Source organism: Stegostoma tigrinum, chromosome 3, assembly GCF_030684315.1.
Source record: "Stegostoma tigrinum isolate sSteTig4 chromosome 3, sSteTig4.hap1, whole genome shotgun sequence".
NCBI lineage: Eukaryota > Metazoa > Chordata > Chondrichthyes > Orectolobiformes > Stegostomatidae > Stegostoma > Stegostoma tigrinum.
This window is the reverse complement of record NC_081356.1, coordinates 111,826,424-112,779,082: the sequence shown is the minus strand read 5'-3', so window position 1 is coordinate 112,779,082 and position 952,659 is coordinate 111,826,424. Positions and strand designations below refer to the sequence as shown.

Sequence of the window (952,659 nt, the reverse complement as noted above, 5' to 3'; positions counted from 1 at the left end):
ATTGATGAATTAGATGAAGAAATTGAAAGTAATGAACTAGATTCATTGCTAATAGAGCGGTAGGAGGTCATAAAGATGCTGCAAAAAGAAAAAGATTAAGTGAATGAACAAAAGTCAGCAAATTGAAGACCTGTGGCAAAGTGACAATTTATTCACTTTGTTGGAGATAAAGAAAAATGGATTAAATTTTAAAAAGCATGAACCCAGTAATACTGCCACTGGACCAGTATTCCAGAGACCTGGGCGAATGCGCTTGCTTCATGGGTCGGCAGCTGGTGGTACTTAAATTCAATTAATACATCTGGAATTAAAAGCTAGTCCAATAGTTGCCATGAAATCTTTGGTCACTTTTGTAAAGACCCATGTGGTTCATTAATGTACTTCACCAGCACTATTTCTGGGTACGTCCTGTCCCACTGGTAGGTACGGACATACCAGAGGTACAGCAAGTGGTATGCAGTCAACGTTGCCTCCAGACCCGATGATGTCATATAGCACCAGGTAAAACACGAACATGAAAACGTCCTGCTGACTGGCACCCACAAGCTCGTGAATCACTACTCCTCCATGTTAAACTCTGATTGGAAGAAGCACCAAGGATAGAAAGGGCCCAGAATGTGCTCTGATGGGGGACTTCAATATCCAATACCAAGAGTGCCCCATTTGATCCATATTTAACTGACCTGGATGATTCCTAAAGAAAATAGCCTCGATTAGGTCTGTGGCAGGTGGTGAGGGAAACAAGAGAGAAAAACTTACTTGACTTCGTCCTCACCAATCCACCATGACAGTGTTAGTAGGAATGACCATTGCAAAGTCCTTGTGGAGATAAAGTCCCCATCATTCTGTGTGACACTGACGACATTCCAAAAATAATATTATGGCTTTATGCTCCACAGTTAGTTATACCCTAATTACTCCAGTAAATTTACAATGCTGATAGTTATCTGGCAATCTGGAACATTGCTGGGGTATGTTCTGTGCATAAAACACAAGGCAAATACAAAAGTGCAATTATTGCCACAGAGGTCTGTCAGTCTACTCTCAGTCAGCACATAGGAAGATGGCTAGAGGTCAATTATTTCAGTCCCAGCATTTCACTGCAAGGGTTCCTCAAACCTGGCCCCAAACATCTGCAGTTGCATCTTCAATGACTTTCCCTCCATCCTGTGGTCAGTAGGCAGGATGTTTACTGATGGCTGCACAATGTTCAATACCATTCACAACTGTTCAGACACAGAAGCAGCTCTTGTTTGTTCGCAGCAACATCTGAACAACGCTTGGGCTGAGAGGTGACATGCCAGGCATTCACTATCTAAAATAAGACAGCATCTTACCATCACTGCAATAATATTCAGTAGCATTACCATTAACATTAAATAGCGTTACCATTGATAAATTCCTCACTGTCAACATTATGGGGGTTAACTCTGACAACAAACTGAACGAGACAGTCATATAAGTGCAATGGATGCAAAAACAGGTAAAAGGCTAGAAATTTATGATGAGTAATGCATCTCCTAGTTCTCCATTGTCTGCAGTATGATGAATACTGTCTACTTATCTGGATGAGTGTAGGTCTATTTACACTCAGGAAGCTTGACACCACCCAGACCAATGTATCCCACTTGTATGAAACCCTATCCACCAAATTTCATATTAAATCTTTTCCCTACAGAGGTATAGTGGCAATAGTTTATACCATAATTATACCAGATAAAATTCACTATAGTAATACACCAAGCTCCTCAAACAGCAACTTGCAAACCCCCAATCTCTAACGACTAGAAGGACGAGAGTAGTGAACGCACATGAGGACTACCTACTGCAAGTTCCTCATCGAGAAGCATGGCATCCTGACTTGAAAATATATCGTATCAGAGATAATGGGAACTGCAGATGTTGGAGAATCCGAGATCACAAAGTGTGGAGCTGGATGAACACAGCAGGCCAAGCAGCATCTTAGGAGCACACACTTTGTTATCTTGGAAATACATTGCCTTTCTTTCATTATTACTGTGTCAATGTCCTGAAACTCACTTCCTAACATTGCTGCGGGTGTACAAATAGCTGATCAGTCTATACAATGATAACCAGTTGTCAATGACAAAGGCCTTGTGCCTGGTGGCAACTATATGATTGGTTCCTAGATAGCTGAGCAGCTTGTGATGTGAACAATATAATCAGAAGCCTCCAGGCCTCTGGAAGAGAAGGTAGTGTCACGGTATAAAAACTAAACAATGAATCTATTAGAGATAGTAGGAACTGCTGATGCTGGAGAATCTGAGATAACACAGTGTTTAGTTGGATGAACACAGCATGCCAAGCAGCATTGGAGGAGCAGGAAAGTTTGATGTTTCAGGTTGAGACCCTTCTTCAGAAATGGGGGAGGGGAAGGGGATTCTGAAATAAATAGGGAGAGAGGGGAAAGCGGATAGAAGGTGGATAAAGGAGAAGATAGGTGGAGAGGAGACATACAGGCCAAAGAGGCGGGAATGGAGCCACTGAAGGTGAATGTAGATGGGGAGTTAGGAATGGGATAGGACAGTTCAGGGAAGACAGTCAGGTCAAGGAGGCAGGATGAGTTTAGTGGGTAGGAGATGGGGCTGGGGCTTCATGTGAGAGGAATGTTTAAGGATGTGGGACGAGCTGGGGTCTCTTCCTTATATGTGAAATTCTCTCCTACAATTTCTAAGATTGCAGATGACACAAAAATCGGTGGGAAGGCAAGTAATAGGATGACACAAAGATCTTCCTAGGGATGTAGACAGGGTAAGTGTGTGGATGAAAAATGGATGGAATATGTAGTGGGAACTAAAGAAGATTTTTAAAAAGGGGTTCCAACAGGAATAAGATGACAGAGGTAAGATAGATTTTGCTGGCATGAACCTTGAATATCCTTGGGGAACGCATCAGCAGAAATAACTGGAGAGAAACCTTGTATACCCCAAGACCTGTATCAGTCTTGAGAAAAGACTGGGGAGTATAAATAGATTACTTTAGAGAGAATACAAGAAAGACTTAGGTTAGAAATTTTTTGTTTATTGTACAAGAATGAAATCAAATGAAATCCATGCCCCTATCAATGCTATCATGGGGATATAATGGTCAATGTTTTTCTTTATGTATTGATAGACTTGGGACAGAGATCAGAGAGAGGTCAAATAGCTGTGGGACAGAGCTGAGACAGAATATCAGAAGAATCATGTTTAGCAACCTAAGAGTGAATTAGGTCCTCTTGTGGTCTGTGTCCGGAGAATTCAGGACAACAGAATATAATGTGGGGAAATATGAGTTTATACACTTTGGCAAGAAGATTAGCAGAACTAAATATTATTTAAATAGATAAAGATTACAGAAAGCTTCTGCTTAGAGGGAATTAAGGGTCCTAGTGTCTGTATCACAAAAAGCCACTATCCAAGTTCAGCAGTAAAAAGAGAAGGCTAATGGAATGTTTAACTTCATCTCAACAAAAATGGGGTATAAAAACAAGTTGGCTTTTTAAAACTATACAAGGCACTAGTCAACCAGAAGACTGTGAACAGTTTTGGCACCTTTATTTAAAGAAAGAGATATTGGCATTGGAGGCAATCCAGAGAAGGTTCGGTGAGTCATTTCTGATTATGGAGAATTTTCTTGTGAGGAGAGGTTGAGTCTGTTGAGATTAAATTACTTAGAGTGTGGAGGAGTGAGACCTCATTGGAACTGATACAATTCCGACTGTACTTGGGTAGATGCAGAGATAGCTAAATTTTTATAGTCAGTAAGTGGATCATGATGTTAGGGATGTGGCAGGAATGTGAAATTAAGGATTATCAATCACGTTAGTCATGATCTCATTGAAGGGTGGAGTAGACTTAATGGGCTGAATGGCCTACCTCTGTGCCAATGACTTAAGGTTTTATGGAACCTTTGTTGTATATCCTCTAAGGCAAGTATGTCATTAGGTAAGGAGACCAAAACAACACTCAATTCGCCAAGTGTGGTCTCTATACAAATAAAGCAAGACAGTTTCTTTTCCTCTTGCAGTAAAGGTTGACGTACAATTTGCTTCCTAATTACATGTTGCACCTCCATGTCAGCGTTTGCTTATAATATTTCACAATCTATCTCACTGTTTGAAAAATACTCTACACCTCTGTTTCTCCTACCAAAGTGGAAAATCTGACTCCCTCTTCTCACGGCCTGACTTACTACCAGCCCTTCAGTCACAATCCCCAAGGGCTTAAACCCTCCATCATGTGTCCCAACATCAGCTTCTGGACTCTCCTTAGATGCCAGTGACCTCTGAGTACAATCCCTGATTTCGCCTCCACTGAGTTTTTTTCAGAAGCTCTCCTAATTTGGGGCTGGCAGCCCAACCCTTCAACCTCTCCATAATCTGCACCTCCACTAGTTGACCACTCAAAAATTGAACGTCTACCTTATCCATTCTATAATTGGCTCATTACTTTCTCCTATGCAGCTATTCTGCAGTTCTCATAAATTAGCTCTCCATTTGATTGATAGTTCGGCCTGACTCTGCTAGATGACATGACTGGTGAGAGCAGTTTGCCAAGGAACTCTGAATACTGTGCAAAAACTCAGAAGTAAAATAATAGGATACTATTTATACATTTGTAAAAGTTTGTACAATTGGACTTAATCTGCTGGAGGTTCTAAATGCTTAAATCAGAAAGTAACAGCATTAGGCGAGGTGATGACATCGAGGTAATATCACTGGCCAAGTAATCTGCAGTCCCTGGGGAACTGTGGTTTGAATTGCACCTTTGTGGAAATCTGAATTCAACAAAAAAATGCAACAAAAAGCTTGCCTCTTGATGAAAATTTAAGAATTAGGAGCAGAAGTAGGCCACTTAGCCCATCAAGTCTGCTCTGCCATTCAATAAGGTCATGATTAACCATTGTTGTTGGTGTAAAGCCTCATCTGATTCACGAACTTCATTCCTTTAAGTAAGGAAATCAGCCAGCCTACCAGACCCATGCAATATGATTGACACATATCTGGCCTCTGAGAAATTAAGGGTGGGCAATAAATACTGGCTCAGTCAGCATTGTCCCTATCCAGTGAACCAAAAGAAAACTAATTCCTTCCTCCATCTCTAAAGTTGGCAAGATTTCTTACTTTTCAGTAGTGTTTTCGGCTCCATAGATTTTAAATAACTAACAAATTAGATAGATTAATAAACACTTCTCAGTACTTACTGAAAACAAAGAGAGAAAGTCACTCAAGTTCTTTGCAATGACTACCTGTGACGTTTTCAGATCAACTATTATATGCATGAAGTGACAAAATAGTGAAGATTTATATTTAGCTGCTGTTTTATTGTGTTACCATGTGAGGCACATGTACTCAATACTCAAGTTCTTGTTTGATTTGAAGTACACAAAGATTATTAGAGTTCTGTGGATCTGAAAAGTCTATTCCATTCCTGACATGGGTTAATGAACTCAAGTAATGCCAGCTTTAAATACCCCTCGGTCGCAGAGGCAAAATTAAAGCAAAAATCTCCATCTCGTTCCAGAATTCTTTTCCTTTCCACTCCACAGCCTGAAATATAGAAGATAAAAGGCCACTTAGAATAAGTTTGAATTCCCATGGAGGAATCAGGCTATTTATACAAAGCTTTTAACCAAGAGCAGAGCTAGCAGAAAACATGCACAGAGTGAGAGGGGGTTGTAGGATAAGAAGATTCCGCTCATTGAATGGTTGGAAAAGGCTGCTGCAATGTTGTCAACGCAGTCGGACTGGAGGAACACAGCAGGTCAGGCAGCATCAAGGGAACAGGAAAGTTGACTTTTGGGGATGGAGCCCAATGTTGTTTTAAGACCATAAGACCATAAGACATAGGAGCAGAAATTAAACCATTTGGCCAATTGAGCCTGCTCTGCCATTCAATCATGGCTGATAAGTTCCTCAACCCCATTCTCCTGCTTTCTCCTACTCTGTGCAGGCAAAAAGAGTTTATGCATTGATCGTAACTTCTTCAATGAAAAAGATTTCTAGAGACTGCTGATTCCTTATGCACTTCCTATAGCAACACCCTGATCTATTAGAGTACAGATGCCTGGTCTGAGGTTAAGTAGCTGGCTACGGTTGATAGTTAATAGATTCTGTTGCATCTACAAACATGGTCCAATCAATCAGCACACTCTTCTCATGCTATATAAATTGGTGTTCCCTTACTTGTGTCCCAATTCTGATGAATGCAAGATGAAAATCTTCAATTCACCTCCCTCTTTAGTAGTGTTTAAGTTTTAAGTTGCCAAGCAATTATTTACCATAAACCGTCTTTGTTTTTGTTGGATATATTTGCAACATAGAGCATTCACTCCCTGCTCTAATTCCCATTGACCAGTTTTACAAGATTCCTTGATCACTCCGTTAAATGCTACCTTTCTATTGTGGACAGTCTCTTTCACCTGGAGTCGCCTGGAGTTCGGCCCTTTTGACAATATTTGGACCAAGGTTTTAATTGTATTAAGAGTTCAGTGGCCCTGGTAGAAGTCAAACTGAGCATTAATGAACAGATTATTAGATTAGATTAGATTCCCTACAGTGTGGAAACAGGCCTGTCAGCCCAACAAGTCCACACCGCCCCTTGGAGCAGCCCACCTAGACCCAACCCCATCCCCCTATAACCCACACAGCCCTGAACACTATGGGCAATTTAGCATGGCCAATCCACCTTGCCTGCACATCTTTGGACTGTGGGAGGAAACTGGAGCACCTGGCGGAAACCCACGCAGATACGGGGAGAATGTGCAAACTCCACACAGACAGTCACCCGAGGCTGGAATTGAACCCGGGTCCCTGGCACAGTGCGACTGCAGTGCTAATCACTGAGCCACCGTGCCGCCCTATTGTGGAGTAGTCATTCTGTTAGCAGTTGATGACTTCTCCCATCGCTTTGCTAATGGCGCAGTAATTGGCTGGGTTGAACTTATCCTTTTGTAGACAGGACATACTTGTGCAATGTTCTACACTGCCTGGAAGGTGCCAGTGCTGTTGTGCTGGAACAGCTTGGCTAAGGCATGACTAATTCTGGAGCACAGCATTATTGCTGGATTGTTTCAGAGATAATGGGAACTGCAGATGCTGGAGAATTCCAAGATAATAAAATGTGAGGCTGGATGAACACAGCAGGCCAAGCAGCATCTCAGGAGCACAAAAGCTGACGTTTCGGGCCTAGACCCTTCATCAGAGAGGGGGATGGGGGGAGGGAACTGGAATAAATAGGGAGAGAGGGGGAGGCGGACCGAAGATGGAGAGTAAAGAAGATAGGTGGAGAGAGTGTAGGTGGGGAGGTAGGGAGGGGATAGGTCAGTCCAGAGAAGACGGACAGGTCAAGGAGGTGGGATGAGGTTAGTAGGTAGCTGGGGGTGCGGCTTGGGGTGGGAGGAAGGGATGGGTGAGAGGAAGAACCGGTTAGGGAGGCAGAGACAGGTTGGACTGGTTTTGGGATGCAGTGGGTGGGGGGGAAGAGCTGGGCTGGTTGTGTGGTGCAGTGGGGGGAGGGGATGAACTGGGCTGGTTTAGGGATGCAGTGGGGGAAGGGGAGATTTTGAAACTGGTGAAGTCCACATTGATACCGTATGGCTGCAGGGTTCCCAGGCGGAATATGAGTTGCTGTTCCTGCAACCTTCGGGTGGCATCATTGTGGCAGTGCAGGAGGCCCATGATGGACATGTCATCAAGAGAATGGGCAGAACACCTCCGCTCAGTTCGCAACAAACAACTGCACCTCCCAGTTGCAAACCATTTCCACTCCCCCTCCCATTCTCTTGATGACATGTCCATCATGGGCCTCCTGCACTGCCACAATGATGCCACCCGAAGGTTGCAGGAACAGCAACTCATATTCCGCCTGGGAGCCCTGCAGCCATATGGTATCAATGTGGACTTCACCAGTTTCAAAATCTCCCCTTCCCCTACTGCATCCCTAAACCAGCCCAGTTCATCCCCTCCCCCCACTGCACCACACAACCAGCCCAGCTCTTCCCCCCCACCCACTGCATCCCAAAACCAGTCCAACCTGTCTCTGCCTCCCTAACCGGTTCTTCCTCTCACCCATCCCTTCCTCCCACCCCAAGCCGCACCCCCAGCTACCTACTAACCTCATCCCACCTCCTTGACCTGTCCGTCTTCCCTGGACTGACCTATCCCCTCCCTACCTCCCCACCTACACTCTCTCCACCTATCTTCTTTACTCTCCATCTTCGGTCCGCCTCCCCCTCTCTCCCTATTTATTCCAGTTCCCTCCCCCCATCCCCCTCTCTGATGAAGGGTCTAGGCCCGAAACGTCAGCTTTTGTGCTCCTGAGATGCTGCTGGGCCTGCTGTGTTCATCCAGCCTCACATTTTATTATATTGCTGGATTGTTGTCAGGATCCATTAGTACCAGTTTTAACTGTTTGTCGATGTGAGGTGAGGTGAAGTGAATAGAATTGTTTGAAGACTGGCATCTATGATGCTTGGGACTTCAGATGAAGGGTGAGATTGTTCATTCACTCGGCACTTCGGCTGAAGATTACTGCAGATGCTTGAACCTTGCCTTTTGCACTAATGTTCTGGGAATCCCATTTTGAGGATGGGGATATTTGTAGAGCTTCCACCTTCTGTTAGTTGTTTAATTGCTCATCAGGACTTGCTGTAGCAGGCCTTAGATCTAATCTATTAGTCATGGGATCACTTAGCTCAGTGTATCGCATGTTGCTTCTTATGTTGGTAAGCAAGCATTTAAATCTTGTAGCCTCACCAGGGTGACACCTCATTTTTATATAAACCTGATCTTGCACTCCTCATTCAACCACTGTTGATCACCTGGCTTGATGTAAATGGTAAAATGCAGGCCTTGAAATGACTGAACTTGGTTGAATACTTGCTTATGCAGCTTGTGTGGATGTCCACATGCAAAATTGGTCATCGACTGCTAGATTTGTTGTCTATCCGATTTAGTAAAGTGATAGTATCAGAAAATACAAAGGAGGGTAGCCTCAATATAAAGACAAGACTTTGTCGCTACAAGGTCTTTGCATGTTACTCCTACCATTACTGATATGTAGGTGGCTCAGTATTTAGCACTGCTGCCTCACAGTGCAAGCGACCATGGTTCACTTCCTGTATAGGATCTGGGATGTCTTGTTGCTGCTGTACAGGGCATTGACGAGGTTACTTTTAGAATACAGTGTACAATTCTGGTCTCCCTTCCATAGGAGGATGTTGTTAAACTTGAAAGGGTACAGAAGAGATTTGCAAGTCTGTTGTCAGATTTGGTGGGTTTGAGCTAAAGGAACATCCCGAATAGGCTGAAGTGCTGAAGCATCAGAGCTGGGGGTGACCTTAAAGAGGTTTATAAAATCATGAGGGGTTGAATAACCAAGGTCTTTGTCCCAGGGTAGGAGAGTCTAAAATTAGAGGGTACAGGTAAAAGTGACAGGGGAAATATTTAAAAGAGATCTGAGGGGCAACTTTTTCACACAGCTGGTGGTGTGTGTATGGAACATGCTGCCAGACAAAGTGATGGGGCCTGGTACAATTACAACATTTAAAAGGCACCTGAATGAATACATGAATAGGAAGGGTTTAGAGGGATATGGGCCAAATGCTGGCAAATGGGACTAGATCATAACAGGATATCTATCTGTTCTGTATGGATCAGTTGGGCCAAAGGGTCTGTTTCCATACTGTAGAACTCTATGACTTTCTGTGTGGCGTTTGCACATTTTCCTCATCTGCGTGGGTTTCATCCAGGTGCCCTTGTTTCCTTCCACAGCCCAAAGATGAGCAATTTAGGATGAGCTGAAATTGTCTATAGTGTTCAGGGATGTGTAAGCTATGTGAATTAGCCATGGAAATACGGGGTTACAGTGATAGGAAACGGGTTTGGTCTAGATGGGATGCTCTTTGGAGGTTCAGTGTGGATCAGATGGAGTAAATGGCCTCCTTCCGTAGTGCAGGGTTGGATGGTTCTATGATATAAGATGTGGACAGGTGCATTAGGTCGGTAGATTGGTGAGGACTAGGTCAAGTAGATTTTTCCTTCTTCTTGGCTGTTATCTACCATTGACCCAATTTAGCAGATCAGTCCTTAAGGACTCAACTAGCCTGATCAATAGTAGTGCTACCAAGCAACTCTAGAAACAACACTGAACTCCCAACTCAAAGTACATGATGTGCCCTTACAGTGCTTCATCTAATTGTGTGTACCTTCATTTTAAATGTTTAAATAATTTTTAAAGAAATTAAAGAGTAAAGAATGCGGATGTGATTGATAAGGCAAGGATTTATTGCCCATGAATAATTTCCCCTGACAAGGTGATAGCTTATACTTACTGTTTTGAATACAATTTTGAGACTTGCTAAGCCAGTTTAGAAGGCAGTCAAGCATTAACAAAATTGCTGTTAGTCTGGAGTCACATATCAGCAAACAAAAACAAGGCACATCTTCTTCCTGAAAATTTATTAATGAGTCAAATGGGTTTTTGCAACAAGTGTATGTGTTTTTATTCCAGGTATTCCTTAATTGAATTTAAGATCTCCAAATGCCACTGTGTTTCATAGAGTAATAGAGTGACAAAGCATGGAAACAGACATGGTCCAACCAGTCCATATCAACCATTATCCCAAGCTAAACTAGTCTCACCTGCCTGCACTTGGCCCATATTCCTCCAAAACTTTCCTATTCATGTACTTATCCAAATGTCTTTTAAAAGTTGTAACTGCACCTGCATCCACCATATGGGATTTAAAATCATGTGTTCAGATCATTTCTCCAACTACTAACATGACTACTATGTTAATGGACATCCTCCAAATGTAATAGAGTGCGAAGTTCAGAAAAAAAAAGTCTTAGAATCAAATTTTCTGGTCAGACAGAATATAAGAACATGTAACTTGCATCAGCACCGTAATAAGGAAATGGATTCTGGCAGTAGAGTCATAGAGTTAGACAGATATATAACACGAAAATAGACCCTTTGGTCCGACTCATCCATGCTGACCAGACATCTGACATAAATCTAGGCCCAATTGCCAGCATTTGGCCTATATCCCTCCAAACCCTTCTCATTCATATACGCACCCTGGTGCCTTTTGAATGTTGTAATCATACAAGGCTCCATCACTTCCTCTGGCAGCTCATTCTATACACCCCTTGTGTAAAATAGTTGCCCCTTCAGTCCCTTTAATATCCTTCCCTCCTCACTTTAAATATATGCCCTCTATTTTCAGACTTGCCCACCCCAGGGAAAATACCTTGCTTATTTACCCTATCATGCTCCTATTGATTTTAAAAACTTCAATAAGGTCACCCCTCAGACTCTGATGCTCCAGGGAATATTGCTGCACAGCAGAGCAAAACTACAATGGATCTCATAAATGAATTGTAAATGGTGTTTGATTCTTAGATGTGGCCTCATTTAACACAGGCAAAACATATATTGACAAACTAATTTACAATTACAAATGATTACAACATAGTGCTAATGTTACTGGACTAATAACCCAAAGGCCTAGACTAATGATCCAGAGATACAATTTCAAATCCTTCCACAGCAATGGGACAAATTGAAGTGCAATTATTTAATAAATCAAATAAAAAGCTCATCTCAGGATTAATGATGATGTAACTATCTGTTGTAAACACCCTTCTCGCTCACTCATAACTTTCAATGAAAGAAATCCGATGTCCTGGACTAGCCTGGCCTACATGTAACTTCAGACACAACAATGTAGTTGATTCATAGCTGCCCTCAAAAATGGCCTGGGAAACCATTCTGTCGTATCAAATTCTCCCAGAAAAGTTGCAATTCAAGAAGGTGGCTCAACACCAAATTTTTAAAGAACAGTTAGGGATAGGCCATTCCAATGATATTGACATCCAATGAAAGAATAAAACAAACAATTCATTTGCATGGGAAAGCCCCCTCTGCAAATTTATGTAAATAGAAAATTAACTTGTGTGCTCCTTTATCTACACATACCTTATCAATTATCCAGTTAAAGTCATCCAGTCTTGTGTACATTGTGTCTAAGACCAGGACTTTGCTAAGATTTGTTTCCTCATTCAATGCCATCCCCAGCAAAACAAATGCTTTATGTCCAGAAACTGCTCATATAGTAACAGGAAAAAGGAGAACATGAAAATTTTAAAAAATCAATAAATGCAATCACTTCTTTATAAGATTTAGCATGCAGTTGCAGTTCGGCAATGGATTTATTATTTAAAGCAAATTTTTAAAATTCCTTCAACTGTTAATGTTTTTTATATCGAGTTTAATATGGATAAGTGTGAGGTTATCCATTTTGGTTGGAGGAATAGAAAGCAACTTGTTATCTAGTGGATAGAAACTTCAGAGTGCTTCAGTGCAGAGGGATCTGGGTGGCCTTGTTTTTGAATCACTGTAAACTAGTATGTAAGTGCAGCAGGTAATAAGGAAGGCAAATTGAATTTTGGCATTTATTGTTGAAGGAATAGAATCTAAACATAATGAAGTGCTGTGGCAATAAGGCATTTATGAAACCGCACCTGGAGAATTGAGAATAACTTTGATCCCCCTAGTTGAGAAAGGATGCAGTTGTACTGCAGACAGGTTGGATGAAGTTCACCAGCTTGATTCCAAACATGAGAGCTTGTCTTATGAAGATAGATTTAACACTTCAGGCCTATAAGCTCTAGATTTTAGAAAGAGAGATCTAATTGAAGTATATAAGATGCTAAAGGCGATTGACTTTCTAGAACTAGATGTCATAGTTCTCGGTTAATGGGTAGCAGATTTAAAACAGATGAGGAGAAAGTACTTCTCTCAGAGGATTGTGAATCTGTGGGAATTCATTAACCGAGAATGTGATGGATGCTGGGCATTGAGTGAATTGAGACTTTTAATGAGTAATGGATAGAACGGTTATAAAAAAAGGGCAGAAATGTGGCATTCAGACTGAGATGAGGTCAGCCAAGATTGTATCAAGTGATGGAGCAGGCCTGAGGGGCTGAATTGCCTACCCCTACTACTAGTTCTTAAATTTGTTTGCAGCATAAAATATTCCTTCTTATTTTTGAGGTATGCCTGAACATCACTGTATAAAATTGCTGTAAATTCATTGCTTCTTGAAAGAGACATTTTTATATCGAGTCATTTTAAACATATTTACTTTGCATAGTTAAAAGATCTCAAATTAGACAATTAATCAACTACATTTTCATGCAGAGCTTAAAAAAATGTTGTGAAATTCAGCAAGCGAAATCTTGAAATTGCAAACTTACAAACTGCACTTTTCCAAATTACAACCGGTGTTCCTTCTTCGTTGAAATGAGGAGTAAGATCTATTACTTTCTCAGCACTTACCCTGTAAAAATTAAAGCATTTACTTCCCTTTGTTGATTTTGGGCAAGACAATAGAAATTAGGAGAGACAAAGTGACAGATCTGGACCCAACAGCATAGAGATTAGAGATAAGATCATCAGGAAGAATAGCGGGAGGTATCAGGATTTGGGAGTTAATGTTATTAATTGCATCAGGGAAGACATAAAGGCACTGACCAACAAAGAAGAGGCTGAAAGCACTTCTGTTCCTACTGGCCCAATGTTCCTACCATCTTGAGCCAGCAGTTCCAATCTCCCTTTTACTGCTGGCATTCCTGTGTTCTGGAAAAACACATCTGGCTATTTCTGATTAAATTAAATGTTATTAAAAAATTGTTCACTCGCAGGAAGTGGATGTGACAGGCTGGGCAGGCATTTATTGCCTGTTCCTAGTTGACAGTGAGAAGGTGATAGTGAGCTGCCTTCTTGAACAGCTACAGTCCATTTGATGTAGTCACATAATGCCGTGAGAGGAGGAGTTCCAGGATTTTGACTGGGTGGTACTGAAGGAACAGCAGTATATGTTGAAGTTAGGATAACAAGTGGATTCAGTGGGAACTTGTATACTATGGTGTTCCCAAGTATCTGCCATCCGTGTCCTTCAAGATGGTAGCGGTCGTGGGTTTAGAAGGTGCTATTGTTCACCCTAGGTGAATTTCTGCAGTGGGCTTGTAGAAAATGCACACCATTGCTTTTTGCCATTGGTGGTGAAGGGGCTAGATATTTGAGGTCATGGTGCCCACAAGTGAGCTTCTTTGTCTCGAATGGTGTCAAGTTTCCCGCATGTTGCTGGAGCTGCACTGATCCAGGAAAGTGGGAAGTATTCTACCATACTCCTGACTTGTGCCTAGAAGGCTGACAGTCTATACGAGCCAGGGGGTGAGTTATGGACTGTAGGGTTCCTACATTGAGACCTACTCTTATAATCACTGCACTTATGTGACGAGTCCAGTTTAGTTTCAGGTCAATGTCAGCCCCCTGTATGTTGGTAATGGGGGATTCAGTGATGGTGATACCATTGAATGTCAAGAGATGATGGTTAAATTGCCTCTTATCGGAGATGATCATGGCCTGACACTGTTCCAAGACCAAGCACAATGTAACAAGTATAACACTTCAATCAGTATTTTTCATCGTAGTATTGAACTATCTAACTTCTGCATGCCAAAGATAAGAGCCTCATAATAACAGAATTACACATCCAACACACCAATATGCTATACCTCTACAATCATTCTAAGTTTTTAATGAAACTTAGAATCAAAAAAGAAATTTAGCAAGCTGTTGAAAAAGATGAATAAAATGCTAGGAATGTCTCAGGCGTATTTAAATTGATGTAGGTTTGAATTTGGTTCAGACTCTAAATCATTTAAAGCTGGCCTGTACTTTCAGTTGATAGAGCGCATTAAAACAGCTCACTTAAATAATATCAACATTCACCACAAGGTGGTGTTCATCATCTCCCTTTTCCAATAACACTTCCAAAACTTTGTTGTTTATCATCAAATTATATTTCTTTCCATTGCAACAAAAATAGACAAATTGGTAAATTAAGTCTCCGTCCATAGTGGAAAAACTTAACCAGTGAGGAAAATACAACCAAGACTTCTCCTTTATTCCTGTTGCTTAGCTGTTCACTGGTCACAGCAATGGCAGTGTGAAAATGTTATTGATTATTCAATGTATAAATGCATAGCAGTTCAACAAATCATTTTAGGAAATGAACACAACAAATGGAAGTATACACCTATTAGTAAAATTCTTAGAGTAAATGACACAGATCCTGTGATAAAAGAGATTAGAAAACTGAAATGGTTACGTTAACGATTAGCCTCCAGCAATGATAACTCTGAATATTTGAGGCTTTCTCAGCAGAACACAGAATGATAAACTGTAGAATCAAAAAGAGATTTTGAGAAGATAAGAGACCCACGGTGCTGGAGGTCTTTCAGAATGCTTGGAAGATTGGCTAACTCATCAGAGACAGAGATTTGGGATAAGGAAGTGTGGAGGTTCGGTGTGTGTGCATTTTCAGGATGTCAACCTGCAACTAGTAGAGAGCCATTAGGGGTCAGTACTGGGTCACAATTATTTACAGACGTTTTAATGAATTGGATAAGGAAAGTGAATCAATTATAACTAAGTTTGTTGATGAAACAAAAATGGGTGAGAAGGCAAATGGTGAGGATGAAACAATGAGTCTGCAAAGGGATACAAACAGGTTAAGTCAGTGGGCAAAACTTGGCAGACGGAATACAATGTAGGGAAATGTCAACTTAAGTAGTTTGAGTAAAAGAATATGGAACCTGGTCAACCATGAATCACAAAAAAAATGCAAGTTCAGCAGGTAACAGGGAAAACGTAAGTGTTGTTAGCCTTTAATTCAAATGGAATGGAATATAAAAGTAGAGAAGTCTTGTGAAATTTTTACAAGGCACTGGTCAGACCACAGACCACAGCTGGAATACAGTGAAATGTATTGGGCTCCTCATCTAGGAAAGATAAACTGGCATTGGAAGTCTAGGGAAGGATCACTTGGTCAATACCAGGTAAGAAGGGACTGTCTTATGAGGATAGGTTGAATAGATTGGACCTGTACTCTTTGGAATATAGAAGGATGTGAGACAGCCTCACTGAAATATGCAAGTTTCATTGGGTAGATGTGGAATGGTGGGTCTTTTTGTGGAAGAGTCTAGGACCAGAGGATAATCTCAGAAGACGGGGTTTAAGATAGAGTTGAGGTGGAATATCTTTCCATCACATGAATCTGTGGAAGTCTTTACTGCAGAGAGCTGACTCTGATGAGTTAGCCAATCTTCCAAGCATTCTGAAAGACCTCCAGCACCGTGGGTCTCTTATCTTCTCAAAATCTCTTTTTGATTCTACAGTTTATCATTCTGTGTTCTGCTGAGAAAGCCTCAAATATTCAGAGTTATCATTGCTGGAGGCTAATCGTTAACGTAACCATTTTCAGTTTTCTACCTAAGCTAGGTATTGAGTATATTCAAGGATAAGATAAATACTTTTTATATCATTGAAGAAATCAAGAGTTAAGTGGAAAAGGCAGGGAAGTGGAGTTGTGTTATCAGATTAGCCATGATCTCATTGAACATTGTCTAGACTCAGGCTGAACGGCCTGTTGCTGCTCCTACATCTTCTCGCCATGCAAGTAGATAGAATCGTAAAGAAAGCATATTGCATGGAGACAGTAAGGACTGCAGATGCTGAAACCTAGAGTCAATCAAAGTGGAGCATAACGGGTCAGACAGCATCCAAGGAGCAGGAGAGTCAACGTTTTGGGTCAAAGCCTTTCATCAGCACTGGTGAGGGGAGCCCACACATAATTAGAGGGAGGTGGATGGGGCTGGGGTGAGGGTAGGTGGGATGGTGATTGGTGGATGCAGATAGGGGGTTAAAATTGTATCAGAGATAATGGGAACTGCAGATGCTGGAGAATCCAAGATAAGAAAATGTGAAGCTGGATGAACACAGCAGGCCAAGCAGCATCTCAGTCTCTGATGAAGGGTCTAGGCCCGAAACGTCAGCTTTTATGCTCCTGAGATGCTGCTTGGCCTGCTGTCTTCATCCAGCTTCACACTTTATTATCGCAGATAGGGGGTTATTGTGTTTGGTCAGTGGGAAGGGTGAAGCGGATAGGTGAGTCAAAAGATGAACAAGCCGGGGGTGGAGAGATTTTGACGTTGGTGAAGTCAATATTCACGCCATCGGGATGTAAACTGCCAAGGCAAAATATCAGGTGTTGTTCGTCCAGTTGACGTTTGCCCCGACTCTGACAGTGAAGGAGGCCAAGGATGGACATGTCACCAGGAGAGAAGGGGGGGGTAGTTAAAGTGGATGGCAGCTGGAAGGTCAGGTTGGTTGGTACATGCAGAGTGCAAGTGCTCTATAAACCAGTCCCTGAATCAGCGTTTGATATCTCGGATATAGAGGACATCACATCGGGAGCAACAGATACAATAGATGAGTTTAGATGAAATGTATGTGATTCTGTCAGAATCGGAAGGATTATTTGGGGCCTTGGATGGAGGTGAGAGGAGAGGTGTAGGGGTGATTGCAGCTGTGGTGGAGAGGTTGGTGGGGAGTGTGGAGCTGATGAGGGAGTCACAGAACGAGTGGTCCCTGCGGAAAGCAGACAGGGGTGGGGGTCTAGGCCCGAAACGTCAGCTTTTGTGAACCTGAGATGTTGCTTGGCCTGCTGTGTTCATCCAGCTCCACACTTTGTTATCTGGGGAGGGAGATATCTTTTTGGTGGTGGGGTCTGATTGCAGATGGCGAAAATGTCAGAGGATGATGCGTTGTATTCGAAGGTTGTTGGGGTGGTATGTGAGGACTAAGGAAACTCTATTCTTGTTGTTGTTGGGGGGTAGGGTTTGAGGACAAAAGTGTGGGTAATGGGAGAGATATGGTTAAGGGCATCCTTAATAAAAGAGGAGGGAGAACTATGGTCCCTGAAGTGGGAGGATTTCTGGGAAGTCCTTGAGTAGAACAGCTCATTTTAGGAAGGTATATGGCATGCTTGCCTGTTTTGGTTGGGGAAATGAGTACAAGAATCAGGACATCATGTTGTAGCTTTATAAGATTTTGGTTGGGCCACCCTTAGAGTACTGCATTCAGTTTGGTTACCACTTCACAGGAAGATTGTGAAGGCTTTGGAGAGGGTACTGAAGAGGTTTACCTGCATGCTGCTTGGATTAGAGGGTATTAGCTACAACAAGAGGCTAGAAAAACTCAGGTTGTTTTCTGGAGCAGCAGATGCTGAAGGGAGATTTGATAGAAGTGTATAAAATTGTGAAATTTAAAGATAGGTATGCTGGTCTGAATGTTTTTCCCAGAGTTAAAATGTCTAAAACTAGGAGACATGTATTTAAGGTGAGGGGGGAAAGTTCAAAGGCGATGAGAGGGGAAAATGTTTTATGCAAAGAGTGGCAGGAGTCTGGGACACATTGCCGACGGTGATGGTGAAGGTAGATACAACAGGGGCATCTAAGAGACTTTTAGATAAGCATATAAATTTGCAAGGAATGGAGAGATCTGGGCCAAGGGCTGACAGGAGGGATCAGTTTAATTTGGCATCATGTTTGACATAACATGTTGGTACAAAGGGTCCATTCCTGTACTGTAGAGTTCTATTTTCTATGTAACAGCAAAAAACATAGAAATTGACAGGGCTGATTTGCCCTTTGAGCCGTCTCTGCCATTCAACAAGATCTTCTACCTCAGATCAACCTTGTCACATTATCCCAGATTCTTGAATCCTTTAGTACCCAAACCTCTTTCTTGAGCACTCATAGCTGTCTTGATAGAGAAGTCGAATATTTCATTTGGTGAAGAACTCATCTCAGACCAAAATGATTGCCCTTATCCTAGCACCCAAACTCCATGCTCTAGATTTCCCAGCCAGTGGAAACATTTTCTCTGCAATATTCTGTGTGATCCTTTTAGAATTTCCATGTTTTAATTAGATCACCTAATGGGTCTTTTTTTTATTGGATTTTTATTGATTACGCCTGCACTTTACTGACTGCACTTTCACACCTAATAAATTCGTCCATTGTTAAACACTATTGGGAGGAAGTATTAAAGATAGCAAGGACACATAATGGACTCTCAGCGGGAAACTTTGATGTAATATCACTGATTGAGCTTGAACCTTGAAGGGCATAGCTAGCTTTCATACTGGGCTTGTAGTAGATGGTATGAGAACCAGCACAAATATCAACCTTTGGCCAATTTGATTTGTTCCAAATGCACTAGACACAGCAAAACTATAGGCATCCTGTAGCATCCTGGTTGTGGTGTGGAAGATCTGTGCTTCAGACTAGCCAGTACTCATAGCTTAGCTGTTCCTGAATAGTTACACTGGCCATCTATTCGATGATACCAAAAACCAAGCAAGCATGCTCTACCCATGAAATGCAGGACAAAACCATTCTGGAGGGCTTTGAAGGTGTAATGGCGATTACATGATCTTTGTGCAGGAAGGTGTCGGTTCAAGTCCCAACTTGTTCCAGAGGTGTGTAAGAACATCTTTGAGCAGAGTGATTTCAAATACTTAAAACGAACCAACTTTGAATTTGATCATGTTATGATCACTATTTGATAAATGTTAGGTTACTGATTAAATTCGGCTCATTACTCATCACTAAAACCAATATTGCATGTCCCCTCATTGCATCCTGGACTTCTGATGCAGGAAACTAATGTGGGCACACTCCAACAAAATCAATACCTTGCTGACAGAGAATTGTCTGCCTCTCCCAATCTACGTTAAAATTAAAAGCCCTCCTTAATATGGCTGCATTTGTTACACACTTGCTTTTTTTTCTGCACTGATACAATCTAGGCCTTCAGAGCTGCTATCAAAGAGTATAAACACAACACCTATTACAGTTTTAGATCATATTTTTCTTACCGGATGTCTGTGGTGGTACATGAAATGTTAAAATAATTTAATAGTGCTATCATCTCCTCAGATTTAAGCCATGCATTTTCTGTTACAATTTTGACGTAATCTTCATCAATTTTTATTAAGATCTGAAAATGCAAATGGAAGCAGCTTTAAAAGTAGCAATCCTTGGTAGTTATGTCATAAAAATTTGCAGAAAACACACATCATGTATCCTTGGTTCGAACTTTACTAATTCATCAGGAAAGTACTTAGAACTAGACTTAAAGATACAAGTGAAAACATTAATCTGGTTTTTTCAATTCATAGGTTGTGAGTCAATTTTAATTGACCTGGTGGCCCTGAAATATTATCCTGGCACATAACATGGGAACATGGGTGACATTGAAGAAATCAGTGGACATTCTGGATTTTCCTTACTTCACATAAAAGTTGGTGCAGTTTTTGACAATTGCATATTATGGGGTTCTACACCTAATCTACACAGAGCTGCTGCCATCATTGTGCTCCTCAGTGCCTCTGGACATTCCTATTTACCATCTTAAATCAGCAATGCTTCAAATTCAATATGCAAATTAAATTGGTCATAAACTGTTTTAAGAACCTTTTGTAAAATTCATGAGAAACCAGTTAAGGGGTGTATATGCATGTTTCTCTTGATTTGAAGTGGCTCTATTGGAAGCCACTACAGAAATGATAGGAAATAAAGATTAACACTTAAGCCATCGCTCCTGCAACCCCCCCCCCCAAATCTTCTCACTGTCTTTATCCCATTTATACCAAGCCATGCCATCCTATGCCTTTGTACACACCCCAATAGCGAACTGTATCCTCCATTTCAACCTGATACCTGGTGCTCAATCCCATAATTCTCATGTGCTCCCAGCCACTTAATATCCCAAACCTAAACCCAATGTCCCCACACAAACCTCCACCCCAGACTATGTGTACATATCAACAGTTGACTTTTTATTGTTAATAAGCCAACTTCATTGTAACTCATCCCAACCCATCTGCCATGCTTTGCCCTCGCAAGCATCCCAACAACTCACCTAATATTCATGATGGGCAGACCTCAAGACCCATGCACCGATGAGAAAAAAAATGTTTCTATTAAATAAGCAACTTGCAGCATTCAATATACTGAGAAATAAAGCACATTTACTACCTTTAAATTCCCTCACCTCAATAAAATATTATCAAATTAGTTATTTCATTCAAGTGCAACAAACATGAAAATTCACAGTTTTGCATTAAAGTGTCCAAACCATCTGAAATTGTCAACTGTGAAGTGGGACCCCACGGCGATAATTGACACTTGCCACAATAATGGAATTTTGAGTATATTAAGACGAATGTCAACACACAGATTGAAATAGAAACTGACCATTTTGTTAAATTCATTTCTTCTTTTATTAAAATAACTGAAATTCTAAATGCCTTCATACTCTCAAAAAACTCTTTGATAGACTGTTCATTGCCAGCTTGGACAAGTTGATTGTCCCAATATGTTTATTCGCTTGTTGTTCACAAGCATTTCAACAATTCCAAACAGCTCCTGACTTCTCCCAAAGGGGTACTTGACCTTTATAAAGCCTGGGTATTCTGAAGGGTGCCTTATCTCTACCTTACTACCCCCAAAAATGAGCCCCAGGACTAGTTCCAAATATATTGCCAAGAGTATCCTGACAATCCAACTGAAAACATGAGCTTCAGGCCTGTGCATAAAATGGCATAATCTACACACTTCTGGTTTCAGACATTCATCTCTAATTAAAATGATAACCAGCTAATGATTTAAATGGCCAGCTGTCTCAATAAGCTATACAAGTGTGCATTCTGAGCTAGTCCCACATTTTCACCCACAAAAATGGTAAATTCCATATTCAGGGGCATGACCTGGATTTCTAAGGACTTGTTCCTGTTTTGCCATGTTAAGTACCTATCTGACAAAATGAAAATCTGGGCCAATCTTTCATTTTTTACTCATTTGAAAAGCTTTTGGAACCAATGGCTTAGGAGCATGTGTAAGCCATTCTGCCTATCTGTTACTCAATAAGATAATGGCTGATCTAATTGTGGCCTCAACAGCCCATTATGCGTATCTTCCTTGTTTAATAAGAATCTATTGAGTTCAGTCTAGAATGAATCAATTGGTTCAGCCATGACTGCATTTAGTGAAGAGAATAGAACAGGTTAGAGACTCTCTGAGTGAAAACTTAACCCATAAAGGGCACCACATCCCAAAAGGATATTTAATCTCTCCAAACATACATTGTGGCTATCCATATGAATCTACAAAGTTCAGACCTACTCATAGCAGTTCCAGTGTGCTCAGTTTATATTCAATTTCTAAGCAATTCCAAAATCATGCCACCAAGATGTGGAGAAGTTGTGGAGGACAAGATGTGCCAACAATCCCAGAATCATTAGCAACTCCCAAAGCTACTAAATAGCCTCCACTCAAAGAAAGACAGCAGATGGGTGCTTCAGAATGTGTAGGATGTACAGGAGGCCCGGAGTCAGTGCCATTCCTTGAGATGAGAACAGTGCTGTTCTCATACATCCTGTGCAATACAACCTGTACTTCTCTCTAAGTCATTTTGATCCGAACGTCCCTGCTTACTATGATCTGCCTATACTGATTGTAAATAAAGCTTTTCACTGTACTACGGCTCACATGACAATCAATCAATCAATACCCTTTGCAACCATGACTGAGACAGAGTGTTGTTATAATTCAACCATTCTCATATCAGCGGATGATAGGCCTGCTGTGGACGAAGTTTCGATACTCGGATCTGTCAATGGATGATTTGCAGTCAATGTCAGACAGAGTGTAATGCATAATCCTAGCAAGCACTGCTCTGCTAAACTGAAAGAGGCAAAGTGATGGACTCTGAGAACTGGGAGAGTAGCAGCCGGCTCCAGTAGATGTGGGCTGGATGCAAAGATTGAGTGAAAATTTGATCGTGCTCGAAAGATAAGCAGTCACTGTCTGTTCCCATAACTAAATATGGTGTTTGTTTGTTTTTATTTGCATTTATGTCACTGAATGAAAGCAAACATTTTAACTATTGAAAGTAATTCTGGTGAAGTTCCGATATTAATCAATGAGAAAATGTTAGGCTACGCTGCATATTGGGGAACGAGTGGTACTCTTTTCAACAGGGTTCTTAGATATGATAATGCTAAAGAGAGGTAATCTGTGTAGCTTGGTTCATAAGTAACAATATACGTATGATCATGCACTTGCATTTGCAACAAATATTAACATGTTCCAGTGTACTTCGAGAAGCTTTGCTTTTTGGTTCCTCTCCCAATATAGACAATTTGAAGGACAACTGCAGGTGGTAATGCTTGATTGGTGCACAGCTGAGTTTTAAAAATGGCTCTGAAAATCTGAAAATCCCAACAGTGGTGAGAGGAGAGATAGTATGAATGAAGCACCATAGAGGCTTGGTGCATAGGCCATTGGAGAATGGCATGGAGGTTAATGCATACAGCAGTCCCAAGAAATAGGTGGTTATAATGGTTTATCGACACCCAAGGTGCCTGTATCTGATATAACCTTGAGGGATTTGAGTCAACACACACATGATTTGCGCAGTGATACAGCACCTTTTCAGTAACCTGAATGACTGCGTCTAAATCTTTGGCTGAATTTCAGCTCCAAGCTTTGATCTTTGCTCACCCAGTGCAGAGGAGCACAGGTAAACCAGAGGAACTCCTCATTGGTCTGCTTTTGGACCTGGTCAAGAAGGCCACCAATAGATTAATACAGCAGGCCATGAAGGAAGTTATTACAGCAGACAGTGGTTGTATCCACATCCAGGTGACTCTGGAGAGGGAGCATGCAATGTCCAATGACACACTTGAGGCCATCCATGACCGATGACCATTGCAGAGGCTGCAGTATGTCATCTCCCCTCAAAGCAAAGTGTTCACTTCACTGTCGTAAGTTTTCTGTGACAATTTGATGTTACAGTACCCCTTTGAGAGACTTTATTTTAGTCATTTCATTAATTTGATTTAGTGTTTACTCTGATGACGACATTTAGTGTTTTGTGGTGCAGAGGTAATGTCCCTACTTCACGGCCAGCAGGTCTGAGTTAAAATAAACATCTATAAAGGGATGGCTGAGACACTGGACATAGCAGTCAGGAGGGAGGGAGCTATAAAACTGTATCCTATGAGTAAATCTATTATCAATGATAAGACCATAAGTCAAAGGAGCAGATCTAGGTCTTTCAGCCCATCAAGTCTGCTCTTCCTTCACCGAGATCATGGTTAATCTGATAATTCTCAGTTCCTCTTTGCTGCCTTTTCCTTTGATTCCTTGATTCACCTACTGGTTTAAAATCTATCTCAGCCTTGAATATACCTAATTCCTTGCCTCAACAGCCTTCTGCAGTAAAAAAAACTCCACAGATTCACAGCCCTCGGTGAAAGGAAATTCTCGCTCACTTCTGCCATCTTGACCTGGTCTGGTCTACATGTGACTGTAGACCCACAGCAATGGGGTTGACTCTTAACTGCCCTATAAAATAGCCCAGAAACTCAATTAGTTCAATGGCAATAATAATGACCTGAGGAAAGGTACCCGTGTCCCAGGCAAGAATAAAGACAAATAGATAACAATTTACAGGGCTGACATACTTCTTTCATCTCTGAAATCAGCGGCACTGGTGTGTCAATGTAACCCTGTAAGTAGAACCAGGAGATGATGACTTGCAAACAACGGTATGGAGCACCCCAATCTCTATCCTTTTCACCATCTTGCAAGCAGTGATGAAAGGTGTAGGATCCATGTATAAATGAAACCTGTTCCAAATTAAATGAAACATAACATTTGTCAGGGCAGTGCATATAATTGAGTTAAAATATAATTTTCCTGACTGTGGTCTACTCATGCATTACACAAATGTTTTAATGACAAATAATTTTGACTGTTGTTACTTTGTTTCCCGTGAATAGTGCACAGTATTGTAAAATTAGACGTGTACCTTGAACTCATTGGGATCGGGAGCAGGAATATACTTATGTATATCTTTGTAGTACTTAGATTCCACCTCATCAGCTGGAAAGCTAAAAGCCATTTGACGGCGGAAGAAGGGTTTATTTTCTAGGCCAAATTTAGCGTGTAATTCCTGTATAAACCAAAAACGTAAAACTCAATAGCAAGATGCTGATATCATCATTCAAAGAATATTATGTTATAAATTATACATGAAGTTGTAGACTCAAGCCACAACCAAAAGTCCAAATATCTAATTTCTGAAATTTCTAGGGTGTTCTCACTGTATCCAATCTATATGAAAGCAGAGGCAATAGCTGCTAGGTAGGACTGCAGCTTTATTGATCATGACTAATGTGTACAACTAGTGCTTCATTATTCACTCTGGAATGGTTTATCTCTAATTTTATGATTATGAAGAATATAGCATAAGAACATAAACAGGAGCAGCAGAAAGCCAATTGACCCTGCAAGCCTTCCCTACTATTTCATACAATCATAGTTGAACATCCACCTCAATTTTTTAAATATTTTTTCACAGATGTGATATCATTTCAGCATTTATTATCCATTCCTAATGGAGTCAACCACACTGGTGTACCTCTGGATTTATATGTAAGCCAGATCAGGTAAGATTAGCATATTTGATTCCTGAAAGTGCATTAGTTATCTAGATGTTTTAAATGACAATCTCCAGAGTTTACATGGTATGCATTAGGCCAGCTTTTTTTTATAGAACTCAATTATTCCAGATTTTGCCTCAGTGGGATTCAAATCCTGTTCCATAGAACACCAGCCCCAAAGTCTGGATGACTTGTGATTTCACTGCTATGCCACCACCTCCCTTACAGATACATGTGATTCTATGCTACCACATTATCCCATTATTTCTTAATTCCTCAAGGATGCAAAAGCATAGTCTTTATCTTGAATAAGTTCAATGACTGAGCATTCACAGACCTTGTTCACAGTATGGCTGATCTGATTGTGACTTCAGATCATAATCCTGCCTACGCCAAAAACCTTTGACTCCTTGTTAATCAAGAACCCGTCTACCTCTGCCTTAAGGCGCTGCAATGACTTGTCTCCACCTGGGGAAGAGAGTTTAAAGGACTCTTGACTCCTCAGGGGTAAGAAAATAGTCCTCATCTGTGTCTTAAATGGAAGACTTGTTATTTTTAAAACTGAGTCTCTAAATCTAGTCTCTCCACCAATGGGAAGCATATTTTCTGCATTCACCCTCAATTCTTTCAGGATCTTAAATGCTTCAACTAAGGCTGTTTCTCATCATCTAAACTGCAATGGATGCAGGCACAGTCTGTCCAAACTTCCCTCATCAGCTAAAATTTTGCTCACTCGCTTAATCTATCAGTAACCCTTTGCAGACAATTTGTGTCTGTCTCACAACATGCTTTCCTGCCTATCTTTGTATCATGAGCAAAATTATCAATCCTGCAATGTGTTTGCTCTCAGGGCTCTTGTGGCATGGTGGCAGTGCCCCTATCTCTGAGCTAGGAGACCCAGGTTCAAGTCACACCTACTCCAGATGTGTGATATAATATACCTGAATAGGTTGATTAGAAATTCTATATTTGATACCTTTATCTAAGTCAGACTCAAAATATCTGATGCCCTTTTAGCACATTATCACATCTTGCCAGCCTGAAAACATCTCATTCCTATTAATCAGTCCTCCATATTGTTACCAATGACACAGGTCAGAAAAGACACAAAGTCCTAAAGTAAGAACGTAGGGAGCTAGGAAGCATGTTAAAAAAGATAGGACCCCAAAGCATTGATCTTGAGATTGCTACCAGTGCCACATCAGTCAGAGTCAGACTGCAGGATGGTATGTTGCCTCCCTGGTGCCAGCGTCAGGGATGTCATAAAACGGCTGCAGGGCATCCTGAATAGGAAAGGCGATGAGTTAGAGGTTATGGTACATGTTGGTACCAACCATATGGGCAAAGTGAGGAATGAGGTCTTGCATCAAAAATTCAGGAAACTAGGCAGTAGATTAATAAATGGGGACCACAATGAATAGAGCACTATTACTAAAGGAGTCAATTACTGCAATAAGGAGATAAGTACTTTGGAGTACTTATCAGTGCCATGTGCTAGTGAGTTTAGACATAGGAAAATGGAACACACAAATGCATGGCTCAAGGGGGAGGGTTTTAGATTTTTAGATCACTGGGACCTTTCTTAGGGGAAGGTGGAACATGTACAAATGGGACGGTCTGCACCTGAACCACACTGTGACCAACATCCTTGCAGGTAGGTTAAAATTGTATCAGTGATAATGGGAATTGCAGATGCTGGAGAATGCAAGATAATGAAATGTGAGGCTGGATGAACACAGCAGGCCCAGCAGCATCTCAGGAGGTGTTTGCTAGTGCTATTGGGAGGAGATTAAACAAGTTTGGTGGGAGGAGGGGTCATGGAATATTGGTGAAATAGAGATACATTAGGCTACTGCAAAGAAAGCAAGTCGAATTGAGTTCACCTATGTTGAGTGTCAAGAGAGTAAGGCATGGCTAGGTGGTTTTTAATGCTCGTGAGTGTCAAGAGAGTAAGGCATGGCTAGGTGGTCTTTAATGCTCGTGAGTGCCAAGAGAGTAAGGCACGGCTAGGTGGTCTTTAATGCTCGTGAGTGTCAAAAGAGTAAGGCATGGCTAGGTGGTCTTTAATGCTTGGAGTGTAATAGGTAAAACTGATGAGTTAAAAGCATGGACTTACACATGCAAGTGTCATATGGGTGCCATTGCAGAAATATAGTTGAAGGAAGGGCAGGACTCAACATTCCAGGTTATAGGATCTTTAGGCGACTCAGAGGAGAGTGTTAAAAAGGTGGTCGTAGAGCATTATTACTAAAGGAGTCAATTACTGCAATAAGGAGATAAGTACTTTGGAAAAGCCCTCAAATGAGGCTTTGTCATTAGAATGTCGGAATGTTAAGGGGGCAGCCACTTTATTGGGAGTGCATCATAGGCCCCCTAAGGTTCAATGGGAAATAGAGGAGCAAATATGTAGACAGTTCAAGAGAGGTGTGTAAGAGTCATAGTGGTGTAATGAAACAAGGATATTTTAGCTTTACCAATGTAAATTGAGTTAGTCAAAATGTTAAGGGTTTAGAAGAGGTGGATTTCTTGAAATGTATCCAGGAGAGTTTTTTTTTGTATCTATACGCAGAAGGGCCAACAAGGGACACTGCAGTGCTGGACCTGGTTCTGGGGAAAGAAGCCAGAAAATTGTTTGAGGTAGCAGTGGGGGAACAGTTTAGTGTTAGCGACCACAACACAGTACAGTTCAAATTTCTTATGGACAAGGGAAATGATAGCCTGCAAAAAATGGCTTTGGATTGGGGGAAAGGCACATTTTATTAAAATAAAGAAGGATCTGGCCATTATTGACTGGGAACATCTTGCGGGTAAGTCTACAGCTGAGCAGTGAGGGGCATTCAAAAAGAAACTTGGAAGAATGTATATCCATTAAAGGGAAATGTAGCAGCAGTAAGTTCAGACAACCCTGGATGCCTAGGACAATTCAGGACTGGATGAGGAAGAATAGAAAGGCTTTTAGGAAGTCCAAAGGGAATGATGCAGCTGCTGCCCCGGAGGAATATAGCAAGTGCAAGAGGGAACTTAAGACAGCAATTAGAAAAGTAAAAAGAGGATATGAGAAAGGACTTGCAAACAGGGTTAGGGAGAGTCCTAAGATATTTTATAAATACTTTAAATGGAAGAGCTAACCAGAGAAAGAGAAGGGCCAATTAGGAACAAAGGGGTCAACCTGTGTATGAAGCCACAGGATATTGGATAGGTGTTGAATTAATACTTCTCTTCAGTCTTCATTCTGGAAAAGGAAAATGTGGGAAGGGAATTCAGGAAAGGGACCATGAGGAACTTGCACAGTTTGATATAGGAAATAGGGAGGTTCTAGATGCTCTAGACTTAAAATGGACAAATCCCTTGGCTTGGATAAATTGCATCCCAGGCTGCCGTGGGAGGTCAGACAGAAAATTGCAGGGGCTCTGACACAAATTTTTAATTCCTCTCTGGGCATTGGGGAAGTGCCAGAGAATTGGAAGATGGCTAACGTGGTTCCACTTTTCAAGAATGGTGGTAGAGATGAATCGGGAAATTACAGACCAGTGAGTCTCACATCAGTGGTAGGAAAACTATTGAAGAAAATTCTGACAGAGAGAATGAATATTCATTTGGATAGGCATGGGTTAAATCAGGATAGTCAGAAGGAGGTCATGCCTAACAAATTTCTTAAAGTTTTTTTGCAAAGGTGATCAAGGACGCGGATGAGGGAAGTTCATTTGTTGTAGTTTTTATGGATTTTAGGACAACTTTTGACAAAATTACATATGAAAGACTGTTTGAAAAGTTAAATGACATAGAATTGAGAATGGTTAATAGTATTGTAGAATGGCTAATAGTGAAGAAGATGGTTGTATTTTTCAGGAAGATATAGATGGTTTGGTAAAATGGGCAGAGTGGTGGCAGATGATTTTTAACCCTGATAAGTGCAAGGTGATGCACTTTGGAAGAAGAAACAAATGAGGGCGTATTTAGTGAATGACAGGACACTGGGTAGTTTAGAGGAATAGACAGATCTTGCAGATTTATTATTCCCAGATCCCCGAAGCTCGCAGAACACTTTAATAGGATTGTTCAGAAGGCTTATGGGATACTTGCTTTTGTTAATCATGGCACAGAGAAAAAGAACAAGGATGTAATGTTGAGATTGTACAGAACATTGATTAGGCTATGCCTGGAGTACCCTGTGCAGTATGGTTGTCTCACTGCAGGAAGGATATGATAGCAGTAGACAGGGTACAGGGACGTTCACCAGGATGTTGCCTGGGATGGAGAAATTGAGCTCTCAGGAGAGACTAGATAGGCTTGCATTGTTTTCCTTCGGTTGAAGATGGAATATGATTGAGACATATAAGACTTTGAGGGGTATGGATAGGGTGAATGGAGATCAGATATAACATAGTGTGGAGCTGGAGGAACATGGCAGGCCAGGCAGCATTAGAGAAACTGGAAAGCTAACATTTCTGGTCAGGATCCTTCTTCAGAAATTTTCCTCCAGCTCCACATGTGTTATCTCTGACTCCAGCATCTGCTGTTCTTACTGTCTCTGAGTGAATAGAGACCAGTTGTTCCCCTCAGTTGAGGGGGGGGGTCAACCATGAGGGGGCAGAGTTTTAGAGTAAGGTGCAGGAGGTACAGAGGGGATTTGAGAAAAAATGTTTTACTCAGAAGGTGGTGGGGATCTGAAGTGCACTGCTGGAAGGTAATGGAGGCCAGAAACCTTACAACCTTTAAAAAACAATTTGGGTGAGCTCTCAAAATATAATGTTCAAGGACAAGTGCAGTAATTTTGGATTACCGTGCCTTTAGTGGTGGTTACGTCAGTGTGGACACAATGGGCTGAAAGGCCTTTACTGCTCTGTATGATTCTATGAGTTAAAATGGCATGGTATATCAGATGAATACATGGCTAGAGAAATGATGAAAGGGGGAGGGTTCAGAGTTCTTGGGTATTGGGACCACTTCTAGGGGATATATCACTGGTACATGCTTGGTTGCACCTGGATGGGACCAGACTGACATCCTCGGGGATATATTTGTGGCTGTCATCTAGGAATGTTTAAATGAGAGTGGCAGGAGGATGGGACCTTATACTGGGAGATGAATGTCAGGAAAACAAGGACTGAACAAAAGACAGAATGGGAAACAAGATAGGTGGCAGGCTGAGAATCCAAGGCTAGATTCATGCAATCTGTTAGGGATTATTTCCCCAATCTCATTCTTTTAATGGCCTATGTTCACTTTGACTCCTCTCTTCCTCTTTTATATATTTTATTAAGATATTATTTCCAAGTTTACTCTCAAACTTTATCTTTTTTTTGGTCGTCTTTTATTGGTTTTTAAAACTGTTACCACCTTACCATCAACTTTTGATACATTGCATGTTTTTTTTCTTTCAATTGATCTGATGCAATCCTTAACTTTGCTAAATGACCATGGTTGGCTTATCCCCTTGCTAGAATACTTCTTTTGCATTGGAATATGTCCTTGCTGTCAGCTATGAACTATTTTCTTAAACATCTGCCATTGATCTTCAGCATAAACAGCTATGATCAACCCTCAACTCAATTATGCTTATTTAAGTTTAGCGCAGTTGTTTCTGACCCAGGTTCATCTTCCCGAACTGAATGCTAAATTCTACCACGTTCTGGTCACTGTTCCTGAGTGGATCTTTTACTCTGACATTCTTTATTAAGCTTGCCTTATTACACAACACCAGATCAAAAATAGCCTGATCTCTGGCTGGATCCACAACATATCATTCTAGGAAACTGTCCAAAATGCACCTTATGCATTCTTCCACATGGCTTGAATTTGTAACATGGCCAAACAGATTGTCATTCAACCCAGAAACATTGACATGCCAATGGTTGGGGAGGGGAAGAGCAGGTGAATCTCCTACTAAGCATGGTCGATGCCTGTCAGGTCATTGCCTGTAGTGAGAAGTTAACAACATGTTTCAAGAAAATGTTTCTTTGAAAACAGATGTAAGCATGCTTCTGCTTTCTTAAAATACCAATAGAAATACAAAAGAAAGAGTAGGCAAACTCATGGACAGACTAGATAAGTAGAAAAATTGTCCTCAATTCCAACCATACTTTCCGTTGCAGTTCCAGAGTTTCATCACTGACTCCAGCAGGGAATATTACTGTAGTAAGGGCTGTTTGCTTCGGCAAATCAAAGTGGAATGCTTGGGGCTGTGGAACAGTCTTTCCTTTTGTGTATCGTTGAATGCATTCATCCATTGCAGACAACTGTGTGGTGACTGCTTCTATAAGCTGATCCTGTAGCCTGTTAAACACATTATTTATCATAATGGCATAACCTAACTTTATAACTGGAATACATATAAAATGTTACTCAACAAGAAGCCTCTTATCTCAAACACAAAATTGTTTACAAAAGCATTTAGTTCCCCTAAAAGCTGCCACTTTCTCTCCAAATAACATCAGAAAAATTTAAATACCTTTAGACTCAATAAAAAGGGATATCATGGTATATTTTCCATCATTTTTCTATCAAATTCGTCGACTTCAAATTTCATAATTCAGAGCCATTGTTAACTGTCAGGTACAGAAACATTGAAACTGGAACACCTCTGTTAAACACTTTGATGGTAGTGCTTAGTACTTATAATATTTGCAGCTTTTATTTTAGATCTTAAGCATTTCCATATTTTCTGATATCCATCTGTACTTATCTAAAAAGGACAGATTTTGATACCTGGAATTTCATCATGGATGTTGAACTATTTCCCAATGTCATGATCCTAACTCCTACTCCTAGCTCTCACTGTCATTTTCCTGGTGGAATGGGCTGGAATAAGGCTGAAGCTTCCCACAGTAGGCTCAAGGTGAAGATGAATGGATGCTGAGGTAGGTAGGCTAAAAGATCTGTTTCCATTCACTTGAACTGCAGGCTAGTTCTACAAGTGAGTATGAGGCCCCCCTTACCCTCATCGCTATCCCCTTACACAAGTGTCATGCCTCATGACTCCCATGCTCCCATATCCTTCTAAACCTTGTCTCCCTACACTCACCTTCCATTCTATTCATTTGGAGGAGAAAATATGAAGAGTAGGCTATTCAGTTCCTCGAGCCTGCTCAACCAAGCAATTAAATCATGACTGATATTCTACCTCCACGTCATTTTCCTGCACCAATCACATATCCTTTGACATATCTAGAAATCTATTAACTCTGTACTGAATATTCACAATGATAGCTTCCACAACTTACTTGGGTCAATAATACCAAGGATCCACTACCCTCCAAGTGAAGAAGTTACTCATCTTGCACCGAAATAGCCTTTCTTATTTTGAGGCATTTATCCTGATTCCAGGTCTTCTAGGAGAAAAATCCTTCTTGAATCAGTCTACCATGTAAACCCCCGTCAGAATTCAGTATACCTCAATTAGATCATCTCTTATTCTTCTAAACTTGATAGCATATAGGACAGTCCCCTCAATCTCTCCTCATTGGTCAATTCTGCTGTCCCAAAACTCCACCTTCCCAGGGATCAGTCTTTGTTGCTCTCTATCTATGCCAAGTGCATCCTTCCATAGGTAAGGGGACAAAACACTGTTTATAAAACACCAGATGCAGATTTATCAAGGCTTTGTCTAATGCAGTAGGATTTCTTTACTGCTGTATTCATGCCCTCTTGCAAAAAAGGATAACATGTTCTTTGCTCACCTAACACATACTTCACCTTTATGCTAGCATTCAGTGACTTACAAACAATCAGATCACTTCCAATTTCTCATCAGACTCAGTATCCACTCTGTATAGTAGTATTGAACCCTAAAATAACACTGAGTCATCTTATAGATCATGAACAGGCTTTGAGGAGTAAGGAGGCGAGTTAGTCACTGCAAAATTCCAAGCCTCTAACTTGCTTTTGTAGCCACAGTATGCATATGCCTAATTCAGTTCAATTTCAGGTCAACGTTTTTCTTAATCTATCCAACATTTATTACTCATCTGCAGTTTTCCCAGATGACAGTTAAGAGTCCAAACACATTTCTCTGGGTTGGGAATCACATGGGCCAGACCAGGTAAGGATGTCAAATTTCCTTCCCTACAGAATGTTAGTGAACCAGAAGATTTTTATGACAATGACTCATGGTCACCATTGGTTTAGTTTTTCTTAAATTCAGATTTTCGTTGAATTCAAATTTCACTATCTGCCACTGTGGGATTTGAACACACATCACCAAAATGTTGACCTGGTGTGCTTCATTACTAGCCCAGTGACATTACCAGGATTCCAGAATAATAATGTTCAGGGATTCAGCAATGGCAACCCATTAAATGTCAAGGGGAGATAATTAGATTTCCATTTCTCCAACAACATTCAAGAAGCTTGACACTACTCAGGGCAAAACAGCCCACTTGATTGGCATCATATCCACAAGCATCTGCTCCTTCCTCTATCAATGTACAGCAGCAGCAGTGTGTACTATCTACAAGATGCACTGTACAACTTCACCAAAGATCCTTAGACAGCACCTTCCAAACCCACGACCATTTCTATCTTGAAGGACAGGGGAAGCAGGCATATGTGAAGATCACCACTAGCAACTACCCCTCCAAGCTACTCACTATTCTGACTTGGAAATCTGTCACTATTCCTTCGCTGTTGCTTTGTTGAAATCCTAGAAATCCCTCCCTAATGGCATTGTGGGTCTACCTGCAGCACATTGACTGCAGTGGTTCAAGAAGGCAGCTCAATACCACCTTCTCAAGGACAATTAGGGACGACCAGTGATGGGCACATCCCACTAATGTAAAAAAGGATGATTAGTCTGAGATTTGTACGATGTGAATGTTACTTGCCATTATCAGCTCAAGCCTTGATCTTGTCCAGGTCTACCTGAATAGTGCCACAGGTTGCTTCAGCATCTAAAAAGTCATGCATTTGGGCTGAGCCTTTGTAATCATCAACAAATGTTTCCACCTCTGGGGCCTTGGGTGCTACCCTGAGGAACCTTGCACTGGTGACCTTGAAATTAGATGATTGACTTGCAATCATCATAACCATCTTTCTTTGCGCTTGGTATTAATCCAACAAGTGAAGAGCTTTCCCCCTCATTCCTATTTGTTTCAGTTTTGCCAGAGCTCCTTGATGCCATATTCAATCAAGTGCAGACTTGATGTTGAAAACAACCACAGTGTTTTCACCATTTGAGTTCAGCTGTTTTGGCGATGTTTCAACAAGACTGTTATGAGTGAGAAGCTGAGGGACTCTGGCAGAAACTGAACTAAATGCCAATGAACAGGTTATTGCTGAATATTTGTTGCTATTGGAACTGTCACTGAACCCTTCCATCACTTTGCTGGTGGAGGAGTAATTGGTTGGGTTGGACATGTCCTGGTTGAAGTGAATGGGTGAGCAAATTTCCACATTCCCAGTTAGATGCCATTGTTGTAAATGTACTGGAACAGTGTTACCTTTGGAACAATTACTTCTGGAACACAAGTCTTCAGTATTATTGTCAGAATCATGTCAGGGCCCATAATCTTTGTAGAATTCAATGCATTTGGCCATTTCTTAATATCCTGTGAAGTGAATCGAATTGGCTCCATTTGTGACGCCGGGGTCCTCAGAATGAGGGTGAAATGAATCATCTACTTGTCACTTCTGGCTGAATACGGCTGTGAGTGTTTCACCTTTTCTTTAGTACTCATTTGATTATACCATAAGACCATAAAAAGTAACAGCAGAAGCAGGTCATTCAGTCCAATCTGCTCCACCATTCAATAAGTTCATGCCTGATCTGATAATCCTTAATTCCAGTTTCTTGTCTTTCCCCATTACTCATCATTCCTTTACTGATTAACAAAATGTCTATCTCAACCTTGTGTAACCTTGATGGCCTGACATTAATAGCTATCTGTGGTAAAGAATTCCACAGATTCACAACTCTCTGAGAGAAGAAATTCCTCCTCATCTCAGCCTTAAATTTGTGACCTCTTATTCTAAGATTATGCCCTCTGGTTCTAGACATTCCTACAATGAAAAACAACCTTTCCACATCTACCCTGTAAAGTTCACTGACAATCTTGTGTGTTTCATCAAATCCATTCCTGAGGATGGGATCACTGTGTGACTTCCCCCTACAGCTTTTTGTTCAATTATCCACCAAAACTCTCGACTGGATGTGACAAGACTGTAACTTAGATCTGTTGTTTACAAGATCTCTTAGCTCCGTGCATTGCATGTTGTTTCCATTGTTTGTTATTGAATTAGTGCAGTGTTGTAATTTAACCTGGTTGATATCTGAATTTTAGAAATGCTTAGTACTGCTTCGGACATGCCCTTTGCACTTTCCTAGCTTGACAGTAATGTCAACAATTCAAGAGATGTTCTCCATGATATTACATATTGTAGTTGGATATGCTACTGCTGTCATTGGTGGCCCACTGTGCCTGATGGATCTGCAGTTAGAGGTTGCAAGATCTGTTAGAAGTCTGTCCCATTTGGTGTTGCGGTAGTGCCAGATAAAATGATGAAGGGTCTCCTCAATGTGAAAACAGTATTTATTTCCAAACCACTATGCAGTGGTCTATCCTGCAAATATTTTAATGGAAGATGACATGGTGAATCCTTACTGAGCTGAATCCATTTATAACTTTGAAATTCAGCCAAGTGCTCATGATGAGATTCCATTTCACATCCACACAGACAAAACCTCCACAGTTGAATACTTTAAGTATCTGAAGTTTTCCTCAGAGCTCAACCATGCCTTTCAGCTCTGTAATAGGAAACTAGATGATTGAAATGAATTTCAAAGAGCTCAGCCATCTGTTCAAGCTTTGTAGTGGGATTGGGGAGAGGTTTCATAATTTCACTGGTATTAGTGTTTCTGAACACATCCTCACTGGTGCCAGCTGCCACTTAGTCATTTAACACCCTACTGGCCATTAACTGGTTGTAGGCAAGATTCCTGCCTTTCACTCAAGAAGAGGTCCCATCTCAGAGTGCTGTGAGCTTGTATTTACAGCTGGAATTAAACCGAGTACTCAAGAAAAGAGGGACCTTGGGGGAGTCCCAATGAGATAAGAGGGCATATGAGCTATGTACTGATCTTTTTTCCTCTTGAGGCCTAAACAACATAACTTACCACACATCGTACCATTGCTGAACTTGAGACAACCTCAAAATTGAAGTCATGTGAGATGCAACCTTTAACTGGGCATTAATTAAACACTCATGGGTCTCAATTAAGATGAGAGTGGGTCATTTGGCTTCCATGATTGTCAACAGGTCGAAGATGATTGATAGGCCAGGAGAAAAGCCATCATAAGATAATAAAATGTGAGGCTGGATGAACACAGCAGGCCAAGCAGCATCTCAGGAGCACAAAAGCTGACGTTTCGGGCCTAGACCCTTCATCAGAGAGGGGGATGGGGAGAGGGAACTGGAATAAATAGGGAGAGAGGGGGAGGTGGACCGAAGATGGAGAATAAAGAAGATAGGTGGAGAGAGTATAGGTGGGGAGGTAGGGAGGGGATAGGTCAGTCCAGGGAAGATGGACAGGTCAAGGAGGTGGGATGAGGTTAGTAGGTGGCTGGGGGTGCGGCTTGGGGTGGGAGGAAGGGATGGGTGAGAGGAAGAGCCGGTTAGGGAGGCAGAGACAGGTTGGACTGATTTTGGGATGCAGTGGGTGGGGGGGAAGAGCTGGGCTGGTTGTGTGGTGCAGTGGGGGGAGGGGACGAACTAGGCTGGTTTAGGGATGCAGTAGGGGAAGGGGAGATTTTGAAACTGGTGAAGTCCACATTGATACCATATGGTTGCAGGGTTCCCAGGTGGAATATGAGTTGCTGTTCCTGCAACCTTCGGGTGGCATCATTGTGGCAGTGCAGGAGGCCCATGATGGACATATCATCTAGAGAATGGGAGGGGGAGTGGAAATGGTTTGCAACTGGGAGGTGCAGTTGTTTGTTGCGAACTGAGCGGAGGTGTTCTGCAAAGCGGTCCCCAAGCCTCCGCTTGGTTTCCCCCATGTAGAGGAAGCCGCACCGGGTACAGTGGATGCAGTATACCACATTGGCAGATGTGCAGGTGAACCTCTGCTTAATGTGGAATGTCATCTTGGGGCCTGGGGTAGGGGTGAGGGAGGATTGCCATCTGCAAGCCCATGGGCAGTTCCCATTAAATTCTGCCCAGGTGAGAAAAAGGCCAGAGCTGAAATTGAATAAATAGGTCAAAACAAAATGGTCAATTGATACAATTGGATCTGAATTTCAATATTGTTCAATGCAGAAGAGAACATACCTAATGGCTATTCTAATGCACCTAGAAATAGAAAAGCAAGGAAATGGCTCTGCATGAGCTGAAGAGAGAGATAGGGTCTTCAAGGGATCAAGGTCTAAATCTAGATGAGCAGGACACTCATCCTATGAGATGAGAAAAATGCAAACTGCTCTGCCGGAATTAATGTGTGTTTTCAGAAGAGGTCCCTCATTTTTAGGTAGTTATCACCCAACTAAGGGCATTAGCGAGCGTGGTTCCAGCTGGTAGTCTTCTCTTGTTTCAAACATCCCTGTCCTATCCTTCCACATGATCTACATCCCTTGTAATCTAACTCCCACCTGATGCCTGGATCCTTCAGCAATTTGTGCCTTGGGTTAAAAGAACCAAAAGAAGTGCAGGATGCTGGAAAGCAGAAACAAAAACAGAAATTGTTGGAAAAAAACTCAGCATGTCTGGCAGCATCTGTGGAGAGAAATCAGAGTTAATGTTTCGGGTCCAGTGACACTTCTTCAGAACTAATGGCAGTTTGAAAAATGTTGGCTTTTATGCAGAAGATCAGTTGAGGGCAGGGAGTAAATGATAGGTGGAGATAGAGCCCAAGAAGAAAGGAACATGGTTTTAGAGACAAAGCAGTGGGTACCTGTCAGCCTAGGAAACTGAATATTTGCTAATGCATCCTATTAGTGGCTAAAAATGGGTGGTGTGTAATAGCAGACCATGTGATAACAGGGCCTGGTGTGTGGAATTGGAGATAAGCTTGGGGAAAGGTGCTCAACCGCTAAAATTGTTGAACTCAATATTGAGTCCAGAAGGCTGCAGAGTTCACAAGTGAAAAATGAGGCGCTGTTTACTCAGCTTGCACTGATCTTTGCTGGAGCACTGCAGCAAGCTTGAGACAGAAATGTTGGCCAGGGAAGAGGGTGATGTGTTGAAGTTGCAGGCAACTGGCAGCTCGGGGTCTTTTTTGCTGGCAGAATGTAGATCACTCGGGCTATTTCTCCAGTGTAGAGGGGACCACATTGTGAGCAGTGAATGCAGTAGACTGGATTGAGCAAAGTGCAGGGAAAGCTTGACTTCACTTGCAAGGTATATCTGGGCCCTTGGGTGGTGAGGAGGAAGGAGGTAAATGGGCAGGTGATACATCATCTGGAGTTGCAGGGAAGGTGCTGTGGTGGGTGTTGGGAATGAAGGAAGAGTGGATTAGGGTGGTCAAGAAGGAATGGTGCCTGCGGAAGGCTGAAAAGGGAGGGGAAATGAATATGTGTCATCATGCTGGAGGTGGTGGAAATGGCAGTTAATAATCCTCTGGATGTGGATGCTGGTGGGATGGTAGGTAAGGTCAAGGGGTACCCTATTTCTGTTATGGGAAGGAGTGAGGGGGCGAGGACAGAACAGGTGCAGTGGAGACAGAGGAACTGGGAGAATGGAATAGAGTCTTTCGAGGAAGCAAGATGTGAGGATGTACAATCAAGGTAACTGTAGGAGTCTCTACACATGTATCCCCCATGAGGAAGCCTAAAAACCCTCTATTTCTTCCTCTCTTGTCGGCCCAACCAGTCCTCCTTCACTGACACTCTCATCAGCTTGACAGAACTCTTCTCAACAACTTTTCCTTTAACTCCTCCAACTTCTTACAAACTGCGCATCAGCATGAGTCTGAGCTATGCCTGCTTCTTTGTAGGTTACATGGAACAGTCCCTCTTCTGTACTTATACTGGCACCATTCCTCACCTCTTCCTTTACTACATTGATGACTTATTAATACTGAGTCATGTTCCAATGAGGAGCTCGAACAGGTCATCCATTTCACCAACATCTTTCACCCTGACCTCAAATTCACCTGGACCATCTCCGACACTTCTCTCCCCTTCCTGGACCTCTCTGCCTCGATATCCAGCAACTGACCACCCACAGACGTCCATTTCATACCCACCGACTCCCATAGCTACCTTGATTACACCTCCTCTCACCTACCCTCCTACAAAAATGTGATCCCCGCATTCCCAGTTCCTTCACTTCAGCCGCATCTGCTTCTGGGATAAAGTATTCCATTCCCAGACATCCCAGACGTCCTCCTTCTTCAAGGACCATAACCTCCCCTCTCCCATGATTCATAATGCTTTTAGCCACATTTCCTGCATTTCCTGCACTACTGCCCTCAAATCCCCTCCCCCCCAATAGCAATAAGGATAGAATCGTCCCCAGTCCTCATATACCACTCTACCAACTTCCAAATCCACTGCATCATCCTCCACCCTTTTTGCCAGCTGCAATCAGACCTCACTACCAAAGAGATATTTCCTTCCCTGCCCCTATCTGCTTTCTGCAGGGACAACTCACTCCTCGGCTCCCTCATCTGGTCCACACTTCCCAACAACCCCGCCATATGCTCCTGAGATGCTGCTTGGCCTGCTGTGTTCAGCCAGCTTCACGCTTTGCTATCTTGGATTCTCCAGCATCTGCAGTTCCCATTATCACTCAACCCCACCACACTTGGCACTTTTCCCTGCAAACACATGAGGCGCTACACCTGCCCCTACACCTCCCTTTCGCCTCTGTCCAAGGCTCCAAACAAGCATTTCAGATCTGACAAGAATTCACCTGTATGTCTTCTAACTTGGTCTATTGCATCTGTTGCCCCTGATGTGGTCTCCCCTTCATCGGAAAGATCAAGCGCAGAGCCAGTGACCGATTCACGGAGCATCTGAGCTCTGCAGGCTACAATCAACACACCTTCCTGTTGCCAGCCAAAGCAACTCCACCTCCCACTCTCTTGGTGATAGGTCCATCCTGGGCCTCCTCTATTGTTACAATGATGCCACATGTAAACTGGAGGAAGAGCACCTTATGTTCCACCTCAGGAGCTTACAGCCCAATGGCCTCAACATAGAATTCACCAGTTTCAAAATCTCCGCACCCCCAGCCTCATCCCACATCCAGCCCTCATTCTCATCCACACCTCATTGACCTGACATAACCTGCCTTTCTTCTTTCCCATCTGTCCGCTCCACCCTTCCCACTGACCAATCCCCACTACCTGCTACATGCATCCGCCAATCATCATCCCATCTACTTTCATCCAGCCCTAACCCCTCCCTCTATTTATTTGAGTTCCCTTCCCCATCCTGAGTTGGATGAAGGGTCATCAACATCAACTTGCCTGAGCTGCTGTGCTCCTCCAGCCCCACATTTTATCGATATTAACTGTGGGAATCGGTTGGTTTGCAGTGCTTATTGGTAGCCAGCCTATCCCCCGAAATGGGAACAGAGATGTTGAAGAAAGGAAGGGAGGAGTCAGAAATGGACTAGGTGAAGGTGACAGTCGGGTGGAAATTGGAAGCGAAATTGATAAATGTGTCCAATTCCGGATGAGAGAGCGCGATATCTGGTAGATTGATGTTATCATCGGTGCTGCTAGCAATCAATTGAGTGACTGGCAGTTCTCCAGTCACCCCAGTGCCACTGGGAGGTTTGAAGAAGGCAAGGTTTAAAGGAGATTTGATGAGTTGGTTACAATCATCAGGGCTGTGGACTTGGTAGACAGGGAGAATGAAAAACATTCATATGCTATACTTGACAAACACGTTGTACTTTTGTTCAGCATTTGCATGTTTCTTGAAGAAAGAAATTGGTTCCCTGAAATTATTTTGAAAAAATAATAGACATAAGTGCAATGTCATCTTGACTTAGGAACCATTTTAAAAATAAAAAAAAGAACCAAAAGGGAACCCTGAGAGAGCCATGAAGTCACTGGATTTCTTTTCGGCTGAGGCTGGGTGTTAAAAATTACCAGAAGAATTCTGTCTTTTTGAGCTGCTTGCATATTATTAATAACAATAATAATATGCCATGTTTCAAGAAAAAAATAAGATTATCTAGGTATAATATGTGCACTGTGTTTCTTTGGACTACTGACCACAATTTTGAAAGTTGAAGGGGGATGTTTGTAGACATGTCAGACTTTGCTGGGGGTTTTCAAATAGATCTTACAGTTCATCTTCAATGTTGGAAAGATAGATAAATATGGCTTCCAAGGAGTCAGTCAACAGCAGTTAGAGCAAATTTAATTTCTCCATAAAAGCACTTCAATCAATACCAACACTAGGCAACGGCTTTGCAGAACGTCTACGTTCTGCTCACAAAAAAGTCCCTGAACTACCTTTTGCCTGCCACTTCAATGCACCACCCTGCTCCCTGGCTAACATCTGTGTCTGTGGCTTGCTGCAGTGTTCCACTGAAGCTCAACACAAGTTGGAGGACCAACACCTTATTTTCTGGTTGGGGACCCTCCATCCCTCTGAATTCAATACCGAGTTCAATAATTTTAGGGCCTAAACTCCCCCGTGTCCCAGCCCCCACCCCACATGCCAGGCCTTGTTACCAGAGATAATGGGAACTGCAGATGCTGGAGAATCCGAAGTAACAAAGTGTGAAGCTGGATGAACACAGCAGGCCAAGCAGCATCTCAGGAGCACAAAAGCTGACATTTCGGACCCAGACCCTTCATCAGAAAAGGGGGATGGGGAGAGGATGCTGAAATAAATAGGGAGAGGGGGGAAGCGGACCAAAGATGGATAGAGGAGAAGGTAGGTGGATAGGACAGTATGGGGGGGAGGTAGGAAGGGGATAGGTCAGGCCAGGGAGGACGGACAGGTCAAGGGGGTGGGATGAGGTTAGTAGGTACGAAATGGAGGTGTGGCTTGAGGTGGGAGGAGGGGGTAGATGAGAGGAAGAACAGTTTAGGGAGGCGGGGACAAGCTGGGCTGGTTTTGGGATGCAGTGGGGGGAGGGGAGATTTTGAAGCTGGTGAAATCCACATTGATACCATTGGGCTGCAGGGTCCCCAAGCGGAATATGAGTTGCTGTTCCTGCAACCTACAGGTGACAACATTATGGCACTGCAGGAGGCCCAGGATGGACATGTCATCTAAGGAATGGGAGGGAGAGTTAAAATGGTTCATGACTGGGAGGTGCAGTTGTTTATTGCAAACCGAGCGGAGGTGTTCTGCAAAACGGTCCCCAAGCCTCCGTTTGGTTTCCTCAATGTAGAGGAAGCCACACCGAGTACAATGGATATAGTATACCACATTGGCGGATGTGCAGGTGAACATCTGCTTGATGTGGAAAGTCATCTTGGGGCCTGGGATGGGGGTAAGGGAGGAGGTGTGGGGGCAAGTGTAGCACTTCCTGCAGTTGCAGGGGAAAGTGCCGGGTGTGGTGGGGTTGGAGGGGAGTGTGGAGTAGACAAGGGAGTCGCGGAGAGAGTGGTCTCTCCGGAAGGCAGACGAGGGTAGGGATGGAAAAATGTCTTTAGTGGTGGGGTCGGATTGTAGATGGCGGAAGTGTCAGAGGATGATGCGTTGTATCCAGAGATTGGTGGAGTGGTATGAGAGGACTGGGGGGATTCTTTTTTGGCGGTTATTGTGGGGCCGGGGTGTGAAGGATGAGTTGCGCGAAATGCGGGAGTCACAGTCGAGGGCGTTCTCGACCACTGCGGGGTGGGGGTATGTTGTGGTCCTTGAAGAACGAGGCCTTGTTACCACATAGCCTGCCACTACACACCCCCTGTTGTTAGTCACTAACAGTCCCCATTAACAACCATTCACCGTCCCAGCCTGATCATTAGCAACTCCTTTGTCTGTCCAACTGTCTTTCTCTCTCTTTGGGCTCTATCCTATCGCTTACTCCCTACCCCACCCACCTCCCTATTTTCTGCATATAAACAGACGTTTTCCCAGCCACCATCAGTTCTGAGGAAGGGTCACTGGACCCAAAACGTTAACTCTGTTTTCTCCTACACAGATGCTGTCAGACCTGCTCAGCTTTTCCAGCAACGTTGTTTTTGTTCAATCAATATCAAAGTGTTTTAGAAACAGAGATGTGTGCTAGCAGAGAAGGCAGCCCATTGGCATAAAGTATCCAACATAAGCCACAGAATAAAACCAAACAAGACCATCATTAAAATATGTACCTTCATTGAGCATGGAGGCACCGTGTTAAGAAATATCTTGTTAGCAAGCATTGTTGACTACATTATTGCATCGCTAACATACAAAATTAATTCAGAAATCATTCAGTATTTTGGACAATACATACTTTCCCAATGGTTCCTCCGGATTTGCAAATACTAGAACATCGATGGGGAGAGTCAGCTTGAAGTGCCCACGTGACATCTTATTGTGCTGGACAACCATTTTTCCAAAGGGACCAACCTTTTCCACATCAAATTGAACGTCCATGTTAATTACTTTCTGCAAGTTAAAAAGTTATACAAGATTTATTACAATCATTATAAGTTAAGAGGTTGCCAACATCTTAAATAGTCAATGAATTTAAGGTCAGCAGGTAGCGAACAAAGCACTCAGACTATCAAACTGGAAGCCCAGACCCTTAATCTACAAAAAGATTTGGAATTTAGAGCATGGAGCCATACTTGTGGTTGCCATCCAGATTTCCTAAACAAAATCAGTCCCATTTGGCCTATATCCCTCTCAGAACCTCTGATGAAGGCTGTAGGCCTGAAACTTCAGCTTTTGTGCTCCTAAGATGCTGCTTGGTCTGCTGTGTTCATCCAGCTCCACATTTTGTTATCTTGGATTCTCCAGCATCTGCAGTTCCCATCATCTACCTTGCAGAACCTGTCTAAATATCTTTTAAATGTTATAAATATACCCACCTCTACCACTCCCTCTGGGCAGCTTGTCACCCTCTGTGTGAAAAAGTTGCCCCTGAGGTCCCTTTTAAATCTTTCCTCTCTCACCTTAAACCTTTGCCCTTTAGTTTTGGACTCCTCTACCCAGGGGAAAAGACCGTTGTTATTCATCTTATCTATGCTCTTCTCGATTTTATAAACATCCAGGGGGATAAAAGCCACAGCCTATCCAGCCTTTTCTTATAACTCAAACCTTCCAAGTCTCAGTAGCAAGTTTGTAAATCTTTTTTGCACCCTTTCCAATTTAATAACATCCTTCCAGCAGCAAGCAGTTACTGGTGTGCTCCCCCACTACCAGACTCATGCCATCTAACAATATGGCAGCGCATATCTTTTCCCATTAGGCAAGAGAAAATATACAATTAGTATTCTACTCTTGTGTCCCAATAAAACAGCATAAACTGTGATTTGAGCAGATGTCAAAAAGATGACATTTCTTTGCTATTCCTTCCCGAATGAATCTGCGTTATTCTGTTCACTGACTGAGGCACAAGTCAGCCTCTCTTGTGTTAACAGCACTGTGTGCTGTTGCTAGCTGCCCCTATACAACTCTATTATTAATAAAGGCAGCTGACAAGCAAAATAGGGAAAATTTAATGGGAAGACCAAAGGCAAGCAATCAACCTTTATTTACAATAGATAAAAGATAATAGGTGCAGGAGTAGGCCATTCGGCCCTTCGAGCCAGCACGCCATTCATTATGATCATGGCTGATCATCCTCAATCAGTATCCTGTTCATGCTTTATCCCCATAACCCTTGATTCTACTTTTTTTCCCAGGACAATCTGTAAAATTCTTCAAAGAGCGCACATAAAATACAATCCTTTTCTGAAGTCTCCTAGCTTGGGGTCAAATTTTAGTCTGCAAATTGTTTTCAATGGGGAATATTGTACAATTTGGGAACTCTCATCTGCGACATGTGGCAACACCTCTTGGTAGCATCAGGAGCAAATCACTCTGACACTCTCTGTGAACTGGCAGAATGAAGAATATGGAAGAAGGAGGAATTACCAAAGTGGAAATAGGATGAAGAAGCAAAATAGACCCATCAGAAAGTGCAGCCAGTTAGGGAAGACTGAATCCATGAATTATGAAAGAAGGAAACAGAAAATAATAAAGCACAACTTTTGAATTATCATTATGAATATGCGGTTCAAAATATCCATTCCATTTATCATCAGAAATTAAGGAAAGTCCCAACAACTTTTGACAGACCTTTACAGGCATCATAATAAAGATCTGCACTTCATTTAATCTGTAATTGTTCAAAATGCATTCTCAAGCCCCACCCTCATCTCCCATCTACCAGCCTTATCCTGCCCCCTTGACCTGTCCATCCTCCCTGGACTTACCTATCCCCTCCCTGACTCCCCCCTTACACTCACCTTTACTGGCCCCATCCCCACCTCTTTGACCCTGTGTGTCTCCTCTCCACTCATCTTCTCCCTTATCCATCTTCTATGTGCCTGCCCCTCTCTCCCTATTTATTTCAGAATCCCCTTCTCCTCCCCCATTTAAGAAGGGTCTAGACCCGAAACATCAGCTTTCCTGCTCCTCTGATGCTGCTTGGCCTGCTGTGTTCATCCAGCTCTGCACCTTGTTATCTCATGAATTGGAGTTTGTTTTCACAGCTCAAATGAAAACCAACTTATGTAGGGAAGATACTGAAATGATAAGCTAAAGAGCATTTGAATTAAGATTAGTATTAAACTAAAGAAAACATAGAATCCCCACAGTGTGGAAACAGACCATTCGTCCCAACAAGTCCACACCAACTCTCCAAAGAGGATCCCACTCAGACCTATCCCTCTATTTGGAATCCTGCATTTCCCATGGCTAACACACCTAACCTACCCAGCACTGAATGCCATGGGCAATTTAACATAATCTGCACATCTTTGAACTGTGGGAGGAAACTGGAGCACCCGACAGAAACCCCTTAGGCATGGAGAGAATGTGCAAACTCCACACAGCCAGTTGTCCAAGGCTGGAATTGAATCCGGGTCCCTGAATCTGTGAGGCAGCAGTGCTAACCATTGAGCCACTAACCAGTGAACTGCGAGACTTATGTGCGCTCAATGTGAAACAAATACTGAAGCTTGCAAAGCCCCCAGTTGGCCTATTAAATGAAAGTAACAATGAATTGGATACACTGATCTGTACAGTTAGTGTTGCAGCCTAAGCTTATGATGCTGTTCCTTTACATCATTAAATATAGTGCCTCATCACAAATACTTGTCAAAGCCAAAAATCCTTAAATTCAATAGTTATAAAATCTACATGCCTACCAGAGGGGTAACCTGTAACAATTTCTTTTGGGAAGCCTTTTGAAGTAAGTCACTGACCTCAGGTCTGAAACAAAAATTATAAACTGATAAGATAGGGCAGAAATAGAGTCTAACACTTCATGTTCTGGTATCTAGTGCCAATGTTGACATCAATGAATTAAACAAGATAGACACAGAATTAATTGAACTACTTCATTTTTATCCATACAAAAGATATGAGAAAGATATGAAACTCCAGATTTCTTTCTTGTTCACTCCGTCAGAATGAACCTATCCCACATGTTGGACTTGTGCACCACCTGGGTGCAGGTTGCATGGGCATAGATCGAATTTTCTCAACATCAAAGAGTTCCTTTGATGACCTAATACTGTATGGAGAGACTGAATTTGCCAAATATATATAGCATGTTCTACAAAATTCTTGTAACAGAGTTATATGAGTTTGAAGCAAGAGCAATGCTTTATCAGAACTTTAATGCTCAGCATGGTATTGAACATAACGAATGCTGCTTGGCCTGCTGTGTTCATCCAGCCTCACATTTTATTATCTTGGAATCTCCAGCATCTGCAGTTCCCATTATCTCCAAGAACAAATGAAATTGGGTTTGTATTTACCTTCATTCCTACTTTACAATAGTGATGACCTGACTGCATTTTAAATAGCTTTCAATGGCTATAAAATGGGATATCTAAGGTTGTGAAAGTAATTATATAGATTCATGGAGTCATAGAGTTGTACAGCACAGAAACAGACCCTTCAATCCAACTTATCCATGTTGACCAGGTATCCTAAATTGATCTAGTCCCATTTGCCAGCATCTGGCCTGTATCCCTTTGAAACCTTTCTATGCGTATACCCATCCAGATGCCTTTTAAATGTTGTAATTGGACCCACCTCTACCACTTCCTTTGGCAGATCATTCCATTCACACACCACCCTCTGCATGAAAATGTTGCCCCTTTCATATCTCACCTCTCTCAGCTTAAACCTATCACTCTAGTTTCTGACTCCTCTAGTCTGAGAAGAAGAACTTAGCTATTTACCCTGAGCCCGCCATGATTTTATAGACCTCTATAAGTTCACGCCTCAACCTCTGATACTTGAGGGAAAATAAAACCCAGCCTATTCAACCTCTCCCTCTAGCTCAATTCCTTTAAGCCTGGCAACAACTTTATAATCTCTTCTGTAGCAGTTTGAATATAACGCCATCTTTCCTCTAGCAGTGAGACTAGAATTGAACACAGTATTCCAAAAGTGGTCTAACCAATGTCCTGTATAGCTGCAACATGACATTCTAACTCCTATACTGAATGCACTGACCAATAAAAGCAAGTTTTCTTCTCTACCCTGCCTACCTGTGACATAAATGGAAGTCTTTGAATAAAAATGATTGACAAATGCCAGCAACTTTCATAAAGAGCAAGAAGTTGGAGGCAATAATTATTAAACAAACAGTTAAATACTGTGATGATGTGGTGTGAAGCTGGATGAACACAGCAGGCCAAGCAGCATCAAAGGAGCAGGAAAGCAGATGTTTTGGGTCGAGACCTTTCTTCAGAAACTGAAATGTCAGCTTTCCTGCTCCTCTGATGCTGCTTGGCCTGCTGTGTTCATTCAACTTCACACTGTGTTATCTCAGATTCTCCAGCATCAGCAGTTCCTACTATCTCAGTTAAATACTGCAAGGCTCATAGCTTTTTTAGCAAATTATTTCTTGTGTTGTGGGCAACGCTGGTGAGGACAGCAGTTATTGTCCTCAATTGTCCAGAGGGTAATCAACCATATTGCACTGACTCAGGAGCTACATGCAGACCAGGTAAGGTGGCAGATTTCCTTCCCTAAAGGACATTAATGAATGAGATGGATGTTTTTTTGACTATCAACCATGGATTCATATTGACATTAGGACAGATTTTTAGTCTAGACCTCTTTCGAATTCAAATTTTGCCCATCTGCTGTAACAGGATGTGAACCCCTGCCCCCAGAACATTAGCTTGGGATTCTGGATTACTTGAACAGTTGACATTACTGCTGCACCAATACCTCCCAACCTATGCCTTCAGCTATAATGATAACATGGACTTTTAAAAACATATTTTTTGCACCACTCAGGAAATGAAGAAGGAAATAAAGAGTTCAAATAGGATGTACCACCAACAAATATTTTACTTAGTTACATCAGTTGTAAAGCAATTCAATGATATAGAATATCAGATCCCCTTCATGAAGAAGAAATAATCTTAGAAGGCTATGGGTCATTACGGAATTGCTTCGATCAGTGGACAATAGACAGTGGGTTTATTGAAAAACATCTTTCAAATTTTCTGTGCTGCACCATCCTGCCTCTTCATTTTCACTGCTGCTGTAAGGTATGAACTGACTGATTTCAAAAGCTTTGGTTACTTTTGTCCTTATGTGGCATGTTATCAAATGTTCCTATGAAATACATTGGGGTGTTTTACTTCATTGAAGGCATTATATAAATACAGGTTTTATTTGTTTATACACAGTAGCTACCCTACCTAGACCTAACCATATTTTTGATGTTGCTGCCAACTGAGGGCCGTAGCGTAGTGGTTTTTTGCTGAATATTACAAACAAAATCTCCCTAGTGTTTATTATAACCCTTGATAACAATTTTCAAAACCTGCATTGTCTGATAAAACAAAAGTAAACAGTTTTAACTTGATTGAAAGCCTTTTCATCAGACATAATGAGGACATATAAATTGTTGAATTTTGGTGTCACCAGTGTTCAGAGACGGCCACCTCAATTGTACATAGTGTCCTAACACTTGAAATGAATGAAGATGAAATTAACAAAAATATTTGCCTTTAAGAAAGCATCAAAGTGGCAATTAGTGACTGGATTTCATACGAGCAACACTTTTCAAAAGTGACTTACCTGGGACTTGGAGACAGTGTTAGTCCTGCGTTGGAGGAGCATGGAGCCGGAAAGAGCAAGGCGGGGCTGAGGCTTGAGGCCTACACTTACCTGAGACTCTGAGACCGTACACCCATCATTCAGATGCCTGCAACTAGCCCACACTGAGCTGAAAAGAAATTGAAGTTATCTCACAAGAAATCAGTGAGTTCTGTAAGGAACTACCATTAGGGATTGTCCCTAAATAGCTGTAAATTAGAAAAGTGGTTAACTGAGAAATGCCATGGATAAGTGAAAATCAGGGCCAATACAATAAAATAGTATAAATAAGTCAAAGTAGGATAAGGGAGGGAGACTAACATGAATGTAGGGGGGGGGGTAACTTTAAGGCTAAGTATTTAATAAAGTAAGTAACTGAGTAAATAAGACTAAGTAAGGTTAACACATGGTAGCTCAGCTCAGTCGAACGGAATTTGTGACACTGCGACACATTTGTGAGGCTGAGCGTTATGCGGCACAGCTTGAGGGATTGGAGGAAGGATGGGAATGAGTGACTGCCAGGCAGTTTGAGCCCAGTTTGAGTCTGGGGCCCAACTCACAAACAGTTTCCAATCTGGAAGCTGATGAGGGAGCTGGGTCCTAGTTGAGTGTAGTCACAATCAAGCTTCTGACCCCATCAGTGGCCCAACTATACAGGAAGGGAGAGAGAAGAAAGAAAGTGGTTCTGCGGGTCCAGGATAGTATTTTGTCTCCCTGGTGCCAGGGTCAAGAATGTCACAGAGCAGTTAGGAAGCATTCTTCTGGGGAGGCTAAACAGCATGAAGCTCTGGTCTACATTGGTGCCAATGACTCGAGTAGTAAGGATGATGTTGTCTTGGAATCAGAATTTTGTGAGCTAAATAGGAAGTTAGCAAGGAGGACTTCAAATGTAGCAAACTGTGGATTACTCCCAGTGTCATGTGCAAGTGAGTACATAAATAGGAGGATAGGGCAGGTGAAAACATGACTGGAAAGATGGTGGAGGAGAGGAGTTTAAGTTGCTTTAGCTTGTCAGGTCATTGGAACTGGCTCTGGGAAAAAGCACCAGTTGAAGTGGATGGGTTGCATCTGAGGTAACAAGAATTGCAGATGCTGGAGTCAGAGTTAATACAGTGTGGAGGTGGAGGAGAGCAGCAGGTCGGGTAGCATCAGAGGAGCAGGAAAGTCAATGCCTGCTCCTCTGATGCTGCCTGACCTGCTGTATTGCTCTAGCTCCACACTGTGTTGCATCTGAACAGAGTTGGCTCTTAGTCTTATTTACTCATTTCCTTGTGGACCATTTTGCTAGTGCTGCTGGGAGGGTTTTAAACTAATTTGGCCTCTAGAGGTGTGGGAACCAAAGGAAACCAACCAAGAAGAGATCCAGGGTTTGCAAAGTACTTGGGGAAACAGCTGGCAATAGCATAGAGAATAGCAAGTGAATAGGCAAAGTTACAACAAGGGAGAAAGAAATGAAATTCAAAACAGGGTTAACATGTATGTATGTAAATACATGGAGCATACTAAATAAGGTTGAATAGTGATAATGGGAACTGCAGATGCTGGAGAATCCAAGATAATAAAATGTGAGGCTGGATGAACAGAGCAGGCCCAGCAGCCTCTCAGGAGCACAAAAGCTGACATTCCGGGCCTAGACCATTCATCAGAGAGGGGGATGGGGTGAGGTTTGTGGAATAAATAGGGAGAGAGGGGGAGGTGGACTGAAGATGGAGAGAAAAGAAGATAGGTGGAGAGGAGAGTATAGGTGGGGAGTTAGGGAGGGGTGCAGATTGCCATGTGGAAATATAACATTACGATGGTTACAGAGACCTGATTAAAGGAAGAGCAAGACTAGGTATTAAATTTTCCTGGGTATATTGCTCAGGAAAGATAGAAAAGGAACAAAAGGAGGGCAAGTAGCAGTGTTGGTGTAGTGGCTAGTGAAAGATAATGTCTCAGAGATTTAGATAGAGGGTAGAATAACGTTAACATGATATGACTACTAATTAGTGAAAAGGATGTAGAGGAACAAATCTGCAGGGAAGTTGCCAACATTAGAGAGTAGTTATAATGGAGGATTTCAATTACCCAATTATTGACTGGGGAAGTGGTGATGTCAGGTGCAGTAATAGGCAATTGTTTCTAGATTGTGAGCAGGAGAGTTTTGTACAGTCGTATACATCCAATCCAATAAGACAGGATGTGAAGGGTCTAGGCCTGAAACGTCAGCTTTTGTGCTCCTGAGATGCTGCTGGGCCTGCTGTGTTCATCCAGCCTCACATTTCATTATCTAAGACAGGATGTATTGTTGGACATGATGTTGGGAAACGAGGAAATGTGGATCAAGCAGCAGCAACAGGTTAACATGTTGACAGGAGGGTTTAACTACATTGAAGACTATGAAAGAAGTTAAGAGGAAGGAAAACTCAGGAGATATGATTAATGCAGATGTTAGGATTCAAACAGAAGGAATAAAATCTAACATAAAGGCACTTTACCTGAATGCTGGTAGCATTTGAAACAAGGTAGATGAGTTAGTGGGACAAATCATCATGAATGAGTATGATTTAGTAGCCAGTACAGATACGTGGTCACAAGATGGTCATTATGAGAATTAAATATCCAGAGGTATCAAACTATTCAGAAGGACAGGCAGGAGGGTAAAGGAGATGGTGTAGTGCTAACATTTAAGGATGACATCAGGGCAGTAGTGAGGGATGATACAGGTTCTGTGGAGAATAAGGTTAATTCTATTTGGGTGGAAATGAGAAATTCTAAGAAGAAAAAGTCACTGATAAGAGTAGCCTATAGGCCGTCAAATAATGACATCACATTGGGGCGGGTAATAAACAAAAGATAACTAATTCCTGTAAAAGTAGTACAGCAATTATCATGGGGGATTTTAATCTCCATGTCAATTGGTCAAACCAATCAACCATCAGTCAAGGCAGCATTGAGGAGGAGTTCATTGAATGTATTCGTTTTCTTGAACAGTATCTAATGGAACTAATGAGGGAGCAAGCAATCCTCAATCTGGTCCTGTGTAATGAAACAGGAATAATTAATGATCTCATAGTTAGGAATCCTCTTGGAAGAAGCCATCGCAGGATGATTAAATTTAGAACACAGATGGAAAGTGAGAAGATAAAATCCAACGTCAGGGTCCTGTGCGGCACAGTGGCTCGGTGATTAGGGCGGCACGGTGGCTCAGTGATTAGCATTGCAGCCTCACAGCGCCAGGGACCCGGGTTCGATTCCAGTCTCGGGTAACAGTCTGTGCAGAGTTTGAACATTCTCCCCGTGTCTGCGTGGGTTTCCTTCGGGTGCTCCGGTTTCCTCCCACAGTCCAAAGATGTGCAGGCTAGGTGGATCGGCCGTGCTAAATTGCCTGTAGTGTTCAGGGGTGTGTGGGTTATAGGGGGATGGGTCTGGGTGGGATGCTTCAAGAGGTGGTGTGGGCTTGTTGGGCCGAAGGGCCTGTTTCCACACTGTAGGGAATCTAATATAATCTAATCTAATCAAAGGAGATGACAGCAGGATGAGGAAGGAGTTGGCTAAAGTAGACTGGAAGCATAGACTTTATGATGGGACAGTTGAGGAGCAATGGATGACTTTCAAAGCAATTTTTAAGTATGCTCAGCAAAAGTATATAGCAGTGAAAAGGAAGGTCTGCAGGAAGAGGGGTAATCAGCCACAGATGTCTAAGGAAATAAGGGAGGCTATCAAATTGAAAGGTAAGGCATACAAAGTGGCAAAGACCTGTGGGGAACTAGAAGATTGGGAAAACTTTAAATGTCAATAGCAAGCCATTAAAACAAAACTGTAAAGAAAAGCAAGATAGATTATGAGATTAAACTAGCCTAGAATATAAAGACAGATAGCAAAGGTTTCCATAAGTACATTAAATGAAAAAGAGTGGCTAAAGTGAACATTGGTCCTTTAGAGAATGAGAAGTGGGATTTAATAATGGGAAATGAGGAAATAGCCGAAGCATTGAACAGGTATTTTATGTTGGTCCTCCAGTGGAGGACATGAATAACATGCCCATAATTGTTGATAAGGAGACGAAGGTAGGTGAGGTCCTGGAAATGACCATTGTCACAAAAGAGGTAGTGTTGGGCAAGCTAATGGAACTAAAAAATAGACAAGTCTCCTGGCCCTGGTGGAATGCATCCCAGGGCACTAAAAGAGATGGTGGGAGAAATAGCAAATGCACTTGTGGTAATTTTCCAAAATTCTCTGGACTCTGGAGCAGTTCCAGCAGATTGGAAAACAGCAAATGGGATGCCACTGTTTAAGAAAGGAGGTCGACAAAGGATGGGGAATTATCGGTCAGTTAGCTTAACGTCTGTATGGGGAAAATGCTTGAGTCCGTCGTCAAGGAAAAAATAGCAAGACATCTAGAAATCGTCCCATTGGGCAGATGTAGCATGGGTTCATGAAAGGCATGTCATGCTTAACTAATTTGCTGGAATTCTATGAAGGCATTCCGAGCACGGTGGATAACAGGGACCCCGTAGATGTGGTGTTTCTGGATTTCCAAAAGGCATTTGACAAGGTATTGCACAAAAGGCTGCTGCATAAGATAAAGGTGCATGGTATTACTGGCAATGTATTATCATGAATAGAGGTTTGGTTAACTCACAGGAATCAAAGAGTGGGGATAAATGAGTGCTTTTCTGTTTGGTCATGTGCTCAGGGATCAGTGCCTGGACCGCAATTGTTTACAAGTTATATGGATGATTTTGAGTTGAGAGCCACGTGGAAGTGTGTCAAAGTTTGAGGATGACACAATGATGAGTGGTCAAGCAAAGTGTGCAGCAGACTCTGAAAGTTTGCAGAGGGATACGGATAGTTTAAGTGAGTGGGCAAAGGTCTGGCAAATGGAGTACAATGATGATGAATGTGAAGTCATCCATTTTGATAGGAATAACAGTGAAAAGTTCTATTATTTGAATGGTAAAACATTGCAGCATGTTGCTGTGCAGAGGGACCAGGGTGTCCTTGTGCATAAATTGCAGAAAGTTGGTTTGCAGGTACAACGGGTAAGTAAGAAGGCAAATGGAATTTTGCCCTTCATTGCTACAAGGATTGAGTATAAGAACAAGGAGATTATGTTACAGCTGTATGGGATGCTGGTGAGGCCACTCCTGGAGTACTGTGTACAGTTTTGGTCTCCTTACTTTAGAAAAGATGTCCTGGCGCTGGAGGGGGTGCAGAGGAGGTTCACAAAGTTGATTTTGGAGTTGAGGGTTGGCTTATGAGGACAGAAGGAGTAAACTGGGATTATATTCATTGGAATTTAGAAGAATGAACGAGATCTTATAGAAACATATAAAATTATGAAGGAAAGAGATAAGATAGAAGCAGGGAGGATGTTTCCACTGGCAGCTGGAATAAGAACAAAAAGACATAGCCTGAAAATTAGGGGGAGCAGATTTAGGGCTGAATTGAGCAGGAAATTCTTCACCAAAGTTTAGTGAATCTATGAAAGTCCCTGCCCAGTTGAGGCTTCCTCATTGAATATTTTTAAAGCAGAGATAGTTTTTTTTGAACAGTAAATAAATTAAGGGTTATGGTGAGGGGGAGTGGGGAGTTGGGTAAGTGGAGCTGAAGCCACAGGAAGATCAGCCATGATGTTATTGAATGGCGGAACAGGCTCGAAGGGCCAGATGACCCGCTCCTGCTCCTTCTCATCCTTGAAAAGATCAATACCGAGCCACTCTTTTTAATTTAATGTACTTATGGGAACTTTTGCCATCTGTCTTTATATTCTGGGCTAGTTCAGTTTCATAATCTATCCTGCTTTTCTTTACAGCTTTGTTTTAATGGCTTGCTATTGACATTTAAAGTTTTCCTCTTATGTTCTTATGTGCTAAGTGTCAATGGGGGAGCACTTCTGAGATAGTGGTCATTGTATCATGAAGTTGTATTACGAAGTATCTTGAACCAGAGGGGCACTAATATCCTGGGTGGGAAATTTGCTAGTGCTATTCAGGTGGATTTAAACTAGCTCAGAAGGAGGATGGGAAACTGAGGTGTAGTTCTAGTACACAGGAAAATGAGTGTAGGGAGGACATGGACAGGACCTCATTGTCACAGGAGTGTGCTGGCAGACAGTAAGCTGGGTGGAAGTGTGTCTACTTCAATGCCAGGGGTATCCGGAATAAGGTAGGTGAGCTTGCAGCATGTATAGGTACCTGGGACTTTGATGTTGTTGCCATTTTGGACACATGGTAGAGCAGGGTCAGGAATGGATGTTGCAGGTTCCAGGGTTTAGCTCTTTCATTACGGTCAGGGAATGTGGTAAAAGAGGGGGAGATGTGGCTTTGTTAGCCAAGGACAGTATAACGGTGGCCGAAATAACTTTTGATGAGGACTCATCTACTGAGGTGGTATGGGCTGAGGCCAGAAACAGGAAAGGAGAGGTAACACTGCTGGGAGTTTTTTTATAGGCCTCCACAAAGTTCCAGAGATGTGGAGGAGAGGATCAGCAAAACTATTCTGGGTAGGAGTGAAAGGAACAGGGTGATCATTATGGGAGACTTTAACTTCCCTAACATTGACTGGAATTGCTATAATTCTAGGACGTCGGATTGATCAGTTTTGGTCCAATGTGTGCAGGACGGTTTCCTGACTCAGTATGTCGAAGGGCCGACAAGAGGGGAGGCCACACTGGATCTGGTACTTGGTAATGAACCAGGCCAGGTGTTTGATTTAGTGGTAGGTGAGCACTTTGGAGAGAGTGACCATAATTCGGTTATGTTTACTTTAGTGATGGAAAGGGATAGGAACATGCCACAGGGCAAGAGTTACAGATGGGGGAAGGGCAATTATAATGTGATTAGGCAAGACTTAGGAGGCATAGAATGGGTTAGCAAAATACAGGGGATGGGGACGATCGAAATGTGGAGCTGGTTTAAGGAACAGATATTGCGTGTCCTTGATAGGTATGTCCCTGTCAGGCAGGGAGGAAGCGATAAGGTAAGGGAACCGTGGTTTACTAAAGAAATTGTATCTCTTGTTAAGCGGAAGAGGGAGGCTTATGTGACGATGAGATGAGATGGCTCAGATGAGGCGATGGAGAGTTACAGATTAGCTAGGAAGGATTTAATGAGAGAGTTAAGAAGAGCAAGGAGGGGACATGAGCAGACATTAGCAGGTAGAATAAAGGGGAACCCTAAAGCTTTCTATAGGTATGTGAGGAATAAGAGGATGACTAGGGTAGGAATAGGGCCAGTCAAAGATAGAAGTGAGAAGTTGTGTGTGGACCCTGTGGAGATTGGAGAGGTGCTAAATGATTATTTCTCCTCTGTTTTCACTGAGGAACAGGAGGATATTGTAGAGGAGATGACTGAGTTATGGGCTACTAGAATTGAAAGGATTAGGTTAGTAAGGAGGAGCTGTTACCAATTCTAGAAGGTGTGAAGGTAGATAAATTCCCTGGGCCGGATGGGATTTTTCCGAGGATTGTCTGGGAAGCTAGGGAGGAGGTGGCGGAGCCTTTGACCTAGATCTTTGAGTCCTCATTGTCTACAGGTTTAGTACCAGAGGACTGGAGGATTGCAAATGTTGTGCCCTTGTTCAAGAAGGGCAGTAGGGATGACCCAGGTAATTATAGACCTGTAAGCCTTACGTCTGTTGTAGGAAAAGTTTTTTGGAAAGGATTATAAGAGATAGGAATTATAATCATCCAGCAAGCAACAATCTTATTGGAGATAGTCAGCACGGATTCATCAAGGGCAGATCATGTCTCACAAACCTCATTGAGTTATTTGAGAAGGTGACCAAACATGTGGATGAGGGTAGGGCAGTTGACATGGTATACATGGACTTCAGTACAGCCTTTGATAAGGTTCCACATGGTAGGCTATTGGAGAAAATACAGAGGCACGGGATTGAGGGACATTAGCAGTTTGGAATAGAAACTGGCTTTCTGTAAGAAGGCAACGAGGGCGGTTGATGGAAAATATTCAGCCTGGAGTCCGGTTACTAGTGGTGTGCCTCATGGATCTGTTTTGGGACCACTGCTGTTTGTCATTTTTATAAATGACTTGGACGCAGGCATAGGTGGATGGTTTAATGAGTTTTCAGATGACACTAAAGTCGGTGGAGTGGTGGACGGTGAAGAATGTTGCAGGTTGCAGGGAGACTTGGATAAACTGCAGAATTGGGCTGAAAGGTGGCAAATGGAGATTAATACGGATAAATGTGAGGTAATTCATGTTGGGAGGAATAACAGGAAGGCAGAATACCGGGTCAATGGAAAGATTCTTGGTAGCGTGGATTTGCAGAAGGATCTTGGTGTCCAGTAAATAGGTCCCTGAAAGTTGCCACCGAGGTTGATCGTGCTGTTAAAAAGGCTTACGGTGTGTTAGGTTTTATTGGTAGAGGGGTTGAGTTCCGCAGCTGTGATGTCATGCTGCAACTGTACAAAACGCTAGTGCAGCCTCCCTTGGAATATTGTGTACAGTTCTGGTCGCCCCATTACAGGAAGGATGTGGAAACATTGGAAAAGGTGCCGAGGAGATTTACCAGGATGTTGCCTGGTCCGGAATGAAGGCCCTATGAAGAAAGGCTGAGGGACTTGGGTCTGTTCTCATTGGAGAGAAGGAGGCTAAGAGGGGATTTAATGGAGACATACAAGATGATCAGAGGATTAGATAGGGTGGACAGTGAGAGTCTTTTTCCGAGGATGATGAGTTCAGCTTATACAAGGGGGCATAGCTACAAATTGAGGGGTGATAGATTTAAGACAGATGTCAGAGGCAGGTACTTTACTCAGAGAGTGGTAAGCGTGTGGAATGCCCTGCCTGCCAATGTAGTTAACTCAGCCACATTAGGGGCATTTAAACAACCCTTGGATAAGCATATGGATAATGATGGGATAGTGTAGGGGGAGGGGCTTCGATTAGTTCACAGGCCGGCGCAACATCGTGGGCCAAAGGACCTGTTCTGCGCTGTATTGTTCTATGCTCTATGTCCTATGTTCTAAGTTCAAGATAGTGGTGGAATAGCAATGAATAGGAAAAATCAATTGGTGGAGAGCTGGCATCAACGGTGCAAGGCCAGAACTAAGCAGGATAGATCGAATAAGAGATAGTGGGAACTGCAGATGCTGGAGAATCCGAGATAACAAAGTGTGGAACTGGATGCACACAGCAGGCTAAGCAGCATCTTAGGAGCCCAAAAGCTGATGTTTCGTGCCTAGAACCTTCATCAGAAACATTAGCTTTTGTGCTCCTAAGATGCTGCTTGGCTTGCTGTGTTCATCCAGCTCCGCACATTGTTAGGTCGGAATAAGATGTTGGTGGGAGAAACAATGACTGAGTATTGGCTACATTCAAAGGGAAGGTAGATCAGGTACAATCGAGGTATATTCCCTCAAATGGGAAAGGCAGGTCAAACAAATTCAGAGCCCCATGGATGACGAAGGAGGTGGAAATTATCATTAAAAAGAAAAGATGCAAGGCAGAATATATAATTGAGACCAAGAGGAGTACTGGAGATACGGAGGACAAGTCACAGAATCATAAAATCTGAGGTGATGTGCTAGGTGCTGGAGAATTACAAACATTGAGGCTTTGTTCAAAAAAGGTTGTTAGAGTAATCCCAGAAATTACATTCAATTTAACCTTGGAGGTGGGGAAGCTTCCAGAGGCAATTATTTGGGATAGAATTAGTAGTTATGTTGAATAAAGATGGATTGATCAGGAAGAGTCAACATGGATTTCTAAAGGTGAAATCGTGTTTAATTAACTTGCTGGATTTTTTAGAAGAGATAATGTCCAGAAAGCGTTCAGAAGAGTGCTTCACATCATGGCTAGTTATAGTCCACATCAACCCCAGGCTCCCAGACTGCCTTGGCTCTTTGTAATCCACCTACTATCGCAATAGGTCCATGATAGATGCCATTTCCCTGGCCCTACACTCATCCCTGGAATACCTAGATAACAAAAATATGTATGTCAGACCCCTACTTATTGACTACAACTCTGCCCTCAATACCACAATTCCAAACAAACTCATGTCCAAACTCTAAGACCTAGGCCTCTGCTCCCTTGTCTGTATCTCTGGAGGCAATAACACCTCCTTCACCATAATTCTTAAAACCGATGTCCCACAAGGGTACAAACTCAACTCCTCACATTACTCCATATACAGTCATGACTGTGTGGCCAAATTCAACCCTAACTCCATTTACAAGTTTGCTGATGACGCCATCATTGTATTTTGGATTTCAAACGACGATGAGACAGAACACAGGAATATGATCGAGTGCTTAGCAGCATGGTGTAGAGACAACAATCTCTCTATCAATGGCAGCAAAATGAAAGATCCGGTCATTGACTTCAGGAAACAGAGTGGAGTGCATGCCCCTGTCTGCATCAATGCAGCTGAAGTAGAGATCATCGAAAGTGTCAAGTTTCTAGGTGTGATGATCACCAGCAATCTGACCTGGTCCATCCATGCTGCAGCTATGTTCAAGAAAGCGCAACCATACTTCTACTTTCTCAGGAGGCTAGGGAAATTCGACATGTCCATAAAGATCCTTACCAATTTTTACAATGCACCATAGAAAACATCCTACCTGAATGCATCACAGCTTCGTACAACAACTGCTCTGTCCAAGACCGCAAGAAACTACAGAGACATGAACACAACCCAGTCCACCATGTATCAGAGATAATGGGAACTGCAGATGCTGGAGATTCCAAGATAATAAAATGTGAGGCTGGATGAACACAGCAGGCCCAGCAGCATCTCAGGAGCACAAAAGCTGACGTTTCGGGCCTAGACCCTTCATCAGAGAGGGGGATGGGGTGAGGGTTCTGGAATAAATAGGGAGAGAGGGGGAGGCGGACCGAAGATGGAGAGAAAAGAAGATAAGTGGAGAGGAGAGTATAGGTGGGGAGGTAGGGAGGGGATAGGTCAGTCCAGGGAAGACGGACAGGTCAAGGAGGTGGGATGAGGTTAGTAGGTAGCGGGGGGTGCGGCTTGGGGTGGGAGGAAGGGATGGGTGAGAGGAAGAACAGGTTAGGGAGGCAGAGACAGGTTGGACTGGTTTTGGATTCCTCCGCCTCCGCCGCATCTGCTCCCACGATAAGACATTCCACTCCCGCACATCCCAGATGTCCAAGTTCTTTAAGGACCGCAACTTTCCCCCCACGGTGATCGAGAACGCCCTTGACCGCGTCTCCCGCATTTCCCGTGACACATCCCTCACACCCCGCCCCCGCCACAACCACCCAAAGAGGATCCCCCTCGTTCTCACACACCACCCTACCAACCTCCGGATACAACGCATTATCCTCCGACACTTCCGCCATTTACAATCCGACCCCACCACCCAAGACAATTTTCCATCCCCTCCCCTGTCTGCTTTCCGGAGAGACCACTCTCTCCGAGACTCCCTTGTTCGCTCCACACTGCCCTCCAACCCCACCACACCCGGCACCTTCCCCTGCAACCGCAGGAAATGCTACACTTGTCCCCACACCTCCTCCCTCACCCCCATCCCAGGCCCCAAGATGACATTCCACATCAAGCAGAGGTTCACCTGCACATCTGCCAATGTGGTATACTGCATCCACTGTACCCGGTGCGGCTTCCTCTACATTGGGGAAACCAAGCGGAGGCTTGGAGACCGCTTTGCAGAACACCTCCGCTCAGTTCGCAACAAACAACTGCACCTCCCAGTCGCAAACCATTTCCACTCCCCCTCCCATTCTCTTGATGACATGTCCATCATGGGCCTCCTGCAGTGCCACAATGATGCCACCCGAAGGTTGCAGGAACAGCAACTCATATTCCGCCTGGGAACCCTGCAGCCTAATGGTATCAATGTGGACTTCACCAGCTTCAAAATCTCCCCTTCCCCCACTGCATCCCTAAACCAGCCCAGTTCGTCCCCTCCCCCCACTGCACCACACAACCAGCCCAGCTCTTCCCCCCCCACCCACTGCATCCCAAAACCAGTCCAACCTGTCTCTGCCTCCCTAACCGGTTCTTCCTCTCACCCATCCCTTCCTCCCACCCCAAGCCGCACCCCCCGCTACCTACTAACCTCATCCCACCTCCTTGACCTGTCCGTCTTCCCTGGACTGACCTATCCCCTCCCTACCTCCCCACCTACACTCTCTCCACCTATCTTCTTTACTCTCCATCTTCGGTCCGCCTCCCCCTCTCTCCCTATTTATTCCAGTTCCCTCCCCCCATCCCCCTCTCTGATGAAGGGTCTAGGCCCGAAACGTCAGCTTTTGTGCTCCTGAGATGCTGCTTGGCCTGCTGTGTTCATCCAGCCTCACATTTTATTATCCAGTCCACCATGAAAACCAGCCTTCCATTCATTGACTTCATCCAGGCTCCTCACTGCCTCTGGAAAGCAGCCAACATAATCAAAGACCCCTCCCACCTCTTCTATACCCTCTTCCACCCTCTTCTGTAGGGTGAAAATGCAGAAGTTTGAATACATCAGCCAACAGATTCCAGCTTCTTCCCCACTGTTACCAAATTTTTAGTCACAGAGATATACAGCATGGAAACAGATCCTTCCACCCAACAATCCATGCCAACCGGATATCCTCAATTAATTTAGTGCCATTTGCCAGCATTTGGCCCATTTCCCTCTAATCCCTTCCTATTCATATACCCATCCAGATATTTTTAAATATTGTAATTGTCCCAGATTTCACCACTTCTCTCAGTTCATTCCATACACCACCACCTTTTGCATGAAAAAGTTGCCCTTTGGGACTCTTTTAACTCTTTCTCTTCTTGTCTTAAACCTATGCCTTCTAGTTTTGGAATCCCCTATCCTGGGCAAAAGACCTTGGCTATTCATCCTATACATGGCCCTCGTGATTTTTTTGAACTTCTATAAGGTCACCCTTTAACCTCTTGAATGGACCTCTCAAAATTTAAAGATGACCTTTCACTCTCTGCACATTCTCTGTGGCAGTAATGCTGTATTCTGCTCTCTTTACTACTGTTCTAATGCATTTTGTATGGTATGATCTGCTTGCATAGAACGCAAAGCAATACCTTTCACTGTATCTTGGTACATGTGACAACAATAACTCAAATTAAATCAAATCAAATCACAATGGACCTTTGAGGAAAGTTGTTAGTCCTGGTATAAAGGGATAGTAGAAATGTGGATACAAAAATTGCCTGAATGATAGGAAACAGAGAATGATTGATATTTTCCAGCTGGAGAAAGGTTTGTTGTAGAGGCCCCCAGGGCATTAAGACTGGTTTTGGGATTGGGATTGGCATTGACATTGGGATCCTGGTTTTTCCTGATCGATGTTGATTACCTGGATCTTGGCGTGCAGGGGACCATTTCAACAGTTACAGATGGCACAAAACTTGGAAGAATGGTAAACTGAGGAAGATATTGTAGAACTCCAAAAGGACATTGACAATTTGGTAGTGTAAGTGGACAGGTGGAAGAAGAGGTTCAATGGAAAGAAGGGCAAGGTGATACACTTTGGTAGGAAGAATATTGAAAGACAACACGGGTACTATTCTAAAGGAGGTGCATGAGCTGGGGTACCTGGGTGAACATGTGCACAGATCATTGAAGGTGGCAGGACAGATGGAGAAAGTAGTTAAAACATGATACTATGTCCCTGCAATTATTAATAGGGGCATAGGGAACAAGAGCATGGAGGGGATGTTGAACTTTTGCAAAATACTTGTTAGACCTCAACTGGAGTATTGTGTACAGGTGCAGGTGTCATATCATGGGAGAGATGTGAATACATTGGAGAAAGTGCAGATGAGATTTATAGGAATGATTCCAGGAATGAGAAATGTCAGTTATGAGGATAGATTGTAGAAGTTGGTGCTGTTCTCCCTGGAGATAAGAAAGCTCAAAGGGAATTTGATAGAGGTTTTCAAAATCATGAGCAGGCTGAACAGAGTAGTTGGGGAGAAGCTGTTCCTGCCTTTTTGAAGGAGCAAGAATGAGAGGGTGCAGATTTAAAGTGATTTGCAAAATAAGCAAGGGTGATGTGAAAGAAAAAAATTTTGCACAATGAATGGTTAGGGTATGAAATGCATTGTCTGTAAATTTGGTGAAGTCAGTTTCAATTGAGACATTAAGAGGGCGTTGGAAAATTATTTGGATAGAAATGTTGTGCAGGGCTATGGGGAGAAAGCAATAAATTGGCATTAGATAATGATGCTTTTTGAAGAGTCAGTGCAGGCATGATGAGTCAAATGCTTCTTCTGAGCCATAACAATTTTGTGATCCTACATCAAGACAAACAGATTTCTGTTCATGATTTGTTCTCTTTTAAAGGGGAAAAATGTAATGAAACCTTACTCACAAGGCATAGATTATTTTGAAAGCTGACGAACAATCTAAAGCCGAGATAAAAGCTTTTGTTTTTCCAAGAAGGATCTCAATGGCCAAGATGAGGCAACATTGAAAACATCTACCTAAACTGTTTGTTTTATTTTCTTCATGATTAGTGATCAGCAGATTAGAAGGTTTGTTTAGTATCAATATTTGAAAAGAAACATTAGAAGTCAAGCGATGATCTTCTCTTGTATGCTACAGAAAATATCAAGCTCAAGTTGCTATTATTTCTCATAGCTTCTGAATTATATTTGTAACCACGTGCCAATTATTTTCCTATTATATCACTTAGAATAAGATTTAACTTCAGACGCAATTCAAATTTGAAAGGACAGAATTAAGGGCGAGATGTCCCAGCAAAATTCCCATCATTAAAGTTTGATAAATGCACCATTCACTTTAGTGAAGTCCTTGTAGCAACTGTACTGGAATCAAGGCCATTCAGTAATGGAGTTTAAAGGTAGTTAACAGATTCATGGAAATATGAGAAATATCGTCAGGAGAAAGCTATTCAGTTCCATCAATTTGCCCTGCCATTCAATGAGGTCATGGCTGATCTAGCTCAATACCATTTTCCTGCACTGTCTCCATATCACATGATGTCATTACTGACTTGAGTATACCCAATGATTGATTCTCCATGGCCTCCCGTGGTAGAGAACTCCAAAGGTTTTCCTCTCTCTGGGTGAAGGATGTGGTTGAATGCAACTACCCTCTGAAATGGCCTGGTGAGCCTTCAATTCAAGAGTAACTAGGGATGGACAATAAATGCTGGCCTTACCAGAGTAACCCAGATCCCATGAAAGAACACATTTTAAAAAAAGAAATTTCTTCTTGTCAATGGTCCTATCCATTTATCCATCTATTTATTTATTTATTCCATTCAGCTACTTACGTAACATATTTTAAGATGGCTTTGCACTGGGTATCTTCTTGTAGTTCTGATGGATGTGTGCTGGCATGGGTTTTAGGCCACATATATACTGGGCCACCAAGACAACTTAGGACAAAAGCCTTCGATTCTATCCTAGATGTCAGTCCTTTAATGGCTTCCTGAATGCCTGCTTTAATTCCTTCTTCTGAATTAATTCAATGAAGATAAAGAAAAGAAAATAAGTTATAAATGCAGCTATACCCAGAAAAAATCTTCAATAATCTCTATAACTAATGAACTGTCATTCTGTGTGTGTGGCAAATTGGTCTTTTTGAAAAATTAACTATACACCAAACTAAATGCTGTGACCCTGCAACAGAATTGAACAAGCAAGCATTGCACAAAAGATCGCTAACTACATTCAACTGCTTACTTTGTTATTGTCAACCTCAACAAAGAATAAGTATCTTGTAGAGTTAAATGGCATCCAGAAAGCGAGCATTCACACTGATATAATTCCAAATAAAGGAAACTGTGAGGGTATGATTCATGAATTTGGCAAGAATGGAGGGCAACTTTATTAAGGGGGTTGACGGAGGATCAATGGTGAAGACGTATAAAATTGCCAGAAAAAGCACCGAGCCTGAGCATTGGGAACATTTCGGAATACAGCAAAAGAAAAAGCGAGATGTTTGATCAAGAAGGGTAAAATTGAGTGTGAGAGTAAAATTACAAGGAACATAAAACTGATCATAAAAACTTCTATGAATATGCAAATGATTGGTAAAGACAAATGTGGGTCCAATACAGCCAGAAGGCAGGGAAATCATAATAGAGAGCTAAAAAAAGTGGAGAAATTTAATACAGAAACAAAAACAAAATTTGCTGGAAAAACTCTATAGGTCTGGCAGCATCCATAGAGTTACTAGACTCCAAATGTCAACTCTATTTCCACAGAAGTTGCCCGACCTGCTGAGTTTTACCAGCAATTTCTGTTTTTGTTGCTGATTTTCAGCATCTGTAGTTCTTTGATTTTTTAGTTTGCTTAGAATTTAACACAGACTTTGTTCTGCTTCCTTAAAAGAGGGCACAGTCTTCAAAAAATGTTGAGGAACCAAGGATGTAGGGGTCAACACAGAATTGAAGGAAGTCAGTATTACTCAAAAAATGGTATTAGGGGAATTAATGGAGTTGAAGCCTGGGAAATCACTGGGGCATGATAATTTACATCTCAAAGAATGGAAGGAAGTGACCCTGGAAATATTGGACGCATTGTTGGTTACCTACCAAAATTCCATGTACTCTGTAGCAGTTCTTACAGATTGGAATGTGGCAGATGTAACCCCTTTATTTAAAAGCAGACAGAGAGGATAAGTAGTGAATTATGATCAGTTGGGCTAACCTTGATAGTGGGTAAAATGCTAGAATGTATTATAAAAGATTTGATAACGACATTAAGAAAGCATGAATGAATTAGACAAAGCCAGCATTGGTTTATGTAAGGCAACTCATGCTTGACAGATCTACTGATGTTTTTGAGGTTGTAACTAGTAGAATAGATGAGGGCCAACCAGTGGATATAATGTATTTGGGTTTTCAGAGATTTTTGCTAAGTTCATTCATAAGAGGTTAGTGGCAATAGCTGAGGTCCAAGCACTGAATCTTGCAGACAGGGTTAAAACACATGGGATGAAGTTGCTATATCAGTATGGATTGAGAACTAAAACAGAGAGTGGGAATAAATGGGTCTTTTTCCAACTGCTGGGGAGAAACTAATGGGGTACCCCATGGCTCAGTGCTTAGGCTCCAGCTATTCATGATATGCTCACATGACCTGGATAAAGAAACAAAATGCATCATTTCTTAGTTTGCTGATGACACAAATTTGGTGCAATATTGTGATGTGAGGAGGATGTAAGGAGGCTTCAAGGTGACAGATAAGTATTTAAATTCTGCGCAAAGTGGCTAAATATGAAGTTTTAGATTTTGGTGCAGGAAATATTTGGAAAAGTATTATTTAAAAGGTGATATATCAAGAAGTATGGTTGTACAAAGGAATCTGGATATCCTTGTATATCAATCAATGAAAGTAGCCAGGCAGGTGGAGCAAGCAAACAGGAAGGTAAATGGTATATTGGTATGTGCATATAGAAAGAATTTGAGTGCAGAAGTAGGGATGCTTCACTGCAGTTATACAGGGCTCTGGTGGACCTCACCTGGAGTAATGTGTGCAGTTTGGGCCTCCCTGTCTAAGAAAGCAGACATTGTCACAGAAGGAGTGCAGAGGATGTTCTCTAGGCTGAGATTAGAGAGGGCTAGGTTGTCCTATGAGGAGAGATTGGTTTGACTGGAGTTTGGAAGAATGTATTTGCTAGAGTTTGGAAGAATGAAAGAGTATCTGATTGAAGCGTGTAAAATTATAACAAGGCTGGGCAGACTAAAAATTTTTTCTCTGATTGGGGATTCTGGAATCAGAGAACACAGTCTCAGGAGACAGGATGGACCATTTAGGACTGAAGTGAGGAAAAATTTCATTACTCAAAGCGTTGTGAACCTGAGTAAATCACTAAACTGAAGGCTGTAGACGCTAAGCCATTGAATATAGTCAAGAAAGAGACCAATAAATTTCTGATTTTTACAACATCACGGCGTATAAAGAGAAAGCAAGAATGTGGCATTGAGGTTAATAAAATGTGAGGCTGGATGAACACAGCAGGCCCAGCAGCATCTCAGGAGCACAAAAGCTGATGCTTCGGGCCTGGACCCTTCATCAGAGAGGGGGATGGGGTGAGGGTTCTGGAATAAATAGGGAGAGAGGGGGAGATGGACCGAAGATGGAGAGTGCAGTGGGAGAGAGATTCCCTGAGGTTGGTCCGGAGGGAGGAGGGTAACTTCTTCAGGTTAGGCATCCCTGGAAGAGGCTTTGCAGTGAGGTTAAAATTGTATCAGTGATAATGGGAACTGCAGATGCCCTCTCTGATGAAGGGTCCAGGCCCAAAACGTCAGCTTTTGTGCCCCTGAGCCGCTGCTGGGCCTGCTGTGTTCATCCAGCCTCACATTTTATTATCTTGGATTCTCCAGCATCTGCAGTTCCCTTTATCTCTGATACAATTTTAACCTCACTCCAAAGCCTCTTCCTGGGATGCCTAACCTGAAGAAGTTACTCTCTTCCCTCTAAACCAACCTCAGGGAATCTCTCTCCCACTGCACTCTCCATCTTCGGTCCGCCTCCCCCTCTCTCCCTATTTATTCCAGTTCCCTCTCCCCATCCCCCTCTCTGATGAAGGGTCTAGGCCCGAAACGTCAGCTTTTGTGCTCCTGAGATGCTGCTTGGCCTGCTGTGTTCATCCAGCCTCACATTTTATTATCTTGGATTCTCCAGCATCTGCAGTTCCCATTATCATTGATACAATGTGGCATTGAGAGCAGGGTTTAGCCTTGAACTTGTGAAATTGGGGAGTGGGCTTGAAAGTCCTGTGACTAATTACAACATACTAGGGTTCTTTAGCCAAAAAGAGACATTCCTGTGCATACTTTGTAGCTAAATCAGATATTGAGAGATCGAATATGCACCGATAAGTCACAAAATTAAAACATTATAATTCAACTTCAAATTCTCTGACACAATCACCTGTTTTTATTTGTCTCTACCAATCAACTATCTTTATCCCACTGATCTTTTCCAAATGATTCCCATATTCTACTGTTGCGCCTCTCTCCAAGTTTAACCATGTACTTTCCCCACATTGCTCTGGTTGTGGTGGTGGTGGTGGTGTTGTGTGTGTGTGTGTGTGTGTGTGTGTGTGAGTGTGTGTGTGTGTGTGTTTGTGTGTGTGTGTGTGAGTGTGTGTGTGTGTGTGTGAGTGTGTGTGAGTGTGTGTGTGTGTGTGTGTGTGTGTGTGTGAGTGTGTGTGTGTGTGTGTGTGTGTGTGTGTGTGAGTGTGTGTGTGTGTGTGAGTGTGTGTGTGTGTGAGTGTGTGTGTGTGTGTGTGTGAGTGTGTGTGTGTGTGTGTGTGTGTGTGTGTGTGTGTGTGTGTGAGTGTGTGTGTGTGTGTGTGTGTGTGTGTGTGGTCGAGGTGCTGCAGCTTAGATCCAAAAGTGGGTTACCTGAATACCAGGCTTTTTGGATGGCAGCAAGGAGTAACAAGGGTAGGGTAAGACCTGTTTGTTCCCCTACATCTGCCAGTTAAAGGGGCAGAGATGGTGACAGTAGAGTGGAATGAACATAGAACATTACAGCACAGTACAGGCCCTTCGGCCCTCGAGGTTGTGCCAACTTGTCATATCGATCTCAAGCCCATCTAACCTACACTATTCCATGTACGTCCATATGTTTATCCAATGATGACTTAAATGTACCTAAAGTTGGCGAATCTACTACTGTTGCAGGCAAAGCGTTCCATTCCCTTACTACTCTCTGAGTAAAGAAACTTCCTCTGACATCTGTCCTATATCTTTCACCCCTCAATTTAAAGCTATGCCCCTTTGTGCTTGCCGTCACCATCCTAGGGTAAAGGCTTTCCCTATCCACCCTTTCTAACCCTCTGATTATTTTATATGTCTCAATTAAGTCACCTCTCAACCTTCTTCTCTCTAATGAAAACAGCCTCAAGTCCCTCAGCCTTTCCTCGTAAGACCTTCCCTCCATACCAGGCAACATCCTAGTAAATCTCCTCTGCACCCTTTCCAAAACTTGCACATCCTTCCTATAATACGGTAACCAGAACTGTACACAATACTCCAAGTGCGGCCACACCAGAGTTTTGTACAGCTTCACCATAACCTCTTGGTTCCGGAACTCGATCCCTCTATTAATAAAAGCTAAAACACTGTATGCCTTCTTAACAGCCCTGTCAACCTGGGTGGCAACTTTCAAGGATCTGTGTACATGGACACCGAGGTCTCTCTGCTCAATTACACTACCAAGAATCTTACCATTAGCCCAGTACTTTGCCTTCCGGTTACTCCTACCAAAGTGCATCACCTCATACTTGTCTGCATTAAACTCCATTTGCTACCTCTCAGCCCAGCTCTGCAGCTTATCTATGTCTCTCTGCAACCTACAGCATCCTTCGTCACTATCCACAACTCCAACGACCTTAATGTCGTCTGCAAATTTTCTAACCCATGCTGCTCCTGTTAAATGTGGAAGATCAGGCGGCAGTTGACTGTCCCTGGCAGTTATGTCTGTGAGAGGTATGTCTGGCTGCAGCTTCTCTCAGTCCTCATAGATCAGTTGGACCAATAGTTGAAAGCACTGAGGGACATACAGAGGGAGAGAGGGTGATAGGTAGTAGCTTCAGGAAGATGGTCACACTGCAGGTGCAGTCAAATTGACGGGTGCCCACCAGGAAAGGCAAGCAAGTAGTGCTGGTGTCTCCTGTGGCCATTCCCTTCTCAAACAGGTGTACTGTTTTGGATACTGTTGGGGGGAATAGCCTCTCAAGGGAAAGTAGAAGAGAAGCCAGGTCTGTGGCACTATGACTGACTGCTGTAAGGTCCAAGTGAGCAATTGTGATAGGGGACTCTCTAGTCCGGGACACAGACAGGCATTTCCGAGGCCCCTGGCGAGATTCCAGGATGACATGTTGCCTCCCTGGTGCCAGGCTCAAGTACACCTTGGCGTGGTTGCAGCAAGTTCTCAAGCAGGGACTCAATTACCATTGGTCATGAGTTCAAAGTGAGAGGAGGAAAGTTTATGGGAGATATGCGTGGAAAGTTCTTTACGCTGAGGGTAGTGGGTGCCTTGAACACGTTGCCAGCGGAGGTGGTAGACGCAGGCACTTTAGCATCTTTTAAGATGTACCTGGACAGGTGCACGGATGGGCAGGGAGCGAAGGGATATAGACCCTTAGAAAATCAATGACAGGTTTAGACAGAGGATCTCGATCGGCGCAGGCTTGGAGGGCCGAAGGGCCTGTTCCTGTGCTGTAATTTTCTTCGTTCTTTGTTCTTTGGGTGTGTGAGCAGCTGGAGTTTGTTATATACATTGGTACAAATGACATAAAAAAGGGAAAAGGTCTCTGGATTACTCCTGGTGTGCCATTCTAGTGGGAGTAGAAGTTGGAGGATAGGACAAACGAATGCGCCGCTGAAGAGCAGGTGCAAGCGGCAGGGATTCAGATTTTTAGATTATTGGGATCTTTTCTGGGACAGAAATAACTTGTACAAGAGGGATGGGTTTCACTTGAATTGGTGGGGGGGGAAGAAACAAATATCTTGGCAGGGAGATTTGCTAGAGCTACTCAGCAGGTTGGGGCCCCTAAGTACTACTGAGGTAAGACAGAAGGTTGAAGCTGGTGCAGAAGTTAAAGAGAGCAAGTTAAATAGAGAAGACAGGTAAGAGCACAGCAGAGAATGAAGGAAGACTGATTAATTAAAATCATTTATTTCAATGCAAGAGGCCTTACAGGTAAGACAGATGAGCTCAGGTTAGGCAGATGAACTTGGCTTGGGTGGGAACATGAGACTGACATTTTATAGCTATTGCGGAAGCGTGGTTGAGGAAGGGACAGAATTGGCAGCTCAATGTCCTGGTCACAGATGCTACAGGAAAGATAGAAGAGGAGGCAAGAGATGAGGGGGAGTGGTATTTTTGATTGAGGAAAACATCATAACTCTAATTAGAGAATATTCCTGGGGGATTGTCCAGTAAAGTTTTATGGGTGACACTGAGGAATGAGAAGGGGTTGACCATTTTAATGTGATTGTACTACAGATTTCTCCAATAGGAAATTGAAGAGCTAATATGTAAGGAAATCACATATAGCTGTAAGAAGAACAGGGTTGTAACTTAACTTTCCAAACACATGTTTGGGCTGCCATAGTGTTTAGCGCTTAGTTGGGGAGTAACTTGTTAAATGTGTTCAAGAAAACTTCCTCAATCAATGGACAGATGGCCCTACTGGAGAAGGGGCAAAATCAACATCTTCTGGGGAAATAGGCAGGGCAAGTGACTAAGGTAATAGTGTGGGAGCACTTTGGGACTAGTGACCATAATTCTATTGGTTTTAAAATAGGTATGGAAAAGGATAGGCCTGGTCCATAAATTAAAGCTCTAAATTGGGGCAAAGCCAATTTTAATGGTTTGATTGAAGGGAGGTAGTTTGTAGGTAAAGGGATGTCTAGCAAGTAGAAGGCTCTCAAAAATGAGATAATGAGAGTTTAGGAACATCATGTTCATGTTAGTTTGAAGGACTGACAGGAGTAGAGAAGACTTGATGACTAGAGATATTGAGGCTCTGGTTTAAAAAAAAAGGAAGCATAAACTAGGTACAGTTGGGATCAAGTGAATCCCTTGGACAATATGGAGGGTATAGGAGTACACTTAAGAGGTAAATCAGGAAGGCAAAAACGGGATACAACTTAGCTTTGGCTGATTGAGTCAGGGAGCATCCAAAGAGTTTCAACAAGGGTGAGAGAGTAACTAGGGAGAAAATAGATTCCCTTAAAAATCAATTAGGCCATGTATGTGTGGAATCACAGGAAATGAGTGAGATTGTAAATTAATATTTTGCGTCAGTGTTTACTGTGGAGAAAGGCATGGAAGTTAGGAAACTCGGGCAAATAAATAGTAATGTCTTGAAAAGAGTCAACATTACAGAAGCACTGGTGTGGAAGGTCTTAAAACACATAAAAGTAGGTAAATCCCCAAGGTGGATTAACCCACGTCAGATGGGGGTAAGTTGTTGGGTGGATTGTGAGAGACAGGATCTACACGTAAGTCAAGGACTGATTAGGGATGGTTTTGTGCTTGGGAAATTGTGTCTTACTAATTTGATTGGGTTTTTTGAAGAGGCGACCAAGGAGATAGATGAAAGTAGAGTGATAGACATTGTCAACATGGACTTTAGTGAGGCCTTTGACAAGGTTTTGCATTGTAGACTGATTATTGAGGATAGATCATAGAGGATCAGGGAGAGGTATCCAACTGAATACAAAATGTCTAGATGTTAGGAGACAGAGGATGTTGGTGGAGGGTTGTTGTTCAGGCTGGAGGCCTATGACCAGCGGTGTTCCACAAGGATTGGTGCTGGGTCCACTGTTGTTTGTCATTTATAAAAATGATTTGGATAGGAATGCAGGAGGCATGGTTAATAAGTTTGTGTATGAAACCAAAATTGGAATATAGTGGATAGTGAAGAAGGTTATCTAAGAGTAAAACGTGATCTTGATCAACTGGGCCAGTGAGTCGAGGAATGGCAGATGTAGTCTCAATTAGATAAATGTGAGATGTTGTATTTTGGCAGGTGACACCAGGGCAGGACTTGTACTTTTAATTATAGGACCCTGGGGAGTATTGTCAAACACAGAGACATAGGGGTGCAGGTGCATTTTTCCTTGAGGGTGGGTCGCAGGTTGACAGGGTGGTGAAAAAGGCATTTGCCATGCTTGCCTTTATTGGTCAGTGCATTGAGCACAGGAGTTTAAATCTATTCCTCATTAAAATCCCTCAGTAAAGGGAGATTCACTCTAAACAATGCTGGTGTCTTTTGGTATTTCTTGTAAATTTCACTTCCATCACATCTCTTCTATAAGCTAATTGTACTTTTCATCCATTATTTCTGCATCCTTCATTGAGACACTTGATGTTTTGGAAGGTGGTTGGGTAAATCACCAACACTGTTTTGACTTAACTTTCTGTCTTCGAAATTTCTGCTACCTGATTTCAATACCTTTATTTAGTTTCTTTAAGTGAATGGGTAATGTTCAATTCAAGGAATACAATTGTGTCCAGACTGTGTAAATTGCAAATTTACGGATTTTCCAAATGCAGTAGCTTTGTTTTCTTTTCATTCACAGTTTCATCTGCACTTTTTAAAATCAATGGCCTATTTATTCGCAATAACGATATTTCAATGTGATATGAGTAATGATTAGTGCTAAGGATTGATTCCAGCGAAAAACTGAAAGAACTGTGGATGCTGTAAATCAGGAACAAAAAGAAGTTACTGGCATAGCAGTTCTGAGGAAGGGTCACCAGACCTGAAATATTAACTCTGATTTTTTTTCTTCATAGGTGATGCCAGACCTGCTGAGCTTTTCCAGCAACTTCTGTTTTTGTAATTGATTCAAGCTATTTTACAAAGAATGGCCAATCTTTTTAATTATTTCAGAGTGTGTCGTCCTTTCCTGGTCTGTCTTAGATGTGACTCCAGACCCACAGCCATGTGGTTGATTCTTAATTACCCTCTGGCCAATTAGGGATGGGCAATGAATGCTGGCCTGGGTAAAGACACCTACACTTTGTGAATTAATAAAATAAAATTGAAACTAGGGAAATGAAAGCAACCTTTAATTTTGTTAATCTTTTCTTTGAGAAGGTGACCAAACAGGTAGATGAGAGTAAACCGGTTGATGTGGTGTATGTGGATTTCAGCAAGGCGTTCGATAAGGTTCCCCACAGTAGGCTATTGTACAAAATGCGGAGGAATGGAATTGTGGGAGATATAGCAGTTTGGATCAGAAATTGGCTTGCTGAAAGAAGACAGAGGGTGGTAATTGATGGGAAATGTTCATCCTGGAGATCAGTTACTAGTGGTGTACCGCAAGGGTCGGTGTTGGGTCCACTGCTGTTTGTCATTTTTATAAATGACCTGGATGAGGGTGTAGAAGGATGGGTTAGTTAATTTGCAGATGACACTAAGGTCGGTGGAGTTGTGGATAGTGACGAAGGATGCTGTAGGTTACAGAGAGACATAGATAAGCTGCAGAGCTGGGCTGAGAGGTAGCAAATGGAGTTTAATGCAGAAAAGTGTGAGGTGATGCACTTTGGTAGGAGTAACCGGAAGGCAAAGTACTGGGCTAATGGTAAGATTCTTAGCAGTATAGATGAGCAGAGAGATCTCGGTGTCCATGTACACAGATCCTTGAAAGTTGCCACCCAGGTTGACAGGGCTGTTAAGAAGGAATACAGTGTTTTAGCTTTTATTAGTAGAGGGATCGAGTTCTGGAACCAAGAGGTTATGGTGAAGCTGTACAAAACTCTGGTGTGGCCGCACTTGGAGTATTGTGTACAGTTCTGGTCACCGCATTACAAGAAGGATGTGGAAGCTTTGGAATGGGTGCAGAGGAGATTTACGAGGATGTTGCCTGGTATGGAGGGAAGGTCTTACGAGGAAAGGCTGAGGGACTTGAGGCTGTTTTCATTAGAGAGAAGAAGGTTGAGAGGTGACTTAATTGAAACATATAAAATAATCAGAGGGTTAGATAGGGTGGACAGGGAGACCCTTTTTCCTAGGATGGTGACGGTGAGCATGAGGGGGCATAGCTTTAAATTGAGGGGTGAAAGATATAGGACAGATGTCAGAGGTAGTTTCTTTACTCAGAGAGTAGTAAGGGAATGGATTCGTCAACTTTAGGCACATTTAAGTCATCATTGGACAAGCATATGGACGTACATGGAATAGTGTAGGTTAGATGGGCTTGAGTTCGGTATGACAGGTCGGCACAACCTCGAGGGCCGAAGGGCCTGTACTGTGCTGTAATGTCCTATGTACTCAGCCCAGGCATTATTTTAGCCAACTTATTGCACACCCTGTAGATGTGCACGGACTGTCTAATGCTGTACAATTGAAACATTCTGCCACAATCACAGTCATCATCCAGCTAACATCTACTGTGATCAGTACTACAACCTTTCTTTGATCCATATCTTCATTTTATTTCTCTGAATCTTCTGTTGACTATTTAGTTTCAAATACTCTGTTATATTTTTTGGAAGGTTCATGGCATTTGGCACTTTAATTTGAAACAGTAAGGACAATTCTGTTATTCATTCTGTCATTGTCAGACCAAAATTTTCTTTGCTTCTCAAAATTGTTAAAATTATTTCTATCTTGGCTAGAATTCTGTTTTCATAATGTTGCCTTCAAACTGTTTCTAAATGGTCTGACGAGACTGTATTTTATCCTTAATTTTGTGTTGTTTGGCTGATTGCCACACTTAAGCAATGAACACTGCTGTAAAGGAATATTTTCCAAGGTTTTTTGTGGGCTTTCAACATTTGCTCCAGCAGTGTGTTTATCTGTAAATTTAACTTCCATCCAAACTAGGTTTCACTAAACTTGACACATTGGCAGCCTAATAATTTAAATTCCAGCACAAACTGGGGACAAAATTAGAAAAAGAAGTTCTGCATTCTTGTATATAATCTTATGAATTCTGTATTGTACCAAGATTGTGGAATCATACATTAGCTAATAGCACTGAAAGGTACCAGTGACTGCACTTTGTTCGTGCAGCTGAAAAAAGTAGCCGACCATTCTAATCTAACTTCATAACATCAGTAACCTTTCAGGTTATACCTCTAGATTGAGGTTTTGTTTTAAATGAATTGAGTTTTTCAACTTCACCCACCAAACTGGTCAATGAATTCCAGACATTCACCACCACCTGGATGAAAATGTTTTTCTTCATATACCTTCCAATCACCTTGAGTCTATGTTGCCTGATAACTGACCCCCCTGCTAGACAAAACAGATCTTCTCTGTCCACTTTATCAAGCCCCTCATTATTGTGCATATTTTAACTAAGTCATGCCTCAGCTCTTCTATGGAACTATCTTCACTCTTTCTGAATTTGTTAAAATATGACCACACCTCACAAGCAGTTAGTAAATCATATCTTGGTAAATTTTATCCATGAAAGTTGATCAATTGCCCAGCCATTCATCTGTGTCCAAGGCATCAGTCTCCAATTCTGCAAAAAAAGTTGCTCTTTATGCTGCTTTTGTATAGTAGTGAAGCAGCCAAGACCATATCCTATTTCCTCTTTGATAAAGGAGCATGTGGGTTCTTTTGGTTACTTCATAATTCCATTGGCCAGAAGCTTTACATTCAGAAAATAGTGATGTGTGACATAACCCAACATTTTATATTTTTATTCAACCATCTTGCTGATGTTTTCTCCAAATTACTCTTTGGTTAGAATAATGCATAGTCTTTAACTTGCAATCCATTACAGGGTTGTGTCTTTTCAAATCTCTCCTTCAGAAGGTGGTGGAAACAGAGTCCTTTAATATTTTAAGACAACAGTGGATGGGTGCTTGTTGAACAACGGGTTGAGTGGTAATCTGGGTAGGTAGGAATGTGGATTTGCCGTCACAATAGATAAGCCATAATCTTATTGAATGGTGGAGAAGAATGGAGAATGGCTGACTCCTGTTCCTGATTCATATGTTTGTATATCTGTAACCTTCCTTCACTGTCACCGTCAAACATCAGAAATTGAAGACTGGTTAGCTAGTGTCCAAGCATATAACTTTTCGACACAGAGTTTTACTCCAAATCATATGTCAATAAACTCCAAAAGACTGATTACTTGTTCCCCATACATATACCTGCTTATTTATTTGAATTAATGCCCTAAATAAAAAGAGTCAACTAATTTGATGATTAATTCAGCTACCAATGTAATATTTTAAAGATTTTATGCTTATTGTACCATTTTCAGTCCAGGAGTCCTCAATAGCCAAAGTCAAAAGTGCTAAAAGGGTTCTAAGATGGGTTCTCAACTGCATTGAGAACCACTGTCTCCAGAGATGCTATTTCGTGTGTTGCGTATTTTTTACGTTTTCTGCTAAAGCAGTTTAATATGCCGTTGGTGGGAAGTCTGGGTGAATTTACTGGACAATATTAATATTTATGTCTTTGAACTATTGTTTTTCTCTTCTGAATCGGTAATTGGCCAGTCTCTGCCGGCATTGATCTACAGTATTGTTAATGACGTGAGTAAGACAAGCGCGTGATTAGAAGCAACCAAGAAACAGAAGCAGAAACTTCATATTATCATTGTTGGGCAGTAAGATTTCGGGGAAGTCACTCAACTGGTAAAGAAATATGTTATAGTCATAGAGTCATATAGTCATGCAGCATAGAAGCAGACCACTCGGTCCAACCAGTCCATACTGGTCATGTTCCCAAACTAAACTAGCCCCACCAGATTGCGCCTGGCTCATATCCCTCCAAATCTTTAGTTTTTATGAACTTATCCAAATGTCTGCCCAAGATTGTAGCTCTATCTACATCCATCATTTTCTTTGGCAGTTCATTTCCAACATGAACCACTCCCTGTGTATAAAAGTTGTCCCTCGTGTCCTTTTTAAATCTTTCTCCTCTCACTTTAAAATAAGCCGCCTAGTTTTGAACTTCACCGCCCTGGGAAAATGGCCCCTGTCACTCACCTTATCTACATCCGTCATGATTTTAGAAAATTTCTATAAGGTCACCTCTCAACCCCCTATGGTCCAGTTAAAAATCTCTCAGTCTTTCCAGTCTGTTTTTGTGTATCAAACTCTCCATTCCTAGCAACACCCTGGTAAGCCTTTTCTGAACCCTCTCCAGTTTAATAATATCCTCTCTAGAACAGGGTGACCAGAACTGCACACAGTGCTCCAGCAGAGGCCTTACCAACATCCTATACAACCTTAACAGTGTCCCAACTCCTATACTCAAAGGTCTGAGTAATGAAGGCAAGTGTACTAAACCATTTCCTAACCAGCCTGTCCAACTGTGGTGCAAAAGTTGCAAATGACATTTCACAAAGAACTTTTCTTAAATCACAATATGTGAACTAAATGCATTGAAAAATAACTATTCCCTAGGGAATGAGTTTCAACAGAAGTGTGGGAATTTCAACAGGACAAAATCAGGATGACAGTAAAAAGTGATGAGCTTCACTTAAAAGATTTTAGCACTGAAAATCTTGTTGCTCAAGACATACTAATATATTCAATGATTAAAAAATCTTTACTGACAATGTAAAATAGATTAACATAAATATTAAGGCTTAAAGCAATTTACTCACCATCTGCTTTGTTGATGACTCCTTCCAACTGAATTCCTCCCTTTATTCGAAACAGTAAATCTTCAGTATTAAACGGCAGCTGAAATACATTGTTTGAAATAAAATAACCCATATATCTGAATAATGAATCAAATTTCCTTTTCATGTTGCACACTTCTTTGTTTTACTTGTTAATGAGTGTGAGCATCCATTGTCACTCACTAATTTGTTTTTATACTTTGAGGGGATCTGGGTGTCAATGGCAAAGTCTGCAATTGTGTCCATCCCTAATTGTCCTCAAGAAGAGAGTGGTGGGTTGCATTTTCAAACGGCGACAGTCCATCCATTATTGGTAAATTCACAGTGCTGATGGGAGGAGTTCCAGGAATTTAATCCGGCAACGCTGAATAAGTTATGATACGTTTCCAAGAAAGCAGGGTGTATGGCTTGGAGGAGAACTTGCACATGGTAATGTTATTGTGCATTTGCAACCTTTGACCTTTAAGATGGTAGTGATCATGGATTTGACGGGTACGTTATAGCAGTGTATCTTGTAGATGTGTTTGTGTAGCGAAGGGAGTGGGCGGCACGGTGGCTCAGTGGTTAGCACTGCAGCCTCTCAGCACCAGGGATCTGGGTTCGATTCCAGCCTCAGGCAACTGTCTGTGAGGAGTTTGCACGTTCTCCCCGTGTCTGCGTGGGTTTCCTCCAGGTGCTCCGGTTTCCTCCCACAGTCCAAAGATGTGCAGGCTAGGTGGATTGGCCATGCTAAATTGCCCATAGTGTACAGGGGTGTGTGGGTTACAGGGGGATGGATCTGGGTGGGATGCTTCAGGGGCAGTGTGGACTTGTTGGGCCGAAGGGCCTGTTTCCACACTGTAGAGAATCTAATCTTAAAAAAAACACAGAAGGTAATGGATACGGCACTGATTACACAGGTTACTTTGTCCTGGATGGTGTCGAGCTCCTTGATTGTATTTGAAACTGCACTCATTTATGAAAATGGAGAATGCTGAAACACACTCTTGACTTGGTGGGAAGAGAGTCCCAGAGTGAGAGCAGACCAAGCCCAAGCTGACCTTCGAGGTGTGTCCCAGCTGGAGCCCAGAGTGGGAGCAGAGCAAGTGTGGGCTGAGTCCGGGGACCAAGTCATGGCTGGAGCCTGGAGTGGGAGCAGAACAAGTCCAGGCTGGCAGGGGAATGAGCCCTGGAGTGGAGTCTGGGGCAGAGACAAGCGCATGAAGGCAGCAAGGCCTCGTGTTCTGAAGCCTGGAGGGCGCAGACTCGATGAAAAAGGACTATAACCTGAATACTTTAAAAATGTTTTTTTTATTATTACTATGGAGTCTTAAACTCCGTATTTCCATCCTAGTTTTCTTTTTGCTATTTCAATTCTGTAACAACACTAAAAAGTATCTGTACCTAAGATGGTGCCAAAATGTGACATTTCAAACTTTTCACTGCACTCATTTGTATGCATGTGACAGTAAAGGCCATTCTATTCTATTTGTGCTCTGTAGATGTTGGGCAGGCAGCAGAGAGTTAGGAGGTGTGTTACTGCAAAAGCCATTGTCTTTGACCTGCTCTTGTACCCGTGGTATTTGCAATGCTTGATAAGTTCAGTATCTGGTTAATGGTAACTCCTGGATGATGATATTGGGAATTGAATGAAGGTAGTTTTGCTGATCATCAGGGAGTGATGGTTAGATTCCCTCTTGCTTGAGATGATCATTGCCTGGCATTTGTGGAATGTGGCTGTTCCTTGCTCATGATTAGCCCAGGCCAGAATATTTCAATATCTTACTGCACGTGAACACAGACTCTGTCAGTATCTGAGGAGTCACAAATGGTGCTGAATATTGTGCAATCATCAGCGAACTTTCTCACTCTTGACCTCATGAAGGGAAGATCATTGATGAAGTCACCAAAAATTGTTGGGTATAGGACAATACCCTGAGGAATTCTTTGATCCCATTGAATCTAATTTTGTTCGGACTTCTTAATCTCATTCTCCAATGCCACTTTTGATGTCAACAGCAGTCACTATCACCTCCCTTCAGAATTCCTTCTGACCTGCTCTTGTTGCCACAGCATTAATATGACTAATCCAGTTCAGTTACTGGTAAATGGTAACCAGAGAATGTTGATAATGGGCATTCTTTGAATTAAACACCAGTGAATGTCAAGGGGGTTGGTTACATTCTCCTTGTTGGAGATGTTAGTTTTTACATGAGGACTTTAGGATACCTGAGCAACCTTATGATGAGATCAAAGAGTTTCTCGTCACAGGTCTGAGTAGCCAAGTGCAGGCGGATGAGTCAGGTAAATTGAAGATGGAAGATCATTACAATGTAGATAACTGTTTCTTAACGATGCAACAATAAGCCCTGAAATTGGGATCTATCGGATTAGCATGTATTGTTGTATCCGGTGTTAACATATAGTCGAATTCTACAGATACCTGAGCTTTAAGATAGTTCTTGACTTTGCCTTTCCCTTGACCAATATGTTTTGAAACCAAATTCTCAGATGAGGTCCTAAAGTATTGTGACAAATGAGACATTTCCTGACATGTTTTGCATGAGTCCTACCAACTAAAGACTGAATGTTGTCCATGTTTCACTGTATATTGGCGCAGACATCTGCAATATCTCAGTAATTATGAATTTAATGAAATCTAAACGTTCTTCCAGTGAACACCTTGTTTAAGTCTGAGTTAGGAATTTTCAATTTTAATGTGTAGATTTCAGTTAAATGGTATCTAATGCTTACTACAAGCAACATTAGATTTGCACAAAAAAGTCAAAACATTCTTGCTCACCAATTGTCAGCTTTCAGTCATATGAGGAATTATGAATGACTTAGTACAGAGGAGTAGCCCAGGAGTCTTCATAGACATGAAGGAAGATATTAATGTGGTCATTTAGGCATTGACTAGGTGAAATGACTCTTTGTGTTGAAGGTGTCCATACTCTAGGTTAGGACCTTTACAGCAACAACCCTTCATCTGCGGGGAGCATGGCCAATGGGCAGATCCCATAGTGCTCTATGTTTGAGCTGCAAAATCCAAAGGGAAGCTAATATCCACCACAACATTAGCAAGCAAGGCATTAATCACATCCTTTATGCAATTTTGTAGTACTGACTGGGAAATCTTGTGCTCAAGAAAGAGTCTGAGGCATAGAAGTTGAATGAGCTTAAGGGTCAAATGACTGATTCCTATTCCTGTGCCATGTGAAAGATATCTGTGACAATCTCAAAGCTCAACCCAAGTGTCATCCAAAACTAATTTTCTGAAAGGTTATGAGTGATAACTTGTGCCTGTAGAGTCCCCTACATATTAGAACCAGTTTCTCTTCCCTCTCCTCCAACCGTCTGGGGCTCATACTTTACTATGTCCTTTCTGATCATGAGGCCTCTCTTCAGTTACTCACATCAATTGGTTTTTGTGACTTCTCTGTAAGAAGGTGTCATGTCCATCTCTCAGACTAGAAGCAATGCACACTTAAAGATACTATGGTCTTCTTTGCAACTTAGTGCAACTATCTGTGAGTAGAAGGGCAACAAAAACATTACAACCCCAACCTCTTACTTTCTTGAGTAACAATTGTGAAACTTGAAAGAATTCAGAAAAGATTCGCATGATTGTTGCCAGGTTCGGAGGGCTTGAGCTACAGGGAGAGGCTGAATAGGCTGGGACAATTTTCCCTAGAGCATTGGAAGCTGAGGGATGGTGTTATAGAAGTTTACAAAATCATGACGGGCATGGATAGGGTAAGTAGCCAAGGTGTTTGCCCAAGGGTAGACGAGCCCAAAACTAGAGGACATAGGTTTAAGGTGAGACGGTTTAAAAGAGAAGATGTAAAAGAGACCGAAGGGGCAACTTTTTCACACAAAGGATGGTGCTAGTATGGAATGAGCTGCCAGAAGAAGTGGTGGAGGCTGGTACAATTGCATCATTTAAATGGCATTTAGTTGGGTATGTGAATAAGAAGGCTTTAAAGGGATATGGACCAAATGCTGGCAAATAGGACTAGATTAATTTAGGATAACTGGTTGGCATGGAAGAGTTGGACCAATGAGTCTGCTTCTGTGCTGTACAATTCTATGACTCTATGACTCTAACAAGGAGACAGTGATGGGTAATTTCTTGACACTTTTGGGCAAATCAATTCAAATGTAATTCTAACTGTAGAAGGGATCCTCAGCATTCTAAAGACATACTCTGTTGATGCAAAACAAATGCACTAAGAATACAACAATGCTGATTTAGCCTAATCTCCACACTCTGGGTTTCGGTCACCAGGGACTCCAAAACATGCACAGCCAGCTGGATTAGTAATCCAGAGATCTGTAGAATATTCTTGAAATGAGGATTCAAATTCCACCAGAGCTGATGGTGGAATTTGAAATTTTAAAACATCCGGAATTAAAAATCTAATGATGACTGTGAAGCCACGTGATTGTCTTTGAAAGGCATCTGAGACATAGAGACATAAGGCATGGAAACAGGCTCTTTGGGTCAACTTGCCCAGGCCTACCAGGTTTCCTAAACTGAAGTAGTCCCATTCGCCTGCAATTGGCTAACATCCCTCTCTGGGATCTACAGTAGTCGATATGTTCCCAGGTGGGGAGACAGGAGAAAAAGTGGCACCATGAATTAGCTCAATTTAACCTGACTTTGATGCTTATCCAGCTTTCTCTTCCAGGATATGTGTGAGAGAATGCCAGGCAAGGATAAGACTCATCTTCAAAATTATGCACTAACATCGAGACAGTCAACACTAACTTCCTAAGTCTCAGGCTCAAGCACAAAGTAATGTAAAGTTTAATATCTAGTTAGTGTGGTAGGGGAGAGGATAATTCAATCATGGGTCTTTATCCAGTGATCCCACAACTACTGGAAGGGCATATGTTGATACAGAAATTTCATTTTTTTTCAGTTGCTGGCACAATGATCAGTCAATGGGGTGAGGTGCTACTTGGCTGGCTGCAATGTGGCAAGAGTCAGTAATGGAAGAATGGAGACAAACTTTGATAGTGAACGTAGTAGGGGAGGCCAGTGATGGGAAATTACGAACCCTAGTTGGCCTGACACATGAATTCAAATTTATAGAATTGATTTGGATGAGAACATAGATGGCATGGTTAATAAGTTTGCAGACGGCACCAAAATTGGTGGCATAGTAGACAAGTGAAGAAGGTTTTATAAAATTTGAAAGGGATTTGATCAAATGGACCAATGGGCTGCAAAATGACAGATGGAGTTCAATCTGAATTCATGCAAGGCATTGCATTTTGCAAGCAAGTGCAGGGCTTATATAATTAATGGTAGGGCCTTGGGTAGAGTTGTAGGACAGAGGGACCTGGGGGGCAGGTATATAATTCTTTGACTTTTGCGTCATGTATAGACAGGGTGGTTAATGCTCAATCCCTTAAATATGGGAGTTCTTGAGTCTAGGAGTTTTTGAGTATAGGAGTTGGGAAATCCTGTTGAGGTTGTAGATGATATTTGTGAAGTCTGTTCTGGAACACTGTGTCCAGTTCTGGTCACCCAATTACAGGAAGGATATTATCAAGCTGGAGAAGGTTCAGAAGAGGTTTACCAGGATGTTGCTGGGAATGGAAAGTTTGAGTTGTAAAGAAAGGCTGGAACTTTTTTTAACTGGAGTGTAGCAGGTTGAGAGTGACGCAGTAGAAGGATGCTGTACTGGAATCAATTCCCAGGGTGTCACAATAGTTAAAGGTTTTAGAAAATGATGCAAAATTCCCTAATTTACCTGTCAGCTTGGATCTAGGTTGACAGAAAACATGAATCAGGTTTCTGTACTTAATGAGGATTATAATTTATTACAAATAGAAACATCAAAACTCAGAATCTAGCAGCAGGAGCACAGAATTCAGCCCTTTGAGTCTGCTCTCCATTTACTAAGGTCATGGTTGGACCTCTGTGTTAATGTCCTATTCCCACTTTATTGCCAAACCTCTTTAATATTCGGAGGCGATGGCCTAGTGGTATTATGGCTGGACTGTTAATCCAGAGACCCAGATAATATTCTGGGGACCTGGGTTTAAATCCTGCCATGGCAGATGGTGGAATTTGAATTCAATAATGAGCCAGAATTGAGGGTCTAATGATGACTGTGAATCCATTGCTGATTGTTGGAAAAACCCATCTGGTTCATTAATGTCCTTTAGGGAAGGAAACTGCCATCTTTAACTGGTCTGGCCTACATGTGACTCCAGACCCACAGCAATGTGGTTGACTCTTAACTGCTCTCTGGGCATTTAGGGATGGGCAATAAATGCTGCCTAACCAGTGATGCCCTCATCTTGTGAATGAATAAGAAGAGGATATTTCTTTCTTGAATATATTCAGAGATTTCACTTCCTCAGCCTTCAGTGATATAAAATTCCACAGGGTCACTGCCTTTTGAGTGATTTTTTTTTTAATCTCAGTCCTAAATGGTCTACCCTGCATTCTGAACTATGATCCTTAGTTCCAGATTCCTCAAACTGGGGAAATATCCTCCCTACATCGAGTCTGTCCTGGCTTATTAGAATTTTATAGATTTCAATCTTTCATTCTTCTAAATTCTAGTGAATACAAACACAGCCGAAACACTCTGTTTTCATAGCAGAGGCCTGTCATCCCCTGTATCAGCCTGGTGAAGTTCCACTGCATCCCATCTATGGCACGTGTACCCTTTCATAGGTGGGGAGAACAAAACTGTGTGCAAACCTCCACCTGTGGTCTCATCAAAGCCCTGTATAACTGCAGTTATTTTGTTTTTCTAAACCGTATTTCTAAACTCAAATCATCTTGCAATGAAAACCAAAATGACATTTGCATTCCTAATTGCTTGCTACATCTGCCTGTCTGCTTTCATTGACCTGATGAAAGAGCAGCACTCTGAAAGCTGGTGATTCCAAATAAACCTGTTGGAATATAACCTGGTGTCGTATGACTCCTGACTTCATTGATTAATGTTTAAGGACGCCCAGATTCACACTTCCTATGCACCACCATATAAATAATGCTCTTCATTTCTGTTTTTCACACCAAAATGTCTAACTCCACATTTAGCCATGTCGTACTCCATTTGTCACATATTTGTTCACACACATCAAAATCACCTCAAAGCCTCCTTGCATTTTCCTCACAGCTCTAAATTCTGTTTAGTTGAATATCAATCAGTACGCTGAAAGATCTTAAATAATTTCACAGAGCAATAAAAATGTACTTGCTTTCAGTAAATACTCATAACATTGCTATTCTAAGACAAATTTGTACTTTTCATGTTTCTATACAGCAAAATTATCAAATGTTGGAGAAGACAAATGGGCTAAATAGCTTAATTCTGCTCCAATATCTTATGGTCCAATAGACAAAAATATGGCTCTCGTATTGACAGCTTCCATTCCCCATTACTTATAACCTCCATGCCTAAAAGATTAACTATAAGTACACATTGCCTAGTCTGAGTACTTCTACTGTTACTGTTCTTCATCTGAGGCTTCTGATCTGCACATCAGCTGCACTCTACTGCTCTGCCAGTGATGAGACTTACCATTTTTTTTACCATTCAGGATTCAGAGGCTGCCCTCTGTGCAGAAACCTCAATGCTCCAATTGGCAGGAACATGAATCAATTCCTTGGTTACCATGGCAATCATTCAGTTACCAAGGTGGACATCTTTGTGAGGGTTGATAATAATGGGGTTAGTTCTGACCAATCAGAAGCCTGACCAAATCCAATTATGGATCAATAATGGGGCCAGGATTTTGATACTGGAATATCAGCCATGGAGAAGTTAGTTATACAGGAATGGAATGAGGGACGATATGTTAACATGACAGAGAATTGGATAATGGACAGGAAGCAGAAAGCAGGGATGTATTGAACTATTTCAAACTGGGGCACTGTGACCAGTGAAGTACTGGAATGATAATTGCTGAGGACGCAGTTATTTACAATCTATATTTATGATGTAGATGAAGAGACAGAGAGTAATGTATCCAGGATCTCTGATGATATGAAACTCGGAGGGCAAAGAGGATGCAAATAGATATAGAAGCTTAAGTGAATGGGCAACAAGTTGTCAGGAGTATAGATGAGAAGTTATTCACTTTGGTCATAGCAGAAAAGCTTTTTTTTAAAAAAAATGTGTAAAATTTGTAAATGTTGATGTTCAAAGAGACTTTTTTTCCTAGCAATTGTTATCAACTGCGACCTCTTCCGGGTCTGACCCATCTCTTGCACTTTCGCCCTCACCCTTTCTCTTCCCTCCTGCAGCAGCGATAGGGTTCCCCTTGTCATTAACTACCATCGCACCAGCATCCACATCCAGCAGATCATCAGCTGCCATTTATATCACCTCCAACAAGACGCCACCACCAGGCACTTATTTCCCTTGTCCACCTTCTACGGGGACTGTTCCAACCAGGACACACTGATCCACGCTTCCTTCACTGCCAACACACCCTGACAGCCCCACAACACCTCCTCCTGCCACCACAGAAGGCGTAACACCTGCCCATTTACTTCCTCTCTCCCCAGTATCCAAGGGTCCAAACATACCTTCCAGGTGAGGTAGCACTTTACCTGAACATCACATAATCTAGTTTACTGAATTCACTGCTCACAACATGGCCTCCTCTACATTGGGGAAATAAACTATAGTTTGGGTGACTGCTTGTCAGAACATCGATGTTCTCCTGGTATAAAAGACCCTGAACTTCCAGTTGTCTGTCACTTTAACACACCACCCTGTTCTATGGCCAACATCTCTCTCTCAGGTTTGCTGCAGTGTCCCAGTTAAGCTCAGTGCAAGATGGAAGAACAACACCTCATTTTCCACTTGGGGACCGTATACCCCTCTGGGTTCAATAATGAGTTCAATAATTTTAGGGCCTGAACTGTCCCATGTCCTAGCCCCCTACCTCACACCCAGGCCTTGTTATCGCAAAACCTGTCATTACACACTATCTATTGTTAGCTACTAGCAGTCTCCGTTAACAGTTATTCACCCTCCTCGCCAGATCCTAGCCACACAACTCCTTTGTCTGTCCAACTGTTCTTCTCTCAGTTTGGGACCTATCCCCACCTATCATTTACTCCTCACCCCTCCCCCACCGTACCTTCTGCATATAAACCAACACTTTCCTAGCCGCCATCAGTTCTGAGGAAGGGTCACCAGGCACGAAACGTTTATTCCGATTTTCTTCACAGATGCTGCCAGACTTGCTGAGTTTTTCCAGCAACTTCTGTTTTCTTTCAGTTTCTATCATTAATTGTTACATTCTTCATGGCAATGCCCTCTACTAATGTACAGTATGATTGTTAGTTTTCCTCTTGAATTGGAAGTTTTTCAACTGCCCTGATGAGTGCAAGACAGAAAGGTATGACAAAATGCATCTTTTTCAGCAATGCACTACCATTGTTGAATACCATTTTATCAACTTGCTAAGAGTTAACTTTGACCAGAAACCTAACAGTACCAATATGTAAAAACTGTGGATGCTAGGCCAGGTCTGACCAAGAATTGGAATTAAATAGCGAGAAAGGTACCTCCTACTTCTCCAACACCTGTCCACCATCTGTAACATTCAAATCAGGAATGTGATACCATACTCTCAACTCACCCAGGCAACTGCAGCTGGAACTGCACTCAAGAAGATGAACAACAAAAATCATCCACACTCTCTATCCTGACGAAATTATACATTGGACCTTTACGATCACTGCTTCCAAAGCCTGTGACGCTGTACAAAATTGTTCCTATTTATGCCAGTAATTCAAGAAGGAGACTCACTACCAATCTCTGAAAAGCAATTTCATCCTTTCATATCCCTTTGTCTCTCAATATCTCCATCTCGCTTATCTGTTCCCCTCTGCCACCTCCCCCATCACCCGCATTGACACTCCCCAATCTCACGTGCAGTATAAATACCACATTTCCTAGCTGCTATCAGTTATGCTGAAGAAGCACCAGACTTGAAACTTTAACTCTGCTTTCTCCCCACAGGTGCTGCCAGTCCTGCTGGGTTTTGCCAGTAATTTCTGTGTTTGTTAGTAATGTGTTGGTTTACCATGCAATGATTTTTTTCCTCATCAGTTTGGTTTGAAGCACGGGGGGAGATTTCAGCAAAGAAAATAGAGGGGTTTGGTCTGATGGAAATGAAAGTGAAAAATCTGATTTCCAACCCAGTCCCACTTCCAAATCACCCACTACGTGAGGACAAAATATGGACAGCTGTCAACTTGGCTGGTGTGGCAGATTAAAATTGGAGTTCCGAGCCTCATTGCCATTCTGCTTTTTAACTTTAGCTCTAGTCAGCCCGATTTCTTTAGTATTAATAAACCAGTTGCTACATCCCTGAAATACATGACAAATCAAGAATTATCCTGGATACAGCATGTCTGCCTGAAGAAACTCCACCTCTGATCTTACCACTGACCCCACAGCCATCTGATCCAGGCAGGTCCCTGAACCCCTCTTCTCACAGCTCACCCTTGCCACGCCTTTAGTCACCATTCCCAGTCCCTCAATTCTCTGTCTCTTTCCAGCTATCAGATCTCTGTTTGTCATCATCAGGTCCCAATTTCTCCTTCGAAGTCAATTACTTTCACCCTCTAACTCTGATTTCTCTTAACTCTTAACTCTTACTTCAGCAGCATGGATATTCGCTCACTCTGTGATCAGAATTCTATCTGTTTGGCCCCTGACTGACTCCACCAGCCAATAGCTCACAATTGAAATCCTCTCCCTATCTATTTCATATACGTATGCACCTACGCATTCTGCTGCTTTTACGTCAAACTTGTTAGTGCCAGATAGAGAATAGATTGGTGGTTTCAGTGTCTAGACTATAGGGTTTATTCTGCCTGACACCTAGATAATAGAACATAGAACATAGAAAAGTACAGCACAGTACAGGTCCTTCAGCCCACGATGTTGTGCCGTGGAATATTCCTAATCCAAAAATAAAATAACCTAACCTACATTCCCCTCAATTCACTGCTGTCCATGTGCATGTCCAGCAGTCGCTTAAATGTCACTAATGACTCCGCTTCCACGACTACCACTGGTAAACTATTCCATGCGCTCACAGCTCTCTGGGTGAAGAACCTCCCTCTGACGTCTCGTCTATACCTTCTTCCTAACACCTTAAAACTATGACCCCTCGTGGCAGTCAATCCTGCCCTGGGGAAAAGTCTCTGGCTATTGACTCTATCCATGCCTCTCATTACCTTGTACACCTCAATCAGGTCACCTCTCTTCGTCCTTCTCTCTAAAGAGAAAAATCCGAGCTCAGTCAACCTCTCCTCATAAGACAAGCCCTCCAGTCCAGGCAGCATCCTGGTAAACCTCCTTTGCACCCTCTCCAAAGCCTCCACATCTTTCCTATAATAGGGTGACCAGAACTAGACACAATATTCCAAGTGTGGTCTCACCAGGGTTTTGCAGAGCTGCAGCATAACCTCACTGCTCTTAAACTCGATCCCCCTGTTAATGAAAGCCAAAACACCATGTGCTTTCTTAACAACCTTATCCACCTGGGTGGCAACTTATTTGTATACTTTGTATGCTTGTTATGTTAGACTGAGTTTTCTATTAATTCCTGTAGTCTTCTCTAAATTTGTTGAAGTTTCTAAAATTCCAGTAGTTTATTTGATTCCATCAAGTTTATGTGAAAAAGATCAGAAGTTTGATAAATGCAAATACTAAATAAACAAGAGTGAAAGTCACTCAAGTGCTTCCCGATAAGCATTTGTGACCTTTGCAGTTTGACAATCCAATAAAGAACATAAGAACTAGGAGCAGGAGTAGGAAATTCAGTCACTTGACCCTGCTCCACCATTTAATATGATCATGGGTCAACTCATCTCAGCCTCAACTTCATTTTACTGCCATTCTGCATAATTCTTCAATCCATTACTAATTAAAAATTTGTCACCATACACCTTTGAGAGAAGTAATTCTTCCTCATTTCTGTTTTAGCTCTGCCACCCCTTAGCCTAAAACCTCTAGCTTGAGATTGCCCCACAGAGGGAGACATTTGCTGTATGTGTACTTTGTCAATCCCCTTTAGCATCTTGTATATGTCAGTTAGATCTCCTCTCATTCTTCTAAACTTGAGCGAGTATAGACCTAACCTTTTCTTATAATATAAGCCTTTCATCTGGAATTAATCCAGTGAATTTTCTCTGAACCAACTTCAAATAGATCCTTTCTCAAGCAAGGTCACCAAAATTCAATAATAGTTGCAACAACAGTCGCCTACTTTAGCTATAAATGCCAAAACTCCATTTGCCCTCCTTATTATTTGCTGTACCTGCATACCATTTTTTGTTACTCACACATGAGTACACACAGATCCTTCCGAACAAAAGCATTTTGAACCTTATCTCCAATTGGATAATAAGATGCCTTTTTATTTTTCCATCCAAAATGGATAATCTCACATTTATCCACGTTAAACTCCAACTGCCAAATTTTGGCTCATTTACCCAATCCATCCATATCCATTTGTACATTTTGTATTTCTTCATTGATGGCATGGTGTCTCAATGGTTAGCATGACTGTCTCACAGCACCAGTGACCCAGATTCAATTTTGGCCTTGGTGACGGTCTGTGTGGAATTTGCATGTTTTCCCCGTGTCTGTGTGGATTTCCTCCGGGTGCTCCAGTTTCCTCTCACAGTCCAAAGATGAGCAGGTTTTGGTGGACTTGCTATGTTAAATTGCCCTGTAGTGTTCAGAGATGTGCAGGCTGGGTAGAGTAGCCATGGTAAATGTGGGGTTACAGGGATACGGTAGGGGGCTGGGACCAGATGGGATGCTCTTTGGAGGGCTGACAGGCCTCTTTCACACTGTAGGATTCAATGATAACCACATATTTTAGTGTTATCTGCAGATTTGTCTATGATATTTTCTATCCCTGCATCTAAGTCACTGATATAAATTGTAAAATGTTGGAGCCCAAGGATCAAAACCTATAACAACCCATGAGCTACAGCTCGCTGACCTGAAAAACACCTATTTACCTGACTGTCTGCTTTCTAATGCTTAGCTAATCTTCTATCCAAGCTAATATATTACTCCAAAATCTGTGTGACCTTACTTTTGTATTGAACTACTGTGTGGCACCTATTCAAATGCCGCTGGAGCTCCAGATACAGTATATTTACATGACGCCCTTATCTACTTTGCTCATTACATCTTTGAAGAACTCTAACAAATTTGGCAAACACAATTTATCCTTCACCAAACCAGGCTGACTCATACGAATTGCATTTTGAGTTTCCAAATGTCCAGTTGCTGTTTTCTTAATAGTTGATTTCATCAATTTCCCAGTGACAAATGTTTAACTAACTGGCCTATAGTTCACCATTTTCTGCCTCTCTCCTTTTGAGAATGTTTTTGAAGGGTGTTGTAGTAACAAATTTTTAATACACTGTATCCTCTCCAGAATCCAGGGAATTTTGGAATGTAATCAATGTATTCAGTATCTCTGCTTTCACTTGCTTCAAGAGTCTAGGATGTACATCAGGCCCTGGGGACCGATATGCCTTTAATCCCAGTACTTTTCTCAGTCCAAAAATGTGCAGCTTCGGTGGATTGGCCATTCAAAATCATCTGCAGTGTTCAGGGATATGCAGACTATGTGAATTAGGTAAATGTAGGGTTATGGGGATTGGATAAGGGATTGTGTTGGGTGGAACTAGTTAGAGGGTTGGTGCAGACTTGATGGGCTGAAGGCCTCTTTTTGCACTGTAAGAATTCTATGATTCTATTCTAGGATTTTACTTTTCCCCTTGTAATAATGACTATTTTCAGCACATCCTTTTTTATAACTTTTGCAGTACATGTTACTACTGGGATGGTTTCAGTGTCCTTCACGTGAAAACTGAGGCAAAATATTGATTTAGTGTCTCTGCTATTTCTACGTTCTGTATTATTGATGCCCCAGCCTTATCCTCTAAGGGACCAGATTCACTTTCACTACTGTCTTCATTTTTACATACTTACAGAAACATTTGCTATCCACTTTTATATTTTGTGCTAGTTTGTAAATATTGAAAATATACTTTGTTGCTGTTTTTATTGAAGTACGATGTTTAGTACTTATTCCCAATTTTCAAATTTGCCTCAAAGTGTACAAAGGCTGTAAGAGTTCTATGCATCAGAAAATTCAATTCATTTGGAGCCACAGTTCTTTTAGTACACGAAGTCAGGTTTAAACACCTTCTGGTCTCTGAGGCAGCCACAAGCCATAATCTTCCAAATCTTTCCAGAATTCTTCTCCTTTCCACCCAATAGCCTGAAACACAAAAGATAAAATGGTTGCTCTAAATATATGATGAATTTCTGTATTGGATTAATCTTTTTATAATAGGGTGAAGGGCTTCTAAAGAAATGTAGAGTACGCAAGGGTTTGGGAAAGTGTTGTATAAGGTAATGGTTCCCCAGGCATTAATTTTCATGTTACCTTGGTCAATCCATTTCAATGATGTCACTCATAGTTTGTGGGTAGAGACAAAGATTCTACTGGAGCTTTTGGGGTGAATAGATATATCTGTGGTAGTTTCCGAAGGTCCTAATAATTAGGTGTGATCAAAATTTAATTATATTTACTGTCATGCAATAAACCTTCTTGAATTCAAGGAACAGTGTCTCTTCTGTAGATATCCTTTCGTACTGTATTCTCTACCACAAATAGGACCAAAGCGAAGGAGGGTTGGTGGTAATGAACTACATCAAACAACACTTTTCCAAGGCCACTAAGTCTGGTAGAGGTGGAATGTGCCAGAGATGGTGGCCTGGGAAAATATCACAGTTGGGGAAGTGGCAGTATATAAGTTGCAGGAGAAGAGGAAGCTAATCCTTGACTGACTGACAAAGACTGCTGGATAATTAGTTTTTGTCCACTTCTGTTAAAAAAAATCCCCAAGCAGGAAGTCTTTAAGATATTGCAACTAAAGAAATATAAATAAAGTGTTAGGTAATGATCTAATCAAGAGCTACAAGGGCTGGTTCTGCCCTCTTCTTAAATAACCCTTACTTAGCATCTCTGCTGGATAATGTAAGTGTTAGTTGGGAAGCAGATCCTGAGAATATTGGGAAAGACTTCCCTGACCAATATGCAGGATGACAGTAATGCTGTTACCATAGGGAATTTTTAGGCAAATGGGTCTGTGTCATAAGAGCATGGAGAATACTAAGACTCAACACTGAATATGTTCTCAGAAGTTTGGGAAGTTGGCTCACCACAGAGTTCTCAGGGCAGCTAGAGTTTGGTAATAATTTCTGATTTTGTGACACTCTCATTTCATACACATTTTTAAAAAAAATTAGATTTCATCCACAAGTTTCTTAACATATTCAGGTGCTGTTAGAAAAATTACTTGCCCTCCTCATTTTCCCCGACATACCTTTTCCACTATCCAGTTAAAGTCATCAATTCCAGTGTACATTATGTCTAAGATGAGGCCTTTTCTGGCTTTTGGGTCTTCATTCACAGCAAACCCAAGCAAAATGTATGCCTCAGGTTCAGAAACTGTTTAATTCAGTAACAGGAATAAAAAAAAACAGCAGAATTAAGGAATCAGCACATAAATTTAATCACATCAGCATGAGGTTCAAGATGCTTACTGCAGTTTCCCAATAAATTTAACTTTTAAAACAGATAGTAAAATTTGTCATAAGACTCAAACTTCGTTTCTTTAAAATGCCTTCTTTTTTAGTATCAGGAACTGCTAAATAAACGTTATTTTCCTATTTTTCAAGTAATACCTGAACACAACTGTTTAACAAAAATAGACTTATTGCAGTGCTGTAATGTCACTTTTTATAGTAAGGAACCATTTGAAACATATTTAATTTGAGTAGCACATAGTAAGTGAATTCTGTCAAAGTTCATAACTTTGAAAACAGATTTTTAAGAGTTTTAAAGAATGTTCACAAGTTAAGGAAGAAGAATGAATTAAATCATCAACTTACAGATCACAAACTTTGAAATCACAACTGGGGTTCCTTGTTCTTCAAAATGAGTACTAAGATCCACTGGTTTATTAGCCCTGTGAAAGTAAAACATTTTATTTGCTTTTTACAAACTGCTATGTTTTTGGGAAAGAGAAAATCAGTCAGGAGGAAGGAAATGACAGATCCAAACCTGAGGATGGGGAGGGTGAACATAGGCTTTTGGGAGGCTTTGGGGAATCAACAGGAGGGAAAGACCAGCTATAATCAGTAGAGGAGTAGACCAAGTTCCTCTTGGGCTAGCAGCTCCAAACCCCCTTTATTTGCTGGATGACATAATAATTCAAACATTTCATCCTAGGACCTTTAAAGAAGCGCTAGTGAGATTGTTAATATGTTAGTTTTAATTTTCCAAAGCTTTAAGATCAGGGATAGTTTCTTTTAGATTGGAAAATATCAAATGACTCTTCTACTGTAAAAGGAGGGCAGGTGGTGGGGGGGTGGAGAGGAGCATCCAGAGAGCAAGAAGCTACAGACCAGCCAAATTAACGTCTGTCCAAGGGAACATGTTAGATGCTGTTATTAAAGGCACGAGAGTAGGGCACTTGGATAAGTGCATGGTAATCAGGCAGAGCCATCATGGTGTCATCAAAGGGAAATCATGTTAATTAATTTACTGGAGTTCTTTGAAGAAATAACTTGTGTTGTGGATAAAGGGGAACCTGTGGATTTATTATGTTTAAATTTCCAGAAGGCATTTGATAACGTGCCACTTCAAAGATTGGTTTTCATAAAGGGAGAAGATACTCAGCAATAGGAAAACAATGAATAGAAATGGAATTTAAAAAAACATCTTTCAGTGAAGAGTTGGCAACAGGAACAAATTCTCAAATAGTTGCCTTTAAGTTGTAGTTTGTTAGAATTTGTAAAAAAAAATCTACTTATGCATTTATGAGCAGGAATAAGCCATTCAGCCACTTGACCCTGCTCTGACATTCAATTGTATTAGAGCTGATTTGGCAGCGACATCAAATCCCCATTCTCGCCTGCTCCTGAGGATCTTTCATCACGGTGCTTATTAAGGATCTATCCAGCTCTGCCTTAAAAATGCTCAAGGTTTCTAGTTCTACCTGCTTTTCTAGAAAAAATCTTCATACCCTGTGAGAGAGAAAAGATTACCTCTCTTCTGTTTTAAAAGGGTGATCAGCGACTGAGACACCGAGTTATAGATTCGCTGATAGGAGCAAATATCCTCTCCACGTCAAGACCCCTGTTAAGACTCCTGTCAAGTTTTTTGTGTCAATCAAGTCACTTCTTAATTTTCTAAACTCTAGCAGTGACTAGCTTGGTCTTTCCTCGTAAGACAACCTGCCATTTTCCAGATATCAGTTTGGTAAACCCTCTCTGAATTGCCTGCGATATATTTATATCCTTCCTTAAATGAGGTGACCAACTCTATGCAAAGTACTCCATATGTGATCTTCCTAGTGCCCTCAATAACTGAAGAATAACTTCCCTATTTTTACATTCAAGTCCACTTGTGATATTATTCCATTAACTTTCCTAATTACTTGTTGTACCTATATACTAATCTTTTGTGATTCATGCATCTCAGAACTCTGCAATCTCTTACTGAACAGATAACTGCTCCTTCTTCATGGCAAAATAGACAGTTTCATAATTTCCCAGAGATAGTAGGAACTACAGATGCTGGAGAATCTGAGATAACAAAGTGTAGAGCTAGAGGAACACAGCAGGTCAAGCTGCATCAGAGGAGCAGGAAGGCTGACGTTTCGTGGTCTCGGCCTGAAACATCAGCCTTCCTGCTCCTTTGATGCTGCTTGGTCTGCTGTGTTCATCCAGCTCTACACCTTCATATTTTCCCACATTGGTCTCCATTTGCCACATCTTTACTCATTTACCTATCAACATATTTTCTTGACATCATCATGTCCTCTTCACAAATTGCTTTCCTATATCTTTCTGTTGTCAGTAGGTTTGATAAATATATCTCCAGTCTCATCGTCTAAGTCATTTATATAGATTGTAAACATTTGAGGTCCCAGCATCAAACGTTGTGAAATGTCACTCATTACATTTTGCCAACCTGAAAAATACCCATTTACCTCTGCCTCATGTAAGCCTACCAATCTTCTATCTGTGTCAATATACTGTCCTTACACGGTAAGACCATAAGACATAGAGCAGTATTAGGACATTCGGCCCATCAAGTTTGCTCCATTGTCTGATCATAGCTGATGTGTTTTTCAATTCCATTCTTCTGTGTCTCCCATGTTCCTTTACTAATCAAGAGCTTATCTATCTCTGTCTTAAAGACACTCAGTGATTTGGCCTCTACAGCCCTCTGTGGCAATGAGCTCCTCAGATTCACTACTCTCTAGGGAGTCATGGTGGCTCAATGGTTAGCACTGCTGCCTCACAGCACCAGAGATCTGGGTTTGATTCCACCATCAGGCAAATGTCTGTGTGGACGTTGCACATTCTCCCCATGCCTGCGTTGGTTCCCTCCGGGCGCTTTGGTTTCCTCCCATAGACTACAGGTGAGCAGTTTAGTTGGATTGTAGTATCCAGAGACATGCAGGCTAGATCAATTAGCCATGAAAAATGCAGGGTTACAGGGATTGTGGAGGTGTGTGGGATACTTTCCAGAGGGTCAGTTTGGGATCAATGGGCTGAGTAGCCTACTTAAATACTGAATATATTGATATTAAAGAGAGTTCATTCTGCCGTTTTGCTGTTTGTTGGTAATCATAATATCTTTAATATCGGTACACTCAGACAATGAAGGCCATCAGGTTAACTAACGTTCAGCACCATTCACAACTCCTCAGGTAATGAAGCAGTCTCTGTCCAAATGCAGCACAATTGGGCAATATCCAGGCGTAGGCTGACAAATGGCAAGTAACATTCACACCACAAATGCCAGACAATGACCATCTCCAATAAGGACAATTTAATCACTGTCCAACCACACTCATGAAGCTGAAACCATCCAGAATAAAATAGCCCACTTGATTGACACTGTGTTCACAAACATGCAGTCACTCCACAACCAACCGTCCCCCCCCTCCACCCCCAACCCACCACCCCGGATACTCTGTTGTAGCAGTGTGCACTATCTAGAAGAAATACTGAAGAAATTCACTAAAGATCTTCAGCCTGCATCTTCCAAGCCCAAGACATTGCCATCTAATAGGACAATGGCAGAAGATACCTGGGAATACCATCATCTGCAATTTTTCATCCAAGTCACTCATCATCCTGGCTTGGAAATATATTGCTGTTCCTTTACTTAGTTGGGACAAAATCCTGAAATTCCCTCCCTAAGGGCATTGTGGGTCAGCCTATAGCACATCTACTGCAGTGGTGCAAGAAGGCAGTTCAGCACTACCTTCTCAAGGGCAAGTAATGAGCAATAAATTCTGGTCCGGCAAGCATACTCACAACTCCTGTGTGAATTCAAAAAAACATTAAAACTTCAGAATGCTACAGAGGGGGAGACTTGCGTGACATCGTCCATGATTCACAAAATGCTGTCATTCAGGTTCAGTGAATAACAGGGAAAGCAAATGAAATTGTGGCTTTTATTTCAAAGGAAAAATAAATATGAACATAGGAAGTTTCTGCTAAAGCTATACAATGTACTCATCAGACCACAACTGGAATAATGTGAACAGTTTGGCCCCTTTAGTTAATGCAAGCTATACTGACATTGGAGATAATGGGAACTGCAGATGCTGGAGAATTCCAAGATAACAAAATGTGAGGCTGGATGAACACAGCAGGCCAAGCAGCATCTCAGGAGCACAAAAGCTGACGTTACGGGCCTAGACCCTTCATCAGAGGGCCGAAACGTCAGCTTTTGTGCTCCTGAGATGCTGCTTGGGCTGCTGTGTTCATCCAGCCTCACATTTTGTTATACTGACATTGGACACAGTCCTGAGAAGGTTCACTGCACTGACTCCCAGCTATGGAGGGATATCTGATGTGGAAAGGTTAAGTAGATTGCACCTGTACTCACTGGAATATAAAAGAATGAGAGACATCCTTAGTGAAACATGCAAGATTCTTAGGTGACTTGGCAGGGTAGGAGGAGAAAGGTTGTTTCCCCTGGTAGGACAGTCTCTGGCTAGAGAGGATAATCTCAGAAAAAGGTTGAGGCTGAGAACAGGAGAAATTTCCTTTCTAGGAAGGTTAAGAATCTGTGAAATTCGTTACCACAGAATGCTTTTGAGGATGGGTTGTGAAGAACATTCATGGGCAGATTTTTAATCAGTAAGGGAATCAAGGGTATTGGGGAAAAGTTGGGAAAATGGAATTGATGATTATCAGATAAGCCATGATTTCACTGAATGGTGGAATGGACTATTCATCTATTAATCAGCTTCTCCATAGCTGAGTAAAAACGAACCACTGGAGACTGAAAATGTTTCAGTTAATGCAAAGCCATCACAGCAGCTCATTCTCTTCCTCCACTTAATTTCCTTACATAGATAAGCTGCAGAGCTGGGCTGAGAGGTGGCAAATGGAGTTTAATGCAGACAAGTGTGAGGTGGTGCACTTTGGTAGGAGTAACCGGAAGGCAAAGTACAGGGCTAATGGTAAGATTCTTAGTAGTGTAGATGAGCAGAGAGATCTCGGTGTCCATGTACACAGATCCTTGAAAGTTGCCACCCAGGTTGACAGGGCTGTTAAGAAGGCATACAGTGTTTTAGCTTTTATTAGTAGAGGGATCGAGTTCTGGAACCTAGAGGTTATGGTGAAGCTGTACAAAACTCTGGTGCGGCCGCACTTGGAGTATTGTGTACAGTTCTGGTTACCGTATTATAGGAAGGATGTGCAAGCTTTGGAAAGGGTGTAGAGGAGATTTACTAGGATGTTGCCTGGTATGGAGGGAAGATCTTACGAGGAAAGGCTGAAGGACTTGAGGCTGTTTTCATTAGAGAGAAGAAGGTTGAGAGGTGACTTAATTGAAACATATAAAATAATCAGTGGGTTAGATAGGGTGGAATAGGGAGAGCCTTTTTCCTAGGATGGTGATGGCGAGCACGAGGGAGCATAGTTTTAAATTGAGGGGTGAAAGATATAGGACAGATGTCAGAGGTAGTTTCTTTACTCAGAGAGTAGTAAGGGAATGGGACGCTTTGCCTGCAACGGTAGTAGATTCGCCAACTTTAGGTACATTTAAGTCATCATTGGACAAGCATATGGATGTACATGGAATAGTGTAGGTTAGATGGGCTTGAGATCGGTATGACAGGTCGGCACAACATCGAGGGCCGAAGGGCCTGTACTGTGCTGCAATGTTCTATGTTCTATGTTCCTCAATCACCTAATTCTGGCACTCACAAAAGTGCTAAAATATCTCGGCTCTTAAAGTGGAGCACAAACCTTTTCTCACAATTTACCATAAATTTGTCAAATCGCATTCAAAATGTGCACTAGTTATAGATATACATATGTACATATATCATTATGCATGAGTCTTAACTCATTCTAGCCATTTACATTCTTACATACAGTGAAATCAGGCCAAAACACAATTCATAATGATCATATTACTTGTATGTTTTGCTTACTGAACTTCCATCGTGGTACATGGAATATTAAACATTTTTAGTAGTTCGTCCACCCCTTCAGGCTCAAGCCATCCTTTCGTTAACACGCTGTCGAGGAATTTATCACCAGCCATCAACATCTGAAAATACAGATTGAACACAGCTTTGAAATGAGCAATTCCTGGAAGATAGATAATCATAATTAGCAGAAACCGTGGATCACACTTTAATGCTTCGAATTATATTCATTTCATAGGAAATTATTTAAAATCTAGACTATTAAATGTGCAACTCAAGCGACTGATCTGATTTTTCCAGTTTGTAGATTGGTGAATAAATTTTAATTGATCTGATATCTCATCTTGGCCCTGGGTATGGGCCACATTGAGGAAAACAGTGGGCCCACTGGATTTTCCTTACTTCATGCAAAAGTTGGTGTCATTTTTACCAATTTCTCGGAGTGAGTATCACTGCTACTATAGTGCTTGTTACGTTCCAGGAATCCAATGAACCTCCTGAATTAATTACTATACTAGTTTCAATATGCAAAAGAGAATTAGACAATTGTTTAAGACCCTCAAGCAAAAATGCATGATAGGCCATCTGGGTGGTGTCCTTTGCAGATTTGCTTGTTCTACAGTGGTTCCACTGGAGGCGACTGAAGAATGAATAGGAAATGTTCCTATTAATTCACCTTCTGTGGAAAGTGGGTGGGGTGCTCCTCTTGACTCCAGTACCACTGGGTGTACTCTACTCTCTTGTAACTTTTCCATGGAATGGAGTTCAGGAACATATTGAGATTCTCAGTCTCCATGACCTTATTCCCCGTTTGTCTATGAATGACTGTGATATTTCACTGTGTACTGAGAGTTAGGTCTCAGATTTCGGTCTCCAATGCCTCCTGCCCTCCAGCTCCAATCCTGAACCCACTAAATTTCCAGACATAGAACAGAGTAGAATCCCTACAGTGCAGAAAGAGGCCATTCAACCCATCAGGTCTGCACTGACCATCTGAAGAGCATCCCACCCAATTCCTATAACCCTACACTTCCCATGGCTAACCCACCTAGCCTGCACATCTTAGGTCTTGGAAATCCACACAGACACAGGGAAAACACACAAACTCCACATAGTCACCCAAGACTGAAGTCGAACCCTGACTTCTGGCACTGCGAGACAGTTATATTAACCACTGTACCACCATGCCACACTATGGCTGGAAGAGTTGGTGACCCCACACTCACACCACCTTACCCAATTCCATGTATTCAACCATCCAAGGTCCAATCTTCTGATTGCCTCTTTTCAACGTGTATGCCAACCACCAGGAAATCCATTCAGCAGATCTGCAATTCCCTAGATTCTGGCTGTACTCTGCACCAATTTAACATTGAGGTTGCATTTGTTCAAGGAGCTGTGGCAGAACTTGAGTTAATGAGAATCAGGGGTGGGGGTTAACTTGCCACTGGTTGGAGTCATACCTGGCATCAAAGGAAAATAGCTATGCTAGTTCGAGGTCAGACTTTTCAGGACATTACGGCAGGAGTTCTTCAGGGTAGTCAGGAAAAATTGGGGAATTTACATGCAGCTCTGCAAGTGAGTGCAGCTGTACATCAAGTGCAAGTGTGACAAAATGTGTCTTTAAGAGGGATTTGTTCTGTTTTATTTCTCCTGAAAGCAAACTTTGTAAGACTGGTATCAAACTGTCTGCTCTATACACTGCAGTGTAGCTAGCTTTGTTTGTTTTATAACTAAACAAAAGACAAATGAGTGGGTGAAGTCAGGCTCACACAGACCCAGGGTTTCCAGGTTCTGCTCTCAGTTGGTGCAGCTGGGATTTTGGAAGAAGTCACAGTTCTCTCTGCTGCTGCAAAAGCTTGTGTTCTCTCCTCATTGGTGGGTTTGTGTTTTTTGGGTTATCCTTTTGATTTGCCTTTACCAAAAGTATTTATAGGATGTTGCTATTTTGGAACAGTTATGGGGATGATAAATAAATGGGTTTGGTTAAATAACATATTATTTTGTTAAGTGTTTCAAAAGTGTTACTGTTAAGCAAATTTTTAAGAACTTTTATGTTGTCTCTATTTTAATTGTCGTGGCAGAATAAAGTGGGTTTTGCTTAAAGCCCAGTAGTTTGACCAATTGAAACACATTGAGAAAACAATGCCTTACACTTACGTTTAAATAAGAAAACACCTTGAACTGTTCTGAAGGAATTTGATCTGGTCCATAACACACATCTCTGGAATTTGGTCAGTGGGGAGACAAAGTGTGCATTTTGTACTTAATTCTACACCCTCCGCTATATAAACTTAACAGTTAACAAGCTGATTGACCTAAACCAGTTTTGTAGAAACAAACCCATTGTATAAATTGAAGGAACTTTAGTGCATCTATCCTGTATTTATTAACTGTGAATCTTTGGAGTTTGGTCAGTGGGGAGTTAGATGAGTGAGGAGAGGGTGTGCTTGTCTGCTTGTTTGCATTTACTGTCGCTCTTTCTCCCACCTTTCTGTGTAGGTGTTGGATCTTGCTCCACTACAGAGAAAGGAGCTGGGAAATAAGCCATAACAGTTCTGTAACATTGAGTGAACACAACATCAAGGCATCTCAGAACACAGATTTGTAAGTGTGAATTACTCTTTTCTACTTTTGCCTAAGAGTGTGGCTCTTTCTTTCCAGTTGTCTGAAAAGTAAAGCTCTTTAAATCTAATAATATATGTCAGGGGAGCCCAAGCTGGTGTTTTGTATCATCATGTGGGAACTCTGAGATGCTTGTGGCTGCCTGGATGTTGTTGCCAGTTTGAACAGCTTGAGTGCCCACTCTTGGAACTTGAGCTTTGGCTAGAGATGTAAGGCTATATGGTTAGCATGTTTATGAGGTGGTCGGCCTGCAGACTATGGAGCTGTTGGCAGAGAGAGAATGGATGACATCACCGAGATATGGTTGAGGGAGGGCTAGGCCTGACAACCGAACATTCTGGAGTGTTAGATCTTCAGGAACGGTTTAATAGAGGAGTTGGTGTTGCATTATTAGTTAAGATGTAGTAAGGAGAGACAATACCTTGGAATGAGAACTTGTGGATGTAGTTTAGAGTGAAAAAAAGGGTCAGTCACACTACAGGAAGTGTATTAGAGGCAAACAAACAGTCAATGGGCAATAGAAGAGTATATATGTATTCAATTCATAGACATGTATCAACAAATCATAGGTAATTATATGAAGGGATTTCAACTTTCTGGATGTTAATTAGGAAATTTATTGTATAAATAATTTAGAGAGGATGGATTTCTTGCAATGCATCCAGGAGAACGTTTACATCAACATGCCAAAGGTCTAACAATGAACAGTGCAGGGTTGCATAGAATTCTGGGGGATGAAGACATTTAGGTAGTTGAGGTGGCAATGGGGTCGATTTTAGCAATAGCAACCTCAACGCGGTATATTTTAAGTTTCTTGTGGAAAAAGAAAAAGACAGTCTGCAAAAAGAGTTTTAGTAGGGGAAAGGCATTTTATTAAAATGAAGCAGAGTCAGGCCAGAGTAGTACAGGAACAGCTACTTGTGTGAAATCTATAGCAGAACAGTGGTGGGGGTGGCAAAATATTAAAATGGAAATTGAGAGAGTACAGGCCCAACACTGTTGGGGTAAAATGTTGCAGCAACAAACTCAGAGAACCCTAAATGTCTAAGAATACTCAGGACTGGATAAGAAGGGAAAGAAAGGCATAAAATGAGCAAATCAGAAGAGGTTCTTTGGAATGCAGAAAGCATAGGTATAAAGTATTGATTGTTAAGAAAGCAACTGGAAGACTAAAGAGGGGCATGAAAAAACACAGGTAGGTAAAATTAGGGAGCATTCCAAGATATTCTGTAAGTACATTAAGGAGAAGAGGATAACCAGAGGAACAGGAAGATCCATTAGACAATCTGTATGTGGAGCTGAAGGATGTTACTTCTGTTATTCACTTGGGAGAAGGAAGATATAGGTACAGAATTTTGGGAGATGGCAGAAAAGTCCTTGAGCAGAATAACACAGGAAATGCGGAAGTTTTGGAAGTTTTGGCAGGCTTAGAAGTGGACAAAAGCCCTGGCCTGGATGAGTTCCATCCCAGCTTCCTAAGGGAGATGAGGAAGGAAATTGCAGGGGCTCTGATCCAATTTTAATTCCTCTCTGGCTACAGTGGAGCGATGAGAGAACTGAATGACAGCTAATGTGGCTTCACTTTGCAAGAAGGGTGATAGAGTTAAACCAGGGACTTACAGACCATTGAGTCTCACAACAGTGGCCATGGTTCTGAAGGAGATAATGACTCTTTGGTTAGAAGGCAAGCTTTGATCAGGGGTAGTCAGCATGACTTTGTCAGAGGGAGGTAATGCCTAAACAGTTTGATTTAGTTTTTCAAAGACGTGTATATATGAAGGTAGTGCAGTTGATGGGGTTCGTAGGGATTTCCACAAAGCCTTTAACAAAAACGTACGTGGGAGATTGATAAAGAAGGTAAAAATACATGGGATCTGGGGTAACTCGAACAGATGAATCTAAAATTGGCTCAGTGGTAGAAGATAGAATGTGGTGGTAAAAGAAAATGTGACGAGCCCAATGTCTGGTGGCATACCATAGGGTTCATGCTGAGTCCGTAATTGCTTGTGATATATATGAATTATATAAATGAGAATGCCATAGAGTCACAGAGTCCTACAGCACGGAGACAGGCCCTTTGGCCCAGACTGGTCCATGCAAAGAGTCCATCTGCGCTGACCCTGTTTCCCTGCACTTGGTCCATATCTTTCTAAACCTTTCCAAGTATTCATCCGAACGTGTTGTTAGTGTCCCCACCTCAACCACTTCCACTGGCTGCACGTTCTGTATTCCTACCACCCTATGTGTAAAAAAAGCTGTCCCTCAGGCTCCCATGTTTTCTTTCCCCTCTTATCTTAAACTGATGCCCTCTAGTCCTTGATTCCCTAACCATGAGAAGAAGGCTGAGTTCATTCACCCTATCCATGCCTTTCATGAACGTATACACTTCTATAAGACTCCCCCCCTCAGTCTCCAATGCTCTAAAGAAAAAAAATCCTAGCTTGTCTAATCTCTCCCTATAACTCAGTCACTTGAGTCCTAACAACACCCTTGTAATTTCGTCTGCACTCTTTCCAGTTTATTAACATCCTACCTATAGCAAAGCGATCAAAACTGAAACACAATAATCCAAGTGCAACCTCACCAATGTCCTGTATGACTGCAACGTAGCTTCCCAAATTCTATACTCAGTGCCCTGACTGATGAAGGCCAGTGTGCCAAAAGCCTTCTTCACTGCCCTCTCTACCTGTGACTCCACTTTCAGAGAATCTTGCACCTGAACTCCGAGGTCCCTCTGTTCCACTACTTTCCTTCAGGCTCTACCGCTTACTATGAAGCTCATACCTTGATTTGACTTTACAAAATGCAACACCTCACACTTAACTATATTAAACACCATTTGCCATTTCTCGGCCCACTTTCCCTGCTGATCAAGATCCTGTTGCAATTTCTGATAACCTTCCTCACAGTCCACGATACCGCCTATTTTAGTATAGTCTGCAAACTTACTAATCATGCCTGGTATATTTGCATCCAAGTCATTGATATAGATAACGTACAGCAACGTGCCCAGCACTGACCCCTGAGGCACACCATTAGGCACAAGGCTCCAGCCCCACAAGCATCCTTCCATTATTACTCTGTTTCCTACCATCAAACCAATTGTGTATCCAATTTACCAGTTCTCCCTAGATTCCATGTGATCTAACCTTCCATCGCAGCCTACCATATAGAATCTAATCAGTGTGGAGGAAATAAGTAAGTTTCTGGGTGACATGTAGATTAGCCAGCTGGCTAAGTTTAGGAAGAAGATCCTGGATTACAGGAAATGTAGACAGGTTGGTCGTGTGGGCAAATCAGTGGCAGATGGAATTTAACTCTGAAAATCTATTATCAAACATGTTATAACAGGGAACTTGGATAAGTTTGAGATAATCAGGCAGAACCAACATGGTCTTGTCAAAGGAAAGTCATTTTTGACTAATTTATTTGAGTTTTTTGAAGAAATAACTTGTGCTAAGAATAAAGAGGAACCAGTGGAAGGATTGTACTTAGATTTCCAGAAGGTATTTGATAAGGTGCCACATAAAAGATGATTCCAGAAAATAAAATAAAAGTAAGGAGTAACACATTGGCTAACAGAAAACAGAATATGAATAAATATGTATTTTTCAGGCTGGCAGAATGTCTTAGGCCGTGTTTCATAGGAGTCAGTGTTAGGGCCTCAACTCTTTCCAGTTTCTATAAATGATTTGGATGAGATAACTGAATACAATGTAGCTAAATTTGCTGAGATACAAAAATAGGAATGAAAATGAATTGTGAAGGGGGCATAGGAGCCTACAAGGAGTTACAGATAGGTTAAGTCAGTTGGCAAAGATCTTGCAAATTGAGTACAATCTGAAAAAGTGTGAAATTGACCATGTTGGTAGGAAGATAAAAAAAGGAATCATTTTGGAGAGATCTGGGTGTCTTAGTCCGTAAATACAGAAGGTTAGTATGCAGGTCTAGAAGGTAGTCAAAAAAGCTAATCTGTCTTATCATGAGGGGAATTGAATGCAATTGAAAGGAGGTTCATGGTTTTTATGCCTAGCCAGGGCATTGGTGAGGCCACATCCTGAAGCACTATGTATGGTAATGATCACTGTACAGGGGGATGTTAATTTGTTGGAAGCAGTTCAGAAAAGGTTTATGAGACTCATACCTGGAATGGGCGATTGCCTTATGAGGAAAGACTGGACAGGCTAGCCCTGTGCCCTCTGGGGTTTAGATGAGTCAGAAGTGACTTAGTTGAAACATGTAAGACTCTGAGAGGACTTGACTTGTGGAGGCTGGAAGGATGTTTCCTCTTATGGGAGAATGTGTAACTAGTGATCAGAGTTTAAAACTAAAGGCTTGCTGATTAAGAGAGAGCAATGGGAATTTTTTTTTCTTTCAGAGGGTTGCGAGTCTTAGGAATTCCTTTCCTAAAAAAGGCAGTATATTTTAAATATTTTATGGCAGAGGTACATAGATTCTTGATTATCAAGAGAATGAAAAATTATTGAGGTATTGCAGGAATGCAGAGTTGAAAGTAAATTGAGATCAGCCAAGATCTTGTTTAATGGGTTCAAAGGGTCTGAACAGCCTACTCTTCTCCCTTGTTTGTATGTTCATAGTTTCTTTTTTCAGAAATGCAAATTGTGCTTTTCAAAGATTACCCTAGGCAAATATGAACAACAGTTATATTAATTTAAAAGAATTATCCTACAATTTGCAACTCTGTAACTATAGGCACAGGCTTGTCGATGTACCCCTGAATGTTAAACCAGGAGATGATGACTTGCAAACAACGATACAGTCCACCCCAATCACTGTCATGTTCATGGTCTTGTAGGCAATGATGAAAGGTATAGAATCCGTGCACGAGGGAAACCTGTTCCAAAGTAATAAAACATAAAACATTGAAGCTGAAAGTGCATGTAACTGAATCGCAATTTTTTTTCCTTAACTTGCAGCCTACTGATACAATATAAATGCTTTAAAAGGCAAATTCTTCTTTTTAATGTCTATTTTGCTTTACTTAAACAATATACAGTATTGCAGATGTAGATGTATACCTTGAACTCATCAGGGTTGGGAGCAGGAATGTATTTATGTATATTTCTCAGATACAAAGATTTCACTTCGTCGCTTGGAAAAAGATAAGCCATAGGACGGCGGAGGAAGGGTTTATTCTCTAGGCCAAGTTCAGCATGCAACTCCTGTACACATCGAAAAATGTACTATTTTTAATTGTAAGATCCTTAGGTCATCAATTAATGATTATTATTTTACAAACTATAAAAACAGTTTTAACCTAGAATTACAACCAAAAATCCATAAGGTTCTAAATTCTGCAATAACATGGTTATTCTTACCCAGGGATGCCTAACCTGAAGAAGTTACCCTCCTCCCTCCGGACCAACCTCAGGGAATCTCTCTCCCATTGCAACTGTCTTGTACTCTCTCCACCTATCTTCTTTACTCTCCATCTTCGGTCCACTTCCCCCTCTCTCCCTATTTATTCCAGTTCCCTCTCCCCATCCCCCTCTCTGATGAAGGGTCTAGGCCCGAAACGTCAGCTTTTGTGCTCCTGAGATGCTGCTTGGCCTGCTGTGTTCATCCAGCCTCACATTTTATTATCTTGGAATTCTCCGGCATCTGCAGTTCCCATTATCTCTGATACTATTTTAACCTCACTGCGAAGCCTCTTCCAGGGATGCCTAACCTAAAGAAGTTACCCTCCTCCCTCCGGACCAACCTCAGGGAATCTCTCTCCCATTGCAACTGTCTTGTACTCTCTCCACCTATCTTCTTTACTCTCCATCTTCGGTCCACTTCCCCCTCTCTCCCTATTTATTCCAGTTCCCTCTCCCCATCCCCCTCTCTGATGAAGGGTCTAGGCCCGAAACGTCAGCTTTTGTGCTCCTGAGATGCTGCTTGGCCTGCTGTGTTCATCCAGCCTCACATTTTATTCTCTTGTTCTTACGATAGTCTAGTTAAAAACAGCCAGATATCTTGTGCTACTAAAACTGCTGCGCTACAAATGGTAAGAACTTTCAACTTCTGGAGTGGCATGAACATAACAAATTCCTGTAGAAAATACAATGACTGAAGCTCTGTGCTATCCTGTTTCTTGGCTAAGATGTCCTGTCACACCCAAATATCCACACGTGACAGAAATCAGTAAAGTATAAAGCATAGGATACATTTAAAATGGTGGACAGGCATGGCCTTTTGCAATGAGCTGCAGTCTCTGTGAAACTGATAAATTAAAAAGTGAATTGGTAGATTGGCAGGTAGATGGGCAATGAGTTCAGTACAGTGAAGTATAGATTACACATTTTGGTAGGAATAATACTTAAATAAGAGGTACAATTCTAAAAGGGGTGCAGGAACAGAAGGACTTGGGTGTATGTGTGCACAGATCATTGGAAGTTGCAGTACAGGTAGAGAAAGCAGTAAGTAAAGCATACAGGATGCTCAGATTTATTAATAGGGGAATAGCATAGAAAAGCAAGTAGGTGATGTTGAACTTGTACAAGACACTTGTTAGACCTCAGCTGGAGTATTGTGTACAGTTGTGGGTGCCACGTTATACGAGGGATATGAATGCATTGGAGAGAGTGTGGAAGTGATTTACAACAATGGTTCCAGGGATGAGGAACTCCATGGAGGGATTGAAGAAATTGGACCATTCTCCTTGGAGATAAGAGTAAGGGGAGATTTGATAGAGGTTTTCAAAATTTTGAGCAGGCTTGATGGATTAGAAAGCGAGAAACTTTTTTTAATCACCCGTGTTACACTGGCTGGGCCAGCATTTATTGCCCATTTCCAGGTGCCCTTGAAATGTTGGTGGTCAGCTGCCTTCTTAAACAGCTGCAGTCCATGTGCTGTAATACTGTGTGGGATGGGATTCCAGAATTTTCACCCAACGATGGTGAAGGTACGGTAATGTATTTCCAAGTCAGGATGGTGACGGACCTGGAGGGGAACCTGCAGATTGTGATGTTCCTATGCATCTGCTGCACTTGTCCTTCTAGATAGAAGTGGTTGTGTGTTTGGAATGTGCTGTCTAACAACCAAGCCATGCCGAACATAATCCCAAACTACATTAGCCCCAGTTGCCTGTTCCTGGCCCATGTCCCTCCAAACCTTTTCTATTCATATATCTGTCCAAATGACTTTTAAACATTGTAATTTTACCTACAACAGCCACTTTGTGGGAAGCTCATTCCACATCTTCTGTGTAAAACATTTGTTTCTCGTGTCTTTTTTAATTTTCCTCTCACCTTGAGTGTTGTTGGAACTGCACCCATTCAGCCAACTGGGGAATATTCCATCACACTTTTGACTTACGTTATAACAATAGTGGACAGGCTCTGGGGAGTCAGGATGTGAGTTACTCGCTACAGTCTTCCTAGCCTCAGACCTGCTTCCATAGTTCAGTCCAGGTGAGTTATGGTCATTGGAGACAGGATTCAGCAATGGTAATACCATTGAATGTCAACATTTGGTGATTAATTTCTCATTGAGATGGTCTTTGCCTGGAATTTGTGTGGCATGACTCTAACTTGTCAGCTATCAGCCCAGGCCTGGGTATTGTCTAGATCTTGTTACATTTGAACATGGTCTGCTCCAGTGTCTGAGAAGTCATAGATGGCATTTAACATCGTGCAATCATCAGCGAACATCCACATTTCTGACCTCATGATGGAGGGAACGTCATTGATGAAGCAGCTGAAGATGGTTGGGCCTAAGCCGCTATCCTGAGGAACTCCTGCAGAAATGTCCCGGAGCTGAGATGACTGATCTCCAACAACCATGACTGTGTTCCTGTGTGTCAGGTGTAACTCCAGCCTGTAGAAATATTTCCTCTGATTCCCTTGGTTCCAGTTACGTTAGGGCTCCTTGATGCAGCACTCAGTTGAAAACAGCCTAGATATCAAGGGCTTTCCTTCTCACCTCACCTCAGCAATCTTTCTTTTGATGTTTGAAATGTGCCTGTAATGAGGTCTGGTGCTGAGTGGCCCTGAAGGAATGAAAAATGGGCATCACTGAGCAGGTGCTGCTTGATGGAAGTATTGATAACACCTTCCATTACTGTACTGATGATCAAGAGTAAACTGATTGGGCGGTAAATGACTGGATTAGATTTATCCTGCTTTTTGAGAACAGGACATGCCTAGGCAAATTTTCACCTTGTCAGGTAGGTGCCAGTTTTGTAGCTATACTAGAACAGCATGGCTAGGAGAGTGGCAAGCTCTGAAGCACAATCCTTCAGTATAGAATGCTAGATAACAAAGTGTGGAGCTGGATGAACACAGCAGGCCAAGCAGCATCTTAGGAGCACAAAAGCTGACGTTTCGGGCCTAGACTCTTCATCAGAAAAGGGGGAGAGGGAGAGGGTTCTGAAATAAATAGGGAGAGAGGGGGAGGCAGATCAATAATGGAAGGAGGAGAAGATAGGTGGAGAGACAGACGTGTTAAAGAGGTGGGGATGGAGCCAGTGGAGGTGAGTGTAGATGGGGAGGTAGGGAGGGGATAGGTCAGTCCGGGGAGGATGGACAGGTCAAGTGGGTGGGATGAGGTTAGTAGGTAGGAAATGGAGGTGCGGCTTGAGGTGGGAGGAGGGGATAGGTGAGAGAAAGAACAAGTTAGGGAGGCAGGAATGAGCTGGGCTGGTTTTGGGATGCAGTGGGGGGAGGGGAGACTTTGAAGCTTGTGAGATCCACATTGATACCATTGGGCTGCAGGGTTCCCAAGCGGAATATAAGTTGCTGTTCCTGCGACTTTTGGGTGGCATCCTTGTGGCACTGCAGGAGGCCCAGGATGGACATGTCATCTGAGGAACGGGAGGGGGAGTTGAAATGGTTCGCGACTGGGAGGTGCAGTTGTTTATTGCGAACCGAGCATAGGTGTTCTGCAAAGCGGTCCCCAAGCCTCCACTGGGGTTGGGAGGGAGGCGGGGGAGTTGCGCTTCTTGAAGAACGAAGACATCTGGGATGTACGGGAGTGGAGTCCCTCATCCTGGGAGTAGATACGGCGGAGGCGGAGGATTTGGGGATAGGGAATGGAATTTTTGCAGGAAGATGGGTGGGAGGAGGTGTATTCTAGGTAGCTGTGGGAGATGGTGGGCTTGAAATGGAGGTAACAAAGTGTGGAGCTGGATGAACACAGCAGGCCAAGCAACATCTTATGAGTGCAAAGGCTGACATTTCGGGCCTAGACCTTGCTTTCTAGGTGGTTGCCTGCAATGGAGACAGATAGGCCCAGGAAGGTGAGGAATGTGTTGGAAATGGTCCAGTTAAACTAGAGATTGGGGTGGATGCTGTCAGGTTCCATAACCTTTGCAGGAACAAGTCTTCTAATTCATTTCTTGATATCATGTGGAGTGAATCGAGTTGGTTGAAATCTGGCATCTGCAATGCTGGAAACCATTGGTGGAGGCAGAGATGGATTATTCACTAGACACCTCTGTCTGAAGATTGCTGTAAATGCTTCAGTCTCATCTTTTACACTGATGTTCTAGGCTCTTCCATCATTGATGATTGGGTATTTGTGGAACCTTCTCCTCCAGTGGATCGTCAAATTTCTCCACCATTCACAACTGAATGTGGCAGGACTGCAGAGCCCCTCATTTTTAGGTATGCCTGGTGCGGATCCTGGCATGCCCTGCATTTTACATGGATCAGGGTTGATCCCCTGACTTGATGATAATGTGAAGGTGGGACTTTGTCTCTTCAAGGGCTGTGCATTGTCACTCTACCAATACTGTCATGGAGAAATGCATCTGCAGCTGGCACATTGGTAAGGATGAGGTCAATATGTATTCCCTCTTGTTGGTTGCCTGTCCTCAGGGCCTGGCCAGCTTAATCAGTAGTGCTGTTGCTGAGCCACTCTAGATATTGAAATTTCGCAACCAGAGAACATTCTGCTACCCTCAGTTCTTCCTCCAAGTGTTGTTTAAAATGGAGTAGTGCTGACTTATCAGCCGGGTGAGGCTGGTATATGGTAATAAACAGAAGATGTCCTTGTTATGTTTAACCTCATACCATGGGGCTTCATGGGGGTCTGGGTCAATGTTGAGGACTCTCAGGGCAAATCCCTCTTCCCATATACCACTGCGCCACCACCTCTGCTGGGTCAATCCTGCTAGTGGGACAGGAATTATCCAGGGCTGGTGATGATGATGTCTGGGACATTGTCTGTAAGGTATGATTCTTTGAGTATGACTATTTCAGTCTAGACTCTGAGACAGCGCTCCCAATTTTGGCACGAGCCGCTCAATGTTAATAAGGAAAACTTTGCAGGTTCGACAGTTCTGCTTTTGTCATTATCATTTCCGGTGCCTAAGTTGATGACAGGTAGTCCATCTGGTCTCATTTCATTATCGAAACGTCATAGCGATTATACAGTTGGATGGCTTCCTAGGCCATTTCAGAGGGCAATTAAGTGACAACCACATTGCTGTGGATCTGGAGTCACATGTCAGTCAGATCAGGTAACAAAGGTCGATTTCCTTCCCTGAACCAGATGGGTTTTCCTGATGATGGCAATGAAGCATTAGATTCTTAGCTCCAGATTTTATTGAATTCAGATTCTGCCATGGCAGGATTTGAACCTGAGTCCCCAAAACATGGGTGTCCCCTCCCCTAGGATTTCTGATCATAAAAGGAACACGAGGCCATAGATCTAAAGTGATGTGCATAAGAAGCAATGGTGAACCGAGACAAACTCTTCCACAACATTAGTGAAGCAGATGGGTTTTTCCCTGACAATCGATTCACGGTCGTCATCAGACTATTAATTCCAGAATTGTTTTTAAATTGAATTCAGATTGAAATTCGAACCAAGGTCCCCAGAGCATTACCTGTGTCTCTGGATTGACAATCCAGTGATAATACCACTCGGTCTAATCTCCCCTGAGAGCATGGTTTTGATTTCTGAGGCATTATCATGCTAAATCACATTTCCTATTATTAAACAATATAAGCACATTTTGGAAAGTGTAAAATGATGGGATGAGACCTTGTGTGACACCGTGGTATTGTTCTTACCGCTGGACCAGGAGATTTAATTCCCACCTGAACAGATTGATTAGAGAATAACTAAAATGATAGGATGTGCTGATTAGAAAAAGACAGAGCATCAAATAAATTGCTACGTTCAACATAGAGTAAATAATGGACAGACTGTATAAATAAAAAAAGTGACATGGACTGCATTCATACTTTCCGTTGTGGTTCCAAAATAGCATCACTGATTCCTGCAGGGTATATTACTGTTGTAAGCGTAGCTTTGTCTGGCAATTCAAAGTGGAATGGTTGTGGCATTGGGACAGTCTTTCCATTTGTATAATGCTGAATACATTTGTCCATCGCAGTTAGCTGCGCAATAATTGCTTCCACAAATTGATCCTGTACACTGTCAAAACCGTAATTTGCAGTTACTGTTAATGGTATATTGTAAACAATATGTTGTGAAACTATAGTTATTGTAAAATTACTTTATGAATTTGCTGGCTGGAAACAACTGAGTCTTTTTTTAAACAAAGTGGCTGAAGCCAAATTGCAAGATTTCCAAAATCATCTAAATATTTCCATCTCTGAAGGTTCGATATTCCAATATTCTCAAGTTCAAGCAACCCATCAGCAAAGCCTCACCAGAAACCCTTGCCTTTAAGTAGTATAAATGGGGGCTATCTCCTACTCATTAGCTAAGTATCCAGTCATTCACCTGAGCACTCAAATTGTGTGGAGACAAGCCATTAGATATAATCACTTTGACAATGGGACACAGATCAATACTAAAAACCTATTGATAATTGATAGAACTAGTATATGTTTAAGACAAGCAGTTTTTAACTCAAATTTACAGGATTCCTGTGTTTTCTTGTAAGAAATTCTGTCAGAAATCCATCTTCTAAATGAACACCCAGTAAAGGGCAGGTTGGGTAGTAAATAGACCTGGTTACAAGGGGCAAAGATTTTCATCGTAGAGATGAGAAACATGAATTGGGTCATTTCCCAATGTTACAATGCCACCTCTGTTGGCAGCCTCAACCCTGCAGCTTCAGGTAGAAAACAGGAGTGGACTGGATTCAGTACTGTCACTTCCTAAGGCAGGCTCAAGGTTTAGGTGGGTTAATGCTAAGGCCAGTAGGTTAAAAGAACCTCTTCCATTTGTTAGGATGTCAGCCCAGGTCTATAAATAAATTAAGGTGCCCTAACATTTACCATCTACTCCCTCATCTATTCTTCACCCCTCATCTCCTTCTCTCCTTAGTTAGCACCATAGCTCAATGCTTGTATCGCCCAGTCAACACATACACCCTCCACTTGCGTGCCCCCCCAACACATACACCCTCCACTTGCGTGCCCCCCCTTATCAAGGTTTCAAAATAACCATTGAAAAGGCATTTCAAAAAGTCTTTATCCTGTTAAACACTTATAATAATGTTAGTATGACCAAGTACACATTCCCCTTGACAGCTGTATCAAAAACCATTATTTGAATTAATGTATTGCATTTGAGACTCAGTCTCATTCCATTACACTGCTGTGTAAACAAACCATCACAGATGAATACATTAAAACTATCGAGACAGATCAAATAACTCAGCCATCCATTCAAGTGATGTAACAGGGAAATAGATACTTGAGCTATATTGAAAGATGCTCAACCTTTTCTTCAAGTTTTATCGTAGGTTTAGAATTTAATGAGTGTTAGGTTTTTGAATGGGATCATTCCTGATAATTGATGTGCCAAAACTGTTTAACACTTAGGAAAGCAGGAAATGGTCATAGATGAGAATTCCATTCCTCACTCTGGATGAAGACTCATCTTAGATAGTGGCAGGTTATTAATCCCATTATCACCATATTTGAGATAAACTGTTCAGTTGACATTCTGCAGCTAGCATGGAGGTAAGCACAGTGGGTTGTCACAGAAGGGTTGAAGGAGGGGAAACCCAGAGAAGTGGTGATCTTAACTTGGAGGTCAGGGTACCAGGCATTGAGGAATTAGGAACGTAGAAAATAGAACATAGAACAGTACAGCTCAGGAAAAGGCCTTCAGCCACAATGTTGTGCTGACCATGAAACTAACCCCTTCTGCTTACTCTTGGTCCATATCAATCCATTCCTTGTATATTCTGTGCTTATCTAAAAGTTCCTTAAATGCCCTTATCGCATCTACCTCCACCACTACACCTGGCAGTACATTCCAGATTCCGAACACTCTGTTTAAAAAACCGGCCCTCACATCTCCTTTGAACTTTCCCCCTCTCACCTTACATACATGTTGCCTCGTATTAGACATTTCAACTCTGGGAAGAAAAATTCTGACCATCAACCCTATCTATGCATCTCATAATTTTATCGGCTTCTATCAAGTCTGCCCTCAGCTTCTGCCACTCAAGAGAAAACAACCTGAGTTCTTCTAGCCACTTCTTATAGCTCATACCCTCTAATCCTGGCAGCATTCTGGCAAACCTCTTCCACACCCTCGCCAATCCTGCACATCCTTCCTGTAATGTCGTGACCAGAATTGAATGCAATACTCTAAGTGTGTCCTAAACAAAGTTTTATAAAGTTGCAACAAGACATCCTGACCTATAAATGCAACCATGCCATATGCCTTCTTTACCACCCTATTTACTTGCATGACCATTATTAGGGAACTATGGACTTGAACTCCAAGATCTTTCTATTCATCAATGCTGCTCAGAGTCCTGCCATTAAGTGTTTACTTTTCCTTAACATTTGATCTCCCAAAGTGCAAGACCTCACACTTACCCAGATTAAACTCCATCTGCTTATTTCTGCAACTGATCTATATCCTGCTGTATCCTTTGACAACTTTCTATGCAATACATGACTCCAACGATCTTTGTATCATCTGCAAACTTACTAACTCACCCATCTACATTTTTGTCCAAGTAATTTATATATGTATCATAAACAACAGATGTCCCAGTACAGAACCCTGTAGAACACCACTAGTCACGGACCTTTAGCCTGAAAAACCCTTTGACCACTACCCTTTGTTGTCTATAAACAAGTCGATTCTGAATCTGCGTGGCTAGTCACTGTGGATCTCAAGCATCTTAATCTTCTGGGTGAACCTACTATGAGGGACCTCATCAAAGCGTCATTAAAATCCATGTAAACGACATACACTGCTCTACCTAGATAATAAAGTATGAAGCTGGATGAACACAGCAGGCCAAGCAGCATATCAGGAGCACAAAAGCTGACATTTCAGGTCTAGACCCTTCTTGAAACGTCAGCTTTTGTGCTCCTGAGATGCTGCTGGGCCTGCTGTGTTCATCCAGCTTCACACTTTATTATCTTGGATTCTCCAGCATCTGCAGTTCCCATTATCTCTGAGACACTGCTCTACCTCCCTTGATCGCCTTCATTACCTCCTCAAGAAATTAAATCAAGCAAGTAAGACATGACCTACCCTGCATAAAGCCATGTTGACTGTCCCTAAATAAGCCATTCTTTTCCAAATGTATGTAAATCCTATGCCCATGAATTCTCTGCAATAGCTTCCCAAACCCTGATGTGAGACTCCCAGGTCTTAATTTTCTGGATTGCTCTTTGGACTGGAGGCCTGTGACCAGTGGTGTGCCACAAGGATCGGTGCTGGGTCCGCTGGTTTTTGTCATTTATCTTAATGATTTGGATGTGAATGTAGGAGGTATGGTTAGTATGTTTACAGAAGACACCAAAATTTGTGGTCTAGTGGACAGCTAAGAAGATTTTCTCAGAGTTTAATGGGACTTTGATCAGGTGGGCCAATGGGTCGAGGAGTGACAGATGGAGTTTAATCTAGAGAATGGGAATGGTTGTGGGGTTGGAAGGTGCTATATGAAGATCTTTGGTGAATTTCTGCAGTGCATCTTTAGATAGTACGCAATGCTGCTACTGAGCGTTGATGGTGGTGGGAGTAGATGTTTGTGGATGTCATGCCAATCAAGTGACCTGCTTTGTCTTGGATTGTGTCAAACTTCCTGAGTGTTGTTGGGGCTGTACTCATCCACTCACGTGGGGAGTACTCATCAGATTCCTGACTTGTGCCTTGTAGATGGTGAACAGGCATTGAGGAGTCAGCAGGTGAGTTACTAGCTCCAGTATTCCTAGCTTCTGACCTGCTTCTGTAGCCACTGTGTTTATGTGGTAAGTATAGTTGGGTTTTTGGTCAATGATAAGTCCCAGGATGTTGATAGTGTGGGGTTCAGTGATGGTAACACCATTGAATGCCAAGGGTTGGTAGTTAGATTGTCTCTTATTGGTGATGGTCATAGCCTGGCATTTGTGTGGCGTGAATGTTATTTGCCACTTGTCAGCCCAAGCCTGGATATTGTCCAGATCTTGTTGCATTTGAACATGGACTGCTTCAGTATCTGAGGAGTCGTGAATGGGGCTGAACATTGTGCAATCATTAGTGAACATCCCCATGTCTGACCTTATGATGGAGAGAAGGTCATTGATGAAGCAGCTGAAGATGGTTGGGCTGAGGACACTACACTGAGGAACTCCTGCAGCGGTGTCCTGGGGTTGAGATGACTGACCTTCAACAATCATGACCAGCTTCCTATGCATTAGGTATGACTCCAAACACCAGAGAGTTTGCCGTTGATACCCAATGATTCCAGTTTTGCCAGGGCTCCTTGATGCCACACTTGGGCAAATGTTGCCAGGGTTGGAGGGTATGAACTATAGGGAGAGGCTAAATAGACTTGGGGCTATTTTCCCTGGAGTGTCAGAGGCTGAGGGGTGACCTTATAGAGGTTTATAAAATCATGCAGGGCATGGATAGGGTGAACAGCCAAGGTCTTTTCCCCAGGGTAGGGGGTCCAAAACTAGATGGCATAAGTATAAGATAAGAGGGGAAAGATATGAAAGGGACCTGATGGGGCAACCTTTTCAAGAAAAGGGTGGTGCATCTATGGAATGAGCTGCCAGAAGAAGTGGTGGAGGCTGGTACAATTACAACATTTAAAAGGCATTTGGATGGGTATTTGGATGAATAGGAAGGGTTTGGAGGGATATGGAAGGATAAATGCTGGCAAATGGAGCTAGATTAATTTAGGACACCTGATCAGCATGTTTCCATGCTGTACATCTCCGTGACTCTATGACTCTAAGTACCTCAGAACACAACCAAACAAGTAACGTCAGCAAATAGATCGTTTATAATACAGAGGCAGAAAGCTAAGAAATGCTTGACGAACAAAGTACAGTTGCTCACAGATTCTGTTATTGGTTCGTTAACACAGTAAATGACATAAGAAATCATTCAGTACTTAGGGGAATACATACTTTCCCCATGGTTCCTCTGGATTTGCAAATACTACCACGTCAATCGGAAGTGTCAGCTTGAAGTGGATACCTGGCATCTTATTGTGCTGGACAACAAACTTTTGGACGTGTTCAGGCCTAGTCATCTCAAACCGAATCTGTAGGTTTATGACTTTCTGAAAAGTTAAAAACAGTTATGTTGTAATTACTGCTATTGTTGAGGGTTGTAAGGTTTGGAAGATTTGATGAGTGATGGATTGCAAGGCCATCAGGTAATGTGTGAAACAGTGGATTCCCAGGCTCAGAATGTTGTTGGTGTGTTCTCCCACCACTAGAGTATTCTCGTAACGTAGAAAATAGGAGCAGGAGTGGGCTTTCAACCCCTCAAGCCTGCTCCACCATTCAACATGACCATGGATCATCATCAAGCTCAATACCAAAATCCTGCCATCCCCTCATATCCCTTGACCCTGTTAATCATAAGAGCTATATCTACCTCCTTTTTGTAAGTATACAATGTTTTGGCCTCAACCACTTCCTGCGTTAATGAATTCCACAGGCTTAGCCCTCTCTGGGGAGAAATTTCTCCTCACCTCAATCCTACATAGTTTACCCCTTACCCTTAAATTATGATTCCTGGCACTGGAATCCCCCACCATCAGCAACATTATTACTGTGTGTAACCTGTGTGGTTATATTAGAACGTTCTAGGGTTCAATGAGATTCCCCCTCATTCTTCTAAATTCCAGTAAACACAATCTTAACCAATGCAATCTCTCCTTGTGTGTCATTCCTGCCATCACGGGAATCAATTTGGTAAACCTACACTCCTCTATGGCAAGAACATCCTCCCTCAGGTAAGGAGACCTAAACTGCGCACAGTATTCTAAATGTGGCCTCACCAATGCCCTGTATAATTGCAGTAAGTCATCCTCATTACTATACTCGAATCCTTTTATTATACAGACCAACATACAGTTTGCCTTCTTCACTCCATGCTGCATCTGCGCACGTATTTTCAGCAACTGGTGCACGACAATACGCAAGAGTTATTGAATATTCTGCCTTCTCAATTTATAGCTGTTCAAATAATAAGCTGCTTTCCTATATTTGCTACCAAAGTGGATAACCTCGCATTCATCCACATTACACTGCATCCATCATGCATTTGCCCATTAACTTAGCCTGTCTAAATCACACCGTAGGATCCTCTTCACAGCTCACCCTTCTACCCCGTTTTGTGTCATCTGCAAATTTAGTTCCCTCGTCTAAATCATTAACATACGTTGTGAATAGCTGGAGTCCTAATACCAATCACTGTCGTGCCTCACTGGTCACTGCCTGCAATTCAGAAAAAAAACAATTTTTTCTGACTCTTTGATTCCTGTCTGCTAACCAGTTTTCTAACCATTGCAATACTCTATCCCCAATTCCATGCACTTTAATTTTACGCATTAATCTCTTATGTGGACTTTGTCAAAAGCCTTCTGAAAGTCAAATAAAGCACATCTACTGGCTCCTCTGATCAACTCTATTAGTTACATCCTCAAAGAATTCATTAGATTTGTCTAGTGAGATTTCACGTTTGTAAATCAATGATGACAATGTTTCCGAATATGAAACCCTAACCCTCCACCATCTCTTTTGCAATGCGCTAATCTGTTATATCCTGCTGTTTCTACTCTCCCTAATGTGAGATACTGGAAGTAATCTTGAGAGCACTGTCTTTGAGATCCTACTTTTCGGCTTGCTTCCTAATTCCCTGTATTCTGTTTTTAAGGACCTCTTCCTTTTTAAATCTCTAGCACTGATACCACTGTATATCACAACTTTTGGCTGTTCATCCTTTCCTCTTGAAAACGTCATGTAGAGACGCTGAGACACACTTGATCCTAGCACCAGGGGGACAACATACCATCCTGGAGTCTCGTTTGTGGCCTATTTATTCCCCTTGCAATTGAATCTCCTATGGCTATTGCATTTCCATACATTTTGCTCCTCCACTGTGCAGGCAATTGTGGGGCCATGAATTTGACCATTGCTGTTTTCCCCTGACAGGCCATTCCACTCAATTATATCCAGAGTGCTTTATCTGTTTTTCAGAGAAATGGCCACAGGGAATTCCCCCATTGTCTTTCTAGTCTTCTTTCTCTGCCTTGTGGTCACTTATAATCTACGATGTAATGATATCTCTATGTGCGCTCTTCCTGATTATCTCAGGTTCGCAGATGTCCTACAATGTTCCCAGCTGCTGGTCCAGCTCCAACATCCAGGTTTCCAGAAACTGCAGCTGGAGACACTTCCCATACACATGCTGGTCCAGGAATTGGAAATGTACCGGGCTTCCCACAGAGAGTAGGAGAAGGACACAATGACTTTGAGCTCTCCTGTCAGGACTTACCCCTTTAAATTAAACTTTTTAGAAGATATTTAATATCAAATAATACCAAGCTCTCTCAGGCTCTTCATTCCTGTTATTTGTTACTGCAGAACACAGCCCTTAGAAACGATAAACTACAAAATGACCTTACGAACTATGAATATGACAAACTGCAAGCTGGATGTTGAGGTCTCCAACTTAATACATCAAGCAAAAGAACATATATCAATAGATTTCTACTCTTGAGTCCTTAGAAATTAATAGTTGTAGTAATCTCAATAGATGCTGAGAAGGATTACTGAAACTGTTTGCTGAAATGTTCATGCCCTCACAAAGGTAGAGGTGACCACAAGTGATTGTTTGTGGTCAGACATTCAGGAGCTGTTACATTTCTGTCCTCGCATTAAATAACTGTTCTTGGCATTGAAGCTCAACAAAGTAATTCCCACCCTGGCTTTTTTTTTATTGCTACAAACAAAATGTTTGATATTGCATTACAAAGTAGGCCTTGCAGAAGGAAGAATAAAATTGAGACAGTGACAAAAATGAAAGAAAGAACAAAAGTACATAAGACAGAATCTGATTTGCAGAAAAGAAGTTCAATCAGCCTAAAAGTTATCAGAGATAATGGGAACTGCAGATGCTGGAGAATTCCAAGATAATAAAATGTGAGGCCTAAAAGTTATAATGTTTTTATCACTTTTAAAAAGCCCTCTCCTACAGGACGCCAAAACACAGCTTAGCCCATCCAAGAGAAAAATGTGAGACCAATTTGAAACGAGTAATGAAGCTTGTGAAACCTCTAGTCAACCCAGCTTTTCTCTTTACAAAATGAAACTGACAATGAATCAGTGAAGTTGTGTGGCACCACTTGGCTGCAAGGATTTTTCAATGGCAGTAGCACATCGCTCCTAGGATATGCTAGCCGATGTTACATCAAGTCATTATAGATGTTCCTCATCAGAAGTATTTGCCAGAGCAAAAAATCCTGAACATCAGAAATAATGAAATCTTCCTTAAAATCAGGAATAATAAAATGTATATGCCTACCAGAGGCACAACCTTTAAGAATTTCTTTTTCGCAGCCTTCTTTAGTATCTCACTGACTTCAGCCCTGGAATAGAACAATGTAAACTGTGATAAGGCAGCACACAAATAAACTTGATTCATCATGTTCTAGTGTCTGACACCAATATTGATTAGGATGAATTAAACAAAATGGATTTCTTCATTTCTATCTGTGTAAAAATTACTGGAAATGTTTTTAAAGATCCAGGTTTCTTTTACTCTCATCCATTCACACAGAACGAACATTCTTCCTGTGTCTACATGGATTTCCTCCAGGGCTCCGGTTTCCTCCCAGAGTCCAAGGATCTGCAGATTAGGTGTATTGGCCATACTAAATTGCTCATAGCGTCGAGGGATGTGCAGGCTAGGTGGATTAGCCATAGGAAATGCAGCATTAAAGGGATAGGGTAGGGGAGTGGATCTGGGTGGGATGTTTTTTGGAGGGTCAGTGTGGATTTGATGGGCTGACTGGCCTGCTTCTGCCCTGTAGGCATTCTATGATTGTTAGGCACAGTATGGTAGAGCACCACACACCACAATGGTAATGAGATGGGATGTAGGTTGTTTGGGCAGTTTTCTCCATAAAGGGTCACACAGAACCTGACTGGTACTGTAGGCGACCATTCGGCCCATCATGTCTGCACAGGCTTTCTGGGCATTCTTTCAACATAATTCCACTGACTTGTCTTTATGATCTAACAATGTATGCAGAAACCAAATTCACAAGATTTTTAGCAAGTTCTACAACCGCCTCTCCCTAATTATTTCAGAACCCTCCCTCCCTCCCCCTTTTCTGATGAAGGGTCAAGACCCGAAACGTCAGCTTTTGTACTCCTAAGATGCTGATTGGCCTGATGTGTTCGTTCAGCTTCACATTTTGTTATCTCAGATTCTCCAGAATCTGCAGTTCCCATTATCACTGATACAATTTTAACTTCACTGCGAAGCCTCTTCCAGGGATGCTTAGCCTGAAGCAGTTACCCTCCTCCCTCCAGACAAACCTCAGGGGATCTCCCTCCCACTGCAACTCTCTTGTCCATCCCACCCCTTTAACTTGTCTGTCCCCTCTCCACCTATCTTCTCCTCTACACATCTTTGGTCCGCCTCCCCCTCTCTCCCTATTTATTTCAGAACCCTCTCCCCCTCCCCCTTTTCTGTTGAAGGGTCTAGGCCTGAAACATCAACTTTTGTGCTCCTAAGATGCTGCTTGCTGGTTGTCCTGCTGTGTTCATCCAGCTGCACACTTTGTTATCTGTCTCCCCACTCAGGTTTTGCTGCCCCACAGAAAACAACCCCACTTTATGTGAAGAAGGGTAATTGGACTCAAAACATTAATTCTACTTTCTCTCCACAGATGCTGCCAGACCTGTTGAGTTTCTCCAGCAAGTATTTGTCTCAATCTATCTAGTCTATCTTCAAAGTTGAAATGCTCCAGCCTGGGCAACATCCTGGTGAATGCCCTCTACACCCTCTTCAGTGCAATCCTATCCTTTCAATAGTGTGACAGGCATCTAGTTAACTCTGCAAAAAATAGCCAGGCTGTTCCACAACAGTTACCACATTAGCATCTTCCCAAAAATGTGGAAAATTGCCCAGTTATGACCTGTAACCAAAAAGCAGAGCAAATCCAACCTGGCCATCTGGATTCATTCCGTGAGATATCAAGCAATGGTTGACGGTGCTGGATACTGAAATAGTAATGCACCCTGACAACATACTGGCAATAGAACTGAAAGCCTTCAAAACCTGCCGCTCTACCAGCCAAGTTCATCCAGTACAGTTACAACACTAGCTTTTACCCAACAATGTGAAAAATTGCCTAGGCATGTCCTGTTCTTGGGAAAGCAACCAACATAATCAAAGACCCCTACCACCCTTGTTATCCTCTCTTCTGCCCTCTTCCATCAGGCAGGCAATATAAAAGTTTGAATACATGTACAAACAAATTCAAGAAAAGCTTCTTCCCTGCTGTTATTAGACTTTTGGATGGGCCTCTCAAGTGTTAATTCTGATTCTCTCTCTCTCTCTCTCTCTTTCGCTCTCTCTCTGCACCTTCTCTGTGGATATAACACTGTATTCTGCACTCTGTGCTGCTACCCTGAATGACTTTGCATTGTACAATCTGCCTGTACAGCATGCAAAATGATACTTTTTCATTTAATCATGGTACATGTGACAACAACAAATCAAACTCAAACTCATAGATTAGGATTATTCCATGGCACAACATCGTGGGCTGAAGGGCCTGTACTATGCTGTACTTTTCTATGTTCTATGTTCTATGTTCTATGTTCTATCCCTGCTCAGTGATGCCCAGTTTGGGTTCCACCAGGGCCACTGAGCTCCTGACCTCATTAAAGCCTTATTTCAAACATGGACAAAAAAGCTGAGTTCCCAAGCTGAGGTAAGAGTGGCTGCATTTGACATGAAAGCCACATTTGACTGAGTGTGGCATTAAGGAGCCCTGGAAAAACTGGGGCAGCACAGTGGCTCAGTGGTTAGCACTGCAGCCTCACAGCACCAGGGACCCAGGTTCAATTCCAGCCTCGGGTGACTGTCTGTGTGGAGTTTGCACATTCTCGCTGCGTCTGCGTGGGTTTCCTCCGGGTGCTCCGGTTTCCTCCCACAGTCTAAAGATGTGCAGGCTAGGTGGATCGGCCATGCTAAATTGTCCATAGTGTTCAGGGGTGTGTGGGTTATAGGGGGATGGGTCTGGGTGGGATGCTTCAAGGGGCAGTGTGGACTTGCTGGGCCGAAGGGCCTGTTTCCACACTGCAGGGAATCTAATCTAATCTAATGAGAATTGGGGCGCAAACTTTCTGCTTGTCGGAGTTATAAATGGCACATAGGAAGATGGTTGTGGTTGTTGGAGGTCAGTCATCTCAGCTCCAAGGCATCTCTGCAGGAGTTCCTCAGGGAAGTGTCCCAGGCCCAACCATCTTCAGCTGCTTCATTAATGACCTTCCCTCCATCATAAGGTCAGAAGTGAGGATGTTTGCTGATCATTACACAATGATCAGCACCATCTTTGACTCTTCAAATAATGTAGCAGCTCATGTTCAAGTGCAATGAGATCTGGCCAACATCCAAGCTTGGGCTGATAAGTGGACAGTAATATCCACAGCACACAAATGCCAGGCAATGACCGTCTCCGATAAGAGATAATTTAACAACCACCCTTTGACATTCAATAGTGTACCCATCACTGAATACTCCGCTGTTAACATCCTGGTGGTTATCATTGACCAGGCCTCAACTGGTATCGCCCTATAACTCCAGTGGCTACAACAGCAGGTCAGATGCTGCGGGTATTGTGGTGACTAGCTTACCTCCTGTCACCCCAAAACCTACAAGGCATAAGTCAGGCGTGTGATGGAATACTGCCCACTTGCCTGGATGAGTGCAGCTCCAACAACAGTTAAGAAGTTTGACACCATTCAGGACAAAGCCCATTTGATTGGAACTACATCCACAACCCCCCACCACCAATGCTCAGCAGCAGCAGTGTGTGCTGCCAGAAATTTACTAAAGATCCTCATGCAGCACCTTCCAAACCCACAACCACCTCCTTCTGGAAGGACAAGGGCAACAGATACAAAACTTTAGCACCATGTAAGGTAGGTGCACTGTCTCTCTGCTGCCCTTTCCTTGATGGTAGTGGAGGGCAGGTTATGCTAATGTTGGTGCATCTGAAAATATAACTCACACATTAACACAAGTAATATAGTATTTATTTTTCAAGACAAGAAGTGACAAATTGCAAGCCAATATGTTATTTATATCATTTACACTAGTTGGGGGCTGCCTGCCAGGAGAGCAACGTGGATACAAAAACACTCAAACAATGTCTGAACTCACCTCAGTCATCCTGGAAGAGGCTGGCAATAAGATTTCCTCCTGCCACTCGGCCTGTCTGAAATATTGCTCAGTCTTACCCTTCTGGGTGATCCTCTTGGTTAATAACCTGACTCTCAGCCTCATCTTCATCCTCAGAAAGTGTACCTGTTCCCCATTTCATCAATGTCCATCCCCTTTCTTGGATCAAATTGTGAAGAGCACAGCGTTCGACAATAATGTGGGACAACATGAGTGGGATACACTGGAGAGGTTTAGGGATTGAAACTTTATCTTCAGAAGGCCTATTGTGTGCTCAAATATGGTCCTGGTGGCAATGTGAGCAGCATTGGACCATGGCTCCATGTCCATCGATATATTGTCTAAAGATATCATGAGATGGGTTTCAAATGGGTACATTTTGTCACCCAGCAGTTGTGTCCTTACATGCTGAGGAACTTGGAAGGAAACAGGGGCATCTGAATGCTAAAATACCATATAGGTCATGGAATCTACCAAAATATTTTGGAAATCTACAAAACGTGGCTCCCAAGCTCACAAATTTGTTTGACATGAAGGGGGTGGAATCTCATCCTGTTCCCAAATCCTGTTGATTAATAATAGAGCACTGTCAAAGCAGTGTGGCTATCTAGCTGTTCTCGGCACAAATTCACCTGCCATGAATGTGCATGTCTTAGCTGCCCCTCAACTCCAAATTACATGGCTGTGTTGGGACAAAACTAAACATGATGATGTTCTGAGGCTTATGCTTTGCTGATGCCAAATTGTGTGAATGAAGGATTGAGGGAGTGCGTGATCATTGACAGTGGAAGCACCTTATACATCAAAAACTACAAAGAGAAGCCAGATGGCTGGCTAAACAGTTCCAAAAGCTGCAAAGGGCGCTGGCAAGACAACTAGTCAGGTTGTTGAGTGTTTGTGCTGTCATGTTTCTTGATTGTGGAGGAGAAAATTGGATGTGTAATGTTAATATGGCAGGTTGGAATAGCAGTGAGCTGCAAATGCATGGAAATAAGCTGCTTGCCACACAATGGACAGGTTCATAACTCACTCCCCAGGAGAGATTTTCTTGACGAAGAGAATTTGAATTTTTAGACTCTTGCCCAATTAAGTCAATTTACTTGCCATCTTTTTCTCCACCTCTGAGAGGAGAAAATACTACCGTCCTTTCACAATCCAAATTTAAAATCCAAATCAAAACTTGATAGACAAAATATTCAAGAGAAGTGACACAATGAAAATTTAACACATGTATCAAGGGCACCGAAGACATATACCAATCTAATACTGGGGTATACAATAGATTCCTTTCTGCTACTTACATAACATATTTCAAGATGGCTTTGCATTGTGTATCCTCTTGCAGTCTTGAAGAACGAGTGCTGGTATGTGTTTTGGGCCACATATACAGTGAGCTACCGAGACCACTCAGACCAAAAGCTCGTGAATTTACTTTAGAAATCAACTTGTTAATAGCTTCTGTAAACCCTGCTTTAATTCCTTCTTCTGCATGCAATGAAGAGAAAGGACACAGTATAAGTACAATCAATGCCAACACTGGAGCTAACAGCCTAAATCCTCCGTTACATTTCTATCTATAAGAAAGAATCATCCCTTCATAGTTAAAGTCAAATTTAATTTTTTGAGAAATATATACACATGCCAAACTATGCTGTTGTAGCAAAACTTATCAAGCAAGCATCACACAAATGATCTGTATTCAAATATTCATTCTATAGATGTCAACTTATGAAAAACATTCAAAGTTTAGAGTTAAAAGATATTGCAGCAAGTGTGCATTCGTTCTGAAGTCTCAGGGAAAATCAGGGACAAACGTTTCAATGCACCAATGTTCTTTATCTTCAAGAAGAGATACTTCTGCAGATATCCTGTACACAATAACAAAGAAAACAAGAGTTGGACAGGACCATATGGTCCTTTGAGCCTGCTTCGCCATTCAATAAGATCAGGCTGACCATGGGCTTCCAATCCACTTTCCAGCTTACTCCCCGTATCTCTTCAATCCCTGAGAAACTGATAATTTGTCTATCCAGGTCTTAATTCAACAATGGAGAGTCCACAATCCTCTGGGGAACAGAATTCCAAACATTCACTTACCCTTTCTGAGAGGTAATTTGTTGCTATCTCATTCTAAATCCAAGGACTGTATCTTAGTATTTTAGTTTCCTGACCAGCAGAAATAATCTTTCAATAATATTACCCCATTAAGCAGCTTCAGAATTTTGAATGTTTTAATGACATTACCTCTCATTCTACTGAACTCCAGAGAATATAAAACAAAGAACTGCAGACGCTGGAGATCTGAAACAGAAAGAGAAATTGCTGGAGAATCTCAACAGGTCTGGCTGCGTCTGTGGGAAGAAAACAGAGTTAATGTTTTGAATCTTGAAACTCTGCTTGCTTCTTATTGACTCTGTCAGACCTGTTCAGTTTCTGCAGTAATTTCTATTTTTGTTCTGAGAATATTACCCAGTTTGCTCAACCTCTCATCATAGGATAGTCCATTGGACTAATTTAGTGAATATTTACTGAAGTATCTCCAATGCAGGTATATATTTTCTACACTGTCCTTCAGATCAGGTCTCACCAAAAACCTTGTTCAATATGAACAAGACATCTTTATTTTCTGCACAGTAAGTCCAAAAAAAATACAGCAGCACAGAGGGATCTGGATATTTTCGTGAATGAAACTCAAAAAGTTAGCATTAAGTTGCAGCAAATAATTAAGCAATGAAATAGAATCTTTGGCCTTTATTACTAGGGGTTCAGAGTTTACAAAAAGTGAAATCTTGTAATAATTGTATATGGTGTTGGTGCGACTGTGCCTGGAGTACTGTGTACAGCTCTGATTCCCAAATTTGTAAAAGGATATACTAGCATGGGAGGTTGTTCAAAACAGAGTCACTAGGCTGATACTAGGATAAAGAGGCTGATCTATCAAGAATGGGTAAACTAGTTAGGCCTTTACTCAGAGTTGAGAAGAATGAAGGATGATTTTATTAAAACATACAAAATTCTGAGGGGGTTTGACAAAGTAGACGTTGAGAAGATTTTTCTGCTTGTGGGAGAGACTCAAACTAGAGGACATAGTTACAGAATAAGGGGACACTCATTTAAAAATGAGAGAAGAAACTTCTTCATCCAGAGGGTAGTGAATGCCTGGAATGCTCTACCCCAAGACTTGTGAAGGCTAGATCACTGCAAGTATTTAAAGAATCATAATGTCACACAGCACGGAAACAGACCCTTCGGTCCAATTTGTCCATGCTGACGAAGTTTCCCAAATTAAACCAGTCCACTTGCTTGCATATGGCCCATATCCCTCCAAATCTTTCATAATCATGTACTTATCAAAATGTCTTTGAAATGTTGTTACTGTATCTGCATCTATCATTTCCTCTGGCAGTTCATTCCCATCTGTACCTATGCCCCCTGCACCTAAGATAGCGCTGAGAGGCGACACTGCAAACTTTTCACTATACTCATTCAAGTGCACGTGTCAATAAAGGCTATTCTATTCTGTTCTATGTGAAAAAAGTTGCTCCTAAGACACCTTTCAAATCTTTCTCTTCTCAACTTAAAATGTTAGCACCTAGTTTTGACCTACCTCACCCCGGGGTTAAGACCTTTGCTATTCACATTATTTAAGGCCCTAGTGATTTTATAAACCCCTATAAGGTCACCTCCAACCTTCTCCAGACCGTTGAAAAGTGTCCCTGCCTGTTATTACTCACACCGTTCGCTCCCTGCACCATCCTGGTAAATCTTTCCTGAACCCTCTCCAGTTTGATAATATTCTTCCTAAAGCAGGGTGACCAAACTATGCTTGCTTGGTACTTCAAAAGTGGCCTCACCAATGCTCTGCACAACCTCAACATGCTGTTTGAACTTCTAAGCTCAAAGATCGAAGCAATGAAAACAAGTGTGTTAAATACCTTCTTAACCACCCTGTCTACCTGTGATGCAACCTTCAAAGAACTATGCATTTGAAACTCGAAGTCTCTCTGTTTGTCAACATTACCCAGGGCCCTATTGTCAACTGTACAAGTCCTATCCTTATTTGAAGTACCAAAATGCGTCACCTCATTTTTATCCAAATTAAACTCTATCTGGCACTCCTTAGCCCTTTGGCCTAATTGTCCAAGTTTCCTTTGTAATCTTAGATAACCTTCTTCACTGTCGACTGTATCACCAATTTTGGTGTCATCCATAAATTTATTAACCACGCCTCCTAACTTCTCATCCAAATCGTTGACATAAATTACAAATAAAAGAGGAAGCATCAATCCCTATGGAACAGCTGGTCACAGGCCTCCAGTCCAAAAAAAACCCTTCACCACAATCCTCTGATTCTTCTATTAAGCCAATTTTACATTGAATTGGCAAGGTCTCCCTGAATCCCGGATGATCTAACTTTACTCATCAGTCTACCATGTGGAACCTTGTCAAAGGCTTTATATAGATAACATCTACCAATCTTCCGTATATCAATCTTTTTAGTTACGTCCTTAAAAACTCAGTCAAGCTTTTGAGACATGATTTTCCATGCACAAAGCTGACAATCCCTAAATCCTGAGATAATAAAATGTGAGGCTGGATGAACACAGCAGGCCAAGCAGCATATCAGGAGCACAAAAGCTGACGTTTCGGGCCTGGACCCTTCATCAGAGAGGGGGATGGGGAGAGGGAACTGGAATAAATAGGGAGAGAGGGGGAGGCGGACCGAAGATGGAGAGTAAAGAAGATAGGTAGAGAGAGTATATGTGGGGAGGTAGGGAGGGGATAGGTCAGTCCAGGGAAGACGGACAGGACAAGGAGGTGGGATGATGTTAGTAGGTGGATGGGGCTGCGGCTTGGGGTGGGAGGAAGGGATGGGTGAGAGGAAGAACAGGTTAGGGAGGCAGAGACAGGTTGCACTGGTTTTGGGATGCAGTGCGTGGGGGGGGAGAGCTGGGCTGGTTGTGTGGTGCAGTGGGGGGAGGGGACGAACTGGGCTGGTTTAGGGAGGCAGTAGGGGAAGGGGAGATTTTGAAACTGGTGAAGTCCACATTGATACCATATGGCTGCAGGGTTCCCAGGCGGAATATGAGTTGCTGTTCCTGCAACCTTCGGGTGGCATCATTGTGGCAGTGCAGGAGGCCCATGATGGACATGTCACTTAGAGAATGGGAGGGGGAGTGGAAATGGTTTGCGACTGGGAGGTGCAGATGTTTGTTGCGAACCGAGCGGAGGTGTTCTGCAAAGCGGTCCCCAAGCCTCCGCTTGGTTTCCCCAATGTAGAGGAAGCCGCACCGGGTACAGTGGATGCAGTATACCACATTGGCAGATGTGCAGGTGAACCTCTGCTTAATGTGGAATGTCGTCTTGGGGACTGGGATAGGGGTGAGGGAGGAGGTGTGGGGGCAAGTGTAGCATTTCCTGCGGTTGCAGGGGAAGGTGCCGGGTGTGGTGGGGTTGGACGGCAGTGTGGAGCGAACAAGGGAGTCACGGAGAGAGTGGTCTCTCCGGAAAGCAGACAGGGGTGGGGATGGAAAAATGTCTTGGGTGGTGGGGTCGGATTGTAAATGGCGAAAGTGTCGGAGGATGATGCGTTGTATCCAGAGGTTGGTAGGGTGGTGTGTGAGAACGAGGGGGATCCTCTTAGGGCAGTTGTGGCGGGGGCGGGGTGTGAGGGATGTGTTGCGGGAAATACGGGAGACGCGGTCAAGGGCGTTCTCGATCACTGTGGGTGGAAAGTTGCGGTCCTTAAAGAACTTGGACATCTGGGATGTGCGGGAGTGGAATGTCTTATCGTGGGAGCAGATGCGGCGGAGGCGGAGGAATTGGGAATAGGGGATGGAATTTTTGCAGGAGGGTGGGTGGGAGGAGGTGTATTCTAGGTAGCTGTGGGAGTTGGTGGGCTTGAAATGGACATCAGTTACAAGCTGGTTGCCTGAGATGGAGACTGAGAGGTCCAGGAAGGTGAGGGATGTGCTGGAGATGGCCCAGGTGAACTGAAGGTTGGGGTGGAAGGTGTTGGTGAAGTGGATGAACTGTTCGAGCTCCTCTGGGGAGCAAGAGGCGGCGCCGGTACAGTCATCAATGTACCGGAGGATGAGGTGGGGTTTGGGGTCTGTGTAGGTGCGGAAGAGGGACTGTTCCACGTAACCTACAAAGAGGCAGGCATAGCTGGGGCCCATGCGGGTGCCCATGGCCACCCCCTTAGTCTGTAGGAAGTGGGAAGAGTCAAAAGAGAAGTTGTTGAGGGTGAGGACGAGTTCAGCTAGGCGGATGAGAGTGTCGGTGGAGGGGGACTGGTCGGGCCTGCCGGACAGGAAGAAGCGGAGGGCCTTGAGGCCATCTGCATGCGGAATGCAGGTGTATAGGGACTGGACGTCCATGGCGAATATGAGGTGTTGGGGGCCAGGGAATTGGAAGTCCTGGAGGAGGTGGAGGGCGTGGGTGGTGTCACGGACGTAGGTGGGGAGTTCCTGGACCAAAGGGGAGAAAATGGAGTCCAGATAGGTGGAGATGAGTTCGGTGGGGCAGGAGCAGGCTGAGACGATGGGTCGACTAGGGCAGGCAGGTTTGTGGATTTTGGGAAGGAGATAGAATCGGACCGTGCGGGGTTGGGGAACAATGAGGATGGAGGCTGTGGGTGGGAGGTCCCCTGAGGTGATGAGGTCGTGAATGGTGTTGGAGATGATCCTGTCTCTCAGAATTCCCTCCAACATACTTAGCCACCAGTGATGTCACAGGTTTATAGCTCCCAGGCTTCTCCTTATAGCCTTTCTTCAATAAAGGGACAACACTAGCTTCTTGCAGTCCTCCAGCACCTCATCTGTGGCTATAGATGATACAAATATCTCTGTTTGGGACCCTGCAATCTCTCCCTAACTTCTCACAATGTCGTCAGATACATTTGCTCAGGTCCCAGAGATTTATCCACCTTTATGTTTTTTAAGACCTTTAGCACTTCCTCTTCTGTAATGTGGACTGTTTTCAAGACACCAACATTTATTTTCCCGAGTTCATTAGCCTCCATTGCTTTCTCCACCGTAAAAACTGACATTTTAGGGCCTGCCCCATCTCTTGTGGTTCCACACGTAGATAATCACAGAGGAGGTTGTTAGTTTTGTGAAATATCGGGGAGTTGAAGGCTATGCTGAGCTGGCTTCAAAGACGAGTTGAGGACTGGAGTAGATCAGCCATGATCTTGTTGATTAAGGCTTAAGGGGCTGAATGGCCTCGTCTTGCTCCTATTTCTTATGTCCTTATGGACTCCAATCATCTTACAAAGAGCACATGCTGCGTGCCTTCCAAATTGGTTGATTTACTTTCATACTAACTTTCTGTGTTGATCACACAAACACACTTAAGTCTCTTCGAACATTGACATACACATGTTTCACGTCTTTTAAAAATATTCAGTCTTTCTATTCCTTTAATCACAGTGAATAACTTTGTACTTACCTTTACTATGTACCAGCTGCCATCTTGTTGCCCACAAACACTCAACCTGCTATATCTTTTTGTGTCTTTCCCCACAGCTTGCCTTTTGACCGAACTTTGTGATCTCAAAAAAGTCAGATACATTACTCTCTGTTTCTTCATCTAAGTCATTTCTAAAAAAAAATTGTTCAGGGCTTTGCTAGCTTGGTCAGTACACATTTTTCATCTGTACTTGCCCTTGAACTTCGTGGCTTGCTTTAGAAGGAACTTAAAAGTCAACCACATTGCTATGGGTCTTTGATCACATTTAGGGCATGTCAGGTAAGGAGAACAGATTCCATTCCCTAAAAGGACATCTGTGAACCATATGAATTCTTATGACAACTGACAATCATTCGACCAGCTTTCAATTGCAATTTTTAAAATATACATGTAGGAATCTCCATGTGGGAATCTATTGGTACATTGTTTGGCTTTGAACATCTATTTGCTACCTAGCAATGCAGATCTGGTTGGATTTTCACATGGAGGGTGTGGAGCCAGGTATAGGCTGGGGTCATCTTTTGCCAGAGGCAGGCTGGTTCTGGGACTGCCCAGTGAAAAGGCCTACCTCCTCCTGTAGGAATATTGGCCCAATTCTAGACACCAGTGTCAGTCATGCCCCACCCTCATGATTTGCACCCTGTTTCCCCCATCTCAAACATCCTTACACTTACTCCTTATACTACCACAAACGTACTCACTCAGTATCCATTATAGTTAGAAGTTATAGAAATAAAGTTCAAAAATAGCATTTGGAAGTCTTTGAAACATTTGTTAAATCTGTCAGAGCAAGCAAACATTGCTTGAACAGTTGTTAAAAAAACACTATACTCCAAAATATCAATCAGTCACACATGACAATATACATTTCTTTTATATCTGATTGAACATTAGAAGCCAGCAAAAAACAGTGTAAATTGTAATATTCTGGGAAATTGGTGGTTGTTATTGGTGCATATGTCAGTTATTTCCTCATAAAAAGAGCTGGCCTTGTGAGGTTTTCTGTAGAACTGACACGGAGAACAGTTGAAGGGTTACTGAAAACAGTCAGTTATCAGAGACGGACAGAAACGGGAACAGCAGAAAGGGCTCTGTGCAGGAAAAATGCTGCTTTTAGCTGTGCTGTTGAGAAAGCAGATGAAGATCACTGGTGCTGTGTAGTTGGGGCTCAAGAAGAAACTCCAGAAGCTGCTTGGTAACTTCATGCATTTAGGGCTCAGTCTCGAAATTGGTTCAGAGATAGGGACATTACCACTACAACAGCAAAGTCCTCATGTCCATTGCTACTGCAGCAAGCTTCATGTACTTCAGGTATTCTGTCATAGTGAGGCAGGTCTATTCATTATCATATTTTGAATAAAACTCCTATAATGCAAATTGGAGCCTGGTATCAATTTAACTGTTGAAGGCTTGCCTTCCCAGAGCTCAGTAGCAAAGTGGAGGTGGGAGCTTTAAGAGTTTTTTTTTAAATAGAATTTCTTGTGGATCAGGATGAACAGTTCAACATTTGCCTGCTAACCTCTCCAGACAGTTTTCAGCAACCCTTTGATTATTAAACCACCTGCCTACTTCTTGTTGATGGTACATGTGAGTGTTTCTTAGTGTTTGCATTGCCAGTTGGTTTCCCCCAGGTTCCCCTGTGTGGCCCCTGTAAATGTTCGGGACATTATTTCTATCTGTTTGTTTAGTTAAGCACCATTAACCAACCACTAACTAAGCACTGTTTCTACCAGTGTTCTTGCATAAATGGGTTTGATGATCATTGCTCCTGCTCAATTTCTGAACTGTTCTGATTTTGCTGGAAGAATATTCCTGATTTTTTTGGGCTTTCTTAAGTAGATCTTGAATTGTCATTTATAATGATGCACTGGCCTGCATATTGGCCCAAATCAGGCAAAAATGATGAAATCAGAAGTCAGAGATAGTAAGAACTGCAGATGCTGGAGTCAGCGATAACAGTGTGGGGCTGGAGGCACACAGCAGGTCAGGCAGCATCAGAGGAGCGAAGGAAAGTTGAAGTTTCAGGTTGGGACCCTTCTACAACTTTCCTGCTCCTCTGATGCTTCCTGGTCTGCTGTGATCCTTCAGCTTCACACTGAGTTGTCTATGAAATGAGAAGTGACCAGTTTATGTGAGAATATATAAGGATGAGAATTGGTCATGAAATGGAGCAAATTGAAGTACCTGCCTCGGGCTGGTGGACTAAGTTGAGCTGTTTTCTTTGCGAACACAGATGTATGTGCTGTCTTCCTGCTTATTGTAACTAATATCTAAAATGAAAGAGACTTAACCATTGATAGTAGAGTTGAAATCCAATGATATTTTCAGATCAAGGGGACATCTTACAGATCTTATGTGTACTGCTACACCCTCAATAGCAGAGCCACCAATAGACAAACTGAAAAGTGTTAAAAGACCTCTGAAGAAGGGTCCTAACCTATATTATGATCTCAACTCTCGAGAGCAAACTGCTGATTGACACGATGTATGTATTCAGTATTTTCTGTTGAAGAGTTCATTGTGTTGTTTGCAGCAAATCTAGGTGAGTTGAAATACTTTAGGGATGACCTTGATGGATCAAATAGGTATTTCTTGTCTTTGCAGCTTTCTTATTCTTTTGTGAACTAGGAGGCTGATGAATTCCCAAGCTGCCCTGACCTGTCTCCAATGGCACTGATCCAGAGCTTTGTCAATAAAAATTCAGGACAATAAGGCAATTAGGTGCAACTAAAACTATTTGAGGGGTCTTGTGACTCGGTGATAGTCAGGAAAGGTCTGTGTTCATCATCATTAACAGAGCTTGCTGGAGAAACTCAGCAGGCCTTGCAGCATCTGTGGAGAGAAAACAGATTAACGTTTTGGATCCAGCGACACTTCTTCAGAATTGATTGCAACCAGGCAAAGCTTGATACATATGATGAAGGTTGGATAGAGGGAAGGGGGAGGGGTAAACAATGGATGGAGATAGAGCCCAGAGAGCGACAGAACAGTGGGTTGTGCAGGGTTAGGGTCTATGAGTTTGGAGGCAGTGGAGGATGGGGACATCAACACACAAAATGAGATTAGTGACCCTTGTGAATACAATAGCCTGGTGTTCAATGGTTGGGTCATGGTCTGGGGAAGATAGGAGGATATATCCGAGAGCTAGCGCTCAGCCTCTGCAATGAAGAGGCTGGTATGCTAAATAGCAATAGCACCACCTTTGTCAGCAAGATAACGAAATGCAAGGCTGGATGAACACAGCAGGCCCAGCAGCATCTCAGGAGCACAAAAGCTGACGTTTTGGGCCTAGACCCTTCATCAGATGAAGGGTCTAGGCCCAAAACGTCAGCTTTTGTGCTCCTGAGATGCTGCTGGGCCTGCTGTGTTCATCCAGCCTCGCATTTCGTTATCTTGGATTCTCCAGCATCTGCAGTTCCCATTATCACATTTGTCAGCAAGCTTGATTACAAAGTCAGGATTGGATCAGAGAGCATAGAGTGCAGTCAGTTCAGAGGGAGATAGGTTGGAATGGACAAGGCGGAGCAGAAATGAGGTGAACAATGTCACATTGGGGCAGTTCTTGATAAACAAGTTGAGTGCAGGTAAAAGGGCAGAGGAAGGGGTCCAGGTGGAGGGAGTGTTGGAGGCGGGTGAAGGGATCTGTGGGATGGGTAGAGGATTCTTGTCCAAAGATATGGGCACGGAGTTGAGGGAAGTAGAGTTCAATATCATGTCATGCCTGAAATTCAGTAAGGTGGGAACACAGAGGGATAAAACTGAGACCCTTGCTGAGGACAGAACCTTTAGCATCAGAGAAAGGGAGGTCAGGAGGGATGGTAAATACACAATAGGAGGTTGGGTTAGGAGAAGGAATGAGCGAAGGGGAGGAGAGGAAAGTTCCATGGGGGTGCGTGTTCAAGTTTCATCTAAATGTGTCATAATTTGTCCATTCAGGTTAATTAAAAATGAATGGAAACTATTTGCAAATAATAGCAGTAGAATTTTCATATGATTATCATTGAACAAAGAGATTGCTGATATGTCTCTCAGTTAGAAAGGACTCATGTTACAAATGACATTTCACAAAGGGCAACTATTTTTTAACACACAACATGTAAGCTAAATGCATTGAAACATAGCTAACCTGAAGACACAGGATTTCCCCAGAACATCAAAAAGGCTAAGGTAAAATAGTAAACTTCTCTTATAGGGCTTTAACACACAAGTCATTATTACTGAAGCAGTAATATTGATTCTAATTATAAATTGATAGATAAAATGTTGGTAATGTACCTGGTCAACATAAATATCAAAAATGTACCCCGGAAATAATTTACTCACCATCTGTTTTATTAATGACTCCTTCCAACTGAACTCCCCCTTTTATTCGAAACAACAAATCCTCAGTGTCAAGTGGTAACTGAAACAAATTGATTGAAATAAAGTAAGCTGTCTTTCTGAGTAATCTATTTTAACTGCTGTGCATCTTGCTCTGTTTTTTCCCCACTCATTCTTGAGATGTGACATCTATTGTTTGCCCCTTTTTTTCATTCTTTGATGGGAACTGAGTATCAATCATAGAATCAACATTTGTACCCATTCCTAATTTCCTCGAGAAGGTGGTGTTGAATGGCTGTCTTAAACAGTTGCTGTTCATCTGGTGCAGGTACACCCACAGGACTACAAAGGAGGATGTTCTGTGATGTTGATGTCATAACACTGAAGTATTGACGATGTTGTTCCAAATCAGGATGGTGTGTGGCTTGCAGGGGAACTGGCATTTGCTGGTGTTGTCCCATAAACCCACTGCCCCGATCCTTCTAGGTGGTACAGGTCACAGAATTGGAATGCGCTTTTGTCCGAGTGTTGGTGGATCACTGCAATGCATCTTATATTTACAAACCTGACTGCCCTGGTTGACCCATTGTCTCCGGCTGCTCCAGCCCAACTGAATGTATCTCCACTTATCTCGACACCATTTTCTCCCCCTTTGTCCAGGAACTCCCTACCTAAGTCCGTGGCACCATCCACACCATCCACTTCCTCCAGAACTTCCAATTCCCCGGTCTCCAACACCTCATCTTTACCATAGACGTCCAGTCCCTATACACCTGCATTCCCCATGCAGATGACCTAAACGCCCTCCACTTCTTCCTGTCCTGCAGGCCCAACAAGCCCCCCTCTACTGACACCCTCATCTGCCTAGCCAAACTCCTCCCAACTCAATTCCTCCCACTTCCTACACACAAAGGGGGTGGCCATGGGTGCCCACACTGGCCCAAGTTATGCCTGCCTCTTTGCAGGTTGCGTGGAACAATCCCTCTTCCGAAGCTACACTGGCCCTATACCCCACCTCTTTCTCTGTTATATTGATGACTGTATTGGTGCCACCTCGTGCTCCCATGAAGAGCTCGAACAGTTCATCCACTTCACTAACACCTTCCACTTCAACCTTACGTTCACCTGCACCATCTCCGATGCCTCTCTCTCCTGCCTGAGCCTCTTTGTTTCCATCTCTGGCAACCACCTGGAAACCGATATCCATGTCAAACCTACTGACTCCCACAGCTACCTAGCATACATCTATTCTCACTCACATTACTGCAAAAATGCCATCCCCTATTCCCAAATCCTTCGCCTCCGCTGCATCTATTCCCAAGATGAAGCATTCCAGTCCCGGACGATATCCTCGTTTTTCAAGGACCGCAACTTGCCCTCCACAGTGGTTGTAAACGTCCTCAACCGTGTCTCCCACATTTCCTGCAACTCATCCCTCACACCCCGTCCCCGTAATAACAACCAAAACAGAATTCCCTCGTCCTCACGTACCACCTCACCAACCTCTGGATCCAATGCATCATCCTCAAGCACTTCTGCCATCCGCAATCTACCCCAACTGCCAAAGATATTTTTCCCTCCCCACCCTAATCTGCTTTCCAGAGGGAATACTCTCTCTCCGTGACTCCCTTGTCCACTCCACACAGCCCTCCAGCCCCGCCTCACCCGGCACTTTTCCCTGCACCTGCAGGAAGTGCCACACCTGCCCCTACACGTCCTCCCTCAACCCCATCCCAGGCCCCAAGATGATCTTCCACATCAAACAGGTCTTCACCTGCATATCTGTTAATGTGGTGTACTGTATTCACTGTTCCTGATGTGGTCTCCTCCACATTGGGAAACCAAGCAGAGGCTTGGGGGCTGCTTTGTGGAACACCTATGTTCAGTTCATGACAAATGACTACACCTTCCAGTCGCAAACCATTTCCACTCCCCCTCCCACTCCTTATTCGACATGTCCATCCTGGGCCTCCCGCAGCGCCACAACGAAGCCAACCGAAGGTTGCAGGAACAGCAACTCATATTCCGCTTGGGAGCCCTGCAGTCCAATGGTATCAATGTGGACTTCACAAGCTTCAAAATCTTCCCTCCCCCTACCGCATCCCAAAACCAACCCAGCTCGTCCCCGCTTCCCTAACCTGTCCTTCCTCTCACCCATCCCCTCCTCCTACCTTAAGCTGTACTGCCATCTTCTACCTACCAGCCTCATCCCGTTCTCTTGACCTGTCCGTCCCCCCCGGACCGACCTGTGCCGTCCCTAATTGCTCACTTTTACTCTCCTTTACTGGCTCCATCTCCGCCTCTTTAACCTGTCTGTCTCCTCTCCACCTCTCTGCTCCCTTATCCATCTTCCATCCACCTCCCCCTTTCTACCTATTTATTTCAAAATCCCCTTCCCTTCCCCCATTTCTGAAGAAGGGTCTAGACCCGAAATATCAACTTTCCTGCTCCTCTGATCCTGCTTGTCCTGCCATGTTCATCCAGCTGGACAACTTGCTATCTCGTATTTCGAATTCACTGCTTCCATTGTGCGTTGAAGGAGGCGGAATGTTTAACTTGGTGCATGGATACTGGTTGAGCAGTTTTCTTGGTCTTGGATAGTGTTGATCTTCTTGAGTGTTGCTCAATTCATGTTCACACAGGTAAGTGGCCAGTATTGCATCACACTCCTGACTTGTACCTTGTAGATGGTAGATAGGCCCTGCGGAGTTAGGAGGTGAGTTATTTACTACAGAAATCCCAGCCTGTGAACCTGAAGCCACTGCATGGCTGCTTTAGATCAGTTTCTGTTTTTCAATGATAACTCTTAGGATATTGATAATAAACATTTAATAATGATAATTCCGTTGACTGCGGAGGGAGGTAGACCATCTTTTGTAGGAGATGATAATTGTCTGAAACTTTTGTGGTGCAGATGTTATTTCCACTTTCCAGACCATGTCTGAATGTTGTCCAGGTTTTTCAGCATATTGATACAAACTGCTTCAGTTTCTGAGCAAAGATAACAAAGTGTGGAGCTGGATGAACACAGCAGGCCAAGCAGCATCTCAGGAGCACAAAAGCTGACGTTTCGGACCTAGACCCTTCATCAGAAAAGCTTTTCTGATGAAGGGTCTAGGCCCGAAACGTCAGCTTTTGTGCTCCTGAGATGCTGTTTGGCCTGCTGTGTTCATCCAGCTCCACACTTTGTTATCTTGGATTCTCCAACATCTGTAGTTCCCATTATCTCAGTTTCTGAGCAGTTGTGAATGATGCTGAGCAATGTGCAATCTTGAGGGAACATTCTCACTTAGCTTCTTAATGCCACCTTTGTCAAATGCTGCCTTAATATCAAGGGCAGTCATTTCAGCTCACCTATGGAATTCCACTCCCTTGTACAAGTTTGGATCAAGGCTGTAATGAGATCAGAAACCAAGTGCAACAAAAGCAGAAGTTGCTGGAAATGCTCAGCAGGTCTCGCAGCGACTGTGAGAAAAATATCAGAGTTAACATTTCGAGTCCGGAAATTTTAACTCTGATTTTTTTCTTCACTGACGCTGCCTGACCTGCTGAACCTTTCCAACTTCAGTTTTTGTTCCCGATTTACAGCATCTGCGGTTCTTATGGGTTTCATTCAGCCAAGTGGCCCTGGTGAAAACAGAACTGAATATTGGTCCTTCCTGGACATCTCAGTCTCCATCTCAGGCAACCAGCTTGTAACTGATGTCCATTTCAAGCCCACCGGCTCCCACAGCTACCTAGAATACACCTCCTCCCACCCACCCTCCTGCAAAAATTCCATACCCTATTCCCAATTCCTCCGCCTCCGCCGCATCTGCTCCCACGATGAGGCATTCCACTCCCGCATATCCCAGATGTCCAAGTTCTTCAAGGACCGCAACTTTCCCCCCGCAGTGGTTGAGAACACCTTTGACCGCGTCTCCCGCATTTCCCGCAACACATCCCTCACACCCCACCTCCACCACAACCACCCAAAAAGTATCCCCCTCGTTCTCACACACCACCCCACCAACCTCCGGATACAACGCATCATCCTCAGACACTTCCGCCATCTACAATCCGACCCCACCACCCAAGACATTTTTCCATCCCCACCCCTGTCTGCTTTCCGGAGAGACCACTCTCTCCGTGACTCCCTTGTTCGCTCCACACTGCCCTCCAACCCCACCACACCCGGCACCTTCCCCTGCAACCGCAGGAAGTGCTACACTTGCCCCCACACCTCCTCCCTCACCCCCATCCCAGGCCCCAAGATGACTTTCCATATTAAGCAGAGGTTCACCTGCACATCTGCCAATGTGGTATACTGCATCCATTGCACCCGGTGTGGCTTCCTCTACATTGGGGAAACCAAGCGGAGGCTTGGGGACCGCTTTGCAGAACACCTCCGCTCGGTTCGCAATAAACAACTGCACCTCCCAGTCATGAACCATTTCAACTCCCCCTCCCATTCTTTAGATGACATGTCCATCATGGGCCTCCTGCAGTGCCACAATGATGCCACCCACAGGTTGCAGGAACAGCAACTCATATTCCGCTTGGGAACCCTGCAGCCCAATGGTATCAATGTGGACTTCACCAGTTTCAAAATCTCCCCTTCCCCCACTGCATCCCAAAACCAGCCCAGTTTGTCTCCTCCCCCCACTGCATCACACAACCAGCCCAGCTCTTCCCCTCCCCCCACTGCATCCCAAAACCAGCCCAGCCTGTCTCTGCCTCCCTAAACCGTTCTTCCTCTCACCCATCCCTTCCTCCCACCCCAAGCCGCACCTCCATTTCCTACCTACTAACCTCATCCCACCTCCTTGACCTGTCCGTCTTCCCTGGACTGACCTATCCCCTCCCTACCTCCCCACCTATACTCTTCTCTCCACCTATCTTCTTTTCTCTCCATCTTCGGTCCGCCTCCCCCTCTCTCCCTATTTAGTCCAGAACCCTCACCCCACCCTCCTCTCTGATGAAGGGTCTAGGCCCAAAACGTCAGCTTTTGTGCTCCTGAGATGCTGCTTGGCCTGCTGTGTTTATGCAACTTCACACTTTATTATACTGAATATTGGTAGCAGGTTATTGTTGTGTAAGTGCCATGTGATAGCACTGTCAATGACATCTTCCAACATTTTCATCACTTCCCTGATGATTGAGGTTGGGGGGTGGGAAGTGGTGGCATGATGGGACAGTAATTGGCTGGGTTGCATTTGTCCTGCTTTTTGAAGACAGGACCTGCCTGGGCAATGTTCCACATTATTTGGTTGATGCCAGAATTGCAACTGTACTGGACCATCATGGCACGGGTAACAATTAGTTTTCGAACTCAGGTCTTCAATACCAGTGCTAGAAGGTTGACAGTGTCCAAAGTCTTTGCAGCTTCCAATATGTTTAGCAGTTTCTTGATATCATGGCAGTGAACTGAACTGAAGACTGGCATCCACGATGCCAGTGACCTCTGAGAATGCCAAGATAGATCATCCACTCAGAACGTCTGGTTAATACTGAATGCATGTAGCCTTCTGTCTTTTGCTCAGATATGCTCAGTTCCTGATCGGTGAGGTTCAGCATCCCAACATTAAAAGACTGCATGCACAGTTCTTTGAAATGGGCTACACCCCATAATGAAAGTCTTGTGAAGAACTCTTGCTGCAATATCAACATGTTCTGCTTTATGCAAGGCCCTAGGTCAGTTCAAACCCAATGTGAATAACACCTGGTGGCCAAACAGTTCCTGCCATAGAAGTCTATGTAAAGACGACCTTTTCAAAACTTGTGACTTGATTTGGCCCATGGGCAGAGGAGGTACAAAATAGAAATATTGCAACTACATCTGATGAAAATGCACAGTCCCTTTTAAAATATTTTCCTCTCACCTTAAAATTATGCCTGTTAGTTATAACTGCCCCTCTGTAAGGAGATGCCCTTGTTATTCGCCTTATCTATGCTACTCATGATTTTATAAAACTCTATAAATTCACCACTCAACCTCCTACGCTCCAGTGAAGAAAATCCCAGCCTGCCCAGGTCCTCCTTATATCTCAAACCCTCCGGTCCAGGCAGTAATCTGGTAAATCTAAAGCAAAAATAGAAGTTGCTGGAAAAGCTCAGCAGGTCTCGCAACATCTGCAGAGAGAAATCAGAGTTAATGTTTTGGGTCCAGTTACCCTTCCTCAGAACTGATAGTAACCAGGAAAATGTTGGTTTACATGCAGAAGACCAGGTGAGAGTAGGGGTAAGACTAAACGATAGGTGGGGGTGGAGCCCCAACAGACAGAAGAACAGTTGGACTGACAAAGGAGTGGATATCAATCTGGGTAGTAGAGTGAACAGCTGTTAAAGGAGGCTGTTAGTGGCTATCAATAGGTAGTGTATAATGTCAGATTATATGATAACAAGACTTAGTGTGTTGGATTGGGAGCTAGGACATGGGAGAATTCAGGCCCTAAAATTTATAGGACTTGATATTGAGTCCGAACGGATGTAGAGCTCCCAAGTGAAAAATGAGATGTTGTTCTTCCAGCTTTCACTGTGTTTCACTGGAACACTGCAACAAACCTGAGGCAAGGAACAGGGTGGTATGTTAAAGTGGCAGGGAACTAGAAGATCAGGGTCTTTTTTGCGAGCAGAAGGTAGATGTTCTGTGAAGTGGTCACCCAGTAAACACTTTGTTTTTCCAAATTAGAGGAAACCACATTGTGAGCAGCGAATGCAGTTGACTGGATTGTGTGAAGTGCAGGTAAAGTGCTAAGGGAGGCAGTAGATGGGGAGGTGTTACACCTTCTGTGGTTGCAGGGGAAAGTGCCGGGGGCTGGGGGGAGGGGGGTGGTGCTGCTGGGAGCCAACAAAGAGTGGACCAGGATGTCTCAGATGGAATGGTCCCTGCGGAAGGTGGACAAAGGAAGGGAGGCGAATATGTGTCTGGTGGTGGCATCTTGCTGGAGCTGGCGGAAATGGGAGCTAAGGATCTTCTGGGTGTAAATGCTGGTGGGATAATAGGTAAGGACAAGGGGCACCCTTTCACTGTTGTGGGATGGAAGAGAGGGGGTGGGGACAGAAGTGCTGAAGACGATCAGACCCTGTTGAGGGTCCAGCCAACACTAGTGCTGGAGAATCCCTGGTTGAGAAAGTTGAACATTTTAGAGGCTCCATTGTCAAAATTGGCCTCATTAGAACATATGCGATGGAGATGGAGGAACTGGGAGAATGGGATGGAGTTTTTACAGGAAGCAGGGTGCGAGAATGTGTGTCCAGGTAGCTGTGGGAGTCAGTGGGTTTAAAGTGGATATTAGTAGCCAGTCTATACCCAGAAATGGCAACAAAGATTCCAAGGAAGGGAAGGGAAGAGTCAGAGATAGACCAGGTGAACGTGAGAATGGGGAAGAAACTGGAAACTAAATTAATAAAGATTTCCAATTCCAGATGGTAAGGAAGCAACACCAGTGATATCATCAATATACCAGAGAAAAAACTGTGGATGGGGGCCAGAATAAGACTGGAACAAGGAATATTCCATGTACCCCACGAAGAGACAGGCATAACTGGGGCCCATGCTGGTACCCATGGCAACCCCTCTGACCTGAAGAAAATGAGACAAGTTAAAACAAAAGTTGTTGAGGGGGAGGATGAGTTTGGCCAGGCAGAGGAGGGTGATGGGGTGGGGACGGTTCAGGCCCCTTTTGCTCCACCAAGAAGTGGAGAGCCCTGAGGCCATCCTGGTGGGGAATGGACATGTGAAGGGATTGCACATTCACCATAAAGAGGAGGTGGCTGGGCCCTGCAAACTGGTGATTCCGAAACTGATGCAAAGCATCAGAGGAATCATGGATGTAAATGGGCAGGGACTGGACTAGGGGTGCAAAGACCGAGTCAGGGTAGGAAGGGATGAGTTCTGTGTGGCAGGAGCAGGCAGAAACAATGGGTCTGCTTGTGGATTTTGGGAAGGAGGTAGAGGTGAGGTGTGCAGGGCTAGGTGCTCTATCAGCTTGGAGGCAGTGGCAGGGGGCAGATCACAAGACGAAATGGTGTCAGTGACCGTGGTTGATACAGTGGCCTGATGCCCCATGGTGGGATCATGGTCCGGGGAAGATACGAGGAGGTATCTGAAAGCTGGCCGCTCTGCCTCTGCAATGTAGTGGCCATTATGCCAGACTACAACAGCACCATCCTTATCGGCAAGCTCAATAACAAAGTCAGGGTTGGATCTAAGCACACTATGTGCAGTCAGTTAGGAGGGAGATAGATTGGATTGGGTGAGGCAGACAGAAAAGGTGAGGTGACCAAGATCATGTCAGCAGTCCTCAATGAACAGCATCTGTAGTTCTTTTGGGTTTTAATCTGGAAAATCTTTTCTGAATCCTCTCCAATTTAATTATATCTTTCCTATAGCAGGCTGACAAGAACTGTACATGACACTCCAAAAGTGGCCTCAGCAACGTGCTGTACTACTGCAGTATGACAGCCCAACTCCTATACTCAAAGGCCTGAGCAACAAAAGCAAACATGCCAAATGCCTTCTCTACCATTCTGTATATCTGTGACACAACTTGCCATGAACTATGTACCTGAACCCCTAGTTCTCTATTTTCTTCACAGAGGGTGTTATGTATGTCGAATGAACTGCCAGAGGAAGTGGTAAATGCAGGTACAGTTACAATTTAAAATATATATGGACATGAATAGGAAGGGTTTAGAGGGATATGGGCCAAAGGCAGACAAACGGGAGTAGTTTAGTTTCAGAAATTTATTTCGGAAAGTTGGACAAAAGGTCTGTTTTCAGGCTGCATGACTCTAAGATTTGAAGCATTGACTGTTTTTCTCTGCAAAAATGTTACCAGGCTTGCTGAGTTCTTCTATCATTTCCTGTTTTATTTCAGGTTTACAGCAGCTCCAGGAGTTTGCTGTCATGACAGAGTAAGCTTTCTCTGTTATAATTCATTGACATCATCATTTAATTAAAGTTTGCTAAAAGAAAATGCATCCTGAATTGTAATGAATGTGAAATTCACTTCTGAGAGCAACAGTAGTGTAGCCTAGCGATGAGTAAAGTAACCCAAAACCTCAACATCTATTTCAGGATTGGTGTCAGATTTTCTGTTTGGGATGAGTGATTATGGGTTTGTAAACCTAAACCCTCCCAAGCCCTTACTCTGCCATATCAGCCATCAAGTGGGCTATGTGAAAGGAATGGCTTCAGGATTTGACTTCACAATGCTGAATAGGTGAGCTGTATCTTTTCCCAAATGAATAAGAAAACAGGAAGAGGTCTTCCTTGGTTGTACTTACCATTGTTGTCATTAATCATTTTTGTATCATCTTGAGGGTTAAAATATGAGACTATATTATATAAACTAGGTTTTTATTCCATTGATTAATGTGTTTAATATGATTAGAGGACTTTTCTTCTCACTGCATCTAATACAGATAAAGTACATGTACCTACTTCCTTAGGAGAGCAAGCTTGAAAGACTGAATGATTTGCTCCTGTTCATATTCCAATGACTACATGACTCCAACTGTACTTAGCTGCATACATGTGATTAAACAATGTCTCGATGCTCAAGTCAGCAACATCACATCAACTGTTGTTATATTTTCTCTGTCTCAGTGATATTACCATTTTCAGCCATATTTGGCCTGTCCCTTTATAGGCAGATTTGAGCAATCGCTGTACAGATCAAAGCCTTAAATATTTTCTGAGGACACCCCTGCACAATATTTTGTGACTTTACCACTCCAAGACAAATTAACAAATAATTATGCACTTTGGAAACTTCTATACTGCAAAATTTGACTCCAGTTTTGACAATTTTCATTGCCCATTTTTGTACCATCTCCAAGGGTAAATTATAAAGGCTCATTAATTAGTCTAGGCTATGTAAAGTCAGGGTTCTCCTGCTGGGCCTTTCTGATCTGTACACTAGCTCTGCTGTGTAGTTCTACAAGTGCTAACACTCACCATTTCTATTACCGTTCACAATCTGGAAGCCACCCTCACACAAAATCCTTTCAATTCTCTCTGCTCCAGTTGGCCAGGAGCATGAGCCACTTCCTTGGTAACCATGGCAGCCACTGGGTTACCAAAGTGGGCATCTTTGTGAGAGGTGACAACAATGGGGTCAGTTCTGACCAATCAGAAACCTGACCCAATTTTGGATCACAGGCAACAATGTAGTCAGGGTTTGATGGCACAAAATCAGTTATAGAGAGGTTAATACACAAGATGACGGCTCAAAAATTGGGGTGATATATTATCATGGATAGAGAATTTATGGAGAGTGGGAATAAAAGGGGTGTTTTCAAGTTGGAAGGCAATAACTAATGGACTGTCATGAGTTACTCAGCAGCTATTCACAATCTGTACTGATGCCTTAGGCTTGGATAATGCAGATGCTGGAAATTTGAAATGAAATCCTGGAGAAACTTATCAGGTCTGACAGCCCCTGTGGAGAGGGATACAAAGTTAATGTTTTGAATCTGATATGACTCTTCTTCATAACCTCAGCTAACTGCACAGAGGTTGGGTCTTGTCACCTTTTATTTACTAGTGCACGGTCCTCCATTAAGGAGATTTTAAATCCTTGGTATATTAGTCTGCCTAGGCCTTCCTGATTGCCCCAGGGTAACAACGCTAATCAAAGGCCTCATAGTCAACGAGGTCCACCCAGTCCAAATCACTACATATCCAAAAGGAAAATGGTGGATGATGTGCTATAGATGAAGGAGAAGGAGCAAGGTGAATAGACAGTGAGAGTGCCCAGAGCAAAAAACAAAGGCAGTGCTAATGGGACTTATTATCCACTCCCTCTCCACAGCTTAAATAGCCGCTATTTATTTACCAGACCATTTTAGTTTTAAAGGAGAGCCACACTGGATTTGAAAAGTAACTCAATTTCTGTTTCCACAGAAGCTGCCAGACATGTTGAGTAATGTAACTAAGTTTGCTCATGATAGAATGCGGGGAGGACACAAAACAGCTTTAGAGAAATTCACTTAGAGATAGTAGGAACTGCCTATGCTGGACTCTGAGATAACAAGGTGTGGAGCTGGAGGAACAAAGCAGGCTAGGCAGCATCAGAGGAGCAGGAAAGCTGACGCTTCGGTTGGAAATTTCTGAAGAAGGGTCCCGACCTGAAACATCTGCTTTCCTGCTCCTCTGATGCAGCCTGACCTGCTGCGTTCCTCCAGTTCCACACCTTGTTATTTTAGTGAAATTCAGTCAGGATAAGTGAACAAGTAACAGATTGACAAATGGAGTGTAATACAGGAAAGTGTGAAGTGTGACGTTACTCAGTTTGGTTGTAAGAGCTTGAAAGAATGAAAAAAGATGTCAGTGAAACATTCAAGATTATGACGGGACTTGATAGGGCCTTGGTATTGAAACAATGAGGAACACCTTCTCTTTCTTTAAAGTGTGTGGAGCGAAGCATGTCAGGTGGCAGCTAAGATGCCATCACTAGTGAGATAACTCACCAGCTCATTAAGAGCTGACAGGTGAACAATGGTGGGTACGTTACCCTGTCAGACTCCTCAACACTCTGAGCCAGGTTGCTAGAGGCTGCAGCATCTCACGGATGCCCAGTCTTGAATTGCTGGATCTGTGTGGAGTCTGTCCCATTTAGCACGGTGATAGTGCCACACAACACGATAGAGGTTATTCTAAATGTGAAGGCGGGACTTCATCTCTTAATGATACCATCTTGGACAGATGCATCTGCAGCTGGCAGATTGTGAAAGTTGATGCCAAGTATGTTTTCCCCTCTTGTTGGTTCACTCACCACCTGCCGCAGACCCCGTCCAGCAGTTATGTCCTTTAGTACCCGACCAGCTCAATCTGTAGTACTACTTTCAAGCCACACTTGGTGGTGGACATTGAAATCCCCCACCAGAGAATGTTTTGTGCCTTTGCCATCCTCAGCGCTCCCTCTAAGTGTTGTTCAAATTGGAGGAGAACTGATTCATGAGCTGCTGGAGGACAGTACATGGTAATCAGCAGGAGGTTTCCTCACCCATGTTTAACCTGAAGCTAAGAGACTTCATGGGGCTCAGAGTCAATGTTGAGGACTCCCAGAGCAACACCCTCCCAACTGTATACCATTGTGTCACCTCCTCTGCTGGGTCTATCCTGCTGGTGGGACAGGACATATCCAGGGATGGTGATGCTGGTGTCTGGGACGTTATCCGGAAAATATGATTTTGTGAGTATGACTATGTCAGGCTGTTGCTTGACTAGTCTGTGAGATAGCTCTCCCAATTTTGTCACTAGTTCCCAGATGTTAGTGAGGAGGATGTTATAGGGTCGAGTGGGCTGCTTCTGTCCTCGCCTTTTCCAGTACCTAAGTCAATGCCAGGAGATTTCTGGAACCTACACAGAGATCTTTATATCCTCTTTAGATGAGGTCCCAGAAGACTCGAGAATAGCTAATGTTGATCCGTTATTTAAGAAGGGTTACAGGGATAATCTAGAAAATTATAAACTAGTGAGCCTGGCCTCAGTGATAGAGATATTATTGGAGAAGATTCTTAGGCACAGGGCTTACTTATATTTTGAAAATAATGGACTTATTAAGGATGGTCAGCGCGGCTTTATGCACAGGAGGTTTTGTCTCACAAATTTCCATGAGTTTTTGAGGAAGCGATGAAGATGATTAATGAGGGTAGGATGCGGCCTTTGAAAGTATTTAACAAAGTCCCTCATAGTTGCCAAGTAAAGGGGGCTTATTGTATGTTAAATGCCTTGATACTGCTTCAACTTTTCTCATTAATATTTCTGATTTCCTATCTTATCAAACGTGCCAATGTTAAGAAACAAAAACAGAAATTGCTGAAGAAACTCAGCTCTGAACAGGTGTCACTGGACTCAAAATGTTATCTCTGTTTTTTCTCCACAGATGTTGCCAGACCTGGTGGGTTTCTTCAGCAATTTCTGTTTCTGTTTCAGATTTTCAGCATCTGCAATTATTTTACTCTAGACATTGAGAAAACCCGACATGGGGATCCAAGCAGGTATCTAGTGAATTCAGCTTGCTGACCGCTCTGATAGACATCCATGTTGGACACTAGTCGCCAAAATATCACGGCACACTCCAAGGGTTCGAGTCGCACACATCCCATTTAGACCCACACAGGCGCCTATTATGTGAAAACCTTTAAGAACCATCATGGTACATCTCAGATCCACTTGCAGGATTCTTCTGCACTTCAATTCTTCACCTCACGTTGAACTAACCAGTATCATTATAATGCTGCAATAAGGGTCTATGCACTTTGTGACACATATCCAGTTCATGGATTGGACCAGGTTGTATAAGTGGGCTCTATTCACTGTCACAGTGCTCAGTGAGATTACCTGGAGGCTCACAGCATCTCTGCTTTGTCTTTTTGCACTTTGACCCTCAGCCAGAGATACCAGGTTCATATTACTTCTGTCTTGGCTTGCCTTCCAGCTCAGACGCAAAGCCAGGAAGCTTGTCATGGCTGTCAGAGATGAGAGGACTGTGTTTTTCATTTTGAGTGCTTTAGCTGATGCCAAGTGGGTTCATCTATTTTCATTTCTTTTTTACTTGCCACACACTGTCAATAGCTGAGCATTCAATCATTAAGATCAAATTTGTAAAAAGGACTCAGAGATGTGTCCTAGATAACAAAGTGTGGAGCTGGATGAAGGGTCTAGGCCCGAAACGTCAGCTTTTGTGCTCCTAAGATGCTGCTTGGCCTGCTGTGTTCATCCAGCTTCACACTTTGTTATCTTGGATTCTCCAGCATCTGCAGTTCCCATTATCTCTGAGATGTGTCCTCCCCAGTTGTGATCTACTCTCTTCAGAGTTTCTGACGGAAGCGTTTCATGTTTCCCATAGTTGCTGCTAAAACAATTTAGTAGGCTATTGGTGACAAGTCTGGCCACATTGAAATATGAAAGAGACAAATTTATGGATCAAATGAATGCTTCTCATCCTTGGTTTTTGATTGCAATCATAAATCAGCATGTATTAATAATGAATTGAGACCTCAACTGACATGTGCCTAATAGAAACAAAAACAGAAATTGCTGGAAAAGCTTAGCAGGTCTGGCAACATCTAGGAGAGAAATCAGAGTTAACATTTTGGGTGGTGGCCCTTCCTCACAACTAGGTTTAATAGCCCTGATCCAGAGCCTTGTCAAACAATCAAGATTGTTGCATAATTAGAGGCTCCTGTGGTGCAGTGACAGTGTCCCTACCCCTCTGAGGCAGGAAGTTTGGATCAAGTCCCACCTACACCAGAGGTGTGTAATAACATCATTGCTTAAAAGGTATGAAAGATTCCAACTATTCATATAAAAAACTCATTTGAAAGTGTAAAACAGATCAACTTAAATGTTAAGAATAGGTTGAACATGTAATTTACTCATGCAATTTGATAATTCCTTCCAGTGAAACTGCTACGTTCAATCGAAACAAGGAGTCTTCAGTTTCAGTGGCAGGTGAAATGAATAGATCGACATAAATTAATTCAGCTTCTGAGGACTTTTATGGGACATTGGTCATGTCTATATCTCTGAAACAGCAGGTCTTGTTTCAAGAGGTGTGTTTATATCAATGAGAAAGCTGGTCAGAAATTGTCTAATTAATCTGTCTAAATAATGCATTGAATCTGACTGTGCACCTTACACACATTTCTTTCTTACTAATTCATGGGATGTCAGCATCACAAATTTATTTTGTCAATTCGTCCATGGAATGTCAGAACCACTGGCAAGACCAGCATTTATTGCCCATCCCTAATTATTCTTGAGAAACTATTGGTGAGGTGCTTTCTTGAACCACTGCAGTTTGCCTAATGTTGGAAAAGGATTTCAACGATTTTGGTACGATAATATAGCAGGGACAGCAATATAGTTCCAAATCAGGGTAGGTGTGTGTGGCTTGGAAGGAAATTTTCAGATGGTGGTATTCCCACATGTCTGCAATAATGTTCTTTTAAGCAACTAGGAGATTAAAACACAATGTAAAGCAGAGAAGATCAGCTCAGTTTTGATAAGTTGTCTTGGAAAGAGCTCCTTCTGGAACCAATTTACTACAAAGCCATTGATTGGTTCAAATCTATTGTGAATTCCACAACTCATAAATCTCTACATAAATGAGAAATGAAAACAAAACTCTCGAGAAACACAGCATCTCATGGAGATCAAAGTAGAATTAATATCTCAACTTTGGTATCACTCTTTACACTTGATTGGCACCTTTACCATAACCTTCAACATTCACTTCATTCGCCACCGACACACAATGGCAACCATCTTCAAGAGGTACTGCAGGAACTCTACCACCTTCCAAAATTGCAATTTCTACTGCCTAGGAAGGCAAGGGCAGCTGATGTATGAGATCAGAGATAATGGGAACTGCAGATGCTGGAGAATCTGATATAACAAAGTGTGGAGCTGGATGAACACAGCAGGACAAGCAGCATCTTAGGAGCACAAAAGCTGACGTTTTGGGTCTAGACCCTTCATCAGAAAAGCCTGATGAAGGGTCTAGGCCTGAAACATCAGCATTTGTGCTCCTGAGATGCTGCTTGATCAGCTGATGCATGGTTTGGCACCAGAAGGAAATTCCACTCCCGAGTCACACGCCCTCCCAAACTGGAACAGTTTTAATTTTCCTTCACTGTCACTGCTTCAATATTCTGAAACTTTCTTCCTAACAGCACTGTGGCTTCTCAATACCCCAATTACTGCAGTGATTCAAGAAAACAGCTCACCCTTGCCTTCTCTGGGGCAATTAGGAATGGGCACTAAATGCTGACCCAGCCAGTGATACCCACATTCCATGAAAATTTAAAAAGGAAAGAAAAAACCATGATATTGAGGACTACTGTCAAATTTTCTGTTCAGAAAGTATGATTTGAATTTGGAATGAGTACCAGGCTTGTAAATCTGAATCCTTTACATCAAATAAAAGTTTACTTCCAGCATGCCAGCCAATCAGGTATTGGGGCAGATTTCTGGGCATCCACAAAGCACTGTAGGTCGTCAGCAGCAACAGAATTGTATTCAATCACAGTCCACAACTTCATAGCCTGGCATATCCCTCACTCTACCATCATCATCCACCAGGGACATTGTCCCTAGTTCACTGAAATAGTGCAAAAGGGTATGCCAGGAGCATTACCAAGCAAAGTGAAAAAAAATGTGAGTTGTCAACCTGGTGATGTTGCAGCATGGGACCATTTGTACACCAAACAGCATAAGCAGCAAACAATTCCACAACCAAGAGATCCGCTCTACACTCTGCAGTACTGTCAGTCGTGAATGGTTGTGGACAATTAAACAGCCCCTTGGAAGAAAAGACTCCACAAGTATCCTCTTCCTCAATGACTGGGGAACCCAGCATGTCACTGCAAAGACAGTAATAACAGCAATCTTCAATCAAAAATGCCAAGTGAATGATCCATTTTAGTCTCGTCCAGAGGCTCCCAGCATCATGGGTGCAAGTCTTTAGCCAATTTGATTAGTTTGACATGATAGCAAAAAACGCCTGACGGTCCTATTTACTATAAAGTCTACAGGCACTGACAATATTCTAGCATTAGTAATGAGGATTTGTGCTCCAGAATCTGTTGCACTCCTAGCTAACCCATTCCAGTACAGTCACAACTCTGTCATTTACCCGAAAATGTTGAAAATTGCCTAGGTATGTACTCTATACAAAAAGCAAGGCAAATCTGACCTGGCCAATTATTGTCCTGCCTGTCTACTCTCAATCATCAGCAAAGTGACGGAAGGAGTCATTGGTGTCAAGCAGCACTTGCTTAGCAATAGCCATGCTTGGTGATGCTCAGTTTGCAATCACCCAGGGCCACTCATCTCCTGACCTCATAACAACCTTGATTCAAACATTTTGAATAACTGCAACACCAAGGAGCTCTAACAAAGCTAGAATCAATGGGAATCAGGAGGAATAATCTTCGCTGGCTACATTCATACCTGGGGACAAAGGAAAATGGAAGTGATTGTTGAGATCAGTCATCTCAGCTCTAGGATGTCAATGCAGGAATTTGTCAGGCCTGGTCCCAACCTTCTTCAGCTGCTTCAACAGTAGACTTCTCTCCATTATCATGTCAGAAGTGGTGATGTTTGCTGATGATTGCACAGTCAGATGGTGAAGCAGTCCATGTCCAAACACAGCAGGGTCTAGGCAATATCTGGACTTGCACTAAATCCACAAACACACTCTCCCCCATGACCAACACTCAGTAGCATCAGTGTGTTATATCTACAAGGTGCACTGCAAGAATTGATCAAGGTTTCTTTGACAACACCTTCCAAACCCATGACTGCTGCCATCCGTAAGGACAAGGACAACAAGATACATGGGAGCATCACCACCTGCAAGTTGCTGTCTGAGCTGTTCACCATCCTGACTTGGAAATATATCTCTGTTCCTTCACTATTGCTGGGTCAAAAACCTGGAATCCTCTTCCTAACAGCATTGTGGATCTGTCTACAACAAACGGACTGCAGCAAGGCAGCTCATCAACACCTTCTCAAGGGCAAAACCTCCTCAATTAGCAATAAATGCAGGCCATCTAGCGATGCCCACATCCCGTGCGTGAGCAGTTTTAAAAATATCTTGATGTTGAGGAGTATCTCTTCATGATACTTTAATAGATACGTTGTATATTTTTCCCAAATAAACAAAGGAAGATGAATTCAACCTTCTTTCTTGCTCATGTTTCTCAGAGTTTTAATTGTCTACACTTGTAACAGCTCTAGCACTAGAACCGTTAAATGATAAGGACATATTGCATGGAATAGAATAGTTTTATTTTGTGCATAAATGATTAAGATGTGAGCTAACTGATGTGTTTAAAATGATTAAAAGATGACATGGTTGGTTCTGTGGTGGTACCCTGGTGATATGGGGCATAGTTCCCTACTTGAAGCATTAATTAGTTAGTTGGAGTCAGAAGTAGTTGGGATTGTTGGGGACAGTTGGAAGGCAGGTATATGTAGTTGGGTGGTTGAGGCTTGTCAGGGGATAGTGGGTAGTTGGGTTAGTCTGTCCGATTACTGAATTGGTCAGGTGATCAGCTGTTCAGAGTTGTTGACAGGTATTGGGGTAATCAGGTGAGTTGTTTGTGTGATTACGGAGGTAATCAGGGATCCTGTTGGGGTGCTCAGTTGAATTAAGCTGAAAAACTGCTGAGGTTAGACCAGGTATCAATCCACAATATTTTCTGGGTAATTATGCTGTTAATTCCCATGTTTCTGGCCCAAGTTTCCCTCCTGAGCTCAGGGTTGGAAACATTTATCGAAGATCAAGGCAACAGTGATTCAACACATCGGAACTACCCTCCCAGGGTAATTGCTGCGTTCATCTCTCAGTCAGGGCTTATGCAGGATTTGATGCCTATCTTTCAACATAAGTCCTATCTCTGACGTTCCAGAGATCAGAAAGTCTAGTCGATCATCGTATAGACTATGAGTGACTAGATAGTATCTTGTGGCATTGCTCATAAGTAGTCTGGGATTCAAAAACAATTGTACAATCTTGGTTTAACACACTTGGCTTGTACCTTTAAAACAAAAATTGAGCCTTCTGGAGGGTCATGAAAACTTTATTGCTGTGTGCAGCATGCCTATTCACTATTCCAGGGCAAAATGATAAATGTGCACATCTAATACTTCTAGACAGAAAAGTGTGCTTCTAGTCTTGACACTATTCATTGCCTATATTTCTTTCATCATCAAGACTAAAGGAGTTCAATCATAAGGATACATTAATTAGAATTGGCAGTTCCAAGATCAGCATTATTGTTCTGGGACTGTGATCTCCACAGCATCCCTACTGTTTTCTAAGAACTCTGAGACTCACCTTTCTTTTTCTCCCATACAAAATTGAGGAGTTGCCTTCTGTGCAAAAGGCCTTTTGATTCTCTCTGTTGCAGTTGGTTAGGAATAAGTTATTTCCTGGTTACCACGGCAATAATTCAGTTACAGGGTGTAAATGACTACTTCTGACTCCAACTAACAATTTTCTGATGAAGGGCCTAGGCCCGAAACATCAGCTTTCCTGCCCCTCTGATGCTGCTTGGCCTGCTGTGTTCATCCAGCTCTGCAACTTGTTATCTCAGAGTCTCCAGCATCTGCAGTTCCAACTATCTCTGAAATAATTCAGTTACCATATGTTTGCGAGGGGTGATATTAATAGGGGGAGTCCTGACCAATCAGAAATCTAACCCAACGCTATTGAGCAAATGAATACAGGTAATAATCGCGTATATCAGTCATGGGGAGATTAATACACAAGGTAAGGTCCAATGGATTTGGGCCACATATGAACATGGACGGAGAATTGACCAATAGACAAGAAGCAAAGGGCAAAGATAAATTAGTGCACTTCCAATTTGGCAGGCTGTGACTAGTAGAGTGCTACAATGGTCAGTACTGGGCCGCAATAATACATTAAATGAAGAAACAGAGAGTAATGTATCCAAATTTTATGATGAATTTTTACTTTTTCATAAGATGTGGACGTCACTTCTTGCCCATGCCTCATTGCCTTGAATTGAGCAGCATGCAGAGTGGCTATTTCAGAGGGCAATTGAGTTACTTAGGGGGAGGTGATGACAAAATGGTCATGTCTCTGAACTAGTAATCCAGAGATCAATGGTTAAGGATCTAGGGACGCCATAGCAGAGAGTGAAATTTGAATTCAATAAAAATCTGAAATTAAAAGCTAGTCTGATGATGGTCATTGTTGCTGACATGAATAATATCTGGTTCACTAATGATCTTTAGGAAATGGGTGCTGATGTTCTCAGCTATTACATTTTACCTGTGACTCCGGATTCACAACAATGTGGCTAACGTTTAATTGCCATCTGAAGTTGTCTAGAGAGCCAATTAATTCAAAGAAAACTAGAGATGAAATAAACACTGGATTATCATGTAACTGAACTGGATGACTCACAAATTTTTGATCACAAAAGGCAGGGCATCCCATGAGGTACTAGTGTCAGAGTGCTGAATTTATTTCCTTTTCTTTCTCTGCCGCCAATCTACCTTGTAATAAAGGCAAATGGAGTTAATGCAAAATACTTGATGTGCATTTGTGTCATTTTGAGCTATGGCAGGCCATGAATATCAATGCTGCTGTGTTTCAAGGAAAGATTCACAACACAGTGTATTGTTTTCTTCCCCCTGTCCTACAACGTTGGCCATTGAAGAATGGAGAAAGCAGGACTGAGCAAAGGAGATGTTTTTCAGCCATTCAGGCAGGGTCCCATCCATTGTAAAAACCAAAAGAACTGTGGATGCTTTAAATCAGGAACAAAAACAAAGTTGCTGGAAAAGCTCAGCAGGTCTGGCAGCATCTTTGAAGGAGAAAGCAGGGTTAACGTTTCGGGTCTGGTCTGTTGAATGCTGTTGAGGCATATTCAAGGTTATGAAAGGCCTTAACAAGTCATTTACTAAAACAATGGTTCCCTACGCTGTGGAATCTAGGAAAACGGGGCACAGTTTCAGGATAAGGGGCCAATCATTTATGGCTGAGGTGAGGAGAAATTTCTTCACTCAAGAGATTGGGAATTTTTGGGCTTCTCTATCCTCAAGGGCAGTGGATGTGCCCTCATGAATACATGAAAGGCTGAGATACAGACCATTAATGTCTCAATGAATCAAGGCATATGCGGTGCAGACCAGGAAAAGCGAGTTGAAGCCTAATATTGACTAAAATTATGTTGAATGATAGAACAGCCTTGACAAACTGTATGATCGTCTCCTGCTTCTACTTCCTATGTTGTCACCAGTTTAAATAGTTTAGATTCAGAACAAATCTAGCACTTCAAAACTGGGCATCCATGAGTTTCTAAAAGCCATTAGCATCAGCAGAATCACAATCTGTAATCTTTTAGACTGCCATAGCCTTCATTACAACATTGTCATTATTCCAGGCATTCAGCCCTGATTCAATGCAGAGTACAGGAGAGCATGCCTAGAGCAGTATCAGATGTCAAAACAAGTTGCCAATACAATGAAGTTATAATGCAGGACCACATATATTCTAGGTGGTGGAAGCAACATGTGATAGGCTACTGGATCATGTCAAAGCTCCAATCCTTCCATAGTCAATCATAACTTAATAGATTGAGGATCAGGCTTCCCATCCTCAAAGTTGGGGGAGCCTGGGACATCAGTAAAAATGACAACTTCAAAAACATTTGCAGCCATCAACAGACATAAGTACGTTGTGGATGATCCATCTCTGTCTTGTCCTGTGTTCTTCAGCTTTCAGATGTCAGTCTTTGGCTAATATGACTCAGTGCAATTAATTCATATCAGAATTAAAACTTGAAAGCATTCAAAAAGATTTATAAGGATGTTGTCAGGGCTGGAGGGTTTGAGCTATAGGGAGACGCTGAATAGGCTGGGGCTATTTTCCCTGAAGCTTTGGAGGCTGAAGAGCAATCTTATAGAAGTTTGTAAAACCATTACGGGAATGGATGGGGTAAAATGCCAAGGTCTTTTCCCCAGGGGCGGGGAGTCTAAAACGACAGGGCATAGAATTAAGTTGAAAGAGGAAAGATTTAAAAGGGGCCCAAAGAGCAACTTTTTCATGCAGACGGAGGTGCATATATAGAATAAGCTGCCAGAGGAGGTGGTGGAGGCAGGTACATTTACAACTTTGAAAAGGCATCTGGATGGGTATATGAATAGGAAAGGTTTAGAGGGATATGGGCCAAATGCTGGAAAATGGGACGAGATTAATTTAGTATATCTGTCAGCATGGATGAGTTGGTCTGTTTCCGTGTTGTATATGTCTGTGACTCTATGAATAGCGGAGGGACTTATAGGAAGGTACTTGTAGTAGGAGGCATTACAATTAGGTACAGGCCCAGCTCTCGATAGTCGGAAGAGTCTAGCAGGTAATGTTTTTGTCTAGCTTCAGGATATCTGCTGTTGGCTGGAAGGAGCTTGCCCTGTGAGGCAGAGTTTCAGTTGTTGTGGTCCATATAGATACCAATCACAAAGACAGAGTTATGAAGATGTTTGACTTAGGAAGTATGAGTAGCCTGGGTCTAATTTAAAATATAGAACCACAAAGATAATAATCTCTCTCCTACCTTCTTCCTTATGAAGTTGTTTGTCTTTCCCTACTTTATTTTCCTTTTTATAATTGCTTATTAATGATTTAATAAAATTAATGTTTTAACATAATATTTGGTATTGTATCACTCATTTCTGTTACATCCACAGGTCTACTCTGAGTGAAAGTGAGACTCTTCATTGGATTCCCACCCCACTTATGAAACTGATTGATTATCTTAACTTGGTTGTTATTGTAGCCATTGGGACACACAAGTGCTTAGAGTGCTGCTAATGGCTCAGTACCATTCAGAACTCCTCCAATTTTACAGCAGTATGTCCCTGCATTGCAGCAAGACCTGGGGAATATTCAGTTTTGCCCTCATAGTTGGCAAATAACATTCATGCCCCATAAATATCAGAAAATGTTCATCTCCAACAAAAGCAAATCCAAATGTCTCTAATTTGTAGCCATTGTATCACTGCTAACTCCCAAACTATTACCTTCCTTTGACCAGAAATGTAACTGGATTACTCATAAATACAAAAGCAGTTCCAAGATTCTGAAATTTAATGTAAGTAACTCACCTCTCAACTCTTCAACATTTGTACACCATCTACAAGTCAGGAGTGTGATTGAATGATTTCCACTAACCTGGTGGTATGCAGATCCAATAACGGACAAAGAGCTCAAAGTCACCCAGTTCAAAGCATCTCATCCACATCGTGTCCTTACATGGAATTATCACATTATTCCTTTACTTTTGATAGGTTGCAGCAGTTCAAGAGGCAGGGCTTAACAGCACCTTCTCAAAAGCAATTGCGATGGACAACAAATGGTCACTTTGCCCACATTTTTGAATTTTATCAAGGGATGTGAGCAGGTTATGAGAGAATGTCATTATCAGATCTCTCTTTGTGCTACTGCAAAAGACACAGCATGTCTGCCAGTGCGTTGCTAAGCAGAGGATGTCATTCTCGGATGCAAAGAGATGGTGATGTAGTGCTAATGTAATACAAAGACTAAGGTATGTGGTCTGGAACCATGAGTCCAAATCCTAACATGGCAGCTTGTGGAATTTGAATTCAATCAATAAATCTAGATATGAAAGCTAATATCAGCAATGATAATGATGAAATATAATTGTTTATTGTTACATACACAACTGATTTACTAACGTCTGGTAGGGAAGGAATATCTTCTACCCTTATCTGATATAGGCTACTTGTGATCCCAGACCCATAGTAAAGTGGTTGAGTCTTCCTTCTGAAAGGGGCTAGCAAGTCACTCAGTTCAAGGGCAATTAAGGATGGGCACCAAGTGCTGGCCTTATCACTGACACCTACATTCCATGATACAATAAAAAGATGCTGGAAGTAATTGCCTGTGTGACCTACCGCATTTTATAGCTTTGCTGAGGCTGGCACTATGGAGAAATATATTTGGGTGCAGTTTTAATGTTTGAGAGTTGTACTAATCAGGATTTGTTAAACCCAAGTTGCCAACTATCACAAAAATATCATCTGGGATGTAGAGAGGGGAACTTTAACCCAAACAATGGACAGGTTTGGCCTAGCATGGGTTAAAGAAAAATCAGAGTTCCAACTCAAACTTGGTTTCAGCCCACTCACTTTTGACTTTAACTCTTTGAAAGGTAGACAGGTGGTCATCCCATCCCAAAGAGGCACGTTAAATATAGAGGTATGAGCTTTTGTGCTCCATTCAACTTTTGAATTTCAGCTCAAGGCAGTCTAGTCTCCCAAGCACTGGGGGAACCCAGGAGCCACATCCAATAGAGGCTGGCTAAAGATCTAGGGGCTGAGTGCCTTTAAATCTACATCCATGAAACAGACAGAGGAAATCCAGTGCATGGGCATCTGTGTTTACCACTGATCTTACCACTCGGTCCACCAAGCAATCCGACCAGATTTTTGAACATTTTCTCCTCATTCCCACCTCAGTTTGCCTTCAGTCACTATCCCAAAGCCTCTAAACGTCTTCCCTCTCACCTTTGATCCCCGTTCCCCCCAGCACCAGGCACTAATCTCTCCTCTGAGGCCACTGTCCTCCTTCTGTCACTCTGATTTCTTCCCTGAGGTTTTCCCAATAAGGCCTCATATGTTCTATGCTATGGCTGGCAGCCTACCTGATCAGCCATACCCTAGTTCCTAACTCTACCGATTGATAGTAATTATTAAAGGAAGCAGAATGAAAGCCAATCAAGTTCTTTCCAATGAGCACCTCTAACCTTTACAGTTTAACTATCTTGTACATGAGGCAATAAAATAGTAAAGATATATTCAGCTGCTGTTTTTATTGCAGTAATTGTGAAGCACATGTACTCGACCCTCAAGTTCTTATTGTGGTTCGAAGTTCCAAAAGATTGTAAGAGTCCTGCACATCTGAAAATTAAGTTCCATTCCAGCCACAGTTTCCCCATGCATGAACTCGGGTAGTGGTGACTTTAAACACCCTCTGGTCTCTGAGGAAGGGATAAGCCATAAACCTCCAATCCCGACAAGAATTCTTCATCTTTCCAATCGACAGCCTGAAATATAAAAGATAAAATGGCCCTTAGAATAAGTGCTTATGCCAGTACTAGATTATTCCTATTTATGCTGAAGATGAACTACGTGTTAAAGATGAGCTATGTTTAACCTAGTGTGGAGCCAGGACAGTGACTGATTGATTGATTGATTTATTGTCACATCTACCAAATTACAGTGAAAAGCTTTGTTTATGAGCGGTGCTAAGCAAAGGATGTGCAGATCAAAAATAATTAGACAGAGGCATACAGGTTACATTACACAGGGTGTGCACTAGGCAAGATCAGCATTAGCAAGATCAGCATTATTTGAGGCTAGGGAGTTCATTCATCAGCCTAATAACGGCCAGGAAGAAGCTGCTCCTGAACCTGCTGGTGTGTATGTTCAGGCTTCTATGTCTTCTGCCTGATGGAAGAAGTTGTAGGAGGTCATTACCAGCATGCAATGGGTCTTTGATTCTGTTGGCAGCCTTTCTGCGGCAGCAGGCCATGTAAATAGAGTCCATGGATGGACGGTTGGCTTCCATGATGGTATGGGCTATACCTTCTGTAGTTTCTTACAGTCCTGGGCAGAGCAGTTGCTGTACCAGGCCACTGTGCTCTGGAACAATATGCTTTCATTGGTGCATCTGTAGAAGTTGGTGAGGGACGTTATGGACATCCCAAATTTCCTGGAAGAAGAGCCATTGTTATGCCTTCTTCACTGTCGCATCTATGTGGGAAGTCCAGGACAGGTTGTCGGTTATCTCACTCATCTCACTCCAAGGAACGTGATATTCTCAACCACAGTTCCATTGATGTAGGGGCCACACTCTCCTCATTTTTTTCTGAAGTCGATGATCAGTTCTTTAGTTTCTCTGCACCACGTCACCAAGACCTCTATCTCCCTTAATAAAAACCGAAAGAACGGTGGGTGCTGTAAATCAGCAACAAAAACAAAGTTGCTGGAAAAGCTCAGCAGGTTTGGCAGCATTTGGCCATTCTGAGGAAGGGTCATCAGATATGAATCGTTAACTCTGTTTTTTCCTTCACAGATGGTTCCAGGCCATCTCTGCTTTCCCAGCAATTTTGTTTTTGTTCCTCTATCTCCCTTCTGTAGTTTGACTTGCTAAACTTCCATCCCATTATTGTGGTATTGTCAGTCGACTTGTAGATGGTGTTTGTTTGGAATTTGGCAATGCAGTCTAATGTGTACAGGGAGTACAGTAGGGGGCTGAGATTACATTCTTGGGGGTCTCCAGTGTTAAGTATTATTGTGGAGGAGGTACAGTTACCCATCTTCACTGATTGCGGCTTATGGGTCAGAAAGCTGAGGATCCAGTTGCAGAGGGCGGAGCTGAGATCAAGAGCACGCAGTTTTGAGATCAGTCTGGAGGGGATAATGGTGTTGAACATGGAGATGTAGTCAATGAGCAGGAGTCTGATGTAGATGTCTTTGATGTCCAGATATTCCAGGGATGAGGGCAGGGCTAGGGTTACGGCATCCTTTGTTGACGTGTTATGTCAGTAAACAAACTGTAGGGGATCAAGGTGGCTGGGAGACTGGAGTTGATGTGGGCCATGATCAGCCTCTTGAAGCACTTCATGATTATGGAGGTCAAAGCCACTGGGTGGTAGTCAATAAGATATATTGCATATGTTTTCTTAGGAATGGGGATGATGGTGATCTTCTTGAAGCAGGTAGGGCTACAGCTTGTAGGAGGGAAGGGTTGAAGATGCCAGTGAACACCTCCGCCACTTGGTCCGCACAGGATTGAGGCATGAACCAGGGTTTGAAGTGGGATGGGGAAACTGCTATAACAGTGAGGTTGCTTCTTGATTGTCTTCTGTATGATTATTTAATGTCTACCTTTTTTTTCTAATTCCCCAAAGGTCCACCATACTTGAAATGTTGCAATCAAAGAAACATTTTGCTCTCAAAAGGATGAATAAAAACTTGGCTAAGGTCTACAATGGCCAAATCTGGCCATTTTTGAACAACCTTAGCAATTCTGCAAGAATATACATGAGTTGGTTACGAATGTAGGATGCATGAGCAGGAGTAGGTCATTTCAGATCACTCAATAAGATCTTTGCTGAGATGGGTGTGGTCTCAATTCCTCTTACCTGTATGCTCCTCATAATGCTTAATTCTCTTTTCTAACAAAAATCTCTACCTCAGTCTTGAATAAATTGATTGACACAGCTTCCACTACTTTCTGGGGGTGAGAATTCTGCTTATTAATAATTCTGTGAGAACAAAAAAAAATTCACTTCATCTTAAGGAGAGTTTTAAACTGTTTCCCTAGTTCTAGGTCCCCCCTGCCCCACAAGTGAAAGTATCCCCAAAGTATCCAACCTAATAAGTCCCCTCAGGATCTTATATGTTTCAATAAAATCACAAATCATCCATCGAAACTCCAATGAATTATTAAATTTAAATTCAACCACCTGCTATGTTGGGATTTGAAACCATAAGCCCCAAGAGAACTTCAACCTATTCAACCTTTCTTCCTAAGATAAGCCCTTCATCTCAGGATTATATGGAATGAAGTCATAAATTACAATCAGACCTGAGAACGATGATAAAGGCTTTCATTACCATATACAAGATGACAATACTGCAGAGGAATGTTAAGCAAATGGATCCAGTATCATGCAATCATAAAAACACCTAAGTTCTGAAAATCTCCATAAGAACGGGCATGTGATAAGTAAAACACATTAGAATCACAGAACTATTACTGTGGAGAAGGATGCTATTGGTCCCATCATGTCTGCACTGGTTCTCAAAGCACTGACCAAATCTACTTGACTTCAAGGAAAAAGGTTTCCAGGACAAGTAATTCACTGTGCTGTAGAGGTTTTACAATGTTCAGCTGGTTCAGCCTACTACAAGACCAAAGTCAAGTCTCAGGCTGAAGACACAACACTCAAAGTCACAGATTTAGCTGCAGATCTTGCACCATTTAATCAACAATGATGGCTGACTTCTGAGCATGTGCTTTCCAACTTTTCAGCTCCAGGTCAGGTGTTCCCATGTTCAACATGAGCAAGGCAGTGACATAGTGTTGATGCCACCTTTGGACAAATAATTTGTTGGAACATGCTAATATTCTGGGGGTTATGGTTTCAAATCCCAAAATAGCAGGTGGTGGAATTTAAATTTAATAAATAGTTCTAAAATTATAAAATTAAGCTCAGTAATGGTGGCCATCTGGTTCACTGATGTCCTTCAGGGAAGGAAATCTGCCACCTTCATCTGGTTTGGTCTACATGTGACTCCAGACCAACAGCAATGTGGTTGACAATAAAATGTGAGGCTGGATGAACACAGCAGGCCCAGCAGCATCTCAGGAGCACAAAAGCTGACATTTCAGGCCCAGACTCTTCATCAGAGAGGGGGATGGGGTGAGGGTTCTGGAATAAATAGGGAGAGAGGGGGAGGCGGACTGAAGATGGAGAGAAAAGAAAATAGGTGGAGAGAAGAGTATAGGTGGGGAGGTAGGGAGGGGATAGGTCAGTCCAGGGAAGATGGACAGGTCAAGGAGGTGGGATGAGGTTAGTAGGTAGGAGATGGAGGTGCGGCTTGGGGTGGGAGGAAGGGATGGGTGAGAGGAAGAACAGGTTAGGGAGGCAGAGACAGGTTGGACTGGTTTTGGGATGCAGTGGGTGGAGGGGCAGGGCTGGGCTGGTTGTGTGGTGTAGTGGGGGGAGAGGACGAACTGTGCTGGTTTTGGGATGCGGTGGGGGAAGGGGAGATTTTGAAGCTGGTGATGTCCACATTGATACCATTGGGCTGCAGGTTCCCAAGTGGAATATGAGTTGCTGTTCCTGCACCCTTCGGGTGGCATCATTGTGGCACTGCAGGAGGCCCATGATGGACATGTCATCTAAAGAATGGGAGGGGGAGTGGAAATGGTTTGCGACTGGGAAGTGCAGTTGTTTATTGCGAACCGAGCGGAGGTGTTCTGCAAAGCGGTCCCCAAGCCTCCGCTTGGTTTCCCCAATGTAGAGGAAGCCGCACCGGATACAGTGGATGCAGTATACCACATTGGCAGATGTGCAGGTGAACCTCTGCTTAATATGGAAAGTCATCTTGGGGCCTGGGATAGGGGTGAGGGAGGACGTGTGGGGGCAAGTGTAGCATTTCCTGCGGTTGCAGGGGAAGGTGCCGGGTGTGGTGGGGTTGGAGGGCAGTGTGGAGTGAACAAGGGAGTCACGGAGAGAGTGGTCTCTCCGGAAAGCAGACAAGGGTGGGGATGGAAAAATGTCTTGGGTGATGGGTGGTTGACTCTTAATTGCCTTCTGTAATGGCTTAGAAAGGCACTCTGTCCAACAGCAATTAGGGATGGATGACAAAGACTGCCCTTACCTGTGCCATTGACAACCAATGAAAGAATTAAGAGAAACAATGCACTCAACAGTATCTTATTTAAGTAGTGTAGTTTTTGGCCATGTTCATCCAGGCAAGTGGAGAGTTTTCCATCACATTCCTGATTTTATCATTGAAAATCACCATTGTCTATGTCCAATTCGGTGTTACTCTGTGATGGTTTATTTTACAGTACCGGAGGAGGCCATTCAACCCATCATGTCTGTGCCAGCTCCTGAAAAAGCTATTCAGCTGGCCCCATTGTCTAGCCCTAACTCTGTAGCCCTCTTGTGTGTAATCTGCATTGGTCTGTGAAATGAATTGTGGCTCATAGTTTGAATACAGAGGGATTGGCTGATTTTGAATCAGTAGAGATATCCTTATCTGTGCCGTTGTAGATTTCATCACAACATTCTTATAGCATTAGCTATAATTGTCAATCACCACTATTATGGACTTTCCTGGTGAAAATTGGCTGAAGAAGTCGACTACTACATCCTTCTGTGGTCCAACTGGTAACAGTGTGCTGGTTCTGCTAGATTGGGACTGCTGACTACTAACATTCACGATGTGCTTCAACAAATCTGGTCCACTTCTTTCTCCATCCCTGGCCACAATACTTTAATCTGTATGTTCTGTTTAGTACCAACCATTCTCAATGACCCCCACTAGTTAGCGTCACTGGTCTGGCTGCTGCAGAACACACTTTCTAACTGCATTGTCAATATCATAGGGCAATCTACACCTTCAATGGTTACTTGTCCCAATTTCCAGCTTGGATTCTCTGTTATGACATCCAGTTCTGGATCTTTGTCTGATTCTCTTTTAATTGCCCTGGCTGTCATTGCCCTGAGTGTACCATGAGTTGTTACAAACCACAGAACAATTCATCACCCTGGACTGAGTTTTTTCAGAGAGTTACTCATTGAGAGGCCAAATGAGTTCTCTCACTATATTTTACCAATTAATTAGTTAACTATTAATTAATCATTAACTCACTAATTATCTATCTTCCTCCTACAGCATCTCTCACATCCAAATTTCTCCCCATCTTATTACACGCTGTTCCTGGAGCATCTCACCATTCAGGAAATATCCTGTAATTCACCAGCATTCCTTGCGCCTGTGCCATCTTTCAAGGAAACTTGACGAGCACTGTTTGTCTGGAACTGCCTTTTGCCCCAGTGACAGCAAGCAGGGGGAAACTGGTACTCTGTCCTGACTATGCCAGTCCACTCCGAGATTGCCACTTGGGCTAACTCACTTGCAGCTGTCTGCAGGAATCCCTAGCCATTTCGGGAGAAGGTCAATGCCCTTCGCCACTCCACCAAGGTAAGTGCCACTACCTTCTCTTTGCTCACACTCACCTTGCCACTGTGCCTAACTCCCACCAGGGCTTATGCTCTATCACTCTCATTATTGCTTACAACATCCTCCCATTTACTCTCTCCTACCACTATCCCTGACACCAGTAACCTAACACACCCCCTGCACTGCCTACCTTCTGCACTATCTGGCATACCAAGTCAGCAGTAATATAAGCTTGGTATCTTTGGCTGAGGGGTCAAAGCATATAAGGCATGAAGAAAATGCTTTGAGCATCCAGGTAGGCTCAAACTGACTGTGTATTTTGAGAGCAAGTAAAAAGGCTGGAGATGCAGCTTGTTCCGTCCATGAGGTGGGTGTGTGATGAGTGCCGTATTCTTACAGAGGCATAACAATGGTATTTACCAGTGCAGCCAGGGTGCAGTGTTGAAGGACAGAAGTGCCTGGTAAATGGATTGGAGATTTTCCATTAAGATAGGAAGGGGCTGGATTATGTGGGATGCCCAATGTCCATGAACATCGGATATTTATGACTACTGACCACAGTGCTCACCCTGAGGTGACTGGTCTCCACCACGCAGCAAATGGTGAGCTGAGTCCAAGTGGCGTTTGCTCTAGTTTCCTTGTAGAGTTTTCCAAAGTTGAGCGTGTTTGTCGAGTTTGGTAACATGGGAGTCTGAATATTATTGAGTTGATTTGGGCTGCTCACAGTGTGGTCCCCTCTACACTGGGGAGTCTAAATGCAGAATAGGCGATCGCTTTGCACAACACCTATGTTCTGTCTGCAAAAATGACCCTAAGTTTCCAGTTGTCTGTCACCTCAACACATCACTGCATCCCCTAGCCTACATTTCTCTGGCCTGATGCAGTGCTGCAGTGAAGCTAAGCGCAAGCTGGAAGAGCAGCATCTCATTTTCCACTTGGGGATGCTGTAGCCTTCAAGACTCAACATCGAGTTCAATAATTTTAACGTCACAACACCCTCTTCCAATGTCCTTAGCCACCCTACACCCCTGGTCTGTCTTCACATGGGCTGCTTTCATCACAGTCAACTCATGTTCACGTACTGGGGATAATGGGAACTGCAGATGCTGGAGAATTCCAAGATAATAAAATGTGAGGCTGGATGAACACAGCAGGCCAAGCAGCATCTCAGGAGCACAAAAGCTGACGTTTCAGGCCTAGACCCTTCATCAGAGAGGGGGATGGGGAGAGGGAACTGGAATAAATAGGGAGAGAGGGGGAGGCGGACCGAAGATGGAGAAAAGAAAATAGGTGGAGAGGAGAGTATAGGTGGGGAGGTAGGGAGGGGATAGGTCAGTCCAGGGAAGACGGACAGGTCAAGGAGGTGGGATGAGGTTAGTAGGTAGATGGGGGTGGGAGGAAGGGATGGGTGAGAGGAAGAACAGGTTAGGGAGGCAGAGACAGGTTGGACTGGTTTTGGGATGCAGTGGGTGGGGGGGGGAAGAGCTGGGCTGGTTGTGTGGTGCAGTGGGGGGAGGGGACGAACTGGGCTGGTTTTGGGATGCGGTGGGGGAAGGGGAGATTTTGAAGCTGGTGAAGTCCACATTGATACCATTAGGCTGCAGGGTTCCCAAGCGGAATATGAGTTGCTGTTCCTGCAACCTTCGGGTGGCATCATTGTGGCACTGCAGGAGGCCCATGATGGACATGTCATCTAAAGAATGGGAGGGGGAGTGGAAATGGTTTGCGACTGGGAGGTGCAGATGTTTGTTGCGAACTGAGCGGAGGTGTTCTGCAAAGCGGTCCCCAAGCCTCCGCTTGGTTTCCCCAATGTAAAGGAAGCCACACTGGGTACAGTGGATGCAGTATACCACATTGGCAGATGTGCAGGTGAACCTCTGCTTAATGTGGAAGGTCATCTTGGGACCTGGGATGGGGGTGAGGGAGGAGGTGTGGGGGCAAGTGTAGCACTTCCTGCGGTTGCAGGGGAAGGTGCCGGGTGTGGTGGGGTTGGAGGGTAGTGTTCACGTACTGATGGTTTCTATTATCAACTTATCTTTCTCCCTGGCTCAGCATTATCAATCCCTTTGTCAAGGCAGGTTCTGTTTTGTCTCTGCGGGCTCCATCTTCACCTGTCATTTACTGCTTTGCCACACCTCCTTCCCAATCCCCATCTTCAATATTTAACCACCTTTTCACAGTATAATCAGTTTTGAAGAAGGGTCACTGAACACAAAACACAGACTCTGCTTTTCCTCCACAGATGCTTCTAAATGTGATGAGTTTCTCCAGCAAAGTCTGTTCTTGTTCTTTTGTGTTTTGGGCTGTCTGCCAGTTGTTTAACAAATAAATAATCAACTTCAATTGGCAACTCACTGTTGCCTAGTGAGAATCTCACCAAGCACAGAAGATGATCCTACAGAGTGAGCCAGGTGGCCCAGGATCAAGTCCCACCTTCTCCAGAAATGTGTACTAACATGTCTGAAAGCGTTGAATAGAAAATATCTAAAAAATACCATGAGTTGGTCTAAAAGATAGCAAGTGCTTGTGGGTTACATGGTGCCACAGTGGTTAGCACTGCTGCCTCAAATCACCAGGGACCCTAGTTCAATTCCAGCCTTGGGTGACTGCCTGAGTGGAGTTTATGCATTCTCCCTGTGATGGCTTGTGTTTCCTCCCAGAGTACAAAGATGAGCAGATTAAGTGTATTAGCCAAACTTGCGGTGTCCAGGGATATGCAAGCTAAGTGGAGTTTTCCCCCAACATCAAGATGCTGTACTTCCTGATTGTTCCACACATCACTCTCAGCCACATTCTCTGACTTAAGAGTGTTCTGAAGCATCCTATTTCTCCTGTGCTGCAACCTTCTCCTTAATCAATACTGCTTTCCCTCCATTTTATCATTTCACATCAGCAATGATGATGGGGTTAACAGCGTGCATATATGTTAACACTGCCTCTAATCTTACTGTATTAATACCTGTTATGACATTTGTTGGTGCATGTGAATCATAGTATCCCAGGGATTCGCCACTTGTCCGATAAAACTCTGAACGCTTTGTTTCTCACCGTCTGAACCATTCATGTTTTCTGGTTAACTTGTGCAATGGATTAGGTTTGCAATATTTTGGGATGTATCTTTGCATAATAACTCATAAATCTCTCAAAATTTGCATAATAACTCATAAATCCCTCAGAATTTGCATAATAACTCATAAATCCCTCAAAATTTGCATAATAACTCATAAATCCCTCAGAATTTGTGATTCCTGTTTCCCTTGTTTCTATCTTTGGTTGGATTGACAATATGCTCATGGGTTTATACTCATTAGCTCTGTTGCATCCAGCAAATACTTGGTCGCATTTATAATAAATCTTACCAACTGCATTCTGGCCAATACGAGTCCCAGCTACTCACCATGTTCCTCTATGTTGTTTCCATGAATAAAGTTATAAATGCTGTTCATATTTAATATTGCTCAGATGACATACATTTTGAAAAATTATGGAAAAAAATTCTTTTTAAATTTTCTGGATATACCTGGAAAAGGTTCTTTGACAAAATGTCATTAAAAGTTCACTGTAAATATCGTTTTATTTAACAAATCGCGTGACAATTGGTGAGAACTGCTTGCTTTGTTGTAGATTCTGCTGGAGCTGCTTTCAAACAGTGACTATCTTGGAGAGGTCCTTGTTTTATCTAGTTCAGTTGCAGGGAAGCTTGCTAAGAACAAGCCTGACTTGGAGTAAAGCAGCTAGCCTGGCTAATGTCTTTCATTACTGTGAAGAAAATCTTCTTATTGATTTCAGGGAAACCTATTTATTCTTTTCAAGCAGTGATTGAAGGAGCATCTCAGGATTGTACTTCCTGTGCAAGATGTGTTGCAGATCTTCAGAAACAACTGTGTATGATTATGACAAACACACACACCAGAACATCACAGCAACAGTCCCTAGAACATCTTATCTTTTATCCGTTTGTGTAAGAGAAAAACCCATTGGCTACAGGTCCTATCTTGAAGAGTGTCTGTATGTGTGTTTGTGTCTGTCTTTTGGGGATATTTATAGAAATAGGAATTTATACTTATATGTTATTAACTGTGTATGTTAACCAGCTATTGCATCTATATTGCTTAAGTCCTGTCAATAAACCCATCACTGAGTTTATTAAGAAACTTGGTGGATCTTTTCATGTTAAAGCTGATAAAGATGAGGTATTTGGTGACTTGAAAAGCATTTTGAATTTAAGTTGTGGCCTAGGGAGTAGTGGGACTAGACAGACAGTGCACTCCTCCAACCTCAGTCATACAATAATGATATCCTCTGAGATCTCTGCTATTCTTAGCATCTCTCGTATAACCTTATAGGTTTTGAGTTGGTAAACATCTGATGCAGCACTGATGCCAAATAACAATTTCTTGTCTTGGTAAAATCCAAATGAATGACAAAAGACTTCTTCTTCCCTGAATCAGGATGAAACTCCAGTTGGTGGCATCCCCACTTAAATCTCATATGGAAAATATCATTCTTTTTGAAAAAAAGGCTTTCTGCACAGTGGGAATTTGGTGACATGCTCTCATCAGCACATCATTCACATGTCTCACATCAACACAGATACTGATGTTACCATGGGTTTTCATGCGGAATGAACTGCCAGAGGAAGTGGTAGATGCAGGTATAGTTACAACATTTTAAAGACGTTTGGACAGGAATGTGAATAAGAAAGATTTTGAGGGATATGGGCAAAATGTAGGCAAGTGGCACTAGTTTGGTTTGAGAACATGGTCAGTCTGGGCTAGCTAGATTGAAGGGTCTGTTTCCATGCTGTATAACTGTATGACTCCGGCTCTGAATGGTGGCAGGAAGGTTGTTGATGGAGCAGCTGAAAATGATTGGGCCAAAGACACTACCCTGAGAATCTCCAGCCTTGATGTGCTGGAGCTGTGATAATTGACCTCCGACAACCTCTACCATTGTCCTTTGTGCCAGGTATGTTGGCAAGCAGTGACGCATTTTCTCCCTACTAGTATTGACTCCAGTTCTGCCAGGGCTCATTGATGTCATATTCAATGAAATGCAGCCTTGATGTCAAGGGCTGTCATTCTCACCTTACCTCTAGAATTAAGCTCTTTTGTCTATGTTCGAACCAAGGCTGTAATGAGGTCAGGAGCTGAATGGCCCTGATGAAGCCTACTGCGAGTCACGGAGCAGGTTATTGCTAAGTACATGCTCCTTGAAAGCACTGTTGATTACACCTTCCATCACCTTTCTGTGAATTGAGTGTACACTGATGGCCAGGTTGGATGTATCCTTCTTTTTTGTGAAGAGGACAAGCAGGGCAATTTTTCACATTGTTGGGTAGATGCCGGTGCTGTAACTGTACTTGAACTGCTTGGCTAGGGGTACAAGCCTCCAACACAGAATGTTATCAGGGTTCACAGCCTTTCCAGGTACCAGTGCTTCTGATCTGTTTCTTGATATCACATGGGATGAATCAAATTAACTGTAAGACAGGCATCTGTAATGCTGGTGAAGAATGAAGGGGCCTGAGATGGATCATCAACTCGGCATTTCTGGCTGAAGGCTGGGGAAAATGCTTCACACTTACCTTTTAAGATGTCCTGGAGCTAAGCCCATCTCTCACAGACAAATAAAAAAAACTAATTTAATTTCATCGGAAAACTCTATAAATTCATATATGATTTGCAAAACTACTTTGGTGATTACCTTTTCAATTACAGTAGCCAAGTCATCACTTCCTGTGTACATTGTGTCTAGGACAAGGATTTTTTTGATGTTCATCTCTTCATTTACTGCCATCCCCAGCAAAACACACGCAAAAAGTTCAGCGGCTGTTTTATTTGGTAACAACATCAAAATTAGTAAGAAGTCAGGATTTAATAAATAGCAATAAATGTAATCATAGCAAAGAACTAAACAGCACAGGAAAAGGCCCTTCGGTTCACCAAGCCTGTGCCAATTTCTGTTTCTTATTTAGACCTGCTACTAATGGGTCCATGTGAGGTTTCTATCCCTCTCTTCATATGTCTATCAAGATACATCTTAAAAGTTGCTTCCATGCCTGCTTCTATCACCTTCATAGGCTGTGTGTTCCAGGCACCCACCACCTTCTGGGTGAAAAGATTTCCCTGCACTTCTCTCCTAAACTTTCCCACTCTCACCTTGATCCTTTGTCCTTTTGTAGTTGATGTTTCTACCCTGGGAAAACCAAAACCCTCTGATTATCCACTCTATCTATACCTCTCATAATTTTGTAGATCTCAATGAGGTCACACCTCAGTCTCCAGTAAAAACAATCTGAGTTTATCAAACTTCTCCTCATACCTAAAACCCTTCAGACAAGGCAATATCCTGGTAAACATTCTTTGTACCCTCTCCAAAGCATCCACGTCCTTCTGGTAATGGGGTGACCAGAACTGTATGCAATTATTCCGATTATGATGTGACTAAAGTTTTGTTCAACTGTAATATTCCAACTTTTATATTTGATCCCCCAGCCAATGAAGGGAAGTGTGCTGTATGCCCCTTGACCACCTTATCCCCCGTGTTACCATTTTCAGGGATCTGTGGACCTGTACATCCAGATCCCTCTGTATGTTAATGCTCTTAAGGGTTCTACCATTTATTGCATGACTTGCGCCTGAATTTGATGTTCCAAAATGCATCACCTTGCATTTGTCTGGATTAAACTCCATCTTCCATTGCCCAAATCTGCAATCTATCTATTTCCTGCTGTATCCTTTGACAATCCTCCTCACAATCTGCAAGCCTGCCAACTTTGGTGTCATCTGCAAACTCATTAATCAGACGACCTACATGTTCCTCCAAACAGTCTGAAATATTACAAACAAAGGTCCCAGCACTGATCCCTATAGAACACTACTAGTTACTGATCTCCATTTCGAAAAGCATCCTTCCACCACTACCGTCTATCTTCAATAACCAGGCCAGTTCTGTATCCATCTAGCCAGCAGACCCTGGATCCAATGAGATTCTACCTTTTATACCAGTCTGCCATGAGGTACTTTATCAAATGCCTTACTAAAGTCCACATCTGCTGCCATTCCCTCATAATCATTCTTGTCAGCTCCTCAAAAAAACGCAATCAAGTTGATGAAACATGATCTTCCCCACACAAACTCATGCTGCCTATCACTAACAGATCCATTCACTTCTAAATCAGAATAATTCCTGTCTCCCAGTATCTTCTCCAACAGACTTTCCACCATTGATGTCAGGCTCACTGGCCTATAATTACCTGGATCACCTCTGTTTCCCGTCTTAAACAAAGAAACAATGTTAGTTATTCTCCAGTTCTTGCTTGAGGGCAAACATGGTTCAAAGACATCTGTTAAGGCCTAACTATTTTCTCATAGTATCCTTGGATAGACCCTGGGGACTTGTCTACCTTAATGTACTTCAAGACACTCAACACTTCCTCCTTCATTATGATGACCTACCCAAGAGTATTCACATACCTTTCCCAAACCTCAACATCCTTCATCTCCCTCTGTTTGTAAAATAGCATCTCACCCATTTCCTCTGGCTCCACACATAATCTCCATCCTTTATTCTTGAGTGTGCCTACTCTTGCCTAGCTACCCTCTTGTTCCTAATATATGTGTAAAATGTAGTGGGATCCGCCTTAACCTTGCTAGCCAAGGATATTTCATGGTCTCTTTTAGCCCTCCTAGCTCCCTGATTGAGTACCTTCCCATTTTATCCATTTTTTTTCAGGATTTCATCTGTTTTTAATGGCCAAGATCTTAAGTATGCCTTTTTTGTGACTAAGCTGATAATTTCCCCTGTCATCCAAAGTTCCTGAATCCTGCCTTTCCTGTTGTTCATTTTCACAGGAATATGCCTATCCTGAATTCTAATCAAATGGTCAACAAAAGATTCCCACATATCATATCTGGATTTATCTTAAAATAACCACTCTCAATCTACATTCTCCAATTCTTGCTTATTTCCGTTATAATTGGCCTTTCTCCATTTTAACGCCTTCATGTGAGGTCAACTCTTATCCTTACCCATAACTGTCTGAAAACTGATGTAATTATGGTCACTATTCCCAAAATGCTCCCCCTCTAAAACTTTGATCATTGGCTGGGCTCATTTCCCAATACCAGGTCCAATATGACTCTTTCCCTCATTGGACTATTAGCGTACAGTTTCAAAGAACCCTCCTGGGCACACCTAACAAACTGGTCCCCATCCAAGCCCCCAGAACTAAGGGATCCCAGTCAATATGGGCGAACTTAAAATCACCCACCACAACAACCCTGTTATTTTCACATCTTTCCAGAAGCTACTATGTATCTCTTCCTCTATCTCTCACTGGCAGCTGGGAGGTCAGTAGTACAATCGCAGCATTGTGATTGCACCCTTCCTATTCCTGAGCTCTACCCATAATGCCTCGCTACAAGATCCGTCCAGGGTGTCATCTGTCAACACACTGTGATATGCTTACGAACCAGTAATGCAACTACTCCATCTCTTTTACTTCCTCCTCTGTGTTGTCTAAAACATCGATATCCTGAAACATTAAGCTGCTAATCCTGTTCCTCTTTCAACCATGTCTCTGCGATAGCAACAATATCATAACTGCAAGCATTAATCCAGGCTCTTAAGTTCAACTGTTGTACCTGTTATACTTCTTGCATTGAAGCAAATACAGTTCAAGCCTCCAGTTCCACTGAGCTCAGCAACCTCTCCCTGCGTGCTCTTCCTCTTGGCTATACTTACCTTAATCTCAAGCTCTTCCCTCCATCTTTATACTTACTGACCTGCTGCTCCAGTTCCCAACACCCCTGCCACACTGGTTTAAATCCTTCTGAGTGGCACTATCAAACCTTGCTGTAAGGATATTGGTACCCCTCCAGTTTAAGAGCAACGTATATTCATCATGAGATCAACACAGATCCTGTGTTTGGCAACAAATAAAATTTGAATGCAAGTACCAAAATTAGTTGTAAGATTGTTCCTTTAAATTTTATTCAAAACACTGGTCTTTTAAGTTCTTGATAGGAAAACTGCTAAATAGATCTTTTTCTCCTAGTTTTGAGGCAGTCAAGATCACTGTATACATTGCTTCTCCACAGTAACTGCTACTTATACTTCTACAGCCATTTCAAATACGTTTAATTTTGTAGAACACGATAAAACAGTTATCTCAAAATTTCAGGATTAATTAACCACTTTTTATGCAGAATTTAATGTTATTTCAAAAGTTAAGAAAGAGAAAGTAACAAAATCATAAACTTACAAAGCACCACAGGAGTTCCTTGTTCTTTGAAATGAAGACTAAGATCGATTGGTTCATCAACATCTTGTCTGTAAAAATGAAAACATTTAGTAAAGTTTATCAAAAGGAAATTATTTTTAGGAAAGAGAGGAGAAATTGGGAAGGAGAAAGTCACAGATCTGTTTCTGGGAACAAGTACAGAACACCTATTGTGGAATAGAATGATCAAAGGTTTCTAGCACAGAAAAGGTCACGTGGCCGAAAGTGTCTGCACTGGCTGAGAAACGACACACTCATCCTAACCCCACTCGCCAGCATTTGTTCCATATCCCTGCAGGTTACAAAACTCCAGTGCAGATCGAAACATCTTTCAAATAAGTAGAGGGTTTCTGCCCCTGCTACACTATCAGCCATCTACACCAGGCAAAAGAGAAATGTTTGCCTTTTCTACCAAATGTTTAACATCTATTCCCCTGGCCCCTAACCTCTCCACTGAGCTAAATAGGCCCTTCTTACCTACTGCATCCAGGCCCCTCACAATTTCGTACACCTCAATCAAATCTACCCTAAGGCTCCTCTATTCCAAGGATAACAACACTAGTCTATCCAATATTTCCTCATATCTGCACTTTACCAATCCTGACAACATCCTCAAAAATTCACCTGTACCTTCTCTTCAGCAAATGTAATGCTTTTTTTCCTCAAATCCCCTCCAAGCCTCCTGTCTTTCACCCTAAAACTGTACCCATGCGTTACTAACACTTCAACTAAGGGGAACGGCTGCATCCTATCCACCCCTTTATTCTAAGACTTGACTTTCTGGTTCTAGATTCTCCCATGAGGGCAAACAGCATCCTGGCATTTACCCTTCTAAGCCCCTTAAGAATCCTACATGCTTCAATAATACTATCTCTCATTCTTCTAAACTCCAGTGGATAGAGTCCCAAACTATTCAGCCTTCAGTCATAAGACATTGCCTCCATTTCAGATATCATCATATGTTTCCTTAAATAAGGGGACCAGAACTGCTCACAGTATGATCTCATCAGCACTTTGTCCAGTTGCAGTAAGACCTCCCTACTCTTACACTCCACCCCCGCTTGAAATAAGGACCAACATTCCATGAGCCTTCTTTTTACCTCCTACACCTGTCTGCTGGATTTCTGTGTTTTCCTGTACAAAAATCCTCCAAGTGTCTTTGTGTTGGAGCTTTCTACAATTGGGCTTTGAGCCGATTTAAATATTTCAAATGACAGCGGGACACTTGCACAGCACGTTACACTAACTTCTAACAGGCAGATGTGGAGCAGTTAAGGACTGGTATCCAATTTAAATATTTTTATATCCTTAATCCACTCTCTTTTTTAATGGAGAGGTTAATATTTACATTATGCATTTTCATGACAAATAGTTTGGTATTGTTGAATTGAATTCCTCTACTTATTAGTTTTAATTATAGAAATAACAGTCTCTCCTCCTTATGAAGAAAACTCCCTAAACCGTCAAACAGAAGGCAGCGTAGGCCTGTAATTTGTGCCATGGACATATCTTTAGCTCTGGTTCTGAAACAGAACATTTGTAAGTCTCATAAAGAGGGAGCCTCCTGACCCATACATGTGGAATACTCTACGTAAAAATTAAACAAGATGTTCAAGCAAGTGATAATCTATAAATTTGTCTTTTGGTTAGATTCCCTGCAGTGTGGAAACAGACCCTTTGGCCCAACAAGTCCACACTGCTCCTTGAAGCATCCCACCCAGACCAATCCCCCTATAACCCACACACCCCTGAACACTATGGGCAATTTAGCATGGCCAATCCACCTAGTCTGCACATCTTTAGACTGTGGGAGGAAATGGGAGCACCCAGAGGGAACCCACGCAGACACGGGTAGAATGTGCAAACTCCACATAGACAGTCACCCGAGGCTGGAGTCGAACCCGGGTCCCTGGCGCTGTGAGGCTGCAGTGCTAACCACTGAGACGCCTTGCTGTCCTTTTGTGTTGGAATTTGAGACAAACTTCTAATTAAGTACCAGTTGGACACCTAACTGGGCAATGGCAGGCCTTGTCTTCGATCAAGGGTGAACAACTCTGGCTAAAAAGCTAAGAAAGACTTCATTATGGAAGCTTCTGGTGAGACCGTTTGGTGGGAGTGAGGCGGGCGAGGGGGTGTGGGGATTACCACGTTCTAGAGTGGAGTGGGTGAGGGGGATTATTAGCCTGCAGCCATTCTGATGCTTCCAGCTCGGGTCACAGCCCCCCTGCAAACCACCAAAACTGGACATCCCCCATACATACTATCAACCTGCCACAGCCAACGCACACACAAGTTTAAAACTTTGGGTGACAGATGAGATCTGCGGCAAAATGAGTTTCTAGAATGCCTAACTCGGGATGTGGGGCAAAATGCCAAATTAGGGATGTTGCCAAAAAATCCAGAATTGTTGTTCATCCTACCAGGATCATGGAAACATTTTGAGAGAGTAAATAATAAATGATCATTCCTAAAAACAATACTTTACAAGAGATGACAGGGGTGGAGGATTATCTCTGTAAGATTAAAAGAAAAGCTTGAATAAAATTTAATGTAGAATATTTATTACAACATGGAATACTTAACTGCAAGGGCAGTTATAATCAAAGGCTGTAAACAGACAAGTATTCATAAAAGGAGAATAAAGTCATCAATATGAAACAATCAGAGAAATTGGATTGAAGAAGGCAATTCTAGTTAAAGGGTGAGCACAGACGCAAATTCTCAACTTGTCATCTTTGGTGCTGAAATATTAATTATTTTGTAATAACCCAAGCTAAAATGAAATGGTACATAAAGTGGAGTGCAAAGCTTTTCTCTGTAGTTTTCAACAACTTTGTTCATATCTCCTCATATAACTATACACATATAACAAGCTTCGGCTGTGCCTAACCATTTATAGCCTGGTTTACACCAAAAGGTAGACCAAAATATAACTTTAATTAGCATTTTGCTTGCACGCTTTTCATACCGGATATCCTTGGTGATAGCTGATATACTAAAAACATTTAATATTGCCACCAGCTGTTCAAGTGGAATCCAGTCTTTTCCTTCCACAAGATTAACAAATCCTTCATCAACTTTTGTCAATACCTGAAAATGCAAAATAAAAATAACTTATAAAGTAGCAATTCCTTATTTTATGTAAAAACTGAAGCAATTTCTGCAAAATATCTGGAGTGAGGCCCTTTACCTAGACTGCTTTACCAGTGTTATGCACTACTCTTTCTGCTTCCAGGCATCCTTCATAATCACATTAAATAAGTATTTGTTCAATTATATAATGAGAGATCATGCAACTAAGACTACAGCACAAAGTTCGTGTAAAGCAAGATGGAGCATGCCCTTGCAATTCTTGCCTGTTCTACAGTGGTTCTACTGGAGGTTAGTGAAGAATTGATAGGATTAGGTTTTGATCACTTTTCTTTTCTCTTGATAGCTCCTTCCAACTATACTCAACTCTCTTGCAAGTCTTCCATGTATTGGAAGTAGTGATGTTAGGGTTAGGGTTAGGGTTAGGGCTGCGATAGGGTTAGGGTTAGTAGGGTTCCTGAGCATATTGAGAACTTTCAATGTTCAAAATGCTCCCCATTTGTACATCAGTGAATACAACTGTTTACTCACAGCAACATCCCATGCTTTGTTCCATGTTGATCTGCCTTCTGACCTCTCAGTTCCACTGTTAAGCTCAGAATATTGCTGCTGGTACTTCTGGCTCTGTCAAAGATGGTGATCCCACTGTCAACCCATTCTACTCTATGCCTCTCCACAACACCCTAAGCCTGATCTTCTCATCCCAGGATCTTTCTTTGCTTTTCATTCTGCTCAAAAAACCCATTCACCTCATTTGTTTATCTATGGATTCTTATCCTTGAATAAACTGCCCAAAGTCTCTAACTCTCCTAATCAATATTAACCAGGTCCTCTTGCTCACCTGAGGTCCCAACTGCGGACACTGGTTCACTATCACCTTCTTTCTGATTACTAGTTTTATTACCTTCATCTTCTCTCTCTGTCTCCCTCTGACCTGAGCCCCAGGTTTTTTGACTCTTCCCACAGCCCGAAACTCCCAATGGCATAATTACGCCTCACGTGAAACCTGCCTTCCAATCCCTATCACCAATTGAATATTTTTCCCTTTTTTAAAAAAAAATTGGATATGTGAAATGCTAGCAAGGCCAGAACTATTTACCCATCTCTAATTTCTCTGGAATGGAGTGGCTTGCTATGCCATATTTAAGTGGTTAAGTATCAATTGCATCCCTGTGGGTTTGGAATCATACTGTCATGATATTTCAAAATATGGAAAATTAAACTTCAATTCTACAAACCAATTTATTATCCAGGACTTTAATTGGAAAGAAGACACATTTAAATGTGCAGGATGCTGTGTTTTAAAGTGGCCGTAGACACCACCTGACTTGCCAAGGTCAAAGCACATACTTCTAAAATTCAAATTCTCTTGTAAAAATAAAAGATAGGAATATTCACCCCTTCAGAATTGAAAGTAACAAAATATGGACCAGACTAGGCAAGAATGGCAGATTTCTATCCTTAAATCACATTAGTGAACCAGTTTTCGTTTTACAACATTGTTGATGTCCTTCATGATCACCATTACAGAAACTAATTTTATATTCCAAATTTATTAATTTAAATTAAACAACAACAGTGGACATGATGGGATTTGAGCCTATGTTCCCAGAGCATTATCCTAGGCTGTGTGATCTCTAGTCCAGAAATATTATTGTTAATTAAACATCTCTTAAAATCGCAGCTCATATTCTCATCCTAAAATAATTCTGCCTGTATTTATAATAAGTTGGAGTTGGTTTGGTAGCCTTTGCTGTGTTCAGATACTTAAAGTGACTGAAGGGGTCAAGATCTAAATTCTTCCTGACTGTACGTGACAGTACATCTGGCATTCACTTTACTCACTGAAAGCTCTCTTATCAAATGTAATTAAAATATCCAGCAAATCTGGTTACGAAATTGATTTAGTCCGATACTCTAGGGATTAAATTTTCTCAAAATGAACTTCTCAAATTTGTGACCACTATATTGCAATACAACTGAACTAAACTTTTGTTAGAACCGAAAATTGCATTTTTAAAAATTTGCATAAATGAGACCACACAAGCATAAACAGTATTAATATTAGTTTAAAACAATTTTCATACATCATGTATTTCTGCAACTGTGGGTACAGGATTGTGGAAGTAACCCTGACAGTTAAACCAGGAGATGATAACTTGCAAACAACGGTACGATGCACCCCAGTCAGCGTCATTTTCATTGTCCTGCAAGCAGTGGTAATAGAAATAGGAACCGTGCACTACAGAAATCTGTTCCGAAGTGAATAAAACATAATGTTTATATGTTAAAAACAGTACGTAAGTGAGGCAAAATATATATTCCCCCCCCCCCCTTACAATAATACATGTATTCTAAAATAATAAAATATTTGAAATGACAAGATTTATTTTTGTGATAATGGGAACTGCAGATGCTGGAGAATCCAGGATAATAAAATATGAGGCTGGATGAATACAGCAGGCCCAACAGCATCTCAGGAGCACAAAAGCTGACGTTTCGGGCCTAGACCCTTCATCAGAGAGGGGGATGGGGTGAGTGGTCTGGAATAAATAGGGAGAGAGGGGGAGACGGACTGAAGATGGAGAGAAAAGAAGATAGGTGGAGAGGAGAGTATAGGTGGGGAGGTAGGGAGGGGATAGGTCAGTCCAGGGAAGATGGACAGGTCAAGGAGGTGGAATGAGGTTAGTAGGTAGGAGATGGAGGTGCGGCTTGGGGTGGAGGAAGGGATGGGTGAGAGGAAGAACAGGTTAGGGAAGCAGAGACAGGTTGGACTGGTTTTGGGATGCAGTACGTGGAGGGGAAGAGCTGGGCTGGTTGTGTGGTGCAGTGGGTGGAGGGGACGAACTGGGCTGGTTTTCGGATGCGGTGGGGGAAGGGGAGATTTTGAAGCTGGTGAAGTCCACATTGATACCATTGGGCTGCAGGGTTCCCAAGTGGAATATGAGTTGCTGTTCCTGCAACCTTCGGGTGGCATCATTGTGGCACTGCAGGAGGCCCATGATGGACATGTCATCTAAAGAATGGGAGGGGGAGTTGAAATGGTTTGCGACTGGGAGGTGCAGTTGTTTATTGCGAACCGAGCGGAGGTGTTCTGCAAAGCGGTCCTCAAGCCTCCGCTTGGTTTCCCCAATGTAGAGGAAGCCACACTGGGTACAATGGATAGAGTATGCCACATTGGCAGATGTGCAGGTGAACCTCTGCTTGATATGGAAAGTCATCTTGAGGCCTGGGATAGGGGTGAGGGAGGAGGTGCGGGGGAAAGTGTAGCATTTCCTGCGGTTGCAGGGGAAGGTGCCGGGTGTGGAAATGGTTTGTTTTCATTTTTGTGGCTATTTTGCTTTACTTAAACAATCTGTAGTACTGTATACTTAGATGTGTACCTTGAACTCATTAGGGTCAGGAGATGGAAGGTACTTATGCACATTTCTCAAGTACTTCATTTTCATCTCATCATACGGAAAACAAAAAGCCATAGGGCGGCGGAAGAAGGGTTTATTCTCTAGGCCAAGTTCAGCATGCAGCTCCTGCACACATCAAAAAATGCACAATGTTTGAATTGCTGATTTCATAAGATCCTTAGGTAAGTTATTTTTACAAACTACAGAAACAGCGCTAACTTAAAACTACAAAGAAAAATCCACAAGATTCTAATTTCTGCAATAACTTGGTTGTCCTTATGTAACCTAACTAATAATAATCATATATCTGGCAACTATTACAACTGGTGCTATACTGGTTAAGAATGTCACCAGAGATGGGACCGCATAATAAATTCCTGTAGGAAACGTACAGGCTGCAGTTCCACACTATTCTGTTGCTTTATGAGAATGTCCCATCACATCCAAATATCCACAATGGACTGCAATCAATAATGCATATAGCAAGGGATACCATGAATGGCAGACAGGTCTGGTGCTTTGCAATGCACTGAAGTTTGAACCAAATAACTGTAAATTAAAGTATGGAGAGGAGGAAGACTTCCATTGTAATGTTCCAACTTTGGAGGCTTTCACATTGCTTATTCTGAGTTAGGATAAAGAAATTTGCGTAACATTTTACAGAAGAAGTTTCCATAGAAGTAAAAGGACACATCATATTTACCAATGTCCCATGGCAGGATAGGCAGTGCCAAGACTTTAGAGGCCATCAAACCATTGAATAATCATAACTGGAGTTTAATCCATACAATGGCAAAATAGAAGATTTACTGCCAGTATTGCCTTAAATGCAGGGTTATCTGGAGCCAAGACAGACCACACCCTCTCCTTTAGGAACAGGAGTAGGTCATTTAGCCCCCTACACCATTCAATTTGATTAAGACTGATCTGTGTCCCAGATCAATTTACATGCATTTTCTTATATGCCTTAATACATTCAACTAAAAGTAATTGATCTTTTTCAAAAATTCTATTGTCCCAACATCCACAGTCATTTGGAGAAACAATTCCAGGTTTTGAAACCCTTTGTGTTAAAATAAAAATTGTTTTCTAATTTCATTCCTGAATAGTTTACTCTAATATTAAGTTTACCGCAATATAAGAAAATAAATAAGGGCAGGAATCTGGTCTCTTCTCAGTTTTTGAAAACATGTCATATGATCATGACTGATCTTCTACTTCTGTTTCAACTTCCTACATTATTTGCATATCCTAAAATCTTTCAACTCTTATCTTGAAAATGTTGAACATTTATGCATCCATAGACTTGTGTGGTAAGGAACTATGAAGTTTGACAGATTTCTGACAGAAGGACTTTCACAGCACCTCAGTCTTAGCCTGCCTCTGAGACTATGATCCTAAGTTCTAGACTACATCCTAGCATGAGGATATATCTCTCCAGCATCTACCCTGTTAATGTCCTTAAGAATTTGAGATGTGCTTCAATTATAAGCTTTCAATTTCTCTAAATTCAAGAGAATATATTACCCAATCTATCCTAAAAGGATAGCGCCATTGTCCCATGGATTGGTCTGGTGATCCTTTGGAACTCATCTCAAGACAAATATGGCCTTATTAAGATAGGGAGTCCAAAACATTCCAGATGTGGTTTCACAGGATCGATACAATTACAGGAAGACTACTTTTCTCTTACACTAGTTCCTTTAAAACAAAGATTTTCAAATCAAGTGCGTTTTGAATTTACTTGCTGCCCTTCCAGGTTACAGAATTATCCAAGTTCCTGAAAATTCCTTGCTCTTGATTCGGACAAATTTCCCTGCATCAATCTTAACAAATATTTTTAACAACTTAAGCACTTCAATCAGGTTGCCCCTCAATCCTTTAAATCAAGTTTATGGAACATGCCCTTAAAATTTAACTTTTGTAAAACATGGAATATTCAACATATAATACTGGTCAGTTATCAAAAGTATTGTGGACCTGCCTGGCTTGGCAAAGATATAAAAATGCTGCCAAAGTGAAGGGTGGCTTTATTCCAAACCTCAATCAATAGGCAACATACTATGCTTTTTCCTTGAAGTAGGATAATACTCTCAGTTGATGCCAGGCTAATAAGCTGATGACCGTTGCTAACGAACTGATATCTCCCTGAAAGTAGCCACGCAAGTGATAGGGTGGTAAAGGAAGGTACATGGCATGCTTGCCTTTATTGGTCGGAGAACTGAGTTTGAAAGTCAAGATGTCACATCGCAGCTTTATAAGACTTTGGTTAGGGCACATTCAGAGTATTGTGTTCAATTCTGGTCGCTGCATTACAGCAAGGATGTGGAGGCTTTGAAGAGGGTGCAGAAGAGGTTTACCAGGATGCTGCTTGGATTAGAGGGCATGGACTATAAGGAGATGCTAGAAAAACTCATGTTGTTTTCTCCGGAGCAGCAGAGGCTGAGGGGAGACTTGATAGAAATCTATTAAATTATGAAATGTACAGATAGGGTTGATAGTCAGAACCTTTCTCCCCAGAGATGAAATACCTAATACTAGGCAGCATACATTTAAGGTTCGAGGGGGAAAAGGTCAAAGGATTCATAAGGGGCAAGTTGTTTTACACAAAGTGATAAGAGTCTGTTACACACTGTCAGGGGTGATGGTGGAGCTGATACAATAGGGGCATTTAAGGGGCTTTTAGATAAACATATGAATATACAAGGAATGGAGGTATATGGACCAATGACAGGCAGAAGGGGTTGGTTTCATTCGGCATCATGTTCAGCACAACATTGTGGTCTGAAGAGCCTATTTGTGTGCTGTACAGTTCTATGTTTTATGTGTGTTAATGTAAGTACAGTAAGTACAGTGGTTTTTCCTCTAAATGTATTGTGGATAATGTGGGTCATTAGGCTATAATAAAGTGTAAGAGAGGCAAGATGAGAAGGAAACAATTTGGAAAGTAATTTATGGTTGCTCAAGAAAGAAGCATCTCATTGCATTCAAGAATTTTATTTAATATTGAGTGTATATTGTGTTTAGGGTACCATGGAATTTATTTTCTGAGGAAATGTTATGTCAAAAAACCATTTTCTGTTGAGAACCAATAGAAGCACATTTTGGAAAATTTTAAAATAAGAACTGGTTGTGCCATTTAGCAAATCTGAGCATCAATCGAAAATTGTCAAAAGAAATTACTCCTTTAACCATTTAGCAATTCATAGACAGGCTGTAAAAATGTAAAAAGTGACCTGGATTCCAACCATACTTTTCGTTGTGTTTCCAGAATGTCATCACTGACTCCAGCAGGGTATATTACTGTCGTCAGAGTAGTTTTCTCCGGCAATTCAAAGTGGAATGGTTGTGGCATTGGGACTGTCTTTCCATTTGTATATCGCTGAATACATTTGTCCATCGCAGTTAGCTGTGCAGTAACGGCATCCACAAACTGGTCCTGTATCCTGTCAAAACCATCATGTATAGTCACCATTAAAGACATATCCTAAAGAACATAATTTGATATAGAGCATAGTACAGCAAGAAACCTAATTTCACTCAGAAAAAAAATTATGTTCTGAAGTAATGTAGCCTCTCTGCAAGCTGCAGCTTTCTCTCCGAATAATGACTGAATCATTCAAGTTAAATATCTTGTGTACACTGTGTAAACATGGAAATGATGGTATATTTTCCCTCCTGTTTCTGTCAAATTTCTCCAATTCAAATTTCACAATTCAAGCCTGCTGCTAAATATTGGGTGCAGAAACATAATTAAATCTGGAAATCTGATCCAAGTTTTAACTGAAAAATTGAGAGAGAACTAGTTTTTATTTGAGATTTCTGGCATTTCTTTGTTTTCTGGATTTTTATGCCTTTTTTAAAAAAAATTAGGAGACGTGGAACTCATCTCCAAAATGTGCATCTAAATAGGGTAGGGCAAGGTACCAATGATTCCTGGACTTTCATCTTGGAGATGCAAATCACAAATCAGCCCATTTCCCAATGTCACAACTGATTGATTGGAATAAGAGATTGGTGGGAAGATCAGTAACTAAACAATGGGCGACCTTCAAGATTATGTTTAGGGTACAGTTGAGGTATATTCCTTCTAATGCAAAAGGTACGAAATTTTTAAAAATGTAGCGTTCCCCAGAATACCAAAGAGGTGGAAATTAACATTAGAACAAAAAGGTGTGCCTCTGACAGGTGTGTAGCTGAAGATGCAAATGAGAGTCAAAGGAAATACCAAACGTTCAGAGGGACATGAAAAAGCAAATAAGAAATGCAGAGAAACCATGAGAAAAATTAGCACCTAACGTAAAGGGAAATCCCAAAGACTTTAACGCTGATAGTTGGAAACTTTGGAAACAATTATGAAGGATACAGTCAGTAATAACATGGTAAAAGGTGTTTGATTAAGAAGAGTTACTAAGGATTTCTAACTGGGAAATCATTTTTAACTAACTTGTTGGAAGTTTTATGAAGAGGTAACGGAAAAGTTTAATGAGAGTAATGTTTACGAGGTGGTATAAATGGATTGTGATCAGATGCAGTGCCTCACACCAGACTTGAGAGGAAAGTTGTAGGTCATGGTATAAAAGAGACAGTGGCAAAATGGATACAAAGTTGGTTGAGTGGCAGAAAACAGGGTGATGGTCAATGGATATTCAATTTAGAGGAAATGTTTGTTGTGGTGTTCCCAGGGGTCGCAATTGGGGCCCTTGCTCTTCCTATTATATATTGTTGATCTAGATCTTAAGGTAACTGGGGCAATTTCCAAGTTTCTAGATGATACTAAAGTTGAAAGAATTGTAAAGTGGAAGAAGAGCAGTGTGGAACTCCAAAGGGAGTTGTGGAGTGGGCAGATAGGTAGCAGATGATGTTCAACACAGAGAAATGTTAGGTGATGCACTTTGGTTAGAAGAATACTGAAAGACAACATAAAATAGCGGCTATAAAAAAGCAAGGATGAGGTGAGAAAAATCTTTTTCACACAATAAGTTGCTAAGGTATGGAATGAACTGCCCAGAAATCTGCAGGATGCAGGTTCAGTTGAGGCATTCAAGAGGGATGGTAATGGTGCACAGGGAAATGGGGACAAGGCTGGAGATTTGCAGTAGATAATAGAGCTGACTAGCTAGTACAGCTGGTGCAATCATGATGGGCCAAATGGTCTCCTTCTATACCATAATTCTGTGATTCACTCAAAGAGAAAACAAAACTGAAATCTTGCCATCTTCATACCTAACTCAGCTGTGCAATATGGCACTGCATGAAGTGTTGGTGCAGTCAGTTACTGATTTTTATATTTGGGGCAGAGCGCAATGGTTTATGTGTGAGGCTCTGATGGATCTTAATCAAGCATCCACTGAATGTAGACTGCCACCCAAAAGCCATCTAATTGGTTTATTTTGAAAGGTGGTTCTTGTGGCTATCATGAACATATCAAATGATAGCCTCATACATCATAACTGCTTGGTACTTTGTTTCAATTGGCCACCTGGCATGACAGATGTGCAAAGCTTTTTCTGTATCACTTTTCATACCTGACACGGACGACAATACTTCAGACCTGTAAGCACATAAAACTGTAAGTAGCCAACTGTATGCTCTATAGGGGTTTAAGGCTGGCTAGGTTTGGGAGGAAATGCTATCGCATTGGATGAGTGCCTGCATTTAACATAACCAATATAGTATCGGCTACATTTGACTGAACTCATTTAGACTGAATTTATTTGGTTGGAATAAAGAAATAATACAGGAACCATCACATTACAGGGTGCAATCTAGAAGCCACCAGCTGCGATTCACACACCATGTGGGAATTTCAGAACACTCATGTGACTTGGGAACAACATATGCAGAAAATGTTTCCATGTACTTGACCTTAAGCTGAGGATTTCCAGCTGTCGTCAATGCAGAGCATCAAAGAGGACGGGAGTTTCTTTTTATATTTGCTCATGGGACTTGGATGTTGCTGCCTGGCCGGAATTTATCGCCCAACCCTAGCCACCCTTGAACTGAATGGATTGCTGGACTATTTCAGAAGGCAGTTGTGAGTCAACCATGTTGCAGTCACATACGCCGGGCCAGGTGTGGATGGCAGATTTCCTTCCCCTAAAGATATTAGTGAGCTGGTGAATTTCTTGGATTGTATGTTCCACAAGTGATGAGTCCACAAACAGTGAGAGGTCAGGATGGTACATGGGTAGCCCTCCAGAATAGCAGGAAATGATAATAAATGTGTGTATTTGGAGTGTGTACCACTCTTGAGTTGGTACACAGTCTGGGAGTGACATTTTGGCGTACAGTCTCTACCAATTGGCATCCGTTGGCCAGTGACAGCCCAAAAACACAGGAAATAGGAGCAGGAATGGGCCATCTGGCCCCTCAGAGATGCTCCACCATTCAAAAAGATCATGGCTGATCTGCTCCAAGCCTCAAAACCCCCTTTTGTGCCAACATCATTACAGACATCTGCTTGTAAATACTTCAATAATCTATCCACATCCTCTTTAATTACTTCTGGTGATCTGGCCTTCACAACTCTCTAGGGTAGATAATTCCAGATACTCACTAGCCCCTGAGAAGAAATTCCTTCACATCTCAGTTTGAAATGAGTGCCCCCTTATTCTGTAACAATGTCCCCTAGTTCAAGTTTCCCACACCAGTGGCGAATATCTTCCCAACACCTACTCTGTCAAGTCCCTTCAGGATCTTGTACGCTTCAATAAGATCACCCTTCTTCTTCTAAACTCTTACAAATAAAGATCAGGCCTGTTTAACTATTCTTGATAAGTCAACCCTTCAATCCTAGGAATCAACCTAGTTAATTCCTTTGCTGGGCAGCCCTTGATAGGAGGTAGCGCAATATGGCTGCCCCTTGGCATAAATATGGTAGAGATTTTTAGCTGCAATAGCAGAATAGTTTGGCTGGTTTAGTATGAGAGTGAGATCACAAGTTAGCACAATAGTGGCTTTGCGTAGGAGGTAAATCCAAAGAAACGGGGTCTATTTTGAACAAAGAATCTTGCAAATTAATACTCATTACAAACCATGGCTGCAGGTGTTTGTAAGAGACAGTCTGATAAGAGGTGCTTGGGAACAGATAGGCTGAAATTTGCAGTTTAGCAAAAATTAAAAGAAAGAATATGATCCCACAATAACAGAGAAAACTGGTAAATTAAAAGGGGGACAAAATTATGTCTTGTAAAACCCTAGAAGTTCAGGCAAGTTCAGGTAACTGTGACAGTGATTTAGTTTCAGTCTTAATGATGGAATAGATGTTGTCTTATTCGGTAAGACAGTGAGCGTAGAAATATTTAGAGGAGGTCAGTAAATTTCACCTTAAAAGAAGCATGTCAGAGAATGAGTTATAGTGCAACTGGAAGATAGAGGGGTAGTGTTTAGCATCTTTGTGAGTATCCTGTGATTAGGACAGTAGAAAATATGAGTGGTAGAATTTGATAAGGATAGACAGGAATAATAGAGTTTGAATGTTCCTTAGAGATAAGCAGTCTGGGAAATATCTGAAAAAGAATATAACTGTTAACATTGGAATATAAATTAATGGGCTACATTGTAAGATCCCAAGACCAGATGGTAACAATGTCTAGTAAACATCATGAGATCATGGGGAGTTCTTGGCTCTCAATAGAGGTGTCCATCTTTGATCAGGGGTCTCACAGTATTGGATGTACAGATTAGGGGAGAAGGAAAATGACATCAATGTTGCATGTAATTATTCTACAGTGAAATGTATAAACATGCTGTATTCAGCTTGGGAAATCAATATGTCATCGACATTTCTGCTCTGAGTCGTGATAGGAGAGCAACTGGTCCCCAGAGAAAGCCAGATTCAGAGTGGCATCTGTTCTTTCCTGCATGTGGGTTAAAGAGCTCTGGATAAAGATCAATTATGCTGCTGAACACAAAACTTAAGACTCCTCTTTGTCATCCCTCTCCAATACCCTTCCTAACAGAGTTATTTAAGGAATATTACACCCCAAACTTCCTCTAATCTTGAGATGCTATCAGTTTTATTCAGCTGTTAGAGAATCGGAGACTTACTCATTTTTTTCTTACTCAAGTCAGGCCTTTAGGACTCCTTGGCTGTTTCAAGCTCATTTACCAGCAGCAACTACAATGGCTTGTTGATCCAGAACTGTTTAGTCACTTGGGTGGGGCTGGGATTCCTTGTGGAGTTCTGCTCTGGACTGTCCTAGGGTCCCTCTGCTCAGGACATGCCCTGTGAGTGGCTCTGTGATTGCCTACACTCACATGGTATTCCCCAATCTCAGTTGGACAGGTGAGGGAGCCAACTTCCATTGGGATTTGTTTAATAAAGCACAAACATAAGAATGACAAGTGTTGACAAATTTCTCATTCCCAAAATAATAGTAATATATCATACCCAAAGAATGTTTACTAGCCCCAGTAATTCCCATGTTATTTGTTGAAGATCCTTCAAGGTATACAAGTCAAGGCTGATTCCGGTCAAGAAAATGATTACATTCCCTGGCATAAAATACTTCTTCACGTGATAAGTTAAAAGTGAGAGATGCTAAACCTATAAAGTTTTAAAAAGTACACCCAGCTAGAGAAGGAAGGTTCAGTGTCCATCTCTGATGTGAAGAGGTTCCACCAGTACCTTCACTGACGGGAATTTGTCACAGAAACAGGTGACAAGCCCCTGCTGGGGTTACTGAAGGAAGGCAAGGCAGTGCCGAGCCACCCATAGCTTCCAGCAGAACTCACCATTGGGCCCTTATTCTCAGTGCGTACAATTACTAGTTAGAACATTGTCCAGGAAGCCAGGTGGCTAATGTAGAGGCCCTGAGCTGCCTCGCACTGGCAGATACTCCACTGGTGGTGCCTCCCCTGGAAGAGTCCATTTTGTTTTTAAACTTTCTCGACACTCTTCCAGTCACCGTGGACAATATCTGACTGTGGACACAAAAACATCCTGTCCTAGTGAAAATGAAACAGCTGGTAATGGGGGGAACAGAAGGGCCATCACAACAGGATTAAAACTTTTTTGAACCTGGCAAGACCAGATCACTGTAGAGGGTGGGATATTACTGTGGGGACCAAAGGTAATTGTCCCCAGTAAAGGTCACCGCCAGATACTGGCCAAACTCCACCAGGGGCATCTGGGGTTTCCAAGATGAAGATGTTGGCAATAGGCTGTGTCTGGTGACCAGGGTTAGATGCCAACATCGCTGCATTGTTGAAGCAGTGCCCAGAGTGCCACCAAGGACAAAAACTGCCACTAGCAGCACCCTGACATTTGTGGGAATGGCTGGATAAACACTGGACTCAGTTACACGTCGACTATGCCAGTCCTTTCATGGGCTCAGTGTTCCTGGTCATTGTGGACACTTGCTCAAAGTGGTTGGATGTTCATAAAGTTAACACGGCAAACTCAGGGATGACAACTAAGAAGCTGCGAGCATCATTCGTGATACATGGACTTCTGGAAGTGTGGTCACGGACAATGGGATGTTATTTGCCAGTAGGGAATTCAATATTTCCTAAAACCCAGTGGCATTCAGACATAAGGACAGCTCCATACTGCCCACTGCCCAATGCCCTTGCGGAAAGCAGTCCAAACACTGAAGGCAGGCTTAAAGAAGCAGCCTACAGCATCACTCGAGACCAAACTGTCCCAGTTCCTGTCCGTTTATACGACCATCCCACACACAACAACAGGGATAGCTCCAGCAGAGATGCTGATGGGGAGAAGGCTATGCACCAGGTTAAACCTGATATTCCCATATCTTGGGGATGGTGAAACAGCAGCAGGAACTCCTATGCTGACTAGGTATTTCCTCTAAACAATAGAGACAATTTAATTCAGGGGATGAAGTCTGGCGCCAGAACTATGGAAATGGACCTGTTTACAAGGCAAAAATGACGTGAGGTCAGGTCCTGTGACTTGTTATGTTTGGGTAGATGAGACAGTCCTGAAAAAACATGTGATCACCTGAAAGTTGTTACCTTGCAAACAGCGCAGGAGCAAAACATACCTGGCCCCTCGAAACAGCCAGGAGGCCTGTCAGAAACCACAGGTCATTCCCCCACAGATTCTGAAACAGATGAAGCCTTAATAATGTTACTGCTGGAAGAAGAGGAGGAAACTCTCCTGAGATGGTCCAGATGCAAGAGATGGGCCATGTTTTGGTACATGCCGCCCATGTCTGCGTCCAAGTCAAAGGAAGTGAACCTGGGACGAAAATGTTGCAAGCGAAGCTACAAGTGCAAGACCTGGCCTGTATCCTTGGGGAAGTGGGGAGTGGAGGGATGTAGTGATTGGGATCATGTGAACCCTGTTCACTACAAAATCCTTGATTGGCCCAGGTTAACAAGCCCAATCAGGAAAGCCCTGACTGAGCAATATAAATCAGGAGATTAGCATCCCTTCAGTTGAGGATAGATATTGAGTTGGTTGGTTATAAGCCTGTGTACTTTGAAGTAGCAAATGAAGGGTGGCTTGGTGATGAGTTTTTTGGGCCTCTGTGCAGTTACTTTGTTATTTCATTTTTGCCTCAAATATTCTTCAGGCAGAAGTGGGCTGTGGTACACATTAGTAGCAATAACATAGCAAGGGCAGGAACTGGGGTGTAATGGTCATATTTAGAGAAGTTGTGGAAGAAACAAAAAAAATCAAACCTCAAAAGATAGTAAACTCTGAATGTTGCCCAGAGATATGGGCTGGTGAGCCAGGCAGCATAAATGCATGACTGAAGGCCTGGGATGATTTCTCATTCTTGGGCTGTTGGGATGAGTTTTGGTGTAAGAGGCATCTATTCCAAATGAATGCATTGTACCTCAGGAGACATAGGAGGAGATGGTGGTGGGTGATATTGTGTATGGTATTGATTTCATCATTTATGAAAAATGAAGAAAATGTTGCATTATAGGCCAGAGTGTTTGCTAGACTAACACCAGGAATAGGTATATTGTCTTATGAGGAAAGGGTGGATAGACTGGACTGGTATCTACTGGTGTTTAGAGCAAGAGATGACTTGATTTGAATCATATAAGATCACAGGATCTTGATTAGCTGATATGGAGAGGAAAATTCATATTGGAGTATCTAAAACTAGGGGTCACTTTTTAAAGATAAAAGATTGCCCATTGAAAGCAGAGTTGAGGTGATATTGTTTCTCCCATAGGGACATTGGTTTTTGGAACTTTCTTCCTGAAAAGATGGTGAAGCAGAGTCCTTGAATATTTTTAAGATACAAGTGAATAGATCCTTAAGTAAGGGTATGAAAGGTTAGTGGAGTTAAGTGGAAATGCAGATTTGTGGTTAAAATTAAACCAGTCATAATCTTAATGGTGGAGCAGCTTATGGGTTTGAATGGTTTCCTCCATGTTGTTTTGTGCTGGTGATGGTCTGTGTCAAGTTGGAAGTGCTTGGACCCAGGCCCATGGCTGAGTACTTGAGAAGGACTGTAATTTTCAACTTTTAACTTTATTTTTTTATTTTCTCCTCTTATACCTAACATTTTGTACCTCTACTCAAGATGTGCCATAGAATGGCAATGGTGTATGTTTTTTGCTGTACTTGAGTATAGTTACAATAAAATATGATTCTAATTCATTCTTTTAATTTGTGACACTGACAATGCTATCAAGCAGTACTTATTCAAAATTACCCTGCTCACTTTAGCTCAGTTTGGTTCTATTTGGCTCTAATAATATGAGGATGTTCAACATCATTTGTGATTCCTCAGATATAGGGCTGAAATAGTCTGTGTTTAAATATAGTAGGACTTGGACAAAGTCAGACTTCAGCTGATGAGTGGCAACTCATCTGGTAAATGGTCATCTCCAACAAAAGGGATTCTAACCATAGCTCCTTGACACTTAATGGCATTACCATGTCTGAATTCCCCATGTTAGTATCCTGGGGGGGCTTACAATTGATGAGAAACTGAACTCAACCAGTCACATTATTGCCATGGCTATAACAGCAGGTCAAAGGTAGGGAGTTCTGTAGTGCATAACTCACTTAATAACTCCTCAAGACCTTGTCCATCACTTAGAAGGAATGTGATGGAATACTCTTCACTTTCCTGGACGAGTGCAGCTCCAATGACAATCAAGAAGCTCAGCGTTATACAGAGCAAAGCAGCCTGCTTGATTGGCACACTAATTAACAATTTCCAAAAATGTTGACAAGATAACTAAAGTTAACAAGACATTGCAATTGGATAAGATGCACCCAAAGATTTTGAAGAAAGTGAGAGTAGAAATTGCAAGGGCATTGTCTAAATCTTTCTAATCTAGTTTCAGCGGTTGCCCCTGTGGATCAGTGTATGTGTTCAGAGGTCATGTTGTGGCAGTATGGAACATTGATTAGGCTATTTTTGGAATACTACATGCAATTCTGGTCTCCCTGCTGTAGGGAAGATATTGTGTAACTTGAACGGGTTCAGAAAAGATTTACAAGGATGTTGGAAAGTTTGAGCTGTAGGGAAAGGCTGAATAGGCTGAGGCTATTTTTCCTAGAGCAGCGGAAGCTGGGGGATGACCTTATAGAAGTGTATAAAATCATGAGGGGCATAGATAGGTGAATAGTCAAAGCCTTTTTCCTAGCATGGGTGAATCCAAAACTAGAAGGTGTACATTTAGGGTGAGAGGGGCAAGATTTCAAAGGGACCTAAGGAGCAACTGTTTCACAGAGGGTGGTGTGTGTATGGAATGAGCTGCTAGAAGAAGAGCTGGAGGCTGGTACAATTACAACATTTAAAAGGCATCTGGATGGGTGTATGAATGAGAAGGATTTAGAGGGATACGAACCAAAGGCTGAAAAATGGTACGAGATTAATTCAGGATTCTGGTCGTCATTGACCAAGTTGGACTGAAGGGTTTTGTTTCAGTACTGTACACATCTATGGCTCAATAAAAGTTTTAAGGATAAGCCCAGTGATTACATACCAAATGGTTTAACTTCAGTTCAGCAAAGTTTCACCAAATTGATGAAGGAATACATACAAACATAGGAATTAGGAGCACAGCAGGTCTTTCAGCCCCTTGAGTATGCGTTGCCACTAATTGAGATCATGGATTTGATTGTGGCATCACCTCCAGTTTCCTGTCTCAAAGTCACAGAGTTATACAGAACGGAAACAGGCTGTTTGGTCCAACTCATCCATTCTGATCAGGTATCCTAAACTGATCTAATAATTTCCTCAGTATTTTAATTGTTTAAAGCTCTTCCCTTCCTTTCTTGACAGGATGACTTCTCTTCCTATGTTCTCATGTTTCTTTCAACTTCCAATTTACAATTATTTCTGGGATCTTATTTGCATATTCTGCAATATATCTGTTCAAATCATCAGCCATTTTCCATTATTAATTTCCCACACTTACTCTGCGAAAGCCCAATTTTCACTTCAGTCATTGTTTTCCTTCCTAAACATCTATAAATTTCAAATAATTTTGAACCTATCCACATCAGTTTCTCTCAGAATTTCTCTCCTTAGTCTTTTCAATTCATTGAAGGTTAGTCTCATGTTTGATGGAAAGAATGTAAAAACCAGGAAAGAATTCTATGTAATTAAGCAAAAAACTGCAAATGGTGAATCTCTGAAATAAAAACAGAAGTTGTTGGAGAAATTCAACAGGTCTGGCAGCATTCATGGAGAGAAAACAGTTATGTTTTGAGTCCAGTTTTAAAGAAGGGTCACTGGACTTGAAACATTGGCTCTGTTTGTCCAGCTCCCTCTATGTTTCCTCTTCTCCAAAGAAACCCGTTTCACATTCTCCAATCTTTTCTAATAACTCATGTATATCGTATCTGGTGCCATCCATATAACCTTAGTCTCTCCAATACTGTCACATCCTTCCCTTAGTGTGGCACCTGGAATTTATACAATACTCCAGCTGAGGTCTGACCAGTGTCCTGGATAAGATCATTGTCGCCTCCCATGCCTTATTAATGAATCCTTGAATAGTGTACACTTAATTAACAGCTCGTTCTACTTATCCTGCGACTTTTAATTATGTGTGTGCGCATACTCTCAAATTCATTTGCTTCTGTGAGTCCTTTAAAATAGTAACCTTTATTTTATACCGTCTCTTCATCTTCTTCGTGCCAAAGTGTATCACCTCACATTGAACTTTATCTGCTACCTATCAACCTGCTCCACCAACTTTCAGTGCCCTTTTGAAGTTCTACACCTTCCTCACAAATTACAATGTTGGGTTATTGACAAACATTGACATTGCAATCTGCACACCAAGACCTAGATCAATCATATATATCAGGAAATCATTTTATTACTGTTGGATTATCTTACGAGGGACATTTGGACAAGTTGAGACTGTGCAGAAACATGGAAACTAGAAGGAGGAGTCTGTCACTTGGCTGTATGTTCACCATTCAACATGATCATGGCTGATCCTCAATCTCAATGCCATATTCTCACTTTCTCCCCATATCCTTTGATGCCCTTAAAATTTAAAAATGCACCGATCTTCTCCTTGAACGAATTCAATGACTTGGCCTCACAGCCTTTTCTCGTAGAGAATTCCATGTTTTAGGTACAGCCCCTCTCATCCTTTAAACTCTGGTGAATAAAGGCACAGTTAAAACAATCTGTTCTCATGGAACACTCCTGCCATTCCCAGTATCAACCTAGTGAACCTTCACTGCACTCCTATGGCAGATGAACTCTTTCTTATGAAGGGAGACCAAAACTGCATGCAACACTCCAGGTGTGGTCTCAGCTAACTGCAGTAAGATGTCCCTACTTCTGAAGTCAAATCCTCTTGTAATGAAGGCCAATATACCATTTACCTTCCTAATTGTTTGCTGCATATGCCTGCCCATGTTCATTGAATACTGTGTAAGGACACCCAGATCTCTTTTTACATCTACATTTCTCATCATAACAACTATTTAAAGAATAGTTTTTGCTTTTCACACCAAAATGCATAACTTCACATTTAGCCACATCGCACACGTCATGTCGTGGAGATCTACAGAACCTCCGATCTTCAACTCATCATATCCACACTGGTCAAAAACAATCACTTAACTATTCTAATCCCATTTTCCAATACTTGGCCTATTGCCTTGATGCCTTGGCACTGCAAATGCACATGTAAATACTTCCGAAATATTATGACGGTTTCTCACTGTCCGTTGTCTGTCATTTGAAAAATGTCCAAGTAATTTCCACTCTCAGTTTTCTGTCCGCTAATTCTTGATCCATGCCAATATATTGCCAACTATCCCATGTGCTTTATTTTTGTGCACTAACTTCTAAATAGGGACCTTCTCAAAAGGCTTCTGAAAATCCAAATGCATTGCATCCACTGGTTCTTCTTTATCTATTCCAAAACATACACCTCGAAAAAAACTCCCATAGAATTAGTAATCATAATGTGCCTGACATGAACACAAGGTGGCTTTGTCTAATCCTGTTAATGCTTATCAAATGATCCGTTTCTGCATTGTCTATGACAATAGACTCCAGCATTTACCACACTGCTGATGTTAGGCTACCCGGTCTATAACTCTGTTTTCTTCTCTCCCTCCTTTTTTTAAATAGCGGGGTTACATTTGCCCCCCTCCAACATATCAGAACTGCTCCAGAACTTATTGAATTTTGCAGGATGGCCACAATATTTCAGGGCTACTTTTTTCTTCAGTATATTGATGATATCATCAGCGCTGTTTACATCTCTCATCCAGAATTGGAAATGTTTATTGATTTTGCTTCCAACTTCCACACCGTCCTCACTTTCACCTGTTCCATCTCTGCATCTCTTTCCTTCCTCAACGTCTCTCTTTCCATTTCTGGGGATAGGCAGGCCACCAACATCCACTATAAACCCACCAACTCCCACAGTTACCTTGACTATACATATTCACATTTTGCTTCCTGTAAAGATTTTATTGTATTCTCCCAGTTCCTCTGTCTCTGTCGCATCTGTTCCGATGATAAAAATTTCAACAAGAGAGTCTCCAAAATCTCCAAAACTTCTACCTCAACTGAGGATTCCCAGCACTGCTGTCGGCAGGGCTCTCAGCCAGGTCAGACCCATCTCCCGTGCTTCGGTCCTCACCCACTCTCTCCCCTCCCCCAACAACAATAGGATTCCCATTGTCCTGACCTACCACCTATCAGCATCCGTATCAGAGAATCATTAGCTGCCACTTCCACCATGTCCAGCGAGATGCCAACACTAGACACGCACTCCCCTCCCCTACCTTGTCAGCCTTCTGCAGGGACTGTTCCTCTCAGACACACTGGTCCACTTTTCAAGATAATAAAATGTGAGGCTGGATGAACACAGCAGGCCAAGCAGCATCTCAGGAGCACAAAAGCTGACGTTTCGGGCCTAGACCCTTCATCAGCATTCTGATGAAGGGTCTAGGCCCGAAACGTCAGCTTTTGTGCTCCTGAGATGCTGCTTGGCCTGCTGTGTTCATCCAGCCTCACATTTTATTATCTTGGAATCTCCAGCATCTGCAGTTCCCATTATCTCTGGTCCACTTTTCCTTCACTCTCAAAAATCTCCCACAGCCCCACCGCACCTTCCACTGCAACTGCAGAATGTGCAACACCTGCCCATTTATTTCCTTCCTCCTCAGTACCCAAGGGGCCCAAACACACCTTCCAGGTGAAGCAGCACTTTACCTGCACTTCACACAATGTAGTTTACTGCATTCACTGTTCACAATGTGGTTTACTCTACACTGGGGAAACAAAGCATACACTGGGTGACCGCTTCGCAGAACACCTACATTCTGCCTGCAAAAAAGACAATGAACTTCTAGTTAACAAGATGTAGAACTGGATGAACACAGTAGGCCAAGCAGCATCAGAGGAGCAGGAAAGCTGACATTTTGGGCCGAGACCCTTCTTCAGAAAACCCTTTTTCTAAAAAAGGGTCTAGGCCCAAAGCGTCAGCTTTCCTGCTCCTCTGATGCTGCTTGGCCTGCTGTGTTCATCCAGCTCTACATCTTGTTATGTCAGATTCTCCAGCATCTGCAGTTCCTACTATCTCTGGAACTTCTCCAGCAATTTGTTTTTGTTCCTTATTTACAGCATCATAGTTGCTTCGGTTTTTATTTAATCCCATAAACTTTCCCATTTTCTTACTAATATTGATTTCTTTACTTATGACTTCTCACTAGACCTTTTGTTGCCAAACTTTTCTGGAAGATTATCTGTGCTCTCTTTTATGAAGTCAGAGCCAAAGTATGTGTTCTTCAGCCAATTCATTGTTCTCCATTATAATTTTCCTGTCTTCTGACTATAAGGGATCCACATTTGCCTTTACTAATCTTTTTCTTTAAAATTTGTACGTAATCTTTTATATAATTTTCGACTATTTTTACGATCACAGAAATTTTACTGTCATACTTTATTTTCTCCCTCTTGATTAAACTTTTTGTTCTCTCCTGCTGAATTCTAAAATACTTCCAATCTTCAGGCTTACTCTTTATCTGAAAATTTGTATGTCCCCTCTTTGCATCAATACAATCCTTATTTTCTTTTGTAAGCCACAGTTAAGCCACTTTCCTCTTCTATTTTTGCACCAGTGAAATTTAGGTCATTTTATTGAAACACATGAGAACTCCAGGAGACTTGACACAGTGGGTACAGAAGGGATATTTTCCCTTGTGGCATGACTCAAACTGGGATCATAGTTTAAAAGTAAGGTACTAAGGTATCGCCCATTTAAGATGGTGCTGAAGAGAATTTGAGGGTCTGAGGGTCATAAGTCTGTGGAATTCCCTATCGCAAAGAGAGGTGGAGGCAGGATAATTGAATTCAGAGATGGGCAGAATAAGGGAGTCAAAATTTTTTGGGTAAGCAGTGAAATGCAGCTGAGGCCACAGTCAGACCAGCTATGGTCTTATCAAATTGCAGAGTATGCCTGAGGTGTTGGATGGGCTACTCCAGATCATAATTCACATGTTTATCTCTATAATGGTTCAGGGAAGAAATGTCTACATGTACGCAAATATTGGCTGGGGGTGTTCAAAAGAGTGTCACTATTCACCCTTAATGTTGAAAAGCTGGATAAACATTGCTTTAAAAGGAGTTAGTTGATATCAATAAGAGCAGATGAAAATTTGTTTATAAAAGTAGTTCTTTGCTAGGGAGGATAAGTAAATGTAGATCTTGATCCTTCAGAGGAGACAATACATCTGCACAAAGCACTCACTGAATGCCTCAGACTAAAATCAATGTTCTGAGGAAGGGTCACCGGACCTGAAACATTATCTCTGTTTTTTCCTTCACAGATGCTGCCAGACCTGCTGAGCTTTTCCACCGACTTCTGTTTTTGTTCCTGATTTACATCATCCACAGTTCTTTTGGTTTTTAAAATCAATGAGATTTGGTCAGCAATTTTATAGATTAAGATATCATAGAAGGCTAACATTTGGAATTGTTTTACCAAAGTATTGTTGAACATGGAATACATTGTTAACATAATAAATGAATTCATAAATCATTCAATACTTAAGGTAATCCGTACTTTCCCCATGGGTCTGCAGGACTCGCAAATACTGCAACATCAATAGGGAGAGTCAGCTTGAAGTAGATACGTGACATCTTATTGTGCTGGATAATGACATTTTCAACATGATCAGGAGTTGCCAACTCGAAGTGAACATTCAGGTTTATTACTTTCTGAAAATTAAAAACATTAGGTTAGAAGCATTACAATGTTGTAAGATTGTAAAGTCAGGGAAAATTTACTGTCATTGGGCACAAGGTCAGCAGGCACTGACTGAATTACTCAGCTGATCAAAAATGGAACTACTTTACTTTAATTTACATCACCATTTGGAATTTAGAATGTTGTTGGTGTGTATGCCCACTTCCATAATGATCTCCTCCACCAATACGGTGGAGCGCACACTTCTGGCCAGAAAATCCTACCCTTGTGCACTGAGAAAGCAATATTTCTGTTCATCCATGCAGATGCTGAAAATGCCCTTTCTCTTTTATGGATTTTGTAGACAAGACATGGTCTACCTCATCTATTCATGAAAAAGCCACAAGCTCAGGTTGTGACAATTTTAAGCAAGGAATAAGGGTTGCATAACCTTCTGCCAGTCCAATTTTTTTCACAAAATGAAACTGACAATGTACTGTGTGCACTAATCTGTGCAGTTAATGTTGCAACCCACGGTTATGGCTTTGAAGGTTCTCCGTTGCCATATAAGCTGTGACAGATCATCCCTTTGTATACTATAAAAATAATCTAGCTGGCTACCGTAAAATCATTACAGATGCAGCTTCATCAAAAATTCTTGCAAAAGCAAGAAATCTTTAAAATCAAAAATTATGAAATCTACATGCCTACCAGAGGTATGATCTTTAATGATTTCTTTTTGGAAGCCTTTTTAAGCATCTCACTGACCTCAACCCTGAAATAAAAATTGGAAACTGTGATAAGACAGGGCACAAATAGAACCTGATGGTTCATATTTTGTTATCTGCAACAATATTGGCATGGATTAGTTACTGAACATGGTGACCAGAATTAATTGAGCTTCATTTCTACCTGAGTAAATGGGACTAGAAACATATGAAGATCTAGATTTCTTTCATTCTTGTCCACTCCACCAGAAAGAACAATTAGACACAGTTAAATGGAGCAACACACTCTATCACAACAGGAAGAAGACTGCATGGGCAGATTCAATTTTCCTACACTAGTGAATTTTCTTTATGATTAAACTTTGTACAAAGAGACTGAATTCATAAAAAATATAGGAAATTCTACTTAATTCTTGGCATATAGTTAAACAAGTTCAAAGAAAATAGGACGCCTTATCTGAACTTTAAAGTGCAGCATCGAACAAATATCAGTCAAAATCAGATTTGTATGTGGCTCCATTTCTACATTACAACAGTAACTACATGACTGTATTTCAAAAGGTCTTCATTGTCTGTCAATTTCAATGCATTAAATACCCACTCTTTTCACTACCAACACAGAGTGACAGCAGTGTGTACCATTTACAAAATGCATTGTAACAGCTCACCCAGGCTCCTTTGACTTCAAGACCCTTGACATCTCCAACCTAGAAAGACAGGAGCATCAAATGCATGACAACATTCCCACCTGCAGGCTCCCCCTCAAGCTGCACCTAACCCTAACCATCCTGATTTGGAACTACATCAGTGTTCCTTTATTGTCACCTAGTCAAAACGCTGGCACTCCTTTGCTCACAGCAACTCCACCAAATGGACTCCAGGGTCAAGAAGGCAGCTCACTGCCACGGTGTATATTTGGTTAGTCTAGCTCAAGGAAATTAATCATGCCTCCACTAAGTTTAAACAAATAATTGATTACATATTAAGGAGTCCCATGCAGCTTTCTAGATGTTTGACTAACTCTGGTGAAACATGGTGCTTCTCTCTCTCTCATAGTACCTTTTACATTATCACAGTGGGAAGTGCTACTCACGTTGATCCACATAGTAATCCTTTCAAACTTGTATACTACATATCACGTTCTCAAAGGCAATTAGGGACAAGGAATGCGAGCTAGCTAATGGTCCCCATACCCTATTAATATGTAAAAAGGGGTATTCTGATCATATTAAAAAGCACTACGTAAACAGATTCCTTTTTATTCAAATGGATTGACATAAGCTATTCACCAACACTGCTGGGATTAGCTACTTCAGTGTCTCACTTGGTGGTTGGATGGAAAATCTGTCGACAGGTTTAAAGTGGTTGAGGCTGGGAAAGATGTTCCCACTGATCTGTCTGGCCTGCCACCATCAAACTTGCATCGGTGTGGGGGACCGGGGAATTGGAAGTTCTGGCGGAGGTGGAGGGCATGGGTGATGTCACGGACATAGGTAGGGAGTTCCTGGACTAGGAGGAGAAGGCCCGACCAGTCCCTTTCCACCGACACCCTTATCCGCCTAGCTGAACTCATCCTCACCCTCAACAACTTCTCTTTGGATTGCTCCCACTTCCTACAGACAAAGGTGGTGGCAATGAGTACCTGCATGGGCCCACGCTATGCCTGACTCTTCGTAGGTTATGTGGAACAATCCCTCTTCTGTACCTGCACTGGCCCTAAACCCCATTTCTTCCTCCGTTACATTGATGACTGTATCAGCACCGCCTCGTGCTCCCACGAGGAGCTCGAACAGTTCATCCACTTCACCAACATCTTCCATCCCAACCTCAAGTTCACCTGGACCATCTCCAATACATCCCTCACCTTCCTGGACCTCTCTGTCTCCGTCTCAGGCAACCACCTAGAAACCGACATCCATTTCAAGCCCACCAACTCCCACAGCTAACTAGAATACACCTCCTCCCACCCACCTTCCTGCAAAAATTCCATCCCCAATTCCCAATTCCTTTGCCTCCGCCGCATCTGCTCCCAGGATGAGGCATTCCACTTCCATATATCTTAGATGTCCACGTTCTTCAAGGACCGCAACTTGCCCCCTGCAGTGTTTGAGAACGCCATCAACCGTGTCGCCCACATTTCCCACACCTCATCCCTCACCCCACCCTCGCAATAGCCGCCAAAAGAGAATCCCCCTCGTCTTCACATACCATCCCACCAACCTCCGGATCCAACGCATCATCCTCTGACACTTCTGCCATCTGCAATCCGACCCCACCACCAAAGGCATTTTTCCCTCCCCACCCTTGCCTGCTTTCCAGAGGGACCACTCTCTCCGCGACTCCCTTGTCCGCTCCACACTCCCCTCCAACCCCACCACACCCGGCACTTTCCCCTGCAACTGCAGGAAGTGCTACACTTGCCCCATACCTCCCCCCTCACCCCCATCCCAGACCCCAAGACGACTTTCCACATCATGCAGATGTTCACCTGCACATCTTCCAACATGGCATACTACATCCGCTGCTCCCGTTGTGGCCTCCTCCACATCGGGAAACCAAGCGGAGGCTTGGGGACCGTTTTGCAGAACACCTACACTCGGTTCACAATAAACAACTGCACTTCCCAGTCGCGAACCATTTCAACTCCCCCTCCCATTCCTTAGACGACATGTCCATCCTGGGCCTCCTGCAGTGCCACAATGACGCCAACCGAAGGTTGCAGGAACAGCACCTCATATTCCACTTGGGAACCCTGCAACCCAATGGTATCAATGTGGATTTCACCAGCTTCAAAATCTTCCCTCCCCCAACTGCATCCCAAAATCAGCCAGGCTCTTCCCCGCCTCCCTAACCTGTTCTTGCTCTCACCTATCCCTTCCTCCCACCTCAAGCCGCACCCCCATTTCCTACCTACTAACCTCATCCTGCCCCCTTGACCTGTCAGTCCTCCCCAGACTGACCTATCACCTTCCCACCTCCCCACCTACACTCACCTCTACTGGCTCCATCCCTGCCTCTTTAACTTGTCTGTCCCCTCTCCACCTATCTTCTCCTCTATCCATCTTCCATCCGCCTCCTCCCTCTCCCTATTTATTTCAGAACCCTCTCCCCCTCCCCATTTTCTGATGAAGGGTCTAGGCCCGAATCGTCAGCTTTTGTGCTCCTGAGATGCTGCTTTGCCTGCTGTGTTCATCCAGCTCCACACTTTGTTATCCTGGTACAAGGAAGTATATGGGTTTGAAAGGGTTAATTACTGAAATCTGGAATAAAAACCCATCCCAATGGTGACCATGTAGCTACTGTCGATTGTCATAAAAACCTATTTTATATTCACTAATGTCCTTCGGGGAAGGAAATACGTCATGTTTACTTGGTCTGGACAACATGTCACTCTCAACTCATACAATGTGGTTGACTCTTAACTGCACACTGGGCAATAAATACTGGCCTCTCCACAATGTTTACATCCCTTCCATGATGGTATTAATCTCAGCTGACTAACTTCACCTACCAGCCATCCGTTTTGTCATGGTGGAATTTTATCAGACATTATAGCATTTGTTTGTTTCAATGAGACAAATAAGACATGCTGGTTATCTCACCAATTATTGGCCTGCCCAGACACAGATTTCTGACATTACTGCCCATTTCAGTGCAGAGGCTGTTTGCTACAATATTACAGACAAAGTTGCTCTGTTTTATATATAACGATCTTCAAAGCTGCTTTGATTTCTGAAAATGCAATAAAAACTGTTGGCTATTCTGCTGTAAGTGATAGGCCTTTTGTTTACCTGACTACTAGTCAGATGTAATTACATCATGTTAACTATTTGTTGAATTTTGGCAATATAAATGCGCGGTGTTGTAGTGGCACTAACTATTTGAAATGGATAAAGATGAGCAAAAAGATGTCTCAAGCAACCATGGAAACAGTAACCACTGTAGATAAAATGTGATGAAAAGGGCACTTTTTAAAATATTCATGATGTTAATACAAACAAATTTCTACTTTTCATTTGTTCTCGTTTCCGGCAGAAACATTTGGTGAAAATTGCACTCATAGTTTGCTTTGGATATCAATGAAAACTTAAATGTCAAAAAATAATAATGCTTTGAAAAGGCCATGCAAGGCCATGATGATGAAGCAGCAAAAAAAAGAAGCCCAGCACACTGCTTTGCCACATTCGGTGGCTCGTGATTTAATGAGTTACCAGTCATATCTACCATATTGATGCTAATATTCCAGAAGCAAATCACAATAAAAAATATTTTGTGTGATTACAAAGACAGAAAGTGCCTGGAAAAACTCAGCTAGTCTGGTAGCACCTGTGGAGAGAGAAATAATGTTAACGTTTTGAGTCCTATATGACTGCTTCAGAACTGAAGAAGTTATATATACATTAGAAACATTAACTCTGTTTCTCTCTCCAATAATGGGGCCAGACCTGCTGAGTTTCTCCAGTATTTCCTGCTTTTACTTCAGATCTCCAGCATCGATAGTATTTTGCTTTTATTTGATGCTGCATGGTATCTCGAGTTCATCAGATTAAATTGTTCCTGTTTCTAGCTTATAGTATATCCGTAAATACCTGCACGTCATTTTGCTGATATATCACTTTGGATCTTGAACGCAAAGTTTCTCCAGACACAATACAAATTAGTAAGGAGGAAATCAATATTTGAAAGGTTAGACGTTCACATTGAGTTCCCATATGAATATTGAATTTCCTCACCTTAAACTTTATTGATTTTCTAGTAACAGCTGTTCTGGCACCAGTAAAATGCCCCGATCTAGTATGAAGGAACTTAACAGATTTCATTCTGCTACTTACGCAATATGTTTTAAGATGACTTTGCTTGGCGTGTCATCTTGTAGTTCTGATTGTGGTGTGCTGGCATGGGTTTTGGGCCACGTATATACTGGGCCACCGCTTAGGATGAAAGCCTTTGAATTTACCTTAGAAATCAGCTCATTCATGGCTTCCTTAAAGCCTGCTTTAATTCCTTCTTCTGAATTCAATGAAGAGAAAGTAAAGAATGTTATAAATACTATTGACACCAAGTTTAACGTTTACATGCTTAGAGCTATGTTTCCAATTATACTTCTGTGAATCATAAACTTTCATTCTTAAATGTAAAGCTAAGTGGCAAGTTCACCTTTTTGAAAAATTATCTACGCATCAGAGTAAGTGCTCTCCTGCTGTGGTACAATGTAACAAGCAAACATTACACAAAAGATTTCTAATTACATTCAAAATCTACCATGTAGATGTTAACCTGAAAGGAAAGGTTTAGAAGTTTAGAATTAAAGGATATCCAGAAAGTAAGTATTCATACTGGGTGCTTAGGGAATCTCACCATAACACTAGTACAGTAGTGTGAGAAGTACGCTAATGTATTTTTTAGCTTCAAGAAGAGGGATTTCTGTGGATGCCTTGTAGAGAAAAAAAACACTGAGCACAATATGAAAAATGGAAAGATGTTTTTGTGTACTCAGCATTAACAAAAGTAATAACAATAAATTAAGCAGAAACAGCTGTAAGAGTTTCTTGACATAGCCTGTTGTATTAGATTTCTATCATTAAAAATTTTCTGGTTTAAGAAATAGCAAAGAACAGATAGTTTAGAAGGATATAAAGGAACAAACAGCGAATGAAAAGATATGTATTTTGTCCTATTTTTTCAAAAATGCTCGCAGTTCGATTTAAAATGTAGGCTAGTCATTTCACCAGGAGCTCTTATTACATAGTGAATAGAAACCAGAAGCAAAATGTTCCCATGCACTGAACAACATGGGCCAGACCAAGGAAGTCAGGAAAATTGTACGAGATAGTAAGTACAGAGTTTCTCAAGGTCAAGTGCAAAAAATTCAATTTTCAAAATGAATGCAGAATAGTGAGAGGCTTTGCACAAGCAATTCGCTATTGTCTACTCGCGTCTCTTATTTCAGTTTCCGATTATCCAACCTGGCAGATAGAAACTACAGGGTGACAATTCCCAACATGAAAGTCCGAGCAGTGCCTGACATCTCCAACTCACTGATTGCTCCTCTGCGCCTCCATTTTAAACTTGCAGAAACAACATCTCAGGGAATGCTCAACGGGCTGTGACAACATGCACCTCCACTCCAAGGACCATGGCATCCGACATGTACCAGCCTCATTACACCCTCGTGGCACATCTCTGACCAACCTACGAGACAGTTCTGCACTTTCATGTAGACCTCTGTAGTGCACTGGCATCCTTAATAACAATGCTGCAGCCAGGACACACTGTGCAGGAAAAGGCATGCATTTCATGGATTCAACCAGCATGCACCAGAGGGGTAACACCAAAACATCGACTTCTCCTTTCCTCCTGACTTACTGTGTACTTCCAGTCTCCTGTTTGTCTCCATGAGATTCCAGCATCTGCAGTTTATTTTGTCTCTGCACCTGAGGGCTCCTCATTTGATCACTTACAGTGCAGTGCACTTACTTTGCACCTTGCTGTAGGCTCAGAGCATTCATGCTTTGCCTTACCTTGCTTTGCCCCATCTTGCTTTGCCCCCTCAGTCAGAGCTTAAATGCTTAGAACTCGGTATTTACTTGCTTTTTAGTGCAAATACAAAGTCAGGCAGCCTGTCGTCCCTGCCAGCAATGATAAGCTAAGGTTTCTTGTCGAATGACCACTATGTGGTATTTCACACCTGAGCTACGGGCCATTCGCTTATCATGAGACACAAAGACCATAAGAAATCGGAACAGGAATAGGCTGTTTGGCGCCTCAAACCAGCTCCACCACTCAACGGGATCACAGTTGATCCAGCATTCCTCATGTCCCCTTTCCCATGTTTCCCCAGTAATCCTTGATTCCCCTACTGATCAAGAATCTAACTCAGCCTTAAATATAGACAGGGAATTTTTCCCCAACAACTCTGTGACAAGGAGTAACAAAGCCTCACAACCTTCTGAGCGAAGAAATTCCCCCCTCATCTCAGTCTTAAATTGGTGCCCCTTAGACTCCCTTGAGGGGAAACATCCTTGCAGCATTTACCCTTTCAAGCCTCTTTGGAAGTTATATGCTTCAATAAGATCACCTCTCATTCTTCTAAACTCCAGTGAGTAGCGTCCCAATCTGTTTAGTCTTTGTGCTTAAGACAATCCCTCTACACCAGGGATCTTCCTAAAGAGCATTCACTGAACTGCTTCCAGTGAAATGATACTTTTCCTTAGATAAGGGAACCAAAACTGCTCACAGTGCTCTAGATGTGGTCTCACCAGCACCTTTTACAGTTGCAGTAAGACTTCCCTACTCTTATGCTCCAACCCCTTTAAAAGCAAGGTCAATATTCCATCAGGTTTCCTGATTATCTGCTATATCCTTGTGCTAGCTTTCTGTGTTTTGTGTGTTTTTTGATGGGGCTTCTTGACCTCACGGTCTGATCCCATAAGAAGCACACCGGTGACCTCTCACTGCCCAATTGGAGGTGACTGTCCAGCCAGTGAGAGGGATACTATGACCTCCATAAAACTCCCCACACCCAGTGTTACACTGTCAGGGTTGAGAAATCCACCACGAGCCAATCAAGAAACTTGGAAACATCAGAATTAAGAGCAGAAGTAGGCAATGTAGATATTTTTCTTTTTAAATAATACTCTATTCTTTTGTTCTCCCTTCTAAAACAAACAACTTCACCTCAATACATCCCCTATTTGTCTACATCTTGACAACTTACGTAACCTATCGATATCTCTCCGTAAACTGTTTGTATCCCTCTCAACAAGCTGCTTTTCCACTTATTTTAGTCTCACATGCAAATTTCAGTTTGATTTGTTGTTGCCACATGTACTGAGGTACAGTGAAAAGTGTTAAAAAATGAATGAACTGCAGCTGCTGTAAATCAGGAACAAAAACAGAAGTTGCTGGAAAAGTTCAGCAGGTTTGGCAGCATCTATGAAGAAAAATATCAGAGTTAACATTTTGGGTCCAGTGACCCTTCCTGAGGAAGACCTGCTGAACATTTCCAACAACTTCTGTTTTTGTTTGTGACAGTGAAGAGTGTTGTTTTGCATGCTCTAAAGGCAGATTGTACCATACAAACCTTCCAAATGACACCTTTCACCTTCCAAAATTACTCCCATCTGGAAGGGCAAAGGCAGCAGATGCATGGGAACACCACCACCTCCAAGTTCCCCTCCATGCCAATGTAATACCATTACTTCAGTGTCGCTGAATCAATATCCTGGAATTCCCTCCCTAATAGCACTGTGGGTCAACCCACAGCAGGTGAACTGAAGTTATTCAAGACTGCAGTTCACCACCACTTTTGCAAGAGCAACTAGGGATGGGTAAGAAATGCTGACCAGCCAGTGACACCCACATCCCACAGATGAATTAAATAAAGGCCAAAACGCATCAGGATAGTAGAACAGAGCACAGCACGCAGCATGACAAAGTGAGGAGCTGGATGAACACAGCAGGCCAAGCAGCATCTTAGGAGCACAAAAGCTGACGTTTCAGGCCTAGACTCTTCATCAGAAAAGGGTCTAGGCCCGAAACGTCAACTTTTGTGCTCCTAAGATGCTGCTTGGCCTGCTGTGTTCATCCAGCTCCACACTTTGTTATCTCGAATCCTCCAGCATCTGCAGTTCCCGCTATCTCTCACAGCACACAGCATTACGGCTGCAGAGAATATGCAAAAAGACAGATCAACGTTCACATTTGAGAGGTCTGTTCAAAAGTCTCATAACAGTGGGGAAGAAGCTGTTCTTGGATCTGTTGGATACAGTGCTTTCACTTTCTTCCTCCAAGTCATTAATATATATTGTAACAGCTACAGTCTCAGCGCTGATCCCTGTGAAACCCCACCGGTTACAGATTGACAACCTGAAAAAGAACTCCTATTCCCTCTTACTGTTTCCTGCCCATTGGCCAATTCACTATCCACATTAATATATTGTGGACTGTTATTCTTATGGTACACCAAACATGTTGCAATTGCGTCAACTAGGTGATAAATCAAAGTAGTCCTCAGTCAAGACAAGGGTGCCTGTCATCATTCAAGGCATCAAGTTAGAGTCAGTTAAGGGTATTGTGTACAGTCCGTGTGCTTCAGCACTGTCACTCATCTGCTTAGGACAGTCAGGTCCAGATCTGTCTCACTATGGTCCAGGGAGTGAACCACTGTCAGTCCTGCAGGTGTGGTGCGATCTGTCAGAGGTTTCATGCTATATCAGTCAGAGAGCTTCATGGAGATCAGTAAGGGGTCTGATCAGTCATCAGCTGAGGTATCCAACCAGGAAGGCCTTTGGGTAGGCAATAGTTAGACCTTCAGATAAACAGAATGAATTCTAAGGCGAACTGTCCTCAGTCAAATCAAGGCTCACACCGTTCAGCTTGGGTTCTTGGCACAGTAAAGGTAGTCTCCCATACCAGGTCAGCAGCTTGGGTACAGTCAGACTGGCACTTAGGGCTATCAGGGTCACGGGTCCATACCTCTCTTATATGGGAACAGGGCTATGGTCAGCCCTGTTTGTCCAGTGCAGGCAGTCGTGGGAAGTCAGACTGGGAACTGCACAGAGATCAATCAGGGGTCTGGTCAGTCATTAGTTGGGGCTGTCTGTCCAAGTCAGTCAAGGATGTGGGACATGGTCAGTCCTAGAGATCCATCCACTAAATGTCAAGGTGATATTATGCTGCAGTACACAAACTGGAGAACTCAAATGTGGGGATTAAACTAAATTAAATGTTGAGATGCAGAGGGAATAAATAAAGGGTGGGAGGGGGAAAAAATAAGGTGGTGGCAGAGAGAGAGAGAGCGATAATAGAGCAAGGAAGTGAAAAAAGTAATGCAGGAGGAAAAGTAATTGACAGTTGACACTGGCTTTGATGAAGGCACAGGACTGTATCTGGCATGTTGACCCAAAGTGCCTCAGGCTGAGGGAGTAAAATGGTGAGATGAACAGTTAGACGACATGGGAAAATTCAAAGCCAATGGAGTTAATGTGGAGAGCTCCCAAGAAGGGAATGTGTACACCGACAGTAAGAGGCTAAACCTGAGGCTCGCTATGTGAAGAGCCCTGCTGTTTCATTTCATCGTGATATAAATAGCAAGTGTGCAATAGAAATAAAATGGCTGCAACCACACTTGGAGAGGTTGGAGAAAGTGTTTTGTCCTCTGAATGATAAGATTGCTGAATTGGAAATAGCCCATGTTGCAAATGTCATTTCAAAGGGAAACTTATTTTTATATACAGTATGTGAGCTAAATATGTTGGAAAAATAGATAGGTCCAAGACAGTCAATTTCTTTCAAACATTGAATAGTCTAAGTTAAAGGTAAGAAACATCTTATAGAATTTTAGTGCAAAAAAAGTCATTACACAACAGCCAATAACAATTCCATTTTTTCACAATAGAAAATATTTACACAATATGTAAAATAGATTAATTTAACTGAAAATAAAGTATTTAACAAAATTTTCTCACCATCACTTTTGTTGACAACTCCTTCCAGTTGAACTCCTCCCTTTATTCGATACAACAAATCTTCACTATCAATTGGCACCTGAAACAATTGATTGAAATGAAATAATCCTTTGTCTAAATAATGTATTAAATTTGCTGAGCATGCTACACATCATTTTTTCTCCTCATTCGTGAGATGTGAGCATCTATTGCCAACCCCCTGGATTACTCCCTCTCGTCTTTTACCTGTATTTACCTTTTCATTGAAAACTGCTGATGTGAAATTGGCCGCATTAATTTCTCTGCTTCCCTCACCCACTCTGACCTACCTTCTCTTGAACTTGCTGCAGTCCATTCCATCAGGTCTAACACCAACCCAGTTGTCAAACCTGCCGATATGGGTGATGCAACTGACAACTTGATATCAATTTTCTAGTTCTAACTGCCTCCTATTCACCAAACCTATTTCCCATCAGGATGGTCTGAAGGCTTTCTGCTTTGTTCTTAAAAAGAGGCCTGCACAGTGTCCATCTGCCATCACCCTCCTTTGCCTGGCTGAGCTCGTTCTCACTTTGAACAACTTATCCTTTACCTCATCCTACTTTCACCAAGTCAAAAGTGTGGCTATGGGTAGACACAAGGATCCCAGCTATGCATACCCCTTTGTCGGGTAAGTGGAACATTCCTCGTTCCAGTCTTATTCAGGCTCCCATCCACAGCCCTTTCTTCAATATACTGATGTTGTCAGTGCCGCTTTCTGGTTTCATCCAGAATTGGAAACATTCATTTGGAACCCATGCTGATATGGGGAGAATTTAAGCGTGCAACTGTACATTCTCCCAAGCCTGGAATCAGACCTGGATTCCTGGCACTGTGAGGCAGCAGTGCTAACCAGTCAGCCACTATGCTGCCCACTGAGGGGAACCAAACGGCAACATTTTCACACAGAGCTTGGTTCATATGGAATGAACTGCCAGAGAAAATGGTAATTGCAGATACAGTTACACCATTTTAAATACATTTGGTCAGGTACATGAAAAGGAAAGGTTTAGAGGGATATAGAACAAAGAACAAAGAACAATGGGCTAGGTTCAGGCAAAACAGGACTAGTTTAGTTTGGAAACTTGGTCAGCATGAAGAAGTTGGGCTGAAGAGTTGGTTTCTGTGCTATATGACTTTACAACTCTGACTGTAAATGTCCCACAGTTGTGGACACCTGAATGAACACAGTTGTCACTTGTATCTTAAGCCACCTTGGGGCAAAATTCTCCTTGTTCAAATTTTCTTTATCTTTGAAGTAAATTGGAATCAGGAGAAAAACTTCCCATTGATTGGAGTTATCAATAAACCCTAGCAAAATTGGAGTAAATGGGAATTAGAGAAAAAACTCCTCTCTGGTTAGAGTTATAGTTAAGTCAAAGGAAACTGTTATGATCATGGGTAGGGATAAGTTGGCCCAGTCAGTGGAATCTACACCCCATAAATGATGAATAAAAATCATTGATGGTTTGAAAGGTTACTCAACCAAGGGAGTATGACTGCAATTACAACTGTCCTTTTTTTCCCACTCTTGCAAGGTCATTGATTGTCTGAAATTCCATGTGAATAATAGCTGGTGGTCAGAGAGTTCCTCGTATGTAGCATCTTCATGAGGATTTTTAAAAAAAATTAAAAGACATAAATGCATAGAACAGGCTTGTATCCCCTTAAGAATCAGTTAGAACATTTGTGTTAAGAGCACATAAATCCAGCTAGTAAACTCAGTTTAACATTGGACTGAGTGCATGTACTGTCGGGCAAGAAAGTCTTTTTTTTTGTCTGGTATATACCTAATTTAGTTTGTAGTTTGCAATTACATTAAACTGAAAGTCACAGTTTAAATTTTGTAGGAAGAGACAGAGTGTACAAGTATTTAAAAAAAACAGCAAATAGGGTCAATACACAGAGTAGTGATGGATTGCAATCTAAAGATGCAAAATGATTAAGAGGCAAAAATGATTGAGGAAAAATACAATAATTAACAATTATTGTAGATAAAAGTACCAACGAAATTAGTTGGGCTGAAGGCGGTCAGATTCCCTGGACCTGATGGAATGCATCCTAGTATATTAAAGGAAACAGCTGTGGAGATACTGGCTATGTTTGTAGTAAGATTGAAAAACTGCCAATAATATCCTTAGGGCGGGAGACAAAAACAGGTAATTAAAGGCCAGTTCATTTGACATCTGTCATCAGGAAAATGTTAGTGTCAATTAAAACAGACGCAATAGTGGTGCATTTCAAAATATGTACTATAATCAAGCAGAGTCAACATGGCATCATGAAGGGAATATCATGTGTGGCAAATATATTAGAATTCTTTGAAGAGGTAACTGGCAGGATAGATAGAGGGGGAAATGATCAATGCAGTATATTTGGATTTCCAAAAGGTGTTTGATAGCATACTGCATATCAGGTTACTTTGCAAATTAACAGCCAATGGGCATTTTCAGCTGGCAACAATTTAGTGCAGGGCTACGCGATTTACAATATATATTCATGTCTTAAATGACAAAAGTGAATATATTGTCGCTAATTTTGAGGACCACACAAAAATAGGTGGGAAGACGAGTGGTGATGATGATACAGTGAGTTTATAAAGGCATACAGACAGGTCAAGAGACTGGGAAGAAAAACTTTGCAAATGGTATATAATGTGGAAAAATGTGAGCTGAATATTATATAAATAAAGTATGATCACAGAAAGTTGTAGCAGAGGAATTTGGGGATCCTATGCATCCCTGGGACAGCATGGTGGCTCAGTGGTTAGCACTGCGGCCTCACAGTGCCAGGGACCAGGGTTTAATTTCAGACTTGGGTGGCTGCCTGTGTGGGTTTATGCCAGGCGTTCCAGTTTCCTCCCACAGTCTAAAAATGTGCAAGTTAGGTAGGCTAGTCATGGGAAATTGCCCATAGTGTTCAGGGATGTGTAGGTTCCGTGCATTAACTATGGGAAATGCAGTGTTACGGGGTAGAGTAGGGAAATGGCTCTGGATGGTATGCTCTTCAGAGGGTTTGTGTGGATTTGTTGGGTCGAATGGCCTGTTTCCACTCTGTGGGGATTCTATAAAAAATGTGCAGCAGATAAAGGGTATAAGGGAAATGGAATATTGGTCTGTTTCAAAGGGAATAGAGTAGAGAAATAGGGAAGTCTTGGTTAAACTGTACAAGGTTCTAGCTAGGTCATAACTAAAATACTGTGAACAGTTTTGGTCCTTACCTAAGCTGGAACTGGAGCTTGTCTAGACATAATTCACTATGTTGATTCTGGTATGGAGGGATTGTTTTATGAAGTGAGGTAGAGTAGGTTGGGTTTGTACTCATTGGAGTGTAGAAAAACGAAAGGCAACCTTACTGAAATATTTAGGATTCTTGAGTTTCTTGGCAGAGTTAGTGCAGAGAGGTTGTTTCCCATTATGGAAGAGTCCAGGACCAGGGCCTTGATCTCAGATTGAGGGGCTGTCCATTTCAGATAGAGACGAGAAGGAATTTCTTCTTTCAGAAGGTGGTGAGTATGTCAATTTCTTCACTGCTGAGGTCCATATTCAAGAAGTCAGCAGCTAACCTAACTGAGCATTCCACTGTCACCACAGATGTCGTCACTAAGTGTGTAGAGGAATGTGTGCCAAAGGAGTTAATCGGAATATTCCCCAACAGGAAACCATAAGTGAACCAGAATATCCACTCTCTACTGAAATCCAGGTCTAAGGCATTCAAGTTGGGTGAACCTGAACTATATAGATGCTCACAAAACCATCAGGGACACCAAGAACCGATACCAGACTAACCATAATTTGACTGCGGCCAGGTTTACACAACAAAACAGGCTACAAAACGAAGTCAAGTAGAATTGCTGACAACAGTGCATCCCTCCCCAATGAGCTATGTGCATTCTATGCTTGTTTTGAACAGATGATCAGTGAAATGAAGTTACCAGCCTCAGGCACACCTGTACCTACAGTCACTGTCACATACATCAGACAGGCCTTCTTGAGAGTAAACCCAAGGGAAGTGACTGACCCAAATGGAGTCTCTGGGTGTGCATTCAGAATGTACAGGCCAGCTAGTAGGAATATTTGAAACATCTTTAATCTCTCTTTACTATGATGTGAGATTCCAATCTGTTTCAAGACTGGGATTATCCCAGTGCCAAAGAAAAGTTAAGCAATGTGTCTTAATGATTACCACCCAGTGACTCTGACATCTATCATTAAGAAGTGTTTTGTAATGGCACACATTAACTCCAGTCTCCCAGTTTGCCCTGATCTGCTACAATTCACGTACCATCACAATAGTTCCACAGCAAGCACTATCTCCCTGGCTCTGCACTCATCCTGGAACATCTAGACAACAAGGACACCCACATCAGATTCCTGTATATTAACTTTAGCTCTGCCTTCAACATTATAATTCATGAAAACAAACTCATCTCCAAACTCTGAGATCTAGGACTCTGCTCCCTCTTCTGCAACTAGATTCTCAACTTCCTGACCCACAGATTGAAATCAGTAAGGATAGGTGACAATATCTCCTCCACAATAATCCTCAACACAGATGCCCTGCAAGGCTGTATGCACAGCCTCTTACTATATTCCTCATATACTCACGGCTAGTTGGCCAAATTCAGCTCTAATTCCATTTACAAATTTGCTGATGACACCATCATAGTGGGTCAGATCTCAAACAACAATGAGAGAGCACAGGAAGGATATAGACAGCTTAGTGCTCCCTCAACGTCAGCAAAACGAAGGAGCTGGTCATTGGCTTCAGGAACTGGCATGGAGGACACACCCACACCTGTATCAATGGTGCTGAGGTGGAAATTGTCAAGAGCATCAAGTTCCTCAGAGAGAATTTCGTCAACGATCTGTCCTGGTCCATCCACATCTATGCTACAGTCAAGAAAGCACACCAATGCCTCTACTTCCTCAGAAGGCTAAGGAAATTCTGCATGTCCAAAATGACTCTTACCAATTTTTACAGATTCACCACAGAAAGCATCCTGTTTGGATGCTTCACAGCTTGATATAGCAACTGCTCTGCCAAAGATCACAAGAAATTACAGAAATTGCAGCCTGCAGCCCAGACCATTACGAGAAATAGCCTTCCTTCCATTGACACTGCCTACACTTCCTGCTGCCTCAGGAAGGCAGCTGGTGTAATCAAAGACCCCTTCCACCCCATTTATACTCTCTTCAACCTCTTCCTTCGGGCAGATGATATAAAAGTTTGAAAACACAAACTAACAGGTGTGAGAATAGCTTCTTCCCTGCTTGTATAGAATTGATCTCTCTCTGCACCTTCTCTGTAGCTGTAACACTATACTCTCCAGTCTGGTGTATTACCCTGATGTATTTATGATTTGTCTGGTTAGCACGCAAAACAATACTTTTCATTGTATCTCGGTATATGTGACAATAATAGATCAAATCAAATCACATCACATGGAATTAGCACAGAGATCAGGCATGATTTAATTAAATGATTGAGAAGACTTGAAGAGCTGAATGGCTTACTCCAATCTGTATGTTTTTCATGTGCTTGATGTGATCACATGACTTCACATGTGCTAAGCTGTACAGACAGCGCTAAACTATGCGTTCAATGTTCTTTCTCTCAATGTATCATTGCATGTTTGGCATTGGGCTTTGCTTACAGCATTCTGGGATAGAACATGAGTAGTTCTGGGACCGAAGTAAGCCTGTCCCATTAAAGCCAGACTTGAGTCATCCTTGAAAAAAAAACTAAAGAACCGCGGATGCTGTAAATCAGGAACAAAAACAGAAGTTCCTGGAAAAGCTCAGCAGGTCTGGCAGCATCTGTGAAGCAAAAAGCAAGAGTTGACGTTTTTGGTCCAGTTCTGAGGAAGGATCACCAGATCTGAAACATTGTTCTCCAGTCATCCTTGTGCAGACAGTCCTTAAATAACGCCAGATTGCAACAAGAAAGTAAATGCTCTCTGCTGCATGTTGCCACTTGCCATTCTAATTGTACAGAGTGTAGACTCCAGTTGTGACAACTTTCACTGCCCAACTTCGAGTTCCCTACAGGCCAAGAGCTAAATGATTAAGGCACATGAATTGGTCTGGGCATTTCCACAGTCAGGGTTGTTCTGCTGCGCCTTTCTGACCTGCACACTAGCTGTGATGGGTTGATGGACGAGCACTGAGACTCACCATTGTTGTTTTTTGTTACCGTTCACGATCCAGAGGCCGCCCCCAGCACAAAAAAAGCCTCCCGATTCTCTGTGCTCCAACTGGCCGAGTACAGAGGACGCAACCTCAGTCACCACGGCAACCATTCACAGTTACCAAGGCAAACATCTTTATGAGGGGCAACAATAAGGAGGGTGAGTCCTAACCAATGAGAAACCTGACCCCAATCTAATTCTGGAGCAATAAGCGCAGACCCAGGATGGGGTCGGTCGTGGAGATCAGAGAGAGCTTTCAACAACTGGTCCAACAAATGATTTTGATTCTTTTTTTTCAAATGCGGGCTGGGTAGCAAGAATTAGTGTTAAACGTTTTGTTTTACGCCGTAGTGCAGTTTATTTCTCGCCTCCCTTGCCGATGTTTTCTCCAACACAATCAGCGGCAGACTCTCGTGCGTTGTTTGATTAGCCCCTTCCCGTAGCTGAGAATATCGCCTGTTTCTTGAGGAGCAACACACAAGTCGGCTTCGAAATGCTCTGCTTATGGAAATGTAGAAATTATGCAGTGGCAGTTTCTCAATGGATTAGGCTCAAATCCAAAATTTGGAGTGATGTTAACACCAGTGGAGTTTCAGAAAATGTTGGATGCAAAAGTCCTAGTGTGCTGGAATCATTCAAGAAATAGTATTACTTTGCTGCAAAGAGGAAATGGTCAAGCCTCTGGACGACTGAGAACAAACGTCACCGGAATGAACAGTTCACAGATATTAGGAACTGCAGATGCTGAAGACCTGGTTATCTTAGAACAGTTCACAGACCAGTCGCCAGACTCATCCTTCAGTATCTGGATCAGAGAACCTCTGCACATATAGCCAGTGAACATCAACCATCTGATTCATACTTTTATGTGAGAGTGCTGGTCCTATGACCATTTTAGTTAGAGTGGATTAATATTTGAACTCCTATTGGCAGAAAGTTGTTGCCAAGGCTGCAGACTTCAAAGGTGTCCTACAGGATTAGTTTTAAGTTTTGATGTTTACTATGAATGAAAGTGAAGATCCAGAGGATTAATCTGCCGTTTTATATAATGCCGTAGAAATTAAGAGCAGGAATAGGTCACTTGGTCCATTGAGCTTGCTCCGTCTGCCATTCAATAAGATCATGATCATCACCTAATTACTCCACAATTCCAGATACCTCCCATAACCTTTCACTTCCTTGCTTATCAAGAACGCAGTATCTCTGCTGTAAAAATATTTAATGTTCCTGATTCCACAGACTTTTGAGAAAGAGAGTTTTAAAGACACAACTGTCTGTGAGAAAAATGTTCTCCTTATCCCTGCCTTAAATGTGCAGCACCTCATGTTTAAATAGTGACCCCTTAGTTCTAGGTTCTCCCACAAGAGGAAGCATTCTTTCCACATCCACATTGTTGAGATTCCTCAAGATATTTTATGTTCCAATCAACTCATCTCTTATTCTTCTAAACCTCCAGAATTGCACGTCAAGCCTGTCTAACCTTACCTCATAAGATAGCCACCCATTCCAGGTATTAGTCTAGTAAACCTATCCTGAACTGCACGTAACACATTTACATCTTTCCATAAATAAGCAGACCCATTACTGTAAACTGTCAGGTGACTCACCAAAATCCTCTATTACTGAAACGTAACCTCCTTTTGTGTTCAATCACCATAACAATAAATGATAGCATTTTTTGCTTTCCTAATTAGCTGCTGTATGTGTATGTTAACCTTTGTAATTAATACACTGGGGCATCCAGATCTGGCTGTATCTCTAGATAATGTGTTTATCTTCATTTTTCTTACCAAAGTGAAGAATTACACATTTCTCATGTCATACTTAATCTGCCAAAAAAATTGCACACTCACTTGGCCTATTTATATTCATTTGTAATCTCCTTATGTCCCCTTCACCACATAGTTTCCTACCTATCTTAGTGGAAGATGTGAGGGCTTGTGCAAGTGTCAGTACTGTGGCTGAGACTTCTTGAATTCTGTGCCTGAAGAAAGGTCCAACCCCCAGTATCACAGGTTGGTCAAGGATGCAGGTCTTGCAGGAGATCAAATATCATGCTATTGCCACCAATCTGAGCCATATAAGCTTTCCAAAATGATCTCCTTCTGTTCACTGAAGAAGTCCAAGTTGATGTGGCAAAAGTAAGTTTCACATGAACTATTGGAAGTGATCACATCCAGAGTGTGGCACAGAGATAACAGGAACTGCAGATGCTGGAGAATCCGAGATAACTAGGTGTAGAACTGGATGAACACAGCAGGCCAAGCAGCATCACAGGAGCAGGAAGTCATGTTTTGGGCCTAGACCCTTCATCAAAAATTGGGGAGGGGGAGGCGGATCGAAGATGGACAGAGGAGAAGATAGGTGGAGAGGAGACAGATAGGTCAACGAGGTGGGGATGGAGCCAGTAAAGGTGAGTATAGGTGGGGAGGCAGGGAGGAGATAGGTCAGTCCAGGGAGCACTGACAGGTCAAGGGAGCGGGATGAGGTTAGTAGGTAGGAAATGGAGGTGTGGTTTGAGCTGGGAGGAGGGGATAGGTGAGAGGAAGAACAGGTTAGGGAGGCGGGGACGAGCTGGGCTGGTTTTGGGATGCAGTGGGGGGGGGGGGGGAAGATTTTGAAGCTTGTGAAATCCACATTGATACCATTAGGCTGCAGGATTCCCAAGCGGAATATGAGTTGCTGTTGCTGCAACCTTCAGGTGGCATCATTGTGGCACTGCAGGAGGCCCAGGATGGACATGTCGTCTAAGGAATGGGAGCGGGAGTTGAAATGGTTCGTGACTGGGAGGTGCAGTTGTTTACTGCGAACTGAATGTAGGTGTTCTGCAAAGCGGTCCCCAAGCCTCCACTTGGTTTCCCCTATGTAGAGGAGGCCACAACGGGTACAGCGGATGCAGCATACCACATCAAGCAGATGTGCAGGTGAACACCTGCTTGATGTGGAAAGTATTCTTGGGGCCTGGGATGGGGGTGAGGGAGGAGGTGTGGGGGCAAGTGTAGCACTTCCTGAGGTTGCAGGGGAAAGTGCCAGGTGTGGTGGGGTTGGAGGGGAGTGTGGACCGAACAAGGGAGTCGTGGAGAGAGTGGTCTCTCCGGGAGGCAGACAAGGGTGGGGAGGGAAAAATGTCTTTGGTGGTGGGGTCGGATTGCAGATGGCGGAAGTGTCGGAGGATGATGCATTGTATCCGGAGGTTGGTGGGGTGGTATGTGAGGATGAGGGGGATTCTCTTTTGGCGGTTATTGCATGGACAGAGTGTGAGGGCTGAGTTGCGGGAGACATGTTCGAGAACCTTCTCAACCACTGCGGGGGGAAAGTTGCGGTCCTTGAAAAACGAGGACATCTGAGATGAATGGGAGTGGAATGCCTCATCCTGGGCGCAGATGCAGCGGAGGCGAAGAAATTGGGAATAGGGGATGGAATTTTTGCAGGAAGGTGGGTGGGAGGAGGTGTATTCTAGGCAGCTGTGGGAGTTGGTGGGCTTGAAATGGATATCGGTTTCTAGGTGGTTGCCTGAGATGGAGACAGAGAGGTCCAGAAAGGTGACAGAGGTGTTAGAGATGGTCCAGGTGAACTTACTGTTGGGGTGGAAAACGTTGGTGAAGTGGATGAACTGTTTGAGCTCCTCTTGGGAGCAAGAGGCAGCGCCGATACAGTCATCAATGTAACGGAGAAAGAGGTGGGGTTTGGGGCCTGTGTAGGTGCGGAAGAGGGACTGTTCCACATAACCTACAAAGAGGCAGGGATAGCTGGGGCCCATGCGGGTGCCCATGGCCACCCCCATTGTCAATAGGAAGTGGGAGGAATCAAAAGAGAAGTTGTTGAGGGTGAGGATGAATTCGGCTAGGCGGATGAGGGTGTCAGTGGAGGGGGACTGGTAGGGCCTGCGGGACAGGCAGAAGCGGAGGGCCTTGAGGCCATCTGCATGCAGAATGCAGGTGTATAGGGGCTGGACGTCCATGGTGAAGATGAGGTGGTGGGGCCCAGGGAATTGGAAGTTCTGGAGGAGGTGGAAGGCGTAGGTGGTGTCATGAAAGTAGGTAGGGAGTTCCTGGACTAAGAGGGAGAAAATGGAGTTGATACAGGTGGAGGTAAGTTCAGTGGGGCAGGAGCAGGCGGAGACAATGGGTCGACCAGGGCAGGCAGGTTTGTGGATTTTGGGAAGGAGATAGAAGCGGGCGGTGTGGGGTTGGGGAACAATGAGGTTGGAGGCTGTGGGTGGGAGATCACCTGAGGTGATGAGGTTGTGGATGGTTTGGGAGATGATGGTTTGGTGCTCAGGGGTGGTGTCATGATCCAGGGGGAGTGAGGAGGTGGTGTTGGAGAGTTGGCGCCTGGCCTCAGCGATTTAGAGGTCAGTGCGCCATACTACTACTGTGCCTCCCTTGTCTGTGGGTTCCATGGTGAGGTTAGGATTGGAGTGGAGAGAGCAGAGGGCTGCACGGTCTCTGGGGGAGAGACTGGATTGAGTGAGAGGGGTGGAGAAGTTGAGGCAATTGATGTCTCGACAGCAGTTGGAGATGAAGAGGTCGAGGGAGGGTAGGAGGCCTTGGGGTCGTGTCCAGGAGAAGGGCTTGTGTTGGTGGCGGGAGAAGGGGTCAGTAGAGGGGGGGTTATGCTCACAGTTGAAAAAGTAAGCGTGGTGGCGGAGGCAGTGGAAAAACTGCTCAATGTCCAAACGTGACCAGTATTTGTTGATGTGTGGGTAGAGGAGGACAAAGATGAGCTCTTTACTGAGGACTGACCTTTCGTCCTCAGTAAATGGGAGGTCTGGGGGGATGGTGAAGACTCAGCAGGGCTCAGTGTTGCTGTCTCCTCCGCAGCTGCTGCTGTGGAGGCTGTCCCGCCCCCTTGACCTGTCCGTCCTCCCTGGATAGACCTATCTCCTCCCTACCTCCCCACCTACATGCCCGAAACGTCAGCTTTTGTGCTCCTGCGATGCTGCTTGGCCTGCTGTGTTCATCCAGCTTCACACTTTGTTATCTTGGATTCTCCAGCATCTGCAGTTCCCATTATCTCTGATACATTCACCTTTACTGGCTCCACCCCCTACCTCTTTGACTTGTCTGTCTCCTCTCCACCTATCTTCCCCTCTATTCATCTTCAATCCGCTTTCCCCTCTCTCCCTGTTTATTTCAGAGCCTCCTTCCCCTCCCCCATTCTGATTAAGGGCCTGGGTCTGAAACGTCAGCCTTCCTGCTCCTCTGCCGCTTGGCCTGCTGTGTTCATCCAGCTCCACACCTTGTTATCTCAGAATGTGCCACAGCCTGATTGTGTATTTCTGGGAATTCCAAGCAGAGTAGGAATTTGGTGCAGAGGGAAAGAGGTGACTTTTGATTTGTTTTTGTTCATAGTTGCTAAGGTCTTTTTAAACAAATAAATTGAGGCCCATGTTCAGGAGCCCAGCATAAACTAAAGTGTGACATCACAGGAAGACTGTACATTAATTAGTTAGTAATAGGTGTTAATTCAAATATGTATTATAGGTCACTTTCAGATTAAAGGTAAATTGGAGAAATAAAAAGATATAGAGTGATTTCACAGGAAAGCAGCAAGCTGACTGACTAGTAAGGTACTGTCTACTTTAGGGATTAACACTAAATAACATTATATGAAAAGTGTAAAAAGATAAACTGAAAATTAACTGAAAATAAACAGCATTAGAGACAAGAACAATAAAAAGATACAAAAGGTAAGGAGACTATTTTTTAGACTAAATAATTAGAAAAAAAATTGCTGGTAAAACTAAATAAGTTTGAGTTTAAATTGGGGCAGTTGAAGTTAAATGAATGGAATATGGGACCTATCATATGTGGGAAGTCATGGACCCTACTGCCATCCAAGATAACCACATGTGCAGTAAGTGCTCCCAACAGCAGAGACTTGAGCTCTGTATTTTGTCTGGAGACACTTTGGTACATCTATGAGGCTAAGCATTACATCGGTGACACATTTAGAAAGGTGGTCACACCATAGCTGAAAGGATTGGAGGAAAGAAAAGAATGGGTGACCACCAGGCAGCCAAAGGGGAACAGACAAGTTGTGCAGAAGCCCAGTCACAATTTGGTTTTCCACTTTAGAAGGTGGAGGGTGCTGGTTCCTCGTGTGAGTGCAGATGGAGCCACCACAAGTGCCCTTTTGGTACAGGAAGGGAGGAAGAAGAAAGCAGGAGTGTTGGCAAAAAGGGATTCATTAGTTAGAGCACATGCAAGCATTTCTGCGGCCACAGATGTGATTCCAAGATGGTGTGTTGACTCCCTGGCACAAGGGACAGGATGTCACTGAGTGGCTGCAGGGCACCCTGAAGTGTGAGGATGATAAGACAGAGTTCATAGTACACATTAGCACTAATGATATATGTATAATTAAGTGTGAAGAATTACATCAAGAGTTCAGTGTGCTAGACAATAGATTAAAAAGCAGGACCTCAATTCCATTCTCAGGATTTTTGTCAGTGCAGCGAGAACAGAAATCAGAGAATAGAGCAGATGAATGTGAGGCTCAAGAGATGGTGCAGGAAGAAGAGTTTTAGATTCCTGGATCACAAGGAAGGTGGGACCTCTGTGAGAGACATGATATCCATCTGAACCAGAATGGGACGAATATCCTTATGGAAGATTTTGCTCCCAGATTCATAGCCAATGCTCCCAAATTAAGCAGCCGTTCCCGTTCTGCCTACACTTTAGACTGAATGGCACACAGTACCAGATGTGCCTTCAGATTCCTAAGGCGAGCCTCTGACTTCAGCATTATTTTAATTTCAACTTCTTTCATTTCCCCTTGGATACCTTTGAAGACATCTTTGTACCTGCCCAAGATTTGTTTGAATCTACCAGCCTGTTAACACAGTCCCTAACTCAACTTTAAGTTTTGTAATGAGGAGCATCTGAATAACACGGGCCATTTGTCGTTTACCATGTATAGACCACACTGGTCCCTTCACCAGTCCATAGCCCTTCACGGGCACCACTTGCTCCATGTAGGCCCGTAGAGTAACTCTGAGAGGCAGCAATGGTAGTGCCCTTAACCTCTCTTCATAGACTGATTTGGGAATCAAAGACATTGCTGCACTTCTATCTACTTTCATTTTAACTGTCTTCCTCCCTAATTTGGGAGGAACTTAGAGGTGATCAGCTTTACCATGTGCTGACAGGATGTTTAACTGAAGCTCTGCTGACTGTGGCTGGTGACATGTCCCTCATGCCTTGTCCTCAGGGTTGTTTCTTTTCAACTCTCCTCTTATTTGGGATGTAAACAGCAATCTTGGGCAACATAGCCCATTTCCTTACGTTTTTAGCACTTGGCTTCTCGACTCCTTACGGTCAAACTTGCCACTTCAGTGGCATTCTGCGATTGGTATCGCGGTCTGCTGAACTTCCACTACTTTGGACATGCTTCACTGACTGCCTTCTCCATCAAGGTACTGATTCCAAAAGCTGCCTTGAAAGCGAGGTCTCTCTTTGTTAGTAGCTTCTGTTCAATGGCTTCATGCCAGAGACCACAAGCCAAACGATCCCTGGATGCATCCTGGAGGAACCATCCGAATTCACAATGTCCCGCTAACCTCTTTAAGGAAACTGGGTAATGGGCTCTCCTTCCTGTTGTACTTATTCATTAAAATGGAAATGTACCGCATTCATCAGTGAGTTTGATGTGAAGTGACATATAGTTCTTGTTCTGTTTTCCCCCTTGGTTTCTCTGTTTGCACCACATTCCCTAGAATCATGAAGATCTTACTCCCAATTGTGCTCAAGGAGACCTTATGTACACTTATGTCTTCAGTCACTATGTTTGCCTTGAAGTAAGTATTAGAATGTTTGCTGCACAGAATCTAACTTTCTGTCTCTCTGTCAAATGATCCCATTGTTCCAAATGGGGCTGCCATTTTGTTTTCCCACCAGCATGAATTTTTCCCGGCACTTGAGTCTAGGTAGCCAGTAACCTGAGGACCCTCAGTGAATGCTCTCCATGATGATTTCAGTAAGCTCCTGTGTGAGTACTCCCCTTTTCAGCTATTTGCTATAGTGCGTGTCCCCTGTCGACCAGTTCCCTTGACATTTTGGTCTGTTTCCAAGTAAGTCTCTCGTGCTACTTCCACAATCTCATGCCGTTTCCAAGGCCTGGGGACGTGTGATCTCCTCCCTTCCTTCTGCAAAGGATGGTAGCACAGTTCTTAGGCCTTGACTCAGACTTGTCGCCAGTTATTATGTGTAAGTCATTTTATAAATAATAAAAAAAACCCGCTGTAGCTCAGGAACAATTTATCACATGCCCTTACAGCTGAACAGTCAGACGAGACTGACCCAAAGCTTCCCCTCTGAGTCACCTGACCTGCTCTCAAAGGGGCAGAATGCGCCCCGAACTACGTACATATCACTATGGGTGTCCTATTGGAAAGTGGGACATGTAGATTTACTGTATTTTTGACAATTCAGACTATGTTCTGAAGGGCCTTTTCTGTACGGTAGGATTCTAAACACTTTCACTTTCGACAAATAGGAGTGGGTTTCTTTCACTCACGTTGTTGATCAGGAATTTCTTTTCCTCTTACCACCTGCTATTGTCATATTTTGGATAGGTTTACAATTTGATATTCAGCCTGAATGGCCACATTATGAATGCACTTTCTTTGGCTATTAAGTCCTGAGGTGGGACCTGGACTTAAAGCTTCTCACTCAGAGGCAGGGGTGCTACCACTTCACCACAAGACTTCCTGGTTGAAACTAAACAAGGTAAATTTGATTTTTCCCAGTGTACTGGTCAATGCTTGTCACTCAATCAGAATGATTAATAACATCATCTGCTCCTTATTTAATTGCCATTTATATGATTTTACTGTTTTGTCATTTGACTGCTGTTCACTACAACAGTGACTACACTCTGGAATCTTAGGCTTCATGAAAAGGACATTGAGTACAGAAGCAGGGAATTTAAAAAGAACTTTTATAAAGTTGTGGTTAGCCCCCAACAAAAGTACTGCATCCAATTCCGATCGCCACATTTTAGTCCTTGATAGCTTATAGAGGAGATTTATTGGAATGGTGCTGGGGTGGGAGGTTTAAATTACAGGCTAGGTTGCAAAATTTGGGATTCATCTGTTTCAAGCAAGGAAGATTGAGGAGACATATAATTAGATGTTCAATATTGTGACAAGTTTATGTAAAGTGGATAAGGAAAAACTGTTCCCATTAGGTGGTGCTACAAGAATTAGGGGACATAGATTGGGTGAAAAAAAAACAAAGAGAACATAAGGTAGAACTTTTTTTTCCCCCACACAGAGTGTCCTAGAACATGTTGGTCATAGGGTGCTAGAAGCCAAGACAATAAATTCATTAGTTCACTCCAAGCACCAAAGTGCTAGTCTCCTGATCCCCTCTAATAGTTTCTCTCTGTCTGCCCAAAAATGTTCCAAGCTTGCCCCAATGCCCTGCTTCCCCAATAGGCATTAATCCCAATTCCCATTTCCCAGTCTCTCACCCTGTACCATCCTCCTTTTGATCACAATTAGCCTGCCACTCTTTCGCTTCAACTCTTGATCCCATTTTCCATCGCCCTGACTCAATCTTCTCAGAGTCCCAATTTAACATCACTCTCTCACCCCTACCTTCCAGATTCTGCTCACTCAATCTCCAGTCCTCTCCTCCATTTCTCCCTGTTATCTACCATCACCCCTCCTCCCACCACCACCACCTCCTCAACTGACCTCAAGCCAATTCCCATCTCTCTCAGTCTACCAGTCAGCCCTGTTTCTGGGCACTCCCTTTTCTGGGGCTGGCTCTCTGCAGTACCTGATGGTTATACCAACCAATTGGAGACTACACTGGCAGGGAGAGGTAAAATACTAGAATCACTTGTGCTGTAGGCCTACTCCCCTTTCTGGGGGACTCATGGACAATTCAAGCAGGTTGCCCTTGAATTGATCTCGGGTCTCGTGCAAATCTGCTGCGGATCCTACATCATCATTGCCTGCTGTTCTCTGGACTCGAAACATTAACTCCCCTTTCCGCAGATACTGCCACACCTGCTGAGATTCTCCAGCAATTTCTGGTTTTGTTTCAGAAACTGCATCCGCAGTTCCTGTCATACCAAAACTCCTTTTCTACCTGTCTCCCTCGTAACTGACTTGGGAATGATTTGGGTACAACATCCACACAAGATGAAAGGGGTAACCTACTCCCTTATTTGGTGTTGCGATTGTAACGGGAGCCCTCTGGATGCAACCAAAAGGTTAGGGGAGGGGGAGGGAAGATATGTTACCATGTATTAATGTGGGATAGATGCATCTCTCTTAATAGTAATATTACAGTTAACTTACATATAGTCAGGCACTTCATTTTAAATAACTACACCGTGTAAAAACCGGAACATTATGTGAGAATATCGTGTCTAGTTTTGTATACAACCCCCCTGAGACGCGGCTGTTATGAAATTGGTTATACATCTCCAAGGTGACAAGGTTCTATAAACAGTAGCCAAGTGCGGGGGAGGTGAGGCGCGTGAAGCTAGTTTTCATTTCAAGGCACTTAGAAAGTTATAAAGCCTTTTGAAAGGCCAAGAGAAAAGAAAATAACCAATACATTTCTGAAGCGTAGAACAGACATTAATAAAGACCACCAACAATTTTTGGGCGTCTTAATTAATCCTGCTTTAGGATTTGCCGCTTTGAGTGACTCCTAGACTTTTCCCCAGTGACTTGCAGTAACTATCGGTGACCGTCTCGATTTTTACACCCAAACGAAATCATGCCTGGGGACTCGGGAAAAACAGACATGGAAAGGATCGGCCTGTTTCAGGAGATGAGCTATATCTCGGTTCAAGATCCGTATGTCGATGGAATGCCAAGTAAGCTTGTATTTCTAACTAAGAGTGATAAGGTGTCACGATTCAGAAGTGAGAAGTCAAATTTTATTGGAACTAGGATAACAAAGTGTGGGGCTGGATGAACACAGCAGGCCAAGCAGCATCTTAGGAGGGTCTAGGCCCAAAACGTCAGCTTTTCTGCTCCTGAGATGCTGCTTGGCTTGCTGTGTTCATCCAGCTTCACACTTTGTTCTTTCGGATTCTCCAGCATCTGCAGTTCCCATTATCTCTGATCACTCTTTTATTGGAATTAGGTGTTTTGTTCATACCCTTTTAACAACAGCCTGAACACAGTTTTAGTAACGCGGACGGCACTCGCAGATGAACTTTTAAGAAAAATGTGACACAATTTATCACAGCAACCTTTCACTTAATAATGCCGAATTTCTGTGTGTTTTCTGCATATTTTGGGCAAATGATGAGCAAAAACAGTGGAGGTTTAGCACTGACTCTGACTGTGCTGAGTTGGTGCCAGCTTTGGTCCCATTCCTTCAGTCATTGGGCCTATTATGCATGTGTCTTGAATGTGAGAGATTCAAACCGAGGGACATGGTTGAAAAACAAGAGGTCTTTCATTTGAGACAAAGATGAAGATAATATTTTTCTCACTGTTCATTGTTGGTCTGTGGAATTTCTGTTTCCCTCAAAGTGATAATTCAATATTTTTACGTCTGTGCTGGACAGACTGTTAATTGACAAGGGACCCAAAGGTTTTAGGGTTGACAGGAATGTAGATTTGCAGCTGCAATCAGATGAGCTATGATTTATCAAATGCAGATTAGACTTGAGTGGGCTGAATGGCCTCTTTTAATTTGTGATATGTTTTTAAGTTTGCTAGTATTGTTAACCTGGGAGTCGGTGATAGCCAAGTGGTATTATTGCTAGATTTGTAATCTGGAGACTCATAGCATGTTTTGGAGACCTGGGTTTGAATCCCAACACAGCAGATGGTGGAATTTGAATTAGATAAAAGTCGAATGCTGACCATGAAACTTGTTGTCAATCGTTAGTGGGGAAAACCTGTCTGATTCACTAATGTCGTTTAGGGAAGGAAACATCATTGCCCACGCCCAGTTGACTCATTTGGCCATGTCCCTGTCAGCTTATTGCATGTATACAAATGAGTAAAATGTCAAATCCTTGTGTGCAGGAATTTCTGAAGGTCACTGGGGCTCCCAAGGCTCCACAACCAGGCATCCTATTTAGAACTTAGCGGGACAGCACATCACTGCCTGCGACCAAAGAGCATAGGATCTAGGCCCGAAACGTCAGCTTTTGTGCTCCTAAAATGCTGCTTGGCCTGCTGTGTTCATCCAGCTCCACACTTTGTTATCTTAACATCAACTCTGTTGCTTGCTCCCATCCACCCTGAAGTGAAGGGAAGATTGGATAGGTACATCTAGCTGGTGAGAACGCTCCACTCTGCAGCTCCCAGTTGCACACACTAAACAGCAACGTGTTTAAAGCATCTTGAGGAAGGGTGGCAACTTGCCACATTAATAAATTTTATTCTTTTCTATGCAACCTTCAGATCCCAGTCCCAAAACAGGAGAAAAAATGTTCCAGGCTAATTTCCAGCAAGGATGTCTGAGGAGGAAACATCAGCACCCTTAAAGGATGCACCTTCCAGTAGTGCAGAGCTGTTTACTTCAGTGGATCATCCGTCAGAAGTAGGTGCAGGGACATTTACATTCTGGTGAACACAGTGCTTATATGGACCGGCAGGAGGTTAAGTTAGGTCGCTGACTCTTGGAGGTCTGCTGGAGAACAGGCCCCTGCTGAGCCCAGTGCACACGCTGAGCCTCGAGACTAGTCAGCAATGAACTGATGAAAATGCAGAGTCAAGCAGAGGATATGTTGGGAGATGTACTTGAGATCATCCACAGACTGGAGGGAAGAGCTGAGGAATCTATCCAAGTTCTGTCTGATTTCATGACTCCAGCATATGGATGCGTGGTGGCCGTCATGGATGACCTGGTGAAGCAGTTCAGTCAGTACTCGCAGGGATCTTCAGTCCATCACTCGAGCCAAAAATGGTGAACAGAGAGGGAGCCAAGGTGCCCTGACCGAATTCCAAGTGCGCCATCTCCTCAAAGGAATAAGGAAGGGGCAATTATACTTTGTTACCAGGAGGAAGATCAACAGCCAGGGATTGCCATCTCAGGACACTCCGTAACTTGCCTCCCTCCTCTCTGCGAGGGGTCATCATTTCAAGCCAAGGGAGGTTAAAGTTTCATCTGTCAGTGGTCCCCAGTGAGTTTCACTCATCTGAGGGCAACTACAACAACTTTGGTGCACCCTTTTGCAGTGCACTGCTTGATGGTGTGGAAGACCCTGGTTCCCCTCTTCAAGCACTCTACAGCTAAAACCTTGGACCCCTGATCCATGAGTTTCTGATGATGAGCATTCTTTCACATTCACCTCTTCCTGTGATAGTGAATAGAACACCCATCACCACCACCACTAATGTTGATTGGTGTGAATTGTCCTTTAATTTAGACTTCAGTACATTATGGCATCTGATTGGGAGTTCAGTGTTATGAGTGTCAAGAGCTGATTAAGCTTTATGCTGCAGTAGTGTTTAGACCTGAACTGTTTTTTGTTTGGTTTCTGTCGTCAGACGTATGTTTGGGTGTTTAAGCTGAGCAGGTGCTTGTGTAAGCAACACTCAGACCCCTTCGTTTCTACTGTGTATGTTAACGAGGGACTCTCTATCAGCCAAGTTTAAAAAAAAGGTGCAAGTAAATTTTTATTTTGATTCCTTCTTGCTGAATTCTTCCCCTGTAACCTACACACTACTCCAACCCCCATTGCTGTAGGTGGTGTTCTTTCCTCTGCAATTACTCCCCTGTCATGCTTCTATTTTCCATATTAATTATATCCAAGGGCCTTCCTGAGCTTCACCCAGAACCCATACCCATCCAGCTCCCCATACCCAAACTTAGCGTGGAATCGCTCCTTATTCAACCATCCTGATCCTTCTAGCTCACCAGCACTTCCTATTGTGTTCCCCACTCTCAGCATGGAACTCCACACTTCATGGTCCCTTGACTCTCCCTGCTGACTCCCAGTTATCTACATCATTTTTCCAAGATACTTCTGGCATTGCTAACAATAAAACACTTAAGGGCTTATTCTTGCTGTATCTCCCACATTAAGTTGGGACCAGAGATAATGGGAACTGCAGATGCTGGAGAATCCGAGATAACGAAGTGTGGAGCTGGATGAACACAGCAGGCCAAGCAGCATCTTAGGAGCACAAAAGCTGACGTTTCGGATAGAGGAGAAGATAGGTGGAGAGGAGAGTATGGGTGGGGAGTTAGGGAGGGGATAGGTCAGTCGGGGGATAACGGAGAGGTCAAGGGGGCAGGATGAGGTTAGTAGGTACCTGTCTGTTGAACTGTTTTTCTCTTGAGCTCCCTTTTGTGTCACACCCTTTATGTTTTGTGTGTCTCATGCCTGCCTCATTCGGGTTTGCTGGGTGTCAGCCGTTATGGCAGACTCACTTGGGTAACTACTGAGGAAGCTACTCACCAAAGTTTCCAGGAAGAAGTCTCCCTTGGCACATGTGTCATGTATATCCGGATGGGAAGAAACCTTTGCCTCACAAGATTGTGCTGGTGAATATAGTACCAGTGGCCGTGCTGTTAAACGAATATTCGTGGGTGCCAACAAATACAAAAGAGATTCCCAACAGGTTAACCTGCCTGAAAGGTTCCAAGGATTTAATACCAAGGATTTCAACCCAACCCTGGGAATCAGCCTTTTGGTCTCCCTCCCAATTAAATACCCTTTTCCACTATTCTAAATGCTGTGTGCAGGTGGGGAAACTCTGTTTCCTTCTCTGCAGGGGATGCCTGAGTTGCATGGTATTTGCTATTTTTGCAATTTGAATTTCCAGCATTTGCTCTGATTTTCTGTTGTACAGTACTTTAGAGTGGCACACTGGATAATCGCTCCTCAACCACACCTCATGTAGATTCTCTTTGAATGATACATCCATGAACAAAGAGGATAAGCATTGGGCTGTACTGTGATCTGTCTGCAAATTTATGCCTACACTGCTGGACCCATTTCCTTCCTTCCTATCCTGCTTCCTCTTGATTCTCATCTTCTCCAGACTAGGACTGATTGGTTGAAATCCTGCTCCGCAGAAACTTTCTAAATTTTAGCTCCTTAATCTGGAACACATCACTTTAAGTTTGATTTACTTGGAGTTTTCCTCTCCCGTTGATGACATTATCCAGCCATGTTTGTCGCTGGAGTAGTGAATATTTGTGTGAATAAGGCCTTTGACAGAATACACTGGGTGTCAGAAAGCATAGAAATCCTATAGCAACAGCATGTTCAGAATACCCTTTGCACCATTGTGCTCTGTTTAAGATTGTGCACCGTTCTGACGTTGCAGGACACGGAGAGAAATAAAAACACGGCATAAATCATCAGCGAGAAGAATCCAGGTGTGTTTTTAAGCAGTGCAAACCTAATCACTCTTCTGACTGGCAGGCGACAAATGGCATCTGTTCATTTTCTTCAGTGATGGACCTGGATGGTGTTTCCAGCTAAGCACTCAGATCCTGTGTGGACCAACTGGCGGAGGTACCCATTGACATCTTCAACCTCTCCCTCCCACAGGCCAAAGACCCCACCTGCTTCAGGAAGACCACCATGACCCCTGTACGCAAGAAAACACATGCAGTGTGCCTTAATGACTACTGCCCAATAGCTCTGACTTCGATAATCAGAGGCTAGTCACCTCCAGTATCCTAACCTGCCTCGATTCCCGACAATTTGCCTTCTGACATAACAGGTCCGCAGAGGATGTCATATCGCTATCGCTGTACTCATCCCTGGAACATCTGGACAACAAAGACAGATTGCTGCTTGTCAACTGCAGCTCCGCCTTCAACACCATTATCCCCTCCAGACTGATCTCAAAACTCCATGACCTTGATCTCGTCTCCACCCCCTGCAACTGGATCCTCGGCTTCCTGACCCACAGGCCTCAATCTGTGAAGATAAGTAACTGCACCTCCTCCGCATTAACACACAATACTGGAGATCCCCCAGGGATGTGTCCTCAGCCCCCTACTGTACTCCCTGTACACCTAAGGCTATGTTAAATTCTGAATGAATACCATCGACAAGTTCTCTGACGACACCTCAATAGTGGGACTGATATCTAACACCAACGAGACAGAATACAAAAGGGAGATAGAAGGCTTGGTGATGTGGTGCAATGAAAACTGTCTGCATCTCAACATCAGCAGAACGAAAAACTGATCATCAACTTCGGAAAGAAAGGAGGAGGATATGCCCCCACCTATATCAACAGAACTTAGGTTGAGAGGCTGGAGTGTCATTTTCCTTGGAGTGACGATAGCCAAAAACCTGTCCTAGACTTCCCACATAAATGAGACAGCCAAGAAGGCACAACAACGCCTCTTCTTCCTCAGGTGGCTCAAGAAATTTGGCATGTCCATAAGGTCCTTCACCAACCATTTACAGATGCACCATTGAAGGTGTACTGTCCGGGTGCATAATGGCCTGGTATGGCAACTGCTTTGCCTAGGACTGGAAGAAAGTACAGAAGGTGGTGTGCACAGTCCAGACCATCATGAAAGCCAACCTTCCATCCATGGACTCTATTTATGTAGCTCGCTGCTGTGGAAAGGCGGCCAACATCATCAAAGACCCATCATACCCTGGTAATGATCTCCTACTGCTTCTGTCAGGCAGAAGCTACAGAAACCTGAATACACGCATGAGCAGTTAAAGGAACAGCTTATTTCCTGCCATTATCAGATGTTTAAATGTACTGTAGCCTCAAATAATGTAACCTGCAATACAACCTGTATGCCTCTAAGTCTTTTTGACCTGAACATCCTTAGCTTGCTATGATCTGCCTGTACTGCTTGCAAACAAAGCTTTTCACTGTATTTGGGTACAAGTGACAATTAATCAATCAACATATTCAAGATGTGCATTACTGTTTTTAAGATGCTGTTCTATCTTTTTCTACGTAACACCATTTGTTGCATCAAGTGCTTTTAAGGTGTTGCAAGGACATGCTAATTTCACTTGATATTATTTTTTCCTTAATGGTAAATAGAATGAATGTGCTGCTTTCTTTTGTCTGCTTTAAGAACCTTTCAATGAGGAGGCTTACAAAGGCAAACAATTGTTGGTGGAAGGCTCAAAAAAGAAGGCAGCCAATCAAGCAGGATACTTTGATCGTGAATTTATGCGCATTTTCGAAAAGGAAGCCTATTCTGATAGGGTTAAATTAAGAAGACAAGCGAAATTGAAGGCAGCTCGAAAGAACCTCGATGGAGTTTTCTTTCCGAGTCAGACTCCGAAGAAGTGGTAAGTTCCCAGTGATCAAAATGTTACTTTTCGTATCATTACAAACTGACCATAAAATTCATCTGGTCCATGTCAATGTTTAGCTTCACACGCACCTCATCTCAACTTCCCTTTTCTAATGTTGTCAGCAAACCCACCTACTATTCCTTGCTCCATTGTGTGGTTATCTTGTGTTTCATTAGCTGGTGAGTCACAGTAAAGAGTTGCTTGTCAATGTTGTTGGAAACAGGTTCAAATTAGCTAACTCAGCAAGAAACACTGTACACAGGGGTGTCCAAAGGAAAGGGACGTTTATTTCGAGTTTTTCTGAAGTTTCGACTGTGGCCTAATTTCTTGTTGGCCACAGTGAAGGATATTTAATTCTTAACTAGCTACACAGGGTGTGACATGAGAAGATGCTTGTTGCTGACACCATTGGGATGATTTTCATTGCTCTGTAGATGCTTAAAGTCTGGGCATTAGTCTGTGAAAAGGATGTTTGCTCAAAATCTGACTGCATGTTGCATGTCCAAGGCCTACCTAATTTCATTTCCAAGTGGACTTCAATAACACAGAAGGTACTTCTGCTCAAAGCCTTATTTCAGCTTTGAAACCAGCGTTCTATGCTGTTGGCAGGATGCCAGAGTTGTTTTGGTCAGCCACGCTCAGGGTTAGTGTTGTGCACACTCTGCAGTGTTGTACTTGGCGTCAAGTATGATATAGTGGGCAATGTAGTGGCTTAGTGGTTAGCACTACTGCCTCACAGCACCAGGAACCTGAATTTGATTCCAGCCTTGGGTGACTGTCTGTGTGGAGTTTGTATGTTCTCCCCATGTCTGCATGGGTTTCCACCAGGTGATCTGGTTTCCTCCCACAGTTCAAACATGTGCAGGTTTTGTGATTGTCCATGCGATATTGCCCTATAGTGGCCAGGGATGTGTAGGCAAATGGACTAGCTGTAGCAAACACGAGATTGTAGGGATACAGGGGATGGGGAGCAGGGCCTGGATGGGATGCTCTTCAAAGGGTCAGTGTGGACTTGATGGGTTGAGTAGCCTTTTTCTACACTTTAGGGATCCTATGATTCTGTGATGCTGTGAGTAGTCTGTTCAATGATCCTGAAAAGGGTTGCAGTGGTTGATCAAAGGCAGACAAGTTTCAGGACATATCCGCTTCTCCAGAAGCCCCAAAGTGTTCATCTGGCATTGTCCATCCCACTTAACCCATTAGGCTGGGAGTGCGAGGTAATCGAATTTCTCCACAAATATATTCTGCAGAGAAAAAAAGTGACATTAGTTTACTGGTCATTTCTAGAAACCTTGATGGAATTAAAATGCAATCCAGCAGTTTAGGGATTCTTGGACCTTTCAAAAGAAGATTTTATCCCATTAGAAGCCAGCCAAGCAGAGGGCTGAAAGCTCATCAATTCCAGAAGGCCAGATGGCTGTTGCTGGGATTACAGGAGGCTGCCCTGGAGCCTCAGCTAGTGATGGAGACCCCTGCAGAAGGTGTGAGGCCAGCTTTTCAGGATGGCAAGTATTACTGGTCAATGTGAAGGATAAAAGCGGCAACTCTTACCATAGACTCTGCCCAATGTACTCAGCCTTTCATTCCAGGGGCCAATTTAGCAAACACTCTCAGTACCACCTCCAAAGCAAATACATCTTTGCTTGAATATAAAGTCTACACAGAGTACTCCAGCGCTGATCTCACCAAAGACCTAATTAGTTGTAGTAAGATTTTCTTAATTTTTCCCCCGTGTCCCCTTGCGGTAAAGGTCAGTATGGCGTTTGACTTTCTAATTACTTGCTCTATCTGCATGCTAACATACAGTTTTCTTGTATGAGTCTCTGGAAAATATTTTTTTCCTCTGTTCTAATGACTGTAATAAGCTCACAAACTGTCCACTATACTTCACCTGCCACCTGTTGTGCAAGTTGTCAAATGTGTGTACGTTACTTTCTGACTTAATGTAAAGCCATTATTATAGATTTTAACCCTGAGGCCTGAACACTGCCCATTACTATTCTCCACTGAACAGCTGGCAACTTGAAAATGGCCCATTTATCCCTACTTTATTGTAATTCAATAGATAATGCCATGCCTTGAAGCAGCAGCTACAAGTTCAGGTCCTACTTCATGACTGGTTGGGCATGGAAGGAGATTTGATGACACAGCTCAAAGAAATTGGTAATTATCCTTCTAATAACTTTCTGCTGTTTCCCTTAATGAAAATAAACCTCTGTGAAGATACACAACAAATCTTCCTATTCTCTCATTCCTGTCCAGTATCGAGTTCTTCACTCTTCTCATATTTTCCCCCAACTGTTACCCAACTCTCTGACCCCTTATCTTTTGTATGGAATCTTATTGAATTTTTTTTGGAAATCCAAACATTTCATATTTGATTATGTCCTCAAAAAAACATATTTGTCAAGCACCATTTCCCTTTTGTAAGACCCTGTTAAGTTTATCTGATAACACGATATATTTCTAAATGTATCATTAGTTTTTGTGTAATAATAAATTCCAGCAGTTTCCCAGTGGCTGATAGAATTGCCCCCTGTTAAAATTGTGTTTTTTCATTCCCTCCTCTATTTTCATTCTTCTGGTTAGTGTACACCCTTTCTGTTATTTCCTTTATTTTTTGCCAATGCTTTGTTGGTTTCTGAAACAGTCCCAGTCCTCAGGATCACCGATACTTTTGGCCACATTGCAAGCTGTTTTTTTTAACCCAGTATTGCCTTCTATATTTATAGGTCTGGTTTGGGAAGTTACTATGGAACGATCGGTGGTTCTTTCAAAGCCTTCAGTGGAGTAGCGAAGCCAAAGCCACCATTCGTTCCGGAAAATAAAAATTTTTACACCAATCCTGGAAAAAAAGGAACTGGCTATGGGTAAGTTAATAAAAACTGAAAGAACTGCGGAAGCTGTAAATCAGGAACAAAAGCAGAAGTTGCTGGAACAGAGATAATGGGAACTGCAGAGGTTGGAGAATCCGAGATAACAAAGTGTGAAGCTGGATGAACACAGCAGGCCAAGCAGCATTCTAGGAGCAGGAAAACTGATGTTTCGGGCCTAGACCCTTCATCAGAGTGGCTGTCTGATGAAGGGTCTAGGCCTGAAACGTCAGCTTTTGTGCTCCTAGGATGCTGCTTGGTCTGCTGTGTTCGTCCAGCGTCACACTTTGTTATCTCAGTTGCTGGAACAGCCCAGCAGGTCTGGGAGCATCTGTGAAGAACAATCAGAGTTGAACATTAACTCTAATTTTTCTTCACAGATGCTGCTGAGCTATTTCAGCGACTTCTGTTTTTGTTTATGGGTAAGTTAATGCCTCATGGTGATTGAGATGTGACACATGGATCCCTTTTATAAAAATTCCAAAGCTAATTATTATGCCACAAATCAAAAGCGTTTAGCAAATTCTTTATTTACAAAATTGGTCTTCCTTCTTCCCCACCTCGCTTGTCTCCTCTCCACCAAAAACTGATCCATGTTGTGATACAGTACCGGGGGAGGCTATTTGGCTGTGGAAAGCGAAGGGGAGTGGTTAGGTTATCCTGTGCAGTGCCAACCCAGCTGCAGTACACAGTAGAAGTCATGAAATAGTAATCAGGAATTGTAACCCTGTTACCCTCATTCTGTCAGGGAGACAAGGGTCAAATGTACTGCTACGATATTTTGAGGGCAAGCTGTCTGACATCCCGAAGACTGCCTATTTTCTCCACTGTAACATCATCCTATTTTAATCCTGCCTCACATCCTACATCTGCCTTCAATCTGCTGCTGAAAGTCTGCGTCATGCTTTTGTTGCTGTTCGACTCCCCACTGGTTTCTCACATTCTACCCTCTGTAAGCTGGAAGCCATCCACGACTTTGCTGCCCTACTTTGGTTTTCAGCCCAGAGTTGTCTTGGTTTTCATAACTCTCACCCTTTGTTTTCATAGAAACATAGAAAGTAGGAGCAGGAGCACCCTGGCCCACCATTTAATATGGTTGTAACTTATCCTCTAGCACAATGCTAAATTCCTACTTTCTCTTCTTACCTCTTGGTGCATTTAATGTCTAAAAATGTATTTACCTCATTTTTTGAATATATTTAGTACCCTGGCCTCTATAGCCTTCTGTAGTGGAGAATTCTCCAGGCTAAAATGATCCGTGTTCTCGCCTCTGCCTAGCTTTGCAATTTCCTCCAACGCACAATTATCTGTGATGTCTGCATTCCTCTATTTCTGATTTTTGAGCATCTCAATTATACCTCTGGTGACCATGACTTAAGTTGGCTAGGTCTCTTGCTCTCAAATGACCTCCCTACAACACTTTACTTCCTTAAACCACTTATCTCCTTTAAGGCACTCTGTGAAACATGTCTCTTTGACCGAACCTTTGGGTGTGTGACTTAATACCTCCTTATGTTTAGTGTCATATTTTGCTTCAAATCATCCAGTGAAGGGTTGATTCAGTTTGTTAAAGGCACTATATAAACTATATTTGTTGTTAAAAAGATACAGACATGAACTTTGTAGTGCTTACTTTACCATAAGGAGACCATGGACTTAATGATGCTACTACCATTTTCAACAGGAGTTCAAAACCCAGCTACATGTAAGCAACAGTCTTCCATCTGTAATTCTCAACAAACTGGTCAGAGGACAACACATTGGGCTGGCTCAAAGCTAGAGGATCTATTGGAGGCTACCAAATCAAAAGCAATGCCTGACTGCTCGTGCAGATTAAATGAGACACAGGGTGTCCCGAGATAGTTATACCTATCTCTCCAACCTTATGAAATTTGAAAGAGGAAATAAAATTATCAGTCTGGTCTCAAGGCAGGCTTCCACAGAGAGACCTCGGGCTGCAGTTGAACACAAGCAGGCAGGGAAAACCTCCAAAGGCTCCAAGTCAATTACCTTCAGGGAGCTCTCCAGCTCTCCTCCTCCTCTGGGAACCCGCAACTCATTTGGAAGATTGTAGTTGGCCTTCAACAGTACAGCTTAACAGACCTTAATTAGTGGAATTGTCTGTCCTTCACTTGCAGATTGAAAGTGTTGCTATACCCCTATCTCAACCGGAAAATGGAATGGCAGTGGTGATGGAAGGAAGCTGGGGCTATAGGTGTGAAATTCCATGCCTTCTTGCCTCTGTGCCCACCTCTATCGTAGCCTAAATGTTTGGCCCATGAAAACAGGTTTTAGAATGTCATGAAATAACTGAACATAGGTATAGTTAACTGGAACAGGCTGTAATGTTTTGAAATATTTTCACAGGTATAATAACGTTACCATAGGCACACCATATGAACACTCTCCAGATGCTTATGTAGTGAAAGACACAAAGGTAGGGCCAAGTGCAACAGTAATGAAAATACTGCATTTCAAAGAAGCATGTTGACATACAATTTCATTTTGAAGCCATAGATTAATTCTTGTGTAAAAACTGAAAGACCTGCAGATGCTGAAAATCAGAAACAAAGACAGAAATTGCTGGAAAAGCACAGCAGATCTGGCAGCATCTGTGGAGAGAAATCAGAATCAACATTTCAGATTGAGTGATCCTTTCTCAGAAGGATCTGAGGATCCGAAATGTTAACTCTAATTCTTGCATGTTGTTTTTATACAATATACCAATTAAGTGTATTATATACAAAAAAATTAGTTTAGTGACTTTCTCCGTCAAATCTATTTCACCTAAATGACTGAAAATTGAATAGCCAGGGACATTTGAAGAACATCCACCCCATCAAAGCTTGAGATTTAAGTGCCCTAGCCTTCACAAGTGCCAAATCCTTGGAACTCAAGTTCTGGCAGTGCTGTCTTTCCATCAGAGCTCCGCAGACTGGGGCTTTTTTCCACATTTAGATTTTGGCATTGACTCTGCACAAAGAACATGTGGCTAAGCACCACAGTCACCATGGATGTCCATTTTGGTGGGCTCGAGACCCATGGTAAGGTCACAAAATAAAACCCATAAGACAATAAGATGTAGGAGCAGAATTAGGCCATTCAGCCCATCAGGTCTGCTGTTCGATCAAGACTGATACGTTTCTGAGCCCCAGCCACCTGCCTTCTTCCCCAGTACCCATGATCCCCTTACCAATCAAGAACCTATACATCTCTGTCTTAAATACACTCAATGACTTGTTGTCCACAGCCTTCTGCAGCAATGAGTCCCAGAGATTTGTCACCCTCTGGCTGAAGAAATTGCTCCTCATCTCAGTTCTAAGTGGCCATTTCTTCCCTCTGAGGCTGTATCCTTGGGTCCTTGTCTGTCCTTCTAGTGGAAGTATCATCGCCATGTCCACTCTATCCAGGCTTCTCAGTATTCTGCAAGTTTCAGCGAGACCGCCCCCTCATCCTGTTAAACTTCATCGATTACAGACCCAGAGTCCTCAACCCCTCCTCGTATGACAAACCCTTTGCTCCCAGGATCATTCTTGTGAACCTCCTCTGGACCATCTGTAAGGCCAGCACATCCTTCCTTCCTTGGGTACAGGCCCCAAACTGCTCATGATATTCCAAATGTGGTCTGACCAGAACCTTACACAGCCTCAGCAGTGCATCCCTGCTCTTGTATTCTAGCCCTCTCAAATATTAATGCATTTGCCTTCTTGAGTGCCAATTAAACCCATTTAAAAAATATTCTGGAATAGTTTAAAAAAATAAAAAATGGTCCAAGAAAACTGAGATGAAGAGGGAAGAGTCACAGTAATGGATCAAGGGACACAAATAAGAGTGGGACTTGCATATCAAATGTGGGGAACACAATGGGGTCATCAGGTATGTTGGGGAGGGAGAGTGAGTGGGTGGAACAATGGCTCACACAGTGAAGGACTCTGCATATGTCTAGCAGATACTGACTGTTCTGCTGGACCTGGCTTTCTGTGGCAATGGCCACCCACTCCATGGAGACCATTTGCGTGCGTGGTGACAACATGAAACAGATATTGAACAGACTCCTCTGTCCTTCACTCCAGGCTCCACATCATCTCCAGCACCTCTGTCTGATGTTCCCCTGTTTACCTCTCACTTACTTCTGCTTCTCTGTCAGCTCCTTAATGGCCTGACCCAGAAGCTTATCGTTTATACTGACCTCAGCAGGGACCTGTTCTCTAGTAGACCTTTAAGTGTCAGATCCCAAGCCTACTCTAGATACAGAACTCACTGAGGAGAACATCTTTGCTCTGATGAGAGTCCCAGAGCTGGGGGCTCTTTTTGACCAGGCCTTGGATTGTGAGTGGATTGTGGAGGTAACGGGGATATGTATAAAAATCTGTTAGCGTTGTGAGACGCCATCTCAATCCAAAGTTTCATTCAGACTTTAGTCCTCAGTGGGTATCTGGAAGTAACTTCTTGGATGGAGTTAGATACCCAGCCTCCCCTTCCACACATGAGCAGTCCCCTGACATTCCTGCCAGTTCAACAGCCTGCTTTTGAAGTGCTGTGGACACATCCGCCTCCCATGTGCACATGCACGCATGCTGGTTATGCAAATTCTCTTCCGCAGGAGAGTAGAGGCATTAAGAGCAATTTGTCAGCAGATAGAGATGTGATTCCCAAGAGCTGTGTCCGTGTGCAACACCAGCAGGAAGAACATGGGATGGAGGAAGTAACGTGTGAGAAAATTCTGAATGAAAGATAACTAGGTGTGGTGAAAGGGCTGGCAATGATGGACATGAATAAAGCTTTATGTATGTTTTGGATTTTCATGTGAGGCAGCTCTTCCTGACACCAGCATTTGTAGTGCTGTTCTTGTCCCTGGCAGGCCTCTGGTGTATGTAAGCCTATGTAACGTGTAAGTTCACTGAGTTTTGATAAAAGACCTGAGAGTGATGGGTGTGTGAGTTGCCAAGTGCTGTGACTTATTTTCTGTTTGAAGTGTGACCCCTGGCATAGAACTTAGAACATTGAGGTTCACAAGGAAGAGGTATTAGAAATCCTACAGAGTGTGAAGATAGATAAGTCCCCTGGGTCGGATGGAATTTATCCTAGGATCCTCTGGGAAGCCAGGGAAGAGATTGCCGAGCCTTTGGCATTGAACTTTAACTCATCATTGTCTACAGGAATAGTGCCAGACGACTGGAGGATAGCAAATGTGGTTCCCCTGTTCAAGAAGGGGTGTAGAGACAACCCTGGTAATTATTGACCAGTGAGCCTTACCTCAGTTGTTGGTAAAGTGTTGGAAAAGGTGATAAGGGATAGGATTTATAATCATCTAGAAAAGAATAAATTGATTAGGGATAGTCAGCACGGTTTTGTGAAGGGTCGGTCATGGCTCACAAATCTTATTGTGTTCTTTGAGAAGGTGACCAAACAGGTAGATGAGAGTAAACCAGTTGATGTGGTGTATATGGATTTCAGCAAGGCGTTCGATAAGGTTCCCCACAATAGGCTATTGTACAAAATGCGGAGGAATGGGATTGTGGGAGATATAGCAGTTTGGATCAGAAATTGGTTTGCTGAAAGAAGACAGAGGGTGGTAGTTGATGGGAAATGCTCATCCTGGAGACCAGTTACTAGTGGTGTACCGCAAGGGTTGGTGTTGGGTCCACTGCTGTTTGTCATTTTTATAAATGACCTGGATGAGGGCGTAGAAGGATGGGTTAGTAAATTTGCAGATGACATTAAGGTCGGTGGAATTGTGGACTGTGACGAAGGATGCTGTAGGTTGCAGAGAGACATAGATAAGTTGCAGAGCTGGGCTGAGAGGTGGCAAATGGAGTTCAATGCAGACAAGTGTGAGGTGATGCACTTTGGTAGAAGTAACCGGAAGGCAAAGTACTGGGCTAATGGTAAGATTCTTGATAGTGTAGATGAGCAGAGAGATCTCGGTGTCCATGTACACAGATCCTTGAAAGTTGCCACCCAGGTTGACAGGGCTGTTAAGAAGGCATACAGTGTTTTAGCTTTTATTAATAGAGGGATCGAGTTCCAGAACCATAAGTTATGCTGCAGCTGTACAAAACTCTAGTGCGGCCGCACTTGGAGAATTGTGTACAGTTCTGGTCACCGCATTATAAGAAGAATGTGGAAGCTTTGGAAAGGGTGCAGAGGAGATTTACTAGGATGTTGCCTGGTATGGAGGGAAGGTCTTACGAGGAAAGGCTGAGGGACTTGAGGCTGTTTTCATTAGAGAGAAGAAGGTTGAGTGGTAACTTAATTGAAACATATAAAATAATCAGAGGGTTAGATAGGGTGGATAGGGAGAGCCTTTTTCCTAGGATGGTGACGGCGAGCACGAGGGGGCATAGCTTTAAATTGAGAGGTGAAAGATATAGGACAGATGTCAGTTTCTTTACTCAGAGTAATAAGGGAATGGAACGCTTTGCCTGCAATGGTAGTAGATTCGGCAACTTTGAGTACAGTTAATTCATCATTGGACAAGCATATGGACGTACATGGAATAGTGAAGATTAGATCGGTATGACAGGTCGGCACAACATTGAGGACCGAAGGTCCTGTACTGTGCTGTAATGTTCTATTCCATTATCATCCACATGTTTATCTAATGACCATTTAAATGCCCTTAAAGTTGGCGAGTCCACTACCGTGGCAGCTGAGAGAGAGGCAAGAGCACAATAATGGGAATAGTACAACATGGATAAGTGCAATAAAATGACAGTGATTGCAGTTGGAGAATGTTATGGATGTGTCTGGTAGCCATTCTTACACGTGACATTCTTGTGCAGTGGCAATGCCTTACAATGCTAACCCGCACTCAAAAGGGCATGAAGCACTAAGCAGGCCATGGCACCCAAGCTGGCAGTGCACAAGGGATTCATTCCCTTGTGTCATTGTATCCTCTGGGTGCCATGAAAACTGACAGCCGTGGCAACCTATATCCTGACTGCCTTGGACCATCAGGGTGGGCTGCTATTCCCATCCTTTGGAAAGAGAATCTCCCTTATCTTGCGAACTGTTTAACAGCTGGGGGACTGAACATTCTGCCCACCTGCCACTGAAATGTGTTGTTTCAGCCATGTGTGTATGAAAGAAGCTTAAAGGAGCATAATCATTCAAAACATACCTTCCCAGACTGCTGTGGAGGTCCTTCTCACCTCTGGAACCATTCACCCAGCTTCAGAAATGAACATTCCACTGCCACAAATGCAGAATCAGGGCATTTGACCCATTGAGTCTGCTCTGACATTCACAGAAATTGTGACTGATCTGATAATCTCCAATTCCACTTTCCTGACTAAAGTCCAAACCTGTTTGTTCCCTTACTCATTAAAAATCCATCTAGCTCAGTAGTGAGCATACTTAATAACTCAGCCTTTACATTCCCCTGTGGCAAAAAAATCCGCAGATTCTCTACCCTTTGAGACATGAAAATCTTCCTCATCTTTGTGTTAGATGAGCAACCCCTCACACTATGATTAAGCTGTCTGGTGTGAGACTCTTGCACATTGGGGAAAAAAACTTCTCTGCATCTATTTTTTCAAACCCATAAGAATCTTCTAAGTTTTGACAAGATTCCAGCTCATTCTTTTATGGATGGTGTCTAACATTGCGCCTTTATTTAAGAAAGACTGCAAGGAAAAGCCAGTGAACAGTGGATGGGTGTGTCTGACATCAGTGGTGGGTAGGCTGTTGGTGGGGATTCTGAGAGATTCGATTTACATGCATTTAGAAAGGCAAGGACTGAGTAAGGATAGGCAGTATGACTTTGTGCATGGGAAATCATGTGTCATCAATTTGATTGAGTTTTTTGAGATAGATAAGGGCAGGGTGGTAGATATTGTCTACATGGATGTCAAGGGCTTCAATAAAGTTCTGAATGGTAGACTGCTTAGTAAAGTTAGATCACATCGGATCCAGGAAGAGCTAGCCAAATGGATACAAAATTGGCCTAATGGTAGAAGATGGAGGGTGGTGTTAGAGGCTTGTTATTCAGGTCAGAGGCCTGTGACTAGTAGTGTTCCACAAGGAATGGCGCTGAGTCCAATGTTGTTTGTCATTTATACGAACAATTTGGATGAACATATAGAAAGCATGGCTAGTAAGTTTGTAGATGACAATGAAATTGATGGTATAGTGGACAGTGGAGAAGGTTATCTAAGCGTACAACAGGTCTTGATCAGTTGGACCAATGGGCTAAGGAGTGGCAGATGAAATTTAATTTAGACAAATGCAAGATGTTGCATTTTGGTAAGACAAAGCAGAGTTACACAGTTAATGGTAGGGCCCTGAGACCATTGTCAGAGAGACCTGGAGGTCTAGGTATGTAGTTTCTTGAAAGTGGTATCATAGGTAGACAGGGTGGTGAAGGCGTTTGGCATTCTTGCCTTCATTGGCCAGAGCATTGAGTAGGGGTGGGACGTCAGGTAACGGTTGTAGAGGATGTTGGTGAGATCACATTTGGAGTACTACATACAATTCTGGTCACTGTGCTATAGGAAGGATATTGTTAAATTGGAAAGGGTGCAGAAAAGATTTACCAGGATGTTAGCAGAACTGGAGAGTTTGAGCTATGAGAAGAGGTTGGATATGCTGGGACTTTTTTTACTGGAATATAAGAGGTTGCAAGGTGACCTTGTAGAGGTTTATAAAATCATAAGAGGCATAGGTAAGGTGAATAGCAAAGGCAGGGTAGGGAGTTCAAAACTGGAGGGCATATGTTTAAAGTGAGAGGGAGAAGATTTTTAAAAGGACCTGAAAGGCAACTTTTTCACACAGATGCATCACCAGAAAAAGTGGTAGAGGCAGGTATAGTTACATTTAAAGTTCATTTGGACAGGAATGAGAATGGTTTAGAGGGATGTGGGCCAACACAAGCAAATTGGACTAGTTTAGTTTGAGAAACATGGTCGGCATGGATGAGTTTGACTGAAGGTCTGTTTCCATGCTCTACGACTCCATGACTCTATACATCAATAAGTATGAACACAATCTACTCAGCTCCTCCGTGTAAGAAAATCTCTCCATATTCCTAATCACCTGGCAGCCTTCTGTGGACTGCCTCCAATGCCAGCAATTTTTCCTTACATTAGGGGGCCAACCTATTCACAGTATTCCAGTTGTTGTCTGACTAGTGTGATGTATAGTTTTAGCAAGAAATCTCTAGTTTTAACTCCATTCTCTTTTAAATAAAGACCTACAGTCGATTTGCATTCCCTGTTACTTGTACGTTTGGTTTTTATGATTCATACACGGGGACTTTCAGATCCGTCTGTGCAGCTTTTTGCAGTCTCTTCTTATTTAAATGTAATTCAGCACCTTTATTCTTCCTGCCAAAGCATGCAACCTCACATTTTCCCACTTTATATTCCATCTGCCAACTTTTTTTGCTCACATACTTAACCTGTCTATATCCCTCTGGATTGTTTATGTCATCTTTATTGCTCATCTTCTCACTTATTTTTATATCATCCACAAATATGGTGGTAATACATTCATTTCCCTTATCTAATTCAGTAATCTATATTACAACTAATTGTGGTCCAGCGCTGATGCCTATAGCAATCCATTTGTTACAGGTTGTCATACTGAAAAAAAGGCCCCTTTATCCCAACTGTTTGTATATTATTAGCTGTCCAATCTTCTGTCTATGCTAACGTACCGCCTCCCCAACACTCTAGTCTCTTATTACCCAACTTTATGTGGACTACTTTATCAGCGCTTCTCAAAATCCAATATATATTCCAGCTACTGGTTCCTGTTTATTTATGCTACATGTTACTTCCTCAAAGAACTCTAACAAATTTATCAGGCTCAAGACATTGTGTTCACTCTGCTTGATTATATTCTGTACTTTTAAATGCTGTCTAACATTAACTGAGCTTTAGTTAACCAATTTTCTTTGTATCCCTCCTTTTCTAAATAAAAGTGTTGTGTTGGCAGTTTCCAAACCCTCTGGGACTTTTCCAGAATCAAAGAGGTTCCAGAAGATTGCTATCAATGCATCTAGTACTTCTGGAGCTGCTTCCTTTCAATTCCAAAAATGAAACTCATCAGAATTAGGGGGCACAATGGCCTTTGGCCCCATTAGTTTTCCTTTGTCTAGTGATGATCATTCATTGGTTTCCCACCTACTTTAGTGCCTTGATTATTTAGTATTTTTGGAATGCTATCAGTATGAGTGCTATGAAGTAAAATAATCATTCAACTCGTCTGCCATTTGCTGTTTCCTCATTATTCTCCCTCCAGCCCCATTCTGTAAAGGGCCTATGTACACTTTGTCCTCTCCATTTTTATACATATTTTAAAAAAATCTCTTACTGTTTATTCTTGAACTTTATATATTTTAAACACTCCTACTGTCTACTTTTGAATTATTTGCTAATTTATCTTCATAAATTATTTTCTGCCTTGTTATTTTCTATTGTTGCTTTCAAAAATTTCTCAATCCTCTGATTTATCATGGATTTTTGTCATGATGAATATTTTTTCTTTCAATTTGATACTATGCTTAACTTCTTTGGTTAAACGTAGATGGTTTATCTCCTTCCCTTCTTCCTCATTGTGATACATCTTTGCTGTGAGTCACAAATTATAAACACTTGATTAGGCCAAAATCTATAACACACCTGTTATTGGTGTTATTACGAAGCAAAACTTCAATAAGTTATACAAAACCTACATAGCGATTTGATTTAGTGCTTAATTTTGGTGTACAATACAGTATTTAATGCTTGGCTTTGCACAGAATTGTGTGAGATTTAGAAAACGTCACATTGAATACCTCAAAACTATAACATGCCTTTTGTGATTAGTTTTAAGATAGAATAGAATGGGTGATATTATGCATTCGAAGGTAGCTGTCCCTTCAGAGGCTATACAAAGATAAAAATGAAATTCCATACTTTGGCTTTATTTCCAGCCTAGAAGCTATGCGCCTACACTAAACATGTTCTCCGCCAGGGATTCTTGCTATACAACAGAAAGTTAATTGAGTTTTTAAACCTGTTTGTGCAAGTTGGACAATATGATTATCACAGCAGTGCTATTTATGAATTTTCTGTGTCTTTAGGGGTGTCCCAAAGATAAACTGATGTATTTGAACTTTCAGATATCTGTCCCAAGTTAATAGAACATAGAACATATAACAATACAGTGCAGAACAGGCCCTTTGGCCCTCGATGTTGTGCCGACCTGTGAACTAATCTAAGCCCATCCCTCTATGCTATCTCATCATCCATAAGCTTATCCAAGGATTGTTTAAATGCCCCTAATGTGGCTGAGTTAACTACATTGGCAGGCAGGGCATTCCTCGCCCTTACCACTTAACAAAAACAAAATGTGCCAGAAAAATAGTTAGTGACAATGGAGATACTACCAATTAACACAAAACCCCATCTGGCTCACTGATGTTGTTTAAGGAAGGAAATCCCCTTATTTTATATAGTCTGGCCTATGTGTGACAGTTCTGCAGCAATGTGGTCAACTTTTAATTGCCCTCTTAAATAACTGAGCAAGCCATGGAGGTCAGTTAGGAATGGGCAACAAATGTTGGCCTTGCCAATGGTTCCCATGACCCACAAAAGTAAAATAGAAAGATACTTTAAGCAGGTTTTGATCTCTGTGTGGTAGAGGAACAGAGTAAAGTTGCAAAATCAATATGACTCTTCAGATAAGGCCATAGTAAGCTTTTTTTTTGTGTGATATGTGGAAACATTACTCATTCCAATCCTACTCACACCCCCTACCTCTTTCTCCAGTACATTAATAACTATTAATTTAGTCTCCTGCCATCATCCAGACCTGGAACACATCATCAAATTTGTTCCCAATATCTGCCCTTCACCTTCACATGGCCTGTCATCAACATTTCCCTTCCTTGACTCCTTTGTTTCTACTTCTGAAGGTAGGCATTTCACTGATTTTTATGATATGTCCACTAACTCCCACAGGTACATCAACTACCCTACCTCACAACCTAGAAGACTCTATTCCATTTTCCTAGTTTCTCTAACTCTGCAGCCTGCTGCACAAACGAGAAAGCCATACTCAGCTAAAAATATTAACTTTTTTTTGTTTCCATGAATGCTACCAGAGTGCTGTGTACTTCCAGCATGTTCTTATTGTCAGACTTCAAATATCTGTAGTAACTTCATTACAAAGTAAATTGGTTCATTTCATTTTTGCCAATGTCCTTATGATGACTAACTTAGTGGTTATTCTGACTTGATATAAAGTTCTCATGCTGGGTTCTTGTGACGTGGTGGTAATTCTCTACCTCTGGGTCAGCAGGCTAGGTTCAAGGCCCACCTGCTCCAGAGGGGTGTCACTACTTGTCTGATCAGGTTGATTAAAAGACCTCTTTGAACCGTGACTGTGTTGACCTGAAATTACAAACCCGACTTGATAACACACCGTCTTTCCTCAGCGAGGCTTGTTGAACTGTCCCTGGTGAATTCACTGCATCCAGTAGCTTCTCCAGCATTCCAGTGCTGGCTTGGGACTGGCTGTAGGCACAGCAGTGGCCACTGTTCCCAGTGGTGCTGCCGGACCTGAAGTGTTACAGACTGTCCAATTTGACAGCAGCCCCTGGAGACAGGGTGCAGGGGACGTGGCACCAAAAATAGTAACGCTTGCTGACAGAGTCAGGCTGACCCAGACTTCTCAAACTGTGTGAGGACACTGTGTCATTGCAGCAAATTGCGGCCAGGTTATCACAGAAAAACTAATGGAACACTTGTTTAACTCAAAAAAAGCTTTAGGAATAATGTTTTTTGTCTGCTGTTATTTAAAATATTTTTAAAACTTTAACATCAAAAATGACATTTTATACAGCAAAATATTTTTTGTTGGTGCCAAAAATCCGCTGATAATTCTCAACTGTGCGTTACTACCTCTGATCCTTTTGATTTTGCCACATGCATGCCAATAAAAAAGCCAATTAAAAATTTAGCTTTTTTAAGTTCTGCTTTGCTGACACATTTCTACATTTACCAGTACATTCTTCCATTCAACTCTATTCATTATCATGTGTGCCCTAACTTTTTATTGCTTTTTTTTGTATAGAATCTCAACAGTGTGGAAACAGGCCATTCAGCCCAACAGTTCCACACCAACTCTCCAAAGAGCATCCCACCGAGCCCTACCCTCCCTACCTTTTCCCTATAGCCCTACATTTCCCATGGTTAACGCACCTCACCTACATATCCCTTGTCACTGTGGGCAATTTGGCATGGCCGATCCACCTAACCTGCACATCTTTGGGCTGTGGGAGGAAACCAGAGCACCTGGAAGAAATCCACACATGTCTAGGGAAAACATGTAAATTCCACACTGACTGTTGCCTGAGGGTGAAATCAAACCCGGGTCCCTGGCACAGTGAGGCAGCAGTGCTAACCACTGAGCCACCGTGCTGCCCTGTTCTTGGGTGTCAGCAGAGGAGGAAGTTTCACAGGCCTTATATTTCATAATAACTTGATAACATTTGTAAATTCATTGACATCAATTAATGCCTTTAGTTGATAGTCTTAATTACTTCGTACTGGTCTTTTCATGGTCTTATAAACTACACTCTGCAGCTTCCCTTTTTGGGCATTAACTGGTCTATAAAACCCTGATAAGAGAGGCAGGGAAAACATGAACATTCCTGGCTAAAAATTAGCCAACTATTCGATTTGGAAAAGTGAATAAGAGGCATTTTTTTTCAACACCTGAGGCAGGTGTTTATTACTTTGTATATTTGACTAGAGCTGAATGTCTCATTTGAGAGTTTGCCCTGAGTCATGTCACAAGGAAAACCAGAATTTTGGATCACCTGCAAGGTTAAGTTTCTTTTGTATTTATTTACTTGAACATGATTCTGAAGGAGAGTAGCGTGTTTCTCTCAATCCCATATTTAACCCACTTCCTTCTCCTGCCACTACTCCTGATCCCCAGCACTAGCCTTATGTACCTAATCACAAACTTCCACCACAGTTCCTGAATCCCTAAATAGTTCAGAGCCTGACTGGGAACACCAAACCTCCCCTCCCCTCTATTCTTGCCCTGGTGCTACGATGATAATCAAATCTGACCCTGGACCCCTTTACCAGAGCATCACTGACCCATGAGCAGGAGGCTTGATAGTGCACACAGCACAGTTTGCTACTACATTGCCTCCATTATAGCCAATCCTGTGGCTCAGTAGCTGTATTCTGTTCCATAATTTAATTATGAAAACGTGGTTGACAAAACTGTTTTCTTCAAAATGTTATTTTGAGTTTTTCAGCTTTTAATAAAGCTTATTCTCTTGAAAAAGTTTACAATTCTTTTGTTCAAAATTGTTACAGCTCCAGGGAAGAACATAGCCTTAACACTGTAATTGAAGGTAGATTTTTTCTTATCACTTCAGTAACTTAAGGAACTATCTCCTTGTCTGGTTTGAAATGTTATGGTGTGAGAGTTTCCTCAGCCTTGAAACCTACCACCTTCCTTCTGCATATGCATTGTAGCACTTGTACAAGTTGGCACTCACCTTTGGAGATCCTGACACCTGCCTTGAGTCCCAATCTTTCACTGAAACTTCAGTCAGCCTCTGCCTGTTACTAACTCCCTCCTCCCTTTCCTAAACTCTGTCACTGCCTCATTGTTGCTGATTCCTGCTCTGGGAATGATCTTTAGTCATGAAATTATCTTCAATCCTGCCTCATTCGAAGCTCATTGATTTCTAGATTCAAAGTTATGTTCCAACAATGTACGGTAAAATCTACATTTTATCTTTAAGTTCTTCATCTGCTTTTATTGTATTTTACTTACCCCAACATACTCATGCTCATGCTCATGTTTGAGCTGAATATTAAGTCTTTAGTTCTTTGGTTCCATTTCTATAAACTAACGTCACTGTGGTACCTTTACAGAAAGAACAACTCCTTGGAGGACCATTTCGATTGAACCTTTACCCTAAGGAATACTTTGATGGTAACCCCTACAGGAGTGAAAAAATTTTGCCTCCAATAAAGGAGGCGCCCCCAGTGAAAAAGATAGAAATACCTTTTAAACCTTCCTCTCCCGGAAAATCGGTATGTATTTGTTTTCCCTACTTTGGTTAGTGTCATTGAGCTGTCATAGGCACAGAAATATACTTGGAGGAGCACTGTGTGAAGAGGCAGCAATGCAGATGCTCAAGAACTTTGGAGAGAGAAAAAAGAATGTTAGAGATTAGAGATGAGATGTTGTCTGCAGGAACTCAAGCTGGGCTTTTTGAAGTGGAGGGAATGACAAAGATGAGGACAAATCCTAATGAGAGAGAACCAGCCAGCATGGGGATCAGGAAGGGTGTTTGGTTAGTTTGGTTCTTGAGTGGGAATGGCATGAAAGGGCAGGAGGTGGGTCTTAATGGTAAAATGATCTTGGAAATGGTATGAGAAGGGATAACGGGGAAATTAGGGAAACCTATGGGTTCAGGTCTTTGGTGGACAACATTGAGGGGCAGTTTATTGGGTGGGAGAGAAAAGGGGAAAACATGGCAGAGATAGTTGAATGACTGGTTTTGATCTCACGGACAAAGCAATAAATGGACCCTTCACATCTGTTCAAGATGGAGCTTTTAGAAGGCAGGCGAGATGGGTTTAAAGAGACAGAGAAAAGAACCTGTGGGTTAGTGCAGGAAGGAAGCCAGGGTTGGGGGTATTATCTTCATATTCCAGGTGAACCAGAATTAATTCAGGCTGATACAAATTTGTTTAAGGCTCAGGCTTGAAGGATGCCTAAGTTAGCTGATGACTACAGTTAATTGCTAGGCTTTGTTTAAATTTTAAACTGAACAGTTCGATCCTCAATCGGTCAAGGCATGACTAAATTCAAACAGAATTTAACAAGAAAATCAGTTTATAAATTAAAACAGCAGGTTTTGAGAATTCAAGTAATTCTACATTAAGTCAGCATGTGATGCAGCAGGATATGACTTTAGTAGTTACACAAGAGATCAATATTGAACATGTTAAAACAAACAATCAACCTGAAAACTCAATTGAATGGTATGTCAATTGGAAATAAACATAGTGCAAAGTTGATAATGTGACGATAGAGATAACAAGGTGTCGAGCTGGATGAACACAGTAGGCCAAGCAGCATCAGGGGAGCGGGAAGGCTGACATTTCGGGCCTAGACCCTTCTTCAGAAGTATTCTGAAGAAGGGTCTAGGCCCGAAATGTCAGCCTTCCTGGTCCTCGGATGCTGTTTGTCCTGCTGTGTTCATCCAGCTCGACACCTTGTTATCTCAGCTTCTCCAGCATCTGCTATCACTGAAACAATGTGACTATAGAAACAACTTAACATTGCCAACTAGTGGCCAATTTATGCAACTGTATCATGACAATTAGGATTAAAAATGAATTGAACAGATGCATGACCTTAATTCCAGATATTTATTGAATTCAAAATTCCACAATCTGCTGTGGTTTGAACCCTGGTCCCCAGGGTGTTTCTGGGTAACAGTCCAGCAAGCATACCACGAGGCCATCACCTCCCCATCTGTGAGAGTGGTGGCAAAATAATATCAGAAATCCAGCAAGGCTTACCTTGCTGTTGGGAGTAATTTGCTGCAACCTTTATTTAATTTGAAGCATGAAGGCGAGATTCTACCTTGGTGGTGGAGAGTTGCCCATAAAGAGGGATTTTTGCTTATTAGCCACTTCATTAAGGACAGAAATCACAGTTTATATTCCAATGGGTTTATTTTGAAACACAAGCTTTTGAAGCCTCGCTCCTTCTTCAGGCTCCAAAAGCTTATGTTTTCTAATAACCCTGTTTGACTATAACCAGTGATTCTTTTTCATCACAGTAAGTCAAGGACATCATCTGACAGCAGTCCAGATGACTGGTCAGGGTCAGGATGCTGTCTGTCAGGGGCGCTATGCCTCTGTAGACCAGGAAGTGGATAACCATCAGTCCTGTGGTTCCAGAGCAGCCAGCCTGGGATTTGGGCTGATATGGCCAGGATTATGGACAGGCATCTGTCAGGAGTTTGGGCATGCTTCAACTGGGCTTGTCTGGTTAAGTTGCTCCAAGGGTGGGCCTCAGTGACTTTTTAAATGTGGCCTTTTGATGGATATCCGGTGAATGGTGAATTGTTCAGAAATAGCAAATGGTAACATGAGGCTAGATGAGACAACAGGGGTAACATAGAGGTAGGGTAGGTAGTTAATCAGATGAGTCTGGTGAGATATAGCAAGAGACCTTGTCAGGCCTCGCTGTGAAAATCTGTTCGAGCTGCACAGCAAAATCCAACCAAAAGAATATAAGATTCAGCCCATGGGTTTTATTGACAATTTCAACACCATATGCAAAACTTCAATTCACAATTCCAATTTTAATAACTTGTTTGTTTTAGCTTGGCGGCATGAAGGCAGGTGCATTCGATGTTTATCCAGCTCATTTCAGTACCTTAATGAAGGATGTGAAAGAAACCCAAAAACCTGGTAGTCATTTAGTTTTCAGACCCAACGCTGGACTTAAGAGCAGGCCAGTTAAAAGTGTGCTTGCAACAAATATCAACAAGTAAGCAATGGCATTTAATTAGCTAAATTGTTAGTCAAATGTGCAAATGTTATATAAATAATGAGATGTACGCAAAACAGCAATCACCATTTTGAACAATTTCATTGAGGCAGTGTTTGATGACACCAACAGCTATGGGGAATATGCATTTGTGCTAATCCAGGGATATGCATGCTGACCAGTCCAGACACTACACCATCACATAGAATGTACATGTAATGTCATTCGCAGGTATCATATTGAAGCGTGTGCATGCTTTTGTAACAGAGTTCAGCAGCAGAAAGTCAGGACGTGGGAGGAGGGTATCAGAGATGAGAGGAGCAAATTTGTGGGGAGATAATTGAAAGGGTAGGGAGACTAAGGGTATCAGAGATGGAAGGAGCGAATTTGTGGGGAGATAATTGAAGGGGAAGGGTGATTGAAGACCTGGAGATTCCAGAGACCTGGTGATGAACAGCACCAGTCTTTGGAGAAGCCTCCTGCCCCACCCCTGTCTGCTTTCCGGAGAGACCACGCTCTCCGTGACTCCCTTGTTCGCTCCACACTGCCCTCCAACCCCACCACACCCGGCACCTTCCCCTGCAACAGCAGGAAATGCTACACTTGCCCCCACACCTCCTCTCTCACCCCTATCCCAGGCCCCAAGATGTCATTCCACATTCCACATTGCACATCTGCCAATGTGGTATACTGCATCGACTGTACCCGGTGTGGCTCCTTCTACATTGGGGAAACCAAGCGGAGGCTTGGGGACCGCTTTGCAGAACACCTCCGCTCGGTTCGCAATAAACAACTGCACCTCCCAGTCGCTAACCATTTCCACTCCCCCTCCCATTCTTTAGATGACATGTCCATCATGGGCCTCCTGCAGTGCCACAATGATGCCACCTGAAGGTTGCAGGAACAGCAACTCCTATACCGCTTGGGAACCCTGCAGCCCAATGGTATCAATGTGGACTTCACTAGTTTCAAAATCTCCCCTTCCCCCACCGCATCCCAAAACCAGCCCAGTTAGTCCCCTCCCCCCACTGCACCACACAACCAGCCCAGCTCTTCCCTTCCACCCACTGCATCCCAAAACCAGTCCAACCTGTCTCTGCTTCCCTAACCTGTTCTTCCTCTCACCCATCCCTTCCTCCCACCCCAAGCCGCACCTCCATCTCCTACCTACTAACCTCATCCCACCTCCTTGACCTGTCCATCTTCCCTGGACTGACCTATCCCCTCCCTACCTATACTCTCTCCACCTATCTTCTTTACTCTCCATCTTCGGTCCACCTCCCCCTCTCTCCCTATTTATTCCAGAATCCTCACCCCATCCCCCTCTCTGATGAAGGGTCTAGGCCCGAACTGTCAGCTTTTGTGCTCCTGAGATGCTGCTGGGCCTGCTGTGTTCATCCAGCCTCACATTTTATTATCTTGGATTCTCTAGCATCTGCAGTTGCCATTATCACATGAAAAATGGGGATTGTGTTTTTTTTGTGATGGTAGCAAGAGGCCATCTTGACTGATGGAGACAACCTAGATAGAGGTCAGCACCATGAGTGCCTCAAGGCAATGTAAATCCAGGTCAGAAGAGGTTAAATGATCCCGTTCCCCCTAAGAATATGGACCAGTATTGCAGGTTGGCACTGCAGAGGGCCAACACACAAGAAGTCCAGTGCATGGCATCTCTCATTGGATGCCTCATGTGCAATCAATGTCTGCCACTCCATTGCAGCCACCACAACTGGCACCATACACCTGCCAGTGCTCACACTGTAAACATAAAAGGAGATACAACACTCAGCAGTGCACTCATCTTCAAGTTACTGACCTAAGATTTGTTAGCTCGTCACCAAAACTTTGATACCAAAGGCTTGAATGGAACAAAGAAGCAACCAAAATAGAAGGCTGACTGAGTGGAATCCTCTTTTGAATTGTGCCTTGATTGCTTGATCTGCACTCAGGTTATCTAGCATCAAGCAGAGTGGCTGCCTTGCTCCAGCAATCCAGTCAGGCCCCACCCCTAACATTGCCAGTGTTTTGCAACAACAAGCCAGACTGCTCATTGGCTGATCAGCATGGAGAGTGATCAACCTTCCTGCTGTTCATGCTTAAGCAAAGAGATGAAATGGCTGTAAAGGACCCAAGTAACTTAAAAGTGTTTGTACTCACTGGAATGGAGGGGAAAATTTATGGTTCATGCCTCATGTATGTCATAGTGTCTGTGAGCACACACGTTTCCCAGTTTTAGCCAACAGTATTGCACCCATGAACATAACTCTGTTAGCTATTAATGAGTATTTATGACATGCTAATGAACACAATGTGTCAGGAAACCAGACGCACCTAAAAGGTTCAGAGAACTTAATTTAACTCTGTCTGAAAATTGAAGTTTTACCTCTCAAACAATTAAGCTCCCTGGTCACTTTTCTAAAAGCTCCAGGCAGGTCCAAGAACTTCCACCAAAATTCCGATCAAGAAAGGTCACAAACATTGAACTGTGAGGGGAATTTAATGCCATGCTCCCTGCCCAGAAACATAAAAGTACGGATTCAAGAACTGTTCTGGTTTACCTAATCAAATCTGGTGTTGCCCTGGACCATTTGGGGCCTGTAAGTGGCCACTTATGGTAGCGTACCAGCAGTAGAGTTGGGTCACACCATATGGCAGGCTGTCCGGCCTCTCATAGTGGCCTTACTGCAGCCTGGAGTTGAGCTCCTGCTTGGGCACATGCCTGTGGTGGGCTCTGCTAGCAGCTAGGATGATCCCCTACCCCCAATCTCTTGCCCTATAAAACAACCACCTCTTGCTGGGCTCTACCTGACTGCTCTCTACAGAGGCATCCAACTTAGCTGCACTCTGAGGCCTTCATGGCTCCTCTTCATCCTGGGCCAACTGCAATCCCAATAATCAATACTCCATCCTCTGGCTCCTCTGAGACTGAAGAGCTGCCATGCAATCAGGATAATCACATGGAAGACCTTGTGTCCAGGAAACAATTGAAGGTGTATTGGCTACAGCTGTCCAGCATCGTGATTAAATTCAGCCCCTTAACTATGCCTCACTGTCCAGCAATGCCCCCATTTCTATTTCCAGCTTTTCCTGTTTTTATTTTTGTTTCACTGACATGATTGAGTTTCTTGACAAAGAAATAGGGAAGATTCTTGGGAGTAATCATGTTGATGTGATGTTAATGATGTCAAGAAGAAGTTTGATAAAGTGCCATAAAGCTAGAGACCATGACATAAAATGCAATGATGGCATAGAGGCAAAGGTTCCAGGGTGACAGGAAACAGAAAGTGGTGCTGAATTGTTATTTTTCAGACCGGAGGGAGATATATCGTTGGATTCCACGAAATTCAGACCATCACTGTTTCTGATCTGGTTAGTTTCTTATCTGTAGTCTCAACACCCAACCACCACCCCCCCCCCCCCACCGCCTCACAGCCTCCAGAGTTGAAGGTTTCTTTTTACACCCAAGTATGACCTCCCTTATACAGCCAATGGACCCAACCATTGCAACCTTCAAAGCTTTTGACACCTGAAGGTATTTCAGCCACATTCCCAACTGCAATAAAATAAATCTTCCAATCACTGTCTGTGATTGTTGGAAGGATTTAGTCATCATTGCAGTGAGAGGCATTATTGAGGTTTCACACAGGGTGTGAGATTTAACTATCAGTGCATATTGGGAAGCAGTTTAGCCTGGGGCTATGAATGATTTCTCAGGGCTCCCAATGATGAGGCTGAGGTACTCATGGTTGCTGAGTTGGAAAATCAGGTTGGAGGGGAGGAATTTGAAGACCTGACTATAAGACCATAACCATATCATCCTGGGAATTGCTTCAATCTCAGTCGACAGAACTCTGTATAGGGAACTTCGCTTAGCTGATAGTATAAGGAAGACGAAGAAGGAAAGAACTAAGAAGCTCCATCTACACCAAAGCTGAAGGGATTCCCATTAAACTGATAATAAAGGTGACTGCCAATGACAAAAACATAGGAAGAAATATTGTCTTGGCAGAGTGATTGACACTGCTATTGCTCTTGACTGGGAGCTTGACAAAATTCAAACAAAGAAGGTGAGTCAATCAGAAATAACACCCTTTTTAACCTACTGCTACATTAGGTTCAATATCCACCTCGTCACTCCCTTCACCTCTATTCGAGAAAATCTTCACCAACTTCACCTCAGATTGAGGATCAGTGGTGTGCATTTTCTATTTTTTAAGAGGTCATTGCACTATTTATCCACCTAGAAAATCTTTATATTTTAATAAAGACATTGCTTTGAGTGAATTTTACCTTGCTGTATCTGCTGTAAGTATTAGTACTTTGGAACCTACCCAGCTGTTTCAAAATTAGGGGCCACTTACTGAAGTCAGAATTAATGAGATTTTATTCCTCATAGTAAGTCATAAATCTTTTGGAGCTTTCTTCCATACATGCCAGTGAAAACAAAGTCATTGTATCTTTTGAAGGGAAAGGTAATTAGATTCTTGATAAAGAAGAGAGTGTCTATCCCCAAGAAAGATTTTGGAGAGAGCAGGAATGTGGAGTTATCAGATCTTACTGAGTAGCAGAGTGGGTTTGAGATGCTGTGTCTCACTAGTAGTCCATGTTCACTTGTTTGCATGAACGATCCATTCAGGTTTACAGAACCAACTGATGGGTGAAATGACCTGTCTCTACTATAAACCTCAATGAACTACAGACAGAGAAGTACACATATGCACAGGTTGAAAATGTATAGGAGAGAACGGCTGTTCTTCTGCATCTCTCAAAATGGATTGAAAAGAAGTGTACAGGATAAAGCATGAAGTTTGGTGATTAGGTTCAATTGAGGATTACCAAACTTAGGGTTAAATCTAATCAAAGTGGTTCATCAGAACAAGATGGCTATTTTCTCAGGACTCTGCTTTAAAAAAGTATTGTCTAGAAATATTATTTGTATGAACCTTTACAGTACAAATATTTCTAATTCATTTTCTCTGCAGGGTGGTGAACAACATGAACTACAAGACTGTCAATCGTGTAATGGCTTACTGATGAAAGGATACACAGTTTGCAATGTAGAAGTTCTCAGCTATTGTAAAGCCACCTTGCAAGTCAAGTGAATGCTGAAAGTACTCTACAGAAAATTCCTGTCCTATTTCATTAATCCATTTGTAACAAAATGGAGGATGGAAATTTCTCATTATGAGCCAGTTTGGTGGAATTATTATTTTTCCTTTGTAAATACTGTACTACTATAACTAAACAACCTTTCTTTGAACATCTTTGTACTTCCTCTGTTCATTCAGATAAGAACATAAATCAGTGCCATTGTTATTCTCTGAGATAGGTCTAGGCCTGAAACGTCAGCTTTCCTGCTGCTCTGATGCTCTTGGCCTGCTTTGTTCATCCAGCTTCACACCTTGTACCCCATTGTTATTCTCTGCTGCTCATATTAAGGCGGAATACCTAATGGTGTGGAAGTGAGTTAGGGAGCAGAAACAATAGGGTGATTGTGTTGCTGAGTTAGAAATCCAGCTGTATAAACCCATGATCTAGAAACAAGAGTTCAGATCACATCACACATTCCATCTGGTTCACCAATGACCTTAATTTAGTCTGATCTATTTGAGAGAAGATTCAGAGCGACGTGGCTGACTTTTAACTACCTTTGAATTAAACTAGCAAGTTGCTCAGTTAAAGGCAATTAGGGAAACTGCAGGAGGGGACACACAAACCATTGACTGAAGTGGCTAACCGCCCATTAGACAAGCTTGCCCTTGAATGGCCAACAACAGAGCCCAGAGGATTAAGCATTGATTGCATGAGACTTTCAGAGAAAATGACCCATACCAGACAGCCCTCAGTGTAGGCTAATATGTGGAAACAAGTAATTAAACTGAAATTATGACATTACTGTGACATTATCAGCTGACAAGCAGATATTACCTTGCATACTCTGAGGGTGGGTGGGTAAAAGTTTATTTATGCCACTGACACATTAAAATAAAGGAAGTATCTAGGTATGCTGATGTCATTGCACTTAAAGGAAATAGCAGTGGATAATGAGGTGACAATTGGTTTCCAGAAGGAAAATCTGTTAATGAAAGCATCACTGTTTGCACAGACAAAATGGAGGAATTTTTGGAACCAGGAGCTGGAATAGACCATTTGGCTGCTCAAGTTTACTCTGCCATTCAGTACGTCCATAGTGATCCTCTGTCTCAGTGACGTATTCACACTTTCTCACCGTATGTTGACAGGGCTGTTAAGAAGGCATACAGTGTTTTAGCTTTTATTAATAGAGGGATTGAGTTCTGGAACCAAGAGGTTATGGTGAAGCTGTACAAAACACTGGTGCGGCCGCACTTGGAGTGTTGTGTACAGTTCTGGTCACTGCATTATAAGAAGGATGTGGAAGCTTTGGAAAGGGTGCAGAGGAGATTTACTAGGATGTTGCCTGGTATGGAGGGAAGGTCTTACGAGGAAAGGCTGAGGGACTTGAGGCTGTTTTCATTAGAGAGAAGAAGGTTGAGAGGTGACTTAATTGAAACATATAAAATAATCAGAGGATTAGGTAGGGTGGATAGGGAGAGCCTTTATCCTAGGATGGTGACGGCGAGCACGAGGAGGCACAGCTTTAAATTGAGGGGTGAAAGATATAGGACAGATGTCAGATGTAGTTTCTTTACTCAGAGAGTAGTAAGGGAATGGAACGCTTTGCCTGCAATGGTAGTAGATTCGGCAACTTTAGGCACATTTAAGTCGTCATTGGACAAGCATATGGACGTGCATGGAATAGTGTAGGTTAGATGGGCTTGAGATCGGTATGACAGGTCGGCACAACATCGAGGGCCGAAGGGCCTGTACCGTGCTGTAATGTTCTATGTTCTGTGTACCCTTTGACAACTTTAAAATCTAAAAATTTACCTACCCTTTCTTGAACACATTCAGTGACTTGGCCTTCACAGCCTCCTGTGATAAGCAATTCCAGAGGCTCACTGCTGTTTAAGTGCAGAAATCCTTCCTGCTTTCTGTTCTAACTGGCTGACCCCATATATCTGAGACTGTGACCCCGATTCTAGTCTGCCCAATCAGGGAATTGATGTATTCATTGACTGGTGTGTGAAAAATTCAGATTTTTTTTAGAGCATTTAAATGATACTCTGCATTTTTGTTTTTACACCAAAGTGCATATGTGGTGACATTTAACCAGATTGCACTGTATTTGCCCACTCACTCAACGTGTCTAAGTCGCCTCCTCACATTTTGCATTCCACCCAGTTTTGTGACATTAGCAAATTTGCAAATTTTGCATTTGGTTCCCTCATCCAGATCATGTGTATATATTGTGAATAGCCCAAGCGCTGATTCTTGCTATACTCTAGTAGTCACTGCCTGCCATTCAGAATAATACCAATAATTCCCACTCTCAGTTGCCTGTCCGTCAAATAAAAATCAATCCATACCAGTACATTATTCACAATCTTGCATTATTTTTGCCCACTAACTTCTTAAGTGGGACCTTATCAAAAGTCTGAAAATCCAAATGCACCACATCCACAGATTTTCTATTCCACTAGTTACATTCTCAAAAACTCTAGTAAATTTATCAAGCTTGATTTGCCTTTCTTAAATCTATTCCGGCTTGTTCAATCTCATCAATTCTCTCCAAATGTTCTGTGAACACCTGCTTGATAATTGACTCCAGAATTTTCCCAAATACTGATGTTAGGCTAACCGATCTGTAAATCTCTTTTTCTCTCTTTGCCTTATTAAATAGTGGGATTACATTTGCTACCGTCCAATCTATAGGAATGTGGAGAAGATGTTTTCACTAATAGGATAGACCATGACCCAAGGGTACAGCCTCCGAGTGAAGGGACCACACTTTAGAATTGAGATGAGGAGGAATTTCTTCAGTCAGAAGGTGGTGAATCTGTGGAACTCATTGCCACGGAATGCAGCCGAGCCAAGTCATTGAGTGTATTTAAGACGAGATAGATAGGTTCTTGATTGGTAAGGGAGTCCAGGGCTACAGAGGATAGGCAGGAGAACGGGGTTGAAAAAAATCATGACTGAATGGCAGAGCAGATTCGATGGGCCAAATGACCACCTTCTGTACTTACATCTAATGATCTTATGGATAACCCTGAGCAACGTTTTCTGCCTTTGGGTGCTTCTTATCTCTAGCCATACGAATTTCACATCATGATTTCCAAGCCAATATTCTTCCTCACTACTACATTGTAGTAGAAAGGAAATTTCAAGTTATAATTGGAGAATAAAGCTGACGTTTTCTTTAAAAAAAGCTGTGTCTTGGGATGTGGGCACAGCTGGCTGGGCCAGCATACATTGTCCATTTATTGTAGATTCGGAACCTTTTATAGAAATTGTCACATTTTACTTTCTAACTATTTTGAGCATCATATCCTCAATGTCAAACTACATCCAAAAGCAAATTGAAAATGATAGATACTTCTTGGCCTGCTGTGTTCATCCAGCTTGACACCTTGTTATCCTGAAAATGATTGCTTGTGTTTTTCTTTTAATTGGGAAATGGAAAACCAAGAAAGTTGACAATATTTACAGTTTAAAAAAAAAGAAAATCCTGTAGTGGTTATAACTTTGAGTCTGGATCAGCAGTATTTAGGAGAATGAGATGATTATTCAGTGTCTGTCTGAAGTATCAGTTAACTACTGCAGTGAGAGTGCCTATTGTCATAAAACAGAAATTAAAAATATCATTACAAATACAGGGTCAAAAGTGAGATTGCAATTGAATTTTATAACTGGAGGAAAAAATTACTATTGGCAGTAAGTTTAGTAGCATTGTAAATCCAACAAAGAATTCAAATACAATTTTGTTAGTCACACTATATGTACACTAAATGTCTCTATGTACACTGTTATTCCTAACCATAAAATATGTTATTGTACTGTATATTGTACTCAATGAATAGTGAATCTCCTACAAAAGACAATCCCCATATATCAAATGTATCAGTTAACCCATGACCTTTTGCTTCATTCATATTGGGGGAGGGGTTCGTGGTTTATTAGCTACAGAAGTTTCAGTATGGAGGAAGAACCTGGTGGTTAGAGGGACCCCATCCTGAAAATGGTCGACAGTCATCTAGAAAGCTCACTGTCAGCAACCTTCTCGTGATTGTTTCACAATTGCTGTTTCCTCATTTAAACAATCAGAAGCAAATGGCTTAAGTAACGGTAGTGTTGTAGAACAGAATGACCTAAGGGTTCAGGATACATAATTCTTTGAAATTTGCGTCACAGGCAGACAGGGTGGTTAAGAAGGCATTTACTTGCCTTCATTGCCTAGACTTTTGAGTATAGGAGTTGGATGTCATGTTGATGTAGTACAGTATGTTGATGAGGCCTCTTCTGGAGTACTGTGCGTGGTTCTGGTCACCCTGTAATAGCAAGGATATTATTGAGCTGAAGAGGGTTCAGAAAAAAAGTTTGCCAGATATTGCCAGGAATGGAGGGTTTGAGATACAAAAATAAGACTGGATAGGCTGTAACTTTTTTCACTGGAGGCTGAGGGATGACCGTATAGAGATTTATAAAACCATGAGGGGCATTGACAAGGTGAATGAGAAAATGTCATCTGCCTAAGGTGGGAGAATTCAAAACTAGGGAACATTTTTTTAGGTGAGAGGAGAAAGATTTAGAAAGGTTATGAAGGGCAACTTTTCTACACAGTGAGTGGTTAGTGTGTGGAACAAACTGCCAGAGGAAGTGATGGATGCAGGTATAGTTTCACCATTTAAAAGCCATTTGGATAATCACTTGAATAGGAAAGGTTTGTAAGGATTTAGGCAAAATGCAGACAGTTGGAACCAGTTTAGTTTGGGACCATGGCCAGCAGGGACTATTTGAACCAAAGTGTTTGTTTCCATGCTGTATGTCTCTACAACTCTTAACTGCCCTGTTGAATTCAGTACCAAGGCCAACAACTAATGAGACTGCCCTGTCGGCTCTCCAGAACTGGTAAGCCCATAAGACATAGGAGCAGAAATTAGACCATTTGACCCATCAAGTCTGCTCCGCCATTCAATCATGGCTGATAAATTCCTCAACCCCATTCTCCTGCTTTCTCCCTGTAACCCTGGATCCCCTTGATAATCAAGAATCTATCTATCTCAGTCTTAAATGTACTCAGTGACCTGGTCTCTGCAGCCTTCTGTGGCAGTGAATTCCATAGATTCACCACTCTCTGGCTGAAGAAGTTTCTCCTTATCTCCATTCTAAAAGGTCTTCCCTTTACTCTAAGCCTGTGCCCTTGGGCCCTAGTCTCTCCTACCAATGGAAGCAGCTTCCCAACACCCACTCTGTCCAGGCTACTCAGTATTTTGAAAGTTTCAATTAGATTCCCCCTCATCCTTCTAAACTCCAATGAGTATAGTCTATGAGTCCTCAAACGTTCTCATATGTTAAGCTTTCCATTCCTGGGATCATTCTCTTGAACCTCCTCTGAACCTGCTGCAGGGCCAGTACATCTTTCCTGAGATATGGGGCCCAAAACCGCACACAATACTCCAAGTGTGGCCTGACCAGAACCTTATAAAGCCTCAGCAGTACATTCTTGCTTTTATATTCAAGTCCTCTCAAAACAAAAGCCAACATTGCATTTGCCTTCCTGGCTACTGTCTCAACCTGCATGTTTACCTTGAGAGAATCCTGGGCTAGAACTCCCAAGTCTCTTTGCACTTTAGACTTCTGAATTTTCTCCCCACTTAGAAAATAGTCCATACCTCTATTCTTACCAAAGTGCTTGACCTAACACTTTCCCACGTTGTACTCCATCTGCCATTTCTTTGACCACTCTCCTAACCTGTCGAAATCCTTCTGCAGCCTCACCACCTCCTCAATACTGCCTGTCCCTCCACCTATCTTTGTATCATCTGCAAACTTAGCCAGAATGCCTGCATCTAGACCATTAATGTACAAAGTTAAGAGTTGTGGGTTCCAGCACTGACCCTTGTGGAACACCACTCATCACCGGCTGCCATCCTGAGAAAGACCCCTTTATCCCTACTCGTCATGCTTTCTGCCAGACTGCCAATCTTTTTTCCATGCTAGCACCTTGCCTCTAACACCGTGGGCTCTTATCTTACTCAGCAGCCTCCTGTGTGGCACCTTATCAAAGGCCTTCTTGAAGTCCAGGTAGAGATGGTATGGATTTCAAACCCTCAGGGATATTACATATATCTGACCTGATCTACATTTCCACACTAAAACATGTCTCAAAAACATGTCTTTTATGCAAGTATACATGATACCTGGAATTGTCCTTTCTAACTATTTATATCCATTTCTTTGGTATGTTGAAGATTTCCTTTTGTTTAGAAAGGTTCCTTAAAAACTGGCAAGCACTCATGTTCTGAAATGTAGCATAATTTCTAAAGCAATTTATTTCATTTCTCATGTTTGAAATATAAAATGTTTATTGTAATAGTGCTGAATGTTAAATTTTCAAAATATGTTTTTCGACAAGTACACCTTGCTTCTGCTTGCACATTCAACATTCAATAAATGAGACTTCTGGGATTTATTTCTGCAACAAATAAAGTACAGGGCTACATGCAGTATTTAAAAAAAAAGAATATTGCACAAGATGCCATTATTGTGTTCAGTTGGCCCATAGTCAACATACGTTTCTGTTCTTCAGGAATTTGTGCACAGACTGATCAGAACTTCTCCCTTATTCTTGGTTTAGCTTTGAAAATCTGGAGTCTATAATGCAATAGCAAAAAATAATTATGAAACAAAACACAAGGGCATTTAATGGTATTATTGAAACAACTTTGGCATATTCACTTTCCTTAACACCCAGCAGCTGGCACCCTTTTCAAGTAACAGTACAGGATCTAAGGGATTTCCAATGTAATGTAATCTATTTTTGTGATGTAAGATTACTATAAATGCAAACAAATACCTTTCAACAAATAACAGCCGCTGCCAAGATTATTGTGAACGAGTTATTGCAAGAATGTGAAGATACTGGAAAACTAAAATGGAATAAGTGGATTTATTTCAGTCATAGAAGATGTATATTTCCAAAATAATTTACTTATAAACTTTGTTCCTCTGTACTAGTGCAGTTATGTGAATCACTCTGCTCAGACATATTAACAACACAGCTCCAGGATAGTTAAGACTTGTACCCAGACCTTCTCGCCCAAGTATAGGGAGGGACATCACCTTATGACCCTCTAATGACTAACACATTCTGAGCTTTATAACAAATTACTGAGAGCTCCTTGTGGTACTATGACGACCTCACAATTTAACCCAACAGATTACAGTTAAGGATCAATATATGTGAAGTAACTCCAGTGATAGGTTTATGTTTATAAATTTCAGTGCAGCTCTAATACTTCAGTAAGATGATGTTAGCTGTACAAAATATAGCTGGAATCCTATCCTAGTCAGGAGCCAATGCTATTTAGAGGGCTTGATGAGAAGCAATTAAGAGAAAGCATCAAAGCTGAAATGAGGCTCTTTAAAAGTGATTTTTCACTTAAAACAAAAAAAAAGAGAAATAAAGTTATTGCAGTTGTGCAAATTGAATTTTATTAATCAAAATTAACACAGGAAATTTCTGCATCCCCAAACATCCACTTTGCTCACATGATGCTACCTTTAACTGTGCATGGTATAATTGGGTTTGTGGTGAGCTTGTTTCACAGTCGATGGCATTGACCACACTGGATGGTAAGGACTGCCTATAGCACATGACATCTGAGGCATATGGCAGCCATAGTTAGGCCTGTCTTTCACTTGAATGAGTGCAGGTCATTGAAGGGCTATTGGACTCACTGTGTAGAGAAGTGACCAAACAGCCAATGTTAATATACAGTGCCTGCTATCACCCAAAAATCCCTGGTAGCAAAATGTTTTCCCAATTAAAACCTCAAAACTCCCTTTCTCTAAACTGACACTGGCATTGTCACTAAGGTGTGGCAAATTGCTTGGGTTTGGCAACTTTGATTTTAAAATTACCCCCTGTTGCCCTTAGACCAAATAACAAGCTTCTCAAGGAATTTAAGCAAAAAAGATTCCCATTACCACTCCTTTCCCAACCTCACTTTGAAAGTAACAGTGCATCGTAGAGATTTCAGGACATTTAGATGCCACATGGGACTAAAATTTCCGAGGGCAATTGGAAATGCTGCTGAGAACTTGAATACCTCGGAATTTTTAGAAATAATTGTGAAAATTGAATTGGCCACACAGCTTGTCATTTCATAACATTGCTTGTCAGCTCTTCTGAAAGCAGTTGGAAATGCTGTTGAATGAAACTGATGTGGAAAGAGCAAAATATAAGTATAGAAGAAATATAGTGACACTTCATACCACATAAAGCAGTTGAAGCAAAAGTGTAAATGGATTTAAGGAGAGGCTAGATTAGAAAATGAGAAATAAGAGAACTGAGAGTTACAATATTGAATTTAGATGAGGAAAGGCAGAAGAAGGATTAAACACCAGCATAGAATTGGTTGGCCAAATGAGCCATTTCTATGCTATGTATCCAATGTAGGCCTATGCAATAGTTTACTTGTTCATGGGATATTGGTGCCATTGTGAGGGTCAGCATTTATTACTGTCACTAGTTGCCCCAGAGAAGTTGACGGTAAACTACCTTCTTGAAACAATGCTGTGTAAAGCAAAAAGCCTAAAGCTCTTTGATTAACTCCTGATACTGAAACCAAAATGTTTCTAAACTTTGACAAAAAAAATCAATGGACTGAAATAACAACAAAACATGTTTTCAAGGTACAGAGAAGAGTTATATTGAAGTAAATTATTCATTCAGTAATAAAAATAAACCTATGCTGTGAAAAATACGGAGTGCATTAAAATGGTGACATTCTGAGTCACTCTCCCCAGCACCATGATAGAGATCCCCTTGCCTTCATTTTCCATTGCACCAGCCTCCGTGTTCAACAGAACACATCTTGTCACGTCTGCCACTTCCAGTGTGATGCCACCATTTCTCCTGCCCATCCCTTTGCATATTGTACACCCTGATCCACATCTTAATCAGACCAACCCCTTCTCATGGCTCTCTTTCACGAAAACACAGGAGCTGTAATATCTGCCCTTATATATTCCGTCCAGGTGAAGCAGCACTTCAATTGGATTTCTTTCATTTTAGATTACTGTTTTCGATGCTCACAATGTGGCCTCATCTACACTGGGGAGACCAAATATAGATTTAATGACTGCTTTATGGAGCACATTCGTTCTGTCTATAAGAATGATCTTGAGCTTCTAATGGTCTGTCATGTTAATTAATCAGTTACCTCTCGCCCGGACATCTCTGTTCGTGGCCTGAGGAACTGTTCCAGTGAAGCTCAACAGTAGCTTCAGGAACAGCACCTTACAGTCTTCTGCATTCAGCATTGAGTTGAAGCATTTCAGATCTAAAACTCTGTTTCCCAAGATTAAACCCAGTACAAAAAAGTAAGGATAATCATCCAGTTCTCTCACAACCACTAGGAATTAACAAATTACCTTCAGTGTCGCATCGAAACCACACTCCAAATTCTGGGACCTCCAATTACTTTCCTTTTCTAAATGGGGGGAAGCGCTTTTCCCATTGAATCCATGATAATGCTGCTTGGTACAGAGTAAAGGTAAGTTTGGATCTTTCATTATTTGTGATGCATCCCCTGATCCACCTACAGTGTTCCATGTTTTCCTAAAGTTAAAGAATATACCATAAGAAAACTATCTGATTATTTGCCATTGAACTTTCAACCCATGTGATGATACTTATAAAACTGATATACAATTTATTTTTAATCATAATGTTCCTAAATATGAATAATTATTCACATTAGTCATTGAGTCTTAGAGTCATACAGCATGGTTCAACCAGTCCATGCCGATCATAATTCCAAACTAAACTAATCCCACCTGCCTGCTCCAGCAGCATTTAATTTAATTTCCACATGGCTGTTCTAAATAAGGCATCAATTCACTTATTTGTACAGGAAGGGCATTATAACTTATGCCAATGATTGTAAGTGGCTAATGGGTGCTCCATGTAATATTCTAAATTTGGGTGAACACAATGGCTGGAAACCTAAAAGCTGTCCAAAGAGCAGAAGACTGTAGATGATGAAAATCTGCATCAAGAACAAGGAATGCTCAAAACTCTCATCAGGCCTAGCAGCATCTGGGGAGAGAAGCAAGAATTAATGTTTCAGGTCTATGGCCTCATGTTGAAGATCACTAACCTGAAGCATTGACTTTATTCACTCTCCGTGGATATTCTTGGACCTGCAGGCTTTTCTGATGCTTTCAGCTTTTGATTAGACCAAGGACTGCCTGGCAAGGTAAATGAGGGTGTAATGACAACTTAGCGGTGCCGCATCATGGACTCAAGGTAGTGACCTTAGTGGCTGCTGTAGGCTCAGTGAAGTTACTGCTATGCTATTGGGTCCGCAAAAATAAATTTAAGAATGTAACATTTTGGATCCTCTTGTGCTCCATGGCTAGAATCATTGCTCAAATCTATCTGAAATGATAATCAGGGTATTTCATGGCACACCAGCTAGATATTGTAAGGTTCACAGTGGGTGATCCAGACATCTAGCAATTGCCATTTCAAAGTAGCTACAGCTATTGCAATGGCCATTTTAAGCTCCTGGCCCAATTCTCTAGTGATTCCTGCTTTGCTGGTGCTCGATTTAGCCAAGTTAAAATTGGACAACTAGCCTGATATAAATAAGTGGAGTCATAAATGTAAAGTTGTGTACTGTGTATCAAGTTTAGCCCATCAAGTCAGTGCCAGCTCCTCGTAGAGCAATCCTGTCAGTCCCGCTCTCCAATTTGATTCCTGTACCTTTGCAAATATATTTCCTTCAAGTTCTTATCTAATTTCCTTTTATAAACATTGATGAATTCTGTTTCCATCACCACGTGTACAATGAGTTCCAGATACTTACCATTTACTGTGTAAAACAATTCTTCCTGAACATGCCCCTGTATTTCCTGCCTGAAGCCTTAAATTCATGTCACTTGATCCTATATCTAAGCCTGACATAATCTTTTACACCTTTATTAAACATCCCTTGAATATACTTTGCTCTAAACCAACTTCTCCAATCTGATCTTGGAACTAAAACTTGTCCATCCCTATTTACATTCTGTCAACTCTAAAGGACTTCCACAGCATTCCAAAGGCTTCAAGCATAATTTCAGTCTAGGCTGGAAACAAATTGCAGTGAATTCAAAACTAGTCTTTTCTGTTAATTTAGTTCTGTCAAGTTTCCAGTGATCAAATAGCAGCCTAGTTATCACCCACATACATTCCTTGGCCATGTGGAAAGCCTAAGCAATTCTTTGTTTATGTATATTTTTACTGACCCATGTCTATCGTTGTTAGTTTCTATTGGTCTCTGTGCATCTTAAGAAGTTTGTGTCATCCTGCAGTGATGATAAGCTAATGTTTTGAAACTCAGTTCTCTAACCATTCTGTGGCCGCTGTGCTGTGTGGTGAGATTGTCCCATCTTGCTGGATTGTGTTTCTGTATTTTTGCTCTTCATGCAGTTCCTTAAATTCTCGTCCAGTCTCATCAATATTGCTTTGAACTGCAGAATAATAGACAGAAGAAATAATTAAATGTAGTGCTGAAAATCCCCTAAAATATCCAGGTCCACTTTTAGATTGAAAGGGATCAATGGATTATAATTTATTTTAGGGATTTTGATGATATAGTTATCAAAATCTGAATGGTTCACAGATGACAAACAAATTACTAGCTATCAATGTACATGTTACTTTTTAACCTCTTCTGTGTTTTTCAAATTTACTAGCTTTCATGACTGTGGACTCTTTCTATTGACTGGCTATGTTTTCAGAGGATTACCATCGCACAGCTCAGTTGTTAAGAGCAGGATGGATCTGACATGATTCAGAATTGGAGATGCCTGTCCACTGAAGGTTTGAATATTTGACAGGAAGGTATTAAATACAACGTTTGCCATGAGAGTTTAAAATTGAAACATATGAACGATCACAGGAGTAGGCTATTTCACAGGAAAGCACACAAATGTTTTTTGCACAACTAAGAGCTCATGGTATAGAGCATAACATACTGGTGTGGTTGGTAGTTTGGCTGATTGGCAGAAAACAACGACTATGTCTTTTATTTTATTTGGCAGGATGTGACATGTGGAGTCTTGTAGGCAACTGTGCTTTGCCTCAGACTTTTACATAATTTACGTTAATGACTTAGATTAGGGAAGTGAAGTTCTGGTAGTTAAATTTGTGAAAGACATATAGATAGGTAGGAAGTGATGTTGTGTAGAGGTCATAAGGATGCAGATCATTATAATTTGTTTAAATGAGTGGGCAAAATATGGCAGATGGAGTATAATGTGGAAAAATCTGAAGTTGCTCACTTTGGCAAGAAGATTAAAATCACATTCGCACAATGAGCTATTAACGCATAGTGTCTGTGTTCTACCTGCCAGCTAGTCTTCTATCTATATCAGTATGTTTCCCTGACATCCTAAGCTTTTATTTTCCAGAATAACCTTTGACATTTCTCTTATCAAATGTCTTCTGGAAGCATAAAAATAGTACAGTGTATCTACAAGCTGCCCTTTATTCCCAGCATTTTTTACTCCTTCAAAGATCTCCAATAAATTGTTTCATCATGATTTGCCTTTGACAAAACCATGCTGACTTTCCTGATTGGTCCATGCTTTTTCTAAAGGCACAGCTACAATCCCTTTAATGATTTATTAAAACGCCTTCCCATGACAGATGTTTCCTACTTTCTGCTGCCCTCCCCTTTTGAATAGAGAGGCTATATTTGTGTCTTTTCATTTGGGACGTTTACTGAATGTAGCTAATTTTAGAAAATTAACACCAACCCATCTATTACTTCATTCGCAGCCATTTCTAAGATCTTTGGATGAAATTCTATTCTCTTCCCCTCTTGCCTTCTGATTTACTGGAATTTCTTTTCTACATCATCCATGCTGAAGTGAAGCAAAATGTAAAATTTAGAAACAAAATTTACTGAGTGTTAAGGAACAGAAAGTAATGGTTAATGGATCCTTTTCAAGCTGGAAGAAGATTTGTAGTGGAGTTTCAGAGGTATAAGTTTTTGGTCAGTATTTAGGGCCTAGATTAATGATCAATTAACAATCTGATTATTAATGATCTAGATTTAGATGTGTGGGGCGTGATTGCAAAGTTTGTAGATTACACTAAACTTGGAAAAAATTAACTGTGTATACTGTGAGGAGGACAGTTTGGAACTCCAAAAGAATGCTGACAACTTGGTGAATTAGGTAGATAGATGGCAGATGGGGTTCAATGCAGAGAAGTGTGACATAATGTATTTTGGTTGTAAGTGTATTGAAAAACAATAGAAAATAAGGAGTGCAATTCTAAAGAGGGTGCAGGAGCAGAGGAACTTAGATTAATAGGTACACAAATCACTTAATGCAGTAGGACAGATGGAAAATGCAGTTAATACAGAGCATAGTTCTCAGTTTTATTAATGGAGGCATTGATTACAAAAGCAAGGAGATGACAATGGACTTGTACAAGACTTTTGTGAGGCCTCAGCAGGAATGTTGTGTACCATTGTGGATGCCATGTTATAGGAAAGATGTGAATGCATTGGGAAGAGGGCAGAAGTGTTTTACAGCTATGGTTGCAGGAATGAGAAACTTCAGTTAAGAAGAGAGATTGAAGAAGGTTAACACTGTTCTACTTGGAGAGGACATGGAAAGGAGATTTGATAGAGGTTTCCAAAATCATGAGGGGCTGGATGGAGTAGGTATAGAGAAGCTGTTCCCTCTTATAGAAGAGAAATAAAAATGGAGGCATAAAGTGTTGTGCAAATGAAGACAGGGTAATGCATGAAAAATCTTTTTCACTTAGTGAGTAGTTAATATATATTGGATAATTTTTTTAGATAGAAAAGGTATGCAGGGATACAAGGAAAAGGCAGGAGATTGCCACTAGGGAATAGAACCAGGACATGTACAATCGACCATGTGCCTCACTCTGCGCCATAACAATTCTGGAATTCTGTGATTCAGAAAATAACTCTGCATTTCATCTTCCATTTCCTTATTATTGATTATTAACTCCTCATTTCTACTCTCTGAAGGACCAACACTCAGTTTCCCTTCTCCTTTTCAAATTCTGCATAATCCTTTGCTTTCTGTTATTATGTTCTCTGCTATTCTTCATATCCTGATCAGTTATCTTTGTGCAGTTTTGTGCTTTTCCTCAAGTTTGATATTTCCCCTAACCGTTTTTTTCATCAATCACAGATGATGCATTCTCCCTTCGGAAATTTGCTTTATTGTGAGGAGCATATTTATTTTGAGAGTTTTGAAATATCCCCTTAGCTGTCTGCCACTGTGTGTCTCTGTTGAGCTATTCCCAGCTTTAGTATGCCCGTTCACATTAGTTAGGTCAGCTACATTTCCATATAGTTGCCTTTATTTAGGTTTAAAATACTAGCCTTAGACCCTTACTTCTCGTTTTCAAACTAGGCACAAAATTTAAACATATTGTGGTTGCTGCTACCAAGATGCACTTGACCCTGTGGTCATTAATGAATCCAGTCACGTTATGCAATACCAAAACTAATATCATCCACTATCTGAGACAACAAAATGTGAGGCTGGATGAACACAGCAGGCCAAGCAGCATCTCAGGTGCTCCTGAGATGCTGCTTGGCCTGCTTTGTTCATCCAGCCTCACATTTTGTTGTCTTGGATTCTCCAGCATCTGCAGTTCCCATTATCTCTCATCATCCACTATCTGGTCAGTTTGAAAATATGCTTCTCTAGGAACTTATAAATTCAATGAACTGCTCATCAAGGTTTCTACAATATGTCTAATATTTCTTCTTATATATTTTGTCCCACATTATGGCAACTCACAGGGAGCCTGTAAACCATTCCACTAATGATTTTTTCCCTATATGTCCTCTCTATCCAAACTGATTCTGCACCACGATTCTCTGAAACATTCTAACTATTGCACAAATGCCATCCTTGATTAACACTATTACCAAATCCACCAAGCTTACATCACTTAATTCCATCCCTCTAGCAATGACAGACAAAATTCCATTCGCCTTTTTAATTACCTGCTGCACCTGCAATCCTACTTTTAGCGATTCATGCACAAGGACACCCAACTCCCTCTGCATAGCAGAGTGCTACAATTTTTTACCTTTTAAACCATAGTCCAGTTTCCTGTTATTCCTACCAAAATGGATGACCTCACACTTATCAACATTGTACTCCATCTGCCAGGCCTTTGCCCACCCACTTAGACTATCTATATCCCTCTGCGGACTTTCAGTGTCTTCTGCACACTTTGCTCTACCACTCATCTTGGTGTCATCTGCAAACTTTGACACACCACATTTAGACCCCAACTCCAAATTATCTCTGTAAATTGTAAATAATTGCAGTCTCTACACTGATCCCTGAGGTACATCACTATGCACTGACCGACAACCAGAAAAACACACATTTACCCCATATTCCTTGCTTTCTACTAGTCAACCAATCCTCCATCCATGCAAATACATTGCTTGTCAAATGTAATGTCTTGTCCAATGTTACAGCACCCATTTTCCCCCGCACGGGTGCCAGTGACCCACTGATGGAAACCCACTTGTACCTCACCAGACTTTGAGACATGTGATCCTCTCTCTAATTTTAAGTACACTGTGCCATTTTGCACTCAGTTCAGTTAATACTCCAAAGGTTATAACCTTTGTTTTTCTGCTTTCTAATTTAGCCACTAGATCCTCATACTGACTGTGCAGAAACTTCATTGTAGTTCTACCAATGTTGTTTGTTCCAAGTTATTCTTTAAGTAGCTTAAGATCAAAGAGCAAGAACAAAGTTGCTAGAATAAAATCATTTCTCTTTAATTCACTCAAGTCAAATGGCACCAAACACTGTCCACTATGTAGCATCTAAATTTAGTTAATTGTCAATTTTCAATTATTGTCTAATTTTCTTTAAAAGTGTAAGGATGACTAATATGAATCTGTGGCATACTGGACTGTTGTAGGCATTAAGCACACTCTGCAATCAGTATAAAATCACTGTCTATAAATCTGCCTTTTTATTCTACGTGGATAAAATTAAGAAAATGCTGATAAACTTTAATGATTTAGCAAATGTCGTACCTTTCGGACTGCTGCAGAATGCCATCTCGGAACCATCACTAATTGAAAGATCTGTTACATTTAAGGATATGTCTGAAAGATTGAGCTGATTATCTGGCATCTCATCTTCCTTTCTTTGGTGAGAAAACTGAATAGCATTGTTAATATCGCTTAGATAAGATGCATGCACTTTCCTCATTTCCGGATGCAGGAAATTCATTTCTTGCTCTGTGCTCCATGCATGTTTTCCCCACAGCTGCCACTCTTCATTCAGCATTCTCACAATGCACTCTAGCTTTAAATTGGCTTTTATGTATTTCTCAAGATCCTGGTTGAGAACCTGATTCTCCTCAGTAAGTATCTCCACAACCTTTGACATCATTGCACACTTCTTGACCAGATCACTTGAGCAACTTTCAGCCAAGTTCTTCCCATGATACTCTTGATCTATCTCATTCAGGGATCCCTCCTTCATAGTTGACTCCTCTATTTTTACGTCGACATCTTTCTTTGGGCACTTGCTTGCAGTAACAGAATTTTGCAAAGACTTTTCCAGCTTGTAATTCTTGTTCTTCACTTCCTTGACAAGTTGGAAAAGCATCAGATTTTTTGACCTCATGACTGCATACTTTGCTTTCGTACATTGCATTTCACAACTAGCCTTTTCCAGCTCATTTCTCAAGAACGTTATCTCTTTCTGTAATTCATTTATACTTTGATTCATTTGCAGATTCTCAAACTGCAATGCATTTGTATTGACAGCCTGCACCGCTTCCTTTGTCTTCTCTAACTGCAGAACTGTTTCTTTTGCTCCAATGACAGAGAGTAAATCTTCTTTTTCCTCCATCATCTTATCTACCAATCTTATAAAGCTTTCCTTTTCGATGATTAGTTGCTGTCTTTCTGCTTCAAGTTCTTGGTTTTGTTTCTGGAGATCCTCATGCCTCCAAAGTAATGAGTTGAACTCTTCAATGCAAATCTTCCTTTTCACCTCCATTTCATTAAATTGAGCCTGAAGTGTTCTTTTTTCTTCTTCCAACTTAGAAATTAAGCATTTACATTCTGCATTTTCCTGCAGGACAGAATCAAAAGTTGCTGTGAGTTTGCCAGCTGCTGACTGAACATCTGATTTCTCATCCTTTAACTTCAATCCATTTAATATACGATTGCGATATTCTGATAAGGGAAGCCAGGAGGCATATCCATCTGCAGGAGCACTAAACTCATCCTCTACCATCCTATTAGAGTACCCCTTTTGTTTCGCCATATGACAAACATTGTTGGCCCTTTCTAAAGTTGACTCATGACTTGAAATACTGTCAGGTTTTTCCTGATGAAAAATATATTCATTTGTTCCTTCTTCCTTTAGGTTGTCATAAATCACTGAGTTGTTTCCAGTTTTGGTACAGTGGTTCCAATGGTGTGGGCCTTTGAAATCACTTTCTTTGTCCAGTTGCCTGTGAAGATCTACATTGAAACCTGCCATAGCATTCTGTAACCTAGTCACAAGAGTTTCTAGTTCTAAGGTCTTCTCTTTATTGTCTACTTTGATTTCCAGATTTAAACTTCTAAGGCAAACAGATATTTCTTGAGGGGTTTGGGTCGACCTTTCAGCAGTTACTTTACCTGTAAGCCAAGCAACATTTTGAAGGCGCTTAATTTCACAATCAAGAATCAGCTCCCAATTCTGTGATCTTTCCGGTTGCAGCCTCATCTGTTCACCGGCAATGCAAATTTTCTCTAATATTGTCCGACTTTCATCATTATATTGCAGCAAATGCACCTCACTTCTGTTGTGGCTACTTACAGCTTTTTTAGTAGGAGAGGAGTTTAAGTTTAATTTGGACGACAGTGCTGCAGGATGGCATGGGAAACCTAAACCACAAACTGGAAAAGATGTTTTATATTCAATTTGATTGCTCGTATGCTGAAGGGTTTTGTTTTCTAATGGGCGTTCTTTAAGTAAGCTTACTGGCATCAGAGACACCAAACTACCTTCTGAAGAGCGGAGAAGTGAGCTGTCATTTTGAATTAAGCCTTCATTCATCTTATTGACATGAGGTTCATCCATCAGATCAGTCTTATCAGCAGATGTACAAGACTCTATATTGGAATCTTGAGGAGAAATTCCTAGACTGTTCCAGCCCTAAAATATACCAAAAGCAAAATCACTGAGGATATGCACAGCAACATTAATTTTGAAATAAGATCAGAAAATTATGGAAAAATCGCCTTCCTATTATTAAACTACATCGTTGTTTTTAGAAAATAAGAATCAGGTAACCTGTTGCTAGTATAGAACATTACGTATTGCTGAGAAAAGGCTTGTCAAAACCTTTCTTCTAGAACTCATTGGTACAATTCACAAGAATATCAAAGCAAGCAGTAAAACAGCATTTAAATTGCATGAGCGTTGATTGTAGAGGCATTGTCATGGGCAATGCACCAACTAATAATAATTGACAGTTAACTACCATGCTTTGTTTAACTTTTAAACCTGCCAGGCTGACTCTGATTGTTCAAGGAACTGCCTGCTCGGACTAAATGTGTCTTTTTTCAACAAAAATCAAAAGGTGTCGATGCAACCCAGCCCACCACTGATGCTGATAACACCACTGCTACTCCGTCCACCAGCACTGATGCAACCCCACCCACAGCCGATGCCAACATCGCTCTGCCCACAGCCTCCACAGCCAGCAGCTGCAGAGGAGACAGCAACACTGAGCCCTGCCGAGTCTTCACCATCCCCCCAGGCTTCCAATGTACTGAGGATGAATGGTCAGTCCTCTGCAAGGGGCTCACCTTTGTCCTCCTCTACTCACACATCAACAAATACCAGTCACGTTTGGACATCGAGCAGTTTTTTTGCCTCCTCCGCCTCCACTCTTATTTCTTTAACCAGGAGCCTAACCCTCCCTCTACTGAGCCCTTCTCCCGACCCAAAAAAACAACCCTTCCTCCTGGACACCACCCCAAGGCCTCCTACCTGTCCTCAACCTCTTCATCTCCAACTGCCGTCGAGACACCAAACGCTTCAAACTCTCCACTCCTCTCACCCACTCCAACTTCTTCCCCACAGAATGTGCAGCCCTCTACTCCCTCCACTTCAATCCCAACCTCACCATAAAACCCGCGGACGAGGGAGGCACAGTTGTAGTATGGTGCACTGAACTCTATATCGTTGAGGCCAGGCACCAACTCTCCGACGCCTCCCCCTACCACCAGCTGGATCATGACCCCACCTCCGAGCACCAAACCATCATCTCTCAAACCATCCACAACCTCATCACTTCACGTGACCTCCCACCCACAGCCTCCAACCTCATCGTTCCCCAATCCCGCACTGCCCACTTCTGTCTCCCTCCCAAAATCAACAAACTCGCGTGCCCTCGTCGACCCATTGTCTCTGCCTGCTCCTGCCCCACCGAACTCATCTCCACCTATCTGGACTCTATTTTCTCCCCCTTGGCCCAGGAACTCCCTACCTATATTCATGATACCACCGATGCCCTCCACCTCCTCCAGAACTTCCAATTCCCCGGTCCCCAACACCTCATTTTCACCATGGCCATCCAGTCCCTATACACCTTATTCCCCATGCAGATGGCCTAAAAGCTGTCCGCTTCTTCCTGTCCCGCAGGCCTGACTAGTCCCCCTCCACTGACACCCTCACCCGCCAAATTCGTCCTCACACCTCCTCCCTCACCCACATCCCATGCCCCAAGAAGACTTTCCACATCAAGCATATGTTCACCTGCACATCTGCCAATGTGGTATACTGCATCCGCTGCTCCCGTTTTGGCCTTCACTACAGCGGGGAAACCAAACGGAGGCTTGGGGACCGCTTTGCAGAACACCTACGCTCGGTTTGCAATAAACAACTGCACCTCCCAGTCGCAAGCCATTTCAACTCCCCCTGCCATTCCTTCAATGACATGACCATTCTGGGCCTCCTGCAGTACTACAACGATGCCACCCGAAGATTGCAGGAACAGCAACTCATATTCCACTTGGGAACCCTGCAGCCCAATGGTATCAATGTGGATTTCACAAGCTTCAAAGCCTCCCCTCCTCCCACTGCATCCCAAAACCAGCCCGGCTTGTCCCTGCCTCACTAACCTGTTCTTTCTCTCATCTATCCCCTCCTCCCACCTCAAGCGCCACCCCCAACTCCTCCCTACTAACCTAATCCCGACCCCTTGACTTGTCCATCCTCCCCGGACTGACCTATCCCCTCCCTCCCTCTCCACCTACATTTACCTCTACTGGCTCCATCCCCGTCTCTTTAACTTGTCTGTCTCCTCTACACCTAGCTTCTCCTCTATCTATCTTCGGTCCGCCTCCCCCTCTCTCCCTATTTATTTCAGAATGCTCTCCCCCTCCCCATTTTTGATGAAGAGCCTAGGCCTAAAACATCAGCTTCTGTGCTCCTGAGATGCTGCTTGGCCTGCTGTGTTCATCCAGCTCCACACTTTGTTATCTTGGATTCTCCAGCATCTGCATTTCCTATTATCTCAGCTAAATCTAAAATTCCTGGTTTTGTGGGACCTTGAAACCACCCATTCATGCTGCTTCTATTCTTCCAACTTTAAAAAAGAACACAAGACCTCACAAGCTATTAACTCTGTTGACCTTGAGCAGACTGTGCATTACCTCTGTCTTCATAAAAAAAGGACAAAATGCACAGTATTTAAAGTCACTGCAGAGAATAGACTGCTCCAGCACAAGGCAATTCCTACGCTAAAACAAAATTGATGTGTACCTCCCTGTTTCATGTCCACAGTTGGCTGAGGAAGACAGATCCCAGTCTGCTGGCACGTGGAGAACTGCCAAAGACCAGGCCCCTGCTCTGCCCCAGGTAGGACAGAAGGTCTTGTGGAGTCAGCAATCAAGGACTTTTTCCGATTGCACAGGGAGGAACAGAAGCAGCCAAAAGTATGACTTCTTGGACACAATGGCCGTCATTGACCAGAGGCTGCAGTGACACTATGAGGGCCCAAATGCTTCAAGCATGCAATCTTCTGACTTCCGCCATGGACAGGCTGGGCACTGTTATGGAGACCCAGGCCCAGCATCCTTAGGGCCCTCTGAATATGCACTCCATCCATTGACCCTCATGGCCGAAGGCATGGTGACAAGAAGATGGGGAACCTGCCACTCCCAAAGAGACAAGGCAGTCCTGGAGGAATCAGTCATGCCTCATGATGGGAAAATGTGACTTGTTAGCTCTGTTTTTCTCTCTCTACAGATGCTGCTTGACCTGCTGAAAATTTGCAGCATTTTGTATTTTTATTACAGAATTCCAGCATCAGGAGCATTTTACTTTTCTCAAAGACTTAATTGAACTGTGATGGCCTTCAGAGAAGTATCCCTCATTGGAGTAACACGTTATTAATAGCTATTTTAGGTAAGATACTAAAGGGTGAAAGTTTCACATGGAGGTATTGCCCAATTATTATCGATTGTCTTAGAATTTGAAGATGAAATGAGGAAAACAGTTGAGCTATGTGTGGCACGGTCAGTGATTGTCTTAGAGGAAGAGATTATCAATTACAGAAGGCCATTGCGCAGAGTTACAAATTTAACAGAATTCTGTCCAATTACTAAAGAAATTGTTATTGAAATTTTGTGTATCACTGCACCTTTAACAGCTGAGCATCTTCATGATTACAGATGGGAGACTGCTGAAATGGCCTGAACTGATGGCTGCTTGCATCCAATTCTCTTCTGTTGAATATCTCATTTATTTCGGACTGAACCTGAAGAATAAAGCAGTTAATGTATGAATTTTTTTTAAACTCCATGGACATAACATTTACAGATGAAAGCACTATTCTAGTTCGTACATCAGAAGAAATATGGCCTTGATGAGCCATTTTGTCACACCTGACTCTTGAATGAGCAAAAAATTGCTAATCCATGACCCTGCTTTAGCAAACAAATTCCTCCTGCCACCTAACCTAAACAAGTTTTTCATCAGGTTTTGCTTTGGCCTGAAGTCTTTGATATTATGTTCTAGATTAACTATATCAATGTCACTTAATACTTTGTATGGTTTGATTATAGTAAACACTCAGTAATCTATGTTTGAGACCAAACTGTCCCCTTTTCTTACAACTAAATTATAAAAATGGAGAATGTTTAATGTCCTTAAATTCTGGCTTCTTTCTCCTGTGGTCTCTCTACTTAATCGTAACTTCAAATATGATGTTAAAATAGTATCAGAGATAATGGGAACTGCAGATGCTGGAGAATTCCAAGATAATAAAATGTGAGGCTGGATGGACACAGCAGGCCAAGCAGCATCTCAGGAGCACAAAAGCTGACGTTTCGGGCCTAGACCCTTCATCAGAGCAATCAGAGACCCCTTTGATGAAGGGTCCAGGCCCGAAACGTCAGCTTTTGTGCTCCTGAGATGCTGCTTGGCCTGCTGTGTTCATCCAGCCTCACATTCTATTATCTTCAAATATGATGTGCTCATTTTACCTCTACCCAGCTACAGCGTTGACTTCTCTGATGTTCAGCAAATTCTATTCCTCAGACAGTATAGAAATCACCTCTTGAATGTGAATAAATTTACAGACCAACTTTCTTAGGATCCTCAGATGTTGTTCTCTAATCCCACAAATCCCAAATGAGAAATCTCACCTTCTGCTCTTTTGCACCTTACAGGTAACAACCGATGGAGGCTAATATACAGGAATGTGCTGCCTCAGTACCTCTATGATATTGTGAAGTCTCCTTCCCTAATATTAGGTTTCATATACATTATGTTAATCAAGAATCTTTTTGTAATATTACATAAATCTACAGGTAACGTACCTGATCATTCTCCATCTGCAGTCGCTGTTAAATACTTATCAGATTGCTCTGTGATGAAAGTATGTCTTCATGCACAGTATCTTTTTATAATCGTTGAATGTTCATGTTTGTAAATCTGAGATGATTCAGCGATATCACAACATTTCAGTAATCAGCTCCATAGAATGAATGCCGAATGCAGCTACATTTTGTGAGTTGTTTGAAGTCCCTGCTGAGTAGCTGGTAGACACTCTAACCTTTTTCTACCATTCCAAATCAGAGATGTACCTGACCCATTTGTTAGTTCAGTTGTGGGGAATGGGGAATTGTTCATTGGGTCAGTTGGCTGGAACGCTGGTTTGCAATGCAGAGTTCATTTCCCACACTGGCTCATGTTGCTCCTTCCTTCCCACCTCACCCCTTGTCTGAAGCACAGTGACCCTCAGGTTAAACCATCACCAGATTTCTCTCCATCTGTCTAACAAGAGAGCAGTCATATGATCCAGTAGGACAATGGCAACTTTTCTTTTACCTAATCTATGGCTAAGGCAACGCTAACTCCATCTCCTTTAAACAGATTACACAAAACCTACATCTTTGACTGATTGTTTTGTCACCTATCACAATCACTCCTCTTTGGCTTGTAACAATTTTTGTCTCATTGTTTTCTGAGGATATTTCACTGTGTTAAAAGCATGAAATAAGTGCAAGTTGTCATTGAGCTTTCGGGAGTTAAAATAACTGATGGGAAAATAAACCACTCACTTACCTGCAAACAAGTTTTCACAAGAATTGTACTTAATTTTATTTGTAATCAAAAAACAATCAAAGCTAAAAAAGATTATAAATAGGATCATAGAGATTAAAAAAAGGGTCCATTTTATCCAGAGTGGATGTGAAAGGCAGATGAATATATTCCCATCTGAAAGAAAAGTAAAACCTGTAAATGAAATTCAGACTAGCACATGACAGAAAGGATCAAAATAAGAGACAGAGCCCATAGTCTGAAACTTTAAACTCAACATTAAGTCCAGAAAGCTCTACAGTGCAAACTGCTGCAAACTGACGACAAAAATGTGACCACAGCAGAGAGGTGGTGATTTAAAATGGTGAGCAATCAATCTACAAACATGATCCCCAGCTTCTGGTTGCTTGCCATTTTAATTCACCACCTTGCTTTCATGCCAAACTGTTGATTATCTGCCATTCACACTTGCTCCAGACAAATGAACACAGCAGGCCAAGCAGCATCTTGCTCCTCTGATGCTGCTTGGCCTGCTGTGTTCATCCAGCTCCACACTTTGTTATTTTGGATTCTCCAGCATCTGCAGTTCCCACTATCTCTGCTCTAGACAGATACTCTGTTTCTTTACCACAACCATTATCATTCCCTTTGATTTTTGCTCCATGACATCTCTGTCATTTAATCGCTCCAGCACCCATATCCCTCCCTACTTTCAACTGCATAAAATCCATCACATTCCTGCCTTACTTCACACCCCCATCCCCCACTGCTGTGATGTTTTGGAACTGTCACAAGTTAAATTGAATGACCCTGCAGTCAGGAGAGTAGTGGTGCCTGTTGGGATGTCTGAATTGTTAACTTTGTTTGGTTGGAAGGTTAGAAGATGTAGTCGTGGTTGTAGGTTTTGTTTAAATGCCAGGGATTGAAACAACTCAAAATACAGAGAGAAAGGAAAAGAGAAATTATTTAAGCATTTTTAAAAGCTCAGCAGGATAAAACTTATTCCTATTTGGGAGACAGAAGTTAATAAACCATTAGCACCTTTGCATTGTTAAATGCCAAAAGTTTCAACTGCTTTGAATCATGTTATTGTATAACATGAAACACGACTATTTATCAGGTGCATTGCAAATCTACACTGTGACTGAAATATATGCCACCATGAAGAGGCAGGTACAGTTCACAGAAGCAGATTTAAACAATTTTTAAACAATAAGCGTGCATGTTCTATGTTCTATGTTTCTCCACTCAAGTCTTGTTTTGGCATCCCTCTCATATGGAACGTAACCTACACAAACCAGAATAGTTCATTGCAGGTCTATTGATTGTGTATTTTCTTGGTTATGCAATTTATTCCTCTAGAATGGTAAGCTACCTCTCTGGAACGGGTCCTGAGAGACCTTTCAAAGGAGATAAGCTGCCCTTTGTTGGAAGTAAGATATTGTTTGTCAGTGGGAAGCAATTCTTTTGGGAAAGGTCAAGTGTCCTTTGGAAAGAGCATCAAGCTGTCAAAGAACTATCAATGTTGACAAAGAACGATCAACCTGTGAAAGAAATTTCAAACTATCAATTAATTGACAAAGTTGCCAATGAGCTTTCAAAGTCAGCAAGGGAATCAACTTTGTTAGGCTTAATGCCTTTATAAAATGCATGTGGAATTTTAAAAAAAATCAGTGCTAGGTATTACAGTGTGGCTGTTGACATAAGCCTGACAATTGCCATCATGGACTTTATAGAACATAGAACATTACAGCACAGTACAGGCCCTTCGGCCCTCGATGTTATGCCGACCTGTCATACCGATCTGAAGCCCATCTAACCGACACTATTCCATGTACGTCCATATGCTTGTCCAATGATGAATTAAATGTACTTAAAGTTGCCGAATCTACTACCGTTGCAGGCAAAGCATTCCATTCCCTTACTACTCTCTGAGTAAAGAAACTACATCTGACATCTGTCCTATATCTTTCACCCCTCAATTTAAAGCTACGCCCCCTCGTGCTCGCTGTCACCATCCTAGGATAAAGGCTCTCCCTATCCACCCTATCTAACCCTCTGATTATTTTATATGTTTCAATTAAGTCTCCTCTCAACCTTCTTCTCTCTAAAGAAAACAGCCTCAAGTCCCTCAGCCTTTCATCGTAAGACCTTCCCTCCATACCAGGCAACATCCTAGTAAATCTCCTCTGCACCCTTTCCAAAGCTTCCACATCCTTCTTATAATGCAGTGATCAGAACTGTACGCAATATTCCAAGTGTGGCCGCACCAGAGTTTTATACAGCTGCAGCATAACCTCTTGTTTCTGGAACTCGATCCCTCTATTAATTAAAGCTAAAACACTGTATGCCTTCTTAACAGCCCTGTCAACCTGGGTGGCAACTTTTAAGGATCTGTGTACATGGACACCGAGATCTCTCTGCTCATCTACACTATTAAGAATCTTACCATTAGCCCAGTACTTTGCCTTCTGGTTACTCCTACCAAAGTGCATCATCTCACACTTGTCTGCATTAAACTCCATTTGCCACCTCTCAGCAAAGCTCTGCAGCTTATCTATGTCTCTCTGCAACCTACAGCATCCTTCGTCACTATCCACAATTCCACCGATCTTAGTGTCGTCTGCAAATTTACTAACCCATCCTTCTACACCCTCATCCAGGTCATTTATAAAAATGACAAAGAGCAGTGGACCCAGCACCGACCCTTGTGGTACACCACTAGTAACTGGTCTCCAGGATGAGCATTTCCCACCAACTACCACCCTCTGTCTTCTTTCAGTAAGGCAATTTCTGATCCAAACTGCTATATCTCCCACAATTCCATTCCTCCGCATTTTGTACAATAGCCTATTGTGGGGAACATTATCGAACGCCTTGCTGAAATCCATATACACCACATCAACCGATTTATTCTCATCTACATGTTTGGTCACCTTCTCAAAGAACTCAATAAGGTTTGTGAGGCACGACCTACCCTTCACAAAACCGTGCTGACTATCCCTAATCAATTTATTCTTTTCTAAATGATTATAAATCCGGTCTCTTACAACCTTTTCCAACACTTTACCAACAACTGAGGTAAGGCTCACTGGTCTGTAATTACTAGAGTTGCCTCTACTGCCCCTCTTGAACAGGGGAACCACATTTGCTATCCTCCAGTTGTCTGGCACTATTCCTGTAGACAATGATGAGTTAAAGATCAATGCCAGAGGCTCGGCAATCTCCTCCCTGGCTTCCCAGAGGATCCTAGGATAAATCCCATCCAGCCTAGGGGATTTATCTATTTTCATACTCTGTAGGATTTCTAATACCTCTTCCTTGTGAACCTCAATCCCACCTAGTCTAGTAGCCTGTATCTCAGTATTCTCCTCGACAATATTGTCATTTTCTAGAGTGAATACTGTCAAAAAATATTCATTTAGTGCTTCCCATATCTCCTCTGACTCCACACACAACTTCCCACTAATATCCTTGATTGGCCCTAATCTTACTCTCGTCATTCTTTTATTCCTTAAATACCTATAGAGAGCCTTAGGGTTTACCCTGATCCTTTCCGCCAACAACTTCTCATGTCTCCTCCTGGCTCTTATGAGCTCTCTCATTAGGTCTTTCCTGGCTATCTCGTAGCCCTCAAGTACCCTAACTGAGCCTTCTCATCTCATCCTAACATAAGCATTCTTCTTCCTCTTGACCAGAGATTCCACCTCCTTCGTAAACCACGGCTCCCGCACTCTACTGCTTTCTTCCTGCCTGACAAGCACATACTTATGTAGGACACACAGGAGCTTTTCCTTGAATAGGTGCCCATCCCCTGCAGTTTCCTTCCCCATCCTATGCTCCCTAAATCTTGTCTAATCTCATCGTAATTGCCTTTCCCCCAGCTATAACTCTTTCCCAGTGGCATACACCTATCCCTTTCAATCACTAAAGTAAACATAACAGAATTGTGATCGCTATCACCAAAGTGCTCACCTACTACTAAATCTAACACCTGGCCGGGCTCATTACCCAGTACCAAATCTAATGTGGCTTCTCCCCTTGTTGGCCTATCTACATACTGTGTCAGGAAGCCCTCCTGCACACACTGGACAAAAACTGACCCATCTATAGTACTCAAACTATAGTGTTCCCAGTCAATATTTGGAAAGTTGAAGTCCCCCATGACAACTACCCTGTCTCTCTCATTCCTATCGAGAATCATCTTTGCTATGCTTTCCTCTACGTATCTGGAACTATTCGGAGGCCTATAGAAAACTCCCATCAGGGTGACCTCTCCTTTCCTGTTTCTAACCTACATAATATATCATACATAATATAAAATGCTACATGACTGATTTTCCAGCCTATCATTTTCATCGTAGGGTGCCTGTTGAGTGAGCAGTATAATTAATAGTTCCATGCTCCTATGGAAAATAAAGCTTTGTCTTACTAAGGTGAAATGTTTGTTTACATAAGTGAATAGACGAAGGAATTCCAAAGTATTGAAGATTTATTTCAATCACTGAGAGTTTTTATCAGTGACACCATCAATAGACATATCTTTATTTTAAATAAGCATGGCTCCTGATGTCTGCTCATGATTGATACTAGTTAAGTTAGCATAGATGAGGAATGATGAAAGTTGATGAGTAGGAGGGGCATATGTTGATATGACTGGGCACTAAGTAGATATAAGGGCCATAAAAGGTCTTACATTAAAGTGAGACATAGTTGACATGTTAGTTATGAAGGATCATGGTGGGATGGGGGCAGCATGCCTACACACCCAGCAGCCTATGCAATCATTCCAGGGTTTCCCAGCCTGCTACTCAGCAATAAAAGCCCAGAGTTCCAGACTTCTTGTTCACAGGTCAGGTTTGCAGAACCAGGAAGTATCCAACGTCTTCATTCCCAGTGAAGAAAGCATGAGTCCAGGTCTAAGATTTTCAAATGTTTTAGTCTTACGAAAGTGAAGCTGATTATTTTGTCAATGAATTGTAAGAGTGGAAATTGCTTACCAAGTTGGCTTTCTGCAAAGTCTGCTGGCGGAGGGCGTCAAATGATACAAGATTCTGCTGCATCACCTAAAGTTATCATTATCACAATAAAACAGCATATTTGTAATATTGGAGTCAGATCGAGTTAAATTAGACACACACACACACACACACACACACACACACACACACACACACACACACACAATCAATGATGCTTTCCCCCAGACCATGTAAATTTTCCTGCTTTAATAGAATTATATATAATGGGTTTGAAGGTAACTCATGCGGATGCATAAATACCAGTATCGTGATTAGCCTCAATGGTCTGTTTTTCTGCTGTAACTCTGTGCATTTCTTTATAATCCTTTAGAGTTTTGGCAGTGGTACAGCAGAACTACATCACATTCTTATCTATGTCCTAACTAATTCTACTAAATCATGCTCAGTTAAGTCTAGCCGGTTGTTTATGCTGTTCTTTCTAAAACCTTCTTCACCTGGTTTGGCTGATCTTTCTGCAGTCAAGTCCCTGGTTACTCTTGTACCTTTGTTTGATGAAACCCAAAAGTTAAAATAAATTTAAAAACCAGTCATACTTAGGAATGAATATTATGGTTGAGCTGGATCTCCGTTTTGAAGTGCAAGATGAGATGGATCAGCATTCACAAGTTTTAGTGACATTTTCCTTCCATGTACCTGGAGATATTTAAATTTCATGATGGAAAACACCTTTCATTTCTCTTATTTGAAAGCTGGTTGCTGTTAATGTTGATTGCTTCCTTAAAAGCCAGAGTTCATTTAGCCGCTGTTCAGATCCTATGTTTAGCACCGAAAATTGGAGAAAGGGAAGGCATTGGAAAGAAGGTTGTATTGTTGCATACTATATTAGAATATAGTTTCTCTTTGGAAAATAATTATTTGCTGATGTGCATTAAAGAGGTAAAACAGAGAGATTGAGAATGAAATCTGAAGGGAGGGACAGAACTAAGGTTTTGGGTGAGAGAAAGATGGGAAATGTGAGGGAAATCTTTTACTGATACACAGAGGGGTAAAAACCTGGATGTCACAAAAGTGTTGGGAGATGCAGAGGCAATGAATGATTTCAAAAAGAAATTAGATAGGCACATAAGGGAAATAAACCTTCAGGGCTCCAAGGGTAGTGTGAATGAATGGGACTTGTTGGATTGCTCTGCAGAAAAACAGCATGGACTTGATGGGTTAGAGAGATATAATGGAAACTGCAGATGCTGGAGAATCCAAGATAACAAAGTGTGGAGCTGGATGAACACAGCTATTTATTTCATCCATCCCTTTTCTGATGAAGGGTCTAGGCCGGAAACGTCAGCTTTTGTGCTCCTAAGATGCTGCTGGACTTGATGGGTTGAATGGCGTCCTTCTATGCCAGGATGCCACTGTCTGATTTCTAACTTACTTTTAAAGCTGTCTCTGGATAAAACTGTTTTTCCATTACTTCTGTAGGTCTTTCTGCAATGTAAAGAGATCAGAAACATGTTATCAGTCAGCATTGTTGGAGAAGAATCAGCCAAGTTATAAATGGATATCGATATACTATTGGGGAAATAGGCCGTGGGTGATGTACGCTTGGCATCATCATCGTTCTGCTGGCTTGTTCATCAGCCATTTAGCAGTAGGTGGACCTCTAAGTGACAAGCTAAAACCTCCTCCCTATTCGTGGGAAGAAGCCCCTCCTCTAAGAACAATCAACCAGACAAATGGTCAGTGGTTTTCTGGTGCAAGCAGTGTCACTATCAGGAGGAACAAAAACAGAAGTTGCTGGAAAAGCTCAGCAGGTCTGGCAGCATCTGTGGAGGAGAAAGCAGAGTTAACGTTTCAGGTCCAGTGACCCTTCCTCAGAACTGGAGGTGCCACTGCTGGGACTGCAGTCCGTACACAGAGCTGACTGGAGCTGGGCACAGAGGTATGTTGGGGAGTGGGAGCCAAGATTTTATAGAATGGTGGGAAAAGCTTAAGGAACTGAATGGCCTCGTATTCTTTATGTTCTTACAAAGAAAACATCACTGCCTTTCCCATTATCAACCTGAACAGTGGAAGTTATAGGGCTTCATAACTTGGCATTGGTCTCCAGCTATTGGGAGAAACAATGGGAGCAATAACAGGATTTTCAGTGATCAGGTTGCCTGGCAATTCACTATTACACATAAAATTGCAGCAGGGAGAGGGGTAAGCAAGTGCTTGCAGTGATAACATTGTGCAATTACAGCTTATGGTTGCTCAGTCTAGTACATTTCCCTGAGGATCTCCTGCAGAGATGTTGTATGGATGATATGATTGACTTTCTGCAACTAGTACTATCTTCCTTTATGGTGGGTTTCTCTGCTGGAATCATCAATTTCACCACTTGTTCAGCTTTTGTTCAGGTGGACTGGAGAATCCATTCAACTTATTTATCATTTCCTAGTATATACTAATAGTTTATTTTTCTTATCTGGATCATCCTTTAATCTTAAACCACAAATCCTACATCCCAAACCCAACCCTACTTTCCAGTTGTGAAAACATTGAAAATATTTTTTAAGTTCATCCACTTGCCCCAATTCTCAAAACTAAATACATGATACAGAAAATAGTAAAATAGCAGCAAGAACTGGCCACTAAGTATTATGCTGCTCAGTTATTGAGCTTCATTTTCAGCACCTTAACTAGCATTTGTTTCTCAGATCCATTTTTTTTTGTTCTTTCCACAGATCAAATAATTCATTCGCTTTACACCAATTTGCTGAATAGCATTTAATCCACTAGATGGCAACATGCCTTGTAAATGGAGAGCAATCAAATCGTGGATGTGGCAGAATTTCCTTCAGTTTAAGATTGTCCAAAGCCTCAGTTCCCGTCAAATAAAACCTGCTATTGGTGGAAAATCCATCAATTTTCCTGTCTTCTCGTGCAAGTGAACATCTTGATGATGTGCAAGGATCTGGATGTGAGTTTGCTCGCTGAGCTGGAAGGTTAGTTTTCAGACGTTTCGTCACCTTTTTTTTATTTGAAAAAATATACTTTTCATAGAATGTACAAAAAAAAATTTATACACCTACCCAGTCATGCAAGCCGCTCCGGGTTACCCGGGGGTACGTACACCAACTAAAGGAAAAAACAAAACAAAGAAAAAAAACAAAGCAAAGAAAATACCCTGGCAGTCATCGCCCCGCACAGTCCCCGTTGGCCCCCTGACCAGTTGGGGAAGGCGCCAGCTGGGCCCAGTTACCAGATAGGGCCCTTTTTTCTATTCTGGACGAGGGGTTTCATACCGTGGTCTTTCCCCACCGCGCCTTGGCGGCGGCTGCCCCAAGCTTTAGCGCGTCCCTCAGCACGTAGTCCTGGACCTTGGAGTGCGCCAGTCTGCAACACTCGGTCGGGGTCAGTTCTCTCAGCTGGCAGACCAGCAAGTTGCGGGCAGACCAAAGAGCGTCTTGGACCGCGTTGATGGTCCTCCAGGCGCAGTTGATGTTGGTCTCAGCGTGCGTCCCGGGAAACAGCCCGTAGAGCACGGAGTCCCGCGTCACGGAGCTGCTCGGGACGAACCTCGACAAAAACCATTGCATCCCCCTCCAGACCTCCTGCGCATAGGCACACTCCAGAAGGAGGTGATCGACAGTCTCATCCCCCCCCGCAGCCAACTCGAGGGCAGCATGCGGTGGCACAGAGATTCCGGGCATGCATAAAGGATCTCACTGGCAGAGCCCCTCTCACCGCCAGCCAAGCAATGTCCTTGTGCTTGTTTGAAAGTTCTGGCGATGAGGCATTTTGCCAAACGACTTTGGCAGTCTGCGTGGGGAACCACACGACGGGATCCACCCTCTCCTTTTCCCGAAGGGTCTCGAAGATACTACGTGCTGACCACTGCCTGACGGCCTTGTGGTCAAAGGTGTTTCCATTCAAACATTTCTCCATGAAGGACAGGTGGTACGGGACGGTCCAACTACTCGGAGCGTTCCGCGGCAACGAGGCCAGGCCCATCCTTCGCAACACCGGCGACAGGTAGAACCTCAGTAAGTAGTGACACTTGGCGTTTGCGTACTGAGGATCTACGCACAGCTTGATGCAGCCACACACAAAGGTAGCCGTCAGGGTGAGGGTGGCGTTCGGTACGCCCTTTCCCCCATTTTCCAGGTCTTTGTACATGGTGTCCCTGCGGATCCAGTCCATCCTCCACCCCCAAGTGAAGTGGAAGATGGTCCGGGTGACCGCAGCGGCACAGGTCCAGGGAATAGGCCACGCCTGCGCCACATACAACAGTACCGAAAGCCCCTCGCACCTGACAACCAGGTTCTTACCCGCGATGGAGAGGGACTGGAGCGTCCACCTGCCCAGCTTCTGCTTCAGTTTGGTGATACGCTCCTCCCAAGTCTTAGTGCACGCTCCAGCTCCACCGAACCAAACACCCAGCACCTTCAGATAGTCTGTCCTGACGATGAAGGGGATGAAGGAGCGGTCGTCTCAGTTCCCGAAGAACATGACCTCACTCTTACCCCTATTGACTTTGGCACCCGAGGCCAGTTCAAACTGGCCGCAGATGTCCAACAGCCTACTCACCCATCGACCCCCATCGACTGCAGAAGGAGCAGGTGCTGCATCCTTTTCTGGAGTCGTGACAGCTTTCCCCACCTCTCTCTCGCCTTCCAAACACCCTTGAGGACAAAGAACCTCCTGATGTTCTCCTTCACTGTCTCCCACCAGTCACCCAGAGACTCAAAGAGGGGTTTCACGGTTCTCCAACAGGCGTATTCTCTTTTAAGCTCCTCGACGTTCTCTGGGGTCAACAGAGTCGTGTTGAGCTTCCACGTCCCCATGACCGACGATTGGTGCAGAAGACGGCGACATCATCCATGTACAGGGCAGTCTTGACCTGAAGGCCTCCGCTGCCTGGGATAGTCACGCCCTTCAGGTTCACGTCCTTCCTGATGGATGCAGCGAAGGGCTCCACACAGCACACGAACAAGGCAGGAGAGAGCGGGCAGCCCTGCCTGACTCCAGATCTGATGGGAAAACTGTCCGATTCCCACCCATTGATCGAGACTGCGCTAACGATGTTGGTGTAGAGCAGCTGGATCCAATTGCGGATGCCCTCCCCGAACCCCAATTTGGAGAGGACGTCCCTCATGTAAGCATGAGAGACACTGTCGAAGGCCTTCTCCTGGTCCAGGCTGACGAGGCAGGTGTCCACCGGCCTGTCCTGCACGTAGGCGATCGTATCCCTGATGAGCGCGAGGCTCTCAGCGATCTTCCTGCCCGGCACAGCACAGGTTTGGTCAGGGTGAATCACTGACTCCAGGACAGACCTGACCCGGTTGGCCAGGATTTTGTAGTCCACGTTCAATAGTGAAACGGGACGCCAATTCTTAATTTCTTCCCTCTCCCCATTCCTCTTGGAAATGAGGGTGATGATACCCTTCCTCATGGACTTGCACATTTCTCCTGCCCGAAGCGCACTATCGTACACCTTCACCAGGTCCTGGCCGACCAGGTTCCACAGAGCCGAATACAGCTTGACGGGTAAACCGTCGCTCCTGGGAGTCTTATTCCTCTCAAAGGACTTGAGGGCTCTGGTCAGCTCGTCCAGGGATATCGGCCAGTCCAGCCACTCCCTCGTGCCGTCGTCTAAGACCTCCATGATAGACAACAGGAATGACTCGGAGGCCGTGCTGTCCGTGGGCTTCGTGTCGTACAGTCCGGCATAGAAGGATCGGCTGATCCTCAAAATGTCGGGGCGAGACAACATCACCGAGCCATCATCCTTCTTCAGCCGGCGAAACACAGAGCTCTCTTTGTGCACCTTCTGAAAGAAGAAACGCGAGCACGTCTCGTCCTGCTCCGTGGAGCGGACCCTGGACCGGTAGATTATCCTGGAGGCCTCCGCAGCGAAGAGCGAGGCTTGCTGGCCCTTCACCTCGCGGAGGTCCTCCATGACATCAACCCCCATCAACTGCAGAAGGAGCAGGTTCTGCATCCTTTTCTGGAGTCGCGACAGCTTTCCCCGCCTCTCTCTCGCCTTCCGAACACCCTTGAGGACAAAGAACCTCTTGATGTTCTCCTTCACTGTCTCCCACCAGTCGCCCAGAGACTCAAAGAAGGGTTTCATAGTTCTTCAACCGGCGTATTCCCTTTTAAGCTCCTCGACGTTCTCTGGGGTGAACAGAGTCATGTTGAGCCCTTGCCGGCCTGCTGGTCATCCTGTAAGTCACAGTCGGCCAGCAGGAGGCAGTGGTCTGAGAAGAACACCGGCTCGACCCTGGTGGACTTGATTGAGAACACCTGTGACACAAACAGGAAGTCTATCCTTGAGTGGATTGACCCGTCTGGCCGAGACCAGGTGTATATCCGCTGCGCTCCGTCTGCTGAAGATGTCGAGCAGCTTGGCGTCCTTCACCGTGCCCATCAGGAATCTGTATGTGACATCCAGTTGACTCCCCCCACCCGCTGTCCCCACGCCGGATCTTCCATCTGCATCGATGATGCATTTGAAGTCTCTGCCTAGGATGACCAGCCTGGACGTAGCCAGCAGGGGTGGAAGACACTGCAGGACGGCCAACCGCTCACTCCATACCGCTGGTGCGTACACGTTGATCAGTCTCGGGGAGCGTTCCTGTAGGTGACATCAGCCACTAAGAGGCATCCCCCCACCACCTCTTGAACTTGAGAGATGGTGAAGTTGCGCCCCCGCAGCAGAATAGCCAGGCCCGAGGAGCAACAGTCGTTACCCCCCGACCAGATCGAAGGCCCACAGGTCCAGGTGCCCGACCATTTCCCGTACCTGCTGAGGTGCGGTATTCCGCAATCCTGCAGAAACAGGAAGTCTGCCTTGACGGTGGTCAGGTAGGCCAACGTGGACACACATCTTGCGGTGGACTTGACGCTGCGCACATTAATGCTCGCAACTCGTACCCCCATTGTGGGCAGTGACCGCAGTACCCTCCCCAAGTCCAAGGTCCAGCCCCTACATCTGTCCCTTCATGCCCATTGCCCAGGCGAACTGCTGGACGCTCTCCGGGCTCAGGAAACCATCCGTGCTGCCTTCCGGGTGGCAACCCCCTGTTGGGGGGTATGGAGGCAGGAGAGTCCGGCTCCGGGTCAGGTTGGGGCACGTTGTTCCCTGCTTCCCGCCTGCAGGTTCCAAGGGGCCCTCCAGGGGCGTCCTCCGAATCCCCCTTGTCAGAGGAGCTCTTATAGCCCCCCTGTAGCTGCCTGTTCCCGCCTGATGGTTGCGGAGCTGGGGCCCTCCAGCACGCCTTCTTCCTCACCTTCGGACCGTCGTCCACTCCCCTGGGTCACCTGTCGCCTCCTCCTGTCACCCTGACCTGCCTCTTACTTGTCCAGATCCCGAAGGGGTCCATGATGTCAGTTAGGTCCCCTTCCACCTTCACGTACCTTGCAAGGAAAGTCAGGACATCTGCTGCTGGCACATGCGGGTTGTACATGTGTACAGTCACCATACGGCTCCTCTGCACCGGCATCACAAACAGCAGGACAGCGGTCAATATAGAGAGAGGGGGCCCTCACCTCCTTTCTCCTTGAAAACCTCCAGGAAGCGCTCGCAAAGCTTGGCTCTCCTGAAGGTCACATCGTAAAAACCTCCTCCAGGGAAATCCTGCAGGCAGTAAATGTCCACAGCAGTGAGCCCACAACTGTCCAATAGGATCCTCTTCACGAAGAAGGTGCGATCCACAGGTGCACCTTCATCCACCTTCTTCACGGAAACGCGGATGGTGTTCCGGACCCCCTGACCTGGGGCACGAGCACTTGCCGCGGCCATCGTTGCGGGTTGGCTGCTCCCCTGAACCAGCGTTAGGCTGAAGCCAGCATTAAGATCCACTGGTCGCCAGGGTGCACAGCCAACCCGACGTCTTCCTTTCACCTCCAACACAGTCACACTCTCTTCTTCTCGGTCCACAAGAGTGGGTCTTTATTTTGTTCCAGATGTAAGCTGGTTCACTGAGCTAGAAGGTTCGTTCCCAGACAATCCGTCACCATTCCAGGTAACATCATCAGTGAGCCTCCGGTGAAGCGCTGGTGTTATGCCCTGCTTTCTATTTATCTGTTTAGGTTTCCTTGGGTTGGTGATGTCATTTCCTGCATTGGTGATGTCATTTCCTGTTCTTTTTCTCAGGGGATGGTAGATTGGCTCCAAGTCAATGTGTTTGTTGATGGAGTTCCGGTTGGAATGCCATGCTTCTAGGAATTCTCGTGCATGTCTCTGTTTGGCTTGTCCTAGGATGGATGTGTTGTCCCAATCAAAGTGCTGTCCTTCCTTATCTGTATGTAAGGATACTAGTGATAGTGGGTCATGTCGTTTTGAGGCTAGTTGATGTTCATGTATCCTGGTGGCTAGCTTTCTGCCAGTTTGTCCAATGTAGTGTTTGTCACAGTTCTTGCAAGGTATTTTGTAGATGACGTTCGTTTTATTTGTTGTTTGTATAGGGCCTTTTAAGTTCATTAGCTGCTGTTTTAGTGTGTTGGCGGGTTTGTGGGCTACCCTGATGCCAAGGGGTCTGAGTAGTCTGGCAGTCATTTCAGAAATGTCTTTGATGTAGGGGAGAGTGTTTATGGTTTCTGAGCCCGTTTTGTCTGTTTGTTTGGGTTTGTTGCTGAGAAATTGGCGGACTGTGTTCATAGGGTACCCATTCTTTTTGAATACGCTGTATAGGTGCTTTTCCTCTGCTCTGCGTAGTTCCTTTGTGCTGCAGTGTGTGGTGGCTCATTGGAATAATGTTCTAATGCAGCTTCGTTTGTGGGTGTTGGACACAACAGACTCCGTAAATACAACCGGGAAATTTCGCGCCAAAAAACTTTTCTTACTAATGCGACAGACCATGAATGGACAGACACAGTACAACAAGCCATAGACATCAGGCAGCGGCAAACACAAAAAAGAAATAAAAAACTATTCCAACGAGCCACCACACACTGCAGCACAGAGGAACTACGCAGAGCAGAGGAAAAGCACCTATACAGCGTATTCAAAAAGAATGGGTACCCTATGAACACAGTCCGCCGATTCCTCAGCAACAAACCCAAACAAACAGACAAAACGGGCTCTGAAACCATAACCACTCTCCCCTACATCAAACACATTTCCGAAATGACTGCCAGACTACTCGGACCCCTTGGCATCAGGGTAGCCCACAAACCCACCAATTCACTAAAACAGCAGCTAATGAACTTAAAAGGCCCTATACAGACAACAAATAAAACGAACGTCATCTACAAAATACCTTGCAAGAACTGTAACAAACACTACATTGGACAAACTGACAGAAAGCTAGCCACCAGGATACATGAACATCAACTAGCCTCAAAACGACATGACCCACTATCACTTGTATCCTTACATGCAGATAAGGAAGGACAGCACTTTGATTGGGACAACACATCCATCCTAGGACAAGCCAAACAGAGACATGCACGAGAATTCCTAGAAGCATGGCATTCCAACCGGAACTCCATCAACAAACACATTGATTTGGAGCCAATCTACCATCCCCTGAGAAAAAGAACAGGAAATGACATCACCAACCCAAGGAAACCTAACCAGATAAATAGAAAGCGGGACATAATACCAGCGCTTCGTCGGAGGCTCACTGGGATGTTACCTAGAATGGTGACGAAACGTCTGAAAAGTAACCTTCCAGCTCAGTGAGCAAACTCACATCCAGAACCTCAACCTGAGCTACAAATCTTCTCAAAACTCGCTAGATTATTATGCCATTGATACAGAGCAGACTAAGGAGCATGCACTTCACAAATAACTAGTGGGAAATCTGTCACAAAGGCAGAAGCATTGTAGAAAGCCCAAATAGATACCTGACAACTTGAGGAAACGTCTTTTATGTGTCCGTTAAAATTACCAATCCACATTCTCTACACAAAGGTTTGGCGCAGATTGCATGTGTGACATTTGGTGCTGGTGTTAACATATTAATCTTATGCCAAGGTGAAGTCTTCTTGAGGTGGAGAACATTACAAGGTCATTGCCGTATGAGGAGGGTTTTCTCTTGCTCCATTTACCTGGCATTTATGTACAGCCATTATTATCAGTCACTTGTCGGCTCAAGCCTGAATGCTGTCAAGATTCTGGTTAGACTTAAAGAGCTGTTTCATTGTTAGAGAAGTTATCAGTGAAGATGAATGGTTACACAAGCGGCCTCATACCACTGACTAATGAAGGTCACTGATGAAGGAGCTGAATTGGTTAAACTGAGAACACTTGTCTAACTCCTGCTGCAATGTACTGTGTACTAACAGCAAGGCTCACTGTCGGAATTCAGCAAAACTCCTTAGACCACAACTTTCAAGCCCATGATTACTACCCTCTATAAGGCCAAGGACAGCAGATACATGGGAACAATACACACTTCAATTTCCTCTCCAAACCACTCATCACCTTGACCTAGAAATTTTATTTTATTCACTTTTGAAATTTGGGCACACTGGCTGGGTCAGCATTTGTTGCCCATCCCTAGTTGCCCATGAGGAAGGTGGTGCTGAGCTGCCTTCTTGAACACTGCAGTCCATGTGATGTGGGTTGACCCACAATTCCCTCAGGGAGAGAATTCCAGATTTGGACCTAGCAACAGTGAAGGAACATCAATACATTTCTAAATCAGGTTGGTGAGTGGTTTGGAGGGGAACTTGCAGGTGGTGGTGGTCCTATGTATCCGGGGCCCTTGTTCTTCTAGATGCAAAGAGTCCTGCATTTGCAAAGTGCTGTCCAAGGATTTTTGGTGGATTTCTGCAGTGCATGTGTGTAGGTGGTGGAGAGAATTGACACTGTGGATATGGTGCCAATCAAGTGGGCTGCTTTGTCCTGGAAGGTGCCAAGCTTCTTGAGCTGCTCACATCCAGGCAAGTGGGGCATACTCCATTACACCCCTGACTTGTACCTTGTAGATAGAGTCAGGAGGTGACATTCCTTGCAGTATTCCTAGCCTCTGACCTGCTCTTGTAGTCATTGTATTTATATGATAAGTCAAGTTGAGTTTCTGGTCGATGTATGCCCCCAGGATATTGATTGTAGGGGATTCAATGATAGTGAAACCATTAGATGTCAAAGGGCAATGATTAGATTTTGCCTTTTTGAAGATGACCTTTGCCTAGCGCTTGCAAGACATAAACATTACTTGCCTTTTGCCAGCCCTAGCCCGGATAGCTCCAGATCTTGTTACATTTGAACACAAACTGCTTCAGTATCTGAGGAGTCATGAACATTGTGCAATAATCAATGAACATCCCATTTCTGACCTTATGATGGAGGGAATGGTTTTGATTAGGCAGCTGAAGATAATTGGGCCTAGGACACTACCCTGAGGAACTCCTATAGAGATATCATGGCTGAGATAACTGGCATCCAACAATCATAACCATCTTCCTGTGTGCAAGGTATGGCTCCAATCATGGAGAGTTTGCCCTTGATACCCATTGGTTCCTTTGTGAGGACTCTTTGATAGAATCCCTGCAGTGAGTAGGCAGGCCATTCAGCCCATCAAGTCTACACCAACCCTCCAAAGAGCATCCCACCCAGACTCATCTTGCTACCATGACTAAACCGCCTGGCCTGCACACCTTTGGATTGTGGGAGGCAACCAGGGTGCACAGAGAAACTCACACAGACATAGGGAGAGCATGCAAACTCCACTACTGATCTGATAAAACAACACCCTTCAGTCTTAATCCTCTCAAAGCAGCAAAAGTTCAGAAGGAAGTGGATGCGATGCTCCAAGAAGACATCACAGAGATGAGTCAAAGCAAGTGGAGTTCACTGATTGTGTTGTTCCCAAACCTGATAGTACTCAATAATTCCGCACAGATTATCAGAAGGTCAACACTGTGACCAGATCTGACTCATACCCAATTCCAAGGCTGGAGGATTATGTGGAAAAAGTAGGATAAGCCACTTAGATCACAAAGCTGGACTAACTTTGCATTTACTGGCAAGTACCTTTGTCAGACAAGTTCGGGCTATATCAGTTAAAAGTAATGCTCTTTGGACAATGCAACAGCCACTTTTAAACAGCTTATGAACAAGAGCTGTTGCCAGGCTGACTAATTGTGCCATCTACGTCTGTGACTTAGTGATCTTCAGCCATTTGTGGACAGATCACATGGCGCATTTGCCAGAGCTCTTTGAGAGATTATGAAAGGCAAAGTTGCTCACAAACTTGGCAATAACAGAATTTGCGAAGGCAGAAGTGACATTCTTAGGGCACATCATTGGGTACAGTTGGTTGACACAGCTGGACACAAAGATGAAGACCATTAAGGGATTTCCAAGACGATCCTCAAAGAATAAAGTGCTATTATTTTCAGGATTGAGCAGATTCTACAGGTACCAAAATTTATCATAGAATCATAGAACCCCTCTCATGTGGAAACAGGCTGTAGCATAGTTCCACCATTGACATATTAGTTAAAAATGAACAAAATTTCAGCGGACAGAACAATGCCATAAGGCATTTGAGAATTTAAAGGCTGTATTAACCACTGCACCAGTTTTAACCACATCAAATTTTTTTGAAACCCTTCAAAGTCACCATTAACGCAAGTGTTGTGGGGGCTGGAGCTGTGTTGTTACGGCAGGATGATTATGGAATTGAAAGGCTAATCTGTCCTTTTTCAAAAAGACTCAATATCCACCAGAAAAATATTCAAATGTTGGAAAAGCATTACTGGGTTTGGTAATAGCCTTGCAACATTTTAATGTTTACATTGTAAACAATGCATCAGAGATGATTGGGTATACCAATCACAGTCCTTTGATATTTTGGAAAGATTTAAGGACAATACTGCCAGATTATTTCATTGGAGTCTCATGTTACAAGCATTTATTTACAGAATGTACAAGTTGCAGGTTGTGAAAATATTATTGTGATGCTTCATCGCAACTTTAGAAGGAAAATGTTTGCATAAGGTAGAAGCGGTAATGTTCAATGTTTTATATATAGAATTAGTATAAAATGCGTAACTCTAGATTAGTGAGCTATGAGTCGAGTAATATAATGGAGTTAAGATTTTAAAAGAAAAAGATTGAAACCATCTTTTCATAGTGATGGTTCATTTTCTTTCCTAAGAGGGAGGTTTTGTGAAGTTGGGGAGAGTACTTGTGGATTGAGAGGCAGTACGTTAGAAATTTGTGCTTGTAAAATGTTAGCCAGGAAGCATTGTGTGGTCCCTTTAAAAGACGATGTGCTTTTTCTGTGCTAAGAGATTTAAAATGGATATCTATGAGCAATAGCTTGAAAGTTTGAAGGTACACAGAGAGCACTCCAATTGAAAAATTTAGATCAAAAGGCGAGTCAAGCAGCAGTTTTTACCAAGACAACAGGCTTTTGAATGTAACTGAATTTTTTGTTTATTGATTCATGGCATGAGGGCATCACTGACCAGGAAGCATTTATTGCCCATCCCTAATTGCTCAGAGGGCAGTTCAGAGTCAACCACATTGTTTTGGGCCTGGAGTCACATGTAGGCCAGATGAGGCAAGAAAGGCAGTTTCCCACCCTAAAGGACATTAGTGAACCATATGGGTTTTTCCAACAATCGGCAATGGATTCATACTCATCATTGCATTCTTAACTCCAGATATTTTTGTTGAATTCAAATTCCACCATCTGCCATGGTGGGATTTGAACCTTGGTCCCCATAATGTTATCCGGGTCTTTGGATTAACAGCCCAGAGAAAATACCACGAGGCAATCACCTCCCCTAATTTGATTAATGATTAATTTGAACCAGGCGCTTAGATACCGAAAATTACATTTTAAATCTCATGGTTTTCACCACTTAGGACCAATCCTATTGTTAGAAAGAGTAATATGTTATCAATGGTATAAAAGAAGGAGGCAGGTGAACAGAGCCACAGAGCTAACTGTCATCCACCAGAGCTAACAGCTTTCAAAAGAGAATCACTGGCTCTCACAGCCCTCTCTACATCTTCGAAAAAGCACTATCTAAATAAAAATGTTACCTATGGCACAACGTTTTAGTAGTCCTGAGAGAAGGATCAATAGAGGAGGCACAGAACATTCTGGAAAGACGTAACCTGGCTATAATTTCGAGAGACTAAATTTTTTTTTATATATGTGGGACTTGAATTTATTGAAACAGTATACCATCAGAACCTTGCTTTATTTGGGAAAAGTTAGTAGCTAGAAGGGATTTATTCAGTTTGTTAATACTTTGGTTAATTTGTCCACTGTTAGAGTTGGATAAATAAATTGTTACTTGTTGGTTTTAAAGTGAGTGTCAGGGATTTATTTCATTTAACCACTAGAAGTTGCTGAAAGGCAGGTCACACCACTTTTCACACTCCTTTTACAGATTATGGGGGGAGGTGCTCTTTGGATATTTTGGTTTTAATTTCACAGAGGGTGTCAATCTTCACTTTATAACATGCCACGTGATAGCACTAATGATGACACATTCACTCAGTTTGATGATGGGGGCAGTAACTGGTTTGGATTTGTCCTGCTTTTTGTGAATAGGACTTACCTGGGTAAAAATTTTCCACATTGTCGGATAAATACTAGTGTTGTAGCTGTACTGGAAGAGCTGGGTTAGGGGAGCGGCAAGTTCTGGAGCACAGGTCTTCCCAAGTATCATGTTCCTTCAGTGTTGCTGGGTCAAAATCATGAAACTCTCTCCCTAACAGCACTGTGAGCCTACTCAAATGAATATAGACTTCAGTGGTTCAAGAAGGCCACTGGCCATTACCTTCTCAGGGGTAATTAGGAATGGGCAACAATTGCTGGCCCAGCCGATAATGTCATCATGTCCTGAATTAAGTTTTTAAAATTCTCTGAGATTACAATGGTTTTGCTTTTGACAACAACTCAATTGCTAATCTATGCTAGTTTGATGTGAGCACTCTGATATAAGGTGAAATAAAGCTTGAATCATATTCTTTTCCATTTCTAATTCTAATAAGGATCAGTTTATGCATTATCTATGATTCTAACGTAGTGGTAATATTGTTGCCCTCCCTTATATTCTTGTTGTCTACATTTCTTGAGGGAGGTGGCTCTACTTGACCATCATATTCCTTGTGTAACTCCTCAAGGACAGAGGGTCATGTTATATTTTCTGTGACTTCCTTGACCACCAGCTCAGAAGTCACTCAGAATAGTAGCAGTTAGATTTCTTTGGAGAAATTAGCTGAGAACCTACCTTTTGTTCTGAAATTGAACATTGCGTCCTGTGCCAGTTTAGAATGTACTTTTAAACAAGATTCCATAGCCCAAGGAGAACCAATTACAAAAGACGGGCTATTGGGATGGGGGTGGGGGTAGGGGGCTGCGTGGGGGTTGGGGAGGCTGCCTGGAATGTTGGAGAAGTTGGAGGAGGAGCTAAGCCTGAGTGTCATTATTGGAAGCCAATGAAATAAGACACGGGTCGAATGACACCTGGGGTAGCTAACTCTCTTTTTGAAACAGCCCGTGGTAAATGAAACCTGGAAATCTCCATAGTTCCTACTTCTTTGGTTTGCTTTCAGTGTAAAGTTTCCGCGAATCACATTACAAATCATAGGAATATAGGAATAATGGCACTGGAGTCGGCCATTCAACACATCGAGCCTGCTCCACCATCCAAAATGCTCATGGCTATTTGAATATAAGAACATGAGAAATAGGGGCAGCAGTAGGCCATTCAGTCCATTGAAATTACCCTGCCATTGAACAGGATGACTGTCAGCTCAGCACCATTGCTAATTGTCTAATCCTTCCCAACCTATCCTGTTTTGGAGAACACTTCAGTGCCCTTTATCCATACCATCCCATAACCCTTTATACCATTGATTGGCAGCAAAGAATTATCAACCTTGCCTTAAATATACTCAAAGACAGCTTCCACAGCCCTCTGAAATAGAGGATTCTAAAGGTTCACTGCTGTTAGAGTGAAAAAAATTACTTCTTATCCCAGTCTGATGTGGCATCCCCTTATTTTAAAAGTATATCACAGATTACCAAGGCTCGAAAGAAAACAACCTGAGCACCTGACTTTATTAAAAAGGGATAGAATTGAAAAGTGAATAAGTTATGTTAATCCTAACATGGGCTAATGACTGTGTACAGCTCTGATCAGCCAAGACATTAAGGATATTGAGAACAGTGAAGTTTTACAATGATGATACCAGAGGTATATGGGTTTCCATACCAGGATATCAGCTGGTTCTCCATTTCTTGGATAAAGAGGGCTGAGAGATGACCACATCTTCTTCAGATCTTCAGGACAGCACAATGACATAGTGATTAGCACTGCTGCTTCATAGTGCCAGCGATCCAAGCTCAATTCCAGCCTTGGGCGACTGTCTGTCTGGAGATTACACGTTTTCCCTGTGTCTGAATGGGTTTCTGCTAAATGCTCTTATTCCCTCCCACTTACTCCCACAGTCTAAAGATGTTAGGATGGTAGGCCATGCTAAATTACCCACAGCATCCAGGGATTGTCAAGTTAGGTGGGTCAGCCATCAGAAAAACAGGGTTACAGGGATTATGGGGGGTTGTTTGGGTGGGAAGCTCTTTGGAGGGTCAGTATGGACTCACTAGGTGAGTGGCCTCTTTCTGCACTGTAGGGATTCTATGATTCTCCATCAAATGCATGCCCAATCCATGCTCCATCACATGTATGCCAAGGTGGAAACCCATGCCAGGCGGAATGTGCTACTGATCTGATTCACTCTGGCTGTCCAAGAAATGGAGTTCACTGGCCCCCTTGCAACAGTGGTGTATTGCACTACTTCATTTTCATACACTGTTGAACCTCGTATAATGTTTTACAAATGTGATGGGAATGGGGCATGCACCTATGTCCCATTGAGAGGCTGCAAAACAAGAGCTGGCAGGCATTGTGTGGATTTGGTGTGTGGGGATGGGGGCAAAAGTTATGGGCCTCTGCTCAGGCACCATGTGGCATATGTAGGGACTTCTGGCATTGAGGGCACAGAAACATATTCCTTCCTGTCCTCAATAAGGACCCCCTAATTCCCCTGATAAGCTGACTGGTGCTGGCGATCCCCACACAATTACTGCCAGTTCAAGGCCTCCCGAACCTCTGCTGTTCAGGACTGGCTTCAGAACTAACAATGCCCACCGCTGCTGAGCTAGAGGAACTTCTGGTCCTTGGATTGGCTGTGGCTGGCAGAGGCAGAATCCCATCTCTGGGCTGGAAGCCCCATTGCCAGGAAAATGAACTGGCTGCATGATGGACAAATAATTGGATCAGAATTTCAGGAAATGGTTGTGGTGCTGGTGGCGACACCTCTGTTCTTGCGGCCACTGGTTCAAGCTAATGCTGTGGTCATTAAATTCAGCGGATGCAAAAGAGCACTGCGTACAATGCTTAAAGTAGTGTCTCCCTGAGGCTTAACCATTTCATGTCTAGCTTTGTGATAAGGTAGCAGAATTTGCGAAGAAATTTGTGCACAGTGAAGACTGAATTGCCTGTGCCTAGTTCTTCCAATATCAGCTCGATGAGTAAGCTCAGTGATTACACTGACACTTTCCAAACAGGCGACATCTCATCTGAGACAGGAGGGTGTTTCTCAACCATCTTTTACGCATGAATTAATAGTTGTTATTGATAATTAAAGTAATAGAATAACATCTGGCAAATTCTTAACTTTGGTGAAGGTTAAATCCTAGCCAATGCGACAGATAGAAACGCCTAATGTGCATTTGAAATAGCACAACTACAGGCAGCTTGAACTGAGGACAGAGGTCAAGAGGAGGTTACCTGCTCCATGAATCTGAATTGGTGCATTGAGTTTCATAATAAGACTGTTGCGCGGCTTTTCAAATTTCATGGTTCTCAGTCAGATTTTCCTGACTGATCGGGGAACCCGGCAGCTTCATGGAGGTGAGGAATCAGTTGGCAGGGGCTTTCTGACTCAGATCCCTGGCTGAGGAGTCTCCCCAATCAGCTCCCACGACCACCTTAGCCTCCAACTTCCCCACTACTGCACCAGACCCCAAATACTTGAAATAGAAACAGAAATTGCTGGAGAAACTCAGCAACTCCGGTGTCATATTTGGAGAGAGAAACAGAGTTTATGTTTTGCATTTCATTTCAGGTTTCCAGTATCTATAGTACTTTGAATTTACACAGATCCTGTTTCCTCCCTCCCTTCCCCATCACCACCCAGATCATCAGTTGGTCCAATCAAATGCCTTTTTGTTGCTTTCATCCCACCCACCATCCGATAGACCCGTTAATCTCCTCCTGTAAACTATCTCCCAAACTGTCCTCCCTTCCCCCAACTGACTCCACCCATCTCCCCATGTCAATGGTGTCATGAATAGCTCTTTAACCTGATAGGACACTCAGCTATCAATCTGCTCTTAGACCAATGTAGAGATCACTCTATATCTGAAGTGTAGCAGATTTTATTTACAGTGACTTTAAAATATGGATGATATGCTTATCATTCTAGCTTCCAGCTCTTGCTACAGATTGCTTACAGAGCTCTCATAGAAACATATAAAATCTTGACAGGACTGGACAGGTTTCTGCAGGAATAATTTCCCAATGTTGGGGAAGTCCAGAACAAGGCGTCACAATATAAGAATAAGGGATAAGCCATTCTGACCAAGATGAGGAAGAATTTCTTCACTCCGAGAGTTGTGAATCTGTGGAATTCACTACCACAGAAAGCTGTTGGGGCCAGTTTGTTAGATACATTCAAGAGGGAGCTGGATGTGGCCTTTGCAGTGAAAGGGATCAAGGGATATGGAGAGAAACGGGGTGTAGGATTCTGAAATTGCGTGCTATAGGTTTGAAGAGATGAATGGCCTACTGCTTCACTATTTTCTATGTTTCCTTTGCTTCAAATACACGCCCAGATATAACTAAACAAGCACAAAGAACATCAATAGTAAGCAGACTGACAATCAACACAGGGCAATGCTTCCGGGTGGGGGAGCTGTCAGTGATATTAGAGATTCACAGCCTTGGAAATAATCCTGAATTGTAGGTTTGCCACACCTCTCTGACTGAATCACTTCATGTGGGCTAAGCCAGTGAAAATATGACCCAAGGGTTTCATAATTACCATTAAAATATGATGCATATCTGCCACAAGATTTGTTTAATGTATATTTCAAAGGCCGAAAGGCCTGCTTACTAAGATGTTACATTAGCAGTCATGGTACAATGTGTTTTAACAATGTATTGATTTTACTGCTCTTACAGATGTGATTAAAACAAACAATGCTGTTTAAATAATTAGTTGCATCATTGCAGCAATGCATAGAGCTATGTGGCTTTCTGCAAGGTTTACACATAGCAGTCTGCTAACATGGATAACTGAATGAGTTGCATTCTCTAAATATATCTTGCAATGGGACACTGCTTGTACTTAAAGATTAACCACATTTTTAGATGCAGCGTAATAGTAACAAGATAGGCTTCTCATATGAATGGATCCGATCTGTTATTTTCTTTCAGATCTCCCCAGGAAAATTAAACCTTCATGTTCTGATAAGCGGAGACAGCATCATATCCCTCTGGTGGTTTTGTTCTTGCTCTTGCGTGGGCTTCACAGTACAGTTGTCCCTCTATGAAAAAGTAACCTTTCTGCTTGAGGTTCACGCCACAGTCGGAACAAACAAAGCATTCCGGGTGTCGATACTTGTCACGGGCCTTCACTACTGTACCACTGTGTGTGAAAGTTATTTTACAACAATTCCGTTAGAGTGCAGGCATGTGGAATGTGGATTTCAAAATGAAATCAATGCAAGCGTTACAGGGAGCAATGAAACACCAATGCGACTATTTTCAGGGGTGAATTGGATACTAAACCTAAAATTGGGTCACGGTCTCCTATGTTCAACTGACTCAGGAAGCGTGGCTCATGTACAGTCAAGTCTGGTGGCATTCAGTCACTCAGGATGCTTGAGTGAAAATGTCTACTCAAAAAAAAATCAGGGTCGAAGGACTTGGTCACTGAAGTTGGAATATGAGCAAGACTGTGGTAGCCGGTTATCCTTTTAAGAGTTTATTGAATATTGCAATAAGGAAAAGAGGGTAGGATTTTGAGGACTAGATACATTCAAATATGTACTGAAATTTTCTTTTGAAGTTTATCTTTTCCAACTTTAAAGGGGATTTCTATGATTTCCCCTCCCCAAACCCTGTGAAATACAACCCTGTTCAGCAGAGACGTTTGTTCTGATGAAGACCAAGGGGTAACACCCTGCCTTCCAATAGTGGGCACCTGGCTTAGAAAAAGGAAGAACATCTTCATTACTCGCACAGGGATTCGTACGGGAAGGGACCTAAGAAACTCAGAATGAATCTCATGCCTGGTCTTTGCAAACATTGGATTCATAGAGCATCTCGGAAGCAAAGCAGGGTCAAATTTCCGGAAGAACCCAGTCATACCTACAACAGACACCTTAATGTTCAACCAGGAATTGGTTTAAGTGATAACTGCTGCTCCAGGAGCAAGCCTAGACCCCATCATGTCAGATTTTCATCCCTAAAGCCTCCCCCATACCACTCCTCTCAACCACTGACCAGCATTTCAGTACACTGTCTTCACTGGAGAGAAGGGGAACGAACCAGAGTACTCATGTTTTATTTATGTCTCAGGATCAGTTCACAAAACAATTTCTGTTGCCCTTTTGCAAAAGGTGGACCATTGCTGGATTTTTTTAAACCTGTGGACGATTCTGGAACAGCACCTCAGAAGCAAATCAATGCAGAGTTTGTTTTAGAAGCTCCAGTCACGGGGGAGGATGGGTCATTTGCAGAATGCGTAACAAAATTGCAGTTTCTTTTACTGAGTAGATTTATGATTTAGTCACACAGAGCAGACAGGGGAAAATCCAAACCCCTGACCCCCAAATCTGTATGTTAAACCATAGGAAGTTAAGCATCACTTGTTAGGTAGAGGTTAGTCTGTTTTACGATTATTGTTTTGTTTAGTGCACAGTACTTTATAGTGTAGAAATCTGCACCATCACATGACTACTTTATAATAATCCAATTCAAGGAACTGAAAAATTAGTGTCTTTCTTCAGGTTAGTTGACAATAAAGTGTCACCGTGGCTCAGTGGTTAGCCCTGCTGCCTCACAGCCCAAGGGGCCTGGGTTCGATTCCACCCTGAGGCAAGTGTCTGTGTGGATGTTGCACATTCTCTCTGTTTCTGCGTGGGTTTCCTCCAGGTACTCTGGTTTCCTCCCACAGTCCAAAGATGTGCAGGTTAGGTGGATTGGCTGTGCTAAATTGCCCATAGCATTCAGGAATGCCTAGATTAGGGGGATGGGTCTGGGTGGGATGTTCTGAGGGTTGGTGTAGGCTTGTTGGGCCAAAGGGCCTGTTTCCACACTGTAGGGATTCTAACAATGTGCATGTGTGAGTGTGTCAGGATCCACAAATGTTAACATTTAATTGAGCCTCTCTCCAGAAATGTAAACCAACATCCAAATGTCAAGCCTGGTAAGGAAATTCCATGTAAGACTGACAGTTGTCCTATCAGGCTTGGATTGGATTGGCATGAGACTTCAGAGTGGAAAGGGCATTAAGCTAATTCACTGCACCCTGGTGACCTTGTTCGAAATGCAGTAAAGCCAGATTGTTAGGAGAAGGAATATTATTAAATTATGATTTTACAGGGGCTTAAATTAAGATGAGGCAGAATGGATACACATTACCCCACTTCTAATCATTAGCCTCCCTGCCCCTACCCTGGTCCTCAGCTACGATTTTAACAGCTGAAGATATTTTATCTGACTCTGAATTTCTGCATTAGTCAGAAATAGTCATGTGAAGAAGTCAGAAACCTCAGGACCTACTTTCTGATAGGATTCATCAGGACGGCGGATATTGCAATCATTCCCTCATTTTTAAACTTACACTATTCCATTTCCACACTTGTCACACAGTGGCAGCTTCTGAACACTTCCTGTGGAAGCACCGACTTTTGTCACCGGAGCCTTCACACTTCGAGTCACCACAGGGCGAGTGCCTTGGACATTTTACAGAAAGATAAATGATGGTAAAAAATGATTTTGAATCTGAATAGTCAGTGTTGAGCTATCTGCATCAGCTATACAAAATTAACAGCAGGAAATAGTGCAAATATCATTGTCTAATCAGTCTGGGGCTTTTGTTGGTATGCAAACAAAGTGATGGGTTGTAATATATCTTTGACTTTTTTTTAATCCCTCGTGGGACATGGGCATCACCAGTTGGCTGGCATTTATTGTATGTCCTTTGTTGCCCATGCCTTGAGTTACTGCCACCATCCCTTCTAGTTTCATCACAAATACACAGGAATGGCCCTTTCCACACTTTATGGCACTGATTCTCCTCTTCAACCTGAGCATCCTTTAAATCACTGATGTCACAAGTAAATCAATACCAACACTGGGATAACGGGAACTGCGGATGCTGGAGAATCCAAGATAACAAAGTGTGGAGCTGGATGAACACAGCAGGCCCAGCAGCATCTCAGGAGCACAAAAGCTGACATTTCGGGCCTAGACCCTTCATCGATGAAGGGTCTAGGCCCAAAACGTCAGCTTTTGTGCTCCTGAGATGCTGCTTGGCCTGCTGTGTTCATCCAGCTTCACACTTCAATACCAACACTGGAACAGGTTCCTAAATCTTGCGAATAAACATGTACAATGTCACGCAATGACTTTTCACAATTGGACCTAACTAGTGTCCAGCTAGTTTATTTTGCTTCGCAGTAGTAAAGACTGAAAGCCAGTCACCCTCACCACTTTCTTCTGCCTCCAGGTAATCCTGGATTGCACGGAAAGACCCAGATTGTCTCGGCTCATTCTTTTCCTCCTGGTTGTCATGTAGCATCTTGTAGACTGCTGAGTTTTCAACTCCTGGTGCTGGCTCAACTCTGTGCAAACATGGTAGGTTACAGTAAACAGATAGAATTTCTTTTGCAATAACCTCCAATCTCAAAATAATGCAGGTAATATTCTAGACTCTAATAATACCTGGCAGTTTCTTAGGATGGTACTAGATGGAGCAAAATGACATCTTTCTGACTACTAGTGAGCCAGCGAGAGCCCTGTGTCATGTCTTTCAGAAAGGGCTGTGCCAAACCTTCCAAGAGATCATGAGCCCCAGTAACTGAAATCCTAGTCCCTAAACCTGCCACACCATCAGAGGTACTGAATGAGTTTGAACGAGGGGTCTCTCTGGAAATGCACAATCAACCCTGGCAGAGTTTTCATTTTGAGTTTTTCACATGGCAAGTCCCTCTTCTGTTGCCACTTGAATATCAATGCCAGCCCAATGAGGCTGTAAAGTGGGTGGTGACTGTCCAATTAAGGGCTTTGGTTAGTGGTAGGACAGGAACAATGTTCATGACACTTCCTATCCTAGACTTACTTGAGGCAGAATTTTTAAAAATCCCCATTCCCACTCAATTAAATGCACCAATTACAATCAAATGTGCCTCGGGGAACGTATTAACTTCCTACTCTTAATCTTCACATCCTAGGTGTTTACAATTTCCAAAGCATCACTCAGTATGAAACTGGTGCTGTGACTACAGTAAAGCTAGATAAATAAGGAAATTATTTTTACACTTTACAAATCTTAATGGTCGAATGAAGAATTGTTTTTAGCAAGTTAATGCAAATTGGTAACATATGTACATGATGACAAACTAATGGGGTGAAATGAGCCTGTGGCAAAAATGGATTGTCAATTTAACACCTTGCTGCTAAAATTATTTCCATCAAAAGCAGTTGGATACAGAGTGTGGTGCTTCCAACAGTCAATTGATTAACTATTGCCAGGTTTGGGCTAAGACTGAAGCCCAATTTCATCCGCCTGAAAGGCCAGAGGGGAACGTCAGAACAGATACAACAGAGCTGACAATGCGGTAGTTGCTAAGATTAATAGAGTAAGACACCAAACATCAAACATAATCCTCCTTCAATATTCCTAATCTTTTTGTCTCGTTCCAACCTCCAATCATTCTATTCTTTCAAACTTCGTGTTCTGTACATTTACTTACTTTTCAGAGTTTTTACTTTGTACGTCTTCATATATATTTATCATGGAATTTGTTATTTAATTAATCTTTAGTCCGTGGAATTTCAGAACAGAACAAGCTGAGTCCATGGTGAGGGGCATCTCTGGATTGCCTATACTTGACCGGGTGCATGACTGAGCTTCAAGGATGGTGCTGGCCTGGTGCACAGGTAATGAGTCAAATTTGTGATGACAGCACGAGGGTTCATGGCGTTTAGTTAATTTGTGTTCAGGTTCAGTCCTCAGGATGTACCATTACCTCTTTTTTTCAGTAACTAAACGGTGTTTAAACTTCATGTTATCCATCTCAATCTTGGCTTGCTGTGTTCATCCAGCTCCACCCTTTGTTATCTTCCAAAGATTACCTGTTCCTTGATTGTTGATCTTTTCCTAGTCAATTAATCTGGCCTAGGTCCTCTTTGGAATTCTGTGGGTTTATAGTCTGAAAACTTAACTTTGGCCCCACTTTTTGTTTAGACATTTTTAACGTGACTTGAATTGACTATGATGACTATTTTACAAAAGTTTTCTTCACTTGAGCTCACTCATTTAGCGCTGCAATTTTTTGAGAAACAGCATTTCATCTTTTGACTAGGCAAGTTGTAGCCTTCTCTATTCAACACTGAGTTCAACAATTTCAGACCATGACCTCTGCCCTATCTTGTTTTGATTTTCTTTGCTCTTTGTTTGAATTTTGTTTCTCCATCACTTCATTTGTTTTTGGACAGGCAGTATTAATGATCCTGCTAGCCATACCTCCTTCAAATCACACCCTTTCTATTTTCAGTTTTCCCACTGCCTTTTACATTTGACTTTAAAAGCTTTGACATTTCTTCTCTCCTGCGCGCCCCCCCCCCCCCCCACACCCTGTCACCGGCCTTCATATTTGTTGTTCTTCCCATTACTCCTCCTTCCAAGTTCTCAAAACATATTATATTTATAACTTCTCTCAGCTATGACGAAAGACCACAGACCTCAATTGTTAACTTTGTTTCTCTGCCTCAGAAGCTGCTAGATCTGCTGGGCATTTCTAAGATTTTTTGGGATTATTTTCAGATATCCAGCACCTACTGTATTTTGCTTTAATATTCTTTCTTGTTGGAGATAAGGCTCACACTGAAACAGTTCTCTTTGCATCTTGAGATGGGCTTCACATTTTGATGACAAGCATTTGCAATATCACTTTACGACAATTAAAGTCCTCGCCAATTACAACTCATCTTACCATTATAAAGTTAGCTCAATCACTCACAAGGGTCACATTCAATTTCTTGCACACTATTTGCTGTTTGTAGTGTATCGGTGATATAGTAAACACATATTAGGGGAGGACGGTGGCTCAGCGGTTAGCACTGCTGCCTCACAGCACCAGGGACCCAGGTTTGATTCCTGTCTTGAGTGATTGTGTGAAGTTTGCATATTCTCCCTCCATCTGCATGAGTTTCCTTTGTGCACTCTGGTTACCCATCCCTACCCCCACAGTCCAAAGATGTGCTGGCTACGTGGGTTAGCCATGGAAAATGTAGGGCTATAGAGACAGAGTTGTGGGGCGGGGGGAAGGTGTCAGTCTGGATGGGATGTTCTTGCAGGGTTGTGATGGGCCGAATTGCCTGCCTCCATGCTCTTTGGACTCTTTGATATTATTTATTAACATAAGATGTGCTTGAGAGTACTGTTCCTATAGACATAATGACAAAAACGTGGTGTTTGAAGCACAAAAGGACTGGGTCTGCCATTTGAAACACATACGAAGAGAATAATGCACAGTTATAACTGAATCAATGAGCTAAGGGGAAACTGCAGCTTGGCTAATCTTATGATGCCTGAACAAAAGCACTCTATCAGTGGTGCTGGATCAACTGCCCCTTCCAAACACATACTCTATCCCACTGCTTTTAATTGTACTAAATGCTTTCCAAGTATGATCAAGTTGTCATTCATTCTCTCAACATTGCTAAGCTATGAAACTACCTAGAAAAGGAACAGAAGACTATCAAATCTACAAGAATATTTTTCGTAGTACCCTATAAGATTGGCTGATATTACTAACTATATTCTTTGGATGGAGACTTCAGTGAGTTGTACCCATTTCTGAAACATTTGCTTTGTATGACGGATTTTGCTGGAGAGGAGAAAAAGACATTCTTCTTTGACTGTGGAACATTGCACCTTACAGAGTGTATTCATTGTGCAGCATTTTAGAACATGCTAATAAATCTTCACGGCTCATTGGCTACAACAAGCCCAACCAATTCACATCAGGTTTTAACCTCCACATAGCAAATTGTTCTAAACACAATTACTCCCTTATTCATTCAACACTTATTCCTTTTACCCAGCCATCCAAATAACCTGAATCATGGCATAATACCTGCCTCAACCTTTAAGGCTGCAGTGATTTCTGCATCCAGATGCTTCCACCTGTGAAGACATGTTTCCCTCTCTTGTTTGTAAACCTTACATTTAATCTTCTCCCTACTGCCTCTTATTCTTTGTTCCTCAACTATTAAAATCAATCTGCTATAAGCTGTGTCATTCTTTATAAAGTTTAAATAATTTTATATTATGGCACCCATGTTCTGCATTATCCTCTTTATATTGTGTTGCTTCATACCAGGCAACATCTTACTTTAAGTCTCAATGTAATTTCTATAGCGTGGATCCCAATTGTCTCCAACTGAGTTCTTAGTTGGATGTTATAAAGACTCACCATTATCTCATTAGTGAGCTATGCAACAGTGTAAAAACTTGAAATAACCCTCAGAATTTTACTTTTGAAATTTCTTGACTCAACTGATTGATATTAACTATGTTTTACTGTTATTAAATGAGTGACAAAGGCATTGTTAGCAGCCCAAACTGCTAGCGAAGAGTTGGGGAGGTAAAGCAGTGTAACGAAATTAAGATTTTAATTGTGAGAATTTGCTTGTGCAAGAGACCAGGAAGCAGAACCTGAATGAATGATTCTGTATAATAGGGAGAAAAACAAAGAACTGGTCCTTGTGTAAAGTATGTGATTTTCTATGCACTGACTGAGAACTTTTAGTACAGGGTATAATAACTGCATTAATTAACCATCTTGCTTTCCAGGTGTGGAAGATTGCTTGGAAAAGGAATTTTTTTTTAGATTAGATTCCCTACAGTGTGGAAACAGGCCCTTCGGCCCAACAAGTCCACACCACCCCTTGGAGCATCCCACCCAGACCCATCCCCCTATAACCCACACACCCCTGAACACTATGGGCAATTTAGCATGGCCAATCCACCTAGCCTGCACATCTTTAGACTGTGGGAGGAAACCGGAGCACCCGGAGGAAACCCACGCAGACACAGGGAGAATGTGCAAACTCCACACAGACAGTCACCTGAGGTTGGAATCGAACCCGGGTCCCTGGCGCTGTGAGGCTGCAGTGCTAACCACTGAGCCACCGTGGCGCCCCAAATGTTAATACATGATTCCAGCTTAAATTGTGGAAAATGGAAATTACCTGGAAACCTATGATGAACAAGAAATTATCTGGCATCTTCAGCAATATAACATTGGCACAGGGCTGGATTACTGCTCCCCAACATTAGATTTGAAGATGGGGATACACAAAATCTGGCAGCTGACACTCCTGTTACCTTCATAAAATCCCAGTAGGGTCTTTTAATGGCAGTTATGGAAGAGAAAAGGAGCTTCCAAATTGTACATTTCACAGATAACTTCAATTACCTTCCAGAAGTGAAGCAACTTGTCATATCATTAGCAGTAACCTCACTCAATAGTTTTGCAGCAGCATTGCCTTCAGAATACAATTGCGTGGGAAAGACAAACTGAGAATACCTAAGAGATAATGGGAACTGCAGATGCTGGAGAACCCGAGATACCAAAGTGTGGCTTTTAGGTGGTTACCTGAGATGGAGACAGACAGGCCCAGGAAGGTGAGGGATGTGTTGGAGATGGTCCAGGTGAACTTGAGGTTGGGGTGGAAGGTGTTGGTGAATTGGATGAACTGTTCGAGCTCCTCTTGGGCGCACGAGGTGGCGCTGATACAGTCATCAATGTGACGGAGGAAGAGGTGGGGCTTAGGGTCAGGTTAGGTATGGAAGAGGGATTGTCAGCGAGTTTTGAGAAGATTTGTAGCTCAGGTTGAGGTTCTGGATGTGAGTTTGCTCGCTGAGCTGGAAGGTTAGTTTTCAGACGTTTCGTCACCATTCTAGGTAACATCATCAGTGAGCCTCTGCCGAAGCGCTGGTGTTATGTCCCGCTTTCTATTTATCTGGTTAGGTTTCCTTGGGTTGGTGATGTCATTTCCTGTTCTTTTTCTCAGAGGATGGTAGATTGGCTCCAAATCAATGTGTTTGTTGATGGAGTTCCGGTTGGAATGCCATGCTTCTAGGAATTCTCGTGCACGTCTCTGTTTGGCTTGTCCTAGGAGGGATTGTTCCACGTAACCTACAAAGAGGCAGGCATAGGTCTCCGGGACTCCCTTGTCCGCTCCACACTCCTATCCAACCCCACCAGCACTTTCCCCTGCAACCGCAGGAAGTGCTACACTTGCTCCAACGCCTACTCCCCCACCCCCATCCCAGGCCCCAAGAAGACTTTCCACATCAAGCAGATGTTCACCCGCACATCTGCCAACGTGGTATACTGCATCTGCTGTATCCATTGTGGCTTCCTCTATATCGGGGAAACTAAGCGGAAGCTTGGGGACCGCTTCGCAGTACACCTACACTCGGTTCGCAGTAAATAACTGCACCTCCCAGTCGTGAATCATTTCAACTCCGCCTCACATTCCTTAGACAAGAGGTCTATCCTGGGCCTCCTGCATTGCCACAATGATGCCATCCAAAGGTTGCAAGAACAGCAGCTCATATTCCACTTGGGAACCCTGCAGCCGAATGGTATCAATGTAGATTTCACCAGCTTCAATATCTCCCCTCCGTCCACTGCATCCCAAAACCCAGTTCGTTCCCACCTCCCTAACCTGTTCTTCCTCTCACCTATCCCCTTCTCCCACCTCAAGCCGCACCTCCATTTCCTGCCTACTAACCTAATCCTGCCCCTGCGACCTGTCCATCCTCCCTGGACTGACCTATCCCCTCCCAACCTCCCCACCTATACTCACCTCTACAGGTTCCATCCCTAACCCTTTAACTTGTCTGTCTCCTCTCCACCTATCTTCTCCTCTACCCATCTTCGGTCCGCCTCCCCCTCTCTCCCTATTTATTTCAGAACCCTCTCCCCATCCCCCTTTTCTGATGAAGGGTCTAGGCCTGAAACGTCAGCTTTTGTGCTCCTAAGATGCTGCTTGGCCTGCTGTGTTCATCCAGCTTCACACTTTGTTATCTTGGAATTCTCCAGCATCTGCAGTTCCCATTATCTCTGAATTTCTTCCAGTCAGGTTCTAATTAAACCACCAATTCCCAAATTCAGCCAATGATCCTCACCTTCCTTTCCTCTGTATCAGGTTAGACTCCAATTCTCTTCAGCATAACTCCAACACTCCAGAGCAGATAATATTGCTTATCAAACTCGCAAACTACATCAAAATTTAAACTTTTAACAGATAAATTAGAACTGATAGGGGAAAAAACATCACTTTCTACATTCCCACTACTTAGATACTTGGGTGCCATTAGTGCAAATACTGTGCTGGATTTTGTGGTTAACGGTGAAATAATCTTGAATAAAGTTGTCTCGAAAGGTCCAATGATCCCTGCAGAATGGATTTCTCCTTCCCCAATTACAATTTAAATATGTACCAAGTCAAGGTGACCTACAGCTGCCCAGCATCAGTGATATCAGAAGCAGGATAGTATGTCTTGATCATATTACAATATTGTCAACAAACCAGGAAGTTTAAAACATTGTACGGTTGGCATTTCATATTGTATGTAATTCAGAATTTAAATTACACAGTTTGGATTAAAATAGAATCCAAAATATTATTTTAAAAATACGAAAAATTACATTTAAAATAGAGTTTTTACAGAAACACTAACAGTCTATTTTGCCAGTTCCTTAATGATGTTAGGTATGCAGTCCAGTGAGATGTGAAGAGGACATCTATGGAGGAGTGTAGAATCACTGTCAACAACTGCAGGGTTTCAGCTTTGCTACATAACAATAGGGAATGTTGTCATCACTATCTCAAAATCCAATTAATTATTTTTTGTTGTGTAGTATAAACTGGGCAGCAGTAAATGGTTATATAAGGTAAAATGTTTACATTTTAAATCTGCTTTCGCATGCACTGAAATTCCATTTTGCTAGGGAAGAGAATTGCTGAGCAAGTATCAGTTATTACTCTGATCTGGAAAAGAAATCCCTAATGGCATTGCAGACTCCTAGAACAACAGTCCCATGGGACATGATACTTCACTGGACTGCAGTTTATGATGCGATGAACCCTTGCTCTACACACCCATCTCTGATTTTATATGTCTCAAATTTGTGCTGCTATGAAGAAAATCTGTCTTCTCCTGTATAAACATGCACCTTTCTTCCAACCCCAGAAGTCGAACCCCAAAGACCTGTCTCATCATTTGGATTGCTGAAGCAAAATAAGGAAGTAAAACTGTTCTTTAGGTTTTCTACCTGCAATAATTGAACACTGAAGGACCAGAATTGTCCAACCTTCTTGCCATAAATCTAAATTTAAAACCACACGTTGACCTTCAAACTTGTCACATAAAATATGCAAAGTAATCTGATGTTCCTGCTTTAATATACACAGATACATGTGTGAATGTTTTGCATAGCTAAGGGGGAAGAGCTTGTTAACCTCCTTGATTCTCCAGAAGTAGGAAATCTGATCCAACTCCACAGTTTCAGCGTATATGTGAAGGCCCCGATGGATTTTCTGACTCAAATTAGCTGCATTCGTAGAGCTTAACTTTCTGTTTGGCAGGAAGCAGCGCTGCGGAGGCTACAGCAGACAGGGTAGTCCCTTGCCCCAGCTAGGTACAAGATGGTGGCCAAGTGTGGCCAGATCCATGGAAACAGATCTGGAATTGACACTTGGCCTAAATTGTCCCTGCCAACCAGGAGCTGGAGGTAGAGGGGGAATTCCTGCAAAAAGGGAAGACCAGGAGCCTGAGAAATAGATAGGAACTGGGAGGTCTGGGGTGGTTGGGATCAACACTTGGAAGGAGAAAATCTGACACCACTTCAGGATCAGGTAGTGGAATTGCAAATTTATTGGAGGAAGATTGGAACAGTGTTAGATGTTGGCTTGTCTGAACTCTAGGGTTTGGCTGGATCCGAAAGGAAAGTCACTTACCTCCTGATCCAGCAGTCCCTCATCTTCATTTAGCTGCCAGACTTCCCAAGGCCAAGGTTACCTTTCAAACTATGAGTAAAAATGAGGGACACTGCCTCATTATAAAGTATGGCACCCCACCCTGGTTTCCTGTCCAGTTCTGTCTATAGCTGGTAAAATCAAAATTGGGCAGTTTGGAGGTGGGTCAGGGCAGGATTCAAAATCTTAATATTTTATCTTTCACTTAATGGACTCAAAACTACCTTTCCTGGAGTTAAAATTCTCCATCCTTCCACACAAAAAACCTCTGTGAGTCAGAGTTCTTTGAGGAGAGACCAAGCAGGATAGATAAAGAGGAACCAGTAAATATGATATATTTAGAATTCCAGAAGGCTTTGTAAGGTGTCACACATTACATTACATTTCTTAATAATAGCAGAGGTTAGTATATTAGCATGTTTCGAGGCTTGACTAAATATAGGAGACAGAGGCTTGTGGTAAGGGGAACATTATCAGGATGGAAATCTTTTACAAGTGCTATGCCACAGGCATCAGTGCAGGGCCAATTATTTAAAATAAACATCCTTGACTTAGATGATGGAAGTGAATGTGGGGGTCAAAGAGATACAGACAGGTTAAGTGAATGGACTAACTCTTGCCAGATGGAATGTAATTTGGAAACATGTGAGGTTACATATTTTAGGAGGAAAAATGAAAGAGCTGAATATTACTTAATTGGAAAAAGATTGCAGTAAGCTGCAGCAGAGAGGAATTTACGTGTCTTCTTGCAAGAATTGCAAAAGCAAGTAATAAGAATGGCAAATGGACTGTCAGCCTTTATTTCAAGTGGCTTGGAGCATAAAAATGGAAGTCTTGCTAAAACTATACAAAGAACTAGTCAGAACACATTGTGAATACTGTGAACTGTCTTGACCTCTTTATCTAATGTAAGATACATTGGCATTGAAGGCGGTCCAGAGAAGTTCACGGGTTTGATTCTGGGTTTGGAAAGATTTTCTTATGAGGCAAGTATGAGTGGCTTGGGCTAACACTCAGGGTCTAGGTGGAGAGGTTGTTTTCCCTTGTGAGAGTCTAGGGCAAGACGGCATTGTGTTAGAGTAAGGGGCACTAATTTAAGATAGAGAAGAGGAAGAATTTCTTCTCTCAAACAGTAGTCAATCTCTCAAATTCGTTACCATGGAGGACTGTGAGATAGATTTTTAATCAGTACGGAAATCAAGGGTTATGGCGATAAAGCAAGAAAATGAAGTAGAGGATTATCACATCAGCTATGATATCATTGAATGGTGGAACAAACTTGATGGACCAAATGACCAACATTTGCTCCTACATCTGATCTTATGCATTACTTCAATATGTAGCAGAAAACTGCAGAATTGCAATGATCTCGTAAAGTTACATATTGTGGTATCAGAGAAATGCGACTTGCAGAATCCCTTATCATTCATAATTGATGAGTAATTTTAACTAAACAAATCATTAAATGAAATGAAATACACCTGATGAAGACAACCCAATAACATCCAGCCAGTTCTAAACTCCTCTCACAAAGTGAAATGATTAGTTTTGACGCCAATGAATTGAGAACATTCTAAATGAAATATTGGAGCTTTAAAGATTATGCTTTTGTTAGATTGTGCAGTTGCCCACCTCTACAACTGTGACAATTTCAGACAATTAAGAACTCCGAAACAGCAGCATCAAATGTCCAAATATTATTAAGAGTCCAATAATATTTCTTCAGTGTTTAAGATAAGATTGTATGCAATGTAATTGTCCATTTTTTAATAAGTACATTTCAGTGTAGCAGCTTAAGGATTCAGTGCAAACCATACCGCTGCCCTACGTGGATTTCACTTTATAACATCATAAGATGTGCAGATTATAGAAAAATATACATTTTTTCCAAGGTTTCTATTGTAGTGACTTAAGCAATTGCTATTTATCCTTTTCATGGGTAAAATATGTTGATTCAATGTACAAGGAAATCTGAGTCACTATGCATTTTTGATAGCTTGTAAAGTGAAAGACTTTAAAAAATGTTTCTTCCTTAATTATTTCAAGTCAATATTTAACAAATATTTGTACATTAATGAGCCTATGTGCAATTGGCACAATAGTAAGTTAATGAGTTAACAGTAATAAAAAAAATGAAAGAACTGTGAATACTGTAAATCAGGAAACAAAACAGAAATTCCTGGAAAAGTTCAGCAGGTCTGGCAGCATCTGTACAGGAAAAAATAAGAGTTAACATTTTGGGTTGAGTGACCCTTCCTTAGAACTCTGGATACGAAATGTTAACTCTGACTTTTTCTTCACAGATGCTGCCAGACAGGCTGAGCTGTTCCAGCAACTTCTGTTTCGTTTCTGCTTTACAGCATCCACAGTTCTTTTGGTTTTTATTGTGCGTTTTTGAACTGTTGCAGTTCATTTGGTTTAGATAGACTTGTAAGGGAGGAATTTCTAGGATTTTGATTCAGCGACACAGTAGGAACAGCATGTTAAGATGTTAAGTGGCTTGGAGGGGAACTTGTAGATGATGGTTTTACCATGTAACTTCCCTTATTCTATCAAATGGTACTGATTGTGGGTATGGAAAGTGCTGTCTAAGAAGTATTGGCAAATTTCTGTAGTGCAAATTGTAGGTGGTATACTGCTATTGAACATCAATGGTGGAGTGAATGGATTTTTGTGGGTGTGGTACCAGTCAAATGGCTTGCTTTGTCCTGAATAGTGTCAATCTTCTTGAGTGTTGCCAGAGCTGGACTCATCCAGATAAGTAGGGAGCATTCCTTCACACTCCTGAACTGTGCCTTGAAGATGGCAGATAGGTTTTGGGGAGTCAGGAGGTGAATTGTTTGCTGCAAGGTTCCTAGCCACTGCACTTATTTGATCAGTGCAGTTGAATTTCTGGTCAATGGTAACCTACAGGACGTTGCCGAGAGGGGAGTTGTTGATTGCAATGCCATTAAAACTCAAGGAGCTATGGTTAGATTCTTTCTTGCTGTAGATGGCCATTACCTGTCACTTTTGTGGCACAAATGTTACTTAGTTGAGATTAAAATTGCGACAGAGTAGGGATCTTAAGCTGGAGCTCATCCTCTCCAATAGTTTCTTTCCTTCTTTTTCCTCTTCTCGTGAGTTTTTCTTTCCTTTTTCTTCTTTCTTTTTCTCTTTCCTTAACTCCATTTCAGAATGGCATTAGTGGTGGAGAGTTGAGCCAGCATGGATTTGAGGGACTCTGGGCCTTAAGGAATCCCAGTGCGGATTCCTGACCTGGAGGTAAAGCCCAGCGTGGACTCTCTGCTTTAGGAGGACTGTAATGCTGAACTTTTATCCTTTTTTTCTGATTTATATATAAGGTTTTATACCTAGGTTATTTTTTCACCTATGTTGGTGCAAGTGTGGAAAGTTTGTGCACTTTTCACTGTGCTCATGTATTCCTGTACTTCAGTGCAGGTGACAATGAACCTAAATCTAATTCTAACACCGCTTGTCAGCCCAAAAATGCATACTGTCCAGATCTTGAGCATTTTGACATGCACTGCTTCAGTATCTGAGAAGTCATGAATGAGGTGCAATCATTGGTGAACGTCTCCACTCATAACCTTCTGAGGGAAGGTCATTAAAGAAGCAGCTGAAGATGGTTGGGCCAAGGACACTACCCTGTGGAGCTCCTGCAGAAATGTCATGGAGCTGAGATGACTGACTTCCAACAACTACAACCATCCTCTTTTACTAAGTATGACATCAACCAGTGAAGATTTTCCCCTCTGATTCCCATTGACTGCAGTTTAGCTAGGGCTCCTTGATGCCACATCAAGTCAAACGAAAGCTTTAATTTCAAGGGCTGTCACCCTCACCTAAGTTCTGGAATTCAGCTCTTTTGTCCATGTTTTAACCAAGGCTGTAATGAGGTCAGGAGCTGAATAGCCCTCGTGCAACCCAACCTGGGTGTCACTGAGCAGGTTATAACTGAGCAGGTGCTATTTGATAACATTGTTGATGACACTTTTCAACACTTTACTGATGATTGACAGTAGACTGATGGGGCAGTAATTGGCTGGGCTGGATTTGTTCAGCTTTTTGTGGACCGGACACATCTGGGCAATTTTCCACATTGTTGGGTGGATGCCAGACTTATAGATGTAGTGGAATAGCTTGGCTAGGCAAGTTCTGAAGAACACAGAGCTTCCTTTCTATTTAATGTTCCTTCTAAGGTGCACATCCATCCAGAGGCTCTGCACATTCTGATCAATGTGTGGATGAACTGACTTACAGTTCTGGAATCCATTGCACTGCATGGACCTCTGTAGTGTTAGCATTATACTAATACTAGTGTCAGGATAGTATTGTATTATTATGACAATATTGGAGTAGATTTAGTGTGTTTTCCTGTGATTATACAGTAGCATAATAAGTTCATACAGTTCTTTTGCTCTGAAATTTGTAACTAAAAGTTTCTGTCTTTCCTACTTAAAAGTGAACTTTATGTTGAAATTACGTCGCCTTTCTCATAACCTTCTCTTTTGTCTCACTATGCACATTTGTCTGAATATGCCTCAGTAAATTGTATATATTCATTTTAAGTGTTAAAGATATATAACTTCAAGTTGTTGCTATGGTCAGTTTGTGGATGTACTGTGTTAATGCAACAGTCTGCAGCAGGGATGAAGTTTTGTCATGTGCAACAGTAATCATACATGCTTATGAATGCACTGAATAATTAAATAGTAGGAAACAGGTTTATGAATGTAACTTTTAGTTTAGGAAATGTATGAGTGCATCAAGTTAATGACTATATATTTATATATATTTAATTAGTCCATTTTGGGGTACCAAGAAGGATTTGTTTTGTTCCTCGATAGTAGATATCATATGACCAAGAATATAACTTTAAAAATTTACGTTAATAATGTATTCATACTTTTCATTGTTAAGATTTGGTATGAGAGAAACATTAGGATAAAATCTTGAATCATCATTACTGAAATAATAGTGTTCAAATACAGTTAATGGCACATATCTCATAGAATTCTCACTTTGTCTTTATGAAATCCAGCATGGGTGAGAAAAAGTCCTGAGGGATACTATTAACTCCAGCACCTTTGTTTTTAGGATATTCTCCAGAAAATGGATCCAGTGCTAATGCAAGGTCACTTATACACAAGTCAGTTGCAATTGGATTAATGTCAAACATTATTTACAATACATGAAAATAAATAGCTCAGCTACCATGATGATAATTATACTGCTCCAAAAAAAGAGACTTATTTGTTACCCTTTCTATTTATATAGTCTCAGTGTAGTCATGCTACGTAATGAATTAAAATTAGTCTTGTGTCAAATGCACTAAATGCATTGCAGATAGATCAGCATCAGAAAATGCAAGGCAATTTAAAAGTTCAGATGAAACTCAGCATGGATTTGTTGTCCCATCTTCATATTTTATGTATCAATCCATCCGCTGTGCATTTCCTTTGTATTTTATCTGTACTTCAGATTTCCAAAGGTCTGTGTTTTACTTTGAGCTTTTTCATCTTTAGGCAGGGTGTCAAACAAAACATAAACTATTTGACATGCAATAGCACAGGTTCAAGCATTAACCAAGCTTTGTACAACATGCTGTCATGGAACTTATAAGCAATAATAAATCAACACAATGTTCCCAATGCAGATGAATACGTAAGAGACAATTCAAGCATGCACTTTATTTTGAATGTGAGAAGATCAAGGGATTAAAGCACATTTTCCTTTGAAAACGTCAAACACTCTGCGAATCAATTTTTACATGTTGTTATTAAGCATCATGGAAAACATGCAGCGCAAAAAAGTAATAAATGGGCACGTATATGAATAACATTAAAATTATACCAATACCACTTGAATATCATTGGAAAAAGCACTTTGTTATATATGTTCTACTCGATGATGTAAATTTCAAAATTTGAAACTCCATATTCATGCAATATTGTCAAACTGTCTTAATTAAATGGGTGTATTTTTAAAGGATGTTTGCATATTGAACCATGTGCACTTCCCTTGCATTTATCAGAAAGAAAAATCAAGCCAGGAACACATGCAGTCCATCAAAGATAAAGCATAAAACCTGCTTTGTGTGGAAACTACTGAGAAAGGTTTGGGCCTGGCATTGAACTTGTGTTCAAAGTAGCCTAGTTCCTGTAATGGAAAAATGATTAAAGATAACACAGATACCCGAAATGAAATCTTGCTTTGTAATGATTGGACAAAATCATATCTAACTTCTAAGCATCCAAATAAGAGAGATTGTTCCAAGGTTTCCATAATGTTCTATGATAATGTTATTATTCATCACAAAAATAGGATATTTACTCATTTTATTCATTTCAAACTCAAATCTACCTGTTGCTTAAATATTAGCTCTTTGCATGTCAAAATGTGGATCTAACCATAAAAACCTTTACCATTGAATTGCTTGATTTCGTCAAACAAATTATTTAATGTAGTAATTTATTGTTTTTTTTATTTCACCACTGTCATTCTTTGTATGAAACTGCTTCATTGTTTCTGAAATGGTTTAATCCACAAAACACATGCTTATTGGAGAATGCACATTGTTATACACAGAAGGTACAAATAGCAAGAGCTGGACAGAACAAAGACAGACCAGTCAAAGACAGAGACTTGGCAGAATTCAAACCCTATACTTACTTCTCCTGTGGGTCAATGGTCAGGCCACATAGTTGTCCCTGGATGGCATCTTGTATGTTGCCAGCAGAATATAGGCCAATTGGAGAATTATAGGTGGCACTCACTACCTGTCTTTTGTCATCAATGTTTCCTGCAGCAAGAAATGGCTGGGCCTTTCTGTTATGGGACTCTCCAATAGATTTGAATTCCTGCATACAAAAGGGCACAAAAATACTCAAGGCTAAAATTCATGCTGAAGCTAAAAAGCACCAGCAGCCTCATCATGCATTGGATCACCTTCATTCTCCTCAAAAATGTTCAACTTTCAATGGTGCAACAAGAGAAGAACTTTAAATCTGGCTGTCCAAAAAAAGCACAGTTGTCCAAAAGCCAGACATTTTTAGAGTTTTCCATGCATCAATTTAATTAAGTAAAATACTTCAACAAAATAACTTACCTGGACAATTCAGCTCAGCCCTGAATAGGCCTAAACTAGTCCATGGCTTTACATTTTATGTTCTACACACTTTCCAACACTTTCAAAACCACCCTTGACCCATCTGACCTGGTTTGACCTCTACTCCCAACAGCCCAAGCCACCTGAACTAAAATCAACCTTGGCTCCAAGGTTTGAGATCAGAAATTGCTGGAAAAGCTCATCAGGTCTGGCAGCATCTGTGGTGAGAAATCTGAATTAACATTCCGTTTCGAGCAACCCTTCCTTAGAACTCGACCCAATACATCAACTCTGAGCTTTTCCAGCAATTTCTGTTTCTGTTTCTGATTTACTGTGTCCTCAGTTCTTTAGGTTTTGGTTCCAAGGTTTCTGGTTTTGAGGTAGTGTAACCATATCTGTTTCCAAACCACAACAGCTTGGTAAGGATACCATGACAAGTAGCTCACATTAAGAATAACTTACATGTGGTAATTCTGATCTATGCCGAAAATAAACCTAATTCAAAACAAGATAATTGCTGTTAGTGATATTATTCTTTATTTAAGGCATTGAGGTAGGATATTGAGGAAATGATAGAAACAACTTTACTCATCAGCAATTGTTTCTATATCCTTTGAATATACAGCCCGACTGTGGAATGCCCACTGCATGTGTTTACTTTCATGAATTTGCAATTTGATTAATTCGTAATTGCTTGTTCAGTAAAGATGGTATTGACCATTTCATTAAATAATGAGCCAAAAGATCCTTCAGTTTTCCCTTCACAGTGTATATAAGTGCTGTAATGTTAAAAAAGGGCTGCTTTAAAAGTTGATAATGTGAAGTTTTTCTGTAATTAGGGAACAGGCTGTGGGCCTCTGATCCAGTCCCAGCGCTTGGATGCCTTTTTGACCAGAACTGGTTACAGACTCAAGCTGAACAGTGGGAATTCTCATTGGTTGTACTTTACCAATTTGAGAAGACAGCACAGCACCCTACTTCCAGACGCTTGCTCAACGCTACTCATTTCCTGGTCAATTTTAAGAGAAACATCGGCTCATTAAAATTATTCATTAAATTTGAGGATTGACAAGCATTGCCAGGGAAGTCTATAATTGAAGTATCAGGGAGTAAGTTAATACAACTAATGATAAAAGAACAAAGAACAGTACAGCACAGGAATAGGCCCTTCAGCCCACCAAGACTGTGCTAATGCATGATGTCTATCTAAATTGAAAACATTTTGGCTCTATGCAGTCTGTATCCCTCAATATCCTGCCTATTCATATATCTGTCAAGATGCCTAGTAAACAATGCTATTGTTTCTGTCTCCGTCATCTCCTCTGGCAGTGTATTCCAGGCACCTCTGTGTAAAAGACTTGCTGCTCACATCTCCTTTAAACATCCCATTTTACTTTAAGTTTATGCCCCCCCCAATACCCAAGGGGAGGTGATGGCCTAGTGGCATTATCATTGGACTACTAATTCAGAGACCCAGGTAAGGTTCTGGGGACTCCGGTTCAAATCCCACGATGGCAGAAAGTAGAACTTGAGTTCAATAAAATATCTGGAATTAAAAATCTTATGATGACTATGAATCAATTATTGATAAAACCCATCTGGTTCACTAACATCATTTAAGGAAAGAAACTGGTCTACATGTGACTCCAGACCCACAGCAACGTGGTTGACTCTGAACTACCCTCTGGGCAATTAGTGATGGGTAGTAAAAGCTGCCTGGTCAGCAATGCCCTCATCCCATTAAAAATAAAGGGGGAAAAAAAAACCCTGACATTTCTGCCCTGGGAAAAGACTTGGACTGTCCATTCTAGCTGTATCTCTTATAATTTTGTAAACTTCTGTCAGGTTGCCCCTCATCCTGTCACATTCAAATGAAAACAAGCCAAGTTTGTCTAATATCTCTTCACAGCTAATACCCTCCAACCAGATATGTTCCTGGTAAGCCATTTCCGCACTGTCTCCAAAGTCTCCATGTCCTTCTGGTAGTGTGGCAACCAGAACTGTACAAAATATTCCAAATGTGTCTGAACTAAAGTTCTGCATAGCTGCAACATGACTTGCTAATATTTATACTCTATGCCGCAACTAATGAAGGCAAGAATGCCATATGCCTTCTTGACCACCTTATCCACTTGTGTTGCCACTTTCAGGAAAATGTGGATCTGCATGCCAACATCCCATGTTGATACTACTAAGGGCTCTGCTATTTACTGCATACCTCCCTCCTGCATTAGAGCTTCCAAAATGCATCACTGCACATTTGTCTGGATTAAATTCCATCTGCCATTTCTCCATCTAGGTCTCCAGTCTATCTATATCCTGCTGTATCCTCTGATACTCCTCACTATCCCCAGCTCCCCCAATCTTTGTGTCATCCACAACTTTACTAATCAGGGTCAACTACATTCTCATCCAAGAAAATAAAGTGTGAAGCCGGATGAACACAGCAGGCCAAGATACATACATTCTCATCCAAATTATTTATATATTACAAGCAACAGGGATCCCAGCAGTGATCCCTGCAGAACACCACTGGTCACAGATCTCCAGTCAGAAAGATACCCTTCTACCAATTCTCTCTGTCTTCTACAACCAAGCCAGTTCTGTATCCACCGTATCAGCTCACCATGGATCTTATGTGACTTCGACTTTGTGGCACCCTGCCATAAGGAACCTTGTCAAAGGCCTTGCTAAAGTCCACATAGACAACATCTACTGCCCTGCCCTCATCAATCATCTTTGTCACTTCCTTAAAAGCACAATCAACTTTGTGAGACATGACTTCCCCCACACAAAGCCATGCTCCCTATTGCTGATAAGTCCATATTTTTCCAAATGTGAGTAAATCTTAACCCTGAGAATCTTTTCCATTAATTTCCCTATCGTTGGAGTAAGGCTCACCAGCATGTAATTTCCCAGATTATCTCTGTTGCCCTTAAACGAAGGAACAATGTTGGCTGTTCTCCAGTCCTCTGAAACATCTCCTGTGATTAAGAAAGGTACAGATATTTCATAGAAGGCCTCAACAATTTCCTCCCTTGCCTCCCTCAGTATTCCAGGACAGATCCCATCTGGTCCTAGGGACTTGTCCACATTAATGCTTTTCAAAATACCCAACACCTCCTCCATTATTATTTTGACGTATGCTAGAAAATACCTCTCTCCAGACTCACCATTCATGATGTCCGTCTGTCTTGTGACCACTGATGCAAAGCATTCATAAAGCATCCCACCACTTAGATAGAACATAGAACATAGAACATTACAGCACAGTACAGGCCCTTTGGCCCTCGATGTTGTGCCGGACCTGTCATAATGATCTCAAGCCCATCTAACCTACACTATTCCATGTATGTCCATATGCTTATCCAATGACGACTTAAATGTACCTAAAGTTGGCAAATCTACTACCGTTGCAGGCAAAGCGTTCCATTCCTTTCCTACTCTCTGAGTAAAGAAACTACCTCTGACATCTGTCCTATATCTTTCACCCCTCAATTTAAAGCTATGCCCCCTCGTGCTCGCTGTCACCATCCTAGGAAAAAGGCTCTCCCTATCCACCCTATCTAACCCTCTGATTATTTTATATGTTTCAATTAAGTCACCTCTCAACCCTCTTCTCTCTAATGAAAACAGCCTCAAGTCCCTCAGCCTTTCCTCGTAAGACCTTCCCTCCATACCAAGCAACATCCTGGTAAATCTCCTCTGCACCCTTTCCAAAGCTTCCACATCCTTCTTATAATGCAGTGATCAGAACCGTACACAATACTCCAAGTGCGGCCGCACCAAAGTTTTGTACAGCTGCAGCATAACCTCTTGGTTCCGGAACTCAATCCTTCTATTAATAAAAGGTAAAACACTATGCTTTCTTAACAGCCCTGTCAACCTGGGTGGCAACTTTCAAGGATCTGTGTACATGGACACCGAGATCTCTCTGCTCATCTACACTACTAAGAATCTTACCATTAGCCCACTACTTTGCCTTCCGGTTACTCCTACCAAAGTGCATCACCTCACACTTGTCTGCATTAAACTCCATTTGCCACTCTCAGCCCAGCTCTGCAGCTTATCTATGTCTCTCTGCAACCTACAGCATCCTTCGTCGCTATCCACAAATCCACCGACCTTAGTGTCGTCTGCAAATTTTCTAACCCATCCTTCTACGCCCTTATAAAAATGACAAACAGCAGTGGATCCAACACTGACCCTTGCGGTACTCCACTTCCGCTGACTCCATGAATAAATTCCCTTCTTCGTTCTTGAGTGAGATTACCCTTTCTCTAGCTACCCTGCTACTCCTTATACATGTATAAAACACAGTTAGATTTTCCTTATTCCTGCTTGCTAAAGACATTCCAAGCTCCTTTTTGCCTTCCTAATTCATAGTTGGAGTTCTTTCCTGCTATCTTTGTATTCTTGGGGGTTCTGTCTGTTTTCAGTTTCTTAAACTTTACATTTGGTTCCTTTTGCTTTTTGGCTAAGCTCTCAATTTCTCTTGTCACCCAAGGTTCCTGAATCTTACCATCCTTATCCTTCATTTTCACAGGAACATGCTGGTCCTGAACTCTAATCAACTGGCATTTCTAAGATTCTCACATGCAAGATTTGGATTTACCCTTTAATAACGGTCCCAGCCTACATTCCTCCGTTCCTTCCAAATATTGTGGTAGTTAGCTTTCCCCTAACTTAGTATCTTCACCCAAGGTCCTTAGCCATAAGTAAGTTACAGAATTATGGTCACTGTTTCTGAAATGCTCCCACACTGAAACTCTGATCACCTGGCTGGGCTTACTCTCCAACATAAGGTCTAGCATGGCCCTTTCCTTATTTGGATTATTTACATACTCTTTCAAAAAACCATCCTGGATAGACCTAACAAATTCTCCCTCATCCAAGTCCCTGGCACTAAATGTGTTGCAGTGAATATAGGAAAAGTTAAAATCACCGACTACAATAACCCTGTGGTGTTTACATTTTTCCAATAATCTGTCCAAACCTCTGTTCCTCTATCACCACTGGTGATTAGGAGGCCTGTAATACACCCCCATCAGAGTGATTCATCCTTCTTATTCTGGAGCTTTTACCCATAAGGCCTTGCTGATGAGGCCTGCTAGGTGTCCTCCCTCAATACAGCGGTGAAATTCTCCCTTAATGATTTCCCATTAAAATCCAAAGGATGTGAAAGCAATAAGCTGCAGATAGTGGATGACACTGTTCAGATTTTCAGTCATTTTACTCTTAGTTCTCAACAAAATGAACTATGAGTCCTGCTAGCCTGTACGAAGATAAATTGCAACAGGTACTGTGAGGAAACTGGGACCAGTAAACTAGAAGGTTACAGGACAAAACTAGGGAAGGTCAGGCCTGTTACATTGTAAGCCACCTTTCTTCTTCAGTCCTCTGCTTGGAGACAATTATTTACCAAATTATAGAAAGATACTGTGATCTTTATAGGGGAAGGTGGGGGAGCATTGGCAGTGCAAGGTTAAGAGACAGACTTCAGGTCCCTAAATGAATGGGGATAAAACCATGTGCTGTTGGTATGAATCTGATCCACACATTAGCCATCTAGGTAATTGAGTTAATCAGGCACCTAAATACCTTCACTCAGTTCCAATCATGCACCTCTTCTGTAGGTTCAAAAGAGATAATTACTACTGAGGCAGTGTAAACATCTCTACTTCCTGCATCTACCTCCTTCATAGCCTCAGAGTGAAAGGGCGTTCAGTGATGAATTGTGAATTGTTTGTGCTGTGGCTCTCTATCCCTCAGGAAATGGTCTGTTCCAAATTAGGTCTATACAAATTAATTTGATTCAAGAGCCTTACAGGCATTAGAGACAAGACTGATCAGTTAAAGCACAGCTAAATTGCAGAGTAAAGAAGATTGTGTTTGCTGATGCTGAGACCAGTTTATTGTAAGCATGAAGTTCCAGCTTGATTTGTCTCTGGATACGAAGATCAGTGAGATTCCAAAGAGTAAGGGATAACTACATTTCAATCCAGAGACAGGGCAGTTACTGATACCAGACTCACACTGTGATGCTTCATGTGAATGCTCTTGCATTCATTGAAATGCAAATGTAATCTCTCTTTTTAACTTTGCCATAATTCTCTACTTCTCATAGGAAGAGGTTCCCTCAGGAGATGAATGAATTATGCAATTGGGGCAGGTATAAATCAGGATAGATTGTTGGTTTAATGCATCGGGTAATCTTTCACATTCTATGCCTATTTGTGTCCTCATGAGATGTTGTTACTTTATTACCTGTAGCTGCCAGTAATCCTGTAACAAATATGGCCAACTTTCTTCGGCTCGAGAGACAGAAGACATTATTGTCTAGTGACACTGAACCATAGATTTGATTTAAAAATACATCCATGATCTTCAGGAACTGGAGCACTGTTTTGGTGATGAGCTTTTGCAGGATTCTATCAATGGTTTATAAAATGTTCAGAGTCATTGCTTTAAGTTTTTGGTGCGCCTAAATTGTCTGATTGATAATTCTGGATGGGTTGAATTCTCATTTAAATTTCCCATTGTTAGTCAGACCTCCAACAGAATGGTTTAAGGTTCTCACAATTAGTCCTCTTGGGCTTCCTCACAAAAACATGATATAAACTCAAACACAAAACAAAATTGGACCTGGTATCACTGGAACTTAGAAGAATGAGAAGACGTCTCATTGAAATGTACAAAATTCTGACAGACCTGTACAGACCGGAAGCACTCCATCTGTTCCCTCTATCTAAGATAAAGGGATCACAGTTTCAGGATACCTGGTCGGCTATTTCAGATTGAGAATGATGAGAAACCTCTTCAAGCAGAGGTTGGCAAACCCATGGAATTCCCTATCACAGAAGGCTGTGGAAATCAAGTCACTGAACACACTTAAGAAAGAAGTTGATGGATTTCTACAAGCTAATGGTGTTAAAAGGTACAGGGTGAGAACAGGAGTGTGGCATTGAGATAGAGGGTCAGTTCAGGGCTTGCCAAGGACCGATCTTAAGGCTGAGAATTCAAAAAGAAAAACAGAAATTTTATGACAATGTGGGAGGAAGAACATTTACAATAGCAAATCATGATCTCTGCAGTCTCAGGCATTGTCTCTGCCAGTTTGATCAGCAGATTCTTCCTCATCCTTCAGCTTGAAAATCTTTTGCGCTGCAAATAGCCAGAAGGGCAAACTGATAAGGCAAAGTCAATTGAGTATGTCGGAACTCGGAAAACAAACTATCTATCTCTTTAATTCATTAGGGTTGTCATAGAGTAGGATAAAAAATGATAGAAAACTGAAGACTGTGGTTGAATTATAGACAAATTGGACACAGAAGGACAAATAAGGAGAGCAAAATAAAGATTTTATTGGAAGAGTGAAGAAACACATCAAGGGAAAATAAGACAAAAGTAAAAGTTAAGAATGGTAATCACCTTGGAAAAATTCCCTCCTTATGGGAAGGTGAATCCAAGGTTTCACTTGTTTTCTGTCTATGCCAGGAAGATTAAGTGACATGCTAGGAATATAAATAACATTGTTACTGGTATTAAAAGAGTCCCCACATCATTAAATACTAGCCTTAACTTTATGGCATAATTAACTTTAATTTACTTCATAAACGCACAATTTCTGGAAATTTAAGAGATTGACAACAAGATCTTTTCCCATAAGGTTAAGGGCACATTTATACTGATGAGTGCCTTCATTACAGCCCATTATGATAATATCACCAGGATTAGTGGATAGAGTAGGCCAGGATCTCGACAGAGTGAGACCATCTATTTAGGATCTCCTTTTAGTCTCTGTAACAATGCCTATCATATCAGTGTAACTTGGACATTGTTTCCATTATACATTTAACTGTATTTTACAAGAGCCATTTCTCATTAGACTAGCAAATAGTTTTACTTGAGTAAACCAAATAAAGTGGACACTATAGACCCCTTTCCTAAGCAATATAGTGAGCAATAGTGCTGATAGCTTCATAAAACAACATGACCAACACCGAGGATTGCTCATGCAATAGGAGAATTTTGTATTTTTATCTGCTAGGAAAAAACAGAAGTACTGAATATTTCTTAAACAATGAAAGGCTGTGCAAATTTACAAATGGACTTACAGGTTCATAAGTCACTGAAGGATAGCATTCAGATACAGTAAGCAATAAAGAAGTCAAATGGCATGTGAGCCTTTATTACAAGACGATTTGAGTATAGCAGTAAGGTTGTCTTGCTGCAATTACATAGAGTCTTAGTGAAGCCACAGTTGGTGGATGGTAATGTAGACCTTCAGGAGAACATAAGCAGGTTGGTGGGATGGGCAGATAGGTGGCAGATAAAGTCCAACGAGGAGAAGTGTGAGATGATATATTTTAGTGGGGGAAGAACACGGAGACTCAAAATAAAGGGTGCAATTCTAAAGCAGATGCAGGAATAAAGTGTTTGGGTGAATATGTGTAAGTATCATTAAAGATGGCAGGACAGATTGACAGAGCAGTTAATAAAGTATTTAGATTTTATTAATAGGGCTATAGAGCAGCAGGTTGTTGAGTTCTATTCTAGGCTGCATGTTAGGAAGGATGTGAATGCATTGGAGAAAGAACAGAAGAGGTTTATGAGAATGTTTCCAGAGATGAGGAATTTTCATTTATGAAGAAAGATTAGAAAAGCTGGGACCATTCTCCTTAGAGATGAGAAAGCTGAGAGATGTGATTGACGTATTCAAAACCATTGGACTCTGGGAGGAAACCCTCACAGACATGTGTAGAACATATAAACTCCACACATACAGTCACTGGAGGGTGGAATTGAAACAAGGTTCCACTGAGTCATTGTGTCATCCTGCAGCATTTCCAGCACTTTTGGTTTCAAACCTTTAAAAGATAAATCCAGAAGGCTAAGATAATAAAATGTGAGGCTGGATGAACACAGCAGGCCAAGCAACATCTCAGGAGCACAAAAGCTGACATTTCGGGCCTAGACCCTTCATCAGAGAGGGGGATGGGAAGAGGGAACTGGAATAAATAGGGAGAGAGGGGGAGGCGGACCGAAGATGGAGAGTAAAGAAGATAGGTGGAGAGGAGAGTATAGGTGGGGAGGTAGGGAGGGGATAGGTCAGTCCAGGGAAGACGGACAGGTCAAGGAGGTGGGATGAGGTTAGTAGGTAGATGGGGGTGCGGCTTGGGGTGGGAGGAAGGGATGGGTGAGAGGTAGAACCGGTTAGGGAGGCAGAGACAGGTTGGACTGGTTTTGGGATGCAGTGGGTGGGGGGGAAGAGCTGGGCTGGTTGTGTGGTGCAGTGGGGGGAGGGGACGAACTGGGCTGGTTTAGGGATGCAGTAGGGGAAGGGGAGATTTTGAAACTGGTGAAGTCCACATTGATACCATTAGGCTGCAGGGTTCCCAGGCGGAATATGAGCTGCTGTTCCTGCAACCTTCAGGTGGCATCATTGTGGCAGTGCAGGAGGCCCATGATGGACATGTCATCAAGAGAATGGGAGGGGGAGTGGAAATGGTTTGCGACTGGGAAGTGCAGTTGTTTGTTGCGAGCTGAGCGGAGGTGTTCTGCAAAGCGGTCTCCAAGCCTCCGCTTGGTTTCCCCAATGTAGAGGAAGATCCAGAAGGCTATTCATTATTCTACATGCATTCCTTGTTGGAAAAATGTATCAAGCTTGAGCTCCAGCAATGTCCCTAGCGCTGCTTGAGTGCTAATCTTAGTGTGCACCGAAACTCTAGACGTACCTCCCCAGTGGTGTGGAATTTGGATTTGAACACAGTTGAAAAGCAAAAGTCAAATAGTGAGGGGTAAGTTATCTCAATATTTTCCAGACGAAGCTATCACTGTTGCAAATGGAGGCATTATAGATGTTATTGGCAGAACCAAATTGGACCTGATATTTTTCTGAAGGTCCATTACAAACTGAAACTCAAATTTCTCCCTCTACAAATGCAATCTAACCTACTGAGTATTTTCTGCTTTTCTTGCAGTTTTCCAGCATCTGCTGCATTTCACTTATTTCTAAATTGGAGCAGCTTTTACAGGGGATTCCCACTATTTTCCAACCACCTTTGACACTAGATTGTATGAATTAGATTAGCTGTGACTACCAGCCAAGGAGCTGTATAATTACTATTGCAACTCTTCAAACAGCTCAGAATGCCTTGTTCAACATCAGAGACATGTTTCTTTAAAGTTATGCAGGCATCAAAAGATGTATTGCCCACTGATCAATTCCATCAAAATCAATCACATAAAAATCTGTTTGTTGCTCCTGTGTGTAAGTTTAATTTTTTTTCTAAATCTCGATGGAATTCTTATGTTTAGAAACTGTGAGCCTATCAACACAGCCGTGACAGCGGAAGCAGGCAATCCGGGGCAGCTTGTGATGAGAACGGAATCAGGCAGCCCAGGGCAGCCGGTAGAAACAGGAACAAGCTGCAAGGTGGCGACAGTGGGGGTAGGCAGCTCAGGACAGGAGAGGCGATGAGGTCAAGCCCGAAGCGGGGGAGGTCAAGCCTTTGTGTGGAGTGTGAAACCAATACAGCCGACCACTAAAGATCTGTGGTGTTGGATTGTTAACTGAGTTTTTTTTTACTAAGGACTGTAAAGTCCAACTTTTTAACTGTGTTTTCCTTGTTTTTCTGCATTGTACTTACGATTCTGTACCTGGGTACCTTTGTACACAAGTTGGTGCCCCAAGCGGTGCCTTGTAAACATTTTGCTGTACTCATGCGGGTACATGTGACAATGATGCTAATTCAATTCAATACAATACAATACCTTCAATTCAATTCAGCACAAAATCTCCATGCTGTATGTGTTTTTGGCATAAGAACGAGCCCATAATGCCACACTAGGCAAAGACAGCAACGGAATAAAGGAAATGACGTGTATTGAGGAGAGATATTCATTGCAAAATTAGCCTTTGGGAAGGTTTGTAAGAGGTGACAGAGAAGTCGTGTTACAAAAAATTTGGGGTAGGTAATTCCAGAACGTGAGGGCTTACCAAATTTATCAAAGAAATATGGATATCGAGTGTCAGAGTTATAAGGAGAGGCTGGACAGGCTGGGATTTTTTTCACTGGAGTGTAGGATGCTGTAGTAGTGTGGGGGATTTCAAGACTAGGGGGCATATTTTTTGAGGTGAGAGGAGAAAGATTAAAAAGAACATGAGGAACAACTATTTTACACAGAGTGGTTTGGGTTTGGAATGGACTTCCAGAGGAAGTGGTGGATGTGGTTACAGTTACAACATTTAAAAGACATCTGGATAAGTACACGAATAAGAAATTTTTGGAGGGATGTGGGCCAAGCGCAAGCAGGTGGGACTAGTTAGGGATTATGGTCAGCGTGGACTAGTCAAACCAAAGGGTCTGTTTCCATGCTGTTTAACTCTATGATTCTACAAAAGAGAGCCAGAAAAGAGTCAGAAGGAGCCAGCTGGTTGTACAGCACTGCTGGACCTCGAAGCTGAGGCAGGAGCTAACATGCTCTGCGCACAATTGAAATGTGAAGCTTGTTCAAGGAACAGCTACTGTTGTATGTACCTGTCAGGCAGGGAGGAAGTGGTCAAGCGAGGGAACCATGGTTTACTAAAGTAGTCGAATCTCTTGTCAAGAGGAAGAAGGAGGCTTACGTAAAGATGAGGCATGAAGGCTCAGTTAGAGTGCTTGAGAGTTACAAGTTAGCCAGGAAGAGAGAGCTAAGAAGAGCCAGGAGGGGACATGAGAAGTCTTCGGCAGGTAGGATCAAGGAAAACCCTAAAGCTTTCTATAGGTTTGTCAGGAATAAAAGAATGACTAGAGTAAGATTAGAGCCAGTCAAGGACAATAGTGGGAAGTTGTGCGTGGAGTCCAAAGAGACAGGAGAGGCACTAAATGAATATTTTTCATCAGTATTCACACAGGAAAAAGACAATGTTGTCGAGGAGAATACTGAGATACAGGCTATTAAACTAGATGGGATTGAGGCTCATACGGAAGAGGTGTTAGCTATTTTGGAAAGTGTGAAAATAGACAAGTCCCCTGGGCTGTATGGGACTTATCCTAGGATTCTCTGGGAAGCTAGGGAGGAGATTGCAGGGCCTTTGGCTTTGATCTTTATGTCATCATTATCTACAGGAATAGCGCCAGAAGACTGAGGACAACAAATGTTGTCCCCTTGTTTAAGAAGGGGAGTAGAGACAACCCTGGTAATTATAGACCAGTGAGCCTTACTTCAGTTGTGGGTAAAGTGTTGGAAAGTGTTATAAGAGAAAGGATTCATAATCATCTAGAAAGGAATAATTTGATGAGGGATAGTCAACAAGGTTTTGTGAACTGTAGATCGTGCCTTAAACCTTATTGAGTTCTTTGAGAAGGTGAACAAACAGGTCGATGAGGGTAAAGCAGTTGATGTGGTGTATATGGATTTCAATAAAGTGTTCAATAAGGTTCCCCATGGTAGGCTATTGCAGAAAATACTGAGGCATGGGATGGAGGGTGATTTAGCAGTTTGGATCAGAAATTGGTTAGCTATAAGAAGACAGAGGGTGATGGTTGATGGAAAATGTTCATCCTGGTGTTCAGTCACTAGTGGTGTACTGCAAGGATCTGTTGTGGGGCCATGCTGTTTGTCATTTTTATAAATGACCTGGATGAGGGCACAGAAGGCTGGGTTAGTAAATTTGCAGATGACACTAAGGTCGGTGGAGTTGTGGATAGTGATGAAGGATGCTGTAGGTTGCAGAGAGACATAGATAAGCTGCAGAGCTGGGCTGAGAGGTGGAAAATGGAGTTTAATGCAGACAAGTGTGAGGTGATGCACTTTGGTAGGAGTAGCCGGAAGGCAAAGTACAGGGCTAATGGTAAGATTCTTGGTAGAGCAGATGAGCAGAGAGCTTTCGGTGTCCATGTGCCTAGATCCCTGAAAGTTGCCACCCAGGTTGATAGGGTTGTTAAGAAGTCATGCAGTGTGTTTTTTTTATTGGTAGAGGAATTGAGTTTTGGAGCTATGAGGTCATGTTACAGCTGTACAAAACTCTGGTGCGGCTGCACTTGGAGTATAGCGTACAGTTCTGGTTGTCACATTACAGGAAGGATGTGGAAGCATTGGAAAGGGTGCAGAGCAGATTTACCAGGATGTTGCCTAGTATGGAGGCAAGGTCTTATGAGGAAAGGCTGAGGGACTTGAGGCTGTTTTTGTTAGAGAGAAGAAGGTTAAGAGGTGACCTAATAGAGACATACAAGATGATCAGAGGATTAGATAGGGTGGACAGTGAGAGCCTTTTTCCTTGGCTGGTGATGGCAAGCACGAGGGGACATAGTTTTAAATTGAGGGCCGAAGAGCCTGTACTGCGCTGTAATGTTCTATGTTCTCTGCTGTTTGGTGACAGTTTCTGAGGTCCCTCTCTGCCCTTTTCATAAAGGTGCAATCAGCAGGTGGCAGAGTTATGTGTTTGTGTACAGCGGGTGCTCAATCACGCTCAGTAAGAGCCAGTTGAGATCAAATAAAGAAGGCCACCTGGGATTTTCCAGTCACCCTCCTGGTTTCTACAGGTCGTAGGGCCAGCCCTACAGCAGACTGAGAGACATGTTTGGAAGCACAAATTATGGGATGCCCAGCAGAGGGGTTCCATCCCCTATCCCCCACAATTGGGAAAACTACGAAAATGTTGGAGTGGGTGTGCTTCCATCTCAAAGCCCACTCTTCAACTCACCTTTTATTGCAACCTACTGGTCCTTCCTCAATTGTGAGCCTCTGATTAGCTTTCCAGCTTTATGAATCTACCTGCCATCCTTCATTGGAGGGCAAACATTGGCCTCAAACCAATAAACCAGGCGCCCCTGAGAAAACCACAATGACTCACTGCTTCTACCCAGGGATGGGTTCAGTACTCAGAAACAGTCCTGACCTTTGATCTCAGCCTGGAAGGAGAAATCTAGCCCATTTTTCCTGATGCCTCTTCTGCTACCATCAAAAACCAACCTTGATTTTCTGGTGCTGCATTATTCTGAAGGAGTAACAAGGTACTTGCTTCAAAAATCTATGATGGATTCTTCAGGGGCTTGATACATTAAATGCTGAGAGGGTGTTTCTCCTCAAGGGAGAATCTAGGGCCGGAGGGCATAATCTCAGAACAAAGCGGTGCCAATTTAAGACTGAGATGAGGAAGAATTACTTCTCTCAGAGGGTTGAGTGTCTTTGGAATTCCTTGCCTCAGATCTGAGGGAGCGGAGATATTTTGTATATTTAAAGCTGAGCTAGATAGATTCATGATCAGTCAGGGAATCAAGGCTAATGGGGAAAACACAGGCAAGTGGGTATGAAGAATGGTGAATTAGCCATGATCCTCAAGCAGGCTTGAGGGGCCAAACAGCCTACTGCTGCTGATATTTCTTATGCGCTTATGATCTTACGGTCTCCTATTGGCATATGAGGGGAGCTACCTGTTGAGATTTTGGAATTGATGTCTGGATTTTCTAGGGTCAGGGACATTCTACTTGATTTACTTTTCAATGCTAGCTACCAGCTGACCAATAGGGGAGGCAGAGTTGGAACAGAGGATGTGGGAAACTCACTGAAAACTACCGGGATTCTTTTGTGTAATGGGATGCTATTCAAAATACCCATAGTTTAAAATAGATGTTTGAATGTTCGGGTCCCAATTCTGACCTTGATGCTTTAGTTGGCCTCACTTAGTCAGAAAAGGCAACTACTTGCCAACTGCATGTTGAATGCCATGGGCTCCTGGCATGGGGAGTGAGTCACAGACATGCTTCACCTTTGGCTGATAACTGCGTTCAAGTCAGGTGGATATAATACCTCTGGAGTCAATCTCAGAAAATGCACTTAAAGTGCATCGCAATTAGTTTATTTATAATTGGATTGCAACTGATGCCCGTGTATTTGCTGACAGAGCCCTGTCTTGACACTTGTGCTCTCGCTCCGGTACGTGTCAACTAGCCTACCTTTTTGTTATGATTTGTTAGTGAGATAATAGTGCAATATCTGCTGGATAATATATGAGAAATCTGTTGGTATTAGAAATGTGCTGTATGGCCATCTAAAGAGAGTCCCAGCAGGGCTTGAGGAGTCTGTCAGGGAATGAAGAGATATTGGGAGTAGAGAGAGATAATGGGAACTGCAGATGTTGGAGAATCAAAGATAATAAAATGTGAGGCTGGATGAACACAGCAGGCCCAGCAGCATCTCAGGAGCACAAAAGCTGACGTTTCGGGCCTAGCCACTATCCCGTCGATGGGTTGTTTTGCAAGGACTGCGACACCCTCTTCCCCATGGTGAGCCTATTCAAGATCCATATGACTAAAGTGCACGGTGTAAAGAACATCCGGACAAGAAGTTCTCGCTGCGAGAAGGCAGGGGAATACCATTCAATAGCCTGCCACTATCCTAAATGCAAAGGAAAGATACAACCCCCAACTGGAGACTTTGCATGCAGCGCGTGTGACCAACGGTTTTCAACACAGTCAGGCCTTGGTCAACACGAGAGGCACAGGCACCCGGTTCTACGGAACGAGAAACGCCCCAAACCGGCACCCAAAGTCAAAGGCAAACCTGGGAGAAGCGACCGTGTATGGTCACAGGAGAGGTTGCACTCCTGAGGGAACTGGAGGTGAGATTTGCAGGATGCAAATTTATAAACAAATCGATCGCAGGCATCCTTAAAACGAAAACACCTAAGCAAATCTCTGACATTAGGGGAATTAGGCTGTGGGTGACAGATATCCTTCAGCTTAAAATACATTTTGTCATCTTACCTCTTAGATACATTTGTGGATCTTAAATATCATAAAGGAAATAGATTCCAGGTTGCCTGTGATAGAAAAGGATTGACATGTGGCATGAGGTAACTATGAACTCCCCATGACAGTTCAAAAAACAAGTGAATTGTTTGCAGGAGATAGCTGGAAGATCACTGGGATTAGTGTTAGTTACTCTTAGAATCGTAGAATCTCTACAGAGAGGAAAGAGGCCATTTGGCCCATTGATCCCATGACATTAGTAAGTTAATGAATCAGTGCTCATTACTCATAAGTTATTCCAGTCTCCTAGAGCTCATCCGTTTAACTTCAACCATCAAAAAAAATTTTCAAAGTGTCTTTGTAATTGGACACGGGCTTATTACCTGATAAAGAGTTTGTATCGCTTTAGGTCAGCCAATGCTCTATATTGTGACTTTTGTAAACTTGTTTTTCTAAAGCTCTGGGCTGCATATTACAAAGTTCTTCTTGGTTAATTCTGTTCCATCTAAGATTATGCCAGCTCACTGGTATCTGTGTTTGGTTCTATCACTCTAGCTTGGCAATCAGGAATTTCTGGTTGTTCTAAATTATGTGTTTGCTTAAATTCTCTTTAAAAGGGCTTGGAACATCTTGCTTTCCAAAGTGCTGAAATTGGCAGACATAGTACAAGGCAGGTTTATGATTAATTAGCTTTTTTTCCTTCAAAATTGCAATGTTAGATGCTTCAATATCCATTAATTAGAGTTCCCAACTGATGTAGCAGACTAGTGTTGCTCCCTTTCCTTTGATTGGCTAGCTATTTGGGAGACTAATCCCACCGCGTGCAAACTGAAAAAAAACAGCGTTTGCAAACCAGAATGAGCAAATTCTATCAAAATGTTATAAGGACCCCATTGTTCCCTGAAGGTGGCAATGCAGATCAATAGGGTGGTCAAGAAGGCATACGGCATGCTTTCCTTCATCGGACGGGGTATTGAGTACAAGAGTGGGCAGGTCATGTTACAGTTGTATAAGACGTTGGTTCAGCTTCATTTGGAGTACTGTGTATGGTTCTGGTCGCCACATTACCAAAAGGATGTGGACGCTTTGGAATGGGTGCAGAGGAGGTTCACTAGGATGTTGCCTGATATGGAGAGCACTAGCTATGAAGAAAGGTTGAGTAGATTAGGATTACTTTCATTAGAAAGACGGAGATTGGCGGGGGGTGGGCCTGATTGAGGTCTACAAAATCATGAGGGGTATAGACAGGGTGGATAGCAAGAAGCTTTTTCCCAGAGTGGGGGACTCAATTACTAGGGGGGTTATGAGTTCAAAGTGAGAGGAGGAAGGTTTAAGGGAGATATGTGTGGAAAGTTTTTTACGCAGAGGGTGGTGGGTGCCTGGAACGCGTTGCCAGCGGAGGTGGCAGACGCAGACATAATAGTGTCTTTTAAGATATATCTGGACAGGTGCATGGAAGGGCAGGGAGGAAAGGGATACAGACCGTTAGAAAATAGATGACAGGTTAGACAGAGGGTCTTGATCGGCGCAGGCTTGGAGGGCCAAAGGGCCTGTTCCTGCGCTGTAATTTTCTTTGTTCTTTGTTCTTTGATCCACAGTTAATCCTCAAACAACACAACAGCAGCAACTTCTAGCCTATATAAAGATTATAATGTTGCAGAAGGGAATGCTTATTGCTGGTTTTAAAGTTCATTTTTCATCCCACCTTATTGTTCAGTAATCAAGTTAAATCAACTGATGTCAGCAAATGCATATGGGCTTTTTCCAACTTGCTGCAATGCTGTTTAAGCTAATTCAAGACTTCAAAGCAAGATTTTTAAACTGCAAAACAAACAGTTATTTCTTTCATGTTGATTGACATTTTAACATTGATACTTGTTAGTAATATTTTTGTAAGCACGAAACAAAGCAACAAGTAGACAGATAGTTCTTCCAGCTCTTGCACTTGCACCTGCTTATAAGCTCAGTAATTACTGACAGCAGCAAACAAACACTTAATGCATTCATATGATACTCCCATCTCTCTTACTTAACCAGCGATTCATTATTTTAAAACACACAATACTCCTGTTAAAATAGTGTACTGAGGAATGTTGCAAGAGCACGTGAAGTTTTGATCTGCTGTAATTGCTGACTGTAAGGTCCAGTCACCTTCTCAACACTTTTCCCCCGACAGCCCTGAAAATAAGTCTCTATCCAATTATCAGCGTTACAGACTAACTGTAGGGGAAAACAAAACTCCTTGGCTCTTCACATCTCAAGGTAGTTTTACAGTACAGATTGATGTGTACAGTATGTAAGCTGGTGTTTTCATGATATTAGAAGGAATAATTTGGACACAAGAAACAAGATCTGGAGAGGCCATTTAGCCCCTTAAACTGCCCCACCATTCCATAAAAGCATGGCTGACCTGCCCCAGAACTCTAGTCCTTATTTGTGCCAGCTCCTCATAGCCTTCAGCTCCTCAGTATTTCAAAAACCTATACCTCCTCTTTAAATTCTTTCAATGATCCAGCTTCCAGAATTCTATGGAACAAAGAATTCTCTGACGGAAGAAATTCCTTTGCATCTCATTTTCAATGCATGTCCTCACATTCTGTTTGGTCTCCTAGATCGAAAATCCCTTACTAATGGAAAATATCTTCTCAATATCTGCTCTGTCAAGACCCCTCAGAATCTCGTATACTTCAGTAAGATCACCTCATTCTTCTCAACTCCAATGAATAAAAGCTCTAACCTGTTTACCCATTCTTGAAAATCAATCTTTCATGCCGGGAATCAGCCAAGTGAATCTCTTTTGAATGGATGGTGTGAAAATTGTTAGAGTAGTGAATAGTGAGGAGGATAGCCTTAGATTACAGACGGATATAGATGGATCAAGCAGTGGCAAAGGAGTAGAAGCTCACTCCAGGTAAATGTAAGGTGGTGCACTTGGGCAGGACAGAAAATGCAAAAGAAGTTCTAGTTCTGAAGAAGGGCCACTGCACGCAAAACCTTGATTCTGCCTCCTCTCCATGGATGCTGCCAGACCTGCTGAGTTTTACTAGCAATGTCTGTTTTTGTTTCACATTTTCAGAATATGTTGCTGTTTTAGTTTAATAAAGTTGTTTACTTTGGTAGGAAGAATAAAAAGCAGAGTATTACTTAAATGGAGAATAACCACAGAACTGCAAGGTGCAGAGGGATCTTGATGTTCTATTGTATTGGTCACAAACATTTAGCAGGTAATCAAGAAGTCTAACAGAATATTATTGCTAACCACAAGTGGAATTGAACAGAAAAGTGAAGATGTTATACCTCAGTTATTCAGGGCATTGATCAGGCACATCTCAAATATTGTGTTCAATCTCAGTCTCCGCCCTTGAGCAAGGATTTAAATGCATTGGAGGCAATTCAGAGGAGGTTTTTCTAGGCTGATATCCGGAATGAGCGGGTTTTCTTCTGAGAAAAGTTGGACAAATCCGGCCTTGTTTTCACCGCAGTTTAAAAGAGTGAGGGATGAATTGACTGAAGGTCACAAGATTGTAAATGGTTGGTTTTGATAGGATGGATGTGGAAAGGATGTTTCCTCTCTGGATGAGTCCAGAACTAGGAGGCACTTTTTTTAAAAATTCAGGATCATCATTTGAGGACAGCGACGAGGACAACTTTGTCTTCTTGGATGGTTGTGTTAGATTGGAACTGTGCCTCAGAGGGCGGTGGAAACAGGTTCACTGACTATTTGTAAGGTGGAGATTGGTTTTTGTAGGGAAATGCCATCAAATGATATCAGAAGTAGATGCGAATGTGGCACTGGAAGCACAAATAGGTCAATTGTAATCTTATTGAATGGTGGAACAAGGGACCGAATGGCATATTTTTGCTCCTGATTCGAATGTTCATGTTTAGGACTGAGATGCAGAAAGACTTCTTCACTCAGAGTTGTGTATCTTTAAAAGTATCTACATGATAGCATTGTTAATGCTCCAAAGTTGAACAGATTTTAGGATTAGATCAGTTGATTTTTGAACTTGAGTGAATCAAGGGATATGGAGCGAGGCAGGAGAAAGTAGATGTGAGGCACAAGATTAACCATGATCATACTGAATGGGCAAGCCGGCTTGAGAGGCTGAATGGCCTGCTCCTGCTGTTGGTTATTACGCTCTAAGGGAGCATGGATGTCAGAGTAAGAGGTGAAAACACAGTAAAGTGTCAGTGAAAGAGGGATAACAGTTGATGGGTAAGTACTGGTGCATGTTATCCTCTTCAAATGAAATCAGAGAGAAATATTAAATTCATTTCCAAAAAGTTTAGATAATGGTCTAATAAATGAAAACACTTGGAATTAAAGCAGGAAGTGCTAGAGAAACTCAGAAGGTCTGACAGTCTCTGTGGAGTGCGAAACAGAATTAATAACTTGAGTCCAACATAACTTCTTCAGAACAATGCTACCAAATTCTTAGAATCACTACACTATGGAAACAGGTCACTGAGTCCACACTAACCTTCCAAACAGCGTCCTACAGCCCCATCCATCTAACCGCACATTTTCCTTGGCTAACGCACCTAGCCTGCACACTGAAAGCAATTTAGCATGGCCAATCTACCTAACCAGCAAATCTTTGCACTGTGGGAGGAAACCTACATAGACATAGGGAAAACGTACAAACACTACATAGAGAGAGTCACCTAAGGGTGGAATTGATCCCAGGTCCCTTACACTGTGAGACAGCAGGGCTAACTACTGAGTCACCGTGCCATCCAATCTGTTGAGTTTTTCCAGCTGCTTTCATTTCTGATCACCAGCATCTGCAGATTTTCCTTTTAGTACAAGTTAACGTGTGGGGAAGAAAAGACTTACGACAAAAAAGGTAGATACAAGTAGCTTAGACTAAAATATAGGAGGGATGTTTACGATGGGATCGGACTCTTGTCTGTGAGGTTGTCCCGAGTGAACACATCTACAGTAGATGTCTGTCCCAAATCTTGCAGATTTGAGTCATTGAACTGGCTTGCGAATGGATGAGAAAATGGATTTAAATTAGAAATTCAGCCTTGATCAGACTGAATGGTGGAATAAGATTAAGGGAGAAAATAGTGTATTCCTGCTGCACTTTCTTATGTTCTTATAAGGAAGTGAGTGTAACACTCTCTGGATAGTTGCTCCAAACTTTAGTCATATCACAGAGAGGTGTAGATTCAGAATGGGATCAATGTGACTGACTGTATGCAGAGTAAAGGGAACACAGGTGAGAAAGATAGGATCAGTTTTTTATATCTTTATTTCCTAACAGCTACAATGTACTTGTTACTTATCCATGCAGCAGGGCCTAGTCTCCGATTGTTTCAGCTATATCGGCCATTGGATATAGACCTTGTTCCACCAGGACTATGCAACATGAAGTTTTGAACCTCACCAATGGATCCACCACATGCCCAATATATATGCAGACTCGAGTCATGTAAGACTGTGTCTTCACACCAATGCTTTTCTTGGTGGCTACAGCACACCCCATATCAATGAAGATTCTGGCTAGAAAGAGCTTTCCCATAGGCTGAGAGGGAAACTGTTTAATCTGCACCACTTCAGGTTCAGAACTAAGACAGTGCCAAACTGTTACCGAAATATAGTACACAGCTAGTGATTGTATGTGCACACACTCAGAAACCAAGATCCAAACCACTGTTAACACACTCACGGAGGTGTACAAAAGGATGGGCTGTGAGTAGACATCCAAAAGATAAAGGTCCTCTACCATCTTGCCCTCATTGTCCAACCCAATTCACTCACTATCAAGATCCACAGAGAACCATTGGACAATGTGAATCAATTAGGAATCTCATTGAAGAAGGGGTGTTACTGATAACGAATATCTGTATCCTATAATCTAGCTACATGACAAACTTCTGTGTTACATCTTGGTCTAAATTATTTGTATCTACCTTTATTTATTGTAAGTTTTTTGACAATGAAATCCAACATTTCCTTCAGTGCTACGATGTAGCTTTTAGCCACCTGAGGAACACATGCCTGATGACTTAACCTCAAACTCCTAGTCTGCAGGGGGTATTGCTACCTGCCTTTTTGCACACATCAAGAGATATGGGCAATGTAGAGCAAACATCTTCAATGTCTAGAGAAATATCACCAATGATGCTCCTATGAAATCCTGCAAACCCACTGGCAGGATAGATGATCCAATATCTCTCAGGCCAACAGCCCTATCATCAAGTCACCAGTTATTGCCAATTAGCTATACTGGGTGGGCCACATTGTTTGCATGCCCAATACAAAACTTCCAAAATAAGCTTTCTATTACAATTGTCATCACAGCAAATGGTTATCAGAAGGCACAGGAAATGCTTCAAGAATGTCCTCAGAAATTGCCTGAAAAATTGTAATATCCCCATGAACCAGTGGGAATCTCTTGCCGAACTTTTCCCAAAGTTGATAAGAAATATCTGTGACCATGCTAACCCATCCACAGTGTCTCTAACAGGTCCTGGTGGAGGCCAAAAGCAAACACCAGAAAGCAAATGGGAAAACCCAAGCATTACACCCACCCACCTCTTCAAACACTACCTGCTCCATCTGAGATAGGGTGTGTGAGACCAGCATTGGGCTGATTAGGTCACAAATGTGGAGTGGAAAAATGTCATCCTCAGTTTCAAAGAGCTGCTGAACAAGTTGATGACCTCTGTGGATATGGGTAAAGGTTGTCAGAAGGACAATCAGAACATCGATTACGGTAGCTTGGACTCCAATGTATAGTGGAATGAGAAGGGAGCAGTGTCCTTCTTCTTCTTAGACAGTCCCTTAGGATAGAGGGTGAGTCGCTTCTGCTCCATTTTGAAGGGTTAAGAGGTAGCTGATAAATGTAATGAATACTCTACAGATGGATCCCACTTGTAGGACAGGTTAGTAACTGTGGTGTTTGGAGGTTTGTGTGCCCCACTGACACCTTAATTTCACCTTGTACATTACTATCACTGTGTTCAGTGACTTCCGGAATGAAGTTTATCCACTTTTGTCGCTCAGTAGGCAGGGAACTCCATGTCAGGGATGTTTAACCTGTTCAGAAATCCTTTAAGAATGTCCGTAAAGTATTTCCTTTGTACTCCTGGGAGTCCTCTGTTGTGACCCGGTTTCAAATAAAGTAATTGTTTCAGGATTCTCCTCTCCGGCATATGGTTGACATCGTCCATCCAGCAGAGTTGGTTTTGAGTTATTAGCACCTTAATGCTGGGTCAGTCAGCTTAAGAGAGAATGCTGCTATTGGGCCGTCTTTGTGGAATCTGCAGGAGGAACTGCTGGTGGTATATCTCCAGAGTTTTGAGGTGCATGTTGTTGGCTGTTCAAGTGTCTGTATCATTTGGGTACCTGAGCATCACTGCTCTCTGATAAACATAACCTTGGTTTCATGAAGCATAAGGCCATAAGTTATAAAAGTAGAAGTAGGCCCTTCAGCCCATCAGGTGTGCTCTGGCATTCAATGAGATCATGTGGTAGCATTAGGTCTATCAAAAATTAAAGAGACAGATAACATCCTTTGTAATCAGGAATGAGAATCTCACGTGGTATGTTATCAGAGTGAGAGACATCTTTAACCAATTTGAAAGGGTATTGAAAGAAAGAGGAACAATGATCTAATCATTGTGATCTATGTTGGGACCAATAATGTTGGCAAAAATGGACAAGATATTCTGTGTGGGCCTGGATCTCAAAGGTAAATAAGATAATCCAGATAGATCCCAATCATTACAATTTATTGATTATTATCCAAGGCAAAAAAAAAGTCTGAGATAAGTAGATTAAGGGTGTAAAAGTTTGTATAAAAGAGTGATATGTGAAAGAGAGGCTCAGTTTCTTGGAACACTGGCACTTCCACTGGGACAAGAAGAAACAATACCAAACCAGGACTCCATTGTGGCAATGATAATTGCCTGGTGTTCAAACCCTCATGAATTAGTGTGGGTTATCTCTTTAAGACAGTAAAGCACATTATCAGACCTAAAACAGACATTTCAGCTGAGCAATTGAATTTTGTGTGTGCACCTTGAAACCCAGTCAGACTAACTGATGGATGGAGTCACAACACTGTATACACACAGTACACTGAATTCTTTTAGGTGCAGTCTATTAAGGGGAAGTACATGTGTAACATCACCCTCTCCTTTCCAAAAGAAAGTTTAATTATTTCCAATAGCAAGTGAGTCTATCACTCAATAACTAGTGAATAGTTTCCTAGAGCACCCCAGATCAATGATGGGAATTTTGGCGGGAGGCACTGCTGACTTCCATTGTCATCATTGATATAGTTTGTCGTTCCTTTTTGTGTTGTCAAAAAGGATTGTAGTTGCTATTCCCGAATCTGCTTATCTTGATGACAATGCTTCCAAAGTTTGCACCAGATTCACCAATGACAGATCTCATTCCTTTTGCTGTTTCATGCGGTTCAAATCTGCTTGGAATTTGTTGCATTGTCCCTTCAAAGCATCCAGCTTATTCCGAAGCTTGTAGGTTTATACAAGTGATTCCTGTCTGGGTTCTGGTCTTCTGTTGGCCCAGTGTATTTTGCTCCTTTATAATTATTTCTAACCATCTAGCCTCTTTAGCCATATTGTTTTTTTTTGTTTTCTTTGAAGCCTGGACTTCTTCCACATGTTGTTTCCAAAGTGGTTTCATTTCTTCTATATCCAGCTTGAGTCATTTCACTGGCACACCATTACTAGTATTTTCTGGAAGGACTGTCTCATGAGTGATGTACAGCTCCTTGTTGTAAACATTGTGCAACTCCACCAATTTTGTAGAAATTCAGAAGAAAGCGATATGTTTGCCTCCTTTTTATTCAGTCCTGCAATTGTTTCCTGAATAGTCTGCTGTGACTTCTGTTGTGTCTCTGACATCTGACTGATTCTACAGATTGTGAGGCCTTGCTGGCTGGTCAACCCAGCAGTGTCCACAATGTAGAACACTGACTGTATCTGCACTCCAGCACTTCTGATCAAGCTCATCAAGCTGGTGAACTATTGTACGCTGTAAATGATACATTCCTAGACTTCATCATGATTTTCCACGGCTGGAGTCGGAGGGTACATGTCTTTTAGAATTCACTGGGGTAATATGCTTAACCCTGTGTCAAGCTTATAAGTTACCATCTTTGTGAGGACACATAACTTAACATTTTGCAAGTTCTTTGGACAGTTAGATGGCTTTGATATTTTCCATGAGATTGATTTATGCTCACTACTCAATGACTTTTTATGTACATCATCAGACTCTGATTTGTTTATCATTTTATGCACAGCCCTCTATCTGGATACCTGATGGTCTGTATTGCAGCTTGGAAGTAAGATACTCTTTGGGCATGGTCTGTTTGGATTGATGCCTGGCTCTTTGTAGCTGCATCAGTCTTTATTGTAGTGGACTGCATCTGCCAATGGGCTTTGCTGCCAAAGCTGGGCATTTCCTTTGTTTATGCAGAAGGCCATACATTCTACATGTCTTGCTACATTTATGTGTTCTATTGATTGTATCAAGCACTGAGCTTATAATCATAGAATTCCTACAGTGTGGAAACAGGCCCTTTGGCCCAACAAGTCCAGATCGACCCTTCGAGCATCCCATCCAGACCCATCCTCCTATAACTCACACCCCTGAACACTATGGGCAATTTAGATGGCCAATCCACCTAGCCTGCACATCTTTGGACTGCGGGAGGAAACCAGAGCACCCGGAGGAATCCTGCATAGATACAGGGAGAATGTACAAACTCCGCACAGTCACCCGAGGCTGGAATCGAACCTGTGTCCCTGGCACTATGAGGCTGCAGTGCTAACCACTGTGCCACTGGGTTGTACTTAGGACCTGTAAGCTCTGTTCACCTGCAAGGATTGTTTTGTACTTACATCTGTCCATTTGTAGTTCTTAGACACTATAATCTTTCAGATTGTCCAGTAAATCTTTCAGGAAAGTTTCCAAGGGGAAACACTCAATCATACTGTTTACCAGCTTCCCATCTGAAAAGAAATTACATAATAAGCCCTTTTCTCTGTATCTGCTCACAAAGTGGTCCATGGATTCTGTAGACCTCTGTCTAAATAACATACATTCCAGTGTTGAATACAGAAATTTAATTTGACTCTTCTAACTTGGTTCATTTCTTCTGGGGATGTTGTAGTTCTTCAGCTGTCAACCTTTGTATTAAGTCTGTGCTGACTGCTGCCTTTGGCTTAAACAATCTTTTCCTCTGGAGAGGTCCACCTGATTCATTTCCTAAAGGAGTGTTCCATAAAAGCTATATTCACTGCTCTGAACAAGATTTTCCTTCAACATTTTATGAATTCTTCATATGGTTGGCTGGCTTGAAGCTTAAAGTAACAATGCCACCCCTACCATGACATTTTAATGATAATTGCTCATTGGAGATTTATTACCTCTGTGGCTTATTGCTTTTAAACAGGGCAACATCTTCTCAGTACAACACATTATTGGTTATAAAATATACATCACAGCAGAGTAGCTAATTTTTGCATAGATACAACAAATGGGATTCTTAAAGGTGATGTCTCATAAAGGTAAGTTACACATGCAACAGACTCCATCTGAAAAGGACTATGACCAGGGTCCCGTTAGAAAGTTAAACTTGGGGAGTCACATGGACTTTAAACTAAATAAATGCTTGTCAGTACAGGACTTAAAAATGATTTAAAGAGGTTGAAGCTTTTCATCTTTTACTCATCAGAGCTAGGACACAAGGAACAAACTGAAAATAAAGAGCTGTATAAGACAATGTCTCTTTGTTCAAGTCTGTTTCATCATCCCAGCTCTGGTGAGTACAAGACAAAAAGCTTCAACTTCTCCAAAGATATCAAGAACTGCAAAGAGATAGCAGGAACTGCAGATGCTGGAGAATCCGAGATAACAAGGTGTAGAGCTAGACGAACACAGCAGGCCAAGCAGCATCAAAGAAGAGCCATTTCTGAAGAAGGGTCTTGGCCCAAAACATCAGCTTTCCTGCTCCTCTGATGCTGCTTGGCCTGCTGTGTTCATCCAGCTCTACACCTTGTTATCCCAACAACCATAAGGAAAGATTGAGGTATATGATCAACATAAGCCATTGTTATAGCTCTGTCAGCAGGATGGTGGTTTGCTATTTAGAATGCAGCCAACAGTGTGGCTTCAATTCCTGCAGTGGCTGAGATTACCATTCGCTGAGGCTGACTTTCCTTCTCAATCTTTCATCTTGCCTGAGGTGTGGTGACCATCATCTCTCTCTTATGAAAGAGCAGCTGCATGGTCTGTTAGGCCGATAGCAATGATACCTTTGTAAGGAACTAATTCAAAGAATTGTAGATGTAAATTTGACTTGAGTGTACGACATGGTAGCCATCACCTAGTGTTGGCTGCAGGATGTTCAGTCCAGGAACAAAACATATCAGCTTATGAGGTTTATGGGAAGATAAGGAAAATAACAGATGGGGAGACATATCGTTACTCAGAATAGAATAAATCATTTCAGTTGTGAGACAGGACATAACAAGAGGTAAGCAGGCTTAAGAGACTTTATGGATAGAATTAAGAAATAGAGCAAGAATTTCGACTTGAGTGTGAGTTGTCCAAAATCCTCTGATAACAGTTGTGAAACAGTAGGTTACATTAATGCTGTGATTAGACATGCATGAAACAAACATAGGATACTTTTAATGGGAGATTTTAATTGTGTGTCCTGTATAGTTTTCGGCAGCAATATATCACAGATCCAAAATGTTATCAATTCAACCAGAACACATGCAAGGTAGCTTAACATCTTTCATCAAGAAAATATTAGCGTCCATTATGAAGGATGGAATTACAGAACATTTAGAAATATATAAGATGATCGAGCAGAATCAGGATGGATTCATGAAGAGAAAATCATGCCTGATAACTACATTAGGATTATTTGAGGAAGTAATAAATAGGATAGGTAAATGGGGATCAATAGACATAATATATTTTGATTTTCATATGGGAGTGCATATAAGGTATAAACCCTGGGTATTGAGATTATTAGATTAGCATAGATAGAGGATTGGATAACTAACAGAAAACAGAGTTAGGATGAAGGGTGAATCTTCAGGATGGCAGCCTATAACGAGTGGAGTGCCACAGGGATCACTGCTCAGCTAACAATTGTATGACATAAGTAAATATACTGCAACCAAGTTTGTAGATGATAGAAAAATACGTGGGAAGGCAAGTGAAGAGAATGATACAACATGTCTGCTGAGGGTATAGACTGACTAAGAGAGTGGACAAAAACAAGGCAGATGAAATATAATGTGGGAAAATGTGAGATTATGCACTTTGGCCAGAAGAGTAGAGGAGCTAAATATCATTTAATTGGATAAATACTACTGAAAGCAATAACACATGGTATTTGGAGGCCCTCATGCATGAATTTAAAAAAATAGCATCCAGGTTTAGCAATTCATCAGCAAGGTAAATGGTATTTTGTTATTTATTTAAAAGGAAATTGAGTAGATAAACAGGGATGTCTTGCTAAAACTATACAAGGCACTAATCCTATCCCATCTAGATAACTGAACAGTTTTGGTCACCTTACATGAGGAACAATATGCAGGCATTGGAGGCAGTCCAGAGAAGCTTCATGTCTTGGGTATGGATGCATTTTTTTAATGAGGAGATGCTAAGTAGGTTGGCCCTGTATCATTGGAGTTTAAAAGAATGAGAGTAGAAACAAACATGATTTTTAGTTTAACAGGATACATAAGGAGACATTGGCTCACAAGCAGAAACAATCTAGAACCAGAGGTAAATTCTCAAAGTGACGAGAAATAAGTTATTCTGTACAGAATCTGTAAAGTTCTTTACAACAGACAGCTGTCAAGGATGGGTTATTAAATATATCAAAGTTTGAAATAAACAGATTTTTAATCAGTAAGGGAATCAAGGGAGAGAGGGATAAGGCAGGAAAGTGATATCGAGGATTATCAGATCAGTCGTGGTCTCATTGAATAATTAGAAGACTTGATGGGCTGAATGGACTACATCTGTTCCTATGTCTAATTGTCTAATTATAGGGAAATGGCAGGGAAATGGTGGCATATAAGTAATGTCACTGGCCTAGTAATCCAAAGGCCAAGGATGAGATTTAAGCAAGACATTTAAATGGAATTTAAATTCAATGAATTAATCTGGAATGTAAAGCTAATCTCAGTAATGGCGGCCATGAAACTGTAACCGATTGTTGCAAAAAGTACTTGATTCACTAACGTCCCTTTTGAGAAGGAAATCTGCCACCCTTACTCAGAATAGCTTACGCATGACTCCAGAATCACAGCAACGTGGTTGACTCTTAACAGTTCTATGAAATGGTCTAAAAAGTCATTCAGTTCACGGCTGCCACCCACATCCCATGAAAGAATAAAGAATAAAAGTAGTGAGTCAAATGTCATTAATGGCCTGTGCATGCACAAATATTTATCTAATACGATCAGAGTAATATTTGCAAGAGAGAAACACAAAACAACTGCTACATCCCGAAGCCTTCAATGGGACAAGACATAATATACATAGGAAACTGGACAAATTGATAATTGGCAAAATGATTCATGACCAGTGGGAGATGTTAGAAAATGAATTTAATGTGACACGGAGTCAGTTTATTCCTTCACAGTCTTAACCAAAAAAAATAGTCATGGTCTGCTAAAGAGGTAAGAGGCAATATAAGACAAATCAAGAAAAGACATACTAAAAATTCAATAAAAAAGCACAGATTCTGACTACTGGGAAAGAACAACAAAGGATGACAAAACAAATAAATAACGTTTTAAACATTATGAAAAGAAAGCATGATCAAAACTTATACATATTATACACATATATATTCATCGCCTCATTACAGGAAAGACATGGAAGCATTGGAAAAGGTGCAGAGGAGATTTACCAGGATGTTGCCTGGAATGGAGGGAAGGTCATACAAGGAATGGTTGAGAGAGCTAGGGCTTTTCTCTTTAGAACGATGAAAGATGAGAGGTGACTTGATAGAGGTGTACAAAATGATCAGAAGTATAGACAAAGTGGACAGCCAGAGACTCTTTCCTAGGGTGGAGTTAGCTATTACGAGGGGACATAGTTTTAAAGTGAGTGGAGGTAAATATAGGGGAGACATCAGAAGTAGTTTCGTTACTCAGCGAGTGGTAGGGGTGTGGAATGCATTGCCGGAGAGGGTAGTGGAGTCAGCCTCATTAGAAGCATTCATGCAGCTATTATATTGACATATGGACGATAGCATAAGGTAGGGGTAGAGGCTAGATAGACCCCTAAGGATTAGGGTAGAAGTTCGACACAACATCATGGGCCAAACGGCCTGTCCTATGCTGTACTGTTCTATGTTCTATGTTCTAAACATGTTACATTTACATTGGAAATAGAAGAAAAACTGATAATGATGATAATTTGAACGAAAACATTCAACAGGCTAAATAATTACATTGTAACAGATTTACAGTAGACGAGTACAGTAGAGAAAGAGGCCCGCACATTGATGATCCCAAGAAAAGTGACTTTGAATCAGCAGCAGGGGATCACCAAAATGAATAACTGAAGTAACTTTGATGAAGAAAATAATGGCAATAAAGAATGACAATTAGTCAGGAACAGATGGTTCCCAATCCTGGGACTTAAAGGCACTTGGCCGAGAACATTGTATATACATTGGAATATTATAATATTCCAAACTTAATGTTGATGTAGAAACTATTCATTTAAATTGCAAAGTTGTACATGTGCTACTTACCAAACAAAAGGGAGGGAAATTAATGAATTATACTCCGGTTTGCTTAATATCTGTTGTTGGAAAATCATTAGAGTTTATAATTAAGCTTAGGGTAACAGAACTCATTGAAAATTTTCAGTTAATCTGAGGTAGTCAAAACGGATGCACAATGATGTGAACTGACGAGTGCAATGGATCCTCCTGATCTTGATAGCAACAACCTAGATCTTGGTGTATAGCAAACAAGTCAATGATATAAAATCTGGATGCATTTCAACAGTGAGTAAAGTAGTGTGGAACTTCAAGAGGACATAGAAAAGTGGTGGAATGGATAGATGAGTAGCAGATGAATCTCAGTACAAAGAAATGTGAAGTTATTAATTTTGGTAGGACGAGCATGAAAAGGCAATATAAACTAAAGGACACAACATTAAAATGGGTGCAGTAGCAAAATGAGCTGGATTTACACATTCATAAGTTATAAAGATAGTGGGACAGGTTGCGAGTGTAGGTAAGAAAGCAAACAGTATTAAAGGCTTCATTAATACGAGCATTGAGTAGAAGAGTAAGGAGGTACGTTGAATCTGTCTAAAATAGTAGCTTGTCTTCGGCTGGTGTATTGTATCTACTAGGCATTCCAGTTTATAAAGAATGTGAGGTACTGAAGAGAGTGGAGTAAAGATTAATCAGAATGGTTCTAGTTTGAGGAACTGCAAAGAAGTTATGACTACTTTCCTTAGAGTAAGGAAAGCTGAGAGGACATGCAACAGATATTCAAAATCATGAGAGGTTCTGGGCAGAGTAGACAGTGAGAAAAATCAAAATTGTGAGGGCACAGCTTTAAAGTAACTGTTAAAAGAAACAAACGGGATATGAGAAAAGAAAACTTTCTCCTGTGGTACACAGTTAATCTCTGGGGTACGCTATCTGAGAGTGTGGTGGAGGCAGGTTGAAATGAAACATTCGAAAGGAAATTAGACTGACATTTGAGAAGGAAGCTAAGGGGTGAAGATGGAAGAATGGCACTGTGAATTGCTCAGAAATCCCATGCAGACAAGATGATTCCAATGGTCTCCTAATGTCCGGTAAAAATCATACAGAAACAGTGGAAGTTCAAAGGGACTTGAGGCGGTGGTGGTGTTTGAGGTGGAGGTCTGGGGAGTGAGTAAGTGTCAGGGTTGGGTATTCATGTCTGTAAACAATTAAAATGTCATGAAGAGCAAATAATATTTTTTAAAAAGCAAATGAAATGCTGGTTTTTAGAGATAGAGGGATAAAATATTAGATGGTAAAAGTCATGCTTCAGCTATTCAAAGTCTAGACTACACCTTAAATACTGCAAACAGTTCTAGGTATTAATCCTAAGGAAGGATATATTGGCCTTGGAGGGAGTGTTTTGTCAGAATGTTGTCTGAATTTCAAGGTTGTATTATAAGAAGAGAGATAATACAAATTAAAAGATTTTATTCTCTGAGCTTTATAAAGTTAAAGAAATATTTTATTGAATTTATCAAGATATTAATGGGAATAGATAAATTAGAGAGAAACTATTTCCACAGGTTAAGGAGTCTCGCACTAGATGGTCTTAATATGAAATCTAGACTATTCAGGAGTGAATTTAAGAAACATTTCTACATACAAAGGGTAGTCAAATTTGAAATTCTGCTACTGAAAATTGAGGTTACATCAACAGTTAATTTTCTAGCTAAGGTCTATAGCTTTTGTTTTCCAATAAATTATTATTTTATAGAGCAAAGGCAGATCTCCAGAGTAAAGCATAGATTAAATGGTGGACTAGTCCTAAGAAGCTACTCCTGTTCCAATCTTCCTACATGTAAAACAAAAATTCGTACAATCATTCATCAGTCATGCTTCTGGAACAGTGTTAAAGCTTTGCTTCTAGTATCTGATATTAATGGCTAATCTGAAGAAAGGTCACTGGACCCGAAACATTGACTCTGTTTTCTGCCCACAGATGGTGCCAGACCTGCTGTGTTTTTTCAGCAATTTCTGTTTATGTAAATAGCTAGTCTGCTTAGTCCATTCATCCTTGTTTAATGAGTATGACATCCTCCCAAGTTAATAGCTAACAAATAACTTATCGCACCTAAAGAAATATATACTCTCAGTCCCATTACATTTATCATGTAATCCTCTTTAGGATAAATATAGCTTTTAGAAAGAGTATGAGTTAACCATGCAGTGATAGAATTAAATATTAAGAAGGCAAGTTAATGAATGTTCAATTTAATATAGCTTTCTTCCCACAACCCCAATAATAATAATAGACAGCTAAGCAATTGGAACATTTGAGCTTTTCTCATACTATTTACCTGTGGCTCAGCCTCTAAATTAATCTTGAAGGGATTTGCTTTGCCATCTTCAGTGACTTGAGGAGACCAAAGCTTAGTTTCAGGCCTGGGATACAAGCAGACAAAACCTCAACTACTGCATTTTTGCTTTTCATTGTTATTGCACGCAAATTATTCATTGAAAATGCACAGATCAGCAAAAGCAAAAGATATTGGGATAGAAAGTAACTATAATACTTCTGCCAGAAGAAGCGTTCGGTTAGCGTTAAAAAGAGTACCTCTGAATGATAATTAAAATGAGCAGGTTTTTTTTATTGTGCTGCCCAATCATTTGCAACACATGCAACACTCTAGAACAGCTTTGTCACAAGGAATCAATTTTCCTTGTAAATCTGCTTTAATTTATTGATGACATAAAATTGCACTACAGCCATACTCACCGGTCAATCTTGAGGCTTAACTGGCTGGAGGCAGCCTTGATCCTATTCTGAGCATCAACATGTGTCATAGCATCTGTACTTATTCCATCAATGGCCAGAATGACATCACCAGGGGAGAGATTAGCTAGTGAGGCCTTGCTTCCTGGTGTTACCTAGAGATTTAAATCACATCAGAGTTGTGCTTAGTATTAGTGAACAATATAGATCATGATTGTAAAACTAATTGTACAAGAGTTGATACCAACTAAATAGAGGGACAAAGTTGTCAGTATTCCCATTGATTACAGAGCAGGAAAGTGCAAAGTACCAACAATGGGATGAGCATCTCTTTAAAAGTCAGTTGTCTTACGTTTTTCCAGGGAAGTGCAGGGCACAGATGTAGTTACTTTAAGTAAACCAAATCACTAATATATTAGACATAAAACATAATCAGGCAAAGGGTTCTCCAAGATCCTGGGACAAGCAAAGCAGAGGCAGGCACAGGAGTTCCTAGAAGCTTGATACTCCACTAGGAAAGCCATCAAGAAACACATAGAACTCTACCCCATATACACGCCATTGTGAAGGAAAACCGGAAGTGGGGTGATCCAGCTCAATGGGCTCCAGAGCTCAAAACACAACAGCATTTCGTCGGAGGCTGCACTGATGCTGTTACCCAGCAGGGTAATGAAACGTCAGCAGAACAACAAACCAGCTCGGTGAGCCAACCAACCACAACATCCACTACCCGAGCTACAGATCTACTCCAAAACCTTAAAAATTCAAAACCATCAGCTTATACTAGTTCACTTCCAACTGAGTTTTTGAGAACTTGATTTATGAGCCCAGATTTTAACAAGATGCTGAGTAATATACTTACATGAAGGAGTCTCACTGAACAGGAAACTCAACTATTAGATAAAGAACAGTTTCTGAAACAAGGCAATGAAACTCAAATAATACCAGAATTCTGAAACAGCAACTAAAAGGAAACATATTAATATTATCACCCCCCACCCACCTCCAACTGAAAAAAAATGTTTTATAGAAACAGATAGATGTGCAGGTTTGAAGTTTTGTTGTATTGTGATTTGAGAGAGAAAACCAGACACTACTTCTTAAGAGCCTGAAATCTTTATCAGAGGAAGCAGAAAGGAATTTGAAAAAGGCAATGGAAAAATGTAAGGATTTTAGATACCAAGCCAGTTTCAAAACAACTAAAAGAGCTCCATCACAAGCTGCACATAGATTAAAACAATGATATCATGTTCTTTGCTAACCTAAAATTAGTTTGGCATGAGTAACTAAACATTCCATGTCAGCACTGAGTAATTTGAAGATTTACTGAAAGAACAAAAAACAAGACTGAAGTCTACAGTAGCCATCCCTAAGATTGCATCCTACCCCGATCTCACAAACCCTACTACTGCCTCTGTCATACCAAGAATGTCACTTGCTTTTGGTTAACTCTAGTTAGGCGAAGGATTGGATAGATTTCATCCATAGCTATATATATTTCTGGTCACAAATCACAGGCAATCTGTTAATGCCCCCACAGTTGATCAAGAAAGATAGAGGAATTGATGAATAAAGTTTTCGGGGTTTACTTTTGTATGAATTTTTAAAATTATGTTTCAAGATGGTACTAAGCGTGGCAACATTTTGCGAACAGGTCTTAACAGCTCAAAAATGGTCTGAGGAGAGCCAGGAGGGGGCACGAGAAAGGCTTGGCAGAAGGAATCCGGGAAAACACAAAGGCATTTTACACTTACGTGAGGAATAAGAGAATGGTCAAAGAAAGAGTAGGGCAGATCAGGGATAGCATAGGGAACTTGTGTGTGGAGCCTGAGGAGGTAGGGGAAGCCCTAAATGAGTTTTTTGCTTCTGTCTTTACGAAAGAAACCAACTTTGTAGTGAATGAAACCTTTGAAGAGCAGGTGTGCATGCTGGAATGGATAGAGATAGAGGAAGCTGATGTGCTGAAAATTTTGTCAAACATTAAGATTGACAAGTCGCCAGGCCCGGATCAGATTTGTCCTCGGCTGCTTTGGGAAGCGAGAAATGCAATTGCTTCGCCACTTGCAAAGATCTTTGCATCCTCGCTCTCCACTGGAGTCGTACCTGAGGACTGGAGAGAGGCAAATGTAATTCCTCTCTTCAAGAAAGGAAATAGGGAAATCCCCAGCAATTATAGACCGGTAAGTCTCACGTCTGTCGTCTGCAAGGTGTTAGAAAGGATTCTGAGGGATAAGATTTATGACCATCTGGAAGAGCATGGCTTGATCAAATACAGTCAACACGGCTTTGTGAGGGGTAGGTCATGCCTTACAAACCTTATCGAGTTTTTTGAGGATGTGACTAGAAAGGTTGACGAGGGTCGAGCTGTGGATGTGGTGTATATGGACTTCAGTAAGGCATTTGATAAGGTTCCCCATGGTAGGCTCATTCAGAAGGTCAGGAGGAATGGGATACAGGGGAACTTAGCTGCTTGGATACAGAATTGGCTGGCCAACAGAAGACAGCGAGTGGTAGTAGAAGGAAAATATTCTGCCTGGAAGTCAGTGGTGAGTGGAGTTCCACAGGGCTCTGTCCTTGGGCCTCTACTGTTTGTAATTTTTATTAATGACTTGGACGAGGGAATTGAAGGATGGGTCAGCAAGTTTGCAGACGACACAAAGGTCGGAGGTGTCGTTGACAGTGTAGAGGGCTGTTGTAGGCTGCAGCGGGACATTGACAGGATGCAGAGATGGGCTGAGAGGTGGCAGATGGAGTTCAACCTGAATAAATGCGAGGTGATGCATTTTGGAAGGTCGAATTTGAAAGCTGAGTACAGGATTAACGATAGGATTCTTGGCAGCGTGGAGGAACAGAGGGATCTTGGTGTGCAGATACATAGATCCCTTAAAATGGCCACCCAAGTGGACAGGGTTGTTAAGAAAGCATATGGTGTTTTGGCTTCCATTAACAGGGGGATTGAGTTTAAGAGTCGTGAGATCTTGTTGCAGCTCTATAAAACTTTGGTTAGACCGCACTTGGAATACTGCGTCCAGTTCTGGGCGCCCTATTATAGGAAAGATGTGGATGCTTTGGAGAGGGTTCAGAGGAGGTTTACCAGGATGCTGCCTGGACTGGAGGGCTTATCTTACGAAGAGAGGTTGACTGAGCTCTGTCTCTTTTCATTGGAGAAAAGGAGGAGGAGAGGGGACCTAATTGAGGTATACAAGATAATGAGAGGCATAGATAGAGTTGATGGCCAGAGACTATTTCCCAGGGCAGAAATGGCTAGCACGAGGGGTCATAGTTTTAAGCTGGTTGGTGGAAAGTATAGAGGGGATGTCAGAGGCAGGTTCTTTACGCAGAGAGTTGTGAGAGCATGGAATGCGTTGCCAGCAGCAGTTGTGGAAGCAAGGTCATTGGGGTCATTTAAGAGACTGCTGGACATGTATATGGTCACAGAAATTTGAGGGTGCATACATGAGGATCAATGGTCGGCACAACATTGTGGGCTGAAGGGCCTGTTCTGTGCTGTACTGTTCTATGTTCTATGTTCTATGTTCTTATCTTACATATCTTATAATTGTTCTGCTCTTCTAAACCTCAATTCTAAGTCTATCAGAATTATTAACAATGTTCTCTTAAATCTACTTTCAAGTTTAAAGATTCGAGAACCGGCAAGGCTCGACTACCGATGCTGAATCACTAGGTCAGGGGAACTAAGGACCTACTAGCTTCCCGCAAGCCTGAATACCTCATGGAAACCCAGAACTGAGGCCCAACCAGACTGAGATGGGAACAAGACCTGACCCCACACTGATTCAACATTGTAGAGGCCCAACCAGACTGGCTGCAAGACCAACGTCCCCCGCAGTGCTTGTGAGTGAGACTAGCGCCCAGGACCCCATCGGATGTGCCTTCCTATCTTGCTGGTGCTGGAACTGCAAGCCCAGAGGCCTTCCTGCCTCTTGCAGGCCTGAACTCCCTGACTTTGTGGAAACCTGGAACTGAGGCCTGACCAGCGCAGGAACAAGACCCGACCCCACAATGACCCAACCGAACAGGCCACCAGATATGACCCCACCTCCCCCAGAATGCTCAAGGCCACGATTGGTGCCCAGGACTCCATCAGGAGCTGACACTTAGTACTTGGAGAGCCGAAGTCCCTCACCAATTGACTAGAGGATTGACTAGGAGCAACTACCGACCTGAGAAATGTGAGAGACATGCTGGACTTCAGGTGAGACTGAAACTTTGGGGTTTCAAGTCCCTCCTCCCCACCATACTCATGGCAAACGTCCAAGCCATTGAGAACAAAATGGATTATCTTAAAGCTAGAATAATCTTCCAAAGGGATTTGTGAAATTATTGTTTGTTTTGTTTTACAGAGACTTGGCTCACTCCTGCTACACCTGCATTATAAAGCTGAAGTCACCTCCCCAACTCCGATAACCAAAACATAAACACCCAGGAAGATGAGTCTCACCCTATAATCTGTTAAAACAGCCACCAATCTGTTATAAAGGAGTGGTTAAATAAAATAAACCCCTGACACAAACTTTACAAGCAACAAGTAACAACTTATTTATCTAATAGTGAACAAATTAACTAAACCATTAACAAACCGAATAAATCTGTTCTAACTACTAACTATTTCCCAATAAAACAAGATTCTAATGGTATGCTGTTCTAATAAATTTAAGTCCCACTTGTATAAACCAAAACTAAAAAAAATAGTTTAGTCTCTTGAAATTACAGCCAGGTTATGTCTTCCAGAATGTTCCGTGTCTTCTGCAACAAATTCTTCTGTCAGGAGCACCTTCTCCGTCAAATTCTTTTGTCAGGAACATTAACTATTTGTACCATAGGTATCTTTAATTTAGATGGAGCTTACCCTAAAGCTTAGAGAATTCTGTGTGAGCCAGTGATTCTTTTGGAGCTGAGAGTGGTCCTCTTGGCAGAGAGAGTTGGCTCTCTCCTTGTTTTCCAAATGCCCTCATCTTTTATGCCCTTGCTGATACATCAATTTCTAATAATTGGATTGGTCCTATGTTGTCAAGACCATCAAATATAAAATTAATTGCTTTTTCTTAGCTAAGGGCCTGGTTTAAATTAATTGGATAAATTCAAAAACCTGTTGTCTTGGTAAAAATACTGCTTTGCCTGATAACAGTAGATCTTTTGATATAATGTTTCAATTCAGGTGCTCTGTGCAACTGCAAACCCACAGACATCTTTTTCGAATCTCTAAGCATAGAAAGAGCACATCATCTTTCAAAGGAGCCATGCAATGCTATCCCCATAGCATTTTACAAACACCACCATTTTACAAATACCAACAGTTGGCAAACTCCAAATTCTAATATCCTTGCCTTCCTATTCACAAGTACTCTAACCAACTCTGCAACATCTCACTGTGCCTTACAACCTGAGGGTTTCTCAGTTCACTGAGTAGATCACTCAGTATCCTTAGGCAAGGCAAGGGGCAATGGGGTCTACCTCCTTAACAACATCTCCTAATGCTCAGGCATGGCAAACCTGGTGGGTTAGTGCTCCCTGAACTTAGAATATCTTGCAGTAAAGTGCCGTCTTCATTACCTGCCACATAAGTTTATCTCCACTGCCCTGACAGTGGCCTATATCCCACTCTATGTGGAGATAACGAATGCCCTGGTTGCAGTATACAAGGCCTCAAACATCTTGAGATGGAGTAACCCGATGCCTTGTTCATTACAACTTATGACTTTAACCAGGCCAACCTCAAGAACATGCTACCAAAATACCATCAACACAGCTCCTGTTCCATGAGAGGTCCGAACATCCTTGGCCATTGTTATACAGCCAAAGATGTCTATCTTGTGGACAATGTCATGTTTGCCTCCTGAGGAAGTACAGAAGCTGTTGTGCTTTCTTGACCATGGTGTCAATGTGGGTGGACCAGGGCAGATTGTTGGTGACCGTCACTCCCAGGAATTTGATGTTCTCCACATTTCTACCTCAGCATCATTAATGCAGACAGGGGCATGTCCTCCACTCAACTTCCTGAAGTCAGTGACTTGGCTCCTTTGTTTCACTGATGTTGATGGAGAAATTGCTGTCTTTACACCATGCCTCTCAGCACTCAATCACATTCCTGTATTCTGTTTCATCATTGTTTTAGATCTGACCTACAGTGGTGGTGTCATCTGAAAGGTTGCAACTAGAGTTGGGTTGGAATTTGGACGCACAGTTGTGAGAGTGAAAGGAATATAGTAGGGGGCTGAGTATGCAGTCACCCCCTTATTTGAACTTTTCATGACTCTGAAGTAAATTAAGAATACTTGAACAAAGAGATTGGTAAAACCTTTAAATGCCAGGACACTTTAATTAAAACTGGGAATTAATGAAAGAAGAGATCTCTGGTGATAGTCATCTTTTTAATCCGAAGGGATTTATGGAAATAATTACCAATTAATTGAACAGCTGTGAATATATACAGAAGAAAATGACATGACTTTTTTGGGAGGAGATGTGTTTCCTTTCTTCCACGGTAAGGCCAACATTTACTTCCCATCCGTAGTCTTGGTGGAAAACTTGCAGCTGGAAGTTTTCCATATATCTGTTGCCATTGTCTTTCTAAATGGTAGTGGTTGTGGGTTTTGGAATGTACTGTCTGAGAAGCGTCAATGAGTCGTCATAGTATGTTTAGCACATGGTCCTCATTGTGTAGTAGTGAGGGTGGGAGTGAATAATGAAGATGCTGATTGAGGTGCTAATTGAACAAACTGCACTGCTCTGGATCATGTTAAGTTTCTTGAATAATGGAGCTGCACTCATCCAGGCAACTGGAGATTATTCCGTCACACTCATGGCTTGTGTCCTGAAGATGGTGGAAGATATTGGGGAGTTGGAAGATGAGTTATTTGCCCTCAAACTCCCAGCCTCTGACCTACTCTTGTCGATATCGTATTTATATGGCTTGTCGCGTTCAATTTCTGCTCAATGGTAAACTCTAGAATACTGACATCGGAGGGAGTCAGCAGCGTCAAAGTCACTACATGTCAGGAAAAGATGTTTAGCTTCTCTCTGACCTGAAGCTATCCAGGTTTTGCTGCATGCAGGCAGTCTTCCTCATCTGAGGAGTTATGTATGATGCTGAATATTGAACAACCATCAACACCTCGACTCCTGAATTTATGACGGAGGGTAGATCATTGATAAAGGAGCTGAAGATGTTAAGCTGAGGTTTGACCCTGAAGAAACTCAGGAGATGATGGGATCCACGGAGGGAAGGTGAAATCTACATGTGAACCACGAAAGTGAGCAAAGGCTAACTTTGATTAAACAAAAAGTCAGGACTTCTTTCAGAAAAATGACGGTCCAGAAACAGATCTGAATATCTGTCTGAGGGCCAATTAAGAACCATTATGGAGAATTATCCTGACACTGCTATGTGGGGGAGTGGGGAAGCAGTAGTGCAGTGGATGTTGTCTCTGAATTTGGAATCCAAATACCCAGGATAATGCTCTCAGAACATGGGTTCAAATCCTGCAATCGTGAAACTTGAATCAGAGAGGAAAAGCTAACTCTACAGAGGCTGGTATCCCATCACCAAGTCACCCTTTATTTACATGTGGAGAGTCCTTGACACTGATCCAACTTTCTCAGAGCCATTTTCAGAGTGAACTGAACCTCTGACAGCGTTGTCAGCCAGGGGTCCCTGATTGGACCAAACTAACAGCCCCAATCAGGGAACTCATAGTCTATGAGGTCCATCTGGCTGACTTCATTACATTCACTACATAGATGAAAACCCAAAAGCAGCCATTGTAGATTTTTGTCAAATCCCATCTGGTTCACTAATATCCTTTAGGAAAGGAAATCTACCATTCTCAATGGGTCTGACCTGCATGTGACTCCAGACTTACAGTGATGTGGTTGACTCTTAAATACCCTCTCAGATACAATTAGGATACAATTAGGGCTGGTGATAAATTCTGGCCCAGCTATTGACGTCCACTTCCCATGAATGATTAAAACAAAAGACAGCAATAGCGAAATTGGCCTGCTCATTTCCTTCAAGCATCTGAGGTAAAAGGGCAGGAAAATTGAGTAGTATATCCTCCAGGGGATGCATTGTGCAAGTTGAGGTATTTCAACAATCCCCCCAATTTTGTGGATTCCCAAAGACGTCCAAAGTTCAAACCCTTAAACTCCTTTCTGTAGCGTCCCCTGATTTCTCCCTGCCAGAAATCCCCAGCTTACCTCATTCTGACATCCATGTCAGATCTTCCTAGGGCTTCTTGTATAGTCCCAGTAGCGGCCATAATTTCCTTCTGGCACTGCTGGGATTACTCAGCTGCCAGACCTATAGGTTGAATTTCCACATTTATCTTATAGGCCATTCCTACCATCTCACCATTGTGGGGCAGCCTTCAAATGACCAAATATCTACTGTAGTGGGGGGAGCCAACATGCCTCTCTCACAAAATAAAGCCCAACAAGTTAGACTGAAAGTACAAAAGAGCACAGACCTGTCAAAACCAAACCTAATAGGTTTATCTATTTTGTATGTACTCTGTTTATTACAGTATATAGAAGTATCCTTCTCTTAAAGGTACCATGGCACTCAAAGAGAATTCTAAATGTCCAGCAATCAACCAACAGAATGATTCCACTAAATGTCACATTTTTATTCAAAAAGCACACTTTTTTGTACGAGAATGAAACACAGCATGCACCATTTACTTAATACTATAGTGTATGATTACTAATGATATAAACTCAAGTTCTATGTTTTACTTCCCTCCAAGCTGGGCAAAGAAGTGGCAGATGGAATTCAATCCAGAGAAGTGTGAAATGATTCATTTTGGAAAGTTGAATTTGAATGGAGAATGCAGGGTTAATGGCAGGATTCCTGGCAGTGTGGAGGAACAGAGGGATCTTGGGCTCCACATCCATAGATCCCTCAAAGTTGCTACCCAAGTTAATAGGGTTGTAAAGAAAGTGTATGGCGCGTTGGCTTTCATTAGCAGGGGGATTGAGTTTAAGGGCCGTGAGGTTATGCTGCAGCTTGATAAAACCCTGGGTAGATCACATTTGGAATATTGTGTTCAGTTCTGGTCACCTCATTACGGGAAAGATGTGGAAGCTTTAGAGACGGTGCAGAGGAGATTTACCAGGATGCTGCCTGGACTGGAGGGCAGGTCTTATGAGGAAAAGTTGCAGGAGCTAGAGTTTTTGTCATGGAAGCGAAGAAGGTTGAGAGCTGTCTTGATAGAGGCGTACAAGATGATGAGAGGCATAGATAGAATGGATAGTCAGAGATTTTTTCGCAGGGTGGAAATGACTATTACGAAGGGTCATAATTTTAAGATGATTGGAGGAAAGTATAGGGGAGATGTCAGAGGTAAGTTCTTTACACAGAGAGTGGTGGGCATGTGGAATGTGCTGCCGGCAGTTGTAGTGGAGTCAGATACTTTAGAGACTTTTAAGCGACTCTTGGATAGGCACATGGAGGATAGTAAAATGTAGGGTATGCAGGGTAGATTGATCTTAGTAACATAATGGTCGGCATAGCATCATGGGCCAAAGGGCCTGTACTGTTCTATGTTCTATGTTCTAAGAGTTCCTGTACAATAGAAGAATTGAGAAGATTCATTCACTTTTCTTGGAAGCAACACAAAGGTATACCACAGGACCCTACCGAAGTTATTTTGATTTCTTCTTAGTAGTTCAGTTACTCTTCCATTAGCTTTTGGCCAAATAATTCTTCAAATTCTTTTCAAAACTCATGATTTCTCAATTCAAACTTAGATTTCACTGTATTATCCAGGCTAACTGCATATTTTCACTGTGAGGATCATTGTCGGTTTGTTTGTCTTAAGATCTTCAAGGTTCTTCAACTTCAATTACACTGACACCCCATAAATGCCAAGTTTTCAAACTGTCCAAATGGATTTCACTATGAGAACCATTTTATTTACTTTTCAAGCTTCAAATGAGCAAATATAGCTGCTTTATTCATGAAATTCAAATTATGTATTTTCTCTGCTTAAAATGCAGGCCTAATGAACAAACAACTTCTGTTGGCTCACTCAACCTAGTGAGATGAAAACTACATCAAAGCAAAATGACCACTGCCTTCTGTGAGCAGACCCTAGATCCTTACTGATATTTCCTCTTTGCTAGTTCCAAGCTGACTGGTTATTACTGTTGATTCTGTCAGCGAACACATATCTCGCTAAATTAAGCAAAAAAATCTTCTAACACCCGCAACCTAACTCTATTGAATGCTTTGCAATGTTCTCAAACAGAAACGCAATCAATTATTTTACCTTCAACATAACTCTCTGATTCTGTAACTGATATGATTAATTTCTTAGTAAGTTATAAAATTCCGTATCCCAGAGTAGCTAGCTTTTAGATGTTTCTACGGATATAATGCTGCCACAATACAGGAATGGATCATCCATGTACAATGTTTAACTTTGGTCTTGAACGTAAACATAAGTTAGCTTCTAACTCTAAGTATTAGCTCCAAGTTTGAAAAATTTGCATGTACTCAATTTGCCTAGCAAATGCTTCCATTTGTCTATAATTAAAGCTTTAATCGCAAAAACTAACTATTATGTTCCATAACATATGAATAAATGAGTAAATGAATGACTTTTTGTCACATATATTGAGGGAGATACAGTGAAAATTGTTCTGTCACCACAACCCGGTGCCATTTGGAGGTGCAAAAGAGGGAAAAGAAAGTGCTTGAATCGAGTTCATCAGCACTGGCCAGTGTCTCCAATATGGCTCCAGGGTTTTTACAAGGTCTCTGCTCCGGGCCTACTGCTGTCAAAAATGCCCAGTCCTTCATCACTGCAGCCAACACCTCACTGCCAATCCCAGGAGTCCACGCATCGGGTCTATGAACTTAGGAGTCCTCGTTCCAGTCACCGCTGACACCGCTCCAACCTCCACATGATGTCAGGAAAATGAAGAAGATGAGAGAAAACCACAAAAAGGAGTGAACGGAGAAAAAGGATGAAACCGGCCTCGAGTGGACAGGCCTACCATGCTGGCACTACCATCTTGAATCGCTGGGCTCACTCTCTCCGCCGTGCTGCGGGGCTTACTCTGTCCTGTTGCTGCTGCTACCACATGATCCATACGACCAGGCCCGCTTCTGCCACGTTAAAAAGGTCGTAAAAGGACTTAAAAGAGAAAAAGAATGAGAAAAGAGCAAAAGAAGACAGAAAAGAAAGCAGGCGGAGGTGGACTAGCCCCGATCAGGAGCTCGAACACAGTGCTGCTACTCCACCACTGCAACCTGATTAATACCAGTTAGGTATTCACAACAATACAAGAGAAATGCAATTTAAAATTGTTAAAGGGAGTGATAAAGCCAAGAGATTTATCTTTGAATGTCTCCATTAAATGTTCCTTCACCTGAATTTTCACATTTTTGGTATATTTTGATCCCAAAATTCTAAATTTGCTTTTTTTGAAGAAAATAGTACTCTAACTTTGTTTAATGTCCAGCTTGTAGGAGTAACACCAATTAATGTCTTCACACATTGGGCTATTACTTTATCTAAAAAAGAAAATGGCTTCAACTGGCCTGAAAGAAATATTAACCTTTTACACAAGACTATTCCCAGAAAATTCTCAAGGAAATTGTAAAGGTTCCTTTTTCAAAAAGTCATTACAAATGCTTTTTTGTTGTAAGTATTTAATTTGGAAATTAGAGAATTCTTTGGCTCTTAGAAGCAACAGATCCTTTTTCACTTGTGTTTCAGGTTTGGGATATGGAGGTGCTGGTGTTGTACTGGGGTGGACCAAGTCAGAAGTCACATGACACCAGGTTATAGTCCAATAGTTTTACTTTAAATCATTAGCTTTTGGAGCGCTGCACCTTTGTTCACTTGAAGAAGGAGCAGCACTTTGAAAGCTTGTGATTTCAAATAAACCTGTTGGACTATAATCTGGTGTCACGTGACTTCTGATTTTTGTAGATTGGTGTGTGACAAATGAGAGAAAGTAAAGTTTGATTGATCGGTTCCAACTGATTGGATTTAGAGCAGCTACATGGTTCGGGTGAATTGCCAACCTGAACCCTATCTGATCTGATTGTTCCACAGTCCATATTAACTAGCAAGGTATCCTGGTTTTCTTTTGAAAAAAGCTTAAGGTACTAATAGTTACCATGTATGGAAAATATTCTCATCATTTCGGGACTAATAGCCTTTTATAGTTTATTACATTATCATCCATTCCAGCCTGGCAAACTGTACCAAAGTGTGTCATGACTCTGAGAAAAGGAGCCATCTCTTCACTTTTTATTTAAAGAAAGCAAGTGACTCAGTCTGCTGAAACATTATATGGATGTATTTGCAATAGAGACTAGTGCACTGAAACCGATAATACTGCTGCTTATTCATGTCAATGGCATGAGAAACTTCATTGCAATGAGGCTTTCGTAGCTTGCTTCTTGTGTATACTTAGACTTTTGGAAAGGTTATTCAGCAAAACAGGAATTTGTGCCAGCCAGCCAGCTAGCTAGCTCCATTATAACCACCCCCCCTGCTCCCTTAGCCAATTATGCACCATTTTGAAGTTCATAACTTAAAATAGCACAGATTCATACAGAAATTTAAACCAATGTTTTAGTTCAGGGAATTTATTTAAAATGAGCTTGCCACTTTCAAATCTTAGTGAGTCAAAATGAAAACCAGAAACATTTAATCACTGTCAGTTCGGAGCTCGTAAAAGAATCTGCCTGTGAATTAAAATATTTCTAATATCATCTCCCCATGAAATGTCGTAAAACTTTCTATAAAAGGTGTTTCCAAAGAGCTTTGAGACAGTGCTTCTTTCTGTTCTATAAAATATAAACCATACCTTTCATGGAACCCCAGTTAATTAAATTGGGATGGGTTTAAGAGTGAATGTATTTTATTTCAACATGACCTGGGACCTCTAACAACAAATAAAACAAGTTTTATTTGGGCAGTATCTTTAAAAAGATGTGTCACAGGAACAAAGTGAAACTTTAAATCTGGATGCGTCAGGAGATATTTGGGAAGGTGACTAGAAATTGTATGAAAGATGTAGGTATAAGGAGCACCTTAAAGGAGGGGAGAGAGGTTTCATGGTATAGAAGGTTAAGGAAGAAATTCCCTTGCTTTAAAGTCTTGGATGTTGAAGGCATGGTCATTGATGAGTTAAAACCAGCAATGTTTAAGAGGCTAAAATTAAAGGTGTGCAAATAACTTGGAAGATTACGAGTCTTAGAGGAAGTAACATAGATAGGGAGAGGTGACACTATGGAAGAATTTGAAAACAAGTGTGAGAATTTTAGAATTGAGGAATTGCTCAACCTTGGAATATTTCTAAGTCAGTGAGCACAGGAACAGTAATTAAACAAACTTCATGAGAATAAGGGATAGTAGGAACTGCCGATGCTGGAGAATCTGAGATAACACGGTGTGAAGCTGCATGAACACAGCAAGCCCAGCATCAGAAGAGCAGGAAAGCTGACATTTCGGGTCGGGACCCTTCTTCAGAAATCAGAATTTCTGAAGAAGGGTCCCGACCCGACACGTCAAGTTTTCCTACTCCTCTGATGCTGCTTGGCCCACTGTGTTTATCCAGCTTCACGCCGTGTTATTTCACGAGAATAAGGAACTGTTTTAGATCAGCTCAAGTTTACAGAATGTTGCAGGCTGGCAATATTTACATTATAATAGTTAAGGCAAAAGGCCGTGAAAATGTGGAGGAGAGTTTCAGCAGAAGATGATTTGAGGCAGGAATGAGGCTAGCAATAATATAGGCGTGGAACTAAGTGATAGCATGGATACCTGATGAGAATTTCATCTTGGCCAAATATATCACCCACATTGAAAACAATTTGAGGACAAAGGGATAGAATTGGTGGCTAAGGAATTCAATTTGTCACAGTTTGTTTTGAGTATCACTGATATGGAGGTGTCTGCACATTCACTGTCTTTAAGACTGCTTGTTCCTTGTTACTAAGTAAGATTTTTCAACTCTTTATGTAATGTAACAATCCTTTATTTACATCTATTTATAGTAGGTCATCAAACATAGCTCTCTAGTGTGTGTCTAAGACCTTTCTGTTCACATGACCTTTCTAGACTGGCATCTGCTTCCTTACTGATGTCAGAATCTTGTTATGTGCTCCTGATCAAGATTTACACAATCTCATTTTAACCCTTGTAGGGATTGTAAAGAATGGGTGGAAATCTGTCTATCCTCATTGGCAGGTTCAGATGTAGAGGCATTCAAAACAGGGTGCATGATGGAGACTCCAATGCCTTCTCTTTTGTGGTCGATTAAGTCCTGGGCAGGAAGGCTAATGGATGCCTGGACACTTAACGGTACAGGAAAAGCACAGATATGGACTGATTTTTGTAGTTTAGTTATATTGCGTCACTGACAGAAAGAAGCTACTAATTTGCCCCTCCCTCATCAGAAGTGTGTCCATGTGTGTATGCGCGTGTGTGTGTGTGTGTGTGTGTGTGTGTGTGTGTGTGTGTGCATGTGTGCTTTCCTGATTTTAACTTGGACAGGAATCTGGCAGATAGTGGTGATGAGAGGTGGTCAATGTAAATGACAAATGGTCCTGACTTTGGCAGTGTGTAGCTCGGGAGATTTTACTGACTGCCACTAGTCAGTTGTTTCGCTGAACCCAGCAGGAAGTGGCAACTGATGAAGGGTCAAGGCCCGAAACGTCAGCTTTCCTGATCCTAAGATGCTGCCTGGCCTGCTGTGTTCATCCAGCTCCACACCTTGTTATCTAGGAAGTGACAACTCACTGGTGAGGTGGAGGGTGGTGAGGCAGAAGCATTACAGGAGGCCACAGATGGGCCAACTGGCAAATAGTGAAGATAGCAAGGCTGATCATCCAGGAAAGCCATGTACTTCCTATTTCTGACTCATATTTGACCTTAGATCTGGTCAATCATTTGTTGAATCAGCCAGTTCTGTCCATTACTTACTGCTTATGCTGTTTCACATGCAATTACTCCTGGTTGGTAACTTCACCAGCGTGCCACCTCCTTTTTAGGTATGCCTGGCGTTGTTCCTGGCATGCCATCATGCATTCTTCTATGCAGGCTCTAAGTGCCAAACGGCCCATTCCTGTGCCTAAGGCCTGAATCCTATTTTGAATATATACATTGGTGATCATACTGCTTGCTATTAAGATTGTTGTATGTGGTAATTTGGCTGGGCATAGCACAGTTTATAATGGGAGAGCTGTACAGGGTAATTTTGGTTCACTTTAACTCGCAATATGAGCTAAGTGAGAAGTCACCATTAGTGAGCAGTAGCTATGACCTAACATCACCTCTTCCTTTGCAGAAGCGTTTTAGAACTCTTCTGACAATCAGTTCAATCTCCTTCTCTCTCTCCATGTCATGCTGCTCATTTGATACAGACACTTAGCATCAACCAAATGGAACCTATGTTTTCTCCAAAAGCTTTAGTAATCATTGCTTGTGCATGGCACAAGTGTGCTACAAAGCAGATATATTTCCTGCTTTCTGTAAATTGCCTGCAAACATCTGAATGCTATTCAGCTGAATGCTGAAGTCTAGCGAAATGCCACATTGTCATTCCATTTTGAAAGTTTAATCTGGAAGCTGCAAGACTGTGGTAGAAATTTGAAGAAATCACACCAAGTACTTGATGCCCCGTAAAGTGAAAATAGGACAGGTATACAGAAAAGAAAAAGAGTAAGAAAAGGAAAAATCTATGAAGGTGTGCATTTACTTGGGATCATTCACAGCATCAAGCTACCTTTTGAAGTCAATTAAGTCAATTTCAAAAGTGGATTCACTGTTATAACCAGAAACTTAAGAATTTGCAGACAGCGAGGTGCCAGATAGAATAATGTGATAATGATCAGATGATCCTTTTCCACATTGCTGATGGGCAAATATTGTCCAGAGTCCCCTAAAACTGATTACTAAATCAATGTTATGGAATGGAGCAAAACGACACGGTGAAAACTGATGAGAAAGGGAGAAGTGTCTGTGAAAATAATGTGTTTTCTTCGAGTACAATTCATTCTTGACATATAGCTGGAAGGTATTGCTGTAAAAGCATCAGTGTAATCTTAAATTACTGTGTCATATTCTAAAGAAGTATGGAGTTCTTCTTACAAGCTGATCTCATTGTTATACTATCTGATACCTCTTCTGACATTTCTAACTGGGGTTGACACTTCAGAATGTTTAAAGGTTAGCATGATATCAACTCAAAAGCTTCTCCTATGAAAAAAGACACCTCTTATTCGAGAAGCAGCTGTTTATCTTGTCCCAAACTACGAGGTCAAGAAGCAAGGTTAAACTCATCCATGTTTCATCATTAAATACTGGTCAGCTTGTCAGGAAAATATCGGCTAAGCTGCACATTTGAAACAGATGGCAGAACACAGATTCCAAAGAGATATATAGTCTTGTGTGCTCAGTTGTTCAAAATCAGACGCACAAGATTTAATTAAAGGTTGAATTATGGTTGGCTGTCCAAACCTCAAACCAAGATGGCGGCGGAATAGCAGGGCTAAGCTCAGGGCTCGCCTGCTCCTGGCTGCTCTCTTTCCTTTCTCTTCCTTTTACTTTTGCTCTTTCTATCCTTCGTCTTCCTTTTCTATAGAGCGCTGCCTGGCAAACTGGCAGCATTGGCACGTCAGTGATAGTGGGCCGTGTGTGGATTTGTAGAGGCGGCGGTGGAAAGTCTCGTCCAGTCAATCTGAGGCAGTGACAGCGATGGAAAGCTCAGTCTGGTGATCTGAGGTGGTGGTGGCAGCAGCAGCAGGAACATGGCTTCTCCCAGTAATCGGTTCGAGACTCGCAGGCTGCCCAAGACTCCATACCAAGGACTTAAAGATGTAGACATTTTCCTTTCTTTAAGATGTGGACATTTTTCTTCCCTTTTGGATGTCTTTTTCTTTTATTTCTGCTGTTGATTCAAAAAAAATCGTTGTTTTGCTGGTTTTCTAAATTATGGTTTTGTAATCAAGAGGGTGCCAGTGAATAGCAACTTTGTACATTTTTTATTCTTCTCCTGTATTCCTATGTGACAATAAAACTAATTTTAATTTTAAAAATTTAAATCCTAGGAGACTCTGTTCCGCTTGCCACTAGCTCTTCTTTCTCTAAGTGATGCATAATCCATAGTTTCATTAAATATTAAGTTCTGAGACCATATTGGCTACTTCTGCCATTGTAAATAAAGTCAGTGCTTAAAGGTCTTAGAGTCAAGAGTCATTCAGCTTGGAAACAGACCTTTCGGTCAAACCAGTCCATGCAGAACATAATCCCAAACTAAACTAGTCCCACCTGCTTGTTCCTGGCCCAATTCCCTCCAAACCTTTCCTTTTAATGTGCCTATCCAAACGTCTTTTAAACTTTGTAATTGTACCCACATCCACCACTTCCTCAGGAAGTTCATTCCATACACAAACCACCCTTTGTGTAAATTGACCACAATCAAAACAATATTACATAAAAATGGATGAAGTAGCAGCAGGAGTGTGCCATGTGCCTCCTTAAGCCTGTTGTACCATTCACTTTGATCATGGCTGGCTGTAAAAATCAGCTTTTAAGCTGATGTCATGCTAATCTTTAAACATCTGAATGGTCAGCCTCAGCAAGACGTAAGATCAAAGTTATCCGGACGTAAAATAGCTGTTTGGGGTATTTAACTCCATGGAATCCAATGCCGTTAGTTCCATGTGGCTGCAATATTTAAACATATTGAAAGGAGTAATTGATGCAGTGATAATATCGTTAGGCTTATACTCCAGAGGCCCAGGTAAATGCTCAACATGGTTTCAAATCCCACTTTGGCAGGTTGTAGAGCTTGCATTCAATTAACACTTTTCTATGTAGAACTTAGCCTCAATAATGCTGACCATGAAGCTACAGTTAGTTGTTAAAAGCCCATCAAATTCAGTAGTTTCCTTTAGGGAAGGAAATATACCATCCTTATCTGGTCTGATTTCCGTGTGACTCAAAGCCCGGAATGATGTGATCAGCCATCTGAAATAGCCCAGCAACCTTCAAATTTAAGGCAATTAGGGATGGGAAACAAATGCTGGCCTCATCGGTGACCCCCACATCCCATAAAGGACATAAACAAAATTTAAAATATTTTAACCAGAAATGCTCCGAGGCATAATATAAGCTGTCTTTATGAGAACATTAATTTAATCTTCTCGAAATCCTTCTGCAAATTTGAACACATCTACATGTTTCCGGCCTTTTTCCTGAGTTGCAGCAATTCCCATTCATCCATTACACCTCAAATGACTCCCATTCCATTAATGCCTTGATTTAAAATTTGTATCTTTAGGTTTGAATCCCTGCATTGCCTTTCCCCTTCCTATCTTTGAAACATTCTTCAATGTACAACCATCTTAAATCCCTGCGGTCCTCCAATCCCAGTCTCTCATGAGCATTCGATATTCCTCGTCTCTCCATGAGGAGGCAGCGGCGCGGCAGCGACTTCCAGAACCCCAAAGCTAATGTTCTAGAGACATGAGATTGAATACTTCCAGGTGCTGAAGTCTGAATTCAATTCAAATCTGGAACAAAAAGTTGACCCAATCATAACCATTGTTGTGAAATTCCATCTGGGTCATTCCTAGTGAAGGAATGCTGCCATTTTTATCTGATCTACATATGACTCTAGACTCACAGCATTGTGGGCGAATCTTCTCTTCTCTCTGGGCAATAAGGAATGGCTGAGCCATTGACATCCTTGTTTCGTTCATTCATGGCATGGCGTATAAGAGCAAGGAGGTAAATGTTGGAGTTGCGCATAGAGCTGTTCAGGCCACAACTGGAGTATTGTGTGCAGTCCTGGTCAGCTCACTACAGGAAGGACGTAAAAGCACTGGAGGGGTACAGAGAAGGTACACCAGAGTATTTAATAAAAACCGAAAGAACTGCAGATGCTGTAAATCAGGAACAAAAACAAAGTTGCTGGAAAAGCTCAGCAGGTCTGACAGCAGTGAATGAAAAAACAGAGTTAAAGTTTCAGGTCTGGTGACCCTTCCTCAGAGCTAGACATAGTTCTGAGGAAGGGTCACCGGACCTGAAACATTAACTCTGTTTTTCCCTTCACTGATGCAGTCAGACCTGCTGGGGTTTTCCAGCAACTTTGTTTTTGTTCACTAGAATGTTGCCTGGGATGAAGAAATTAAGCTATAAGGAGAGACTAGATCGGCTTGGATTGTTTACTTTAGGGCAGAAAAGACTGAGGGGGGACATGATTGAGGTGTACAAGATTATGAGGGGTGTGGACACACTGAATAGAGAGCAGCTATTTGAGGGGTCAGTCACAAGAGGGCATAGTTTTGAGGTAAGGGTGGGAGATTCAGAGGGGATTTGAAAAGAAAACTTTTTCACTCGGCAGGTGGTGGGAAACTGGAATGCACTGCCTGGGAAGGTAGTGGAGGCCAAAAATCTTACAACCTTTAAAAATCATTTGGATGAGCACTTCAAATATCATAATATTCATGGATATTGGACAAGTACAGGAAATTGGGATCGGCACACTTTTAGTGGCAGTTATGTCGGTGCAGACTCGATGGGCTGAAGGGCCTTTGCTGCACTGTGTGACTCTATGAATCTATTTCCCATGAATGAAATTTAAGAAATGGTTGTGCCTTATGCTGCATAATTCTCTCCACCTATTTCTCCTTCTTAAAGACACTTGTTTAAACCTTAAATTGCACAAGTACAGACCAAATTTTCACAAGTAAAACAGAAGTGATCATTGCACATGCTTGCTGGCCCAGTTGTCTCTCCAGCCTAACATCGAAATGCCTACATGGTGGAGACAGCTGCCAATTTTCCAGTCCTTGCTATTGGTTAACAAGTTCTCCTGAATTCACCATTGGGTGTGACAGGTTGATACACTTTGGCAATTTGCCTGTGGGGAAGCCTGAACGCATATGTCAGCTATACCCAAATTTCCTGAATTAGTAGAGTACGCTGCACTGTCCCAATCAATCAGTGCTTTCACACCATATAAATATGTAATTCGATCAAGCTACTTACGGTGTACCTCAATGATCTGACCTTCTGAAAATAGACAGGTCTTAATTAACTGCCACAGTATCTTCCTAAGTTTTGGTTCTGGGCACTTTTGACAGCCCTGTTAACTGATTTCCAGAGGACATCTGTTCTGGTGACAGGTGCATGTAATTGCTATGGTTTTCCGCATCGAATTTCCTGATCCACAGAACTAAAAGTTGCACGTAGCGTGTTTGTAATATCATTACCACCACTGATTGAATGGTTTCCATAAGATTGTAAGGTCAAAGGGCAATCATAAAGTACAGAAGAAAACTCTTTTTATAATTAAGAAATGATAAATTGATAATGTTTTAAAGTTCAGTTGTCATCGTGGCTGTATAAAACTCCTTCAAATCATGATTCACTGATTATTTTGTTGTAAACAGAACTAGAAATGCTTTGTTATTGACCAGTCATAGAATTAAGTAATTTTTCTTGATGATTTCTCAATAAATACAAACTGGTCATTAACTGGGCAGTTTTTCCACTTTCAGTTGTTGGTTTTACTGGATGCTCAAGGAGCAAGTAAATTACCACTTGACTCCCAAAGTCGGTCCAAAATCTGCAAGTCAGAATATGGTGGAATACTCTCCACTTGGATGAGTGCATCTCCAACAACACTAAAGATGTCTGATACCATTCAGGATAAAGCAACTGCTTATTTGTTATGACATCCACAACATTCGGTCTCTCCACCATTGACACTCAATAGCAGCAGTATGTGCCATCTACAAGATAAACAGTAAAAATTTGCAAAGCCTCCTTTAAAAGAACCCACAACCGGTGTTTTCCAGAAGGACAAGGGCAGCAGATACAAGGAAACATCACCACCTGCAAGATCCCCTCCAAGTCACTCAACATCCTGACTCGGAAATATGTTACCATTCCTTCACTGTTACAGGAGCAAAGTCTAGGGAATCCCTCTGTAACACCTTTGTGGGTGTAATTACATCAAATACATGCAGTGGTTCAAGGCAGCAGGTCATCACTGCCTTCACTTGAGATTGACAGTTCTGACCCAGTCAGTGAAGCCCATCATCCCGATATTGAAGAACTACAAGTTGCTTTAATTCAAAAGGGCCTGAGTGAGACCACATCTGGAGTACTATGTTCAGTATTTGTCTCCTCATTCAAGGAAGGGTAAGATCATAACTGTAGGATCGTAAGACCATAAGATGTAGAGGCAGAAGTAGGCCATTCAGCCCATTAGGTCAGCTCTTCCATTCAATAAGATGACTAATCAGAAACTCCTCAATACTTTCTGACTTTCCCCCATAATTCTTGTTCCCTTACTTTCAAAAAATCTGTCTGTCAGACTTGACTTAAGTGACCCAGCCTCAACAACTCTCTGCACTAAAGAATTCCACAGATTCACTACCATCTGACAAAGAAAGCGCCCTCATCTCTGTCTTTCATGTGTACCTCCTACTCTGGGATTACGGCGTCAATCCTAGATTCTCCAACAAGCATAACCTACCCAGTCAAGTCCCCTCAGAAGCTCATATGCTTCAATAAGGTCACCTCTCAATCTTATAAACTGTAATGCCCAAACTACACTACCACTTGTCATGGAAAAGTCCTCAATACCTGGGAACAACTTTGTGAACATTTTGCATACCACTTCCAAAGTCAGTATACCTTTAAACAAAAAAATAAAATGAACTGCAGGTGCATGAAACAAAAACAGAAGTAGTTGGAGAAACTCAGCAGGTCTGGCAGCATCTGTGGACAGAAAGCAGAGAATGGCCTGAAGAAGGGTCACTGGACTGAAATGCTGCCTCTGCTTTCCCTTTTATCCCAACTCCTGTCTTCCATTATATACCCAATCCTTTATCTATGCTAATCCACCTGCCCCAATTACAACAGGCTCTTATCTTATTAACTAGCCGCATGTTCTATACTTTAGGTGGTTCATAGAAACTCAAAGAGTTTAATCAACCAGTGCTTGGATTGGGTAAGTTGTCCTTCAATGAATGGTTGTGAAAGCTAGGTTTGTTTTCACTGGATGTTTAAGGAACAAAAAGGCAACTTGATTGGAATATGAAAGATCCCTCAGGATCCTGATGTGCTGTGTATGGAAAGGATGTTTCCTCTTGAGGAATCTAGATTATGGTTGATTGTTTAAAAATAAGAGGTCACCCAATTAATACAGAGATAAGAAAAATGTTTTTTTCTCTCTCAGAGCGTCATGATTCTTCGGAATATTTTTTCAGAAGGAAACTTTAAGGCAAATGTGGATAAATCTTGATAAGTAAAAGGGGTGAAATGTTACTAGGGTAGGCAGGATTGTGCTGGAATCAGATCTGCTATGATCTTACTGAAGGGCAGGGCAACCTCGGGGGAGGGGGGTGTGCTATGTGCCTGGTTCCTGCTCCTATTTGTATCAGTGATAATGGGAACTGCAGATGCTGGAGAATCCAAGATAACAAAGTGTGAAGCTGGGTGAACACAGCAGGCCAAGCAGCATCTCAGGAGCACAAAAGCTGACGATTCGGGCCCTCAGCCCGAAACGTCAGCTTTTGTGCTCCTGAGATGCTGCTTGGCCTGCTGTGTTCACCCAGCTTCACACTTTGTTATCCTGCTCCTATTTGATTGGTTCTGAATGCAGGATTCTATTTTCTGTAAAAGAGCACTTCTGCTTAAATTGGAGCAAAACTTGATTTTTTTCAAGTGTATAGTTGAAAATTGAGAATATCTGAAACCAGAGCAAGCACTCAGCTCTGTCCCACATCTTTATCATTTGATCATCTCCATCACTGAACCTTCATGTTTGCAAGATGTTCTGCATTTTTCCATTTTCTGACATAGATTAGAAGGCTTAGCTGGACTCGCAGTTAAACCCAGTTTCTCAGGGTAATTAACTAATCACACTGTGTTCTACAGGATAGTATGCTCACCTTTCATTCCCTTTTAGATTCCTGCTCTCTCACCATTTGTTATCGTGATATGCTCATTGATCTTTTAAGATAAGTTCTGACACATTCTATCAATGACCATTATGCAGCCAAAGCGACACACAGCTGTGCCTAAATGTCTGCTGTTAAATTTATTGATCTGAATAGGAATTTGTTTTTCTCGGGTTTCAAAGGGTGGGATAGTATATCTGATGGGGTATATCAGTAAGGTATGTACACTGTATCCTGAATATATGAATACTTTTTCATTTTAAGAATCAGCTGCTCAGGCAGAGGTCTAGTGGCTCGGTGAGGAATTGGGCCTGCCTCATCTGCGTGAAAGATTTTTAATTTCTTTCTCTTACAATGCTTTTTTTAAAATTTATTCAATGCTGGTTAGGGTCCTGCTGACAGGTCCAATCCAGGTTTTGGTGCTCAGTAGGGCCGAGAGACACAGCTTATTGATGGCAGATAGTTAAAGTGACTGCCTCTCAGGTAGATGTACTTATTAGGAATGACCGTCTTCCCTCAAGGAGCTGATAGCTGCTAACAGGGCCAGGAATACCAATGTCAGTCAAAACAGTTGCTGGCCTGAATCTGGAGGAAGAGGGAGCAACTACAGATATGTGTCCTCACAACTAGTCAAGTGGGGTTGGGGGGGTGACAGAGATGATTGGTGAAGGTAGATGGTGCAAAGAGGCTCCTGTATGATCCAAAGAATACTCAAAACAGAGGTATTCCCTCCCCTCACCTTGATCTCCATGGAAAAGCAGCTACAGTGAACATCTTGGTCACTTTTAGTCCCTCCATTTGTGATGGTTTTCAGGTTATCAACATGGGTGATGAAATTCGGCTTTTGATGGAAAATATGAATAGCTTCTCAATAGGGTCCAACGCCCCCACCTACTTTGGAGACATGAATCTCCTAATTGGCAACCTAGTCAGATCAATTGTCTTCTGAGTGGCAGACCTGCTTTCCACCTTCCCCATGACTGGCATCAAGGCAGGAAAACGATGGAAAACACCGCCCATTGCCTTCTGTCACCATCTTACCATCTACTCTACCACCTCCCACTGCCCAGCCTTTCCTGGAGGGGTCGGGTAAACTCCAATTTACAATTCCATACTACGAACAGAATACTACAAACAGTACTATATTTTTTGCGTCTTATACCACTTGGAATTTCCCAGTACAAATGTGTGTATTAGTATCACAGTGTCATTTGTGGCATATTCAACTTTATGATACATTTTAAAACTGACTGTTATTTCTGAATAATGTAACACATACGGAGGAGTTAAAAAGCTATGTTCAAAGGTCAGTGAATTTCACAGGCCATTGTCATTAGTGATGCCATCCATTTAGATTGATCTGGTGATGGGGAGTGGATGGATAGCTTTGAATTCTCAATTAGGATCTTATTTCACAGTTAAATGCCTTCCTCTAAATGTCAGCAGCACCATTTCCCCATGATTTCTGTGGTTGGGCTAACTCTGTAGCTCCTCATGCAAAACAAAGTGGACAGTATTTTCAAAATATGTTATTGCAGCCCTATCAGACTGCTGCAAATGTTTCTAGACAAGTGATTTCAAGACCATTGGATTGAAATATTGCTGAAATGTTTAAAAGATTACTCAGTGAACTGTGATCAGCAGAATGTCAACATAAGATAGAGATGGTGTTGGAGTCTTGTGAGTCTGGGCTCATCACTTGCTTAGGCAGCACAAAAAAAAAGGATAATCACCTGAAAGGCATTACTCCAGCAGATGTAACTGACCCATCTTGTGCTCCTGTCAAATGGATAAATGTGTGACTATTTGAGACAGTTTCCTGGAGGAATGGTCTGAGTGCAGCTCAGATTTGATGCTTGAAAGTGGAGGGTAGCAAGATACTGGGTGAAGATGTAACAATTCTTTTTTATTACCCTCTGGTACAATACATCACTTCTGGAGCTAGAAGTCTCTCAGGCTTCTGACGATCACTACAGTCTCCTCCCTCCCTGCAATTTCAAGCATCAAGTCTCCCTGGGCTGGACCTTCAGCAGAGGTATCATTTGACAGAATGAGTTGAACCCAGTGTTGTTGAGTTCCATCAACTCCCAGCATGCTTTGCCAGAACAGCATCAGATTGGGGCAGATTGCCAACGGTTCTTCATGCTCGGTTCGCAGTAAACAACTGCATCTCCCAGTCACTCCCCCTCCCATTCCTTAGATGACATGTCCATCCTGGGCTTCCTGCAGTGCCACAATGATGCCACCAGTAGGTTGAAGGAACAGCAACTCATATTCCGCGTGGGAACCCTGCAGCCCAATGGTATCAATGTGGATTTCACCAGCTTCAAAATTTCCCCTCCCCCCACTGCATCCCAAAACCAGCCCAGCTCGTCCCCGCCTGCCTAACCCGTTCTTCCTTTCACCTATCCCCTCCTCCCACCTCAAGCCACACCTCCATTTCCCACCTACTAACCTCATCCCACCCCCTTGACCTGTCTGTCCTCCCTGGACTGACCTATCCCCTCCCAACTTCCCCCCACCATACTCTCTTCTCCACCTATCTTCTCCTCTATCCATCTTCAGTCTGCCTCCCCCTCTCTCCCTATCTATTTCAGAATCCTCTCCCCATCCCCCTTTTCTGATGAAGGGTCTAGGTCCGAAATGTCAGCTTTTGTGTTCCTAAGATTGTGCTTGGCCTGCTGTGTTCATCCAGCCCCACACTTTGTTATCTCGGATTCTCCAGCATCTGCAGTTCCCGTTACCTCTCCTCTTCTAATCGGTCAGGGTCCTAAATAGGAGGAATAATTCAAGCTCAAAGTTTGTGTAATCTGCCACAAATTGTAGCATTTATATTGGACTAATAAAGATGTGAATCTCAAGGGAAAAAGACAGATTGAGAATTGTAATTTTAAAGTAATCCTTCCAGGAAGACAACTGCAGAGTTAAAACACAAAAGTAAGTATGTTAGAATTGTAAGCATTTATTAGGCTTAAGCACGTCCTAATTTAAATATTGTTATCATAATGAAAATATAAGTCTCAAATTTTCTTAAATTGCTTGCCAACCTCCAAATGGCAATAATATATAAGGCTATAACATTTTGTTTTAGTTTATCCTGGTGCTTGGGTGTCTCAATTTGTTTGTCAATTGCAATAGATTAGTGCATGTTTCAGAATGTGTTTCTGGCTGTAATTTGACTGGATTGCCAACAGAGGTTCAATGGATTATACAACAGGATTTTGTTTAATGTGGCTGGTGGAAAATACCATAGTTCTAAGATAGTCTCTAAACAGAATGAATAATCCAAAGTTCACATAAATATTTCACATGTTTTTCCAAGCTATTCCTCTGACGAATAACTTTGATCTTTGTATGGTTTATCTTATTATCCCTCCAATGTTTTGGTTTCCAAGGCATCAACAGAGGTGGTGAAATTTCCTCTTTCAATGGAAAATAGGAGCAGCTTCTCAATAGTGGATGAGCCAAAATTGCATTCCACAACTTGCACACCATCCTTTTCTGGATTCAATTAGCAAGTTGTTAAACAAGATAATAACACAATCTTATTAGAGAAATGGTCATTTTTACAGGGACAGTGTGAAAGGCAATTGGTTTTGGGAAAGCTGAAAGTGGTTTCCCTGAAGGGGAAGCAGTCCTATTCTTCTTGGTTCAAAGTGAGTGCTGAAAGATGCATTTTCAGCATGGATGTCAGACCTCCACAAACTTCCTTTCACTGCCAAGTTTACCTATTTTTTAATGTCGTGTGTATCCATGGTGGATTGTGGTCATGTCCTGTGAATTTCCAGTTTGCAACAACATCATTTCCTTTGAGTTCAATGGTGTTATTCAATGGCACAAGGCTAAGCTATACCCCATATTGTGTATTGTTCCACCCTCCCACCACCAAGTAAAGGAGATCTTAAAAAAAGACCATGCATTCCATAAAGTGTGAAGCTGGATGAACACAGCAGGCCAAGCAGCATCCTAGGAGCACAAAAGCTGGCGTCTTGGGCCTAGACCCTTCTAGGCCCAAAACGTCAGCTTTTGTGCTCCTGAGATGCTGCTTGGCCTGCTGTGTTCATCCAGCTTCACACTTTATTATCTTGGATTCTCCAGCATCTGCAGTTCCCATTATCTCTCATGCATTCCTTTGTCCTATCGACTTTTAGAACTGTTTGGATTTTCCCCTATTGGACATGTGCATCTGAAATGTCTCTCCCTGAGATTGTAGTTGAGGTTTAAAATATAGGGCTTAAAAATATCTGAAAGGACTACAGGAAAAAGTTTCAGAAAGGCACATTGTTTCATGGATTTTTGCCTTTAATTACTTATTACTCTTGGGGTGTGCCTGAGATGTTGGTGGCTGATGGAGGGATGGAGGTCTGGACTTTCACATTTGGAATTGTCACTGACTAGTTTCTATCTGGAGAGTAGGAGAATGGGAAATGGCGTATCAATGCGGTGAATTGACATAGTAATGAGGAAGCAATAGGCATCTCACTACTCATTGGTGAGAATCTCGTCTTGCTGCTCAACACTTATTTCGAAAATGCGATTTTTTTTTACTCTTGATGACGGGAAGCTACTCATTGGCCATCTCGCAAAATTCTACCAACATTGTTCAAGGGCTGGGAGGATTCCACACAAAGTGTTTTGCAAAGAAAGCCAGTGACAAACAACTTTTTCCCGTTGCAAGTAATTAAGTTATGGAATGAACTTCCTGGAGGTGTAGTGGGGTCAGAGGCACTGGATGATTATTTAAACAGAAACAACATGTTACGGGCAAAAGGCAGGCAATTGGCACCAAGTGAACATAGCATAGACAGCTGTGCAGACAGTATGGGCCTAATGGTCCCATTCTGCACTGGAACAATTCTGTGATTCTATGAGAATGAACGGAAACTGACATAAAGGATACAGCATTTGTTTTTCTGTTAAAACAACAATTGGAGATAATAAAATGTGAGGCTGGATGAACACAGCAGGCCAAGCAGCATCTCAGGAGCACAAAAGCTGACGTTTCGGGCCTAGACCCTTCATCAGAGAGGGGGATGGGGGGAGGGAACTGGAATAAATAGGGAGAGAGGGGGAGGCGGACCGAAGATGGAGAGTAAAGAAGATAGGTGGAGAGGGTGTAGGTGGGGAGGTAGGGAGGGGATAGGTCAGTCCAGGGAAGACGGACAGGTCAAGGAGGTGGGATGAGGTTAGTAGGTAGCTGGGGGTGCGGCTTGGGGTGGGAGGAAGGGATGGGTGAGAGGAAGAACCGGTTAGGGAGGCAGAGACAGGTTGGACTGGTTTTGGGATGCAGTGGGTGGGGGGGAAGAGCTGGGCTGGTTGTGTGGTGCAGTGGGGGGAGGGGATGCACTGGGCTGGTTTAGGGATGCAGTAGGGGAAGGGGAGATTTTGAAACTGGTGAAGTCCACATTGATACCATATGGCTGCAGGGTTCCCAGGCGGAATATGAGTTGCTGTTCCTGCAACCTTCGGGTGGCATCATTGTGGCAGTGCAGGAGGCCCATGATGGACATGTCATCAAGAGAATGGGAGGGGGAGTGGAAATGGTTTGCGACTGGGAGGTGCAGTTGTTTGTTGCGAACTGAGCGGAGGTGTTCTGCAAAGCGGTCCCCAAGCCTCCGCTTGGTTTCCCCAATGTAGAGGAAGCCGCACCGGGTACAGTGGATGCAGTATACCACATTGGCAGATGTGCAGGTGAATCTCTGCTTAATGTGGAATGTCATCTTGGGGCCTGGGATGGGGGTGAGGGAGGAGGTGTGGGGACAAGTGTAGCATTTCCTGCGGTTGCAGGGGAAGGTGCCGGGTGTGGTGGGGTTGGAGGGCAGTGTGGAGCGAACAAGGGAGTCACGGAGAGAGTGGTCTCTCCGGAAAGCAGACAGGGGAGGGGATGGAAAAATGTCTTGGGTGGTGGGGTCGGAGATAACTTTTATAGATCCAAAAGTCAATGGAGGAAATGGATGGCAAAATATTTGGGTACTTGTCTCTAAGGAGGGTAGTGAAACAAGGTTACAGCAGTTTTAATTTCCTGTCAAGAATGCCAGACTGGGAACTCCTTGATTCCATGTGACCTCCCATCTTGATGATCAACAGCTCCACTGCAGTTCACTGTGGAGAACTGCATATCCAAGATGGAGGCAAACACACGACAAGCAGTGTCAATTCTGCTCTGATGTGGGCTTTGCTTACTGCCCCCAAGAGGCTGTGTGATTCAGCCTACTCAATCTCGCAGAGAGATTAGAATCAACTATGAAGGAATCCCAGGTAGCTGATGCAGCTGCAAAACATGGACACAGAATTGGGGCATATCTGGCACACTGGTGTCAGGCCACTGATATGGTCATAAGAGCTTGATTATTCAGCAATACAAGCCTCAGTCAGAAAGCTTTTTCTGGCTATTCTTTGAAGCACCATTTATTTTAAATTATTGACATCAAGTACAACCACTGATCCCTTCACCATCCTTGGAACACAATTTATATATCCTCAGTTGGAGTATCCCCATTCATTTGAATTGGGATTGAAACATTAGAAAGCAGTGGAGACAGGGTCCTTAAGATCATAAAATCTGAGAGCAGATGCAGAGTATTCAGCCCATCAAGTCTGTAGCTATTCAATACTGGGTCTGAAAGTCCTCAACTCCACTTTTCTGCCTTTTCCCCATAACCCCTGACCCCTTTGTGACTAAAAGTCTATCTCAGCCATGACGGCCCTCTGCAGTAAAGAATTCCATAGATTCACCACCCTCAGAGAAGAAATTTCTCTTTATCTCTGTCTTAAATGGGAAAACGCTTATTCTGAGATTATGCCCTCTGGTCCTAAACTCTCCCACAAAGAGAAACAACGTTTCAGCTTCTAGCCTATCAAGTCCCCCAAGAAACTTGTATGTTTATTAAGGTTACCTCTCATTTTTCTAAAATCTGATGACTACATGAGGTACAATAATGAGTAAGCTGGGCTGAACAAGTCATAGACCATGAAACTTCTTTGCTTCCATGTTGAGTGACCAAGGGGTCTGGTGGTATAGTGGTTATGTTTCGTGATGAATATTTCAAAAGCTTGGATTAATAATTCAGAAAATTTTGCACTTAAGGTTGACAAAGGGCTGGGATTGGATGAGATACATGCAGGGATTTTGATGGTAATGAGGACAGAAATTGTAGGGGCACAGACAAAAACCTAACAATTTTCCCTGGACTCAGAGGAAGTGCCAAAAAAACTGGTGAATTGAAAACATTATGGCCTTGTTCAAGAAAAGTTGTAAGGATAATCCCAACAATGGCAAATTAGTCACTGGTGGGGAAACTACTAGAAACACTTATTCAATACAAAAATAGGAGTCACGTGGGAAAAGGTGCATTGATTAGGAAAAGTCAGCATGGATTTTCAAAGAGGAAATTGCATTCAATTATCTCGTTGGAATTTTGTGAAGCAGTAACAGAAAGGGTCAAAGAGGGTGATGCCGTTGTTGTGATATAAATAGATTTCCGAAAGGCAGTTATTAAAGTGCCACACAATAGACCTGTCAGGAAAATTATAGGTCATGTTATAAAAGGGACAGTAGCTATGTACTTACAAAATTGGCTGAATAATACAAAACAGAGAATAGTGGTAAATTGATACTTTTCAGGATGGAGGACAGTTTGCAGTGCACTTTGTTCAGAAGGACATTGAAAGACAAGATGAAATAGCAGGTACAATTCTAAACAGGGTGCAGGAGCAGAGGGACCTGGGTGTATATATGCACAGATCATTGAAGGTGGCAGAAAACCTGCAGAGTGCATTTAATAAAGTACATAGTGTTCTCAACTTCAGTTATTAAGACAAAGAGTCCAAAAGCAGGGAGGTGATGTTGAACTCACACAAGGCACTTGTTGGATCTCACCTGGAGCATTGTGCGCAGTTGTGGGCACCACATTACAGGAAAGATGTGGAGGTGTTGGAGGAAGTGCAGAAGTGATATACAAGAATGGTTCCAGGAACGAGAAACTTCAGTTAGTTTGAAGAAGTTAGCATTGTTCTCCTTGGAGAGAAGATCTGAAAGAAGTTTTCGAAATTGCGAATTGGCTGGATAGAGCAAATATGAAGAAGGTGTTCACATTCAGAAAAGTACAAGAATGAGAGAGCATAGATTTAAAGTGATACGCAAAAGAAGCAAAAGTTATGTGAAAACAACCTTTTTCACACAGTGAGTATGGAATGCATGTCCTAGAAATGTGGAGGAGGTAGGTTCAATTGAGCTACTTTAATGGGCATTAGATAGCTATTTGAATAGCAATAGTGTGCAAGGATATGGGGAAAGCCAGGTAATTGGCATGAGGTAATTTTGCTGAGCTGAAGAGCTGGTCTAGTTTCAATGGACTGAATAGCCTCCTACTGCACCATAATAATTCAGAGATTCTGATTCTGTGATAATTTCAAAATCCCACTATCGCAATTAAATGAGTTATTATGTATAAAAGATCTGAAAAAATGCTGATATTGCTGCAAGAAGTGACCAGAAAGCTGTCAGAGCTGTCTGCGGTCAAATTTGTAACTAGTTTACTGAATGTCATTTTGGAGATGATCAGTGTGTGTGCTATTGCTTGTGAATCTGAAGCTCTGGGTGTAAGTCCCACTTCAAACACATTGTGGAATTAATGTTTGTGTCAAGTTTCAAATAGGTGGACGATCAACCTTCTTATGCTTCCAACTGTCCTTTCAAATCAGGAAAAAAAGTCTGTATGTGAACATATCAAATAAAATGTTGTTTGGTGAAGAAACATGCTGTCTTTTCCCAACCTGTTCCATGTGACACCCAAAGTGGTTCATTCTGAAGTGACCTAAAAAGCTACCCTGTTGCATCAGAACATTGGGTGTCTCATCCTGAGAACAAATAGACATGAGTATTGCCCACAGACTTTATCATCAGCCTGACTCTTCAGTGATTGCTGAATAACATCCAAGAGCCACAGCTATTTGTAGAAGTGACAGAAACACTGATTAATGTGTGCTATAATTATGTGGTCAGACATGGAGATACATTTTCAAGTTACTATTTGAAACACGTGTTATGAATTGAAAGCTCATATAAATGGTTATCAAAGTATATCAGGCTAATGGACATCATCAAAATTGATTCATTAAATCAGTCCTTTTGCATAACCTACAACAGGCAACAACCCCATCACATTAGGCAGTGTGAGGTGAGAAATGTGAGGCGTATGAGAATGGCAAGGAAATTAAAGGGAGAATATTACAAATGAATTACATTTATCCTAAGCAGGTGAAATGTTAAACCAAGCAGAGGAATTATTTACACACACGCACACAACACAACAGAAATTGTTGGTAAAGCTCAGCATCTGTGAAGAAAAAAATCAGAGTTAACATTTTGGGTCTGGTGACCCTTCCTCAGAACCCGACTATCTATATTGGGCAATTATTTACATTTATATTATGCCTTTCAAAATGTCAGGAGATTCCAAACATATCATAGTCAATGGTATTTTTTTCGTTGATGCAGACTAAGTAATAATTATTGGTGAGAACACAGGGAAAGCTTCCCTGCTCTTCTTTGAAATTGCATTATAGAATCTTTTACAACCATCTAAGAGCTGTCAACTGCCAGTCAGGAAATTAAACACATTGCTTCCTTGGAAAAGTAAAATCTTCAAAGATGATATATTCGTACAGTCTTTTTAAGTTTTTGTGATTACTGCATGATAACCTGAAACTTCAACATCAACAACAGAAATTGCTGGTAAAGCTCAGCATCTGTGAAGAAAAGAATCAGAGTTAACATTTTGAATCTGGTGACCCTTCCTCAGAACCCTACTATCTATACAGGGCAATTATTTACATTTATATTATGCCTTTGATGCCTTTATATTATCCATGATGTTGTTGAAGATGCCCACCTTCAAATTAACAGTTCTGGAAGCTGTAAATAATGCCCCAAGAACGCAGGAAAATACACCCACAGAGATTGTTTCAATTGAACCACTGATCAAGCTAAAGAACTGCCGCAGGAGAAAAATACAGTGAATACAACACGGCAGGGAAACACCCAACTGCTACGAAAATCACCCCAGCAAAGCAAAAAGTAACTTGCCACAGAAGGACAGAAGGTACAAAGTGGACTCCACAAACAGACTTCTCAAACCAGAGAGCTTTAAGTCAATGCTGATCAGCACAACTTAAGGAACCTCTATAAAGCTCTGAAAACAGTGTATATTCCATGCACATGTGACTACTGACCTGTTCTCAGCATTGATGGACATACAGGACAGTCAGCAAAGACTGCTGGACTGAACATGTATAGGTATGCTTAACTTCCCATCAACCTTAAATGGAGTAGCCATAGACAAGCTTCAAGACTGGTCCAAACATGATAACTTAGGCAGCATGTTGTGGAAGTTGACATAGTAATCAGATCTCTGCCCTCAAAGAACTCATCATCAGTGCCCTGCTCAGATGTAGCACGTACGTTGTACATTGGATTGATGATAAAATCCTGATGGCAGTTATGTATCCAAAACTTAAACTTGGGCACTCTCACTGAGTTAAAGCCATGAATTGCAGGTGCCAGTTTTGGGCTGGAGTGGACAATGTCAGAAATCACTCGACACCAGGTTATAGTCCAACAGGTTTATTTGAAAACACAAGCTTTCGGTGCCTCACTCCTTCTTCGGGTATTAGTGAGAGAGGTGGTACCAGACACAGAATTTATAAGTAAAAGATCAAAGGGTCACAGCGCTGATGAGGATGTACTAAACAAATCTAAGATGCTGTTAAATCCATGTTCTCAAGACCAATCACAACAAAAGCAGACAAAAGAAGAACCATTGTCATATAGAATAGAACGGACTACTGCAAGGAAGTATACCGACAACTGGACAACAAAGAACACCACAGACAGCTACCTGCCAATTTGGCCAAGGAACACACACATCAACTGAGCAGACTGGTGAAGACTTTTGATCCAGTCTTTCAGAGTACCCTACACACTCTCATCCAGCACACTTCCCACGTAGGGAACTTCTACTGCCTTCCAAAGAAACACAAAGCCAGCACACCTGGACATCCCATTGTATCGGGCAATGGGACCCTGTGTGAGAACCTCTCCAGCTATGTTGAGGCATTTTGAAACCCATCATGCAAGGAACCACCAGCTTCTGTCACAACACTACAGATTTATTACAGAAACTGAGCACCCACAGACCAGTTGAGCCAGAAGCAGTCCTTGCTACAATGGGTGTTTTGCCACTCTACACCAGCAACCAGCACCCCCCCCCCCCCCAATGACAGCACTGCCGCAAGAGCCTTAGTACTCAATACCACAAACTGCCAATTTCCAGATGCCACCCTAAAACTCATCCGCTTCATCCTCAACCCTAATGTCTTCACCGTTGACAACCAGCTCTTCATCCAGACATAAGGAACAGCCATGAGGACCAAATTTTCTCCCTATTAACATTTTCAGTCCTGACAAAATCAGACAAATCACTTTTACTGCACTGTGGAGAGTGTTCTACATCTGTAGTCAGGTTCCAGAACAACATTAGAATTCAGAACGAAAAACTTCACACGCAAAAATGGAAGTGTTAGGAGTATATACATAGTTATGCACTAGGAGAAACTAGAAAACAGAACTGTTTAAACATTTCTGGTTTGACGAGCTTTTATCATTTGATTTCTTCAAAATGCAAAGTCAAAAGGTCAAAGAGTACTTAGATTATCTGCTGTTTACTCTAAAAGCAAGCAATTTGGGGAAAAGAGCCCAGAAAAGCCCTGAAGAGAGATAAGAAGCATATTTTCCAGCCCTTAATTGTTGCACAACTCAACTTGTTTGTGTGCTGTTCATTGTTGAGCAGCAGTGTCTGAAGTTTGTGGGTTTTCTTGGGCCTAGATTTGGGCGGTTGGAGTAACTTGCAGGGAAAGCAGAGATTGCTATCTCTCTCAACCAGGAAGAGGCAAGGTAAAACTATCTGAACAAGTTCTCAATGAAGTAATTTGTGAAATCTGATGAAGTTTCAAAAATTAGACTTCCTAATAGTTTCCAATCTAAAAGCCTGTCTTGCATCCTTCTGAGACTGCTAGCAGTTTGGTCTGTCAGAAGGGAATCAAAGGAGCTGTGGCAACTGAACCCCTTCTGTCTCTGAATTCGTACACTTGCCCCACAAGGGTGTTGTTCTTTTTTGCTGAGTTTTTTCAAACTCATACCATCTTACAAAGCTCGATAGTCCTGACTTGTCCGTGTATGTTTGTGATGAAGGAGACACAGTTTCATTCGGAATACTACTTTCATTGTTAATCATTTTTGTCACTTGTTTAAAGAATACATCTTGCTTATAATGAATGAATTATGTTTGGCTTCATTACAAAACAAAAAGTGATCATTTCTCCTATTCTGGATAGCAGCACCAAAGAGTGAGAAATTGACTATCTTGATGATTCTTTAAAACATTTACATTTTTGGTATGATGTATGGAGTACTGGAGCTTATTACCAGCACATTCTTTTCATCCAAGACATAACAATGACAACCTTCACAAATGAAGGAAAACCAACTGCAATATGGTATTATGCCAAATAAAACTATACATTTTTGTTCCATTGTCTGACTATTATTACAAAAGATTGCCTTGAAAGTTTCTATGAAGGCAACTGATGGAAACAAGTTACATAGAATCATGCAGTGCAGAGAGAGGCCATTCAGCCCATTGATTCTGCACTGACCCTATGAAGAGCATCCCAGCAGGTCCACCCCATTTTTACCATGACTACCTACCTAATCTGCACATCCTGGGACACTATGGGCAATTTAACACAACAAATCTGCCTAATCTACACATCTTTGGATGTTGGGAGGAAACCCCTGCAGACACAGGAAAAATGTGCAAACTCCACACAATGTCACCCAAGACTGAAACTGAGCATGGGTCCCTAGTGCTGTGAGGCAGCAGAGCTAACCTCCGAGCCACCCAAATGGCTGCTCCAGTTCAGTTCCTGATCAGCAGTGATTCCCAGGATATTGACAGTGGCATATTCAGTGATGATAACAGATAGACGAGACACAGAAGTAGGCAATTCAGACCCCCACCATTTAAAAAGATTGTGGTTGATCTGATTGTGATCACAAATTCACATTTGTGCCCACCTCAGGTAATTTGACTACTTGCTTACCAAGGAGAGATTCTTTCTTGGAAAAGAAGGTTGGCACCTGTGTAGCACAAATGTAATGAGCTGCATGTTGTTCAGGTCTCACTGCATAAAAGCTGGGATGGCTCTAGTATCTGATGAGCAGCAAATGGCACTAGACATTGTGCAGTCATCAGCAAACTTCTCTACTTAAGCCTTAGGAAGGTCTTTGAAGAAGCCACTGAAGATAATCAGGCCTGGTGCCCTGAGGTACTCCTATAGTGATGTCCTGGGGCTGAAATAAGTGGACTTCAATAACCGCTACCATCTTTCCTTTTTTTTGGCTGTTTGGGTGGAATCTGGACCATGTCATCAAAAGTGGGAGGGAGCTGTAATCCTGGGAAAATTGTATGTTGTGGGTGTGGACTAGACACTGATGGGTTGGTCACATATTAAGGTAGAAACAGACTTCATGGCCGGAGTCTACAGTCCTTGCGGAGACCACTATCTGCCTTGGTACACTGGGTGACATCCATTTCATTGTGGCACCACCACTGTGTGACATACAATAGATCCAGAACAGATCTAGTAGTTGAAAATTGGACATTTGTGAGCTACTGAGAATGGAACAGGCATAATAATCACAATCTGTAGCTCAGCAGATCTCCCATACTACTACTAGCATCAAGCCAGGCAGCCAAAACAGATTCAATGAGGAAGGCACAGGGCACACCAGGAACAGCACCTAAAAGAATGAGTTGTTAGCTTCATGAAGGTCCAATGCAGGACTACATGCATGCTAGACAGCAGAAGCAGCATAGTGGTAAGTGATCCCACAACCAAACAGATCAATTCTGCTAAGTCTAGTCGGGAACACTAGTAGACAGAGATAATGGGAACTGCAGATGCTGGAGAATCGGAGATAACGGAAGTGTGGAGCTGGATGAACACAGCAGGCCAAGCAGCATCTCAGGAGCACAGAAACTTGTGTCTGTGTGTGCGTGTGTGTGAGGTGCAAAAGACTGTATGAATTGCTCCACTAATGATGGTAAAGTCGAACAGGTCAAAGCTAAGGGAAAAGTTGAAGCATTTTCAATTGATTCCACTAGAAAGTCTCGTGGAAGTTTCACTTTGTTCTCGTCCTGAAGCTCCACCCCTAAATCAACAGAGTTCTTCAGCCCATTCCGTTCACCTGATATCCAAGGAGTAGCTGGATCCAAACTCTGCAGCTTCGCTGACTGTCCCAGAGCAGCTACAACACTGGCATCTACTCCAAAATTGTGCAGACCTGAAAGAACTGCGGATGCTGGAGAAACTCAGCGGGTCTGGCAGCATCCGTGGACAGAGAAGCGGAATGAACTTTTGAGTGTGAAGCAGAATCGGACTCAGAATTCTGCCCGCGTCCCCACAGATGCTGCCAGATCAGCTGTTTATTCAGAATTTTGTTTTATAGCATCAATGTCCAGGTATGTCTTAACCCCCAGAGGTAGGTCAATCTAATCCTGCCAATTCCTGTGCCATCAGATTACTCCCGATCACCAGAAAAATGGTGAATGCCTAACAAACAGCCCTCATAAGTGAAAGGTGTATGTTTAGGGGAAACTGCTGCTATATTCATTCAATTTCTCTCAAATCGCCAAGTCAGGCATAAACAATGAAAATGGTTAATGCTGGCATTAATGATAAAGGTAAAGGTTCAATGCTGTAAAGGCTCCACAGATCAAGTTGCAACTGTGGAGAGGAACACGGGAAAGTAACGCTTCCGAACTGGAGAAGGGCTGCAGTGGTAACCCTTTCCTCTCCCGGGTGCTTTGCAGAGTATTTACAGCACTCTATGTCAGATTTCCACCATCCGCAGCATTTGTGCTTGTAAGGGATGTCAAGCAACGTTGGCGATTCCCAGGAAATTCAGCAACACCATATCAGGTGCTGAGTGAGGTGTTTCTCCGTTAGCATTCACTGTTTTGAAAAACAGAAACACCTTGACGTTTAAAATAAACTTCGCTTCTACTGTATCCGAGGAACTGTGCAGCAAGAGAGGCGAAGGCACATTACTGGACTCTCGCTTATTCCACCTCGTCACTGATGGCTCCTGCGGGGCTGGCTGGGAGGGGGGGGGGGGGGAGATCAGCTTGTGACAAGGTCTCAGCTCGGATCTTGCACCATGGAGACACGGCACTGTTGGGAACCATAGCCGTGCAGAAATTGTAAAATAAGGCACAGCAGCCCGCCCCCGGCTATACAGCACTGCAAATGCAGTCAACTTTGGGAGCCCGCAAGTGTAGAGCACGCACAGAAATGTAACTCACCCGGGAGACAGTCAGAGCCTGGTTAAAATCCGCCCCACCGGTCAGTCTAAAGCCCCACGGACCTGGTCCTGCCAAAACCACGTTTTGTGGCATCTCGTCCTTTATTATTATCCGCGTTAGTTACCAATCAACTCAAATAGATTACAGCTTTTTTAAAAAAATGTTCTCCTCTCCTCCTAAAGAGAGGTGTAGACCCTTTGCCTTCCCTGTCTGCTCACGCTGTTTTGCCAGAAGCTCCTTTAAATAAACTTGTCTCGCCGGCCCGGCCCGCCCGGCTCTCCGCCCATTCGCTCCCGGGACCGTTTCCCCCGCCCCCGGGAGCACGGTGGAGAGGGACAACGGGAAGGAGCTCTGAGCAACGCCTGAGCGCTTCCCTCCCTTGCTGGCACTCAATCCCCAGCGCTGACATCAACCTTCAGCACCCAGGCGTGTGCCCTTATTTGGTTTCAAGTTAAAATCCTTTCTGACTCTTGCCCCAGCCACCCACCACACAACTCTCCGCAGGGTTTCCACAGCGACTGGCAAACAGAAGGAGCGAGCAGTCAACGGTGGGGCACTCCGGCTGGGGTCGAGATGAAAAGCTGCCGAGAAACTGGGGGATATCAGTTGAGCATCTTCCATAGTTGGGTTTTCAATGAAACTTCATGCTGCTTAGACAGTTTTTTTCTCTCTCCCGGATTTCTTTACCCCAGCTGCCTTCCTAATGATGTGTAAAGAGTGCGTACTCCCTGAACATCCACTCCAGTTTGAATAACGGATGAGAACATTAAAAGTGATTCAAATTGAATAGATGCTAGTTAGACACATTCAGCTATTCACACTTCAAGTAATACGAATTCATATTCGTAATGCCAACAGGAAGCTCACCTGTTCTGATGACGAATGAACATAGATGTACCCAAGACTCAACTATTCCGACATACTCCTGATGTGGCTTCCACAATCTACCATCTGTAAACCTGAAATCATCTACAACTCTATCAGAGATAATGGGAACTGCAGATGCTGAAGAATCCGAGATACCAAGGTGTGGAGGTGGATGAACACAGCAGGCCAAGCAGCATCTTAGGAGCACAAAAGCTGATGTTCGGAGCCTAGACCCTACATCAGAAAAAAAAATTCTGATGAAGGGTCCAGGCCAGAAACATCATCTTTCCTGCTCCTAAGATGCTGCTTGGCCTGCTGTGTTCATCCATCTCCACACCTTGTTGTCTCTCATCCAAAACTCTGTTGCCCACTTCCAAGCAAGCCCTGTCCCCTCTCATTTCTGGTTCGGTGAACTACACTGATTCTCAGTTAAGCAAAGTCTCGATTTTAAAACATAGAACGGTGTACATCTCAGTTGGTCTGGCAGCATCTATTGAGAGCTAACAGAGCTAATGTTTCAAGTCTTGTGTTACTTCTTTAGATCCAATCCTACCAGATGCAAATGTTCACGCTGACTCTTTCTACAGATGTTGCTAGACCTGCTGAGTTTCGCCATCATTCTCTGTGTTTCTTTCAGAGTTCCAGCATCTGCAGTATTTTGGTGTCACTTGATTTTAAAATTCTCATTTTAATACTATCGTTTAAAAATCCATCCATGGTTTCATCACTCCTTACCTCAGAGTGTGTTTCACATGGTGAGAAACTAGGAATGGTAGAGGACCAGAGAGATTTGGAAGACAACACACAGATGTTATAACAAAATATTGGTTATGTGTTAAAAAAGTTATGATGTTTACCAGATGATCAGACTTCATTCAAATACAAACTAACAGAAATTATGCTACCGTAATGTTAACTTTAGTTGGAGGTGGTCAGTTAGCTCAGTTGCCTGGAAGCTTGCAGTTGATGCACAGGGGCACTATCAGCATGGGTTCAATTCCTGCACTGCCTGTGGTTACCATGAAAGGTTCTCCTTCTCAACCTCTCCCCTTGCCTGAGGTATGGTGACTCTCAGGTTAAACCACCATCAGTCTATAAAGAGAGAGCAGCCCTATAGCCCAGTAGCATTATGCCTACTTAGATCCCATTTGGAGAACTGTATACAGTTTTGGGCACTGCACATCAAAAGGATCTATTGCCTTCGATGGAATACCAAGTAAATTCACTAGAATGATACCAGTGTTGGAGGGTGCCAGGTTACATAGATTGGAATGGAATCTTCCTGATGACATGAAGATAAGGTCTGGGGAAGAAAAACTTGGAAAATCCTGTGTCAGTGTCCCTGATGCATTCTTATCGCTGATAATATTACTAGAAGCCAGGTCAAACCAGCAGTGGCCGATGGTAGTAAGGCAATAAATCATCGGAGCAGAAGTAGGCCATTCAGCTTTTTTAAGCCCATTCTGCCATTCGATGCACTCAGGCTGATCTGATAATTCTCAACCCAACTTCCCTGTTTTTTTCACCATAGCCCTTGATTCCCTTAATGATTATAAATATGTCTATCTCAGCCCTGAATATACTCAATAACCCAGCCTCAACAATCCTATGCAGAATTCAACAAATGCATTACCCTCTGAGAGAGTAAATCATGTCTGTGTCTGTAATAAATGGGTGCACCCTAATGCTGAGATTACTCCCTCTGGTCTTAAACACTCCCATGGGGGAAAACAAAGTTTCTCCATCTTCTCTGTCAAGACCCTTAAGAATCTTACACTTTGGTAAGGCTGTCTCTCTTTCTCATTAACTTTAATGAGTACAAATTCAACCTACTCAACTCCTCCACAAATGAAAGACCTTCTTTAACTTCTATAGGCTGCCTCTAATTCCAGCATATCTTTCCTTAGTAAGCGAAAATAACCGTTCACTTTCATCCAGCTGTGATCTGCTTTGTATAATTTGAGCAAGACCACCTTAATTTTTTCTATTCATTTGCAGGATTACAGCATTGCTGGTTAGGCCAGCATTTATTGCTCATCCCTATTGCCCAGAGGGCAGTTCAGAGCCAGGCACATTGCTGTGGATCTGGAGTCATATGTAGGCCAGACCAGGTAAGGATGGCAATTTCCTCCCCTTAAGGGTGTTAGTGAGCCAGGTAAGCTTTTCAATAATCAACGATGGATTCATAGAATTCATTGAATTCAAATTCTACCTTTTATCATGGCAGGATTCAAACCTGGGGCCTGAAACATAACTGGGATCTCTGAATTAACAGTCTGCCAATAATACCATTTGGACTTCGCCTTCCTAATATACTCCATTCCTCTTGATGAAAAGGCCAGCATTCCATTTGCCTTCCCTATTAACCATAGAATTTGGATGCTAGCTTTATGTGATTGATGCAAGTGGATTCTCAAATCTCTCTTTGCCGTACCTTTCTGCAGTCTTTCCACATTTAAATAATATTCAACTCTTCTATTCTTTGGAGTGGCATGGTGGGTCAGTGCCACCTCACAGCACCAGGAATCCTGTTTTGATTTCACCCTTGAGCGACTGTCTGTGTAAAGTTTGCACATTCTCCCTGTGTCTTTGTGTTTTTTTTCTGGGTGATCCACTTTCCTCCCATAGTCCAAAATGTGCAGGCTAGGTGGATTAGCAGTGGGAAATGCAGGGTTACAGGGCTAGGTCAAGGGTGGGTCTGGATGGGATGCTTTTCAGAGGGTTGGTATGGACTTGATGGGCCAAATACCTTTCTTCCACACTGTAGGGATTCTATAATTCTTCCTGTCAAAGAGCATAACCTCATATTTCCAACTTTATATTCCATCTGCTAAATTTTTGACACCCACTTAATCTGTCTATATCCCTCTGTGGACTCTTGTGCTCTTTCTTTTTGGGTTATTTGCAAGCTTGGTAATGGTTTATTGTCATTCAAGTCATTATTTTATATTGTAAATAGGACTGGTCCCTATGACACCCCACTAGTTACAAGCTACCATCCTGAAAAAGCCCTTTTATCCCAAAGACTCTGTCTTCTAGTAGTTCTTCAATCCTCTATCCATGCCAATACTATTGACACCATGGAATCTTACTTAAGGGGCCTTACATATGGTACCTTATCAAATGCCTTTCAGAAATCTGAATGTATTACATCTACCAGTTCCTCTGTTTATCCTGCCAGTTATCTCCTCAAAGAACTCTAATGGATTTGTCGAGAATGATTTACCCTTCATTGAGCTGTGCTGACTGATTATATCATGAATTTCTAACTGGTCTCCCATTACATCCTTTAAAATTGATGCTAACGTTCTTGGCACCATATGTTAAGCTAACTGCCTACGATTACCTGTTTATTATCTCCCTCACCTTTTGAGTAGGGGTGTTACATTGACAGTTTTCCATTCTTCTGGGACATTCCCAGATGTAAAGATTTTCAAGCATGACTGCCACTGCATCCATTGCCTCGGCAGTTATTTCCTTCAAAATCCTCGGATGCAATCCATCAAGCCCAGGGGTCATATCGGCATTTTTCCCCATTAGCTTCCCCAGTAATTTTTCTCCAGTGGTGGTTATTGCATTTATTTGCTACCTTCATTGCAGCCCCTTGATTATTTGGTAATTTGACCATGAGGATTAATGCAAAGTATTTTTCAAAGCATCTGTCATTTCCTGGCTCTCCATTATTAATTCTCCAGCCTTGATCAATGCAGCCTATGTCTAAGTGTCAGTTGTAGCTCAGTTGCTTGCATTCACAAGGTTTAGGCCTGCACAAAGGTTGGAGCACAACAATAAAGGCTGTGCAATACTGATTACTGTTTTGGGAAAGCTTTTTGAAGAGGAACAGAGAAAGTATCCTTGATGTCATGGCTAATATTCATCCCTCAATCTACATTGCAAGAACAAATTGAACAGGCAGAGATGTCCAGCAGGACCCTGTTGAAGTCCTGACATTCTGACCTATGTGAGTATTGTCTGGGAAGTTTCAACAGCTGATGGGAAATTTGCTTGCTCCCTGGGCCCCTTCATGGAAGTTAGACTCTGAGCTAGAGTCAGAGACATTAAACAGTTCTGTGACAATGACCTAGATAATTACTCTGGAATTTTAGATAGAAAAGACCTAGTCTAACTCCTGGTTACCTCAATCGCTCACACTGACTCCTTTCAGATTCTTATCTTTGACCCATGACTATATCATCAAACACAACTACCCCAATACCCCACTCACCAGTCACTCTGTTCTCCTCCCACTTCACCCACTGGCCACTTTGCCTACGTTCTACCCTAACCACCTGCCAACCAATCCATCTGGTGTCACATCTACCTGAATCCCAAGCTACTGGGCATCTCACCCACCTGCCACACAGCTGAAAGGTGATATTTTATGAAAGGTGCGACCTTAATGTAGGTTTTTCTTTCTTTTATATGTATTGTTGCACTGTTCCTAGTCACTTTCAATTGGCTTAACTATTTTGAGGCTCTTTTCAAATCTTATTGCCACCGTTTGAGGCCCAGGCTCTCATCAGTTGTAAACAAAAGAGGAAGTTGATTTTCTCACCCACTTTACAATTATGCTTTCAGAACTCCCGGGATAGAAGAACGGTGATGCAATATCTGTAATTTCCCTCCTTCTGAGAAGGGTAGCTAAATGTTTCTTTTGTGTCATCCCAATCTTCCCTCAGCCCAGCACTGAGATTGTGAACTTGCCTCTATTAGGAATTAAATCTTTAATCTGCTATTACATGCCGCTGCAACATGTGGTACCACTTTGTAAAAACAGCTGATTTTCTTTCAGGCACATATAACACTGTCAGCTGTTGGCTCTTTTAATTACAACCACACTTCAGAAGGAAATGATGTCACCTTACAGTCTGAAAATCTCTTTTGCTTCGGAAGAAACATTGAAAATCTTCTCCTTCAGAGATTTAATCAGATATATTTGCCATCATAATTATTGACGGATTTATATTTGGTTGAAAACCACCAATAAATGACTTGCCTTTCCCTTCTGAATTTATTACCTCTCAATTTTATCTAGGATGCGAGAGGTGTTATGAGCTTGGTTTCTCCATTACTAACATCCATCGCGCTACAGTTAGAGCATCCTTCGTTCTAAATACCTCCATGGCCTCATCTTTCGGCAGAAAGGTTGTATTGTGTGGCACTATCACCGTGTTAACTGGGACAGACTTCACACAGATCTAGCAACTCAAGACTGGGCGTCCATGAGGCGCTGTGGACCATCAACAGCAGCAGAATTGTACTCCAACACAATCTGTAACCTCATGACCTAGCATATCCCCCACTCAACCATTACTATCAAGCCAGGAGATCAGCCCTGGCTCAATGAAGAGTGCAGGGAAGCATGCCAGGAGCAGAACCAGGCATACCAGAAGATGAGGTGTCAACCTGGTGAAGCCACCAAACATAATTGCACGCCAAAAGCGAAAGCAGCAAGTGATAGACAGAGCTAAGCGATCCCACAACCAATAGATTAGATCTAAGATCTGTAGTGCTGCCATATCCAGTCGTGAATGGCAGTGGACAATTAAACAACTCAATAGAGGAGAAAGCTCCACAAATATCCCCAGCCTCAATAATGGTAGACCCCAACACATCAGTGCAAAAGATAAGGCTAAAACAGTCTCAGAAATCTTCAGCCAGAAGTGCCAAGTGGACGATCCATCTCAGCCTCCTCCTGTAGTCCCCAGCATTACAGATACCAATCTTCAGCTAATTCGATTCACTCCACATGATATCAAGAAATGGTCAGAGACACTGGATACTGCAAACGCGACCACCCCGACAACATATCAGCAATTGTACTGAAGATTTGCGCTCCAGAACTTGCTGCTCCCTTAGCCAAGCTGTTCTAGTACAGCTACAACACTGGTATCTACCTGGAAATGTGGAAAATTGCCCAACTATGTCCTGTACACAAAAAGCAGGACAAACCCAGCCCGGCCAATTACCGCCCCATCAGTCTCCTCTCGATCATCAGTAAAGAAAGGTGTCATCAACAGCACTCTCAAGCAGCACCTGCTCAGCAATAACCTGCGCAGTGACGCCCAGTTTGGGTTCCGCCAGGGCCACTCAGCTCCTGGCCTCATTACAGCCTTTGTTCAAACATGGATAAAAGAACCGAATTCCAGAGATGAGGTGAGAGTGACAGCCCTTGACATCAAGGCTGCATTCGACCGAGTGTAGCATCAAGGAGCCTGAGTAAAGCTGGAATCAATGGGTACTGGGGGCAAACAATCCAGTGGTTTGTGTCATTCTAACACATAGGAAGATGGTTGTGGTTGTTGGAGATCAATCATCTCCACACCAGGACATCTCTGCAGGAATTCTTCAGGATAGTGCCCTTGGCCAAATCATCTTCAGCTGCTTCATCAATGACCTTCCCTCCATCATAAGGTTAAGAATGGGGATGTTCGCTGATGATTGCACAATGTTCAGCCCCATTTGTGACTCCTCAGATACTGAAGCAGTCCATGTTCACATGCAACAAGATCTGGACAATATCTCAGCTTGGGCTGACAATTGGCAAGTGACATTTGTGCCACAAAAATACCAGGCTATGTCCATTGTCAATAAGAAACAATATAATGACCGCCCCTTGACATTCAATAGTGTTACCGTCACTGAATCCCCCACAATCAACATCCTGGGGATTACCATTGACCAGAAACTCAACTGAACTCATATAAACATAGTGGTTACAAGAGCAGGCCAGAAGCTGGGAATACTGCAGCGAGTAACTCAACTCCAAACTCCTCAAAGCCTGTCCACCCCCATCTACAAGGCACAAATCAGGGGCATGATGGAATACTCTCCACTTGCTTGGATGAGTGCTGCCCCAACAACACCCAAGAATCTTGGCACTATCCAGGAAAAAGAAGGCCGCTTGATTGGCACTACACCCACAAGCATCCCTCCACCACCAACATTCAGTAGCAGCAGTATGCACCATCTACAGGGTGCATTGCAGAAATTCACTAAAGATCCTCAGGCAGCAGCTTCCAAACCCATGACCGCTTCTGTCTAGAAGGACACGAGCAGCAGATATATGGAAACCCCTACCTCTAACTTCTCCCCAAGTCAATCACCATCCTGACTTGCAAATATATCACGTGTTCCTTCATAGTCGCTGGGTCAAAATCCTGGAATTCCCTCCCTAAGGGCATTGTGGGCCAACCTATAGCAGGAGGACTGCAACGGTTCAAGAAGGCAGCTCACCACCACCTTCTCAAGGGTAAGTAGGGATGGGCAAGAAATGCTGGCCCAGCCAGCGACACCCACATCCCACAAAAAAAATGAATAGAAAATAAAAATAAGAACAGAAAATGTCGGAGAAACTCAGTAGCTGGCAGCATGTGTGAAGAGGGAAGCAAACATTTCGAGCCTAATATGACTCTTCTTCTGAGTCACGTTTTGGCATCTCTGTGACCTACAGTCCTGAAATTATCGGCAGCCCTCCTTGTGCATCACTATTTATATACTACACCACCAGTAGTGACACTTTTAGCCACCACAAATCTAATTGCCTCCTTAAAACGTCTCTGCTTGTCTCTGTTCTGTTAAGACTCTTCAATATCTAGCCCTTTGAACAAGGTTTTGGTCATATGATAGTTCCTTACCTTAACAATAATTGTTGGAGGAATTCAGCAGGTCTGTCAGCATCTGTAGAGAGAAAGCACAAAAGGGCCTGAAGAAGGACTTGAACCATTAACTCTGCTTTCTCTGTGTAAATGCTGCCAAATCTGGTGAATTTCTGGTTTATTTCAGATTGTCAACATCTGCAGTTCTTTGTTTTATTTTAGCTCTTTATCAAGTTCATTGGTTTGATAATGCCCCTATGGAGTTTCTGGGTAAATGTCTGATAGAAATGTTGGTTATTGTTGTGAACTGAGTATGCAGTTCGCTCCAGAGATCAAATTGTCCATGGGCTGACTTTTGGGGTGTGAAACCATAATAATGAGACACTAGCAAAGTCCAGCAAAAACTGTACATCTCCATCCAGTTGTGTGGTAAACTATTATTTGGCCTGGACCACTACCATCACCCATATTCTCCAAATTACTAATCAAAGATATCACATTGAAGCAGAAAGATTTTAGTGATTTCAGTGCTGAGGTCTTAAAAATCATTAATCATGGAATCACTGTTTACATAACAAAATGAGTAATATATGCAATTTTGGTGATGGAAGAGAAAGCACTAATTTATCTCATTCACAATAAGCTTGTGATCTGATTTCTGAACAATTTCAGAACTTCTTCCATAATAACATTGGCTGTGTTTAGAACACTGACAAATATGGGCAGAAATGTAACTGTTTACAGAGTGCATAGCAAAGATTTGAACTGGAATGAGAAGGTGAAAGTGCGAAGAAGGAGAGGATATTATAATTCTGAGAATGTGATAAAAATAGAACATAGAACATAGAACAGTACAGCACAGAACAGGCCCTACAGCCCACAATGTTGTGCCAACCATTGATCCTCATGTATGCACCCTCAAATTTCTGTGACCATATACATGTCCAGCAGTCTCTTAAATGACCCCAATGACCTTGCTTCCACAGCTGCTGCTGGCGACGCATTCCATGCTCTCACAACTCTATTGAATCTATTGAAACACTTCCAAACCTTGACCCTTTTTTATGCTGATTTGCACAAAATATAGATTCACATCAAACTGTCAGGAAACTGTTGAAATGTGTACAGAACAACAGATATTGTCTTGCTTCTTTTGACTGCAATACGTTGTCCAATTTTGAGCCATGCAATTTGTGCTGCCAGGGCTAGATGAAAGTTATTCACATGATGGCAAAACCATGTCTCATTTTGTTAGCAATAACTGTCCATGCAGCACAGAAAACATGTAGACTAAATTGGAGATGTCTCCTCTGATGCTATTATATCAAACTCTCACCCTTTCAGTGAAGCTGATCTGCAAACCAGTCAATTGAATACCAATCAGGCTTCATGGACTGTTTAACTGCAAATACCACTTTCATTTAAGCATAATTTTTATGAAAAGAAAATATTTGCAGCTCCCAATCCATTTTATATTTTTTATTTCTGAGACCCACCTTCAGAGAACCCACAGATGACGTCACATCCGCCACTGTACGCCACTTCCGGGACAGCGAACACCGTCGCTGCTGAAGCCACCGCCTCCATCTGCGAGACCAACACCACAGATACTACTGTCACTGCTGCTGCCTCCACCTACGCTGCTTCGCCCATCACGGACGCCGACGCAACTCTGTCCACCGCCAACGTAACTCCGCCCACCGCCTACGCCGACGTAACTCTGCCCACCGCCGACGCTGACACAACCCCGCCTGCAACCGACGCCGACATCGCTTGGCCCACAGGCTCCAAAGCCAGCAGCTGCAGAGGAGACAGCCACACTGAGACCTGCCGAGTCTTCACCGTTCCCCCCGGACCTCCCCCTCACTGAGGACAAATGGTCAGTCCACAGTAAGGGGCTCACCTTTGTCCCCCGCCACCTACACATCAACGAATACCGGTCACGTTTGGGCATTGAGCAGTTTTTCCGCCGCATCCACCTCCACTCTTACTTCTTTAACCTTGAGCCTCACCCTCCCTCCACTGACCCCTTCTCCTGCCACCAAAACAGTCCCCTCCTCCTGGACACCACACCAAGGCCTCCTACCCTCCCTCGACCTCTTCATCTCCAACTGCCATTGAGACATCAATTGCCTCAACCAGTCCACCCCTCTCACCCACTCCAACCTCTCCCCAGCAGAACATGCAGCCCTCCGCTCCCTCTGCTCCAATCACAACCTCACCATAAAACCCGCAGACAAGGGAGGCACAGTTGTAGTATGGCACACTGACCTCTACATCACTGAGACCGGACGCCAACTCTCTGACACCTCCTCCTATCGCCCCCAGGTTCATGACACCACCCCCAAGAACCAAACCATCATCTCCCAAACCATCCACAACCTCATTACCTCACCAACAGCCTCCCACCAACAGCCTCCAACCTCATTATTCCCCAACCCAGCACCGCCCGCTTCTATCTCCTTCCCAAAACCCACAAACCTGACTGACCTGGTTGACCCATTGTCTCCACCTGCTCCTGACCCACTGAACTTGTCTCCACCTATTTCAACTCCATTTTCTCTCCCTTGGTCCAGGAACTCGCTACCTACATCCATGACACCACCCACGCCCCCCCTCCACTGACACCGTCATCTGCCTCGCCGAACTCATCCTCACCGTCAACAACTTCTCTTTTGATTCCTCCCACTTCCTCCAGACAAAGGGGGTGGCCATGGGTACCCGCATGGGCCCAAGCTATGCCTGCCTCTTTGTAGGTTACATGGAACAATCCCTCTTCCGTACCTACACAGGCCCTAAACCCCACCTCTTCCTCCGTTACATTGATGACTGTATCGGCACCACCTCATGCTCCCACGAGGAGCTCAAACAGTTCATCCACTTCACCAACACCTTCCACTCCAACCTCAAGTTCACCTGGGTTATCTCTAACACCTCCCTCACCTTCCTGGACTTCTCTGTCTCCATCCTGGGAAACCACTTAGAAACCGATATTCATTTCAAGCTCACCGACTCCCACAGCTACCTAGAATACACCTCTTCCCACCCACCTTCCTGTAAAAATGCCATCCCCTATTCCCAATTCCTTCGCCTCCACTGCATCTACTCCCTGGATGAGGCATTCCACTCCCGGGCATCTCAGATGACCTCATTTTTCAACGATTCCCCCTCCCACAGTAGATGAGAATGCCCTTGACCATCTCTCCCACATTTCCCGCACCTCATCCCTCACACCCCATCCCCGTAATAACCACCAAAAGAGAATCCCCCTTGTCCTCACATACCACCCCACCAACCTCCAGATCCAATGCATCATCCTCCGACACTTCCGCAATCTACAATCTGACCCCACTACCAAAGATATTTTTCCCTCCTCACCCTTGTCTGCTTTCCGGAGGGACCACTCTCTCCGTGACTCCCTTGTCCGCTCCATACTCCCCTCCAACCCCACCACACCTGGCACTCGCCCCTGCAACCGCAGGAAGTGTTACACCTGCCCCCACACCTCTTCCCTCACCCCTATCCCAGACCCCAAGATGACTTTTCAAATCAAGCAGATGTTCACCTGCACATCTGCTAATGTGGTATACTGTATCTGCTGAACCCATTGTGGCTTCATCTACATTGGGGAAACCAAACGGAGGCTTGGGGACCGCTTTGCAGAACACCTCCACTCGGTTCGCAATAAACAACTGCACCTCCCAGTCGTGAGCCATTTTAACTCCCCCTCCCATTCCTCAGACAACATGCCTGTCCTGGGCCTCCTGCAGCGCCACAACGGTGTCACCTGAAGATTGCAGGAACAGCAACTCATATTCCGCTTGGGAACCCTGCAGCCCAATGGTATCAATGTGGATTTCACCACCTTCAAAATCTCCCCTCCCTCCACTGCATCCCAAAACCAGCCCAGATTGTCCCCGCCTCCCTAACCTGTTCTTTCTCTCACCTATCCCCTCTCCCACCTCAAGCCGCACCTCCATTTCCTATCTACTAACCTCATCCAGCCCCCTTGACCTGTCCATCCTCCCCGGACTGACCTATCCCCTCCCTACCTCCCCACCTACATTCATCTCTATTGGCTCCATCGCTGCCTCTTTAACATGTCTGTCTCCTCTCCACCTATCTTCTCCTCTATCCATCTTCGAGCCACCTCCCCTTCTCTCTCTCTATTAATTTCAGAACCCTCTTCCCCCTCCCCCATTTCTGATGAAAGACCTCGGCCCGAAACGTCAGTTTTTGTGCTCCTTAGATGCTGCATGGCCTGCTACGTTCATCCAGCTCTACACTTGTTATCCGGGATTCTCCAGCATCTGCAGTTCCTATTATCTCCCCAGAACATTACCTGGGTGTCTGAAGTAATAGATGGCGGCGGGTACATTGTGGGGAAGGTCCTGGGTACGGCTGGGGATTTGGGAGGTAGAGGAAACCCGTTTTGGGACCAGTGAGTTTACTGTACTGATGGTTTTTAGTGTCCAATAAAACTGAGTAGAACTGTGAGCTCAGATTGTGGGTCCTACGAAGAATAAAAAACATGAGAGGTCCTTTTCAGGTCTGGGAGAGGGAGGGTCTGAGCTGGGGTAGGCTGGATTGTAGTGCCTGGAGATGCCGGCACATTGCTGCAAGTGTGTGTTTCAGGAGTCACAGGGAGAAACGCTTCTGGGGACCCAGGTTTGAATCCCACCACAGCAGAAGGTGGAATTTGAATTCGATAAAAGTCTGGAATTGAGAGTCTAATGACGACCATGAATCCATTGTTGACTGTCAGGAAAAACCCATCTGGTTCACTAATATATTTTCGGGGAGGAAACTGCCATCATTACCTGGTCTGGCCTCCATGTGGCTCCAGACCTACAGCAATGTAGTTGAGTCTTTACTGCCCTCTGGGCAATTAGGGATGGGCAATAAATGCTGCCTAGCCAGCGTTGCCCATATCTCATGAATGAATTTTAAAAAGTGATATAAGTTGTTGGCAATGGAACAGTTGAATCTGGAAAATCTTTCTTGTGCAAACAGAAATCATTCATATATAGTTCACCTGTCTGCTACTTTAATGAGGGATGTGCACATTTATTTTAACAGGATACAACCTCAAGCCCCTCAGCCTTTCCTCATAAGACCTTTCCTCCATACCTGGCAACATCCTGGTAAATCTCCTCTGCACCCTTTCCAATGGTTCCACATCCTTCCTATAATGCGGTGACCAGAACTGTACACAATACTCCAAGTGCGGCCGCAACAGAGTTTTGTACATCTGCAACATGACCTCATGGCTCCGAAACTCAGTTCCTCTACCAATAAAACCTAACACACTGTACGCCTTCTTAACAACCCTATCAACCTGGGTGGCAACTTTCAGGGATTGAAGTACGTGGACACTGAGATCTCTCTGCTCATCCACACTACCAAGAATCATACCATTAGCCCAGTACTCTGTATTCCTGTTACTCTTTCCAAAGTGAATCACCTCACACTTTTTCGCAGTAAACTCCATTTGCCAACTCTCAGCCTAGCTCTGCAGCTTATCTATCTGGGTTAGATAAGCTTCTATCGCACTATTCACAACTCTACCGACTTTTAGTGTCATGCACAAATTTACTAACCCATCCTTTTACTCCCTCATCCAGGTCATTTATAAAAATGGCAAACAATAGTGGCCCCAAAACAGATCCTTGCGGTACACCATTAGTGACTGAACTCCATCAGCCACCGCCCTCTGTCTTCTTAAAGCTGGCCAATTTCTGATCTAAACCGCAAAATCACCCTCCATCCCATGCCTCCGTATTTTCTGCAATAGCCTACCGTGGGGAACCTTATCGAACGCTTTACTGAAATCCATATACACCACATCAGCCACTTTACCCTCATCCACCTGTTTGATCACCTTCCTAAAGCAATGAGTAAGTTTTGTGAGGCACGACCTACCCTTCACAAAATCATGTTGACTATCCCTCATCAAATTGTTCCTTTCTAGATGATTATAAATCCAATCTCTTATAACCCTTTCCAACACTTTACCCGCAAATGATGTAGGGCTCACTGATCTATAATTACTCGGGTTGTCTCTACTCCCCTTCTTGCACAAGGGGACAACATTTGCTGTCCTCCAGTCTTCTGGCACTATTCCTGTAGATAATGATAACATAAAGATCAAAGCCAAAGGCTCTACAATCTCATCCCTAGCTTCCCAGAGAATTCTAGGATAAATCCCAACCAGACGAGGAGAGTTATCTATTTTCACACTTCCAGAATTGTTAACATCTCCTCCTTACGAACCTCAATCCTGTCTTGACTAATAGCCTGTATCAGTATTCTCCTCGACAACATTGTCTTTTTCCTGTGTGAATACTGATGAAAAATATTCATTTAGCGCCTCTCCTATCTCTTTGGACTCCACACACAGCTTCCCACAACTGTCCTCGAGTGGCTCAAATCTTACTCTGGTCATTCTTTTATTCCTGACGTACCTATAGAAAGCTTTAGGGTTTTACTTGTTCCTACCTGACAAAGACTTCTCATGTCCCCTCCTGGCACTTCTTAGCTCTCTCTTCCTGGCTCACTTGTAACTCTCAAGTGCCCTAATCGAGCCTTCATGCCTCATCTTTATATGAGCCTCCTTCTCCCTCTTGACAAGAGATTCAACTTCTTTTGTAAACCACGGTTCCCTCGCTCGACCACTTCCTCCCTGCCTGACAGGTACATACTTATCAAGGACACGCAGTAGAACAGCCTGGGAGGCAGATTTTGGAAAGGAATGGAATTAATAGGGTTTTCATGGGTGACTTCAGCTTCTCTGATATCGACTGGAACCTCCTTAGTGCAAATAGTTTGGATGGAGAAGATTTTGTCAGGCGTGTCCAGGAAAGATTTCTGACTCAATACGTAGATAGGCCAACTAGTGGGGAGGCCATTATGGATTTAGTGCTTGGTTACAGACCAGGCCAGGTGTCAGATCTCTCGGTGGGAGACCATACCGGTGATAGTGATCACAACTCCCTGACCTTTGCAATAGTCATGGAGAGGGACAGGAGCAGATGATATGGGAAAGTATTTAATTGGGGAAGGGGGAATTATCATGCTATGAGTCAGGAACTGTGGAGCATAAATTAGGACCCAATGTTCTCAGGGAAATACACAACAGAAATGTGGAGGTTGTTTACGGATCACTTGCTACGAGTGCTGGACAGGTTTGTCCCACAGAGGCAAGGAAGGGATGGTAAAGTGAAAGAATCTGGGATGACAAGACATGTGGAACATCTCGTCAAGAGTAAGAAGGAAGCTTACTTAAGTTGAGGAAGCAAGGATCAGACAGGGCTCTACACAGTTACAAGTTAGCCAGGAAGGCACTGAAGAGTGGACTTAGGAGAGCTAGAAGGGGACATGAAAAAGCCTTGGTGGGTAGGATTAAGGAAAACCCCAAGGCATTCTATACTCACGTGAGGAACAAGAAGATGGCCAGAGTGAGGGTAGGGCCAATCAGGGGTAATGGAGGGAACTTGTCCCAGGAGTTGGAGGAGATAGGGGAGGTCCTTAATGAATACTTTGCTTGGTATTCGCCAGTGAGAGGGACATTTTAGTTTGTGAGGACAGTGTGAAACAGACTGATATGCTCAAACAGGTTTATGTTAGGAATGAGGATGTGCTAGAAATTTTGAAAAACATGAGGATAGATAGATCCCTGGGGCCAGATGGGATATACCCAAGGTTACTATGGGAAGCAAGGGAAGAGATTGCTGCCCCTTTGGCAATGATCTTTTTGTCCTCACTGTCCACTGGAGCAGTACCAGATGACTTGATGGCGGCAAATGCTATTTCCTTATACAAGAAAGGGAATAGGGACAATCCTGGGATTTACAGACTAGTCAGTCCTAATTCTGTGGTGGAAAAATTATTAGAGAGGATTCTGAGAGGTAGTATTTATGATTATTTGGAAAAGCATAGCCTGATTAGAAATAGTCAGCGTTGGTTTGTGAGGAGCAGGTCATGCCTCACAAGCCTTATTGAATTCTTTGAGGATGTGACAAAACACATTGATGAAGGTAGAGCAGTGGATGTGGTATATATGCATTTTAGCAAGGCACTTGATAAGGTTCCCCATGGCAAGCTCATTCAGAAAGTATGGAGGCATGTGATTCGGGGAACTTTGGCTGTCTGGATATAGAATTGGCTGTCCAACAGCAGACAGAGGGTGGTAGTAAGTGGAAAGTATTCAGTTTGGAGCTCAGTGACCAGTAGTGTTCTGCAGGGATCTGTTTTGGGGCTTCAGCTTTTTGTGATCTTTATAAATGACCTTTATAAGAGGTATTTGGATGAGAACATGAATAGAACGGGTTTAGAGGGATACGGGCCAAATACTGTTGAATGGAACTAGATTAACTTAGGATATCTGGTTGGCATGGATGAATTGGACAGAGGGGCCTGTTTCCCTGCTGTATATCTCAATGACTCTGTGCGGTTATAATGCATTGATTTTTTTTTATATTCCAGGCTTTAAACAGAGAGAGTTGAAGAGATATATTCTCAGTCTACAAGCATTCTCTGTTTTAACTCTCAAGGTTACTGGTCAGCTTGATCCAATTTGAGAGATAACCATTTTAGTTAAATTATTCACGGCAGAAAATGTACCTCAAACAATCTTCTTCCAGTTCTTCTTAGATAGAGAAGAAGGCACAATGCTCTTTTGGTGAACTGGCAGACAGCTTCTCTTGCAGTTTTTAATCGAAGGTAACTATCTGAGCTCTAGCATGACTAAAAATATTAGCAAATAGCTCCATTTTGTTATGTTCTGTGCTCAGAAGATCAATGCTTCTTGACAGGACCCATTGAATCTGATCCAACTTTCCTGCTTGCTCTTTATACCAATGCTTGTGCTAATTAAGGTTGCCACTCGATATGGCCCACTGTGCTTGAACGTTAACTATTCTCTGTTGAGAACTCAAGCAAGAAGTTAAAAAAAAAAACAGGCTTGGCATAAATTCAGCAGCTTCAATTGTTTACTGCAACCAAGAAACTACTGCACAGGAGAAATTCAAAAACTTAGGCCCGACAATCCAAATTTAGCCGCTACATTTTAGTGAAAGTAAAATACTGTGGATGCTGGAAGTCCAAAGCAAAACAGAGAATGCTGACTAACACAGCAAGTCTGGTAGAACTTTTGGAAAGAGATTCAGAGTTAACTTTTCAAGCCTGGTGTGGCACTTTTCTATAGCTATCATCCTTTCAGTTACATGGTTATCGATTGTGTACTTCATTTGGCACAATCTGCATTTCACTCTATGGCCCATACTATATAACTAACTTGATTGTGCTCATGAGCATTTGGGAACCAAAACCAATCAGAAATGTTAATGTCACAGCTTTGCAACTAATGGCACATTGCCGTGAACTGGATGGTTGAATACAAATACTTGGGCCCAGAGGCATCTCACAGTCAGTCTCTTGAGATTTGTTTGTACATGTTAAAACTTTTTTGAAAATTCATCACAAAGTTGCTGGAGCTACATGTCTTATGAGGAAAGATTTTCTTTAAATATTCATTTATGGGCTGTGGACATCATTTGGCTGGGCCATCATTTATTGCTCATCTCTACGTGCCCTGCAGAAGATGGTGGTGAGCTGCAGTCCATTTGCTGTAAGTAGACACACAATGCATTAAGGAGGGTGTTCCAGTATTTTGACAGAACAACACTAAAAGAATGGTGATATAGTTCCAAGTCAGGGCGTGGGTGACTTGCTGGGTAACTTTGAAGTGGTGGTGTCACATATAGCTACTGCCGTAATCCTTCTAGGTGGTACAGTCATAGATTCGGAAGGAGCTGCACTGATCTAACCATAGTGGGCATTATTCCATTTCTGCCTTGTAGATGGTTTACAAGCTGAGAGTCAGACCAGGGAGTTACTTGCTGCAACATTTATAGAAGTAAATAGAACCAGGAGGAGCTCATTCAGCCCCTTGAGTCTGCTCCACCATTCAACATAACCAAGGCTGATTACCCAACTCAGTACTATTCCCACTTTCTCCCTAAAAACACAAAGAACTGCGGATGCTGGATATCTAAAACCAAAAAAGAAATTGCTGATGAAATTGAGCAAGTCTGGCAGCAGATTTAACATTTTGGATCCAATGTGTTGAAGAAGGGTCACCGAATCTAAAATTTTAACCTTTTCTCTTCACAGATGCTCAGCAGGTTTGTCAGTTTCTCCAGCAATTTCTGTTTATGTCCCACCTTTTCCCCGTACTCTTTGATTCCCTAAGAAATATATCTAAATGCTTCTTGAAAACATGTAATGTTTTGGCCTCAGAGATAGTAGGGACTGCAGATGCTGGAGAATCTGAGATATCAAGGTGTAGAACTGGACGAACACAGCAGGCCAAGCAACATCAGAAGAGCAGGAAGGCCGACACCCCGGCCCTAGACCGCCCAGGTCTAGGGCCGGGATGTTGGCCTTCCTGCTTCTCCAATGCTCCTTGGCCTGCTGTGTTTGTCCAACTCTACACCTTGTTATCTCAATGTTTTGGCCTCAATCACTTTTCATGACGAAGAATTCCACAGGATCAACACTTTCTGGGTGAAGCATTTTCTCCTTATCTCTGTCCTAAATGCTCCACCCCATATCTGTAGACTGTGACCACTGGTTCTGGGCTCCCTGTTCATTGGGAACATTGTGTGTTTACACAGTGGGCATTATTCCATTTCTGCCTTGTAGATGGTTTACACCTTGATATCTCAGATTCTCCAGCATCTGCAGTCCCTACTATCTCTGAGGCCAAAACATTGCATGTTTTCAAGAAGCATTTAGATATATTTCTTAGGGAATCAAAGGGTACGGGGAAAAGGTGGGACACAAACAGAAATTGCTGGAGAAACTGACAAACCTGCTGAGCATCTGTGAAGAGAAAAGGTTAAAGTTTTAGATTCGGTGACCCTTCCTCAACACATTGGATCCAAAATGTTAAATCTGCTGCCAGACTTGCTCAATTTCTCCAGCAATTTTTTTAATACACTTGTGAAATTTTACTGCTTTAAAGGTGCTGCTATATGAGTAAAGTTACAGGACAGAGGATAAGAGATTTGAAATTCCAAAATGGATTTGATACAGTGTGTAAGAAAAAATTGTTTCCAGGGACAGAAGGGGCATCAACTAAAGCATTTAAGACAATTGGCCAAAGAACTAGGTGACACGAGAGAAAAACATTATTGCACTCTGAAATGTCGTGACAAAAAGGATGTTGGAAGCAGATTCAATTCTAATTGTTCCCTTTACGCAAGTTATCTGTTAAGAATCTGCCATTCATACCTCCTCTTGGCATATTTTACTTGTTATATTAAAACTCCTGCACCACAAACCTTTTGGTTATCTACTGTCACCTATTCTTCACTTTATCACAGACTTTCTCCATTTTCCAGCCTCCTTGATTCCCAGCTCTATACACTTTGGGAAAAAGTGAGGTCATGAATTATATTTTTTTTCTTTTGATGATACCCAGGCCTGTGACATTCAACCTTTGAAATGCTAAGCTTTCAGGCAGTGTTACAGTTTATTTTAGGGAGTTCAACAGTCCATGTTATTTTATGCTGCTTGAAACATTTTAAATTCTCCTGTAGGTATATGCAAATCTACTAACTGAGGAGTTGTTTGTGCCCTAGGACCTTAACACTTTCTGAAATTTAAAGTGCTTCAATATCCTTCCAAGGTCATTTTAAACTGAACAAATACAGAATAGGCAGAAACTCAATGCGGCCAAAATTAATTCGGGATTGGAATTCACAAAAGGAGATAAGTTCTTTTCTCCAAACCTACTCTTGTAGGCACAGTATTTAAATGGCAAGTCTAGGTCTGGTCAATAGTAACTACCAGAGTGTTGAGGCTACAGGATTCAGTAATGGCGATGCCATTGAATACTATGGGGTAATAAATTTTCTCTGATTGGTGATGGTCATAACCTGGCATTTGTGTGGTGCGAATATTACTTGCAAATTTCAGACCAAACCTGAATAGTGTCCTGATCTTGTTGTATTTAGGCCGCAATAGTATCTAGGGAGTTGCAAATAGTGCTGAATATTGTGCAATCATTGGAAAACATCCTCATTTCTGACATAGTGATGGACAGAAGTTCATTGATGAAGCAGCTAAAGATGGTTGGGCCAAGGACACTACCCTGAGGAACTCCTGCAGAGATGTCCTGGAGCTGAGATGGCTGACCTCCAACAACTCCAGCCATCTTCCATTGTGCCATAGTTGACTCCATTTAGTGAAGAATTTTCCTGATTCCCATTGACTCCAGTCTAGACTTATGCCCACTGAAGTTTAGAAGAATAAGCGCTGAATTGATTGAAGATCTGGAGGGGACCTGAAGGGGTGGGTGTGGAATGGATGCTTCCTCTTGTTGGAAAATCTAGAACTAAGAGGCGCTGTTTAAAAATAAGTGGTCACCCGTTTAGGACAGAAATGAGAATAATTAATCTCTCTGAGGGCTGTGAGTCTTTGGACCTCTCTTTGGAGGCAGAATCTTTGAATAATTTTAAGGAAGAGGTGGATAGATTTTTGATAAGCAAGGCACGAAATGTCATTAGGGAACGTGGAGGAATCAGATTAGCTATAATCTTATTGAACGGTACAGGAGGCTTGAAGGGTATGGTTATCTATGCCTGTTCTGAATATGCACGCACTATTTCAAAAAGAGGCAAAGGACGTTTCTTTTGTAAGCCAGTGAATATGTAACCCATAATAAAGATTTCTAAAGACGGATTATCCTCTCTCTTAACTTAGTTCTTTTGTTTTGGGAGCTTGCTTGGCTCAATTTGTCACATTTTTCCTGCAGTAAAATAATAACTACATAATTTACTCATTGCAAACACTCTGGGATGAAGTTAGGTCATGAATTATAATGTTTTCTTCTTTTCACAATATCTATGCTAATGGCATTTAAGCAATGAAAATGCTAAGATATCAGACAGTTTATTTGAGGGAATTCTGCACTCCATGCTATTTCATGCAGATTGAAACATTTTAACTTCTTCTGTACATGTATACAAATCCAACATCTGCATGGACATTTGTGGCCTGACACTTTCACACTCATGAAATCACATTTTCCATGATTCAGTATCCTGTCAAGGTAATTTTAAACAAATACAGAGGAGGGAGAAATTCAATTCAGGCAAAATTTATTAGGGATTGAAATTCACAAAAAACACAGAAAAAGTGAGTTCTTTTCTCCATAAGAATTGTACGGCATCAAAATGAATCATCTGATGTTAATTTACGAAAAGAAGTCTTTTAAAATCAGTTACAGAGAATATAAAGAGTTCTCATTTTACAGGCAACAAATATGGTCATTTTCATCATAAAACAACAGTAAAGTTGTTGATTTCACAGCTGTGCTGCATGCAGTTCAACAGATTCAAAATTTGAAGCTTCAAGATTATACAACTCTTAGGCTGGAGTTTTGGTGTAATAAAGATATACTGTAAAAGAGTATTGGTGAATCTATTCAGACCCTTTATTCTCATTTCCTGTTAATAACTATAAAGATATATGTACAGTTAGTTTTTTTTTGCTGGTAACACTATATTTGTTGAAATACAATTTGCAAAATTCTGCAATAAAATACTATCGTACACACTTGCACCATCTAAATGTGCTTGCAACCAGGGCAATGGGAGAGGCCGTTAGTAAAAAGGGGTAAGGGAATGACAGAGACTTATAAAAGTTTCTGAAAAGTAGTGATTTTTTTTAAAAAATGCAACAACTAAAACATCTGTACAAAATAAAGCTGACAATATATATGTACAAACTGTGTGGACAACATACACTGTAGTAAACTCAAGCATTTATGGAAGAAATTAAAAGGACAATTACACACGCTTGTTTTGAACTAAGGTGCTGCAGCGCAAACAATTCTTTCTCCCTTCCAACTGTGTGTGTTCATACCCAACTATGGCAGTTTAGTTTAATGTTTGATTTCAGAGACCACATTGCTCAAATTCTTAAATAAAAAGAACCATTCATTTGGACAAATGTTGAGTAGTTTCTAAAACATGTCCTAAATTGCTAGAATGGAAATTGTATGTTATCAGAAGGAAGCTATTCAGTTTTTCAATCACATAAACAAATTGTGAACGGGGAATTATTTTAGGAGCTTTAAAAGTACATGTAAACATGACAAAGTCATTTCCATGTTAATAATGTTAATTATGTTAAATAATACAACTGATATCAGAGAAGTGGATTTTAAGATTTGCACTGTCACCCCTTTTAAAAACTTCTTCAGTAGGATTGGAGCACAGTGACAAAACAAATTGCCTCATGCTGCTGTAACTGCAACCCGAATCCAGTTTCAAACTGCAATCTTATATGGCATTTGAACATCTGCATTCCTTAGTAAGTGCTGAGCCCAAGGAGTCACCTAATGTATTAAATATGCCAATTTGGATTTCGGAATCTGAATATAGCTTATCTCAAAAGAATGGTCTCATGCTTGATCAACTCAATATTCTATCAAGAAACCTTATTTTTACCATATATTCTAAGCCATCATTATTAAAAGATCTGTGTGGAAGTGAGAAACACACCTGCAACAATTTTCAAACAACCTGTACAAAATGTGGCATTATTGTTTCTGCATCTCATCATTCAGCCGCAAACAAAACTGAGCAAATTAACTGGAAGAAAAATAGAGCAGACTACAGGGCCTCACCTCTAGTTTGCAAAATGGCGATTATCATAGCTGTATGAGTTACTTATGTAATACTTGTTGAATATGTTACGTGTTTTCTCTACTCTGTGACAAAATCATCAATAATAAATGTTAGTGACAGACCACTGTAAGCTCCTGTATCAGGAAGAATAAACAAGCATTCACTACATTTGCTTATATAGGGGTATAAAGGATTTATCAAGTAAGTGCACCTTAAAAAAAAACAGTTGTTTTCGAAACATCCTGAGAGGAACATAGAACAACCTCCAGGTTGCATGTTTCAAAATGTCCTTATTCCTTGACTGAAGATGATGTTAAATGATGCTTCTGAAGTTAGCTGTAGTCAATCACACAACTGTCACAAAGGTGGCTTTGAGTGTCTACAGACTGAAACTTCTTTTAATGAGAGCTGCAGAAAGTTATTGTGCTAAACTCAAAGCAAAGTGTACACAATTATGTATAAAATTTTATAGTCGCTTCACATAGTTTCCTGGAAAGGTACCAAAGAACTTGGATCGTCGAGATGTTCCTGCGATTAAAGAGAAAAAGCAAACTTCATTATATTCCAGCCTCTTAGTCTTCATTGACTCATCTTCCCTAGTGTTCCATCTTATTGATAATTTTTTTAAAACCAAATTTTTAATTGAATAGATTCATGACAAGCAATGCCTGATTAGATTTTCCTCAGGATATTTATGTGCTCATTAATCATATTTTAAATTATAATCAGAAATTGAAATCAGGCTCAGCTTGCAGGTGTGGAGGGGTGATTATCTATCTTTCAGCAAAATTAGTACCAAATGGGTGATATCTCTCTCAATGTCTGTGACAGGTTACTTAACTAATTTCTTTTGTATTTCAGGGCACAATTATAATTTCATGGTAAAACATTCCTACCTGTGGATAAAAATACCTGTAAACGTAATAAGGAAATTTTGGGGTGGGATAATAAAGAGGATGATCCATCTAACTCCACTCAGCCATTACTACACTTCTTTAAATCCTCTTTCAAATCAGGCCTTACACTTAACACTGTGCAGTCAGAAAAACAGTTGGCCTTAATGCATTGCTGTACAAGGAGTGCCAAGCATCAATGCACAACAAAGAAAATTTTTGGCCAGTGCTTTAAGTAGAAAGATTTTACTTCACATATTATAGCAGCATTATTTTTCAGAAAGTGTATTTACTGAATGGATACATTTACAATGTTGTAATAATGGTGCATGTGCATGTGGAACGGTCTCTTTACACATGCATGACAAAATGAACCCCAAAGATAAAGTGTGCTAAACCAGTGGGCCAATGTGAGCCAACATGCAGGAAGACCCAGACAATGTTTCTGCTCAGGCTGGCAAATGGTAAATTATATTAATACGAGGCAATGACCATCTCCAACCACAGAGAACTGAACCATCCTTCCCTGATATTCAACAGCATTGCTAAAGCTGATTCCTGAATTAGCAATATGCTGAGGCTTACTGTTAAGCAAAAAAATGACCTGGACTAGCCAATTTAAAAGCTGTGGTAGAAAAGCAAGTTAGTAGCTGAGAATTCTGTGGCTTGTAACTCACCTACTGATTCCCAAAATCTGGTCTACTATTTACCAGACACAGGTCAAACATCAGACAGAGTGTGCTCCACTTGCCTGGATGAGTGCACCTTTAATTGCACTCAAGAATCTAGACAGCCTGGGGACATCAGTTTGCTCGTGTGGTTCCCTATCCCTGCCATTAATATTTATTCCCCCTGCTATCTATGCATTCAGGCAACAGTATATGATCCATTCGCAAATTCACTAAGGTTTCTCCTAAATCAAATTCCTCTTCAAGCCACACACCATCCTGTCTTGGAACTATATTGCTATACCTCTGCTGTCAATGGGCTAAATACCTGGAACCTCCTCTCTCACAGCACTGTCGATGTGCCCACCCCTCCATCAGCTGCAGTTGTTGACAAAGATGGCTTACCACCGCCTTCAAGGGCAATTAGGGTTGAGCAATAAAGGCTAGCCCAGTCAGCAATGCCCAGGTGCAATGGAAAAAAAAAACCTGAGGCCTTTACTACCTAGAAGGACGAGGGCTGCAGATGAATGGCACACCACCATCTGCAAGTTTCCCTCCAAGCCGCATACTATCCTGACTTGGAAATATATTGCTGCTCCTTCACTGCCACTGGGTCAAAATCCTGGACTTCCTTAAATCACAGCTGGAGTAACAAACCTACATGGAATGTAGTGGTTCAAGATGGCAACTCACCAGGAGCTTTTCAAGGATAATTAGGAATACAAATATATGAATGAGAGTAGGCCATTTGGCCCCTCAAGCCTGCTCCACTTTTCAATAAGATCATGGCTGATTTGATTTTAACTTCCACTTTACATTTCCACACATTCTCAATAATCTTTACTAAATTGGTAATCACGAATCTATCAAGAATGGATTGGAAATCTTGGCACTGCCAGTGATACTCACTTCCCAAGAATTTTAAAGCACTAACTAAACTGTCCTGTCTATCAAAAGCCCCGGATCACACACCCACCCTCTGACACACTTAATTTGCTCTCAAAACTCCTAGAAGTGCCTATGTCACACAATTCTAAGGATCATACAGCAACTTCCTGCCAACTTCACCAGTCCTTGTGGTAGGAAGTCAGGGAGTGGCATGTCAACTAGACTGGCAATTGGACCAGGCACAGTCATCATGCTGCCAACACCAACAAGCATACAGCTTCACTTTGCTGTCGTTTTGGCTGGGAACCAAAAATCAGCCCAAATATTTATAGATAGGTAGAGATTCATCCTGAAGGTGGGCTGCCACCATGTTGAATGGCTCACTGTACATACAGATTTATGGATGAATATAGTATAGAAGAAAAAGTCAATAGAGGAAGCACTAGAAAGAATAAATGTATTTACTGTGACAGCTAGAGCATCTTAAGTAGAAAATTGCAACTCTAAAAAAGGAAGCCACATGATTGGAACTGACTCTATTTGCTTCAAGTATTTTGCTTATTAAACTCTGTGATACTGTCAGAATAACTGAATATAATTCAGTATAAAATCAACTTTTATACTCTACTTCTGTCTCAGCTGTGACTCAGTTGTTAACGTTCTTGACTTTGGGCCACAGGGTTCTGGGTCGAAGTCCCAGTCAAGACTTAAGAATAGAAATAAAGACTGACACACAGACGCAGTACTTAGAGAGCACTGCACAGTCTGAGGTGCTATCTTCTAAATGAGATGTTAAACTGAGGTACCACCTGTATGCTTGGCTGGATGTAAAGATTCCATGGCTATCTTTTTGAAAGAGAAAAGGAGGCTCATGACTGGAAGCCTGAGCAATATATATACTTCAGTCAGTATCACAGAAAAGGATCAAGTGCTCATCATTAATTTGCTATTCAGAGGAGTTTGCTGAATGCAACTTCGCTGCGATATTTCCTACATTACAGAGTGACTATCACTTCACAAAGTATTTCTAAAGTGTTTTGAGACATTGGTGGCCATGAAAAGTGCTACATCATGAAGTCTCTTTTTATCTTTAAACCTTCTAAGTAAAAGAACTATTCAAAAACAATATTGGCACCTCATCATTGCACAGAATGTGTATTTCAGGAAGATGCTAACATATTCCATTTCATTTATACATTTCAGAATTAGAAGAATTGGCAGCTGGGTTTTCTGAAGAAGCATTGATTAAAGATTCCTCTGGAATGTAACGTGTTGTGGGCACTGTTTCTTTCGCTATCTTTGAAGTGGTTTCACACCTGAGGTAGTCTGGAAAATGGCCTTCAGATATTGCTATGGTACGCTGAAGTGCTACATTATGCAACAAGGTGGAAGAGGATTGCTGGTTATGTATGAGTGTGGTAAGCACTTTGATCAGAGAGCTCATTTGATCGGCTAACTGCACCCAGCCCATGTGGATAATATGATGAAGATGAATCATGTCCGTGTGCATCTGCTTGTTGCCGGACAGCACACTGGAATGGACATTGTCCATGGTCTTCCTGAGCAAATGCATTCCCTCATCCATGAGCATTCCAAATGTCGTGGAGAGTGCTAGGAGATGGGTATCTGCCTCATGTTGTTGATGGGTATTCTCATTTGTCATGGTAGCCTTCACACAAGTAGGAACATCGTCCATAATCTGTTCCAGGAAATCAGCCGACGGGTTGAGGAAGTTGTCGATTTCCACTTGCTGTTCACAATCTATCCTGTCTGGTGACTTGCAGCTGGTGACCTGCTCTGGCTGATCTGCTTCATTTACTGAGTTTTGTGTTGGTGAGGGACATGCATCAAAATGCTCAGATTCTAAGGAAGACCTGCTAGGGCTCTGTAATTCTGAGGGAATTGAAGGGGAACTCTGGACTGCATTAAGATCCTGAGATGCTGACGGAGATGCAGCTGGAGGTTCGGATGCTGAGCCAGAGTCTTGGCTGCTTTCCTCCTCTTCTCTCCGACTCGTTGTCTCATCTTTCAGTTCAGGTCCACCCAAACATTCTGGGTACGCCCAGGACATTCCTTCAGGAGATATGCTGACGTGTGATTGGTTTTCATGTTTGTCCACAACAGACTGTGCATTCCCCTCTCTATGTGCATTAGTTTCCTGAGTCGCTGAGGATAGCAGCTTTTTCTCAGTGAATTTCTGGGTACTTTGTGTCTTTGCCATGCCATTTCCATTGAATGGATTAAAGGTGAAGATCGGCTGACTATCTGAGAAGACAAAATAGGGACAAGATAGAAAACCTTAGTTATCTGAACATATGGAATGGAACTGCAGACAGAGAAGTGCAGATGCCATTTGGAAGAAACTTATGAAAGCAGGTGAAGTGCAAAAATGGACCACTGTACACAGGACCACTTACATGCATACTGGGGATGTTAAAGCTTTCTTGGCATTCTGCATTATGTTAAATGTACTTTTGTTCATTATTTTTACTTTACAGCGAGATTGCATGGAAGGAGAGACTATAAGGTAAACTTACCAGATACATGGGACTCCAGGATAGATGATGTTTTGATTTCAGGTGCAGCTGAAGTTTTATTCCGCAGTCAGCTCCTTCTGGCAATTTGACTCGTCCTTGGAGATATATTCCCATGTTACATTCTCTCGAATAGCAGCCTCTTTTACTTCTTCTCCAGGCTGTAGATCCTTTTCCCAAAAGTTTTGTAAAGTAGCAGTAAGTCTAGGAATTTTGTCCTTTCTTCTGAAGCTGGTAGCAATGTGATTGTTCCTAGGAAAGTGTCTTGATGTTTGGCAAATTATTTGATAGTAATATTTGCTCTCAAACTTGGGGCAAATGCAGTTGTTGTCATCGCCTTCTGAACTCCATTTCACATATTAATAAGCAGTGTTTAATTTTGCTTTGTTTGCATGTATCACAAAACATAAAGGGGCTCATCAGGACTCTGGATTAAATTAACTGAACTAGCTCTGCATTGGTGTCTCAGCCCCATGTCAGTTCAAGGAAGATGGCTCAATTAATGCTTAGCGGATAGTTTAAAATATCTACAGGTCAGTTTATCATCCCCATTAGGAGTAACTTATAGTTTATAATGTATAATTTTCCTGGCTGGTACAGTGTGTAAGATTGCACTTTCCCTTCTCTATTAGAATCTGATAAATTATGATTGTTCCTGATTTACAGAAGTTGCTGGAAAAGCTCAGCAGGTCTGGCAGCATCTGTGAAGGGAAAAAACAGCGTTAATGTTTCAGGTCCTCAGTTCTGAGGAAGGGTCACTGAACCCAAAACGTTAACTCTGTTTTTTCCTTCACAAATGCTGCCAGACCTGCTGAGCTTTTCCAGCAACTTTGTTTTTGTTCATTATACGATTATTTCATTTCTCTAAAAGGAGAGTTAAGACTCAACCAGCAAACTTTGGTCAAGCCAATCCAAAATACAGTGCACACAAATCTACAAGTTCAAGTGATTTAGAACTTACTAGCTATTACAAACTTAAACAAAAATTATGCAGATCCAAAAGACTTCAAAACAAAATGAACCAAGAAAAATCCTTGAATCTTTGCTTATTCTGTGGGTATACAACCTGTTAGACAACCTCAAAGGTATCATTAAAAATTAGTGCTGAAATTTTATAAGGAAAGGTTGCGGGAGCTAGGGCTTTTTTCATTTAAGTGAAGAAGGATGAGAGGTGACTTGATAGAGGTTGACAAGATGATGAGACGCATAGATAGAGTGGATAGTCAGAGACTTTTACACAGGGGAGAAATGACTATCACGAGGGGGCTTAATTTTAAGATGATTGGAGGAAGGTATAGGAGAGATGTCAGAGGTAGGTTCTATACACACAGAATGGCGGGCGTGTGGAATGCGCTGCCAGCAGTGGTAGTGGGGTCAGATACTTTAAAGACTTTCAAGCGACTCTTGGATAGGCACATGGAGGATAGTAAAATGTGGGGTATGTAGGGTAGATTGATCTTAGTAGGATATTAGGTCGGCAGAACATCGTGGGCTGAAGTGCTGTACTGTGCTGTACTGTTCTATGTTCCACAAGTCACCATTAAGGATTCATCTATTATATGTCCCAGTGCATCACAAATTAATACATAGCAAGTTATATAGTCTGTAGCCATCTCCACCTTAAAACACCATTTGTATAGTCACCAGTTTTGGGAGGGGAAACAATAGGGCTGAATTTCAATAGTAATTTTTATGCACTGCCTGATGGTTTTATTTCCTTTATAACCAAGCTGATATAAGTTATACAAACATGCCATCTCTACATCTACTCCCTATAACTCTGCAAAAATAATTGCAGCTTGGATTCCCGTCCTCTGCATAATGATAAAAGTCATGTTATGGCCTTTCAATATTTATATATAATAACAGGAGCATACCCATCCCACTGAGGAGGAAGAGATAGTATTAGCAATCAAGGGAAGGAAACTGGAGCTTTTGATCATCTGACAATATGCCTATATTAGCATGTCCAGCCCAAATGATGGACATTAAATGTCTACTCATTGTTGACAGTTCCAATTACTGTCTATATTTTGATTCCCAGTAGCCTGGTGGAAAAATTCCTTTTGGACAGAAGGGATCAAATATGTAGAAAATCAGTAGTCAAACTTGCTCTTGCTACCAGCATGCAAATTATAAAGTAAGTAAGTGGTAATAAAAGGAATTATAAGAAAAAAATGAGACAATTTCCCCCTTAAAATAATGCATTACATTTCTAGAAGTAAACCTATATATTAGCTTACAGAAGAATAGGGATGAGCAGTGAATGAAAGCCACATTGTTAAAATCTGTGTTGGGTGCACGATTGCAGGTTTATGTGGGAAGTCACAATGCTACATTAAAGTTCACAGTAAATTTCACAGGTTTTTATCGTGTTAGTAATTAAAAGAAAATAATGTTCCAGCAGATGCTTAGTTGGCTTCCCCACACTTTCCCCAGGGTCCACAGACAAGCTGCTGATAACACATTTGGAAGTTTACTCTTAAAAGTAAAAAAGTATCCTGATGGGGTTACTCCACAATATTCATCGGGGAACCTCACTGAAAAGGAATATAGCTACAGAGCACTAACCCACACCTCTGGCCCCTGTGCCTTTTAATCATGTGCTCCTGCATTTTCTTTGGGGGCATAGTCAAGATTGATTAATTTACCACATGTCCTTTATTAGAGTTTGCCAACTGTTTCTTGTTTTTTACTCTTAAGCTATTTGCCTGTTTTGATAACTTGGAATTTGCCAAATTATTGTGAGCCGCTCTTTCTAGATTTTCTTTTTTTGACCTGGCTTCAGCAGTTACTTTTTCTCCTGCGCCTGGAAATGTTTACCTGCGCCTTTTTTTAAAATCCCAATTAATACTAGTTTCCTTCCATGAGTTTTGGATTCAGAAATGAACAAGATCTCCTAGTTCATCCCTACTCTGATAGCAGAATACTTTAGAACACACATACCAACAAACCAGCCATCATCACACTTCTCCATTACATCAACAATGTCTCCTTCTTTCAGCTCCAGCTCGTCTTCATTTCTCGGGTTGTAGCTGTACATAGCCTGGTATCTATGAGAAAATATAACAACATTTAAATTTAGCCTTTCATATTGACTAAAATCCTGTGCAAACATTTACACAGAAATCAAACTGAGAATTTGTACTGATTAAACTAAATTATATCAAGAATTCAAAAAGATCTAGTTACAGATAGAAAATACTATTAAAAGAAAATGTCAATGGGATTCTGGTTTTTCCACATGGGTAACACAGAGTAGAAACACAATGTAATGATATTGATTTGTACAAGATTAAGCCCCAGTTGCAGTGCTGTGTGGGCATCTGTGAACTGTACTGTGGAAAGGATTATGCAGATGTATTGCAAATACTTACTGTGATTTTATGGAGATAGGCTTGAGGAAAGGATTCTAATTCATTGGAACAGGGATGATAAGAGGGGTCTAACTGAGGTCTCCAAAATTAGTAACTTTGGTCTGATAGGTCATGAAAAGTTGTTCATACATGGTTGCAAGTCCATAATGGGATATCATTTTAAGACTATCACTGAAATAGTTTCAGATAGAAGGTTACGTAGTAAGTGAAATAATGTACCACAACAGCCAAATGACAGAGACTATTTGAAATTATCTGGAATTATTGGCATTAATTTAAAAGAACAATGGAATTGTAAAAACCCATCTGGTTCATAACGTCCTTTCAGTGAAGGACATTTCTGTCCGTACCTGGTCTGGCTTATATTTGACTCCACGCCCATAGCAATTTAATACTCTGTATTGCCCTAGTGAGCCACATGGCTCTATCAAATTGAGAAGAGAATTAACCTAAACAGGCCATACAGCATCAAGCTAAGCACTGGAAATGACAATGTCAGACTCAAACTTAACAAACATGCAAAATCCTCCTTATTAATATCTGGGGACTTAGAACATAGAACGTAGAACTTAGAACATAGAAAAGTACAGCACAGTACAGGCCCTTCAGCCCACGATGTTGTGCCGTGGAATAATCCAAATCCAAAAATAAAATAACCTAACCTACATTCCCCTCAATTCACTGCTGTCCATGTGCATGTCCAACAGTCGCTTAAATTTCACTAATGACTCCACTTCCACGACTACCACTGGCAAAATATTCCATGCGCTCACAACTCTCTGGGTGAAGAACCACCCTCTGATGTCTCCTCTATACCTTCCTCCTAACACCTTAAAACTATGACCCCTCGTGGCAGTCAATCCTGCCCTGGGGAAAAGTCTCTGGCTATCGACTCTATCCATGCCTCTCATTACCTTGTACACCTCGATCTGGTCACCTCTCTTCCTCCTTCTCTCCAGAGAGAACTGTACAAGCTCAGTCAAGCTCTCCTCATAAGACAAGCCCTTCAGTCCAGGCAGCATCCTGGTAAACCTCCTTTGCACCCTCTCCAAAGCCTCCACATATTTCCTATAATAGGGTGACGAGAACTGGACACAATATTCCAAGTGTGGTCTCACCAGGGTTTTGTAGAGCTGCAGCATAACCTCGCGTCTCTTAAACTCGATCCCCCTGTTGATGAAAGCCAAAACACCATATGCTTTCTTAACACCTTATCCACTTGGGTGGCAACTTTGAAGGAGCTATGCACTTGAACACCAAGATCCCGCTGTTCCTCCGCACTGCTGAGAATCCTGCCTTTAATCCTATATTCAGCATTTAAGTTCAACCTTCCAAAATGCATTACCTCCAGGTTGAACTCCATCTGCCATTCCTCAGCCCATCTCTGCATCCTGCCAATGTCTTGCTGAAGCCTGCAATAGCCCTCAATACTATCAACGGCACCTCCAACCTTTGCGTCATCAGCCCATCATTGAGGATAAGGATGGTTTTGGAGACTCTTCCACCTATTAGTTGTTTAACCACTCTCACTTTCTTCTTAAATGAAACATATGCTCCAAACTGTATACCATCAAGATTTCATGATGAATGAAGCAACTTGCATTTATCCAATTACTTGTAGCTCTTAGGGCAACCCAAGATGTGTCATCTACAATTAATTAGTTTGCAACTATTTTGTGGGCAAGTGGGCCAGACTGATCTGGTGGTTGGACAGTTTAAAGGGGCATCATTTCATAGAAGTTCAAAATATACACTCTTTAACACGTTAACAGATTGTGGACAAGAAGAATAACATTTAACACCCACTTATTAGCTATTCTACATACAGTATGTTCCACTAGGTTCTTGAACTTGAACAACAGAGGACGATTTCTGGATTTTAACGCCTAACAGTATTGAAACGACTGGAGTTAAACTGGAAGTTACTTTTCCTTTCTTTTTGACCTTATACTGCAATACATACTGAAGGCTCATGTTTAATTAAGTTCTATTTTTAACTTATGCTGTTGTTTATCTGTGCTACACTGCTTTTTATTTAAGAATGATTGGGCCACTTCTGCTTCCTCAAGCCTGGATAAAAGTAACAAGAATGATATGATGTGATGTGATGTTTACATATGCCCAACGTTCATGGATTATCCCCAAAACTAATCAATTTTGAGTTTACTCACACAGGGCAGAATCTTGTTGGGGCACTGAGGGTCTGGCCTGGAAAACTAGCATGAAGACTGAATAGCCTCTTCTTAGGAAGGCCTGATCAACGAGACACCAATTAGGCAACGCCCAGTCCGTAAGCAGGCCTTGTTCTGGTATCAAGACCCAGGGAACAGATTTGTTTCTTTTGATTCATTCACAAGATGCGAGCCTTGTCAGTCAGGCCAGTATTTGTTGTCCATTCCTAACTGCCCTTGAAGTGGCTGTTTGCCAGGACATTTGAGAGAGCAGTGCCATCCACATTTCAGTAAAGAGGTGAGAAATAAGGTAAATGCAGGATGGATGTTCCTGATGACTATAGACTCCAAAACCAGGACTCACAGTTTAGGGATTATAGAGTAGGCTATTTAGAATATTTGGCGATATTCTGGTAATTCTTTTCTGCACCCACTCCAATTTAATCATACTCTGAGAGATAGGATTTATGATCACTTGGAAAGGCACAGTTTGATTTGTGATAGTCAGCATGGATAGTCAGCATGAGGGGTAGATCATGCCTCACAAGCCTTACTGAATTCTTTGAAGAGGTGGCCAAACATGTGGATGAAGTTAGAGCAGTGGATGTGGCATTTGTTAAGGTTCCCCATGGTAGGCTCATGCAGAAGGTAAAGAGGTGTAGGGTGGCAGGAAATGTGGCAGATTGGATTCAGAATTGGCTGATCCTTAAAAGTCAAAGGGTGGTAGTAGACGGAAAATATTCAACATGGTGCTCAGTGACGAGTGGTGTACCACAAGGATCTGTTCTGGGTCCTCTTCTATTTGTGATTTTTGGAAATGATTTGGATGTAGGAGGGGAAGGGTGGATTAGTAAGTTCGCGGATGATATGAAGGTGGGTTGAGTTGTGGATAGTGCAGAGGGCTGTTCTAGGTTACAAAGGGACGTTGATAGGATGCAGAGCTGGGCTGAGACATGGCAGATGGAGCTTAACCCTGAAAAGTGTGAGGTGATTCATTTTGGAAGGACATACTTGAAAGCAGAATATAGGGTTAACAGAAAGATTCTTGGCAGTGTGGAGGAGCAGAGGGCTCTTGGGGTTCATGTCCACAGTTCCCTGAAAGCTGCCACCCAGGTGGCTAGAGTTGTTAAGAAGGTATATGGTGTGTTAGCTTTCATTAATAGAAAGATTGTGTTCAATAGCCGTGAAGTTATGCTCCAGCTTTACAAAAGCCTGGTTCGACCACATCTGGACTATTGTGCCCAGTTCTGGTCATCTCATTACAGGAAAGATGTGGAAGCATTGGAAAAGGTGCAGAGGAGATTTATCAGGATGTTGCCTGGAATGGAGGGAAGGTCTTACAAGGAAAGGTTGAGAGAACTAGGGCTTTTCTCTTTAGAACGACGAAGGATGAGAGGTGACTTGACAGAGGTGTACAAAATGATCAGAGGTATAGATAGAGTGGACAGCCAGAGACTTTTTCCTCAGGTGGAGGTAGCAATTATGAGGGGGCATAGTTTTAAAGTGAGTGGAGGTAGGTGTACGGGAGATGTCAGAGGTAGGTTCTTTACTCAGAGTGGGAGGGGCATGGAATGCATTGTCAGAGAGGGTAGTGGGGTCGGCCTCATTCAGGTCATTTAAGCGGCTATTAGATAGGCATATGGATGATAGTATACGGTAGAGGTGGAGGTTAGATCGACCTTAGGATTAGGGTAAAAGTTTGGTGCAACATTGTGGGCTGAAGGGCCTGTCCTATGCTGTACTGTTCCATGTTTTATGTTCTATCCTTTCTATAGCAGGGCAACCAGAACTGTACACAGTACTCCAAAACTGGCCTCACCAATGCCCTGCACAACCTCAACATGACATATCTCAACTCCTGTAGTGTAGGTTAGATGGGCTTCAGATTGGTTTCACAGGTCGGTGAAACATCGAGGGCCGAAGGACCTGTACTGTGCTGTAATACTCTATGTTCTACACTCAGTGGGCTCAGCAATGAAGGCAAGCATGTTAAACACCTTCTTAACCACCCTGTCTATCTGGAAGCCTACAAAATTCTAAAATGACGGAACTGGGTAAATGTAGGAAGAATGTCCTTGAAGACCTGGGAGTCCAGAACAAGAGGTCACAGTCTAAAGATACAGAGTAAGTCAATTACGATTGCGATGTGGAGAAATTTCATCACCCAGAGAGTAATGACTTTACTAACATCAACTTTACTAACACCTTTCAACCCAAGGTCAAATTCACCTGGACCACCTCCGATACCTGTCTCTCCTTCCTGAACCTCTCCATCTCCATCTCTGGTGACCACCTCGAAACCAATATCTATTTCAAGCCCACCAACTCCCATAGCTCATAAAATGTGAGGCTGGATGAACACAGCAGGCCAAGCAGCATCTCAGGAGCACAAAAGCTGACGTTTCGGGCCTAGACCCTTCATCAGAGAGGGGGATGGGGTGAGGGTTCTGGAATAAATAGGGAGAGAGAGGGAGGCGGACCGAAGATGGAGAGAAAAGAAGATAGGTGGAGAGAGTATAGGTGGGGAGGTAGGGAGGGGATAGGTCAGTCCAGGGAAAACGGACAGGTCAAGGAGGTGGGATGAGGTTAGTAGGTAGGAGATGGGGGTGCGGCTTGGGGTGGGAGGAAGAACAGGTTAGGGAGGCAGAGACAGGTTGCACTGGTTTTGGGATGCAGTGGGTGGAGGGGAAGAGCTGGGCTGGTTGTGTGGTGCAGTGGGGGGAGGGGGCGAACTGGGTTGGTTTAGGGATGCGGTGGGGGAAGGGGAGATTTTGAAGCTGGTGAAGTCCACATTGATACCATGAGGCTGCAGGATTCCCAGGCGGAATATGAGTTGCTGTTCCTGCAACCTTCGGGTGGCATCATTGTGGCACTGCAGGAGGCCCATGATGGACATGTCATCTAAAGAATGGGAGGGGGAGTGGCAATGGTTTGCAACTGGGAGGTGCAGTTGTTTGTTGCGAACCCAGCGGAGGTGTTCTGCAAAGCGGTCCCCAAGACTCCGCTTGGTTTCCCCATTGCAACTCTCTTGTAATCTCTTCGGCCTTGAAACTGCTCGACCATGTTCTGAAGCAAACCAGGTACCACAGCCACATCACCTTCCTCAGCACCTGCATACGGAACCGGATCATCCCCAATGGACTACAGTCTACATTTCAGCCTTCCCAATTTGGCCCCAACCGTGACCACCTCTACACCCAGAATATTCAGACCCTTCAGAAGCGTTTCTCCCTGCGAGTTCTGAAACAGACACTCGCGGCCATGCACCGGCACCTCCACACACTGCAATTCAGACTGCCCCAGCTCAGAGCCTCCCTCTCCCAGATCTGCAAAGGACCTCTGCTGTTTTTTATCCTCCGCAGGATCCACAGACTGAACACCCAGTTTCACTCAGCCTTACTGGACACCAAAAATCGTAAGTACAACAAACTCATTGGCCCCTGCCACCCACAAGAGGATTCCTGCACCTCCCAAATCCCGAGTCTGTCCCTGCCCCTCCCCCACCATGCACCCGCCACCATTGACCATGAGGATACAGCCGGAGACTCCACCAATGATGTCACATCCGCCTCCGCCGGCCACACCACTTCCGGGACCACTGCTGCAGTCACCGCCTCCACTTCCAGTTACAACACCTCACACACCACCCTCACCGCAGCTGCTGCTGCCGCCGCCCACCCCGATCCTCCAACCGCCGACGGAACCCCGCCAACGGCTGATGCCGACGGAACCCCGCCCACGGCCGACGCCAACGGAACCCCGCCCACGGCCAACGACCTCATCGCTCCGCCCAAAACCTCCACAGCCAGCAACCCCAGAGAAGACAGCCACACTGAACCCTGCTGCATCTTCACCATCCCCCCAGACCTCCCACTGAGGACGAACGGTCAGTCCTTAGTAAGGGGCTCACCTTTGTCCCCCTACAATCACACATCAACGAATACCAGTCACGATTGGACAGAGAGCAGTTTTTCCGCTGCCTTCACCTCCACGCCTACTTCTCCAACCGGGAACCTAACCCTCCCTTCACTGACCCCTTCACCCGCTTCCAACACAAGTCCTCCTCCTGGACACCACTCCCAGGCCTCCTACCTTCCCTCGACCTCTTCATCTCCAACTGCCGTCGAGACATCACCCACTCCAACCTCTCCCCCGCAGAACGGGCAGCCCTCCACTCCAACCCCAACCTCACCATCAAACCCGCAGACAAGGGTGGCGCAGTGGTAGTATGGCGCACTGACCTCTACATCGCCGAGGCCAGACGCCAACTCTCCGACACCACCTCCTACCGCCCCCTCGATCATGACCCCACACCCGAGCACCAAATCATCATCTCCAACACCATCCATGACCTCATCAACTCAGGGGACCTCCCACCCACAGCCTCCAACCTCATTGTTCCCCAACCCCACATGGCCCGTTTCTATCTCCTCCCCAAAATCCACAAGCCTGCCTGCCCTGGTCGACCCATCGTCTCAGCCTGCTCCTGCCCCACCAAACTCATCTCCACCTATCTGGACTCCATTTTCTCCCCTTTGGTCCAGGAACTCCCTACCTACGTCCGTGACACCACCCACGCCCTTCACCTCCTCCAGGACTTCCAATTCCCTGGCCCCCAACACCTCATTTTCACCATGGACGTCCAGTCCCTGTACACCTGCATTCCGCATGCAGATGGCCTCAAGGCCCTCCGCTACTTCCTGTCCCGCAGGCCCGACCAGTCCCCCTCCACCGACACCCTCATCCGCCTAGCCGAACTCGTCCTAACCCTCAACAACTTCTCTTTCGATTCCTCCCACTTCCTACAGACGAAGGAGGTGGCCATGGGCACCCGCATGGGCCCCAGCTATGCCTGCCTCTTTGTAGGTTACGTGGAACAGTCCCTCTTCCACACCTACTCAGGCCCCAAACCCCACCTCTTCCTCCGTTACACTGATGACTGTATCGGCGCCGCCTCTTGCTCCCCAGAGGAGTTCGAACAGTTGATCCACTTCACCAACACCTTCCACCCCAACCTTCAGTTCACCTGGGCCATCTCCAGCACATCCCTCACCTTCCTGGATCTCTCAGTCTCCATCTCAGGCAACTAGCTTGTAACTGATGTCCATTTCAAGCCCACCGACTCCCACAGCTACCTAGAATACACCTCCTCCCACCCACTCTCCTGCAAAAATTCCATCCCCTATTCCCAATTCCTCCGCCTCCGCCGCATCTGCTCCCACGATAAGACATTCCACTCACGCACATCCCAGATGTCCAAGTTCTTCAAGGACCGCAACTTTCCCCCAACAGTGATCGAGAACGCCCTTGACCGCGTCTCCCGCATTTCCCGCAACAAATCCCTCACACCCCGCCCCCGCCACAACCGCCCCAAGAGGATCCCCCTCGTTCTCACACACCACCCCACCAACCTCCGGATACAACGCATCATCCTCTGACACTTCCACCATCTACAATCCGACCCCACCACCCAAGACATTTTTCCATCCCCACCCCTGTCTGCTTTCCGGAGAGACCACTCTCTCCGTGACTCCCTTGTTCGCTCTACACTGCCCTCCAACCCCACCATACCCGGCACCTTCCTCTGCAACCGCAGGAAGTGCTACACTTGCCCCCACACCTCCTCCCTCACCCCTATCCCAGGCCCCAAAATGACATTTCACATTAAGCAGAGGTTCACCTGCACATCTGCCAATGTGGTATACTGCATCCACTGTACACGGTGTGGCTTCCTCTACATTGGGGAAACCAAGCGGAGGCTTGGGGACCGCTTTGCAGAACCCCTCCGCTCGGTTTGCAACAAACAACTGCACCTCCCAGTCGTAAACCATTGCCACACCCCCTCCCATTCTTTAGATGACATGTCCATCATGGGCCTCCTGCAGTGCCACAATGATGCCACCCGAGGGTTGCAGGAACAGCAACTCATATTCCGCCTGGGAACCCTGCAGCCTAATGGTATCAATGTGGACTTCTCGAACTTCAAAATCTCCCCTTCCCCCACCGCATCCCTAAACCAACCCAGTTCGCCCCCTCCCCCCACTGCACCACACAACCAGCCCAGCTCTTCCCCAAACCAGTGCAACCTGTCTCTGCCTCCCTAACCTGTTCTTCCTCCCACCCCAAGCCGCACCCCCATCTCCTACCTACTAACCTCATCCCACCTCCTTGACCTGTCCGTTTTCCCTGGACTGACCTATCCCCTCCCTACCTCCCCACCTATACTCTCTCCACCTATCTTCTTTTCTCTCCATCTTCGGTCCGCCTCCCCCTCTCTCCCTATTTATTCCAGAACCCTCACCCCATCCCCCTCTCTGATGAAGGGTCTAGGCCCGAAACGTCAGCTTTTGTGCTCCTGAGATGCTGCTTGGCCTGCTGTGTTCATCCAGCTTCACACTTTGTTATCTTGGATTCTCCAGCATCTGCAGTTCCCATTATCACTGATACAACTCCCGTAGCTACCTGGACTACACATCTTCTCACCCACCTTCCTGCAAGAATGTGATCTTCTATTCCCAATTCCTCCACATCGGCTGCGTCTGCTTCCGAGATAGGGCGTTCCATTCCTGCACATCCAGATATCCTCCTATTTCAAGGACCTCAACCTCCTCCCTCCAATGATCAAAAATGCCCTCAACAGCATTTCTTGCATTTCCTGCACCTCTGCCCTCACATCCCCACCCCCCAACAAAAATAAAAACAGAATCCCCCTTGTCCTTACATATCACTCCACCAACCTCCATATCCTCCCCGACTTCTGCCACCTGCAATCTGACCCCACAACCAAAGATATATTTCCCTATTCACTCCATGTGCTGTTTGTAGGGACTACTCTCTCTGTGATTCCCTCGTCCGCTCCTCACATCCCATTAGCCCCACCACCCCCGCTATCTTTCCCTGCAACTGCACAAAGTGCTACACCTGCCTCTACACCTCCCCCCTCACCTTCATTCAAGGCACAAAACAAATCTTCCACATTAGACAGACATTCACCTGCACATCCATCAATGTGGTCTGATGTATCCGCTGCTCCCAATGTGGCCTCCTTGACAATGGTGAGACCAAGTGGAGGCTCAGAGACCATTTTGTAGACCTCTGTTCGCGACAAACGACAACACCTTCTGGTTGCAAACCATTTTAACTCTCCCTCCCGCTCCCTGGTGACATGTCCATCCTGGGCCTCCTCCAGTGTCACAATGGCGTCACATGGAAATTGGAGGAGCAACACCTCATAATCCATGTTGGGATCCTACAGCCCAATGGCGTAAACGTAGATTTTACCAGTTTCAAAATCTCCCCACCCTGGCGTCATCCCATGACCAACCCTCCCTCTCATCGCTGCCTCCTTGAACTGACAAAACCTGTCCATCTTCTCTCCCACCCATCTGCCCCTCCCACCTCACTGAATAATCCCCACCATTGCCTACTTGCACTGACCTATCACCATCCCACCTACCTTCCCTAGGCCCACACCTCCTCTCTCTATTTATTTCTGATCTTTGCCTCCTCTTTTCTGAAGAAGTTCCTGACCCAAAACATCAACTTTCCTGCTGTTCTGATGCTGCCTGGCCTACTGTGTTCCTCCAGCTCCAAACTGTGTTGTCACAAATGCACATGATCCTTTTGCAGTCTTTGAGGCAATTAACTACACCATTCTCTTCAAACTTCCGTCCTTCATTGAGGGGCTGAATACTATTACCCTTCCCAAGGATACTTGTGGCATTGGTGTCCCTAATTCTGGACTGGATGGCCTGGGCTCAACTCCCACATCTCTAAACAATTTGATGAGACAGTATCTGTTACTTTTGTCAGAGACAGATGATCTCTTGCAGTTGATTTGCTTCTTAGCCCTGCACCCTTACCTGCTGAATTTCCCAATGGGGTATACTTGACCTCATCAAATATAAAATAATTTGAAGACAAAAGGTGAATATTTGCATTTCTACTTAGTTACCTAACTCTATCTCACTACCATCTCTCTGAAAACCTTTTACTGCCTATCTGACATCCAGTCTTGGGTGAGCCTACAATTTTTTCCATTCCTCCTGCCACAAAATCTGTTCTCAAGAATCCCCTTCCCAAATCCAGACACAATTACTCTGATACTCCCCTGGTTAACTTCTCACCATCCTCACAAACCTCACCCTCAATCCCATCATCGTCCATTAACTTGAGGTATTCCCAATTTCTGACTCAGAGTTAATCCTGTTCACTCAGAAATCCTGATTTTGTTGGTGTAAATTGAACCCTCCTATTGCTGCCTCAGTTTCTTATTTCCATGTTCAAATTATTCCAAACTTGACATCTCCCTATTCATACTCAGACCAACTCCAGTCTCTTGTGCATCCCTCTCTCCCAACATCCCACTATCGCTGGCCATGTTTCTGTCATTTTGAATTGAGAGCTCTGGAATTCCAGTCCCACATCTCTTTGCCTCTCCATCCCTTTCTCTTTCTTTAGTCACTGTTGGATCAGTCAGACATCAATCTGTGGTATATTTTATTGTGTTCAAGGGGTTTTAGCTGCTATTTGACTTAAGTTTTGAGATTGGAGATTTGCCTACACAATGCTGAATAATAATTGAATAGTTTCCAGTACTGCATGGTCCTTGCAGTTCAGCGTAACGTACCAACCACCTTTGTGTTCCTACATTAAGACAAACTGTCTTTTACACACCAATATTTTATTCTACACAACTGCTGAACTCAGGAGTTCAGTGGCTAGCTCAGGAATAAAAATTCTAATAGGCTCTTTGATTTTAATTTCAAAACTGCATTTTATTCAGAACAAAATAGGACTGTACTCACGGCTCTCCAATCTGTGAGCGTTCATGAACAAGGGAAGGCTGTTGAGGCTGTAAGAGAAACACACATTTACTTTGTTATTATTGCATGGCAAACCTAGTAAATTCAATAAGATTGTGAAACCTTTTCCATCTGGAAATAAAAGCGACATTTCTAATTGAAGTGAAGCATGGCTAATATGGAAGCTGCAGAGGGGGTAATTCAAGACAAAAATGCAGCAAAGAGCCTTCTGTACACGTAGCATCATGCGTAACACATGCGCAGCTCCAAGCAGATTGCAACACTGCGAAGTCAAACCTCAGACCAGGTCAGAGATAATGGGAACTGCAGATGCTGGCGAATCCAAGTTAACAAAGTGTGAGGCTGGATGAACACAGCAGGCCAAGCAGCATCTCAGGAACACAAAAGCTGATGTTTCGGGCCTAGACCCTTCATCCTAGGCCTGAAACGTCAGCTTTTGTGCTCCTGAGATGCTACTTGGCCTGCTGTGTTCATCCAGCTACACACTTTGTTACCTCAGACCAGGTCACTTTGTTTACAAATCGCATCGGGGGCTATGGTTTCACTTCCAATGCATGCAATTGTATGCAATATGAGAAAGCAAAGACATGATACCACTCTGCAAAATAATTAAAATTCTTTAAAAAAAGTTAAACACTTTGCAATCAATCAAGAAAAATTAGCTTTGTTTATCCCACAATGCTGGTGTGTGTGCACCTGTTTCAATGATACATCACCAATAACTCCTGAACAAAACCTATGATGTACCTTTTAACACATTTTATGAAACATGACATGGATGATTAGAATTAAAGGTTAGTTTGGAAAGAGGACAATGGTTGGAGTAGTAGGAACTGCCGATGCTGGAGTCTGAGATAACAAGGTGTACAGCTGGATGAATACAGCAGGCCAAGCAGCATCAGAGGAGCAGGAAAGCTGAGGTTTTGGGTCTAGACTCTCCTTCAGAAAATGAAGAGTTTCTGAAGAAGGGGCCAGACCCGAAACATCAGCTTTCCTGCTCCTCTGATGCTGTTCGACCTGCCGTGTTCATCCAGCTCCACACCTTGTTATCAATGGTTGAAGTACTTTTCCTGAAAAGAAAAATGTTGCCAATGCTTTTCAAAAGGAAAAGTACAAGAATGTCATATTTTGAATAATCACTCTTTACACTAATGGAATAAAAGTCTACAAAATGACTCTATATGGTTGAGGTGTTGTCAAAAAGAAAGCAACAGAGGTCTGTACTTCCCCAAGTCTCCCAGTAATTCTAAAAAGGCTTGAACACTTCAGACCATAAGATATAGTAGCAAAAGTAGGCCATTTAGCTCATTGAATCTATTCTGTCATTCAATGGGCTCATGGCTAATCTTATCGCCCTGCACTCCACTTTTCCCTTTTCTCCACAACCCTTGATTATCTTACAGATTAAAAATCTGTCTATTTTAGCTTTGAATACACTTAGTGTCTTTTGTTTGCAGAGAATAGACCCCTGTATATGAATGCATTTCACTTAGTGAACAAATAAGGTACATTGTGAACTCATCTAAAATTAAGTGCTGATGTGGCTTTTAGCAATGCTCAGTGCTGTTCGGCAAGCACTGTCTCATCACAGAATCATGTCTAACACTGAGTGTTTTGCTTTGTGCCTGGCCAATATAGGCTGGTTGAGTGCATTCTGTACTTTCAGGAACAAAAACAGAAGCTGCTGGAAAAGCTCAGCAGGTTTGGCAGCATCTGTGAAGAGAAATTCAGAGTTAATGCTTTGGGTCTAGTGATCCTTACTACTCTGTACTTTGCCTGCTATCAACAACTAAAAGAACAAGCTCCTGGAGCTGAGTTCCAAGCTGCTAGATTTCCTCCTTATACTCTCCACGACAATGTTTTGGGCAATCACAGTCGACTTGCAAACCAACCAATACATTTTTCTTATGTGGAACAAAGTGTTGTGATCATTTGAAATTTGGCATTCTCGTGTTTGCCTCAATAAGTTTAAGAAGAAAAACTTCGACAACATCATTCTTCTCAGCAATATTCATGATCTGTCCTACCAAACAAATGTATTTTTGTCTCTCTTCATTAACCATTTGTCATTGACCAGTGTGAACAGCAAAGATTTTAAAGTGAACACTCAGAGGCCCAAGCCAGGAAAGTCAGAATGTTTCACCATACTCATCTAATTCCTCACTTTTGAGGAAATTCGTGTTGAACCAGTGGTTGACTCTTGAATACAAGCAACAACATCCTGCAACTAGCAGATATGTATTCTTGGTTGAAATAGCTTCTGCACACAATTTATTCCAAACTCTAGTCCAATAACTGCTCTCTTTGCATACAATATTTCTCAATTTACATCGCTAACGAGGAAGACTCAAAATGGCAGGAATTCAGGAGGCAGCAAACTCCACGGTACTTCAACAAGCACTTCATTCCTTAAGAGCTACGGTTTCAGACAGGGGAGTACTTTTCAGTACAAAATACTCAGCCCTTTCAGATTTCATACTTCAATTAAGTCAAGAAGAATCAGAGGGTTAAAAGAAAAAAGATAGAACAATTCCATTTCCACAATCCCATCGACCCTCAATAAGCTTTGAAGCCTTAGCCTAACAAGAATCTATCTACCTTTGCTTGAAAATATTTAATGATCCCTCACCTCAATCACCTTCTTTAGAATTAGAATCCCTAGAATGTGGAAACAGGCCCTTTGGCCCAACAAATCCACACCAAACCTCACTGCATCCCACCCAGACCCATTCCCTATCACCCACCTGAGCTACAAATCCTGAACACAATGGGAAATTTAGCATGGCCAATCAAACCTAGCCTGCATATCTTTGGACTGTGGGAGGAAACTGGAGCACCCGGAGGAAACCCACGCAGACATGCAGAGAATGTGCGAACTCCACACGGAATCAGACCTGGGTCTCTGGTGCTGTGAGGCACTGCGCTGCCACTTGGAGACAGGGTGTTCCAAAATCAAACGTCCCTCTTAAGGAAAAGTGTTCATATCTGTATCTATAAGTTTGACCCCTAATTTTGAAACAGAGCCCCTTAGTTCTGGTCTCACCTACAAGAAGATAGATCATTCTATGCTCGCCTTGTCCAGACCATTCTGGATACTTGAGACAAGGCACCTGGCATTCTTCTAAACCTCAGAAGAAACAAATCTAACTCTTTCCTCATAACAAAGCTCACTCATTCCAGATATCAATCCAGTAAACCACCTCTGAACTGCTGCCAACCTAATTATATCCTTCCCTAAATAAGCTCAAAACTACACACAGAATTTCAGATGTGATCTCGCCAATGCCCTGTATGACAGGAGCATAACATCCTTACTTTTATGTTTAATTCCTCCTTTAAAAAAGCATAGAATTGCATTAGTTTTCTTAATTACTTGAGGAACTTGGCATACTAATGTTTGTGATCTACGCACTGGAACACCGAGATCTCTCTGCATCTCAGAATTCCGCAGATTTTCCCCATTTCAAGAAATGTGCTCTCCCATTTTTCCTGCCAAAGAGAATAACCTTGTGTGTTCCCACATTATCCTCTGTCTGCCAACATTTTGCTCACTTACTCAACCTATCCACTAGTTTGTAACCTCATACTTTCCTATCCATCTTTGTGTCACCTGAAAATTTACCTAGCAGGCCTTCTCAACCCTCATCTACATCATTGGTATAAATTTTGAAAAGTCGAGGCACAAGCCTATACTCTGACAGAATTACACTGATCAATTAAGAACAATCCATTTATGTGTACTCTGTTTTCTGCCAGCCAACTATCCAATCTTCTTTGCAAGCCAATATGTTATTGCCTACGTAGTGAGCTCCATCTTTGTACAATACTCTTTTATGTGGCATCTTGTTAAATTCAGGAAATCTAAGTACAATACATATACAAGATAATAAAATGTGAGGCTGGATGAACACAGCAGGCCCAGCAGCATCTCAGGAGCATAAAAGCTGACGTTTCGGGCCTAGACCCTTCAGGCATGTTACTACTTAAAAGAACTCCAATAAATTGGATAAACACAATTTCCCTTTCATACCTTGTTAATGTTAATCTTATGGCTCAGTTTTGCCCTTATGCTATGATGGTAAATAAGCACTAAAATGCATAAAACTCTAAAATTTCCAATTCATTATTACCAAAAAGAACAGAAAAGTTGGCTTACGTTCCTAAGTGAATGTTGAAAATTAGAATTTCAACAATTAGCAACAAAAGGTTGGAATGATGATGTTGTCATGAGCTCTGCCTCTCATCCCACTTTTTGTTTCTAAATGGGAAAGGGTTGTGGTTGTTGAAGTTCAATCATCTCAGGCCCAGGGCACCAGTGCAGAAGGCCATGAGAGTAGCATACACATGAGCTGCTTCGTCACAGGGTCAGAAGTGCAGGGTTCAGTTCAAATTGCAACCAATGCCTGAGATAGTGAATCAGCGTTCATGCAGCTAGACTGGTATGACATTCCAGCACCGGATGTACAAAACTGTACTTTTCAATCTATTACTGAATTATTATTGAGTTAACAGACATTGTGTGAGACCATCTTTTACGTCTCTAGAAACCACAAACAGTCCCTAGAAATATCAAGGTCACCAGATCCAGATGATGTGATTCCTATGACAGCACAGTGGTTTGTACCCTCCTGTCTATATTAGGGTCTAATAAAGGCAAGCAAATAGCTTCCAGCTCAAGGTAAACTAAAAAATAACATTGTAGTAAAGTGATAGACAAGGGAGTAATGTAACTGCTTCCACCGCTCCCCACCGCCCCGACCACTAAATCCTTCTAGAAATTAAATGTCTAGAATTCAAGCAAATGGTCGACGTAAGGCAAACAGCTGGAAATCAATTTTATTAATGGATGCTTGGAGGTAGGAGGCAGTTCTCAACAAGAAGCTGCCTTCTTTAGATGAAGGAAGGAGAGGTGAAAGTTTCCTAACACTTCAGCTTGAGAGCAGTAAGTTGCCAGCACAAGCTGCAGATGTCAACACATCCTGTTTCACCTCTAGGATCAGTATGCTTTTCTTGCCTATCATAGATTATATGCTTTCTTGTTTATTTAACTTATGCATCATACTTAAAATGTTGCTTCTCAACAATCTTATAAACTTCGTTAAAACTACTTAAATTCTCATCTGCTTATTTTGGGAAATATGTGACTCCTGAACCTTAAAATGGCAAGGATGTTAAATACCATGAAACATCCGTCTCCAACAAGCAAGAATCCATCTCTTCTTTATGTGCAATAGCATTACATAGAAACACAGAAACTATGAGCAGGAGTAGGCCATTTAGCCCTTTGAGTCTGCTCTGCCATTCAATATGATCATGGCTGATCCTCTATCTCAATAGAGATGTTTCTCTATTGTTTCTGCTTTCTCTCTGCCTTTTGAATCTAAAAATCTCTCTCTCTCTCTTTGCTGAATATATTCAGTGACTTGGCCTCCAAATTGTTCATGATGGCAGTCCTCAATGGCCCACCACATATTACTGTACCAGGCCATCTATTTAAATCATGTGTCTATAACAACGGGTCAGAGGCTGAGAGCTCTGTTGTGAGTGACTCATCTCCTGACTCTCCAAAGCCTCTACACTATCTACAAATGGCAAGTTAGGAGTGTGATGCGCTATTCTCCTTTTGTCTGGCTGAATGTATCTCCAACAACAACTGAGAAGTTTAACTTCATTCAGAATAAACCAGTACATTTGACTAGCCATCGGTCATCTTAATATTTAATTCCCCCAGCACCAGTAAACAGTGCAGTAGTATGTACCATCTACCAAACGCTGTGCAGCAACTCACCAAGATTTTTGCAACAACCCATGATCATGACCCACAGCAATGGGGTTGACTCTTTACTGTCCTCTGAACAAGCGTTGGCCTTGTTAGTGACACCCACATCCCATAAAGCAAGAAAGCTATCTGACCACGTGCTACCATAACAGATCTATGTATTTCTAGTTTGCGATGCATCTTTCTTTTAAGAAAAGAAATCTAATTTCTAACATCATAAGACATGGATGGAGACCTGGAGATTTTGTGTTTGTCTATACTTAAAGCTGAATAGATAGCTTCTTGATTCTCTGGGTGAGATGTGCATCATTCTGAATATTTGCTGCTCATTTTCTGATTTGCTGGTTTCATAACAACAGTTGTAGATGCACAAAGTCACACAGCATGGAAACAAATCCTTCGGTCTAACCAGTCCATGCCGAACATAATCCCAAACAAAACTAAAAACCGAAAGAACTGCGGATGCTGTAAATCATAAATGAAAACAGAAATCCAAGTTAACGTTTTGGGTTGAATGACCCTTCCTCATAACTCTGAGGGGTTCTGAGGAAAGGTCTCTCAACCCAAAATGTTAATTTTGATTTCTCTCCACAGATGCTGCCAGACCTGCTGAGTTTCTCCACCAACATCTGCTCTTGTTCCCGAAATAAACGAGACCCACCTGCCTACTCCTAGCCCCCCAAACCTTTCCTATTCATGTACTTACCCAAGTATCTTTTAAATGTAACTGTACCCTCATCCACTACTTCCTCAGGAAGTTCATTCCACACCATCTGTGTAAAAAAAATGCCCCTCATGGTTTTTAAATCTCTCACCTCTCACCTTAAAACATATGCCCCCTAGTCTTGAAATTCCCCACCCTGAGCACAAGACACCTACCATTAACCCTATCAATAGCCCTCATGATTTTAGAAACTTCTATAAAGTCACCTTTGGTTATTATTAGAATGTGGCACTGTGACCAATATTTGTGCTGCCCAGCAATTGTTTAACCACACATGGAGCATTGCCCCGTCATCTGGGCATGTGAGAAAAACACAAAATGTGGCTATCCATTGTCTTTTCTCCAACTGCCAAAAAGAGCAACTGATCCTGACCATCCCATCGGATTTTACTGCCCATGGGACTCCACCTCCCAGCTTGTTCTTTGAAGCCCTATTAATTCCTGGCCCTGATCTCTGTTACTACCTGTCCTTCCTTGCTCCTTTTTAAAAGGAAACATATTAAAGGTTTTAATGTGAAAATAGAATGATTTAGTTGTGGTTATGAGGTTTATTTGTGATCTCCAAACATGTACACCTTTCACAGCAAGGACAATTGTCATTTTGCACAGGTAAACTCACCTTAAAGTCATGGTAGAATCAGAAAAGAACTGTGAGCAAAATTCATTTTAAAATTAACTCAATATGGAAAGCAATTAATATACAAATAAGTGGATGGCAGAGTCATACTCTGTTCAATTTTCAATGTTCTTTCACGATTACTTCTGTCAGGTCTCTGAAAATTGTCTGATTTTACATTTAATTCTTGCTGTAACCTGCACTGTTATATATTATCAGAGCACACTACAACATGGTGGGGTGTAGGGTGGAGGCATGGAGGGGATGAGTCACAACAGGACATCCTAAAATACAAAAACACTCCAGTAAACTACAAAATGCATCAGACATTAAGTCAAAGAAAGAAAGGTTAATTCAATGCACAAAAATATACTTCAGCAATAAAAAGGAAAATAATTCCACGTGTCCGGCGTACACTTTCCCAATTGCCCTACCCTATGAGATGGTAAAAAGCTACTCCTGACAGGTGAACCACAGGATCGCTTAGACATCACAGGGCTGCGAGGAGGCTTACCAACAATAGCTACATCAGTCTTCAGTCCAGTCTGCAAGAGCCACAAAAGTGCAATCTGACTGCCTAGAGTTAACGTTATTTTAAAAGAGCAGACCACTTAGGAAAAATATCAGAAATATGAAGGCACAAACATTCTGGCACAGAAATGCGAGAAACACAAAGTATGACTGGAATTGCCTAATCTAAATCAAATAAGATTATTGCAAAATATTTTTGGCTTCCAAAAGATAGTATACTAAGTTGAGCACAATAAAAGCGCCAAGGGGCCAAAAAGTGACAACAAAGTGAATCTGAGTGAGACCACCCTCTCCAGAAATTCTCATTCCATTTTACACTAATGTTAGAATGGATCAGACACTAACTGAAAGCTCCAGGAACCCTTTAACTACACAACTGATGTAAAACAAAACTAATTCACACCAAAACCACAACGTCTTTGAATCAAAGTGAATCGTATCCTTGTCTTATTCAAAGCACATGTTGTCTGGGCTTTATGCTTTAAGTCATTCATATCACCAATTTAGATTGTCTATTTTGCCTACTACCTCCTTCTCAACAAGTTGAATCCTTTGCTAGAATACGGTTCTGTGGTTATTGGTTGCTCTATTATCTCAAACAAATGGCCATCATTGATATGCCAATCTTGTTAAATAGTCTAAACATGCTACGTGATGGGGCACACCATTTTATACTCACCCAATGTTCACATGTTAACACTTCCAACAGTAATCAAAGGATCAGGAATAGAAACTCTGGTTGATTCAACCCATCCTAATCCAGCAGTCTCATAAACAAAGGTAACCTGCTAGCTGTCTCCAGCCATTAATATCAATGAACGGAGAGTGAATCTAGGACTTCTCTAGCTTTTATGGTATGGAATTAACTTGTGGTGTGTTATGCTGTAGCCTCAAGGGCAGCTGGATTAAAATGGCCCAAACTTATTTCTGTTACTGGCCATGCAGAGCTTCATTCCATCAGAAAATCCCAATTTAATACCCAGATCTCGGAAATGAAAGGAGAGTGCTTGCTATACAAGCAAAAGTACAAAGTCTTCAAACATTTATTTGCAAAATGATTTTTCCGAATTATGCAGGAGATACATGCTGATACTTAAGTGGGAGTTCACCACATTTTGAATGATTGAAGAGAATGTGATGAAATGAGATTAATATCCTTTGAGAGGGTAAGGCTGTTTACAGGGATGCTTACAGTAGGTATAGTACATAAAGTTTCAATTTTCACAGATAATACAGCACATGGACAGCAGTGAATTGAGAGGAATGTAGGTTAGGTTATTTTAGTTTTGGATTAGGATTAATCCATGGCACAACATCGTGGGCCGAAGGGCCTGTACTGCGCTGTTCTTTTCTATGTTCTATTATCCTTTCAAATGGTTGTTCATAAAACCTTTTTCCCTCATTTAATCTAAAGATCATGGCTGTTTTTAGTGGTGGTCCTAAAAGCCTACTGGCATATCTATATAAAAATAAACTGAAGGCAAATTGTAATCTCTCTGCTAATTATGAGTAACCCAATCAACTGAAGATTCTAGTTGACAACGATTTTTGACTTTTCACCTTGTTTTCAATCATAAGCATTTTCCTGTATCGAGCTTGAGAGCTCTCTATGTGTGGAATCCTGTTGGTAACCTCAAACATTCTCATTATTCTGTAAATTTGGGCTTTTGGTTGTGATTTTGATTTCTGAGATTCCTGTCAAAATACTGTCAGCTTCAAGTCTGATTTCTGCAAATGCTTTCTGAGTCAAGTAATTCAAGCCTAACAACAGAAAATCATAACAGCAATTATGACATTATTAGGTTGGTAGCTATTGCTTAATATTTATTGAAAACATATATATCTAATCTTATTTCTTATTTTAATGTGATGCGGTAAAAAAATCAATATGGGAGGTAAGAAAGAAAGCCATTAATTTATTTTTGTATAAAGCACTTTTTATTCATTTTAATATCTTTCTGTGTTGGTGTTTTGAGCTTTCTTGATCTCCTGAATTCCTCCTTATTCCTTAAGAAACAATCACTTGGGAACAAAGACCTATTTCGTTATAACTATTTGCTTGCACTCATCAGGACAATTGGAAGAAATAGCAAGTCCAGGGGAAAATGAATGTTTATACCAGATGAGAACAGCATGGTGATTGGTTTCAAAGTGGACAATGATTTGCATTGAAATTGCCATGGCGAATGCACCCATTAATATCAACTGACAATTAACTGACAGGCTTTGTTTAAAGTTTAAACCTGTAAAGAGTAAATCTATTGGATTTGAAGGTTAGCAGTTAACTGTCAGCAGGTATTAATGGGTGCATTTTTCACGGCAATGTGTATGTCATTTAGAATTGTTCTCTCATGCGTTATAAACGCTATTTTCCCTTGATATTCTTGTGAATTGTCCTGATGTTTCTAAATTGAAATTAACGTACATGGGGCAGTGTATTAACACAACTGGAAAACTAGTTGGTGGATGGGAAGCAAAGAGTAGGAATAAACAAGTAATTTTCCAAGTAGCAACCAGTGCTTAATGGGTCAGGCAGGGTTCAGTGGTCGAACCGTGGTATCCACAATATATATTAACGATTTAGGAAACTAGATATACTATCTCCAAGTTTTCAGATGGATAGGTGCATGAACTGCGAGGACAATGCAGAGATGCTTCAGTGTGATACAAACAAGTGAGTGGGCGAATGTATGGCAGATGAAGCAGAATGTTGATAGTTGTGAGGTTATCCATTTTGGTAGCAGGAAGCCAGATCTGCATTGTGATAGGTTGATAAAGGGGAAATGCAACAAATCCTTGTGCACCATTGACAAGAAGTAAGCATGCAAGCACACGAGACAGTGAAGAGGGCAAATGGTATTTGTCCTTCATATCCGGAGGATTCGAGAATAGGAGCAAGCCTGGAATATTGTGTGCTGTTCGGTCTCCTTACTTAAAGAGATATGTCGGCAGATTGGATCTGTTAGGGCTATATTCACTGTAATTCAGAAGAATAGAGAGGGGATCTCTTTTAAACGTATAATATTCTAACAGGACTAGGTAAGGTTAAATGCAGGAAAGATATTCCCAATGACTGGGGAGTCCAGACCCAGAGTTCACAGATTAATGATATTGTGGAGGTCATTTAGGACTGAGATAAGGAGAAACTTCTTCACCCAGGGAGTGGTGAGCCTGAGGAATTCTCTGCCACAGAAAGTGCTGAGGCCAAAACATTGGATGTTTTCAAGAAGGAGATAGACATGGGGTTTAATGTCTTAGAAGGATCAAAGGGTATGGGGTGAAGGTGGGATTGGTACTGAGTTGGATCATCATCTACGAACATACGGAACGGTGGAGCAGGCTCAAAGGGCCGCGGAGTCTACTCCTTCTCCTATTTTCTATGTTTTTATGAAAATATTCAACAAATTGTGTCTTTTTTCAGAAATCCGCAAATTCTTAATGATTGAATTTACCTACCTTGTACCGTGATTGTAAAAAAAATCTAAGTTAGAATCTGTTTTATTGCCTTTCAAAATGTTTTAGCCTCTACCCATTTAAACTGATGGGAAGCCCGAGGCAATGTTTCTATATCCCTGTTGAAAGTAGCACGACCTCTGCTTGCAGATGCCCGGGATACTGTGACTGAAAGTAACTACACCTCTCCATGGAGCAATAATGGTTACTGTTCCAGCTCACTATTATGTTTGTATAAGCTGGCTACCACCTTACAACACAAGATAAAAGCCTCTAAACCACATGTTGTGCATTTCATTTCCAGCCATTTGAGTTATTTTATGCTTGATGTGATCCAAGTTACCTTCAACTTTGGAAACCTAACTTCCTGGCTGGAAGATCTGGTGCAGAATGTGGGCCTTTGAGGGAGTTGTGAAGGTGAAGAGAAGGGTATTGAGGAGGAGATCTTTGACAGTGGGAATGGATATGCAGCAGGCAAAAGTGTGGAAGGAGAAGCAATAGTTTTGTTACTTCCAGATGTTACAGTCTGTATATACAAAAAGAGAAGAGTTGAAAGAGAAAATAACAAAAAAAAACGGACCAACTGTGGAAAATTACTTTCAAACTGAAACCAATGCACCATTTCTTATTTAATTGTCTACTGACTTTGAATACGTGCATCTAATTTACAATTGTATTTCAGAAATGCTATTGTGGTAATCAACATAAAAACATGCAATATACAAATAGATATTTGCATATGTCCTAACATCAGTTATTAGCACACACCATGCATTATTTATAAACACACTGGCATGAATTTATCTCTATTCTTAAAGGTGAAGTCCCTTAGATCAACAACTGCGTGCTACTTTTGAGAAAAAAATGAGCTAACTCCATGTTTAAGTTAAAATACACTTTAAAAGATTAAAACAGTTTCTTTCAGATATGAATTAAGTACTTGGCTAGATTTAGTAAATGAGAAGTAAATTATTTCAGAACTAGTTTCCTTCTCCGCGGTATTTGTACCTCATTTTCAATACTTGCTGCCTTCTGGTCATCAGGCATAACTGGCTTCTTTCTATGTGCCCCTTGTGCGTTATAGACCTCACTAGGATCCTCCTCTATAAAGAGTTCTGGAAGTTCCTTGTTTGGATGCCCGTGGAAACATGTGTGTTTAATTTGATCACTCTTTGACTGGCTTCTGTCAATGATCGACTGTAATTCTTCACAAAGTTCCTGTTCATCCCTGGCCAGCAGCAATTTCTCTGAAGAGCTACTTTCAAATGGCTCTGTAATAACTAAAGAAACTTCCATAGTGTTGGGTGTTTTACCATTGAGAGAGGGAATAACTTTGAATCTCTGAGGGGATTCCTGAGGTTTTTCTGCTTTCTGCCTTATGTGTGCATCATAGCCATGGGGCATTGTGTGAAATGAAAAAATGGGTGAAGGTAAGACAGAATGGGACAATGACTGACGAACTGGATGATGTAGACTTTTAGGTGAACTGGGAAGATTCTTTGATGATGTGACTGGAATGAAATTACTCCATTTATCATAGGAAGCAGTACTTGTTGAGTGTGTTGGGTCAGACTGATAGGACGTGGCTGATAAAGTAGTAACTATATCAGACAGCAGGCTGTCGGGAAAGGAAGGTGGTGTAGGTGCTGTAGTGTTGACTGGGGCCAGTCCAATAGTCAGTGATATCCATTCATTGGTGGTTGCATTGACTGCAGATTTATTCGGACAGGGTGAATGATGATGCCCAAGAACTTGGGCTGTTGTATTGAGCGTTCGACATGAAGCCAACTTAGAAAGGAAAGAGGAAAAGTTTAGAAAACAAACTTATAAGGAACACAAAACAATGAAAATGGAAAACAGCTTTCAATGACAGATTTCGAAGGTGCTGACAAGCGCTAACTCAAGCCACCTAACAGGATGTCTCTGCAGTCATCAGTTTGATCAGTTACCTGTGCCAATTACTTACAAAAATCCCTGCCCACAAAAACTCGATTTTCACAATACCAGTAGCAAATTCAGAAAGGATATATATTGAAAATTGTATACTAATAAGACAAAGCAACACTTCAATAGCACAATACATTCATTAACCACTGATTGAGCATTAGGCACAAATTGCATTTACAATCGAAATACTAAACTTGCTTTGCACGATCAGTGTTCTGTATGACAATATATTCAGCTGAAATTTTATGCATCTGATAGGAGGAGGATTTTTCTTAGTCTTAGATAATAAAATGGAAACTATTGCAAAAAAGAAAGCATCACCTTCTCAAAGCATCTTTCCTCAACTGAAAGTCTATGATACATTAGGAAAGATATGAAGCAAATATTTAAAATGCTGCACCACCACTGGTATAGTTTTGTTTGGGCATAATTTTAGAATAAGTGGTTACACATTTATGACAGAGATGAGGATGAATTTCTTCTGTCAAAGGATAACTAAATAACTGCACAGAGGCCAGTATCCTGTCACCAAGTCACCCTATATTGATATGTGCACAGTATTATGGGCTTTGACCAGCCAGTTCAGAAGCTAGTCCCTAGACTGAGGAGACCTCCTCTTGTCCTATTTATATCTGCCAGCCAGGGCTCCCTCATTGGCCAGGTTAACAACACTAATCAAGGATGTCATAGTCAATGAGATCCACCTGGCCCTGGTTCCAAACACTACAGATAATGAGTTTGTTGAATTTATCACCACAGAGCGCTACAAAGGCTGGCTCATTAATTAGATTTTTAATCAGTAAAGGAGTCTAGGGCTTTGGGAAAAGGCAAGAAAATGGAATTGAGGATTACTGATCAGCCGTGATCTCACTGAATGGTAAGGACGCTCGATGGCTGAGTGGCCTGCTTCTGTTCCCATGTTTTATGGTCTCATTGGTCCAATGGTGACTTGTGTGAGTTATATGTGCTGTATTTAGGTCAGCTTTAAAAAAAACAGGAAAATTTGATTACCTGGGGAGGAGAAACAACTTAAGTAGAGGCTGCATATGGACGAGCACACATCTGAGGAATATTTAACATCAGTCCTTTAATGTGCTGTCTGTGTAAAACATTATTTCTGTGCAAAATAGACATGTTCAATAATGAAGAAAATGCCAGATCACATTTTTTTGCATTTTTAAGTTGTTAATACACAGGCCAAGGTCCTTAGTCAAACTGGCTTGTGGTACAGTGGTATTGTCCCTACCTCTGGACCAAGAGGTCTGTGTTCAACTCCCACCTGCTCCAGAGGTATGTAATAACATCACTGAAAAACAGGTCAAACAAAATGAGCAGTTTCTTGCTAAAGATCTTGGGGCAGAGTTTATGGTTTGAGCCCAATATGTGATTGAGATTGTCTGGTTAGATGATAGTTTGAGGCTCTGCAAGCAATTAATTGCATTACTCAGCAACATTCCCATAGTCGGTGTTAAACTAGAGGTTTACAACATGATGAGCGGCATAGATAGAGTCAGAGGCTTTTTCCCAGGGCAGAAATGACTATTACGAGGGGACATAATTTTAAGGTGATTGGAGGAAGGTGTAGGGTAGACGTCAGAGGTAGGTTCTTTACACAGACAGTGGTGGGTGTGTGGAATGCACTGTTGGCAGTGGTCGTGGAATCATACTTTACAGACTTGTAAGCAACTCTTGGATAGGCACATGGAGGATAGTAAATTGTTGGGTATGCAGGGTAGATTGATCTTAGTAGGATAATAGGTCAGCACAACATCATGGGCCGAAGGGCCTGTACTGTGCTGTACTGTTCTATATGTTCTAAACTGGCAGTTCTGTAGTCAGTCAGTTTCTTCCTCAATCCCTTAAGTAAGTGAGTGACATTTAGAACCTAAAACCCTATTCTTGAACTCAGACTGGAACAGGAAGCAATAACCAGTGTACATGGACCAATCTTAATTCTTCTGATACTCTATCATGGAGATCACTTCGTCATTCTAATTAGTTTTTATTGTTATATCTCTCTGATACTTTCAATGGTTCTCTTTTTGTGCCATGCTCACACGTTGTGGATGATAGTGAGACTTCAGAGCTATTCCTAGTCATTAATGAAGTTGAACAGGGCTATGTGATAATACCAACCCTCATATCTCTGCTGATACCTTCTGTAATGGTGACCCTGGCATCAAAATCAGATATCCCATGGATGGGAATGTGCTCGGTCTAGATACACTTCAGGAAAAGTCCCAGGTCTCCAAGATCATAGTTCACCATGTCCTGCTTGCCAATGACACTGCACGAGCCACTCAGTAAGGGTTGGACATTCAACCTAGCACTGACATATTCTCCAATGCAGGCAACAATGCAACCTCATGATCAACATGAGAAAACTGAAATTATGGACAAACCTGCTACAGGCAAGCTCCATCTCAAACCCAAAGTTTACGAGCAGAAATGAGCAGCAACATTTATCTCTGCAGCACATTCTTTCCAGCTGTCTAATCTAACCCTAACCTGACTGATGACAAGACACATCCAAGAATTGTCAGGGCAACTGCAGCCTTTGGTAGACTTCCAACATCAGTGTGGGAATGAAGAATAGTAAGTCTGCCTACCAAACTGCCTACCACAGAACAAAAGTCATGCCGGCTCTGCTCTAGGAATGTAAGAGTTGGAACTTTGGAAGATCAGATGGCAGAACAAAACACATAATTCTGAAATGTTCAGCTGAAGTAACACGTCAAGCACCCATACTGTATATTGAGGCAGACTCAACTAAATGGGTCTGGCCATATAGCGAGAATGGCTGTCACTCACTTATCAATGCTCTCGAACTCTGGGACTTTTGCCCAAGTGTGTATTCAAATTATTGCTTACGTCTACTTAGTGTGGTCCCAATGTTCATGGCACTGGGGACCATTGCTGGGCTTCTCCTAACATCTTAACCTAGGGTCAGGCTATTGTGTTAAATCCAGCCCCATTCATCTAACCTCATAGAGCTATTATCACCCCACTCTGCCTTGAAGGTGACAATGCAGCTTGCTTCAATCATTCTCAGAGCCTGTCTACATGTGGCTAATCCATCAGCGCTAAATCACAGACAGCTTCTATCAGCGAGGCTCTCGCTTAGCGTCCTGCATCCCACTGAGTGAAATTGTATCAATGTCAGTTCATGTGATAACAGGATTCTAATCCGATTGTTCAAAGGCTTGAAAAGCAAATCAAAAATCAAGAATTTACTTTAACAAGTAATCAAATCAAATTTCTAAGTTTCACTGCTATTTTAAGGCTCATGTGATAGCACATTCATGAATCCTTATGTAGGAAATCAAAGCATACATTATATTCAAATTCGCTCATGTAGATTATTGCATAGTGTTTTCCTTCAATACACATACAGATAATTAAAAGAAGAAAAGATTCAGAGTACAAATTTCCTTCCTTTTGGAAACTTTTGGGTGTTGTTTTGTCTGTTATTTGCTGAGGCGGTTCTTGTGGCAGGCCAGTAACAGAGAAAATCCAAAGTGGTTTTACATAACCTTTGTGTAAAATTGTGAAGGTTAAATGATCAAAAACGCACAGGTCTGCCTACCTTTGTGGATCCCAAACAGTGAATTCTATCACTGGAAAAGCTCAGGGGCAGAGAATGTTTGGGGTACTCTGCTGTGTTCTTTGGCTGAAGTTTCTTGAGAACGTCCACATATGTAATTGGGAAGATTCCTTGGCGATTTGTTCCAGGAATCCGTCCTTCGTACCAGTTTTGATCGACTCGCCTGACAAGAATGACCCTTTCACCCTGAGGAAAGCGGATATTTCAGTTGTACAGTCATTGGCACACAATGTTACACCATTGGAAAAGACTTATTGTGCTTTATTTTGACAATCTTTCTGATGTAACTTAAACTGGACATTCCTCGACCATTGCCAACAATTGTCAAGTCCAAATCTAAGCCTATGATTGCACTTTATTTTTTTTTTAGTTTTGGCCTCTAATCAAGATAGTTTTGACAGATTTGACAGGTTGGCACGGTGGCTCAGTGGTTAGCACTGCAGCCTCACAGTGCCAAGGACCCAGGTTCAATCCCAGCCTCAGGCAACTGTCTGTGTGGAGTTTGCACATTCTTTCTCTGTCTGTGTGGGTTTCCTCCCCCTGTCCAAAGATGTGCAGGCAAGGTGGATTGGCCATGCTAAATTGCCTGTGGTGTTCAGGGGTGTGTGGGTTATAGTAGATGGGTCTGGGTGGGATGCTCCAAGGGGCGTGTGGACTTGTTGGGCCAAAGGGCCTGTTCTCACACTGTATGGGGATCTAATCTAAAAAACTTCTGTTCATATTCCCTCAGAGCCTACTCGTTATCATTTAACTCCCATTTAAGATAAAATCTTACTGATGCTAAAATCCAGCCCAATAATTAGCATGACACTGCACTGGGTTCAAATGTCTACCAGAAAGAATGACTGCTTGTCGAAACCATTTTTGAATCTCCTTCACAAACAAAATCAAAAATTGCTGGAAAAGCTCAGCAGGTTTAGCAGTATCTGTGGAGAGAAATCAGGTTTCAGGTCCAGTGACCCTTGTCCAGAACTGAATCTCCTTATCTCCACAGCCAGCAGAGTGGGATGTGGGTGTCACTGGCTGGACAGCATTTATTGAGCAAGCCTAGTTACACAAGAAAAGTTGATGTTGAGCAGCCTTCTTGAACCACTGCAGCCCATTGTGTGTAGATGGAGCCATAATACCAACAGGGAGGGAGTTCCAGGATTTGATCTAGTGACAATGAAGGAACAAGTGATATATTTTCGAGTGTGGACAGGGAGCGACTAGGTGGTGGTATTCTCATGTATTTGCTGCCCTTGTCCTTCTAGATGGCGTTGGTCGTGGATTTGGAAGGTGCTGCCTAAGCAGCTGAATTTCTGCAGTGCATCTTGTAGGTGGTACATGCTGCTGCTATTGAGTATCAGTGGTGGAGGAAGTGAAAGTTTGTGGATATGGTCCAATCAAGAGGGCTGCTTTGTCCTGGGATAAGGTCATGCTCCTTGGGTACTTTTGGAGCTGCGCTCATCCAGGCAAATGGGGAGTATTCCATCACACTCCTAACTTATGCTTTGTAGATGGCAGACAGACTTTGGGAAGAAAGGAGTGGAGAGTTACTTACTGCACGATTCCTAGTCTCTGACTGGCTCCCGTAGCCACTGTATTTATATGGCCAGTCCAATTCAAATTCAGGACAAGGGTAACCCCCAGGATGTTGATAGTGAGGGATTCCGTGATGGTGACATCATTGAATATCAAGGGGAAGATTTGTTGGAAATGTTCATTGTCTTGCACTTGTGTGGCACGAATATTACCTGTCACTTTTCAGCCCAGGCCTGGATATTGTCCAGGTCTTGCTGCATTTGGACATGGACAGTTTCAGCATCGGAGGAACATGGTGCAGTTGTTGTTGAATTTCTCTGTTTTGTCCGTGTCTAAGGCAAGCTGTAATAGGGGCAGGAGCTGGCATACTGCTTCCATATGAGCATGCATTATAAAAAGCTTACGTGCATATTACTGCCTGCCTACCAGGAACTGTAAAGGCAAAACTTTACTAGGGCACATAACCAACTTCATGCATTCCTATCCTAGGAGCCCACTAGGAATCCGATCTAATCAGTGCAATAAAGCATGTAATGCTATACTACAGTGATGTAAACATTACGCAAGGAATAAAACTGTAAGAGATTACATTCATTGATTCCCACAGTTATTGGATCCTTTCCCAATTAGACTCCCCTGCTCCCTCCTTCTCAGTTTCTTTCCAAGCTATATACAAGAGGAGAACTATCATTCAACTACTGAGTAACATACAACATAAAAACTGAGAGAAAAAGACCTCTCTTGGAGTCTGTATAAGATAATGAATGTACACTCTGATGTGTTCAACCAGTGCATAAATGCATTCAGGACCGCATCAGCACCAAACCAACAGTTCTTAACAATTGTGGATAGTTGACTAGAAGGGAAGCTCATCTAGCAAAGTTTTGAATCCTGTTTTCAGATGGTAAATTGGCAACATTCATAAGAAAAGTGGGGAAAGAGAATGAACTTCAGTTGGCAGAGGTAGCTACTCTTCCTGTCAGTTGGTTCCTATCAGAGCAATGGGTCTTTAGGAGCTAAGAACATACAAACATACGATGAAGGAACAAGAGCAGGCCACTCAGCCCTTTGAGCCTGCTCTGTCATTTGGTAAGATCATGGCTGATCTGATTTTAACTTCAACTCTATGTTCCTGCATACCTCTGATAATCTTTCATCTCCTTGGTAATCACAAACCTACCTACCTCTGCCCTAAAAATATTTAATAATTCTCTATCCACTGCCTTTTGAGGAAGAGGATTTCAAAGGCTCACAACCTTCTGAGTGAATGTTTTCTCCTGCTTATCTCAGTTTTAAACCCTTTACTTTTAAATTATTATCCCTTGTTCCAGGCTCTACTACAAGATGAAACATCCTTTGACATCCACCCAACCAAATCTTGTCAGGACCTTAAATGCTTCAATTAAGTCACCTCTGACTCTTCTAAGCTCCACAAGATACAGGGCTAATCTGACCAACCTTTCCTCATGAGACAATCTACTCATTCCAGGTACAAGTGGAGTAAGTCTCAGAACTGCTTCTAATGCATTAACATTCTTCCATAGGTATAGTGACAGGACTGTATACAGTGCACAAGGTACAGTCTCACTAATGCCCTGTATGACTGAAGCATTGCCTCCCTACTCATGCATTCAATTCACTTCATATTTAAAAATTACATTCCATTAGCTTTCCTGTTTCCTTGCTGCACTTCCATAATAAACTTGCCATTTATGTACTAGGGTAGCCAGATCTCTCTCCTAATCTGAGAATTCTGCAACACCTCACTAGGCAGCATGGTGGCTCAATGGTTAGTACTGCTATCTTACAGCACCAGGGTTCTGGGATCAATCCCAGCCTCAGGTGACCGTCTGTGTGGAGTTTGCACGTACTCCCTGTGTCTGTGTGGGTTTTCCCTGGGTGATCCAGTTTCACCCCAAAGATGTGCAGGTTAGGCGGATTGGCCATGGGAAATGTGGTGTTACAGGGATAGGGTGAGTCTGGGTGAATTGCTCTTCAGAGGGTTGGTATGGACTAAATGGCCTGCTTCTATGCTGTTGGGATTCTATGATTTGGACAGTTTTTTTTATTCATTCTGCCAAATGGGCAACTACACTCTTTCTTATGTGATATTCTATTTTCCAGATATTCGCCCATTCACTTAACCTATTGAGATCCCTTTGTACGCCTGTCACATCCTCTTCTCAATTCACTTTCCAAGCAATCTTTTTGTCATTACCAAATTTAACAATCATACCTTGAGTCCCCTCATCCAAGTCATTGGTTAGCTAACAGGAAGTGGAGAGTGGAAATAAACATGTCTTTTTTCAGGATGCTGGGGGTGGGGGTCAGGGGTCAGTGCTGAGATGTTAACTCTTTTTGTTTTTAAACATCTGAAGAATCCTTTCCTGTCTGTCTGTTTTTGATTGGCTTCCTTGTATACTCTAATTTTTGACTCGTTATTAATTTTTTTGTAATTATTTGCTGGTTTTTACATTCTGTTCAATCTTTTGACCTGCCACCAATCGTTTCACAATGTATGCCTTTTCTTTGGCATTTGATAATGTTTTGACTTTTTTAACCATGGATGGTGAGCTCATCCCTTACAATTTTCTTTATTTGTTGGAATGTATCAATTCTGTGCTTTCTGGAAAATCCTCCTAAAATGCATACCACTACATTTCAATTCACCTACCACTTAGCTTAAATTACCAGTTCACTTTTGCTACCTCTGCTTTCATGTCTTCATAATTGCCCTTGTTTAAACTTAAAAAATAGTTGTTTTGGACACCCACTTCTCTCTTAAACTGTATGCAAAATTCAAAGTATTACAGTCACTTCTACTTCTTACACAATGAGGTCAGTAATTAATACTAACTCACCAGTCAAAATCCAGTATAGTAATGCCTGCTCTCTGGTTGGTGTGATAACATGCTGGTCTAAGAAACTGTTCTGAAAACATTCAATGAATTTGTTATCGAGATGATTTCCCCTCTGATTTCTCCAGTCTATATGCAGGTTAAAATCCCCCATGATAACAGCTGTACTGTTTTGAAAAGCTCCCCTTATTTCTCCCTTGATACTCTGTCCTACCATGCAGTTACTGTTTGGGGTCTGTACACAACTCACACAAGTGAGCTCTTACCTTTATCATTTGTCATCACTCCCCAAACTGCTTCTATACCCTGGTGAGTTGAATTTAAGTCATTCCCCTTCTTCAGTGCTAATAACACTTCTAATTCACAGTCAATTCTCCACCGTTTCCCAGCTTTTTGTCCTTCCTACATGTCACATGTCCTTCAATATTCAGGTCCTAATCTGTGTCATCCTGCAGCCATATCTCAGTAATGGCCACTAGATCATACTTACTTGTCACCTTTTGCATTGCTAGTTCATCTGTTTCATTTTGAATGATATGTGCTTTCAAATGTAATGTCTTAAGTCTTGTCCTTTTATTATTGTTGTAACCTTCCATCTTTTATTATTCTTGTAAGCTTCCATCTTGTCTACTGATTTGCCCTGACATCTGCATTCTCTATCCATCCCTATCATTGTCAGTTTATGATTTCCTACATTAACTCCTTCCTTTGTTGCATTTTCTCCACTCTGCTTCATCACAAAAAAATGCATAAAATTACCTTTTTTAGTGAGAGCTCCACGTTGGTATCTGCATTAAAATTATACTTTGCAATAGCTTCCCCAAAATCTCGGGCCTCAGCTGGGGGAGGCGGTCTCACTGGCTGTGTCTTTTCAGTTGGTGGCAACTTCTACAAAAATATTAAACTTTCTTCACCAATTTATAATATGTTTACAAGAAATGCAACATAAGTGGTTTGGCATAATACGCCAACACAACAGATGAAAAGTTACAAACCTCAACATACGAAATGGGGAATATGCCAACTACTCCATGGTGTTCACCTTCAAACCAATTTTGATCTATTTGTCTAATAATGTAGACAATGCTCCCTTTCTTGAATGGTAATTCCCTGTAGGTAAACATTTCAAAATACATCTTATATAACGGTCACAAGCCATACTGCATGTCTGTCACATAACATCCTAAACAATTTTCTATACATTTCTAAAATAATGCACATCAACATGGATCAATTGTTAGCACTCTTGCCTCTGAGTAACAAGGCTCTAGGTTCAAGGCAAACTCCAAGGTTCGAGAACAAAAATATATCCTGACAATTCAGTGTAGTGCTGACGGACTGCAAGTGGTGGTCGCTTTCAAATTATGTGTCACACTGAGACATTGTCTCCCTAATCAGGTGGATGTCAATGATCCCACGGATTATTCTAAGAAAGAGCTACACGTTGCAAAGTACCTCACTGGCTGTAAGGCATTTTGAATGTCTGGTGGTTGTGTGATAAATTACAGCAACATGGTGATATTGTAAGATGCTCCAGCCGGAGATCCTGTTTCCCAAACACTCTTCCTTTTCTCCCTTTTTGCTGCAGGTTTTTCCTCCCCCACCCCAGATTTTAGCTTCTGAAACTACCCTAGCCGGAGGGAATGGCGAACGGAATCTGAGACCAGGGCAGCTCGGGAAGCAAGTTGTGGCCGAAGCCCAGGCTGGGAGCGAATCACGCCTGGAGCCCCGAGGAGGAAGCACAGTGGGCCGAGTCCTGGCCACAACTTAGAGAGGGGAGCAGAGTAAGCGTGGGCCAAGTCCCTGAAGCGAGTTATGGCCTAAGCCCGGATCTGGGAGCACAGCAAGTGTGGGCCGAGTCCTGGAAGTGAGTTACGGCCGGAGCCGCGAACGGGGTGCAGAGCGATTGTGGGCTGAGTCCCAGAAGCAAGTTGTAGGTGGAATCCAGAGTGAAAGCACAGCAAGCGCACGCTGGCTGGGAGGATGAGTCCTGGAGGGGAGTCCTGGACAGAGGGCAGTCGGAAATAAAAGGGCAACAATTTGAGTACTTCGAGGATAACTTTTTTTAGTATCATTCTGGATATTTTAAACTTTGTATTCCCATGCATTCACTATTTAATCCTGTAAGAAAACTTTAAGCGTTTGTATCTAGATACCCTGTACCTAAGATGCGCCAAGAACTTTTCATTGCACTCTTTCAAGTGCGCATAACCATAAAGGTCATTCTATTCTATAAATGCAATTCTTTCTTTCTTTCTAGTCAGCATGTGCAAAAAAAAGTGAGAGATGTGGATATTTGCTGATGGTTGCAAAATGTTCACCACCATTCATGATTCCTCAGATACTGACTCAGTCAGTGTCCATATGCAACAAGACCTGAGACTTGGGCTGATATGTGGCAAGTAACATTCATGCCACAGAACTGCCACACAATGACTGTCATCATCTAATGATTGCCTTTGGTTTTCAATGCCATTACCATCACAGAATCACTTCCTCTCAGCATCCTGAGGGTTGCTTTACGCCAGAAACTGAATGGACAGCCGTGTAGATATTACGGTGGCAAGAGCAGCTGTGAGCCTAGGAATTCCAAAGCTCACCTCCTGAGTCTCCAAAGTCTATCGACCAGCTATAAGAACAAATTCAGGATAGTGATTGAATCCACACCCAAGCCACTGCCTTCAAAATTCAAGCCTTTTGCCACTGATGCTCTGCAGCAGCATTATGTACCATCTACAAAATTGACTTCAGTCACTCACCAATGATCCTAAGACAGCTACTTCCAAACCAGATTTTTTGCCATTTCAAGGAACAAGGGCAGCAGATACACAAGAACACCACAACCTGCAAACTCCTTTCCAAGCCACACACCATCCTGATCTATATTAACAAATCTTTGCTGTTGGTCAAATTCCTGGAACTCCCTCCCCAGCAGCTGTTTACCTTCATTGATTGTAGCGGCTCAAGAAGGCAGCCCAGGGTCACCTTCCTAAGGGCAATACAGGCTTACCCAACCAGCAACATCCCTATCCCATGAATGAATAAAACAAAACTTCAGTATAATCTGCAGTGGTCTGTGAAATACTGAAATACACTTTTAGTAAGGCGCACAGTGACACTAGATTACTCCTATCCAGGAAAGAGGCCAGATAGAGTATCAGTTGCAAATCTGATCCATGATACTGCAATGAAGTGTCAGACGTTGTAGTGAAGCTATAAGCCACACTTTCTGTTCTCTGCTCACTAACAGAAACCTTGTCTACACAATGTCCAGCCTAAAATGCCTGAAAAATAGCCACTTTCAGTGTGAGTGCCTCTTGGAAGGGGTCACATAACTCCAACACAAGAGGAAAGACATTTATGCACGCTGAGCAGAAGCAGACATGGGATGGCTGAGTAAGTGAGGTAATATATTTGGGAGGTTGCTTTACCCGAAACACTACTTATGTCAGTTCTCCCACCCATCCTCCTCCTCTAACCAAAAGAAAGGTTCTGAGCACCGATTTGGTAAGGTTACTAGTTTTTTTTCCCAATAGTCTGTTTGGGAATTCAGAACAGTGGGAATAGATGTTCAGGCAGTTGCATGCTCCTCCTGTAGAATGTGGGAGGTAAGGCTTAACGCTAGTGTCCCCACTGACTTCATTTGCGGGAAGTGCACCCAAACTCCAGCTCCTCGGAAATTGCGTTAGGGACCTGGAGCTGGATGAACTTCGGATCATTCGGGAGGTTGAGGGGGTAATTGAGAGGAGTTACAGGGAGGTAGTTACACTTCAGGTACAGGAAAAAGGTAGATGGGTTACAGAGAGGGGACGGAAAGGAAACAGGCAGACAGTGCAGGGATCCCCTGTGGCCGTTCCCCTCAATAATAAGTATACTGTTTTGGATACTTTTTGGGGGGAGTACTTACCAGGAGTAAGCCATGGGGTAAAGGTCACTGGCACAGAGTCTGTCCCTGCTGCTCAGAAGGGAAGGGGGAAGAGGAAGAGAGCATTAGTCATTGGGGACTCTGTAGTTAGGGGGACAGATAGGAGATTCCGTGGGAACGAGAGAGACTCGCGGTTGGTGTGTTGCCTCCTAGGTGCCAGGGTCCGTGATGTCTCAGATCATGTTTTCGGGATCCTTAAGGGGGAAGGGTAGCAGCCCCAAGTCGTGGTCCACATAGGCACCAACGACATAGGTAGGAAAAGGGATGGGGATGTGAGGCAAAAATTCAAGGAGTTAGGGTGGAAGCTTAGAGCTAGAACAAGCAGAGTTGTTATCTCTGGTTTGTTACCCATGCCACGTGCTAGTGAGGCGAGGAACAAGGAGAGAGAGCAGTTGAACATGTGGCTACAAGGATGGTGCAGGAGGGAGGGATTCAGATACCTGGATAATTGGGCCTCATTCTGGGGTAGGTGGGACCTCTTCAAATGGGACGGTCGACACCTGAATCAGAGGGGTACTAATATCCTGGGGGGGGGGGGGGGGGAAATTGGCTAATGCTGTTCCGGAGGATTTAAACTAATTCAGCAGGGGGATGGGAATCTGAATTGTAGCTCCAGTGTCCAGGAGGTTGCGAGTACTGAGCTCATGAATAAGGTTTCAAGATTGCAGGAGTGTGCTGGCAGGCAGGAAGGTGGTTTTAAGTGTGTCTTCTTCAACACCAGGAGCATCCGGAATAAGGTGGGTGAACCTGCAGCATGGGTTGGTACCTGGGACTTCGATGTTGTGGCCATCTCGGAGAGATGGATAGAGCAGGAACAGGAATAGTTGTTGCAGGTTCTGGGGTTTAGATGCTTCAGTAAGGTCAGAGAAGGTGGTAAAAGAGGGGAGGTGTGGCATTGTTAGTCAAGGACAGTATTACGGTGGCAGAAAGGACATTTGATGAGAACACGGCAACTGAGGTAGTATGGGCTGAGGTTAGAAACAGAAAAGGAGAGGTCACCCTGTTGGGAGTTTTCTATAGGCCTCTGAAAAGTTCCAGAGATGCAGGGGAAAAGATTGCAAAGATGATTCTGGATAGGAGTGAAAGTAACAGGGGAGATGTTATGGAGGACTTTAACTTTCCACATATTGACTGGAGAGGCTATAGTTAGAGTACTTTAGATGGGTCAGTTTTTGTCCAATGTGTGCAGGTCGGTTTCCTGACACAGTATGTAGACAGGCCAACAAGAGGCGAGGCCATTTTGGATTTGGTACTGGGTAATGAACCAGGCCAGGTGTTAGATTCGGAGGTAGGTGAGCACTTCGGTGATAGTGACCACAATTCAGTTACATTTACTTTAGTGTTGGAAAGGGATAGGTACGTACCGCAGGGCAGAAGTTATAGCTGGGGGAAAGGCAAATATGAGGTGATTAGGCAAGATATAGGATGCATAGGATGGGGAAGGAAACTGCAGGGGCTGGGCACAATTGAAATGTGGAGCTTGTTCAAGGAACAGCTACTGAGTGTCCTTGATAAGTATGTACCTGTCAGGCAGAGAGGAAGTGGTCGAGCGAGGGAATTATGGTTTACTAAAGAAGTTGAATCTCTTGTCAAGAGGAAGAAGGAGGCTTATGTAAAGATGAGGCGTGAAAGCTCAGTTAGGGCACTTGAGAGTTATAGAAAGTTAACCAGGAAGGAATTAAAGAGAAAGCTAAGAAGAGCCAGGAGGGGACATGAGAAGTCTTTGGCAGGTAGGATCAAGGAAAATGCTAAAACTTTCTATGGGTTTGTCAGGAATAAAAGAATAACTAGAGTAAGATTACAGCCAGTCAAGGACAGTTGTGGGAAGTTGCGCGTGGAGTCCGAAGAGATAGGAGAGGCGCTAAATGAATATTTTTCAGCAGTATTCACACAGGAGAAAGACAAGGAGAATACTGAGATACAGGCTATTAGACTAGATGGGATTGAGGCTCATAAGGAGGAGGTGTTAGCAAATCTGGGAAGTGTGAAAATAGATAAGTGCCCTGGGCTGGATGGGATTTATCCTAGGATTTTCTGAGAAGCTAGGGATGAGATTGCAGAGTCTTTGGCTTTGACCTTTATGTCGTCATTATCTACAGGAATCATGCCAGAAGACTGCAGGACAGCAAATATTGTCCCCTTGTTCAAGCAGGGGAGTAAAGGCAACCCTGGTAATTATAAACCAGTGAACTTAACTTCGGTTGTGCGTAAATTGTTGGAAAGGATTAGAAGAGATAGGATTTACAATCATCTAGAAAGGAACAATTTGATTAGGGATAGTCAACACGGCTTTGTGAAGGGTAGGTCGTGCCTCACAAACTTTATTGAGTTCTTTGAGAAGGTGACCAAACAGGTGGATGAGGGTAAAGCATTTGATAAGGTTCCCCACGGTAGGCTATTGCAGAAAATATGGAGGCATGGGATCGAGGGTGATTTAGCAGTTTGGATCAGAAATTGGCTTGCTGTAAGAAGACAGAGGGTGGTGATTGATGGGAAATTTTCATCCTGGAGTTTAGTTACTAGTGGTGTACCACAAGGATCTGTTTTGGGGCCACTGCTGTTTGTCATTTTTATAAATGACTTGGTTGATGGTGTGGAAGGATGGGTTAGTAAATTTGCGGGTAACACTAAAGTTCGTTGAGTTTTGGATAATGTGGAAGGGTGTTGCAGGTTACAGAGGGATATAGATAAGCTGCAGAGCTAGGCTGAGAGATGGCAAATGGAGTTTAATGCAGAAAAGTATGAGGTGTTTCACTTTGGAAGGAGTAACAGGAATACAGAGTAATGGGCTAATGGTAAGATTCTTGGTAGTGTGGATGAGCAGAGAGCTCTTGGTGTCCATGTGCATAGATCCTTGAGAGTTGCCACCCAGGTTGATAGGGTTGTTAAAGGTGTAGGGTGTGTTAGGTTTTATTGGTAGAGGGATTGAGTTTCGGAACCATGAGGTCATGTTGCAGCTGTACAAAACTCTGGTGCGGCCGCACTTGGAGTATTGCGTAATTCTCGTTGCCGCATTGTAGGAAGGATGTGGAAGCTTTGGAAAGGGTGCAGAGGAGATTTACCAGGATGTTGCCTGGTATGGAGGGAAGGTCTTATGAGAAAAGGCTGAGAGACTTGAGGCTGTTTTCGTTAGAGAGAAAAAGGTTAAGCGGTGACTTAATAGAGACATAAAAAATGATCAGAGGATTAGATAGGGTGGACAGTGAGAGCCTTTTTCCTTGAATGGTGATGCGTAGCACGAGGGGACATAGCTTTAAATTGAGGGGTGATAGATATGGGACAGATGTCAGAGGTAGGTTCTTACTCAGAGAGTAGTCAGGGCACAGAATGCCCTGCCTGCAACAGTAGTGGACTCGCCAACTTTAAGGGCACTTAAATGGTCATTGGATAACCATCTGGATGATAATGGAATAGTGTAGGTTAGATGGGCTTCAGATTGGTTTCACAGGTTGGCGCAACATCAAGGGCCGAATAGCCTGTACTGTGCTGTAATATTCTATGTTCTATGCGCAAAGATATGATTGCATTTTAATGTAGACAATCCCTATTTCATAATAAACAACAAAAAACTATCTTGCACATAGCCTAAGTAACTGTGATTTACTAAGTTACCCAACTGACACATAAACATTAGCAGTGTGTTATTCTTGTCAATCTTGGTACATAAGGCTTAAATTATGCTGGTGTCTTAAGGTACTTGTCCACATTGTGTTGGCTGTTCACCTGGATGATGTTCCCGCTCTAGAAGTGTTCTGGCACTTGCTTTAGTTGCATTTCCGTTGCCAATTTTTTTTGGACTACTAGGCCTGGTGGTTGATCTGTGGCTATGGAAGTACTGAACTCCTAACTTCCTGATCAGCTGCCTGCAATGGACAGACGGTATCTCCAGTTTTGAGTATGTGTCTGTGATTGTAACAGTATGCCTAGTCATTTATTTCAGCCAGTGCAGTTCAAAATTGCCACTTCAGCTGTTGAAAGCATTGGAGGATGGTACCCTGATTGGCTCTCCAAAACTGAACTCTGGCTATGGTTTCGCATCTTAAAACGAAATTTGGCTCTCTGCTTTTTCACTATGATAGTGTAACTTACACCTGTCACAACTTCTGAATTCAGTAGCGTTTTTGCCTTTGGAAGAGTGGGTGCAGTGTAACATTAATTTTGGTCAGGAAGTGACCACGTGTTTGACTTCACACGTCGTTAACAAGTCGCCTTTTCTTGTTTAGTTTTGGGTTCACCTTGAGAGCTCTGTTGAGCTGTTGCATAAAGTTTGGACTGTGGTGAGCAATAGATTCTCCGTTGGGTCTTCACATCCATATGCGAGTAGATCATCCACCACAGTTTCCATGCCAAGAAGATCTCTAGCTATTTCAAATTATCTGTGTTTGTATTTCTCTGGAGCCATGGATATGCCAAATGACATTCGTCGGTTCAGAATGTGGATAGAAAGGTGCCACTTTCATTCAGCTTCACTTGCCAGTAATCATACCTTGCATTTCAGGTGGTGAAGGTTTAACTATTGGAATTGGAAGTGAGATTTTTTTAATTTCAGAACTCTGCTTTGATCATTTGGGTTGTGCATACCCTCGCTTTTCGAGTGGTTTCACTACCACCATACAGCCAATCAATTCGGTAGCAATTGCCGCTTCTTTGTTTATTCCCCTCCAATCCAGCTCCGTGACCTCTTCTTTCAGGTTGGCCTTAAGCATAAAAACCGAAAGAACTGCGATGCTGTAAACCAGGAACAAAAAGAAGTTGCTGCAAAAGCTCAGCAAGTCTGGCAGCATCCAGTTCTGAGGGAGGGTCACTGGACCCAAAACATTAACTGTTTTCTCCTTCACAGATGCGGCCTGACCTGCAGAGCTTTTCCAGCAACTTTGTTTTTGGCCTTAAGTCTAGTTGGAACTTTTTAAGCTAATGTTGATATCATGCCCTTGTGCTCACCTTGTCTGGACAAGTGAAGTGCCTGTAGCAATGCGGCAGAGATTACATGAGCACACCGGAACAGGAAGGATATCTGGACATGATCGCATTTCAGTCCAAACAGCTTCTGACTCACAGGCAAAAATATTACCCCTGAGCCAAGGCTGACACCTAGTGCCACTGTTTAATAGAAAAGCAAGCCAAGCTACAGAGTTTACATTTCAAATTACTTCCAGAAGTAGGCCAGAAGTAAAATTTAGTCTCAACAATTGCGTGCTATTGGTTACCTTTGGATGTTTCAATGTTAGCACCTTGAATAGTGGTTTCCAAATTCTTGTGTGTAAGAATTCACTCCTTCACATTCTTGAACTCTTTCTTTGTCACATGCGCAGGCACTCTTATAAATACTGGAACATTCTTGGTAATGCCCTCTCCTAACTTCTAAAAAGACTGGGTCAACTAGCAAAAGAAAAACATTTACTATCAGTCCTAAAGAACAAGGGCAGCAGACACTGAGTTATTTATAGGCTGTCAAACAGTAAAGGCAGTGTGGGGAATGCTATCAATCAGGAAATAACAGAAGCTTGTAGTATGGGCAACACAGTTATCACAGGCGACTTCAATTTGCATGGAGACTGGGTAAATAACAAAACAGTGGAGGATAGGTTCCTGGAGTGTATTAGGGATGATTTTCCAGAGCAGTATCATGTAACAAAAATGGCTAGTTAACAATCTTGTTGTAAAAGAACCTTGAAAATGAGTAACCATGACCTGGTTAAGATTTACGTTATGCTTGAAAGCGAGGTGGTTCGGTCTGAAGCAAGAGTTTTAAGTTTGGATAGGAGAAATTATAAATGTATGAAGTACAATTTTGCTGAGTTGGATTGGGAAAAAACATTCAGAAGCATGAGTGTTTGTAGGCGATGGATGGTGTTTAAAGACCTATTGTATGGCTTACAGCAACTATATAGATCTTCAAGATGCAAAACTCAAAAAAAAGGTCAGTCAAACATTGCTCACAAACAAAATTCAGGATTGCATAAGATTAAAAGCAAAGGTGTAAGAAGGTGCGAGGAAGAGCATTCACTCTGAGGTGTGGATGTTTAACAGAACACAACAAAGATGTAAGAAGCTGCAGAGCATTTCTTCAATAAATCATTGCAGGCTAACATACAGATACAGAAACCAATTAGGAAGGTTAATGGAATTTTTGCTTTTATTGAAGAAAGATTTCAGTGCAGGAGTGGTGAAGTCTTGCTTCAATTGTATAGGAGCTTAGACTGCACCTGGAGTACTGTGTGCAGTTTTGGTTTCCTTATCCAAGGAAGGATATTATTGCTGCGGAGGGATTATAATGAAGGGCCATCAGACCCTTGTCCTTGGGATTGCACGACTGTCCTATGGGGATTTGGAAAACTGGGCCTGGATTCTCCAGTGTTTTGCAGAATGAGAGGCAATCTCATTGAAACATATAAGATACAAAAAAGGATAGATGCAAGTAAGTTGTTTCCCCTGGTCGAAGAGTCTAGAATCAGGGGGCACAGTTTGAAAACAAGGGGGGTGTCATTTATCTTTGAGAGGAGGAGAATTTATTTTACTCAGAAGGTTGCAAATGGGTGGCACAGTAGCTCAGGGGTTAGCACTGCTGCCTCATAGCACTGGGGACCCAGGTTCAATTCTAGCCTTGGGTGACTGTGTGGAGTTTACACATTCTCCCTGTGTCTGTGTGCGTTTGCCCTGGTTTCCTCCCACAGTCCGAAGATCTGCAGGCTAGGTTGACTGGCATGATAAACTGCCTGTAGCATTCAGGGATGCCCAGATTAGGGGGATGGGTCTGGTGGGATGCTCTGAGGGTTGGTATGGACTTGTTGGGCTGAAGGGCCTATTTCCACACTGTAGGGATTGCATTGAATGGTGGGGCAGGCTTCACTTCTGTTCCTAAGTTTGTTTCATTTTCATTGGGTGCAGCATGACAAAATTCCACTGAAATAGCTGTGGTGTCTTAGACACAATAATCACATGGGGTTTGATTTTCCTTTTCCAAAAAGAAAAGGTGGGGTGGCGCGTGGGGATAGCAGAGTTGTGTTAGGTGGTGTCTAACACACGACTCCCTCCGATCTAGTCACCAAGAACTGACAGGCATGCATAACATTGAGTACCTCATCCTATCACAGGCCTTGACACTAAAGACCTGGGTCACCAGAAGCTGCTGGCCAATCAGACGGTGGCAGCTGCTGCCTCCAAATATCTGTCAAACTTTGTGGAGTCTGGCGACGAAAAGGAACGCTTACAGTTTCTTCTTCTTTGTGGGGGTGGGTTGTGTGGAGATGAGGGGTTGGAGACAATTACAGCATGGTGGCTTTCAGGCCACACCTTCACCTGCCATCTGTGCCTCTGACTGTCCCCAAATTGGGGTAGTCGGTACCGCAATGACCCACTAGCCTGGGGTTCAGGTCATCACAATTCCCCACTCGGGAGCCGAGCCGCCTTCCTCAGGGAAGCAGATAAAAACGGAGATGGTGAGTTGAGGCTTTTAAAGGCCACTAACTGACCACTTAGGGGCAAATGGAAAAAGTCGCCCATGGATATTTTTGTCCAACACTTCGTTGCTCAATTCTTTCCCCTTCTTAGCACCTCTAGGGAGGGGAAACCTCCACTCACACTGACAGATAAGGGACAAACAACAATGTTGCTGGAAAAACTCAGCAGGTCTGGCAGCAACTGAGAAGGAAAAGACACAGTTAACGTTTCAGGTCCGGTGAGCCTTCCTCAGAACTGAGGCTGTTTTGTTCCGAGGAAGGGTCACCGGACCCGAAACGTTAACTCTTTTTTTTCCTTCACAGTTGCCGCCAGACCTGCTGAGCTTTTCCAGCAACATTGTCTTTGCTCCTGATTTACAGCATCCACAGTTCAGTTCTTTTGGTTTTTATTGTGATAGATAAAGGTTTGGTAATGCATGGAAAGTTTCTCGCCTCAAAAGGCTATGGATCTTTGAATCCCTCTACCCCACAGAAGTCAAGATGAGCAGTCGTTGAACATATTCAAGGTAGGCTTGGAGTGATTGTTGGATGCAAGGAGAACTGAGGGAGATGGAGAATCAGGGTAGGAGAGTAGCCACAGTCTTAGTGATTAGCAGTGCAGACTCAGAAGACGAATTGGTCAACTACTGCTCCTGTTACTTTTAAAAATTAATTCATGGATGTGGTTGTGACTGGCTGGTTCAGCAATTATTGTCCGTCCCTGTTTTGGCTGGAGGTGAACTGCCTTCCAGAATCTCTGTATCTTTGGATTGATCCTTTGACATTGAAGAAACAGCAGTACATTTCCAAGTCAGGATGGTGAACGGTTTGGACTGCTCTTGCAAGTGGTGGTGTTTCCGGATATCTACTGCCTTCCTCTTGTAGTTAGTAGTGATCAAGCTTCGGAAGTTGCTGTCAGAGGAGTCTTGGCAAATTTCTGAAATTCTTTGTGTACTTGGCACATTATGCACCTACTAAGTGTCTCTGATGGAGGGAGTGAATGCTGAAAGAGGTGAATGCAGTGCCAATCAACCAGAACAGTGTCAACCTTCTTGAGTTTTGTTGGAGCTGGATTCATCCAGGAAGAGAAAAGTATTTCCTCATACTCCTGGCTTGCTTCCAGTAGATTTTAAAGCATCTGCAGTTGTGTTACTCGCTGTAGAATTCCTAGTGTCTGATCTGGTACTGAGATCACGATATTTATATGGCTGGTACAGTTCAGTTCCTGATCAATGGTAATCCCCAGGATGTTGATGGTGTTGGATTTAGTCATGGCAATGCCATTCAGTACCAAAGGCGAATAGTTAGATTCTGTATTTTTGGAGGTGGTCAATGTCTTGCATTTGTGTGACACACGTGTTACTTGCCACCTGGATATTTGGACGTGGATGGCTTTAGTATCTGAGGAGTCGCGAATGGTGCAGAACATTGTGTAATCACCACAGAACATCCCCACTTCTGACCATATGGTGAATGGGAGTTCATTGATGAACCAGCTAAAGATAGTTGGGCCTAGGGGACACTACATTACTTTATGACACCAACAAATTGTATTGACAGCCCTTTGGTGATCAGAAATTTGATTTCACAACATCCTGCCAGCTAGTTAGTGAGAGATTTACTCACAGAGCCTCTTCAGGGTCAGATCTTAACTTTGAAAATCTAGAATGCATGAAATAAAGTAAAGCCATTGTAATAGACATTTCAACAATACTTACTTTGCTGTTTGAGCCTTAAAGTCATAAATTGCTTTAGCAGGCTGTCTCTGAAAAGAGAAAATATGTTTCAAGAAAATAAAAACTTTTGTACGGATTGAGGATTTGTTTAGTAAGATCGATGCCATTAATACCAAAATGCTGGCATATCTGTGTGACTGAAATTTTCAGAGTTTTGAAGAACATGACCTGAACTCAGATGTAAAGCTAATTTGGTTCCTTGATCTAAATCTTGTACTCATTACAAAGATTGATTGGATGGCTATTTGCTTCAAATAGAGTCATATAGCACAGAAACATACTGTTTGGTCCAACTAGTCCACAGTGACCATGTTCCCAAACTAAACAGAGTCCCCATCCTCTATTTGGCCCATATCCCTCCAAACCTTTCCTGTTCACGGACTTATGTAAATTTCTTTTAAACATCCACCATTTTCTCTCGCATTTCATTCCACCCACGAACCACTCTGTGTAAAATGGTTACCCCTCACGTCCTTTTTAAGTCTTTCTCCTTTCACCTTAAAAATATGCCCCTAGCTTTCAACTTTCCCACCCTAAGGAAAAGACCCTCACTATTCACCCTATTTATGACCCTCGCTATCTTTCCCCATAACCCTCAATTCTGTCTCTGATTAGAGAATGGTCCTTTTATCATTGCTTACTTTAAGCCATGCAGAATCTCGAGGCCATGTGCCTGTGAGTTAAACAAGTGATAGGCCCTTCAGAATTAAATCAATCTAATTTCAACACCGGGTCCCAATTATTTCAAAATAAATATGCAAGCAATTCACTGAAACAATATCATAAAGTTTTTCATCTTTCCTGGTATAATCACTGCAACAAGGTAAAACAAAAACTCAGAGCTCCAACTTGCCCCATTTTATTAATTTATATACTAGGTACCCAATGGATTTTTAAAAATGTATTGCTGGGATGAGGGGCATCACTGGTTAGAACAGTTAGAATAGTTAGGTGCTTGATTTTGACTGGAACAGGCTCAATGGGCTGAAGGGCCCTTTCTGTGCTGTAAATCTCAATGACTATACGATTCTATAAAGTCTGGTCATTGTCACATTAATGTTTGTGGGAACTTGCTGCAGACAACCTGGTTGCCACATTTCATACATTACAATGGAGATTACACCACTGTGTAATGGTCTCAGTGTAACGGTGGCTCAGTGGCTAGCATTGCTGCTTTAGAGTGCCAGGGACATAGAATAGAGAACAGTACAGCACAGTACAGGCCCTTCGGCCCACAATGTTGTGCCGAACTTTTACCCTAAACCGAAGGTCTATCTAACCTCCACCCCGACCTTATGCTATCATCCATATGCCGATCTAAATAGGACAAATTGACCTGAGATCAATTCCACCTTCAGGCGACTATCTGTGTGGAGTCTGAACATTCTCCCCGTGTCTGCGTGGGTTTCCTCTGGATGCTCTGGATCCCTCCCACAATCTAAAGACACGCAGCTTAGGTGGACTGGCCATGCTAAATTGCCCAGTGTCCAGAGATGTGCAGGCTGGGTGTTGTGGCCATGGGAAATGCAGGGTTACAGGGGTAGAGTAGGGGGTTGATTCTGGGTGGGATGCTCTTTGGAGAGTTGGTGTGGACTTAATGGGCTGGATGGCCTGTTTCTACACTGTAGGGATTCTACGATTATGCTTCTAAATGAGATTCACTGGCTATAAAGAGGATTGCAGCATCCAGTCATCAAAAAAATGATCCTTTATTTGTTTCTTAAAACAGGCAACTGAGTTGAAAGTTCCAAATTTTTTCCCCTCCTTGGTTGAACTGCAGACCTTATATTGCTGAGTATGAAACTACACTGCCAACAGTTGCTCCTGAGATCTAAAGAACATCTGTGCAACAATGTAAATGTATATAACCACATGGTGGAATATACAGGAGCAGGTCACAGAGTCATAGACACGTACAGCACAGAAAGAGACTCTTTGGTCCAACTTGTCCTTGCCAACCAGATATCCTAAATTAATGTAGCTCCATTTGCCAACATTTGGCCCATACTGCTCTAAACCCTTCCTTTCAAGTATCCATCCAGAAATGTTATAATTTTCCCAGTATCCACCACCTCCTCTGGCTGCTCATTTCATGCACACTCCAACCTGTGTGAAAAAGTTGCCCCTTAGGTCCCTTTTAAGGCTATCCCCTGTCACCTTAGATCTATGTCCTCTAGATTTGGACTCCCCTACCCTTTGAAAAAGATCTTGTATATTGTCCCTATCTATGCCCCTCGTACAGTCATAGATCCAAAGAGCATGTATGACCAGTTGGACTGGTCCAACCAGTCCATGCCGAACATATCCCAAACTAAACTAGTCCCACCTGTCTTGTCCACATCCCTCCAAACCTTTCCTATTCATGTACTTATCTAAGCGTCTTTTAAACATTATAACTGTGCCTGCATCCACCACTTCCTCAGGAAGCTCATTCCACATGAAAACCACCTGTGTGTAAAAAAATTGCCCCTCATGTCTTTTTTAAATCTCTCTACTCTCACCTTAAAAATCTGTCCCTGAGTCTTGAAACTTACCATCCTAAGGAAAAGACAACTACCATTAACTCTATCTATACTCCTCATTATTTTATAAACTCCTACAGGGGTCACCTCTCAACCTCCTACGCTCCAGTGAAAAAAAAGTCAAAGCTTATCCAGCCTTTCTTTATAACTCAAACCTTCCACACACAGCAACAACCTGGTAAATGTCTTTTGAACCGTCTCCAGCTTAATCATATCCTTCCAATAACTGGACGACCAGAACCAGACACAGTATTCCAGAAGAGGTCTCACCAATGTCCTGTCCAGCCTCAACATGAATTCCCAACTCTTATACTCAAAAGACTGAGCAATGAAGGCAAGCATGCCAAATGCCTCTTTAACATCACTGTCTATATGTGACACAAACTTCAAAGCATTATGCACCTGAATCCCTTGGTCCCTCCGTTTTACAACACCACCCAAGACCCTACAATAAATGTATAAGCCCTACCCTTGTTTGTTGTACCAAAATGCAATACCTTGTATTTATCCAAACTGAACTCCATCGGCTATTTTTCAGCCCATTGGCCCAGTCGATCAAAATCCCTTTGTAATCTTAGAAAACCTTTTTCAATGTCTACTATGACACTAATTTTGGTGTCGTTCACAAACTTCCTGACCATTCCTTCCATATTTTCATCCAAATCATCAATATAACTGATAAACAAAAGAGGGCCCAAAACCAATCCCTCTGGAACACTGCTGATGGCAGACCTCCAGTCTGAGAAGCAACTCTCTACCACCACTGTCTCTCTCCAGCTGTAATGCCGCATTTGTACCACCCTCAACCACCTCCTCTGGCAGTTCATTGCATATACACACCATCCTCTGTGTGAAACAGTTGCCCCTTAGGTCCTTTTAAAATCTTTCCCCTATCACCTTAAACCTATATCCTCTAGTTTTGGGCTCCCCTACTTTGTGAAAATGACCTTTGCTATTCACCACATCCATGCCCCTCACAGAGTCATACAGCACAGAAAAAGACCATCAGTCCAATCAGTCCATGACAAACATGATCCGAAACTAAATGAGTCCCACCTGCCTGATGCTGACCTATGTCCCTCCAAATCTTTCCTATTCATGTACTTATCCAAGTGTCTTTTAAATGTTATAACTGTGCTCGTATCCACCAGTTCCTCAGGAAATTGATTCTAAACATGTACCATCCTCTGTGTTAAAAAAAGTTGCCTCTCATGTCTTTTTTAGATCTCTCTCCTCTCACCTTACAAATATGCCCCTTAGTCATGAAATCCCCCATCCTTTGGAAAAGACATCTACCGTTAACCATATCTATATCCCTCATGATTTTATAAACCTCAAGAAGGTCACCTCCCAACTGCATATGGTCTAGCAAAAAACAAGTCCCAGCCTCTCTAGCTTTTCTTAATAACTCAAATCTTCCATACCTAGCGAAATCCTCCGAAATCTCTTCTGAACCCTCTCTAGCTTCATATCATTCTCCTTATAACAGGGAGACTAGAACTGGACACAGTACTGCAGAAGAGGCCTCATCAATGTTCTGTACAACCTCAACATGACTTTCCAACTCCTAAACTCAATGCGTTGACCAATAAAGATAAGCATACCAAACACTTGATCTATGAGATATTTTTGTGGGGAGAATTCTGTCTATAATATTTTAGAATTACATATATACAAGCAAAATTAAACAATTATTCACAGTACTGTGCTGTTATCTTTTTCCAGTTACCTCTTTATCTTCTGGTTTCCTACGAGGTTCATCTGTCAGTCCTCTACGGTCTTTTAATGTTGCTCGGCCCATTTCTGAGACAATCCTTTGAGAATCCTGATCTATTTGAAATAAAATGTAAGAAAATAAGCAACAAGTTCAAACACTACTGTCCACACTATGGACCAGGTAGAGTTTTTTTTGACTGTTTGGTCAAAAGACGTGCCCATATTCAGATTTAAGAATGGACTGGAATGGCCTCTGAGTTTTCAAATATAATCATTAGCAATTCTAGGAAAATACGGGCTGCAGAATAACTGTCATTTCTCAAACATAGTCTAATTTCTGAAGTACAGTGAACCTGCAGGGTTGCTTTAATTTTTTTTCCATGACTAAGTTCGAATCACATTAATGTCCAAGTGAGTAAAGAATAAATCCCATATGGATTTCTGCAGATGAAGGGGCATGAGGTTAAAGTCATCAAGTTCCATGATCAGAGTTGGAGGCTGTGGAATACTGGAATACAGCTAAGGCTCCTCAGTAAACTCAAAATAGATTAAGGCACAGTAGGCAACTCCACCCTCTGATTTGAAACAAAATGTTCCAGAATTGTTGGGAAACTGTATGAGATGCTGCATATTGGCACTGCTGACCCTTATAACTGTCCTTGGTTAGCTTATTTCGCATTATTTCGAGCACTCCAGACTGGCTGCAGTATTCATAGAGTGGAATGTCTGGTTAAATTCCTGCCTGCACATGCTCCATCATTTTATTTCAGGGACTGATCTCTGAAACAGTCACCAGTATCAGAACTCAAAAAGTTATAAGTGTGTTTTTTAAAAAGAAATCAATAAACATGTATTCAAGAGATAGAATAAAAGCAGCTTGTACGTTTGCTTGTTAACTGTCATTCAAAAACCTTATACTATCTGGAAGCTAAAAATACCTGACAATATGCAACACTTTATTCCTAAATTTCTATCCCATAGTTAGTAATCATTTATTTAAGGCATGATGATTTCACTAGCTTTTATCGGCAACTCATTGCTATTTAGTACTCACTGTTTATTGCATCTTTAGTCAACAGTTCATAAATAGGTAAGGCCCCATCGACATGAAGATCTATTACAGAATTACGTCACATTGCACACAGCTATTCTGAGTTTAACATATAGCAATTTAGTAACTTGTTACACCCAGAGGCAACAGCCATAGGAGTTCAGGAGCACTACGTACCTTACAGTCTGTTCTGATTTGTACGCAGCTAAGCCATATCGCTTACATCGGGCCTGGCCTAACAGAAGCAGCAGTTTGGTTGATACAGAGCACATACTAAGAAAATGACGGAATCAACTGGAACAAGAGCCAGCCAATCAGGAAAGGGAAGTAGTGAATTTCAGGGGCAGCATCACTGTATTGGTGAAGTTTTACCGATTGTAGCAGCAGCAGACTGACATCATCCCAGGTTAGGTGTTTGTAGGAATTTTGAGGTTTTCCTTAAATTGCAAAGAGTGATTGGTCCATCATCTGTGGATTTTCTAAAACTGAGTCATTTATGCAATTGTTGCAAACGGTCTTTTAGAATGCTGTTATTAGCTATCCACTATTCCCTGGTGAATCTCCATCATGGAAAGTGTGGAATGCTACTGTCTTAGCTCTGTCTGCAAAACTTCCTACCCAAACCCCTCTGTCACCTTACCTCTCTGTGCCATGAAACGTCCCTCAGGAACTCTTAAATCCTGGCTGTTCTTTCTTTCCACCTTCCCTCTCGCCCTCTGGATCTCCTGGTAATATATAGCTCAGTGCCTTGCCTCACAGAGCAGGCATCCATAGAGACGATGGCGAAGCAATCACATTCTTCAATTTTTTTTCCTAACTCACCATGTTTTAAATGAACTTAATATATTCCACAAAAACAATTCGTGTTGAAATCAGTTTCCCTGGGCTCAGAAACAGCACAACGACTGGGACAACTAATGAGGAAGGGTCACTACATGCATGGTCAGATTATTTATTAAAATGGAAATAATTTTTTTTATTTGTGCATGGAACAAATTCTGGCTGAGCCAGAATTTATTGCCCGTCCCTCAGTGCCTAGGGGGCAGTTAAGAGCCCATCGCATTGTTGAGGTTCAGGAATCACATGTAGACCAGACCGGGTAAGGATGACAGTGTTCCTCTTCTAAAGGACAATCGTAAACCAGATGGGTTTTACCTGACAATCAACAATAGATTAATGGTCATCATTAGACCCTAATTCCAGATTCTTTATTGAAATCAAATTCTACCATCTGCCATGGTGGGATTTAAACCCAGATTCCCCAGGTTTCTGGATGAACAGTTCCTCTAAGCAACAGTACCACTAGGCCATCACCTCCCTGATAGATAATAGCATTGGCGGTCCTGGATTTCTGCTCTGTATTGTGCATTAATGTTTTGCTTTTCAAACTGCACATATTCAGTCCCATTTCATTTGTAAACAATTTGTTCTGTGATGACACGAATTAAGACCAAGCAGGAAAAAAAAATCATTTAGTTGTTAAAAGTCTATATGCCATTTGGTATCCATGAATTCAAATGAGAAACATACTTAAAAATGACTGGTAAAGTAGGACATATTTAGACTAGCTCAGATTAATTCACCCCCTGCCTCTAGTTTGATACACGCCGTACCTGAGCTATTATTATCCTTGATTTAATTATATTTTAGCTTTAACAATTTAACAATATGAAGGTTATGGATGGATGGTCTCATCACTTCTTTTAATATAATTGGGAACTCTTCCAAAATCTAGATTTTTAAAAAATTTTAAATAAAATATGTCAGCATGTTTCCAGACTGAACAACTGACAAAAGACCAATTAAAAATTGATACATTGTGTCCTCTGCTTAAAGTGAAAGCTTCCAAGTGCATCGAGCGTACCTGGGTATGATCAGGTACCCCCCTGCAGAGCTGAATTCCTAGTTCATTTTAGGCTGGTGCAGCTACTGTCAGTTTAAATACTGTGTGGACTGGAATATTTCAAGCAGACCCAGATTGTGAAGACAGACGAGAATTGAAAGCAATATTTAATAGTAAAAAGATACTTGTCTGTAATTTTCAGATGCAATGTTGGCACACCGCTCAATGGACTAAATTAAAAGCAGCTATTCCCCTTAAGTCAAAAGGACAATAAGAAGGGGGCATCATTTCAAAGTGGAAGGCAGAAGGTTTAGTGGGGATTCAAGGAGAAGTATTTTCACCCAGACTGTGGTGGCAGTCTGGAATACACTGCCTGGGAGGGTAGTTGAGATGGGTCACGTCACAATCTTTAAAAAGTTCTTGGCTGAGTTCAAGGCTATGGGCCTAGCGCTGGAAGCTGAAACTGGTGTAGATTTAATGTCACTTTAGTGGTACAGGCTTGATGGGCTGAAGGGCGTCTTCTGAACTGTCACAGCAAGGTCAGGAGTCTGCAAGTAGAGTTCAAACTAAAAGTCTATTTAGCTGCTGACAACAGAGTCTGAGCAATTGAAAGTGTTTGGTGGTGGAGAGTAGCAAATAGGATTTCAGAAGTTGTTTCTTGTTGGAAGGGCTATTTCTGACAGAAGTATAATGGCCTGAATGGTTATCCCTCCACACAAATTTCTACAATTTATTAAAAAAACCACTTACTATTTTTAATCAATAATAAAACTTATGGTAAATTTCATCTTTTAAAAAAACTGGAAGTACAAATATAAATTATTTGTACATTTTATGCTTTTCCCATCATCAATTTTTCAGGTACAGTATTAATGACTGCACTGAAAATAAAACTCTTATATTAACCTAATTGGGCAAATAGGCATGATCATCTTAAAGTGGCCTGAGAGTGAACAATAACATGAAATTTGTAGAATTGGTTAGTTTGTGAAACTCATTCTGGTTATTTTCTTCATTAGTATTACTTATTTCATACAGCATATATAGATATATATCAGTTTTTTAAATCACAGAATCCTTACCGTGTGGAAATAGGCCATTCAATTAATAAGTCCACACCAGCCATCTGAAGATCATCCCAACCAGACCCACCTCCCTACCCTTTCCCTGAAACCCTATATTTCCTATGACTAATGCACCTGACCTATACATCCCTGAGCACTTCAGACTATTTAGCACGGCCAATCCACCTATGTTGCACATCTTTAGACTGTGAGAGGAAACCAGAGAAAACCCATCCAGACACGCAAACTCCACACAGACAGTTGCCCGGGGGTGGAATTGAACCCAGGTTCCTGGTGCTATGAGGCAGCAGTGCTAACCACCGAGCCATCATATTGTTTGAAGAATTCAAGTATTGTATTAAACTTTTTAAAAATATTTATACATTTCATAAGCTATCAACCAATGATTGTGATAAGTAGTTTGCGTCTAATAGGTCTAACTATTTTGTTTAGCTTACACATTTTAAAAAATTTTGCTGCCCCCCCTCCCCGTCTCTGATTATTATTAACATTTTAACATGCACTGACTCTCTCTCTAGATGCTACCACATCTCCAATCTTAAGTAAGGGGCCATATACCCTGACTTTACAGTTCTCTAAAGATAACATTTTCTTCTCCCTTTTAAATGTGAATATAGATGGAAAAATGGATGAAGAATGAATGGTTGATGGTCACACAATTGCCAGACACACATTGAAGGTAATGGTTTATATGCCACCTTGGTAGTATGTGCAATCATTCTCTGGGTTGTTGTTGGTGTCCATGTCCTGATAAGAGGCACTAAAGGGATGTTTTTCATAATCACACTGGTACAAAGGAAAATTAACCTCCTCCTCTTGCCGGTCGGAAGGCTGTGGACTCTGCTTTTTCCCCAGAACCTTGAGAGAAGAGTTTCGTTCAGGAATATCTGGAAGCAGTTCAGTTATCAATCTGTGTAGTATGCTGTTATCAGGTAGACTCCCGCGCCTCTTTTCTGCTTTGATATGATCATAGATGTCTTTCAGTGCAGAATCCAGTGCTTCAAACACTGATTTAGATTTTGGTTTCTCAGTTTTTCTTTGAGGAGGCAAGCACTTTTTCCTCCGGAAAGGCACGGGGCTGACAAGGAATGCCAACTTAGAGAGGTTGGACTCAGTCTCAGGCTTCCTGGGGGCTGTCTTTTTCTCTTGATTGGCCCTTTCATGTTTCAGCATGGTGGTGAATCTTGTGTAAGAGGCTGGGCACCTGCCTTTGCAGGAGCTGAGAAGATGCTTATGGTGATGGGCATGGTGGCCTGAGCCATAAAAACTTTCTGAAGAGGTGAACGAGTAATGGTCAAAGTCACTTTCACTACAAAAGGATGAGCCTTCAACTGGGATGCAGTCACTGAGATCTGACACCATTACCTCATGGTCACTGTCCATTTCCAAGCTTTCAAATCTTGATGCTATTCTTTGCTGGTTTTCGTTTGTCACTTTAATATGAATCGGCATCATAGCTTTAGAGATGCAATGTTGTTGCATCATAGATACTTTCCTGCCTTGATTTTCCTCATCCAATAAGGATTCAATGGATAACCGTCGTTTTGGGAGGACTGTCCTGTTTGCAGTAGGGTAGGCAGTTTCAGTCAGCATCACATTATCCAGATTGGGCATAGATTTGGACTTGATAAGTTTTTCAAATTCAGAGATTCTGGTTGGTACCATGTCCCGAGGCACCTCATTGGAAAATTCTTTCCATTCCGAGAAGATATCTCTGTGCTGCTCCTGTTCATATTGTAACACCCTGGATTTCACAGTACAGATTACTTCTGGATTGATTAATTCATTGCGGTTTATATGATGCATTTTTTTGTACAACTTCAAGAAGCCTTTGCCACCGCGTGCTGACTTGCAGCGAATGCGTGATCTATGGGGCTTCCCATTCCCAGTCCCGTGAGGTGAAAGCCAACCTCTGGAGTATTCTCCTTTGGGCTGCTCTTCGCAAAGTAATGTCACCATGCTCTCAGACTTAGGCTGCTCCTCCTGAACATCAACGTAGTCATTTTGCAACAGGTCGTCACAACTGCGAGACTTCTGCTTCGGTGAAGTGGCTTCATCTGTGCTGCTCCAAGCTTCAGCATTTTGTCGGTTCAGGTGCCAGCCATTCTTGAAGAGGACAGATCTTTTTGGGCTGGGTGTGATTATAACCAGGGGCTGGCTATGGCGACTACTGTGACCTAACTTAAGAGAAGCATTCTGGTTTTGAAGTACACAGCTAAGCAGGGGTGGGTATGATCTGCTAACATCCCCACCTTTCAGATCCATAGAGCAGCATGGTTAAAAGAGAGACAATTCCAGAATTAACAGACATTAAAAGGCAGTATTTCAGTAGCAGAAAACAATAAGAGTAGCAAAAAAGGATTGTGCATGAACATCATGTACTGTACTTAGCCAAGTTTGGTAAAATGCCAATCTTAAGATTATTATAATATTTACTTTTGCTTGGAGTTCTTCACATTGTATCGAAAAATGCTCATATTTTAAAGAAGAATTAGCTCCTTTAGGATTGATGGCTGTTTTCTAGATAACATTAAGCTTGGGACAAATTTTTAGTTTCACTTCTTGTGAACAAAACCAAAGGAAGGAGCTACAATCCAGGAGCATATGCACGTTCGCTCTCGAGCCCAATAAATATCATCATCAGTTAATAATTTGCATTGGTTAAATAGATGCTTACTTTAATTATAGCTTTGCTTTATAACCACAAGCTCAAAACTCTATGGTTTAAACAAATCACATTGCCAAATTTCCTCTCAGCCATAATTTAATGCCTTTGTGAGGTCTCAAACTATTGTGTAAAAGTTACGGATTTGATAGATTTGTTAAGTATCAGTTATATATATTGAAGGTGAGAAGAATGGCAATTTCATTGCTCATTTATCTATCTTTCATTGGTCAATGAACCTTTACACCTACCATTGCAAAAGGCATGCTGTGGTAACTTTTATGGTAAAATTCATTAATACAGTTACATTATTACTAACATTTTTATTCAATGAGGATTAATTTTTCTGTGACATTAGTTCTTTGAAAACAATTTTTTTTTAGTGTTGATGCATTATAAGGTAATCAGATGTTCAGACAATTGTGCTAATACATCAGCCAAGACAGGTTATAGTAAAGATATTCAACAGTGCACAAAAATTGAAATATTTAAGCAAAGCGAAAAATTAAACAAGTTAACACAATTCAGCAACAGAAACATGCAGAATATAAAGATTTGTACATTCTATGGATAAGTTATTGAAATATGTTCAGTAAGAAAAGTGGAAAAACAAATTTCTGTGGATAGTCAACTGTCTAGTTTCTTTGTTCCACTCTGTGTTGGAATCCCAACCTTTCTCTCTCTTCTTCATGGGAGTTAGGGACTTCTCTTATTTTGCGACATCTTCATCCCCTTTTCATGCTTTTGCTGCATCTTTACTTCTCTTTTATTGTGCTTCATCTCTCTTTTGTAACAGTTGCAACTATTCCACATGGTTTTCATATTAATGCAATCTTTTTCTGTTAACATGTGTCCAGTGCTGGCCTTTTCACATGGTCAGTGTTATTGAGATTTTGGAAAGGGTGCAGTGGAGATCCAGCATAGCAATTCTTAAAGAATCTTAATTAGCAAGATAGACTAAAAGAGTTGGAGCTCTACCCCTGAGTGCAGCATGGACTGACTGAGGTTTGTAAGATAATGAAAGTTTGTTCCAATGACTGGAGCAGGGATGATCAAAGGCCCCTATGTTAGGTTGCAGGTTAGAGGTCAGGAGCTGGTTGGTTTCCTGAGAACAGGGGACTTATCGATAAGATTGTCATCAACAATGGCAGACATTGATTTGTTGAAATTCTTCAAGAGTGAGCAGAATTTGTTTCTGGCAGATTGTATTTGCGAATGTTTCTAATGCCCCAAATTCTCAATCCTTCGACAAACAGAACGTATGAAAGTAATTGAGGAGTGATCTTACTGAAGCAGACAGGATTCTGAGGGGAGGGGGAGGGGATTTGACAGGATAGGGTAGGTGTTGTGAAGATGTTTCCACTCATGGGGGAATTGTGAACAAGGGGACTTAGTTACAGGATAAGGGGACACTGAATAAAAACTGACAGCTGAAGGAGAATAGTGAATACCTGGAATTGTCTACCCAGAAAGTTATGGAAGCTAGATCATTGAACATTTTAGACAGGAGTTTGATGGGTTTTTGATATATCAAGGAGTTGAGGGCTGTAAGAGCTGACAAGAAAGAGGAGTTGAGGCCTAGGGCAGATCAGCCAAGATTTTGCTGAATGGTGGGGCAGACTTGAGGGACCACATGGTCTAATCATACTTCTTTATGTTCTTATGATCTGCCCATTACTCTTCAATCAACATCATATACAAAAAACAGGTTTTCCAGAAATTATCCCACTGTTGTTTGGGAGAGTTTGCTGTGTTACAAATAGGCTCATTACAACAGTGACTACACTTCAAAAATACTTCATTGCCAGTTAGGCACTGTGTATTGTCCAGTGGTCATTAAGAGTGCTATATAATTGCAAGTCTGTCTTTCTTTTTTCACCTATCCTAGATTATGACATGGGACGGGATATTACGGCCCCTCAACCACTGGCTTTTAAATCTGGGGATAGCAACAGTGTGAGGGGAATATAAAACTCAGCAGATGAGCTTCTTGCTGTTAGTTGCCTGCCTTCAGCCTATCAGAAATTTTCAGGGTTCGGAGCAGATAGGCAAGTTTCGGGTGGTCACCCATCCTTGGGTCTACTGAGCCCTCGATTAGCCAATTAATGGCGATTTATGAACCTTACTGCACTACTATAACAAGGGCATACTCATATTATGGGGGAAGACCAGCAAGTTTAGCTGCATGGGCTGGCATCAAGAAAGGGGAAGGTGACAAATTTGTAGCTCCCTTGAGGTCGTTGCTGAATTCTCTCCCAATGTCAACCGCCCAGTTTAACGTGACCCCGAACCCCAGCTTTTGGAGCAGATTCCCCTACTTCCCTGGCTAAGACCCCAGGCTTACCTGGACTTTGCACAGTGGGACTGCCTGCAGTGACCATAGTTCTTGATTAGCGCTGTTGGGATTGGGATCAGGCAGGGATAAGTGTTCTTGACACATTAGCAAGGTGGGCTCACATTCAGGTTTTGAATAAAACAGGAAAACAGCTACCAGGATGAAGTGAAAAGGGGTAACTGGGTCCAGTGTTATTGCCAAGGAGTTACTTAGTGTGTTTCACTGAGGATACAGCCTGGGAAATGTGTTTTATTAGATACTTAATGGGATTGGGGATTGGAAGCATGTGCGTGGGTGCACCATGATGCCTAAAACTACAAACACATATTTAATCTAAATTGTATCAAACAAATTATAAAGTAATTTTTCATAACTGATAGTCCAAAGTACATCACAGCCAACAATGTATTTTTGATAAACAGTAGTTTTGAAGTCGAGTCACTGTTATTAGCACAAATAAACACAGCTTCCATTTAACCAGTATTGGCGTGGACACAAACACTGCTGGGAGTATAAGCCTTTTTGCTTTTTAAAAAATGCCATTGAATTTTTAATATCTATATTCAAAGCCAGATATCAATTCAGATTGAGTGACCCATCGGCCTCTGCTCAAATCCCGGGACTGGGGCTTGCACCTATGATCATCTGATCAGGGTGGAAATGCAATCATTCAGTCAAGGTTAATCTCATTATTAAATGCTGTTAAATCCTTATTAAACCCCCTTTTTAAAAACATGTCAATCACATTTTATGTCCAATTGTAGGAATCGCTACAATTCTGTCAGGATACCTGCAGACGAAATTTCAACGGGTTCTAACAAATTCAGCTTCCAGATTTGAAATTTGAAGCTTTTGCAATTTCCTTATCTTGCCACAAGTCCAGGGGATGTTTGAGCAGGTACTAATCAGGTAACACGAGAAAACTCTGTTTCCACATCAAATTTTCTCAAATATCACATCATAAGCAAATCAAGAGGGGGATTGACAAAAGCATATCATTTGCTCATGTTAATGGGATTTTGTGCCTCAGATGTATGGACACTTTAGATTGGGATTTTCTTCCATCTCTCAGCTCACCCTCCCCAACCCCTATTTAATTGAAATAACTTTCAAAACAAGCAATACAACTTTTTTTCATGCAAACATTCTATTTTACATGGGCATTCATATTGATTCACAGCTTATCCATGAATCCATAGCTTTGTACATTAATAAAGTATAATTAAGAGCTGAACAATAGGTAGGTGACCTTAGGTAGAAAGTAAAGTGAATAAGGTAAGAGTGGCAGCTTTTTAAAGGAAAACTTCTTCACTTCTAAACTTAGAGCATATCAACATTTTCTTCAATAAATTCAGAATTATCAGCAACATTGCTTTGATAACATAACTTGTCTGACAAATAACACTAATGCAGCCAAAAACTGGTCTTTTAAAAAAGCTTTTCAGAAACCTTCAGAAAGCCAATGCGTCAATATTGAAATTTATAGCACCTTATAATCTCAGCAAGCACGCAGGATCATTCAACCATTATAAAGATATGCCAGCATTATCTTTTTCCTAGGACTGATTAAGTTGGGTCATTCATTTGTATTGTTACTCCTGTCTGAACAGAATGGATGGCAGACTGCACACTACTTTGGCATCATACTTGCTGGAAATGCCAGGGTTTGGCCAAAAGACACAGGAGACAATACTGCATTTGACTAATTCATATTCCCGACAATTTATTTTCTTGGGTTTGAAGAGAGATCTTTTCAAAGTTAGCAATGAATATTTGACAAACAAGAATGAGTTGAGCTACGCAGGCATTTCCTACATGGTGACAATGTGATCCCTTCACCATTTTAGTACACCATTGTTGTCCGAAAATGTTGCAACCTGAGATTGGTTCATTGACCAGAAACCAACTTTCTCATTATTACCGCAAAGTGAGACCCCAGCTTCACACGGCTCCCAGAAGTCAGGACATTGGCCCTCAACTTGTCAATGGCATATGCTGAGGAGCAGAAGGGTCGTAGTGAAATCGAAAAAGGTGTCAGTGCACTTTGGGTTTCATCTTACCGATAAGCACAAAAAAGAATCTTCGCCAATGATGGGAGAACACATTGTCACTCTAAAACAACAAAGGTTATTCCAGACTGACTGGTGAAAATCGAATCCTTTGCCATATTCTCATTACAAACTAGTTATTTTCACACAGCATATATTGTCATCCAAGTTTTACAGCAATTAGAAGCATTTCATTTACTGAAACACCAAATTTTAACATAAATATTTAACTTATGCTTATTGAAGGAAAAGACCTTCGTCTCTCCCGGCTGCAGTTTACGGCAGCAGGTACTTTGGCACCTTACCTTTAACTCTGGATGGTGAAGATGGTGAAGAATTAGTTAGTGACCTCCTGGTCATTCCATGGAGGTCAACACTGCCCTTCTGCATTGTGTGATCACTCTGTGCTCTCTGATGGTTCACTGAAGGTTCAGACTTCCGCCTCTTTCTGTAGTCGCTTGCAGGACTTGTGGCACTAACAGATTGAATCAGGTTAATTGGATTACTGCACAACTTATTTTACTGCATTTATGGTGCCTGCTTACTCAGTGCAGGAAAACAGAATTTCCCCAGTTTACTGTGAATGAAACGTTCAGTCAAGTTAACATTATAATGTTAAATTATGCAGACAACGCCAGTTCAAAGAAATATAACTTTGAGCATTGATGATTTTTCTTTGTCACTGTTCCTTTATAGAATGTGGATATCACTGGCAAGGCCAGCATTTATAAAGCCATACAGCAAGGAAATAGGTCCAACCAGTCCATGCTGACCATAAGGCCAAACTAAACTAGTCCCACCTGTTTGCGCTTGGCCTATATACCTCCAAAGATTTCTTATTCACGCACTTATCCAACTGTCTTTTAAATGTTTCTGAGAGAATGGTCACAGTGCCAGGGGCCAATTCATGTCTGTAGGGTGGGACATGCTCATGTCTTGAACCTATGGGGTACATGTTCAGGTAGTTCTGTGCCTGAGAAGATTCTAATTTTGCAGAGACACCAGCCTCAGGAGTCTTTAAGTAAGGAACGTCTACCTCATGAGAGCCTTTGGATTGGTTAAGCTACATTTTGTGATAGACCTGTGAGCACAGCACACTCAGAAATACCCAGAAGACTGTTAACAAGAAATTCTCTCTTACTTCTCTACACAAGACAGAGAAAGAGCTTTAAGTGCTTTCTCCTTCACAGGCTGGGAGTTTCTGCTGCACACTACGACAGTAGAAATTTCCTGGCAGCCACTTTCACTCATTGTTTTCCTATAAAGTGCTTCCTTGGCAAATTCCTTTATGGAAAGGAATATGGGAAGTATCATCCTCAGAGACTCTGAAAGGGTACACCCTCAACCAATGAATGAAAATCGAGCTATTTACATCGTTAGCTAAGAGTTGAAAGGAGTCAAAAGAAAACAACTGATCAATATCTATGACAGTAGGAACTGCTGATGCTGGAGAATCTGAGATAACAAGGTGTGGAGCTGGATGAACACAGCAGGCCAAGCAGCATCAGAGGAGCAGAAAGGCTGACGTTTTGGGCCTAGATCCTTCTTCAGAAATGGGGGAGGGGATGGGGATTCTGAAATAAATACAGAGAGGGAGGGAGACAGATGGAAGATGGATTTGCAGTGGGAGAGAAATCCACTGAGGTCATTTCGGAGGGTAACTTCTTCAAGGTAAAGATCCTGAGAAGAGGCTTCGCAGTGGAGTCAAAAGTGATTCAGTAGGATGCTGGAAAACCTGAGATAGCAAGGTATAGAGCTGGATGAACCTCTCTATTTATTTCAAAATTCCCTTCCCCTCCCCCATTTCTGAAGAAGGGTCCAGACCTGAAATGTCCCTCTGATGCTGCTTGGCCTGCTGTGTTCATCTAGCTCTACACCTTGTTATCTCATGATCAGTATCTGTGATCTGATCTGGTTCAAAAACTATGTCTCCGTGATAAATTTTCCTTCCTGTCTTTTCCTTCCTGTCTATAATATTAATGCCTTGCCTTGTGTGTGTGTGTGTGTGTGTGTGTGTGTGTGTGTGTATGTGTGTGAGCGAGAGAGAGAGAGAATTTTTAAAAAGCATAGAGTTTAGCTTATAAGTTTAAACATATCCACAAAACCCTGGTCATCAAATTATTTTAATCTGAGTTAGGTAAAATTGGACAACTTGGTGGTCAATCAATTTTTCATATTTTTGATAACTAGGAATAGTAGCACTTCGTTTCTAGCGCACTACTGCAGTTAGTTGTGAAATAACACAAGAAAAGACTTAGATCCACCCAACTGAATCAAAGGCCAACCATCATTCTATGGGCAATAATACATCACCATTCCATTAAAATCGAAAGAACTGAGAGAAACAAATGAGCCCACGCTAATCGTTTGGACTTTGATCTACAAAATTTGTTTCTCCTAGCTATGTTTTCCCACTCATAAATCACTGTAAAACCATCTGTTTTTTTCTGTCTTATTTGTGAGTGAATGTGTGTACTTGGGATTTTAAAGTTTAAGTTGTACAGTAGTAAATTAGCATTAGGTTTCTTAAACTATTTGCGAAAAAATCAACTTGTTTAATAAGAATTGATAATTTATTGGTAATGGTGAGATCTGGAGTGAATTACTTCTGTTCTGAATAGCAGCCAGTCAGGCAAATTGATCATCTTGGTGCTTTAATTGGGTAGTTACACATTTGTGAGAGTTCATCGAATAGTGGGGCTTGATTATTGGAGCACGATTCCCAATTGAGTCAGTTGTGACAGAGGGCTAGCCTTTTGTTTCCCAACAACTATCATTGAATAAACCAAGGGCCTTAGCAATTGTGGCACAGTGTAGTTTCCCTACCTTTGGTCCAGGAGGTTGAAGCTGTGAATGCTTTGGTTGGCGCAGCACCATGGATATCAAGCGCATATGTCCAAAATCTGGCTGTTACAGTCACAAATTGGTTCAGCATCAAGGGAATGGAATCCTCTTTTTTCATGAATACTGCTGATTGGCAATCGGATGCTCTCAAAGCTAAGTGGGCACAACTGAAAGCAGGTATGGGAGGCGAGCAGTGGCTGAGAAACTGAATGCACTGGCTCGGTAGACAGCCCACACTGAGCTGGCAAGAAATGAAAAGGTGGGATCTGGTGAACATTGCATCAGTGACACTCTGGAAGCACTTATGAGGTGCTGTCTGTGATATCTCACAGAGGTCTCCAGTTGCTTTCTAATTTAATGCTGACCCTCTGAGTATAAGGTAGCGAAAGATGCTGCTACCTACTCATGCCAAGTGCAGAAGATAATTGAGCTGCAAAATAGGAAGTGCTGGAGAAACTCAGCAGGTCAGACCACATCTGAGGAGAGAGAGAAAGCAATAACTTTTTGAGTCCAGTGTGTCTTCTCCAGAATGCATTGTGTTCAACTGGGTTCTGCATAAGAGTCAAAGCAGTCTCAGTGACTGCCTCCACAAATGCTGCCAGCCCTGCTGAGGTTCTCCAGCACGTTTCTGTTTTTACTTTAGATTTCTGGCATCTGCAGTGTTTTGCTTCTTATAAATCATTGAATCTGAAGGGGCATGGCTGCCTGTCCCTGTGGATGTAGCACTGACCCAGCCTGTGATCTTTACCCAGTCTGCATGGGTCTGATTGGATAGCCTTTCTTATCTGGTCAGCCAGAGGGAGAATGGGCCTTGTCTCCATCACCCTGTCTAGCAGCACCCGGCCTGTAGTTTCAGAGAACCTGAAAGAAAGGAGATGGCCCAGTGATATTATCGTCGGATCCATTTAATGTCCTGGGAATCCAGGTTCAAATCCCACCACAGCCAATGGTGGAATTAGAATTCAATTTAAAAAAAACTGGAATTAAGAACCTGCTGATGGCCATGAAATCACTGTCAATAGTGGGAAAAGCTATCTGGTTCATTAATGCCCCGTCAGGGAAGGAAATCTGCCACCCTCACCTGCTCTGGCCTACATGTGACTCCAGGCCTACAGCAATGTGGTTGACTCTTAACTGCCCTCTGAAATGGCCTAGCAAGCCACTAAGTTGCACCAATCACTACAGAGTTTCAAAGAAATGAAACCAGATGCATCATCCGGCATTAACTGAAGCACCAGAAAAGACAACAACTAAAACAGTCCTGAGATAATGCGAACTGCAGATGCTGGGGAATCCAAGATAATAAAGTGTGAGGCTGGATGAACACAGGCCCAGCAGCATCTCAGGAGCACAAAAGCTGACGTTTCGGGCCTAGACCCTTCATCAGAGACGGGGATGGGGTGAGGGGTCTGGAATAATTAGGGAGAGAGGGGGAGGCGGACCGAAGATGGAGAGAAAAGAAGATAGGTGGAGAGGAGAGTATAGGTGGGGAAGTAGGGAGGGGATAAGTCAGTCCAGGGAAGACAGACAGGTCAAGGAGGTGGGATGAGGTCAGTAGGTAGGAAATGGAGGTGCGGCTTGAGATGGGAGGAAGGGATGGGTGAGAGGAAGAACAGGTTAGGGAGGCAGAGACAGGCTGGGCTGGTTTTGGGATGCAGTGGGGGGAGGGGATGAGCTGGGCTGGTTGTGTGGTGCAGTGAGGAGAGGGGACGAACTGGGCTGGTTTTGGGATGCAGTGGGGGAAGGGGAGATTTTGAAGCTGGTGAAGTCCACATTGATACCATTGGGCTGCAGGGTTCCCAATCGGAATATGAGTTACTGTTCCTGCAACCTTCGGGTGGCAGCATTGTGGCACTGCAGGAGGCCCATGATGGACAGGTCATCAAACCCCACCTCTTCCTCCGTTACATTGATGACTGTATCGGCGCTTGCTCCCCAGAGGAGCTCGAACAGTTCATCCACTTCACCAACACCTTCCACCCCAACCTTCAGTTCACCTGGGCTATCTCCAGCACATCCCTCACCTTCCTGGACCTCTCAGTCTCCATCTCAGGCAACCAGCTTGTAACTGATGTCCATTTCAAGCCCACCGACTCCCACAGCTACCTAGAATACACCTCCTCCCACCCACCCTCCTGCAAAAATTCCATCCCCTATTCCCAATTCCTCCGCCTCCGCCGCATCTGCTCCCAGGATGAGGCATTCCACTCCCGCACATCCCAGATGTCCAAGTTCTTCAAGGACCGCAACTTTCCCCCAACAGTGGTCGAGAACGCCCTTGACCGCGTCTCCTGCATTTCCCGCAACACATCCCTCACACCCCACCCCCGCCACAACCGCCCAAAGAGGATCCTCCTCGTTCTCACACACCACCCCACCAACCTCCGGATACAACTCATCATCCTCCGACGCTTCCGCCATCTACAATCCGACCCCACCACCCAAGACATTTTTCCATCCCCACCCTTGTCTGCTTTCTGGAGAGACCACTCTCTCCGTGACTCCCTTGTTTGCTCCACACTGCCCTCCAACCCCACCACACCCGGCACCTTCCCCTGCAACCGCAGGAAGTGCTACACTTGCCCCCACACCTCCTCCCTCACCCCTATCCCAGGCCCCAAGATGACTTTCCATATTAAGCAGAGGTTCACCTGCACATCTGCCAATGTGGTATACTGCATCCATTGTACCCGGTGTGGCCTCCTCTACATCGGGGAAACCAAGCGGAGGCTTGGGGACCGCTTTGCAGAACACCTCCGCTTGGTTTGCAATAAACAACTGCACCTCCCAGTCGCGAACCATTTCAACTCCCCCTCCCATTCTTTAGATGATATGTCCATCGTGGGCCTCCTGCAGTGCCACAATGATGCCACCCGAAGGTTGCAGGAACAGCAACTCATATTCCGCTTGGGAACCCTGCAGCCCAATGGAATCAATGTGGATTTCACCAGCTTCAAAATCTCCCCTTCCCCCATCGCATCCCAAAACCAGCCCAGTTCGTCCCTTCCCCCCACTGCATCCCAAAACCAGCCCAGCCTGTCTCTGCCTCCCTAACCTATTCTTCCTCTCACCCATCCCTTCCTCCCACCTCAAGCCGCACCTCCATCTCCTACCTACTAACCTCATCCCACCTCCTTGACCTGTCCATCTTCCCTGGACTGACCTATCCCCTCCCTACCTCCCCACCTATACTCTCCTCTCCACCTATCTTCTTTTCTCTCCATCTTTGGTCCACCTCCCCCTCTCTCCCTATTTATTCCAGAACCCTCACTCCATCCCCATCTCTGATGAAGGGTCTAGGCCCGAAACGTCCGCTTTTGTGCTCCTGAGATGCTGCTTGGCCTGCTGTGTTCATCCAGCTTCACACTTTATTTACTAAAACAGTCCTGTCGACCATGCAAACTCCTCCTCGCTAACATCTAGGGACCGGTGCCAAAATTGGGACAGCTGTCTCACAGACTAGTCAAGCAACTGCCTGACATAGTCATTCTCACAGAACGTACCTCACAATGTGCCAGATACCACCATCATTTTCCTTGGATATGTCCTGTTCCACTGGCAGATAGACCCAGCAGAGGTGGTGGGATGGTGGTATACAGTTGGGAGAGAGTTGCTCTGGGAGTCCTTAACATTGACTCTGGACCTGGTGAAGTCTGATGGCTTTGGGTTAAACATGGGCAAGGAAACCCCCAGCTGATCACCACATACCATCCTCCCTCAGGTTGAACAACTCTTACAGGAGACACTGAGGATGGCAAGGACACAGAAAGTACTCTGGGTGGGGGATTTCAATGTCCACCACCAAGAGTGGCTTGGCAGCAGTACTACCGATCAAGCTGGTCAGGTCCTCAAGGACATAGCGGCTAGACTAGGTCTGCGGCAGGTGGTGAGGGAACCAATAAGAGGGAAAAACATTCTAGACTGCAGCGTTAACAATCTGCCAGCTGCAGATGTATCTGTCCATGACAGTATTGGTAAGAGTGACCATTGCACTGTTCTTATGGGGACGACGTCCCACCTTCACATTGAGAACAACCTCCGTCGTGTTGTGTGGCACTATCACCGTGCTAACTGGGACAGACTTCACACAGATCTAGCAACTCAAGACTGGGCATCCATGAGGCGGTGTGGGCCATCAACAGCAGCAGAATTGTACTCCAACACAATCTGTAACCTCATGGCCTAGCATATCCGCCACTCAACCATTACTATCAAGCCAGGAGATCAGCCCTGGCTCAATCAAGAGTGCAGGAAGGCATGCCAGGAGCAGCATCAGGCATACCAGAAGATGAGGTGTCAACCTGGTGAAGCCACCAAACAGGATACTTGCAAGCCAAAAGCAAAAGTAGCAAGTGATAGACTGAGCTAAGTGATCCCACAACCAGCAGATCAGATCTAAGCTCCACAGTCCTGCCACGTCCAGTCGTGAATGGTGATGGACGATTAAGCAACTCACTGGAGGAGGAGGCTCCGTAAATATCCCCATCCTCAATGATGGAAGAGCCTAGCACATCAGTGCAAAAGATAAGGCTGAAGATTTCGCAGGAATCTTTAGCTAGAAGTGCTGAGTGGTGATCCACTTCAGCTTCCTCCTGTGGTCAGTCTTACCAGTCTTCAGCCAATTCGATTCACTCCACGTGATATCAAGAAAATGTTGGAGACACTGGATACTGCAGAGGGTATGAGCCCTGACAACATTCTGGCAATTGTACTGATGATTTATGCTCCAGAACTTGCTGCTCCTGTGTAGTTATAGCACAGGAGTCCACCCAACAATGTGTAAAATTGTCCAGGTATGTCCTATACATAAAAAGTAGGACAAATCCAACCAGGCCAATTACCACCCCATCAGTCTCCTCTTGATCATCAGTAAAGTGATGGAAGGTGCCATCGACAGTGCTATCCAGTAGCACCTGCTCAGCAGTAACCTGCTCAGTGATGCCCAGTTTGGGTTCTGCCAGGGCCACTTAGCTCCTGACCTCATTACAGCCCTGGTTCCAACATGGATGAAAGAGCTGAATTCCAGAGTGAGGTGAGAGTGACAGACCTTGATATCAAGGCTGTATGTGAGCGAGTATAGCATCAAGGAGCCCGAGAAAAACTGGAATCAATGGATATCAGGGGCAAACTCTCTGGTGGTAAGAATCATACCTGGCACACAGGAAGATGGTCGTGGTCGTTGGAGGTCAGTCATCTCAACTCTAGGACATCTTTGCAGGAGTTCCTCAGGGTAGGCCCAACCATCTTCAACTGCTCCATCAATGACCTTCCATTGATCATAAGGTCAGAAATGGAGATGTTCACCAATGATTGCATAATGTTCAGCACCTCAGATACTGAAGCAGCCCACGTTCACATGTAACAAGATCTGGACAATATCCAGGCTTGGGCTGACAAGTGGCAAATTACATTCACGCCACAAAAATGCCAGGTGATGACCATCACCAATAAGAGACAACCTAATCACCGTCCCTTGATATTCAACTGTGTTACCATCACTGTATCTCACACTATCAACATTGTGGTTCTTATTGTTGATCAGAATCTCAACTGGACTCACCACATAAATACAGTGGCTACAAGAGAAGATCAGAAGCTAGGAATACTACAGCAAATAACTCACCTCCTATCTCCTGAAAGCCTGTCTACCATCCACAAGGTACAAGTCAGGAGTGTGATGGAATACTCCCCACTTGTCTGGGTGAATACAGCCCCAACAACACTCAAGAAGCTTGACACCATCCAGGACAAAGCAGCCTGCCTGATTGGCACTGCACCCACAAATATTCACTCCCTCCACCACCGATGCTCAGTAGCAGCAGTGTGTACTATCCACAAGATGCACCCGCAGAAATTTATCAAAGATCCTCAGACAGCACCTTCCAAACCCACGACCACTTCCATCTTGAAGGACAAGGGCAGCATGTAATTGGGAATGTCATCACCTTTGAGTTTCCCAATCCACTCACTATCCTGATTTGGAAATATTTTGCTGTTCCTTCAATGTTGCTGGATCAAAATCCAGGGATTCTCTCCCTTGTGGCATTGTGGGTCAACCTACAGCAGGTGGACTGCAGTGATTCAAGAAGGCAGCTCCTGGCCACCTTCTCATGGGCAAACGGGGATGGGCAAGAGATGCTGACCAGCCAGCAACACCCACATCCTACAAAAGGAATAAGAATATGAAAAAAACCTGGAAGTATGATTGTCCTTAGGTCCCATGGTTGGATTTGTAGGCATATTATGCAGCAAGTGGCCTTCAAATATTGTATGACACCCTCAGAGCCTGGGAGGTTGAGGCAGTGACAAGAACATCCTGTTTGCTTGTCGTATCATTTGCCAAGTTAATTCATGCAACATCTCACTGGCATTGCTAATGAGCAGAAAAATGCCTGGTTGGTCAAGATAATGCCCCAGGCATTACTGGATATGACTCCATCCAACATGCTCATTACTCCTATTTTATTTCCAAATGGGAAAGTGCTGCCCAAGATGGACAAAGGGTGAGAGGAGTGCAGGGGGACAGTGTATGCAGGATTTGCATTTTAGATGTATTTTTGTTGTGGCTTTGTTGTCCATCACTAATTCAATAATTAGCAGTTGTAGGATGAGATCCTTGAGTGAATATTAGTTACCTGTTGAAAGGCCTGAATTGGCATTCATGCAGGAAGGGCTTCTGCCAGTGTGCCTCCCCCTGACCTGATTGGGTTGTGGTTTGAAATTGGCAGGGTCCTCACACTGCCCCCCTCCCATCCAATTAATGTCCACCAAATCTTCACACTCAGTGTTGGGAGGGTGGCATTCAATTCTGAGGACTGGCAATTTATGGCCCTCCTGTCGCACCGTGGTAGAATTCTTACCCCTGGGCCAGGAGGTCAGGACTCAAGTCCCACCTGGTCCAGACATGCGTAATAACAACTCTGAAAGGGTTAAATTTAAAAAATAAACTCAAATGGAAAGAGCCTGAAGAATAGATGAAATGTGACCCCTAGTGGTTCAAATTATTGAACAATCAAATACATCAGCATCTTGTATTTCTATCGTTTATTTAAAGCATCTTGGTACATTTCATAGGGGTCTCATTAGAACAGGTATGTGACATAAAGCCACCTAGCAGATAAAGTAGGGCTTGAGACAAAACATGTGCTCCACAGAGCTGGGTTGTAAGCAGTGTCTGGAAAGGAGAATTCAGGGTTGATCAGAAAGATATCATCGATGCTACATCACAGTTCCGAGGATAGGCTTAAAATGCTGCGGCTATTTTCACTGAAGCAGAGAAAACTAAAAGGACAGATTAAATGGAAACTATTAAATAATGAAGGTTTTGATCAAATGAATCAGGAAGAAATATTTTGTCTGGTGGGGAGACAGTTTAAAAAAACGGTGAGAGGTTTTTTTTTTATTTTCATATAGGTCTACATTGCTTTACCAAAGATTATGATAGACAGCTGCACATCTTTTAAGGATAAAGGAAATAAACATTTGAGGCAGATGAAAATGTAACGCTATTTAGTGACAGCAAGGAAAGGCTTTGGGGTTAGCATTACTTTGCCCTAGCAATAAGGTGGCATCCTAGTGCCTGCATGCTATTCGTCCCTGCTTTTACATGTCTTTGGTTCTGTGATCAGATGCAAAGTGAGGCTAGAAAGACTGAAAAATCCTGACTGGAATTGTGAAGGAGTTTGTGAATATTAGGGAGATACAGTTGGATTGGACAAAAAGATGTATCTACTTTCAATGAAGGCAACAAAACAAATTTTACTTGTGATAAATTTCTAGCAGTAGTACCTGTACTGCTATAAGACATAATAACATGTAGAGCTGGATGACACAGAAGGCCAAGCAGCATCAGAGGAGCAAGAAGGCTGTCGTTTTGGACCTAGACAAAGGGTCTAGGCCCGAAACATCAGCCTTCCTGTTCCTCTGATGCTGTTTGTCCTGCTGTGTTCCTCTAGCTCTACACCTTGTTATCTCAGATTCTCCAGCATCTGCAGTTCCTACTATCTCTGTACCTGTAATGCTGTTTGTTTCCAAGAATTAAACCTGCTGTATTTCAAATTCTCAAAGTGAAGACAGTTAATTTTCTGGCCATAAAAGCCAGCAGCAATCTAAGTAATGAGTATATTTCAGTCTCAGAGACAAGCAATGAATAATAGCAGTTGGGACAATCCACAAAGGTACGAAATACTAACAAGTTCCTGGAGTAACTGCATTAAACCAGCAACCATTTTAAAGCTGAAACATATAAACTGTCCTTTTAAAACTTTGTATCAATTTCTATGGTGTCTAAACATAGACATCCATTCAGAAATAATGATAAACTGTGAAAAAACAAACTTCTCCATGGTTTCCCTGTCAAAAGTAATTACAATCAGCACTTTGTTGCAAATAAAATAAAGTAAATGAACATTGACAGTGTGCAGTGAAAGCAAGAGGTGAATTAAAAGGGACAGAATTCTTGGGAGCCATGATGGTTATCCTTAGGGATTATTAAACTGCTTGTACTCACTGATAAATTAATTAAAAGTTCAATCACAATTATCTATTTGACTTTAGCACAATATTGTCTGTAAATAAGGTTAAGGGTTCATTGCCCAAACGAATGCCACATTCTGTAATAAAAACAGAAGTTGTTGGAAAGAATCATCAGGTCTAACATCATCTGTGGAGAAAGAAACAAGAGTTAAAAGAATCCAACACAACCCCTCTTTAGAGCTTTGGTTGATATTTGATAAATATAATCTGTTATGAGATGTGGAAAAAATAACTTTGGAAGTCAAAACTAAATCTCAGACTATATCAGAAAAATTGGACTCAAAACATTAACTCTTTCTTTCTCCAAAGATGCTGCCATACCTCCTGAATTTGTTCAGCTCTTTCTGTTTTTAGTTCATAATTCCAGCATTTGCAGCATTTTCCTTTTACTACTATCTGTAATATTGATCCAGGCAGCAAGAAACTCGATGATATACAGAGTTATACGAAGGGCTAGGATTCAGTTTAATCACATATAATTAGATGTTTCATATAACAAGGTGTACAGCTATATAAGCACAGGAGGCCAGGCAGCATCAGAGGAGTAAGAAAGCTGACGTGTCGGGTTTGGACCCTCCTTTCCTGAAGAAGGGTCCAGACCCAAAATGTCAGCTTTCCTGCTCCTCTGATGCTGCCTGGCCCGTTGTGTCAATCCAGCTCTACACCTTGTTAACTCAGATTCTCCAGCATTGGCAGTTCCTACCATCTCTAATTAAATGTTTTGTTTTCTTTTACTTATAAATAGCTTGTAGATTTCTATGGTAGCTGTAAATTTTACAATGCTGTATTTGATCAATTTGAGAAAGCATCATGATATTAGTGATCTTTAGCAAAGTTTGTCGGCAAATTTGTTTTAGTTTTCATTCATGTGAATGATGATTAGCAAGTCAAAGAACGTTCAGATATAAGGTCAGCTCAATCATAAAACAAAGATAAGAACAATCAACAGTTTTGTTTAGCAAAGTAAAAAAAGAACTGTTTTCATGTAATTATCAGTCATTCAAGGTGTGAAGGATGGAAGCTTGTGAGAGTGTAGAATCCCATGAAAGTTATAAAGTTTTTTTCAAAGTTCATCAAAGAGAAAAATTAAGAGAATCTTTGCTGGTTACACCTGTAACCAGAGTCTCTAGCACTATACCTCAGACACTGAGTCTGCCAAGATTTGGTAAAGCTCACGAAAGGTTATTTGCAACCATGGAATGGTTTTTAAGAATTTTACAAGAGCTGTCCACGACGAAGGTAAGATAAAGCTTTTATAATCATATACGTATACATTGAAACTCTCTGGTAGAGAATCCAGAGACAATCAAAGTCATACTCCTTAGAGGAAACTGCCTTGCCTTTATTTCCAAAGAAGAAAGTAAGAATAGCCCATATCCCACATTACTTAACAAATAAAATTGTTTCTTTGCTTTTAAAATCTGGATAATGTTCACAAGTTCAACAAATAATATTTCTTCCATTCAGAAACAATAAAAATGCACATCTAATTCTGCAAGCTTACGTTAAACAATTTCCCCATTTTCAAACGGCAAACCATACCTTGCACTGATCAGATAAACCAATTCTACAACCAAACAAATGAAAATTTACTCTAAAGGTTTCTCCTGTACAGTCCAAATCAATGAATAGGCAAAGTTTACTATTAGAATGAAATATCACAGTGTTTACAAAATGTGCAGAATTTCATATAAGCAGCAACAAAAGTTGAAATCAGGGACAGATCATACTCAATATGCATTTAGAACAAAAATGGAACTAAAGGAAGTAAAGCAACATTATCAATTAAGACTCACCTGGAAGGTCTCTCCAATGGTCTATCTATCGAAGTATTATAAAAAGAGGTCTGCAAAAGAAGTAGTTGAAAAGCGAGGATTAGAATTACTACTGACTGAGCAGAAGTCTTTATCTGCAGCCCCATGTTTAGTTTTTTTTAGTGTATTTCTTCTGAGTTTGGCATCCCCAGTGCAATAGCTGGACATAGCTGGATTTACAGAAGGATCTATTACACACATCACCCGAAATATAAACAATAAATAGAAATGTGAAAGTGGGTTGTGGTGTCATAAAGCTTACACGTTTCCTGAAACTGTTTGGAAGGACTGACTAATACTTGTCCCTCGACCAGCCAAATTCTAAATTCCTACTGTGTAAATTTAACTCCAAAACAAATCCATTTTCCTGATTGGCAACTGCGTTTAATTCCCATTATCAATTACCAATTTACACTCTAAAAACTTTAAAAGTGAAAATGCCCTGCCTGACAAACATATTTTTATTTTTACTTCTGAATGTGGGGAGTGGGGGCTGGAGGGGGTTGCACTTTGTAGAGGCTAATTTGCCACCCTTCAATGATGGGAGAATTCTCCAGATTATCCACTCATTAAGAGGGGCCTGGTGACACAGGGTGAGAGTATCGCCCTATCTCAGGCTAATGACCCAATTCAGAGCTGTAGATAGTAGATGTCAAGTTGCAAAACAAATAAGCATTTTTTTTACCAACACTGACTTGAATTCAATACAATCCAGCAGCTTCCAACTAATGACATTAGCGATGAAGTGTTTGAATGCCTAACTCTTGGTGAAAAATGCAGAAAGAGATTTTGGGTGAGTTAGATTTGACACTGTTTAGTTTCCTGGACATACTTGGACAAATTTCCACTTGTCAGGGAGATGAGATGTCAGTGTTGTAGCATGCACTGGAACAGCCTGAAGAGTGGGTCATAACCCTCATTACCCTCCAAGTAGCCCGCCTCCCCATATCTGTTAGAATGAGCTAACCAATGCTTCCCTCATCCCTGTCCTGACTGCAAATCTGCCCTGATCACCCATTTGCCAGCAACAATAGGCAAGGGTCCTCAGTTGTGGCTTCCTGCCACTGGTGTTCTTTCAGACCGGCTAGCTAGAAATCTGACTGGCAGACAGCAATGATTGGAGCTATTGAGTTCTGCATTAACATCAACAGGATCTTCACAATTTGAGTCTCATTCAGTTCTCTTGTTGTTTTCAGCCTCCCCATACCCTTGCCACCTCCCTTTCAACAGAGATGTCCTTGCATTAGTCTCTCATCCTCCAAGGAACTCAACTCCAAATCAGTTTTAGAATGCAAAATCAATTTTGTGGCTGTCATTCACCTGCTGTCCATCACATTGATTGGAAAACATTTAAGCCCCCACTTGCATGCAAGGTAAAGGATACATATCCATCATACAAAAAAACATGGATTCATGAGCTGCACTGTGTAACTAAAACAATAACTATTTAAATCAACATTTTCACTAATTGCCAGCAATCACACGTTCACAGATAAATGCAAAATCAGAAAGTTGCTGTCCAAGATGTCTGCTCTGCCTAAAGCTATCTGCTATTAGTAGCTTGCTGAAAGAATCCCCAGTAAAGATGCATGGAATGGTCTGAAATAATTACCAGACATATACACATTAAATGCACGAGAAAGACTGGACGTGTCCAATGAAATATACCTTCGTTAATGACAGACAACTTTGATAGCAATGAAAATCATCTTTTACAAATGTAGATTTTCATTCTTTCAGATTTTAATTATTATCAAGTTCAGGTTTTCTTAAAATTACTTTATCTTCGTCAATTTTAGTTCACTCTCTCTATGCAGTCTTTCTCTTTTTTTGTTTTCTGTGCCTTAATTGAATTAGTATTCTAATTTACACTTCATGTTCTGATACTGTACTGTTCATTTGTACTTCATGCTGACTTGATGAGATGACAGATGGATTTAACGCCATATGTACAGGTCCCACTTGATCTGCAGATGACATTTTTTGGATAGTTCGCTGAAAGGAACTTTCTGGTCAAAAGTCCTCAGAAGGTCTACAGAAATGCAAGTTGATCTCTTTGAGATAATTAACCAATGAGAACCCCTGTCTTCCTTTCCCCATAGCTCTGCAAATGTTTCCTTTCCAAGTAGATCTCTATTTCCCGTGAGTGCGTCGGACCACATTGATCAGCAACAGCCTAATGTAAAGTAACTGCTCTTTCCTTAACGACTGCAATATTGATAGCAATTGTCATTATTTTGTATTCCACGTAATTTTAATTTCAGTGACACAGTTTCCTCAGTCAAATGAATGAACACAACGCTGTTACAGATTACAACATGAATGGAACAGAACACCTCCTTTTATTTCACTCCAGGACAATAATCCAATCTCTAACCCTGTGTAGTATTTTGCTATTCCTGACAGAATCCAAAGCCATGGTTTGATCCACCTTCCCAATACTAAAAATATCAATTACTGTAGAACAGATCATGACAACTTCTCTAAACATACACTGGTAAAACTGAACCTGTGTGTCCTAAGGCGCTGCTTGGCCTGCTGTGTTCATCCAGCCCCACACTTTGTTATCTCTGTGCCTCCTCATCCTGTTACTTTGCTACATCAGTCATGAGTGTATAATTGTAACATACATATATATCCATTCATATGTTATAAGGAAGGCTACTTTGACCTTTTAAAAATAAACATAGCAGTTACAAATGGCTGCCCAGAAGTGACTTGACTGCGTCTGTTGATTCACTTCAGTCAGAAAGAGGAACCAACCGATAAGCCTTTCTACACCAATCTCAACGGGAGTTAATCAGAATTTGATTAATCCTCAGATTGCACATGGGCCTCTTTGAAGGTGTGAGAATTCAAACTTTTTCCAACAAAAGTTGAAGAAACTGGAAAGACTCACATAAAGAATTCCAGCGTCATTTACTTCACCAGACAATGAGCATTAACACAGTAAGCACCTTAGGTTTCATCTGTATACGATGTATAACCCTAACCCTTAGCCTAACCTTAACTCATTTGAAAACAAAATTTCCTGGGAAGACAACACAGACAGAGTTCTTGCCAAACAGAGAAAGGCTTTGGGAAATCAAGCACAGCAAACCTGTCTGTCTGTTACATACAGACTGCTCTAGCTACTGAGCCCATCTGTAAAAGCAATTTCCAACTATTCAACCACAGAATCTATCACAAATCTGACTTGAAACTTTGAACCCTTCACCTTCAAAAACAGAATCTACAGCCAAATAACTGCACTGACCTGATTTATACCCATAAAAGGATCTTTCATCTGTATCGACTTTTAATCTCTTTATCTGTATTTATCTCATAACTATCACAATTTTGCTTAGTTGTGTGATTATCTAACCCTTGGGGCTAACTGAGTCAAATATATTCACAGCTCACTGAATGTGCTGCAAGCTCATCTGGTGGTTGTGACCTAACAAAATAATTTTAGAACTTCACAATCTCCATGCTTTTAATTTAAAGAAAAAGATTTCATAAGATTTCCTTTGAGATATTCCTTCTTGTTGGAGCATTTCTAATAGTTTATCCCTGATACCTGGGTCTTGAGGCCCTCGTCTGTGGCTTGAGAGACACCTTTACCTTTCATTTTTGCTTCAAGGTGGAGTCACTGAAATGATAGAAACACATCTTGTGCCTGCAGCACAACTTCCATAATGAGTGAGCAGTAAGATACGAGCTGGGCTTACGGTGACCTTTTTTTAAAAGTCTTCTCCATTATAGGATTAAAGGACAGGGCAGGAAAGAAAGCCTCAACACCTTCTGAGATCTCAGGGCATCCGGAAATGTTTCAGTAATCAAAGCATAATCACTAATGTACGAAACCTAGCTGCTAATTTGAGCTTCTGGAAGAAAAAGCAACTCTGCAAAAGATCAAATCTTTCCTACCTTTATGGGTCCCAAAATAATGCACCGAGCAACCTATAGCAAACATCATCCTCGACCTACAAATGCAATCTGACAGAATTTCTCACTGTCCTTCTCTCTAGATGATGAATTCTGGACTCTTCACTCACAGATGTTCTTTGGAATGAATGGTCTGGTGATAGTTTTATCAAGCCACCAATGAAGTCAGTCAGTTATTTTATGCCTGGACTCAGTGTTGGCTAGATCAGTTTTGTCTCGCTGGAGAACATCAAAACTATCAGATTCACTAATGTCCTTTAAAAGGAAATCTGCCACCGTTACCTGGCTTTGACTTGGAATCATAGAATCCCTATAGTGTTGAAGCAGGCCATTAAGCCCACACTGACCTCCTGAAGAACCCCCCTCCTCTGTCTCTGTAACCCTTCATTTGCCATGATTAGTCTACCTAGCCTGCACACCCCTAGACACTATGGGCAATTTAGCATGACCAAACCACCCATCCCACACATCTTTGGACAGCGGGAGGAAACCCACACGGACATGAGGAGAATGTGCAAACTCCACACGGACGGTTGCCCAAGGCTAGAATCGAACTGTGGTCCCTTGTGCTATGAGGCAGTAGTGCTAACCACTGAGCCACCGGGCTGACTTGGTCTGGCCTATGTGTGACTCCAGACCCACAGCAATGTGGTTGAATATTAACTGCACTGTAAGCAATTAGGGACGGCAGTAAGGGCTGGCTAAGGCTGTGGTGCCCACATCCCATGAATGAACAAAAAAAAAACGGCAAGAGATGGGCTCTGTTTTACAAAAGTAACAAATGTTCTTGGACACAATTTGTTACGGTATCCCACTCCTGGAGGCAGGGGACAGGGATGGTGTTAATGGCATGAGTCCTGATGTTGGTGGTACTTCAAATTGAAAAACCCATTTTCATTAATATTAATTCCAATGCCATTATAAAACAATGTCCAACGTTTGCTGGAGGACATGGAAGCGGTAAAAATTAGAACTTGGTTTTTCAATGAAAACACGTAAGCACTTAAGTTGTCAAATGAAAGAACAGCAGAGATGGATCAACAAACGGCAAGGTCATTGTTATTTTGACCACAACTCAGCAGTACAGTGTGTTTTAATTGATGTGGATTGAGAAGGTTATGTTTCTTTAACCTCAATGGTAACATGTTTTCAGAATTAGTGTAGTGAAAGGCCAAGAGTTATTGTTTATTCTTTTAGCACTTTATAGCTTTCATTTCCAGGTACAAGATTATTTATAAGGGTGTAAGGAAGGCTTTGCATTAATGGAGTACCCTGTTGGTCCTGCGGGCACCCCATTAGTCCCATCATGATGGTTTGTAGAAAAAGGCTGAGGCTAAGTTGCACACAGAGCATGTCTTTGTGGATGTGACCATCGTCCATTTGGTTCGCATGACCCAGCCAATGCAGTCACTACTGATTCAAGATATACTCTACCGCAAGTTGGCTACTGGCATGAGACCAACAATTTAGTCATGTCTGTGATCTTCAAAGGACTCCAAGTTGACAGGGAAGTCCTTGTTGATGACCACGTGTCTGGAGACAAGCCATCAGGACAGACGTGGATAAAGCAGATGACAAAAGAGATGGCTGGATGGTGGGAAAGAGAGTCTGCAGGAAGGGAAAATCATCAGTTGATCTTGGGCCAATACTTCATCCAGGCCAGTTGTAAAAGACAGTGTCCCTCAAGTCAGCCTCCTCAGACACAACAGTCATATTGAATTTAGAAGTGAAACACACCGTATGCGCAGTGCATTATCTCCTGAGACAAACAAATGGCATCAATTCGCACTCAGCAACATTCTACAAATAGCAATCAGATAAATGGGCAGATAACCTGTTTTAATGTGTTGATGATTGAGGGACAATGTTAATCAGGACATTGGGAAAACTCCTTCAACTTGCTTCACATTGTGCTATGGAATCTTTTCTGGCCAAGACTGGAGGGTGGATGGGTTTTGTTTAAAATCTCACTAAAGGCTGGTGTCTCTAACACTGCAGCACTCCTAGAGTACTGCACTGAAATGTCAAAAGTACAAACCACCCTCTGTATGAAAAAGTTGCCCCTCATGTCCCTTTTAAAAATGTTTCCTCTCACCTGAAAGATAAGCTCCCCAGTTTTGAACTCCCCTACCCTCGGGAAATGGCCTTCATAGTGATAAGAACATAGAACATAAAACATTACAGCACAGTACAGGCCCTTCGGCCCTCAATGCTGTGCCGACCTGTCATACCGATCTGAAGCCCATCTAACCTACACTATTCCATGTACGTCCATATGCTTGTCCAATGACGACTTAAATGTACCTAAAGTTGGCGAATCTACTACTGTTGCAGGCAAAGCGTTCCATTCCCTTACTACTCTCTGAGTAAAGAAACTACCTCTGACATCTGTCCTACATCTTTCACACCTCAATTTAAAGCTACGCCCCCTCGTGCTCGTCGTCACCATCCTAGGAAAAAGGCTCTCCCTATCCACCCTATCTAACCCTCTGATTATTTTATATGTTTCAATTAAGTCACCTCTCAACCTTCTTCTCTCTAATGAAAACAGCCTCAAGTCCCTCAGCCTTTCCTCGTAAGACGTTCCCTCCATACCAGGCAACATCCTAGTAAATCTCCTCTGCACCCTTTCCAAAGCTTGCACGTCCTTCTTATAATGCGGTGACCAGAACTGTACACAATACTCCAAGTGCGGCCGCACCAGAGTTTTGTACAGCTTCACCATAACCTCTTGGTTCTGGAACTCGATCCCTCTAATAATAAAAGCTAAAACACTGTATGCCTTCTTAACAGCCCTGTCAACCTGGGTGGCAACTTTCAAGGATCTGTGTACATGGACACCAAGATCTCTCTACTCATCTATACTGCTAAGAATCTTACCATTAGCCCTGTACTTTGCCTTCTGGTTACTCCTACCAAAGTGCATCACCTCCTCACACTTGTCTGCATTAAACTCCATTTGCCACCTCTCAGCCCAGCTCTACAGCTTATCTATGTCTCTCTGCAACCTACAGCATCCTCCGTCACTATCCACAACTCCACCGACCTTAGTGTAGTCTGCAAATTTACTAAGCCATCCTTCTACGCCCTCATCCAGGTCATTTATAAAAATGACAAACAGCAGTGGACCCAACACCGACCCTTGCGGTACACCACTAGTAACTGGTCTCTAGGATGAACATTTCCCATCAACTACCACCCTCTGTCTTCTTTCAGCAAGCCAATTTCCGATCCAAACTGCTATATCTCCCACAATTGCATTCCTCCACATTTTGTACAAGAAGATAAGAGAGAAACAGAACATCACAGAGGCTAAAGAGAGAGAGCAGAGAACTAAACACAACGATATGGAGAAACAGAACAGGACTGACACACAAACAGCATCAAGACACTGACAGGCCAAGTAAAACAAAAATTCCTTTCTCTATTTGTGAAAATACGCTGATGGAGATTCCACGATAAACAGTGAAAGTCTTCAACCGAAGATGTTTGTGATGCTACTTCTATTTGGATTTATTAGTTCAATGTTCCCCACTGCCTAATTGTGACAAATTGCTCCGAGCAGCTTTTGTTCAATTTAACATTCAGTAATTTTGCACAATTAGTAAATTTGAACATCACTTGCCTCCACATTGACAAGGTTTACTTCAGGAAGTAAATTAATTAGATCTCAATTTACCATGAAGAGTTTAATTAACCCAAAACTGAGCACTCCATTATTGTCTCAGCATAAATAAATTAGTGTCACTGGGTTCTGGAATCTTAATTTACTTGGGCATTGTGAGTAATCTGTGTAGAGCGAATGAGCCTTGTATTACAATGCTGTAGTTTAACAATAATCTGCATACGTAAACCCCTTCTGGAATTCGCAATTGGAAACTTTCACACTCAAAAGACAGCTGGTATGGAAAAAAGGGTGGAGAGGCGGTGAGTTGAAAAGGAAAAGACAAAATAGTACGGCATCCCTTCAATACAAACCACAATTACATTAAAAGCTGCAGCATGTGGTTAGCAGTGATTCATAGAATTGAAATAGCACATGAGACTCTCTCGTATGTGATCATTAGAGAATAAAGCACGTGTCAGGAACAGCAAAACAAAAATCACCAGGTCCAAGATCCACCGTCCCAACTTACCTTGTATTTAACTTTAGAGATCTTTGGAATTTTCTCCCCTGAGGGTTGTGCATGCAACATCATCAAATATATTTAAGACTGATGTCATGGACAAAGGAATTATCTCATTATAGACTAGTGTAAAGAAAAATGAAAGGGACTGGAATTGAACACAAAATGTTCAAAAAATGGCTGCCAAAAATCACCTGACCGGACAGCTCCCAGCTTTAAATGGGCTGTTGAGGGATATCTCCACACGTAGAGTCACAGAGATGTACAGCAGGGAAACAGACCCTTCGGTCCAACTCGTCCATGCCGGCCAGATATCACAAATTAGTCTAGTCCCATTTACTAGCATTTGGCCCATTTTGCTCTAAACATTTCATATTCATGTACCCATCCAGATGCCTTTTAAATATGGTTATTGTACTAGCCTCCCCTACTTCATCTGACAGCTCTATGCTTTGCGTGAAAAAGTTGCCCCTCAGGTCCCTTTAAAATCTTTCCCTTCTCGCCTTAAACCTTTGCCCTCCGGTTTTGGACTCCCCTACCCTGGGAAAAAAGACCTTGGCTATTCATCCCATTCATGCTCCTCATGATTTTATAAACCTCTACAAGATCACCCCTCAACCTCCAGCACTCCACTGAAAATAGCCCCAGCCTATTCAATCGTTCCCTACAGCTCAAACCCTGCAAACACAGCGACATCCTTGCAAATCTTTTCAAGTGTCACAACATCTTTCCATTAGCAGAGAGACAAGAATTGAACACAGTATTCCAAAAATGGCCTAACCAACGTCCTGCAGAGCCGCAACATGACGTCCTAAATCCTACACTCAATGTACTGACCAATTAAAGCAAGCATACGAAGCCATGCAGTCTCTAGTTTGTATATACCCGCAAAGCTGTTAGCAATGGTATTCTAGGGTTCTGACACAGGGAAGGAGCAGAAATGGTGATATTGTGCCAAGGCAGGGTAGCATGCAGCTTTTGTGCTAGATATTAACTAGCAGAGAGATAGTCCCCAACTTCCACTAACTCCAGTTTTGCTAGGGCTTGTCAATGTTATATTTGCTTGAATGGAGCCTTGATGTAAAGGGCTGTCACTCTCACTTCACCTCTGGAATTCAGCTCTTTTGTCCATGTTTGAACCAAGGTCAGGAGTTCAAGAGGCCAAGGTAATGAGATCAAACGCCGAGTGGCCCGGGCAGAACCCAAACTGGGTGTCAAGGAGCAGGTTATTACTAAACAGATGCTGACTGATAGCATTGTTGATGCAATGTTCCACCACTTTACTGATGATCGAGAGTAGACTGATGGCATGGTAACTGGCCAGTTGAAACTTGTCCTGCTTTTGGTGGCCAAGACAATTTTTCACATTGTCAGATAGGTGCCAGTGCTGTAGCAATGATTGAGGACATGGTAAGGTAGGGAAGGCAGGACTTCAGTACAATTGTGGAAATGTTGATGTGGCCCACAGCCTTTGCAGTATCCCGTGACTTTAGCCGTTTCTTGATATGATTGGCTGAAGACTTGCATCTGTGTTAATGAGGACCTGTGGGGGATGCTGAGATGGATCACCTACTTGATTGTTGCAAATGCTTCAGCCTTACCTTTTGCACTGATATGCTGGGCTCTTCCATCATTGAGAATAGGATATATGTGGAGCCTCTTCCTCCTCCACTGAGTTGTTCATCAGTCTGCCACTAGTTTATGACTCAATATGGCAAGACTGCAGAATTTAGATCCGATCCACTGGCTCTGGAATTGCTTAGCTTTGCCTATCAGATCCTATTTCTACTGTTTTCCATGCAAGTACTCCTGTTTAGTAGCTCCACCAGGTTGACACCGCAATTTCAGGTAAGGCACAGTGCTGCTCCTGGCACCATTTAGTGAACCAGACTTAAAGAGAAAATTCTTCATCTGACGAAGGATCACTGGACTCAAAACATTAACTCTGTTTTTCTCTCTACAGATGCTGCCAGACCTGCTGAGTCTCCCCAGCATTAGCTATTTTTCTTTCAGATTTCCACCACCCACAGCTCTTAGTTTTATTTCATTGATCCCTGACTTGATGGTAATGGTTGGGTGGGGTGTAAGTCAAGCCATGATTTTGCTGGAGTACAATTCTGCTGCTGTTGATGGCTCATAGTGCCTCCTGGATGCCCAGTTTGAATTGCTAGATCTATGTGAAGTCTGTCTGATTTAGCACAGTGATAGTGTCATGTAGCATCCTCAGTGTGGAGGCAAGGCTTCATCTCTTTAAGGACTGCGTGTATTCACTCCCAACAATGTCTTGGACATACTGGGGAGAGCAAAGTCGGGTACAATTTTGCCTCTTGTTGGTTCCCTCACTGCTCACTGCAGACCCAGCCAAATGGCTGTGTCCTTTAGGACTCGACCAGTTTGGTGGTTCTGCCAAACCACACGTAATGGAAACATCAGGTGGTCATGACACTGAGATTGACAGATTTTGGGTTCCTCTGGCAGTCAGTAAGTATGTAGAATCAGTAGGATATTGGAGGTGACTATTAGCCACAATCAAACTGAACGGCACAGTACTTCAATGGGCAGTATGGTTTATTCTTGGTTTTATTTTCTCATGCAACTTGTTCACGGTTCAGTGAGACCCAATAGTTTCCAACTTCAGAAAAAGCAACATTCAGTGTTCTAGGAAAGGCTAAACTTTGATCAATTTATTTTGAATATTTACTCCCATTGGGTGTATTTATTCCTTCTTTTTACTGGATTTTATTCATTTCCCTCTCAATGAAGCATAGAGTATGGTCTGCTCTGTAGTCTTTTTCTTAGATATTGTTGGTCCTGGTAAGTGACTCATAATGTCCTTAAGAATGGTGTTCTATGATTTTTACCCAGTGACAGTGAAGGAACAGCAATATATTTCCAAGTCAGGATGGTCAGTGGCTTGGAGGGGAACTTGCAGGTGGTTGTGTTCCCAAGTAGCTGCTGCCCTCATCCTTCTAGAGGGAAGTGGTCATGGGTTTGGAAGGTGCTGTCTGAGGTTCTTTGGTGAATTTTTGCAGTGCATCTTGTAGATAGTACACACTGCTGCTACTGTGCATCAGTAGCAGAGGGAATGAGTGTTTGTGAATGCAGTGTCAATCAAGATGCTGTTTTATCCCAGATAGTATCAGGCTTCCTGAGTATTGTTGGAGTACCACTCATCCAGGCAAGTGACAAGAATTCTATCATAATCCTAACTTGTGTCTTGTGGATTGTGGGCATGCTTTAGGGATTTAGATGTTGAGTAACTTGCTACAGTATTACTAGCCTCTGACTTGCTGTTGTATCTACTGTATTTATATGGTGAGTTCAGTTTGAGCTCCTGGTAACTGGTGATCCTCAGGATGTTGATAGTGGGGAATTTAGTGGTGCAAATGTTATCAAATATCAATTGGCAATGGTTAAATTCTCTCTTGTTGGAGATGGTAATTACCTGACACTTGAGTGACATGAATGTTACTTGCCACTTGTCAGTTCAAGCCTGGATATTGTCCAGATTGCTGCACTTGAACATAGACTGCTTCAGTATCTGAGGAATCATCAATGGTACTGAATATTGTCTAGTCATCGGTGAAAATCCATCCCTTCGACCTTATATTGGAGGGAAAGTCACTGATGAAACAGTTAAAGATGGTTGGACCTAGGACACTACCCTGAGGAACTCCTGCAGAGACGTCCTGAAGCTGAGATAGCCAACCTCCAACAATCACAACCCTCTTCCTACATGCTAGATAGGACTTCAATCAGGGGGGAATTTATTCTCTAACTCCCACTGACTCCGAGTTTTGTTAAAGTTCAGCTGTTTTTTCCACAAGGCTCCACTGAAGTCGGGAGATAAGTGACTGTGGTAGAACTAAATTAAGTGTTGAGAAGCAGGTTATTGCTGAGCAAGTGTTGCTCAAAAAGCACAGTTGAGTATCTTTCCATCACTTTACTAATGATATTGAATAGATTGATAGGATGTTAATTGACCAAGTTGGATTTGTTCTGCTTTTTGAGTGTGGGGCAATTTTACCTAAGCAATTTCTCACACTGTCAGGTAGATGTAGATACTAGAACAGCTGGGCCAGGGTTTTGGCAAGCTCTGCAACACAAATCTTCAGTACGGTTAGGGGAATGATGTCAGGACCCATAGCTTTTGCAGCATTAACAACCTGAGGCGTGAAAGCAAAAGCAGAGTAGATTACACTATGAGGTCATTCTTCTTGCGTCATGTAATCCTGTTGTGAGCTGAATTCCTGAGAAGGAAAGATACAGAAGGGAAGTTTTAAAGTGGGCCTCCAATGCACAGGTCTATGCCTCTCTACTGATCTTTCCCCCACTGCCTTCTGCCTTGTAACCATAGAGGACACTTCCTACTTCCTGATGCTTACCAGAGGCTTGCTGCACTTCCTGTCACCAACAACCCTAGTACACTCACTAACTGCTGTTAGTGGGGGCTGTCCACACAGGTCCCCAATTAATGCCTGCTGCTTCCCCATTATTTAGTCTGGTCGATTGCCAGACAGGAGTTTGAATGGACTAAATTAAATGATATCTTATAAATATTCGAAGAGCCTCTACATTCTTGAATTTGTCAGTTCGTCCTATAAAAATCCAGGCTTCTCTCGACTATCAGTGCAGCAACTTAATCACTGCATTACTGCAGCTTCATGCTTGATTCCTGAATTGAAGCTTGAATCACGTGTCAAAATCACAAGGCAATTTGCCATGATTATAGGCAATAATACGGTTGTGGCTGGTTAAAAGATCTGCACGACACTCTTCAGTACGTGCTCAATTATCATGAGAAGATTAACGCTTTAGTTAAAATTGCAGACCGATTATTGTAATTCACACGCCCTCAGCATTTCTCGAAATGTATCAGCAACTACATACCAGACAGGAATGACAAAAGGACCTCCACCACTGTGTGATTGCAATTGCTTAATGAATTGAAGATCCGCACATGCCGTTGATCAGGGTGGTCATGATCAGGGTGAAGACATGAATGATTTGATGGCACAGTACTGCATAAAGAATCAGTAGTTACCTTTATATTCTCAGCCGAAACATGGGCAGAACTTTCCGGCAGATAATCCAAAAGCTTTTTGGGAGGCTGATGGCAACACAGGCAGAGGTGGAGAGTTGCGCAGAGGACAGTCAAATGGGACACAACACATGAAAAAAGTGACATGGTTAAAAAGCTCAGGTGCCAAATGCAACACTTGGCATCATATAAACACAGAAATACCAACAGAGTGAAAATGATGAGGCAAAGTGGACATGATAATACGGCTTTCTACAGAGAGGTCCTGGACTAAATAAAGGTGACAGCTGACAATTTTTGTTTTGCAGATGTCAGCTATCATTTGGCTAAATGATGAAAATAACTCAAATTATGGTTACAGTAATTGATTGAAAAAGCGCCATTAATTAATACCAGGCTAACAGGCTACGTGGTAATAAGAATAAACGCAAATGTGCAAACTATTTAAGATAAACAGCAAATTAAATATGGTGTCTTGCATCAACAGCTTGGGTAGAGCTACAATTTAACACTTTAATAAATTCATCCTTGACTATTCTAAACTGTAATTCAGTGGATCGAGACAAATCAACTGGAAGCAACAATTCCAACCTAAAAAAACCTGACCCCGAATCTACAACCTGTCGTTCACTAAATACAAGTGCTACAAATTAGTGATTGGCTTTAACACGGCAATCATTCTTTTCACAGTGAATACACACTGCTGATTTGCAATGAACTGCAATTATGAATATCTAGATTACTAATACTGCTCAAATCACATCACACTAGCCTCACTTACCGGGTGTCCAAATTCCAGTTCTGAAAAGAATTTATACCAGGGTTCGTTTTCTAAATCTATTTCATCTGGGGTTATTCGCCCACCCTGAAGCAGAAGTGAAAGTAAAAAAGGGAGAGGAAAGAGGCAAACTAAACAAAATGGGAATGTTCAATCACATCAACTCAAAATTCCACTTACTGAAGCAAGATAAAAAGCAAAATTAAGTTATGGTTAAAAGTAGTGGGAGATAAAGAATGCCATTTGAGACTAAAGTATTAAAGGGAGATTTTTCTTTTTAAGTGGTTACTCATCTCACACTGTAAAGGTATCATTCAGTGCTTTTTATTTCTGTTGAGCACCTTTGTATCCATTTAAAAAGCAGACAACGATTGGGCACAATGGCTTAAATCCCTTGTATCTAATGTCCAGGAATCAGCAGAATTTCTCACAAGCACAAGCAGCAGAGGGCAGCAAATACACAAGACATTCCTGACAGCACAGATGACATGAGAGGTGCTGCTTTCTTGCAAAGGTACAAACAGAACGACTAATTAAATCTACTGAAATATACAACAAACCCATCATCAATGAATAAGTTATAAACAACTAAGCGACCCTGTATGTTTATAAAACACCTTTTGAATTCAATAATTTCCACACTGTTTATTAAAGTTGTTCAACTTACAGATGCCTTTGAAGAAAACTGAAGTACTTAATATAAAATAAATAAAACTTTAGATTAGTGCTGTCAAAAAGGTTCTGTTCAATGTGAAGTTTTGAAGAGATATGTTCTTGATAAATGCACTAGGATAAATATTAGTAAGTTAATCTGCCAATACAAAGACAACATGGGAGTAGCTGTGCTTAGGTTAAATCTCACTTGTAAAAGGGCCATGCATCAGAAAGACTTCCACTGACACACACTGAGCTCACACAAGTTCTTCTTAACAAAGAAACTGCAGAAATTAGATACTGAACGGATTTCTTTTGGAGAAAGTTAAGATATTTACAACTGTCTACATCAATATCCCTATATTCAAAATAAACCATTCTTTTTCAAGTGTGTTGACTGCAAATCCAAGAATTTTTTTTGCCAAACCCTAAATGACCGGCATTCTAAGTGACTGCAGTGACTGTGCTTTACTAAGAATCGCTCAACAATAAGTTTATTATTTATAGCTGGTGTAAGGTAATATGTGATTACAATCATGCAGTTGATCTTGTGACCAGCATGCACCCCTTGGGTTTGGAACCCTTCATCAGGACCTTCACCCTGACCCAATACATCGATTCTCCTGCTCATCTGATGCTGCCTGACCTGATGTGTTCTTTTAGCTCCATACTGTATTGACTAAGTAAATTCTTTGCAACTTAAACTGCACCTGAAAACCGACTGGTTTTATTTTCTTCCTCCCACGGCAACTAACCTACAGGATAGTTTGATCCACAGGAACATAGCTACTGAGGAACACACAGGGATATATTGGTAGCAGTGTCAGATCTGTATGTTTTCCCCTATTCTGGTTGGTTGAAAACTTTTTCTTTGAAATTTTAATTTGAATGACAGATATGTGAATTGGAGGAGTGGGGAACATTCATGTTAGAAAAAACCAGATAAATTAATTAGTGCTTCAGAAAAACCTTAGATTTTAGTGCCTTGTAGGAGGAAGGTCAAGAGTAGGCATTTCTTAAGTAGTAGGGGAGATTTAATTAAAAGAATCAGTGCACTGATAAAGTGAAAAGGGTAGGAGGCAAATAATCTTAGATGTGGATGGTATGAAAGCAATTTTGTTTTTGTATGCAATCCAACTAAAAAATGTTTTGCTTAAAATGTTATCCTTATGAGCTTATTTGTCCCATAAATCTCTAATAAGTTTTGACTTGATTATCTGCAAAGGGCTTTGAACTAGAATGCGCATAACTAGACAAAACACACACACAAAGGACTGTTATACTTGACCCCTAGTTGTTCTGAACTTCCGGCATTTATACTCACGTTGAGAGATGCGGAATTTGCCTTTTTTGGTGCCATTGATTGTTTAACAAGGCAGAAAGCAGAAAGAAAATCTATGATCAGATCTCAGCATTTTTTTTTAGATTAACACATTTCTCTGATCCTTGGTAGGATAGCCAATGATTGAGAACAAGAGTAGCGAGTTTGAGTCATTTCTTGAATGTCCAACTCTTCGTCCTGGGAGTCACCTTGTATCTAACCTACAGCCCTCTCTTCTTTCGAGATTTCAGGCAGTGAACCACAGCAGTCTTTCTTAATCAAGCACAGCATCAATAAAACTTGCTTCCGTCTTCATGTCCGGCCAAGATAATTGGATATTGGGCAGGATGCTCTGGGAATATGGGGACCCCAGCTTTTTTTAAAATTCACTGTATATATTATTGATTTTGAGGAGGAAGCTAAATGTTATATCTCCAAGTTTGGAGATGACACAAAGCTAGGTGGAAGCTAAACTTTGAGGAGCATGTAGACATGTGATTCTCCCAGGTTGACTGAGTGGGCAAATGTATTACAGATAAAGTATAATATGGATAAATGTGAGGTTATCCACTTTGGTAGCAAAAACAGGAAGGCAGATTATTACTAAATGGAAACAAATTGCGATAGGGAGATGCAACAAAACCTGGGTGTCCTTGTACACCGGTCGCTGGAAGTAAGCATGTAGGTACAGTAGGCAGTGAAGAAAGCAAATGGTATGTTGATTTTTGCAGTGAGAGAATTTGAGTGCAGGAGCAGGGATGTCTTACTGCAATTAAGAACCCTTCATCAGGACCTTCACTCTGACCTGATACATCGATTCTCCTGCTCCTCTGATGCTGCCTGACCTGATGTGTTCCTTTAGCTCCATACTGTGTTGATTAAGTAAATTCTTTGCAACTTAAACTGCACTTAAAAACAGGCTGGTTTTATTCTCTTCCTCCCACTCCAACTAACCTCGGGCATTGTTGAGACCACACCTGGAATACTGTGTACATTTTTGGTCTCCTTATTTCAGGAAGGATGTTCTGGCTATGGTGGTAGTGCAACAAAGGATTACTGGACTGTTTCCTGGGATGGCAGGAGTGACAAAAAACAGTTTGGATAGGTTATGATTATATTCAATGGAGTTGAGAAGAATGTGATGGGATCTCATTGAAATCTATAAAATTCTACACGCACCTCCACCTAGCTTTGTTCTGAGGAAGGGTCACCGGACCTGAAACATTAACTCTGTTTTCTCCTTCACAGATGGTGCCAGACCTGTTCAGCTTTTCCAACAACTTTGTTTCTGTTCTCGGTTTCTACAAAATTCTAACTTGATGAGGGTAAATGCAGAAATATATGTTCCTGATGCCTGGGGAGTCCAGAACCAAAATTCAAGCTCAAGGATACACAGCAAACCGTTTAGGACTGACATGAAGAGAAATTTCTTCACTCAGAGACTTTTGAGCCGGTGGAATTCTCTGCCATGGAAAGTGGTTGAGGCTAAAACATTATATGTTTTCAAGAATGAGTTAGATATAGTTCTTAGAGGCAAAGGGATCAAAGTGTATGGGACGTACGTGGGAATAGGGTATGGAGTTGGATGATCAGCCATGATCATACTGAATGTTGGAGCAAGTTGAAAGAGCTGAATGGCCCACTCATGCTCCTGTTTCCTATGTTTCTATGACTCCAAATGTTAGTCTGGTCGGTATCACTCAGTCACTATCCAGTTCATTGAAAACCATACACAGAAGGTAAATTATTCTACATTCCAACTTATTGCTCATTCAAATCAAAATGGGTCTAAGTTATAGAACAGCCGAACACACTCAGTAAAGCCATGTACTACAGAACTCCCGTCACATTAATTTTCAGCCTTTAATGTCACAACAACTGCCCGACTATTATGTTGTGATATTTGCTTTTGAAGAATTTCTCAACAAAATACAATGGCAAGAATAGAATAATTATACAAATCATGATTGGATCATTCTACGTTGATTAAAATTAAATATTTGACTTTGTTTGCAAAAGATACAATAAGTAACACATGTTATAAAGTGCATTATTAGCCTCAAAGCAAACTGGTGCACACCAAGCTTATGGGGAGAAATCTGTCTCAAATATTCAATGAAACAACTGTCTGTTTAAAGCATCTGAGCTATAGTCATGTGTTTTACAAATTAATAAAGATCTGGGATACACTCACTATCACTTATAAAGAGAGAGGACTGAGCCTTCCACTTTCCGCAACAGCATAAAAAATGCCCTAAAGGCTATTAAAATGAACATTAATGACTACGTACAACTTAATTTGCAGGCATTTGTTTTCCATAATGGTTGGCACAAGTTTTAGATGTTCATCTGATTTCAGAGAGGGGATTAAAACTGTGTCAATGTTCTCTGCAGAATGCTAAGACTAAGTGAGGTGTGTGAATCAGCTCCCTCATTTAAATTCCCTACTCCCAATCGCATTCCCTATCCTCTGTGGCTGGCTGCGAAGACTTTTATTTCATTCTGGCTGTATCGTACTTCAATTTAACTGTGATTCAGGAATTAGCTGTTTAGTTTAGTTATAATACAGAATCCAAATATAGAAATATATTTGTTATATTTAATTTGTTACAGTCTGATTAATATTGTAATAATTCCACAATGCTTTGGGACTTCTGTCACTCTTGACTGTGCCAACAGAATGTGTCAGGATATTTTACCTCAAAAATTTCTTCCTATTTACATTCCATACACTTTGTATAGATTTTCCTGTTGTTTCTGTGGATGTTACCCACTCTATAATCCTCTGAATTGGTCTGATATTGCAAAGTTCTAAGAAGTGAAATGGCCACAATAAAACAGCAGACAGATGTTCATTTAAGAGAAACTGACCTGATCAACATCTCTTACAAACACAGCAAGCAAAGTATCTGATTTAATTAGGATTCATGATAATTAAGCTAAACTCCAGGTAATGAGCTAACATATACTTCCTCTTTTGGAAGAATAGACATCAGGAGGTGACCATACTCACTTAGACAATCAGAATCTAATCACACTGCCTTAGAACTGAGTTCAGGACTATCATTGGTTAGCTGCAGTTGTGATTTGGAACGGGTTAATAACTTGGGTTATTCAGCCATAGTGTGCAGAAAGTGGAAAGGGAAAACAGAGAAGACAGCACTCTAGCCAACCAAGGACCAGAATTCCATTGTGAATCAGTCAAATTCACTGCCTCATTAACTGTAATTTCTGTTATACTTGTCTTGATAACTTAATTTGTGTATCTTGTTTAAACACATCCAGCGTGGTTTCATATTTGGTCAGATGCTAGCACAATTCCTGTTGTATGAGTCTAAAACAAGGAGCCTATTACAAAGTTTAACTAAGTGAGAGAAAGAGGAATTTTATTATTTACTAACCATGATAAAGGTAAGAAATGGTTACATTATATTTGCATTTCTGTGTGTGTTTGCAGTTTTTAAAAATGTCAACTGAGTTCATGAGGTCTTAGGTTTTAACCTGAGACCATGGTTGGTTAATTAATGCGTCCTCATCAGTAGTGAAATCTATAGATATCTTTGCACTTTCAGTGAATGAACGTTTCTCCAATTTTCTTTATCACAGGGCATTGTTCTTTTAAAAATCTGACAGAAATAGTGAAAAGAGAACAAGCTGCTTTTCTGCTGTTATGATTCCATTTTCTTCTCTGTCCTCTGCCCCAAAGAATGTTGCCCGACATAAAGTTCCTCTGTATATTCTTGTGTCTGCTTTCATTGTTTTTCTGACTTTGGATACTATGCAACCAAACAGGAAGTACAGATCTCAAATGCTGGTTTCAGTCATTTGGATGACATGTTAGTTTCAGTTCAGACTAGGTCTTATTAATTATTCTAATAATCATTGCAGCCATGTCAAACCAGTGATTTTCCTTTTTTTGAAAGTCCTAGGTATTAAAAATCAGATGATATAAATTAAAAATTGATAGTTCATTTTTATCACTTTAACAACACTGATTGTAAAGCACAGCAGCAGCAAAAAATTACAGCATCTAACTGTTTAATGACAATCATTACAAAGTAAAGGTATCACAAAAGAACTGGAAGTTATAAGATCGAGAGACCCCATCACAGTCGCTGGTAGAAATGGAAATGGTGGACTGAAAGATAGAAAGGTTTTGGAATTCACATAAGACCTTCTGAATTGCATGTATGGTTCTCATGGTGCTAAACGAGACATCCAAAAGAAATTTTAATAGGATATCTGAAAACCATTCAATGAAATCAAAACAGGCCTTTAGCCAAATAAGATGCCTAAGAAGTGTGAAGTAGAACTGTGCTGAACAAGCTCTTTTAAGGTTTAAGAATAGCATTGTATATTGATCTTCGAAATATCTCATTCTGCAACGGTGAATTGCAACTATCCGTGACAATAAAAAGAGTTTGAAAGTGGAACAAGTGCTTTTCTCTATAGATAGATCTGATTCTTTTAGTAAACACATCAGTCAAGTTGCCAAGCAACACATATTCACCAATTTTAATTTTAGCTTCATCACTTGTGTGGTCATATGACCAGCAGCAGAAATGGCTACTACACTGGTCAAGAGCTTGTATCAAGCATGCTGGGAATTTTGATCAACTCTGGCCTCAGTTAAAACTGCTACCAGGATATATTGTGACCTGCAGTTTCCTGTGTTGATCAAATAAGCTAAGTGCCATGGTGCCACTAGACATACTAGCACTATACTACGTTCTAATGGAGCATGCCATGTGACTGTTCATGACTTACAGTAAATATTTGGGATAACAAAGTGTGAAGCTGGATGAACACAACAGGCCAAGCAACATCTCAGGAGCACAAAAGCTGACGTTTCGGGCCTAGACCCTTCATCAGAGAGGGATATTTGGGAGCTGTTTACCAGTAAACTCCACTGGCTAAGGTTGAACAATGTGATCAGACTTCAATTAATTCATTGGCTGAGTGCCAGAAACAGAACACACTTTCGGTTAAGTTAGCAGAACAAAGGAATTTTCTTGGATGAAGCCTTCCAGACCATATTTGAGGAACACACACCCTGAAGACACTTTCAGAGTTGTCAAAGAACCATGAGGCAACACACTGTACGGATTCTATACAAAAAGAAACCTACATGGAAAACTAAATTGGCCACTTCACCCGAATTGGTGTTATATTTTATTTAAGTCAAAACCTGTGGTGTTAGAGTTTGGATTACATATGGATTAAGTTGAAGTTAAAGAAAAGTGAAATTAAATGAAGAGAGTTAAAGTTGGAATTAAGTTAGTTGAAGTAAGAAGTAAATGCTGCAATGAAAGTATGCTTTATTTAAGTATTGGTACTTAAAGGAAATAAAAAAGGGTTTGCTTAACTAAAGTCTGAGTTGGTTCCCTCCCTTTGTCTGTCACACAGAGGAAGAATATTTGTATGAAAGATTTAAATACTTTTTGGGCAACACCTAGATTGACTGACTCCTCTGATGCTTAGCAAGAGTCTCAGCCCTCTGAAAGAAGAAATTCCTACTCATCTCAGTCTTAAATTGCTGCATCTTAATTCTGAGAATATGCCTTCTTCTCCTAGTTTTCCATGAGGGGAAAAATACATTCAGCATTTTTCCTTAAGAAACCTACATGTCTCATTGAGATCACCTCTGATTCCTCTAAACTCCAGTGAGTATAGTCCTAACCTGTCTAGTCTTTGCTCATAAGACAATACCTCTATAGCAGGGATCATCCAAGTGAGCCTTTTCTGAACTGCCTCCAAGGAAATGATATCTTTCATTAAATAGGGGAGCCATAGCTGCTCACGGTACTCCAGACCACATCTCACTAGCACCTTGTACAGTTGCAGTAAGGCCTCCCCACTCTTTTATTAAAGTAAGGACCACATTCCATTAATGTTCCTGATTACCTGCTACACCTAGAATCCCAGAATCATCCAGCACGGAAACTGACCCTTCTGTCCAATGTGTCCATGCCAACTAGGTTTCCAGAAACCTTTCTTCTGCAAGTACCCCATTCATGTTCCTGCCCGTATGTCTTTGAAATGTTGTAACTGTCCTGCCTCTACCACTTCCTCTGGCAGTTCATTCCACATATGAACCACCCTCAGTAAAATGTTCTCTTCATCGTCCCTTTAAGTCTTTCCCTTCTCACCTTAAACTTGTGCCTTATAATTTTGGACTCCCCTTCCTTGGGAAGACCTTGACTGTTCACTTTATCTATGCTCCTCATGATTTTATAAACTTCTATTATGTCACTCAACCTGAGAAAGAACCTCTTATCTTCACTCACACTTTCCTGCCTCTGATCCAATTCTCTCCTTACGTGTTTTTTACATTTATTCGTACAATTGGACAGAATGATTCCAAATTTTAGCCACTAGAAAAAGGTGCATTTTAGAATGTTCATAAGTTTAGAAGTAAGATAGATGCTGGCTGCAATCTTTAGCAGGAAGGATACTAATACATCAACAGGGCAATCACTTCTAAACATTCTTGCATCAATGAATAATGAAGGATTTCCTGTTCATATTAATGGTATTCAGGCTTCCAAGTGGAAGTACTTTTGGCCATGAAGATACGCAGTGCATAACTCTCTTCAAATTGCAGACTGAATTACATTGTCAGCCAAGAATTTCAGGACGTAGTGTGTATAAATAATCTGGAGTAAACTGTCATTTTAAAGTTTGGACTGTGTTACGAATATCAATAACTTAGGAATGGTAGATGTCTGGCACAAAAGCATAATAAGTAAATACTCAGCATTCTGTTCAGGCATTATAAGTTATCCTTTTCTGCTGAGATTTGATTAAGAGTTAATAGACTCAAAACATTAGCTCTGCTCTCAGAACTGCAGAACTTCTTCAGCAATTTCTGTTCTTGTTTCAGATCTCCAGTGTTTGGTAATTAATTGCACATCAAAGCAATATCACTACATCAGCTTTTGGAGGAGGTTTCCACAGTTTATATTTGGTCCTCATCAATTTGCAGTCAAATCCTCACAATGAAAAATGGTAACTACACAACTAATTGCCGTTTCAAAAACATTCACATTGCTATTTCCAAGATTTGAAAGGTACAAGCTTTACCTACTGTTGGAGCCTTATGTACATTCCCACATATTTAGGAAAAAGAATATCGCACATCAATACAGCATTCAGCAGGAAATAGAAAATGTACAAAAGTTAATGCACTATTGTGTCATTTTGTTGGTTTGCAGTGATGTCATGATCCCATATTCCTTAATCACCCAGATTCATTGTTGAGAACTATCTCTGGTCCTATGGAACTCCAGTGCATAAGGAGTACAATTTATGCATTGAGTATGCAAATTCAACACATGATACAGAATCACAGAAAAGCACAAATTTAAGGAACCAATGTACAAATAATTCTTAAAGGTTGCCAAATTCAATTTTTTTTTTGTGCAGTGATGTATCAGTAGTTGAAGATAGTATATCTTTTTCCACCATTGTTGCATATCCTTCATGCTTTTAGTGTTTCTCTTTTTTTAGAGAAATGAATAACTCCTGATAAAGCATCACAAATAAAAATCATTTCCCTAATACATTTGCACATTTCTTTCTAAGCAAAGCTTGTTTTATCCTCCAGCGGGAATATGAGAAAAAGTCTGAGTGAGGAGAAAAGTGAAATTAAACTACAATTTTCATGTTGAAGCGGGATTAACAAATTCCAGTCAGAAAAGAAAAATAGCAATTAGCCAACAAATCCTTCTGCCTAAATGTCTAACCTCCATTTTTCCACTGAATTGGTGACTCATGTTTCTCCTTAACAATGAAAATCACTACAATGTCCAAAAGCACGTGTATAAATGTTTTATATTGGATATGAATGAATAAACACCGAACTGTATAAACATTTTTCTACCAGCTGATTTACATAAAAGAAGTTGAACTGATGGAAATTTTGTCATTGCTTTCTACTTTCTAACTGTGTGTTCTTTAAAAATCTTGTATGTTTCCAATTTTTGGTGAATGTTTAATGTTTTCCACTTTGGTGCATTCTTTCATGGATGTGATCACTGTTGCTGGGCCAGCATTTATTACCCATCCTAATTGGCCTGAAGAAGGTGGTGGTGAGCTGCCTTCTTGAACAATTGCAGTTCTCTGATGTAGGGACATTCACAATGCTGTTAGAAAGGCATTCCAGGATTGCCCCAGCGACAGAGGAAGAATGGTAATGTAGTGCCAAGTCAGGTTGGATGTGAGTCGTAGGGGAATGTGCTCTTATGAATCTGCTGTCCTTATCCTTCTAGGTGGTAGAGGTCATGAGTTTGGAAGATGCCGTCTGAGGAATGTTGGTGAGTTGCTGCAGCGCATCTTGTACACAGTACCCATTGCTGCCACTACGTGCTATTGTTGGAGAAAGTGAAGATAGGAGGTGATGGGTGTGGTGCCAATCAAATGAGCATTTTTTGTCCTGGATAGTAGAAAGCATCTTAAGTGTTGGTGGAGCAGCATTCATCCAGGCAAGTAAGGAGTGCTGCATTGCACTCCTGACTTTAACTGGTAGATGTTGGACAGGCTTTGGGGAGTCGGGAGCCGAGTTACTCACTGCAGGATTCCTAGCCTCTAACCTGCTCTTATAGCCACAGCATAGGAGTGGTTTAGTTCAGCTTCTGATTAGTGGTAATTCCCCAGGATGTTGATAATGAGCGTTTCGGCAATGGCAATGGCTTTGAGCATCATGGAGTGATGGGTTAGATTCTCTCTTGTTGGAAATAGTCACTGTCTGGCACTTGTCTGCTGTGGATATACCTTACAACCCGGGCTTAAACGGTGTCCAATTTAGATGCATTTGCACATGGACTGTTGTGGTATCTAAGGCATTGTGTATAGTTCTGAACATTGTACAATAATCACAGAGCGTCTCCACTTCTGACTTAAGATGGAAGGAAAATCATTGATTAAGTAGCTAAAGGTATTCAAACCTAGGACACTATCCTGAAGAACTCCTGCAGAGATATCCTGGAGCTGAGATGACCAACCTCCAACCATAAACATCTTCCTTTCTACGAGCTATGACTTCAAACAGAGAAACAGGCTGAAAACTAGCAGCTGTCATGCTGAGGGCCTCAGAAGGAGGCCAAGATGTATGATCCATTCAACACATCAGGCTGAAGATGGTTGCAAGCATTTCAAGCATCTACTTTTTACACTGATGTGCGTGACTTCCACGTTGTGAAGGGGGAACATGATGAAATCACTCCTTCCTGTTAGTTATTTCGTTGTCCACCACCATTCATGACCAGACATGGCAGGGCTGCAAGCTTAGATCTGATCCATTAATGGTGGAATAGCTTTTTTCTGTCTACCAGATGCTGTTGACATGTTTGTAGTCCTAATTTGTAGCTTTACCAGACTGACAACTCATTTTTCGGAATGATTGCTGCTGCTCCTGGCCTCCCCCTGCATTCTTCTTTGAAGCATGGTTAGCCCCTTGGCTTCATGATAACAGGAGAGTGTGTTATATGCCAGGTCATGCAGTTACAAATTGTGGTTGTGTATGGTTCTGCTGCTATACCCACAATACTTCGCTGGAATCCCAGTGTTGAGTTGCTTGATCAGTTTATGGTCTTGTGCTTCAGCACATTTTGAGGTTAGCCTTACTATGAAGATTGGGCCTTGTTTCCACAGGTACTGTGCAGGGGTCTACAGTACCAATAGAGTAATTGACCCTTGCATCTTCAACAGGTAAAGTGCTGTGCATAAAGCCATGCACATTTTTCCTATTGCTAGTTCCGTCATCACCTGCTGCAGGCTCAGTTTATGCATAATATCCTTTAGGACTTGACCAGCTTGATCAGTAATGCTGCTGCTGAGTATTCTTGGTGAGGTTATGCTGAAATTCTAAAGTACAGTTTACACCTGCGTGACCCTCGGTGTTTTCCTTAATTTTACTGAATGACTTAGTTTCTGAACGTGACCAATGATCCCATTTGGTTATATTTTGACAAATGGCCCTCTAATTTAAGTCTAATTCTGAGTGATGTGCATGTTTTGTGGTTATGTGATTTTAAAAGCATTCCTGACCCCTCAGTATTGCAGTATTGTCATCGAGTAAGACAGCAAATAAGTCTTCTTAAGTGAATGCCATCTTTGCAAATTCAGCTCTCCCAATCTGTTACACATGGTTGTCTGGGTTTGTCTGATCAAGATAACATTTATGCACGATGGCAGCATTGTGGTGATATCACTGGATGAGTAATCCAGAAACTCAGGCTAATGCTACGAGGACATGGGTTCAAATTCCATCATGGCAGACAGAATTCAAATTCAAAGCCAATCTAATGGTGACCATGAAACCATACTTGTTTGTTGTAAAAATGCATCTGGTTAACTACTATCCTTTAGGGAAGGAAATCTCTCCATCCCTACACTTACATATCTTACAACACTTGGAGGACAGTTGAAATGGATGGTGACCAGGAGGTTAGGCTGGCTGTTTAGATCCAGGAGAAGATGCAGGGTGACCGATTCTTTGAATGTGGAGGCTGACAGGGTGGAAACTGAGGACAAGTGGGATTTCCTGGATGTCCTCCTATTTCAAACAACGTTCTTTTCCACCAACTGTCATCTAGACAGCTCTCCACCGTGCCTTCTCCATTCCCCGTTTCTGAGCTTCAAACCCTCCTCCCAAACACAAAGATAGATTCTCACCCTCTTTCCATTCCACCTACTGCCTCCTCCCTTCCATTCCACCTCCTGCCCCCTCCCTTCCATTCCACCTACTGCCCCGTCCCTTCCATTCCACCTACTGCCTCCTCCCTTCCATTCCAGCTACAAACTAGACTCATCCTTTCCATTGACTAACCAGTTGTACTTCCTACCGGCCTCCACCTAGCACCACCACTCTGCTACCCTCTTACCCCACCTCTTTATTCGCAGTTCCCCCTACCCTCACACCCAGTCCTGAAGAAAGGTAATACCCAATACATTGGCTTCTCCTCCTCCAGGTGCTGCCTGGCTTGCTGTGTTCTTCCAGTCTCCTCCTTGTCTACCTCATGATTTGGAGGAAGCTCTGAAATTTGCAACTAGTTTTGAATAAGGGTCATTGGGCCTGAAATGTTAACTTTGCCTTCTCTCCTGAGATACTGTCACACCTGCTGAGTTTTTCCTGTAATTTTTGTTTCTGATTTCCAGCACCTGTGGTTCTTTGATTTTTTAGGATTTAGAGGAAGGTTTTCAGTTTTATTTTAAGTGAAGGAGGCCTTCAAATGCAATAGTAATCACCCTATCTGAATTACAATTCTATAGAACATCATCGGTATGAAACTGCTGCATGCTGGGAAGAAAAGGGCTATGTGCCTGCCTCACACAGAATTTCATTCACAGAGAAAGCAGGAATCAGGAGAAGGCAGCTGCCTAGTGAGACCTGGACATGAAGAAAGCCTTGGAGGGAAGGAGAAAGGGCAATGGGAAACAAAGTGAGCTCAAGCACGGAGAGAGACACAGAACAGGGAATCAGGAGCACAAGGAAAGAGTGAAACACAGAATCAGAAGCATGGGGTACAAGCAGGGTCCTGGATGAGACAACACACACAAGAAATTGGGGCAGAACTGGCCATTCAGTGTCAATAACTGCCCCCGACACTCGATCAGATCGCTGCTGATTTTCCCCACACCCGAACTTCTCTATTGTGTCAGCTTATCATATCTCTCCACACTCTGCTATTTCAATAATCTACTTCCTCTTTCAATATTTTCAGTGTTCTAATCTCTCTGGGGTACAGAATTCCAGACACTCAATATTCTCTGGGAGAAGAAATTACTTTGTTTCTCAGTTTTAAATGAAAATCTCTATATTCTGTAACTATATCTCCTAGTTCAAGATGCCCCAAAACTTGCCATGTCTTCTCAAAATCTACGACGTCCAGCTCCCTTAAAATCTTGCATGTTTCAATAAGATCCCTCATTCTTCTAAACTCTAATGAGTAAAAGACTAGCATATGTAGATGTTCATGATAAAGTCAACCCCTTCAGCCCGTGAACCTCTTTTGAACTGCCTCCAATACTAGTATATCCTTTTATAAGTACAGGATCAAAATACAAACACCTCACCAACACCCTGGACAGTTTTAATAAATTTCTCTGTTTGTAAACTCCAATCCATGAGCAATAAAGGCCAAAATTCCATTTACTTTAATTAGTGACTAATCTGCTTGCGAACATTTTTGTTAGCACCAAGAACATCCAGGAGCCTCTCTCAATGTAAATTATAGTCAGCTTTTTGAATTCTTCCAGCCAAAGTGCACAACCTCACATTTTTCTACTTTAGTTACATAAGCTCCATCAATGGGCTTGTGGCCTTTCACTCGATCTATCTGCATTCTTTTAACAGATTTCTTATGTCCTCATCACAACATGTTGCCTACCCATTTGTGTAACATCGGTAAAATTGGTGATATTACACTGTACCCCCTCCTCCAAGTAATTAAGATAAGTAACAATAATTGAGGCCTTAGGACTGATCCTTGTGGAATTTGACTAGTTATACAGCTTTCCAAACTGAAAAGCATACATTAATCCTGACACTCTCTTCAATGTTAATTGATCTTTAATCTACGCAAATACATGGCCAACAATACCATGAGCTCCTATCTTGTACAATAACCTTTTATGTGGCACTATATTGAATGCCTTCTGAAAATCCAAATACACTGCATTAACCGGTTCCATTTTATCAATGCTGCTCGTTATATCCTAAAGAACTCTAGCAAATCTGTCAAATATGATTTCCCTTTTTAAAAAATCCATGTTGAATGCATTAAGCTTTTCTAAATGCCTTGCTATTTCTTACTTAATGATAAATTCCTGTATTTTACCAACAATAGATATTAAGTCAACTAGTTTATACTTTCCTGCTGTCTGTCTCCCCACCACCCACTTGAACAGGGGAGTCACGTTCGCTGTTTTTCAATCTGCTCAAATACTCCCCTAATTCAATGAATTCTGGAATATTTTGGCTAATATCTCCACTACTTCTGCTAAAAACCTTGGATACAGGCCATCAAGTCCTGACAATGCATCTAACTTTGGTCCTATTAGTTTGTAAAGTACTTTGTCTCTTGTGACAGAGACTGTTACAAAATCCTTTCTTATTACTATCTTGTTTATCTGTTATCTTTGGGTTGTTGATAGATCCTCTACTGTGAAGACCAATGAAAAATATTGGTTTAAATTGTCTGCCATTTCCGTTTCCTGATATCAATTCTGCAGTTGTTTCCTCCAATGATCACACACTTAGTTTAGCTACTCTCTTTTCCATATATATGTAGAAGCTTTTGCTGTTTGTTTTTATATTTCTTGCCAATAACCTCAAGAATCAATTTTATCTTTATTAGCTTTTTAGTCATCCACTTCTAGTTCCTGAAAAAAAACTCCCAATTGTCTGGACTCCCATTAGTTTTTGTTGTTTTATACACCTTAGTTTTTGATGGGATGCTATTCTTGAGTACCTTTATTAACCATGGGCAGTTCATCCTTCTCATTGAGTCCTTTTAGACAGGAATTAAACTTTTCTTGGCTGACATAACATACTTCCTTAAATATCAAACACTGCTCCTTCCAATGATTTACCCTCTCAGTCTATTTAAAAACCAGAAGAACTGCGGATGCTGTAAATCAGGAACAAAAACAAAGTTGCTGGAAAAGCTCAGTGGGTCTGGCAGCAACTGTAGAGGAGAAAACAGAGTTATCGTTTCGGGTCCAGTGACCCTTCCTCAGAAGGGTTCTGAGGAAGGGCCACCGGATCCGAAGTGTTAACTCTTGACTACTATGTTTTGGCCAGTTCACTGCTCCTCCCTGCAGCCTGACACAACTATTTAATGGTCTCATCTAGGATAGTGATATTTTGTGATCACAGTAAATCATTGTAGATTGTCACTCAATCAATACTGTCTCCTTGGCCTGAAAACCTTTTATGTTTTATTGGTGACTCACAGATACACTCATAGACACATCAGCAAGACAGACACATGCACATTCTGTTCTACATGCAGCCAAACGACTGAGCGTTCTGAAGTGATCATTTTAATTTCAAAAATAAACAATTTCATCAATTAACATCAATATATAGATACTACAATGAATTATTTTTTCTACACTAATCTCAATAATTTATTACCTATCCTGCGAAACCACTGAATGACACCTTTAAGGTTAGTTTTATCAAGAAGAAATGCAACAAGTGGAAAAGCAAATGCAGAACCGATACTGCTCCAGGACCATCTCTCAGCCATACTTAAGACAGTTCACTTCATTTAGCTGATAATTATTTTAGTGATTTAAAATTACCTTGGCTCGATTCATCGGAAGAGTTACCACTGATTCATCTAGCTGTCGGCTAATATTTTCAAGTAATTTTAATAAGTAGGTCCTTAATTGCATCACTCTGATGAACACTGATGCAACATGCAGGGTTAGTTGCTGCATCCAGTTTGTATGCCACTTACAACCCATTTCGGCTCTTCTTGGTGTCTGAGGCCAAATTCTCGCACACTTTGGGCTGACGGCATCTTACTTTCTGCAGTCTTCTTTCTCTGGGGTATTTTTTCTTTATGAACCTCATACTGAGGCTTTCTGAACTTCCTGTCTTTAGAAAGCTGTGCCTCTTTAGCATTCAACTTTGAAGATAATTAAAGAAATGGAGCAGGCAATGACTTGTGAACGTTTCTTAATTGTAACAACATAATAAAACATTCTTCTCAACTATTTGAGAGCAATCCCAGGGCAGAAATGGCTAGCACGAGGGGTCATAGTTTTAAGCTGGTTGGTGGAAAGTATAGAGGGGATGTCAGAGGCAGGTTCTTTACGCAGAGAGTTGTGAGAGCATGGAATGCGTTGCCAGCAGCAGTTGTGGAAGCAAGGTCATTGGGGTCATTTAAGAGACTGCTGGACATGCATATGGTCACAGAAATTTGAGGGTGCATCCATGAGGATCAATGGTCGGCACAACATTGTGGGCTGAAGGGCCTGTTCTGTGCTGTACTGTTCTATGTTCTATGTTCTATGTCTAAAATAGCCCAAAGGTAGAATCTAACCACCAGTTCAATAAAATAAAACCACTTTGTCTTATTTTTGTTTTCTAAAGGAAAGACTGCAATAGCACTCTGGTGAAATATTATATAATTATTCTCATGACTATCAAGGTGAGGAAGCAATTACAAACTGCATCAAGTTCACCAAATCAACATGAACAAAATGCCTGCATGAAAAGAAAATAGAAGACAGACAAAAGCATTAGATATGTGTCCTTCTTCAAGATTCATATGCTGTCTGAGTAATCTTAAACCTGTGTCATAAACATGGGATTAAAATGTGATGGAGTTAGCTGAAAATACAATAAAGGGAACTTATGATATACATTACTCAGTAGGTATTGGTGAGCAATTTCTCCTACTGTACACTTGTTAATGGTGATTCATGAAGAAGTTGGTATTGAATTTGAGAACTTGATTACTGTGACGATTTCTAAAATGCTCCATGGCCCTTCCAGTTCACAGCATCATTCTGGTTTCAGAGCTTTTGTCATTTGAGAATTTCTATTCTGGATGATCTTAAAAACAACAAATATCCTTTGTTTTTGATCTGGTATTGGCGGCGCTGTTAGTTGGATATGTAACAATACATATACATTACAGAATCACAGAACATCCAATTGTTACAGCAGTCAGTCGTTTTGTTTCTGCACCAGCTCTTCAAATAAGCAATTTACCAAGTGTCATAAATCCCCCAACTTCTCCCTGTAGCCCTGTATGAGCTTCCTTTCCAGGCAATAATCCAATTCCCTCTTGAATTGCCTTTATTGGAACTTGCTCCACCATAGTCTCAGACTGCACATTCCAAACTTTAATAACCACTCACTACATAAACAAGTTTCTCATCATGATTATCTTAAATCTGTGCCCTCTCTCTCAAGATCTATCCACTAGCGGGAGTGATTTTCACTATTTAGTCTGTCCAGGCCCATCAATCTATCAAGCCTCCTCGCAACCTTCTTTTCTCCAAGGGAAACAATCTTATGTTCACAAATCTATCGTATCACTGAAGTGAGTTCATATTTATTAGACTGTTATTACTTTCATAGATATCTAATTGTCCTTTGTACTGAACAGGTCTCTTTTGATGCCTCTGCTTTATTTTTTGCCAAACACTAAGAGTAGTACAGAGCATTAGCATGATCCCAGTAGCTTTAAACAAACACTTACAATTCTCAGCACCTTTATATTGTAATTGATGAGCATAATTCTTTAAATTAAAATATAGTGGGTACGTCTGCAGAGACACTTTCCATGATTTATACACATCCATTATCCTGTTAAAATTTAAAACGTTTATGTATTTACATACAGTATCTTTTTCGAAGACATTCTACTTTGGTACTTCATTGAAAGGGAGAGTTTCTGGTATAATTATGATCTAATGTTATCACTTCCAATCCAGTCCTGCCCTTCATGGTATGTTGTTGAGATTTTAATCCTTCCAATTATTTATGACTGGGTGCGTATCTCAGATTTGAGATTTGTGTTACAGCTTGTTTTAAATGAAAAGCGGTGTTACTTGTTAGGACAATTTTCATCTATATTTAATCTTGGTATGAATGAATTTTTCATTGCATCTTCAGAAGTTTGGCATAGTCAATTGTGTGAAGTCAATATTCTAGATACTGAATATCATTCTGAATGAAAAATGTCAACAAGATCTTTATTGCTCAATGAAAGAAGTGGATTGCATCTGAATTATCTGTACCAAACAAGTAACTATCATCATGGCTGCCTCACCTGATTCCCTGTCATCAAATGGACATTTAAGGACGTGCTGAGAAAAATGTAAGGATTGACTGTAAGATGTCATTATATTATGCAGTCATTAAGTATGAACACAGCATTTCAAATTATTGAAAAAAATCAAATGTGGACAAAAAAATGTTTACGTGGACAGCCATCACCAACTAAACTCCCCTCCTGTTACTTTTTAAACCAACTTCTGACTCTACAAAGCATCTCCACTTTACAAGGCAAAGGTTTGAGGGACGCTCTCTATTTGTTTGGATAGGTACAGTTGCAAGAACTCAAGAAACTGAACACCGTCCAAGAACCTAAATGTCCACTCTTCCTCACCATGTGAGTACTGATGAAGTGTGGACCATCTAAATATCTACAGGGTCCACTGCAGCCAGTTTCCATGGCTTCTTCCCACACCATCCACCTCCATTACCAGATGCAAATGAAAACACCGTCTCCCTTCAAGCCATATATCATCCTGCCTTGGTTATGTAGTGACATTCCTTTCTTGTTGCTGAGTCAAAGTCTTATAATAACGGGAGTGATGCCTAAATCAAAACATATTCCACAATCGCTGTTTGAGGATTTGAAGTTTAAAAGCGTCTTGCAAACTGGTTTCAGTAAAAATGGCCACGAAGATATCAAATTGTCTGATTCCTTCCCTACAGAGAAGGAAGTCTGCTGTACTTCCTTGATCTGACCTATATGCGACTGCAGTTCCATACCAATGTGCTTGATTCGAAATTGCCCTCTGATGTTACCCAAGTAGCTATGCGGTGGTACTGAACCTCAGCAGTGGAATTTAGGACTCTATATCCTGAGGTCAAATAAAGTAAACAAAAACCATTTCTTCCTCTCCCCACCTGTTACCTACTCCCTTTAAAAGATGATAATTTACTTTCGGTTAGAGTCGTATCGACATTGACCAATTCAAACAGTTGCCTATTCTCCAGACTTGAGCTTGGTCAGCAAGACATGGAAAGCTATTTGTCAAAGATGGGACTTCAAAGCCAAATATAAGACTGCTCTGATCTGCATTCCACATATGGAAGTCCTACAGAAGTCAATGAACATGGATTACTTATTGGGAATATGGCTTACTATTGCAGCCCAATACTACTCTAGCAGACATCGGAAAGTTTAGGACAGATTCTAGACTGACTGCAGAGGACATCTTTCTCAGTAGGCATTCTTGATGAAAAAGGAGCTGAGATATTATCAGGAGTATAGAATAATCAGATTAACTGACTGGTGAAGCAGCTTCAAGGTGCCCAGTGGCCTACTCTTGCTTCTAATTCATGTTTTTATGTTAGTTTGCTGCCATATGAGACAAGCACTAAAGCCAATTGTTTCTTCAAATATTATTTCCTTTATTATGAACTTTAAATATTCACTAATTCATAGACTCACACAGCACAGAAGAGACTATTCCACCCACCAATCCGCACTGACAAAACTCTCCGAATTCTACATGTTCCACTTTCTAGCACTTAACCTATAGTTTTGAATATTCTGACATTTCAAATCAAGTTCCTTCAAGTTAATTTATTTGTCATCGTGCACTCTTCAGCTGATTGGCAGACATTGGCTTCTCCAATAACTTCCACTGAAGTTACTGGAAAGAAATATTGGCCAATCAACTCAAAATCTTCATTTTCTGCCCAACCAAAATTTAATGATATTCCAAGTAGATTAGGTAGGTTTTATGCAGGGCTATGTTACAGGGATACCTGAGGCTGTGGGGCGATTTTGCTCAGTGGGTAAAAAGAAAGGGAGAAGTGACCCTAATAAAATTGCAAATGATATCTTCTCAGAATCTGACTATGCTGCAGCCTCCCTCATTATCCTTCGCAATGTATCTGCCATCATTTGCATGGTCATCACAAACTTTCCTCCCTCAACATCTTGCTATTGTGATTTTCAACTGATTCCATCCTTATCCATCTTCCTACGCAAATACTGTTTCCTTTTGGTGTGCCATCTTGGTCCTTTATCTACGTGGCTACCCATATCATCTATAGAAACAAGTGGTCAAGTTCCACACGTATTTTACAACAATTTGCTCCACCTTTTCACAACCTCTCTCAACGGCCTCAGCGCTGTCAGGTTCTGAGTCCAACATCCAAATTTAGATGAATGGCAAAGTTCTTTGGTTAAGCATTTTGCGAAGTCTGAAGATTTTCTTCTCAGGCCCTGTCACACACTCAACTGCAATTTACTCCCTTGCCTCAACCTCTAAACCAGACTGCTCCGAATCTTTGTATCCTTTGTAATGATGAATGACCTCTGTAAAGGAGGAAGCTTTACAAAGTCCGAAGAATGGCAACTCAGTCCTCTCCTACATTGAGTATACTAAAAAAGAAATCATTTCTAATTGGCAGGTATAGGTCTGAAACCAATCGTCACAACCTCTTTATTTCACCTTGGCAAAAATAAATTTATTTATTCATCATTTCATTCATTCATTACTTCATCGATTTGTCTCACATCACTATAGAAAAACAGATCAGAATGAGTTTCTTACTGGTCGCTCATGTTCTAGGATTGATGACTTTCCTGGTTCATATTCAAATATGCTTCTAGGTTCAGCCCGATATTTCCGAGTATCAACTTTTCTGTCAGGTGGATCCCACTCGTTCCTGGTAAATGATAGTGAAAGCCATCGTATTTGTTATGTGCACTGTACCATCAGCATCAGAGTTCACAATTGGCATCAATAAGAAATACTCTGGGACTTACCAATCACAACATTCATAGACAGTACACAAATTAAATCTTTAACAAATGCACAAGGTCCTCACCTATTTAGATAGTGAAAATCTAGTTGGTATACACACTGGCTGTGACAAAGAACAGCAATAGTCCAAGTGACAAAAATTGACTATCCAAATCGTAAATTAATATATAAGCTGGACAGTTATAAGGGCAAAAGGGGACATAATAGATTCATTGGGAAAGAGGTACAAATTGGATTAAGTGACATGATAGGACAGATTGTGAGTCAAAATTGTTGAGACAGTACATTGTAACCTGCAAGGAAGAAAAATAATTTCAGAGTAATTTTCACCTTTGAAAAATAAAATTGTTCTGGTGACATCCTGCCCTCATCATAATGCTGATGTGATGTCATGCAAGGTCAAATTTTAAAGATTTGCACATGGGCTGCAGCTAAATACTTTAACGGGTTTCAAAAGAAAAAAAAATTCCAAACAGAGTAGACTCAAATTATTATTTGATTTATAGCAGTGTATTTATGAGAGACATATCCTGTAATTTTCATGTTTGTTTTCAATTGGGAGATGCTTAGGAATGAAACACTCTTAAATTCACAGTGAAAAATGATGAAACTTATATTAGCCCCACAGTAAAGTTTATTTAATGCAGCATCAATGTTGCATGCACAGTTCCCTCATCAGGAATCCACCAGCATCCAGAGAGAGAGAAGGAGAGAGACGAGCTGCAGCTCACCTGTACATCAACAGACAAAGATTTGAGGGGGTTGAAATCAAAATTCTGTCTCTGGCCTGTCACATTCCTGGCTGCAATATTTGTCATTCCGGCCTTGAACAAAGCAACTGCTAAAGGCAGGAGGGAATCTCTTTGAGTCATCGCCTGATGATATCCAGAAGTTCAGAGGACCAGTTAGTTATTCCTACAGGTTGGAAAGGAGTTATGTGTCAAGGTGGAAATCCCGATGCAGTCGACTCCACAGGAATTGCTGGGGATATTCAAATTCACTTGGGCTAATGTTACTATGTCTGGAACCATCTGAAAAAGTTCCTTTAAAGGTTAACATCTTTATCGTGTATCTCAGGTGTGCAAGGCTAAGCAGTTTTCTGTCAGTTCTGGTGAGTAAGTACCCCCTCTGTAGATGACCTGAGGACAAATGACAGCATCAAGAACATGGTGAAACAGTGCTCCGACCACAGCCTTCTTTAACCTCACTGTGGGTATCCCACAGTTCCCAAGTTGCCCCTGTAGCTGATCTGGTGCATCATCTTTTCGTGGAAATGGACCGGATATCAGAGTGAGCAGTTGACAGTCACTTTTCACCAAAGGTTTAATAACTCGCATGGCCATTTGTCTTGGTGAGACCAATGAAGGTAACACACATTGATCTCCTTTGCTTATGGCATTTCTCCTGCTGATGGGCCTGTTGTTACTTTGATCCTTTCTGATTTGCTCCTGGCATTCCCTGTGCACATCTGAATATTTTGGTGACCAGCACTGATTGGCATGCTCCCTAGCACTTTATGAAACTTGACTGAGCAGTTTTTAATGCAGATTTTAAAAAAAATTCACAGAATGAACAGTCACTGCCTAGGCCAGCTTCATGACTCATGGACAGTCCCCCTCCCAATGTTAACGACCACTTCCTCTGCTGCCTCAGTACTGGTCACCACTATCTGTGATGCAGTTGATGCTGCCAAGCTGCTGGGCCCTCATACTGGGATAACAGTAGAGACAGGAATGCCGCCATCCTCAATGTATAAGTGCTCCCGGCACAGTCTCTTCATTAGCGACTGGAGAATCTCATGTATGGCTCAGGCGTTTGCCCTCGCTGACCCATAAATGACCCCGGCTGCAAGATCTAAGGGATGCTGATAAAATACCAGCCAATGTACCCTGACTATCCACATGCACCATTCTCAGGCTCCCTTCTCCAGTAAAAATCAAGAAGAGAGTGGAATATGTAGATGCTCTACAGTGCTGCAAGCAGATTTGTTAGGGCATGAAAATATTTGGCAAGAACCCCTATTCTGACCTCTTCTCCAATGAAAATTTAAGCATGTAGACACTCAACTTTAAATCTACCATAGTTAGATCATTTTAAAGCTGAAAAATGTCTTTAATACTGAAAACATGATAGGGCAAATAAGAGCAGTAAGACGCCCTATCAAATAATAACATTCTCTTTTAAGTTTTGAATTTGTCCAGTTCTTGGATAACCAATCATACAAACCTGAAATATTTTACCAGGCTTGCCACACAACACCTTGACTCAGCACTTACTTTTCGGTGGAGTCTGTTTCTCTCAGTCTTGGTTGCGAAAGTGGTGGAACAGGTGGAGGCGGTGGTAGTGGAGCAGATTCCTTGAAGAATTCAACCCCATTGTCTGAGGTGCTTTTTGATAAAGGCCGGTAAGTATGTGTCTTGGGAGGTGGGTGCGCCTGAACAGAGGTGAATGCGCTGTAATTATCTGGTACAAAACAATGAAAGATTTTTTTAAAAATTTTCAATAGAAGAGAACAGATGTGGCTTTCTACATGTCACATATAAGCAAAAAGAAAGTTTACTTTTCGCTGCAGACAAGCTCAAAACTTACTGGCTGAAAACTTGCTTGGCACAGTTCCCAAACATAATCTTCAATAAAAATAAAATGTAAATCTCTTTGTTTTACTTTGTATTGGAGAAATTATTGCAGAAGAATGGGAGGAGGACCAGATTAGTCTGTATGCCATGTACTGCGATGTAGGAAACTGTATCTTTTAACATAGAACATAGAACATAGAAAAGTACAGCACAGTACAGGCCCATCGGCCCATGATGTTGTGCCGTGGAATAATCCTAGTCCAAAAATAAAATAACCTAACCTACATTCCCCTCAATTCACTGCTGTCCATGTGCATGTCTAGCAGTTGCTTAAATGTCACTAATGACTCTGCTTCCATGACATTTTCTGTCTCATGAACAAAGTTGAGGTTCCTAAACTGCATCCACTATAGTGAAAAAATGCTCCACTTCTGGGATTTCAATAATTCTGTCAAAGATCACTGCCAAAATTCCATAATGTAAAGTGGTCTCCACCTATGTTGGATGCAAATTGATCTGGGCTTGTACCTATTGTTTCTCATTGAATATCAGAAAGTCAGTTCATTCATTCAAAATGTGGCTTATCACAGATATTTGTATTGATCCCCAACTCATTTTCCACTGTTGAAATGAACTGCAATGAAAGACTTGAATATTCCCAAGTTTGTTCTGTATCTGTGCTGTGTTAGCTGATAAACCATGAGAAACAGGAGCATAAGTAGGCTATTCAGCCCACTGAGTCTGTTCTCCTATTCAATCAGCATGATTGATCTGATAATCATCAACTTCACTTTGCTGCCTTTTCATCATTACTCTTGATTCCTTTACGAAATAAAAATTTGTCTATCTCAGTTGAATACACTTAACAACACAACCTTCACAGCCTCTACAGTAAAGAGTTCCACAGAATCACTATTCTCAGACCTGTCTTAAATGGGTGATCCCTTACTAAGATTATGTCCTCTGCTCCTAGATGGCCCCAAAAGGGGAAACAACCTGTCGACATCTACCCTGTCAAGGCCCCTTGGAGTCTTATATGTTTCAATGAGGTCCCCTCTCGTTCTTCTAATGGCCCAAACTAATTCAAATTCAACTCATAAGAAAAAGCCTCAAATCTGGGATAAATCTAGTGAACCTTTTCTGACTGCTTCCAAAGAATTTCCTTAGAGAAGGGGCTCAAAACTGTGCACAGTATTCCAGCTACAGTCTGACTAGTGTCTGGTATGGTTTTAGCAAGACCTCATTATTGTTATACTCCATTCCACTTTTAAATAATGGCTTACATTCATTTGGTTTCCCTATTATCCACTGAACTTGGATGCTGGCTTTTTGTGATTCATGCACAAGGACCCCAAAATCCTTCTATGCTGCAGTTTCTTGTTGTCTTTTCACATTTAAAGAAATTCAGATCCTTTATTCTCACATAAACTCATATATGTCCACATTAAATTCCAGCTGTCAAATTTTTGGCAATTTACCTGACTGTATTCTTCTGTAAACTTTTGATGTCATGCTCATCACTAGCCCTCCCACCTATTATGGTGGCCTCTATAAACTGAACAATAGTGTATTCATTTGCCTCATCCAAGTTATTAACATATGTTGGAAATAATTTTGGGCAGCATGGTGGCTCAGTGGTTAGCACTGCAGCCTCACAGCGCCAGGGACCCGCGTTTGATTCCTGCCTCGGGCGACTGACTGTGTGGAGTTTGCACATTCTCCCCGTGTCTGCGTGGGTTTCCTCCGGGTGCTCCGGTTTCCTCCCACAGTCCAAAGATGTGCAGGTTAGGTGGATTGGCCATGCTAAATTGCCCGTAGTGTTCAGGGGTGTGTGGGTTATAGGGGGATGGGTCTGGGTGGGATGCTTCAAGGGGCGGTGTGGACTTGTTGGAACGAACGGCCTGTTTCCACACTGTAGGGAATCTAAAAAAAAAATTGTGACCACAACACTTATCCCTACGGCTCAATTGAGCAGGAGTTGCAGCAAAGGGAATATTGTGCTTTGTATCACTGGACTGCGCGAGGTGGGAAGGAACAAAACGAACTGGAGATCTGTTTCTGACTATTGTTCATTACTGCTGGAAATTCAGTCTAGGCCAAGACAAGTCGTTCATGTTGATTAAAATGAGAACTGCTGGAGAAACTCAGTAGGTCAGGCCAAACCTGTGGAGATGAAGAAGAGTCATGTTAGACTTGAAACATTAGACTCGAAACATTAACTCTGTACCTCACTTTACAGATGCTGTCAGGCCTGGGAAGCTGGTCCAGCACCTTGCTGTTTTTGTTTCAGATTTCCAACCTTCAACGGTTTTTAGTATACTTGGTGATTCCACTCTCTGTGACCAGGCAGACAAGAAACACTCACTTTTCAGGCAAAACTGAAGAGTGGATGTTTTTGTTTGAAACACTGGAAAAATGCAGGCCTCTGTCAAACCAAGTGCAGGTACGAGGGGGAGGGATGAAGGAAGTAAAATGTAACAGTTCTGTTTCAAAGCATGGGACTATCTTTTGCAGGGACTACCACTCCGTGTGTGGCATTTGTCAACTTAGCTATTGGGAATGCTATACTGTAATATAAATACTCCCCTACTCTATCACAGTAATGTACATTGATCACTGATATTTTCGACTGTGGAGGTCAGTATGACTTTTCCATTTCACACAACAGGCTCATTATCTGTGAAAGCCAGAGATTACAGCTGGGCGCTGTATATACACACCCACTGAGGAACTGCTTCAGACTGCTCAACTTCATTTCACATAAGCCTCTTCTAGTCATCACAAAGAGATTTTCATCCTGTCTGTCTGCACTAGATTTGAATGCAGGTCCCGAAATTGAAAAGGCCACTGTATGAAATGACTGAGAACCCAATCTTATTGCATTCCCAATTTAACGTAATTAGAACATGAAAGAAAAGTTGAAGATGAAAAGGCGTTTCATAGAATGAGTAACACACATCCAGATGAAACATCCTTTGTTTTTTGTCGGCTTTTGAATGCTTGAATAAGCAATTAAATATAATATCTGAAGAAAAAGTTTTAGCATATTGGGGCAGGTCAAGTTTCTACCTAAACAAGAATTAAAGGCTATTAATATCTCGCCTTCATTGCCAAGTGTTCTGCCAAACCTATTTGTGCTTCAGACTAGAAAGCTTTTATTTTGTTGTTTTGACTGAGCTTTCATCAAAATGAAGATTGAATCCTTTCCAGTGATAAACAAGCAGTGCAGCACAATTCATTGCTGCTTGAATTATTGCAGAGGCAGGTTAAAATGATCACCTGGCCATTTTGATGTTGTAACATTACTCCTTAAAAATAAAGGCACATTCACCCGTACTCACCCTACCCCTGTCTAAATTTCTTCACAAAGGGTAGATGAACAGTTGCTGTAAAACATACTGAGTTCAATCTTTCCCAATTCCAAGCTGGTCAAAAGTGAAGTAATTTCATTGAGTCCAGTGTGCCAACCTTTAACCTGTCCTCTCTCTTTACAGGATCTGACTGAGTTGCTGTGTTCTTCTAGTTATTTCTGTTTCTAAACCAGACTATGAGCATTTGCAGCTTTTCATTCTTAGTCACACTTTTAGTTCCTTACTTACCCTTTTGTTGAGCACATGAGGTACTGGGTGGAAATACGGAAATCACAGAAGCAAACACCACATAGAAAATCATCATCTAGACAGCAAGTAGAACTGATGAATGTGGGTAGTGACCGGGTTATTATGGATAATGTTAAGAATGTTTTCCCTTGTGTTAACTTTTCTTTGTTTTCTGAATCAATCCTGTTCAGAGATGTGTAATAACATCTCTGGAGCAGGTGAGACGTGAAGCCAGGTCTCCTGGCTCAGCGATCGGGACACTATTACTGCACCACAAGAGCCCTCTGTTAATTGTAAATCAGTGTGCTCAATTATCTGCAGATGGAAGGTATTAATTGGCATTTCATTTGAGAAATTACAGGGAGTGGCGCAGAGCAGAGTTCCTACACCTGAACCCAAGAGACCCTGGTTTGAGTCCCACTTGCTCCTGAGGTGCATAATAGCATCTCTGAACTTGTTAATTAGAAAAAATATATGCTCAATTGTAACACATAAAAAGGAGAAAAATTATAAAGAGACACTATTCTCTCCTCTTGCCCTCCACTACATTTGTTATTGTTGCACTAGCTCTGCGGGTAAGGATAATTGTCCTTTAAATTGGTAATACAATTGATTTGATGGTGGTAAAAACAACGTCCATAGGTGTGTAATAGCATCTGAACAAAAAGCAGTAGAAAAAAAATGACAAAGTAAAGAGACAGTAAGATCATATGGCACAGAGGTAATGTCCTAGTTCACGATATGCTAGCAATGGAGATCTGTCAAAACGTACCCAAACTGATAGACTAAAACAAAATTCGAAAAAGACACTAATGAAACTGGGGATAGCTGAGTGAGAAGATGTATCCTTCTAATGTTTCACTCTGAAAATAAACTAGACTGAGTAAAGATGAGCTCCAGAACTCTCTGTCACCAACTGGCTTTTAGGAATATAACAACTTGGATAGTGAGGTATTAGTTTCTATAAGCAGAGGTTGAATTAAAGTTTGTTTAGCTCATTACATTTGAAATTAAGGAAGAAATATGTTGTTCTCTTATTATTTGGAGATAAAATATAATGCAGAGGTTGTCAGGATGTCAGATGGAAGGGAGTTCAATATTGAGCATGAGGCTTAAGGAAAAGGAAAGTGAAGGTCTGTCCTTTCAAAGCAGAGAATGGGAATTGAGTGAATTATTTTCACCATTCTGTAGTGTTGGCATTGATAATAATGGGTCCACTTTAAATGCCTCAGTTAACCATCAATTGGTGGGCATGGGTCATTAACAGGGTTATGACCTAGGTATAGTCCTCTTGGAATTTACAAAATGGACCTGCTGGACGAAGGTTAAGAAAGGAAATCAGCAATGGAACATTTACTTGGATTTCGCAGTAGCTCAATTAGCAAAGTCTGTTTCCCAGTTTAGTTCAAGATCTAAACAAAACAATATAAATTTCTTACCAGGATAAACATATGCATATGTAGCACTGAATGCATCTGTATCATCATCTGTTAAAAAATAAAAAGTAATGTTGAAAGTGGTTTACTGCCAGCTATGGTAATAATGGAATTGGACTAGTAGTTTTGTTTTCATTCTAATATATTGTACACCACTTGCATTAAAGTGAACCCTTACTAAACTGACCCTAACTAGTTCAGACTACATTACTGCTAATTTTTCTTCATATCACAGGGTAGGTATCCCTCTAATTCCCTAAGTAACTAGTGAATAAATCCACTCAGTACTAATTTTAATATTTCACATCGATGTCAACTGCCCACCCATTTGTATTTGCTTGCCAATATGGCATTATGGCTACCAAAGCTTATAAATGATTGGTTCACAATGTCAGTTAGAAGTTGACAGTTTCACAAAACGAAAGGAAGATGTTGAAAGTATAATTTCTAGCAGAAACATAGAACATTGCAAGTCTGTAAAAAGGATGCAAATAAAATAAAAGCAACATTTTAAGCAGCTGGGTAAAGGCTTTATGGTAAAGCTATTTTGACTGCCGTGTGCATAGGGATGTTTTTTTTTAAATTGAGCCTTTCTAAATCAAGGGATTTGCTTTCAAAGCCATTTGAAAGTCAGCATGTGTTCCCTAGCCTATCAGTTCATAAATGTGCGAGGCACAGAGACCAGAATACAAAATGTTTCTTTTCTGGTAACAGTAACACTTGAGGATCATTTCTGTAACGGCTACATGTTCAAACAGGTCTCCATCAGCAGCCCCAACGCATGACAAATGAAGGACTTCCTCCGGCCTACCACCAAATCCCAGAGCAAACTTCCAAAACAGCATAAAGGACACAGTGCTGAAGGAATCGGTTATCTGATGTCTAGAACTTTATAGGGGAACATGGGCTGCCCATAGGAACATCTCTTTAATAAAGACCATCAGATTAGGACATAGATTCAGCAGGGCATGCCACGCACACTGGTATCTGCAGGCGTGCAGTTCGTCTACTAGAGCAGCAAGCCAGCTGGTACATTACAAGCTGTCCTGCAAAGACAAGTCATCCATAGTTTAGCTTAAGTGCACTGGCAATGTTGATCGTAAAATGTGTGCTCAATCTATTTTTGAACACTTAGTGTTTCCCAAAAACCTGGCTGCCGATGTGTACAATTTAAAATAGAGCAGGTGGAGCATTTCCTTGGGTTGAACATTTTTTTAACAGTGAGACAACAAAAAGTTTTTCTGTATAGATTTCTCAGCAGGTTTGTTTATGTTTTGTTTCTAATGGCTTATCATTAAAAACTGGTTATCAACAAAATTATGGTGTCATGGGGACTAATATTTAAATTAACCATGCACAGTTTGGTAACACCTGAAGTAATTGTACCTTTCATCATCAGTTGTAAAACAGACAATTGCTCCTGGATAAGTGCAGCTTACATATCTTCCTAACTCCTGTTTTCATTACCATCGCTGGGAAAAAAAATTGTGAGGTGTGTCTACAACGCCTAACTCCACCTCTGGAACTTCTCCAACCTCCATCCGTGCCTCAGCCCGTCAGTCGTTGGCAACCCTCACCCACAAAGTAACAATGGTCAAGTCGGCCTCCAGGCTCTGAAACACTCAGCTCATCCAAAAACTCTCTGCACTAAATTATATTTGCCTATCACTCTTATCCTTCATTTATATCCTCCCAAAGCCTCAGCTGTTCTTACCTGTAACCATCCCCATCACCCCAGAGTATTCCCTTACCACAGCAACATTATTAAGGGCATCCCTCCCCTTTCCTTGACTCTGCAACAACAATGTTTTCATCCCTGTAGGTACTTTGTTAATGAATGCTCTCCCTAAACTATTCCTTTCTCCTGAAACGTCTCTGGTGAAGTTTTTGGTTTCCCATATTTTTCCCCTGTGCTCCAGTGCAGCACTTTGAGATGTTTTTCCAAGTTAAATGGGCAATAAGATAAACACAAGCTGTTGTTGAATAACACAGCATGGAAATTAGAACTCAGAGGTTCACAGTTTAGCTTCAAAATGTTAATTATTTATCTCAGACATCATTCTTAAACATACCTGGCTTATGCACCATATGTATTTGCTTGAACATCGTCTTATACCAGTCTTTCGGTCGATCCACTGTCTAGATTACAAATGCAAGCTTAAATTAGTCACCAAACAGTAAAATACACACACACCCTCTCTTTGTTTATTCCACTTCCAAAACTCAGTAATTTTTTTTCTACAAAACTGGAAGTAACAATTACTTTTTCCAATCACTGGGCTTGAAAAATGTCAGCACTTGGACTTAGTACATACTCAGATCTTAGAAACACTGATAGTCATTGACTGGTCAAGTGACTGATTCATTACACTGAAGACTCTATGCAGCATCAACCACAACCTAATGTGGGGAGGCGATAGCCTAGTGGTATCCAGAAACTCAGCTTACATTCTGGCGACCCAGATTCAATTCCCAAACTTGAATTCAGTTAAAAAATAATTCAGGAATTAAGTGTCTGCTGATGATCAAGAAACCATTGCTGATTGTCAGGAAAAACCCACCTGATACCTTCAGGGAAAGAAATCTACTGCTCTTACCTGATCTGGCCTACAGGCTCATGGTAATGTGGCTGGTTCTCAACTGCCCTCTGAAATGATCTAGTAAGTCACCCAGTTTAAGGGCAGCTAGGAACAAGCAATAAATGCTGGCCAGCCAGCCATGACAGAGCCTAAACAAAATATAGAAACTCCTTTATGTGAAGAAGGGCTGAAAATAGATGTCCTTTCTATTGCCATCATAGCTGTTGTAGAGAACATACCTAGTCTTGAATTGATTGTGTCTATTTAAAGCAATAGGCAGAAAAGGCAAAAGTTATAGGAGAAAAAGTTTTTCACAAAGGAAGTACTTAAAATCTGGATGCATTGCCTTTGATTGTGGTAGAGGCAGCATCAATTGTAGGCTCAAAAGGGAGTTGGACTGTATTTTTGGGAAGTAACAATGTGTGTGGTAATGATGAGAAGACAGGCAGAACATATATGATGGGTTGAATGGCCTCTATCTGTGCTATAATGATTCTGCAATTCTGTCTTTAAGCAAGTTGGCAGATCAGATGCTACAGAAGAGCTCTCTATAAATCCCAATGCTGGTATAATTGTTCAACAGGGTCTAATTTCCCTGAAGCTTCAAGCTCATTCTATTGCTGATAACCTCCATAGTATGAAAAAGGATAAAGAGGCTTTGATGAAGGGGTGAGAAAAGTGCGTGAGGATGATTCTCGAACTAACAAGTTACACTTGGCAGGGAATGTTGAAAAGAAACTGGGGCTCTTATCTCTTAAAAATGAAAGAAAGGCCAAAGTAACCCAATATAAATCTTCAGGCAATAATGGACTTGATAGGCCAGACATGACAAATGTGTTCCTGTCTGCGAAGCCATTGGAAATGAGAAGAGATAATGTTGATATAATCACAAATAATATTTAGCGGCACGGTGGCTCAATGGTTAGCACTACAGCCTCACAGCACCAGGGACCTGGGTTCAATTCCTGCCTTGGGTGACTGTCTGTGTGGAGTTTGCACATTCTCCCCGTGTCTACGTGGGTTTCCTCCGGGTGCTCCGGTTTCCTCCCACAGTCCAAAGATGTGCAAGCTAGGTGGATTGGCCATGCTAAATTGCCTGTAGTGTTCAGGGGCATGTTGGGGATGGGTCTGGGTGGGATGCTTCAATGGGCGGTGTGGACTTGTTGGGCCGAAGGGCCTGTTTCCACACTGTAGGGAATCTAACCTAATCTAAATCCAGTAAGAAGCTGCTTGTAAATTTTTTGGAGTGTATACAAACTGAAATTAGAAAGCGAGCCTCCTTCAACCATTATTTCTTGGCTTCAAGCTTTAACCAGAATGTAAATGGAGGAAGAAATTTTGGAAATAGTGTCAGCTCTGCAAAACAAAACTATTGATAAGAGCAAAAATAAAGTGAGAAAGAAGCATATATTCCTACCGTCCTTATGGCTATGGGTATTCCAGATTCATCAACTGGCCCAATTCCTGCATAATGCGGTGCTTTAATTACTGTGACTTTCTTCTCCTCTTCTGATGTTCTGTAAACAGGTTCAATGCTCATTACATCAGCACCAGGTGATTTGCTCTGATGTGAAGTACTTAGGTTCTCTGTGAGGAACAAAATTGACATCACGTAAGAAACAAATCAAAATGAATAAAACATGTTCATCAGTGCCTCAAGTGGCTACTTCTTTATTCCATACTTCAGGTTCCTCAACTGTCCATTCCTACACTTAGATTTTAGAATAAATTGAAAGGTACATTTCAAACAGGAGTGTCTGGATTGGGGAAAAGGCCATATTTCAACCCAACTGGTACAAGTTGATTGCTCTCATGTTTTTGACTCAAATTTAAATTGCTTGGAGTTCAGGCTTTATGAAAGGAAGAGTCCCCATCATAAAAGTATGCAAAATGTCGATTAACAGACCGAATAATTAACCAACAAAGTCTTCAAACATTAAATAACATGCTCGACATTAGGTCATTTCTGGCAAAACTATGTAATGGCCTTCATACATAATAGGACACAAAACACAGAGATGTACGTCCACATGGTTTCCTATATTACAAAGCCCATCACAGCATGATATGAAATAAACCTTGAATTGCAAGTGTACACCATAAGATGATGAATGTACCATAAGATGCAGTCATCCATCTGTTTGGCTATCTGGCACTGTGCCTGGAGTCCTCGTACCATAGGACACTGCCAAATTGTTCATGTTGAGTGTCACAGGAACTAAGAGCAACAGACAGAGTTTTCATTCCCGTATCCTGATCCAGCACCTGGATGAAATGTGGTTTGGGAGTCTGGAAATGCTGATGGTGGAATTCCATTGGCTGTTTTGGAAAATGTGGCTAATTGAGTATCTGCATCTAAGATCCCAGTCCAGTTAAAGATGGTGACCAGACCCCTAATCTTGAGGGCCTACAGGGGGCCAATGGTCTCACCATTAATGATGGGCACTGCTGAAATACTAAGGGAAATGTGAGGGTGCCTCTAATCCCCATCACTGGACACCAAAGGACTGTTAAGATGGTTCGGATTGACCTCAATGTGGTGGGGGGGTGGGAGTGAAGACTCATTTAGCAGGAGGCGGTACTTGAGGCCATTCTTTGTTGTAGTGTCTACCCCACTGAATAGACATCCAGATTCAAATTATTACACGGTATGGCACTGGGAAGCCGTGTCTGTTTCACAGACAGCTCCTGACTTGGCAGGTACCCAATGCACCACTAGAAAATCTAGACGGCATCAGGAGAGTGCCTTTAATCAAAACCTCAAGGTATTTAAAGAGCTACCGAGAGTGATCAATCAAGTAACTAGGACTGGCATCACCCCACCTCCAACAGAATCTCGTGGAGCTAGGAATATGTCATGGATTTGGCCAGAGTAGATTTTCCTCCTGTTTTCAGGTCCCTCGACAAATAAACCCACCTCCATTAACTCTTGAAAATTCTGCAATGAGCCTGCAATCACTTTGTGGAAATGGCTTGTGTGATGATTTACATAATGACTCAGTACTTGACATAAACGTACCTGAAAGTGAATTTATGTTAAAAACACTGATTGTGATATTAGGCCTTCCATGTCAGCATGCCAAATGAAATGTGACTTACTGACAAAAAAAATGTGTCATTCAATATTTTCTGAGCACTGAAACTAAACTGCAGCAACAATGAAGTTCACTTTTTAATGAAAGAGATTACAATGGTGAGAAATGGTAGGCAACGCCAATTTATACGGGTCTAGATTTTATATCCACATTAAACAGTTATTGTCATTACTTGATATTCTGTGGGACATGCAGAGACAGGTCTATCTGACTTGATGGAACAGCATTAAAGAAATATTTCCAGTTTATGTTGACATGCTTCATTAGTGTCTATCCTGTGGGAATAAGTGAAAGTGTCAGTGGAATTAGAATAATATTGAATTTAGCTACACTTATCTAAGACAGCAGACTGTTTGAGGAGATAAATTGTAAAAATGATTGAGAAACCTTAAACTTTGATGGTATTCACTGGGCCTTGGGGCAAAACATAAACTTTGTGAAAGTGGGCAGTCGAGGAATAAATGTAAAAAAAGATTAATTACATCAAATGATGTAAAGATTGTGCAGGAAAATAGCATTGAGGGGATGGCCAGTCATGACCTAAATTGAATGGCAGAGCAGGCTGAATAGAATGAATGGGGTACTCCTGTTCCAAAGCTTCTATGTTAGACTGGATTGCTTTGGTTACAGGCATCGTGAAACTATGGGCTTCTTCTGAGCCCACACTAATCAGCAGCTATCTCCTCTCCTGTGTCATTTTGGTGACCTGGGTGTGTAGAGATAGCAAGGAAAGATGGAAACATGCCGTGTACAAATTAAACCTGGGGAGCAAATCTGAACTTTTGTTTAGAGTTGAGGTATTCCTTTTGATATGGTGCCAATATATCTTTGGAAGAGGGGAGGTGCCCTTTGGAATCATTGGAAGTAGGCATGAATGTCCGTAAAAAGTACATTAAAAAGTTGTTACCTCACTGGAACTGCCAAAAGCAAGCGTCGAAAGGAGTTTTCAAGAGTAACTGTCAAGAATCTCAAAAGGAACTGTCAAAAGCACCTTCAAAAGCATCAAGAGAAACTGTCTGGGGAAATCATTGAACTGAGCTGTCATACCAGCATGAAATTTAAGAGTCTTGCCCATTGGATCTCTGAAAGAAATGTTTGGGGTCTTCAAAAGTCATTGCTTGCTATTTTACTATATCGTTGCAGAAAGAAACCTAGGTTAGATTAGGATAAGAAGTGAAGCATCCTGAAATTTGGTAAACAGAATCTTTGATCACTTTTGTGTAGAACTGGTTGAGTGATTAATGAATGAGTAATAGCCTCCTGTTTGTCTACTTTAGATTCCAGCATCTGCAGCTTTTTTTTTGTCACTAACATATACATGTTGGGTGTTTGACCATTTTGGAATCAGATGCTGGTGTCCACTGAATGTACATTTATCTAATACTCTCTCTCCAGGTTTTATAATAAAGCACATGACCACCTCCAACGTTCATTAGTACCATTAAATCATCCAACTTTTTCATATCCTTCATGACCTCTTTCCCAAGAAATCACAGGAATTTGAAAAAATGAAGGATTTTGTTTCAGCAGTACTAGAGCAGAGAAATTAACAAATTTTACATTACCATTCTCAGAGGGGACTTTACAAGGCTGTGAAATGAAGGCTATTTCTTCAAAAAAGTGAAAACTTTATTGGCCAGTTGAGGTACTTTGTTAAAATTATAATATTTCCCTTTTCACTATTCAACCAAAAAGCAAATATCCACTGAACATGAAGGTCAAGATTAGCAAAATATTTTGACATTGAACCTTTAATTACTTAGAACATTAAAGAGTCTGAATTTTTAAAATTATTTTATATTAACCAGCACTCTTTCTTATTTATTAGACCAATTCCAAGTTAACAAAATTGTAATCATCTGTGCATTTGAAATTTTTAAATGTATAAAGATTACTTACTAGTTACATTTGGGTATGTAAACCAAATGTCACTGCACAATTTTGGTCATCATTACAAATTAAAATGAGTAATCATAGAAAATAGAACATAGAAAAGTACAGCACAGTACAGGCCCTTCGGCCCACAATGTTGTGCCCAGGAATAATCCTAATCCAAAACTAAAATAACCTAACCTACATTCCCCTCAATTCACTGCTGTCCATGTGCATGTCCAGCAGTCGCTTAAATGTCACTAATGACCCCGCTTCCACGACTACCACTGGCAAAGTATTCCATGCGCTGGATCATTGCCAAACGATTAATTCAAAGCCAATAGCACAATTGAATGAAGTAAACATTGCACAGAAACAGCTTACCCACGGTTCTGCTGTGCTGCATTGCAACAATGTTTGGATTTACTGAAGGTGATGAAGAATAAGCTGATGATGGTGAGAAAGGCCTTTGCAAATAACTCATTGGGCTGCTGCTATCGGTGCAAGAATTTCCGTTCACCACCATCTGCATACAGCAAGAACAAAACAGACCATCGTAAGCACGCAGCAATGAACTAATACCAATTTTATTAAGGTGGGAGGACGGCAAGGCTTTGCTACCCACAAAAGGGAACAGTGGTGATGCAATTAGTACATAGAGAAACATACACAGTCCACTAGTGAGTGTAGAGTGCCATCTGAAATCAAAATTGTTGATGTGAATTTACAGTGAGCTTTCTTCCAAAGCATTCCAACTTTCCAGACAAATGCTTCTACATACTGCTGCAGTCTTCCAGGCAGGGATACCACTTCTGTCATACAATTCCCCAACTCCACTTTCGACATTAGTTTAGTTTCACTGCATTATGGGTTCTGACAATGCTAACACAATTGTTGTCCCCAAATGAGGGAATATTAGTTCCAATGAGAATAAAACTAAATGTATTGTTTATCACCTCATGCAGTCAGTGCTTCAACTTCTACAAAACAAAATGTGGGTTAGAGGAGGATACATGATGAAATGATGAATTGGTTTAGCTAATAATGACTAATGGGCATGTTTATGTCTGGGGTTTCATCCATTTGTGGAAGACATGTTGGTGCATGTGCCCACAAATGTTCAATTGCTGAGCACTCTTTGTCCCGATTGTACACTAAAGGAGATGAACCTTCCGAAGTTCAGCCACCATCATTCACTGACACTATTAGACTATCCGACTCCTTCACATTTCATTTCCTTTTGTTTCTTATAAAAAACATACGGATTTTTAAAAAAGGGGTTAGCTTCATTAATATCAGCACAGAACCACCTAAATATTCAAAATTAATGTTCCCAGCGAGGCTTTTGCAACGTTATGAAATGAAGGTTTAAAAATAATCCTGAGTCTTACTCCCTGAGGAAAGGTTGAAGCAAAGAACCAAATGTCACCTGTATCTGCCTCTATTTTGAATCTTTCCTGCATCTGTATAAGCAATGTGAATCTACACACAGCTGTTTCTTCAAGCCCAATGTGATTGTGGTTAAGCTGAAAGGTTGCGTTGAAAAATGACTCCATCATGCACTCAGGGATATTACTGACCAAATGAAGTGTGCAATAAATACAGACGTATTTAAAAATTGGGTGTAGTAATATTTCCTTTCAGCAAGATAAACACGGAGGGCTTCCAGTTACCTGTATATCTTTCAGAAGGTGCCAGTTTCCAACATATGATAGAAACAGAATTATGAAATTGATGGTGAAAACCAGAAGAAGAAAGGTTAGTTCAATTTTAATTTATTCCATTTAACAAATCATTGAGCAAGTAGAAGTAAACACCTTCCACAACAGTTCTGTTTGTGCTTGAAGCACTCACGAGAACAGATTTTCATGACAGGCAAAAGATTCAAATTTTCTTGATTTATATGAACGAACACTGCAACCTTTCATTGTCAGTTCTCAGTTTGAAAAGATCTTCATAAAATTGATTATAGTTTCCCTACTAATGCCGATCATGGCTATTTTAAAAACCCTGAAGCAAAATAATGGTTATTATGTATACTCTAAGTGACACTTAAAATGTCTTTCAGGGTAGTCTTAAATTGAATTGCATTTTTAATATCTATAATATAAAACAGCATCAAATGCCCAAAATATCACAAATGAACAAAAATGCATGTTATAAATTCAAAAGAACTTGGCAAATTCCTAATAGCAGCAAACATTTTAATTGGTCATACTTTGATCCCAATTTGGAACCACTGAGAAGAATGATGCAACACAGCCAAACGAACAAACCAGACCAACAAAAAAAAAATCCATGTTTGCTAATTGACAAACTGTTAGTACATAGCAGTAGTTGTAACTGGCACGAGTGGGAATTAAGTAAATTACACAGCAAGTAACAAGACACAATATAGAACATGCCGACACCTTGAACGAGGGGTTCTTGTTATGTTATTCCCTACTTGAATTCTGCCATCTCATTCAACAGGGTGGGTTAACTGGAAGGGTAATTACATGAGAGGGAGCAGCAGTGGTAGCAGTTGTATCGTCGGTTATTGCGGATATCCAACTCAGGGTTGGGGATGGAGTGTCAGAATGATCCGTGGTGTCGTAGCCACAGGTTTGCAACTCATCTAGAGTGGCAGTGGAGGACTCACTCAGGTTGCAAGATGAATATTCACTCAGAGTGGAGTCAGTAACAAACGAAGATGCTTCATTTGGGTTTGTGAAAAGATTCGAGCTCAGGGAAAGAAGACTGTAAGAAGACGGGGTGGGATAACGGGCTTTCAGGAAGTGGGAAGGGCTGACGTCATCGAAGGTGGCTGGCTCTCGCTCCACACCATAGCAAGGCGAGAGAAGAGTCCTGTTACTAGGTAGCAGAGGAAGAGGTGAAGCAACGTCTGATGAGATTTGCCAGCATCCCTGTGATGTTTTAATCTTGGATGCCGTTTTCTCTTCTGATTGACTTTCAGGCTGAAGGAGGGAGAATATTATAGGGGTGAACACAAGAACAAGTTATTAAATGTTGGGGACAATTAATCAAACAGTCTTCCAAACAATGTCTTCAGTTAATTCTCAAATGCCCACTGATTGTACAATGTAGTAAAACAAAATAAGAACATTGCTTCACTCTGTGTCTCAATTATGTTGTTAATGGTGATTATCATGGAATTTGCATTTAAATTTGATAATCCACTTCTAAGCTGTTTCGAACATACAAAGGAACTCATAATCAAGCTCCTCACAACATACTGATGACTAAAGACCTGGTTCAGATCAGTAGTTTGCAGCTCCTCACTGGGGGCCACTTTCAAGCTTCTAATGTCACATATTAACTTCACAGAGCACAGGGAGGGAACAAGCCACAAATCCATTAAAATATGCACCAACATATTTTCCATTTGTTAAAGCAGACACGTGATGCAGTGAAAATTAAAAGTACAAATTCACAAATTGGTGCACTTTCCTTTACCAATCGGAGTCTTCTAACTAAACAATCAGCAGTCTGCTTATTCAGTACTAATGTTGTTTTCCCTTTGTTGTGAATTGTTTCTTTTTAAATTCATTCATAGAATATAGACATTGCAGCTATCCCTGGCTGCTCTCAAAATAAGTGACTGGTTCGGCTTCTGCTTCCAGAGCCCATCTCTAAAAGGGATGTGAATCTGTGGAATTCATTGGCCCAAAGTGGTGCATGCTGGAACACTGAATAAATTCAAGGACACAATGGACATACTTTTAATTTGTAATGGGTTTAAGGGTTCTGGAGAGATGGCAGAGAGTGGAGTTGAGACTGACATGAGATCAGCCATGATGGTATTAAATGGTGCAGCAGGTTCGGGGGGCTGAATTGCCTACTCCTGCTCCTAGGTTCCATGTTTTTATGTTCTTAGTTCTGAGGGCAGTTAAGAGCACATTACATTAACTCTGGAATCACACGTGAGCCAAGCCAGACAAGGATGGCAGGTTTTTTTACAACAACAACAGCATTTATCTGCACAGCATGAGGTTAGCATTTGATTCCAGATTTTTATTGAATTCAGATTTCTTTGCTACGGTGGAATTTGAACCAAGGTCCCCAGAACATTAGAGCCTGTGGTTTGGGACGACCAGTGGCAATAACATGACCATCGTGCCATTGCCCCTCCAAGACAAAAACATTTTGACAAAATGTGTCTTTTTCCACTCGGTTCAAAAATCCTTACTTGAATCTAACTTTGCTTCTGCAGAATATATGATTAGAACTTCAAAGGTATTAAAGCTAAGAGTTTTACTGCAAGACTCAAACACTCTAATTTTATAAAGTTGATTAATATCTGTGCCACAGAAAATTGAAAACTCATTTATCCAAGTAATTGGAATAGATTCTTACAAGAAAAGTGTGGTTTCTTGCAAGCATAAGGTTTCTTTTCCACAATGCAATTAAAGCCTATTTTTAAAACTGGTGGAGTGAATTAGGTTCTCTCGTAGCTTTTGTGGAGAGTAAACAGAGTTAGCATTTCGAATCCATTCAAAATTCCCCAGTTCCGAAGAAGGGTGGCTGGACCCGAAATGAGAACTGTTTCTTCTCTCCACAGTTTTTGCGGGGCCTGCTGAGTTTCTCTAGCAATTTCCATTTTGTTTGTTTCAGATCTCCAGCGTCCGCAGCCCTTTGTTTTATTTCAGTGAATGAGGTCTTTGGGATCAGCAGCAGATACATTGCTGCACCAGTGGCAATACTTGCGAAAATATATATAACAATTTGTGAATATGGTCATGTCTAGTTTGGCAAAGTTGAACAAAATTTAGACAAATTGTTGCTTTAAGATTCATTACAGCAGTCTCTAAAATTAAAATGACGCTTGAAAGTCATATGACTTTCAATGATTGATTTCAAACTTAGTCCTTTTGGATATTTTTCCCATCACCATCCATCATACCTACCGTCAATGCAGCAACTAGAACTGAAGTGTGAAACTTCACTTACATCTCCAATGCCAGAAAGCTCCATCAAATAAAAATACAGGATCTCACTCTAAAATTGCTCAAGCCTAACCTGGGAAATTTCAATTAAATGAAGGAATTTAAAGTTAAAATTCAAAGGCAAAAAAAAAGTGCAGAAGATCAAGCAACAATTTATAGCACACCGTTTTATTCTTTATTCAGTTTTAGGTCAGGACAGCAACTGTTACCAATCTCCAACCGCCCTGGAATGGTGTGCCTTGCTAGGCCATTTCAGAGGACAATTTCAGAGTCGAGCACATTGCTGTGGATCTGGAGTCACATGTAGGCCAGACAAAGTATGGATGGCAGATTTCCTTCACTAAAAAGACATTAGTGAATCAATCAATGGCCATTTCATGATGCCATGATGGGAACTGGCTTTATATTCCAGATTTATCAAGTGAATTTATATTTCACCAGGTGAGATTTGAGTCTATGGCCACACAGCATTTGTCTAGGTTTCCAGGTTACTTGGCTGTCCCTTTCCAACAGTAGAAAGACAAAATGGGAAAAGTTTTGGAAAGGTGAAAACTGAGAGGTATTGCATGGCAGAGAACTTCAGATTTCAGAAATACGGCAAGAAAAGCTTCAATCCTAGTTTGCAGATATTATGGGAGGTCAGTGGAAGCAAGATGGACAATGCACTGAAACATGATGCAAAGGTAGAATGCAGGAAGACCATCAAACGTCTCAGAAGTCAGCAGTTATACAATCAATTGATTGAAGGAAAAGCAGCCTGTGGAGACTGACGGGACAATGGAGAGGCTTAGTTGGACCTGCTGACAAGATGGATGGAGGATGTAAACTTCTGAATGAGTCTGTGCATCTGTGCAGGGTGGCACTCAGAGACACGAAGGTTCACATTCCAGAAGTCACGAGAGAAAGCCACTTGCATTTATGTGGCAATTTTTGCAACCCAAAGAGGTCTGAAAGTGCTTCACAGACAACTATATTGCAAGCATAAGACTGAAATATAGCCACTATTAGAATGTGTACGGCAGACCACCTACACACATAAAGCACCCAGGTAATTGGCCAGATAACTTTGTTTGATGATACTGTTTATGAATGTTGAGCAGTACACTCAGAGACCTCCCTTGTTATTGATCTAATATTGTAATTAGATTTACATTAGTCATCTCATCAAAATGCAGCACTCACTGATGCAGCAGCATTGCTCAGTCATGCAGTGAAATGCCAGCCTAACTGTCAATAATACATTGGCATCTCTGGAGTAGCAGGGAAGCAGAGGTGAGAGATCTACAGTGAAAGCAAAGTTCACACTACTTCGTATGAGAAATTCTATAGAAACATGTGTTACGATGCCAGAATCAATGGGAGTAATGCTTCAAAACAGTAATTATTTTTTTAAATTGAGGCCCACCACCTAACAATATTGTGCAACTTGGTCCTACATCTGACTTGAATTTGATCAGATGCCCATTGACATAAGTTGTTGCGAGTCAAAATGTTTGGTCTGGGTCACTCATTTCCTATTGGGAAACCATGGGTTTATTGGAATATGCTTTGCCTCATTTACCTCTTTGTGTGGGCTGTTATTTGGACTTTTGTTTTTCTGTGTCTGTCTCCTACTTCAGCATATTTTCTGAAAGTGAACTATTTGCTCGCAATAACGTTTTCAGTTTTACTAGCCGGGGACTGCCCATGCCTGTGAGGTATTTCTTCCTCAACTGACAAGATTTTAGTGTTTAATAGATTTGGTTTGTTGTAGAGTTTATACAAGTTTCTGGGCTGTCAGGACTGAAAAGGAATCTGGCAGAAATGAAAGGATGTTCAAGCTATCAGAACTGGACAAAAACCTTAAAACTATTTTGGCAGTCCATGAAAGAAAACGTCAATAAGTAATTAAAGAGATGAGGTAGGAGTGATATTTCTCTAGGATTCGTTAGCTTCAAGGCATATTGCAAGTAAACAGGTTCAATCTGTGTCTTTACTGTTTATTTTATAATCTTTCAAAATTGACCAACACATACACAGCTATATAAAGCTTTGCTTGTTTTCTTTTCTTTTGTATGATAAATTTGAGTTGTTCTGTTAAAAGAAAATTGGCAGCCTTGTGTGAATATGTTCAGTGACAAACCACCATGATAATGGTCTACCTTTATAAAACTCATTAGCTAACAAGCCAAGTTTTATTCTTCGATCTAACTTGCCCAGTATTGCTGTCACTGGGTTCTGTCTAAGCATCCTACAATCTATATATCCTTGCTTTCTATAATCTGCCTGTACTGCTCGCAAAACAAAGCTTTTCACTGTTCTTAGGTACATGTGACTACAAGAAATCAAATCAAATAACAATACTTCAATTTTTTTACATGAGCCTTTTTTTCATGCCTTAGAATGTATCGCGCTGTTAAATGCAGATTTTTGCTGTAAATCGAGAGTCTGGAGTGACCACTGGTTTACTGCCTTGAACAAGACCTCAATTCTGAAGCTTTGAGGAAGAGTCTGATCACACTCAAAATATTAACTCTGCTTCTCCCTCCACAGGTACTGCCGAAACTGCTGGGCATCTACAGCACTTTGTTCTTACCTCAATCCTCTCCTGTCCTTAATAGTACTCCTGAGATAAACTTGGTAGGTTAGGGCTGATTGAGTCCACCAATTGACCATGAAAATTTTAAGAGACAGGACCAGAATTAGACCATTTGACCCATCAAACATGCTCCATAATTTGATCATCGCTGATATGTTTCTCAACTCCATTCTCCAGCCTTCTCCCCGTAACCCTTGATCCCCTTACTAATCAAGAATCTATCTCAATGTTATTCTTCAATCACTTGGCCTCCACAGCCTTTTGCAGCAATGAATTTCACAGAGAGACCTATAGCCACAGACCGATCACGACTTGGGATCAAAGTTGGAGTTTTGCTGATTTTAGACTGAATGAAATTTCTCCAGATTCCTTTGGAGGTTCCCAAATAATATGGTATTTCTAACAACAAAATCTTCTGGCAAACTTCTAACTCAAGTCCCAAGGAGAAGAGCAATCTTCAACAATATCTGGAAAGCTACATTTGTGCTAAACTCACAATATTAGCAATCCTACCTTTAGCTATTATTTACTCCATTAAGGCTCCTGTAGACAATATAAAGAAAATATCACACATAGATTGAACAGCTGAAAGAATAATTTGTTTACCCTAAAATTTGAAAACAATAGTTTGACATGCTACTATGCCACACGCAATATATCCAACCACCTATGCAAGGAACATATTCTCTTCAATCCATTCAATCAGGCATTGAGATCAGCCATTACTGATTAGTCTGTGTCCTTTTGGTTATGTCTAAAAGGTAATAAATAAGTAAAAAACTGAAAATCTTGCCATGTTGGCATCTGAATCCAGCTTTTCAAACTGGCGTCTGCAAGTCAGTGGATTTTTATAGTTTATGTTTGTTTGCTAACATCTATAAATTCAATTGCACCACAGTCATTTTACAGAACTAGGGACTGGGGTCTAGAGACCTTTATGAGAAGTAGCATGGCTACATTCACTCCAAGATGGTCATGCACTGACTACCACATCAGAACAGGGACCTTAATAGACTAGCAGAGCATGAATGTAATGATGATTTAAGCAAGTGCCTATCATGGAGAATATTCTATATATTGTGTGGGAAATGCAAGGCATGGGGATGATAAGGTTGCAACAGCAGTGACACAATGCAGTACAGAGTAATGGGCCTATAGAGGAGGAGGAAGTCAATTGAAGATTGTTACAGTTATTCTTAAATTCATTCATGGGATATGGATATGGCCGGGCCAGCATTTATTGTCCCTCTCTAATTGCCCTTGAAAAAATGGTAGTGAGCTGCCTTCTTGAACTGCTGCAGTCCATTTGGTGCAGGTATGCCCACAACGCTGCTGGGGAGAAAGTTTCAAGATTTTGACCCAATGAACTTTGATATTTTTCAAAGCCAGGATGGTGGGTGCCTTGAAGATGGACTTGTAGATGGTGGTGTTCCCATTTATCTGCTGCTCTTGTCTTTCTAGGTGGCAGTGGCCGTGGGTTTGGCAAGTGTTGTCGAAGGGTCTTTGGTGAATTTTGCAGATGGTACATACTGCTGCTACTGAGTATCGGTGGCGGAAGGAGTGTTTGTTTCTGGATGTGGTGCCAATCAAAAGGGCTGCTTGGTCCTGGATAGGGACAAGCTTTTTGAGCACTGCTGGAGCTGTACCCATCCAGGCAAGTAGGCAGTATTCCATCACACTCCTGACTTGTGCCTTGTAGATAATGACAGGCTTTAGGGAGTCTGGTGGTGGGTTGGAATCATCTGTCCACTGCCTTAACCAGAACTTGCACAGTTACATGGAAAAATCTTGAGATCCACTTCACAAGTCTTGAGCCATTTCTGTGTTCACAAGCGTGCCCTCCAGTCTGCGGTCAGAGTGTGCTTCCTGTTTATGGCAAACAAAAATTCTCAACTTCCAACATTCCAGTTGAGTCCAGCTCAGGTTCTGACCATGTATTTTTCACCACACAATCAGTTGTAACAACCAATAACAACCAAGACCACTCCAACAACCAGAATCTAAGTTGCAAGCTCCAATTGATGCTAACAAGCCTCTTGAAATACAAACACAGAAGCTCTCTTCTGAATTGATCAAGTTAAACCTGGAAAATCTCAGTTAAAAAGAAAAGACTGCTTTTGAAATTGCCAAAAAGAAAGATACATTTTGCCTTCTGTCATTTGATGGCACAAAATCAGAACGAGAATTTCTATAGTACCTTAATCTAAGTTGCTTCAAGGTAAGCACAAAAAAGGAGATGGCAAAACTTACTATCAAAGGGATTGAGGAATAATTTCAAAAATGGAGAAGGAGATAATGGAAAGAGAAGTCCAGACTGCAGGAACATGGCGAGAAGTGCTCGATCACATGTCGTGGACTGAATGAACAGAGATTGAGTGGAGAAAATCCTTTTGATACATGATCTTTTGCAAATTACCCCTTTAGAACACATTAAAGTTTGCCAATTACCTAACCTTTTAATACAGATCTGAGCTGTAAAGGTTAAATCTGTCCATTGTAAGCAGATCTGGCTCCTTCTCCACCTATAAACTGCAAGTCTTTAATAAGACCCAGGAAAATGTAACACACTAAGACTAGCTGTTACTTGCACCTTCTGAAAACTAACTTTTCAGGGCCTGACTGATCAAGAATCTATACACCTCTACTTTAAAACCTCACAAAGTCTCTGGTTCCACCACCTTTCATTTAAGGAAACAAGTTCCTAAATGCTACTGAACCCTCTGCTGCCTGTTGATGTTCTGGTCGCTATTCCTGTATGGCTCTGGACCAGCCTATGCTCGTTCCTTCACTGTTACATCCAAGTGACCATGGCTGGCCTGCCCTATCATTACATCTGCCCGAGGTGATGGGTGAACAAATTACATGTAATGATCTGGTCAGCTTATTCTTTGACTCCCACGTCCTGTCCGGGATATTTCTGCTCAATGTTAAACCGCAAAGCTTAGCATCAGGTACACACTGGCCAACTGTATTAATGCAAACAAAACATCAGATAGTGGATACCACTTCTCCCCTAACTTCAACTTTCAATGTTATAGAGTAGGAACCTTCAGCAGGAACTAAGAGAGTCATCCATTTAAGCTCAAAGAACAACCGATAAAGGTCATGTCTCAATTATTGCTTCTGCAAACTTCCTTTGTGAACCTTTGTCTGTCTCAGACAATGGCATACTCAGTCCCTTGAATTAATTAGCCTGACATTAAACTACTGGAAATAGTTTACCTACCAGTAAAACATACTTAACTAAGATAAACATTTCCCAAAACTAAACTCGCACCTGTTTTGGGACAATGCAGAGGATATGATCCATTGTCAGTTGTCTTGCAGCAAACCAAGATCTCTAACATCCTTTCACTGTCCCCTCACCTTTGGGAGCTATGCCTGATGAATTCACAGAGACCGTAAGCTGCCAGCACACTTAAGTACAACTACAGCTGTAATAAAAACAAAAAATGCTGAAAATCACAGAGGGGCAAGCTAACATTTTGAGTCAAGATGATTCTTCATCAAACCTGCTGTAATTTTCAACATTTTTTGTTTTCAGTACCAATTCCAGCATCTGCAGAAATTTGCCCACACCGCTGTAATAATGCTTCTTCAGAAAAAATTGAAGTTAATGTTCCTACGTGTCCCACGGTTAGGCTGTTAATTGTGATTGGGAGCCAACTGGTTAATTTTTGAAAACTCTGCAAGTGGGAATAAAATTTTAAGTACATTGAAAATTGCTGCTGATTTTAAAAAAGTATATACCCGATGATGTCCTGAGGCGCGTGCACAAGATTGCACTTCAAACGTGTCCTTGTGAAGATTCCTTCCACTGTTTGATGCAGATCCTTGTATGTTGAGCCCAGGGTCTGTTGTATACACATTTGCTGGAGCTATCTGAATGGAAAGAGAGGCTGTGTGTCTCTCAGGCTCTGTCCTTTCGCCGAGTGGAAGTGAATGAAGTGAGGGTTGCACAGAGCTGTCAGGCTGTTTCACTCTGTGGGTATTAGCAATGATCTGATCCTCTGGCAAGGTTAGTTTGATGGCAGTGACTTTACGGTCTTGGGAGGTGCCCTGACTTTTCTGAAGTGAAGTGTCGGCAGTGCGATTATCAACTACTTTGTGAGTTAAGCTCTGGGCGACTGCCGTCTGCTGTATGGAAGGGGAAGTTGTGCTGGTCTGTTGAAACAAATGCGATGAACTGAGTGAGTACTCTTCCTTATTAGTCAAGCGGGTAATACTGCAAGTTATTGGTAAGCTAGATTTTGGGGGTGATGGCCAATTGCCATGTGTAAGATCTTGGGTTGAGCTAAGTGTTACATGGTGGTTGTCAGGACCCATTAATGGACCCCAATGAAAGCTTTCCTTTCTAGGTGGTGGTGAGGGAAACTGTGAAAGATGACCACACAGCAGGAAAGACAGGAACCATACAGGAAGGAAGAAAATTAAAAATGGAAAACATCAGCAAGGAGAATTCATTTCAACTACAACACTGAGCATTGCCCGAGCAAATACATTGAATGTACTCTATTAGCACATACATCAAATTGCTTTTTCAGAGTCAATACTGAACCTGAGCAATCTGCAAACGTCTCTGTCTTAATTATGCTCACCAAGCACGTATAGACTATCCCAGACAGTTTGTGTCTTATACCAAACTAAAGGACCATCAGCAGAAATTGCTACCCACCCACTCATTCATTTAATTCAGTTTCACTAAGTATATATACAAGGTGGAGCTTTGTGAACAGTCAGCACAATTTATACATTAAACAGAAGTATCAACAGATTCAATTGTATATCTTCCCTGTCATTTAGATTAGATTCCCTGCAGTGTGGAAACAGGCCCTTCGGCCCAACAAGTCCACACCGCCCCTCGGAGCATCCCACCCAGGCCCATCCCCCTATAACCCACACACCCCTGAACACTATGAGCAATTTAGTATGGCCAATCCACCTAGCCTGCACATCTTTGGACTGTGGGAGGAAACCGGAACACCCGGAGGAAATCCACGGAGACACGGGGAGAATGTGCAAACTCAACAGTTACCCGAGGCCGGAATCAAACCCGAGTCCCGGGCGCTGTGAGGCTGCAGCGCTAACCACTTTTACCTGCTTATCTGTTGGAGGCACTTTAAATTATTATTATGAACAATTAATTGAGGATACAAATGTATTATAATTCTTGAATGTCGCTGTATCTGAAATGCTGCACACCAGGTCATTCTCAATGAATAAAACATAAAATTTCATTGATCAGCTCATCCGCTTCACCAACACCTTCCACCCCAACCTTAAGTTCACCTGGATCAGCTCTAATACCTCTCTCTCCTTCCGGGATCTCTCTGTCTCCATCTCTGGCAACCACCTAGAAACCGATATCCATTTCAAGCTCACCGACTCCCACAGCTACCGGGAATACACCTCCTCCCACCCACCTTCCTGCAAAAACGCCATCCCCTATTCCCAATTCCTTCGTCTCCGTCGCATCTGCTCCCAGGATGAGGCATTCCACTCCCGTACGTCTCAGATGTCCTCGTTTTTCAAGGACCGCAACATCCCCCCCGCAGTGGTCGAGAACATCCTCGACCGTGTCTCCCATATTTCCTGCAACTCATCCCTCACACCCCGTCCCCGCAATAACAACCACAACAGAATCCCCCTTGTCCTCACGTACCACCCCACCAACCTCCAGATACAATGCATCATCCTCTGACACTTCTGCCATCTGCAATCCGACCCCACCACCAAAGACATTCTTCCCTCCCCACCCTTATCTGCTTTCCGGAGGGACCACTCTCTCCGTGACTCCCTTGTCCGTTCCACGGTCCCCCCCAGCCCCACCATGTCCGACACTTTTCCCAGCAACTGCAGGAAGTACTACACCTGTCTCTACACCTCCCCCATCCCAGGCCCCAAGAAGACTTTCCACATCAAGCAGATGTCCACCTGAGCATCTGCTAATGTGGCATACTGCATCCGCTGTTCCCATTGTGGATTCCTCTCCATCAGGGAAACCAAGCGGAGGCTTGGGGACCGCTTTGCAAAACACCTATGCTCGGTTCGCATTGAACAACTGCACCTCCCAGTCACGAACCATTTTAACTCTCCCTCCCATTCCTTGGACGACATGTCCATCCTGGGCCTCCTGCAGTGCAACAATGATGCCACCCAAAGGTTACAGAAACAGCAACTAGTATTCCGCTTGGGAACCCTGTAGCCTGGACTTGATTCTGGTTTTGCATTGAGAATGTAGTTTCAAAATCTCCCCTCCCCTATCGCATCCCAAAACCAGCCCAGCTCATCCCCACCTCCCTAACCTGTTCCTCCTTTCCCCTATCCCCTTCTCCCACTTCAAGCCCCACTGCCATCTCCTACCTACTAACCTCATCCCACCCCCTTGACCTGTCCTTCCTCCCTGGACTAACCTATCTCCTCCCTACCTTCCGACCTACACTCACCTTTACTGGCTCCATCCCCGCCCCTTTGACCTATCTGTCTCCCCGCCACCTATCTTCTCCTCGATCCATCTTCTATCTGCCTCTCCCTCTCTCACTATTAGTTTCAAAACTCCCTTTCCCTCCCCCATTTCCGAAGAAGGATCCAGACCCGAAATGTCAGCCTTCCTGCTCCTCAGATGCTGCTTGACCTGCTGTGTTCATCCAGCTCTACACCTTGTTATCTCAGATTCTCCAGCATCTGCAGTTCCTGCTATATCTGATATAATTTAATTTGTTTAACTCTGGGATTTGCATTCAATCATTTTCAGCATGGTGTGTAAATATTTTTGCAATTTGTTCTTAAATATGGTATTTGAATGGAACCAATGAAAGTAGATCATGTATATCACTGAAATAGTTTCCACTAGAATCCCAGTCCAAATGTTGCACCTCATGTCAATTTGATCCCTTCTCTCCTCTCCTGAGGATGCTAATCTCCTTGGTGGCAGAACCATCTGGGTACCTCACATAATTGTGCATTAATCCTGAAGAACTGTGGAGCAGAGTTTTAATATCTGGAATATGGACCTTTCTTTCACTCACTAATCCATTGTAATTGAGTCTCATTCAGTATCTAAACTACCACGGCTAAGAACAAATAACACAGCACAGGCACAAAGCAGGGATTGGGCATGGTGTCATATCTGTATCAGGAACTCTTCAGATACATTAACAGGTACTTGACAACTGCTTCTGGACTCCTCCCCATTTGTAAAAATGTGGGTATGATTGGAAGATTCAATCAGTACGAATGGCACGTTAAAATGAGGACTTGTGCTAGTTAACATGGCTTTGGACTAATGGAGATGTGAAGTTGATAATTTGCTGCTTTATAATTTATTCTTATTTGACTTTATTCCCTGGAAGACATAGCTCTGACTGAGTGGCATTTAGGTAATCCCTTTTTTAATATTTCTGAAATGCAAGAACACAAGTTAATTTAATGTCTTATACTACGAAACAAAACTATGAAGTAACATTAAAACCACACCGTAATTTAAAGTTCAAGATATTATGCTCAGAAACAAGTGTAAGCCTCTGTGATTTTTCAGTCTTTGATTTTCAGAAACAAATAATAATCAAATATGATGACAAACAAGTGTCTCTAACCTTGATGGTGCATGTTACATTAATTCTGAAACAGTACTCATTAGCATTTCGTACATGTTATTTGTCGAGTAAATTCATTAACAAACAGGATTAAATTTGCAACAAAGCAATTAGCATTTTACAATGTCTTCTTGCAGTGAGATATTACTATGCCTCCACTTCTGTCAGAATGACACATTTCCAAGCTTCAGATAGCGCCTGCAAAAGACCAAGTGTGAAGCTGACAATCATACTGTCATATTTTTATTCCAACTATCTGACAATGGGCTGGAAGTTGGCAAGCAATATGTTTTAATGAGTTAAAAAAGCCACCTTTCCTTTTGGAATGTGTATAAAACACATCTCAAGCTGTAAGCACACTGTTTTGTTTTCTCTTTATTCATTCACATGATGAGGCAGCATTCATTGTCGATCCCTAATTCCCCAGAAGGACGTTAACAGTCAACCACAGGCCTGAGGGTTGCAGTCACATGTAGGCCAGTCCAGGTAAGGATGGCACTTTCCTTCCCTAAAAGATATGAGTAAACCAGATGGGTTTTTCCAATATTCATCATTAGACTCCTAATTCCAGATATTTACTGAATTCAAATTCCACCATCTGCTCTGGCAGGATTTGAACCTAGGTCCTCAGAATGTTTAGCAGGATTAACAGCCCAATGATGATATCATTAGGCCATTGCTTCCCCTTTCTGTTATGTACAGAAAGACGGCTTCATTCACCTGTTGTGGAGGAGTCCTTCTTTCTGGAAATGAAAGATTTGGTCTGACACTCCGGAATCCTTTGGCTGCCAGGGACGAGCTGTGCGTTTCTCCATTTAGTGTCCCTCTGACGCTGTCGTTAACTTTGAACGATCTCCAAACATCTGCAGAACACAATTAAAGATCCCTTTTAGACAGATTGAAATGGCAAATGGTTTACCCATTTAACAAACAGTGTGGCACTCATTAGGTGGGGTTTCTATACTACCCATCACTAACAGCTTGTGTGAAACAAGAACACGAAGGAATTGGAATCGTCTCTTTCTCATTGAACAAGGTAGAGGAAAATAGGGGCAGATGTCAGGGAAATCTGACACATGCACACAAGTACAATGTTGCATCTGGAATATGGAATCCAAACAAAAGGGATAGAGAAACGTAAACTGAAGAGCAACCCTTCAGTCATTTGTTATGTCATGGCTTGCACTTTGGAAGGCTGACGATACAGCAGCTTAAAGATAAACACCCATTGCTCTTCTCTCAGTCTTCAATAAGATGTGAAATCAGTTTATTCCAGTGTGGCTTTCAGTGGCAAAATAAAATTTCAACTCGTTTTTGTTTTGAGTGGATTTATCGCACAGCTCCTTCAATGTCAGTTTATTAGTTAAAACTGGCAGAATAACCTTTTTTTTCACAAATGTCCTATATCTGGAAATAGAAAGTTAACAGATTTATGAGGAAAATGCAGCACCAGACATAAAAGCCCTGGCACTGCTTGCTGCTACATTACTTTTTTATGAAGTCAACAGAAATTGTCAAAATGAACTGCAGTCCCATTTCCTTTTTACCCAAAGTAAGTAACGATCTTCACCTGAATCTTGTGTCTGTGCTTCGGTACCTTAAAAAAATAAATAGCATAATAAGCAAGCTGCCAACATGACATAACATGAAGGTATAACCTGGATAACTCACAAAGGCAAAAATGTTCACAGATATATATTTATTTACCATATTCTCAAATCCATTAGGATATAATGAAAATGGTGACGGGACTTGTTTTGTTGTGGGTGTGGACAGTTTTTCAGTGTTATTGAAACTGCACCCACCCAGGCAAGAGGGGTGTATCCCGACACACACCTGACTTGTGCCTTGTAAATGGGGGAGCGAGACAGGAGGTGAGTGCAGGGAAGTGGAGTTGGAATGCCCATCAGCTATGATTTAAATGGCGGAGTGGACTTGATGGGCCGAATGGCCTTTCTTCCACTCCTATGTCTTATGGTCTAATTGAGTTACTCACTGAAGGATTCCTAGCCTCTAACCTGCTGTTATGCCCAGTATTTATATGGTTGGACCAGTTCAGTTCTGGTTAATGGTAACGTGAGGATGCTTTTAATGGGCGTCTTGGCGATGGTAATGACATCAAAAGTTAAGAGGTGGCAGTTAGATCTTCTGTCATTGGAGATGACCATTGATTAATATATGTATGGCAAAAATGTTACTTGCCACCTATAAACCTGAGGCTGGAGGTTGCCCAGGTCTCGTTGTATATGGACACAGGGCTGCATTAGGTATTTGATGTGTGGCAGATGATACAGTCATCAGTGCACATCCCAACTTCTGACCACAGTTGGAGGGAAGGTCATTGGTGAAGCAACTAAAAATGTCTTGTCCTTGGACCCACTCCTGAGGGTTTCCTGCACTGATGCCTTGGGGCTGACATGATTTACTTTCAACAATCTTCAATTGAAAAAGACTGTTTTAAAAAGTCAAAAAGAAACAAGAGGGTAGAGATGCATGGTAGTGAAGAAGTAAATGTGAGTCAATGTGTAACAGGAGCAGTAGGATATACATAAAAATGTGCAGGAAATGTTGCAACCAGAGGAACTAAAAATAGCAAAAAGTCAAAGGTTACGCTCATGAACTGAAAGCCTGCATTTATAGCAAGTCAACAAGGTGTAGAGCTGGATGAACACAGCAGGCCAAGCAGCATCAGAGGAGCAGGAAAGCTGACGTTTCAGGCCTTGACCCTTCTTCAGAAATGAGGGAGGGGAAGGGAGCTCTGAAATAAATAGGGAGAGAGAGGTGGCAGGAAGAAGATGGATAGAGAAGATAGGTGGAGAGGAGACAGACAGGTCAAAGAGGCGGGAATGGAGCACGTAAAGGTGAGTGTATGTGGGGAGGTAGGACTCCCTGGACTGACCTATTTCCTCCGTACCTCCACACCTACACTCACCTTTACTGGTTCAATTCCCGCCTCTTTGACTTGTGTCTCCTCTCCACCTATCTTCTCCTCTATCCATCTTCTATCCAACTCCCCCTCTCTCCCTATTTATTTCAGTAGCCCCTTCCCCTCCCCCATTTTTAAAGAAGGGTCTAGGCCCGAAACGCCAGCCTTCCTGCTTCTCTGCTGCTTAGCCTGCTGTGTTCATCCAGCTCTACACCTTGTTATCTCAAATTCTCCAGCATCTGCAGTTCCTACTATCTTTGTAGCAAGTCAGATGAGTTGATAGCACAAATATGAATAAATGAATTTGACTCAATAGCTATTATGGAGACAATGGTTCTAGGTGACCATGACTGAATTTTCGAGGGTATTCAATATTCTCAATGAATAGACAAGGAAAAAACGAGTTGGGGTAGCTTTGTTTGTAAAGGAGTTTAACAGCGTCATGGTGCGTAGTGATCTTGATGCAAGAGAATGAAATCAGTCTTCAGGAGACAGCTAATGAATAGCGAGAGACAGGAGTCACAAGTGGTAGTGGTCAGTAGGCCCCTGAAGAGTTGTCTTCCTCTAGTGACAAAGTATAAATTTGGAAATAATGGAGGTATGTAAGAAGGATGTACAATTATTCCAGATACCTAGTGGGGTTCCACAGAGATCTGTGCTGGGACCACTGTTGTTTGTGATATACGTAAATGATTTGGAAGAAGGTATAGGTGGTCTGATTGGCAAGTTAACAAAGTGTGGAGCTGGATGAACACAGCAGGCCAAGCAGCATCAGAGGTGCACAAAAGCTGACATTTTGGGCCAAGGCCCTTCATCAGAAAAACCCTTCTGATGAAGGGTCTAGGCCCGAAACATCAGCTTTTGTGCCCTAAGATGCTGCTTGGCCTGCTGTGTTCATCCAGCTCCACACTTTGTTATCTCTGATTCTCCAGTATCTGCAGTTCCCATTACCTCTGATTACCAAGTTTGCAGATGACACTAAGATTGGTGGAGTAGCTGATAGTGAAGGGGATTGTCAGAGATTACAGCAAAATATAGATAGATTGGAGAGTTGGGCAGATAAATGGCAGATGGAGTTCAATCCGAGCAAATGCGAGGTGATGCATTTTGGAAGATTTAAATCAAGAGCAAACTATACAGTAAATGAAAAAGTATTGGGGAAAATTGATGAACAGAGAGATCTGGGTGTTCAGGTCCATTGTTCCCCGAAGGTGGCAAAGCAGATCAATAGGGTGGTCAAGAAGGCATATGGCATGCTTTCCTTCATTGGGCGGGGTATTGAGTACAAGAGTTGGCAGGTCATGTTACAGTTGTATAAGACTTTGGTTCAGCCACATTTGGAGTACTGCATACAGTTCTGGTCGCCACATTACCAAAAGGATGTGGACGCTTTGGAATGGGTGCAGAGGAGGTTCACCAGGATGTTGCCTGGTATGGGCGGCGCTAGCTATGAAGAGAGGTTCAATAGATTAGGACTATTTTCATTAGAAAGACGGAGATTGAGGGGGGGCCTGATTGAGGTCTACAAAATCATGAGGAGTATAGACAGGGTGGATAGCAAGAAGCTTTTTCCCCCAGAGTGGGGCACTCAATTACTAGGGGCTCATGAGTTCAAAGTGAGAGGAAGAAAGTTTAAGGGAGATATGCGTGGAAAGTTCTTTATGCACAGGTTGGTGGGTGACTAGAACGCGTTGCCAGCGGAGATGGTAGACGCAGAAACGATAGTGTCTTTTAAGATGTATCTGGACAGGTACATGGATGGGCGGGAGCAAAGGGATATAGACCCTTAGAAACAGATGACAGGTTTAGACAGAGGATCTCGATTGGCGCAGGCTTGGAGGGCCAAAGGGCCTGTTCCTGTGCTGTAATTTTCTTTGTTCTTTAACATGTATATTGAGTAGAAAATCAGGTGGGTAAAGGTAACTTGGAAACAAATTAGAAGAGTGCATGTAGGGTTGTTATTTAGAGCAGTCCATTTAAAAATCGACCCAGAAATAGGTCAATTTAGATTGAGCAATGTGTAAATAATAAGCTTAACAAGAGATCTCATAGTTAAGGATCCTCTCGGGGTAATGATCACAATATGGTGGAATTGTTGGGTAGATGTCAGCGTTGTGGCTGTACAGGAATGGCTTGGCTCGAGGTACAGCAAGTTCTAGAGCAGATGTCTTCAGGACTATTGCCAGAATGTTGTCAGGGCCCATAGCCTTTGCAATATCTACGGCCTCCAACTTTTTCTGGCAATCATGTGGAATGAATCGAATTAGTTGAAAACTGACATCTGTGATGCTAGGGATCTCTACAGGAGACTGAGCTGGATCAGCCACTCGGCACTTCTGTCTGAAGATGAATACAAAGGTTTCAGCCTTGTGTATTGCACTATGTGCTGGGATTCCCACTTTTTAGGTTGGGGTTATTTGTGGAGCCTCCTGCTGTTAGATGTATAATTATCCGGACCATTTCATGATTGGATATGGCAGGAATGCAGAGCTTAGGTCTGATCTGTTGGTGCGGCATTGCTCAGCCCTATCTGTTGCATGCTGTTTCTGCTGTTTAACACGCAAATTGCCCTGCTTTGTAGCTTCACCAAGTTGATGCTTCATTTTCAGGTATGATTGGTGTTGTTCCTGGCAGGCACTTTGTGATTGAATACAGTTCTGCTACTGAATGCCTCCACTGCCTTGTGGATGTCTATGAATTTTGAGACGTTAGATCTGTTTGAAATCTGTTCCATTTAGCATGGTGATAGTGCCATACAACATGACAGAGGGTATCTTTGTCTCCACCCTGAACGTGTGATAGTCACTGCTACAAATACTGTCCCAGGGTGGACAGATCTGCAACTGGTGAAGATGGGATCAAAGATAACAAAGTGTGGAGCTTGATGAACACAGCAGGCCAAGCAGCATCTTAGGAGCACAAAAGCTGACGTTTCAGGCCTAGACCCATCATCAGAGGGGAAGTGCATTTTCCCCTCTTGTTAATTCCCTGACCACTAAGACCCAGTCTAGCAGCTATGTCCATTGGGTTCCACCAGCTCTAGCAGTAATGGGGTTGCAGATGCAATTTTGGTGAGGTTCCTATCCAGAGTACATTTTGTGTCCTTGCCACCCGCAGTGCTTCCCACAAGTGCTGTTCCATACAGAGGGGGAGTTGATTCATTGGCCAAGCTGGAGATGAGGTTGTGTGTTAGATGGCAATCATCAGGAGATTTCCTTACAAAATGCCTCAGTCTGGCTCAAAATCAGAAATTGCTGGAGGAACTCAGCAGATGTGGCAGCATCATGGACAACTGTTCTAAGGAAGGGCCACTGGGCTTGAAATGTTAACCCTGCTTTTTCTGCACCGACTCTATCGGCATATTTTCTGATTTCATTTTAGATTTCCAGCGTCTGCAGTTCTTTGATCTACTTCAGTATGGCTGTTTGAGTTGAATCTTCCAAAACAGCAGCAAGTTCCCCAAGAGATGACAGAAAAGCCATCCATGAGGCTTCAATCCAGACTGATGGGCTTAACCCGGGTTCCGTTGGGAAGGTAGGGAATCTCTCTATCTCCTGCCTGATTAAACGCCCTACCGCCAGCAAACTCATTAGAGGAGTGGCACAAGATTTTGCACAAAACTAGCCCATTTATTCACGAATTCTAACAGTCCACAAGTCAAAACCATCATTATTTTCATTATATAACATTTTGAAGTTGTAGCTTTTGTCCAGAAAAACATCATTACATATACACATATCAGAGATTGTTTTTCACATTGATGCCAAAAACACTTAAGTACAAAGCTTTCCAAAGCAAATTAAATTTTCTGCATTGTGTAATGGACAATGATTTATTTAACAGACATTTCATTATAATTCAGAGAAACCAGCCCCCGAGGATGACTATAAAATACTTATTGTTTCAGTTAATAATTTAAAATATGTGAATGAGGTCTTAAAGAATTACATTGGCAATTCAAAACTACAAGTCACTATAGGCCCTTAATAAACCAATCAGCTAATAAAATATTTACTGCTGTTGACAATTCATAACCACATCACTTACACCAACTATATTCTCAATCTAAAACCAGAATCAAGTCATTAATCTGTCCAAAGCCCACAGAATACTTGGAAATTCAGAAGTTTGTAACCAAATACAATTTTCTGTTGGAGTTAAGAAGTATCAGCAGCTCAATCTCAAAGTCAACGATGTCTTAAAGTAAAATTCAAATGAAGGTTGTTTTTTTTGAGTAAAGTGACACTGATGTGCAGAAATTAATAAAAGAGATCTTTGGAACACAGTTTCAGAAATCTGCTTCCATATTTATCTCCCACCGTTGTGGTTAGTTGTTGAGTCAGCTACGAGGCAACATTTGAGAAGACAAGAAAGTGACCAGTAGCAGGGTTTCACTGATTTCGCTTTTGTGTTCAATTTTAGAGATGTAAAGAAAGATGTGCTGCTGTGCTTTTCCAGTTTACACACGTACCTTTCAGCGCAGTCAGAGTAAATGGATGTCTAAGAGCTTTATCCTGTTCAGTGGAATAGAGCTGAAACCAAGCCCAGCCAAGTCATCAATTGTCTATAATTTGTATTAGCTTGCATATTGGTAGATTTTAGGAACCAGATGCAGTAGTAGCAGGAAAAATGATACCAAGCTTTTGACATTTTAAATCAATCACATTCTGTGGTATTCGTCAGAGGTCATCAGTCATAAGTATCAAATTATATCAATGGGTGGCACAGTGGTTAGCTCTGTTGCCTCACAGTTCCAGGGACCCAGGTTTGACTTCACCCTTGGGCAACTGTGGGTATTTGCACATTCTCCCCGTATCTGCATGGGTTTCCTCCCATAATCCAAAAATGTGCAGGTTAGATGGAACAGCCATGCTAAATTGCCTGGAGTGTCCAGAGATGTGCAGGCTAGGTGGGTTAGCCATGGGAAAGCTGGGTTATGGGGATAGGGTGGGATGATTTTTGGAGGATTAGTGCAGACCTGATGGGCTGATTGGCCTTTTTCTGCATGTTGGGTTTACAAAGAACAAGTACAAAGAAAATTACAGCACAGGTACAGGCCCTTCTGCCCTCTAAGCCTGCACCAGTCCAGATCCACTACCTAAACCTGTCGCCTATTTTCCAAGGATCTGTATCCCTATGCTCCCTGCCCATTCATGTATCTATCTAGATAAATCTTAAATGATGCTAGCATGCCTGCCTCTACCACCTCTGCTGGCAACGTGTTCCAGGCACCCACCACCCTCTGCATAAAGAACTTTCCACGCATGTCTCCCTTAAACTTTTCCCCTCTCACCTTGAACTCATGACCCCTCGTAATTGAGTCCCCCACTCTGGGGAAAAAGCTTTTTGCTATCCACCTTGTCTACACCCCTCATGATTTTGCAGACCTCAATCAGGTACCCCCCATCAATGGTTTCTACGGGAACCCAGCAGGATAATTTGCAAATATAAGTTACTGGAGTAGCCATTTCAGCATGAATGCCTCATCCCACTTTCTTCTATTTGCTTGTTTTATTGTTACCTTTTAAAACACTTCATCATTCAATTTTCTCCCCTCCCCTACATGCTGAATAAACAGTCATTTTAGCAGGAATACTGTTTCAAAGGAGCAGATGTCCTCCTGGACATTACACAAATGACAATCTTTCAAGCGTAAGCTTCCCACAACACAGGGCATCGCAGTTGTGTCTGACTGCCTGAAGTCTGTGTGATGTGCAATCCACAACAGGACTCTCGCCAGAGTTAGCAGAAGGGGAAGGCCTGTACTGAGTCCTCAATTGCTCCAGCCTAACCTATAATAGACTAATTTCAGACAGGCAAGGAATGAAACCGAGCTCTTTGAGCAAGGTTAGTGAGATTGATGATCAGATAATCAATGTTAATGATGATGGCTTGAAGAGAAATTTGGGCCAGGGTACTGGGAGAGTTCCACTACTCTTCGCTCATTAGGGACCTTTTGGTTCTCTCTGAGACTCCACACAGGCTTTCAATTAAACATCCCGTCAGAAGAAAACTCCTGTGATTGTCTGACATTCTGCTTCCGCTATTGAACACACAGAAGCATGTGAAATAGGAGCTGCAATGGTTGGCCCTTTGAGCCTGCTCCATCATCCCACTCAATATCGTGTTCACCCTTCTTCCCCCATACCCTTTGATTCCTTTAGTCTTCAGAAATATATCTAACTCTATCTGAAAACATTCGATGTTTCGGCCTCAACCACTTTCTGTGGCAGAGAATTCCAAAGGTTTGCCACTCTCGAGGTGAAGAAATTTCATTTCATTCCACTCCTAAATGGCCATCCCTGTATTCTTAAACTAAGGCTCCATCATTCGGGACTCCCCAGTCATCAGGAACATTCTTTCTGCATTTATCCTCTGTTGGTCTGTTTGAATTTTACAGGCTTCTACGAGATCCCTCCACATTTTTCCAGATTTCAATTAATAAAGTCCTAACCAATCCAACTTCCCTTCATATACACTTGTGTGATTACTTTTTCCAAGGGGTACATGTTACTATTTTTCACAAATGCAGCAATAAGCTCTGTTCAAGTTAATAGTAAGAGACGACCTGTCAACCAGGTCATGCCAAAGTTAACTGTGCTCAGACAGGGCAGCATTCAGGAGGATGCGATGGGTCCCAGAACTAGAGGCTAGCGTAGAAACTACACAGGCAGGGCACTGACCCTGATCCAGGTTGCTGCTGCAAAGTGCATGTTTGTGGATACCGAACATGAAAGAACTGGGCTTTTGGACGTTCAGCATTCACTGTCAAAACTCACGTGTGACGTAGTTCTTACTGGAATGGTGTTTCAATGGTGCCAGCTACAGAATTGCTGGGAATAGGAGGAATTTTTCAGAAGAAAGATTTAGCTTGGGCGCCATTGTTTGCTTCTGAACACAGAAACACGTGTGGGGGGGGGGGGGGGGGGGGGGGCGATGGCCTAGTGGGATTATTGCTGCACTGTTAATCCAGAGGCAAAGATAACATTCTGAGGATCCAGATTCGAATCCCAGCACGGCAGATGGTGGAATTCGAACTCAGAAGATGTCTGGAATTAAGAATCTAATGCTGACTGTGAATCCGTTGCCGACTGCCAGGAAACACCCACCTGGTTCACTAATGTCCTTTAGGGGAGGAAACTGTCATCCTTACCTGGTCTGGCTTACATGTGACTCCCGACCCACAGCAATGTGGCTGACTCTTAACTACCCTCCAGGCAATTACCGATGGGCAATAAATGCTGCCTGGTCAGGGACGCCCTCATCCCGTGAATGAATAAAGGACAGAAAACAGCATGAAGCAGAAGACCCATGCTGGACTCCAAGATTTGTGAAACAATCTTCCACAATTTTACCGAGATGAAGTCGTCAGGAATTAGAGTTCAGCACTTAAACTGCATGTGCTATTGCACAATTTAATTGAGTTCAACAATTTGGTTGTAATGGCTAATGGGAAAATGTGGCTGGAAAGCGCAGTTACTTGGCACAATTCCTCTCCATCATTTCTGGGACACATTCAGGGAAAATGCTGATGAGGCAGATGGAAGAAAGTGAAAGATTTAGAAAAAAACTGGAGATCCATTGTGGAATGAAAACCTCTAAAAATTGAAAGGGAAAGGAAAGATTCTCAAATTGTAGGGAAAAAGATATGATTTGGTCATATGTTAATGTAACCAAAGCTTAGTCAAGAAGCTTACTGTTTCTGAAACTGTGCTCTCGTATGTTTTAAAAGATTCATGCAGGAGCTCTCTAATGGCCTCACTTTGGAATTTTGGCATGTGGTGGGAGGCACAAGAAATAACTTGTTTGAAAATCATTTTGAAAAGCTTTCCTTTCAACAGTGTGGTTAACAATTTCCATCAATATTATCAAACAAAGAGGCCTGGGGTACAGGTGCATAGTTCCTTGAAACTGGAGTTGCAGGTAGGCAGGATGGTGAAGAAGGCATTTGGCTTCAATGGTCAGTGTGTTAAGTATGGGAGTTGAGAGATCATGCTATGGCTCTACAAGAACATTGTTGAAGCCAATTTGAGAAAACTGTGTACAAGTCTGGTCACCCTTCTACAGGAAAGATGTTGTTCAACTTGGAAGAGTTCAGAAAAGATTCTCAGGACGTTGCTGGGTTTAGACGGTTTGACCTATAGGGAGAGGCAGAAAAGGCTGGGGCTATTTTCCCTGGAACACTGGAAGCTGAGGGGTGACCTTATGGAGGTTTATAAAATCATGAGGGGTATGGATGGTGAATAGCCATGGCCTTTTTCCCAGGGGAATCTAAAACTAGAGGGCATAGGTTTAAAGTGAGGGGTAAACTCTAAAAGGGACCTGAGGGGCAATGTTTTCATGCAGAGAGTGGTACGTGTATGGAATAAGCTGCCAGAGGAAGTAGTGGAGGCAAATGCAATCATGTCGTTTAAAAGGTTTTAGATGGGTAAATGAATAGGAGAGGTTTAAAGGTATATGGGCCAAATGCTGGAAAATGGGATTGGATCACTTTAGGATAGCTGGTCAGCATGGATGAGTTGGACTGAAGGGTCTGCTTCCGTGCTGTATATCTCAGACTTTATCAGCCAAAACTCCGTACTATGGCCAGTGCAGCAGGTCTATAGGAAAAAGGCTCAAGGCAGACTCTTGAACCTGAGACAATTAGTTATGTTAACTGAAAGACAGCAGAACTGACAAAACTTGCTGTGTTGAATGGAAAACGTAGTGTTGCAGAACAAATAGAAAGCGTATTTCAGTGGACCAATCAGATTGGCTACTACAATAAGGACAGGGAAGGCAAGGGTAGTGAACACTAGGCATGACTGGGAATTTTGCTGCATAAGACTGTTAAGTAAACAAGTGAGTATTCAAACCCACATATATAAGACTTATATCAAGCAGTTCAAACTGGAAATCTTTGCAAATTCACCGAGTGAGGTGATGCAATGATTACCAATAACAGAGAAACTGGTTCAGGTAGGCACAGTAGCAACATTTAAAAATACATTTGGATAGAGTTTAGAGTGATATGGATGAAATGTGGTCAATTGGAGCTAGCTGACTGGACACAATGATCAGCATGGGCCAGTTTGGACTAAAGGACCTGTTTCCATGCTGTATTACTCTATGACTCTATAACTCCACTATCATTGACTGTCATTGTGACACCTGTCATTTCTACAATGGTCCAAATGAACGAGTTGGACATAATACAGAAATTGCTAGACAAAGCAAAACCTATGCTCGGACCACATATTATCTCCACGCAATGCTCAATGATTTATTAATTCACAATTTTACTTATAGAACAAGATGACAATTAGTGGCAGCAATTCAAGGCCCATTCAAGAAGCCCAACTGTGACATAATTTGGTAGAATACCACAATGTGAAGAATCCTCGAAAACAGGGAGAATCTATCTGACAGCCCTTAATGTACTGACTTCCAAAAGGAAAGTGGAATAAGTGGAATTGGGCGACCCACAAGCACAGCAAGGATGGTTGCATACTACCCAAAAAATGAGTAAATATGCTGCAAATGACTTCAGCACTACGCCAAGTGGGTGATAATTTTTGCTTGAATGAAGAAGGAATACGGACAAATAATATTTGATAAGCTTCAATAGGATGAAGAAGGTGACGTTTTGGGGAAACAGAGTTTATAGAATCATCAAGAAAGTGTTGTAAGGTAATGTTCAAGCCAATGTTCAAAGGTCCCAAAAGTAATCTTGCTAATTATTCTGGGCATAGCATAAACACAATGCACCAATGCTCCATTGGTATCTTGTGGTAACAGAGAAAAATAGGATCACTGAAGTCATCTCACTGACACCTACCCCCACTTTTATATTGGAATGGTACCTCAACAAGCAAGCAAAGTGGATGCAAGAAAGCATGCTGATGTTTGGAATAAAAACCCTTATGTTCTGAACACTGGGCACATTCACTCAATGACAAAACGTATACAACCAGTATCTCTCTGCAATCTTGGAAATTCCTGCAAATCTACAGAATCCCATTGCTGCTGTTGCTAATTAGAGTAGGAAAGGATGTCAGTCAAGGTTTCATCGGGAAAAGGCTGCTGGTAGTAAAATCTTCTTGAGTTGTCAGGGTTTCAGCTGCCATTTGGAGAGCCGGTGAGAGACATATGCTGCCTCTTACCAGCCAAGGTCCACTGAAACACCTGCCAATCAGGCAGGAACAAGACCAATGGTGGACATTCTTTTGGGCACAGGTCCCGGGGGCAGAAGTCCCACATGGTTGAATCACCAGCAAATCAAAGACCAGCAAATCTCAGGCTCAGCAGCAGCATGGAGGAGGCTGCGCCTGTTCACAAAGGACAGAATAGTTAGATTAAAAACTGAAAGAACTGTGGATGCTATATGTCAGGTACAGAAATAGGAATTGCTGGAAAATCTCAGCAGATCTGGCAGCATCTGTAAAGAAAAAGCCAGATTTAACGTTTTGGGTCCAAGGTCATCGGACCTTTTCTTGATGAAATCTTGACTAATGTCCTTTCCCTCTCTAATTAGCAACAGCAGCCAAAGAATTCTAGAGATTGGCAGGATTTTTCAAGACTGCAGGGTGACATTAGTTGCATATGTTTTGTCATCAAGCAAATATGCCCAGTGTTCAGAGCATAAGGGTTTTTATTCCAGTTCTGAGGAACGGTCACCAGACCCAAAATGTTAACTCTGATGTTTTCTTCACAGGTGGTGCCAGACCTGCTGAGCTTTTCCAGCAACTTGTGTTTTTGTTACAAATTTGTCAGATTGGCCTAATTATTCTCCTGTCTTAGGCCACTTGATTGTCACAAGCAGCGGAACACTGCAGTACATTTTCTGGCAATACTTACTCATAAATAAAGTCCCATAGGCATGGTTCCAGCTCCAAATTGAAATCCATAAGTTTTGAAGGGTAAGCTACACTTTCAAACCAAGTTACAGTGTTCTGCTATCATCACATCCTGAATTCTCAAAACGTCAGCAAGTTATATTTCCAACTGGAACTGATGTTAATATATCTCTGAGAATTGCTGAAATACAGATGTCTGCAGGTAAACTTATGTCTGATCTCAGCACAGTTGCAGAGAGTTCCTTATCCAGCAGGACTGCACGAGCTTGATCCAGACATAAAACTTTCCTAATTACTCTTGTTTTCATTGCTCAGCGTGCTGTTTGTTTTGTGAAGCCTTTGCTAGCAATCCCTCAAATATTGTGAAAGCCTCCATTTTGTTTAGAGTCATTGAAGTGCCTCAATAGATTCAGTTGCCCCAATGGTGTTTAATTAAAGTATTCTATCACCTCTTTTCTCTTTATAAATTTTTATTGCTCTTCTGACCCAAACATACAATAAATTGACAAATAATTGAGGGTGTCTTAGAATTCAGCCAAACTTGTTAGCCACGGTCATTCTTTTAAATCAAGCTGACTACAGTAACAAAAGTGAGCTACTTGAGCAGTGCATTTAATTCTGTGGGTTTGTATGAAGCTTTGATTTGGATGGAAAGAAAAATTCAACTAACTTCAGTATGCCCAGCATTGGGTCTGTTCAGGAGGATGTTGCGGTGAATCAGTTTCAGATTTAGAGAAGCATGTTCCCTTTGCAAAAGAAATCACAGAGGTGCAAAAAGGCAGAAAGTTCATTCGTTCCCATACATTTTCATACCACATCCAGATTGCCAAGTCCGTTGAATGTATTCCTGGCCATTACTTTACATGATTATCAGTGTCATCAACCAGCCTTGATACACTGATGTTTATATAACTCGTACACTGAAGTGTATAAAAGAAATGATAAAAGCACACAGGAGTAGAAATTTGGTTGTAAATCTTGTACAAAGTTTACCAACATACCAATGGGGCTGGCAGTGACCAGTTTCTGCTCATTGCTAACTTTATTGGGCCCAGTAGGTGGTGGTGTGGGCCTGAAAATCTTAGAATACATTCAAAGTGCTAGCCACATTAACAGACTCCAGAGAGCCAAATCCAGACTGTGCAACAGAGGGTTTAACTGCAAGAGGCTGGATTAGTTAGGATTATATTCACAAGAGTTTAGAAGGATGAGGTGAGGGCTCGCAGAAAGTTGTAAAATTCTAACTGGCCTACATACAATAAACGCAGGAAGGATGTTCCCAATGACCTGTGAGACAAAGGTTGCAGAGTAGGCCATTTAAGACAGAGATGAGGAGGAATTTCTTTACCCACAAAGTGGTGAGCCTGCGGAATTCTCTGTCACAGAAAGTTGTTGAGGTTAAACAATTGTATGTTTTCAAGAAGGAAACAGATATCATTCTTTAGGGCTAAAGGAATCAAAGTGTATGAGAACAGGGTACTGAGCTGGATGTTCAGTCATGGTCACACTGAAAAATGACGCAGAGGTTCAAAAGACTGAATAGTACATTCCAGCTCCTATATTCTATGTTTCTATAATATTGACTGGCACTCCCACCCACTCTACCTCCTATTAGGCCCAAGAGAACCTGAGCTGGTGAGGCCTAGACTCTATAAGACATCTTCCACAAGATTCAACATTCACAAGGGCACAAAGCAGTATTACTTCCCAGAGATGGCCCAACTGGAGTTGTAGGAAGAGGCTGCTCTGTGACAGAGGAGGCCCTACACAGGGCAGATTCTGATGCCATATATTTACAAGTGCTTGCATCCACTCTCAGCTTTGCAAAGCTACCATAGTCCAACAGGACCTGCTCTCTCATGAGAGAGAGATGACAGATTGTGAGGGTCACTACACACCTCAGGTTAGGGGTGAAACTGAGAAGGCAGGTTGTCAATATAACCTCAGCTAGTAAGGGAATTGAACACAAACTGTTAGCATCGCTCTGTATCACAAACCAACCATCCAGCCAACTGAACTAACTGACCCCTCACTCCAAACGTATACTCGTGAACACATGCCTGGATTTGAGAAGTGGTTTATGGTAGACCATAAGTGCCAGCCACAATATTCAGGGCTGCTCTTCTGCTGATGGGCTGAACTATCCAGGGAATAAATTTATGTACTCAGCTTATGTTTTAAAGGTTCACATTCCGACTTCTTGCAAATCCAGAAAAGATTTTGTTTTAAGTGAGATTATCCAACACTGAAAACTATAGAATTGTGGAGACGAGAAAAAACAAATCCCACTTTTAGTCCTTGGAGTTCACAACATTGCAGGAATAATCACACTTTTCATTTTTTACAAACCAGGCAGGAACACTCGAGCATTTTCACTACAGCGTAAGTGTTAATGTTAATACCTGCGACCAGCAACAAGTTGGGTGAGCTTTGCACTCTCTTCACAGAGGCTAATTTAACAGATGTAGCAGCACGTTTGCGAGCATAGCCACCGCTGTCTGAAAATACAGAACCACACAGATGCAGAGGATGCAAATCAGGCAAAGCAAATTGTGAGTAAGCAGGCATAACATTCAGTGGTAGAATATTTCAACTCAACTCAACCAAACCAAGCATATTATTCAAACATGCAAGGAAGCTGTCAGCTTTTAATTGTGTCCTTTCTTAAAAAAAAATGCACATAAAGATAAATAGCATTGTACATCTCAGAGAAGCAGGGCTTTCTTCATTTGTTAGACATACTACCACTATCGGACCAGCAGGTGCTAGGTGAACTTGGGCACGTGCAAAGCATAAGGAATGGCTGAGTGAAGGGGAGCCAGGATAGGTGCACGAGGTCAGTATTCCCATCAGATGGCCAGAATTTGAACCCACACGATGGGACGATGGCACGGTTGCTGGGGCCCAGGGCCTGCAAGCTCACAGCTGAGCTCAACCATAATGCTGCAGTGAGCTAAGGGGGGAATCTTCAGAAAGGCTCTCAGTCAGTAGCTACTGATATAGTGACAACGTGCATCAGCTGAATGACCTGACAAGGGATTAAGAAGCTCAATGTGAGAGAATCAGGCTACTGTAACGAAGATATGTATGAAAGAAATACCAAATGTACATTAATTAAGTGAACACAGCAGGCCAAGCAGCATCAGAGGAGCAGGAAAGCTGACGAGGATCTCGACCCGAAACATCAGCTTTCCTGCTCCTCTGATGCTGCCTGGCCTGCTGTGTTCATACAGCTTCACACCATGCTATCTCAGATTCTCCAGAATTGGCAGTTCCTACTATCTCTGTAAATTAATTAATATGCTCGTTATGGCGATCTTGGTAGAGATCAGCAACATGTCTATTTATTTTAGAATCTAAAAATCAAGGTATTTATCACAGAATTATGACATGAGGTTCACTTTTCAAATCAGAAAACTTTTATGACATAAAAGAAAAACAGCATGATAACAAGTAACATTAAATAGTCATGACATTAAAGATAGTAAAAGCTCATTGAATACAGATTTATACTTTAAGCCAAGCTCCAATTCAATGACCTGGGAGATGAAAAATGTAAATAAAAGTCCAAGAGCAACCAGATAAACAAATGTAAGAAATTCCTCGCTGTCCCCGACTACTGACTCACGAGAGTGTAGCACTTTCTGAGTCATTTTACCTGTAGAACTCCTTTGCCCAATAATTTGAGACAGAACTTGGAAGTGTTGTGTGCTTGGAAGGAACAGGTTACTTTAGAATGATGATTACGCTAACATTCTACAATCAGAGGTTTCTCTCGTCTCATGTCAGTTCTGTCACAGATTCATAGCAATTGATAATCATTGATTACCAGCACTTTCATTATTGTTTCATCACACAAATACCAGGATGCTAGAAGTTGGAAATAGGTGGCCATTGGCCTTCATCAACCAGCAGTTTCTGTACTTTTGGAAGCATACAAATTTGAAATTATGGGCTTAATTTTGTAAAATATTGGAAGTATATTGGACACCTAGATATGGGCATGCAGTGGAGTGTTGGCATGTTCTCCTTCTTTTAAATCGTACAGAATATTTACGGACCTGGAACCTTCCAAATATCATTTTTGTTGACTTAATGCGCTTTGGTGAATCTCGCTTTAATGTTTAAAAGGGGAGCAATTTTGTAAATATCAGCATGTAAGGAGCATTCAATAATTTGTGCAGATCTCAATAACAGAATTTAGCAGACATTTGAATTTTAAGATTTTTAAGTTCAACCACTGTAAAAGTCACACAGCACTGCTGTCAATTACAATTCTGATAATTTGGTCCTTTTACAGCTGGCGTGGAAGACACAGAGGATACTATAGGCATCAATGATGAAGTTCTGGTTAAAACAGCAAGTATGTAACAGATCAGTAGAAAAATGAAATTAGTAGACAGTTCAGTTAGTGAAATTTGTGGGATAAGGAGGAAAGCTTGGATCTGTTTGAGTAGCCAAAAACAATACTTAAAAATCAGGCTACAGCTTCAATGATAATAAAGTATGAAGCTGGATGAACAAAGCAGGCCAAGCAGCATCTCAGGAGCACAAAAACTGACGTTTCGGGTCTAGACCCTTGATGAAGGCTCCAGGCCCAAAACGTCAGCTTTTGTGCTCCTGAGATGCTGCTTGGCCTGCTTTGTTCATCCAGCTTCACACTTTAATATCTTGGATTCTCCAGCATCTGCAGTTCCCATTATCTCTGACACAGCTTCAATGAATTTCTTTGCTTTAATCATTTCAGGTGTAGGCTGGAGGGAGGGATGTCACATCAGCAGGCTTAAGGAATTTGCTGTCTTGATAGGGAAGATGCTGTTATATTTGATCTGCGGACTAACAGGGTCGAAAGCTGCTCACCCCAATCTTACGTCTGCAAATGTTCGAATTTTGTTTTAAAAATGGTGTGTCTCAAAACATTGAAATCATTCTCCTTTTGCATATTCGCTGTCACATTGCAAGCTTCTCAAATTGTTGAATATGCAAGGTCCCCTGGTGGCCCTTTGTTAGTCCCTTCAAAGGTTATGCACAAATTCAAGTATTCCCTAAAAGTTGATCAGCAGTAATGAGGTAGGATTTGCATTAGATCCATAAAAGAGAATTGAGAAAACATTTTTTTTAAAATAGCACAGCTACAGAAAGCATTTTCACAAACGGTCACTTCAACCATGAGATTTAAAATCAAATTAGACAGATATTTGAGATTAAAAAAATTAAAATGTAAGGAGAAATGACATTATAATACATAGCTCTCACAAGGAGCTGGCACAATGGGGCCAAACAGCTCATTCTATGTTGGTGATAATGGGAACTGCAGATGCTAGAGAATCCAAGATAACAAAGTGTGGAGCTGGATGAACACAGCGGGCCAAGCAGCAACTTAGGAGCACAAGAGCTGACGTTTCGGGCCTAGACCCTTCATCAGAGCCATCAGAGACCCCTCTGATGAAGAGTCTAGGCCCAAAACATCAGCTTGTGAGCTCCTGAGATGCTGCTTGGCCAGCTGTGTTCATCCAGCTTCACATTTTGTTATCTTAGCTCATTGTATGTTGATGTATTCCTTTTATTCTTTCAAGAGATGTGTGTGCTACTGACAATGTTTGTTACATATCCCTAATTGCCAATGAATTGAGTGACCTACTAAGGTATCTGAAGGGCTATTAAGTGTCAATTACGTTGCTGTTGGTCTAGAGTCATGGATAGGGCTTCAAACTAAATACTGGGTGGCGGTGGAGGGGGGGGGGGGGGGGTGTCAGTTCATTTGCAAAAAAATTGCGGGAAATGTCAAAGGCCGAGGAGGGCTCTATTGAATTCATAAAGTTTCTGAAACAAATAATAAGAGAGAGTGCGGAAAGGCTCACTAATCTAACTTCAGGCACAAAGGGCCAACTGTGAGAATGGGGGGCAATCAATACTGGACTGAGGGTGTTGTACTTAAGTGCATGCAGTATGCAAAACAAGGTAAATGAGCTTGTGATGCAGATTGAAATTGGCAGGAATGATGTTGTAGGTATCATAGAAGTGTGTCTGCAAGGGGATCAGGGCTAGGAGTGGTGGCTCAGTGGTTAGTACCGTTGCCTCATAGCACCAGGGACCTGAGTTTGATTCCAACCCTGGGTAACTGTGTGCGGTTTGCATGTTATGCCCGTTTCTGTCGGGTGCTCCAGTTTCCTCCCAAAGATGTGCAGGTTACATGGAATGTCCATAGTGTCCAGGCATGTGCAAGCTAGAAAGATCAGCCATGGGAATGTGGGCCTATAGCAACAGGGTGGGGGCTTGGCTTTGGTGGGTGGCTATTTGGAGGGTGGGTGTAGATTTGATGGGCTGAATGGCCTCCTTCCGCCCTTGAGGGACTTTTAAATATCCAAGGATACACATTCTTTTGAAAGAGAGATAGATGGCCTGGAAAAGGTGGAGTTGCCTTGTTAGCAAGAAATGATATTAAATCACTAGCATGAAACAATATAGGGGTCAGAAGGCATAGAATCTGTGTCGGTAGAGTCGAGGAACTGCAAAGGAAAAATGACCATGATGGGAGTTATTTACAGAACCCCCCCCAGTAGTATGAATGTGGATTAAAAAATAAATCAAAGGCACCACTACAATAATCAGGGGGGAATTTCAATATGCAGGCAGACTGGGAAGATTAGGTTGGTAGCAGATCCCAAGAAAAGGGTTTTGTGGAATGTCTATCGGATGGGTTGTGGTAAAGCCTACCGAGGAGCAAACAATTCCGGATTTGGTGATGTGTAATGAGACAAGCTTGATTAAGGAGCATAAGGTGAAGGAAACCCGAGGGGGCAGTGACCAGAATGTAGATCACAGAATCTCTACTGTATGGAAACAGGCCCTTTGGCCCAACCAGTCCACACCAACCCCCAGAGCATCCCACCCAGACCCCATCCCCCTATAACTCACCTAATCTGCACATCCCTGAACACTATGGGCAATTTAGCATGGCCAATCCACCTAGCCTGCAGATCTTTGGGCTGTGGGAGGAAACCGGAGCACCCGGAGGAAACCCACACAGACACGGGGAGCATGTACAAACTTCACACAGACAGACAGTCGCCTGAACTGGGTTCCTGGTGCTGTGAGGCAGCAATGCTAACCATTGAGGTGCCATATGTTAGAATTCACCCTGCAGTTTGGGAGGGAGAAGCTGTTGAGTAAGGGTAACTACGAAGACATGAGGGGGGTATTGACCAGAAGTGATTGGAAAGACAGCCTAGCAGGGAAGATGGTGGAGCAGCAATGTAAGAGTGATGGTGTTCAGGCCAAGGTACTGTCATGGATAAAGAATTAGCTGACTAGCAGAAGGCACAGGGTAGGGATAAAGAGGTCTTTTTCAGGATGGCAGCTGGTGATTAGTGGAGTTCCATACAGGTCCATGTTGGGATCACAACTATTCACGTTATACATTAATGATCTAGGTGAGGAACTAAGGGCATTGATACTAACTTTGCAGATGACACAAAGGTAGGTGTAGGGACAAGTGATGTTGAGGAAGTGGAGATGCTGCGGAAGGACCTGGACAGGGGAGAATGACCAAATAAGTGACAGGTGTAGTCCCATGTGGGATAGTTGAGGTTATGCAATTTGGCATGAAGAACAGAGGCATTGCTATTTTCTGATAAGACTACGGTGACTTGAGTCTATTTTCTGAATGGGGAAAGGCTTCCAAAATCTGAAGGGAAATAGGAGTCTGGGGTCAGGATTCTATTAAGGTTAATATACAGGTTTGGTTTGCAGTTAGGAAGGCAAATGTTCGCATTTGTTTTGAAACACCAAGAATACAAGATCAGGGATGTACTGTTGAGGCTGCACAAGGCTCTGGTCAGACCCCATTTGGAATACTGCAAGTTGTTCTGATCCCCATATCTAAAGAAGGATGTGCTGGTATGGAAGGGGGTCTAGAGGAGGTTCACAAGAGTAATCCAGGGATGAAGGGCTTGTTGTACGAAGTGCAGTTGAAGACCCTGTGTCTGTGCTCAGTGGAGTTTAGAAGATGAGGGTGGGTTTCATTGAAATTTCCTAACTACTGAGAGGCCTGGATAGAGTGGACATGAAGAAGATGTTTCTACCAGTCGGAGAGCCTAGGACCTGAGGGCACAGTCTCAGAGTGAAGGGACGAATCTTTCGAACTGAGATGAGCAGGAATTTGTTCAGCCAGAGGGTGGTTAATCTGTGGAACTCATTGCTTCAAAAGGTTGTGGAGGCCAAGTCATTGAGTGTATTTAAGACAAGAGATAGATAAGTTCTCGATTGGTAAAGGGATCAAGAGTTACAGGAAGAAAGCAGGAGAATGGAGTTGAGAAACATACCAGCCATAATCAAATAACAGACCTGGCCTGATGGGCCAAATGGTTTAACTCTTCTCCTTTTATCTTACATAAACTATTAAAATAGCCTGGAAACCCAACTTTTCTTGAGAATAAAATTCTTGGTTGGTATCACTACACGCATCGCATTTCTACACACATGTTTTTCAAATAACAATCATTTTTCCAGTTAATAACCAGCTGAATGTTTCTCAAATATTTATTCAGTTACCTATAATCCATTTTAATCACAGTAGGTTTCACGACTAAACCATTCATTTCATGTAGAGTAGAGTATTAACAAGGTATAACAGCACAAAAGCCTTTGGTAACATTTTGTGAAAGGCATTTTTTGAAGTAGTTGCAAAATATTTTTATAGTTATGCTACATTAATCATCAGAGCTTATAAAACTTTTCACTCAATGCTATTCCTTATTAAGCATTAGTAACAAAGCTCCACATGTGGACAGGAATATGTTTTCTTAAATGTTTCCAGGAGGTACAGCTAAAGCAATTATAGTAAAAGAGGAGAAAATTACAAGAAAACGGAAACTTACAGTGCATTCTAGGATAAGATGTATTATTATTGTGTCAATAATAAATATTAACTGTTTTCCAATGTCATAACAGGCTGCAGCAAGCAGTCCAAAGGTAAAATGAACTAACAGTTTTAAACTTTGTTCAGCACATGTTCTTGCTGAACATTTGCTTCAGGCTGAGTCTTAATAGTTGGTTCGATGTTATTTTTGTTCTGTACATGTTCAAAAATATATTATAATTACTAGCAGTTTACAATAAATCAAAGTCAAGCAAACGTTCAAATTCTTTGAAACTCTTAACGTTTAAATTCCTTTGAAGCAAAATTGTATTTCTTCAAAAAGAAATAGGTATAATTAGAAGCCTATTTACCACACTAAATTTCTTTTACAAGTTCTCAACTACATACATTCAGTCCCTAGGGTTCTCTTAGGATAGTCAAAAACAATGCAAGTAAACTGCTTCACTTTAGCTTCATCGTTCCCCAATGTTGTACTGAGCTTAGGAAGAATAAAGGAAACAAAATTTCTCACAGAGTCTTACCATAGTACTATCACTTGAAACTGAAAGGTAAAATGGCTGCATAGAAAAAAGGCAAAACAACATTTGACTCAGTTTGAAAGAACTGTTCAGTTATTTGTTATTACCCATTTAAAGATTAATAATTGGGGAAAAACATTCTTAAAAATCAGTTGCACATTATTGCAAAATAACATAGTTGTAATATACATGACTCACTAGGAATCTAGTAAATGGCTTGTAGCCTATGTTGGATGAATGTAGTTAAGGATATATATTAGGTACTTTGTCACATTATGGTAGAAGAGGAAATGTTACTGGATAGGAATGGGTTCCAAAGGTGCAGCCATTGGGGACTGGTAGCTCATGATCAGTCTAAAGATGGCAACAGATACAGAGGTTTGATACCTTTCTTAGTATATAGCTTTCACTCATTCTATTTTCCAAGATCCTCAGGAACATAGGCCCCTGGATTTGAAAGGGGCACTTGGGAGGAAAGAAGATTAATATGGTCTAGTCTGTGGATGTGGGTATAAATTAATCATTGCCATGCAATACTTTAGACAGAAAAGTCACTTTTTCCTCTGGCTATCTTGTTTCACGTCCACTAAAAACCCAGCCGAAAGCCTGAAAACAAAAAGTGATCTTTCAGAAATCTTCAGTGTAAAGATTAAAAGACAGTTGTCACCACTGACTCTCAAATCCAGTCTGCAAGATGACAAAAACAGTCACAATTCAGTTTAGAATTCAGCATTTAGAATTCTTCTCCAACAGGGGATTTTGAACAATTTGTGAACTTCTGAAGCAGTCTTAGCTTTGGATTACATCTTAAAATGGCCTAAAATCCACAGAGTTTGGGATTAAATTTCAAAACTGAATTATTGCCCAATGTCTGAATTATACAGGAAAGATACAGCTTTCCTTGTCCCCAAAAAAATTCCTACATGGATGTGGATAATTAGACACCGAGTTCTTATTTTCCTTTAGTCATTCAGGCAACTGACAGAAAAGCTCATCACCATCCATAATTCTCCTCACAACGTTCCCAGCAATGAGCACAATTATCAAGGTTGAGGATACAATCTCCCTTCCAACTGGTCTGCTGGGCATTAGAAGGTCAAATGACATTGAATAATTTAAACATTTCAGTAGTTATTCAGTAGCTTAATGACTAACTCATTATAAAGGCACATTCCAAATATGGTTGTATTTCATGCTGGTGTTATTGTGGGCTTGGTGACGCAGATCTATGTGATATTCGGGACCCCAGATTGGCAATAAGTTTGATGAAAACCTGCATTATTATCTTAGAAACTTAATGTCAACATAAAGCATTTCAGCTTTTGTATAGATACTAAACCTGTGCAATAAATGAAGTATGAGGTCGCCAGACTCCAACAGAACACTCACCTCCATAGAATGTTACCCCAGTGTCAGATCAGCTCCCCACCTTGAGATTCAATTTGCATATACACTAGAAGGTCAAGGTCACTATAGTCTTACCAGACCATAGGGCTGCTCTCTCATCAGACAGAGTCAGTGGATGGCAGTTTAGCCGGAGGATTGTCACATTTCAGGTGATGGGAGGGTTTCAGAAGGTGGAACCTTCATGGTGATGTGAGCTGGTGTGGGAATTGAACCCATGATGTTGGCACTACACTATCATAAACCAGCTATCCAGCCAACTAAGCTATTTAGCCTCCAATTACTAGGTCAACCCGAACAATCTCAGTTGTACTGTGAATGAACTAAGAGATTCGGCATTCACCTCTACTTGATTTTTATTTGTTTTACCCAGTAGCTTGCAAAAAAATCTTTGTCTGATTCCGTGTTTCTTTAATTAGGAAGTAGAAATGAGACTGTGCGAAAATTGAGCACAAGTGGGACACTGGCATTTTGAGGGAGAGGGCTGCCTCTTTAAAAAAGTTTGCATGCATCATGGAAATAATTATTAAAATAGGGAATTAAAAGGTTTTAAAAAGGCAGTCAAACACGGATTGCCAAAAAACATCATTCTGCATCCCAGCGCCAGAGTGTTGCAAGTGACAGGTCATTATTAGACTTCATGCTCCTCAGTGTGGAGACTCTTCTGTAACAATCGGGTGTCTGAATGTTCTAAAGGCGCTGCCACCAGTTTAACGTTCTTACAGGGGTTGGAGAGGGCTATTTTAACCATTCTGTCACTGTAGCTATGTCCCTAAATCTGAGCCAAGAGGCCTGGGCTCAAGACCCACCTGTTCCAGAGGTGAGTCATAATGTCCCTGAAGATTGATTAAAAATACCTAAAAACACACTGGATACAAATTTATGTTCATTTCAAATTTCTGTTGCATGAATTGACAAAAAGAAAGTTCTCTGATGTAAAAACATTAGCGAAAGCTTGTATGTATAATCTCAGTGCAGGTTTAATATCAGAAACAGAATACAACACTCCATTTAGCAATCAGAAACATGTACTTTGTAAACAATGAGCAGTTAGATAATTTAAATCACCTGAAGAAAAGATTACAATTTACCCAAGTAATTCTAGGGAAAAAACCTTTCCAGAATACATAAAACTAACTCCCCACATGACAAGTGAACATTAAAAGACACCATTTTTATAATAGTCCAGTTAGGCCATCTAGTGCCTCGAAACTCACAAGTCAATAGCAACAGAAACAGTTTTAGTGAAAACTCTAGCATAATATGTTAAGTAACTTGCATCTAAAAGGAGCTAAGGGGAAAACCCAGATCTGTGAAAAAGTGATACTTATTCACAAATTGCACATTGTTTGATTAGATCATCAATAAAACATGATAAATCTTTACATACGATGTACAGAAGTAATGTTAGCCTGAGTATGCTTATTCACTTTTCAGCCAATAGCTCATTGCTTGGTCATATGATTTACTTTAAATGGAATGTGATTCACAAGGCTAAAGCTAATTGAAAAATGTATCTAAATAAAAACTGAGAGAACTATGGAAGCTGTAAATCAGGAAAAATGTATCTGTCTGCTTCTCCTGAATTAGCCAGTTTAAGGAGTTGATTTAGGTTAAATGGCATGTTTGACCAGCCATCACAATCTCATACTTGACAAAGCAAGGAGTGCACGTTCCCTCTTCATTTTCTGTTACTGCCCTGCTGGGACTCCTGCTGTTTTGATAATGGTCTGGAAGCAACACATTTAACAGCAATTCTCAGAGAAAATAATCCTGTAACGCTATTAGCACAATATTAGTGCCCATCTAAACACACACACTGCGCCAGCGTTGGGAAGAGCGGAGGTGGAATCAATTAAAGGTAAAACTAATCAAATAGCAGTCAAGCCCTTCCAAATATGAAAATCCCTAGCTCTGTTGGCACAGCGAATGACAAAATGCAGTAAGGAACATCAAAAGCACACACATCCTGCATGTTTTCACATAAAATCTTGCTTGACTCCATTGTCATTCTCCATTCCACACTGAACCAAATGTCTGATTCCGCCATTCTCAAACCTTATCAAATTTGTTATGTCAAAATCTTGCAGTCTTCTAACAAAGAATATTGGCAATGATAACTCTGAAGCAAAAAACTTAGTTGTTTCACCACGGTTAATCTCCTCAATATTTTCTCCATCTCTGCTCCAGGTGAACATGCCCCATTACTTTTGAATCTTTCCATCTTTTCACTACTATTTTCACTTTTGCTTTGAGCTCTGAGGAAGGGTCACCAGGCTCGAAACGTTAACTCTGTCTTTTTTTCCTTCACAGATGCTGCCAGGCCTGCTGAACTTTCCCAGCAACTTCTGTTTTTGTTCCTGATTCACAGCATCCACAGTTCTTTCAGTTTTTGTTTTTACTTTAACTTCGCTTCTTTTTGTGTGGTCTTTTTTTAAAAATTCAGCTTCTAGTGTTTTTTCTTTTTCTCAAAAAAGCTGCTGTATGCGAACACTGTTAAGAGAGGTCTGGGAGCCAGGCAGGCCACTCTGTCCGCTGAGAAGCAGACAGCAATTGCTCCTTTCAAAACGGAACTAGTAAAGGAGCTGCTGAATTAAAGACAGACAAGGCCGACATGCGCCGAACGTTGTGCAGTAATGTTCTGAACATCCACAGTGTCCCTAGAAAGAAAAAATCAGGATCTCGACTGCCAAGGAGCGGGTGAGCCCTGCTGGAAATCCACCAGTAGGCTCTGAGTGAATAAAACAGTGGCTTCAATTGTGACGTTTGCTGCAGTTGAGTAGTTTGCTAACGTCAAGCTGACAAATGACAAATGGTCAATTAGTTAGGCATTCGGTGCACATATGGTTCAGGAGAGGGGAGAACAAAATTGTAACCAAAAGTAATGAGGGGAATAGCAAATAAAAACAAACCCTAGCTTTAGCAGAAAAATTTTGGGAAAATTTCATTTAAGAATATTTTCTAGATTATTTGGTCCACAGGAATCTTGCCTTAAATTTGAAATTCAGACTAAAAACAACCGATAAAAGCAAATTGCTTCTGAAATCTGCTACTCAAAAGACCTTTCAAAATGTACGACTCAGTACTTGGCTCATCATTTAGTATTTCAAGCACAGCAGTTCTTATAAGTTGCAAATGTCTGATTCATGAATGTTTTAGAAGTGTGAATTACCTAACCTTTACTTGCTCTTCAAATAAAACTTGATACATTTCTGTTTTAATTCCTTTGGCATGTCTAGGTTACTGTGAGCAACACATTAAGCCTTCTCCTTAAGAGACCTGTACATACCTGTATTCATGGCGATAAGTGGACCAGCTGCTCTATTCCAGAAAATTCACTTTACCCCTGAAAAATAAATAGAATTCAGCTGCTTTATAGCAATCCAGACCAAACATGGCAATGTAAAACAAAGCAAGAATCCTTCAGTGATTTGCAACTGCAAATCATTAGATCGTACATTCTGAAAACCCTCCTACTTGAATGAGATGGGTTCCTGTCTTATTTATCAGAATAGACTGGAATCCATGTTATTTAACAGGGATACAACTGTCCTCATTTTGGTGTCATGTATCTGAAAAGGAATGCTTATAAATATGACTGGTGTGTCAATTATTGTACATTATCATAGAAAAGAAGTCTTTATCTCAGTTAGTATAAATACTTACTATAAATCTCATACCAGTCAAGTGAAATCCCACACAGAACTAGATGAAGCAGCTTCTCTGCCACAAGAGTGTGAAACAGTAACACTGTAATGTACTTCCAAACTCCACGGCATTTGCCACTATGATGTCAATTAAGCATATTAAGTGTGCCTCTCTCTATAATATACATGTGGCTGTGGAAAGAAAATAAATCACATGATTTGATAAAACACACAATACTCCCAAGATACACAGAACATAGAACATTACAGCACAGTTCAGGCCCTTCAGCCCTCGATGTTGTGCCGACCTGTCATACCGATCTCAAGCCCATCTAACCTACACTATTCCATGTACGTCCATATGCTTGTCCAATGACGGCTTAAATGTACCTAAAGTTGGCGAATCTACTACCGTTGCAGGCAAAACGTTCCATTCCCTTACTACTCTCTGAGTAAAGAAACTACCTCTGACATCTGTCCTATATCATTCACCCCTCAATTTAAAGCTATGCCCCCTCGTGCTCGCCGTCACCATCCGAGGAAAAAGGCTCTCCCTATCCACCCTATCTAACCCTCTGATTATTTTATATATTTCAATTAAGTCACCTCTCAACCTTCTTCTCTCTGATGAAAACAGCCTCAAGTCCCTCAGCCTTTCCTTGTAAGACCTTCCCTCCATACCAGGCAACATCCTAGTAAATCTCCTCTGCACCCTTTCCAAAGCTTCCACATCCTTCTTATAATGCGGTGACCAGAACTGTACACAATATTCCAAGTGCAGCCGCACCAGAGTTTTGTACAGCTTCACCATAACCTCTTGGTTCCGGAACTCGATCCCTCTATTAATACAAGCTAAAACACTGTATGCCTTCTTAACAGCCCTGTCAACCTGGGTGGCAACTTTCAAGGATCTGTGTACATGGACATCGAGATCTCTCTGCTCATCTATACTGCTAAGAATCTTACCATTAGCCCTGTACTTTGCCTTCTGGTTACTCCTACCAAAGTGCATCATCTCACACTTGTCTGCATTAAACTCCATTTGCCACCTCTCAGCCCAGCTCTGCAACTTACCTATGTCTCTCAGCCCAGCTCTGCAACTTATCTATGTCTCTCAGCCCAGCTCTGCAACTTATCTATACACAAGGGAAAAAGTGGAAGGCAGAAAATAAAAAATGTCATGGAATGTGCTAAGCCTGAGGATCGAAGTTTCTGCTGGTTTAGCAGCATCAACATATTCAAATTGTCTTCTTCGGCGTCTTAGCCAACAGGCTGATTCTGTACAGGAAAGTCAGACGACGCAGTTGCGGTCCTTTAGAAAAGATCAATAGCACCTAGTAATGGAAGATGGATTAGGCCAGGGTAGAGAGAAGCAACGGGAGGGAGGAACAATTCATTGGTCGGGGATAAGCTCAATAATGGAGAGAAATGAGTGAAGCAAATTGGGAGGGTGGTAGGGCATGATCACTTCATGGAGTGGGCATCAGTGTTAAGGGATATTGCTGTCAACATGTTTCTTTGTGTAGAGAAAATAAATATTGCACAAATTTCACGGCTCATCTTTGGATGAGACAAACTATCCAAGCGGAACAATGATCCTAAATCTGGGCAGTAGTTCATTCTGGTTTTACCCTGAAGTGTTCAGCAGTCTGTTGTTTCTACAATAACTGTAGTTCAGCTCCAAGTATTTTTGAGAGTCTCAATTTTTTAAAATCTGAAGATTTATTGCAAAGCTGAAAGAGGCTTTTTAAAAATTTCATTTATGGGACATGGGTGTTGCTGGCTGGACCAGCCACTTCATGTTGATTCCTAGGTTGTCCTTGAGAAGATGGTGGGGAGCTGCCTTCCTGAGCTGCTGCAGGCCCATCTGCCATGTGTTGACCCACAATACCCTTAGGGAGGGAATTCCAGGATCTTGACCCAGTGAAAATGAAGGAACGGAGAAATATTTCCTAGCCAGGATGGTTAATGATTTGGAGGGAAACTTGCAGGTGGTGGAGCTCCCATGTATCTTCTGCCTTTGACTTTGTAGATGGTAAAATTGTGGATTTGGAAGGTTGGAAGCTAACTCAGGAGCCTTCTTGTAGATAGCACACAGTGCTGCTACAGAACATTGGTGATAGAGGGAGTGGATATGTGAGGATTTGGCGCCAATCATGTTGGTCATTTTGTCCTGGATTGGGTGAAGTTTCTTGAGTGTTGTTGGAGATGCATCTATCCAGGCAAGCTGACAGTATTCCACTACGCTCCTGCCTTACACCTTTTGGCTTGTTGTCAGGAGGTGAATTACTTGCTGCAGTACTCCTAGCCTCTGACATGCTCTGGTAGCCTCTGTATTTATACAGCTGTTGTCTATCAGGAGCAGAAAGTTTCAAATCAGAGATTAGTCATGACACAAATTGCCAGTGGCAGTATTTGGAACCATGTACAAGCAACTTTGGCTCAGCATTCATCAACCTTATACATCTACTACCACCGTATTGCTATCTGTTACACTTCACTCTATTATGGCAAATAAAATAAAGAGAAACTCTGGAGGGTATCGATAGCTCAATGGTGCCACAGCCATGACAATTTTAATAAGCTTCAATACTACAGTTACATTACCTGTTAATTGAATTTATTGCAAGAGATCATAAATAGCTGCAATATGTTGCAGCCTTTACATTTATATGGTGGTTCTTCACAATGCTTCTCCCTTCCATCCAGTCCTTTCACACATATTGGAAGGTAATGTTCTCATTACCAGATTCTGTGTTCGGGTGCTTGAATTCCATACAGGCAAAAACACACAAACAAACTTGGTTGTTTAAAAACTAGTTTGAAAATACAACACTAAGAACAGAATCTAGGTACTTTGCACCCAAGATGGCGCTGTGAGTGTTGACATTATACACTTTTCACTGTACTCCTGTATCCTGTACTTGAGTACATGTCACAACAAAACTTAAATCTAAATCTAAAAATTCATCTTCCAGGCACCACATTGAAAACGTGCCCAGACAGCATTTTACCCTCTGAACTTAGGAGCATTATTCAAGCTCTGCTCATCACCTTTGGGGCGTCAGAGACCTGGGATAAAAAGGCAACTCTACAATTTTGGGATGCATCCCTGAAGGTTCCCATGAATGCTGAGCGCGGGAAAAGGGAAGTGCCTTTCCACAAGGATAGTAACAACAGGCTGTCTCAGTGGACACAGACAACCTGGACAGAGGGAGCTGTGGAGGTCAATACATGTGGACAGCTCATGAAAACCTAGTACCAGAAAAGGGTGAATGATGGTCTCCTCCCACAGTGCAAAGATGTGCAGGCTAGATGGATTGGCCACGCTGGATTTCCCATAGTGTTCAGGAATGTGTCAGTTAGGTGGTTTATAGGGGGATGGGTCTGGGTGGGATGTCTGAGGGTGTGTGTAGACTTGTTGGGCCGAAGGGCCTGTTTCCACACTGTAGGGTTTCTATGATTCTATGATCTGCACTGTTGTGCCGGGGTATGCTCAATGGCCTACCCAAAGTTTTGTGCCTCTTATCGCGAGATTTAGCATTGTAAGGTTGCCACTGCACAGGATTGTTACACAGTGACTATGCACCAAGTATCTCCACCAGTTACCTCAAAAAAAATCGGTATCTGTCACTTTAGCTACTGGTGTAGCCCAACTGGCAGCACAGTGACACTGCCTCTCACATATCTGCCAGGGCTCATACCTAAAAGGAGATATAGCACTGAGCAGCTCATTCATCAGCAGCTCACTGTCCCTTCGTTACAACCAAGAGAACTTGCACATCACTTGACTTTTCAGCAATGGTTAGCACGGGACAAGACACTACCACGAGGCTTTGGGATACAGGAATAGCAGACAACCCAGGTCAGACGATGGTCTGCTAATTTCCAACAACTCTAGCTTTTTGGCAACATTGAGCCACCTTTCAGTCAAAATCTTTCAACTCCTAACTTCCCCTGCACCATGATCTTCTGACAAGCAACACACACAATCACAGCTCTGGGGATTGACATCTCTATCAGTATCCATGGAAGCAGGCTTCTGTACCCACGCTGATGTCTCCTTATGCTCCTCTCCTTCTGCAGGAATGGAATGTGCACAAACAGCATCATCATGCAATGACAGGGGAGGGGGGAAGAATACCTGGCATAAGGGTCTTCATCCCTTCGAGAAACAGGCCATTGAGCTGACAGACGAGCAATGGGACTGCTCCTGAGTTGAAGTGACGGTCAATCATCTACAGTCATTTAACGAGAAAGCCTCCAAGCAGCTACAGTTCGAGAAAGCCTCAGGCAAGGCTCATGACATGAACACATCCTAATGGGCAAAATCTTCTGAGGTCCTGAATGACAAAGGCTCTGGCCAGAAATTTGGGACAATTACAGTGAGCATGTAAAATGAAGCCTTTCACTATGTCAAAAACAAAAGGTTTCATTTCCAACCAACTCTCAGACACCAAGGGGAGATCCTCACGTGAACAGCAAGAGGACTATTAACAGCAATTAGGGTTCATTAACATCTCATAACTATAATATACAGGCTCCCATTCTCCCACCTGCCACATAGAGACTAAATTCCAACAATTCACGTTATGAAAGTCTGAGCAGGTACCTGGAAACTCCAATTCATTGTTTGCGCTTCTCAATCTCCATGTTGGAGAGCCAGCACCGACATTGCAGAGCATATTCCATTTGCAATGACCACGTGCACCCCACGTCCACAGACACTGGCATCTGATGCACACCAACTTCACCACTTCCCTCATGGCCCATCTCTGATCCACTCACAGTATGGTTCTACACTTCAATTCAGCACTTTGGAAAGCTCAGCCCAACATCTTTGAACAAAATGCTGCTGCAAAGATAACTTTGTACTTGGGACAAGGCACCCAGCTCACAGATTGGACTGGGGCGTATCTCAAAGCTCATTGCTCACTCTTAGAACATAATCACTTTACACCTATCTCGATGCTCATAGGATCCTTGTTTTGGCTTTTTGCTCTATGCTTCCACACCCAGCGCTCAAAGACTTGTGGTACTCCAACTTGCTTTGCTGTTCAGTGCAAACAGTAAGACAGACAGCTTGCCAGGATTGTCAGCACTCATCAGTCAAGGGGCCAGGCAGGAGGCTGTCATGCTATGTCCTCTCTCAATGTTACATCTATAAAATATGTCAGTGGCCTATGCGACAAACACACCCCATTGTGCGTCAACAACATGGCCACATCTCAAAGCCAAAAGGCAGTAGTCCTCAGTCAAGCTGAGCCTCATAATGTCAGTCATGGGCTTCATCCGATAGGAGTCCACGGATTTTGGCACCAACAGTCAGCCATAGTCAAGGGTCATTAAAAAAAAACAAAAAAAACAAAAGAACAATACCTTAAACCTATGACGCCTATGATTCGATGACTGTAAAAGACATTTCTACCCTCAGGATCCTCTCCCCGAAGGAGGTAAGGAGCTAAACAATGGCACCCACCATCCAGCTGTGGTCTTTCCACGTCCCTGTGGGCTGCTTTCTCCTGGACTGGGGCAAAGGGACACGCTGAATGAATGAATGCTGGCGCAGTGGCTAGTGCTGGTGCAGATAGAGGAGGAAGGTAGTCAGGTGGCCTGACTAAGTGAGTAGGAGGTGGAGTAGCCAGTTTTCTAATCAGTCTTCTCAGTGATGTCATTACACACTTCTGGAACAGGTGGGACTTGAACCTGTGGGCCTTCTGGCAGAAAGGCAGGGAAATGACCACTGCACTATAACAGGGCTCTTCAGGATTAGTGGTCTGGGGGGATCGGGTGAGTGGCAACAAGTGAGGGAAGACCTTTCAGGCAATAATGAGAGGGACACAGCCTGAGCCTTGATGGGAGGGGGTGCAGCAACAAGGTTAGAGTGAGTTCCTGCATCAACTGGGGTGAAGGGGAGAGGAGTCTGCTCTCGTTCTGATATACCAGTGCCATGAACAGGGTGATAGCCACCTGAGAAAGACAGTTCCAGCAAAGTATTCAGTATCTGCTGGATACACATGGAACCATACAGTCATACAGCATGGAAACAGGCCCTTCAGCCCAACACATCCATGCATCCCAGGTTTCCCAAACTGAATTAGTCCCACGTGCCAGCATTTGTCCCATATCCCTCTAAACCCTTCCTATTCATGCACTTGTTCACTTCGCTCCATTGCTCAAGTTATAGATGAATTCGTTCATTCTCCCTCCCCAGCACACCTCATTATCCAACTGCATTCTCCGACTTAATATCCAGCTACTGTCCTTGCTTGTTATATTACTTCTATTACTGTCACTTAACCCAGTACATCCTAGTTGGCTCCCTCCATTCTCCACCATCTTTCCTGTGCCCCGACATAAATCAGTTCCTTTCCACACATCCCACCCTTCCAGTGAACCTTTTCTGTAGCTTCATCCCTTGCTTTTTTTTAAATTTCGAAAATATACTTCATTTATAGAATATCTTTTTATAAATACATAGTCATTTAGGCAGATTTGTTCTGTACAGTCTCAGCATAATGAGAACAAACAAACATCGGAGTTTGACAGATAATGGGAACTGCAGATGCTGGAAAATCTGAGATAACAAAGTGTGGAGCTGGATGAACACAGCAGGCCAAGCAGCATCTTAGGAGCACAAAAGCTGATGTTTCGGGCCTGGGCGCTAGGGTCTAGGCCCAAAATATCAGCTTTTGGTCTAGGCCCAAAATGTCAGCTTTTGTGCTCCTAAGATGCTGCTTGGCCTGCTGTGTTCATCCAGCTCCGCACCTTGTTATCTAACATTGGAGTTTGACTTTCCTGACAGTTCCAACAAACATACCCAAGGCATTTCCTACTTATGCAAAACACTATTTACATACATTTGTGGCACCGGGACGGTCCAATAACTGAATGGGCCCGTGTTGTACTTTGGCAGGAAGACCTTAGACAGTGGTCTTTCCCCACTGTGCCTTGGCGGCTACTGTCCCAAATCTCTTGTACATCCCTCGGCACATAGTTCTGGACTGTGGAATATGCCGGTCTGCAACACTCGGTCGATGTCAACTCCAGGCTCGCGAAGTCCAACTAGTCTGGGGCAGAGCAAAGAGCATTTTTCACCAAGCTGGTGATCCTCCAGGCACAGCCAATGTCTGTGTCAGTGCGCGACCCGGGGGACAGACCGTGGAGCACAGAGGTTTTTTTATTTCAAAACGACAGTTTATTCATTAAAAAATCTTTGTATATATACATTGTCACAAAAGCAGTTCAGTTCTATACAGTTGCAGATCAAGTGAACAAACTAAATATTGGGCCCAAACTCCATCCAAAAAAAACAAAAACCACTCATATATACACAATGTCAATATTCACACACACCTGAAGCACCAACAGGGTCTGACAACAGCGCAGATCCCCACCTACCTTCAGCAGAAAGACCTCAGACAGTGGTCTTTCCCCACTGCCCCTTGGCGCAGTTGCCCCAAACTTTACAGCATCCCACCCCATGTGGTCCTGGACCTTGGAACGTGCCAGTCTGCAAAGCTTGATCAATGCCAAGTCCTTCTTCTGGCAGGCCAATAAGTTTGGGGCAGAGCAAAGCGGATCTTTCAGTGAAGTCCTCCAGAGCCAGATAATGTTTGTCTTGGCGTGTGTCGCGGGGAACAGATCGTAGAGCACAGGATCCCATGTCACCGAGCTGCTTGAAACAAAACTCGACAAAAACCATGGCATCTTCCTCCAGATTTCCTGTGCAAAGGCGCATTCCAGGTGGAGGTATGTGACAATCTCAACCCCATGGCAGCCACTTCCAGGACAGCATGTGGTGGCGCAGACAAACCGGGCGTACATAAAGGATCTCAATAGTAGTGCCGTTCTCACCACCAGCCAAGTGATGTCTTGGTGCTTATTGGAAAGTTATGGAGATGAGGCATTCTGTCAAATGACTTTTACAGTCTGCTCAGAGAACCACATGGCAGAATCCACCCTCTCCTTTTCCCTCAGGATCTCCAGGATGCTGCGTGCTGACCACTTCCTGATAGACTGGTAGTCAGAAATGTTTTTCTTTGCAAATTTCTCAACGAAGGACAAGTGATATGGGGTGGGCCTACTACTTGGCACAATCCCCTGCGGCAAGGCCAGTCCCATCCTTTTCAATACCAGGAACAGGTAGAACATCAGTATGTAGTGACATTGGGGGTTTGCGTACGGAGGGTCTACACACAGCATGATGCAGCCACACATAGAGGTGGCCAATAGGATGAGGGCAATACTGGGGGATATGTTCTTCTGCCCCCTCACCCAGAGTTTTGTGCTTACAGTCCCTGCAGACCCGCTCTATCTTAGGCTTCCAGATGAAATGGAAGATGGCTCAGGGAATGAAATATGACAGTTTCGGGGACTGGGCCAGACCTGCATCACGTACAATAACTGACAGTGCTTTACATATGATGACCAGGCTTCTACCCAGAATGGAGAGGGAATACTGGTCCCAAAAGACAGTTTCTGCCTCAATTTGGCGGTGCGCTCTTCCCTAGATTTTGTGCACGCCCCGGCCCCGTCAAACCAAATTCCTAGCACCTTCAGGTAATCTGTCCTGGCTGTCAAGTGAATAAAAGACCTGTCGACCCCATTCCCAAAGAACATGGCCTCATTCTTGCCTTGATATACCTTGGCTCCCAAGGCCAGTTTGAACTGGTTGCAGACGCTCATAAGTCTGTGCACTGACAGCGAATTCGAGCAGAAAATGGCAATGTCATCCATGGACAGGAAGGCTTTGACCTGCAGACCTCAGCTGCCTGGAATAGTCACCCCTCTCAGGCTCACATCCTCCCTGATGGGCATAGCAAAGGGTTCTATTCAACACACCATCAAGGCAGGAGAGAGTGGGCAGCCCTGCCTGACTCTAGATATGATCAGGAAGCTTTCTGATTCTGATTAGTTTAAGTGTTTAACCACAACAAGCAAGGCTTTACATGACTGAGACTTCTCATGAGCTGGTTGACAGGGGGAGGCTCACCCTTTACACTGCAAGTGTTTTCGCTAAGAAATACTCTGCTTACGAAAGAGCTAAGTAACTGAAAGAGTTTGTACTCACCAAAGTTTAGAGGGAGAAGTCTTCCCTGCCAGGTATGTGACGAGTGTTTATGATTGTGTTTGTGAACAGGCGGGTTTCTCAGTTTTGCCTAACCAAATTGCGCATATGAATGTAATTCCACCGGGCTTGTGGGGGGGTTAATGACTGTTCACAGCATGCTGATGAATGCAAAACAGATTCCCAACCACAAAGGTTGAGAAAGTTGACCTGCCTTAAGTGTTCTGAAAAAACTTAATTGCAAAATTTTAAATCTAGTGTCAGGCAAGTGATTCTTGTTTTGCTGCTCAACCTTCTAATTATTGTAGGCATATCTCGAAGATTCCATCCTAATAATAAGCATGGTATGTTATACCCACAGTAATAAAGACAGGAACTACAAGCATCAACGGAGTTACTTTCCAAAAATGAACTCCAATTATGCAAAGCAATTTAGATATCGTCACTGAGAGGCCACTTACGGTTTCTTAATTTAAAAATGCTTAAACGTACCTTGCTTCTTTGCTTTTCCAACCCTCAGTTGATTACCTTCTTTTATAAAAAGGCATGAAACAATGAATAGCTATTTCTACTAATATTTAATTTAAAATTAGACAAGTTCTCCGTTGCTTGTTGGTATCTAGAAAGCCTCTGCGCAATATTAAATCTGAATGTTTTCAGAGACTGGAGAACATACCTTAACTGCAGACTGCCAGCATTCTTCAAATATTTCCCTCTGCCAAAGGAGAGGAGCTAGACTTGACTGTTTTCTAACTTGGACGTACTTAAATCAATGTCAGTGCCACATGAAGGAGGTGGTGGTGAAACTGGCTGAACAATGAGGACTGCTGTCTAAAGCAGGTTCACCATAAGAATGATTAATGGACACAACAGCAGTAATTTAAAGTTCTAATTATATGGAATTAGTTTTATTTTAAATGCATCTTGAGAGTCCCACCAGATGTGAGCCTTACCAGTGCCTAAGTAACAATTGATGGGGCCTTTGTTGATCATTACTATTCTAGAAAATACCTCTTTTGTTCGGGGACCTTTTTTTGGTGACCATCTTTCTGAAATGCATCTGTTACAGACCCTATTTTACAAATATGTCTGAATTTAGACTGGAGTCTGCTTTTGTTACTCACTTAATTGATTATGAAATTATTTTAATTGACTACGATGATTATCTTTCATTACTAGAACAAAATGTTTTGTGCTCTTTTCCTTCGGTTCAAATCCAAACAATAGCGTCGATGATTATCGTTTTCAGTTGCTTTGTCAAAATACCTGTTTTCTCCTCCACTGCTTTCTTCATATTCCGAATCCCTCACACCCACCCCAACCCTGCTCACTGCACTGATAACACAATGTGGAACTGAAGGAGCACAGCAGGCCAGGCAGCGTCAGAGGATCAGGAAAGTTGACATTTCAGGTCGGGAGCCTTCTTCAGAAAAATATCTGCACCTGTCATCAGATTTCCCACTAGTCCTCGCCACATGGTCCCTTGTCCTCCACTTAATCTGTTTTCTCTTCCTCAGGATGAATGTCCGCTATGCTTCCTGAATTACACCCAGAAACTCCTGTCATTGCTGGCCATCTACCTTCCATGTAAGGCTCCTCTTGCAATCAACTCTGGCCAGCCCCTCTCTCATGTCTTTGTAGTTACCTTTACTCAATTGTAATACCGTTACTTCTGATTCCAACTTCTCCCTCTCAAACTGCCGGGTGAATTCTCTCGTATTGTGGTGACTGTGCGTGAGGGATTCCTTTACCTTAAGCTCCCTCATCAAGTCTACATCATTATACATCACCAAATCCAGAACTGCCCACTGTCTAGTGAGCTCTACCATACGTTGCTTCAAAACAAAAATCTTTGTAGATATTCCTTTTCTTAGGACTCCTAGTCTACCTGAATACTGAAGTCCTCCATGATTACAGTAATAGTGACTTTCTTTTGCTTTGGTACGAACCTCAAGTTGACCTCCAAGCTTAGTTATACTTTATTTATTAGATTATCATTGGTACAAAATCCTCATGGTTAATTCTGTGTCAAATGGTACACACTAAACAAACTGCATTTTCTCGTACTCTGTTTCTGCACCCTGAATTTACTTTGAGTTTTAGAGTCAAGACCACTTCAACAGTGTCCTTTTGTCATGCATTACGATCAGGGGCTCTCCTCTTCCTTTGCTATTCTGCCTGTCACTTTGAAGTATTGTGCACCCTGCAATCTTTATTTCTCAACTTTGGTCCCCTATTAATTCTCTCTGTCACAGCAATTACTCTAAAAACATTCATCTCTACTTGTGACATGAGTCAATCCATCTTATTATGCATGCTTGGTGGATTCAGATAAAACAATTTCAATTTGTTTCTATTGCTGTTCCCTAAATAGATTTTATTTTTTTCCAATATGACTAGGAAATTATCTCAGGCTGTCCCATCATGTTCCACCCTGTGTGTCAATATTCTGCCTCAACATTTATTTATGGATTTCTAAAGCTCTCTTCGCTTAAATTTCCCTCTCCATCAACTAGATTAAATCCAATTTTCTCCACCATGATTCATTCTCATGTTTATGCACATTGTCCCTTTCTGCCACTATCATCACCTTTTATTGCTGCATTGTAACCTTGACCTTCTCTCCCACAATTTAAAATGAAGTCATCTATATAGATCTAATGATGCAACATGTCAGAACACTGATCCCAGCACTCTTCACAAAATGGACAGATCAAACTGGCAAATGTGATCTAAAAAATGAGCTTTTAGAATGACAACTGTGTTCTCAGGAAGGATCACTGGACCCAAAACGTTAACTCTCTTTTATCCTTCACAGATGCTGCCAGACTTGCTGAGCTTCTCTAACAACTATGTTTTTGTTCCTTGTTTTGACCCTGCAGCGATGCTTTGTTGAACAAACATGAGACAAAATTATTTTAGATCTAGCAGGATGACTCAGTGATGGTAAAACAAAAAATCCACTTGGAAACAGTGATCATGGCGGAAGTCAATTTCATGTTAAGTTTGAAAACGACATTGTCCCATTACAAACAAAAATCTTAAAACTAATTACATTTGAATAAGGGGACAGCTGGCGAGGCTTGATTGGATAACTCTATAAGCCTGCTACCTCCAGATGTGAATGGTAGTGGACAGCTGAACAGCTAACAGGAGGTGAAGGCTCCACGTTCTCTCTGCACAAATGATTATTAGTGAAAGAAACAAGGCTGAAACATGTTCATGCACCTTTCACCAGAAATGCCAAGTGGTTGATCCACTTGGTTGTCCGCGAAGCTCTTGAGCAGCACTGAGCCCGGAATTTGGCCAATTTGATTGATTTCATGTGATAATCAAGAAACAACTGAAGGCACTGAACACTGCACAGACTGTAGATGCTGAGAACGTCCAAGCAACAGTCTGAAAGCCTTTGCACTAGAGCTAGCATTAATATTTAAAAGGAAATCTAAATATTAATATCATGTTTACGAAATTGAGCTCTGCCAAAAGATATCAGTTTTTTTGGAAAAAAATTAAACTTGTTCAGAAATTGAGTATTTCTGAAGAAAGTCACTTCTTGTCTCAGCTTATCATCTCACACTCAGAGTTGTACAGCATTGAAACAGAACCTTCAGTCCAACCGGTCCATGCCGACCACATATCCTAAGTTAATCTTGTCCTGTTTGCCAGCATTTGGCCCCTATCCCTCTAAACCCTTCCTATTCATGCACCCATCCAGATGTCTTTTAAATGTTGTAATTGTACCAGCCTCTACCACCTCCTCTGGCAGTTCGTTCCACACACGCACCACCGTCTGCATGAAAAAGCTGCCCCGTGGGTCCCTTTTCTATCTTTCCCTTCTTACTTTAAACCTATGCTCTCTACTTTTGGAATCCTCTACCCTGGAAAAAGATATTGGCTATTCACCCTATCCATGTCCCTCATGATTTTACAAACTTATCAAGACAATTCACAAGAAATACCAAACTAAAGGAAAAACTATATTCATCTTGTCTGGCAGGACAGTGCTAATTGGTTGGCAGCATATGTCTTTAGCTTTTTTGCAACAAGCAAGGTACTGAATACATCCAAACGACCATTACTTCCAAAGCTCATAATACAGTTTACAACATCTGATATGAGTGTGCAACAGGACAACATTTATAATCCTGAGAATGCAAAGAATTATGATGACAATCAACTCAGGATTATCAGTGAAATATGTTGAATGGTGCCCTTGCATCAATTTGAAGCTACATATCAATATACGTTCCGCAGACAGGAAGAACATGTGTGCACAATGCACTTATTTCAATGCACCAAAATAGGTGACAGCCATTCTTTAGTTCACTTCTCAGGGCAATGCATTGACAAAACCAGAGACAAACTGAATTAAAAAGCTAGTGACAATTAACTGTCCATCATCATTAACTGGGGCATTCTCCACAGCAACATTTCTACCACGTTTGACTTGGCAATTAATCAGCATTCTCCTCTCATGCAGCATATACATTATTTTTCATAGGAATTGTCCTAGTAAGTGTGAGATGGCAAGCTTTGTCAAAAATGTATTATTTTTCTACAATGACCTTTAAATAAGAGGATGAAACAAAAACAAGCATTACTCCAGCATCTGCAGTTCCCATTATCTCTTATTACTGACTTAACAATATGATTTGTAATGAAATTGTATGTAATAAAATGAGGTTTACTGCTCACTTTCCCCAAGAATTCGCAGACATCAATCTTAAAAAGTTACTTTCTTCTGTACTGACCACCTGTAAGTATGCCACCAGGGCCTAGAGAATTCTTCCCAGTTCCAGCTATTCTCAAAGGTAAAGCTTAACCCACTGTGATTGTAGTCTTCGTCTAACTACTTCTCCAACATTGCCAAGCTACTCTGCTGATTAAGTTTTTGAAATACGACACCATGGATTCTTCCAATACCCTCAAACTAAAGAATCTTGTTCCTGAGCAAATCCAAATTAAGATTCAGCCTCATGCGCCTTCCATGCAGTCAATGATGATGTGGGTTTCACTCTCTGTTTACAATGCTAGCCTGTCCGTTACTAATTTTAGATAACTACTCTCTCTGAGATACAAAACCATAATAGAGGCAAATTACACCTGAAAATCTCTCCCAGCAAACACTGATAAATTTAAACCAGCGAGCTAACCTAAGCGCCACACATCTCTATGACAATATTGTTTGCTTTGGTACGATCTTCAAGCTGACCTCCAAGCTTAGTTATCCTTTATTTATAATGTACTCAGCTAAATAGGTCTACTTATTGTTTTATAGCTCCAACTCTTCTATTCAGAGTCTGTTAAACAAATTGAGTTACCTGCAAAACTTCAACATCTTCAGGTTTTAGGGTAGCATGGTGGCTCAGTGGTTCGCACTGCTGCCTCACAGCACCAGGGGCCTGGGTTTGATTTCTCCCCAGACAACTGTCTGTGTGGAGTTTGCTCGTTCTCCCCATGTCTGCCTGAGTTTCCTCTGGGTGCTCCGGTTTCTTCCCACAATCCAAAGATGTGCAGGCTAGGTGGATTGGCTATGCTAAATTGCCCATAGCTTTCAGGGATGTGTACATTAAGTGGGTTTGGGGAATGGGTCTGGTGGGATGTTCTGAGGATCCATGTGGACTTATTGGGCCCATGGGCCTGTTTCCACACTGTTGGGATTCTATGGAATATTGCAACAAAGCGTTTTAGTGTCTTGACCTTTGCAACAATAATCTTCCCAGAACTATATATTACCTCTAAAATATTAACATAAACAATGAACTTTATATTATTAAGGTAATCTAATAAGACCAAGGAAATCAGTTATTAATTTCATCAGAGGAAAAAGCACGGGAGACGCTTGGACTGAAATGCAACAAATTCCCAATACCATCACTGCTGTGCAGTTAACACCGAATGCATTGCTCCAAGGAGATTATTCACTTTTGCATTTTCAGGGTCACTATAGTTGGGAAATAAATCCAGCCTTAATGTTCACATCCAATTAACCTAGTCTTTTCAGATCACTGGTCACAAACTGCCTCTGCAGAAGTGTTCCAAATAGATACAAATTTCCTTTCTACTATCAGCTTGGTAGATTCCTATTTTAAAATTTCTTCTCCAGGTTGTTTCAAAGCAGGGGAAGGAAAAGGACTTGGAACAGCTAAGTTTCTTCTTCTTTTTTGTATTCCTAATAAAAGAAAATACTGACACGTGTCCTCATAATGTTCCAAAGTGCCTCAAGTACAATGAATTACTCTGAAATGCATTCACTCCAACAGCACTATGTATCATATCAGGAAGTGATAGATGCTGTTGAAATACCTATGACCGGATTTGTTCCAGACTTTCTTCTAAAAGAGTTAACCACCATTTTGTCTGACAGAGTGCAGTGATGGCTCTGTGAAGTTCTGCATGCAAATCCTCAGAGTTCATTCAAGTAAATCCAGATGAACTTTAGCATTGAGTGGTGGAGAAGCATGTTAAACATCTGCTATCCAGTACATTAACCACAAAACACATGCAGCTAATTGGGAGTGATAATGGGAACTGCAGATGCTGGAGAATCCAACAAAGAGTGGAGCTGGATGAACACAGCAGGCCAAGCAGCATCTCAGGAGCACAAAAGCTGACGTTTGAGGCCCGAAACGTCAGCTTTTGTGCTCCTGAGATGCTGCTTGGCCTGCTGTGTTCATCCAGCTCCACACTTTGTTATCTTGCAGCTAATTGGGAATTGTGATACAGTTAATTGTACTTCTGATTAATAAATAAAGAGTGAGCTATAAGCACTAGTGTTGGCCAGATATGTTTGATCAACCTATTCAAAGACATTGTAACACATGTCTGGGGTGGGTGAGAGTTGAAACCAGGCCGTTCAGCCCTGTGGTACCAACACTACAACAGTCCTATGCTATTGTTGCCTAGATATTTTCTAACTGACCTTTTTAGTGAGGTCATTACATACTTCTGGAGCAGGTTAGACTTGAGCCCAGTTCTCCTGGCTCAGAGTTAGGGACAATACCACTGCACCACAAGAGCCCCCACTCCAAGACTCTTGCAGGGAGATATATTCCCAATCAATGTGTTCAGACATTTTAATATACGCCTCTGGAACAAGTGAGACTTGAACCCAGGCCTCCTGACTGAAGCATAAGGGCACTACAAAAACAGCACAAGAGTCATGTAGTCTTTTTGTTAAATGCAAAGAACTCAGACGCTGGAAACTGGAACCAAAAGCAGAAAATGCTGGAGAAACTCAGCAGGTGTGGCAGCATCTGTCGAGTGAAAAACAGAGTGACTATTTCCAGGCCACTGAACCTGCATCAGAACTTGTGTGGGCAACAAGGAGTTTTTTGTATTCATTCATGGGATGCAGGCATCACTGGCTAGGAAGCATTTATTGCCCATCTCTAATTGTCCAAACGGCAGTTAGAATTCAACCACATTACCATGGGTCTGGAGTCACATATAGGCCAGGCCAGTATGATAGCAGTTTCGGGGATGTGTTGCTGTAGTTATACAGGGCCTTGGTGAGGCCACACTTTCAAACATTGCGTACAGTTTTGGTCTTTTTTTCTGAGGAAGGATGCTCTTACTCTTGACAGAGTGCAGCAAGGGTTTATCAGGCTGATTCCGGGGATGACAGGACTGGCATATGAGGAGAGATTGACTCGGTTAGGATTGCTTTTGCTGGAGTTTAGACAAATGAGGGAGAATCCCATACAGACATACAAAATTCAAACAGGACAGGACAGGGTCGATGCAAGGAAGATGTTTCTGATGGTGGGTTTGTCCGGAACCAGGGGTCACCATCTGAGGATTCGGGGTAGACCATTTAGGACAGAGATGTGGAGACATTTCTTCACCCAAAGAGTTGTGAGCCTGTGGAATTCATTATTACAGGAAGTAATTGACGCCAAAACATTGAATTTATTCAACCGGTGGCTAGATATAGCACCTGGGGCGAATGGGTTCAAGGATTATGGGGAGAAAGCAGGATTAAGCTACTGAGTTGAAAAATTAGCCACGATCATGATGAACAGTTAAGCAGGCTCGAAGGGCCAAATGCCCTCCTCCTGCTCCTGTCTTCTATGTTTCTGTTTTTATGTTTCCCTAAAAGACATCAGTGAGGCAGGTGGGCTTTTCCTGACAATTGACAATGGTTTCATTGTCATCATCAGACTCTTAATTCCAGAATTTTATTAAATTGAAATCCACCACCTGCCATGGAAGGATTCAAACCTGGGTCTCAGAACATTACTTAAGCCTCTGAATTGACAGTCCGGCGAAAATACCACTAGGCTATCACCGCCTCCTAAATGATCACTTTTCATCTTCCAGAGCGGGAGCAGCGGGTGGCCCTGGCTGGGCTTGGCCAGTGTGGGGTGGGGGTAATTAGTGGCCCAGAGCAAAGATGGTTCCTGGTTAGGAACTGGTAGAGCCCAGTCAGACCACTTGGAAGCCCTTATAGAAAGACTGTAATTTCCATCTTTTTAGCTTTATTACTTATTTTCCAAACTAATGCTTATACTATATATATTTGAAACTCGTTTTCTTTGTTTACTTTTTTTTATACCTAGGATTTGTACCTACGTATTTTGTACCTAAGATGGTTCCATGTGTTGGTGAAATTGTACACTTTTCACTGAATTCCTAGTCTCTTGTAACTTGACTACACATGACAATAAACCTAATTCTAATTCTAATTCTAACAAACATGGCTAAAACATTATCCCTTATCCACGACTGGCCCTCAAGTGGCCAACAAACAAGCCTTTGTTTGTAAGCAAAAATTCTAATTCAAGTATCATTGTCACGTGTAATTTTCAAAAGAATATTTTTACAAATTATTTTCCTGTTGAGCACAAAATCAGGAACAAAAAGAAAATATTGCATTTCATGACTTCAGCTTTTACAGCCAAGATGCATTTCATTCTCATGCTTTCGCACTTCAGGCTGAAAACTATTTTCATGAAAAAAAAATTCCATACCCGACATTCTGCTTCCTTCCTAGTGAGTGGAGAGGGTGAGTATGTGTTGGGTGCAGGAACATTTTATTTAGAGAGTGGAGAGGTGATTGAAGAAGTTACAGAATGAGAGGAGAGAGATCCAACCTCTGACAGATGATGACCCCCGGCCTCCGACGATAGCTCCCAGCCTCATTCGACAGCTCCTGGCCTGGTGCGAAGGTCTCCCTGTGTGTCATGGTAACCACCTGGTCTCCAAGCATGGCGTGGTAACCTGACGACCTCCTGGTCTGGTGCAGCAGCCTTGGCCCACACCAGCCTCCCAGTGTAGTATGGTAACCACCCAGATTCCTGATGAGACGTGTAAATCACCCAGCTTCCCGGCATGGCGTGGTAACCGCCCAGCTTCCCGGCCAGGCGTGGAAACCGCCCAGCTTCCCGGCCAGGCGTGGAAACCGCCCAGCTTCCCGGTGTAGCATGGCGCCCTCCCAGTCAGATGCAGTGTCCTCCCAGTGTGGCCTGGTGACCTACCCGCTTCCAGTAGTGGCCTCCCGGTGTGGCATGCCACCAGTACGGTGTGGATCCAGGGCCTGATGTGGACTGAACGTTTGCCACCAGCATGGTCTGCTCTTTTCTGTACTGCCTGACATTTTATTTCTGCATTGTCTAATATCTTGTAACTAAATAAGTTGTGCTTGGGTGCTTTTGTATCTAAGTTAGCGCTGTAATTGGCAACGTATAAGCTTCTCACGATACTCATCGAGTATATGCGATCATAAAACCTGTTCTATTCCTTTCTATTGATCACCAGCACAATGAGTGCTCTTTGTGTTAAATTTTCACAACCGTTCGGGGACCATCCTTTATAGAAAAATGGCTTCAGTGCACCAGCAACTGCTGAATCTTTCAGGCAATATGCCATTTGTCACAAAGTATGGAGAAGTCAGCACAGGGCTCTGCAACTCGATGTTACCCCAACCACTTTCTCCCTGCTATCCCCCCAGTTCAGCCAGGTCTATCCCTTCGCAGCTGTTGCCTGACACATTCTTAACAACCCTTTTTAAACTTGCAGACAGATATTCTTTTTCTGCATTTCCCCATCAAATGAAACCTGGAATTGGCTTTACCTCCTTGCCCCAGAACATCACTTCCCTGCTTTTCCTTTCACCCCCAAAGCACAGTTTCCATTTTGGCCATCTTCACTCTTGCGTTTAAGCCTAATTTCTTTTTTCGTCATCTTCGTCTTCTCCTTCTTACTCCCTTTCATTGTCAAATAATATGTCCCTTCCCACTCCCCAAAATTCCATTTCTATCCAACTCCTGCTGTGAGTTAATGGAGAGGATTCCAACCACTACAAACTGTTTCCTATGGTGTGCCAAGAGCAAAGCCTCATCTACTCAAAAGGAGTGATGCTGAAACTAAGACTATTTTTGCCTTTAAACACAAATGCACAATGGATTTAGAATCCCTACAGTGTGGAAACAGGCCCTTTGGCCCAACAAGTCCACACCACCCCTTGGAGCATTCCACCCAGATCCATCCCCTTATAACCCACCTAAGATACACATTCGTGAACACAATGGGCAATTGAGCATGGCCAATCTACTTAGCCTGCACATCTTTGGATTGTGGGAGGAAAGCACAGCACCCAGAGGAAACCCACACAGACATGGGGACAACGTGCAAACACCACACAGACAGTTGTCCGCGGGTGGAATTGAACCCAGGTCCCTGGACCGATGAAGCAGAAATGCTAGCCACTGAGCCACCACGATTTGGTATCTAAAAATTCAGCAATAAATAGTCACAAAAAGTAAAGCAAGAATTGACTATACAACAATATCAAAGAATATCTCAATGGGATATAGTCAAGAAATGTCAATGAAATAAAGATGCTAAGGTTCTGGTTCATAACTTTTAGAGACTCCAAAATCACAGGAGCTGTATTTCAGAACTAATAACTTAATCACATCTTTAGAAACAAACATAACTGGTAATTGAAAACTACTCAAGAATATTATTCAGAATCAAGTGAGTTTTAGAAACTGCAGTTAGCAAGCCTTTAGAATCAAAGGTTGTGCCATATTCATCAACTGGAGTTCATTCGGAATGTAACTGAATCAAGCTTATCCAATGGATTTAATCGACTTGGGTTTTTAGAAAGGCACTGAAATTTTCATTTTTTGTGACAGAAACTCCCTTAGAAGAATGAGGGGCAAATTGACAAAATAACATCTTGTATTAGTGGCAAATTCGTAAAATAACTGAATTGGATATTTACTTAGCAGACAAGAGGCTCATTTTGGTTCACTTATTGTTCTCAATGGTTCAAAATTATCAAGCAGGGTATAAGTATTAATCCAAAATTAGGTGCTGGGATAAAACAATATCGTTCATAGATTGGTACAATCGATGGCATTCATAAGGCTGTACACAAATTTAATTGGATGAATGAAGAAATAATTGATAGTCTTTAAAAGTTATTGCATATTGTTATAGACTACACTTTACTAATGGAGGCCGTTTGAAAAAATGCAAGGATTTGATTATGTTTATAAAACCAGCAAATGCTAAGCTGTTATTAGCATGACATGTGTTTTAGGGACACTTAATCAAATTACAATGCCGTTTGTTTTAGGTTGGGACAGTTTTACGAAATATTCTTTCAAACAGCCCATCCTCAACAAGTCATTGAAATACTGGAGATAATTCAAAAAGATTGACTAAGCTGAATGGGATTTTTTTGGGCTCTATGGGTAGACTTGTAGAACAGAAGATAAGGAGGATGAGCTATGATCTGTAATGTTAAAAGGAATGAATAAGTTAAAGGTAAAGTCACCATAGCCTTAGCAGACCACACCTCCTTGCTCATTAGCAAGAGACGACCTCAGTGGTATTTTAACCCGAGGGGTGCCACGCCCCCAGCAAGACAAGAGGTTGAGAAGGACAGTCCATGGTGACGTCAGCTGGTGTGGGAATTGAACAAATGTTGTTGGTAGTACTTGACATTCAGGTGGGACAGTAGCTCAGTGGTTAGCACTGCTACCTCTCATCGCTAGGGACCCACATTCGATTCCAACCTTGGGCGACTGCCCATGTGAGGTTTGCACATTCACCCCGTGTCTGCATGGGTTTCCTCTGGGTCTCCTGGTTTCCTCCCACAGTCCAAAGATGTGCAGGCTAGATGGATTGGCCATGATTAATTGCCCATGGTGTTCAAGGATGCGTAGATTAGTGGGGAGGGGTCTGGGTGGGATGCTCCCAAGGGATGATGTGGACTTGTTGGGCCAAAGAAGCTGTTCCCACACTGTAGGGATCTTATGATGATTATAGACCAGTAGCAGAAACCAACTCTTATTGAATAACATAAAGATAGGGAGGCTATATTTTTGTGGATGAGAGTTTGTTACAGTTCTATCATGCTCAAAGTCATACAAATGGAAGAATATATTTCAGACAACTTCAAAAGAAGGCAAGTATTATCATTGGGCCCATTGAATGGAACTGGATTAATATAGCTCCTTATCCTTAGAAATTTACTCGATTTGTTAAGAGCACCAACGGTTACATAGGGATTTATATAGAGAGTAGATAAAGAAATTGGTCTCCCTCTGACCAGTCTGAAACTCCAAAACAAAACAGGAAATGTCTCATCTCTCTCAAATATTTCTTTTGCCAAAAACAAAATTCTTCTTTCTTCCAAATTTGATGCTGCCACTATCTCCCTGGACATTCACCAAGTCCTCGAAGAAATAATCAAACTACACACTCTGTTTAGCCTTTCTTTTCAGAGCTTGAGTTTATGACTGTAGTTAAATTATGGATGAGCCAAAGATTCGCTTCCAGTTCATTTTATCTATACCCTTTACATTCTTAAGTTATTTAATGTAACAAGTATGGCAGCTATATCCATAAACGACAATAAGTAACTGATCAACATTCCCTTCTTAATGAGTCTTTAATGATGGGGAGATGGATCTACTTTATTTCCAAATATTGCCATGGAATCTTGCAAGTCGACTTGAATCAGCAGATGGGAGTGCAGTTTTTTTTTTGTCATGAGTACAAAACCAGATTAAAATACATCCTTGTGATTATTTTTTCTCCCTGGATTGTAGGAGGCTAAGAGCTGACCTTGTCTTTTCTCCAGATTGGGGGGGGTCCAAAATTAGACGGCATAGTTTTAAGGTGAGAGGGAAAAGATATAAAGTGACCTGGGAACAACTTTTTCACACAGAGGGTGGTGTGTATATGGAGTGAGTTGCCTGAGGAAGTAGTAGAGGTGCATAGAGTTGCAACATTTTAAAGATACTTGGACAGGAACATGGATGGGAAAGGTTTAGAGGGATATGGGCCATAGGCAGGCAAATGGGACTAGCTTAGTTTGGGAATGCTGGTCGGTACAGACAAGTTGGCCAAAGGGTCTGTTTCCATGCTGCTTGACTCTGTAGCTCTATGAAAGCTGTTGCAAATTCAGCCTAGCTCCATAAAGGCACAGTTAAGCAGGTAAATATTTTACACATAAAGGAAAATAAAGGCTATTCAACGAAGTGCTAAAATGTTTGCTGTATACAGTGAAGAAGTTAGAATTAAGATTGCATGGAAAGTATCCTAAGTGACCACTACAAACCCCTGAGAAATGGTAGAAAAGGCATAGTTTCTCTGCATTTTATGCAGATCTGCAACTGGAGTTTCTATAATCAAATCAAATCAGTCAGGGAACCGATATATACCTCAATTAAAGAGGAATATTAATGATGAGGGAGCCTCAATAGTGCCACTGACTTATTTTTACCGTGAGCACTTTACAGGTGAGCTTGACCTCACCAGCTGATAATACATGGAAACATTCAGCAATGCCATCAATATAACAAACTTGCCAGACCTTTGCTTCCTTAGCCCCAGAACATCCAGGGTCGATACTGTGAACCACCACCAACTCTAACAGGATTAGCTAGCTCAGCACAAATCAGATATTGAATTTATGGTCCATTTACCTGAACAATTACTGCATAAATTCAATGAAACTCATAAAGCTTAACATCATGGCAAATAGTTTCTTATGCACAAGAGGCAAACAAAGAAGCAAGCTAAGCTAAAAGCAAGCAGGAGAACTTACCAGTTAAAAGGATGTCTTTTTCAATTTAGTACCTTTTTCTTCCAAACACTCCAATAACTGAAATGTCGTTTTTGTCTGCAAAGTTACAGGGAGGCCATTGAGGTTTATAAAGTTTGTCCAGCCAATGCTGGCTTTCAATGACACTCAGTTCCATTTACCTTCGCCACAAAACTCAGACAAAATACCCACACTAGTGTCTGATAAGCTAATCAAGGAAACATGTTCACTTATGCATCGACTTTGCCGAGGTGTCACAATGCATCATTTTCCTGGAATATTAAATAGCGCTTACACAATGCATGAAGCATTTTAACCTTGGTCAGGATCTTGAACTTAAAAATGAAGTAATTCATTTACAGTTACATGCGTAATTCTATCTTCACTCTAGCCTTGGTAAGCTGATATATCTTGTATTATGTTAGACGACTGGTTCCAGATATTTAATTCATTGATTTTCTGGTCTTGTTTATTAACTGGAAACATTCCTGAAAAAAACCTGATGTTCAAATCAAACCTGTTAACAAACTCAAGCTAATAAATGAATATTAGAGTACAAGCTGTTGTTGAAAGGTTTACTAAATATACACTAATTATGTTCAGCAAGCAGTAACACAAAAACACCTGGTCTCCGATCTAAGATAATAAAGTGTGAAGGTGGATGAACACAGCAGGCCAAGCAGCATCTCAGGAGCACAAAAGCTGACGTTTCGGGCCTAGACCCTTCATCAGAGAGGGGTCTAGGCGCGAAACGTCAGCTTTTGTGCTCCTGAGATGCTGTTTGGCCTGCTGTGTTCATCCAGCTTCACACTTTATTATCTTGGATTCTCCAGCATCTGCAGTTCCCATTATCTCTGGTCTCAGATCTAAACATGAATGCAAACATTGTGCACACCCACAAACAGGAAAGGTCCAGTGTAAAAGGGAGGCAAAGTTTGAGCAGCCTTCACTCAAAGTAACAAGTAAGGCAATAAGACAATATATCCCATATCAAATATACAGAGAGCAAAATCATCTCGCCACACCTCCAGCTAGACAGAACAGGTAACTAAATAGAAGACTGTATGGTTCTAATGTGATCCTCTAATCTAAAAATAGTAGGAACAAAAACAAAGTTGCTGGAAAAGCTCAGCAGGTCTGGCAGCATCTGTGAAGAAAAAATCAGAGTTAATGTTTCAGGTCCGGTGACCCTTTCTCAGAACATTGGACCTGAAACATCAGCTCTGTTTTTTTCCCTTCACAGGTGCTGCCGGAACTACAGAGCTTTTCCAGCAACTTTGTTTTTGTTCCTGATTTACAGCATCTGCAGTTCTCTCGGTTTTTATCTGAACATAGTAGGTTTGATTTTCGAATTCCCTCCACTTTGGCCTCACCCTTTAAGAATCACCATCCCACACTGGGCACCTTGATTGGGGTGGCATGGTGGCTCAGTGATTAGCACTGCTGCCTCCCAGCACCAGGGACCTGGGTTTGATTCCACCCTCAAGCGGCTGTTCGTGTGGAGTCTGCACACTTTCCATGGCCCTGTGTGGGTTTCCTCACGGTGCTCCAGTTTCCCGCCACCATCCAAAGGTGTGCAGTTTAGGTAGATTGGCCATGGAAAATGCAGGGTTATAGGATAGGTGGGTTGTGTCTGGGTGGGTTATCCTTCAAAAGGATCAATGTGAATTCAGTGGGCTAAATGAACTGCTTCTACCCTGTAGGGATTCCATGGCTTTATTTTCTCTTCCTAACACCACCTTCTTTTGCTTGATGCCCATTCTTTAGACTTTGTGGAGTATTTTAGGAAATGCTTGTTGAATAGACATACTCTGTAAACTCTTTTCTATTCATTCACAGGATATATTGCTCATTGCTGCTGAGCCCATCCCTAATTGGCAAAAGGACAGTTCCTGGGGTCCAGAGTCACATATGGACAAGGTAAGGAAGGCAGGCACTTTTCCTGAAGGATATCAGTGAACCAAATGGGTTTTTCCGGACAATCATTTCAGATGATTAGCTTCCAAGGCAGCATTTGAACCTGGGCCCCCAGATTAATGGTCTAGCGACTATGTCTCTGGGCTATCACCTCCCTGATGGGACAGATGGAAAGTGCATTTGATTCCATAAAATGAAATGCAATACCCAAAATATTCTCTTTTAGTCTATGGAACTCTCCACCATAAAACACAACAAATAAATTTTGTGGCAAAGCAAAGGAGAGAGATGGCTCATTCATGACTGCAGGCATATCATACATTCACAGCAATAACTTATTCACATTGAATTGTTTGGCAACGGCATATCAGAGTTTACAAAATCAGGTGAAAGTCAACCTTAATTTTTAAAATTTCAGTCAAGGAAGTAATAAAACAGGATTTCATGAAATTTGTATTTTCTGTAGAATTTGAAGACGGGAAGGCAGGCAAATCTATTTGCCCCATCACCTTGCTGGTACATAAACTTACCTCTGCCACCTTAGTGCTAAAATTGTAGTTGTACACTAATTACATGTAATTATGTGGACATTGATTACTTCAGTGATAATGGGAACTGCAGATGTTGGAGAATCCAAGATAATAAAATGTGAGGCTGGATGAACACAGCAGGCCCAGCAGCATCTCAGGAGCACAAAAGCTGACGTTTCGGGCCTGGACCCTTCATCAGAGAGGGGGATGGGGTGAAGGTTCTGGAATAAATAGGGAGAGAGGGGGAGGTGGACCGAAGATGGAGAGAAAAGAAGACAAGAGAGTTGCAATGGGAGAGAGATTCCCTGAGGTCTTCATCTGGATCACTTGAATCCATCTGCATAGACACAGACTGAAGGTGCTGTAGTGGGGTTAGGAGATATGTACTTGTGATGTGCAGCTGTATAAATAAATATAAAAGTGTGTAAAGATTGGCTTCAGTTCTATCTTGCACTATCTAGAATAGGTCACAATAATCCCATACTCCCTACTGAACAGTGAATCGGTTGACCCATTGTCTAATGAATTGTGATGCCTATCAATAACTTACAGAAGAATGTCGCTCAGAGGAGGGAATAAAGGAAAATACTTCCAGCATTTCAATTCTGTCCAAACAGTGTGGTTGACAATGCTGGCTTTCAGGGCGACTGAACAGTCCACAACAGTTTTTCCTCTTTAGGTAGAAAACCAGATTACCAGAGGTTACAACTACAGTCTTACCCAGGCTTGGGAACCATGCCCCCACAAGGTGCAAGTTTCAATCAAACATTGATATTCAACAGTCCAAATTAGCAGAGTCAACCACACGATTTACTGCAGAAAGGTACAATTTTTGATTAATACATATTTTGAGAATTAGGTGCCAAGGTCAGATTTTTGATGTGCATTTCTCAGTGCCACTTTTACAATACTTCTTTTGAAAACATAAAACTCTACTCACTGAATAAATGGTTTCTAAGGAAAACTTGTTCAGCTCAACTTAATACAACAGTTAAATAAGGTAATAGAAAAGGGTGATAATGGGAACTGCAGATGCTGGAGAATCCAAGATAACGAAATGTGAGGCTGGATGAACACAGCAGGCCCAGCAGCATCTCAGGAGCACAAAAGCTGACATTTCGGGCCTAGACGCTTCATCAGAGACTCTCTGATAAAGGGTCTATGCCCGAAACGTCAGCTTTTGTGCTCCTGAGATGCTGCTGGGCCTGCTGTGTTCATCCAGCTTCACATTTCGTTATAATAGAAAAGGGTGGTAATTTTTTCCTCTTGGATTACATTCAACAATTCAAACTAGAAAACTTAAAGGTGCCCTTAATCTATTAATCAGAGATTGATTCTAAAAACAAGCAGTTGTAAGACTTATTTAAGGAGACAATCCTTCATTCCCTGTCCATCACAATCACAAAATTATTTTTATAACTTGAATTAAGACCACTTGGGTACTACAATGGTGGCAGAAATCAGATTACAGTGATTCAAACATAAAGTCACACGGAAGATGAGCACAGATTTGGCATATTCCAAAACTGGAAGGATTGACAGGTTGGAGAGGGAACTTCAGAGGCTTCCAAAGAGATATGAATCAAAGGTGAGCTTTCTGAGGAGTGTGGTGATGAAAACAAAAAAAAGAGGGGATGGGTATTACTTGTGGATGTGAAGAAGCTTCATTGTTTTCTCACAGTAAAGATATTCTTGCTACTGTAACTGAGAATGGTAGCACAAGTTTGAAGATGTCATTGAACATACATTTTCCTTTTAAGTTTCCTAGGGCAGTGATTATCAGTTTCACTTCATATATTTACAGTTTCATAGGCGACATCTGAGCTACCCAAGAGGCTACAAGATGAAAAGCTATCCCCTGTTGGCAATATTTTAAGATTAGGGCCTTTCATTGCGTGCGGCAGACCAGATTACTCTGACTTCAGATATTTTAAACAGCACTAGAATTTACTCTGTGAGCATCCCGATAAGATAAACCAGAGCCAATCATGAGGTCACAGTCAAATGCTGTAGCACTTGAAGTAAATGTCAGATTGGATCGTGCAAATGTGAAGAGACCAAGATAACTACACAAGCTGGTCATAAGAATAGTAAATTCCTGATCTGTGAGCCTTTCATTATTATAAATAGACTGATGAATCATTGATTCATTAGTTGTGAACAGAAACTGCCATCAGAAAGGGGGTGCTAAAGCTAGATGACGTTTTATCAAAAGAGTCAAAAATACAATTTTATAAAATCAATTTGTAAATACATAATGATTTCACATTAGTGACAATGTATTTTGTTGATGAAACTTCAATTGTGATTGCATAATTAAAAATGTAGCGTTGGGTTTTTTTTGTAAAATATTAAATGTCAGGTTAATTTATGATAGTTATTTGTACAACATTTATCTCTACGGTGGTTTCCATACAGTTCATGGTGCCTTTAGGGTATTAACCATGTGGAACACAAGCCAGCAGATTTTAAATTTAAGCATTGTGCAGGGCATCTGAAATGCTGAACCAATCAGAAAATACTTAATTCACCAACCAAGAGCATACTGATGAAAATATTTTTCCAATTTCTTTTTCATCACCATATTACGTCTATGTGTACAGGAACAAAAAAATTCGCAGATGGACATTAATGTTAGAAACAGTGAAATTGTGCACTTTGGCAAGAGGACTTAAAAAAAAAGCAGAATATTATAAAAAAGTGACAAGTGGCTTCAGAGGTCTGTGATACCAGGGGATCTGAGGGTTGTGGTACATAAGCTAAAAAAGCTCAGTATGCAGGCACAGCATGAGCCAGCAATGCCCACATATTTCAAGCAAATAAAAAGATTAGGAAAGCCACTTGGAAGTTATCAGTTAATGTAACAAGAACTGAATATAAAAGTTAGTTGGCTTGTTCACAGTTGGAAAAAGCACTGGTGAGACCAGATCTGAAGTAGTCTGTACAGTTTAGCTCTTTTTTTAAAAAGGAAGGCTATCATTGCATTAGTTCAGAGAATGCTCATCCAACTGACTCTTGGGATTGTCTTGTGAGGAAACAAGTTGTATCCATTACAGGAGAAAGAATGGTGATTTTATTCAAACATACAAGATGCGACTTGATTAAATCAGATTTAATCAAATGGTGCAGTAACTCAAGAGGCCAAATACTGACTCCTTCTCCTAACTTGTATGTTAGTATGTATTTAGGGAGGGGCAACAATGCAAGGAAATACAGAATAAATGGATGGGAATTCAGAGGCAGACCATGTCTACCATGTTACTGTGCTTCAAGGTAATCCTTTACCATAAAGCATTGAAAGGTTTGTGCAGAGTCAATTAAAATGTGTTAATTTTTGTTTATTAAGCCTATTTTTCTAATCAACCTGTTCAGAAATGTTATTACACACCTCTGGAGCGGATGGGACTTGAACACAAGTCTCTCAGTCTAGGGGTGAGGACAGTACCACTGTGCCACAAGAGGGCCCAACTGAAATATGCTTTATGTTTAAGCATATATGCTTCACCTGGAGAGCTGTTCTGGTAGTGGTCCTACCTACGGACCAGGTTCAAGTTCCACTTGCTCCAGGGGTGTGTAATAATATCTCTGAACAGTTTGATTAAAAATATCTACATGCTGCATCTTGATGTAACATTCTTTGATACAATGTGCAATGCAAGAAGGCTTGAAACAAAAACAAATTGGAGAAAATACTTTTCTCTAATATAAACTTAATTTAAGTGAGCAGGGTTTGACAAAACATTCTGGAAGTCTTCACCAGTTGTGATCTACAATAAAAAAAAATCTAAATGTAGAAACAATAAATAAGAAGGCTTGATCTTATTGCATTTTTTATTCACTCATGGGATGAGGGCATTGCTAGCTGGGCCAACATACGTTGCCCATCCATTTTTGCCTTGAGAAGGAGTGGTAGTGAACCCAGCCTTCTTGAACTGCTGCAGTCCACTTGCTGTAGGTAAAGTCACAATCCTGTCAAGGAAAAAGTTCCAGGACTTTTACAAAGCAACATTGAAATAATGGTGGCACATTTCCAAGTCAGGATGGTGTGTGGCTTTTAGGGGAACTTGCAGGTAGTGGTGCTCCCATGTATCTGCTGCTCTTGTCCTTCTAGATGGACTTGGTAGCGTATTTGGATGATGCTGGCTTGCAAGACTCGGTGAATTTTTGCAGCGCATCTTGCAGATAGTAAACACGGCTGGTACTGAGTATCAGTGATGGCAGGAGTGAATGTTCATGGATGTGGTGCCAGTCAAATGGGCTGCTTTGTCCTGGATAATATCAAACGTCTTGACTGTTGTTAGAACTTCACTCATCCAGACATGTGAACACCTCATTCAGTACATTAATGAATACAATTATCTTCAATACTTCAAGTAGCCAGTCCTGGCTATTATTGAGTTATGATGTAAGCAAACACAGCAATTATCAAATTGATGTTCTAGGGTCTTACACAATAAGGGAAATGGAAATGATAGAGGTAAGAAAGCTGAAATATTGGGAGAATATTCTTATTGTCCACAGGGCCACAACTTCTATCATGGCTGAATGAACAGAACAAGCAGCACCCATTCCATGCCGAACTGTAACTCTGAGCTACTCGTGATTTGTTATTTTCACTCTCTGCCATCTTTTCTCCCACCATCAACTGTCTCTAATTTTGTCCTACAAAGCTCAGTGGGAGCTTAAGGAACAGCTTTTGAGGAGCACTTCTGAACTCTTCTGAATTGTACCTTTTCAGGTCATAACCACTCCTATTTTCCCCCCAGATAATAGCTAATGATAATTATTCTGCTATTAACATTCATAGGTCCCTTGAAACCATCTTGCGTTTCGCCATTTATCCTTTAACCACCCATCTTCGTCTCATTCATCCATTTTGTCTTTTAATCTCTCCAATGTCCTATCCTGTCACAAGCCTTCATCTGTATTCTCCAGATCCCCCTCAACTTTTCTTTGCTGTACTTGCTTAAAGCTTCTTATCTTGAACTCTTGCCCATTCTAATGACAAGTCAATAACCAGGAACATCTCTCTGAATGCTGATTTGTTTAGTGCTTCCTGCGCCCTTAATTTTTCATTCCTGGTCAGTAGAGGGGCATTTTAACATTCCAGCCATCAAGAAGATCACCCAAAAAGTTAGTGAATACCCTCTCATAACTGCACCAGTTCAAAACATCTTTTCAAATTCTGCAGTGGTGTTTAGACCTAAACCGAGAGGCAAGACAGCTATTGAATAAGTCAAGCTGATATTATCCAGTCATTTGCCTGAAATACTAATCAAGTTAAATTCTCTACCTTATTCAGCATTCCACAACAAGGTCATAAATCTAACCACTTAATACTTAAACCTTTCTTCAGTGTTCTATCAAAATTATTGCATGCAAACTAATTTGGTACTGTTCAAAGGACATCAAATCCTTACAGTAAATGCCTGAACAAAAATTACAAATCATTAAGGTAAGCATTAATTCAATGCTTGCAGAGAATCATACTGAAATAAAAATAGAAATTTCTGGAAACACTTGATTCAGCTAAAAAGAACATAAGAACTAGGAGCAGGAGTAGGCCATCCGGCCCCTCGAGCCTGCCCCGCCATTTAATAAGATCATGGCTGATCTTTTTGACACTCAGTTCCACTCACCCGCCCACTCACCATAACCCTTAATTCCTTTACTATTCAAAAATTTATCTAGCCTTGCCTTGAAAACATTCAGCAAGTTAGTTTCAACAACTTCACTGGGCATTAATTCCACAGATTCACAACCCTTTGGGTGAAGAAGTTTCTCCTGATCTCAGTCCTACATCTGCTTCCCTTTATTTTGAGGCTATGCCCCCTAGACCTGGTTTCCCCTGCTAGCGGAAACAACCTCCCGGCCTCCACCTTATCTACTCCCTGCACAATCTTATATGTTTCTAGAAGATCTCCCCTCATTCTTCTGAATTCCAATGAGTATAATCCCAGCCTACTCAGTCTCTCCTCGCAATCCAACCCTCTCAACTCTGCAATCAACCGAGTGAATCTCCTCTGCACACCCTCCAGTGCTTGCATATCTCTTCTCAAATAAGGAGACCAAAACTGCACACAGTACTCCAAGTGTGGCCTCACCAGGACCCTAATCAGCTGCAGCACAGCCTCCCTGTTTTTAAATTCCATCTCTTGAGCAATGGCAGACAAAATTCCGTTTGCCTTTTTAATTACCTGCTACACCTGTAATCCTACTTTTAGCGATACAAGCACAAGGACATCCAAGTCCCTCTGCACAGCAGCATGCTGCAATTTTTTACCATTTAAAACATAGTCCATTTTGCTGTTATTCCTACCAAAATGGATGACCTCACATTTATCAACATTGTACTCCATCTGCCATGCCTTTGCCCACTCACTCAGACTATCCCTCTGCAGCCTTTCAGTGTCTCCTGCACACTTTACTCTACCACTCACCTTAGTGTCGAATGCAAATTTTGACACACTCTTAGTCCCCAACTCCAAATCACCTGTGCAAATTGTAAACAATTGCGGTCCCAACACTGATCCCTGAGGCACACCACTAGCCACTGACCGCCAACCAGAAAAACACCCATTTACCCCGACTCTTTGCTTTCTACTGGTCAACCAATCCTCTGTCCATGCCAATACATTACCTGTAATACTGTGCAACTTCATCTCATGGCGCAGCCTTTTGTGTGGCACCTTGTCAAATGCCTTCTGGAAATTCAGATACACCACATCCACAGGTTCCCCATTGTCCACATGCAAATAATGTCCTCAAAGAATTCCACCAAAGTAGTTAAACATGACCTACCCTTCATGAACCCATGCTGGGTGTTCCCAATGGACAATTTATATCCAGATGTCTTGCTATTTCTTCCTTAATGATAGACTCAAGCATTTTCCCCACTACCAAAGCTAAGCTAACTGGCCTAGTTAAATCATACTGCAGAGAATCTTACTTAAATAAAAATAGAAATTTCTGGAAGCACTTGGTTCTGCTAAAAAGGTCAAAGACCTGAAATATTAACCATGTTTCTCTCACCTCAGCTGCTGACAGAATTGCTGCGAACTTCGAACATTCTCTGTTTTCATTTCAGATTCCTTGTGCTTTGCTTTCATAGAAAGCGTATCCTACATCTTACAGGGCAGTTTGGATGTTGAAATGGTGAAAGAAATAAAGCTGCTAATTTTACAATTAGGTGTTTTACTGAAATACTGTGGGCTTGACCCTAAAAACAGAGGACTGTATCCAATGTGTTATGACAGCACAGGACAAATTTGGAAGGGTACTCTCAACGACTCATGCTCAATCTCCCATGTAGTAGGGAATCCTACATTTATAAAGGGACAAAAACAGAAATTGCTGGAAAAGCTCAGCAGGTCTGGCAGCATCTGTGAAGAAAAAGATCAGTGACCAGACCCGAAATGTTAACTCTCATTTCTTCTTCACAGATGCTGCCAGAAATGCTCAGCTTTTCCAGCAACTTCTGTTTTTGTTCCTGATTTGTAGCATCCGCAGTTCTTTTGGTTTTTGTCTACATTTATAAGCTGCAACTGCTGATTTTCAGTGAACACCTCCATTCAGTGTTAACTCCCAATATGGATTCTCTGCATACCCTACCCTTTTCCGTGGCAGACTCCAACTCCAGAGTTTTTGGAGGGTGTCCAGAGGAGGTTTACAAGAATGATCCCAGGATTGAAGGCCTTGTAACCTGATCCTGCTTTCTCCTCATACCTTTTGATCCCACGAGCCTTAAGAATTACATCAATGTTTCAAGTGGTGTCAATCACTTTCTGTGGCAGAGAATTGCACAGGATTCCCACTGTCTGCGTGGAAGAACTTCTCCCCATCACAGTCCTCAATAACCTACACTATATCCTTAAAATATAACCCCTGGTTCTTCATTCCCCCAGTCATCAGGAACATCCTTCCTGCATTTACTCTGTCAAGGACAAATTTGGAAGGGTACTCTCAACGACTCATGCTCAATCTCCCATGTAGTAGGGAATCCTACATTTATAAAGGGACAAAAACAGAAATTGCTGGAAAAGCTCAGCAGGTCTGGCAGCATCTGTGAAGAAAAAAATCAGAGTGACCAGACCCGAAATGTTAACTCTCATTTCTTCTTCACAGATGCTGCCAGAAATGCTCAGGGTTGATTTCCTGACTCGATGATAATGCAATAATGGGTGGTAAAACAATTGCGGGAGATATGTTGGGCCAAGAGGGTGCAGATTGTGGAGGAGTACAATTCTGCTGCTGGTGATGATCCAGAGCACCTCATGATGCCAGTTTTAAGTTGCTGGACCTGTTCAGAATCTATCCCACTTAGCATGCCACACAACACCATGGTGAGTACTGTTAAATTGAAGATGGGGCTTTCTCTCCATAAGGACTGTATGGTGGTCAGAATGGGTACATTAGCAAGGACAAGGTCAAATATGGTTTTTCCCCCAGTTGCAGGCCCACTCTAGCAGCTATGTCATTGAAGACACTATCGGTGTGGTCAGTAGAGCTGGTGCCAAAGCCATTCTTAGTGGCGGGCATCGAAGTCCTCCATCCAGAAAACATTCTATGCCCTTGGTAACCTCAGTGCTTCCTCTAAGCATTGTTCAACATGGTGGATTATTGCTCATTAGCTGGGGAAGCTGTGTGGGGACAGGATGCTATGTGCATGCAGGTGGATGCCAAATGAGTGAATGCTGAAAGAATATGCAAGCAGCCCTAAGTTGCAATCTGGTTTAATCCATGAACTTGGCACCCATCTATGCAAACAAAAAGGGAGTGTGTTCCTGCTGCAGCCTGTCAATGGTGCTTCCCAGTGCAACCTGCAATACAGGTTTGTGCTGCTTCTCTGTCCTGCAAGTGGATCAGAACGATGTCACAAAAGTCCTGAGAGGTTGGCAAATATCAGATGCCCATGTCCATTTTTGTTAAAAGAGAGGATGTGTTCCTAACATTCTGCTTACACACCTGCTGTTTTTATTATGACAATGGATATACTAGCGTCCATCTGTCCGACCCCAAAAAAGTAGATCACTTCAATTAACATTTAACTTGAGCTCTCCGAGTCTGTTTGGGAAACTGAAAACAAAAAGGCCTGTTGCTGCGTGATTTTCCAAAGGATTCGACAGACCAGATAGAGGCAGAAACTGGTGGTTCCTCAAGGAGAGCGCCTTTTGAATCCACAGCGGATTCTCTTCTTCAATGAGACTATGATACTGGCAATCCTGCAGTACTCCAGCACTTACATGCTACCTCCCCCTCATATTGAACAAGCGTTGGAAGCTTCTAGATTGTGGTCAGGGCATTTGATTTCCACCCCTATTTCCAATGGCAAGCTCAGATCCACCCCATCCAGTCTTGATTATTCTATTTTGGGGTATCTTATTCAATCCAATATCATTACCACCTCCTCCTACATCCAGGAGGACGGATTTGAAGTACTCAGCCATTCCCTACCGCCTGCACACAAATAACTTCTTTGTGCACCATAATGATCTCCACCCTTCCTTCAACTATCGTTTTACTATTTATTACATTATAAAAGGCTTTTGTGCTCCCTTTTATGTTATCTGCTAATCTATTTTCACATATTCTCTTTGCCTTCTCATTTCCCTTTATAGATCTCCACTGAGCTTTTTAAACAGTCTCATTATTACTCAGTCTGTTATCACAGCACATGGTAGAGGGTCAGGTCTATATTAGAGTAAGTCACAGGGAGAAAAATGTACACAAAGTGCACCCACAGCCAAGTTAAAATGTGTATCTATGGGCAGGATTCTCCTGTCGGCTTCAAGACCCCACTGGAAATTTCAAGTTGGGATCAGAAACCTGTTCAGTGCGAGAAAACAGATGCTTGTGATTTTCCCCAGATTGGCCAATTAGTTACTGACTAATTAAAGGTGGCGGCCAAGCCACTTTGAAGATGAAATGCCAATAGGAGGAAACATCAGCAAGATCCAATATCAAGTGAGAGAGAGGGCAACCAAAAAGAACTGAGCAGAATGCCTCACAATGCAAACTCAAGCTGGAAGTGAACCCAAGCAGAAGGCAGAGATAACAAGGTGTAGAGCCGGATGAACACAGCAGGTCAAGCAGCATCGGAGGAGCAGGAAAGCTTGATGTTTCAGGCCTAGACCCTTCTTCAGAAATGGGCAAGCAGAAGGCAACCTGCCTGGAGTGCTGGGCCCACCTCCCCAGCACTGGCTGGCTCGTCACTAGCAGCCAGTTGTTCTATTCCCAGCACCCTGAGAGATCTGGAAATCTGAGTCTGACAGCTGGTCTCAACCGTCCTTTCACGGGAACATTTGGCCACCTGCAGATAAACCTGCCACTTGTCAATGCCATTTCTAATAATCCAGGGATGGACCGGAGCCATGTGAATCAGCACCCCAACAGTACCGGGGATGCCAATGGCCTAATAGTTTTATCACTGGGCTATTAATCCAGGGACCGAGGTAACGTCCTGGGGATACGGGTTCAAATCCTGCCATGGCAGATAGAGGAATTAAGTTCAATTTTAAAAATATGAATGAAGAGACTAGTGACAACTTTGAGTCAATTGTTGGAAAAACCCATCTGGTTCACTAATGCCATTTAGGGAAGGAAACAAGGACCCTCACAACAGACTGGTACAAAAGGGGAAATCAAATCATGTAGGGGTGATGGATAAGGCAAGATGGATACAGAACTGGCTTAGTCATAGAAAACAGACATCAGTGGTGGAAGGATGCTTCTTGAAATAGACTGTTATGACTAGCGGTGATCCACAGGGATCAGTGCTGGGACCTCGGCTGTTAGAGATCTATATAAATGATCTAGAAGAAAACGTTGCTGGTCGAATTAGTAAGTTTGTGGATGATTCAAAGATTGGCATTGCAGAGAGTGAGCAGGATTGTCAGAGGATACAGCAAGATACAGTTGGAAGCATAGACAGAAAAATGGCAGATGGAGTTTAATCTAGACAAATGTGAGGTGATGCATTTTGGAAGGTCAAGTATGGAAATTCTATGGTGAATGGCAGAACCCTTAGCAGTATTCATATGCAGAGGGATCTGGGCGTGCAGGTCCATAGATCACTGAAGGTGGCAGTGCAGGTAGATAAGATAGTAAAAAAGGTCTATGACATGCTTGCCTTCATTGAAAGGGGAATTGAGTACAAGGATGGACAAGATATGCTGCAAGCTTATAGAACTTTAGTTAGGCCACACTTGGAATATTGTGAACAGTTCTGGTCACCACACTACTAGAAGGATGTAGTTGCTTTCGAGAGGGTACAGAACAGCTTTACCAAGAATGTTGCCTGGTATGGGGGATTTTAGCTATGAAGAAAGGTTGCCTAGATTGGGTTTGTTTCCACTGGAATGCAGGAGGTTGAGGGGTGACCTAATAAATGTTTATGTGAGGCTGGATGAACACAGCAGGCCAAGCAGCATCTCAGGAGCACAAAAGCTGATGTTTCGGGCCTAGACCCTTCATCAGATGAAGGGTCTAGGCCCGAAACGTCAGCTTTTGTGCTCCTGAGATGCTGCTTGGCCTGCTGTGTTCATCCAGCCTCACATTTTATTATCTTGGAATTCTCCAACATCTGCAGTTCCCATTATCTCTAATAAATGTTTAACAGGTTGTGAATGGCACGGATAGAATGGAAGGTCGTGGCTTTTTCCCAGGGTGGAGGGGTCAATTACTAAAGGACACAGGTTCAAGGTGCAAGGGGGAAATTTAAAAGAGACGAGTGACAGACGTTTTCTATGTAAAGAGTGGTGAACGCCTGGAACATGCTGCCAGAGGAGGTGGTGGAAGCAGACCCAACAGCAGCATTCAAGAAGCACTTGGGTGAATACATGAACAGGAAGGGAATAGAGGGATACGGATCCTGCAAGTGAAGACAGTTTTAATATGGAAGGTCAAATGTGTCAGCACAGACTGGGAGGGCTGAAGGGCCTGTTCCTGTGTTATATTGTTCTTTATTCTTTGAAACTGCTATCCTTACCTGGTCTGGCCTACATGTGACTCCAGACCCACAGCAATGTGGTTGACTTATAACTGCCTTCTGGGAAGAATTAAATAAAATTTAGCATCTACACACGTCTGTTGGGGTCTAAAGATTCAATCTTTATATCTGAAACTCTTTGGAATGCTGGAACCTCCTTCATTGTTGAGAGTCCAAAACTGGCCAATTATACACCCCGATCGTTTCTGCATCTTGACTAAAAGGTGTACATTTATCTGAGTGGGCCTCAAGCTCCGGAGTTCTCTTCTACATCTCTCCCCCGCTTTCCTTCCTCTTGAAATACGCCATTAAAATCTATTGCTGGCTAAGTTTTTGGTTTTCTAACCCCACATCTTTTTCTACTCTTTACACAAGATTGAATTTTCATTCAGTGTGCGGGAGAAAAGAGTGGATCCAAGTCTCGGGTTTCAAACATAGATAAAGGCAACGAGGAGGGTGTGAAAACATAGCTAAACTGAACTGAGAAATTAGATTGTGGCATTGGTCAGTGGAGATTTAATGGAAGAGTGCAAGGTAATATTTCACAAAGCTTGGCAATGATACATTCCAGTTAGAATGAGTCTCCACGGGAAGAGTACATCCACGACCAAGGAAGGATAATAAAGATAGTAGCAAATTTCAAACAAGGTGTACATTACATTAAGATTAGAGTTGGATTATAAAATTGAACAGATTATAAACAAATAAATGTAAAAGAAAGGGAGATACCATAGAAAGCTAGCTAGAAATAACAACAGAAATTAGGAGTGTCTGCAGATATTTAGATAAAAGAAAAGTGACATGTGGTCCTCTTGAGAGTGAATCAAGGGAATCATTTTTGGAAAAATAAGGAAATGAGGGATGTACTGAACAAATTTTGTATCTGTCTTCAGTTTAGATGATACAGATAACAACCTGAAAGTAACTAAATGAGGAGGTGAAAGGAAGGAAGGTCTTTAAAATAATAAGTCACCGGGAAAGGGGGACTGAGAAAATTATCAGTACAAAGGCTGAAAAGTCCAAGGTACATCCTAGGGTTGTATGAGAATTAGCTGCTGAGCTTGTAGATGTATTGGTTTTAATTTTCCAAAATTCCTACACATTCTAACAAGGTCCCATCAGATTGGGTAAACTTGGGCTGTTGTTGGACAAATTTGGATTGTACTCACTAGAGCATCAGAGGCTATGGGGCAACCTGGTAGAAGTACATGACATTATGAGGCACGGATAGAGTGGAGAGTCACAGTCTGTTTCCCAGGATGGAAATGTTAAATACCCGGGAGCACAGGTCTAAGGTGAGACAGGGAAAGTTTAAAGAGATGTGTGAGGCAAATGTTTATTTTACACAGTGGTGTGCAGGAGGCAGGAACGCGTTACCAGTGAGTTGGTAGAAGCAGATTCAATAGTAATGAACAGGTAGGAAATAGTGGAATATGGACCATGTATGGATAAGATTAGTTTAGAATGGCACCATGTTAGGCACAGACATAGTAGGCTGAAGGACCTGTTCCTGTGCTGTACTGTTTCGCATTTTATTGAATAGATGCATTGCAATTGCTATTTTCCAAAAGAAGACATATAAAACATGACAGCATAAGAACTAGAAGCAGGAGTAGGCCATCCGGCCCCTCGAACCTGCCCCGGCATTCAATAAGATCATGGCTGATCTTTTTGACGCTTAGCTCCACTTACCTGCCCACACACCATAACCTTTAATTCATTTACTGTTCAAAAAATTATCTAGCCTTGCCTTAAGATCATTCAGCAATGTAGCTTCAACCGCTTCACAACCCTTTGGGTGAAGAAGTTCCTCCTGATCTCAGTCCTACATCTGTTTCACTTTATTTTGAGGCAATGCCCTCTAGTCCTAGTTTCCCCTGCTAGCGGAAACAACCTCCCGGCCTCCACCTTATCTATTCCCCTCATAATCTTATATGTTTCTATAAGATCTCCCCTCATTCTTCTGAATTCCAATGAGTATAAGCTCAGTCTACTCAGTCTCTCCTCATAATCCAACCCTCTCAACTCTGCAATCAACCGAGTGAATCTCCTCTGCACACCCTCCAGTGCTAGTATATCTCTTCTCAAGTAAGGAGACCAAAACTGCACACACTACTCCAGGTGTGGCCTCACCAGGACCCTAACCAGCTGCAGCATAGCCTCCCTGTTTTTAAATTCCATCCCTGAGCAATGGCAGACAAAATTCCATTTGCCTTTTTAATTATCTGCTGCACCTGCAATCCTACTTTTAGCGATACAAGCACAAGGACACCCAAGTCCCTCTGCACAGCAGCATGCTGCAATTTTTTACCATTTAAAGCATAGTCCATTTTGCTGTTATTCCTACCAAAATGGATGACCTCACACTTGTCAACATTGTACTCATCTGCCATGTAAACTAGAAATAAGGCAGAAAACTGTAGGCTAGTTAACCAAACAGCTGTTGTGGGGAAAATGCCGTGATCTACTATTAAGTAGGTAATGACAAGGCACATACAAACTCGTACTGCAATCAGGCAGAGTCAACATGATTTTGTGAAAGAGAAATCATCTTTGATTAATTTACGAGACTTCTCAGAGAAAGTAACATTCTGTGTGGGTAAAAGAAACTTAGAATTTGAGAAGGCATTTCTCAAAGCGCTGTATCAAAGGTTACAGTACAAAGTGAAAAATTCACAGAGGATCATGGATAGAGGATTGACTGGCTGACAAGGATTAGAGAAGAGGATTAGAGAATCTTGTGGTTTGCGTTTGTAGATAAAGGTGCTTTGGCTTAGAGTAATTGAGCAGGAGGTCAAGTTGTAGACATTACAACACATCAGGAAGGGGAAAATGTACCAGGGAATTTTGTACCAGGAGTCAGTCACAACCCTTAGAAGATGGTGCTCTAATTTGATCAGTGCAAGGGACAAGGGAGTGTGGCTGTAGTGCAGGCAGATCAGGGACCTCACAGAATACACAAACCTCAACTTTTGTCACCGTCAAAAAGGTTTAAGGTTCTTTCAGCTCGTTTGTATGTGAGTGGGAGCTTCAAAGTGGATGATCTAACCGGCCGTGGAACTACGGTACAGGAACTACGGTACAGGAAGCCTTTGAGGTGGGAAAAGTGAAAAAAAACAATGTAGTGGTGGCTGGGCAACAAATTATTGAAGCCGTACCTTAAAAAGATCATAATCAATGGTTTATCATCTGAACTACATGCAAATTGGCAACGGGGCAATTCAGATTAGAGAGATGAATGCCTGGCTGACAGACTGCTGTGATAGAAGTGGATTCTGGTTCAAGGGGACCATTATCAGTCCTGGGTCGAGGGATGGCTATACAGTTGGGACAAATGTATTGGTATTGGAACCGATGTTGCAGTGAGCCATACAACTAGGGAAGTACAGAGTTTTTAATTGAATAGGTGAGGTCAAGGGATCTGATTTAGAGAGAAATGGTAAAGAAAATAACAAAGAGAAGCTGTTTATATTGGACATGAGGGACAGTTGCAGTTAGGGATAGGCATACAAGTCTAATTATAATTCAACAGATAAGGCCATTACAGAAACATGACTGTAGCATGCCATTAACTGGAACTTGAATATTGCAGAGTACATGACATTTAGGAAGGACAGCAAGTAAAGGAAGGAGGGAGTATTGGTTGGGTGACTGAATTTTAGTATTTGCACAATATAGGAAGATGACCTAGGTTCAGGAAAGCAGGATGTAAAAGCAGGTATAGATGAGAAGTGATAAAAGCAAGAAGTCATATGGAAGACCGCGTTGTATGTATATCCTAAAAGTACTCATACATGAATCTACTAGAAAAGAAAAGAAGAGATAATGGGAGCTTGTCAGAAAGGTTTGGTGACAATCAACGGATATTTTAATCTACATACAGACTGGAAAAGTATCACAATCGACAAAGGTAGCCTAGAAGAGGAAATCACAGATACTTTTTTGGATGGCTTTGTAGAAAGCATGGAAGAGCAGGTTATAATAGGTCTGGTATGGTGCAGATGGTAAGCGTAACATAACATAACGTGATCATAACATGACTGAATTTTACATTCAGTTTGAAGGAAAGAAGAGTGGGTCAAAATAGGCCCAGTATTGATGCTATGAAATCTAATCTAGCTGAAGTGAACTGGCATATTGGGTAAAAGGGATACGACAATACATACAAAATGTAGGCATTTAAGAGCACATTACGCAATAGATACATTCCAACAAGACATAAAACTACCATGGGGAGGACATATCATATGTGGTTAACTAATGAAAGTTAAAGATAATACCAAACGTAAATATGATCATATTATCATGCAAAGACTGGTAGCAGGTCAAACAATTGGACAAATTATACAAAAAAATCAAAGAATAACTAAAAATTTAACAGTGAGGGACAAATCAGAACATGAGAGAAAACTAGCTGGAAATATAAACACAGATATAAGAGTTTCAATAGATATTTTAAAAATAGCCAACAAAGAATGTGTTGGTCCCATAGGAAATGAATCTGGGAACTAACGGTAATTTTGGGGTTACAGGGACAAGGACTGGGGATTGGGAGTGAGGCTGGGTGGAATGCTCTTCAAAGGGTCAGTTACCTCTCGATGGGCCAAATGGTCTCTATCAACAGGGCTGGGATTCTATGACTCTAAAGATATTACTGAAAATTAGGTAATGGAAAAGAGTTGGAAACTGAAGAAAATTACAATCACCAGAGGACTGGTATTGTGTACATTGTTGAAGATGAAAACTGATAAGAAGACGGATCCTGATGAATATTTCACGCTAGCATTTTATAAGAGGTGGCTAGTGTGATGGCTGATGTGTCAGATCTAATTTTTCAAAGCTCCCCAGATTTGGTGAAGGTCCCACTAGATTGTCAGCCCAGTTCGTCCCCTCCCCCCACTGCACCACACAACCAGCCCAGCTCTTCCACCCCACCCACTGCATCCCAAAACCACTCCAACTTGTCTCCGCCTCCCTAACCTGTTCTTCCTCTCACCCATCCCTTCCTCCCACCCCAAGCCGCACCCCCATCTACCTACTAACCTCATCCCACCTCCTTGACCTGTCCGTCTTCCCTGGACTGACCTATCCCCTCCCTACCTCCCCACCTATACTCTCTCCACCTATCTTCTTTTCTCTCCATCTTCGGTCCGCCTCCCCCTCTCTCCCTATTTATTCCAGAACCCTCACCCCATCCCCCTCTCTGATGAAGGGTCTAGGCCCGAAACGTCAGCTTTTGTGCTCCTGAGATGCTGCTTGGCCTGCTGTGTTCATCCAGCCTCACATTTTGTTGTCAAAATTAATGTAACTGCTTTACCCGAAAAAGCATGAAGAAAGAGGGCAGGAAACAAGCCAGTGAGCCTTCAATTTGTTATAGGGCAAGATATTATTGCAGAGCACTTTGGAATGTTCAAGGTAATCAGACAGAGTCAACATGGTTTTGTGAAAGGGAAATCATGATTAACCAATTTACTGGAGTTCTTTTAAAGAGTGACCATGTATCATGGATAAAGAGGAACCAGTGGTTGCATTATATTTAGAAAGCATTTGATAAAGTACCCCATCAAAGGTTATTGCAAAAGTTAAAAGTTCATGGTTTAGGTGGTAGTGTATTTGTAGAAAATTGGCTAGCTAACAGGAAATAGAAAACAGGCACAGTTCTGCTGATTGGCAGCATACAAGCCACAAGGATCGATGTTGGGACCTCAGCTATTTACAACCTATATAAATGGTTAGATATAGGGACTAAATGCATAGTAGCCTCCAGGCCAAAGCGAAAGTTGGAAAGAAAATGAAAATCAAGAAGAAACTGGAAGTTTGCCAGTGTCATAAAAGCTGTTAGTTGAAAAAAGTGAATTCAGAGGCACATGTTAGGAATAAACAATTGATGTCAAAGTATGAGCCATGAAGAGGATTTTGTAATCAAAGTCAGATTTCAGGGTTGATATAGTGAGGGCTGCTGAGAGCAGAGTCAAGCTCAAGGAACTTAAAAAGATAGTCAAACAGAAAAAAGACGTAACTAAGATATGTTAGTTGAAATTTTGGAGGACGGACAGAGAAATAAAAGCTTTGCTTTGTCAAGTGGTGATTTTTTTGGCAAAGACATGCTGATATTAAAGAGAAACATTATTCTTTAATGCTTAAATTACCTGGCCAAGATTGATCAGAAATATTTTGGTTGCAACACGGCAAAATATATATTCATACCTGTAAGATTTTCAGCTATTATCATTGTTGGTTTAATCATATCGTTCCAGGAATTTACACGCATGTGCCATTTTAATGTCCAAGTTGTTTCATTCAAAATTGGAGAGGGAGTTTGCTACATCACATGTGTCATGGCTGAAATGGGGAAACACACCGGAAATCAAACCCCCCTCTTTCCAGAGTCATCACAAAAGTTAAAGATTTTAATAAGTAAACAAAATTCTCCAATTATAGGATCTCAGACCCTGTTAATAGAAAGCATGGACCACGATTATGTGCTTAATAAGATTCACAACATATTACGGGTAATTAGACTCTAGCTACAGACTTTGGCAGAGGATCACTCAAAAGCAGTTCAATGGTTCCTATTCATGGGTTGCTAAGATGATCCTTATGATTCTTACACTGGTCAGATGTCACTTTACAGTTATCTTTCTCTCGATGCTTCCACTTGCTCGCAAGAGATACAAAGTGGTTTGTTTGCTTATAAAAGATATCTGGATTACCAGTTAAAAGTTACCGTTTACAACAACTACCGAAGGCAAGATAAATTAGTTTTTTTTCAGACTTTAAGTGGGTTTTAGCTGTAGAGAACAGAAGGAGCACTTTAACTGGTGGAGATCAAATCACTTCTCTCTATATCTTTTTTCCAGCCCTAAGATGTTCAATTAGCTAAGAACCGATCACATGGCTGCTGTCAGGCAAAGGTTTTTTGCCCATTTTGCCCCACTGCCTTGCCTGCTGCCTGCTCTGCTGAAGGTGTAATAAAGATAGTTCTTAATGGCAGACTGCGTTTGAGCAAGTGTTAGTCTTAGTGGAAAACTGTATTTGTGTTGCATTCATTGCTGTTAACAAGCTCTTCATGGAGCAGTTCTACATTACAAACATACCTTATAGAGGGTTATAGCATCATACAGAATAGGAATAGATGCTTTGGTTCAACCAGTCCATGCCAACCATAATCCCAAACTAAACTAGTCCTAACTACCGGCACTTGGTCCATATCCCTTTAAACATTTCTTGTTCATGAACATATCCAAATGTCTTTTAAACACCATAACTGCACCTGAAACCACCACTTCCTCCGCAGGATCATGCCACATACGAACCACTATCTGTATAAAAAACAAATTGCCCCTTATGTCTTTTTTAAAATCTTTCTTCTCTCACCTTAAAAAAATATACTCCCTAGTCTTGAAATCCTCCACCCTAAGGAAACCGCACCTGCCATTCACCCCATCTATACTTCACGTGATTTTATAAACCTCTATCAGGTCAGCCCTCAACCTCCTACACTCCAGTGACAGAAATCCCAGCCTATCTTCTTTATCTTAGTATTGACAGTGAAAGTACAGACTCAGGAATCATACATTCCTGGGATTTTTAAGTTACAGTGGAAAATGGCTAACCATATTTGTTAAGCCAAATGTATCATGGCTCTGACCCTGAAGTTCATTTTGTTTAAAAATAGGAAGCTGGTTTGCGTCGATGGATGTACTGGTTTGGAAGTGTTGTGATATCATTATGATTTTCAAATTGTACCATCAATTACAAATAGGTCTCAGTGGTGCTAAATTAGACATACACATAATAAATTTAGGGCATTATATACTGGGACAACGAAATGCCTATTTCATCTCATTATTTTGTGGCTCAGGAAGGCACCAAACATCTGGATTCATCTCATGGGTGAAATATCAAATTTGATTATCTGACATAGATTATAAAATATTTTCATTGTTAACGGTTGAAGGAAGGAACAGAAAACAATTTGAATCAAATCACTGAACATGACAAGTCTGAAATTCCACAGAGATCCTGTCGGCTTCTTGCTGTAAATCTGCACCCATGCACTATTTGCCTTGGCATTTCACTCATATATTGTTCAATTAGTGAGAGAAAATAGGAAAACCCCATACAATTTCAAGGTTGACACACAAAGTGGCCCTCATACCACCAATGTTGAACTAAGAAAGTGGTTCAACAAACGACCTGTGCATTGTTAATAAAAATACGTGTTGGAGACACTCAGCAGATCTGACAGCATCTGTGGAGAGAGAAACAGAGTTAGTTTTTCAACTCCAGTCAAGTCTCTTCTTCAGAATCAAACAGAATGTAACTGGTCCCCAAGAAATTCTGAATGAGATAAAAATTCTGAATCTACATTACAGGGCAGTAAGTTAGGGTAACACCTGCAGTAAGGGCATTTTGATATATGGGCACACAATAATAAAGTAATTCGCATTTTGCACAGCCTCCAGTTATACATGATCAAGAGCCACGGAGGGGTGGCATAGTGACTCTGTGGTTAGCACTGCTGCCTCACAGCACCAGGGACCAATTCCACCCTCAGACAACTGTCTGTGTGGAATTTGCACATTCTCCCTGTGTCTGCATGCGTTTCCTGTGGGTCCTCCGGTTTCCAGTCCAAAAATGTGCAGGTTAGGTGGATTGGCCATAGTGTTCAGGGATGTGTAGATTATGTGGGTTATAGGGGGATGAGTCTGGGTGGGATGCTCAGAGGGTCAGTGTTGACTTGTTGGGCCAAGGGGCTTGTTTCCACACTGCAGGGATTCTATAGACAATAACCTTTACAAAATTTAGTCTTTCACTTCTACGTAAATGGCTCCATCAGTTAATTTTTAAATATACACCAAGCATTATGAAGTCAAATTTGGGAAGTGGAAAATGAGGTGCTGTTCCTGAGTTTCCACTTCAACACATCACCATATTTCTGGCCAAAATCACTGTCTCAGGCTTGCTGCAATGCTCTAGCAAAGCTCAGTGCAAGCTGGATTAAAGTATTTCATTTTCTGTTTGGAAACTTTATAGCCTTCTGTACTCAATATCGAGTTAAACAATTTTGGGGTTTATGGCACCTTCTCAAATGTTTTAAACCCAACCCCCATTCAGCAGGCCATGTCATCACATGGTCTGCTATTACAGACAACAAATTAGTAACCACTAATAGTCCCCATTAATAGCAATTAATTCTGCTTGGCTGATCAGTATCCACTCGTTTGTCTCTACAACTGTGTTTCTCTATCTTTGGGCTCTATCACATTTACTCCTTACCCCCTCTCCCACCTTATCTTCTGCATAAAATCCAAAATTTTCCTGGCTACCTTCAGTTCTAAAGTGTCACTGGATGCAAAACATTCACTCTGATTTCCCTCCATGGAAGCTGCCAGGCCTGCTGAGATTTTCCAGCAATTTCTGTTTTTGTGTCATCTATGTCATACAAGGGATAATTCACAGGTGACTATCTGTACTCAAAGAGCAGAAGCCAGAGATACATCACCACAAACATCACAGCAACAGTTCAAAGAAGTGTTCTCACAATGAGTGCGAGTTCGTGAATTACGCCTCTAGTACACAAGGTCCCACAAATGTAAACTGCAAGATGAAATGATAGGTGCAAGAGGAACCTGTGTGGTGGAAAACTTATCTCATGGAGTGCCTTAACCAGTCAACATCTGGAGGCACCCTTTCAAAACCAGACAATGGACAGGGTTTTCTAACCAGCATAACAAAGGAATTAATGACCAAAACACCTCCCTGGGAAGAGATGGGGGATTGGCAAAATAGAGCATAAGTAGATCATAGAATCCCTACAGTGCGCAAACAGGCCCTTCTGCCCAACAAGTTCACATTGACCCTCAGAACATCTCACCCATACCCACCCCCCTCTAGCACACCTAATCTACACATCCCTGAACAATACAGGCAATTTAGCATGGCCAATCCACCTAGCCTGCACATTTTTGGACTGTGGGAGGAAAACTGAGCACCTGGAGGAAACCTACGCAGACACTGGGAGAACGTGCAAACTCCACACAGACAGTTACCTGAAGTGGAATCAAACCTGGGATTCATGGCATTGTGAGGTAGCAGTGTCAACCACTGAGCCACCGTACCTTTAGGTACTCAGCATAATCATATGCAGACAAGGCAATGTGATTTAAATTGGCCATGGTCAACCAGTTCACCACTGAAATCTTTAGTTCTTATGACAAGCATCAACCAGCACGTAAATAACGAGACAAGAAAACAGTGTGAGGGGAAGCTGTTTGTTTCTGAACAGATTTTCTGTTTCAGTCAACATCCAAACATCAACCAAGACAAAAGCATTTTTATGACAAGGGGTCTGGCTACTTCATTGTAATGTATGTACTTTAAGAGGCCAGGAAGTATTTTAAACAAAAACAGACTGAGATTCCTGCAGGAAAAGAAGCTCCACTGTGATCTTTCCCTACAAGGTGAAAGCTGAATTGAGCACTGATTTTATCTCTACATTTCAAAACTATGTTAAAGTTTGACAGTATCCGTAAAGCATGAATCACACATCAATCTGTTAAACGTTGCTCTGTCTGGTGATGGGGAGCAAGGTTTCTCCTGTGGGATTCTGAGCCATCAGACGTGGGTCAGGAGCCCACACTATGTGGGAAACCCAGTCACTTGTCGTGACATACCCTGGAGCGACCAATTAATATCCAGAGGGTGGGGTCACTGTTCAAAGAAGGACGACAGCCTCCAATTTCAAAGTACGTTCTTCCAGCTCCCAGCTTGAAAGCAGCAGCAGAATAGCACAGTACATAAGTGAGGGAGACGCTCTCCTAAAATGGAGGCATCCTGTCTATAATATTTTTTAAGAGGTAAATAATAAAGCAGCTTTTGTGACTGGGCTATCACAGCAGCAGAGACAGGAGGAGGCTGGAGGAATGGGATGCTGGTTCCTGTGCACAGGCTGGAAAGGAGCTCTTCTGGGTCAGCGGTTTTCAGCTGGTGTGCCATGACAAGCTGAGAATTGTGCGGTGAGATTTTTGGGAAGTTTTACTCAAGTGTAGAGTTCATATGTACTTCCGATCTCCTTGGGTGTCCATTATGGTCAGTTATGCAGTCCACTCCCACATGATGTGAAGGTGCTGGTGTTGGACTGGGGTGGACAAGGTCAAAATTCACACAACACCAGGTTATAGTCCAACAGGTTTATTTGTAGACACAAGCTTTCAGGTCTCACTCCTGAAGAATGCCCAAATAAACCTGTTGGACTATAACCTGGTGTCATGCGACTTTTGGCCATTTACACATGTGTACGATCAAAACGTCCAGTACAGGAATGTGCAATGACTGCATTTTTCCAGGATGAAAAGAGGGGGTGATTGAAAGGACTATTGAACTGGTCTGCCTACCTGGATGCATTTTCATGTTAGCACAGATTTTAAAGTGAGTTTATGTTTGGATTTTATTTTAGTTAAGCCACTGATCTAAGTCTTAGGTTTGAAGAAATGGTGAAGTATCTTGTCAAAAGAAGTGATTTCTCTGCTATTTCAGTTAATGAAACATCTGAAACTGAAGGGAGAAACAGGATGTGCTGTCCAGCCTTTGGATTTTCATGGACATGAAATGCTTTTGCCCCTTATTGGAATGCTTCACCTGCAGAGAGAAGTTGGCGAACACTTAAATGGTACCAAGTAAATTACCATGACATTTACAGATGGAACATCCATCTCTTGCGAACAAACGCATTCATTGCTTCAACAGCTTGAGAGAATAAAACATCAAGCTTTTGATCTTTCTTTAACTTGTTGTATGCACTACGTTGCAAACCTCACGAGTAAAACCATAACTGTTGTAAATGCAAGTCAACGTGACATTTATAAGCAATCGATTCAGTTGAAAAATAGCGGACGTGCAGCGGAATCAGATGGTTTGTTAAAGTTGTAGGGATTCTAACAAGGTCAGCCGGGTGAACCTCAGAATATAGCTTCCCTGGTCCAATCAGAGTCCTGGCTGACAGATATAAACAGGAGTGTCAGAGGTTCTATTCACTCTTAAGAGCTGGGTCTGAGGCAGCTGGGTCAGTGTCAAATATTATGCACATGCAAATAAAAGCTAACTTGGTGACCAGATACTGGCCACTGTGGAATTATTTCAGAAGTGTGCCATCTTACTGAAAAGGTTGCTTCCCTCTAGTACTGGTCTCCTCGACTGATGTTGAGATGTTTCCTCCAGGGAGTAACCTGACCTCTTTCAGTCATCGACAGGAAATTGGAAACCCAATGAAGAACCCCAGATGAACAGCTTTAATTGCCCTTGGGGTTTCTTATCAAGCCTGATGTGTTATGCTGCTGCATTTGCTACAAGTGCAACTTTTCCATGGAATAAGCAGCACACAAGTAGCTTTGTCCATTGCATTATACTTGAGCATGTGGCAAAGCAAAATCAATCATGTGGTCATCAGCTTATTTTTATCATCCAGCAGCCAGAGCAGCTCAAATTCCCAGCCACACACACTAGTTACTTCTATGCAAAACATTTTTCCTCTTCTCTTTTCTTTTCAGCTCTATCATATCATACAATTTTATTTTGGTTGAGAAGATGGACTGACAGCCTTTTGCTCCTCTGCCTCCACAAATGCTGTTCATGATTGAACACAGGAATTGAGCCAGAGGAAACTGATCTCCTTAGATTTATTTCAGCCCCCTGCATGCCCTCCTCACCCACCAGAGTCATCTGTGGGTATCTTCTTCTGGAAGAACCACATTCGATGCTGACATACCACACAGCGGATGAGATTTTTGCAATCTAATCCGAGTCAACTCTCTCTTCATTGCTTCTAGATTTTTGCTGACAATGGCTCAGTTGTTGTCATTCCTCAGTCACAAGTTTCTGGCCTTAAATGGTAAACCAGTGATTGGAGTTCAGAATCTTGGACTGACATTTAACTGTTGTACTGCAGGAGTACGCCACTGTCAAAAGTGCCACCTTTTACTGAGGCATCAATCGAGGCCTGGACTGCTCTCTGAAGTGGATGCAGAAGATTTTGAAAACAGCGGGGAATGTAAGTCTGGTGTCCTGGTCAATGTTTACCCCTCAAACTAGCATCACACTATTGTCAGAGAGGCTGAATAGACTGGGGCTACTTTCTCTGAAGCATCAGAGGCATAAAGGTGACCTTCCAGAGGTTTGTAAATTCATGAGGGGCACGGATAGTCAAGGTCTTTTCCCCAAGGTAGGGGAATCCAAAACGAGAGGGCATAAGTTTAAGGTGATGGGGGAAAGATATAAAAGGGATCTAAGGGGCAACTTTTTCACCCTGGGGGGTGCGCATATGGAAAGAACTGGGTGGTAGAGGCTGATACAATTATAATATTTAAAAGGCTTCTGGATGAGTATATGAATAGGAAGGGTTGAGAGGGATATGGGGCTAGATTGATTTAAGATATCTGGTCCGCATGGATAAGTCGGACTGAAGGGTCTGTTTCTGAGTTGTACCTCTCTACATGCATTATGTACTGAGACACGATACTGCAGACAACTTTGGGGAATGCTGCAGGTGTAAAAGACATTTTTATTTCATGGCAAAGAAATTTTAAACTTCTTTGTATGTGGAGAATTTATGCACTGCTAGTTAAAAAAGAAATGAAATGAATATAGAACTGTCCTGCTAGCGCACTTAAAACATTAACTGTGATACTTTGTTGGAATACAATTTGTAAATAAGCCATCTAAAGTCCTGATAAATCTTTGTCACATAAGCAGAACTACTAAGTTACACAAATATGTGCTCATAAATTACGTTTGTAATGAAAGGCAGATTATCATAGTGTTACAAGGCACCAGACTTGAGGCGACACAACAGCTGACTGGTATGGCGCTAGCATTCAGTGCCAGGCCAGTTGATAGCATATGCAGTATATATTTCACTGATTCAAGATTTCCCTTGATTGGTAGGCTGATAGCATGAAAGCTCCAGGCCACAAATATCATTCATGCGCTTTGACATCAGGCTTGTATATTATCAACAGTAATACTTTGCTACTAACAGCGGCTTGACACCGCTTCTAATCAGAGTTGCAACTTTACTTTCTAAACAGTGTTTCTTGGATTTACTGCATCCACTGGCAGGATATAATGAATCAATTGCTGAATTGATCTCTTAAGATATAAGGAATTAATGGAGTGTTCATGTATGAAGGAAATGTGAATCAAAAGGGACACATTTCTTCAACCAAAGCATAGGCACTAGCTCATCGTTGTAAGATTTAACGGGTACTTTTACCTTGTACCCCATTTTTATCTTTTATAGACTTGTATAACTGGTCTGATGACTGCAGTATTTTCACTGTCTTGGTTCATGCACAAGGCAACTGAAGCAACACTTTAAGTGACAGAAAAGCATTACACATTCCTTACAGGGTTCAACTACAAAAAGCTTCCCAGCAATGTTTGCTAAAATGCGATAAAGATCATTTGTTTCCTTTCAATCCTTTTCACACACCCAGTTCTAAAACATTTTTATGGTGATTAATGGCACTTAGGAGATTGAGTTTTGATCTTGTATAATAAAACTATAAGAAGTGAGAAACTTTTTAAACTACCCAATTCAAAAGCTTGTACAGTAATCATTAATGCCATTGCTCAAAGCCTCGTCAGCAAACCAACTGCATACTTACGAAAGTAAAATCAGTGAATTGGGTCCAAAGCATTAAATACATTTCGAGGCAAGTTCAAAGCCAAGATAATGTTGGGAATGAGACATTGCAGTGGGGAAAAAGAAGAACATGAATATGTTTCAGAATTTAATCCCATGAATCATGACAAGAAAGAGTCAAAAATCACACAACACCTGGCTATAATCCAACAGGTTTATTTGAAGACACAAGCTGTTGGAGTCTTGCTCCTTCTTGAGGTGTTCGCGACATCAGACACAGAATTTATAGGTAAAAGATCAAAGGGTCATAGAACTGATGCGAATGTATTGATCAAACCTAAGATGGATGTTAAATCTATAGTCAATAGAAGGGACTAAAAAGCAAATCCCAGAATTTCTTTCAAGTCAACGTCCCAAGATTACTAAAGGTTTTAACAGTATACCAGAGGTGACAATGCATTTTAAGTGTAAGGCCTTGTTTGGAATCTGGCTATGTATTAACTTGGAGTCAGACCGGTTTTATTTCCAAAGTAGGAATTTGTAAAAAGCCACATGACTGCCTGCAAATTGTGCACTTTTTGAACAAAACAGCTTGTATCTTTAAATAAACCCATTGGACTATAACCTGGTGTCAGTACCCTTGCCCATCCAAGTTCAACACTGGCACCTCTACATCATGACAGGAAAAGTTAAAGATGTTCTTGAAAGCTGCTTTCCTCCACATACTCACATTGACAACACACAGTATCAAATGATGATAAAGGCGTGCACATTTTAGACTGAATTGTCAATTATACAATGGCAGGCTGTCTCCTCACTGCTGGCAACGTCATTTGCATTTCAGTGAATGAGAGCTGAAGTGTTAGCAAGGATTCCAGTCAAGTCAAAGCAAAATTGACATTAGCAAATACTCGTAACAAAGTACTGTGTTAACATTTAAATGCTAGGCTGCCTACATGACTTTATCATAAATTTTAAAATGAGTTAATAGAGTCACTGTAAGCCAATCACAATGAATATCACCGTTCTGAAGTACATGTGAATCTGTTTTCCCTCATTGTTTGCTGCCAAGCGTAGAAGTCAACAGTGCAGTAATGGAGTACAAGGGGACAGGGTGAGTCGCACAGAAGAAATGTAATATCTTCTCTTACTACAACATACAAATTAACAAAGCTTTGATTTGCAATAAAGGAAGCCATATACAGTAGCTATTAACAATATTGTGTGGAGATTGCACATTCTCCCCATGTCTGCGCCGGTTTCCTCTCACAGTCCAAAGCTGAGCAATTCAGATGAGCTAGCCAAGCTAAATTTCCCCATAGTGTGGAGGGAAGCACAGGCTAGGTAGATTAAACATGGGAAAAGCGGTGTTACACAAATAAGGTGGGATGCTCTTCAGAGGGTTGGTGCAGACTCCATGGGAGTTCTAAGATTCTATTAAGCATACAGCAATGGCACTCAGCAACTCATGCCCCCACTGACAATAATCCATTGGCAAATATTTACTGCAATATCTTCTCCAAAGAGACCCAAATAATTATCTTAAAAAGTGCAGCTTTATTAAGCTTTTCCGATATTCAGCCAACATCAAATAATGCATATATTTCAAATTTATTTTTAAAACAATTCATTTTTAAAACAATTGTTGCAATCAACCAAGATGTTGCAATATTGATTTTGTGCAGTCACCACAGCACAAAAGGGAAATTAATTTAGTTAAAAATTTCAGCCGATAGCAGAAACAAATCACTGGATTTATTCCCTGCAATTGGACATCTTGTGAACCAGGGTAAATCTGATGAGTCATCTTAGTCTGACAGAAAATTTGCTTCAGGAAATAGAAGACATGCAGAAAAAGTGGTTATTTTACTGGGAAGTCATCTGCAAAATGACTAGAGTTAAAAAGATGTTATCAATTAGAATAAAAGCTGGTCAGTCTCCATGAAAACTAAAGGAGGAAGCCATTGAAAAACACTCAACAACACAGTCTGGTGCTGTGTAAAGTGGTCCAACACTGTTTATAATCCATTGTATTGCTTTGTATCAGAGTATCTACTCAATAGCTACAATACTAATTTATTGCAATGGTTCTCTGGAATTATCAGCATTTAACAAAGCTGCAGTACAGCCCATTTGTTGTTGTGAAATGGGAGGCAACTACAGTATCGTACATACCTGCTCTCAGAAGCTTTCACGACCATTCCACAGCTCCTGAGCTATTGAGTAAATCTGCAGTGGTCCAGATACATTCCAGCAGATGGAAACGTAATGATCTTCATGCTAATAAACTCATCACTATTTAATTCACAAGTGAATTTAATGTACTGAAAACCAAATGACGTTCTATTGCTACTGAGCAATTGGTTTCTAGGCAACGTTGCTGGAATGGGAACAGAACTGACAGGCATTTTTATTCAAACACAACTCACCTCAGTTATTGTTAATGCTAGCCAGTTAATGATCAACCTCATCTAAAGCAACTCTCTTTGCAAATGTGAAGTAAATGTGCTGACCGCAAGTCATCAAAAAAAAGAACTAGGGAGGGCTGCTTTTTTGTTTCTACACTGTTACATACCCGAGAGGTCTTTTGAAAGCTCTTCAATGAGCAACACGAAGAGCCTATTCTGGAATACTGAGTCCGGTTCTGGTTCCCCTGTTACAGGAAGGATATTATTAAACTGGAGAGGGTTCAGAAAAGATTTACCAGGAAGTTGCCGCGAATGGAGGAGTTGAGTTATAAGGAAAAGCTGGATAGGCTGGGATTATTTTCATTGGAGTGTAGGAGGTTGCGAGGTGACCTTATAGAGGTTTATAGAATCATGAGCGGTATAGATAATGTGAATGGCAGATGCCATTTCCTGAGGGTGGGGTATTTCAAGACTAAGCGGTATTTTTTTAAGGTGAGAGGGCAAAGATTTAGAAAAGACGTGAGGGGCAATTTTTGTTTATACACAGAGAGTGGTTCACCTGTAGAATGAACTTCCAGAGAAAGTAGTGGATGTGGGTACAGTTACAACATTTAAAAGACATTAGGATATTTGCATGAATAAGAAATGTTTGAAGGGATATGGGCCGGGCGCAGGCAGGTGGGATTAGTCTAGTCAGGATTATGGTCAACATGGACTGGTTGGACGGAATGATCTATTTCTGCGCTGTATGACTTTATGACTCTGTTCACGTTAGACCTACAATGAAACAACTACAATAGTGGTGACAATACATATAAGATAAAGATATACATATAGCTCTCCACAGCATCTTAACAGGGAAAATGTAATATAAACAGAAAGTAATCATTTTCATTTGCCGAATTATGGCTACATTTAAGAAATTAAATAGAATCTTTGTTCTGTTAGACAATTTACAAAACTAAGACATACTAAAATTCTTTTTAATAGCACGTTATTATCGAGAGACTGTTTTTACAATGGAGTGAACATCTCAGACTTTGATACTGGAACATTTTTCGACATGGTATTTAGTGACAGCTTCACAGAAGCATTTGTAGATCAGGTACGAAACAGGTCAAAGTTAGTGCAAGGCTATGTTGCCTAACAAAATACTTTGACCCTTCGTCTCCACACTGCTACAGTGGGGCATTTCGATGTTTTTGAATTATTAATGAAACAATTAATCTTGGATGATCCCCTGAATGCAGCAGCCCACAGCTTTTCATCTCAAACCAAACCTTTCCATTGTGAGGATAGTGGTTTAATCTTTCCCTTTTGTATTATCAGTCAAACAGTGACCAAATATTTCTCGTTCACTCTTCCATTCGTCACCTACAACACTGAGGACACCTCTACCAAAGCCACAACTTTGGGCTGCACTTTCCACTCAGAGTCAAGAACCACAAGTCGGATTCCTGAAGCTCTTGCCCTCAAGCTGGGCCATTCCCCGATGTCATGCTCCCATTAGTCTCTGGAAGTCAGGGTCAGGCTTGAGTTTTAAGTGCCGCTGTCCAAGTGCAGTGAAGAAATGTGTGAGTGTACAGGCCACCTGGTCAGAAGTTTGCTTGTTGGGACATTGTTTGTCAACCTAGCTCTCAATCACCTCTATTGTTCAATGCTGCTTCTGATACCCGAATGTTCCTTCAATTCCAACCCCTGCCAAACATTTATTTCATCCATTCTTTCAGATCTTAATTGTGCAGAAACAAAGCAGTGCATAATAACATGGGCAGATCTTTGAAATGCTCCTGAAAAATCAAACATTGAAAATCTCCTTTGCAAAAAACTCCTCTAACAGCCTCATACAAGTGTCAGTAAAACATAGCCATTCATAGTATCAACAAGAAAACCCATAGTTATCTTAAAATGTCAGAATATTGTCCAAATAAACAAGCAGGCATTCACAAAAAACACATCAAGGAATTACAAACTTATTTCAACTCATTAAGGTGTCAATCAGAAAAAGCTAGCACTTGACCTTCACAGCTGTGTAAACATTGCTTACAGAGCTAGATGCATTAGGCCTGGTTGCAGTCAATCAACCATCCATAACGAGGCCATCTGGCAACTTTCAACAGAGGCAGGCCAAACAGAGGAACAGCCATTGATTTCCCAGATGCCTTCACAAAAAGTAATGGAACTGAAACACTGGGTCGCACCTTGTCAGGAAGTTGGTGAATCTGGTGTCACTGGACTAGTAAGACTGAGGACGAGTCTGATTCCTGGAGGCATGGGTTCAAATCCCATCACAGCAGTTGGTAGAATTGGAATTCAATGAATACAAGTTGAATATAAAGTTAGTCTCAGTAATGGTGAACAGGAAGATGATTATCAGTTGTCATAAAACCCTATCTGGATCACTAAAACACTTTAGGGAAGGAAAGGTCCAAACCTTACCTGGTCAACCATATATGTGACTCCAGAAATACAGCAATGACTCTTAACCTCCCTCTGAAATGGCCTAACAAGGTATTCAAATTGTATTTAGGAATGAGCAACAAGTGTAGGCCCTGACTACAATGCCCACATTCCATGAAGGAGTAAAGCATGTGCTTCAGGATGATCACAAATTTCACTAGAAACATATAACACACAATACAAGGGAAAACAAGCAAGGAAGCTCACTCAACATCATCAACAATATCGGGAGATGTGGTGGAACAGTTACAAAGAATAGGAACCCCCAGTCCTCTGGTTTCCTGATGGAGCTGGACAGATTTGATAGTTCCATGAGGAGTTTCTTATTTTCAGTGTTCAAGTTCAAACAACAGGATCAGTCATTTTTCCTCTCAGACTGATGGCAGGTATTGTAATGTGACCCCTCACCTCCGCTGATGGGAAAGAAGGCTGTAAGCAACCAGGTACCTAAGTGGCCACATGCTGGGTTTCTCAGCGCATCATTTTGTGCAAATTTGATAGTAAATCTCTCATTCTTTTAGTTGCATTTCAGCTCCATGCTCCTAACCTCTGGACGTCTGGGGTGGAAGGGAGTGGAAAAGTCAGTGGACCTTCTCGGGGGGGCTACTCTTGGGCCTGGTTAAAGTAGCTATCAGCAAATCCTGGGAACAGGCCATACAGAGAGTTGTAGGTCCCAACGATGTGCTCCTCTTCCGTGGTTATGCTCACTCAGTATCTATCAACATCCTTGAATCCTTCAGAGACAGGTAAGCACCGTGTCGGCTGGAATATACTCTCCTCTCCCATCCCAACACAATTTGATTTAGATTCCTCTCTTTTTTTCCCTCAATAGTTTGCTTTTTGATGTTATGACACTGCCCTTAGTGGACAGTATTTGTTACTTGATTAATTTGGTGGTTAGGTGGTAGGTTTTTAAAAGAAAGAGCTCCATTCTTATCTCACCCACCAATTCCATTTTGACAGGATGCCTCCTATGCAATGTGTATGAACTTTTCCCAGCTGACTGGTAAAGTCTTTGTAATTTTACCAGACCATGGGGTTGCTCTCTCATTAGAGAAAGGACCAGTGGTGGTTTAACCTGGGGATTACCAAAGGGGAGAGTTTGAGAAGGGCAGTCATTCAGGGTAACCTCAGCTGGTGTAGAATTGAATCTATGTTGTTGACATCACTCCACAACACGAATCAGCCATCCAGCCAACTGAGCTTACCAACCCGACCTATGTGAGCTGTGCCATCTTCTCCCAACAACAAAAATGGGACGGGTCAGAAATGACGGTGGTTCCTCAACATCTAGGTCCCATCCAACCATTGTTAAACACCTCCAGGGTTGACCTGACACCATAAGAATCCAATCCCAGGTGCCCAATGTAATGCCCCTTCCTTTGCATAAAGATCAAATAACGCTTTCAATTAAAGTGCATTCCAGAGTTCAAAGTGCTAATGGTGTTCTTATCTTAAAATATTTCAATATGAAACCTAAGTTTGTATCTATAATTTTTAAAACTAACCACTCATTATTATGGGAATGCCTTCCATTGAAACAGATAAACTGAGGAAACAATTAAAACGGTTATGGGCCCTTTTTGTTTCAACCTAGCCTTTGATGACTGCAACTCTGTTTTTCCTTCATAGATGCTGCTAGATCTGATGAGCTTTTCCAGCAACTTTTGTCTTTGTTCCTGATTTACAACATCTGCAGTCCTTTCAGTTTTTATTTAGTATTTAACTCACTGCCACATCTCTTCCAGGCATGCCCACCTTGAAGTTCTGCTACTCTCTCTGGCGGGATTTCCATTTCAATCTTTCCTCATGCCCACCGTTTTTAATTTCACTGTCGCTCCTGGTGTTTGACCAAGTATTTGTTCCCCATTAACAACTATGCACTCTCCCAGCCTGGTCGTTATCAACTCTTTGTCTGTCCAACTGCTCTTCTCTCTCTTTAGGCTCTATCCTATCGTTTACTCGCCACCGAATCCTCCTCCCCATTTTTCTGTATATAAACTGACGTTTTTCCAGCCACCATCAGTTCTGAGGAAGGGTCACTGGACCCAAAACATTAACTCTGTTTATTCCCTTCACTGATGCTGCCAGACCTGCTGAGCTTTTCCAGCAACTTTGTTTCTGTTCCTGAGTTTGATGAAAACCAGTTTCATGTCAGAACCATCAACCTGGTGAGTTGATCAGCAGCTTTGGCTGCATACCCAGTTCATAGATGCCACAGACTCCCTGCAGAAGGTGCCAAATTCAAAATGGTGTCCTAACCTGGGAATCTATGCCTTGGAAAAATCACCAAAAATCTATATGGGCAGTTTTCTTCAAAGTAAACAGTTAGGAACATCACTTCACCTCTGCCGACAAAAACCACCTCGTAGGGTCATGGAATGGTTACTACACAGAAAAGGGGGAAACCATTCAATCTGTCAGCTCATTCTGTGTCAGCTCACTGCAAACAATTCACCTCATGCCACTTCTTGTTTGCCCTGCACCCTGTAATTCGTTTCCATTCAGACAATTATCCAACTCTCTTTTTAAAATGACAATTAAAATGTGCCTCTGTCAAAGCCTCAGGCAGTATATTTCAGATCTTTGCCACCAGCTACATAGCAACATCTGTACTCTCATGTCCCATTCTTTCTTTTGTTAATTACCTTAAAATAATTACCTTACTCTCTAATCCTCAGTTGGTCCACCCATGTGAGCTTTTTACCAAATACATTGTGGGAATGTGACCAAGGCCTTTTTATCCAAATTACTCTTGTTTCTTTGGCAAAAAAATGTAATGTATCTGTTTTGCATATTAATACTTTAAACTGAAGGCTAAATAATAAGGATATCACCACAAAGAAGACAAGAGTGAAAAGTGGAGTACACTCGACACAATTCTCCTTATATTTCCATACAAAGTTGAAAGGTGGTATTTCTTAATGCTTACATATCTGTGTATTTGAATACATTACTGCTTATCATTTCACTGCCAGGAAATAAATTCCTATTCGGCTGAACCCTGCCCACTTGTGAACAGAAAAGACAACGAATACGTTTGTACTCATTGCAGGGTCTACTTCCTTCCAGTTTGCATTTATAATAAATCTTTAGTCAATCAGTCAAGAGTTAATAACAAGCAGTGTCCTTGAGAAAGGGACTGACAAGAAAATGCAAAGGCTTTTGTAGTACAATAAAGAAGAACAGGGCATGAGGTAGATATAAATAAGGTAAATAATAAAAACGTACATGTATTACCATTGTTGTGGATACAATGTATGAAATGTTAACGGAAGAAAATAAGGCAGTGAAAATCTCTTGGCGTGTTCTCATAATGTTTTCCCTTCTATACTGCAGAAAGAATGAAAATCCATGTTTTTCATTAAATATCTGTATTTAACAGTATAGTTCTAAGGTTTCATACCTTAAAGAAATTTTCGCTTATTTTCCTAAGTACCGCACTGCTACAAGTGAAGCCTACTCAACCGAGGGGTATAATAGAAGGAAACAGGACCAGTGAGTCACTGAATGAAGGAGCAAAAGACATTCCACAGGAATGAAATTGTGTGCAGGTTTAATCAACCATGCATATGTGCTCCTCATTTGCAGTGCCAGTGCGTGCCCCTAAAACAATTCCCCTCACATGAGCCTGCATTCCAGTCAGCGACAAGCCAAGAAATATTTGAGCCTAATTGGACGTAATGAATTCATAACAACACTTTGCTTCATACTGTAACGTCAGAGATGGAAGCACATATTTTCCAGTTACAAAGAATTCGGCACTGGCATGTGGTAAACAGCATTTCAAAAAGCATTTTATGTTAACTTATTAACAAAATGGTAATGAATGAAAGAAAATATTGCTCTAAATTAGACACCTTGATACATTTATATAAGTGATTTTAATTTTACTTACCTAGATAAATTAAAATCCATAATATGAATGTGAGAAAAACATGTCCACACACAATTGTTATATTTTAAAAATTTGTAAGTAATAAGTATAAATATATAGAAACGAATTTGAAATCACAGTCAAAAAAACTAACAAATAGGGATAGACAGCAGTTGGAAATGTTAGAATTCTGAAAGAATTCTGGAAGTGCCAGCAATTCCCTGCAGGTAAGCACAGAGTTCCAATCAAACACCATTCAAAACACCAACGTGCCTCATTACTTTTCAGATATGCCATGTATTTCCAGAATTTTAATGTTTTGGTTAAAGCAACAGCAATTTTAAGATTCATAAGTCACACCCTACTGAGTAGAAATTCGTGCTACAGGTCGATATATCTGTGGGATAATTTAGAACAATGATACCTGTAGTTCAAAATGACTGATAACAAACACCTGAATAACACAGTGAATGTCAACAGAGACCATCTGGTTAAAAAGTTGTTTACTGAGAGCAAGAACTCCAACAAAATACAGTCAATAAGCTACAGCCAGCTTATCAATTTTCCTCAGTATCATCATTTATTTTTAATGCATTTAGACGACCATGTTAACCTTCAGAATGCTCGACAGAAATTCCAGGCTCCTGGAGCCGGCTATTAACGGTTTCTTCCTTTTAAATAAAGCTTCTTAGCTCAGTCATTAATGCTGGAACAGTCCACAATACTGATTAAGAAAGCTGCCTCCAGTAAATTTTATCTATTATTACTGAGAGTCTAGTACAAGAAGACATTTGAAACAATCCATTTCTGCTGTTGTCATCTCTTCTACCTCTCTTGCTTTGTCTTTTGTGCACATGCAAATGAATCTATGCAGACATATTTGTTCCCGCGCTCATGGTGTGGTATTTAGAAGCTCCTTTCATTGTTTAAATTAGACCTAGACTCATGTGGGGTCTTCGATTTAGTTGTCTGTTTTTTTTCCCAGCAACTTATACTTGTACAGCACCTTTAATGTAATGAAAACCCCGCCCACTATGCAATGCAGCAGTTTATGGAAACAAAGCATGGCACCGACCCACATAAGATGATATTGGGTCTGGTGATCAACAGCTTGGTGAAAGGGGCAGACTTAAAACAGTGAATTTAAGGGCCTAAAGTATAGTAGATGGACCAAGTGTGTAAGAAGGAATTCGAGAGGTTGGGGCCTAGGCAACAGAAGGTATGGCCACCAGTGATGCAGAAGTTATCACTGGAAATGCATAAATGTTGAATACGGTATTTGGTTCTAAAAGGATTAATGCTGCATTTCAGACAATAATACAATAGCTAAGGGGCTTTATTTTGGTTTATTTGAGATCATCACTGCTAAACACCATTTGTTGACTTCCCTGATTGCACTGGAGAAGGGGGTAGTGAGCTTCTGTCTTGAATGCTGCACTCCAAGTGCTGTAGGTAAATGCAGAACGCAACATATTTCCAGGATAAGATGGTGTATGGCTTGGAGGGGAACTTGAAGGTGTTGGTGTTACCATGCAACCGCTGCCCTTCTCCTTGTCCTTCTGGATGGTAGTGGATACAGAGGTTGCTGTGGAAGGAGCCTTGGTGACTTGCTACCGTGCATCTCATTGATGATACACACTGCTATCACAGTACCTCAGAAGTGGAGGAAGTAAATGTTTAAGGTGCTACATTAGGTGTTAATCAAGTGCACTGCTTTGTCCTGGATAGTATCAAGCTTCTTGAGCGTTGTATAGCTGCAGTCACTCAAGCAAGTGGAAAGTGTTCCATCGCACTCCTGGCTTATGTTTTGGAAATGGTGGAGAGGCTTTGGGGAGTCAGGAGAGGAGTTGCTCACTGCAGTATTCCTAACCTCTGACCTGCCAGTGAATTTATATAGTGAGTCTACTTCAGTTTCTGGTCAATGGTAACACAAGGATGTTGATGATGAGTGATTCAATGATGGTATCACCTTTGAATGTGAAGGAGTGATGTGAAAACAGCTCCTTAGCCAAGCTATTGAGGTGCAGCTGGGACATGTAACATTTAGCTGATAATACAGAAAGTAGGGCAAATATACCTTGGTAAATCAGAGCTATCACAGCCTCAGCATTAACTTCACCTTAATCAATAACATGTAATAATCCATTTACATTCCAACAAGACAAGAATGGAATGTCTGACAGAATAGAGGGTATTTTCGGTCAAAAGGAGAACAGAGCTGTGAAGCAGACAATTTAAATGGTCTGTTTTTAACCAGACAAGTAAAAGCTGCCTCAATCAATATTGTGCCCAGCACGGTTCTGGTCCAAGGTAGAAGTGACAAACTGCAAGCTAAGATCGAAAGGAAAGGACTGAGGTCCGTACAAGAAGCATAAAACCTATATCCCAATATGATTCAACGCCACATCTGCCCATGATTTAAGTCAGGAAGAAGCACTGTGTGAAAGTACAATAAAGTATGCTTTACAGAATAACTAGAAAGAAATCCATCCAAAATATCCCACCGGCTCACGAATAGAATGCAAGTTAGGCTTGGAGACTGAGTTTGAAAGGGGGAATTTAACATTTTGCTCCACATTATTGTGCATTTAATAGTGATCTTTCTTATTAATGCATAGGATATGAGAATTGTTGGCTGCTCAGTATTTGTTGTCCATCCCTAGTTGCCCTCGAGAAGATGGTGATAAGCAGCCTTCTTGAACCACTGCAGACCATGTGCTGTAGGGAGACACACAATGCTCATAGGGAGGGAATTCCAGAATTTTGACCCAGCGACAGCGATGGAACAGCAATATACTTCCAAGTCAGGATGGTGAGTGGTTTGGAGGCAAACTTGCAGGTGGTGGTGCTCCTGTGATGTGTGGAATTGTAGGAAATAAATACATAGTAAAATAGAAAATAAATAGTAAGTCATCATTTGAAGTATTTGATGCTCAAAGTCAGGAAAAGATCAACTGACAGTTACATTATAATCATTGCACAGATGCACAATAACTCAAGTGATTTAAATCAGCTTTTCAGATTAAATCTGGCCATTGTAGAAAAGTCTATCTTCAATTAAACTTGTAACTATGGCAAGTTTAAAGTTGACAGCTAAATAGATATTTTCAAATCAACCTGTTCAGGGATGTTATGACATACCTCTTGAGCAGGTGAGTCTTGAACTCATGCCTCCTGGCCAGAGGCAGCGACACTACCACTGTACTACAACAGTGTTAAGTCATTTGAAGTACGATTGGAGAAACTGTTGCTTTTATACACATCATGGACTGGATTTCCATTTGCATTGATCTCCGAAAATTATTCTCTCTCCCTTCAGGTACCATGCCCTAACATGGCAGTGATAACTGTAGGCTTCCACTGGATTTGTCCATGATTATGCTTATGTTTGTTCGACCAACCAGGAGATGCTCCACGTACCGGAAGGATTTACAGGCAGACTATTAACCCATTTGGCCATATTATGCACACACCTTTCAAGGCCATCGAGACCTTAAGTAAGCCATGAAACCAACGTTCCTGTCCAGAGGTGGAAATGCTACCACTGCCCCACAAGATCATTGAATCCCTATAGCGTGGAAGCAGGCCATTAGGCCCATCAAGTCCACACTGACTCTATGAAGAGCATCCCACCCAGACACACCCCTTATCCGACCCTGCATTTCCCACCCTTGACACTATGGGCAATTTAGTGTAGCCATTTCGCCTCACTTGCATATCTTTGGACTGCGGTAGGAAACTGGAGCATCTGGAGGAAACCCACACAGACATGGAGAGAATGTGCAAACGCCACATTGACAGTTGCCTGAGGCTGGAATTGAACCCAGGTCCCTTGTGCTGTGAGGCAGCAGTGCTATCCACTGAGCCACCAAGCTGCCCCAGAAAGATCCCCCACTTATGCGGTTTAATGCTGTTAGACCACTGATTTGACAATGATGGTGACCAAGTTTAGCTGTGGCACTCACTCCTGCACCAGAAAGTCAATTCCCACTCCAAGGATCAGATCTCTGCAGACAGTGCAGATAGACCATACTGTCTTGCATGAGGTTTGGGAGGTGACAAAAGCATTCAAATCGGGGGCACAGTAATGTGTGGGTACCCTGCCATCTTCCTAACAACACCTAAATTATGTTCATGTAGGAAGACACATGGATGCCAATTTAGACTGTTAAGTGGGCAACTAATACCCAACTAAGGGACCTAGGCCATTGCTGCTGGGATTAACCCAGCAATGAGTGAGCCTTTGCCGGATGCAAAAAGCATGCATATGAACCTCTGTGGATAGCTTGAGGTCTGCACGGGTGACCATAAGAAATAAGGACAGGAGTAGACTCTCGAGTCTGCTTCGCCACTCAGTAGGAACATGGTTGACCTGACATTTCTCACATCTACTTTAATGCATTTTCCCCAAGACCTTTGATACTCTATTGATCAAGGTTCTATCTCAGCCTAAACTATACACAAGGACTCAGCCCCCACAGCTCTCTGTGGCAAGAAGTTCCAAAGACTGGTAACCCTCTGAGAGAAGAAATTCCTCCTCATCTCAATCTCAAATTGGCTCTCCTTTATGACAAGTCTTTTCCCTCTTGTCCTAGAGCCTGCCATGAGGGGAAACAACCTCTCAGCATTTACCCTGTCAAGCCCTTTAAGAATTCTAAATGTTTTGATGAAATCACCTCTCATTCTTCTAAACTCTAGTGAGCAAAGTCCCAACCTGTTTAGCCTTTGGAAATCCCTCCATGCTGGGGAGGATCCTAGTGAACTGTTTGTGAACTGCATCCAACAAAATAATATCTTTCCTTGGATAACAGAACCAAAACTGCTCACAGTACTCCAGATGTGGTTTCACCAGCACCTCTTACAGTTGCAGTAAGACTTCCCCATTCTTATGCTCCAACCCCCCTTGATAGCAAGGCCAATATTCCATTAGGTTTCCTGATTATCTGTTCTATCCTTGTGCAAGCTTTCTGTGTTTTGTGTGTTTTGTGATGGGACTTCTTGACCCCAGGGTTTGATCCCATAAGAAGCTCACCAGTGACCGCTCACTGTCCAATTGGAAGTGACTGTCCAACCAGCGAGACAGATATGGTCAGCTCCATAAAACTCGCCCTACCTCACACCCAGTGTTGCGCTGTCAGAGTTGAGAAATCTACACCTAGGCACTCAAAAAGTTGAGGAACATCAGAATTAGTAGTAGGAGTAGGTATTTCAGCCCTTTGAGCTTGCACTACCATTTAATATCATCATGGCTAATCTTATCCTGATCTGAACTCCACTTTCCTGCCTGTTCCTCATAGCCCTTTCTCCCACTTTTCATTAGAAACATATCTATTTCTTTTTTGAATCTGTTGATTAATTCTGCTTCTACTGCACTCTGCGGCAGAGAGTTCCACAGACTTACAACCCTCTGAGAGAAGTAATTTCTCCTCATCTCAGTTTTGAATCTACCCCCTCTTACTCTATATCCCTGATCCCTTGTTCAAGACTGTCCCACAATGGGGAACATCTGTTTCACATCCACCTTATCAATCTCCTTTAGCATTTTATATACCTCAGTCAGATTCGCACTCATTCTTCTGAATGCCAGTGAGTACAAACCCAAGTTATTCAACCACTCCTTATACGACAGCCTTTTCATCCTCGGAGAAACCTGGTGAACCTTCTCTGAACTGCCTACAGTGCCACCACATCCTTCCTCAAGTAATGAGACCATAACTGGACACAATACACCAGTTGTGCTCTGGCCAATGCCTTTTATAATTGTAACAACATTCCTTTACTTTTAAATTCCAGTCCTTTTTCAACAAATAACAAGATTCCATTTGCCTTTTTTATTATTTGCTGCATCTCCATACCCACTTCCTGTGATTCATACACAAAGACGCTCCAATCCCTCTGCACTGATGCACTTCGAATCTGCTTCCCAGTTACGTAATAATTGACCCTTTTATTTCCCCAGCGAAAACAGATAAACCTCACACTTATCCACGTTAAACTCTGTCTGCCAGATTCTGGCCCATTCCCCTAGCCTATCAATATCAAGCTGTAAACTCTATCTCTTCCTCATAACCTGCTTTTCCTCCTATTCTAGTATCATCTGTTAATATTGCTATGTTACACTTTGTCCCTACTTGCAGATCATTATATAGGTCATACACAGTTCTGGTAGAGAACTGAACCCTGCAGTACTCCACTAGTTACAGCTCACCATCCAGAGTAGGACCCGTTTACCCCAACCTTCTGTTTTCTGTCAGCTAGCCAATCCTCTAGCATGACACCATTCAGGTCAAAACACCCCACTTAATTGACACCACAACTACTTCCTCCACCACTGACTCTCAGTAGCAACAGTGTGTACTATCTACAGATACACTGCAAAAATTCACCAAGGATCCATAGATAGCACCTTCCAAATCCACAGCAATCCACCCAGAAGGACAAAGCCAGTAGATACAATGGGAACACCACCACCTGCAAGTTCTCCTCCAAGTCATTCACCATCCTGACTTGGAACTATATTGTCAGTTCTTCACTATCACTTGGTCAAAATCTTGGAAATTCGTCCCAAAGGGCATAAGCAGTTGAAGAAGGCATCTCACCACCACCTTCTCAAAGGTAATTACAGGTGGACAAAAAGTGTTGGTCTAGCCAGCAACACCTACATCCCATGAATGACTAAAACAAGAAGGGAAACTGGAGGTCCTGTCTGCCTACAGGGAAGGTCTTACTCATATTGTACCAATATTTATCCCTCAATCAACATCAACCAGATTACCTGGACATTATCACAGTGCTGTCAGTGGGAGTTGTTGCATACAAATTAGCTGTACAATTATTATATTTTCCTGCATTACAATTTCAAAAATATTCCATAGGTTGCAAAATAACTTGTGCCTGAAAGGTGCAATATCGAAGCAATGCATATGGTAACAATTACATTTCTTCTCAGACCCTCCTACAGCAGGGATGTGACTCTGTATTCACAATGCCAAATGAATTCAACCATAAAGGCTGCTTTTATAATGTGTAAGGCCACATGACAAAGTTCCTACAGTTCTGAGCATCCAGCTACCAGCTGGAAACTAAACTTGCCAGAATTTGCCAAGACTGACAGATTGGAAAAAGCTGGCATTTCGGCCATTAGTGTTAGTTAATCCAGAACAGTTTACGTTTAACTAAAGGCAGAATTTCTGATGAAGTCATACCAGACTCAAAACATTAACTCTCCGTCCCTCTCTTCCCTGATGCTACCAGATCTTCAGAGTTTCTCTCGCATTCCCGGGTGTTTGTTACAGTTTGCATTTAACTGGTAGCCAGCTGCGTAAAAATCCAATGAAAAAAACCCACATCTCCAGCCAGATTTTTCACGTAACACAGTGCAGCTGTAGTTATGTTTGCAAGTCTAGCTCCTCCTTGCAACAGAATCTATAATAAACATGCACGTGGCCAGGTGATGTGGACCATAAACAGATATATGCCAGTTTTAATCCAAACCTCAAGTCTAGAATACAAATAAGACAGACTGAAATGTAGGTCAAGGGATATTAGAAGAAGTTACTTTCACCATGCCTGAAGGATATAGACATTCAACTGAAATTTCATCTGCTCTAGTCAAATAATTTCATTGGAGGGGTGTAGAAACTGCTTTGATACACATTACCTCCCAGTGAAGTTATCATGGTGGAGTTGAAGAGGTTACAAGGACTATCTGGGTCAAAGAATGTTGCATAAAAATGTTGCAATGGAGTGGGAGCAGGCATGTTTGTACTAATTGTTGTAGCTATTCTAGACTTGTACACATAGTATCTAAGGAATGGTCCATATCACACTCTCTGGCGATTTTCTTTTCTTAACTTATCCAGGAAAACTGCTCTCTCGGAGAATTTTGTATCCCTCTGCTTAGATTAAATATGCTTTTATTTCAGAACTGAACCAATATCAGACTTAGAAATGAACAAAACATGAAGAAATATGAGCATACAATTAGGACTAAGCCATTCAGCCCTTTAAGCCTAATCATAGCTGATCTGATTACTCCACATCTTCACCTCTCCCCCCATATACTTTCACCTCCAACCCCCTTGGATTCTCAGAAACTGAGCAAGTGCTGTCTTAACATATTCAAGGATTCTACGTCCACTATCTTTTCTGGAACAAAATTCCAAAAATTCATGACTCTCCGTAAGAAATAATATCTTCCCATCTTTGTCTTAAATGGGCAACCCTTATTTTTAAACAGTGATCCCTGATTCCATACAAGAGAAAACATCCTTTTCAGATCCACACTGTAAAGACCTCTTCGTGTCTTGTACGTTTTAATCAACTTGTCTCTAACTCTTTTAAACTTAAGCGGATCCAAACAGAGAAGGAAAAAAAAACAGTAAAATATGCAAATGGCATATACCGGTCTTACTCAACATATTTCAAAATGGAACTACAGTACGCCCAGTACATTTCTTACTAAGTATTGCAGCTTTTTCCTTACAAGCATACACTATCCAAACTTCCCTCAGGAGACAACCTGCTCTGTCCAGGTACTGAACACTCTCTGAATTGCTTTCAACAAATGTATAGCCTTCCTTAAATAAGGAGACCAAATTGGCTCACAGGCACATTACAGAGCTGACTACGACCCTTTGTGGCTGGTGCAATGCATTTTCCCATATTCTTGGACTTTGTTTCTATCCAAGTATCCACCCAATAACCCCTTGAATGTCTCAATTGAACCTGCCTCCACCACACCTTCAGGGAGTGCATTCCAGATCTAAGCCACTCATGGTATCCAAATGGCTTTTATCACAGCATTTTAAACTTTTGCAAATTACATTAAATCTGTGCCTTCTCATTCTTATTTTTTTGACAACCTGGGTAACTTTCTCCCTATCCACTCTATACAGCCTGCTCATAACATGGAAAATCTCTCGCAGATCTCGTCTTTGCTTTCTTCTCTTCAAGGAGGGCTGACCTAAATTCTCCAATCTCTCCTCATAACTGAAACTATGTTTAACTTTTTTTTAAGTTTATCACAAATGTGGCTCCTTGGCTTGAAATTTTTCTTTCCAGTTAAAATGCCTCCATTCCGTGTATCCGGAAATATCTCCTTAAATGTCCTCCTCTGCATCGCTATTGACCTATCTGCTAACCTGATTTGCCAGTTCACTTTAGCTAGCTCTGTTTTCATGTCATCAAATTTCCACTTATCCAAGTTTAGAAAAGGTCTTGGACCCACTCTTCTTTCTCTCAAACGGAACATAAAATTCCAACATATAAGGCTGCAACTTGTGAAACCTAGCATAGGAGGTCAATACCTAACTCCATCATGTTGCCCAAAAGCAGGGCTATATTAAGCTGCCTTCTGGTTGATTCCAGGAAATGGTGTTCTAAGCAAATATCCCAGTAGAAATATTCCAATAATCCCTCAAATAGTCTACTTTGCTCACCAGTCTACATGAATATTAAAATGCCCCATTACTGCCATACCATTCTGTTTAGCTTGAGTCCATTTTTAGCCAAGAAACTACATAACTTAAACATATTAGAGAGTTCTGCAGAGTCAGATTCTCTTAGAGAAAACATTTCTCCTCGTGTCACTCTTACATCAAAGGTCCCTTATTTGTAGTTCTTTAGTTCTGAACTACCCCACAAAAGGAAACAGCCTTTCAACATCTGCCATGTAAAGTCCCCCAGGATCTTATATGTTCAATAAGATCACCTTGCATTTTCCTCAATTTCAATGGGTCTGAACTAGCCTATCTAAACTGTTCCTCGATTGATATTTCCTTTATCCTGTGAATCAATTGCATCTCAATATTCTTTTCACTGTTACAATGATATCCTTTCTTTAAAAAAAGCACAATGAACCTGTACGCTGTATCTAGAAGTGGTCTCACCAACACTCTGTACAACTGTAGCAAAAATCCCCTGCAATTACATTCCATTTCTCGTGCAATAACATTAGATTTTCTTTCCTCACAACTTGCAGACACTGCATTCTAACATTTTGTAATTAATTTGCCAGGACACCCAAATCACTCTGTACCTCAGTCCTGAAATCTCTTTCCATTTAAATAATATTCAACTTGTCTAATCTTTTTGCCAGAGTTGACAAGCCTACATGTTTCACTTTCACTGAATCTATCTTTCCAGACTCTAACACACTCTTCGCAACTTAACTTGTTACCTATGTTTCTGCATTCAGAACATTTAGCATTAATCCCTTCTTCCAAGTCATTGATACAGATCATAAATAGTTGAGGACCTAGCACTGTTGCCTGTGACAGGTTGCATTCTGAGAAGGACCCATTTATGTCTTTGCTGTGTATCCTGTCAGCTAACCAATCCTCTATCTATTCTGATATGTTTTCCCCTACAGCATGAGCTCATTTTAATGATATATTTGATGTGGTAATTTCATCAAGTGCTTTCTGGAAACCCGAATACACCATATCCACTACTTCCCCTTTATCCATGTTGCTTGTACTTCTTCAAAACAATTGAAATAAATTAATCAAACTTCTTTTTCCTTTCATAAAACCATATCATTCTCTTTAATTGCACTGCTGTCTCACAGTGCCAGGTACAAGGGTTCAATTCCAGGCTCAGGCAACTGTCTGTGTGGAGTTTGCACATTCTCCCCCCATCTGCATGGGTATTCTCTGGGTGCTCCAGTTTCCTCCCATAGTCCAAAGATTTGCAGATTAAGTAAATTGTCCATGCTAAATTGCCCACATAGTCCAAGGATGTGCAGGTTAGGTAGATTAGCCATGGGAAACGCAGAGTTACAGGAGTCGAGGGGGTCTGAGTGGGCTGCTGTTCAGAGGGTTGGTGTGATTCGATGGGCTGAGCATCCTGCTTCCACTCTGCAGGGATCCTATAATTCTAATTGACATGCCATCACCTTAATAACAGATCCCAGGATTTTCTAAATGACAGGTCATGTTAAAATAACTAGCTTGTTGTTTCCTGCTTGGTCTCCCTTCTTTCTTGAATAGAGGATATGTTCACTATTTTTCAAACTGATTGGACTTTTCCAGAAGCCAGAATCAAATTCTAATCTTCTTGAAGAATCCAGAAAAGTTAAAACATTCATCTATTAGCTCAGCAGGAACTTATTTGAAGATCTTAGGATGAGGTCCATCTGGACGTGCAGAGTTGTCAACCTGTAGTTCTTATAATTTTTTTAGTTTCCTTTCCCTCATCGTTGTACTTGATCCTCCCTCTCTCCCTTTTGCGTTTGGTAAATAAAGTGTTTCTGTGATGTGAACTGCATCCCCTATAGAAAAGGCAGATGCAAAATAATTCTCTGATTCATCTTGGCAATTCCTTATTAAACATTATTGATTCCCCAGGCTCCCTCATCAAAAGATCATACTTTACTTACGCTTTTCCTTTTGTAAACACCTGCACAAACTAATACAATTTTTTTCCTTTTTGGGTTAACTTTCTCTTGTATGCTAATTTCTCCCTTACATTTTTCCTTGCCATTCTTTGCTTTTTTCAATACAATTTTGTCCAGTCTAGTCCAGTCCTCTGACCTGCGATTAGCCTCTGCAGAGTTCACAGGTAATGGTTTATAGCTAATTCTGGACTCAGTACTCCTTGTTTTCAGCCACCAGCTTTTACAGTCTAGACCAAAGAAGATTTTAAAATGGATTAAAGATTTACAGAAATGCTTTATCCAGGCCGCCTGGATCGTCTATATACTGTTCAAGTCAAACTCTATTAATGGGTGCCGACTTCCAGAAGTGCATGCCCATGGCTGGTCAATATATGCTGTTACATTAAGTCCTTGTTTATACTCTGAAGCCAATGGCCCTACACATGTTCTATGAATTACTCTGGTGCAAAACATATAGCAGTCTTCCACGCCTGCTCCACTACCTTTAACAAGGTAAATAAGCCAATACTTAACAGCTACAAGTGTCAGGGTCATGCAACAGCACCAAGAGATTATTGGCAACTCAATTAACTATAAATATAACAGCATTCACAGGGAAGCTTTTCCTACAAAGAACCACCCCTGCTCTGAGGACATGTTACATTAGGAAAAGAAAAATCTTTATGATGGCCATGTATGAAAGCCTAAAATCGGTCAAAAGTGTCTTTATAAATCGTCACAACTGAAACATGGAGGATTCACGCTATAGCAAGGGTGCACAGGTAGCTGCTCAAAAACGACAGTCAGCAAAATGCAAACAAAGCTACCTTTGCCTCATGTTAATAAGATAAACACAGGTTTCACTTTGCTACCGTTTGCCGACCTGGCTGTGTGTATCAACATTATTTTCTGCATGCTAGCCAAAAATAAAAAGCGATACAGTTACCACTGAGAGCCTGAAATAACAGATAACAGTCGTGTCTAAGATGAATTAGAACTGCCTAAAAATGCACAGTGCACACAACAAAGCGCTTTCTTTAAATTAAAAGCATTAGAAGTGTTTTCAACATTATTTCAGCTTTGCAAGTCAAACAGTCCTCAGTTATGTATCATCACTGACTGACTCCTTTTGAAGTTTCCTAAATAACACTGTTAGGCTGCAGAAGCGTTATTCAGTTCAAGCCCAAATGTGTTAAAAATGCCCTTTGCCAAGTACTATACATTTATAATTTTGTTTATGCTTCCATTATTAAGTATTAACAGGAATGGGGATTAATACAGACATGGCCAGTGATGCCTGTATCTCATGAACAAATGTAAAGAAATCAATATGGAATTTTTACTGTGATGTCACATGAAGATGATAAAGTGGTTGAGTAAATTGGATAGCCCCTCAGAACAGACAATGCAATTACAAAACACAACCAACCATCACTCTCCTCTTCACACTTCTTATTCTTTACTGCGATGTGGACAATGGGCATTGCTGGTTAGGCTACTATTTGTTTCCCACCTCTAATTGCCCAGACAGCAGTTAAGAGTCCACCACTTTTCTGTGGGTCTGAAGTCACATGTAGTGCAGACCAGGTAAGGACAGCATTATCTTCCCTAAAGGATACTGGTGAACCAGATGAATTTGTCTGGACAATCAATAATCGCTTCACGGTCATCATTAGACTCACGATTCCAGATATTTATTGAATTCAAATTCCACCATCTACTATATGGCAGGATTCAAACTCAGGTCCCTAGAACATTACCTTGGTCTCTGGCTTAATAGTTTAGCAATAATAACACTAGGCCACCACCTTCTCATTTTCAAGTTAGGTTGATGAACAGCTTAGGAGGGGAACTTTATGCTATTCCTATGTATCTGCAGCACTTATCCTTTAAGATGATAGTGGCTGTGGGCTTTGGAAGGTGCTGCCTAAGGATCCTTAGAGAACTACTGCAATATTTCTTAGAGACGGTGCAAGCTGGTGTGATGGAGAGAACGAACGTTTGTAGATGTGGTACCAATAAAGCAGGCTGATTCATCCTAGATGGTGTCAAGCTTCTTGAATGTTGCTGGATCACAACTCATCCAGGCAAATGGGGAATATTCCATCAGATTCCTGACTTGTGCCTAGATGGTGGCTAAGCTTTGGGAAGTCAGGCATTGTGTCACTCAAAGCAGGAGGCTTAGCCTCTGATCTGCTCTTGTGGTCACTTCATCCATACAGTGAGCCCAGTTCAGTTTCTGGTCAGTGGTAACCCCCAAGATGTTGATAGTCTTAGAGTCAAAAATGATAATGCAATTGAATGTCAAGAAGTGAAGGTTAGATTCTCTTTTATTATGCATGGTCATTCCCTTCCTTTTGTGTGGCGCATGTGTTGCTTGCCACTTGTCAGTCCAAATGTGGACATTGTTCTGGTCTTGCTGCATTTGAACAGAGACAGCTTCAGCATCTGAGAAGTCGTGAATGGTGCTGAATGTTGTTTGTCGATGAATGCAAATGCCCACTACTGACCTTATGATTGAGGGAAGGTCATTGAAGAAGCAGCTGAAGAAGGCTGGGCTGAGGACACTAGTGTGAGAAACTTGGATTCCTACAATGCAGTGGAACCTCTGGAATTCAGGTCGTTTGCCCACTTTTGGGCCAAGGCTGTAATGAGGCCCTGTGTGGTCCTGACCAAACTCAAACTGAGTTTCTTCGGCATATTCTGTTTATATTACTGAAAATATTTCATGGGTTTGGACAATAAAATCTTTGAGCATTGTGAAGGATGGTGGCCAGGGTCAGGGAGTACGGAGGAGTTCAGCATCAATCTGGTTTACCCCTTGACTGAAGGAGTTGTCTTCTGAAGAAATGTTGAGCTTAGATTTATTCGAGTTGTGTAACTTTGGGATTCTCATCTCCAGAGAGTAGTGGAGGCTGAATATATACAAGGCTGACTTAGACAGATGAATGATCTACAAGGGAGTCAATGGCGATATGGGGAGATCAGCGAGGAGCAGGCAGCAGTGTTAATGAAGCTTGAAGCAGATCAGTGATAACCTCTTTGAATAGCATCATAATCAGCTTTCATCTAAATGTCTCTGTGCTACATTAGAGGCACAAACTATTTGTGTCAAATTGCTGTTTTACAGCTGTGGGTTACAGTATGTTAAGGGGCTTGGAGAACATCACAGATATCTAGCAATCTGGCTTATAACATGTTGCTCAGATTGCTGTAACATTGGATAAGAAAGTACCATCATGTTCTTCATCAGCCAGCAATCCCTGTTGCCATTGATATCATGGTGGTGCAAGTCCAAAGCCAGGTTGTTTAGGTACAGGGCTGCCTCGACTATATCAAGCAGGACCATCGGTAGTCTGCGGCCTTCCAGCAGTAATGCCGCAGCCACTGGGGTATTGGGGCACTTGTACAAATAAAGGCATAGGGAAATATTACAACAAAGGGAATAGGCAAGGAACATTTGTACGCAATAATTCATAATTTCAATTATAAATATGATTTGGAAAGTTACTTTCTTTGCTTTAATATGACAATGTGAATGGGAAGATGGGTAGTGACAGAAGGTGTAGCATTGCGAAGGGAGTAGGCAGTGGGGATGTATTTTAACGAGTATTACACTCAATGAGTTCTTCATGGAAAGGATAGGCAGGACAAGGCTTTCAATCCCCTTTCCCCCTTCTCCTCAGCTGGTCATTGGTTAGCCAGTGGCAAAAGCTAGTGAGGTCATCCAACTGACAGATGACCATGGTGAATCTTGGCACTCATTCTGCTGGCTACTGCAGTTCTTCTGAAGTCACTCAAGCAGTGTTGCTTCAGCACACCAATGGTCTGCTTGGTCCAGTTCATGTGGCAGCATGGCTTTCCGCGCACATTTTCTCTGGCCGTCGTGTGGCCGAAGGGCACAGATATCACATGCTCCAGACTTGAAGGACTGGTGGCTCAGCGGTTAGCACTGCTGTGTATGCAGAGTTTGCACATTCTCCCTGTGATTTCCTCCAGGTGCTCTGGTTTCCTCCCACAGCAAAGATATGCAGGTTAGGCGGACTGGCCATGCTAAATTGACCATAGTGCCCAGAGTTGTGTAAGTGAAGTGTATTAGCCATGGGAATTGCAGGGTTACAAGGATAGGGTGGGGGAGGGGGGTGAATCGGTGAGGATTTGTTGAGCCAAATGGCCTGTTTTCGCAATTTAGGGACTCTATGGAGATGTGTAAGAAGTTCATCAGCAAGGTCACTGGCAAATGGGCTGATTGTCCTGCTGTGGGGTGGCAGATTTTAGTAAGATCATCCTTAGTGAAGCACAGATATCTCACACACTGGAGAGGCCCTTCTTTGGGGGAATAAGCTCAGGCTGTTTCCAGTTCACAGACAGAAACGTTTGCTTATTAAGATTTCCTCGGGTGTTCCCCCTTAACTGGCAATGGAGGCAGACCATTCATAGGCGTTTGTGCAGTTGCTCAGGAAGGGGAGAGCGCAAACTGGTCTTTCTACTGAAATTTGAAATGGAAATAAACAGAAATAGAATGTAGGCAATCAGGAAAATGCTAATTAACAATTTTACGGACCTGAGCAAACCCACTCAAAATATATTAAAAAAGGTAGCCTAGACCCTAACATTTTCTTATTTTATAGGGAAATGTAAAGGTGTTGCTTTTTCAGACGCAATTTGATTTGTCAAACTATCGGATTTAAAGCAAAACATACTTTATTCATCCACAATAGTTAAAATACAACAAAAGAAAGAAGGGATTGGAATAACAACTCTATTGGAAGACTTAACAGAATAATAGATAAATTATTATTAATTACCTGTTCCAATATAGTATCATCCCATTAACACACCTTTGGCAGAAGGCAAATTCAGAAAACAGACTGTCTCACATGCAACTCCCACAACAGGAAGAGAGCCCCCAGTTTTTGGCTGTAGCCAAGAGAGGGAAAAATAGCTTCACACTCCCAATAGCAACTGCTGAAAGTTAAAACTAAAACTCCGGGTTCATTGGAAGCTCAACACATCCATTCAGGATTCGATGTTACAACTTTGAAAAAAAAACACAAGACCTCACATGCTGTTCACTCCAGTGATTCTCGTAGACTGCTCTCTAACTCTGCCTTAAAACTTCTCTTCAAAACAAAAACAGGACAAAATACACCTCCTAAAGCCATAGCACCACCACACAATCTAAGACGCGGTGCATGCACACATTGGGAGGTGAATTGTGATGCATGGCACCAAGGGTATTAGCATTTGTGCACTGAACATCTATTGGACATAAGCAGAGAAGGTGACTTCAACGCTCGAGCTATTGAACTCTGCCAAGCAGAACACACGTTTCAACAGCAAAATGATCCTTCTCTGTCTTTTTTTTAAAAAGAGGATCATCGACTGTTGGCAGGTTAGTTGGTCAAGTTTTATTGGTTTCTTTTTCTTGGCTGTTGCGATCCAGAAATATTTTGGTCTTTCTACAGATGTTTCAAGATACAACAGTCAGTATCGTGGGGCTGGCAGTGGGAATGATGGCACTCTCTACAGCCCATCACCTGGACCTATCTTAGCCAGGAGCAGACCCACAAGAATATAGAACATAGAACAGTACAGGCCCTTTGGCCCACGATCTTGTGCCGACCTATTACCCTACTAAGATCAATCTATCCTGCATATCCAACAATTTACTATCCTCCTTGTGCCTATCTAAGAGTTGCTTAAAAGTCTCTAAAGTATCTGACTCCACTACCACTGCCGGCAGTGCATTTCACACGCCCACTACTCTCTGTGTGAAGAACCTACCTCCGACATCTCCCCTATACCTTCTCCAATCATCTTAAAATTATGGCCCTTCATAGTAGTCATTTCTGCCCTGGGAAAAAGTCTCTGACTATCCACTCTTTCTATGCCTCTCATCATCTTGTCAACATCTACCAAGTCACCTCTCATCTTTCTTCGCTTGAATGAGAAAAGCCCTAGCTCACTCAACCTTTCCTCATAAGACTGCCTTCCAATCCAGGCAGCATCCTTATAAATCTCCTCTGCACCCTCTCTAAAGGTTCTACATCTTTCCTGTAATGAGGCGACGAGAACTGAACACAATATTCCAAGTGTGGTCTAACCAGAGTTTTATAGAGCTGCAGAATAACCTCACAGCTCTTAAACTCAATTCCCCTGCCAACGAAAGCCAAAACACCATATGCCTCCTTAACAACATTATCAACTTGGGTCGCAACTTTGAAGGATCTATGAACGTTGACCCCAAGATCCCTCTGTTCCTCTACACTGCCGAGAATCCTGCCATTAACCCTGTATTCTGCATTCAAATTCGACGTTTCAAAATGAATCACTTCACACTTTTCTGGGTTGAATTCCATCTGCCACTTCTTTGCCCAGATCTGCATCCTGTCAATGTCCCATTGCAACCTACAACAGCCCTCCACGCTGTCCACAACTCCACCAAATTTGCTAACCTACCCTATCACTTCCTCATCCAAGTCATTTATAAAGATCACAAACAGCAGAGGTCCCAGAACAAATCTCTATGGAACACCACTGGTCACCGAGCTCCAGTCGGAATACTTTCCATCTACTACCACCCTCTGACTTGCCTGTTCCTCCTCCACACCAGGAGTGTGGGCCTGATGTGCAGCCAAAAGAACAATCATTTTTCAAGTAACTAAAAAAGGGAAATAACCATCAACATCCAACATACACAGTGCATGAAAACAGCTCTTGAAGATACACTCACACTGAACACCAGCGGCTATCTATTGTCTGTGGAGCATGTCCTGCTCATTCTTAAATGGAACACAGTTTGCAACATGGTCACCAATCACCATAAATACAATACTGAAAATATAAAAGACATTCAGTGTGCCCAAATATTGGCGCTGGCAAGCTGAATTTCTCACTCAATATGTCTTGACAGGATATGATCACAAAAAGAAGAAGGCTTTTTCACCCCACTCTTCCAGCTTAACAATCCTCAGTTCTGAAGTGTTTTGGAAATAATTGCTCTGTCCCAACCAAACATTCATTCTGACCTCCTACTCCAGTTGTTCATCACAAGCTGCTTGAAGAAATAGCGAATGACATCTGTTCGAAATTTACTCAGCCAGACACTACGCTTCTGCTTTCAGCTCTTGCAACTTCTGAAGTTACTGCACACAGTTATTCTCATCTTCCCAGAAAGCATCTGACACAGGTTTCCTTCTCCTCAAAAAACTCTCTTTGAGCCCGAAGATCAACAGCTTCTCTGCCATTCCTCAGAACTCCTTTCTCTCACACACAAACATAATACCTCCAGTGAGTCACTCCATGATAATGGGTGCTTAAACACAAAGGACAAAAACTTCATAAAGTGGTGTCACATTCAACCCATATATCAACATTGTGCATTAGACACACATTCTTATGGCGGGCATGTTCATATTTCTGATATGTTCAGTGCTATTTTCAACTGGATTGAAGATGTAGGTTCCTAGCCCTCAATCTGGAGACTGTCCACTGACCTACACTCTAACCAATGCCTCTGCTTCTCCGTGAACAATACCTCAACATTATATTCAAGTTGACTGAATCTAAGCAATCAGATCCACCTTAGTAGCAATATTATTATTATTGCTATCCAGACTATCCTAAAATGTCACAAAACAAATTTAGACTTTTCACTAATCCATCTCTGCTTTACCACACTGCTGAGTACAAGTACAGAAAACATTAGGACTGTCGGCACTCACCCATTTAAAAGTCACCTCGCTATCCTTATCATAAACCAGCACTTGAAACAACATAGTTATCTATCCATGGAATGCTGGTATGTACCAAATAAAGGTTATAACATAGGCAGTGATTAGATACAACAGAAATGCATTGTGTACAAGTACTGGCTGCACCGATTCCTAGATTGGCTAATACCTCCTTCTCATTTTTATTTAAATCCAGTTACTCTCATTTTCTAACCTTATTAAAGACAGGTATATCGTGAAACAGACTGCCCATGTAAATGTGTGCCAAGAGCAGCTGACCGCTGTCAAACACTAGACTGCTTTGTTTCCATGTATTATTATAAATGTACTACATTTATTATTCATATCAAATTTGAATCCATGTGCTATTTGGGCTGAATCAGCCATTTATGTGAGGAAGATTCAATTCCAAGGGGAGATTCCATATTCTGAAGGAGTACCTGGAAGCAGCTTCAGGGTGAATGGACCCACATAACACACACTCCATTGCGGGGTGGGGGGGCTGGTTCTGGTCTTCCCCTGGCTTCTTCCTCTGAACAGGAGAAATTGCAATTTCTCATGAACTATTTCTTTGCTATTTTGATGCTGCTCCAAAAAGCTAGTGAGGTTTCTGGGACCCCTACTGAATGCTCCTGCATGTTAATGCGCATCTTCAGTGTCACTTTACAATAAAAAGGTGACAACTCTAGTAAGGCTGGCATGGGAATTGCAAGGAGGAACGGAAGGAATGGAGTGGGGTTGGTACTGAGACAGAAGGGAGGGCATGGCAGGGTTGGAGCAAAAGATGGAATCAGACCCCTGTACCAATAAGGCAGGGACAATTATATACAAATTATTCCATAGCTATTTTTCTACTAAAAGAATGAAGGCTCACTGTGGAGTCAGAGTCATACAGCACAGAAACAGACCCTTCGGTCCAACCAGTCCATGCCGAATATAATCCATATGAAACTAGTCCTGTCTGGCCCATAAACCTCCAAAGGTTTCCTACTCAAGTACTTATCCAAATGTCTTTTAAACATTTTAGTGGTGCCCATATCCACCACTTCCTCAGAAGGTTCCTTCCAGATGCAAACCTTCCTCTGTGTGAAAAATTTGCCCTTCAGATCTTTTTTAAATCTCTCTCCTCTCATCTGAAAACTGCGTCCCCTAGTCTCGAAATCCCACATCTTAGGGAAAAGACAGATGTGAATGGAAAAGTTTTGGAAATACTGCCAGGCAAATTGCAAGAATACATCAGCACCGTTGCTATATCAAGGGAAGATAATAATAATCTGTACCCTCCGGGGTTTCTAAGTGGGATGTTGCTGTACAAAACAGTGCTTCCAAAACTATTACCCACTGTGAAACCCATGGGGTGTTGGAGTTTGTCATGACCTTCAGTAGGGACTGTGAGATCAGAGTGGAGTAGGGCTGTGAGAACAGGGATAGAGAGGAGCAAGAACCAGGAAGCTGGGGAGTGCAGGGGTGCAGTGTGGGCAGAAGAAGATGGTAAAATATGTGTAATCTCGAGGGGGTTTTGACATCCTAGCTTTTCACCTCTTTGGAGTAAAAAGCAGGACTCAGCAGACCTGTTTTGTTAGGTCAATACCACCATTAAGAAAAAAAATGATAAGGTCATAAAAGGGCACTCCTAGGCGTTAAGAGGCAGTCTGAGTTCCACTGCAGCCATTCCTAGCTCAGAGCTCACCATCCCAGAACTTGGCTTCACATGCAACCCACAGATCAGGAAGCCCTTGTAAAAAAAATTAGAAGATTTGACCAAGGAGCAGATATAACATCGCTGCGAAATTTGAAACATGAACTTAGGGCTTTGTCATGGAACAAAGGATTAATTGTTAGCAAACGGCTGTCTGCAATGTTAGATGCTAACATTGAGTGAAAGTTATGAAAATAAATGAGAGATTTTAAGCAAATACAGCATTTATTAGTGTGACCATAGAGCCCATCAGATGTAAACATACCGTTTTTAACTCAGGGGAAAGGAGTATCCAAGTAGACTCCTGGTTTGAAATAAGTCAGAAAGCCAGACTCTTGACGAAATTTATATTGTAGGCCTGGGCCTCCTCTTTCTTTTAAAAAAAAAGCCACGAACAGTTTTGGATGGCATTTTCCAAAGGAAGAAATTTTGCTCCTGATGAGGTCTTTGGTGAAAGAACAAATAGAAATTCTGTCGTCTTTGAAAAAGAAGCCTTGTTACAATAACAATGCTAAATTGGTAACACATGGTTTACAGATCTCTTCCATTTTTAAGAAAAGCCAGGGAAAAGGAAATAGGAAGGATGGAAAACTAAAGATCAAGACAGTTGAAGGGGAAAAAACAGGCGTGAGCAGAAAATTGATCATTAATGATGAGAGAACTTGAAAAGGAAACAGGAAACAAACCTCTTAACCATTGAGCTCCAGGTACCCGCTCCTCTGTTGGTGAAACTATTGTTCTTCAAATTTAAGACAGTTATCAAAAAAAAGTTTCCACTTCACAGCAACAGTAAAATTGTGCAAACTGAAATCAGGATCCAATTCTGCTCCACTACATAGTCTCTGAATGCTTGGATCAAAAGCAAATAAAACAACGTCAGATACCTTTTTGAAATATACTCAGGGATTGACTGCTGCAGGAACATGTAGCATTTTAGCAAAGCAATGTCACCTGGATAGTATCAGGCTGAAACTCCCAATACAGCAGCGAAGAACAGCAGTAGAAACTGCAGCTGTACAGAATGGAAGTGAAAATTCCAACAAAAAAAATCAGCAAGTGGAAACAGGAAAACATGGGAAAAAAGGAAAGGAAAATGATGGAAAGAATGCACAATTAAACCACATTGTGAGTGGGCACCAATTCTGCTTTTGCTTTGTAACTTATTTGCAGCTGGTGCTGATTATTGGGTTTAGGCTGGCTGTACAGTAGGACCTGTAACTGGATTTATTATGTATTTCTGCAAGAAAGCATTACATTGCAAAGTATCTGATCACCTCAACCTTGCTTAGAAACACATTCTGTACATCTTGCATAACCTTATCACCTTCTATCCTGGTAATACTCTTCTAGTGAAACACATTCCATTTAAGACTCCCATTCGTGGAAAAAGAAACCGACTTTTCACTAGGTTCTCAGAATCTAAATTATGTAAACAAAGGTTGCAGGGTTTGTTTTTTCTGTCAAAATCCAACACTATATTCAGAGCTATGACAAAGAAACACTGTTACCTTGGCCAGAGCTGTACATACCAATACTGTTTGTTCTTCAGGAATACAGAGCAACATTTGAGAGTTGTCCTGCATTCCACAACTCCTTCGGGACTTCTTTATTTCAGTACAATTTGGGTGAAAATAGAAAAAGACTTGTTTCTACCTTTCCTTTTTAAAAACAAATTAGATCTTTCCCATTAAGATATAATCACAACACAAAATAACTCTATTCATTGAGCATTCTGACAGAAAAAAAAACTTTGTTCTTCAGTATTGCTTGGGGTTCCTGCAATATTTACGGATGACAAACATTTCAATCTGTTGTAGAGGACTCTTCCCAACAGATTACAGTTATTTTAATCTACTTGTCCAGATAGGATGTGAGGCACTTCCAGGGCTGGTGGAGTCTGAAGTCAGACCTGCTGGCTCAGAGATATGTACGTTACCATTGCACCACAAAACACTCAGAATATTAGTTCAGAGTTTGGGATTATAAATCCATTGACATTGCCACTAAACTACTGCCTCTCCCAACAGTCCCACTAGATCACATACAACAGTGACAAACGTTTTTCTGATTTATGCAAGAAGTGATGCTGTCCACTAAATGTTGCCAATTATCGTTTTCAGGTTTTGCAATTTCTTTATCCTTGAATGAGAAAGTGGAACTGTGCAAAAATACACTAGGGTCAGAACGGAAATAGGACCCCAACCTGAATCTGAGGAGACACCAAATGTGATCTGCTGCACTGATCTGTGGATTGAACCATATGAAATTCCACAGTTCATGGCCAACTCTTCAGTGAGTGCTGCACTCAGTGTGGCTGGTAGTCAGCTCTTGTCTGGTGGCTAAGGGCAGGACAGAATTTCAGTTGGCTGAATTCTCAAGGGAATGATCCCCAACTGTATGGTTAAAGGGGAGGCGATAGTCTAGTGGTATAATCACTGGATTGTTAATCCAGAGACCCAGATAATGTTCTGTGGACCCAGGTGTGAATCCCACCAGGGCGGACGATGGAATTTCAATTAAATATCTGGAATTAAGAGTCTAATGATAACCATGAATCCATTGTTGATTTTGGAGTAGATTTCTAGCTTGGGTTGTGGATGTTGAGGTTGGTAGGCTCGCCGAGCTAATTTGTTGACCCATTGTTTCATTACCCTGCTGGGTAACATCATCAATGCAGCCTCTGATGAAGCGTGATGCGTTTTCCTGCCTAGTTTTTAAACTCTGGAGTTTGTTGAGCTGGATTGCCTTACTTCCAGTTTTTCTTCATAGTGGAGTGCATATGGAGTCGAGTTCTATATGTTTATTGATGGCTTTCTTCGTGGAGTACAAAACTTCTAGGAATTCCCATGCCTGTCTTTGCTTAGCTTTGTCAAATGCTGGGGAAAAATCTGTCTGGTTCACTAATGTCCCTTAGGGAAGGAAAATTACCATCCTTACCTGGTCTGGCCTACAAGTGATTCTAGACCCACAGCAATGGGAACTTCCCTCTGAGAAATTAGGGATGGGCAATTAATGCTGCGTAGTCAGCAACACCCTCATCCCATGAATGAATAAAAAAAAGTATCTGGGAGAGTGCTTGGATGAAATCGGGGTGGAGACGGTATCAAAATGCCAGCTAAACTGGCAATCAGAAGAGTGGGCAAGCTGATGTTTCTATTTCAAACCATATCACATTCCTTATTCCACTCAGATAATCAAGTTAAAACTGACAAGAGAATTTCTCAAGAATGTGACAATTGACAGATATGTTGGATGAAAGTCAACAGTACCAGTCTTGTACAAGTCTAGCTAGTTAAAGATGGAAAGAAGGTGCAGATTATATAGAATTTAGAATACCTCAAAGTATATTACCACCAACAATCATACCTAAAGTGTAAACACTTCCCCTGTAGAAATCAGGGATTCCATGAATTTTGACCAGGATGCAGGACAGCAAATACTGTCTTCGGCTCCCTATGCCGACCTAAAAAAAACACATGGCATCTTATTTCAACACTTCACGCTCTCTCTCTTAATATTCCACAATAATGTGACAGCCTGATGCTTCAGTCTGCGGTAGGGATTCAACCGACTACCTCCTGATTCATGGACAAAACGAAACATATTCTATTCAACTTGTTGCTCAAGAGAAGGGAGTGGCTTACTGGTGACATCACTGGGCTAGTAATCCAATGATCCAGTTAATGCTATGGGGACATCGGTTAAAATCCTACTCCAGCAGCTGGTGGAATTTAAACTCGATTAATAACAAGATATGTCTCAGGAACAATGGCTGTAAATCCATCAGCAGTTCAAATATTGCTGAAAAACGAGAAGTATTTTGTCAAAGATTTCAACTTGCACTCATCAGCACAATTTATGAGAAGTAACAAAGCTAAAGGGAATTTAGACTGTATACATTTATAGTCCATGAGAGGAGAGTGCTAAAAGTGGGCTCTGATTGGTGGAAGCAAAAACAAAGTAAAAACATAATTTACCGTTAATTGTTCAGCTTTATTTAAATTGTAACCAGCAGATTGACTCTAACTGATCAAGGCATTATTGTCCTGAGAAGTAAATCAGAGAATGGTTGTTATCAATTTTGCAGAATTGAAACAGTTACAGTGTGTGTTTTCCTTCTGTCTGTAAAGTGCAGGACCCTGTATAATATATATGTAGCTTTTAGTTCATGCATTTTGGTAAAATAAATCAGGACCCGATCATGATTTTATGTGGCATACTATGAGAAATCTGATCATAGTAGGCACTATCCTACAGGATGGCTTGTCCTATTTCAGCACCAGGCTTGCTCAGTGAATCAATGACCTGGGTGCCAGTTAAAAGGTTGGCCATAAAGTTCATCACATGGCATGTGGAACTGTAGGAAAACAGCACATATGAAGGTAGGTTTGTGGTAGATGCTAGAGAGAACTCTTTCCTGATTTCTCAACCAGGACATCAAGAAAAGGGAGATCAACTGGTTGCTCGATTTCAAAAGATGAATTTAAACATGTGATGGAGCCTATTAAAACATGTAAAAAAATGCCTACATACAGCTGCAGATTCAAAATGAAAGTTGCTCAAGTCCTTGACAATTCCTAACTTTTTTTTAAAACAACAATCAATCTTGTTCACAAATGTAATTTAGGGAAAGCAACCTGCCGTACTTTCTAGTCTGGTTTATGCATGACTCCAGACCTACAGCAAGACGGTTCACTCTCTACCTCCCTCTGAAATGACCAGGCAAACCACCCATTCCAAAGGGTTAGAAGTCATGAGCAACAGTTGCTGGTTTTGCCAGCAATGCTCACATCCCATCAAAGAATTTAATAAAAAAACAGATTTAACCAAGTTCAAATTGAGTCACTCAATCTACAGAATCAAGTGATCAACAACTTGTCCTACTATGCATTGTAAAAATATAATAATTGATAAATCAGAAATGACCAATAATGAGACATATCACAATGATTCGGTTGATAAATGTACGGATCCTTGCAAAGTCATGTTCCAACTGTACAGATACAAGTCCAACCAAACACATTGCCTTCACAAATACAGATTTGAAATATTTTCTAGGTAACAAATTTCATTTATGATATTGCCAATTAAGTACACAGGATACAGCTGTCATCTAACTTCACAAATTACAAAAGTAAACAGTCAAGTGACAAATTGGTAAAATAGTCCAAACCAAAGGCTTTAAACAAGGAGAAATGTTGGAAATAGTCTCTAGGGACAAGAACTGTTAAAAAAGAATTTAATTATTCATCCAAGACATTCCCACAAACTATCTATATCACTCATTCCAGTGAACAGTGTTTATTGGTGGGAAGACTTATTTTAGCTTTTTATGCTGCATTTGGCTTTGCCATCTATATTTACATGAGCTTTCTAAGTACCTTTCCTATGCTTTTGATTCTTTTAAGGTTCTGGTCTCTAAGCTTCGATTTTGACCAGTATTCTAAAGTCTGGAAGCACCGTCAAACAGAACAAGCATAACTATTGTCATAGAACTACCTGGGAGCTATTATCAGCAGCCATCGTCCCGAGAAGATGTGAGGCTACCCGTTATCCAGACAGTTCATCAGTGGGCCAAGCTTAACCTAAAATTGACCACTGCAATCTGCTGTTTCAGGAGCAGATCTCCTTAACCCACCATCCTTGCCAGAATATAAAAATCATTCTCTACAGCAGATTTTAACAAGTAACACCAACAACTGTTTCAGATACCAGTTGTCAGGCTCCGCTCAGATTTACTGCAGCTAATTTGGAATTGCATACGATTTTTTAATTCTATTAAAATCTATTTTTAATGTCTATAGCTTGAGGCTTTTGATAATACTAATTTTGACCCATCAACATTGGCCAAGCTAAGCAACAAGTTCCAAATTTAACAACACAACTGTGCAAAGGCACAAATATTAAACATACGTGATCATTATTTCCTGGATATAAACATCACCATCAAACTGGCAATTATAAGTCTCCTAGTGCTCCTTTAAGTACAAATACAACTGTGTGCAATCCGTCTGCTGAACAATTTACCCTACTAACCAAGAGTGAATGAAAGACACCATTGTCAGCCAGTCCGTACTGTACAGACAAAGTAATGTCAACAAAACAAATATGCGAGCATGAGATTATAAATTGTTTCGTCTTTAAACATGTAATCAAATTGTTTTTGATGGATACTGATTTCTGTTGCTATACGTTGACAGAATTAAATTTGACAAGGTATTCATGTTCCAGTACAATGTCCTTGACTGAAACAAGCCAGTCATTGCTCAGTGTTTGTTTTTCATTTAATGCTGATAATTTTGCCACTGCACAGAGAAAGTCAATAGTCACTAATCAGTCTTAAATTTTCCATTTACTCTCACTTATTATTTTGCAAAACATGGTTTTCAAATTTATCTGTTGTAGTACAGCATAAACCACACACACCACTGTGTACGTGGAAGTCTTGTGGTGCAGTGGTAGTGCATTCAAAGTCCATTTTCAAACTTTTAGGTCATGGGACCAATAACCAATTACTGGCTGGGCCAACATTTTCTGCATGTCCCTAGTTGCCCTTGAGAAGTTGGTGGTGAGCTGACTTCTTGAACCGCTGCAGTCCATGTGCGGTATGTTGACCCACAATGCATTCAGGAGGGAGTTGCAAAATTTTGACCCAGCAACAATGAAGAAACAGCAATATATTTCCAAGTGTGGACGGTGACTAGCTTGCAGGGGAACTTGGGGGTGGTGGTGTTCCCATGAATCTACTGCCCTTAACCTTCTAGATGGAAGTGGTCATGATTTGGAAGGTGCTGTCTGAGGATCTTTGGTGAATTTCTGTAGTGCACCTCGTAGATTGTACACACTTCTGCTGAGTGTTGGTGGTGGAGGGAGTGGATGCCTGTGGATGTGGTGCCAATCAAATGGGCTGCTTTGTCCTGGATGGTATCAAGCTTCTTAAGTGTTGGTAGAGTTGTACTCATCCAGGCAAGTGGGGAATATTCCATCACACTCCAAACCTGTGCCTTGTAGATGGTGGCTTTGGGGAGTCAGGAAGTAAGTTGCTTGCTGCAGCATTCCTAGCCTCTGGCCTGCTCTTGTAGCTATTGTATTTAGATGGTTCAGTTTATGGTCAATGGTAATCCACAGGATATTGAGAGTGGAGGATTCGCCAACTTTAGGTACATTTAAGTCGTCATTGGATAAGCATATGGACGTACATGGAATAGTGTAGGTTAGATGGGCTTCAGATCGGTATGACAGGTTAGCACAACATCGAGGGCCGAAGGGCCTGTACTGTGCTGTAATGTTCTATGTTCTATGTAATGGCAATGCTATTGTAAGTCAAGGGATGATGGTTAGATTGTCTCTTGTCAGAGATGGTCATTGCCTGGCACTTGCATGGCTTGAATGTCACTTGCCGCTTGTCAGCCCATGCTTGGGTATTATCCAAGTCTTCTTGCATTTGGACATGGACAGCTTCAGTATCTGAGGAGTCATAAACGATTAAGCTGAAAATTGCTTAATTATCGGCCAATATCCCCATTTCTTATGACAAGGGAAGGTTATTGGTGAAGCATCCGAAGATGATGTTGAGCCTAGGCACTACCCTGAGGATCTCCTGCAGAGATGTCCTGAAGGTGAGATGACTAACCTCTAACAATCACAACCGTATACCTTTTTGCCAGGTAGGAGTCAAAACACTGGAGAGAATTCCCCCCAAACCCCAATTGATTCCAGTTTTGCCAGGGCTCCTTGATGCCACACAAATGCAGCTTGATGTCAAGAACTGTCACTCTCACCGGTGGAATTCAGCTCTTTTGTCCATGTTTGAACCAAGCCTGTAATGGGGTCAGGAGCTGAGTGGCCCTGGCGGAACCTGAACTGGGTGTCACTGAGCAGGTTATTGCTGAGCAGGTGCTGCTTAATAACACTGTCGATGACCCCTTCCATCACTTTACTGATGATCGAGAGGAGACTGATGGGGCAGTAATTGGCTGGGTTGGATTTTTTCTACTATATGTTGTCAGTCTTTGCAATATCCAGTGCCTCCAAACATTTCTTGATGTCATATGGAATGAACTGAATCGATGATCCTGGGAACCTCTAGAGGTGATCACTCAGCACTTCTGGCCAAAGATTGTTGGGAATACCTCAGCCTTAGATTTTGCACTCAAGTGCTGAGCTCTTCCATCATTGAGTATGGGGAACTCCCTCTTTTAATGAATTATTTAACTGTCCACCACCATTGACAACTGGATGTGGCAAGGTGACAGAGCTTAGATCTGGTTTGTCAGGTGTGGGATTACTTAGCTCTGTCTATCACTTGCTGCTCATGCTGTTTGACATGCAAATAGTCCTGTTTGATAACTTCACTGCATTGACATCTCATTTTGAGGTAAGCCTGGAGCTGTTCGTGGCAAGCCCTCCTGCACTTTCTATTGAACCAAGTTGATCCCCTGGCTTGATGGTAATAGTTAATTGTGAGGTATGCCAGGCCATGAGGTTGCAGATTGTGCTGGAATATAATTCTGCTGCTGTTGTTGGCCCACAGCACCTCTTGGATACTGAGTCTTCATTTGCCAGATCTGGTTGAAGTCCAAACCATTTAGCACAGTAACAGTGCTACACAACACAATAGATGGTATTCACAATGTGAAGGCAGGATTTTGTCTCCATGAGGACTTTGCAGTGATCACGCTTACTGTCATGGGCAGATGTATCTGCAGCCAGCAGTTTCGAAAGGATAAGGTCAAGTATGTTCTTCCCTCTTTATGGTTCACTCACCACCTGCTGCAGACCCAGCCTAGCAGTTGTGTCCTTAGGACCAGCTCGATTAGTAGTATTGCAACCGAGCCACACTTGGTGATGAATGTTGAAATCCCCCATCCACAGAACATGTTGTGCCCGTGCCATCCTCAGTGCTTCCTCCAAGTGTTGTTTAACATGGAGCAGTACTGATACATTAGATGAGTGGGACTGGTAAGTGATAATCAGCAGGAGGTGTCTTTACTCATGTCTAACCTGAAGCCATGAGGTTTCATGGGGTCCAGAGCCAAGGCAACTCCCTCTCGATTGGATACCATCCCCTCTGCTGGCCCCTCTGCTGGGTCTGTCTCAGACAAGCACAGGGATGTTGACGGTGCTGTCAGGGACATTGGCTGGAAGGTAGTATTTTGTGAGTATGAATGTCAGGTTGTTCCGTGACTAGTCCGTGGGACAGATCTCCCAATTATGGGCCAGCCCCTAGATGCTGACAAGGAGGACTTTGGAGGGTCGACAGAACTGTGTTTGCCATTGCAGTTTGTGGTGCCTAGATGAATGCAAGGTATTCTTCCGGTTTCATTTCTTTTCTGAGGCATTTAATGTCACCAAGCAGGTTGTTCATCAACCTGTACATCCTTCCAATAACCTGTTGGCTGTGATGAGAGTCTCCCGGACAGCCATCCTGCAGAAGGCAAAGGCAAACTTTTTCATGCCTTGCCCATAAGCAGAAGCTAATCCAATGGGTATCGATACCACAGCCCTCAGAAACAGGGGCAAGAGAATATTCTATGCAAATAGACTCACCACAAGCAGGAACAGTCATGTCCACAGCTCCCATAATGCAGAAGAAGCATCTGGGAGCGCATAATAAATAACTTTGACATCCTGATCGTGAAGGGGAAGTGATAAACAAAAGGTTGGTTAATTTTTAAGACGAGGAAAGAACAAGTAGAAAATCAGAGCTTAGGAAAGGCCTAAACAATTGTCGACAGACTGGCAATAATTACCAATTGGGGATTTGTAAAAGGCCAAAATTATGGAAAATATCTTGGAGGGGTTGCAGGTATACAGATAGAATGGGGCAGGAGGGTGGTGCAGGCACAGATTTGAAACAAGGATGACACCATGAATGTTCATTACCTGATCTTGACATAAACTTCACTGGAACAGGAATTGAATTCCAAACAGTGAGATAAGAGTCACTTCCCACAACACCAGGACAGTACAGGACAAAGTGTGGCACCAAGAAGCCTTTATAAAATATAAGTAAATGGACTTTATATTTGACAAATGTTACAGCCAATCATCTCAGCACCCAGATATTAGATAGATACACTGGGATAATGTTCTAGGCCTTAGTACAGTTGGAAATGGAGCTCATTGATAAGTACACAGTAATCACTCATCATTCCTCAGATAACAAAGCAAGCGGTGCAGCTAGACCTGGGCTACATCCAGATCCAAACAGATAAGTAGCAAGTAGCATTCACATCATACCAAAAAATGACCATTGTTCACAAAGAGTCCAACCATCTCTCCAAGATATTCAACAACATTAGCATCATCAAATACTATCATTCACATTTAAAAGGAGATCTCCACTACAGAAAATCCAACTGGAGGAGCCATCGAATATCATGCTTACTGGGTATTCTCTGAAGACAGCCTCAATTCCTTATTCACAAGACCTTACCAGCACCTGCAAGTCAGGAGTGTGTTAGACAAATGGAGAGAGTTCTAACAGGTTTTGCAGTAACAATGTGGAAGTATCTCAACAATGTCTAGGGTGAATCTGAGCAACAAACAACTAAATTGAAACCTGTTTACCCTTCAACGAGCATACCATGTGTGCATAGTAATAATTCACCAAGGCTACTTTGGTAGTAAGTCCTAACAACTTTTAATGCTTGGAATGCTTGGGGAGTGCAGGGAAGTGGTGTTGAAATGCCCATCAGCCATGATTTAAATGGCGGAATGGACTTGATGGGCCGAATGGCCTTACTTCCACTCCTATGTCTTATGGTCTTATGAACTGGCTTGCCATTGGTGCCAAACAGCATTAGGGGTTTGTCATCAGTACATTGAACGTAGCGGTTCAAGAAGGCAATTCACGACCATCTTCTCAAAGGCAACTAGGGATGGGCAATAAATGCTGGTCTAGCCAGTGATAACCACAACCCACACAAGAAATTTTAAAACGTGCATGTTAATACCAACTCCTCTATTCAAAATCAAACACTCTCCTGACTGGGAGATGCAATTAACATTCAGTTGTCATCACTGGGTCAGCGTTGGCAGTACCCCAATGCCATTGTGGGAAAACCTCCACCTCGCCAGATGGCAGCAGATCCAGAAGGGGCCTAGCGCTATCATAGCAACGCATTAAATACCAACATCAGCCAACCAACACAACCCAAGAATGAGCTCGATGATAAATATGGCACGCAGCACTACTAATGATCCAATTCAGTTCATTAATCTGTTTAAATTAACATAGAAGGCTGCAAAATCTGTTGACAAGTTAAAACTCAATTGCAAAGCACTGCAAGTTGACCAGGCTCGAGGACCAGATGAGACGCATTCAAGGATTTTGAAGGGAGTAAGAGTCGAAATTGCACAAGCCACGATCAGTCTTTAGTCTTTCTTAACCTTGGGTTTGGTGCCAGAAGGCTGGAAATTTGAAACATTCAAGCAAGGCTTCAAGTACAAGCCCAGCAATTGCAGTCCAGTCAGTTTAACTTCAATGTGGAATCTCTTCAAAGCAATTATTTGGGATAGAATTGCGTATCACATGGAAAATGGATGTTAATTAGGAAGAGCCAGCGTAGCTTTCTAAAGGGGAAATCACGTTTAACTAACTTGCTGGTGTTTCTTTGAAGAGGTAACAGAAAGAGTTGAAGGTGATAAGGCTGTTGATGCGGAATACATAGATTTCCAGAAAGTATTTGATACAGTGCCACACCGCCGACGTGCGAGCTAAGTTATAGATCATGGTATAAGAGGGTCAACATTAACATAGACCACAAAACTAGCTGATTGATAGGAAGCAGACAATGGTCATCAATTAATATTTTTCAGGTTGAAGAAAGATTTGGAATGGAATTCTCCGGGTGGGCTTTGGCACCTATGTTTTTATGGATATATATTTATGCCGGGGAAAATATTACAGTTAGTAGACGACACCAAATTTGGAAGAATTGTAAACTGAGGAGGATAAAAACTCCAGAAGAACAATGACAAGTTGGTGGAGTGAGTATGTAGGTGACAGACGAGTTTGAGTGCAGAGAAGTGTGAGGTGATGTATCTTAGTACAAAGAACACTGAAAGACAATCTAAAATCAGGGAATACAATTCTAAAAGGTGGTGCAGGAGCACAGAGGGACCCAGGTGTATATGTGCCCATTGAAAGTGGAAACTCAGGTAGAGAGAGAAATAACTAAAGCATGCAGTATCTACGGTTTTACTAATAAAGACATTGCATATAAGAGCAAGGAGGTCATATTAAACTTGTACAAGATATGTGATAGATCTCAGCTAGAGTACTGTGCACAGTTGTGGATGCCACATTACAGGAAGAATGTGAACATTTTGGAGACTGAGGAAGCAGTTACAAAAAATAGTTCCAGGGATCAGAAGCTTCATTCATAAGAACAGATTTTTTCAAAAAAGCTGGAGCTGTTCTTCTTGGAGAAACTATCCCTGCTCATAAAAGGAGCAAGAATAAGAGGGCATAAGTGACGTGAAAAGGAAGGAAGGATGAAGTGAGGAAAACCTTTTCACTCAAGGGCCATTTAGGGAATGGAATGCACAGCCTAGCAGAGTGGTGCAGGCAAGTTCAGTTGAGACATTCAAGAGGGCATTGAATGATTATTTGGAGAAAAATAATATGCAAAGGAATGGGGAGAAAAGGAGACCTAGTGAGACCTACAAAACCTAGTGAGACTGCAGGAAGATATATTATTGACAGTCTTGTGCGGTGAAACACACTGCATGAAACTGACATCAAACAAAGATAGCAAACGGTGAAAAATTCAAGCTGTTGCTGCTTTTTACTGATCCTTGATTTGAGTGGAGGATGGTCTTTCAGTTAACTTTTTCAAACTAAATTCTTCGTAATTTTTTTTTTGAAAGGGGTTTGGCACTATGCAATAATGCTCATTTGAAGTGCTGGTACAGGTCCAATGGGCTGAATGGTCTCCTTCTGTGCCAATGCAATTCTGTGGCTCTATGAAGTCAACAAACTCATTGTATGTATTTAAGTGCTTGCTTTCAGAAAAAAGTGCAGTAAGTTAAAAATGATTGAATGTGGATGTGTTCTAACGAATGCATGAAAACGTTGTAACATTCACTGGCTAGTGTGAAATGTTAAAAGTGTTGGAGTGATTCACTGCACAGTCTCCTTTGACTCACCATTCGTGATCATTTCTCATCCCACCAGTACAGTATCAATTAATACTTTATTAAATAATATAGATAAATAACAACAGGAATTCAAGACAGGCTGGTCAGCTACAATGGACTTTGAGATCCTGGCCAGAGACAATTACTTGGGTTGCTGTTACATTTATCCACCAATGAAGAGATCTCTGCAGCCTATGGTTACCATGTTCAAATTGTGTAAAATTCTCACCACATGGATTCTCAGCAGGAACTGTCTGCCTCTTTGATCGCCTGATGCAGCCTGTTTAACTCAACTTTGCCTCTCTGACTACTGACTAGGAACATAGGAATGGAAGGAAGCCATTCAGTCCCTAAAGTCTGTTCCACTAACTTATTAGATCGTGACTGATCATCGCTTCAAGTGCATTTGCCCACTTTTAGTTCCCCTTCCCTTTATCCAGGACAAACCTGATCATTTTGATCTGTATCTACAACCATTTTAGGAGAACGACTTCTAGACTTCCATTCCCCTCCCTTGTACAGTAACAGAGCTTAGTGATTTCCCTCCTAAATGGACTATCTGCATGGAGTAATAACCATGTTATTAATGTTTTATAACTGTTTTACTCATACTCAACATGACAAAGAGTGAGTCTTTCTAAATCTATGTGAAGATTTATGAAAACCCATTTTCTTGAAGCCATGAATAGCAGAAGCAGGCCTCAGGCTTTCCTTTGTACTCTAGAAAGTTGCACAAGGCAGCCACCCCTTGCCCTCTCACCTTCCACCCCCTCACCCCTCCTTCATAGGTGGAAAACTGCTAGGCTTTCAGACCATGTTGCTCAAACTTTAATGCCAAATTGAATTTGTAACAACAATAATGCAGTAGGTAATTATGTGTTTCATTTCCAGGACAGATTTCAATTTGAGAAGAAGCTGCTCAGAGGGATTTATTGATTTGATTTGTTGTAGTTACATGAACCTAAGTGCAGTGACACGCTTTGTTTTGCCAGCAGTACAGGCAGATGCAGCAAGGACATACAGATCATGAGGTGACTACACACTTCCATGGGCAAGTTTCAAACAGAAGGCCAGACTTAGAAGCATGATAATCCGTTGTCCTCAGCATTCACATATTATTTGTTGCTTCATACCTATTTGAGGAGACACTAAATTTAAATCACTAATTGAATAAAATATGCTCCATTCTTGCACACTACCAACTTATTTCATGCCAGCATTAGTAATCATTACATCAGCTGTCAAATCTCCACACCCTGAGTGTCCTATCTTGTCACTAAATACAAGCTGCTCTAACTGTTAATGCTCTTTTTCCATCTAATGAACGGGTTTGGTATTGAAATCTTGAGTCAATGCTTCTTGTTATTTTTCCAAAGATATGTCCACTGAAATGAAGAAGCTTGTTAGTTATTGGTTTCCTGGGCACACTACAGAAGTACAAAGATATCTGAGCAATGAAATCATTCTCCTTGGTATTGCGGGCGACAGCTCACCCAAAAATAGCCATCTGAGGTACATGTGGCAAACAAAACATTCAAAGTAACTTATAAAGTAAAGCAAACCCAGAAATATAACAGAGGGATCAAGATAACATGGCAGAATATTTAACAAATCATATGATTTTGTCCATGCATTCTCCCAAACATGATTTAAGTAAAAAACAAGAAGCTGGTAAATGGACAATAGTGAAAAACATAGTGATTAACAGAGCAATGCACTAGCCATCCAGTTGATCAGTACAATGTACATTTGTATGTGCGCAGGCACTAAACAACCTCTCTAGCCTGAAAGAGCTCTTGATGGAAAAGATGGTTTGTGGTCATCTCTGGAAATGCGTCACCCCCATCTCTCGCACATCATTAATCCTGAGAGTCTGCTTTGGTCACACTGACACCAGGAGCCTCTGATGTTGGCTAATTAAGTGATCATGGATTACACCCAGAACAGCACAATTTTACAGGACCATGGAAATAGAACCCTGCAGCTAAAATGAGCCTAGTGGCAGTACATCAAGTACTTTGCCTTGAGGTTGCCTGCTGACTGTGCTGTCACATTATTACTTTTAGGACTTCTGGACGTAACTAGATTGTTGTTGGGGGAGTGGCGCATGATTTACATGATGATGCTCAACCACGTGACAATGTTACAATAGATTGGCGCTCAATACATTGGGTTAGTCCTTATGTTTGTATCAAATTTAAAAGTCAGGTCACATTTTCAAGATGATAAAATACAGACTATTAATTTTTAGAATCCTGTCAAATAACACTGAAATTTGCTCCCCTATTATGCCCAGTAAGCTTTGCCCACAGATACAACTGGAACAAAGATTTAAATCCAAACCTCATGATGCAAAGAGGATTGAAATCCCTCCTGAATATATCAAAGGATAACAGGGAACTTTAACAACAAACCATCAAAACTCTTTGCAAAATGAATTGTCCCCGTTATGGGCCAACTTACCACTAATTACCTGCTAAACCCCAAACAGATTTACAAATCAATGAAACATACCATAGTCTCAGGAACATACTAACAAATATAAAGTACTGGGTTGACACAAACAGATCAATTCAAAGAATGCTTTGGAAACACACAGAAACCACTATTTCAAGAGAGATTCTAAGGCATGTTTGCAGATAATAGCAGTGAAACTGTACCTCCATTTTTATTAGCCGAAGAGGATGGCACTTTGTTCCAACAGACTAATTTACTGAGAAAAGAATAAAAGCAATGAACCAAGAATTTTCAATAACCTGGAACATTCGCTGTGAATGACTGAATTCAAGAAACCAGCTCATCACTGTTGATCATAGATTAAAATCTCATGCCTCAAAGGCAAAGAAAAAGCTTAAATTGTACTGAAAACAACAAATGCTGAAGATCACAGCATGTCGGACAGCATCTAAGGAGGGAGGATAATAAAATGTGAGGCTGGATGAACACAGCAGGCCCAGCAGCATCTCAGGAGCACAAAAGATGACGTTTCGGGCCTAGACCCTTCATCAGAGAGGGGGATGGGGTGAGGGTTCTGGAATAAATAGGGAGAGAGGGGGAGGCGGACCGAAGATGGAGAGAAAAGAAGATAGGTGGAGAGGAGAGTATAGGTGGGGAGGTAGGGAAGGGATAGGTCAGTCCAGGGAAGGCGGACAGGTCAAGGAGGTGGGATGAGGTCAGTAGGTAGGAGATGGAGGTGCGGCTTGGGGTGAGAGGAAGAGATGGGTGAGAGGAAGAACAGGTTAGGGAGGCAGGGACAGGTTGGACTGGTTTTGGGATGCGGTGGGGGAAGGGGAGATTTTGAAGCTGGTGAAGTCCACATTGATACCATTGGGCTGCAGGGTTCCCAAGCGGAATATGAGTTGCTGTTCCTGCAACCTTCGGGTGGCATCATTGTGGCACTGCAGGAAGCCCATGATGGACATGTCATCTAAAGAATGGGAGGGGGAGTGGAAATGGTTTGCGACTGGGAGGTGCAGTTGTTTATTGCAAACCAAGCAGAGGTGTTCTGCAAAGCGGTCCCCAAGCCTCTGCTTGGTTTCCCCAATGTAGAGGAAGCCACACAGGGTGCAATGGATGCAGTATACCACATTGGCAGATGTGCAGGTGAACCTCTGCTTAATATGGAAAGTCATCTTGGGGCCTGGGATGGGGGTGAGGGAGGAGGTGTGGGGGCAAGTGTAGCACTTCCTGCGGTTGCAGGGGAAGGTGCCGGGTGTGGTGGGGTTGGAGGGCAGTGTGGAGCGAACAAGGGAGTGACGGAGAGAGTGGTCTCTCCAGAAAGCAGACAAGGGTGGGGATGGAAAAATGTCTTGGGTGGTGGGGTCGGATGTAGATGGCGGAAGTGTCGGAGGATGATGAGTTGTATCCGGATGTTGGTGGGGTGGTGTGTGAGAAAGAGGAGGATCCTCTTTGGGTGGTTGTGGCGGGGGCGGGGTGTGAGGGATGTGTTGCGGGAAATGCGGGAGACGCGGTCAAGGGCATTCTCTACCACTGAGGGGGGAAAGTTGCGGTCCTTGAAGAACTTGGACATCTGGGATGTGCGGAGTGGAATGCCTCATCCTGGGAGCAGATGCGTTGGAGGCGGAGGAATTGGGAATAGGGGATGGAATTTTTGCAGGAGGGTGGGTGGGAGGAGGTGTATTCTAGGTAGCTGTGGGAGTCGGTGGGCTTGAAATGGACATCAGTTACAAACTGGTTGCCTGAGATGGGGACTGAGAGGTCCAGGAAGGCGAGGGATGTGCTGGAGATGGCCCAGGTGAACTGAAGGTTGGGGTGGAAGGTGTTGGTGAAGTGGATGAACCGTTCGAGCTCCTCTGGGGAGCAAGAAGCGGCGCCGATACAGTCATCAATGCAACGGAGGAAGAGGTGAGGTTTGGGGCCTGTGTAGGTGCGGAAGAGGTTACGTGGAACAGTCTCTCTTCCGCACCTACACATGCCCCAAACCCCACCTCTTCCTCCGTTACATTGATGACTGTATCGGCGCCGCCTCTTGCTCCCCAGAGGAGCTCGAACGGTTCATCCACTTCACCAACACCTTCCACCCCAACCTTCAGTTCACCTGGGCCATCTCCAGCACAACCCTCGCCTTCCTGGACCTCTTAGTCTCCATCTCAGGCAACCAGCTTGTAACTGATGTCCATTTCAAGCCCACCGACTCCCACAGCTACCTAGAATACACCTCCTCCCACCCACCCTCCTGCAAAAATTCCATACCCTATTCCCAATTCCTCCGCCTCCGCCACATCTGCTCCCACGATGAGGCATTCCACTCCCGCACATTCCAGATGTCCAAGTTCTTCAAGGACTGCAACTTTCCCCCACAGTGGTAGAGAATGCCCTTGACCGCGTCTCCCACATTTCCCGCAACACATCCCTCACAACCCGCCCCCGCCACAACCGCCCAAAGAGGCTCCCCCTCGTTCTCACACACCACCCCACCAACATCCGGATACAACGCATCATCCTCCGACACTCCCGCCATCTACAAACCAACCCCACCACCCAAGACATTTTTCCATCCCCACCCTTGTCTGCTTTCTGGAGAGACCACTCTCTCTGTGACTCCCTTGTTCGCTCCACACTGCCCTCCAACCCCACCACACCCGGCACGTTCCCCTGCAACCGCAGGAAATGCTACACTTGTCCCCACACCTCCTCCCTCAGCCCTATCCCAGGCCCCAAGATGATTTTCCATATTAAGCAGAGGTTCACCTGCACATCTGCCAATGTGGTATACTGCATCCACTGTACCCGGTGTGGCTTCCTCTACATTGGGGAAATCAAGCCGAGGACCGCTTTGCAGAACACCTCCGCTCGGTTCGCAATAAACAACTGCACCTCCCAGTCGCAAACCATTTCCACTCCCCCTCCCATTCTTTAGATGACATGTCCATCATGGGCTTCCTGCAGTGCCACAATGATGCCACCCGAAGGTTGCAGGAACAGCAACTCATATTCCGCTTGGGAACCCTGCAGCCCAATGGTATCAATGTGGACTTCACCAGCTTCAAAATCTCCCCTTCCCCCACCGCATCCCAAAACCAGCCCAGTTCGTCCCCAACCCCCACTGCACCACACAACCAGCCCAGCTCTTGCCCTCCACCCACTGCATCCCAAAACCAGTCCAAACTGTCTCTGCCTCCCCAACCTGTTCGTCCTCTCACCCATCCCTTCCTCCCACCTCAAGCCGCACCTCCATCTCCTACCTACTGACCTCATCCCACCTCCTTGACCTGTCCGTCTTCCCTGGACTGACCTATCCCCTCCCTACCTCCCCACTATACTCTTCTCTCCACCTATCTTCTTCTCTCTCCATCTTTGGTCCTCCTCCCCCTCTCTCCCTATTTATTCCAGAACCCTCACCCCATCCCCCTCTCTGGTGAAGGGTCTAGGCCCGAAACGTCAGCTTTTGTGCTCCTGAGATGCTGCTGGGCCTGCTGTGTTCATCCAGCCTCACATTTTATTATCTTGGATTCTCCAGCATCTGCAGTTCCCATTATCTCTAAGGAGAGAGGGCAAGCTTACATTTCAAGTCTAGAGGACTCTCCATCAGAGCTGAAGTGAAATGGGGAAGGCAATCGTCAAGTGGTATTATTATTGGGCTGTTAATCCAGAGGCCTGGATAACATTCTGGGGACGCAGGTTCGAATGCCGCCACGGCAGATGGTGGAATTTGAATGCAATAAAGATTTTCGAATTATGAGTCGAATGATGACCATGAATCCATTGACGATTGTCAGGAATAACCCATCTGGTTCATTAATGTCCTTTAGGGAAGGAAACTGCTATCCTTACGTGGTCTGGCCTACATGTAACTCCAGACCCACAGCAATGTGGGTGACACTTAACTGCTCTCCGGGCAATTAGGGATAAGCAATAAATGCTGCCTGGTCAGCGAAGCCCTCATCCCATGAATGGATAAAAAAAAATGTGGAGGGGACAGCATTTATGCTGATAGTTGTTGGGGGGGTTGGCGGGGGTAGTGGATATAGGGTGCTGATGGAGAAAAGATGTTGATAGTTCAGAAACACCATTGATCACTTAATCTAACTGTTAGACTTGAAAGGACAGACAATCCCAATGGGATGGGGTTGGGGGAGGGCAATGTTGGTGGTGGGGACAGGACATGATAACAGATTGTAACAAGCTAAAAGAAAGGGAAGAAACGGTTTACAATTTGAAAGTAACAACGTGTGAAGCTGGATGAACACAGCAGGCCAAGCAGCATCTCAGGAACACAAAAGCTGACGTTTCGGGCCTAGATCCTCCTGCTCTCACAATTTGAAGGTGTTGAACTAAATATTAAGTCCAGAAGACTGTCAAATGCCTAGCCTGAAGATGAGATGTTGTATCTCCAGTTTGCGCTGTGATTCACCGGAACACAGCAGCACACTGAGGACAGGCATGCGGGCATGTGAGCTGGACACTACGTTAAAATGACCAGACCACGGGTACTCTGCAAAGCAGTCACCCAGTCTGGGTTTGGTCTTTCCAATGTATAGTAGACCTCACTGAGTGCGTGGAATACAATGCACAAGATTGGAGGAAGTATAGGTGAAATGCTGGGTAGACTGTTTAGGCCCTTGGGAACCATGTGGGTGCCCACTCCTTTGACTTGGCAGAAGTGAGACGAATTGAAGGAGAAATTGTTTAGTGAAAGAACAAGTTCAGTCAGGCGGAGTAGAGCGATTGTGGATGGGGATTGCTCAGAACTCTGGTTGAGGAAGAAGCCAAGAACTCCTGATGGAGAATGGAGGTACTCAGGGATTAGACATCCATGGTGAACAGAAGGCAGTCGGAGCCAAGGAATTTAGCAATATGGAGGAAAGCATTGGAGGAATCGCGGATGGAGGTGGCCAGGGTCTGGACAAGTGGAGAGTGGATGGAATCAAGGTAGGAAGAATGAACTCAGTGGGCAGGAACAGGCTCTCATGATGGGGCTACTGGGACAGTCTGGTTTGTGGATTTTGGGAAGGAGGTAGAAGCAGGCTGTCCGGGTTTGGGAAACTACTAGGTTGGAGGCAGCGGGAGGAAGATTTCTGGAACTAAATTGTATATTGTTTTGTCTTTCTTTGCATTGGATATTATTCTTTTTTAATTTTCAATGTGCACATGCATGTGTGTAGGTATGAATGCACACATGTATGAGTGCTTGTGTGTGTACATACGTGTGCTTGCATGTTTGCGTGTGTGTTTACGTGCGTGCAGAAGTGTCAATACAAAGGCTCTATGCTTGACATCATGTTTTTGTTATTTTACTCAGGTTTACCAGTTAATAAATTTGCTCCTCCTTTGACTCAATCAAACCTTATTGATCACAGCAAGCCCAGGTGGACAGAGGAAGCACTTCAGTGATACCCTCAAGGCCTCACTGGGGAAAATGCAGCGTTTCTACAGACACCTGGGAATCAATGCCCCCAAGACCATCCAAAGAGGACGAGGAGCATCCGGGAAGACATCAAACACTATGAGACTTGTTGTAGAGAAAAAGCAGAAGCCAATCGAAAACAGCAATAGGAGCGCGCTGCCCCACCCACTTCCCACGACCACCTTCTGCTGCAAGTGTATCACAGCCTAAGGAAACTATATCAGTCTGTGCAGCCAGCTAGGAACTCACCCTAAGAGTGAAAGAGAATCATCTTCATCTATGAGGGACTGACAGAGATCACAGAAAACAATAACTACATTTGTAATTGGCGAGAGGTACAGACTTCTGCAAACAATAACTTAAATAATGGCAAAATAGTGTGTATGCTGGAAATCCGAAAGGAACACAGAAAATGCTGTAGAAACTCAGCAGGCCTGGCAGCATTTATGGAGATGGAAAACACAGAGTTAACATTGCAAGTTTAATACAACTCTTCGTAAGAAATTGGAAATGGGGTGTATATCAGTACACCCACTCTCTGCTGGCCGTAATAAAACGTGGTACACATGAAATGAAATCACCAGGACAATTAACACCTTTTTAAGTCAGGAGTAGCATTAAAAAGTGAAAAATAGCCATTCTACCATTAAAACAAAAATCACATGAATATGAATAAGAAGCTGTATTAAAACATCCAAACTTATCACTTTAGTCAAATCCACCTGAAAGCAAAGTAAACTAAACAGCCAAGTTGGGGCTCAGAATTAGCATTGTTCTACTCAATCTACAGCGAACACATGAGAAGCACTGTTTTCATGAGATTTGTGATGGACCAGACAAAGCCCTCTCAAAACATATCAAGGAGATAGCCTAGATCCTAAGTTTTATCTTATTTAGATGATGTGTAAGGTGCAGTGTTCCAAATGTGAATCAATTGTTTGAATTACTAGGCTTTAAGCAAAACACACATTATTCTCTCACCATTTAAAATACAAACAAAAAACAAATTGGTATAACTTTAACTGCATCAAAATACTCACCAGAGTAGAATATTGTTTAACTACTACTTGTCAACTGTTCCAATATAGCTGCATTCTATAAATACACCTTTAGCAAAGGCAAATTCAGCAAAACAGATTTCGCTCACTTGCTATTACCTCAGTCCAGGAGAAAGAACACCGAGAGAATGAATCTAACAGCATAGGGAGAGCTGTACCTAACAGCTTCAAAGCCAAAAACCCCAACTTCAACAACTGAAAGCGAAAACTAAAACCCCGGTCTGCTTATGCCTGACTCTACTCTCGTACATCTTTTGTCTACTTTAAAAAAAAACCTAAAGCTATTTACTCTGTTTTCCATGGATCAGATGCCTCAGTATCAGGTTGACAACACCCGTCTTCAAGTGAGACAATACAGAACAAATTCCACCTAAAGGCACATATCATATCATCACAGGTTATAGAATATAGAACAGTACAGCACAGTACAGGCCCTTAGGCCCACACTGTGGTGCCGACTTTTTACTCTAAACCTAAGGTCTATCTAACCTCCACCCCTACCTTATACAAGCATCCATATGCCTATCCAACAGCCGCTTAAATGCCCCTAATCAGGCTGACTCCACTACCCTCTCTGGTAATGTATTCCACACCCCTACCACTCTCTGAGTAAAGAACTTATCTCTGACGTCTCTCCCTTACCTCCACTCACTTTAAAACAATGGCCCCTTGTAATAGCTACCTCCACCCAAGGAAAAAGTCTCTGGCTGTCCACCCTATCTATACCTCAGATCATTTCGTACACCTCAGTCAAGTCACCTCTCATCCTTCATCGTTCTAAAGAGAAAAGCCCTAGCTCTCTCAACCTTTCCTCGTAAGACCTTCCCTGCATTCCAGGCAACATCCTAGTAAATCTCCTCTGCACCTTTTCCAATGATTCCACAACTTCCCTGTAATGAGGCGACCAGAACGGGACACAATACCTCAGATGTAGCTGAACCAGGGCTATATTTGAAAATCCTTGCTGTTCACAAATCAATAAAGGTGAATTTTAATGAAAGCCACTGCACGGCTTTATACAGAGGGCAAGCGATTAAGTGGAAGAATGATTACAGAGCAAGGAAGGGCAGCATCAGCAAATTCACAAGAAAACCAGAAAATTCTGCCCAGAAACAGTAAGTTGCTTCAGAAATGGAGGAATATGTGGGATTCTTCAAAGGTGAATCTCAGCGGGTTCATGCAGTTCAATTTGTTTCCAGACATTGGACATCTTGGCAACAGGAATTCTTCTTCACTTTCAAGTGTTTACAAATGTCTCTCTTAGCAGCAAATTCAATTATCTGGGCTTTCAATTTGAAATAACAAACAGGCTTTTGCTGGGGGGATGCAAGTGAGGAAAAGTTCTTTCTCTCATTTTCTGGGAGACGGCGGATTTTGGTGCAGGGACTGAAAGTTATCATCACATTTACAATGTATTTGGATATGACGTGCCAATAGGTACACAGGCCAAGAGCTGGAAAGAGAAATTAGGTTAGATAGTTCCTTTTTGATCAGTGCGACCTCAATGGGTCAAACAGCCTGTTGTGGAGCGGAAAGTTTTTACGTTATTTAATCTATACTTTTACGGCATCTCTGAGCTCTTGTTTTGTTCCTAAAACCAGAGAAATTTCTGGAACAAGCATCATGTGTATGACTTCCTTCACAGCACTTAAACCCAAGTACAAGAGCGTAGATTCTGGAAATCTGAAATCAAAACAGAAACTACAGAAGACAGAACATGTTGAGCAGCATCCCTGGAGAGAAACAGATTAAGTGGCCAAAGAGATCATTACACATGGCGAAAGGTGTAGATGTAATGGAAATGCAGGATAATGAAGATTCCACTGAACCACAAAAGGTCTAGCTTCACAAAATCCCAAACAGTACTCGGTATCTCATACCTTCAGCTTCTGAAATTGCTGACATTACTCATTTTCCTTCCTACTATCATCCCTTTTGCCATTTAACTTCCCCTCATTTCCATGCCATCACTGGCTGTCCCTATCATCTTTGTTCCCCACATTCCCTGCCTCTGTATTGACTTAAAACTGTTTTAAATTGAAGTTTTCCTAGTCTGAGTAAAAGATTATAATAGACACGAAACATTAACTCTCTCCGCTTGCTGCCAAAGATTTTCTGTTTGCAAAGAGGCCGGTGAATTAGGCTTGATGCCTCCAACATCAGTTGTGACAGTGATTCCAATATGGACTGAAGCCACTCAGTCCATCAGGTTTCATGCTAGGTAGGTTTACTGTAACAGGACTTCAGGATGTTATGCCAAAGGGGGCTCTGCTCAACATGCATGTCCAACACTTTTACACAAAAAAACAAAGATCTATAGAGGTAATGAAGTGCATAAATAATGTATTTTGTACAGTTTAAATAGGAGTTAAGATAGCTTGATTTCCCCAGTTTTCGTTAGGACAATATGCGACTCAAAGTATATTAATATTCCATTTTATACACATTTCCCTTTTTTGTTCTTTCCTTCCAGAATAATTATCATAGATATACTCATATTGAACTACATTTATTGGTCTGGTTTAGACAGTCAAAATCATACAGGCAGAAACAGATCCTTTGGTCCAACGAGTTCATGCCAACCATAATCCCAAACTAAATTAGTCCCACCTGCCTGTACTTAGCCTATATCCCTCCAAACATTTCTTGTTCATGTACTGATCCAAATGTCTTTTAAATATTATAACTATATCTGCATCCACCACTTCCTCTGGATGTTCATTCCACACATGAACCACTCTTCCTAAAAAGGTTGCCCCTCATGTCCATTTTAAATCTTTCTCCTCTCACCTTAAATATCTGGCCCTTCGTCTTGAAATTCCCCCCCTTTGGGAAAAGACACTTGCCATTTACCTTATCTATACAACGATTGATTTTATAAACCACTAGAAGGTCACTCCTCAGTCTCCTATGCTCCAGCAAAAAGAATTCCAGCCTATCCAGCCTCTTCCTATTGCCTTCCATTCCCAGCAACATTGTGGTAAACCTTTTCTGAACCCTCTCCTGCTTAATAACATCCTTCCTATAACTGAGCGACCCGAGGTAGAGATAGTACTCCAGAAGCAGCCTCCCTAACATCCTGTACAACCTCAAAATGAGTTCACAACTCCTATACTCAATATGTAAACTGTTCTTAAAGGGGTAAAGAACCAAAATTCCTCAAGACACATGAGGGGACTAGGGCAGCCTGTAGGAATGGCCCTTAAAGAGTTGAAAGGGGTATTGGAAGGGAAGCTCATTAGCTACCAACCAATAGGGCACACCTTGGGAGTCCACCTGCCTTATGCCTGTACAAAAATGAAACGTCTACCCCATTTTGAGAAAAGGAGATTGCACTTTATTTCTACTCTCAGTCGTTCACCATGACCTGGGGCCAGTATGGTTCTGTTCAGCCCTGGGATGGATCCACAGTTGTCCATATGGAAGCCAATAGGTTTAAATCAACCCACTGAATTGGCCAGCAGATTTCACTCCCAACTAATCTTGAATTCAGAGTGCTCATCCTGGCACAGAATTGATTACGTTCAACTTCTATTTATTGGGCACAGATTCTACCATTGTCAGGAACTTCCAGAATGTCCTCCATGTCCCTATTTCAGCCATGTAACTTGAGTTCCCAGGTTATGATTTTCAACCACCTTGGCCCAGAATGAAGTCAATTTACTAAACTCCAATCAAATTCAAACTAATAGATTGATCCCTGGTTTTCAGGAACAATCTTCAGCACAAACCTTCATTTTCATTGTTCAATGAGAGAATTAAGTGCGGCTGACTTTGAAAATATTTTGATGTACTCCTATGTATAGCACTACTATGTGCACGAGAGCGAACAGGTCTTACCTTCAGAGGAGTACTCTCAAGACGCGCTTGGTGGCCATATGAGAGTATTGCTTTGATTTTCCAGGTTTTCAGCGTCAGGAATAAAATGCATAATTCATTCAATCATAGGAAATGAATTATCGCTGAAACTCATTTCGCTATGTCAAAAGAAGGCTTTTTCTTCCCTGATGTATTAATGCTCTTGTACAGGTTCAATTCCACACAATTTTGCTGGCATGAATGATAATAATCATTTTCAGATGTTTCAGGGATTAGTTCTGGAATGAAATGTGATGGCTTGAGGGGCAGTTGTACAGTGTGATGCAACACAAAGGTCAGGAAGGTTGCTGTTGCATGCATATTCAACCATTCTCTGAAGTAGTTGGGGAGCAGGGTGGGGGGTTGGGTGTAGAGGCACAGTCACGCTCTGAACCAGGAGTTGGGAAGATTTAAAATTGTCCACCATTTTACTGCAGATTGCTATCAAATGTCCACTGCTGAACAGCAAAACTTGATACCTTTTGGATTTTGTACATCATTTGAAGCCAGCTCTGGACTGATACCTGGACTTTACAGGTTAAGTTATGAGTGATTACACAAATTAAGCTTGTTTTCTCTAGAATTTAGAAGGTCTAATGATTTAGATCTGATCAAAATCTTCACGATGCTAAACAGGAAAAGACAGGGTAGTTGCAGACAAACTATTTTCACAGGTTGGAGACTCTAGAACTGGGGAGGGGCACGGTCTGAGAATTAACACCAGACCATTGAGCAGAGTTAGTTAGGGGGCCCTTCTATACAGAAAAGATGACAGATGTTTGGAACTCTCATCTACAAACTGCAGTCCAGTTGTGAATTTTAAATCTGAAATAGATAAATTTTTGTTAAGAGAAGTTGTTAAGGGCCCCTGGGCCAAAGGCAGTTGTGTGGAGTTAGGCCACAGATCAGCCACAATATCCCTGAATGGTAAACAGGCTTGAGGGCCTGAATGGCCTACTCCTGTTCCTATGACTAAGAGTCTTACAGTCATGGAGTCATAGACTATAGAGTCATAAAGTCATACAGCATGGAAACAAATCCTTCAGTCCAACTCAACCATGCTAATCAGACATTCTAAATTAATCACGTCCCATTTACCAGCATTTGGCCCATATCACTGTGTATCCTTCCGCTTCATGTACTCATCCAGACAGCTTTTAATAGATCATAGAATGTGTGGAAACAAGCCCTTCATTCCAACAAGCCCACACTGACCCTCAGACACATTCCTCCACCTATTCTACACATCCCTGAGCACTAGGAGCAATTTAGCATGGCCAATCCACCTAGCTTGCACATCTTTGGATGTGGGAGGAAACCGGAGCGCCCAGACATGAGGGAAATGTGCAAACTCCACAAAGTCACCCAAGAGTGGAATCGAACCTGTGTCCCTGGCACTGTGAGGCAGCCGTGCTAGCCAGTGAGCCACTGTGCCACCACACCAATGAGCCACCCACCTCCACCACTTCCGCTGGCAGCCTGCTCCATTCCACCACCCTCTGCGTGAAAATGCTGCCTCTTTGGTCCCTTTTAAATCTTTCCCCTTTCAAGTTAAATCTATGCCCTCTAGCTTTGGACTTCCCTACCGGATCCATGCCCCTCATGATTTTATAAACCTCTATGAAGTTCAGCCCTCAGTTTCCAATGCTCTAGGGAAATTAGCCCCAGTCTATTCAGCCTCTCTCTATAGCTCTCACCGTCCAGTGCTGGCAACATCCTTGTAAATCTTTTCTAATCCCTTTTAAGTTTTCCAAAATCATTCGTATAGAATGGTGATCAGAATTGAACACTTCTGCACACAAAGCGTGGTATATGTTTGGAATTCCCATCCAGAAACAGCAGTTCAATTGTGAAGTTGAAATCTCAGACAGATAAATTTTGGTTAAGTGAACGTATGAAGGGGTTTGGGCCAAAAGCAGGCCACAGATAAGCCATGATCTTGTTACTGGAACAGGTTTGAGGGGACGAATGGCCTACTTCTGTTCCTATGACTTATTTACAACAATCTCAGCAATTGAACAGCACAGTGATGCAGTGTTCCAGTCTCACACATAAAGAATGATGGCCTGAAAGGGGCATTGATTCATTCAGCTGTCACACAGTCAGGCAAGAGAGAGAGTTAACCTAAGGAAGATAAGAAAAATAGTAGCCATAGAGAGAAGACAGTAAGAACTGCAGATTCTAGATTTTTGGATAACACAGTGTGGAGCTGGAGAAACACAGCAGGCCAGGCATCATCAAAAGAACAGGAAATCTGACGTTTTGGGTCGCAATCCATCTTCAGGATGTTTCTCCATGTGGGTCAATTGAGAATGAGAGGTCTCAGTTTTAGCAGTACGGGCAGCAGATTTAAACAGGGATGAGGAGAAATTAGACATAACACAGCATGGAGCTGGAGAAACACAGCAGGCCAGGCAACATCAGAGGAGCAGCAAAGTTGACGTTTAAGTTTAGAACCCTTTTTCCCACTTCTGAAGAAGGGTCTGGACCCGAAATGTCACCTTTCCTGCTCCTCTGATGCTGCCCGGTCTGCTGTGTTCCTCTAGCTCCACACTGTGTTATCTCTGACTCCAGCATCAGCAGTTCCTACTATCTCTGAGGAGAAATTTCTTCTCTCAAAGGGTTGTGAATCTGTGGAATTCATGACCCCAGAATGTGGTGGATGCTGGGACATTGAGTAAATTTAAGGAGAAGGTAGACAGATTTTTAATTAGTAATGGGTTAGCAGGTTATGGAGAGCGGGCAGGAAAGTGCAGTTGAATCCAAAATGAGATGAACCACAATGTTTCTGCACGATGGAGCAAGCTTGAGGGGATGAATGGCCTACTCCTGCTCCTAGTTCTTATGTTCAAAACTCCAAATTTCTTCAGCTGGAGAGGTGAGTGTTCAATTCACCATGCAAATATTGGGTTCTCTGTTGCATGTGGTCATTGGATTTATACCTAATCCTTCTTAATCCATGTGTTAGCAATACATATAATCTAAAACCACAAACAATTGTACTGCTTTTACAAAGTAAAATGTTAAATAATCAAACAAACGTGAAAAAAAAATCACATATCCTGACCTGGAAATACATCTCCATTTCTTGAAAAAGTTCTTGGAAGGGTCTGCAGTTGTGAGGAAGGGTCACTGGACCCGAAACGTTAACTCTGATCTCTCTCCACAGAGGCTGCAAGACCCGCTGAGCTTTTCCAGCTATTTCTGTTCTTGTTTCTGATTTCCAGCATCCACAGTTCTTTCAGTTTTCATCTCCATTTCTTCATCATAGCAGACTCAGAATCCATAAACATAGGCCCCAAAATGACAGACACCACCAGGATTCAGGAAGGTGCCTCACCATAAGCACCTTCAAGGGCAATCAAGGATGGGCACAACACTGGTCTCACCGTGATACTTTGATCCGATCAACAAATAAAACTAAATAATTTGATCACCTATTTCCCATTAACAATCTTCATTACCTGCCGAGACCATGCCATTTAAATATAAATAGAACACTCGTTATTGCACTAATCCTATCTGTTACAAATCCATCTGCTGAGCATTGCTACAGGATTTGTTAAAAATGGATTTTCTTTTGTGTATCTTGTCAAGCACCCGTCAAATTGTCTGACTAAATAACTGCAGTCAGAAAAGATTACAGCTTCAGGTGACTTATTCATAGAATGGGTGCCACTGTGCACACCACAGCACTTTCTGTGTGTCATGTTTTGACTGACGGTTGAGATTAACTGAATGGCAGTAAAAGTTTGTTTGGATGAACAGAATGGCATCAAAACCTGGAGAGGATGCACCTTTCTGTAAGCTTCCACAAACTGGATTCTGAGACTGGATATACAGAAAGGTTTCTTCCTTAACAATGCAACTCAGAGATATCATACAATTAGTGCAGAGTGATTGCAGTGAGTCACAATGTGCACAGAACCTCAAGTTGAGGTTTTACACACACAATATACACACAGAAGAAAAAAGTGTAAAAGTCAAAAAGAAGAAAAGTGGTAAGCAGTCATGCAGAAGGTGGTGACAATAAAATAGGTGCATCTCTACTGTGCAGACGTTGGTATACTCTCACCATTCCTACAATGCAATGCCAGAACAGTGAAACAAAGAGACCCATAAGACAGGAGGCAATAATATAAATATCTGTTGACGCATTGCATCAATCCACAGCACCACGCAAGAACAATGATGAAAAAGATTGAAGCTATCACAGAATTACGAACAGTAATTGTAACCCAATTGACCAACAGGTTAATTGGTAGGATTAGAGGTATAAGATACAGTCGATTTTGCAAAGCAAGGGCAGTACAACAATACAATAATAACATCTGAGGGGCATCTTTAAAAAAAAAGCTCATTAAGTGTAACATTCATTTTACACCAGCAGTGCCCAATTGGAATAAGAACATAACAACATAGGAACTAGGAGCAGGAGTAGGCCATCCGGCCCCTCGAGCCTGCTCCGCCGTTTAGTAAGATCGTAGCTGATCTTTTTGAGACTCAGCTCCACTTACCCGCCCACTCACCATACCCCTTAATTTATTTACTGTTCAAAAAATTTATCTAGCCTTGCTTAAAAAACATTCCGCGAGGCAGTTTCAACCGCTTCACTGGGCAGGGACGGCAATAGGAATGCAGATAAATCCAAAGAAAGCAGTCCTGTCAAATAACATTTAGCAACAGATTTAGCATCAGAAAAGACAGTGTAAAGAATGAACTTACATAACCTTCAGTTTCTTCAAATGTTCTTCTGACCGATTTAATATATCAAGAAAAAACTATTTGGCATGTCCACCAGATTCCTGCTCTTCTGTTGCTAGTCCTCTTGCTTACTCTTTCTTTAATGATAGTTTAAGCAAGATAATGTTGCACGCCTGATATTAAAATTTACAAAATCCTACAGTCGGTGTGTCTTGTCCTGTGAGCTAGGACCCACCACAGCACAGATAACCTCCTCTCGCTGGCTCTTTAACTCTTCACTGGGTCTGCATTAGCTCCCAGTCCATGTGCGAAATCTGGCTTCCTGTCAGCGGGGACTAAATAGCATCATATCCTGTTCACACCAGGTCTCCAAACAGGCGGCATTTGGAAAACTGTCAGTCAGGAGCACAGAACAGGTGCAGCCTCAGGAGGGGGTAAGGCCTAGTTCATGATAACACTGGGAGCATCAGTGCTCTCATTTACAGGCAGGGTTTAGCTTTTACAGATAGAGAGTTACAAAGCAAGGCCACAAACGATCACTGGCTCTTTCAGGACCTCTCACCCCTGCCCACACTATACTTATTAGACCCTTTTCAAATTAACACATACGTTAACAAACCATTGCAATGTGCAGAAGTCATGGTAAAAAGAGGATTTCTCTCGGTTTCTTCTCCTATTTATACAAGTATAAACAACTAACTTTCCATTGGATTAACAGTAAGTACAATTAATGACAAAGGACTCAAACATTGGCTTCTTTTCGTATGAGCAAAAATGATTAGATAGAGAATAGGACATAGTTGCAATAGTTTATGAGTTTAAAATAATAATGCAAGTGATTTACTTTAGAAATACGAAATATATTTTGTACAGAGAGTACAGACACTTTAAAAGCATGACTTGAAGACTTGCCCAAATTCCAGCTCACCCTCCCCATCCCTAATGCACTTAAAATGTGAACAGTGACCGCACCCACCCTGGCAGCCTGCCCCTTCATTACTTACTGCTCAGAGGGATGCTAATTAGCTTAGAGAGAATCTTTCACTATCTCTGAGGGGAGTGCCCCATCTCTTCGAGTTGCCAGCCTTTGGACAACTTTGCTGGAGTAGGATGGTGGGCGTGGCGGGGGAGGGGGGGGTGCACGGAGATGGGGTTTAATCCCTGAGCCAGAGGAGGAGGCCCCAGTGAATGAAGTGGAAGCCAGGGGCCCTGTAAAAGGAGGCGCACTTCCCACTGACAGAGTGTGACCTGGTGGTCTTCAAACTGAACTCCCTCCTCCACCGGCCACAGGAGGAACTGTGACAGGGCGGGAACAGGCCAACGATCAGGTCTCACATGATCTTGACTAAATAGTGGTGACGGGGCAGGGGTGAGCTGTGACAAGGAATTTTTCTGATTGACCATGCAGCCAGCCAAAAGATGTCACTGGCGCATGCTTCAAGTGACAAAGCGCAATCACCCTGACCCTGTTCATTCTGATACGGATGTGCTTCTTCTTTAAAAACCACCGAATGACAGATGCAAACAACTTCTTTAAAAGGCCTGCAATCCCTGGGCTATGTTTGCATACCCCCTTATCTGCTTATATGGTATGTGGGCTTGAAAGGAATCTGAGGTATTCACAAGGTGGTCACATTCAGTTTGACATAAAGCAACAATATTGGAAGGAAATGAAGCTGCAAATGACAGTAAACTAGTGTTGAAAAGAAGTTAATGTAAAAGATCTGCAAGACCACTGCAACGGGCTACAGAAGTCAGTCCACAGACAGCAAGAAGCTAAATGCTTCTTGGTTATGATGCTACTGGGTTTCAATAGCGAATTATTTCACTAGAATACAATTAGAATAGTGTTTCTGGGATAAATATTAAAGAAAAGGAACCATCACCAACAAGCACTGTAGTCATTCCAGCTGGACAAGGCCAACAGAGATTCGGCTGTGCTTTGATATCATTAGGAAAATTTGCTTAAAATCAGTTGTTCTCTATCAATGAATGTTACGTTAGAGGCACAATGTCACCGAGTAAGCAGGCTCTTAAGACAATTCACACATCAGCAAAGTGACTAATAACAGGATGATAAGAGTTGCCTCATATATTATGTGGAGTGTTAAAATGCAATCACAGGAATAACATCTAAAATCAAAACCATAAGATGTTTGCACTTCAGTAAATAGATGCAGCATCACTTAGTATCAAAGTACTCTTCGGTATCACAATGTGGAAATCTTTGTTGCAGACATTTTAAGAGGAAAGCTGACCCTGTTTGTAATGCCCCCACAGTAACCATGCTCTGCCATTGAACTGAAATGTGATTGATCCGTAGCTCATCTCTATTTGCCTTCATGCTGCAACTGTTAAAAACTCTGCCAACAACAAAAAAAGAAATTCAATTCCAATTTTGAAATTTTCAGTTGAATATCCTCTGGGAACATTGCAGACTTCCACCCACGCAGCACCCAAGTAGCCCTAGCTCAACATTTAAGGTTGTGCCTCCTTGATCTGGTCTTCAGGCTGAACCTGGAGTCATGGTCTTCTTCTTGAAGGATGGATAGACTTGACAGAGGAGGAGTTCAACGCCAGTCTCATCCCTGGAGGGGTTGATGGAGGGTTTTTTTTGAGGAAACAGTGACCTACCTTCGCTGGAGTTTCACAGAATGAGAAGTGATCCAAATGAAGTATGTAAATTTCTTACAGGCCCGTACTAAGGTGAATGTAAATAAGATGTTTCCCCCAGATGCTGGGTCTATAATCAGGGGATCTAATTTTAGAACATTTAAGAATGAGGTGAGAAATTTCTTCAACCAGATAGTGGTGAATCTTTAAAATTCTTTCCCCTTGATGGGCTGTGGAAGGTCAATCATTCAAGTCAATAGGCTTCTTTTGCTATGTGATTTTTTGCTACACGATTTTTTTGGGGTTTAGGACAGACTTGTTGGAGAGAAGGCAAAGTCAAGAACTAGTTTTGAGCTTATTCTTCAAAGAAACACTATTTCTTCTACTTCCATACTAATATCATACATGGTAATCTATACCAGGTTGTGACTTACAGTTATATTAGGTTGTTACTAATCTATCTTCTGAGAGTGTTCATGCCTCTGTACATCTTATAGCAAGTCTCCGATTGTCCCTACACTGTGTACCTTCCAAACAGTTCTAACTCCACCCACACCATGGCACTTATACCCAGGGATGTGCAGCTCTGTGATATCATGGCAAGGTTGCTCCCTGGCAACACGCCCCCTAATTTTAGTTGTTCCTGTGCCGACCTCGGAGTTCATGTGCGACATATTTAAACCAGAGCAGAAGTCATCCTGCAGGAGAATTTCTAAGCTGCTACATAACCACAAAGCTTACAGGGAATATTCCTCCTGGCTCCTCTGGCCCGCAGACAACATTAATGGCATCAGGGGAAATGGAGATAATGTAGGAATGTAGCATTGGCATAGATGGTCAGCCATGATCCAACTGAATGGCAGAACGTCTAAAAAGCCTTTTCCTGTTCCGAAACATTTTCGCTCTGTCTACCAATCAACTGGAGTTTCACTAAACGATGAGGCCTAAAATTAGTACCAGACTTTTTAGCAGTGAAATGAAGAAATATTACTAAGCACAAAAAAATGATGGAAGCTTGGAACTCCAATTTGCACTTGGCATTTGGACACTTGATTGATTGTTACTTTTTTGGGTAGGGGTAGCAAAAGTTATCAAAGGAACAAGATGTAGGAACAAAGAGTTGGATGGGACATACCTCACTGAAAAGCAAGCTCAAGTGGCTAAATGGCCTACAGTTCACCCTGTGTTCTGTTAAAACCATGAACACTAACATTACTGTGTTCAATGACTTTGTTGTAGAGATTTCTAGCTAATGGGATACCCACACAAGACAGCCTTTCAACAGGTTATTCACTGCAACCATGATGAGATATCATGAACTGAAATAAAAACAGAGAAACTCAGGAGTCTGGCAGCACCTGAGGAGAGTGAACACTTCAAATCTGACGTAACTCTTCTTCAGGTTGGAAATGTTAATTTTGTTTCTCTCTCCATAGATGCTGACAGACCTTCTGAAGTACTTGTTTTTATTGCAGATCCCCAGCACCTGCAGTACTTTGTTTAATTTTGTTGTCACAAACAGAGATTGTTCAATGAGTGATGACACAGCCTCACGTGGATTCTTCCCCGAAAACTACAAATGCTGTAAAAACCATATTTTTATTGTTTCTGGACTAATCAACAGCCACTTCAGAACAGTCCTGTCAAAGCAGGATTTATAGCAGAAACTTCCAATTAACTGCACGTTATTAAAGGAACAGATTGCATGCTGTCCTTTTTTCTTACAATTCTTCAATATTTTCTGATTAACAACCAAGGGGCTTCCACCACCAGAACACCTTTGTGAATCAAGGGGCAATTGATGCTCCGGGTTCAATTCCTCAGTTCTCAGCTTGCTTAGCAATAGGAATGGTCCAATTAGCCTCAGCATCTCTAGGTTATATGGGAAATAGTCAAACCCAGTTCCTGCTTTCGATCAGTACTGGACAAACCCTGCTGGAAATGCATGCGTGCTAAAGTTAGGTGAGGTCAGGATCAGGTTGCAATTCCCCAGTAGTGATGGTTTTCATGAATGAATAGCCTTTTGACATATATGAGAATATTTTCCACTTCAGTACTGTTACCAGAAGATGCAAGGCACTCTTGAATTACACTTCAGAAGGAGTGAACACATGTGAGGTTGGTACATAGGTTAGGCAGGTAGCACTGTGGCCTTGCAGTGCCAGGGACCCAGATTCCATTCCAGCCTCAGGCAACTGTCTGCATGGAACTTGCACATTCTCCCTGTGTCTGCATGGATTTCCTCCGGGTGATCCAGTTTTCTCCTACAGTCCAAAAATGTATAAGTTATGTGGACTGGCCATACTAAATTACCCCATAGTGTTCAAGGATGTGCAGGGTAGGTGGATTAGCCATGGAAAATGCAGGGTTACAGGGATAGGGTAGGCGGTAGGTCAGGGTGGGATGGTTTTCAGAGGGTCGGTGTGGATTCGACGGGCTGAACAGCCTGCTTCCATGCTGTAGGGAGTCTATGAGAGAATTGGCTAGAAAAGAAAATGCTTGGTTAACCTTTCTTCAGTTGCCTACAAACTCAATGAGATTAATTGTAGTACACTGAATCCCTCTTGTCCACTTATCTCGACCCTTCTCAGCAGTAAGAGTCTTTGAGAATGGCATCATGGGAGTAGGATAATCACTCAAATCAAAAAACAGTATGTGTGCCATCCCCTTCACACAGCGGTTAAAACTGTGGCACCCTGTGAGAGTTACCGAAGCAGTAGGGTCAGTACGTGTATTCTCTTGCTTTAGAGATGGCGGGAGTTTGTACATAGCAGGTCCCCATAGCAGAAGTGAGCAGGAGGTGGCGACAAGGGCAGTCTACGAGATAACTTTCTAAAGGACAAGACACTCTCCCAACTTTGCTGAGGCCAGCAGAGATGGGGAGTTGAGCTATGAAAAGAAAATTGCTTGCCACACATGAGCTGTTACATGAGGCTTTGGAAGGCAGCCAGAGGGTTTCAACACCAAGGGTGAAAATATGGAGGAGTCTCCTTTCAGCTTGTCATGGTGTCATCTCATACGGCATCACCATCCTGCCAGGAGTCACTCATTTCCTGCAATCTGCACTCCCACAGATCATTAGGAATGATAAACCATAGTCCCACAGATGCAGCATTAGGATCAGCACATGATTCCCTCTCTCTCTCGATGGCAGAAATCCCGCTCCTTCACCACCCCCCTGATGAACACCGAAAGCTCTACAGACCAGACAAGTGCATCAGCAGCTAGCTAGATTGTTGCTGAGCCTCCATTAATGCCAACATCTAGCCTCTGGCATCCATGGACATCTCAAGGCTCCCTGCATGAGTACCCGAGGACAAAGCCACCTTGGCAGCTTCCATTAAAACAAGCTGAAACTTGCATGATCCTTCATTAGTGATTGATACATTTAAATGATAGCCCTTCCTGTGAACAAAAGCTTCTGGATACCTTGTGGTGTCTTGATGGTTACACCATTGTACATGAACAGACACCAACACTACAGAACATACAAACAGATATCGGGGCAGGAGTCACCCTTCAGGCTTTCAGGCCAACTCCACCATTCATGGCTGATTGTCCACCTCAGTACCCTGTTCCTCCTTTCTCCCCACATCCTTTGATTCCTTTAGCCTGAAGTGGTTGCCTGACTGGAGACCTAAGGAAGGAATTCATCACTGTACTGCCTCCTCTAGACAGAGTTGAGCAATTCGCTGGGGCAGGCAGTGCTAGAAGCAGCATTATCAGAACAAATTTCTCTACCTTGGTGATAATGGGAAAGTCAGTGGGCTTCATCTTACTGCTGCTAAATATAGCACTGGGATCCAGCTTGTGCACTCCAGTCTATGCTCAGCCCTATCCAGGAAGGTGATCCTTAGCCTTTACTGAGAGCTGGGGAATGCCAATGAGCAGCACGCCCAGTGGAGCTGGCTCAAAGGGCCAGATAGCCTACTCCTGCCCCTATTTCTTATGTTCCTATGTTCAAAGCAGCCGTCTGACAAAAGATCCGCCTGCGACTCATCTTGATTAGTGAGGCTGCTGCTCCAGCAGAGCTGGCACCCTCTGCAACCTGCTAAAGCTCCATCAGGGTGATTAAAGCAGAAAAACAGAAAGAAGCAAAACACAAAACTGAACAATCGCTTCAAACTGCACCAAGTATTGCACACACAGATCCATTTAATCCAAATATTGCTTCCAGTGAGTCAGACAGCGCAATCACACAGACATTTCCTCAGTAGGGTGGCCGTTCTGCAGGGCTTTTATCTAACCAGCTTAAATCGCACCAAGGTCCCAATTACAGCAACAGGAACCCAATTTGCACACATTGCATTCATGCGGCACCTGTCGGTTTCTGGCAGGCATTTCAATGACTTTAACAAAGAGAACAGTAAAAATTGGAGTGACGTTACAGCTGGAACATGACAGCAAGTTGAGTTAATCTACTTTAAAAGATCCTCTGCCTCATTCAATGATGACATTCCTTACAGCCACTTGTAAAGACAAGTTAAAACTGAACTTTCGGGTTCATTCCATTATTTGGACATCCTACAATCTTCCAGCAGCGTCAAACCCAGTTTATTTTAGTTCTTCAGAAGCAGGAAGAATATGTGAAATTAAAATAGGGTCTTTAAAAATTACATTTTGAACATGCCATGTACTGTCAGTGTAGACTATTGTTTATTAAACTAGGTTTTGATTTGCAAGCTTTAACCACATTAAATACATAAAGCATTATAGCAGGTTAGAAATAATTAATAGCAACTGTTGACTTTGGCTGAGAAAGGATATGTTGCGTTACAATTTTTAACTTTTTAGCTATGTTGTATCCTTGACCAAAGTACAGGAATAAAAAAAATCTCATTTGGCACACATTCAAGGTTGGAGAGTTCTGGAGCAAAAAGAAGGAAAAGTGGTACATGTCTTTGAGCCACCATTGTCAGAAAAATTGAGCCTAAAATCCCTGCCCACTTTGGGTGGAGCAGGATCTCCATCCATCCTCCATGGGAGATACTACCCATCTGCCTATCTGTCAGTGGCATGATCATTGACTATTCGTAAGACAACATAGATAGATTATGGGCTAATACTAGAGTCAAAGGCGTAGACGAGAATGTGCATTTGAGATCACAATCAAATCATCCACAATCTTACAGGAAAGTGCGGCAGCCCTGTGTGGTCAAATGGCCTAGTTCTCACCTAGTTTGTATGTATGACCATTATCATTACTGGGACAGCACCCATAATGATGAATGGGAGGCTCCCATGCATCCAGTTACACAAGTTATAGTTAAAACTGTGAAATTAGTCACTTCATTGAGTGACTCAGAACTCTTTCCTGGGCTCTAAGTAATTTCAGCAAATCCCTTCCTCAGATTCTAAGGGAGCATTGGGTCTAAATTTGAAACTTCAATGGCCCCTTCCACAACTAGTGCTTTTAAATTAACGACCATATGAAGGGAACTTGAAAATAGATTACCAGCATAGTTTACGATATGTCATTTAATAACTAAAGCAAGAGTGCAGCACCAGAGATTTCTGTTGACTAATTGAGAGTGTGTGCCTGATAACTATTTAACCAGTATACATCATGTGACCTGCAGGGGTTTTGGGACGCAGCAGTTCTGTCCCTGCCTCTGGGCTTGATGGCCTGAGACAACTCGTGCCTCTCCAGAGGTGTCTCACAACACAACTAAACAGGTTGATTAAATATATCTACAACATATGGTCTGGGAATAGTTTGAAAACAAAAATGTCTATTTTGTCCTACTGACAGTCAAATAGCACATGGAACATCAGATGTCCCATTTTTGATCTTGAAGCTTAAAAGCAGGACACAACTTTCTCCATGATAGCTGTTATACTTGTGGTCATGTTGTCAATTATTTTTCCTGTAATGCTAGAACCATAAAAATTTTTTAAAAACTGCAGATGCTGGATATCAGAAACAAAAACAGAAATTGTTGGAAAAACACAGCAGTTCTGGCAGCTTCCGTGGAGGGAAAGCAGAGTTAACATTTTGGCTCAAGTGACTCCACCTCTGAACAGGTCAGAGGAGCAATTTCTGTTTTTGTTAATAATGAGGTTTTCTGGCTTGTAGCCTTTCATAATCAATTACAAGAGTGCTAGTGCTGTCAGTGCAGAATGCAGATGCCTACATAGTAGCCAATTTGCCTACTAAAATGGAACTGGATAAATAACTAACTAAACTGTTTAGTAATATGTTGCTTTTGAGAAGGAACATTTACCAGTACACCGGAAAAAAATCCTTCTACTTCTTCAAATGTAAAAGTCATGAAGCCTTTAACAATTCTCTTAATCAACAAAATAGGGCCTCCGTTGATATCAACTCATCTAAGAAACTACAACTCCAATGCACCCCAAAATAGTATGCATTCAAGTTAAGAATGGAGCTTTAAGCTACAAATTTTAAACACAGTGTAGGAAGGGATATGAGGAGAGTACACGCATCTATGCTATGGTAACAGTCAAGAAGAGGATGAAGGAATAAGTCAAGTAGGAATAGAGCAAAAACAATTTGTATTAATGGAATTTTGGAACAAGGAATCATATGTAATTTAAATGGTCTGACATGTATTTGGAAAATTTATGCAATTTATTCTTGTTATCATGATAATTAAGAGGCATGAAAAAAGTTGGCTTGTAATAAACGTGAAAGGCCCTTTGGCTGGTAAATTAGGTACATAACTTTCTTTCGCTGAAGATGATGCTACAGTCAGGAAATTTTAACCCAGTCTCTTGTGAAATGGCAATTATTTGTAAAAAAAAGTTACAATTTACTGCACTTAGCAAACTAGCAGAGGCATTCCCCTGCCTCATTACTATAAGATGAATATCCACTCACAGTGTGTATTAAAGCTGAGAATAACCTGAAGCAGGGGAGAGAAAAGACTCTTGGATTTCAGATGGGTTTCGTAACATACAGCCAATATGTTTCAGGACCCTTAATCTGTTTGAATAATAATATGCTAAGATATCAATCTTGTAGTGAAATTAAAAAAAATCATTGTCTGGCTCATAAAGAATAATGTCCTTATGGACAGATGAACTGGAATTATGACAAATACAGTATTGAATCTTTTGGCAGCAACTTTTTCTGTCTTTTATCTTATCTATCAGAGTGACGGTTGGGTCTCATCAAAAGCTCTAATTTAACATAATCAGAGGAGATATTATCAAGACCACAAGAGAGGTTATCCTGCATTGATCTGTAAGGGAACTATCTTGATAGATTTTTCAAATGGTTACTTTATGCTAGACCTCCAGAAATTAAAAAGTTGTAGCCAATGCTTTTTCATGCTATAATTGTAACAAAATAAACAAGAACAAAACTGTATCTTGAACAATATACAAACATATTTTGCAAAGACAAGGAAGTGTTCTATTAAGGAAGAAACTGTAAACTTTTCAAGGCTTAAATTTTATTGTCAGCAAATACCATCACTTTTCTGCAAGACAAGCTCTTTCTTAAGTAACAATCTCTAGCTGTCTTCATATCTCCTGGAACATTATCTATTTTATTGACCACGAGTTAGTGACTTCGACATTCACCACCCTCTCAAACCTTGGATGAGGCATCAGTGTATACCTGAAACTACAATTGCAGCTGCCACAACAATCCAACTTAACATTGATGGCAACAGCAGCATTTTCAAAACAAAACAGGGCCTCCAAATCACTCATGCAGGGTAAGAGCAGATAATTATTGTTTGGAATAACACTCAGTTATTATACTGCACTGATGATAACTTATAAATTGTGGTTTTTGATTTTAACAGCCAGTGCAGATACAGTTGAAAACTTTGTGGAAAGGGTTTCAAAAAAAACTGATCTTTACTCACTCTCGCAACAAACAGTTTAAACTTTTAATTACTTTCTTATTCCAGGGTAAGAAAACACATTTGACCACATTTACAAGCTACAATCCGAAACACCGACAGTAATACAAGATACATGTTGCATTATATTGATCATTTACCTTGGGATTTACTGCATGCTTCAAGCAACCACTTGCTAACCAAGACATCTTAATATTAGAACAATTTTAAGGAAGGGAATGAGCTGAAGAAATTATTTTCTAATGACTTGAAATTAAATATTAAAACTGTCTTTATCAGTCAATGATGCTTGCAATAAGAAATAAACGTAATTTGAATTTGAGCCAACAAAATAGCCAAAGCCATTTCTCAGTTCTTCGCACAGTGGGATAGATCATAATACAAGTATAGTCACATACTGATCTTGGTTCATGTAAGTAATCCAACAGACAGAACACAAATAACGTTTGTAATCTCCGACCATCATTTGATTCTGTTATAGCACACAAAAAGGTAATAATTCAAATGAAGCCTCTAAGTGTGTACCAGCAGCTTGTATGTTTAATTTTGAAATATACAGTATTAGATTTTTAACGAGGGTGTTTGCCCTTCTCTGGGAAAGGTTATCACTGTGCACTTCGATAGCTGCTGGCTCCTACTGCTTGAGAAACATGCAGTATGGCACCTATATATAGGTTTGTATAATATGAACATCACAAACTACTGTTTCTTTACTGCGGGGATCATTTCTGTAACCATCGATGTCGGGCGGCCCGGCGAAACTAGGATTCCGAAATCGAAGAAAGTCTTTTAAATTGCAAACATCCATCACAATGAACACAACTGCACCGGATTAATATTGAGGTGTAAAGTCTGTGGCAACAGAGGTAATTGTTTCTTAGACAGGAGGACTTGCACATTCCGACAGCCCCGCTAGAACTGCTTTGCAGTTTGCCCGCCAGTTTCACAACCAAAAGAGAAAGTCAATATTGCAATTTGAGTTTACCTGAATGGGGAGAGACCAGCTGAGCACCGATTCACCAGGTTTAACAATGTCCACGTCCAGCAGATGTCCCAAATGCAGCAGCCGAGCTGAGAGCAGCATGTAAAACCAGAGGACTGCAGCCTGTGTGGAACCCAGACAAATCACACACCTGCTTCTTCAGTGGGAGTCTGTCCAAATAAAGCAGCAGAAATGTACATAAACAGTGTCAGTGCGGGACTACACCCTTCTTACTTGGTCACCAATAGCAGACAACAGTTAGACAGTTAAAGTAACGTGACAGCACAACGCTCTTTTACAACACAAAACACTATCTGTGTTTGCCTGATCTGCCCCCAGATTTGCACTGCAGATTATTTCCTTTCAGGCCAGCCCAGCCTGATGTTCGAGCAATTCGGTGGCATTCTGAGCGACCAAGATCATCTGGAACGCGGGACTCTCTCTTCAATAGCTGATGTTATTGCTGGATAAAGCAGAGCATTATGCCAGTGTGCTCCCATAACCAAAATGGCTGGTGCTTTTCAGCAATGCTGCAGAAAGCCCATTGGTTTACCATGAGCTTTTTGTAACCACGGCAACTGCTAACAGAGAGATTTGTGCTGCAGGCATGGCAGATCATGTGCAGGTCAATGCGAAGAATAGAACAGCAGATTCTCTGCAACCTCAATCTAAGTTCAGCTTTATTCACGAATTCCTGCCTATATGATCCATGGCCTCAGCAAACTTTACATTTGTGACCGTCCTTCGCAATTATACAGCCTCTGAAGCACTTTAAAATTCCCGATACAATGCATGTTGCTTATAGGCAAACAATATCGCAGTTGCAACATAGTTTATAACCAGACTGTAATGCAGGTATCGTGAAATGGGATATTGTGATTATATTTTGCAAGTGCATTGTATTTCTATACGTTTAAACAATAATGATGTTTAAATAATTATAGATATATATATATAGCAATTATAAATATTTCTAATTGGTCATGATATTTTTCAACATTTCATCTGAAATATATTTTTACTCAGTCTCTCCGACATTTATTGCATCCCTACAGGATTCTTCACAGCACTGCCTTATTGATCGCAAGTAGATAAGAAGGGAGCTTGCTCGTGTGGAGGAAAGGAATCCTCCGAACAAAGACACCCACCCTGGGTTCAGGCAGGAGTTAGAATTCAGACAATGGTTGCATACGCCTGCGTCTTGGAGAATTTCCACTGGCACACCAGTGTATTGTTATTACAATAGTGCACATCATTTCCTTCCATTTTACTTACAAGCCTTGCTTAAACACTCGACCAAACTGGAGTGGAGTGGTAATGTTCAATTACAGCAATTTAATATCTCATTTTAAGGCATCGAAAGTATCCTAACGATCTCCAATCCTAAAAAGAGAACACAGCTCAGAGGAATAAGGTGTAACTTCATAAAAATTTGTTACTGTAGCAAACTGCTTTTTCACCTGACTAACAAGTTCTATGTTTATTTACCCCAAAAAAACACTTCCATTTTAGTTACAAATTAAATCCTCCATTAGTTATAATGGAATTGGTGAGAGCAGAAGAAATAAGAACCATAAAAAAGCCACTCCCTCGGTGTATCGATCAGAGAATCATTGTCCATTTGGCTCAATGTGTCTATGCTGCATCTCTGCAGGAACATCTGACCTAGTCCCAACTACTCCACCTTTTCTCCATAGCCCTGCAATTTCTTTAATGCTCATAAAATTATGAAATTCCCTTTTGAAAAGCATGACTAAACTTGTCTCCACCACAGTCTCAGGCTGTATGTTGTAGATCCCAACCACTTGCTGTGTAAAACAAAAGGATTTTCCTTATGTTGCCTTTGGTTCTTTGGCCATTCATTCACCTTATTTTCCAACCAGAGGGTATTGAGTCGTTGCTTGTTTGCATTCTGGGAGTGGACTTTGCAGTCAGCCTGGGACTGAAGGGTATCGTGGAAGAATCTACTGTTAAGAAATGGTTGGCCCAAATGTTATATTATTGTAGAATTTCCATCCCTCCTCCCTCCTCTAACCAAAACAAAAGGAGAAGCAAGTTTTAGAAGAGACATCATCATGAAAGGAAGGTCAGCAATGAGGGTTCCAGTGGGTAAAGGACTGTGAGCTTAAACTGTTTCCGGTAACTTATGTTGGTGAGTATCAGGTAAGTTTTAAGAAATTGTTATCGGAATAAAGGGCATCAAGAGCTTCACTTGCTATTAAAATTATTTAACATTGCAAGAACTAATTAAAGGGGTAAGACATGGCAGGAGAGCTCCAAATTGTAGTCTGCACCTCCTGCTTGAAGGGGAAGCTGGGCACATTTCCAGTGCCCAGGGCCTGCATGTCTCCAGTTGCAGCTCCTGGAAGTTGAAGCGGAGTTTGGGGACACTGGCCCATTTGTGAGGCAGAGAGTATGGTAGATAGCACGTATAGAGAGGTGGTCACACCGCAAACTCAGATTCCTCAGGCTGGAAGGGAATAGTTGACCATCAGGCAGAGCAGGAAGGCTAAGCAGGCTGTGCAGGAATCTCCTGTGCAAAACAGATGTACTGTTACGGATAGCGTTGACAGGAATAGCTTCTTAGGGGATAACAGCAGCAAAATTCATGACAGCATGGACGGCTGTGCTGCAGAGGGAGGATGAAATAGGCATAGAAATGCAATAGTTATAGGAGATTCAGCCATAAGGAGAATAGATAGGTGTTTCTACGGCCACAAATGAGAGTCTAGGATGGTGTACTGCCTCCCTGGTGCTGGGGTCCTGGATATCCTGGAGTGGTCAGAGACCATTCTGGAGGCGGGAAGGTGAACAACCAGTGGCACCAACAAAATAGGTTAAAAAAAGAGATGAGGCCCTAGAAGCAGAATACAGAGAACTAGGAAGAAAGCTGAAATGTTCAAAGGTAGTTATCTCAGGATTACTACCACTGCTGTGAACTAGTCGGAGTAGAAACAGCAGGATATATAGGATGAACACGTGGCTGAAAAGATGGTGTGGGGGGAATTTTTCAGATTTGTGGGGCATCAGGATCGGTTATGGGGGAGGTGAGGCCTGCACAAACTGGACAGGTTACACCTGGGCAGGACTGAGACTGATGTCCTTTGGGGAGATACTTGGTAGTATGGTTGGTGAGGGTTTTAGCTAGTGTGGCAGGGAGATGGGAACAGAGTAGTAGGGTAGTCGATGCCGAAATTGAGGGAGAGGTAGAAACCAAGGCAAACATTACTAAGAATAAGAACAGGCAGAGAAATGCTTTTGAAAAGATCAGAGGTCTGAAATGCATGTGTTTCAATGTGAGAAATATAATAGGCAAGGCAGATGAACTTCGAGCTTTGGTTAGTACGTGGAACTATGACATTATTGTGATTACCGAGACTTGGCTGAAAGAGGGACAGGACTGGCAGCTGGATATCCCAGGATTTAGATATTTCACATGTTATAGAAAAGGATATAAAAGGGGTGGGGGAGTTGCATTCCTGACAGAGGAATATCTCACAGCTGTACTGCGGGAGGATATATCAGAGGAGTTGTGCAGTGAATCAATATGGGTAGACCTCAGGAATGGGAATAGTGAAATCACAATGCTGGGGGTGTACTACAGGCCTCCCAACAGCCAATGGGATGGAGACAGATTTTGGGAAGATGGAAAAACAGTAGGGTTGTGGTTGGTGATTTTTAACTCCCCCAATATTGACTGGAACTCACTACATGCTCAGGGCTTGGATGGGGCAGAATCTGTAAGGAGCATTCAGGAGGGTTACTTGACACAGTATGTAATCAGTCCAACCAGGGAAGGTGTGATAGTGGACCTGGTTTTGGGAAATGAGCCTGACCAGGTGAGTGAACTTTCAGTGGGGGAACATTTTGGGAGTAGTGACCATAATACTGTGAGTTTTAAGTTACTCATGGAGAGATGTAACAGCAGTCTTTGGGTGAAGGTGTTAAATTGGGTGGAAGGTGAAGTACAACAATTATACAGGAACTGGACAATTTCGACTGGAGGCACCTGTTTGAGGGTAAATCTACATCGGACATGTTGGAGTGTTTCAAACAGCAGTTGATAAGAGTTCAGGAGTGGCGAGTTCCAGTGAGAATGTAGGATGGGTATGGCAAGTTGCGTGAACCTTGGATGACCAGCAATGTTATGACCTTGGTCAGAAAGACAAAGGAAGCATATGTAAGGTCTAGGAGGATGGGAACTGATGAAGCCCAGAATTATATAAGGAAAAAGGAAAGAACTTAGAGAAGGAATTAGAAGGCTAAAAGAGGTCATGAAAGTCGAAAATTTTTTTATACATATAAAGAGGGTAGCTGGGAAAGGGTTGGCCCATTCAAGGGCCAAGGTCGGAATGTATGTATGGAGCCAGAAGAAGTGAGTGAGGTCCCTAATGAGTACTGTTTGATGGCATTCGCCAGAGAGAAGGAATTGGTGGAGAATTATCTCAGGGAAGGGAGTGTCAAGTATCTAAGCCAAGTTGCTATTAAAAAGGAAGAAGTGTTGTGTGTCTTAAAAAGTATTCAGGTAGATAAGTCCCTGGGTTCTATGGATTTATCCCAGAATATTGAGGGAGGCAAGAGAACAAATTGCTGGAGCACTGGCAGACATCTTTGTATCCGCTTTGGCCACAGGTGAGATCCCAAAGGACTGGAGAATAGCCAGTGTTGTCCCATTGCTTAAGAAGGGTAGCAGGGATAATCCAGGAAATTACAGGCCTGTGAGCCTCTTGTCAGTGGTAGGGAAATTATTGGATAAGATTCTTAGGGACAAGACCTATAAGCATTTAGAAGCAAATGAACTTATTAGTAATAGACAGCATGGTTTTGTGCAGGGGAGGCCATGCCTCACTTACTTGATTGAGTTTTTTGAGGAGGTGATGATGGTGACTGATGAGGGAAGAGCGGTTAATGTTGTCTACATGGACTTCGGTAAAGTGTTTCACAAGATTCCACATGGCAGACTGGTACAAAAGGTGAAGTCACATGGTGTTGGGGGTGAGCAAGCAAGATGGATACAGAGCAGGCCTAATTATAGGAGACAGCAGGTAGTGGTCGAAGGATGATTTTCAGAATGGAGGCCTGTAACTAGTGGTGTTCCACCAGGATCAATGCTGGGACCTCTGCTATTCATGAACCACATAAATTATTTGGAGGAGAACATAGCTAGTCTAATTAGTAAGTTTGTGGGCAATACAAAGATTGGTGGAGTTGTGGATAGCGAGGAGGATTGTCAGAGGATACAGAAGGATATGGATCAATTAGAGGCATGGGCAGAAAAATGGCAGATGGACTTTAATCCAAACAAATGTGAGGTGATGCATTTTGGAAGATCAGGTACAGGTGGAAATTCAATGGTGAATGGCAGCATGCTTAGTAGTATTGCTATGCAGAGGGATATGTGTGTGCAGGTCCACAGATCACTGAAGATGGTCGTGCAGGTAGATAAGGTAGTAAGAAAGGCCAATGGCATGCTTTCCTTCACTGGAATGGGCATTGAGTATAAGGATAGAAAGGTTATGCTGCAGCTTTATAGAACTTTAGTTAGGCCACACTTGGAATATTGCGTACAGTCTGGTCATTACACTAAGAGAAGGTTGTGGATGCTTTGGAGACGATATAAAAAAAAGTTTACCGGGGTATTGCTCCGAATGGGGGAATTTAGCTATGAAGAAAGGTTGGCTAGATTGGGTTTGTTTTCACTGGAATGCAGGAGGTTGAGGGATGACCTAGTAGAGGTTTATATGATTGTGAATGGCATGGATAGAGTGAAAAGTATGAGGCTTTTTGCCAGGGTATAAGGATCAATTACTAGGGGATCACAGGTTCAAGGTGCGAGGGGGAAAGAGATGTGCAAGGCAAGTTTTTCACACAAAGGTTAGTGAGTACCTGGAACATGCTGCCAGAGGAGCTGGTGGAAGCAGACACAATAGCTGCTTTCAAGAAGCACCTGGACGAATACATGAACAGGAAGGGAATAGAGGGATCTGGATCCTGTAAGTGAAGACAGTTTTAGTATGAAAAAGCAAAATATAGTGGTGCAGGCTAGGAGGGCTGAAGGGTCTGTTCCTGTGCTATATTGTTCATTGTTCTACTGGAACAATTTCTACCTGTCGCCTCTGTTCCCACCTCTCAGGTTTTTGATCATCTCTAACAAATTTCTTCTCAACCTTCTTTTCTCTAAAGAGATAGATTCTCCAAGCTATTTTTGTAACTAAAGTCCTGCATCCCTGGAACGATTCTCATCAATTTTTCAACTCACTATCACACGTTTGCACCCTTCCTAAAGTAAGATGTGCAGAACTGGGCAGAGTACACCAATAATTAAGCAAATTTTCTACCAAGTCCAAACACTAGTTAAGTTCATACTTTACCGACTATGACATTAGAATATTTTGGTAAGTCCCCCTCTTTGTACAGCACTGAGCCGTATAGTCCAACAATCACTGTACAGCATAGAACACAAGATATTGAAGCAGAAGTAGGCCATTCAGCCCCTTGAGTCTGCTCCACTGTTCAATGAGATCATGGCTGATTTCCGATAATCCTCAATTCTTCTTTCCTACCTTTTCCCCATAACCATCGATTCCCATTCGGATAAAAAATCTGTCTACCTTAGTGTTGAACATAGTATATAGTTAATGAGCCAATCTTAACATCTCTCCATGGTAAAGATTGACACAGACTCTCCACACTCTGAGAGAGGAAGTTTGTTCTCATTTCTGTCTTAAATGTGCCACCTGCATATTCTGTGATTATGTCCTCTGCCCTGGATTCTATCTCACAAGGGAAAACACCTTTCTGCATCTACCCTCTCGACTCCTCTAAGAGTCTCACACGCTTCAATAAGGTTGCCTCTCATTCTTCGAAACTCCGTTACATTCAGGCCCAAGTTAGTCAACCTCTCCTCGTAATACAGTCCCTCCATACTGAGGATCTGCCTGGTGATCCTTCTCTGGACAAGGAAGCACAACCTTAACAACATTTCAAGAATAAGCCAACATTTTCAAATGAGTATGGGAAAAAAATGATAAAGCAAAAATCCTCATCATTGGTTTAGAAATAAACCGTAAGTGGTAGGTTATAGTTGCTGTTTTCTTCTTGTACCACTTCTTTCAGCACTTCTTAGGATCGGGGATGACATGCTGCCACTCCAGTTCAATGCATTCTGAGATTACTGACAAGTCCAGTGTGTGGTCTGCCGTCTCAGCCATTTGCAGAAAGGATGGTGCTTTCAGGGTTGGTAGATGGGTTGCTTGGAGGTTTTGTGTACTCCCTCTGATGCATCAACTCCATTAATGCCCACTGACGTTTATGACCAAAGTTGTAGCGGTTTTGATTTTGGATTCCATGTGACATAGGTTGAACAGTTTCCCTTCTGTTTTGCAGATTACCTCTACGTCTGGGTAATTTGCGGAATTTGAGATGCATTATTTATCATTATGCAATTGAGCATGATGGCACTGTGGGTATTTTGCGAAGGTACTTATCCTGAGATTTAGGTTAAAATCCTGAGAGCCAGACTTCGAATCACACGATGTCAGTTTGAGAATTTCAAATGAGTTTAAAAGGTCTAGAAATAAAATGTTAATATCACAATAGGCAACTGCAAAGCTGTCAGTCTGTAATAAAAATCCAGCAAATTCATAAATGCTTTTAGAAAAGGAAACTTGCTAACTTATGCAATCTGGTCTACATGTGACTCAAGACTTGTATCAATCCAACTGTTTCTTTAACGAGTGAAATAAAATCTAAAATTTATTTTCATTTATAGTGAATACTCACAATCAGGAAAAAGAACACAAAGTTTATTTCATACACAGAAGCTAAGCAATGATATTGGATTTTGCTCTTGCTGATAAATGGTTTAACTAAGTATTACACATTGCGATCTTCAATGAAACAATTTGAAAGGGATAGCGTTCCCTGGAATCTACTTCTGTGTCCTAAGGCCACTAACTCATGAAATTATACAACACAAGCTCCCACTGTGGAGCCAAAATTATTCCCACTCACCAGCTTTTATCCCCAAAGCCCCATAAAATTCCCCTTATAATTGTGCTGCGAGACAAAGGGTAAATTAAAATACAGGTCATTTTTCGCTGCCATCGTCATAGCTGTCTTCCGGCTGGGCTGTTGCTGCCCAATTTACAATTTATAAAGCTAAAAGTGCTTATCCTTTTGTAATATTTACCTACTGAATGAGCAGCTAGCTGTATGCTAATTCTCAGAATTCTTTCATTGGTATTAAAAGAAAATGAGCACACCAGCAAATGAGATCTGCTTGAGGATATTTGCACACATCAGTTGTCATGGATTGTGTTCAGTTTTGGATTGAATACCATCAAAGCCAACAGTAAACCTTCTTTTCCAGTCTTCTGAAAATTGGTAATAATTGCTCCAGATTTATGTTTCAACCAGAGTCTCAAAGGGTTAGAGCATGAACATAAGAAGGGAAATAAGATGGGCTGGTGTAGGCCATTCAACATTCAACAGGCTCAAGGTTGAACTTCTACAACAATTAAAGGAAGGGAAATTCTACTCCAACTAAAAGTACCCCTTTTGACTGTTATCAATATAAAAGTTTACAGGGGAAATGCTCACTTGAAGATATAGACAGAATATTGAATGTTTAGTTGTCCATTTTTATGGCATGCTTTACATTGAATCAACATTAAGCTCATGTGATTTAATTCAAAATTTGCATATATCTTCAGTGAATTCAACCTGGCTTCAACTTATTATCATTCAATATAATTTCTGGACAACTTGAAAATTAATTACACTTGGATTCTTTAGCAAAAACCATTTGATAACATTGAAACTATGTTTAATATCTGAAAGCAGGTGTTAAAAGCCTGTAGCTGAATATAAAAATACATCCTTGAAGATATGTTTTGCTTGACCAAAGAATGATTCATATCAGCCGTAAAGCTTGATATCAATCTCTGAGCTACTATATAAAGACAGCAGTTTCAAAAGTAATATCTGCAGTATACCAGTGTGAGTTCAATTAGATTTGGTACGCCGTGCCATAGGGAACAGGCATTAGACACAGATAGTCTTGATGTTTGAAAGGAGGTACAGCTTTGCAAGGATATCTCAAGTTTTTTGAGAAAGATAAGCTGAGGCTTGACATCAATCAAAATCAGTTTCTCTGCCTGGGTCACAACCTCCCTAGTTGAGTTTGGAATTTGACCCCAATGAATTCTATGCCCTGAGAAGGACACAGTTGAAATACTTCAGGAACAATATGAGGGCCAGTAACTGAAGGAATGTCAAACCTGCCACTTGGAGCTGCCTGGCTCTGTCATGTATAAAATAGAAATCTATGTTATTACTAATAGAAAACTAGACTGGGTCCCTGAATGGAGAACTATGTGTAGGTCAAAAGTATTAAAGTTGAGCACTGAACTGAAACAGACATTGAAAGCAGAATGGTCATGGAGAGATGCAGACAATGGCACATGTAGTTGAAAATTGGTTCGCAACACAAGTGTGTGAATAGAATGGAATGTTAAGGACCCCAATGCTTCCAACTTTTGCAAAACAGTTCTTATTGGTTTGTCAGCATTTAAGAGACAACTCGAAAATATTTTATAACTACTGAGATAAGACAGGACATTTGCACAATTACACTGCTTGATAAAGAAAGTAATAACACACTGAAATGGCATTTAACAATACGAGGTTCAATAAATATTGAGTTAAATGGTAAGTACTTTTTTTTCTGAACAATGCTTTGTGGAACAATTTCATTTAAAATTTGCCTGTACATGGACACAGTAATAAATGAAGGCTGTGATTGTTTTTCAAACTCTGCTAGAAAAAAAATCAAAGCCCAATAGGGCTTGATTTTTAAAAAAAAATCACAGCAGGGTGTGTACTAGAAACAGAAAGTTTGCAAATCTGAAACATTAACTCTGTTTCATTTACCACTGCCAAACCTGCTGGTATTTCCAGGATTTTCTGTTTCTCCTTCAGATTTCCAGCATCTGCTGTACTTTTTAATTGTGTACGAGGTTGTTCACTGTAGTACAAAGATGAATGGACCCTTTACATTGGATATGATTTTTGATAAATGAAATGGAGAAATGAAAATGGGAACGAAATAGCATATTTCTTCTTATTTTTTAAGGTAGATTCTCCTTTGACATGGTCTGTGTTCAGTATATGCAACAGAGCCTGGCCTTTCTTAGTTCTCTATGGGTGTTGAAGAAAATAAAAATTACTTTAAACTATCTTCACCCACAGCCACTGAAATCTTTTTCTGTTTTTTTTTATTATTTCAATGGCTTAGAAGTGGTAATAATTTGATCTCAGGTAAACTGTAAATTCTTGAACATTTGTGTTCTAGAGTACTGGAAATGGTCTGGGTTCCTGAACTCTGACCTTGATATTGCATGTTTACTGTTTCCCTTTTGTATTGAGTCAATACAGTGGGAGCTGGGAAAGTTCTTGTGCCTTGTTTCCTTGAGGAAATCAAGGAAGGAGATCCTTCTGGCATTGGCATTGCGAAGGAGGAAGTGAGCTTCCTGAGAGATTTAATCTTCTGGTGCCCTGGATCTTTTGTATTAATCAACTCTCCTGGCTTCAACAACTCCACCAACTCTGAAATAAACTGCAGAGTTTGATTGCCATTACTGAAAAATCAAAATCCCCTCTCCTAATTGACTTTGTGGACTGAAAAACTGCATGAATTGTGATTTGTACTCCAACTCTGCAATTTCTAAAGGAATACAGTGTAGTGAGCAGTGGAATTAGGTCTTGATGATTTTTGTATTAGCATGTTAGATCAAGTTCATGTCAATGCCATGGCACAGGTGTAATATAAAGGAACCATTTGCCTTTGTACATTAGTAAACTGCCTTGTACTGAAACAAAACTACTCCAGATGCTGGAAATTTGAAATAAAAAGGACAGGAAATCGTACAAATATTCAGGAGGTCTGGCAACTATCTGTGGTAAAAGAAAGAAAATTAATGTTTCAGGTCTGCAATCCCTCTGTTTATAAATTTCAAAAAAGCCTGATATTTCAAGATTCATGTAATGTCACAGATATTGTAGAATTTACACCAAAATTGCATTTAAATTGGGATATATCTGTAGAAAAGAGCCAGGGTGAGGCTGTGAGTTGTATAATTCGCCAAACCAGGAAGCGATTGAGTTTACAGACTCTGAATAGCTAAAGATTCGATCTGAAACATCAGTGTGGCCAAAGCATTGGGAAAGTCCTTTCTTAATTTGAGTAACTAAGAAAAGATTCTTCAAGCAGCCTTTTCAAGGATTTTGTTTTTCCCTTGCCACTACTCCACCATCACTGCCATACGTTTCACTACATATAGCCTATAACCTTAAAATGAGGCAGACCAAGAGAAGCAGGAGAAAGGAATAAAACAGGTACGGCAGGATGAGAGGTAGGGCAATGTGAATTGAGAAGAAAGGAATAAGTCACAAGAGGCTATAGACTATTCTGTTTCCTCAAAAATCATTTACTCACAGGAGCTATGCTTTAGTAAATGAAACGCAAGAAGAACTGTACATCCAACTAACTTTCAAATTTCTTCTCACACAAAGAACTTATAAACATACAAACAATTTTATTGTATCAAAGATAATGGGAACTGAAAAATCTGGAGAATCCGAGATAACAAAGTGTGGAGCTGGATGAACACAGCAGGCCAAGCAGCATTTTAAGAGCATAAAAGCTGACGTTTCGGTAAGGGTCTAGGCCTGAAATGTCAGCTTTTGTGCTCCTAAGATGCTGCTTGGCCTGCTGTGTTCATCCAGCTCCACACTTTGTTATCTTAAACAATTTTATTGTACAGATGCAGCAAGTGTTTCTTTTTTACTTAGATTCAGCTTGGGGCTCAGCCAAAATGATGTCTGATGGCCTGACAGCCTGGTCACGGAGACCTCTTGAGATTGAATGGACATAGATGCCAAAACTTCTGGGTGCCTAAACTGTGGGAAGATGTTTTTAATCATTATCTTCAAACAGTCCAAAAAGCCTGCTTTGCTAGTGGTCAAAGCATTATCTGGTGTTCAAAGAGACACACACTTGTCTGAGGAATCACCAGCCAAACCATGCTAATGCCAATGGTATTGACCCTTTTCCAATATCAGGTGTGAGGTCTGGCTCAGTGCTTCTTGCCTGTGAGTTAGAAGACTGGGAACTCGAGTCTCACTCTGGTATTCAAGCAGTAGAATCAAGGCTAACACTCCAGTGTAGTGCTGAGAGAGTGCGAGCAGCTGCACTGGCAGAGGTGTTGCCATTTAGATGAATATTAAACCAAAGCCATCTGCCTTCTCAGGTGGATGAGAGATATCCATGGAGCTATTTCAAAGAAGAAAGTTATCCCTATGTCCTGGCTAATATTTATCCCTCTGATATTATAATAAAAGCATTTTTTTCCTACATTACCTTTTGTAGAAGCTTGCAGTGTCTAAATTAGCTGGTGCATTCTCGATAATATAGCTCTTAAAAGGACTTCATTGGCTGTAAATCACATTAAAAATAGCTTGTGGTTTTGAAAGACACTGTATGAATGAAACCTTTTCTTTTGTATGTTGGCAGTAAAAATGCATTGGACTTTGTCATAACCGCATTGGCCGCCTCAGGTCCTCAAGGTCAGCCTGGCCTCCATGTGACTGTAACACTGCTCATCCAGCTTCTTTTTGAGAGCTCAGCCACGGAGATCTGCTGAGTCAGAACCCAATCACTAACATCTGAGGTGTATATGTTACCAAACCTCGGAAGCCACTATCACATGACTCCTCTGTTACTGGGAGCAATGAATGAAAGAGTGCCTCACATAAAGAGAGCATTTAGCTTATCTTTTTTGCTTTGATGAAGTTGTTCAGCTGTTTCCTGCACTTCAAAGGATTCCTGGAGCTTTAAATCAGTGACAATCATGACCACTGTCATCTCCTTGTTACAAACAACGGACGAGTTTGATGCTCCCTACCCAGAAGGACTATTCCCCTTCCTCCCTACCTCGTTGACAAGGACCCATGCGAAGCTCCCTGCAAATTGGTTACTCAGTCTTTAGCCTACAGCTCCTCCTTGTTAGTCTGGTTTGATTGCTTCTTCTAGTGTTGTAGTTATCGCCTTTAAGCAACTGCAGGTTTGTAAGTGACCCAACTGGACTTGCTTTGGTCCTGGTGACATAATAGTCTATAAATTGTGAAAATAGAAATGAAGCTTTAGGAATGATTGATGGCCATTTTCCGATATTGTTTCACATAATTAGGCGAAGTGTTTGTTATAATGTTGTGAGTTTACATGTGACATTATATTAGGAACAGAGAAATTGGAGCTGGAGTAGGGAATTCAGCCTTTTGATCACACTCCGATGTTTAACATGATCAGAGCTGATCTTATAGAACATAGAACATAGAACATTGCAACACAGTACAGGCCCTTCGGCCCTCGATGTTGTGCCGACCTGTCATACCGATCTCAAGCCCATCTAACCTACACTATTCCATGTACGTCCATATGCTTGTCCAATGACAACTTAAATGTACCTAAAGTTGGCGAATCTACTACCGTTGCAGGCAAAGCATTCCATTCCCTTACTACTCTGAGTAAAGAAACTACCTCTGACATCTGTCCTATATCTTTCACCCCTCAATTTAAAGCTATGCCCCCTCGTGCTCGCCGTCACCATCCTAGGAAAAGGGCTCTCCCTATCCACCCTATCTAACCCACTGATTATTTTATATGTTTCAATTAAGTAACCTCTCAACCTCCTTCTCTCTGATGAAAACAGCCTCAAGTCCCTCAGCCTTTCCTTGTAAGACCTTCCCTCCGTACCAGGCAACATCCTAGTAAATCTCCTCTGCACCCTTTCCAAAGCTTCCACATCCTTCTTATAATGCGGTGACCAGAACTGTACGCAATACTCCAAGTGCGGCCGCACCAGAGTTTTGTACAGCTTCCCCATAACCTCTTGGTTCCGGAACTCGATCCATCTATTAATAAAAGCTAAAACACTGCGTGCCTTCTTAACAGCCCTGTCAACCTGGGTGGCAACTTTCAAGGATCTGTGTACTTGGACGCCGAGATCTCTCTGCTCATCTACACTCCTAAGAATCTTACCATTAGCCCTGTACTTTGCCTTCTGGTTACTCCTACCAAAGTGCATCACCTCACACTTGTCTGCATTAAACTCCATTTGCCACTTCTCAGCCCAGCTCTGCAGCTTATCTATGTCTCTCTGCAACCTACAGCATCCTTCGTCACTATCCACAACTCCATCAACCTTAGTGTCGTCCGCAAATTTACTAAGCCATCCTTCTACGCCCTCATCCAGGTCATTTATAAAAATGACAAACAGCAGTGGACCCAACACCGACCCTTGCAGTACACCACTAGTAACTGGTCTCCAGGATGAACATTTCCCATCAACTACCACCCTCTGTTTTCTTTCAGCAAGCCAATCTCCGATCCAAACTGCTATATCTCCCACAATTCCATTCCTCCGCATTTTGTACAACAGCCTGTTGTGGGGAACCTTATCGAACGCCTTGCTGAAATCCATACACACCACATCAACCGGTTTACTCTCATCTACCTGTTTGGTCACCTTCTCAAAGAACTCAATAAGGTTTGTGAGGCACGACCTTCCCTTCACAAAACCATGCTGGCTATCCCTAATCAATTTATTCTTTTCTAGATGATTATAAATCCTATCCCTTATAACCTTTCCCAACACTTTACCAACAACTGAGGTAAGGGTCACTGGTCTCTAATTACCAGGCCTGTCTCTACTCCCCTTCTTGAACAGGGGAACCACATTTGCTATCCTCCAGTCATCTGGCACTATTCCTGTAGACAATGACAAGTTAAAGATCAATGCCAAAGGCTCGACATTCTCCTCCCTGGCTTCCCAGAGGATCCGAGGATAAATCCCATCCGGCCCAGGGGACTTATCTATCTTCACCCTCTGAAGTATTTCTAATACCTCTTCCTTGTGAACCTCAATCCCACCTAGTCTAGTAGCCTGTATCTCAGTATTCTCCTCGACAACACTGTCGTTTTCTAGAGTGAATACTGTTGAAAAATATTCATTTAGCGCTTCCCCTATCTCATCTGACTCCACACACAACTTACCACTACTATCCTTGATTGGGCCTAATCTTACTCTCGTCATTCTTTTATTCCTTAAATACCTGCAGAAAGCCTTAGGGTTTACCCTGATCTTATCTGCCAACAACTTCTCATGTCTCCTCCTGGGTCTTCTGAGCTCTCTCTATAGGTCTTTCCTGGCTACCTCGTAACCCTCAAGTGCCCTAACTGAGCCTTCACATCTCATCCTAGAGCTGGAGTAGGGAATTCAGCCTTTTGATCACACTCCGATGTTTAACATGATCAGAGCTGATCTTATTATGGTCTCAACTCCACTCTCCTGCCTGTTCCCCATAGCCCTTTATCCCAATTTTCATCAAAAATGTATCTATTTCTTTCTTGGATCTTGAACATTGGCGTGTACACACTGTGATGCATTGGAATATTTTTAATTCCACTTTATACCAGATCAATTCTGATTCACAAAAGCAGTGATACAAGTAAAGATGATTTTTTTGTGTGACTTACATTTTCAACACAACTCACTTCTTCTATTTTTTGTTATTTTAAGTGCATCAAATTTTCAATATTATTTTATCATTCATACAAAGAATTTGTCAATAACTCAGAAATGAGAGCTGATCTGAAGTTTCAAAGGCTAAATGAATTATCAGGCTCATGTACTCCAGGCCACAATTTAATCTTCAGTCTATACATTGGTGATGTCTGCTCAAACTCGAGTCAAATGCCTCCAGCATCCCAAGAATGAAAAGCAGACTACTTAAACTGGAAAAGGCCAAATGGAGATTGAATCAAGATTTTTCAAATTATTAAGTGGTTTCCATAAGAAAAGCACACTACCTTTGGGGATTCAGGAAAGACAAGTCATTAATTGATAATTCCGCTGCAGAGTGAGGGGAGAGGCTGGCACAAGGAATCCTTGGCCACAGGGAGTTATTAAGGTAGAGATCATTACCTCTTTTGAAGAAGAAATAGAAAAAAAATGTGAATCAGAGAGGCAGGTCCAGGACTAGAGAAAGAAGGCAGTGAAGCAACCAGCACTGATAAAATCTGTTTGAAAACCTCAGTGATTCAATGGTTAAGTTGCTGATCAGAAACACCATTCAGTGACTCCCAACTGAATATGAACAAGATCGAATCACCACATGAGAGGACAACCCAACTGGCTCACAGTGCCCGGCACCTGGCTTCGATTCCAGTCTCAGGTGACTTTGAGGTTCACACATTCTCCCCGTTTCTGCATGCGTCTCCCCTTGGTGGTCCTTTAACCTTCTACACTCCAAAGGTGTGCAGGTTATGTTGTTTGGCCATGCTTAACTGTCCATAGTGTCTATGAAGGGGCAGAATAGGTGGATTAGGCTTGGGAAATGCAGGCAGTGTTTGGCTCTGGGTGAGCTGCTTTTTGGAGGGCTGGTGTGGACTCAATGGGTCACATGGTGACATTGGATACCTTCAAGGCAGAGATCGACAAATTCTTGATCTCAAAAGGAATCAAGGGCTACGGGGAGAGTTCAGGGAAGTGGTTTTGAAATGTTCATCAGCCATGATTTAAATGGCAGAAGGGACTTGATGGGCCGAATGGCCTTACTTCCACTCCTATGTCTTATGGTCTTACGGTCTTATGGTCTTATGGCCTGCTTCTAACCTGCAGGGATTCTATGATCCAATGAAGTGTGATGTCTTTCATTGTTAACTAGCAGGGAGACACCCAATCTTACCTTGATCATAGTTATACATGTGAACTGATTTTTCAGATATACTGCACAATAGGTGGGCAAAGGATTGTGAAATAACACTGCCTGACTGTTGGCATATGCGAATAACCCTCTACTATTTCAGGTTCATCCTTGCAGTCTGATTGTCATTGCTTAGCCACTCTTGACCATCTACTTACTGATCAGGGGTGGGTTAGGGAAGAGTTGGGTGTTGAAGGGGCTGGGAGTAGTTTCCACAGAGAAGCTGGTTATCATTGCTGCTTGGGAAAGATGAACACAATAGGTAAGGTGGGTTGCAGATGGGTCCAGTGAGCAATGCCCATATGCTGTGAAAGATTAAATAAAAAGGTGGCACAGGACGATGCCAATGGGATCAAATGTCTTTGTTGGACTAAGAGAAGAGCATTCATACTGTTCCTAAACCAACAAAAATCAATACACGACTGTCCTGGAATCATTGAATCATACAGCACAGATTACTAGTGATGTTACATTACCAGTACACCTACAAGTCCACAGAGCCATACAACTATGCAGCATGGAAATAGACCCATTGGTCCAACTTGATGAAACTGACCAGATATCCCAAATTAATCTAGTCCAAATTACCAGCATTTGGCCCATATCCCTCTAAACCCTTCCTATTCATATACACATCCAGATGCCTTTTCAATGTTGTAATTGAACCCGCTTCCACCACTTTCTCCGACAGCTCATTCCATACACACGCCACCCTCTGCATCAAAAAGTTGTCCCTCAGCTCCCTTTTAAATCTTTCTCCTCTCACCATAATCATATGTCCTCTAGTTTTGAACTCTCCTACCCAAGGGAAAACACCTTGTCAACTCATCCTATCCAAACCCCTCATGATTTTATAAACCTCTTTCAGGTCACCCCTCAGCCTCCAACGCTCCAGGTAAGATAGCCCCAGCCTACTCAGCCTCTCCATATAGCTCAAACCCTCCAACTTTGGCAACATCCTTGTAAATCTTTTCTGTAACCTTTCATGTTTAACAACATCTTTCCTATAGGTCTTTGGAGTGCCATGCACATTTCCTGTCAAAGCTGCTCAGAAAGGTCAGTGGTTAGTCCGATTGGGTGGAATCTCACTCCCTTCCTTAAGCAATCTCTTCCAAGTCGGAAGCAAAAAGCTGGGCAGCATTACAGATTTCAATATTTCACTTAAGCTCCCAACTTCACAGCTGGGAGCACTGGCCATCTACATCAACATACACACAATAATCAAGTTGGAGGAAGATTCTATTTTGGGAAAGCTTTGCCCAACCTGAGTGTTTCCTTTTAAGCATGGATTGGTTGTTAGGCAAAGGAAACTGCCATACAAACAGGTTTCAGTAGATGATGACTAATGTGGAAGCGATGAAAAGCATATGAATGTATTTTATTCAAGTTTCAAGCCAGCAGATTCAAAAGTGTGCAGATTCACTTATGCCAAGCTCCAGACCCTGCACTTGCACTCAATTAGTCACAGATTACTGTACAGCGCATTCCCAAGTTTCAGCAGCAACATGTCTTGTAATTAATGCAACGCTTGTAACACTGTGCCTTTAAAGAGAATTTGAAGGAAATGGAATTAGGCCCAAACAGGGTTCCATCAACTCAACAGTAATAGGTATCTGATACATTCAAATATATTTATTAGAAATACGGACTAACTTCAATGTTGTCCTTCCCACAAACATTAAATGCTGTGCACAACTATATTGCACAACTGCGTTTTGTAACAGTGTTTGGGATTTGATTGTGAATTGAGCAGTTCATAGGCAGAAGCATTGGGTTTGACTCCACCTCTGCTGGCCAGAGAAGCCATCGCTATATCTTTTGGAATCTCAGTCATGGCTTCCAAGCGAGAACTGACTGGTGCAGCTGCTGGATCAACCAAAATATGGCCAATAACTCTTCAATCCCCAGGCGTCACCACTCGAAACTAAACTTGTTAAAATGACTAAAACTCTCCATCAGACTGTACTGACTTTCAAGAATTCAGAGAAATCTATCCCAGTCTCAGACTGGGCTAAAGCACAAGGAAGAAGGTGCAGCTAGATGATTTTAAAGAGTTGCATCTCCTTGCTGTGCCTGATACCTCTTAGAATTCGTATCAAGTATCAGCTGCAACATGAAAGGTGTTAAGAGATTGGGTATAACCCTTCCCTTTTCTATCTGCGCCAGCGTGGGGATTCAGAGGAAGGCTGTGTTTAAATTTCATGAGGATGCACAGACACAAGTCTCTGAATGTGTTTACGATCTGCTAGAATAGGCAGAGCCAGGCTTCATAGAATCAAAGGATCTCTACAGAGCAGAAGCTGGCCATTTGGCCCATCAAGTCCACACCAACCCTCTGAAAAGCACTCACTCAGGCCCACACCCCTACCTATCCCTATAATCCTGCATTTCCCATGGCTAATACATCTAACTTGTACATCCCTGGTGATATGGGAAATTTAGCATGGACAATCCATTTAACCTGCACATGTTTGGATTGTGAGAGGAAACTGGAGCACCTGGAGGAAACCCACACAGACAGAGGGAGAATGTCCAAACTCCACACAGACTGTCATCCAAATGTGGAAGGGAACCTGGGTCCTTGATGCTGTGAGGCAGCAGTGCTAACCACTGAGCCACCATGCCATGGTTAGAAATTAATTCTATTGCCTGAGCTTCCTCTTCCCCAGTGATACATACACGGATAAAGTATATTATGTACCTCCCAAATAGATTGAACTAACTTGAATCTAAAAATGGACTTTTCCTAATATCTAAAGTTTGGCACAATCTGAAACATTGTCAAGGCGTTGGGCAGGGTTGACAAGAGATTTCTACAAATGGTGCCAGGCATGATTCAGTCATGATGAAGGATTGTTCAGCTTTGTGTGAGGAAAGCTGAGAGAAGATATAGAATAATAGGAAAAAGCTATTTCCAATGGCAGGAGGGTGAGTAACCAGGGACATGTATTTCAAACAATTGACAAAAAATAGGCAGTGAGGAGATGAGGAGTTTTACTTTAAACTAAATAAGTTGCTATGGTTTGGAAAGTGCTGCCTGATAGGATAATAAAATGTGAGGCTGGATGAACACAGCAGGCCAAGCAGCATCTCAGGAGCACAAAAGCTGACGTTTCGGGCCTAGACCCTTCATCAGAGAGGGGGATGGGGAGAGGGAACTGGAATAAATAGGGAGAGAGGGGGAGGCAGACCGAAGATGGAGAGTAAAGAAGATAGGTGGAGAGAGTATAGGTGGGGAGGTAGGGAGGGGATAGGTCAGTCCAGGGAAGACGGACAGGTCAAGGAGGTGGGATGAGGTTAGAAGGTAGGAGATGGGGGTGCGGCTTGGGGTGAGAGGAAGGGATGGATGAGAGGAAGAACCGGTTAGGGAGGCAGAGACTGGTTGGACTGGTTTTGGGATGCAGTGGGTGGGGGGGAAGAGCTGGGCTGGTTGTGTGGTGCAGTGGGGGGAGGGGACGAACTGGGCTGGTTTAGGGATGCAGTAGGGGAAGGGGAGTTTTTGAAACTGGTGAAGTCCACATTGATGCCATTAGGCTGCAGGGTTCCCAGGCGGAATATGAGTTGCTGTTCCTGCAACCTTCGGGTGGCATCATTGTGGCAGTGCAGGAGGCCCATGATGGACATGTCATCTAGAGAATGGGAAGGGGAATGGAAATGGTTTGCGACTGGGAGGTGCAGTTGTTTGTTGCGAACTGAGCGGAGGTGTTCTGCAAAGCGGTCTCCAAGCCGCTCAAGTCTCTCATCCGCCTAGCTGAACTCGTCCTCACCCTCAACAACTTCTCTTTTGACTCTTCCCACTTCCTACAGACTAAGGGGGTGGCCATGGGCACCCGCATGGGCCCCAGCTATGCCTGCCCCTTTGTAGGTTACGTGGAACAGTCCCTCTTCCGCACCTACACAGGCCCCAAACCCCATCTCTTCCTCCGTTACATTGATGACTGTATCGGCGCCGCCTCTTGCTCCCCAGAGGAGCTCGAACAGTTCATCCACTTCACCAACACCTTCCACCCCAACCTTCAGTTCACCTGGGCCATCGCCAGCACATCCCTCACCTACCTGGATCTCTCAGTCTCCATCTCAGGCAACCAGCTTGTAACTGATGTCCATTTCAAGCCCACCGACTCCCACAGCTACCTAGAATACACCTCCTCCCACCCACCCTCCTGCAAAAATTCCATCCCCTATTCCCAATTCCTCCGCCTCCCGCCGCATCTGCTCCCACGATAAGACATTCCACTCCCGCACATCCCAGATGTCCAAGTTCTTTAAGGACCGCAACTTTCCCCCCACAGTGATCGAGAACGCCCTTGACCGCGTCTCCCATATTTCCCGCAACACATCCCTCACACCCCGCCCCCGCCACAACCGCCCTAAGAGGATCCCCTCGTTCTCACACACCACCCTACCAACCTCCGGATACAACGCATCATCCTCCGAAACTTTCGCCATTTACAATCCGACCCCACCACCCAAGACATTTTTCCATCCCCACCCCTGTCTGCTTTCCGGAGAGACCACTCTCTCCGTGACTCCCTTGTTCGCTGCACACTGCCCTCCAACCCCACCACACCCGGCACCTTCCCCTGCAACCGCAGGAAATGCTACACTTGCCCCCACACCTCCTCCCTCACCCCTATCCCAGGTCCCAAGATGACATTCCACATTAAGCAGAGGTTCACCTGCACATCTGCCAATGTGGTATACTGCATCCACTGTACCCAGTGCAGCTTCCTCTACATTGGGGAAACCAAGCGGAGGCTTGGAGACTGCTTTGCAGAACACCTCCGCTCAGTTCGCAACAAACAACTGCACCTCCCAGTCGCAAACCATTTCCACTCCCCCTCCCATTCTCTAGATGACATGTCCATCATGGGCCTCCTGCACTGCCACAATGATGCCACCCGAAGGTTGCAGGAACAGCAACTCATATTCCGCCTGGGAACCCTGCAGCCTAATGGTATCAATGTGGACTTCACCAGTTTCAAAATCTCCCCTTCCCCTACTGCATCCCTAAACCAGCCCAGTTCGTTCCCTCCCCCCACTGCACCACACAGCCAGCCCAGCTCTTCCCCCCGATCCACTGCATCCCAAAACCAGTCCAACCTGTCTCTGCCTCCCTAACTGGTTCTTCCTCTCATCCATCCCTTCCTCCCACCCCAAGCCGCACCCCCATCCACCTACTAACATCATCCCACCTCCTTGACCTGTCCGTCTTCCCTGGACTGACCTATCCCCTCCCTACCTCCCCACCTATACTCTCTCCACCTATCTGCTTTACTCTCCATCTTCGGTCTGCCTCCCCCTCTCTCCCTATTTATTCCAGTTCCCTCTCCCCATCCCCCTCTCTGATGAAGCGTCTAGGCCCGAAACATCAGCTTTTGTGCTCCTGAGATGCTGCTTGGCCTGCTGTGTTCATCCAGCCTCACATTTTATTATCTTGGAATTCTCCAGCATCTGCAGTTCCCATTATCGCTGCCTGATAGGATGATGGCAGCTGATTCACTAATAACCTGTCCAAACAACATAAAAACAAAACAAAATGTGCTATGGAGAGAGCAGTGGGTATGATTGGATATCTCTGTCAGACAGCTTGCACAGGCAAGATGCCCCAAATGGCCACATTCTGTGCTGAAAGGCTAAATGCTTTGTGCTTGTTGGATCTGAGCCACTTTCCCCAACACGCCCTGATTTTTATTATTGGCCTTTCTCTGGAACTTGGAACTAAGATGGCTCAAGTCGCAGGTGGACAGGAGCTGAAATTTAAATTGTACATCCTGACTAAATACAGGAAGCAGAGGGGCAATTTCCCCTGTTTAATTTCTCTCTTCACTCCTTTCAAGGAATAAACAACTGCTGAATCTGTTCCTTTTTCTCCATGCTGACAAGAGAAACTAAGCAAACTCGATTTAAAATATGGTGCTATTTTAATAAATTGCCCTTTAATTTGTGCGATTACTGAGAAATGAAAAGCTGCATCGTGCATATTCATCAGTCCCAAGGGTATCTCTTTGTGTCTGGTGAGAAGCATCAACAATGGATGTTTTGCAGCACAAACTTGCACAGCCTGCTTCATCTCCCGGAGCTGGGGCTGAGTATCAGACACTGCACCAATGTTGTTCCAGACAGTTTGCTTCGGTTCAATTATATCGGATAACTTCATGATTTATAGAAGAAGTAAAAATGTAAATAGAGAATTAAATAAGTGATACTTGATTTGCACTGCAAAGCACAGGACTGTCTCTTTCTATCCCTACTCCTGCTCTCCTTTTAGTTTCACTTGGTTTTCTTTCGTCTATTAATCATACCAGTTAAATTATCAAATGATTTTGATTGCTTTAAAACTCTTGAGATATAAAACATGAAACAACAGCAGCTTTCACTTGGTCCCATGTTTTTGTCGCAACTTCCCTTTGTGTGGTGATATTTTAGGGAGGATGTTTCTTTTTGTCATTTCCTTTTTGTATTTACTCTAAAACAGCTGAGAGGTAAATAGGAATTTGAGCTCCATCTCCTTTCTTTGGTGAGGATCTGAATTATTTAGCAGTTGTGCTGATGACTGGAACGTGTACTATACTCATCTTAGCAGACCTTCCAGCATTTGTTATTTAAAAGAATACTCATATTGCGCCTTCAGTTGCCAACTTTCCTAAGACCAGATAATGTGATGTAGGGGAGCATTCAGTATGAAGTGTCATTGTATTATTAAAGCATCCTGCAGGACAACTGGATTTCAGAGTCTGACAGTTTCGATTAGACCTTACAGCCCAGATGAATTGGCACTAAGAAAAATTTATTCAGTATGAGGTCAGCATCTTGACCAATTTGGTTAATGCAGTTTCAGACAGATAGAACAGCATTCAATATTTCTCCTAATCTCTTTCCCATTCCACTTGCTGTGGCTATGTCCATTTATTACTGCTGCTAATGTCATCTATCACCAAATATCTGTCATTTCAAAACCTTCCCGCCTCATTCTCCACCTCAGACAATGAGTCTGCTTTTACCTGGTGAGGGTGGAGCACTAAGCTTATATTTTCCCTCCGAAATTGCCCCTTCTTAGCCCATACATGGTGCCAACTTCCTACTCTCAAGGCTATTGCTGAAATTTGAAGTTGTTAAACTCCTTTGGAATGCCAAGCCTTTTTCACTTGCTGACAGCTGTCTCTGCTATGGAACATATACAATGGTAATCACAATACTGAGGGGATTATTTTTCATGTCGCACATACACATCTGAAAGACGCACTTTCTTTCAACAATCACCCCAGAAGAGGAACATCCCACCAGATAACCTGAGCATGGTCAATACAGATAAAGGGTAGCAAAGGAGTTACACTCATGGTCTAGGTCTCTGGATTAACAGTTCAGTGTTAATGTCACAAGGTCATTGCTTCCCCTTCCACTGGCACTGGAAATGAACACCCCATCACAAAACCCGACACTCACCCCCAGGAGTTGATAACCCTCCCTAGGACCCAACACCACTCCACGGCCCCCACTAGACCTAATATCTCCCACACCCAACAACATGGTCTAACATTCGATCACTTACCTGGCTCCCTTGCATCCTTGTGTACCTTGCACCCTATCCTCCCCAGTGCTCAAACTTCACATTTACCTCACATATTTACCTTTTTGTAGGAGCGGTCAAAGTGGACATCTGTCATGCCAGATCACTGTATTCTAGAACAAGGAAACTGAGTGCTGTGAAAAGAGGTTTTGGTTTATCTTCCTCTGACAGCTGTGAGCTGTGAATGACCTGACAGAATGGAAGGTGTCTCTGCAATTCTGAAGGAGCCTTCATTGGAATTTACTGTCTGAAATGGGGAGTTCTAGCATAACACAAAGGAAACGGTATGGAGTGTTAATCTCGTGAAATCGACACTCATTGGAAAATCTAGCCCCTGATTTACAGACATGCTTGGGTGCTGCTCCTGGCATATTCTACTGCATCAGGGTTGATCTCAGCTTGAGGGTAATGTAAGAGTGGAAATACATTGGGCTATGAAATCACAGACTGAGGTTAAATCTGATTCTGCTGCTTCTGATGACCCACAGTATCTGATTTAACCTTTCCTTCGCTAAAGAAAATTAATCAAGCAGATGGGTTTTTATAACAATTAATAATAGCATCATGGTCACCATTATTGAGATCAGTTTCAATTGCAGATTTCTAAAATGAATTGAACTTCCACCAGCTGCTATGGTGGGATCTGAACACCAGAGATTTTGCCCAAATCTCTGAATTACTGATTCAGTGACATGGCCTCTACACTACTACTTACCTTTATAACACTGATCTTGATTGCCAAATGTGATTTTTTTTTGTAAATCAGCACAATCAATATTTGTAGATTTCCTCAAAAAGTAATTAACTAAAACTACAGAATATTAACTCGAGTCCTAAGTTTGGCCTGTTGGGTCACAACATAGCAAGAAAGATTTGCATTCATTTCACATTTTCCATCTCTTCAGGACCTCTCATTATAGTCAATGACATACTTTCTTACATCATTATTAGTGACCACACCAGGAATGTGCCAGGCAATTTACAGCTGCAATGAGATAGTGACCAGATAGGGAGCTCACTTGAGGGATATTAGCCAGAGACCCTCTATTGTTCTTTTCTGAACCATGCCATAGGATGTTTGGTAAGAGCCACATCAATATCACATCTGAATATGAACACAACTGACAGTGCAGAATCTTAACTATAAGTCTAGTCATCTGCTGAAGTCTCCAGTTGGAGACCTTCTGACCCAGGTTTGGGAGTAGGTATTTTTGATCAACCTGTCCTACGCCACACCTCTTGAAGAAGATAGGACTTGAACCCAGGCTTGCTGGCTTTACATGTTGGGACACTACCTCAGTGCCACAATCAACCTGGGGCTAAGGATAGAACATAGAACATAGAACAGTACAGCACAGAACAGGCCCTTCAGCCCACAATGTTGTGCCGACCATTGATCCTCATGTATGCACCCTCAAATTTCTGTGACCATATACATGTCCAGCAGTCTCTTAAATGACCCCAATGACCTTGCTTCCACAACTGCTGCTGGCAACGCATTCCATGCTCTCACAACTCTCTGCGTAAAGAACCTGCCTCTAACATCCCCTCTATACTTTCCACCAACCAGCTTCAAACTATGACCCCTCGTGCTAGCCATTTCTGCCCTGGGAAATAGTCTCTGGCTATCAACTCTATCTATGCCTCTCATTATCTTGTATACCTCAATTAGGTCCCCTCTCCTCCTCCTTTTCTCCAATGAAAAGAGACCGAGCTCAGTCAACCTCTCTTCATAAGATAAGCCCTCCAGTCCAGGCAGCATCCTGGTAAACCTCCTCTGAACCCTCTCCAAAGCATCCACATCTTTCCTATAATAGGGCGCCCAGAACTGGACGCAGTATTCCAAGTGCGGTCTAACCAAAGTTTTATAGAGCTGCAACAAGATCTCACGACTCTTAAACTCAATCCCCCTGTTAATGAAAGCCAAAACACCATATGCTTTCTTAACAACCCTGTCCACTTGGGTGGCCATTTTAAGGGATCTATGTATCTGCACACCAAGATCCCTCGGTTCCTCCACGCTGCCAAGAATCCTATCCTTAATCCTGTACTCAGCTTTCAAATTTGACCTTCCAAAATGCATCACCTCGCATTTATCCAGGTTGAACTCCATCTGCCACCTCTCAGCCCATCTCTGCATCCTGTCAATGACCCGCTGCAGCCTACAACAGCCCTCTACACTGTCAACGACACCTCCGACCTTTGTGTCGTCTGCAAACTTGCTGACCCATCCTTCAATCCCCTCATCCAAGTCATTAATAAAAATTACAAATAGTAGAGGCCCAAGGACAGAGCCCTGTGGAACCCCACTCACCACTGACTTCCAGGCAGAATATTTTCCTTCTACTACCACTCGCTGTCTTCTGTTGGCCAGCCAATTCTGTATCCAAGCAGCTAAGTTCCCCTGTATCCCATTCCTCCTGACCTTCTGAATGAGCCTACCATGGGGAACCTTATCAAATGCCTTACTGAAGTCCAAATACACCACATCCATAGCTTGACCCTCATCAACTTTTCTAGTGACATCCTCAAAAAACTCAATAAGGTTTGTAAGGCATGACCTACCCCTCACAAAGCCGTGTTGACTGTATTTGATCAAGCCATGCTCTTCCAGATGGTCATAAATCTTATCCCTCAGAATCCTTTCTAACACCTTGCAGACGACAGACGTGAGACTTACCGGTCTATAATTGCCGGGGATTTCGCTATTTCCTTTCTTGAAGAGAGGAATTACATTTGTCTCTCTCCAGTCCTCAGGTACGACTCCAGTGGAGAGCGAGGATGCAAAGATCTTTGCAAGTGGCGAAGCAATTGCATTTCTCGCTTCCCAAAGCAGCCGAGGACAAATCTGGTCCGGGCCTGGCGACTTGTCAATCTTAATGGCCCGAAATCTTCTAGGCCCGAAACGTCAGCCTTCCTGCTCCTCTGATGCTGCTTGGCTGGCTGTGTTCATCCAGTTCTACACCTTGTTATCTCAGATTCTCCAGCATCTGCAGTTCCTACTATCTCTGCCTCTAAATCTTTTTGATCTGTACATTCTTGCATATTACGATCTGCCTGTACCGCTCATAAGCAAACCTTTTCACTGTACTTGGCTAAACGTGACAATTAATCAAACAATCAAGTCCATCTTCTCCACTTGTGATCTTCGGCAGCCTGTGCCAAAAAGACATTCGACTGCAAAGGTATCATGGCTGGAACCCATGAACAACAGGTCGGATCAAAATTTTGCAGTCCTTCCACATCCAGTCCTGCAATAGGAGCGGGCAGTTTAACAACTGACTGGAACCGGGTAGCTCCCCAAATGCTCCCACGCTCAGTGACGGACATATCTGGCACATAAAAGACAAAACTGAAGCCTTTGCATCTTCACCTAAAGTTACTGAGTGGATTATCCACGTTCACATATGCAAATAAATAAGGAAAACAAGTGCAGATCTTGTCAGCAATATTGCTACGAGGAATGAATTTTAAAAATGTATAAAGGCTAGATTGCAGTATTCCAAGCTTCACTGTTTTGTGAATTCTAACAGCTTATTTCTCCTGCCTAAATACCCATATGTATTTTCCGGCTGGTATCACTTGATAACAATGAGAAATTGATCTATCTTTCTCCACTGGAAATCAGGAGCTGTGATGTCCATTGCAGTGCTTTAACTGTTGACTCAGCAGGCATCAGCTAACAGGTTGGGTATAATCTGATCTGCAGGCTTCAGTATGAAACTGAGCTGGGAATGTGCTAATAGTTACTAAAGGGAACACGTGGCAGAGGTGGGGAGTGGGGCAGGGATTTTATTGTCGATCAGTGAATGATTTGTATCTGCTTAGGGTTACATCTTAGGAAGATGGGGGAGATGCATGGGACACAGTGCAGAAGAAGGATAAGTAAGAGGCGGGTCTATCCCTCTGCTTTGATGTCAACATTTTACCAGCTGTAATTTTAACTCTCATGTTTCTCAGTATCAGGCACAATGTCAGAATTGGTCAGCCCACCAGCCTCCATGTTATTCCCACCATATCTGCGCCGGACTCCTCTTGCTGTCACTTCCTCACTGACCTCAGGCTCGCCTCCCACCCAAGATTAGGGTCATGTTTCTTGCTATTGGAAAATCTCTGCTTAACACTAGTGAGTCTTGACTGAATTATTCTCTGACAACCAAAAATAAGATGGATTGTAGAACTGAAATGCAATGTGCTAAGTGCCCCGATCCTGTGAAAACTGGGGATTTGAACCATTTGTTGCTAATCCATTGCATTCCTTACCTAAGTGCCCAGGCTGAGATCACTGGTTATTGCTCAGTAACTTGTAACAAGCAGCAAATATTGTCACAACTGCCTTTCAAAATAAATCTGGGCTATCAATATTTAGACTTTTGATCTTCAAAAGCGGTTAGTAACCCCTGTGCTGATGTGCTGTCATCAATCATGCTGCAAGTGCTTTATTGAAGGGTCTTTGGAAACCTGACTTGATGTGTCAAGCAGCACACAGTGTTGCCATTGCCATTACATCACTCTGAAGTTTTAGTGTCTTCCAAGATATAAAAGGCAAAGAATAGATTGCATCCTAAAACGTAAGGCTTTCTTCAAGCTGGGCTTAAGAATGACCTGTCATGTTTGCTCAATCAACAGCATGACAGCCTTGTACTGAGGGATAATTATCCAAATCACAATGAGATGTTTCCTTAAAACATTATTGCACTAGAACAAAACTGAATATGTCACAAGACTCTTAGAATTTTTTTTTGTAAAATGTAATTACGTTGTTGAAAAGTATCTTTACTGAGCTTGTGAATATTGAGATCCTGGCGACCTGACAGCTCTGAGCTTTCTGATGCATAATTTTCAGAAGTGCCACCATTTTATATAACAGTTGAACATATCTGGGAATGTACAGGTCACTTAGCATAGAGCATCCAATAAGGCCGCGAATTATAAAGCTCTACAACATCTTCTGGGAAACAATCACATCACTTCAGGATCCTGGACTCGAATCCAACTGATGTGATGAAAATCTTCCCTTGAAGGTCAGAATTTAAATTAATCTGGAGGCTCCCAGTTTGATTCCTGGTGAGATCAGTCCAAGGCAGCAGCCTATTCATTCTAAGGCATTAATTACCGCTTTCAGTGAAACGTCACTGGCATAGCTAGTGTGAGTAATGAAAATTATATGCTGCTGCCAAAGGGAATGTTCTACTGAGGTTTGGTTAGATCTCATAGTGGAGACAGTGTGGAGAGCTAAGCGTCAACATGGCAACTCTAAGCCAGAGCATCTGAGGTAGGTTTGCATTTTCCATCTTAAAAAGATCAAAGCTTTGAAAGCCCCTGTGAGTCACGATACCTATTCTTTTCCAATTTTACTACATGTGGCTTTTGCAAATTGCATAGAAAGAAATTGTAAAATTGCATCTTACCGACAGATTGCACCAAACAATCAAATGTAGTAATTTGAGGAAGTATGGGGTCAATACAGACTTTTAAAAAAATAAGTTATATTATTTCACACAGATCTGTGTAAAAAAATGATGTAGTTGCCCATGTCTGCCCTGTCCCCTTTATGCAGAGCTTGAGGCAGAATGAAACATTCTGAATAGCCAATGAAGACACAATTTTTTAAATTTATTTTTTCATGGGAATTGGATATCACTGACAAGACCAGCATTTGTTGCCCATCTTTGATTATCCTTAAAGTGAGTGGCTTATCAGGCCATTTCAGAGGGCAGCAAAGAGATGAGCCACTTACGCCATCAGATTTCCCTGCCTAAATGACATTAAAGAAAGAGCTGGGGTTTTACAACAATAAGTCATGAAACGAGCTTTTAATTCCAGATTTATTCATCGAATTTAAATCCCACCAGCTGCAAGGGTGGGACTTGAACCCATTTATAATTTTCATAAGTATTAACTTTGGCGTCTGGATTCACTGGTCCAGCCATATTAGCAGTTTAACACCAACCCTCCCAGGTTGTCAGACTGTAAGGAGTTATACTGCCATTATATACATATATATGTATATGTATATAATTAATATTAATAAAATATATAGTTATTTATATATAGTTTAGTAAATAATATATAGCTAATGATGTGGCCCTAACTATAATGGTATCATTTTGAAATTCGCTGATGATATGAAACTCAGAAGCAAAGCAAACAACTAGAAGGGGAGAAACAAGCATCAGGAGGACATTAACAGATTGTTGAAATTGGAGGAATATTGCAGATGAAATTTAATGGAAAGAAGTGTAAAATGATTCATTTTTCAAGGAAGAATGAGCAAGGTCATAGAGTCATACAGTATGGGGACAGATCCTTTGGCCCAAATCATCCATGCTGACCAGATTTCTTAAACTAAACTAGGCCCATTTGACTGTGTTTGCCTCATTGCCCTGTAAGCCTTTCCTATTTGTGTACTTGTCCAAGTGTCTTTCAAATGTTGTAATTGTACCCACCTCCACCATTCCCTCTGCTAGCCCACTCCGCAGATGCACCACTGTCTGTGTCAAAACGTTGCCCTCAAGTCCCTTTTAAATGTTTTCCCTCTCAGCTTAAAACTATGCCCTTTAGTTTTAGACTCTCCAACCCTGGCGAAAAGACAACAGGTATTTACTTTTTCTATGTCCCTCATGATTTTGTAAACCTCCATAAGGTCACCCTCAGTCTCCAACGGTCCAGGGAAGAAAATTCCCAGCCTATCCAGCCTCTCCTTATAACTAAAACCTCCAGTCTCAATAACATCCTTCTGAATCCATCTCGTGCACTTTCCAGTTTAACACATCTCTCCTATAGCAAGGTGACCAGAACTGTACATGGTACTCAAATGTTGCTTGGATGGTTCCAAGATAGCGTCAGAGTAGCAGGGCTTTGAGTAGACACTTGCCTGGGGCTCACCCTCACCCACTTGCTTTCTTGTTTTTGTTTTTCTTTTCACTTATGCTCTTCTCATTTCATTTTATTGTCTCATTTCCCTTGACTGTTCTTTGGCGGGTTTATTCGGAGGCATTGGCGTGGCAACGAGAACGACTGTCGGGGAGGCAGCAGCAGCATCAAGGTTATCCTCATTCAGGGCCGGCAGCTGGGGCAAAGCTCGTCGACAGCAGCAGCAAGGGCAACACCTCGGAGAGGGCAACCGGCACGGGGCTTTTGCACAATGGTGGCCTGGCCTGGCAGAAGAGCCAGGGATTCATGGTTGCTGTGGGGCCAGAGTGGGGAGACTTGGCGCTGATAAGACAGCGGATGCAGCGGCGTGGTTATGCCTGGAGCACGAACTCCTGGCACCATGAAGGTGGCAGCGGAGCCAGAGAATCCCGGTTGCGGGGCAAGTGTGGGCTCAGGTGAAGAGAATGGCACCTAAACAGTGTTGGTGGGTCCAGGGCAGGCAGTGGAAGAGGGATGGCAGTGCAGGTGTTAGCTGGTGAGCCGACTCAGAACTCATAGTGGAGGCAGCTGAATGAAGATAGACTCTCTTTCAGTTACGAAAACAGAAGTTACTGGAAAAGGTCAGCAGATCTGGCAGCATCTGTGAAGAAAAATATCAAAGCTAATGTTTCGGTTCCAGTGGCGCTTCCTCAGAACGAGTTATATCTCGCGGTTATATCTTTTAACTCCTCTTATTCAAAATTGGTATAAAATTAAGGAGTATATCTTAAAGGGTTGTTGGAAGAGAAAGATCTGGCAGTCAAAGAGTCATAAAGTCATAGAATTACAGAGATCTACAGCCCAGGGACATTGAGTTTGTGCTTGTCTTAAACAAGCCAGTAACTATCCTAAAGCCTTGTATCGTTCGGCATAGCAGATGGACATCCAAATACTTCTTAAATGTGAAATGAGGTGCGTGCACACAGATCTTTGAAGGTAGCAGAACAAGTTCAGAGAGCTGTGTAAAAAAAAATGCAGGAAATCTGGCTTGAGTAAACCACAAAGGCAGAGAAGGTAAGTCAAATCTTTTTGAGATATTAATTGGCTATGTACAGGTCTTAATTAACCTCTGGGTGGGAAAGCCTTCGTTTTCCCAAACTTGGGAAAGGCAATAGAAGCTTCATTCTGCCGCCTCCCCTCCCAACTATCCATCTCTGGCTCCCAGCTACTCCCTTACATGAAATTAATTTCTGTCCAGTTTGTGCGCAGCCTTTAAACTTTAGGTAGGTGGGCAAGATGGGGGTGGGGTGCGGGGTGGGGGGGGGGGGGGGGGGTGGGGCTGCTGGAGAACTAATTGGTGGATGCCATGGCATTTGGATCAGTAATCCAGAAGGCCTGTGGAAGACGTAGGTGCAGAATTTCTTGATGCCAGCTGACAGCACTTGCATTAATTTCATAGACCGGGAATATAAAAGCAGGCTCAATACTAGGGCAGCAATTATTGCAAAAACCCATTTGGAAGGAAATCTGCTAACATGAGCTGACCTGACCTGTATGTGACTCCTGAATCAGAGCAATTTGGTTGATTTTCAGCAGCCCTCTGAAATGGCCCGGTGAGCCACTCAGTTCATGCAATTAGTCATGGGCAACAAATACTGGCCTTGGCAGTGACTTCTATGTCTTATGAAAGAAGAAAAGAAGTGCACCATCTGTTATTTTGGCAAATGTCCACCCAGCAAAGAAAGGGAATGAGCCAATCTGTTATCCACACAGATTAATTCAAAGGGGCAAATTTATAGAAGTTTATAAAATCATGAGAGGCATAGATAATTATCAAGGGTCTTTTCCCTAGGGTAGGGGAGTCCAAAATTAGAGGGCATAGGTTTAAGGTGAGAAGCAAAGATTTAAAAAGGGCCTAAAGGGCAGCTTTTTCACACAGAGTGTGGTGTATATGTGGAATGAATTGCCAGAGGAAGTGGTATATGCAGAACAGTTACAACATTTAAAAGACATCTGGACGGGTACAAGAATAGGAAAGGTTTAGACGGCTATGGTATTAGTTTAGATTGGACACCCTGCAAAAGCTGGGCCGAAGGGTGTGTTTCCATACTATACAACTCTATGACTCTTGCAGTCAGCCCAGAGCCAGGAGGTACTGTTTTAATTTTATGTGTTGGCATTTCAGGATAGGGATGAGGAAAAATGATTTTTTTTTGCTCTCAGAGGTTTGTGCAACTTTGAAACTCTCTGCCTCCAAAGTCATAGAATACTTTAAGCCAAAGAAGGATAAATTCCTGTTTATCAAGGGAATCAAGGGGTTTTGGAATCATGGGATGGGGTGAATGTAGAATTCGGAGTACAAGCAGATGAGCCATGACCTCATTGAATGGTGGCCAAATGGTCTACCTCTGCTTCCATTTCATATGTTCATATGAGGTTGACTCATTTCTCCTGTAACTCAATTTATGGCCAGCAAATATCAGCCTTGGAAGGAAAACCCTGCTTCCATGGAAAAATTTTAAATTGCCCTTTGTTTAAGTCAAGCTCTTTACCAAGAACACTCCTAAGCCATTCCAGCTCCATTCTCTGCCATTGTCATGCATCTTTCATCCTCAATATTTATCAAAACTAAAGCGAAGAACTGTGGATGCTGAAGATTTGAAACAAACAAAAATTGCTGGAGAAACTCAGCAGGTCTGGCAGCATCTGTAGGAAGAAAATAGAGTCAACATTTCGATTCCATTTCAGATTAGGAATCACTGGACTCAAAACATTAACCTTGCCTTCTTCCCTTGGATGCTGTCAGACCTGCTGAATTTCTCCAGCAAATTGTGATTTAGTATTTATTAAAGATATTTACGGAGATTTTAGTATGCAACCCCGATAAAATATTAATTCTGTTAAAATTGTGCTATATTTCCATCACTATTTTTACGGCATATTCGTTAAAGGACCCCTTCTGAAAAATATTTCAGTTGGAGAGTGTGAGATTTGACATTGAGAAGAGAGATCATGTGTGAGTGCAGCCTGTGAACATCTTTGCCCTGAGCAGTCTATATTATGCTCTCTGATGCATACACTCTTAGTTGCATTATTGGCTATTAGATTGTGAATAACAGCTCTTATGTGGGAAAACAACTCATAACTCATGCCCACCTCATCGACTCTGACATGCCTTTCATAGCACAATTTCAATTTATAGTCCCATGGTGGGTGGGAGGAGAGAATACTTAGATTATGTAGAAGGCCATGAGGGGCCTTGGTTGGGAGAATATTGGAAAATGCTTCCTCTTTTGGGGGAGGCTAAAACTCAAGGACCCAGTTGAAAGTGCTCTATGAAAGGCATGTTAAATTTTTACAGTTCTCTTTATCAGAGTTGATGAGGTCTTCCTTTTAAAATGGAAATGATGAAGAAATTTTCCATTCAGAGAGTTGGCTGTCAAATTTTCAAACCTAGGGCCATTGAACTTATTCCTGGCAGATTTGGACAGATTTTTGAGGGACAAGGGAATCGTGGTTATGGAGCAGCCTAGAGGAAGGTGGATTTGAGAGCATGACCAGATCATTCATGACCTTATTTGTTGTGTAAAAGCATTGGAGCTTGGAACAACATTGTTGTGATATCATAGAGCTGCACATCACTGGTGTAAATATCACCATGTGGGTAGGGTTAAAACAGTCTGAAAAGAATTGGAAGTAGCACATTGGAATGTGACTCTCCAAAAGAGCACATAAACCTGAACACTCGGCAATAGATTGTTTGTACATAAGTATATGTCAAAGCCTGGTATAAGATCATGTCTGATAGTATTTAGTACGAAAATATGATATGAACACACAGATTAGTAGCAGTATAGGCCAATCAGCCTAAACACACTCCACATTCATCGCTGATCTGAATCTAATCTCAAATCCTCATTCCTGCCTACCCTGTTAATCTTTCTCTAATAACTCCTAATTCTGGATTCTCCCAGAAGAGGAAACATCCTCCCCATATCCTGTGCCAAGGCAGCCCAGGGTTCAGTGATTACCGCAAGGGACCCGGGTTCAATTCCACCCTTGGGTGACTGGCTGTGTAGAGTTTGCACGTTATCCCTGTGTCTGTTTGAGTTCCCTCTGAGTGCTTGGTCTTCTCCCATCACCCAAAGAGGTGCAGGTTAGGTGGGTTGGCTATGCTAAGTTGCCCGTAGTGTCCGGGGATAGGCAGACTGGGTGGATTAGCCATGGGAAATGCAGGGGTACAGGGATAGGCTGTGTGGGATGCTCTTTGGAGTGTCAGTGTAAACTCGATGGGCCAAATGGCCTGCTTCCACACTGTAGGGATTCTATCATCATGCTTAAGAATCTTATCTGTTTAAAACAAGCCACAGTTTACTCTTCTAAACTGCAGTAGATTCAAACCTAACCAGTCTAACCTCTTAGCATAAGACAACACTCTTATTCCAGAGTGTGTAGCTGGATGAACACAGCAGGCCAAGCAGCATCTCAGGAGCACAAAAGCTGACGTTTTCGGTCTAGCCCCAGAACGTCAGCTTTTGTGCTCCTGAGATGCCGCTTGGCCTGCTGTGTTCATCCAGCTACACACTTTGTTATCTTGGATTCTCCAGCATCTGCAGTTCCCATTAACTCTTATTCCAGATATTAGTCTGTTCAACATCTCTAAAGTGATTCTAAAGTGATCAATGCTTTGTACATCGTATCAATGTAATCTTACTAATGCCCCATATAACTGAAGAAGAACCTCCCTACTTTTCTCCTTAAGCTATTATAGTAGCTTTCCTGTTTACTTGATGCATCAGCATGTTTTGTGATTTGTTCACCAGGGCACCCAGATCCCTCTGCAATCTCTCACCATTTCAAAAATATTCCTTTTTTTATTCTTCCTGCCAAAATGACCAATATTCCATTTTCCCACATAATACTCCATTTGCCAAATTATAACCCACTCACTTAACCTGTTTATATCCTTTTGCAGGCTTCATGCCCTCTTTGTGGTTTACTTTTTTTTATCTCTATGCAATCAGCAATTTAGGCAACCTACCTACCCTCCCTTTGTCTAAGTCATTTAGAAAAATGTGAGCAGCTGACTTGTCAATACTGATCCCTGTAGCACACAACTTGCAACACTTGTTGGCCAGTAAAATCCCGTAAATGGCTGAAGCTGGATGAACACAGCATGCCAAGCAGCATCAGAGGAGCAGGAAAGTTTGACACTTCAGGTTGAGACCCATCTTCAGAAATAGGGGAGGGGAAGGAGATTCTGAAATAAATAGGGAGAGGGAGGAGGCGGATAGAAGATGGATAAAGGAGAAGATAGGGTGAGAAGAGACAGACAGTTCAAAGAAGCGGGGTTAGAGCCAGTGAAGGTGAATGTAGGTGGGGAGTTAGGGAAGGGATAGGTCAGTCCAGAGAGGATGGACAGGTCAAGGAGGCGGGTTGAGGTTAGTGGGTAGGAGATGTCGGTGGGGCTTGAGATGGGAGGAATGGTTAGGGAGGCAGGGACTAGCTGGGCTGGTTTTGTGATGTGGTCGGGGGAGGGGAGATTTTGAAGTTTGTAAAGTCCACATCGATACCCTTGGGCTGCAGGGTTCCCAAGCAAAATATGAGATGCTGTTCCTGCATCTTTTGAATGGCATCGTTGTGGCACTGCAGGACGCCCAGGATGGACATGTCGTCCGAGGAGAGGGTAGGGGGTGAGTTGAAATGGTTCACGACTGGGCCTCCCTTGTCTGTGGGTTTGATGGTGGGGTTAGGGTTGGAGCGATGAAAAAAATCAATTCGCCACAAACAACTACACCTCCCAGTCTTGTGGACTTCATAAGCTTCTCACCCTATCGTCTCCTTTATCCATCTTCTATCCACCTCATCCTGTCTCCCTATTTATTTCAGAATTCCCTTCCCCTCCCCCATTTCTAAAGATGGGGCTCGACCCGAAATGTCAAACTTTCTGCTCCTCTGATGCTGCTTGGCCTGCTGTGTTCATCCAGCTTCACACCGTGTTATCTCAGATTCTCCAGCATCGGCAGTTCCTACTATCCCCATAAATGGCTACTTTGTTTCCTGTTTGCTAACTAATCTTTTATGCATGCCAATATGTTACCCTTCCACTTTGAGCCTTTATTTTCTGCAACAGTCTTTGATGTGGGACCTTATCAAATGTCTTTTGGAAATCCAAGTACAATACATCCACTGGCTCCCCTTTAACCAAAACATTTTACCTCGTTAAAATACTCTACAGACTGGTAAAACATTATTTTCCTTTCACAAAACCATGTTGACTCTTCCTGATTAACTTGAATTTATTTAAATGCCCTAGTCTAACTTCTTGATAGCTTCAAACACTTTCCCTCTGATAGATGTTAACTAACTGGCTTGTTCTCCATTTTTGAATAAAATTTGCTATACTCCAATATAATGGGATGACTCCAAATCGACAGAGTTTTGGAAAATGAAAGGCAATGCTTCAACTATCTCACTAGACACTTCTTTTAAGCTCCTCGGATGAAATTAATCAAGTCCAAGGGTCTTATTAGCCTGTAGTTCCATCAAATTATTCTGTCCCACCTCTCTGATAAATGTGATTTTCCTTAATTCTAACCCCGCTTCCATTCCTGTTTTATGTTTGCATCTGGGGTATTATTAAGTTCCTCTATAATGAAGAATGATGTAAAAAAATCTGGTCAAATCATCTGCCATCGCCTTATTTTCCATTATTAATTCTTTAGCCCCATTTTGTACTGGACCAACACTCACTTTAATTCATTGTTCTCTAAAATATTTATAGGAATCCTCCGTACCTGCTGTAATATTTCAGGTCAGCTTTTTCTCCAATTCTAATTTCTTTCTCCTTGTTAAGCTTTGGTCTGTCAGGAATCCAAAACACATCATGTGGCATTATGACACATGACTAAAGTTTATTGAATGGCAGATCATTGCCCACTGCTGCTCTTAAAACCTATGTTCAAAAGCTATTAGCGTGAGCTGCAAATATAAAAATAATAGAAGTCTACAAACCACATGATCAAAACTTGTTGCTTTTGAATATTATTACTCCAAATTCAGCTTTAACATATCCCATATTAGATGAAGCTTCCTTTGTTTGGATGTCATGGACTGTATTTTTCTTTTATTTCCTCAGGGTCTAAGCTTAACAGAGGAATGGATGTGTGCAAATCAAAACACAAATCCAGAAAGTGATGAAAGCCTTTTGTTTTTCCCCATTTTTAGCTGCCGCTTGGAGTTTTTCTCCTGTGTTGTAAAGTGTTAAGACAAACGAGCCAAAGGATTAACTTGTGGTTAGGAATCTATGAGGCCTTGCTCAAGGCCGATTTGCAAAGAATCTGGGAGAAATGCTCAGCTTGGGCTAACAAAAGTAATAGCATTCAGGTCAGTGAGTTAGTAAAATGTAATAGACACGCAAAATGTCAAAAGTAATGGAAGGAGTAATGACAGAACACAATTGCAGACTGAGGACAATACAAGGGATGTAAGTGCATCTTCCTTATCAACTTATTCTCATCATCAGCCACAGCTGACCTGAACTACCTTCTGTTAGGACGCCATATGCTCAAATAAAAGTCTTCTACAGCTGACTTGTGATCTGTAAAATGAGGTCATTGGCTTTAAAAAGGAAGTTAAATTACAACAGTTAATTTTGTGCATATATGAAAGATGTTTTGAAGAAAGAATGCTCTTGGTTGGTACATCCGTGCTAAAGATGAGAATTCAGTACATGCTGGGCATATATACCAGTAACCTGGATTTACAGTGTCTAAAATTTCCTTTATTCATTCATAGGATGAGGGCATTGCAGGCCAGGCAGCATTTATTGTCCATCCCCAATTGTCCAGAGGGCAGTTCAGAGTCAACCACATTGCTGTGGGTCTAGAGTCACATGTAGGCCAGACCAGGTAAGGGTGGCGGTTTCCTTCCCTAAAGGACATTAGTGAACCACATGGGTTTTTCCTGTCAATCAACAATGGATTCATTGTCATCAGTACACTCTTAATTCCAGATATTTTATTGTCTTCAAAGTCCACCATCTGTCATGGTGGAATTTGAACTGTGGGATTCAAACCCAGTTCCCCAGGGTGTTATCCGGGTCTCTGGATTAACAGTCCAGCAATAATACCACTAGGCCAATGCCTCCCCTTAGTGTGTAATGGTGTAAAGCAGCTGAGCTCCAATAGCCAGGTTGTACAGTATTGTTAAAACAGTGACATCTTCAGCAATGTGGAAAATTTTTCTTATGGACAAGAAAATTTGTCTTGTCCATAAGAAGCACGACAAGGTAATCCACCCAATTAGTCAATTTGTCTAATCTCAATCTTCAGAAACAGATGGAAGGTGTCTGTATTATTTTTTCTCTCACATCACATTTGTTACGATTACAAATTACTTTAAATCTGTGCCAGAGATAGCAGGAACTGCAGCTGCTAGAGAATCTGAGATAACAAGGTGTAGAGCTGGATGAACACAGCAGGCCAAGCAGCATCAGAGGAGCAGGAAAGCTGACGTTTTGGGCCTAGAGCCTTCTTCAGAAATGATTTCTGCTCCTCTGATGATGCTTGGCTTGCTGTGTTCATCCAGCTTTACACCTTGTTATCTTAAATCGGTGCTGTCTGATTTTCCACCCTTTAATGAACAGGAACATACTCTCTCTATGTACTCTATCCAAACTTCTCATGGCTTTGAAACTGCTATCAAACAGCACTTGCACAGCAATAACCTACTTACTAAACCTCAGTGTGGGTCCACCAGGAAATCCAGCTTCTGAACTCATTACGGCCTTGATCCAAACAGGGACAAAAGAGCTGAATTTCAGAAGTGAGGGGAAAGCGGCCATGTTTGGCACTGTGGCAGGATTTGACCAAATGTGGAAGTGAGAAGCCCAAGCAAAGTTGGAGTCAACAAGAACCAGGAGAAAGCTTTCCATTGATTGGAGTCATACCCTGCACAAAGGAACCTGGCTGTGGTTGTTGAAGGTCAATTACCTCAGCCACAGGATATCACGACTGGAGTTCCTCAGGGTAAGTATTCTAATCAACCAGTCTAGAAATGTTATGACATATCTCTGGAGCAGACGGGACTTCCACCCAGGCCCCTTAGCTCAGAGATAAGGACACCACCTCAGCTCCATAGGAGCACCTTAATGGTTAACTAGTTATGTTACCTAACTACAATTCCTCCTAAAGGTATTTTTTAGACAATCTGCTCAGATGTCTTATGGTATACCTATGAAGCATTTGGAGGCCTGAACCCAGGCCTCCAAACTCAATGAAGGGACATTACCGCTGAGTCTGTGCCACAAAAACCAATTGTTCTTCAGAGGTTTTGTTTTAAAAATCAACCTGCTTAGAGCTCCATTGGCACTCCTCTAGAGCAGGTGGAACTTGAGCCCAAACTCAGAAGTAGGGATACTACTACAGTGCCACAAAAACCCTTAATTTCTCGGGGTAGTGTCGTAGGCCCAATGTCCTCATGAATGACCTTGTTTCCATTACAAGGCCAGAAATTGGACATTTGCTGATGTTAGTGCTGTGTTCAGTACTATTTGCAACTCCCGTAACACACGGATAATATGGACTTTTGAAGTCTACATTGGAAATAAATATCTTAAAACTAAATGTGCTTGAGAGGTCAGATAACGTACCATTTTCTGCAAATACAAATGGAACTGCTGAGCTAATCCTTATGTCTTGATGAAGTAATTAAAATGCAAAAGACCTTTTTGGACCTATCTTTGGAAAGTTATTAAAACACAAACAGTCCTTCAGGTGTTCAATGTCTGTCTTTCTCTGAATATTTTTTTCACGAGAATGTTTGAAAACTTTTTAATTGTGGAATTAAAATGCAGCGAATAGATGTGAGAAAACATTATTTTATCATGAAGGTGTGTGAATGAACAATACTTGGACCCCATGCTTTGATAATACCTGAGGCATCAGAAGCCATTAATAGGACAATGTGAAAGAAACTATGAATGCCTATCAGTGCAAATAGGTGTGTTCGAGTATATATTCAGAGGTTGAATAATATACAATTACTCATATTAAAATTCAGAGAAAACCTGTCTGAATCACAAGATAACAAAGTGCGAAGCTGGATAAACACAGCAGGCCAAGCAGCATCTCAGGAGCACAAAAGCTGACGTTTCGGGCCTAGACCCTTCATCAGAGAGGGGGATGTGGAGAGGGAAATGGAATAAATAGGGAGAGAGGGGGAGGCGGACCGAAGATGGAGAGAAAAGAAGATAGGTAGAGAGGAGAGTATAGGTGAGCAGGTAGGGAGGGGATAGGTCAGTCCAGGGAAGACGGACAGGTCAAGGAGGCGGGATGAGGTTAGTAGGTAGGAAATGGAGGTGCGGCTTGAGAGTGGGAGGAAGGGATGGGTGAGAAGAATATCAGGTTAGGGAAGCGGAGACAGGCTGGGCTGGTTTTGGGATGCAGTGGGGGGAGGGGACGAGCTGGGCTGGTTTTGTGATGCAGTGGGGGGAGGGGAGATTTTGAAGTTTGAGAATTCCACATTGATAGCATTGGGCTGTATGGTTCCCAAGCGGAATATGAGTTGCTGTTCTTACAACCTTCGGGTGGCATCATTGTGGCACTGCAGGAGGCCCATGATGGACATGTCTGAGGAATGGGAGGGGGAGTTAAAATGATTCGTGACTGGGAGGTGCAGTTGTTTGTTGTGAAATCATATCCTCCAACACTTCCGCCATCTACAATCCAACCCCACCTCCCAAGACATTTTTCCATCCCCACCCTTGTCTGCTTTCCGGAGAGACCACTCTCTCCACGACTTCCTTGTCCGCTCCACACTCACCTCCAAGCCCACCACACGTGGCACCTTCCCCTGCAACCGCAGGAAATGCTACACTTGCCCCCACACCTCCTCCCTCACCCCCATCCCAGGCCCCAAGATGACCCTCCAAATTAAGCAGATGTTCACCTGCACATCTACCAATGTGGTATATTGTATCCATTGTACCCGGTGTCGCTTCCTCTACATTGGGGAAACCAAGCGGAGGCTTGGGGACCACTTTGCAGAGCACTTCTGCTCGGTTCGCAATAAACAACTGCACCTCCCAGTTGCGAACCATTTTAACGCCCCCTCCCATTCCTCAGACAACATGTCCATCATGGGCCTTCTGCAGTGCCACAATGTTGCCACCCGAAGGTTGCAAGAACAGCAACTCATATTCCGCTTGGGAACCCTGCAGCCCAATGCTATCAATGTGGAATTCACAAACTTCAAAATCTCCCCTCCCCCCACTGCATCACACAACCAGCCCAGCCTGTCTCCGCTTCCTTAACCTGTTCTTCCTTTCACCCATCCCTTCCTCCCACCTCAAGCCGCACCTCCATTTCCTACCTACTACCTCATCCCGCCTCCTTGACCTGTCCGTCTTCCCTGGACTGACCTATCCCCTCCCTACCCCGCCCCCCCACCTATACTCTCCTCTCCACCTATCTTCTTTTCTCTCCATCTTTGGTCCGCCTCCCCCTCTCTCCCTATTTATTCCAGTTCCCTCTCCTCATCCCCCTCTCTGATGAAGGGTCTAGGCCCGAAACGTCAGCTTTTGTGCTCCTGAGATGCTGCTGGGCCTGCTGTGTTCATCCAGCTCCACACTTTGTTATCTTGGATTCTCTAGCATCTGCAGTTCCCATTATCTCTGAATCACAAACTGTGTTAATGATTCAGTGTTAGTAATAGCAGGAAGGAGTCCATTCAGCCCATTGTCTTCATTAGCTATCTAATGAGCATTATGACTTATTGTGATACCCAATTCTTTGCCTCTTACTCTCACACATTGTTGTTCTTCAAATAATCATTCAATGCTCCTCTTGAATGCCTCAATTGAATCTGCCTCCACCACATTTCCAGACAGTGTATTCTAGACCCCAATCACTGGTGTATTTTTTCTATTTCACAACACTTTTGTTACTATTGCAAATCACTGTAAATCTGTGCCCATTTGTTCTCCAGCCTTTTGTGAACAGAAACTGTTTCTCCCTATCTGCTCTATATGACCATTTCATGATATTGAAAGCTTTTATCTGACCTCCTCTTGGCCTTCTACTCTCCAATTAAAACAGTCCAGAGTTCTCTAATCTGTCCTTATAACTGAAGTTTATCGTCGCTGGAATCATTCTCATTAATCACTTCCGCGCTCTCTCCAAAACATTCACTGCCTTCCTGAGGTGTGGTGATCAGTGCTGTCCACAATACTCCATCTGAGGTCTAACAAACACTTTGAAATAAAAACAGAAATACTGAAGAAATTCAGCCAGCCTGGCAGCATCTTTTGAAAGAGAAACAGAATTAACATTTGATTTTGCTTCAGTGTTTTATATGAACTTCAGCATAATCCTGCTGCTTTTCTACACTGTGCCCCCATTAATAAAGTTGAGGGCACTAAATTCTTTATTAGCTGCTTTCTCAACCTGTCCTGCCAACTTCAACGATCTATACTCATATAAACCCAGATTCCACTGCTCATGCATCCCATTAAGTATTGCACCCCTCCTTTAAAATGTCAGTCATATTCTTCCCACCAAGATACATCAACTCATACTTTGTGATCAGAAGTAAAGGGAACTGCAGATGCTGGAGAATCCGAGATAACAAAGTGTGGAGCTGGATAAACACAGCAGGCCTAGCAGCATCTTAGGAGCCCAAAAGCTAATGCTTCAGGCCGAGACCCTTCATCAGAAAATTTTGAAACAGTCCCATGTACATCAAGATCTCAATTGTTTATATATCAAGAAAAGGAAGTGTCCCAATACCAACCTCTGGGAAACTCCACTACATATATTCGGCCAGCCTGAAAAATATTCATTGACCATTACAATGTTTCCTATCCCTTCACCTGTTTTATATCCACATTGCTACTATCCATGTTATTTCATGATCCATAAATGTTCTCACAGGTCGGTTGCGTTGCAATATATTAAATGTCTTTTGAAAGTCCACATAGTCCAGATCCACAATATTACCCTTATCGACCCTTCTGTTAACACTTCAAAAACTACAGCCAAGTTGGTTTAATATCTTTTATGTGTTGTAGACTTCCAGGACTTTAAAAATTTGTGCTGAAATGCTATGATCAGCTGTAGGCCACTTATCTGATAAATATACTCACATTGGGGGCAGTCCAAAGGAGGTTCATGAGGCTAATAGCAGGTATGGGGGAACTGTGTTATGAGGTAAAGTTGTGTAGGTTGGGCTTATACACATTGGAATTATGGAAGAATGAAGGATGACTTTATTAAAACATACCAAGTTCTCAGGGGATGTGGCAGAATAGATGTAGAAAGGTTGTTTTCCCTTGTGGGAGAGACTAAGAGCAGAGGGCATAAGCTCAGAAGAAGGGAATGCACATTTAAAAGAAAGGTGAAGATGAGTACCTTTACTCAGAGGGTAGTGAATCGGTGGAATTCTTTACCCCAGAAAGATATAGAGTTTGGGTCACTGTTGTTTTAAAGCTGAAATAGCCTGATTTTTAATAAAGAGAATTGAGGGTTATGGGGAAAAGTCAGGAAATTGGAGTTGAAGACTATCTGATCAGTCATGGACTTGTTGAATGGCACAGCAGATTTGATGGGCTGAATGGCCTACATCTTTTAGTTTTATCAGCAGTACATAACAGTGGGGAGGAAGTGGTGTAATGGTAATGACACTGGGCTAGTAATCCAAATGCCTAAGCTACTGTTGGTGGATGTTTGTTCCAATCCCACCATAGTAAATAAAGAAAGTTGTACTCACTAAAACAAAGAATATAGGAATTAAGACTGTTACAGCTACCTTTCAGGCTCAGCAAACGTTCAACATTAGAGGGCAAGGTGAATGATAGGTCTAATCGTGCCCAGCATCTGCCCTGTTGTGGGAGGACCTGCCCAGCCTCTAGTGGGTCTACAATCAATGAGTAGCACCTTTTTAAAAGCCTGTCAGTGAAATAATGGCAAGAGACATACCATGCTTTACTTCACACTCTTAAAATGGTTAAAAAATAAATTACAGCAAGATTTTGTTTTATCCTGGTATGCAGTCTATGAGAACTCCTCAATCTGATTGGCTGCGAAGACTTGTTGGTAACATTATTATTACAGGGGTTCCTTATGGATGGTCCAAGAATAGGTTTAATGTTTTAATAGGGGAATGGATTTCCCAATATCTACTAAATCCTTGTGTACAGCTTTCTTCCAGGCAGTGGACAGCATTGCCTTACTGACCACAAAACCTGAGTCAATAAAAATTGACTGGCTGCTTTGTCTTTATCAACGCTATGCGAAATTGGGCAGAAGCTTTGAAGTAAATTGCCAAATGTTCACCCTCATGGCATTGAATCTATTTCATTGTTCGACTTGGACTGCCCCTCAATCAACTGACTATTATTTCTGCATGAGCCTTGACTCAGAGATGTTTTCAACAAAAGACATTCGCTTAATAAAACATTTTCACCAAGTGCCAGGAGACAGAATATTGAAGGAAACTAACTAAAAAATTGAGTAGGGAATTCTTTAAACAACCCACATTCCATGTGATTCATAAGTCTGGACTTGATTTATGACTATATCCTAATTTGGCACATTCCAATTTACAAGGGTTTGCTGTGGCCTAAATTAATTTCTCAGTTTTAATGACTACTAGCTTTTCTGCAATTTATTGCTTGACATGAGATTTTTAAGTATCTGTTGATGTCTTTAAAACAGTGCTTTACTGCCATGTGCACCTGTTTCCTTATTCTCGCTTGTCGCAGAATTGTCTGCGGTGTTTCATCAATGGTTTTATGGCAAGATACTATTGTCATAATACAAGAAACCAGCCAGGCCTGTTTCCCAATGCTGTATGAATAATTACTTGCAGAGTTTAAAGAACAGAGATCCAGTTGCTGTTTTCTGCAATAATTGTATTATTAAATATTTTTAAAAGGCTTTGGAAATTAAATGACATGAAATTAATGCATAAATATTGTATGAACACAGAGTAGGATGATTGCATACAAATGCTACTGTGAAGCAATATTCTAATTATGCAGAATACACATTTTCCTGGAATATTTAGCTGCAGTTTCAGGAATAAGCATTTAGCTAAGTGGAGACATTCATGTTTCTGAGTTATAGCTGATGGCTTTCGATCACATTTTAGGGGAACTCTTCAGGTGAACTGTGACTAGATTATGGTACCCAAGTATTTGATGCAGATCCAATGTGTCCCTTGTATCTGAGACAAGAAGGTGCAGAGCTGCATGAATACATCAGGCCAAGTAGCATCAGAGGAGCACGAAAGCTGACGTTTCGGGTCTAGACCATTCTTCAGAAATGGGGGAGGTGAAGGGGATTCTGAAATAAATAGAGAGAGGGGGAGGCGGATAGAAGATGGATAGAGGAGAAGATAGGTGGAGAGGAGACAGACAGGTCAAGGAGGCAGGGTTGGAGCCAGTAAAGGTGAGTGTAAGTGGGCAATTAGGGAGGGCACAGGTCAGTCCAGCGCGGATGGACAGGTCAAGGAGGCGAGATGAGGCTAGTGGGTAGGAGATGGGGGTGGGGCTTGAGGTGGGAGGAGGGGATAGATGGGTGGACAGGTTAGCGAGGCAGGTACAAGCTGGGCTGGTTTTGGGATGTGGTCAGGGAGGGGAGATTTTGAAGCTTGCGAAGTCCACATTGACACCATGGGGCTGCAGGGTTCCCAAGCGAAATATGAGATGCTCTTCCTGCAACCTTCGGGTGGCATCATTGTGGTACTGCAGGATGCCCAGGATGGACATGTCATCCAAGGAGTGGGAGGGGGATCTGAAATGGTTCGCGACTGGGTGGTGCAGTTGTTTAGTGCAAACTGAACATAGGTGTTCCGCAAAGCAGTGCCCAAGCCGCCGCTCGGTTTCCCCGATATACAGGAGGCCACATCTGGAACAGCAGATACAGTACCACATTGGCAGATGTGCAGGTGAACATCTGCTTGATGTAGAAGGTCTTCTTAGGGCCTGGGATGGGGGTGAGGGAGGTGGTGTGGGGGCAAGTGTAGCACTTCCTGTGGTTGCAGGGAAAAGTCCTGGGTGTAGTGGGGCTGGTCGGCAGTGTGGAGCGGACAAGGGAGTCACAGACAGAGTGGTCTGTCCGGAAGGCAGATAAGAATGGGGATGGAAAAATGTCTATGGTGATGGGGTCAGATTGCAGGTGGCGGAAATGCCGGATAATGATGGATCCGGAGGTTGGTGGGGTAGTACGTCAGGACAAGGGAGATTCTGTTTCTGTTATTACTGCGGGGAGAGGGTATGAGCGATGAGTTGCAGGAAATGCGAGAAACAAGGTTGAGGGCGTTTTCGACAAGTGCGAGGAGAGTTGTGGTCCTTGAAAAACGAGGACATCTGGGATGTCTGGGAGTGGAATGTCTCGTCTCGGGAGCAGATGCGGTGGAGGTGAAGGAATTGGGAATAGGGGATGGCCCATTTACTGGAAGGTGGGTGAGAGGAGGTGCACTCTAGGTAGCAGTGGGAGTTGGTGGCTTTGAAATGGATATCGGTTTCCAAGTGTTCGCCAGAGATGGAAACAGAGCTGTCCAGGAAGGAGAGATAGGTATCGGAGATGGTCCAGATGAACTAAAGGTTGGATGAACTGGATGTGAGTTTGCTCGCTGAGCTAGAAGGTTAGATTTCAGACGTTTCATCACCTTTTTTTTTATTTGAAAAAATATACTTTATTCATAGAATGTACAAAAAATAAAACATTTATACACCTACCCAGTCATGCAAGCCACTCCGGGTTACCCGGGGGTACGTACACCAACTAAAGGAAAAAAAACAAAACAGAGAAAAAAAAACAAAGCAAAGAAACCGCCCCGGCAGTCGTCACCCCGCACAGTCCCAGTTGGCCCCCTGACCAGTTGGGGAAGGCGCCAGCTGGGCCCAGTTACCAGATAGGATTCTTTTCCCTTTTCTGGACGAGGGGGCACATACGGTGGTCTTTCCCCACCGCGCCTTGGCGGCGGCTGCCCCAAGCTTTAGCGCGTCCCTCAGCACGTAGCCCTGGACCTTGGAGTGCGCCAGTCTGCAACACTCGGTCGGGGTCAGTTCTTTCAGCTGGCAGACCAGCAAGTTGCGGGCAGACCAAAGAGCGTCTTTCACCGCATTGATGGTCCTCCAGGCGCAGTTGATGTTGGTCTCGGTGTGCGTCCCCGGAAACAGCCCGTAGAGCACGGAGTCGCGCGTCACGGAGCTGCTCGGGACGAACCTCGACAAATACCACTGCATCCCCCTCCAGACCTCCTGCGCATAGGCACACTCCAGAAGGAGGTGATCAACAGTCTCGTCCCCCCCGCAGCCACCTCGAGGGCAGCGTGCAGTGGTGCAGAGATTCCGGGTGTGCATAAAGGATCTCACTGGCAGAGCCCCTCTCACCGCCAGCCAAGCAATGTCCTTGTGCTTGTTTGAAAGTTCTGGTGATGAGGCATTCTGCCAAACGACTTTGGCAGTCTGCATGGGGAACCACACGACGGGATCCACCCTCTCCTTTTCCCGAAGGGTCTCAAAGATACTACGTGCTGACCACTGCCTGACGGCCTTGTGGTCAAAGGTGATTCCTTTCAAAAATTACTCCACGAAGGACAGGTGGTACGGAACGGTCCAACTACTCGGAGCGTTCTGTGGCAACGAGGCCAGGCCCATCCTTCGCAACACCGGGGACAGGTAGAACCTCAGTAAGTAGTGACACTTGGAGTTTGCGTACTGAGGATCTACGCACAGCTTGATGCAGCCGCACACAAAGGTAGCCGTCAGAGCGAGGGTGGCGTTCGGTACGCCCTTTCCACCATTTTCCAGGACTTTGTACATGGTCTCTCTGCGGACCCGGTCCATCCTCGACCCCCAAATGAAGTGGAAGATGGCCCGGGTGACTGCAGCGGCGCAGGTCCAGGTAATAGGCCAGGCCTGCGCCACATACAACAGTAACGAAAGCCCCTCGCACCTGACAACCAGGTTCTTACCCGCGATGGAGAGGGACCGGAGTGTCCACCTGCCCAGCTTCTGCTTAAATTTGGCGATACGCTCCTCCCAAGTCTTAGTGCATGCCCCAGCTCCACCAAACCAAACACCCAGCACCTTCAGGTAGTCTGTCCTGAAGGTGAAGGGGATGAAGGAGCGGTCGTCCCAGTTCCCGAAGAACATGACCTCGCTCTTACCCCTATTGACTTTGGCACCCGAGGCCAGTTCAAACTGGCCGCAGATGTCCAACAGCCTACTCACCGACCGACGATCGGTGCAGAAGACGGCGACATCGTCCATGTACAGGGAGGTCTTGACCTGAAGGCCTCCGCTGCCTGGGATAGTCACGCCCTTCAGGCCCTCCCCGAACCCCAATTTGGAGAGGACGTCCCTCATGTAAGCATGAGAGACCCTGTCGAAGGCCTTCTCCTGGTCCAGGCTGATGAGGCAGGTGTCCACCGGCCTGTCCTGTATGTAGGCGATCGTATCCCTGATGAGCGTGAGGCTCTCAGCGATCTTCCTGCCCGGCACAGCACAGGTTTGGTCAGGGTGAATCACTGACTCCAGGACAGACCTGACCCGGTTGGCAATGACCTTGGCCAGGATTTTGTAGTCCACGTTCAAAAGTGAAATGGGACGCTAATTCTTAATTTCTTCCCTCTCCCCCTTCCTCTTGTAAATGAGGGTGATGATGCCCTTCCTCATGGACTTGCACATTTCCCCTGCCCGAAGCGCACTGTCATACACCTCCAGCAGGTCCTGGCCGACCGAGCCACACAGAGCGGAATACAGCTCGACCGGTAAGCCGTCGCTTCCGGGAGTCCTACTCCTCTGCAAGGACTTGAGGACTCTGGCCAGCTCGTCCAGGGATATCGGCCGGTCCAGCCACTCCCTCGTGCCGTCGTCTAAGACCTCCGTGATAGACAACAGGAACGACTCGGAGGCCGTGCTGTCCGTGGGCTTCGTGTCGTACAGTCCGGCATAGAAGGATCTGCTGATCCTCAAAATGTCGGGCCGAGACGACGTCACCGAGCCGTCGTCCTCCTACAGCCGGCTAAGCACAGAGCTCTCTTTGTGCACCTTCTGAAAGAAGAAACGCGAGCACGTCTCGTCCTGCTCCACGGAGCGGACCCTGGATCGGAAGATTATCCTGGAGGCCTCGGTGGCGAAGAGTGAGGCTTGCTGGCCCCTCACCTCGCGGAGGTCCTCCGTGACATTGACCCCCATCGACTGCAGAAGGAGCAGGTTCTGCACCCTTTTCTGGAGTCGCGACAGCTTTCCCCGCCTCTCTCTTGCCTTCTGAACACCCTTGAGGACAAAGAACCTCTTGATGTTCTCCTTCACCGTCTCCCACCAGTTGCCTGGAGACTCAAAGAGGGGTTTCACGGTTCTCCAACCGGCGTACTCCCTCTTAAGCTCCTCGACGTTCTCTGGGGTCAACAGAGTCGTGTTGAGCTTCCACGTCCCCTTGCCGGCCGGCTGGTCGTCCTGTAAGTGACAGTCAGCCAACAGGAGGCAGTGGTCAGTGAAGAACACCGGCTCGACGCCGGTGAACCTGACCGAGAACGTCCGTGACACAAACAGGAAGTCTATCCTTGAGCGGATAGACCCGTCTGGCCGCGACCAGGTGTACCTCTGCTGCGCTCCATCTGCAGGGGTGCTGAAGACGTCGAGCAGCTTGGCGTACTTCACCGTGCCCATCAGGAATCTGGACGTGATGTCCAGTTGACTCCCCCCACCCGCTGTCCCCACGCCGGATCTTCCATCTGCATCAATGATGCAGTTGAAGTCTCCGCCGAGGATGACCGGCCTGGACGTAGCCAGCAGGGGTGGAAGCCGCTGCAGGAGGGCCAACCGCTCACTCCGTACCGCTGGGGCGTACACGTTGATCAGCCTCAGAGGAGCATTCCTGTAGCCACTAGGAGGCGTCCCCCTACCACCTCCTGAACTTGAGAGATGGTGAAATTGTGCCCCCGCAGCAGAATAGCCAGGCCCGAGGAGCGACAGTCGTTACCCCCCCGACCAAATCGAAGGCCCACAGGTCCAGGCGCCGGACCATTTCTCGTACCTGCCGAGGTGCGGTATCCCGCACTCCTGCAGAAACAGGAGGTCCGCCTTGATGGTGGTCAGGTAGGCCAACGTGGACACACATCTTGCGGTGGACTTGACGCTGCGCACATTAATGCTTGCAATTCGTACCCCCATTGTAGGCAGTTACCGCAGTACCCTCCCCAAGTCCAAGGTCCAGCCCCTCCATCTGTCCCTTCATGCCCATTGCCCGGGCTAACTGCTGGACGCTCTCCGGGCTCAGGAAACCGTCCGTGCTGCCTTCCGGGTGGCATCCCCCCGTCAGGGATGCGGAGCCAGGAGGGTCCGGCTCCGGGTCAGGCTGGGGACGCGCTGTTTCCTCCTTCCCGCCTGGAAGTTCCGGGGGGCCCTCCAGTGCTCCAGCGGCACTTGACTGGGTGTCGGAGTGAGCCTCAGGACGCCTCCCGTCACCTGGAAGCGGGGTGCTGCTTTCCTTCCCCCTCGAGACCTTTAACTTCTGCTTCGGGTGGGCCCTCTCCGAATCCTCCTCGTCAGAGGAGCTCTTATAGCCCCCCTGTAGCTGCCTCTTCCCGCCTGATTATTGCGGTTCCTGGGCCCGTCGACGCACCTTCCTCCTCGCTTTCCGGACTGTTGTCCACTCCCCTGGGTCGCCTGTCGCCGCCTCCATTGGTTCCGGGTTGTCGGGGGGGATCGGAGCCTGCAGGGGTGCTTTGCTGGCCTCGGGCCCATCCTGCACGGCCTGGCCCTCCTGCACATTAGTGGGGTCCTTGCTGGGCCCTGGTGCCTTCCTCTCCTCCGGGGGGGCTGGCCCCGCATTTCCCCTGCCGGCGACCTGGGCGTAGGTGGCACCCCGCTGCGGGCATGCCCTATAGAAGTGGCCCGCTTCCCCGCAAAGGTTGCAGCTTCTCTCTCGTGGGCAATCCTTTGCAAGGTGTCCCTCCTCCCTGCAGTTCCTGCAGATGGTGGCTTTGCAGTCGGCCGCCATGTGACCTGACCTACCACAGGCATGGCAGACTTTAGGTTGCCCTGCATAGGTCAGGTAGCCCCTGCTCCCGCCGATCGCGAAGCTGGACGGTGGGTGTGCGACATTTCCGTCTGCGCCCATCCTCAGCGTCACCTTGACCTGCCTCTTACTCGTCCAGATGCCAAAGGGGTCCACGATGTCAGTTAGGTCCCCTTCCACCTTCACATACCTTCCGAGGAAGGTCAGGACATCAGCTGCTGGCACATGCGGGTTGTACATATGTACAGTCACCATACGGCTCCTCTGCGCCGGCATCACAAACAGCGGGACAGCGGTCAATACAGAGAGGGGGCCCTCACCTCCTTTCTCCTTGAAAACCTCCAGGAAGCGCTCGCAAAGCTTGGCACTCCGGAAGGTCACGTCGTAAAAACCTCCTCCGGGGAAATCCTGCAGGCAGTAAATGTCCGCAGCAGCGAACCCACAACAGTCCAACAGGACCCTCTTCATGAAGAAGGTGCGGTCCACAGGTGCACGTTCATCCACCTTCTTTACAGAAACACGGATGGTGTTCCGGACCCCCTGACCTGTGGCACGAGCACTTGCCGCAGCCATCGTTGCAGGTTGGCTGCTCCCCTGAACCAGCGTTAGGCCGAAGCCAGCATTAAGATCCACTGGTTGCAAGGGTGCACAGCCAACCCGACGTCCTCCTTTCACCTCCAAGATAGCACTCTCCTCCTCTCGGTCCACAAGAGAGTGGGTCTTTATTGTGTTCGAGATGTAAGCTGGCTCACTGAGCTTGCCGGTTTGTTCCCAGATGTTTCGTCACCATTCTAGGTAACATCAACAGTGAGCCTCCGACGAAGCGCTGGTGTTATGTTCCGCTTTCTATTTATCTGTTTAGGTTTCCTTGAGTTGGTGATGTCATTTCCTGCGTTGGTGGTGTCATTTCTTGTTCTTTTTCTCAGAGGATGGTAGAAAGAACAAGAAATGACATCACCAATGCAGGAAATGGCTATTCTGCTGCGGGGGCGCGACTTCACCACCTCTCAAGTTCAGGAGGTGGTGGGGGGACGCCTCCTAGTGGCTACAGGAATGCTCCTCTGAGGCTGATCAACGTGTACGCCCCAGCGGTACGGAGTGAGCGGTTGGCTGTCCTGCAGTGGCTTCCACCCCTGCTGGCTACGTCCAGGCCGGTCATCCTAGGCGGAGACTTCAACTGCATCATTGATGCAGATGGAAGATCCGGCGTGGGGACAGCGGGTGGGGGGAGTCAACTGGACATCACGTCCAGATTCCTGATGGGCACGGTGAAGGACGCCAAGCTGCTCGACGTCTTCAGCACCCCTGCAGATGGAGCGCAGCAGAGGTACACCTGGTCGCGGCCGGACGGGTCTATCCGCTCAAGGATAGACTTCCTGTTTGTGTCACGGGCGTTCTCGGTCAGGTCCACCGGCATCGAGCCGGTGTTCTTCTCTGACCACTGCCTCCTGTTGGCTGACTGTCACTTACAGGACGACCAGCCGGCCGGCAAGGGGACGTGGAAGCTCAACATGACTCTGTTGACCCCAGAGAACGTCGAGGAGCTTAAGAGGGAGTACGCCGGTTGGAGAACCGTGAAACCCCTCTTTGAGTCTCCAGGCGACTGGTGGGAGACGGTGAAGGAGAACATCAAGAGGTTCTTTGTCCTCAAGGGTGTTCAGAAGGCAAGAGAGAGGCGGGGAAAGCTGTCGCGACTCCAGAAAAGGGTGCAGAACCTGCTCCTTCTGCAGTCGATGGGGGTCGATGTCACGGAGGACCTCCGCGAGGTGAGGGGCCAGCAAGCCTCACTCTTCGCCACCGAGGCCTCCAGGATAATCTTCCGATCCAGGGTCCGCTCCGTGGAGCAGGACGAGACGTGCTCGCGTTTCTTCTTTCAGAAGGTGCACAAAGAGAGCTCTGTGCTTAGCCGGCTGTAGGAGGACGACGGCTCGGTGACGTCGTCTCGGCCCGACATTTTGAGGATCAGCAGATCCTTCTATGCCGGACTGTACGACACGAAGCCCACGGACAGCACGGCCTCCGAGTCGTTCCTGTTGTCTATCACGGAGGTCTTAGACGACGGCACGAGGGAGTGGCTGGACCGGCCGATATCCCTGGACGAGCTGGCCAGAGCCCTCAAGTCCTTGCAGAGGAGTAGGACTCCCGGAAGCGACGGCTTACCGGTCGAGCTGTATTCCGCTCTGTGGGGCTCGGTCGGCCAGGACCTGCTGGAGGTGTACGACAGTGCGCTTCGGGCAGGGGAAATGTGCAAGTCCATGAGGAAGGGCATCATCACCCTCATTTACAAGAGGAAGGGGGAGAGGGAAGAAATTAAGAATTAGCGTCCCATTTCACTTTTGAACGTGGACTACAAAATCCTGGCCAAGGTCATTGCCAACCGGGTCAGGTCTGTCCTGGAGTCAGTGATTCACCCTGACCAAACCTGTGCTGTGCCGGGCAGGAAGATCGCTGAGAGCCTCGCGCTCATCAGGGATACGATCGCCTACGTACAGGACAGGCCGGTGGACACCTGCCTCATCAGCCTGGACCAGGAGAAGGCCTTCGACAGGGTCTCTCATGCTTACATGAGGGACGTCCTCTCCAAATTGGGGTTCGGGGAGGGCATCCGCAATTGTATCCGGCTGCTCTACGCCAACATCGTTAGCGCAGTCTCGATCAACGGATGGGAATCAGATAGTTTTCCTGTTAGATCTGGAGTCAGGCAGGGCTGCCCGCTCTCTCCTGCCTTGTTCGTGTGCTGTGTGGAGCCCTTCGCTGCCTCCATCAGGAAGGACGTGAGCCTGAAGGGCGTGACTATCCCAGGCAGCGGAGGCCTTCAGGTCAAGACCTCCCTGTACATGGACGATGTCGCCGTCTTCTGCACCGATCGTCGGTCGGTGAGTAGGCTGTTGGACATCTGCGGCCAGTTTGAACTGGCCTCGGGTGCCAAAGTCAATAGGGGTAAGAGCGAGGTCATGTTCTTCGGGAACTGGGACGACCGCTCCTTCATCCCCTTCACCTTCAGGACAGACTACCTGAAGGTGCTGGGTGTTTGGTTTGGTGGAGCTGGGGCATGCACTAAGACTTGGGAGGAGCGTATCGCCAAATTTAAGCAGAAGCTGGGCAGGTGGACGCTCCGGTCCCTCTCCATCGCGGGTAAGAACCTGGTTGTCAGGTGCGAGGGGCTTTCGGTACTGTTGTATGTGGCGCAGGCCTGGCCTATTACCTGGACCTGCGCCGCTGCGGTCACCCGGGCCATCTTCCACTTCATTTGGGGGTCGAGGATTGACCGGGTCTGCAGAGAGACCATGTACAAAGACCTGGGAAATGGGGGAAAGGGCGTACCGAACGCCACCCTCGCCCTGACGGCTACCTTTGTGTGCGGCTGCATCAAGCTGTGCGTGGATCCTCAGTACGCAAACACCAAGTGTCACTACTTACTGAGGTTCTACCTGTCCCCGGTGTTGCGAAGGATGGGCCTGGCCTCGTTGCCACGGAACGCTCCAAGTAGTTGGACCATTCCGTACCACCTGTCCTTCGTGGAGAAATGTTTGAAAGGAAACACCTTTGACCACAAGGCCGTCAGGCAGTGGTCAGCACGTAGTATCCTCAGGACCCTTCCGGAAAAGGAGAGGGTGGATCCCGTCGTGTGGTTCCCCACGCAGACTGCCAAAGTCGTTTGGCAAAATGCCTCATCGCCAGAACTTTCAAACAAGCACAAGGACATTGCTTGGCTGGCGGTGAGAGGAGCTCTGCCAGTGAGATCCTTTATGCACGCCCGGAATCTCTGCACCACTGCACGCTGCCCTCGAGGTGGCTGCGGGGGGGACAAGACTGTTGATCACCTCCTTCTGGAGTGTGCCTCTGCGCAGGAGGTCTGGAGGAGGATGCAGTGGTGTTTGTCGAGGTTCGTCCCGAGCAGCTCCGTGACGCGGGACTCCGTGCTCTACGGGCTGTTTCCGGGGACGCACACCGAGACCAACATCAACTGCGCCTGGAGGACCATCAATGCGGTGAAAGACGCTCTTTGGTCTGCCCACAACTTGCTGGTCTGCCAGCTGAAAGAACTGACCCGACCGAGTGTTGCAGACTGGCGCACTCCAAGGTCCAGGGCTACGTGCTGAGGGACGCGCTAAAGCTTGGGGCAGCCGCCACCAAGGCGCGGTGGGGAAAGACTACCGTATGATACCCCTCGTCCAGAAAAGGGAAAAGAATCCTATCTGGTAACTGGGCCCAGCTGGCGCATTCCCCAACTGGTCAGGGGTCCAACTGGGACTGTGCGGGGTGACGACTGCCGGGGCGGTTTCTTTGCTTTGTTTTTTTTTCTCTATTTTGTTTTTTTCCTTTAGTTGGTGTACGTACCCCCAGGTAACCCGGAGTGGCTTGCATGACTGGGTAGGTGTATAAATGTTTTTTTTTGTACATTCTATGAATAAAGTATATTTTTTCAAATAAAAAAAAAGGTGACGAAATGTCTGAAAACTAACCTTCCAGCTCAGCGACCAAACTCACATCCAGAACCGCAATCTGAGCTACAAATCTTCTCAAAACTCATTGGTTGAACTGTTTGAGCTGTATCCGTTTGGGCGGACGGCTAGATCTGTTATCATATTTCAACCTCTGATACAAAAGGGTTAGACTAAGCTCTAGCGAGTAAATTTGGTTGAAATCTAGAGAGATTCTCTGATAATTAAACACCAGGGAATTCACTGGGAAAACTTCTCAGAAAGCTCGTCGTTGACTCCTGAATCTCATGCGTGACATCCAGAGTTTGGGCAGAACACAATGGGGGAAGGGTCCTCCTTGTCCAGTGACACACATGATCCTCATACAGCCCAATTGGGTGGCAATGTGTTTTAATTAAAAGTTTCTGAAGCATCAGTGCTGCGGTGTCCTGCTGGAGAGGAGTGTGGGAAGAGAAGGTGGGGGAAGGCTGTCTAAAATGTGATGTAAAAATAAAATGTGGGTTGCAGTAAACAAAAGCCAGGTGAGTACATGCAGATGAGTTCAAAGGTGAGATTTGTCAGAAAGGATGCAGAGATCACACTGATCTCCTCAAGTATCAGATTTTATTCACAATGCGTTTCAGTATCTACTCCATGAATATATCTCAATCCTTTGTTTGTTTACTTTACTCGGAATCACCACCCAGGCTTAACTTGTCTAGCAAAGTGAGCATCAATAGTAAACAGAGACAAAAGAACAAAAGAGAAGTACAGCGCACGAACTGGCCCTTCGACCCTCCAAGCCTGTGCCGGTCATCATGCCCCAATTAATCTAAAAAAACAAACCTTCAGCCTTTATTCAGTTGATATCCTTCTTTTGGCTCCTTATTCATGTAATCATCCATGAATAGACTTGTTTAAGATAGGGACATGACTGGTTGCTCAATGGTCTGGGTTTTGTTGTTTGAGATGAGATAAAGAGGAAGGTGAATGGGTTGGAGGAGTTGCATTACCAATCAGGGAGAATGTTACATCTGCACTGAAGGAGGACATGCTGGAGGGCTCATCTACTGAGACAATATAGATAAAGCTCAAAAATAACATGGGTGCAATCATTCTGATAGGATTATACAGCCACTGAGACATTAAGGAACAAATATGTTGGCAGATTAAGGAAAAAATGCAATAAAAAACAGATATTATAGTGGGTGAATTTAACTTCCCTGGCACTGACTGGGACTCCCTGAGAGCTACAGGCTTAGCCTGGGAAGAATTTAAGTGCATCCAAGAGGGTTTCTTAAAATAGTATATGGATAGTCCAACTAGAAGGGGGGCCATACTGGACCTTGTGTTGGCTAAGGAGCCTAGCCAGGTGACTGATCTTTCAGTGGGAGAGCAGTTTGAAAACAATGATCACAACTCCTTACATTTTAAGATAGCTATGAATAAGGAGAGGTCAGGACCTTGCAGGAAGACACTAAATTGAGGGAGGGAAGATTACATTAGTATTAGGCAGAACCTAAAGAATGTTAATTGGGTGGAGCTGTCATCGGGCATGTCCACATTTGTCACATAGGAGTTGTCTAAAGACTTGCTGAGGAGAGTTCAGGATTGGCATGTTCCAGTAAGGAGGAAAGACAAGAATGGCAAGGTGAGGGACACTTGGATAACAAGGGAAGTTGTGAATTTAGTCAAAAGGAAAAAAGAAGCATAAACTAAGGTTGAGGAAGCTAAAATTGGACAGGGCCTGTGAGAATATAAAGAAAACAGGAAAGAATTCAAGCAGGTAATTAGGAAAACAAGACAGGTACATGAAATGGCCTTGGCAAGTAGGGTTAAAGAGAATCCCAAGGCATTCTATACACACATTGAAAATAACTAGGGAGAAGGCAGGATCACTTAGGGATAAAGGAGGGAACATCAGCTTAGAGGCAGAGGATGTGGGGGAAATCCTAAATGAGTACTTTGTATTGCTATTCACCCAAGAAAAAGATTTGGAGGGTAGTGAGATTTTTCTGGAGCATGCCAATATACTAGGGCATTTTGAGATCAAGAAATGGTGTTGGGGCTCTTGAAGAGCACTAAAGTGGATAAGTCCCCAGGACCCAATGATATTTACCCCAGGTCATTGAGAGAGGCAAGAGAGGAGATTTCTGGGATAACAAAGTATGGAGCTGTTTGAACACAGCAGGCCAAGCAGCATCTTAGGAGCATAAAAGCTGATGTTTTGGGGTCTTGACAAAGGTCTTTGTATCCTCACTCACCACTGGAGAGATGCTGGAGGACTGGTGAGTAGCTAATTTTGTTCCTCTGTTCAAGAAGGGAAATAGGGATAATCTAGGAAACTATCAACCAGTGAGTCTCACAATGGTAGTCGGGAAGGTACTGGAGAGAATTTTTAGGGATAGGATTTACTCACATTTGGGAAAGCATGTCCTAATTAGGTCCATGTTGTGGAGATGCTGGTGTTGGACTGGAATGGAACAAAGTCAGAAGTCACATGGCACCAGGTTATTGTCCAACAGGTTTATTAGAACTCACAAGCTTTCACAGCGCTGCTCCTCCATCAGGTGAAGCTTGTGATTTATAATAAACTTGTTAGACTATAACCCGGTGTTGTGTGATGTCTAATTAGGGACAGTCAGCACGGCTTTGTACAGGGGCAGGTCATGTCTTACTAACTTGGTTGAATTTTTCAAGGAGGTGACAAACGTGATGGATGAGGGGACAGCAGTGGATATTGTCTACATTTATTTCAGTAAGGCTATCGACAAGGTTGCTTATGGTAGTCTCAACCAGAAGATGGGATGCATGGTGACTTAGCCATGTGGGTTCAAAATTGGCTTGCCTGAAGAAGGCAGAGGGTAATGGGGGAAGGTTGTTTCTCAGGCTGGAGATCCATGGCTAGAGGTGTTCCTCAGGGATCCATACTGGGGCCTTTGCTGTTTGGAAAAGATGTAAATGACTTGGATGAAAATGTAGATGGGTGGGTTTGTAAGTTTGTAGACAGCACAAAGATCAATGGAGTTGCAGATAATGTAGAAGGTTGTCAAAGCATACAGCAGGATATGGATCAGCTGCAGATATGGGTGGAGAAATGGCAGATGGAGTTTAATCTGGGTAAGTTTGAGGTGCTGCACTTATGGAGGTCAAATGACAAAGAAAATTATACAGTTAATTGCAGGACTCTGAACAACAGTGATATACAGAAGGATCTTGGGGTTTAAGACCATTGCTCTTTGAAAGAAGCCACTCAAGTAGATAGGGTGGTAATGAAAGCATATGGCATGCTTGCCTTTATTGGTTGGGGAAATGAGTACTAGAGTCAGGATGTCATGTTGCAGCTTTATAAGACTTTTGTACGGACACACTTAGAATATTACATTTAAATCTGTTTGCCATATTATAGGAAGGATATGGAGGCTTTGGAGAGGGGGCAGAAGAGGTTTACTAGGATGCTGCCTGGATTGTAGGGTATGAGCTATAAGGAGAGGCTGGAAAAACATAGGCTGTTTTCTCTGGAACGGCAAAGGTTGAGGGGAGATTTGAAAGAAGTTTATAAAATTATGAAATGCACAGATGGGCTTGATGGTCAGAATCATCTTTCCCAGGGTGGAAATATATAAAACTAGGGGCTAGGCATTTAAGGTGAGAGGGAGAAAGTTCAAAGAAGATGTGAAGGGCAAGTATTTTTACACAGAGTGGTAGAATTCTGGAATGCACTGCTAGGGTTGGTGGTGGAGGCAGATACGATGTGGACGTTTAGAAGACTTTTAGGTAAGCACATGAATATGCAAGGAATGGAGGGATACAGAGCAAAGGCAGGCAGAAGGGATTAGTTTAGTTTGGTATCATGTTCGGCATAACATTGTGAGCCAAAGGGCCCGTTCCTATACTGTACAGTTCTATTTTCTACGTTCTATTTGCAATTAATCACAGGAAAATAGGAAGGGGTTTCTGTGGCGCATTGGTAGTGTTCCTAACTCTGGGCCAGGAGATCTGGGTTGAATTCCCAATTGTTCCAGAGGTGCGTCATAACATCTTCCAACAGGTTGGTTAGAAAAAATACTAGAAGACAACTGAAGAAGGCAAAAAACCATCAGGTGAAGTGCCTTTCCAGTTTTACTTGACTGATTCTGCACTTCATGATTTCCTCCCTCAGGAGGAATCTGCTCCTCCTCCCCCCTCCCCAAAACCTGTCAGCCCGCTGACACCCCCTCCTCATCAAACACTGCACTGTAGTATACTCCAATCCAGTAGCTTTCCTCTCCCATCCCAATGGCCTTTCTGTCCCATTCCAATCCAATCAGGATCTCTGCATTCTTTCTCTATGTCAACTTTCTCTGTATTTCTATCTAAATTAAAACTGGAACTGTACTGTTCCAGGCTGGTGGTATGATGTTACAAGTTGTCTTTACCCTTCTCCATCCTCCGCAGACTTCATTCTCATGACTCATTTTGATTGTAATGTGTTCATCATACTTGTGCTCATTAATATTAAATGGGACCACCGTCATGAGAAAGTGACCTCAATTTGTGGTAACAAATTTTGTAAATATCTGATGATCAACATCTTTAACAGAGCTCCATCAGCAGGTTTATATTCTGTCTCAAGAATCTACAATTGACTTACTGAGCTTCATAGTTTTACTTGGCAGAACAGCAGGCTACTGCACAAAATCTCCTTCAATAATAATGAGTCTCTCAATCTGGTTTGCAAAGGTTTTTGCTTTGATGGTGGAGCCAGAAATATACAAACAGAGAAACTACATCGATATCAATTGTTTCTCATGAACATCATACTTGCAAGAAATATGGCAACATCCTCATCATCACTCACCATTAAGGGGCCCAGCACTGAACCAACTGTAAACCATTATTTTCTGTAAAGTATTTACATTTGTTAATTTAATCATAGATTCATTGTATTGATTGACCATCCTATAAAACAGGAGCCCAGAACAGCACCGTAGGACAAACTTTCTGCCTGTTTCTCGGCATGGAGAATATATTAACAATATGCATTGCTGAGAAGAAAGCCTAATTCATTGATGCTTCTGGTCTTGCACTCATTAGGACATTTACAAAATTGCCAATTCATGGGGAAACCAACATTGACACTGTATGAAACGAGGCTACTAGTTGATTGGAAAATTGAAAAACTTTTGGTAAAAAGTATCTTTTAAGAGTAAGACTCAAACTGTATATGGCCAGGAATAAAACTTAAAACTTGCACAGAAGAATGTCCCAATTTGCTTCAGACAAGCCAAAAAGGTGCTCCAAAAAGCAGATTGTAGATGGCGGAAGTAATCTACAATCCAACCCCACAACCCAAGCCATTTTTCCATCTCCACCCTTGTCTGCCTTCGGGAGAGACCATTCTCTCCGGGACTCCCTTGTCCGCTCCACATTCCCCTCCAACCCCACCACACTCGGCACTTTCCCCTGCAACCGCAGGAAGTGCTACACTTGCTCCCACACCTCCTCCCTCACCCCCATCCCAGGCCCCAAGATGGCTTTCCATATCAAGCATTGTTCACCTGCACATCTGCCAATGTGGTATACTGCATCCACTGTACCTGTTGTGGCTTTCTCTACATTGGGGAAATCAAGTGGAGGCTTGGGGACTGCTTTGCAGAACACCTCCGCTCGGTTCGCAACAAACAACTGCACCTCCCAGTTGCGAACCATTTTAACTCCCCCTCCCATTCCTTAGACGACATGTCCATCATGGGCCTTCTGCAGTGCCACAATGATGCCACCCAAAGGTTGCAGGAACAGCAGCTCATATTCCGCTTGGGAACCTTGCAACCCAATGGTATCAATGTGGACTTTACAAGTTTCAAAATCTCCCCCTCCCCCACTGCATCCCAAAACCAGCCCAACTCGTCCCCGCGTCCCTAACCTGTTCTTCCTCCCACCTATCCCCTCCTCCCACCTCAAGCTGCACCTCCATTTCCTACCTACTAACCTCATTCCGCCTCCTTGACCTGTCCGTCCTCCCCAGACTGACCTATCCCCTCCCCACCTATACTCTCCTCTCCACCTATCTTCTCCTCTACCCATCTTCGGTCCGCCTCCCCCTCTCTCCCTATTTATTTCAGTACCCTCTTCCCATTCCCCTCTCTGATGAAGGGTCTAGGCCCAAAACGTCAGCGTTTGTGCTCCTGAGATGTTGCTTGGCCTGCTGTGTTCATCCAGTTTCACACTTTGTCACTTTGACTGCTGACTGCTGCCAGACCATACCAAGCTGCCTGGCTTTCTGGTTGAACTAAACAGGTGGAGCACACAGACACACAATGAACTTTTAAGCTCTGGTTGAGGTGGCAAAGCCCAAAAAGGAAAAGCGAGATAGAGACGCTTCATGTGTCCAATTCGGCACAAGTGAGTGAGCAGTGAGAGCAGGTGAGGAGCCCCAAGTTGCAGCCAAGTTCAATCCCAAGAGGTGGGTGCCTGTCATACATAACAAAGTGTGGAGCTGGAGGAACACAGTAGGCCAGGCAGAAGAAAATGGATCCTGACCCAAAACACCAGCCTTCCGGTTCTTCTGATGCTGCATGGCTGCTGTGTTCCTCCAGCTCCACACCATGTTATCTCTGACTCCAGCATCGGCAGTTCTTGCTATCCTGCTGGGTGCCTGTCCCTGTGTGCAATGTGCCCTGGCAGCAGCATTTCAGTGAAGGGGCTGTTGAACTGAGAAATGCAGCATTAAAGTGCAGAACCGTATTATAAGTGAACTGGTGATGTGCCTGTGGGGCTGCAGTGAGGCTGGTACAATTGCAACATTCAGGGTTAGTGGGCATGCATGCAGTCTCTCATCAAAGGATGCACCCTGAGTTGTTAGTGACTGCTGTCCTAGACAGAGGCCCTGAGGAGCATGCAGTGAGCTACAGTCACTTTCGGAGTTTCTATTCATTGGCGAGTGAGAAAAAAATGGAAATCTGCGTACTGATGGGATGAGAATGAGTAATACTGATGTGCTAAGAATGCAAATAATTGACAATAGGTCTGCTACTGCTCAGTAATGAAACTCTCACCTCAATGTTCAAGTTTGCTGGCGATCTAAATTGTTAGCGAGTTTTGAGAAGATTTGTAGCTCAGGTTGAGTTTCTGGATGTGAGTTTGCTCTCTAAGCTGGAAGATTAGTTTTCAGACGTTTTGTCACCTTTTTTTAAATTTGAAAAAATATACTTGATTCAAAAGATGTACAAAAAACAAAACATATTTATACACCTACCCAGTCATGCAAGCCACTCCGGGTTACCCAGGGGGTACGTACACCAACTAAAGGCAAAAAACAAAACAAAAAAGCAAAAAAAAAACAAAGTGAAGAAAATACCCCGGCAGTCATCTCCCCGCACAGTCCCCGTTGGCCCCCTGACCAGTTAGGGAAGGTGCCAGCTGGGCCCAATTACCAGATAGGGCCCTTTCTTCTATTCTGGACGAAGGGTTTCATACGGTGGTCTTTCCCCACCGCGCCTTGGCGGCGGCTGCCCCAAGCTTTAGCGCGTCCCTCAGCACATAGTCCTGGACCTTGGAGTGGGCCAGTCTGCAACACTCGGTCAGGGTTAGTTCTTTCAGCTGGCAGACCAGCAAGTTGCGGGCAGACCAAAGAGCGTCTTTCACCGCATTGATGGTCCTCCAGGCGCAGTTGATGTTGGCCTCGGTGTGCGTCCTGGGAAACAGCCCGTAGAGCATGGAGCCCTGTGTCATGGAACTGCTCGAGACGAACCTAGAAAAATATCACTGCATCCCCCTCCAGACCTCCTGCGCATAGGCACACTCCAGAAGGAGGTGATCGACAGTCTCGTCTCTGCAGCCACCTCGAGGGCAGCGTGCGGTGGCGCAGAGATTCTGGGCGTGCATAAAGGATCTCACTGGCAGAGCCCCTCTCACCGCCAGCCAAGCAATGTCCTTGTGCCTGTTTGAAAGTACTGGCGATGAGGCATTCTGCCAAACGACTTTGGCAGTCTGCGTGGGGAACCACACGACGGGATCCACCCACTCCTTTTCCCGAAGGGTCTCGAAGATACTACGTGCTGACCACTGCCTGACGGCCTTGTGGTCAAAGGTGTTTCCCTTCAAACATTTCTCCTCGAAGGACAGGTGGTACGGGACGGTCCAACTACTTGGAGCGTTCCGTGGCAACGAGGCCAGGCCCATCCTTCGCAACACCGGGGACAGGTAGAACCTCAGTAAGTAGTGACACTTGGTGTTTGCGTACTGAGGATCCACGCACAGCTTGATGCAGCCGCACACAAAGGTAGCCATCAGGGAGAGGGTGGCATTCGGTATGCTCTTTCCCCCATTTTCCAGGTCTATGTACATGGTGTCACAGCGGACCCTGTCCATCCTCGACCCCCAAATGAAGCGGAAGATGGCCCGGGTGACCACAGTGGCACAGGTCCAGGGAATAGGCCAGGCCTGCGCCACATACAACAGTACCGAAAGCCCCTCGCACCTGACAACCAGGTTCTTACCCGCGATGGAGAGGGACTGGAGCGTCCACCTGCCCAGCTTCTGCTTCAGTTTGGTGATACGCTCCTCCCAAGTCTTAGTTCACGCCCCAGCTCCACCGAACCAAACACCCAGCACCTTCAGGTAGTCTGTCCTGACGGTGAAGGGGATGAAGGAGCGGTCGTCCCAGTTCCCAAAGAACATGGCGTCACTCTTACCCCTATTGACTTTGGCACCCGAGGCCAGTTCAAACTGGCCGCAGATGCCCAACAGCCTACTCACCGACCGACGATTGGTGCAGAAGACGGCGACGTCGTCCATGTACAGGGAGGTCTTGACCTGAAGGCCTCCGCTGCCTGGGATAGTCACGCCCTTCAGGCTCACGTCCTTCCTGATGGATGCGACAAAGGGCTCCACACAGCACACGAACAAGGCAGGAGAGAGCGGGCAGCCCTGCCTGACTCCAGGTCTGACGGGAAAACTGTCCGATTCCCACCCGTTGATCGAGACTGCGCTAACGATGTTGGTGTAGAGCAGCCGGATCCAATTGCGGATGCCCTCGCCGAACCCCAATGTGGAGAGGACGTCCCTCATGTAAGCATGAGAGACCCTGTCGAAGGCCTTCTCCTGGTCCAGGCTGACGAGGCAGGTGTCCACCCTTCTGTCCTGCACGTAGGCGATCATACCCCTGGTGAGCACGAGGCTCTCAGCGATCTTCCTGCCCGGCACAGCACAGGTTTGGTCAGGGTGAATCACCGACTCCAGGACAGACCTGACCCGGTTGGCTATGACCTTGGCCAGGAGTTTCTAGTCCACGTTCAATAGTGAAATGGAACGCTAAATCTTAATTTCTTCCCTCTTCCCCTTCCTCTTGTAGAGGAGGGTGATGATGCCATTCCTCATGGACTTGCACATTTCCCCTGCCCAAAGCGCACTACCGTACACCTCCAACAGGTCCTGCCGACCAGGTCCCACAGAGCGGAATACAGCTCGACCGGTAAGCCGTCGCTCCCAGGAGTCTTATTCCTCTCAAAAGACTTGAGGGCTCTGGCCAGCTCGTCCAGGGATATCGGCCGGTCCAGCCACTCCCTCGTGACGTCGTCTAAGACCTCCGTGATAGACGACAGGAACGACTCGGAGGCCGTGCTGTCCGTGGGCTTCGTGTCGTACAGTCCGGCATAGAAGGATCTGCTGATCCTCAAAATGTCAGGCCGAGACGACGTCACCGAGCCGTCGTCCTCCTTCAGCCGGCGAAGCACAGAGCTCTCTTTGTGCACCTTCTAAAAGAAGAAACGCGAGCACGTCTCGTCCTGCTCCATGGAGCGGACCCTGGACCGGAAGATTATCCTGGAGGCCTCCGCGGCGAAGAGTGAGGCTTGCTGGCCCCTCACCTCGCGGAGGTCCTCCGTGACAACGACCTCCATCGACTGCAGAAGGAGCAGGTTCTGCACCCTTTTCTGGAGTCGCGACAGCTTTCCCCACCTGTCTCTCGCCTTCCGAACACCCTTGAGGACAAAGAACCTCTTGATGTTCTCCTTCACCATCTCCCACCAGTCGCCCGGAGACTCAAAGAGGGGTTTCACAGTTCTCCAACCGGCGTACTCCCTCTTAAGCTCCTCGACGTTCTCTGGGGTCAACAGAGTCGTGTTGAGCTTCCACGTCCCCTTGCCAGCCTGCCAGTCGTCCTGTAAGTGACAGTTGGCCAGCAGGAGGCAATGGTCGGAGAAGAACACCGGCTCGACGCCGGTGGACCTGACCGAGAACGCCCGTGACACAAACAAGAAGTCTATCCTTGAGCGGATAGACCCGTCTGGCCGCGACCAGGCGTATCTCCGCTGCGATCCGTCTGCAGGGGTGCTGAAGACGTCGAGCAGCTTGGCGTCCTTCACCATGCCCATCAGGAATCTGGACGTGACGCCCAGTGGACTCCTCCCACCTGCTGTCCCCACGCCGGATCTTCCATCTGCATCAATGATGCATTTGAAGTCTCCGACTAGGACGACTGGCCTGGACGTAGCCAGCAGGGGTGGAAGACGCTGCAGGAGGGCCAACCGCTCACTCCGTACCGCTGGGGCGTACACGTTGATCAGCCTCAGGGGAGCGTTCCTGTAGGTGACATCAGCAACCAGGAGGTGCCACCCCCACCACCTCCTGAACTTGAGAGATGGTGAAGTTGCCCCCCCGCAGCAGAATAGCCAGGCCCGAGAAGCGACAGTCGCTACCCCCCAGCCAGATCGAAGGCCCACAGGTCCAGGCGCTGGACCATTTCCCGTACCTGCTGAGGTGCGGTATCCCGCACTCCTGCAGAAACAGGAGGTCCGCCTTGACGGTGGTCAGGTAGGCCAACGTGGACACACATCTTGCGGTGGACTTGACGCTGTGCACATTAATGCTCGCAACTCGTACCCCCATCTTGGGCAGTGACAACAGTCCCCTGCCCGAGTCCAAGGTCCAGCCCCTCCATCTGTCCCTTCATGCCCATTGCCCGGGCGAACTGCTGGACGCTCTCCAGGCTCAGGAAACCGTCCGTGCTGCCTTCCGGGTGGCATCCCCCCGTCGGGGGTACGGAGGCAGGAGAGTCCGGCTCTGGGTCAGGCTGGGGACACACTGTTTCCTGCTTCCCGCCTGAAGGTTCTGGGGGGGCCTCCAGGGCCCCAGCGGTGCATGGCTGGGTGTCGGAGGGAGCCTCAGGACTCCTCCTGTCACCGGGAATCGGGGTGCTGCTTTCCTTCTCCCTTGAGATCTTTAGCTTCTGCTTTGGGCGGGCGTCCTCCAATACCCCCTTGTCAGAGGAGGTCTTAAAACCCGCCCAGTAGCTGCCTCTTCCCGCCTGATGGTTGCGGTGCCGGGGCCTGCCGGCGCGCCTTCCTCCTCACTTTCCGGACCGTTGTCCACTCCCCTGGGTCACCTGTCGTCTCCTCCATCGACTCCGGGTTGTCGGCGGGGGGCAAGCGGAGGCTGCATGGACGCTTTGCTGGCCTCAGGTCTGTCCTGCGGGGCTGGGCCCTCCTGCACGACCTGGCCCTCCCGCACATTAGCGGGGTCCTTGCCTGGGCCTGGTGCCTTCCTCTCCTCCGGGGGGGCTTGCCCCACATTGCCCCTGACGGCGACCTGGGCGTAGGTGGTCCCCAGCCGCGGGCATGCCCTATAGAGGTGGCCCGCTTCCCCGCAAAGGTTGCAGGTTTTTTCTTGTGGGCAATCCTTTGCAAGGTGTCCCCCCTCCCTGCAGATGGTGGCTTTGCAGTCGGCCGCCACGTGACCTGACCTACCACAGGCATGGCAGACTTTAGGTTGCCCTGTGTAGGTCAGGTAGCCCTTGCTCCCGCTGATCGCAAAGCTGGATGGTGGGTGTATGATGTTCCCGTCCACGCCTGTCCTCAGCGTCACCCTGACCTGCCTCTTACTGGTCCAGATCCTGAAGGGGTCCATGATGTCAGTTAGGTCCCCTTCCACCTTCACGTACCTTCCAAGGAAGATCAGGGCATCAACTGCTGGCACATGCGGGTTGTACATGTGTACAGTCACCATACTGCTCCTCTGTACTGGCATCATGAACAGCAGGACAGCGGTCAGTATAGAGAGAGGGCCCTCACCTCCTTTCTCCTTGAAAACCTCCAGGAAGCGCTCGCAAAGCTTGGCACTCCGGAAGGTCACGTCGTAAAAACCTCCTCCGGGGAAATCCTGCAGGCAGTAAATGTCCGCAGCAGCGAACCCACAACAGTCCAACTGGACCTTCTTCACAAAGAAGGTGCTGTCCACAGGTGCAACTTCATCCACCTTCTTCACAGAAATGCGGATGGTGTTCCGGACCCCCTGACCCAGGGCATGAGCACTCGCCGCGGCCATCGTTGCAGGTTGGCTGCTCCCCTGAACCAGTGTTAGGCCGAAGCCAGCATTAAGATCCACCAGTTGCAAGGGTGCACAGCCAACCCGACATCTTCCTTCCACCTCCAACACAGTCGCACTCTCCTCCTGTCGGTCCACAAAAGAGTGGGTCTTTGTTTTGTTCCGGATGTAAACTGGTTCACTGAGCTAGAAGGTTTGCTCCCAGATGTTTCATCACCATTCTAGGTAACATCAACAGTGAGCCTCCGACAAAGCACTAGTGTTGTGTCCTGCTTTCTATTTATCTGTTTTGGTTTCCTTGGGTTGGCGATGTCATTTCCTGCATTGGTGATGTCATTTCCTTTTCTTTTTCTCAGAGGATGGTAGATTGGCTGCAAATCAATCTAAGTTGTTTTTCTCTAAATGGAGAATCTCGATTTTGCCGCTCTTACCCTATTTTTCTAAATGCCTCAGCCAGGCTTATGTCATCCAGGGTCCAGGAATTCTGCCCAGTGAGTCCAAGTGGTTTCGAGACAGAACCTCAATTGCTCAATGTATGGTTGTCAATGTGAGATAAAGGGAGAGAGAGAGATATGTACTTTCATCACTTAGGCAACTTTTTTTTAATGATCTGTTCTTTCTCTCTGGTAAGATTAATATTAATGATTGTTAGAAAATAGAGAAAATGTTCAGAACAACATGAGCTGCAGAAACAAGCCTAGGATAACATGATCCTGAACATTTTGTGCCAACATGTCACTATTTTTATCAAATCTGCTTTTTCTTCTTTCTCCTGATGAGAGAGAATCTTTCCTTCTTACCATTCCTGTTTAGATGATTCTCAGTTAAATTTCCTTTTGTTAATTTGTGTGATCTGGATCTGAATGACTGCACCCTCACCTCTGGAATTCAGCTCTTTTGTCCATGTTTGAACCAAGGCTGTAATGAGGTCAGGAGCTGAGTGGCCCTGGCGGAACCCAAACTGGGCGTCACTGAGCAGTGTTGGTAACACCTTGTAGAGCTGGATGAACACAGCAGGCCAAGCAGCATCTTAGGAGCATAAAAGCTGACGTTTCGGATTTTCTGATGAAGGGTCTAGGCCCAAAACGTCAGCTTTTTTGGTCCTAAGATGCTGCTTGGCCTGCTGTGTTCATCCAGCTCTACACTTTGTTATCTCGGCTTCTCCAGCATCTGCAGTTCCCATTATCTTAGGTAACACCTTCCATCACTTTACTGATGGTTAAGAGAGGACTGATGGCCGGGTTGGATTAGCCCTACTTTTGTACACAAGAACTGCAGCTTATTTCCACATGGCTAGGTAGAGGCTAGTGTTGTAACTGTACTGGAACAAGTTGTCTCAGGCAGTAGCAAGTTCTGCAGCACAAAATTTCAGCACTATTTTCAGAATGTTGTCAGGGCCCATAGTCAATGCAGTATCCGTTGCCTTCAACCATTTCTTGATGTCACGTAGAGTGAATCGAATTGGCTGAAGACTGAATTTAGGACAAAGAACAAAGAAAATTACAGTACAGGAACAGGTCCTTCAGCCCTCCTCATCCTATTCATATAATTGTCAAGACATCCTTTAGAAGTCACTACAGTATGTGCTTCCACTACCTCCCCTGGCAGCGAGTTCCAGGCACCCACCAGCCTCTGTGTGAAAAACTTGCCTCATACACCTCCTTTAAACCTTATCCCTCGCACATTAAACCTTTGCTCCCTGGTAACTGACTCTTCCACTCTGGGGAAAAAGCTTCTGACTGTCCAGTCTATCCATGTCCTTCATAATCTTGTAGGCCTCTATCAGGCACGCCCCTCAACCTCTGACATTTCAGTGAGACCAACCCAAGTATCTCCAATGTCTCCTCATAACTAATGCCCTCCATACCAGGCAACATCCTGGTAAATCTTTTCTGTACCCTCTCCAAAGCCACCACATTCTTTTGGTAGTGTGGCTACCAGAATTCAATTTTATATTCTAAATGCCGCCTCACTAAGATTCTATAAAGCTGCAACATTACCTGCCAATTTTTAAACTCAATGTCCCGGCTGATGAAGGCAAGCATGCCTCTCCCCCTACCCCTTTTCTGTTGAAGGGTCTAGGCCTGAAATGTCAGCTTTAATGCTCCTAAGATGCTGCTTGGCCTGCTGTGTTCATCCAGCTCCATACTTTGTTATCTCGGATTCTCCAGCATCTACAGTTCCTACTATCTCTGATGTCATATGCCTTGTTGGTTACCTTTTCTAACTGCATTGCCACTTTCACTGATCTGTGTACCTGGACATCCAGATCCCTCTGCCTATCAGTACTCTTAAGGAGTCTACCATTTACTATACATTTTCCATCTGGATTAGACCTTTCAAAATGCATTACATCACATTTTTCTAGATTAAACTCCATCTGCCATCTCTCTGCCCAAGTCACCAACCGATCTACATCCTGCTGTTTTCTTTGACGGTCCTCATAGCTATCCACAATTCCACCAACCTTTGTGTCATTGGCAAACTTCGAATCAGACCAGCCACATTTTCCTCAAAATCATTTATATATATTACAAACTGCAAAGGTCCCAACATAAATTCCCTTCCCTGTCTTTGCATGGGCCAACCATCTGCCTGGCTACCTTCTTACTCTTTATATAGGTATAAAAAGCCTTGGGACTTTCCTTAATCCTGTTGGCCAATGACTTTTCATGACTCCTATTAGACCACCTGACTCCTTGCTTAAGTTCCTTTTGACATTTGAATTTGTGCCGCTGGAGGAGGATCTCTGCAGGAGGCTGAGATGGATCATTCATTGGGCACTTATGGATGAAAATTACTGCGATGCTTCAGCGTTGCCTTTTGCACTGATGCACTGGGGTCATCCATCATTGAGGATGTGATATTTGTGGAACCTCTACTCCTGAGTTGTTTCGGTATCCAACACCATTCACAACTGAATGTGGCAGGGCTGCAGAGCTTAGACCTTATACGCTAGTTGTGGCATCGCTTAACTCTATCAACCACTTACCACTTATGCTGTTTGGCATTCAAATCATCATGCTTTGTGGGGCCACCCAGGTTGATTCCTCATTTTTAGGTAGGCCTGGTGCAGCTCCTGGCATGTCGTCCTGTATAATCCATTGAACCAGGGTTAATCCCCTGACTTGACGGTAATGGTTATGCTGGGCCATGAGGTTGCAGATTGTGTCAGAATATGATTCAGCTGCTGACGACCCACAGTGCCTTATGGATGACCAGTCTTGCCTTGTTGGATCTGCTTGAAGTGCATCCCACTGAGCAAGGAGATAGGGCCACACAATACGATGGAGAGTATCTTTTATGTGTGGTCTCACCTGCACAAGGACTGTATGGCGGTCACACTTACTGATATTATCATGGGTGGTTGCATCTATTGTAGGTGTGTTTTTTATTTTTGCTGGTTCCCTCAGCCCCTGCCACAAACCCAGACTAGCAGCAATGCCCTTTAGAATTTGAACAGCTTGATCCACGGTGCTGCTGCTATGACACTCTTGTTGGTGGATATTAAAGAACTCTCCCCACATATATATTAACTTTCTTTCAAGTGTAATTGATGGTGAGCCTATTATAGGCATACAGAGGATTTTTCTGTTATTTCCACCATTTGAAGTAATATGGATGACTTATAAAACATTAACATCTGACACATCATTCTTGCCGGATAATGGCTTTTGCTGCAATTTCCGCATAACATTACTGTCCAAAATTGGAAATGAATATACTAATTTTATTGTGCAATTGATTATCTTCAGTGATAGAACATAATTGTTCAAATTATATTAACTTCAAATGTTGGTCAATGAACTAAATATTTCAAATCATTAACAAAACCTAGAGATTTGCGATAAAAGGGCAAACGCAAAATGTCAACAAATTTTAAAATAAATTACAATACTATCCTAAATATTAATACAGATAGGGAAACAATCTAATGAACAGCTGCCTTAAAGGTTCATGAATTTGCCAACTCCTGGTCACAATAGTGTGCATCCTCCATCTGCTCCTCAATAGATCAAGGAACAGCAGTGTGTATAATCCTCTTTCCTTTGCTAGTCAGACTGGTTCAGTTTGAGCTGGCAATTACAGGATCCATCAGTCTGCATTACCAAATACCATAAATAAGTAACCGGTCAGTTGCTGACACGAGATGCTGAAAAAGTGACTACACTATGGTACACATTAATCAACAAAGTACAAGCAATATTTATCACACTTACTCTCGCTGAAACGCTGCATGTAGTTTTCAGTAAATTTATTTTAAAAGTCCATAAATCAGACTAATTTCAATAAATCTATCCCACCATAAGAAAACTTACCACTGTTTTCATGCAAGAAATGGCTTATATTATATTAAAGATTTTAAAAATCATGACATAAACATATTTGGTTGATGTTGTAACAATGCAAATTTTATTAACATATTCTGGTAAGGAAGAACAGCTTACACCCCAGGGTGAAAAGAGATAAATGTGACTGATAGATTATTAAGATTCATATAATTTCAGTCTAAAGACTCATTATCCAGGTTCTGCCATCTACTGTAAGCTGATTAACAATGCTTTCTCATAATGTCATATCTATGCAGTATGGGATAGAATCTTCATCATAGTCACATGTAAATAAAATAGGTACGAGTGCTTTCGATACAGTAAAAAAGGCAAGCATAGTAACCAAAGGACACAGATTTAAGACAATTGGCAACACTTCAAAAGATTAACTCAAAATCATTGATTGTGTGTTCATATTGGTGATGTGGTATATTTTGCTAAACCCAGGAAGAACAATTCCACCATTTGACTGAACTATTCAATCAGCTACCAAACATCAATTTGGTTTTACATCTGGCTAAGTGAGTTTACCAGGGCCAAGGTGATGTATTTAGGTCACATAGTGGGACAAGGCCAAGTAACACCTGGAGAAATGCGAGTATAGCAGTTTTGGATTTTGTCATGCTTAGCACAAAATAGGAGATTTTGAATTATATTGTCAAGGATGGATTTTATCACAAATTTATTCTGAGCTTGAGCTCTGTCATTGCATTGCAACAAATTTGTTGAAAAAAATCAGAAAATTTGAATGGATGCCACAGAGTTGAAAACTTGAAATCTGTGTTGACAACCACAACAGTTTTAGCTGTGCCAGATTATGAGAAAGCATTCAAATCAGCTGTTGATGCCAGTGATGAGTCTGAGCACTGTTTGGTGCCAAATGCCAATGTGTTACTGTTAATGTGACAGAGCAATAGTATTAAGAAAATTTTTGATAGATAATGAAAATGACGCAAAAATACATTTCAATTTTTCACTGAAGAAGATATGATGCAATGTGTATGGCTCATTTAAATATTAATATTATTTATTTTAGAGTTTGGATTTGAGCTCATGGTGTGGGTTTTGTCTGTGTCTGAAGGTGTTTAATGATTAATTCGTAAGTATTTCTGTTGCCATGGTGATTTTTATTTAAAGTCTAAGAGATATTGCTTGGAGGCTAAGGGGAATATGTTTTCATTGGGACAATTTTTACAAGCAAGCAAAAGTAAGTAGTTGCACATTGGGTTTTCAATTTAGAAGTTCAGAGATCTTTTCTTTTGATTAACTGATACAAATTATACACTTTTCACTGCATTTTTTAACAAGATACACATGTCAATAAATGAATCAAATCAAATAAATGAGAAACACACCTTTTGGGAAAAGATTTTTGGGTTTCAGTTTTGGCAGGTTTGCTGAAGTCTTGGTTGAAGATGGGCATATAAAACAATTGCTCCTGAGAAAGGGAGCTAGTTCAGTACTGTTAAGAAATAGATTGCCTTGGTGTAAGGAGTTTAGTTTTAAAGTTCTAGGCCAGAAGTGTTTGGTTACAAGCAGTTGCTGAAGCTGACTAAGTTTAAGCTCAAATGCATGAATACTCAATGAATGTATCATCAGTTTCTTAAGACTGTGAGTTGAAGCTATGGTTGAATTAAGCCATATACTTGTAATAGAGAAGGGATTCGCTCTGGTATGAAAACCATAAAATATTATTTTGGTGATTAATGGGAGTGTATTTTACATGTGTTTCAAAATACTCACATTTGTGTGATACACAAATGGTTTGTTTCATTCTGTTTTGATTTTCCTTTCTTATGCCAAATAAACTTCTGTTTGATTGTTAAAAACAAATCTACATCATTGTATGTTTGTGTTTCAGTGAAAGGCTGCCTTGTTAAAACCAGAAAAACAACTATGATCTGTCAAGCCAGATTTCAAACTGATATCTGACTTGTGCAGCAATAACATTGGTTGAGTTCACAACATAAACTGAAGAAGTGAAATTTGTAGGGTATGGGGAAATGACAGTGGAGTAGGATTAATTGGCTAGCTCCTTACAACCCCTCTATAGCTGACAAACATTTGGGCTTCTGTACCTTTTCCTTCTTTCTCAGGCCACTAACATTAGTGTGTGGCTGCTAGGGAAAGAATGGCACTCACTGTAGCCTGAATTAATAACTTCTCTGAGAAACTCAAAAAAGGAACCGAATGAAGATGCAAAGAATTCTACTCAAAATCTCTTGGGGATCTATCAAAATCTATGCATGCCAATATGTTAACCCCTATGCCATATACATTTGTTTTCTACAATAATCTTTGATGTGCCAATCTATTAAATGCTCTCTGAAAGTCTCAGTACATTGGCTCCACCATTACCCAGAGCATAAGAGATAATGGGAGCTGCAGATGCTGGAGAATCCAAGATAATAAAGTGTGAAGCTGGATGAACACAGCAGGCCAAGCAGCATCTCAGGAGCACAAAAGCTGACGTTTTGGGCCTAGACCCAGAGCATGTTCATTCTTTAAAGGGCTGCAATTAGTTGGTCAAACATGATTCCCCTTACACAAAATCATGCTGACTCTGCCTGATTTCCTTGAATTTTTGTAAGTGGCCTGCTGTTCCGTCTTTAATAATAGCTTCTGACATCTTCCCAATGAAAGCTATTGAGTCAAGTGGCCTGTGAAATAGCTCCACAGAGGCCTGTATCCAGACAACAAGTCACCCTTTATTCGCACATGAAGAATCTTGTCTTTACTATTGCTTCATAAAGAGTAAGCTGTCAGAATACTCAAATCTCTGACCCTGTTTCTTTTATCTGTCAGCCAGGGCTCCCTGATTGGACCAGATTAACAGCCCCAATCAGGCAATTCATATTCTCTGTTGTCCAGCTGGCTGACCTCATTACAATTACTGCAGCCTGTAGTTTTTTTTTAATTCTGTCTCCGTCCATTTTTGAATAAAGTGTTATATTCCCTATATTTCAACCAAAATGATCCTTCCTCGAATCTAGAGAATTTTGGAAAATTAGAAGTTATGCATCAATTATTTCACCAGCCACTTTTTTTCAGACCCAAGGATGAAGTCCAACAGTCTCTAGTGCATGTCAATCTACAGCTCTCAGTGCCGTACCCCTCATGATAGTAATTTTTTATACTTCTTCCCACATTTCCATATCCAATTTACAACCATTTATGGATGCTACTCATATCCCGTATAGTAAAGACAGATGCAAAATATCTTTCCAATTCATTTGTCACTTTATTTTCCATTATCGGTGTCGAAGACTCACATCCTATAGGACCAATATTCACTTTGTTCATTCTTTCCCTTTTAAAATGCTTATAGAAACTCTCAATATCTGTTTTATATTTCTAGCCAGCTTTCTCTCAAATGCTGACTTTCTCTTCCTTATGAATATTATAGTTCTCCTGTGCTGCACTTTATAATCTGTCGAAACTTTGGACCTGCCACCTGTCTTTCCACAATTTGGCAACACAGTGGCTCATTGGTTAGCACTGTTACCTCACACCACCAAGAACCTGGGTTCAATTCCAGGTGACTCAGGCGACCGTGCGAAGTTTGCACATTCTCCCCCTGTCTGTGTGGGCTTCCTTCCAGTGCTCCTGTTTACTCCTACAGTCTAAAAATGTTAGGTTGATTGGCCATAGTCTTCAGAAGTATGTAAATTAAGTGGATTAGTCATGGGAAATGCTGGGCAGGGGGATGGGTCTGGGTGGGATACTCTTCAGAGAGTTGGTGTGGACTTGTTGGCCAAATGGCCTGATTCCATACTGTAGGGATTCTATTCTTATTATGTTTTTTCTTTAGGTTTGCTTTGGTCTTTATATTCTTCAGTTAACCACAGATGGTCATTCCTTTTCCTGAATGTCTTCTTTTTCTCATTGGAATATATCTGTTCTGTGTGTTCTGAATTATTCCCTTAAATCTCTTGAAGCCCTAGTGACACACCTTTTCACCCAATTTAACATTTTACTTTAGTGAGTTTGGCTTTCAGGTCCTCATTAATGCCCTTATTAAGGTTTAAAATGCTAGTCTTGGACTCACTCCATTCTGCATTGAACTGTATGTCAAATTCCATTGTGTTCTGATCAATAGGAGCACCCTCACGATGGGTTCATTCATCAATCTTACCTCATTGCACAGTATGAAGACTAGAATGGCCTGTTCTAAGAAACCTTTCCAAAAACAATCTATGAATCCCTCCTAAATAATAAAATGTGAGGCTGGATGAACACAGCAGGCCAAGCAGCATCTCAGGAGCACAAAAGCTGACGTTTCGGGCCTGGACCCTTCATCAGAGAGGGGGATGGGGAGAGGGAACTGGAATAAATAGGGAGAGAGGGGGAGGCGGACCGAAGATGGAGAGTAAAGAAGATAGGTGGAGAGAGTATAGGTGGGGAGGTAGGGAGGGGATAGGTCAGACCAGGGAAGACGGACAGGTCAAGGAGGTGGGATGAGGTTAGTAGGTAGATGGGGGTGCGGCTTGGGGTGGGAGGAAGGGATGGGTGAGAGGAAGAACCGGTTAGGGAGGCAGAAACAGGTTGGACTGGTTTTGGGATGCAGTGGGTGGGGGGGAAGAGCTGGGCTGGTTGTGTGGTGCAGTGGGGGGAGGGGACGAACTGGGCTGGTTTAGGGATGCGGTGGGGGAAGGGGAGATTTTGAAACTGGTGAAGTCCACATTGATACCATTAGGCTGCAGGGTTCCCAGGCGGAATATGAGTTGCTATTCCTGCAACCTTCGGGTGGCATCATTGTGGCAGTGCAGGAGGCCCATGATGGACATGTCATCAAGAGAATGGGAGGGGGAGTGGAAATGGTTTGTGACTGGGAGGTGCAGTTGTTTGTTGCGAACTGAGCGGAGCTGCAACACCTCCGCTCAGTTCGCAACAAACAACTGCAACACCTCCGCTCAGTTCACAACAAACAACTGCACCTCCCAGTCGCAAACCATTTCCACTCCCCCTCCCATTCTCTTGATGACATGTCCATCATGGGCCTCCTGCACTGCCACAATGATGCCACCCGAAGGTTGCAGGAACAGCAACTCATATTCCGCCTGGGAACCCTGCAGCCTAATGGTATCAATGTGGACTTCACCAGTTTCAAAATCTCCCCTTCCCCCACCGCATCCCTAAACCAGCCCAGTTCGTCCCCTCCCCCCACTGCACCACACAACCAGCCCAGCTCTTCCCCCCCACCCACTGCATCCCAAAACCAGTCCAACCTGTCTCTGCCTCCCTAACCGGTTCTTCCTCTCACCCATCCCTTCCTCCCACCCCAAGCCGCACCCCCATCTACCTATTAACCTCATCCCACCTCCTTGACCTGTCCGTCTTCCCTGGACTGACCTATCCCCTCCCTACCTCCCCACCTATACTCTCTCCACCTATCTTCTTTACTCTCCATCTTCGGTCCGCCTCCCCCTCTCTCCCTATTTATTCCAGTTCCCTCTCCCCATTCCCCTCTCTGATGAAGGGTCCAGGCCCGAAACATCAGCTTTTGTGCTCCTGAGATGCTGCTTGGCCTGCTGTGTTCATCCAGCCTCACATTTTATTATCTTGGAATTCTCCAGCATCTGCAGTTCCCATTATCTATGAATCCCTCCTCTCGGCTATTTATGCCCATCTGATTTTTGCAGTCCATATGTAGATCAACATTCTCCATTATTATCATCATGACTCTCTGACAAGATAATTACACTGCACCCTACTGTGTGGTTACTGTTGTGGGGCTGCTCTCACAATTGAATTCCTGCCCTTATCATTTCTCATTTTGTACTTAGTTTTCTGAGCTTTGTTCATTCCTCACTATTGCCTGATATAATTAATTAGTAGAGCAACCCTCCACCTTCTCTGAGTTTCTTGTACTTCCTAAGTCCTGTTCCTTTTAATATCCAGGCCCCACCCCATTCATCCAACAGCCACATTCTGTTCTGGCTATCAGTTCGTAATTGTTTATTTCTAATTGAGCTCAGTTCATTTGCTTTGGTCTGAATGCCATGTGCATGCATGTGCAAAACCTTTAGCTTCACTCTTTTATTATTTTTGCAACCATTTTTTAGAGTGAGATTCACAGAACTCAGGCTGCCTTGGCTCAGTGACATTTTCCTTACAATCATCATCTCTTCAGCTCATTCGTCATCCATTTAGGCTCTTTGATGCCATTCCCAGGGAAGTGTGCAGCTGGTAAGGCACAAATGCCAACCATTGCTGGAACCTCCCTCCTTGTGGGTGCTAAATGCTGTGGGCATCATGTTTTAAGCTCAGCTGCTTAAAACATCTGCCACCGCAACCAGGAATAGGCCCTCACACTAAGGGGCTGAACCATTGTCACACAGAAAGGAAAGTTCGCTCCTCACGTTACCTGTGGGGTCCTGAAGCTGCTGGTGGGCAGGGTAGAGGAGAGGAGGGCCATCTTCCTCCCGCTAACCATCACATACCACCACACTACCAGGCTGAACCAGCTGAGGCTCAGAAAGCAGCCCAAGCTTGTGCTGTGTCCTGGGGGGGTGGGGAACTGTAAGTCCTGTAGGGCAAGGTGTTCAGTGATCATTTGATCTCTGCATGAACATATGCCACCTTTTTCTCTGTGTTACCTCAAGTCACAGGCCTAGCACCTACTCTAACTCTGCATACATGGCCAAACCTCATGGACTATAACTCTTATTATTGTATGAAGTACGCCCATTTAACAGCTCTTACCCATCTCACCCTCCTAAACTACTAACGCTTCTTTGTGTTTCCTACCTCATTCATTGGAGAAATCGCTCCTTCATGTGCATCATCATCAACTGCTTTTTCATCCCATTCTAACTTACTCAATCTCCCCCTTATCTCACTGCAGGAAGAATTGCCTCCTTCCCTTCCCTGAGATTAATAGAGAAGGAATTCTCTCTAGTGAGTCCTATAAAATATTATTTGTAGGATTCATTGGATTGTATTTTATTTTGTGCTTCAAGCTAGCTAGTACAAATTCTTGACTCGGAAGTCATTGCAGATACCTGACTGAGTATAGTCAGCATGGATTTTCAAATGGGAAATTGCTTTTAATGAATTTGGAGTATTTTTGAGGAAATTACTGACAAAATTAATAATGAAGAATTAGTAGATGTTATATACTTAGACTTTCAGGAGACTTTTGATAAGGTTCACCAAAGGAGTTTAGCAAAATTAAACCAGGTGGAATAAGAGGTTTATTACTGGATTAATGATTGGTTAACAGACAGGAAACAGTAGAAATAAGGGAGTCATTCTCACGTTGGCAGACTGTAATTGGTGGGATACCTCAAGGGTCAGTATTTGGGCCCTAGCTGTTCACAAGACACATCAATGATTTGGATGTGGAAAACAAATGTAATATTTTCACACTTGAGGATAATACGAAGCTAACTGGGAATGTACGTTGTGAGAAAGATGTAAAATGACTTTGAGGATTCGAACAAATTTAGTGAATAGGTAAGAAGATGGCCAATGGAATTCAAAGCGGGGAAAATGGGAGATTATCCACCTTGGTCAGAGGAACAGATATACAGACTATTTCTTAAATGGTAAGAAATGTAGAAGTGTAGATGCATTAAGGGACCTTGGTGTCCTTGTCAATAAGTCACAGAAGACTAAGATGCAGGTACAGCAAGTCAGTAGGAAGGTGAATGGAATGTTAACCTTTATCTCAAGAGGAATTGAGTACAGCACTCGGCAAAACCTTGGGAGCACAATCTAAATAAAAAGGGAGATGACACTTAGAACAGAGATGAGGAATTTATGTTTTCTTATTCAGAAGGTTGTGAATCTTTGGAACTTGTTACTTCAGAGGGCTTTGAAGCTCAGTCTTTGGTTTTTTTGAGATAGATGTTTTAGATTTTTGATTATCAATCATGTAAAGAGTTATGGAATATGATGGATAAAACATATAGAAGTGCTCGATCAGCCACAATCATTTTAAACAGTGGAGCAGGCACAACTTGTTGAATGATCTACTCTTAACGTTCATAGATTTCCTCTTTCCCTGCAGAAGGTCGTCTTTCCACATCTCCCACCAAGGCCTCCGGTGCTGAAAATCCTGGAGATTGCCCTTTCTTCTAATGCTGCATTCTGCACTACTTCCCTTCCTACACGGACTCCAGCCACAATGTACTACCCTCACAAGTTCCAGGGTAGATTTACGCTGTACACGTTAACTTGAGCTGCATTTCCAGCCGTCTGCTGATTTGCGCAGTCAATGAACAGTGGGGTTAGTGCTGACTGCACACAGCAAAGCTTCAAATCAGCAGGCACGGCAAAATTGGCTTGCTGCCTGCATCACGCTTGATGGGACCTGGGTTATTCACACATCAAGTTTCCTGCGCTTCTTTTCTGGGGCTCCCTGCTTTTGTACTAACCCCACATCCCCCAGCTTTTCACACATCTGTACAAATGTTCAGTGCAATGGGTGTGAAGTGTTCATTTATTTTTGTAAAAGCACCTAAATGTCAGCAATTGGGTGGTTTATTTTCTACTTTTGAAATCCTACCCAAGGGAACAAATGAAATTGAGAATGTCTGAAGTGTCTGACTCGAGCAATCAGTAGCTGTTAATGGCTATGGCTCTGTAGGTGCTAAACCTCACTGCAAGGCATAATCTCGTTTATGATTTCTTCCTGTTATAGAATGATTACTTGTTTACATGCCTGATCCAAAAGTGTCTCATCACTAAATTATGCTCTAGCATTTATGGCACTTCACCCTCTGGTATCATTCACTTTCCAATCTTATTAAATGATGTTAGTAGCCTTTAAAGGACACCTAACCTACTTCAAATTGCAGTTACAAACTGGCCTGTGTGCTAAAATTAAATGTGCAACCCTGATTCTACCTGCCAATCTTTCAAAAGCGACCCTTCATAATTCCATATTGACCTCAGCAACCTCTCTTGCTTGGATTGAGTTTAACATTCCTGTCAGCATCCTCTTACTGATAGGTTGTAGAATAATCGAATTTGGCTCAAAGGGTCATTGTTTCTCCTGTAAAGATGTTGGACAAAGTAATTCCAACCCTTTCTAACACACAATATACCAAATTGTTCATTTTGCAGACATATATATATATTTCACAGCAGGTCTAAAGCAGCCAGAAAGTATAATAATTGCAAAATTATCAACATTTTGTGGATTATGTAAGGTCCCATCTTCTCTGGCTTTTGCTCAGAAAAATGGCACTAACTTTCCTTCTACAAGAGGGAAAATTAACAAACTAATTTAAAAGGTGAAGACATAATATCACAATGTAGTAGCAATTGACAAATTCAAGCCTAGAATGTTTCTCTGCCTAATTAAGCAATAAATCAGATATCCCAGACTACAGAGCACAGATTTAAAACGTTGAGCAAGGGATGCTGAGTGATGGGAGGAGAAACTGTTTTCTGCAGTGAGTGGTCATGACCAAGAACTAACTGTTGACAATAGCAGTGGATGCAGAAATGGAGAAAGGGAATGAAGCTAACTGGGTCCTTCCACAGGGCCTAATATGGAATTGACAGGCTGAATGGCCTCCATCTGTGCCATAACAATTCTATTGCCCGAGGTTGGGTCTCCAGTCAAGAATTGCTCTAAACTTCCCGACCTCTTTACCAATCTTCCTGCTTTCAGACCTTTCTTACAGCAAGCTTTGGCCAAGCTTTTATCATCTGCAGTTCTGAAGATATCATGTTGGACTAGAAACATGCAGTCTCTCTCTCTTGCACTCTGCCTGGCCTGGTGAACTTTTCCAGAACATTCTGCTTTTATTTTACCTGCTTTGTTGTATTGACGTGCATGGTACCTGGAGTGGAAGTGATGGGGAAATTTCAGTATGAAAGGTACTATTTAAATTGAACGTTGGTGTTGGAGTCTTGCTGACTGCCATATATCTAGATGATTTCTGACCTCTATGGCCATTGGCACTTCCAAGATTGAGACTATTTTTTTGACAAATTTACTGAAATCAGGGTTTAATGTGTGAAAGGAGCCATCCTTGCCCTGAAAAATAGTCCCCACTATGTTAGAACAGCAAACAAAACTCATTTGGTGGCTGCTGAATTCAAAATGACGCAGCTTAGGCAGTCGCATGGGTGGGAAGAGGGCAACAGTTGCTTCTGAGGCATGAGCAGAAGAGAGTGCTTGAGGGAATATCTCACCACAACTGATAATGATGGCTCACTGATGTTTATTCATTACAGGTGCCCTAACCACAGCACCAACAAGAAGAACAAACTACACTCTTCACATACTGTCTTCAAATGCTCAAAGTGCTTCATAGGAGCATTAAAAAACAAAATATGGCATAACGACAAAAGGAGACATTTGGGTTAATGAAGAACGGAGTGCTACACTGGTTTGTTCACATCATATTGTGAAGCAGAAATGTCCAAGACTGGTGGGATATGTGTTTCACCTCCTGGTCATGCCCCCCGCCGACAGTCAGGAGAATGGACACCAACAGAAAAGTGGACAGGGCTGATCAAAGAAGACCTGGTGAGTCACATTTATGGAGGATCTTCAACAGTGGAATACCAGATCAACTGGAGCAGGAGACTTTGGACTTCCCTGACCCAGGGAAAAGACCTTGGGTATTCACCTTATCTATGCCCTTGATGATTTTACAAATGTCTACAAGGCAAGCCCTCAGCTTCCTATGCTCAAGGGAAAAAACTTCCACTCAATCTTGCTTCTTCTTATAACGTAAACCCTCCATCTTTATGAAACTTTTCTATATCCTTTCCAGTTGAATGACATCCTTCCTAGAGCAGGGCGACCAAAATTGTACACTGTACTCCAATGTGGACTCAGTGACTGAGACTTGAAGCCCACGGTCTTGTTTGGGACCCCGGTATCTAAGGTTAAGTAAGTCCTTTAAAGAGGCAGCACAGACATTGTGGGTTGAAAGCTCAACTGCTGTGCTGCAGCATTCTATGGTTCAATGACTCCAGGAATCTCTGGGCCAATGTTCTTTTTCCTTCCAGCATCTGCGATTCATATAAAAGATAAAGTATATTAATTAGTATTAAATTAAGTGACAGAATGCATGGTATTTGATCTTTAAAGCACTTCTCTCTCCAAGAAGCCGACCTTCTGGATAATTCTTTCAGTAATATTAATTGCACCAATACTTTAAAAATTGGTTTCAAAAGTCCCATTTGAAAGTTAACATCTTATATGCTTCAGATGTATGTGAATAATACATCAGAAACTATCTTTAAACCTTTGTGCGTAGATTTTGCCTGACACTTTTCAAAATTACCTTCTACCCGTACTCAAAATCATAAGTATTATTAATATTCGGTGCACGAAACAACACAGGATAAGAAAGAATCCAACGAAAATTAGTTGACTGTTCAATTTTTTTTCATCTACTGTATATTCAGGATCCAATGCAAACTTGAACAGTCTTTACGGTCCCAACCTCAAAAGACAATGTCATCGACTCAAAGGAAACCAAAGATATCATAGCTAAACAATCTTTGCTACATTATGGATATAGGGATAAATTTCTGATGTCAACAACTGCCAAAGAACAACAGGAGTCCCACGGCTTACCCACCCCTTTGGTAAGAAATAATATTCTGTGATTTAAATGAAAAACATACTTCATGTGGAAATTTTAATGCTACAAAATTAAATGTAAAAATTCGATGCGGCGTACTTGTTGCTACAAACCCACATCTGATTTTAACTGCTGTGTTGCCAAAAAAAGTGACAGTTCCTTTTACCTGCATATACTAATTCTGTCGTCACTGCTAAGGTTAAGCCAAATAACTGCATGCAATTATTTGCAATTGCTTTTCCTGAATAATCTACCACAAGTTCACCCTCTTTGTGACAAAAGTGCCCTATCGATTTCTTGGAGAACAATAATGATATGTTGTTTCTTCAAATATTGATGAAATGAACAGGAAACGGAGGATTAGATAGGGTGGACAGTAAGAGTCTTTTTCCGAGGATGATGACTTCAGCTTGTACAAGGGGGCATAGCTACAAATTGAGGGGTGATAGATTTAAGACAGATGTCAGAGGCAGGTTCTTTACTCAGAGTGGTAAGGGCGTGGAACGCCCTGCCTGCCGATGTAGTTAACTCAGACACATTAGGGGCATTTAAACAGTCCTTGGATAAGCATATGGATGATGGTGGGATAGTGTAGGGGGAGGGGCTTATATTAGTTCACAGGTCAGAGCAACATCGAGGGCCGAAGGGCCTGTTCTGCACTGTATTGTTCCATGTTCTATGTTCGAACTGAGTCTCTGAGAAAATGACTCATCTCCACCGTTAAAAATTTACTGCTTTATCGAACAATGCTGTGCAATATTAGAAGATCTAAAGCAGGCTAGTCACAATGCACTACTAGTCCCCAACCAACTCACTCATTGATTAACTAGCCTGTCACTTTGCTGGCTTGAATTATTTAGGTGGCTAAATTAATGATCCAATTTTACCCAGTAGAAGTCAGCTTTAATTAGGCAACAACTGCACTGATGAGAGAGAGAGAGAACAAGTTTATGGTTTCTTCAACTTTAATCTTATGCATATGGAACAATTAATCTTTTCTAACCTCGCTCATTTTACTCAAGAAGCAAATGACAGCTTCTAAGATTTTTGCCCCATTTACACTGGAGGCATTGGGCCAAATTGCTGGAGACCAGACAAACAACCCAAAGTGCCCATCACAACCCTATAGAAAGTCCAATGTGCTGTCCAGACAGGAATCAGCAGGGATGGTTGATCTTCCAAAAGCAATTCCCCTGATCCTCCAACAGAATCTCCAGCAGCTCTGAGGGAAAGTTGAAGACTTTGGGCAGTTCTGACGTAATCACCTGGACAAAGGAAATGCTAGATCGAAACATTGCTGACTAATTCTTGGACCACTCTACAACTGTCTTCCCATTGTCTCACACTGGTCTCCATTCTAACTCCTAAGATTCCTCTTTGCTTCCTAAAAGCCCCTCTGATGTGCAACTATACCTCTAAGCACCCAGCTATCCACTAATACCCTTTACCTTCTGATGGTCCATTTAGCCCCCCCTCCCTTGACTACAGCATAAAAATAGAGGTGATGTACTAAAGCTAGCAAGGAACTACTGGGACTATGTCTGGATTAACATATCCAGTTTTATTCAAAGAGAGATACACGGGCACTGGGGGCAGTCCAGAGAAGGTTCACTTGGCTGATCCCAAGTATGGAGGAACAGTCTTCTGAGGAGAAGTTGAGTGGCATTTGAGTTTAGGAGAATGAAAGGCAACCTCACTGAAACATATAAGTTTCTTAGGGAACTTGTTAAGGTAGAGACAGAAAGGTTGTTTCCCCTTGGGGGAGAGAGTCTAGAAGTAGAGGGCAAAATCACAGAATAAGGGCTCACCCATAGACTAGTCAAGCAAAAGTCTGACATAGTCATGCTCCAAACCAAACGTTATATATAAAGTCCCAGACAACACTGTTATGGACCAGACCAAGCCCCCTCTGGAAGCAATTTGATTGGTCAGACTACCAGGCTTGAAGCAAAACTCACTTCATTCTTATCCTCTGGATAAAATACAAACAAAAGAAGGAGAAATTGTAACAAAATAGCTCTACTAGAAAACACAACAGAATAATTGATTATATAATGATTATACAGAAACTACTCTAGTGTAGTAACATCCTGTGAACAAAGCCTTGGCAAAGGGAAATTCAGTAAAACAGATTGTTTCACAAGTAATTCTCTGCCCCAGAAGGCAGTGGAGGTCAATTCTCTGGATGCTTTCAAGAAAGAGATAGAGAGAGAGCTCTTAAAGATAGTGGAATCAAGGGTTATGGGGATAAGGCAGGAACAGGATACTGATTGTGGATGATCAGCCATGATCAGAATGAATGGTGGCGCTGGCTCGAAGGGCCAAATGGCCTACTCCAGCACCTATTGTCTATTGTCATATTGTCTTGCTCAGGAGGAAAGAACATCAAGAAAAAGCTCTGAGAGAGAGAGAAAAAAACTTGAATGTTTTTCTGTACCAGGGAGAGATATATTGCAGCTTCCAAACTCCAACTGCCACTAAAAATTAAGCTAAGAATGTGGCTCTGTGGGAACTTGACTCCACCCATTCAGGATGCTTCTATTGTTCCCACTTGAAAAGGAAACCCAAAGGCCTCACAAGCTGTTTACTTAATTGGCTCAGAACAGACTGCTCATCACCTCTGTTTCAACCTCTGTTCATAAAAATCCAAGATAAGATACACCTCTTAAAGCCATTGTACCCTCACAATACCAACAGCTTCTTGTCCTACTGGCAGGATAGGCTCAGCAAAGGTAGTAGCGCAATGGCATCCAGTCAGTAGGAACTTACTCTGAGAGTCCACAACATCAACTCCAGACTCCATAACATCTCATGGCATCATGTCAAAAAATTGGCAAAGAAACTTCAAGTATCACATTGAAGCGAATGAATCAGTACTCCTTATAGTTGAAGGCAATTTGAAAGAGAAGATGACACACGCTTGTGTATGTTGTTTTTGAGCCTTGTCTCTTAAAACACATAGCTGCTAGACTGGGTCTTCAGTAGGTGATGAGGGAAACAACAGAAGGAAAAATGTCCTTGACTTCCTCAGCAATCTGCATGCCGTAGATGCAACTGTTAACAACAGCCACAGGGCTGAAGATGTGTCTTGTACACAAAATACAGAACAAATAGAACCTGGCCAAATGCCACCCCGTCCACTCTCAATCATCAGTAAAGCGATGGAAAACATCTTCAGCCATCTTTGATCCAAGCAGCATTGGCTCAGCAATAATCTGCTCAGTGACGCCCAGTTTGGGTTCCACCAGAACCACTCAACTCCTGATCTCATTACAGCTTTGGTTCAAACATGGACCAGAGAGCTGAATTCCAGAACCACAACCATCTTCCTATGTGCCAGGTATGACTGCAGCCAATGAAAAGCCTTCCTCCTGATTTCCATTGACTCCAGCTTTTCTAGAGATCCTTAATGCCCCACTCGGTTGAATGCAGCTTTGATGTCAAGTGCTGTCACTCTCACTTCATCTCTGGAATTCAGCTCTCTTGGTCATAAAGAGGTCACTGAGCAGGGTATTGCTGAGCAAGTCCTGCTTGGATCTGACAGAAAGACCTGGGCGATATCCAGGTTAGGAATGACAAATGGTAAGCAATATTTGCGCTGTACAAATGCCAGGCAATAACCATCTCTAACAAAGAGCGAATAAAGCATTTCCCCCTTTACATTGAATAGCATTAACACACTGAGCGTTTGTCAGCACTTGGTCCCAAGCACAAGTCGCTCATGGTTGGCTCCATGAAAGACAACAGATGGGATGCTGCATGTCTAATCAACTACCTCAACCTGTCACACCACTCTCAAGGACTTAGCACAGTTGTCTCACAGGTCCCTCTGCTCCTGCATGCCTTCAGAATTGCATCCTTTCTTTCTGAGCTCTTTAATATTCTCATATAAACATATGAATTAGGAGTAGCAACAGGCCACTCTGTTACTTGCTTCTGCTTTGCAATATGATATGCTCATAATTGATTGGCTTGTGGCCTCAGCTCTATTTCCTGTCTGCACTCTATAACATTTGACCCCATTGCCAATCAAGAATCCAATTAACTCAGCCTCGAAAATATTCAAATGTCACAGCTTCCACTGCTCTCTGGCAAAATGAATTCCACAGACTAACAACCCTCAGAGAGAAAAACCTCCTAATTTCCATCTTAAATGGTAAACCTCTTATTTTCAAACTGTGTCACCTAGTTCTTGTCTCTCCTATAACAGGAAACATCCTTCCAGCGTCCATCCGGTCAAAACCCCTCAGGATCTTACATATTTCAGTCAGATTATCTCTCGTTCTTTGAAACCACTTGATTTGATTTGATTTAATTTTGTCACATGTACTGAGATACGGTGCAAACCAGACAAGTCATACCTTACATAAGTACATCAGAGTGCAGAGTATAATGTTACACCTACAGAGAAGGCACAAACAAAGATCAGCTCCACGAGATAAGGGGTCTGCTCATAAGGCTGTTCTTGAACTGTTGGTGCGTGTTTTCAAACTTTTGTTTCTTCTACCTGATAGAAGAGGGTGCAAGAGAGTATAACCAGGTGGGAGGAGTCTTTGTTTTTACTTTGTCAAGGGGAAGTGTAGACGGAGTCAATGGAATGAAAGCTGGTTTGTGCAAAGGGCTCGGCTGCATTCACAATTGTCTGTAATTTTTTTTGTCTGGCTAGCATGCAAAACAATTCTTTTCACTGTATCTAGGAACATGTGACAATAGTAAAATCAAATCAAATTAAATCAAATCAAGAGCACAATCTCCTATCACTGATTTTTTTTGCTCAGAACATTAAATACCAAGAGGACAGACTCATCCAGTGGTTATCAAATTAAAAATTGCCCCATACAATTTTTTTTTATGAACAGACTCTGAATCTTGCCTGTACCAGATGTCTCCATCACAGCCTCATGAATTGGCATCAAAGTGACACAGGTAGTAAAGGCATGGTGCCCCATGAAACCGGGGGATATGGGATGCCCCCCTTAAAGGCAACAGTAAACACTTGGGGATTTAAACTGAAAGATAAACGACATAAAACTTCTTTTGCACCGTTTTATGAATTGCACAGCTTTTATTAGGTTTTTTGTTTCTTTTAATGTTTGTATCTTTTGTTGATTAATTGCAAATGTAAATATTCAAAAGAAATACATTATTGTGCAGTTCTGTTCACCCTGCTATTGGAATAATATTATTAAACCGGAGAGAGTTGAGAAAAGATTTGCCAGGATGTTGCCGAGAATGGAGGGTTTGGGTTATAACAATAGCCCGGATAGGCTGGGATATTTTACAGGTTAGGAGGTTGAGGGGTGACATTATTAAGGTTGATAAAATCATGTGGGGCATTGATAAGATGAATGACAAGGGTCTTTTCGCTAAGGCGCAGGAGTTCAAAACTAGGGAGCACATTTTTAAGGTGAGAGAAGAAAGAATTAAAATGGACACAAGGGATAACAAGATAATAAAATGTGAGGCTGGATGAACACAGCAGGCCAAGCAGCATCTCAGGAGCACAAAAGCTGACGTTTCGGGCCTAGACCCTTCATCAGAGAGGGGGATGGGGGGAGGGAACTGGAATAAATAGGGAGAGAGGGGGAGGCGGGATAACTTTTGTTTTTACATAGAGTGTGGCTAGTGTGTGGAATGCATTGCCTGAGAAAGTGATAGCTGTGGCATGGCAGTTAGCACTGCAGCCTCACAGCACCAGGGACCCGGGTTCGATTCCAGCCTCGGGCGACTGTCTGTGTGGAATTTGCACATTCTCCCTGTGTCTGTGTGGGTTTCCTCTGAGTTCTCCAGTTTCCCCCCACAGTCCCAATATGTGCAGGATAGGTGGTTTGGCCCATGCTAAATTGCCCATAGTGTTCAGGGAGGTGTAGATTAGGTGAGTTAAAGGGGGATGGGTCCAGGTGGGATGTTTTGAGGTTCAGTGTGGACTTGTTGGGCTGAAGGCCCTGTTTCCACACTGTAGGGATTCTAATTCAAATATAGTTACAACTTTTAGAAGACATTTGGATAAGTTACTGAATAGGAAAGGTTTTGAGGGATATGGGCCAAATGCAGGTAGATGAGATTAGTTTGATTTGGGAACATAGCTGATGTGGACTATTTGGACCAAGGGTCTGTTTCCCTTCTGTATGACTGTGATTTTATTATCCATCCAATATTGAATAATTCTAAATGTAATTACTTTTCCGTGTTTATTTTAACATTCAAGGGTGAAAGATGAGTTGGGTATTAGAGTGGCAGGCGATGACAGGGTTAGGGTTAGAAGTGAATGGGTAGGTAGAGAGCCAGGTGGATTGTGTTGTCAGTTGGTAGATGGATAGGATGGTCTGTGGTAGGTACCAACATCAGCATCCTTGAAGGAGTGAATAACACCAGTATCGAGGCCATGATCATCTGAAACCAACTCAGTTGGGATGCCTGAGTTCCAGCTGGCAAAACAAATCAACTTCCCCCAGTTCAAGGGAAGTAAATGGATGAGAAGACAATGGAAACATTTCAAAGACTCCCAGATGGCTTCCCTCAAGAAATGCAACATTGATGTCAATACATAGGAGACCTCTTTTAGAAGAAATCAATTTGAAGGAAACCCCTCTACAAAGCAACACAATTCAGCAATATGGGGAAGTATGGAAAAAAAGTCCAGAGAAAGGAATGGCAACAATCTCATGGTCAACGACCGCTGCCACTTCCCAGAAACACCAGTAGGATTGTGTGTGAATAGGGTGGTAGATCCATAATGCTGCGACAGTAGGAAAGGTGGTAAGCTGGGTGGGAGGTGGGTAGGGAGATGCAGTAGTAGGTGAGTAATGTGGCAGATGAATGCCCTGGATAGGTTGGGTACAGTGCAGATTTGGGGACTTCTGAGGTGCTTCTGGTTTGGATGGACTTCAGGGATCATGGGATGGGAATGGAGTTGAAAGTCAGGTTGAGGGGGAGGGCTCGGTTAAATCAAGGGATGGTTGGGTCTGATGGGAGGACCTGTGCCTGTGAGATATCTGGTAACGTAAGGGAGTTGAGATTTAGATTGGGGTTACGGGGTCTTACGTGATAAAAGGAGTGTGGGTAGTAGGGGTTGGAATTGGGGCAGTGGTCATGTATAGGAGGGGGTCAGAATGATATTCAACAGTTTGGAGGGTTGCTTGATATATTAGGTTGCTACCCAGGAACTAGAGTAGGTTTTAATTTGCATGACCTTTTCAGAGTAACTATTAAAGCAAGTCAATCAAGAACCTCCAAAGTCTTTGAATCTAACTCAGAGTTGGGAAACTTAGCAGAATTCCAGATCTCGAGCGTCTCACATTGAAAGTTTTCACTTCTCAGATAATCCCTGCACAGTCAGCGGCATTTGAACTTCATTGATAAAGAGAGCCCTTATGTTTACTTTCCAAGTGTCATGCTTGATCTGTGCCAAAATTAGACATCCTCAGTCTGAAAAGATTATTCGCTTGCTTATTTCGGTGTGACAAAAATAACAAGTGGCAATTCTGGCCAAAGCTGGTAAAATCACTCCCTCTTTAAGAGACATTATGTGGGAGTGAGGGGAGAGTGGCAAAGGAAGAGAGAGAAAGAGAGAGAGAGAGAGAGACTTTCCATACATTGGCATGACTGTCACAGTGTTAAAACTGAGATATGGTGACCTGAATTGGCTGTGATCCTCCATGGTTTAAAGTACTATCTAGTTTCAGGCCATGTTTCTGATGGCATTGAAATCTAAACTCACTAGAAATGTCCTTTTACCACAATCTGATACAAATCGTTTTCCCTGTGTTGGCCAGCAAAAGGAGGAGCAGTCCAAATTTTGAGAAACCGATAGATTAAATTAGATCTCCATGATTCAAATGCAAATCTGTTTGTCTATTCTCTTTCTCACTTGACTCCACATTGTGTTCATTTGTTTCTCATTGGCTATGAAAGTAACTGTTGGGGGTGGGGGTGGGGGGTGTAGGGCGTCAGCTGTCTCTGCAAACACATGACCCCCTTCTGGATACTTTGGAACAGGAAGGATGCAGCCGGTAGCAAATGCACAAATACTAACAACTCAACCCTTGTTATTCTGACCGTTGTGGACTTCCGCATTTTTGTAACAGCATCAAGTTATTTATTGAAAGATTAAAAGCCGAAACTTCCATGGTTAAATCAAACAGATACAACGGTACAAGAAACAAATAAAGTAAGCACTAATAAAAAGGGACCGAGGAATGAAAATTGATACTATAGAGTAAATATTGATAAAACATTACTTGGTCCTCGACTACAGTACTATATTTGGTCTAGCCACCACATTTTAGCAAGGATGAAAAAGCTTTGGAGACAGTGCAGAGGAGATTTACCAGACTTCAGTCATCTGCAGAGATGAGACAAGAGTTTACTGTTCTAATCAGAAAAAAGAGGTAAAGCAGAGATTTAATATATAGGTTCAAAATAATGAAGGGTTTTCATGGGAATAGACAAAGATAAACTGTCTTCACTAGCAGGAGTGTTAATAAATGCTGACATAGCAGGCAAAAGGCACATCTAATGAACAGACTTTCTCCGAAGAAAAGAACACTGATTTAGATTAACTGGCAAAAAAATCCAGACGAGAATGAGAATTTTTTTTACACAGAGCCATGATAAAATGACGTACACTTGTGATGCCAAGGCATACAAGGCTACATGCCAAGTGCTGGAAAATAGAAATAGAATAGTTAGGGTGTTATTTTTGACCAGCACAGACTCAATGGGCCAAAGGGCCATTTTTCTGTGTTGTAGATCTCTATGACTCTATATCTATAACCTAGAATGTACTACATGAAAAGATGGTGGGAGCCAATAAAACGGAAATTTTCAAATAAAATTGAATATATGTTTAGGAAAAAAGAAATTTTCCACAATCGTTTCTCCCCAAGCCAATTTAACTGCAGTGATCACCTGTCGAGGAAAATTTAGGAAACCAATATGGAACAAAATAGTCTAAACTAAAATTACCATTTGATTGAAAGACATTGAAACCAGCCACTGAGGCAGATACCAATAAAACTGCGCTTCCTGTTTTAATTTACACTTGTATGAGAAGTTCACAAATTGGACATTAAAGTGTTGCCTCTCACCTGGACAATGGAGCTAGACACAGGCATACACAAATTAACAAAATTTCAGGAGATGCTTGTCAGGACAGCAGAGAAAGGGAATGGATTGGTAAAAGCAAGGATTGGAGGAATCAGAGCTTTAGTTTTAACCAAAGCCAGCACCACTCAAAACAAATTGGACAAACATCTAAAAACCAAAAGAACTGTAAATCAAAGACAAAGTTGCTGGAAAAACTCAGCTTCTAGGCCCGAAACGTCAGCTTTTGTGCTCCGGAGATGCTGCTTGGCCTGCTGTGTTCATCCAGCTTCACACTTTGTTAACAGGTCCTTTTTGCGAGCAGAACGTAGATGTTCTGCGAAGCAGTTGCCAAGTCTACGCTTTGTTTCCCCAGTGTAGAGCAGACCACATTATGAGCAGCTAATGCAGTAGACTAGATTCTGGGAAGTGCAGGTGAAGTGTTGCTTCGCCTGGAAGGAATGTTTAGGCCCTTGGATACTGGGGAGGGAGGAGGTAAATGCGCAGGTGTTGCACCTTCACCGGTTACAAGGGAAGGTGCCGTAGGGCTGTGGGGAGGTGTTGGGGGTGAAGGAGGTATGAATCAGGGTGTCCCGGAGAGAATGGTCCCTGCAGAATGCGGACAAGGGAGGGGAGGGGAATATGTGTCTGGTGGTGGTATCTTACTGATCATCAGATGCCATTTCTGCCACCTCCAGCAAGATGCATTCGCTGCTCACTATGTGGTCTTCTCTACACTGGGGAAACAAAGCATAGATTTGGCGACCGCTTCACAGAACATCTATGTTCTGCTCTCAAAAAAGACCATGAACTACCTGTTGCCTGCCACTTCAATGCACCACCCTGCTCCCTGGCCAACTCTGTCTCTGGCTTGCTGCAGTGTTCCAGTGAAGCCCAGCGCAAGCTGGAGGAACAACACCTCATTTTCCGCTTGGGGACGCTACAGCCCTCCGGACTCAAAATTGAGTTCAATAATTTTAGGGCATAAACTCTCCCATGTCCCAGCCCCCTGCCCCACACACCAGGCTTTGTTATCACATAGCCTGCCACTACAGAACCCCCTGTTGTTAGTCACTAACAGTCCCCATTAACAACTATTCACCCTCCCAGCCTGAACATTACCAACTCCTTTGTCTGTCCAACTGTCTTTCTCTCTCTTTGGGCTCTATGCTATTGCTTACTCCCTAGCCCACCCACCTCCCTGTTTTCTGCACATAAACTGACATTTTCCCAGCCACCATCAGTTCTGAAAAAAGTGTCACTGGACCCGAAACGTTAACTCTGTTTTCTCCTCCACAGATGCTGCCAGACCTGCTGAGATTTTACAGCAACTTTGTTTATGTTGGACAAACATCCATTCACCAAGAACACAAGTATTCCACAAATTTCACTACTGCAGAAGACGCATACCATCAACTGTGCAGCTGTGGTCTCAGTTTCAACTATAACAATGATGAACTCTTTAAACTGCAGATTCTCTATCTTCCTATTGTACTAGATATGTCCTTTAAACTTTAGATCTATTTGCTTGTGTGCTGGATGTTGCATTTTATTATTTTTCCAGGGATTGTAAGCATAAAATTCTTTTTCCTTTCACTGAAGAAAATCTTGCAATTTTCTCCTTAATTCTAACCTGTTGGATATGTTTTGTTTGGAATGTGTTAGAACTGTATGCTAAAAATAAATCAGATATTTGTTATGAATGAGTGAGAGGGTTAAAAAGAGGTCATTCACCCCTCCTCACCTGGTCATAGCATATTCTCCACATTGTAGTTGCTCCTTTAAATTGCTTCTTACCAAGATTATAGTCATTTAGAAAGTAGAACAGTACAGCACAGAAAAAAGGCCCTTCGGCCCACCATGCCTGTGGCTGCCATGAAACCATTCTAATCTAATCCCATTGGCCTGCATATGGTCTACATTGTTCTATTTACTGCCTGTTCATATGTCAGTCTAAATACCTCTTAAACATTGCTATCATATCAGCTTCTACCACCTCCCTTGGCAGCACATTCCAGGCACCTACTACACTCCATATCAAAAACAATTCCCTTGCGCATCTCCTTTAAACATTCCCCTTCACACCTTAAAGCTACACCCCCTAGTATTTAACATTTCCACCCTAGGAAAATGACTCCACCCTATCCATGCCTCTGATAACTTTATACACTCCTATCAGGTCACTTGGGTGAATTTTAAGCTGCCCCACCACGGTCTGCAGGTTGGGTTGTGGGGCTGTAAAATTCCCCGGATGGCTTTCCCACTGCCCTCCCTCCCACTCAAACGTGTCTTCAGTTTGATGGAGTCACGAGTCACATTTTGGCTGGCTTACTGGTACTTGCTTCATTTGAGGGCCTTAAGCATCCAATTAGTTACTGCTCAAAGGCTGCTACCTGCCAAGTGTCAAGCTTCAGGTCTGTGATGTCACCCTGCTCAAGATATGGGCAAGAAAAGGACTCCTACTCCGATGACCTCCTTTCTATATTGGGTAACCTCCGGTATGTGCTCCCTTCCCACACCGGTCTCTTCAACAAGACTCTAGCTGACTCTCCGCACTCCCTTGGGGCCTTACCTCACCTCCATGCCATGACATGTAGCCTGGTCTTGACCTCAGAATTAGAATCAAGGGAGAGCAGGGAGTCTCAGTGTTGACCATTGCTGCTACTGAGACTGCTGGCACCACAGCACTGCTGCCCCCATCAGGTTGGCAGCAAATCCCAGAGGCAAGGTCTGTTCCCAGATGAGGGACAAAGATCCCATCCCTTGCCTAATTAACATCCTTGGTGCATTGAACGGTTGTGGCGAAGTCAGTGGGGCAGGTCTCCCACTGATTCTTTGGGCAGTTAAAAAGGGCTGTATAAATACAGTGTTATTCGCCTTCCAAAGAGCTGGCACAGGCAACATGGCTGATAGGTGCGCACATACAAATGCTGAATGCACGGTAAGAACCCAGAGCTCCTCTTGTCACAGTCATAGAGCACGGAGGAATCTGTCTCCAATTGGGCAAGTTTCCTATGGAGCTTTCCAATGTGGAAATACTGGCCAATTCCTAAAGGACATTAGTGAACCGGATGGGTTTTTCCTGACAATCAACAACAGATTCATGATCATCATGGTACATGAACAGAGAGGGAGTAGAGAGGGAATAGAGGCATTTGGATCAAAAAGTGGCAGGTTTGTTTTTAGATTAATTAGAGCATAATGGCAACACAGGCTTGGAGGCCCAAAGGGCCTATTCCTGTGCTATACTTTTTCACTGATTCATTTGACTCTTAATTCCATACTTTGCTTTTTGGATTCAATTTCCACCATCTACCATGGTAGGATTCAAACTTGGATCCAGTGATAATACCACAAGGCCATTTCCTCCCTTTACTCAATTTAAGTTTCATTGGGCTGTTTTGCTGTCTCAAGTACACATACTGGTAACAAGTACAATGGCTTGCTGGTCCAGATCCTGCAGAAGATGTTAACTGTTTGGCCAAGGCTTGGCTTTGTTTTTGGGGTTTACTGTAGGCTGACCTAGAGCCCCTCTGCTTAGCATATGTCCTGAGTGAGGCTATGCAATTGCTGTCACTCAAGTGGTGTTCCCCAAGCTCAGTCAGGTGAGGGTGTACACCAATCAGAATAGCCTACAACTCATATGCCACATTTTCCAATGATAAAGCCAGTTGTAGTGCCTGTTTGAAGTCCAGTTAGGCTTCTGTTATTAGGCACTTTTGCAAGATTACATCATTAATCCCATTATATTTTCTTACATTATAGTGCACCCATGATTAAAATGAATGACAGAGATCTGTGTTGTAATTTGTTCAGTTGTAACATAGTTAAATAGAATAATAGCTCAGTTCTTAAAAAGAGGCAAATATTCAAGTCTTCCCTCAACATTTCATTTAAAGGTAAACCAAAAACGCATGCCTCTGCCAGTTTTCTCATCCTAGACAAAAATGCTGATATGGATTCCCCTTGTTCCTAAATTGCCAAGTAACACTGATAGAGTCTCAGAGTTAAAGGAGGCTTGGGGTTGTAATATTCATTAACTAAATCTGCCAACACTTGAAAGGTTTTAGTATCTCGTGTCTCAGTGGAAGTTAGGCTCCTAACAACTGAAAAAGCTTTGGTCCACAAGCTGTCTAGAGAATTACATGTTGCTTTTCATCTGCCTCAATGACATTTGCCCAGAAAAAAAATGCATTCCTTCTGCATACTGGGTCCAGCCTTCAAGGGCAGAATCAAATGAGTCAAACTTCCAAAATAATGGCTTCTTGCAAGAAACGCTTACCTCAACCCAAAAGACAACCATTGCGAGCGAATTTCTTCAGCGTACTTTTCTCTCAGTATCACTGAAATAATTCCACAGAGGCCAGTATTCTGCCATCAGGTCACCTTTTATTTATACATCGACGGGGCTTTGTCACGGATCCAGCTCCCCCAAAGCCATCTCACAGAGTGAGCAAGATGTCTGACATTCCTGTCCTTATCTGTCAGCCAGGGCTCCCTGATTGGCCCAGTTTAACAGGCCCAATCAGGGAACCCATATTCTATGATGCCCACTTCGTTAACATTGTTAAAATCACTACAGAGGGTGGTTATAGTATTAAGTAATGAATGTTTTAAATGTGGCAACAGAAACTTAGACCCTGTAGGTGACTGGCAAGAGCATCTGGATCATCCCAGCCCCAAGCCTAGCCATGGTCCTCCCACTTGCATGAATAGTTTGTTCAAGAGGATCCTATGTGGAAGTAATGCTCATTTGCAGGCTTGAGAATCCACTTGCACTTTACAATGGAAGATTCTCACCCACATTTCCTTAATGCTAGTGTGAAGCAAAACCATTTTGCACAGTCACTAGGGTTACATAGTTAGAATTGTTTGCAATGCATCTATCTCTTCAAATTGCCTGTGACACTGCAAGCCAACTGGAAACAGTCTCTGATTACAGTCTTTATCTCTTGATCCCACACTATGCTATCAAATCGAATAAGAAATTATCCCCCACATAATATCTGCTTATTTGGGAAGACTTGAATATTTGCCTCTTTTTAAGAATTGAGCTATTATTCTATTTAACTATGTTACAACTGAACAAATTACAACACAGATCTCTGTCATTCATTTTAATCATGGGTGCACTATAATGTAAGAAAATATAATGGGCATCATAAACCTGCTTCAAAATGTGAAACAAATTGCAGGTGCCATTTTTACTCCTTTTTGTTGTGTTGTTCAGATGATATGTTTATTTTATTTCCCCTCAAATGCTTTATTCTAATTTACTCAACTGGTAATGCATGCAACATTTTTATCACTCTTCAGTACATGGTTTATCCTGTTCTCCCTGTAGATTTATTTGTAACTATCACAGTTTTGCTCTCTCATTTTGAATTTTCCACAAGTGAAAATCATTTTATCCACATCTACCTTCTGAAATTCTTCCATTGTCTTTGATCATAAGTTATCAGAGCAAAATGAGGCCATTTGGATTCTCTGCTCCTCTAGCTGCTGCTGAATCCTTATCTCAGGCTCTTCTGTTGCCTGATCCCCAAAAGTGCTTTCGACATATCTCACAGGCCCTCTTCATAATACCCCATCTCTATCCAATCATACTTTGGCTAACAAATGCGTATCAATCTCAGACTTTAACAGTTTGAAAGGTAGGAGTTAGAGAGACAGCATGATAAAAGTTTATAAAATAATGAAAGGTACAGATAGAATTAATGGCAGTTGCCTTTCCCCTAGGAAGGGGGATTTCAAGACGAGTTGGCACATTCTTAAGTTGAGAGGAGAGAGATTTAAGAAAGACATGAGGGGCAAACTTTTTATGCAGAGGGTGGTTCCCACGTGGAATGAACTTCCTGAGGTAGATGCGGGTACAATTGCAACGTTTAAAAGACATTTGGATGGGTACATGAATAGGAACGTTTTGGAGCGATATGGGCCAGGAGCAGGCAGGTGGGACTAGTTTAGTTTGGGATTATGTTTGGCATGGACTGGTTAGTTCAAAGCATCTGTTTCTGCACTGTATAGCTCTATGACTCTATGAGTGTCAAATACATTGAGCAAAACAGTACTAAACTTCAGTTGTTCAATATATAAAGAAGTGTTACTTGATTTCATTCCTTGAAGAACTGATTCTAATTTAATGACTATTCACCTAAATCCTGTTCTCTCCCAGCCAGTGAAAATCATCTCTCTCTGTTAATTGTATCTGTTCCCCTTAATATATTGGTTGGATTTGAATTATTGTAGTCACCTAAGGACAGTGAAAAGTTTTTATTTGCAAGCAACACCAGTAGTTCATAGCAAACAAGGGCATACTGATCATAGGGTGCCTAGACAGAGTGAGGCATTTAAGGTTGCAACTGCACAGGAGGTTCATATGCAAGATCAAGATTAAAAAGATTAACATTGTTTGAAGTTAGAGAGATCCATTCAGCAGCCTAATAATGGCAGGGAAGAGGCTGTTCTTAAGCTGTTGGGGTATGTGTGTGTTCAAGCTTCTGCCTGATGAAGAAGTTGGAAGACAGCATTACCGGGTTGAAGGGGAATCTTTGATGATGTTGGCAGCCTTCCAGTAGCAATGAGAAACGTAAATAGAGTCCATGGAAGCAATGTTGGCTTCCATGATGGTCTGGGCTGTGCATACCACCTTCTGTAGTTTCCTACAGTCCTGGGTAGCAACGTTGGCATAGCCTGCCATTATACGCTCAGATAGAAAGCTTTCTATGGTGTGCCTGTAAAAGTTGGTGAGGGACCTTGTGGACATTTCCTATGCTGCCTGAGGAAGAAGAGGTGTTGTTATGCCTTCTTGACCGTCAAAGTGTTTAATATAACTAGCTCCTAATCTTCTAAATTCTGATCTTAGTTTTGAGCTTGCTAACCTCAAAAATCCAAAATATTGTAACCAATTATTGAAATGTATCTATTATTTCTGTTCCTTCTTTAAAAAAGGATGATGGGGACCAGAGAGGAAGGGAGAGAGGGATTGAGGGGAGCTTGCTAATTAGACACAAAACTGGCTTTGTGATAGGAAACAGAGCATGGTAGTGGAGGGCAAATGAAAGTTTACCAGGGTGGCTCAGTGGTTAGCACTACTGCCTCATAGCACCAGAGACCTAGGTTCAATTCTGCCGTCAGGTGACTGTTTGTTTGGAGTTTATACATTCTCTGTGCATCTGTGGGGGCTTCTGCTGGATGCTCTGATTTCCCCCCATTGTCCAAAGATGTGTGGGATACATGGATTGGCCCTGCTAAATCGTTTGCAGTGTCCATTAGAGTGCAAGTTATGTGGATTAGACATGGGAAGTGCAGGGTTACAAGTCTTGGGGGGGGCGATGCTCTTCAGAGGTGTAGTATGGACTTGTTGGGCCAAATGGCCTGTTTCCACACTTTAGAGATTCTATGAAGTAATTGAAGTTAGTCAAAAATGACTTTCTTTCTTGGAATCTGCAGTGACTACTCTTTATTGGAATTTTGGTTTCTTCTGCAGCCTCTTTGAGAAACATTCTATCATCCTTCCTACCACGGTGTTAAATCCCAGACTTATTCTATCATTTTTATTTAATTAGACTGTTTATTTATTATTTATTAAAGAACAGACACTTATTAACATAAATTCAATTTTTTTGTGTCGTATACAATTGGAAATATTTTATATCTAGCATTTGCCATAGTATGCATTCCAACATATCTCTCACATTTAAATCATTTGCTTTATATCACAGTAAAAGTAAATATTTAAATAATTTACTTATATCATGATAAAACATTTAAGTGGAAATTTCTGTATCATACTCCATGTAAACCTCCTGCCATGTCTCTTCATCTCTCTTTATCAGCATAACCTTACACCAGTTACGTTATTTTTTGAGTCGTTTATAAGAGAGAAATGACATTTTCCTAAAGGTCAGAAGGTGCATATACAATGTCGTACTTAAAGCAATAGAGGCTTCATTCTTAAGTGTTGGCTGGTGTATGCCAAAAAACTACCTCCTACTAATCTGGCTTAATTCAAACCTATTAATCTCAATTCATTTTGCTAGACAATGCTGCCATGTATTGCTGATATTATTTTACAGTATTCATCTTTTACTCAACCTGTCCTCAGTTCAACTAGGGTCTGTCTGCCTTATCTGTAAGAATAGTAGCTTTCCTTTGCAAAAGAAAAATAATATTTGCCACCTAATATCATCAAAGTGTTCCAAAATCCCCCAGTAAATCATTTTTGTCTCATACAGCCATTAGCCAGAAAATGAACTGTTAATCAGATGGGGTTTATGCATTTAAATCAGCAATTGTCCTTGAATGAACTAACTATTAAATTGATTGTGAAGCAACAAATGTACTGAAGTAGTGCAGTGACAAATACTGTTCACTTAGTGATCCTGTATTGACCTATATAGCATTTTATGTGACAGATGCTTCAATATAATTAGTATATTGGCATCCATCTATTGTACTTATCTAAATGGCTGAGGCTTTGCAGTATGTTTGCATCAAAAGGGCAAGGAATGCAATGTCGCAGAACTTCATATTTCAGTAAACACAAAACATGAATCTGGTTTCATTATCACTAAAAATATATAGAATAAAATGTCCAGAAATATGTCTTCAGATCTCACTTCCCATATATGAGTTACTTCAATTATGCTTGCCTAAAAAAATCATTTAAAAGAGATCAGAAGTGGTATTTGAATTTACTGTGCATCATGTAGGGTTTGACAATATTAATTATTTCTACCGATGAAGGTGAAGTTGAAATGTGGTGCTAACACATATTTCACTAGTTGGGAATCACAAGGGAATTAATGTCTGTGACTTAATTCACTATGACGTTGCATTTCTGGACATCTGTCTGCAGCTGGTAGTAAGTTACACTCAATGCAGAGCGAATGAGGAAAACACGGATGAAATTGCTGGAGACTGCATTATATTCTATCATTTTGAAAAAGAGTTGTAAAGTAACACAAATCATGCAATACTAACCTCTCCTTCACATTACTCAGGAAATGTTAGCAACAATAATTAATTTTAACTGCTTATTATCGTGTTTGCTATTGTAAGAGCAAATGCTTATTTATTTCTCTAACTTATTTTGTGGAATTTAAACTGCTTTGCAAACTCTTCTGAGCAGTTTGATCTTTGAATCATGGACGAAATCAGTATTATTTTGAACTGGAGCCAGAAAGAAAGGGTTATAAATGATTGGGTTATATATACCCTTCTTGACCTTGGCAGTAAACTTGCTGTTGTCTGTGCACTTAATTTATGATATTCCAGCAGAAACTGAAAGCATTTCTGAATGCAATAAATCAAATACAATGATAGGTTTTGTTATCTGTGGCTTGTTGATGATACCAATTGAAAATGCAATATTTGTTTAACTGATTCCCCTTCCATTCAATTCTAATGATACATTTTTCATTACTGTAAGACAGTTTGCATTTCCACAAGAACAAATATTCCCTGCATTGAGGCACATTGAGGATAAATTGTGCTTCACATCAATGGAGAAATGGAGTCAAGATATTAAATTTGAACAAAGGAAATTATGAAGGCACCTGTGGCAAATTGGCTGAGGTGGGTTTGAAGCAAACACCAAGAGGCTTATAAAGTTACCAGAAATGGTGGTAAATCCAAAGATTATGAAGATATTAGAAAACAAAGAAGAACCAAGAAACTTGCCAAGAAATGGCGAATATGAAAAGAGACCTGGGAAAAACATAAAAATGGACTGTAAAAGATTCACTGGGTATGCAAAAAGGACTGGGTCTGTAAAAAGGAAATGTTTGGCGAAGATAAATGTGGGTGTGTTATATGCAGAGGCAGGAGCATTTACAATGAGGAGTAAAGAAATCACAGAAAAGCTAAATGATTATTGTCTATCTTCTATTACAAAGCTGCACTGCCTTTAATATTGTTTGAATAAATTAGATTTTGAGAGGTTGCGGAAAAAAGACTTTAGTTCATGTTTTGTGGACATACCTGCAGTAGTTTCTTTAAAAAAAGGTAATTAAAACTTTACTGTAGACTTTGGAGTTGCTTTGAAACAAGGCTTCCCAGAAATCACGTTATTAGTGATGACGACTTGCTTTGCTGTCAAACCCTGCACAGACTATTTTGAGCAGTGACTGGCTCAGGAGGGTTTTGGTTTACCCTCAGTGTGTTATATAGAGCCTGGGGATATTTAGATTCATAAGTATATTACTATATTATAATGTTATCAAATATATATTCATTATATCACTGTATTTTATTATAATAATACATTTAGTACATTTTAAATTGTTACAGAATAATTAGTATAAATACATTATTTCTGACTACATGAACCAATTACTCTGTCTTTATTGAACATGTTCTGTTTGATATTAAAGATGTAATTGTGCTGAGTAAGAAACCTGGTTGACAGATCTTTTGTTTAAAACCTGATATATTTAAGATATTTAATTGGTTACCTTGATAACTTGAAAAAGTATTTTTATTTTATATCGTGACCAGTAGAGTAGTAGAACTAGAGTAAAAATGAATTCATCTGACTTCAGCCATGACAGTTCACTATGAAACACAACAAATCTCCCAAAATGAGAAATCCACAAGACTAAGGAGAAAGAGGAGTGGAAGATTAGTATTAGAAGAAGAAATTATTGGGACTGAAGCTTGGCAAATCCACAGGATCTGACATTCCATATATCAAGGTGCTGAAAGATGTAACTCTGGTGATAATGGATGCATTGGTGATCAACTTTCAGTATTCCATATATTCTGAGATGGTTCCAGCAGATTGAAAGGTAGCAAATGTCACCCACTATTCAAGAAAGATGAGAGAAAACAGAGAAACTACAGATTTGTAAGCCTTATATCAGTGGTAGGGAAAATACTACATTCTACTTAAAGGATGGATATTGATTTGTTTGGTCAGCGTGGAGTTGTGAATGGGAAATCATATGTCATGTTCCTATGGAAATGTTTTTGAAGAGGTTACTATTGGAATTGATAAAGGACTGATAGTGACTTGGTACACTTGGATTTTCAAAAGATCTCTAACAATCTCCCATAAGAGATGATGCACTGGAATGGATAACAAGTTAACAGACAGCAAATAGATTAAGAATAATGGGCTATTCTCACTTTGGCATGCTGCGATGAACAGGGTGCCACCATGATCAGTACTTGGACCCCAGCTGTTCACTATTGCATTAAGTGAAATGATTCCAAATTTGCGGTTGCCTCCAAGCTAGGCGGGAACATATGCTGTAACGAAGATGCAAAGTGGTTTCAAGAGGATTTGGACAGAAACAGTGGGGTACAAGAACATATGACGTTACCCACACTGGTAGGAAGAACAGATGAGCAAGACATTTCTTACATAGTAACAGGTTCAAAAATGTAGATGTAGAAAGGCACTTGGTATCCTTGATAAGAAATCACTGAAGCCTAGAGTGTAGGTGCAGCAAGATATTAGGCAGGCGAACTGAATGTTTGTCTTTATTGCAAGACAGTTTGAGTGCAAGAATAGTGAAGCCTTCCTTCAATCACATAGGAACCTGGTGAGAACCCCCTTGAGTATGTTGTGCTCATAATTTTTGGTCCTCATAATTTAGGATTATTGCTATAGAAGGAGTGGAGCAAAAAATGCATCAGTATTGTTCTCAGGAACCTGGGCTTCTATTCTCTAGAATTTCAAAGTGAATTTTTGACAGGACAGAATCTATTGTCTGAAAGGCCTTTTACGGACTGTATGACTTTATGGCCCAATTAAAACATACAAAATTGTTATAGGGGTGCATTGAATAGATGCAGGCCAATGGTTGATGAGTTTAGATTCAGAAGACACAATGCAAAATCAGGTGAAAACCACTGTGGAGTGAAATAAGAAGAATTTTTGATGCTAAGGATTGAGAATCTTTGTAATTCTCTACTCCAGGGGACTGTGAAAGCTTGATCTTTGAGCATGTTTGAGTCAAAGAGTGACAAATTTCTAAATACCAATAACATAATGGGATAACGAAATATTATAAGAAAACAAGTATTGCAAAAGAGCTGAATGGCCTGTTCTTATTCCTATTAGATCAAAAATTGTTCAGTGAGGTGGATTTTAAGGAGGGCCTCTAAACTGAAGTGTGAGGAGAACAAATGGAGAGATTGAGAAATGGAACTCCAGATGCAAGCCGAATGTATAGCTATCAACAGTGTTGCAATGGATGAACGCTGTGGTCAAATAAGCAGTGGTGAATAAACAGACCTTTGTGAACAAACTTTATCCAAATGTAAAATGTAGGGTATGCAGGGTAGATTGATCTTATTTGGATAATAGGGCGGCACAACATCAAAGGTGGAAGGGTTGTGTTGTACTGTTCTATGTATGAACCTATTGGTTTGTTTTAGTTCATGTATAGCATTCCAAAGCATACAAGTAAGAAACTGAACACATTTTTTGCATTAGCTGAACTCAAAAAGGAAGCGCAACATGTGCGCAAGTGTAATTGTTGCAAACCTAGCTAAGGTGGTTCTGTAGGAGTATATTCTTTCAGTGACAACACTACCCAGGGAACTCACAATACATGAAGGTACAGTTGCAGGGGCCTGTAGGACCACATCCATTACAGTGAGAAAAATAAGAGACCCAATAAACTAAAGGCCAAGTTGGAAAAAATAGGAGATTACAGGGAGGTGCATATTTTTGTGGGAAGTGATATTAATATTTGAAATCTCATGAACTCTTTGTAAGATTTTCTATTCTATGTATAATTTATAATGTGTAGTGTCTGCAATTTGCCTGTTAATTCATGTATGATGGACATTGATTCTGATTTGTGTTTAAGGAAAAGTTACAAAATATGATAACTTGTGGTAAATTCTTTGTTTGGGAGTTATTTGGTCATCTTTACCTGCACTTCTCCCGTGGGCAACATTGCAATGATATGACTTCCTGAGTGTGTTGTCTTGCAAAATATCCCAACCAATGTCAGAACTAATTTTAGGATCATGGAGGTGATACAACAGCATTATGGTACATACAGATTTAACATTGCACACTTGTCGTTGCCGCATGCAGCCTAATAATTATCTCAATGCATATTGAAGTGATTTAAATAATAACTGTGATCATCTCTTTGCAATCAAATATTTCAGGTAAAAGCAAGATTGCACTTCTTGGGTTTTGAATCTTGGAAGCACTGTACAAAATATCAGATATGTTTTAAATCAACTTCTTTCAGACACATTATGATTCACCCCTGGATTAGGTGGGACTTGGACACAAGCCTTCTGGCTCAGAGGTAGGGACCAACCACTGCACCACAAGAGCCCTAGAATAAGCAACAAAAGCAAAAATTGCCAGAGAAGTTCTATAGGTCTGGCAGCATCTATGGAAAGAAAGCATAATTAACATTGCAGGTCCAGTGGCCCTTCTTCAGAATTCCAATAATAAGCCTTTATACCTGGATCAAACCTGGGCCACAGCAGTGGAAGTGTTGAACCATAACTACAAGACCATCAGGGAAGTTACACATGCATCTCAACCTGTGCTCTCTCTAATTGTAACATCAAGTGACAATTCATTACTAACTTTAATTCCAGGTACTCCATTTTAGGCAATTACAAAGGAGAAGGACAAAAATAGTATGTAGTCAAAGTCAATTGGCAACCTTTAAAGCAGCACATTAAAGTTTAAACATATGTACCAACAGATAAAAGAACAGCTTCTTCCCTCTGTTATTATTCTGAATGGATCTCTCACATTTTAAATCTAATGATGATCTTGCTTTTTGTGCAAGATAACGAAGTGTGAAGCTGGATGAACACAGCAGGCCAAGCAGCATCTCAGGAGCACAAAAGCTGAAGTTTCGGGCCAAGACCCTTCGTCAGAGATGTTTTGTGCATCTTCTTTGCAGCCGTAACTTGTCTACCTTGCTGTGTTCAATCTCTGATTTTTGCACATTACTATCTGCACGAACTGTGAACAAAACAAAAACTTTTCACTGCACTTAGGTACATGTGAACTAATAAATCAAGTCAAATCAAAGAACATGGAAAACGATTAGCAGAGATAGGTTCACTGCTGAGGCTGCACTGATGATGTTACCCAGCAGGGTAATGAAACGTCTTCGGAAGAACAAACCAGCTCGGCGAGCCAACCAACCACAACATCCACAACCCGAGCTACAGATGCACTCTAAAACATTATGGATAGGCTCAGTTAAAGAATTAGTACCAATCTTAAGGGGACAATAGCCTCCTTCTAGGTTGTCCCTTTGATTGAAGGACCAGATCAACTTTGATTACAAGTTATAAAAATATTACAGAACCACAGCATCAATATTTACTTCCTGTGTAGAATGAAATCTGCATTTCAGATGAGACGTTAAACAAGTGTCACAATACCAATACAAGTGTGAAAGTATATGTGAGTTCTGCTTATTTTGGTCAACATTCATTCCTGAATTAACACCAAATGGAGGAACTGATGAAATCTCATTTGCTGTTTACTGGGTGTTACAATTGTGCTGAATTTTGTTCACCCAATAACAGTGACAGCATTTCAAAAACTAATCTGCTGGCTGTAAAGCCATTCCGTCAATTGAAGGACAAGTAAGATGTTTCAAAGTACAAATTCTTTCTTTCTTTCCAAAACAGTGCGACAAAAATAATTGCCATTCTTTAAATCTCAAATTCCAAAATGGTTAATCCCTTCTGGAGTTAAGAGGCTTACTGAAAATTAAGGGAACACAGTGAGTTTACTAAAATTGGCTTTAAGAAATGCCGGGGTTTAAATGGGTAAATCTACTGTTGGAATAGATTTTGAGGATAGCAAATACATCAGGGTTTTACACTGAACTATTTTTGAGTTGTTTGTTCTTCTGAGTTGTCAGCTTTTTGTGAGTTGTGCCAGTTTATGTAAAGTTTATGCCAGCCTTTATGATTTTTTTAGTTTGGCATAATGCATTTGAGTGGGAGTGTGAGATAGAGACTCACATTTGACTTAGTTCACTGATCATATCAAGAATGAGATAGCAGACTAATTATTGCAGAGTTCAGGATGGAGTCATGCAGATATTATCTATCATATCCAGGACCCCAGGGGAAATTATGTTCTGATGTTCTTACATTCTTGTTTTTTGGCAGTTGCCTGGACGTATTGACAAAACCCATCAATGATTGGTCCTCTCACCTAGAGCTGCCATCAACTTTTGGTGCTGTGCTCGAAAGATTCTACATTTGCTGCTCTAACTGAGCTGGTTATGTAAGATAATGTTTCTGATCAATTCAGATCTAATCAGTCACTGCATCAGATACCTGGGCACCTATCTTTGTGACTAGAATTTATTAAAAATTTTCCTAATAGTTCTTCCCACACACAATGCCACCAGCTCCCTCTTTAGAATTTGTTTTTGCACATCAACATCCAATCCTGGATAATGATAGCTCAGGTATAGTTATTTTAATCAAGCTGTTTAGGGAAGTTATGACACCCTCTGGAACAGTTTGGTCTTGAATACTACCACTCCACCACAAAACACAAACATTTTTAGATATTCACAAACAATTAATAACTGAATTATCTCTATTTACTTGCTTAACTACTTGCAATATTAACATAATACTGCTTACCTTCAAACAAGCAATCCTGAGCAAAATAATCAAATAATTTTCCTCACTCTATGTCTTATAGTATATATAAGACATGAACCACCAAACCTTTTCATATCCCATGCAATACAAACTTCCATTAACACCTACCTAACTCCAAACTAAAAAATAAAGCACATTTAATTCCAAACAGACCTCCTGAATTTTTGTTCATGTCCTTATCCCTCCTCATACAACCATCCCCACCTGTTTGAGGATCTCCAACAGTTCTTTGAGATAACATCAACTTGTGAAACACACATTTGAAGTACAAATGCAGAACTGGAGTAGGCCTACCCTGGCCCTTTTAACCTGCTTTACCATTCAATACATTCGTGAGCAATCTGACTGTAACCTCAAATCCACATTCCTGCCTGAAGCGATAGCTTCTTACCTCACCATTTATCAAGACTGTGTCTACCCCCGCCTTAAAAAATTTAAAGATTCTGCATCCATCATCTTTTGAGAAGCAGCGTTCCAAAAACTCTTGACACCTCAAGAAAAGTGATTCCTTCTTATCTGTGAGTGAAGTGAATGACCGCTTTTTTTAAAAATTACCATTCATTTTAGATCTTTCCACCAGAGTAAATATTCTTTCTACATTCAGCCCATTCACATCTCTCAGAATTTTGTCATGTTTCATTCAAGTCATCTGTAACTTCTTGAAACTCTAATTGATACAACCCTTCCTCATAAGACAGCCTGACCAATCCAAGTATTCAGTAAATAAACCTTCTCTTCACTGCCTGCACTGAATTTTGGTCCTCCCTAATATAGTGAGACCAATCCTGTGTGCAGCGTGCTGCAACAGTCTTGCAATACACTGTACAACTGTAGCATAACCTTCTTACTAATGTGAACTGCAAACAAAAAATGCTGGAGTTCACAGCGGGTCAGACAGCATCCATGGAGAGAAAGCAAGCTAACATTTCAAGTCGACATAACTCTTCATCAGAGCTCTGATCTAGACTCAAAACATTAGCTTGCTTTTTCTCCATGGATGCTTCCTGGCCTGCTGTGACCTCCAGTAATTTTTGATTCCAGCATCTTCAGTAACTTGTTCCTCTCTACTATTGTGGTCAATTGCACTTACATAAGTCATAGTCCTCTGTTTGCTTTCCTAATTACTTGCTGTACCTGCATACCAATATTTCACAATTTAAGCACAAAGATTATTCTGCACCTCAGACCTCTGCAACGTGTCATTTAGAAAATATGCTTTCTTTTCGCACGTCCTGGCAAAATGGACAATTTCACATTTTCCCACATAGTATCGCATTTTCCCCAATTTTGCTCACTTACCTATCTATCCATAGCCTTTTGTACCTTTCTTGGGTCCTCTTTATAACTTACTTTCCTCTGCCTCATCAGTAAAATTTTAGCAGCCAATTCTGTACTCCCTTCATCCAAACCATTTCTATAAACCGTTAAAGCATTGATGCTCAAGACTGAGCCACATGGCTCACCACTCGCCACATTTTGCCAACCAAGAAATTATCCATTTAAAACAACATCTTGAATGTCTTCCTGTACCACGATCCCATGACCAGTCTGTTCATTCACACAGTCAGACAGCACCTCAAATCAATTTTGCAGTCTCAATCACTCCCATTATGGTTTGCTTGGTTTGTTCACCTGCCTCACTCACTAATACAATCCCCTGTCCCTCACTGCTTATGAAAACATGTGTTATGTTCTAAGAGCTACGACTGTTTCCTGGAGAAAAGTATCCAGGTATTTCTCCCCTTATTTGAGTTTGCACAGTGTCTGCACTTTGGTTTCTAACGCAATTGTTCTAATTCAGAATTCTTCCAGCAGCTTACACTTTCACAGACCAGTTTGTCCCTGGATTGTCTTGAGCTCCTAGATCCACAGCGAGAGCATAAAACATGTCATTGTTACTCATGTTATTTATTTAATTTACTTTAATGATTTACTTAATTAGATTAAGCTAGATGAGCTAATTCAAAATAATTCCTGTGTATAGTAGAATTTGCTGTGTTAATCAAATGTTGGTGCCACCTATAAAATTATACTTTTCTTAATTACACAGATGTATGCCTCAGCTATTTGTTTAATTATTTCATTTTACATGTTGTTCTAGATTTTATTCAAATTTAATTACCAGTTATTTATCGTCCTTAACTCTTGTGTGTTAAACTAGCTGCTACTACACTGAATTTTACACAAGCACTTACCAGTCAATCAACATACTATCTTCTTGTCACAGTCCCATTTGCTTTCAGTTTCTTCAGTAGCACTCCCTAACTTTGGGTCTGAATATGATCCCGGTTCTCCAATCACCATGTTCTAATCCCAGGGAACAACTCCCTGCTTTCCAATTTCTAGGATCTGATCCCTGTCCTCCCATCTCTACTCTTCTATTCCACTCCCATAAGTCTGATCTCTGCTTTCCCAATCACTTGCTCCGATCCTGTATTCCACTCCCAGGTAGGACATGGATGTGCAGTGAGTTGATCCATTAAGCTTTTACAAAGCATCTTGTTTGTAACAGTGTGATTTCTTTCACACACTCCATTACTAAAAGCAACTTTCTACTGCTGTGTTCATTATTATAATGTTCATTTTATCACACGTAACCCTAAATACATCATTAGCAAATATCCCCCCATTGTCAGTTGCAAGTTTAGTCAGGGCCCCAGTCAGATTCCTAGATAATAAAATGTGAGGCTGGATGAACACAGCAGGCCAAGCAGCATCTCAGGAGCACAAAAGCTGACGTTTCGGGCCTAGACCCTTCATCAGAGAGGGGGATGGGGTGAGGATTCTGGAATAAATAGGGAGAGAGGGGGAGGCGGACCGAAGATGGAGAGAAAAGAAGATAGGTGGAGAGAGTATAGGTGGGGAGGTAGGGAGGGGATAGGTCAGTCCAGGGAAGACGGACAGGTCAAGGAGGTGGGATGAGGTTAGTAGGTAGATGGGGGTGCGGCTTGGGGTGGGAGGAAGGGATGGGTGAGAGGAAGAACAGGTTAGGGAGGCAGAGATAGGTTGGACCGGTTTTGGGATGCAATGGGTGGAGGGGAAGAGCTGGGCTGGTTGTGTGGTGCAGTGGGGGGAGGGGACGAACTGGGCTGGTTTAGGGATGCGGTGGGGGAAGGGGAGATTTTGAAACTGGTGAAGTCCACATTGATACCATTAGGCTGCAGGGTTCCCAGGTGGAATATGAGTTGCTGTTCCTGCAACCTTCGGGTGGCATCATTGTGGCAGTGCAGGAGGCCCATGATGGACATGTCATCTAGAGAATGGGAGGGGGAGTGGAAATGGTTTGCGACTGGGAGGTGCAGTTGTTTGTTGCGAACTGAGCGGAGGTGTTCTGCAAAGCGGTCCCCAAGCCTCCGCTTGATTTCCCCTATGTAGAGGAAGCCACACCGGGTACAGTGGATGCAGTATACCACATTGGCAGATGTGCAGGTGAACCTCTGCTTAATATGGAATGTCATCTTGGGGCCTGGGATAGGGGTGAGGGAGGAGGTGTGGGGGCAAGTGCAGCATTTCCTGCGGTTGCAGGGGAAGGTGCCGGGTCTGGTGGGGTTGGAGGGCAGTGTGGAGCGAACAAGGGAGTCACGGAGAGAGTGGTCTTTCCGGAAAGCAGACAGGGGTGGGGATGGAAAAATGTCTTGGGTGGTGGGGTCGGATTGTAGATGGCGGAAGTGTCGGAGGATGATGCGTTGTATCCGGAGGTTGGTAGGGTGGTGTGTGAGAATGAGGGGGATCCTCTTTGGGCGGTTGTGGCGGGGGCGGGGTGTGAGGGATGTGTTGCGGGAAATACGGGAGACGCGGTCAAGGGAGTTCTCGATCGCTGTGGGGGGAAGTTGCGGTCCTTTAAGAACTTGGACATCTGGGATGTGCGGGAGTGGAATGTCTTATTGTGGAAGCAGATGCGGCGGAGGCGGAGGAATTGGGAATAGGGGATGGAATTTTTGCAGGAGGTTGGGTGGGAAGAGGTGTATTCTAGGTAGCTGTGGGAGTCGGTGGGCTTGAAATGGACATCAGTTACAGGCTGGTTGCCTGTGATGGAGACTGAGAGGTCCAGGAAGGTGAGGGATGTGCTGGAGATGGCCCAGGTGAACTGAAGGTTGGGGTGGAAGGTGTTGGTGAAGTGGATGAACTGTTCGAGCTCCTCTGGGGAGCAAGAGGCGACGCCGATACAGTCATCAATGTACCGGAGGAAGTGGTGGGGTTTGGGGCCTGTGTAGGTGCGGAAGAGGGACTGTTCCACGTAACCTACAAAGAGGCAGGCATAGCTGTGGCCCATGCGGGTGCCCATGGCCACCCCCTTAGTCTGTAGGAAGTGGGAAGAGTCAAAAGAGAAGTTGTTGAGGGTGAGGACGAGTTCGGCTAGGCGGATGAGGGTGTCGGTGGAGGGGGACTGGTCGGGCCTGCGGGACAGGAAGAAGCGGAGGGCCTTGAGGCCATCTGCATGCGGAATGCAGGTGTATAGGGACTGGACGTCCATGGTGAAGATGAGGTGTTGGGGGCCAGGGAATTGGAAGTCCTGGAGGAGGTGAAGGGCGTGGGTGGAGCACCAAACCATCATCTCCAACACCATTCATGACCTCATCACCTCAGGGGACCTCCCACCCACAGCCTCCAACCTCATTGTTCCCCAACCCCGCACGGCCCGTTTCTATCCCCTTCCCAAAATCCACAAACCTGCCTGCCCTGGTCGACCCATCGTCTCAGCCTGCTCCTGCCCCACCAAACTCATCTCCACCTATCTGGACTCCATTTTCTCCCCTTTGGTCCAGGAACTCCCTACCTACGTCCGTGACACCACCCTCCGCTTCTTCCTGTCCCGCAGGCCCGACCAGTCCCCCTCCACCGACACTCTCATCCGCCTAGCCGAACTCGTCCTCATCCTCAACAATTTCTCTTTTGACTCTTCCCACTTCCTACAGACTAAGGGGGTGGCCATGGGCACCCACATGGGCCACAGCTATGCCTGCCTCTTTGTAGGTTACGTGGAACAGTCCCTCTTCCGCACCTACACAGGCCCCAAACCCCACCTCTTCCTCCGGTATATTGATGACTGTATCGGCGCCGCCTCTTGCTCCCCAGAGGAGCTCGAACAGTTTATCCACTTCACCAACACCTTCCACCCCAACCTTCAGTTCATCTGGGCCATATCCAGCACATCCCTCACCTTCCTGGACCTCTCAGTCTCCATCTCAGGCAACCAGCTTGTAACTGATGTCCATTTCAAGCCCACCGACTCCCACAGCTACCTAGAATACACCTCCTCCCACCCACCCTCCTGCAAAAATTCCATCCCCTATTCCCAATTCCTCCGCCTCCGCCCCATCTGCTCCCACAAAAAGACATTCCACCTCTGCACATCCCAGATGTCCAAGCTCTTCAAGGACCGCAACTTCCCCCCACAGTGATCGAGAACGCCCTTGACCGCGTCTCCCGTATTTCCCGCAACACATCCCTCACACCCCGCCCCTGCCACAACCGCCCAAAAAGGATCCCCCTCGTTCTCACACACCACCCCTCCAACCTCCGGATACAACGCATCATCCTCCGACACTTCCGCCATCTACAATCCGACCCCACCACCCAAGACATTTTTCCATCCCCACCCCTGTCTGCTTTCCGGAAAGACCACTCTCTCCGAGACTCCCTTGTTCGCTCCACACTGCCCTCCAACCCCACCACACCCGGCACCTTCCCCTGCAACTGCAGGAAATGCTGCACTTGCCCCCACACCTCCTCCCTCACCCCTGTCCCAAGCCCCAAGATGACATTCCATATTAAGCAGAGGTTCACCTGCACATCTGCCAATGTGGTATACTGCATCCACTGTACCCGGTGTGGCTTCCTCTACATTGGGGAAACCAAGCGGAGGCTTGGGGACCGCTTTGCAGAACACCTCCGCTCAGTTCGCAACAAACAACTGCACCTCCCAGTCGCAAACCATTTCCACTCCCCCTCCCATTCTCTAGATGACATGTCCATCATGGGTCTCCTGCACTGCCACAATGATGCCACCTGAAGGTTGCAGGAACAGCAACTCATATTCCGCCTGGGAACCCTGCAGCCTAATGGTATCAATGTGGACTTCACCAGTTTCAAAATCTCCCCTTCCCCCACCGCATCCCTAAACCAGCCCAGTTCGTCCCCTCCCCCCACTACATCCCAAAACCAGTCCAACCTGTCTCTGCCTCCCTAACCTGTTCTTCCTCTCACCCATCCCTTCCTCCCACCCCAAGCCGCACCCCCATCTACCTACTAACCTCATCCCACCTCCTTGACCTGTCCGTCTTCCCTGGACTGACCTATCTCCTCCCTACCTCCCCACCTATACTCTCTCCACCCCTCTTCTCTTCTCTCCATCTTCGGTCCGCCTCCCCCTCTCTCCCTATTTATTCCAGAACCCTCACCCCATCCCCCTCTCTGATGAAGGGTCTAGGCCCGAAACGTCAGCTTTTGTGCTCCTGAGATGCTGCTTGGCTTGCTGTGTTCATCCAGCCTCACATTTTATTATCTTGGATTCTCCAGCATCTGCAGTTCCCATTATCCCCAGTCAGATTCCTGTCTGTTTTCAGTTCACTTGCTCACTAGTCCTGCTTTCTCTTTACTATTTATTATTGTAGACTGACGAAATCCAGTTACTATGTCAGTACTGAATTTTGTATTAAATTGATCCCATATCTTCAAGCTGAATGCCCTAACTTTGTTGAAGTCTATTGCTAATGGCAGACTCAATATGGGCTGTGATGGTAATCTATTTATCCCTTTTATATGTTTGATGACTGACCTCCAAAAACCATGACCATCTTTCTATGTGTCAACTATGGCACCTACCAGCGGAGAGTTTGCCCTCTGATACCCATTGATTCCAGTTTTTCTTGGGCTCCTTGATGCTACACTTGGTCAAATGCAGCCTTGATGTCAAGGGTTGTCACTCTCACCCCACCCCTGGGATTCAGCTCTTTTGTCCATGTTTGAACCAAGTCTGTCATGTGGTCAGGAGCTGAGTGGCCCTGGTGATACCCAAACTGGGCATCACTGAGCAGCTGCTTCTTGATAGTGCTGTTGATGACATTTTCCACCACGTTATTAATGACCCAGAATGGATTAATGGGGTAGTAATTGGCCGGGTTCGATTTGTCCTACTTTTTATCTACAGGATATAGTTGAGCAATTTTCCACATTGTTTTGCAGATACCAGTGTTGTCGCTGTACTGGAACAGTTTGGCTAGGGGAGCAGCAAATTCTAGAGCATAAGTCTTCAGCACTATTGCCAGTATGTTGTCAGGGCCCATAGCCTTTGCAGTATCCAGTGTCTCGAACCGTTTCTTGATATCACATGGAATGAATTGAATTGGCTGAAGACTGGTAACTGTAACGCTGGAGACCACAGGAGGAGGCTGAGATGGATCATCTATTTGGCACTTCTGACTGAAGATTACTGAAAAAGCTTCAGCCTTGACTTTTGCACTGATGTGCTGGGCTCTTCCATCATTATGGATGGGGATATTTGTAGAGCATCCTCCTCCAGAGTTTTTTAATTGTTCACCACCATTCACAACTGGATGTGGCAGGACTGCAGAGCTTAGATCTGATCCGTTGGTTGTGGGATTGCTTATCTCTTTCTATCACTTGCTCCTTTCGCTGTTTAGCACGCAAGTATTCTGTATGGCAGCTTCACCAGGTTGCTGCCTCATCTTCTGGCAGACCTGGTGCTGTTCCTGGCATGCCCTCCTGCACTCTCCATTGAACCAGAGTCAATCCCCTGATTTGATGGCAATGGTTGAGTGGAGGATATGCCAGGCCATGAGGTTACAGATTGTGCTGGAGTAAAATTCTGCTGCTGTTGATGTTCCACAGTGCCTCATGGATGCCCGGTGTTGAGTTGCTAGATCTGTGTGAAGCCCGTCACATTTAGCACAGTGATGGTGCTACACAACACGATGGAGATTATTCTCAATATGAAGGTGGGACTTCAACCCCATAAGGGCTGTGTGATGGTCACTCTTACCGATACTGTCATGGACAGGTGCATCTGCAGCTGGCACATTGGTAAGCATAAGGTCAAGTATGTTTTTCCTCTTGTTGGTTCTCTCACCACCAGCCACAGACCCAGTCTAGCAGCTTTGTCCTTTAGGACCCAACCAATTTTGTCAGTCGTGTTGCTGCCAAGCCACACTTGGTGGTGGACATTGAAATCCCCCACCCAGCGTACATTTTGTGCCCTTGCTATCCTCAGTGTTCCCTCTAAGTATTGTTCAATATGGAGGAGTACTGATTCATCAGTTACGGGAGGACGGCACATGGTAATCAGCTGGAGGCTTCCTTCTCCATGTTTAACCTGAAGCCATGAGACTTCATGAGATCCGGAGTCAATGTTGAGGACTCCTACAGCAACTCCCTCCTGACTGTATACCACTGTGTCACCACCTCTGCTGGGTCTGTCCTGCAAGTGGGACAGGACATATCCAGGGACGGTGATGGCGGTGTCTGGGACATTGTCTGTAAGGTATGATTCTGCATGACTATGTCAGGCTGTTGCTTGACTAGTCTGTGAGACAGCTCGCCCAATTTTGTCACTAATGCCCAGATGTCAATGAGGAGGACTTTGCAGGGTCAAGAGGGCCTTTCCGCTATTGTCTTATCCAGTGCCCAGCTCGCTGTCAGGTGATCGGTCCAGTTTTATTTCTTTGAGACATTTTAGTGATTGGTACAACTGAATGAGTTGCTAGGCCATTTCAGAGGGCAACTGAGAGTCAATCATATTGCCAAGGGTCTGGAGTCACATGGAGGGCAGATTTCCTTCCCTGAAGGACATTAGTGAACCAGAAGGGTTTTTCTCTTTTGACAATTGACAATGATTTCATCATGATCAGTAGATTCTTAATTCCAGATTTATTTTTTAAAAATTGGATTTGAATTCCATCATCTGTAGTGGTGAGTTTCTGGGTTAGTGGTCTAGCGATAATACCACTAGGCCATTGCCTCCCTGGTTTCATACGCCCACATTTCTTACAGTTATTGCACATGAAACAGGTGTATTTTATGAGCGCAACACCCATTTAGGCCGCTTTTTCATCCTTTCACTAAAAGAACTCCTGGGTTAAAAAAAATTACAAGAAATAGCAAGGCTGATCTTTTCAGCCTGACCTACAAAAGCTCACCTCTATTGTGGTGCAAAATAAAGGACAGTTAATCATAGGAACCCTACAGGATGGAAACAGGCCAATCAGCCCACACCAAACTTGCAAAGAGCATCCCAACCAGACCAATCCCTTATCTTATCCCTGTATTTCCCATGGCTAATCCACATAGCCTGCACAAATGGGTACATCTTTAAATTGTGGAGGAAACTGGAGCACCCAGAAATCCACACAGATAGGGGGAGAATGTACAAACACTCACGTGAGCATGGAATCAAAACCATATCCCTCATGCTGTGAGGAAACAGTATTAACCACTGTGCCACACTTAATGCAGTATATTCACGACAAAACAGAAAACAAAAGATATGTCCACAGCCATTACAGTTAATCATGGCTTCTCGGGTCAAAGATATTATAAATTGGTAAAAGGCTGGCAACAGGAAACTTCATGTGAGGATTGACCAAAACGTTGACATGTATTCCGGGAAGTCTTTTGAATTTTTTGACATGCGATGAAATTTTGTATGAAGGAATGAGGAGAACCAATACAAATTTCTGCGATTCAAGCCACTTTCCAATTATTTGTGATCATGTCATGGCAATGTTCAGCTTCCACTAGTAAACAAATGTTTCCTGTGAGCATGACCCACGATTTAACGGGAACGAGAGTCATGTATTTAAGGGCTAATATTCTGCATACCTGTTTGCTAAAATTGTCACTTTTTACTGTGCACTTTCCTACAGAGCATAAATAACATAACCCAGATGACTTCAGTTCCTGAAAATAAATAGAGGTCATGCTGTATTTACCAAGGTCTTGTACAAGGACAGATTGGTATATTTTGTTGTGAACTGGCTAGTCCTGTTAATATAAAATTATTTGCTTTGGCTACAGCATCTCAACCTTGGTCATGAACCTTTAGAAATTTATGAATCATAACATTAAGTTTTTCTTTTAGAAATTGCATATGTATAGTATATTTCCTTCCTCAGCGAATGGCTCCAACTCCAACATATTCCTCTTATATCCAACCAAGCAACACCATTCCTCACCACAGATGCTGTTGACCTGCAGAGCTTTTCCAGTCTTTTTGTTGACATGACAGATTTCAAGCATCCACAGTATTTTGCTTTTATTCTTTCTCTCTAAGATCATTTCAGTTATGTGTAATGAGAGATGATTAATTAGCAACCTTGTGATGTGAGATCCTTTGGGGAAGAGTGAACATAATATGATAGGATTCTTCATTAAGTTGGAGAGTGGCACAGTTAAATCTGACACTAGGTTCCTGAACTTATAGAAAGCAAATGTGATGGTATGAGACATGCATTGGGTAGGATGAGCTGGCCAAGGGTACTTAATGGGTTGACAGTGGACAGGCAATGGCAGTCATTTAAAGAACACATGGATGAACTTCAAGAGTCGTACATCCTTGTGTGGTATAAAACACGGAAGGTGGCTCAAGAAAAACTGAAAGAACTGTGGATGCTGTAAATCCGAAACAAAAACCGGATAAAGCTCAGGACGTTTGGCAGCATCTGTGCAGAGAAATCAGAGTTAACATTTTGGGTCTGGTGACCCTTCCTCAGAAGGTGGCTCAACCATAGCTAACAAGGGAAACCAAAGAAGGGTTATACAAATTATCTAGAAAAAGCAGCAAACCTGAGCACTGAGATAAATCTAAAATTCAACAGAGACACAGGGTTTAATTTGGAAGGGGAAAATAGAATATGAAAGAAAGACATAAAAACTAACTGCAAAAGTTTCTATAGATATGAGAAGAGAAGAAGACTGGTGAAGGCAAACATAGGTCCCTTAAGTTAGAATCAGGTGAAGTCATAATTGACAACAAAAAAATGTCAAACCAGTTGAACAAATACTTTGCATTTGTCTTCACTAAGAAGGAAAAAAAAATACCCTTCCAGAAATGCTGGGGGACAGAGGCCAAGCATGAAGGAGGAGCTGAAGAAAATACATTTTAGTTAGGAAATGGTATTGGAGAAATTGATTGGATTAAAACCTATTAAGTCCTCAGGCCCTGATGCTCTGTATACTGCACTGCTTAAAGAAGTGGCCTGAGAAAACGTGGATGCGTTGGTGATCATTTTCCAGCATTCTATAGATGTTGGAAGAGTTCCAATCGACTGGAAATAGCTAATGCAACTCCACTTTTTAAAACAAGGAGGAAGAGAGAAAATGGGAAATAATGGGTTGGTTGGCCTGACATCGGTGCTGGGGAAAATGCTGGAGTTAGTTATTAAGGATGTAATAACTGAGCATTTGGAAAGTATTGACAGGATCGATCTTAGTTGGCATGGATTCTCTAATGGGAAATCGTGCTTGACAAATCATCTGGAATTTTTTAAGGGTGAGCATGGACAAGCGTGAATCAGTGGATGTTGTGTATCTGGACTTTCAAAAGGCTTTTGACAAGGTCCAACACAAGAGATTAGTAAACAAGTTAAAGCTCATGAAAATCAGAGGTAATGTATTGAGAGGTATGTATTGATGTGGATCAAGAACTGGTTGGCAGCCAGGAAACAGAGAATAAATGGTCCTTTTCAGAGTGTTAGGAAAGGTATCATAGGTGCACTGCTGGGACCCCAGCTGTTCAAAATATACATTAACAGTTTGGATGAAGGAACTGAATGCAATATCTCCAAATTTACTGATGGCAGTGCATGCAGTGAGCAGAATGCTAAGGGACTGTAGGGTGATTTTCACAGGCTGGCCAGAGGCCAAATACTTGGTAAATGCAATTTAATGTGGATAAATGTGAGCAAATCCATTTTGGTGACAAAAACGGGAAGGCAGATTATTCTCTGAATGGTGGCAGTTTAGGAAAAGGTGAGGTACAATGAGTGTCATGGTGGAGCAGTTGCTGAAGCTTGGCATGGTGGCCTTCATAGTGAGAGGATTTGAGTATCAGAGTAAGGACGTCTTGCTGAAGTTATATAGGGCCATGGTGAGGGCATACCCAGAGTATTTTGTGCAGTTTTGGTCTCCTAATCTAAGGAAGGACATTCTTCTATTGAGAGAGTCCAGCGAAGGTTCACCAGACTGATTCCCGGGATGGCAGGATCAACCGGGCTTGTACTCACTGGAATTTAGAAAAATGGAATGGGGGAGTGGGGAGGGGGGAGGGAGGGGAGTAGTTCTAACAGGAGCATAAAAAATCCTGATGGGACTGGACAGACCAGATGTGGGAAGAATGCTCCCAGTGTTGGGGAAGTCCAGAACTAGGGGTCACAGCCTAAGAATAAGGGGTAAGCCATTCAGGACAGAGATGGGGAAGAATTTTTTCCCTCAGAGAATTGTGAACCTGTGGAATTCTCTCCCACAGAAAGCTATTGGGGCCAGTTCATTAGATATATTCAAGAAGGAGCTGGATGTGGTCCTCGCGGGGAAAGGGGTCAAGGGGTATGGAGAGAAAACGGGAGGTGGATTCTGAATTGCATGATCAGTTGTGATTATATTGAATGGTGATACAGACTTACACGGCTGAATAGTCTACTCCTGCATCTGGTCTCAATGAATTCTACGAATGTTCCAGATGATGTGTAAGGATACTTTGCATCAGTCCTGCCGATACACATTATTCTGCATTGACCTAATTGTATTATCATTCTGACTCCGAAAACAGAAAAAAACAGGTTAAAGCCTTAATTTACAGTGAATCATTGTTCTACAACTTGGAAGTATTCCTGTCAGCTTCCTACTTAACTTCAAAATGTTTTGATAAACACTCATTAACATTTTTTTTCTTTTCAAATGCCAGTGCATATGTCATGTATTTCCATCATTTCAAATCCTAGTTTAGGTTACAATATGGCAACGGTAAGGACTGTAGATACTAGAAGCTGGAGTCAATAAATGTGGAGGTAGAAAGGCACAGCAGGTCAGACAGCATCCAAGAAGGAGTAAAGTCAGCATTTTGGGACAAAACACTTCGGCAGGACTGAAGAGGGGGAGAGGAATCCAGAAATAAATAGAAGGATAGGATGGGGCTGGGGGAGGGTAGGTGGGATGAAGATAGGTGGATGTAGAATGCAGGGTTCAGAGATAATGGGGGATCTGCAGATGCTGGAGAATCCGAGATAACAAAGCGTGGAGCTGGATGAACACAGCAGGCCAAGCAGCATCTTAGGAACACAAAAGCTGACGTTTCAGGCCTGGAACCTTCATCAAAAAAGGGGGATGGGGAGAGGGTTCTGAAATAAATAGGGTGAGAGGGGGAGGCGGACCGAAGATGGATAGGGGAGAAGATAGGTGGAGAGGAGAGTATAGGTGGGAGGTAGGGAGGGGATATGTCAGTCTGGGGAGGATGGATAGGTCAAGGGGGCGGGATGAGGTTAGTAGGTAGGAAATGGAGGTGCGGCTTGAGGTGGGAGGAAGGGATAGATAAGAGGAAGAACAGGTTAAGGAGGCGGGGACGAGCTGGTCTGGCTTTGGGATGCAGTGGGGGGAGGGGAGAATTTGAAGCTTGTGAAATCCACAACTGGGAGGTGCAGTTGTTTATAGCAAACCGAGTGGAGATGTTCTGCAAAGTGGTCCCCAAGCCTCCGCTTGATTTCCCCAGTGTAGAAGAAGCCACAACGGGTACAGAGGATGCAGTATGCCATATTGGCAGATGTGCAGGTGAACATCTGCTTGATATGGAAAGTCATCTTGGGGCTTCGGATAGGGGTGAGGGAGGTGGTGTGGGGGCAGGTGTAGCACTTCCTGCCATTGCAATGGAAAGTGCCGGGTGTGGTGGGGTTGGAGGGGAGTGTGGAGCGGACAAGGGAGTCGCGGAGAGAGTGGTCTCTCTGGAAGGCAGACAGGGGTGGGGATGGAAAAATGTCTTTGGTGGTGAGGTCGGATTGTAGATGGCGCAAGTGTCGGAGGATGATGCGTTGGATCCGGAGGTTGGTGGGGTGGTACGTGAGGATGAGGGGAATTCTCTTTTGGTGGTTATTGTGGGGACGGGGTGTAAAGGATGAGTTGCAGGAAATGTGGGAGACACGGTCGAGGGTGTTCTCGACCATTGCGGGGGGACGTTGAGGTCCTTGAAGAATGAGCACCTCTGGGATGTATGGCAGTGGAATGCCTCATCCTGGGAGCAGATGCAGCGGAGTGAAGGAATTGGGATTAGGAGATGGAATTTTTGCAGGAAGATGGGTGGGAGGAGGTGTACTCTAGATACCTGTGGGAGTCGGTGGGCTTGAAATGGATATTGGTTTCTAGGTGGTTGCCTGAGATGGAGACAGAGGTCCAAGATTGTGAGGGATGTGTTGGAGATGGTCCAGGTGAACTTGTTGGGGTGGAAGGTGTTGGTGAAGTAAATGAACTGTTCGAGCTCCTCTAGGGAGCACGAGGCAGTGCCGATACAGTCATCAATGTAACGAACGAAGAGGTGGGGTTTAGGGCCAGTATAGGTGCAGAAGAGGGATTGTTCCACATAAAGGTTGCAGGGTTATTGTGTTTGGTCATCGGGAAGTGTGAAGTAGATAGGTGAGTAGGAAGATGGACAGGTTGGGTGTGGAAAGATTTTGAGACGTGCCTGTAGTAGCGAGGTTGTTTCACAATGTGGTTGATGAGCTTCAGGGCAGACAGGCTATATGGGATAACCAGGGAGTTGCAGTGGGAGAGAGACTCACTGAGCTCTCTTCAGAGGGTGGAGAAAAACTTCTTCAAGTTTGTCATCCCTGGAAGAGATTTTGCACTATGGGTTTCAGCGCCTTGGAGACAATAAGGACTGCAGATGTTGGAAGCTAGAGTCAACAAATGTGGACCTGGAAAAGCACAGCAGGTCAGAAAACATCTGAGGCACAAGAAAGTCAATGTTTTGGACCAAATCCTTATCCTTGGTTGATATTTGAGCATAAACAGCTAAAGATGCCTTGTTCAATATCTAATTGTTTTCCAGTGACAAATGCTTTAATGTGATTTATATAATTGACTGTATCTTAGGGAGCCATGATCAAGTTGAAGGATATGATGCAATCTGATAGTGATGCTGCCAAGATAAATCTTCTTCCCATGTTTTATCTGGGAAAAATGTCAAACCGTAGCACAATGGTTAATTTTGACTAAGTAATTGATTGTCTGGTTTGAAACAGCAGAAGTTATGGCTGGAATTGAAAGATTATTTTTGTTCCACTGAACTCCCAAATAAGAAATGCGCTCCAATTTTCAATCTTTAGATTTTATGTCCAGCAATTTGCTTGAAGAATGAACTGATCTCTTGATGAGTTACATTGGTAGAGATTTTCACGATTTTCTACATTTTGTTGTGTTTTTGGGGTCTAAGCCTATTCATTTTCCTAAAGACTGTAGCTGGTATGAATGGAAGTTTCTACTAGATCTTTTAAGTTACAGCTTGATTGATACAATCAATCATTTTCTTAGCACTAAGTTTGAGCTCCAGTTGTCACACACCTAATCACGTGACTCTGATATCATTACGAGATCATCACCATTATGCATGTTTCTGATGTGAAGAATGAGAGGAAATCTCATAGAATCCTATAAAAATTGCACAGAATTTGACAGGATGGATGAAAGATGGAGTGCTCAATGACTGAGAAGTCCAGAACCAGGGCCACAGTTTAAGGTTAAGGGGTTGGCCTTTAAAGGCAGGAGAAATTTCTTCACCCAAAGAGTTCTGAGCCTGTGAAATTCTCTACCACAGGAAACTGTTGAAGAGTTTAACAAAAGATGTAAATAAAGTTCTGAAAACTAAAGGCATAAAATGACATGGAGAGAAAATGGGAAGATGGTTCTGAGCTGGGTGATCAGCCATGATCATATTGAATGGGGAAGGTGGCTTAAAGGGGGCCAAATGGACTGCTGCAGCTCCTGTTTTTGATGTTTCAAAATATTAAATAGCGGACAATCATAATATATGTCTACACTTATGTTGTAGTTTGTATATTTCTTTATTTCTAATCCTTTACTCTATAATCACCAGGAAGTGAACCTAGTAGATCAGATTGCCTACCCTTTAAAAGCCTTTTTGACTTTTATTTCATTGATTTTAAGAGGGTTCTGTAACAAATGGGAAATCATCACTCCAATTACCATCCAGGCCCTGAACATAATCATCTTCCCCTTTAGATCTCAAAGTCAGGGCCTCTAGCACTGCAGTGGCCAGGAAGCCCAGGTTCAAGCCCCACCTACCCCAGAGGTGTGTAAAAGCACATCTGAACAGATTGATTCGCAAAATAGGTAAAATCTTTTTATTTAAAAATAAGTTAGATCTCAGGCTTGGATCTGTTGAACACAGTGGTATTGTCGCAACTTTTGAGCCAGGATGCCTGGATTTCAAATGCATGTAAGATCATCCCTGAACAGGTTGATTAGAAAATCGGTCAGATTTCAGAGCTCTGGAATGTGTCCTTTTGTTCACATTCTATACATTTCTGAACATTGCAATAATTTTCAGCCAAATTAAAACGACCCGGCCATGATTTCGGCTACTTTCTTTGCAATCTCCTACATCTCTGCCTCACAAGGCAAATGAAATGAAAGAGATTGCAAGTGTTGTCTGCATGTTTTTTTTGAATATTCTATCACATGTATTCAGAAATGTGTACAAGGTAGGCAAACTGCCTTTGCAGAGTCCAAACATTAGCTGCTCAAATCCAAATTAATATGAGCTGAGGCCAGAGAGAAAACAATCTGATGAACCAGCAACCATGTGAATAAAGTAAAGGACATTGACGATAACAAATAACAGCCATGATCGCACAATTCATCATTAATTCACGGCAACTTACTTGTCACATTGGTAACTTCTATATATAGAGTCAGCTGACAGCTTTAGAAAAGATATTTTGGCTTGTTCCTAAATATGTAATAGATTTTAATATTGGTGTTAGTGAGAACGTAGCTTTATAGTGGCTGTAAGCATTTTCCTGGTGATAAATCAACATATGGCCCATACAACATTCATTGAAAATTTCTGATTAGGGCCACATACAAACAGTGATTGCAAATGACAGCCTGATTAAAAGCCAATTAGTGGAATAATTAGATGGGAGAATTATGGAACAAATATTAGCATACAATTTTCAATGACAGATTCCTGTGTTTAGTAATGGTGATTCCTGAAATCCATTTTAATAATCCTTGAACACAATAAGTCACGCATAAAATAAAGCTACACTTAAATACCTCATTCCAACAGCTACATATCAGTTGCGAAATAATAGTAATGAATCTCAGCAGAGAATACCGCTACTCGACTGGCAGCATATACAAATTCTGTCTGACCAGAATTGAATAGCAATATTAAAGTAGGTTACGTTCAGTAAATCAACACCAGAGATCATGAGACTGAAAACATCCCTTTACTTCCACAGCACAATCAACCATTTAGTTGACAGCATCTAATAGTCATTATATTGCTGAATGTTTACTCTCTCAAATAAAGTCACGGAGGCTCTTCTAAGCGACTTAAACTCAAAACCGCCTCATTTCTGATATCCTATGGGCTTTAAAATTTTTGACCACATGGGATCTTGCCAAGTGCTTTACAGAAATTCATGTAGACAAAGTCTAGTACACTATCATAACAAAGTGTGAGGCTGGATGGACACAGCAGGCCAAGCAGCATCTCAGGAGCACAAAAGCTGACGTTTCGGGCCTAGACCCTTCATCAGAGAGGGGGATGGGGTGAGGGTTCTGGAATAAATAGGGAGAGAGGAGGAGGCGGACCGAAGATGGAGAGTAAAGAAGATAGGTGGAGAGGAGAGTATAGGTGGGGAGGTAGGGAGGGGGTAGGTCAGTCCAGGGAAGACAGACAGGTTAAGGAGGTGGGATGAGGTTAGTAGGTAGGAGATGGAGGTGCGGCTTGGGGTGGGAGGAAGGGATGGGGAGAGAAAGAACAGGTTAGGGAGGCGGGGACAGGCTGGGCTGGTTGTGTGATGCAGTGGGGGGAGGGGATGAACTGGGCTGGTTTAGGGATGCAGTGGGGGAAGGGGAGATTTTGAAGCTGGTGAAGTCCACACTGATACCATTGGGCTGCAGGGTTCCCAAGCGGAATATGAGTTGCTGTTTCTGCAACCTTCGGGTGGCATCATTGTGACACTGCAGGAGGCCCAGGATAGACATGTCGTCTGAGGAATGGGAGGGGGAGTTGAAATGGTTTGCAACTGGGAGGTGCAGTTATTTATTGCGAACCGAGCGGAGGTGTTCTGCAAAGTGGTCCCCAAGCCTCCGCTTGGTTTCCCCAATGTAGGGGAAGCCACACCGGGTACAACAGATACAGTATACCACATTGGCAGATGTGCAGGTGAACCTCTACTTAATATGGAAAGTCATCTTGGGGCCTGGGATGGGGGTGACGGAGGAGGTGTGGGGGCAAGTGTAGCACTTCCTGTGGTTGCAGGGGAAGGTGCCGGGTGTGGTGGGGTTGGAGGGCAGTGTGGAGCAAACAAGGGAGTCACGGAGAGAGTGGTTTCTCCAGAAAGCAGACAAGGGCGGGGATGGAAAAATGTCTTGGGTGGTGGGGTCGGATTGTAAATGGCGGAAGTGTCGGAGGATGATGCATTGTATCTGGAGGTTGATGGGGTGGTGTGTGAGAACGAGGGGGATCCTCCTTGGGTGGTTATGGCGGGGGCGGGGTGTGAGGGATGTGTTGCGGGAAATGCGGGAGACGTGGTCAAGGGCATTCTTGACCACTGTGGGGGGAAAGTTGCGGTCCTTGAAGAGCTTGGACATCTGGGATGTGTGGGAGTGGAATGCCTCATCCTGGGAGCAGGTGCGGTGGCGGCGAAGGGTCTAGGCCCGAAACGTCAGCTCTTGTGCTCCTGAGATGCTGCTTGGCTTGCTGTGTTCATCCAGCTTCACACTTTATTATCTTGGATTCTCCAGCATCTGCAGTTCCCATTTTCTCTAGTACACTATCATCTATTTCACATGTTACTTCCTTTTAAATGAACTGAGGGTTGCTGTCTCTAACTCGTCATTGAATTCTAGACACCATTAACCTTTGACTGAAAAGAAAGGTTTTTCCTCACGTCCCCTCGATTTCTTCCATAATTCTATTATTGGCCCCTCTGTTAGATCAAACAGTGTTGTCTAGTCAACCGATCCTAGCCTTTCATATTTTAGCAAATGTCAGGTAAGTCACACCCAAGTGTGACTAGAACTGTACACAAAATTCTAGCTGTGACCCAACGTGTGTTTTATACAGTTCCAGCATTACATCTGTTTTGTATTCAATGCCTCACCCAACAAAGAGTCCAACATGTTTTCTTTAGTACCTTATCTATCTGTCCTGCTGCTTCATGGAACTATGAACATGCGCATCAAGGCCTATCACTTCCTTTACCCTCAGTATACTCCTGTTTAACTGTGCATCCTCTTACTTTATGTGCCGTTGCCAAATGAGTTCTGCCATACTCTTGTAGTTTGAATTCCATCTACTGCTTTTCAATCCACTCATGCAAACCACTGACATCTTACTCAAGCCAAGAGACATCGTTGTCACTTTCAAATACTTGGCCAATTTTTGTGGCCTCAGCAAATTTCCAAACCAAGACTAACACATTGAAGCCTATATTATTAAAATGAACATTAGACAGCAAGGAAACTAAAGGTGAGCCCTATGAAACATCACTGAAATACACTTTCCATTTACAAAAACATCTATCAACGCTTTTCTGATGAAGCGTCTAGGCCCGAAACATCAGCTTTTGTGCTCCTAAGATGCTGCTTGGCCTGCTGTGTTCATCTAGCTCCACACTTTGTTATCAATGCATACCTTTGGTTTCCTGGCACTGAGTCAATTTTAACTCAAACCTACTACATTTCCGATATACCATGGGCTTTAATGTTTTTGACCACATGGGACCTTGCCAAGTTTCTTACAGAAATTCATGTAGATAAAGCTAGCACAATATCATCAATTTTCCATGTTACTTCCTTTAAAAGATCAGAAACTAACCCAGAATGACTATCCCTGATGAACCCATATGTTTCTGCTACACAATTTATCCAATCTCAAGTTTGATTCTAGTAATTTGCACATCACCAAAGTCAAACTGACTGGCCTATAATTATTTGGCCTATCCTTCACAGTCTTGTAAACGATAGTGTAATGTTCACAGACATCCAAACCTCTGGTGCTCATCTGAATCAGGTAGGGATTCGAAATTATCTTTCCTGGTTAAAAATCAGTGGTCGTTTATTTGAAGTGGAGATAGGGCGGTTGGAGTAGACCGGGAAAGGATTGGCCCACCCAAGAACAATGGACGGATCTATGTGAGGAACCAGAAATGGTAAGTGAGATCCTCGACGAATACTGTGTGTCAGTATTCACCAAAGTGAAGGAATTGGTTGAGGGTGATCTCAGGGAAGAGAGCTTCAAATTTCCAAGGCAAATTGCTTTAAAAAGAAAGAGGTATTGTGCATCTTAAAAAGTATTAAGGTAGATAAGTCCTCAGGTCCTGTTGGGATTTATCCCAGAATTTTGAGGGAGGAAACAGAACAAATTGCTGGTGAATTGATAGACATCTTTGTAACCCCTTTGGCCACATATGAGATCCCAGAGGATGGGAGAATAGCCAGTGTTGTCCAATTGTTTAAGAAAGGTAGCAGGGATAATCAAAGAAATTACAAACCTGTGAGCCCACGTTGGTGGTATGAAAATTACAAGATCTATATGCATTTAGAAGTGAATGGACTTATTAGCGATAGGCAGCATGGTTTAGTGCAGGTGAGGTTGTGCCTCACTGATTTGATTGAGTTTTTTGAGGAGGTGATGAAGATGATTGAGGGAAAAATAGTTGATGTTGTCTACCTGGACTTCAGCAAAGCATTTGACAAAGTCCATCATGGTGAACTGTCCAAAAGGTGAAGTTACATGTTATTAGGGGTGAACTGACATGATGGATACAGAACTGGCTTAGTCACAGGAGACAGTTGGAAGCTTGCATTTCAGAATGGAGAGTTGTGACTAGTATTGTTCCACATGGATCGGTGCTGGGACTTCTGCTGTTCGTGATCTATATAAATGATTTGGAGGAAAACGTAGATGGTCTAATTAGTAGGTTTGTGGATGATAAAAAGATGGTGTTGCAGATAGTGAGGAGGATTGTCAGAGGATACAGAAGGATATAGATCAGATGGAAGCATGGGCAGAAAAATGGCAGATGGAGTTTAATCCAGACAAATGTGAGGTGATGCATTTTGGAAGGTCAGGTACAGGTGGAACTTTTAATGGTGAACATCAGAACCATTAGGAATATCAATATGTAAGGCATCAGGGTGTGCAGGTCCACAGATCACTGAAGGTGGCAGGGCACGTAGATAAGGTAGTAAAAAAGGCTTAATAGCATGCTTAGATAATAAAATGTGAGGCTGGATGAACACAGCAGGCCAAGCAGCATCTCAGGAGCACAAAAGCTGACGTTTCGGGCCTAGACCCTTCATCAGAGAGAGGGATGGGGAGAGGGAACTGGAATAAATAGGGAGAGAGGGGGAGGCGGACCGAAGATGGAGAGTAAAGAAGATAGGTGGAGAGAGTATAGGTGGGGAGGTAGGGAGGGGATAGGTCAGTCCAGGGAAGACGGACAGGTCAAGGAGGTGGGATGAGGTTAGTAGGTAGCTGGGGGTGCGGCTTGGGGTGGGAGGAAGGGATGGGTGAGAGGAAGAACCGGTTAGGGAGGCAGAGACAGGTTGGACTGGTTTTGGGATGCAGTGGGTGGGGGGGAAGAGCTGGGCTGGTTGTGTGGTGCAGTGGGGGGAGGGGACGAACTGGGCTGGTTTGTTGCGAATTGAACTGCACCTCCCAGTCGCAACACCTCCGCTCAGTTCGCAACAAACAACTGCACCTCCCAGTCGCAAACCATTTCCACTCCCCCTCCCATTCTCTAGATGACATGTCCATCATGGGCCTCCTGTTAACAGTCTGATAACAGCCAGGAAGAAACTGTTCCTGAACCTGATCGTGCATGTGTTCGGGCTTCTGTATCTTCTGCCTGATGGAAGAGGTTGTAGGAGGTCATTACCGGGGTGCAATGGATCTTTGATCATGTTGGAAGTCTTTCCACGGCTGTAAGTGTGTAAATAGAGTCCATGGATGGAAGGTTGGCTTCTATGATTGGTCTGGGCTGTGCACACCTCCTTCTGTAGTTTCTTATGGTCCTGGCCAGAGCAGTTGCCATTCCAGGCCGTTATGCACTGGACAGTATGCTTTCAATGGTGCGTCTGTACAAGTTGGTGAGGGACCTTATGGACATGCCAAATTTCCTGAGCTGCCTGAGGAACAAGAGGCATTGATGTGCCTTTTTGACTGTCACATTTACGTGTGAAGTCCAAGACAGGTCATCAGTTTTCATCACTCTGAGGAACTTGATGCTCTTCATCTGTTGAACTTCAGTTCCATTGATGTAACTGGGGGCGTGTTCACCCCTTTCTTTAGTTTTGCCAACATTGAGAGACAGATTGTTTTCATCGTAACACTGCATATAGAGCAATATTGTGGACAGTTCTGGTCACCACACTATCAGAAGGATGCGGATATTTTGGAGATTATACAGGAAAGCTTTACCAGGAATGTTGCCTGGTATGGGGGATGTTAGCTATAAAAAAAGGTTGGATAGACTGGGTTTGTTTTCACTGGAAGGCAGGAGGTTGAGGGCCAACATGATACATGCTTATAAGATTGTGAATGACATGGATGGGGTGGAAAGCATGAGGCTTTTTCCAAGGGTGGAGGGGTCAATTACTGGAGGACACAGGTTCAAAGTGCAGGGGGCAATTTTAAAAGATGTGCAAAGACCGTTTTTCACACAAAGGGTGGCGAGTGTCTGGAATGCGCTGCCAGAGGATCTTGTGGAAGCAGTCACAATAGCAGCATTCAAGAAACACCTAGAGGAATACATGAACAGGAAGGGAATAGAGGAATATGGATCCTGTAAGTGAAGACAATTTTAGTATGGAAGGGCAAAATGTGTCAGTGCAGGGTCGGAGGGCCAAAGGGCCTGTTTCTGTGCTGTACTGTTCTTTACTTGATACTTCTCATGCTTTCTCTTGAACCAGAAGCCTCTATTATCTCTCTCCTTTGTGAAGACACTCTTAAGAATCCTGACCACATTTTTTGCATCCACACAATTTCCTTTTACATCAGCCCCAGTCAGTCGGCAGTGAGAGCATGAGCAGGAATCCCAAGGCAGCTGGTGGCGACAGTGGGAGCAGGCAACCTGGGACAAGTTCAGGCCCAAAGCAGAGGGGGCTGAGTCTTTGTGAGGAGTGTAAGCCCAGCATGTGCAGGTGCTTATTGACTATGGTGTTGTGCTGCTAACTGTGCTTTTTATTTTTCCACTTTTTAGTAAGCAGGACTGTAATATTTAACTTTGTTTTCCTTATTTTCCTGCTTTTTGCCTAAGACTTTGAACCTTGGTACCTTTGTACCTAAAATGCAGCCATAAGTGGCAACTTGTAAACTTTTCACTATCCTCGGGTGAGTGCACATGACAATAAACCTATTTCAATTCAGTTCAGTTCAATTTGCCCTACCAGTTCATTACGTATCCTCTTGCTCTTAATGAGCTGATAAAACTCATTCAAGTAAATATGATAAACAATGTAAGTGTGCAAGAGGATTCTATTTCCCACTAACAAGCAAAAACACACATCCCAAGTATACCAAGAAATGCATCAAAACAAAGAATTGCAAATGCTGAGAAATTGAAAGAAGAAGAAAAATTGCTGGAGAAACTCAGCAGGTCCAGCAGCATCTGCAGAGAGAAAAGCGGAGTTATAATGTTTCAAATCCAGTGACTTTTCTTCAGTACAAAAAGAAGAGATAATGAATAGGAAAACAAAATATCTCTTTACTTGGTATCAGATGATAAAATTGGCCAAGAAAGATGTGGATTAAAAAGTTAAATTTGTTTGCATTTGATCTATCAGCTGTCACCGAGATAGTTGCTTTTTAATTGTGGCTGGTTTAATTGCCCTTCCTTCTGCAATTGCTGTTGTAAAAAATCCTCCCAAAGGCTTTTAGAAGAAAGGTGCTGCTTGCTGTGGGCTTGTAGACCTTTAGTCAGCATAACAGGATTCAGAATGGAGGTGGAATGTTGAAAAGAGAGGTGGAATGTTGAAAAGAGAGGTGGAGGCAGATGTTCACTGCAGCAGTATTGAGTGTTGTTGCCCAGATCCAAACTCCAGCATCCACACAAAATATTGTATCACATGACCTCTCTCGATGTCTCACATAGCTGCCGTTTAGCTGTTGTTTCATATTTGAGGGAATTTCCCTTTTATATATCTCTTGCCATTACGTCTTGAATGATCCATCCTCCAACTTGATGAAAGAGGATTATTTCAGTGTCATGGTCTCTGTAGACTGGCATTGCTATGCAATGGAATGGGACTTCATGGATCAAATAGGCAGTGAGTTCCACTAAGTGGGCTTTGTTCAGCAAAAATGTATATTTTTAAAGAAAGTTGTACGCAATCAGCCGATTAAATTACACATTAATATTCCATACCAATGATATCTAATTGTGTCGTAAGATAAACACAACACTCCTTCATTATCTGGGATAATGGGAACTGCAGATGCTGGAGAATCCAAGATAACAAAGTGTGGAGCTAGATGAACACAGCAGGCCAAGCAGCATCTCAGCAGCACAAAAGCTGGATGAAGGGTCTAGGCCCGAAACGTCAGCTTTTGTGCTCCTGAGATGCTGCTTGGCCTGCGGTGTTCATCCAGCTACACACTTTGTTATCTTGGCTCCTTCACTATCTGTTGGTTCAAAATTGAACTCGCTATCTCACATCACCATAAAGGTTGCAATTGTTCAAGGCAGTAATCTGCCATCATCTTATCAAAAGCATTAGGAACAGGCAATATAGATCATTAGCTCCATAGTTTGTGAATGATTCTAAAAAGAGAGATAATTCAGAGTAAATCCAGAAATAGAGTGATTTTTTTGTTGCATGATTGGCAAAACCTTTCTGTAGATTCTGTAAACTTAGATCGTCCTGCCCAGATTATGCATCCTGACATCCTGTTAAAGGTTCCTTACCCTGTTACAGAAACTAGTGAAAAAGTAAACTTTGGCAGGGTTTCAGGATGAATGCTTGGACATTATTTTCTTCCAATGACAAGAACAGCCTTTAATCACAGGTCAAGAAAGTAGGAGCTGATGAGTACTTGTTTACCCCTAGAAACTGTTGTCACCCTAATTCAGTTGAAAACAGTGGAATTGAAGAAACATTTATGATAAGAAGACCATATGTAACACCAATACATTTAATGCAGGAGATGCCAAATCTGTTCAACTCTGCCAATTAGGATGAGATACTGTACACTTGACCATTACTGCAGGGACAAGCAGGACTTGCCAGCTTACATCAGAAAAGTTGGTTATGATTTAGAGAGCTTGAAAAAATGTCTGGGATCAACATGGTAGCAGATTACACACTTCACTTGAAGTTATATTCCTCTTCCGTAGTGGTGAATCCTAAACATTTACCATAATCTGAAATATTGCACTAAGTTTTTCCTGTGTATATCAAGTCTATAATTCTCATTAACTAGCTTAACCAGGGCATCAATTGAACAGTGCTGCAAATGAGAATATCAAGCAGGTTTGAGGTAATGCTAATGCGTGAGTGGAGATAGGTTGTTGAGACAGATTAGACATTTTTCAAGAGCTGGAAGAACTGCCGATGCTGGAGCCAGAGGTAACACAGTATGAAGGTGGAGGAACACAGCAGGCCAGGCAGCATCAGAAGAGCAGGGAAGTTGATGTTTCGGGTCGGGACCCTTCTGCAGAAATTTTTCCAGCATGCTCAGTGCACTGAGTTCAAACATGGCAGCATACATTGGGCACATCCTGAAGGTCTATAGGAAAGCTGACTCATCATTGAACATCTGCGAGTGCACTTTATTCAAAGAACAATGATTAAAAAGCAGGTTCACAGCCTAAAGGCTGAAATTGCATAAAAATCATAAATTGACGGCTGGTTAGTCTAAACACCAAAATGTTGTGCAGGGTGATAACATCAGCCCGTACAAGAGGTTCAATTCCCACACTGGTGGTGGTGGTTCATGGTTTGCTCCAGGCATGAGGCTGAGTAATGCTCTTCAAACAACGTAACTTTTAACTCTGATCAGACATAATGGGAACTGCAGATGCTGGGGAATCCAAGATAACAAAGTGTGGGGCTGGATGAACACAGCAGGCCAAGCAGCATCAGAGGAGCACAAAAGCTGACGTTTCAGGCCTAGACCCTTCATCAGGGAACTTCATCAGAGTTCTTTATCCTCCTTTGTGGGCTACAGCCAATTTCTACAATTACATAAGCAAAATCATAAGTTGGAAACAAATGACAATCATGCAGTAACAAAAGCAGACAAACAAATTTAGCAAGTAAAAGTTATCGGCAGATGGGAATAGGAGGGAAATCACAGCAAACACACAAGGGCTGAGGGAAGTGCGTGGTGAGTAAAGTGCGAGTTTTCGGTGAAGAGGCTCAGTGAGGAGATTACGCCACTGTTGAAGAGGGTGAAGACATGACTGCCAAGCTGATTCAGTGTGCTGCATGCATGATGTGGGAGGTCAGGGACACTGATGGTGTTTCTGGCTCCTAAAGCTGTGGTAAGTGTGTACACATTCAGCTTCTGAAGGAGGTTGTTGCAGCACTGAAGAAAGAACTAGAAGACCTCAGGCTCATCCGAGAGAATGAGAATTTTCTGGACAGGACCTTCAGCAATGTCACTACACCGAGGATACCTGAAGAGAGAAGGGGGATGTCGATGACAAAGGAAGACATGAATGATGTACAAGTGACCCTAGGGGAAGCACCTATTGTAAACAGGCTGAATGACTTGGAAACTGCCGAGACAGACGACACTGCCAGTCCGAGAGGTGGACAGGTCTGCGAGTCAAAAATTGCTGTAGAGGCAGAGCCGAGAAGTCAGACATCACGGAGAGCTGTGGTAATAGGGGACTCCATTGTGAGAGGGACTGACAGGGGTTTCTGCGGCAACAGGCGAGATTTGAGGATAGTGTGTTGCCTTCCTGGTGCCAGGATCCAGGATGTCACTGATAGAGTGCAGAGAATCCTCGAGGGTGAAGGTGAAGACCTAGAGGAGGTGGTGCATGTCGGCACTAATGACGTCGGGAAGAAAAGGAGGAGCATTCTACAGCGGGACTTCAGAGAACTCGGAAGAAGGCTGAAAAGCAGGACTTCCAGGGTAGTTATCTCTGGTTTGCTTCCAGTTCCTCGGGCTGGAGAGGGCAGGAACAGAGAGATAATGGACCTGAACGTGTGGCTGAGGGACTGGTGTCGGAAACAAGGATTTAAATTCTTGGATCACTAGGCTATGTTTTGGGGTAAGAATAAATTGTACAGGAGGGACGGTTTGCATCTTAATAATCGGGGGAGCAGCTTTCTGGCAGGCAGGTTTGCCACTGCAACACAGGTGTGTTTAAACTAAGTAATGGGGGGGAGGGGCCAAACTGGAAATTTAAGAATGAAGTTAAAGGGAAAGTGAGAATAAGAGAGGTTAAGAAGGACAACAGAATCAACAGAGCAGAAAACTCAAGAAGGGATCGTACAGTATGACCAAGTGAAATAGGGATTGATAGGAAGGGTGAGGGGAGAAACAAATTAAAAATATTATATATGAATGCACGAAGCATAAGAAATAAGGTGGATGAGCTTGAGGCTCAGTTGGAAGTTGGCAAGTATGCTGTTATGGGGATAACTGAGACGTGGCTTCAAGTGGACAGGGCCTGGGAAATGAATATTCAAGGCTATACGTGCTGTCGAAAGGACAGACTGGTGGGCAGAGGGGGTGGGGTAGCCCTGTTGGTGAGGAATGATATTTGGTCCCTTGCGAGGGGGGATATAGAGTCAGGAGATGTAGAGTCAGTATAGATAGAGCTGAGAAATTCTAAGGGTAGAAAGACCCTAAGGGGAGTTATCTATAGGCCCCCAAACAGTAGTCAGGAGGTAGGGTGCAGTTTGAATCAAGAGTTGAAATTGGCCTGTCACAAAGGTATCACTACAGTTGTTATGGAAGATTTCAACATGCGGGTAGACTGGGAGAATCAGGATGGTACTGGACCCCAAGAAAGGGAGTTTGTGGAGTGCCTCCGAGATGGATTCTTAGAACAGCTTGTACTGGAGCCTACCAGGGAGGAGGCAATTCTGGATCTGGTGTTGTGCAATGAACCAGATTTGATCAGGGACCTCAAAGTAAAGGAGCCATTAGGAGGTCGTGACCATAATATGATACGTTTTAATCTGCAGTTTGAGAGGGAGAAGGGACAATCGGAAGTGTCAGTATTGCAGTTGAATAAAGGGAACTATGGAGCTATGAGGGAGGAGCTGGCCAAAGTTCAGTGGTACAATACCCGAGCAGGGATGGCAGTGGAACAACAATGGCAGGTATTTCTGGATATAATGCAGAAGGTGCAGGATCAGTTCATTCCAAAGAGGAAGAAAGATCCTAAGGGGAGGCAGGGGCGGCCGTGGCTGACGAGGGAAGTTAAGGACTGCATAAAAATAAAAGAGAAGTATAACATAGCAAAGATGAGCGGGAAGCCGGAGGACTGGGAAGCTTTTAAAGAGCAACAGCGGATAACTAAAAAGGCAACACACAGAGAAAAAATGAGCTATGAAGGAAAACTGGCCAAAAATATAAAGGAGGATAGTAAAAGCTTTTTTTAGGTATGTGAAAAGAAAAAAAATGGTTACGACTAAAATTGGGCCCTTGAAGTCAGAAACGGGTGAATTTATTACGGGGAACAAGGAAATGGCAAATGAGTTGAATAGGTACTTTGGATCTGTCTTCACTAGGGAAGACACAAGCAATCTCCCAGATGCAGTAGTGGCTGAAGGACCGAGGGTAATGGACGAACTGAAGGGTATTTATATTAGGCACGAAATGGTGTTGGGTCGACTGTTAGGTCTGAAGGCTGATAAGTCCCCAGGACCTGATGGTCTGCATCCCAGGGTACTTAAGGAGGTGGCTCCAGAAATTGTGGATGCGTTGGTAATTATTTTCCAAGGTTCTATAGATTCAGGATCAGTTCCCGCGGATTGGAGGGTGGCAAATGTTGTCCCACTTTTCAAGAAAGGAGGGAGAGAGAAAACAGGAAATTACAGACCGGTTAGCCTGATGTCAGTGGTGGGAAAGATGCTGGAGTCAATTATAAAAGATGAAATTACAACTCATTTGGATAGCAGTAACAGAATAGATCAGAGTCAGCATGGATTTATGAAGGGGAAATCGTGCTTGACTAATCTTCTGGAATTTTTTAAGGAAGTATCTATGAAGATGGATAAGCGAGAGCCAGTGGATGTCGTGTACCTGGACTTTCAGAACGCCTTTGACAAAGTCCCGCATAGGAGATTGGTGAGCAAAATTAGGGCACATGGTATTAGGGCCAAAATACTGAGTTGGATTGAAAATTGGCTGGCTGACAGGAAGCAAAGAGTAGTGATAAACAGGTCCCTTTCGGAATGGCAGGCAGTGACCAGTGGGGTACCACAAGGTTCGGTGCTGGGACCGCAGCTGTTTACGATATATATTAATGATATAGACGAAGGCATTAGAAGTAATATAAGCAAATTTGCTGATGACACAAAGTTGGGTGGCAGTGTGACATGTGAGGAGGATGTTATTAGAATACAGGGTGACTTGGGCAGGCTAGGTGAGTGAACGGATGCATGGCAGATGCAGTTTAATGTGGAGAAATGTGTGGTTATACACTTTGGTGGCAAGAACAGGAAGGCAGATTACTATCTCAATGGAGTCAAGTTAGGTAAAGGGGAAGCACAACGAGATCTAGGTGTTCTTGTACATCAGTCAATGAAAGCAAGCATGCAGGTACAGCAGGCAGTGAAGAAAGCTAATAGCATGCTGGCCTTCATCACAAGACGACTTGAGTGTAGGAGCAAAGAGGTCTTTCTGCAGCTGTACAGGGCCCTGGTGAGACCGCACCTGGAGTATTGTGTGCAGTTTTGGTCTCCCAATTTGAGGAAGGACATTCTTACTATTTGAGGGAGTGCAGTGTAGGTTCACAAGGTCAATTCCCGGAATGGTGGGACTATCATATGTTGAAAGATTGGAGCGACTGGGCTTGTATACACTTGAGTTTAGAAGGACAAGAGGGGATCTGATTGAGACGTATAAGATTATTAAGGGATTGGACACTCTGGAGGCAGGAAGCATGTTTCTGCTGATGGGTGAGTCCAGGACCAGAGGACACAGTTTAAAAATAAGGGGTAGGCCATCTAGAACAGAGTTGAGGAAAAACCTCTTCACCCAGAGGGTGGTGGATATATGGAATGCTCTGCCCCAGAAGGCAGTGGAGGCCAACTCTCCGGACGCTTTCAAGAAAGAGATAGACAGAGCTCTTAAAGATAGTGGAATCAAGGGTTATGGAGATCAGGCAGGAACAGGATACCGATTGTGGATGATCAGCCATGATCATAATGAATGATGGTGCTGGCTCGAAGGGCCGAATGGCCTACTCCAGCACCTATTGTCTATTGTCTATTGAATTAAAATAGTTTCAAAATTACAAACAATTCACTATTCCTCCATTCAAGCCACCATGTAAATTTCAATTTCATCTCTTAAGTACATTGAGGTTCCAAAGCATACAAAGACTTACTCTCATCTGTATGAGTTTTTTGATGGGTCATCAGTTTCACAGGCACCTCATGCAGTTCCTGCATTTGAAAGCTCGCCCCTCAGGGTGAACTTGTTCTTGTCTCTCCAGTGTAGGTGGCCCAATGAATTGCTTCCCACACTCAGAGCAGGAGAATGATCTTTTTCAAGTGGGAGTGCGCTGATGTGTGGCGAGGTCACTTGATCTCTTGAACCTGTCCAGCACTAAGGCCATCTGATCAGCCTCTCATTGTGAGGACAATAGTGTTATGACAGTTATCTTTCATAGCATTTGCCAACCTCTGGACATTTACAAAGGCCTCTCCTTTGTATGAACTTGCTGGAGGGTCAGCAGGTTAGATGACTGAACACATGTTTAATGGCAGAATGACCAGACCAGGATATTAATGTCAGAATGACCAGACTAGGATATTAGAACATAGAACATAGAACATTACAGCGCAGTACAGGCCCTTTGGCCCTCGATATTGCGCCGACCTGTGAAACCAATCTGAAGCCATCTAACCTACACTATTCCATTATCATCCATATGTTTATCCAATGACCATTGAAATGCCCTTAAAGTTGGCAAATCTACTACTGTTGCAGGCAGGGCATTCCACAGCCTTACTACTCGCCAAGTAAAGAACCTAATTCTGACATCTGTCTGATATCTATCACCCCTCAATTTAAAGCTATGTTCCCTCATGATAGTTATTACCATCCGAGGAAAAAGGCTCTCACTGCCCACCCTATCTAATCCTCTGATCATCTTGTATGTCTCTACTAAGTTGCCTCTTAACCTTCTTCTCTCTAGCGAAAACAGCCTCAAGTCTGTCAGACTTTCCTCATAAGACCTTCCCTCCATACCAGGCAACATCCTGGTAAATCTCCTCTGCGCCCTTTCCAAAGCTTCCACATCCTTCCTATATTGCGGCACCCAGAGCTGTACGCAATACTCCAAGTGCAGCCACACCAGAGTTTTGTACAGCTGCAACATAGCCTCATGGCTCCGAAATTCAATCCCTCTACCAATAAAACCTAACACACCAGAATGAGAGAATATTAAGACTGAGATGACACTTTGAAATCCAAATTTACTAACACAAGCAATAAAACAATATGTATGTGACGAAAACAAGGCATCACATTCATGTTGGCGGAAACCATATGATCGAAGCCAATGACAGATTACACAGCAGGGCAAACTCTTTGTAGAAGGACATGTAGGGAAAGACTGGGCAATGAAACAAATTTATTTGACTTCTTGTTTGAAAGCGTTGAGTTCGACAAAGACACTAAACATAAAGCCAGGAGCTCAAAGCCTGTCATGGGTTTGAATGATGACATTTAACCACATAATGAGGCTTGGTTGAGAGCTCAGAGTCCCATAAATGACTTATTTTGTCAACAGGCGTGCACAGAAAGGAAGATTTTGTCTGGCTGATAGCTTTAAGATGCTATAGTGAGCAATTTTTTTGTAATTTGTCAATGGGTGAGGGGCAATGGCAGTGGGTGAGAGAAGGAGTCTGTATGAAGGGTAGAGAGACTGGGAGGAGAGAGGTGCGTGTAAAGGCACTGGGGATATTGGTAAGATCTTCTCACCTTACTTTTCACAAAGCTTGCTAAACCTAGGCTTATGTTCACATTTCCATCGAGGAGCTGTTGGTAATGGAGAAAGTGGCTTGACTCCACTACAGTTGCAGGGAGCTAAAAACTTGTCTCTATTCACCAGGGAGATGGCCAAGGCAGGGTGTAGACATCCACACTTCCCAGAGTTAGGGGTGTTGTGAATGGGAACCAGATGAGACCCCTTTAAAATATATTAAGAAGTTAATCTATACCCTAACATTTTCTTATTTTAAAGGCAATTCTGGGCAATGTGTTCTGAATGCAATTCGATTAGTCAAACAACCAGATTTGAAGTAAAACACACTTTATTCTTACACTAAAGTTAAAATATCACGAAAGAAAGAAGAAATTTGAATACCTTAACTTGATTTAAAAACTTAACAGAATAATATATTACTTATCTGCTTAACAGTGACTGTTCCAATATAGCAACATTCCATAAATACCCCCTTGACAGTGGCAAATTTAGAAAAACAGATGGTCTCACTTGCAACTCCAGCAGCAGGAAGAGTATGCCCCAGATTTTAGTTGTAACCAAGAGAAAAGAAAACGTTAAGAGAAAATCTGAGAACGAGTATAGCAGGAAGAGATTTACAGCAGTTCCCAAACCCTGCTGAAACCCTAGTGACAATTGCTGCTGAAAACTGTAACAAAAAATTCTGATTCCATGACAGCTTGCTTCACCCATTCAGGGTGTATCTATTGTTCCTACTTTTTAAAAAAAGGCCTCAAATTGAGATCTTTCAAAAACGTTTCACCCTGCGACTTCTGAAAACTCATTTCTGAAGAAGAGACCAGCTCTTAATGTCAGCATTCCTGCTCCTCTGATGCTGCTTGGCCTGTTGTGTTCATCCAGCTTTACACCTTGTTACCTCACAAACTATTTATTTTATTGGAGTTCAATAGACAGCTCATGGCCTCTGCCTTAAAACCTCTCTTTAAAAAAAGGGATAAAATATATCTCTTAAAGTCATAGCATTGCCATAAGTACATTGACACATTTTGCTCCTGGATTTTGTCACTGCTCAACACAGCAGATAGAGCAAGACAGCGAGTTCAATAATTCTGCTGAAACTTTTCCTAATTTCTTTCAAATCCTTTAGAAATACATTTTTAGTTTTAATTCAGATCTTGGTTCCCGTCCATGTCAACAAGCTACATCTTAGCAAACTGTTCAGCAAGGCGATCAAGATAATGCAGAACAAATAAACTGGAGTTACCAGGCAATTGTAGCCCAGGCCTGGTGGTGACTAGATTAGTGACAGAGTTTTGGCATCACTATGAGACAAATTGCTGAGGCGCTTTATGCTTTTCACTCAAGAAAACAAATGCAAGAATGACAAGTATAAATATACTGACTGGTTGAAATGTCCACCCTGATTTATCAATGGAGAAAGCAATGGGGAACTACTGGCTCCCCGTGATCCCAGGTAATTAAAAAATACAAATCCAAATAACTACACGAACAACCAATTTAAGATAAACCAATCAAGCTGTCAACATGACTCATTTACACTTGCTAGAAGCGACATACATTCATTCACATGGATCCATTCTCTGCAAACAAGAAAGAATATGTTAAAGTCTTCAATAATAGTGTGGAGCTGGATGAACACAGCAGGCCAAGCAGCATCTCAGGAGCGCAAAAGCTGACGTTTCGGGCCTAGACCCTTCATCAGAGAGGGGGATGGGGTGAGGGTTCTGGAATAAATAGGGAGAGAGGGGGAGGCGGACCAAAGATGGAGAGAAAAGAAGATATGTGGAGAGGAGAGTATAGGTGGGGAGGTAATAGGTCAGTCCAGGGAAGACGGACAGGTCAAGGAGGTGGGATGAGGTTAGTAGGTAGGAAATGGAGGTGCGGCTTGAGGTGGGAGGAAGGGATGGGTGAGAGGAAGAACAGGTTAGGGAGACAGAGACTGCCTCCACACTGCTCCACACTGCCTTCCAACCCCACCACACCCAGCACCTTCCCCTGCAACTGCAGGAAGTGCTACACTTGCCCCCACACCTCCTCCCTCACCCCCATCCCAGGCCCCAAGATGACTTTCCATATTAAGCAGAGGTTCACCTGCACATCTGCCAATGTGGTATACTGTATCTGTTGTACCCGGTGTGGCTTCCTCTACATTGGGGAAACCAAGCGGAGGCTTGGGGACCACTTTGCAGAACACTTCTGCTCGGTTTGCAATGAACAACTGCACCTCCCAGTCGCAAACCATTTCAACTCCCCCTGCCATTCCTCAGACAACATGTCCATCATGGGCCTTCTGCAGTGCCACAATGATGCCACCCACAGGTTGCAAGAACAGCAACTCATATTCCGCTTGGGAACCCTGCAGCCATATGGTATCAATGTGGACTTCACCAGCTTCAAAATCTCCCCTTCCCCCACTGCATCCCAAAACCAGCCCAGTTCGTCCCCTCCCCCCACTGCATCACACAACCAGCCCAGCTCATCCTCTCCCCCCCATTGCATCCCAAAACCAGCCCAGCCTGTCTCTGCCTCCCTAACCTGTTCTTCCTCTCACCCATCCCTTCCTCCCACCCCAAGCCGCACCTCCATTTCCTACCTACTAACCTCATCCCACCTCCTTGACCTGTCCATCTTCCCTGGACTGACCTATCCCCTTCCTACCTCCCCACCTATACTCTCCTCTCCACCTATCTTCTTTTCTCTCCATCTTCGGTCCGCCTCCCCCTCTCCCTATTTATTCCAGATTCCCCCACCCCATCCCCCTCTCTGATGAAGGGTCTCGGCCCAAAACGTCCGCTTTTGTGCTCCTGAGATGCTGCTTGGCCTGCTGTGCTCATCCAGCTTCACACTTTATTATCTTGGATTCTCCAGCATCTGCAGTTCCCATTATCTATGTTAAAGTCTTGCATTTTTAAAAAAATTACCAAAGTCTTGCCAACTAACTAACCCCTTGTTATGAGCACAAAGAGTTATAATCATTTGAAATTTGATATTCTTTCACTTGTCCTGATGAGTGTAAGATGAAAAGCTTCCACGTCCAAGTGATCTTTTTATGTCTTGGTCCATCTTGGACATTATGGGGCACATAACGGTCACATTCACTACAGGAATGCAATGATTTATACAGAAAGACAGTAATTTTCTAATTATTTAAGACATTTAATGTAGCAAAACGTGCCATTACATTTCACAAAACAAAACTTGACATTGAATCCCAAATTAGGACAGGATACAAAAGCTTTGGCAACTTTGTGGGTTTTAAGGACTAACTCAAAAGGGGTGAGAGTGAACAGTCGTGAGATAAATACTTTTAAGAAGCGTTTGGGAAGTTTGGTGTCTGATGGGACCTGGGTGTTCTTGTTCCCGTGTCAACAAAAGCCAGCATCCAGCAACAAACGGTAAGGAAGGCAAATGATCTGATGACCTTCATTGCAAGGAGATTTGAGTACAGAACTAACGCTAACCCGCCTCAGTGATACAAAGCCTTAATAAGACCCCACCTGGAATACTATGCATGTTTTTGGTCTCTTTATCCAAAGGAAGGATATACTTCCCATAGGGACTGCAATGGACGATCCCAGTGATGATGGGGAAGAGATTAAAGAACCTGAGCCTATATCTAAAAAAATCTCTTTGAAACTCATAGGAAATTCTTACAGGACAAGACAGGGTGAATACCAATGAATGTTTCTTTTTCTCTCTAGCTGCCAAGGTGCCCATTTCCCATGAAACAAGGATATAAACAACAGGATGTCCATGTTCCTTTTACTGCATTACTCTCCATTTCTTTACTCTCAATGTAAGTAACATCATAAGAGAATCATACAGCAACATTACTTTAATGGACAAAATTTATTCTTTTAAAAGAAATTTGAAAACATCTGCTTGCTTTTAACAAATGCATTTAACTTGCACGATATGTCTATTGATCGCATGTTGATATGCACTGCCCTGAACTCTCAACAATTTGATCTGCCGGTTTAGATATTTCTCAAATGACTGCTACTGATGAGCAAAGATAGGGAGAAAATGGCTTTATCAGATTAAAACCAGTGAATCAGTCCCATCTCCCTGAAGCTTCTGACTGAAACCTCAAATAACAGATTACGACGTCAAACAAAACATCCTTAGTCTCTAAAATCAAATAATCATTTGATGCAGTTTTCTGTAATTTCCATGAAACCAACAGCAACCTTCAAATATTTGTTTATCAGTCATTTGTAGGACCATCAATGTTGTCTAAACAATGCTTTGGAAAGGGTTTTAATATCAATTAACAAGGAGTTGAAATCGCATTAATGCACGACTATGAAATTGATTTAAAAGAGATTTTAAGATGGCTTAATTAACTGTTCAGGTATAGAACTCGGAATCAATGCAAAATAAACTTTCTGAAGCTATGCGTCCCTGACCAACTAGAACCAGGCATCAGAATGTTTAAATTGTGATCACAGATTGTGGGAACTGCAGATGCTGGAGAATCCGAGAGAACAAAGTGTGGAGCTAGATGAACACAGCAGGTCAAGCAGAATCTTAGGAGCACAAAAGCTGATGTTTCAGGCCTAGACCCTTCATCAGAAAAGGGGGATGGGGAGAGGGTTCTGAAATAAATAGGGAGAGAGGGGGAGGCAGACCGAAGATGGATAGAGGAGAAGATAGCTGGAGAGGAATGTATGGGTGGGGAGGTAGGGAAGGGACAGGTCAGTCCAGGGAGGGCGGACAGGTCAAGGGGGCGGGATGAGGTTAGTAGGTAGGAAATGGGAGTGCAGCTTGAGGTGGGTGGAGGGGATAGGTGAGAGGAAGAACAGGTTAGGGAGGCGGGGACGAGCTGGGCTGGTTTTGCGATGCAGTGGGGGGTGGGGAGATTTTGAAGCCATTGGTCTGCAGGGTTCCCAAGCAAGATAGGAGTTGCTGTTCCTGTAACCTACCAACACATCTCTCACCTTCCTGGACCTCTCTGTCTCCATCTCAGGCAACCACCTAGAAACCTATGTCCATTTCAAGTTCACCGCCACCCACAACTACCTAGAATACACCTCCTCCCACCCACCTTCCTGCAAAAGTGCCTTCCCCTATTCCCAATTTGTTCGCCTCCAACGCATCAGCTCCCATGATGCAGCATTCCACTCTCGCACATCCTAGATGTCCTTGTACTTCAAGGACCCCAACTTTCCCCCCGCAGTGGTCGAGAACACCCTCAACGGTGTCTCCCACATTTCCCGCAACACATCGCTCACACCCCACCCCAGCAATAACCGCCAAAAGAGAATCCCCCTCGTCCTCACAGACCACCCCACCAACCTCCGGATACAACGCATCATCCTCCGACACTTCCACCATCTACAATCCAACCCCACCACTAAAGACATTTTTCCAAACCCACCCTTGACTGCTTTCCAGAGGGACCACTCTCTCCGTGACTTCCTTGTCCACTCCACACTCCCTTCCCCCACCGCATCCCAAAACCAGCCCAGTTCTTCCCCTCCCCCAACTGCATCCCTAAACCAGCCCAGCCTGTCTCTGCCTCCCTAACCTGTTCTTCCTCTCACCCAACAGCAACTCATATTCTGCTTGGGAATCCCGCAGCCCAATGGTATCAACGTGGATTTCACAAGCTTCAAAACCTCCCCGCCCCGCACTGCATCACAAAACCAGCCCCGCTCATCCCCTCCCCACACTGCATCCCAAAACCAGCCCAGCTCATCCCCGCCTACCTAACCTGTTCTTCCTCTCACCTATCCCCTGGTCCCACCTCAAGCCGCACCCACATTTCCTACCTACTAACCTCATCACGCCCCCTTGACCTGTCCATCCTCCCCAGACTGACCTATCCCCTCCTTACCTCCCCACCCATACTCTCCTCTCCACCTATCTTCTCCTCTATCCATCTTCGGTCCGCCGCCCCCTCTCCCCCTATTTATTTCAGAATCCTCTCCCCGTCCCCCTTTTCTGATGAAGGGTCTCGCCCAAAACGTTAGCTTTTGTGCTCCTAAGATACTGCTTGGCCCGCTGTGTTCATCCAGCTCCACACTTTGTTATATCAGAAAGCTTAATGTTGGAATCAACAAGTTTTTAAATCTTTGTCCTTTCTGATGAAGCCTTCAGAACCCCATTTGCTCTAATGCCTTTGGGAGAAGGTGTGTGCATTTGTGTACATGTGTGTGTATGTGTTCCCCTTCGTTTTTTAAAACGTCTCCATTCTCAGAACATTGACATTTCTAATGAAGTAAGCTTTTATTGCCCATCCCTAGCTGCCTTTGAGAATGTGAGTCCAAACCATCTTATGGAATCAAGGTATTTTGTGTCATGTAGGCCATGCCCCAGAGCCTTTTCGTCCTGATGGGGTTTGATCAAATTGAAAGTTTTGCTCAGCCATTTCTGAGTGCAGTTCAGTGGGTCAGGAACAAAAACAAAGTTGCTGAAAAAGCTTAGGAGGCCTCGTAGCATCTGTGAAGGAAAAATCAGAGTTAACATTTGCGGTCCGGTGACCCTTCCTCAGAACACCGGACCTGAAACGTTAACTCTGTCTTTCCCTTCACAGATGCTGCCAGGCCTGCTGAGGTTTTTCAGCAAACTTGTTTTTGTTCTTGGTTGACAGCATCTGCAGTTCTTTTGGTTTTTATTCAGTGGGCCTGCTGTCACATGTAGGATGGACCAACTGAAAATTGTGGATTGCTTTCCTGAAGGTCATTGGTGAACCAGATATCCTTCTTTTTATGTGGATCCAATAGCTTAATGAACATTATTAATGACGCTAGCATTTTACCCAAATTTATTAATAAACTTAATTTAAATTCCTCATGTACCATGCTGGGACTTGAGCTCCTGTCTGCACAGCATTAGTCCTAGCCTCTGAAACATTTATCCAGGAACATCACCACCATCCCATCTATTTGCACATTTGAACCTCTATTTACAAACTCTACTTGCTGTTATTATTAAAATTGACAATAACTCTGTCGGAAATTTAAAAATCTCCTGACCATTAAACAGATTAATAAAATTGGAAGTGTTTGATTCTGCGAGTATGAAGTGGTTTCTGCTGATTTTATTTTAATTGACAGCTGACAATATTCCAATATTAACGCTGGAAGGGAATGAGAGGTTCTTGTGAAACTTGAACAAGACAGAACCAGAGATAAATATTTTCAACTTCAAGAAGATTGGATAAAAAAGAGCTAGCTTTCATATTTTCACCAGCTAATTGGAAAGCTATTAAACTAGGATAATTAATTGCTATTTCAACATCAGAATGTACAATGAAGCTTAAGTATTTTATTCTTAATAAACTGGTAGTTATTCATTTAAATCAGTAATTTTTAAATTGACATATTGACATTATTTCTGAATGCATCACTACTAAAAACAATGAAATGTGTTTCCACTATTGCATGGTATTGTCATTCCATTCTGTTGTGTTGATGCAAGCATTAGAATTCAGAATAATAACACTGATAAATCATTTTCCAATTTTTGTAAAAGAGGGTAGGTTAGGCTGAAAGTTTGATTTCAGCCCATTCCTGCTGCTGTGTTTTTTTTGAGCGTTGGTCTAGTGTGCTGTATAGAATCCCTGTGAAGATCTGTTTACTGCAGCACAGAGACATTCTTTGTTCATGCTTTTGTGCATGAGATATGCATCTCTACCACGCTGCACACACCTACTTTCGGTGAAACTGTAGCAAGCTACTACCTAGTGCTGTTGAAAGTCATGCATAACTTTCAATTCCTGGGCAGTATACTCAAATCTTGCACTGATTAGTGCCTTGAACCTTACACATCTGCTATCGAAGCATAAAAATTTAAACAAAATGGAAATCCAATATAGTGTTATGTAATGGAGATAATTTCTTTTCAGGGTGCCCTTGATGATGATTCACATTGTGGACTGTGTTCTCCACATGAGTGAGAGACACTAGGTGTGATTAGTTAAAGTGTTAAAGCTTTAAAATTGGAGTGACACATCAGTTTTTGTTGACTTAGCTTCCCTTTCCCCGGAGCATCAATGTGGTGTTAACCATGTGCTTCAAATACATCAGAAGTGTTTAAGTTGGCCTGAAATTCCCGATGTTCTTGCTTGCAAACAAACAAATAAATATGTCGCTAGATGTAGCTCGATGTTCAGATTGGTTTACATACTTAACCTGAAGGTTGCAACATTATTCTTCTGTTTAGGTGACTTGGTGAATTAATACGTGTGTATTGATGCAGTCAGTGCCATAATGGTGGCAGAAATTCCTCTCTTAATAAGGACAGGAGGTTGCTTGCTTTATTGCAGGAAAATAATTGGAAGAACTTTGACTTTTAATGTGCGATTTTCAAGATGATAATTTTATCATCAGCTCATTAATTATTGAGGAAAGCAAGCACTCTTTGTTATCAGTGGTGCATTCTCAAAATTACATTTCAAATTGGGCTTGGCGATATATTTTCATGTGATTTATTACTTATGAAATGCAGAAAAAATAAAATGCAAAAGACGCCTGAAGTATATAATAAGCAGTGGGTAAAAATCTCAGTCACAACGGCCATTGCACTGTGATAAATTTCAATGTAGGCTATTTCAAGAGTCAACCAAATCTCAGGCTGACTAAAACCATGGAAGGATTTTAATTGCACACAAAGGTCTCCGAGTCACAAGTTGCCCTTATTGTCAAGAATGAATCAATCTGAATTAAGTCTGATTTCGGCTTCCGAATAGGTTTCTGACTAAATTAAGGTCAACTAAGTTTGAAAACTCATCCATATTTATATAAGCAGCTTATACTAGTCAAACAGTTGTTTCTTTTTGCACTGTTGTCAATACTTTACTCCAAACACCAATAAATTGACATTTTATTGGTTTTTCTTCCTCTCTCTCTTCTTATGTTGTTCCGGAAGACCGAAGACAACTTTCTTCCAATCTCGATGGTTTGGCTCCCAAGAGATTTAAACCATCCCAAGTCAGAATTGTAAGCCTTACCACTGATGAAAGGGTCAGGGGTGGGGGTGGGAGCGTGGTGCAGCTTTGATGCTTAGATTTTGACATACATCTTCTGGAGCTTGACTTTCATGAGGGCCCTACGGATATGCTTGAAATGGTTGTGACCTTCATGGGTGCTTCTTCTCCAGTTCGAGAGGTCTTGGGTTAGAGATTCCCCTGAGTTGATCAGGATGTTGCAATCTTCAGAGAGGTTTTAAGGACATACTTAAAAGGTTTCCTGGGAACTGCACACCCCCAATGAAGTTCAAAGCACAGAACTTTCTTTGGAAGTCATGTCAGGGACACAAATGATGTGGTCCACTCAACACAGCTAACTGACTGCAGTCAGTGCCTTGGATACTGGAGATATCGGCCTAACATGGGATATTTATCTCAGAGCACCTATGCTGCCAGTGGATTTGCAGGATTTTGCAGAAGTATTGCTGGTGATCTTTCTCCGATGTATGCAGAAAGGTTAGTTACAAAGCAACTCTGGAGGGCCATGAGCAACACCTTCATGCCAGACTTTGGCACCAACTTAGAGCCATAGAGTCATAGAGACATATAGTGATGAAACAGACCTTCAATCCATCTCATCCCATGCTGACCAGATATCCTAAATTAATCCATTCCCATCTTCCAGTATTTGGCCAATATCCATCGAAACCCTTCCTATTCATGTACCAATCCAGAAGCCTTCTACATGTTGTAATTGTAAAAAGCCTCCACCACTTCCTCTGGCAGTTCTTTCCATTACTGCACCACCCTCTGCCTGAAAGAGTTGCTCCTCGGTTCCATTTTAAATCTTTCTCCTGTCTCCTTAAACCTATGTCGTCTCGTTTTGGACTCCCCTATACTGGGGAAATGACCTTAACTATTCATCTTATCCATGTCCCTCATGATTTTATAAACTTCTATTAGGTGATCCTTCAACCTCTGAAGCTCCAAGGAACACAGCTCTAGCCTATTCAACCTCTCCCTATAGCTCAAACCCTCCAACTCTGGCAACATCCTTGTAAATCTTTTTCTGAAGAAGGGCCTAGGCCCAAAATGTCAGCTTTCCAGCTCCTCTGATGCTGCTTGGCCTGCTGTGTTCGTCCATCTCCATACCTTGTTGTAACAGATTCTTCAGTGTCTGCAGTTCCAAACTTCTTTCACTACCTTTTTTACCTGTGAGTCCACTTTCAAGGAATTATGAACCTGCACTCCAAGTTCTCTTTGATCAGCAACAGTCCCCAGGACTTTACCATTAAGAACATAAGTCCTGCCCTCATTTGCCTTTTCAAAATGCAGTACCTCACATTTACTCAGACTAAACTCCATCTGCCACTCCATGGCCCTTCAGACCATCTGATCAAGGTCCTGAGGTCACCTTGTTTGCTGCCCACCACACCTCCGATTTTGGTGTCAACTACAAACTTACTAATCATACCTCTTATATTCACATCTAGATCCTTTGTATAAACAACAAAAAGCAGTGGGCCCAAAACTGATCCTATTGGCACATCGTGGGTCACAGGCCTCCAGTCCGAAAAGCAATCCTTCACCACCACCCTTTGTCTCCTACTTTCTTGTGAATTTTGTTTCCAAATGGCAAGTTCTCCCTGTATTCTGTGTGATCTAACTTTGTTAACTAGACTACCATGGGGAACGTTGTCGAATGCCTTACTGAAGTCCACATAGACAATGTTAATAGCTTTGCCTTCGTCAATCCGCTTTGTCATTTCTTCAAACATCTCAATCAAGCTACTAAGACACAATTTCCCACTCACAAAGCCCTGTTCACTATCCTTTAATCAATTCTTGCCCTTCCAAACACATGTAAATCCTATCCTCAGAATCCCTCCAACAACTTGCTCACCACTGATGTCAGCTTCACCGGTCTACGGTACCCTGGATTATCCTTACCACTTCTCTTAAATAAAGCCAATCTCCAGTTTTCTGGCACTTTACCTAAGGCTATTGATGATACAAAAATCCCAGCAAGGGCCCTAGCAATCACTTCCCTAGCTTTCCACAAAGTTCTGGACTCTGTCACTCACACCAAGCTGATAAACACTGGGCCACCCATCACCTAATCTGTACCACAATTTCAATCTGTCCTGAAACTGCTGAAGCAATACCATAGGGAATTCAACATCAACAGAATCAAGGACACTATGCAGAAATCCCTAGACAGCCAGTCTGATAATGCTAAATACCCAGGAACCACACAACATCCACAGCACAAAGCCAGCCCTTAAATCCATCCAAAAACCCACCAAGGAGACACTAGGTTTTTTTTCAAACTGGAAACATCAAGACTAGTTTGACAAGACTGACTGGGAGATCCAAGAGCTATTAAGTAGAGAGTGAAAGATTATGCTGAACTGGAAATAGCACCAACAGCTAAGGAAAGGAAGCACGTCTATAGACAAATGAAGGTCAAGCCCAACAATGAACATATAGTTGGTGGAAAGATGGCGTGCTTGGATTCTTCAGCACAGTTAAGACAAAGTCTGGCCCAAACACCCAATACCTACCCTACTGACAGCTAAGAATGGAGGGATACTCACAAACAGAAAGCCATCTAATCATGGGAAAGAGCACAACAAAGAACATTGAAACCAAGGTTTAGTCCATGACCCAGCCCTCGAGGGCATCCCTCAGCATGCTATCCATCACTATCAAAGTTCAACCTTAGTTTGACATAAAACTGAAATAGCCATGCTATTGCAAGGCTGCTGACACTGACGATATTCTGCTGAAATATTAAAACGGGGCAGAGAAGCACTCTTGATTTATAGCCCACCTTGGTTCCTTCAGCTAGGTCAGATGAGATTGCCACTCACAGGAAAATTGGGCCCCTTGTTTTATTTCAGCATGGAGTACAACTGTGAAGGTTGTTGTGCTGTTTTGTTTTATTTTGACACTTTGGTACAATACTGGCAGCCATTATATACTGTTTCTTTGCTTTAGTTTGTGACTTTTATCAAGTCATAGAGTCACACTGAATGATAAAAACCCTTCAGTCCAACTCATCTGAATTCAAGATGGTGGCACAGTGACAGGTCTGAGCCCAAGGCTCGTCTACTGTTGTCTACTTTCTTCCTTCTTTTCTCTTTTCTTTGTTTTACATTTCCTTTTTGTTTCTCTTTTTCCTTCATTTTCCTTTCTTTAAAGCCTGCAGAGTGACAGGTGAAGGAGGAGGCAGCAGCAGGCAATGCCAGAATGAGCTAGACATGGCTCCACTCCAGCCTGGGGTCTCTTGGCCGCATCTTTCATCTCTCGCTCCTTTTTTTCATATTTTTCTATTTCTTTTCTTCATCTTCCTAATGTTGCGGGGAAGCCAAAGCAGTGTCAGGGACTCCTGGCTTCATAGGCCTGAGGCATGGTCTCCTGGAATAGCAGCATGGCATCGGTGGCAGCAATGGTAGAGCGGGGATTCCTGGCTGTGGTAGTACAGGAATAGGGATATTACTGAACACTTGGAGCCATGTTTGGGACCTGGCCAATGAAGATGAACTCTACTTAAGTACCCTTTTAATCTTCTTGTATGTCAAGATGGCACCAGGTTGTGGTGACACTTTTCACTGTATTGCCCTAGACACATGTGACAGTAAATAACTAAATCATTCAACATTTGTCCAGGTCGACCAGACATCTGAATCTGACCTAGTTCCATTTGCCAGCATTTGGTTCAAATCCACCCCTATTCATTTCCCCAACCAGATGCCTTTTAAATGTTGTAGCCATACTCATTTCCACTACTTCCTCTGGCATATCATTCCATAAACGCAGCACCCTCTGTGTGAAAATGTTAACTCTCATATCCTTTTAAATCTTTCCCCTGTCACCTAGAACCAATGCCTTCCAATTTTGGACTTCCTACCCCAGGAAAAAGACCTTCACTATGCCCCCTATCTATACCCTTTATGATATTACAATGCAAACATCTACACAGTCATCCCTCAGCCTCCAAATGTTCAGGTAAATAGCCCCAGCATATTCAGCCTCTCCCTACTGCTCAGACCTTCTAACCCTGGCATAATCTTTGTAAATCTTTTCTGAACCTTTTCAAGTTTCACAACATCTTTCCTGTAGAAGGGCAACCAGACTTGTACACAATATTCCAAAAGTGACCTCACCAATGTCCTGTACAGCTGCAACATGACATCCCAACTCCTTTACTCAATGTTCTGCCCAATAAAGGCAAGCATACCAAATGCCTTCTTCACCACCCTGTCGACAAACAACTCTACTTTCAAGGAGCTATTTTTCTGCATCCCTACATCTCTTTGTTCTGCTACACTCCCCAGGGCCCTACCATTGACTCTGTAAGTCTTACCCTGGTTTACCTTAGCAAAATGCAACACCTCACATTTATCTAAGTTAGACTCCATCTGTTAATCCTTGGCACATTGGCCCATCTGATCAATGCCCCATTATACTCTGAAATAATCCTCTTCACCGTCCATCTGCAAACTTACTTACAATACCTGCTACATTCACATCCAAAACATTAATATAAATGGACCCAGCACTGATCCTTGTGGCACACCACTGGCCACAGGCCTCCAGTCTGAAAACATTCCTCTACCACCACTCTCTACTTCCTACCTTCAAGCCAAATTTGTATCCAATTGGCTAACTCCTCCTGGATTCCATGTGATCTAACCACACTAACAAGTCTACCATGTGGAACCTTGTCCAATGTTCTGCTCAAGTCAATATTGACAACGCCACTGCTCTGCCTTCATCAATCTTCTTTGTCACCTCTTCAAAAAACTCCATTAAGTTAGTGAGACACAATTTCCCACGTGTAAAGCCATATTGACTATCCCTAATTAGTCATTGCCTTCCCAAATGAATGTAAATCATGTCCCTCAGAATCCCCTCCAAGAACTTAAATAAGATTCACCAGCCTGTAGTTCCCTCGCTTTTCCTTACAGCCTTTCTTAAATAATGGTACCACATTAACCAACTCCAGTCCTCCGGCACCTCACCCGCAGTTATTAATGATGCAAATATCTCAGCAAGGGGCCCAGCAATCTTCAGTCCCAACAGCACTATTTGTCTCTCTATGTCATACTTTCATAGATTATAGAATCCCTACAGTGTGGAAACAGGCCACTCAGCCCAACAAGTCCACACCACCCCTCCGAACAGCATCCCACCCAGACCCATTATCCTATCTCTGATTTTCCACACCTAACCCACCTAACCTAAATATCCCTGGGCACTGTCTCTTCCCTATCTTCCCACAAAGTTCTGAGAAACAACTGATCAGATCATAGAATCATAGAATCCCTACAGTGTGGATCCAGGCCCTTCAGCCCAGCAAGTCCACACCGACCCTTGGAGCATCCCACCCAGACCCATCCCCTTTAACCCACCTTAGCTACACATACCTGGGCACTATGGGCAATTTAGCACAGCCAATCCACCTAGCCTGCACATCTTTGCACTGTGGGAGGAAACCGGAGCCCCTGGAGGAAACCCACGCAGACACGGGGAGAATATGCAAACTCCACACCTGGCAGTCACCCGAGGTCACAGGGATTTATCTACTTTTACATGTTTTAAGACCTTCAGGCACTTCCTCTTTTGCAATATGAACTGTTTTCAAGACATCAGTATTTATTTCCCCATGTCCTTCTCTACAGTAAATACTGACACAAAATATTCATTTGGTATCTCACCCGTCTCCTGTGGGTCCACACATTGGTGGCCACATTGATCATTAAGGGGCCCTAATCTTCCCCAGTTACTGTTTTGCCTTTAATGTACTTACAGAATCTCTTTCAATTTTCCTTAACTCTATTTGTAAAAACTTTATCATTTTAATAATTACTTTTACTAACCCAGAATTCTGTCTTGCCTCTTTCGACACCAACATTTACCAACAAACAGAAATGTGTCCAACACTTTACTCCTAACATTCCAACTAAGGTCACAGTGGGGAAAAAGTTTGGAAAGTGCTGATTTAATGGCATGGAGAGTTCGAGAGGAAAGAGTTGGCAAGATGAAGCTGGTTTCATCAGATTACGTGTGAAAAATAGCACTGTGCTTTCAGATATCACCATGCAACATCATCTAGAAAACAAAGAAAACAAAGGGGTCAATGGTAGATCCTGGGGAGGTGGGGAAGGAGAAACGGAAGAAAGAAATCAATAAGACTTCAAGTGCAGAAATGGAAGCTGCCGTAAGGGACTCCTTCGACTGGATCGGTAGGAATGGAATTATATGAGCTCAATCCCATCCAACCAGATGACAATGGAGAAGTGTTGGAGGACAGTGAAGCCTATGTGTGTAATATTGAAGGCAAGCCCAATAAGAGAGCTTTTCCCAACACTAGGATTTAAAATTGACAGTTATAAATTGTAAATTATCAGGGTTTAGCAACATAGATGGCTGTGCTTTACTGATATCTGGCAGTTAAGAACTCAGAGAGATGGTTTAGAATTCTCAGTTAAAAAGAAGTTTCACTTTGGGTTATTCCTCAGAAATCGATATGTCAGGTAAAATCAATAAAAGTGCGACCTATATGTAGTTTGTTGAAAAGAGTAGGTTGTGTGGCATGAATGAGTCACCATTTCTTTCTTTTCCCTCTTATATGCCTGTAATCTAACAAACACAAGAAACATCTCCAAGGTTAATCAGGTATTATTGACCCCGACTCCCTCTGACTCTCCAACCTCCATTGCAGTCTCCTTCTCTCCAAACCCCTCAGAATATAATCAATCAAGAGCAGAACCTTGAAACTTCTTAACAGCTAAAATAATTCAGCAAAACTCTGGAATATCAAACAGATTATATACCCCATACAAACCAGCTTTGACCAGCTGCTTGAGCCAGGTGTCATATTCATGAATGCTGACCTCATGCCCGAGTCGTTGTTTATCTGCCTACCCTATTTTAAAACAAATATTAACAGACTTTTTCAATGAGTTTAAATAATCACTTTTGCTGAGCATCTATTTTGTGCAGCAATTAGTACATGGAGGAGGGGATTTCTTTTGTAATCTTTCGCCTTTAGTGGCATTTAATTATTATTTCAAGCCATCTAATTCTGCAATAAATTCACGCCATAGGAAATCATGTCAGCTGGATCCATTCCATTAAACTTTTCATGCCATCTGGTGTTAATGCAGTGCTCCAATTATGCACTCAGCTTGTTCTGGTCTTGGAGTGACAAAATCTTAGCTCTGCCCAACTGCACAGTATTTAATTACTGTCGCTCTATGTGAAGATTTCCCTGTCATGCTGACTATTCTCTCATCACATGAACTGTAAAAATTTGACATGGGCTTCAGAGGCTCAGAGTGGCAAAGAAACGTTATAATGTGTCAGTATGAAATGGAATGTGTATGGGAAGGAGAAACTGATGCCATTTTATTCAAATAAATAAATGTCAAAGTTCTTCCTGTAATTTCATCAAGCTGATATAAGACAGCTTCCTGCAAATACATCCTCCCGAGCAGCAAATAAATAGTTCAGTGGCTAATTGTTCCATGTCTGTCATGATTTCCTGTCAACAAAATAATGCTCCTGTATTCAGTAGAGCTGGATGAAAACAACTCATAACTATGCCGAGCATGCAGTAAAGGCAGTCCGGTCCTGGGAGACTAAAGCCAACCAAATGTTTTGCTTAGATCTCTCTCAGGATTACATAAAAAAGACATGCTACAGACAAGACAAGGCCACCAGTACATCAGTCAGCACTGATTTTCCGTCACAATGTACTAACAGTGGTATTGTAAGTAGTGTGTAGAATATCTTTACAGAAGGACTAAATATATTTAGAGGCGATACAAGTGCAATGCATGGAGTCTCATTGAAAGAGAACGTATTGGGTTTTGCCAACACTGACTTCTGAAGACAGTATTATTCCAAGCAATTCAAGCACAAAATTGGACATTTGATTGGTATGGATAATAATTCGCATTTCATTTCTGAGCAAATGAGTGTTAGAGCTGTAACAGCATCATCTAGTGTTAGGAGGACTGAAAGTTAATCATACCAGCATGCATTTCCTTTGTTATAGTCTAGCCAAGGACTAAAAAATACTTGTTCCATTCAATGACTTTTGATGCAATGTGTTGACATTGTGAAAGCAGAACCTTATAAATCAGAGTTTATAGGTTGGGTTTAGCTCCAACAGGAAATCTCTGTCATTTTCTCTCCTTTGAAGATTCCTTTACTTCTGTAATGAATTGCATATCTGAATTGTAGTGCCTAACTACTGATTTACCAGGACTGAATAAATCAAATTTTCTGTTTCATTATACAGTCTGTCTTGGTGCTTCTGGGAATAAACTCCATCACTGCTCATTCCTTCGGTGTAATTATTATAGTGTATTATTGACACACACGTTTAATTTTTATCCCAAGGTTACACACATGAAGGACCAGGGTGAAAGCAGGTAGAGCTCACCAGCAATGGCCAGGATGCCATCGACATTCAGAAATATTGAGGATTGGCATAATCTGCGAGGTTTGCATTTTTTTTGCGAGACAAAGGGCAGGATGTTCCCTGTCACTAGAAAAGATGGGCAATTGCAAAACAATGGGTAAAATATGATGAGAATGTAAAAGCGAGAGTCTCAACATCATTCATGAAAGTCTTATTTTCTGCTTAAGGCTTCAATGACAAGCTGAGAATCATGCTAGTGAGTGGTGAGTGTTGAGATACATTAACATCTCAGTTTTAATTAAGGGGACCGCTTTGCAGAACACCTCCGCTCAGTTCGCAACAAACAACTGCACCTCCCAGTCGCAAACCATTTCCACTCCCCCTCCCATTCTCTTGATGACATGTCCATCATGGGCCTCCTGCACTGCCACAATGATGCCACCCGAAGGTTGCAGGAACAGCAACTCATATTCCGCCTGGGAACCCTGCAGCCATATGGTATCAATGTGGACTTTACCAGTTTCAAAATCTCCCCTTCCCCCGCTGCATCCCTAAACCAGCCCAGTTCGTCCCCTCCCCCCACTGCACCACACAACCAGCCCAGCTCTTCCCCCCACCCACTGCATCCCAAAACCAGTCCAACCTGTCCCTGCCTCCCTAACCGGTTCTTCCTCTCACCCATCCCTTCCTCCCACCCCAAGCCGCACCCCCAGCTACCTACTAACCTCATCCCACCTCCTTGACCTGTCCGTCTTCCCTGGACTGACCTATCCCCTCCCTACCTCCCCACCTACACTCTCTCCACCTATCTTCTTTACTCTCCATCTTCGGTCTGCCTCCCCCTCTCTCCCTATTTATTCCAGTTCCCTCTCCCCATCCCCCTCTCTGATGAAGGGTCTAGGCCCGAAACGTCAGCTTTTGTGCTCCTGAGATGCTGCTTGGCCTGCTGTGTTCATCCAGCCTCACAGTTTGTTATCTTGGAATTCTCCAGCATCTGCAGTTCCCATTATCTCAGTTTTAATTAATCTTGCTTTACATATATGCAGGTTGCTGTTTGCCCAGGGAGCGAAAAAGAACCAAGAAAGTGCCAATTCCAGACCTGAAAGTCAGAGCCAGAATTTGGGCCTCCATGTTGGCCAGCTCTCAACGACATCTCAAGGCATGCTGCACTAGAGGAGACGGCATGCACTGTCCATGCAGGGGCTGGAAAAGCACCAGCCTCACTATATCATCATGGCAAAACTTAGTCTTACTTAGTTCAACACTTCATTACTGCTCTGTGGGGTACACCAATACCTTACATTGCACTGGTGCTGCCAGGCCACCTTACACACAAAGTTCGTCACCTTTTGTATCAAAAAATGGTGCAGCTCTGGCCTCTGAGCTTACTTTCTTAGCACTCACCTACTTTGCACTTACTTGAATGATCACAGCATTTCTTCTTAGCTTTCCTTGCCTTTTTGTACATTGCTGCTTCCTTCAGCACTAGACAGGCTCACAGTAATTCTGTCTAGCCTTGCTGTTTAGCACAGACAGAAAACTATACTGTGTCACAGTGGCTTCATTTCTTCTGATTTGTGAGCAAGGTACTTTTCCTGGAGTACAAGAAGCAGATGGGCTTAGCATCTTCTTGCAGCGTGATTGTGATATTCTTGTTTTAGTTTACCAAAGTATTTGAATATTGTTTAAAATTGTTAGCAAAATTCTCTTCCATTTTCCTCTGTCAACATCTCATCTACTATAGAGATAAATGTATCAATTTCTGCTTAAAAATTGTATATTTTGGTTCTTCACCGTCAAGTTTCACCAATATCAGCAGGTGGTTACCTAAACATGTCAGGATCTGTGCCCCTGGACATTGCAGATTCATGCTTTAGGTTCCACTATCCACTGAGTTAACTGCAGCAAGTTGTCAGTGAGAAAATTGTAGAGTAACTCATCTCTGGAGTTAAAATTCTGTATGAAACTCTTTCATCTGTAAGGTTGTCATCCAGAACTTCTGCTGGCTTTCATTAATTTCACCCACTACTTTGTTGAGCTCCATCCTTGATTTCTGGGATCTCTTATTTTCTAAATGATTTCCATTTGTCATAAATTTTCCCTTGGTGAGAAATGTTCCTATTTCTGTGGTGATGTAGGAATTGCTCATCTATAGTATAGTAAAACAGCCTAGTTTTTATTATTAATAGCACTCAGCTCCCCCTGCCACACTCTGGTCACACTTGAACTGCACCTTGAACATCCTGATATAACAATAACACATTGTGGAGCTGGAGGAACCCAGTAGGCCAGGCAGCGTCAGAGGATGGGGTTTATCTTCATGTTCTGGTATTTGAGCAGGATTTTATTAAATAACAATGGCATATTGGGGCTCACTCATTTGACAGAATCAGAAGGAACCTCACCTGTTGCCTGTAATTATCACCCAATTCTGGCCCTATTCTCTCAGTCACGTGCTCTAGTATAAGCTCCACTTTTCATTATAGAATGTCAATAATTTTCATCCCTGTGCCTACAATCTCTTCTTAGTTTGTCTTTTAATGCTTCATGTCCACAGCATCTTGCTAATCTATTTAAAACTGTTAGAACATTTGCATTGTTTTCACATGTTGTTAGGACCATTTATAAATTTTGTTCTTTCAATGACTAGATTTCCATTTGAACTGAAGAATATGTCAAATGCCTGATTAAAAATTCAAATTGGTCATACTTTCTTCTACACCCTGCCTCATGAGGATACTTTTAAAAAATTCATGCACAGGATGTGAGTGTTGCTAAGTGGCCAGTATGTCCTGTTGGTTACAGACCCAACTATGCACAAGAATACATTGGCCTGAGATATCTGGGTGTAGAGCTGGATGAACACAGCAGGTCAGGCAGCATCAGGGGATCAGGAAAGCTGATGTTTTGGGTCTGGGCCCTTGCTCAGAAAATTCCTCAGTCTTCAACTTTGTTTGTTCTCTGGAGTCTTACTGTGGTATTATTTTACTTCAAAATCTTCTGAGATACAGACCTGTCCAATGGAGGATTCTCTCTTTTTGTCTTGTGCCTCAGATTGTGATCAGCCTCCGATGTTGAAATCTCCATTGCTGCCACCATGCTCTTTGTCCCTTTATGGATTCTATACCTTTTTTTGTTCTCTAGGGTATCTACACTTGCGCTCTTCAAGGTTATTTTGATTTGTTCGCTTGCTACTATTTAAGCATCCATGTATTGTCCTTATCCTAGAGCAAGGTTGTCTCACACTGTTGAGCACTGTCCATTCTTTACTTATTATTTGATATACATGTTGCTGAGTACAGGTCTCTTGTACAACATTGTTCACTTCAGTTTATTCTGCTTTTGTGTGTTCTTCCAACACCAGAATATCATCGTTATTACCAGATTCAAATCTTATCATACTACACAATCCACTGGACAGTATGACATTGAATCACTCCCAGCAAATACCATCAATGCTAGGATTTGCCTTTATAATTTTTGATAACGCATATGGTTGGACCTTGTTCTAATATGGGTTCATTGGATTTTTAAGCACATGCAGGACAGACATCTTAGATGTTTTTAAGCAATATTTACTGTTACCCTTTACTCAAGAGCAAGGCTGCAGAGCAATATGCCCCAAGCTGTTCATGGTCTGGCATCTGAAAAAAACACCAGCACATGACAAACAAGGCCACAGGGGATATCACAGCTGACTTCATCTAGGTACTTATTAAACTCAACTCTCTACACACATGTACAATTTCCAATATCCTATATTGACATTGCAGCCACAGAGTAATAAAAGGGAAAAGTACAGTGTCAGGAAAGGTATTTTAGTCTCGTGTGAAGACTGTTCTTTAACTGGTGTTGGAAGAAATTTTGGCATGCATTCTTTTTCGGTCTTGTATATTTCAACAGAAATGTCTTTCACCGGTTACTTTGTAGTCAGCTATTTGCCTCACAGAGTTCAAAGATATGAATTACCTGGCATGAGTAGAATGGCTTGAATAAATTGTGCAAACATATTTGACATATTATCTGTAATGACTGAAACTATTATCAGATTAAGTTCCCCAGAAATGCCAAGCTAATATATTTATACTGTATCAGTGTGGTCAACTGAAAGGCAATAGGAGGAGATACAGTCATTGCTTTTGACATCAAAGCACACCTGCTGGGAGCTATCCGTTGTATTCGGCACATATTGTGCTTCTCCAAATCAAAGGAATTGTAATTTTTTTAAAATTGATTTACCGTTGCTCCAAAGTGTTTGCAACTACCAGTTGCTGACTTGCTCCAACAACAAGAAATGTTCTATTATGCTACATTTGCATTTAAGAGGCATTTAGGCAGACACATTCATAGGCAGGGAATAGAGGAATAAGGACCATGTGCAGACAGCTGGGTTTAATTTAGAATGGCATCATGGTTGGCATAGTTGTGGTGGGCTGAAGGGCCTGTTCCTGTGCTGTTCTATGTTCTGAAAGGCTCTTGGTTACTCTTGTTGGCATGTAGTACAACTACTAATACAACTACTAACTAAATACGATGTGGAGATGCAGGTGTTGGACTGGGGTAGACCAAAAGAAAACTCACACAGCATCAGGTTATAGTCCAACAGAGAGCGGCTCCTTTGTCATGTGAAGTAATTTCACCTGACAAAGGAGCAGTGGTCTGAAAGCTGGTGACTATAACACAGTGTTGTGTGACTTCTGACTAAATTAAATAGATGTATCATTGCATAGCTTTCTTAAAATTTCTATAACTGGATACATTGAGCTGAAAGATGTAACCAATAAGGAAATTTCAGTAATTTCAACCTCTAATTATGCAGATAGCCTTACCTTATTTAAAATCAGGGCACTCTAGAATGATTTCTTTCCACAACTTCATGGAAACCTTTGCAGAAAGAAAATTGATGAGTTTCCCTGCGATTATTTCATCTAGAAAATCATATTTGTTCTCCAAGACACACACGCATTTTATAAAAAAAATGAAGACTTCTTCACTAACATAACACCAGCTGTTGGATTTAATTGGACTAAATTCAGACTACTTTATGAAAATTGATGTTGTTCAAATCCTAACACAGTAAATGGTGAAATTTGAATTCAAATTTTAAAAATCTGGACTAAGTAGCTAGTCTAATGGTGACCATTCATCCACTGTTAATTCCTGTTTGATTAAAAAAAATCTGATCATTAGTTTCCTTTAGAGTAGGAAATCTGGTGTCCTCACCATACCTTGTCTGGCCTACATGTGAATCCAGTCCCACAGCAATGTGGCTGACTTGAACTCCCCTCTGGACAATTCGAGATTGATAATAAATGCTATCCAGGCTAGTTACATCCAATGAATAAAAATGAAATTGGGAAGGGACTTCGGTTAATGAATCTTTTTATGAAGTCAACATCAAACATAGTAAATTGATACATTTTATGTCCTCATATTTTTGTCACTTTTTCTAACAATATACGTGCATTTATCTGGTATGGCCAATACAGAAACATGTCCTCCTGCATTTCATAGAGGTAGAAAAGAAATAGAAACCATTTACAAGAGACTTAAAATGGTGAATTTAAATTTTGGTTCAAGCGGTGAACTTTCAGGCTGTTGTTGAGACGTAGTTATCCGTGGAAGATGGATTTTTTTCCTACAATATGTGATTAAAAATAACTGATTTAAAGCTCAGTAATTTCATTGTCTGCTGTCAGCCTCTTGCCCTTGTCACACTCAGGAGACTACCGCTATTTAACTTCTCGGTTGACACAACTGCCTTTGTCATCTCCAGGTTGAACAAGTCATTGTTCGCCTTCCTGGATTCCCATGCATTACCCTCTATAAATTCCAACTTATCCAAACATTTTGCTGTTACTCTGTTCCACATTAATTCTTGCTTACAGAAAGCATGAGATCTTTAATCCTCTTTCTCATCCATGAATCCTTATCCAGCCCACGTTGGCCATCTTTTACAGCCTTTGATGTCTATGAATGTTTTATTCCTTTATGTCTCCCTTCCTTCCTTTGCTCTACCATTGGCAGCTAAATATTTAGCCTTCTTAGCTGCAATGTCTAGATGGATCTCCTTCCTCAATCCCTATATCTCTGAACTTCAGACACCACTACCAGCTCAAAGCCCATTTATCAACCTTTCCCAGCACTCCCTTCTTAACTCAACTAAAATTGTCTTAGATAACGAAGAGTGAAGCTGGATGAACACAGCAAGCCAAGTAATGACTGTATTGGCGCCGCCTCTTGCTCCCAAGAGGAGCTCGAACAGTTCATCCACTTCGCCAACACCTTTCACCCCAACCTCAAGTTCACCTGGGCCATCTCCAACACATCCTTCACCTTCCTGGACCTCTCTGTCTCCATCTCAGGCAACCACCTAGAAACCAATATCCATTTCAATCCCACCGACTCCCACAGCTACCTAGAATAAACCTCGTCCCACCCACCTTCCTGCAAAAATTCCATCCCCTATTCCCAATTCCTTCGCCTCTGCTGCATCTGCTCCCAGGATGAGGCATTCGACTCTCGCACATCCCAGATGTCCGCATTTTTCAAGGACAGCAACATCTCCCCCGACAGGGGTCAAGAATGCCCTTGACCGTGGCTCCTGCATTTCCCGCAACACATCCCCCACACCCTGCACCCGCAATAACCGCCAAAAGAGAATCCCCCTTGTCCTCACGTACCACCCCACCAACCTCCGGATACAACGCATCATCCTCCGACACGTTCGCCATCTACAATCCGACCCCACCACCCAAGGCATTTTTCCATCCCCACGCTTGTCTGCTTTCCAGAGAGACCAATCTCTCCGTGACTCTCTTGTCCGCTCCACACTGCCCTCCAACCGCACCACACCCGGCACCTTCCCCTGCAACCGCAGGAAGTGCTACACCCGCCCCCACACCTCCTCCCTCACCCCCATCCCAGGCCCCAAGATGACTTTCCATATTAAGCAGATGTTCACTTGCACATCTGCCAATGTGGTATACTGTATCCACTGTACCCATTGTGGCTTCCTCTACATTGGGGATACCAAGTGGAGGCTTGGGGACCGCTTTGCAGAACACCTCCGCTCGGTTCGCAGTAAACAACTGCACCTCCCAGTGGCGAACCATTTTAACTCCCCCTCCCATTCCTTAGACGACATGTCCATCATGGGCCTCCTGCAGTGCCACAATGATGCCACCCAAAGGTTGCAAGAACAGCAACTCATATTCTGTTTGGGAACCCTGCAGCCCAATGGTATCAATGTGGACTTCACAAGCTTCAAAATCTCTCCTTCTCCGATTGCACCCCAAAACCAGCCCAGCTCATCCCCTCCCACCAGTGCAATACAAAACCAGACCAGCTCGTCCCCGCCTCCCTAACCTGTTCTTCCTCTCACCCATCCCTTCCTCCCACCTCAAGCTGCACCTCCATTTCCCACCTGCTAACCTCATTCCGCCTCCTTGACTTGTCCGTCCTCCTCGGACTGACTTATCCCCTCCCCATCTCCCCACCTATACTCTCCTCTCCACCTATCTTCTCCTCTATCCATCTTCGGTCCGCCTCCCCCTCTCTCCCTATTTATTTCAGAACCCTCTCCCCATCACCCTCTCTGATGAAGGGTCTAGGCCCGAAACGTCAGCTTTTGTGCTCCTGAGATGCTGCTTGGCCTGCTGTGTTCATCCAGCTTCACACTTTGTTATCTTGGGTTCTCCTGCATCTGCAGCTCCCATTATCTCTAAAATTGTCTTAATTGTTTTAAAACATCCTCTATGTTGAAGGTAAATATAGGAACACAATTGTTGTTCATGTTGTGTGGCTTGCATTTTTCCAACTATATATAAACACTACATTTCCTCCGAATTGACCTCAGCAGTGTAACAGACAGTTTATTATGTGTAAAAATTACTAACAGCTGGAATGTCTAGAATGCCTAAATGATTAATCAAGACACTTAAATGCAGGAAACCAAGACTGATGTGTAAATGGAATGAAATCTAAAGATAGCGGTTCTCACGAACGTGCTAGAGTTTTAAAGGCCTGTGGCTTGGCAGAAGGAGAAAGAACTGAGGACAGGAAAATTCCAGAGCTTTCAAAGTCTGAAGGTAGGACAGATAAATGTGAAGGATGAGAAGACTGTTCTTCAAGGAAATGCCAGTGAACAGAGGCCAGTCACTGTTGAAAAATCATTTCTGGATGTGTTGAGAATGGAATTGATTGCAGAAAGTTGTGCTGTCTTGCGGCTCAATTACCCATACTCTGTAATATTGTATATCATCTGAACCCTAATTAAGGTAGCCCTCATCTTGAAATCACACCTCCGTACCTAGCATTCCCTGGCGAATTAGCATATTACCTCATTCCATTTTATATATTTTCTTAATCTCGTAGACTTTTTTGATTAACTGTGCCGCAAAATTACTTTTCAATAAATTTTCTTGACCTTGAGAGTCTGCATCACTGTTATTAGCTACTTCAGTGATAACTGAATTTACATTACATAAAGTTTCACAGAAGTTCTCAGCTTCCCAGGCTTTGAATTAGTGCTCTGCATCAGAGGAATGCATTGATAAGAACATTTTTCAGGGTTACAAGGAATGCATAATACATTCACCCTTGGCACACATGTCCCACTGCTGAAATATTTCCAAGGAGCAACCATAAATTAAAGGAAGTCCTGCAGACTGGTGAATTTACGAATTGAGTAAACTAGGGTGTTTCACTTACTAAATGAAATATTTTCTATTCTGGAAGTATTTCATTATCAAGAAGTTTAATAATAACACATTTTCAGGGCTTCTATGCATGATTCATTTAAGAAATTGTACTGAAATTAAGATTAGACAGTTTCCTACACTGTCTTGCCCATCTACTTCCTGAAGTTCACAAGCTTTATATTTCCAAGCCTAATGTCATTTATCTACTACTATCTAATTCACTTCATACTCTTTTCAATCCTGTTGATGTCTGAGGCATTTATTTTTATTCTTGGCCATCAATATCAGTATTTACTGCTCCCAATATGTCAGATCAACATAAGCTGTGTCATGTGAATTCTTGTTTTGTACTGAAAAGAAAGTATAAACACTGGTTGTCATGTGGAATCTGCAGAGAACCTCCCAGACAAAGAAAAATAGAACCACAATGTGTGCAGCTTTTTAACTGACCTATGTATGAACTCATGCAGAATCCACTTAATGCTAAACAAATACAGTTGCCAGTTGACCTACACATTAGACTCTGCCTTGTGTATTTCATATCCAGGTGAGATAGCTCCCCTCTGTTCAAAACTGAGTTTGGCACATCAAAGGTTCAAATTCTTTGTAATATAAAGTTATTTCACGCAGAGTTAAAATGTAGTTAACAATTTTATGGTAATAATTAGCCAATCACAAGATTGCCTTGAGTTAAAGAAACAGTAAATTTCTTATCAACCATGATCACACACACGCGCACACACACACAGTTAAAATGAGTAGTGTCCGGTACAAAAGGAAGAAGAAAACAAAAAGCTTAAAGAGCAAAGATTGATTACAAAAGCAAATATTGCTGGAGATCTGAAATAAAAACATGAAGTGGTAGAGAAACATTGCAGGTCCATCAGCATCTACAGAGAGGGAAACAGAATTAGCATTTCAAACCCAATATGACTCTTCTTTGGAGCACAAGTTGCTGAAATTAGCAAACTAGTTTCTTGAATGTTGTCAGCAGGAGTCAACATGCAGTTTAAAGTTTTCAATTCTCTAAGGCTTCAGCCCTGGAGAAGTTGCCTTTGAAAACTAGTATTAATTTATTTGAGAGGCAGTGATGAGAAAGACAGAGACACAGACAGACAAACAAAGAGAGAGATGGAGAGACGGTAGGGATGGAGAGAGAAATTAGACAGCAGCTTCCCTATCAGTAATCTCCAAAACGCTTATAGAAATCCCCTTGGAATATTGTTTCCAGTATATATTCCCAAAAGGTTCTTTAACCAGGTCTGTTTTTAACAACTGTTGTGTCAATGACCTGTTTTTGTTAATGTCTTCCTGAGACCACGATACATTTCAGTTGATATCTGGAATATGAGGTATCTGCTTATAACTTTTGAGGCTGACTTGTTTGTTTTCACAATGGTGTTTTTCTTCAATTTAAAGAAGGCGAGAGTGCTAAGTTGAAACCAAAAGCACATAAGGAGGCCAAAGTTGGTCATAGCCCTAAGGCTGGCATAAATTCAGAATCCAGCACAGCAGGATTGAAAATATAATGAAGCCAGAGCAGATAAACTATGGGGGAAAACTAGTGAGGAATGTAAAAACTGACAGTAAGAGCTTCTTTAAACATACAAAAAGGCAGAAAGAGGTAAAAGTAAACATAGGGCTCTCTGAAAATGAAAACAGGGGAGACATTTATAGAGAACAAAGAAATGGCAGAGGAGTTCCAAAGATATTTTACATCAGACCATGAAAGAAACTTCAAACATCCCATTAATGCTAAAGAACGCAGGAGAGGAATTAAGTTCTATCACTATCACTAGAGAAATAGTACAGACAAACTAATGGGGCTGAAAGCAAATGAGTTGCCTGGCCCTGCTGGCCTTGCACCTTAGGATCCTAAAAGAGGTAGCGACAGAGATAGTCGTTGCATTAGTTATAACTTTCCAAAAGCCCTTAGATTTTGAAAGCTATCAATGTGACACCCCTATTCAAAAAGGGCGGGAGTCAAAAAGTGGGGAGGCAATGATCTGGTGGTGTTATTGCTGGATTGTTAATCCAGAGACCCAGATAACATTCTGGGGATGCAGGTTCGAATCCTGCCATGGCTGACAGTGGAACTTGAATTCAGCAAAAATTCTGGAATTAAGAATCTAATGAATGCATTGCCAATTGTCAGGAAAAGCCCAACTGGTTCACTACTCTCCTTTAGGGAAGGAAACTGCCATCCTTACCTAATCTGGCCTACATCTAACTCCAGATCCTTAGCAATGTGGTTGACTGTGGGCAATTAGGGATGGACAATAAATTCCATCTAGCCAGCAACATCCTCATCCTGTTAACAAATAAGGAAGAAGAAAAAAAAACTACAGGCTGATTAGTCTCACATTTATTGTTAGAAAAATTTTGGAAATAATTATTGAGGAAGTAGTAACGATGTAACACATTTGAAAAATTATAATTTCATCAAGAAGAGTCAGCATGGCTTCATGAAAGGGAAATAAAGTTTGGCTAATTTATTAGAGTTTTTCAAGGAAGTTTCAACCAGAGTTGATAGAGAGAAAACAGTAGATGTGCTGTATTTGGACTTGCAGAAGCACTAAGCAAGGTAACTCACCGAAGGTTAAGTCATAAGATAAGAACCCATGGTGTCAGAGGTAGTATATTTGCATGGAGAGAGGTTAGGCTCATGGGCAGAAAGTAGCAAGTGGCAGTAAAGGGTTCTTTTTCAGATTGGTCACCCTTGACCAGTGGGGTTCCACAGGATTCAGCACTGGGATCACAACTGTTTACAATATGTATGCATGACTTGAAGGAAGGAAGTGAATGCATTGCAGCCAAATTTGCAGATGACACAAAAATAGATGGAAAGGCAGGTTACAAGATGAAAAGAGACAGTAGAAACTGCAGATGCTAGAGAATATGAGAGAACAAGGCGTAGAGCAGGATGAACACAGCAGGCCAAGCAGCATCAGAGGGGCAGGAAGGCTGACGTTTCAGGCCTAGACCCTTCTTCAGAAAAATTCTGAAGAAGGGTCTAGGCCCAAAATGTCAGCCTTCCTGCTCCTCCGATGCTGCTTGGCCTGCTGTGTTCATCCAGCTCTGCACCTTGTTATCTTACAAGATGGATATGCAGCTTGCAGAGAGATTTAGACAGGTTAATAAAGTTGGCAAAATTTTCAGGTGGTATGAGAGTGCATTGTTGAAAACTGTGAAGCTGTTCATTTTGGAAGGGAGAACAAAAGAGCAGAATATTATTTAAATTGAGAAAATCTGCAGAAAGCTGCAATGCAAAGGGACTTTGGGGGACTTGCACATGGAACACAGAAAGCTAACACACAGGGGCATCAGGTAATCAGGAAGGCTGACAGAATGTTGGCCTTAATTTCAAGCTGGTTGGAGTATAAGAGTGGGCTCTCATTGAAATATGTTCTTAAGGGGCTTGACAGGGAAATGTTGAGCAGATGTTTCTCCTCGCGGGAGAGAGTCTCGAAAACTGTAAGAAATAGGGCAGCATTAAAACATTCTGCTCCATCATTCAATCATGGCTGGTATGTTTCTTGACTCCATTCTCCTGCATTCTCCCCATATCCCTTGATCCCCTTAATAATCAAGGACCTATCTCTGTCTTTAATACACTCAATTACTTGGTCTCTACTGCCCCGCATCAGCAATGAGTTCCACAGAATAACCGTCCACTGTCTGAAGAAATTCCTCCTGAACTCAGTTCTACAGGGTCATCCCTTTCACTTTGAGGCCAAAGATCCTTACAACTTTGCAAACCGCAACCACTTCCATCTAAAATGACAATGGCAGCAGAGACACGAAAGCACCAAGGCCAGCATTTATTGCCTGCCCCTATCTGCCCTTGAGAAGGTGGTATTGAGCTGCCTTCTTGAACTGCTGCACTCCATGTGCTGTAGGTTGACACACAATACATTTAGGAGAGGAGCGCACATGGTGGCGTTCCCATGTAGCTGCTCACCTTGTCCTCCTAGATAAAAGTGGTTGTAGGTTAGGAAGGTTCTGTTTAAGGAAATTCAGTGAATTTCTACACATTGAAGATATTATAGCTACTGAGCATTGGTGAAGAGAATGGATGTATGTGGATGTGGTGCCAATCAAATGGACTGCTTTGTCCTGGATAGTGCCAAGCTTCTTGAGTGTTATTGGAGCTGCACTCATCCTAGCAAGTGGAGCATATTCTATCACACTCCTGATGAGTGCCTTTTATATGGTGAACAGGCTTTGGGGAGTCAGGAGTGAGTTACTCATTTGTCTATCTGTAGCACACAGACTGTAGCAGTTCAAGGTGGCAACTCACCATCACCTTCTCAAGGGCAACTAAGCTTGGGTAATAAATATTTCCCAGCCAATGATTCATTTGTTCCATTGGTAAATAAAAAAGACAATCCAGTACCGTACCCGCATTACACTCAAGTTGTAGCCTAAAAATACTCAAGCATATCAGGTTTAGCCAAGTATTTACAGCCTTGAAGCATGGTTCTGATCATGGGAAATAAACTGCTTTCATTCTGTGAGACACTGACCAAGTCAGCGGTCACAACAACTAGAAGGCAATGCCAATAACTGAAGATGAGGTGCATACTTCATATTCCCTGTAAATCTGCCTGAGCTACTGCAAGCCGGGTTTGGGAGATGAAGCAAAATTGAGACCTAACACGGCGCTTGGATATGTCTGAGGAAGAGAAAGGGAGGTGGAGCAGTCAGAGGGCTGGAAAATGATCAGACCCATTGAGTTTAAGGGAATGTCAGAGACCATGATGAAGGTTGGTTTGGGGGGGTTGGAGAGAAGCAGTTGGAGTGGAGACCTGGGCAGAAATGAGGCATGGGGGCTAATGAAGGAAGGCCGAGTTCTCACAGAGACTGATCAAAAGGCTTTAGCATATGATACTGATGTCCAAAACTCTATTGCCACCACCACACCCCAAACTCTCCCCTATATGGGTACAATAAAACACAAGAAAAATGGCTAGGAGAGAAACATATTTGCAAAAATCAAAGTAACTTGTACAATAACTGCAAAGTTATTTTGGAGTGGTGTTAAAAATTAGGTAGGCCACAACTTGAGTACTGCATCAAGTTCTGGCCATTACAGTATAGGAAGGATGTGATTGCACTAGAGAGAGGCAGAAGAGATTCACCAGGATGTTGCCTGAGTTGGAGTGATGTAGCTATGAAGAGAGGCTAGGTAGGCTGGGGTTATTTTCCTTAGAGCAGAGGGGACTGAGGGTGGTATCAGATTGAGGCATATGAAGTTCTGAGGGGCATGTACAGGGTAGATGGAGAGAAACATTTCCCCTTTCATACGAATAAGGAACAAGAGGATGTTAGGTACATGGGACTCACTTCTGTAATGGGAAGCGGAGGCTAGACGGGACATGACAACCTTCAAGACATGCAAGTAGCAGTTAGGGGAGTACTGAAAATGCAATAGTAAACAAGGCTACAGGCCACATGATGGAAAATGGGATTAGAATAGTTAGCTGTTTGATGACTGGTGCAGCTACAATCTTTCCATGCTATAAACATTCTATGATTCTAAGTGAAAAGATGAAATGGAACATTCCCATTTATATTAAAACGCCTCCCAGCAGACTCTCCTTTACTCACTACAGTCAGATGAGCCATTAATTTCAAGTTTAGGAACAGGACAACCTAATCCATCAAGTCTAAGGTACAATCATGTTGAAATGTGGATATCAGGTCTGGATGCAAGACAAAGAAAATAATATTTAGCTGTGAGCCAAATAAACATTTGATTTGAGATGGAGAGAAACGGTGAAATACTCCTTTGATGACCTCATCAAAACTCATCCACATCCATGAATAACCGTCCTGTATCCTTGAGATAAAATGTTACACGATTGTTTTGTTTATTATGGAATACCAGGTGAGGTATTCAAATTCTAGTTTATTTGGTTAAAATTGATTCTGTTTGACTCATTTCATTCTGGAAGGCAGCATTCCATACTTCCCAATCCCTACATAATAGCATTATCCTAACACACCATGATACCTTCTTCTTCTGAACCTCCCTCTTGATGTATAATTGATTACTTTCTTTCAAACAGTAAAAGAATAATGTTTTCTTCTATTACTCTTAAAGAAGCTGTCTGCGTTATCATTTCCTTCATTGTTTACTACATTTCTTTCTTCTGACATGCTCTTTCAAGGATTTATTTAATGGTCATTATTCTTCAACAAGGAATTTTCAGTATATGTTTACCATGTCATAATCAAATTACTTCAAGTCTTTTGTGTGAACAGTTAAGGCTTTCCTAGTCTCACAATCCAGTTAACTACATTCAATACATTGTCTGCTTCATGTTACAGTTACGCACCTCTCTTGCAATTGGTTTCCTCTATTAAACGTCTTCAATATTAATGACTTGGATGAAGGAAGTGAATGTACTGTAGCCAGGTTTGCAGATGACACAAAAATATGTGGAAAGGCAGGTTGTGAGAGGGATACAAACAGTTTACAGAGAGAGATTAACAGGTTAAGTAAGTGGTCAAAAGGCTAAGTTGCCAAATAAAGTATAATGCAAGGAAATGTGAAGCTGTTCATTTTGGAAGGGAGAACTAAAGAACAGAATATTATTTAAATGGAGAGTAACTGCAGAAAATTGCAACACAAAGGGACTTTGGGGGACTTGTGTGCATGGAACACAGAAAACTACCAAACAGGGTGCAGAAAGTAATTAGGAAAGCTAGTGGAGTGTTGGCCCTTACTTCAAGAGGGTTGGACCATTAGAGTAGGGAAGTCTTACTGCAACTATACAAGATGATGGACCACATTTGGAGCACTGTGAGCCATTTCCATCCCCTTATTTAAGGACAGATATTTCATTGGAAGCCATTCGGCGAAGGTTCAATAAGATGCTCCCCAGCTTGTAGCAATTGTCTTATGAGCAAAGGCTGAACAGTTTGGGACTCTATTCACTAGATTTTAGAAGAATGATTGGTGATCTCGTTGAAGGGATTAACAGTGCAAATGCTGACAGGATGTTTCTCCTTATGGGAGTTTCTAGGACCAGAGGGCATAGTCTCAGAATAAAAGGGTGCCAATTTAAAACGGAGATGAGGATGAATTTATTCACTCAGGGGGTCGAGAGTGGAACTCCTCGCCACACAGAACTCTGCAGGCAGTGCCCCTGTGTCTGTTTAAGATTGAGATAGATGGATTCTTGACCATAGGTTATGGGGAAAATGCAGGATAGTAGATATGAGGAATATCAGATCAGCTGTGATCCTACTGAATGTCAGAACAGGCCTGAGGGACTGAATTGTTCACTCCAGTTCCTATTTCATACTGACTTTTTTCTACTGCCTGAACAAAGTTACCCGAATAATTAATTTAATTTATATGCTTCATTTCTGTCATGCTTATTCTAAAGTTAATTTTTGGAAGGTTTTCCTTATGATTTCCATTGACTCTCTTCTGGGTATTTACCTTCAATTCATAATCTAAATGTATCTATTTTACCTTCTCAAATATCTCCAAAACAGACAACGGATTAGTTTAAAACGTCCTTTTATCTTTCCATTTTAAAGCTGTCTTTGTATTATCAGATTGCCTTTCTCACAAAAGCTGCATTAACACAACAAGATTGATTCTGCACTGATCCTCAGAAAGCCGTAATATTGAGCTGAAATTTGTCATTGAAACTTGTAACAGAAAACCCAACCTAAAAGATCACATCACGAGCCATTGTCTCACACTGACCTAGCAAAAGTGCTGGCACTGTTCAATGGGAGTCGAAAGTCACATCAGATTCTATCTCCCATTTGCAGAAAGAGTCTCCAGGCAACTATTTGTGGGAGGGCAGTGTGATGGTATGAGGTCATTGTATTGTTGAATGACAACGTGCGTCAGGTTCCAGCTCTGCTGTGGCATAAAAGAAGTAGTCGTTGGATCAGTAGCCAGTTAAAGAGGCATTGTTGTCAGGAATCTCTGCTGTAATCAAACTGTCAACACAGGATCATTCAGCATGTTGAGAGAATTCAAATCCATTCCATTTACAAACAGTCTGAACTACTTGATTTCCTGTTTAAAGTACTGAAAATGCCCAGCATTCAGAGATATAAATACATCAGGGTAGATTATGTGCGTAATTTGTCTCATTCACCATATCTCCTCTGCATCAAGGAAAAAATGTGGTCCCCATTAGTATACATCTACCCAAAGTAGATAACAAGAGCACAGCATTTCCATACAAATATTATCAAAAAAAGCAAACATTGAAAGCAAAAGCTAAAAGCTTGGTTTCATCTGTTAGCAAAATTCAAGCCCGAAAGATTAAAGGGAAGACAGCAATGGACAGACGAGGGAGCAAAAAGATTCGTAATTGATGGTTGTTTTTCAGACTAAAGGAAGGTAGATGGTGATGCTCCCTGTGAGCCTGTTTCAGGACCAGTGCTCCACTTGATTCATGTTAATGACCCTGACATAGGTACAGGAGATCTAATTTACAAGTTTGCAAATGACAAAGCTTTGAATGCAGTAAACAATGATGAGGCGTGGGCAGACTTCAGAAGGGTGTAGGCAGATTGCTGACACGCAACAGATGAAATTCAATACACAGTACTGTCAAATGATTCAAACAGTTACACAGAAGATATTTCCTAACCAGCTGGTTCAGATGTAAGAACACACACTTCCTGGGACAGAGGTAGGGGCACTGCCACTGCACCACATGGTGCCAGGACAATGTCTGGTACAACTATTCTTCAGAAATAAATGATGTATTCAGGAACAGCACATGAAGAGAGGCAACAGAAAAATGAAATATTATAATTTGAGGTGTTTGTGAATATAGAGTTCTGGAACTAATAATATCATAAGACATAGAAACAGTAGTGGGTCATACAGCCCCTGAAGCCAGCTCTATCATTCAATAAGATCCTGCTGATCTGATTGTAGCTTTAAATCCACTTTCCACTAGCCCCCATATCCCACCTAACCTCGACCCCGTAACTCCTTCATAGATCAAAATTTTGTCTAACTCAGTTTTGAATACTTCAAGGAGCCAGCCTCCACTGCTCTGGGGAAGAGAATTCCATAGATTAGCAAGTCTAAGAGAAGAAATTCCTCTTCATCTCCACCTTGAATCGGGGACCCCCTCAACTTTAATCTGTATCCCTGTTCTGAATTCTCCCATGAGATGAAACGCCCTTTCAGCATTTACTCTGTGAATTCCCATCAGCATCTTATTTGTTTCAATAAGATCATCTCCCCTCCCATGAAACTTCAATGAATATTGGTTCAGGCAGTTAAACCTTTGCTTGTATGGCAACCGTCCATAGGACCACAAGAAGTATGAACTGGTTAGCATCTCGAGCCTGCCCCGCCATTCAATAGGATCATGGCTGACCCGACACTCATGCCTACTTTGCTGCCCTTTCCCTGTAACCCTTGATTCCTTCCTGATCAAGAATGTTTCTACCTCAGCCTTAAATATACACAAGAACTCTGCCCCACAGCTAGCTGTTACAAGAAATTCAAAGACTCGCAACTTTCTGAGAAGGAATTCTTCCCTACCTCTGACGTAAATTAGCACCCCTTAATTCTAAGACTATGCACCTTTGTCCTAGACTCTCCCAAGAGGGGAAACATCCTCTCAGCATTTATCCTGGCAGTCCCCTTAAGAATCCTATATGTTTCAGTGAGATCACTTCTCATTCTTCTAAACTCCAGTGCCTAACTGTTTAGTCTTTGCAAAGTAGATGGGGAGAGGGTGCTCCTAAGATGCTGCTTGGCCTGCTGTGTTCATCCAGCTCCACACTTTGTTATGTCAGATTCTCCAGCTTCTGCAGTTCCGATTATCTCTGATACAAATTTAACCTCACTGCGGAGCCTCTTCCAGGGGTGCCCGACCTGAAGAAGTTACCCTCCTCCCTCCCGACAAACCTCAGGGGATCTCTCTCCCACTGCAACTCTCTTGTAATCTATCCATCTTCGATCCGCCTCCCCCTCTCTCCCTATTTATTTCAGAATCCTCTCCCCATCCCCCTTTTCTGATGAAGGGTCTAGGCCCGAAACGTCAGCTTTTGTGCTCCTAAGATGCTCCTTGGCCTGCTGTGTTCATCCAGCTCCATGCTTTGTTATCTCTAGTGAAATGGCATTATATCTTTCCTTAAATAAAGGGCCAAAACTCCCCACCGTGGTCCGAATGTAGTCTCACTAACACTTGTACAGTTGCAGAACGGCTTTCCTACTCTTACACTGCAACCCGCTTGAAATAAGAGCTAACATTCCATTAGCCTTCCTGTTTACCTGCTGCCACTTTGCTAACCTCATGAACTTTCTCTGAACTGCTACCAATGCAAGTATATTCCTGCATTAAATTACAAGACCAAAGCACCACATCGTACTTTAGATGCAGGATCACCATTCCCTTGTTCAACTGTAGGAAGACTTCCCTACTTTTTACACCAACCCCTTTGCAAATCAAGGCCAACATTCCATTTGCTCTTCCTCTTACTTGCTGTATCTGTCCCTTAGACTCCCAGGGAACTAGATGACACACAATACATTTGACTAAGCACCATTGCTCAATGTCTGGTTGCCTGCAGCTTGGGCTGCCTAAATCTTTGCTGATACATATTGTTGGTTTTTTTAGCCATTGATGTGTCTCTCCCAGGGCCACCATCTGCTTGTTTCCAACTTCTTGCACCACAGCCTCTAAAAATCACTATCTGATTGCCTGATGTGATTTTCAACACAAGACAGAAAAAAATAAGGTCAGTACAGTCTATATGACCCTCTTTTCTGCGCTGAGCACTGTTAGCCAATGAGGAGGCCTTTACTTTACACCAACCTCACCTTGGTCTCTACCTACCCTAGCATTGTCTATTCCTTCCTTGACCAGTACTCCAGGCATCTCTTCTTGCCATCAGCTTCCGAATTAATCCTGGAACTGCAAGCTATGACCCTAAACCTTCTTCAATCCCTCCATCATCCTCAATCCTTAATCCATCACTTTTGCCCTAGTTTCAGTAACTCTGCATGCCAACCATCAGTCTTTCTCAATTTTGTCATTCTAGAGATACCCTCCTCCCCAATCACCATCTGTCCTCTGCGCCCCTCAAGCTTTCCCCATTACTAGCAATTTGTCATTCATCAACCTCAAGGCTCCCTTTATCACTCTTAACTTGCTTTTTGATACTCTCAACTGCCCCAACCTTACCATTGACCTGCCTTTCATGATTGACTGCCTGTCAATGAAAGTAGACCTTACCTGGTCTGTCCAGCTTCCTCCCTCGGACTCCCAAAGACTTAATAACATACCGTGACCCAGCACCATCCCTCAGTTCAGCCATACCTCAACCTCAGTGTAACAGCCCAGCATGCTCGCCCCAGGTCCAACAAAGTTCTACAAACAGCTCAAGCAGACCCAATTCACTTCAAATCCACCTGTTACACATTAGGTTGACAAGCATGCTCCTGGTTTGCTGCCAAATTAATCACAAAATCAGAAGTTAATCTGGTTAAATGAGTACTTTAAAGCAAATGCCTGTCATGCTAGTCTATTAAAAATAGGTTCCTATTCCTTTTAATCTGACTTGAATCCATCATCAACATAATTTTAAACTTTTGTCCTGTTTTCAGGAAGCTAAAGGAAATGCTATCTCTCCCCCTAACAACTGTCCCCAACCACAACCACAATCCTATTCGCTCCCTGCATCATGGTGTCATAGTCTGGTCATCATTTTCCCTGCTTTCTCTGCTCTTGTCCAAGTATATCAGACTGGTTTGACAACTACAAAGGCTGAGTAATGTTCATTACCACTTCTGAAGATCCCAGCCGAAGAGGTGTGACAAAGCATTCAGTTAACCTTTTCCTCTCCCTGTAGCATCACATTATCCGAAGTTCAGATTCCCAGCTCATGAGCTCTGAACCAGTTCCTCAAGCTGCAAACACTCCCTGTAGATGTGATTTTTTTTTACAGTAAAGTCAAGAACCAGAGGATGGTCCAAAGGCCTGTGTAGGAACTAGAGATATCGTAAAAAGTTCTCTCCAATCTCCCACTCCCACTTCACAGTGAGTTACGATGATCTGGAGCACATTACCTGTAATTGTAGCGGAAGCAGATTAAATAGTATATTTCAAAACAAAGCTGGGTGAATATTCGAAGGGGGAATATCCACGGTTTCAGGGAAAAAGAAAGTAGGATTAATTAGATAACTCAACCAAAGACTCAGCACAGGCATGATGCGCCATGCACTATTGTACAAAAGATTGCATTTGGAACTCAATACTAGACATTAATAGTTGAGATTAACATTCAGGTTTTATTTAAGATCATCATTCATGCTTGGTTTGCAAAGCCTCCGTGTTTTGACATAAGACCTAGAATGCTATATGGTATTTTTACAGCCTTGCAGACAACAGATGCTGACTGTAATGCCCTTTAAACCTGTATCCACCTCTGTCTCTGCTTAAATGGAGCACTAAGACTACTTCTCTTCAAAATACACTTCCTGGTGTGACTTACTTTACCAAAACACATCACCTAACTCTGACATTGAATTTAGTCTCCTTCTTCAGCTCAGCCCATGTTAAATTTGCAACTTACTTTAGCTTTGAGACATTAACTATACATCATATTTGACTGGAACCACACTTACAAACATTCATTCCCTCCACCTCTGACACTCAGTAGCACTGTGTACCACCTAAAGGCAGAAATTCACTAAAATGCCTTATACAGTCTGTTCCAAACCCATGGCAACTACCATCTGGAAGGAAAATGGCAGCAGGTAAACAGGAAGACCAAAACCTGCAAGTTTCCCTCCAAGACACACACCGTCCTGACTTGGAAATTTAGTTCCTGTTATTGGGACAAAATCCTGGAATTCACTTCCTAATGATGTTGTGGGTCTACCAACGCCAAATGGACTGCAGCATTTCAAGAAGGCAGCTCACCATCACCAGCAAGGGCAACAAGGGATGGACAATAAATGCTGGTCTAGTCAGCGAAAGCCACATCCCAAGAGTTAATTTTTAAAAATTGTTATCTGCAAACGTCAGCACTATTGCCTCTAGGTTATATTTAAACCATTGATATTAAGTGAATAGGAGTTACTCTAGAGCAAAACCCTTTGAGACACCACTACTCACTTCCAAATACACAGAAACAAATTATCCTTCATTCCTGCTTTCTGTTTCCCTTCTCCTAAAAGCTTTTAAGCCAGTTTGACATCCTCTTCCAATTTTAAAATCATTAATCTTCTCTAGTAATCTCCCTGGCATCACTTCTGTAAAAGATTTTCTAAAAGCCCATGTACACCTCATCCACAACATTAACATCATCTAAAATTAAAGGACTGTGGATCTGAAAAATAAGCAAAAAAGTGTTGGAGAAACTCAGGTTCTACAGCATCTTTAAAGAGAGAAACTGAGTTAATGTTGAGTCTAGTACGACTCTCATTCCAAATGCAGTTAAAGTAGCTGACATATAATTACCAGGATAATCTGGATCTTTGCTTTAAAAGTAAGAGCTACATTCACATTCTCTACTCCTCTGGTATATATGCAGGCTCAATAGTGGGCTTCTGAAATAACTCCACAGAGGTTGCTATCTAGTCATCAAGTGACCCTTTATTTACAACTGGAAAGCCCTTGACACCAATCCAGCTTCCCCAGAGCCAGCTGTAAGAGTAAACAAAACCTTTGACACTCCTGTTCTTCTCTGTCAGCCAGGGCTCCCTTATTGGACCAGATTAACAGCCACAATCATGAAACTCATATTCTATGCACTACATCTGGCTGACCTCACTATAATCACTATAGCTGCAAGGCATTGGGTTCTTAAATTTTCTTCTTCATCTCCTATGAATTCTCAGATAAATTTTATCTGGTCACACTGTTTTGACTTCTGGCTTAATTAGTTTATATCAAACTTATTTTGTTCTGTCATAAAGTCACTTATCATGCCCTCTACATATTCGGTAATTCATCACTTGTCCAATTTCTCTCTCTATGAGTTACCAATGCAAAATACATATTTAAAATAGCAGACACATTTTATATCATTATCTACAAATTCTCATTTCAGTTGGCACCTTCTTTTTCTTTTAAAAATTCATTCTTTGTGATTACACTTGTAAAATCACTCACCATTCCTTTTGATGTTTTTAGAAAGGTTTTCCTCACGCTCCTACTCAGCTTTTATTGTTGCCTGTTCCATGATGTTTGTCACATTTTGTCTTCCGATCTGATCAGACAAATTGACCTTCCCTTTACCTAACCAAATCAAGAAATTGTTCAATGCTTGTTATACTATCAACAAGGCACTGATTGTTAATTAATAGACTTGAAAGGATTGAAGACAAATAATAATTGAGAAATTTAGTATACGAGTGAGCTACTAAATAATGAACTTACAGTCACACGCAAATAAATTGCTGCTTAAATGGAGATAATAACTCTATTATGTTACCTGGCTTTGTATGTGAGCATAAGACAAACTCAATCAGATACAAGCCTGGGAATTACAAATCAAACAGAATTTGTTGCTGCAATTCTACAGTTTATTATTTTCACAAGAATATTTAGACTCTTCTGAGAATGCTTTCAGTAACCGCTTGTAGAAACAATCAGACTAAAGTAAATGCTTCAAATTGCACAGATCTGCCTGCTTCAAGAGTTGGATATTAGTGTCATTACTTTATTAATTGTAGAAATCTCCCTTTATTTGACTGATCGCTTCAGCAAAATTATAAAGAGGTAAATCGAATTGTTAAACGTTTGCATTCATCAATACTGCACGTGTAACATTTTTCCAGTGGCCTTGCTCATGCAAGAGATAACATTTTGATTTGTATAATTGCTGTTTGTGGGAACAGCTGTTCACTAACTTGCTGCCACATTCCCAATATTGCAATAGTGACTATACCTTAAAACTGTGTCATTGGGTGGAAAGTGACTTAAGACATCCAGTGGTCATGAGAAATGTTATAAAAATGCAAGTCTTTCCTTATCTCTGTCCTTTGTCTTTTCTATTACTATTGTTACATGCATTTAAAAAAAGTTCGTATTGAAAATTTTGCTTACAACCATCATGTGATTGCACAGTGGTTAGCATTGCTGCCTCATAGTGCCAGGGACCTGAGTTCAATTCCAGCTTTGGGTGGCTGCCTTTGTGGAGTTTGGACACTCTCCCTTGGACAATTTCCCTGTGTCTGCCCTTTAGGTACCTCAGTTTCCCCTCACAGTCCACAGATGTGTAAGTTAGTTGAATTAGCCATGGGGAATGCAGGGATGGAGAGAGTCTGGGTGGGATGTTCTTTAGAGGGTTGGTGGAAACCTAATGGCCTGCTTCCAGACTGTAGGGTTTCTATACCTTTGTATTCAAGTTTTTCAAAACCAAACATAACTCCAAAATTCTGATACTACTCTAGGAGGCAAGCAAAACAAAAATCTGCTTTACTGGTCTCACTGATGATGCCTTCATTATGATAGCCAAGAGATGTGTAAAATAAGCTGGAATATCTTGTCTTTCAGAATTTTCCTTACTACCAGAAGCAGCAGTTCAATTTAATTTATATATTATCACATGTATTTTGTTACAGAATACATAGAAAAGTTTTGTAAGGCGTCACCACTCTCCATCACCATCTTAATATACAGAAAAATAAACCAAAACATGGAATATAAATTCACATCCCCTTGTTGCTGACATCCCCAGTCCTTCCTAATTGAGCTTGGGAATTTATTACTCAATGTACTGCCACTTATTAACAGTGTTTTGCTTTAAATATTAAAACAGTGCACAATGACTTTGAGCTATGAATAGGTGTCTGCTAAATATTCCCTCCAGGTTTTTGAAACAATAGCTCATTCTTCTCTTGCAGGTGCCAACTGACCTGCGTCTTTACTGACTTTAAATTTTGCAGCAATTTGCTTACAAAATTGAGGAAATAAAAGGAGAAATAAAATGGTGGTTGTGCAGAATTAACTTGTACTTTTATTTTTAAAGATCAACGTTCAGAGTTATTATTACATCTCTGGAACAGATGGGATGAGAATGCAGGCCCCCACACAGAGACACTGCGGCCATACCGCAAGGACCCGCACTTCTGCGTTCCTAAATAAGGATCCAGAAGTCCTCTTCCGCACGAGTGATTGTTTTCTTTACCCCATCACTAAATCGCTGCTGTTTCCACTTCATGGAATTATGGAATCCCTACAGTGCAGAAACAGGCCACTCAGTACATTGAGTCCATACTGCCCCTCTAAAGAGCATCTGACCTGGACTGATGACCCTGCATTTTCCATGGCTGATCAACCTAGCCTACAATTCCCTGGTTACTATGGGGCAATTCAGTATGACCAATCCACCTAACCTGCAAGTCTTTGGACATGGGGAGGAAACTAGATCACCAGAGGAAACCCACACAGACACAGGGAGAACATGCAAACTCCACACAGACAGTCACCTGAGGGTGGAATCAAACCAGGGTCCCTGGCACTGTGAGCAAGCAGTGCTAACCACTGAGCCAGTGTGTTGCAAAAAAATCAATTTATGACCGGCAACAACAATGCAGACCAACAAAGGTACGGGAGAGATAGATCAAGATGGGAGAGGGCTGGATCAAAATGATGTAGAAATGGAGAGAATGCAGCCCAGCTCCTGTGGTGCCTGCTTTTCAGTAAAAGCATTGAGAGTTTTAGTGTTTCACTTGTATGCATTCATCTAGAAGCGCTCTTACACACAACTGAATGGTTTTATGCTCCCCATCACCAAGTGACCCATGGTATTTGTCTTTAACATCCAATAACCACCACCAATAAATCATCTGTGTTTTCCATTTGATTAATGAACATACAAAGTTTGTTAAGGGAAGACCATCAAAGACGAAGGAGAGACAGAAGGGTCCAAATTAAAATAGAGTTGGAAACAGAGATAAAGTGCTCTATCTCTTGCAATGCCTAGCTTTCCCTCAAGGCGTCAACTGTACTGGTGGGCACCACGTGCTCCCACTCCAAGGACACCCAGGCATGTACGCGGCCAAGAAAGAGGTAACTTGTACCTCTTCAGAAATATTCTAATCAACATGTTCAGAGATGTTATCACACTCCTCTGGAGTAGGCGGATCTTAAACCCAGGCTTGATGGCTCAGAGGTAGGGACACTGCCAGTACTCCCACTTGTACTTCTTTTATAAACTTCCACTTGTATCTATCATTCAATGTGGGACAGTTACATTCGCTCTTTCTTCGTGTCACCAAATCAGAAAAGAATTTAAATCGTGTAAACAAATCATTGCAGGATGCCTGGACTAGTGAGGTGCCAGATTTCATTATAAGATTTGCTTTTGCATCTCAGACAGCTGATGTTGTGAAGTCACACTAATGTCCCCCTTTTTCACTGTTGAAATGGACTTTCATAGACATACAGTTAGTAGCTTCTAGTGCTTAAAAAAACAATGGTTTAATTATTGCGTGGTTACTTCAGATAAATATGTAGTGCCAATTATTTTCACTACTACTTTAAGCTAACAGCAATGATAATGTTCCAAATTGCATACTTTTTGTTTGTCTCACAAACTTTACATTTTAATAAAGGTAACTAATTGGTTTCAGTTTGGAGCTTAGAATTCATGAGTGATATAGTTGAAAAGCTGAAAAGCAAAAATGTACAGATGCTATTGTTGTTCCAGCAGGAGAGCAATGGTTGCAAATTACACCAGAACCAGATATGGTCCCAGCCTTAGTAACACTTCAAGTGTTATACCCTATGTTTGACAAGCCTGTCTATTCACATCATGTCATGGATGTATTGTTAATAACTGGGACCCCAGTTTGAAATCTCAGCTTGGCAGGTGAATAGCTGTGTGATTCTGTTACTGCCGAAATGAAGCCAAACCTATTTTAACTCTTGGATTTATTTAAATTCCCACCATTCCTACACAGAGTCTTGGACTTATTAAGAGCTCCAAAACATATACAGCTATTTAAATACAGCCTGTTATAGTGGGAGTTGCCAAAGGAGGTATTAGGACTGGATGACCAAAGGATTGGACACAGTGGTAGGTTTTAAGAAGCATCTTTAAGGAAAAGAGAGCGTATGTGTGTTTGTCCGTGCATGTCTGTGCATGCGCCTGTGCATAGGTGCATGTGTGAATGCGTGCGCAGAGTGGGGGGTGGTGCTGGTCAGATGAACAGCTCAGGGCTAAAGAGGATAGAAAGTCCCATTCAGCCTCTGACAGAGTGTTGGAGTTGTTGGCAAAGGAACCCTATTTGTGGCAGGGCATGAAAACAATAGTGTCAGTCTTTCCAACAGTTAAGCAGAATAAATTTCTACTCATCCATATGCCAGACAGCAATGTGACAAATCAAATGCTGTGGAGTGGTTGAAAGAGGTGGTGCTGGGTGTCAAAATGGATAACATTTCCTATAATGACATATCTTTTTCAGAAGATTGTAACAGCCACTTTCAGGAATATATCCAAACCAGTCTAAACTCTCAAGTGACTGGTACAAGCTAAAATCATAAAAGATTATTTAAATAAAAGCCAAATACTTTTTTTTCCTTTATTCATTCACGGGATGAGGGCGTCGCTGGCTAGGCTGCATTTATTGCCCATCACTAGTTGTCCAGAGGGCAGTTCATAGTCAATGGCATTGCTGTGGGTCTGGAGTTCCATGTAGGCCAGACCAGGTAAGGATGGCAGATTCCTTCCCTCAAGGACGTTAGAGAACCAGATGTATATTTTCTGACAATCAACTCATGGTCGGCATTAGATTCGTAATTCCAGATATTTATTGAATTCAAATTCCACCATCTGCCATGGCAGGATTCAAACCCAGGTCCCCAGAAGATTATCCAGGTCTCTGGATTAACAGTCCAGAGATAATACCGCTAGGCCATCACCTAAACCATCATAGATGCTGAAGATCTAAAGTTAAAAATAAAGTGCTAGAGGAGCTCAGCACATTTAGCAGCATCTGTAGAGGGACAAAACAAACAGAACTCAGATTCTGTGTCTAAGCTGATGATATCATGGCCTTGTAAACAGTTGGTATTGTAAATCAAGTCCATGATTTCAGACCCAACAGAACCCAAGAGTGTTGTATGGGCTCAAGATGGTGGCGGCAGCAGCAGTGGAGGAAGTGTTCACAGTCTGTGCCTGTACGTTCCCACTCACTTGGCTGGCCACATTCTTCTTTGTTCTTTATTTTTATTTTGTTTTGTTTCTTCATTTCTCTTTTGAATCAAAGTCCACCTATTCTCCTTTTCTGTGGTGGCAGAGGAGGAAGGCGGTTGTGAGGGCCTGCTGTGGTAACGGCAGGGTGGTGGATCCAGGTGCCCATTCCTTGTGGCCATAGTGGCCACAGCTTTATCAAAGGCTTCATCGTCAGTGGGTCTGGTCTGTTCCTCTTGGCAGCAGTGCAGTGGTTTCAGCAGTGGCTATAGCAGTGGTGGGTCCAGTTTGCTCCTCATGGCTATGGTGGCCATGTGGCAGCTTTGGGCAGTGATTGAAGTGATGATGGATTCAGCATCGGGGACTTGGTGGGTTCGGTCTGCCACCCCTTGCCGCGGCAGCGATGCAGTTGTTTCAGTGTCGGCTTTGTTGGTGCATGCATGATAGATCTGGTCCAGATATCCTTGCTTGGGTGGCTTCAGCAACGGCACCCTGCAGCCACTCGAGAAACCGAGGAGTCATGCAGGAAACAAAAGACGAGCTTTATCTCAACTTTGTCTCTATTATTTATTTTTATGGTTTCTGTAATTAAAATAGTGCCAAATTTTGGTGACATACACATCTCGCTATATTGTCATAAATACAAGTGACAATAAATTACTATTCTATTCCATGTGTTAAACAGGGTAACATAAATAGAAAGCAATAAAATGTATGACAGTAGCAGCAAGTAGGCTGATTGTAGCAGCTAGTCAGCAGCAGTGGTTGCTAATGACTGAAAAGGTGACAGCAGCACAGTACAACTTGTGAAAATTTGCTCAAATTGTTGCCCTTCATTCTGAGATCAGAACTGATGTTCAAACTACAGCCCAAACTAAAAGGGCAAAAGCCAGTTCCACAGCATTCAGTAGCCATGTGAACAATCTGGGAATAGATGCACATGGGCCATGTGCAGACAGCTGGGACTAGCTTAAAATGGCACTGTGGTCAGATATCGTGGGCCAAAGAGCCGGTTCCTGCGCTGTACGGTCCTATCGTCTATGTTTGAGTAAAAGAAAAGATCAGAGCCTGCTGACCGAACAAGAAAAAAAGGGCCTTTCAAATGATCTTAGAACAGCAGCTCCATGTCATGCCCAGAAGAAAATATAGATGAAAAACACTAAAAGAGAAGGCTTTTCCTGTCAATTCCACCATTTTATATTTGCAAAATCAGCACAAAAGTAAAATAAAGCCTGTGTGATGTCATCACCCCTTTTCAGGTGTGAAAGCTAATAACCTGTGACTTCAGGCCCAAAACCCTTAAAGGGGCAGCAACTTGCAATTTAAAAAAAATTGGAAAGCAACAATAATGCAGAAGAGCACTAGATTGCAATACCTATTGTTACAGTGGCATTTTCAACAACAAAAAGATGGAAAGCAAATACACAACATATTCCATTGTCATTCTGCCAGAATGCCAGTTATATAAAGAAAGAATCATTTCATGGATCAGGAAATAACTTGTCAAGAATAACAAGCAGTCAAACGTCTTGTGGCTTTTACCACCAAAGGATTAAGAATAACAAAAATTCTCCGGTACATCTGATGATGATCACAAAGATCATGAAAATCATCTGCAGCCGGGGCATGGGTGACATGGTGGCTCAGCACTATGGTCACACAGGGACCCAGGTTTGATTCCAGCCTCAGTGACTGTGTGGAGTTTGTATGTTCTCTCTGTGTCTATGTGGGTTTCCTCTGGGTGCTCTGGTTTTCTCTCAAAAGTCCAAAGATATGCAAGTTAGGAAAATTGACGATGCTTAATTTCCTGCAGTGTCCAGGGATGTGCAGGCTAAGTGCTTCAGCCATAAGAAATGCAGTTACAGGGATGGAGTGGGCCTGGATGGATGAACAGTGTGGACTTGATGGGTCAACTAACCTTCTACCACACTGTAGGGTTTCTGTGATTTTAGAACAAACATTTGAAGTTGGAGTTGATTTCAGGATACACCAATTGAGTTCATGTCATACTAAAGAGGGAATATGTTGAACATCTCATTTCTGCACCCGTACTGGACTGTTATCAGGCAATTTGTTGAGGTGGACTGAACATAGTGAATATGCTAGTTGAAATGGCAAAGAATTTGCACTTGTAGTATCTTTGCTTTGTCAAATGATAAGAAATTTGGTGTAATATTCAATCAGCAGAATGTAATCATGCCCTTGGATGTGGGAAACATCATTCGCAATCTTGTACTGTAGCTCAGAAGGAATCTCACGTGGAATGAAATTTTCTTTCAATTATTAAATTTGTTGGAATTGACATGTTAAATAAGCCACAATTGACTTGATCAATGTGCTTATTAAGGTATGACCAATATGTGGATTCATGTGTTAATGTCTTAAATGCAGAAGGAGATGAAAACTTTGAGGGAATATGGAAACACAGAATATAGAAGCAGGAGTTCCACCAATCAAGAAGATCAAGACTGATCCTTTATCGCAAAGTCATAGTCCGGCTTTCTTTACAAACTCTTTAACCTTTAAAATCTAGAATTTTTGAACATCTCTTCTTTGAATATATCAGTGACATGGTCTCTACAACTTTTTGTGGTTGAGAATTCAACAGGTTCATGACCCTTTCAGTGAAGAACTCTTTCCTCAACTCCGTGGTAAATGGTCTACATTTTCTCCTGAATCTGTGTCCACTGGTTCTAGACTCAACAACCAAGGAAATCATCCTCCTTGCATGTTGCCTGTTAACATTTCGGAGGGGAGACCTTAAAGAAAATATTGACCCCTGATTCCAACCCAGCTGGCCATGGGGATTAAAGTTCAAACTTTTGTGACTGTAGAGTCATGGAAGCTAGTGTAATTGAAGGTTAAAAGTCATGGACGATATCAGTTGCTAATGACCTAAAATAAAATGTGTGTTAACCGGATCAGCTTACAACAAAACATTACAGTAGCCTGCAGCTGGGATAGCTAAACAACTATTGGGCTTAGAAGCATAAGGTTTCCAGCCGAATTTTTGAACGACCATATATGCTGAGTCTCATCTCCTTTAATGAATGTGTAAGACTTGGTATTGCAAATTATCATTATTGACAGATGTGACAGGTGGTGTATTTTTGCCCTTCAAAATGGGAATGTGGTCAAAATTAATAAGATAAATGAATCTAATTCCAATTATCCTTCCTCCAAATGTGACCACTTCCAGTTCAAAGCAGGTGAAGCATGGGTGCCTAGGCTGCTCTCCAAAGGCTAGTCAGTCACTTCAATGAGCAAAAAAAAAGTTGCATGCATCAAATCTTTTATGCATGTTAAATCTTTTACTGCTGTTAAAATCGATCATAGTCATTAAAGGGTTCAGTGATCAGCCTGCCATTTCTTAGCACAAGGAGTAATGTTACCACAGTTATTACAGGGCAACAATGTTATTTCCACAATAGAGGAAGATAGGTAACTATCTGCTGTTTTAATAATTACCAAACACATATTGGATAACATTGTATTTATTTGAGACAAGCTAATCAACTTAATTTTTCACACTTATTGGAGAAAGGAATGTCTTACGATGTTGTATTAAGCAAGTTCTATAATCCTAGAGACAATGTCCATCTGATTGATATTGAGAAGGAATAAAATTATTCTGCATTATTTAAAAAATAAACTAGCACTAACAGTAGCTTAAACAATAGCTAAAAATATACCACATCCCATTAAAGATTCCCACTTCCTGATGCCATCAAGCAAATGTAATGGGTGCATTACAGAATTTGCAGGGATCTGTCATGTTAATCATGGATTCAATTCGCTTTTTCTTGTATTGGATTTCAAGTTCATTTTGTCGGTTTCTAGTTTAGCAATTTATTGTTTCAAGAAAATACCAACTGGATTCACATAGACATTGAACAGCCACCAAAACGACAATAAAATTAACATAACTAAGCACTGTATTGTTTTAGCAACCAAAGAACTCTCATTCCTGCACAACCTCTCTTTCCTACTCCAATCACCACTATTTCTGTTAAATTAGCACTTTTCAAGGTGACAACTCCTGAGTATTTCACATTGCTGCAGTTACTATGGAAACAGCTGGCAATAGTGTTAGAGCTACTGTCAGACTTTTCCAATCTCCTGCTGGTACATGCCACTTAAACAAATGTAGCATTTTTTGATGCTAGCCCCAGAAGGTAGCAATGCATAGAGCACAAAAAAACCCATTTAATTCAATTTGTTTACACTCCCATATTTTACGATTACCAGAGCATAGAAACGCCAATAAATGTGCCAGTGGCTTGCTATTAATAACATGGTTGCAAGTTAATTCAGAGTTGGCCAGCAGCACAATGAATGTACACAACAAATGAGAGCACGGAAAAATTCTGTTCTGCAAATCACTCTGCAAACAGCCATTATTTCCAAATGACAATTTGCTGGAGGGACATTGAGCACAGCTAAAACCAGTCAATAACTTTTTCAGCTGATTGCAGTGTACCGCATTTTCTAAGTTATTGTTTTAAGGTTCAACAGAAATTAAACTGCCCTGTTAAACATTAATATGTATCCTTTACAACACTGCTCCAATTTTGTTGCGATTAATATAACATACTTTAGTTAAGCTGTGTTAAACGACTGAATTTAGGCCATTTTTAGAATTTGTAATAATTTTAGTTTTGGTGAATACACATCTTGAGGATATTGGACATGTTAGCAGTGGTAGAATTACTTACCTTCAAAGTGAGGATATTCTGTCACTAAATACAGCAGATGAGTAACTGGATGCTGTTTGGAGTAATGAATGAGTTACAGGCCCCCTGCATGTTCACTGACAAAAAAACCCTGTCAGCTCTCAGCCCCCTTTACCACAGTACCGAGTCCTGCCCACAGTATTTTTAGCTTCTTATAGCTATACAGTGTTCATGCGCATTCAGCATTTCCAATGTGTGCCATTCTCTACATTGTAGCTGGGAAACATGTCAGATTGCAAAGCCTCCTGATTGGCTGGTCCTGTGGCTCAATGCCTGTTCATGGATTTTTCTATCCTTAACCTTCACTTAGATGTGTTCATTTCCCAAGGGAAAGCTTGGAAATTGCTGCTTAACTCAGTACTTGCAGACTTGATTCGCTTGAATGATTCGCAGGCGTAAGCTCACATTACTCTAATGAACAAATCTTACAGTGCATGCAGCCAAACATGGTTCAAAAGTCTTCCAGGCTGAAAGATAAAACAGTAGCAAGCTTTGTTTTAGGCCTTGAAGTGGAGAGCTATTCAACTCAAAAAACGTAGTGCAGTGATTAACCAATCACGTTTGCTCCCTGCAGCTCCAATTCCATGGTAATCAGCATTAAACTAAAGCAGATGGAATCGACAAAATGCATTAAGTAAGTGATTCATTCTATTTGTTTCTGCAGGTTTATATATTGCTAAATAATCCACTTTTCATTCAATGTGAAATCCCACCTTTTTCATATAACAGTAGATCCCTCTGGATGCACCATTAGTTGAGTTACTGTCACCATTAGCCACAGGCATTTCTCATTTCACCACATCGCCCCACTTAGCTTCAAACAATCTCGATCACTTAGCATTCACATGTGACATTCCGAGCTCCCTCTCGCCCTTACACTGAGAATCGCTGCAAGCCTCATATCCACACATTTCAGTTTGCTGTTTGACTATGATGCCTCGTCACAAAATAGAATTCACCACACTGAAACGCCATCCTTTCTCCTGCAGAACAATCTGGTGCACAATCAAAGGCAGGGGACAGGCAAGTTTTAATGAAGGAGAGTGTGTTTTTTTGCTGAGAGTGGCTATTTCTGTGGCTACAACCAAGTGAACACGGGCTTGGGGAGGGAAGTGGGGTATAACTATAAAAGCTGACAGTGTCCTCATACCTTAATGTCTACCTCATATACCGCTTCGCTTCCTCAGCACACAGTCTCTCATGATTTGAAGGCACACATAGTCTAAGCACACACCTCTAACTTTCGTTCCTTTCCCCTGTTGTGTCTTTCTCCTTTCCCGTAATTGGGAACTGTGGATTGGTCAGGCAGTGGTGGAACAGCAACTGATGTAAGACCAAGAAGAGAATAATGGTACTGTTGATAATGAAGAAACTCTGTTACTCTCATACTCTCAGCCTGTGGTTTAGATATCGACACTGCGTATATATCAGAGGATAAATGAGAGGTTGGTTTGTACACGGGAAGACGTAGGCAAAAGAAAGGAAAGCTTTCAGCTTCATCAAAAGCATATGAGTTCAACTGCAGATGGTTAGATGAACATCTCAATGCATCAGGTTACTTAAGAATACTGACAGTTAACGTCAAAGAAGTTTTGGTGTTTTGTCGAGTTTACAGGATGGCATGCACACAAAACATTTTAGAGCCAGCCACTCACATCTGTGAACCAGAACGTTGTAGGTTCAAAGCCTACTCCAGAGATGAAAATATAAGGCTGATAAACTGGTGCAGCACTGAAAAAGTGATAGTCTTCCTGAGTTGGCATGTTATGGATTGACATTACACCTTAACTTTACCTGTGATACTTGTGTGTAGAAGGATGTTGCCAGCACTTTTTTTTATCCTGAACTGATCTAATGGCGTATTCAGTTTACAGTGACACAGGGTCAATCACTAGTGAGTCTTAACAAGAAGAAGCACCTGTCTGAACAAGATGTAGTTAATGGGAATATACTGACAGCACTGCCCAGTACACCAAGGCATTTGTTTTAGGCTACACTCGGACTTACCAAGATTTCTTCTTCAATGAGAAGACGTGAAAATTCAGACAGGAATGTACAAGGATGATTAATCAATGTTTGCACGCAACACGACATGACTTTATTTATAAATTTGGCTTGAGGATTTAGTTTGTGGTGGCTTTTACTTTTGCATTGTAGAAAATTAAACATTGATGATCAGTGACAAAGTAAAGGCAAGATGTGTCACTGCTGGTAAATGAGGAATGCAGGTGGCATTTACATGTTTTGCAGTCAGATGCAATAATTTCAGACAGCTTGTGTAGATTGGGGCTGTTTTGGTTGCTTTGTTTCTTCCTATTTCTTTTTCTCCCCCTCCTCCTCCTCCTCCTCTTCCTGTTGCTCTCAGCTGCTCAATATATAGTTGATGCCAAGGGCTAGATTTTTCATAAGGGAGAAGTTATACAGTGATACCTGTCAGCTGAGTACTGTATTGTTCCTTAGGCTGTTCCAGCCATTGGAAAGATTTCCTGTTGGTGTCTGTGAGTGCAAGGTTTGTCACTGACCATGGCATTGATGGGTAGCCTTTGTCACCCAACTGCCATCCTTTGAAATGTCAAGGTGACTCAAAGACAACAGGGTAGATGGCCTGAGAGTGGGGACCCATAGCTGAAGTCAGGAAACTGAGCATTGACGTGTCTTTTGCAGAGAGTATGATTATACACCAGCTGCAGTGGAATTCCTTTCAACTGTGGTATATCTCATAGTTGAGATGCCACATGGAAAATAACTTACACGTAGCTCAGTTGCCTTTGAAAGAGAATGCCAGTGGATGGCAAACTGACCTTTGTTGCAAATATCTCACCGTCCAGCCTGGAAGAGGTGAAACCTGTAAAGGTTTGTGGACATTGTCTCCTTCTGTAGCCACTGGTCATGCTAACCTTGTCCTGCTGAGAGTGTAGTCATAACTGCAGTGGGTGACTGATTTCAATGTGGATATCCTTGCTAACATTGATCTTGCCTGGCACATGGCCTGTGCAATTTTACCTGTATGCCCCTGTCTAAGCCTTTTTATAACCTTTGATCTATACATCCTTGTTTACTATGATCTACGTTTTCTGCTCATAAACAAAGCTTTTCACTATTCTTCAGTACACGTGAAAATCAATCAATCAATCAGTCAATCAAGTGTCTGACACTTCACTTTTCATTGAGGTTCAGGTAGAATTCCTCTCTCAATACTCAAGGCAGAAATGACCTGGTGTAAGATCCCTCCTGTTTCCCCCCTCCTTACGGTCGTTTATCATGCTTTGCATACCTCTTTCATCCTTTCAGTCATTCTTTACTTAAAGAGAAAAATTGGAAGCAACATATCTATGCAGGAGTCAGGACCAACCTCTTCTATCCCAGGTTAATGAGGGAAGCGAGAGAGGAAACAGCCAGGGCCTTAACAGATATCTTTGCAGCGTCCTTAAACACGGTTGAGGGCCTGGAGGACTGGAGAATTGTTAATGTTGTCCCCTTGTTTAAGAAGGGTTGCAGGGATAATCCAGGTAATTATCAACTGGTGAGCCTGATGTCAGTGGTAGGGAAGCTGCTGGAAAAGATACTGAGGGATGGGATCTATTCCCATTCGGAAGAAAATGGGTTTATCAGTGATAGGCAACATGGTTTTGTGCAGAGAAGTTCATGTCTTACCAAGTTGATAGAATTCTTTGAGGACGTGACAAAGTTGATTGATGAGGGAAAGGCTGTAGATGTCATATACATGGACTTCAGTAAGGCATTTGATAAGGTCCCCCATGGCAGGCTGATGGAAAATATGAAGTCTCATGGGGTCCAGGGTGTGCTAGCTAGATGGATAAAAAAAACTGGCTAGACAACAGGAGACAGAGAGTTGTAGTGGAAGGGGGTTTCTCAAATTGGAGACCTGTAACCAGTGGTGTTGCACAGGGATCTGTGCTGGGACCACTGTTGTTTGTGATATACATGAATGATTTGGAGAAAGTTATAGGTGGGCTGATTAGCAAGTTTGCAGATGACATGAGGATTGGTGGAGTAGCAGATAGTGAAGAGGACTGTCAGAGATTACCGCTGAATATAGATAGATTGGAGAATTGGGCAGATAAATGGCAGATGGAGCTCAATCCGGGCAAATGCTAGGTGCTGCATTTTGGAAGATCTAATTCAAGAGCAAATTATGCAGTAAATGGAAAAGCCCTGGGGAAAATTGAAGCACAGAGAGATCTGGGTGTTCAGGTCCATTGTTCCCTGAAGGTGACAACGCAGGTCAATAGAGTGGTCAAGAAGGCATACGGCATGCTTTCCTTCATTGGACGGGGTATTGAGTACAAGAGTTGGCAGGTCATGTTACTGTTGTATAAGACTTTGGTTCGGCCACATTTGGAGTACTGTGTACAGTTCTGATTGCCACATTACAAAAAAGATGTGGATGCTTTGGAGGGGGTGCAGATGCGGTTCACCAGGATGTTGCCTGGTATGGAGGGTGCTAGCTATGAAGAGGTTGAGTAGATTAGGATTATTTTCATTAGAAAGACGGAGATTGAGGGGGGATGTGATTGAGGCCTACAAAATCATGAGGGGTATAGACAGGGTGGATAGCAAGAGGCTTTTTTCCCCAGAGTGGGGGACTCAAGGGGTCATGAGTTCAAAGTGAGAGGAGGAAAGTTTACAGGAGAGATGCGCGGAAAGTTCTTTACGCAGAGCATTGTGCGTGCCTGGAACACTTTGCCAACGGATGTGACAGACGCAGACATGATCATGTCTTTTAAGATGTATCTGGACAGGTGCATGGATGGGCAGGGAGGAAAGGGATACAGACCCTTAGAAAACAGGTGACAGGTTTAGACAGACGATCTCGATCGGTGCAGGCTTGGACAGCTGAAGGGCCTGTCCCTGTGCTGTAATTTTCTTTGTTCTTTGTTCCACCCCCTAGAGACCTCAGTAACTTCAAAATATCTGTATTTTAGCTGTATTTGTGCCTACATACATTATGATCTCTTGAAGAGAGATGGATTACTGTTTCTTCCCATAAGTATCTGTTCTTTCATTTATTCATTCAGAGGATGGGGTGTCGCTGGCATTTTTCTCCATATCACTATACGTACTACAAACAACAGAGGACCTAAGACTGATCCCGTGGAACACCACTAGTTACCAGTCTCCATTCTGAAAAACAGCCTTCCACTGCTACCCTCTGTCTTCTATGTCCAAGTTAGCTCTGTATCCATCTAGCCAACCTACCCCAAATTCTATGTAATTTTAGTTTTTATACTAATCTGCCATGTGGGACTTTAACAAATGCCTTACCAAAGTCCATATAAAGTACATCCACAGCTTTTCCCTCAATCATCTTTGCCACCTCTTCAAAGAATTCAATCAGGTTGGTGAGACATGACCTTCCCTGTACAAAACCATACTGGCTGTCACTAACTAGCCCATTTTCTTCCAAATTCATTAAATCAGAGGGCAGCAGAGATGTCACTGAGAGGAATTCTGGGATACGGCACTGCAGTCACCATGACTGATCAGAATATTGTACAGGAGCTGGTGTCTAGGAATGGTTATTAAAAGAATGAAACCACAAGGTTCAGGGTTCAAATAAAATAAATTTTGCCACAAGACAATCAAAAATTATAAATGCAATAATCATATTCCACCCTGTACAGTCAGTTTTGTTAAAAATATTAAAACTATAACTAACACAGTTACTTATAAGCCGAACATCTTAATACAAATTCCTTCTGTGTTGTTTAGCTTACACAGTAAATAAATTCAACTTATTTATCATAACTTGGAAGATTAACCATTCGACCTGAATACTGTTTCAAGACTTTCATAAGGGTTGTGATTTCTTGAACCTTGAGCTTACTTCCTCCACATTTATCTCTTCAAATTTCCCCCTACTACCCCAGGATTGTTCATTTGCAATTTAATGTACACATTGCTAACATCTCAAGCATAGTTACCTCAGATCAGAACTCTGCTAGTTCTAATATTCTTTAACTCTGAACTCTTGCATCGAGGAACTCACTCCCTCTCGTCTTGGTTTGGCTATACCAGAAGTTCAATTCAGTGTCAAACGAGTCCTTAGTTTTCAAGAGTTTTACACCTATCATGCCACCATACATAATTTCAATATAATGCTGCTTGACAAAATTATCAGCCTATTCTAAATTAAAACAACCTGAAAACAGACACTTCCCTTAAATAATGTTTTGGTTACTCTTTTTAAATTATTGTTCAGCTAGCAAGCAGATTGGTCACATGATTAGTTACTGGCAACAAGTCTTTTTTTCAAGGAAATCAGATCCAAAGAATAGGCTTTGAATGCAAGGGCTCAAGGTTGGTTTAATCATGAACAAAAAATATCTTTCTTGATACTTTATGGATCTGAAGGCCCTTGATGATGCTGGATTGTATTGCATTCATCCAGATTCTGGTTAATAATTCATATCCAATTCTCAAGTGAGACCAGGAGAAATTTGTACAAACCTTTCACAACCCTGCAGTTGTATTGAGTGCAGGTACAACGATTCCTTTACTACTTCCAGTGCAACATTGAAATACAGTTGCCATCGTTGATTTCTTGACCTTAAAAATAAGATTTAACTCTGAGTAGTCATTGTGAATAAAGCTGGACTGACAGACTGGCTGAAATTCTGTAACATTAAAAAGGATTGATTCCAACATTCCAGCAACTTAGTCTCATCCTAATCATTTATGTAAATGGCTCTGCAAAATTGGAATTGAGGAGTAAGAGATAGTGTTAGAAAAAAAATGATAAAGTCAGCTTTCTTGGAAATGTCTACTCAATCCATCTGGTAGATGTTGTTAACGCACAAATTTTTGAGTCAATAATATTCCATATTACAGGAGTACCATGTTACAAGTACTTTCCTGAAAAGCTGCCCTACATTTTTAAAAATTAATTAGCCTCACTATGCAAAAACAACGTTTTCTCCACAATTCCCCTTGGGCTATGAACTATATTAATTTTATATTACTTTCCAACAAAAATCTGTACCACAACAATCTAGTCATATTTTAGCTTAGTATGATAAATGTCAATAAACATTCCCATTGAGATGATGCCCTGACAACCACAACAAAAATACACCCCAATCACTGCATTCCCTGCAGATTGCTATTGTGCTACTCAGCATAAGCCACTCCGAATTGGGTAACTGAAATGGTCTATGCCTCACTATTTGAATGAGGGAGAGAGAATTGGAGAGGCTGGGACATTCAGGGAGGGAATTCCAAAGCTCTGAGCCTCACTGACCCTCCACACAAATGCAAATGTTTCTTTTTATTTTATAAATCAGGTCAGCAAGCTCTTTTATACATGAGTCAAATAGGAACAGCTGTATAACATAATTATTCCAGTCATGAATGAATTTTTTTTTAACTCGCTTCATAAAAACTATATCAAGCATGTGACGGACACTTCAATTTAAAATGCTGCAAATGTCAATGGGTTGAATCTTATATTTTTGTCATTTGTTAGATCTCTGCTGGCATATTGTGTATGGGCGCCACATTATAGGAAAGATATGAAGGCATTGGAGAGGCTGCTGAAGCAATTTACAAGATTGGTTCCATGAATAATAAATTTCAGTTTTGAGGATAGGTTGAAGACTGTATTAAAAAAAACCTTCAAAAGTTGATTAGGGGCCGATGTTTACAGGTAAAGGGATGGGTGGAAAATGGGAAGCCTTCAAAGATAAGAACGAGAGACCAGAGACAGTATGTTTCAGTTAGGGTGAAGGGCAAGGCTGGTTGGTGTATGGAATACTGGATGACTAGAGAAATTGAGGTTTTGGTCAAGAAAAAGAAGGAAGTGTATGTCAGGTATAAACAGCAGAGATGGAGCAAATCCCTAAGAGAGTATAAAGGAAGTAGGAGCACATGTAAGCAGGAACCAGGAGAGCAAAAAGGAGATATGAGACAGCTTTGGTAAACAGGGTTAGGGAGAATCCAAATGCATTTTACAAATACTTTAAGGACAAAAGGGATAGAATAGGGCCCCTTAAAGATCAGCAAAGCTGTCTGTGTATGGAATGGTAGGAGATAAGGGACATACCAAACAAGCATTTTGCATCAGTGTTTACTGTGGAGAAAGAAGATACAGACCGTGGGGAAATAAATTGCGAGATCTTGAAAAATGTCCATATTACTGAGGGGGTGGGGCTGGCCAGCTTAAAATGCACAACAGTGGATAAAGCCCTGGGACTTGATCAGGTGTAGCTCAGAGCTTTGTGGGTAGCTAGCGAAGTGATGGCTGGGCTCCTTGCTGAGGTTTTTGTATCATCAAAAGCCACAGGCGAGGTGCGAGAAGGCTGGAGATTGGCTAACATGGTGCCACTATTTAAGAAAGGTGGTCAGGAAAAGTCAGGGAATTATAGACTGGTGAGCCAGACTACAGTGGTGGGCAGGATTTATAAGTATTTGGAGGACTACTTAGGGATAGTCAAAATGGCTTTGTGCGCAGGATGTTGTGTCTCACTAAATTAAGTGAGTTTTATGAAGAAATAACAGAGGGGATTGATGAGGGCAGAGCGATGGATGTGATCTATGTGGACTTAAGTAAGGCATTCTGCCAGGATCCTCATGTTAGATTAGTTAGCAAGGTTATATCACATGGAACACAGGGCAAACTAGCCACTTGTATACCGAACTGGTTCAAAAGTAAAAGACAGACAGTGGTGGTGGAGGTAAGTTGCTTTTCAGTCTGAAGGCCTGTAACCAGTAAGGTGCCACAAGAATCGGTGCTGGGTCCACTGCTTTTTGTCATTTATATAAATGATTTGGATGTGAACATATGGTTAGTAAGTTTGCAGATGAGGTGTAGTGGACAGTGAAGAAGATTAACTCAGAGTACAACAGAATCTTGATCAGATGGGCCAATGGGCCAGGGGGTGGTATCTCGAGTTTAGTTTGGATAACTATGAGGTACTGCCTTTTGGAAAAGCAAATCAAGGCAGGACTTATATGCTTAATGGTAAGGTCCTGGAGAGTGTTGCTGAACAAAGAGACTTTGGAGTGAAGATTCAGATTTCCTTGAAAGTGAAGTCGCAGGTGGATAGGACCGTGAAGAAGACATTTTGTACGTTTGCCTTTATTACTCAGTGCATTGAGTACAGGAGTTGCGATGTCATGTCACAGCTGTATAGGATATGGTTAGGCCATTTTTAGAATACTGTGCTCAGTTCTGATCTCCCTACAATAGGAAGGATGTTGTGAATCTTCAACGTATTCAGAAAAGATTTACGAGGATGTTTCCAGGTTTGGATGGAGCTGAATAGTCTGGGGCTGTTTTCCCTGGAGCACAGAGGCTGAGGGATGACCTTATAGAGGTTTATAAAATCATGAGGGGCATGGATAGTGTAAATAGACAAGGCTGGGGAGTCCAAAGCTAGAGGACATGGGTATAAGGTGAGAGGGGAACAATTTAAAAGGGACCTAAGGGACAACTATTTCACACAGAGGGTGGTGCATGTATGGAATGAGCTGCCAGAGGAAGTGGTGGAGGCTAGTACAAATTACAATGTTTAAAAGGCATCTGGATGGGTGTATGAAAAGGAAGAGTTTAAAGGAATTTGGGCAAATGCTGGCAGATGGAACCAGATTTATTTAGGATATCAGGTCAGCATGGATGAGTTGGAGTGAAGGATCTGTTTCTGTGCTATATATCGCTGTGACTCGATGCCAATGACTAAAGTTGGACTGTTCTCCTTGGAGAGCAGAAGGCTGAGAGAAGATCTGATAGGGGTTTTCAAAGGCCTTGAACAGGCTGGGCAGAACAGATAGGGTGAGGTTGTTTCCATTAATAAAAGAATCACAAGATTTAAAGTGGTGTGCAAATGAGGAAAGGGTGCTGTGAGAATAATCATTTCCACATAGCAATTTGTTGAGGCCTGGAATGCACTGCATGGAAATGTGACAGAATGAAGTTGAACTGGGGCGTTCCAAAGGGCATTGGGTGTTCATTTAGATAGTAATGGTCTACAGGAATATAGAGAACAGGCAGGAGATTGGCATTAGATAATAGAGGTGGTCTAGACCCAATGGGCTGAATAGCATCCTTCTGACCCATAATAAATCGGTGATTTGGAGTGGTGATGGTGTTAGACCCTACCAAGGGACACCAAGGTGCAGTGGCTACATGCATCTACGTAGATCTTATATCTAGAGCTATGGATAGTAGTGATAGTGGTTCCAATGCTCTTTCCATCAAACAGCTGACCAGGAATCTCTCCCACTCATAACATAGAATCCCTACAGTGTGGAAACAGGCCCTCCAGACCAACAAGTCCACATCGACACTCACAGCATCCTACCCAAACCCCCAAAACCCACCCAATCTACACATCCCTGAACACTATGGGCAATTTAGCATGGCCAATCCACCTAGCCTGTACATCTTTGGACTCTGGGTGGAAACCAGAGCTGCCAAAGGAAACCCATGCAGACACGGGGAGAATGTGCAAACTCCACACAGACAGTCACCCGAGGCTGGAATTGAACTCAGGTCCTTGAGGCTGTGAGGCAGCAGTGCTAACCACTGAGCCACCGTGCCGCCCCTAATGTCTGCCAATGGTGCGCTGGAAGGATTTGCAGGTTGGCACCAATGTGTTTGGCTTCATTATGAACACAGTTTCTTTGGCCATTTCATCCTGTGATGGGATTTGATTCAGGAGTTTCTGGCTTACAGGCTGCAGCGCTGCTCTCTGCATTAGAACTGGTGGAGCACAGGTACCTCAATACTTCGTAAGCCTGCTAGAATTTGCAGAGATAGGGAGAGGTGAAGGTTTTCAAGAAATTCAATGTACAGATAAAGGGGGAGAAAAGGAAGCCAATTGTAGATCCCTAAATGAATATAGAAGGTGCGGGGGTTGCTCACAAAGGAAATTAGGACAGCAAAGGGAGATATGAAAAACCACTGGTAGCGAACATCACAGAAAACCCAGTGGTGTTAGGGCCAAGAGAATAGCCAGGGAAAGAGTAGGGCCCATTCAGGACCAAAGTGGCATTTAGTGAGAGGAGCCAGAATGCATCACTAAGGTTTTAATTGAGTACTTTGCATCTGTATTCCGCATGGAGGAGGACAATGTAGGCATAGAAATCAAGTATGGGATATACTTGAATAAATTAGCATTGAGCGAGAAGAGGTATTAGCAGTTTCATCAGGTTTGAAAGTGAATATATTCCCAGGAACAGATGAGATATATCCCATACAACCATAGGAGGCAGAAGAAGAGATTATAAGGGCTCTGACATTAATTTTCAAATCCTGCCCGGTCACAGGAGGGGTGCTAGAGGCCTGGTAATGTGGCACCTTTCCAAAAAGTGTGGTTGGGGATGAAACAGGAAACTACAGGCTTATGAGATTAAGATCTGTGTTAGAGAAACTATTGGGAAAAGTTCTGAGGGACAGAATTAACCTTCACTTGGAGTGACATGGATTAATCATGGATGATCCATACAGCTTTGTAAGGGAGACATAATGTCGAATAAACTTGATTTAATTTTTCAAGGAAGTGACTGGGTAGTGAATTGATGTAATCTGTATGGATTTCTGCAAGGCTTTTGACAAGGTCTCACATGGCAGATTGATTATGACATTAAGAGCCCATGGGATGCAGGACAATATGGGAAATTGTGTCCAGAATTAGGTTAATACCAAATGGGTGATGGATGAGCAGTGTTTTTATGACTGGAAGCCTGTGTCCAGAGATGTACTGCAAGGTCCCTTTCTGTTGTATACATTAATGATCTAGATATGAATATACAAGGTATGATCAGTAAGTTCTCAGATGACATGAAACTTATTAGTATAGTAAATAGTGAAGAGGAAAGCCTTAGACTACAGGATGATAAAGATGGGCTGGTCAGATGGATTGAATGGTAGCAAATGGAATTTAACCCTGAAAAGTGTAAGGGTATGCATTTCCGGAGGACTAACAAGACAAGAGAGTATGCCTTAAATGATAAGCAGCATGATAGGTCGATAATTTGGTTAAGAAGGCAATATGTTTTACTAATGTCATTAAATTGAACCCGGGTCCCTGGTGCTGTGAGGCTGCAGAGCTAACCACTGAGCCTCCATGCCGCCCTAGTCATAGCATTAAATACAAGAGCAAGGAGGTTTTGATGGAGCTGAGTAGATTGTTAGTTAGGCCATGGCTGAAAGGCGATATGAGTTCTGGCTTCAACACTATAAGAAAGATGTAATTGCATTTGAGGGTGCAAAGGAGGTTCGCCAGGATGCTGCCTCAGCTTGAGTGATTCAGCAATGAAGGGGAACTAGATAGAATGGATTTCCTCTGAGCAGAGCAGGTCTAACAGGATCTGGTTGAGGTGTTCAAAGATCACAGTGTCATAGACAGAGCAGATAGAGAGAAACATTTTGTCTTGGTGGAGGAGTTACAGTTTTAAGTGAAAGAAACGACTTAGAGAGGATTTGAGGAAAAATCTTTTCACCCAGAGGGTTATGTGCATCTTGAACTATTTCCTAAAAGGGTTGGTAGAGGCAAGGACCTTCAAAACCTTTAAGAACTACTCTGATGAACGCTAGATATGTTAGAGTGTGCAAGGCTGCAGGCCTAGAGTTGGAAAATGAGATTCAAATTGATGGATGTTTTTAATGAATATTCTGGACATGATGGGCTGAAGGACTTCTTTCTGAGCTGTAAAACGCTGTGACTCTATCACTATTTTTAACATTGAGGCAAAGCTGGACTGAGAGCCAATGTAGATTAATGAGTTCAGGGTATATGGATGAATGGGAGTCAGTAGGAGCCAGGATACTCACAACAGAGTTTTTGATCTATTAAATTTTACAGAGAAAGGACGATTGGAATCTCAAGCACGTTAGGTATGCATATTTTTTAATCTTCTGACAAGGCCCTTGTTCGTTAACAAGTTATTCTTTCAAGTATTGATGAACTTACTGGATATTCCCTGTACGTTTCTGCTTTTGTTTCAAGAAATCATGCTCTGGATCAAATTTCAATGCTGTCATTTCATAGGCTTCAAATAGCGTTCTGTTGAATTACTGCTCAAATCATTCTCATTAATGCTCAGAACTGTGGCCATTAGCAAAATGTCTCTGTGAGAGTAAAACATTAAAATACAGAACACATCAAAATTCAAAAACAAAAATGCAAAACATTGTGATGAAATGTAATCATTCCAAGTCTATTTATACCGCTAGACAATTGAAAGATGTGGTGTAATTGACCTTTTGGGAGTTAGATGCAGAAAACAACGATAGCACTTATCAATTATTTCCTGGAATAATGGATAATCTTAAAACTTGGAATGAATTTCCCTCAAAGCATCTGACATCAACCACCTAAAATATATCATTACAACACCAAATCCAGTAATACCCTAGCTAATGGTCTAAGGAGCTGAAACGGTTACATATTTGGAAGGGTATATTTAAATCACTCATATATTTCACACTGTTTCACATCATTTTAATGAGAATTTTTATCTGAAGGCAATTGGACAAGTGAAAGCTCAACACTGCCTGCTTGTATTCTATCCCCAGGCTGCCAATTACAGCTGAAATCATGTTACCCAGACAATTTCCAGGGCTGGTCTCAAGAAAATTGTTCCATTCCAATATCACAATGTCATTTGCTTGAATTGTTATCAGACATCACCAATCATAATCAATATACTCTTCAAATTATTTTCCAAGTAACACAAGGATATGAATTAGGAGTGGGAGTAATCATATCTGCTCCACCATTTGGTGAGATCACGGCTCCACTTTTCTGTCATAACCCTTGGCTCCCTTACTGATTAAAAATCAGCCTGGTCAGTTCTCTGCAGTGACAAATTCCATAGGTTCATCACCCTCTGAGAGAAGAAGTTCTTCCTCACTTGTCTTACATGAGTGACCCCTTCCTGTGAGATGATGCCCACTGGTCCTGGACTCTCCCACAAGGGGGAGCACCCTATTAGTCAGCGGATGTTGAATTAGTGGAATTCCGTATCCGAGAGGGCTGTGGAAGCTCAACTATTGAGCACGCACAAGATGGAAATCAATAGATTTCTCTGTTCTCATGGCATTGAGGGATTTGAAGATATTGTGTGAAAATAGATTAAATTTGAAAGGCTGAATGGCCTACACCTTTACTTTTAATAGATAGAATCCCTACAGTGTGGAAACAGGCCCTTCAGCCCAACAAGCCATCACTGACCTTCAGAGCATCCCACCTAGACCCATCCCCCTAATGTCCCTTTTCAGTATATCCATGTAAAAGCCCTATTTCGGTGGCTCGTTTCATATTTTATGTTTCACATGAATGTCTTTTTCTAGTTTACTTACAGTTCCCAGAGGGGTCAGCTGATTGTGCTTAAACTTACTTGATGGGTAAGTGAATGTGGTAATGGTGCAGTGTTTGCAAGTACGAGAGGAAGGTGCATTGAAGTGTGGCACAGTGACCTATAGGATAGTGAATGGGGATCTTGCGAGTGCCATCAACGTTATCAGCACTGAGGCTTAAGTTGCCAGTTGTGAACAAAATGTAAGGGAGCCATCTTTTCACTGTAACAATTCTGAATTAGTTCATTAGATTTCTTGAGACACTGCAGCTATATGCTGCAACAAAGTTCTTGACATTTTCATGCCTTGCCATTTCTCCCAAAATTTCAGGGGAATAGCTGCACGGAAAGGTGTGGCTGGGAGATATCAGGAAGAGGAGCTGACCACTCTCTCCACTGTCTACTGTAAGGCTTCCAAAGCAATATTATTTTGGTGCTCACTCAGAACATTTTTCCATCATTTTGTCAATGGACTCTTTTCCCTTGTGTTTCCAAACATAACTCTTTCTTAAGAGATGCTGATGCCATTAAGTTCTGTCACTGATGCCTGTTAACCACTTTACAGACATCCAACCATTGTACAGTGCTGTCAATGTAATGCCACTTTGCACACTGAGCTGGTTGTGTCACCCTAATCAGTAGACAACTCAAATGTTGCATACTTGAATTTCTCAGCCAGTAGCTCCAAATTACTGAACATTTGGCTGGAGGAATTTGCATTTTTCACAAAATTTGATATTGCGTACATGGTCAGATAGCAAAGAGTTAATATGTGTGTTAAGAAAGTGGGTGGAGGTAGATCCAGACAAAATCTGTGTATAAACAAAAATAGAAATTGCTGCAAAAACTCAGCAGGTCTGGCAGGGTCTGTGCAGAGAAAGCAGAGGTAACAATTCAGACTGAGTGACCCTTCCTCAGAGCCTCACTCAACCCAAAATGTTCACTCTGATTTCTTTCCACAGATGCCTCCAGACCTGCTGCGTTTCTCCAGCAATTTCTGCTTTAGTTTATCATCTGTGAATGGTATCCTCATTGACCTTATGTCTGCAAATGATAATTTGCAAAGAAGAGTTTGTAAGTAAAAGAGAGGAGTGGATCAGGACTTGGTCTCAAGAGTATTCCTGGAGTTACACTGAAGTTGGAAATTGAAGCAATTGTGATTCTATCTCGTGATCAAATACAGAATTAAATAGGACTGACTGGACCACAAGAATGACATGGCCACTTATGTAAAAGATCAGAAGGTCAAAGAGTAGACCACGACATGATCGTAGTCACAGGGAATACTGAATTTATTTTATTAGTTGTTTAAATAAACCTTAGATATTAATATTCACATTGTATTTCAATTGATCGCGAACAATCAGTTGAAAGGCAAGCTGAAACCAAAACCGCCAAACTAACAATGAACTGAAATATACTAACAATTGTACAAATATTTAAACAACTTTGAAATCAAAGTTTTATGGCTATTTGGGCTAAAACAGAATGCAGATAACACGGTGTGAACCTGGATGAACACAGCATGCCAAGCAGCATCAGAGGAGCAGGAAAGTTTGACGTTTCAGGTCGGGACCCTTCTTCAGAAATGGGGGAGGGGAAGGGGATTCTGAAATAAATAGAGAGACAGGGGTAGGCAGATAGAAGATGGATAAAGGAGAAGATAGGGTGAGAAGAGACAGACAGTTCAAAGAGGCGGGGTTAGAGCCAGTGAATTTGAATGTAGGTGGGGAGGTAGGGAGGGGATAGGTCAGTCCAGGGAGGACGGACAGGTCAAGTGGAGGGATGAGGTTAGTGGGTAGGAGATGGGGGTGGGGCTTGAGGTGGGAGGAATGATTAGGGAGGCGGGGACTACCTGGGCTGGTTTTGGCATGTGGTTGGGGGAGGGGAGATTTTGAAGCTTTTAAAAGATTTTAAAAGATTGAAGATTTTAAAACAGAATGCACCTAATGTTCAAGTTAAATGAGGCATTTAAACACAATGAGTGTTTTAGATATTTGTCATTGCAGAAGTTTGGACACTGTTGGATTAGGAAAGACATACTGTTTTGTTGAATGGTTTTTATGAATAGTTGAATGGATTATTGGGGAAGGCAATGGCCTATCGCTAGACAATTAATCCAGAGACCCAGGTAATGTTCTGGGAATGGGTTCAAATCTTATCTATGGCAAGTGGCAGAATTTGAATTCAAAAAAAATCTGGAATTAAAAGTCTGATGATGACCATGAAAGTCAGAAATCACATGACACCAGGTTGTAGTTCAAAGGTTGAATTGAAAACGCAAGCTATCAGAGCCTCACTCCTTCTTCGGGTGTTAGGAGGAGTGAGGCTCCAAAAACTAGAATTTTCAAATAAACCTGTTGGACAAAACTGGAGTCATGTGATTTCTGATCTCGTCCACCCCAGTCCAACACCAGCATCTCCACGTAATAGCAACCATGAAAGAGTCATTTGGCTCAATAATATCCTTTAGGGAAGGAAACTGCCATTCTACCTGGTCTGGCCTGCATGTCACTCCAGACTCATGGCAATATGATTGACTCTCACTGCCTCTGGGCAGTTAGGGATTGGCAATTAATGCCGCCCCATTCAAAAACATCACATCCTGCCAATGATTGAAAAAAGAAAGAACCTAATTTCTGCAGTGTGGAGCTGGAGGAGCACAGCAGGTCAGGCAGCATCAGAGATGCAGGAAAGTTGACATTTCAGATCAGGACCCTTCTTCAGAAATGTCAACTTTCCTGCTCCTCTGATGCTGCTTTGCCAGCTGTGTTCATCCAGCTCTACACTTTGATATAAAGAGATACATACCTTGTTATAACCAAGTGTGGAGCTGGATGAACACAGCATGCCAGCAGCATCCTAGGAGCACAAAAACTGACATTTCAGGTCTAGATCCTTCATCAGAAAAGGGGAATGGGGAGAGGGTTCTGAAATAAGTAGGGAGAGAGGGGGAGGCAGATCGAGAATGGATAGAGGAGAAGATTAGTGGAGAGGAGAGTATGGGTGGGGAGGTAGGGAGGGGATAGGTCAGTCCGGGGAGGACGGACATGTCAAGGAGCCGGGATGAGGTTAGTAGGTAGGAAATGGAGGTGCGGCTTGAGGTGGGAGGAGGGGATAGGTGAGAGGAAGAACAGGTTAGGCAAGCGAGGACGAGCTGGGCTGGTTTTGGGATGCAGTGGGGAGAGAGGAGAGTTTGAAGCTTGTGAAATCCACATTGATACCATTGGGCTGCAGGGTTCCCAAGCAGAATATGAGTTGCTGTTCCTGCAACCTTCAGGTGGCACCGTTGTGGCACTGCAGGAGGCCCAGGATGGACATGCCGTCTAAGGAATGGGAGGGGGAGTTGAAATGGTTCGCAACTGGGAGGTGCAGTTGTTTATTGCGAACCGAGCGGAGGTGTTCTGCAAAGCAGTCCCCAAGCCTCCCCTTGGTTTCCCCGTTGTAGAGGAGGCCGGAACGGGTACAGAACGGGTGGACATCTGCTTGATGTGGAAAGTCCTCTTGGGGCCTGGGATGAGGGTGAAGGAGGACGTGTGGGGGCAGGTGTAGCACTTCCTGCGGTTGCAGGGGAAAGTGCTGGGTGTGGTGGGACTGGAGGGGAGTGTGGAACAGATAAGGGGGTCATGGAGAGAGTAGTCTCTCCGGAAGGCAGACAAAAGTGGGTTGGGAAACTGTCTTTAGTGGTCGGGTCGGATTGTAGATGGCGGAAATGTCGGAGGATGTTGCGTTGTATCCGGAGATTGGTGGGCTGGTATGTGAGGATGAGGTGGATTCTGTTTTGGCGGTTATTGCGGGGGCGGGGTGTGAGGGACATGTTGCGGGAAATGCGGGAGACACGGTCAAGGACGTTCTCAACCACTGTGGGGGAAGTTGCAGTCCTTGAAGAACGAGGATATCTGGGATACACAGGAGTGGAATGCCTCATCCTGGGAGCAGATGCAGCAGAGGTTAAGGAATTGGGATTAGGAGATGGATTTTTCGCAGGAAGGTGGGTGGGAGGAGGTGTATTCTAGGTAGCCGTGGGAGTTGGTGGGCTTGAAATGGATTTCTAGGTGGTTGCCTGAGATGGAGACAGAGAGGTCCAGGAAGGTGAGGGATATGTTGGAGATGGTCCAGATGAACTCGACGTTGGGGTGGAAGGTGTTGGTGAAGTGGATGAACTGTTTGAGCTCCTCTTTTAATCACGAGGCAGTACTGATACAGTCATCAATGTAACAGAGGAAGAAGTGGAGCTTAGGGCCGGTGTAGTGATGGAACCTACGAGTTTGGCTAAGTGGATGAGGGTGTTGGTGGAGGGGGACTGGTTGGGCCTGCGGGACAGGAAGAAGCAGAGGGCCTTTAGGCCATCTGTTTCGGAAATGCAGGTCTATAGGGACTGGATGTCCATGGTAAAAATGAGGTGTTGGGGGCCAGGGTATTAGAAGTTGTGGAGGAGGTGGAGGGCATGGGTGGTGTCACGGACATAGATAGGGAGTTCCTGGACGAAGGGGGAGAAAATGGAGTCCAGATAGGTGGGTTTGTGGATTTTGGCCCTGGTCAACCCATTGTTTCCGCCTGCGCCTGCTCCACCGAACTCATCTCCACCATCTGCCTCGCCGAACTCGTCCTGACCCTCAACAACTTCTCTTTCGATTCCTCCCACTTCTTACAGACAAAGGGGGTGGCCATTGGTACCCACATGGGCCCAAGCTATGCCTGCCTCTTTGTAGGTTACGTAGAACAATCCCTCTTCTGTACCTCTCCCTTTTCTGATGAAGGGTCTAGGCCCGAAAAGTCAGCTTTTGTGCTCCTAACATGCTGCTTGGCCTGCTGTGTTCATCCAGCTCCACACTTTGTTATCTCAGATTCTCCAGTATCCACAGTTCCTATGATCTCTGATCCATACCTTGTTATCTCAGTTTATCTCCCTACTGCCCTTTCAAACGGGCATCTGCTGAAAGAGATTGCCTACTTGTTAAACATGACTTCCACGTGACACTAACTCATTTTCTGATGTCTGTGGTTTCTAATATTCCAGAAAACTTTGAAGGTAGCTCAGTCAAGGTATTGGCCAAATTAAATGGACTTTAACTTAAAATTCTAAGCCCAGTAATATGAGCGGGATCTCTTGCAGACAAGGAAGCAATGACATAGATTGTAGGCTGATCATGGTAGACATGAAATGGTCTCCTTAATTTTCATTGATGGGTTGTCGGCATCTCTAGCTAAACTAGCATTTATTGTAAATAGCTAGTTGCACCAGAGAAGGTGGTGTGAACTACCCACATAAACTACTGCGGTCCACGTGCTGAAAATTGACCCATACTTCTGTCAGGAAGGGAATTCCAGGGTTTTGACCTAGTGACTACAAAGAAGCAAAAGCAGCACCATAATTCCTCACTCACCAACCAATCTAAAAGCTGTGGATAGATTCTGTAGAATCATTATTGTCAGCAAAATAAAACATATTACCATCTATGTTGATGTACTATAAGTCCTAAATTATTTTGATGGTAATTGAAGTAAGTTTTAAAACAAAATAAATTTGAAAATATTAAAGAAATACACTAAAACTTTCTATTTACTTCCTGTTCACTTACCTTCCAATTCACTACCTCTCCCATTCACTGACCCTCCTGCTTGGCATGTCTGTCACTCACTGACCCCATTGATCAATGCGGAGCTAGGATCCCTTCAGTCAACTCCGAGGCAGGTCCCATCAATCGAAGTTCAGTGTATGAAGAGGTGCAGAACCCGTGTAGCATGACCATCTCTGGCTCAGAGGCAGCAGAAACAAATGGAACAGTGCCAGTGACAGCAGAAAAGGAATACGGTGCCAGGACCCTTGGGATAATGTAGGATGGTGGTGACTCTAGAACTCATCCTTCAATTCCCCAAGTTTCCTTTTGCTGCTTCTGTCTCCAAACCCTCATTTGTGAGCACCATCTTCAAGCTGCAAAGGTCACTTTCTGAAATTTGAGGAGCAACAGCTGACCATGAATGTTGCAAGGAGGTTGAGAACATAGCTGGTTGGAGACATTAGAAATCTTCCTCAATGACTTTGCAAAAATCATGATTGCAGTGATAATGTCGGCAGCATTTGGCTCCTGAGTGCAGGGCTCGGCTGCTCATGGCTCATGCATCCACACAGTTTCGTTGTTGCTTTTCCAGCTCAGTAATTTTTTGTTTTGTTACGGTTGCTCTGGGGCTTCCTCCTGCAGGAGGCCAGGGCCCAATGTATCTCTATCCTCGCTCCATCTCGGGTGGCAGCATCTGAAGATGAGCCTGGACCCCATTGATCAATGCGGAGCTAGGATCCCTTCAGTCAACTCTGAGCCAGGTCCCATCAGTTGACATCCAGTATATGAGCAAGTGCAGGACCTGTGCAGCGCGACCAGCTCTGGCTCAGAGGTAGCAGACACAAATGGAACAGTGTCAGTTACAGCAGAAAAGGAACACATTGCCAGGAACCTCAGGATGATGTAGGATGGCAGTGGCTCTAGACCTTTATGGGAAGCTAGGGAGGTGATTGCTTGACCCCTTGCTGAGATATTTGTATCATTGATAGCCACAGTGAGATTCCAGAAGGCTGGGCATTGGCTAATATGGTGCCATTATTTAAGAAAGATGGTAAGGAAAAGCCAGGAACCAAAGGCCAATGAGCCTGACATCAGTGGTGGGCAATTTATTGGAGGGAATTCTGAGGGACAGTATTTGCATACATTTGGAAATGCAAGGGCTGATTAGGAATAGTCAAATGGCCTTGTGTGTGGGAAATCATGTCTCACCAAATTGACTGAGTTTTTTGAAGAAGCAATGAACAGGACTGATCAAAGCAGAGCAATGGACATTGTCCATTTGGACTTTAGTAAAGCATTCGACATGTATCTGCGTGGTAGATTGGTTAACAACGTTAGATCACATGGAATTCAGGGAGAATTAACCATCTGGATATAGAACAGCTCAAAAGGTAGGAGGCCGAGGATGGTGGTAAAGAGTTGCTTTTTGGACTGGAGGCCTGTGACCAGCAGTCTGCCAAAAGGATCGGTACTGGGTCCACTGTTTTTCATCATTTATGTAAATGATTTGGATATGAACATAGGAGATATGGTTAGTAAGTTTGTAGATGACACCAAAATTGATGTTTAGTGGACGCTGAAAAAGATTACCTCAGAGCACAAAGGGATCTTGATCAGATGGACCAATGCGCTGAGGAGTGGCAGATGAAGTTTAATTTAGATAACTATGAAGTGCTGCATTTTGGAAAGACAAATCAGGGCAGGATTTATACACATAATGGTAAGGTGCTGGGAAGTGTTGCCGAACAAAGAGACCTCGGAGTGCAGGTTCATAGCTCCTTGAAAGTGGAGCCACACATAGGCAGGGTAGTGAAGAAGGTGTTTGGTACACATGCCTTTAGTAGTGAGTACATTGAGCATAGGAGCTGGGATGTCATGTTGCAGCTATACAGGACATTGGTTAGACCACGTTTCGAATACTGCGTTCAATTCTCGTCTCCCTGCTATAGGAAAGATGTTGAGAAATTTGAAAGGATTCAGAAAAGATTGACAAAGAAGCTGCCAGGGTTAGAGAGTTTGAGCTATTGGGACAGGTTGAATAGGCTGGGGTTATTTTTCCAGGAGAGCAAAGGATGAGGGGTGGCCTTACAGAGGTTTATAAAATCATGAGGGGCATGGATGGGGTGAATAGTCAAGGCTTTTTTCGGGTGGGCAGTAGAGTCCAAAATTAGAGGGCTTAGTTTTAAGGTGAGAGGGAAAGGTTTAAAAGGGACCTAAGGGGCAATGTTTCCATGCAGAGGATGGTGCATGTATGGATTTAGCTGCCAGAGGAAGTGGTCGACGGTGGTACAATTACAACATTTAAAAGACATCTGGGTGGGTATATGATTAGGAAGGGCTTAGAGGAATATGGGCCAAAGTGCTGGCAAATGGAGCTAGATTAATTTAGGATGTGTGGCCGGCATGGATGAGTTGAACGAAAGGGTCTGTTTCCGATCTGTGCAGCTCTATAAATCTGACTGAACAGCAGAGAGGATGAAGGGTGTAGAGAAGGAAAGGTGTAGTTTTGGAGCTGCTTCAGTTTAAGTAAAGATAACAAAGTGTGGAGCTGGATGAACACAGCAGGCCAAGCAGCATCTCAGGAGCACAAAAGCTGACATTTTGGGCCTAGACCCTTCATCAGAGAAGGGGGGTCTAGGCCCGAAATGTCAGCTTTTGTGCTCCTGAGATGCTGCTTGGCCTGCTGTGTTCATCCAGCTTCACACTTTATTATCTTGGATTCTCCAGCATCTGCAGTTCCCATTATCTCTGATCTCAGTTTTAGTAATATCAATTTACAGTATTTTACTATTTATACAATTAATTCAGTAATTCATTCTCTAATCCGAGATGGTGCCAGCGTGTGGCGACATTATCCACTTTTCACTGTGCCTAGGTCCCCTATAATAAATGTTGTAATGATCTGATTTTTCTTTTTCTTGGAAATTTGTACCACCCGCACCTTGCGATTTAAGTCTTGCTAGCAGGATGTCTAATGCATTGAGCCATTCTAAATTGTCCAACTGGTACTGTAACACTCGCACAAGGACCAGGTTTGTGCTCAATTTTAAAGACCAAAGGTTTTGTTCTTGATTCTTTACTTTACCTAAGTAATCAGCATTCAGATTTCTTTACTTATTTGCAATTTCCTGGATTGTCCATTTGTCAAAAGCAGTCTCTTGCTTTCTTCCTTTACTTGCACATTTAGCATTTGAGAACAACTTGAAGTTCCCCATTTTCCTACAATAACAGAATAAAAATGGAAGTTCTACAGGGCAATCTTGCCTGCCGTATTACTTTTAGCTCCTCAGCCTGTGCACTTTCAAATGGCTGCTGCAGGATTTCCCACACTTTGTTCTAGGCTTTTTCATTGGTGAGACTGCCCTTTTGAATCTACCCAACAAGTGCATTTATAAGTTTTGATGAAAAAAGAAACATTAGCCAAAATGACTCATCTTTCCCTCATCAGGGCAATTTACAAGAAACACTAACAAGAAAACAACATTTATAATTGTGTGAGAGCTGGGTGCTGATAGATTCACAAGTGGTCTGGATTTGCAGCATTGTACACTTACATGTACTGGAGCTCCATATATTAGTACAGACAACACTGTTATTTGCGGGCAGAAAGAACACGTACCTACACTGCATAAATTTCACATCAACCAAATGTCAGCCATTCTCTGGTTCATTTATCAGGGCAACACCTTGACCTATTACAGTCAATCTGCCTGGGCTGAAAGTTAAACAAATCTTGGAAGTCAATTGCTAGTCATCATTAACTGGTGCATTTTCCTTGGCAATACCTTTACCAATCAACAATGTTCAAGTTCTGACTCTTCAGTTACTGAACAATTATAATGGACTTTTCTAAAGCCTTGGTATTTCTATGGATTATGGTTCATTTTTGTTGTCCCTACTCAGCAACTTTATCTATTTGTTTGAGTGTTAGTTGTCTTTTGTGTAAAACATATGACAGATTTTTACCATGTACTCTGACAGAAATGCAATTGCAAATGTGCTTGCCTTCCATTGCACCATACTGTAAAATCAGGCTGGCCTATGTAAATTTATAAGAAATAATTTAATGGATTCCTCTGGACCTTGGGATCCTGATCATGCTCACTCAATTATATGTTCAGTTTTGGGTTGCAGTATGCAGGAAATGCTTTTAGGATGGTTCCAGAGTTCACAAAAGTCTATACTAACAACAATTTTTGAGGGATATTGTCTTAAATGAAACCCAGTGCATGAAGGAATGTACTAACTTGTGCTTCTGTTTTTGACAAGCAAATCTGACGCTTTTCAATACCTCCAGGTTTGTTTCCTTCCACAAATCCTCCCTGGCCTCTCAATGGATCTTCACAAGCCTCAAAGAGCTGTGGAAGGGGCAATAACTGCTCGACTGGCACTGACATCATGATTGATTCTCAGTGTAACCTCTTGCCAAGGTAAGTTTTCTGATTCCTTTATTGAAGAAGTCTTTATCCAATTTCTCTCTGTGGATTTTGCCCATAGCATTATTTTGTTGTTCGATTGGTGTCACAACTGCTTCAATGACTGTCTTAGTCTTGACTCCACTTTTGTATAATGTGCAGACTGTTCTTCAGGACTCTGATCTGTACCGGGAGTAGTTCTGATTCTGGCAGTTATTTGCATAACTCCCTCACTTACACCTTAAAACTTTCTACATGTCTAAGAAAATACGTACCACTCTAGGACAGACTATTCCCTCTTCCTTTTCTGTCTCCAGCATATCACTTCTGATATCACTTCTACAGCATAAAATGCTTTGCATTCTCATAATCTTTTATTATGTATAGGACAATTTAAGGGCATTACAAAACAGTTGTCTGCACCAAATTTCAATCACTATTTTACAACCTAATTGCTTTCAACATTCCAAGTCCTTTGATAAATGTTCTGCTGCTGCCTTTGTCTATGATTCTCTCTATTTGAATGTTATTAGCATATTTGACAAATTTGACATCCAATTCACTCAGCTTTAATACTTCTGAAAGTCCAAAAATCCTCTGTTGATCTGCAAGGAGGTCTAAATCCTTACTGATAACCTTCAATTTCTTTGGTCTGCTTCCTTCATCTGATGAAGGGGCTATGCTCCGAAAGCTTGTGATTTTAAATAAACCTGTTGGACTATAACCTAGTGTCATTTGATTTCTGACCTGTTTCCTTTGAAATGCTATTCATCTGCAGTTTTTATTTCCACTTCGAACCAGGATGTTACGCCTGTAACATCTCTCTCTCTCTGACTTTGGCTGATCAACTTCCTGAATGCTCATATTATCTGCTTTATTTACTGACTGCATCAACTATAGGATTTTTTGGTTGATATTTTTACATCTGATCTGTAAAATGTTTATTGCCTCATTAGACCTCTATTCACAATGCAATATTGACATTAATACTGCTGCATCAAGGTTTAATTCAGGGTTGTTTCTATTTCCCATTCAGGTGTCAAGAAATTTGGGCAATTCGGTAATTCAACTCATGAGAATATCCATTACTATTGAGAAAGAAAATTTCCAGCGTTACCCCATATTTGCAAAAAGTAATTGAAATATTCATATGGAATTGAAAACATCAAGCTTACTATCCAGCATTTTTGAGTAATCTAATAGCTTTGCCAGATGCAGGAAAATGGAAATAGATAGGAACTGAGACATCAATATTTGCTCAGATTGGGAATGTTGGAAATTATAAGGTGGTGGAAGTGGTTCATATGACAGGGTTTAAGAAAAGCAAAGCCGGGGGTCTAGGCTAAGCCAGAAATCGGGGCAGGTTAGGGAACAGGCACCCAGGGACATCGTGGAAGATCAGCTATTGTGTAGATGTCAAAGTTTGATAATGGGGGCCAATCAAGATCACAGAGGGAGGTGTCGATTGCAAAGAGAGATGAGTGATCAACTCATCATGGGCATGTAAATCAGGTAAGTTATTGAGCTGGGTGAAAGTGTCCTTTTCTTCCTGGCCCTTAAGCATTTCTGTAAACAGACTCAACTCTTGAATCCAAGCATTCATCTGATTTTATCTACTGATGTTCCCAACGTAAAGCAAACTCAGCCAAGCTGTTTTAAAATTCCAATCAAAATGGAGTTGTGGTGTCTCTTTTATAGCTTTTAATACTTGACCTGCCTACTGAAAGCAAATTGGTCACTTGCCACCTAACTTACCTGCAATAACATGCCAAGCAAGTGTATTCAGATTGGCATTTCTATTTTACCTTTCACTCAAATGCCATCCGTCCATCCTTGAGGTGAGTAATACTGCAACTTCTGACTTACAACATGGAAAACTTCCAATTTCCAGTTTATGGAAGTTCTGACTGGAGTTAAATGCACAAATACAGTTTCTCCCAAAGAAAGGAGATAGTTCAGAATAGATAGAACACAACAGTGTATTTAGTTTGGAAGTTCCAAACCATAAGTGTTTGTGTAGAACTCTGAAAGGGTTATTTGAAGCTGAGAATATCAAAGCTCAATTGGTTAAGAGTCAAAAACAATTGTTGAATGACACAACTGATAATGTTTACCTGTGCAAACCTTACAACTTGTTAAAACCTTATAATAAGCATCTTTGGATAAAAACCCAGAACACTAGTTCATTTTGTCTTTGGAATACATGTCATTATATGATGACATACTGATTTTTGAAGGCTTAAAACAAACTTTCCTAAAGAATATTGATGACTCATTTGAAACTAGGTATGACAAAGGCCATCCAGGTTAACCAACATCCAACAAACTACAAATTAGTCTCTGGAGTAAGTGTTATTGTACTAGCTGAAAAAAATCCTGTGGTTGAAGAGAATTAAAGTATAGCCTTCCTACAGAGAACTGCATGGTGCAGGCCATTTAAAATCAATGGAATACTGACTGTAGTCTTAAAATGTCTAGACCAATAGTTTATGGAACAAATGTATGTTATCAAAAGCCAACACTTCTTACTTCTGAGCAGCAAACCATTTTTTCTTGTAAAATTCTTTAGTATGTTGAAGAACCTCAACAAGCTGAGATAAAAATACCAGTGATTAACAAAACTTAACTCTACAAGAGGAAGATATCATATGCTACGTGGGACTAATTATGTAGATGTTCAACAACTTTCCATGAGTGAGAGATCAGATGACAGTACTGATTTCACAAGTTTGGTGGAATTTTTCAATTATCTTCCAACAATGGACAAATCATTCTAGATTTCATCATCTGGTGTCCTTCACCCCTCAACTACCAAGAATTAATTGTGGACCCTTAATGTCATGTCAGCTGTTTCATAGACTTAATAGAATCCCTATGCTGTGGAAACAGGCCCTCCAGCCCAACAAGTCCACACTGACCCACAGAGCACCCCACCCAGACCCATTTCCATATAAGAGACAATAGGAACTGCAGATGCTGGAGAATCCCAGATAAAAAGTTTTATAGCTGGATGAACACAGCAGGCCAAACAGCATCTTAGGAGCAGGAAAGCTGACATTTTGGGCCTCAGGGTCTAGGCCCAAAACATCAGCATTCCTGCTCCTAAGATGCTGTTTGGCCTGCTGTGTTCATCCAGCTCCACACCTCATTATCTCCCATCCCCATCCCCATATAACCCTCCCAATCTACACATCCCTGAGTATTACAAGCAATTTAGCACAGCCAATCCACCTAGCTTGCACATCTTTGGGCTACAGGAGGAAACCAGACCACCTGGAGGAAACCCATGCAGACAAGGGGAGAATATGCAAACTCCACACAGACAGTCGCATGAGGATGGAATTAAAATTGGGTCCCTGGTGCTGTGAGGCTGCAGTGCTAACCACTGAGCCACCATGGCGTCCATATGTTTAAGAAGAAGCTGTACCAAAATGGCTCAGTCAGCTTTACTGTCTATGATAGAACATGATAAAATGACAAGGCTATGCAAATGAACACAGGTGACAATGGAAATCACATGCGAGTCTAACTCATTGCGACACCATGTAGCGGAGGTTACTTCTTTAAGAAACATAACTATCCTGTCTGACATGGTCTGAGGAAACTAACCATCCTCCTTGGGGACTAAACTTAGAACAACTGATGCCTGAGAATATCCGCTGCAGGAGTATTTGGGGAAATAACGATCCACCAATGTGTCGGGATAGCAATCAACTGTCCCTGAAAATTTCAACCTCAAGCATCAGATTTGCAACCCAACCAAACTTCAACAATTTCGAGAGCCAGAGGCCTGGAACAAATGGTGCAATGATAAACCTACTTTACTGAATAAAACGCCAAAGAACTGTGGATGCTATAAATCAGAAACACAAACAGAAGTTGCAGGAAAAGCTCAGCAGGTCTGGCAACATCCATGGAGAGAAATCAGAGCTAATGTTTTGTTTTGTTTTGAACCTACTTTACTAATTTGGAACAATTATACGAAGTATTTAATAACCAGAAATAAAGCTTTGTTGTTGAGGGCTGTATAAGGCAGTTCATTCCTGAAAGGATTAACTAACATCACAAGACAATCTCCACCCGAATTACAAACGACTATTCCTGAGAGGAGTTGACTAGAGTTGCAATTGTTCAGTTATCACTATGTTGTGGAAAAGAATGTTTCAGTAACAGTCATGTGTACTTTGTTTAATTTGAGCGTGAAGTCTCACAGGAGACAGTTATGTATCTCAGATGTAAACAGTTAATAAGTACTATATAATAAGCCTTTTACAGTTTATCAAGTTTAAACCTATTTCCCACTGAAGATCTCTTTGGGCATCCTTCTTCACATAAAATTAATAACTTAAAGTAACATTCACAAGTAACATTAGTGGCAGTGAGTCGCCTGAAAGACTACATGGTCACATCATTAAATATTAGCAACACTGGCATTTGATATTATATTAGATCAACTTCCTTTTCTGGAATCACTCTGTCAGCAAGATGAAAATTTGAACCTCATGGACAATGGAGACCTTTTTAAATAGACAAGTCATTTGGCTTTATTGAGAACTTCATTATGACTTGGTTCATTTCTAATGTTAATCATTATACATTGCTAAGGTTAACCTTGTGGAAACCTTCTCAAACAGATTTAGTCCTAATACTATCTTCTTCTGATTGTTGAAACCACATTTCTAATTAAACTAACCCCGGCAGATCAGTGAACATTATTAACCATCCAGGTGTAATTCATTCCCTATCTTTGGAGAACTTATTTCTCAATGGATGGGCCAACTTTATCTCTGACTCATCAGGAATTAACAAGAATTTTTAAAGTTCCAATACGTGTAAATGACTGAATGTGTACAGCAATTCCCTGCATTAATGGAATATATCAGCTCCCTTAAGTAAATCAAGTGGACTCCACTCTTATCCATCCCATGTGTACATAAATGCACATCCATTCACTTAAAGATATTGTTACCATATGGTCTACTTCAGTTGACAAAGATACTAGCTAAACTCCTGACTTTTCTGCAAGGTGAAATATATATATTGTTTTTTGATATGTGGAAATGATTTATTACTATTTGCACCATCATTTCACTTTTTTTATTAAAGACTTCATCATGTGATTCCTTGTCCTTCTTAGCTATGGTTCAATATATCCTTATCTCAAATCTCCTCAGAATTACAACCATTGATTCTTTATTGCCTATTATAGGAATAGTAATGGTTGATCTGCTGTAAATGTTGAAAATACTTGTATTAGCTGCATTTATCATATTGCAATAAATAAAATGACACAGCATATTTAAAATAGTAACAGCTACATTCTATTTGAACAATATCAAATAAACTATTGAAAATATTATGAAATCATGAGCTTGTGGAATTACAGGTTGATGCGGCTGTCTTGTTTTTTTAAAACATTTTTAAAATCTAAAAACCGCAAGGTAGTGAATCAGCAAGAACCTTAAAAAAATGCGAACATTCTTGATGGGAAATGTTTATGCTCCGATTAAATCAAAAATAAAAACCTCTGGTAGCCAGTTCTGCCTTCTTTTCCCCAATTGCTGAAGGCCAATCTTTCAGATAATGTTTCTCGTGGGCATTTTAGAACCTTTCAACTCCCCTATCTGCTTCAAGCAGCTGTAATCTCAGGTTGACATCCTGCCTTGTGCATTTGGTTGATTTTGTTTATGTATTAATTTTAAAGTCAGTCCATTAATCCCCCTATAAATATTGGCTGAGGTGATAACAATTGACTGAAGCTGTTTTAGGATTACAACACCCTGAAGAATAGTAGCACAAAGCTATTTATTCATAAAAGGAGTAGAATACACAGCAAAGTACACTTGCTTCTTCTCTGTTTCCCTTAACATGGTGTGGGAAGATATATTCTGTTTCAGTTGCTTCATCCAATAATTCTACACAATTCTAAATTCATAATGTTTTGAATAGCTTTGGATATGTTATTCATGTAAAATGTAGCTGTCACTAATTCACCTCTCCTGAATACACTATAAACAATGTTGTTTCTTGCAACAATTGCGTCGTTACATCAGAACATAGGGACAGCAGTAGGCCATTCAGCCCCTCAAGCCTGTTCCACCAATCAATGAGCTCATGACTGATCTGTGGCCCAATTCAATACACCCACTTTTGGCCCATATCCCTGAATCACTTTGCTCAACAATAATGTCTCTCAGATTTAAAATGAACAACTGATCTAGCATCCACTGCCATTTGTGGAAGAGAGTTTCAAACATCTACACTCTTTGTGTGTAGAAGTGCTTCCTAATATCTCTCCTGGATGTTTTGGCCCTAATGTTTAGACTATGCCACTCAGTTCTAGAATCTCTGACCAGTGGAAATAGTTTATCAACCCTGTTTTTTACTGTTAATGTCTTAAAGCCTTCGTTCAGATCTAAATTCTGGAGCAAACAGACCTAATTTGCATAATCTCTCCTCATAACTTAACCCCTGAAGTTCAGGTGTCATTTCTGTGTGCCTATGTCCTACTCACTCCAAGGCTAATATATCTTTCCTAAGATGTGGTGCCCAGAGCTACTCATAGTGCGGGGTTTAACCAGGGTTTTATATGACCGCATCATTATTTCTACGTCCTTATGTATATATGTTATGTGTATATTCAAAGGAGACAACGTCTCAGAGGAAATACATCATCTCCATAAAAATGATTACATGCATCCCAATTTGCAATCCTAGACAAGTGGAACTGTTCATTCATGCTAAAAGTATGAGCATTTTGTAATCCCATGGTTACCAAGGTTCCCTGATACATTGCAAATATTAATGAAATCTGTAAGTGAAAATGTTGTAATTTACAAAATCGAGCTTGTCAGATTCAATCCGGTCAGCAGTATTCAGAGAGATGACTCTTGCCCTTATAGAAAGAAAACATTTTGTTTCCATCGTAGAAGCATCTGCAGCTGTCAGAAAATATGACTGTGAAGACCTACGTAATTGAAATTGGACTGTTTTAAGATGAAACCCTGGAGGCCTTATGATGAAAGTGCAACAAAAGAGAGGGACCCATTTGGAGAAAACAGCTGTTTAGTAACCTGCTGGCATGCCAGCCCAAATAATCAATGATCTTGAGGCAGCAACACTGGGTGAAATGCTTCTCATTAGCAAGGAGGATCAGATATCACTGGGTAGAGGCGCAGAAATAGAGTACGAACCCCATCAAACCCACTGCCCCATTCCAAATGATTGTGACTGATATTGGGTTCCGATTTCCTGCTCACTCTCCAAAGGCCTCGATTCTCTGAGAAACCAAAAATTTTATCAAACTCAGTCGGAAGTAGAGTCGACAGTGGTGCATCCATTACCTTCTAGGTAGAGAATTTCATGTTTTACAATCCCTTGAGCTAAGCAATTTCTCATTTCAGTGTAAAATGTTTAATTGCTTGTCCAGAGGTGGTGTTAACACGCTCTACATTCTCCAGCCAGTCAAATCAACACTCAGCGTTTTCAGTTGTGAAGCCCCACCAGAATTTTGAATCTTTCAATGATATCATTAGCCCGAAATATTGACAGGGAGATAGAAAATATTTTTGTATACAAATTTCTGCCTGTAGGACTAAGAAGGCAATAATAGGAGACTTAACTATCCCAATAAAAACCAGGCTTCAAACACTAAAAGGCACACTGAGGATTAAAAAAGAACTGAATACAGTTCATGAATTTTTCAACAATACTTGACAACCTCAATGACAGGACCTCAATTCTTGACTGAGTTTTGGGAAATGAAAATGGGCAAGTGTGTGAGCGAAGCGACAGTAGGTGACATATCAAGGATAGTGACCACAGTTTGGATATATTTAATATTATTATGGAAAAGATAAATTTGAAGCAAAAGTTTTTAATTGGGGGAAGGCCAATTTTACAAAATTGAGATGCCTCTTGGCTGAGGTGGACTGGACAGGCCGCTAAAGAATAAAATCAGTGGCAAACCCATGGGGTCACAAAAAAGTGAGAGCCTTAGGGCACAAAGCAGACATGTCACCTCCAAGAATAAGAATGGTATGGCCAAATCTAGAACCCCAGCATCATCTACAAAAATACCTGGGAAGGCTAAACAGAAAAAGAAAGCTCTATGATAGTCTAAATACTCAAGACTGCAGATAGCCTTGAGGAGTATAGAAAATACATGAATCAAGTGTAAAAAGAAATAAGGAAATCAAAGAAGAGGCATGAAAAATTACTATCAAAAAAGATAAAGGAATACCCAGAGATATCTTGTCAGTGTATAAAAAGCAACAGGATAGTTGAGGAAAAGGTGGAATCTGTTAGAGATGAAGAAGGGAATTTGTGTGAAGATGCAGAGGAAAATGGAAGAATTTTAAATGGTTTTTGTTGTCTCTGTATTCACAAAAGAAAGGATGGTGGGGATATAGTAATCCAAGAAGAGATGTGTGAAATAATCATAATGTGAGAGGAAGTGTTAGAGAACTTAGAATCCTTGAAAGTGGATAATCACCAGGACTGGATATATTATTCCCCAGGCTTTGAAGGAGGTCGGAGAGGAAATAGCAGATGCTCTGAGGATTATTTTTCAATCTTCATTCGACGCAAATGAGCTGCTGGAGGACTCGGGAAATGCAAATGTGGTTCCTTTGTTTAAAAAGGACACAAAGAAAATGCCAAGCAGTTATAGGCCAGTTAGATTTACTTCAGTGATGGGCAAATTGTTAGAATCAGTCCTGAGAGACTGGATAAATTGTGATTTAGAAAGGTATAGACTAGTCAGGGATAGTCAGCATGCGAGTTTTGAGAAGATTTGTAGCTCAGGTTGAGGTTCTGGATGTGAGTTTGCTCGCTGAGCTGGAAGGTTAGTTTTCAGACGGCTTCGTCGGAGGTTCACTGATGATGTTACCTAGAATGGTGACGAAACATCTGAAAACTAACCTTCCAGCTCAGCGAGCAAACTCACATCCATAGTCAGCATGGCTTTGTTAAGAGACCGTCATGACTTACACATTGGATTGAATTCTTGAAGAGACTGGGAGGATAAGTGAGGGTAGTGCAGTAGATGTTGTCTACATTGATTTTAATAAGAATTTTGACAAGGTCCCACATAGCAGGCTGGTCAAAAAGTAAAACACCATGGGATGCAGGGTAATGTATTGAAATGGATCCAAAGTTGGCTGAGCAACAGGAAACAAAGAGTGATGGTTGATGGCTGACCTTGTGAATAGAAAGCAATGTTGTATGGTGTTCCGCAGGGCTCAGTTTTGGGACCCAAGCTAGTTGTTTTATTCATTAATGATTTGGACTTTGAATGTAGGGGGCACAATTTGGAAATTTGTGGATGACATTAAAATTGGCCGCATGATAGATAGTGTAAGACGATAGCTGTAAGCTCCAGAAAGATATCAAAGCGTTGGGGAATGGGCAGGAAAGTGGCAGATGGAGTTCAATCCTGATAAGTGTGAGATCAAACAGTAAAAGGAAATACACAATAAATGACAATATACTGAGAGGGCTAGATGAAGTGAGAGATTTTGGTGTATAAGTGCACAGGTCTCTCAAGTTAACAATACTGTTAGAGAAGGTTGTAAAGAAGGTATATGGAATGCTCCCTCCTTCATTGGTAGAAGCAGAGAATACAAAAGTAGGGATATAATGATGAAACTGTACAGGGCATTGGCGAGGCTACAACAGGAGTATTGAGCGCATTTCAAGTCACTACATTACAGGAAGGATATAACAGTTCTGGAAAGAGTGTAGGGCAGATTCACTAGAATGTTGCTAGGCCTAGTGTATTGTAGTCACAAGGAGAGATTGGAGAGGTTTGTTTTCCTCACAACAGAGAAGGCTGAGGGGTGATATGATTAGGCTTTACAAAATTGTGAGGGGTAAAGATAGAGTAGACATTAGGAATTTATTTCCCTTGGCAGAGAATTTAAAAACCAAAGGTCACAGATTCAAAGATAATGGGAACTGCAGATGCTGGAGATTCCAAGATAATAAAATGTGAGGCTGGATGAACACAGCAGGCCAAGCAGCATCTCAGGAGCACAAAAGCTGACGTTTCGGGCCTAGACCCTTCATCAGAGAGGGGGATGGGGGGAGGGAACTGGAATAAATAGGGAGAGAGGGGGAGGCGGACCGAAGATGGAGAGTAAAGAAGATAGGTGGAGAGGGTGTAGGTGGGGAGGTAGGGAGGGGATAGGTCAGTCCAGGGAAGACGGACAGGTCAAGGAGGTGGGATGAGGTTAGTAGGTAGCTGGGGGTGCGGCTTGGGGTGGGAGGAAGGGATGGGTGAGAGGAAGAACCGGTTAGGGAGGCAGAGACAGGTTGGACTGGTTTTGGGATGCAGTGGGTGGGGGGGAAGAGCTGGGCTGGTTGTGTGGTGCAGTGGGGGGAGGGGATGAACTGGGCTGGTTTAGGGATGCAGTGGGGGAAGGGGAGATTTTGAAACTGGTGAAGTCCACATTGATACCATATGGCTGCAGGGTTCCCAGGCGGAATATGAGTTGCTGTTCCTGCAACCTTCGGGTGGCATCATTGTGGCACTACAGGAGGCCCATGATGGACATGTCATCAAGAGAATGGGAGGGGGAGTGGAAATGGTTTGCGACTGGGAGGTGCAGTTGTTTGTTGCGAACTGAGCGGAGGTGTTCTGCAAAGCGGTCCCCAAGCCTCCGCTTGGTTTCCCCAACGTAGAGAAAGCCGCACCGGGTACAGTGGATGCAGTATACCACATTGGCAGATGTGCAGGTGAACCTCTGCTTAATGTGGAATGTCATCTTGGGGCCTGGGATGGGGGTGAGGGAGGAGGTGTGGGGACAAGTGTAGCATTTCCTGCGGTTGCAGGGGAAGGTGCCGGGTGTGGTGGGGTTGGAGGGCAGTGTGGAGCGAACAAGGGAGTCACGGAGAGAGTGGTCTCTCCGGAAAGCAGACAGGGGTGGGGATGGAAAAATGTCTTGGGTGGTGGGGTCGGATTGTAAATGGCGGAAGTGTCGGAGGATAATGCGTTGTATCCGGAGGTTGGTAGGGTGGTGTGTGAGAACGAGGGGGATCCTCTTGGGGCGGTTGTGGCGGGGGCGGGGTGTGAGGGATGTGTCGCGGGAAATGCGGGAGACGCGGTCAAGGGCGTTCTCAATCACCGTGGGGGGGAAGTTGCGGTCCTTAAAGAACTTGGACATCTGGGATGTGCGGGAGTGGAATGTCTTATCGTGGGAGCAGATGCGGCGGAGGCGGAGGAATTGGGAATAGGGGATGGAATTTTTGCAGGAGGGTGGGTGGGAGGAGGTGTATTCTAGGTAGCTGTGGGAGTCGGTGGGCTTGAAATGGACATCAGTTACAAGCTGGTTGCCTGAGATGGAGACTGAGAGGTCCAGGAAGGTGAGGGATGTGCTGGAGATGGCCCAGGTGAACTGAAGGTTGGGGTGGAAGGTGTTGGTGAAGTGGATGAACTGTTCGAGCTCCTCTGGGGAGCAAGAGGCGGCGCCGATACAGTCATCAATGTACCGGAGGAAGAGGTGGGGTTTGGGGCCTGTGTAGGTGCGGAAGATGGACTGTTCCACGTAACCTACAAAGAGGCAGGCATAGCTGGGGCCCATGCGGGTGCCCATGGCCACCCCCTTAGTCTGTAGGAAGTGGGAGGAGTCAAAAGAGAAGTTGTTGAGTGTGAGGACGAGTTCCGCTAGGCGGATGAGAGTGTCGGTGGAGGGGGCCTGGTCGGGCCTGCGGGACAGGAAGAAGCGGAGGGCCTTGAGGCCATCTCCATGCGGAATGCAGGTGTACAGGGACTGGACGTCCATGGTGAATATGAGGTGTTGGGGGCCAGGGAATTGGAAGTCCTGGAGGAGGTGGAGGGCGTGGGTGGTGTCACGGACATAGGTGGGGAGTTCCTGGACCAAAGGGGAGAAAATGGAGTCCAGATAGGTGGAGATGAGTTCGGTGGGGC

The 952,659-nt window shown here is 42.3% G+C and overlaps 8 protein-coding genes and 2 long non-coding RNA genes across 15 annotated transcripts; 2 read left to right on the top strand and 8 right to left on the bottom strand.

Moving 5' to 3' along the window:
• Positions 1-5,467: 5,467 nt before the first annotated feature.
• Positions 5,468-105,885, bottom strand: LOC132209501 (ufm1-specific protease 2-like). Its single transcript, XM_059645016.1, has 19 exons — positions 105,762-105,885; positions 101,424-101,543; positions 100,191-100,350; positions 94,612-94,688; positions 94,044-94,168; positions 84,385-84,398; positions 81,066-81,141; positions 79,684-79,823; positions 78,626-78,741; positions 64,841-65,024; positions 46,676-46,739; positions 43,771-43,925; positions 31,515-31,707; positions 24,798-24,941; positions 24,451-24,615; positions 15,184-15,255; positions 13,595-13,664; positions 11,985-12,109; positions 5,468-5,551 (listed from the first exon to the last, which is right to left on the bottom strand). Exons 1-19 carry the CDS (start codon positions 105,883-105,885, stop codon positions 5,468-5,470), a joined length of 2,208 nt encoding a protein of 735 aa, XP_059500999.1.
• Positions 105,886-107,493: 1,608 nt separating this feature from the next.
• Positions 107,494-140,392, bottom strand: LOC132209500 (ufm1-specific protease 2-like). Its single transcript, XM_059645015.1, has 8 exons — positions 140,375-140,392; positions 138,207-138,285; positions 127,712-127,895; positions 122,517-122,580; positions 119,108-119,262; positions 114,008-114,200; positions 107,852-107,995; positions 107,494-107,667 (listed from the first exon to the last, which is right to left on the bottom strand). The coding sequence occupies exons 1-8, from the start codon at positions 140,390-140,392 to the stop codon at positions 107,494-107,496; spliced, it is 1,011 nt and encodes a 336-aa protein (XP_059500998.1).
• Positions 140,393-162,677: 22,285 nt separating this feature from the next.
• Positions 162,678-208,188, bottom strand: LOC125450853 (ufm1-specific protease 2-like). Its single transcript, XM_059645014.1, has 10 exons — positions 208,178-208,188; positions 203,572-203,635; positions 202,738-202,892; positions 187,496-187,688; positions 184,225-184,368; positions 182,929-183,093; positions 180,720-180,841; positions 177,734-177,801; positions 174,172-174,296; positions 162,678-162,803 (listed from the first exon to the last, which is right to left on the bottom strand). The coding sequence occupies exons 1-10, from the start codon at positions 208,186-208,188 to the stop codon at positions 162,720-162,722; spliced, it is 1,131 nt and encodes a 376-aa protein (XP_059500997.1). The 3' UTR covers positions 162,678-162,719.
• A 343-nt stretch (positions 208,189-208,531) lies between these two features.
• LOC125450779 (uncharacterized) lies at positions 208,532-220,286 on the bottom strand. The gene is made up of 3 exons (XR_007247154.1): positions 220,252-220,286; positions 214,058-214,136; positions 208,532-208,598 (listed from the first exon to the last, which is right to left on the bottom strand). It is a non-coding gene; the product is annotated as an uncharacterized LOC125450779 (long non-coding RNA).
• A 10,402-nt stretch (positions 220,287-230,688) lies between these two features.
• On the top strand, positions 230,689-269,874 carry cfap96 (cilia and flagella associated protein 96). Of its 2 annotated transcripts, XM_048526681.2 has the most exons (7): positions 230,693-231,107; positions 237,272-237,491; positions 240,230-240,367; positions 242,738-242,807; positions 255,262-255,423; positions 257,736-257,902; positions 262,885-269,874. In XM_048526681.2, exons 1-7 carry the CDS (start codon positions 231,008-231,010, stop codon positions 262,934-262,936), a joined length of 909 nt encoding a protein of 302 aa, XP_048382638.1. In that variant the 5' UTR covers positions 230,693-231,007; the 3' UTR covers positions 262,937-269,874. The 2 variants fall into 2 exon arrangements, with proteins under 2 accessions (XP_048382640.1, XP_048382638.1); XM_048526683.2 differs by lacking the exon at positions 257,736-257,902 and having other exon boundaries at positions 230,689-231,107.
• LOC125451191 (girdin-like) lies at positions 269,344-280,921 on the bottom strand. Its single transcript, XM_048528031.2, has 4 exons — positions 279,103-280,921; positions 274,387-274,507; positions 272,423-272,609; positions 269,344-269,638 (listed from the first exon to the last, which is right to left on the bottom strand). The coding sequence occupies exons 1-4, from the start codon at positions 280,793-280,795 to the stop codon at positions 269,618-269,620; spliced, it is 2,022 nt and encodes a 673-aa protein (XP_048383988.1). The 5' UTR covers positions 280,796-280,921; the 3' UTR covers positions 269,344-269,617.
• A 29,788-nt stretch (positions 280,922-310,709) lies between these two features.
• Positions 310,710-402,011, bottom strand: LOC125451331 (PDZ and LIM domain protein 3-like). 2 transcript variants are annotated; one of them, XM_048528337.2, is made up of 7 exons: positions 401,683-402,011; positions 363,295-363,446; positions 362,876-362,960; positions 329,021-329,091; positions 314,359-314,492; positions 313,490-313,601; positions 310,710-311,287 (listed from the first exon to the last, which is right to left on the bottom strand). In XM_048528337.2, exons 1-7 carry the CDS (start codon positions 401,773-401,775, stop codon positions 311,092-311,094), a joined length of 843 nt encoding a protein of 280 aa, XP_048384294.1. In that variant the 5' UTR covers positions 401,776-402,011; the 3' UTR covers positions 310,710-311,091. The 2 variants fall into 2 exon arrangements, with proteins under 2 accessions (XP_048384294.1, XP_048384293.1); XM_048528336.2 differs by lacking the exon at positions 329,021-329,091 and adding an exon at positions 329,605-329,792 and having other exon boundaries at positions 401,683-402,002.
• A 21,285-nt stretch (positions 402,012-423,296) lies between these two features.
• Positions 423,297-916,600, bottom strand: sorbs2b (sorbin and SH3 domain containing 2b). 4 transcript variants are annotated; one of them, XM_048526962.2, is made up of 31 exons: positions 916,418-916,600; positions 906,674-906,799; positions 888,678-888,732; positions 724,506-724,672; positions 600,310-600,366; positions 588,620-588,715; positions 574,027-574,053; positions 573,177-573,319; positions 568,612-569,235; positions 557,722-557,863; positions 553,788-553,957; positions 551,864-551,930; positions 549,795-549,842; positions 544,457-544,643; positions 541,968-542,082; positions 537,113-537,283; positions 520,673-520,756; positions 519,895-519,960; positions 506,779-506,828; positions 493,909-494,078; positions 487,254-488,807; positions 482,590-482,690; positions 478,321-478,367; positions 466,234-466,348; positions 465,998-466,126; positions 460,839-461,042; positions 456,314-457,093; positions 455,649-455,831; positions 444,185-444,231; positions 432,776-432,882; positions 423,297-425,374 (listed from the first exon to the last, which is right to left on the bottom strand). In XM_048526962.2, the coding sequence occupies exons 5-31, from the start codon at positions 600,317-600,319 to the stop codon at positions 425,313-425,315; spliced, it is 5,499 nt and encodes a 1,832-aa protein (XP_048382919.1). In that variant the 5' UTR covers positions 600,320-600,366; positions 724,506-724,672; positions 888,678-888,732; positions 906,674-906,799; positions 916,418-916,600; the 3' UTR covers positions 423,297-425,312. The 4 variants fall into 4 exon arrangements, with proteins under 4 accessions (XP_048382919.1, XP_048382920.1, XP_048382922.1 ...); XM_048526963.2 differs by lacking the exons at positions 487,254-488,807; positions 888,678-888,732; positions 906,674-906,799; positions 916,418-916,600 and having other exon boundaries at positions 724,506-725,020; XM_048526965.2 differs by lacking the exons at positions 455,649-455,831; positions 456,314-457,093; positions 520,673-520,756; ... (3 more) ...; positions 906,674-906,799; positions 916,418-916,600 and having other exon boundaries at positions 724,506-725,020.
• LOC125450789 (uncharacterized) lies at positions 425,381-432,758 on the bottom strand. The gene is made up of 2 exons (XM_048526967.2): positions 429,833-432,758; positions 425,381-429,560 (listed from the first exon to the last, which is right to left on the bottom strand). The coding sequence occupies exon 2, from the start codon at positions 429,514-429,516 to the stop codon at positions 428,482-428,484; it is 1,035 nt and encodes a 344-aa protein (XP_048382924.1). The 5' UTR covers positions 429,517-429,560; positions 429,833-432,758; the 3' UTR covers positions 425,381-428,481.
• Positions 916,601-917,015: 415 nt separating the features above from the next.
• On the top strand, positions 917,016-943,714 carry LOC132209494 (uncharacterized). The gene is made up of 3 exons (XR_009445603.1): positions 917,016-917,069; positions 940,613-940,745; positions 941,767-943,714. It is a non-coding gene; the product is annotated as an uncharacterized LOC132209494 (long non-coding RNA).
• The last annotated feature ends 8,945 nt before the right edge of the window (positions 943,715-952,659 follow it).

Coding starts and splice junctions, on each gene's coding strand:
- LOC132209501 (XM_059645016.1), bottom strand. CDS start 105,885: ATGGAAGGATGCTTGTGGGGCTGGAGCCTTGTGCCTAATGGTGTGCCT. Junction 78,742..79,683: donor AGCTGGGACACACCTCGAAG/GTCAGCTTGGGC, acceptor TTCATTATTCAG/ATATATGGGTTATTTTATTT. Junction 24,616..24,797: donor CCGATCCCAATGAGTTCAAG/GTACACGTCTAA, acceptor AATTTGGAACAG/GTTTCATTTATACATGGATC.
- LOC132209500 (XM_059645015.1), bottom strand. Junction 119,263..122,516: donor TCTTAAAGGTTGTGCCTCTG/GTAGGCATATAC, acceptor TTAACTTTTCAG/AAAGTCATAAACCTACAGAT. Junction 107,668..107,851: donor CCAACCCTGATGAGTTCAAG/GTATACATCTAC, acceptor ACTTTGGAACAG/GTTTCCCTCGTGCACGGATT.
- LOC125450853 (XM_059645014.1), bottom strand. Junction 177,802..180,719: donor GCTATCACCAAGGATATCCG/GTATGAAAAGCG, acceptor TCATTTTTACAG/ACAAGATGTTGATGAACCAA. Junction 162,804..174,171: donor TGGCTACTGTAATTGAAAAG/GTAATCACCAAA, acceptor TTTATATTTCAG/GCTGTCGATTGGAAAGATGA.
- cfap96 (XM_048526681.2), top strand. CDS start 231,008: ATGCCTGGGGACTCGGGAAAAACAGACATGGAAAGGATCGGCCTGTTT. Junction 240,368..242,737: donor AAAAAAGGAACTGGCTATGG/GTAAGTTAATAA, acceptor ATATTTTCACAG/GTATAATAACGTTACCATAG. Junction 242,808..255,261: donor ATGTAGTGAAAGACACAAAG/GTAGGGCCAAGT, acceptor GTACCTTTACAG/AAAGAACAACTCCTTGGAGG.
- LOC125451191 (XM_048528031.2), bottom strand. CDS start 280,795: ATGAGGCTGCAACCGGAAAGATCACAGAATTGGGAGCTGATTCTTGAT. Junction 274,508..279,102: donor ATTCTGCAGCAGTCCGAAAG/GTACGACATTTG, acceptor ATTATTCTGCAG/TTCAAAGCAATATTGATGAG. Junction 272,610..274,386: donor AGCACAGCGGCCACAGAATG/GTTAGAGAACTG, acceptor CTTTAACTTTAG/GAAAACATGGAACACTGTAG.
- LOC125451331 (XM_048528336.2), bottom strand. CDS start 401,775: ATGCCACAAAACGTGGTTTTGGCAGGACCAGGTCCGTGGGGCTTTAGA. Junction 314,493..329,604: donor ACCATTGACCCACAGGAGAA/GTAAGTATAGGG, acceptor ATGTTTGCACAG/AGTTGAGCCAGCACCAGGAG. Junction 313,602..314,358: donor CCTGGAGGCAGAAGAAAGTG/GTGAGGGTGACT, acceptor AAAATGTCCAAG/GCACTCGCCCTGTGGTGACT.
- LOC125450789 (XM_048526967.2), bottom strand. CDS start 429,516: ATGGCAAAGACACAAAGTACCCAGAAATTCACTGAGAAAAAGCTGCTA.
- sorbs2b (XM_048526962.2), bottom strand. Junction 482,691..487,253: donor TGATTGCACATACTACCAAG/GTGGCATATAAA, acceptor TATTTCAAATAG/ATCAGGATTCTCAAAGGATT. Junction 425,375..432,775: donor TGATGATGGCTGGTTTGTTG/GTATGTGTGTTC, acceptor CTTTAATCGCAG/GAACATCTCGACGATCCAAG.